General features: G+C 45.1%; 1 long non-coding RNA gene and 1 pseudogene across 3 annotated transcripts; both read right to left on the bottom strand.

Annotated features, from left to right (window-relative positions):
* Positions 1–511,263: 511,263 nt before the first annotated feature.
* LOC144821739 (uncharacterized) lies at positions 511,264–1,022,634 on the bottom strand. 3 transcript variants are annotated; one of them, XR_013608413.1, is made up of 5 exons: positions 1,022,503–1,022,634; positions 965,771–965,829; positions 780,805–780,856; positions 736,313–736,464; positions 511,264–511,416 (listed from the first exon to the last, which is right to left on the bottom strand). It is a non-coding gene; the product is annotated as an uncharacterized LOC144821739 (long non-coding RNA). The 3 variants fall into 3 exon arrangements; XR_013608415.1 differs by lacking the exon at positions 511,264–511,416 and adding an exon at positions 611,491–611,520; XR_013608414.1 differs by lacking the exon at positions 511,264–511,416 and adding an exon at positions 730,079–730,169.
* LOC144821940 (heterogeneous nuclear ribonucleoprotein K pseudogene) lies at positions 770,536–771,277 on the bottom strand (annotated as a pseudogene).
* Positions 1,022,635–1,153,433: the final 130,799 nt, after the last annotated feature.

Here is a 1,153,433-nt window from a genome sequence, read left to right as displayed (position 1 = left end):
GCGGGCTCCTAGACTGAATGGGCATGGGCGGTCACTCACCACCGGGGAACGATGGTGGGTACCGCTATGTGCATGGTGGAACATACCAACTGCCATTTCACAATGTAGATACAAATGTTGCTGAAAGCCTGTCCCGCCCCCGCGGTATGCGTGAACCTCCATCGCTGTGCCAGACACTAGATGCATTCAAAAGATGCACCATCGCGTCAGCGCGCGCATGACCAAGTCGATGTGTCACCACTATGGCACCTGATTCAACAGCCAATGGGATCCGCCATCACGGTTGCTAAATGCAAGTTTGAAAATCACAGAAGGCGTGCACTGCCACCGCGGAGCCAGTCATTGGGGAGTTTTGAATAAGGCAGACCTGGGACACCAATTGCAGCTGCCCTGTTCCACTGATATTACCGCTGCGCCCTATATATGTGTGGGAGTGAGCACCACATCTCCACTGCTTCCAGCCACTGCTGCCTGCACCCATCACCTCTTCATGCTTCTACCTTCTCCCTACAGAATCAAGTGCTGCTGTGCCTGTGTCTAAGCGTGGGCGTAAAATCCGTTTCGCGGGCGAATTTGTGGATTTTTGACGATTTTGCGATCCGCGAATCGGGCTAATTTGCCCAATAATCCACAAATTCGCAAGCTGCGAATTACTTTGCTTGGTCGCGCTTGAAAAATTCAATATCGCTCGCGCGGCAATGACTTACCGTGATTTTGAGTCCGCTGAGTTGTTTTTCTCCCGGTTTTTGATCTTGCTGCGTGATCGCGCGGGAGTTTTTCGAAGGCAATTACGTTATCGCGGCTTGCCATCTTGCACAGCGAGAGTTTGACAACGCGAGTACGTCATAAATGCCCGCGATCACGCATTGGGGGAGTAAACAATGCCGAACACGTAGATGCGGTGCGCAGCTGACTTCCGGCGGGAGATTTGAACAGCTCGATTTCCCGAAATTGCAAAAATTGCAATTCTGCACAAGAAATCCACCGCAGGAAGCATAAACCTTGTGAAAATGATGATTTTGATCAGAATAACTCCTCAGATTGACATTTGGCTGCACTTTTTGGTGCCGGAGTCCATTTTTTGGGATGGGGTGGGAGGAAGGAAGTGCCCCAGAGGGTCCAACTTCCTGTTCCTGTCCAGCAGGCTCCTCCCAGTGCTTTGTACATGTCCTGGTCACTTTTCATTTGGCTGTGGATCTAGAAGGATTACTTTTTTTGGCTGCTGCTGGATATTTGTATTTGAGGACTTTTTGGACTTTGGAGTTTGGATCACTTTTGGATTTGAGATTTTACAAGTAAGTTGGTGTTGTTTCTTTGGGGCATTGCAGTTGCTGCAACTACAATTTTAAAACTTTTTCACAACTTAAAAAAATATATAATGTGGGTAGCCACAGTATTCAGTAGGCCCAGGGTTAGTCTTGGCTGCATGATACAACTGTTTCTGTGAGTTTGGTTGAACTTAAATCTCATTCATGTCATCGAATTTTAGCTGACTGTTATATGTGTTTTTTTTTAAATTTTGTGGTGCCTATAAAGCCACACTAGCCAGTAGGCCCAGGGGTACTGAGTTGTGCATGGACCAAGTCTTTCTGTGGGGTGTCTTGAATTTAAACATCATTGAGGGCATGGATGGCATTGGATTGTGGTGATTTATATGTGTTTTTTGACTTTTTGGGTGCTGTTGGGGCCTGGCCATGTGGGTGGGTGCCATTTTGAGGGCTGGTCCAGGCAGGGCCTGGCCATGTGGTGGGGGTCAAGGGGCCATAATGAAGCCAGGCAGTGTGCTCAGGCCTGCACCCAGTTTGCCTTGCTTTTAACCATTATGCCCAGGGGTACTCAGTGGTGCATGGGCCTAGTCTTTCTGTGGGGTGTCTTGAATTTAAACATCATTGGGGGCATGGATGGCATTGGATTGTGGTGATGTATATGTGTTTTTTGACTTTTTGGGTGCTGTTGGGGCCTGGCCATGTGGGTGGGGGCCATTTTGAGGGCTGGTCCAGGCAGGGCCTGGCCATGTGGTGGGGTCAAGGGGCCATTTTGAAGCCAGGCAGTGTGCTCAGGCCTGCACCCAGTTTGCCTTGCTTTCAACCATTATGCCCAGGGGTACTCAGTGGTGCATGGGCCTAGTCTTTCTGTGGGGTGTCTTGAATTTAAACATCATTGAGGGCATGGATCACATTGGATTGTGGTGATTTATATCTGGTTTTCGACTTTTTGGGTGCTGTTGGGGCTTGGCCATGTGGGTGGGGGCCATTTTGAGGGCTGGTCCAGGCAGGGCCTGGCCATGTGGTGGGGGTCAAGGGGCTATTTTGAAGCCAGGCAGTGTGCTCAGGCCTGCACCCAGTTTGCCTTGCTTTCAACCATTATGCCCAGGGGTACTCAGTGGTGCATGGGCCTAGTCTTTCTGTGGGGTGTCTTGAATTTAAACATCATTGAGGGCATGGATGGCATTGGATTGTGGTGATTTATATGTGTCTTTCGACTTTTTGAGTGCTGTTGGGGCCTGGCCCTGTGGGTGGGGGCCATTTTGAGGGCTGGTCCAGGCAGGGCCTGGTCATGTGGTGGGGGTCAAGGGGCCATTTTGAAGCCAGGCAGTGTGTTAAGGCCTGCTCCCAGTTTGCCTTGCTTTCAACCATTATGCCCAGGGGTACTCAGTGGTGCATGGGCCTAATCTTTCTGTGGGGTGTCTTGAATTTAAACATAATTGAGGGCATGGATGGCATGGGATTGTGGTGATTTTTGTGTGTTTTTCTACTTTTTGGGGTGTTTAACTGATGTCCTCTGGCTTCCATTGCTTTTAGGTGCACAAGAGAACCACCAGTGCCAGGAAGACGTCCTGCAGTGGTGTGTGCAGCACAACATCACGCGACGTCATATGTGGCCACAGACAAGACAACTCTGCAACTCGTGCAACTGCGGCCTGCTGTTCTGACATCTGAAGAAGATGGGCCCAAAGAAAGGTGGCCGTAGCGCCTCCGCGAAAAAAGTTGCCAGTGCCACTGCCAGTAAGAAGGAGCAGAAGAAGAAAGTGGCACCACCTACCAAGGAGACTGGTGTGCCCACTGACACCTTTTTTGGGAAAAAAAACTACACCTGCAGCAGCAGCGGTGTCCAAGCTGGAAGCAGCACCTCCGCTTCATTGGGCTTGGTGCCACCACGCCAAGTTAGGTCCAAGACCATGAGTGCTGCTGCAGCAGCCACTTTGGTTGTTTAATCACCATCGACCAGTGATGTTGGCTCATCACAAGAAAGTACCATCCAATTAACGCCGGGTGTAACTCAGCTGACGAGTGTTCAACAACCACAGCCGCAACGACAACCACACGTGCAACTAGTACAAGCGCAAGTACATGGGCAAGGAGAGGCGCACGTAAAGCCGCAAGGAGAGGCGCAAGTAGAGCCGCAAGGAGAGGCGCAAGGAGAGGCGCAAGTAGATCCGCAAATAGAGCCGCAAGGAGAGGCGCAAGTAGAGCCGCAAGGAGAGACGCATGGACAGGTGCATGGAGAGGTGCAACTAGAGGTTCATGAAGCGGCACAACTGCCTACAACGCTTGTTCCTCCAGAAGTAGGGAAACATCAGGAAATTGATATTAAAGAGGAGGTATCATCCGAGGAAGCCACTCCTCCTGATGATGATTATCCATTGTCTTCCAGATCCCCAGCAGGAAAAAGGTCAAGGAGGGATACTACTACTACAAGTTCTTCTTCAAGCCCCCTTCATTCTGATGACCTTGACCGTGATTGGAACCCAGCCATGCAGTCTGAGAGTGAGTCACGCCATGAGCCGACAAAGGTAGCTAAGCCTAAAAGGAAGGCTCCCACAAAGCTTCGACCTATGGGTGATGACGAAGAACAAGAACTGGTGTCTTCTGCTGCTGATGAACAGTCTGACGACGGCCCAGTCATCACAGACGTCACTCCAGCCCCAACGGGCATGCAGCAGACACACATTTTGACGCTATCCCGAATGGCTGCTGAGCGGGATATGGGCGGCGCGGCACTGGTACCACCACTGTTAACTACAACACCAACACGACCTACAGCTTTCATCTTTTTTAGTCAGAAGGGCCGGCATGGACCTCCATCCATCTCGACCTCAAGTAGTGGTGCTGTAAGTGAACAACAGAAATGAATTCAGCCACGCCCATCCTCCACTTCATCTGGCATTGAAAGTCAAAGTAGCACCTCCACCTTCAGCAGACATCACCAGTCCCCAGCTTGGGGCGGAAAACATCGTCGTTTGTTCGATTTGTAAAACATTAGTTAGTCGGGGTAAGCTTGGTACCAACTATGGTACCGGAGGCCAGAGAGGTCATCTCAAGCAACACCACACTATCATTTGGGAAGCACACATAAGGAAGATCGAGGAAGGTAAAAGAAAAACAAATCCAAATGTATCCCTTGATATTGCATCTGATGATGACGAGAGGCTGATCGTGCAGGCGGGAAGTGAAGTTGCGACAGACATTTTTTCTGGTACACCCAGTTCTGCTGGCAGCAGCACTGCAGTGGTATCTCTCACACCCTCTACCCCTGCAACATCTATGAGGCACAGTAAGAGTGTGGGAGAGACACCTATGCAAAAAACTACATCAATGGGCCTAACTGCTTTGAAGACGTCATCATCATCATCATCACGTAAAATGATCCAGCCCACCATTCGCCAAATGTTGTGGTCGGAGGCGCCATTTGAACGCAACCACCCAACGGTACGTCTGTATAACGCAAAGCTGGCTAAAATGCTAGCGCTGGACCTTCTCCCTTTTTCTTTCGTGGAAGGGGTGGGGTTTCTAGAATTAGTGGCAACAGTCTGCCCTAAATGGAAGGTTCCTAGCCGGTTCTATTTTGCCAGAGTTGCGGTTCCAGCATCAAGATGTGCTGGAGGTGATTGGCGCAGCTATTCTGAAGAGTGCTGTTCACACTATCCACATTGTGGAAAAGTAAATTTTGCCATGTTCTGTGTCCCTACGTGTCCTCCATCTTATGTTATGTGTGCATGATTAAATATGCATATGTATCCCCATGTTTGATTAAAGACGCAATTACAGTTGTGTCCATCACTAGTATGCCAGTTTCCAGTTCTCGTGAAAGCTACGAGTATCAGGCCTATGTAAAGTTACGTTGCCACGTTTCTCAGTGTGCACGTTATTTCGTTGTAAAGTCCCCGTTTCTAGGCCTCAAAAGGGCCCGGACACCAGATTCAGCTCCTGTCTTCTGAGTCCTCGCTGAGGAGCGATACAGCCCCCACCTGTATCCTCGACCCTTCACTTACTTCCTGCCTCACAGTGCCCGGCTCAGCCTGGCTCTGCCTCTGAGTCTGCCAAGAGTATGTTATGATTCTAGTTATCAGTCCAGCCCTCCTTCTCTGCATTCCTAAGCTACTGAATCGCATCAATAGTTTCCGTCATTGTCTAGCCTTTACGTCTCCATGTAAGAGAAATACTGCATTTAATGGTCATTTAATATTCTTCATCACGCACTACATGTAGAGTAATGCATGCACCATTCTTAGAGTCTGTTAGCCTTTACCCCGATAACTTTTGGATTCTATCAACATGTTCTCTAAACATCAGATACTAGATACTGTTTAGGTACATGTCGCCCTGACTCTCCAGACTTCAGTCTCTGCTCCTAGCACAGAGTTCATAGCCCCCAGCTTCTCCTAGTAACACGTCATTGTCAGTTTGCGCGCACCATTAGGTTAGAGGTCCCGGCTCCTTAGGTAGCCCCCTCCATGTTTCCGCCCCATTTATGACATATTCTGTTACGTTTGCATCACATGTCTATGTATACGCCCCTGTTACACCCATTTTCACCCTTATCTTTCGCGACTACTATTGACCACACCCACTGCTCCGCCTACTGTAATTCATTGTAATGTAACTGTTTTAGTATATATATTTGTGCACTGTTATTAAATGTTACGCCGATTCTGATCCTGCCCCCGGCAGCGCTGTCCATCCTGTTCCCGTGCAGGTTGTCCTGTTCCTGTCCTTTATGCTGTATTAAACCTGCAAACTCCTACTACCTCGAATCTTGACTCTTATTTATTGAGCTATCTGTTATTGCTATGTCCAGTAAAACCTAGATCCGGTATTATTTATTTATATACCACATAATGGCGCCCGAACAGGGACTTGCCCTTTCCCCACGCGCCGGTGAAGCCACGCCGGCCCCCTGACCCTCTGCAGCCGTGACGGAACCATACCGTGCACGTGCAGATATTTCTGCTTCAAGTATCCCTCAGGCCCACGGAGGAGACGGAGGTGGCGGTCCAGCATCCAGACGAGGCGGTGGAGGAACGCGGCGAGTCCCGACCAGAGCCCAAGCCGAGAGTCCAAGGTCCGAGGTATCCGGAGGCCCACCCGTAACAGAAGTCCGAAGTTCGTCCGTCCGACGTCGAAGCAGTCCAGTCCAGTCCGAGGCCTTCCGTTCTTGCTGCCCGGTGAGTACCATTGCTGGGGTAGTATCTATACAGGGTCAATCTAATTGACTCTGGTCCGTGGGTTGGTGGTACACAGACCCACAAACGAAGTGTCCACTTCGGTGGATGCGGGTCCTGACGTGTCTCTTTATGAGACCGGTAAGTTTCGTACTGTTTCAGCAGTGCATCTAGTTTCTGTTCTAGTCAGTTCTGTTCTCGAGAAAATTCATGTATTCTGAGTATTCCAGGTAGTATTCTGTTCGAACTGTTATTTTAAATGTTCTTCATGTATTTTTAATGTCCTGGTATGAAAGTGGTGTAGTTATCGTGTTCGTTGTGTATTGTATTGTGTCTAGATTACAGTTCAGTCATGCCGTTATTTTCCAGACTACGTCATTTAAGAACTAGAAAAGGTCTGTTAGAAGAAGCAGTTCCTGTCCCGCCTAGGGACAGTCCAGGTCATTTTATGTATCAGAAGCATGGCATAAGTGCCATATTATATCTAGATTTATGGGTAGAGTATACCAAACAGTTAGAAGAAAAGTATAGATGGCCCGTATCGGGTACATGGGATGCCGAGTGCATCATGCGAGTAGAAGAAGCATTATGGAAAAAGAAAGCCAGACAGTCACAGAAAGATGCCATCGAGTTATGGCGCAAAGAATCTCATAAGAGAACCGAAAAAGAAATCAGAAAGTCAGAATTAAGTAGAGAATCTTTAGAACGAGCCCAAGAAAGGGAATTAATCGAGATAGGTGAACGAGTCAAAACCGAACAGTCAGACAGACAGAGGCATGCCCTCATTAAGGGTATGTATCCTCTTCTTGCCGAGGGCTTGCCAAAAGCGACCCCGGAGGCATCCAGTAATTTTCCGCCACCACTAGTTCCGACTAAGCTACGTCACAAACCGACCGCAGCTGATATTTTCATCTCGTCCTATTTGGACGACACAGTCCCGGAATATGCAAATCCTGTTCCGCCAGTCCCTGTAAATCAGGCAATTCCTGCTCCCCCAGACACCGGGGCACCTCTTGCAGTACCTGCTACGGTACCCCCGGTCCAGCCTACATTACAATTTCCCGCCGCGCTAGTACGAAGAGTATCAGTCGACGATTCCAGTTTAGGGGCCGCAGGAGGAGGTCCTCCTGGTACCCCGCCACCGCACCAACGTAGAACGTTGGCCGAGTTACATGAATGTGCGTTACAGCGTACGCCCAAATTTAAGTCCGTTGCAGAAATCCGACGAGCTCTCACTGAATGCCGCTATGATCCAGTTGCAGGTGATGATAGTACAGTAATATATTCCATCCGTGTAAGACGGGTGACCGGGTATTTAGACACCCTACCAGATATGAAAGGAGATCTAGACAGAATATATCGTTTCATCCGTACAGGGGATGATCCAGAAAGTATTGGCGAAGCCATGTCTCAAAGGAAAGCTGAGATCCAGCTCATGTTATTAAAGTTCCTGATTAATTGTCTAATAAGAGAACAAGATTCCCCGACTAAAGATCAGGCCGAAATGAAAATCCTGACAAGGTGGAGTGATAATATAGCCGAGGGTAAACACAAGACTATCAGTAGTATAGAGAGTATGTACAAGAAAATCCATAAAGAAATAATAAAGTTACACGAACAACGTAAAGCAGCACAAGTAAACGAGAAAGAAAATGACTCTTCTACTGAAGAGGTAGAGGACGAGAATCCCGCCAGAATAGCGTATGTAGGAAAATCTAGATTTCCAGACCGACATTCACGTCTAGACTACAAGAAAACTGTTCCTCATCCGGCACCAGAACAAGGTTCTCTAGAACAAGTATTTCAAGCTACTGATCACATTTTGAAATCACGAATCGGTTATAGTGAGTTTAGTACTATGCATGAACAAGAACTAGCCCGATCAGCAGTCCGATGGATTACTGATTCTACCACTTTTCCAGATGAAATAGTGGCACAAATGTTCCTGAAATTGCCCCCAGCCGAGCAGCGACTGGTGGGTATGTATATGATCCAACACCTCATTACTCTGTATGAGGGTCAACATTCTGATCCAGGTCCGTTACACGATGTCCTGAACGAGTTACTCCAGTATAGATGGAAAGGTTTAGGTACCGATTTAATTAGTGTCATTCTAGAACAGCGCCACAAATATAGAACGTTTCTGAACCCGCATTTTGTTCATATCTCACCCCCAGAAAGTAAACCCTTTTACATAGATAGACAGAATCCGTTACGAGAAGTACACCCAGTTAGGACAACAGATGGTGAAATGCAACGAGTGTTTGTTTACACTCCGATTACAAAGATGGAACTCTTAGAGATGAAGAAATTAATTCCCTGTCATGACAAAGATCCAGCAGGGTTCCACCGGGAATTAAAAGACATGCTCCGTATGGGAGAATACACGTATCCAGATATTATTAAAATGTTAAAGGTCTTATTGCCCGCAGGGGTATACGAAAAACTCAAGGAAAAAGATTGGGAGGTGGGAGAGAAAAAGATCGATTGGGCAGTTCTAGAAGCTGAAGATAAGATACGAGTACCAGGTACCGGTCTAGGAGAAAAATGTAAAGAATTACCAGAATTGTTAATACAAGTTTTGCCAAGATTATTAGCCACTAAAAAGGAAGACTGGGATGCAATCTCAGCCTGTAAACAGAAACAAGACGAAGACACTAGTGATTTTTATTCTAGATTCGAGAAATGCTTTAGTATCAACAGTGGCCTCAAGACAAGTAGCGAGTCATACCCTCATCTTTTTGTTACTAAATTAGTCGAGAATTCAAGTCCACAAGTGAAGAATCGAGTTTTGAAAGTCGAAAGTACCTGGCAAGCTAATACCCCGTCCCAGATGTTACAGATGCTTCAGTATCACCAGAATAGAATCAGAGAAGAACAAGATCACGAAAGGAAACGTATGAAAGACACAAAAATGAAAGTACTAGTTGCACAATCTGTTCCTCAAGACAGTCAGAAGAGGGGTACGAATCAAGCCAGTCATTCTGCAGCTCCCGTTAAAGGGAACTGCAATTATTGTAAACAGCCAGGTCATTTCATAAACGAGTGTGCAGTTCTGAAACACAATATAGCTACCGGTAAGACTAAAGAAAGACCACGTCCGCCTAGACAAGAACAAGTTTCACAGACTTCTCAGCCACAGAATGCACAACAGACAGTTCCAGCACCGCAGCCTATTGCTGCAACACAGCATGTTACACAGCAGATGTACCAGTATGCGCAGTCCGAGTATCCAGAGTATCAGCCATATTCATGAAACAGCCTAGAGAGGGAGGTAGGCTTGCCTCTCATCGAGATACCTGTAGATCAAGAGGGTCCCTATGTTCATAGTCAAGTATTAGGGAAAGACAGAAAGTTTTTGATTGATACAGGGGCAAGTAGGACCACCATTAGTCACGCCGAAGTTCCAGGGGCTCCGCTCTCAGGCTCTAGAAATGTTTCCCTTGGATTTTCAGGAAAGCCTATTGTAAATGAGATATCTCAGCCAGTTACTCTAGAAGTAGGTCCATTGTCCCGTACTACTGATCTGTTACTTACTAAGTCATGTCCAGAAAATCTGTTAGGTATTAAAACACTGAAAGAATTAGGTGCAGTTATTTGCTGCTCCCCAGAGGGAATACGACTGTTTCTACGTGACTTCAAGGGTCACTATGTGTTACGAGATTTTGATCCGAGATTGTCTAATGTTCCGCAGCATCTATGGGCGCAAGGTCCAACTGATGTTGGTTATATGCAAATCACACCCCATCGTGTGACTCTCAAGCCAGGTGTAGTGTTACCACGAATCAGACAGTACAGACTGCCACCTGAGGCTGTAGCAGCCTTATCCAAAATTATTGACGAGCTCATGGCTCAAGGAGTAGTTGTAGAAACTGACTCCAATGTATGTAATTCTCCGATCATTCCAGTCATGAAACGTACTGATCCAAATGCACCCCCAGTATATCGATTAGTGATTGACCTACGAGAACTTAATAAATGTATTATTCCCCAGTACCCAGTTGTTCCAGATATCTCTTCCCTATTGACAGCCATTGATTCTGAAGCCTCATTTTTTTCAGTCATAGACCTCAAGAACGCATTTTTTAGTGTTCCCATTCATCCAGACAGCCAGTTCCTTTTCGGATTTTGTTTAAATGGAAGGAGCTATATGTTCACACGAGCTCCTCAAGGTTTCACAGAAAGTCCTAGTATTTACAGTCAAGCACTTAAAAGACAACTAGACAATATTCACATGCCAACTAACACTGCCCTGCTCCAGTATGTCGATGATCTACTGATCACAGCCCGTTCTGAACGTGCTTGCGAGCGAGCATCCCTTACAGTCTTGTATTTCCTAGCAGAGATGGGGCACAAGGTGTCCCCTTCTAAGCTTCAATTCTGTGTCCAGCAAGTGATCTACTTAGGCCACTTACTGTCCAAGAGGGGTAGGCAGTTGACACCTGACCGTATCCAGTTAATAGCGAGTCTTCCTCAGCCCAAGACCCAGAAGGAGGTACGTGCTTTTATCGGCCTCACTTCTTACTGCAGACAATGGATTCCTCAGTATGCATTTCTAGCTAAACCACTGATACAGTTAACGACACAGGAGGCAGCCGTATCGACTGTCCTCCCTTGGACATCTGAACATACACTTAGTTTTAATGAGTTAAAGAAAGCTCTATGCCAAGCTCCAGTTCTAGCTACACCGAACTACAGTAAGCCTTTTACACTTTTCGTCACAGAACGGGAAGGTACAGCATTATCTGTTCTCACACAAGATCAAGCAGGACAATACAAGCCCTGTGCTTATTTTTCGAGCACATTAGATCCAGTAGCCCTGGCTCTGCCTGCGTGCCTCAAGTCAGTTGCAGCCACAGCACTAGCTATCAGACAAAGTGATTCCATAGTATTAGGACATTCCTTGACAGTACAAGTTCCACACTCCGTGGAAGTTCTTTTAAACCGAACACAGACTCAGCACTTGACAATTGCACGTTTAACAGGTTATGAACTGACACTGTTCCAGCCACACATAGAAATCAGACGCTGCAACGTTCTAAATCCTGCTACACTGTTACCGTCAGTTAATTCAAATTCTGCCACACACGACTGTGTGGAGGTAGTTAACACTATGACAAAGCCAAGACAAGACTTGACAGATATTCCATTACCAGATCCCGACCTGACACTTTATGTGGATGGTTCATGTATGAGAACAAGTACAGGAGAACTAGTAGCCGCGTATGCAGTGACTACTGACACTGAAGTTATAGAAACACACCGTATTGACACCCTGTCTGCTCAAGCAGCAGAGCTAGTTGCTCTGACCCAAGCCTGAATACACGCCAAGAACCTGAAAGTTAATGTTTACACAGATTCACGCTACGCATTTGGAGTTGTACACGACTTCGGAGTGCTCTGGCAGGAGAGAGGTTTCATGACTTCTCATGGAACCAAGATTCAGCATGGTCTCCTTATTCAAGCTCTGTTAGATGCCATACACTTACCGACATCCATTGCTATCATGAAATGCAAAGCACATACGAAAGTTACTGACACTATTTCCCAAGGTAATGATCTAGCAGATCGCACAGCCAAGCTTACAGCACAGACTCCAGACATTCCAGTTAATCCAACACAGACACCTACTCCAGATCCGACTACATGCATGACAGTTAAGGACCCCACTCAAGATGTCATAGATATCCAGTTACATGCTACTCCCGAGGAAATCAAGAAATGGTCCGAACAAGGAGGGGTCCAGACAGATCAGGGATGGGTAACGAAGGGTAAAGCCACATGGTTTCTCCCCGACTCTATGGTTCAAGTCATTATCAATACCGCACATAGTCCAGCACATTTAGGAGAAAAAGCTATGTTAGATAGTATCCAGAACATTTGGTTCAACAAGCATTTACGAGCTGCAGCCAAGCAGAAAGTCCGTACCTGTATGATATGTTGTCAGTTTAATCCAGGTAAAAGTGTCCCGGTGGAACAAGGTGGATTCCAGCCCCCTGACCACCCTTTTGAAGTCCTCCAGATGGATTATATTCAGATGGAGCGATGTCTAGGTTTCAAGTATGTCCTTGTAGTTGTATGTGCTTTGTCCAGGTGGACAGAAGCATATCCAGTCCCAGATTACACAGCCGCGACCACTGCCAAGCAGTTGGTTCGTGAATTCTTCCCCCGCTACGGACTCCCAAGAGTCGTATATTCTGACAACGGCCAGCCATTCTCATCTGAGCTCATGAAACATATTTCCCTTTTGTTAGGGTACCAGTGGAAGTTCCATTGTGTACGCCATCCAGAAGCAGCCGGTCTAGTAGAGAGACATAATCAGACCCTGAAAATCCGAATTGCAAAAGTATGTAAAGAGAAGGGTGTAGACTGGCTAGTAGCTCTGCCAGTCGCCTTGTTTTATATGCGCATGGTCGCACATTCCAGATCAGGTCTGTCCCCGTACGAGGTCGTATTCGGCCGCCCCCCTAACATGTGGGGTACACCTAGACCTCGAAGTATTACCGATGTTTCAAGTAATATGCTGACAGATTACCTAGCTTCCTTGATGTCTGCCCTCAACTCTTGTCGTTCACAGGTTGCTGCCGCATTTCCAGACAATACCGAGGTGGCACCGCATGAAATCGTTCCCGGATCCATGGTTCTGGTCAGGAACTTTGATCGTTCAAGTCCGCTGGAGCCTCGCTGGAAGGAACCCCGACAGGTCCTCCTGGCCACCCGTACTGCCGTCAAGCTGGAAGGCAGGAAGGGCTGGGTCCATTTGTCACATGTGAAAAGATTTTTGGGACTAAAGCCTGTTTCAAAGAACATTTCCGAGGATTTTAAAGACTGCCAAAGTACTATTCTTAAGGACTGTCCCGCAAAAGACATTGCTACAAACCCTTCCCTGTTAGAGAAAACTCCGCAACAGGAGTATAAGCTTAAACTAAGGTCTAGTAAAATAAGTCAGCCAGTTTGATTGTCTAAGTCCTCCCCTAGGTGAAACGGTTAGACCGGTTTCTGACATGTATATAATAGACCCCCATAGAGAGAGAGTTAGTGAGAACCTTAGAAGTTGCACTATTATTTTATGTTTTCTGCTATATTTTAGCATTATGATTTCCTGCACCAGTTATGCATTTTATTTGTATTTTCCAGTTTCTCATGTAAATAAGTCTGCTAATGCTACAGTAGAGCACATGTTTAGTGATCTGCCTCCTCATGAACTCTCTTATCGTCTCGCTATGCGAAATAATTCTTTTATCCGCATGTTACATTATTCACACCAGACCAGCAATGCCACTAATTGTTGGGTGTGTGGTCGACTCCCCCCATTCCAGACACCGAAGGGAGTTCTGCCACTCTTTCCTTATCCATTTTCACATAATGGTTCGTGTGGAGCATGGTCCACGTTAACGTCATCCTTAACAGATATGTCTTTTCTGAACAGTACATGTTTCCCAGACAAGCAAGGTCTTCCCCACAGAACAGGGTTAGATCTAGAAAATGAAGTTTATAATTTGGATAATTATTCCTCGAGTTTTATGGTCCTGAATGTTCAGTCTGATACTACTCCAGACTTACCTGCTATGTCAGTACTACCAGTTAAAGGCGAATTATGTGTCCGAAAGAATGGTTCCGTACATATAGGCCATAGTGATTGTACTACTATTGTCAAGTATAGTGACAGTGGGAAATCTATTTTCAAAGCTTCACGTCATTCTTATTTTGTTTGTGGTCAGACCGCATATGTTCGTCTGCCCCTTGATTGGGATGGTACATGTTACATTGCCTTCCTACTGCCACCAGTTTTCCTAGCCCCACCTGACTATCATAGGAATTCCCACCTAGTACATACTAGACACAAGAGAAATCTCCCGATTGTCGATTATACTGAAACTGCTCTAGAACAATACATAGATATCAATCAATAAAGGTGTCTTCCCCTACTTAGGTACTGTCGTGAATAGTAAACTGATACGTAGATTAACGAGAACCCTTGAAGCAGTAGTGATCGAGACTACTTCTGCTCTAAGTAACTTAACCGAAGAACAATCCTTTATGAGAATTGTCGTGCTCCAGAATCGTCTCGTCCTTGACGTCATACTGGCCGATAGGGGCGGGGCATGTAGAGTCATCGGATCTAGTTGCTGCATTTTCATTCCTAATAACGCACCGTCTGTTTATTCAGCTATTACCAGACTCCATAAAATTGCCCATATGTTACACCAAGATCCAGGCACCTGGACATGGTCCGGTTGGTTCTGGAATATGATTTCCGCCTGGGGATGGAAAGTATTGTCATTTCTGGGTATTGCAGTAGCGATCATATTCAGTTGCTGCCTCTGTATACAATGTGGCCCTGCGATTTGCGGCATTTGTGCTACATCTTGTATTCCTAGTCCCGAGTCCCGTCCTAAATCCCGTTCCAAGAAAATTCGAGACGAGCAAATGATACTGTATGAAATGATAGATGGTATCATGAATATTGATGTTTCCTGATGGAAACGTAGTGACAAGGAGGGAATGTGGAAAAGTAAATTTTGCCATGTTCTGTGTCCCTACGTGTCCTCCATCTTATGTTATGTGTGCATGATTAAATATGCATATGTATCCCCATGTTTGATTAAAGACGCAATTACAGTTGTGTCCATCACTAGTATGCCAGTTTCCAGTTCTCGTGAAAGCTACGAGTATCAGGCCTATGTAAAGTTACGTTGCCACGTTTCTCAGTGTGCACGTTATTTCGTTGTAAAGTCCCCGTTTCTAGGCCTCAAAAGGGCCCGGACACCAGATTCAGCTCCTGTCTTCTGAGTCCTCGCTGAGGAGCGATACAGCCCCCACCTGTATCCTCGACCCTTCACTTACTTCCTGCCTCACAGTGCCCGGCTCAGCCTGGCTCTGCCTCTGAGTCTGCCAAGAGTATGTTATGATTCTAGTTATCAGTCCAGCCCTCCTTCTCTGCATTCCTAAGCTACTGAATCGCATCAATAGTTTCCGTCATTGTCTAGCCTTTACGTCTCCATGTAAGAGAAATACTGCATTTAATGGTCATTTAATATTCTTCATCACGCACTACATGTAGAGTAATGCATGCACCATTCTTAGAGTCTGTTAGCCTTTACCCCGATAACTTTTGGATTCTATCAACATGTTCTCTAAACATCAGATACTAGATACTGTTTAGGTACATGTCGCCCTGACTCTCCAGACTTCAGTCTCTGCTCCTAGTTCATAGCCCCCAGCTTCTCCTAGTAACACGTCATTGTCAGTTTGCGCGCACCATTAGGTTAGAGGTCCCGGCTCATTAGGTAGCCCCCTCCATGTTTCCGCCCCATTTATGACATATTCTGTTACGTTTGCATCACATGTCTATGTATACGCCCCTGTTACACCCATTTTCACCCTTATCTTTCGCGACTACTATTGACCACACCCACTGCTCCGCCTACTGTAATTCATTGTAATGTAACTGTTTTAGTATATATATTTGTGCACTGTTATTAAATGTTACGCCGATTCTGATCCTGCCCCCGGCAGCGCTGTCCATCCTGTTCCCGTGCAGGTTGTCCTGTTCCTGTCCTTTATGCTGTATTAAACCTGCAAACTCCTACTACCTCGAATCTTGACTCCTATTTATTGAGCTATCTGTTATTGCTATGTCCAGTAAAACCTAGATCCGGTATTATTTATTTATATACCACAACATGACAACAGACATGTGGACCAGTTGCCAAGCCCTTGATTACATGTGCATCACTGCACACTGGGTCTCTTTTGCAGGGGTCGAAAAACAGTTAAAACACAAAGATGTTGACACGGAGGAAGTTTTTCAAGCTACTCGCAAACATGCAACAGTAGGCATGTTTGTCATGGAGAAATCTCACACTGCACCCAACCTTTTGCAGGAGTTTAACAGGAAGGTCAATGAATGGCTGCATCCAAGAAATCGCACGGTTGGTTATGTTTCCCCGGATAATGGCAGTAATATAGTTAAGGCCTTGGAGGAAGGTGGGTATTTCAGAGTGCCGTGTTTGGCGCTCAGTATTAAAATCGTGGTGCAAGGCTTCTTGAAAACAGAAGCGCCAGTCATCAAATTACTGACATCTGCCGAACAATCTGCACACATTTCAGCCATTCTTTTAAGGCCCGGAAGCAGCTGAGGAGCCTTCAACATGAACGTAAACTGCCAGTTAAAGGACTAATCCAGGAGGTGGCAACACGTTGGAACTCAAACTTTTACATGCTTGAGCGTCTGTCTGAGCAGTGGGAGATAATAAATGAGTATGTCTATAAACTGGGTTCTACTCACAAAGAGATGAGGCTAGAGTTGGAGGAATGGAAGCTAATTTCAAGCCTGACAGACATGCTTCGTCCTTTTGAGCTCTTCACAGGTGAAGTCAGCAGGGAGGACTGTTCTTTGAGCAAAGCTATCCCATTGTTGCGCATGCTAGAGCACCAACTGAAGGAGGTGTCTTCAACGTTCCGAGATGATGGTGAAAAGCGAGAAGCATATGATTTGGCGGAGAAGTTATTAAGGAGCCTACTTCGCAATGAAAGGCTTACAAAGATACATACAGAAAAACATTACATTTGTGCCACTATTCTGGATCCACGGTACAAAAAGGCAGTGGCTAGCAAAGCATTCATTCCTTTTGATGAAGCAGATGTTTCAAAGTACAAACATTGGCTAGCTGTGTCAGCCACTCGGTTCGAAAAAGAGCGGCAGAACCTTCAAGGAGGCAGCACAAGTACAACTGAATCAGCAGGCCATCCGGCGTCAAGTTCCACTTCTCAATCCGTGGTCGAAGAGAGTCACTTTCCCTCACAGCTGTTAACGACACCAGCAACCGTATCATCATCCTCACCTACACCAGGCCGCAAACAAATATTGTCGGAAGGAGATTGGCTAACTCAGCAAGGGTTTGCTCGGTCCACTGATGCAAAGGTCACAGATGGTACGCCAAGTGGATCAACCCTGGAGAACCTTGAGTCGGTGGTGCAGGCCTATCTGGATGACCCAACAGAGGTCTGTCATAATGAGAACCCATTGGGATATTGGTATACGAAAAGCTCTGTATGGCGACTGATCACCAACCTGGCTCTAAATTATTTGTCTTGCCCACTCGCAAGCGTGTCTTCTGAACGTGTTTTCAGTGCTGCTGGTGCCATTGTTACTTCAAAAAGGACCCGCCTTTTGCTCAAAAATGTTGAGAGATTAACAATAATCAAGATGAATAAGCACTTCATACCACCCGATTACAAAACACGTGAATGCACGCAGGAAGAAGAGGACACCGACTTAGGTGACGCCAACGGACGTTCTTCTCGGTCACCAGACCTACTCCCATCTCAATTCATAGACTTTGAGGACGAGCTCTGCTTCCCTGACACCGAGGCCTGAAAATGACTTCGTTTTTTTCCGTACTTATTCACTTTTATTCCTGTGTGTCTTTCTTTGTTTTGCTACTTTTTCCACAACAAAACTCTAATCACCTAATCACAACAAGTCCATCATCAGCACTGTCTTCATCTTATTTTCCTTATTGATTTGAAGGTGCCGCAGTCTGCATTCCTGATGTTCACAAGATCACAACTCAATCATGCTCCTCTATGCTCCTCCTCCAGACTCCCCCTATCCATTTCCCTCAAGGCAGATGGATGGATTATGGAGAAAAAACAAATGTTGTCTTCGTAGACGAGTCCCCTCAAGTGGGACTGAAATAACTGACTGACTACCTGCTTGCTGTTTGTTGACAGACCTACTTCTGAAATTTACAGGAGAGGCTGCCCTGTGGGCCCTCACTTTCCGAAGAAGATGCGGACAAAAAGTAGAACAGGTAATGAATAATGAGAAGATGGCATGCAGTGGACAGCAATGGCTGTCTGTCTCTGTTGAAACCAATTGCTGTTTGTTTTTTGTGAACAGCGCAACTTGCCATGTTTTGAACATACCAGTATTGCAGGTTTTTGGGGGTTTCTTTGGGGGTGTTCTAGATTTGCGGTGCTGGGTCGGGGGGTCTGGGAGCACTGCTGGCACAGTCTAATTTTGATTGCATTTGTTTTTCAGGAAATCCATGGTGGAAAAGGGGAGTTAGGGCCTAGCTGCAGAGCTCGCATGGAGTGATTTTGGAATGAGGCCTAAATATTTCCAAGTGTGAGTTTTTCCGGTTTTGCTTTTTGCCTGTTTGGGGGTCTTCTACTTTTTTTTGCCTGGGTTGACGGGTCTGGGGGCATTGCTGGGAAGGTCTAATACCGGATAAAAGTGGTTTGGACTAAATCCATGGTGAAAAAGTTTTTCCGTTTTTGCTCACTTGCCTGTTTTTGGGGTGCTGTTTGGGGGGGGTTCCTGGTGTTTGGGGGTGGGTTGGGGGGTCTTTTAGCAATGGTGGGTATGGGTAGTTTTGATTTCAAGTGGTTTGAAGAAAATCCGTGGTGGCAAAGGGGAGTTAGGGCCTAACTGCAGAGCTCGCATGGAGTGATTTTGGAATGAGGCCAAAATAATTCTAAGTGCCCTTTTTTTATTTCTGCTTTTTGCCTGTTTGGGGGTCTTCTACTTTTTTTTGCCTGGGATGACGGGTCTGGGGGCATTGCTGGGAAGGTCTAATACCGGATAAAAGTGGTTTGGATGAAATACATGGTGAAAAAGTTTTTAACTTTTCAGAGTTTTCGCTCACGTTCGTGTTTTTGGGGGCCTGCTTGGGGGGTTCCTGGTGTTTGGTGGGAGTTGGGGGGGGGCTTGGAGCAACGCTGGGTATGGATAGTTTTGATTGCAAGTGGTTTGAAGAAAATCCATGGTGGCAAAGGGGAGTTAGGGCCTAGCTGCAGAGCGCGCGTGGAGTGATTTTGAAAATGTGCCTAAAAATTTCTAAGTCCCCATTTTTGTATTTTTGCTTTTTGGCTGTTTGGGGGTCTTCTACTTGTTTTTGCCTGGGTTGACGGGTGTGTGGGCATTGCTGGGAAGGTCTAATACCGGATAAAAGTGGTTTGGAGAAAATCGGAGGTGAAAAAGTTTTTGCGTTTTTGCTCACTTGCTTGTCTTTGGGGTGCTGTTTGGGGGGCTTCTAGGTTTTTGTGGGTGGGTTTTGGGGTCTGCGAGCACTGCTGGCACAGTCTAATGTTCATTTCATTTGTTTTCCGTGAAATCCATGGTGGAAAAGGAGAGTTAGGGCCTAGCTGCACATCACATTTGGACTGAATTCCTGGTAGGGCCGAAATTTGCTGTCTCACTTTTTAAGGTTTTGCTTTTTGGCTGTTTGGGGGTGTTAAACTTGTTTCCGCCTGGGTTGATGGGTCTAGGGGCATTGCTAGGAAGGTCTAATACCGGATAAAAGTGTTTTGGATAAAATACATGGTGAAAAAGTTTTGGGGGGGTTGGGGGGGGGCTTGGAGCAACGCTGGGTATGGATAGTTTTGATTGCAAGTGGTTTGAAGAAAATCCATGGTGGCAAAGGGGAGTTAGAGCCTAGCTGCAGAGCTCGCATGGAGTGATTTTGGAATGAGGCCAAAATAATTCTAAGTGCCCGTTTTTGTATTTCTGCTTTTTGCCTGTTTGGGGGTCTTCTACTTTTTTGCGGGTGGGTTGGCGGGTCTTGGGGCATTGCTGGGAAGGTCTAATATTGGAATAAAGTGGTTTGGACAAAATCCAAGGTGAAATTCTTTTTCCGTTTTTGCTCACTTGCCTGTTTCTGGGGGGCTGTTTGGGGGGTTCATGGTGTTTGAGGGTGGGTTTTGGGATCTGGGAGCACTGCTGGCACAGTCTAATTTTGATTGCATTTGTTTTTCAGGAAATCCATGGTGGAAAAGTGGAGTTATGACCTAGCTGCACAGCGCGTTTGGACAGAATTGAAAGAAGGCCGAAAATATTCTAAGTATGAGATTTTCCATTTTTGCTTTTTGCCTGTTTGGGGGTGTTCTGCTTTTTTTGCGGGTGGGTTGGCGGGTCTTGTAGCATTGCTGGGAAGGTCTAATACCGGATAAAAGTGGTTTGGAGAAAATCCATGGTGAAAAGCGTTTTGGTACTTTTTTTAATGTAGGGCTTGTTAGGGTTAGCAGCAGTATTGCATGTGTTTGGGGGTGTTCTAGATTTTTGCAACTTGGTTCTGGGGTCTTTGAGCACTCGTGGGAATGTGTAATTTTGGTTGCAAGTGGTTTGAAGAAAATCCATGGTGGGAAAGGGGGATTTGGCCTAGTTAAAGAAAGCGTTTGGCACTATTCTTAACTTGGGGATCGTTAGGGTTAGCAGTATTGTATTGCATGTGTTTGGGGGTGTTCTAGATTTTTACGACTGGGTGGGGTCTTGGAACACTTGTTGGAATGTCTAATTTTGATTGCAAGTGGTTTGAAGAAAATCCATGGTGGTAAAGGGGGGTTTTGGGCATACTTTCTGAGTGCGTTTTGGCACGATTTGAAATTAGGCCTCTGCGAGGTAGCAGCAGTATTCTGCACGTTTTTGGGAGGGTAATGTGGGGTGTTCTAGATTTTGGGGATTGTCATCTCTGAATGTGACAGTATAATTTTTGCACTACACAGCGTGCCTTATATATTTTTTTCTCCGAGGTGTATTTATCACTTACTGTTGTGTTTTTCCATCATCAATTACAGGCAGGCTTTTACCCTGTGCCATCAATGTACTACTCAGGCTTACAATTAGCGATCCGCAAATCTGCATCAGGCAGGCAATGGACAGTGTGTCTGGTCACCAAGATTGATCGACAGAGCATCCGATGGAATGAAGGAGTACCGCGAATGAGAGGAATGGCTGGATGCATCAACTTCACAAATTCAACGGGACAACTACAAAAAACAGTAACAGTATCCAAAATTCTCCTTATCTTTTAAATGATATTCTTGTGAACTTGAACTTACTTCTACGAGTGTGACTCTGTGCGTTTGTTTGATCTCTGCTTCAAATTCATCCCTCCAGCTATTTGATACGTCTTTGCTATGTTTAACACATAATTTAATGTTCTAAGTGTTTATTCTCTCTGAGGGCAGAGGGGCAAGTGAAATTGCGTAATGACTGCAGCCCTGTACTGTCAACTTGTTTCTTCGTAGTTACTAGTAAGTTGCAGTAAGTAGTTGTACTACTTGTCAGTAACCTAACCATCCATTTAGTAAACAACTTCTGGCATACAGTAGTGCACTTCCTTTATGTCCCTTTAAAGATGTATCAATATCTTCAAATCCAAAGATTTGTTTCTCTTCATTTGTTGTTTGACTGTCCATGCTGTGTTTTTTTCCCTCTCTACCAAACTTTCCCAAAAAAACCCATTCCCATCTAATTTTCAAACCCTAACCCTCTTTCCCCGGGCTGTGTGGTATTTCATTGAGGTGTGACTGACAACAACAATACATTCCACACACTTGTTGTGGAGGATAAGGTCAAAGCAACCAGAAGCTCATGTGCGCCATTGTGGACTGATAAGAACATCCTCCTCCTACACGACGTGAACAATCAAATGCTTAATGCTTACTTTACGTTGGCACTGATTAGGCTACAATTTAGGGCACTGTTCTGTACCGTGCTATTTATTGTACTGTTTCTAATGCTATGCTCCGGCCACTCAGTGTTTAATTTCCTCTTTTTTTCATATGGTGATACTGCCAGTGTGTACCACTACTGCTACCAGCATAACAATGATATTGCATCCGTCGAGGATTCAAGTCAACAACCAACCTTAATCACCATTTGCAATGCAGCCAGCCCTGGGGCTACCCCGATTCTCAAACACAAATCACAGGTAAGATAAGCATATTGGAGAGGTAGTAGAATAATGGGCTAGGAGGACTAAGTTGGGAGGAGAGGAGAGACTGACAGTACTACTAGTAAAGTACAGTAGTAGGGCTACTAAATTTACTAACTCGGTTACTTGCATGTTGGTACATTTCAGGACTAGATGTTTCATTCATGCTGGTAAGTTTGAAGAAAACAAACGTCCAGTAACCACTGCCAACCCCCACACAAAATAATATATGAACGCGTATACTGTGTTTTTGTAAGAAAATAATTATTAAGAAATATATATTCATGTTGTTTTCAGCACAACAATAAAATAAATTACGCAAACTCACCCCCCCTCCCTAACCCAACCAATGTCAAAAAGTCAAAAAGTCCCCTTTCCCAAACACCCAATTCCCACCCCCCAACAGTCTTTATAAAAGGGGCAAGGGACAGTCACTTCCTCCGAGTGCGTAGTCTGGCAAGCTGTTGCTGCATGTCCCGCTGCTCTTTGCGGAGGTCCCGGAGCTGGCGCTGATGTGATTTGGCCAACTGCTCCAGGTAGTCCACTCTTCTACGGAGCCGGCGCACACGAACCATCCAGGATCTGGGGGGGAGGGGGCGCTGATTTTGTTGCTGCTGTGCGGCGGCGGCGGGAGGCTGTCGGGCCACGGCTCCGTTTGGCTGGAGGCTTCTGGCTGGTGGACCCGGGGGCAGTGGAGGAGGATGTAGAGGTTGATGTCTCCTCATGCTCCCGAGCTCACAACCGCCGATACTCGGCACAAATAGCCTCCAGCTTACGGGCCCTTGCCCTGACAGCCATCTCCTTGCGGGGGAGCTTTTTGGGAGTAGCATCTATGAAGAAAGAAAGAAAAATACTGTAGCCAATAGTCTTTATCATAAAGTCAAAATAATTTTCTACTAAAAAAGGCCTTTTTTACTTTTTTTCTCTTGTTTTGCAAAATAAATTACTGGTACGTGAACTTGTGGTAGCCTCCATAATGGCAACTCACTCAGCTTTCACCCAAGAAATACAGACACAGGCCATGATGATGCAGACTCGCAGTACCTTAAGCAGTACATGCAGGTGGGGATAGGAATGTCTTACTTTTCTATAGGGGTGGCACCGCCACTGGCCATACTTCATCCACTCAGCGTCTGCTCTACTACATCATACACCTCTGCTATCGACGAGGAGGATAAAGAAGATAACATTCAGGCTTCCAAAGTACGTCTATGATTCTTCTTAATGTCTCAAATGTACCAACATTTCTTTTTATCAACAACCATTATATTTTGGAAACCGCCGTCTTCTTATGTTGAATTGCATTCAACAAAACCATTCTTTACAGTCATGAATATTAACACTCGCTCGTCCTTCGTTTCACCCTTCTTTAACTTTTCGTTCTTTACATCCCTAAACTACATCTGATATGACTTGGCTTCACAATAAAAATTTGCCAGCTGAGTTGAAGTGAAATAGAGGGGGCCATTGGTTACCAGAGAAGTACCGCCGCTAATGCTATTACAAGTCAAGGTTGACTGTCTTCTCCGTGATAGCCCAAAAAGTAGTTCTAAATTAGTAAATGTTCTTAACAGTACAGTGTACTTATACTAGTGTACTGTGTACTACTGTACAGTACATCATACACTCCTTTGCGAGCCTACTCAAATACTCAAAAAAATTTCAATAAGTAAGGAGTATAATAACTTACCACCGTCCGCCGCCGCTGAGTCTTCCCCCCCCAGCTCCTCTGTTGGCGCCGCCGCATCCAGAGTGGACCCCTCCGCACTGCTGGCCCCGGCAGTGGTGGTCATCTGTGTCGCATCAGATGTTGTGACGTCTAGGAAAAAAATGTCATATTTTCAGATGCCATACACAATCCCCTATTTTGTCTCGTAATGGAAGAAAATGTTACATAACACATTTTTTATTACTGGGATTGAAGAAAAGTAACAGTTTTGGGGAGGGTGTTAACCTTTTATATGCTTATTCCATTAAATGCTACACTTCTTCTTATGACAACTGATGAATGCTTGCTTAACGTGCACCATTTTTCTCATTACAGAAAGAAGATTCCATTGCCCTTCTGCCAGACGATTCAACAACTACTAGTAAGTCATTACCAGCAGTACTTTAAGTACTTTAAGAAGGTGGGGGCTCCCGCAAAGTTATTCTAATAATTTCATGTGTCTGTTAACCAATATTAAGTTTGAGTCATACTAATTTCATTCATGGGAATGTTGTTTGAACTTTAACGTCATCTTCATCCATCACCATTGCTCACTCAGAGTACTACACTATTAAAAATAAAGAAATAACGTTTTTATTTCTTAATTGAAAATAAAACTTTAAAACTAACAAACACTGCGTGGTTTTTGTTCACGAGTGAGTGAGCGGAAAGGTTTGAACTACTGCACTTGGCAGTCATGTTTCTTTCAGTGACTCCGATAGGCCGGGACTCGGCGGTAGTCTTCTTCTGTTCTTCTGGGTCGTAAAATCATTGGTCAGACACACTAGATAGTCGGTCAGAGGATTAGGGGTTCAACTTCTGTTCGGACTGAGGTATGTCGAAAGACGAACTGCACCTATCATCAACAATGTCCTATTTATCTTGTCCATACTTCTTTGTGTGCAAAATAGTCCCTGAAACACTAGCAGTATGGGATGTGCTCCTCTCAAATCAAAAAGGCAACTGCTACCTTTTACTTGGTGTAAACAATGACATTTTATTTTTGGAAATTGTCAAAGCACTTACATTAAGAAGACTGGAATAGACAGCAAGGGCAACCCAGAGGACTGCACTCAGTGCCTAGAGCTATTGCTGTATCAGAGTTTTGTTTCACACCGTTTGCCGAATGGGCAAGCTTAGCTACCTACACAGACCGACTCATAATCGTAAATAGTAGTAGCACAGAGAGTGATGGTAGAGGCAGGATAAGAATGTAGAAAGTAGTCTACATTAGAAGAAGATCAAAGACTATTTTGTAAAACATAGACTTATTAGGAAACAGTTTGTAATGAATAGGAGCTGTAAAAGTTAGGGAAGTATAAGTATTAATATAAGAATAGAACAACTTACTGGGGCCAGCAGAAGAGCCTGCAAGGGACTGATCCTGTCCACCTTCTGCCACCGGAGTCTCAGTCGCCGCCGGCGCCTTGCCCCTGGGAGTTGCTGGTGATCATGAAAAAAAGAAACACAACTTGGATGATTGTTTTTTGGGAAATATTTGATTTCTTTGAACACAATCTAAAATTATGTCGGGGAAACAAATTAACAACAATTGCATCTGATCTAGTCAACTAGGAAGATAGTAGTACAGTATTGCAGGATTCGCAGACCGTCTAATAGGAAAGGTATGTAATTCACTAACTACATCAACAACAAAAAGGTTCTACTACGACTGCCATCACTCAGCAGCACGAGACGTCGGGTGACAGACACAGTCCGTCGTCATGATTGCAGACCACTAACAAATGTCCTATAACAAGTAATAAATATTATACTCAACGTATCAATCCACCACTATCTCTTCAAAGTGGCAGCAGCAGGAGTACAAAGAAGGACTAGGCTTGAGTCTACTGTCTCTAGCATTACGCAGTAATGCTCTCAAATGACGAAAAAGTTGCAAACAAGTAAGCATAGTAGCAACGCCAATAACCAGGCGAGCACCTGCAATGACAGAAGCTATTTAAACATTAATTTACCTGCAATGTAATCGAATCAGCAGCATTCGTACACTTCAGGAAAACAATAGATTAGCAATATCACAGAGCAGAAGGAAAAAAGGTAGTTGTTAAATAGCTACTTACCAAGACCAGGGATCTCCAATCCTAGCAGGTCGAGCATGTCATGCTCCCGGTCCAGGATTTCACTCCACCGGTGCGTCACTTGCTGGTAGGTGCACCGGACCCCAGACTCCTTGCACGTGCACCGGCACACCTTCTCCCATAGCTGGCGACGCTCCCGGAGGCCGTAACCGGAAGCAATCCGCCCACCTGCTGCCACGGGCTTAGGGAGGTGGACTTGAAGCAAAAACAATGAAGGCGGCCACCTCCACCGCAAAGAAGATCTCCCTGGCCTGGACTTCCTCCCCCCTCAAACGCCCGCAAGGGAGCCAGGTACGGGGTGCTGGGTCCTTCGCCTTGTCCTTGTCCGCTCCCTTGGCCATGGTCCTGGGCACAAGAAGAAGGAAAGAAGAATAGGTGTGAAAAAAAATAAGAGAGAGAGTGAAAGAAATAAAGTAGGTAATAAAGTAACAAAAAGTTAACAAAAACACAAAATATAGATGTAGCAAATTGTAGAGATAGATAATAAGCAAAAGAAGCAAAAAAAATTCAGAAAAACATAGGATTACAAAGATGTAAGATGGATAGAAAGGTAGCATGCCCAAAAACCATAGCAATGAATGAAAAACAAATGGCCGCGCCCGTAGAGGACCGCGTGGGTAAGTTTGCGCGATATTTCCCCCGCGAGCACGCAAAAACGCCCGCGAACCCATAAACGCGCCACGCACACAACGCGAACACGCAGCTAGCACCCGGAACCGGAAATACGCAATGCGCACAAGATGGCCACGCCCATGTACGACCGCATGGGTAACTTCGCGGTCGTTGCGCTGCCAAGCGGCCCGCGAAGACGCAAAAAACCCCGCGAACACGCAAAAAAAACAATATGCAAATTAGCACGAATTTGCGGATTGCAAGTTCGATTTCGCGCCTCGCAAATCTCGCGAAAATTGCAGAAAAACGAATTTTGCACAACAGAAAGCACTTAGCAGGTGCAAAAGTTCAAGCTAATTTGTAACCATTCCCTGTAGTGCTTCCTGAGGGGCCCCTCCAGAGTTCAGTTGCCTACTTGCATCTATTCTCTGATCCTGCTCTGACCCTCAAAGCAGGGTCAGAGAATAGTTACAAGTATGGCACTATGCTCCTGTAAAAAAATAACTGCAACAGGAAGCACTTACAGCTAAGGAAGCAGGTGCCAGACTTGAAGCACAAATTCAGTGACACATTAACCAGCCCCAAATTAATTCATCTCAGTTGAGGCTGGGCAGGTGTGCTTTCCCCCCATAATCTACAGTGGTGAACAAGACGGGTGGGAGTGGTGAACCAGAGGGTGACAGTGGTGAACCAAAGGGTGGCAGTGGTGAGTGCTGAACCTGAGGGTGGCAGGGGTGAACCAGAGGGTGCCAGTGGTGAACCAGAGGGTGCTGTGATGAACCAGAGGGTGGTAGTGATGAACCAGAGGGTGGCAGTGGTGAACCAGAGGGTGGCAGTGATGAACCAGAGGGTGGCAGTGGTGAACCAGAGGGTGGCAGTGATGATCCTGAGGGTGGCAGTGGCGAACCAGAGGGTGGCAGTAATGAACCAGAGGGTGGCAGTGATAACCCAAAGGGTGGCAGTGATGAACCAGAGGGTGGCAGTGGTGAACCAGAGGGTGGAAGTGATGAACCAGAGGGTGGCACTGGTGAACCAGAGGGTGCTGTGATGAACCGGAGGGTGGCAGTGATGAAGCAGAGGGGGACAGTGATGATCCAGAGGGTGGCAGTGTCAAACCAGAGGGTGGCAGTGATGAACCAGAGGGTGGCAGTGATGATCCTGAGGGTGGCAGTGGTGAACAAGAGGGTGGTAGTGGTGAACCAGAGGGTGCTGTGATGAACCAGAGGGTGGCAGTGGTGAGTGCTAAACCAGAGGGTGGCAGCAGGGGTGAACCAGAGGGTGCTGTGATGAACCAGAGGGTGGCAGTGATGAACCAGAGGGTGGCAGTGATGAACCAGAGGGTGGCAGTGATGAACCAGAGGGTGGCAGTGGTGAACCAGAGGGTGCTGTGATGAAACAGAGGGTGGCAGTGATGAACCAGAGGGTGGCAGTGATGAAACAGAGGGTGGCAGTGGTGAACCAGAGAGTGGCAGTGGTGAACCAGAGGGTGGCAGTGGTGAACCAGAGGGTGGCAGTGATGATCCTGAGGGTGGCAGTGGCGAACCAGAGGGTGGCAGTAATGAACCAGAGGGTGGCAGTGATGAACCAAAGGGTGGCAGTGATGAACCAGAGGGTGGCAGTGGTGAACCAGAGGGTGGAAGTGATGAACCAGAGGGTGGCACTGGTGAACCAGAGGGTGCTGTGATGAACCAGAGGGTGGCAGTGATGAACCAGAGGAGGACAGGGATCATCCAGAGGGTGGCAGTGGCAAACCAGAGGGTGGCAGTGATGAACCAGAGGGTGGCAGTGATGATCCTGAGGGTGGCAGTGGTGAACAAGAGGGTGGTAGTGGTGAACCAGAGGGTGCTGTGATGAACCAGAGGGTGGCAGTGGTGAGTGCTGAACCAGAGCGTGGCAGCAGGGGTGAACCAGAGGGTGCTGTGATGAACCAGAGGGTGGCAGTGATGAACCAGAGGGTGGCAGTGATGAACCAGAGGGTGGCAGTGGTGAACCAGAGGGTGCTGCGATGAACCAGAGGGTGGCAGTGATGAACCAGAGGGTGGCAGTGATGAAACAGAGGGTGGCAGTGGTGAACCAGAGAGTGGCAGTGGTGAACCAGAGAGTGGCAGTGGTGAACCAGAGGGTGACAGTGGTGAACCAGAGGGTGACAGTGCTGAACCAGAGGGTGACAGTGCTGAACCAGAGGGTGGCAGGGGTGAACAAGAGGGTGGCAGTGGTGAACCAGAGGGTGCTGTGATGAACCAGAGGGTGGCAGTGATGAACCAGAGGGTGACAGTGCTGAACCAGAGGGTGTCAGGGGTGAACCAGAGGGTGGCAGTGCTGAACCAGAGGGTGACAGTGCTGAACCAGAGGGTGGCAGGGGTGAACCAGAGGGTGGCAGTGGTGAACCAGAGGGTGCTGCGATGAACCAGAGGGTGGCAGTGATGAACCAGAGGGTGGCAGTGATGAACCAGAGAGTGGCAGTGGTGAACCAGAGGGTGACAGTGCTGAACCAGAGGGTGACAGTGCTGAACCAGAGGGTGACAGTGCTGAACCAGAGGGTGGCAGGGGTGAACAAGAGGGTGGCAGTGGTGAACCAGAGGGTGCTGTGATGAACCAGAGGGTGGCAGTGATGAACCAGAGGGTGACAGTGCTGAACCAGAGGGTGGCAGGGGTGAATCAGTGGGTGGCAGTGCTGAACCAGAGGGTGACAGTGCTGAACCAGAGGGTGGCAGGGGTGAACCAGAGGGTGGCAGTGGTGAACCAGAGGGTGCTGCGATGAACCAGAGGGTGGCAGTGATGAACCAGAGGGTGGCAGTGATGAACCAGAGAGTGGCAGTGGTGAACCAGAGGGTGACAGTGCTGAACCAGAGGGTGACAGTGCTGAACCAGAGGGTGACAGTGCTGAACCAGAGGGTGGCAGGGGTGAACCACAGGGTGGCAGGGGTTAACCACAGGGTGGCAATGGTGAACCAGAGGGTGCTGTGATGAACCAGAGGGTGGCAGTGGTGAACCAGAGAGTGGCAGTGGTGAGCCAGAGGGTGACAGGTCTGAACCATAGGGTGACAGTGCTGAACCAGAGGGTGACAGTGCTGAACCAGAGGGTGTTGTGATGAACCAGAGGGTGGCAGTGATGAACCAGAGGGTGGCAGTGGTGAACCAGAGAGTGGCAGTGGTGAAACAGAGGGTGACAGTGCTGAACCAGAGGGTGACAGAGCTGAACCAGAGGGTGGCAGGGGTGAACCAGAGGGTGGCAGTGGTGAACCAGAGGGAGCTGTGATTAACCAGAGGGTGGCAGTGATGAACCAGAGGGTGGCAGTGGTGAACCAGAGTGTGACAGTGCTGAACCAGAGGGTGGCAGTGGTGAACCAGAGGGTGCTGTGCCCATACACGACCTCATGGGTAACTTCGCCGTGCAAGCGGCCCGCGAACGCACAAAAAGCCCAGCGAACACGCAAAAAAAACAATATTCGCAATTTCGCACGAATTCGCGAATTAAGCGGATCGCGAATTCGCTTTCGCACGATTTCGCGGACCGCGATTTCGCAGATTTCGCCCATGCTTACCTGTGTCCTGGACACCGTGATGGCGAGGGTTATGCAGATCCGGTCTTGTCCCTTCACCACTGAGGAGCTGGATGTCCTCGTGGACAGGGTGCTCAACCAGTATGGGAGGCTATACGGTGCCCCTGGAGTGCTGGTAAGTGTAGTGTGATGTAAATGAGGGGGCATGGAGTGCACTACTTACTCTGTGCAGCTGCTGTCTGGGCATGCTGGGGGGCTGTGTGGGACACAGTTGGGCATGTTGTGTGCAGGGTGATGTGATGTGTACCCAGTTCCTCATGATTTGCAGTACGCACTTTGAGATGGGTGTGGCACGCAGTGTCGCAGAGCACATGCCATATGAAGGCCAGTAATTAGTGGGCTGAATCAGGTCTGTTGTGTGCATGTGACAATCCGTGGGGGCGGTGTGGGAATTGCATGTCCATGTCCCTCCATGTTGGGGCCAAGGCACAGATCCCTTTACACCAGGGCCATGTTGTTCGGTGGTGTGCATTTGAGAGCAATGTGGGTCTGCTCCAGCCCTGCCTGGACATTGTGGGGTTTGTCTGGTTCACTCACAGGCTGATTTGCTACAATGATATGACATCTGATTCACCCATGGGCACCAAGAAGACATGTGAATGCTGGTACATGTGCTGTTCCACTCCCCATCCCAGCTATCTAGTTTGTGTGTGCCTCCCATGCCTTTTCTCTAAGTCTCATGGCATATGTACCTGCCAGCCATATCTGCTGTTCCCCTGCTATGTTTGTGTGATTCACATGTACAGTGTGCCTGTGTTGACTGACTAATGTACACTGACATGTCTTCCTCTTACCTCCCATATCCGTAGCTCAAACTTCACCAGCGTAAGGGCATATGGAGGGCCATAGCACGCGAGGTGCGTGCCGTGGGGGTGTGCAACAGGCGACATATACACTTCCACATGCTGGCAGGTTGGCACACCATAGCATGACCCCACTGATAGCATGCATCCTATCAGTGACACATCCTGATCTGGCTGCAGTGTCAGACAGACAACAAAGGCAGTTGATTACAATGCATTGTGCTCTATTGTAACACAGGATATGACCGAGACAGATGTGAGCAGCATCGTTGAGGGTGGCAGTAGTGTCCATGAGGACTCACTTGTTGAGAAACCAACATCCTCGTCATCCGACAGCGGGGGTGAGTATTCATTCTTAGGTGACACAGGGAGTGGGAAATCGACCCCCTCAACTGGCACACAGCGTACAGGGCCCACCCTCCCGCAAACTGCAACAAGTACTGCCCGTGCTCGGCAGAGTGGAAGACACAGCGTGTCCTTTGGTCCAGGCACCGCTGCATCTGACCCTGTGTGCCAAACTGCCCTCAGTGCTGAGGCAGTTGACTTGCTGCACCAGCTGTGTGTGGGTCGGACTAACATGCTAAATGCATTCCTGGACCAAGACAGGAAGTTGGGCCAGGTGGTAGCTTTCATGGATGGGATGTATGTGGATGTGGCTGGTATACACAGGACTGTCCAGGCCTTGTCCTCGAAAGTGACAGCAGCCATTCAGCTGTCAAATGCCCAAAGTTCAGCTTCTGTCCCTGTGTCCACACCACAGGCTGTAACAGAGGAGAGTGACCTCTCCGATCCTGCCTCACACTCTGGGTATGGCACACGCAGACAACACAAACAGCAGGCAAAGCAACACAGGCCACAGACACCATCATCTGGGAAAGCTAGAAGCAGCGCAGGGCACAACATAATCTGCCCCTCAGATGAGACACAGGGCACTCAGGCGTCCCCATCCATGACCACTCCCAGGGACAAGGCATCTCCCAAGGACAAGGCATATACCAAGGACAAGGAATCTCCCAAGGAAAAGGCATCTCCCAGGGACAAGGAACCTGACAAGGACAAGGCACCTCCCAAGGACAAGGCACCTCCCAAGGACAAGGCACCTCCCAAGGACAAGGCACCTCCCAAGGACAAGGCATCACCCAAGAACAAGGCACCTCCCAGGGACAAGGCACCTCCCAAGGACAAGGCATCTCCCAAGAACAAGAACCTCCCAGGGACAAGACGACCACAAGGACATACAGCCATCAGCCATGCCTCCCCTGGAGCTGGTGTTGGTGAGGGATCGTAAGATACATGTCTCAGAGATTGATTCACCCCATACCTCGACTCCCACCTCCACTCCTGTGAAGCAGAGGAAGGAGTACAGTGTTGTGGGGTCCCCTGTTACACAGGTGTTTGAGGGCAGGAGGCAGGGCCAGAGCAAGCATTCAGCAGGGTCCAGCACGTCCCCAGAGAGCAGAACACCACCAGCACATGATCCATCTTTGATGGGAAGTGTGTCTGTGGAGCCAGCCCCACTTCCCAATCCTGGCAAGTCCAGACCGAGCTTACAGATCCCCAAAATGCGTAGACACACACCGCAAATAACTAAGCCTCATACTGTCTTTCCTGTACAGCTGTCTCCAGCTCCCAGTGCCACCCAGCCTCCTGGACCATACAGCCCAGTGGATGTATGACGTTACAACGCATACTTTTACAACACATACCTTTACAATGCATTTTTTACAACACAACATCCATTACAACGCATTCGATTACAACGCATGCCATTACAACTAATTTTTAAAAACTACCTTTACAACGCATTCCATTACAATGCATACTACCTTTACAATGCATACCATTACACGCATAACATTACATTGCATGTATGGTAAGTATTGGATAGTGTAGGGGTAAAATTTACTATTCTAACTCCAGGGGGGGTGCAACAGTAAGGTAAATGTTGGATAGTGTAGGGGTAAAAATGACTATTCAAACTCCAGGGGGTGCAACAGTAGGGTAAGTGTTGGATAGTGCAGGGGTAAAAATTACTATTCTAACTCCAGGGGGTGCAATAGTAGGGTAAATGTTGGATGCGTTGTAATGGTATGCGTTGTAATGGTATGCGTTGTAATGACATGCGTTGTAATGGTATGCCTTGTAGTGTCATGCGTTGTAATGGCTGCGTTATAATGGCATGCGATGTAATGGATGTTGCGTTGTAAAAGTTTTGTTGTAATGGTAGTGCTTTGTAAAAGTTGTGTTGTAAAGGTTGTTTCCCCAGCCCAGTGGGTCATCAGTACAGTGATGTCACTACCCCAGCTGCAGTTCACTCTCATGTGTCAGATACTGGCACTGTGTCCTTTGTCCACTCTCAGGTGTCAGATACTAGCACTGTGTCTGTTGTTCGCTCTCCTGTATCAGGTACTGCCACTGTGTCTGTTGTTCACTCACATGTATTAGATGCTAGCGCTGTGTCTGTTGTTCACTCTCATGTCCCTGATACTAGGACTGTATCTGTGGTTCATTCTCATGTAGAATTTACTTGCATGGTGTATGTTGTTCACTCTCCTGTATCAGGTACTGCCACTGTGTAGGGAGCTATCTCTCATGTATCAGATGCTAGCGCTGTGTCTGTTGTTCAGTCTCCTATGTCAGGTGCTGCCAGTGTGTCTGCACCTCCGATAGTACACAGTCCACCTGATTCTCTGGTGTGAGTTTAAGTCCCCCTCACACACATCTCTTTCACATTGCTGGCTGGACTGTCCATTGTAGGCACCCTGGCTGTGTTGTTGTCCATGGCAGTGTATAAGCACCACATTTCCCTGTGCTGCCTCAGATGTACCTGTTCTGTTATGGCCACTGGCCCTGTTTGAGTTATGATGCAATGTGCCCCTCACTTGTACTGCCTCAGATGTACCTGCTCTGTTCTGGCCACTGGCCCTGTTAGCAATATGATGCAATGTGCCACTGACTTGTGCTGCCTCAGATGTACCTGCTCTGTTCTGCCCACTGGCTCTGTGGGAACTGTGCTGCATCTTGCCCCTTGGCTGTGCAGCTTCTCATGGACATGCTCTGCAATGTGTACTGGCCACTGGGCTGGCTCCTGGGTACATCAGAGTGCCTTCTTTGTGATGTTTAATAAAGGCAGTTAGTCATGTTGTGTACTTTGTCAGTGTCTGTGCTTGTTGTGTACTTGCATTGTGGATTTCTTGTGATTTACAACATGCCTTGTCTACCACTTTCACATGACCAATGGTCTGTATTTGTTTTCAGCTGTAACAGGCAATATAATTTGTCTTGTCTCTATGACAGAGGCAAGTGGACTCAGAGGAATCTTTTAGTCCAACTACAGTTTGCATACTCTCCCTATTTGTACATGTGTCAATAGCTGATGTTGTTGCTATCACGGTGGGGATTCTATCCCCATCATAGACAGGCAGCCAGTCCAGGGTCAATCATGTATGTGTGATGGTTGTTGATGTGTGTACAGCAATGTGGATGTATGCTCTTCTGGTGATGGCCTGCCTTCCTAGTCACATGTGCTAAGTTGTATGTGTGCAATTGTGATTGGATGGGATGTGAGGGGATGACTTTGTGGTGGTGGTGTGTATGCTCCTACATTTGGCAGCTATGCAGTGTATGAGCCAGGTGCTGTGTGCCAGTCTGTTTGCATTGGGTGTCTTGTGCTTGCGTGCACATCTGGGTGTTCTGGTAGTGCAGTGAGTTCTTGTTTTGTTGCAGTCCTGTGGTCCACCTACTCGTTGTTGCTGGCAACTGTGAGTATGCAGGGTGTGTGACAGGCAAGTCTGTGTTGTTGATGGGATATGTTTCTGCTCACAGTGTGTGTTCAGTGTGCAGCCCTATTCTATTCCATTGCCATTGTAGGGGTGTGTTGTCTCTCACTGATGTCACCTGTGTGTGTTTGTTCTCCAGTATGGATGTGTGATATGTGTTCATTTTATCCTGTTTCTTGGTATGTGCATCATCCCCTTTGTGTGTTGCTGCTCCTTGTATTTGTGTGTGGTGCACTGTTGACCTGTTCTGTTCTGAGTTACAGTTCACTTGTGTGTTGTGTGTCCTATCCCCTTAGCTTGCCAATGTGTGTGCCTCACCATCACCATCAGTTAATCTATTCCACTGTGTTTGTGTTGCAGGATTGTGCACAGGGCCAATGTGCCAGTGGGTCCTTTGTCCCTTTGCTCTTATGTCAGGTTCTTGTCCTGGTTTGTAATGCTTGTAGGTTATATGCAGTCCAACTGTTGTTGCTGCACTGGGCTCTATTGATGTTGTTGGCACCTGTGTGTTCCTTAGTTTTGCTTGTGTAAGTGTATTGCTAGTCGTCTGCGTGTCTACAGTGGCACTACTACCCTTCCAGAATGTGATGTTGTCTGTGTGCTGCTTAGTGTTGTGGAGGTACTTTTTTTTGTGTCCCTGTGATGTGTGGTTGTGCATCTGTTTATTTTCTCCCGCTACTTGTCATGCATGCAGTGCTGTGCGTATATTTTGGCTTGCATTGGCCTAATGTGCATCCTTCTGATCTTCTGCATTTGACTTTGTGCACTTCCTATGCTTCTTGTGCCTCTGCAAGGCTTGCCTTCTTGTCACCCAGAGTTGTTGTTGCACACAGTTCACTGTGGTTTGCATTGCTTGACTGTGTCATCCAGGTGTTTTTTGCTAGACTGGGGTGTTGTGCTGTGTTGCTTCTCTTGTATGTGCTGTAGACGTGCTTTGTGTTAGCCCTATGCCTTTTCGTGAGTGTCCCCTTAGCTTTTTAGTATCTGTGTGCATGCTCTCCATTGCAGATGGCTTCTGATATGTGTGTCTGGTTGTGGGTATTAGTAGCTTGCGTGTGGTCGGGTGGTGTGTTGGTGGAGGTTCATGTTCATGTGTGGTGTGTGTTGTATTTGTGATTGTACAGAGTGTACTTGGCATCGATGTGGGGTGCCTTTTGGTGATTGTATTGCCATTGCCCTGTGGTTGGGTGTCTTGTGTTCATGTTCACCCCAACATTCAGTGCAAGTCCAGCTGGTTGGGGAGGGGGATGGCCTATGTGCAGCTGCCTGGGAGGGGAGCTAGGGGACTTGTTGATGCTCCTGCATGTCTCCTTGTGTGTGTGGTGTGCCTTCTGTGTGTGTGAGGGGGTGGAGACCCTGTGGGCTGAGTTAACGGGCATGCCTACCTGTCTGCCTGGCTGGTATCTTAGACACTTGGGTTCTGGCGTGTGCGCCGCTACAGTGCGATGTCCGTGGGCTGGCTGTGGTGTTGCGTGGGCGGCGTGTGCCTGATGCGGGGGGTGATTGTGCTGAGGTGGGACTGGTGTGGGCGCACTTGTGTGTGTTCCTGTACCACAAGGGTGTCTGGTGTGGACAGGTACCAGTGTTCATGCATGCTGTGGCGTGGTATGTGTGTATTGCATGCTTGCGTACCTGCGGCGGCGTCCATGACGGTGCATGACTTGCTGGTAGTGAAGTAGGAACAGGGCCGGGAAGGCGTGTAGGGCTGGGTCCATGGCGGTCGGGTCCGTGCGGTGGGTCTCGTGGCAATGCTTTCCCTCTCCGTTTTGAGGCTTCCGCCGTGAGACTGGATTGACTCCGTCCGTCGTGGTGTCTGGTGTGTTCCTGCGGCGGTTCACGTTTTTACGTGGCGGGCGGTAAATGTGCCCAGTTCCCCTTCCTACTATGGCGGATGGAAGGCCCGCTGCTTGCGGACGATGAGGTGCATTTTCCGCCGCCTCCAGCCCAGCGGTCATGCATCTGTCCGCCATCCTAATTGGCCCCTTAGTTCCAATTTATCCCCGAATTGTTGGGTATGCCCTTCTACTCCTGGTTCCTTCATGCACTCCTTTTTCCTTTGCCCGCATGTTGCTTGATTTTGGATTAAGGTATGTGAGTCAATTTCCCATATTTGTACTGTTAAGTTCCCTTTTGACATATTTTCTATATTTTTGGGAAGCAATTCGGCAGGTTGGTTTGGATCTCGCAAGGTGGGCAGATTTGTTGATTTGTTAACAGCTATTGCCTTTCAGGTAATTACCTCCAACTGGAAAAATGCATCTAAGTTTTCCTTCTCCGCTTGGTGGAATGTTATATGTCATCACCCCAGACTGGATCGAGCTTCTTCCAAAAAATCTCAGCAACTCATTTGTAAGGAAGCCCTCTGGTCTCCACTTGAGAATTATTTATCAGCATTACGCAATCAAGATACTTCCTTTGTTTATCAACCTCCATGAGTATTTTCTTCCTTTCTTTTTCTAGTTTATTGTCTTTCACTATATTATCTGTACAACCATTATTCTGATTTTAGAAACCATATTGTGTATTTTAAAATGCATTTTTATTTTTATTTTAGATGAAGTTATTAATATACCTTTAGTTTATTTTCTCTCTTTTCTCTTTCTTTTCCTTTCCTTTCTTTTCCCTCTTCTCTGTCTTCTTTATCTTTCCTACTTCTTCTGTTTTCTTTTTCCTTTCATTATTATTTTTTAGTATTTTTCTTCTTCTGAAAATTAAAACATGTAAAATGCTACTTGCTCTTTAGGTTCATATTTTTAATAATGCTTCTCCCCTCTGGCTTATCTTTTGATTATGATAGATGTATTATATTAGTTATCCAGCCAAAATATATAATCTGTATGCCTATTTCATGCTTCTTGTTTCGTAGTATTGTATATATGGTACCCATGCTTTTAAGTACTTTAATTAAGCTCTTTAAACACACAAAAAAAGATTGGAACTTCTTAATGTCTCTCATTTCAAGTAATGTTGTCTGCAACAGAGAAGCCAAATATGAAGCTTAGTTCCCTCGTAGTCTATGTCTAGATAGAGGAGTTTTATTGCTTGACTGTGAAAAGAAATCACTGGGGGGAGTAGTTACACCACTGTTGACTCAGTACCTTCTTTCTGCTGGACAGGCCCACTCAAAGCCCCCTCTTGTTCCAGTGCACCACCAGAGATTGCTGGCTCTTTATACATTGGCCATTTAGGAGTTGCCTCTGTGCCTTGCACAATATCAATCAAACAACAGCATTGTCAAACAGTCAAAGCAGTTCCTGGTTGGTGCTCACTCATCTGAGTTAAGAGGCCAGGTCCTGGTGCATGACAAACCATGGCCTTTATTAAGCTACTAGGTAAAGTTATGAGGTCATATCTTACACTTTGCTCTGCGTTCCTGGAGGTCATCAATTAATCTTGAATAGCATTGTTCATGATTAAAGATGAGTGAGTTGAATTATTATCAATGGAAGATTTGGATCATTGTTCTTTTTTTTCTGTATCAAAAAGCTGAACTCAGATTGTGTGGAATATGTTTCTTGACTTCTCCCTGAGAAGTGCGACCCAACCAACCTGAGTGTTTCTTTAACTGAGTCTTTGAAAAGGCTTAACGTTCAGAGGAGACCCCTCAGAGCATATGACTTAATGAGTATGAAGCAATAGAAAAGCCCAGTCTGTGGTTTTAATGAGAAACAAGCATCTCAAGAGCACTCACTAGAGCAAAGTCTAGAACGTTTTTGTGGTACTTATAATCAGGTAACGTCAAGAAAAAATGTTTCTGCGGAAAACAGCTGTCCCTCACCCCAGCTTGCCGCATCCAAATGCTGAGCGAAGAAGAGTCTGTCAAGAGTCAACCGCAGCCCCAACTCCCTGAGGCTAAGGAATCACTCACCTCAAGGTGTATCTTCTCTACCTGTTCATATGTGGATGCTTTCACTAAGTCTGCTGTTGGAAAAGAGAATGTGCTGTGTTGGGCACTTGTGTATTATTCACATTACAACCCAGGTGCTCAAACAAGTAATAATTTTCTCCAACGTGCCCCCCACTTCATGTGGCTGCCAGAATAGTCTCACAGACAGCCCCCCCCTCCATTCCCCACCAGCACTAGCAATTGGAGAGAGGAAGCCTCTCAGCACCAAATACTCTGCAGCAGGGGCTGCTAAAAGGCCACAGCTGGCATGGACCAAAGGCGATGAATCAATACACCACAGGCACTGGTCTTTGTAAGCGCAACTCAGGGTCCACCAATGCTGGCTCTAATGACCCAGACATGCCGCTAAGGAAACTTCTCCGCCAGTCACATCCTCACATAGGGGGTCATTAGGATAGCGTGCGGAAAACCACCCCGACCACCATGGAGGCGGAAACCAACCACCCGCCTGCACCGCGGATACACCGGCGGCCACAATAGGATCAACCACCACTAAAGACCGACCGCGGCGGTAGCGGGCCAAGCAAAGCTGGCCGACGCGGGCGGTGATGGCCAAAAACCGACCGCAGTGGTCGGAAAAGCTGCGGAAAAGCACCAACCCGCCGCAAGGACAGCGGACACACCGCACGGGAAATTAAGATAACCCTGAGGGTGTCGCGGTCGGGACCTCTGTTACCGACCGCTGCGGTCGCACACAGGAGTGAATGGGAAAAATAGCGGAAGAGCTGCGCATAGACACCGCAGAGGACGGGCCATGAAAAACATGGTGGTTGATGCCAAAACACCGCAGTGATGCCAAACAGTGCACAAATAAATTCAGCCATGCCTCCCAAATACATAAGACACATACAAATAAAACTAATAAAGCCAAAAAAAATATTTAAAAAAACAGAACAACTCCCACAACTCACTTGACACACAAAATCCACTTGGACACACCCACACAGCTGAGTATAAAGCCACCCCCTTCACTGACCACAATCCTTTGCAACACTCCAGAAGAGAAGGCCATACACCACATCTGACAGGAGAGGCAAAAGAGCACAGCACACACATACATCCACCACCACTATCACTACCACCATTACACCAGCACAAACAATCCCCCAGCACACAACACACCTCACACCTCAACACCATACCCCTGCACCCACACCCCTGCACCCACAAACACCTCAACCACCACACACCATGACAACACAAAAATGCCCAAATTCACCGAGAGTGAGTTGACAGTCATGGTCAATGAGATTGTGAGAGTAGAGCCACAACTGTTTGGTAGCCTGGTCCAACAGACACCATTAGCCACGAGGACACAAAAGTGGGAAAGGATAGTCCAAAGGGTGAATGCAGTAGGGACCACCCCAAGATCCAAGAAGGAGATCATGTAGCGGTGGCATGATCTCAAGAGGGTTGTCAAGGAGAGGAGGAGCAAGAACTGGACGCTGGCGAACGTGACTGGCAGTGGCCCTCCCATCCCACCGAAAACATTCACACCATGGGAGGAGAAGGTGCTTTCCATACTGCTTCCTGAGAGTCTCACAGGAGTAGCCGGGGGAGCGGAGGCTGGTAAGTACAAACAAATGCCAAACAGCACACTGAGAAGTACTACCTTGCAATACCTAAACACCATTACACTGTCCACCCTCACCTAACAGGTAGCTAGTCATCTTGATTAGGAGGCCTGTATGGGGGAGGCAAGGATGCCTGCACTACCACTCCCACCATGCCCCCTGGCCTACAGCTGAGCAGGATACAGGCCTCCCCCACCCAGGAGCAAGTGTCAGCCATTACATTGTCCACCTCCACCCAACAGGTAGCTAGCCATCTTGCTTAGGAGGCCTGTATGGGGGAGGGAAGGAGGCCTGCACTACCACTCCCACCATGCCCCCTGGCCTACAGCTGAGCAGGATACAGGCCTCCCCCACCCAGGAGCAAGTGTCAGACATTGTACTGTCTACCCTCACCTAACAGGTAGGTAGCCATCTTGTATTGGAGGACTGTATGGGGGTGGTAGGCCTGCACTACCACTCCCAGCACCCCCCCATCCCACACCCCAGCATCATGGAGGCACCCCCACCCAGGAGCATGTGTCAGCTATTGCACTGTCCACCTTCACCTAACAGGTAGGGAGCCATCTTGTATTGGAGGACTGTGTGGGGGTGGGAGGCCTGCACTACCACTCCCAGCAGCCTTCCCCCGTCCCACACCCCAGCAGCTTGGAGGCACCCCCACCCAGGAGCATGTGTCAGCTATTGCACTGTCTACCCTCACCTAACAGGTAGGTAGCCATCTTGTATTGGAGCACTGTTTGGGGGTGGGAGGCCTGTATCACTACTCCCAGCATGCCCCCTGGCCCACACTCCAGCAGCATGGTGGCCTCCCCCACCCAGGAGCATGTGTCAGCCATTGCACTGTCCACCCTCACCTTACAGGTAGGTAGCCATCTTGTATTGGAGCACTATTTGGGGGTGGGAGGCCTGTATCACTACTCCCAGCATGCCCCCTAGCCCACACTCCAGCAGCATGGAGGCCTCCCCCACCCAGGAGCATGTGTCAGCCATTGCACTCTTCACCCTCACCGAACAAGTAGGTCGCTATCTTGACTCTTCCTGCTGTGTGTGAGTGTCTGGTAGACCTGCATTCCTAAACACAGCAACAATTGCATGCAATGCATCGATATCCAACATGTATGAGTAAATGATGTTCCTCTACACTATGAAACTACACACAGTGTTGTCATGAATTGTACTACTGGTAACTTCATATTTGTGTAGTGTACAGACAGTCGTTTAATACGCAGCTGACACAATACTTGCACAGTGCTCAACACTGACCAATCCCCATCTAATCCACAGGTGATGAAGAACTCACTGCTGAGGACCACACCAATGACCAGCAGAGCCAGTCTCCACCCCCGGCACATGGACTTCCAGATGTGGACTCCCAGGACAGTTTGGACGATGAGCTCCAGCCCGACCCATCTGGTGTGCCACAGACCCAGAGGTCCCAGGCCCTCATCCTCCCCACCACCACGTCTGCTGCAACAACAGCGCAGCAGACCCCTGCTATCATGGCCTCTGCCTCCACCGCAGCCACCGCCACTACCACTAGTACCACCAGTATCACCTGCAGCACCCTCCCTGTCCCAAGGGACGACCCGGCCACAGCAACAACTCTTGAGGGCAGGGAGAGAGTGCGTGGACCCACAGTGGCGAGGCAAGAAGTCTGTGGCAGCAGAGCAGGTGGAAGGGCCAGGGTCACCACCAGACCTCGGCAGGAGTGGACACCATCCCTGGACCACTTCACCAGAGTAGAGGAGGCATACCAAGAGGTCCAGGGACAAAGTGGCCGGTTGGATGATTTTTTAAGGGAGCTCATCCTGCTGATGAGGTCCATCGATAACCGCCTTGGACAGATGGTGAACCTCATGGGCCACCTAATATAAGTAGGGGGCCCCTGAATCAGATGCAGGGCAGACCAACAGGGGAAAGAGGTATCAGAGATCAAAGAGAGTAAGTCTGTCCCATGTATTTAGATTAAAGGCTCTTACAGAGTCCAAAAATATTGTTCAATAAACACAACTTTGAGCTCACTATTGATCAAGGCCACTCACTGTGATTCAGACACAAGATACAAAAATATATCATTTTATTTTTATATATATATATTTTTCTCAAATAGTACACACAAACATAATTGTACATAAATAACAATACTTCGATCACATGGAATTAAATAAGATGCCCCAGGTCTCCCATTCATTTTTCATTCTTCATCACAGACACATTCTACTGCACTCTCATCACACATTCCAACATTCATATTCTATTCATTCACTCGTTGCAGAGGGACAGGCCTGTGTCCCAACCACCACCTCCGTCCCCTCCTGTTGTGCCACAGGATGACAGTGCACCATCCTCCCCTGCACCAACAGAGAGGGGTGAGTCCCCTCACGCCGCTGGCCATTCAGCAGGCCCCCCCGCCAAAAGATCCAGGGGGCGTCCAAAGAAGAGCCTGGGAGTCTCCTGAGGCAAAGCAAATGCCACACGCCAGTCACTGAGCCAGCCATGATGACAACCCTCTTCCCTACTGCATTGACTGTTTGGACTGTCTTTCCCCACATTTCCCTGGCAATGGCACCTGTCTGTTGGACTGGGTCACCTCATCCATGTGGACTCTACTCTTGCATCTCATCGAACAGGACTGTCAACTCACTGCTCATTCCCCACTGTCATGTAAATATTCCCGCACAAATGACATGTCCACTGTCAAAATAAAATACCTGACGCACCAGATGTTGTGTAGTCTCGTTTTTTGTACAATATTTACAATGTTGACAAGGTTCATGATGTGTCCAAATGCTGTACAATTTGTAGTGCATGATTCGTCTGTAGCACCTAGGGAGACACAACAGAACAACAGTCACTGGTCTCATTGTGGCATCACAGGCAGAACACTACACAAAACATACACAAGACAGAACAGGCATACTAGACAATGGGCTGCAGGTGTGAACAAATAGGGTACAGCATACGTCCCCATATGGAACGTCAATGTCACATTTACCACACACAGGTGACTGAACGTGTGCCTGTTGGTTACATCCGCGCATAGCCCTTCACAACAACAGCAACCACACCAGACAATGTACACGTTGTACCTCGTCACCCACCTTCAAGTGAAGTAGCGGTCGATGAGCTGCTGGCGCAAGTCTACTCCTTCCTCCTCTCCACTGTCCTCATCACTGGACTCAGGTCCTTGAGCAAGTAGGGCCTTGGTTTCTCACCATCGTCCAGGAGCAGGGGGACCCTCTTGTGGATGGCCAGGTTGTCCATCACCACCCCCTTTTGTACCGTTGTGCAGCATACAGCATGCCACAACGATCTTGCACACCTTCCCAGGCGAGTATGCCAGTGCACCTCCGGTCCTGTCAAGGCAGCGGAATCTTGACTTCAGCAGGCCAAAAGTCCGTTTGATTACCCGTCGGGTCCTGCCATGGGCCTCATTGTAGCGGATGTCAGCCCGGGTCCTGGGATTCCTGAGGGGGCTCAACAGCCATGGCCTACTGGGATATGCTGAGTCACCTGTGAATGACAAACACCCATTGCAATGTTGCACAGCCAGAGTGCATCAGGTAACACACAGCACGCCATATCTGTAGGCAAACTCACCCACAATCCAAGCACGCTCGGGATACAGATTCTCCATCATCCGTGGCACCATGCTGTTCCTCATGATGTACGAATCATGCGCCGAGCCTGGATACTTCGCACATACATGAGAAATGGTCATGTCCGCAAGGCACACCACCTGCACATTGATGGAATGATAATGTTTGCGGTTCCTATAAATGTGCTCCGTCGCCTGTGGTGCCACCAGACCTACATGGGTGCAATCGATGCCACCAACAACATGTGGGATGCGCCCAAGGGGATAGAAGTCCCCCTTCATGGCAGCCAATTCTCCTCCCCTAGGGAAATGGATGTACCGATTCCGATACAGCATCATGGCAGCAAGAACATCCCTCAGCACCATACTGAACAAGGAGAGGAGGAGCAAGAACTGGACGCTGGCGAACGTGACTGGCAGTGGCCCTCCCATCCCACCGAAAACATTCACACCATGGGAGGAGAAGGTGCTTTCCATACTGCTTCCTGAGAGTCTCACAGGAGTAGCCGGGGGAGCGGAGGCTGGTAAGTACAAACAAATGCCAAACAGCACACTGAGAAGTACTACCTTGCAATACCTAAACACCATTACACTGTCCACCCTCACCTAACAGGTAGCTAGTCATCTTGATTAGGAGGCCTGTATGGGGGAGGCAAGGATGCCTGCACTACCACTCCCACCATGCCCCCTGGCCTACAGCTGAGCAGGATACAGGCCTCCCCCACCCAGGAGCAAGTGTCAGCCATTACATTGTCCACCTCCACCCAACAGGTAGCTAGCCATCTTGCTTAGGAGGCCTGTATGGGGGAGGGAAGGAGGCCTGCACTACCACTCCCACCATGCCCCCTGGCCTACAGCTGAGCAGGATACAGGCCTCCCCCACCCAGGAGCAAGTGTCAGACATTGTACTGTCTACCCTCACCTAACAGGTAGGTAGCCATCTTGTATTTGAGGACTATATGTGGGTGGTAGGCCTGCACTACCACTCCCAGCACCCCCCCATCCCACACCCCAGCATCATGGAGGCACCCCCACCCAGGAGCATGTGTCAGCTATTGCACTGTCCACCTTCACCTAACAGGTAGGGAGCCATCTTGTATTGGAGGACTGTGTGGGGGTGGGAGGCCTGCACTACCACTCCCAGCACCCTCCCCCCGTCCCACACCCCAGCAGCTTGGAGGCACCCCCACCCAGGAGCATGTGTCAGCTATTGCACTGTCTACCCTCACCTAACAGGTAGGTAGCCATCTTGTATTGGAGCACTGTTTGGGGGTGGGAGGCCTGTATCACTACTCCCAGCATGCCCCCTGGCCCACACTCCAGCAGCATGGTGGCCTCCCCCACCCAGGAGCATGTGTCAGCCATTGCACTGTCCACCCTCACCTTACAGGTAGGTAGCCATCTTGTATTGGAGCACTATTTGGGGGTGGGAGGCCTGTATCACTACTCCCAGCATGCCCCCTAGCCCACACTCCAGCAGCATGGAGGCCTCCCCCACCCAGGAGCATGTGTCAGCCATTGCACTCTTCACCCTCACCGAACAAGTAGGTCGCTATCTTGACTCTTCCTGCTGTGTGTGAGTGTCTGGTAGACCTGCATTCCTAAACACAGCAACAATTGCATGCAATGCATCGATATCCAACATGTATGAGTAAATGATGTTCCTCTACACTATGAAACTACACACAGTGTTGTCATGAATTGTACTACTGGTAACTTCATATTTGTGTAGTGTACAGACAGTCGTTTAATACGCAGCTGACACAATACTTGCACAGTGCTCAACACTGACCAATCCCCATCTAATCCACAGGTGATGAAGAACTCACTGCTGAGGACCACACCAATGACCAGCAGAGCCAGTCTCCACCCCCGGCACATGGACTTCCAGATGTGGACTCCCAGGACAGTTTGGACGATGAGCTCCAGCCCGACCCATCTGGTGTGCCACAGACCCAGAGGTCCCAGGCCCTCATCCTCCCCACCACCACGTCTGCTGCAACAACAGCGCAGCAGACCCCTGCTATCATGGCCTCTGCCTCCACCGCAGCCACCGCCACTACCACTAGTACCACCAGTATCACCTGCAGCACCCTCCCTGTCCCAGGGGACGACCCGGCCACAGCAACAACTCTTGAGGGCAGGGAGAGAGTGCGTGGACCCACAGTGGCGAGGCAAGAAGTCTGTGGCAGCAGAGCAGGTGGAAGGGCCAGGGTCGCCACCAGACCTCGGCAGGAGTGGACACCATCCCTGGACCACTTCACCAGAGTAGAGGAGGCATACCAAGAGGTCCAGGGACAAAGTGGCCGGTTGGATGATTTTTTAAGGGAGCTCATCCTGCTGATGAGGTCCATCGATAACCACCTTGGACAGATGGTAAACCTCATGGGCCACCTAATATAAGTAGGGGGCCCCTGAATCAGATCCAGGGCAGACCAACAGGGGAAAGAGGTATCAGAGATCAAAGAGAGTAAGTCTGTCCCATGTATTTAGATTAAAGGTTCTTACAGAGTCCAAAAATATTGTTCAATAAACACAACTTTGAGCTCACTATTGATCAAGGCCACTCACTGTGATTCAGACACAAGATACAAAAATATTTCATTTTATTTTTATATATATATATTTTTCTCAAATAGTACACACAAACATAATTGTACATAAATAACAATACTTCGATCACATGGAATTAAATAAGATGCCCCAGGTCTCCCATTCATTTTTCATTCTTCATCACAGACACATTCTACTGCACTCTCATCACACATTCCAACATTCATATTCTATTCATTCACTCGTTGCAGAGGGACAGGCCTGTGTCCCAACCACCACCTCCGTCCCCTCCTGTTGTGCCACAGGATGACAGTGCACCATCCTCCCCTGCACCAACAGAGAGGGGTGAGTCCCCTCACGCCGCTGGCCATTCAGCAGGCCCCCCCGCCAAAAGATCCAGGGGGCGTCCAAAGAAGAGCCTGGGAGTCTCCTGAGGCAAAGCAAATGCCACACGCCAGTCACTGAGCCAGCCGTGATGACAACCCTCTTCCCTACTGCATTGACTGTTTGGACTGTCTTTCCCCACTTTTCCCTGGCAATGGCACCTGTCTGTTGGACTGGGTCACCTCATCCATGTGGACTCTACTCTTGCATCTCATCGAACAGGACTGTCAACTCACTGCTCATTCCCCACTGTCATGTAAATATTCCCGCACAAATGACATGTCCACTGTCAAAATAAAATACCTGACGCACCAGATGTTGTGTAGTCTCGTTTTTTTTGCAATATTTACAATGTTGACAAGGTTCATGATGTGTCCAAATGCTGTACAATTTGTAGTGCATGATTCGTCTGTAGCACCTAGGGAGACACAACAGAACAACAGTCACTGGTCTCATTGTGGCATCACAGGCAGAACACTACACAAAACATACACAAGACAGAACAGGCATACTAGACAATGGGCTGCAGGTGTGAACAAATAGGGTACAGCATACGTCCCCATATGGAACGTCAATGTCACATTTACCACACACAGGTGACTGAACGTGTGCCTGTTGGTTACATCCGCGCATAGCCCTTCACAACAACAGCAACCACACCAGACAATGTACACGTTGTACCTCGTCACCCACCTTCAAGTGAAGTAGCGGTCGATGAGCTGCTGGCGCAAGTCTACTCCTTCCTCCTCTCCACTGTCCTCATCACTGGACTCAGGTCCTTGAGCAGGTAGGGCCTTGGTTTCTCACCATCGTCCAGGAGCAGGGGGACCCTCTTGTGGATGGCCAGGTTGTCCATCACCACCCCCTTTTGTACCGTTGTGCAGCATACAGCATGCCACAACGATCTTGCACACCTTCCCAGGCGAGTATGCCAGTGCACCTCCGGTCCTGTCAAGGCAGCGGAATCTTGACTTCAGCAGGCCAAAAGTCCGTTTGATTACCCGTCGGGTCCTGCCATGGGCCTCATTGTAGCGGATGTCAGCCCGGGTCCTGGGATTCCTGAGGGGGCTCAACAGCCATGGCCTACTGGGATATGCTGAGTCACCTGTGAATGACAAACACCCATTGCAATGTTGCACAGCCAGAGTGCATCAGGTAACACACAGCACGCCATATCTGTAGGCAAACTCACCCACAATCCAAGCACGCTCGGGATACAGATTCTCCATCATCCGTGGCACCATGCTGTTCCTCATGATGTACGAATCATGCGCCGAGCCTGGATACTTCGCACATACATGAGAAATGGTCATGTCCGCAAGGCACACCACCTGCACATTGATGGAATGATAATGTTTGCGGTTCCTATAAATGTGCTCCGTCGCCTGTGGTGCCACCAGACCTACATGGGTGCAATCGATGCCACCAACAACATGTGGGATGCGCCCAAGGGGATAGAAGTCCCCCTTCATGGCAGCCAATTCTCCTCCCCTAGGGAAATGGATGTACCGATTCCGATACAGCATCATGGCAGCAAGAACATCCCTCAGCACCATACTGAACATGGGCTGCGACATCCCTCCAGCGTTAGCCACGGTCTCCTGGAAGGAACCTGTCACAAAGAAGTGGGGTGCTGCCATCACCTTGTATGTGGGTGTGAATGCCGTTGGATAGTGGCGGCGAGCGTGCAGGTGGGGCTCCAATAGATCACACAGGATCTTCAGTGTTGGTCTATCCAGGCGGAATTTCCGTATTATTGCCTCATTCTCCATGTCCTCCAGCACTGTCAGGTGACGTTGGAGATTTGGCCTCCTCCTAGTTGAGATGTTAAATTTGAAATGTCAGTGACAACCAGCATGAGATGGCCACAGCACATACCACCCCCTTCACAAGTGCGGAAGCCATTGGCACATGGACATGTGTACATGGCGGTGGCCATGCTCCGCCAGCGCATAGGCGGTCATTGGATGCATTTAAATGATGCAACATTGCGGTAGCGCACCCCTGGGTCCCGCGGTGCATCACCGCCATGGAGCATTGCCTACAGCCAATGGAAGCGATGATCGTGGTGGCATGATGCAGATTTGAAAAACGCAGATGGTGTGCTCCGCCAGCGCGGAGGCGGTCATTGGAGGATTTTGAATGATGCACCATCGCGGTAGCACACCCCGGGCAACCACGGTGCATCACCGCCATGGAGCATTGCCTACAGCCAATGGGAGCGATGATCGTGGTGGCATGATGCAGATTTGAAAAACGCGGAAGGTGTACTCCGCCAGCGCAGAGGCGGTCATTGGATGATTTTGAAAGAGGCAGACCTGGACAACCAATTGGTGCTGCTTTGCAGCTTACAGACGACCCCAGGGGGCTATACGTTTGTGGGAGTGAGCCTCACATTTCTACTGCTCACAGAGCCTGCTTCCTGGCACCCTCTCCTGCTGCTGCCTAAAGAGCCTGCTGCCTGGGACCCTCTCCTGCTGCTGCCTGAAGAGCCTGCTGCCTGGAACCCTCTCCTGCTGCTGCCCGAAGAGCCTGCTGCCTGGGACCCTCTCCTGCTGCTGCCTCCGGAGCCTGCTGCCTGGGACCCCTCACAACTCACTTCCGCCACAGGTGTTCCATGTCCACAGGGATGGCAAGGACAGAGAAGATTCGTGCCAGTCCATTCACCGGCGAGGAGCTAGAGGTCTTTGTGGACGAGGTGCTGGCACAGTACCCAAGGCTGTTTGGTGGTCCCAATGTCATGGTAAGTCACCAAGAAGGTAGCCGTCGGGCAGAGGGGTGTCAGACGTGTAGTTGTGCTGCTGCAGTATATGCCTGAGGGTGTGGGGCTGACAGACAGGCTGACTCCAGGGCGAGGGAGTGTGTGTGTCACAATGTCTCTCTTTCCCATGCCTGCACCTGTATGTGTGAGTGGGGAGTGTTGCATTGTCAGCCATACAGAGCCACCGAATGTTTGCCATGTAGGTGCCAGGACATTAATAGCTTGTGTGAGTATTTCTGTGTGCCCCTGTTGTCTGACTCAGTGTGACCCAGGGAGTCGGAACAGTGGCTACCCACACAAACGCAAAACAACACCAGACTTACATGTTCCTTGCCCCAGTTCCTTCCCAATGAATAATAGATATGCCACATCTGTGCCCTGTGTAATTTCAGACTTACACACTTCTGTTGATGCATATTATGTTGATGCATCTTGCATTTGTGAGATTATCCTGGACCCTATACGCCCCAATGTGTGCATGCAATCACATCTGTGTGGGCGATGCAAAGTGCCCTTGTGAGGTGTCCCCCAGTTTGGGATGGAGGGAGGTTACAATAGGTCTGGAGTCTGGGTCTTGCTACTGTACTGATAGATGATGGTACCTGACATTGTGGAACTGGTCATTTACCCTCCTTTTCTCTCATACCTGCAGCTCAAGGTAAACCAGCGTAAGGCCGTGTGGAGGGCCATTGCGGCAAAGGTGCGAGCCCTGGTGGTATCCAACCGCCGACGCACACACTGCCACAAGAGGTGGGACGACATCAGTCGGCTTGCAAAAACCGTGGCTGAGATGACATTGGGGATGCTGCCACTCACAGGGCGTTTGGCACGGCGCAGCATGACTCCAGTGATGGGCCGCATCTTGGCAGTGACTCATCCAGACCTGGATGCACGTCTGAAGGAGCATCGCCAGCAAGGCAGGGCTGGTGAGTATCTGGGGAGCGTGACTTTTGCTTGGAGTGGATGCATGTTTACAGGGCCTGTGGCAGCGGTGAGCCATGCGATGTGCGTGTGTTGCTGTGCTCTGCTGTGTCATGTGAGTGGCTGCTGTGATATGTGCTTGTATCAGGTATTGTGCCACCCTGGCCTTACAGAGCAGATACTCCCTGCTGTACTTTCACATTGCCAGATATGTTGGGCTCCACATGGTCATTCAGCATTGGGATGGTGTGTGTGATCTATTATGGGGTGAACAGCAGTGTCCACTTGCTGAGTGTGAATTCATGTATGCCTACTTTGCCTGCACCATGATCGTTGGTGCCCCAACATCTGCAAATAATGTGCCCCGGATTATCACATGGTGCTTGCTATGGCCTACGTGGCATTGGGGACTGTGATGTCCTAATAGGTGTGTGTGTTGTCCCCTCATGTTCCCTGGAGGTCTGTTAGTGGTAACAAGTATTGTACCCTCATCATGTCACAAGGTGTGGGCAGGCCAAGTTGTGTGTGTCGTACACTTCATCTACGGGCAGGGTGTAGTGCTGTGTGGCATCAACATGGCTCACTCATGGCAGATATTCAGCGTTGCAGGCACTGTTGTGTTCTATGTTGTGTGTAGCTGCAGAGTGATTGCAGGGGGTGGTGGTTACCCTGTAGATTTGGGCCTCTCCTGTAGTGAATTGTCTTGAATTTGTGTGACCGGATGATGACACTTACACAAGCCCGTATCTCTCTCTCATACAGATTCGCAAGAGACCACGGAGGAACATGAGCCCGAACCCAATGGTGGTGAGAGTAGCACTACAGCTGCAGCGGAGGCCAGTGATACAGAGCCCACCAGCGCATCTGAGAGGGACAGAAGTATGCAGGAGGAATCTGTGGCTGAGACACAGAGTACAACATCATCTGATGCCAGCGGGGATGCATCCATGTTGGCAGGCAAAGGGGATGGGGAGTCTGCATCATCATCTACCACCCAGTGGCCACTGCCCAGCCTCCCATCCACTTCTTCTGGTGCTGCATGTATCCGTGTCACTAAGAGGGGACGAGTCACATTCACACCTGGCTCCGCTGCACCTGCACCTGTCCCCCCTGCTGCCCTTACTGCAGAGTGTGTAGAGCTCCTGCGCCAGCTCTGTGTGGGCCAGACCGCCCTGCTCAATGCCTTCAGTGACCATGACAAGAAATAAGGCCAGGCGTTGTCATCCACAGTGACGTCAGCCCTTCAACAGGCACATGCCACCATTGCAGCTCTGGTGCCTTTGTCCACCCCCCAGTCAGTTGACACATCAGGTGACAGTGACCACGGTTTGCCTGTGTCACCAAAAAGATACAGCATCAGGAGCACACAACAGACACAACCCAAACAATCCCACCCACAGACACCATCCCTACTGAAGAGCAGGGCCACCCCACAATGCACAGACAAGGGCCAGTCAGGGAAGATCAAGGCCAGGCGATCAATGAGGCAGACATCAGGCTCACATGCCACAGAGGCATCTCCAGCAAAAGACTCTCCTGTCACAGAAACTTCACACAGACCTACCCATGCAGTGTCTGTGTCCACTGAGGAGGTGTTGCATATCAAGGGTACACCTAGGAAGAGCACAGGGCCACATCCACCCACCACATCTACCCAAATTCCGAGTCCATTGAAGCAGGTGGAGGAGGGCACTGTAGAGACCACCCCTGCCAAGAAGTCAAAGGAGGGCACTGTAGGGGGTACACCTGCCAAGAAGTCAAAGGAGGGCACTTAAGGGGGTACACCTGGTAAGAAGGCAAAGGAGGGCACTGTGGAGACCACCCCTGGCAAAAAGGCAAAGCAGGGCACTGTAGACACCACCCCTGGCACAAAGGCAAAGCAGAACACTGTAGACACCACCCCTGGCACAAAGGCAAAGCAGGGCACTGTAGACACCACCTCTGGCATAAAAGCAAAGCAGGGCACTGTAGACACCACCCCTGGCACAAAGGCAAATCAGGGCACTGTAGACACCACCCCTGGCACAAAGGCAAAGCAGGCCACTGTGGGGGGTACACCAGGCAAAGAGGGGAAGGAGATCCTGAGGCGTAGCCAGACCAAGCGTTCCGCAGGATCCAGCACATCACCAGAGGTAGTGCCAGTGTCTGCACCTGATGTGGGACAGTTGGTGTGTGTGCCTGTTGGGTGATCAACACTTCCCATCAACCCCAAGACAGGTAAGCCAATTAATATTCCCAAAAAGTGGAAGGGCACCCCTCCAACCTCTCCCACCCACACTGTGTCAGAAGTCTGCATGACTCCACCTCCACGTGCCACTATGCCACCTGGTCCACACATCCTCCAGCTTGCCAAGCCACTGTTAGCCCCACATCACCTGGGGCTCTGTCACCCCAGTTCAGTGGGCCTACTGTCACCGACACACAGCCAGGTCCAATTCTGTATGACTTCCAGGAGTGAGTTGACATCCCCCTCATGCGCCTGTGCCTCATACAGGTGTGCTAGTCCTGACCATTGTTTACAAGCATGGACACTGGCCGTGTTGCTCTGCTGTGCTGTACTCTCCCCTGCCATGGACACTGGCCCTGTAGCTCTGCTGTGCTGTACTCTCCCCTGCCATGGACACTGGCCCTGTTGCTCTGCTGTGCTGTACTCTCCCCTGTCATGGACACTGGCCCTGTAGCTCTGCTGTGCTGTACTCTCCCCTGCCATGGGCACTGGCCCTGTAGCTCTACTGTGTCGTGCTCTCACCTGTGTCTTGGACACTGGCCCTGTTGCTCTGCTGTGCTGGCCTCTCAACTGTGCCTTGGACACTGGCCCTGTAGCTCTGCTGTGCTGTACTCTCCCCTGCCATGGACACTGGCCCTGTTGCTCTGCTGTGCTGTACTCTCCCCTGTCATGGACACTGGCCCTGTAGCTCTGCTGTGCTGTACTCTCCCCTGCCATGGACACTGGCCCTGTTGCTCTGCTGTGCTGGCCTCTAACCTGTGCCTTGGACACTGGCCTTCCTGTTTGTGTTTCACCTGTGCATGGTATGTAGCATTTTTGCATCATTTTGAGCCTTGCTGTTGTCTACTATTGTTGTACTGCTGCATCTGTGCAAAATGTGAATAAATACAGTTACTTCTGGTGTGTGTTTTGTCAGTGTCCTTGCTGATTAAAGTTCTGTTTGTGTTCGCATTTGATTGCCTGTGCACCATGCTCCATGTATCACTTCAACATTGCAAGGCTCTTTGCAGCCATCATCATTTTGGGCAGGGGTGACAGGGTCTTAGGTCCATTCTGAACCTGCAAATTGTGTGATCTGTGATGGCTATTTTACCTGGCATGCAGTCATCTTGTTAGTGATTTGCTGTTGTTGCCTACACTGTTCACATGTGTGGTTGGGGGACACTGCCAGCACAGGGTGTGATGCTGTGCAGATGTTTCGAAGCTGGCTGGGATATGTAATGTAGTATGTGTGTGGATTGCTTTTTGTGTGCCCAGCCTTGTAAGTGTATGGTCATCTTATGTTGGGCCTTGGTCCTGGTGTCATGGCCTACATGAGATGCGTGGTGTTGGGTGTAGCAGAGGTGTGCAGTGTGAAGGGTGTCAGTTTGTAGTGGATATGTGTGTGCCCCTGTAATGTGTGAGACACACATGTGTCACCCAGGAGTTGTATGCCTGTTGTTTGTTTTGTCTTGCCCTGGGTAGAGGATTGTATGCCCTTGTGTGAGCTGTTTGTAGTGCACTGTGCTGTGTGTAGGTGTATCCATGGTGTTGTGTGAGACTCCTCCGTGTTGTGTTTGTCACTTTGGAGTGTACAAAGTGTGTGAGTTGCACGTCAGTGTTGTGTTTGATTGGTCCTCAATGTGTCTTGGGTGTTCTTGTGTGAACTGTGTGGCCCTGCTGCTCCACACTGGCATTGTGTTTGTGTTTGTCATGCATTGCAGGCATATGTTGGTTTTTCAACTACTGTATGGCATGGTGTGTGTGGTTTTTGGCCATGCCCTATGTGTGCCACTTGTGCTTGGCCATTGTGGGTGTTCCGTCCCTCTATTTGTGTGTGGTACACCCCTTACATGTCTGCTACTGACATGTAGGCTGTTTAACTTAGATGTTGGCTTTCCCCTTGGTTTCCATGTGTGTGTGCCTCCTCATCACTTCATATGTGGGCTTGTGCTTTGTGGTGCAGTTCTTGGGCCATAGGTGTTGTTCCACTCTGGACATTGCCCCAATGGTTTATGTGTGCTGTCCTTGTGCTATTGGTCATTCTGTAGTGGTCATGTGGACTTCAGTTGTGTGTGCTGGCCATTGCTCAGGTGGAGGTGGCTGTGCTCTTGTATCCCAGAGTGGTGCATGTGTAGTTGTTGTGTTTGATGTGTGGATGTAGGGTGTGGTATTGCTTCAGTTCCTGGGTGTGATGTTGTATTTGTGCAGTGCTGATTTGTGGTGTGTGATACGCTTGTGTCAATCATGCCTGTTAGGCAGACAATGCTTGTCGTGCATGCGGTGCTGTGTGTATGTGGCCTTGGCATTGCCTGATGTGCATCCCCTGATGACTTGTGGTGTTTGTTGATAGAGGTTTCATGTGCATCTGTGATGGGTTTGATGTGGCTGTGTGAGTTGATCCTGATGCACTTCGTGGGTGATTTGTGTTTTGGGGTGTGTGTTTTGTTCCTTAGTGATGTTGTTGTGTACTCCTGTTGTGTCTGTTCTCCCAATGATTTTCCCCAGTTTGGCTGACAGGGTATGTGTGTTTCTGTTGGAGTTCAGTATGTGTTCCTGTATTGTTTGTGTGTTGTTCTTGTTCAGGCATCGGTTGTGGCATCCCTGTGTGTGTTGTGCTTGTGGCTACACCCAGGGTGTGTGTTTGTTTGTGTGTGTGTGTGTGCTGGCAAGGATTGTGAGCCTTGAGTGTGTGTGGCAGTGGTGTGGTGTGTTCCTTGTCCGCCACTCCTGCAGTGGCTGTCTCCCTGGTTGTGTGTTTGTGTGGTGCAGGGAGTGTGTATTGTGCTTGTTGTTGCAGAGCTTGTTGGTGTGCATGGGGGTGCACGGGATGGGCACCTGGCCTGTGGGTTGATGGGGTGTGTTGCTGTGTGGTTGGGGGCTGTGTATCCCTGTGGTGTTTGTGCCCTGCCCATGCCTTGGTGTGGCCCTGCCTTCTGCATAGTGTGCATGTGTTGAACACGGCGGTGACGGGACCGGGACGTTGCTGTAGGTTGGCGGTCGATGTGTGTCCTGGATGCTGAGGGGTGCCTTGTTGTGAGGTGGGTGATGTGTGGGTGCCCGTATGGATGTGTTGTGTCCCCCAGCAGGGTGTCTGTGTGGTGATTGGACCCTGTGTCGGCATGTGAGTTGTGTGTTGCATTTGTGTAGTTGCGTACCTGCGACGTCGTCCGCGGCGAACCCTCTGATGATAGTGTTGTAGGATGCATATGGAGGGCTGGGTTAATGGCAATCATGACCGGGTCTCGGCGTTCGCGCTCCACTGTCGACTTTCCGCCTGCTCAGGCTGGGCGGTGTCTCCGTTGCGGTGCGTCTGCTTGTTTGGGCCATCCTAATTAGTCGAGCGGGGCGGACGTCATTCGGCACGGCGGAGAGTCTCGATTGGCTCCCGCCGCCGCGGTGGCGGGCGCAATTTGATGGCGGTGTGCGTCGCGCCGCGGCAGACAGGAAATGACCTATGTTTACCTATCCTAATGTGGCGGACGTGAGTTCCGCTGCTCGCAGGCGGAAAAAGCTGTTTTTCTGCCCCGCCACCACCGCGGTGGTGCCACCGCCCGACATCCTAATGGACCCCATAATGTGGAGAGCAAAGGAATCCCTCAGGCAGGGAAGATCAGGGGTGGTAGTTCATGAAGGCAATGAGAACCACTTCCAAGGGCACATTTCTGTTACAGCTTTTTGCAATGGGCTCAAAACTGGACAATTGCAGGCTGTTCTATCCAGTCTGCATTCTACACCCTTTTACACAATGACACTTTACTATTATTTAAGTATTGCAAATATTTGTTAAAACAAGCGTTTTGTAGACTCTCCATGCTAAAAACAATAACCATCCATTTGTGCACCGCACTCCAAAATTTAAAATAAAACAGGATTAGGAAGCAGGTAGCATTTATTTAAGGAGAATCTTTTCAGAATCACGCATGTTAGAAACTGCAGCTTTGACATAAACTCATTATTTACTGGCCTTGTTGTATTACCTCTGAAATTGAATTAGGTAGTTACATTTAATTCAAAATCCAGTCTAATGCATTGGCTAGGCAAGAAACATTTTGCTTACGCCGTCTTAATTGCTTTGAACGAGGACATTTCAGTCTTGGCATTGATTCTTAGTCAAAAAACAAAAAATGTGTACCACAGAAACCGAGGTAAAGCTTTAAGAATATCGCCGTATCACAAATTAGAAATCGTTGCTTTGTTTTGACGAAAGTTTCATTCTTTAAATAATGTTTAATTTGTAATATTACATATGAATGATTTCTGTAAGGTTCGCGAAAGGGAACTCTGACTACTAGGCACATTTGTTATCTGAGTTTTCAATTAATGATAAAATATGACGCAATCAATGAATGAGAAAACAACCATAAAAGTGAAAAAACTTACTATTGACCAAAAAGAAGGTGTGGCGAGGATACTGGATTAAGGAGCACGTTTATTGAGCCAAATAATGTCAGACACCTAGGAATAAAGCCATATTGCACCTTCACTCCTATATATTTTTCCCCCTAAATGTGTGCATTTTGCACATAAGCCAACGGAGCAGACACGGTGGCTATGATCAAAAGGACGAAATCAATCATTTGGATTAATATTACAAACTGTCCCAGTGCAGATATAGAAATATATATATATGGGCCATGTTCATTTTTTTAATCTGAGATAAATTACGTGGTAGGTAGGGTGCGAGTAGGTACTTGTTAATGCCATCATCACGCTGAAAGAACCCATGATGACAGGAACAGAAATACAGGAATCTTACCCTGAACTAGGTTGTAATAGTGTTCGAGATGAATGAATGACTGAATCGAGTGGTTTGTAAAGCGCTACTACTCACTCGTAAGGGTCTCAAGTCGCTGGGGGGAGCAGGAGATGGCTGCAGATCTGTCGCTGAGGTTCAGTAGAAGAGCCAGGTCTTGAGGTACTTCCTGAATTGGGGCAGTGACAGTGATTGCATTAGGGTGAGAGGCAGGGTGTTCCAGGTCTTTGCTGTGAGGTAGGAGACGGATCTTCACCGGCCATGGTCTTGCAGTTAGGAGATGCTTTCCTGACCTGGTTTAAAATGCAGTAGCTCGGTCTCATCCGTAGCTGCCTTGTTTTCATGGTTCTTGCTCCCTCGTTGAGATTTCTAGAAAAAGAAATTGCAGTATTATTCCTGAACACAACACATGAGCTTAGAGATATTAAAAACATTAAGACACGCTGTGAAAAAATTGTACAATGAAAAAGTAGCACTTGCGATAGAGATATTATAGTGAGAAGGGGAGACCATTTGTGATGCCACGCCAATCTCTAGAACGATCACGCTCACTAGTGTACTAACTACCTGCTTTCTTGTTTTATCAAGTAGAACTATCTTCCAGCTAGCACTCAGTTGGTGTTAGTGTAATGTAACCTGATGAAACATTAAACGGTGACTACTGGAACGATTTACAAGAGTTCTTGCCTTTATAACGAAGAATATGATTTAAAGACTGTCATTCGTGATATTAACATTAAACAGAACTTTGCCATATTTTTACATTTTATATAGGCATTGGGCATGAACTAGAACTGACATATGAACATATCCCAAGGGGCCCTGTTCATCAACAGAACGTTTCAAAGCAATATGCTGAGGCACAGTAATCGATAAATTACTGAGGATAGAAAGGTCCATCCAGTGTCGTAACGGGTTTATTGTGCATGAGAAACTCAATCAATCAATCAATCAAATTTATATAGCGCGCTACTCACCCGGAAGGTCTTAAGGCGCTGGGGGGGGGGGGATCCGCTCCTGCTCAAAAACGAGTCTTGAGTTGTTTCCTGAAGGAGAGGTGGTCCTGGGTCAGCCGTAGGTGGATGGGGAGGGAGTTCCATGTCTTGGCTGCCAGGTAGGAGAAGGATCTTCCTCCGGCGGTGGCTCTGCGAATACGTGGTACGGTGGCGAGGGCGAGGTTGGACGATCTCAGCTGGCGGGTGGGCGTGTAGAAGGTGAGGCGGTTGTTGAGGTACTTGGGGCCCAGGTCGTGGAGAGCCTTGTGAGCGTGGTTGAGGAGTCTGAACGTGATCCTCTTGTTGACGGGGAGCCAGTGCAGGTCTCTCAGGTGGTCGGCGATGTGGTTGTGGTGGGGGATGTCCAGGATGAGTCGTGCGGAGGCGTTCTGTATGCGCTGGAGTCTTTTCTGCAGTTTGGCAGTGGTTCCCACGTAGAGGGTGTTCCCGTAGTCCAGTCGGCTGGTGACGAGTGACTGGGTGACCGTCTTCCTGGTTTCGGTGGGGATCCATTGGAAGATCTTACGGAGCATGTGCAGGCTGTTGAAGCAGGATGACGAGACGGTGTTGGCTTGTCTGGTCATCGAGAGGGAGGATTCCAGGATGAAGTCCAGGTTTCGTGCGTGGTCCGTTGGCTTGGGAGTGGAGCCCAGGGAGGGGGGCCACCAGGAGTCGTCCCAGGCAGAGGGGGATGATCCCAGGATGAGGACTTCCGTCTTGTCTGAGTTCAGTTTCAGGCGGCTGGTCTGCATCCACTCTGCGACATCTTTCATTCCTTCCTGGAGGTTGGCTCTGGCGGTGGCAGGGTCTTTGGTGAGGGAGAGGATCAGCTGGGTGTCATCGGCGTAGGAGATGATGTTCAGGTTATGTTGGCATGCGATGGCTGCGAGGGGGCTCATGTAGACGTTTAAGAGGGTGGGGCTGAGAGAGGATCCTTGAGGTACTCTGCAGATGACTCCGGTGGCCGCGGATCGGAACGGGGGGAGGCGGACTCTCTGGGTTCTTCCGGCGAGGAACGAGATGATCCACTCCAGAGCATTCTCTTGGATTCCGATGTTGCTGAGGTACTGTATTAGGGTGTAGTGGCAGACAGTGTCAAACGCCGCGGAGAGGTCCAGGAGGATGAGAGCAGCTGTTTCCCCGTTGTCGAGCAGGGATCTGATGTCATCGGTGGCTGCGATGAGGGCGGTCTCGGTGCTGTGGTTGGCTCGGAAACTGGACTGTGAGGGGTCAAGGGATCCGTTTGTCTTGAGAAAGGCGGCGAGCTGTTTGTTGACGGTCTTCTCGATGACTTTGGCCGGAAAAGGGAGGAGCGAGATGGGGCAAAAGTTCTTGAGGTCGGTGGGGTCCGCTGTCGGTTTCTTCAGGAGGGCGCTGAGCTCGGCATGCTTCCAGCTCTCTGGGAAGGTGGCGGTGACGAAGGAGATGTTGATGATGTCTCGGAGTTGGGGTGCGCTGATGGAGTCGGCCTTGTTGAAGACGTGGTGGGGACAGGGGTCGTTTGGGGATCCGGAGTGGATGGTGTTCATTGTGCGGGTTGTGTCTTCGGTGCTGATCGGGGTCCAGTTGTGTAGGGTGGTGGTGGGGGACGTTGGTTCGGTGGTTGGGTGCGTGGGCGGTGCGCCGAAGCTGTTGTGTATGTCGGCAATCTTGCGGTGGAAAAAGGAGGCGAGTGAGTCGCAGAGGTCTTGCGAGGGTGTGATGTCGTTGTTTCCGGCACTGGGGTTGGAGAGCTCTTTGACGATGCTGAAGAGTTCCTTGCTGATGTGGGTGTTGTTGTCAAGTTGTTCTTTGAATGTTGTCCTTTTGGTGGTGCGGAACAGCTGGTGGTGTGTGCGGGTGGCGTTCTTGAGGGCAGTCATGTTTTCTGTAGTATGGTCGTGGCGCCAGGCTTTTTCGAAGGGTGCGGCAGTTTTTCTTAGATGTTTTGAGTTCATCGGTGAACCACGAGGCTTTCTTGCTGCTGGGTCTGCTGGGAGTGTTCTTTAGTGGTGCGAGGTCGTCGGCGCAGTTGGTGAGCCACTGTGTGAAGATGTGGGCTGCTTCGTTGGGGTCCGTTGCGCTGGCTGAAGGGTTCTGGCTGAGGGAGGTGGAGAGCTGGTCGGCGGTGATCTTGCTCCAGCTCCTGAGGGGAACCTGTTGCGGGTGGTGGTGGGTCGTGGTTCTCCTGAAGCTGAAGTGGACGCAGCTGTGGTCAGTCCAATGGAGTCCAGTGGAGTGGCTGAAGGAGCTGTGCTTGCTGGAGGAGAAGACGGGATCAAGCGTGTGGCCGGCGTAGTGGGTGGGGGTGTTCACCAGTTGCTTGAGTCCGAGGTTGGCGAGGTTGTCCAGCAGGGTGGTGGAGTTGTTGTCCTTGTTGTTCTCCAGGTGGAAGTTGAGGTCCCCCGGGAGGATGTAGTCTGAGGAGGTGAGGGCATGCGGGCTGATGAAGTCCGCGATGGCTTCGTTGAATTGTGTGCGTGGTCCCGGGGGTCTGTAGATGAGAGTGCCTCTGAGGGTGGTCTTTGGGTCGGTGTGTATCTGGAAGTGGAGGTGCTCGGCGGCGGTGAAGGTGTCGTCGGAGTTGGTCGTGATGCGGATGGTGTTCCTGTGGACGATGGCGATGCCTCCTCCGGTCTGATTGACGCGGTTCCTCCGGGTGATCTTGTATCTGTCCGGGATGGCTATGACAATGTCGGGGGCTGAGGAGGCGTTCATCCAGGTTTCCGTGAGGAAGGCGACGTCTGGTGATGTTGTGTCGAGCAGGTTCCAGAGTTCGACGGCATGTCTGTGGATGGAGCGGGTGTTGAGCAGGATGCATTTGAGGTGGTTGTTGCTGGTGCCTGGCCTTTCAGGTGCTGTGCAGGTCCGGAGGCAGGTGAAATTGCAGGCTTGGCAGGTGAAGGGTCCGTGGGTGCGTTTCGGGTTGGCTCGGTAGCAGGCGGGGTTCCGGCCGGCGTTGAGTGCGTTGAGGGTGGAGGCATCGTAGGTCATGTGGGCTGGCATCGTCGGGGGCCAGGGGTCCTGGCGCTGGGCGCGGTCCAGGCGAGGACGGGCGTAGACGGGCTTGCCTTTGGCGCGCCTTCGGCACACAATCGGCGCGCCCGCTGCGCGTACCTGCGGCGACCTCCATAAATAGCAAAGTGGGAGGGAGGAGCAGCTGGGAGGCATGAGCGGGGTGGCCAATGGGTGGGCTACAGAAAGAAAAGGGGGTGGGGCCACAGGGGAGCAGCGGCGGGGAGCGGGGAGTAGGAGAAGCGGCGGGAAAAACAATCACGGGTACACGGGGACAACAAAATAGCTGGGGTACAGCTAAGAAAACAAGAGACTGGCAAAAACAGGGGCACAAGCTAATACAGAACGAAGAATCTGGCACAAGCTAATACAGAACGAAGAATCTGGCACAAGATACTAACACAAGCAATCCAGGCGCTCAGCTGGGGCGAGGCAGCAGCGGAGGGGTCAGGGGTCCTGGCACTCACGGGGGGGGGGGAGCCGCGCGGTGCGTGGAGCGACCGGCCCTGCAATTTCAAGTTTAAGAAAGGAGACAGTATTCAGCGTAGAATCTTTAGATTTTGAGTGATTGCGATGTGAATGTACATATTTGGATAAAGAAATGGGGATTATTCTCTACTTTAAATAATATCAAATCAAGAATCATTAACAGTCCACTTCTGCTCCCAGAAACCTACAACTCCAATCGCCCAAATCAAACATAAGTTGACACTGGTTAAAAGTTTTAATCATAAAAACAAACAATAATGCAAGATTGCAATATAAAAGAAAACATTGTTAAAATTGCACTGTAACATAATATGAAATTTGTTATTATCATGCCACATGTGTAAGTGCGCCACGCTAAAATCACGCTAACAAACTCTTGGAGTGTGTAAATTACAAAGACATATGTTTCAGTATTGTCAACACCAGAAAGGCTGCCTGTGATCTGGGAAGCGTTCCGCGCCCATAATGGTTCGGAAATGGGCTCCGTTAAGCACTGATACTTTTGGGGATAAGTTGGCTTCAAGCATTCCAGATTTAGGGACTGATGTCCAGATTGCTGAGAGCCAAGTCTCTCTTTGGATTAAGGAGGCAGTGGACTCTATAATACCCTTAAAACCTGGTAAAATTAATCGTATTACCCCTACTGCAAAATGGTTCTCAGAGAAATCGGCACTCTTGAAAACTGATTGTAAGTGCCTGGAACGCCGATGGAGGGGGAACTTTCTAAATGAAAATAGGGTGATATACTTAGCTGCACTCAAGTCGTAGCATCAACAAATCAGGAGAGCACGTAGGGAGCTTTACACTGAGCAAATTAAAGCAGCAAAAAATTCCACTAAGAATATTTTTAACGTAATGAAACAACTGTCCTATCTAGAACTTGTGACAGCCAATATGCCTGCCTCTACTGATCATTTTAATAATGTTGAGGATTTCTTCATGGGCAAGATTGATAAAATATATGCCACCTTCCCTGAAAGCAGTAGGAATTATATCTCGGCTACAGTTACAGATGATTCTAGTAGTGAGGATAGGTTTGTTTTTCACCCTCCGGAAGTTAGTGATGTTTTAAAACATATGGAAGCAGATAAATCTGGGTCGCCCCTGGATCCGAACCCCCCAAAATTCGCACTGGAAGGTAAAGAGGTTATTGCTCCGGTTATCACCAAGCTTTTGAACATGTCTTTTATTTCGGGTCAGGTTCCTAGCAACTGGAAGAATGCCATGGTGGTACCACTGCTAAAGAAACCTTCATTAGACCCTGCTCTCCGAGAAAACCTGAGACCATTATCTCTGCTACCATATGCGGCTACAATCTGCTACAAAATTTAAATAGCCAACTGTCTATGTTTCTGGAGGAGAGACAGGTTCTCCATGAAACCCAGTCTGGCCTCAAGCCACTTCAAAGTACTGAGTCGGCCCTTCTTCTTGCCTCAGAGGCCCTGAAAACTGCAGCCAATGAGGAAAGAACTACTGCACTGATCCTTCTGGATTTGAGTGCTGCATTTGACACGGTCTACCACGGCCTTCTGATGAAACGGTTGGGGGAGGCCGGAGTCAGTGGAGGGACATGGGAGTGGATTAAACATTTTCTGCAGAATAGATCCTTCCATGTTCTACAACATCCTTTTAAATCTAGAGTTTGTCCTCTGTCGCAAGGGGTGCCTCAGGGTTTGTCGCTCAGCTCTACCCTATTTAATATCTATATGCACCCCTTGGCAGATATTGAGTTGAGACATGGGTTAAAACTTGTATCATATGCCGATGATACACAGTTGATTGTTACCCCGGAGCAAAAGGAGGCAGGAACGGCATCTGATTTTAAGGTCTGCTCGGGGGAACTTGCTGACTGGATGAAGTTCAGTTGTCTGCAGCTGAATGTGGGAAAGACGGAGGTGATGGTAGTTGGTAAGCAGCCCTCTTTATGGTCACATTTGTGGTGGCTGGAGGAGCTGGGACCTAGTCTGACCCCTAAGGTTAAGGTCAAGAATCTGGGAGTATGGTTCGATATCACCATCTCCTAGTCAGAGCAGATATCAGCTGTGGCTGGAGCCTGCTTTGGCATTCTTAAAATGCTGCGAAAAATCCTGGACTTACTCCCATTGGATGCCAAACGAACCATTGTACAGGCCCTTGTCACGTCCCGTCTAGATTATTGCAACATCCTGTACTAGGGGTGATCACAAGAAATATGAACATCCTCCAGAAGGTTCAGAATGCTGCAGCTCCGTCAATTCTGAATATTCCAAGGCGGGCTTCGGTGGGGGAGGCCTTGAGGAAATTACATCAGCTCCCCATACAGGCTAGATTCACCTTGAAGGCCTTGTGTTTTGGCCACAGGATCCTCAACAAGAAAGGTCCACGTTTTTTGCACCCCCGCATATAGACCGGCTAGTGACCTAAGGTCCTTGGGCACGGCAAAGATGATTGTGCCTAAGGTGCGGAAGGTACAGGCTGGAGGGAGCTCTTTTGGCTTACTTGCGGATAAGGTCTGGAATGGCCTACCTGTTGACCTAAGGACGTTCTTGTCGGAGATTTTGTTCCAGAAAAATGTAAAAACTTGGCTCTTCCAGCACCCCCCAGGGAGCCGGAAGTAGGCCTTTGTACATGCTTCTCTGGGGATTCAGGCTGGAGGAAGATAGGGAGGCTTAGGCCAGCTGTCAAGGCATTGTTGGTGTTCTAGCCTGGGGACACTCCGTTGGAGTAACCAGGCGCTCTATAAGATGAATAGTAATACTAATAATATGTTAAGCTCTTGAAGGAAACATTTTCTTCAAATAGTTGTATGATAAGAATAGAAAAACAAACAAATGCATAGCACGTTGTACACATTTATTATCAGAGACATAGGTTAATTGCCTTAGAATATGCCTGGCCTCTACAGAACGACAACACAAGGTGTGTAATTTCCAGCGTGACTTTGAAGGAAGATTATGTTTGTATGAAGGAGAGAAGCAATTTGATTAAGGTTGTATGAAAATCATCTGAAATATTGTGAGATTTTTCAGAGGGTTTTCTAATCCCTTCAAATTCTCAACTAAAAAGGTTTCTTTCAGGAAAAAGGCTTTTCTTCTGATATTCTTTATTTTTCTGAATTTCCTGGGGCTTTTCAAATAATGCTGGACAACACATTTCACCACAAAGATTTTTCACATAATTTAGTCTATTACACCTGGCATTCTTAATTAGGCAATTTAATGATCTTGCTATTAAGGCCAGTGGCCTGATTGGACCAAAGAGTGGTCCACAGTAACAAGAGCGCTTCAGTTTCGTTCTTAAGATATGCATGGCCAAATTCTTTGTGTAAGGAAAAGTGGGGTGAATGTTGGGCTGAACTTGAAAGCCAAAATCCATTTTCTTTGATCTGAACTATAGAGACAATAGTAAAACACCGTACTCCAGCACCATAAGCCAGTCAGTGCTGGGACACAGTTTCTCTTATAGATATTCAGCATGGTGCATATGGGCTTACTTCCCAATCCATTCTCAATGAGAAATGCTCATGTGGACTTGATATATTTAAGCCTCTTTTCTTTTAGCAAGTGAGACCATCCTTTGTTACCCTCAAATACCAAACCGAGATAAGAGAAGTCTGGAAATCTTTCCAAGTGCTTGTCCCTAATAACATTAATCTATCTTCTTAACCTCCTATTATTTACAGAAAGTAAAAATGTTGTTGAAAGGTTGGTATCGAGAACTAGGCCATCCTTAAGGATTACATAGAAGTCAATTGCGAATTTAAGACTTTGATCTGTATGAGCCATTAGGACTGCATCCCCTGCATGCAAAATAACCAAAACACATTTCTTACCAATCTTTGAAGTGTCTTGGTGCTTTAATCTTAAATAAAACCCTATTTTTTTGTTAGTTTTTTTAAACTTACATCACTGAGCTGGTGGGAAAACAGCCTGGTTTTTAAATTGTGTCGAAATAGGCATTCAGATTCAGTCATACATAAAGAATTCAGAATAGTGGTGCCAGGAAGCAAACCTGGTGTGCACTCTCTCTAAGGTAACTGTTTAAGCACATTCACACTTCCAATCACTAATTGACATTATCTTAGACCCTAAGCAGACTTCCAAGGGCAAATTTGCAAGCCTCTTGCACCACTTTTGCGTCACTTTTAACATGGGAAAAGTGACGCAAATGTGGGGCAATGTGCTTGTAAATCTGCCCCCGGTGTCTTTCGTCTAAATTAGCACTGCACAGATCCCACATACATGAATCCAATGGCCAGAAAATAAAATCAACAATACATTCTGCAGTGGGGAAAATATGTCAACTTCCTGTAGTTATGTAAAAAAGAAACTTATATGCAAAATTAGGCAAAATTATATGAAATGCAAAACCGGCATTTAACACTATATTTTTACGTGAAATGTGTTATTCAGTCATTTGTGGACACGTACATGCTTTTCACACTAAAAAAATTGAATAAAACACTAGTGCCAAAAGCACAGCAGCTCACACACTAGTCATTCACGTTTTCACGTATGCCTGACCTCAACTTTTGCCACGATGTGGCATAATCACACCACACGGGCTAATGGTGGAATGTTGAGAGTTTTGTGAAACAAGCGTAACATTCCCAAATTAATGCAAGATTACTTCGGAGTTACAGGTTTTTCTCTCGAGCCTAGCATATACTTTAGAATTCTATGATTTGAACACTTGGTTTTTCTATTATCTGTCAGAACTAATAGATGCTTTCCTTGCTCGCTCATTCTTAATGTAGGTACTGTATTATTTTGCTTTCGAGTTGCATTTCTATAGTATGTCATACCCTTGACTATGTGCATTTGTGTATGGGTAACACACACCCAACTTTTTGAGTAAACAAGGATGGAAGAGTGGGTGCTTGGTTCAAAGAGTGTTTATGGTGGGTCCTATTTGGAAACAGTTCAAGTGTAACCCTTGGTGACCATTTAACGTACTGAATTGAATGGAGTAATACCGAGGGTGCTTATGCTCATAAGTCACTGGTGTATGAATTGGTAAAAAGGATTCAGAGGTTGAAAGCAGTCCAGATACAAGATGGCCGCTAAGTGAACTTCTCTTCTGCTGGGTATGCACTAGCAGTCTTTAATACCATCCTACGGCACTGCAGTGCACATCCGGTGATGTCAGAGGCAAGTGAAAGTGAATACACATTGCAGTCAATGTAGAACAGATGATCAGCACACATGATACATTTCTTACAAAGTGAATATACATTTCATATGATCTGAGTTACCTAATGGTCAGACTCTATTCAAGGTTGTTTATATAAAAAAATACTTTCCTGTTATTCTTCTCTTTCATATACTTTTCTCCAATGTAGCTATTGCATTTCATCTCTTCCCAGAAACTTGGAGTTCGCTTCACTGGCTTCTTTGCAAGATATAATGATTGGGATCTGATGCCAACATGGGTAGGAATATGATTTATTGATGACAGCTCTACTGATTGGACTATAGGACTAATAGAGATATGGATAACACAAGCCTACATGCTACACAAGAGCTTTCTCTATATACAACAAGCATGGGCATAAGGACAATGCAAAGCCCTGGAGAAGTCTCTGGGAAAAGACGAAACGTGTTGGCTACATTAGAGGAAATGATATGAAAGAGTACAAGAAGAACATGAATAAAGGAAATTGCTTTTATATATACAAACGTGGATGGAGTCTGTGCATTATGTAACTCAGATCATATGAAATGTATATTCACTTTGTAAGAAATGTCTGGTGAGTGCTGATTATGGGCCAGCAGCTTGAATTTTCATCTCGTCTGTATGGGAAGCAACTGAAGTGGCCTGATGTGTGGTGTGATATGCGTTCATCAGGGGAGCATCAGGGTGGTGTTCTGAATGGTTTGAAGTCTTTGTAGAAGGTGTGCGGCGATTCCTACGTAGGGACCCTTGTCACAGTCCAGGCATCGGATGATAAGGTCCTGTGTTATGGTGTGTCTCGTGCATGGTTAGCCACTTGAAAGTCTAACGTAGCATGCGCAGACTGAGGAAGCAGGCGGAGGAGACGGTGTTGATCTGTGATTTCATGTTAAGCTTGTTATCAATAAGGATTTCAAAGTTTCTGGCATGCTTGGCAGGTGTGGGTGTGGCTTCCAGGTCTGATGGCCACCAGGAGTCTTTCCATGGGTTGCTGCTGTTACCAAAGATCAGTACTTCTGTCTTATTTATGTTCAGCATCAGGCAGTTGTTGTTCATCCAGCCAACTACGCATCACTGGAAGTTGGTCCTGGTGGTAGGGTCTTCGGTGATCGAGAAGATGAGTTGGGTGTCCTCTGCATAGGATATTATGTTGAGACCGTGACATCTGACAACGCTGATCAGCAGGGTCATATATGCGTTGAATAGCATGGGGCTGAGGAATGAGCCATGGGGGACAAGGCAGATGATATACTTGGTCTCTGAGGTGTAAGGTGGCAGGTGAACCCTCTGTGTTCTTCCGTTGGGGAAGGAGGTGATCCATCTTAGTGCATCCCCTTGGATGTCGATGTGGTGGAGCCAAGTGTTGAAGACTGTCGAGAGGGAGGATCAGAGCCTCTGTTTCTCCTCAGTCGAGGAGAGTTGATATATCATTGGTGACCGCAATCAGGGCAGTCTTGGTGCTGTCATTGCTGTGGAATCTGAATTGGGAGGCATTGAGTAGCTGGTTCTGCTCCAGGTATATCATGAGTTGCTGGTTGATAGTCTTTTCCAGTACCTTGGCTGGGAATAGGAGCAGGGAGATTGGCTGGTTATTTTTAGACTTACTGTTCCTGGGGTCAACTTGCTCAGAGTGTTTAGACCTTTAGGGCATCAAGGGATTTCTCCTTCCCGTTGTTCATTGCTGATTCCACCATCTCAGTCCCAGTAAAAAGTGCAAAAGCACTTTCTCGTGTGCAAGAGTATTTAAAAGGGGATAGAAGGTTCTGGAAGCCAGACACACTAGGCCAATCATGGGGGGCCATATCGCCTCTCCACCCCTGTCCCAACCCTCCTGCACAGCATAATGGGACAGTCCAAGATAGCAATGAGAAGAATGGAAATCAGTCAGCATAGTTCAAGTGGAGCATCTTGCCCTGGGTGATTCTGTAATATCCTTCAGCAACTTAGTACAACACAACAATGAAATATTATTCGTACTACTCATTGCCTTAGCAGTTGTTTTGGTTTTCCATCCCATCCTCTATGGTGAGGACGTACCTCAAGAAATGGTGGAAAGGCTCAAGTGGGTGTTATCCTGCATATTTGGGTAGCCCTTGAACAACTATAATATTTTCTGTGAAATCTGCCTCAAGGGACTTCTTACAATCCGTACAGCACCACAACTACACAGTCGATAATTGGTCAGCATTGTTAGCCGTCTATGATAAACTCCTGGGATTTTCCCACACCTGATATTTTGCATCTTTTCAGTGGCACAAGGCACGCCTCTTGCATGATCCTGAATGTTAATAGCGCGGGAAAACTGATTTCGATCCTTTGAAGTTGCCCCAGTCTTGTACTTACAGGCCAATAGTGTGATCAATGTTATCATCTACAGACGGTGTCAGGAAGACCAGGCCAGACACCTGACAATACTTCACAACAATATGGCTGATGTGGTTCTCTCCAGTCTGAGATGATGATCGCTGGTGACTTTGCTAGTAGCTGCATAAACTTGTATTCTCAGACACTGGAGTAATATTATGACACTTGTTTATGAAAAACGGTTAACTTAACTGGCGAGGCTAGCTGCTTGCAAATGTATTTATAGGACAACTGACCACATAATTTTCTTTGGACATGTGTGAGATCCCTGCACTCTACCTTTAACTGTGACACACGGACCTACAATACCATCCCGTTGATCATGTATTGGACCCAAAGACCCTTGCCGAGCAGGTGCCCCCCTATACCTGTATTGGCACCAAGAAAGGATTCTAATGCTGTATTCACCATTGTATGTCTATGCACCATGTGACTAGGAAGAGAAACATCCTTTACTCCGCATGTATTACAACGCGGGCTATTACCCCGCATTTTTATTCTGCAATTTTTTTTACAACGCAGGGCTTTACACCGCAAACCGTGACAACACATTCTCCATTACAATGCCCCGATGGAGTTAGAATAGTACACTGCGTTGTAATGAACAATGCATTGTAATGGATTGCGTTGTAAAGCCTGCACTGTAAATGTTTTTGAGGAGTAAAAAACGCTGGGTAATGCATTGTAAATGCGTGCTGAGTAAAGTGTCCTATTCGACTAGGAAGTTTCTTAAACTTGGAAGGCTGATATGACATGGTAGATCTGCTTGTATGATTAAAATTTGTATCTGATGATTGGCCTGACACTGGGACTACTGGTGGTATTTTATTGGTGGGATCATGTCTTTCTGAGTGACTATGAGGGAGATTTACTAACAATTCATGCAGCGCAGCCCCCCACGAGGGTGCACTGCATTGCATGACAGGGAGGGGGAGGAGAGCGCCATATTTTCATACATATGGCTCTCTCCTCCCCTTTCCCTTGCACTGGTGCTGATTACAGCTGCTGTGCGAAACCCACACACCTTAGCTCCATAGTGCCTGAGTGTGTGTGAGTCCAGCATATGTTTTCTACAGGAAGGACACCCTTCCTGTACAAAATGCTAGGTCTAGATACGAGGGAAAGTCTTTTGAACTTTCTATACATGCTGCACATTGCAGCACGCATGCAAAGTCAGAAAAGGAAGGAGAAATGAAAGCATTTTTATTTTTTACTTCCTCGCACCTAGTTTAAAAGGGCACTGTTTTTTCATGCTAAACCCAATGTACTGTGTTTAGTAAATTCGGTTTCACAAGAGAAACCTTGTGTGGTTGCATGGAAACACCCATGCACCACCCTTGGCATGCCCCCATGGTGCAAAGTAATGCAAAGCAGTGCACCCACCATGGCGCAATGTAATGCAAAGCAGCGCTATGAGTTGCTTTGCAATACTTTTACGTTATTTAAAACTCGTTTAGCGCTGGAAAGTAAATGCGAAAAAAAAGGGTTTGCATCACTTTTGTGACGCAAGCATGGTGTAAGTCTCCCTCTGAGTGTTTTTGGTGTTCTGCTCTGTTTCAGACTTTTGTAGTTCCTTGGTCTGTTTTGTAGCACCTTGGTTTTTGCTGAACTGATTCCTAGTCTTTTGCTCAATTAATTCTTATATTTGTGCTGTTATGATTGATTGTAGAAATCTACTTCGAATATTTGCTCATGAGAAGATTGTCAGTGTAGAGAGGACATTACATGGTTTTGTTTTGTCCATGTGTATTTCAGAAATGCCAATTTAGAATTATTGAAAATAAAAGTGGTGCAAAATGCAGTGTGGCTAATGTAACTATTCCTTCTCATATGGTGTGTTTGTACAGTGGAGGTTGCTTATGATGTGTTGCTTTGAATTCAGAATACTAATGGTGCTTGTACCTACCATTTTTTTTACAATGCATGGCTTTACACTGCAAACCATTACAACACATTCCCCATTACAATGCCCCGGTGGAGTTAGACTCCAAGCAATTCCCACCCTACAGCCCTCCATGTGAAACTGGCGAGATTTCCCTGCAACTTCTTAAACATATAAGCTTAAATTCCAAGGGAACTGCATTAAATACATATGTAAATTTCAGTTAAATGGACATTTTCAGGAGATTAGATTCCCCTATAAAGAAAATCTGGAGGCTCCCTCATACTTTAGGAAGATTCTTAGGGGTCCATTAGGATGTCGGGCAGTGGCAACACCGCGGTGCCGGAGGTGGGTAAAATGGATTTTTCCTCCCGCGAGCAGCAGCACTCATGTCCGCCATATTAGTATGGCCAAACATAGACCATTTCCCGTCCGCAGCGGTGCGACAGGCACCGCCATCAAAGTGCGCCCGACACCGCGGCGGTGGGAGCCTAAAGAGACTCTCAGTCGTGCGGAAGGATTCCCCCCCTGCTCCACAAATTTGGATGCCCCAAACAAGAAGACGCACCGCAGTTGAGACACCGCCCAACCAGAGACACTGGAAGCTCGACAGCGGAGCGCGAAACCATAGTCCCGGTCCACACTACCCAGCCACGACCGCCATGGACCCAGCTCTACACGTTTTTCCGGAGCTGTACTTGCTACATCACCAGCAACTCATGGACCGCCGCGGATGCCACCGCAGGAACGCAACTACACAAACACAGCACATGGGCCGACACAGGGTCCAAATCCACATCAGACACCCTGCTGGGGACAGGAACACATATACAAGGGTACCTACACATGACCCACCTACCACAAAGTCACCCTTCTGCATCCTGTACACACATCCACTGCGATCTTGCAGCAATGTCCCGGTCACATCACCGCAGCAGAGAACACAAGGGAATACATGCACACAAAGCAGAAGGCAGGGCCAGTCTAAGTCATGGGCAGAGCACAAAGACCATAGGGCCACACCTCCTCCCACCACACATTAGCACACCCCTTGAAGGCACATGCCATGTGCCCATCCTGTGCACTCCCATGCACAACACCAAGCCAGGTCAAACCACACCCTGCACCACACAGCAAACAACAAGGGAGACAGCCACAGCAGGAGTCACTGCACAGGAACACACAACACACAGCACAGTAGCACAGAGCCAGGGACAAACACACACCACAAAACCACCACACACATGGAAACAAACATAAGTACAAGCACCAAATGAACACATACAAGGGACAAACATACTAATGAACACACAGCCTGTATAGTCACACATACATACCACAGACTGACACACAGACACATACACACCCAAAATGACAACAGCAATGGAGCACAACAAATAGGAAAGCCAAAGTGGGATGCATACAAATGGAAGGCCATGGAGACACAAAACAAGCATGTGCACATCACATGCAAGACAAGGAGCACATAACAACACCCTCAAACCATCAAACAACACATGGGTGCTACAGTCAGTGAAGTCAAACCACAGGCACCCCAGTGCAACAACAGAGGGAGACAGCAAGGCAAACCATGTATAGGCACAAAGATGAAAGTAAGGCCCGGAAGTCAAACTGGGAACAGCCACATGCACATACAACAACCTCACAGGAGTACACCAGCAGCACAACCCACAGGGTCCATTGACACACTCCATGACTGCCAAACACCAGGAGGAATGTACTGACATACCCCCCTCACACCTGCAGCACATACCCCAGTGCCAAACACACTGAAGGCTGCCAATATTTACCAGTCCATACACACACAAACAAACACACACCCTGGGTACAACCACAAACATAACACACACACAGGGATGCCGAAACAAATGTCTGCATGAAAACAACACACACACACACACATAACACAACATAAACACACACAGAACCACAACAAAATCAGACATACCCTGTTAGCCAAACTGTGGAAAGGCCTTGGGAGCACAGACACAACAGGAGTGCACAACCTCATCACTCAGGAACAATGCACACACAACATACCACAACGCACACAAGAAGTTCACCATCACAGAACAACACTGCCACATCAAACAAGCAACAGATGCTCTGGCAAAAAAACAGAACAAACAATGCAGGACATCAGGGGATGCACACCAGTCAATGACAAGGCAACATACACACAGCACTGTACGCACAACAAGCAGGGAGTGCACAACATGCATACCAGTTACACGCAGACATGAGTGACACAACATCAACCCACACAACACAAATCAGCCCAGCACAAACTCAACAGCACACCCAGGAAGAGAAGCAATACCACAACCAATACACATACGTCCAACACAACAACAACAGATGCACAATTCTGGGACACAAAGTTGGAATCAACTTGACCAGAGGACTGGGCAGCACACACAGCTGAACAGCAGATGAGCAACCATGACTAACAAACTGCACAAAAACATCACAAATAAACAATTGGGGAAATATCCTGAGTGGCACATAGCTCCTGGCCAAAGAAATGCACCACACAACACAATGTCACAAATGAACTGATGAGGAGGCACATACACACATACAAATCAAGGGTACAGCCGACATCTAAGTGAAGTGTACTGCACGTCAGTAGTGGACATGGCAGGAATGCACACAACATAAACTGAGGGAGTCCAAACCCACAAAGGGTAGGCATTAAGGAGGGTCTCAGGGACAATTTAAAGACCTGCAAGGTGTGATTCCCCAATTGACAATCATATACCACATACCACCTTGGGTCTGAGGACTAGGGTGCACAATAAGTGAAAGGGGACCAGCTAAGTAGAATATATGTCAACAGGTTAAGATAACAACCACCTCATCAGTAGAGGAGAGAACTTTCCCTGCTAAAACCCATCATTCACAAATTGTGAGTTATCATCATTTGGGTCTGGCCTCCTCTCATTCGGGTTCTCAGTCTAGAGAATTGACTCAGATACCCGTAGCTGTTTGAAAACAGAGGATAGTTGAATATACCAAGAAACCCATGGGCATTGGTTCTTGCAACGTGAAGAGGTTTCTAAACAAGGAAGTGCAGCGCTAAATAATACGAAAAAGGTGTATTAAAAATGACTAAGGGGACTCCATACCAACTTTTATTCTCGGAGTAACCCTGTTATGATTAAAAAAGCAGAATGCTAACAATTGAAGATCAAAAGTTAGACAATGGGATAGGTCGACATGTTTCTGCCCTCACAAAGATCTAACAGTATTGGGGCATTCCTCAGGACCAATTACGCTAGAAATATATATAGCTGCTGCTCTAAGAGTGTAAGAACCAAAAAAGTGATAAGTTTCAAAATAAACAATGCATATACTCCACCGATAATAACCAGCTGGACAGAAGTGGCACAATTTATCGGTTACCTGCAAGACAATATGCATATATTAAAACAAAGCTGGACGTAACACTCAAAATGCACCCACACAAGCCTCTCTGAAGAGGCACAACTCTAATGAAATCCTAAATGATTTGAAAAGCATCCATATAGTGCATACGGTATGTTCACTTACCCACTGATGTTGGGTGTAACCCTCACCTCTACCTGGTAACTACTCAGGGAAGGGGGCCCGCTCTGTAACAGAAAATAAGAAATGTCCATGATCCATTTGCTCACGGCATACTCTTCTGTCACATAATTCTCTATGATACCATCCGGCACCATCAAACAGCACTCTCAAATTAAACCGCCTGTTCCCAGAAATCTAAATGACTTCAGGAATTCAATTGGAAATTCACAGTCTAGTAAGAACCCATGAAGAGTCCCTCAAGGAAGGTGTAAGCTGCTGTCATGATAACACATATGAGAGCGTCTCAAACGCTATAACTATCACTCTGGAGTATACAGTATGTATTTGTGCACAACGATCGTCAGTAGCAGTGAGAAAAGGCAGCCTTAGTCTTAGAAATGCCTCAGCTCACTCCCAAGGTAGTGCTACCTATTATTACCATTACTTGTCAAAAGTGCCCAGGGCAAGATACGGGGTAAGCATCTGTGTCTATCCGACCGCACCAAACAAACACGCGTCGTCACGATAATCATAGCATGTAAGTTAGAAACAAGACAAAAGCGTAGTGACCTTACCTATCCGTCAGTACCCCGAGGCGGTCAATGAGTAATGACCGGAGGTACCGGCGGCGGCCATCTTGCGCGTTTTTGTCTAGGTGGAGGGGTCCTACAAACATGGCGTCTCGCCTAGTGCCTGTGCGCCAAGCTCCCCAATGCGCATGTCGGAAAACAAGCGTTCCGGATGTGCGCATGGTAGAGAAGCGAGTGATTAATATTGCGCTCTACTGAGACGCTATTCGTAATCCCAACTTCATTCAAAACAGTACACAGAGGTATTATTACATCGGAAATGGTCAAAGTGTGTACACTCACACAAGGAGTCAAAAACCAGAAAACCGATATAAGACACTCTGGGAGTGACCCCGACAAATGAGACCATCTCACTAAACTCCCACTTGCTCATAGAACCAAATGTATTGATTAAAAGTACACCTATGAGCAATGTATATATAGGAAATATTTGACCTTATATAGGTTAGAAAGGTCTGTCTGTACATACTGTGTATTGTATTTCTTGTCACAAACACCTTTACCTTGTCCCTCACCTGTCAACTCATTATCACTACCTTGAATCTTCATTCTCCTACACCTAGGAGCACTACCAATAAGTAATGTTAAATGACCCGCTAATGCTTTGAATTACAATCACATTTTATGCTGGTATCATATGGAAATTAAATTTCCATTTGTAATTCATTTCTATTTGTGGTGAGCTGGTATTTGATCTGTTTAATCCACACTTTAATTTGTATTCAATGTTTTGACCATTCCGACCAATTGTTACAACGTACGGCACTATTGACCCAGGCCGGGTGTTTTTTACTTGGGCATAACCCCGTAAAAACTCAACAATACAAACAACAGGCACTCAACTCCTGGGTGACACATGTGTGCAGTTGACAATGCAGGGGCAAACACACATCAACACTCACGACAAAGTCACCCCCTTCACACTGCACACTTCTTGACTACCCAAGAGCACACATCTAAGGTGGGCCATGGGACCAGGATGACTGGCCATCACAAGATGACCACACACATACACTGCTGGCCACTCATAAAGGGCGAACACACATACATGATGACACTGGCCAGGCTGCCTGAAAACCCGTGGATAGCATCACACTCTGTGCTGGCAGTGTCCCCCAACCTGACATGTGAAGAATGTAGCCGACATTTACAAACAATGAAAATGACAACTGCATTATAGGTAAACTTGAGATCACAGACACCACAAGTATCAGTGTCAGAAAGAACTGAAGTCCCTGTCACCCCTGTGAAAAAAGAGTAGGCGAGCAAAGACATTGGCAATGTTGAAGTTCCACACAGAGCATGGGGCACAGGCAACCATATGCACACACCAATATAACTTTATTCAGTATGTACACTGACAAAACAGACAACAGGAGTAACTGTCTTTATTCACATATTGCACAGAGAGGCACCAATAGCAGAGAAGAGCAAGGCACAAAATGCAGAGCATATCTACGAGAATCTGCACAGGCAAGGGTAAAACCGGAAGTCCAGTGTCCATAGCAAAGTGCAGAGCGAGTACATGAGAATCTGAACAGGCAAGGTCAAAACCGGTAGGCCAGTGGGCAGGGCAAAGTGAAGGGCGAGTACATGAGAGGCTGCACAAGGAACAGTCCAACACAGCAAAGAGCAACAAGGCCAGTGTCCATGGCAAAGTGCAGAGCGAGTACATGATAATCTGCACAGGCAAGGGCAAAACCGGAAGGCCAGTGGGCAGGGCAAAGTGCAGGGCGATTACATGAGAGGCTGCACAGGGAACAGTCCAACACAGCAAAGAGCAACTAGGCCAGTGTCCATAGCAAAGTGCAGAGTGAGTACATGAGAATCTGAACAGGCAAGGGCAAAACCGGAAGGCCAGTGGGCAGGGCAAAGTGCAGGGCGAGTACATGAGAGGCTGCATAGGGAACAGTCTAACACAGCAAAGAGCAACAAGGCCAGTGTCCATGGCAAAGTGCAGAGCAAGTACACGAGAATCTGCACAGGCAAGGGCAAAGCCGGAAGGCCAGTGGGCAGGGCAAAGTGCAGGGCGAGTACATGAGAGGCTGCATAGGGAACAGTCCAACACAGCAAAGAGCAACAAGGCCAGTGTCCATGGCAAAGTGCAGAGCAAGTATATGAGAATCTGCACGGGTAATGTGCGCGACTTTACCCCTCGATGGGCAGCAACAAAGTCAGGGGGGTAACAATGGGCAGTACAGGGCCACCTCTGTGAGAGACAGGCATGTGACGGGGACTACCACTCAGACTTGGCTGTCAGGCGGACTGGGAGCTTGCTGTGTGTTGGGGACATTTGGAGCACTTGACTGGGGAGAGAGCGATCCAGGTGAGGTAGTGCTATCAGTGGCTTGGCAATGCAGAGGGCTGCTTGGACCAGGTGGTGTAGTGGCACATGGAGGTGGAGTCATGCCGACCTGAGACACAGTATGGCTGGGAGATTGTGGCAGTGTAGCTTTCCACTTCTTGGGGATTGTAAATGGCATCCCTGACTTGGGATCAACTTGAGGTTGTGTGGACACAACAGGCACACTCACCACCACAGCTGCATCAGGTGCAGATGCTAGCACACCCTCTGGGGACATGCTGGAACCAGCAAAACACTTCCCCTGGCCTCGCCTTTGCCCCTCCATCCCCTGTTTACTAGGTGTTACCCCTTTAGTGCCCTCCTTCCCCTGCTTCACTGGGCTTGGAATAGGAGTCGAGGTGGTGGGTGAATCTGCCTTGGAACTCTCCTGGTGTACCCTTGCCATGCACCACCTTCTCAGTGGGCACAGAAACCGTATGTTTCTCTTTGTGAGATGCTTTATGGACAGGAGAGTCCTTGGCTGTGGATGCCTCAGAGGCATATGAGCTTGAAGTCTGCTTCCTTGGTTTTTGGGTTTTGGTGCTGCCTGATGGGCTTTTGTCTTTGCGTCCTGGGGTGAATTTGCTCTTCTGTGGGGATGGTGTCTGTGGCAGAGACCGCTTGGTTTTTGATTCGTATGCTGTACCGTGACTGTGACGTATGTGAACCGTGGTCACTATCATCCGACGTGGCCCCTATCTGGGGGATGGACAAAGGCTCTGGAGCAGGAATGGGAGTATGTGCCTGTTGAAGAGCAGACGTCATTGTGGATGACAAAGCCTGGACAGTATGGTGCAGCCCACCCACGTAGGAATGTATGCCCTCTATGTAAGCAACCACCTGGGCTAATTTGTTGTCATGGTCAATGAAGGCATTGAGGAGAGCTGTCTGGCCTCACACAACTGGCGTAAAAGCTCAACAGACTCAGCACTGAGGGCAGCAGGGGGGGCAAGGGCAGGGGTAGCGGTGCCAGGTGTGAAGGAAACTTGTCCCCTCTTACTAACCCGGACAAGGGCAGCACCAGAGGAAGTGGCAGGGAGGGTGGGCACTGGCCACTATGTGGTTGAAGATGATGCAGAGTCTCCATTCCCTGTACCCGCCAACATGGATGCATCCCGGCTGGCATGAGATGATGTGAGACTTTGCGTCTCAGGTTGGGATTCCTCCTGCAGACTCCGATCCCCCTCGGAGGCGCTGGTGACATCTGTGTCACTGGGCTCCTGTGAAGCTGTAGTGCTGGTCTCACCCCCACTGGTGTCTGGCTTGTGTTCCTCCGTGACCACTGGTGAATCTGCATGAGAGAGAGATGTTGGGTTGGGTTTGTGGCAGCAACAGAACCAACCAATGCAATCAATGCAGTACAAAATAGAACCTAATAGACATGTTGCACACTACACTCTGCAATCACATAGCGGCAACTCACTACATAGACCCCAACAGTGCATGTAACCCTGATTCTCTGTCATGACTGAGCCATGTGATGGCTACACAGCACAACACCTTGCCTGTGGCTGTAGTCTACCAGACACACAAATAGCACTGCACACACCTAGGGACATGAAGAGGGCACACCACTTGTTTTCCAATACAACAAGGAGGCCCCTGATAATTGATAAAGGTGGAGACGCAGGAGAATAAAGCGACCAATAAACACAGAAAAGTCTCCACCCAAAAATGAATAAGAAGCATGTCTAAAAGGTCACTCAAAATACAGTCTCCCTCCCAGGAGGCAAAACAGTCAACATACAATTATTGTATGGAATAAATCCAAGGATAGAAATTTTAATGAATATTCATAAATACAATACAAAAACATTAAACACAAAATAATATCAATCATAATAATGCATTCCCCACACTCATTCATTCAAAGACACAGGCAAGCATACCGCATATATTCCACACTCATACTAGGACAGACATCCTGACCCAAATGGATCCAATCAAACGACTCAAATTAACAAAAATAAACTAGGGCGGCAAACCACATGGGATCAATACATTCACAAAATTTCTAATTGATGAGAATTTCTCTTGAGGCAGGATAGGTATGTTCCCTGCACAGCTAGACAACAAAAACCAAATAAATGGTAAGGTACTTCCTAATAGTAAATCAGAATCCAAAAGATATCAGCAATAAATATATGACAAACGACAAAATCCAGGTAGGCTTAACATAAAGCGAAGGTATGTGGTAAGATCCGCCAAGTTCTTTGGTTGGTAAGAACAGTGCCGACGTATATTTCGGTGACAGACCTATAGGGTCTCACCTTCCTCAGGGCATAGATCCTCAGAGGGGACACAGGGGGAAAAAAATCTGGAAATATTATATACATATACGTTAAAAATTAGGCAATTTAGAGGCCATTTTTGGCTCACAGATATTATCTAACAGAAGGATATCAATGCCACAAGGGTGGAAGGGAGACAACAGCTGTACTATAAGCAAGGTTAGGGAGGCATTAAAAATGGGACCAATGTGCCAGGCGGAAAAAAAGACAAAATGGGGACTTTCACCCAGCCAAAGTGTGAGCATATGGACATGGTGATCTGAAATATAAAATATGAAGGCCAGCCTATAGGCAAGGAATGGGAACAAAAACAAAAATTTCACGTGGAAATACAGAAATGTGCACAAGAAAAGGCAAAGAGTCAAGGAGATAGAGGGGTGCCCAAGCCCAACACAAAGTCAGACATACCTGAGAACTGGTGAAGCGTAAATGAGCACACACAATATAAAGAACAAACGAAACCTGTAAGGAATTAAAAAATAATAAAAAAACAAAGAGATCTCAATAATGTCGTAAAGAAACATTAGGAATAATTAATCTCGTCAGGTTATGGACAATACTCCCCTCAAAGGAATCAAGTCGCACACATACAGAGCGGCGAGTTAGTGGCAACAATTCAAGGTGAAGGAAGGATATCAGGGGATAGTGGAAAAATATGGCAGGACAAGGGTCTCTAGGAGAGAAAATAGAACAGGACGATACAGTGAGATTCTAAGCGCAAATTGCAAGACAGGATCTGCAAAAACAAAACAAGGTGGGCAGGAGCCGGAGTCCTGCGATGATTAAGAGGGCCAGGGCAGTTTCATTAGCATTACGGCATGGATTAACAAACAAAAATGATAGTGGCTAAAGATATCCGAACAGATATCAAATCAGAACAGGAAGATACAGTGAGATTCTGGGTGCAAAATAAAAGACAGGATCTGCAAAAAACATCAGGGTGGGCAGGAACCGGGGTCCTGCGATAATTATGAGGGCCAGGGCAGTATCATAGGCATAACGGCAATGGTTAACAAACGAAGGCTGATGGAGGCTAAAGATGTAACGCAAGGACATAGTTACCAGAAGTTGAAAAACAGGTAAAGTAAGTACGGCTGTTAGTAGGCCCAATCTGCGGAGAGTAAAGTCCAATGTCGTCAGTTAGAAGGTACAGAAGGCAGTATCTAAGCAGGAACAAAGTACTGTCTTAAGATATCAGGCGAGATAGCAATGAGCATCATGGCGGGCTCAACAAAAGTGGAAATCTCCGGGGGACGAGGGCGGCTCACCTGCAGTATAGCAAACTCCGTCGAGATGCAACGTCCGTGCGTAGGTCCGGATGCGGCAGAAGAATAAGCACAATCCGGAAGCAAAATATATGCTGAAGTCAATCAGCGCGGGCCCGCCCCCTTGTGACTTAATCGTGGGAGGGCACCATAAGGGATCGTCAACAAATATATACTTTACTAGATGGCGGACACATAAGGGGCTAAAGACGCCAAAGAAAAGAAAGGGGTTACGCAAGTTGAAATGGCAGGGATCACCAACAAATATATTCATTTACTAGGTGGCGGACACATAAGGGGCTAAGGACGCCAAAGAACGGAAGGGACTTACACAGGTTCAGGAGGCACTGCCGGGAAGAGAATGAAGTCTGGCAAGACAAATTTAAAACGCATAATGGCAATAGGAGGACAAATAAGGTCCACGATACTGGAATCATGAATGCGAGTAAAGGACAACATGTTAGCAAATCACATTCTCCCAGGGAATATGTTCATTCAGGCTCATATCTTTCGTTTTCAATGTGAAAATCCAAAAAACTTCTCTCTTTCTACGAATAGAAAGGGTGTCATCTCCTTTGTTACAATGGATTTTTTCCAAAATAATCCAACGGAAATCGGATTCAGTATGTTTCCTGTCAAGCCAATGGGCAACCAATGGTGCAGTGAGTTTCTGAGTCCTAATATTGGACTTATGTTCCCCCATTCGAAACCTGACTTCTCTGCCGGTTTCTCCAACATACGTTAAGCCACACGGACACAGGACAGCATAAATCACATTTGTAGTTCTACAATTAGTCATTTGTTTCAATTTTACCAAATACTCACTAACTGTCACCTGATCGGTGACCATGGCATTAGAGCATGCCTGGCAGGAACCGCAGCGGTGGGTGCCACGGACAGAGTTGTCTCCTGTGATGGATTTCTGTATGTGTGGCTTATCCTTCTCATCTTTACCCCGGACCAGGTAATTCTTAAGGGTTTTATTACTTTTGAAGGCAAAGATGGGTTTGTCTAAATTGCCTATGTGGTTTCCAAGGTTCTAAAGGTGCCATATGAAATTGATGATTTGTCTGATAGAATTGTCCATGGTGGAGTGTTTGAGGACACATACAATTTGATCTAGAGGTTCTCTTGTGTGTGGTTGGAACATGGTATCACGATTAAAATATCTGGCTTGTTTGAAAGAATGTTTGATAATTCTGTCAGGGTATCCTCTCAGGAACAGTTTCTTTTAAGGGTTTCAGAGAGGACAATAAAATCTTTAATCGAGGTACAGTGCCTGCGCAGTCGCAGGAACTGCCTGAATGGAATGCCGTGCTTCTGGTGTCTGGGGTGGAAACTACTGTAATGGAGTAGTGTATTCTATGCCGTTGGCTTGGTAAAGAGGAACACAGTGAGTTGATGATCTTGATGTCCAATCCAGACATCCAAAAATTCCAATTTGATGTTGCTAGTGTGTGCAGTAAATTTTAAGTTAGAGTTAAGCAAGTTGATCCATAGGATAAATTCACTAAGAATCTCTTGATCTCCCTGCCAGATGAAAAAAATATTGTCAATAAATCTTGACCAGAGGGTGACATTCTCGCTGAACGGTGCCAATTTGTTATAGGGACTCAAAATGACCCATGTAAAGGCATGCTACACTCGGAGCGCATGCAGCCCCCATTGTAAAATAAATGCCGAATTGTGGAGTCCGGTTTCATTCTCTAGAAGTCCCTCAACAACCCGCAGGGTACCTGCTTGCGGTATGTAGAAGGCTGCAGGAGTGCTCCGCTCCCACCCCTCCCCCACCCCAGTGACAACAGGGAGAAGAAGAAGAAACGAAACTCGAAGCGGAGCGGGATTCGGCCTCGAGGAGAAGAAAACAAAACTCGGGAAAAACAATACTGGATGAAAGCTCAAGAGAAGGGGAATACCAAAAGGGGCAGGGCCCCACCACTGCTACAGGCCCCCCCCTTCTAGTGGGTTTTTCCATCCCTCTCGGTTTCCTTTCAGATTGCGGTTCGAGGTCACCTCGAACTGTGTTTTTTGTCTCCCAAATGTCACTCCCTCCAGCCCAGCTTCTTGCTTCAAAAGCAAATCTTCGAAAGTGGTAAAATGCAAGTTCATTCACCCCTCAAAAGCACCGAGCCAGCAAGCAAAGGAACACACCTGACTTTCTCCAGCGGTTCGGCGCCTTTCTTTGCAACGCTTGTGAAATTTGGGTTAAATGGTACAACTTACAGTGCAATTTTAATTACATTTCCTAGTAAACCATTGGAAGAGGTGCTCATGAAATACTTAAGTTACAGCTGCGCTGCAAGTAGTGCCAGCTGCACCGTTTAGGCCTCTTACAGCGGCGCAGAAAGTAGTGCCAGCTGCACCGTTTAGGCCTTTTACAGCTGCGCAGCAAGTAGTGCTAGCTGCACCGTTTAGGCCTTTTACAGCTGCGCAGCTAGTAGTGCCAGCTGCACCGTTTAGGCCTTTTACAGCTGGGCGGCATGTAGTGCCAGCTGTAACATTTAGGCAACTTTATCCGTGGGGCCAGTTCTGATTGAGTTAGGACTCCCGCTGCATTGGCAGCACCATTGACACTATGGATTCACGGCCAGTTGGCCAGGGAGACTGCGAGGTTTGTTGGGCACCAGCCCTTATACCTATATGTGGTGCTAGGAAATGTTTTTCAAGTAATATGATTTCCGCACACTGTTCTGAGTACCTCCACAGGTGGTCTTAAAATGACGAGGTTGTTGTACATATTTAGATTTTGCTAGTCAGATTTTGCTCCACCCTATGCTCTTTGCCCCTAACGTTAGTGATTCTCAGGAGCCTAGGGTCCAATAGTAGTCTTTTGAGATCATGGGCGTACAATGCGGTTGGTGCCGAATGTGGTTCTGTTAACAGGCTGGTGTTAGGTACAGAGTTCACCAATGGTCACTGGGTTTTCGTTTATATCCTGTTCTACTTCAACTATATTTGCTTTGTGAAGGTTCTGAAAGTGGTCAAGTTGGTCCTATCATACGTAAACAATTCCCTTGTAAATATTATCTAGTGCTAGGTGGTATCATGTATTCCTAGATGAAGGGCCCAACAAATACCCACCTCAATTCCCGGATGGCACATTAGTTCTGATATCTTAACCCAACGTCTGGAATATGTGCTCCCTTTATGCTCTTTTACTTCTCCTCACCACCGCTTTCCCAGTAACACCGTTCTCACCTTCTCATATCCCCCCTACCCTCCTCCGCCTCACTTTCCCAACATGGCCACCACTTGAGTTAGGGCTGGAATTAATTGCTACAAAATCAATTATCCTCCCAACCAGACTAAAGCTATAGTAAAACGATTGAAGCATAACAATATTGAACGTTTCCGGGATTCCCTCTTTGTTGATCAATTTTGCAATGGTCGCTTTGGGAGGCTCAAAAACGATTAAATTGTCTTCACTCACAACACCTCCTCTTGGTCCACCAGCTTCTACAATTCCCTTAACGTCACTTCCTCCTCCTCTATCCCTCATGGGAAACAACTAAAAATGTACCCCTCTGCGTGTATCAAGGGCTACCTCACTATCTCACTCTATAACAACGGTACTGTCATGATCTAAGGCAAAGACACCTGTCTCTCGCTCTTTGACCACCTATTCCCCTCCCTACTCCCCTCCTCTGCGACCGGGTTTTCCCCTGACTCTCCTTCTAGCTCCACCCATTACTCCCTTTCTCCTCCCCTGACCCCCTACACTCCAATTGGCTGCACTCTCGAGAAACACAGGTCGGCCCTCTTCCCTCCCCCTCCCCCTCCCCTATGACCTCCTCTCCTATTCCTCCCCCTCACAGTATGTCCCACCCCGCTTCACTTCAGCCTTACCTCTAGCTAATACGCTCCTTGCCCATTCTGCACCAGCCCGGTACTCCAATCTCTTCTCCTCCCCCATATTCCTTCCTGTCACTCCCCTTTTTAGTCCACCTCTCCTCCAACCTTCTCCACCAGTTAACTTTCCCTACGCTCCCCTTATTCCTCCCTCCCCTCTTCTTTTCTACCCCCTCCTCCCCTCGTTACTCACCCCGATTTCTCCACAAACCCACTGCATCTCTCTCCTCCCTCCCACTCCTCCAGCAATGCAGTGCTACTCCCTTTCCCCCCTTGGTAACCCTTTTCATTTACCTCCCTCGGGCCCAGCAGAACCACTTCCTTTCCTCAACTTCCCTTTCTCTCAACCCCCTCACTCTACCAGATGCCCGTTCCCTCACAGCCACCTCTCCTAGCTGACAGTACCTCTACAACCACCTCGCCTCTTTTCCTCCCAAACCTCCTTCATTCCCATGACTCCACAAAGTCCTCCCCTCTCCTTCCACTTTACAGCCTTGTTCCGCACAAATCTACCCCTAAATATGTCTTTAATTCCTCTCCCTCTTGCAATGCCAACAAAGGCAACTCTCCCTTCACCTCCAACTCACCAACTCCCGCTCTTAACCTCTACCTCTCCCCACTCTTGAACCCCATACCCCAACTCACCTCCTGTCCCCCCACCTCTCCCTGCCTTTCACCACCAATTCCATCCCCTCCTGTTTCCATCGAGCCACCCAACCTTCCATGCTCTGCCTTACTCTCTCTGGAAAATAAGCTAGGCTCTCTTATCACTTCCATCTCCCAGCTTGTAGCTGCCATTTCACTTTTAAGCTCCAAGATTTCCTCCTTTCCATGCACCTCTACTCCTTCCCACCTTCCCACGAGATGCACCTTGCCCACTCACCCCAATACAGCCAAGCTCAACCTGTCGTCCACAAACCTCATTAACACACACAAGCCCTTGAACGCCACCCTTTGTCATCCTGCATCCCCTAGTAACCCTACTATCTACACTATTCCAACAATCTCCTCTGTCAGAACCAGGCATCCACCTAAACCCTCCCGAGCACCCCCCGCATAAGTACAATATCCCGATCACCCTTCAGAGCCCAAGTGCCCCCGTCACCACAACAGTCTCGACAGAGCTGCGTTGGCTGCTCCACAACTGCAGATCTGCAGTAAAACACAAACTTGAAATCTCCGATACCATCACCTTTCACAATATTGACTTAATCTTCCACACAGAGACCTGGTTCAATGATACCTCTCTGTTGGACTAGGCCCTTCTGGCAGGTTCACCCCTAAACTTTTTGCTTTTAATGGTGATCTGGTGATGGTGATTTTTGGGTTCTGCGCACTTTCAGTGTGTCCCAGTGGAAAGTGCGTGCGCACTCTGAGTGCATGTGGTAAGATAGGCCTGCCCTCCCATAGGAATGCATGGGGAATGTATGTGTCCCTGGTAGTTCCTGATGCGTGGGGTGTACAGGCTCGAGTCTGGTATGTGTAGACTCGTGTGATTGAATGCTGCGAAATGATGTATGCGGCGTGTGTGTGTCTAGTATGGAAGTGCCACTTCTAGACATGGCTCTACTTGTGCTGTGAGGGTGCTGGAGTGTGATTGGCTGGAGCTGTCTGGCAAGCCTGGCTCCAGGAAGTCTGGATGGGTCTGCCCAGGAGTGAGTGGAGAGATCAGCCTGAGTGATGTGAGGGAGGGCTGCACCTGGTTCCTGAATGGGGCCAGGCTTTCCCCACACAATGCTGGCTCCGCCCCCTGTGGTGCGTCTAACGACCCTAGCCTCCCTAGTGGATGAAAGGGGTGGTTGAGCCATCAAGGGTGCACCAAAACCAGCTGCGACTGGTTTCCCCCCACCCTGCACCTACAGACAAAGGATTTTAGAGTATAAGAAGGGGCTGTGTCCCCATGAATGTTGTTCTTTGCTGATCCTGTCTGAGGGGGCTGCTGCTGTTGCTGGGCAGGAGGACCGCCACTTGGACTGCCTCCCTGCCTGGAGGCCCAGTGAATTGGCTCTGGGCCCAGCATTGCCCCCCACCTCCTGAAGGACTTTAACTGGACTTTAGGGGCTCCTGGCGTTGGGGAGCGCTTTACTTTGCCCTGTAGTGCCTGGGAGCGCTGTATTCATTAGCGCCTGGGAGCTCTTTATGTTTTCTGCTCTGCTAGCGCTTGGGAGAGCTTTATTTTGCACCTAGCGCTTGGAAGCACTTTTTTTGAGCCCCTAGCACTCCGAGCGCTCTATTTTTACATTGGCGGCTGCCCACGCCGCTTGTGGCCATGTTCCGGCCTCTTGAGTCCCCTGGCAGGTGCCCACCCCGCCAGGGACCTTGCAGCTGGGTTGTGGCTCCATTTCGAGGGTGCCCGCCCCTCTTTTGCCCAGAGGAGAATCGCCGCCGCGGCCCGGGTGACGGAGAAACCGAAACCGGAAGTCAGGCTGAGGAGCGCCTGAGGTGGGGCGGGACTTCCGTTTCCCTGGAGGAATCCCCATGGCCACGTGACCGGCCCGGAAGCAAACAGAGACCAGCTGGAGAGCCCCGCCGTGCAGCCCAGGGACAGAGAAGTGCTGCGGTCGCTGGCGGGGCTCCCGTGTGGTGGAGACAGCCCCGTCGCACAGTAGGAGAGGAGTGCGAGGGAGCCTTGGAGGCTCTAGAGAGAAGTGACTGCCCCGTCGGAGCCGCCCCAGGAGACGACCGGCAGCCTCCCAGTGCCGGTGAGTGTGGCCCGGGGTGGTTTGTTGAAGAGGGGGGCGTCGGGACGCATTGCCTGTGCCCGCCCGCCCCTGTGTGCTCACTCTCCCGGGGGCATTTGGTGCGCAGTGGGCATTTCAAGCCTGAGAGGGTCCGACCTAGGGGCATTCTTTTAGAGTCCAGGAGGGACTCCAACGGGCGGCACAGTTGTCCTCAGAGCCCCGAGAGGCTCCAGCCCCCCCATTTGGTCACTGAGTCCCCGAGAGGGACTCGAAACGACGCGCACATTTCTCCAGAGTCCCCGGAGGGGGGACTCCACCTACCAGGGGGCAATTTGCTTGTTTAGAGCCCAGAGAGGCTCTGGAGTGCCACCATCGTTTCTGCGAGCCCAGCGAGGCTCAGGGGACAGTCAGTTGGTTTGATCAGAGCCTGCGAGGCTCCCAAGTTGGCCCTCCCATTGGTTGCACCAGTTGCCCAGCACTTTGTGGGCAACTGCTACGCTTAGGCCCCTGACATTGGGACACAGGGCATCCTAGCCCTAGAGAGGCCAGTTGGCCTAGGGACAGTCAGAGGTGGTGACTAATGTGAGTTTTGCGCAACTTATGATTTACTTGCTAAGGTAATTTCTGCGCAATTGTTATTTCCTACACCTCTGAATGTTTTTAGGCATCATGTGTTTTCCTTCCCTGCCCCTCTGAATGTATGTTATGCATCATGTGTTATGTGCTTATACCCCTACAGGTATTGTGATACTTAGGTGGTTGTTCTCCTAGTACAGGTGGTGCTAGTGAGGTCCTGGTTACCAGTAGTTACTGGATGTGTGCTACAGTAATTTTACGTTCTATGTGCTATGTTCTAAAAGTGTTACTTCTAAAAGTGCTGATTCCTGACAGTGGTCCAGGTGGCCCTGTCTTGTACATATCCCCTGTAAATTCTGCCTGTGCCTGTTGGCACATTGTAAAGTGTGTGTTTTTATCTAATGTGTTTTGGTATAATACAAAGGCTATTATTATATATAACCTTGTGTGGAGTTTTCTTTGTGGTGGTCCTTAGGTGTTGTTGCTGGGGTGCATGCGCAAATACTTAACTCACATTGCCTCCGAGTTTAGCCTTACTGCTCGTGCTACGTTACCAAGGGGGTGAGCAGGGGTTATCTTGCTGTGTAACTCCCTTGCCCTGACGAGGAGCGCAAATCCACAGCCATTTGGCAGAACTTTGACTCCATATCTGAAGATGCCCTCTTCAAGTGCATCCGCGAAACAAAGCCCTCCAACCATTCTCTGGACCCCATCCCCAGTGCCATTGCCATTGACTTCTATACCCATTCTCTTTCCTATTGCACCACTATGGTCAACCTCTCCCTCTGTCAAGGCTCCCTTCCTGTCTCCTTCAAAACTGGGCTGGTTACCCCGTTGCTTAAAAAACCCACTGCTGATGCGAATGACCTCAACAACTTCCGCCCCATCACTAATCTACCCTTTCTTGCGAAGATCACAGAAAGATGTGTAGCGAAACAACTCTCTCGTCATATCAAGGACAATGATCTTCTTGACAGTTGTCAGTCCGGCTTCATCCAAAACTGCAGCACTGAAACAGCCCTACTGCAAGTGGTTGATGACGCGCTGAGGATACTCGATTCGGGGGGGTCCTGTCTTCTAATTCCCCTAGACCTTTCTGCAGCCTTTGACACTGTCAATCACAACACCCTCCTCAACACTCTTCAACAGAGAATGGGCATGGAGGGCACTGTGCTTAAATGGTTTGCCTCCTTCCTCTCAGATAGATCCCAAATGATCAAAATAGCGAACAGTCTTTCACCTCCTGTGGCGGTAGTTCAAGGTGTTCCTCAAGGCTCTATACTTGCACCCACATTGTTCAATCTCTATTTAGAACCACTGGGAAATCTCCTAAGTAAATCCAGGATCCATTATCATCTCTATGCAGACGACACTCAAATCTACCTCAAGGTTGCCTCCACTCACGATCTCTCCATCCTAAGCTCTACTCTCGACTCCATTCAAAACTGGATGTCAACTCATCAACTGATTCTGAATCCCTCCAAAACTGAATTCCTCCTCCTCCCCTCCTCACTCTCTCCTCCCCCGGTTCAATCATGGATGGATCAGATGAATCTACTCAACAATAAACCCATCATTGTCAACAGCGCAAAATCCCTTGGTGTCATACTCGACAAAAAACTCAATCTAATCCCCCACATCAATTCCATTGCAAAGTCTGCTCGATACCAACTGCGCCTTCTTTGGGGAATTCGTCGCTTTTTCCCGGAGCAGGACCTTACCCTGGTGCAATCGCTGTTCCTCTCCAGACTGGACTACTGCAATTCTCTTCTTACTGGCCTCCCCAAATCCCACTTGTCCCCCCTTAGATCTGTTCTCCATTCAGCAGTTCGTTTCATTTATGGGGCCAAAAGAAGCGACCACATCACACAGTTGTTATCCACCCTCCGCTGGCTTCCCATCAAGGCTAGAGCTATCTTCAAGACTGCCTGTATCACCCACAAAGCCTTGCACTCCTCTTCTCCTCGCTACCTGGCGAATAAACTGAAACTCTCTGGAGGCTCTAGACCATCACGTAATGCTGAATATCTACTGCTTAAACCTCCCACTTTCAAGAAGGAAAGATCGATGGCCCAATCCTTTTCAGGCAACGCGGTGAGAATCTGGAACTCACTTCCGCCTCTGCTCCGGACCACCTCCTCCCCCCAGGCCTTCAAAACTGACCTCAAAGTTCTCCTCCTTCAAAGACACTTCCAAAGTTAATTCATGCCCTCTCTATTATCTGAAGGAAGACCTCCCATTACTGAAAACTCTATTCTCCATGACTATGGAAGTGCCTTCCCAGTGTGTTCGTGTGGTTGGAGTGTATGCCATTTATTGCAGTATTATCCTTGTACTTGTGTTTGGTACTCTTTTGTAACATGCACACGCCACTTTTCTCTTGTAACACAATGTTTGCTACCTCTCATATTTTGTTTGCTTTTGATACTTGCACAAGTGCCACCATTGCCTACATAACGTTTGTTCTTGTGTCTCAATGTCTAGCATATATTGCAGTATATTACCTCTAATTGTACTTTGTTTTCACTTGTAACCTGCACACTTGTCACTCTGTCCTCCTGTAATGCACTGTTTGCTACCTCATGTATTTTGTTTGCTCACAATTGTCACTTTTACCTCATGTAACTTATCGTCTGCTTTTATCATTTGTTCATTTGTAATTTTCTGTTCCTATTGTGAAGTGCTCTGACGCCTTCGGGTAAAGTCCGCGCTATATAAAATGCATAAATAAAATAAAATAAATAAATAAATATGTTAGTGTATAAGGACTCGAGGTCCATGGTGACTAACACCTCTCGGTCCGGGTTGTATGTAACACCTTCCAACTTGGAAATCAGGTGTCCCGTGTCTTTGATAAATGATGGAAGTTTAGAGACAAGTGGTTGGAGAAACTGATCCACATATTTAGAAAGTGGTTCCGTCGCTAACCCTATTGTGGATACAATACAATAGGCCTCAAGGGGGGATTGGTTTCATCTTTGTGTGTGTTTGGTATGCCATAGATAATAGGTATTCCAGTATTTCGTGGAGTCACAAAGTCGGCCTCCTTATGGCATATGTCTCCTCTAATAACTGCAGATTCTACCAATCTAAGAATTCTGGCTTTCAATTTAGGTTCTGGGTCAGACCTGATCTTTTTATAGTGATCAGGGGAATCAAGGAGATCGTGCATCTTAGAGGAATAATCAACGGAATCAAAGAGGACAATGCCCCCACCCTTGTCACAACGTTTTACGGTAACAAGTTGATTGCTCTTAAGGGACAATAATGCCTCATTTTCTTCCTTGGATGTATTGAAAATAGGTCTGGGGACAAATTTGATGGCCTTATGGTCTTTATTAATGACCGATTTAAAAAAAAATTCTACTTCATTGCCAACAATATCCAAACCCGGAGTGAATTCCGAAGGAGGTTGAAGGCCCGATAGATTAATATCCTGGTCAGTGTGTTGATTCTCAAAAAAGAATTTCTTCAGGCGGACTTTGCGGAAAAAGGCATGGAGGTCCGATAGTAACTCAAACTTGTTGAGAGCCGCAGCCGGTACAAAAGACAACCCCTTGGCTAACAGTGTTTCAGTAGGGCGATCCATACTGAATGAAGATAGATTGAACACTGGGATGGATGTTATCGTCTCCAGTATTGGTTGCTCCAGGTTTGAATATATTTCTGGGGCTGGTCTTGGGCTGTAAAGAAGCCCCTCTGTTGTTGGCCCCTGGGAGGGGGGTGGTAATTGCCCCGGCGGTTGCCTAAAAAATGTTGGTTGCTGGTAGATGGTCGATCAAAGTCCTGTCTGGGTTTATAGCCCTGTCTAGGATAATAGTCTCTAAGAGATGGTGACTCACCTTCAGAGTCCGTTGTGTCAGAGAAGGTGGTAACCCTCATGTTGCCCAAGTTATTATAAGTGGGGGTGTCCTGACTAGAGTTGTTTGATGTATAAAAGTTTTCAGTCAGGTAAGGGTATACTCTCTCCTGTGAAAACTCGGCCCACTAGCAGCCGTACTTACTTTACCTGTTTTTCAACTTCTGGTAACTATGTCCTTGCGTTACACCTTTAGCCTCCATCAGTCTTCGTTTGTTAACCATTGCCGTTATGCCAAAGATACTGCCCTGGCCCTCATAATTATCGCAGGACCCCGGTTCCTGCCCACCCTGATGTTTTTTTGCAGATCCTGTCTTTTGTTTCGCACCCAGAATCTCACTGTATCTCCCTGTTCTGATTTGATATCTGTTTGGATATCTTTAGCCACTATCATTTTTGTTTGTTAATCCATGCCGTAATGCTAATGAAACTGCCCTGGCCCTCTTAATCATCGAAGGACTCTGGCTCTTGCCCGCCTTGTTTTGTTTTTGCAGATCCTGTCTTGCAATTTGCGCTTAGAATCTCACTGTATTGTCCTGTTCTATTTTCTCTCCTAGAGACCCTTGTCCTGCCATATTTTTCCACGATCCCCGGATATCCTTCCTTCACCTTGAATTGTTGCCACTTACTCGCCGCTCTGTATGTGTGCGACTTTATTCCTTTGAGGTGAGTATTGTCCATAACCTGACAAGATTAATTATTCCTAATGTTTCTTTACGACATTATTGAGGTCTCTTTGTTATTTATTATTTTTTCATTCCTTACAGGTTTTGTTTGTTCTTTATATTCTGTGTGCTCATTTACGCTTCACCAGTTCTCAGGTATGTCTGACTTTGGGTTGGGCTTGGGCACCCCTCTATATCTTTGACTCTTTGCCTTTTCTTGTGCACATTTCTGTATTTCCGGGTGTAATTTTTGTTTTTGTTCCCATTCCTTGCCTATAGGCTGGCCTTTATATTTTATATTTCAGATCACCATGTCCATATGCTCACACTTTGGCTTGGGTGAAAGTCCCCGTTTTGTCATTTTTTCCTCCTGGCACATTGGTCCCATTTTTTAATGCCTTCCTATCCTTGCTTATAGTTCAGCTGTTGTCTCCCTCCCACCCTTGTGGCATTGATATCCTTCTGTTAGATAATATCTGTGAGCCATAGATGGCCTCTAAATTGCCTAATTTTTAACGTATATGTATATAATATTTCCAGATTTTTTCACCACTGTATCCCCTTTGAGGATCTATGGCCAGAGGAAAGTGACACCCGTTATAGGTCTGTCACCGAAACGTATGTCGGCACTGTTCTCACCAACCAAAGAATTTGGCGGATCTTACCACATACCTGTGCTTTATGTTAAGCCTACCTGGATTTTGTCCTTTGTCATATATTTATTGCTGTTATCTTTCGGATTCTGATTTACTATTAGGAAGTACCTTGCCATTTATTTGGTTTTTGTTGTCTAGCTGTGCAGGGAACATACCTATCCTGCCTCAAGAGAAATTCTCATCAATTTGAAACTTTGTGAATGTATTGATCCCATGTGGTTTGCCGCCCTTGTTTATTTTTGTTAATTTGAGTCATTTGATTGGATCCATTTGGGTCAGGATGTCTGTCCTAGTATGAGTGTGGAATATATGCGGTATGCTTGCCTGTGTCTTTGAATGAATGAGTGTGGGGAATGCATTATTATGATTGATATTATTTTGTGTTTAATGTTTTTTGTGTTGAATATATGAATATTCATTACATTTTCTATCCTTGGATTTATTCCATACAACAATTGTCTGTTTTGCCTCCTGGGAGGGAGACTGTATTTTGAGTGACCTTTTAGGCACACTTCTCATTCATTTTTGGGTGGAGACTTTTCTGTGTTTATTGGGCACACCACTGGTTGCCAATGTAAGCCCTGGATGGAACAGGAGGGGACAACACAGACACTGACTACAACATGACAGTCCGCAATGGCAAAGAGCCCATGCCAACCACCATGTTGTACCCTGGGGCCCAAACACTGGTGCACATTGTTGTCAGATGTCTAGGCCTCAACATTTTGGGTGCATGCAATGGACGCAATGATGAAGTCACACTCAGATTAGGAACACTGCTGTTCACTCCCAATGTGATTCCCCAGACTAACCCAATGCTGAAGAAACCTGAAAAGCACAACTCAAACTGTAATGGGAAGGCACAGCATGGAGAATGTCCTTTGTAAGAACATGTAGGGCAAATGGATGGCACTGGCACCCAGCCCAGCAGCCACTTACATAACACTGCATCACTTCACCAACATCACATAGGATAGAGCTGGCACAGGCCCTGTACACATGCAGCCACTCCCAGCCAAAGTCACCCTCCCCAAATACTCATCCCTGCCTAGCTGCTGATGCTCCTTCAGACGTGCATCCAGCTCAGGCTGAGTCACCGCCAAGATGCGGCCCATCAGTGGTGTCATGCTGCGACGTGTCAAACGTCCAGCACGAGGAATCAGCCCGAAGGTCATCTCTGCCATATTCTTTGCCAGCCGGCGGATGTCGTCCTACCTCTTGTGGCAGTGGGTGCGCTATCGGTTGGAGGCCCCAAGAGCTCGAACCTTTGCTGCAATGGCCTTCCACATGGCCTTATGTTGGTGTATCTTAAGCTACAGGCATGGGAGACAAGAGAGAGAAATGATCAGTGACACAGTCTTATGTTCCAACATCTATCAGTATAGCAGCAAGATACTAACTCATTACAAATGCAACAATATGTCCATCAGAGACTAGGGGACATCTCACATGGGATATCTGCATGGGATAAACTGATGTGATTGCAAGCAGTTGTGAGGGGGAATACAGTCCCTTCACATCTCACATACATGCAGAATGCCAGCACTGAAGCCCCTATGTGGCCTGCACACATCTCCAGTCCATTTTTTGGTAGAGCAACACACACATCACATATCGACCTGTGTCTGGGGGTGAACTCACTGTGTCCAAGACTGTGCAACACTCAATGTCCCTGCCCTGTGAATCGATAACTATGTCATGGGTGTCGCATTGAGGGACATGGACTCACAAACCGAAATACCTCAACACAAGGCCGGAAGTGTGCAATCTACAGGGCTGAGATGGCGCATAGCTGCAGTGCATTGAGAAAAAACGTAGGAAATACACAGTAAGTGAAGTGATGTGTCCTTGTCTTTGTGGGCGGGCACTGTGCTGACCATCTGGTCTCACACTGAGATGGACAACAGACACACACACAGCCATTCAGCCAAGCAATCACTGTCCTGACTCCTGCATGGCAAACCTACTGGGTCACTGTATGGCTGACAAAGCACCACAGTCCACTCATACCTGCAACTGCAGGCAGGAAAAACTGTGACATTGGGACACACATCCTCCCCCTGGAGACAGCATGACACAACCCCACTCCCTCAAGCACATACTGCATCAGTCCAACTTCATGTGTGCCCCCCCCCCTGCACCTCTACTTCTGAGGACTTACCACAACATTTGGGGCACCATACAAACTTGGGTATTGTGTGAGCACCTCATCCACCAGGACCTCCAGCTCCTCGCTAGTAAATGGACTGGCACATACCTTCTCTGTCCTTGCCATCACTGTGGACATGGAACAACTGCAGTGGAATTGGGTGTTAAGGGGTCTTAGGCAGCAGTCCCTGTAGGCAGCAGCAGATGTGGGTTCTCAGTCAGCAGTCCCTGGATGCAGCTGCAGATGAGGGGTCTCAGGCAGCAGTCCCTGGAGGCAGTAGCAGATGAAGGGTCTCAGGCAGCAGACCCTGGAGGCAGCAGCAGATGAGGGGTCTCAGGCAGCAGTCCCTGGAGGCAGCAGCAGATGAGGAGTCTCAGGCAGCAGTCCCTGGAGGCAGCAGCAGATGAGGGGTCTCTGGCAGCAGTCCCTGAAGGCAGCAGCAGCAGGTCAGGGGTCTCTGGCAGCAGGCTCTGGGAGCAGTGGAACTGTGAGGCTCCCTCCCACACATATATAGCCCCCTGGGGTCGTGTCAAAGTTGCCAAGCTGCAGCAACTGGAGGTCGAGGTCTGCCTCTTTCAAAAGCATCCAATAACTGCCTCCGCGGTGACAGAGCACACCTACCACGATTTGGACATGTGTATATGGCTATGACTACTGCACTTGTGTTAATGGGGAGTGCTGGACCTGGTGACACACTGCCGGGGCCAGGCGGTAGCTACCGTGATTTGTGTAGCGGAGCATGCCAACTGCCATTTGGGCATGTATAGATGGCTGTGACTACTGCACTTGTGTGAATGGGGGGTGCTGGTGACAAACCAACGGGACCAGGTGGTAGCTACCGCGATGTGGGTAGCAGAGCATGCCAACCGCCATTTGGGAATGTCTCCATACTAATCACTACCGCACTTGTGTGAATGGGGGGTGCTGGTGACACACCACCGGGGCCAGGCGGTAGCTACCGTGATTTGGGAAGCGGAGCATGCCAACCGCCATTTGGGCATGTGTACATGGCTATGACTACCACACTTGTGTAAATGGGGAGTGCTGGTGACACACCACCGGAGCCAGGCGGTAGCTACCACGATGTGGGTAACGGAGCATGCCAACCGCCATTTGGGCATGTGTACATGGCTATGACTACCGCACTTGTGTGAATGGGGGGTGCTGGTGACACACCGCCGGGGCCAGGCGGTAGCTGCCATGATTTGGGTAGCAGAGCATGCCAACCGCCATTTGGGCATGTGCATATGGCTATGACTACCGCACTTGTGTGAATGGGGGGCGCTGGTGACACACCGCCGGGGCCAGGCAATAGCTACCGCGATTTGGGTAGCGGAGCATGTCAACCGCCATTTGGGAATGTCTCCATACTAATCACTACCGCACTTGTGTGAATGGGGGGTGCTGGTGACACACCACCGGGGCCAGGCGGTAGCTACCGTGATTTGGGAAGCGGAGCAGGCCAACCGCCATTTGGGCATGTGTACATGGCTATGACTACCACACTTGTGTAAATGGGGAGTGCTGGTGACACACCACCGGAGCCAGGCGGTAGCTACCACGATGTGGATAACGGAGCATGCCAACCGTCATTTGGGCATGTGTACATGGCTATGACTACCGCACTTGTGTGAATGGGGGGTGCTGGTGACACACCGTTGGGGCCAGGCGGTAGCTGCCATGATTTGGGTAGCAGAGCATGCCAACCGCCATTTGGGCATGTGCATATGGCTATGACTACCGCACTTGTGTGAATGGGGGGCGCTGGTGACACACCAACGGGGCCACGCTGTAGCTACCTCGATTTGGGTAGCGGAGCATACCAACTGCCGTTTGAGCATGTCTTCATACGAATCACTACCGCACTTGTGTGAATGGGGGGTGCTGGTGACACACCGCCGGGGCCAGGCGGTAGCTACCACGATTTGGGTAGCGCAGCATGTCAACCGCCATTTGGGCATGTCTCCATACCAATCACTACTGCACTTGTGTAAATGGGGGGTGCTGGTGACACACCGCCGGGGCCAGGCAATAGCTACCGCGATTTGGGTAGCGGAGCATGTCAACCGCCATTTGGGCATGTGTCTATGGCTATGACTACTGCACTTGTGTGAATGGGGGGTGCTGGTGACACACCACCAAGGCCAGGCGGTAGCCACCGCTGTTTGGGTAACGGAGCATGCCAACCGCCATTTGGGCATGTGTATATGGCTATGATGACCGCACTTGTGTGAATGGGGGATACTGGTGACATGCCACCGGGGCCAGGTGGTAGCCTCCGTGATTTGGGTGCCATACAATGACATGAGGCACTGTGATTTGGGTAGCGGAGCATGCCAACTGTCACTTGGGCATGTCTCCATAACAATCACTATCGCACTTGTGTGAAGGGGGGTGCTGGTGACACACCGCCGGGTCCAGGTGGTAGCTACCCCGATTCGGGTGCCATACAATGGCAATGGCCATCTGGCACACATCAACAGTGCACACTGGCCACATGGTCAATGGCACATCATTGTGCACACAATGCCAATGTTCCATTGACTCCACTGGTCACTACAAATGCCATATTTGCGTATGTGTGTGGTAGATTGGCATGTACTCCCTCACATGTCACATATGAATATGATGGTTAATGAGGCAGGACAGTGTTGTCGTGAACTCTACAATGTGTACACATGTCAATGTGTTGAGTTGCCATGATATTCACAACAATGCTCGCCTCACTGTATGATGTAGTCACTTGCATGGCCTCTTTTGTCTGCTCATACACACAATTGTCAGTTCTGCGCCAACTGTGGTCATTGTTTTGTGGATATGTGCCAGGTTGAGATGATGCATTAAGGTGTGACAGGTACAGCAGCCAAGTATGAGCCAGTGGTGTTGATTTGTTACACAGTTGCTGGATGCCATGCTCCCAGGCACGCACATGTGAAATGTGGCCATATCACAATTAACCTACACATGGACCTATGTGATGTTTGAGGTACTTGTGTATTGTAGTTAGAGAGGTGGGCCCTTTGTGTAGCTCAAACGTCCACACATGTAAGGTGGTGTGTCACACAATTATTGAGCCAGTATTTTTTTTACCTGTGTCATCCAGAACATGATATGCTGTGCACATCTGCTGATGTATTGCATTGACATCTGTCCACTTTCATCTCAACTGGGAGGAGGTCAAATCTGCTTCGTCACTTGACAGTGCTGGAGGACATGGAGGATGTGGCAATCATCTGCAAATTCCGTCTTGCTAGAGCCACCCTGAAAACACTTTGTGATATGTTGGATCCCCACCTGCAGCCTCGGCGGACCTATCCAACAGCTGTCACCCCAACTAATAAAATGATGGCAGCACTCCAATTTTTTGCGACTGGATTGTTCCAGGAGACAGTGGCCAGCGCTGTTGGGATGTCTCAACCAATGTTCAGCATGGTGCCTCGTGATGGTCTGTCCGCCATGATGATATACAAGGACAGATATATCCAATTCCCCAGGGGTGCTGAATTGCCAGCTGTGAAGGGAGACTTCTATCCTCTTGGGCAAATCCACCATGTTGTTGGTGCCATTGATTGCACACGTCGGTCTTGTGCCACCACAGGCAAGTGAGCACATATTCCGGGATTGCAAACATTACCACTCCATTAATGTGCAAGTGGTGTGCCTGGCTGATATGATCATCTCGCATGATCCCTTGCTCAACCCATGACTCCTACATCCTGTGAAACAGCATTGTGCCCCAGCTGCTGGCTAATCTGCTTCAGGAGTGTGCATGGATTGTGGGTGAGTATGCCTAGTCGTATGGTGTCCTGGGTGTGTGACCTGCTGCCCTCTGCCTGTGCAACATTGCCATGTCTATTTGTCATACCTAGGTGACTCTGCATATCCCAACTGCTGAGCCCACTGCGGAATCCCAGGACCCCGGCTGAAGTCCACTACAATGAGACACATGGGAGGACAAGTTGTGTCATGTAGCGTACTTTTGGTCTGCTGAAGTCACGTTTCTGCTGCCTGGACAAAACCGGAGGTGCACTGGCACACTTGCTCAGGAAGATGTGTCAGATGGTAGTGGCGTGCTGCATGCTTCACAAACGGCCATTCGCAAGGAGGTTCCCCTGCTCCTGGATGATGATAAGGACCCAAGGCCCCCATCTGCACACCAACCTGAGTCCAGTGATGAGGACAGTGGAAAGGAGGAAGGTGGTGACATGCGTCAACAGCTCATCACCCGCTACTTCACTTGAAGGTGCGTAACAATGTACAACATACACATTGTCCAGTGATATTGCTTTTGTCGTGAAGGGGTATGTGCGAATTGTAACAACAGCCAGTTGTAAACTCAGCAGTGGGTGGCTATGTTACTGAGACATGTCATTTGTGAATGTATACGGGATGTGTATGTTGACATTTGTTGCACATTGTGACGTCTGCATGTTGGCTAATGTAGATGGTAGGAGTTGTATAATGTCTGTGATGCCATACTCATATCAGTGATTTTTGTTCTGTTGTGTTTCCCTAGGTGCCTTGAACCTTTCCTTGCCTACATACAGTACATACTCCTGATACATTGTGGACATGTTGAAGACTGTACATCCTGCACTAAAGACAGAGGTGGCACAAAAAATGTGTGTAAGGTATTTTATTTCCAACGTTGACATGTGAGGGGAGATGTACATTTACATTGAAGTGGTGTTGGAGCAGTGAGTTGACAGTCATGCTAAATAAGATGAAAGAGTAGTTACCACATTGATGTGGTGACCCAGTCCAACAGACAGATGCGATTCACAAGGCAGTATGGGGATGGACAGTCCAAACAGTCAATGCAGTGGTGAAGAGGGCTGCCATCAGGGCTGGCTCTGTGACTGGCATTAGACAGATGCTTTGCCTCCAGATACTCCCAGGCTCTTCTTCAGTTGGCCCCTTGGTCACTTGGCAGGGGTGAGCCCTGCTGTGGTGCCAGTGGTGTCTGAGGACTCACCCCTCTCTGTTGGTGTAGGGGAGGATGGTGAAGACTCATCCTGCGGCCCACCAGAGGGAGCTGGAGGTGTTGGTTGTGGCCTGTCCCTCAGTAACGCCAATTGCTGGCCCAAGAGGTCCACCAGTTGTCCAATGCGGGTGTCGATGGACCTCATCAGCAGGATGAGCTCGCATAACAGGTCATACGACCAGCCACTTTGTCCCTGGGCCTGTTGGTATATCCCAAGGGCTCTGGTAATGTGGTCCAGGGATTCGGTCCCAGCCTCCGGGTGTCTTGAGGTGACCCTGGCCCTCCCACCTACCCTGCTGCCATGAACCTGTCTCCTCACCACTGTGGGTCCCCGCATACTCTCCCTGCCAATCTCAGTTGGTGGTCTGAGGTGGTCATCCTCTGCGACAGGGAGGGTGTTGCAGTCGGCACTGGTGGTGGTGGTAGTGGTAATGCCGGTGGCGGTGGATGCACAGGCCGTAACAGCAGGGACCTGCTGTGAAGTTGGTGTTATAGCAGATGTGTTGGTGGGGAGGATGGGGTCCTGGGACCTGTTGCTCCCTGGCACACCAGATGGGCCGGCCTCGAGCTCATCGTCCTGAGAAGCCTGGGAGTCTACATCTGAGACTCCATGTACCGGGGGCGAGACTGGCTCTGCAGTTTGCTGGTGTTGTCCTCTGCAGTAAGTTCTTGGTCACCTGTGCTCATTGTGGTGCACTCCGCAAGCTTTGTGTTAGCTGTGTGTCATCCACTGTACATTACTCAATTGAATGGTCATCACATTGTTTGCTATGTGCACTACTGTGCCTCCTGACATGATGCAGTGGTACATGCATTACTAGTCCATGGTGTGAGGATTCAATGCATTGCATGCAACTCTTGCTAAATTCATGTTCACAGGGACCTGTTGTCATGTAGGGCCCAGCACAACATGTGCTTCATTGTTGACCCCTTGTTGATTTGTCTGACCTGGCAGACGACGCATCTAGCCATGGACTGGCCATTGTATTCTCCTGCATTCCTTTGTACTGTGCATATCTTGATTTCAACCACCACACGTGCTTTCTCATTTCTGAAATGGTCCCTGTTGGTTGGGCCCAATGGCGATGCAGTAATGAGTGAGTGCTGTGCATGATTGTGCCCAGTTTTACTTGTACATGTGCATTGGTGGGTCGCACTTTTGCAGCTGTGACAGTTTTCTTTGCTTACCTGTGTGCACATTGTGCGTGGCAAGGAGGGGTCGGTGTGCATATTTGTGCAATGGGTGGGCTGGTTTTGTCATATGGTGCCATTACTTTTCTGGAAAATGTGTGGTTGTACGTACTGAATACTTACTGTTTACGTGCTCACATTTGACTTTGTGTGGTGGCACATCTGTGTGTCCGTGGAGGACGATTACATTCTGCTCAGCGGTGTCATGAGGGAGTGTGTTATGTCTACCTACCTAGTAAGTAGCTTGAGGTGGTCAATTTTATACCACATGCATCTGTGTGGTATGGAAAGCTGTACTGGGGACAATTGTAGATGGTGGGAGTAGTCATACAGAACTCCCACCCCCAGACAGCCCTCCCTGGGGCTTCTGGGTAGGGTGAGTGCTCTATCCTGGTCAGGGGTGGGACAAGGGAGACTGATGGGAGTTGTAATGCAGGCCCCCCACCCCAAACATCCCTCCCTGGGAAGATGGCTACCTACCTGTTAGGTGAAGGTGAACAATGCAATGAAAGCCACATGCTTCTGGGTGGGAGTGACTGCTCCATTACGCTTCTGGGTAGAGGGAGTGCTACATCCTGCTCAGGGGTGGGACAAGGGGGACTGTTGGGTGTTGTATTGCAGGCCTCCCCCAGACAGCCCTCCCTGGGAAGATGGCTACCCACCTGTAAATTGTTTGGTGTACTGCAATGGCTTCCAAGTGCTTCTGGGTGAGGGGAGTGCTCCATCCTGCTCAGGGGTAGGACAAAAGGGACTGTTTGGAGTTGTATTGCAGGCCTCCCCCCCAGACAGCCCTCCCTCGGAAGATGGCTACCACCTGGAAGTTTAGTTGGTGTAATGCAATGGCTTCCAAGTACTTCTGGGTGGGGGGAATGTGCCATCCTGCTCAGGAGTGGGACAAGGGAATCTGTTTGAGTTGTATTGCAGGCCTCCCACCCCCAAACATCCCTCCCTGGGAAGATGACTACCTACCAGTTAGGTGAAGGTGAACAATGCAATGAAAGCCACATGCTTCTGGGTGGGATTGACTACTCCATCATGCTGGGGTGTGGGATAGGAAGCATGTGGGAGTTGTAGTAAAGGCCCCCCCCACACAGCCCTCCCAGTGAGGATGGCTACCTACCTGTAAGTTTATTTGGTGTACTGCAAAGGCTTCCAAGTGCTTCTGGGTGGGGTAGTGCTCCATCCTGCTCAGGGGTGGGACAAGGGGGACTGTTGGGAGTTGTATTGCAGTAAGTATTCTTATGGGGTAACCCAGTATCCCTCAGAACCTGGGCAATGCAGTAATATTATCAACAATGGTCCTGTCGGGTGTGAACAAGATTGCTTCCAATACTGTACGTATCTCAAAACGTATTAATGACCAAATAGTAGATTAAATCATTGCGTGCAAACCAAACAAGAGGAAGGGTCAGAACATATTTTTAATCATAGAATTAATCTTCATTCATGTTTTCTCTTTTAGCATTCAACTGACTCCTTAATATATGCAAAATTGATTATCTACAATTGATAATTTACAAATACGGCGCATCAATTCAAAACAGTGAAAATTGTGACATAAAGTGAGTTATTGTGACTAAGTGATAAAACAATTAGTGACCTATATACATGTGAGTGGGAGGTAATGAAAGGGGAGAAATTCGAAAGCCAATCTCTGATTTAATAATTCTCAAATCCAACACGCTATATTGGTAAGCTATTTTATGCTGGACTTGGCTGATCGGTCCTTATGATATATTGTCGACGTTTCGACCCTGTGGACGCCTTAGTAGAGGGTCTCGTGCGGGTCTTCTTCAGGACGGGGGAGGGTAATATTGCGCCTGTAGGTCAATTAGAATAGAACCATCAGGTTTGGATTTGCACATAGTTGATTTAAAAAAGTTAAAAACTTTGTTGAAGGGGTTAGAATCACAAATTACCAGATATTGTGGTGACAGCCTGGGTCCCCTCTGAGGTTGGACACCTTGGAGATATGTTAGTTGGGACCTCCTCTTCTATGTTGTTATATCTGTATGACACGATAAATTACAAGAGGTAAGTGAATTGAAATCTAATTAAAAGATTTTAGTTTGCCCTGAGTGATATTGTTAACTCACCCAGTGAGGACAGAATTCTGTCTCTATAGCGATTAAATCCTGGTTGACTTGGGCGTATCCTTGTTATATTGGAGCGTCTGTCTATTATTTCCGACGATCTGCAGGTTAAGAATGTGATTCAGGTCAGATAACTAATACTTTCAGTTCACAGATAAATTAGGGCTATTAGCGTGTATGAATCGCTAGGCTCACCGTTATGTAGTCTCCACAGTTCTCTGCCTTATCTTTGCGGAGAGTCAATCCCTCGTTAATCATTTGCCGCCATCTGGGGATTTTAAATGAGGCGTATTAATGCGAATGATAGCGCATTCGTATACCACAGTTCTGGGCAAGTTTTCTCGCTATACTGGCAGTACTCACCGTGGTTATCACGTTTGTTTGTGGAATAGGGAGAACGGCCGCCATCCGTTCCGCCTTCTCACTCGTATTCTGACTCTGACTGCGGTAGCAGCTAGGGCACTTGCTTCCGCATTAGTCTCGAGGACGTTGCCTCGTTGCTAGGCAACCATACGTAACACGTAAGCCGTGATGACGACAATGTGTTCGTGGTTGTTGCTTGGTAACCTGCCTCGCTAGGCATTACGCTACTACGAAGTAGCGTATGCAAATCGAAGTGTGTAAAGAAGGTCCTGGTATGCTTACGAAGGGGATTTTCGAATGTAGACCACTACTTAATTTTTAATTGAATTTCCATACACGGAACCTATATTGGATCAGGGGAACCAGCAATTATATGGGCAACATTGATTCAATACAATAGAAACATGAAACACTTGTGCATTAATAATGTTAAAAATTCACATAGACAATGTACAGACATTACTCATAAAAGCATCTCAGGCGGTTTCTCATAGGTAAAAATTGTAGAGATATAGTGGGCAACAATGGGTTACATCAAATGATAAAATGTATGGTAATATATCAAATGCATAACAATTACCCATGTACATACAATGTAAGGAATACACAGTGGAAGGATAATGATATCCAAAGGTCTTATCTCCTACAGTTGCCCCATCTGTCTGGCTGTTTCCTCTCTCTCATTCAGGCCCTGTTGTACACTGTTTAGGGAGTGTATCCATCTACATTCTTTGTAATTCATTGTCTTTGTTAGAGAGCCTCCCCTAGCACCTACGGTTACTCTCTCCAAGACTCTCCAACCCAATTCTTCTGGTTTGTGTTTATTGGTGTTATAATGCTCTACCAGGGGGGCTCCAATTGTACTGCATCTAAGTCTACTCATATGTTGCAGTATTCTTGTTTTAACTTTTTGCGTCGTTTGCCCCACATACACCAATCCACACGGACAAGTGATAGAATAGATCACTTGGGTGCTGTTGCAATTCGTGAACTGGGGCAGTTTGTATGTCTTTGAGTTATGTGTGAAGCTTGATCCTTCTTGACAAGAATCACAGGCTTTGCAACTACCACACTTGTGGTGGCCCACCACTGGTGGCAGGTTCAACATGCTCCTTAGGTCTGGCTGTTTAGGAGGGTCTAGGAATGCTCTAATCACTGTGTCTTTGATATTACGTCCTCTTCTGAAGGCAAATAGTGGTTGTTCTTCCGTCTGTAGCTCCGCCGCCACGAGGTTCCAGTATCTTTTTATGGTTTTTTTAATAGCCGCACTCCTCGTGTTGTATGTGGTTACACACACTATGTTCCTTGTCTCATCCGTTTTCTCCCTCGGTTCAAGCAGTTGTTCCCGTGGTTGATACCATGCACGTTTCTTAGCTCGTTTGAGCAAGCCCGCTGGATATCCACGTTTCTTTAAGCGCATTGATAAATCATCAGCCGCCCTGAAGTAGTCGTTTCTCTTCTGGCAATTCCTTCTTATCCTCAAGTATTGCCCATAGGGCAAATTGTCCCTCAGGTTCCTCGGGTGATGGGATCCATACATTAGCAGCGTATTTCTTTCCATAGGTTTACGGAATAGATCTGTGTATAACAGACCTTCTTCAGACTTAAATGTGAGGTCCAGGAAGTCGATGGAGACTGAGCTATATGTCATTGTGAACTGAATATCATTGCTCTTACTGTTCAACCATGTGTGGAATTCTTTTAATTCAACTCCATCTCCGGACCAGATCATCAGCACATCATCGATGTACCGTTTCCATACATCAATTTTGGTCAAGTATGGATTATTCAGGTCATATAGATGTTCCTCTTCGTAATGGTCCATGAAAATATTCGCTAAGCTGGGGGCATATGTAGCGCCCATAGCGACTCCTTTGCATTGAAAGTAGTACTGGTTTCTAAACACAAAAAAGTTTTTCCTCATTGCTATTTCCAAGATGCTAATCAGAAAGTCAGTTGGTATCCAATGAGGTCGTTCCCAAGAGGGTTGAACATGGTTGAACAGTAAGAGCAATGATATTCAGTTCACAATGACATATAGCTCAGTCTCCATCGACTTCCTGGACCTCACATTTAAGTCTGAAGAAGGTCTGTTATACACAGATCTATTCCGTAAACCTATGGAAAGAAATACGCTGCTAATGTATGGATCCCATCACCCGAGGAACCTGAGGGACAATTTGCCCTATGGGCAATACTTGAGGATAAGAAGGAATTGCCAGAAGAGAAACGACTACTTCAGGGCGGCTGATGATTTATCAATGCGCTTAAAGAAACGTGGATATCCAGCGGGCTTGCTCAAACGAGCTAAGAAACGTGCATGGTATCAACCACGGGAACAACTGCTTGAACCGAGGGAGAAAACGGATGAGACAAGGAACATAGTGTGTGTAACCACATACAACACGAGGAGTGCGGCTATTAAAAAAACCATAAAAAGATACTGGAACCTCGTGGCGGCGGAGCTACAGACGGAAGAACAACCACTATTTGCCTTCAGAAGAGGACGTAATATCAAAGACACAGTGATTAGAGCATTCCTAGACCCTCCTAAACAGCCAGACCTAAGGAGCATGTTGAACCTGCCACCAGTGGTGGGCCACCACAAGTGTGGTAGTTGCAAAGCCTGTGATTCTTGTCAAGAAGGATCAAGCTTCACACATAACTCAAAGACATACAAACTGCCCCAGTTCACGAATTGCAACAGCACCCAAGTGATCTATTCTATCACTTGTCCGTGTGGTGTATGTGGGGCAAACGACGCAAAAAGTTAAAACAAGAATACTGCAACATATGAGTAGACTTAGATGCAGTACAATTGGAGCCCCCCTGGTAGAGCATTATAACACCAATAAACACAAACCAGAAGAATTGGGTTGGAGAGTCTTGGAGAGAGTAACCGTAGGTGCTAGGGGAGGCTCTCTAACAAAGACAATGAATTACAAAGAATGTAGATGGATACACTCCCTAAACAGTGTACAACAGGGCCTGAATGAGAGAGAGGAAACAGCCAGACAGATGGGGCAACTGTAGGAGATAAGACCTTTGGATATCATTATCCTTCCACTGTGTATTCCTTACATTGTATGTACATGGGTAATTGTTATGCATTTGATATATTACCATACATTTTATCATTTGATGTAACCCATTGTTGCCCACTATATCTCTACAATTTTTACCTATGAGAAACCGCCTGAGATGCTTTTATGAGTAATGTCTGTACATTGTCTATGTGAATTTTTAACATTATTAATGCACAAGTGTTTCATGTTTCTATTGTATTGAATCAATGTTGCCCATATAATTGCTGGTTCCCCTGATCCAATATAGGTTCCGTGTATGGAAATTCAATTAAAAATTAAGTAGTGGTCTACATTCGAAAATCCCCTTCGTAAGCATACCAGGACCTTCTTTACACACTTCGATTTGCATACGCTACTTCGTAGTAGCGTAATGCCTAGCGAGGCAGGTTACCAAGCAACAACCACGAACACATTGTCGTCATCACGGCTTACGTGTTACGTATGGTTGCCTAGCAACGAGGCAACGTCCTCGAGACTAATGCGGAAGCAAGTGCCCTAGCTGCTACCGCAGTCAGAGTCAGAATACGAGTGAGAAGGCGGAACGGATGGCGGCCGTTCTCCCTATTCCACAAACAAACGTGATAACCACGGTGAGTACTGCCAGTATAGCGAGAAAACTTGCCCAGAACTGTGGTATACGAATGCGCTATCATTCGCATTAATACGCCTCATTTAAAATCCCCAGATGGCGGCAAATGATTAACGAGGGATTGACTCTCCGCAAAGATAAGGCAGAGAACTGTGGAGACTACATAACGGTGAGCCTAGCGATTCATACACGCTAATAGCCCTAATTTATCTGTGAACTGAAAGTATTAGTTATCTGACCTGAATCACATTCTTAACCTGCAGATCGTCGGAAATAATAGACAGACGCTCCAATATAACAAGGATACGCCCAAGTCAACCAGGATTTAATCGCTATAGAGACAGAATTCTGTCCTCACTGGGTGAGTTAACAATATCACTCAGGGCAAACTAAAATCTTTTAATTAGATTTCAATTCACTTACCTCTTGTAATTTATCGTGTCATACAGATATAACAACATAGAAGAGGAGGTCCCAACTAACATATCTCCAAGGTGTCCAACCTCAGAGGGGACCCAGGCTGTCACCACAATATCTGGTAATTTGTGATTCTAACCCCTTCAACAAAGTTTTTAACCTTTTTAAATCAACTATGTGCAAATCCAAACCTGATGGTTCTATTCTAATTGACCTACAGGCGCAATATTACCCTCCCCCGTCCTGAAGAAGACCCGCACGAGACCCTCTACTAAGGCGTCCACAGGGTCGAAACGTCGACAATATATCATAAGGACCGATCAGCCAAGTCCAGCATAAAATAGCTTACCAATATAGCGTGTTGGATTTGAGAATTATTAAATCAGAGATTGGCTTTCGAATTTCTCCCCTTTCATTACCTCCCACTCACATGTATATAGGTCACTAATTGTTTTATCACTTAGTCACAATAACTCACTTTATGTCACAATTTTCACTGTTTTGAATTGATGCGCCGTATTTGTAAATTATCAATTGTAGATAATCAATTTTGCATATATTAAGGAGTCAGTTGAATGCTAAAAGAGAAAACATGAATGAAGATTAATTCTATGATTAAAAATATGTTCTGACCCTTCCTCTTGTTTGGTTTGCACGCAATGATTTAATCTACTATTTGGTCATTAATACGTTTTGAGATACGTACAGTATTGGAAGCAATCTTGTTCACACCCGACAGGACCATTGTTGATAATATTACGGGAGTTGTATTGCAGGCCTTCCACCCACAGACAGCCCACCCTGGGAAGATGGCTACCTACCTGTTAGGTGTAGGTGAACAATGCAAGGAATGCCATATGCTTCTAGGTGGGAGTGACTGCTCCATCATGCTGGGGTGTGGGACAGGAGGCATGGTGGGAGTTGTGGTACAGGCCCCCCCCAAACAACCCTCGCAGTGAATATGGCTACCCACCTGTAAGTTTGTTTGGTATACTGCAATGGCTTCCAAGTGCTTCTGGGTGGTGGGAGTGGTACATCCTGCTCCGGGGTGGGACAAGGGGGACTGTTGGGAGTTGTATTGCAGGCCCCCCCAGACAGCCCTCCCTGGGAAGATGGCTACTCACCTGTAAGTTTGTTTGGTGTACTGCAATGGCTTCCAAGTACTTCTGGGTGGTGGGAGTGCTACATCTCGCTCAAGGGTGGGACAAGGGGGACTGTTGGGAGTTGTATTGCAGGCCTCCCACCCCAAACAGCCCTGCCTGGGAAGATAGCTACCTACCTGTTTGTTTGGTTGGTGCACAGCAATAGCTTCCAAGTGCTTCTGGGTGGGATGAGTGTGCCATCCTGCTCAGGGGTGGGACAAGGGGGACTGTTGGGAAATGTGGTACAGGCCTCCCCCCAAACAGTCCTCCTTGGGAAGAGGGCTACCTACCTGTTTGTTTGATGTACTGCAATGGCTTCCAAGTACTTCTGGGTGGGGTGAGTGCTCCATCCTGCTCAGGGGTGGGACAAGGGGGACTGTTGGGAGTTGTGGTATATGCCTCCACCCCAGAAAGCCCTCCCAGTGAAGATGGCTACCCACCTGTAAGCTTGTTTGGTGTACTGCAATGGCTTCCAAGTGCTTCTGGGTGGTGGGAGTGCTATATCCTGCTCAGGGGTTGGACAACTAGAACTGTTGGGAGTTGTATTGCAGGCCTCCCATCGCCAAACAGTCCTCCCTGGGGAGATGGCTACCTACCTGTTTGTTTGTTTGATGTACTGCAATGGCTACCAAGTACTTCTGGGTGGGGTGAGTGCTCCATCCTGATCAGGGGTGGGACAAGGGGGACTGTTGGGAGTTGTGGTATATGCCTCCATCCCAGAAAGCCCGCCCAGTAAAGATGGCTACCCACCTGTAAGGTAAGTTTATTTGGTGTACTGCAATGGCTTCCAATGCTTTTGGGTGGTGGGAGTGCTTCATCCCGCTCAGGGGTGGGACAAGGGGGACTGTTGGGAGTTGTATTGCAGGCCTCCTACCTTCCAAGCTTCCAAGTACTTCTAGGTGATGTGACTTTGTAGTTGCGCAAGACAGTACATATCAGTGTGGTGGTAGTAATTTGTTTGTACTTACCAGCCTCCACTCCCCCGGCTTCTCCTGTGAGACTCTCTGGATGCAGTATGGCAAGCACCTTCTCCTCTCATGGTGTGAATGTTTTGGGTGGAATGGAAGGGCCACCGATAGAGCTGTCACCCAGCTCCCGGTTCTTGCTTCTCTTCTCTTTGACAACCCTCTTCAGATCATGCCACCGCTTCATGATCTCCTTTTTAGATCACGGGATGGTCCCTACTACATTGACCCTTTGGACTATCCTGGCCCACATTTGTGTCCTTGTGGCTAATGGTGTCTGTTGGACAAGGCTACCACACAGGTGTGGTTCCACTCTGACTATCTCATTTACCATGACTGTCAACTCACTCTCTTTGAATCTTTTTATTTTATGGGTTGTCATAGCGCGTGCAAAGTGTTTATGGGTGCGGAAATGGGAGTGGTGGGGGTGGGGGTGATGTGTATGGTGTGTTATGTGCTGGGGGTTAATGATGCAGGTGTGATGGTGGTGATGGTGATGTGTGTGTGCTGTATTCTTTTGCCTCTCCTCTCAGATCTGGTGGATGCCCTTTTCTTCTGGAGTGTTGCAAAGGATTGTGGTCAGTGAAAGGGCTAGTTTTATACTCAGCCATGTGGGTGTCCAAATGGGCTTTTCCTGTCAGGTGTGTTGTGTGTGTTTTCCTGGGAATTTTATTTTTTTGTTTTGGCATGTGTTTGTGTCATTGGGATGTGTTTTGTGTATTTGGGGGGCATCGTTAGTTTGCATTGTGCAATGTTTGCCCTTATTGTGGGGTTTTTGCATCATCCGCCATGCTTTTTACGGGTTGTCCGCAGCGGTGGCTATGCTGCAGCTCTTCCGCTGGTTCTGCCATTCATTCCAGTGTGCGACTGCGGTGGTTGGAAACAGCGGAACGTTTCGCTGGATCATTGGGGATATCCTGATTCTCTGTGCAGTGTCTCCGCTATGCTTGTGGCGGGTTGTTGTTTTTCTGCCGCGTTTACGTCCGCCACTGTCGGATTTTGAACATCGTGCGCTACGGGCGGTTCTTCTTGGTGGTTCAGCTACGGTCGGTCTTTTTTGGCAGCTGATCCTAATTTGGACACATTTTTTCCCACGGTCCCGGTGGATGGTTGTTTTCAGCTTCCATGGCGGTCGGGGTGGTTTTCCGACTGCCATCCTAATAGGCCCCTTAGTCTCAAAGGCTGATTCATCAAAGAGTACCTGGGCCATTTTCTCCAAGTCTTGCACCACCTGTATTCCCAAATATCGTATAACCTTCTTTACCAGATGGATGACATAGTGGGTATTCCATACCATTATTTCTGTTTTCTGTTGGTTAACCAGGTATCCCAACACCTTCACAACCTTTTTCTACACATACCACATTACAGGAAGTGATGCTTCAATGTATAAACAATAAGGTAATCCGCATACAGTATAAACCTTTTTCTCCCAGACATTTGAAACAAAGGGGAAATATCCTTTCTTGCCCTTATCTTACATACCAATGGTTCCATTGAGATGTTAAAAATCAGAGATGAGAGCTGGCATCCCTGCATAGTTCCTCTTCTGATGTTTATTCGCTTTGTTAGCTTCACATTAATCAAGGTCCTAGCAGTGGGGTTTTTATGAAGCGATCTAACAGCCCCTAAAATGGTCTTTCCCAAGTCATATTGTTTGATTTCCTTATATAGCAAGGGCCAGCTAACCCTATCAAAGGCTTTGGCCGCATCAAAGACTAGTACTGATAGCGGAGTTCTATCCTTATCGTGTGTCAGTTCATGTAGTGGCCTTCCTTTGACAAAGCCCTTCTGATCATTATGAAATAATACACCTATCACTCTTTCTAACCGTTTTGCCAGAATCTGCGTAAAGATTTTATAATCGCTATTTAAAAGAGAGATTGGTTTATAAGATTCATACCTCCTATGATCTTTATTTGGTTTAAGAATTATACTTATAATGGCTTCGTCCCGAGAGTGTGGAAGGTCCTGTTTTTCAAGGAGAGCCGAGTTGAAAACTTCTGTTAAGATCGGGTTCAGCTCATCTCTTAGGAATCTATATACTTCATTTGGAAGACTATCCGAACATTGCCTCTTTTCCTATTTCTAACTTCCTGATTATCCTGGATTTTTCTTCAACAGTGATCACATCGTCCAGCTCATCCTTACAAGCCGCTTGTATAGGGGGAGATTCTACCTTCACAAGATATCTCTTATCCCCCGTCAGGTCTTCAGTATGAAGATTCTGGAAGAATTGTGTAAAAGCCATCTCTGTTTCTACATCCTCCGAATGTAATTCAACGGTAGCTTAAATTTTTAATGGTCTTAATAATGTTCCTTGTTGGGGGGCATGGCTTAGCCACAAGAGAAAATGCTGGCTTCCTAGTGGAGCTCCGCTAAATGAGGATTAGAACCCCACCATTTGTTCAGTGTTCTTCCCCCAGGAGTAGAGCACGGCATTTGGCAGTGTAGCTGAGAATGCCAAAAGTATGGATGGCCGAGCTACGTGACACCAAGGTCTGAGAGAAGCGAGTGAGTGCCAAGCGAGACCTTGCAGACCTTGCAGACGACAACACTTAGCGGCCCAGGCCGCGTTCCGGATGACAGGTAGCTGCTCACGCAATGCACATAACAGACATTACCCGGATAGTTTAGGTCCACTACGGGAAACCTAGGAGAGTGATATTGGCCATTGGAAGACAAAGAGGGGATGGAGGCACTTCAGGGCCCAAGAGAAGTGGCCATAAGGGTGAGATTCCAGTTGATTCAGTTGAAAATTCGACACCGGGTATACTATCCCAGGACAATGTTGCACGGAATTGGGCGGAGTGAAAGTACACAATGTCAGATCAGGTGTGGCTTGGTGGGAACTTTTTATCATTTGGTATGGGTTGGCAGGAAATACAAGAATTCTGGCAACAAGTGGGAGAAACGTTAGCAAACATCACAGTGGCATAGGTACCGCTGGTGCCAAAATGGTTCATACTCATGATCGCTGGGGAGGAAGATTGGCCAAGACACACGAGGCAAGCTTTGGCTTTGGGAGTTGCAAAGCTAAATATTAAAAGGAAATGGGGGACTACCAATATCCCAACACTTGGGGAGTGGAAATCTGACTTAGATCGGTGCTGGCACGCAGAACAAAGAATATACAAGAGTAGGGGGGGCCTAAGGAAATGGGAGAAGATTTGGGGAGCCTTGCAGACCTATAAAAGTTTATAGAAGGATTAGTGTAGATAATGCCTTGACATGTATTAAATATCCACTGTGCAAATTTATGCAACATCAAGGATGCAATGGAGATGTGGTATAATGATGTAATCATTCTTTGAATGTACTACCTACTGAGCATGTTTGTTTTCAATAAAGAGTTTTAAAAAGTAATAACATTCCTTTTTGTTCTATTTTTGTTTTCAGGCCGGAGGCTTCCCACACCTTTCCCCATACTCATAATGAGAGAGTTTACTAGCCTCCCATTTCCTTCTGATTATTGCTTCCAATTAAGTTGTTATTTCCAACCTTTCCATTTTTAACTGTTGATATAATACTGTCAGGTTTGGTGGTCCTCCATGTTCTCTATCTTTCTCACCAATGACTGTATTGAAATTTCACGGTCACTTAATTCTCTTTTTACCTTTTTATTTTGGGCTATAGCTAGAATCAGAATGCGCCTTAAAAAGGACTTGTACGTATCCCAAACAATATGGGGGGACTGAAAAGGATTTTTTCCTTTGTTGCTTCCTTCAAACTTTTTATTATTTGTTGATCAGAGAGGAGAACTTGGCTTATAGTCCATCTCCTGGGTGCCAGGCAATCCCTTAACCCAATCTCTATGTTCACTGCTGAGTGATCGGACAAATGTTCAACCTTATGAACCACTTTATTCATGTTTTTGCCTAAAATTGCATCTACCAGAAACAAATCTTTCCTGGACCGGTGTCCATATGTTTTATAATGGATTGTGAATCTTTCTGCTATACTTCCCCCGTTAATCCCTTTTAGCCTCCACACATCAATGAGACCCAAATCCCCAAGAAATGTTGATGACAAAAATATTGACAACAAACAAAAGAACACAAAAATATCAATAAAAGTAAAATAACATATACCACAACAAAAACATCGATATGCCTAATATCGACAACACAAACTTTGATAAAATACATGCAAACTATACCAAAAAATAACATTTAAACATAAAATTAAACTATTTTCAATAATATAAACAAAGAACATATCAAACATTAAAGACAAGCACTAAAAATATTCATAAAATTAATTAAACTAAAATACAAACAAATACACTTAAAAATAAAAAATAAAGAAACAAACACTACAACATAAAAAAGCATATGTATATTCCATATATAAAAAATATATTCAAAAAATGTACGCATACATTTTAATTATATTACTAAACAAAATAAAAACAAACAACAAATAAACATAATTAGCATTACACAAATTAATTTAAAACTGCCAAGTTTTTTTTAAAAAGCTATCTACACCTACACAGACCAATGGAAAACTCTAATTAAATAAACACTATAAAAGCAATCAATTAATTAACCCAAAATTTACCGTAAAATGGCCAAACACTCGAGAAGCACGAACATTTGCAAGACAGAAAACAGAACGAAAAAGATGTATACAAGCAACTAATCATAAAAACTCATTAAAGGTAAGAATAAAAAAGTCTTAAATATATAAATAAAATTAGCTTAAAAGAAAACATAATTAAAACTATAATATGTTTCCGTTTATATTTCACAGACTAAACATCATTACAACTTCACCTAGAACATTCAAAAAAATAATTTTCTTTCAAAACAACTACAAAATCAACATTAACAATAAATATAAGTAAGTATATATCTAAACCAACAGATAGAGTTAACTGATGAAAACTAAAAAGAATATTAAAAAAGGAAACCTTAACTAACAAATGCTTTTATTTTAATGGCTTCTACAGACTTCAGCAAAACAACATTAACAAAATAAACTACATCAACTAAGAACAGTAAGTATTTTTTTATCAATTAAATAAAATAGGAGACTAAATAAATGCAATAAACAAACTAAATGTAACACTGCAATAAAAATAGCATTCATTTAACCAATAGAAAATAAGAAACCAGTAAACAAACCATGAACCTTATAAAGCAAAACAAAATATTTGTAAGTATATTTTGAAATGTAATAATTATATAAACATGTTTACTCTTTTATACTTAATAATTATTAAATATATATACATATATATTTTTATATATATATATATCAAAGTCAAAGTCAAAAGCAAGCTTTATTCGATTAGTTAAAATCATAAAAGCAACACGACAATACAAATTTTTAAAAAATGTCACAAAGTTCATAGAGTTAAGATCATTAAAAAGTCAAGCCCAATGGCAGTGTCTAGTACATTCAAGTAATTAAAAAGTTGGTACAAATACAACTCGATCACAATATAAAAAATGAGAAAAGTTAAAAAACGTTAACAGAGTCTGCAGTATAATGGGATCACCCTTCCAAGTACCTCGGGGATAGCTTCCTGGCCTTCGTACGCATGGCTGCGACCAGAAAGCTAGCAACCCCGAAGACTGTCCTAGGGCTACCCAGTAGCTGTAAGTAAAATAGGGCTGGGCGTACTTGTGCAAAACCTGCTTCTCTTAAGATGGGGGCCAAAAACTGCATTCTGCACTTCTTAAAATGATCGCAAAACATTACAAAATGCATGAGGGACTGCTCTGAGAAGTTATCGCAGCTGCATGGGATTGACTCGTCTGGGACCCCCCATACGGGGAAGTCACCTAGGGAATACTGTATGATGTTGAACCTAAATCTAATAAGCAAGTGTCGGTGATATGGGCGGCCTACAATTTTTAGATAAGGTGCAATTGAGGGCGTAGTCAGGAGGAGGAAGTTGGCTCTGGGTTTAGTCAGTTCCTCACTCGCCCGCGTTTGCGATGCCATCCTCAAGAAGTTGTCCTTAATCCATTTCACATCCCCCCTACAGATTGAGTTTGGGTGGCTGAAAAGGTTAGGCCTGCCAAGACTACCCAGTGCGCCTTTTATGTAAGCCAGCCACGAGATCTTTGAAGCGTTATCCAGAGCCATGCAGTCCCTAAGAATGGTGTGGTTAAGTGTGATGTCCTTGTTCAACCAGGTTTTGGCCCAACATACCAATGGTGCCAAAAGAAGCAGGTCGGTAATGTAGCCTAAACCTAACTCAGAGTGCAATGTAAAAACTGGTGTTGATTGTGGAACACTTAGTAGGGATCTAAGAAACTGGTTTTCCACAGTCTGCAATTCGCCAGTTGAGGAGTAGCCCCACAGTGGTGCGCCGTAAGTGGCAATGGATAGGCATTTAGTTTTGTAGATTTTCAGTAGTGCCTCCATTGGCCGAGAGCCAAGTCGCTTTGCGAAACTCAACAAAGCTGAGGTTGATCTTGTTACGGCGAGTGATTATATATATATATATTTTCACTGATATACAAATTAAATGACTGTTCATCTACTCATAAAAGGGAAAACTACTTCTGTGCTACATGGGCTATACTTTCATGCAAGAAAAAATAACAGGAAATAAAACCCATTAGAAATGTAGTAACTACTACTCCAACTCTAGCTACAGGAGAGCAACAACAGTAGGAACAACTGTTATTAATCCCAGGGAACACAACCATCCCCCCAATGTCACAAAAATTAAGGTGAAAGATGCTTTAGAGACCATCAAAAAAGCAAGCACAAGCTCTAAACAAACCAGTACCCAAAACAAGTACCCAAATATTAAAAAACGTCTTAACTACCTAACTAGGGTTCCTGAACATGTAACAGGACAATTACCATCCATCCCCACTCTAAAACACCCAATAGCCAGAACTAAAAGATCTACTGCTCATACACCACCCACCCCCCAAACTTTTGCAGAAATCCAAATATTACAAGAATACAGTAACACACAAAGATGAAAAATGTATTCTTTATGACAAAAACAATCATGAAAAAAGAATTATCGTCTTTGCCACCAACATTCAAAAGGTAAAGTAGTGTGAAACATGGATGGTGGATGGGACATTTAAAGTTTGCCCTAAACGCCTTCACCACCTTTATACCATCCATGGAGAATATGAAGAAACCAACACACCCTTCTTATGCGCACTACTCCCAACAAATAAAAAACTACCTACATAGAACTCCGTACAGTAATAAAACAACAAACAGAAACCTACTTCCACCAAAAAATAATATTAGATTTCAAACAAGCAATGATTCAGTCAATTTTAAAAATATTTCCACATACTGCAATACTAGGTTGCTGTTTTCTATTCAAACAAAGGGGCTGATTAGCATGGAGGGCGGACTTTGTCCGCCCACCATAGCCCCGGGAAATGGGACCGCCCACGATGCATGCGGCGGTCCCGTATTTACAATTAGGATGCACCCACCACACTGGCGGGCGCATCCCGCAAATTTTGTATTGCGGCGGGCGGTGCTGTCAGCAGCACCCGCCGTAATACAAAAAAGGCATGTGTGCATATGCATGCACAACGTGGCAGGCACCGCGCTGTGCCTGCCACGTCGTCCTTGCAAATGCAGGGGGGTACCATAGGCACCCCCCATGTGACCCCCTCACCCTCCCAACATCATGGAAAGGCTGCTTCCTGCTGCCTTCCTAATATCAGGCCCCTTTTCCGCCCGGTCACCTGTGTGACAGGCATAAAACTGTCAGATGGTCTTTCCGTCCGCCGGGGTCCCCCCGCCTTACTAATATGGCGGGGGAAAAGGGTGGCAGGCAGGGAAGGATGTAGGGCGGATCGCCACCGCCCGCATGGTGGTGGCGATCCACCCTACATCATAATGGACCCCAAAGTATCTGGAGGCATTAGCAAAAATCTACCCTAAGTATAGATTATGCAACAAACAGCAACTTTGCCTGTCTAATCAAAATACTAATAGCCCTAGCCTATGTACCAACAACAGAAGTAGCCAACCACTATAATATACTCATTGAAAGGCTTTTCTACCAAGCCAACAAAGCAAAACTAAGACCCTTGCTTGACTACTTTGAAGGCACCTCGGTAGGGAGACTACATAGGTCAGGCACCGAAGACAACCAAAGTTCCAAATCCCCTGTTGAAACGTCTATGATAGCACCCTAGCACAAAAAGCTCTGACAAATAATGCAGTGGAAGGACAGCATAATGCCTTCTAAGCCTCAATAGGAAGAGGACAACCAACTTTGCACAAACTAATAGAAGCAAATAAAAAAGAACAGAGCTATAAAGAACTAAAATAATCCTTCACTAAAATAGGTCCTAAACTTAGTAAGCAAATAAAAACATGGTACGAATACCTGCAACACAAAACTCACGTCTTCCCAAACACCAAACGACTAGAATAGCCAAATCTGTATAAAACACAATAGCAAACACCATGCAGCATTTTAAAATGACAAAACATTTAAAAATGTTAAACGTACATTAAAATATGATATAATATAATTATTAAACTGAAAAAGAAACAATACAACCAAATATTACCAAAACTTTTTCCCATCCATAATAATAAAAAATAACTTACAGTTGTGTTACAGTAGATGGTCCTAAAAAAAAAACCCAAATCCATAGTTGATAAATCGATACACAAATCCATTCAAAGGAAAACCCCAAAAAATGCAAAAATAAAACTGTATAAAAAAGGCTCCAATGACGCAATCCTCTCAATAACAAAACCCTGAAAAACCCCAAAAATTACCTTTAAAAAAAAAGTTCCAACAAGCCCGAAAAATAAAAGGTAATGGAAAAAAGTTATTTATTTCAAGGAAACAAAATACATTTTCTTTAAAAAACAAAATGCGTCTTCAGCACAGTCCCTTAACAAAACGGGAAATCTGAAAAAAAAGTACCCTCCCACAATAACATATACAAACCCACATACATTAATGACAGCCTTAAATACAGCATAACATAATTAAACATCACATAACTAACACTATAGAACACTCTACTACTCGTCAAAAACAACGTCAAACACATCAAACACTAAACTACCAAAACAACCCCAAACTATACAAAAAACGACCATTTAACACCCTAACAAGTGTAACTACACTACTATTACCTCCCCCTGCCCTAAAACTACCTAAAAGGTTATTTAAATTAAACTTACCTAAACCAGTGAGGTGCAGCTCCCAACATTGTGGTTCTGTCTTCCAAAATGACCTAAAAACTAAACAGAAAGAAAGAAGAGTGGAGAAATTGAAAAAAAAATGCCTGCACAATAAAAATGAAAAAAAGACTACCTCCCCATAGACAAAAATGGAGAAATAATTAGAAAAAATCAAAAAAATTAAATATACATTTTGGAAAAAATATACAAACAATTTAAAATATATATTAAATATTATATTGTCTCAAAACATCAAATATAATATTTAATGTATATATTAAAATGTAGATTTCTTTCATGTACTCACCTTCAACATATAAAGTTACAAGAAGACTATTGTAAATGTGCAAACAATATAACAATGTTAAATTAAAAATATATATCATACAAAAATATATTTGTGAAACAAATTTGTAAATAATTTAATGTGTTTAAAATTATTTGGGGGCGTGGCTAAAGCACCGAACAAGATGGTGGTGCCATAACAGAGCTCCATACACTGACACCAAGCTTCCCCTGTAAATCCGACTATTTATCTGATCCTGCCCGCGATTTTGAGCCCTGTGATGTTGGGGACCCCTGTGCCTAGCGGGGGCTGAAGAGCGAGCTCGAGGCTGACGGTCCGCCAAACTTGCTGAGGCAAGGCGGCCTGATTCTGGCCTATGGTCATGCTGATGTTGCTGGGACTGCACCCGTCTGCAGCTCCAGAGCGGGGCACGCCCCAAAATCCTACGGGGACACGAGGGGTGCGGGGCATTGGAGAGGAGGTGAATTAGAACTCTAGAGTGTGCTCAAAAGACATGATAGCAAGGTCGTTGGCCTGGCGGGGTGCCAGGAGCAGTGTGCTTCGGCCGTGCTGAGAACCCGCTCGTATGTGCGCTCTACGCCGGAGGGAGCTGAATGTCAGCCTGCGCTCCCGGGACACCCCCAGATGGCCACAACATCCTGTGCAGCTCTCCCTGACAGAGGAGGTACGGGGATTGCCATCTCATAACATGGGAAGGCAGCACTGCAGGGCTATATTAGTGAGGAAAGCCCCAGGGAGCCCAGCCTTGTATTGCACACCTGGACTTGAGCATGTATGTGCCCCCCACCCTACCAGGGATACCAAAAAGGTTGACCAGTGCCCTACGGTGCATAAATCAGCATACTCATGTAGCCCTCAGGGCCCAAACTGGGGACAGGTGCGTGCAGCAGTGGAGTGACTGCAGAGGGGAGACAAGGAAATACTTCCACATTGGATCTGGTCCCCCATAAGTACTAGGACGTGGTTAAGTGAGAGCGTTGGTTGGGACAGGAGGTTCTCCAGTGCCTAACACCAGGATACCTGCCAGGAACTAACAGCGACACCATCAGACTACCAGATGAAGCCTAAGGGGCAGCCCGGGATGCACACAAATAAAATGGACAAATATGCAGTCCCCAATCTGGCGGCTACTGCCCAGGAGCAGCAGTTGGAGCATGCTCTGGAACCGTCCATGGGAGGAATCATGGCGGCCATTGCGGACCTCAAGGGATTGCTCAAACCAAAATTGGACACTGTGACATGGAGGTGAACCTCCTACGAGCCGATCTACACAAGATGGCTGACAGAGTGGCTGCCACAGAGAAGGATGTGACACCCTTCCAGACTAACATGAAAAGTCTCGAAGAACGCGTGTGCACCCTCACAAAGCAGGAGGAAGTGATTGTGACCAAGCTCAAATACCAGGAAGGACGAGCCCGAAGGAACAATATCTGCTTGGTTGGGGTTCCAGAAGGGATGTAAGGGCCAAGCGTCAATTTGTTCTTGGAGGATCTTATCCTCAACCACCTGAAGCCCCCGAGACTCTCTACATACTTCACTATTGAACGCTCCCATCAGGTGCCCATCCGGATCGCTGACATAATATAGAATGACAAAATATAGACTTACCAAAATATAGTCACCAAAATATAGAATGCCAAAATATTGAATTCCTATCTACAAACAGGTAAGTACAAAAATATCGAATCCAAAATATAGTCTATAAAAAATATAGTCAGTCAAAATATCGAATTTTTTTAAATGTCTTAAAAGTAATTTAAAATTAATGAAATAATAAATATAATTAACTAAAACATACTTAAAAATAAAATACTCAAATAACCTTAAAATTAAGATATAATTAATTTAAGTTATTAATAAAAAATGTACAATATTTTACTGTACGATAGCAGGAGGGTAACATTTAATATTACCAGTCCAGTGAGTGCAACAGTAGGGAAAGCGTTGGATAGCGTAGGGGTAAAAAATACTATTCCCACTCCAGTGAGTGCAACAGTAGGGAAAGCGTTGGATAGCGTAGGGGTAAAAAATACTATTCCCACTCCAGAGAGTGCAACAGTAGGGAAAGCGTTGGATAGCGAAGGGGTAAAAAATACTATTCCCACTCCAGTGAGTGCAACAGTAGGGAAAGCGTTGGATAGCGTAAGGGTAAAAATTACTATTCCCACTCCAGAGAGTGCAACAGTAGGGAAAGCGTTGGATAGCGGGAGGGTAAAAAATACTATTCCCACTCCAGTGAGTGCAACAGTAGGGAAAGCGTTGGATAGCGTAGGGGTAAAAAATGCCATTCCCACTCCAGAGAGTGCAACAGTAGGGAAAGCGTTGGATAGCGTAGGGGTAAAAATTACTATTCCCTCTCCAGAGAGTGCAACAGTAGGGAAAGTGTTGGATAGCGTAGGGGTAAAAAATACTATTCCCACTCCAGTGAGTGCAACAGTAGGGAAAGCGTTGGATAGCATAAGGGTAAAAATTACTATTCCCACTCCAGAGAGTGCAACAGTAGGGAAAGCGTTGGATAGCGGGAGGGTAAAAATTACTATTCCAACTCCAGAGCATGCAACAGTAGGGAAAGCGTTGGATAGCGTAGGGGTAAAAATTACTATTCCCACTCCAGAGAGTGCAACAGTAGGGAAAGCATTGGATATTGGAAGGGTAAAAATTACTATTTCCACTCCAGAGAGTACAACAGTAGGGAAAGCATTGGATAACGTAGGGGTAAAAAATACTATTCCCACTCCAGAGAGTGCAACAGTAGGGAAAGCGTTGGATAGCGGGAGTGTGAAAATTACTATTCCCACTCCAGATAGTGCAACAGTAGGGAAAGCTTTGGATAACGTAGGGGTACAAATTACTATTCCCACTCCAGAGAGTGCAACAGTAGGGAAAGCATTGGATAGCGGGAGGGTAAAAATTACTATTCCCACTCCAGTAAGTTTAACAGTAGGGAAAGTAATGATTTAATATATTATTAAAAATAAATTAAATATCAATACCAATAAAACATTAATTGAAATTAATAACCAATTTATTATTATGTAATAATTAATTAGAAATACAACTACATATTACTTATTAAAAATTAATAACCTATTCATATTTATCTAACAACTAATTAATTTTCAATAACAAAAACTTAATAATAAAAATTAATACTAATTAAAAATTAACAGTAAATTAATTATCAATACACAAAAAGTATTTTTAATATGTAATTAATTACAATTACATTACTTCCCCCACTATTCCCCTATAAACCCACATCCCACTACAGAAAATACATTAATACAATTATCATAATTATCAATTATTTAATTAATACAAAATAATTACAAATTAATAACAATTAATTGCCAATTAATAGAAATTAATTACCAATTAAAAATTAATTAACAATAAATTTAAAATCAATACCAAAAAATGAAAAACATTATTTACTTAATTACAATTAAATTGCTTCCCACCCTATTCCCCTATAAACCCACAACCCGCTACAGAAAATAAATTTAGAAATTTAACATAATTAACAATTAATCAATTAATACAAATTAATTGGCAATTAATAAAAATTAATTACCAATTAAAAAATAAGAATAAATTCAAAATGAATACCAATAAATAAATAAAAATATTTAATTAATTACAATTAAATTACTTCCCACCCTATTCCCCTATAAACCCACAACCCGCTACAGAACTAGAAAACAACATTTAATTAAAAATTATTAATAATTGCTAAAAATGAATATTTAATTTAATATAATTAAATTACTTCCCACCCTATTCCCCTATAAACCCACAACCCGCTACAGAATTAAATTACGCAAAAATTAAATAACATAAAATTCATTACTTAAAATACATTAAACATACATTACAAAAATTAATATACACTTTTCACACATATACTAACACACAAAACACTTTAAAAAAAATTATATTATTAAAAAATCGATATATTTAATGCCTATATTGTATACTTTGATATTTTGACTTCTATATTTTAAAAATCGATATTACTTACCTTAAATTCGATATTTTTAACCACTATATTGTGTCCATTCGATATTTTGTCCATTCTATATTTTTACTTCGATATTATGTCCATTCTATATTTTGGAATCAATATTATGACTGTTTACCGCCCATCCCTAAACAGAGGCCTGGTGCCTCACCCAGGACAATTGTAGTGCGGCTCCTAAACTATCAGGACAGGGTCACAATCCTGCAGACAGCACGAGCTCAAGGAGACCTACATCATGAAAACGCAGTGATATGCTTCTTCCCCGACTTCACCTTACAAGTTTAACGGCAGCAACTCACTTTCGAAGGGGTGAAAATAGAACTGCGCAACAAAGTCATTAAGTACTCCATGCTGTTCTCTGCAAAGCTGAGAGTAGTCGTGGATGGGAAGACATTGTACTTCAACATTGCTGAGGAAGCCTGGGAGTGGCTGGAAGGTTGGCATACAGTGGGCCTCACCTCTCCATGCGAGAGACAACATGGCTTTGTATACAACAGACAGGAGGGTCCATCTGAACCTGAGCGACAAACTTCAGACTGAGGTATGCAGAGAGTGTAAGGTCCAGTTTGAACAGGTAAAGAGACATTGTAAACCCTACGCCTGACAGCAATAAAGGTGTTCCCCTATTGTGAGGGGTGGACCAGACTTTATGTGCATGGTTATAGCTAATGGGTTTACCCATGGCAGGCAACTGGACTCATGGCTTGCAGGACTAAACTAGAATAAGCCAAGGTTTTGGGGAGTGCGAGGAGTTGGGAATGTTCCTTTTTTGTTTATTAAACAATGTTGTGCGAATATCATGCAGTACTTTGGGGCACTGCCGATATGGGTGATAAGGTGGCAAGGGGTCAGCCTCCTTCCGACCGGCAGATTAAGTGTAGATATGCCGACCCAGAGGGAACACCGCCACCTCAGTAACCTCACTGCTCTATCCTGGAATGTCAATGCTTTGAGTAATCGCATTAGACATACAGTGGTTCTACAATACCTCCATAGGCATACCCCAGACCTGGTATTGTTACAGGAAACCCACCTTAATGACAATAGATACAGGGCCCTAGACAGATACGGTTACACGTTGATTGCACACTCTGGGTACACAACGGGTCCGAGGGGGGTGGGGATTCTAGTGAAGACTGGCCTTCCATTGGTGGTGGGAAATGTCTGGTATGACCCTTTAGGAAGGTTTGTGGCACTCACCGGGAGGTGGAAGAACCAAACGCTGAACATAGTGTCGAGTTATATACCACCTGCACTCCCTATTGAAGCGGTCTCAGCCTTGGGAGCTTTACAGGTAGATCTAATACTAGGGGGGGGACCAAGGCCACCAGAGGGAAAGGGTGGGAGCCGATACGTGCCTTTGGAGAGGCCATGGGCCAGGAGGATTTATGGCTCTCTCACAATCCCCAGGAGCAATAGTACACCTTCTACTGAGAGGTACACAGTAGCTACTCCAGTATTGATTTAAGTGATGTAACTATGTAACTTGTAACTCGCTGTACCTCATGTAAAGCGCTCTGATACCTCCGGGTCTAGTAGCGCTATATAAAACTTTTCAAATAAAAAAATAAATAAACAAATAAATAAATAAAAAAATCCTGACTCTCCGGGGTGATGAGGGGCGGTTTTGTGGTGCCCACATCAAATCGCGCTGTATTTCAGACCACTCGCTGGGGGAGATTACTCTATGCGGACCACTCTATTGCCACCTAGAATTAATTATTGGGTCTTCACAAACAAGAATCTGACAGAACAAACGAGGGAGCAGGCAAAACTCTATTTCCAGAAGAATGAAGGGTCCGTAGAATTTGCATGTACCCTTTCGGAGGCATTCAAACCAGTGATACAAGCCATATACAAGCTCACTTGGGGGGATGAAAAAAAGAAAAAAGGACCCAATGGGACATACTGGAAGCTGAGGTAGTCACCTTAGAGGCCAGAATCCTGGCTGGAGAAGTAGCGGATCCCAGTTTCTCGTAACCGCTAATATCAGGATCCAGGATACTAGGAGCAGGGAGGCTGTACTGAATTCTATAGATGGTCATATAAAAAGACCCCTTCAGGAGGACAGCCCCTGAGTACAGCGCATCTCGCATATAAGCAGCATCCTGATTATGGATATAGAGATTTGCCACCTTGCCGAATTTTAAACCAGTCTGCCTATATATTTATTGCTGACAACGGTGGCTCCAGTATACTTGAATACACCTTGGAAATTTGCCTATCCCAGGTGGTTATCTTGATGAGAAGTATGGGATTCTCAAAGTAACGGTATTAACTGACATGATCAAAGAATTTTAAATGAAAGTTCCAATACTATCTTTCAACAACTTAAATGTGATATTGAGAAAAACTGTCCTGATGAAGGTGTTTTAAAGCAAAAAACTGAAACGCTGCGTCGACAATGTTTTTTCTGAACCATTGCCTTCCAGGTTAAGGAAATATTTTTTAACAACTTGTTTTATTGTGTCTATTTTATTGTATATAACAATGTATTGTATCAAATAAATTATATATTTTTCATAAATTGATTTGGTTTTTTTAAAAAGTTTTTTTAAATAGGAAACAAATTGTTTTGTGTGGGATAGGATGCTTTTGACACTGTGGTACTAAGGTTTCTGTTTGAGCTCTGATAAACATAACACTGAACTATTGTAAGGTTTTCTGTATTCACTGTATGATAGGGACATACTTGTTTCACTCTATTGTTCTCCTGTCCCGTATTGGATAGAAAGGTGACCTCCCTTGTTTTCTTTTCCCTTTTAGACTGCACACTGAAGTAGGAATGTAGAAAAAGAGTGATCTTAATTCTATTCTCTGCTTCAACCCCTTTTCTTCCTTACACTTTATGGATTGCTTTCTAGCCTGCTATCCTCAAAGCTTAGAAATGGGGTTGCCAAGAGGGTGACTTCTCCTTGTAAGCAGGCTGTTTTTGGGTGGGGTCCTCCTGACCAGTAATCACTATATTTGGGAGTGTCTCCAACTCCTTATTTACCCAGATGTGTCCATTTCTTAATGCATATCTTTTGGGCTGGGTTTTCAAAAAGTTCAGTTGGGGTTCCAAATGGCCCCTTCCTATCTCACTTTCCCCCTTGCCTTTATTTTTTTCACTGCTTTTAGTTTTGGGTCTGTGGAGGGTCCTCTGCAGTTCTCCCTGTTTGTAATGTTCATGAGGACTCCCAGATCGCCATTGTCTTCATTACCCCCGTGTCCCCTCCACCTCCCAGGTCTGGTGAAAGCCAGCGCTTGTAGGCTCCACTACTGAGTCAGCCTGGGCTGCCACAGATGCTGATCCTTGCAGAGGCCTATCATCCTCTAACGACCTGTCCCACGCAGCCGCGGCCCGTGGAGGGTGTTTCGGTGGGGCAGAGAGGCGGGGTGGGGGAGGGGCAGAGTGGGGGATGCTAAAAAACAGAGTATGGATAATTGAAGGTAAGTAACAATTTAATTAATAAAACGAATTTCGTAGCGCGCCCTGCATCACATTTTGCGATGCAGGGCGTGCTACGAAATTCGTTTTATTAATTAAATTGTTTACTTACCTTCAATTATCCATACTCTGGTTTTTAGCACCCCCCACCCCCCACCCTGCCCCTCCCCCGCCCCGCCTCTCCCCACACCGAAAGTCCCTCCACAGGCCGTGGCTGGTCCCACGGCAGCCGACCACACAACAACTCTGCCTTGAGTATCAACTCAGACCTGGGGGCCATCATACTCTCACTCATGTCGGAGGACAAGCAGGAGAAAAGAAGGAGGATTCACGGCTTTCTGATCAGCCACTACTCCACTGTAGGTAAGAGTCCTCAATCACACCCTTACACATCTAGTTTATACACAATAGGAGGAGAAAGAAGATCCCTACCACCACTAACTGCATGCCGCCATGTTCCCCACTTGAATTTCTTCTCGTAAGATGGGATGGTAAGCAGACTTGTCAATCCAGAGTGGAGGGTTTTCTTTTCTGACTTTATTGACAACTTTATTTGGTTGAAGAGTGGGTCCTTCCCATGGATGGCTATCTGGGAAATGCAGAGACATTTTGAGGGTGAGCTTCAGTGTGTTTATTTATGTGAGTATACATATGCCTATGTGTTTCTGTGTGTGATCTTGGCCATGGCTCTAGAAATTGGCATGATTATGCTTTTGTCCTCCGTGTTCCCAGAAAGAGAGTTTACAGGTCAAATGCATCAATGTCATACCAATAAATTCTTAAAAGGCAAAGTTGGAGCGCTTAAGGATTCTTAAAGTATCACCCAGGTAGCAGGTGCTTTATTAAAAACACCACCATTTAATGATAAAGGCAATGGCCCAATGCATAACCTTCATCTCTCCATACAATAAAATGTTTACAGTAAGAAGCAGTAGAGAGCATGATCAAAATGACATATTAAAAATCAACAAATCGAAATTAGCAGTCTGGGATATAGGGAGGACATGAATAATAAAAGTAAGAATACAAAACTACCTGTAAAGCCACTGCAAATGGAATATAATCATCGTCAATAGATTTATACTATATATAAATACTAGAGCATTTTCACATTCGCACTTTGAAATTTAGAAAGGGGAAACTGTTTTGATTGTGTTTAGTCACTGACTGAATGTTTTAAATTTAGTAGTACTTGAACTTTCCCCACACTTACTGAGCATGAACATGGGAGCCACCCCCAGAAATATAAAGCATCCTGCAGGGCATCGTCAGAGCCAGAGCATGGAGCAGGTGTTCCGCTAGCAGGCCAAAGGAAACCCCATCTGCATTCGTCAGTGCCTGCTCAGTGCCCAGCCCATCCATGCTCCCCATTTCACCACAGGTAAGGGGTGTTAATATTATACAATTAAAGAGCTTAGTACCCTCAACCAATGTAATATTAAGGCAATCTAAACGGAATAGATGACATTGATGCTGTTTAATGCTACCTACACAGTGTGAATGTCTAGCGCAAAGATCTGTAACTTTTCCAAGATGAATACGACAATGCCTGTGCAAAATTTAAATTACCCTGGCAATTCTTGGATAAAAACCATATCGTTAAATTTCTAAAATCATGCCATTATGCATAATTACATGCAGTAAGGATTGACTTCAAGAAGGCAATTTGCAGTTAAAATGTACCATGAATGCACAGGAATAAAAGAATGCAAGCAGCTTTTTTGCACAGTGCTTTTTGTTTAAATGTATCTTAGTGCCACAAACTGACACCAAGATGCATTTCACTCTAAAATACAGAGCAAATAGACCAATTTGCATTTTATGTAATCACAAAGAATTTTGCATAATTTTGCGTAATTACATGAAAGCAAATTATGTAAATTTTGCAAAACCCTAAATACAGCCTTGAATTGTGCCCTGCTAAATGTCAGATCAAAAACACCCCATATCTAACCGAGAACTGGCTCAAGCAATACCAGAGAGATGTCAGGTCATTAGGGCAGCTAGAGTAACTGGTAGAGAAGGTGGAGTAGTATTAGTTTTAAAAATGAATTTGTGGTTAAAATTATCCCAACAGAAAAGTTGAACATAGTAAAAATACTTTTACTTCTTTCTTCTTTTTTGTATTCACACACATGCTTCAAATGTTCAATATACTAATGGTGGTGGATTTTAATGTATGGGTAGAACATCATACACAATCGTATTTAATGAACTTTCTCCACTCCTGCAGTTTGGAAGGACTGAAACAATTTGCGCGCTGATCACTCACTCAACCTTGCTTTCTTCACAGAAGAAAACCTGCAATACATTGAGAGTCTGCATAAGGCAGGGACCAACCACCATGATATTTTTTTTTCTGGGCTATCGGGATCCTAGTACCAGAAAATTGCTATGTATGCGGTCACAAGGTTAGAAAAATGTTAATTCCACCTCTTTCTCCAGAATCTTGGAGTGCACAAGATGGTTCTAAGACCAGAGACTCTCTCAACTCTGGAGGAAGCCAGTATAAGATTTAATCAATGGCTTACAGGGGACTAGATGTCATTGCATCTCTGAAAAGTATTGAAAAAATCATTGTCTGTCTTCTTGGGCCCTTTGACTTGCCAATGACATTGCTCAGCTGGCTAGGAAAAATTGTAAACTATAAGATAGCTTGTGGAAAAGAATGCCATGAGGAAAATTAATGCATTTATTTACTCGCTCTCAAAGATTTAAAAACAGAGTGCCCCATTACGAGTCTACCTGCCACCGTAACGGAAAATGGGACCTCCAGAGGTGCGGCGGTCCACAAGGCCATTTGGGGTGAGCCCGCCACACTGGTGGGTGCATTATGACCTTTAACATTGAGTACGGCGCTGCTGGGCGCAGCTCCGTCCGCAATCTTAAGAGTGCATGGTTTTCATTACCATGCACAAGGTGACAGGCACAGTGCTGTGCAGCCCCCCACCCCCCGTGGGCCCGTAACGGGCCCCCAAAGCAATTTATGCCGGCATTTCCATGGCGGCATCACCGCTGTGGAAAGGCCTTTAAACTTGCACACCATGATATGCCTAGCGGTGCCACCATATTATGCCCTAGATCCACACAGCAGGCAATTGTAATGCTTGCCTGCAGGCGGAAAAGTGGAGGAGGGTATTTACAACCGCCGCGGTACTCCCCCACCATACTAATATGGTGGGGGTTAAATCAGGTACAGATGGTGGGCGGATCGCCACCGCACGCCCAGTGGTGGCCATCCGCCTGCTATCATAATAGAACCCAGAGTGAGGCTTGTGAAAGACTTTACTTTCAAGAACATATCTCTGAGTCCTCTAATTCATCTAAAGAAAATCTCAAACTCGTCAATTCAGTTATTAATTCTAGAAGCCACAATATTCCAGTGCCTAAGATTGATGAGTTGTGATAAGCTTGCTGTGTTTTCTACGACATTATTCACAAGATCTCTAAGGCTTTTATTGACTCAGATAATTTGGTTGAGGAATGACTGGAAGTAACAACCCTACAGAATATGTTGTAGGGATTCTGCTTGCACAGAACTGTGCTTTGAGACAACAGAATGCCATAATGCAGGGACTGTATCTCTATCTGCCACATCAATGACTGTCAGTGCAAATTTTCTGGCTAGCTCACCGTGCTTACCTGAACTCCTAAACCTCCCTGAGAAGCAGATCATTTTGGTACCTAGAACACAACACTCTAGTCCCAAAGGGAAGCATGGAAACAGATCATCATTGTTTGCTTCCAACTCATGCATGTCCATAATAAACAAATAATGACACAAGGAAAGTTTCGAATATGTATTGAAACCATCGAGCTCATTTATGAAGCAAGTGTCCTGCAATTAGAAAACATATAAATTAAATTAAATTATACAACTAATGAAAGTAATCAATATTTCTGGCAAACTGTATACAATGGAAAATCCTAACAAGGCAAATTATATATCTGTCTAAGCCTACCCTCACAACTTGAGCACAGGGATATATCAGTGATCAATGGAATTAGCACCAGACCCCATACTTGGGGGCAGATTTATGAAGGCCTTGCGCCGCCGGTGCGTCACTTTTTCCCATGTTAAAAATGACGCACCGGCGGCGCAAGGCCTTCATAAATCTGCCCCTTGGTGTTTTGTACATAGGTGATCTGCATCGTAAGTTTAAAATCAGCTGGGGCGCTCATTTCATGACTTGTACCCCTGAAAAATGTCTCTACTCTGCTTTCAAAAAGGCAAGTCTCAGTTAATATGATAAGAAGTACCATGTTGGATAACAGCAGTTGCTCTTTTGTGCAGTGTCTAGAATGTTAGGAGATATTGCTGACCGATCGCATGAAAAGTGCACCATGTTATTTAAACTTGTACTAAATGTTTGGACTTTGGCCCGAGAAGGAGAACAACACAACAAATAACATGTGTATCGTATTTCTAAAATAATTTTGTGGCACAAAAACGAATTTATATGTGTGGCTTTACACAGAAAAAGGCAGCCTAAAACATGTAATATGCAGAACTAAGGGAGAACCAACTTAGGTCCAGAAGGGAACTTACTACAAGTGAACTCACTTAAGACAGATCTGAGCTGCTAACTTCCATCACACTAATAAAGTTACTGTTTTCCATCAAATCAGGGTCACCTAGAGACCCCGGTCCAGCTCCGTGTTGGCACATGGCGGCCAATATGCTTGCACTGTATTTAGTCCAGCTATGCAACCTTTCTTCGAATTCATGCAAAGTTCCTACAGCCTGGAAACAAGCTGTAATAATGATGTTAATATAAACACCCATTGCATACCTAACAGATGTTGCTGATTTCAGGCCAGGATTACTTTTACTCCTCCCAGTTAAGATTTTACAAAAGAATGTGAACAATGTTTTATCATCCCTTCTATATACTCAAGGTTCACTGGGTTCCAGGTTAAGGAAAGTGGAATATTAGTAGATGAGTGTATTGATCTTCAGCTAGTAATACCACAATCACTAATATGATCAGTCAAGTTTCAATAAATTAATCCTTGCTCATCCTTTAGTAGATTAGCAAACAAGCAGCCAGGCTTAACTTAGGAGACAGGTATTTGTAGATCATTTAATAACATCAATATCGTGAATAAGTAAAAGGCACAAAACAATAAGTCTGACAACAATTTATAAAAATAGAGAATAGTTTTTTTATTTTTAAAACAAAAATATAATGACAAATTCCAATGTAGGGAGCTAAATCAAAAATTGTGCATTCTAGCGCCAAAAAGCTAAAAGCATCACTTGTGGCTATCTGGTAGCGCTTTTCAAGGACAAAGTCAAAGTTGTAGGCTGACTGCGAAGGAGCACTGGTCAGATTTGATGAAGGCTAGGTCTCAGTCAAAAGATTTATTTTGGGATATTTTCTCTCATCATCAGGATCGTCAGCAGGTCCTCAGGCTTCCAGGATCAAAGATCGATTTGACGAGGGTGACCTGCTACAGCGCAATGCCTTTCTCCTCGATGTCGATGGTGAGGAGCTCAAGCGCTTTCAGCAGGATAGAATAGGATAAAGTTTATAGGGGGCTCGAATGCCGAGGCATCTGGGCACTAAAGTGAGACAAGAGAGGGACTACAAACAGCTATGCCGGCCGTTTTATGCCCCAGGGAACCGCCAAGTTTTTAACAGTTTCCTGAACATTAGCCTGTTTGGTTGAAGTCTCACAGTGGTAGGCAGTTGGTTCCATAGCCTGACTGCACAGTGTGATAGACTCCTACCTCCCCATCTGGCTCTACTAACTTTGATGGTATAGAGGCGACCATTGTTTGAGGATCTGAGGCTTCTCGTAGGAATGTACAAGTGGAAAAATGTAAAGAGGTCAGCTGCCTCTCCGTCATATAGTGTCTTGTGAACCAGGCATAAAGCCTTGAATTCCATATGCTGCTGTATTGGAAGCCAATGCAGCGATCTAATAGCAGCGGAGGTAGGGTGGCCTTTTGGGATATTCAATAATATCCGAGAAAATGCATTTTGTATAGACTGCAATTTAGACTTCTACGCCTTGTCTATGCCTATAAATAGTGCATTGCAGTAATCTAGGTGTGCTAGAACTAGAGGCCACTACCACTGTTTTTCTTAGCTCCTGCGGAATAAAAGGGAACACCTTCCGAAGAAGCTTCAGTATGAAAAATCAAGTGCAGGTTGTACGGTTTATCTGGGCCGAAAAGCTATTTTAGTCATCAAAAATTATCCCCAAATGCTTAACTTTTGCAGATGGTGCCGGATATTTGCCAGCCTCTATCGGCCACCAAGTGTGGTTCCATAGGGACGGACCGTTGCCAAATTCCATCAGCTCCGTCTTATCCGTGTTGATTTTAAGATAGTTACTGCTCATCCAGCTCATGATGTGAGTCAGACAAGCATGGAAACTAGCTGCGACAGGCTCAGACTGTATAGATACAGAGATGATAATCTGTGAGTCGTCCGCATAAGACACAAACAAGAAACCATGCTGTCTGATGAGGCTGGTGAATGTGTGACATATATTAAACAGAGTTGGTGACAGTGCCGATCCTTTTGCCACTCCACATGGGAGAAGGAAGGGTTCAGACTGTAGATTTTCCCAATGTATAGTCTGTTTCCTATCCTCTAGGAATGAGGAGAGGAGGGACAGAGCTACATCCCCAATCCCCACCGCCTTCAGCCGCCGCACTAACACCGTGTGATTCACGGTGTCGAATGCTGCTGATAGGTGTAGGAGGATAAGGATAGCTCTTCCCCCCCATATACCTGTCTCCGAATCTCCTCTGTTGCCATGACCAGCACGGTCTATTTCGAATGACACGACTGGAAGCCATACTGCTTGGGTCCAGGAGTTTGGTAACGTCTAGATATGACCCAGCACCTGGTTTATTGACCTTTCAGAATTTTGGCTGCAATCGGCAGATACAAGATAGTTCTTGGCATCCAATGGATCAAGAGACCGATTTTTCAAGACTGGTCTAATGCAGGCTTTTTTCCAGACCGACAGATAGCTACCCGACTGAATTACTTGATTTAGAACAGGAGTTAAATGTCTACTAATAAACCCGGAAATCACATTCATAACGGCCGGTGGGCACGGATCCTTCAGGGACCCTGGCTTAGTAGATAGCAGGGTTTTGTTAACTTCATCTGGAGTAAGCAAGCTGAAAGTGCTAAAATGACCATGCTGCGTCTTATCCTCCATTGTTGTACTCGGGTTGTTTTTGTTTACCTGTCTGTTGTTCCAAAGGTTATCATAGATTGTTTGGACCTTCTTCTGAAATAAATTCACCATTTTATTGCATAATGCGTAGTCTGGGCTAGCCAGTGTGGCCAGGACAATTCGTGATTTGATGATGGCAGCTTGACGCTCAACGTCAACCTGGTCTCCTCCTAGAGCTTTTTTGCAAAACTTTGCAGAAAGTTTCCAAACTTGTTTCCTAACTTTGATATCTGGCTGTTTCTGTGTTCCTTTGGGGGAAATAAGGTTCCAGTAGCTCCAGCCAGAGGTTCAGAGACTAATGTTAACAACACAACTGTGGCTGACCAAGGTTTCGCACTTAAATTTCAATGTCGAATAGTCAATATGACACTGTGCACAACAACACCTGGAGCTGGCCACAAAAAACTCCACTGTCAGGACAGATACCAAATTCTATAGGAAAAGGATGGTGCACCAGAATTAGCAGTCCAGGTAGGCTGTCATATTTTGAAAAAGTCTTTTATTATTTTCAATCTTTAAAAAGGCCTTAGCCAACGCGTTTCGTTCCCATATGAACTTCGTCAGGGCTAGAGGAAAACTTGGTGACACGTAAGGCAACCAAGACAATTTGTAAGTAGAAACCTCCATGTCGTCGTCAATAGGTCAAATTCTTAGAATAGATAGATGCGACGTATTAGAAGGGGTTTCTAACGCCAATAAGCGGCATCGGGCAGGAGTCTTCACGGTCCAGACGTGAGAGAACCACACTGTGATTGAATGTCAGTATAAATAAGAAACTGAACCACAATTCCTCGGTATGTAGGATGCTAGACCATTAGGTAATCTCAGAACTAGTTGAAATCGATGACCACCTCTCAATAAATTAGATATGGCCCATAGAATACTGAAAACCAAATATACGTAGGAAATGGGGGTAGAGACTGCAAATAAGTGCAATGACCATGGGGTAGGGCATATATAAACCTGAACCACCAGTAATGATCTCCCCAAAAGGAGTTCGTATTCTCCGTAGGTCCCGAGTCTGTGTTTCCAAGCCCGATGTTTCAAACCTGCTAATTCTGGTGCACCATCTTTTTAGTATAGAGGTTCAGAGACTCTAGATTGCCTCTTGGTGATGAGGACTCAATTTCACACAATGTACCTGCAAAGCCTAGGTAAAATCCAGTAGCAACTGGTCGGCTGGGGTGATCCTCTCGTTCGCTTTGGAAGTGACTTCCAGCTCTGTTGTACCAGGTGCTGATCAGGGAGTCCAATTCTTTTCCTTTGAGTCAGACACAGTCCTTTCTTTTGTGGAGCCTTGTGATTGCAGAAGGTGCAATCCTTCAGAGTTCAAGCCTTCTGTGGCGCAGTCCAAGGGTCTCGCTGGGCAATCCATCTTCTTTTTTTGCTCCAGGTATTGTTCTGAGGAGCACCTGCAGCTATGCCATATGTATCCTCCATTCTGGGCTGGTAGGGGAGATAGGGCATGGCAACCAGGGTCCTGTGACACCTGTTCTCCTGTCTTTGAGGTCCAGCTAATCACCCCAGCTCCTTTCCTCTTCCCGACTCCATTGGGAAGCAAATGGCCTCACTCCAAATGGCTGTATTATTTCAGTCCCAGATCTTTTCACACCTACTCAGGCAGCAGGTTGGCTCAGGCTGTCAAATGCAAGCCAATCAGTAGAGGCTGCTACAGGGCTTGTTTAGGTGGTAAACAACCTTTAGAACGCAACTTTTACATCGCAGAGCCTTTACAACACAACCATTACAACGCAAACTATTACAACGCATTGCTCTGGGGGCGCTCTAGGATAGGGAATAGGTTAATTTACTATGCAATAACCTTCCCTAGTGTCCACGGGCACTGGAGTTGGAATAGTAAATTAAACTATTCACTATCCAGCACCCCAAAGCACTATGCGTTGTAATGGACTGCGTTGTAATACTTGCGTTGTAAAGGCATGCGATGTAAAAGCATGCGTTGTAATGTCATACATCCGTTTAGGTACCTGCATGATATTAAGTTATAAAAAGAGTTGTTGTTATAGTTACATTAAATCTAACCTTGGCAAGTTGCTAAATTTAATGTGACCATAAATTCGATACTCTAATATATATTGCTAGCAAGCTCTTAAGCACATATAAACTTTATTATGTTTAATAAAGCCTTCCCCTCGTTAGTCTACATGGCTAGTAGCACTACAGCAGGGAAAACAACTTTGGCTGCTTTGCCCTACTAGGGCATATCAAAGATACTTTATATTGGCCCTGCTTTTTTAAAGCTATGCATCCTACCTTTGGGACACCTATAGCAGACCTTAGGGATGATGTATAAGTTATAAAAAAAGGTGGTTTGGGGCTTTGAAAGTGCTTTCAATTCCACTGGCGAATTTGGACAGTTTTATTTTAAAACCAACATGCCATGCAGACCTGAATTTAAAATGGCACCAGATGCACTGGGGTTTCTAGAATTTCATGCACTACCATATACTATGAACTTACAGGTAGGTTGTCTTGGCCAATTGGAAATAAACCAATTACCATATTCCGTTAGAGGACAGATCACTGGCCATGGGCCTGGTTAACGGAGCCCAAGGCACTTACAGAATCAGTAACCACCAGCATCAGTGAAAAAAATGGGTGTGATTAGGGCAAAAAGTATGACTTTCCGACATGAGGCAATCAAGATTCAGGCCACTCAATAACACGGAGACAGCCTTGATGGCTATAGTTGAAAGCATCAAGTGGATCCTGGATGAGAGTGGATGTGCTTCCCTCATCGTGTTAGATATATCACCAGCTTTCAACACCATCTTACATTATATGCTTCTGTCCAGATTTCACACAGTTGGTGTTAATGGCTTAACATTACACTGAATCCAATCTTATCTTGTTAATAAAATTCAAAAAGATAAACTCACGGTACTCCACCGGTGCCCTCCCTTTGTCACACTTTATTTAATATTTACATAGCACCTCTAACCAAGCTTATTACCCCTTGTAGATGAAAATGTATTATGTACACTGATGACAATTAGTAATTCAACGGGGTAGAAATTGTACTCTCAATAGCTCATTCTTTGAAGAGTGCCTGTCCCTAACATGAGAATGAGGTACATAGGCAGCTGGACAACACCACACACTACACAAGACTCTCCCACAACCTCTGTTCATCAGCAGCCACAAAGATCAGCACTCAACGTTCGCATTGGAAAGAAGTGGGCCTCCTGTCTGACATGGAACATGACTTTCTCACAATCCATAACCTAAGATTCCCATGCATTTATCTTCTGACAAAGATTCACAAGAAACAACCTTTTCTTCTGGGGTAACCAATCATCTCTGGCATTGGCTCTATAACAGAAGCACTCTCAAAATTCGTAGACACTTTTTTCCAACCCCTAGTGATCTACCTACACTCCTATGTCAGGGACAGCACAGACATACTCAACAAATTTGAAGACCTTGAATGGGATGACAAGATGTGGTTTGTTACACTTGATGTAGAATCACTCTACACTTGCATTAGAAGAGACCTAGGGAAACTGGTGATAGGCTTTTTCCTTTTCAAAAGACAGGCAACCCTCTATGACCACAACCTAATGCTACAAGACATGATTGGTCTCATCCTCGACAATAGCGTTTTACTGTTCAACAACACCTGGTATAAGCAGCAACAGGGGATGGCCATGGGATTCAAGTTTGCTGCATCATATGCCAACCTTTTCATGGGGTGGGTGGAACACACATATGCTTGATCAAGAGTGGCCTCAGACTGGACCAGGCACATCCAGCTCTGGGGTTATTACATTAATGACGTTATCATCCTTTTGATAGGTACTGGGTCCGAACTGCTAAAATATTTCAATTTCCTCAACCACAATACCCTCAATGTCCCCTCTACTCTTGAGCTGTCACAGTCCAGAATACACTTCTTAGATCTAGAACTATACGCCCAGAACAACACTATTCAGAGTACACTATACAGGAAGGAAACTGCAGTGAACAGTATATTGCACTACACTAGCTTGCATCCACCCTTAACCAAAAAGGCTATCCTCTATGGAGAGCTACTGCGCATCCACAGAAACTGCAGTGAGGAGGCAACTTCAACACACAATCTAAGCTGACCACAGGCAGACTGGAAAGAAGGGGTTATGATCAACGTGTACTTAAAGTGGCTGAGAACAGGCCAGGGCCATTATGAGAATTGACACACTAGTGATCAAGACCAAGGGTACAGACAAGGACAAGCAAATGCTCTTATTCATCACTACTCACTCCTCTCTCAATCACAAAGTTTTCAAAATACCTAGAAAACACTGGACCTTGCTCACAGGGGCACCAGGTATCGAGAGCATCATTTCAGACAACCCCTCCATGACTTTCAAGCGTAGTAGAACAATCAGGGACACCCTATGTCCAAGTTACACTCTCAGCCAGGCACCACAACAGCAAAGCTGGCTTCATAAACCTTTGGGATTTCACATTTGTGGGACCTGCAACATCTGCAACTTAGGCTGCAACAAGACTACAACATTCACCTACAACACGAGTACGCAAGACAGGATACGACAGTTTATTAACTGTCTTATCTGCTTTGTGATCTATGTACTGATATGTTGGTGAAACAAGATATATGTGGGCAGCACCACGAGGCAGCTCAAAACATGCATTCAGGAGCATCGCAGAGCAGCACTCAAAGGGGACATAGCATATGCACTTGTTTCACACAAATGCATAAATGGAGTAGACAGATCCAAGTTCCGTTTCCATGGGATAGATGTTGCTCCGATCAAAAAGAGGGGCGGTTACCAAGAACTTCCACTCAGACAACTAAAAGCAAAATGGATCTGTTCTCTACTCTACTCCACATTGGGTCTCAACACAGACAAAGAAATGCATCATTTCCTCAAATGATTACTATCTTTGAGTTCAGTCTCCTAATTTATAAGTCTCCCCTCTCTATCTGGGATTCTCTCACATGCGCCGGGACTTCTACTTTCACGTGGTCCATTACTGAACCTGTAGTACACCTTGCTGTCTGGTGCTCTCTTTTTTGAGCCTCCTGTAAATTGACATTTTCTCCCTCGCTCTCACCATCATAGTGGCACCAGTTTAACTAACTGTTTTAATATGCTCTCAAAAAGCTCTGGTTTGGTGGCACTGTTACTTTATTGCCAGCCAATTCCACAAGTTAATTTATAAGATCTTAGCGTGAACGTATTGTTGTTGTCCTTGTCCATGAGTCGTGTGTGTCCTGTCCAGAGACACTGCGCCCATACGATTGTGGGTACGTGACGCCATAACCTGACTGCTCAATTTGAATAAGCTATTCTGGTGCCTATACTTGTAAAGGTATTAGGTTTGTCGTGTTTCCCTTGCATACCTTTTACCAACTTGACAACACTTTTCCCTCTCTGACCCTGCGGTTGTAATTCACTAATCTATGTGTATTAAACATGGGTTATCTCTGTATCCCAACGTAACCTTGCTTCATGGATGGAGTCACGCATATAAGGCACTGTGTAAATGTTTGTAAATATTTGTAAATATGTCAGACCTGCCTGATTGCTAACAATTGCTAACTTGGTTTTACCATGATGACATCACCCTTAAAGTGATCTTGCTATCATAAAGTTTTTCTATTTGCCACTGGCACTGTAACCTTTCCTTTAGTTTTTCATGTCCTTTCTCCATCGATCTCCACTAATTCATCTCCATACCTTACATAGACACTTGCATCTCCGGTATCTTCTCTTGGATTCATTAATACCCCACCGTCCTCTCACGTTCAGGATATGCCCTTCTACTACCCATGACACCCACTCTAATATCTACAAATGGTATTGCTCTCCTCGTGTGACTGATTTCCACGTACATTCCATATCTCTCTAGTTCTAACGCTGTTCGCATCGAGTTGAGCTGGAGCCTAGCCAGAACGTACTCGTAATTGACGACCTGCAATACCTGTGCAAATTTCGTAGCACAGTTGGCAGCTCGCCACCCTCCTTAAACTCTAAGGTCGTGAGTTTGATTTTCGGACTATACTTTTCACACCAATTTGATATTACTTTTATTTATTTTTTTCTCAAACTTCTAAATTTTTATGTTTTATTCCGTTGCTTGCCAGCATTTTACCTTGTCACGATCTCCATCCACCAGCACCAATCAGGCAGTTTCATAAATTTTAGACCATGTACGGAATGACTTACGCAATCGGAAACCACCATCCTTCAGCCCACCAGGGTGGTTTTTGGTCTAGTTTCCTGCTAACCAGAAGTAGGTTTACGCCTAATCGGCTACTTTACGGGAGCCTGCGGGAAGGGTCCAGCCGTTTCCACTTCCCGTAGAGACTTGGGGGCAGATTTACAGGCTCCTTGCGCCACTTTTGCGTCACTTTTAACATGGGAAAATTGACGCAAAAGTGACGCAAAGGGCTTGTAAATCTGCCCCTTGGTCTGGAGCCATAATCGGAACCTTCGACGCTACACTACGTGATTCACACAGGTGAGTTGTGTGGTAGTTTGTGTGTTCTTTTTAACACAAGCGCAGTATTCACTAGCCTTTTAATTATGGATTTCTTGCACGCTCGTGCCGCCTTAACTGTATATCATGCTCTCCTTTCCGTGTGTTCACAAGACAGGTGCATACTGCATTCCCCCAAACCTAATTCACGCTAGGTTTGCATTATTATTTCATCACTACTTTTTAACAGGTACTTGCCCATCTAACTAGGGGCCAGTTCCTCGTGCTCGTGAGTTGGGAGCTTAACGCATTTCCCCATTTCTAGTGCATGCCAGCATCACTCTTATTATTTAATCACCCTGTTTTCACAGTTACTGGCCCGGCTAACTGGGGCCTTCTGCAATCAAGTATATCTACTTGACCACTGTGCACTGTTGCCACTTACTACTGCATTGTACTTATATAGGGCCAGATGTATCAAGCAAATTCGCAAACGCCGAAATTCGCAGAATATCGGCGTTTGCGAATGCGAATTTGCCAAATGGTATGTATCAAGGGAAATCTGGTTCAAAACAAGAGATCTAAAAAATTGTGATTCCTTATTTTGCAATTGCATTTAAGGAATCGCAAATTTTGCGATTCCTTAAATGCAATGTATGAAGCAAAGAAAAAAAGCTATTTGTCCTTAAAGAATCACAAATTACCACCAACTTCAAGTTGGTGGTAATTTGCAAATTCCTTGAAAAATGCACATTTTAGCATTTTTCAAAGGGCCATGTGACGCACATACATGCCCTTAGGACATGTATGTGTGCCACATGTGCACCCATGCTTATTTCAGGGGTGCAACAGGGTGTCCTTTGGACACCCCTGCACCCTTGAAATTATTCTCAATTTGCGATTCTCAAATTGCGAATCACAAATTGAGAATAACTTCCCATTCATTCCTTTGGGCCTCCTGGCCCGTAGAAATGAATGGGAAAGTATTCCTTAATTGCTATTCGCAATTTGCTAATCGCAATTAAGGAATGCTAGGGGGCCCATTATGATGTTGGGCGGATTGCCCCCGCCAGGCTGGAGGGGGCAATCCGCCCGACATCCACACTCGTTTTCCCCCCCGCCATATTAGTATGGCGGGGGGACCTTGGCCGACGGAAAGACCGTCTGCCGCTTTTCCGCCCCGGTCGCCTTGCGGCCGGGCGGAAAAGGAATAATATGGTGGCGGTGTCTATCAGACACCGCCAGCCATATTATGACGGTTGTGTTTAGGTGCATTTCCCCGGCGGCGATGCCGCCACGGAAAGGCATGCGGTCTTCAATCTGGGGGCCCCCTGCGGGCCCCCAGAGTGAAGTATAGGTGGGGGGTGCACACGGGGGGGTACCTGTGGTACCCACCTTCATTTGCATTAAAAAGCAGCAGGCACCGCACGGTGCCTGCCGCTTTGTTAATGCAAATGCTGAAATGCATTTTTAGCATTGTGGCGGGCGGTGCAGAGAGCACTGCCCGCCACAATTCTAAAAATGCAGGATGTGCCCGCCACTGTGGCGGGCACATCCTATTACCCCCCACGGGACCCACGCCCTTATGGCGGGCAGTCCCAAATTCCGACAGGATGGCGGGCGGATAAAGTGCGCCCGTCATCCTAATGACCCCCTAGGAATTCGCAAAAAAATTGCGAATTTTTACATACATCCCAATTTGCGATTCTGAAATAGCGATTTCTAAAAAATCGCTATTTCAGAATCGCAAATCTGGTTGATGATACATATGGCCCATAGTAACTTAATCACACATAAATCACATTTGAACTTTACACGTTCACTGTTTGTATCTCAATTTATAAAATACATAAATCATAAACACAATACATAGAAATGATTCTATATCTCTTAACTTTGAATCAGTTATGATACAAATAACGAATTTTTAAATCATGTACTACGGGCCATATGTATCAACATCCTGATTTGCGATTCTCAAATAGCGATTTTTTAGGAATCGCTATTTGAGAATTGCAAATAGGGAAGTATGTCTCAATTTTTTTGCGATTCCTTAATATTTCTTAATTGCGATTAGCCAATTGCGAATTGCAATTAAGGAATACTTTCCCATACATTTCTATGGGCCAGGAGGCCCATAGGAATGTAAGGGAAGTTATTCTCAATTTGTGATTAGCAATTTGAAAATCGCAAATTGAGAATAATTTCAAGGGTGCAGAGGTGTCAAAAGGACACCCTGATGCACCCCTGAAATAAGCATGGGTGCACATGTGGTGCACATACATGCCCTAAGGGCATGTATGTGCTTCACATAGCACTTTGAAAAATGCAAAAAAGTGCATTTTTCAAAGAAATCGCAAATTACCACCAACTTGAAGTTGGGGTAATTTGCGATTCCTTAAGGCGAAATTGCACTTTTTTGGTGCTTCTTACATTGCATTTAAGGAATCGCAAAATTTGCGATTCCTTAAATGCAATTGCAAAATAAGGAATCGCAAATTTTGCGATTCCTTATTTTGCACACACATTTGCTACATACATACCATTTAGCACAAATGCGTTCGCAAACGCCGAAATTCTGCGCATTTAGGCGTTTGGGAACATATTTGTGCTTCATACATATGGGCCGTAGTGAATAATCTCTGATTCCAATTTTCTTATATGCCCGCCCAATGCATTTCGGGCTCACGGCCCTTGGTCAGGGGCAATAAATCTGAAAAATATCCAAAGCAATTTTTCAGATTCATTTCCCCTGACAAAGGGCCATGAGCCTGAAATGCATTGGGTGGGTATATTCGAAAATTGGAATCAGAGATTATTCACTACATGATTTTCAAAATGTGTTATTTGTATCATAACTGATTCAAAGTTAAGATATGTAAAATCATTTTTATGTATAGTGTTTATGATTTATGTATTTTATAAATTGAGATACAAACAGTGAACGTGTAAATTTGAAAAGTGATTCATGTGTGATTAAGTTACTGTATAAGTACAATACAGTAGTAAGTGGCAACAGTGCACAGTGGTCAAATAGATATACTTGATTGCAGAAGGTACATGATAGGCATGGTTTAGGCAGCATGCACACCACTGTAGCACACCAATTAATTATTTGATTTGAGGATTACATTTAAAAAGTATGAGTGCTTCCCCCCTCCCAAATACCGGCTAACTGGGGGTCATTCTGCACACCACAGCAACTTCGCAAAGCTAATGTTCACATTAGCCTATTTTTCTGGAATTTACTGAAGCTGACCTAGTCTCGTTAATAGTTTTCCCACAGTTTTTTCAAACATTGTTCCAACAACACTGTGACCATGTTAGGTTCCTCTCACCCCTTGACGTTGTGAGCTAGCATTAACTGACCACTTTTGACCATGCCTCAAGGGCACCCATTCATTTGTATATTCCTTCTTGTTTATCACGCTTATTCATCCTACAATAATTGACCCAGTATCCACACCTTCTTTCTTGCAGCCTTTAAACACTGATCAGACAACACTGTGACGGCGTTCCCTACCCGTCTCAGGAGGGGATCTGCATACGTATATTTCAGGCGGTCCCGCATGCCTGAGGTATGTTCTCTCCTGAATTTGCTCTTGGCTTACCATCGCCCGTGGTGGCATTCAGATTCTCCACCTACTTATTGTTTTTCTCCAACATTAGGCCTTCATTCAACTTATCGTCCTACACTGGACATAACACTGATATCATTAATCTGGCATGAGCAATAGTGTGCCTCCTTCGGTAACCAGGCATATTTTTAACTTCCCAGGTAATGTTTTTCACTTCCATCACTTGGGTGTCTTCTGTGTGAACTTAGGGCTTTACCCCGCTGCTACTATGAATAAGACACCTCACCTTTCGCCTTTAAAAAGTCACCCTCACCCTGAGTCTCGCTCTGGTTTCACAACGCACTCACGGTAGCAAGTTTGCCTTTGAGATCCTTCACTCTCTTGACCTTTCTCCTTCAATCTCTCGGACCCTCTCTCTGATTCACTTCCTTTTATGTGTGCTCTATAAATCACTGTTTTTCTTTTCAAAACCACATACTAATTAGTATCGTCTTCTCATAATGGATGTCTAAAATACCAACTTATTGTATGCCTTTTACAGCCCTGAAGATGCCCATGTTTGGGCGAAACACGTTGGCTGTCTTTACTGTTACAAACTGTGTACATCTGAAATAAAGCATCAAAAGACCACAATCAACGACTACTTACTTATCTACCTGCATATTTGTGTTTGTTTGTATAATAATATTGCCTCTCGTACCCCCTTCTTGGGTATCTTTATGTGTGGTCAAAGTGGCAGCTGAGTACAGACTTGGGGAAGTTGGAGGAATGAAAAACCAGGTTGTCCTCCTGGTTCGTAGTTTCAAAAGAAAACCCAAGGTGTTGGGTTTAGAGACCTAGCTCAAGGATTGATGGCTCCTGACAAGTAGTCAAAAAAACCTTAATGAAAGAAAAAGCTTTTTCTTTCTTGAGTCCCCTCACTCACCAGGGTTTCCCCACGGTGACATGCTTCATCATAGGGGCCATCCCAGTCCTCTACGAACAGGGGCGTGCTGCGACTTGCGGAGTTACGTAGGAGCACTTAAAGTTAGACTATGTGTAGTGCAAATTGTGGGGGAGTGGGTGAAAAGTGATTAAAAATACCTTGCTAGTGGGCCCTAACAAATTTTATTCTAGCTCCTAGTTAGGTATGTTTAAAAATAGGGTTACACTGAGGGACCTAACTATTATGAGCTGGACCACAGTGTAAGATAAACATGTTTCGAGCTACCCCAAGCTCTTCTTCAGGACCACACAGTCTAACTATAAGTGCTCCTACGTAACTCCGCAAGTCGCAGCACTCCCCAGTTCCTATGATGAAGCATGTCACTGTGGGGAAACCCTGGTGAGTGAGGGGACTCAAGAAAGAAAAAGCTTTTTCTTTGATCAAGGTTTTTTTTCACTACTTGTCAAGAGCCATCAATCATTGAGCTAGGTCTCTAAACCAAAGTGGCAGCTGACCATTTGAGGTGGGCAATATTTACACTGCATGTGATGAACCCAGGTAGTGTAGTTTTCTAGAACCCGGCGGCTCTTCTTGTGTACCTCAAATTGCCTGTCCCTAACAGTTAACTGGGTGCATAAGAACTCCCTAAAATTGAATACTAACATAACAGAGGTTGTGATCTTTGGACCCTACAATCTCAGGTCATTTGATAATTGATGGCCTAGAAAAATAGGGGTTGTGCTCCCATTCCAAAACAAACAGTCAATAATCTGTGAATACTGATATATGATCAACTGTCACTGACTGCTCAGGTCAATAAAACAGGGCACTCAGGAATCATTTACTTAAACCTCCTTAAGCAAAAATCTACCCTATCTGATGGGAGATGCTAAACAAATAGTGATTCAAGCATTGATTTTTATCAGGATTAGACAGCAGCAATAGTCTTTACTTAGGAATCACAAATAAGCTACTCCTCAATTTTCAACTTTTACTACACTCTACAGTCAGAATGGTCTGTAGATTACACAATCACAAACATCTGTCATTTGATAGGAAGCAGCTCAACTGACTTCTAGTTGAGAAGCGAATAAAGCGAATCCTGTATAAGACACTTTGGGGAGTACATCATTCCCCTCACAGTAAAGGTCCAAAATATCTTCAAGATAAATTTAACACATACATACCAAGCTGGTAGCTGTGTTTCTCCCAACAGAATAATGTGACAGTGCCTTGTGTACAAAGGTCATGACTGGGAGGAAGAACCTTCTCTTAGTTTGCGGGTCCCTCGCCCTGTCTCGTTTGGCGGCCATCTTGAGGGGGCACACGCCCGGCGGCGCTTCATGCTCCCAGCGGTCTAATTGTCGCTAGGAGGCTAGACCAGCATAAAAGCAAGGCAACTTCAGGTGAGCGCTCTCACAAGCTCCGGTGCATTATTGGACTATCGCTGCATCATCGTGCAGCTCCTGCGTACATATTTTAAAAATCCCCGTTTTGTCTAATAAGTTGAATTTTATTTCCATATTTCCCTGTTTTTAAACTGGCCTTCGCACACTCACATCTCTGACCCGCTTACCTGCATTTTAATCGGGAAGAACACCGCACTTTGCGGGTCCCTCGCCCTGTCTCGTTTGGCGGCCATCTTGAGGGGGCACACGCCCGGCGGCGCTTCATGCTCCCAGCGGTCTAGTTGTCGCTAGGAGGCTAGACCAGCATAAAAGCAAGCCATGCTGACGCGCAGCGGTAACGCGCAGCGGGATCGCCGGATTTCCGCCGGAGTTACGCCTGAGTTTAGCCCGTCTGCGCCCGTCCGCACTGAGGACGGGCTGCAGGACGGGCTGCATATTGACATCTCGCACTCCAGCTCAGGTTGGTTAACTCACGAACTCTCTACCAATCGTTTAACGTATTCTGCTTTTACTCTAAGATCTTTGCGACCCCGCATACCCGTCTCCTGTATCTCCTGTACTTTGCCTATCCATTACTTTACCTGTGCTGGTTGCGGCTTTTCTACCGGCAAAATGTTGCTCTCTAAGACACAAACAACCAAGGCGCATTACCGGGGCAAAAGGAAGTCCACTAAGAAACTCCTGACTTCCCTTCCTCTCCAATTTTGGAGTATTAATTGTAGATCGCTCCCCAAAAATAAATTCAATTTATTTGATTTTATAAATGATGAGTCGCCAGACGCATTGTTTTTGACTGAGACCTGGCTCCACGAATGCTCTGGACCTGACATTGCCATAGCCGTGCCCAACAACTACGTGATGGTACGTCAGGACAGGGCTTCCGGGAAGGGTGGGGGGATTGCTATTATCTTTAAAACCATCTACCAATGCAAGTTGGAGTAATTTCCCCTCCCTGGATGTGAGGCCGCAATATTTAAATTAATGATTGGCCCTCAACTAACGCTTTCCGGTCTTTTGATATATCGCCCTCCGGGCAATGCTGGCCCTTGGATATCTTCATTGGCTGATATTATATCCCCCGTACTACTTAAAACGGCTAATTTCACCATTCTTGGTGACCTTAACATCCATCTTGAAGATGTTGAAGGTACTCTCAGTCAGTCGTTATTATCTGACCTCGAAGTTTTTAATCTTTTACTTCGCAATTCGGGGGCTACTCATTCGGCCGGTCACTTGCTAGACCCAATTATTTCTAATCTACCCTACGACTGCTCCCAAAGGGCCCGCCCACTAGAATGGTCAGACCATTTTGCAGTACACTTCATGTTACCTCTCTCTTCACCCAATTCTAAGCCCTGTGTCGGTAAGAGCAAGCCTTCCTATCAGTGGGACAAGCTTAATATGGTGGCATTCAATCAACATCTGACTGAATCTACTCCGATTCTGGAAAGCTCTGGATCAGAATCTAATGCTGTAGTTTCCCAGTGGTTAATGGATGCTGTAACTGCATTCCTTCCTACTATACTTAATAACCACAGATCCCTTCATCCTCCTGCACCTTGGTTCTCTGAAGATTTAAAATTACAACGAGCCAAGTGCAAGGCTCTGGAAAGAAAATGGAGGCTTTCTTATTCAACCCCTAGTAAGGTGACTTATAAAGAAGCATTAAAGAGCTATCATGCTAACTGTAAATTGGCCAAGGCCACCTTTACGGCATCCACGATTACTCAGGCACAGAACTGTCCGCGGACTCTTTTTGCAGTGGTGAAGAAGCTAACGGGAGCAGACACGGTACCTTCTCCTCCGGCTTTGGATAAACCACAGTGTGATGCCATCGCAGATTTCTTTATCTCTAAGGTGGAGCGTATTCATAAATCCTTGATTACTCCTCTGCCATCTGCTGATTCCCTACCGGCGGCTACTTTTAGCAGTCTTCTTCCCCTTCCCTCAATGCACATCTACGACTGGCTATTGTTTGATGACATCACTTTCTCATTGTGCTTGAACAGTATCAGGTCAGGCTCCCCTCCGGACCCTGTTCCTATGAAAATCCTAAAACTGTTGGACCTCGAGCCACAGAGAGTCCTAATGAGACTTTTGAATACATCCCTTACAGAGTCTATGGTGGCACAGGAGTGGAAGCATGCCATGGTCGTTCCCTTGCTGAAAAAGACCGGCGCGGACATCACTAACTTAGCCAATTTCAGGCCCATATCCCTGCTGCCTGCATGTTCTAAAATCTTGGAACGACATGTGAACACTCAGCTTAATTCGTTTGTCGAGAACGTGGGATATCTACATCCGTCCCAATCCGGGTTTTGCGCACATTACTCCACTGAATCCGCACTCCTCGGGGTGACGGAGAGGCTTCGGCACGGTATCGATCGCGGGGAGACCTTTGCACTAATCCTTTTGGATTTGAGTGCAGCGTTCGATCCCGTGTCTCATTCCATTCTTCTTGATTCTCTCCGCTCCCTTGGTGTCGCTGGATCTGCGCTGGCCTGGATTGCCTCCTTTCTAAGTGAGCGCACCTTTCAGGTGTTCTCGACAGAAGCTGAATCTGCTGTCTATTCATCGGCATATGGCGTCCCCCAGGGGTCGATTCTCAGCCCTCTGCTGTTTAACATCTATGTCAGACCCCTTGCTACCATCGTGGAGGACGCCGGTTTGACAATCTATTCGTATGCCGACGACACGCAGATCGTGTTCTCTCTCTCCAGCAGTGAGGGCCATGAGGTCTCTGCCTTGAAATCTGGCCTGTCACGCGTTGCTGCTTGGATGCATGACCATCTGCTCAAGCTCAACGGTGACAAGACCGAGGTTGTTATTTTGGGCAAGAATAAAGATCTGTGGGGCCCTCGGCATTGGCCCTGTGATATGGGTCCCCTGCCGAATACAGCCCCTGTAGCCCGCAACCTCGGCTTCCTCATCGACGATAGGCTCTCTATGAGACAGCAGGTAACAAGGGACGCTGCAATCTGTTTTTCCACCTTAAGATGGTTGCAGAAGATCCTATGGATGCTACCTTGCTCTACTCGGAGAACTGTCGTCCAGGCCCTTGTGATCTCCCGCATCGACTATGGGAATGTGCTTTATCTTGGGGCCGATAAGGCCACTATAAATAAGCTTCAGGTGGTGCAAAACTCGTCAGCTCGTTTATTGTGCAATGTACCCCGGAGATCTTCCGCAGTTCAAGCTCTGCGTGACCTTCATTGGCTTAAGGTCCCGAACCGTGTAAAATTTAAGACCTTATGCCTTCTCTTTAAAATCAGGCAGGGTTCTGCCCCTAAATACCTGCAGAACCTGGTTCAAGTCTATAAGCCTGGTCGTACTTTAAGATCCTCCACTAGTGGCGATTTCTCTGTTCCCAGAATTAAACTGGCCAAAAAGGGTGGCCGCTCGTTTTCTTATCTTGGCCCAAAGATGTGGAATGCCCTTCCGCCGGCCTTGAAAGCCGAGACTGATCTCCTCCCTTTTCGTAAAAAACTGAAGACCCTTCTGTTCAATTAATCCCTCTGCACTGTTTGTTCTGTCTTGGGCCTTTTGCTTGTTTTTCTTTCTTGTATCTATCCCTGGCGCCGGGAAACCCATTGAGGGTAGCTGCGCGCAATATAAGTTCAAATAAATAAAAATTAGTTAGCCGCCCTGCATTGGAATGCTCTCCCTGTGTCTATTAAAGAGATCACATCTCACTCTCAATTATATAAGTGGTAGAAAGCGCATCCCTTCTCCTAATGTATTTCCTGACCTTGTCTTTTACATGGTCCATTATAAGCAGCAGCATGCCCATTTAGGCAACAGCCACTCAACCAAACAACTCAAAATCCGGACCAAAGACATAAACATATAGGGGGTAGATGTGTGTACACATTGGCTTGACTGTAGTTTTTACTGTTGTATGCACATACTAGAAGCCCGCCACGACGTTGTCTGGGGGCAATGAGGCTCAGTGTGCAGTCCTCCGGAGCGCAACCACCACCTTCAGGGCCCCCACAGACCTCCGGCAGCATGTCACGTCTCGAATCCTAGTTGGCAATGAGGCTCAGTGTGCAGTCCTCCGGAGCGCAACCACCACCTTCAAGGCCCCCACAGACCTCCGGCAGCATGTCGCGTCTCGAATCCCAGGCCCCCAACCACCTGTGCAGCCATGGGTCAAAGACCTGGTGACACTCACCGCCGCCGCCGCTCCTGAGCCTCGCGCTCCTGGCCGCTCCTCCCCGCGCTCGTGTCCGCTCCTCAGCCTCGCGCTCCTGGCCGCTCCTCCCCGCGCTCGTGGCCGCTCCTACCCCTGGGCATGTCGGACCTCTATCTTAGCCCACTGCGGGCGCCGCCGCTCCTCAGCCTCGCACTCCTGTCGCGGCTCCTCGCGCTCCTGGCCGTTCCTCCTCGCGCTCCTGGTTTACTTCCTGAACTTTACCAAAATGAATGACGGTGATGTCAGCACGTTCCTCGTTAGCGCACACGCCCACCTCAGACATGACACTACTTCCAAGGGACTACTTTGGCAAAGAACGTACTTTGCCCTTTTAACATATATTTTTTGCTGATATATAGCCTATGACCATCTGCTTACCCTGACCTTTCCAACGCTGTATTGGGTGTTTTGATTGGCGCTGTGGTTCCCGAGTTTACCCGCCTCAAAGGTTTACAGTTCTCTCTTTATAATAGTAGTATAGATTTAACTGGTATTTGCAATTGTAACTAAAGTACATAAAGTCATATTATTGTGTCTGAAAGTGTGATCATATGATATGTAATAAGTTGCATACTTTCTCCTATGGCACATTGACGAACCTTACTGAGGTACAGTTGCTGAATTTAGAAATGTTATCCAAGAATTCTATTTTAGCCTTGAATCTCGGCCAGGTATGAACAGAAAACGCCAGGTCTCTGGTCACTGAATACAATTCAGAAAGTTCAGGGACCTCTGGCTGAGTGATAGCTCAGAGTGATCATAGTGTGTATGGTGAGATTGAAATTATGGCTATGGTACGAGAAAAAATCGCCGTGGTCAGACTATTGGCAATAGTCTTTGAATTGCAAAGACGTTGGGATTTATCAGAATCCGATGTAAACAAGACGATACAAATGATGAGGCTGGGGTAACAAGCCCGAATGGAAAATGACGAAGTACTTCACCTATTGATGCTACGACAATTGTTTTGATGAATGCCATTAGGAGTATGATCGGTCACTATTGAACTACGAGTGTGTTTTTATGCTTCCATACAATTGGATTATCATTTATCCGCAAGAGAAACAGAGTTTATGAAAATTCCACAATTCCAGGTCTTGGAGTTATCACGAAAAGCCTTGAGAAAGCCCTGTGGGCGAAATGCGCGTCGGCTGCTATGGTGCTTCTTGTGAACTGTGGAAATTAAAAACAGACCTCAAGACAGAAGATCTGACTGGACTACTTGATTTTCTTGTTTGGTTCTTTTGAGATATTATGGATCTATAGGATACAGGGCGTTGAGATACTGTTGGATTGCCTGGAGAAATACCTATGCGTCCTCCTTTTGGAACTAATGATATTGGTGTGCTTAGGTGTTTTGTGTTTACATGTGTGAACTGGATTCTGCTGAATCCGAGGACTGATTGACACTTTGGTGGGTAGGTGTCATATACCTTCAGAACACCCAGGCCATAGTCGCCGTTAATATTAACAGACTTTCTTTCAAAACTGGCATTACATTGAGATGTGCGGCTCGACGTAAGCAAACCCATAATCTGTATATGTATATACCTGCATATTTGTGTTTGTTTGTATAATAATATTGCCTCTCATACCCCCTTCTTGGGTATCTTTATGTGTGGTCAAAGTGGCAGCTGAGTACAAACTTGGGAAAGTTGGAGGAATGAAAAACTAGGTCCTCCTCCTGGTTCGTAGTTTCAAAAGAAAACCCAAGGTGTTGGGTTTAGAGACCTAGCTCAAGGATTGATGGCTCCTGACAAGTAGTCAAAAAAACCTTAATGAAAGAAAAAGCTTTTTCTTTCTTGAGTCCCCTCACTCACCAGGGTTTCCCCACGGTGACATGCTTCATCATAGGGGCCATCCCAGTCCTCTACGAACTGGGGCGTGCTGCGACTTGCGGAATTACGTAGGAGCACTTAAAGTTAGACTATGTGTAGTGCAAATTGTGGGGGAGTGGGTGAAAAGTGATTAAAAATACCTTGCTAGTGGGCCCTAACAAATTTTATTCTAGCTCCTAGTTAGGTATGTTTAAAAATAGGGTTACACTGAGGGACCTAACTATTATGAGCTGGACCACAGTGTGAGATCAACATGTTTCGAGCTACCCCAAGCTCTTCTTCAGGACCACACAGAGACCATAGTCTAACTATATGTGCTACTACGTAACTTCGCAAGTCGCAGCACTCCCCAGTTCCTATGATGAAGCATGTCACTGTGGGGAAACCCTGGTGTGTGAGGGGACTCAAGAAAGAAAAAGCTTTTTCTTTGATCAAGGTTTTTTTCACTACTTGTCAAGAGCCATCAATCATTGAGCTAGGTCTCTAAACCAAAGTAGCAGCTGACCATTTGAGGTGGGCAATATTTACACTGCATGTAATTAACCCAGGTAGTGCAGTTTTCTAGAACCCGGCGGCTCTTCTTGTGTACCTCAAATTGCCTGTCCCTAACAGTTAACTGGGTGCATAAGAACTCCCTAAAATTGAATACTAACATAACAGAGGTTGTGATCTTTGGACCCAACAATCTCAGGCCATTTGATAGTTGATGGCCTAGAAAAATAGGGGTTGTGCTCCCATTCCAAAACAAACAGTCAATAATCTGTGAATACTGATATATGATCAACTGTCACTGACTGCTCAGGTCAATAAAACAGTGTACTCAGGAATCATTTACTTAATCCTCCTTAAGAAAAGTCTACCCTATCTGATGGGAGATGCTAAACAAATAGTGATTCAAGCATTGATTTTTATCAGCATTAGACAGCAGCAATAGTCTTTACTTAGAAATCACAAATAAGCTACTCCTCAATTTTCAACTTTTACTACACTCTACAGTCAGAATGGTCTGTAGATTACACAATCACAAACATTTGTCATTTGATAGGAAGCAGCTCAACTGACTTCTAGTTGAGAAGCGAATAAAGCGAATCCTTTATAAGACACTTTGGGGAGTACATCATTCGCCTCACAGTTAAGGTCCAAAATATCTTCAAGATAAATTTAACACATACATACCAAGCTGGTGGCTGTGTTTCTCTCAACAGAATAATGTGACAGTGCCTTGGGTACAAAGGTCATGACTGGGAGGAAGAACCTTCTCTTAGTTAGCCGCCCTGTATTGGAATGCTCTCCCTGTGTCTATTAAAGAGATCACATCTCACTCTCAATTATATAAGTGGTAGAAAGCGCATCCCTTCTCCTAATGTATTTCCTGACCTCGCCTTTTACATGGTCCATTATAAGCAGCAGCATGCCCATATAGGCAACAGCCACTAAACCAAACAACTCAAAATCCGGCCCAAAGACATAAACATATAGGGGGTAGATGTGTGTACACATTGGCTTGACTGTAGTTTTTACTTTTGTATGCACATATTTAACTGGTATTTGCAATTGTAACTAAAGTACATAAAGTCATATTATTGTGTCTGAAAGTGTGATCATATGATATGTAATAAGTTGCTTACTTTCTCCTATGGCACATTGACGAACCTTACTGAGGTACAGTTGCTGAATTTGGAAATGTTATCCAAGAATTCTATTTTAGCCTTGAATCTCGGCCAGGTATGAACAGAAAACGCCAGGTCTCTGGTCACTGAATACAGTTTAGAAAGTTCAGGGAGCTCTGGCTGAGTGATAGCTTAGAGTGATCATAGTGTGTATGGTGAGATTGAAATTAATATTGAATATCTGCCTCCTAAGGCAGGGCTTGTAGAGGTTGGTGTGGTTGGGGGGGGAATAGCAATGAGTGGTAACACCATCTCCCATATCTGGGGGTGGCTCTGTCCAGTTTTTTTCTTATATGTGGATTGGTAGCTACTAAATAATATAGCATTGTGAATTCTATTTTAAGAGAACTAGGTTTCCATTAGGAGGAAGCAGGCTATATAGAGGATGATGAGTTGGCCACAAACGAATGGGGTGTTGTAATATGTGAAATTAACATTCAGGAAGGTCCATGTGCAATTGTTTTTGAATATTTGATAGTGAACAGAGTCAACAGAAGAATAGCCTGAGAAAGATTCCATGAGTGTGATGCTAGAAGGGCTCTGCGACTAAACAATTTTGCATCTACAGTGTTTTCCGCATAATTAGGCATTTAACGGCCCAGTCACATAATACATCATCTGTAGCATAATGTGTGTTTACCTGTTAAATAGCGGGATTATAAAGCCATAGCATGTGCAGCTTTATGCTGCATAATTTGTCTTTTCTTGCAGTATATTTTTAGTCATTTCTGATGCTCAATCTCGTCCTTTATTGCCACTGAATTCCAATGGCCATGTTTACAAAATTCCAGGTGAAATAATCTGCAGCTACTCTTTCTAAGCAGTTTATGTCATTAATGATGAACCACTTATTGGATGATGTGCAAACATCCATTTGCGATCTAAAACTGTGTTGAATGGCATTTCCACGTTTGTCATTTATTTATTTTATGCCTCTAAATCAAACCATAAATTGACTAAAATCATATTAAATGATAGACACCGTAAACCTGCTTGAAAGTGAAAATATGAGTTTTTTTTAAGCCTACTGAGATCGCTAATCTATATATCTATCTGCTATTTGAAACAAACATTGAAACAACTTAGTGAGAAATGAATAGAAACAGTGGCCAACTTTCAGGTGTTCCAGCTATGGTGTGTATGTATTTAATAGTTCTGGATGTCACCATAAGTATCTGAAGGATTTACTGCTCCACTGCCTTTCGTGCCAGAGATGGAATCAGTCAGTGATGGTCACTCACATCGTAACATCGCTGACGGCAGCTCGGCGAGAAATGTTCTGATGGTGTAAACCTTGTGTGCCCCCAGACCTACTGAATCACAAATAACGCAGAGACTTCCTGAGAGCACCGATCAAGCCAGCAGCCGAGGCAATCAGCTACTCATTCCTGATTGCATCGCACCGCAGTATGCCAGAATAGAGGTTTGAGAGGCAGACATTTTGTCAGGTAAGTTCATTGCTCCAGCACTTCTAAAAGAAGTTTCTTCCTGCAGTTAGAAATGTCTCTGTCTTTCGGTATTAAAGATTAACGCAAATATCGCATCATGCGTCACAGTTCGCAAAATGGTGGAAATAGACAGCATGGCCCACATCATAGAAATTTGCACCGTGGAAAACACAGCAAATCCGTGTACATCTTTCGTGTTTATTCTGTTTCACACAACGGGCAAAACAGATTTTGTTCAGTCCATTCCACACGAATGTTTGTACTCGGGCAAAAAAGGAAGAAACTTTTCTTTAACTTTTGTCAAACTGACACATTTCATAAGCGTGAACGAAAAAGAACTCTCGCTTCCGCAGGCAAGGGGCTCCAAGAGTGCATTCAGACTTTCAAGACCCAAGTGGGGCAGAACTATTGGAGTACCAGCAGTTCTACTCTGAAAAGTCTCCGAACATAAATATTAACGCAAAATGACCTTGAGAAATTTAGAAAGCATCATAAATCCTGTTTTTTTCATTGTTACAAGTAAATCCAAAGCCCCGGAATCTGTTAGAACCGTGAAGATATTGAGTGTGTACTATAAAAAATAAATTAATGTCAAATCACATCAAATACGCCGTTTCCCTCACAGATGGGGAGTTTCTGTGATAGTGGGCTGGATGGAGCACGCCACGAAAATGAGATAAAGGTCCATTTAAAAGGAACACCAAACATCTAGTTTTGCAACAGAAAATCAATAACATAGAAAGCCACGTAGCATGTGTGAGTTCTATATCAGAATTTTCAATTCAGAATTATTAGACTGCAAGAATATGGTTTCAAAAACACTGACAACCATAATGCTGTGGAGAAAAGAATAAAGTAGTAGAGGTTTACTATTCTTCCGTTCTATATACCTTGAACATATAGAATGTCCAGCTATGTGTGAAATTAGATGAGGCAAACATAAACTTATCTATAGTTACCTTATTGATATGTTGTGGTCTTTTTGTCTGCTATATTTCTTTTGTCCGATATTTAAAAGTCGATATTCTGGCGCTAGCCTGCATTGGCTATGCTGTTAGTGAATAGAAGCTCGTTTTCGTGCCTGCACGCACAAACGAGCCACCTGGGACCACTTCTGCCTTTTGAACAATTGAATCAGGCTCCGGGAGACATTGTGATGGGCGGCAAATGAAGATTCCATGAGCTGCTGACCCCAGACGCTCGTTTTACAGTAATAATCATGGCAGCTCCCCGACACCGCGTCATATGAGACAGGTGGTGAGAACCAGAAGAAATGTGCATTCACTTCAAATTGCGTTTCCATCACTCAGAGGTCTATGCTACCTTGAGAGTGTGTGTTATTTGAACACGAAACAACACAGAGGTTTGCAATTGAAGTGACCAGAAATGATTGACTACAACAGAAAACAAAGATGTACATTTGGAGTACATATTTCACAGCGTTCATATCCTTTTCATGCTGTGAGTCAGAGCTTCTCTTCAATTCACAAGGGGGCCATGGGTGCCCTACATATAGTACAATGTGATGGCGACTGCTGCACACGGAGCTACAAAGTTACCTGCGATAATGACTTGATGTAGATGAAAAATACTACATTAAAATTGCTGCATAGGAAATCGTGCACCGTAGGACACAACACATATGAATAGAATATTACATTCTCCAAGTGCAAGTGATTTAACTGTGGGAGAAAGGGTGGACCCACATAGAGGGGAGAGAACCGCCCTCTCTATGTCAGGATATAGGTTGAGACTTCAGAGCAGGTCTGTCATGGCTGACGTGTTACGCATGGTAAAGCCCGAGCATGCGCAGATAAATCACTGTCCCTATGCATAGCTGTAAAGTTGAGTTGGACACGCATTTGTAGGTAATTCCTTTATTAACAAAACACTGGTATGCAGTATACAGCAGAGAGAAACCTGCCCTCGTACAGCTCCAGCATCCACTACTAAATTCCAGAATGGAATCACTGGCGTGGATCAGGAGCTGGATCGCATGCATAGAACATGGAACCAGAATACAATGAAGTAAACACAACACAGCACATCTTCCCCTCTTACAACAAATAAAAACATATACTTTAAAAAAAAATCTGCTTGTCATCGCAAATAAAATCTGTAATCCATTTGGGCTTAACACGTAGACATCTGTCGCGACCTTCCTTACATCTGTCCACCTCAACACTCATACTACCAGAACAACCATCCACAGCAAGATTTTTCCCTCCTTGACAATCCTCCTTACGCCAGTCTTCCTCAACGCCCAAACTCTCAGAATAATCTTCAATGGTAAAATCCTTCCCCACTTCACCATTGCTAACACTGCCAGGACAAGCATCAACATCAGCAAGCCCACAGGTGCTAATACTAGGGCTATTTACAGAACCATTACTGGAGCTATCCACGTAATCATCCACACCAAAATCCACAGATCTGTTGATATTATTCCCAACAGAATCAAACCTTTTGTGGAAAATGGCCACGTGTCTCAAATTCTAAACCTTCCTATTACTTAACTGAACAGCATTTCTCAATACCTTTGTCACTTTCAAAGGTTCAAAAACTTGACTTTCGCCTTTTTTAACCTTCCACGTTTTTTTTACCTTAACCCAACATCCAATTTTGATTGATATTTCATTAGAACCATGCTTTAGATTAAAAGCTTCTTTATATTTCTCATGTTTTTTAATTATTCTGGATCGAACAACCTCCATGGAAACTGAGCTGCTAGCAGCCTCCAACATCCACTCAGGATTAGAAATTGCCCATTTCCGCCGCACTTTCCTCCAAACCGAATACATGGCCATGATGACTCTAAATGTAGTTTTTTTTATAGTAACTAGGTTCGAGAACTGTTGATAATGTGCCTTTCACTTCCTCCCCCAGACCAATTGCAAAGATCGAGGGGCTACAGCATACTGGGAGTACTGCTCTGTCCGCAAAGAGTGGAACAGCAAGATGTTGTAATAGAGCTGCCCAGTTGTAGAGCAGCAGATTGGGGACTGACCACCCTCCCCTATCCAGAGGCAGCTGCATCCATCTCGAGGCCCTTCGTGGCTGACGATAACTCCATAAAAACCTATTACAGCATCTCTCTACCCTGGCCATACTGGTCTGGGCAAATTCTAGTGGGATAGTTCTAAAAATATACAAAGGTTTTGGTAAAATTTGCATTTTTAGAACATTACTCCTGCCAAACAGAGATAGGTGTAGATTATCTAGTCTACCTAAGGTGGTAGCAACTGTGTCTAAAATAGGTAAGATGTTAATTTCTGGAAGTTTTTCCACAGCTGCTGTAAGTATTACACCTAGGTACATTGCACTTGGGACCACTGGTGCATCGGATGGCCCCATAGCAGAGGATTGGACCACGTGGGTTTTTTGAGCGGTAAGTTTGTAGCCCGAACACAGGCCAAATTGCGCTGCCAGGATCTTTAAAGCTGGAAATGCAGTTGACACATCACTAGTCAATACCAAAATATCGTCGGCATAAGCCAGACCTTTGAACTCAAAAGTATTAATCCTTACTGGAGATATAGACAGGGCAGTCTCGATGCTGCTTAAAAATGGTTCGATATATAAGGCAAATAGCAGGGGCAACCCTGCTTGGTGCCCCTGCTAATAGAAAAAGAACTCGAGGTCATACCAGAGATGGATATAGTTGCCCATGGCCTGATGTAAAGTGACTATACAGCTTGAATAAAACCAGAGCAAAACCCCTTCCACTCCAAAACTTTCTACAGGAACCCCCACACAACCCTGTCAAACGCCTTTTCGGCGTCTAACAGGATTGCTCCGAGGGGAGAACCCGTGGCTTGAGCCCAATCAAAGAGTGCCATGGTACAGCAAATATGATCCGCCGTGTCTCTGCCCGGGATGAATCCGTGCTGACGGATAGAGACTAGAGGGGAGATGAATAAAGCTAGTCTGGTGGCCAGAATTTAGGCAAAGATCCTATTATCAGTATTGATCAATGAGATTGGGTGAAATGAAGTGGGATTGAGAGCAGACTTATTCTTCTTTTTAAATAAAATAATATTTGTATGTTGCCAAGAGTCTGGTATATAGCCGAGCTGGTCCTCCCTAAGCGTTGTTAAGAGATCTTCCCGGATTTCCAAACAAAAAAAACTATAGAACTTCAAGGGAATGGAGTCCGGACCAACCGCCTTACCCTTAGCCAATGTGTTTAGAGCCAGTTCAACCGCCTCCCATTCTATAGGTGCGGCTAAGACTGAGTTCTGATTGTCTGATATTTTTATGGTATTGAGTTCGGAAACAAAGGTCACAAATTCATCATCTGGATTATAATCCCTGGGTGACTTTGTATATATTATAAAAGAATAAAAATCAGAAAAGACAGTCAGGACTCCATCCGAGGTATCGTGAATCTGGCCCTGAGCATCCTGAATCGCATCAATACGATTGGCCGTGGTTTGCTGTTGAAGGAGCTTGGCGAGGACTATCCCGCTTTTTCCCCAAACTCAAACCTATTCGAGCGGTACTGTAAGTACTTAGCTGCTAGATCCTGCCCAAAAAAGTCTAGGAGAGACGCTTTGATACGTGCCACCTGCAGTTGATCATGGGCAGTATCCAGACCTTCCTTAATAGTGTTGGTGAGCAACACCTCTGCCCGACGAAGTTCATCGGTCCGAATATTGATTTGCTCACGGATTTGCTTCTGACGTGACAGTGAAAAGCTCTTAGTTTCGCCATGGATCGCAGCCTTAGGTGTATCCCAGACTATAATGTTAGAGGCCGACCCTCTATTAAAATTCTAAAATTCACGAACCCAAGGTCGCATATGATTTAAATAGGCTTCCTCTGATAGTAACTTCCTCTCAAAGGTCCAGGGTCTAGGTACCTTTGAGACAGAGGGTAGGGTACAATTAATAATCAGGGGATAATGATCAGATATTACACGAGGTGAAATAGTAATTGATGTTGTGTCCACTAACTGATTCGACAGGAAGAAATAATCCAACGCACCATTTTATTATGGGAAGCTGAGAAATAAGTACAGCCATCTAGATCCCTATGGTGGTAATGCCAAAGATCAGTCATCAAGTGCTCCTGAACCAGCACTTACAGGGCCCTAAACACCTTAGGTTTCTTGCCTACATATTTTTGTTGCCCAGTTATATTAAAGTCTGCTGACAAGTTAATGTTAAAATCACCAAACAAACAGACGGGATGCAGCCACAGGACCAGCTCTACATTTAAATGATGTAAAACAGCGGGGTCATCCAAGTTAGAACAATAAGCAGTACAAATGGTCAAGTGCACCCCATTGATCAGAAATTCAGCAATAGCCCAGCGGCCATAATTGTCTAGGGTAGTTTTCACACATGATCCCAGCCCACGCTTGACCAGAATAGCAACCCCTCGTATCATTGAAGTTTGTCGGGAGCACCCTATCAAATCAAAACCAGGAATTTTTAGATATTCTCCATTTTGTCAAGGTAAGTGTGTCTCCTGGAGACAGAGTACCTCTAAGTTTAAGGCCTGGACAACCCTTGAGAATAAAGCCCTCTTCTTGCCATTATTCAGGCCACAAACATTTAATGAAGCAAAGCGTATTTTACCCAATGCCATTCAATCTTTTCATTCAACTCAACAAAATAAGCACAAGGGTCACTATGGTATCATGATACACACAACATTTTACAAGCTGATTTTTTGTTTTTTTGATGCACCCCCCCAAACCACACCCAAAACCCCCGACCTCCCCCCCTCCCACCGTGAGACACCACCCCCACTGAGCCAGCCCCTCCCACCCCCGAGCTAGGCAATAGGATCCCCATTTCCTTAGCAACACAATTAATTCTTTTATTTGGGTCAACCTTCCTGAAGTATTTAGATTATCTATATCCTTCTCAGTAAAGTCTACTCTGTAGGGTTTTTGTAACAGTTTAATTTTTGCAAATTCTATTCCTAATTCATTTGCTATTTCTTCTAATCTGTCATGCAGATTCTTAGCCCTCCATGCAATGCTTTTACACATAAACATGAGTTCATCATCTTTGTAAGCTTTTAGTCTTTCAGTTCCAATTTTTCCAATAATCAATTCTTCCATATCTATTTTTAATCTAACCACATCCAAAAGTTTAGGTTCCTGCTCTTTTAGTTGCAAAGTTTTAACCCAATCACTCAATTCGTCTGCTGTTGGCCCTACCAGAGTTTTTGTCAGATCAATTTTATTTATACTTCTTTTGGGTGTTAAAGATTCTGATTCTGCTCCCATAGGAATCCTATACACAGGACTTTGATTTATAGTTAATTCAGGTGGTGTCATACAAGTAGTAGTCTTAACTTCAGTCAAATCTTGCTACTGGCACAGTCACGGCTTCTATGATTTTGGTAAGTTCTTGTATTTTCTCAGTTAATTCATTAGTGGATCGCATTAATTCAGAGGTACTTGGATTTTCCTCAGGTTTCTGTTCTCTTTTATCTGGAATACTTCTAATTTCAGAATATTGTTTTGGAGTACCAGTAAATCTAGTCTCCATTGGGGGAGCATTTGGTGTTACTACTGCAGAATTTGGCTGATATGCAGAGGTCTTCTATTTAAAATCTCCTCCATCACCTCATCCTCTGTGTCACTGATCCCACAACTCTTTCTCTCCATTTCCACAATTTTCCTTTTCTCTGTACATTTCCGTCCTACAACCTCATCAACTGTTCTCACCGAATACCTTCAATCCCATATGTCAGCATTTCTCCATATTTTCATTCTACTCTCATGAGTTGTTCCCCATAGACCCCTCACATCACACCTTTGTTCTCTAAAACCTTCAAATCTTTCTCACTCTAACTCATGCATCTCATCTTCCCATTCTGTCAATGTCTCAAATTGAGTCAGTCTAGGTCTTGGTTCAAGCTTTGTCATCTTTTCTCTCAAATTTCGTAAGTCTGCTGTACTAAATGAACCTACTTCTGGAAATACCAATACTCCATCGTTTTTAATGTACTTTGCTCAATTCTCTAACCAAATACAAGTGTGATAGCCATATTTTGTCATCATGTATGATTCAGGCGTTTTAGGTGGAGGAAGCAATTTTCCCTCTCTAGTGACAATTTCCTAGTCCTTTTTAAACACGTTCTTAATTTTCTTAAACCATGTAGGTTTCTCTCTTTCTTCTACATAACAATATTCCATTTTCCACAGATTTCTTGCTTCAAAACAACCGTACGCTCTTCCTCAAACTGTTTGGCTACACCAACCTATCACAGCGCGATTCACACTAACGCAACAGTCAGAATAGAGTACGTTGAAGTCACTTCGACCTATGCTTATGCAGTTTTCATTAATGCGCCAATCAGCGCTCAAAATGTTTTATTCATGTGGACCTATCCCAGCGCGACACTTATGACGTCAGCCCTACTCCGGCTTCTGCTGAACCCTCCTTTACAAAATTTATCACCACAATATTTCTCTGTTTTACACACCTTAAATCAGCTAGTTACGGAATGAAACATTTCCATTCGTCTGTTTTGCTAAAACCAAAGTGATAGTTTACATACAAGAATTCTGTATTTCCAGTAGACAGTGCTTACCTCTTCTCTACCACTTCAACTTCAGGAGAACCACGACCCACCACCACCCGCAACGAGTTCCCCGCAGAAGCTGGAGCAAGATCACTGCTGACCAGCTCACCACCACCCTCAGGCAGAACCCACCCACCAACACAACGGACCCCGACGAAGCAGCCCGCAACCTCACACTGTGGCTCACCGACTGCGCCGACGAACTCGCACCACTGAAGAACCCTCCCAGCAGACCCGGCAGCAGGAAAGCCTCGTGGTTTACCTCCGACCTCAAAAACTCCAAGAAAACCTGCCGCACCCTCGAGAAAGCCTGGTGCCACGACCGGACAACAGAACACATGACCACCCTCAAGAACGCCACCCGCAAACTCCACCAGCTGATCCGCACCATCCTGAAGACATCATTCAAAGAAAGACTGGACAACAACACCCACAACAGCAAGGAGCTCTTCAGCATCGTCAAAGAGTTCTCAAATCCCAGCGCCTGCAACACCGAAATCACTCCCTCGCAAGTCCTCTGCGACTCTCTTGCCTCGTTCTTCCACCGCAAGATCGCCGACATCCACAACAGCTTCGGCGCACAAACCACGCTCCCAACCGTCGAACCAGCACCCCCAACCACCACCCTCTGCCACTGGACCCCGGTCAGTACCGAAGACACCACCCGCACGATAACCACCATCCACTCCGGCTCCCCTACCGACCCATGCCCACACCACATCTTCAACAAAGCCGACTCCATCATCGCACCCCAACTCCGGAACATCATCAACAGCTCCTTCGCATCCGCCACCTTCCCGGAGAGCTGGAAACACGCCGAGCTGAGCACCCTCCTCAAGAAACCCACCACGGACCCCACGGACCTGAAGAACTTCCGCCCCATCTCGCTCCTCACCTTTCCACCAAAGTCATCGAGAAGACCGTCAACAGACAACTCTCCGCATTCCTTGAGACCAACGGATCCCTCGACCCATCACAGTCCGTCTTCCAAGCAAATCGCAGCACCGAGACCGCCCTCATCGCAGCCACCGACGACATCAGGTCCCTGCTCGACAAGGGGGAAACGGCTGCCCTCATCCTCCTGGACCTCTCAGCAGCCTTCGACACCGTCTGCCACCGCACCCTGATACAGCGCCTCAGCAACACCGGAATCCAAGGAGCGGCTCTGGAGTGGATCATCTCATTCCTCACCGGAAGAACCCAGAGAGTCCGCCTCCCCTCGTTCCGATCTGCGGCCACCGAAGTCATCTGCGGCGTCCCGCAAGGTTCCTCACTCAGCCCAACCATCTTCAATGTCTACATGAGCCCTCTCGCAGCCATCGCCCGCCGACACAACCTCAACATCATCTCCTATGCCGACGACACCCAGCTGATCCTCTCCCTCACCAACAACCCCACCTCTGCCAAAGCCAACCTCCAGGAAGGAATGAGAGACGTCGCAGAATGGATGAAGATCAGCCGCCTGAAACTGAACTCAGACAATACGGAAGCCCTCATCCTCGGACCATCTCCCTCCGCATGGGATGACTCCTGGCGGCCCCCTGCCCTGGGCAGCGCACCCAAACCAACGGACCATGCACGCAACCTGGGCTTCATCCTGGACTCCTCCCTCACGATGACCAAACAAGTGAACGCAGTCTCATCATCCTGCTTCAACACCCTGCGCATGCTCCGAAAGATCTTCCGATGGATCCCCACAGAAACCAGGAATACGGTCACCCAGGCCCTCGTCACCAGCCGTCTGGACTACGGGAACAACCTCTACGCTGGAACCACAGCCAAACTCCAGAAAAGACTCTAGTGCATTCAGAACGCCTCAGCACGACTCATCCTGGACATCCCTCGCCGCAACCACAACTCTACCCACCTGAGAGACCTGCACTGGCTCCCCGTCAACAAGAGGATAACGTTCAGACTCCTCACCCACGCACACAAGGCTCTCCATGACATGGGCCCGAAGTACCTCAACAGCCGCCTCACTTTCTACACACCCACCCGCCAGCTCCGATCCGCCAGCCTCGCCCTCGCCTCCGTCCCACGAATTCGGAAATCCACCGTCGGACATGGAACTCCCTCCCACTCACCTACGGCTGACCCTGGATCACCTTTCCTTCAGGAAACAACTCAAGACCTGGCTGTTCGAGCAATAGCGACTCCCCCTCCCCCCCCCTCAGCGCCTTGAGACCCTTACGGGTGAGTAGCGCGCTATACAAATTCTTGTGATTGATATTTTGTCATCATGTATGATTCAGGCGTTTTAGGTGGAGGAAGCAATTTTCCCTCTCTAGTGACTATTTCCTAGTCCTTTTTAAACACGTTCTTAATTTTCTTAAACCATGTAGGTTTCTCTCTTTCTTCTACGTAACAAAATTCCATTTTCCACAGATTTCTTGCTTCAAAACAACCGTACGCTTTTCCTCAAACTGTTTGGCTACACCAACCTATCACAGCGCGATTCACACTAACGCAACAATCAGAATAGAGTACATTGAAGTCACTTCAACCTATGCTTATGCAGTTCTCATTAACGCACCAATCAGCGCTCAAAATGTTTTAATCATGTGGACTTATCCCAGCGCGACACTTATGACGTCAGCCCTACTACGGCTTCTGCTGAACCCTCCTTTACAAAATTTATCACCACAATATTTCTCTATTTTACACACCTTAAATCAGCTAGTTACGACATAAAACATTTCCACTCGTCTGTTTTGCTAAAACCAAAGTGATAGTTTACTCAAACATACAAGAATTCCGTATTTCCAGTAGACAGTGCTTACCTCTTCTCTACCACAGAATTTGAATTTCGCTGATAAAATAGCACTTCTCTCTACTTTACCCTTCTCTCAAGTTTAGGGGAAAACTCTATTACTTTCTCAGGGATAAGTTTTAATCAGAATACGCAATTGATTCCTGTGCTTAAGCCCAAGATTTTATAGGTTGCCTTCTCTATACATTCACCACTTTTACACATAAAATGTCCCTAACTTGTAACACACAATGATATTACCACTTTGAAACAGACTATGTAATGTGCAAATTCACTTGCCACATGTCTCCCTCTGCCTGCAGACAGAGTAACCAGCTTCCTACTTACCAGGTGCTTCAAAATTCCGACTACACATAACGTAATACAAACTCAACATATAGGGGCCGATTCCGATTCGGTAAAATCCTTTATGAATAGCCGTACAGAGCATATTTCCTGTACGAATCGTACCCTTAAATGTCCCCGTACGTACGATGAAGTACGATTCGGACCCAAAGCAGATCTCCGTACGAATCGTACGAAAGACCATACGACTTAAAAATCCATACGAATAACATTCGGAAGACACAGTACGCGACGTCCATACGGATTGAAGCAGCATTTTCCGACCCAGCAAGTACGATTCGTCTCGTCAACATTCCGTACAACTCTTTTTCTACGGGAGCTCAAAACGCCTGTAAAAGCAAATTTTGACTCGAACTGCGTACGAAACGGACCAGTCCGGGTACGTGAGTACACCCCATGATTGCAGTGGTAAGGTGCATAGGGATATGGTATGTAGGGATACGATGCATTGGGGGACGTGCATAGGGGTACGGTGCGTAGGGGTACGGTGTGTACACACCATGATTGTAGGGGTACAGTGAGTATGTAATTTTGTGGTTTTCCGTCCGAATTGCTCATACAACATTTTCCATACGAATCGCTTTCTCATTCCCCGGTCCGGATCTTACTTGTCGGGTCGTACAGCATGTTTACGATTCGTACGGTTCACTTTGAGGGTCCGTATTGTACGGATTTTCCCTCGGTTTTTGTACGGTTTGCAACAATTCGGTCGTATATTTTTCCTACGAATCGTACTACGCGATTCGTACGGAATTGTACAATACGTACGGAAAGGGCTACGGATTCGATTCGTCGTACGGATTAGTTTACCGAATCGGAATCGGCCCATAGTGTTAGTCATAATTTCTGTACATCCAAACTCAATATACATAAACATTGTCAAATCTATACATTGCTTATCCAAACTAACCTACAGCAACCAGACTCCTGCTACCACGAAAACTGGTACAGTGTGGCTCTCAAACAACCCTCCAAACCCATTACGGAAATACTCAGGAGCTATCACACTTCACTTGTTGGTGGGGCCCATAGTACCGCGAGTCACTCATTCACACAAAACACACTGCTCCCAAGATCAGTGAAGACTAAAGGACGAGCTGCTGGACAACGGAGTACCCTTATTAAACCTACAATTTTGAATTCTATACATTATACACATATGCATTTTATGGACGTCTCGTCTCCATTGTCTTTAGTTTCATAAGAAATAAGATCAAGGCATCCCACTGTTTTGGTCAATGGACCAGCTAGTAGAAGTTAGTTGATGGAAATCAAGACAAGTTTAATTTACTATTTCTCATTTATCTTTATTTCTCTTATTATTTCAGTTATTTTGTAATGACTTTTAATTTTTAATTTCTAACATTTATTCATAGGTTTATTAAAATATTTCTATAACATATATTCAAAAAGAAGAATGATTTCAAGGAATTTGACATTTATTAGTAAACAATTTAGAAATAAGAAATTTGAATGTCATATTATCGATTCTTTGGAAGAAGAAAAAGAACCGAAATAAACGACACCGGTTCCCAAATCTGCCTCTCTATCTTCTTTGATGTCTACCTCCCATCAGTACTCCGCATTCAATTCCATACCCCATCAAAAGTTAAAGTCAGGAAAAGTTTCAAATCTTTTGCACCCCAAAAATCATTCAGTCCAACAGCATGTCGTGGTGTGAAAAAATAAATTCAGGAACAGCTTTTTTCTCTTTCGTGCTGGCTCTTTTATACCCTTTTTTACTAACTATCTAACTAAATTTTGAAACTTTAGGGTCCATACTCATTCCTCATTGGTCCATTAGAGGGGTGGTGAAGATCACCTCATCTCTTCATTGTCCAAATTTTGCACAGTCACTTCCACGTTTCTCATGTGGTAATAATAGTTCATTTTTCGAAACTCATCATCCTGTCCTTTATGTCGATACTTCACTCAATTTTCCCAGGCTCACAAACTCGAACATCTCTTTGGCTTCAATTCGCTTTTCCAGGCCACGCTGACCTTGACACCAGTATCCCAGGCACAGGACATTCATACACTTCTCGAGCACAGTCGCGCATGCTTAGAGCCATACTCTTTCGGAGTCTCGCAAATCCGCCATTTTATTTTAGGCCGCACAGGCCTCAATGGGAACTAATACAGAAACAAACACAACAAAGAATAGATTTTGAAGTAATGCCCTTCTGTTTACCTCCCACCATTTTACCCTGTTAGAGGTTACCTAGCAGAAAGCTACAAAAATGCATGGTTTACTTACCGAATTTGCTCATTTTGCCACGAAAATACACACAATACGCACAATACGCATTCATGCAGAGCTCTGCTTAATTAAAAGCATTACTGCACTATATTAGTATGACAATTTCACATGATTAATATATTACGGTTTGCAACATCAAGAAATTAGTATCCCACGTGTACTCTTTCTGTGTGTGCTTTTTTTTGTTGATTAGTTTAACCATCCACACAAAAATTGTTGTCACTCCCCTGCTTCATCATACGGAAAATCTGAACCTCCCAATTACCACCATTCTTGACAGCCATTTGTATAGCATTCTTGAGTACTCTATTGAATCTTTCAATCGTAGCATTTCCACTAGGATTGTACAAAGACGTAGTCCTGTGCTTAATACCTACTATTTCAAAAAATTATTTGGCAGCATTAGACATAAATTGAATTCCGTTATCAGATATGATTTGTACTGGTAACCCTCTTCCATAAACACTTTATCAAGGAATTTCAAGATCACTTCAGAGGTTATCTTGTTCACAATTTCCAAAACAGGCCACCTGGAAACTACATCAATAGGAGCCACTACATATTTGGCTATTTCTCCAAGAGCCCCATAATGTCCACTGCCACAGTGTGTATGGCTTAATGGGAATTATAGGTTCACACATATTTGGCCTTAAAGTGACTAATGACTTGTTTGAATTCCCACACCACATGCAGTCTCTGACAATCCTCTCAAGGTACACATCCATGCCAAGCCACCAAAACATCTGTTTAGCTCTTTGTTTAGTCATAACAATCCCACAATGTTCATCATGACACAACTTCATATTATCACCTTTCAAGAAATCATGAGGTACAATTGGGTCACCCCTACAAACAAAACCCTTGATTACTTTGAGTTCATGGCATATTTCCCAAAAGGGTCTCAATGTATTAGGTATCTCAGAATTCTTGGGCCAACCAAGAGTTACAATCTCTAACAGTTTTTGTAAATTTTGACCTAAACATATTGTTTCTTCCACTCTTCCTCATTGATGTTACTCAATCCAAAATCATGTACAAACGCGACTTGCATGTCATCCCAATCTTGACTAGAACATTCTTGCAAATCAATAGTCATGCTTGACAAAAAATTGGCATTAACAATTTTCTTTCCAAGAACATATATGACTTCATAAATTAAGTCTTGCAATCGCATAGACATTCTTGCAATCCTTTCTGATGCATAGAAAAGACCTCCAGTAGTTAGAAGCTTTACCAATGTTTTATTCTCACTACGAACTTCGCAAGATTTGCCCCACATAAAAGAGCAAAAATGTTCCAGGGCCCAAACACATGCTACGATTTCTTTCTCAATGACTGAACATTTCTCTTCAGTGGGGAACAAAGCACGGGAAACATATGCAATTATATTCTCCTCATCATCAACATTGATTTGGGATAAAACGCCATCCAAACCCTTGTTACTGGCATCAATAGTAACAATGTTGTCCAACTCAGGATCAAATCCTTTGAGAGCAGGAGCTTGAACAATAGCTCTGTTAATATCTTCAAATTCTAGATGGCACTTGTTCTTGAGTAATTGTCTAATGCAAAAAACGTTATGGGGAAAATCCTTAACAAATTTAGAATAAAATTCCACCGATCCGAAGTAATGATCTTACTTCATCCTTATTCTTTGGACAAGGTGAATTCTGGATAGTGTCTACTAAAGAGGGCTAGGGGGAAACTTCATCACCACAAAGTACTTGACCTAAATAGGTGATGGATTTTACAGCAAACTTACATTTAGAATGTTCAACTGTCAACTCTTTTGCTTCAAGGATTCCCAAAACTTCCTCTAAAATCATATCGTGTTCTTTCCTATCCTTACCACAAATTAAAATGTACTACCTTTTAAAAAACTACCTTTTAAAAAAAAAAAAATTAAAATGTCATCTTGGAAAAAACTTACTTTATCACATTTACCAAAAAACTGATATATGAGTCTCTGAAAAATTGCAGCAGCAGAAACTAACCCAAAATGTAACCTCTTATATTGGAAACATCCAAATGATGTAATAAACACTGTGTATGATTTGCTTTCCTCACATAAGGAAATCTGGTGGTATGCAGCGGACAGGTCGATGGACGAGGACCATTTGGCATCTTTGACAAGGGATAGCATTTCTGATATTTTGTGAAGGAGTAACTTGTCCACAAGTATGTTGTTATTTAAATGTCTCAAACCAATGCACGACCTGATTTTGCCATTACTTCGTCTGGTCTCGACAAAGGGAGAAATGAATTCAGTGGACTCATTAGGTTCAATATCGTTAGCTTCAGCTAATCTCTCTAACTCTTTTTCTACGTCCTTCTTAAATAAACTAGGAATATGTCTTACTTTATGTATTTTGGGACATGCATCAGGTTTAAACACAATACGATGTCCAAAGTCAATAAGATTTCCAATATTTCCACTAAAGACTTTGGGAAACTTCTTCAAAGTCTCACTGCAAAGCAACTTATTGTCATTTATAACCATGACAGGATCTAGTCTGTTAGGATTTAAGATAACATCTAACGATCCTTCCAGCCCAAATCTGCAGGTCCTTTTTACGCAACATACAACTTACCAACGGATTCTCTATCTTTGAATTTGAAAACTAAAGATCTATAACCAACCATGTCAGGTTTTTTCACCGGAAAATCCTACTTGGTGAATAGCCACTTCTAATTCCAAACTATTTGTCAAATAGGGTCTTCCAGGTCTCTTCATTTGTCGGATGTTGTTGCTGGTATCCAGAATATAGAGGGTGCCTGCTGTATATTCCTGTCTGATCTATGTTTTTTTAAGACAAGATGAGATGAGACTACTGCCTATACTGCCTATATTGCCGATTGGAGTTCAGCGTGGTTCCTTTCCACCAGTGTATCTGTGAATTGGAGCTGAAGAGCAGAAAACCTGCTTTCTTTCCTTGGTGTTGCATGAGCGGCGCATCTGTGGACTGGCGCATTGGAAGTTGTTCCTCTTTAGCTGGTCGGCCTGACCAAGGGTCTACTACTCTTATAAGATCTAAGTCATGACTGAAAAAAACTGCACTCTGGTAGACTGGTGTATACTAGGGCATGCAAAAAAAACGGAGCTAATCCTCTAAGGAACAATTCATTGCAAATAAATATTCTGAAGTGTTTTAATACCATTCCATCTTTCTTTAAAAAAAAAGAAATAATTCTTAAATCAGCAGAGATGCAGGAATCTCCTCAACAAGATCATGTAGATCCTGTAGAGGCTAAAGCTCGTGCGGTTCATGTAGATCATATAGAGGCTAAAAGTTCCATCAGAAAACTACTGCCAGCAGTTCCCTCTAATTCACTAAAACAGGGGTCCACGATATATAGACCTCCAACTCCAACCCTCGATTTTGGGGAGGCTGACTCCTTACTGGCAAATTCAACTTCACAGTCTCTAGCAAATGGAATCGCTGAACCTGAAGGGGTACTTCTCTTAGTTCCAGATGTGGGTGAACATATTTTAGAAGATTTCACGTTACCTGATATTAAGCTAGACCAGTTCTCTAAGTTGTCCCACGCTTCTAACCTGGAATTGTCTAGGATAATTAATCCTGCTATTTCACTCTCCGCTAAGAATTGCCCTGTCAAAATGCATCTATTCAGCAGTACACCCAGCGGATTAGGCTCAATAGATTCACGTGTCTCTTTACCACCTGATTTTTCCCCAAACTTTCTGCCCTCAATTAACCATCCAGAGACTAAAATGCTGTTGTCGGAATTGCTAGTTTGTCTGGAAAGAGTGCTGTACTTGATCATAGCTTTATTGGAGAAATCAGTAGGTAAATCTGACTTCATTCTGGACTCTGTTTTGACCTTGACAAAGTTTATAGCCTCTGAACAAAAATATTTGCCAAGCAAATCTAGCACATCTCCCTCGTGTACGGCTAATATAGGGAAGGAATCATCTATTCCAGTTACTCCTCTACTATTGGAGGATAACTTAGACAAGTTAAATTCATTCCCAATTTACTCTTCCTCAACGTTAAAAGGCGGGACTCTGGCATTCAGGCAGGGAAGCCTTTTTTAGCAGGAAAAATAAAACCAAATAGAAAGAAAGACAATGATCTCGCAGATAACCTACACTTATCATTTTTACAGCAGCTTTTTGATTATAAGCCATTAGATACAACTGCTGTATCCATGTCTTGCCCACAGGTCAAGCCAGAAAAAACAACCACAAGTACATTTCGAAAGGTGTTCCCCATTTTCCTCAAACAGACATAAAATCTTCAACCTACAGAGGAAGTTCCGAAAGTTGGCTGTTCTTCTACTCAAGAAAAGGCCACTAAGAATACAAGTAATACCATCTGTAAGAAAAAGAACATGGAAAAAAGAGAAAAATGCTGAAGGATTAATAAAAAAAGGACAAAGGTTATGCTTTGACCCCAATCCCACTCAAAAGATGACTACAAAATTGGACATAAATGTTTTAAAGAAGGAAGATGGTCAATTAGAAGGTAATTTATTGGACCACTGTTACTCACTTCCGAATTTAAGGGTTCCAAATGAATCTTCATAAGAAGCAGTGATAACAGTCTTCAATGTTTCCCCTACTATCCAGAATACTTTGAACCCCAATGCTTCCTTATTTGTTTCTTCTTTAGGTAATAACGTGATTTAGAACCCACATGAAAATATCTCTAAGGTGATCAATTTTGTTAATATCCCACATATTGCCCTCAATACTGTGGATTTTTCATTTATTTTTGGCCTTGAACAATATATGAATAGGACCTTCTTGTTGGGTTGCTTTGCCGAAATTTCAGGTCTTCAATTGATTGAAAGCAATTTCATTGCCTTGGTTGAGGTTCAAAAATATAATAACTTCAGGGGTGCAAGAGTAACATTTATATCTAAAGCTATTTCACACCTGATTATGGTACATAGTGATAAATTATGTTGTTGTGGCATTGATGTTTTAATTCCAGCTGTGGAGCAAGCATTAAAAAAAGTGGCCCAAAATAAGATGTCTAACATCGATTTAGAAACCTTCACACGGGTCAAAACTTTTTTGGAGAGAGAAAGCACATTACAGGTCTTTCTTGGTAACGAAGGTAGAAGGGTTTCTCTACAGATAGAGAAAAATATTCAGCATGTGCTCCCGTAGAGGAGGAAGATAAAAAATGGAGTTGGCTTGCAAGTGCACTTCACAAAAATAGATCACTAGGAATCAAAGGTAGGAATTCTTCCTAGAAAGGACATTAGCATGATATCTTGGAACGCCGCCGGCTTAGGCACTAATAAAAACAAACTCTCTTTTTTAAAAGAGCAGAACGCCTATATAATAAGCCTTCAAGAGTCTTGGGGGCAGATGTAGGTAGGCATTTACCGGTCGTTAACGGCCGAATTCGGCCGTTACCGACCGGTAAATGGAATTTGAGATGTAGGGGGCATATTTTTACAGAATCTGTAAATTTACCGATCGGTAAATTTACCGATTCTGTAAAATACCGAATCGGTATTTTTACCGATTCGGTAAATTTGATATGTAGGTGGGACTCTTCTGAGTCCCACAAGCCTTACCGAATCGGTATTTTACCATCAAATTCAATTTGATGGTAAAATACCGATTCCGGTGTGCATGCACATGTGTGCATGCACACCTGTGCCATATGACAGGCAGACCTGCCCTTAGGGCAGGTATGCCTGCCACATGGCACCCGAACCTGTTTTGGGGGTGCTAGAGGGTGTCAAAGGGACACCCCCTGCACCCTTGTGAAATTCGGTATTTACCGATTCGGTAAATACCGAATCGGTAATGCCCATTCATTCCTATGGGCTTCAAAGCCCATAGGAATGAATGGGCATTACCGGTCGGTATTTACCGAATCTGTAAATACCGACTTTTACAGATTCGGTAAATCCACATCTGGATTTACCTACATCTCCCTCCTTATATTTTACCGATTCATAAATACCGAATCGGTAAAATTCGGTATTTATGAGTCGGTAAAATATATTTACCTACATCTGGCCCTTGGATCCCAAAGACCTGGTCCACTGAAAATTAAATAGTGCTAAGCCGCCCAGCACTCCCAGTGAATAGAGGTCACCCTAAAGGAGGTATTGCTATTCTGTTAAGTACAAGCCTTAGTTGGTCATATAAAGAAATTCTTCAGGCCTCCAACTTAATTCAGGCGATTAGGCTAAATCGCAAGGATGACCAAGACAATTTCGATCCCCTGTTGATCGTAAATGCATATTTGCCCCCTGATGTATCTTATTCTTAACTATTGAGTGATTTTCTACTTTGGAAAGTGAAGACTGCAGCTGCTTAATACTAGTGGGAGATTTGAACTTCAAAGTCTCATCTTATAATATAAAGGTATTCGCTAATTTAAAAAAAAATTAGGCCCTAAATATCCCCAAGGCTAAATTTCCGAATCAAAGTAGGACAGATCAAAGAGGAACCCCATTACTAGAAGGTTTGAGAAATGTAGACCTCAAAATTGTTAATGGGAGGTTAGAAAAGGATATTCCAGCAAGTTTTACTCATAAGGCGCCAACTGGGAGATCTGATATAAATTATTTAATTACTTCGGTAGACTTATTCTGTAGTATGGAGGTTATGGGAAATGTTTTTAGTGTCTATATGTTGATTTGTTTTAAATTTGAATATAGTTGTGCTAAGGTAGATCCCTGGAACTTCAGAGGTAGTATAGTAGGGTTCAATGCGTCTAATGTTAGAATTCACTGGAACACTCAAGCGACCACTAAATTAAAAGCATGTCTAATAAATGACCAGCAGCAATTTATGATGGGCGAGTGTGACTCTTCCCAATTGGATTTACTTGAAGCCTATTCTTACAATATAGGTTCCTTGGCCAAATCTTGTAAAATTCCGCAAGTTTCAGTTAAACGAAGATCATATTTTAATCCTTTACTTACGTTAGACAGGAAAATAAATAAACAAGTGAGGGCCCGGGTCTTGGATTTTTTTTTTCGAACAAAGTAATTTAATACATTTAATAAAAAGGAAAAGACAAAGAAAAAAACACTCCTTAAGACGAATAAAGGAAGATGGAGTATGGGTGCAGCTAAAAGTGGCTGCATCTAAAAAGAATTCTAAAAGATATTGGGAAATCATGGCCGACTGCTGTGGTACAAGAGTGAATCCTCTCCCTATTCCTATTAAGAAAGAGGATTTGAAAGTTCATTTGCTAGAACTGTATTCTGCAAATTATAATTCCATCAGTTCAATTATTGTGACATCCGACCTGTTTAAAACCCCTGAATTTAATTATGTACACTCAATTAATGATGTTGTTGGAGCAATTAAAAAAATGAGATCTTCTGGAGCAATGGGTCCTGTCGAAATTCCCACGACAATAATCAAAAACGAGCTACTTCTGTGGGCTACTTATCTAGCTTCTCTGTTTAATTTGTGCTACTCTCAGGGGAAGACTCCTCCTTCTTGGTTCGAAAGCATTCTAATCCCTTTATATAAAAAGGGTCCTAGAAAACTTCCAGGTAATTACTGGCAAATAGCCCTATTGGATGCTGCGGGAAAAAATTTTGCCCGTAGTATCTTTGATCATCTTACAGAATGCGTGGTGGAGAAGAAGGTTATTCCTTTAGAACAGGCAGGCTTTAGGAAAAACCACTCCACCTTAGATAACATCTTCATGCTGAAATTAATAGAGGAGAAATACACATTTATTCATAGTACAAATGTTTACATGGCCTTTTTAGATTTCTCAACGGCCTTTGATAAGATAGATCGACCTTTGTTATGGAGAAACGTGCAAAAAATGGGCTTGCCCTCTCCACTGCTATCTCTAATTATCGCACTACATTTACAGACCTGGTGCAAGATATTAATGGGTGGAAATCAAGGCTTATCAGATGCTATCCCTACTGAAAACTGCCTGAAACAAGGTTGCTTGTTAGCTCCGTTGCTGTTTTCCTTATATATAGCTGATCTACCCAATTGTTTTGTTCAAGCTGACGGAGATGCTCCAAAGATTAGTAACCAGCCTTTTGCATGTCTCCTATATGCCGATGATATAGAAGTAATGGATCTAACTCCTATTGGGCTGAATAGAAAGTTGATATCCTTGCAAAACTATACAGTCGATCATTTCTTGAAAATAAATGTTTTTTAAAGTAAACTTTAATTATAAAAAACAGAAAAGCATGTAATTTTAATTGGCATATTGGTTCTGAAAAGCTGGAGGTGGTAGATTTGTATCATTATTTAAGGAAACGAATGGCGGGTAGTACAAAGAACAAACTCCATATTGAACATAGCTCCTGCAAAGCAGTATCTCATGCCTATGGGTTGCGTATATCTTATCATGCTAGGGGTAGAAGGCACTTTTTACATGTATTAATGGTTTTTAAAGTAAAAATTCCACCTCACTGCTCTATGCCATCAAGTCTATCCCTGTCAAGGATTGGAATTTTTGGGATAGAATCGAAGGTCAGATATTACGTAAACTGTGTAACTTCAATACGTCAGTCCCATCGGCTGCTCTTAGGCTGGAATTTGGCTCAATAAGTTCCTATATTCAAGGTACAGCTAGGGTTTTACGCTGGGGATACCAGTTGAAAAATAGCAAGCAAGATTCATTAAGAAGTTTCATGTGACAAGAAATTTTCGGTGTTCAGACAATTAATTATTCCTTCTATCATGATTTTTTATTTGCATTAAAACACTTTTCTGTCCAAAAAGAATTAGTGACTACTCTCCTTCCATCAGAATTAAAATCTTTCTTAAAAACATTAAGTGGTTACACTAGTTTTGATAGATATATTGAATTCTGTAATTCCAAAAAGAGACTAGAGCTAGTAGCCAAGACAAATACACCAAACACTTATTGGAATTTACAACATGGAACCCGATGATTTCTCACACTTTGTCGCATGAATCTTCTACCTTTAAACGATCTAACAGCAAACTGGTCCCCAAATTTGAGAAATGGAAAAATCTGCAACCTTTGCAATCTAAGTTCTCTGAGCTTGGATCATGTTTTATTTGCATGTCCAGCATTGGCCTCGAGCCGCCGTCGATGGCTTTGGCCAATGTACTTACTAAATACTGTTAAAGATGTAGCTCCAGCCCGCAATTCTTTCACTTTGTCCAAAAAATGAAGCATTGTGTATAAAACGTTTTAATTATTTTAAGGAGTTTATGTATTTATATTAATTGCTGTTTTCTGCTGCTGTTTGCACACGAGGGAGATGCTGCATTCATTTCACACTTTTGTTTTGCTGTCAAGCCAAAGTGAGTTCTGGATTGCGTTTTCACATGTACTGCTGCTATTGAATTGTTGTTTGCACATATTAGGCCATGCTTTATAATCCCTTTTCTTGCTGCTAAAGCTGAACGATTTGCTGAGGATGAATTCTGGATATTATCAAGTACCTAAACTAGCTGCTACCTATTGCTTCTCGTACATTTTTGTATTTCCTAGGATATACCTTGCCACTGTATTCTGTTTGCTGTTAACTCAAAAAATGTGGAATGAGTTTTGTTATGTTTCATTTCTTTTTGTAACAATTTGTATGCACTTTTAAGTGGACCTCATATGACTTTCACATCTTAAAAAATATTTGAACTGAATTGAATTGAGGTTGTTCACCATTTTCTAATTGTTTGGGCATTCAATGGTGTCCCATTGGATTACGAGCTGGGAATACTAAAATGTATACGTAAGATTTCCAGCCTATTCCATTTTCTCAGTTTGCCTTCTGAAGTTTGTTTAGTTTTGACATCTGATTTTAGTTTGTGACTCTGTCATGAATGCTCTCAAAGGAGTGTTTTCGTATCTGATCATTTAAATTGGTTTACAAGTTTGTTGTCGAGGTCACCTTGCCCTCCTTTTATAATATTGACAGACAAGTGTTGTTTACATTAATTCAGCTTTTATTTTTATATGTGCTGGGGTCATCTCTATGTTTTACTTTCAGATTGACATTTCAAGTAGAACGATAGCCCCCGCTTGCAACATAATTTTGGTTGCTTAATTCAAGTGAGTTTTCTTGTGTTTTCTTGGGAGTTCTGTGACCAAAATGAGTTTTTGAGCAACTTCTTATGCTTAGAATTGTACTTTTGATTTATATTTTCAGATTAACACCATATAGAAAAGTTCTCTACATATCATGAAACTTCCATTTGGAATTTCTAGTGACAACCATTGAGGTAATTCTGAAGAGGCAACGTTTTAGAGTAGTATACTAATCATTCTACACAATTTGGAGTTATATGTGATAAATAATTTGTTCATTTGTTTTGTAGTGTTCTCCAGTTCTGAGCTCTGAGGAGAACCCCTTAAGTGGTGTGGGGTTCGAGATGCACCGACTTTAAACCATAACCAAGTAGTAGATGATTTTGATGCACAGAAGAGAAGTCAACACAATATTTTCATAGCTCGATCCATGGTCGCCATTTGAAAAAGACCTTTTTGCACCATATGGTTTTTGTCCCAGTAAGCAGGAGCCTTTGAATTGCTAAAAGCGATTACAGCTCTTATTGGGAGTTAAATTCCAGAACTGAAAGTGTTGTGTGGTATTTGTGTTGATGTTTTGTTTTTGTTGAGTTTGTTATAAAATTTGTGAATGTTGACGTATCAATATTTGTGGTGGGTTGTTATTATTTGAAATTTTGTCAGTTTATGTATGTAATGCAAATTTATGTTTATATGCGGGATGGGTATTGGTGATGGTTGTTTAATATTTGCAATGTGTTTGTGATTTGATTTTGAATGAAACTGTGATCACAATAAAAAATGTGGACGACCACAGAGCTAAACATTTGGTTTGCAAAAAAGTCATCATTGTTGGCATTTTGTGTTCTTCTTGACTTTTAGAAAATTACCAATTTATTGTCCTAACCATTTGGTGCCTGCTGCCTGTGTCCTGTGTCACATGCCTATTATTAGCATTGCTGTTGAGAACTTATCTCTTTGGTGTTATGAAGGCTTGACAGTTGGTCTTTGGGTATTACTCCCAGACAATGAGACAATGAGACAAAGGGCGAATAGATGTTAGCAGTATTTGCCATCCTGCAAAGATAGGTGGGGCAGAATTGTGCCCTCTTGCCACTTATATTTCAAAGGGCGGCCTCCAGTTCTCACACACACAAAGGAACCTGAAACCAGTCTTTTGTCACCCTAAACTACTGGGAGCCTTGGCAGGAAGGGCGGGATTTTCTAGAACCAGATGTGGAGCCAGTATGCTACACCCACTTCGAACGTTGGCATCAGGTATACATATTGACCCCTGAACTACCTCTTCAGTACACTCCTGGACCTGTGCAAAACTTTATTAGGTCTGTTGTCTACTTCCCTGCTGCTTAAGGCCTGTCTTGTTCTTTAGAGGATATCCCTGTGGCAACCAAAGGACTGCCCTGCTTCTTGAGGCCTGCCCTGCTGCTTTAAGGAGAGAGAAATCTCTACCAGAGTGACTCCAAGGGCTAGTTGGCCGGCATCCTATTTGTGTTACAGGGACATCTCAAGCTCCAGAGACCTTGAACACCAAACCTGTCCTCGGATGGAGTGAGACCAAACCCCCAAGTGGTGACCCAGGTTCTGGACCCTTGGAAGAGCTGTTAAAGGTGCTGCTCCAGCCTAACCCTAAATATTGGGACTTAAAGCAATTTTTACCTAAAAGCACCAGAAGAACTATCAGAAGACCAGGACATCCCTGCCAGCTGATCCACCCAAGCTGAATCACCGGTTGGTCTGATCTCTCAGTAAGTAACCCTTGCTGCGTACTCCTCTCTGCATCAGGAAATTCTGTTCAGTTGGACCTCCAAACAACAGTATCCCACCTCATGGTGTCCTTTTCAGCTACAGCTTGCAGCTTCATAGTGCTAGAGATTTTTCTCTTCCAAAAAGGAGTCTAATTCCGAAGGTAAAAATCTTCACCGGCTCGATGGTGACAAGGTCCCCAATGATAGAAACCATCTCCTCTGCCTGGAAATCCTGCATTGAACTCCCAGAGCTTTTTAGCATCATCATCGCCGACTTTACTGAGACTCCATCAAGCGGTCCTCGGTGATGACAACTTCTCCTTTGACACAGCCTGCTGCCTTTCCCCGCTGAACTCCACTGCCCCTGGATTAGGAGCAGGGCGCACAATGAAATTTGTTTTATTTATTTAATTGTTTACTTACCACTAATCATCCATATTCCGGTGTTTACTACCCCACACCCTGCCCTTCTCCCGCCCCATGGAACTCCCACCATGGGCCGCAACTGCTTATGTTATCTGGGGAAAAGCATTGTCGCCTTCTGAACTAGCATACTTCTGACAGAATTCTCCTTCCCTTGGTGATGAAATAATTTTTTATATATAAGGCTGAACCAAACCTCGTTCAATATAAATGATGTGCTGCACACTTGCCTAACGCTAAAATCCTGACTGACAGCTCCATATTGGTACATCCCCCATCAGAAGCCACGAAATGATCAACATTGAACACCTTGCTAAACATGTACAGATACAAAGGGAAAGAGTCACTGTGATGGCTTATTTGTAAGAATAGATCCTCTACGTTTAATGGGGGCAAGTTTTTATAGTCTTTTTCTGTGTCAGTTCTCCTTTAGTTTTCTTTTTTGTTCTTACAAGTTGTCATATTGATCTGCATAATTTGTCACATGAGCAAAGAAAAAATTGAGCATACCAGAGTGCATGTACTGAAGAACAATAAACACAATTTAATAAAACAAACTTGTGACATTGGAGTTATCGAGGCTTCAGCAACTTCATTTGTGTTGCAAAAGTGTGAGTCTGGGGTTTGGATCAAGTTCTTTCGACTTTTCTATGGACATTTCTATTTTGAATTTACCCACATCTACATATGTTCGGGTAACTCAGATTTTTAACAAAACATTATTGTCAGTTTATTAAGAATATTGCTGAGATAACCAGTGACATTACTCATGTAATGTCACTGTTTATGAAGAGTGTTTTTTGCTGGAATGGCCTGACTAAAAAGACTCACTTTAAAAACTGATTCCTCAAGCACCAATATTATGTCCTCCTGACACAGCAAAGCGGTTAATGGGATAACAAACACCTCTTAAGAAACAGTTGTGCAGTTCTATTACAAGAATATAATGTTTTAGAACTTTGTGTTTTTGATTTGTTTTATCTTGTGACTGGATTTGAATGGAATTATTCAGTACTTAAAAGCCAACTCTCAGCCATTAAGGTAGATTGTACTAAATGGATGCATCAGTTGATGAACCATTCAAACTGAGAATGATCATCAGAATATCTAATCTTTATGCAATCTTCTGTGCATTAATAGTCGTCAGGCATGATGGGCATTTTTCTTTGCCCGGTATGACTTTGTTATCACCTGTATTCTTGGTTCAAAGAATGGGTTGGTGGGTGCTTTGGCTCATCATTGTCCCTCATCATCACTTACTTATGATCAGCCTATATATCCCTCTCAATGAGTTGTTAGAATAGTGCAATCTTTTTAGACAGTTAATATGGCTCAAACACTGTGAGGAAGCGGGGATGAAGGCTTTAACACCTTGAATGCTACAGCAATTCATCCCTGGTGCTGAAGATCTTTGAATCCCTTTGTTCATGACGAGCTCAGCTCGCCATGAGCACACGAGCAGTGTACTGCATGACGAGCTGAGCTCATCATGAGCATGGAAGGGGTTAATTATCACTCTTTGTGGCCCCGGAGCATGGAGGTGGTACTTGAAGTCTGCTTGCAGTGGATGTCTATCAGTAAAGGAATGGCAGGTGAACATCACAGACTGCTGCTGCTTTCTGGACTGACACTGCCTGGGAGCAGAGGACATGCTCTATGACAACATGCTGGCAATTAGCTATGATTCCCAGTAGTGAACAAATTGCATGTGTTTGCAGAGAGTCGGCGGCCTTCTAGGCTGATTGAAATAATGTCAGTCATAGTCCTGGCACCCTTTTGATATAAAATCATGCTACAATGCTGCAGCAACCACCACTCAACTTGGATTCTGGATTTACCTGACAGAGACAATTGGTTCTTAAGGGATAGTTTGTAGGGAGCCTTGGATCACACATAAGTGTCTCGAAGTCATATGATCAAGGCAAACTTTGGACTGTTCTTTGAACATTCACCTGAACTCCAAATCAGTTCAGATGTAATATTCTACTGTTGGACTTTATTATTAAATGGGGAACACTCTGAAAGTGCATCATTGCATATGTGTTCACCAATATCATGCTAAGGTAGTGTCCTTTTAGTAAGCACATACCATTGCTAAAATGAGAGAACACAAGATATTCATCATATTTGTTATTGTCAGACAGAAACTGTAACTCGTGCTCTACAGGAGAGTGTTTAGTGACCAAGTTTAAAGTCGTTAGCCAAAGCTTAGCGAGTAATATTAGTGCACATGTGTATCCATAATGCTTATTGCTTGTATGCTTAGTTTTCAGAAATATTCTGCTCTATAAAGATGTATAGTCACACAGAGCTAGAGTTCTTGTGTTACAATTTACAATTACAGTAACATTTAGTTCTCTTAAAAACCAGACACCATTGCCTTGGAGCAGTTCAGTACATTCCACAGATCCTATTGAATAGGCAGCTGAGACAGAAGTGGTGGAGTACTGTGCCTCTCTCTTCCTTCTCATCCCATTCCCCTACTAATATTTCTGTATACATGGCAGTGTTGAGGATGACTAGAGATTTGATTTGATTATAGGATTTGTAGAGCGCACGAATGCCCACGGACGTCTTGGCGCGGAAATGACTGAGACTGTTTAAGCGGAGGGCGTCAGGGTGTCATGCAGTAAAAACTGGACCCAGCTACCCTGCGAAAAGCCGGGTCTTTATGCTCTTTCTGAAAGCTAGCAGAGTTGAGCTATTTTTTATTTCTGCAGGGAGTTTATTCCAGGTTACCGCTGAGTGCAGTAGAAAACCTCTCCCCCCCATCTTAGTTGTTTGAAACGGGGGGTACGGAGGAGGTTGGCATTGCTAGATCTTAGAGACCTAGCTCGGATGTACGGCGCCATGTTTGTTTTCAAGAAATGCGGGCCTGACCCATGCATAGATTTATATGCCAGGCATGCTAGCTTGAATTTAATTCTTTTCTCAACCGGTAGCCAGTGTAGATTTCTAAGTTAAGACGCCACCGGCTCAAACCTGGGGATGTTTAATATCAACCGGGCCGCAGCGTTCTGTAGCCGCTGAAGTTTTAGGAGAAGCTGTCTTTGTAGCCCAGCATATAAGGCCTTCCCGTAATCCATTTTGGAAAGGGCCAGCATGGTTACCAGTGTTTTACAAGCGTCGGGAGGGATGTAAGGCAGTAGTTTTCGGATAAGCTTCAAAGTTAACCAGACCGAGGTGGCAAGTTTGTTTTTTTGGGCCTTAAACGTAAGTTTAGTATCAATCATAAATCCAAGGTTCCTTACGCTGTCCACAGGTGATGGGCAGTTACCTAAGCCATCAGGCCACCAATTAGGTACCAGATCTTAGTGTCAGCTCCCAGCAGCATGACCTCGGACTTATCTCAGTTTAATTTCAAACAGTTGGCTTGCATCCAGAGACTGACCTTATCCATACAGAGCCGGAATTTACCGGCCGTCTCTGAGGTGTTATTAGATATGTCCACCACTATATGTCTATCATCTGCGTAGGAGATAGGTAGGAAACCGTGAGCCCTAATAATGTTTGCTAACGGGCTGTATGAACATTAAAAAGGGTAGGGCTTAGAGAAGATCCCTGGGGGACCCCCCACACGGATTTGAATGATTTTGAGGAAAAATCCCCAAGCTGCACCGTGAAGAATCTTTCTCCCAGAAAAGAGGCCATAAGTGTGGTAGCAGAAGCATGCAGTCCTATTTCTTTAAGACGGGACAGGAGTAGCTCATGGTTGACAGTGTCGAAGGCTGCCGACAGATCTAATAAAATTAAGGCAGCCTTCCCACCTCCGTCCAGGATCCTCCTAATCTCCTCCACCGCCATTATCAGAGCAGTTACCAGTCCCATGTTCTTCCCGGAACCCATGTTGTGAAATATCAAGAATCTGGGAGTCCTTGATGAATTTCGACAATTGGGTATTCAGATGTTTTGCTAAATTTTCGCCGCAAAGGGGATTCTTGAGATTGGTCTGTAATTGGCTGGGATCGAAGGGTCAAGGTTTGGTTTTTTGAAGAGCGGGAGGACAGAAGCGTACTTCCAGACCCTCGGAAAACAGGACGACTCAATAATCCTAGTGAAGAGCTGCTGAAATTGCTCGCTGAGCTGGTCTGGGAACATGTGCAGGACTTTGGGAGGACACGGATCCAGGGGGCCCCCTGACTTAGTTGTTCTTATGAGTTGATGCACCTGATCCACTGAAGGGGTGGAGAACTGAAACTCTGCCTTCAGTGGCTTTGTGTGATTTCCTTTGTCACGCTTGGGTTCTCCCAGAGTCCGTGAGTCGTAATTAGGGGTAGGGATTGAGTCGTATATAAGTTTGACTTTATCTGTGAAAAATTGACCCAACTTATTGCAAAGCCCTGAGCTGCCTTCAATCTGCTTAGCCGTAGTTTTGGTAAGCTTTTTGACCGTAGCAAAAAGCTCTTTACTGGAGTTATTGGCCTCTTTGATTTTTTGGTAAAGAAGGCCGATTTTTCTTCAGTTATAAGTTTTTTGTACGTGGCTAGTGTCTTACAGTAGGTATCTCTTTCCCTGTCCTCATAGTTAGCCCTCCATCTCCTTTCAGCCCGCCTGCAGGTCTGCTTTTGCAGTCTAAGCCTCTCCGAGAACCAGGGCTCAGGAGTCTTTCTCCTTTTAGCGAGCTTCTTTTTAAGAGGTGCGACAGACAGCAGAGCAGCTTTAATCCAGTTATTTACTTGCTCTGTGGTAAGATTGTTGTCGTGGTCTAGCTCTGAAATTGTCGCATCAAGGTGTGTGTGAAGTTTGGCAATATGAATTTTATCCCATTCCTGGAAGGAGAATTCTTTACGCTGGGGGGCCCTGGCTGTATTGGTCTGGTCGGCGGTTAAAGTGAAAGGGACGACTTTATGGTCTGACCAGGGTACTGGGATGACGTCATTTATTACAATATTGGGATTAGAGGAAAAGATCCCATCTAAAGTGTGGCCAGCGGAATGTGTTCCTTGATAAACCAGTTGGGACAGACCACAGCCAGCCATAGTCTCTGAGATAAGTGCTGTGTTATTATCTGTAATTTTATCGAGATGAATATTAAAATCTTCCAGGATGGTATAATCAGCCCCTGTGAGGCTAGATTCAAGAGCAGGGATAAGGGTTTGAGATAGGGAGTTTCTAGCATTAGGCGGTCTATATATTAAAAGGCCATTGAATGTGTAGTTGTGTGTGATACTGACTTTAAAAGGAAGGGACTCACACTCCGGGGAGCATCGGCCTCCAGTCCCCGAACGTGTAATCCCTCTTTGCTGATAATAGCTAAACCTCCCCCCGTTTCCCAATTCGGTCTGCTCGGAGAATGGAGTATCCCCCAGGGACTCCTAAAGCCAAGTCTATCTCTGAGGATTCGTTAGCCCAAGTCTCTGTTATAAACAGCAGGTCGAGATCGTGAGAGTCGATAAGGTTGGCCACCTCTGTGTTGTGTTTTACAAGGGATTTTGCATTCACCAGAGCAGCTTTTATCTCTGTGTGTTTATGGGTGTTGACCTGCTGGTGTTGAGCCTTGTTATTCCCACAAGATGCATAGCTAAAGGACAGTGGGCAATTTGGGCAGTGCTTGCTTTCGTTACAAGGATTAAGCCTGGTGCAGGACGTCCTATCCCGAAGTTTTAATAGTTCAATGCCACAGTAAACCCTCCTGTTTGAGTGTCTCCTGATTGGGGCAGGGGTTCTGGCCCTGGGCCTGTGCCAGGCGCGGACGGGCGCAGACGGGCTTGCCTTCGGCGCGTCCACTTGCGTGTTCGTCTGATCATGGGTTTTATGGCCTTCATGCTAGCACGCTCACCCCGGGAATTGCCACCGTCCCAGAAATGAGGCCGTGCTGCCTGCGCCCTCAGCCCCCTCTGTTCAATCGCACTTGCCTTGCCGGACTGGGGGGCATAGGCGAGCAACACTACAAAGATATGCAGGTAAGTTTTAAAATATAGCAGCTGATGCGCAAGGATATATTAAAGTGCTTTGTCCGTTTAAAAGCAATCAGCGTGATTCTGGGTGTTACCGGCAGCGAGCTCTCAGTCCCAGCACTACGGCAGTCCCAAGTCAATTAGGCTCCTCGTCCCCGCTGGCTGAGCCTAAGTAACGATCGTGCCTCAACAACTAGCACGCTCACCCCGGGAATTGCCACCGTCCCAGAAGTGAGGCCGTGCTGACCGCGCCCGCCGCCCCCTCTGTTCAATCGGCACTTGCCGTGACGAACCGGGGGGGCATAGGCGAGCAACACAACAAAGATATGCAGGTAAGTTTTAAAATATAGCAGTAGATGCGCAAGTGAATATAAAAGTGCTTTGTCCGTTTAAAAGCAATCAGCGTGATTCTGGTTGTTACCGGCAGCGAGCTCTCAGTCCCAGCGCCACGGCAGCCCCAACTCAATTAGAGATGGAAAGTAACTTAGCTTCCATTGGTCCTGGGGCATAAGGTTAGGGCAACCAGACATGAACAAATTGATCTGAACGCATAGAAGAGCTGTATCTATAGACTTTTTGATTACATTAATTGCATACAGACATCAAGCTATTTTGTTCCAACTAAGGTATTACAGGTGGTTTTACGAAGATGTATCATGACTTAACCATTTCTGGTCGTGGGGGAGGTAACAATACTCTGGATTCAGTTCTACATTTTTCTTGGTGATATCCAAGAATAGTTTCTAACAAGTCCTATTTGTGCCCATCATAAAACCTTACATTGTAAGAACTTTCGATATTGCATGAGTTGCCTGGAGTTCTAGTATCTTGGAAAACATATTTTATAGATTTTAGAGCAAACAGTACTCCTTCAGGGGGACATATAGTGATGATGATTACAATGGTTAATTTTTTAGAAGATGAACAATTTGTCTAAATTAACAACAACTGAAAAAAATGACCCAATGCATTTGACTGATATTTCGTTTGCCCTCCTAGTTTCTGGGAGAGATAATCAATATCTTTCAAGTATTGGAGAGCTTTATGTAAGACTTTCAGAGCTGAACATGCTTATTGTTCCCATTAGCACGCACAGTTAAGTGGGCAAACTTAGTAAACAAATCAAATTTTGGAGCAATATCTCTGGTGCTACTTTAATGGTTCTCACTGTAATTACTTTTCCTATTTACCAGTTGTGCAACTTTCCTACAATAATATGGAAAAGTAGGGATCTGATCTCATTTTAACACTCCACAGGGAGTTTTCTGCTTAAGGGCCACCTTATTTTTAAATTACTGTTGTAATTCTCACTTATTATAAGCTCTAGTAAAATTAACTGGAGAGATAGACACCAGTTTCGGCCTTTAAAATAATTTCTTCGGCTGTTAAGCTTTGGTAAGAGTCTTTGAGCTGGTTACACTTGAACGCATGTGCACCCACTTGTGCATCTTTGTGTAGGGTGAGTGAGTGGGAATACTAACCAAGTCTGATGTCTGGGCACAGGTAGCCTGTTACAGATTGGGCATTTAATAATTGCAATATGATCTGTGCAGACCTTATAATTTAATTGGGTATTTAAAAAATATTCCTCCATTTCTTCTTGATTATAGTAGTCTGTAGTTCTTCGCTATAAGTACAGAGTTCTATATTCGCACTGAAGTTAGAAACCAAAATAAAAATTTTGAATAAGCTCATCCACGATGAAGGTTTAATGTCAGTGAAGTGAGCTCCTAAGCCATTTTGCATCAATTTCCGGGAAGGTAAGCACTAAACATCTCCCTCTTTTTTCCTCGACCTTCCAAAGAGAGTTATTCTGTGCTTGTACTTGCCCTCAATCTCTCTCTCATTCTAAAGTTGTTTTCCTGAGGATAAGGGGGAATACAACATACACAGACACTGGCATGTTGTATACCTTGCTGTGCCTGCTGGCTGGCATTCCTATAGTGATGACCTACGAGTAGTTAACTCGTTGTTTGATGAGCTGCTGCTGTTAAGTGGTGCAGTTGTTGAGCAAACGGCCCACAACTGCACTGTAATGTGTATATATCAACTTGGATGTGTTTTCAGTTGATTGACTTTTGTTTACTGTCTATACATTTGGCAGTGTTCTGATGTGTGAGGTTGTCATTTGCCATTTTTGGTGTTATATTCATGTGCCCCACTGCTTGTATTCATTTGTGAATTGGATGTTACCCTCAACATCATTATCATGTTCTAAGAATGTATATTTATTTTTATTACGCATGCCTCATGCGCATGTGGCTATTGTAATGGTGCCAAATGTATATGATGAACTGCTGTTCTAGTGAATTTTATTGTTTTATTTTCCCCTCAGTGTCATTATAGACCTCCATTGCTTTCTCTGTGATTGTATTACAGACCTGTTCGAAGTCTGGTGTGAAGTGTTGAAAGGGTTGGAGTACATTTGAGTCTTGCTAGCCTGCAGTGATATTAGATTTGAGTGTAACTTTACCGTATTGAGTAAGGCAAATTCTTTTTGGGGATTGGTTTTGATTGTCATGTCCCTCCTTGAGCCCATCTTTTATCCCATTGCCCCTTCCCTTTTGTTGTGGATTGTCCCAGGTTTTTGATCCTACCTCTGTCCAGATCCACATTTATATGTGGGATGCACTTTTGCTTTTGAGAGATTTTTCAAGAATCACAGTAGATTAACACAAACGGGGTTATGTTTCCACTGTGTGTAAGTGTATGAGTGGGCCATTGTGAATTAATATAGTGCATGCAGCATTTGTAAACTTCTGGGGTAAATTTACAAATCACACAACACTGTAACCATAGTTGCTGTGCTGCGTTGCTTGAAACTAAGAAAGCAAGACAGTGTTTCATCTATTCAGCTATGGCACTGTTGCTGTCTCCCTCAGCTCTAAAGCACTTTAAGCTGTCTTCTGCCACTGGCATCATATCTGAGCGTGGCCGTAAAATCCGTTCCGCTCGCGGATTTTGCGGATTTTCGGCAAATTCGCAATCCGCGAACTCTCGCGAATTTGCCGAAAATTCGCAAATTCGCGCGAAGCAGATTTTTTTGCTTGGTCGCACTTGCCAAATACAATACTATACAATTTTGCGGCGCGCTACGTTCACTTACCGTCATTCAGCATTTGAAGAGTTGTTTTTCTCCATGTTTGCGTGTGCTGCGCCATTTTGGATCTTGCTGCGGGATCCCGCGGGAGTTTGACGACCGCGATTACGTCATCGCGGCTTGCCACCTTGCACAGCGAGAGTTTGGCAACGCGAGTACGTCATAAAGGCCCGTGATCACGCAACGTAGATGCGGCAGGCAGCGACAATCTCACAATTGCGAGATTGCAAAACTTGCAATTTCGCACAAGAAATCCACCAGCAGGCAGCATAAACCTTGAAATGATGATTTTTATCAGAATAACTCCCTAGGTTGACATTTGCCTGCACTTTTTTTTTGCAAGGAGTCCATTTTGGGAGGGGGGGAGGAAGGAAGTGCCCCACAGTCTCCAACTTCCTGTTCCTGTCCACCAGGCTCCTCCCAGGGCTTTCTTCATGTGCTGGTCATTTTGATTTGGATCTTGACCTGGAAGGATTACTTTTTGTGGATGCTGCTGGATATTTGGATTTGAGGCCTTTTCGACTTTCTTTGGATCACTTTTGGATTAGAAATTTCACAAGTAAGTTGATGTTGTTTGTTTGGGGCATTACAGTTGCTGCAACTACAATTTTGGAACTTTTTCAGAACATTAATTAAAAATATTGTGGGTAGCCACAGTATCCAGTAGGAGGAGGGTTAGTTATGGGTGCATGATGCAACTGTTTTGTTGAATTTCAACATCATTTAGGGGCATGGATGGCATTGGATTGTGGTGATTTTTGTGTGTTTTTCGATTTTTGGGGGTGTTGTTGGGGCCTTTTGCCCAGGGGTACTCACTCAGTGGTGCATGGGCCTCGTCTTTCTGTGTGGTCTCTAAAGTAAACATCATGGAGGGCATGGGTGGCATTGGATTGTGGTGATTTTTGTGTGTTTTTCACAAGACAGAGTAGCCAAGACAAATACACCAAACACTTATTGGAATTTACAACATGGAACCCGATGATTTCTCACACTTTGTCGCATGAATCTTCTACCTTTAAACGATCTAACAGCAAACTGGTCCCCAAATTTGAGAAATGGAAAAATCTGCAACCTTTGCAATCTAAGTTCTCTGAGCTTGGATCATGTTTTATTTGCATGTCCAGCATTGGCCTCGAGCCGCCGTCGATGGCTTTGGCCAATGTACTTACTAAATACTGTTAAAGATGTAGCTCCAGCCCGCAATTCTTTCACTTTGTCCAAAAAATGAAGCATTGTGTATAAAACGTTTTAATTATTTTAAGGAGTTTATGTATTTATATTAATTGCTGTTTTCTGCTGCTGTTTGCACACGAGGGAGATGCTGCATTCATTTCACACTTTTGTTTTGCTGTCAAGCCAAAGTGTGTTCTGGATTGCGTTTTCACATGTACTGCTGCTATTGAATTGTTGTTTGCACATATTAGGCCATGCTTTATAATCCCTTTTCTTGCTGCTAAAGCTGAACGATTTGCTGAGGATGAATTCTGGATATTATCAAGTACCTAAACTAGCTGCTACCTATTGCTTCTCGTACATTTTTGTATTTCCTAGGATATACCTTGCCACTGTATTCTGTTTGCTGTTAACTCAAAAAATGTGGAATGAGTTTTGTTATGTTTCATTTCTTTTTGTAACAATTTGTATGCACTTTTAAGTGGACCTCATATGACTTTCACATCTTAAAAAATATTTGAACTGAATTGAATTGAGGTTGTTCACCATTTTCTAATTGTTTGGGCATTCAATGGTGTCCCATTGGATTACGAGCTGGGAATACTAAAATGTATACGTAAGATTTCCAGCCTATTCCATTTTCTCAGTTTGCCTTCTGAAGTTTGTTTAGTTTTGACATCTGATTTTAGTTTGTGACTCTGTCATGAATGCTCTCAAAGGAGTGTTTTCGTATCTGATCATTTAAATTGGTTTACAAGTTTGTTGTCGAGGTCACCTTGCCCTCCTTTTATAATATTGACAGACAAGTGTTGTTTACATTAATTCAGCTTTTATTTTTATATGTGCTGGGGTCATCTCTATGTTTTACTTTCAGATTGACATTTCAAGTAGAACGATAGCCCCCGCTTGCAACATAATTTTGGTTGCTTAATTCAAGTGAGTTTTCTTGTGTTTTCTTGGGAGTTCTGTGACCAAAATGAGTTTTTGAGCAACTTCTTATGCTTAGAATTGTACTTTTGATTTATATTTTCAGATTAACACCATATAGAAAAGTTCTCTACATATCATGAAACTTCCATTTGGAATTTCTAGTGACAACCATTGAGGTAATTCTGAAGAGGCAACGTTTTAGAGTAGTATACTAATCATTCTACACAATTTGGAGTTATATGTGATAAATAATTTGTTCATTTGTTTTGTAGTGTTCTCCAGTTCTGAGCTCTGAGGAGAACCCCTTAAGTGGTGTGGGGTTCGAGATGCACCGACTTTAAACCATAACCAAGTAGTAGATGATTTTGATGCACAGAAGAGAAGTCAACACAATATTTTCATAGCTCGATCCATGGTCGCCATTTGAAAAAGACCTTTTTGCACCATATGGTTTTTGTCCCAGTAAGCAGGAGCCTTTGAATTGCTAAAAGCGATTACAGCTCTTATTGGGAGTTAAATTCCAGAACTGAAAGTGTTGTGTGGTATTTGTGTTGATGTTTTGTTTTTGTTGAGTTTGTTATAAAATTTGTGAATGTTGACGTATCAATATTTGTGGTGGGTTGTTATTATTTGAAATTTTGTCAGTTTATGTATGTAATGCAAATTTATGTTTATATGCGGGATGGGTATTGGTGATGGTTGTTTAATATTTGCAATGTGTTTGTGATTTGATTTTGAATGAAACTGTGATCACAATAAAAAATGTGGACGACCACAGAGCTAAACATTTGGTTTGCAAAAAAGTCATCATTGTTGGCATTTTGTGTTCTTCTTGACTTTTAGAAAATTACCAATTTATTGTCCTAACCATTTGGTGCCTGCTGCCTGTGTCCTGTGTCACATGCCTATTATTAGCATTGCTGTTGAGAACTTATCTCTTTGGTGTTATGAAGGCTTGACAGTTGGTCTTTGGGTATTACTCCCAGACAATGAGACAATGAGACAAAGGGCGAATAGATGTTAGCAGTATTTGCCATCCTGCAAAGATAGGTGGGGCAGAATTGTGCCCTCTTGCCACTTATATTTCAAAGGGCGGCCTCCAGTTCTCACACACACAAAGGAACCTGAAACCAGTCTTTTGTCACCCTAAACTACTGGGAGCCTTGGCAGGAAGGGCGGGATTTTCTAGAACCAGATGTGGAGCCAGTATGCTACACCCACTTCGAACGTTGGCATCAGGTATACATATTGACCCCTGAACCACCTCTTCAGTACACTCCTGGACCTGTGCAAAACTTTATTAGGTCTGTTGTCTACTTCCCTGCTGCTTAAGGCCTGTCTTGTTCTTTAGAGGATATCCCTGTGGCAACCAAAGGACTGCCCTGCTTCTTGAGGCCTGCCCTGCTGCTTTAAGGAGAGAGAAATCTCTACCAGAGTGACTCCAAGGGCTAGTTGGCCGGCATCCTATTTGTGTTACAGGGACATCTCAAGCTCCAGAGACCTTGAACACCAAACCTGTCCTCGGATGGAGTGAGACCAAACCCCCAAGTGGTGACCCAGGTTCTGGACCCTTGGAAGAGCTGTTAAAGGTGCTGCTCCAGCCTAACCCTAAACATTGGGACTTAAAGCAATTTTTACCTAAAAGCACCAGAAGAACTATCAGAAGACCAGGACATCCCTGCCAGCTGATCCACCCAAGCTGAATCACCGGTTGGTCTGATCTCTCAGTAAGTAACCCTTGCTGCGTACTCCTCTCTGCATCAGGAAATTCTGTTCAGTTGGACCTCCAAACAACAGTATCCCACCTCATGGTGTCCTTTTCAGCTACAGCTTGCAGCTTCATAGTGCTAGAGATTTTTCTCTTCCAAAAAGGAGTCTAATTCCGAAGGTAAAAATCTTCACCGGCTCGATGGTGACAAGGTCCCCAATGATAGAAACCATCTCCTCTGCCTGGAAATCCTGCATTGAACTCCCAGAGCTTTTTAGCATCATCATCGCCGACTTTACTGAGACTCCATCAAGCGGTCCTCGGTGATGACAACTTCTCCTTTGACACAGCCTGCTGCCTTTCCCCGCTGAACTCCACTGCCCCTGGATTAGGAGCAGGGCGCACAATGAAATTTGTTTTATTTATTTAATTGTTTACTTACCACTAATCATCCATATTCCGGTGTTTACTACCCCACACCCTGCCCTTCTCCCGCCCCATGGAACTCCCACCATGGGCCGCAACTGCTTATGTTATTTGGGGAAAAGCATTGTCGCCTTCTGAACTAGCATACTTCTGACAGAATTCTCCTTCCCTTGGTGATGAAATAATTTTTTATATATAAGGCTGAACCAAACCTCGTTCAATATAAATGATGTGCTGCACACTTGCCTAACGCTAAAATCCTGACTGACAGCTCCATATTGGTACATCCCCCATCAGAAGCCACGAAATGATCAACATTGAACACCTTGCTAAACATGTACAGATACAAAGGGAAAGAGTCACTGTGATGGCTTATTTGTAAGAATAGATCCTCTACGTTTAATGGGGGCAAGTTTTTATAGTCTTTTTCTGTGTCAGTTCTCCTTTAGTTTTCTTTTTTGTTCTTACAAGTTGTCATATTGATCTGCATAATTTGTCACATGAGCAAAGAAAAAATTGAGCATACCAGAGTGCATGTACTGAAGAACAATAAACACAATTTAATAAAACAAACTTGTGACATTGGAGTTATCGAGGCTTCAGCAACTTCATTTGTGTTGCAAAAGTGTGAGTCTGGGGTTTGGATCAAGTTCTTTCGACTTTTCTATGGACATTTCTATTTTGAATTTACCCACATCTACATATGTTCGGGTAACTCAGATTTTTAACAAAACATTATTGTCAGTTTATTAAGAATATTGCTGAGATAACCAGTGACATTACTCATGTAATGTCACTGTTTATGAAGAGTGTTTTTTGCTGGAATGGCCTGACTAAAAAGACTCACTTTAAAAACTGATTCCTCAAGCACCAATATTATGTCCTCCTGACACAGCAAAGCGGTTAATGGGATAACAAACACCTCTTAAGAAACAGTTGTGCAGTTCTATTACAAGAATATAATGTTTTAGAACTTTGTGTTTTTGATTTGTTTTATCTTGTGACTGGATTTGAATGGAATTATTCAGTACTTAAAAGCCAACTCTCAGCCATTAAGGTAGATTGTACTAAATGGATGCATCAGTTGATGAACCATTCAAACTGAGAATGATCATCAGAATATCTAATCTTTATGCAATCTTCTGTGCATTAATAGTCGTCAGGCATGATGGGCATTTTTCTTTGCCCGGTATGACTTTGTTATCACCTGTATTCTTGGTTCAAAGAATGGGTTGGTGGGTGCTTTGGCTCATCATTGTCCCTCATCATCACTTACTTATGATCAGCCTATATATCCCTCTCAATGAGTTGTTAGAATAGTGCAATCTTTTTAGACAGTTAATATGGCTCAAACACTGTGAGGAAGCGGGGATGAAGGCTTTAACACCTTGAATGCTACAGCAATTCATCCCTGGTGCTGAAGATCTTTGAATCCCTTTGTTCATGACGAGCTCAGCTCGCCATGAGCACACGAGCAGTGTACTGCATGACGAGCTGAGCTCATCATGAGCATGGAAGGGGTTAATTATCACTCTTTGTGGCCCCGGAGCATGGAGGTGGTACTTGAAGTCTGCTTGCAGTGGATGTCTATCAGTAAAGGAATGGCAGGTGAACATCACAGACTGCTGCTGCTTTCTGGACTGACACTGCCTGGGAGCAGAGGACATGCTCTATGACAACATGCTGGCAATTAGCTATGATTCCCAGTAGTGAACAAATTGCATGTGTTTGCAGAGAGTCGGCGGCCTTCTAGGCTGATTGAAATAATGTCAGTCATAGTCCTGGCACCCTTTTGATATAAAATCATGCTACAATGCTGCAGCAACCACCACTCAACTTGGATTCTGGATTTACCTGACAGAGACAATTGGTTCTTAAGGGATAGTTTGTAGGGAGCCTTGGATCACACATAACTGTCTTGAAGTCATATGATCAAGGCAAACTTTGGACTGTTCTTTGAACATTCACCTGAACTCCAAATCAGTTCAGATGTAATTTTCTACTGTTGGACTTTATTATTAAATGGGGAACACTCTGAAAGTGCATCATTGCATATGTGTTCACCAATATCATGCTAAGGTAGTGTCCTTTTAGTAAGCACATACCATTGCTAAAATGAGAGAACACAAGATATTCATCATATTTGTTATTGTCAGACAGAAACTGTAACTCGTGCTCTACAGGAGAGTGTTTAGTGACCAAGTTTAAAGTCGTTAGCCAAAGCTTAGCGAGTAATATTAGTGCACATGTGTATCCATAATGCTTATTGCTTGTATGCTTAGTTTTCAGAAATATTCTGCTCTATAAAGATGTATAGTCACACAGAGCTAGAGTTCTTGTGTTACAATTTACAATTACAGTAACATTTAGTTCTCTTAAAAACCAGACACCATTGCCTTGGAGCAGTTCAGTACATTCCACAGATCCTATTGAATAGGCAGCTGAGACAGAAGTGGTGGAGTACTGTGCCTCTCTCTTCCTTCTCATCCCATTCCCCTACTAATATTTCTGTATACATGGCAGTGTTGAGGATGACTAGAGATTTGATTTGATTATAGGATTTGTAGAGCGCACGAATGCCCACGGACGTCTTGGCGCGGAAATGACTGAGACTGTTTAAGCGGAGGGCGTCAGGGTGTCATGCAGTAAAAACTGGACCCAGCTACCCTGCGAAAAGCCGGGTCTTTATGCTCTTTCTGAAAGCTAGCAGAGTTGAGCTATTTTTTATTTCTGCAGGGAGTTTATTCCAGGTTACCGCTGAGTGCAGTAGAAAACCTCTCCCCCCCATCTTAGTTGTTTGAAACGGGGGGTACGGAGGAGGTTGGCATTGCTAGATCTTAGAGACCTAGCTCGGATGTACGGCGCCATGTTTGTTTTCAAGAAATGCGGGCCTGACCCATGCATAGATTTATATGCCAGGCATGCTAGCTTGAATTTAATTCTTTTCTCAACCGGTAGCCAGTGTAGATTTCTAAGTTAAGACGCCACCGGCTCAAACCTGGGGATGTTTAATATCAACCGGGCCGCAGCGTTCTGTAGCCGCTGAAGTTTTAGGAGAAGCTGTCTTTGTAGCCCAGCATATAAGGCCTTCCCGTAATCCATTTTGGAAAGGGCCAGCATGGTTACCAGTGTTTTACAAGCGTCGGGAGGGATGTAAGGCAGTAGTTTTCGGATAAGCTTCAAAGTTAACCAGACCGAGGTGGCAAGTTTGTTTTTTTGGGCCTTAAACGTAAGTTTAGTATCAATCATAAATCCAAGGTTCCTTACGCTGTCCACAGGTGATGGGCAGTTACCTAAGCCATCAGGCCACCAATTAGGTACCAGATCTTAGTGTCAGCTCCCAGCAGCATGACCTCGGACTTATCTCAGTTTAATTTCAAACAGTTGGCTTGCATCCAGAGACTGACCTTATCCATACAGAGCCGGAATTTACCGGCCGTCTCTGAGGTGTTATTAGATATGTCCACCACTATATGTCTATCATCTGCGTAGGAGATAGGTAGGAAACCGTGAGCCCTAATAATGTTTGCTAACGGGCTGTATGAACATTAAAAAGGGTAGGGCTTAGAGAAGATCCCTGGGGGACCCCCCACACGGATTTGAATGATTTTGAGGAAAAATCCCCAAGCTGCACCGTGAAGAATCTTTCTCCCAGAAAAGAGGCCATAAGTGTGGTAGCAGAAGCATGCAGTCCTATTTCTTTAAGACGGGACAGGAGTAGCTCATGGTTGACAGTGTCGAAGGCTGCCGACAGATCTAATAAAATTAAGGCAGCCTTCCCACCTCCGTCCAGGATCCTCCTAATCTCCTCCACCGCCATTATCAGAGCAGTTACCAGTCCCATGTTCTTCCCGGAACCCATGTTGTGAAATATCAAGAATCTGGGAGTCCTTGATGAATTTCGACAATTGGGTATTCAGATGTTTTGCTAAATTTTCGCCGCAAAGGGGATTCTTGAGATTGGTCTGTAATTGGCTGGGATCGAAGGGTCAAGGTTTGGTTTTTTGAAGAGCGGGAGGACAGAAGCGTACTTCCAGACCCTCGGAAAACAGGACGACTCAATAATCCTAGTGAAGAGCTGCTGAAATTGCTCGCTGAGCTGGTCTGGGAACATGTGCAGGACTTTGGGAGGACACGGATCCAGGGGGCCCCCTGACTTAGTTGTTCTTATGAGTTGATGCACCTGATCCACTGAAGGGGTGGAGAACTGAAACTCTGCCTTCAGTGGCTTTGTGTGATTTCCTTTGTCACGCTTGGGTTCTCCCAGAGTCCGTGAGTCGTAATTAGGGGTAGGGATCGAGTCGTATATAAGTTTGACTTTATCTGTGAAAAATTGACCCAACTTATTGCAAAGCCCTGAGCTGCCTTCAATCTGCTTAGCCGTAGTTTTGGTAAGCTTTTTGACCGTAGCAAAAAGCTCTTTACTGGAGTTATTGGCCTCTTTGATTTTTTGGTAAAGAAGGCCGATTTTTCTTCAGTTATAAGTTTTTTGTACGTGGCTAGTGTCTTACAGTAGGTATCTCTTTCCCTGTCCTCATAGTTAGCCCTCCATCTCCTTTCAGCCCGCCTGCAGGTCTGCTTTTGCAGTCTAAGCCTCTCCGAGAACCAGGGCTCAGGAGTCTTTCTCCTTTTAGCGAGCTTCTTTTTAAGAGGTGCGACAGACAGCAGAGCAGCTTTAATCCAGTTATTTACTTGCTCTGTGGTAAGATTGTTGTCGTGGTCTAGCTCTGAAATTGTCGCATCAAGGTGTGTGTGAAGTTTGGCAATATGAATTTTATCCCATTCCTGGAAGGAGAATTCTTTACGCTGGGGGGCCCTGGCTGTATTGGTCTGGTCGGCGGTTAAAGTGAAAGGGACGACTTTATGGTCTGACCAGGGTACTGGGATGACGTCATTTATTACAATATTGGGATTAGAGGAAAAGATCCCATCTAAAGTGTGGCCAGCGGAATGTGTTCCTTGATAAACCAGTTGGGACAGACCACAGCCAGCCATAGTCTCTGAGATAAGTGCTGTGTTATTATCTGTAATTTTATCGAGATGAATATTAAAATCTTCCAGGATGGTATAATCAGCCCCTGTGAGGCTAGATTCAAGAGCAGGGATAAGGGTTTGAGATAGGGAGTTTCTAGCATTAGGCGGTCTATATATTAAAAGGCCATTGAATGTGTAGTTGTGTGTGATACTGACTTTAAAAGGAAGGGACTCACACTCCGGGGAGCATCGGCCTCCAGTCCCCGAACGTGTAATCCCTCTTTGCTGATAATAGCTAAACCTCCCCCCGTTTCCCAATTCGGTCTGCTCGGAGAATGGAGTATCCCCCAGGGACTCCTAAAGCCAAGTCTATCTCTGAGGATTCGTTAGCCCAAGTCTCTGTTATAAACAGCAGGTCGAGATCGTGAGAGTCGATAAGGTTGGCCACCTCTGTGTTGTGTTTTACAAGGGATTTTGCATTCACCAGAGCAGCTTTTATCTCTGTGTGTTTATGGGTGTTGACCTGCTGGTGTTGAGCCTTGTTATTCCCACAAGATGCATAGCTAAAGGACAGTGGGCAATTTGGGCAGTGCTTGCTTTCGTTACAAGGATTAAGCCTGGTGCAGGACGTCCTATCCCGAAGTTTTAATAGTTCAATGCCACAGTAAACCCTCCTGTTTGAGTGTCTCCTGATTGGGGCAGGGGTTCTGGCCCTGGGCCTGTGCCAGGCGCGGACGGGCGCAGACGGGCTTGCCTTCGGCGCGTCCACTTGCGTGTTCGTCTGATCATGGGTTTTATGGCCTTCATGCTAGCACGCTCACCCCGGGAATTGCCACCGTCCCAGAAATGAGGCCGTGCTGCCTGCGCCCTCAGCCCCCTCTGTTCAATCGCACTTGCCTTGCCGGACTGGGGGGCATAGGCGAGCAACACTACAAAGATATGCAGGTAAGTTTTAAAATATAGCAGCTGATGCGCAAGGATATATTAAAGTGCTTTGTCCGTTTAAAAGCAATCAGCGTGATTCTGGGTGTTACCGGCAGCGAGCTCTCAGTCCCAGCACTACGGCAGTCCCAAGTCAATTAGGCTCCTCGTCCCCGCTGGCTGAGCCTAAGTAACGATCGTGCCTCAACAACTAGCACGCTCACCCCGGGAATTGCCACCGTCCCAGAAGTGAGGCCGTGCTGACCGCGCCCGCCGCCCCCTCTGTTCAATCGGCACTTGCCGTGACGAACCGGGGGGGCATAGGCGAGCAACACAACAAAGATATGCAGGTAAGTTTTAAAATATAGCAGTAGATGCGCAAGTGAATATAAAAGTGCTTTGTCCGTTTAAAAGCAATCAGCGTGATTCTGGGTGTTACCGGCAGCGAGCTCTCAGTCCCAGCGCCACGGCAGCCCCAACTCAATTAGAGATGGAAAGTAACTTAGCTTCCATTGGTCCTGGGGCATAAGGTTAGGGCAACCAGACATGAACAAATTGATCTGAACGCATAGAAGAGCTGTATCTATAGACTTTTTGATTACATTAATTGCATACAGACATCAAGCTATTTTGTTCCAACTAAGGTATTACAGGTGGTTTTACGAAGATGTATCATGACTTAACCATTTCTGGTCGTGGGGGAGGTAACAATACTCTGGATTCAGTTCTACATTTTTCTTGGTGATATCCAAGAATAGTTTCTAACAAGTCCTATTTGTGCCCATCATAAAACCTTACATTGTAAGAACTTTCGATATTGCATGAGTTGCCTGGAGTTCTAGTATCTTGGAAAACATATTTTATAGATTTTAGAGCAAACAGTACTCCTTCAGGGGGACATATAGTGATGATGATTACAATGGTTAATTTTTTAGAAGATGAACAATTTGTCTAAATTAACAACAACTGAAAAAAATGACCCAATGCATTTGACTGATATTTCGTTTGCCCTCCTAGTTTCTGGGAGAGATAATCAATATCTTTCAAGTATTGGAGAGCTTTATGTAAGACTTTCAGAGCTGAACATGCTTATTGTTCCCATTAGCACGCACAGTTAAGTGGGCAAACTTAGTAAACAAATCAAATTTTGGAGCAATATCTCTGGTGCTACTTTAATGGTACTCACTGTAATTACTTTTCCTATTTACCAGTTGTGCAACTTTCCTACAATAATATGGAAAAGTAGGGATCTGATCTCATTTTAACACTCCACAGGGAGTTTTCTGCTTAAGGGCCACCTTATTTTTAAATTACTGTTGTAATTCTCACTTATTATAAGCTCTAGTAAAATTAACTGGAGAGATAGACACCAGTTTCTGCCTTTAAAATAATTTCTTCGGCTGTTAAGCTTTGGTAAGAGTCTTTGAGCTGGTTACACTTGAACGCATGTGCACCCACTTGTGCATCTTTGTGTAGGGTGAGTGAGTGGGAATACTAACCAAGTCTGATGTCTGGGCACAGGTAGCCTGTTACAGATTGGGCATTTAATAATTGCAATATGATCTGTGCAGACCTTATAATTTAATTGGGTATTTAAAAAATATTCCTCCATTTCTTCTTGATTATAGTAGTCTGTAGTTCTTCGCTATAAGTACAGAGTTCTATATTCGCACTGAAGTTAGAAACCAAAATAAAAATTTTGAATAAGCTCATCCACGATGAAGGTTTAATGTCAGTGAAGTGAGCTCCTAAGCCATTTTGCATCAATTTCCGGGAAGGTAAGCACTAAACATCTCCCTCTTTTTTCCTCGACCTTCCAAAGAGAGTTATTCTGTGCTTGTACTTGCCCTCAATCTCTCTCTCATTCTAAAGTTGTTTTCCTGAGGATAAGGGGGAATACAACATACACAGACACTGGCATGTTGTATACCTTGCTGTGCCTGCTGGCTGGCATTCCTATAGTGATGACCTACGAGTAGTTAACTCGTTGTTTGATGAGCTGCTGCTGTTAAGTGGTGCAGTTGTTGAGCAAACGGCCCACAACTGCACTGTAATGTGTATATATCAACTTGGATGTGTTTTCAGTTGATTGACTTTTGTTTACTGTCTATACATTTGGCAGTGTTCTGATGTGTGAGGTTGTCATTTGCCATTTTTGGTGTTATATTCATGTGCCCCACTGCTTGTATTCATTTGTGAATTGGATGTTACCCTCAACATCATTATCATGTTCTAAGAATGTATATTTATTTTTATTACGCATGCCTCATGCGCATGTGGCTATTGTAATGGTGCCAAATGTATATGATGAACTGCTGTTCTAGTGAATTTTATTGTTTTATTTTCCCCTCAGTGTCATTATAGACCTCCATTACTTTCTCTGTGGTTGTATTACAGACCTGTTCGAAGTCTGGTGTGAAGTGTTGAAAGGGTTGGAGTACATTTGAGTCTTGCTAGCCTGCAGTGATATTAGATTTGAGTGTAACTTTACCGTATTGAGTAAGGCAAATTCTTTTTGGGGATTGGTTTTGATTGTCATGTCCCTCCTTGAGCCCATCTTTTATCCCATTGCCCCTTCCCTTTTGTTGTGGATTGTCCCAGGTTTTTGATCCTACCTCTGTCCAGATCCACATTTATATGTGGGATGCACTTTTGCTTTTGAGAGATTTTTCAAGAATCACAGTAGATTAACACAAACGGGGTTATGTTTCCACTGTGTGTAAGTGTATGAGTGGGCCATTGTGAATTAATATAGTGCATGCAGCATTTGTAAACTTCTGGGGTAAATTTACAAATCACACAACACTGTAACCATAGTTGCTGTGCTGCGTTGCTTGAAACTAAGAAAGCAAGACAGTGTTTCATCTATTCAGCTATGGCACTGTTGCTGTCTCCCTCAGCTCTAAAGCACTTTAAGCTGTCTTCTGCCACTGGCATCATATCTGAGCGTGGCCGTAAAATCCGTTCCGCTCGCGGATTTTGCGGATTTTCGGCAAATTCGCAATCCGCGAACTCTCGCGAATTTGCCGAAAATTCGCAAATTCGCGCGAAGCAGATTTTTTTGCTTGGTCGCACTTGCCAAATACAATACTATACAATTTTGCGGCGCGCTACGTTCACTTACCGTCATTCAGCATTTGAAGAGTTGTTTTTCTCCATGTTTGCGTGTGCTGCGCCATTTTGGATCTTGCTGCGGGATCCCGCGGGAGTTTGACGACCGCGATTACGTCATCGCGGCTTGCCACCTTGCACAGCGAGAGTTTGGCAACGCGAGTACGTCATAAAGGCCCGTGATCACGCAACGTAGATGCGGCAGGCAGCGACAATCTCACAATTGCGAGATTGCAAAACTTGCAATTTCGCACAAGAAATCCACCAGCAGGCAGCATAAACCTTGAAATGATGATTTTTATCAGAATAACTCCCTAGGTTGACATTTGCCTGCACTTTTTTTTTGCAAGGAGTCCATTTTGGGAGGGGGGGAGGAAGGAAGTGCCCCACAGTCTCCAACTTCCTGTTCCTGTCCACCAGGCTCCTCCCAGGGCTTTCTTCATGTGCTGGTCATTTTGATTTGGATCTTGACCTGGAAGGATTACTTTTTGTGGATGCTGCTGGATATTTGGATTTGAGGCCTTTTCGACTTTCTTTGGATCACTTTTGGATTAGAAATTTCACAAGTAAGTTGATGTTGTTTGTTTGGGGCATTACAGTTGCTGCAACTACAATTTTGGAACTTTTTCAGAACATTAATTAAAAATATTGTGGGTAGCCACAGTATCCAGTAGGAGGAGGGTTAGTTATGGGTGCATGATGCAACTGTTTTGTTGAATTTCAACATCATTTAGGGGCATGGATGGCATTGGATTGTGGTGATTTTTGTGTGTTTTTCGATTTTTGGGGGTGTTGTTGGGGCCTTTTGCCCAGGGGTACTCACTCAGTGGTGCATGGGCCTCGTCTTTCTGTGTGGTCTCTTTAAAGTAAACATCATGGAGGGCATGGGTGGCATTGGATTGTGGTGATTTTTGTGTGTTTTTCGATTTTTTTTGGCTGTTGGGGCCTTTTGCCCAGGGGTACTCACTCAGTGGTGCATGGGCCTAGTCTTTCTGTGGGGTGTCTTGAATGTAAACATCATGGAGGGCATGGATGGCATTGGATTGTGGTGATTTTTGTGTTTTTCGATTTTTGGGGGTGTTGATGGGGCATGGCCATGTTGGTGGGGGCCATTTTGAGGCCTGGTCCAGGGCCATGTGGTGGGGGTGAAGGGGCCATTTTGAATCCAGGCAGTGTGCTTTGTGCCATAGGCCTGCATCCAATGTGCCTTGCTTTCATCCATTATGCCCAGGGGTACTCACTCAGTGGTACATGGGCCTAGTCTTTCTGTGTGGTTTCTTTAATGTAAGCATCATGGAGGGCATGGATGGCATTGGATTGAGGTGATTTTTGTGTGTTTTTCGATTTTTGGGGGTGTTGTTGGGGCCTTTTGCCCAGGGGTACTCACTCAGTGGTGCATGGGCCTAGTCTTTCTGTGGGGTGTCTTGAATGTAAACATCATGGAGGGCATGGATGGCATTGGATTGTGGTGATTTTTGTGTGTTTTTCGATGTTGTGGGCTGTTGGGGCCTTTTGCCCAGGGGTACTCACTCAGTGGTGCATGGGCCTAGTCTTTCTGTGGGGTGTCTTGAATGTAAACATCATGGAGGGGAGGGCATGGATGGCATTGGATTGTGGTGATTTTTGTGTGTTTTTCGATTTTTGGGGGTGTTGTTGGGGCCTTTTGCCCAGGGGTACTCACTCAGTAGTACATGGGCCTAGTCTTTCTGTGGGGTGTCTTGAATGTAAACATCATGGAGGGCATGGATGGCATTGGATTGTGGTGATTTTTGTGTGTTTTTCGATTTTTGGGGGTGTTGTTGGGGCCTTTTGCCCAGGGGTACTCACTCAGTAGTACATGGGCCTAGTCTTTCTGTGGGGTGTCTTGAATGTAAACATCATGGAGGGCATGGATGGCATTGGATTGTGGTGATTTTTGTGTCTTTTTAGATTTTTGGGGGTGTTGATAGGGCATGGCCATGTGGGTGGGGGCCATTGTGAGGCCTGGTCCAGGGCCATGTGGTGGGGTGAAGGGGCCATTTTGAATCCAGGCAGTGTGCTTTGTGCCATAGGCCTGCATCCAATGTGCCTTGCTTTCATCCATTATGCCCTGGGGTACTGACTCAGTAGTGCATGGGCCTAGTCTTTCTGTGTGGTTTCTTTAATGTAAGCATCATGGAGGGCATGGATGGCATTGGATTGTGGTGATTTTTGAGTGTTTTTCGATTTTTTGGGGGTGTTGTTGGGGCCTTTTGCCCAGGGGTACTCACTCAGTGGTGCATGGGCCTAGTCTTTCTGTGTGGTCTCTTTAATGTAAACATCATTGAGGGCATGGATGGCATTGGATTGTGGTAATTTTTGTGTGTTTTTCGATTTTTTTGGGTGTTGGGGCCTTTTGCCCAGGGGTACTCACTCAGTGGTGCATGGGCCTAGTCTTTCTGTGGGGTGTCTTGAATGTAAACATCATGGAGGGCACGGATGGCATTGGATTGTGGTGATTGTTGTGTGTTTTTCGATTTGAGGGGGTGTTGTTGGGGCCTTTTGCCCAGGGGTACTCACTCAGTGGTGCATGGGCCTAGTCTTTCTGTGGGGTGTCTTGAATGTAAACATCATGGAGGGCATGGATGGCATTGGATTGTGGTGATTTTTGTGTGTTTTTCGATTTTTGGGGGTGTTGATGGGGCATGGCCATGTGGGTGGGGGCCATTTTGAGGCCTGGTCCTGGCAGGGCCTGGCCATGTGGGTGGGGGTCTAGGGGCAATCTTGTCAGTGGTGCATTTTATTGGTCTTTCCATTTTGGGGGGTGGGTATAATATAAATGCTAACTTGCAAACTATTAATTGAAGCGCTACATATGCAACATTTATTTAACTGATGTTCCTCTGGCTTCGTTTGCTTTTAGGTGCAGAAAGACAAATCATCAGCCTCATCGTTCCTCATCAGTGCCAGGAAGAAGTCCTGCTGTGGTGTGTGCAGCACAACGTCACGTGTGGCCACAGACAACTCTGCAACTTGTGCAACTGCGGCCTGCTGTTCTGACATCTGAAGAAGATGGCCCCAAAAAAAGTTGCCTGTAGCTCCTCTAGCAAGAAAGTTGCCAGTAAGGAGCAGAAGAAGCAACTGGCGCCACTTACCAAGGAGACTGGTGTGACGAACGCCACATTTTTTGGGGAAAAAAAGTACGCCTGCGGCGGGTCTGCTGGGGACCAAGCTGGGAGCAGCACCTCCGCTCCATTGGGCTCAGTCCCACCACCACCACGCCAACTTAGGTCCAAGCCCTTGAGTGCTGCAGAGGCAGCCAGTATAGTTGTTCAATCACTATCGACCAGTGATGTTGGCTCATCGCAAGAAAGTAGCAGCATCCCTCAATCAACACAGGTTGTTGTAACTCATCTGACGAGTGTTCAACAACCACAGCCGCAACAACAACCACATGTGCAAGTACAAGCCCAAGTACATGTGGAAGGTGAGGCGGCGCAAGGGGAGGAGCAAGCAGAGGTGCACGGAGCGGCACAAGTGCCCACAATAGTTGTTCCTCCCGAAGTAGGCGCACATCAGGAAATCGACATTCAAGCCGAGGTATCACATGAGGAAGCCACTCCTCCTGATGATTCATTGTCTTCCAGATCCCCAGAAAGGAAAAGATCAAGGATGGTGTCTACTTCTTCTTCAAGCCCCCTTCCTTCTGATGATATGGATGAAACTTGGGAACCACGAATGCCGTCTGAGAGTGAAGCACACCATGATCTGACAAAGGTAGCTAAGCGTAAAAGGAAGGTCCCCGAAGGTCTCAGAGTTATGGAGTGTGATGATGACGCTGAACAAGAAGGGGCGTATACTGCTGCTGATGAAGACTCTCACGACGACGACGCAGTCATCATAGGCGTCACTCCAGCCTCAGGGGGCATGCAGCACACAGACATTTTAACCCTAGCCCGAAATGCTGCTGAGCGTGATGATGATGATGGCGACGTGGGAATGGGACCACCACGAATGAAGTTAATTAGTACACCAACACCACCACCTACAGCTTCCATATTTTCTCGCCAGAAGGGACCTCCATCCACCTCGACCTCCATTTCCTCAATTAGTGGTGCTGTAAGTGCACAACGTACTAAATTTCGGCAACACACATCCTCCAGTTCATCTGGCATTAGCAGCATTCCCAGTATCGCCTCCTCCGCCCCCCACAGACATTTGAAGTCTGCAGTTTGGGACTTCTTTAGTGTTAGCCCAACAAGGGAAAACATAGCCATTTGTACCATTTGTAAGGTTCAAGTTAGTCGTGGGAAGCTTGGTACCAACTATGGTACCGGAGGCCAGAGAGGTCATCTTGAGAGACAGCACACTCTCAAATGGCATGCGCACCTAAGGGAGATCAAGGATGCCCGAATTGCAAGTCCACAAATTGTATCCGTTGATGTTTCATCTGCTGATGACGAGGAAGAAGAAGAAGCGTCAAACATTTCTTCAGTTACACCCAGTACCCCTGTCAGCAGCACACCCCCTGCAAGATATATGAGCCAAACTAAGAGTGTGGGAGAGAGTGAGACACCAATGCGAAAAAGTTCATCACGGAGCGTAACTGGGTCGCAGAAGTCATCATCATCCCGTAAAATGGTCCAGCCCACCATTAGAAGCATGTTGTTTTCAGAAGCGCCATATGAACGCAACCACCCAATGGCGCGTCTGTATAACACTAAGCTGGCTAAAATGCTAGCGCTGGACCTTCTCCCTTTTTCTTTTGTGGAAGGGGTGGGTTTTCTTGAAATGGTGGCAACGCTCTGCCCTAAATGGAAGGTTCATAGCCGGTTCTATTTTGCCAGAGTTGCGGTTCCAGCACTACATGAAGATGTGCTGGAGGTGATTGGGGCAGCTTTGCAGAAGAGTGCTGTTCACACTATACATCTGACAACAGACATGTGGACCAGTTGCGCAGCCACTGATTACATGTGCATCACTGCACACTGGGTCTCTTTTTCAGGGGTTAAAGCAAAGATAAATGCAGGTGTTGACGAGGACAAAGTTTATAAAGCTGCTCGGAAACATGCAACAATAGCCAAGTTTGCCATGGAGAAAAGTCATACAGGAGAAAACATTTTGCATGAGTTTAACACAAAGGTCTTTGAATGGCTGTCCCCAAGAAAACGCATGATTGGTTATGTTTCCACGGACAATGGCGCAAATGTAGCTAAGGCCATGGATATGGGTAACTATTTCAGAGTGCCGTGTCTGGCGCACTGTATAAACCTGGTTGTTAAAAAATTCCTGAGTGAAGAAAGTCCAGTCTCCGAGTTACTGACCACCTGCCGAAGAATGTGCACACATTTCAACCATTCTTTTAAGGCCCGTAACCAGCTGAGGTGCTTGTAACATGAACGTAAATTGCCAGTGAAAGCACTCATCCAGGAGGTGGCAACACGTTGGAACTCAACCTTCTACATGCTTGAGCGTCTATATGAGCAGTATGCGGTAGTCGATCAGTATTTCTTTAAACAGGGTACACCTATGATGGACATGAGATTACAGGTGGAGCAATGGGACCTAGTTAAAAGCCTGACAGACATGCTTCGTCCTTTTAAGGTCAAACGCGTGCAGTCAGCAGGGAGGACTGTAATTTGGGAAAAGCTATCCCATTGTTGAGCATGCTAGAGCACCGACTGAAGGCGGTGTGTTCTAAGTTTGAAAAAGATGGAAAGGAAGAAGCATTTTGAGTTGGCGGAGAAGTTATTACACCGCCTACTTGGCGATGATCGTCTTGAAATTATCAACTCAGAACAGCATTACATTTGTGCTACTATTCTTGATCCAGGGTACAAAAAGGCAGTGGCAGGCAGAGTATTCCTTCCTTTTCATGACGCAGATGTTACAAAGTATAAACATTGGCTAGCTGTGTCAGCCACTTGGTTTGAAAGAGAACGGCAGGAAATTGTAGGAAAAGGCAGTACATCAGCATCAGCAGGCCGTCCGTAGTCAAAAAAATCCACTTCTGCATTCGTGGCTGTGGCAGAAGTGAGTGATTTTCCCTCTCAGCCGTTAACGACACCAGCAACCGTATCATCTGCACCAGACACAACAGTAATATTGTGTGATGAAGAGGATTGGCTAACTCAGCTTGGGTTTGCTTCTGAAATGGTCCCAGAAAAAAGTAAGCAAAGTGGAGGAACCCTGGAGAACCTTGAGTCGATGGTGCAGGCCTATCTGAATGACTCAACAGAGGTCCATCTTTCTCATGACCCATTGGCGTATTGGCATGGGAAAACAGTTGTGTGGCCAGAGATCACCAACCTGGCTATAAATTACTTGTCTTGCCCACTCGCAAGCGTGTCTTCTGAGAGTGTTTTCAGTGCTGCTGGTGGCATTGTAACTTCCAAAAGGACCCGCCTCTCGCCCAAAAATGTGGAGAGGTTAACAATGATCAAGATGAATCAGCACCTCATACCACCAGATTACAAAATACGAGAATGCACGCAGGAAGAAGACGAGGAGGACACCAACTTAGATGAGGGAAGTTCTTCTCTGTTAAGTGATGAGCTCTTCTTCCCTGACACCGAACCCTGAAAATGAGTCAATGAATCACTAACTTTCTTTTTCGTCCTTATTCACTTTTATTCCTGTGTGTCTGTCTTTCCTTGTTTTGCAAAATCTATATAAAAAAAACTTTAATCACCTAATCACAAAAACAAGCCCATCACCAGAACTGTCTTCACTTATTTGCTTATTGATTTGAAGGTGCCGCAGTCTGCATTCCTCAGGTTCACAAGTTCACAAGAACATGCTCCTCTATCCTCCTCCTCCTCCAGACTCCTATTTCCCTCAAAGCAGATGACTGGATTACGCCCAATGAAGAAAGACTCTGCAATTGTGGGGGTGTTCTACTTCTTTGCGGGTGAGTTGACGGGTCTGGGGCCATTGCTGGGAAGGTCTAATACCGGATAAAAGTGGTTTGGACAAAATCGGAGGTGACATTTTTTTTGCGTTTTTGCTGACTTGTTTGTCTTTGAGGTGCTGTTTGGGGGTTCCGGGTGTTTGTGGGTGGGTTTTGGGGTCTGGGAGCACTGCTGGCACAGTCTAATGTGGATTGCATTTGTTTTTCAGGAAATACATGGTGGAAAAGGGGAGTTAGGGCCTAGCTGCAGAGCGCATTGGGACAGAATTGAAGGTAGTAGGCCCATTTTTGCTTTTTGCCTGTTTGGGGGTGTTCTGCTTTTTTGCGGGTGGTTCCGGGTGTTCGTGGGTGGGTTTTGGGGTCTGGGAGCACTGCTGGGTATGGATAGTTTTGATTGCAAGAGGTTTGGAGAAAATCCCTGGTGGCAAAGGGGAGTTAGGGCCTAGCTGCAGAGCGCGCATGGAGTGATTTTGGAAATTGCCTGAAAATTTCTGTCCCCATTTTTGTAGTTTTGCTTTTTGGCTGTTTGGGGGTCTTCTACTTATTTCCGCCTGGGTTGACGGGTCTGGGGCCATTGCTGGGAAGGTTTAATACCGGATAAAAGTGGTTTGGAGAAAATCGGAGCAGAAAAAGATTTTGCGCTTTTGATCACTTGCCTGTCTTTGGGGTGCTGTTTGGGGGGGTTCCGGGTGTTTGTGGGTGGGTTTTGGGGTCTGGGAGCACTGCTGGCACAGTCTAATGTTGATTGCATTTGTTTTTCAGGAAATCCAGGGTGGAAAAGGGGAGTTAGGGCCTAGCTGCAGAGCGCATTTGGACAGAATTGAAGGTAGTAGGCCCATTTTTGCTTTTTGCCTGTTTGGGGGTGTTCTGATTATTTGCGGGTGGCTGCAGGGGTCTGGGGCCATTGCTGGGAATGTCTAATACCGGATACCAGTGGTTTGGACAAAATCGGAGGTGAAATTTGTTTTGCGTTTTTGGTGACCTGCTTGTCTTTGAAGTGCTGTTTGGGGGGTTCCGGTGTTTGTGGGTGGGTTTTAGGGTCTGGGAGCACTGCTGGGTATGGATAGTTTTGATTGCAAGTGGCTTGAAGCAAATCTATGGTGGCAGAGGGTAATTAGGGCCTAGCTGCAGAGCGCGCGTGGAGTGATTTTGGAAATTTGCCTGAAAATTTCTAAGTCCCCATTTTTGTAGTTTTGCTTTTTGGCTGTTTGGGGGTCTTCTACTTCTTTCCGCCTGGGTTGACCGGTCTGGGGCCATTGCTGGGAAGGTCTAATACCGGATAAAAGTGGTTTGGAGAAAATCGGAGCAGAAAAAGATTTTGCGCTTTTGATCACTTGCCTGTCTTTGGGGTGCTGTTTGGCGGGCTTTTAGGTTGTTGTGGGTGGGTTTTGGGGTCTGGGAGCACTGCTGGCACAGTCTAATGTTGATTGCATTTGTTTTTCAGGAAATCCATGGTGGAAAAGGGGAGTTAGGGCCTAGCTGCAGAGCGCATTTGGACTGAATTCCAGGTAGGCCCAAAGTTTTTTAAGTGTGGCTTTTCCCGGGTTTTTCCTTTTGGCTTGTTGGAGGGGTTAAACTTGTTTTCGCCCAGGTTGACAGTTCTGGGGCCATTGCTGGAAAGGTCTAATGCCCGAAAGAAAGTGTTTTGGAGACAATCCCTGGGGAAAAAGTTTTTGCATTTTCTGAGATTTCGCTCACTCTACTGTTTTCGGGAGGCTGTTTGTGGGGGTTCCTGGTGTTTGTGGGGGGGTTTGCGAGTCTTGGAGCAATGCTGGGTATGGATACTTTTGCTTGCTTGCAAGTGGTTTGAATACAATCCATGGTGGGTAAGGGGGGATTTGGGTCTACTTTACTTTCCAAGTACGTTTTGTCACCATTTTCTACTAGGCCTCGTTTTTGGAGATCTGATTGGGGGTCTTCTACGTTTTTGCGACTGGGTTTAGTAAGGGTCTGGGAGCACTGCTGGGAAGGTCTAATTTTGTTCTAAAACACAGTTTACAGTACACCTAGCTTGATGGGGAGAATCCGCTAAATTAATTCGCCCATACTTATTTATCCTTCAAAAGGAGACTCAGACAGAGTAGGCACTTTCAAAAATATTGTACTGTCTATTAGGAAAATCAAAGTGTGACTTTTGCACTACACAGCGTACATACCTTATATTTATTTGTCAGTGGAGTTCTAATATCACTTCCTGTTTTTCCATCAATAATTACAGGCCGGGTTTCAGCCTGTGCAATGGGGAAAAAAGGATGAAGTCAGGCTTCACATTAGCGAGCCGCAATTCAGCATCCGCCAGTCAGGCAGTGGACAGGGTGTCTTCTGGTCACCAACATTGATGGACGGAGCGTTAGATGGAATGGAGGAGTCCCGCTAATAATAATAAATTCAATAGGACAACTACAAAAACATACAGATACAGTATCCGTTCATTTCTAATTATCTTTTAAGTAATGTTATTGCTGTGAACTTCTATGAGTGTGACTCTGCATTTCTTTGATCTCCGCTTCTAAATTCATCCCTACAGCCATTCTATAGGTTTTACTTCTGCTATTTTTTAAGCTAATTTAATGTAAGAAGTGTTTCTCTGAGTGCAGAGATAGGCAAGTGAAAACGCATAATTATTACTGCAGCCCTGTACTGTTGCATTCTTTCATTTACTTTTCAGTAACCATGCATGCAGTAGTGCATGCACTTCCTTTATGTCACTTACAAGATTTATGGATAGCTTTGTACCCATAGATTTGTTTATCTTTAATTATTGTTTGTCCATGCTGTGCTTTTTTTTTCTTCTCTCAACAAAACTTTCCCAAAAACCCCCATTCCCATCCATTTTCCAAACCCTAACCCTCTTCCCCCGGGCTGTGTGGTTTTGATTGATGTGTGACTAAATGACAGCAATAATTCCACACACTTGCTGGGGAGGATAAGGTCATAGCAACAGGCTGGTGAAGGAATCCGAGGATATATTCTTACTCAGCTTGACACTGAGTCACTATTGGCAAATGAAAGCAGATTTTCATGTGCGCCATCAACTTGATTGGTCATCAAGAACATCCTCCTCCTAGACGTGGCAAATTAATATTACGCTGCTGCGTCCTTCACCTTCAGTACTATTTCTTGTAGTAGTAGCCAATGTCAAAGAAATTCAACGCAAGTACTTTCAATACTTTACCATTTGTTCGGCTACATTGTGCCACTGTTCTAGTGTACTGTCACCTGCTATATTCTCTATCGTACCGTTCTAATGCTACGGTAAGGACAAACAAGGTTTCATTTTCTTTTTTTTCAGATGCTGCAACTGCCACTGTGTAACACCACAAGTACCACCGCAATGATGACATTTCATCCGCCCAGGATTGCCAACCTTAATCGCCATTTCCCGTGCAGCCAGCCCTGTGCCTAGCCCTATTTCCAAACACAAATTACAAGTAAGATAAGCATTTGGGGGGAGGTAGTATAACGGAGTATTAGGAGAGACAATAGACTGAAGGTCCTAGGACTATTGAATTCACTTACTCTGTGACAGGCACTTAGGGGCATATTACCAAGCAATAGCGATAATTATCGCTATTGCTTGGTTAGAGACAAAATTTTACCGATGAGCTGCGGCGATTTTTATCGCAGATAAACCTTGGTACTACCAAGGTTTATCGCAAATGCGATAAAAAACGGACGCAATGCATTAATATCGCTGAAAAGTCAGTGATATTCATGCATTACCGAGCTAGTGCTCTTAGCCATGTTATCCACCTCCCATTGGATAACATGGCTAAGAACTGCTCAGGGCAGGTGTTAGCTTTTGGAGATATTCGCGCTTAGCGCGAATATCTCCAAAAGTTGGTAATAGAAGATAGCGATGTTAGCGACTGGTTCCAGTTGCTAACATCTTGGCACGCCCACTTTGCATGTCATTAGTGATAAATATCACTGACATGCAAAGTGGGTTCCAAGATGGTCGCTATCTCCTACTAGCTGTCGCTAACTGGTGTTAGCAACAGTTAGGTAATAGGGAGATAATTTTATTTCTGCTTTCTTGGCTTTTAAAGCCAAAAAAGCAGATATAAACCCCCTTGATAATATGCCCCTTAGTTTTGAAAACATTTGGGCAATTACTAGTACTTACACAACTTGAATCAAGATGCCACTTAAGTTTCAGGAAAACAAACTTACTGTTAAACCCCCACCCACCAGCCTCAAAAGCAGTAAAAACATGTATGCTAAGATAAAGTTTAAAGTATATTTATATATCCCTAACATAAATAATCTCCCGCAAGACCCAACCCACCCCCCCTCCCAAACCCCAACGAATGTCCGTGAAAATTAAGTCCAAAAAAACTAGAAAACCCAACTCCCAATTCCCACCCCCCAGAAGTCTTTAAAAAAGGGGCAAGGGACAGTCTCCTCCTACTGCTGGCTGCTGCTGTTGACTTTTCGGGTCAGGTCGACATGCTCCTTGCGGAGGGTCTCGAGCAGGGTTTTGGTGTTGAGGAGCTCCTGCTCGAGGTAGGACACCCTCAGTGAAAGGCGGTGCACGCGTGCCTTGCACCTACTGTGGGGGGCAGCTGATTTCTTTGCTGCTCGGCGGTGGCGGTGGCGGGTGGCTGCGGTACCCCAGCTCCGTACCGCTGGATACCTGCTGCGCTGACTGGCTGACCCAGGGAGCGCGGAGGAGGATGCATGTAATGTAGTGTATTTTGTAAAGCGCACAGCTGCCCCAACGGGGCGTCCCGGCGCTGTATAACGCTGTGGAACCCTTCCTGGCTCTCCCTGTGAGAAGCCCCTCCTGGGCACCCCCAAGGTGAAGCCAGGCATCCCAGTGTTGTAGGGGCCGTTGTGGAGATTAAGCAAGCTATTGCCCAGAGTTGCAGCGTGGGACCCATGATTAGAGTAGGCGCCGAGGCGAGAATTATCGAGTCCACGGACATTGAGCTCAAGACCCTGCCGCGTCGGGACTTGAACCCTGGTCCCGGGCCCGATCTCTGCTTCAGAGTCTGCCGCTCAAACCAGTGAGCCACACTTCTCCACATGCATGTGTCGCCGTGGATGTTGTCGACATACTGTGCGTGTCCTCCTCCTCCTGGGCCACCAGCCGCCGATATTCGGCGACAGTGGCCTTCAGCCTCTGTTGCCGGGCCCTTTTAGCCAGCTCCTTCCGTGTTGGTTTGGAAGGAGCATCTATATGAAGAAAGAAAGACATAGTCTGTAACCAATGCTCTTTAAGATTAACACAAAATGATTCAGCAGAAAGTTGTGTCACAGTAGAACTAGCAACTTGCAAGCGCAGTACATAACTATTGTGGCCAGTATCTATCTAACCTCCCACTTCTTCAACCTTGCTCTAACATTAGTGGGAGTTTAAGGAATCAATTCTACAAGCACTATGGACTCACTCCATTAGAGTCGACTATGACAGTACACCAGTCTTATTCTTATTCATCTCTCTTGTTTAGCAAAATTGGTACGTTAACTTCTGCAAGCCGGCATAATGCCAGCGCAGTCAACTTGCACCCGAGAAAAACAGACGCCCGCCATGATGAGTGAGACAGACTTGCGTTACTGTACCAGTCCAGTACATGCAGGTGGTGATGCTCTTACTTTTCTATTATGGGTGGTACTGAGAATACTCTGTTACAAGGGCTACTGCTTAATTAATTTAACTTTCACCCTACAGTGCCAATGAATACTAGAAAAGGAAAATGAAGAAGATGAATAATCTGATTATCTATCACTGCACATGGTATGTATTTGCTTACATATGGGATGACGATAGGTGCTTTGCTTTTTATTAAGTGAACAGTGATACATCCACACATGAATGACCGAGTTCTATTAAACTTATTAACAGAGGTAGTGAGTGGCCATCGTAATAGCCGGATATATGCTGTGCTTGCAATACAAACTACTCCTACTATTCATGGTAGTATTCGGACAAAATTACAACTTCTTTTCCTTGCCTTTCCTACACTGGGACGGACGTGCGGGTGCGGTGTTACATGCTCTTCAAAGTAACACTTGGTTCATCCAGTGACCGTCTACTCTCTCTAGATACACATATAGTACCATGATCCAGGCATCCATCCATTCAAACTATATGTCAATCATTCTTCTTCATGTCTCCCATCTGGACAAGCCTTACGTTTTCTCACGGGAAAACAACCTTTTCATTTTATTTGGGAAACCGCAAGCCATACATCCGTGCTTGACTTGCATTTGAATTTCAACCAAAGGATATATTGCGCACACATACAGTTTCTGTTTCACCCATCAAGGCTTTTCTCCTTCCATCCATCCTTGCTTCATCCTTCACCCAGCCATGCATCATATTACTTCCCAGCCACCTCGGGCACCAAACAAACACGTATCTTTCTTCTTTGTCAGTCATCATTACTTTTAACTTGCTTGTCCTTCCACACTTACTTACACCCTTCTTTCGCTTTTCGTTCATCCCATCCATCAAGTTCATCTCAGATCTGATTTGGATTCTCAAAATAAATTCACCGCTGAGTTGAAGTACATTTAGAGGAGGCTACTACCTGGTTGATAAAAACTTTGTTCTAAATTTGAACGTCTTCTTAAGAGTATAGTAACTTAACTGTACAACATATATACTACACCCGTGCAGAGAGCACACTCTGCAGTCTGCAATCTCAATAAGTAAGGAATATAAGAGCTTACCACTGCCCGCCACTACCGTGGCAACCCTCCAGCAGTTTCCTCCGGCACTTGCACCGCCTCCTCCCCAGAAGTGTCCTCCTCCACCTCGGCGCTGGCCCCGGCACCAGATGTTCCACCTACAAAGTACATTTAAGAATGTTAGATGTCATAGACATACACCACTCACTAGTATTTTGTCTAGAAATGAAGAAATGTGAATACAGAAACCAATCTAATAATTTGTGACTGTCTACTCTAAAGTAAAAATGTCCCTTTTTTCCAGGGAAGGGTGTTGTCTTGCTGCACTTTTTTGGCACAACTGATGAATGCTTGCTTTTTAACACGCACCATTTTTCTCATAACAGACAGAAACTTCACTTCTAAGAACAAATCATCATCACTAGGACGGAGTGACCAACGATTCAGCACCAAAAAGAAAAATTCAAATTCAAACCAGGTGAGGGCTCGCCTCGCCCACAATAAATGTGTGAAATAAATCACTAAGCACTTTCCCATTTTTAATCAACCGTTTATGTTTTATGACAAGCTTGATTTAAATATTTTTACTTTTAATAAAGCTTTAAAACTTAAATAGACTCTGTGGTTTTTGGTCAAGAGTGACTGAGCAAAAGGTTTTGCTATTTCCAAGCATGAGTCCATGCCTCTGACACTTCTGGAATCTGACTCCGTACTCTTGCCCTGCGTTGGATAAGCATCATTGGGGACCAATCATCGATGAATTCGGGAGCTAAATGACTCTGCCACACTATCTAGTCAGTAAGGAGATTGGGGGTTCTTCAAAGTCTGATATCACTGAGGTGTGTGGAAAGTCTACCTGCGCCTATTATAATTGATAAACAATGCACTATTTAGTGTCCATAGTTCTGTTTGTGCAGATTTGTCCCTGCAACAGTAGTAGTATGGATTGTCCTCCTATCCAAACCAAAAGTAAAGTAGTAACTTATTCTTTCTTGGTGGTTATTCACCTTTTTATTGTTGGTAATTGTCAAAGCATAAACATTTAGAAGACTTGAAAAGACATTATGGACAATCCCAGAGGACTGCACTCAGTGCATAGAGCTATTGCTGACTAGAATGGGAGTTTCGTTTAACACCATTTGCCATCTGTGCAATCTTAGTTGCCTACACAGACAGACTAATAAGAATAATCTAGTAATACCACAGGGAGTCATAATAGAGGCAGGATAAGAATTTAGATACAGTCTACAGGAAGATCAAAGACGATTTAGAAAAAATCGAATGAAATAGGTACTCTATATTAAAATTAAAACTTACCGGGGCCAGCAAAGGAGCCCTCGCCTGACCGATCCTGGCCTTGAACAGCAGCAGCAGCCGATAACCCCTCCTCCTCTGTCCTCTTGCCCCTGGGGGGAGCTGATGCACAACATGAAAGAAAGGAAGACCCGAAAACATGGATGATTGTTGTCAATCAAATCAAACAGTTCAAAAGAACAATACCAAATTATTTTGGCAAAATAGCAAATAGACAACTATTCCACGGGATATATTGACCTATCTCATGTGGTCTACTACGATATTAGTATTGCTTGATTTGCGGACCGTCGACTTGGAAAGTTATGTAACTCACTAAACAAACTACTAAAAAGGTTCGCCTAGGACTGGCAGGCAGCAGTCCGCAGCACGCGAAGTGACAGACAAACTCCATCGTGATTGCAGATCAGCGACAACACTACATTTCCTACTACATTAACCAGTCATTAAAATACTCAACCCACCACCACTATTTCTTCTTATTGCCAGGTGTACAAAGGAAGGACTTGAGGAAAAGTCAGCCCATAACACACCTGATGCCCAGGCTGCTGGCGCAGGACGCCTCTTAGTTCCCATCTTGAACAATTACCAAATAAAGAGACGGGCGCTGGCAGCAGGAAGACAAGAATAGAGTTTTATTTCTCATGAGGAGAGCCTGTCATTTCGGACACTCGCATAGTGTCTTCAGGAGGTGCTCTAACAAGTTCTCTGAGGCTTCGTCTTTTATACACATGTTTATGATGCACAAACATTCCTTATTACAATAAAGACGCTTTGAAGTGGGAAAAGGCATGCTTGGAATCCCAGCTTCAGGCCTATTCCCATACCAGTCGCTCAGATGTCATCCTCCCCTCCTGAATGTAACAAGAGATTGTGACCTCTCAGCTGGACATTCCTACAGGGCACGAGGGCAGGAGGGGATGATCAGGTCAAAGGTTGGTCAGGTGATAAGGTCGGACACTTCGGTTGATGTATCATGGTTTTGTTATGCTGGGCAGGGAAAAGGGGGATGTACATCCACGAGGCTTGGTCTTAAGACTTGGGACCGGGTCGAGAGGCCAAGTGCAGCCGGGGGGGGGGGTTGTCAGCTGAGGGGAAGGGTGTTCCTGGGAGGAAATGGGGGGGTGTGGGTCAAGCAGGAGTGCTACTTCTAGAGCAGGGTCACGCAGAGGGAGAGGGTCTTGTGGCCGTTGCATGAGCAGTGCGCGCGGGGAGGGGTGTCGGGGGTTTAGCAAACGGTCAGAGAGGCCATGGTGCCTAAAATAGCTGTTGTGTACATATGTGCATGGGTCTTATGCTGCCGGGATAACACAGTCAGTGTTTCGTAATTATTCGTTCTGCTTACAACAAGGGGTACAGTGAACACAAATGAACGCCGCTTATGTACACATACATTGCCATTTTCAACAGTCGCCGCTTTTTTACATAAGCAAGTTCAATTCTATATAGTCGATACGATAGGCAGAATGCAATACATGTTAATTTACATTTGTTGGGTTCTTCATACAAGTCTAGAGATCGATATTATACTTTAGTCGGGGTTAATCAAGAAAAACGTTCAGACACATTATAGAATCATGTTCTGACTTTCTCTCCGCTGACATCAAAATACAGTAGAAAGAGCTCTGATACCTTCGGGTCTTGTCAGTGCTATAAGAGACTTTTGGAAAACTAAATGCATGAGTGATCGATGAAACATTTTAGAAAGCAATACAAAATGGCTGAGGGAGGAGTTCAAGTTGATACAAGCAATTTGGTCAAGGGGGTGAGTAGAAAGTTCAGGAAGGGGGGTTTTCGTCACAATGTCTTTTTTAACAGAGTCCGTCTTCTTTTGTTGGCGCTGTTGAGCACCGGCGGTGGAGCTATAGGTCCAGCTCGGATTCATCCTTACACGTTGCAGGGTGCGATCAGTCCTCTGCTGTTAGATCACAGTCCTGTTTCTTAACTGATTTTCTTAGGGGTGCCTCATGCTGGGCACCTGCGTGTCTTTCTTTTTCCGTGGCAAAACCTCATTCTATAGTCAAAAGTTATGCGAAAAGTGTGATGTTGTTGAATAATCAAGGGAAGAGAGGGCGGAGTGGGATCAGATCTTTGAGCACATCAAGGGACCAAAAGGAGCAAAAGATGACGAGCAGGCAGACCCATCATTCGGGCTCAAAAAGGGACGGGGACTTCAGGCACGAGTGGGTCAGCAAATCGAGGGCTTCAAGGCGGCCCTTTATTCCTTCATCTGCCGAGTTTGAGAGTGGTGCCTCGTCCCGCGTCTCGTTGCTCGGTGGCTCCACCTTTGGTCGCGGTCACACGTGCTTCATGATCTGTGGCCAGGCTGTGCGTCACGTCCAGCTCCTCTCCTCCGGTGATTGTATCTTTGAATAGGTAAAAAAATAAGTTTTAGAAAAACTGGCAGGAGAAGACATTTATACATCTCAATTCCGTCCCCAATCCTAGGTAGGTGGGAGATAAGTTCATCGGTCACAGTCAGAAGTCATCACTTATGGAGTATGTAGGAGGGCATTACCATTGAATTCATAAACCTGTTTGGCGTTCATTCGTGACGTATGTGGAGAGAAATTGGACCTTTATAATCAGTGTATTATATCAAACTCAAAATCGAGTCCTTATGTAGAGACTCGCCCTTTTTCTTTTTTAACCCAAGTACCGACAATCTTACATTTCCCTTTGGGGTCGGCTAACTCTTGCAAGCAGGGGCGTTATCGTCATGAAGAAGGGGGAGGGGGCAGATGTTAAACATGCTTTTCTTGGGGAGCGACCGTTAATCAAGGTCATCAATTACGCTTCGAGGGTAGCTGACATGAAGCTGGGGTTAATCGGGGGAAACGGGAACGCTTTGGACAGGGAGCTGGGGTCAATCGGGAGAAGCGGGGGCGCTTTGGACATCCGCACTTAAGTGCAGAGGGGTGAAGTGATCGGTGCATTGGGAATTGTATTTCTAGCGAACTGGAAAACAGAAGGCCATTGACGTTATAGTCCCCCTATAAAAGGCCAGATTAGGGGACATCCGTCGTCTTACCTGTCCTTTCCTTCATTACCAACTCGGGTTCTATCGTTTTGCAGAAAGGAGAGGTAGTAATATGGCAAGTCACAATCGTTTTTAGTTCCTGTCAATTTTGCCGAACACCTTTGTGTTCGAGGAGACCCAATTAAGTTTTGTGCCGGGGGGCACAACGTCACCATACAAGGAAAGAGGGAACAGGGGGCTTTTGGAGAGAGAGAGAGAGGAAGAGAGGGAGAGAGAGAGAGAGAGAGAGAGAGACCGCACTCTAAATGGTCCATTCGGTACACGTATGACATGGAGAGAGAAAGAGAGAGAGAGAGAGAGAGAGAGAGAGAGACGTGTACAATAATGGGTCATTCAGTGCGCGCACAACACAGAACAACAGGGGTTAAGTAATACGGAAACACAGGCAGAGGGATGACGTAGCTTCATACATTACGTACACACATACTCAGGTGAGGGAGACAGTACATGTATTATATACAAAAATCCAAGACAAGACATATAACCGTTATTGGCCATAATGATCTCTTCCTGCATGCTGCGCATCCTTAGCATCCTACGCTCTTTTTACCCTTTTCTTTCCTTTTATTGTCGGCTGCCTTTACTGGTCTTTGTGGTTGTACACACTTACGCCTTTGGCAACCAGTCAAGAACTAACCTGGTCGGGCTAATGTGTTTCCAGGCTGAGGCAACAGTGGGTGTCAGTTGGGGGAACAATAGGGCAGCTTTGAGTTTCCGGTCCATGAGGGTGCGGAAAGGATGTAGTAATTTCCAAACACTGACAACATTCCTAGTCCTCCAAGTGGAGGGTACTAGAGTAAACCTCACCTCAGAATATTCTTTAGACCTTTCCCTATTTAGTTAAGTGTAGAGTGCTTAATCATGAGTCACATTATTTTTGGTTGTATTATTCGGGGTGCGTAGGTACCATAATCGAACGCCTTTTTCCCGTCTCTTCGTCCGTTAGATCACCATTTTCTTTTTTGTATTTTTAATCGATGTTCCAAAGTGACCTGCAGAAAGAGGGAAAAAGAAGGGAGCGGGGGCAGCATTTAAAAACACATCAGTGCGCATAAACCCGAAAAGGCTTTTACTTACTACATACTCGGCCTATCTCCACGGAACGCAGTCCTTGCCAACTCGGCATTTAAGCCCAGATGGACCTTTTAGTGTGGGAGAGATGATTATCTGAAGCCGGTGGATAGCATAGGTCACCTAAGTGTGGTATTACGGATCGTATGTAGGGAGGCCAGGTGGCACTCCTTCGGGGCGACTTAGGGACATTTTAGCACAATTTTCCTGATACAGGTAGCATATAAAGTATAGACTGAATTCCAGGGTCTTTTAGCGGTTGCTTTAGGCTGTACAAAAATGTGCAAAGTACATACAACAAAAACCTGGACCATTCATATTTGCAATATTTCTGCGTACTATACTTTTTAACCCTTAACTAATCGAGCTGAGCCATTTCACCTGTAATTCAGTTATATCGGAAACAGTGGTCAGTTATTCGAGACTTACCAATTCACACGTGACAACTACGTACGTTTTTCTCCAAAAATCTTTAATAAAAATGTCGGTGCATAAATATGGGCCTACAACCCTGTGGGCCGGCCAAAACTGTACATGTGGGGGTACTTATTAGTGCAAAACCTAATGGAGTCGGTGGTGATTGAAAAAAGTGCGACAAGTGCAATAAAATCATATCGAAACTTCAGTGTGAGCGAGTATCATAAGTGTTGAAATTCGAACTTTCAATAGTCATGATGCGCCAAACTTGACAACAATTCATTGTCCGAATGTTCAACCAGCACCCATCTCACTTTAATTCATTGTCCGAACACATAATCAGTACCCATCCCATATCAATTCGTTGTTTTAAAACCTGTATGCATATTTCATGACACCAAGGTTGAGCAATCGGGGTACAACAAGGAGTTGAAAGTTTCATTTGTACCAGCGCCATTTTGGGTGCGGCCAGGCAGATCCAGGCATAGTCAAAACCTCCACCAACTCGTGGTTGGCCCAGAACCTCTTTCGGCAGTCCAAAAAGGTTCCGTTAAAGGGCAACAGAAAGGGATCGGCAGTATGAACCATCAGTCAAAAGGGGGGAGGGAAGCAACATTTTTCTACCGGGTCATACTGCGTTTTCACCGGAACTGATCCGAACTGTAGTCTGCAGGATTTTAGTCATTCAAATTGAGGCTGGCGTCAGCATGGGAGCGCCGACGTCCCGCGGCTACATTTTCATCGTTCCGCGGGCAGTTATGGCAGTCATTCCCCATCGGGGGTATCTGCGGGGGTCGGGGACTCCCGCGGCTCCTATAGAATCTTCAAGGTCGAGGAGAACTTTTATGATGGTGGAGTCAACAAGCAACCGGGCCATTCCTTCATGCTGGGCCCGCTCTTGCAAGGTCGACAGCCATTTTGAGAGTTCGGCAGCTACCGGCAATCGCGGGGTCAAATGAGCAGACGGGCTCCAACCTGTCGGGCGAGGCGTCGCAGCACCGCCACAGTGGACGAACCCTTTGCCGGGTGCGAGGAGCGTCGCTGCACCGTAAGAGTGGACGAACCCTTTGCCGGGTGCGTGGAGCGTTGGGGGTGCAGCTGGGAAGCCTTCACCTGGGGAGGTGGGGGAGGCTCGTTCGCGCCGCCTCTCCCTCCCGGTGCACCCCACGGCGTCTTGCTTGAAATTTGTTATGGCCGGACCAGGCGATGAGGACGAGGGGGGGGATTCGGAGGCATGTGCAAGACATCCCCCCCCCCAGTGTTGTCACAGCCATTATTGAAGAAGTGGGGACGCCTGGCACGTTTCGGGCCGGGCCCACAGCCGATGGCGGCCGGACGCTTCTTCGCCCTGGCCCCAGGAACGGGTCCCTTGGTTCATCCGGGGGACAGGCCTTGGCGTGTGGCGCCGCCTTCGGGCTATTCGCGTAGTGGTCCTTCCACCCCACCGCCCCTGACGGTTTTTGTAGACTTTAAAACGCCCAAAAACTACTAGAAAGTAGCCCAAAGTAGCCCAACATTGCTACTTTGGGGAAGGAAGGGCTGGAACGGCGTCAGGCAGACGGTGAAATGCATTGTGGGTTTCGTTTGTCGTTGCAGCAGTTTGTCATGTAAATAGTTGCTTAAATGTTTTTTTTTGTTTGTTAAAAAATAAAACGTGTTCACCTGTTACTTCGCTAGAGTGTTATATATTTTTCTATTATTCGCCTAAGTTTTGTCGTTAATTGGGCGGGGTGGGTGGTGGAGCCAAGCTGTCTCGAAGTCATAGCATTAAGTTCGGCTTTCCTCACCAGTTTCATATTTCCTGAGGGGTTGTTCCCTATGTTTCCATTTCAGCGAGGTTGAAAAGAGATCTCATCAGCGGCCTACTGATTTCACTCTATTCCTTTTCTTTTCCCTAACGATTTTTATATATATATTTTTCTCTTTTATTTGCTAGCACGATACAGCGGCTAATCCGCATTTTTATATTTGTCCTTTTGTATTAGGGGTACCCTCCTGGCCGAGCCAGATGACTTACCTCCAATAAATGGTCCGGGTGGAACTGGTTTACCAATCAGTGGGGAGTAGATAGGCATGACAGATTACAACGGGGGACAAAGGTCCGCATTACCTACCCTTCCTTACTTGCAAAGACTAGACAGAACATTTCTATTCCACGTTATTTGCAAACAGAGAATGCCTCAAAAAGAACTATTCCTTGAACAATAAATGTTCAGACAATCAATCAATCAGTGGGGAGAAAAACAGGCATGACGGATTACAACGGGGACAAAAGTCTGCATTACCTATCCTTCACTATCTGCAAAGGGAGGCAGAATATTCCTATTCTTCCCCGTTTGTAGACAGGGAATATCTCAAAGAGCAATAATCGATAAAAAACGATAACAAACAATCAATGGGGAGAAAGATAGGCATGACGGATTACAACGGGGACAAAAGTCTGCATTACCTACCCTTCACTATCTGCAAAGGGAGACAGAATATTCCTATTCTTCCCCGTTTGTAGACAGCGAATGTCTCAAAGAGCAACAGAGCAACCAATCAATCAGTGGGGAGAAAAATAGGCATGACGGATTACAACGGGGGACAAAAGTCCGCATTACCTATCCTTCACTATTTGCAAAGAGAGAGGAACGTTCCTATTCGTCGCTGTTTAGAAACAGAGAATGTCTCCAAGAGAACCAATACTTCAAGTAGCAACCGAGGCTAAATGAACCAATCAATGAACAATACCAGTATTTTAAATACTGATTTCAAAACAATCAATCAATCAATCAATCAGATGGATATAGCCATCCTACCAATCGGACGTAAAGATGTCCTACTTAACCTTACCCGGACTGGACCATGTGGGCAATTCTTCGCCTTCCTTTCTCCAGCGCCCCATCGTTCTCTTTCTCCATGTTTTTACCGCAGCATTCCTGTGGGATTCCAGTCAGGACAGTAGGTCACTTGAGAGAGGTCCGTTCAGAATCGGTGAAGTTCATTCAATCGGCAGCCGGACGAGGGCCCTCTCAAGGCAGGTATACTCCAATCGTTTAGATGTTCACCCCATCGTCTGGACCTCTCTTACCGGACCTTATGTCGCTGATGGACCCCGCGTTGGGGCGCCAATTGAGGAAAAGTCAGCCCATAACACACCTGATGCCCAGGCTGCTGGCGCAGGACGCCTCTTAGTTCCCATCTTGAACAATTACCAAATAAAGAGACGGGCGCTGGAAGCAGGAAGACAAGAATAGAGTTTTATTTCTCATGAGGAGAGCCTGTCATTTCGGACACTCGCATAGTGTCTTCAGGAGGTGCTCTAACAAGTTCTCTGAGGCTTCGTCTTTTATACACATGTTTATGATGCACAAACATTCCTTATTACAATAAAGACGCTTTGAAGTGGGAAAAGGCATGCTTGGAATCCCAGCTTCAGGCCTATTCCCATACCAGTCGCTCAGATGTCATCCTCCCCTCCTGAATGTAACAAGAGATTGTGACCTCTCAGCTGGACATTCCTACAGGGCACGAGGGCAGGAGGGGATGATCAGGTCAAAGGTTGGTCAGGTGATAAGGTCGGACACTTCGGTTGGTGTATCACGGTTTTGTTATGCTGGGCAGGGAAAAGGGGGATGTACATCCACGAGGCTTGGTCTTAAGACTTGGGACCGGGTCGAGAGGCCAAGTGCAGCCGGGGGGGGGGGGTTGTCAGCTGAGGGGAAGGGTGTTCCTGGGAGGAAATGGGGTGGTGTGGGTCAAGCAGGAGTGCTACTTCTAGAGCAGGGTCACGCAGAGGGAGAGGGTCTTGTGGCCGTTGCATGAGCAGTGCACGCGGGGAGGGGTGTCGGGGGTTTAGCAAACGGTCAGAGAGGCCATGGTGCCTAAAATAGCTGTTGTGTACATATTTGTATGGGTCTTATGCTGGCGGGATAACACAGTCAGTGTTTCGTAATTATTCGTTCTGCTTACAACAAGGGGTACAGTGAACACAAATGAACGCCGCTTATGTACACATACATTGCCATTTTCAACAGACTGGACTTGAGTCTGTAGGGGCAGATTTACAAGCCCCTTGCGGCTCTTTTGCTCCATTGTTGCGTGACTTTTGTGACGCAGCGGCAGAACAAAAGAGGCACCATGGTGCGGCGTATATTAACAACGGGACGCATATGGGAGATGCATCACGTTGTAAAGCCCTGCGTCATCAGGGGGCGTTCCGGCGCAAGGGAGGGCGTTCCTGCGCAGGAACGCATCCTAAAAGTGGCTGAGGGAAATCTACAAGATTTCAATCAGTCACCTTTAGGACAATGATGCGTGACTCAAACCCAGCGCCTGCTTGAAGCAGACATACGGCTTCACGCAGCATTGGGGAGATAGGGCACCCCAGAGCATTGCTGGAGCTGCGCCATCATTGCGACGCAACTCCAGCAATGCGCCGCTTTTACGGCACAGATACGTAACGCTTTGGTGACGTTTTGGGCCCATGGTCCGCCGCATTGTAAATACGGCGCACCATGGGTGGTGGTGGCGTGGTGCACAATTACTGGCGCATCCCTGCTACTTTGCAGGGATGCGCCGGTAATTGAAAATCTGACCCTTAGTGTCTAGCATTACGCAGTTCTTTACACTACACTCATACATAATTTCTGAGGCCAATGAAATGAACACAAAATCGAAAACAAATAAGCATAGTAGCAACGCTACTGAGAAGGAAAGCAGTGCACCTGAAATGCACAGAAGATTTTGAAATATATTTTACCTACAATGTAATCAGCAGCATTATTGCTCTTGGTAAAAAACAAAAATTTGCAATATAATAATAACACACAGAGCGGGAGAAAACAGAGTAGTGATGAAATAGCTATAAATAGCTACTACTACTCACCAAGCCTGGGGATCTCGATGCCGAGCACGTCTAGCAAGTCGCGTTCCCGGTCCAGGAGATCCGTCCAACGGTGGGTGGCCTGGTTGTAGGTGCGCCGGACCCCAGAGTGTTGAAACATGGCCCGGCACACCTTCTCCCAACGCTTCCGGCGCTCTGGCGCTCCCGGAGCCCATAGCCGCCAGCGATCTTGCCGCCTCCCATGATGGTCCTGGGGAGGCGGTGCTGGACATAAAAGACTAGTGCGGCCACCTCCTCCGCACTAAAAATCTCCCGGGCTATAACTTGCACCCCCCTCAAACTCCCGCATGGGAGCCGGGCACGGGGTGCGGGACCCTTCCCCTTCTCAGGCTGCTTCCCGGCTCCCTTTACCATGGTCTGGGCAGAAAGGCAGGTAAATAATAAATAAGAAATAGTATAGGGAAGAAGAAAAGAAAAGAGTTTAAAAAAAGTAGTTTAAAATTAACCAAAAGTAGCAGAAAACACAAAAATATAGAGCTAGAAAAATAGAGGGATAGATAATAAGTAAAATAGATTAAAAAAAACTTCAAACAAGCAAAGGATGGCAGAGATTGACAGAGGATACAGAAAGCATGCCCAGAACCATAGCAATGAATGAAAAACAAGATGGCCGCGCCCGTTCACGACTGCGTGGGTAAGTTCGCGCGAGATTTCCCCCGCGATCACACGCGAACATGTACTAGCGAGCCGCACACTTTGCAAGATTACACATAGTGCCCAAAAATGGAATTACGTCACGCAAACAAGATGGCCGCGCCCATGTACGACCGCTAGGGTAACTTCGCAAACGTTGCGCTACAAGCGGCTTGCGAAAACGCAAAAAATCACGCGAACTAACACGCCGCAAAAAAACTAATCGTATATTCGCACGAATACGCGGCTTCCGATATCGATCTCGCCCGAATCGCGCGAAATTGCAGAAAAACGATTTTTGCAAAACTGAAAGCACTCAGCAGGTGCAAAAGTTCAATCTTATCATTAGTAACCATTCCCTCTAGTGCTTCCTGAGGGGCCCCTCCAGAGTTTAGTTGCCTACTTGCAACTATTCTATGACCCTGCTCTGACCCTGGCTCAGAGAATAGCTACAAGTATGCCACAAAGGTCCTGCTAAAATAAATTACACTGCAACAGAAAGCAATTACAGATAAGGAAGCAGGTGCCAGACTGGAAGTTCAAATTCAGTGACACATTAATCAATCAGCCCCTAATTCATTCATGTCAGTTGAGGCAGGGCAGGTGTGCTATTCCCCCCATAATCTACAGTGATGAAACAGAGTGTGGCATGGGTGAGCCAGAGGGTGGCAGTGGTGAAACAGAGGGTGGCAGTGGTGAAAAAGAGGGTGCTGTGATGAACCAGATGTAGAAACAACATGGTCGCCACCGTTGCTACCCGACAAGTAAGTTCGCGTTTGCGAACTGGTAAAAAACCCTCGCGAAACGGCAGAAACACTTGCGAACACAAAAAAAAGAAATCCGCAAAATTCGCGAAAGTTCGCGAATTTAGCGGATTGCGAATCCGTAAATATGGAATTTCACGGATTGCGAATCCGCAAAATTCGCCCATACTTAATCATATCGCGGGTGTTAAACTTGAAGGGTACACTTTTCCACCTGTGTGTGCTCTACTGTAAAACACACATTTGAAAAAATTGGAGTACAAAAAATATTTTCTCAAATTTATATCTGGCCTGAGGAAGCATACATATTTGGTGCAAACCACTGTCTATAAATATTAGTAGATAGGGCTTTACGTTAAAATCGGTGGATGGTTGTAAGTGAACCCCCATCTCCCCCATGAAATTCCTTCTTCACATAAAGGTCCCGATTCCGATCTTGCTGGTAAAAGCCCTCTGTACAACTTGGATCTTTAGGGCTTTATGAGCAAATTGCGCAACTGGAGTCCGAGCAAGTAGGATACATTCTTATGCTTACAGACTCAGTTCATTCGGACTCCCATTGAACTCTATGGAAGCCTGTATACTGGACGCCTGCACAGGCTCCCATAGCAAAAAATGGTGAGTGGGGAAAAGTGTACACACTGTGGCAGGCACCCCATGGTGCTCACCACACTTTGCATTTATGGGAAGGGGGGACCCATGGGTACCCCCCCAGTCTGAATCGGAGGGTTCCAGGTGATGGTGTGCCTGCTACGGGCCCCAAAATAATGATTCTGCTTGCTTTCAGGTGCTTTTAGGTCCAGACATACCAAATCGTGAAGGCTGTCCGAATCGTGCATCGTACTTGCTTGCTCTGAAAAAGAGTCCATAGAGCTGTAGGAAGCGTCTGTGTACAAGTCATACGACCGGATCGGGTTGAGGGATGATTTTCTCGACGTGTACGCAAACTTCGCATCGTACTTGGTCGTTTGGACCAGTGTCTAATAGGTCGGGAAAAAGGGCTACGAATCGGATCCGTTAAAGCCAAATCCGTAGGCCTTCAGAACAAGATCAGAATTGACCCGAAAGCAGTGCAAAGAAGCTCAAAGGCCTACTTTGCGCTGGAATGTGAATGTTAAGTCAACATTTTGCACCAGATAGCATTGGTGACATTGCAACGGCACAAAGTTTTGATAAATCTGGCCCTTAGAGTCTTTTTATGCATGAACATAAATAGTTTGTGAATAGTACCTACACTAGAATGTTTGATGTCCATCCATTATATAAGAAACCTTACACAGTCCAATGATAAGAGAATTGATCTACCCAATACGACCTTACATGCCAGCACTGTCATATTCCTTTAGTGTGCAGATATTTAGAAAAACAAATACCATGATGTTTCAACTTAGCAGAGTGGAAAAAGAAACAATGAAAAATATGAAAAATTTGCAATAGTCAGACTCCCAAAGAAAGTAGATGAATTTTAAGCTGTACTAGGAGAATAGTGGCAAGTAAGAATGCCTTAAAACAGTGAAAAGAGAATATGAGAGGGATTGTAGGGAATACATCAGTGGGTAGTTTGGTACCAGAGGCCTTGTGCATGTATTTGAAAATGATACCCAGCTACAGAACGTGAAAATCTCAAAACGCAATATTTACTGCAAACTAGACCGACAGAATCTTGTAGACAGCCATATATACTGAAAAAACCTAAATAAGACTGAATAGCAAAATTGTCTAATGCTCTCCAAAAGGTTTTAGCATACCTTTCACTTAAATTCCTGTAGTCTCTTCATCATACAGTTTGTGTGCAGGTTAGCAGTCATCTGTAAACGTACCTACTGATGTTCCATGTTAGCATCATGCCTCCTCCCTTCTTAGCAGATGGCAAGATCTTCTCTAAGGGCTCATTAAAAACTGAGCAAATATTGACTGAATATCAAACAAGCTCTGCCTTAGTTGATATAACCCCCAAGGCAACTGCAAGAGTGAGGCCTGGAAAATGCAGTTAAAATTCTTGAAATTATAAATCTTCTGAATATTCCTAGACTATTGAAGGTAATATGAATGTGAAAATACCTAGAATTAACATTTGATAACATGAAAATTGGAAAAAAGGTATTTGGCATAAGACATAGTTTTCTTTTCATTCTGTATATCCATCTGAGAAATAATCAAATCATTATTTGAAAATAATATATATGAGATAATGAAATAATAATTTCCTATGGCCTCTTTAATATCTGACTTTGTTCACTGATTCAAGTAGTTATAGCATTACTGCATGAATGTCCTCGGGAGACTGCTATTGGATGTGACTGGCGTTCCATCATAAGCACATATGTGGATGTACACACACTGATGTGCAGGGTTTGGAATAGATGATGGGGCAGGTTTTCATAGAAGTCATGCAACACAGCATAGCAGCAAAAAATGCTATGCTGCGTTGCGTGACAGGAAGGGAGCAGGAGAGTGCCATATCTACAGATATATGTCTCTCTCCTCCCCTCTCCCTAGTGCTGGTGCTGATTTCAGCTGCCGTGCGCCAGGCCCACACCTTAGGCGCTATAGCTCTAAGGTGCGTTCCTGAGTCTAGCATGGGTTGTGTACAGGATGGGTAGCCTTCTTGTACAAAATGCTATGCCTAGACAAGTTCAAACACTTTTTCTATTTTGTATCTGTGCTGCACATTGATAACATTTCTCCTTTTAAAGCTTCCTTGCAGATGGTTTTAACCTTTGTTACCAAACCCTGCCTAAAATTGTCTGTAGGGTTTTAAATCGAAGGGCATGAGTGGTTGAATGCGAATGCCCAAGTACCACCTATTTAATGCCCCTTTGACACTAAGGGCCCGATTCTGATGCGGTTAGAAGGAGGAGGAGTGCATGAAACTAGCCGAATTGCAAAGTCCAGGGACTTAACAACCTTGCACTTTGGCGCCAGAGAGCAGAGCAGAGCAGCACGGAGTTCAGAGGCAATCAGCAGACAAGGAAGGAGCACAGGACTGGCGCGGCGTGGTAGCCGTGGTAGCCGCAGAACCGCAGGAGCTCCAAAATTACGAGGCGGTGTTTCATCGCGGCAGACCCGCGACCTGCGACCCACAATACCAATACCAGAGGGGCAGCGGTTATAAGCACCGGCACCGGCACCAAAAGTGATAAAGAGGAGCCGCCGCGCCCGCACCTACACCCGCGATTGCCAGCGGCCACGCTGCAGGGGGGCTGTGGAGCTCCATTTCTCAGCGGGGAGAGTGCTCCATTTTTAGCGGGAGGAGAGCACCTATTGCCCCACGTCCATGCTTTCCCGCCTCTCCGGTGGCATTCCCCTGGTGGCGGACCCCCTCCCCCAGCCCACGAGGAGAGGAGAAGAGAGGGGAGGAGAGGAGAGCACAGCCGTCCGTTTGTAGCTGCCTAAGTGTGCCCCGCGGACAGGATTGAGGGCAGACCGGAGAGACCGGAGAGGAGAGGGAACCAAACCAAACCAAACCAAAGAAGAGGATGCCCTGGGACCAGCATAGCCAGCGCCAGGGTTGCCGGGAGGGTCACCACGGGACCACAGTAAAGCAGGTTGGTGCGTCTCCTTTTCCCGTCTCCCCGCAGCCTTGAAGCTCTGGTCCCAGACTTGGTCCCTGACCCCAGGCCCCTGCCCCACAAGTTAAGGCAGCAAGTGAGCAAGTGGGCACAGTCAGGGCCGCTTGGCAAGGAGTATAACCAGGGCACCAATTACTTAGAACAAGCCCTAGAGCACAGAGCACATAGCACATAGCCCCACATATAGCCCTGCGCGCCTAACCACAACCACAACCACAAACTGCTAGGATCTCTACGCAAAGTGCACATTAAGGCGGGGTCTCCCTTGGACTCTCTCTGGGCTGGACCTTGGACATAGGTGCACTGCTCAAGGCCAAGTACCACCGAAGCCGTCAAGCAGCAAGCAGCAAGCAGTAAGCAGTCAAGCAGTAAGCAAAACAGCTGAGAACACAACACACAGACCGGACCAAGCTAACCCTGCCATAGTAACTAGAGGGGCCACCGTGAACCATCGTGTGCAAAACAAGCTCTCCCTCCAAACCAGTAAATTGTCTACAGCTCTAGTCCTTTACCATCAACGCGACTCGCATCACCAGGTCTCAACTCAACAAAGGAATGCATTCCTACTTGCGTCCCAAACTGACACTACACCGTCTTCGTCTCGGTCTCATAGCATCCTATCATGAGATCAGGGAAAGTCAGAACAGAACCTATAGCGATAATTAGCAAGAACAAACAACCCCTACGTCAGAAAATGAGCGAAGAACTAACCCTCTCATCCGACGAGGACCTAACAGCGGACAAGTTAGAGGTCAAAGAGGTAAAAGTTATTACGGCCAGTGTCTTTACTGACAAACACCAATGAAGTCCTCAGCCCTCAGGAATGCCAGGATCACAGATTTTCTAATTTCAACCACTCCGTTAGCGCAGCCAGTACGACAGGTACCAAATTTAACGACCGCATTCAACATCAAAAGAAGATCCCAATCGGCGACCTCAATAACAAAAGCCTTGCAGCTTCAAAACAATACCCTGAGTAACAACTCCCACGAAACCGCATATCACCTCTGGGACTATTCAGGAAAGAAACCGATCAAAAGGACGAATCAATTGAAGGTGAAAGTCCAAATAAACACAAGGGAGGAAGATGGCGACCTCTACCCTAATGTTGCGCCAAGCAACGAATATACCGAGGGCTTAAAAGACACATTAATGGCGACCACCGGCATAGAGACGCGGCGTTCCCTCAGTCTAGGCCCATACTTCAGCCCAAGGGACCAAGACGACCACGGGGATGACTTGCGCTCCGCTCTGAGAAAGGACAATAAGGGCCCATCAGACATACCGGACATCCCTGATACCGCAACTAAGGACCAGCCCCCTTCTGACATCATGAATTGGGATGATCAAACACTGCCAAAAGATGGTTCGCCAGATACCCCTGACAAGGTTATTATCAATACCGCCACCAAGGTCCAACCCACATACTACAGGACGATTTTAAACGATCAAACACAGTCTAAAGACGGTTCGCCAGGCATAGAGGCTCAAGTAAACTAAAACAACACAACTACCCCTGGCGTTTGGGTGGAATTGCAGGAGCCATACAACTCAACCAACGCTTGTTCCGCAAATGCCGGCCAGACGACCAGTAGGACAACAACAAACCGCCTGTCAGGGCTATTCCTGCTCCACTATAACCTTTCTACAACAAGCACCATAACTCCCCTTAAGGGCTCCGAGTTAAGGATCAAAATGGCAAAACACACACCAACCCCGGACACGGGAATGGGCGGAGAACAACGAGACCTACCAGACTTTCGTGAAATCCGAGCCTTGGGCTCAGCAAGGCACAAACCAAGGCACAAACCAAGGGATAAATCCCGGAGTAGCCCCAAAGACCAAAATCATTTAGCAGATAATAGCCTACCAGCGTACGCACCATTGTGGCCGCCGTTCATCAACATGATGGAAACCATCTCAACAGCCCTATTACAACACTCTGAAAAGTTGGATGTGCAGATAGACATCCTGCAAATTCTATCCAACCACGTTGCAGGTATAGACAAAAAGATTCTTGAGCTGAACTCCCTCATTGAACGGGTACAGAAAGACCCGCACACAATGTACCATGAATGTCAGTGCTACGAAACAATGAACCATCTCAAAGCTTTACCAGCAATTCTAACTGACATTCTGGAAGAGGTTCAAAACAAACCAAATAACGCTCATGGTGCCTCTGAATCTTTTGGGACCGGAGCCTCCCCAGAAAGCACGCAAATTTCAACCTTTAGCGCTCCATCAGATAATGAGGATATAAGGGTGGACAAAACAGAAGGCTGCTTATCACCTCGTCCCAAGGCCATCGAGGAATTAACCATCGAAGCATCAAGTGAGCATCAAAAAGGTACTCCGAACCAACCCGGCATAGGCAAAGAGGTCACCCCTAATAAAAGGCATCCATCCCCACAGAAGTATGGCAGAGTCTGAAAATCTGAGGAGAGAAGAACCGGAAACAACAGACAACAGGGAAACAAACCAAATCAACACATTGACAAAGCGTGAGCGTAAAAGATTGAGGAAATCAAGACAAAATAAGCAACAAGGAAAAAAAGATGCTAGAAGGTTTCCAACACCAAGTACTATCACAGGCAAGACACTGCAAAGTCCACACCTTACAGACTGGGTGGACCAGAAAGAGCAAGTAGACCGGGGTTTGAAATGTTCGCAAGTGATTCAGCCCCCTGAAGCCCCACCAACAGTCGCTGATAAGAACCAAAGTACCCAATTCGCTAACCATGAAGAGTCACCCAAGGCGGACCAGGAAGAACTAATGGACCGTGGGCTTTCATGCATTTCAGTGACCCAGCCCCCGGACGCAACAACAATAGTTGCCATCGAGAATTTAAGCATTCCAACTGCAAAACAACCTCAACTAACAACGCAATCGGCAGTTGGCCCTCCCGCGCCAAAACATCACACAGAACAGAAAACCATTTCACACTATTTTTCTAAAACGGTGTCGGGTCCCAAAGAGAACCAATTTGCAACAGAGTATTACCAACCAAGACCCCATACGGTCTGTGATATCGAGAGGGTAAAGCAGCCGTTTGGCTTAAATCAGAGCAGCCCAGACAGACTACCCACGCCAAACACCCAATTCCTCTCCTTAAACCGGAAGGGGAGGTCAGAAACTACCCATTTGGTGGGCTTAACAAAGCACGAACTAATACCGCATTACAGTTCAAGGGGGAACCATAATATCCTAAATCAGAGTGCAATCCTAAAGCTTACCACCTCGTTCGAGACGCTAAAACATGTGGATACAACTCACATACACAGCATCGAATTCAAAACAATCCCCAACACAAACGGGAAAGAAATGACAGTGGTAACATGGCAGGACCCCAAAGTTGCCAATGAAGTGTGGCGATATAGAGAAGAGTTCGCCAACTGGGGAACCGAATTAAAATCAGTGCCGCCGGAAAGATATCCTGGCCCACTAGCCGCCCCTGTGGAAAAAAGATCTAAACCAGAAGGCGGAATTCTCCGGGGGGCTGTTGGAGGTATAGCCACCAACAAGGAGGAATGGGCCAATTTGCCAATCATCCATCACGGCCAGACAGGGGGACCTAATGAATGTCGGAAAATTCTACCCCCAACGCAAAATTCATCGGTGGCAGGGAGAAAAGAGGCATGAAAACCGACTTTAAAAACCTGTTCTTGGAACATTAATGGCCTGGGGGGCAAAACAAACGAAGCCGAACTAATGTCATTTCTAAAAACTTTCGACATCTTATTATTACAAGAAACTTGGGTAATGGCTTCGCAGCAAATAGATGGCTTCAACGAAACCCAACTATTAGCAACCAAAAGTGGCCGATCGGGTAGGGCTGCCGGAGGTCTATCAATCTACCTGTCTACCAGTATCGCTTGGTCATTTGTCAATATCGACACAGGCCAACAATGGATACAGTGTATCAAAATCGATCTGATGCAAGACCCCGACAAAGGCATACAGAGGGCTCAAGACCTCTCGCCAATAATAATTTACAACATCTATATACACCCAGACTCCAAGAACAAAGTGGAGAAAATCTTGACCTTAAAAGCCCTTATCAAATCAATGCAATCCATCTTCCCGCAGGCCGGGATAGTTGTGTCAGGTGATGTGAATATGTTCTTGCTACAAAAAGACAATATTCTAACCAGGTCTCAAAACAAATGGAAAGACGGATCAATCCCAAGCCTTGTCACTAATCATCGAAAAAAGGATAAAATCGGCCAACAGTGCGCCTTGATGTTCGCAGAGGTGGGAATGATCGCTTTGAATGGCCGCTTCCCACAAGACCAACCAGCAGCCTCAACCAGAATTGCAAAACAAGCTCACTCAGTCCTGGACTATACCATTGTGGAATTATCGGTCTTTCAATCCATCGTAAATTAAAAAATCATCCACAGAACGGAGAGCGACCATAGTGTTCAAGCCTTTGAATTCATCCTCCAATACAAGAGGGCCGCAGCATACGAAGTCTTGACCAAACCCCCAAGCCTTTACAATCTGAAGAGACTTGTGTGGAACGCCAATAACACCAAAGAGATAATGATGCACATTCATAACGCCCAAACCGATGAGACCGGAGACGACCCACTTTCACCCGTGGACAACTGGGAAAGCCTGATCACAACATTAATAGAAGATTTGGCAACAAACCTCGCAGCCATCAATTGAACTTGGGCAAAGCCCCTCAAGTGTCCCTGGGACGCATAGCATGCAACAAAAGGACTCTCAATCAAGAAATCAGAAAAATACAAGCGACAGCTAAGATAACGGGTGAAGACATAACTAATCAAATATACAAACTAAGGCAAAATTACAAGAAAGAAGTATGGCTAGAAAAATCAAAACACCAAACTGGCATCTGGCAATCACTATTAGCATTCAGCAAATCCAACAACAATGCTACATTTTGGGCATAAATATACAAAATCATAAATGGAGCTGCTCAGGACTCCAACGCCTACATACTTGAGGGCGATTGGATACAGTACCTAGAACACACACAATCCAATAACACGCTCACATGGAGTCCAACCCCCCAGACCCCACACCCATAAAACAACCAAGACGTGGATCCACAGTTCGGTGTAAACTGGATAACACCGTCACAGGTAGAAAAAGTACTAAAAAACCTAAGATCAAAAGGCGCACCTGGACCGAACGCTTACCGAACGCCTTGTTGAAACAAGATCATCAATTCTGGGCGGAACATCTCACCCCACTATATAACATTGCTTTTCAGTCTGAAAGCATTCCTCAATCATGGAGAGGCAGCATCCTCCATCCAATCTTTAAGGCAGGCTCAAGATCTGATCCAGCTAATTATCGCCTCATAGCGCTCATAGATGTCGAGGCCAAAATCTATGCCTCGAATCTGTTGACGGCCTTAGAAGACTGGGTACGCACGAAAAAAATCCTCCCGATCACGCACAGAGGTTTTAGGCCTGGAACTAACACCTTATGTAACCTGTTGGCGTTAAACCTCTTGGTCGACAAAGCAAGGAAGAGAACCACCAAGTTGTACACCTGTTTTGTCGACTTAAAAGTAGCGTTCGACATAGTCCCGAGGGAGGCCCTATGGAAAAAAATGGCCTCCTGGGAAATACCACCAAAGCTGTTGCGGGCAATTATCAACCTATACTCATCCACCTGGGTAAGAATAAAACTAGGGAACGGAGAAAGAATAACTAGAAAAATACCCATCCATGTTGGCCTCAAGCAGGGTTGCGTATTGGCACCAACGCTGTTTAACATCTTCACAGCGGACCTGGGTAAGAGCGTCGCGGAGACAGAAAGAGACCCACCAAAGCTAGCCCAGCATAAAATCAGGAGCATACAGTACGCAGACGACATCGTACTGTGCAGCCAGACCCCGATGGGCCTCCATCGCTCCATCACAAAGCTCCACGATTACATCAGTGCACAGGGCCTGCAAATCAACTACAAGAAAACAAAGATTGTCTGCTTCGCCTTGCGTTCAGGGAAGAAACCTTTTAAATGGCACATTGCAGATAACACCATAGAGCAGTCTGCCTCGTACAAATATCTGGGCATAGTGGTTGACTCCAGATGGACTCTGAAAGCCCACCAATTGTACAGAAAGGCTCAGGCAAACAAATTACGTTTTGCATTAAACCTACTGAAAACAAAATTGAATTGCCCCTCTAACTCGCACCTGTTGAAGGTAATAGCTGCCAAGTTTCTACCATCTCTAACTTACGGGTCGGAATTGTACAGGTGTAAGGACGCAAACTTTTTGAACACGCAACAGTCAGAGCTGTTCAAACATATTTTCCATATCCCGAGGTTCGTATCCCAATCGCAGATCCGACTGGAATTTGGTCTAACAAATCAGCACCAAGTCAGACAAGCGGCTATTTTAAAAACATGTTGGAAACTAAGAGCAGCTCAAGAAGACACGCTCATGGGTCTGTGTTGGATGGAGAAGAATCACCAGAGAAAATCAAAAAATTACTGGAACACAGAATGCGTGAATGCCCTGTCTGAACTCAATCTGGAAAAGGCATGGAATACAAACCAAACCTTCGCGGCTTTTAAAAAAGTGACCAACGGAGCCGCAAAGCAAAGATTGTGGCTATTAGATAAAGCAGCAACAGCGAACAAAAAACACGGGTGGACGGTGTTGGCCACGTGTGGCAAAATGGAGCTTCAATCTTACTTAGTCAACCATATATCCACGGCTGCCCAAAAGACTCTTCTAAATCTACGGCTGGGCTCCTCCACCTTAAAAGAACATACACCAGCATGGAAGCAATCATGGTCGACCACTGACTACAGACTATGTGGACAAAATGAAGAATCATTGTTGCACATACTATGTATCTGCCCCTCTCTGAAAAATTTGAGACGTTACTTTCTCCTTCACGCATTCCGTTTTTTTAAAATTAGATCATGCTGCTCGGCTGTCATGCTAACACTGAACAGCCAACAATTGCAGACAGCTTGTAGAGCCGCAAGATTCTGTCAAAAGTCACTGCAGCTAATACAAATTACTGAGAAATACGATACTAAAGGACTGAAGCCGGATGCGTGAAGCGTAACGAACTGATCCACTGAACACCCTCTCTCCTCTCACAAATACACCAATTACATGGACACTTAGAAAGTTAGCCATTTGAGACTTTGTACTCTTTTTAAATTATGTGTTTTATGTTACAATATTGTAAAGGTTTTAATTAACTAAATCCAATAACATTTTTGAACTTTGATGCGTTTAGGAAAGCATTTCCACCTAGGGCCCGAGTACAATGCAGTTAGGAAGGCCTCCTAACGGCATTTGCTCCTTCCAAATTGGATCGGTAATGTGTCTTCCCGACCGAGGGCAAGATTACCATGCGGGTAGGAGCATAGTCTCCCATAGAAGTCAATGGGAGTCCAACCAAATCGTATCTGGAAGCATGCGGATGCATCATACTCGGTCGGTCAGACTCTCCAGATCCGAGTCGGTCGAAACCATTTCCAAACCGATTTGCTAGGGAAGCTTTCCAAACCAGAATCGGCCCTTAAGTGGCACACAGAAATGTTTCGCGCTGATTTGTGCTACTTGTGGGGTACTTTCCAATGCAAAAATAGTTGTACCCTGGAAAGTAAATTGGTAAAAAAACAATTTGTTTTAGGTAGTGTCACTTTTGTGACTATAACCCAGTGCAATATGTTCGAAGATTTACCTCAATGTCTCTACAGACGTTCCTGTGATCCTCCACATATAAATACTCTCTGGTTGTGGGGATGTACCATTTCAGTTCCCTGTGAGGGCTCAGAAGGGTAGATTTGTGGGTTTCTATTCACAAGTTGCATTTTGTTGTGCATTTAGTAGTACTGCAATAATAGTGCTCAAATACCACAAAATGCTATTGACTAACCACCATGCACAGGTCTATGCCTCTGCCTCTTCTATATTTTATGCATGAAGATCTCCTTGCTTCTTTCCTTCCTTCCTTCCTTCCTATGTCTTTGTAGTAAATGTGGAAGGGACAGGGGGATTGGCTGGAAACTGGTAAATACTTACTACAAAATGGGAGGGGTTTGGAGAGGGCTAGCAAAGGATTTAGGGAGAGACATACACCCACCCCAAAAGATTATGTCCATTCCTATTCACAAACTGACATTCCTAAAGTTATTAGAGCAAAAAAAGGCCTAAAACAGTTGTAAATGTGCTCTAGCTCATTGAGTGCACTGGTATTGCAACACCATCCCTTAGAAAATTACAACAACAAGAACATGCATCTTTTTGCCTGTTTTGGGACCTCAAGTCCACCTTCGACCGAGTGCCCCGAAGTCTCTTTTTGGAAAAAATGGCCAAATGGGGCATTCCAAGCAAATTACTGAATGCAATCAAAGAATTACACACTGGAACATGGGCTCAGGCAGCCATGCGATGAAGAACTAAGGGCCAGATGTAGGAAGGCCGTTACCGGTCGGTAACGGCCGAAAATCGGTATTTTCGCCCGTTACCGACCGGTATTTAGCTTTCGGCATGTAGGAGATCGAAAATCAACCGAATCGGTAAATTTACCGAATCGGTAAAGTTACCGAATCGGTAAAATACCGAATCGGAAATATTACCGAATCGGTAAATTTACCGAATCGCAAAGGTTTGCGAATCGGTAAATTTACCGAATCGGTAAAGTTACCGAGTCGGTAATTTACCAAATCGGTAAATAAGAAGTGGTAAATATGGATATTGAGATGTAGGGAAGCTCTGAAATACCGAATTTGCTTGAAATTCGGTATTTAAGAGTCGGTATTTACCATGGATTGGAATCAGGTGGTAAACAGGTGCAACCTATATAAATGGACCCAAAATGCAATTCTTCTTGCACAATGGCGGCATTTTATGTGATTGCAAGACGGCTAAGGCTACAGGAGGAAGGGGAGAGGGAATGGCAGAGAGAGGAGCAGGTCTACAGACATAGGATAACCCTGTTCATGCTCACAGAGGCAGAGATACTCCAGAGGTACAGGTTGGCCCCAGACACCATCACTGACCTCATCAGGGACCTCCACCCACTGTTGGATCACACTACCCCAAGGGCACACGCTGTTCCTCCCCATGTGCAGGTGTTGTGCAGCCTACACCTGCTTGCCTCTGGGAGCTATCAGAGTGTGGTTGCTGTGGTAGGTGGGGTGACCCAGAGCAGCCTGTCAAGGTTTTTCCACAAATTCCTTGACGCAATGTTACAGAGGATGGAGCATTACATATCATTTCCTGCAACCCATGCTGAACTGGTCCAAACAAAATCAGACTTCCACCAGATGGCACGTTACCCCAATATCATTGGCTGCATTGATGGCACGCACATTCCTATTTGTCCCCCAGCTGCCACAGAATACATCTACAGGAATAGGAAGTCCACCCACACCATCAATGTGCAGGTGATCTGCAATGCAAAGTTCGCCATTACTGACCTTGTGGCAAAATTCCCTGGGAGTACCCATGACTCCTATATATTTCAGAACAGTGGCATCTATGCACGGCTGACTGCAGGTGAATTTGATGAAGGATACCTCCTAGGTAAGACACAGTTGTGCGACCCCTATAAGACCTATTGCAGTAAGCAATACAAGTATGCATGTGAATAATTCATACACATTTTCTTTTAGGAGACAGTGCATATGCCCTCCGCTCCTTCATACTCACCCCCTACCTCAACCCCTCAACACCCAGCCAAAGGAGATATAACCGGGCACACAAGAGCACACGCAATGTTTGTGGGAGAACATTTGGCATCTGGAAAAGCAGGTTCAGATGCTTGCACAAGAGTGGAGGTGCAAGGCAGTATACCCCCATCACCTGCTGTAAGATCATAGCTGCCTGTGCTATGTTGCACAATCTCGCTGTAAAGAGGGGTACTGAGGTGGAGTTGTCAGACTATGAGGATCATGACGACGACAGTGCTGTGCCTGAAACACAACCTGCTGGAGTGTCACCACCAAGTGATGGCAGATACAGACGTGAGGAAATAACACACAACTATTTCTGAGTGAGTGATGACACTGAAACCTATATTGAAAGCACAAGCTGTTGTTTAATTTTGTATATTTCCAGGTATGTCAAAGAACAAAAGTGCAACAGTAAGCATTTCACAGCAATGCTCACAGTGAGCAAACACACACACACAGGTGTTGAATCCACCCGCGATAGTTGTATATTGTCACTAGGCAGGTTGAAATGGCACGAATGTGCAACTTAAACTTTTTGAACCATGATTAGAATGTCCAATGGCAGTAGGCCATATTATCAACTGTTCATTTACGGCCACGCTTTGCACTAGCAGGTGTTTGTGGCTCAACCTGTTCACTGGGCGTTTGGCCTGTAGCCTCACCCTGTCGCCTGCTGCTCCTCCTTGTCTCTACGACATGGGCGCTTGGCGTGCTGCTCCTACTGGTGCTACCTTCAGTGTCCGGTACATCAATGGCAGCAGTTTGTGCACTCTGGGCATTGAGTAGTGCCTCCAGCGCACCGGTCATTCCGTCTATGCCCCTAGTGAGCTGATTGCTGTTATTAGTCAGGACTTCCTGACTATTCATGCTACGTCTGCATAGCAGGGATGTGGCTGTTGCCAGGCGGTGTATGGATTTCTCAGTTCTCTCTGCACGCTGCTTGTCCCTGCGCCTTCCAGTAATTTCAGAGTCCAGTTTTGTGCACAGTTGCTGTATGCCTGTTGCCATGCTCCTGTTCACTTCCACCAGCTCTTTTATGCCCTTGCCAATTTCCTGCATGTTGATGTTGAGGTTTCTCATTTGTCTTTGACAGGCCATGATGCCCTTGCCCTGCATCCTCTGAATCCTGACCATGGATCCCTCCAGGCCTTGGAAGACACTGGACCCCTCCCCACGTGCACCTACACTCCTTCCTTGTACTGTGCGCCTTCTAGTGGTACCTGGTACAGGCTCTGTGCTGGGCTGCAGTGTGACAGAGATGGCAGCTCCAGCCAAGTTGTGTGAGTCTTCACCCACCATTTCACCAGCAGCTGTCTCCATTTCCAGCAGTGGGGAAACAACATGCCTCCTGCTAGGGTGTGCAGCAGGTGTTTCTACCTCCAGGGATGCTGGCATTTCAGGTGAAAATAGCAATAGTGGGGACTGTGTTGGTATTGGGGAGGCCGGCATTTCCTCACTGACGTCAGGTTCTTGGGAAGGTGCCTGCCCACTCGGAACACCTGTGTCCTGTGAAGCACTGGGACCTGGCTCATGACTGTCATCCCTCTCGGGTGCCGTGCCTTCTGCCTCCTCAGACTGCCTTCTGGATGTGTGACCTGTGGACATATGAGCACATATCAGCTGGGTGCAAATGTCTCACTGCCACTACAATTAAACATATGTAATTGCACTTAGTACATGCTGCCTGCCCTTCATTATGTATGCATTCTGTTGAATAACTTGGTGGTTACACTGCTGTGTGACATGCTCTTTCATTAACTGACTATGTGTACCATGATGCATTGCTACAGTTTGGCACAGACACCCTGGGACTGGGGTAACTTAGCTGCAAGGGGAGAGGGATGGATGAGGGTGTGAGGGGGGATTGCTGTGCATGCATCTTACCTTTTTTTGCTGCAGCTTTCGCCGAACTGTCCACTTCTCCCAGTCCATGGACACTTTCCTGCTCCAGGGTTGTGGCTACCATCTCCTCCAGGTCGGTGAGGGGGTGTGCAGTGTTCTTTCCACCACCTGTTTGGGAGGCCTGTTTGTGGTGGTCAGCCAATTTCTTTTTTGTGAGGCTCCTTAGGTCATAGAACTTCTTTTTTAAATCTTCAGTGACTCTGGTGGTCATTCCCACTGCATTAACTTTCTCCAGGATTTCCAGCCAAATCTTCCTTTTTGTTCATTCTGGAACTGTTTAGGACTGCTTCCCAAAAAGTCTGTGGTCAACATTAACCACCTCCTCAACAAGGACCTGTAGCTCCATGCTGCTGAATTTGAGCTTTCTTTTCATTTCAGCCTGCTCTGTGTCCTTGCTGCTTGCCATGTTTTAATTTGAAAGTGCACAAACTCTGTCTGCTGCTGCTCCCAGTCTCTCTGCTCCAACTGCCTCTCCAGAACCTTCTAATTGCTTGCAGCTGCCTGTGTAGCCCCTTCCTGCTAGGAAGGGGGAGGGTGGTTGCACCTGATTGGCTGTTGTGTTAAGTTTCACTTTTGCTTGCTGTCCGATTCGGTATTTACCGAATCGGTATTTACCGAATCGGTATTTACCGATTCGGTATTCCCAATGCATTCCTATGGGTCAAAAGGCCCATAGGAATGCATTGGGAATACCGAATCGGTAAATACCGATTCGGTAAATACCGATTCGGTAATTTCCGATTTTCCAATACCAAATTTTACCGATTCGGTAAAAAATACTGATTTTTCCCCTACATCTCATTTTCCGATTTTTGAATACCGATTCGGTAAAATTTGGTTTTTAAGAATCGGTAAAATCAGATTACCTACATCTAGCCCTAAATCTCAAGAAGACAAAAGTAGTTCGGGTTGTGGATACCTTGGATTTAAAGTTGAGCATAAATTGAGTTATAAACAGCAGCTAATAACAATGTCAGCTAAAACACAATCACTCCGCTATGGTTTTAAATTATTTGAAAAAAAGAAACTAAGCTGCCAGCCCTATGGCCATCTGCTTTCTGTTATGCGTGCCCAGTTGTCAATGTTAATACCAACGGTGACCTACGGAACTGAAACAATGAGGGGACAAAAATAGAACAAAAAACAAAATGAGGAACGAAAATACACCAACATAAACCATTTCTGCGGTTTCTAACTAAATCAGACTATTAAGGAACTCTGCGCTTAAAATTTGTAAAGCCATTCTTGAGCATGGGGCATTTAATGAAGCAATCAAGTCAACAATCAAATATCTGTCTTATACCACAGATGTGAACACTCTATTGTGAAGACGCCACATCTGGACAGTGATCAATTCATATATAAACTAGAAGCCTCAAGAATACTTATCAGCTCACTTTTCAATGGCCATAACACTTCAGTTAAAGCATTCCACTTCTGCTTGTGGGAAACAAAGGATCTTCCCTAACTGGAAAGACCAGTTTCAAAACCGAGATTGGCGATTGTGTAACTATAAACAAGAATTTTTAACACATATTCTTTGTGTATGCCCAAAGTTCATATAAGAAAGGAAAATATTACTGAAAGAAATATTCATAGAAAGGAACATTCAAGCCTGCAGAGAAGTGGTAACTACCTAGTTAGGCGGTTCTTCAATACCCCTAGTCTGCTGGCGGGGTAACTTTTTTAAACCTGTATCAAATAGATATATAACAAACAAAGGAACAATAGAACATGGGATCCCTATGGAGAATAGATCTCTTTCGAACCCTAAAAGATCATTTGCACTTCAGAAAAGATCAGCAAACCAAAATAATGTACATTTTTAAGAGAACAGCCTGTATAAAGCATAAGCACTTTTTCATGGACAAAGCACTTCATGGACAATAGAGCTTAATCCGTCTCTATCAAAGTATCAAAAATGATTCATTGTTTTATATTTTCATATAATTTTTTTTATCAGGTTCATCAATGGATTTCACTGTGATGTTTTATTTAAGAAAACATGATCCTCGAATCAGGAAGGTGAAAACGAAATCTGGGGCACTATGCACTTTAAAAAAGATTGCACTTTTTGTCTATGTCTATGTTTACATGTTCACTTTAAAAACATTTTTGTTTTTTTAAATAAGGGATTACAGTTCTTCATGTATGTTGTTTTAGTGTAATGATTTAAAAGACTGAAAACTTGAATAAACTTGAACTTTAACACCCTCATTTGGAATTTAATGGAGACAGGGACTTAAAATACCCTCTGGGAAATAATGAAAACATTATTAATTATTTTATTTTGAAATTTTAAAATATTTATCAATTTAATTTAATAATAAAAATACATATACATAAAAAACAATTACTTACAATTACATTTAAGCACTTTTTTAATTGAGAAATAAATGCAATTCTATTTAGTTAAATACTTAAATATTTCAAATTTATTTTATACTTAAGTTTCACTAATTTGTAATACATAATAAATAAAGAAACATTTTACTTTAGAGACATTTTATACCATAATTTTAAAAAAGGAATTCATTTAATGTAATATATCTAAATTAAATATTTATTCAAAAATGTATTTAATAGTAATGGTACTTTTAAAAAAGTGATATGTTCTATATTAAGTTTAATAAATAGTTTAACTTTTCCCTTCACTTTACTATAGGAAGACTGCCACCGAGATGTGGAGTTCTCCCATTTGGGTACAGAGGGCCTAATTTATATTATGAGTAACTAATTTCTCTGTCAGGGAGAAGGATTAAATTACTTAATCGCCCAGATAGAGTTGCCACCCTCCAAATTTAGAAATGACGGTCAAAGTAGAGGTCATTGTTAAACCATTAGCAGGAACTGCTGTCACAGTAAAGTCGCAGTAAGTCTACACCTTGTAGTAGGATATGGCTATTACTGATAAAGGTAACATTTTGGTTGAATTCTACTCTAAGGGCCAGATGTACAACCCTTGACTTTTGCGAGTTGCAAAGTGCGTTGAATTGCTATTTGCAAAAGTGAATGTACAAGTGTCTCAGACACTGTTTGCTATTCCCAATGAGGTCGCAAATTGCATGCCGCATTAATATTCACGAAGCAAGCACAATTTGCGAATGACTAGCACTCCCAGGGATGGTGGCCTGCTGGGGTCAGCATACCACCATGTATGGGACTGCTTTTTAAATTAAGCAGTTTTTTTTAAATGCCAGTTTTCCTTAAAGGAAAACAGGATGCATTTAAAAAAGAAAAATTAAACTTTTCAGTTTCATTTTTTAAGGGCAAGCAGTGGACCCTGGGAGTGCTTTACGACCTTCCTGAAGAAGGTGGTAAACTGCGAATGTTTTGCAGCCGCAAATGCGGTCACAAAACAATAGTACATGGCAGTGAGTATCGCTATTAGGAAGGGGCACCCCTTCCTACTAGTGAGAGTTGCAAATGCTATTTTATGAGCCAGGGACTCAAAATTGCATTTGTACATGCCATTACCCTTTTTTGCGTTCGCAAACGGGCCAATCTCCTGTTTGCGAGCGCAAAAAAGAGTTGTACATCTGGCCCTAAATAATTTAAATTAGTTGGAAATAAAAAAGAAAGGCTACTGTATGATGATAAAAGTATATCTTGTATATGGATACTTGGAACGATGTTTAGGACATCTGACCAAATGGAATAATGATACATGCAAAAGACGATCCACCATGAGACATCATCATGTATCCCCATTTTGGCAATACCTAAATAACTAACACATTTTTTCCTTTTGGCAAAATTAAATTAGCTAATTTCTACATATCCTACAAATAAAAGTCTCTCTTTTAAAGCCTTTTTCTACCGTTATAGGGTCTTTAGGAAGACAAGTGGGGCTACCTGCACCCGCTCATTAGACCCTATTCTCCTTCGAGGTGCCCTAGGTCCTCTGGGGCCTTATTAGCTCAGGTGCCCACAGTGCAGAAAGTTCACATTGGGCGCAGTTACTTTAGTTTTCTTGCACCTAAGTTATGGAACTCTCTTCCACTTCATCTGAGGCAAATAAAGACAGAGGCTCTTTAGATAGGCTGTCTTTTATTTAGGCTGTTTGTGACTTTTCTCAGGAGTTAGACCTTCTCGCGCTGGGATACGTCTGTCTGAAGTTTTATTATTATTAATATTATTATTATATGGAATATTCGCTTATAAGCTTCTGTAATTACCTCTTACTAATAGTCATGCTACTTACTGTTGCAATCATGGTTAGTGCTGTGTATGCACAATGACAACATGGCTGTATCAATAGATATGAAGCTCTTTCTCACAAGTTCCATCACTATTATCCCAAAGCAGTCTAGTTTTCTGAATTGACTTAGGCAACTGAAAAAAATGTAATCAGCAAAGATGGCCATCCTATGAAGATATTGGAATTAGAAAATGAGAAACAAATGCCTGACTAAAGCTAGAAGGATATATTACCTCCCAGGTCCCTCCTATTCTCGTCCCATTCATAAAAACGTGACATGGTACTATCTCATGACAGAAGCCTACCCCATTCCCTCCCCCTAGGAGTACAAAAATGTCCCTATCTCAGCATTCCTCCTGTTCTTTGGGACGAGGATGCAGGAGCTGGGGAGCTAAATAAATTGTTTATGGAGAAAAAAACACTCTTCTTCCTTCAAGCAGCATTCCACTGCAACTCCTTCTTCCAAAGTCTTTCTTTCACCCACCTCTCGTCTGCCTTTCTCCAGGGGTAACAGGAGGTTTTCCTCAGGTAGTCGGGATAGGAAAGTTAAATCCCCCCCAACCTTCGTTCCTGACTATATGGCCAAGGCTTCCGAATTCTTGGTAGGCAGACGGCTGCAGTTCTTTCTCTGAGCTTGGTTGCAGTCCTGTTCCGAAGTGTGGGTTCTGGACATTGTTCATCAGAGGTACAGAATCGAATTTGTCGAGCCTTCTTTGTAGTCAGGGATTTGTACGACTCCTTGGCCTTCCTGTCTGGTCAAGCGGTCGGAGTTGTTTCTGGGGGTCGAGTCTCTGTTGAAGAAGGGACGATTCGGGCTGTTCCTCCTCTGGAAGTGGGGAGGAGGTTTTATTTTCTGAATTTTCTGGTTCTCATGGTGAAGGCGGTTTCCTTTGGTCCTCGACCTGACAGCTCTCACAAAGTTTGTGGTCCATTTGCCCTTCCGCATGGAGACTCTACATCGGGTGATTCCATTGATGCTCCCGGGTCATTTCTTGTGCACCCTCGATCTCCAGGATGCCTACTATCATGTCCCTGTTCACCCCGGCTTTGGTCAGTTCTTGAGGTTTTGTCTTCTGTGGCGTCATTTCCAGTGTCAGGTACTGCCTTTTGCCCTGAGGTGTGGCCCGCGGGCGTTCACCAAGGTGGTGGCACCACTGATGGCTTCCTTACATCTTCAGAGGGGTCCTCCTTTACCCATACCTGGACAATTGGTTGGTCCATGCTCCCTCTCTGGATCAACTGCTGGTGGATCAGGAGGTCGTGTGTTCTGCATTACAAGCTCATGGGTTTCTTCTATTTCTTCCAAAATGTCACTTGAAGCCATTACAGGACTTGATTTTCATTGGGCTGTGCTTTCGCACTGATCTGAAAAGGGTGTTCCTGCCTGTTTCTCATGCAGTGACTTTGTGTTCCCTTGCTCGCAGGTTCTTGGCTCAGGGCTCCTTTTTAGTCCATCTGTGGTTTCGGGTTTTGGGTCTCAGGGCAGCGACTGTGATTATGGTGACCTGGGCTCAGTTTTATCTTAGGACTCTGTGGTTGTATCTTTAGGTCCATAGGAATCCGTTGTCATGCAATCTAGTTCTTTGAGTTCTGGTGGTTCACTCCATCCTCCCTGCTCTGCGCTGGTGGACATCGTCGTTCTGTCTTTCGCAGGGGCTGCCATTGCAGTCCTCTCCCCTGGCGGTTCTAATGACAGATGCCAGTGCCTCTAGGTAAGGGGTGACTTTGGATTCCAGATCACTTGAGGGGCATTGGTCCCTTCTGGAGCGGAGGCATTCCTCGAACTGGAGGGTGTTGACTGCGGAGTCTCGGGCTGTGATGGTTTTCCTCATCCAGTTGTTGTGTCGCAATGTGGTGGTCCGTTTGGACAACATGGTGTCAGTGGCATACCTGAACCATCAAGGGTGGTTCCAGGTCCAAGTCTCTGCATGCAGTAGTGGTTCTGTTGTTTTGTTGGGCGGAGTGGCATCTGCTGTCTCTGTCAGCTGTTCACATTCGGGGTGGACAATGGTGTGGTGGATGTCCTCAGCAGGTGTTTCTATTCCTCCCAGGAGTTGCCTCTGACTCCAGAGGCTTTTCTGTTTGTGTGAAGGTTTGGTCTTCCTCATGTCGACCTCTTTGCTTCCCGGCACATAGCCCAGCTGCCCCGGGTCTGCTCCTGGGGTTGGCAGGAGGGGGCTTGTGGGGTTGATGCTCTGTCCTTTCCTTCTCCTTTCCCCCTCCTGTATGCATTTCCTCCTCTGGCTCTGATCCCGCTGTTTTTGGCTCGCCTCTGTCAAGAATTCCGAGTGGTGGTGACTCCCCTGTGTGCATCTTGTTTTTGAGTAAATAGCGCATCTGGTTGATCCTGGTAATGATGTTGGTAATAATACGGCTGGGTGTAGTTTGTGAAGTAGTGCTATGCGTAGCTACGCGAAGTGCACTTTGCACTACGCGAGCTACGCGTAGCACTACGCGAACTGCGTAGTACCCTGTTTGCACTGTGCAAGATGCCGTTTTCAATGATTGCACAGGGCGGACAAGCATCCAGCACTGTGCAATCATTGAAAACGGCATCTAGCACAGTGCGAGCTGTAGTTTTCTGCCGCTCAAGTAGATTTTTACTCGAGCAGCAGATTTTTCAACGCAGACTGGTAGTTTCTCATCGCGAGCGGTCGCGAGCATACGCGACCACTCGCAATGAGAAACCTGACCTCCCGCATTGAGAATCTCAGCGGGAGGTTTATTTTCTGCGCTCGCGATCGGCAACTTGATGTTGCTGATCGCGAACGAGGAAAAAGTCTCGCCGGGATGTCATTTTTCTTTCTCGTGGTCGCCAACTTGATGTTGGGGACCACGAGCAAGCAAAAAATGCCCGCTGCACTACGCTACGCTAGGCTTGTTTTCACTGTGCTACGTGCAGTTTGCGTAGTACGAAGTAGCGCAAACTTCGAAAACTTTGCCCATGGTTAGTAATAAACAGATCTTAGCCATTGCTCTGAATTCCAGGTCGTGGTCGGTGGCCCTTATTTTTGCTGGTTGAAGTTAAATAATTTGGCAGACCACATGGAGAAAGGGATGCCTCCCATTCTTTTCTTCCTTTATGGTGGCATGGTCAGTCGGAGTGCTAGTCTGGACTTTAAGATTTCTGAAGCTAGGGTCGCCACCCGTCCAGATATAAACAAAATGGCTGAAGAAGCCGCCTTGAGTTCACACTTTAGCCCAGAATTCAAACTGTGTCTGGGGACTTCATAGACGGTTTTGCTACAATTCAGCAGCGATTAATGAAAGGCAAGAAAGCTGCCAGAAGGTAAAGCATTATAGGAGCTTTGCATTTTTTGTAAAAATTACAAAGTATTTCAAAAGGCAATGTGTACGGTACAAGGGGCGGCAGTAGCAACTGGCTTCTGTAAGATATGTAGAATTCTGTCGTCTTAAGAAAAATGATATGACTTGTTTTCGCATTCACTGTCATTTAATGTGGAATCCGTATAAAGATGTTAGTGCAAGATTAATATAAGAAGACCCATTTATATAGTTCTCAATATAGCCAGCCGAATGACTCGGCTAGGTAAAACATCTGTGACACGCAGGTAACAAGCATTAGTCCCGCCAAGGCCAACTTGAAGTTTCATCCATCCAATGTTGCTAAATTGTGTACTTCTATACAGGAAAATAGTATGAATTCTTATTCATAGGGCCTAGAATTGGCAGCAGTGCTGTATTTTATTTTTTATTAAATCAGTTTAATCATTTTAAAACATACTAATAAGTGTGAATTGTTACCCAACCGAATGGTATTCATTCATCCCACCTAATAAACACTTGAGTAAGCTCTGCAAAGATTCAGAACTATGCCTTGGTAGTTGCAAGCAGAGACATAATCCACTTTAGGAATTTGAAACCTAGAAAGTGTGCAAAGAGTTCCAAAAAAGTGGGGAAGACCTATGTTAATGGAATTCAATCTTGTGATGTACGGGTTTTACACAGTGCTTTATATCAGGTACTTTAACTATCTAAGGTATTCTCGGATTAGTCAAACCTGCAACGGATTGCACCCAGACCTCCCTAGCAAGTGCTTCACAACCTGATCTTTCATGCGAGTATTAAACAAAAAGTTGCGGAAGAAGGACAGATATCTGAAAAAGGTGCCTTCCCCCCAAACCCATAATGCTGGTACGTACGCCCAGTAGGTTAATATAGCTAGTAAAATACTTTTGGGTCAATAATCCTATTCTAGTAAAGCCAAATTTACAGGTTCAAATCTTTTTGCAGCTAACAGCCTTTCATTTTTATAGAGTGAATAAAATAATCACCACTCATCTGGGTAATGAAAACTCCAGCTAGGCATTGCTTCTTTTCTAGGACCATGGCATGTCAAAACATAAGCAAACGTGTTTTAATAGGCACTTATGTCTATAAAAAAAAGGGGGTGGCAGGAGTTTAAATTATAAATTTTGCTTATAGAACAGGTGGCAACCATACTTAAATCCAGTTACTTTTTAATTATCAAAATAAATAATTTTGAACTTGAACATGAAGGATCATTCAAAATACTTAAATATAATTGTTGCTTATGTATTAGTGGAGTGAGTAGAAGCGGTAAATGTGCATAGGAAGATGTAGGCCATTGTTATTATATTTTGCATTACTTTACCAACCATGATTATATGAAATTAAAATATTTGGGTAACGATCAATCATCTTGTCACCATCCTAGGCCAACCGCATTGATTCCGGCTCCCCTCTCCCTTGACAAACTACTTTGTAGAATGAAGGTCTGAGCAGTAGTTATGCAGAAGACAATCATAGCAGAAACATGCACTTGGAGAGGGACAATTACTGATGCACCCACTCAGTGTGTAAAAAGGGGAGCTTGTGGCAAGTAGAGCCTATCCCATTAACGCCAAACATTACCCTCCTCTTATATCTGTACAGCCCCGTTTTAATGTTCTACACCTCCAACTGGTGTAAGAACTCATATTTCCTACTCTTTATTATTGAATCTCCACCACCTCCTGTGTCAGTGCTTTATATGAGACTAAGCGCCCAGTCGGCCTTCTACTCCATCTTTAATCATATTTTTTTCCCGTGCCTCTTCACCTGACCTTCCCATCTCTTCCTTCCCTCCTCTTTCGTCTACCAGAAAAACCCTCCCCAGACGTGATTTTTCTGCCAACCCTCCCAACTGAGACCCTCTCTTACACTTTGAGTCATACAGCATCTCTTTCAACTTCAATACGTAAATTCGGTTTCCCAACAGCGACTGGGGTACAATATCTTGCCTAAACAACAAAAGCCATTTAGAACCGACATCCACAATGATACGTGCCTCACAGAAATCTGCCATGTACCTTTAAACTTCCTTGCATGCCTTCTAAATGAGGGTCCCTTTCCTGGCACACCTGCAAATTCTCCTGGACATCAACTGCATTCATATTATGTATGTCCTGTTACAACCTTTACTACGCATTTTTTATTCCGATTACAAATATCACGCATACCTTTACTCCGCAAATTCATTCATTCCGTATTCTTTCACTCCGCACATACATTCACTTCAAATACACTTACTCCGCATTACTAATACTTCGCATGTTTGCGATCTTCCTTTTTTTTTATGAAGCTGCGTGTTTAAAATGGTAGGTAGACTTACATTTTGCAGATTATTGATTCTCGTAGTTTTATGTTATGTTACCTTATGGTTTAATTAATTCTTTATTTAACACGTTTTTAATGTGTAGAATTAATTTTTAAAAAAGTATTATAATTATTTTTTAAAGAAGATGTATATTGACATGATTTTATTTTTAAAAAGAGACTTAACAAATGTATGATGTCTGTAATGGTCGGTTCCTAATCACGAAGCACATCCCTTTTTAAGAATACTTTTATTTAATAAAAAAAATGTCGAAACTTAAATTTAGAATTAAAATGGAGGAACAGAGTAAATCAAGATCTTGAATGCCAGTAGATTTTTCGTGAAGGAGAAGCAGATTGAAAGGTATGTCTTGTTTAAAGATTGAAAAATTGTCTTTCTTTTATGTTTACAACTACATTTGACGAAAGCGGTAAAACGTTTAAAAAAATTGGTTTAATATGCAGCGCGTGTTCGTAGGAAAGGGATGCAGAATTAAAATGGAATAGGTAAGTTTGTTTGAATTTTTTTTAATGAATTTATTTAAAATATGCATTTGATGGGAATATTTAAATTTTTGGATATAGTCGATTTTTGATAAAAATAGAAGCAGATTAAAAAAAAATTAAGTACAAGTTAATAACAAGATATTAATATTTCGTTGCTAAAGTATTTGTCATAATTGTATTCATTATATTTGTACTTTTACATTTCTATATCGTATTTTAGTTGTGATTGAATCGTTATAAAACAATGCAGAGTAATGGTATTTGTGGGATGTTAAATGCGTTGTAAAGGTATGCGGGAATATAACATGCGGGATTACGTCATATATTCCTCCTATACCACACTGAAATCTTTCTTCATCATCTTCAATAACTCAAGGCCCATCAGTTGAAGTAGATCATTTTACCCTGATGGACTAAAATTATAGACTGACAAGACCTGTTTCTACCCAGTTCCCACAACATAGGGAGTAGTTGGCTTCAACTCAGTGCCTAATTTGCAAACAAATAAATGAAAGGGCTCTTGTCAGGAGACCACTGCAGCTTGCACCACACATTGCCCCTACAGCACCACCAATGATTGCAGCAACACAAATACTAACCATCACACTCCTACAAATGTGACAATTGGGACTATTCCAGGCCTCCAAAAACATAAGAATGGCTTGCACAGCAGGTAATGTTCATTTTTAATGTATATTGAATTTATAAATAACTGTTATTGTCGTCATCTCTAAATTAGCCGGACAGCGCCACCTTGTGGAAGACTGTCACAAGCTCCGATGTTGACAATTAAGTGCTGGCGCTGAGTGCTGGAAACCACTGGCTCAAATTAAGCACTGCTCCAACTCACCCCTCCTAACTCATGCCATCCCACTGCTATCTTCTTGTTTTAAAACTACTGCTAATTGCCATATAATTGCCCCTTTGCAGAATGAGACAACGTCCACTGGACAATAGCATGACCACATATTAGGTTGACCAGATTTTGAGAAGAAAAAACCGTGACAAGCCAGGAATAAAAGTAGGACTAAAGCCTTTAGTCTTACTTCTGTATCTGGCCTGTCCCCTTATTTTGTGTAGCCTTGTGGAAAACAAGAAAAAGTATATCCTATAACTTAAGATATGGCAGAACATCCACCCTGAGCAACTCTGCACTCCTCCCCAGTCTGTCTCTTCTCTACTGGTAGCATCCAGTGGACCGTCTCATGTGCTGCCTGACAGTAACAGATAGATGCCTTATTTTTATTATTTCAGACTGCTGTGGCTCCTGTGAAGGGAGAGCATAGTTTTCTATTCTGCTTTGGAGATTGACCTGGCCTTTGCCCCAAAAACTTATTCATGTATTTGAAACTAAGAAAAGTGACGGGACACCGGGACAGTCTTCAGAAAACCGGGACTGTCCGGGGAAATCCAGGACATCTGATCACCCTACCACATATCCACACTGCCTTCATGCTTCTGGAAAAGAAACACAGCACATTAGAAATCACTGAGCACTCAATGTCATCTGTGTCTGTTATCTTTACATCTTCCCATCCAGCTATCAAATCTCTTCAGCCTGTTCTCTCTTCAAGCCAGTCTGTGTGTCTCTTTCATGCCCCATGTTAAACAAATTTGTCAATTCGCAATAATCTAGCAAATCACCCAATCACAAACATTTTCTTAGCAATTCTATCACCTGGGTGTGCGCAACTTTCAGAGGCGATTCTTTCACTAAGGCAGAGACGTGTTGCCCCATTTCTTCAAAGCAGTGCAAACAAAAAATAAAATAATAATAATGAAACATTATTATAATTGTATCTTTAGTATTGAAGTTGCACTGCAGGCAGCCAGCCAGGCTGTTAGGGTGCGGTGGGGCCTGGCTACCCTGACATCCGTCGAGGGAGGAGGAGTGGTGGCTGCACCTTAAGTGCGCATGAGGGTTTGGCCGGCCAAACCATCAAGTGTACTGTGCATGTTCTACACAGGCTGTATTATACAGCCTGGGTGGAGAACATGCCCAGCCTCCAAGCCCCTGTCACAGTGCCGAGCCAGTGCACTCAGATCAATCCAAGGCTGCTGTAAAGCAGTGTTGTGATTGGTCATGGGATTGTGGGAGACTTGTTTTTTTCTGGTTCCTGTTTGAAGGAGAGGCAGGGGCAAGCAACGGCGACCCCAGGTAAGTTCCTATCCTAACCCCCGCCGCCACCTGCCCCCACCGCCCTGCCACTGTTCCCTACCAGCAGCAACTGGCCACTTTACTATATTCTTGTCAACAAACATTGTCCCTCGCTGTTGTAAACTCTCACTAAGCTTTCTCTTTGTCTGACTTCCCTAGCTGAACTCAGAGTCCCAGAGCCAAATTTGAGCTGGTGGTTTCCGGTGCCACAGACACTTAATACTCAACATCAGGATGTATTGAAGTCTACCACATGGTGAAGGTATTTGTCTAATTTAGAGACAAGTACAACAAAAGTTAATTAATAATTCAATATATATTACAAATGAATAATATCTGCCGCCCAACACATTCTTATAGCTTTGATGGCCTGGAACAGACTGAATTGTCACACTTGTAGGAGTGTGATGGTTAGCAGTTGTGTTGGCACTGTCATTGGCAGCGCTAATAGAGGCAATGGGTAGTGCAAGGTGTGAAGGCATTCTGGCTAAGGGCCCTGACACTTATGTTGTTTTCCAAATGAAGTACTGCAGAACCCTTTCATCTTTGGACCATTTGATCCTCAGCACCTTCACGATCAACTTGACCTCCTCTATCCAGAAGTCCTCTACCTAAAGACCTTTGCAGCTCTTCATTCCAACAAATTCGGACATAGTAAACATGCCAAAAAATATAATTGAAATTATATCCCAAAATAAGCGATGGGCGGATGAGCATGCAACTCTGGCCTCATCCACTAACCCTGCTAGCCCTACTACCATAATTGTCTGCCAACTATTGCCAACCTCCCTCTTATTATGGCCAACTATTCTAACACTCTTTTTAAAAACTTGTCTCCAATCAGCTCATGGACCTCAAAGAACTTAGAGAACAGACAAATGTGACCATAAAACCACCAGCTAAAGGCAGCAGCATAGTCCTACAAAACCAGTAAGACTGCCATCAGGAATGCCTCTGCCTACTATCAGACGTCAGCAAACCGTAAGTACGTTCCTGGATGTTTTGGATCTATTTCGTGTCTTCGCAACAGCCAGCCAGCCACTCCAGCCGCTGGTCAGTGCGAGCGGGAGGAGGGAAGGAGGAGGACGCCGGAAACTCCGCAGTTCTCTACACCGCGGTTTGTGCGGCTTTCTACATAGACGAACCACGGGGGCCCACTGAGGCGTGGAGGCAGGCGGAAGGTGCCGGGCGCGGCTTACTGTTACTCCCCAGAAGACGGAGCACGGAGCGCCGGGGGGGGGCATCAAGACCTCAGCGCCATCTCCTATTTGCTGTTTGCTGTTTGGAGTCCTGTTTGCTGCACAGGAGTCTGCTTAGGCAGGTGAGTCCCTGCTACCGATGAAGGTTGAAATTGCGAAAAAAACGGAGACATCGGGACAGTGAATTACGTGCCGTGTGCTGCGCTGATCCCTTTGGCCTTAACTGCCCCTGCAGGTGGCCGGTGGCATTTGGTAGGGGTGTGGTGGGATAGCTCAGAGCAGCACGGAGTGAGGTGCGAGGAGCGACTGCTTAAGCAGTGGAAGGTAATCCCCAGATCCTAACCAGCGCTGCCCGCGCTTGCATGCGCTGAACTCTCCCTGTGTCTGCAACCGGTGAACTGCCATCCTGCCATCCTGCGTTTGCGCTCCTACTGTCTCCTACTGTCTCTTGTAGCCAGGCACTGCCATTAAAGGAGAAATCCCAACTTAAAAACTGCAATCTACCCGGTTCAAGTTTTTAAGTTTAAGCCCACTTTAATAGGCTAACCTAACCTAACCTAAGCTAAGCTAAGCCAAGCTAAGCTGCTAAACCAATCTGCTTGCAGCCCCGCTTGCTGCTCCCCTACTATACCCCCGTACACCCCCCTACACCCCTGCACCTCCTGCCCTCCCATCCTCGCCCACACCCCTCTGCTACGCAGTGACATAGGTGTGATATAAGAGTGAGATGCTCGAGGCTCGAGACTTATCAGGGGCAGGAAAACATCCTAGAGAGGCTGAGGGGGTCGCACAAAAGGGGTGAAACTGCTGCAGTGGCAGCTCATGTTACAGTTGCAGCAGGGAGTTACCAACCCTCACTAACTCTAGCGGAATCCCACTCTGAACTCCGCCAACTCCTATTAACCCCTTATCAATCCAAACCGAAAAATCCGAAAAAGGACAAAGGACAAAGAGAAGAGAAAAAACGGGAACCCAAGGCACAACGTGGCACCTAAGTATCCCCCAAAAAGATTAAGAAAAGCAAAGAAGAATCTCAAGAGGGATTTATTGGATGTGTGTAACGAAGGTACTGGAAATGGAAAGGACAAGGGAAAGAACGAATGTGAGGAAGGAGAACCCTCCCTGATTTCCCCCCTGTTCACCAGTCCTGGAGGCTCTAAAGCCGGTGACTATACACACAGTCCTTCCAGCAATAAACTGGGCTTTCAACCAAAAATGTATACAAAATTTGCATTCATTAAAGACCCCAACACAGTCCTCTACTTAAACAATGCCAGCACTAGCGACCTACCAACACCGCTCCAACCAATCAAAATAAACAGGACAATTCCTCTAGAGCAGGAGCTAGAACAAGTGGCGAAGGAGGAAATGAACCAAGTCGATCCCAAAAAGAGGGAACAGAGGGAACACATCTTTGAGGAGGGTGCATCTGCAGCGAGCAGAGAATTGAACAATGGATCCCCGTGGGACCAACCAGCACAGGCACGTGGCCAAAGACTAGAGTGGGCTGACCCAAATGCAGACTCAAAAGAAATCATGAAAGCGGACCTAAGGGTGAACCCAACCCCCAACCTTCTACCAAATCTCCCACAAAATGCAGGCAGGGAGAGGAGCTCCACAGCACCCACAAGCCTTATAATACAAAACGAAATATACAATGGTACTGAGGAGGTACATCATGAAAGCCCAGCACCCCAGAGGAGAATGCAAGGCTCACCAGGAACCTCTGCAGGATAAGGCAGATCAGACAGGTCAACAAACTGGGGGCTCCAGGATCTCCCCTTGAAGGACGACACGCAGATGAGTAAATTCACGCAGAATATAGACCAAACAACTCAAAAAGAAACATCAAGCCGCCAATACACAGTGACAACGCCAGCGGACAGACAAGTAATGCCTGCATCCAGGGACATGAGAGAATCAACACCAAGGGTAGATTCTGCCGCAGCAGTGCAATCAACCACCATAATAACACAGGAAACAAGAGACCAGGGCCAGTGCTTACTCCAATCTAATGACCAACCACATGAGAAACTCGATAAATCCGAGCTGCAAAATGGCGGCACTGAGCAAGGCCGTGCCCCAATATTTACCGGAACAAATACCCTGAGTCAATTAACTGCCTCTAATACACAACCCGATACAAAAGGGGATGATGGACGGAGCGTTTGAACAAATCAAACACTCACCCCCAGTCAACTGATCTGGGTATAATCCATCATCATTCTTTAGTTCACTCAGCCACCCCAGTTCAGACATGGCTATATGCAAATCAGTCTGACCCTGTGCCTCATGGGAACAGTCCAGCCCGAACTGCCAAGCCATGTCTTCCCTGGACCGGAAACAAGCATCCTGGGACCGGTTTCAGATTCATAATCCTCATCAGCCAGGCTATCTCGAATCCAGTGGCCAAGTGAACAAGGGACTCAAGTCTGAGCATACCCTGCCACACTTAGGGCGAACAAAGCGATACAAAAGGGGATGATGGACGGAGCGTTTGAACAAATCAAACACTCACCCCCAGTCAACTGATCTGGGTTTAATCCATCACCATTCTTTAGTTCACTCAGCCACCCCAGTTCAGACATGGCTATACGTGACCTCCCCTTTCAAATTCAATGTTTAATATAGGTTGAGTATATACAATCAAATCCAATCAAAAAAATAACATCAAGTCGACCGATTTTCTCCCTCACCTGATTCAGGGAAATAAGTTCATATATATCATATAATTGAGTTGAGAAGTTTATCAAAAAACGGTAATCGGAAGAAACTTTTGTTTCAATCTGCAGAATCGAAAAAACACAGCCAGTAATTAGAAATTCATATTTTCAAAACAATTTCACAAAATACATGTTATTACACATGGCGAGACTTTTTTTCAATCTCACCTTTATTTGTAAAGTGATTATCGTATTCTCCTCTTCCTTCTTCATATTGAGAAGTACCAGAGTGACTACTATTTGTCAAACCATAATGTAACGCCCGTTTTTTGAAAGGCCTAATTGTCGATCTACAAATTCAAAAAATGACCAACAATTACTTCAAACTCTCTTGCTATAATCTCCTAACTCGAAGTAAAAACATTCTCAACAGACCTCTCACCTTAGCTTATAAAGCGGTAAGAATCCCCTTCAATGCCTTGTTAGTTCGTGTACTATCGGTAATCCGTTAAAAGTCTAAAAAGAATAAAAATCACATCCACTATTACAGCACCAAGTTCCAATCTAAAATGCATAATCACCAAATCAAATCTATCCTAGTTTTCTCCTAGAGTCTCACCTTTTAGAATATCTGTGGCGACTGTCTAATATAAGGTTCCGGCAGCAGCCGGTCGTGATAAACCTGTCGTGCAAATTGAGGGACGGCAATGTGTTCCAGGTTTGCTTCCTCTTATGTGAATCTTTTTATGGGTTGGTATGAGAGGGAGCATGCCTGGAGCCGCAGGGCCAATGAATGGATGGATAAAATTATATTTTGGGCACGGTTTATTGACGACATTCTGATCATTTGGAGGTGTTCTGTCATGGATTTACTTCAGTATTTTGATTACTTGAATGAGAATAACTTTAATGTCACTTTAACATTTAATTATAGCAGTAATAGCATCAGTTTCTTGGATATAGAACTATTTGTGGAAGGTGACAAGATCATGAGCAAACTACATAGAAAAAATACTGCTACCAATTCAATACTTAGAGCAGACAGTGCCCACCCCATTTCAGTTACTAAGGGTATTCCCTACGGTGAGATGATCAGAATTCGTAGAAACTGTAGTAAAGAGGAGGATTCTCACAAGGAATTTGATGCATTACAATGCAGTGTAATAACATGTATTTTGTGAAATTGTTTTGAAAATATGGATTTCTAATTACTTTTTTGAGAAACTTCTCAACTCAATTATATTACATATATGAACTTATTTCCCTGAATAAGGTGAGGGAGAAAATAGGTTGAATAGGCAGACTTGATGTTATTTTTTTGATTGGATTTGATTGTATATACTCAACCTATATTAAACATTGAATTTGAAAGGGGAGGTCACGTCCACTTGGAGGTTAAGCCTCAGTGATGTACTAGACAATTCAATGATACAGATTTATATTGTTAATTTGTGATCGAAATAAGGGGTCACAACCATACAATGTTATTTTACATAATTCTTACAGATCTGATTATTTTGAATATTTTACTGGCTGGTGGGATCTATAGATAAAGTTGATTTAGTGGAATTAGTCACCTATGTATGATGAATGTTCTTTATCTTAAGATACGAAACGCTATAATGAGCAGAATGTAAAATGTCATTTGGCTAAAAATGTTTCTTTGTATTTATGTTGAATTTTGACATATTGTTTTGTTACCTTCACAGCCCTGATGATGTCCCAATAGGGACGAAATGCATAGGCTGTTGTTTGTTCTATAACAAAAACTTTGAAACAACTACTGAATTTGAAATATTGGATTGATTTGACTTCTTGTGATATATGGACTGCTTTTGTTGGAAACTGAATAACCATAAAGAAATGAATGATTTCGGATTTTCAAAATGGACTGCTAATCAATTATTTGGGTGCTCCTTTCATTGGCTTTTTTTTTCCATTAGTTTACAACATAGCCGCCCCAAACGCAATACAAGCACTACAATTGTCACTTCGTGAGCAAGAAACAAAAGAGGATATAATTTTAATAAACCTCTATTTGCATCCCAGGGAGAAAATGAAGGGAGCACAACAGCTGAAGGAAGAACTTGTAAAACTGATCAAAACAGAAAACGAACAGCATAAATGTCACAGGGGACTTCAACCTAAATATGCTCAGCATCTCGGCCCCGGAAACCACGAGGAGGATCCGTTTGCCTGGGAGAAAAACTGTCAAGACAGTACTTCGGGAGGCAGAAGTAAAAAAACAGCCAGGAGCCTGCTGGCCAAACTCAAAGAGCTGGGCTTCAGGGCACTTAACGGTAGATTTTCAGGTGACAGACCACAATCCACAACAATCTACAGTACACTGGCAAGCTCCACAATTGATTTTACATTCTTCTCTCGCAGTTTGTACCACAGGGTAAGAGACTTTCAAATCAGTCCGATGGACTACAGCGACCACCTGCCCCAGGAAACAACGATAGATGCACCGAAAATACCAAGCCCGCCATGCGCCAGCAAACTAGGCTTGGACTTCACAATAAATGAAAGACCGATAAAGTATAAAAACCAGCGACCCACAAAATCTCTTAGCGCAAGCTAAACAAGCTCTTGTTGAGGCACAATCCCCATCCCCAAATCCAATTATATGCTGGGAGCTATTCACAACAACAAAAAAGAGAGACACAGCTGAAAGAAACGGGCACACAAAGCCAGATGGAAAGGGCAGCACTGTGACATACAAGAATCATTATGATGTCAGAAAGGACATCAGGCTAAAAAGGCTGAAGACTCAGATCAATCACACCCTGCGAAGAGTAAAAACAGACCCCCACCGCCTGCCAAGCGCTGAGACAGCTAAAAGGCAACCGCAGGAAACTAACATGGCAACTAAAAAAGGACGCATACGAGGTCTTCTGGGGAAAACTCCTACACGATGCCAAAACAAACAACAGCGCACAGTTTTGGCAAAAGATCAATAGCGTGATCAATGAGCAAAGCCAGGGGATCGAATCCAATGTGATGGAAGAGGCCTGGACAACTTATATTAGCACACACTTCAGCGACACCCAAGAATCGCCGAAAAAAGCAAAGGACATATGTCACCACACAAAGAAACCCCCAGAAGTAACAGGGAACTACCAATCACGAAGTTACAAATAACCAACAAAATCTCGAAAGGGAGAACAGAGGGAGCCCCTGGCCCAAATGGCATACCCCCAATCATATTCAAGCAAGAACCAGAATATTGGGCCACTGCCTTCAAACCCATGTTTGAAAAAATATGGCAGACCTTAACAATTCCACACTCATGGAGGGGGGCAATATTCTCACCAATATTTAAAAAAGGTGATAGAAAAGACCCTAGAAGTTACCGCCTAATAGCCTCACAAGATAATGAGGCAAAGTACAATGCGGGCCTCTTACTTCAGGAGCTAACATCGTGGGCGGAAGAAACATGAGCAATCACATTCAACCAAACCGGTTTTAGAAAAAACATGGGGGGATGATAAATATTTTAGCCTTGTCACTTCTGATTGACTCAGCACTAGAGGGAAAACAGCCCCTATACCTGTGTTATATCGACTACAGCTCCGCCTTCGATCATGTAAACAGAAATCTGCTGTGGCAAAAACTAGAGAGAATGAAAATCCCTTCAACATTGCTGAATCAACTAATCCTCTTGCACAGGGACACGTGGGTCCAGGTAAAACTAGGAACCGGTGACTTCTTAACAAAGAAAATCCCAACCAGCACTGGAGTAAACCAAGGATGCGTGCTAGCACCAACTTTATTTAACCTCTTTATGTCCGAATTATCAACTACATTAAATGAAAACAACTCACACGCACCAAAGTTAGGGGGTGCTCAGTTGTCTAATCTATTCTATGCAGACGTTTTGGTTCTAATCAGCCGGATTCTGATTGGCTTACAGCAGCTCCTTGACATCACCTCGCAATACTCCGAAACAAATAAACTCAGCATCAACTACAACAAAACAAACGTCATGTGCCTTAACCACCGCAAAAAGACATCAACATTCAGCTGGTACTTGGACACAATTAAATTGGAAGTTACAAATAAATATCGTTACCTGGGAGTGATTATAGATCATAGGGGGAGCTTTACACCACAGCGCGAGCAGATAAAAAAGAGAGGCCTAATGACAGCTGTATCTCTAAAGAATCTGAAAAACAAGATCACTGGTCCAAACTTTGCCCCACTACTAAAACTGATCCAAGCAAAATTGATACCATCTATTACATACGGAAGCCAAGCAATGAGAGGCAGGGGCGCCGGAACATTAGAAGGAGTAATAACAAGAGCGATGCGGATGATGTTTGACCTTCCGAAGTACACTTCTCCGGCGCAGATCCGACTCGAATTTGGGTTGGTAAAGGAAGAGCTTGCACGCAAGGGAGCATACCTCAAAAGCTGGTACAAAATAAGTAGGGGAGAGGAAAACACCCTCAACGCACTCCTATGGAAAGACCTACAAAGAAAAGACAACAGCCCAGCAAGGCTTTTTCTGGAGGATGCAATAAAACAACTGGGGGATGCAACAATTGTGGGATCTGCAAGGGAACCTGGCAGGCTTTAAAAAAGCTGTAAACAATACTGTCAGGAAAGAATCTCTCCTACAAGACAAAGCTTCACTAACGGAGCGAGCACATGGCTGGCTAACTGTACAAACTTACAATAAACTCACACCACAGACATATCTTTTGACTAGTTTTACCAAAAAAACAAAAGAGTTATTCCTAAAACATCGGCTAGGAACACTGCCCTCAGCAGACCACCTGGTCCCTTGGCTACGTCCCCCAAAGCCAGCAAAATGCCGCCTGTGCGGGAACCACGAGGAAAACATCGTACACCTCATCACTAACTGCAAAGAGCTTCAGCAAGACCGCAGGAACCTGTTGAGACCCCTATTTAATAAAAAAAGGAATCATGTCACTCAGACAAGCAGCACTGACCTGCTTTTCGGGCGACGAAGTTCAAATGGCCTGCCAACTGGTAAAATACCTCTAAGCCGTAGAATTCAGAATCAACACAAGGAAAGAACAAACGGACAAAGGCAGTGCTCCCACCACACTCCTAGAGCCAAAACATTAAGCCAGCTCAGAGTCATAACTGGTTAACAAAATTAAACAACGACAGATTAGTAAAAGCCACAAGCATACAGGGAAAAGGATGGACTTATCCCCATAAGGAACGGAGACTGCAAATACGCCCCCGAATGGAAGAGGAGGCTAGGATCGACAAAAGAAAACTCCTCCGAGGAAATGCAGAAGCTCCCAGTGGCGAACTAACACTCCCTTTTTAACCATTTTTAACCCTAATTTTTATTACTGCCCAATCTGAAGGTCTCTTTTTTTCTCTTTTAACTTACCTCAAGGACCACTTCCTATGCTGCTATAAATATTCATAACTGTTTTTATTGTTGCTGGTTTTTGTAATGGTTTTTATTAACTGTACAATAAAGTATTACTTACTTACTTACTATCAGACCAAAAAAACTATACAATTCTACAAGAAAACCCAATAAGAAAACTACAGTTGGATTTGAAACACCTAGTGGAAGTGGCGGAAGAAAGGGCTTGTGTTAGATCTGGGGGTCTCTAGTTGACAATAGTATTCACCTTTGTCCAAATAGGGACCCTTACTTCTAAGTGAGGATAAGGGGATTACACTCCTTAATAACCCCTGCTCACCCCCTGTGTAGCTTGGCACGAGCAGACAGGCTTATCTCAGAGGCAGTGTGTTAAGCATTTGTGAATATACACAGTAATACAGTGAAAAGACTACAGATGGACACAACACATGTTTTATAAAAAATAAGTATTCTTTATATAGACTTACCACAAGACCACAATCGACAAAAATCCACAATACTACACTTAAGATAGCTTTAAAGATGATCAAAGTTACTTAGTTCAGGTTGATGATAGATGCGACAAAGTTCTCAACAAAGTACCTGGATGCGTCACGTAAAGTAAACAAAAAGCTCGCAAAAGGGGAGATGCGTCGGTTCCGTGATCCGGGGGAGATGATGCGTCGTGCCTCAATGCTTGCGCAGAGTAGGGAATGCGTGGTTATCCTTACCGGTGCGGAGGTGATGCGTAGATTCTCGGCCTGTGGGCCTGATGCGGTGCACAATATGGCGCCTTGATGCGATGCGATGATCCGGTTGCGATGCGAGAAGATGGCGCCCTTGATGCGGCGATGCGATGATGATGCGTAGACGCCCTGGCAGCCTTGCGACGACTTTGTACCTTGGAGCCGTGACAGGCCCTGCGACACGCTTCTCCAGTGATGCAAGGGCGACTCTCTCGATGGCGTCACGCTTCTCCGGTGATGCAACAGAAGGCTGCTTCGACGAACACACACTTCCAGGGAGATACGACGAAGGCTCGCTTCTCCGGCGATGCGACGATTTCAGCTGCGGCGGCAACACGCTTCCTCTCGATGTGTCGCGCTTCCAGCTCTCAGCGACACGCAAATGTCTGGAGTTGAGAATTCCCAGCAAGGAAATTCAGGGGGGAGCTGGAGAGGAAGTCTTTTGTCCCTGAAACTTCAGCAGGAGGCAAGCACAGTTCAAGCGCTTGGAGAATATTCTGTAGATAATGAAAGTCCTTAAAAAGTTCCTTCTCCTTTCCTTGGCAATGAAGCAACCACTGCAGGCCAACCCAGCAAACAGCACACTGGCAGAGGGGCAGTAAAACTCCTGCAGCTTCCTTGGTTCTTCTCCTTGGCAAAAGGTTTCTTGTTCCAGAAGTGATCTAATTTCTTGGGATCAGGGACCCAATATTTATACCCCAAAATCCTTTGTTCTATGAAGGCAGAGAGGCCTCTGCCTAGTCCAAACCAGTTCCTGAGCACTTTGTTTACGTGACTCTCTCCTTCCTTTCACTGTGCAGGGCAGAGACATCGGATGCCCCACAGGAGGTGGAGCCAGCACAAGGGAGGGATGGCACAGCTCTGGAGCATTTTATTGACAAGATTCCTTTTCTCCTTTCACAGTGCAGGGTAGAGACATCAGACAAGCCACAGGAGGTGGAGTCAGAATTGTAGAGGGAAGGCCCAGCCCTATTCAGGTCCCAGGTGCAACTCCTCCCTCCCATCTAGATGTAGATCTCTCTATTCACCACTGGGCTGCCCCAGCCTATCTCCTGGAATCCCCCAGCCTTTTCACTCACAAACCCAGAAAAGGAATACACAACCTAGCAGAGGCAGGCCTGGACAGTTAGGCAAGAAAATACCTACTTTCTAAAAGTGGTATTTTCAAACACAGAATATTAAAACCAACTTTACTAAAAGATGTATTTAATAATTGTGAGTTCAGACATATTAAGTTCGAATTTCTACCATGTTCCCTGAGACAGTTAGGACTATAAGAATGTAATAATCTAACTGCCTATTCTAGCCTATGGAGAACAGGTAGCCTTCAATAGTGAAAAACGAAAATGTCTGTAGTTCACTATTAGGACATGCTACACACACCAGAGCATGTCCTACCTTATACTTCAATGCACCCTGCCCTTGGGCCTACCACAGGGATGTCTAATATGAAGCAAAGGGAAGGTTTAGGGACTGGCAAGTGGGTGCACTTGCCAAGTCGGCATGGCAGTACTAGACTGCACACAGGCCTTGCAATGCAAGGCCTAAGACACACTTTACAAACTGCTTCTGTGGGTGGCACAACCAGTGTTGCAAGCCCATCAGCAACATTTGATTTGCAATCCTTGGACACACATGGTGCACTGTACAAGGGGCTGACAGCTAAATCAAATAACCCAATCATGGAATCACCAATTAGTACATCAATTTAACATAGCAGTGGCACAGTGCCCAAAGCATATAACCAGCAAAAACATATCAAAACAGAGGAGGCAATCCGTCAAAAATGGAAGGGAGATTCACACCAATGATGCCAGGTCTATCAGCCTGGATTTCCAAAAAGGAAGAACATTTCTCATCACTCAGAATCCAAAAACTGCATACTTCTACATGCTACCAAAAATTCATTAAAGAAAGAAGGCTTTACAAGGAAAAAGAATAGTCTCTGATATTGGGTCAGTACTAAAACCACTATCCCGGTTCTGCGACTTCTACTGAAAACCAAAAATACAACATACATCTATGTACCTAAAGGATACCAAAGATTTTCTCTGCCTACTCAGGACATCGATTTCGACCCAACAACCAGTACCTTACTAACCCTAGACATAGAAGGTCCATATACCAGCCTTCCACTGGATGCCACAGTGGAAGTAATAAAGGAGACTTTGAACCATGAAGAGAGGAATTATACAACACAGATTCATTTCATCTTGGAATGTGCCCACCTGGCCTTGAAGATAACATTTATTTACGGACCTTCAGGACATCCATGAGCAGTACTTTTGCGCAAAGTGTAGCAGTGTAGCAGGATTGTATGTATACAATTTTGAGAGCAAATACATACTACATAGCAGGAATATACACAAAGAAAATATACAACTTTGAAAACCCTATAGATAATATCCAAGTGATATGGAAAGGGGGTCAACACATCGATGCATAACTTTTGAAATTGATCAATACATGTGACCCCAGCCTAAAATTCACGTTCAAAGACAGAAAAGAATATATCACCTTCCCAAATGTCACAACAATATATGCAGAGAATGGAAAACTTGAAACAAGAACCAACTGATAAAAACACATTGTTTAAATTTGACAGCTTTCACCTCAGAGTCCTCTGAGAAAAATTACCATATGGTCAATTTCTCAGACTGAGAAAGAATTGCTCAAGGAAAACAGATTTCATCACTCATGCAAAAGAACTAAAAGAACATTTTCGGGATCTCAACTACCCAGAAAGAATCATAATAAAAACCTACAAAAGAGCAAACAATTAAAACAGAGAATGCCTCCTATAACCATCCGCCAAAAATAACAAGACGATCCCTATGACATGCGTAATAACCTTTAACACGATTTCTTATGATGTAAAAAAGTTCATCACTAAAAATTGGTGCATCATGAAAACAGGGAAACTGAGATGGGAAAAACCCTTTTTTCTTTTAAAAAGACTATGAACCTGAAAGGCAACCTAGTAAGGACTAGACCATGCATCACAGGAAGCAAAGTTAGAACTACAGTTCAAAATATGTGGTCTTCCGGAGATGACAGTCCACCACGCTTGTGGCAGCTGTTGCATCTGCCACTCAACAAAAACTACCAAGACCTTGGATTTAGAACCAGGAAAGACATGAACATTATGAAAGCATATGAATTGCAACACAATGGCGTCGATTCCGATCCGGTAAAATATTCCACCGTACAAATTGCATTTGTATCCGAATCCATACGAATGGGAACTCTACGTCCGACCTGCGAATTCCGATCCGTTCCCGTCGATTTCCGTACGAATATCATCGAACCGTCCGAATCACAGTCGATGAACCGTACGAACATGCATCGGGAATCCAGCCGTACGATTCGTAACCAGCCCGTACAAACACACAAGTACGATCCTGTACGAGAAGCCTGACAGCGAATCGTAGGGAACAAAGTTATCGCACTTCAATAATGATTCGTACGGCAATATTTGGCTCGCATCAAGCAGCGTCAACACATACCACACGCGTACCCCTCGCTCACGCACAAGTATGACACGCACAACCCCCTACGCGAACACCCCCACCCGCCAACGGCCCGTACCAGTCAATCGCACGGACAAGTACGACACGCACACCCCCCTACACGAACACCCCTACCCGCCAACGGCCCGTACCAGTCAATCGCACGCACAAGTACGACACGCACACCCCCTACGTGAACACCCCCACCCGCCAACGGCCCGTACCAGTCAATCGCACACACAAGTACGACACGCACACCCCCTACGCGAACACCCCCACCCGCCAATGGCCCATACCAGTCAATCGCACGCACAAGTACGACACGCACACCCCCCCAACAAGCCCACGCGAACACCCCCACCCGCCAACGGCCCGTACCAGTCAATCGCACGCACAAGTACGACACGCACACCCCCCAACAAGCCCACACGAACACCCCCACCCGCCAACGGCCCATACCAGTCAATCGCACGCACAAGTACAACACGCACACCCCCCAACAAGCCCATGCGAACACCCCCACCCGCCAACGGCCCGTACCAGTCATACGCACGCACAAGTACGACACGCACCCCCCCCCAACAAGCCTACGCGAACACCCCGACCCGCCAACGGCCCGTACCAGTCAATCGCACGCACAAGTATGATACGCACACCCCCTCAACAAACCCACGCGAACACCCCCACCCGCCAACAGCCCGTACCAGTCATTCGCACGCACAAGTACGACACGCACACCCCCCTATGCGAACACCCCCACCCGCCAACGGCCCGTACCAGTCAATCGCACGCACAAGTACGACACACACACACCCCCAACAAGCCCACGCAAACACCCCCACCCGCCAACGGCCCGTACCAGTCAATCGCACGCACAAGTACGACACGCACACCTCCCCAACAAGCCCACGCGAACACCCCCACCCGCCAACAGCCCGTACCAGTCAATCGCACGCACAAGTACGACACGCACACCCCCCAACAAGCCCACGTGAACACCCCCACATGCCAACGGCCCGTACGAGTCAATCGCACGCACAAGTACGACACGCACACCCCCCCAACAAGCCCACACGAACACCCCACCCGCCAACGGCCCATACCAGTCAATCGCACGCACAAGTATGACATGCACACCCCCCCAACAAGCCCACGCGAACACCCCCACCCGCCAACGGCCCGTACCAGTCAATCGCACGCACAAGTACGACACACACAACCCCCTACGCGAACACCCCCACCCGCCAACGGCCCGTACCAGTCAATCGCACGCACAAGTATGACACGCACACCCCCCTACACGAACACCCCCACCCGCCAACGGCCCGTACCAGTCAATCGCACGCACAAGTACGACACGCACACCCCCCTACGCGAACACCCCCACCCGCCAACGGCCCATACCAGTCAATCGCACGCACAAGTACGACACGCACACCCCCCTATGTGAACACCCCCACCCGCCAATGGCCCGTACCAGTCAATCGCACGCACAAGTATGACACGCACACCCCCCCCAACAAGCCTACGCGAACACCCCCACCCGCCAACGGCCCGTACCAGTCAATCGCACGCACAAGTATGATACGCACACCCCCTCAACAAACCCACGCGAACACCCCCACCCGCCAACGGCCCGTACCAGTCAATCGCACGCACAAGTACGACACACACACACCCCCAACAAGCCCACGCAAACACCCCCACCCGCCAACGGCCCGTACCAGTCAATCGCACGCACAAGTACGACACGCACACCTCCCCAACAAGCCCACGCGAACACCCCCACCCGCCAACAGCCCGTACCAGTCAATCGCACGCACAAGTACGACACGCACACCCCCCAACAAGCCCACGTGAACACCCCCACATGCCAACGGCCCGTACGAGTCAATCGCACGCACAAGTACGACACGCACACCCCCCCAACAAGCCCACACGAACACCCCACCCGCCAACGGCCCATACCAGTCAATCGCACGCACAAGTATGACATGCACACCCCCCCAACAAGCCCACGCGAACACCCCCACCCGCCAACGGCCCGTACCAGTCAATCGCACGCACAAGTACGACACACACAACCCCCTACGCGAACACCCCCACCCGCCAACGGCCCGTACCAGTCAATCGCACGCACAAGTATGACACGCACACCCCCCTACACGAACACCCCCACCCGCCAACGGCCCGTACCAGTCAATCGCACGCACAAGTACGACACGCACACCCCCCTACGCGAACACCCCCACCCGCCAACGGCCCATACCAGTCAATCGCACGCACAAGTACGACACGCACACCCCCCTATGTGAACACCCCCACCCGCCAATGGCCCGTACCAGTCAATCGCACGCACAAGTATGACACGCACACCCCCCCCAACAAGCCCACGCGAACACCCCCACCCGCCAACGGCCCGTGCCAGTCAATCGGACGCACAAGTACGACACGCGCACCCCCCCAACAAGCCCACGCGAACACCCCCACCCACCAACGGCCCGTACCAGTCAATCGCATGCACAAGTACGACACGCACCCCCCCCCAACAAGCCCACGCGAACACCCCCACCCACCAACGGCCCGTACCAGTCAATCGCACGCACAAGTATGACACGCACACATAACGCCAACACCCAAACCAGCACAAGGACTTTGCAAACAAGTCGCACAACAACACTGAACATGTCTCCTGTGTACACACGATACAGAATCAATCTCCTGGTCACAGCCAAACAGTGGTCAACACTAACACCCACCCCATATAACACACACACAACCAATTCAAATTAAGCCACACCCACTATTTGACCAATAAAAGGGTCCACACATACAACCCATCATCCTTTGCAACATACCCATTCTTGCAAAGAAACAGAGCACACCAACTATTGCAGCCACATACCTTCACACATACACCCTATCACATCTACACCCACACCACCCCCTTCACAATCACAACCACACACCCTCATCCATACACACCATCACCCCCTCAATCACATACACCCCATACCATGACCACACTCAAGAATCCAAAGTTCACTAACCCGGAGATGGAGATACTTACAGATGAAGTCATCAGAGTCGAGCCACAGCTGTTTGGCGCATTGGTCAGACAGACCAGCATGGCAGAAAAAACACGCCTGCGGGAGAGGATCGTAGACCGGGTCAATGCTGTTGCACCTATCCGACGCACCCGGGGGGAATGCCAGTCCAGGTGGTATGATCTGCGGAGGATGGTCAAGAAGAAAATGGACCAGGACTACGCCTCTGCACACCACACTGGATGTGGTGGTCCCCGCAGGCCTCCTGTATACCATCCATGGGAGGAGAAAGTCATGGCCCTGCTGCCACCGGTGGGAGTACATGGAATAGAAGGAGCCGTTGAGTCTGGTGAGTGTACAAAAAATACATGTTACCTGGGTGGACTTACAACAGTGCCCAGCAGCATAGGGTGGGTGGCAATGAGTCCTAGCAGGACACAACTAAAAGTGGTTTGTTGCAAGTGGGAGCCACAAAGGGTGGAAGGTGGAGGGTAGGAGGCTGCTCTCATCCCATATGCCCCAGGGCCTCACCCAGGCACCATGCCCAATGTACAGGGATAGGGAAATATCACACAAGATAGTAGACCACAGCTCGTAAACAATATCATGTTGTGGACACACCTTCCAGAGATACAATATTTTGTGACACAGTAAGGCAGTGTAGCAAGTGAACAAGCACAAACAACCTGTCTCCATCCCTGTCTCCCCCTCCCTCTGTCGCCCTCTCCCTCTGTCTCCCTCCCTCAATCTGGTTTCCGTGCGAATTTCAGCACGGAGACTGCTATTCTCGAGGTTACCGACGCCATTAGGGAGGTTTTAGACTCTGGTGGTAAGGCCGTGTTGGTCATGCTTGATTTGTCGGCGACTTTTGACACCGTCCCCCATGAAGGCCTCCTGACAAGACTCTGGGAAATCGGCCTACGGGGACGGTGCTGAGTTGGTTTAAATCTTTTCTGGCCGGCCGCCGGCAAATGATCTGGGCGCCTCCATTTTCCGCTGATATGCCGCCGCTAGAGGTGGGGGTACCTCAGGGTTCCATTCTTAGCCCCATGCTGTTTAACATCTTTTTGGCCCCTCTGGCGGCGGTTGCGGAATCTTTCGGCGCCCAGATCATATCCTATGCTGACGATACCCAGCTTCTGTTCACATGTGACAAAGGCGGGATTTTCGATGGCATATGGATTAGGGACTGTCTCGAGGCTGTTTTCGAGTGGTTCCGTTGTCAGGGTCTTAAATGCAACTCCGACAAATCGGAGCTGCTTTTCTTTGGCTGCACTCCTGATTCCAACTGGAAGGCCTGGTGGCCTCAGGATATGTTTCCCCCGGACACTGCCTCCGTGAAGGCAAAGAACCTAGGAATTCTGATCGATTGTGACCTATCCTTTCGGCCCCATGTCATCGGGCTCTCAGGGAAATGCTTCGGCATTCTCAGGATGCTTAGGAAATTTCTTCCTTTGCTGTCACTTCACCACAAAAGAATCATCGTGCAGGCGTTAATAGGGTCGCGTTTAGACTATGCGAACGCCCTCTATCTGGGTCTACCCAAATATCTTTTGACCCGCCTGCAAGTGGTACAGAATTCTGCGGCCCGAGCTATTTTCGGACTCTCGAGACGGGCCAACGCTGCTGAGCTATTAAAAGCTTTGCATTGGTTGCCCATCTCTAAGAGGATCCTCTTTAAAAGCCTCACTCTGGTTTTTAAAGCCCTTCATGGTATTGGTCCCAAGTACATCGGGAAACGCTTTTCCTTTTACCTGCCTAGCAGGGCTGTACGTTCTGCTTCATTGGCTAAAGTGGATGTGCCTATCATTAAGCGCTCCAGAACTGGAGGCCGGGCTTTTCGTTACCTGGCCTCGCGGGGCTGGAATGAGCTCCCTTTGGCTTTAAGAAGGGCAAGTAATCTTCTTGTTTTCAGGAAGGAATTAAAGACTTGGCTCTTTTCTGTATAGAGTTTCTTTCTGGCTTTCTTTTTTCTTTCAGCTTTTAGTTGTTATGTTTGTTATTCTGCATAAGTCCTCTTCGCTAAAGCGCCGGGATGCTCCTTTGGAGTAGCTGTGCGCTATAGAAGAAATAAATAACATAACATAACATAACATAACATAACATAACTCTGTCGCCCTCTCCCACTGTCGCCCTCTCCCACTGTCGCCCTCTCCCACGGTCGCCCTCTCCCTCTGTCGCCCTCTCCCTCTGTCGCCCTCTCCCACTGTCACCCTCTCCCTCTGCCGCCCTCTCCCACTGTTGCCCTCTCTCTCTGTCGCCCTCTCCCTCTGTCGCCCTCCCTCCCTCTGTCACCCTCTCCCACTGTCGCCCTCTCCCACTGTCGCCCTCTCCCTCTGTCGCCCTCTCCCACTGTCGTCCTCTCCCTCTGTCGCCCTCTCCCACTGTCGCCCTCTCCCTCTGTCGCCCTCCCTCCCTCTGTCGCCCTCTCCCACTGTTGCCCTCTCCCACTGTCGGCCTCTCCCTCTGTCGCCCTCTCCCACTGTCCCCCTCTCCCTCTGTCGCCCTCTCCCACTGTCACCCTCTCCCTCTGTCGCCCTCTCCCTCTGTCGCCCTCCCTCCCTCTGTCACCCTCTCCCACTGTCGCCCTCTCCCTCTGTTGCCCTCTCCCACTGTCGCCCTCTCCCTCTGTCACCCTCCCTCCCTCTGTCGCCCTCTCCTACTGTCGCACTCTCCCTCTGTCGCCCTCTCCCACTGTCGCCCTCTCCCTCTGTCGCCCTCTCCCTCTGTCGCATTCTCCCTCTGTCGCCCTCTCCCACTGTCGCCCTCTCCCTCTGTCGCCCTCTCCCACTGTCGTCCTCTCCCTCTGTCGCCCTCTCCCACTGTCGCCCTCTCCCTCTGTCGCCCTCCCTCCCTCTGTCGCCCTCTCCCACTGTCGCCCTCTCCCACTGTCGGCCTCTCCCTCTGTCGCCCTCTCCCACTGTCCCCCTCTCCCTCTGTCGCCCTCTCCCACTGTCGCCCTCTCCCTCTGTCGCCCTCTCCCTCTGTCGCCCTCCCTCCCTCTGTCACCCTCTCCCACTGTCGCCCTCTCCCTCTGTTGCCCTCTCCCACTGTCGCCCTCTCCATCTGTCACCCTCCCTCCCTCTGTCGCCCTCTCCTACTGTCGCACTCTCCCTCTGTCGCCCTCTCCCACTGTCGCCCTCTCCCTCTGTTGCCCTCTCCCTCTGTCGCATTCTCCCTCTGTCGCCCTCCCTCCCTCTGTCACCTCACCGCATCTCCCTGGGCACACACACAGTTGCACCCAAGCACTGCACAGGCCTTACAAACACAATAGAGCAGAATGTTTAGGGATGTTTCCTAATTACCAGCAGTCATCTACTAAGTGCCTGCAACACACACACCATTTCCAGGCAACACTGTACTGTGTCAGGACACACATATCGGAAAGCTCTGTAGTACACAATGGCCACAGGTGTAGGCAGCACAAGTCCCTCCTGTGATCACTGCAAACACAAACACCAGGACAAGGTCACACACCCTGTGCATGAACACAAAACCACAATTATGCCAGCATGCTACATCAGGGGGCAGCCAAATCATGAACGATGGACGCTTGCAAATCACACACAAACTACTAGCATGGCCTATCATACACCCGCCTTACAGAAACTCATTCCCTGGGGACAGGCTTTGGAGTGCAACACTGTCCCAATTGTCATGTACCACAACAAAACACTCACTCATATGAATACACATACTACGCATACATGCACATTGCAGATGCTCAAGTCCATTGTGCCGCTCAAACAATGCACGTGCCCCATCTCATGAACGTTGTGGATGCACTGAAGTACCAGCATGGACATGGGTATAGACAAGGTAATGCGTCTTACAGAAGTGACAAGTTCAAAAGCCATGATCTATAAGTGTGTGTACAGGTCCAGGGGTGTTGCCATTGTTTGGCCATCACGGTACAGCAAAAGACATCCAAAGTAGTAGATGTCATGCAAATTAATGATGCTCTGTCTCTTACATCAACATGCTGTATCTAAACTATGTGCATGCTTGACGCAGACATAAGGATTTACACCGTATCCTGGATGTTGCATGAACATGACCAATGCTTTACATGTGTTGTGCCGGCAATGCAAGACACAGCAATGGCTGTGTCAGTCATTGTCAAGAGAATGGAAGAATGAAAATACCCCATAGTACATGTCAATTTACTACCCTTATATACACAACAGAACAATGTCAACAATGTAAAGCTTGTGGAACTGTGATGCTCATAATGGATAACTAAACAAGATGTCACTTGATAGTGCCTTAACAGTGTCTGTCTCTCCCACACACAGGGGAACGTGTGGCGCCCCCCCAACCAGGGGGGAGAAGGATCCCAGTCCCAGGCTCAGCAGGACCCAGACCCCACCGACAGCGACGCCACTCAATGCACTGTGGATGACCCCAACCAACCTGGCTCCTCTGGATCCCAAACCCCTGCACCAACTGTACCAGCTACATCTCAGCCAACCACCGGACCCATTCCCACCACATCCCAGCAGACAGGTCACAACCCTGCCCATGATCCACAAGAGAGCCAGTCTGAAAATGAGGGACACCCTTTGTCGGGCGCCCCTGAGGTTGCTGACGACCTCCACCCTGGCAGCACTCGGGGGGCCCATCGATTGGATGTGCCCACAAGCGCAGGCCGTGTTCATGTGGGCCAGGGTGGTGGGAGTGGCGGAAGGCGGAGGCGAGATTCTGGCCAGTCAGCTGCAGCACCCGGTATGCCTGAACTCGCTAACATTCTGGAGGCATACCGGCGGGACACCAGGGAGATAAGCCAGCTTACGGAGGCCCTCAACCAGGTGAAAGAACAGCAGGCAGAGCAAATAGCCAGGCAAGACCTACATTATGGACGGGTAGAGGCAAGTCTGGCTCAGCTCTTGACGGTGAATCGGGAAATGAGCCAATCGCTACGTCAGATAGCTACCAACATGCAGCACCCTCCCTGTGTCACAAGGCCAGCAACATCACGGCAAAGTGCGACACCAGCCACAGGGAGGGAGGAGTAGGAGGAGGAGGAACTCTCTGAAGTAGCATCCCATGCATCGTCCAGGCCTGTACCTGAGGGTCCCCCAAGGAAGGTGGGTCGTCCACGGCTAAGACATTGAGGGGCAGTGGGCCATGCACATCTCCCAGGACACTGGACCTGGCATATTGCCCCTGGGTGCAACAGCATCCCCTATGAGACTCTCCCACATGGACTTGCTAGTCACAGTCTGCCCAATGATGCCAAGCACTGTGGCCTGGACTCTGTTGACTGAAACTGTAAGACATCTCATCTCCGGCAGTGAACTTTGGATTCCACCCCTTTCTGTACAGCACCTATTCACGTTTCCTGCACAAGATCTCCCAATAAATATACTAATCCTCATACGCATGTGGTGAGTTATCTTTGAACCACAGCATAAATTGATATGTGTGTGCAAATGTATGAAATGCAAGGGTATCCAACAAACAGCAGCCAACCACACACTTGGATCAGAATTTGAGTGCGGACACACATCGGTCAGAAAATCCTAACAACTAGATACATGGATGGAAAGACACACCTGTGTGGGATAGTAAATGCTGGAGGGGGGTTTGGATCCCAAAACTGCTATCACAGGCAGGCCCAGGAGAGTCACTTTGAGGTGTACAGATCAGTGTGACAAAACTAGTTGTCCTTGTAGGGAGTACCTACAACTGTGTCCTCAGGTATGTGAACTATCATCTGCATGATGCAGTACTGTGGATGTGATGAATGGCGCACAGGACAAGGGTGGCAGGACAGACTGTGGGCAATGGGCTGTAGCACTCTACACAAGCACACCTGAATAGGTGACCTACCCCTATGTAGCTACAAGTACTATACTACTGTAATGGGAGCAACGCATACAGAACAACTACCCACATCTGACAAATACCTACACCAGAACTGGGAAATCACACCACACCCAAGAGACGTGGTCATGGTGTGTGTCCCCTCTGGCTACTTGACTGAGAGTGACAGCTATTATTTTGCTGCTGTGGCATTGACAAGGTAACACTGTACAATATTGTGCCTATGGAAGGTGTGTGTGTGCTGTACACGGCACATGACCTGGTGGTACATAGACCCAATGTCATGTGAATCTGCCATAGTCGTGCCAGTATGTGTTGCACACACAGGCATAGCAGCTGCAATGGCTGAGTTTGAAGCATTGTGATAGCAGGAGGGTGAATGTCTGGTGTTGTCTGTGTGTAGGGTGACAGGAGCATGCTCTATAAATGGATGGAAGGAGGGTCATTGTGTAGGTCTCTGTGTCCCTGGATAATGTGCGCTGCATGGTGGCTGTGTATGCAGCAGCAGCAATGAGTGAAGACATGACGGCAGGAGGGGTGTGACAACTTGCAAAACAAGCACATACCACAAGGGCATTTGCAAGCCACAAAGTGACATGTGTATGTGAAGGCAGGAGTGTCTGCCTCACTCAGGGTCACTGCAAATAAAATGGCACAGTAATCACCAAAGATCACAGTCACTGGATCAGGGCCCTTACGGACAAGTGGGGCACAAGACACATAGCGTCAGCAGGTGTAGACTACAGCTAGTGTGTTCAAAGCTAAACAGCAACTACAAAGCCATCTACCTCACACACAACATAGTATTCTAGCCTTCCCCAACACCATCCGTGTGGTCACTTTACAGGTAAACACATAACAAGCATAAGCTAACTTCATGCTAAATAGTATACATGCACATTAGAAGGACATGTGCGTTGACATCAAGGTGGCACAATAATCTGTAGAAGTCAGACGTCATGCACAACATGATTATTTACATTGTGAGACCATAGAGCATTATCAAACATAAATGAGCATTGGCAAGAACTCCAAATAACACTATTAATGATGTCACCTTCAATGCAGCAGTACTATTGGCTACAAGCCTGTCAAGGACTGGCCGTACCTTTCTTCATCAGAGTGGTGTGATGCTCAAAGGGTTCCACCTCCAAATAGCCCCTTGGTCTGAGTACAAACGACAGACACAAAAGGGTGATCAGGCGAGGGAAGGAGAGGATGGGAACTGCTGGGATGGAGACCTGAAACAGAAGTAAATAACCATTAGGAGTACATTCTCATGTCACTGACACTTCAAAAACATCATTAGCTACACAGTACCAGTCACACCTGTGAAGTGTACTGACTGGAGACAATTTTAGATGAGTAATCATGCTATCACATGAGATCCGATGCTATGACACGGACACATAAAACCTAGGACAGTCTGTCATCCATTCGAGTCTTGTGTAACGCTCTCAAGTGAGCTACCATGCAATGAGATCTATGTTGTTAAAAATCATTCACTGGCTCAGATGAGGTTGACCTTACAAACAAATAGAAACATATGGCAATGCTACTTATGCTAACTGTAATGTCTGTATGTGATTATGGGTTCCCATAAGGGCCATGTACACCAACTTGACTTCACCCACAACAGCTGTAAGTATCACATATGATGATGAAGCTAATGATCTACATGCAATGAAGGCACTCAGTAGCCAGTCTTTTGATATGTCAAGTTTGCATTACTATGCTAAACATGATATGCAGGTTTAAGAAATTTAAAGTGCAAGTGATGTTGATCCAAGCCACATAATGAGACCCTAGCATTGCACAGTAATGCTGCACGGGACTAGAGATTCATGTGAATGACCGCACTCCACAGGTGCTACACAATAAATCACATATGCATCATCCAAACATTGTCATTTCTCATGCTAAACATTTATGGCATCATGTGAATCAAAACAGAACTGCTACTCACTGTGAAGGCTGGCGTAGCAGTATTTTCGACCTGCACTGCGGTAACGACATGACAGTGACATGATATACTGCAACAAGGGGCAATGCATCCATGTAAACAGAATGACAGGACAGTTATCTCAACATGTGGAACATAGACTGTGCCACACCTACACCACATGGTTTGATGGTAATCAAATGGGACTGGCCCACAAGCTGGAGGTGAGGATCCACTCACATTCTAATGCACACAGCAAGGCTGCAATCCCCCACAGAGTCCGTGGTTGTGACCTCTGACACAATGTAAAGCCATGGTATATGCAATGTTGCAGTGTCAATATCTACACACATAGATGCATTCACCAGTGTCTCTAACTACAACAGATGACAGTCAGATGGGGTGACTATCCTGTCATGGGAGTGGGCATACATGTAATAAGTAACATTTTGTTGTTGCATGTATGCATGGTCTCACTACATGCACATGAACATGTACCACATGTTTCAAAACATACCAACGCTAAACAGCCTCATATGAGTCCTTACCCAAATTGACTTCTCCACATGTCCATGCATGCTCCGTTGATTTGGCTGACGTTGCAATCATGATGAGCAATAGCAGGATGACCACGATGACCCCAACTGACAACAGGCAGGGCGAGCTGTGGATGAGAGTGGCACACAAGGGGTCAAGTTCTGTATAATGTCATTTTGACAATGTCCTGTTGAATATCCAGATGTTGTAGTACACCTGTACATTCAAAATATACACATAGCACTTATGTGTGTTGCATTACATCTGCACCTGTGTGACACTGCACAACAAACATCCAAGTGACCTGGCATACAGTCTGTTGCATACACAGCATGCTACCCATGCAACTCTATAGTACATGTTTCACATTACAGCTGCTATGACTCACCATTATGAAAAGAAGTTGCGGATGAGGTGACTCCGGATATCATCTTCACCCTCCTCGTCGCTGGCATCCTGGGCAAGGCCTTCATCCTCAACGGGCGGATGTTCCAGCTCATCAGGATCAAGGTAGAGTGGCACGGCCTTCTCCACTGCCATGTTGTGTAGCATGCAGCACACGGTAAAGATGTCACACACCTTGCGTGGGCTGTATTGGAGGGCTCCGCCTGTCTTGTCCAGGCACCTGAACCGGCTCTTCAGGAGTCCAAAAGTTCGCTCGATCACCCGCCTGGTCTTCGCATGAGCATTGTTATACCGCTGGTCTGCAGCTGTCCTGGGGTTGCGTAGTGGAGTCATTAACCACGGCATGTTTGGATATCCAGCGTCTCCTGCAAATTGACATCATGGAAATGAGTGTGTAATATGATGCAGATCATGAAGTTGTGACATACTGACATACATAGCTGACAGGGTATACTCACCAAGACATGCCCGGTGGTTGTGCAGCTGCAGCATCATCTGTGGTACCCTGCTACGCCTCATGATGAAAGCATCGTGGCACGATCCTGGAAAATGTGCACAAACATGTGAGGTAATCATGTTGGCAAGACACACCACCAGGGCATTTATCGAGTGGTAGTGTTTCCTGTTGCGATACGCTTGCTCCTGAGCCTGTGGTGGCACCATGTGTACCATCAATTGCACCAATTACATGTGGCATGCGGCCCAGGGCATAGAATTCCCCCTTGACATCTGCCAACTCTTCTGGAGTAGGGAATGTAATGAATTCATCTATGTGCAGCAACATAGCTGCCAATACATCACCCAATACCCGGCTAAACATTGTCTGAGACATCCCTCCCACATCAGCTTTGGTGAATTGGAACGTACCTGTGGCAAAGAAATGGAGGGCTGCCATCACCTTTACCTTGGGTGTCAGCGCAGTTGGAGACCTGTGGAGTGGTTGTAGGTGAGCCTCCAGCCTGTCCGTCAGGTCCTTGATCATCTGTCTGTTGAATCGATATCGACGGATGCAATTCCGCTCCCTCATGGCTTCCAAGTCAGGCAACGGCCTTTCCAGAGGGGGTGCCCTGCAATAAACAATTTATCAAAAATGTCTTCAACTGACTGACTACGACAATAACAATGTACATGGCACAAGCAACACTGCTTCAAATAATCTAGACAATTTTGAGTGTGGCGTGGGATACACACTGATGTAACATGTGCCAGCTCCCAGCCACTCCTCCGTGAAAAGTAAAAGACCTGTGGTGTGTGGAATGGATATGACATGCATACAAATGATGGGATGGAAAGGTCTTAGTGAGCATTGACAGTGTATCCTGTCAGTGACACACGTCATGTGAATGTCAGTAGGAGGTTGTCTGCACATCCAGACAGAGAACAGCAATACACAAAAACACACCACATGTGCCATCATTTGCACAGTTCTGCCTTAGTCATGTTGCGGTGTGTACTTTCCCTAACTATTACATGACCATCATCATACAGCATAAATCTTAGATTTGTGACAAATGGTCTGTGATGCCATCACACATATGAGCGGGTAATTAACACACGTGGCATGGTGCGTGTACATTAGAAACCAGGTCATCACGCCAAGGACAAAACATAGATGCTCCTACAGCAGATGTACTGAACTGTATGGACTCGTTACTTACCTTTTGTAACAAAATATCAGTAAGGAACAGTAGTTAGTAGCATAATCCCGACTTTGAATACATGACAAGCTTTTGACAAATTTGCCTCCCTGGATGCCATCGATCTGCCCAGTGAGTCGGGGCTATCCAGGCCACACCGGAAAAAAGACAGTGTCGCTGATTGGCATCCTACAATGGCGTGGCCAAGTATTGCCCGTACCTACAACACACACTCTGCCAGCAGTTACACAACCATGTCCCACAGAGAGTGTGGGTAGCGGACAAAGAGGCATGTGATGTTGGAAGACCCCACTCCCAGACTCAGGGAGGATGATGACATGTTTCCGTTGTGCTCATACCTCTTGGATACCCTCTACAGCGGAGCTAATGGGAATGTGGTCTGTGATTTGGGGGCCTGGATGCCCATGCTCTCTGGGGTGGGGTGGGAGGACAGGGAACATGGTCAGTCCGGGGAGGGGTGTGGGCGTCTGACAACATGCCTATCTACAGCCAAACATGCAGCATGCCTGTACATGCTGGCCAATATAGATACAGTACATTCCTGAAGATAGTCCTGCAGAGGTTCAGCGAAGCGTGAGTGGAGTTGAAGGACCTCAGTGAGGAGGTTGGTCCTAACGGCAGCAACGGGGAGATGAAGGGGCAAGTCTCCGGCCAGCCACGTAAACACTACACTGTACGTTGCCCGATCATCCAAAAACACGTTTGGAGTAGAGACATCACCAGTGTCAGGCTAGGTGTCCAGACCACTCGCATCCCCCAGTCCACCTGTCCTGTCGTCTTGGGACTGACACTCACGTGCCAGTGGGTCTTTATGACCCTACCAATACCCATTAACACCCATTGTAATGAGCTGTGCCCGGCTCATTGAAGTTTTACTCCCCATGCAGCATTAATAGCGGTGTTCAGCCGCACAGTTTCCATGCTGGAGCCGTACAGTGTGTGGTATCGGGGACAGCACCACCCGAGAACGGCACCAAGGCTGACACCTGGGGGACTGTTGCCAGTGAGGTTGTGAGGTGAACCAGCGAGGACCAGGATGACCATTCACATCCTGTCTGTCCCAGTGGTTCCGGGACGTATGCGCGGCCTGCGTCAGGGACAAAGCGAGTGATGGCGTCAGGGGAAATTCACCAGACGCGCTCGTGCCCCCAGACGGGTCCGCTGGGCCAGAAGCCGACTCGTAGGCCGTTGTTGGGGTGAGGGACATCATGGACATGAGGAAGTGCACTGACTCCTCCTGCTTCACATGCAGGGCAGGGCCTGGAGGTCGTGGTACAGGCTACGACGGCTGCAATTCTGACAGAGCCGCATGGGCGGTGTCACCCGAATCCCATGCAGCATTGCACGTGCATTGTGGAGATTTGGAAGTGCGATGACATATCTTTGACTTATTTGGGATACCTGACGACTCAGCCCTGGTGGACTGATGTCTAATTCAGGGGCTCTGATGTCTCAACACCCACGCCCAGGCACTCGTCCTACATCCAGACCATGAGCTATAGTGGTGCAGGGCCAACTGCTGGAGTCTGAGCGGTTTGTGGGTCCAATCACACCTGGATTCATATGTGTGTTCCCGGCAGTCGGAGCAGCTCTTGTTGTTGTGCTTGACGTGAAAACAGTGGAGACACCAACGGTGAGAGTCAGTCACCAACATGAGTCGTTGGCATTCCTCACAGGCTTTGAAATGGACATCCATATTGGCACCGTCCGGAGTCAGACAATCCAAGTGAAATGGTCAGAAGTGAACGTACTATGATTTTGGTGCAAAAATGAGTAAGCTCACACTTTACGGGACCAGCGCTTGTGTTGTGAAAAAAGAGTTCCTGACGTGTGCACGCAGAGGTGACGTCTGAGTACTCAGACAACGTCATCACGGCACACACAACGCCAACAACACATGCTGAGCCGCAGGACATGCCTACTGACACACAAGTGTAGTGCTGAGCGGTAATTGCCATATCCAGGATGACCCTTGATGATATTCAAAGGTGAGTAATCTGATACTGACCTGTAAATTTCATATGCTAACAGCATGCACAATGTCGCACATGGCACACACATGACGTGGTCACACAGGGTCATGCTGTGCGGCTATTACACCTCTGTGACAGTGGGCATGTTGCTGTCATCATGTGGCAGTTCCCTGTACTGAATGGTGTGCCATTCCAGTGTTGATGTGCATCACAATATGTTGCAGACTTTACTCCGGTGTGAAGTGTTGAATGCATGTGATGCACATGTGCAATATGGTTGATGACATGTCTCGCCAGCTCTGCACACATCAACTGAATCACAAGGTCACAGTCCCGGTGCTTCTTCTATGTCTGCCACACCTGGGGCATGCTGATGTATGGATGCCATGCTGATGTATGCATCCACATCCTCGACATGAGTGTAGACTACGTCCCTGCTATGTGATTTCCTGGAGTCACTCTCCCAATGGTGACATGGAGGAGGACAGGGACGCAGCGTACACAATTGTTCACTTGAGCATGTCTGACGCACTCTACCCCAATGGTACGTGCATGTGTTCGCCTCGTTTCCCTATTGCATTTCAGCCATACGTGAGACAAGCGTACCCCAATGGTACGTGCTTGTGTACACCTCGTTTCCCTATTGCATTTCAGCCATACGCGAGCCAAGCGTACCCCAATGGTACGTGCATGTGTACACCTCGTTTCCCTATTGCATTTCAGCCATATGCGAGCCAAGCGTACCCCAATGGTACGTGCGTGTATACGCCTCATTTCCCTATTGCATTTCAGCCATACGCGAGCCTAGTGTACCCCAATGATACGTGCATGTGTATGCCTCGTTACACCATTGAATGGGTTGCATACGCAACGGCAATGTCACCGTACTTGTGTGGGTATTTGAATAAATACATAGCCAACATCTAGGGGAACAGTGTACTGATCAAAATGCAACCAGGTTGTCATGGATACAGAGTTTGTTGAGCCTCCTACAGGTGTTCTAGTAAATTCAGTTGGGCAAAAGTATACAATGTTGCAAATGTTGTTGTTCAGCTCAGGCTCAGTTTTCAAACCATGCCTATGTGTGTAATGGCCTTATGTGTGATGTGATTGGATGGAACATAGGATGCTAACTATGGTGACCTATTACACACTACTCCTTGGACTCACATACCCTCTGCAGCACAGATATAAGGCAGCATGTGGCTGTGGGAGGGCACTTGCCTGCACAACATTGGTGTGTTAACCACAGCTGCTGTCTCTAAATACTCTGGACCCTGATTTGCTGAGCATGGAGAGGGCACCTGCATTCACTGATGCTGAGAACAAGGCCCTGCTGGATGCCCTCCTGCCAAACTACAGCAAGCTGTATGGGAGACCAGGGGATCAGGTGAGTGATATGTGCAATACCTTGGAGTGTGCAACTGTTGTGTGTGTGACATTTCAGCCACTCTGTATGTATAGTGTATAGATGCAATGTTGTTAGGAGTGAGTGCCAGGGTGTACAGTGTTGTTTCAAGAGGGTTCTTTGTTGTAGTGGGTGTGTGACAGCGTGTCACGTGCTGCAGTGCACCCAGATGTAGCATACATTGCTCTGTGAGTGCCATGCTCTAAGAGTGTTTAGCACCCGTCATGTCATCTGTAGCCTTTCAATGGCATGTAATGCAGTAGTGTTTGCTCACAGGCCACATACTCCTGGACAATGATGCTAATGTGTGGAGCCTACGATGCCCTGTTGTCATCAAGCTTTTTGTGCACATATGTGTGCGTTTAGAACATGGACCAGGTGTACTGATGCTCTTTTACTTTACATTTGTGACAGGTATCTGCCTATGAGAAGGGTGAAATCTGGGTGGACATCGCAAGGGCTGTCAGGAGTGAGGGGGGGCCTCGCAGGAGGCTCAGAAACATCAAGAAGAGGTGGTAGGACATCCGGTGCTGGACCCGCCGCATCGCCAGAGTACAGCTGAAGCTGGAAGCTCCATGCCGGCATGGCGGCACCCGCCACCTCACCCCCCACATGCTCCGGGTCCTGGAAGTGGTGTTCCCAGACCTCCATAGGCAGTTGCAGGAGGGACAGCAGCAAGAAGGGGGTAGGTACATGTCTGTTTGATGTCATGTGTGTCACATGCTCCCTGCAGTGCTTCAAGGCATGGTAACACTCCCATAGTTTGAGTGGTGTGGTCAGACTGGCACTCCATGCATTGGCATTAGAATGTCCCAGTTTCTGCAGCTGCTACTTTACATGCCTTGCCCTACTCCACATTAGCCCTGCGCTTTGGCTGATGTTTGTTTTTCACATGTACTCCTATGGTGCAATGCCTCAGTATGCATATTCCTTTGCACATCATCATGTTGGAGGGGGGTCTGTGACACCTGTTGGTACATTACATGTAGCACCACATGTGCACTGTGTCTGCCATTCTTAATACTTTGGCACGGATCCTGAGTGTCAACATGTGTTTTCTGCACGAGTCAGCCTCAGTGGCCTTTCTCCATGGTACTTTTTCGAATTGTCATGTGTTGGCTACAGGTGCACAATGTTCATGTCCAACATTTTGGGCTTATGCATACTCACACTTGGCAGTGCATGTGTGCATATTCGCCAATTAAGTAGAATGTTGTTTCTAACTAATAATGATGGTCAGCCACACAATGAGGCCTTGGGTGTCAACAGCTGTGATGCCAGTGTGAGGTGTTGTTACAGTTGGTTCAGTTCCAAGGATGGCATCACATTTCAGTTCAGAAAGGGCTTTTCCCAAGTGGCACAAGGTCTAAGCAAATCAAACATGTCCAGGTCTGGGTTTGGGTGGCAGGGTGGGTAAATGAGCATGTGATGCATCATCAGCTTTCCTGTTGTCAGGCAGTGGATCATCATTGTGTCTCGCATACAAGTTTTTGCCTTGCCTGTTGCGTGTATCCTACTATACATTGAGCGTTGTGTCTCTCACAATTGGCCAAAACTATACTTATCATTGTGCAGAGTTCTGTGTCATGTGACTCATGATGCATGCCATGTTTAGAAATGAGCCCAGATGATTTGTAGGTGATATGTCTGATGTGTACAGGTGACTGATATGTTTTTATTCTTCTCCTTGCCCACAGCATCATCATCTGAATCAGGAGGAGAAACAGGCGCGGACCAGGCAGAGGGACCCAGCGACAGTGCCACCTGCTTTGAGGGGTCAGAGGGAGGCAGTGGCACGGAGGGTGAGGAGAGTCTGCAGGCCGGACGACATGTGTCTGACACATCTTACCATGCCGACAACTCAGAGTCAGACTCTCAGGAGGAGGGGGAATATGCAGCAATGGTCACTTCTTCATCTTTGTCTGGCCGCCCCATCTCCAGTACCATCTCCACCCTCCCAGTTGTTAGTCTCCCTAGGGTCCGTGCTAGCCCCCGTGTCTCCTTTGTTCCCGGCACCGCAGCCCCTGCCCCTGTGTCTCCTGCTGCCCTCAGTGCTGAGACTGTGGACCTACTCCGGCAGATAGCAGTAGGTCCGACATTCATGCTGACTGTCCTCCATGGACATACACAACTGATTACACAGTTGGTGTCGTTCATGGAGGGCATGTCATCGGCCATGTCTGGTCTACGTCGGAGTGTGGCTGCCATAGAGTCAACACTGCCGGCAGCTCTGTACACCCAGCAGCATCTGTCCCCCCCATCCTTCAGACCGATCCACCTCTGCCTCTTACATACCTACACAGCGTACACGCACACGCCACAGGTCAGCCACACCCAGCACACACACACAGCATAAGAAGGTCAAAGCTCCACGCACCCAATCTCAAGGGGATGTAGGCACACCCACAGGGAGAGGGGAGACACCTCACACATGCATCCACACACCCAGGGGAACAGACTCACAGCCCTCTACCTCCACCCCCAATGTGTCCCCGGGTTCAGGTGGTAGTTTTTCCGCACTGGCTGAGGTGTGCAGCCAGTTTTTTTAGGCTACTTTCGGCGATGCACCAACCAGTGTGGATGAATTCACTATACCTGCACACACTCCACCTGTCCTTCCCTCTCCTGTCCATGCGGTGCCGGAGGATTCCACAAATGGTGCCCCCATAGTTCCCACAGCGGATTAAACGCCATGTGCAGGCAAGTTTGGGTGTGATCACACTCATGGAGGCACAAAATGTTGCTCAGACTTATTTGGACTGGCCATTGGCCTTTTAGGAGCAAGGACTCTTATTTGGATTTCTATTTTGAACCAGCTGAATAAAGCAATTCTTTTCTTTTTCTGAACTTTAGTTTGTGTGATGATGTCTGTGACTGCTGTGTGCCTGGGAGCTGGTGTGATGTTCAAATATAGCAATGTTGACATGTGTCATTCTCATGATGGTAATGTGGTTAACAATGGTATGTTTATGATGTAAGGGCTGGGCAGTGGTGGGCAGTGGTGGGGGTGTTGTCCACACACACACTCTTATGCTGGGCACTGCTGGGCACTGGTGGGCAGTGGTGGGGGTCTCAGCCACACACACACTCTGATGCTGGGCACTGGTGGGCACTGGTGGGGGTGTTGTCCACACACACACTCTGATGCTGGGCACTGCTGGGCACTGGTGGGCAGTGGTGGGGGTCTCAGCCACACACAAACTCTGATGCTGGGCACTGCTGGGCACTGGTGGGGGTCTCAGCCACACACACACTCTGATACTGGGCACTGCTGGGCACTGGTGGGCAGTGGTGGGGGTCTATGCCACACACACACTCTGATGCTGGGCACTGGTGGGCACTGGTGGGCAGTGGTGGGGGTCTCAGCCACACACACACTCTGATGCTGGGCACTGGTGGGCACTGGTGGGCACTGGTGGGCAGTGGTGGGGGTGTTGTCCACACACACACTCTGATGCTGGGCACTGCTGGGCACTGCTGGGCACTGGTGGGGGTGTTTTCCACACACACACTCTGATACTGGGAACTGGTGGGCAGTGGTGGGGGTCTCAGCCACACACACACTCTGATGCTGGGCACTGGTGGGCACTGGTGGGCAGTGGTGGGGGTCTCAGCCACACACACACTCTGATGCTGGGCACTGGTGGGCACTGGTGGGTAGTGGTGGGGGTGTTGTCCACACACAGACTCTGATGCTGGGCACTGCTGGGCACTAGTGGGCAGTGGTGGGGGTGTTGTCCACACCCACACTCTGATGCTGGGCACTGGTGGGCAGTGGTGGGGGTCTCAGCCACACACACACTCTGATGCTGGGCACTGGTGGGCACTGGTGGGCAGTGGTGGGGGTGTTGTCCACACACACACTCTGATGCTGGGCACTGGTGGGCAGTGGTGGGGGTGTTTTCCACACACACACTCTGATGCTGGGCACTGGTGGGCAGTGGTGGGGGTCTCAGCCACACACACACTCTGATGCTGGGCACTGGTGGGCACTGGTGGGCAGTGGTGGGGGTGTTGTCCACACACACACTCTGATGCTGGCACTGCTGGGCACTGGTGGGCAGTGGGGGGGGTCTCAGCCACACACACACTCTGATGCTGGGCACTGCTGGGCACTGGTGGGCACTGGTGGGGGTCTCAGCCACACACACACTCTGATACTGGGCACTGCTGGGCACTGGTGGGCAGTGGTGGGGGTGTTGTCCACACACACACTCTGATGCTGGGCACTGCTGGGCACTAGTGGGGGTGTTGTCCACACACACTCTGATGCAGGGCACTGGTGGGCACTGGTGGGCAGTGGTGGGGGTCTCAGCCACACACACACTCTGATGCTGGGCACTGGTGGGCACTGGTGGGCAGTGGTGGGGGTCTCAGCCACACACACACTCTGATGCTGGGCACTGGTGGGCACTGGTGGGCAGTGGTGGGGGTGTTGTCCACACACACACTCTGATGCTGGGCACTGCTGGGCACTGGTGGGCAGTGGTGGGGGTGTTTTCCACACACACACTCTGATGCTGGGCACTGGTGGGCACTGGTGGGCAGTGGTGGGGGTCTCAGCCACACACACACTCTGATGCTGGGCCCTGGTGGGCACTGGTGGGCAGTGGTGGGGGTGTTGTCCACACACACACTCTGATGCTGGGCACTGCTGGGCACTGGTGGGCAGTGGTGGGGGTGTTTTCCACACACACACTCTGATGCTGGGCACTGGTGGGCACTGGTCGGCAGTGGTGGGGGTATTGTCCACACACACACTCTGATGCTGGGCACTGCTGGGCAGTGGTGGGCAGTGGTGGGGGTCTCAGCCACACACACACTCTGATGCTGGGCACTGGTGGGCACTGGTGGGCAGTGGTGGGGGCGTTGTCCACACACACACTCTGATGCTGGGCACTGCTGGGCACTGGTGGGCACTGGTGGGGGTCTCAGCCACACACACACTCTGATGCTGGGCACTGCTGGGCACTGCTGGGCACTGGTGGGCAGTGGTGGGGGTGTTGTCCACACACACACTCTGATGCTGGGCACTGCTGGGCACTGGTGGGGGTGTTGTCCACACACACACTCTGATGCTGGGCAATGCTGGGCACTGGTGGGGGTCTCAGCCACACACACACTCTGATGCTGGGCACTGCTGGGCACTGGTGGGCAGTGGTGGGGGTATTGTCCACACACACACTCTGATGCTGGGCACTGGTGGGCGCTGGTGGGCAGTGGTGGGAGTGTTGTATACACACACACTCTGATACTTACACTTACAATGACATAGCAGACGTATGTCCCACACGTCTATTACACTGGTGTTGTGCGGTGACGTACCGTACCCCGAGGTCGATGACGTACCGTACCCCGAGCTGGATGACGTACATGCGGCACGTATTACACTGGTGAAGTGCGGTGACATACTTCGATGATGTAGGTGCGGCACGTCTCCGTATTGCAGTGGTGTTGTGCGGTGACGTACCGTACCCCGAGGTCATTGACGTACCGTACCCCGAGCTGGATGACATACATGCTGCACGTATTACACTGGTGAAGTGCGGTGACGTACTTCGATGATGTAGGTGCGGCACGTCTCTGTATTACACTGGTGTTGTGCGGTGACGTACCGTACCCCGAGGTCGATGACGTAGGTGCGGCACGTCTCCGTATTACACTGGTGTTGTGCGGTGACGTACCGTACCCCGAGGTCGATGACGTAGGTGCGGCACGTCTCCGTATTGCACTGGTGTTGTGCGGTGATGTACCGTACCCCGAGGTCGATGACGTATCGTACCCCGAGCTGGATGACGTACATGCGGTACGTATTACACTGGTGAAGTGCGGTGACGTACTTCGATGACGTAGGTGCGGCACATCTCCGTATTGCAGTGGTGTTGTGCGGTGACGTACCGTACCCCGAGGTCGTTGACGTAGGTGCGGTACGTCTCCGTATTACACTGGTGTTGTGCGGTGACGTACCGTACCCCGAGCTGGATGACGTACATGTGGCACGTATTACACTGGTGAAGTGCGGTGACGTACTTCGATGACGTAGGTGCGGTACATCCCCGTATTACACTGGTGTTGTGCGGTGACGTACCGTACCCCGAGCTGGATGACGTACATGCGGCACGTATTACACTGGTGAAGTGCGGTGACGTACTTCAATGACGTAGGTGCGGTACGTCTCCGTATTGCACTGGTGAAGTGCAGGAGTGTGTGGACCAATGTACCCAGACATTACAGTCGTGCAATGGAGATGTGTGCGTGTGGCAACACATACAGGTATGTTGGACTTCGTTGTACTCACCTTCTGCGCCGTCGTCGGTTTCTAAGTAGGAGGTGGTGGCCGTACAGGATAGGGATGAGACGGATGATGGCATTCATGTCCTGCTTGTCGCGTACCGGGGTGCGGTTCGTGCCGGAGTGTGGTTTTACAGTAGTTTTGAGCTCTCGTAGAAAAAGAACAATACGGAGTGTGTTCTATACAGATCGTACTTCCTGGTTAGGGAGACACGCTTTTTTACGTTCGGACGTTGCGTCGAGCGTCAGCCGACTGCAATTCGTATGGACTTTCGATTCGTACGGCGTTTTTTACGAGCCGTACGGAGTGACGCTTTAGATTGTGATCATACTTGCTGATTCGTACGGGGACGCCTACGGGTACGATTGATACGGGGAAAAACGCTCCGAACCGTAATTCGGAGCGCTTTTTACCGGATCGGAATCGACCCCAATGAATGTAGTCTACCTGATAGTATGTATCTGTGGACTAAAATACATGGGCATGAAAACAAGAAATATCAAAACACAAATTTGCTAACACCGGAGTAATATACGGTGTAAGAGGAATACAACGAAATTGACAGATCACTTAATCAACAAAGGGCATTCCCCGAATGACATGACGTGGTGTGTCATTGAACAATTAGAAGTCACCCAGAATAAAATATAGAGAAACGCCTTTTTGAGAAAGAACAACGCTGGATCTATCTGCTGTCCACTCACAAGACAGGATTAAATAATAACATCCCTTGGAATACTGGACTGTGAGCTCAGCTGAAACACATAAACTACTAAGTACCACTGTGACCAATGAAGCATTAGTCCGGTTAGGCTACATACACAATTCTCATATTAATAATGACCAAGTGAAGTAACAAACTTGTAATAAACATCAAATGATCCAAAAAGATAGCCCAACTAGGCTCTTTTTGACACAGAAATTCTTTTCTGGAAATAAAATATAAATCCGACTCACTATAAGGCTAAACACCACACATTTTGATTAGCAAATACAGCTTGCCGACCAACAATTGTGGAGCAACATGTACATAAACAGGCAAAAAAATTAATATTACAAAATCTGATATGATGTCTGCCTTTGATGCACTCAACCTTGAATTATAAAAGGCAAGAACGATAAAATAACACTTTGCCAAAAGCAATATTTACCGCTCATGTTGGCTAGCAATTATTACGGGACGTGGTCTGTCAATATGGATGAAGATACAATATGATTAAATATGGAGGTAGGCTATAATTGGCCTAAAAACGGTACTTGCAAACACACACATTCCGTATAGACAGCAGAACACACTGCCACCACTCTGTAACCAAATCCGGTATCCATGGCAACAGGAAAACACAGAACGTAATCAATATGTATTTTGCCTGTAGGAATGAACGAGACACATGATGACATCATCGTGTCACACACAGATGAGTGCAAAGGTCAAACCCCGCCCCCTCAGGACCAGAGTTGGCACATGTAAACACCATGGCGCATGCAAGAGATGCCCACATATAAGCACAGCCTCCAGAGGTAGCCCACAAGATGCCAGACGACCAAGGCGAAGCAGGTATGACAGGATGGTGAGATGCCATGACGAAGTAAGTGAGAAAACAATGGGGAGAGCCTGATTACGAACCTCAGAGGCTGAATGTGACTTAAAGGGTTATTCTCTTTCTTCAAAAAATTTAGAGAGTGTGACTACAGGGTCCACCCCTTGGCTGATCCCAGGTAGCGAGATGCTACCATCGCTAAGTCAGTTACCATTCCTTATTTTCACATATTTTTATTAAGAATAGACACATTACATTTATGATTGACCTCCTTTTGAACATAATGGTGAGGAGCACTACCGAACTAATTTTGTACGCTAGTGCCAGACACTCATAAAATGTATTGTCTTTGGTTCAAAGGAAAACAAAACAAATGTCTGATCAATGCAAGTAACCTGATTACAGAGTCAAAATATACAAACCTTAACAGCAGAGTACATTTAACCAAGTTCCGGCATAGATGCATGTTGAATTGCTGATTAGCCCAGACATGTGTCAACAATATTAAGCATATTCAAATAATAAGCCCAGTTTAGATGGTGGAATACTTATGAAAAATACTGTATGTTTGACGAGGATGAAGTCAGCTTCTTATTTGGCCAGCTTCTTATTCGCAGGCTGATGTTAGCTACTTATTCGGCTAGCATCTGATTTGCTGATTGAAGTTAGCATCACATTCAGCCAGCATCTTATTCAGCCAGCATTTTATTTGCAGGCAACATTTTATATAAAATGCAATCATAAATAATTCAATTAACTCCATTTTATGGGGCTCTGCATTGCCATACAGTGTATATGTTGTTTTTGAAATACCAAACATAACACTATTACGTCTATTAGGATTTAGTCTGACATATGCAATCTTTCCACCAAAACATGGGACAACTTTGCCACCATCACAATTTAAGCAGTGGAGCACTCTTTTACAGAAACTGTTTGTAAGTTGTCTGAGCTGATCATAATTTGTGGCACCATATGGGTTGCCTTGACCTCAAACCATCCCGGGCAGTTATATTCTAATGAGTAATCCTACTCTCCCTATAAGAAATTCACATTTGATCACAATCTTTTTAAAAGCAATCCATCCTCCTACAAGCTCCTTAAGGACTTCCACTGAGCCAAGAAATATTACCACCTGTACCCACTGTGCTACCCTCAAGCCAATGCATTCATATGGAGGTATTGAATGATTAACCTACATTTCTCCCATCAAGATCAACTTCGCTCATCAATGTTCATATTGATCCTAAGACAGGAAGAACTACCCATATGTAAATTGCCTGAGCCGAGCAAAATTTGTCACAACAGGTGGCACCAAACTGGTTGCCCTCACATAAATGCATTTCTATATAGTTACATGCAAATAAGTCATTGTGGTTCTCTTTTAGTGAAAACACATTGGCTCACAAACATGTATTTTGTTTTTCAACCATACCACATCCCCCTACAAGCGCCATAAGGATTTAGCCTCAGCCAAGCAACGGATCCACTCGTGCCCACTGTGCCACTTTCAAGCCAATGCGTTCCTATGGAGTTACAAACGAATAAGTCACAATCCTTTCTCCCATGATCATCAACTTGGTTCACCCATTTTCATACTGATCCTAATAAAGAGAGCACCCCTCTATACTACCTATATCTCAGTTCCCTGAGCTGAGCAAAATTTCCACTACTGGCGGTATCAAACGTGTCCCCTCACGTCAATGTATTATGTCTGAATAGGTAATTGCATTTGCCTTATAGGAAAATCACATTGCTTGCAAATACCTATTTTGTTTTTCAAGCACACCTCACCCCTATACGATCCATAAGGATTATCAGCCTGATTCATCAAGCCGAATTGCGCTCGCAAAGGGCCAGATTCTGAGAATCTGGCCCTTTGCGAGCGCAATTTTTACATTTGGGATTCATCATCCCAAATGCAAAAATCGGTAATTGCTAATTCGCTAAATTGCGAGGAATTACATTTAAGGAATCTCTATTTGAGATTCCTTAAATGCAATTCATGAAGCATTTTAAAATTGCGAAAATGCAATTTTGGGCCGCTATTTACCGAGAGGTCAGACCTCTCGGTAAATAGCAAAAGCTTAGAAAAATGCTTTTAAAAGCATTTTTCTAAGTTGCATGTTGCACACACACATGTCCTTTGGACATGTGTGTGTGCAACACCTGTTTCAATTTGCATTTAAGGGGTGCTACAGGGTATCCTTTGGACACCCCTGGCACCCTTTAAATCGCTATCTTATTTGCGATTAGCTAATTGCTAATCGCAAATAAGGAATACTCCCCATTCATTCCTATGGGCCTTTTGGCCCATAGGAATGAATGGGGAGTTATTCCTTATTTGCGATTAGCAATTTGCTACTCGCAAATAAGGAATGTGTAGGAATCGCTATTTATTTAGCAATTCCTACATGAATACCGTTTTGCGAGTCCTTAATAGCGATTCGCTATGAATCGCTATTAGGGGCTCGCAAAACGGCCCGTTGATGAATAAGGCTGTAAGCCTATGGAGTTAAAGACTAATAAACACCTATCCTTTCTTCCACGAAGATGAATTCCACTTACACATATTTTTATTTATCATAATAAATGGAGCATCGCACATAATTCATGTTCACTTTAACGCATTTTTATACAGTTATGTTCAAAATACTAAGGAACCGGGGATCCAGAGCTGTGAAAATCAGTTAATTGCCTACTTATTGGGGGTACCTAAAACTACATCCTCATATATGCTGCACATAGAAGCTGGCCTTTCTCATATAGCAGATACCATAAGGATTTCCCCTATCCTTCTCTGGCATAAGGTCTGGGTTACCCCAGAAACCTCTTTAAATAGGGATTTAATCAAAGACTGCCTCTTGCTAGACGGAATGTCAAAAATCTAATGGATATGCTATGTGAGAAAAATGTTCAATGAGTTAGGAAACCAGGAATTTTTTGTAAAACCAACAACGTTGGAGATGGTATCAAGAAGTACGATCAAAAAGATGGTTTTAGACCACCTTGTTACATCCAGGTGGAATGCAGAAAAAGACAAATATACCATCATTAGATACCAGCAAATTACTTCCCAGGAAGGGTTACAAAGATACCTAACTTTATTGAACAACTCCTATGCCTGCTCCTTGCTCACCCGTTTTAGGTTAGGCATCTTCTTTCAACTTGTTACCTTTCCCCAATGTAACAACTGGTCCATGACAAAATTGGTATGCCCCTGTGATGATATTTCTTATCAAACGAACATTCATTGTGTCTTATTTTGCAAATTTTACCAGGCACCACCTAGGGCTAAGCTAGCCGTCTCTAAATTACAACGGCTGGAAGAAGAATATGTTATTCATGCACTGATCCATTTTTTAAAACTTGTTGTTAAGTTCCGTCTTTCTATGAATTGATTTAATAACTTTTAATGTTTATTTCATGGGCTGAAACATGTACCCAGGCCTGGATTGGCTTAGTGCATTTCTTGATTTGCTGTAACACTGTTTTTAACTTGTGTGCTTTTATGATCTGAATTTTAAATCGAATAAAGCATGTTTGAATTTGAATTTGAATTACTAAGGAACCGTTGTGCCATGGCTTTTAAGATGTCCTGTTGTTTGTCAATATGGTACCTGCAAGTCTGAAATAATGGGACGCCTTTATCCAGAAGTAGTAAGACATAGGCTCAAAACTTTAAAAAATTGTTGAAAGATAGCTTGTGTTTGAAACCTGAAAAGAAACTTCACAATCAGTGCTAATGCTCAAGCTCCATGCTGAAGATGTTTGAGGCTCAAGTTCTTTTATTGGGGCGTGACTCCGTGCTGATGCGTGATGGCGCAAAATAGAGTAGCTCCAGAGCCCTCGCCCTGAAATCACTGATCAGTTTATTTAATCCATACCCGAGCTGGGGTAAAGCCGCCAGAAGTGTCCCAGACTCTGCTGACCCTGACATTGAGTCCGGCGAGCCAATGCTGGAGGAGTGGTGCGCTACGCAATTTGTGGCTCCCCAGAGCAGAAAGCCGGTACCTGAAGTGATGGCCGGAGCCTACAAGGGTGCATGAGCGTGCGGTCGGTGCACCACGGAACATTGCAGCCTGGGGCCTGGTCCCGAGTGGAAGGGATGATGACGGTGTGGGGGTGGGGTCTCCCCTCCGGCCGTGATATTCGCAGAAGAGTTGTGGGGCCCCGGAGACCACATTGCAGTGAGTCCGCCAGCCCTGGAGGGGGTGCCAGGGACGTTTTGCGCCTCCCCACAGAACCATGGCCTGGCTTCCCGGAGGAGCTCTCTCGGCTGGCAGGGATGGCTGAGTGGTGGCGGGCAGATGCCAGAGTATCTCGAGTGCCCCCGGGTTTGTGAACTCCAGTGCAGCAGTGCTCCAGCCATCCCGCAGCGGCACAATATCCCTACTTCTCCTGAGACTGGTGCGGCCTGCCTGGTTTGGGTGGGGCTCAGAGGGCCCCAGGATATTGCTGTATCCTATTGACTGGAGTGCAGGGTGAGAACCCACAAACGTGTACTCTGGGGTGGAAGTGGGAGGCCCTCCCCGGGACACCCGCGCTGGACACCCCCCCATCAGGCAATAAATAGAGGTGGTGCGGGTGCATGGTCCCCTCTGTGATTTGGCCTGTAGTGCTGTGGCGGGGGGATGCATACTCTTCCCTCCTACCGTCAGGAGTTAGCGCCCTTGCCCCTGCCTACACTCAATAGCAAAGGGGTCACGGGCTACGCCAGCAGGATCCAGAAAGCAGCAGATGGAGAGGAAAACTCACCACGGTGGGGCACGATGTCCGATATACTTGCCCAAAGGCAGCCATTCCTGAGCACCTCTACCGGGATAGGCCTGCGGGGGGTTGGAGGGGGACATCCCTGAACCTACCCTAAAATACATCATGGCGGCGATCGCCGGGGGTGAAAACATCTATGGAGCAATAGACAGAGGCAATCACGGTGGAGATGACACTGATTCGAGCTGACCTCACCAAAATGAGCAAAAAGCTCAAACAACTGGAGGTGACCTCGACTAGTCTTGTCGACGACGTCTCACAACTCCAAACCGAAATCAAAGACCTGAAAACCTTTAGAAAATTCACCAAGGACAAGTTGGACGACTATGAGGGGCACTCCAGATGAAATAATGTATGTATCATTGGGGTGCCAGAGAAGGTGGAGGGACAGGCACCAGATCAGTTTGTTGAGGATCTCATACTCAACCATCTACGCCCTAAGGGCCTATAACAATTCCCCGGGGGGCATCCAAAACCCGGCGCCCGTCCTATATTGGATGGACTGCTTAACTTTTGTGACCAGGACGTGATCTTACAGAGCGCTAGGGTGGCGCCACCACTCAAATATGAAAATGCAGTCATCTCTTTCTTCTGGGACTTTACTCAAGCCGTACAAAAACAAAGGTGATCCTTTCTTGATGTCAAGAAAAGATTTGGAGATAAAGGACTGAAGTATGCAATGCTCTTCCCAGCTCGGCTATGGGTTGAGGCGGATGGAAAAGCTTGTTTTTTTTATCTCCCGAAGGCAGTGGCAGATTGGCTGGAGGGATGGAGAGACGCAACGGAATACAATGCCCACTGACACTTGATCAATATGGAACTCTGACTACGAGACATCCCCTTGCTTGGTGAGCTCCGACGCCTGTTTTGCCCTTTGCCCAGTACTGAGATGAGAAGGAACTGTTGGCGGCGGTAGACATCCTGGAGAACTCTGACTGGTTGAGTCGTATCACGTTTTCTGTTTTGAAAGGCACTGGGGACTGACCCACTCGGGGAATAAACCTTGTTTGTTTAGGAAAATGGTGGTGGGGCGGAGGGATGGAGCACCTTTCCTCATATTTAGCTACTCTTAGTTCTTAATTTGGGCGACAGGCACTCTGCCAAGTTGATTTCATGGGTAATTTTAGGCCCGAGTGCAGGGGAGCAGGGAGGGGGGTGGCTGGGTTCGGGTTGGAGGGGTGTTAACTAGTTATAGTTCAATCTGCAGCAACAGTTATAATGGGGATTGAAGACAAGCTTAAAACTGAAAAATCATCATGGGCACACACTGGGATAAGAGTTTTACTCTACTGAGTTGGAACGTAAATGGGTTTGGAGACAAGGTGAAACGCACTTTAGTCCTACAATACCTCAAACGCTACTCCCCTGATGTGGTTTCCTCCAGGAGTCTCACCTGGTCGATGACACTTGTAAAGCACTAAACAGATGGGGGTATAGGCTAGTGGCCCATTCCGGTTTTACTTCTGGGTCCAGGGGAGAGGGCATCATAATAAAAAACTCCTTCCCCTTCTCCAGGCAGTCTACGTGCTCCGATGAGTTCACTGATCTGGGTACCCAACGGCTCTCGCTTCCTGAAGTTCTTTTACTGGTTTGAGGAGATTTCAGTTTGGTGGCCTATGGCTCCCTGGATTGTCATTCCGCGCAACAGAGGCCCCTCGTGTCGCTGGCTTCCTGACTTACTGGAGGACCTCGGCCTCTCGGATATATCGAGGGCATTTCATCCTAACAGCATTCAGCATACCTTTTTCTCAGGGGCGCATCATAGCTTTTCCCTAATTGACTACCTCCTTACTCCGCGACACAAAAGGGGATGATGGACGGAGCGTTTGAACACATCAAACATTCACCCCCAGTCAACTGATCTGGGTTTAATCCATCACCATTCTTTAGTTCACTCAGCCACCCCAGTTCAGACATGGCTATATGCAAATCAGTCTGACCCTGTGCCTCATGGGAACAGTCCAGCCCGAACTGCCAAGCCATGTCTTCCCTGGACCGGAAACAGGCATCCTGGGACTGGTTTCGGATTCATAATCCTCATCAGCCAGGCTATCTTAAATCCAGTGGCCAAGTGAACAAGGGACTCACGTCTGAGCATACCCTGCCACACTTAGGGCGAACAAAGCGATACAAGAGGGGATGATGGACGGAGCGTTTGAACAAATCAAACACTCACCCCCAGTCAACTGATCTGGGTTTAATCCATCACCATTCTTTAGTTCACTCAGCCACCCCAGTTCAGACATGTCTATATGCAAATCAGTCTGACCCTGTGCCTCATGGGAACAGTCCAGCCCGAACTGCCAAGCCATGTCTTCCCTGGACCGGAAACAAGCATCCTGGGACCGGTTTCGGATTCATAATCCTCATCAGCCAGGCTATCTTGAATCCAGTGGCCAAGTGAACAAGGGACTCACGTCTGAGCATACCCTGCCACACATCGGGCGAACAAAGCGATACAAAAGGGGATGATGGACGGAGCGTTTGAACAAATCAAACACTCACCCCCAGTCAACTGATCTGGGTTTAATCCATCACCATTCTTTAGTTCACTCAGCCACCCCAGTTCAGACATGGCTATATGCAAATCAGTCTGACCCTGTGCCTCATGGGAACAGTCCAGCCCGAACTGCCAAGCCATGTCTTCCCTGGACCGTAAACAAGCATCCTGGGACCGGTTTCGGATTCATAATCCTCATCAGCCAGGCTATCTTGAATCCAGTGGCTAAGTGAACAAGGGACTCACGTCTGAGCATACCCTGCCACACTTAGGGCGAACAAAGCGATACAAAAGGGGATGATGGATGGAGCATTTGAACAAATCAAACACTCACCCCCAGTCAACTGATCTATGTTTAATCCATCACCATTGTTTAGTTCACTCAGCCACCCCAGTTCAGACACGGCTATATGCAAATCAGTCTGACTCTGTGCCTCATGGGAACAGTCCAGCCCGAACTGACAAGCCATGTCTTCCCTGGACCGGACACAACCATCCTGGGACCGGTTTCGGATTCATAATCCTCATCAGCCAGGCTATCTTGAATCCAGTGGCCAAGTGAACAAGAGACTCACATCTGAGCATACCCTGCCACACTTAGGGCGAACAAAGCGATACAAAAGGGGATGATGGACGGAGCATTTGAACAAATCAAACACTCACCCCCAGTCAACTGATCTGGGTTTAATCCATCACCATTCTTTAGTTCACTCAGCCACCCCAGTTCAGACATGGCTATATGCAAATCAGTCTGACCCTGTGCCTCATGGGAACAGTCCAGCCCGAACTGCTAAGCCATGTCTTCCCTGGACCGGAAACAAGCATCCTGGGACCAGCTTCGGATTCATAATCCCCATCAGCCAGGCTATCTTGAATCCAGTGGCCAAGTGAACAAGGGACTCACGTCTGAGCATACCCTGCCACACTTAGGGTGAACAAAGCGATACAAAAGGGGATGATGGACGGAGCGTTTGAACAAATCAAACACTCACCCCCAGTCAACTGATCTGGGTTTAATCCATCACCATTCTTTAGTTCACTCAGCCACCCCAGTTCAGACATGGCTATATGCAAATAAGTCTGACCCTGTGCCTCATGGGAATAGTCCAGCCCGAACTGCCAAGCCATGTCTTCTCTGGACCGGAAACAAGCATCCTGGGACTGGTTTCGGATTCATGATCCTCATCAGCCAGGCTATCTTGAATCAAGTGGCCAAGTGAACAAGGGACTCCCCTCTGAGCATACCCTGCCACACTTAGGGCGAACAAAGCGATACAAAAGGGGATGATGGACGGAGCGTAATGCCAGAAACCGGTCCTCGGAAGCTTGTTTCCGGTCCAGGGAAGGCATGGCTTGGCAGTTCGGGCTGGACTGTTTCCATGAGGCACAGGGTCAGACTGATTTGCATATAGCCATGTCTGAACTGGGTGGCAGAGTGGGCTAAAGAACGGTGATGGATTCAACCCTGATCTTTTGACTGGGTCTGAGAGTTTGATTGGTTCGGATGCTCCATCCATCACCACCCCCTTTTGTAACGCTTTTGGCCGCCATAAGTGTGGCAGGGTATGCTCAGATGTGAGTCCCTTGCTCACTTTGCCACTGGATTCAAGCAAGCCGGGCTGAAGACGGCAGTAATGCCAGAAACCGGTCCTCGGAAGCTTATTTCCGGTCCGGGGAAGGTATGGCTTGGCAGTGCGGGCTGGACTGTTCCCATGAGGCACAGGGTCAGACTGATTTGCATATAGCCATGTCTGAACTGGGGTGGCAGAGCGGGCTAAAGAACGTTGATGGATTCAACCCAGATCTTTTGACTGGGTGTGAGTGTTTGATTGGTTCGGATGCTCCGTCCATCACCACCCCCTTTTGTACCGCTTTTGGCCACCATAAGTGTGGCAGGGTATGCTCAGACGTGAGTCCCTTGCTCACTCTGCCACTGGATTCAAGCAAGCCGGGCTGAAGACGGCTGTAATGCCAGAAACCGGTCCTCGGAAGCTTGTTTCAGGTCCAGGGAAGGCATGGCTTGGCAGTTCGGGCTGGACTGTTCCCCTGAAGCACAGGGTCAGACTGATTTGCATATAGCCATGTCTGAACTGGGGTGGCAGAGTGGGCTAAAGAACGGTGATGGATTCAACCCAGATATTTTGACTGGGTGTGAGTGTTTGATTGATTCGGATGTTCCGTCCATCACCACCCCCTTTTAAACCGCTTTTGGCCGCCATAAGTGTGGCAGGGTATGTTCAGACGTGAGTCCCTTGCTCACTTTGCCACTGAATTCAAGCAAGCCGGGCTGAAGACGGCTGTAATGCCAGAAACCGGTCCTCGGAAGCTTGTTTCCGGTCCAGGAAAAGGCATGGCTTGGCAGTTCGGGCTGGACTTTTCCCATGAGGCACAGGGTCAGACTGATTTGCATATAGCCATGTCTGAACTGGGGTGGCAGAGTGGGCTAAAGAACGGTGATGAATTCAACCCAGATCTTTTGACTGGGTGTGAGTGTTTGATTGGTTCGGATGCTCCTTCCATCACCACCCCCTTTTGTACCGCTTTTGGCCACCATAAGTGTGGCAGGGTATCCTCAGACATGAGTCCCTTGCTCACTTTGCCACTGGATTCAAGCAAGCCGGGCTGAAGACGGCTGTAATGCCAGAAACCGGTCCTCGGAAGCTTGTTTACGGTCCAGGGAAGGCATGGCTTGGCGGTTCAGGCTGGACTGTTCCCATGAGGCACAGGGTCAGACTGATTTGCATATAGCCATGTCTGAACTGGGGTGGCAGAGTGGGCTAAAGAACGGTGATGGATTCAACCCAGATCTTTTGACTGGGTGTGAGTGTTTGATTGGTTCGGATGCTCCGTCTATCACCACCCCCTTTTGTACCGCTTTTGGCCGCCATAAGTGTGGCAGGGTATGCTCAGACGTGAGTCCCTTGCTCACTTTGCCACTGGATTCAAGCAAGCCGGGCTGAAGACGGCTGTAATTCCAGAAACCGGTCCTCGGAAGCTTGTTTCCGGTCCAGGGAAGGCATGGCTTGGCAGTTCGGGCTGGACTGTTCCCATGAGGCACAGGGTCAGACTGATTTGCATATAGGCATGTCTGAACTGGGGTGGCAGAGTGGGCTAAAGAACGGTGATGGATTCAACCCAGATCTTTTGACTGGGTGTGAGTGTTTGATTGGTTCGGATGCTCCGTCCATCACCACCCCCTTTTGTACCGCTTTTGGCCGCCATAAGTGTGGCAGGGTATGCTCAGACGTGAGTCCCTTGCTCACTTTGCCACTGGATTAAAGCAAGCCGGGCTGAAGACGGCTGTAATGCCAGAAACCGGTCCTCGGAAGCTTGTTTCCGGTCTAGGGAAGGCATGGCTTGGCAGTTCGGGCTGGACTGTTCCCATGAGGCACAGGGTCAGACTGATTTGCAAATAGCCATGTCTGAACTGGGGTGGCAGAGTGGGCTAAAGAACGGTGAAGGATTCAACCCAGATCTTTTAACTGGGTGTGAGTGTTTGATTGGTTCGGATGCTCCGTCCATCATCACCCCCTTTTGTACCGCTTTTGGCTGCTAAAAGTGTAGCAGGGTATGCTCAGACGTGAGTCCCTTGCTCACTTTGCCACTGGATTCAAGCAAGCTGGGCTGAAGACGGCTGTAATGCCAGAAACCGGTCCTCGGAAGCTTGTTTCCGGTCCAGGGAAGGCATGGCTTGGCAGTTCGGGCTGGACTGTTCCCATGAGATACAGGGTCAGACTGATTTGCATATAGCCATGTCTGAACTGGGGTGGCAGAGTGGGCTAAAGAAAGGTGATGGATTCAACCCAGATCTTTTGACTGGGTGTGAGTGTTTGATTGGTTTGGATGCTCCGTCCATCACCACCCCCTTTTGTACCGCTTTTGGCCGCCATAAGTGTGGCAGGGTATGCTCAGACGTGAGTCCCTTGCTCACTTTGCCACTGGATTCAAGCAAGCCGGGCTGAAGACGGCTGTAATGCCAGAAACCGGTCCTCGGAAGCTTGTTTCCGGTCCAGGGAAGGCATTGCTTGGCAGTTCGGGCTGGACAGTTCCCATGAGGCACAGGGTCAGACTGATTTGCATATAGCCATGTCAGAACTGGGGTTGCAGAGTGGGCTAAAGAACGGTGATGGATTCAACCCAGATCTTTTGACTTGGTGTGAGTGTTTGATTGGTTCGGATGCTCCGTCCATCACCACCCCCTTTTGTACCGCTTTTGGCCGCCATAAGTGTGGCAGGGTATGCTCAGACGTGAGTCCCTTGCTCACTTTGCCACTGGATTCAAGCAAGCCGGGCTGAAGACGGCTGTAATGCCAGAAACCGGTCCTCGGAAGCTTGTTTCCGGTCTAGGGAAGGCATGGCTTGGCAGTTCGGGCTGGACTGTTCCCATGAGGCACAGGGTCAGACTGATTTGCATTTAGCCATGTCTGAACTGGGGTGGCAGAGTGGGCTAAAGAACGGTGATGGATTCAACCCAGATCTTTTGACTGGGTGTGAGTGTTTGATTGGTTCGGATGCTCCATCCATCACCACCCCCTTTTGTACCGCTTTTGACCGCCATAAGTGTGGCAGGGTATGCTCAGACGTGAGTCCCATGCTCACTTTGCCACTGGATTCAAGCAAGCCGGGCTGAAGACGGCTGAAATGCCAGAAACCGGTCCTCGGAAGCTTGTTTCCGGTCCAGGGAAGGCATGGCTTGGCAGTTCGGGCTGGACTGTTCCCATGAGGTACAGGGTCAGACTGATTTGCATATAGCCATGTCTGAACTGGGGTTGCAGAGTGGGCTAAAGAACGGTGATGGATTCAACCCAGATCTTTTGACTGGGTGTGAGTGTTTGATTGGTTCGGATGCTCCGTCCATCACCACCCCCTTTTGTACCGCTTTTGGCTGCCATAAGTGTGGCAGGGTATGCTCAGACGTGAGTCCCTTGCTCACTTTGCCACTGGATTCAAGCAAGCCGGGATGAAGACGGCTGTAATGCCAGAAACCGGTCCTCGGAAGCTTGTTTCCGGTCCAGGGAAGGCATGGCTTGGCAGTTCAGGCTGGACTGTTCCCATGAGGTACAGGGTCAGACTGATTTGCATATAGCCATGTCTGAACTTGGGTGGCAGAGTGGGCTAAAGAACTGTGATGGATTCAACCCAGATCTTTTGACTGGGTGTGAGTGTTTGATTGGTTCGGATGCTCCGTCCATCACCACCCCCTTTTGTACCGCTTTTGGCCGCCATAAGTGTGGCAGGGTATGCTCAGACGTGAGTCCCTTGCTCACTTTGCCACTGGATTCAAGCAAGCCGGGCTGAAGACAGCTGTAATGCCAGAAACCGGTCCTCGGAAGCTTTTTTCCGGTCCAGGGAAGGCATGGCTTGGCAGTTCGGGCTGGACTGTTCCCATGAGGCACAGGGTCAGACTGATTTGCATATAGCCATGTCTGAACTGGGGTGGGCTAAAGAACGGTGATGGATTCAACCCAGATCTTTTGACTGGGTGTGAGTGTTTGATTGGTTCGGATGCTCAGTCCATTACCACCCCCTTTTGTACCGCTTTTGGCCGCCATAAGTGTGGCAGGGTATGCTCAGACGTGAGTCCCTTGCTCACTTGGCCACTGGATTCAAGCAAGCTGGGCTGAAGACGGCTGTAATGCCAGAAACCGGTCCTCGGAAGCTTGTTTCCGGTCCTGGAAGGCATGGCTTGGCAGTTCGGGCTGGACTGTTCCCATGAGATACAGGGTCAGACTGATTTGCATATAGCCATGTCTGAACTGGGGTGGCAGAGTGGGCTAAAGAAAGGTGATGGATTCAACCCAGATCTTTTGACTGGGTGTGAGTGTTTGATTGGTTTGGATGCTCCGTCCATCACCACCCCCTTTTGTACCGCTTTTGGCCGCCATAAGTGTGGCAGGGTATGCTCAGACGTGAGTCCCTTGCTCACTTTGCCACTGGATTCAAGCAAGCCGGGCTGAAGACGGCTGTAATGCCAGAAACCGGTCCTCGGAAGCTTGTTTCCGGTCCAGGGAAGGCATTGCTTGGCAGTTCGGGCTGGACTGTTCCCATGAGGCACAGGGTCAGACTGATTTGCATATAGCCATGTCTGAACTTGGGTGGCAGAGTGGGCTAAAGAACTGTGATGGATTCAACCCAGATCTTTTGACTGGGTGTGAGTGTTTGATTGGTTCGGATGCTCCGTCCATCACCACCCCCTTTTGTACCGCTTTTGGCCGCCATAAGTGTGGCAGGGTATGCTCAGACGTGAGTCCCTTGCTCACTTTGCCACTGGATTCAAGCAAGCCGGGCTGAAGACAGCTGTAATTCCAGAAACCGGTCCTCGGAAGCTTTTTTCCGGTCCAGGGAAGGCATGGCTTGGCAGTTCGGGCTGGACTGTTCCCATGAGGCACAGGGTCAGACTGATTTGCATATAGCCATGTCTGAACTGGGGTGGGCTAAAGAACGGTGATGGATTCAACCCAGATCTTTTGACTGGGTGTGAGTGTTTGATTGGTTCGGATGCTCAGTCCATTACCACCCCCTTTTGTACCGCTTTTGGCCGCCATAAGTGTGGCAGGGTATGCTCAGACGTGAGTCCCTTGCTCACTTGGCCACTGGATTCAAGCAAGCTGGGCTGAAGACGGCTGTAATGCCAGAAACCGGTCCTCGGAAGCTTGTTTCCGGTCCAGGGAAGGCATGGCTTGGCAGTTCGGGCTGGACTGTTCCCATGAGATACAGGGTCAGACTGATTTGCATATAGCCATGTCTGAACTGGGGTGGCAGAGTGGGCTAAAGAAAGGTGATGGATTCAACCCAGATCTTTTGACTGGGTGTGAGTGTTTGATTGGTTTGGATGCTCCGTCCATCACCACCCCCTTTTGTACCGCTTTTGGCCGCCATAAGTGTGGCAGGGTATGCTCAGACGTGAGTCCCTTGCTCACTTTGCCACTGGATTCAAGCAAGCCGGGCTGAAGACGGCTGTAATGCCAGAAACCGGTCCTCGGAAGCTTGTTTCCGGTCCAGGGAAGGCATTGCTTGGCAGTTCGGGCTGGACTGTTCCCATGAGGCACAGGGTCAGACTGATTTGCATATAGCCATGTCAGAACTGGGGTTGCAGAGTGGGCTAAAGAACGGTGATGGATTCAACCCAGATCTTTTGACTGGGTGTGAGTGTTTGATTGGTTCGGATGCTCCGTCCATCACCACCCCCTTTTGTACCGCTTTTGGCTGCCATAAGTGTGGCAGGGTATGCTCAGACGTGAGTCCCTTGCTCACTTTGCCACTGGATTCAAGCAAGCCGGGATGAAGACGGCTGTAATGCCAGAAACCGGTCCTCGGAAGCTTGTTTCCGGTCCAGGGAAGGCATGGCTTGGCAGTTCAGGCTGGACTGTTCCCATGAGGCACAGGGTCAGACTGATTTGCATATAGCCATGTCTGAACTTGGGTGGCAGAGTGGGCTAAAGAACTGTGATGGATTCAACCCAGATCTTTTGACTGGGTGTGAGTGTTTGATTGGTTCGGATGCTCCGTCCATCACCACCCCCTTTTGTACCGCTTTTGGCCGCCATAAGTGTGGCAGGGTATGCTCAGACGTGAGTCCCTTGCTCACTTTGCCACTGGATTCAAGCAAGCCGGGCTGAAGACAGCTGTAATGCCAGAAACCGGTCCTGAGGAAGCTTTTTTCCGGTCCAGGGAAGGCATGGCTTGGCAGTTCGGGCTGGACTGTTCCCATGAGGCACAGGGTCAGACTGATTTGCATATAGCCATGTCTGAACTGGGGTGGGCTAAAGAACGGTGATGGATTCAACCCAGATCTTTTGACTGGGTGTGAGTGTTTGATTGGTTCGGATGCTCAGTCCATTACCACCCCCTTTTGTACCGCTTTTGGCCGCCATAAGTGTGGCAGGGTATGCTCAGACGTGAGTCCCTTGCTCACTTGGCCACTGGATTCAAGCAAGCTGGGCTGAAGACGGCTGTAATGCCAGAAACCGGTCCTCGGAAGCTTGTTTCCGGTCCAGGGAAGGCATGGCTTGGCAGTTCGGGCTGGACTGTTCCCATGAGATACAGGGTCAGACTGATTTGCATATAGCCATGTCTGAACTGGGGTGGCAGAGTGGGCTAAAGAAAGGTGATGGATTCAACCCAGATCTTTTGACTGGGTGTGAGTGTTTGATTGGTTTGGATGCTCCGTCCATCACCACCCCCTTTTGTACCGCTTTTGGCCGCCATAAGTGTGGCAGGGTATGCTCAGACGTGAGTCCCTTGCTCACTTTGCCACTGGATTCAAGCAAGCCGGGCTGAAGACGGCTGTAATGCCAGAAACCGGTCCTCGGAAGCTTGTTTCCGGTCCAGGGAAGGCATTGCTTGGCAGTTCGGGCTGGACTGTTCCCATGAGGCACAGGGTCAGACTGATTTGCATATAGCCATGTCAGAACTGGGGTTGCAGAGTGGGCTAAAGAACGGTGATGGATTCAACCCAGATCTTTTGACTTGGTGTGAGTGTTTGATTGGTTCGGATGCTCCGTCCATCACCACCCCCTTTTGTACCGCTTTTGGCCGCCATAAGTGTGGCAGGGTATGCTCAGACGTGAGTCCCTTGCTCACTTTGCCACTGGATTCAAGCAAGCCGGGCTGAAGACGGCTGTAATGCCAGAAACCGGTCCTCGGAAGCTTGTTTCCGGTCTAGGGAAGGCATGGCTTGGCAGTTCGGGCTGGACTGTTCCCATGAGGCACAGGGTCAGACTGATTTGCATTTAGCCATGTCTGAACTGGGGTGGCAGAGTGGGCTAAAGAACGGTGATGGATTCAACCCAGATCTTTTGACTGGGTGTGAGTGTTTGATTGGTTCGGATGCTCCATCCATCACCACCCCCTTTTGTACCGCTTTTGACCGCCATAAGTGTGGCAGGGTATGCTCAGACGTGAGTCCCATGCTCACTTTGCCACTGGATTCAAGCAAGCCGGGCTGAAGACGGCTGAAATGCCAGAAACCGGTCCTCGGAAGCTTGTTTCCGGTCCAGGGAAGGCATGGCTTGGCAGTTCGGGCTGGACTGTTCCCATGAGGTACAGGGTCAGACTGATTTGCATATAGCCATGTCTGAACTGGGGTTGCAGAGTGGGCTAAAGAACGGTGATGGATTCAACCCAGATCTTTTGACTGGGTGTGAGTGTTTGATTGGTTCGGATGCTCCGTCCATCACCACCCCCTTTTGTACCGCTTTTGGCTGCCATAAGTGTGGCAGGGTATGCTCAGACGTGAGTCCCTTGCTCACTTTGCCACTGGATTCAAGCAAGCCGGGATGAAGACGGCTGTAATGCCAGAAACCGGTCCTCGGAAGCTTGTTTCCGGTCCAGGGAAGGCATGGCTTGGCAGTTCAGGCTGGACTGTTCCCATGAGGCACAGGGTCAGACTGATTTGCATATAGCCATGTCTGAACTTGGGTGGCAGAGTGGGCTAAAGAACTGTGATGGATTCAACCCAGATCTTTTGACTGGGTGTGAGTGTTTGATTGGTTCGGATGCTCCGTCCATCACCACCCCCTTTTGTACCGCTTTTGGCCGCCATAAGTGTGGCAGGGTATGCTCAGACGTGAGTCCCTTGCTCACTTTGCCACTGGATTCAAGCAAGCCGGGCTGAAGACAGCTGTAATGCCAGAAACCGGTCCTCGGAAGCTTTTTTCCGGTCCAGGGAAGGCATGGCTTGGCAGTTCGGGCTGGACTGTTCCCATGAGGCACAGGGTCAGACTGATTTGCATATAGCCATGTCTGAACTGGGGTGGGCTAAAGAACGGTGATGGATTCAACCCAGATCTTTTGACTGGGTGTGAGTGTTTGATTGGTTCGGATGCTCAGTCCATTACCACCCCCTTTTGTACCGCTTTTGGCCGCCATAAGTGTGGCAGGGTATGCTCAGACGTGAGTCCCTTGCTCACTTGGCCACTGGATTCAAGCAAGCTGGGCTGAAGACGGCTGTAATGCCAGAAACCGGTCCTCGGAAGCTTGTTTCCGGTCCAGGGAAGGCATGGCTTGGCAGTTCGGGCTGGACTGTTCCCATGAGATACAGGGTCAGACTGATTTGCATATAGCCATGTCTGAACTGGGGTGGCAGAGTGGGCTAAAGAAAGGTGATGGATTCAACCCAGATCTTTTGACTGGGTGTGAGTGTTTGATTGGTTTGGATGCTCCGTCCATCACCACCCCCTTTTGTACCGCTTTTGGCCGCCATAAGTGTGGCAGGGTATGCTCAGACGTGAGTCCCTTGCTCACTTTGCCACTGGATTCAAGCAAGCCGGGCTGAAGACGGCTGTAATGCCAGAAACCGGTCCTCGGAAGCTTGTTTCCGGTCCAGGGAAGGCATTGCTTGGCAGTTCGGGCTGGACTGTTCCCATGAGGCACAGGGTCAGACTGATTTGCATATAGCCATGTCAGAACTGGGGTTGCAGAGTGGGCTAAAGAACGGTGATGGATTCAACCCAGATCTTTTGACTGGGTGTGAGTGTTTGATTGGTTCGGATGCTCCGTCCATCACCACCCCCTTTTGTACCGCTTTTGGCTGCCATAAGTGTGGCAGGGTATGCTCAGACGTGAGTCCCTTGCTCACTTTGCCACTGGATTCAAGCAAGCCGGGATGAAGACGGCTGTAATGCCAGAAACCGGTCCTCGGAAGCTTGTTTCCGGTCCAGGGAAGGCATGGCTTGGCAGTTCAGGCTGGACTGTTCCCATGAGGCACAGGGTCAGACTGATTTGCATATAGCCATGTCTGAACTTGGGTGGCAGAGTGGGCTAAAGAACTGTGATGGATTCAACCCAGATCTTTTGACTGGGTGTGAGTGTTTGATTGGTTCGGATGCTCCGTCCATCACCACCCCCTTTTGTACCGCTTTTGGCCGCCATAAGTGTGGCAGGGTATGCTCAGACGTGAGTCCCTTGCTCACTTTGCCACTGGATTCAAGAAAGCCGGGCTGAAGACAGCTGTAATGCCAGAAACCGGTCCTGAGGAAGCTTTTTTCCGGTCCAGGGAAGGCATGGCTTGGCAGTTCGGGCTGGACTGTTCCCATGAGGCACAGGGTCAGACTGATTTGCATATAGCCATGTCTGAACTGGGGTGGGCTAAAGAACGGTGATGGATTCAACCCAGATCTTTTGACTGGGTGTGAGTGTTTGATTGGTTCGGATGCTCAGTCCATTACCACCCCCTTTTGTACCGCTTTTGGCCGCCATAAGTGTGGCAGGGTATGCTCAGACGTGAGTCCCTTGCTCACTTGGCCACTGGATTCAAGCAAGCTGGGCTGAAGACGGCTGTAATGCCAGAAACCGGTCCTCGGAAGCTTGTTTCCGGTCCAGGGAAGGCATGGCTTGGCAGTTCGGGCTGGACTGTTCCCATGAGATACAGGGTCAGACTGATTTGCATATAGCCATGTCTGAACTGGGGTGGCAGAGTGGGCTAAAGAAAGGTGATGGATTCAACCCAGATCTTTTGACTGGGTGTGAGTGTTTGATTGGTTTGGATGCTCCGTCCATCACCACCCCCTTTTGTACCGCTTTTGGCCGCCATAAGTGTGGCAGGGTATGCTCAGACGTGAGTCCCTTGCTCACTTTGCCACTGGATTCAAGCAAGCCGGGCTGAAGACGGCTGTAATGCCAGAAACCGGTCCTCGGAAGCTTGTTTCCGGTCCAGGGAAGGCATTGCTTGGCAGTTCGGGCTGGACTGTTCCCATGAGGCACAGGGTCAGACTGATTTGCATATAGCCATGTCAGAACTGGGGTTGCAGAGTGGGCTAAAGAACGGTGATGGATTCAACCCAGATCTTTTGACTTGGTGTGAGTGTTTGATTGGTTCGGATGCTCCGTCCATCACCACCCCCTTTTGTACCGCTTTTGGCCGCCATAAGTGTGGCAGGGTATGCTCAGACGTGAGTCCCTTGCTCACTTTGCCACTGGATTCAAGCAAGCCGGGCTGAAGACGGCTGTAATGCCAGAAACCGGTCCTCGGAAGCTTGTTTCCGGTCTAGGGAAGGCATGGCTTGGCAGTTCGGGCTGGACTGTTCCCATGAGGCACAGGGTCAGACTGATTTGCATATAGCCATGTCTGAACTGGGGTGGCAGAGTGGGCTAAAGAACGGTGATGGATTCAACCCAGATCTTTTGACTGGGTGTGAGTGTTTGATTGGTTCGGATGCTCCATCCATCACCACCCCCTTTTGTACCGCTTTTGACCGCCATAAGTGTGGCTGGGTATGCTCAGACGTGAGTCCCATGCTCACTTTGCCACTGGATTCAAGCAAGCCGGGCTGAAGACGGCTGAAATGCCAGAAACCGGTCCTCGGAAGCTTGTTTCCGGTCCAGGGAAGGCATGGCTTGGCAGTTCGGGCTGGACTGTTCCCATGAGGTACAGGGTCAGACTGATTTGCATATAGCCATGTCTGAACTGGGGTTGCAGAGTGGGCTAAAGAACGGTGATGGATTCAACCCAGATCTTTTGACTGGGTGTGAGTGTTTGATTGGTTCGGATGCTCCGTCCATCACCACCCCCTTTTGTACCGCTTTTGGCTGCCATAAGTGTGGCAGGGTATGCTCAGACGTGAGTCCCTTGCTCACTTTGCCACTGGATTCAAGCAAGCCGGGATGAAGACGGCTGTAATGCCAGAAACCGGTCCTCGGAAGCTTGTTTCCGGTCCAGGGAAGGCATGGCTTGGCAGTTCAGGCTGGACTGTTCCCATGAGGCACAGGGTCAGACTGATTTGCATATAGCCATGTCTGAACTTGGGTGGCAGAGTGGGCTAAAGAACGGTGATGGATTCAACCCAGATCTTTTGACTGGGTGTGAGTGTTTGATTGGTTCGGATGCTCCGTCCATCACCACCCCCTTTTGTACCGCTTTTGGCCGCCATAAGTGTGGCAGGGTATGCTCAGACGTGAGTCCCTTGCTCACTTTGCCACTGGATTCAAGCAAGCCGGGCTGAAGACAGCTGTAATGCCAGAAACCGGTCCTCGGAAGCTTTTTTCCGGTCCAGGGAAGGCATGGCTTGGCAGTTCGGGCTGGACTGTTCCCATGAGGCACAGGGTCAGACTGATTTGCATATAGCCATGTCTGAACTGGGGTGGGCTAAAGAACGGTGATGGATTCAACCCAGATCTTTTGACTGGGTGTGAGTGTTTGATTGGTTCGGATGCTCAGTCCATTACCACCCCCTTTTGTACCGCTTTTGGCCGCCATAAGTGTGGCAGGGTATGCTCAGACGTGAGTCCCTTGCTCACTTTGCCACTGGATTCAAGCAAGCAGGGCTGAAGACGCCTGAAATGCCAGAAACCGGTCCTCGGAAGCTTGTTTCTGGTCCAGGGAAGGCATGGCTTGGCAGTTCGGCTGGATTGTTCCCATGAGGCACAGGGTCAGACTGATTTGCATATAGCCATGTTTGAACTGGGGTGGCAGAGTGGGCTAAAGAACGGTGAATGATTCAACCCAGATCTTTTGACTGGGTGTGAGTGTTTGATTGGTTCGGATGCTCCGTCCATCACCACCCCCTTTTGTACCGCTTTTGGCCGCCATAAGTGTGGCAGGGTATGCTCAGACGTGAGTCCTTTGCTCACTTTGCCACTGGATTCAAGCAAGCCAGGCTGAAGACGGCTGTAATGCCAGGAACCGGTCCTGGGAAGCTTGTTTCCGGTCCAGGGAAGGCATGGCTTGGCAGTTCGGGCTGGACTGTTCCCATGAGGCACAGGGTCAGACTGATTTGCATATAGCCATGTCTGAACTGGGGTGGGAGAGTGTGCTAAAGAACAGTGATGGATTCAACCCAGATCTTTTGACTGGGTGTGAGTGTTTGATTGGTACGGATGCTCCGTCCATCACCACCCCCTTTTGTGCCGCTTTTGACCGCCATAAGTGTGGCAGGGTATGCTCAGACGTGAGTCCCTTGCTCACTTTGCCACTGGATTCAAGCAAGCCGGGCCGAAGACGGCTGAAATGCCAGAAACCGGTCCTCGGAAGCTTGTTTCCGGTCCAGGGAAGGCATGGCTTGGCAGTTCGGGCTGGACTTCTCCCATGAGGCACAGGGTCAGACTGATTTGCATATAGCCATGTCTGAACTGGGGTTGCAGAGTAGGCTAAAGAACGGTGATGGATTCAACCCAGATCTTTTGACTGGGTGTGAGTGTTTGATTGGTTCGGATGCTCCGTCCATCACCACCCCCTTTTGTACCGATTTTGGCCGCAAGAAGTGTGGCAGGGTATGCTCAGACGTGAGTCCCTTGCTCACTTTGCCCCTGGATTCAAGCAAGCCGGGCTGAAGACGGCTGTAATGCCAGAAACCGGTCCTCGGAAGCTTGTTTCCAGTCCAGGGAAGGCATGTCTTGGCAGTTCGGGCTGGACTGTTCCCAAGAGGCACAGGGTCAGACTGATTTGCATATAGCCATGTCTGAACTGGGATGGCAGAGTGGGCTAAAGAACGGTGATGGATTCAACCCAGATATTTTGACTGGGTGTGAGTGTTTGATTGATTCGGATGCTCCGTCCATCACCACCCCCTTTTGTACCGCTTTTGGCCGCCATAAGTGTGGCAGGGTATGCTCAGAAGTGAGTCCCTTGCTCACTTTGCCACTGGATTCAAGCAAGCCGGGCTGAAGTCGGCTGTAATGCCAGAAACCAGTCCTCGGAAGCTTGTTTCCGGTCCAGGGAAGGCATGGCTTGGCAGTTCGGGCTGGACTGTTCACATGAGGCACAGGGTCAGACTGATTTGCATATAGCCATGTCTGAACTGGGGTGGCAGAGTGGGCTAAAGAACGGTGATGGATTCAACCCAGATCTTTTGACTGGGTGTGAGTGTTTGATTGGTTCGGATGCTCCGTCCATCACCACCCCCTTTTGTACCGCTTTTGACCGCCATAAGTGTGGCAGGGTATGCTCAGACATGAGTCCCTTGCTCACTTTGCCACTGGATTCAAGCAAGCCGGGCTGAAGACGGCTGTAATGCCAGAAACCGGTCCTCGGAAGCTTGTTTACGGTCCAGGGAAGGCATGGCTTGGCAGTTCGGGCTGGACTGTTCCCATGAGGCACAGGGTCAGACTTATTTGCATATAGCCATGTCTGAACTGGGGTGGCAGAGTGGGCTAAAGAACGGTGATGGATTCAACCCAGATCTTTTGACTGGGTGTGAGTGTTTGATTGGTTCGGATGCTCCGTCTATCACCACCCCCTTTTGTACCGCTTTTGGCCGCCATAAGTGTGGCAGGGTATGCTCAGACGTGAGTCCCTTGCTCACTTTGCCACTGGATTCAAGCAAGCCGGGCTGAAGACGGCTGTAATGCCAGAAACCGGTCCTCGGAAGCTTGTTTCCGGTCCAGGGAAGGCATGGCTTGGCAGTTCGGGCTGGACTGTTCCCATGAGGCACAGGGTCAGACTGATTTGCATATAGCCATGTCTGAACTGGGGTGGCAGAGTGGGCTAAAGAACGATGATGGATTCAACCCAGATCTTTTGACTGGGTGTGAGTGTTTGATTGGTTCGGATGCTCCGTCCATCACCACCCCCTTTTGTACCGCTTTTGGCCGCCATAAGTGTGGCAGGGAATGCTCAGATGTGAGTCCCTTGCTCACTTTGCCACTGGATTCAAGCAAGCCGGGCTGAAGACGGCTGTAATGCCAGAAACCGGTCCTCGGAAGCTTTTTTCCGGTCCAGGGAAGGCATGGTTTGGCAGTTCGGGCTGGACTGTTCCCATGAGGCACAGGGTCAGACTGATTTGCATATAGCCATGTCTGAACTGGGGTGGCAGAGTGGGCTAAAGAACGGTGATGGATTCAACCCAGATCTTTTGACTGGGTGTGAGTGTTTGATTGGTTCGGATGCTCCGTCCATCACCACCCCCTTTTGTACCACTTTTGGCCGCCATAAGTGTGGCAGGGTATGCTCAGACGGGAGTCCCTTGCTCACTTTGCCACTGGATTCAAGCAAGCCGGGCTGAAGACGGCTATAATGCCAGAAATTGGTCCTCGGAAGCTGGTTTCCGGTCCAGGGAAGGCATGGCTTGGCAGTTCGGGCTAGACTGTTCCCATGAGGCACCGGGTCAGACTGATTTGCATATAGCCATGTCTGAACTGGGGTGCCAGAGTGGGCTAAAGAACGGTGATGGATTCAACCCAGATCTTTTGACTGGGTGTGAGTGTTTGATTGGTTCGGATGCTCCGTCCATCACCACCCCCTTTTGTACCGCTTTTGGCCACCATAAGTGTGGCAGGGTATGCTCAGACGTGAGTCCCTTGCTCACTTTGCCACTGGATTCAAGCAAGCCGGGCTGAAGATGGCTGTAATGCCAGAAACCGGTCCTCGGAAGCTTGTTTCCGGTCCACGGAAGGCACGGCCAAAAGCGGTACAAAAGGGGGTGGTGATTGACGGAGCATCCGAACCAATCAAACACTCACACCCATGTCAAAAGATCTGGGTTGAATCCATCACCGTTCTTTAGCCCATGAGGCACAGAGTCAGACTGATTTGCATATAGCCATGTCTGAAGTGGGGTGGCAGAGTGGGCTAAAGAACGGTGATGGATTCAACCCAGATCTTTTGACTGGGTGTGAGTATTTGATTGGTTCGGATGCTCCGTCCATCACCACCCCCTTTTGTACCGCTTTTGGCCGCCATAAGTGTGGCAGGGTATGCTCAGACGTGAGTCCCTTGCTCACTTTGCCACTGGATTCAAGCAAGCCGGGCTGAAGACGGCTGTAATGCCAGAAACCGGTCCTCGGAAGCTTGTTTCCGGTCCACGGAAGGCATGGCTTGGCAGTTCGGGCTGGACTGTTCCCATGAGGCACAGAGTCAGACTGATTTGCATATAGCCATGTCTGAACTGGTGTGGCAGAGTGGGCTAAAGAACGGTGATGGATTCAACCCAGATCTTTTGACTGGGTGTGAGTGTTTGATTGGTTCGGATGCTCCGTCCATCACCACCCCCTTTTGTACCGCTTTTGGCCGCCATAAGTGTGGCAGGGTATGCTCAGACGTGAGTCCCTTGCTCACTTTGCCACTGGATTCAAGCAAGCCAGGCTGAAGATGGCTGTAATGCCAGAAACCGGTCCTCGGAAGCTTGTTTCCGGTCAAGGGAAGGCATGGCTTGGCAGTTCAGGCTGGACTGTTCCCATGAGGCACAGGGTCAGACTGATTTGCATATAGCCATGTCTGAACTGGGGTGGCAGAGTGGGCTAAAGAACGGTGATGGATTCAACCCAGATCTTTTGACTGGGTGTGTGTGTTTGATTGGTTCAGATGATCCATCCATCACCACCCCCTTTTATACCGCTACCTCCTTACTCCAGCATCTCAACTCACCCACATGCTGGAGATACGGCACTTGGCATGGGGTATCTCCGATCACTCCCCAGTATGAGCCCGGTTGGTCCTGGGAGACATGCGGGTGGGAACGGTCGCGCCCATCAGCCCATGGTTCCTGCGCAACCCTGTGGTTTGCAAAGAGCTCTTGCTAGCCATAGACCACTACTTTCAGTATGGGCCCGTCGAATCTCCCCAAATATTGTGGGAAGCGTTCAAATCGGTAATCAGGGGGGAGGCTCTCTCACTTATTTCAGGAGTCAAGAAGGAAAACCAAAAATATCTTGCAACTTTGGAGGATGAGATCCTCTGGCTGGAGGAGAGTTTCTTTGAGGAAGTGAGTCTAGAAAAACTACACCTTTGGAAATTAAAGAGAGACAAATATATATGTATAGCAATTGACAGGGCTAGAACATTGGGTAGGGAGGGAGACGGTAGAGTGTATGAATGGGGAGACAAAGCTGGGAAGCTGCTGGCCTGGCTGGACAGGAAAGAAAGGGCCAACAGACTTGTCCCAGATTTGACAGACGATGCAGGCGGAACAATCACAGACCACCCTAAAAATTGTTAGTGAGTTTGCTGCACATTACAATGCAATACATCAATCAAGCTTGTCCTTCCTCGAGGAGGACTCCATGGACCTCCTTCGAGATATCGGCATATGTGCCTTATCTGAAGAGGATAAGAGTTTTCTACTAAGCTTTTCTAGAAAGCGATATCATCAATGATGAAATAGCCCAGTAAAACAGGAACCTCCGGTCGGGGAAGGCACAAGGCTCCAATGGACTCCTGATCGAACTTTATAAACTACGTCCAGATAAAATAGGCCCACATCTACAAGTCATGTTTGAAGAGAGTAGGAGGGTGAGGGCACTCCGGCAGGACCAGCATCTTGCGTCACTGGTCATGATGCATAAAGAGGGTAAACCTAGAAATAAATGTGCCTCCTACAGACCCATCTTCCGTGTTTAATGCAGAACCCAAAATCCTTGCCAAACTCTTGGCCACTCGTTTGACTCGGGTGATAAGTACTCTGGAGCACCCTGATCAATCGGGCTTTATGCCCCACCGAAACATGGTCTTAAATCTGCAGAGGGTGCATGGAGTGTTGGGGAGGGTTGACACCATTAAAGAGGCAGCAGTGATTGTGTCCTTAGGTGCCTCTACGGCTGTCCTCACCAAAAATGGGGTTTGGGCCTGTCTTCACAGCATGGGTTAGACTCCTCGACTCGGAGCCATTGGCGCAGGTAGTGGTCACCAATAAATTATTGGACTCATTCAAACTGAGTTGTGGTATCCGTCAGGGGTGTCTGCTGTCTCCCCTGTTATTTGCCCTCTCCCTGCAGCCACTGGTGGCCTGGATCCGTAGGGAACCAGTGATACGTGGGCTACGGTGGTCGGCAGGTTGGGAGGATTGCATCTCGCTCTATGCAGATGATATACTCCTCTACCTAACCTCCCCCAAAATCTCTCTAAGATGTGTACTAGATATTTTCACGACCTTTGGTAAATACTCTGGTGACTCGATTAATTGGAGAAAGTCTCTCATATATATGCTTGGAGGCAATTCTCCTGCTCTACCCATGGACTGCCCAATGCAAACAGTGAGGTTTGGCTTTCTCTTCCTTGGGATCTTTGTCACCGCAGACTCTAAGTTCCATTATGAGAGAAACCTGCTCCCGCTCTTGCCAAGGCGAGATATTGCCAGTTGGAAGGCCCTCTCACTCTCATTGCTCGGCAGAGCAGCTCTATTCAAAATGATGTCCCTGCCCGTTTCCAATATGCTCTGAAAAATTACCCCGATCTGGTCCCTGCGAGATACTTTAGGGAAATTGAAGGCTTGCAGAGGGAGTTGCTATGGGATGGGAGGCCCCGAATAGCTCTCAACAAATTGGTCTTAAACTGGCATGACGGTGGCATAAGTATTCCCGACATTTGAAAATACTAATGGGCTTCCCACCTTGCCGCTATTAATCAGGGCACCTATCAAAGACCAGATGCTTCAGGATTTTCCATGTATAGATGGCTGCTGCCTGGCGGGGACTACAACAGAGCCCTGTATTCCAAACACTCTGTCCAGGATTGGCATGCAGCTATTAAAAGTTTAGGTTGGGACCAGAAGCTCACGTTGGCAACTCCCTTGTGAGACACAGGACAACTGGGCAACTTGCGTTCCTCAAAGGGATTTGACAAATGGAATCTCATTGGTATGTTGCGGATAAGTGACCTCTGGGTGAAAGGTGATATGATTGCATTTGACACTCTTCAACCACAATATGAGCTCTCCGGCTCAGAGTTTTTCCATTATCTGCAGATCCGTCATGCTCTTGTAACAACCCTACAGAAGGGCTTCTCCCCTCCTGAGTCTTCACTGCCAGAAGACAGATTACTCGATGGGTACCTCCCACAGAAATCAATTTTGTTAACTTATGAAAAATTGATTAATAATACCCCGGACACCCTTGAACGACTACGTGAGTGTTGGGAAAGAAATGGCCTTGAGCTTGACGACGAGGAATGGCGAGAGGCGGTGGCCTCTCTCCGAGAGGTGGTGATTTCTGCTCAGCTACAACTGGTCCAACTTAAAATATTGCATAGAACGTACATCACTAGGCCCCGACTGGTTCATCTGAGGACAGGACAGGGGAGAGATTGTAAAAGACACTGTGGTCAGGTGGGCACTTTCCTACACATACTTTGGGAGTGTGAACAGATCCAAGAGTACTGGCGGGGGTTACACGAGGTCATGCAGGAAGTACTGCACAAAGACAGTCCCGGAGGTTAAAAGGTGTCTCCTTAATGTTTGGGAACCCACTGATTTAACTAGTATGGAGAGGCTCTGCACTACTCTGGGTACAATGGTAGCCAAACGTGATATAGCACAAATGTGGGGGCCGGAACATTACAGACTCTAAATACCTGGAAAAAGAACTTAGATTGGTGTATGTTCAGGGAGAAAACAGTCTACGTGGCACTGGGATGTCCTAAGAAGAGGTCCTCTGTATGGTGTAAGTGGAATGCCTACCGGGGAGATATTTATGTGGCACCTGTGGTCCCCTCGGAGGATGAAACTCTGTCTCCTTCAAGCCCATTTGGGCACTCAATATGCATCCCAGCTATCTATGATGTCTAAATGTACTCGCCATATGAATCGATACCATGTCAGTGCATGCTGCTTTGCAGAATGCCAATGTTTATGCTTAATAAAAAGATATCTAACAAAAAGCCTTGGATTCATACTAGGTAAGAAGATGTTGATAGGAAAATGTTTCTCTCTGGTTTGCTAGATCCCTGAAATGAATACCCTCCATGAAAGTGTGTGTAGAGTGCGTATGAAAAGTATACTTCTATTACAGACTCCAACGCAATTAATCCAGCAACTGCTTCTCGACTTACACCTTTGCTGTCCTAGAGACACACCAATAAAATACAGTCCAATACGTATTCAGACAGATACTGTCTGGTATTTCTATACAAATAGTCTAAGCCCCTTTATCACACTCGCCTTCTACATTGCATCAAAGTAAAAGATGGACCACAGCAACTTCATTAAAATGTATTTCATATTTAAGGATTCCATTTCCCAGGTTGTATAGATATTGATTATAAGTATGTTCTTATTGATGTTAGTTATTTTATTTATTTTATTTATTTCTTTATTTCGGCCAATTTAGGCCATAAAAGACACATATACACATTTAAAAAGTAATAGATCATAACAACATACATACAGTAACATTTCAAATCAGTAAATTTAAAATGTATCAAATCAGTAAGTTTTAAGATATATTACAAAAATAGATTTCAAGACAGTAAGTTTTAAGATATATTACAAAAATAGATTTTACCACCTCAATTTAAGACATATTTCATTTTGGCTACAAACTTTTATAAACATATGCAGAAGTCCTACTCAGAGTACCTGGCCATGTTTTCTGCGAGTAATGTAAACAGAGTAGAGGAACCTACTTATGCTAAATACAATGAACTGGGTTGTATTGCTTTTTATGATCCTATAAGCTATAGAACAGGATCTGGTTCCTAGAAGGGTGCACATGGGTTTTAACCATTTCTTTCGAGCCTTCATATAGGCACTACATATAAACAACATATGAATCTCATTCTCCATACAGGGGTTTAAACACATGGGGCAACACCCGCTTTGGACATTCAAATCTCCCAGTCTTTTCTGTGACCATCGTTCTGTATTATAGTTCAGCATAAGGATCCCATATCTGAACTTCAGAAAAAGGGATTTTGCAATAGGTGGCTCTATTTCATCCAAAAATGATTCGAAGCGAAATTCATCCTTAAAGGATAGAAAATCTTGAATTGCGGACCCAACTCTACTTCCATGTACGAGCTTCTCGCTCATGTGAGACCAAAAGGCCCGCTTCACTATTAATTTAGAAGAGGCCGGTAAATTATCAGGAGTCTCCCACATTGAGTACAGGCCCAAGAGCGTAAACCATTTTTTGATATGTACAAGCCACTTGATGGAATTAAAAGAATCAAGATTCATTAGTTCCTGTAGACCATTTCTGTACTCTACTAATTCTGGAGTGGTCCATAACCTAACCCAAAACATTAATGGTCTTAAAATAGCGTAATAATCTGTACGTTTAAAGTTCAAATCAAGCTGGAGGGGTATTAAAGGTGTACTATTTGGGACCCTTACAATGGCTCGCATGAATTTATTATCCAAGCCCTGAAAGCTCTCTCTTGCCCAAGGTCCCCATATCTCGGCTCCATACAACACTGCAGATTGGATTTTAAATTTAAAAAGTTCCAAAACAGGTGTTACACTCTTGCTTGTACTAGCGTTCAGTCTGCATATGATTGGCTTTAAGTTGTGGGCATATGATATCTTACTCTTCTCAATTTGGGCTTTCCAACTTAGCTTTGAGTCAAGTGCAACACCCAAATAAGAAAAGTTTTCCACAGTGCCTAGTTTCTGGCCATTCAAGGTCAAAAACCCTCTGTCTGGCTTGCTGGGATTTAATGCCATGCATTTCGTTTTATCTGCATTAATTTCCAGGCCCTTTGTGATGCAGTATCGGCTAAAGGAGTTTAGGAGTGCCTGGAGTCCCTTCTTGGTCTGAGATATGAGAATGGTATCATCCGCGAAGAGCAACGCGGGCACCCTTTCTCCATTGAGCTGCGGGGAGTCATTAATACAACCATTTAAATAATCTGGTGCATCATTAACAAACAAGGAAAACAAGGTGGGGGCCAAAACGCACCCTTGGCGAACTCCACGTTCAATAGGAATATTACGCGTCAGCTCACCATTTGGACCCCACCTAATGTTTGCAACGTTTCCAGCATGCAGCTCAACTATTTGTGATAAAAGGCACCCTGGCAAGCCTACTTCGCTTAAGGTTTTCCAGAGCAAGCTGCGAGGGACAAGATCGAATGCAGCTCTCAGGTCAACAAAGGCTACATACAAATGGCCTTTCCTAATATGCACATACTTCCAAATCAAACAACAGAATCTAAATATTTGATCTATGGTGCTGGTCTTACTCCTAAACCCAGCTTGGAATTTAGAGATTATTTTGGAGTCCTCCAGCCAGTCATTGATCCGAAATAATAAGTGTTTGGCATATAGTTTTTGCAGGGTGTCCATAAGACTAATTGGTCTATAATTAGAAGGTATCAGTCTATTCCCCTTTTTGAAGATCAACACAACTTCCGCAACACGCCAACTATCCGGAAAGTGACAATTTGTGGACAGAATATTAAACAGACGGTTCACATAAGGAGCCCATACCCCAATGTCATGTTTATATAGGTCCCCAGGTATTTTATCAGGGCCTGGTGCTTTAGTGTTTTTTAATTCATTAATCGCCCTTACTGTTTCCTCCAGTGTAAAATCAAGGGGTTCAATAGGAGGAGGAGACCATGGAATCATGTTAATATCACCATCATATTGTTTGTAAAGGGATGTAAAATGGGTCACCCATGTCATTTCGTCCAGAAACATGTCTTTCACAGCTCTGCCTGCGTGTCCCTCATTTGCCACCAGCCTCCAAAAGCCAACATTGTCATTAATTTTTGCAGCAGCTAGCATTTCAGCCCAAATCGACTCCTCCCATAATTTTTTTGCTGTTTTTTGGGCACGTTTATATACCTCCCTTGCAAGTTTAACTTCATCTTTTGATTTATTTTTTATAGCAAGCAGTAGGTTTCTCTTAGCCGTCCTGCACGAGTGGTCGTACCATAATTTTCCGTGACTTCCCACTCTTATACTTTGTTGTTATTTCTTTGGCATTTTTGGCAAGTAGGTTTTTAGTTCACTAAAAAATGCATTGTGAAGTTTGACAAAGTGTTTAAAGTGTACCGGTAAAAAGGGTTGTCCAACTATATGTTCGAATGTTTTCTCAAAAAGAGAATACACCGACGCCAGAGCCTTGCCATCCACCAAAATATAGGACCATTTTACTGCACGTCTATTGTTAGTTATGTGTACATCCTCACACATTTTTCCGTTGGTGTTCTCAGTTGGTGAAGTAGCTGAATTGGCGAGAGTGTCACAAAACATTTGCACATCAATGTAAAGTTCCAAAGGATAGTGATCACTTTCCCCCCTACTTGCCACTTTTAAGTCAATCAAGTAATGCCAAATACTAAGTGAAACAAGTATGAAGTCTAGATTACTATTGGCTTTCACAAAGGTTGGTTGTTTTTTCAGATCCGAGGGAAGTCGGCCGTTACATGCTCTGAGGCCATGATCTGCAGTGAGCCTTAGTAATTGGCTGGCCAAGGTCGAATACTTAACAAATTTTGAGGTTTCAAGCTGGGGAATTTGATACACTTGATCCTCATCCTCAAAAACATCATTGATGCTAGAAACAGGTTCAAAATTGCAGTTCAAGTCACCTCCTAAAATAACCGGAGTATCTCCAACAACATTTTTCAAAAACAGATCCAATGTTTCCAAAGTAGGTGAGACCTTGGAATGGCCAATTGGTCTATTGTAGACATTGATGATGTAACATACGTTTCCATTTGGGGGTATAACCTTTAAGGCCAGAATGTCAGGAGTACCTGTGTCAATTGATTCAACCCTCACGGCCAAAGTAATTTTAAGCCATATGATCAGACCCCCTGATGGTCTCCCTCTGTCAGACTGGACTGCCTCATTCCCATAGGTTTTATATCCGACCCTGTGTGGTACTTCAATCGCCCAAGTTTCTTGCAGCAAATAAAAGTCACTGGTGTCAACATAGTCAGCCCATTCAGGATCCTTAAAATTTTTGCTAACACCGGCGATATTCCATGACAGAACAAGCATACGCGGTGTTAGGCTCTGTTCATCAAGGGCTGGCATGGATACCGGCTGGTGAGGTACACTACGTAGCTGTGAATCTGCATTTTCTTTCCCTGACTCTTTAGCCATATCTCTAGCTACAGAATTGGTTCCCCCATTCATACAAACCATATCCAGGCTGTGACATACTTTATCAGCTGATAGGGACAGTTCTTTATTCTGATGGTTCCCCATACTACTACTCTTCCTATCTACAACACCCTTACTATCTGTGATCATTCGTTTGTCTGTTCTGGGATAAGAATTATCATTACCAAGGGTGCAGTAGGTGTCATACAGCTTGGGTATACATTCTGGCATAGTTCCAAGTCAGTCGACGGCATCTAAACAACTGTACCTATTAAAGGTGGGAATACCAGACCACATATCTCGATCAACCTGTCTAGCCAAATTGGGTGCATAACCGTGATACTGGTTAACAGTATTCCAGTTAGGCCCATATTGTATAGGCCTGGGTGGAGGGTAAAAAAACGATAGGGGCCTAGCTTCAATTGGTGATATATCATCATATGATTTCCATTTGAAAATCTGTTCTGCACTATGGGGTTCCTCAAAAGAAATGACTATACAGTCACCCATAATTGATTTGGCCAAGGGTCCCACCCACGGCACCCTACGAACCATGAGTATTTTGCTTTTCATGTGGTTCGGAATGGGTTTATTTGAGTTTAACCAATATATCACTTTGTTCTTCAGAGACTGAAAATTCTCTTCATATTGGCTTTCTAATTCAGGCACCCCTGTAAGAACGGCTACAAATGGACTGGCATCAGGTGGCAGATCTATATACCCTCCTTTAAAGTTATTATACGCATAACCAGATTGATAATTTGGCTTGCTAACAGTATTGGCAAAGGCTTTGTCAGATAGCGGTTTGCTACTTGCGGGGATAATATGAGAGTGGGTAAAAGGATTAGGTAGGGGTTTCTGTGGAGCCAATGCATTCGGAGTAGGAGAGTGAGTGATGGCAGTATTTGGCATTTGAGATGTTTTATTTTTGACATGACCTTTCTGCAGGGGTTTACTAGTGGTATTTACAGATGATGAAGTTGAGGGTACTGGATTTAATTTATCAGCAGTGTTAGTTAATGATTTTGTATTTATGTTTTTAACTGTTCCCTCTTTTTGCTGCTGTACGCTAGATGAGTTTTTATTCGAAGGTAACACAGGAGCAGTGGCTGGAGCTTGCTTAGGGACTATGGGTACATCGGTACAGGTAAGGCTTAGGCTAGTTAATGTGATAACTCTTTTCTCTACCTCAAGCAACTGATTCTCGATGCCCGTTAGCCGGACTTCTAGCGGCCTAAGTAATCTCTTAAGCGTCTCCCACACCAGTTTAAGAAACTCTTCCCTTCCCCCTTCTTGTTCTGTCATATTCAAAGAGACTCTCTGGCCCTCATGAACAGAATGGTCAACCATTACAATCGAATTTTGCTCATCGATGCTGTCATTAACACTTACTGCAACTAAAGGTGCTTGGTCAGATATGTTGTTATCAGTAATTACGCTAGGTATGTGTGGGGCACCCCCTATAATCTTTTGGCTAAGGGCTACTTTTGCCTTTTTCCTAGCAAATGCAGTTAAATGTTTGCGTTTTCTCTTGTGTTTTAATGATATCTTAGCAGGCACCTGACTTTTGTTCGACTCTAATTCCACCAGTGCCTTTTTCTTCTCTCCATTTTTGGTCTCTCCATTTTTGGTGCCCTCGATGTTCCCTATCAGAGGATCCGAAGGTGGAAGACTTTCAGATTCAACACTGACAGAAGGCCCAGTGGGTGCGAGGTCATGATTGGTAAAGGGGGTTGTTTCCTCAGCAATAGAGTGAACCTCGGCCAGGGTGATAATTGGAGTGGGACCAGTCGTGTGCTCAGGAGTTTTTGCGGTAGCAATACTACCTAAAGAGGATTTTTTCTTTAGCGCTAACTCGATAGAGAGCCTCCTAGCAGACTCTAACTCTAGGGATACTCTGTGCTGGAATTTGGTTATCTCATTGTCAATTGAAAGATTAGTCCTAGTGATAAAATCATCTAGGGTGCCTGTAGCCTTTTTCGAGGTCTTAATAGACTTACTCCTAGTTTCACGGCCAGACATTACGTGGGCAGTAAGTGCAGTAAAACAAAGCAAATAATCCAACTAAATAACGCAATTAAAACCAAAAGAGATGGCCCGGTCCGGTCTTACCGGTCTATAACGGCCTAAAACGGCCCTGTCTTTGCCCAGTCTTCGCCCGGGCTGCGTCCCGCGCTGCGGGAGGCGGAGGTTATGATATAGGGGGCGTGGGGGGCGGGCCAGCAGGGAGAGCGGACCGGAAGCTCTCCGTCGGTCTTGCAGGGACTTCTGGGAAATGAAGTCCCCGCACACTCGCAGCCCCGCTGTCGCCTCGCGCCCACAGCCGCCTTACCGCCACAAGGATTGCCCCGCTGTGTTGGTATCCGCAGCTCACGTCGAAGCGGCACCCGCGGAGCGGGTGCGGCGAGGTGTGGGCTTGTGCTTGGGGCGCTGATATGCTGTTAAAAGATTGCCGCTATGCCTCTGGAGTTGAAGCAGGAACTGCCGCTAAAACAAAGTAAGTGTCCCACACGTTGGAGGTCCGCGTCACCTCTTAGAAGCCTCGTGGGGGGGGCGGGGGGCGGGCCAGCAGGGAGAGCGGACCGGAAGCTCTCCGTCGGTCTTGCAGGGACTTCTGGGAAATGAAGTCCCCGCACACTCGCAGCCCCGCTGTCGCCTCGCGCCCACAGCCGCCTTACCGCCACAAGGATTGCCCCGCTGTGTTGGTATCCGCAGCTCACGTCGAAGCGGCACCCGCGGAGCGGGTGCGGCGAGGTGTGGGCTTGTGCTTGGGGCGCTGATATGCTGTTAAAAGATTGCCGCTATGCCTCTGGAGTCGAAGCAGGAACTGCCGTGGATAATGCTCCGTAATTACACTCGTACTCTCCTCCACGATAATGTTAGTTATGCTTATTAACATTTCATTCGGAGGAATTTTTAGAAATTTGTACATACTGTCCAAATGACCAATGGAGGAAATAATACGTGTAATTTGTCATTTGATGTGTCTGCTCTCTGTGGAACTGATATGGCTAGTTAACATACATGTAAACTGAATAATTTTACAATTTACAAACAGAAATGCCAGAAAACAAATCACTTTTGTATTCAAGTGCTTTATGTGGGGTTTTAGGGTACCGAATGAAGATATGAAAAATAGGTACTTTTCAATCAGTTTGCTACTCCAGAAGTGCTGCTTCTATATACAAAGTGATGATATTTTAAACATTTTCCTCATAGTTGCATGTACATGCAGTTGCTGTTTGTCTCTGATAAAAAAAATCCATATCTGAAATATTATAAAAAGTAAAAACAAATACCTCTAAATGATTGCTGCTACCAACATAATTGGCATCAGTGTTTATATTGTCTTCATACCTTGCAAGTGTTTTCTCCACTTCTATGTTTCCATGCAGAGTATCTTTGGTGTACATATACCTCCATTCATTTTGTGCATGCCACTCGTTTGCTGCCTTCGTATCATGAAACATTCTCATCCCCTGTAAAATGAAGAATTATATGTAAAAGTTTAAATATCCGGTGGCCACGTTTAATATTTTACTTCAATGTCTTTTCATTGCGGATTCATTTTTAGGAACTATTTAATGCCAGTCTCTGCATAGTAAATCCAATCATCAAATTTAAGACGAAATGTAAACAGACCTTATCTCCACTATTGTTAGAAATGGGAGTCTCTAGTTGGCAATGGCTGGCGCCACTGTCCAAATAAGGACCCTTCTTCCTAGGTCAGGGCAAGTGGGCTACCCCCTTTGACAACCCCTGCTCAACCCTGTCATAATGTAGCATGAGCAGTTAGGCCTATCTCCGAGGCAGTGTGTAAAGCATTTATGACCATGTACAATAAGGCAGCAATGACACCACAAAAGAACACAACTCAGGTAGGTATACAAAAATAATATCTTTATCTAACAGTTTAACTGAAAACTCTCAAAGCGTTTCAACAGCTACAATTCACGTCAACTCATAGGGACTCAAAAAGACAATAACAAATTCACCAAAGCGTGACACTAACTGAGTTCAGGACTAGGGCCTATCCGACCCATTGTGCACCAGATACCTGTTGTTGAAAGGGGACACAGCACGCAGCTTCATGAAGAAGCGGAGACGGTGACAGGTGGACTCCCAGCGACCCCAAGACTTGGAGGCCGAGGCCCGCAGCCTGCACCCCCAATGATTAGGGCACTCTGGAACAGTTGAGCGCTCAGTGGCAGCAGCACGCGGCTGAGGCGGCCCGGGCTGGTGGTGGTGCTGATTCTCGCTGTGCAGCTCTGTGGTGGGCTCACAGCGGCAGCTCTCTCGTAGCTGTGGTGGCCCACAGGACGATAGAGACAATCCTCAACAAGGGAGGACAAGGTGCGGGCGCACAGCAGCAGCAGCTCTCTCTCAGCTGCGGCAGTCCACAGGACAAATCCCAAGGATGCAAAGTTGCCAAAGATGAGGGCGCTCGGCAGCCACAGCTCTCTCTTAGCTGCGGTGGCCCATGGGACTAATCACCATGATGCAAAGTAGCAAAGGGTGCGGGCACTCAGCGGCTACAACTCTCTCTTGGCTGCAGCGGCCCTGGGGACAAACCACAATGATGAAATGTAGCAACGTATGCGGGCACTCATCGGCTGCAGCTCTCTTCTTGGGTGCAGCGGGCCACAGACCAAATCCCGATGCTGCCAAGTAGCAAAGGGTGCGGACACTCAGGGGCTACAGCTCTTTCTTGGCTGCAGCAGCCCACAGGACAAAGGATGGCCTCGACCCGGTTGGCACAATGGTGGATGCTCAGTGGCTACAACTCTCTCTCCGTTGCAGCGGTCCACACAGGTTCAGCGAAGGGATCGAAGGTGCAGATTCCGGTGGGCTCTCAGCGGCAGCAGCTCTCTATCAGCTGCGGCAGCCCACACGGATCCAGTGGAAGAGTTGAAGATGCAGACTTAGGCAGGCTCTCAGCAGTGGCAGCTCTCTCTTAGTTGCAGCGGCCTGCTCGGGTTTAGCAAAAGATTTGAAGGTTCCCAGTCCGTGGTCCTCACAGTAGACCTAGAGGCTCCAGATTACTCGACGGAGGCCTCACCTGCAAGTAGGATTCCTTGCACAGGAATTTCGATGGCTGACAGGGTGAAGTCTAACGTCCCTGAGACTTCTGCAGGAGGCACTCTCGATGTAAGTCCTCGGGTAGTGTCTTTGGCAAGTTTGGTGAAAGTTTCAAAGTCCTTTCCTCTGTCCACTCGGACAGAGTTTCGTCTTGACATCCATAAGGAACACTCTTGGACAAAGTTCCAGTGCAGCATTTTATACCTAAAAAGTCTTTGTTCTGTAAGGTCGCAAATCTTTGACTCCAGTCAGAACCAGTTTGGTGGGGCCAGGAAGCACTTGGTTTGCAAGGTGCCATCCTGCCATTTCAGAATGAGGGGGTCTGCTATCAGACACCCAGTGGGAGGTGAAGCCATCATTCACCTTGCCAGGCACGGCCCTGCTCGGATCAAAGAGTCACCCCTCCTCATGCTCTGAATACCGATCTCTCTCTCCAGCCAGGTCTGACCCAGCTGGCCCTGCTGCTCCAAAACCAGACGGCCAATACACATACTCGCAACAGCCTACAGCAAAGCTTAGGCAAGAAACTACGTGTTTTTAGGAAAGGTATTTCAAAACATGTAATATATAAACGGTCCTTACTGAAAGGTGCCTCTCAATGTACCGAGCATAAACATATCAAACTTGAGGTTCCTATCAGGTTCCTAGGACCAGATAGCATGATAGTAAGTAATCTTTTACCGGCCCATCCTGGCCTATGAGAATGGATCGTTTCACAGTAGTGACAGTGAAATGGAGGGTAACTCACTATTAAAACAGGCTACACAGATGAAGGCATTATGGTTATCCTTATTCATACAGTCATTTATGTACAGGGAGCATTCATGCTGTGGCACTGAGTAGCAGTGGTACGGTGCCCAGAACATCTAAATCTAGCCAAAATAAAAGATAGGGAGAGTAGAGAGAAAGGGAGACCCACGTCAATCATGCCAGGTCTAACAAGAAAATAGATTACCGGTTCAAAGTGTGTATGTATATGTGCTCAGGTGGTATGGTATTTTAGAAATTTCCTTAACTGCTAATCTTGGGCCATCAGACCCACGCCAATGATGCCAGGTCTAATAACTATTAAGGAGGGAAATCACAAGATTTTTGGATGAATTCCGATATTTGGGACATCTACTATGGAAAAATTGTTTTATCATTTTTTTAATTGAGTTAGCTAACAGCTTCAGAACCTGTCTGAACTCCCCCTGCCAAACTTTTTTACAGATATTTGCAGTCATAGGGACAACCTTGCAATATCAATTTTGACATTGATGGTGATCTGCACTAACTAAGATATTGGGTACTTGGTTTGTGATGTAAGTTCGAGACTGCCAAGCATCCTTGACTCTCCAGATAGCTTGGTTGAGCAGTCAATGTATAGCTCAAAGGAGGTGGTATAAAGTTTGACATGAGGTAGAGGACAACACAGTGATTGTATCTGGAATATCAACACAAAGGGCCATATGTAGGTAATTTTTAAATACCGATTCCTAAATACCGAATTTTCCCGAATCGGTATTTAGGAATCGGTATTTCCTATGTACGTAATATTTCGGTAAATATTACCAAATCGGAAAAATTTGGTAAATATTTACAGATTTAAGAATACCGATCGGTATTCCCGAATCGGTAAATATTACCGAATCTGTAAATACCTAATTGGTAAATACCGAACCAGAAATTCAAAAGAACAGCAATTGAGGAATCAGCCAATCCTGTGCAACCACCACCCCTCCCAACCAGGAAGTGGCCACACCCAGGGAGGTGCACACAATCAGAACCTTCTGGAGAGGCTGTGAGTGCAGAGGAGAGAAATAGAGCCACAGCCTGAACTTTTGCCTGCAAAACTTTCACAATAGCCAGCCAGGACACAGGAAGAGAAGGAGGGGAAAGGAAAAGGAAACTTAAATTCAGTCCAAATGAACTGCAGATCCTGTGGAGGAGGTCGTGAAGCAGCACTCAGAGCTGTTTGGAAAGCAGTCCCTGCAAGTTGCAGAGTCTGAAAAAAGACAAATCTGGCTTGCAATCCAGTGTCAGGTGAATGCCATCGGAGTGACCCCTCGGGACATTGAAGTGCTCAAGAAGCGGTGGTATGATATCAGGATCATCACCAAAAAGAAGATAGCTGATCTAATAAAACAAGCCAGCCACACAGGAGGAGGAAGGATCAAGGCACCTGCCTGACTGATCTTGAGCAGCTCGTGGAGTCCACGATAGAGCCCGAAAGTGTCTGTGGAATCGGGGAGGCAGACAGCTCTGCCAGAGCTGCTTCCAAACAAGTAAGAAGCGTGCACAGCATTGTGCATCCCCATTCCCCTATCCAAGTTCCTCAGTTGAGCTATGTGAATCCCACTCCAGTACAGGTTTTTGTTCAGATCAGCAATGAATTATGGGAGATGTAGTCAGTGAAACCCCTATCATGCCAGGAATTGCACTGAACAACAAGGCATGTGAGACACATCAGCGATAAGCAGTTAGAGGACAATGAGATAGTTTGGCAGAAATGTTTTTTTATTGCAATGCAGGGCAGCAGGAACACTGAGCTAATGTACAATTTCTGTCCACAGGTGAGACATCGCGCAGGACAGCTCAGGACACGGACGAGAGGGTATCCGGGAAGGACTTCACTGAGAAGGCCAGTACGAGTGCAGGGCACACAACACCACCACAGCCAGCCTCACCATCACAGGCAGCCTCAACAGCAGGAACACCACCTGCAGTGGTTAGACCTAGGAGGTGTGCAGTTGCTAGTCTGCAGGAGTTTGAGTCCTCCTCATAAGAATGGAGGGGGGAAACATCTACTGTGCCACTGGATGGCAGCAATGCTGGTTTGATGTCCATTTCTGAGAGAGCACACACAGGTGCCAGATGCCGCCGCAGGACTTGTGAGAGCAGTCCACCTCCACAGGGTGAAAGCCTTGGTGTATTCGGAGGGCTGGAGGCCAACATTGTTAAGGTGCAGCGCCTCCAAGGCAAGGCAATCCAGACAGTCCAGCGCCAAATGAAGCGCCTAAATGACAACAGGATCAACATTGATAAGGGCATTAGCTCAATGGCTGAAGGAATGAGGGAGATGACTGAGGGCATGCAAGACTTGTCCCAGTCAGTGATGCTGCTGTGCAGCAAGATGGATGAGGACAGGCTAACAAGGCGCAGGGAGAGGCAGAAGTTGGAATGCCATACAAGGGCAGTGAACCGCCTAGCAACTGCCACATCTCTGCTCTGCAGGCGCTCTGTGGCCATGCAGGAGGGGCTGTCCCACTGCAGCACTGATGTCTTGAGGGGCTAGTAAGGGTAACCAGGGCACTTGAAGTGCTGCTGACAACACAGTCTGCCAGTACTGGTGCTGTGGAAGTTGGGGACAGTGAGGAGACAGCCAGTCGGAGCAGCCTTACCCCCCCTGCAACAGACACCCAGAGGAGCAGCAGATGGCATGGGGTTGGCACTGGATCCACAGCCAGTGAGGACAGCCAGCTGATGGAATCCAGCACTGTTGTGTGTGGCCGCAGACGCTGATGCATCCTGAACGTTCAGAACTGAATTGGGTGATTTTACCCATGACTTACATCAAAGGATGTCACAAATTGGACTTGCAAGTTTGGCTGTTTGTGTTGTGGCGTAGTGCCCAGATATTAAAACTACATCATCTACATACAACAAAAGGCTGGGTCTCCTTACTTACTTAAAAATAGTTGCGTGTGATCTCTGCCCATCTTAGTCTCCCATCTGTTGCTGGTGCTACTCCTGCTGCGTTGGGCTCTGGCTGTGCAACTTCATCATCATTGTCCTCAAAATAGGTTAATTCAACTTCTGTACCTTTCATTGTGGCAAGGTTGTGCAGCATAGCACAGGTTGCAATGATTTTTCAGCAGATGATGGGTGTATACTGACGTGCGCCTCCGTTTTTGTGGAGGCAGCAGAACCTGCCTTTCAATAGTCCAAAGGTACGCTTCACAACGTTGCGTGTTGATTTGTTTGCCGCATTGTAACATCTCTAACTCGGGGTAGATGGGTTTAGGTAGGGAGTGAGGACAAAATGACCGCACAGCATATGCGCTATCGCCTAGGTGGGAAAGAGAGTGCCATTAGTTACATATACCAAAACACATTCAGATGCAGTAACTATCAGGGTGTGTCACAGTGATTTACCTAGCAGATATCCTTCCCTAAATTCTCCCACAGCCAGGCATGTGTAGATCCCACTGTTCTGGAAGATGTATGAGTCATGGGTGCTCCCTGGAAATTTGGCCACAATGTCGGTGATTATGATGCCAGCATCGCAGATCACCTGCACTTTTATGGAGTGGGTGGACTTTCAGTTCCTGTCGATATACTCAGTGGCTGCAGGTGGGCAGATTGGAATGTGTGTACCATCAATACACCCTATGACGTGCGGGAACTGTGCCATCTGGTAAAAGTCTGTCTTGGTTTTCAGCAGTTCCGCCTGTGTGTTTGGGAAGCTAATGTAGTGATGCATTCTCTGCATCATGGCATCCAGGAACTTTCTGAAGAAACGGGACAGGCAACTCTGAGACACCACACCTACCGCAGCTATCACCCACTGGTAACTCCCAGATGCAAGTAGATGTAGGCTACAGAGCACCTGCATATGTGGTGGTATGGCATGCACCCTTGGTGTTGGGTGCTCCAGGAGTGGGTGCAGATCTCTTATCAAGTCCAGGATGGTGTGGGGGTGTAGACTGTACCTTTCATGGATCTCAGCCTCAGTCTGTTGTAAGAGTGTGATGAGCTGTCTTTAAATGGGCTCCTCCCATCCCCAGATCCTCACTCCTGCTGCCTGTAGACGTAGACGCCTTGCTATCAATAGAAAGCCGTCATGGTGATCACACTGTTGCATTTTGGGATTGCTTATATACACTGTAGCTGATTACCACCTGCTTTCAGTCAGTGTTAATTACTGACTCTTAAATACCGAATTTAATGAAATTCGGTATTTTTGATTTTACCTACATTTCTTTTCTCGTTTTTACCGTTTCTTATTTACCGATTCGGTAAATAAGAAATCAGTAAATACTGATTCTGTAATTTAGAATTCGGTAATAATGAATCGATTCATAATTACCGAATACTTGTTTTTGGCCTCCTACATCTCAAATGCCTAAATACTGGTCGGTAACGGCAAATGTACCGAATTTTGGGCGTTACCAACCGGTATTTAGCTACCTACATATGACCCAAAGTGAGGTAAAATAGTGTTCCCTGGATGAAAAGGAACTAAATATAATTAAACAACATAATACAATAAAATTCAGTTGCAACACTGTACAACTAATCTACACACTGAGGGCCTGATTCACAAAGGTAAACTTACATGGTTGTGTAAGTTTACTCGTTTTTGGTATTCACAGGCAAGAAGTTGATAGGAACATTACGATTGCTGACGCTTCACAATCTGAGCAGAGAACTCCTCACATAAAAAGATAGGACAGTACTATCTTTTTAGGTGCTAAGTTCTCCGTCCAGAATGCTGAGTCTATTAAATTACAAGACCTGAGGTCCGTTTGACTCCAGATCAACATATGCACAGTATCAAAAGTACAAGATGGTTGTTTGACCCACAAGAGTAGTCAGTGTGTAAGTTGAAAGGCACGAGTGCCCATGCTGGAACCATGTTGCCCCTTTCTTGCTCTGTGAATTCAGCTGGTATACAATCCAGCAATTCACTAGAGCTCTACAATGCATGGTAGGGCACAGTTTTTCCAACATTGAAACCCTTTTAGACAGGTTATGAACTCAAGCTCATTACTGCAGTGCGAAGTCATTTGAAATCATGATAGGAACATTTGGCTCCTCCAATTTAGAGATGCACTCTGGATTACAAACTGCAAACATATATAGATTGCTTCCAACACCTTCGAGTAAGCTAAACAAAACAAGGGGTTTTGACAGAATATCAGAAACAAAAATATTGTGTAATGGACAGATTCCCATGATGCTCCTCCCACTGGAACTTCAGGTCCCACTGCAGAGCCTGCATATGCCACCTGGCATGATTGATCAGCAGGATGCAGGAGGCCATGAGGCCCAGCAGTTTCAGGGTCAGTCTGACTGAAACCCGGGACAAGGGCTGAAAGATCGGAATCATAGTCCGATGTCCCTGACTCGCTGTTTGGGAGGATAGACCCGAAAATGCTTCATGTCCAGAACTGGTCCAACGAAGAGGAGCTTCTGAGAGGGTTTCAGGTGAGCCTTTGGCACATTAATGGAGAACCTCAGCAAATGCAGGAGGTCGAAATGTAGACTGCAGGTGGGAGACGACTGCCAGGGGCGATCCCACCTTCAACAACCAGTCGTCGTGATAGAGGAAGACTGACACCCCTGATCTGTACAGATGAGCTGCGACCACCGCCATCACCTTCGTTAACACCGGAGGGGCGCTGGTAAGGCCAAAGGGGTGCATGGTAAACTGGAAATGCTCATGGACTACCATGAACCGCAGGTAACGCAGGTGGCCCGGCAGGACCGGGATGTGGAAATAAGCGTCCTGCAAGTCCAACACTACCATCCAGTCTTGCGGGTTGAGGGCAGACCAAACCTGAGCAAGCATCAAAATGTTGAACTTCTCCTTCCGGAGGAAGCGATTGATGTCCCTGAGGTCCAAAATAGGACACAGGCCCTTGCCCTTCTTGGGAACCAGAAAGTAGTGGGAATAGCAACCGTGACCTACTTCTGCGAAAGGAACACGCTCGATGGCTTCCTTGGCCTAGAGAGCTGTAACTTCCTGCTGGAGAAGTGCCAGATAATCCTCTGACATGCGGTGGTAACGAGGTGGCTTGGTTGGAGGGGTAGTCAAAAGAGGAGGGAGTACCTTCTTCGGATTATCTGCAAATCCCACCTAAAGTGATGGTGCACCAGTGGGGGAGGTGATAGCGAATCCTTCCGCCAATTGGCATTTGATGGGCCTGAAAGGTCGAACTAGGAGGGTTTGGAGGCTGCTGCAGAGGGGGGGGGGTTGGTGGACTTGCCCGCCCGCTGGTCCCCTGAACCACGACGCTGGTTCCCATGTCCCCGGCCACACGAAGGTTGGGTGCCTTGCTGGTACCTGAGGCCCTGGGTAGGATGTAGCGGGGCACCCCTTCCGTAGCCACGAAAGGGGCGAAAAGCAGACTGCGCCGGACGGGAGGAGAAGTCCAAGGACTTGGCTGTAGCCTGTGAGTCTTTCGGTCTACCCAAAGATGGCGTGGATCGCCTCATAGAACGTATGTAGCTGGGCGGGGGTCGCTCCGGGTCCCAGAAAGGGAGGGAAGCTAGGAGTCACCGTGTAATGTAGTTCCTATTTCCCTTATAGGCTCTGCACATTGGAATATTATACACTATAGTTGTGGCATAGGACTGAGGTCAGTATGCCTCTGTCAAATTAAACTTAATTACTTGTGTGTGCCAGCTAACTCAGAGGTCACTAGAAACTTCTCAAATGAACAAGAAGGGATTAGTTTCTGACAGCCGCATCAACATGACAACTTTGTTTCCATTAGAATTGGAACAGTTCTCAAAATCGTGGAAACAATAGATAACAGTTTCACCTAGTCGATCCTGCATGCTTCCTTTCTGCAGAGTTACACAGAAATAGATAGACGGGCGTTTCAATAAAAATGGTTTATTGAACAGTCTTCTTTCTTGTGCAAGAGATATGAACTGCTACAATCATAAGACAGAATGTGAAAAAGAAATAGAATACATACAGTGTTAGCAGTAAGATAAAATAATACTGCAATAGCATGGTTTTTAGCCATGACATATATTTATAAATACATACATAAATACCACAGGCAAAAATGTGAATACTCGTCTGGTGCTTCTAGCTATTTCTACCCCAGTGTACTTAACCTAAGTGTAGTACGAGGTAAGAAGTAGGTGCTGTTTTTCTATAGTCTAGTTTAGCTATAGTTAGAATTGCCAAGAGTCCCTCTAGGTTCTAGTCTGCTCCATGCCTTAGAATGAGAGAAGATGGAATCTCTTTCCGGGTCTCGATCTCTAACACCCCGCAAAGGGAGTCCGAAACACTGGAGCTAGATTCTCTGTGAGGAGGATGACAGCGTCTGGTCAATGCATCAGGCGGGGACTCAAATTCCTTCCGAACTTGCCATGGCGAGCTGTATCCAGCTGTGTAGCTGAGCCGTTGTATGCCAGGGTAAGTGCAGGTATATTTATACCTTGAAGGTGTTTAGGAATGCTAGCATTGACGTAAAAGTCGGGCAGAGGAACGTCATGAATGAACCCATAAGGAATAGTTGTTTATGCATAATAAATGAGTTCTTGGAGAAATCAATAATCCAAGCAGGGGAAGTCCTAAAGGCGTAAGAGTCTGGGTTTCCAAGAACTCATTGTGACGTGGGATGGACGGATGTAGGTGACCATGCGAGTATTTGGTTTGCATGGGCAATGACTTAATAAGGACTGGAATTCTATGCCTAAATAAGGATAAATGCGAGTTGTGCCTATATAAGGGCATGATTCAGGAAACCTATGTACGGGTATCTAAATCAAAATGCAAGAAACACTTCAGCCCGTGGAGCCTTGGGAGTGGCACCATCCGCGCGCCTCTTCGGATCAGCTGATCAATGAGGAGACGTCGAAGAACGACGATGCTTCTTCGGCTTCTTCCTATGCTTCGACTTACACAAATCTGAGTGCAAAGACTTGGATGACTTCGAGCCGGAATGACGATGGCTCTGCTACCGGTCCCTTGGACTACCTCTGGACCGGAACCTTGATCGGCGCGAAGCCGACTGCCGGTGTTCTAGCAGCTTTTGAGACAGATTCCCGCAAAGCCTTCGGCGTCAACAGATGGCAGTCGGAGCACAACTTGGGATCATGGTCGCGCTCCAGGCAGAAAAGACACACACGGTGTGGATCCGTCACCGACATCATGCAAAGGCAGGATCGTAGGCCTTAAAACCGGTCATCCCTCATTCACCTTATGGAGTCAAAGACTCGAAAAGACGTTGACAAAAGTCGCAAAAAAGGTAGTAAAAAAATTACTGAGGAACCGCTCTTCCCGGATCTGCGCTGGCTGGCGCAGAAAAAGAATGAATTGCCATCATTGCGTGAGGGCGGCATCTAAGTAGCTGCCGCAACGTCATCCCATCCACCACGACACCGACGACAAATGCGGAGCAGACCAACGCCACCTTCTGATGCACAGAGGTACTGCTGACGAAAAAACTTTCCGGATCCAGTCTGATGCATGGGGGTAATTCTAAGGTAAGGAATCTATAACTAATGTGTTTCTTTCAGATACTAAACCCCTCTAATCAGGGGATTCTCCCATACCCTTTGTGCCATAGGCTCTATGTAAAGAGCGAATAGGAGGGGTGAGAGAGGACACCTCTGCCTCATCCCTCTGGTGATCGGAAAGGGGGCTGACATGTGTCCATTTCCCCGCACTACTGCTGATGGGCGGGTATAGGTACTGAATATCCATTTTCTAAATCGGTCCCCCATTCCCAACTGTTTGATGGTGACTTCTAAGTATTGCCAGTGTACCCTATCGAACGCCATCACGGCATTGATAGATAGCAGTGTGCATTCTAAATCTTGATGTTGGGCCTTATCTACAAGGTGAATCAGTTGTCGCGTGTTATCGTAACTTTGTCGGGTTGTAACAAAGCCCGCCTGGTCTGGGTCCACCAGTCCTGTCAGCATTGGACCTAAACTTGCCGCCAAGTTCCCGGTGAAGAGCTTCAGATGCACGTTTATGAAGGATATAGGTCAGTAGGAGGCACATTGCTTTCTATCCCTGCCAGGTTTCAGGAGTACAACTATGGAATCCAGGAGCAGAGTCCGAAATTGCGTTATATAGTTTAGTTTATATTGGCGCTATGATATTACAAATTGTTTTGTAAAATGTGGTCGAGAACACGTCTAGGCCTGGAGTTTTAAAAGGTTTGAGACGCGCAATGGTAGAAATCACCTCATCTATACGAATCGGGCTGTCTAGTCTGGGCGCCTGGTCTGAGGTCAATTTGGCTAGGGTCGCCCCTTGGAGGTATGCCAATGATCCCTCCCCGGGAAGTTGTGCTGTGAAGAGATCAGCATAGGAATCATGGATAGTCTGTGTTATGTACAAGACATCAATGTGTTCAGAGCCAGTCTCGTACCACACCGTTTGAACAGCGGCCTCCTGGCTTTGCACCCGTAGTTTGTTTGCTAGATGCCATCCGCATCTGTTCCCCCCACGTAAAAAGAATGTCTCTGTGACTGGGCATCGTACTCCACTCTGTCCATGTCCAGGTTAGCTAGCAGTGATCGCACAGCTTCCAGCTGATGCCAGACCCAAGGAGGCCCCTCCTCTTGTGAATGCAAACCAGCTTGCGCACTTGTTTAGTAAGATTGGCTCTTTGTCCCTGCATATTTTGTTACCTGCAGAGGAAATTGTAATAAGGGCCCCTCGTGCCACTACCTTGAGTGTTTCCCACAGGGCGGTGATGGACGTGTTGGGGTGTTATAGATGGTCAGGAACTCTTCTAGTATTTTTGTAAGCTGCTGTACCACAGGAGACAATTAATATGAAAAAATTGAAATATAAAAAAAAATCTTACAAAGAATGAATCCGTCCACATTGTTTTATTCAATGGGCCATTTCAAATGTGGCAACTGTAAGGCCTGTGATACCACCATCCAAACCAAAGAGTTCACATTTCGCAATAAGCAAATTTGGCTAAAAACTCATACTAATTGCAATTCCACGAACATTATCTATGCCATCATCTGTCCGTGTCAATTAATATACATAGGCCAGACCCAACAGAAAGCCAAAGTGAGAATGTTGCAACACATGAGTAGAATCAGATGTCAGGTACAAGGGGCCCCTTTAGTTGAGCATTTCATCTCAGCATCTCATCCACCAGACAGTTTCAGATGGGTAGTGATCGAAAAGGCGTCCCTGGGTCCCCGGGGTGGTAATATCTCCAATATCTTAAATATACGGGAGTTGAAATGGATGTTTTTCTATGACTCCATTGACACAGGACTCAACGAGCATGATAGCTCTTTTTCTCAATTGGCCACCCTATCTTAAAATGCGTTTCAAATCTACAGCAAATTGGTACAACCTATACCCTCATGTGAGAGGTACGTTTCACCAACCTATGCATCTGCAAAACCTTTTTGTGAGTGTATTGAAATTCTGTTTACACACGCGGCATTTTCTGTGTATTTTTTGCCTATACCCTCATATGAGAGGTACGCATATGCCTTAAGTGCGTAAGGGTGCCTCACTGATTGGTTGTTCATATCATTAGGCTCACGAGTATATATCAGCATGTATTTAGTTATGCTTCATTGTATGGCCTATACCTTCATGTGAGAGGTACGCCATGATCAGATTGAATGTCTTTTTACGCATGTATAAGTTTTTCAATAAGTGAATGAGGCACTACATTTTGTGCCACTCCTTCCAACTGGTGTCACCGGTATACAACCATTCAATCTTATATTCATGTGCCAGCACCATTGAAGTTATCTCAATGTTTCTCATTAGACATTCTCAAGAGAACCAGTCTCTCATTATTTCATTTACTTGTGTGACGTGTGACAGTACCACCATCCGTGTGAGTTCAAAAAACCTTTATCTCTAGGGCTCGACTTTCACATGCATCCTATGTACCATGACAAACATCCGGGTGAGGTCTACTGACCGTTATCGCAATATAATTACAAATTAAAAGCCATTTCTGTCTCTAGGGCTCGACATTCAGATGCGTTCCAGGTACCATGGCAACCTTGGAACGCACACTAAGTCCCTCATCTAACCCCATTATGGGCGTAACCCACCACGTGACCCAACTTCCATGGCAACTAAATGATTCAGGAAATCCTACTCGCCATTGCAAGTTCAACCGGTATACCGCCTGATTCAATCGGCACCCGGTAAGTGTATGTCCCAGATCGCCACTTTGCCCCGATGTAGATCGGTCCGACGGCCGCGTGCCTTTCCTTATGGCTTTTTCTTAATTATTCAACAGACATCGTTGGTCCGCGAGTTTTTCAAAGCAATTATTCCCCCTCGAGGAGCGCGTCTTGAACGCAGTGACTGGATGAGTGATTTTCCATGCAATCAGCTCCTGTCCGGTTCAGAATAATTCGATGATTCTAGGTCACAAACCCTTATGACTCCTAATTTATGCTCCTTTTAGACACAGCTACGAGTTCCCCTTCGAGGAACGCGTCTTGAACGTTTTACTGGGTGAGTCATTTTTCATGGAATAAACCCCAGTCCGGTTTTTAATATGTTGATGACTCTTGATAACAATCCCGATCTTGTGACTTTTGATTTGTGCTCCTTTCAGACACAGCTACGAGCTTCTTGTAACCAAATCGTATCCATTTAAGATACAGGTATAGTTCCCTTGTTTATACCTCTCCATCCACTTGTATCATCTCGTGACCAATTTTTTTACGTCGCTCTCAACAACTGATTAGATCATTTCATAAACGACGGCATTTCACGTTATGCCTCAATGGGATTGATTCATATCCATGATTAATTAACTGTCATACTTAAGTGTTTGTAATGAGTTTTTCTAGTTTGATTTAATGGTTCCCTCCACCTCTATTCCGCAGTTACATCAGTGTGCCATATTTATGTTTTTACTTCATAATAAGTTGATGTTTTCACACATTTCCAATTAGTTAATTAATAAACCTATATATATTGATTAGGTTGCCTGCCCCAATACACGTCCTGATGAAGACCCCATGGCAAGGATAATAGAAATACCTGCGCTTTTCAGAGGGTCGAAACGTCGACAACTACCTGTTCTTTTGATGTCAACTCCATGTCCTAACTGTCCATTGATTGAGCGTTGTGGAGTATGACCCATGTAAATAGACAGTCTGAACTTTATTGTCCATTTTCTTGTACATAATATGTAACTCCTTTTTACCTTTTACCTCCAATTGATTGATTATTCTGTCACTCAATTCCTTCCCTACCACATTGTCCTCACTTGAAATCACTCACCCCCTTCCCTTACCGGGGCACTTTTCAACCAATTGTTATTGTTCTAAAAGTGATGTGCATTACTTTCTCCCATTGTGAATAAAACAATGTGGACGGATTCATTCTTTGTAAGATTTTTTTTTATATTTCAATTTTTTCATATTAATTGTCTGTTTAGGCTGGGACCTTCTCCTCTTAGTACTTAGATAACCCAGGTCCCAGTGACTATTGTTGGGTAAAACCCCTTATTCCGTACGCTGTACCACAGGGGCAGTTGAAGTAATGTGTCTCATAGCTGCCATGGTTGTGAGGGTCTGCTGCGAACGGGGTATCTAACGTTAGGGTCACTGCTGCATGGTTCGAGAGTGGGCGAGGTTATATATCTGAGGATTGGACAAGAGGAAGCAATTCTTGGGATCCTATAAAATGATCAAGTCTAGAGTACGTCTTATGTGCATGTGAATAGAATGTATAATCTGAGGTACGAGGATGTAGGGTCTGCCTGAGATCCACCCGCCCCATCTCCCGTAACCATCTTGCCTCATCTCTCAAGATGGACCCTAATTATCCCTGCCACTGGGCAGAGAGGTCCAAGTTATTGTCAAGGACCATGTTAATGTCCCCACCCATCAGCACCTGCCTGTCTGGTGAGCTTGTCAATTCTGTCACTGCCCGATAGAGGAAAGCCTCATGACCCTCATTTGGGGCGTAGATTGAGCCTAGTGTGAGAGTTTGTGTGTCTATGGTGATAGAGTGGGCTAAGAGTCTTCCTTTGATTTCAGCCTGTTTGGGACCCACCTTTCCTCTAAAGGAATGAGAGACAAGAATCGCCACCCCTGCAGGAGGAAACATACTGAAATGGGAAGGCATTCGATTGGAGCCCTATAAGTATTCCCACCCAGAAGGTGGGTTTCCTGTAGAAGGCAAATGTGGGCGCCTGAATTCTCTAAATAGGCCATTGTTTAATCTGGTTGTTCAGCCCTTTAACATTTAGAGTAAGGATTTTTATGTCCGAAACCATGTTGACTCAGTCGTGGTTGAGATTCTGATTGGGTGGCCCCAGGAGTAGGAAACCCCAGAGTCCGGCAAGTGAACAGCGATGGGCCAGAACGCTTTACGTTTCTGCAAATTAGACAGATCCAAATCCTGGTAAAGTGTGGGTTTTTGGCCCTTGAACTGAAATGTGGGGTTTTCCCTTATCTTTGCGAAGAATGCATTCCTTTAGGGGGAAGTTGTGAATGCACGTGAAAACATCAGTAGGTGGGGCTGGGATGGCTCTTCTGGGGCCCACCCGGTGTGTGAGGCCTATTTTAATTTCAAAGTCTGGTGCCTTCCCCTAGAATTGCATGAAAGAGATCAGAGACGAAGTCCTCTATGTTTGTGTCCTCCGCTCCGGTCTCAATGCCCCTAATGCGGATGTTGTTGCGCCGGGAGAAGTTTTCTGAATCTTCTGTGTGAGCTTGGAGATACAGATTTTGCTCACATAGACGTGATACCTCTTGTTGAAGGCATTTGATTAATTCATCTCTTCTGGTCTCATGTTTTTCCAGGGTGTTGATCCGGTCACCTAGAGAATCTATATTCCTACGGACCTCCCTCAAATCACTGGACAGATCTTTCTTCATCGATTGCAGGTGTTCCCATAGGGTCGAGAACAATGACTCAGTGAAGGTGCAGTTGATTGTGACCTCTGGTCTTCAGGTTTCCCATGGGTCATCTGCATTCCGTTGTTGGATGTGGCCCTTGGAGGAGGGGTTGGGAGTTTTAAAAAGCATGTCTTTCACTGACCTGTCTTTTCTCCCTTTGCTGGTGGTCATCGTGTTCAGGCCTCCGTGAGGTGTCAGGGCACCATTTTGAGGTTGATCAGCAGTTGTGGGCCTGTCAGGAGGTGGGGGCCATGATTCTAGGTGAGGGTGTGGCACACAACTCTGAAGTCAATCAATCAATCAATCAAGCATTTGTAAAGTGCACTACACACCCATAAGGGTCTCAAGGCGCTAAGGGGCGGAAGAATACTGCTACTGTTTGCAGAGTCAGGTCTTGAGGAGTCTTCTGAAGGTCAGGAGGTCTTGGGTCTGTCGTAGGTGGATGGGGAGGGTGTTCTATGTCTTGGCGGCGAGGTGGGAGAATGATCTGTCGCAGCTGGTCACTCTTTGGATGCGGGGGACAATGGCGAGGGCGCTGTCGGCGGAGCTGAGCTGGCGGGTGGGGGTGTAGAAGCTGAGTCAGCTATTGAGGTACAGTGGTCTGGTGTTGTGGAGTGCCTTGTGTGCATGGGTGAGGAGCTTGAAGGTTATCCTCTTATTGACAGGGAGCCAGTGCAGGTCTTCCAAGTGAGGTGTGATGTGGCTGCGGTGAGGGATGTCGAGGATCAAACGTGCGGAGGAGTTCTGGATGCGTTGGAGCCGTTTCAGGAGTTTAGCCGTAGTCCAGTCTGCTGCCAACAAGGGCCTGGGTGACCGTCTTTCTCGTTTCGGTGGGGATCCTGGGAGTGCTATTAGATCAGACACTCACTCTTAAAGATCACGTAAACCAGGTGGCTGGTACCTGCTTTCGAGCAATTGGGATGCTAAGAAGAGTGTTTCCCTATCTGCCAGATTGCCACAGGAAAAAACTTGTGCAGGCGCTAGTCATCAGCAGAGTGGATTACTGTAACGGTCTTCTTTTAGGTGCCAACGAAGGACAACTTAATAAGTTACAAGTTATCCAAAATACGGCAGCAAGGACAGTCTTGAATGTTCTTCCTAGGACTCCTTCCTGCCCCCTGCTGATTAGACTCCACTGGTTACTGGTGAGGAAACGTGTACAGTTTAAGACTCTATGCACCATTCACAAAAGTGTGATAGGCGAAGGCCCTAAATATCTGGACAAAATCTTTCAACCACACGTTCCTGGGCGCTCCCTGCGCTCTAGCAATCAACAACTATTGCAGATACCTAGAATTAAGAAGTCTAGACAAGGAGGCCGAGCGCTGGCCCATGTGGGACCAGTGCTCTGGAACTCTCTACCTCTTGAGCTGAGATCACTCACTAACCATTTGACTTTCCGGAACACCTTAAAAACACACTTATTTACCAGCAACTAATTTCTTCCTTTGTAAGAAGTAATATCCCTCTTGAATCAAACCATCTGGAGCTATATTCTTACTGGCAAAGCGCGGAGATACCCCTTTGGGGGTCTATTCAGGCGCTATATAAGAATATAAAATAAATAAATACATAAAATAATCCACTTGTGGATCCTGCGGAGCATGGAGAGGGTGTTGATGCAGGAGGAAGAGACGGCATTGACCTGCTGCGTCATGGAGATGGTGGAGTAGAGGATGACCACTAGGTTGTGTGCGTAGTCGGTGAGTGTTGGAGCTGTTCCTAGTGTGGTCGGCCACCAAGAGTCTCCCCAGACCTGAGGGGGTGGATCTGAGGATGAGGACCTCCATCTTGTCCGAGTTTAGCTGCAGTCGGCTGTTCCTCATCCATTCGGTGACGGCCTTCATTTCATCTTGGAGGTTGTTTTGGGCGGTGTGGGGGTCCTTGGTGAGGGAGAGGATTAGCTGGGTGTCATCGGCGCAGGAGATGATGTTGAGGTTGTGCAGTCGGGTGACGCGGGCGAGCGGTGCCATGTAGATGTTGAACAGCGCTGGGCTGAGGGATGAGCCCTGGGGTACGCTGCAGATGATCTCGGTGGCTTCGGAGCAAAAGGGGGGGAGGCGGACTCTATGTGTTCTGCCGGAAAGGAAGGAGGTGGTCCAGTCCAGGGCCCTCTCTTAGATTCCAGCGTCATAGAAGCGGGTTCGTAGTGTGTGGTGGCAGATCATGTCGAAGGCGGCTGACAGGTCCAGGAGGATGAGGGCCGCGGTTTCTTCATTGTCTAGCAGGGTCCTGATGTCACCGGAGGTGGTGATGAAGGCAGTTTGGGTGCTGTGGTTGATGCGGAACCAGACTGGGAAAGGTCTAGAATGCTGTTATCCTCAAGGAAGCTGGTCAGTTGTTTGTTGACGGCCTTCTCGATGACCTTCGGCAGGAACAGGAGCAGAGAGATGGGTCAGAAGTCCGCCTTGGGTTTCATGAGTAAGGCGTTGATCTTGGCATGCTTCCAGCTCTCCGGGAAGGTCGCTGTCTCAAAGGAGATGTTGATGGCTTTCCAGAGATGGGGTGCGATGGTGGTGTTGAATTTGATGAAGATGTGGTGTGGGCAAGGGTCTGACGGGGATCCGGAGTAGACGTGCTTATGATTTTGATGATGTTGTCGTCGGTGATGTTGGTCCAGGAGAGCAGGAGTGCGATGGAGGTCGTGGGGGCGGGGGTCTTAGTGGTTGCTAGGGCAGTTGCGGCGTTGAAGCTGTCGTTGATGTCTGCGATCTTGCGGTAGAAGAAGGTGGCCAGTGAATCGCACAGGTCCTACGAAGGTGGGATGTCGTTGGTTTTGGAGCTGGGGTTAGAGAGTTCCTTCACGATGTTGAAGAGCTCTTTGCTGTTGTGTGCATTGTTGTCTAGGCGGTCTTTGAAGGAGGCCCTTTTGGCGAATCTGATGAGGTGGTGGTGTCTGTGGGTGGCGTTCTTGTGGGCTGCGTAGCTTTCCGGTGTTCTTTCACAGGTCCAGTTCTTCTCCAATTTTTGGCATGTTCGCATGGAGGCCTGGAGGTTTTCAGTGAACCAGCTGACTTTCTTGTTGGTGTGGTGGTTGGAGGGTTTCTTGAGTGGGGCGAGGGTGTTGGCGCAGTCGTTGATCCACTCTCTAAGGATGTGGGCGGCGGCGGCGGGGTTGGTCAGGTCTGCGGGTGGACTCCAGGCGAGGGTGGTGGATAGCTGGTCTTCTTTTACTTTGCTCCAGCAGCAGCTCGGCATCTGTTGGGTGCGGTGGTGCGTGGTGGGTTTCAGGAAGGTGTAGTGGAGGCAACAGTGGTTGGTCCAGTGGAGCTCGGTGGTGTGGTTGAAGGAGACGTGGGTGCTTGCGGAGAAGATGGGGTCAAGCATATGGCCGGAGGAATGGGTGGGTGTTGTGACGAGTTGTCTGAGTCCGATGTTGGCGAGTTTGTCGATCAAGGTGGAAGAGTTGGAGTCGTGGTTTTCTAGAGGTGGAAGTTCAGGTCCCAGAGGAGGATGTAGTCCATGGAGGCGAGGGCGTGTGCGCTGACGAATTCGGCGATGGAGTTGCAGAACTGTGGTTGGAGTCCGGTGGGTCTATAGACGAGCGTTCCTCTGAGGGTGGTGTTGGGTTTGGTGTGGATCTGGAAGTGCAGGTGTTCGGCAGTGCTGAGGGTGTCATTGGTGTTTGTCGAGACTTTGAGAGTGTTCCTGTGGGCGATGGCGATTCCTCCTCCTACTCCGTTGGTGCGGTCTTGCAGGTGATCCTATAGATTTTCGGGATGGATATGGCGATGTCGGGTGCCAAAGAGGGGTTCAGCCAGATCTCCCTCAGGAAGGTGACATCTGGGGTGTTGGAGTCGAGTAGGTCCCAGAGTTCAACGATGAGTTTGCGGGCGGAGGGGGAGTTGAGAAAGATGCATCTGAGGTAGTTGGGTTCTTTGGTAGGTGGAATGGCGGGCTGAATGCTGGTGAAGCTGCAGTGTCGGCAGGAGAAGGGTCCTTGGGTGCACTTTGGGGCGGCCAAGCAGCAGGTGCGTGGTCGTCCGGCGTTGAGTACATGGAGGGTGCTGGAGTTGTAGCGGAGACGGTCGTAGTGGCGTTCACAGGGGCCAGGGGTCTGGTGCTGGGCGCGGTCAGGCTTGCCTTAGGCATGCCTTTGGCGCGCCAGCGGCACGGCCGCGCAGCGTCCGCCATATAAGGGGAGGTGGGAGGGAGTAGTAGCTGGAAGGTACGAACTGGGCAGCGAATGGGTGAGCGAGGGGGAGGGACGGCAGGGAGGCAGCAGCGGGAAGAGAAGGCAAAGGGGGGACGGGGAAGGGGCACCAAAAAACACAACACAAAGTATATAGTGCAATGCAGAAGAATACACGCAGGAAAGGGGGGGCGGTGAACTTACAGAGGGGCAGCAGTGGCAGGCAAACACAGGTGGAGCTGTGCGGCATGGGGAGGGGCCTAACCTGCAAGCAGGGGCAAGGGTCGAAATGGGGCCTCCAGAACCCATGGTCTCCAATGCAATTAGTACCAGCTCTGAGGCACTTTCCAGGAACGTGGCACAGTGGGCACAAGTGGAACCCTGGCATGGCTCAGGCTAAATCCTTATGGAGCTTGTAGGGAGATGTGATATGTTTGAAAAACAAAATGCATATTTGTGAGCCAATGTGTTTTTCCTATAAGAGAATCAATATCACTCATTTGCATGCAACTATATGGGAATGCATAGAGGTGAGGGCAACCAGTTTGGTGCCACCTGTTGAGTCAAATTTTGCTTGGCTCAGGCAATTTGCATATCAGAAGTGGAGAGGGGAACTTCCTTTATTAGGATCCATATGAAGATTGTTGAGCCAAGTTGATCTTCATTGGAGAAAGGATGGATACGTATTTGTCTTTAACTCCATAGGAACACTTTGGCTTGAAAGTGGCACAGTGGGCAAAAGTGGGACCGTTGCTTGGCTCAGGCTCAATCCATATGGAGCTTGTAGGAGGATGTGGAATGGTTGCAAAACAAAATACATGTTTGTGAGCCAATGTGTTTTCCCTATAAGAGAACCACAATTACTTATTTGCATGTAACTATATAGGAATGCGTTGATGTGAGGTCACTCTTTTTGGTGCCACCTGTTGTGACTAATTTAGCTCGGCTCAGGCAATTGACATATCAGAAGTATAGAGGGGATCTTCCTTTATTAGGATCAATATGAAAATTAGTGAGCAAAGTTGATCATCATGTGAGAAAGGATGGTTACTTATTCATTCAAACCTCCGTAAGAAAGCATTGGCTTGAAAGTGGCACAGTGGGCACAAGTGAGACCGTTGCTTGGCTCACGCTAAATCCTTATTGAGCTTGTAGGGGATCTGGTATATTTGAAAAACAAAATACATGTGTGTGAGCCAATGTGTTTTCCCTATAAGAGAACCACAATTACTTATTTGCATGTAACTATATAGGAATGCGTTGATGTGAGGTCACTCTTTTTGGTGCCACCTGTTGTGACTAATTTAGCTCGGCTCAGGCAATTGACATATCAGAAGTATAGAGGTGACCTTCCTTTGTTAGGATCAATATGAAAATTAGTGAGCCACGTTGATCTTCATGGGAGAAAGGATGGTTACTTATTCGTTTAAACCTCTGTAGGAACGCATTGGCTTGAAAGTGGCACAGTGCGCACAAGTGGGACCATTGCTTGGCTCAGACTAAATCCTTATTGAACTTGTGATGGGATGTGATATGTTTGAAAAACAAAATACATGTGTGTGAGCCAATGTGTTTTTCCTATAAGAGAACCACAATTACTTATTTGCATGCGACTATGTAGGAATGCATTGAGGTGAGGACAACCAGTTTACATATCAGAAGTATTGAGGGGACCTTCCTTTATTAGAATCAATATGAAAATTAGTGAGCCAAGTTGATCTTCATGGGAGTAAGGATGGTTACTTATTCATCTATAACTCCTTAGGAACACATTGGCTTGAAAGCGGCACAGTGGGCACAAGTGGAACCGTGGCATGGCTCAGGCTAAATCCTTATGGAGCTTGTAGGGGAATGTGGTATGTTAGAAAAACAAAATACATGTGTATGAGCCAATGTTTTTTTCCTATAAAATAACCACAATTACTTATTTGCATGCAACTATATAGGAATGCATTGAGATGAGGGCACTCTTTTTGGTGCCACCTGTTGTGACAAATTGAGCTCGGCTCAGGCAATTCACATATTAGAAGTATAGAGGTGACCTTCCTTTGTTAGGATCAATATGAAAATTAGTGAGTCAAGGGGCAAGGGGCAAGGGGCAAGGGTCGAAATGGGGCCTCCAGAACCCATGGTCTCCAATGCAATTAGTAGCAGCTCTGAGGCACTTTCCAGGAACGTGGCACAGTGGGCACAAGTGGAACCCTGGCATGGCTCAGGCTAAATCCTTATGGAGCTTGTAGGGGATGTGGTATGTTTGAAAAACAAAATACATATTTGTGAGCCAATTTGTGTTTCCTATAAGAGAACCACAATTACTTATTTGCATGCAACTATATAGGAATGCATTGAGGTGAGGGCAACCTGTTTGGTGCCACCTGTTGTGACAAATTTTGCTTGGCTCAGGCAATTTACATATCAGAAGTGTAGAGGGGAGATTCCTTTATTAGGATCAATCTGAAAATTGTTGAGCCAAGTTGATCTTCATGGGAGAAACAATGGTTACTTATTCGTCTATAACTCCTTAGGAATGCATTGACTTGAAAGTGGCACAGTGGGTACAAGTGGGACCGTTGCTTGGCTCGGGCTAAATCGTTATGTAGTATGTTTGAACAACAAACTACATATTTGTGAGCCAATGTGTTTTTCCTATAAGAGAACCACAATAACTTATTTGCATGTAACTATATAGGAATGCATTGAGGTGAGGGCAACCTGTTTGGTGCCACCTGTTGTGACAGATTTAGCTCGGCTCAGGCAATTTACATATGGATAGTGTACACGGGTGCTTCCTGTGTTAGGATCAATATGAACATTGATGAGCCAAGTTGATCTTGATGGGAGAAATGTAGGTTAATTATTCATCAATAACTCCATGTGAATGCATTGGCTTGAGGGTGGCACAGTGGGCACAGGTGGTAACATTGCTTGGCTCAGTGTAATCCTTATGGAGCTTGTAGGAGGATGGATTGGTTTTAAAATGATTGTGATCCAAGGTGAATTTCTTATAGGGAAAGTATGATTACTTATGAGAATATAACTGCCCGGGGATGCTTTGAGGTCAAGGCAACGCATATGGTGCCACAAATTATGATCAACTCAGACAACTTGCAAACGGGTTTTGTAAAGGAGTGCTCCATTGCTAAAATTGTGATGGTGGCAAAGGTGTTCCATGTTTTGGTGGAAAGGTTGCTAGTGTCAGAATAAATCCTAATAGACGTAACTGTGGTATGTTTTGTATTTCAAATACAACATATTCACTTTATGGCAATGTAGAGTCCCATAAAATGGAGTTCATGGAATTATTTATGATTGCATTTTATATAAAATGTTGCCTGCAAATAAAATGCTGGCTGAATAAGCTGTTGGCTGAATAAGATGATAAACAATCAGCAAATAAGATGCTGGCTGAATAAGAAGCTAACTTCAGTCTGCGAATAAGAAGCTGGTCGAATAAGTAGCTAACTTCAGCCTCATGTATGGTTGTATGTCTTGTCTGTAAAACTACTAATTTGTATGTAGAGCTATCAATCAATCAATCAATCAATCAATCAGAGTACTTATAGAGCGCGCTACCTACCTGTGAGGGTCTCAAGGCGCTGAGGGGAGGGAGTGCTGCTACTGCTCGAAGAGCCAGGTTTTGAGGAGTCTTCTGAAGGTGAATAGGTCTTGGGTCTGTTGTAGGTGGGTGGGGAGGGTGTTCTAGGTCTTGGCGGTGAGGTAGGAGAAGAATCTGCTGCTGGAGGTTGTTCGTTGGATGCGGGGGACAGTGCCGAGGGCGAGGCTGGTGGAGCGGAGCTGGCGTGTGGGGGTGTAGAAGCTGAGTCTGCTGTTGAGGTAGGCTGGTCCGGCGATGTGGAGTGCTTTGTGAGCATGGGTGAGGAGCTTGAAGGTGATCCTCTTGTCAACGGGGAGCCAGTGTAGGTCTCTCAGGTGGGGGGCGATGTGGCTGCGGTGGGGGACGTTGACAATTAGTCGGGTGGAGGCATTTTGGTTGCGTTGTAGTCTTTGTAGGTGTTTGGCTGGGATTCCTGCGTAGAGTGCGTTGCCAATTCCAGTCTGCTGCTGACGAGGACCTGTGTCACTGTTCTTCTTGTTTCGGTCGGGATCCACTTGTAGATCCTGCGGAGCATGCAGAGGGTGTTGTAGCAGGAGGAGGAGACGGCATTGACCTGCGTAGCCATGGAGAGGGAGGAGTAGAGGATGAATCCTAGGTTGCGTGCATGGTCAGTGGGTGTTGGTGTTGTTCCCAGTGTGGTTGGCCGCCAGAAGTCGTCCCAGGCCGAGGGGTTGGGTCTGAGGATGAGTACCTCCATCTTGTTCAAGTTCAGTTTCAGATGGTTGCTCCTCATCCATTCAGCGACGGCCTTCATTCCCTCATGGAGGTTGGTTTTGGTGGTGTGTGGGTCCTTGGTGAGGGAGAGGATGAGCTGGGTGTCGTCGGCATAGGAGATAATGTTGAGGTCGTGCTGGAGGACCACTTGTGTGAGGGGGGCCATGTAGATGTTCAACAGCGTCGGGCTGAGGGATGAGCCCTGGGGGACGCCGCAGATGATGTTGGTGGCTTCGGATTGGAAGGGTGGGAGTTAGATGCTCTGGGTTCTGCCGGAGAGGAAGGACGTGGTCCAGTCAAGGGCCTTCTCTTGGATTCCGGCTTCTAGGAGGCATGTCTTTAGAGTGCGATGGCAGACCGTGTCGAAGCCAGCAGACAGGTCCAAGAGGATAAGGGCTGATGTTTCGCCGTTGTCTAGTTGCCGCCTGATGTTGTCTGTGGCGGCGATGAGGGCTCTCTCGGTGCTGCGGTTTCGCATGAATCCGGACCGGGTCCAAGATGTTGTCTTCCAGGTGGCAGGCCAATTGCCTGTTGAAGATTTTATCGATGCCCTTTGCCGGGAACGGGAGCAGGGAGATGGGCCGAAATTTCTTGAGGTCCTTGGGGTCCGCCTTGGGCTTCTTGAGGAGGGCGTTAATTTTGGCGGGCTTCCAGCTTTCCGGGAATGTCACTGTTTCGAAAGAGATGTTGATGACCTTCCGTAGTTGGGGTACGATGGCTGCGTCTGCTTTGTAGAATACGTGGTGTGGGCACGGGTCTGACGGAGATCCTGAGTAGATGGAGTTCATGACCTTGTGTGTCTCGTCGTCATTGACGTTGGACCAGGAGGTCAGGCGGATGGCGCTGGTGGTGTTCGCAGGGGAGGTGGAGTCTGGCATAGTCGGGCGGTTGTGGTGTTGAAGCTGTTGTGGATGTCAGCGATCTTGCGGTGGAAGAAGATGGCCAGTTAGTCGCACAGTTCTTGTGAGGGCGGGATGTCGTTGGCATTGGCGCTGGGGTTGGAGAGTTCCTTTACGATGCTGAAGAGCTCTTTTCTGTCGTGTGTGTTGTTATCCAAGCGGTCTTAGAAGGAGGATCTCTTGGCTAATCTGATGAGGTGGTGATGTCTGCGGGTGGTGTCCTTGTGGGCTGTGAGGTTGCCAGGTGTGCGTTCGTGGAGCCATATTTTCTCCAGTTTCCGGCATGCACGTTTAGAGGTCTGGAGCTCGTTGGTGAACCAGGTGGCTCTCTTGCTGGCATGGCTGTTGGAGGGTTTCTTGAGCGGGGCGAGGGTGTTGGGGCAGTTGTCGATCCACTGTCTGAGGTTGCGGGCTGCGGCGTCTGGGTTGGTGGGGTTGGTGGGTGGGTTCTGGTCGAGGGTGGTGATCAGCCGGTCTACGGTGACTTTGCGCCAGCAGCGGCGAGGCAGCTGTTGGGTGTGGTGGTGCGTGGTTGGTTTCTTGAAGGTGAAATGAATGCAGTGGAGGTCGGTCCAGTGGAGTTCGGTGGTGTGGTCGAAGGCGACGTGGGTGCCTGTGGAGAAGACAGAGTCCTGCGTGTGGCCGGTGGCGTGGGTGGGTGCGGTGACGAGTTGTTTGAGGCAGAGGATGGCGAGGTTGTCGATCAGGGTGACAGAGTTGGCGTCGTTGTTGTTCTTGAGGTGGAAGTTCAGGTCCCCAAGGAGGATGTAGTCCGTGGAGGCGAATGCATGGGTGCTGGCGAGGTCGGCGATGGAGTCGCTGAACTGAGCCCGGGGCCCGGGGGGTCTGTAGATGAGTGTTCCTCTGAGGTTGGTGTTGGGGTCGGTGTGGATCCAGAAGTGCAGGTGTTCGGCGGTGTGGAGGGTGTCCTCTGCGTGGGTGTAGACCTTGAGGGTGGACTTGTGGACGATGGCTATTTCTCCTCCTTTGGCGCGATCCCTTCGAGTGATCTTGTAGCCGTCCGGGATGGCTATGGCGATGTCGGGTGCCGAGGAGTCGTTCCACCAGGTCGCAGTCAGGAAGGCCATGTCTGGGCCAGAGGTGTCGAGCAGATCCCAGAGCTCGAAGGCGTGTTTGCGTGCGGAGCGGGTGTTGAGGAGTATGCAGCAGAGGTGGTTGGGTCCAGTCCTTGGAGGTTTGGTGGTTCTGTCGCAGGTGAAGCTGCAGGTGCGGCAGGAGAAAGGTCCGTGGGTCCGTTTTGGGATGGCCTGGAAGCAGGTGTGGTTTCGTCTGGCGTTGAGGTTGCTGGCGTCGTAGTGGAGTCTGGTGTCGTGGCGTTTGCGGGGTCCAGGGGTTCTGGCACTGGGTGCATTCCAGGCGCGGGAGGGCGCAGATGGGCTTGCCTTAGGCGCAGCCGCTGCCATTTGAAGGGGAGCTGGGAGGGAGGAGCAGCTGGAGACGGGAGGCAGGGGATGACGAATGGGCGCAGGGGGCGGGGCCGCAGGGGCAGCAGTGGTGGGAGGTGAGCAGTGGGCACGGAGGGCGAGGGAAAAATCAGGGGCAGCGAGGGGGACAGAAGGCAAGGAGACCAGCACAATCAGGGAACAGAGGCATGAAAAACGAGCACAATCAGGGGCAGAGGCAGGTAAAACGATCACAATCAGGGAATAGAGGTAAGAAAAAACAAGCACAATCAGGGAACAGAGGCAAGAAAAACTAGCACAATCAGGGGGCAGAGGCAAGAAAAACTAGCACAATCAGGGGGCAAAGGCTGGAAAAACGATCACAATTAGGGAGCAGAGGCAAGAAAAAACGAGCACAATCAGGGAACAGAAGGCAGGGTCAGGACACACAGGCGGAGCTGTGTAGTGGGGGAGCGACCTACCAGCAAGGTCAAAGGTCAAGCAACCTATGATACTACCTCGCTGTCTGCTTTGTCTAGGAAACATAAAATCACATAGGCATAAAACAGCTAATCCGTAAGTAGATCCATGACACCACTGGGCTGTATGGTCTGTCTATGACACTAAAACTCACGTATGCTCATACATACATCCTCTTATTTGGAATTGATAAACAAGAGGTGTGAAATACAGCGTGGCAATTTAGTTGCGAGAAACAACCAGAGGGGAAGGTACCCATATGGCTCATCATTTAATTCTCCTATTCACTACTACAGCCTGCTTTTTACAATCTCTTTTCAGGAAGAAAAACAAAATTATGATTTGTAAGTCCAATCCACCCACACAATTCCTGCATGCCTTAGCTCGCATTGTGGCCTTTTCTTTTTGGTCCTTACGAAACCTATTCTGACCCTGAGAGGCACTATTTGACGATGGCTGACACATGTATATCATTTTGAAGATAAGTTGGATCAAATTAATATCCTACTCATATCCTCCACTATTTTGTAACATTGCCCAAGACTTCCTTGATTAAAATTTATGTCTAATTGAATGGAAATCTTGAGCCAATTTTAAAACTGCACTTTTTGAACTAATGAACTCACCATCATTAGCATCAAATAATCAAACCAACTCCGCTGTAATCAGGCATCGCAGCACACCCTGGAAACATTTGGCGACTAGGGTGGGAACCCAATGATGAAGCACGTCACCTACTAAGTAGGTGAGTGAGGGTTCTTTTAAAAACCCAGTGGGTCCCTAGGCAGTACACCTAAAAAAAACATGAATAAGGGTTTATAGGTATAGTAGCGAAGGATATAAGAGACCTGTTCTCATTACGTTATTGTACTGATTACTTTGGAAGAGGAACAGGTTTGTCTTCTTGCTTCTCACTCTCAGAATGTTGTTTAGATACAACTATTCCAACACTCTTTTTAAAAACTTGTCTCCAATCAGCTCATAGACCCCAAAGCACTTCCCATAAAATGCAACTTCAGCCAGCTTCACGGCTACTGTAATCAGTGATAATCCCTTTTCCACCATTGAAATCAAAAACGTTATAACATTGTCTCTCCTGCCTGTCATGCCTTACTTATTTAGCCCACAGTCAGCCCTCTCTCTTTTCCTTTCACCACTTGCAAGAAATTCTATCCAAACTTGTATATTCAATGTCTTTGTTGAAACAGCAAGTTAAAATAATGGAAAACTCACCAACTTCATCTTCCTAGGTTCTACAGCTTCTCCAACATCATTGTCCCTGGCAGGTCCACTTCTGGAGCCCAACCATGGACCCTTTACCACTGAGAATGAAGCAAACCATCTGCTAACTCATTGTCAAGGCTGGTTTGTGAATATCCCGCAGAGGCAGGTTCAGATGCAAGCCTCTCAGAACCAATACCCACTTGTCACTCTAATGCAGTTTGTTAATTCCTTGATAACAGATGTCACCTATGTGCCTGTTAGCTCATCCCCATGTCCAAATCCAAAAATTAAATGCTGTGTTAGTGTCTCTCCAACTCTCTCAGCCACCTTTCGGTGAACCATCATCCAATTAACGGCTAAAGCCTCCTGCTCCTGATTAATCAGAAAAGATTTCCATGCCCCAAGTGTACGGCCCCAGGTAGATTTGTATAATCACTCCATTGAAGTCATCTAGGAACTTAAAGAATGTCAACATGTTTGGTTTTAAACTCTTTGCAATCCTGATCTTGTGGTGATGCTTCATCTCTGTACTTATGGTCAAATCTATGTGCCTGCAGTGTGCCCTTCCTGGCACTACTATCATGAAACATAGGTCAAGTGCCACGGTACCTGTTGCATTTCTTTCGATACATATTTTCTCTAATCGCTGCTTCCTTAAACAAGTTTGTCTGTGGGTATCTTTGATCAATGTCTATGGCCTAACAGGTCAGTGTCAGAGCCATCTACTTTATTTTGTCCAGTGCAAATGGATCTCCCAGACCAAAGACCACTTGTTACAATGTTTCCATCATGTAAGCACATTTGTTCTAGCCCCTTGTCTCTCCCACAAAATATTTTTAATGTAGTACAGCACTTACTCACACTCCACACTTGTCTTTCCCACCCTTTCAAGGAAGGAGCTGAAGGTTTCAAACACTGATTAAACCATGGAGTACCCAATGGGCATGGCCTAGTGAACATAAAGAGCTGAACTCAAACTGGTACTTCAGAAGACAAAAATCATCCAACCATGTACATAGTAGACAGAATATTGAAATGTGGGTTTTTCCCATTTCTGCTCCTAAGCCACAGTAATGGCAAATTCTCCTTCAGACCAAGATGTATGCTGAATCAGTCTCTCTTATTCTTTTGTCTTCTTAGGCATGAATCCCAAATGAGACACTATCAAATTTGGGTTTGGGATTTCCTCAAAAGGGCATCCTTTTCTTCCTACATTCTCCTTTTTCATCAATTTGTTTTACCCCATGCCGTCTAATTCCTTCAAGTTGTCAGTCCAGTGTAGTTGACCTGGCCCTGTGTATGGTATTCAGAAACCTACCTCAAACCATCTTTCAGCTTCTTCCTTCCCACTCTGTCCGGTATCATTTCAGCCACGTCTTCAAGGTCTGCAGTCTAACCAAAGTTCTGGCCTTTTCCCAAACTTCCAGTAGCATATCCCATTCCTCTGAAACAACCAAAACCACCTCACCCCACAAAACATTGGACCAGTGAGTCAAACAAGAACAGGGACCTAAAAAACACCCTTATTTAAAATACAAGCATGCTCTGCCTGCTCTTGGACTTGGCCCCATGCTCCCAAGGTAAGGTAATTCTGAAAGGGCCCATGAGACAAATTCAATCAACAAGCATTGTATACCACCTCCCTTAGCCTGGTTGGATCATGTAGTGTGGCCTTTTCTAGATGTCCCATGATCTCTTGGGATATCATCTTCTTTAAAGCTTATCCGTGTTATCCTGATATCCAGATATTTAAATAGTGCAACACTACTCAGCATGTGCGGCTTATAGATCATGAATGCTTCATCTATGTTTCAAAATTGGTAGGGACACAAGGCTATTTCACCAGTTCCATCTCTTATGCTTTAGACCCTCCCATGCTAATTTACTGTAGTTATGCACAGAGGTGTATAACAATAGACATTATAGGGAGCAGGATCAAGCTGTAAGTTTATTATGAACAGCCTAGGTTCTACTCCTTTGCTGTTCTTTATATAAATGTGTCCGGAGTGTTATATGTGTATAATATTGCCTTGAGTGGACTGGAATCACATTGTATATTATTATGTTTGTAGGTCGGGACTTATCATGGTCATGACTGGTTTCTGAACTATTTGCTAACTGGGAGGACATGGTGGTTATATATTATGCCACTATATTAGTACGTGCTCACCAGGGAGAAACCTTGGTAAGCTGTCTCATTTAGTGAGGTTTAATTTATTATGCTATATTTCTAGACCCCGTAATTCTTGGAGGTCACGAAAGTGAAACAGCAGCCGTATACAGGATCAAGGACGGGCCCACTTGCAGGGTCCATACAGGACTTGATTGTGTACTCTCCGCACTACACTTCCCATAATACACAGTCTCATCTGAGCCTCCCATTGGTTGGTGTGTCTTGTGGAAAATGGTGAAGTGGGTCAGCGATTGCTCACACCGCTTCCGTTAAAGCCTCTGAAGAGAAGCATATGGAGCTCCGAAACGCGTCAGGCAAATCCATTACGGAGCAGCATCTACAAGCGGATCCCCGTCCTTACCTACACATAAATCAAGCTGCTGGTCGTGTGCTACTTAAAGGTGGACAACTTTTGGAGCGATAATTAACACGCGGCCGTCCAGCCGCGGAGTATGCACCGCCCCGTAATTCTTGGGGGTCACGAACGTGAAACAGCAGCCATGTACAGGATCAAGGACGGGCCCACTTGCAGGGTCCATACAGGACTTGATTGTGTGCTCTCCCCACTACACTTCCCATAATACACAGTCTCATCTGAGCCTCCCATTGGTGGCTGTGTTATATGGAAAATGGTGAAGTGGGTCAGCGATTGCCCACACCGCTTCCGTTAAAGCCTCTGAAGAGAAGCATATGGAGCTTCGAAACACGTCAGGAAAATCCATTACGGAGCGGCATCTACAAGCGGATCCCCATCCCTACCTACACATAAATCAAGCTGCTGGTCGTGTGCTACTTAAAGGTGGACAACTTTTGGAGCGATAATATATATATATATATATATATATATACATATATATATATTGCAGCTCCAAATCTCTCTTGATGTCAGAAAGAATTTACGGCACTCATGAGGGAAGCGTTCACGCTACTTTATTTTATGAAAACACTCAGCAGACAAACGCGTTTCGGTTTTCCTTCGTCAGTGTCTACCATTGACACGGAGGAAGCGGAAATAAAAGCACTTCATTATTTTAGCATGCCTATAGAAAGAGGACTTCCTTGAATCCCCGTGAGGAACTCATTTGTTCAGTATATCACTGTTTCCTTTAACATATTGAAAAACATGATAAATGGCTATATGCATATAATTCATTTGGCATTTACATACCACATTTTCGGATAATTATTAAATAGATTATTTCTGAAAATTATTTACAATATATATACACAATTTGTGTTTTGCCATTATTCATGTTACAGTTGCTATCAAGCCGTGGATCGGCAATGCTCACGGGGTTTTCTAAAAAGACATGTTCAACAGATTCATATTTCATTACATTTTCAAGGGGTTATGCATTTCCCAAGTGAGAAGCTAGTTCCTCATTCTTATTCAATCCCAGAGGGGCCTTTGTCTGGAGATCTATAATATAACGGGACTCCAACCTTCTCAGTCTCCGCAATCTGTCTCCACCTCTTGGGTTTACTGGTACATGGTCTAACGCAAAGTACTGTAGGAGTTCTCTGTTGCTATTATGCTTGAGGGCAAAGTGCTTTGCTACGGGATAATTAAAATCTTTATTCATGATGGCACGTTGATGCTCTAATATGCGTAATTTGACATTCTTCACTGTGCTCCCTATATATTTTAGTCCGCACGGACACTGTAGGCAATACACAACATGAGTTGTGGTACAGGTAAGAAACTTTGAAATTTTTCTTGACATATTAGTCCCAGGTATATCAAATGATGTTTTCCTCTTGCTCTTTTCGCAGGCTTTGCATTTTCCGCATGGGAAAAATCCTGGCATATCGCTGATTCTCCCTGTTGGTGCTGTTTTCTCAGGAAGATGGCTGTGTACAATTTTATCTCTAATAGATCTCCCTTTTCTAAAGGTAATAAGAGGGGATACAGGAATTTCTTTTCCTATGATCTGATCTGTTTTTAGGATATGCCAGCTTCTTTTCAAAATTTTTCTTAAATGATTGGAATCATCCGAGAAGGTGGTGATTAATCTGAATTTTCCTTCATTTTTTGTTTGCAGCACAGTTTTCTTGTTCTTATCCTTCAGTAGTTGGTCCCTCGGTATCTTCTCTACTCTTTTTAAGGTATTTTCTAGAAGAGTTTTATTGTAACCTCTAGCTTGGAACCTACTGATGCTGTCTGCTGCTGCTTTTGCAAAGTCAGAATCTTTAGAGCAATTTCTCTTGATTCTCAGAAGCTCTCCGTAAGGGATGCTTCTGATCAAAGTTGGGGGATGACTGCTCTCTGCGTGTAGAACTGAGTTGCCTGCCGTTATTTTTCTAAACAGTTCAGTTTCTATTTTAGTACCTCTCAATTTTACTTTCAAATCCAGATAATTCACTGATGAAGCATTAATGTCAGCCGTGAATTTCAAATTTAATGCATTAGTGTTTAAGTAAGCCACAAACTCTTCTGCCTCAGTTACTGACCCTTCCCATATTAAAAAAAGGTCATCAATGTACCTATACCAAACTTTCAGGTTCTCAGCCCATTTTTTGAAACCTGGGCTCCTGGTCACCTGCTCCTCCCACCAGCCTACGAATAAATTCGCATAGCTGGGGGCGAAGCAGGTTCCCATCGCCGTACCAGTGACTTGTCTGTACAATTGCCCTTGGAATAAGAATATATTATTGAATAAACAATATTCTATAAATTCTAGCAGCATTTGATTATGTTGTGCAAATTTCATTGATCTCTTATCAAGAAAGTACTTGATGGCTGACAGTCCCTGGTGATGGTTAATGCTCGTATATAAGCTTGTAATGTCCATTGTTATCAATATACAGGAAGGATTACAGTCCACCTTCCCAATTTTATTTACAAAGTCTTTCGTGTCTCTAATATAGGACTGAAGTTGTAACACACTTTGTGAGAGAAAATGGTCTATATATACAGACATGTTTTCAGAAACACTTCCTATGGAGGAAACTATTGGCCTTCCAGGTGGATTTTTGTTGTCTTTATGTATTTTTGGTAACTGGTAGAAGGTGGGCACAGTAGGATTGTTATTTTTTAGAAAAAAATACTCTTCAGTATCCAGCATGTTGTTATTATGCCATTTATTTATCAATGTTTGAAATTCTGTAATGCTTTCATCATAGATTTGTTTTGTTGTTTTCTCGTATGATGATCGATCTTCCAGTTGTCTGAGGGCTTCACGACAATATTGGTCTCTGGACATCACCACGATGTTTCCTCCTTTGTCTGAAGGCTTGCAGATGATGTCCTCATCATTGTCTAGGTCTTTCAGGATATTTCTCTGTTCTTTTGTCATATTCGGTATTTTGTTCCTTAGTCGATTTTGTTGTGACCTGAATTTAATCAAGTCCTTTATCACAGCTTCCGAAAAAGCGTCGATTGCGTCGTAGGGCATCATTGGTACAAATGATGACGAAGGTTTGAATTGTGTTGTTGGTGCTTCTTGTTCAACACCTATCTTTCGAGTTATCTGTGAAACCGACTCCTCTTCATTAAGGTTTTCTTCAATTCTCAACTCCTCTAAAATTTTCCAGGTTGAGATGTCATCGGTTGTAAGGATGTCTGTGTCTCTCGTTCTTAATTGTCTATTCTCTTTTTTAGTTGGTTTCAATTTGAAATATTTATGTAATTTCATTTTTCGCACAAAAGTAAATAGATCAATTCGGGTTTGAGTAAACTCAAGTCTTTCATTTGGGCAGTATGATAAGCCTAATTTCAGCGTTTCTTCTTCTAATGGTGACAAAGTTCTTTCTGTTAAGTTTATTACCGTTAAGTTGTCTACCATTTCGCGCCCCTTTTGCTCCTCGTGATCCTGGGGGTGGTGTTGACCAGACCTCTCCCTCTGCCTCTGCCTCGGCCCCTTCCAGCCCCCTCTTCTTGTTCTCCGGTTGCTTCTGGGGGTTTGCTCTTTCCTCCCCTGAGCCAATTTGCTCGGACTAGATCGTACTCCATATGAAAAGGGGTCTTTGTTTGCGATGTACCTGCCGCCTCATCACCGGATAGTTCATTTTCGGTCACTTCTGATTCCGAAGTCTCTACTGTTGGCGTGGCTGCATGGGAGGCTTTTTTCTTATTCATTTCTTTCCTGGGGGCGTCGAATTTTTTAGCAAATGTCAGTATTCTTCCTAGGGAATAATCCCTCTCATCCCTCTCGAATTTCTCTTGCTTTCTGTGACGAATTTTTAACTCGTATCTCTCCAACCGTTTTCTCATTTCTGATCTTAATTCATCCTTTCTTGCTGTATTAGTTTCTTTCTCAATTTCTTCCTCCAACGACTTGATTTCATTAATTGCTTTTTCCCTGTCACTCCAGGCAAACTGTATCAATAATTTCAACATGCCTCGACTGGATAGGGCTGTATGTTCCGCCCACAATTCCAACAATTTTGGATCTGGATTTTCATACGCCGGGACAGTATATATTCTGAGTCCTCTCGGCACTCTGTCAACATCCACATAGTTTGTGAGAGAGGTGGCTTCCCACCACTTTCTGATCTCTCTTTCCCGCAATCTCTCCAATCGATTGAAGAGATTATTTAGCGTATCTTTGCCACTACTATCTTTCTTCTCACTTGGTTTTGCGCCCTCTGCCTCTTTGGAACGTTTTTTAAACATGCCACTTGCTGCTTCCAACCGAGCCTTATCACCAAACATTTCGTCATCCATAGTTCGGATAGGCGACGCGTGATTCGCTTCCCCTTCGTCTTGCCTCTCACTCTTACATTCAGCACACCTACACGCACTAGGGCTTACCCGGTAGTGAAGCCTCACTGGTCCTGGGTCGCTCCTCTCGGCGTGGTCTTCGGTGTGTCCTTGATTCGGTGAGCGCGGTGCCCCGTTAGAAATTGTAGCTCCTTGTTGCGCCAAAATCCGGGTCACTCGCAGACGGGTGCCTCTTCGTGGTGACGCACCACGTTACAAATTGCAGCTCCAAATCTCTCTTGATGTCAGAAAGAATTTACGGCACTCATGAGGGAAGTGTTCACGCTACTTTATTTTATGAAAACACTCAGCAGACAAACGCGTTTCGGTTTTCCTTCGTCAGTGTCTACCAGTAGCACCGCGCTCACCGAATCAAGGACACACCGAAGACCACGCCGAGAGGAGCGACCCAGGACCAGTGAGGCTTCACTACCGGGTAAGCCCTAGTGCGTGTAGGTGTGCTGAATGTAAGAGTGAGAGGCAAGACGAAGGGGAAGCGAATCACGCGTCGCCTATCCGAACTATGGATGACGAAATGTTTGGCGATAAGGCTCGGTTGGAAGCAGCAAGTGGCATGTTTAAAAAACGTTCCAAAGAGGCAGAGGGCGCAAAACCAAGTGAGAAGAAAGATAGTAGTGGCAAAGATACGCTAAATAATCTCTTCAATCGATTGGAGAGATTGCGGGAAAGAGAGATCAGAAAGTGGTGGGAAGCCACCTCTCTCACAAACTATGTGGATGTTGACAGAGTGCCGAGAGGACTCAGAATATATACTGTCCCGGCGTATGAAAATCCAGATCCAAAATTGTTGGAATTGTGGGCGGAACATACAGCCCTATCCAGTCGAGGCATGTTGAAATTATTGATACAGTTTGCCTGGAGTGACAGGGAAAAAGCAATTAATGAAATCAAGTCGTTGGAGGAAGAAATTGAGAAAGAAACTAATACAGCAAGAAAGGATGAATTAAGATCAGAAATGAGAAAACGGTTGGAGAGATACGAGTTAAAAATTCGTCACAGAAAGCAAGAGAAATTCGAGAGGGATGAGAGGGATTATTCCCTAGGAAGAATACTGACATTTGCTAAAAAATTCGACGCCCCCAGGAAAGAAATGAATAAGAAAAAAGCCTCCCATGCAGCCACGCCAACAGTAGAGACTTCGGAATCAGAAGTGACCGAAAATGAACTATCCGGTGATGAGGCGGCAGGTACATCGCAAACAAAGACCCCTTTTCATATGGAGTACGATCTAGTCCGAGCAAATTGGCTCAGGGGAGGAAAGAGCAAACCCCCAGAAGCAACCGGAGAACAAGAAGAGGGGGCTGGAAGGGGCCGAGGCAGAGGCAGAGGGAGAGGTCTGGTCAACACCACCCCCAGGATCACGAGGAGCAAAAGGGGCGCGAAATGGTAGACAACTTAACGGTAATAAACTTAACAGAAAGAACTTTGTCACCATTAGAAGAAGAAACGCTGAAATTAGGCTTATCATACTGCCCAAATGAAAGACTTGAGTTTACTCAAACCCGAATTGATCTATTTACTTTTGTGCGAAAAATGAAATTACATAAATATTTCAAATTGAAACCAACTAAAAAAGAGAATAGACAATTAAGAACGAGAGACACAGACATCCTTACAACCGATGACATCTCAACCTGGAAAATTTTAGAGGAGTTGAGAATTGAAGAAAACCTTAATGAAGAGGAGTCGGTTTCACAGATAACTCGAAAGATAGGTGTTGAACAAGAAGCACCAACAACACAATTCAAACCTTCGTCATCATTTGTACCAATGATGCCCTACGACGCAATCGACGCTTTTTCGGAAGCTGTGATAAAGGACTTGATTAAATTCAGGTCACAACAAAATCGACTAAGGAACAAAATACCGAACATGACAAAAGAACAGAGAAATATCCTGAAAGACCTAGACAATGATGAGGACATCATCTGCAAGCCTTCAGACAAAGGAGGAAACATCGTGGTGATGTCCAGAGACCAATATTGTCGTGAAGCCCTCAGACAACTGGAAGATCGATCATCATACGAGAAAACAACAAAACAAATCTATGATGAAAGCATTACAGAATTTCAAACATTGATAAATAAATGGCATAATAACAACATGCTGGATACTGAAGAGTATTTTGTTCTAAAAAATAACAATCCTACTGTGCCCACCTTCTACCAGTTACCAAAAATACATAAAGACAACAAAAATCCACCTGGAAGGCCAATAGTTTCCTCCATAGGAAGTGTTTCTGAAAACATGTCTGTATATATAGACCATTTTCTCTCACAAAGTGTGTTACAACTTCAGTCCTATATTAGAGACACGAAAGACTTTGTAAATAAAATTGGGAAGGTGGACTGTAATCCTTCCTGTATATTGATAACAATGGACATTACAAGCTTATATACGAGCATTAACCATCACCAGGGACTGTCAGCCATCAAGTACTTTCTTGATAAGAGATCAATGAAATTTGCACAACATAATCAAATGCTGCTAGAATTTATAGAATATTGTTTATTCAATAATATATTCTTATTCCAAGGGCAATTGTACAGACAAGTCACTGGTACGGCGATGGGAACCTGCTTCGCCCCCAGCTATGCGAATTTATTCGTAGGCTGGTGGGAGGAGCAGGTGACCAGGAGCCCAGGTTTCAAAAAATGGGCTGAGAACCTGAAAGTTTGGTATAGGTACATTGATGACCTTTTTTTAATATGGGAAGGGTCAGTAACTGAGGCAGAAGAGTTTGTGGCTTACTTAAACACTAATGCATTAAATTTGAAATTCACGGCTGACATTAATGCTTCATCAGTGAATTATCTGGATTTGAAAGTAAAATTGAGAGGTACTAAAATAGAAACTGAACTGTTTAGAAAAATAACGGCAGGCAACTCAGTTCTACACGCAGAGAGCAGTCATCCCCCAACTTTGATCAGAAGCATCCCTTACGGAGAGCTTCTGAGAATCAAGAGAAATTGCTCTAAAGATTCTGACTTTGCAAAAGCAGCAGCAGACAGCATCAGTAGGTTCCAAGCTAGAGGTTACAATAAAACTCTTCTAGAAAATACCTTAAAAAGAGTAGAGAAGATACCGAGGGACCAACTACTGAAGGATAAGAACAAGAAAACTGTGCTGCAAACAAAAAATGAAGGAAAATTCAGATTAATCACCACCTTCTCGGATGATTCCAATCATTTAAGAAAAATTTTGAAAAGAAGCTGGCATATCCTAAAAACAGATCAGATCATAGGAAAAGAAATTCCTGTATCCCCTCTTATTACCTTTAGAAAAGGGAGATCTATTAGAGATAAAATTGTACACAGCCATCTTCCTGAGAAAACAGCACCAACAGGGAGAATCAGCGATATGCCAGGATTTTTCCCATGCGGAAAATGCAAAGCCTGCGAAAAGAGCAAGAGGAAAACATCATTTGATATACCTGGGACTAATATGTCAAGAAAAATTTCAAAGTTTCTTACCTGTACCACAACTCATGTTGTGTATTGCCTACAGTGTCCGTGCGGACTAAAATATATAGGGAGCACAGTGAAGAATGTCAAATTACGCATATTAGAGCATCAACGTGCCATCATGAATAAAGATTTTAATTATCCCGTAGCAAAGCACTTTGCCCTCAAGCATAATAGCAACAGAGAACTCCTACAGTACTTTGCGTTAGACCATGTACCAGTAAACCCAAGAGGTGGAGACAGATTGCGGAGACTGAGAAGGTTGGAGTCCCGTTATATTATAGATCTCCAGACAAAGGCCCCTCTGGGATTGAATAAGAATGAGGAACTAGCTTCTCACTTGGGAAATGCATAACCCCTTGAAAATGTAATGAAATATGAATCTGTTGAACATGTCTTTTTAGAAAACCCCGTGAGCATTGCCGATCCACGGCTTGATAGCAACTGTAACATGAATAATGGCAAAACACAAATTGTGTATATATATTGTAAATAATTTTCAGAAATAATCTATTTAATAATTATCCGAAAATGTGGTATGTAAATGCCAAATGAATTATATGCATATAGCCATTTATCATGTTTTTCAATATGTTAAAGGAAACAGTGATATACTGAACAAATGAGTTCCTCACGGGGATTCAAGGAAGTCCTCTTTCTATAGGCATGCTAAAATAATGAAGTGCTTTTATTTCCGCTTCCTCCGTGTCAATGGTAGACACTGACGAAGGAAAACCGAAACGCGTTTGTCTGCTGAGTGTTTTCATAAAATAAAGTAGCGTGAACACTTCCCTCATGAGTGCCGTAAATTCTTTCTGACATCAAGAGAGATTTGGAGCTGCAATTTGTAACGTGGTGCGTCACCACGAAGAGGCACCCGTCTGCGAGTGACCCGGATTTTGGCGCAACAAGGAGCTACAACATATATATATATATATATCTAGGATCAACATATCGAGAAACTAAGTGCAAGTAGGTATAGACTTACTATTCTTAACTCCACATACGTACCTTGAGGATATATATCGCCAGTAGGTATATATAGTTAGGATTTTTTCCCTATGGGATTTTTGAAAATTCTATGTCTAATAACTTTGGCGTTTGTGGACGGAATTGGCTGAAATTTTCAGGAAAATGGCACATTTTGTTTCTGAGCAGCCCTTGAAAATTTGGGGGGGGTTCGTCAAGGGGGGGCTGAGAAAAAAGGGGGGTCCCAAAACGTGTTTTTAACATTGAGTTTTCCATAGGGCGGTTGGCCTCACTTTTAGCCCGAACGGCTGAATGGATTTGCACGAAACTTGGCAAAATTGTAGGGACTGGTAGCCCGATGTGCCTTTTGTAGGTCTCAATATATGTGCTACAGTGGATTTTGAGAAATTAACGTTTAAAAAAAGATATATATCTGTAACAGCGGACCGGGCAGCGCTCCAGGACGCGTACTTTTCGCGCAATGGAGCTTTGTGAAGCGAAGCTGATTGGTTCTCCGGCGTCTGTCAACATTCCAAACAGTCCGTAGCGGCCGCCATCTTGTCTCTCGGTAGGATCGAGAGACAAGAGGAGGCCAAAGCGAAGGGGCAAATGACCATAAGGGGGAATAGTAGATCCTCGCTGACCCCCTACGTTTGATGTGGAGGTTTTAAAAGGGCCCCGCGGGGCAAAAAAAAACCAAAATAATAATAATCGAACGGCTGAATGGATTTGCACGAAACTTGGCAAAATATTAGGGACTGGTAGCCCGATGTGCCTTTGCTAGGTCTCAATATATGTGCTCCAGTGGATTTTGAGAAATTAACGTTAAAAAAAAGATATATATCTGTAACAGCGCTCCGCTTCGCGTACTTTTCGCGTTACGGAGCTTTGCGAAGCTGATTGGTTCTCCGGCGTCTGTCAACATTCCAAACAGTCCGTAGCGGCCGCCATCTTGTCTCTCGGTAGGATTGAGAGACAAGAGGAGGCCAAAGCGAAGGGGGAAATGACCATAAGGGGGCATAGTAGATCCTTCCTGACCTCTTAGGTTTGATGTACCATTTTGCCAAGTTTGGTGTAATTCCGTTCAGCCATTCAGGCTGTAGACGTATGTAAATGTCCTATGGAAAATTGCATGGGGAAAACACATTTGAAAGTGTTGAAATTTAGAACCAATTAAAATGTTACTTTGGTTTTGTATTTGTGTGTGATGAAAGTTAATTGGTTATGTATATATGTCAAATGAGAGGAAACCACAGCCATTTTGTGATACTACTGTCTGAGGTACATTTGTGAGGAATTTTTGGTGGTGAATTTCTGGTGTTTGATTTACACAGTACTAACACTTCTGCTACTTTTAAAAAGGTGAGTTGTTAATTTGTAAGGGGAACTATGTTGTACACTTGAAGATAATTTGAAAAATGTTTTCTGTTATTTATTTGCAGTCCTTCTGTTATACTAAATACTTGATAAAGTTAGTTTTATATTATGTATTACTAAAAACGATAAATGAAAGTGATTATTTTTTTCTGCAATTTACAGCAAGCAATTTCAAAATAAAATGGCTCACAATGAAGAGACCGTGGCAATTTCTTTTGAATTGTCCACTACATTGATTGAAATTGAGAGCACCAATAATGAAATATTGTCACAAGGAGGACATGACTTGTATGATTCCATTAGATTGATTGAAATGGACAGCACCAAGAATGAAATATTGTCACAAGGAGATGACTTGAATGATTCCACTACATTGATTGAAATTGAGAGCACCAATAATGAAATATTGTCACAAGGAGGAGATGACTTGTATGATTCCATTAGATTGATTGAAATGGACAGCACCAATAATGAAATATTGTCACAAGGAGGAGATGACTTGAATGATTCCACTACATTGATTGAAATTGAGAGCACCAATAATGAAATATTGTCACGAGGAGATGACTTGAATGATTCCACTACATTGATTGAAATTGACAGCACCAATAATGAAATATTGTCACAAGGAGGAGATGACTTGAATGATTTTTTTGATCAATCTCTTGATGGCGAATTTATCGAGTGTTTGGAGACCATAGAGTTACAAGAATCATCATTGGAGACTTTTAATGAGGACATTGCTGATGAGGACATGTTACTAGTTCTTTCAAATTTAGAAAATTCTGAAGAATAAATTTATATTTAGAAATCAAAAATTGTTTGAGACATTATTCATTTTTATTTTTAATTTATGAGGTTGTAGCGAAGTGATTGTAGTATAAAATGAGACTTATAGTATAGAGTGCAACATTTTTATGTTACATGGTAAGTTTACTCATATTTACTTCCCTTCTGCCACTATATTATCTCCAATGTGTATTTGACATCTCTTCTTCATCTCCGGCCTCCTTTCTCTCACTGTGTGTCTCCGATGCATCTTATTGCTGCTATTTTGTGTAATTACAGAAGAGAGTAAAATAAAATAGTTCGGAACGTGAAAAGGGGGCAAAGTAGAGTACTCCTCACCCCCTAGGCCTTTTTAGGCGGTCCCAAAAGGATCAGTTTCTGCTTTCCTGAGAGATTATGGTATGAGTTCCATATACCACAATAACTTGCATTACAACATGCAAGATATCTATCTCCTATTACCAACTTTTGGAGATATTCGTGCTAAGCGCGAATATCTCCAAAAAGTAACACCTGCCCTGAGCAGTTCTTAGCCATGTTATCCAATGGGAGGTGGATAACATGGCTAAGAGCATTAGCTCGGTAATGCATGAATATCGCTGAGTTTTTAGCGATATTCATGCATTGCGGCCGTTTATTATCGCATTTGCGATAAACCTTGATAATAGCAAGGTTTATCTTCGATAATTTCTGACGATGCTTAGTGATAAAAAATTGGTTGGTAAGCATCGTTAGCGATAAATATCGCTTAACTTTGGTAATATGCCCCAACGTCTGTTAACGTTCGATTCGAAGGAAATGAGGAAGTGTTGAAAAACATTGTCTACGCCATCTTGCCTTTTTTGAAATGCCACACTTTTGTCGTGCACGGCAGCCATTTTAGATGTCTTGACCAGACCCACTCTCTGCACGCTGTCGATTCGTAGCATGGCTCCTCACCCACGCAAGCATCTTCCCTAGGCACTGGTCACCACCGCTCTCTGTCTTATGCATGGGCAATAAACCTCCCCCCATCTGCCGCTGCTCTTCCCTGAGAATCACACTCTGTGCCCGCCCGACACCTCCCTTTCGCCCTATTCACTACCGCACCCTCTGACACTCCTCTTTCTCTGTGTCCGATTGTCCAGGCTATCAGCTAGCCCTGCAGATGTAGTTTATGGCCCCAGCTGTAAAGAATCACCCCTCTTCAAAGGAGTTATAGTAGATCAAGGCCCACACCCGATGAGATCCGTCACACCACACGTGTTCCTACTATCTGAAAACCATCCTGTATTGTGATTGGGGAGGGGACCGAGCCTGAAGCGGAAGATTCCAGGAATGACTCTTTGTACATCAAAGTTTTTACAATTATGTGTCACATTAAAAATATATAGCACTCCAACAAAGTAGTAGGAATATAAAACTTTAATAACATATAAATATATACAAGAAAACAAAAACAGTAAAAACATTTAAACAACGAAGAGACCGTGGCAATTTCTTTTGAATTATCCAATAGATTTATTGAAATTGACAGCACCAATAATGAAATATTCTTGTCAGTAGCGGTTTGTTGTGCGAATAGTTCCAAGGCAGCAGAACGCGCTGAAATCTAGATGGCACGAAAGTGATGTCTAGTAAGTTGCCGCCCAGCAAAAAACGGCGTGGGGCGCCGCGAGGGTGAGTGAGTCCAGTAGGTACCACAGCTATTCTTACCGGCATTGCAGAATTACTGCTGGGGACAATGCCTGTGCTGTAGCAGGGTCACAGCAGAAACAAAAAGGATTCTGTTGAAGATGTTGTTGGTTTTCAATTTGAAAACAGTTCTGGTGTCAACTGCTATGCTAATGTAGTGGTTAATGTTTTGTTTTCTCTAGAAAATGTAAAAGAGGGGGAGGCAGTCCAAAGTTCCGTTAAAAGGGCAAAGGAAAGGATCGGTGGTTTGAACTATCAGTCAAAAAGGGGAGGGGTGCAATAATTTTTCCTACCGGGTCACACTGTGCTTTCACCGGAAGTGAGGTCTGCAGGATTCTAGTAATTCAAAGTGAGGCTGGCGCCAGCATGGGAGCGCCGACGTCCCGCGGATACAGTTTCGTCACTCCACGGGCGATCATGGCAGTCATTCCCCATCGGGGGTCGGAGACTCCCGCGGCTCCTCTAGAATCTTCAAGGTCGTGGAGGACTACGGTGGTGGAGTCAACCAGTGACCGGGCCATTTCTTTATGCTGGGCCCGCTCTTGCCAGGTCGACCGCCATTTTGAGAGTTCGGCAGCTACCGGCGATCGCGGGGTCACATGAGCGGACGGGCTCCACCCTGCCGGGCGAGACGTTGCAGCATGGCCACAGTGGAAGAACCCTTTTCCGGGCGCCTGGAGCGCTGAGGGTGCAGCTGGGAAGCCTCCACCTGGGGAGGCGGGAGAGGCCTGTTCGCACCGTCTCTCCCTCCCAGTGCACCCCACGGCGTCTCGCTTGAGATTTGTTATGGCCGGACCAGGCGATGAGGACGAGGGGGGGGGGTCGGAGGCATGTGCAAGACATCCCCCCCCAGTGTTGTCGCAGCCATTATAAAAGAAAGAAGTGTCCCGTCCGTCTTCGGGCCGGGCTTCCGGTGGATGTCGGCCGGACGCCCCTGGCTCTGGCCCCATGAACGGGTTTCTTGGTTTATCGGCTGCAGCCGGATCCCGTCGGCCTCGGCCCCCCGACCGTTGGTGGTCGGACCGGAAGAGCATGTGGCGGGACTACCTGCAACTCTCAAGGGCCACCACGGCCGGACTGGGAGAGAGAGGGGAGGGTCGAGGAGACATTCCCCCCCCCCTGCAACTGTTCAGCGTTGTAAAGGCAATCCCCTGGCCGGGTCCCGCTGGCCTCGGCCTCTCCTCCGGCTACACCCTACGTTAGGATCTCCTGGCCGAGGCGTGGCAGCAGGACCTGCCTTATATGGGCTGCTCCCGGCTGGGCGTAGCCGGAACCCTGCCCCACCTTGGAAGTTTCCAGAGTGGGGGTGGATGTTCTACTGACTTGCATTTTCCCTAGTCTATCGATTTTTTTGGCGTGGCAGGCGGTGGGACAGCGAGGGGTGATTTGGTTTCTCTTACTGTTTTTCTGGTCTCTCACCACTGGCATATTTTAACGTTTTCTTGTTTCTAGGACATTAATAGGTTTTATCATTACGTTATGTTATCGTTTCTTTGTTCGTTGTTTAATAAAAGTTCATGTTCATCAGTGGCCTACTGATTTTCGTTTTCCTATTTTTTTCTTTCCAGGTTGTTTCATGGTAAAGTTTCTGTTAACAGGATACAGTGATCACTTCGTTATTATTGCATATGTCCTTTTCACTAGGGGTGCTCTCTGGTCGGGCCAGATGACGTATCTCTAGTAAATGGTCCGGGTGAAAAAGGTGCATCAATCAGTGGGGAGTAGATAGGCATGACAGATTACAACGGGGGAGAAAGGTCCGCATTACGTACCCTTTCACTACTTGCAAAGATTTTCCTACGTTTATTTGCAAACAGGGAATACCTCCAAAAAGAACTAATTCCCAAACAGTCAATGTTCGGACAATCAATCAATCAATGAGGAATGAAATAGGTACGACGTGTTAAAGGCTTGCGTTACCTACCCTTCACTATCTGCAAAGGGAGAGAGAATATTCCTATTCTTCCTCGTTTGCAGGTAGAGAAGATCCTTAAGAGAATTAACTTCGAACAATTCAATGCTCGATTGAAACAATCAACAAGGGGTACTGTGAACACAAATGAACGCCGCTTATATACATACGCATTGCTATTTTCAACAGGTTGTTCCTAATGTTTCTATTTTAGCGAGGTCAAAAAGAGATCCCATTAGTGGCCTACTGATTTTGCTCGATTCCTTTTGTTTTTTTACACGATTTTTCGCTATCTGCAAAGACTAAACAGAGTATTGCGACTCTGTGCTTGTTTGTAAATAGAGAATGAACCAAAGAGAACAATCAATCAAATGGAGAGAGAAGCAGGCACGACGGATTACAAAGGGGGCAAAGGGCTGCGTTAACTACCCTTCACTATCTGCAAAGAGAGAGTACTCCTAATAGAAATGAGGGGTGGGGGGCAGCATTCAAAGCAGATCAGTGTGCATAAACACGAAAATGTTTTTACTTACCACGTACTTGACATTCGACAGCTTATGATATTTGCTATTAAAAAACCATTGAAATTCACTGAAAAAACCATAGGTTATAGACCATATATAGTTAGGAATTAGCATTTACAAAACCTTGAAAATTCACTGAAAAAACCATAGGTTATACACCATATATAGTTAGGAATTAGCATTTAAAAAACCTTATTTTACTCACACAAAACCATTGAAATTCCATATATAGTTAGTTGCACTAACTATATATCGCGCACCCGCAATCCACTGCTGATCATGTCACATATTACATCATTCATGACATGGTCAGTGACATCACTGATGACATCACTGATGACATCTCAAATGACATCACTGATGAGATCACTGATGACATCATCCAGTGACTGTGTGTTTCTGTAAAGTTTAAATATGTTTTACATATTGAAGAATGAGTAGATGTATAAGTGTCTGGACGAAGGATTTAGTAGGTGCATGACTGAATGTATGAGTGAGTGATTAAATGTGTCTCACTGAGTGCATGGGTTAGTGACTAAACTGTCTTAATTTGTGCATCATTATGTCTGTTGTTCTGTAAACTGCTGCATGTGTTGATCAGTAGCTATATGATTAACTATATGGGTTATTGATTGATTGTCCAAGTATTTGTATAGGAGACTGAGTGTGTGTGTGGCTGGCTGGGAGGTGTGTGACTCTGTGCAGATCAATGTGTACTTGTATCAATGATTGTATAAGAAAGTAAGTATGTGTTAGTATATGTTTGAAAATGTAAGGTGCTCTATGTTTAACTGTATAGACAAGAAAATGGAAGTGTGATTGATTCTTTACAGGACTGACTAGGTGTGTGAGTAACTCCATGGATGAGTGGCAGAGTGTAAGTGTCTGTATAGGTGTATGAGTGCATATGATAGTGTTGTAAAGATGAGTGATTGTATGTATGAATGATTGTATGGGTGAATGAGTGAATGTGTGTGTAGACGTAGGAATCAGTGAGTACGTATGTAGTAACTAGTATTGGTGTGTCAATGGTTTCAAAAATTATACTCTGTATTTAACACTGGGTGAAACAGAGGTTATATTAAAACGTGAGGAGATGCATTGTATTGTCACATGAATGATATCATCAGTGATGTGGTCATTGATGTCAAATGAGATGTCATCAGTGATCTCATCAGTGATGTCATTTGAGATGTCATGAGTGATGTCATCAGTGATGTCACTGACCATGTCATGAATGATGTAATATGTGACATGATCAGCAGTGGATTGCGGGTGCGCGATATATAGTTAGTGCAACTAACTATATATGGAATTTCAATGGTTTTGTGTGAGTAAAATAATGTTTTTTAAATGCTAATTCCTAACTATATATGGTGTATAACCTATGGTTTTTTCAGTGAATATATATATACATATATATATATATATATATATTATCTATGTATGTGATAATAGTAAACTATGTGTAACAATGTAATTGTAATCATTCATGTTGTCTTGTGTTTATGTATATTTATGTGTATGTATAATTAATTGGTTTATATTTTAATATTTCCAGCCCTGAAAAAGACTTTGTAAGACGAAACACGTGTTGGCAAGCTGTGTGCTGGGAACTTTTATTGAAGTGATTTTTGGAATAAAAGAATTTCAAGATTGCTATACGTCTTGGATCCTTATGTTTGACTAAAGCTGCTGTTAATGTCTCTATACCAAAGTTGAATGGGGCTACATATACCCACAAATGTCATTGATGTTTATATAACTAACAAGTGACAAGAGGTTTGCTGTTGAAGCCCTCTCCCGTTTTGTTTATTGATGCACACTCTGTGTGTAAATAACACCGGTGGGTAGTTGGTGTTGTGAGGGCAAATTGAGCACCCTAATCTTGACTTCTTTGGGAACAAAAATCTTATATTACACATATACACCACAGTATTGATCTACGAATGTGCGGACATTTCCCTTTCAAGGAACACTACTACCCACTTCCATGTTGATAACTGCTTATCACAGATGATTATACTGGCCGTCAAAGGTTTGTAGCTCGTATATTTGGCGGTGATGAATACACAATCTCATCTGTAAAAATAAACAAAAATCATAAACCACTTATTATCTTGTCACCATTTGCATGCAATATAGACTCAGCCCATAACAGAGCATGACATACATATCACAGAAAAACAATTATATTCCAGTGGTGATTACCTGGTAGGAGGAATGCTCAGGTAATAAAAACAAAAGCCATAAGGCCACATGACAGTCATAAGGAACAGGCCGACTACATACATGTTATACAGTGGATGTCATGTATACTCAGGAAACATTCAGAGAAGTACGTGACAAAAAAGATCATCGCCCGTCTTCATGCTAGAAATTGTCTTTCTGAGTCCCCATACCTGGGTGCTTGTCCCACTCCAACATTTATAATTCCATCTGAAACTCCACTAAAAACAGTGAGGGTTGCATACACACCTCGCTTTAATCTTGTGCAGAGTTATAGATATCCAGCAAGTCTTCAAAATCGACTAGAACAAAGGACTACAAACTCGATAGTCGAGTTCGGACTATCTTGCAACCAAACACGGAAACACTGGCCCAGTCTCTCCCCATTAGTACTCGTCCATCCACAATCTCTGGTGATGATTTATACTCGATAAACAACACTCACCAGTGCTCAGGTCCAAGCGGTTCTCTTTATAGTGGGGCCCCATCAAGAGAAGAAGATGCCATGAACACCAGACAAATGAATGGGAACAAGGGGAAGTGATGAGTAACGTAACATTCATCACGTGCCTCAAGGAATAATGGTACATGTAGTTTCCATGCTAGAGGCTTAGGTTTCACCCTCACAATCCCGAAAGCAATGCCGACAAGGAATATAGATATTATGTAAACCTGTCAGGTGCGAATAGCAGAGATTCTGTTCCATAGGCTCTATTAACTAATATAGTGTCATTGCCAAAACAAATTGTTAAGGTTTTTTTTTTATAAAAGAAAGGAACCTTCAGGATGTTTACAAAAAAAACCCTATGAAGTTATTGATCATCATGTAGTGTTCAGACTAGTAAATCACCAGACTCAATATAGGGTCTACTCACGGACAGTATCTAGAGGGCCAATAATGTGGAAGAGCTCACTAGCTTCAGGGGATTAACAATGTATTAGATCAACAATGGTGAAAATAGGGACTATTTAATTGTGTATCATCAGAACTCAAGCCATGCTGCTACAGGGTAGTAACCTGCTTCAAGTCACCTGCCTGGACTGGACCTGGGAATTCCGTATTAAGTCCTTGTGTGTCACAACAACGTCTATAAATCCATCTCTGTTCTCTATGAAAAAGAACAGACTCAAGGGTGCCCATCTCCCTGACATAGATCGGTTTGTCAATAATCGTCCAATTGATGTCACCTTCTGTATGCCCTGCACTGAGGAAATGTCATGTAAGTTTGGCATTATCTTTTTTTATACCAGATAGAGCTATGATGCTCAACTGTCCTTAATTTGACTTTGCTTGTTGTCATGCCCACATATATTAAATTGCAAGGGCAACGTAAGACATAGATCACCCCTTCTGTGTTTCAGTTTGTCAAAGTATGAAGAAGCCATGGGGTGGCGAGGCCTAAGTCTGTAAAAAATGATCTAGACATAAAGGGACAGACAGAGAACAAGCCACTGGGATAGTGTCCTCTAGATGGTGTGCTGGACCATAATGTCTTTTGTCCTACAGAAGCGGATGGAGTTCGCGGACGTGTGTGTACTATCATGTCTTTAATATTCCTCCTTTGTTTCAATGCAAACAAGGGTCTAGATAGCTGGTTGGGGCCACTGTTCAGGATGTTCCAACTTTTATTGATAGAATTTTTTGACTACATCAGTCAGGTGGCTATACGTACTAACACAAACCAGACGATCCATCGGGTTTTTCACAAAGGTGTCAAGTAGGGCTTCTCAATTGTTGTTCTTAGCCCTTTTAAATGCTTTCTATACCACCTTGGTCGGGTATGGACGTTGTAACAGATGAGTTCTGAGTGTTTGTGCATGTTCCTTAAATCTTTGTATTTCTGTACAATTTTTACGTAACCTCAAAAATTGCCCCACCGGGAGGTTGTTTCTGAGTAAGTGGGGATGGAAACCTCTATAACTCAAAAGAGAATTACGGCCCATCGGTTTCGCATACAGTTCAGAGTAGATCCCTCCATCATTTGGATACAATCGAAGATTCAGAAATGGTGAGGAATCTTTACTGTGCTCACAGGTGAACTTAAGGAGAGGATTTCTCGAATTCAACCAGGCTGCAATTGTCTCCAGTGATGCAACAGAGCCCTCCCAAACGACTAGTATATCATCGATATACCTCTTCCAAACTTTACGGTTCGATGCGTATGGGTTATCAGATGCAAGGATGTGTTGCCTCTCAAACATATGCATGTACAGATTTGCCATGCTTGGGGCAAATGTATTGCCCATCGATGTCCCAGTGTTTTGTAAATATAGATGTTCCACAAACTGATTTTTTTTCCTTCATGGCAAGGGTGTCACAGTGGAGCACAAAGGAGGTAGGCGTCAGATCATCCTTGTTTGTTCAAAAGGAAGTTGCTGTTTCCAGGTATTCATCCCTGGACCAAAAGAAATCTCAGTCAGCGGATTAAGTATGTATTTGGTGTCTTGTAAATATGAGGGCATCTCCACAAAAACCGGACGTAGAAACCAATCCACAAATTGTGAAAGAGGTTCGAGTAATGACCCAATCCCAGACACAACTGTTCTCCCGGGGGTGGACTTGTGGATTTATGTACCTTGGGCAGCACACAGAAATAGGGTATTTTAGGTTATTTCTGAACCAGAAATTCTCATACGCTCTCAGTAATCCAGTTAGACTCCGATTCTTGATGTACCATAGTTCTAATACTGGTCATAACTCTGGGGAAGGATCTAGAACAAGACATCAATAGCATTTCACATCACTGAGTTGACGAAGACACTCAGTTTGGCAATCATCTTGGTCCATGATGACAGTAGCCCCAACCTTATCCACTGGTTTGATTATACTCCCTGGATCAGAATGAATGAATGAGTGAATCAATCAAGTAATTTGTAGAGCGCACTACATACCCGCAGGGGATCCAAGGCACTGAGGGAGGGGAAAAGGGGGGTGCTTTAGCTACAGGTCTTGAGTTGTCTTCTGAAGATTAGTAGATCTTCGGTTTGTCATAGGATGAGGGGGAGGGTGTTCCAGGTTGTGGTGGCGCAGTGGAAGAGGATCTGCCTCCAGCTGTGGTTCTACGGATGCGTGGGACAGTGCCATAGGAGAGGTCTGTGAAGTGGAGGTTGTTGTATGTACGTAGATAAAGAGTCGGCTGTTGAGGTATGCTGGGCCGGTCTTGTGGAGTGCCTTATGTGCGTGGATCCTTCGTGGAGATTCTTTTGTCGACAGGGAGCCAATGCAGGTTTCTGAGGTGGGGGTGATGTGGTCGCGGCGCGGGACATCGAGGATCAGGCTTGCAGAGGCATTCTGGATTCTTTGCAGTCTGTTGATGAGCTTGGTCTGGTCGCCGGTGTAGAGGGTGTTTCCATAGTCAAGTCTGCTGCTGACTAGGGCCTGGGTGACTGTTTTTCTTGTCGGGATCCATCTGTAGATCTTGCGGAGCATACGGAGGGTGTTGAAGCAGGTGGAGGAGACAGCGTTGAATTGTTTGGTCATGGTGAGTTTCGAGTCGAGGATGACTCCCAGGTTGCGTGCGTGGTTGATGGGTGCGGGGGTGTCCCCACGGATGCGGGCCACCAGGAGTTATCCCATGCTGAGAGGTTGGGCACGAGGATGAGGATCTCCGTCTTGTCTGTGTTCAGCTTAAGGTGGCTATCCTCCAACCTTTTGGCGACGGCCTTCATTCCCTGGTGGAGGTTGGATTTGGCGGTGAGAGGGTCCTTGGTGAGGGAGAGGATGAGTTGCGCGAATGATGAGACTGAAGACACTGTAGTTCATTCATGGATAGATTAGAAAAAGGGATTTTGACACAAGGTTTCAACTTGTCAAATTCTTTGATTGCCGCATTTTCAAAAGTAGCCACTTCTGGTGGAACTGTATGTAGAGGTGGATTGAAGGTAGACTTTGGTCATTTTGCCAGGGACATCATTCTCCACATTCTCTTGAAAGAAAAATGCCAAATGTACCTTACTGAAAAATTTAGATATTTCTACGTATGTGACAAAGTAATCCCCCAAATGAGTGGCTACAAACCCCAAGTCTCTTTTTAAGACATCCTGTTCCAGAGAGGTTAAGGTCTTGGAGCTAAGATTGATATTCAGGTTCTCAGGGTACTCGTGGATGGAGACGGGTCCCTCGTCATGTTCTGTTTGACGCATTTTTCGATCGAGGGATCTTATTGCACTCTCAATGTGTCCTGCTGGTTTCCCGACCTAGACCCTCTTCTCCTGTGGCCTCTGCCACCTCAGACTTGTTCTAAAAAAGGTGAGTAGGTGCTTCAAAATACATAGGTTGGAATTATTGCATGGGATAACTCTATGGTAGGTTGCCACCATGGGTGTGTAGAAAAGTGGAAGAAGAGTCTGTTATAACTTCCATTTGATTGGCGATTTCTTGGCTGATATGGAATGTTATGATCACTTGAATATGAATCCCCAAAAGTGCTCCATTCTTCTGAGTTAGAAGTCCTCTCGTCTGTCCCCTGCCTCCAACCTCTCGCTCCTTTTTGGTTATTATTCTTGGATGAGACAGGTACATAATCATCTTAGATGTAAGGATAAACGTTCTCATCTGTAAAGCAGTCCATGTCCTTTATTACAGCTTGTTGATCTTATACTTCACAATTCTCTAGTTTCTTTTTATAGGTTGAAATATGCATAGTCACTGTGATCTGAAATTCCAACTGTTATATGTCAACCAATAGTTGATTTGCTACCTCCTTGGCTGTAGTAATCAAAAGAATCAGCCAATCACATGTACATCAGGGACCAGTTATTTTTGAAGATCTTCTTATCAAGGATCAGACGTGGGGTATCCGTAAAAATCAGTCCAAGTGGAGCTATATTTCCTCTCAGATGCTCCCTGAGAATTGCTGCACGCATTGCAGTTCTCAACTGTTATTTTTCGAGATTAGAGAGTTTGATCCATTATTATATTTGGTTCATTGTGACGGTCAGTGTTGTGTCCTATGGAACAGAATCCCTGCTATCCCCAGCTGACAGGTTTACATAATAGCTATTTTCCTTGTCGGCATTGCTTTTGGGATCCTGAGGTTGAAACTTAAGCCTCTATAATGGAAACTGCATTAGCCATGATTCCTTGAGGCACGTATTGAACATGACGTTACTCGTCACTTCCCCTTGTTCCCATTCATCTATCCGGTGTCATGGTGTCTCCTTTTCTTGCCTGGACCCCTCTAGAGAGATTGTGAACGGACGAGAACTGATAGGGAGAGACTGAGCCAGTGCCCCTGTGTTTGGCAACAAGATAGTCTGAACTAGACTATCAAGTTTGTAGTCCTTTGTTCTAGTCGCTTTTGAAGACTTGCTGGATATCTATAACTCTGCTAAAGATTGAAGCGAGGTGTTCAGTGGAGTTTCAGATGGAATTACAAATGTTGGAGTGGGAGAAGCACCCAGGTATGGGGACTCAGAAAGGCAATTACTAACATGAAGACTGGAGGTGATCTTTTTTGCCACGCCATTCTTTGAATGTTTCCTGAGTATACATGACATCTACTATATAAAATGTATGTAGTCCGCCTGTTCCTTATGACTGCCATGTGTCCTTCTGGCTTTTGTTTTTATTAGCTGAGCTTGACGTGGATTACTTTATGGCTGAGGAGAGGTAATAGATTTCCTCCTACCAGGTAATCACCTGGTAAAATTGTTTTTCTGCAATATATATGTCATGCTCTATTGCACATGAATGGTGACAAGATAATAAGTGGTTTATGATTTTTGTTTATTTTTACAGATGAGGCGCTGTATTCATCACCCGCCATATATATGGGCTGCAAACCTTTGACGGCCAGTATAATAATCTGTGATGAGGAATCTATGTTTTTGTTTTATCACTTTCACTTTTGCAGAGTGACTAGTTTTTGTTTTGGTCCTGAGGAATGCCTATGAACTCCGGTTGGAGTCAAGCTAGGGCAGAAACATGTTGACCTCTAGTAGGGGTATATTTATTGATAACCCTCAGTCCTTTTTGTTTTCAATCCTGGTTTAGGGTACCAATGAATAAACTTGTTGGGTCCCCTTAAGACAGTTTTAACATCCTTTAACTTCATTTGCACTCTGCCCTACACTCACCAAATTCTTCAGTCTCCCCTATTGAAAACACCTTACCTCCTCTTTGCATACACTTCTTGAAGAGTTGTAGGCCCAAACCTGGGACCTTGCATCCCTGGTGTGGGGAAGGAGCCCTATGATGAAGAATCATCATAGGGCTGGGTGAGTGAGGGTAATCATCCTTAAAGATAAGGTCTTCTTTACCCCGCTCCTTTTTTCTAACTCTTCTTGGATGGTGATTCTTATTTAGTAGCTACTTTCACAACATATTGCTTTAGAGAGAACATATCTTTTATGAGTTTCTTTAGTATCTATAAGGATGGCAGATGTTTTTATAATCGAAAACATTTCTACAGAATATGGGTATCATGAAGAGTATAGTTCAGATTGTTAACCTCACATTTAGGGCAAATTGAAGACATTATATAACCTAGGTGCTTCAATTAGTCTATACATCAATTTGAGTAGTAGGCAAACCATGCAGTGAAGCCAGGAGGAAAGTCTAGAGTTATCGTATTAATGGAAAAATGTGCATAGAGATTTAAAGAGGAGAGACCAGTGAAAAGATGGGGAATTAGCCAGGTTTTAACTTCATGTGTATGAAGAAGACTTGGCAAAGAGAGTCACAGAATGAAAAGGCTTACCGGTAGCCAGACAAGATGAGATGCCTCCTGTAAAATGTTTCAAGAGTATGGGAGAGGAACTAGTAACCATGTAATCGCATTAGAGAGGAAAAGGTTTAAAGTGGTTACATTTGGGTCAGAAGACTGTGGTTCTTTGGGCCTGCGTAAGATGAATAGAAGAAGGATTCTTGCCTAACGTTGATGGGTATATTGTTTCAGATCCTGGATCCAAAACAAGAGAACCTACAAGATATGGTAGAATTGTTGCTGCATATTTTTTGTTGTTGTTGCTGGAAACCATTAGTTCCCTGAATAAAGATACCTATGACTTTCGGATAAGGTTAATTTCCTTCTCAGGCACTGAAGTGTGCATAGTTTTATTGTTCTTAGAATGATGCAAGCTGATCAGAATGTACAGTGTGCTTGGAGAGAGGAACATCTGTATTCTTGGGGTGGAGATTTCCTGTTGAGAAAGCCTGTTGATTTATGTCTTGGCATTCACCCAATGTCTGACTTCCCATCATCAGACCATTTTATGCTGCACCACGTGACTGGGAGCTGCAGATCTCACAGAAGTGGCTGAGTGCACTCTTGCACCTCCGCCTAACCCCTCCCAGATGTGCAAACGACCACCGGTTCTCTCTCGGCCATCCATATGACCCCTATCCTCCTTTTAGTAAACACTAAGAGGAATCTCAGTTAGTGCATAACACTAGCAGATTATTTCACAACATAAACACATGGATGGTTGTCAACCGACCTTAATGGTCATTCGCACTCTCCATGAATTATTTAATAATGTCATCACATCTGCCATTGCTATCAGAGCAGTATAATAAACAAGGAAACCCATTTAGGTAGCTGAGGACCTCGGGTGATTAGTAATTTTATCAAGAACAAAGGTCCTAAGCTTAATAAATAAATCTGTAAATGGCAAACATAGACTTAAATAAGAACTATGGCTTTTTCTCCAATGTTCAGCCGGACAAGGAAATATTTATTTTTCAAAATTTGACAAGAATTCACGAATACGTGAGTCACGAAATGGATCAATAAACTGGGCACAAGCCTGTACCAAGTCAGGGAGGAAAAATAATACAGGGAGAAGAAATGAGGGAAAGATAAGGGAGGTTAAACAGGCAAAAGAGCTGGAGCAAAAGGCGGCTTACAGTACAATGCAATCTTGTGTAAGCACAAACCAACAGTAACTGCAATAGATATGTACAATTGAGACATGCAGTACTGTTAAAACAGTCGACGTGACGTTTCGATCCCTAGCTCCAATTATAAACTGGGATCATCTTCAGGACTAGTGGTTATGCTATTGCCTGAAAGGTTAGAAGCCTGATCGCAATCAAGGAGGGAAGGGCAACAGGGCGTCTGGATGTGAAGCCTTGGAGGTGATGTGAGTCACCTTAACAAGTGCACGTGGAGCCAAGAGAGGCTTCTGTGAGTTAATGGGCGGTATGACAGCTGGTCTGGACGGTGTTCCTCGTCCTGGTATGGATAGCCTGTGACTATTGTCTGGGGCCCAATTGCATTTATGAGCCTGGAAAAATGTGTGCAGGGGCGGCTGTCAAAATATGCAGTCCGTTTCCGACTGATCCTCAGTGGGATCGCGTGTCGTGCTTGGTCCCGTCCGTCGTGCTCGATGGCAGATCCATCGAGCACGACGGACGGGACCAAGCCCGACACGCGATCCCACTGAGGATCAGTCGGAAACGGACTGCATATTTTGGCAGCCGCCCCTGCACACATTTTTCCCCAGACAATAGTCACAGGCTATCCATACCAGGACGAGGAACACCGTCCAGACCCGCTGTCATCCCGCCCATTAACTCACAGAAGCCTCTCTTGGCTCCACGTGGACTTGCTAAGGTGACTCACATCACCTCCAAGTCTTCACATCCAGACGCCCTGTTGCCCTTCCCTCCTTGATTGCGATCAGGCTTCTAACCTTTCAGGCAATAGCATAACCACTAGTCCTGAAGATGATCCCAGTTTATAATTGGAGCTAGGGATCGAAACGTCACGTCGACTGTTTTAAAAGTACTGCATGTCTCAATTGTACATATCTATTGCAGTTACTGTTGGTTTGTGCTTACACAAGATTGCATTGTACTGTAAGCCGCCTTTTGCTCCAGCTCTTTTGCCTGTTTAACCTCCCTTATCTTTCCCTCATTTCTTCTCCTTGTATTGTTTTTCCTCCCTGACTTGGTACAGACAGGCTTGTGCCCAGTTTATTGATCCATTTCGTGTCTCACGTATTCGTGAATTCTTGTCAAATTTTGAAAAATAAATATTTCCTTGTCCGGCTGGACATTGGAGAAAAAGCCATAGTTCTTATTTAAGTCTATGTTTGCCATTTACAGATTTATTTATTAAGCTTAGGAGGACCTTTGTTCTTAAAATTGCTATCAGAGCAGTCCGGATTTGTTAGTTCATATTGCTCATTGATAGCATGTCTAGCTCAGTCCCTCAGCGACTGCCCCTTAGCGAATCTGGCTTCTAGGCTTCCCTTGCTAACAAGATCGATATGGGCGGCCGTCAGGCCTAGCTTCGGCTGCAAGTGCTGTGTCTGTCTGAAGTTGACCCTTGAGGGCCAATTGTCTGCTCCCAGTGCTTCTGCTATTAGGCATCCCAAGAACACTGTTTGAGCAGCTCTTCTTCCTAGTCTATTGTGCTTTCCCAGACTGTCTTTGTGTGCTGTGGTCTCTGTCCACCACATAATATCCCAGCATCCTGAGATTGATAAGCCTGTGCAGAAACCCCAGCAATTCACCCTCCACACTTTTGCCATGGAGATGTTTAGCATTCAAGAGAAGAGTTGCTCCTGCTTGAGAAGGAAAGAGGGGGGAGTGACCTCTAAGTAGGACTGGGAAAAGAAAAGTTTCTTTTAAATAACCCTCACCCACCAGGATTGCCCCATGGTGGCATGCTTAATCATAGGGTTCATTCTTGCCCTCTACGGACAGGGGTGTGTTACTTTCTAAGGAGACACTGGAGCACTTTGTAAAAAGGAAGTTTCTATACACCTATGTGGCTTGGAAAAAGTGGAGTGGGTTATCTATAAGATAAAAGGTTAAAATTACCAAACTAGTGTGAAAAATATATTTATTCTCTCCCCTAGTTGATATGATTAAAATCCCTGGGCATGTAGTTTCAAGCCCCACCCCAAGGCTCTCATCAGGACCTTAAAGGGGAAAAAAGTTGCTCCCACTCCTAAAGTTCTATTCACTTATAATATACAATAATAAACAAAAATGCAGAAAATAAAAGTTATACAGCACCTTATTGGTCTGTTTAAATCGCAAAAATCCTACAGAGGTTTAAGGGAAAAGAGACAAAAGAGTTAAAAAATGCACGACCTGTAGGGCTTACATCCATGTAAAAATCATTTGTAAATTAGTGGATATTGTGGTAAAAATAATCTAAAAAAGTGAGCACTCTGTGTAGCGTATGGTGACGTATAATACATAAGACAAAACAACATAAAGTGACTGTCAAGACATACAATTACAGATACATAGCGTTATCCTGTTACATACATGTTATGAGACCATGTATGGGCCTCATGAGTCCAGCAAGGAACTGAAGGTACGCCTGTAGTCAAACCCTATGGTTTTGTTTAGAGAAAAGAGACACTGAGGGAAGTTAAATTACAGTCCACAGAGGGGAGAACATTTTTGCATGTGCAGGGCGAATGCGTGTACACTTACTTTTTCAAGGCTACTCCCACACTGGGAAACCTGAAGTGCTCGCCCGAGACTCCGGAGATGCCTGAGGGTCGTGTAGGTCCCGGTTTGTACGCTCAACACATGTCCTCATTGGTGCCTTTGTGGATGCTCAGGAACTAGACTGGGAACTCCAGTAAGTTATATACTCACTTCCTGCTTAACCAGAAGTGCCCACCCGCTAATGAAGATGATGAGGCATCTATTAATATCTCCATGAGACCATCTAAAGGGGCCGTTTGTGCGAAATATCATGAAATTAAATGGAAGGGTCATTTAAAATCAAAGTGCTCACCATGTAATGAAAAGGCATTTTTTAAGCAAATGAAAAGACAAAAAGACACATGGGGGTTGGCATTAGATATAGACGGTTTTATCACAAAGAGGGGTAGAGAGGAACAACACCCGTCACAAATACAATAACAGGTGTGTAGTGACAAAACTTGTGTGTTTTGAAAACTGCCCTCACTCACACACAAATGTGTGTGACATGCTTCATCATCGGGTCTGCTAACAAAATGTCCTGGCGTAGCCACGCACAGGACGGAGCATAGGGAGGGGGAGACACAAGATAACATAGAAGTGACAGATCGGTGATAACAAAGTGAGTGTCACCCTGTGAATGGGTACCGTGATAGAACAAAGTGCAGCTTTAGAAGGTGCTTAAAACTGGCTCATGGATACCTTTTGGACCTTTATTCATAGGTTCCACGGCCAGGATTACAATAGTGAAGGATGGAAAGTGTTTAAAGAGAATGTCAAGTCCCCAAAACACCCCTCCTTAAACTGGCACTGCCAACATGTTTCGACCATCTTACTGTGCCCCTAGCGAGCAGGTCACTCCGGTCTTCATCAGGACGTTTACACGTCCCAGTTCACTCTCCCACCTTACCTCAATCAGGCAAATAGATGGAATTAAATAATCATAGTCGATCATGTGACATGTGGATGTCAATCCCACCGTCACAGGATACAAATACTGAGAAGAAACACAAAAACGATATAACCATATGCTATAACCTATTGCACATGTTATTTCAAACATCCAATCACATAGGTATATATCTGAATGTGTCCCCCCTCCTACTGGGTTTTTAAACTGTTGTTTTAAACAGACCCTCACCTTGGCTTATATGAATAATAACAGCCCTCAGTGCCATAATATGGTATCTCCTGATTGAAATCAAATTCGAAGATCCTGAATTCTGGGGGTTTGAACATGGACAAACTGCTCTTTTCTTTCAAACGGAGCCAAAATCTAAAGGATTTATTGGTTCACACCAGACCACGGGCACCACAAAAGACCGGGATAACTGTTATTACCACAGGCCTGCCTAGGTTGATGGGCCATACCGGGTGTGGTTCATGCAGTGTATGCCACCTAACCTCCAACTTCAAGTGCATTGATATGGTTGTCTTTCCCTTGAGAGCAGAGATCCCATACCAATTGTAACTTGCAGGGGGTTATTTATTTGATCACGTGCCCATGTCACAAGCCGTTGCAAGCCGACCGCTGTTGCAAGCCGTCTTCATGCAAAAAGAGAGACCGCCTGTTGTGCCCACCATGCTTTATGTACTCTTACATGAACTATACCGGGCAGCATGCACTGTCATTGAAACAATATAAATGTGTGTGTTTACCCTTAGCGTCCTGGTCCATCTTTGACCATCGTGGTTGAACTATCATGTACCCACTCCCCATGTGCACATCTTCACCCTGAATGCATGCTGTCCATCAGCTTTACTGGAGGGTGCTACCAGCTCACTAACTCTGTAGACACAGAAGAAGGCCAGAGCAAATATCACTTTGAACAGCACAACCGTGTGCCACAGTCTACAAAATGTCAGGGAGTGCCCCAAGTATTTTTTTAGTAGAATGAAAACAGTGGGGCACCTCTGGTCCTTGAGCTTGGGGTGCAAATGCCCACATCCTGTTATTGGTGCCTTGCAATAGAAAGAGCTAGTTGGCTCCGTCCCTGTCACCAGCTTAGCATAATAGGATACCTTGCTAAGGTGTGTCTGCACCCAAGCCTTGCCTCTACCACCCTTGAATGCCCTGTGTATGAATCTCGTTTCAACTCCCACTTGTTACATCACCTTGCCTCGCCGCACCTGTCATGCTTCAAAAGACCTCCCAACACTTACAGTATTTCTTCGCCATTTTGAGTGCTCACGCATTCTCCACCAATATCACAAGGATGGGTCCAACAGGCTCCACAGTTGTTCGGAAACTGGCGTCATGTTCTGCCAGCTCTCTGAATCTCTTCCACCGGAAACAAGATATCACATCAGCTACTGAGTTATCACAACCTGAAATGCGTCTGTTTCTAATGGCTATATTGATACGGACTAGGTGGTGTTTTAAGTACCACTACTGGGCACTGCACAGTCCCTAAACTCAACGCTTGTACTACTGCCTGGTTGTCAGGCCATGGTGTGAGCTACGTGTTGGTGAGTCTATCTTCTCATATGGAGAAGGCCATGATGATGCAGGTCTGTTAATTCTGCAGTGCCTGGTTTACCAAAATAAAGGAAGTCATCCAGGTTGTGCATGTGTCCCTGCTGGGTGTCATGTACCTAATTCTTATTCCAGGAAACTGCCGAAAGCCTTGAAATAAGCACATGAGATTGTGCAGTCCATTGGAAGGCATTTGTCATAGTAGTATGCATTGTCAAGTTGAAAACCCAGCAGGTGGTAGCTGTCTAGAAGAACAGGCAGTAGGCGGAAAGCAGATTTGATGTCTGTCTTAGCTAACAATGCCCCTTACCGTACCAACTTGATTAGGTCGACTGCCTCACTTAAGGTCACATAGGAAACAGAACATCTATCTTGGTCCAGCCAATCCTTGACCGAATCGCCTTGTGGATATGAGAAATGATGAATGAGGGGGTATTTCTATCCTATATGTTTAGTAACACAACAAGGGGGAAACTACCAAGTTGTCGATGGGAGGATCAAAGGGTGGATCTGAGAAAGGACCCTCACTTCTCACTAGGTGGAGCTCCTTTGCTACTTTTTGTCTAGCCATATCTGGATTCTCCCTGTCTGACTTCAAGCACTGGCTAAGGTGATGGACGTGGGGGCCCTCTCGCTAGCAGTTGCCCTTCCTTTAGTCTAGGTTATCTATTCAGTAAATGGGTTAACACTCTGATCCTAACGGGTGGGGAGATACTTAGGGTGCATGAACCTCCCTTCCACGAGGCACCCCCACAGGGCCACTATTTCCTGTTCCTGTTGTCCTGCAACCCACTGCTTCACTGGTAATTTTTCAGTCAGTTGTTGGATGTACCCCGACACAGTTGCCACAGGTATGTCTAAATTTCCAGGCCTGCCCCCATTTGCACTCATCCTTGTCATATTTCCAGCAGGCTGTGATGAGGCTCCTAAAGGGCTATGTGTGCTCCCTTTTTATGCCAGGCAGGGTGTAAAATGTGGTCCTGTGTGCTCACCCCTTCACTGGCTGCTAATATATGATCAATAAATCCCTCTACATCATGATTGTCCCATTTCGATGACAGGACATGTCTGCATCATCTCCCAAAAGCCATTGTCATAGCGGAGCCGGGCTTCCCCTTGGTACTTGTACTGTACCTTCTGTTAGTGAAGAAATACCCCCACCATAGTCTGCAGGAACTTCTCCACAAAGACACATGCTAGGGTTCTAAAGGCCCACAGCCAATTGATAATGGATTGCTGAACATGGCGGACGCAAGCTGGACGAATCCTGTCAATAAATGTATATAAATTAGGGGAAAGAAAGGTACCTTTGGTTTCCCCTCCCTTGTCAGCTCTTGCTGTCCATGTTGGAGACGATTGGGACGGTGGTGTAGCGATGAGATGGCGTAGCCTCTGTTGCTGAGAGGAAGCCAGGTCTGAAGACGCTAGAAATACCAAGCGTGGCCTAAGGGGCATGGAGGTCAGAGCCGAGTGACTGAGCCGCTGCAGCACCCCCCTGTGACAGAGGGCATTCCGCTGGTGAGGAAGTAGAGTAGGGCGAGCGGAGACCAGCCATCTGCCTCGTAATTCAGGGAAGAGCTTCGCACTACTCCAGCGCCTGGCCTAAAAGCCACGAGAAAGGATGTGAGCAGGCTCTCGAGACAGGGGCGCTGTGAGGCCCAGGCATGCCCAGCAACTGTACCCCGCTAAGAAGCAGTGTGGAGACTGGGGTGGGAGGAGACCCGGAGATGAGAAATGCTCTTAGCCGCAGGTCCCCCAACCAGTAGATACATCGAAAGCAATGGGGCTTGTCCAGGGCACCGGGACTTCAAGTCTGGAGTCTGGAGCCCTGCTGACCGGCTACAGCGGGTGGCAGAAGGAGCCCTGGGACTGGCCATGGTCTTGGGGCAGCCTATACAACACAGAAGCAGGCCTGGAAAGGAAAAGAGCCCCCATAGAGGGCTGAGAGGGGACGCGAGTTTGGACCGGCGATCCCCCTCCCGCTGCTGTGTCCTCCAGGACAAGGAGAGAAATAGAAACCTACCAGACGGTGCACCTGTGATTACACTGAAGAACTGGGACTTGGAACCTCCAACCTGAGGACACTCACAGTCTGGGGCCAGCTCGCGAGACATCTGCATTGACAGACCATGCAATAGGGACCCACAGGTGGGGAAGCGGGGTCCCGTACATTCCATTCTCAATCCCGGGAAGACCGTTGCGGCAGGAAGCAGTGCGGGGTTCCAGAGTTGTTCAGGATGCAGCCAGCAGCCAAAGTGGCCCCATAGCATCATTCTATCAATATGACTGTGTTAGACTTAGCATCTTTAGGCGTGTTTCCCTTGACTTTTTGCTTTCGGACCTCCCGGTTTGCTGTTCAGTGTTAAAGAGGATGTGCTACTTTTGTAAAATGTTATTATGGGTTGGTTTTTCCATGATTGGCTTATTTGATTGACAAGTCAGTTCCTAGGACAGTGCACCGTGTGCGTCCAGGGCCTGTAAATCAAATGCTGCTAGTGATCTTGCAACACGGGTTGTGCCATGCACACAAGCAGCGTGTAAATTTAACTCTGGCCTGCATAGCCGGTGTGCAGTCTGGTACTGCCATGTCGACTTGGGAAGTGTACCCACTTGCCAGGCCCTAACTTTCCCTTTTATTACATGTCAGTCACCCCTAAGGTTGGCCTAAGTTATCCCTGTGGGCAGGGTGCAGTGTATGTGAATGGTAGGACACGCCCTGGTGTGTGTGGCATGTTCTGATAGGGAATTACTGCCAATTTCATTTTTCATTATTGGAAGGCTACCTGTTCCCATAGGACAGAATGGTCAGTTTGTTTATAACATCTTATAAACATAACTTGTCCTGGGAACAAGGTAGAAAAATGTTTAGTATGCCTGAACTCAGAATCTAATGATGCATCTTTTAATGAAGGTGATTTTTACATTCTATGTTTGAAATTACCACTTTTAGAAAGTAGGTATTTTCTTGCTCAGTCATCTAGTGTGCCTGTGCTTGGTTTGTGCTTGGTTTGTGGCTTGACTGCCTGGCTTTGGGATGACAGGGACTGGGGAGGAGCAGTGGCTCCAGGGAGTCTAGATGGGTCAGGCATGGGCTGAATAGACCTGGGCTGCCTTTAGAGTAGGGGGAGGAGATTTCCTTTCACCTGAATGGGCCTGGTCAGCCTCTGACAATACTGTTTCTACCTCCTGCCAAGAAGCTGCACCAGAGGGGACAGAACTGGTTCTGGCTATGCACAGACAATCTCTGCCTGAGAGGACAAAGGGCTATAAAAAGTGGGACCCAAACCCCTAAACTTTAGAACTATTTTGGATGAAGAAGACTATCAAGAAGAAGAGTTTGAGAAGCTGTGAGGAGGAACTTCCACTTGCCAAGTGTTTTGCTGTGTTGGCCTGCAGTGGCTGCTTCTGTCTTGGGCAGTGAAAGGACTGGACTGAACTTTCTACAACTTCTTCATTGAGTTTTTCCGAGGGCTTGAGGTAGAGCTTGCCCCCTGCTCAAAAAGTCTCAGGAACTACAAAGACTTCAAGTTATTTTGCCATCAGCATTGGGGACTGAGTGTTTTGTGCTGAACAGAATAAAAGTAACCCGATGCCACCTATGACGCGGCTGCCGATTCCATGTCCTTAAGGCACCACAGAGGGCACCGTCGCAATGCCACACCGCAACTCTGGTCTCACCGGCGATGCCAGCTGGCAATGCCACTGAGCCACTGCTTGCACTGTGACCTGTGGGCACTGCACTCCACACCGCCTCACTTTACAATGTTGCACTGGTATCCCCGATGCCACCACTCCATGCTGATATCGATGCCCCTGCTTGCAACGTGGTGCGAGTGCACCGCTCGTAAGTTACATGATGTCAAATCCTCACCCCACACCACAGCCTGGCCTACCAATGCTGGCACCATCGACCCCAGTGCATCAGTTCACAATAGCGCTTCAGCAATGATGACGCCACTGCTTGCACCGTGACCTGCCAGCACCACGACGAGCACCGCATCACTTCGCACTGCAGAAAAGCGACCTAATGCCATCTATGATGCAGCTGCCGGCTCTGTGTCCTGAAGGCACTGCAGAGGGCACCGCAGCAATGCTGCTCTGCAACCCTGGTCTCACAGACACCGCCAGATGACACCACCACTGCCTGCACCGTGACCTTAGGGCATCGCAGGCCGCACTGCTGCACTTGCACTGCAGCACCTGACGACTGTCGTATAATATTTATTTATATTGCACAGTTACTTAAAACCATTTACAATACATCTTGCATGCCACTTAAAAAAAAAACAGAGAAGAAAGAAAGACAATCCTAAAAAAAAGACATTTGTATACGAAACTTTCAAAAACAATGTACAAAAGACAATAAATGTATTAATATTTGTATCTGTACATTCGTAAATAAAAACAGCAAGAATATACCAGTTTGTCCTCATTAGTGAGTTTCTTGAGTGATTTAAAATGTTATAGTTATTAAAGTTATATCTTCTCCATCAGGTTAATGGGGCGAGTTGGGTTATTGTTCTGAAGTGACTTTCATCATGCCTGACCCTTCGTCTTCCGTAAACCTGTTTCGAAACTTGGCCATGTATTTCCCAAACCTGGCCAGGTCTGATGGAAGAGTGCAGGAGAAAAGTACCGAAACGGCTTCTTTTACTGTTCGAACCCCGTGTCGTAGCCAGATTTGTTTTAAAAAGATCCGTCGGGGCAAGAGCATCTCAGGGCGGCAGTAAATCATGTGTAAAAGAGATTTATGTTTGTAGTTGCAGAGTCTGCATCTTATTTTATATTCCAGGGACCTCCACCCGGGGTTTAGCTCTTTAATTTGAAGGGGCACTAGTCTGGCCCATATGGTGTTTTTGAGTGCTTTCCTTCCTAGTGCTTGTCTGAGGTAGGGCTGTGTTTTATGTCCTATGTATGATGTTGCCAACCCGGGTGGTCCTCTTCCTGTTACGAATCCTGCTAGGTCATTTGTGTGTGACAGATGAAGACATTGTTTGTTTGTTGCATTTTTAATCGCCAGGTAGTTTGTTGGTGCATCCTTCCAATTTTCAATTGCCAGCTCCAACGTTTCCACTGCTTTTTCCTTGTAACTATGCCACGGGTTAGCGGTCTCTCCGTAAATTGGCTTAAGCATACTTTTTAAACTTCCAGCTGGGGCTGTTATAACTTGGTAGAAGTATTTAGCATGTGTTCCCAAGCATTCCTTACTTTGTTGCTTTAGGCCAAACTCCAAACAAATTAAACTGTTACGAGTGTGTTTGGGAAGTTTAAAAATACGTTTGCAGGCCTGGCATTGTACTTTATCCAACATTACCTCCATTTTGCCTGGGAATGCTAGTTGTGCATATCCTGCAGTTGCACTGATCTTGGCTTGTCATACCTTTCTAATGGGTGCTGACGTTGGGCTCTGCATGAGCTCATTTAATTTGCATATCGAAAAGATTGTTTCCTGTGCTCTGGCCTTCATTTTGTGCGTGTGTGATATTGCTTTGCCAGTTTCACTTAGCCAGCACCCGAGATAGTTATATGAGCGCGTGGTTGTGATAATTTCGTTACCCACGTGCCATTTCAGTGAGGCTTTTTTTGAGAAGTGGCCAAAAACAACAACTTTCATTTTTTGCGCGTTGATTATGAGCTCATTGATTTCGTTGTACTTATTTAAGGCTTCCAGACCTCTTTGCAGCCCAATTTTTGTGTGGTCCATTACCACTAAATCGTCGGCGTATTGTAAAATTTGCAGTTTGTTTCTCCCGATTTTTGGGGTTACAAGGCTGGCATTCAGAAGCTTCTTCCCCAGATCTGCAGTGTATAGATTAAACAGCGTGGGGGCGAGTACACAGCCCTGTTTTAGTCCACGATTTGTCCGACACTTCTTTGTTATAGTGTTGTCTGCTAGTTTTACTTGGATCCAGGTATTGCTATATAATGAAATGATGGCGTTATGGAGTCCTGCTGGGATGTGTCAATTGCACAGTTTTTTCCAGAGCTTATTTCAGGGTACCCCATCAAAGGCGGCTGAGTAGTCTACAAAACATGTGAAAATTGGTTTGTTGTTTTTGCAGTTTGCTTGCTGGCTCAAGTATGACATGGCCACGATGTTATAAATTGTAGAGCATCCCTTACGGAAGCCAGTCTGGTAGTGGGGGAGGATTTAGTTCTCTTTAATCCATTTGTTTAGTTCAGTCAGTAGAGTACTGGCGTAGGCTTTCCCTTCAATGTCCAGAAGAGCAATGAGTCCCCTTCTTAAAGATAGGATGCAAGAAGGACCCTCGTCATGAGTCTGGTACTTGTGCTTTTAGTCTACATTCGGTAAACAGTTTAGAGAGAATTCTACTCCAGTAGACTGGATCTTCTCTGAAAATAGCCCCAGGGAGGCCATTAGGCCCAGGAGCCCCGTCTCTTCTTATCCTGCTTTTCATTTGTTTAACTGAGGTACCATCTTGTTCTTTCCCAAGTGATTCCACGACGATTTCTGTATCAGTGTCTTCTCCAATTGCGAGTGGGACCTCATGTTTTTCATGGACTGTAATAGCTGCTTTCTCAGTGTAGATTGAGGCAGCATGCCTTATCCAAACATCGGCGTGTACTGAGTTGCGCCTGATCACTTTGCCGTTTTCCAAATTTACAATATATTGCCAAAGTTGTCGTTGTTTGTTGGGTTTTGAAAGCTCGTGTATTGTTACCCAGTCATGCTCTAGTTTTTCCTGTTTAAGTGACCATAATAAGTGTCTCTTCTTCTTTGATAGGTCTATGCATTTCTCCCTTGTTTCTTGTGCTCCTCTAATTTTGTGTAATCATTTTGCTCTTTTTAATTTGCACGACAATATAGTTAGGTTTGTATTATGTCTAAACCTTGAGGTAAGCATTATATTTCCCGAGCCACTGACATTAGGATTGTTGACCAATTTAGCTTTTAGGTTTCCTATCCACTTTGTCCAGTTTTCCATAGTGGGTGGATTCCCCGGGCACATCTCGTGTTTTTTTTTCCAAAGGCTGAACCGCTTAGCTTGGGTCATGTTCCATTTTATCCTTTTGACTAGGGAGTGTTCTTCAGTCCCTGTTGACTGCAATATAGCCTTGGCTTGTTCCCTCTGTAGTAAGCACAAATTTAGGTCAACCTGCAGTAGTTTGTGGTCACTAGTCTTGTGTGCTATTATTTCAGTATTGGCAATTTTCTGGGCTAAGAGATTACACAAAAATATGCAGTCTATTGTGGAACAATCCCTATATGTGGCCACACTCACAAGCTTAGAGTCTGGTGATTTCCCTATGTCCCTTACAGATTTTAGGTCGTAGTTTTTTAGGAAGGAGTTAAAAACTCTTTCAGAGCTGCTTAACCCGAGCCTGTCGCTCTGGTATGTACCCAGGTGATGAAGGTTAAAATCTCCTTTGATAACTTTGGCCAGGAGCGCATTGGAGTATGAGATTTCCTTTATTAGTGTTATGATATGTTTGGTGGTGTCCAGTTTGTACTTTCCCTGTGCATTGCGATATAAGTTTATCACTAAAATGGGTGCACTATCTTTTCGGGTCCTGTCACCCTCCATTATGAGCGCCTGTAGTGAGTCAGAATCTATTTTTACCCTTTTTACCATCATCATCTTTTGATGTTTTACGTAGATCGAAATGCCTCCCGATGGTCTACCAAAGTGATTGTTTTTGGTTGCTAGTTTGTGGAAACCAGCATAGCCTTCGAGGTGTACGTAGTCTGTGGCCCAAGTTTCCTGTAGGCATACTATGTCTCCTTACTGCCGAATTTATAGGACAGTTTCATGTTTAAGTGCTTTGTGTACTCCTGCCACATTCCACGAAATAATTTTGAGGTTGGAGAACGTTTTATAATTAGTGTGAAATGCCCTAAACAATTCCGGTACTACCGGTTTCAGGATTAAAGGCCACCCTTTCGATTCTAGTGTGCCCCCTCAGGCGTCAAGAGTATCGAGTTAGTCTTTGTGGCTCTTGGCTTATTCTGTTCGCGGGAGCATTCGTATACGTTCTGGGTGAGCCATCATCTGTTACAGTCCTACTTATGGTTGCGTCCTCCTGTCTCCTGACTGATATGATTAGTTTGTTGTAGTTTTTGTCTTCATTTATTGTTGGTACGCCTCTAAGTATTCCTTGGGAGGGATCTTTCATGCTTTTAGTTCTTAGGTTTATTGGCTCCTGAAGAATTGATGGGTACATTTCTTGTTCTAATTGACTCACCCCAATTCCCCAGTTTTTAAAAATATCCTTTTCTCTCAGTACTGCTTCCGCCGTGTGTTGGTTTAACCAGGTAACTATGGTATCTTCTTTGTTAGTGTCTTCTTTCGTTGATTCAAATTGAATAGAGACTATGTCTTTGCTTTTTTATGTGCGACAGTTTGGGTATGTGTTGTAGGAGCCGTAAAAGGTTCCCCCTGTTTAAAATGTCGTGCTTCCCCTTTGATTTATACTGCGGTTGTAGGATTGTTGTAGATCTATTACTGGCATTTGGTGGAGTTGGTATGGTTGTAAACGAGGGTTCTGTCCATGTTATGTCTTTGGGCTCTATCATCTCTATGGCATGATCCGAGGTAGTTTACACGATTCTTTGATTTTTACTTCCCCAACTTGTAGTTTCCTTGGCAGCCCCATCTTCAGATTTCTTCTCCTGTTTGTTTATTATTGGTGCAATTTCCTTTGTTGAGCTGCCGCTTCCTGTGTATGGCGAGACCTGCGACCATGATGATCTTAATGTTGCCTTGTCTATGTGCTCATCTTTACTCGTGGAGGTATTTTGTATTTTAGTTTTGATAAATATCGGGTAAAGTTTGCATGGTGTTGGCCCTTCCTGTCTGAGAGGTGGTTTATCTGTGCCCTCTGTAGGGCCATACGTAAGCTGAGCCATGATTCTTGTATTTTGTATGGACTTTTGACGTTTTAATTGTTTTTTTTGTTTTTTCTTCATACGTCGTGAGAGTTTTGTCTCTGTATTACTAGTTGAATTCTCCTTTGTCCTTTCCTCCTCAGTGGTTCCTGTAATTTCAAGTATTGAGTTTGTGTTACTTAAGTCTAGATTTAAGTTTGTGGGCACTATTTTTGTAGTGTTCTCTAGGATCTTTTCCTTGTCCGGGAATGCTGGGATTTCAGGTGTTTGTTTAATAGCTGTTGAATCCATATTTATTTTGGAAATTAGGTTTACACTGACTGTTTTTGTGATGTTTTCTTGGACGTGTTGTTTATTGGCCTCCGTTATGCTGTTGCAAAATGTTTGAGGTGTCTGAGTTTTTACATCATCAATTAAAGTAGTAAGCATTTCTGGGATGGATGCAAGTTTGTCGATTGTTGGCCCACATGCACAATCTGTATTTAAAGCATATTCTTGAGCTCATGTTATCCGCTTGTTCAAATTAGCTGATTTTAAATCAATCCCCGATATTGTGGTTGCCATAATGTTCAGCAGATCCACTTGGACGTCCATCTTATTTGATTGGCACGTTAGTGCCTCGAGTGTGAGTTGAGATGTTTTAAAGAATAAGTCCCATATTGATCCTGCGTCTGAGCTTGCTTCTGGGATAGCCCTGGCCATGGAAGTGTTGCAAGGGCTCACACTTTTGGCTGTCAACTCCATCGGGTAAGATGGTATATTTTCTTTACTGTTCGGGACTGTAGAATCTGGCAAGTGGGTGTCCCTGAAATTGGGTTCAGCTCCATCACCGTCATAGTTTAACTCTCTTGGACTCTCATTTATTGAAATATTCTGTATGTTCTGAGGTGCTGCTATCTCAGTCGTTTTCTGTATATTAGGGATTGGTGCCTTGTGTTGATGCTCATGTTGTGGGACATTTGAGGCCAGCTTGATGATATGGACCTCTACCTCAATTGGTTGTTGGGCCATACTGGTGTTAGATTGGCCTTGCTTATTTAATGACGTGGCTTTAATGGGACATTCCGATGGATCCAATAGATCTTCATTCATTGCTAAATCATAGTCCTTAATTGAACCCCAAGATTCATCGTTTTGTTCCATGTGAACCGTGTGATCTTGCGTCTGGGGTCTAGCTGTTCTTATGAGTTCTAGGTTCGTTTTTTTCAAGTTGAGGGCCCCTTCTTGGATGGTATGTAGGATCGGGTCTGGTAAACGCTGCTCCCCTTCGTTCAAATGCACTGGAGCCAATAGCATTGCGTCTGCTGCATTTTTTAGGAAGTTGAATTTGTTTGGTATGCTGGTTGATTTGGCAAACATTCTGTAGACCGGTGCAATCAGAGGTTGCACCCCGCCTTCTAGTTTGGCTTTGTTTTATTCTTTACCGTAGGTCCTTGAGGTTTCTTTTTCCTCTTTGTTAGTGGGAGTGTGACTCGCTCTCTTCCTGATCTCATGGCGGCTATTGAGAGCACCTTCGTTGTGCATTGTGGTTGTTATTTGATCTATAGCTTGCGGGCCGCCGCGAGATTGTTCAGAAATGTGTAGTACGACTCCAATCCACAATTTTTGACACACATTTGGAGAGGCAATGTTAAAATTACAATTTCTGGCTAAAATGCAATTTCAACATAGAGATGACAGGATTGATGGACGTCCACGCAGTTTTTATGAAGATTATAAATATTTTATTTCATTGCAGTGCATCCACAGCCAACGCATTTCGCCCAACACGGGCTTCTTCAGGGCTGTAAATAGTACATAATATAAACATATATAAATATATTATACATATAATACACAGGATTTAAAAACTAGTTTACAAACACAACTATACACAGACATATTCAAAAAAGGCAATGCCAAACATTGCAAATTTAATATATATAATTTTAAAAAGGACGAGAGACTGAAGAGGATTTGTTTTATACTAGTACCGAGAAAGGGTCTCGCCTTAATTTCTGTTCTAAAAGATTCCTTCTCACAGTACTTCTATGTTCTATATTGTTAATACAAGCATAAGAAATTCAAAGAACCCTGTATACTTTTGGAAGAATTAAATAATCAGAAGACCATTCCAGCTATCAGTACCTAGAACACAGTCTCAAAGAGAAGTATCTCTCACACAGAGAGAGGAACAGAGAGAGTGAGAGAAACTCCCTTCGGACTGTACTACATGGGCACCACCAAGTAGTTTGGCCATGTTATTTTCTACAGGCAAAACAAAAAGTAAAGACTAGGAAAGTGTGATTTTTATTACAGATTGTTTATTCCGGACCAGCTACCTCTTTGGGTTATATCACAAACTATAGGACTCAGAGATGGACAACGTAAGAATAAGACTAAAAAAGAGAGAAAAAGGAAAATGAAATGCATCTACCTTTTTGCCTCAAATCACACACAGTTGTGACCCTTACAGCCAAATTCCATACGACAATTCCTTCAGTGTTCAGTGTAAATATTAGCAAAAAAGTTTTTGGGACAGCAAGGCCTTTGTAACTCTGAGAAGAGATTTCGTACAAGCAAAATATTTAGAAAGAAACCTAGTTACGACTTGCGTCCACATCACCCTCAGTGCAAGATTCACATCATTTTTTATCCTATCTTACCTAATTTGCATGCTGCTCCAACATGAGCTCTTTTGCCAATTCCTATGGAGTAGGAGTGTTTCTGTTAAGTGCTAATTAAAGCACTGACGGTACCCTGAAAAGAATTATAAATGCAGGCGTCTGTTCAATGCTAATATGTAAGTTAGACAATTGGTCTCTAGTTTGCCTAATACCTAGCATCCCCATTCTTATATCTTAGTGTCACTACTGTTCTGTAGACCAGACAAATTGTGACCAGTTCCACATATATCCAGTAAAGTCCTATGTTCTACTTTTTTAGGCAACTATTAACATCCTAAACACTAGCAGTTTTAAGGTACACCATCAGAATTACGTGTAACACACACTTTATTTATTATTAAAATTGTTCCCACTGAAGGCTTGAACCCTGTTCCTATTTATGTCTAACCGCTTGACAAAAACAATGAGCACTCCAATCCACTATCTTCAATCCGCAATCCTAAGGCGATGACCTCACAAGGACCTTGCTCTGCGGCTGTGGAAGGTACTCTTTTATTCCTCCTCTGCTAGTGCCCGCAGGTTGATAGTGGCTGCCTTCTTATAATCATTTACTGTTGTTCAATGTTCCTTAGATTGTTTTAATTGTTATAGATTGTTGTTGTTATAGATGTATTCTGCTGCACTCAGTGCTTTGAATCTCTACTGTACTGCACTGCTTTACTGTACCAACACTGCTTTGCACCCCCCAACTGCCCTAACTACCTGAGGCTTTCCCAAAGCCTCCACTCGAACCACTCAGGACCAGAGCCCTTTCCGTGCAGGAGTCCAGGTGAGCTGACTCACAGCTGCGCCCAGGTCCGACCGCACCGGAGAAAGGAGAGAGAGGTAAGGTGCCTGTATCCCCACTCAAGTCAGTTAAGCCCCTCCGTGGGGGACCGTGGGGCTGTGACAGAGCAGCTAAGGGAAGCGGCTAAGGGTGGCGGCAAAGCGGCAAAAGTGGTGAAGTGGTGGCTTCTGCGGGGCCCCCTGATCACGGACGAGAGCTCTTAGCCGCTCCTGCCAGGAGAGCCTCCATCGCACCAGGGAGGCCACTCGCTCCCGCCGCACCAGAAAGCTCACCTGTGCCGGTGCCGCGGAGAGGGACAGTCCCGAAGAAGTCTTGACACCGGTGCCACACTCTTGCCCTCTGCCGTCCTCGGCTATGTTATCCCTGCCGCAACTCAAGTCAGCCCGGTTCACTCAGCGGCGGCGTCCTCTCCTCGTCCTCGGCGACAGAGTCCCGTTTCCTCATAAGGCCTCCTGGGGGCTCTGCTGAACGGCTAAACTGCTGCTGCACTCTTCCTCCTGGCCTCTCAGTTGCTCAGTTGCTCGGCACTCCCCTCCTGAGGCTGAGTATCTGCAGAGAGGTTTGATCAATGTGGAAGTGACCTACCAACATTCAAACCTATACTTAGGTATCATGCAAGCTCCTGACGACTGCTGACTCTCCTGACTTCAACCGTGAGGAGTTCGACCTGCAACACGTGTGACTTCAAGGGCCCGTAGACTCCTGCACTGACCTCCGGAACAGACGCCCGTGGACGCTGAGTATTCAGAGCACAACGTGAAGTTGCCACGCCCTGCATTTCTAAAGGTACTGTTTTCCAGGTCGTACCAACACCGTAGCTGGCCCGCTAGGCCAGAACTGTTTGGATTTTTTGTTCACAATGCCGTGATAGCCCCTGATGGAGCTATTGACTTCAAGACACTTTATTTGAAGTCTATTTTGATTACTGAAGATATCAAAGTACCGTATTGTGGATTTTTACCATTTTTGGTCTTTTCCTAAGTATATAAAAATATTGGATATTTTTCTACACTGATGGGGTGTCCTTTTGTGGTGTTTTCACTGTATTACTGTTGGTTATGTGCAAATGCTTTGCACACTGCCTCTAAGATAGGCCTGACTGCTCATGCCAAGCTACCAAGGGGGGGAGCAGGGGTTATTTTAGGTGTGTAACTCCGTTATCCTGACTAGAAGGAAGGGTCCCTACTTGGACAAGGTGCAAACCAGTGCCAACTAGACACCCCCATTTTTAACATTGGTGGCAGCGGTGGGATAGGAATTGTGTTTTCATGTGACTCACAGTGATTGGTGTGCACTACTATGATTTGCAGATCATTATGTACCACATGCTGGTTCTCTTTCTTTTTGGCCTATTTTTGATCTTGCCAGTTTTGTTTTAAAACGTGATTTTGCTCCTTCATCATGTCTGAATCAAGAGCATCATCTCTTGTATCTTTGGAAGAAGTGGCTTTTGAGGAGGATAGGTTGGAATCCTACCTTGTGAAAGAAATGAAGGCTAGTGGCAAACACCAAAAGGTCCAAGTCAGAGGCCTCACTAGGAAGGAGGAGCTACAGAAGGCACTGAGGGCCTGGATAACAGCCAGACATACAAGTGGGCCATCTGAAGATGTCACTGGAGAGGCCGAGGAGCCTCTTCCTAGGGTGGATGTGCTTTTGGGAGGGGGGAACTCTCCAGGCCAGGAAGTAATTGCTTTTCCCCAGAGACGCTGGAGGACAGGCGGGGAGCAAGGAAGTGTGAGTTGGAAAAACTCAGGATAGAAAATTAAAAGGAAGACAAAAGAATAGCAATTGAGGAAAAGAAGATGATCTTAGATCATAAACAAAGTCTTAAGGAGCTTAAACCCCAAGGTAGCCCAAGTGTCCAAAAAGGGTACAGCCACCCTCTGGTGAGCAGACCAAAGTTTTGGCTAGTATAGCATTTGGGGAGCAGGGGTGCCCACATCAGGGTGGGGATCCCGCAGAAATGACCCTCGTCTCACTTGGGACAGTGAGAAGGTCCCAGGAAACCAGGTGCCCCCTAAAAGAAATATAGCACTAGGGTGACCATCAATGGGAAAATGGTGGAGGCTCTGAGAGATATTGAAGCCAGTGTGACCTCAGTCCGGTGTCACCTGTTCTCTGAGGAGCAGGTAGTCCCCGGGGCATTCCACCATTGAGTTGCTGTAGACAACTCAGAGCTCCAGTGTATGGCGGTGCAGGTTCCCTTTGAATGGGGGGTCTCAGGTCCCATGAGGGTAGTTGTAAGCCCTACCATGCCTGTAGATTGTCTGCTAGGTAACAAGCAGGAGCAGTCCTTGTAGAAGGATGTTAAGCTCACGTGTCACCTGGAGATTTTTGGGTTGCCAGAGTGGGCATGTGTGTCCACTCAGTCAATGGCGTCCAACAAGGTTGATCAGAAGGACCTGGAGCCTAAAAAGGTGGCCCAGGTCCCTGCCAAGAGAAAGGGGAGAGGGTGCGGGAAATCAGCTCCTGAAGCTCCCACGAACTGGGAGGAGGCTGGCCTCGAGGGGATGCCCCGGTACCTACAGTGGAACAGGTAGCTGAACTGATGGACATCTCTGAGCTGACCCATTGGCAGCAAGAAAGTGGCCCCACCAGGGAGGACTTCTGCAGGGAGCAACAAGAGTGCCCTTCTCTGAAGAGTCTGTGGTGGCAGGCTGCAGACAGGCAGCAGGTGATCAGTCAGATCACATTGTTATGTTATGTTATGTTATATCTACATGTGGCGCGCACGGATACTTGTGAGTGTTCCGGCGTGATGCCAGAGGGGTACAATGAGAGGATAGCAAACAAAGAAGTGAGTCTTAAGTTTCCTTTTGAACACAGCTGGGTTCTGAATGGACCGCAAAGCAAGGGGGGGGCATTACAGGCTGCGCTAGCCTTCACCACAAAAGAGCTACAGCCCACCCTCTGAAGCTTAAAGCGTGGAACCCGAGCCAGGCGCAGGGACATAGATCGGAGCGCACGTGACACATGGTAAAAGGAAAAGCGCCTCTGAAGATAGAGTGGGCCAAAGCCATGGAGAGCACGATGGGCCAAAACCAAAGATTTTAACCTGACCCTGTCAGCGACAGGAAGCCAGTGAAGAGATCGTAATTGGAGAGCCACACTGTTCCTCGCCAAAATGCCCAATAGCAGTTTGGCGGCCGCATTCTAGACCACCTGGAGATTTTTAAGCTGGTATCCAGGGGTCCCAGCATAGAGGGCATTGGCGTAATCTGAGCGAGATATAATCAGGGCACATGTAACAGTTTCTCTAGCCGCTTGAGGGAGAAGCGGAAAGAAAGTGCTCAGAATCTTAAGGAGGCCGAAACAACATCCTGCCAATTTTTTTATATGAGTTGTAAAAGAAAGACTCTCGTCAAACCACACTCCCAGATTTTTGGCAGGCTGTCCCGACGCAAGGGGAAGCGGGGAGTCAGGTGACCACAGCTGCTCGCGGAAGTCAGCAGGAAACTTGCCAAAAAGCAAGATCTCTGATTTTTGTTTGTTGCACTTAAGCTGTGCATTGGCCAGCCATTTAAAGATGGAAACTAGGCACTGTTGCGCCGCTGAGACGGAGTCGTATGTTTTGTCCCAGTTAAACAGCAGCTGCGTGTCGTCCGCATAGGCCATCACCTTAGCCCCAAGCTCCTCTGCCAGATATATCAGTGGCGTAACATAAATGTTAAAGAGGAGCGGACAAAGGGAGGAACGCTGCGGTAATCTAGTGGTGACCAGCTGAGGGGAGGAAGAAAAAGGGGGGAGCCAAATCTGCTGGACCCGCTCCTCCAGAAAAGACCTAAGCCAACCCCAGACCACTCCCGATACCCCAATCTCTGCAAGTCGGGCCAAGAGAAGAGCATGAGGGACCGTATCGAATGCTGCCAAGAGGTCCAGCAAAATTAATGCTGCCCTCCCGCCGGCATCGAGGCACTCCAGAATAGCCTCTACAACCTCGACTAAAACAGTCTCAGTGTTGTGAGAGGCTTGAAACCCTGATTGTGCTGGGTCCAGGAGTCCCTCAGTCTCTACATACTCTGTGAGTTGTTTATTGACCACCTTCTCACAGACCTTGGCAATGGCCGGAAGGAGGGAGATGGACCGATAATTCCCTGGGATAAGGGGATCCAAAGAGGGTTTTTTAAGAAGAGGCAAGATCTTATGCTTCTTCCACCCCTGAGGAACAGCCGCTGTCTGAAGAGACATATTGACGATACAGTTCCCCTCTGTATGCACACTCTCTGCCGCTACTGCCAGAAGCCTAGTCGGGCAGGAGTCCAAAGGAGAGCCGGACTTGAGCCCCCTGAGGATTTTGATAGATTCCAGGGGATCAACAGCTCTAAATGCTGGCAGAGAGCAGGTGGGTACGGCAGGATGTACTGCTGAAGGCTGCACGCGGCAGCCATTACCAGAAGGAAATGTAGCCTTAATGGTCTGAATTTTTTCTCTGAAACAGCAAGAGAGCGTATTACACCAGGCGAGGAAAGATGGAGTAACACTCGCTTGTGCCTGCGATGACGTGAAATTCTGCAATATGGCAAAAATGTCTTTGGCGTTGTTCCTGGCAGAATCAATGCGAGCTGCAAAGAATTGCCCTTTAGCCAAAGCAATGTCTCGTAGTAGATTTTTTGCATTGCTCTGAGCTTCCTCTTGGCTATAGGGCAGTATCCACTCCGGCGTCAGGCTCGCTCCACGATCTTGCAGTCATGCTTAGCTGCTTTAAGAGTCAAGATAAACTAGGGTTTAGACTGCGTATATCTCTAGCGGGTCTGACGGGCCGAAGAGAGGCTAAAGAATGAACCGCCTTCGCAACCCAAACAGTGAACCCTGACAGACACTCCTCCAATTCTCCCCGCAAAACAGGCCTAGAACGATCCAGAGCCTGTTTGAATTCCAGACGATCAATTTTCCCAAAAGCAGGCTTCTGGTAAGAGCGAACCTGTGTCACTGCGCTAGATATCATCCAAGAGAAATAGGATATAAAATGGTCAGACCAGGACACCGGGCAGGGATCCCCTATGGAAATAGGGAAGTTGGAGAAAATTGGGTCTAATATATGACCGGCCTGATGAGTCGGAAGGGGGACATGCTGGCTAAGTTGAGCCATTTAAAATGTATCCAGCAGGTCGATCGCTTCCCTGGTATCAGGTCAGTCCAAATGGATATTAAAGTCCCCCAGGACCATATAATGCGAGATCCTTACCGCCCTAGAGACAATGGCATCCCCACAGTTCAGGAGAAATGGGCCCGCAGGTCCAAGGGGCCTATAGATCAAGGAGGCTCCCAAGGTAAAGTGTGCTGAAAAACAAATGCTGAAATCAAGCACCTCGCAGCCTGCCCATGCGCAGGTATCCCCCAAGCCGAGTTCCCAAATGTTTTTATATATGATGGCCACACCGCCACCTCTCCCCCCTGATGGTCGGCTCTAGAGATCTTATAGCCTGCTGGAATGGCAAAGGAGACAATGGGGTCGGAAGAAGAATCGAGCCACGTCTCCATTAGGAACTGCATGTCTAATGAGTTATCCTCCAGAAGATCATAAACATCAGCATGGTGTTTCCTAAGGGACCTGGCATTGATCATGGCTGCCATAATGTGGAAATCCTTCGCCCGTTGTGCAGAGAGGCGGCCCTCAGTAGCCAGGGATGCAAGCCCCCCCAGATGGAAAATGCAAACTGGGCAATATGGCAAAAATTTCTTTGGTGTTGTTCCTGGCAGAATCAATGCGAGCTGCAAAGTATTGCTCTTTAGCCAAAGCAATGTCTCGTAGTAGATTTTTTGCATTGCTCTGAGCTTCCTCTTGGCTATAGGGCAGTATCCACTCCGGCGCCAAGCTCGCTCCAAGATCTTGCAGTCATGCTTAGCAGCTTTAACAGTCAAGTTAAACCAGGGTTTAGACGGCGTATATCTCTAGCGGGCCTTGGTAAAGATTGTAATGTAATGTAATGTATTTATTGCTTGTTAAGCGCAACTGTCACCCAAAGGGCATCCTGGCGCTGAGACCGATCCAAACATCTGTTAGGTAGGCTACATTACTCTTGGGAACAAGTGGGTCTTAAGGTCCCTTTTAAACGTGGGTAGGTTGTGGCTACTCCTCAATGCCAGAGGTAGAGTATTCCACAACGTGGCGGCCGTAAAGCTAAAGGCACGTCCACCCATCCTCACTCTATTTATCCTGGGGACCCTTACCAGGAACGCCGAGGAAGATCTCAAAGGTCTGGCGGCCTGATACCAGGAAAAAAGATTCTGAAGGGGTATTGGTCCTAGTCCATGCAGGGCCCTAAAAACAATGCATAGAGCTTTAAATGCAATTCTCTGCTGGACTGGTAGCCAATGAAGGTCGGCCAGGGCTGCCGATGAGGAGGCAGATCGCGGTCGAGACAAGGCCAGTTTAGCGGCCATGTTCTGGATCCTTTGGAGTTTAAGGACCAGAGTCTTCGGGGCTCCCAGAAGTAGTGCGTTACAGTAGTCTAACCTACTGAGGATGGAACTACGCACTACCTCTGCTCTGGATCCCTGAGGAAGAAGTGGCAAGATTTTCCGAAGGGCACGAAGCAGGCCCATACATGTCGCTGCCGTCCTATTTACGGAAGCATCAAGCTGCAAATTGGGTTCGAACAGGACTCCCAAATTACGAGCTGATTCTGCAGCCTCCACCGAACCCGGGATAGAAGTTGGCCAAAAATCAACCGGTAGTGTGCGAGGAATTCGGTCCAAGGAGCAGTAAAGTACCTCCGTTTTCGACCCATTGAATTGCAATGAGTTGGCTCGCAGCCATGCTGCTGTTGCCGACATACAACGGTGAAAGGCGTCCCTTGAAATTGTCTCCGATCCCTCAAATGAAAAAATCAACTGAGTGTCATCGGCATAATTGATGACTGATATGCCGAATGACTTTATCAGTGCTACCAAGGGACGGAGATATATATTAAATAGGATCGGGCTAATCGCCGACCCTTTGGGGACTCCTTGATTTACCTGCCGAGTGGCTGATCGAAATGGTGGTAATGCCACGGCTTGTTGTCTGTTGTCCAGATAAGAAGTGAGCCAGTCTAGGGCCAGACCGCTCACTCCCGCACTCCGAAGACGGCCAAGTAGTACTTCATGGTCTACCGTGTCGAACGCGGCCGACATGTCAAGTAGCACCAAAAATGCAGACTTGCCCCTGTCGACTCGCGTTCGTAGATCATCCAGCACGGTGACCAAAGCCGTCTCGGTGCCGTGAGCTGGTCTGAAGCCAAATTGAACAGCATCCAGACAGAGATTTGTTTCCAGGAAGTTTGATAAAGCTCTTGTGACCCATCTCTCAAGAATTTTTATCGCGAATGGTAATAGCGAAATCGGCCTGTAATTGGCCGAACAGAGAGGGTCCAGAGAAGCCTTTTTCAACAAAGGTGTTACAATTGCCATCTTCCAGCTGCTGGGACTGTCGCTGTAGTCAATGATTGGCAACAGATAGAGTGCAATGGAGGAAATAGCTCATCTTGAAAGGCCTTCCAGATCTTATGAGGCATTGGATCAAGCGGTGACCCTGAGGAAACGCCATTGGCCAGAATACCAAATTCCTCTAACGAGGGAACAGGGAAGCAGGACAGCTGAGGCAGATCTTCCTCGCTATTAGCCCACTCGGATCCCGAATTGTCGGAAGACTTTGAAAGAGAGAATATAGGCGGCACAGACTGTTCAGATCTTATAAGTCCAGTCAGGATAGTCCTGATTTTCTCCTCAAATGCAAGGGCCAGCGAGTCGCACAGTTCCTGCGAGGCCGGGATTGTTGACGCTGTACAAGGCGGGTCAGACAGATTCTTAACCAACCTGAACAAGGTCTGTGATTTGTTAGGGGCCTTCGCCAGAGTGTCTTCTAGGAACTTAGCTTTTGCACTTCTTAACTTGGCCTTGTATTCATGCAGGGCCACTTTATATGCCGCCTTATCCTGTTCCCTGTACCCTCTCCTCCATGTACGCTCCGCCTGTTTACAGCGAAGTTTATACTGTCCAAGATCTTCACTAAACCAGGCATTTAAGCCTCTAGGCCTGTCTCTTACCTTACGTAAAGGAGCCAACTCATCGAGAGATGATACAATGTGCCGGCAGAAGGATGCATAGCTCTTGTCCACATTCTCCTCCACTAGAAAGATTCCCGGTAGCAGTGCCGGTCGGCTCGGCTCCCTGAGGAGACGATTCCATTGCCTATTCAACTTCATGCCGCCCGGTTTGTTAGGTCTCAACGGGGCAGGCATGGTAAAGGACATAACAATCAATGAATGATCAGTCCAGCCCTGATCTACAACCTTTTCCACCACAACTAAATTCCTTTCAGCAAATACCAGATCTAATGTATGCCCCTTAATATGGGTGGGTACCAGAACCAGTTGAGCAAGTTGAATATTGCTACACGCTTGGCAAAGTTCTCGAAAAACCAAGTCATGAGGACCAGAAGGCCACAGGTTAAAATCACCCAATACAAAAAAATTAGTATGAGAGTTAGAAAGGTCATAAACCAGATCAACCAGAACTTGAAGGGCCGTTGTGGATTGACATATCATTCAGCATGCTTAAAAGAATTTACCATGAATCCCTGATGTACTAAGAAGCCTTGATGAAGCCCTGGTCTCATATTGCAAAACTACTGGGCTCACCGCCACATTCCAGTTGTGAGGGTGGCAGCAGGCCACGGAATCCAATGCTCTAAGAGTAGCTCCACAATAGCTATTGAAGCCAGTGTGACCTCAGTCCGGTGTCACCTGTTCTCTGAGGAGCAGGTAGTCCCCGGGGCATTCCACCATTGAGTTGCTGTAGACAACTCAGAGCTCCAGTGTATGGCGGTGCAGGTTCCCTTTGAATGGGGGGTCTCAGGTCCCATGAGGGTAGTTGTAAGCCCTACCATGCCTGTAGATTGTCTGCTAGGTAACAAGCAGGAGCAGTCCTTGTAGAAGGATGTTAAGCTCACGTGTCACCTGGAGATTTTTGGGTTGCCAGAGTGGGCATGTGTGTCCACTCAGTCAATGGCGTCCAACAAGGTTGATCAGAAGGACCTGGAGCCTAAAAAGGTGGCCCAGGTCCCTGCCAAGAGAAAGGGGAGAGGGTGCGGGAAATCAGCTCCTGAAGCTCCCACGAACTGGGAGGAGGCTGGCCTCGAGGGGATGCCCCGGTACCTACAGTGGAACAGGTAGCTGAACTGATGGACATCTCTGAGCTGACCCATTGGCAGCAAGAAAGTGGCCCCACCAGGGAGGACTTCTGCAGGGAGCAACAAGAGTGCCCTTCTCTGAAGAGTCTGTGGTGGCAGGCTGCAGACAGGCAGCAGGTGATCAGTCAGATCACATTGTTATGTTATGTTATGTTATATCTACATGTGGCGCGCACGGATACTTGTGAGTGTTCCGGCGTGATGCCAGAGGGGTACAATGAGAGGATAGCAAACAAAGAAGTGAGTCTTAAGTTTCCTTTTGAACACAGCTGGGTTCTGAATGGACCGCAAAGCAAGGGGGGGGCATTACAGGCTGCGCTAGCCTTCACCACAAAAGAGCTACAGCCCACCCTCTGAAGCTTAAAGCGTGGAACCCGAGCCAGGCGCAGGGACATAGATCGGAGCGCACGTGACACATGGTAAAAGGAAAAGCGCCTCTGAAGATAGAGTGGGCCAAAGCCATGGAGAGCACGATGGGCCAAAACCAAAGATTTTAACCTGACCCTGTCAGCGACAGGAAGCCAGTGAAGAGATCGTAATTGGAGAGCCACACTGTTCCTCGCCAAAATGCCCAATAGCAGTTTGGCGGCCGCATTCTAGACCACCTGGAGATTTTTAAGCTGGTATCCAGGGGTCCCAGCATAGAGGGCATTGGCGTAATCTGAGCGAGATATAATCAGGGCACATGTAACAGTTTCTCTAGCCGCTTGAGGGAGAAGCGGAAAGAAAGTGCTCAGAATCTTAAGGAGGCCGAAACAACATCCTGCCAATTTTTTTATATGAGTTGTAAAAGAAAGACTCTCGTCAAACCACACTCCCAGATTTTTGGCAGGCTGTCCCGACGCAAGGGGAAGCGGGGAGTCAGGTGACCACAGCTGCTCGCGGAAGTCAGCAGGAAACTTGCCAAAAAGCAAGATCTCTGATTTTTGTTTGTTGCACTTAAGCTGTGCATTGGCCAGCCATTTAAAGATGGAAACTAGGCACTGTTGCGCCGCTGAGACGGAGTCGTATGTTTTGTCCCAGTTAAACAGCAGCTGCGTGTCGTCCGCATAGGCCATCACCTTAGCCCCAAGCTCCTCTGCCAGATATATCAGTGGCGTAACATAAATGTTAAAGAGGAGCGGACAAAGGGAGGAACGCTGCGGTAATCTAGTGGTGACCAGCTGAGGGGAGGAAGAAAAAGGGGGGAGCCAAATCTGCTGGACCCGCTCCTCCAGAAAAGACCTAAGCCAACCCCAGACCACTCCCGATACCCCAATCTCTGCAAGTCGGGCCAAGAGAAGAGCATGAGGGACCGTATCGAATGCTGCCAAGAGGTCCAGCAAAATTAATGCTGCCCTCCCGCCGGCATCGAGGCACTCCAGAATAGCCTCTACAACCTCGACTAAAACAGTCTCAGTGTTGTGAGAGGCTTGAAACCCTGATTGTGCTGGGTCCAGGAGTCCCTCAGTCTCTACATACTCTGTGAGTTGTTTATTGACCACCTTCTCACAGACCTTGGCAATGGCCGGAAGGAGGGAGATGGACCGATAATTCCCTGGGATAAGGGGATCCAAAGAGGGTTTTTTAAGAAGAGGCAAGATCTTATGCTTCTTCCACCCCTGAGGAACAGCCGCTGTCTGAAGAGACATATTGACGATACAGTTCCCCTCTGTATGCACACTCTCTGCCGCTACTGCCAGAAGCCTAGTCGGGCAGGAGTCCAAAGGAGAGCCGGACTTGAGCCCCCTGAGGATTTTGATAGATTCCAGGGGATCAACAGCTCTAAATGCTGGCAGAGAGCAGGTGGGTACGGCAGGATGTACTGCTGAAGGCTGCACGCGGCAGCCATTACCAGAAGGAAATGTAGCCTTAATGGTCTGAATTTTTTCTCTGAAACAGCAAGAGAGCGTATTACACCAGGCGAGGAAAGATGGAGTAACACTCGCTTGTGCCTGCGATGACGTGAAATTCTGCAATATGGCAAAAATGTCTTTGGCGTTGTTCCTGGCAGAATCAATGCGAGCTGCAAAGAATTGCCCTTTAGCCAAAGCAATGTCTCGTAGTAGATTTTTTGCATTGCTCTGAGCTTCCTCTTGGCTATAGGGCAGTATCCACTCCGGCGTCAGGCTCGCTCCACGATCTTGCAGTCATGCTTAGCTGCTTTAAGAGTCAAGATAAACTAGGGTTTAGACTGCGTATATCTCTAGCGGGTCTGACGGGCCGAAGAGAGGCTAAAGAATGAACCGCCTTCGCAACCCAAACAGTGAACCCTGACAGACACTCCTCCAATTCTCCCCGCAAAACAGGCCTAGAACGATCCAGAGCCTGTTTGAATTCCAGACGATCAATTTTCCCAAAAGCAGGCTTCTGGTAAGAGCGAACCTGTGTCACTGCGCTAGATATCATCCAAGAGAAATAGGATATAAAATGGTCAGACCAGGACACCGGGCAGGGATCCCCTATGGAAATAGGGAAGTTGGAGAAAATTGGGTCTAATATATGACCGGCCTGATGAGTCGGAAGGGGGACATGCTGGCTAAGTTGAGCCATTTAAAATGTATCCAGCAGGTCGATCGCTTCCCTGGTATCAGGTCAGTCCAAATGGATATTAAAGTCCCCCAGGACCATATAATGCGAGATCCTTACCGCCCTAGAGACAATGGCATCCCCACAGTTCAGGAGAAATGGGCCCGCAGGTCCAAGGGGCCTATAGATCAAGGAGGCTCCCAAGGTAAAGTGTGCTGAAAAACAAATGCTGAAATCAAGCACCTCGCAGCCTGCCCATGCGCAGGTATCCCCCAAGCCGAGTTCCCAAATGTTTTTATATATGATGGCCACACCGCCACCTCTCCCCCCTGATGGTCGGCTCTAGAGATCTTATAGCCTGCTGGAATGGCAAAGGAGACAATGGGGTCGGAAGAAGAATCGAGCCACGTCTCCATTAGGAACTGCATGTCTAATGAGTTATCCTCCAGAAGATCATAAACATCAGCATGGTGTTTCCTAAGGGACCTGGCATTGATCATGGCTGCCATAATGTGGAAATCCTTCGCCCGTTGTGCAGAGAGGCGGCCCTCAGTAGCCAGGGATGCAAGCCCCCCCAGATGGAAAATGCAAACTGGGCAATATGGCAAAAATTTCTTTGGTGTTGTTCCTGGCAGAATCAATGCGAGCTGCAAAGTATTGCTCTTTAGCCAAAGCAATGTCTCGTAGTAGATTTTTTGCATTGCTCTGAGCTTCCTCTTGGCTATAGGGCAGTATCCACTCCGGCGCCAAGCTCGCTCCAAGATCTTGCAGTCATGCTTAGCAGCTTTAACAGTCAAGTTAAACCAGGGTTTAGACGGCGTATATCTCTAGCGGGCCTTGGTAAAGATTGTAATGTAATGTAATGTATTTATTGCTTGTTAAGCGCAACTGTCACCCAAAGGGCATCCTGGCGCTGAGACCGATCCAAACATCTGTTAGGTAGGCTACATTACTCTTGGGAACAAGTGGGTCTTAAGGTCCCTTTTAAACGTGGGTAGGTTGTGGCTACTCCTCAATGCCAGAGGTAGAGTATTCCACAACGTGGCGGCCGTAAAGCTAAAGGCACGTCCACCCATCCTCACTCTATTTATCCTGGGGACCCTTACCAGGAACGCCGAGGAAGATCTCAAAGGTCTGGCGGCCTGATACCAGGAAAAAAGATTCTGAAGGGGTATTGGTCCTAGTCCATGCAGGGCCCTAAAAACAATGCATAGAGCTTTAAATGCAATTCTCTGCTGGACTGGTAGCCAATGAAGGTCGGCCAGGGCTGCCGATGAGGAGGCAGATCGCGGTCGAGACAAGGCCAGTTTAGCGGCCATGTTCTGGATCCTTTGGAGTTTAAGGACCAGAGTCTTCGGGGCTCCCAGAAGTAGTGCGTTACAGTAGTCTAACCTACTGAGGATGGAACTACGCACTACCTCTGCTCTGGATCCCTGAGGAAGAAGTGGCAAGATTTTCCGAAGGGCACGAAGCAGGCCCATACATGTCGCTGCCGTCCTATTTACGGAAGCATCAAGCTGCAAATTGGGTTCGAACAGGACTCCCAAATTACGAGCTGATTCTGCAGCCTCCACCGAACCCGGGATAGAAGTTGGCCAAAAATCAACCGGTAGTGTGCGAGGAATTCGGTCCAAGGAGCAGTAAAGTACCTCCGTTTTCGACCCATTGAATTGCAATGAGTTGGCTCGCAGCCATGCTGCTGTTGCCGACATACAACGGTGAAAGGCGTCCCTTGAAATTGTCTCCGATCCCTCAAATGAAAAAATCAACTGAGTGTCATCGGCATAATTGATGACTGATATGCCGAATGACTTTATCAGTGCTACCAAGGGACGGAGATATATATTAAATAGGATCGGGCTAATCGCCGACCCTTTGGGGACTCCTTGATTTACCTGCCGAGTGGCTGATCGAAATGGTGGTAATGCCACGGCTTGTTGTCTGTTGTCCAGATAAGAAGTGAGCCAGTCTAGGGCCAGACCGCTCACTCCCGCACTCCGAAGACGGCCAAGTAGTACTTCATGGTCTACCGTGTCGAACGCGGCCGACATGTCAAGTAGCACCAAAAATGCAGACTTGCCCCTGTCGACTCGCGTTCGTAGATCATCCAGCACGGTGACCAAAGCCGTCTCGGTGCCGTGAGCTGGTCTGAAGCCAAATTGAACAGCATCCAGACAGAGATTTGTTTCCAGGAAGTTTGATAAAGCTCTTGTGACCCATCTCTCAAGAATTTTTATCGCGAATGGTAATAGCGAAATCGGCCTGTAATTGGCCGAACAGAGAGGGTCCAGAGAAGCCTTTTTCAACAAAGGTGTTACAATTGCCATCTTCCAGCTGCTGGGACTGTCGCTGTAGTCAATGATTGGCAACAGATAGAGTGCAATGGAGGAAATAGCTCATCTTGAAAGGCCTTCCAGATCTTATGAGGCATTGGATCAAGCGGTGACCCTGAGGAAACGCCATTGGCCAGAATACCAAATTCCTCTAACGAGGGAACAGGGAAGCAGGACAGCTGAGGCAGATCTTCCTCGCTATTAGCCCACTCGGATCCCGAATTGTCGGAAGACTTTGAAAGAGAGAATATAGGCGGCACAGACTGTTCAGATCTTATAAGTCCAGTCAGGATAGTCCTGATTTTCTCCTCAAATGCAAGGGCCAGCGAGTCGCACAGTTCCTGCGAGGCCGGGATTGTTGACGCTGTACAAGGCGGGTCAGACAGATTCTTAACCAACCTGAACAAGGTCTGTGATTTGTTAGGGGCCTTCGCCAGAGTGTCTTCTAGGAACTTAGCTTTTGCACTTCTTAACTTGGCCTTGTATTCATGCAGGGCCACTTTATATGCCGCCTTATCCTGTTCCCTGTACCCTCTCCTCCATGTACGCTCCGCCTGTTTACAGCGAAGTTTATACTGTCCAAGATCTTCACTAAACCAGGCATTTAAGCCTCTAGGCCTGTCTCTTACCTTACGTAAAGGAGCCAACTCATCGAGAGATGATACAATGTGCCGGCAGAAGGATGCATAGCTCTTGTCCACATTCTCCTCCACTAGAAAGATTCCCGGTAGCAGTGCCGGTCGGCTCGGCTCCCTGAGGAGACGATTCCATTGCCTATTCAACTTCATGCCGCCCGGTTTGTTAGGTCTCAACGGGGCAGGCATGGTAAAGGACATAACAATCAATGAATGATCAGTCCAGCCCTGATCTACAACCTTTTCCACCACAACTAAATTCCTTTCAGCAAATACCAGATCTAATGTATGCCCCTTAATATGGGTGGGTACCAGAACCAGTTGAGCAAGTTGAATATTGCTACACGCTTGGCAAAGTTCTCGAAAAACCAAGTCATGAGGACCAGAAGGCCACAGGTTAAAATCACCCAATACAAAAAAATTAGTATGAGAGTTAGAAAGGTCATAAACCAGATCAACCAGAACTTGAAGGGCCGTTGTGGATTGACATATCATTCAGCATGCTTAAAAGAATTTACCATGAATCCCTGATGTACTAAGAAGCCTTGATGAAGCCCTGGTCTCATATTGCAAAACTACTGGGCTCACCGCCACATTCCAGTTGTGAGGGTGGCAGCAGGCCACGGAATCCAATGCTCTAAGAGTAGCTCCACAATAGCTTCTCTTCAACTCAGCTCCTAAAGGCTTTTGGGCAGCATGGATGGCCCTGGCCACTTCCGGGACACTGACGGGCGCAGACGGGCTTGCCTTAGGCATGCCTTCGGCGTGCCAGCGGCGCGCCCGCTGCGCGTCCGTTCAGCACACATTAAAATAAGCCAGAGAGCTAGAACGCCAACTACCACAAAATGGCGTCTCTCAGCGACACCACAGGACTACCATGAAGAGAATTCAGCCCCCTCACCCCGATAGCAGCAACAATGTGAAGAAGTGCAAAATGAGTCAGAGACTCCAAAATGTTTAATGTGCATATACATTGGATCTACTGGGAGAATGGTCTCCTGTACAGTGAGCCTAAGGTTGACCTGTGTGCTGGTGGTACCCCAGTGCTTCAGGACCTTCCTACTGGATCTGGCTCATGACGTACCATTGGCAGGACATTTGGAGCGGGACAAGACCTTTGACAGGCTTGTCACCCACTTCTTCTGGTCCCAATTGTGAAGGCAGTCAGATGGTCATTGCGGGTCTTGCCAAATTAACCAGGCAGTGGTACGAGTTGGAGGAAGGTCAAAGCTCCTCTCCAACCTTTTCCAGTTATTGGACCACCCTTTGAAAGGGTAGGGATGGACATTGTGGGGCCACTGGATCCCAAGACAGTCATGGGCAATAGGTACATCCTGGTCTTGGTGAAAAATGCCACACGGTACCTGAAGGCAATCCCTCTCAGGAGAACGACGGCACCAGTGGTAGGCTGGGCGTTAATGGGGATCTTTTCCTACATAGGTGTCCCCGGACAGTGGGATCAATTTCATACCAAAGTATATGACATCCCTGTGGAAGGAGTGTAGTGTAACCTACAAGTTCACCACTCCTTACCACCCACAATGTAACAGTTTGATGGAGAGATTCAACCAAACCTTGAAGGGCACAATTAAGGGTCTAACAAAACCCATGAGCCATAAATGGGATGTCCTCTTGCCATGCCTTCTCTGTGCATACAGGGAGGTGCCTCAGAAGTCTCTTTGGTTCAGTCCCTTTGAGCTCCTGTATGGTGACCCTGTGAGAGGACCTCTGAGTTTGGTGAAAGAAGGCTGGGAGGCCTTCAGAAACCAAACTCCCCGCTTCAGGAAACTCACTCAGGGGAAGCTGGAAGCAAGCCAGGAAAAATGAAAAGGTGGTATTTGCCAGAATGCCACTCTGGTCGAATTTAAGCCTTGGCAAAAAGTGTGGGTCATGCCCCAGTGGAACCTTGTGCCTTGCAGGACAAGTGAACTGGGCTGTTTGAGGTAGTGCAGTGCAAAAGTGATGTTACCTACCTGGTGAATATGCAGGCTCCCAGTATCCTTTTGAGGGTCCACCCTGTGAACCTCCTCAAGCCCCACTTCGAGATGTCCGATTTGAGCATGCTCTTTGCGACAGATGATGGGGTGGAAGAGGAGAGTGAGCCTCTCCCTGAACTCCTGTCCACCAAGGAGCACGATGAGTCAGTGGAAGGTGTGATCCTCTCCTCTACACTTACCCCAGAGCAGCAGAGTGACTGTCACCAGTTGTAGGGACAGTTTGCCCCACTTTTCTCTCTGACCCCAGGTATTACTAACTATTCACTTACTATAGTTGGACAGAGTGGGTTGGAAGGCAGTGATCAGATTCAGTTTCCGCGTGGAGGTCGGAGGCAGTGTTGCTTTACCCAGATACGGAGATCCACACCTCACACGGATAGCTCGAAGACTGCAGGAGTCGCCTTGGGTGTAGATCGTCGACCCACACAAGTGTGAAGATGCTCCCCAAGGAGCTTGCAAAGATATCTACATGTATTCTTTTTGCTCGAAGATTGACATATCATTCAGTATGCTTAAAGGAATTTACCATGAATCACTGATGTACTAAGAAGCCTTGATAAAGCCCTGGTCTAACTGACCACTTTGGGCAAAACATGTGTCGGCTGTTACAATATCTACAATGTAATTCAAACAACACTTTGAAAACACAAGGATGCAACCAATATATTTGATCGAGAAAAGAATATAAAAAGAATAAACATTGTTTCTTTTTAAAATCAGAGGGGATTTCTTCTTGATTATTAAAATACATGTCATTTAAGGAGGAGTATATGCTCAACTCATTCCGTGTTACTCACTGGTGTACCCATGACTTGGACACTGGTGACAGCCCTTCGGTAAAAAACAAGATTTACAGGTTGACTGACTGGGTCAAGGCTAGCATCAAAGAGGAGGTCTCCAAGATGTTGGCGTTAGGGGTGATTGAACCCTCCAACAGTCCTCGAGACAGCCCAGTGGTCTTGGTCCCAAAGGCTTCTGCACCCCGTGCCACTCCAGAACTGTGGTTATGTGTGGACTAGCGTGGACTCAATGCCATCTCCAGGACTGACGCGCACCCCATCCCCAGAGCTCATGAGCTCATTGAACGGTTGGGAGCTGTCAAGTTCCTCAGCATGTTTGATTTGATTGCCTTAACAGATGGGGCCAAGTAGAGGTTAGTATTATCAACCCCAGAAGGATATTACCAGTTCTAGGTGATGCCCTTTGGGATGAAGAATGCCCCTGCCACCTTTCAGAGATTTATCAACCAGGTGTTGGCTTGACTGGAGGATTTCAGTGCTGCATACCTGGATGACATTACAGTGTTTAGTCCCAGCTGGGAAGATTACTTGAGGCACCTCGGGGAAGTGTTGAGGGCTCTGCAGAGGGCAGGCCTCATGATCAAGGCAGGTAAGTGCCAGATCTGGCAGGAATCTGTGGTGTACTTGGGACACCAGGTAGGAAGCACCCATGTGGCACCCCTACAGCCCAAGATTGACACTATTCTGGCTTGGCAACCCCCACAAGACCCAGATAGAGGCGTGAGCCTTTTTAGGTCTCACTGGTTACTACCGGAGGATTGTTATGGGTTATGGGTTATGGAACCCATCAACAGAGCTGACTTCCAGGAAGCAGCCCAAGTAGGTGATCTGGACTGAATCCTGCCATAAAGGTTTTGATGCCCTTAAGGCCGCCATGTGCATGGCGCCCGTTGTCAAGGCACCCGACTTCTCCAAGGAATTTGTTGTGCAGACCGATGCTTCAGAGCATGGTGTGGGAGCGATGTTCTCGCAACTGAATGAAGAGGGCCTAGGCCAGCTTGTAATCTTCATTAGCAGGAGACTACTTCCCAGGGAACAAAGGTGGAGCACCATAGAAAGGGAAGCTTTTACTGTTGTCTGGGCACTGAAGAAGCTAAGACCCTACCTGTTTGAGATTCACTTTCGAGTTCAGACAGACTACAGGCTCCTAAGATGGTTGAAGCAAATGATGGATGAGAACCCAAAACTGTTGAGGAGGTCCATCTCCCTACAGGGAATGTACTTTACGGTGGAACACCACCGTGGCACAGAACATGCCAATGCAGATGGTCTGTCCAAGTTCTTCCGCCTTAGTAAAGAGAACTCCCAGGAGGCTGTGTAGTTCTCCCTACTTTCAGCTGGAGGAGACATGTGTTAGACTTGGCATCTTTTGAGAGTGTATCCCCTGACTTTTTGCTTTCTGACCTCCCAGTTTTGACTGGTTTAGTGTCTCACTGCTGTTCAGTGTTAAAGTGCAAGAGCTCCTGTTGTAAATTGTTGTTATGGATTGGTGTTTCCATGAGTGGCTGATTTGATTTACTAGTCAGTCCCTAGTACAGTGCACCGTGTGTGCCCAGGGCCTGTAAAGCAAATGCTGCTAGTGGGCTTGCAGCACGGGTTGTGCCACGCACACTAGCAGCCTGTAAATGTAATTCTGGCCTTGCCATTGCAGAGCTGGTGTACAGTCTGGCACTGTCATGTCGACTTGGCAAGTGCACCCACTTGCCATGCCCTAACCTTCCCTTTTCTTACATGTCAGTCACCCCTAAGGTCCAAGGTACCCCTGTGGGCAGGGTGCGATGTATGTGAACGGTAGGATATGACCTGGTGTGTGTGGAATATCCCGATAGTGAATTACTGCCAATTTTCTTTTTCACTATTGCAAGGCAACCTGTTCCCATAGGACAGAATGAGGAGTTTGTTTTTAACATCTTATAAACATAACTGGCCCTGGTAACAAGGTAGAAAAATGAAGTTTGGTATTCCTGAACTCAGAATCTAAAGATTCATCTTTTAGTGAAGGCTGATTTTTACATTCTGTGTTTGAAAATACCACTTTTATAAAGCAGGTATTTTCTTGCTCAGCCATCCAGTGTGCCTCTGCTGGGTTTGTGGATTGACTGTCTGGCTTTGGGATGACAGGGGCTGGGGAGGAGCAGTGGTTCCAGAGAGTCTAGGTGGGTCATGGATCGGCTGAATAGACCTGGGCTATATTTAGAGTAGGGGAAGTAGATTTCCTTTCACCTGAATGGGCCTGGTCTGCCACTGACAATGCTGTCACCACCTCCTGCCAAGAAGCTGCACCAGAGGGGACAGAACTGGTTCTGGCTGGGCACAGACACTCTCTGCCTGAGTGGACAATGGATTTAGGGCTATATAAATTAGCGCCAAACCCCTTAACTTTAGAACTCTTTTGGACAAAAAATATTGCTAAGAAGATGCTGGAGCTAGAGAAGCTGTGAGGAGGAAGTACCACATTGCTGAGTGCTCTGCTGTGTTGGCCTGCAGTAGTTGCTTCTGTCGTGGGCAGTGAAAGGACTGTACTGAACTTTCTACAACTTCTTTATTGAGTTTCTCCAAGTGCTTGAGGTAGAGCTTGCCCCCTGTTTAAGAAGTCTCAGGAACGGCAAAGGCTTCAAATTCTTCAGCCATCAGCACTGGGGACTGTGTGTTTTGTGCTGCAACAGAAAAAAAAAAACCCGACGCCATCTATGCTGCCGCTGCTGACTCTGTCCTGAACGCACTGCAGAGGGTACCACCGCAACGCTGCACCGCAACCCTGGTCTCACCGATAACGCCAGCCACTGAGCGCTGCTTGCACCGCGACCTGTGGGCACCGCACTCCACACTGCCTCGCTTCACACCTTCACCCTGGTATCCCCGATGAAGCCGCTCCACGCAGACATTGTTGCCGCTGCTTGCACCGAGGTTCTAGGGCACTGCTCGTAAGTTACACAACGCACCGTCCTCATCCTGCACCGCAGCCTTGGCCTACCGACGCCAGCACTATTGACTAGTGTGATATCCTTTTGTGTTTTCACTGCATTACTGTTGGTTATGTGCAAATGCTTTACACACTACCTCTAAGATAGGCCTCACTGCTCGTACCAAGCTACCAAGGCTGTAAGCAGGGGTTATCTTAGGAGTGTGACTCCCCTATGCGGACTAGAAGGAAGGGTCCCTACTTGGACAAGGTGCAAACCATTGCCTACTAGAGACCCCCATTTCTTACAGGCGGGAGGCAAGGAAGTAGGGAAAAAGCCCCAACAGAGCAAAATGGAAGGCTCTCTCCCCCTCCTGCCCAAGCAAGCCGAGAATGGGGCCGGGGTATCACACACCAGTTGGGTAAGGAGGCCCAGGAGCCATCATTGAGAGACATCATGACTGCCATTAAGACTATCAAGGGCACTCTGGAGCCTAAACTGGACTCAGTGGTTGCTGAAATGTCATTGATGAGAGCAGAGCTTAATAAAGAGAAAGAAAGGCTCCCCGAGATGCAACATAAGGTCACAGGCATCAATAAGCCAACTACCCAACTACAGAAACAAGTATCCTCTCTACTCAAAGACAATGTCACTATGCAGGCTCGACTGGAGGACATTGGAGGTAGATCAAGGCGCAATAACCTGTGCTTGGTGGGGATTCCCAAAAAAGCAGACAGACCCTGCACTGATCTTTCTGTGGAACACTTTATAATGATGGAGCTTCAGCCGAAGGGCCTCTCAGAGTTCCTCTCAGTCTAGAGGGCACAGAGAGTACCTGCCACTCCCCCAAAACTGGGTTTGACCCGTGCACCAACGTGGCTCGCATCTTTAATCACAGGGACAGGACTGTAATCCTGAGCAGCAAGACGTACCCGGGATCTGAAATTAGAAGGAACTTCTGTCGCTCTCTATCCAGAATACACCCACAATGCCCAACAACTACAGAGAAGCTTCGCAGAAGTAAAGCAAGAACTACGCAGTCGCGAAATCAAATACATGATTCTCCACCCTGCCAAACTCTGAGTAATAGGAGAGGGGAAGACTTAGTTCTTTGGGTTCATTGAATATCAACCCCCAAAATATTCCCACACACAAATATCCATTTTTAAATATTGATGTCAAAATATCTGCATCCTATATTTATAATGGTAAGTACAAAAACATCGGAAACAAATATAGTTGTACAAAATATAACATTTTTAATATATATATAAAAAAGAATATCAAGGGGTCGATTCCGATTCGGGAAAAAACGCTCCGAATAGCAGTTCGAAGCGTTTTTCACATACGAATCGTACCCTGCAGCATCCCCTGTACGTACGACAAAGTACAATTCGTACCAGGAGCTGGACTCCGTACAAATCGCACAGAGACCGCACAAATCAAACCCCCGTACGATTCTCCCTCGGAACACGCTATACGCGACATCTATATGGTTCGCGGCTGGTTTTTCCGACCCAGCAAGTACAATTTGTGATGGGTACACACCCTTTTTCCACGGGAGCTGAAAAGAGCCGTAAAAGCAGAGTTCGCCTCGAAACAGGTACGGAACGGCCCCCCCCCGGGTATCCCCGATGAAGCCGCTCCACGCAGACATTGTCGCCGCTGCTTGCACCGAGTTTCTAGGGCACTGCTCGTAAGTTACACAACGCACCGTCCTCATCCTGCACCGCAGCCTTGGCCTACCGACGCCAGCACTATTGACTAGTGTGATGTCCTTTTGTGTTTTCACTGTATTACTGTTGGTTATGTGCAAATGCTTTACACACTACCTCTAAGATAGGCCTCACTGCTCGTACCAAGCTACCAAGGCTGTAAGCAGGGGTTATCTTAGGAGTGTGACTCCCTTATGCGGACTAGAAGGAAGGGTCCCTACTTGGACAAGGTGCAAACCATTGCCTACTAGAGACCCCCATTTCTTACAGGCGGGAGGCAAGGAAGTAGGGAAAAAGCCCCAACAGAGCAAAATGGAAGGCTCTCTCCCCCTCCTGCCCAAGCAAGCCGAGAATGGGGCCGCGGTATCACACACCAGTTGGGTAAGGAGGCCCAGGAGCCATCATTGAGAGACATCATGACTGCCATTAAGACTATCAAGGGCACTCTGGAGCCTAAACTGGACTCAGTGGTTGCTGAAATGTCATTGATGAGAGCAGAGCTTAATAAAGAGAAAGAAAGGCTCCCCGAGATGCAACATAAGGTCACAGGCATCAATAAGCCAACTACCCAACTACAGAAACAAGTATCCTCTCTACTCAAAGACAATGTCACTATGCAGGCTCGACTGGAGGACATTGGAGGTAGATCAAGGCGCAATAACCTGTGCTTGGTGGGGATTCCCAAAAAAGCAGACAGACCCTGCACTGATCTTTCTGTGGAACACTTTATAATGATGGAGCTTCAGCCGAAGGGCCTCTCAGAGTTCCTCTCAGTCTAGAGGGCACAGAGAGTACCTGCCACTCCCCCAAAACTGGGTTTGACCCGTGCACCAACGTGGCTCGCATCTTTAATCACAGGGACAGGACTGTAATCCTGAGCAGCAAGACGTACCCGGGATCTGAAATTAGAAGGAACTTCTGTCGCCCTCTATCCAGAATACACCCACAATGTCCAACAACTACAGAGAAGCTTCACAGAAGTAAAGCAAGAACTACGCAGTTGCGAAATCAAATACATGATTCTCTACCCTGCCAAACTCTGAGTAATAGGAGAGGGGAAGACTTAGTTCTTTGGGTTCATTGAATATCAACCCCTAAAATATTCCCACACACAAATATCCATTTTTAAATATTGATGTCAAAATATCTGCATCCTATATTTATAATGGTAAGTACAAAAACATCGGAAACAAATATAGTTGTACAAAATATAACATTTTTAATATATATATAAAAAAGAATATCAAGGGGTCGATTCCGATTCGGGAAAAAACGCTCCGAATAGCAGTTCGAAGCGTTTTTCACATACGAATCGTACTCTGCAGCATCCCCTGTACGTACGATAAAGTACGATTCGTACCAGGAGCTGGACTCCGTACAAATCGCATAGAGACCGCACAAATCAAACCCCCGTACGATTCTCCCTCGGAACACGCTATACGCGACATCCGTATGGTTCGCGGCTGGTTTTTCCGACCCAGCAAGTACGATTCGTGATGGGTACGCACCGTACGACCCTTTTTCCACGGGAGCTGAAAAGAGCCGTAAAAGCAGAGTTCGCCTCGAAACAGGTACGGAACGCCCCCCCCGGGTACGGTGCGTACACCCCATGATCGCAGTGTTAACTGCTCTTGAAGTCTGCCTAGAGACAAATTATATTTAGCATCTTCCACCTTCGCACATGCCCAGAAGGGCCTAGCTAGTAGAATGCACCTGCTTCTCTAGTATAACTGCCAGGCTATTTTTGCTGCTGCATGGAGAAGTAACTCTCCTCCCACTTTGTTGAGCAAGCAGATCTTGTATGCCCATCTTAGTAATTTATGGATGCTTACATGAGCCCGGACTGCCCCTTGGTCTAATGCTGAGTATGTAACCCTCAGCATATATAAGGCCTCTGTTTTTTGTACTCCTCAGACTCCCTCATTCAGTTGCTAAGGCATCTGTGTGACGTAGTCTCACTCATTTGAGGTCAATAAAAATGCCCTTTTATATTTCAACTTCTGTGCCAATTTCTTATTTGTTGGTTAAAAGGACCAAGTATCAGTGGGACCCCTGTTTCAGGTTTCAATGTTCTTCACCCAAACAAAAGTTTTAGTTAACAGTGCTTTAACTGAATGGTTCAGTATCTCAAGAGGTACCAGGCAGGGCTGCCCCTTGTCACCTTTATTATTTAATTTATATATTGAACCTTTTGTATGCTCCCTTAGAGCGGATCCCCGTATTAGGCCTTTTAAAATTGCAGATTTGGAACTTAAGTTCGCTCTATATGCTGACAACCTTCTTATGTAAACATCCAATCATGTTGAAGCTATACCTAGGCTCTTCGAACTGGCTATGGAATTTGGTAAAATTTCGGGTTACAAAATTAACAGAGAAAAAAACGAAATAATGGGATGGAATTGTGTGAACACAATACAGGGGGCAAAGGGTCAGATGAGATACCTGGGGATACATCTAGCCCAGAAGCTGACAGATACATCAAAGATCAGTTGGTAGAAGGTATCTAAGGAGGTTGGCAGCCTATTGTTGAGGCGAACCTGCCTTTGAATATCTATGGGCAGGTCAACCTCGTAAAACCCATAATTTTGCCCTAATTAACTTTTTTGTTTAACACAATCCAACTACCTTTTAGTATTAAGCAGCTTGCTATCCTTCAAGGTAAAATCGGTTCTTTTATATGGGCCACAAAAACCCAGAGAATTGCCACGTTTTCCATTTTAAAAACTTTAGAATTTTGGCTAACAAATTGGCCTCTTCCTCGTTGGGCCTCTTATTTCAGGCAATGCTACATGATGTGCAGTTCTACAAAAAAGTCCGACTTAAGACCTTGTTAGCTGCACTCAATAATTGGGGGTACATCAGCATAGACTTGAGAATACCTTACTATACAGCACAGGCCTCAATTTGGGACTCCCCCGGCACTCCTGAATGCCTCCAGGACCAACTGTGTCAGCCACTTAGATTAGCAGGTATTACTTTGTGGGCAGATCTTCGTAAGGATTCACAACCTATTAGTTGGGAGTCACTTTTTAACTTGACTAATGGTACATTAACGAGATTTAAGTTCTACCAGCTATCCACACGGTGGGCAACGCAGTCATGGGGCAACACGGATGCTAGTATGTTAATTGATTCTGTTTCCAGAACGGGTCCATGGAAACGTAAAGTCACGTTCTGGTATGGGGCCCTCGTGGGTGCGGGGGACCGCTTGGATTCGGAGTTGGGGCGCCTCTAGGGCATTGCTTTCTCAGGAGACTGGGAGGGGTTGCGGAAAATTTGGTTTGACTCCTTTATTATGTTACAGACAGTGATCCAACCAGCTACCCTCAGGAGAAATCATCTGTACACCGCCTATGGAGTGTATTGGACTCCTGGGAAATTGTCTAAGGTGACTGCGAGGATTTATAACTGCCCCAGATGTAAGTACCCAGCCGCAGACAACCTACATATGTTAATGGATTGCCCGAAGATCGGCTCTTATTGGACTGAGGTATGTGGATTCCTGGAGAACGTGCTGCTCAAGCGGATTGAAGTAAGCCCAAGGCTAATTTTTTTTGGTCTTTTGCCGGATTACTGTATGCGCACTCTTGTTTCGAAATTTGTATTCTATGTAATAATTATTGCCTGAAGGGAAATATGTAGAGCATGGAAATCTGAAACTCCTCCTTCCTTTACAGACTGTCTAAAGAATATCATCATGATTAGTCAATCGGATATGGCCTGTGATAAATCTAGTGCCAGTGGGATCTGGGCGGCTTTAGAGGTCTGGAGGGAGAAGTAAGACCACTCCTATGTCTATGCCAGAGGACTGTTGGTCCAGTCCTCCCTAGTAACATATGGTTGTTTAGGTGCGGTGAACGGGAGTGGGACCAGGATACAGCCTTACCTCTGGGTGAACTCTGCATGCCCTTCACAAGCCATCCATAATGGCGGTCATCGAATAGGTCTGTGTGGTAGGCGCGGAGGAACCCCATCTAGAGTTTCTGTTGGCATGTATGAGGACAAAAAAAAAAGAAATACGGTTAAAGTCTCCACCAACAATAAGAGGAACGTTACCTAACTTAAGTACTTCAGAAGTTAAATTAGACCAAAACAAAGGATCATCACCATTTGGACCATAAACATTAATTAAACACAGAATCATACATTTTAATTTTAACAAGACATATCTACCCTCTGAATCAGATGACTCAAAAGTCTTTCAGCAAATAGAAAAGCAACACCATTTTCCTCATCTCAGGCAGGAGAAGAGACAATAGTATCAACCCATTTTATTTTTCATATAATCTAATATCTTATCTTCAATATGAGTTTCCTGAATAAGACAAATATCATCTTTACAACTTCCTAAATAATCCAAAATCTTAGTACGTTTTACCGGATGTCGTAAACCCTTAACATTTAAAGAGGTTATTTTAACATTATGAGCATTAGCCATAATAAAATAGAAAGAAAAAGGAGAGATTTAAGAAGAGGAGAAAAAGATGAAGAGAAATATATAATATAGTAGTTCTAGAACAGCGTGTGACAACAAACAAACAGAAAAACGACAACCACAAAATAACAAATGTGAAACACACATGCGCTTCACAAGCATGGCGGAACCGTTGGAGCCCAGCGTGAAGAGAATTGCATTTAGTCAAAAATACAAGCTAGAATACTATTCAAGTGGCAGAGTCATGCCTATCCATAGAATGCTGTGAATGATGTGAATGCTGCTCCAAAAACAATTTTAGATCTTCTGGGCGTTGAAAGGACTTTCCAGATACGCATCGTTGAGGGATCAAATAAGCCCTACTTAAATTTAAGACTTCTCAGTTGAGGACGCATGCTAGTGAAATCTTTGGGAATCTTAACAGTCTCTTTGGCAAAGTCTTTGCAGATACATTTTTTATTGCCATTAACCATTAAGGATGGAATTTCAAGTGTCGCTTTCCTTATTAAAACCAAATGATGATGACGTAGGACCTTAAAAATCATTTGTCGTGGCTTAGTATGATGAGGATTGTGATGGGATGGAATCCTATGCGCTTTATCTATTTCAAATTTCTCTGGAAATTTAATATTCAAAAGACCATGAATCAAGTTCTGCAGATATAGTCTGCAATTAGAGCCTTCAACATACTCTGGTAAATTAAAAATACGTAGATTGTATTGTCTGTTATGATTTTCCATATCCAATAATTGAGCATACATATGAGAAATTTTTGCCACTAGTAGTGTAAATGCGTCGATTTTAACTTTGTTATCCTGTATTTTAATGGAATTATCAGAAACTTTCATTGACATACTAGCCATATGTTTACGCAAGTTTTTAATTTCTGACGCAATAGTATCAGTGTTGGCACACAACGCATGAATTTCGTCAAGAATTAATGTCAAATAAGGCTCATTAGATTTCACCACTTTAGACTTGACAGGAGGAGGAGAAACCCACAACCCATTACAGAACTAAACAACGCAAAATGTAATTAAAATAAATTAATAACTACAAAAATGTAACACGTATATTTGAAAACAAAATCAATACTTACACAAACAATAGATCATACACATTTAATATACATACTAAAATATATAACACTAAATAATAAATCTATATTTTAAACAAATATATTTTTGCAAACGATATTAATGACTTCGATATTTTTAAAAACAATATTTCTTACCTTAAAGTTGATATTCTTGACTACAATATTCTTGCTGTTGATATTTCTGTGTCACGAGATTTCCAACTCGATAATTGTGTAAGTCGACATTTACAACTTGATATTCTATCTCTGCATCGGTCCTTTGACTCCCCTGACCTAGAAATGGACTGGCTAGCGGGTGGCGGGAGATGGAAGGCGACACCGGATATCACCCCCAAAGCATACAGTGGGGGGGCATGGACAGGCTGGAGATCATCTTCTGCGAGACAACACAGATAACGCTGCAAATAGGGGGAGAGGTTCTGATTATACTCGGGCCGGCCAAATCCCTGAACTGGGTTAATAATCACTCTCTACACCACTACGTGTACAATTTGCGATGCAGGCCTGATGTTCACTGGTCACGTTTCAAAAGCTGCAATGGGGTTCTTATTGTTCACGACAGAGGGGGAATACAAAATGTTTTATAAAAGAGCAGAAAGGTTGATAATGGGACAATAGCAAACATTCTAAGCCAGTTCCACCTTTGAGTAGACACCAATTACCTCTTGAAATCTAGTCCTCCATTAGGTTAGAGTGGGGAAAAACAGCTTGGTGGCAGCCTTCTCTGTACCCCCTCAGTTGCTAATTAGCTAATATATTTTTTTTCCAGAGGGCGACAGGCACCTTGCCAGTTGGGGATGGGTGGGTAGTTTAGTTACTCCGGGCAGGGTAGCAGGGTGAGGGGGAGTTCCTAATTATATGGGGTTAGTTGAAAGAGCAGCTACCTAAATTTGGAGATCGAGGTTAGGAATATCACATTAGGACACCATCTACCTAGGGGTGTTGCTCGCCCCACTTTTTACCTTATGATATGCCACCCTCCCTAAAAACCAGGTCTCGCCTGTCGGTTCTCTCATGAAACGTGAAAGGACATGGCAACAAGATTAAACAAGGTATGGTCCATCAGTTTATCCGTAAGCATACACCTGACATTGTACTATTGCACGAAACTCACTTACTAGGCAACACCTGTAGAGTAAGTAATGACTTGGGGTGGCTATACAATGGTGGCACATTCTGGATACACCACCAACTCTAGAGGTTGGGCATTCTCCTTAAAAATCCCACCCCTTTTATTCTTCATGAAATCTGGGTCGACCCACGAGGAACCTACGTAGCACAAATTGGGACCTGGGAGGGAATCCCAATTAACCTATGCTCTGTCTATGTTTCTGCATTACTACACTGCATCACACTCCCAGGGCTGAGTGAGGTGCTGCTTCATTTGCCTGAGGGGGTTTTACAACTTGGTCACGGCTCTTGGCCTAGTAGATTGCTGGTGCACACAAGATCAGACAGACCACCCAAACACCTTCCTCTGCGGAGCTCATCTAAGCCTCTCTAGACTGGACTATATTTTTACTCAGGTTGCACACCATGGTAAGGTGGCTGAGGTACGACACTTGGCCGGAGGATTCCAAGACCATTCCCCAGTGTGGCTGGAACTATGGGGAAGTGCCAATACAACTAGTGGACCATGACCCATTAACTCCTGGCATCTTCAAGATGTCAAATTTGCTGAAAAGTTGGACCGAGCCATGAGCAACTATTTAAAAATCAATGAGGGCTCGGTGGCCTCTAACCTAACACTCTGTGAAGCCTATAAGGGATTCATACGAAGATCAGCTTACTAGCAAATAGTGGGGCAACAAAGGGAAAGGGAAACATCACTTCTTGCACTAGAGAATGAAATACAGTCATTTGAAAGGGAGGGAGGTAGCACCCTAAATGAAAACCAGGTCCACACCCTCAGACAAAAAGAATATAGAGATTTAATGAAAGATAGGATGAAAAATGGATACGGTGTAAGTACGAGGTGGGCAACAAAACAAGGAAACAGCTTGTGTGGCTCTAGTTACAGAGATAGTGAAACGATCTCCGACCCTGAGGGAATATCGGAAACTTTTGTGCAATACTTTGAGCAACTCTACTCCCCCACAGAACAATGGTCCATTGCAGAGATCCACGACTTTCTAAGGGACATTAATCTCTACATCATCTTGGAGCAACATCTGGACTATTCAGAGGCAGACATCGAGTCATGTGAAATAGAACAGGCAATATGAGCATTGAGTTCAGGCAAGGCGATGGGGCCCAATGGCTTTCCCATTGAACTGTACAAATGTCCAGTGTCGGGGATCGTGCCCCACTTGCTCCACATGTGGAAGGAAGCGAGAGATAAGCATTTGCTTCCACCAGATCAGCGTCTAGCGACGATAGTTGTCCTTCATCATGCCGGGAAACCGCTGGAGAAATGCACCTCATATCATCCCACCTCCCTCCTTAATGTGGAAGTAAAAGTCCTTGCCAAGCTCCTGGCAATAGGCTACACAGGGTCATACCTACCCTAGGTCGTCCTGACCACTTGGGCTTTATGCCAAACAGAGGAAAGCGTCTCAACTTGCATAGATTGTATGGAGTGATTGCGGGCTCCAGAAATGACAAAGTATCCACAATGGTTCTGCCAATTGATGCCTCAATTGCATTCAACACTCTTGAATGGGTGTACATGCATGGAACACTTGAACGTATGGGCTTCAGACCAAATTATTTAGAATGGAATCAATTTTTGTATAATGCCCCAACTATCCAGGTTAAGGTGAATGGCATCACATCCCCTGGCTTCCGACTAGGCAGAGGGATCAGGCAGGGATGCCCTCTCTCCCCCCTAATATTCACACAGGCCCTGTAGCCCTTAGCAGCATGGGTTTGATAAGATACAATTGTAAGGGTAGTCACATGGGGAGAATCATGGGAACAACGCATATCCTTATATGCGGACAATATTCTTTTCTATGAGTCCAACCCCCCACTACGATTACCTGCCTCACACATATCCTCCACACCTTTGGCTAGTATTCTGGCTACAGGGTAAGCTGGGATAAATCCCCCATGCACCTAATAGCAGGTCCCACGTCACCCTACCTAGAAGTATGGAATTACCTCTGTCAGCTGGATATTTTAAGTACTTAGGATTTCACGTCACCATGGACCCCATCCTTTTCTACCGTCTGGATTTAGCCCCCTCCTGGAATGCTTTATGGCAGATGTAGAACACTGGAAAATGTTGCCGCTCTCAATATTGGGGAGGGTGGCGATGTTTAAAATGATGAGATTAACCCAAATGCTTTCATTCTGCAAAATTCCCCTCATCAGGTGCCAGATAAATTCTTTCAATCCATTGAATTCCATCTCCATGTGCTGTCATGGAACGCGGACCCACCACGGATTGCCATTTTTAAGCTAATGCGTGAAGTATATGATGGGGGCCTAGGCCTTCTAGACCTAAGAAAGTATTACTGGGAGGCACACCAATCAATAGTAAACAATTGGGTGTTCACTCCCCGGAACGACCCGACCTATAGACTGCAGCGACTCTCCACAGGGCCTGGGGAATATCAAGCCAGACTCCACAGCTCACTTAAGGTAAAACCATATTTCCACAAACATACACAATAGCTCTGATATGCGCAACGCTATGTTCTTTTATGGATGGCAGGGGAAGCTTACTAAAATGATCCTGCTATGGCATAGTGGCGAACTTTCCCACGTGCATGACATCCAGGGTTTTAAAGCATGGAACCTAATAGGGATTTCTGCATTGGGGGAAGTTTGGAGGGATGGTAATATGCTCACTTGGGAAGAGTTACAGACCCAGTATGAACTGACAGCCACTGAAGTCTTTTGATACCTCCAACTTCGACATGCCCTTAGGTCACATATCTCCGGGGAGACCCCCCTGTCGGAATCTTCCTGTTAGGAGAAGGACCAGCTTCCACGGGAGCGAAGAAGAATCCCTCCACCTCCAGGACACAGAAGCAAGAATGCGATATATAACACACTGCTGTCCACTGTCCCCTAAAAGTATGAGGGAATTTACCCAAGAAGTGTCCACCACTCTCCTCATACGAGGGGTCAACGAATAACAGAAGGCGTCTCAGGGGATGGTCCAGGCTAGGAAACAAAACCAAGTCATAAACAGTAACAGTCCCACCGTTCTCTGATTATACAGAAGAAAACATTGACATGTGTGATTAATTCCACTTGATCTTACCCCAACTGTAGGTCGTGCGTGCTTCAACGATGAGTTCAGGAATCAGGGGAAGGCAGGAGGCCTCTGAACAAGCCAGGATAAGTAGAACTCACGAAGGACTCACCACACCTCAGACACAAACCAAATGAATGAAGGGAGTGAGGTGCACTGACCGGCTGCAAGGGGGCAAGTACAGCGGAGCAGTACAACCACACATCAGACATGAACAAAATAATGAATATGGGGAGTGAGGAGCACCGACCGGCTGCAAGGGGGCCACTGCAGCGGAGCAGTACTCACTCAGGAGGCGAGACACCCGGCCACTAGGGAGAACCAGGGCGGAGCGCTCACTCTCAAAAGGGTCACAAAGAATGTAAAATGAAAAGGATAGGATTCAGCCACAAAGCGGGAAGTGAATGAAGGCAACGAGCAGTAGACGCCCGCAAAATGCGTGAGCTTAGGTAGAGGCGTCGCATACACTTGCTCGCGGAAAACGGAGAAATGTTGAAGTCCGGCATTCATTTATACGGAGCACACTTAGGGCTGAACTCACACGGGCAAGGTGGTAGCAACAGGATCAGGCGAAGGAAACCTCCTAATACAACCGGAGGGCCCAAAAGACACCAGCAAGACACGAGCAGGAACCAGGAAGTGGAAAGGGGGCGTGGTCATGGGGAAGTAAGCCAAGCAACGGCTACTGTCTGCCGCCCCTCCTTATTCTCGTTAGGGAGCGTCCACAAATGTTCCAGCTCCCAAGTTGAGGGATAGGGGAGAAATATCGGACCCATATTAATCACACACGTCAAGGCTTCTAAACCCTACAGGACAGAGTCCTAACTGAAGCATTCCCTAAAAAGACAGTCTCCCTGATATATAAACAATTACGGAAAAACTCTCCCGACACCCTCACCAAATAAGAGACGGACATTGGAGATTGTTACAACGGAAAATAGGAGGAGGTGTTGGAGACCTTTCAAAAGTCCGCTATACACACAGGGTTCAATCAATCAATCACAGTCAAAGAGCCATGTCTTGAGGTCCTTCTTGAAGGTGTGCAGGGTTGGCGAGCGTCTGATGTTCACGGGGAGATCGCTCCAGGTCTTGGCTGCAATGTAGGAGAAAGCTCTCCCACCCATTCTGTTTCAGCGGATGCTGAAGAGGTAACAGAGTTGATCAGGCAGCTCATGGAGAGGGAGGAGTCAAGGCTGATGCCGAGGTTGCGTGCGTGGTCAGTAGGAGTGCGTGGATTCCTGAGGGCGGAGGACCACCAGGTATTGACCTAGGCGGAGTTGCAGGATCCGAGGATGAAGATCTCAGTCTTCTCTGAGTTGAGCTTCAAGCAGCTGTCTTTCATCCAGGCTGCCAGAGTCTGGTGTCTTCGGGATTCTTTGTTAGTGAGAGGATGAGCTGGGTGTCATCGGCGTTGGATACAATGCAGAGCCCATGCAGTCTGACGAGGCGGCGAGGGGGGCCATGTAGACGTTAAAGAGCATGGGCCTGATCAATGAGCCTTGGGGTACTAAGCAGTTAATATTGGTGGGTTCAGAGAGGAAGGGAGGGAGTCTGATCCTTTGGGTTCTGCCAGAGGGAAAGGATTGGATCCAGTCGAGGGTGGTTCCTTATATCCCTGCGTCGTGAAGTCTGGCTGCAATGGTGCAATGAGAAACAGTGTTGAAGGCTGCAGAGAGGTCTAGGAGGATGAGGGTCGCGGTGTGTCCCTGGTCGAGTAGCAAGCCGATGCCGTCAGTGGCGGCGAGGAGAGCGGTCTTGGTGCTGTGGTTGCTGTGGAATCCAGACTGGGTGGCATCTAGGATGGAGTTCTCTTCGATGAAGGTGGTCAGCTGAGCATTCACTAGTTGCTCTGTTACTTTTGTCGCGAAAGGGAGGAGAGAGATGGGCCGGTAGTTTCTCAGGTGCGTTGGGTCGGCTGTAGGTTTCTTAAGGAGTTGTTTTACCTATGCCAGTTTCCAGTCATCTGGGAATATGCCGGACATGAGGGAGGCGTTGATAGTCTGTCCTAGTTTGGGTGCGATGGCGGCAGTGGCCCTGTGGAATATGTGCGGTGGGCAGGGGTCTGTAGGGGCTCCTGAGTGGGTCTTCTGCACGGTAGTTGTGGTGTGTCCGAAGGTAGCGGGATTCCAGGTCATGATGGTTGGCCTATCGGCAGCATTGGGGGGGAGGTGTTGTCAGGCGTTGGTTCGTTGAAGTTATCATAGAGGGCCTTGATCTTCAGGTGGAAGTATGAGCTGAGCTTGTCGCAGAGTTGGTGGGAAGGTGTGATGTCCATGGCTTCGCTGGGGTGGGGTTTGTGAACTGCTGTATGACGTTGAACAGTTTCTTGGCGTTGGTTGCATTGGTCTGGACTTTGTCTCTAATGAAGGTTCGTTTGGTGTCCCTTATGCGCTGGTGATATTCATTTAGGGTGCTCCTGTGGTTGTTCCGTCGTTTTCTGGTTTTGCCAGGATTTCTCCAGGCATCTGCAAGAGTGTCTGGCTTCCTGTAGCTCAGTAGCAAACCAGACGGCCTTCAGCGGGCATTATTTGGTAGGGTGTCGGAGGGGTCCGAGTTTGTCGGTGCAGCAGGAGATCCAGAGGTGAAATGATGTGGCTGCAGAGTTGGTGTCGGTCGTGGTGTTGGGGGGGTCTTGGAGGAAGGTGTGATGAGGAGTTCTTCTGTGACTTTGCTCCAGTTTCTTTGTGGTGGTTGCAGCGGTGGCTTGGGTGCGGTGGTGGTATTGAAAGTGAAATGGACACAGTATTGGTCTATCGAGTGAGGCTGGGTGGTGCGGCTCCACTGGATGTTTGTTCCTTCGGCAAAGATAGGGTCGAGAGTGTGTCCAGCACTGTGCATGGGTGTGTTGACCAGCTGCTTCAGTCCGAGGTTGACAAGGTAGTCAAGGAGAGCGCTGGTGTCGGGGTCATTGCGGTTGTTGAAGTGGAAGTTCAGGTCCCCAAGTAGAATGTAGTCCATAGAGGTGATTGCGTGGGGCTCGGTGAGTTCGGCTAAGGTGGTTGCAGACTGGGTGCGGGGTCCCTGGGGTCTGTAGATGAGGGTACCCCATAGCGTGGTCCTGGGGCTGGTCTGGATCAGGATCTGCATCTGGATCTGGGTTTAGATTGATTTATTTGTGCATACTACACCGATCTTACTATGCATGTACAACTCTCAGGCACATGGGGCGTGCCACGATGGACATATTGTCTGAGGGGCTGTGGGAGCGAGGGAACCTTCTTCCACACAATGTGGGTGTGCCCAGTGATCCAACTTTTCTGGATCGGCCTGCAGAAAATAATGGGGGAAGTGACTATGGAACCCCCTGACAACAGTAAAGAAATGCATTGTGCATTTCTGGGGAGAGGAGCCGCCACCAAAATATGCCAGGATCAGGCTCTCACTGGGCCTTATATTAGCCAAGCAAAATATAGAATGACTGAGAGGATGCGGCTCAGCGGGTGGGAGACTGGGAGGGGGACTTAGACTGGTTTATGATTAACGAAAAGCCAACATTTCAGGGAAGGGGCTGTCACGCAAGTGGGAGAAAATTTGTTTGGGATGGCGGTCCTATAGGGGTTTAGATACAGGACCCACCCCAGGGCGGGAAGATGGTAACCATGACACACTTTGTGTCTAGACATAAGAAGACAACAAAATGTGTAGACTGCCTCCATTCAGTTTATTTCCTCATATGTAATTCCTGAAGGATTCCTCTACTTAGATGATGTAGCAAAAGTCACTACCTAAAGATCTCTGTATGCTGCTTTTGGTTAGTATACTTTTATGTATTGTCTGTTTAAAATCAATAGAAAGATTTTTTTTTTAAAAAGATAATGGATCGCTGAACTCTAGGTCTGTACCTGTCTCTCTTGTCCTCCTCTTTCTTATCATTCGAGGTCAAATCTAGCCCAGAAATGGGCAATGAAGACTGTTTTTGTGGACCTAAGACCGACTGCCCCCATGTACCCAGGTTTCCTTGGTAAGAAGCCACACTTAGCAGCACAATCTGATTAGTTTGGAGATGATTGGAGGGCCCAGCTGCCCTACAGCAACTTACAGTGTGGGTGGAATTGGTGACACCTCGCATTCCATTATTTGCAATGCCCCCTCACCACCTCAGAGTCCTGCTGCTTTTTGTGATCATCCGTCTGCAGACCAGCCCCCGCACTTTGAACCTGCTGATCACCATTACTTATTGTGAGATTGTCCTCTATATCCACATCTGACCCTCTGGGTGCCACCATGCTGGCTACAGGCACCGCGTACTGGTCATCTCCGCTGTCCTCACGGCTGCACAACAAGCAGTGTTGCATCCTTCCCTTTGAACCCAGGTTGGTGCTCCTTTGTCATGTGTGCCCTGGCCCCTCCCTAGCCACTTTTACCCCCTGATTAAGGGTTATCTTAATAGTCCCAGCACTACACCTTCTGAAGGAGGCTACTGTTCTGGCTGCATGCCCCCTCCAAATGGATTTATGGGCCCCAGTTTTGCTTTTTAATCTTCCCTTTGGCTGGGTGGCCTGAGTCAGCCAACGCTTCTTGGCAGGCTTGTAATCCAGATATCCAGTACCTGCTCGTTGACCCAAACTCTCCCCTTGCTGACCATGAGCTTGCATGCCTTCTCTAGCAGGTCCTGTAAATCCTCATTGTTGTTGGGCATGTACTCCTGCTTGTTGGGAGGCATGCGCGGCCTCCCCTTCCCTTGTAACACCTCCTCATCTCCTCCTGAGTTCTGCCTGTACCAGGTGGGCTTCAAACTCTCCCTCCATTTTACGACTCATCTGCTCCTGCTTGCCATGGTCGTTGCACTACCCGCACCTTTCTGCAGCTGGTCTCCCAATTCTCTCACCTCTCCCTTTCAATACCACATTGCTATACAGTCGGCAAGCGAGTCCGATGGCTTGTTTGCCTGCCTCTGACCAGTCTCCCCTTGTGCTCTGGATGCAGCCCAGTGCTGGTGTCCTGATGCCAGGCGCTTTGCTCTTTTCTGTAAGTATGGGCGAAATTTGCGAATTCGCCTTCCGCGAATTCATGCGAAATCGCAAAAAAATCCGCAAATTCACGGATTTTCCCGCAAAATCACAGATTTTTTTGCGATTTGCACTGGAGTACTTTCTACTGGCTAATCCAGTAAGTGCTCCCTCATTTGGTAAATGTATAGTGCTTTTACTACACTGCAGCTGCGTAAAGAGCCAGAAGATGTGACTCCAGTGACCATGTGTGCCTGTAACACCGGCACAGGGACACATGGTCACTGGAGACACATCTTCTGGCCCTTTACGCAGCTGCAGTGTAGTAAAAGCACTATGGGGCAGATTTACAAGCCCCTTGCGCCTCTTTTGCACCGCTGTTGCGTTACTTTTGTGACGCAGCGGCAGGAAAAAGATGCGCCATGGTGCTGGGTATTAACAACGTGACGCATCTGAGAGATGCGTCACGTTGTAAAGCCCTGCGCCATCAGGAGGTGTTCTGGCGCAGGGGAGGGCGTTCCTGCGCAGGAACGCCTCCTAAAAGTGGCCGAGTGAAATCTACAAGATTTCACTTAGTCACTTTTAGGCCAATGCTGCGTCAAAACCCTGCGCCTGCTTGAAGCAGGCGCAAGGCTTGACGCAGCATTGGGGAGATAGGGCCCCCCAGAGCATCGCTGGAGCTGCGTCGTGCTTGCGACGCAGCTCCAGCAATACGCTGCTTTTACGGCACAGATGCGTGACGCATCTGTGCCGTTTTTGCCACATGGTGCGCCGCATTGTAAATGCGGCGCACCATGGGTGGCGGTGCTGCGGCGCACAATAACTGGCGCATCCCTGGGGATGCGCCAGTTATTGTAAATCTGCCCCTATACATTTAGCCAACGAGGGAGCACTTACTGATTAGACAGTAGAAAGTACTCCAGTTGAGTAGAGGTATTGCACAAAACGGTGGCATCTTCATGGACAAACACGCAGGGCGGGATTCATTCTGGCACCATGCTCCTGTCACAAAAATTAAACCTCAACAGGAAGCACTTACAGATACAAATTAAGCAGGTGCCCGAGTTGAAGGTCAAATTCAGTAACGTAGTAATCAGCCCTAAAAAATTGTGAGCAAGGTCGAGGCTGGGAAAGTGTCCTTTATCCCCATATCAGCCGTCGAAAATGAGCTGTAATCCTTGAGGAGGTCTGTGCATCCATGAGTTTCTCGAGCGCCATCCCCGTGTAGTTCCTGTGACCAGGAGCCTGCTTTCTCCTCATCTGCTGCCCTGCTCGGTCTCTGACCCTTTAAAACAAGAGGCATGTGAACTTGCATTGAAGCCCTGCACACCACACACTAGCGCTATGAAACGTATTCCCGCCCTTTCCCCACTATGATGGACAGCTCACTCATAGTGGGGAAAGGGCGGGTATACAATTCATAGCGCTAGTGTGTAGTGTGCGGGGCTTCATTGCGAGTTCACATGCCTCGAGCCTGCTTTCTTTTCATCTGCTGCCCTGCTCGGTCTCTGACCCTTTAAAACAAGAGGCATGTGAACTCGCATTGAAGCCCCGCACACCACACACTAGCGCTATGAAACGTCTTCCCGCCCTTTCCCCACTATGATGGACAGCTCACTCAAGGGACCTCAGAGCCTTTTGGCGCGGTGCAAAGTTACAGGCACACATGGTCACTGGAGACACATCTTCTGGCCCTGTACGCAGCTGCAGTGTAGTAAAAGCACTATGGGGCAGATTTACAAGCCCCTTGCGCCTCTTTTGCGCCGCCGTTGCATCACTTTTGTGACGCAGCGGCAGCACAAAAGATGCGCCATGTTGCTGGGTATTAACAATGTGACGCATCTGAGAGGTGCGTCACGTTGTAAAGCCCTGCGCCATCAGGAGGCGTTCCGGTGCAGGGAGGGCGTTCCTGCGCAGGAACACCTCCTAAAAGTGGCTGAGTGAAATCTACAAGATTTCACTCAGTCACTTTTGGGCCAATGCTGCGTCAAAACCCTGCGCCTGCTTGAAGCAGGTGCAAGGCTTGACGCAATATTGGGGAGATAGGGCCCCCCAGAGCACTACTGGAGCTGCGTCGCGCTTGCGACACAGCTCCAGCAATGCGACGCTTTTACGGCACAGATGCGTGAACCATCTGTGCCATTTTTGCCACATGGTGCGCCGCTTTGTAAAGGTGGCGCACCATGGGTGGCGGTGCTGCGGCGCACAATAACTGGCGCATCCCTGGGGATGCGCCAGTTATTGTAAATCTGCCCCTATACATTTAGCCAACGAGGGAGTACTTACTGATTAGACAGTAGAAAGGCCAATGCTGCGTCAAAACCCTGCGCCTGCTTGAAGCAGGCGTAAGGCTTGACGCAGCATTTGGGAGATAGGGCCCCCCAGAGCATTGCTGGAGATGCGTCGCGCTTGCATAGCTGCCAAGTAACCCCGTGTCACGTGTCATGTGTCACGCCTTCAACAAGTCCTGGCTTTTATCCATTGACCCTCTCATGTATGGCCATACAGTTTAAGATATCTCACAAAAAAAGTATGGCCATGTAATCCCAAAGTGTAAAGTCCTGTTGAATAAAACGCAAAGACGGATTTAACATCAAGGCCACTGAAATTTTTTAGAAATTGAGGATAAAATTCTGCAGCAGGACCGCAGGGCTGACTAAGTTATGCAGCAAGAAAAGGCAAAATATGCTTCATAATGCAGCATATTGTTTGGCAGTATATTATATTATGTTTCACTATACACATGGCTCAGCAGATTTTGGACTATGTGGCTACTGCTGCAATTATATGGTTATGTAAGATACACGGCTGTCTCAGAATCGCATAATTCCACGGGCCCTCCTTAAGATGTTATGTTATGTTACGTCATGATAGGTGAAGTCATGATAGGTTAAGTTGACCTGTCATACATAATATTATATGGGGGCATTTGTCTGCTATGCTTCTGATGTAGACCTACACAAGGGGAAACATCCTTTACAACGCAACTTTTACCACGCAATGCCTTTACAACGCGGTATTTACAACGAATACCTTTACAATGCATTGTGCTGGGGATCGCTCTAGGATATGGAATAGATTTAATTTACTATCCTACACCTTCCCTACTATCCACGGGGACTGGAGTTGGAATAGTAAATTAAACTATTCACTATCCAGCGCCCCAAAGCACTATGCGTTGTAAAAGCATGCGTGGTAAAACCATGCGTTGTAATGTCATACATCCCTACACGGGATGTGTTGTTGACATCATTATTATGTGTGCAAATAGAAAATACAGCTTTGAAAAGCTGTTCTCTGAGTAAACAGGAGCATATAAAAAACACTTTAAAATGAAGTTGTAGCATAAATGTCTGTTGATCTTGCAGACTGTGGTCGCTCTGTTTAAACATACAATGAAACCAGCTCCAGACGGACCCAGTGCCCGGCAAGCAGGATGTTCAAGGAAGAAAACCACGAAGGCAAACAGAGGGCTGATTTACTATGTTACTGAATTTGACCTTCAACTCGGGCACCTGCTTTTTTTTACATCTGTAAGTGCTTCCTGTTAGGTTTAATTTATGTGACAGGCGCCTCATTGCCTACTTGTAACTATTCTGCTTCAAGGGTCAGAGAATAGTTGCAAGTAGGCAATGAGGCGCCAGGAAGCACTTACAAGATTACAGCAGCAGGTGCCCAAGTTGAAGTTAATTTCTTTGTAACCCATTTGTAAAAGGTTACAAAGAAATTAGCTTCAACTTTTGCACCTGCTGCTGTAACCCTGTAAGTGCTTGGCTGAAAATTCGTCCCGCTCGCGGATTCGCGGATTTTCCGCGTTTTCAAGAGATTCGCGGATCGCAAATTCCGCGAGCGCAACAAATTTTCAGCCCCATTGAAGGTGCTGATCTTTTGGTGAGGTCACAAACAAAAGTGTAGAGGTCGGCTGGTGATCTCTTGACCACATACTCAATGAAGTTCCAGCAGGGGTTAGTCCAAAGTAAAGAGGTCAGTTTGTGGCAAGGGTCCTGTTTCCTGCCTTTTGATCTCTTGTTCTCCGCGCCTCCTTCACCTGGGTTAAGAGATTTGAAGCATATGACCAATTGTGTGCATTTTTGTGGGCTTTGCAGGCACTGCTTCCTGGTTTTAGCATAACTAGGGGGATGTGGGGGTGGTCCGCCCTGGGCAGCAAGATTTTTGGGGTGGCAGCCTCCTCCCGCTCCTACCTGCCATCTCGGGGCAGCAATAGGAACCCCCCGCTCCTAAATGCGTTTGCTGTGGTTCAGCAAAAAGAGAAAACTCTCGCCAGCACCCCCGCTCTTCCCTGCAGAAACTGCGGGGTGACAAACACAGGGACTGCCACGGGCGGCCAGAGGGCTAGCTACGCCACTGCTCCCATGGTGGTCCCACCCATGGTAGGTGTTCTTTGTGGCGCCCTATTTGGTCTTGCTACGCCTTCACTTCCCACAACTATTCTCCTTGTCATCCTTTACCAACCTGGGCTGCTGGACTGGGCCTGTCAGACCACATCTTGGGATTCCTTTGGGCATCTGCCCCCCCTCCCCCCCCACCCCCCCTCCACCTGCGATCTCTGCCAGTTTCTGCTGTTTCTCCACCTGGGCCTTGGGCTCAGAGACTTCAACCCTGCTCAAATCTGCTGCCTGTTTTAGCGGTATGCAGCCTGTTGACAGAGATGGATGGGTGACAGCCGGACAGCAGACTTCTTGGGCCTCAGGACAAACCCCAGCTGCAGCAGCAGGTGCTACTGGCAGGTGAGGGCTGTGTGGCCAGCAGTTGTCTGCTGTACCTGCTGTTTGTTGTTTGTTGTTTTTGAGACTTGCAAGTGAAGGTGAAGTGGTGCAGTGGTGTGGATTGTTATTGAAGTTGGTGGGTTCTTACGCACTGGCAATAAGGAAGTAGGGGATGGTGGTGCGAAGGCAGCCCCATTGCATCTTGCAGAAACCTCTGCTGGCAGCTGGTTACTAAGATGTAGGCAGCCCCTTAGCATGGACTGTAAGGAGTGGTGGAACAATATTACCAAGGAGGACACTTATTGCTAGATTGTGGTTTTTGCCAGGCCAACATTTGCAGGAAATTTGCCTCAAGAGCTTCCCTTTTTTTACACATTGAGAATCCCCCCTTAACAGAGTCTTAATACTCCAATCTGAGCTCAACAGACCTGGCCAGATCAATGTTTTAGCTGCTGTATACAATTACCACATGAATAATATAGTTCTGAGCTCATGACATTAAGTTTACATTATTTCTCCACCTTTCCTCCCTGGTGCTATTTCTTCTACAGCTAATATGACCATATGGAAACTTCATTTGGGCAAAGTACTTGCTCACAGGCCATGCAGAATAATTAAATCAAAACCTCTGTGGAATAAAACAAGCCATGTGATTATTTTAAAAGGTTTGGCTCACATTTCAACTTATTTGGAGAAAGTGTACTTGGTCATAGGTTCCCCTTCGGGTGTGCCCTACCCTGGGGAACATACTCAAAAAATGCAAAAGATGGTTGAAACAGCAACTAAAATGACTACATACAAGGAGGAAGTCATCAAGTATGATGCCTCTCTGCATTTAGTAAGTGCCCTTGGAAACAATGTACACCTGTATACAGGGACACTGGTTAACCTTATGAACAGTCCTATAATAACAGCAGTGAAGAATGGACATCTCGTATCGGGTCTACAGCCAACTGCAGACTTTACTCTACCAGATGTAAATGTGGCTCATCTAAAGATTAATGGTACACCAATGGATGGGACACTGCAGAAAGGTCTGTCCTTGAATCATCAGTGGCAAAATTGGATAAAATTGTACTCAATCTCTTCAGTAGTGCTCCCGGTCCAGATACCCCATCATTGCAGTCAAATTATAATTCATACCCAACAATTAGGCTTCCTGTTATATCCCTCGGTTTTCATGGACTAATCCCCTGGGAGAATATGTTCAGATTTTGGAATCACTCCAATGCTTGGAGAGAATTCTTAGTCCAATTTTAGAACTCATAGAGAAATCACATTTTTTTCATGTCCTTAAGACGTTTTCCTCGATTCTCTGAAGTCTATAGTCAAGAAAGGAGGAGCCAATCAAGTGGAATGCAAATAAATTCAAAGCTATTGTTATGGCTAAGTCTATCCACATTGGAGGAAATATGGTCCCGCTAGAGCACTCAGAGGAGATTGTATTAAAGAGGAAGGATAAGAGAATAGGAAGAACGATAACAGAATCTTCTCAACCGGAAGAAGAAATAAAATAAGTTGATCCAGTTACAGCCGTTCCTTTATTAGCAATATTTCAGAAGAGGAGGAAGAGAGGATGTAGACTTATGGCTAGAGTGGTCGACCTCGCATCTGGGGAACCGGGTTCGAGTCTCGACGGCGACGATCAACATCCTGTGATTCTGGGCAAATCACTTAATATCCCCGTGCCTAACAAAAAATAATGCGTTCTTCTGTAACGAAATTGGTGCTCATGTAAAGAGTTCTCGAGTCTGGTTCGCGCGATATAAAACTCCCCCCAAAAAAGTAAAAAAAAGAAGATTCCTGCAAAAATGTAAATTATATACTTAAGCCCACTGGTATAATCACTTCTTCAACTAAAATAATTAAAAAACAATTCTGAAGCAAACGAGTAGGAAAGTCTGTCAAATAAGTAGAAAGGGCGCAAGGAAACTCCAATTTTCTGAGTCCCCCAAAGTCACTGAAATCATGACAAAGGTCCAGGCAAAGCAGGCTGTGATCTTATGCTTTTGGCCTCAGTCAATGCTGCCTCAACCCAAACAGTTATCAGTCACAAGTGACTGTCGTGTAGTTCCTACCAATCCATAGGACCGGCGCATTGTTCGGACAACATAAACTAAGGGCTTAGGGTCAAGACTGATTCCAGACACCCCTTCAGGATATGTTGACCTAAAGACCAGCTAGCTCACTGTGCCACTGTAAGCCCACCTAACCGACCAGTGAGCGAATAGTTTCTGGCAACCACTGAACCTGTCACCCCTGATTCCTCAGGAATCGTGGAAACAATACAGAAAATTTCGCTCAGTCATTCGTGCTCACTTAGGGGGTGATTAGTCCAGCTTCCCCTTTTCCGCCGGTCGGCAATTGTTACGATTGCCTGCCAGGCAGAGCTGGGGCACGTATAGCCATCCATATTATGAAGTGTGGTGTCCAAGGCCTTTCCATGGCTGTGATGCCGCCATGGAAAGGCTGGTGGGGATTTGCTTTGGAGGCCGGTTGCGGGCCCCTGGGGGGGTGGGGCATCTGCACTTGGGGAGTACCTACGGTACCCCCCTACATTGCCATGCACAAGGTGGCAGGCACCACACGGTGCTTGCCACGTTGTGCAAGGCAATGCACAACATAGCATTTTACCATTGTGGCGGGTAAAATGCCAGATGCGACGGCCGCAGTGGCGGTCGCATCATAATTGGGGTGCTGGAAGGCAGGCGGTCCTGTTACTGCTAGGGTGGTGGCGGACTACAGTCCACCCTCCATCCTTATAACCCCTTTAGTGTCAGATAAATATACAGAAATTGCACAGTGGGAAATTTGTAATAATATTTATTGAACCAACATTATTCTTGCATAAAATACGTGTGCTGCAAAGATTAGTAGACAGAAGCAGATAAACGTGATTACAACGTAAATAGTAGCTATAGTTCTACCATGGTGCTAAACAGTTGTTTATAAACAAGGTAGTAATCGAGTGTACTCCTACTATGCGAACCTTACTCTGAGTGTAACTAGACTGTCTGCAGGTGTACAGCCAAGAATCCCCCAAAGGATCGATCAATCGCACTACCTGATGGGATAGAGTGAAGGACCTTGTCTTGGTCACAAACTGGACACCCCTCATGAGATGTCAGATTTGTGCATGGCGATTTCTCAGCATGCAAGGATCCTCTGTGTCAGCTGAAGTACCTCCTCTGCAAATCTATCGGTATGCTCATCTTTTATTAAAAAAAAAGCAGCCTTGCAAGGTACACATTAGATTAGTGATGTTGTGGATTTGTAGATAGCCCTGTCACCCTATGGATGAAAATAGCAATGACATTTGTATGTAGGAAGGAAAAAGACCTTGTACATGATGTAAGCATGGGCGTAAAATCCGTTACGCTCGCGGATTTTTCGTATTTTCGGAGAATCCGCAATCCGCGAACTCTCGCGGATGCGGCGAGAATACGCAAAATCCGCGCGAAGCGGATTTTTTGTTTGTGTTCGCACTGCTCGCGCTGCTCGCGGTCCGCGGTGCGGGCAGGAACAATCTCGCACTAGCGAAAGTACAAAAATTAGTAAAGGAAGTGGCCCAGTCTCCAACTTCCTGTTCCTGTCCAGCAAGCTCCTCCCATAGGGGTGGGGTGAAGGAAGTGCCCCAGTCTCCAACTTCCTGTTCCTGTCCAGTAAGCTCCTCCATTTCCTGGCCACTTTGATTTCGATCTTGACTGGGAAGGATTACTTTTTGTGGTTGCTGCTGGATATTTGGATTTGAGGCCTTTTGGATTACTTTTGGATTCGAAATTTGATTTCACAAAGAAGTAAGTTGATGTTGTTTGTTTGTGGTGATTTTTGTGTGTGTTGCTTTTTTTTCGACTTTTTGGGGGGAAAATCTGCAAGTTCGCGAGCTGAGGATGTTTTTGCTTGTGTTCGCACTGCTCGTGTCCCGCGCAGCAACAATCTCGCACTCGCGAAATTGTAAAAATTACAATTCTGCTGCACATGAATAGAAAACCACCAGGCTTATTTATGGGTGCATGCATGATACAACTGTTTTGTTGATTTTTTTTTTAACATGATTCTGGCCAGGGCATGGATGGCATTGGATTGTGCTGATTTTTGAGTGTTTTAGGACTTTTTGGGGTGGTGTTGGGGGCTTGCTATGTGGGTGGGGGCCATTTTATTGTCTGGTCCCGTGTGGGTGGGGGTCTAGGGGCCATTTGTAAGCCAGTTTGTGTGCTTTGTGCCATAGGCCTGCACCCACTGTGCTCTGATGTCATCCATTATGCCCAGGGGGGCCCAGAATCGGTCTGTTCGCGGTTTTTGCTGGTTTTTGCCACGTTCGCACCGTGAAGCAACAATCTCGCACTCGCGAAATTGTAAAAATTGCAATTTTGCACCGGAAAACCACCAGCAGGCAGCATAAGCCTTCTGAAAATGGATGGATGGCATTGGATTGTGGTGATTTGATTTGTGTTGTGTTTTTTGACTTTTTGGAGTAGGGGTTGGGTGCTGGCTATGTTGGTGGTGGCCATTTTGAGGCATGGTCCTGGCCATGTGGATGGGGGGGTCAAGCGGCCATTTTGAATGCAGGCAGTGAGCTTTGAGACATAGGCCTGCACCCATTGTGCCTTGCTTTCACCCATTGTGCCCAGGCGGAGTCAGGGGTACATGAAAGTACAACCCTCTGTGTGTTTGCTCTCTTGGATCAATGTTAAATTCCTGTTTCCTAAAAATTTAGCAAATCCTAATTTTGAAATTTCCATATTGTGTGGTGGTGTGCATTGTGCACGTGTGTATTCATAAATGCCTACTTGCAAACTGTTTATTCAAGCGCTACATATGCAACATTTATATTTACTGATGTTCCTCTGTCTTCGTTTGCGTTTAGGTGCACAAAACTCCGCATCATCGTTGAGCATCAGTGCCAGGAAGAAGTGCTGCTGCGGCCTGTTGTTCCGACATCTGAAGAAGATGGCTCCAAAAAGAGGTGCCCGTAGGTCCTCTTGCAATAAAGATGTCTCTACTAAGGAGAAGAAGAAGCAAGTGGCACCACTTACCAAGGAGACTGGTGGCTCAACCAATACATTTTTTGGGCAACAACAACAAAAAAAACAAAGGCCCACCATGAGTGCTGCACAGGTAGCCTGTTTAGTTGTTGAATCACCAACGACCAGTGATGTTGGTTCCTCGCAAGAAAGTAGCAGCACACCATCAACACAGGTTGTAACTCATCTCACAAGTACTATTCAACAACCAAAGCCGCAACAACAACTGCATGGGCTACTAGTACAAGCAGAAGTACATGCGCAAGGAGCTGTCCAAGAAGGAGCTGTCCGAGAAGGAGCTGTCCGAGAAGGAGCTGTCCGAGAAGGAGCTGTCCGAGAAGGAGCTGTCCGAGAAGGAGCTGTCCGAGAAGGAGCTGTCCGAGAAGGAGAAGGCCGAGAAGGAGAAGGCCGAGAAGGAGCTGGCCGAGAAGGAGAAGGCCGAGAAGGAGAAGGCCGAGAAGGAGAAGGCCGAGAAGGAGAAGGCCGAGAAGGAGAAGGCCGAGAAGGAGAAGGCCGAGAAGGAGAAGGCCGAGAAGGAGAGGTCCATGGAGACTTGCAAGTAGAGGTCAGAGAAGATGCCCATGTAGCGGCGCATGGAGCGGTGCAAGTGCCCACAATGGTTGTTCTTCCAGAAGTAGGGGCACAGGAGGAAATTGACTTTGGAGCCGGGGTATCATGTCAGGAAGACGAAGCCACTCCTCCTGATGATTCATTTTCTCCCAGCTCCCCAGCAAGGAAAAGATCAAGGAGGGTGTGTAGAAGTTCCTCTTCAAGCCCCGCTCCATCAGATGATGATCTGGATCTAGATTGGCAACCATCTCTGACGTCTGAGAGGGAGGCACACCATGAGCTGCGAAAGGTATCACATGTTAAAAGGAAGGGCCCCGGAAAGCTCATACTTATGGATCCGAACGTCCGACTTGATGAAGTGGTGCATTCTGATGTTGTTGAAGAGGATGACAGCAATGATCTATTCATCACACATGTCAGTCCAGCCACACCGGCCATGCAGCAGACAGACATTTACACCCTATCCCGACGTCATGCTGAGCGTGACCCTGGCGACGTGCCACTGGTAGCACCACCAACGCAGTCAAGTAGTACCACAAGTTCAACAAAACCTACAGCTCCCATATTTTCTCCCCAGAGGGGGACTCCATGCAGCTCGACTCCCTCAAGTAAGGTTGCTGCAATAATTGCACAACCCAGTAGATGTCTGCAAGGCTCATCCACCACTGCTTCATCTGGCATTGGCAGCAGTATCACCTCGTGCGGCAAAACCAGAAGTTTCCAGTCCCCAGTTTGGAACTTTTTTAGTGTCCATGAAAAATATGATAACATAGCCGTTTGTTGCATTTGTAAGACTAGCGTTAGCCGTGGTAAGACTGGTACCAACTATGGAACCGGAGGCCAGATAGGTCATCTTGAAAGAAAGCACGCTGTCGAATGGTTTCCGCACCTAGCAAACGTCAAGGGAAAGCGATCCCAAAGGGCAAGTGGCCAAAATATACCCATAGTAGGTGTTTCATCTGAAGATGATGGGGAGGTAGAAGAAGCGTCAGACATGTGTCCAGTTGCACCCAGTACCCCTGGCAGCACCACACCCTCCGTAACACATAGCAGGCACACTGAGAGTCTGGGAGACACACCAATGCGGAAAATGTCAACACTGATCAGAAGTGGGTCGAAGAAGGCATCAGCATCATCCCGTAAATTTGTCCAGCGCACCATTTCAGCCATGTTCTCCTCAGATGCGCAATTTCAACGCAACCACCCAACTGTACGCCTCTATAACACTAAACTGGCAAAAATGCTAGCGGTGGACCTTCTCCCTTTTTCGTTTGTCGAAGGTGTGGGTTTCCTTGAACTCGTGGCAACATTGGCCCCTAAATGGAAGGTTCCTAGCCGGTACTATTTTGCCAGGGTTGCTGTTCCAGCACTACACAAAGAGGTGCTTGAGTTGGTGGGGGCAGCTTTGCAGAAGAGTGCTGTTCACACTATACACCTGACAACAGACATGTGGACCAGTTGCCAAGCCCTTGATTACATGTGCATCACTGCACACTGGGTCTCTTTTTCAGGGGTTATAAAACAGATAAATGCAGGTGGTGACTTGATCGAGATTTTTAAGGGTGCTCGTAAACATGCAACATTAGCCATGTTTGGCATGGAGAAAAGTCATACTGCAGTCAACATTTTGGCTGACTTTAACAAAAAGGTCTTGCAATGGCTGCGCCCAAGACATTGCAAGGTTGGTTATGTTTCTACAGATAATGGCAGCAATGTAGTTAGGGCCATGGCGGACGGTTTCTATTTCAGAGTGCCGTGTTTGGCGCACTGTATCAACCTTGTTGTGCAAAATTTTTTGAAAAAAGAACTTGCAGTCGACAAAACACTGACCATCTGCAGAAGAATATGCACACATTTCAACCATTCTTTTAAGGCCCGGAAGGAGCTGAGGCGCAAGCAAAATGAACGTAGAATGCCAGTGAAAGCACTTATCCAGGAGGTGGCAACACGTTGGAACTCAACCTTCTACATGCTTGAGCGTCTGCATGAGCTGTTTCCAGTAGTCAATGAGTATTTCTACAACCTGGGTGGTGATACGACAGAAATGATGCTAGCGGTGGAGCAATGGCAGCTAGTTAAAAGCCTGACAGACATGCTTCGGCCTTTTGAGGTCTTCACGCGTGACGTCAGCAGGGAGGACTGTTCTTTGAGCAAAGCTATCCCACTGTTGCTGAAGCTCGAGCACCAAGTCAAGGTGGTGTCTTCACAATTAGAGGACGTTGGAAAGAACGAAGCACATGAGTTGGCGCAGAGATTATTACAACGCCTAGTTAGCAATGAACGGCTTGTAAATATCAAGAAACAACAGCACTACATTTGTGCTACTATTCTGGATCCACGTTACAAAAAGCCATTGTTTGGCAAAGTAATAATTCCTTTTGAAACATCGGATGTTACAGAGTACAAAGGTTGGCTAGCTCAGTCAGCCATTCGTTTTGAAAGAGAGCGGAAGGAAACTGTAGGAGAAGACAGTACTACTAGTGAAGCAGCAGGCCATCAGGCGTCCCAAAAAAGCCCGTCTGCATCTGTGCCTGTGGCAGAAGTGAGTGACTTTCCCTCTGAGCCGTTAACCACACCAGCAACCGTATCATCTACACCAGGCGCATGCGATATGTCTGAAGCGAGTTGGCAAACTCAGCTAGGGTTTCCTGGTCCTAGAAAGGACACAGAAGTGCAAAGTACAGGAATCCGAGAGGACATTCTTTCAATGGTGCAGGCCTATCTGGATGACTCAACAGAGGTCAATATTACTGAGGACCCATTGGCGTATTGGCATGGGAAAAGAAAAATATGGCGAGAGCTCACCAACTTGGCTATCAATTACTTGTCTTGCCCACTCGCAAGCGTGTCCTCAGAACGTGTTTTTAGTTCTGCTGGTGGCATTGTGACTTGCAAAAGGTCCCGCCTCTTGCCCGCAAATGTGGAGCGGCTCACCTTGATAAAGATGAACCAGCACTTCATACCACCAGATTACAGAGTACGAGAATGCACGCAGGAAGAAGAGGACACCGCCCTACCTGAGGAAAGTTCTCCTCAGTTACCAGAAGTAACCCCGACTGATGATTTAGCAGAGTATGAGGACGAGTTCTGCTTCCCTGACAGCGAGTTCTGAAAATGACTCAATCATTCATTAATTGTAAATAGTCCTCCTTATTCACTTTTATTCCTGTGTGTCTGTCTTTCTTTAGCAAGTGCTTCATCACATTCCCAACAAAACTGTAATCAACCAATAAAACAACAAGCCCATCAACAGAACTGTCTTGATTTTGATGCCGCAGCATTCCTCAGGTTCACAACAGTTAGTTGACAAGAACTCAGTCCTGGTCGTCTATCCTGAGTCCTCCTCCTCCAGACTCACCCTATCCATTACCCATAATGCTGATGCCTGGATTCTGCACAATGAAGAAACTTACGTTGACGAGTCCCCTAACGCCTTAGGACACTGTGAATTACAGGTGGAGCCAGCCCTGGCCTCAAACACAAATTACAGGTAAGATAAGCGTTTGGATGGGAGGTAGTATAATGGAGTGTTCGGAGAGGCGAGAGAGTGACAGTGGTACTGGTAGTAAAGTCCTAGGGCTCTTGAATTAACAAACTCTGTGACAGGCATTTACTTTGGAAAACATTTGGCCTATTGCACGTGAACGTTTAGGCGTTATCATTGCTCGCTTGCCTGTCTTAGGGGTGCTGTCTGTGGGGCTTCTAGGTTTTTGTGGTGTGTGAGCACCGCTGCCACATTTCTAATGTTGATTGCTTTTGTTTTGCAGAAAATCCACGCCGGGAAACTCCAGTTGTGGCCCTGCTGCAGAACGCTTTAGGACTCTGTGAATTCCAGGTGGAGCCAGCCCTCAAACACAAATTACAGGTAAGATAAGCGTTTGGATGGGAGGTAGTATAATGGAGTATTCGGAGAGGCGAGAGAGTGACAGTGGTACTAGCAGCAAAGTCCTAGGGCTCAAGAATTATCAAACTCTGTGACAGGCATTTACTTAGGAAAACATTTGGCCTATTGCACGTGAACCAACACGATGACAGTGATCAGTTAAATGAAATTACTGCAAAACCACCACCCACCCAGCTCAAAAGTAGTAAAAAAACAGGTATGCTCAGATAAAGTTTGAAAAAGTATATTTATATCCCTAACAAAATAATCTCCCGCAAGACCCTCCCTAACCCCAACAAATAAATAGTCCTCAAAAGTCCCCAAAAAACCCAACTCCCAATTCCCACCCCCCAAAAGTCTCAAAAAAAGGGGCAAGGGACACTCTAGGGATGCAAGCTGTTAAGTTTGGCCTCCAGGGCATCATGCTTTTGGGCCAGGGCATCATATTTTTCTTGGAGGATGGCTTGATCTAGGCGGAGGCCCTCCACCACATTCTGATATTTGTGCCATTTCTGGACCTCCGCCTCTAGGTCTGACACTCTGCGGAGTGCACGGCGCAAGCGACCTTTAACAGTGCTGCGAGGTGCAGCTTTTGCTGCTCGGCGGTGGCGTCTTCCGGCACGGCTCCGGTTCGCTGGAGCACTGTGCTTACCGGCAGAACGTGGGGTAACAGAGGAGGATGTAGACGATGTTAAGTTTGATGCACTGGAGTGCGTGTCATCCCCCTCGAGTTCCACCAGTCGCCGATATTCGGCAACAGTTGCTTCCAGCCTCCGTTGCCGGGCCAGTACAGCCAGCATACTCCTCGTTGGTTTGGAGGTTTTAGTATTGCCAACTATATGAAGAAAGAAAGACATAATCTGTAAGCAATGCTCTTTAAGAATATGATTAACACAAAATGATTCAGCAGGAAGTTGTGTCACAGTACAACTAGCAACTAGCCAGGGCAGTACAAAACTATTCAGGCCAGTATCATGGGCGTCCGCAGGGAGGGGCGCTTGAATCACCATTTCCCTTCCCACAACTCACTTGTATCCTTGGTTTGGTGCTCTTTAATATGAAAGAGATCTGGCAGAAGTGAGTGATTTTTCCTCTGAGCCGTTAACCACACCAGCAACCGTATCATCTGCACCAGGCCCAGGCGATATGTCTGTTTCCCTCCCTCTCTCTCTCTCTCTCTCTCTCTCTGTCTCCCTCTTTCTGTCTCCCTTTGTCTCCCTCTACCTCGCTGTCTCTCTCTCTCTGTCTCCCTCCCTCACCCTCCCTCTGGCTCCCTCCCTCTCTCTCTCTCCTTCTGTCTTCCTCTCTCTCTGTCTCTGCCTCTATCTGTCTTTCGGTCCCAGCCTGCTGTAATTACCATATTGTAATTTGTCACTGGGCCACCACTGGATACACATCATATCCTATCTAAGAGTCAGATAGTACCATGATCCAGCTTACCTGTACTCGCCACCGCCACTGTCTCCTTCCTCACAGTCTGTACTTCTTCTTGGTCCGACTCCTCTAGCGCCGCCTCCTCCCCAGATTGACCCTCGGACTCCGAGTCAATGATGACCACCACATCCGAGCTGGCCCCGTCACCAGATGTTCCACCTACAAAGTAGATTTAAGAATGTTAGATTACACCACTCCACTAGTATTTGGTCTATGAATGAAAAAATGTGAAAACAACTGAAAAATTAATTGACTGTCTACTCTAGTCTAAAGTAAATGTCCCTCCTTCCAGGGAAAGCTGTTGTCTTGCTTAATTTTTTTGTCACAATTGTTGAATGCTTGCTTAATTTTAACACACACTATTTTTCTCTGAACAGACAGAAACTGGACTTCTAAGGACAAGAGGAACATCAACTTGAAACCAGGTGAAAGCTCGGCTCGACCACAAGAAATGTGTACCAATCCAGTACTCATCAACTCAGCACCAAGCACTTTTCCATTTCCAATTAACTTTATTTTAATATATGTGTTTACTTAAACTTTTAATAAAGCTTTTAAACTTGAATTGACTCTGTAGTTTTTCCTCCAGAGAGTCCAGACTAGAGTGACTGAGCGAAAAGTTTTGCAATTTTTGGAAGGAGGAATCTGTGCTGCTGACACTACCAGGTTTATTTATACAGTGTGCCAAACACGCCACTCTGAAATATTATTACTCTGGTCTTTGGTGTCCATAGTTCGGTTTGTGGAGAATTGTCCCTGCAACAGTAGGATTATTGATTTTGCTCCTATCTAAACACTATTTCGAAACAATTAAATTAGGAATGCTTGGACAACAATAGGTCCTCTATATTTAAATGAAAACTTACTGGGGCCAGCAAAGGAGCACTCGCCGCCCTGGCCTGCATCCTCCTCCTTTGGAGCCACTGCTGCATCAGATTTTTCGGTCCGCTTGCCCCTGGGCGGACCTGACGTACAACATGAAAGAAATAACAGAAAACATTGATGATTGCTGCTTGCCGATGTCCTTGTCAACCAAATCAAACATTTAGAAAGAACAAGAACCTACTATTTCATCCAAAAAGAGGGCTACAAAGGAAGGACTGCACCTGAGCCTCTACTCTAGGGGCAGATTTACAAGCCCCTTGCAGCTCTTTTGCTCCATTCTTGCGTCAATTTTGTGACGCAGCGCCACAACAAGAGAGGCGCCATGGTGTGGCGTATATTAACAACGTGACGCATATGGGAGATGCATCCCATTCTAAAACCCTGCGCCATTAGGGAGCATTCCATCGCAAGGGAGGGCGTTCCTGCGCAGGAAAGCATGCTAAAAGTGGTTATGGGGAATATATAAAATTTCAATCAGTCATTTAGGACAATGATGCGTCACTGAAACCCTGCGCCTGCATGAAGCAGACTAACGGCTTGACGCAGCATTGCTGGAGCAGCGCCATCGTTGCAACGCAACTCCATCAATGAGCCGCCTTTACGCCACCGATGCGTAACGCTTCGGTGACGTTTTGGGACCATGGTGTGCCGCATTGTAAATACGGCGCACCATGGGTGGTGCTGGCGTGCCGCACACTTTGCAGGGATGCGCAGGTAATTGCTAATCTGACACTTAGGGGCATACTTACGAGTTCTGAGCTGGACACCTCCAGATGTGCACCAGAACAAATGCGTAACGCAAAACTAACCTTGCGTCACGGCAGATGCGCCGCTATTACAATGCGGCAAACCCTGGCGCAAGGGTAGGCAGATGCGTGACGCATCTCGTGACGAAATAGGGGCGCATCTCTAGAGTCACGTCGCGGGCGCGATGCAACTATAGCAGTGCTCAGGGCTGCCCAATAATACTCAAATACCACATCAGTCCTTACGCCTGCTTCAAGCAAGCAGGCATAAAGAATTGACATAGCAGCGTCACGGAAGTGCCTGCGTTAAATCTTGTAGATTTCACGCAGGCACTTTTGCGAGGCACACATCTGCCTGACCGGCACCCCCCACCCCCCACCCCCCCCTGCGTGGGAACGCACCCATTGTGGCGCAGGCCCAGGCCTTCACGTGGCGCATCTCCTTAGATGCATCACGTTGTACATGACTCGCAGGGATGCGCCACGTTTACGTCGCAGTGCGTCAGGTAAGGCAGTGTAAACGTGGAACAAGGGGCTTGTAAATCTGCCCCTTTGTGTCTAGCATTACGCAGTTCTGTAAAATACACTCATAAATTACTCAGCCCAATTAAATGAACACAAAATAGAAAACAAATAAGCAGTGGCACCGGCACAGAGAAGGAGAACAGTGCACCTGAAATGCACAGAAGATTTTGAAATAGTAATTTACCTCTCCTATCAATGTAATCACCAGCAGCATTATTGCTCTTTGTAAAAAAGTTAAAGCAAACATTTGCAATATAACACAGCCACATAGAGCAGGAGAAAAAACAGAGTAGTGAGTAATGAAAAAATTGCTACTACTACTCACCAAGCCCGGGGACCTCCACTCCCAGCACGTCTAGCAGGTCACGCTCTCGGTCCAGGATGTCGGTCCAGCGGTGGGTCACCTGATTGTAGGTGCGCTGGACCCCCGTGATCTTAAAAAGGGCCCGGCACACCTGCCCCCACCGCTTCCGTCGCTCCTGGCTGTTGGTGTAACCAGCAGCGATCCTGCCGCCTGCCGCGATGGTCCTGGGGAGACGGCGCTGCACATAAAAAACAAGTGCGCCCACCTCCTCAGGGCTGAAGATCTCCCGGGGCACCACCATTTCGGCCCTCAAGCGACCACACGGGAGCCGGGCACGGGCTGCGGTGCCCGTCTTGGGCAGCTTGACAGCTGTCTTGACCATGTTCTGGGCAGGTGTTAGCAGTAAAGAAGAGAAAAAATGAAAAAGAATAAGAGTAGGGAAGAAGGAAATAAAAGTTTAAAAAAGTAGTTCAAAAGTAAACAAAAGTAGCCTAAAACACAAAAATATAGATCTAGAAAAATAGAGGGATAGAAAATAAGTTAAATAGATCAACAAAATATTAAAACAAGCAAAGGATGGCAGAGATATAGAGAGGATAGAAACACCATACCCAGACACATAGGAATGAATGAAAAACAAGATGGCGGCCCGATCACGTGCGCGTAAGTAAGTTCGCACGCGATTTCTCTCGCGAACTCGTGCGAACTTGTATTCGCAAGGCGCGAGTCGCGCGAGATTACACTTAGCGGGAGGAAACGGAAATACGTCACGCAAACAAAATGGCGGCGCCCATACTCAACCTTGGGGTAACTCGCACGAGTTCGCGGCCTCCACGGGCCAGTTCGCACTATGACGCGCCCCGCGAATAGGGCGAAATTACCGAAAAACGAGTTTTGCAAAAGCAAAACGAACGAGCAGGTGCAAAAGTTCGAGCTCATCATTTGTAACCATTTACCTGTAGTGCTTCCTGAAGGGGCCCTCCAGAATCCGGTTGCCTACTTGCAACTATTGTGTGACCCTGCTCTGACAGTCACAGAATAGTTACAAGTATGCCATTGCATCCTGTTAAAAAAAATTATTTACATTGCATTTGCAACAAAAAGGAAAGGGAGCAGACAAGCAGGTGCCAGCCTCATTAATGTCAGTTGGGGCAGGGCAGGTGTTGTTGTTTGCAAAACTTAAAGCACTTAGCAGGTGTTTGTTCACTCAGTGGTCAATCAGAGGGTGTTGTGATGACACTGAGGGTGGCATGGGTGTGCCAGCCAGAGGGTGGCATGGGTGAACCAGAGTGCCAGTGTTGACAGAGGATGGCAGTGCTTTGCTTTGCCCCAATAATGTACACTGGTGAACTAGAGGGTGATATGATGACACAGAGGGTGACATGGGTGAGCCAGAGGGTGGCATGGGTGACCAAAGAGAGTGCCAGTGGTGACAGAGGGTGGCAGTGATGAAGAAAGCTTAGCAAACAGGCTGGGCACGTAGAAACAACAAGTTCGCAAAACTGGCGTCCCGACAAGTAAGTTGGCAATTTGCGAAATTGTACAAACCCTCGCGAACTTGCAGAAACCCGTGCGAACACACGCCCCCCCAAAAAATACGCAAATCCGCGAGAATTCGCGGATTTCGCGTATTTTCGCAATCCGCGAATACGCAAATCCGCAAATTCGCGGATTGCGAATCCGCAAAATCCGCCCATGCTTAGTTCAGGGCGTTGTGATAATGTTGTGTGAAGCTAGATATAAAACAAATTTAGCTTTAGAGAAACTAATCCAACATTGTTTTGCGTGCAAATGTATGCAAAAGGTGACAGCTTTGAAATGTTCTTCATGAGGACAGTGTAAGAAAGAAGCTGCTTTGCTACATGGGCCTAATCTGGGAATATAACAGGGCACCTCTTTGTTAACTAGAAACGTTTCAGAGCCTGTTAATCCCAATGTAGCCAAAATTGTGGAGGAATTGGTGGTCCAGAGTGTTGCCACTGCAGCAGGATTTAACCCCTGGGAAGGTCCTTTTAAACCCCTAGCTTTCAGGTATCCAAACTGCATAACAACCTCTAATGTCTCAAGTGATACATCTCGAAGTGCAGCTCTGGTAAATATTTCAGATCACCTGTTGGATACTTTTTCCATGTTAGAGTTAAATTTTCTGTACAAGGAGAATGCCAGGGCAGTGAATAAATCTTTCCTATTATGTGGTTTAGCGGACATTGAGCCTTTGGCATTAATAAAGGGCAGTGACATCCAGTTAACCTATATATTGCAATCAGACTTGGGTCCACGTACAAGAGTAACATGTTACTTAGCGTTCATAGCTAAGTTGGTTATGGAGAATTGTAATTGCTTCCTTTGTCAATGCATAAACACTGTCCCTCTGCTTCTAGTTAAGAGGAAGCCCCTATTTAACAAAGCCATACTAAAATTAGGTAAGTGTTGTTACCCTTGCTTCCTCTGGAAGGATGGTGACCATTTTCTCTTTGGATGATCTGTCTCACGTATCTCAAATAGAGGAATCCCAGTTTTCCCACTGTTTGGCCAAATCATTTAATTATAACCAGCTGTTATCCCATAGTTTGGATCCCAACCCTGATACTGGTTTAAATACTGCCTCCTTGAACCTGGCAGGGGAACAATTATAGATTCAAAATTGGCATTTTTTTCCAGCCTGAAGGTGGACATTATGTGTATGCAGGAGACATGGAGCCTATCTGATATCCACTTTGATAAATATGTCATAACCAAAATCCCTGCTTCATCCTCGAGTAGAGGCCATATGAGTGGGGAAATTTAGATACTATTGAATACTGAGCATGTATGACATATTTTATGGCCTCCAATCTGGTAAAAGGTACAAGGTACATAGGACATTAACTACATTCACATGTCATATACAAAGTTTTCCTGTTGAACATTTATACTCCACCTGGAGAAAGGAGTAACTCTCTAGCAAAACAACTGTTAGGGTCATCACTGAACCTTTTGCTTCACTGTCCTGTTTTCTGAACCTGTTTTTGTTGGCCTTAGGACTCTGTGCACTTTACCACTGCTAACCTGTTCTAAAGTGCTTGTGCTTTCTCCTTTAAATGTGGTAGAAATAGCTTACACCAAATTGGCATATTTAATTTACATGTAAGGCTCTATAAGTCAAATGCCACCAGTGGGCATGCATCACTTATTGTGTCACCCACTTAAGTAGCCCTGTAAGCATGGCTCAGGCCTGCCATTGCAACCTGTGTGTGTGCAGCTTTAAACTGCCATTTTGACCTGGCAAAAAAAAAAAACTTTTGCCAGGCCCAAACGTTCCTGTCTAATACATATAAGTCACCCCCAGGGTAACCCTGAACAGCCCAGATGGCAGGGTGCAGTGTATTTAAAGAGTGGGACATGACCTTTGAAATTACACAAGTCCTGGCAGTCAAAACTCCTAAAATTGTCTTTACTACTGCAAGGCTTACCACTCCCATAAGATAACATTGGGTTACCCTATTACATTTAACAAGTGATAACTTTTAATTGGGAGCACGTCAGCATGTCGAGGTTGGTGTCTAAACAATTGTAATGTAAAGCCCTCTGTAATGGTAAAGTCAGATTCTTTTGTCACAATTCTGAAAATACCTCTTTTAGAAAGGAATCCTTTTTTGTCCCGACCATTTGGTGTCTGCTGCATGTACCCTGGCTCACATAAGTTGATGTGGTTGGCAGTTGGTCTTTGTGTATTTCTCCCGGACAGTGGAACAAATAGAAGCCTGGTGTTCGCAGTATGGGCCACTCTGAGTTGACAAGGGAGAGTAGCTGTCACCTGCCACACTTGCACATTACAACAGCACTGCCTAGGCACTCTCACAAGCAGTTTTGACACTAGTCTATTGTGACCACAGATAATATGGGGCCAGAGCAGGGAGGCAAGAAATACCAAGCATCTCTCGGGTGGAAACCTCTAGAAGCTTCTCCTACTTCAAAGTTGGTAACAGGTATAAATATAGGACCTCAGACCCCAACTCTTCAGTACACACCTGGACCTGTGGAAGACTCAGAAGAAGGACTGCTGTGCTTCTTACTGCAAGATGGGCTGTCACACTGCTGTCCTGCTGTACTGCCCTGCTATCCTGCTGCCCTACTGCCTGAGTGAAGGACTGGACTTGCATCTTTAACCAAGGACCACCACAGTGACTCCATGGCTAGTTGACTGGCCTCAAGATCGGAAGCTTTAAGGATGAAACAGGCTACCTCCATCTTCCCTCTAGCACCTTGACTCTGCTAGCTGTGATTTGTACCCTCCAAGTTGTGCCAACCCAGTCCTGGGCTCTTGGTAGTGGGCATGAAGGTTCTCTTCCAGTCCCAACTGTGGTCCCGGCAGAACCAATCCTTTGGAGCTGCAGTGCGCTGCATCGCTGACCAGAAACTCTGCATTAGAGACACTAATTGATGCATCACCTCATCAAACTCTGTATTGGGACAAGCTTGTAGTTCGAAAACGACGCAGGGTATCACATCGGAAGTCCAACAGCTTCTTTGGAATCAGCCGGTGTGCAACACATCTCGACTCAAAATTTCTTATCTCAAACCCCCTCGTTCATGGCATTCTCAACAGCCACACAATGCTGCTTAAAGGCTCTTAAGAATTGCCGCTGCACGACTCATCCTCGAAGCAGGATTCTGTATTGCTCTGTGACAATGATTCAAGTACTCTCTTTCAGCAGGCCTAACTGGGTATCTGGACCTCTATCGTGGTAGGCCTGAACTTGTGAGTTTGTCCTGGCCTACCATGACCAGATATCCACAGTTGGCGCTTTGTGCTTTTTTGACATTATTTTAACTTAAATCATCAAAATTATACATCTTTGATTCTACTGATTGGGTTTTTTATCATTTTGGAATTAAAATACTTATTAAATTTGACAGTATTGTTCTAAATTGGTGTGGGAGTCATCTTGCTTTGTGTTCTCACTTTATTACTCCTTGAAGGGCTGCATAAATACTTCACACATTGTTTCTTAGTTAGGCCTAATTGCTTTTGTTCCAAACTATAACAGTGTAGGGGCACAGGTATTATTGTGACTTCACCCTAACAGGGATTGTGGTTGCTACAGGAGTAGGGTTTCACCTTCCCCCACCAGTAAACCAATTTGTCACTCTCTATTTGTCACACAAGATCTTACTGGATGATAGGGCATTGGCTATTATAGTAGGGGGCTTGAATGCTAAGGTAACTACCTACGCTGTGGTACACTATGAAGACAGTGAGAAACTGGAAACCCTGAATATTCAAAGCCCATCATTTTCAGCTACAAATACACTGAATGCAAGAAGGTGCATGCTTTTACACTTTTCGGTGGAAAATGATGGCTTAATTTTTAACGGTTGACTTGATAATGATATTTCTACTAGCTATACTTATAAATGTAATATGTATTGTTTTATTTTAAACCACGTAATTATCTGTAATATTATTTTGGGGTTACTGTCTTATTTTATAACTCGCTGATTGTTCATAACATCATTTTTGTCAAAGTAAGTATATCCATTGAGAAATCCCTCATGCAGACTCAACAGCGACCATATCTCACTGAACAGTTGCAATGGGCAATTCCCATTGAATTTAGGGTAAAGAGGTTGCCCTAAAGAGCTCTCACTCAGTACGGCCTCAGAGGATCTAACGTCCATGTCTTTTAGCCCCCTGGAAAAGTATTTCTATTGGATGAAAGCACTTGTGGGGAAGAAAACCGATTAGTCAAGGGCCATTTTATCTAGGGGACCTAATTCAAATGCATGCCACAGTCAAGACCCTAAAGAGGTTAGAGATATATCTGGGATCATAAATGGATGATTAGATGCCAATTCCTGTTTTACTCTTTTGTAAGGTGCAAAATAATCAAGTCCTAAAAGAGAAAAAAAAAGAAGTGTAGTCCATATTCAAAATCACGCTGATATCAAATGGATCGCCCTTAGAGAGGCATTAGTCTCCAAAAATACTAATAAGTTTTGGTCCTTAGTAGGGAAAGCTTCTGAAAACATAAAATGATCTACTCCGTCATCCATCGACAGCTCATCCTGGGTGAAATGCTTATATGAATTGTATGCTGCCAATAATAAAAGCGCTGGTAAAAACTTTCATTTTGAAATCACAGTGCTTGAGTGCCATGGGGTCAGATGAGATTCTGATCTTGGTTATGAAAAAAAGATGCCTCACTCTGATCCCTGTTTCTTGCTCCGATATTTAAATATTATTTTAAGCAGGGTGTAGGTGAACCCTTCCTGGAAAGGCAGTATTATTATACTTCTGTATAAAACGGGCACTAGAGCCTCTCCCAGTAGGCATTGATAGTTTACCATGAATCCTTTTCACCACAGGCAATTACAAAGCAGTCATTACAACGACTGCGTTGTAACAACGCATACCATTACTCGGCAAGTCAGCACACAACTTGTAGAGGGGTCAAAAGGTGTTGGGTTTAAAATCCAACACCTTCCCTACTGTTGCCCAAACTGGAGTTGGAATAGTAAATTATAGTATTCCAACATCCAGTTCCCCCCCAGAGCAAGTCGTTGTTACGACATGCGGAGTAATGGTATGCCTAGTAATGGTATGTATTCTAATTGCCTGCAGAGAAAAATAATGAATAGTAAGGTGGCATATTCTGCATTGACAAATAGTGATTTTAGATTGCAGGGGAAGGATAGATAGGGCATTTGTGTCAGCCCAGTGATGCCACAACTTTCCCACACAAAAATGTGTGAGAAAAGTGATTTTTTGAGCTAAATTTGAGGTTTGCAGGGCATTCAGGGTAAGGAAACTTTGAGGTATCCATGCAAGCCATACCTCCCTGGATTCCCCAGGGTGTCTAGTTTTCAGAAATGTGTGGGTTTGGTAGGTTTCCCTAGGTGGCCACTGAGCACCGGGCCAAAAACCCAGGGGACCCCCCCTTGCAAAATCAGGTCGTTTTGAGATAGGCAATTTTCATGTCACCTCACTACGTTGTGGGCCCTTGCCTGTCGCGGGTACTAGGGCCTCCCACACGAGTGAGGCACCGTTTTTATCAGGAGACCAGAGGGAATGCTGGGTGTTAGGAAGTTTGTATCAGCCCAGTGATGACACAACTTTCCCACACACAAATGTGTGAGAAAAGTGATATTTTCAGCTAAATTTGAAGTTTGCAGGGCATTCTGGGTAAGGAAACATTGGGGGTTCCATGCAAGACATACCTCCCTGGACTCCCCCTAGTGTCTAGTTTTCAGAAATGTGTGGTTTTGGTAGGTTTCCCTAGATGGCCGCCATGCCCGGGGCCAAAAACTCATGGGACCCCCCTTGCAAAACCAGGTTGTTTTTGATAGGTAATTTTGATGTCTCCTCAATAGGTTTTGGGCCCTTGCCTGTCGGGGGCACTAGGCCGACCCACTCAGGTGAGATACCATTTTTCTCGGACGACTTTGGGAAACGCGGGGTGGGAGGAATTTTGTGGACCTGCGCAGATTCCAAAACTTTCCACCACAGAAATGTGAGGAAAATGTGTTATTTTGGACATATTTTTAGGTTTGCAAGGGATTCTGGGTAACAGAACCTGGTGAGAGCCAGTCAAGTCACCCCATCCGGGAATCCCCTCGGCGTTTAGTTTTAAAAAATTTACAGGGTTGCTAGGTTTTCCTAACGTGCCAGCTGAGCTAGGACCTAAAATCCACAGGTAGGCGCATTGCTTAAAAAAAGTCGGAGCCCAGTGGGCTTTCTGCTGCCCTGGGGGGGAATCAGGGGAAGGGGTTTCATCCCAATATGCCCCGAAAGGGGCAAAAAAGACTGTGGCTATCTTTTTTGGGGATAGGGGCATTGGTATTACCATTTTGGGCAGCCGCCACCCCCAAGCATAAAAAAAGCCTCTGTACTCGCTGGCGCCTAGTGGGCTTTCTGCCTCCCTAGGGGGCAGATCAGTGGCCACTGCCACCATCTGGGGCAGAAAGACTGGAATTCCTCGGGGGTGGGGGCATTGCCATGCCCATTTTGGGCAGCCCCTACCCCTACACTAATAAAACGAAAAAATCCATGGTTTCTAGTGGGCTTTCTGCGCCCCGGGGGGACAGATTGGGGGCTACAGCTCCCATCTGCCTCCCAGGGGGCAGAAAGATTGTAATTTTTATGGAGGGGAGGGTGGGGACATTGGTGGGCCCGGTTCGGGCAGCCCACACCCTAAAAACAATTGTGGAAAAAAATCCCTGGTGGATAGTGGGCTTCCTGCACCTCTGAGGGGACAGATTTGGGGCTACTGCCTCATCTGGGCAGAAAGGCTGTAATGGTGGTGGGGGGGTGGGGGCATTGGGGTGCCCATTCTGGGCAGACCCCACCCTAAAAAGAAATGCGCAAAAAAAATCCCTGGCGTCAAGTGGGCTTTCTTCCCTTTCCGGGGAGCAGATTGGGGGCTACTGTCCCCATCTGCCCCCCAGAGGAAGAAGAAAGGCTGTAATGGTGGCGGGTGGTTGGCGGCATTGTCATGCCCATTTTGGGCAGCCCTCACCCTAAAACAAATTGTGCAAAATAAAATCCCTAGCATTTAGTGGGTTTTCTGCCCCCCCCGTGGGGGCAGATTGGGGGCTACTGCTCCATCTGCCCCCCAGGGGGTGCAGAAAGGCTGTAATGGTGGCGGGGGTGGGGGCATTGGCATGGCTATTTCGGGGAGCCACCACCCTAAATAAAATTACGCAAAAAAAATCCCTGCCCGCAAGTTGGCTTTCTGCCCCCCCGAAGGGGCAGATTAGGGGCTAATGCTGCATATGCCCCCCAGGGGGGGGCAGAAAGGCTTTAATGGTATCGGGTGGTGGGGCATTGGCGTGGCCATTTCGGGAAGCCTCTACCAAAAAAAACCTTCTAAATACAAATCCCTGGATTAGTGGGCTTTCTGCCCCCCGAAGGGGCAGATTAGGGGCCAATGCCCCATCTGCCCCCCAAGGGGGGCAGAAAGACTGTAATGATTACAGGGGAGTGGCGGCATGGGCCTGCCCGTTTTGGGCAGCCCCCACCCTATTTTTACTTTTTTTTTAAATCCTATGGTGCCTAGCGGTCTTTTTGCTCCCCGGGTGGGGGGGCAAAAAGACTAAATTTATCCAAATTAACCTGGGGGGAGCAAAAGCCCTTGCACAAGGGGCCGCTCCCCTCTCCCTGGTGTCTGGTGGGTGGATCCCTGCTTGGGGATCGCCCCCCTTTGGTGCTCCCCAAGGAGGGATCCACTGGAGAGGGGTGCCATTGGAAAGTGGAGATTCTCCCCTTTCCAAAAATACCTCTCCCGTCTTTCTACCTGCTCAGGGGGCTGAGATAGGCCCCTGAGCACGTAGAAAGAGAAACTGAAATGAGCCTCTTGGCTCATTTCAGTTTCGGTTTCACTCAAATGACTTCATCGCGACGTGCGCGCTGATCGTCATTTCACTGTAACCAGGGGGGGGGGGGGGGCTCGGGAGCTGCGGAAGCTCTTCCCCAGCTCCCGAGGCTATTTTCGTAAAAAGGGAATCCCTCTGGTGCCCGCACCAGAGGGATTTCCCATGGGATGTTCCATGACGAACTGGACTCATGGGCACAGGAGCACTGTGTTCCATGACGAGTCCAGCTCGTCATGGGCATACAAGGGGTTAAACCGAATGCACCAAAAAAATAGGTAAACATTTGCAATTCCTTAAAAATTGCTAAAATATTTACTATTACTTATTTACCGAATCTGTATTTGCGAATTTGCAATTACAGAATCGGTAATCGCGAAAGCGCCAATCGTCTCTTGTAGATGACATCACAAGCCGGAAGTGATTCCCAGATTCCACACACCTGTGCACAGGGAGAGACTGAAGAGGAGAAAGACTGTTGGTGCTCAGCCTGGAAAACAGTTTTCCCTGCAGAAGTTGAGACAAACAAACACCATGGACACTGGAAAAAAACAGCAAAAAGGAGAAGGCAGGAAGGGGAAGATTACATTCAGCGAGAGGGAATTGGAAATACTCACTGAGGAAGTTGTGCAGAAACATGACCAGCTGTTTGGTAATCTATCCGTGCATGTTGCAGAGTCAGTGAAGAGGAAGATCTGGCTTGGGATACACGCCAGGGTCAATTCTGAGGGGGTTACACACCGTGACATCACCAACCTACAGAAGAGATGGTATGACATTTGCAGCTGGGCAAAAGAGAGTTGCTCAAAGGCTGGCCTCTGCAAGAAAAACAGGAGGGAGAACATCCACTCAGTCTGCAAACACCGCCCTGGATGACTTGGTGGAATCCACTCTACAGCCAGAGGCAGTTGTCGGGACCACGCAGATTGACACCTCAGGACATGCGGGGACCTACCAAGGGAAGAGCACAACCAAACAGATTTTCATAGATACGTAACCCAAACTGCCACAAATGCAGACCCTGCGTAGTGTAGCAGACATGCGTCCAGTCCACCTCTTACTTGCAACCCTCTAATGCATTGTGGGAGTTGTATGCATACAAATTTAATGGCAAAGCATAGAGGGAGTAGCACAGCTCAACTACATCAGAGTATAGCAAGGCATTGATAACAGAAGACTTTCTACAACACAGAAGTCAATTTGTTAGACCCTTGTAAGCGCAATATCACAAACATATGCAAAAACATAAATTTCATTTTTGTAAAAAAAAATGATCTTACACTGTTTCCATCACAGATGCATCACAGGAGAGTGACGTGCCAGGCGTCCATGATTCTGAGGGACATACAGAACAGCCAGATGACGAACAAGAGATGCCAGCATCCTCGCCCCTACCTGTACCCACTCATCGCAGGAGAAGAGTCCAACCGCTGCCCGATTTGGATAGTGATGAGGACACCTAGACAGGCGCACACCCACAGGGCACTGCCCATACACCACTACCCCCATCACCAGAGGGAACAACCTCGCAACATCACAGTCCGTTGCAAAGGCCAAGTGCATTTCTGAGGTCTGCTGGGGACGATGGTGAGGCTGCCTGCAGTGTGCTGGTATCCAAGAAGCTGAGGGTCCAGCGCCTGCAACAACAGAACATGCGTATTATGCAGGAGCAACTGGGAACAATGGTCACACACATGGGTGATATACATGACTGCATTAAGGAGCAGACAATTGCAGTCGTTGATGGGCTCAGGGCACACAGTGAGAAACTTGACCGTGTAGCAACAGCCACTGAACAGTGAACAGGGTCATCCAGGCTGACCATGTCTCTAATACCAAGAGGCAACACCATTCTATGGGGCGCATGCAGTACTACAACAGCTCAGCTTTACAAGCGTGCAGTCGGCATGCAGGTTGAGATGATCCACTGCTATGGGGATGTGGCCAGGGGCCTAATCCAGGTCACCACTGCTGTGGAAGGGCTACTGACAGCAGCAGCCAGAGGGAACCTCATGCATGGATTGGGGGACAGTGAGGAGGCCTCCAGTCTTAGCAGCCTACTGGAGCCAGTGGCACATAGCAGGAGGCGCAGTAGCAGGAGTCAGGCAGGCACAGGAGGCACCATGTCAGATGTAGCTGGGCATTCTACAAGGGCCACAGGAGGGCGTCACAGGAGGAGTTAGACATTTGGACAATCAAACAATCTGGTGAGGCAACCAGATATGCATTGCGTATTCACACTGTAGTTGCAGTCCTAAGGCAATGGAAAGTATTTGTCTGTATATGGTATGTGTGCATTAACAAAACCACACAACTGTCACATTAAACCTTCAATCAAATACTGTGTTGTCATGTGCTTACTCACCTCAGAAGTAATGGTGTGTGATTTCTGCTCTTCTTTGTCTGCCCTGTGCTGCATTTGGGCGGCCTGCTGCATGGGGTGGTTGTGTCGGCTGTATGTCCTGTTCTGGCTCGCTATCAGAGTACACCAAGGGTATGCCTCTATTAGTGGCTATGTTGTGCAACATAGCACACGTTGCCACAATCTTACAGCATTTCTCCGGACCATACAGTAATGCACCCCCAGTCTTGTGTAGGATGCGGAATCGTGATTTTAGTTCCCCAAATATCCTTTCTATAACATTGTGCATCAATATGTGCTCACAATTGTAATGTTGCTCCCTTTGTGTGGCAGGATTCAGGTATGGGGTGAGTATGTAAGACAAAAAGGGGTTGTGGTTGTGCACTGCTAGGTTTCAGTGTGATTCACTAGTTTACCGTCCTCCTGAGAATCACCTCCCGCTCGGGGCTGTTCATTCAATGAGTGAGTTCCATCACTGCTCCTGCAGTGTGTCTCTCTGGGCATCGGTTTATGTGTGCAACTTGAAATAATATGCACAATATATGAGTATTTCAAAACAAATTAACGTCAAGAACATTATTTTTTTTTAAAATATATTTTATTGGCTTATTACATGTTACACACAACAATCGATATTTCGGTTGTAATATAGGATACATTCATATATTCTTTACTATGCACAGTTCTGTTTCATACATGAGGCATACTGTCATTGTCCTCAGAACATAGCTAGCGATATTTCAACATATCGGTCCATGGGTGTGTCCGAGAAATAGACTTCAAAGGGGAGGGACGTCTTCACTGCATGTACATTCGCTCTTTCCCCATCGTTCCAGATAATAGCTATATGGGGACCACATCCCTCCCTTTGGTAAACCTCCCCTGAGTCAGTGTACGTTTAGCACTTCAGAGCATCCCCCTCACTGGCTACTTTCAAGATCAGACAGTTCTTGTGGTGGGTCGCACAGCTGGCCCCTGTATTCGTTCCATTTCCCCCATATCTTAGTCCATTTTTTGGGGCATCCTCAATGAACATATACCGCCTTTTCAGCCAACATCGCTATGTCCATATCTTTCCCCCATTGCGTACATGTGGGTGTCACACCCGAGCCCCAGTTCCTGGCAATGTTCCTTTTAGCAAGGGCTAGACCCAAAGTTGCCCATGTTTGCATTCCTCGATTCATGTCAGTGGGCGACCAAATATTTAATAAACAACATCTAGGTTCTCTTAATAGTTCAACTCCACTGGCTTCCGATATTTCGGAGAGTATTCGGCCCCAGTATGATTGGATCCTGGGACAGTCCCACATAATGTGAAAGAATGTGCCCGGGAGACCGCATCCGCGCAGGCAGATAGGTTCCGGGATGCGGCCCAGCCGGTGTAGGAGTGTGCGGGAATAGTATATTCTGTGTAATATTTTCAATTGCACTAACTTGAGTCGTGATTGGATGGAGGCCTCCCTGGCGGATGCTAGAGCGTATAGCCATTCCTCATCCCCTATGTCCCCTAGTTCTATTTCCCATTTGCTCAGAAGGACAGCCGTGGGGTCGGGCATGGTATTGGTAAGTTTGCGATATGTGAGGGAGATCGCCTTTTTGTCCAAGCTTTCAGTAAGGAGTCCGTCCTGGGGGGAGGATTCATTCAGTTGTGTGCCTGTCGGGATTGTCGCTTGTAGTGCATGTTTGATTTGTGCATAGCGATAGCGTTCGGTGTCTGCCATTCCATATTTTTCTTGAAGGGCTGGGAATGTGATTATTTCACCTCTTTTCCATAAGTCCCCGATTTTGGATATACCAATTAGGTCCCATTGCCGAAAGCCCTTCGTGTTTGCCAGGTTACCCAGACGCCGCGTGTTCCAAAGTGGCGTGGCGTGGCGAGCGTGAGCACTCCCTCACATCCCAAGGCTCTCTGCGCTACGTGCCAGATTTTGATCGTGTGGGCTGTTGGGCCTGTAAAGGTGTGGCGTCGTTTGTTCGTGTATAGTGCTCGCATGAGTTAGTCAGGCGGTAGCACAGTTCGGTCAAGTCTGAAGGCTGGATCCAGTTGCGGGGCGTGTAACCAGCGGTTAACGACTATTAATTGCGCTGCCCAGTAATACAATTTAACACTAGGTAGGGCAATCCCGCCGTCATACCAGGACCGGATTAATTTAGAGTGTGCTATACGGGCCGGCTTCCCGTCCCATAGGAGTGCCGAGATTTCTGTGTCTATGGACTTGAAATAGGTGAGAGGGACTGGGAAAGGTGTATTTTGCAATGCATAAAGAAATCTAGGGAGTGAAAGCATCTTAAATAATGCGGCCCTCCCCAGCAAAGTAAGCGGTAAAAAGCGCCAGTGTGTGACGTCTGATTTTAGTCTCAGCAGGGGTTTCATCAAGTTTTCTTCCATGAATAAGGACTCCTGTGGCGTGACATAGATTCCCAGGTATTTGAATCCCCTGGTGACCGTCTGTAAGGTGCAGTCAGGGGGCAGCTTTGGTGTGTGACCTCTTAAGACATAAAGAAGCGATTTGGTCCAATTAATGGTGTAGCCTGACACCTCACCGTAGGCCCTGAGTAGGTCCATCACGGCCGCCAGGGACTGGGTGGGGGACATCAAATAGATCAATACATCGTCTGCGTAGAGGGAGATGCGATCTTCCCATCGGTCCCCCATGTGATTCCTCTAATTACGGGGTCTACTCTCACCTGCACCGCCAGGGGCTCTAGAATAAGAGCGAAGAGAAGCGGGGATAGAGGGCATCCCTGCCTCGTTCCTCGTCCCAGTGTGAATGTGCGGGAAGTTTGACCCAACTGCAAAATTTAGGGCCGAAGCCCACTTTTCTGAGGACTGCGAATAGGAATGGCCACTCGACCAGGTCGAAGGCCATTGTGGCATCAAGAGAGAGGATGGCCGCGTCTTCCCGCAGCATGGGAACACGGTGTAGGACTCCATTAATGCGTCGCAGATTAAGTGAGGTATTCCTACCAGGCATAAAGCCCGATTGGTCCGGGTGTATTAGGTCTGTGAGGTGGGGCTGCAGTCTCAGCACCAGAATTTTTGCCGAAATTTAGCATCCACATTCATAAGGGAGATCGGCCTATAAGAGGATGCCTGGTCAGGTGGTTTACCGGGTTTAAGTACCTCGACTACTGTGGCCAGTCGTTGGTCAGCTGCGAGCTCACCTCTCGACAGGCAGTCATTATACATCGGGAGCATGTAGGGAATTAATTGTCGTGCTAGTGTTTTGTAGAGTTCAACTGGTAGGCCATTAGGCCCCATCGCTTTCCCAGTGTGTAGCGCTGCCATTGCTTTCCCCAATTCTTCCCCTGTAAAGTCTTCCTCAAGTGTCTGTGCATCCTCTTGCGGTAGTGTGGGCAGGGGTATGTCCTGCAGGTATCGTGAGCAGTCTTCCTCCGTCTCCCCACCCCGTGCAGTGTATACGGTCTCATAACATGTGGCCAGTTCTTCTACAATTTCCGGGGGAGCGGTCGTGTGTGTGCCGTCCGAGTGTTCTAATGTGGCGATCCACCTATTGGCTCTTTCCTTACGTTCAATCCACGCAAGCATCCTCCCAGTCTTGTTACCTAACTCATAGATCCTATGCAGTGTGTCAGTCCATTTTGTCTTGGTTATATCTTCTACGTATGCCTTGTATTCCTGTGACGCCAATGTTAATGTGTGCGCTGTGTCTTCCGAGTTAACTGAGGCATGGGCCAGTTCTGCGGCCTGGACTGCTGTTTCTAGTGCTTCCACAGTCGCCCGCTGTTCTTTTTTGTGCCTGGTAATGGTGGAGATAGCCTGCCCTCTGAGTACTACATTGAATGCCTCCCATAGAACCAAAGGCGAATCTACAGAGTCTGGGTTTTCCTCAAAGTAGTGCGTTGTGGAGGTTTTAAGTGCTTTCAAAATAGCTTTATTTTTAAGGTAACCGGGGTAAATCGGGAATATTCTTTGTCGTCTACTGGGGTGTATCGTGTAGATGAGGTGCATTGGGGAGTGGTCTGATATCCCTCTGGGGAGGAGCTCCAGGGCCATGATCTTTTCTGGGGGGATCGCCAGGGTTAGCATATAGTCTATTCTAGAGAGACTGTTGTGGGCCCCTGAGTGAAACGTGTAGTGACGGTCATGGGGATGTTTGAGTCTCCACATATCCACCAACCCCATGGCCTTTAGGAAGTCGTTAAACAGTTGGTTGGATCTAGTGGATCCACGAGGGGGTGGCCGTACAATTGCTGCATTTGATACTGCATTGAAGTCTCCTCCAATGATCAGTTCGGCCTCTGGGAGGTCAAGTAGGAATTTACCCAGGTCTTGGAACGCCCCTTGGTGTAGCGTGAGGGGAATGTATACTGAGAGTATATTATATGGCCTTCCCTCCCATTGACAATGTATCGCCGCAAATCGCCCTTGGTCATCCGTCCATGTGCGTTGAATGAGGAGTGGGGCACTTTTTTGGGCCAGAATCCAACCACACGGGAGCCCGCTGAGAATTCTGCGTGTGCGACCATCTTGAAATCCCAGCGATTAAGGGCCTTAGACGTAGTCCCTACCAAATGTGTCTCCTGTAACAGAGCTAATGTGGGAGCCTTTCTCTTAAGATATTGGAGGACCAGGCCTCTTTTAATTTTATGGCCCAGCCCATTGCCATTCCACGATAATACTGTGAGCGTGGGGGCAACTAGTGATTGTGAGTGGGGGCCCGGTGTAGGGATCTCATGATCAGCCATGCTCATCGGTAAGCGAGTGCTCAGTATCATCGGATTCAGGATGCGGACCGAGGACCGAGGTGTGCTGGAGTGTAGAACGTACTCCAGAGTGTCTAGCAGTGTGCCAGTGAGGTGGGTGTCATGTTGAAGGGATCTTGACCGGAAGCACCCGGTTGGGCGCTCCAGCCAGTCCATTGAACCTAAGAGCATGCAGAAACGGTGTCTGTGTTGCGTGTGTCTGCAAGTAGCCAACCATTTTGGAAAGAAACTAATGAAACAAAAACCCAACAAGGTTAAAATGTAAAGAATCCCTACCCCCCTCCCTGCCTCCCTGCCCGGCGGACAATGAACCTTCCACCTCCCCAACTGAGCAGAGTGCTTACTGTCCCAACACATTGAATTTTTTGGTGGGGGTGAGACTTCCGTGACCGTTGTCGGTCCCGCCTCTCTGTAGATACTCGTGCAGTGCTCGTCATAGCCGGTTAGTCCTACCTGCATGGGTCTTGCCCTGTCGAATCATTGTCTCACCATACTTGGCCTTCCGTAAGTGGACACCGCCTCATCCGCCCCCAGCATGTCCAGCAACCTCCAACATGTTGCTAAGGGGATAGACGTCTGGTTCGGGAATCAAGGGTCGAAAGATTGTGGTGACCCTGACGGAGTATGTAATGCGACGATCCATGTTCATTCCACGTCGTTGTTAGGTTGAGGGCTCCTCTCTCCGGGGTTACGTTGCGGATTCCGGTTCTTTGGATTTCTCGCCGGTCTCCATCCCTCCAACCATTCCTGAGTCGCTTGTGGCGTGTCAAAGAACCACGATTTGCCTTCGGATTCCATACGCAGCTTCGCTGGGAAAATCATCGAGTATTTTAGTTCTCGAGCACGCAATTCTTTCTTTACCTCCGTGAAGCTCCGGCGTTGTTGAGCCACTGCCGCTGTGTAGTCTGGGTAGAAATGGATCTCAGAGTTGTCAATGTGGATAGGAGGTCGAGTGCGCGCTGCCTGTAAAATGGCGTCCCGGTCCCTGAAGTTAAAAATTCGTGCCAGGATAGGCCCAGGTGGAGCCCCGGGCTTTGGCTGACCTCCAGGGACTCGATGGGCACGCTCCACCGAGAAGTACTTCGAGAGTCCTTTGGGTTGGAGCTGCTTGATTACAAGGTCCTCAACGTAGAGGTCCAGGGCCGGGCCACGCTCCGATTCTGGAACGCCAATCAGGCGCACATTATTGCGCCTCGAGCGGCCTTCCTGGTCGTCCAGTTTCGCTTTGAGCATGAGATTGTCGTCTTCCAGCCGTTGGACTTTGCGTTTTAAAGCCGACGTGTCTACCACAAGGTCTGTAGTAGTCTTCTCGACCGTCACCAGGCGGTCAGACATTTTTGCGAAGTCAGCGCGAATCAGGGCGATGTCCGTTGAGATGGTGCCCATTGATGATTGCATTGTCTTTAGGGTCGCCATGACGTCATGGAGAGTTATCTTGTCAGTGTTGTTCACCTCTGCCCCAGAGTGGGCCGGTGTCCGCGCGGAGTCTCCCCTCGCAGCGTCCGGCGGGTCCTTATTATAAGCGAACTTGTCCAGTTTCGAGGTCTGCTGACCCCTCGTGCCCCAGCCACTCATCGCCGCCGACGTCGTTTGTGGTGCGCAAGTAGTTGCCTGGGGTGTACAGCGAAGTGGAGTGTGCCCTTACGTGGTTCTGGCGGGCCGTCGCACCATCCGCTGTGCCGCGGGGTCTCCTCGCCGCCTCTGCTTGCTCGTATTGGCAGTCCTCCAACTAGGCCGGTGCGGCTGCGACCGTGAGTACCCGGGGCAGGTGAGGGCTCATCACGACCAGTGGGGGCCCTGGGAGTGATCCGCTGGCGTGGGCTAGCTGAGTTGCACTGGGGCCCTCTCTCACCCCTGTCCTTGTCGTTCCTTTCACCCTCGGGGTGCCTTGGCAAGTGGCCCGCGAGATGCGTGAGCAATGGCAGGTGGGTGTGGGCCGCTGTATCCCCAGCGAGCCGCCGGAGCAGGAGCGTACCGCAGCAAGGCAGTGGGCCTCTCGTGCCACGCAGCGCTGTGGCAACGGCTCCAGCCCGCAGCCCAGTCGAGTCACTCGGGACGTTGGCAGATCCCGCAGGCGGGCCAGGAGCGCGGCTGGACAGGGTGCACACAGGGTGCGGCAGGCGCTGCCGTGCGCGGGGTACCTCGGGCTGGCTTGCATGCAAGACCCCGGCTCTTGGCGCCGGAACAGGCCAAAATCCACAACACGGCATATCGAGACTGGGGAACCTCAGATTTTGACGCAGATTGAAGCCGCTGTTACCGAAGGTCGAGGAGCACACAATCCCGTCGTGCAGCAGCTGCAAAAGGTACGGATGAGTGTTCAGATTTTTAGAGGAGGGCTCGTCGGTCACAGAGCTCACTTAGAGTGCGGCCATCTTGGTTTGTGGTTAGCCACGCCCCACCTCAAGAACATTATTTGTTGTTTAAACTTGGCTGTAGACACGGCACACATAAACCGGTGCCCAGAGAGACACACTGCAGCAGCAGCGATGCAACTCACTCAGTGAGTATGTAAGACCTCACAGGGTAGGCGCTATCACCTACAGGATTTGAGAGATAAACATACATTAGTCACTGCTATGTGTCACCATGGTGAATGGTTTTGAAATACAGCATCACATAGATTTACCCAGAAGATATCCTTCGCCAAACTCCCCCGCAAGTAGATGTTTGTGTATACCACTGTCCCGGGAAGAAGTAGGTGTCATGTGCACTGTCAGGGTAACTTGCCACTATGTCAGTGATTAGTGTTTTGGAGTTGGATGTTACCTGTATGTTGAGTGAATGGTAAGATTTCCGGTTGTGGTAGATAAACTCATTCACTGCAGGGGAACATATGGGTACATGCGTCCAATCGATACAACCAATGGTAAGGTAAGGTAAGAATACTTGTAAAGCGCACTGTTACTCCATCTCGGAGTGTCCTGGCACTGTATACCGCTGGGGAACCTGTCCTGGCTTCCCCTGTGAGATGGTCCCTCCTGGGCACCTCCAAGGTGAAGCCAGGCATCCCCGGCGCTGATGGGGCCGTTGTGGAGATTAAGCAAGCTATTGCCCAGAGTTGCAGAGTGGAACCCATGGTTAGCGTAGGCACCTCGGCGAGAAATATCGAGTCCGTGGACATTGACCCAAGACCCTGCCGCGTCGGGAATTGAACCCTGGTCCCAGGCCGATCTCTGCTTCAGGGTCTGCCGCCTCTAACCAGTGAGCCACACTTCTCCACAATCACATGTGGAAACCGTGCAACCTTATAAATATCTAATTTGGTTTGCATCAAGTCTTGTGTTACCATGGGGAATCTGATGTGGTGGTGTACCCTCTGCAACATGGCATTTAGGAAACTGTTAAAAAAGCGCGATTGGGCACTTTGGGAGAACCCTCAAGCTGCTGCAATTACTCCCTGGAAGGTCCCTGAAGCTAGGAGATGCAGGGAACACAGGACCTGCACATGGGTGGGTATGGCATGTGTCCTGCGGGTCTGCCGCTGCAGTATATGGTCTAACTCAGCAATTAGATCTAGGATAGCTGCAGCATTCAGCCTATATTTATCATAGATCTCGTACTCTGTCTGCCCTAGTAATGTGACGCACACTCCAAATATTCTCTCCTGGCTCCTCCTTCTCCTCTGTGCTGCTGCTCTCAGCCTCATCCTCCACGCCACGATATAGAGCGCTGCCATTGTGGTTCATTGTGATGCATTTTGGGACTGTTTAAGTAGTTTGCTGATGATTTTCACCTGTTTTTGCTTATGTGTCATGTTTACCACCTGATCTGATTTCTTCTATTTTAAGGAATGCAAATAGCGATTTTTGGCTAGTTCCGTATTTGTGAAAACGTGATGCATCCTATTTTGCGAATTCTTAATTGCGCTTCATAAAATACGGAATTGGTATTACCGATTCTGTATTTTTTGAAGTGCTAAAATTGAGAAAAACACTATTATTTGCAATTTTGCTTTATGCATCAGAACTATCTATTTTGCGATCGGAAACAGCATTATTTACCGATTTGCAATGTTTCCGATTGCAAATTAGCTTGATATATGTGGGCCTTAGACTACTAGAACCTTTAAGTTTCAAGCTATTGGATATTGTGTAATGTTTTTTGCTTGGTGCAACATGCAGGTGTATTATGTATACATATATTACCTACTGGCGATAGCCAGTAGGTATATATAGTTAGGATTGTTTTCCATAGGGAAATCGCAACATTCTATTGGGAATAACTTTGGCGCCGGTTGACGAATCTTCCTGAAATTTTCCTTAACTTTGCCTCGCGGTGCTTCGGTCCTTCCCTGGAAGTTTGGGAGGGATTCGCCAAGCGGGGGCCGAGATAAAAGGGGGGTCCCAAAACGTGTTTTCCCCATGTTAATTTCCATAGGGCGGTTGGACTCACTTTTAGCCCGAACGGCTGAATGGTTTTCCACCAAACTTGGCAAAATTGTAGGGACTGGTAGCCCGATGTGCCTTTGCCATGTCTCAAGATATGTGCTCCAGTGGTTTTTACGAAAATTAACTTTGAAAAAATATATATTGGGCTACATTGGGCTATATATATATGTTAGAGCCCAAATGTAGCCCAATGTAGCCCAATGTAGCTCAAAGATGGCCACCAGAGACAAAAAAAAACAAATGTAGCCCAAATATCAGCCAGATGTAGCCCAACTATAGCCCAATGACAAAATGTCCCAGAGTGTTCTAAAGAACAACTAGAGCGTTAACAGTCTTACTTATGACAAAAGTATGGCACACCTGAAGTCAGCTTGATTGGAATAAAGTGTTAACACTTAAAACATTTAATTTGCAAAGGAAGAAAATGAGGGGGTTCATTTTGCCATAGAAATTATGATTAGTGCTGAAGAAAGAAAAATTAGGGCACATTTTGAGTGACTTCTCAAATCCTCTAATATTTCATTAAAAAAATTCTGATATGCAGTCTTCCAAGATGGCCACCAGAGACAAAAGAGCCTGTGCTTAAAAACTCTGTTAGCAAAGCAGGCATTTGAGATTTAAAAAACGTTTTAATATATAAAAACGTTATCCGCTAATAGAATTAGCATTTAAAAAACCTTGCTAATTCAATGAAAAAACCATAGGTTTCAGGCCTTATATAGTTAGGAATTAGCATTTAAAAAACCTTGCGAATTCACTGAAAAAACCATAGGTTTCAGGCCTTATATAGTTAGGAATTAGCATTTAAAAAACCTTTAAAATTCACTGAAAAAACCATAGGTTTCAGGCCTTATATAGTTAGGAATTAGCATTTAAAAAAACCTTGCAAATTCACTGAAAAAAACATAGGTTTCACTCCTTATATAGTTAGGAATTAGCATTTAAAAAACCTTTGAAATTCACTGAAAAAACCATAGGTTTCAGGCCTTATATAGTTAGGAATTAGCATTTAAAAAACCTTGCAAATTCACTGAAAAAACCATAGGTTTCAGGCCTTATCTAGTTAGGAATTAGCATTTAAAAAACCTTTGAAATTCACTGAAAAAAACATAGGTTTCAGGAGTTACATAGTTAGGAATTAGCTTTTAAAAAACCTTTGAAATTCACTCAAAAAACTATAAGTTTTAGTGGTGTTATAGTTAGCTGGACATTTTACTCATACAAAACCATTGAAATTGCTCATATATAGTTAGTTGTACTAAATATATTTCGCGCACCCGCAATCCACTGCTGATGATGTCACATATTAGATCATTCATGACATGGTCAGTGACATCACTGATGACATCTCAAATGACATCACTGATGACATCACTGATGACATCATCCATGTGACAATCACATACACCTTTTCATACACTATTACAATTTTTCATCACTCTTTGTAAAATACAGAGTATCATATTTAAATCCATTGTCACAGCAATACAAGCATCTAAAAATCCACTCAGTGATTCATAGATGTATACACACATCTAATCACTTACCTATGGATTCACTCATACATGCTGTCAATGAACAATAGAACACTATCAAAAATACTTATACATCTATATCGACATTAAACAACAGCACGCATCCTATTCACATATGAAGTCATCCTACTCACTTATGCAAACAATGGATCATACTTACATATTTACTTAGCAAAACACTTATACAAACACCACTTCTTCTATTCATTTAGATAGTAAGTCATACTTAGTGAATTATAAAATCATTATTACAAGTATACAGTTAGTCCCTCCCACAATCATTGTGTCTTATGTATACTTATTTATATACAACAACTGACACATACACTGCCTTTTATTTTTCTAGTTTGTTGGACCTGTACCATTGAGAAATATATTTGCTCATCACCACACCCATAAAGATATTCACTCACCCAAACAACTGTTAGAACATGTAGTTTTAACTTCATATATCTACTGAATCAACTATTCACACATCTTTGGACAGTCACACACCCCCCACCGAACCACACACACTTTCACACTCCCATACAAATACTCAGTTAACTAATCAATAACTAATATAGACTTTCACATAGCTAGTAACCAACTGTAGAATCAGTTTACACAACAACTGACAAAGTGATACACATATTCACACAGTTTAGTCACTATCCACTATATATTAGTGAGACATTATAAATTGGTCAAGTAAACAGTCAATTACACTGCTACTAAATCCTCCATCCAAATATTTATTTATATATATCCACTTATTCTTCAATGCAAATTGCTATATATATAATGCATATTTAAATAACGAAGCAAACCACATTCACTGGATGATGTCATCAGTGATGTCATCAGTGATGTCGTTTGAGATTTCATCAGTGATGTCACTGACCATGTCATGAATGATCTAATATGTGACATCATCAGCAGTGGATTGCGGGTGCGCGAAATATAGTTAGTACAACTAACTATATAGGAGCAATTTCAATGGTTTTGTATGAGTAAAATGTCCAGCTAACTATAACACCACTAAAACTTATCGTTTTTTGAGTGAATTTCAAAGGTTTTTTAAAAGCTAATTCCTAACTATGTAACTCCTGAAACCTATGGTTTTTTCAGTGAATATATATATATATATATATATATATAATCAGACACTATAACAATTCTGCAATGTATGTGTACAATATAAAAAAAATCTTTACTGAAATTAATTAATTATGATTTTTGTTTACTGGTTATGTCTTGATGCAAAAAAGGGTGTGTTTTGTTTGTCTTATAAATGTTGCGGTTCTTTCAATATTGGGATTAAAACAATAAAGGATTTTGTCTGTTTTTCTTTAAGGACTCTAGCCGGTATACATGCACACAGAGATTTCGTTCATGCAACAGCCAGATAAGTCCACATGGGAATTACTTTGCAGGTCCAAAGCAAGGAGATAGATTGATCAACACTTTGTGCCAATGCAAATACACAATATAGATGAAAACCAATGAAAAATGTTGATAACGTACTTACTTTTTAGTGGTAACTTCTTTGTGTTGAAAAGTAATCTGTAAAGTAAAGCAAATAGAGCTTTGTGCTAATTTGCTTCACTGAGTCCCATGGATGGTAAATAAGCATTGCCACCTAACCACACAAGATTTTTAATGCAAAGCCCTATTTACTAACAATGATAGAGAAGCCAATACTTGCATAAAGCTTTCCATTTGCCTTAACCTTTTAGACATTGCCTTTTACCAGAACTGTAGAGCATATGTTCAATGAGTAAAACATTTTAAACAGTGAAAGTATAGTAGTTTTTACTGGGTGGGTACCCCTCCAGTGCAAAACCAATGCTAGAACGGAAGCATACAAGTGGAGGCAAGAAGTGTCTTCAGGAAAGAATGGGCAAATAGGGGAATCCAGGACACAGATGAAGTGCTTTGAATGAGAGGATACACTGTTTTGAAACTCTGCCTACAGAATGTGAGCTGGATACTTAATTGGCTGCTCTTGTCTCAAATGCACGGTAATTTTAATTGATGTTTATTTGGTTGCTATCATTGCAGTTCCACAGTAATTTTAGTTGACACTTTACTCCACTTGATGAGTTGATGAGTTGATCCTAGACTCAATTGCACCCCTACAGTTAAAATATTGTACACCAAAGACTCTAAATAATGGTTCAATGATAGATTTAAAACAGAAAGACGCAATCTGAGACTTGCTGAACGTAAGTGGAGATTCTCTCCATCCCTCGATCACCTGAAGCATCTGAGATCACAGAAGAACTATATCTATAACAAACGTCAGAAGCTTGAAAGGTAACTTCTTCAGAAGTCAGCTAGATAAAGCTAGAAACCGACCTAAAAAATCTATTTGAGCTGCTCAAACTTCAATCAAATAGCCAATCAAACGCTACCCCTTCTGGGCAATCAAACGGCGAGGATTTTGCCTCCTTCTTCCAGGAAAAGACAAAATAAATCTGCAAAATTGAGCTGATGTCAGCCCTTTCTGGACTCCTCTCAGCCTCCTCTCAGTCTGGATCACTGAGCCCCCCCCCCCCCATACCCCCAAAAAACAACACCTTGTGGAACTCATGCAAATCCTATGAGGAAAGTGACATTCTCAAAATTCTCACAGCTCTGAAACCTTCAAAGCACTTTAAGGGCCCTCTGCCATTATTTCTTCAATGAGATCAAATTGTCCATACTCATCAAGGCACTATCCCAGATCGCTTAAAGTCTGGACAGGTAACGCCTATTTCGAAAAAAACACATGGCAGATCATGCCGACCTAAACAATTTTCACCCAATCACTTAAAATCTGATCCAGGCAAACCTTCAGGAGAAATGTTTTCACATCCAACTAGGCAACCACATAGTACAATTTCAACTTTTAGACCAATTCTAATCTGGTTTCCACCAAGGCCACTTCACTGAATTGGTGCTAGCCCACATAGTAGATGATGCACCAAAAATGTTGGCTGAAAAGGAATCCTGACTTCTAATTCTAATTGGCCTATCGTCAGCTTTTGACACGGTTAAACATGACAACCTCCTAGTCTAACTGGAATGTAGGATGGGGCTCGCTGAGTCCATCCTAAATTGGTTCACCTCATTCCTCATCAACAGATCGTCCCTTTCTAATTCTCCACCAGTCGCGCTAGGGCTCTTATGAGGATCCACGCTTTCACCCACCCTCTTTAACCTGTTCAGGGAACCGCTGAGATTCCGAAGCAATCCAACATCTACCATCACATGTATGCTGACAACGCCCAATTAAATCTGAGAATCTCATATCATGAAGTTATCCGATCTCTTAACACAACTCCCCAAATAAACTCAAAACTGGCGGACATGCAACCACTTCAAAATAAACACTCTAAAAACAGAATTTCTCTCAATTGCTCCACCCAAACAGTCCTCTGATATCGGAGAATGGATGAAGAAACTAACAGCTCTTGATTTCCTTCCACACAATATAGATTCCACAAGATCACTAGGAATAATCCTTAACAAGAATGTAAACATTCAGGAGACGATCAGTACTGCCACTAAAGGAGCTAATTTCTGAATGAACATCCTATGGAAAATAAAAACCCTACCTCCCCCTCGATGACTTCAAATAAGTTTTTCAAGCCCTATGGGAGTGCAATCCTCTGCGGCCTACCTTGGTCAACTTTGGCTCCACAAGGGGCTTCTCTTAACTCTGCTGCAAGGCTCATCACAGGATCCAAAATATACAACTACATCACTCCTAATCTGCAGGCTTTAATTTGGCTCACTTATGAGGCAAGGATTAAGTTAAAAAATGCCTGCATGGCTGCATTTTCACAACTGGAGGTACTTAGCATAAAAACGGAAGATATCTGGTGGCTGTAGATATTCTAGAAGATCTAACACCTTACTGCTGAAACCACAGAAATTCTATAACAAGAAATCTTACAATCAAGCCTTCTCGGGTATTGCCCATAGAATTTTGAGCTCCTTGCCACCTGAAATCAGACAGAACCCCTCTACCGTGTCATTTAAAATGGAAGTCAAAGTGCTACTATTTTGCTTTGAAGCTCATGTACTCTATGAGCCAGCCCCGTTAGGCCACATTTCCAAAACCCATGTAAAATGTTGGACTTTTATGATCATGTATATTTAGTGGGTGACATGGACTCTGTGGGGGCCTCTTGCCTCAATTTGTGACCCACATCATTCTGTTTCGCTCTGGACTATGTTATTTGTTTTACTGTTTTTTTCTTCTTGACCACTTGTAAAGTGCTGTAATACCCTCTTGGGTCATGTTCACCCTATATGAAACTTTATAAAAACATAAATGAAGGACAACAATGGAGGTACTGTCAACTAAAGCATTGCCTTACACATGGGCTAAAATAAAAGAAACAACCGCTTAACCCCACCCCTACAAATACATTAAAAAGCGTGACAGCTGCAAAGGTAATGTAAATGGACTCTATAACACGATGTTAACAATCTTATACTTGTCCCAAACCCATTAAAGAAGCAAGAGCAAGATGGCAGGGTATTATAGAGATAGACTACACAACAGAAGAAAGTTTTGTTCTTTTAGAAATGCATGAAAAGGGGCTGCAGAAATCTAGGCTGAAGTTCACGTAAAATAATATATTGCATGACTGGTTTTGGACTCCAGCCTGTTTGGTGTGGGTGGTTATAGGAGGAGAGTGAAAATTGTATTCATGGAGGATTGAAGTTGGCATGTTAAGTCATATATTCTGAGCATGTATTAACATGTCTCATATTAGGGGTACTTTAGCCACATAGTTGCCAGTGGTGGCTGGTGATAAGTGTATGAGGAGAAGAAACAGGACAGTGAGACATACTGACTGACTCACCCTTGAGGCATATGCCAGGACAGTGACAACTGGTGGATTTTGTTGCATGTGACAGGATTCATTTGTAATGGCCCTAGTTAACATTAGCAGAGCTCCTTAAGCAAAAGCGTGGCAGGTGGGGCAGACAAAGAGATTGTAAGAGTGGGTGTGAAAATGGCCTCTGCCACTCAACTGCTGTTGTGGTTTATAATGAGAGGATGTGGGCCTAACAGAGGAGCACAGTGGCTTCCTTCCACATTATGGAAGCTAGGAGAGTAAACGTTGGTATATCTAGGGCAGTGAGGTCAGATCTACAAGCATGCCCACCACTGACATGGACAGGTTTAATCGGCACACACCAGAATAGTCACTTAGTCTGTATGTGGTGTGCTGTTGGTTTTTGATCGTCGTGGTTGACCTGCTGCTGCCCAGGGTGAGCCACCCCCTGAATCTCCTCTGCGGCCTGTGCTAATGCTGCCTCTACTATGGCCCTGCCACAGAGTTCCTAGGCCCTGAGTTTTGCGCCCAACCATCAACTGGAAGAGCTAAGTTACTGTGAACAGATGTGAAATTGATAAATAACCGCAAGATTCTAGTGGAGGGAGGAGGTATTGGGAAAGAGCACTGGGATAAGCGCAGTTTACACTGAGCTGATGCTTAGCACTTATGTTTCAATAGCCTTTAATTCATCTCAACCACAGTTGCATTTGATGCATTTGAACAAAAGATGGCAAGAGGTACTTGAGGCTATTGAAACAGCTTTTATCAATTGATTCATCCCCTAAGGATCTTGACGGCAGTCAGGCTGAAGGAAAAGAGGACCAGAGACACTATCCTCAGATGAAATGGAGCTGATTGGGACCTCTTTCTCTTTGGCCTGACTACCTGCTAGATCCTGAGTGGATGAATCAGTCGTTAAACCTTGCAGGGGCTAGCTCTCCCACCTAAACCTTCACCAGGTCTCCACCAGATTTTGTGGCCACATTCCTAAACTCTTCGGTGAGCTCCATTCACTGACCTTGGCTATGCACGCTGGTAGAACTGGAGGTGGGCGGGTCATCAAATTAACAGGGAGAGCCCCGCCCTAAAAATATTTGGCACACCAACAAACAAATTAGGTTTATTATGGTGTTTCAAAATTCAAAAAAGTGTATTTCTTTAACATGCATGTCAATTTAGCACATTGGATTATATCTGTGGATAAAGAAGTATTTGCTAAAAATGAGAACTTTGAATGCTGCCCTAAGAAACATTTCTTCCCCCACAGTGCTGACAATACTTTTAGTAAACTAATCTGACCTAGAGTATTTGAAGGTACTCTCATATGCAATTAGCAGACATTTGATACAGGTAGGAAGAACCTGGGGTGCACTTTTTCTTGGGGGGTAGTTGTGCCTGATTCAGGGGCTGTAGCACATTTGACAAGCAGACCAAGTGTATTCCTAGTTTAAGTTATGACTTGCTTCTAATGTAGTCTTAGCACTTGTGCTGTAAAATGCTACATTTGTAGCCCCTTTTTTCTAAATTCTTTAGTAACTATGGGCCAGATGTAGGTAGGGAATATTTACAGATTCTTATTTACCGAATTTTACCCATTCGGTAAATAAGAATCGGTAAATAAGAAGGGGGGAGATGTAGGAACATCCAGATGTTCCTTTTACCGAATCGGTAAAAATCGGTATTTACCGATTCGGTAAATACCGACCGGTAATGCCCATTCATTCCTATGGGCTTTGAAGCCCATAGGAATGAATGGGCATTACCGGTCGGTATTTACCGAATCGGTAAATACCGATTTTGACAAGGGTGCAGGGGGTGTCACTTTGACACCCTCTAGCACCCCCAAAAAAGGTTCGGGGGCCATGTGGCAGGCATACCTGCCCTAAGGGCAGGTCTGCCTGTCATATGGCACAGGTGTGCATGCACACATGTGCATGCACGCCTGAATCGGTATTTTACCATCAAATTGAATTTGATGGTAAAATACCGAATTTGTAGGACTTGTGGGACTCAGAAGAGTCCCACCTACATCTCAATTTTACCGATTCTGTAAAAATACCGGTCGGTAAATTTACCGACCGGTATATTTACCGATTCGGTAAAATTACCGAATTGGCCTGTTTCCTTCCCCCTACATGTCAAAAGCCAAATACCGGTCGGTAACGGCCAAAATCGGCCGTTACCGACCGGTATTTGGCTACCTACATCTGGCCCGATATGCAGTAAAATCTACCATAAGAATCAAAATGTCATGCGGGGGAGATGAAGGGGTGGTCATTCCTACGTACTGGTGCTCAGATGGACAGGTAATCAAATACACCAATTTCTCGCTGTTACAATTGGTAAATCTGTTTTGGGCCCATGGTCTGTCTGTGCCTATTTTCACTGTCTTGGAATCAATTCTACATTATTTAGTGTTACACGTCAATTGGAAGTCTTGGCCTTTTTATAGTTTTTAACAGACAATGAACAGACATAGGTTGATGGATAATAGAGTAATAGAAGAATCGCATAAGAGGATAGGCTTGCGGCCTGCCCTTGATTGTATGTTTTTCTCCCTCTTTACCCACAGAGTGGGGCCTTTAATCCTGAGCTGTGGCCAGGTGGGGTAAGGTCACTTACCTCGTGAATCACGGGTGAGCATTTTATGTTATAGATATTCATCCAGGTAATAATCGTACGCATTATGAACAATGAAAACATGCGTTTCACATTCTAGCAGTTTGTTTATGTTTTTGAGTGCCATTGTTTCTCACAGCTATATAATTTTTTACAGGTGCTATCAGCATCCAGTTATTTTTGGGGGATTAGTATGCATGAAATTCAGGTTTTTTGGTTGTATTCATTCCAACATTGTTTCTAAAGTTTATAATTTGATTTCTGACACAATTCGTTTTTTCACACACGCAATAGCAAAAGTTATGCAGTGGTCCTTAAGAAGGCCTTGGACTATTGTATGTCCAGTTGCCTGAAACACGTAGACACAATTTTTTGGCAGTTATATTGTTAAAACTGCTCTTGCACTGTTTTTAGTTTGGAAAGCAAGAGATACCTATTAAAATAACTCTTCACTTGGTATTCAATATTAATTTGCACCTATCATCACTTTTTGATCATGCACTGTACCCGTCACTCCGAAATTTTAGTTAATCATACTGGATAGATACTATAGAGCTCCATCTAATAGAGCACATTTGAAAACATCCGCGAGCTCCTTTTTGATAGACAGAAGGTTTTAGCCCTTGGTTACCTTAGTGTGTAACCAGGAGGAGATCCCAGATGATGAAACATGTCACCTAGGTGAGTGATGGGAATCCATCCTCCTTGTAGGATTTTCCTTATGGTTCTTTGTTCTTGTTGAACACAAGGAAAAAGAAATCCTCCTTTTTAACTCTCTGTCTGTGAGATCATTGCGACTCCGTAAGGTTACCTGGACCTGATAGACCCGTGGACTTTTGCTAGTGTTTGTTATCCGGAAGGTTGCTCAAGTGTGTATCCGAAATGTTGCTCAGTCAGGTGTATCCGAAAGCTTGCTCAGTGGTGTGTATATAGAAGGTTGCTCAACAGGTGAATATTTGATAACAGCACCTTGCTTCTGTATAGAAGGAATTTAGCACACAAATATTTGAACAGCACAATGCTTGTGTGTATAAGGAATTTAACTAACATTCTTAATGAGCTCTGACGCCCTCTATTCAGTATCAAGATGCATGTTTCTGAAGATGTGGTTCAAAAAATTGCATTTTTTTTGTTATGTTAGGTGCATTTGTAATGCGCACTGTTGCCAGCGAGGGTTTCCTGGCACTGAGCAGGTGTGTGCTCCTAGCCCTGCCTATAGTCGGTAAGTTTGTGGAAAAACCAGGTCCTCTGCTTCTTGGGACCTTTAAGTTTGCAAAAGAATATATTCATCAGTGTTATGGTCTGCTGGACTATTGGCTCCACTGTTAATACTGCTGTTTTGATACGTTGAGAAAAAATGAAATCAATTGGAAAGCTTGACGGTTAAGCACCACTGGCCAAAAGTGGAATTTCTGACTGTATTGGGCTTAAAGCAATTTTACCATCACAGTGGCACTCAATAAAATAACACCACCAAAAAGTAAAAAGATTGTGTATTCTGCCCTGTAATCATCGGTAAGCCAAGATCCCCACTGTTCCAGTTATAAGGTTTTCCTTTCTGGAATATTACATGAGATTGAATGATTACCTGGAGTCATACTTTCTGCTCTCTGACGACTTGTTGTTTGATAGTTTTCCATTACCAACGTTATGCTTCTATTTGGTAATCTCGGAATGCGCTGTAACAATTTTGGACTATAAAAGCTGTATTCCTAAACAATTGTTCAAGCCGTGTGCCTTTTGACACATGCATGAAAAAAGAATAATGCGGTGTTCCCACCTGCTTGCATTTTCAGCACAACACTCGTCTCCTGTACAGCATGGAGTTCTCAGTCCCCTGCCAGGAGTAATCAGTTCATGCAGCCTTCACTTTATACACCCAATCAGCTCAAGGTGGTGACAGACAGAACGAATTTCTGCAGCTAAAGGGGAGCAAATGGCTTAGGTTCTGTAATGGTTGCATCACAAACTGGATTTGATATTAAATTGTTGTGAGGCTCTTTTGTATTTTGCATAATTTTTCTCATGCTAACGAGAATACTTTTTAATTGCCCACGTCATCAATGTCGGATTTCTAGTTGGTAACCTGAGATTGTTTGAGTCTAAGGTCCAAAGATAAAATATCTGCCACTGATTTCATCACTCTTTCATTGGGGTCACCTGCATACCTAATATGTGCTATGCAGTAGCCTGCGTGACCTTTTAATAGACAAAGAGAAATCATATACATGTGAGTATACATCAAGTATTAGACCAACAGTCCTTTGATTGGCATAGACAAGTGTACCAACCCCACTACAGGTTTTGTCAATTCATAAAACTCAGAACAAAAATACGGGATATATTTACAATGAAATGACGCAGCAAGGCGCTGCAAGCAAAACTGCCGTGCCAAGCTGCATAATATCAAAAATACACGGGTGCACCGTATATACAAGAATACCGTGCACCCTGTGTTTTCCCTTGGGCTGAAGCAAAAAAAAGTTACCTAGCACCAACACAAACATCCTTCTGCCATAGTGCAAGGGTGCCTGCATTGCAGGTATGATTTTCTGCAACACAGGCACCCTTGCACTATGGTTCAAGGGTGCCTGTGTTGCATGGTATGATTGTTTATGTGCAGGAGGGGACGCCTTCCTGCTCATAAACAATCTTTGAGGCAGTTTTGCTCTTTGTATGTGTGCTGCAGAATTTGTTTGGATTGAAGCGTAAGTAGTAAATGTTACCCGTTTAGTATCAAATACCTTCCCCAAAATAGTTTGCAGTTGTAATTGAGTATGGTTTTTTGAGTTTTACAATAATAACCAATACATGTCAAGCTTTTTATATTTTTATACGTATTTTATGTACTTTATTGAATGTGCATTTTTATATCTGGGTGTGGGTATAGTTTAATTATTATTTATATCATTATCTGTTCAAAGTTTATTTTAATTTTGTGTGAAGAGTATTTGTTAGTTTTTACTTTGCTGTGGTTTACAAGTTCATAGTAAGTTGCACATCATTTGTCAGATAGCTGTGCATAAATGAGGGGCATGTGAATTTTATGAATTTCACCATGTATGATGTACATTTGTGTGAATGTTCAAGGGCACATTTCAAAAGTTCATCCATCATCCATGTTTCACATAGCCTTAGGGGCCAATTACGAGATTGGCGCTCCTCCTGTAGGACTGCCACCACTGCACTCCCAGTAGGACCCCAAGCTTTTGGTGCATCCGCCCACCAGATTTCGAGTTGAATCCAGGGCAGGCGAGCGGAGCGGGAAGGTGCGGCAGTGGTATCATGGCGGCAGTCTGTTAGGCTCATAGGAGAGCCTAGCAAGTGGACCACCGCTGTGATAGTGTCTATTGTACGTGTACTGCATGCCACATGGCTTTCCTGCATGCAACCCCATGGGCAAATTCACCCAGGGACCCATTGGCCCCCTTACTTGCATGTCTGCCATCCTTTTCATGGCGGGCTTACCGTCATGAAATGGGTGGTGGAAATGTAACTCGAAAGTGCTGACATCGGCACCACCAGCATATTCATACTCCTTTCTACACTGCCACCACCATGGGATTCTGAAGCCTGGCAGAGGCGGTGGCCATGTGACGTTCAAACTGCCACACTCCAATATGGTGGCCGGACCCATAGGAGTGGTGGTGGTTCACCCACATGGTAGTCCCAGGACTGCCACACTCATAATAACCCCCTTAGTCTTAGAAGGGTATTTGTAGTTGCAAATATTATTATTCTTCTGTTGTTATTCAGGGTGTTGTGTATGAGGAAAGGTTCTTCATTATATGTAGTGTTTAGGTGTTTTGGAATTTGCATCCTTTGGTATCGTCTACAGGCAGCAAGGGTATGACTTGTGGCTTTTTTAGTATGCCAAATTAGTTATTAGTAAAAATTGCTTGGTAGCTGGTCTGTAATGTCCTCAGGTACTTTAGGGAATATGTCTTTTAACATTTTTGTAGTAGATTTTCAGGAACCAGAGCGTGTTTCTTTTAAAGTGTTTGCCTTTCGTCTATCTCTGTTTCACATGTGGTGTGGATGTGTTCTCTGACGTTAATTACAATATAGTTTTTCATTGTAGCCCTCCCATAACAAGCTTTTGCATAATATTTAATACATTTCCAATAAACATTCCAGTACTTGTGCTTTCCTGTGCCTAGTGGAGGAGTGTGGCTCACTGATTAGAGCGGCAGACCCTGATGCAGAGGTCTGGCCCGGGACCAGGGTTCAATTCCCGACGCGGCAGGGTCCTGAGCCCAAAATGTCCACGGACTCGATAATTCTCACCTCGGTGCCTATTCTAATCATGGGGTCCCACACTGCAACTCTGGGCAATAGTTGCTTAATCTCCACTACGGCGGCCCACCCTCTGCAGGATGCCTCGCATTTACCCTGGGGATACCCAGTAGGGGTTATCTCACAGGGAAAAGCCAGTACGGGTTCCTAAGGCAAGCGCCTTGATGCCTTCGAGTGATACGTGCGCTATATAAGTCGCAATACATTTACATTTACATTGGTATCATAAATTGAGGGCTACTGGAATTATGTGGCAAGTGAGGGCCAAAATATGAAACAGGGTAGAGTATATAAATGCTGCTAGAAAATGCAAATGATGTGGCATAACTCAATACATTTTGCTTCTTTTTTTGGATTTTGTACACTTGTTCACATTGTTGGGCATTGGCTGCATCTCATTACTACCAGTTTAGCACCAAACGTAGCAATAAGCAACAGAAAGGTGACCAGTCAACCATTACAAAAGACTTTCCACAATGCAGCAATATGTGTTGCTGGTTTTTTATTAAGTTTTGAAGATATTGATCTAGAAATATTTGTTTTTAGCTAAAATCTGCAGACTATGCAGCAGATGATGGATTATGTGGCAAAAGCGGCAAATTTATAATCATGCGAAAAGTTCCACGGCTGCAAAAATTGCATGACCTAGTTGTAGGACACCCCCGCGCCGCACGGCCACCAGCTGCTGCGTGTGCCCCCTTGCCTTGCCTGCCTCGTTTGCCTGCCTCGCTGCCGACACGTGACCACGCCCCCTCCTTCGAGCGGCGTGGTCCGTGCTCGCCTGCTGGTTTAGTTTTTGCTATTGTTTTTGTTTTTGCCTTTCCTTAGTGCCTGTTCTGTAATTTTGTGATCGTAATTGCGTTTTCCCTCCTGTTTGCCCTGTTGTCTTGCCGCCCTTCGTACTCCCTCCCCGCTTCCCGCCACCGCCGCTAACCCCGCCCCTTTTCCTTCTGTACCCTCCCCGCTCCCGCCTCCCAGCTGCTCCGCCCCCCCGCGCACTTGGCCATATATGGCGACCATGCGACGCAGGTGAGTGTGACCTAGTTGTAGGACACCCCCGTGCCGCACGGCCACCAGCTGCTGTGTGTGCCCCCTTGCCTTGCCTGCCTCGTTTGCCTGCCTCGCTGCCGACACGTGACCACGCCCCCTCCTTCGAGCGGGGTGGTCCGTGCTCGCCTGCTGGTTTAGTTTTTGTTATTGTTTTTGTTTTTGCCTTTCCTTAGTGCCTGTTCTGTAATTTTGTGATCGTAATTGCGTTTTCCCTCCTGTTTGCCCTGTTGTCTTGCCGCCCTTCGTACTCCCTCCCCGCTTCCCGCCACCGCCGCTAACCCCGCCCCTTTTCCTTCTGTACCCTCCCCGCTCCCGCCTCCCAGCTGCTCCGCCCCCCCGCGCACTTGGCCATATATGGCGACCGTGCGACGCAGGTGAGTGTGACCTAGTTGTAGGACACCCCCGCGCCGCACGGCCACCAGCTGCTGCATGTGCCCCCTTGCCTTGCCTGCCTCGTTTGCCTGCCTCGCTGCCGACACGTGACCACGCCCCCTCCTTCGAGCGGCGTGGTCCGTGCTCGCCTGCTGGTTTAGTTTTTGTTATTGTTTTTGTTTTTGCCTTTCCTTAGTGCCTGTTCTGTAATTTTGTGATCGTAATTGCGTTTTCCCTCCTGTTTGCCCTGTTGTCTTGCCGCCCTTCGTACTCCCTCCCCACTTCCCGCCACCGCCGCTAACCCCGCCCCTTTTCCTTCTGTACCCTCCCCGCTCCCGCCTCCCAGCTGCTCCGCCCCCCCGCGCACTTCGCCATATATGGTGACCGTGCGAACGCGCAGCGGTCACGCGCAGCGGGCGCGCCGATTGTGCGCCGAAGGCGCGCCAAAGGTAAGCCTGTCTGCGCCCATCCGCGCCTGGACCGCGCCCAGTGCCAGGACCCCTGGCCCCCACCGACGGAAGCCGACCCGACGAACCTACAACGCCGCCGAACTCATCGCTCTCAACACCGGCGGGACCCAGGGATGCTACCGAGCTACTCCGAAGCACACCCACGGACCCTTCAGCTGCCACGCCTGCAAATTCACCTGCATCCGGACCTGCCCGCCACCGGCACCGGCCAAGCCTAACACCAGCAGCAACCACCTCAAGTGCATCCTGCTCAACACCCGCTCCGTCCACAGACACGCCATCGAACTCTGGAACCTCCTAGACACCGCAGCCCCGGACGTTGTCTTCCTCACGGAGACCTGGATGAACGCCTCTTCAGCGCCCGACATCGCCATCGCCATCCCAGAGGGCTACAAGATCACCCGGAGGGACCGCACCGCCAACCAGATGGGAGGAGGCATCGCCATCATCCACAAGAACACCGTCCGCATCACGACCAGCACCGACGACACCCTAACCACCGCCGAACACCTGCATTTCCAGATCCACACCGACCCGAAGACCACCCTCAGAGGCACCCTGATCTACCGACCCCCGGGACCACGCACTCAATTCAGCGAGGACATCGCCGACTTCATCAGCCCGCACGCCCTCCGCTCCGCTGACTACATCCTCCTGGGGGACCTCAACTTCCACCTGGAGAACAACAACGACCTCAACACCAGCACCCTGCTCGACAACCTCGCCACCCTTGGACTCAAGCAGCTGGTGTCCACCCCCACCCACCTCGCCGGACACACACTCGACGCCGTCTTCTCATCCAGCACAGACATCGTCTTCAGCCACGCCACAGGACTCCACTGGGCGGACCACAGCTGCGTCCACTTCACCTTCAAAAGGACGACGACCCACCACCACCAGCAACAGGTTGCTCAAAGAAGCTGGAACAAGATCACAGCCGACCAACTCGCCGCTTCCCTGAGTCAGCACCCACCTGCCAGCTCAGCGAACCCCAGCCAGGCCGCCAACAACCTCACGAAGTGGATGAACAACTGCGCAGACGAACTCGCCCCTCTGAGGACCCCGCCCAGCAGACCCGGCAGCAAGAAAGCACCATGGTTCACCGACGAACTCAAGAGCTCCAAGAAGAACTGCCGAGCCCTCGAGAAAGTCTGGAGAAGGGAACCTACACCGAACAACATGACCACCCTCAAGCTCGCCACCCGGAAGCACCACCAACTGATCCGCACCGCCAAGAAAACTGCATTCAAGGACCGACTGGACAACAACGCACACAACTGCAAGGAACTCTTTAACATCGTGAAAGAGCTCTCCAACCCCAGCGCAGGAAACAACGACATCACCCCATCGCAAGACCTCTGCAACTCCCTCGCCGCCTACTTCCACAACAAGATCGCGGACATACACAACAGCTTCAGCAGCCAACCGACGCACGCCACCACCGCAGCAACACCACCCACCACCACCCTCCGCGCCTGGACCCCGATCAGCACCGAAGACACGATCCGCATGATGAACTCCGTCCACTCCAGATCTCCGACCGACCCCTGCCCTCACCACGTCTTCAACAAAGCCGACGCTATCATCGCACCCCACCTACGGGACATTATCAACACCTCCTTCGACTCCGCCACCTTCCCCGAGAGCTGGAAGCACGCCGAACTCAACGCTCTACTCAAGAAACCCACAGCGGACCCCACCGACCTCAAGAACTACCGCCCCATCTCGCTCCTCCCGTTTCCAGCAAAAGTCATCGAGAAGACCGTCAACAAACAGCTTGCCGCCTTCCTCGAGACGAATGGATCCCTCGACCCCTCACAGTTTGGCTTCCGAGCCAACCACAGCACCGAGACCGCCCTCATCGCTGCCACCGACGACATCCGAGCCCTGATGGACAACGGAGACACAGCGGCCCTCATCCTCCTAGACCTCTCCGCGGCATTCGACACGGTCTGCCACCGCACCCTAGTACATCGCCTCAGCAACGTCGGAATCCAGGAGAAGGCACTGGATTGGATCATCTCCTTCCTTGACGGAAGAACGCAGAGAGTCCGCCTACCACCGTACAAGTCAGAGGCCACCGAAGTCATCTGCGGCGTCCCACAAGGATCATCTCTGAGCCCCACCCTCTTCAACATCTACATGAGCCCCCTCGCGGCCATCGCACGCCAACACAACCTCAACATAATCTTCTATGCCGACGACACCCAGCTGATCCTGTCCCTGACCAACGACCCCGCCGCCGCCAGAGCCAACCTGCTCGAAGGGATGAAAGATGTAGCCGAGTGGATGACGACCAGCCGCCTGAAACTGAACTCAGACAAGACGGAGGTTCTCATCCTGGCCTCCTCGCCCTCCGCCTGGGACGACTCCTGGTGGCCCCCCGCCCTGGGCACCGCACCCAAACCGACAGACCACGCACGCAACCTGGGCTTCATCCTGGACTCCTCGCTCTCCATGACCAGACAAGTCAACGCCGTCTCCTCATCATGCTTCAACATCCTGCGCATGCTACGGAAGATCTTCTGGTGGATCCCCACCGAGACCAGGAAGACCGTCACCCAGGCCCTCGTCACCAGCCGACTGGACTACGGCAACGCCCTCTACGCCGGTACCACCGCCAAGCTCCAGAAGAGACTCCAACGGATCCAGAACGCCTCAGCCAGACTCATCCTCGACATCCCTCGCAACAGCCACATCTCCGGACATCTGAGAGACCTGCACTGGCTCCCCGTCAACAAAAGAATCACCTTCCGTCTCCTCACCCACGCACACAAAGCCCTACACGACCAAGGCCCGAGCTACCTCAACAACCGAATCAACTTCTACGCTCCGAAACGCCACCTCCGATCAGCCAGCCACGCCCTTGCCGCCGTCCCCCTCATCCGAAGAGCGACAACAGGAGGAAGGTCCTTCTCCTACCTCGCCGCCAAGACCTGGAACTCCCTCCCGACCGACCTGCGCCTGACCCAAGACCACCTTTCCTTCAGGAAGAAGCTGAAGACCTGGCTATTCGAGCAGTAACGGCACCCCCCCCAAGCGCCTTGAGACCCTACGGGTAAGTAGTGCGCTCTATAAATGCCTTTGATTGATTGATTGATTGATTGATGATTCCTGTGGCCCTGCCTAAATGTGATAGCATTTGTTTACCTTTCTGTGATGTGATTCTACCTGAATGTTGTATAACTGTAGCATTTATCATTGTGTTATAACTGTTTATTATATTTGCTAATTGAAACATGCTTTAAAATGTTTTACATTTTACATTGATATATTTGCTTTTGCTTTAGGTTGCTCTAAGTTTTGTTTCTTCCTTTTCTCTTTGATGTCATCGTGAGTTGGACCAGTGGTCTTTTTTTACTGCTGGTGAGAAAATATTTGTTTTAGTTATATAGTAAAACTACAGGTTTGGTTAGATTTGGAGTTGGTGGGGTTTTAGTTTTAAGTTGAACCTATCAGGGTTGTTTTATTTTTATAACTATGTTTATGGTACTTACTTTTAAAGTGTCTTTGTCCAGGTTTACAGGTGTTGAGCCAAAAAAACTTCAGTGTGAAGCACTTTATTTTTGCTGAAGAGCTAAAAGAGAGTGTTTAGTGATTTAAGTATATGATTGCATCTTTAAATTATGTCATGTTACATTGTACTTCATTACATGTTTAAATTCGCTTATGAAGGTGCCTTGTAATTTCCTTGAAGACTTCCTTTTGGCTTTTCTTTGTGCAGTCCAGTAGCATGTTTTTTATGCATTTGTTATGATTTTTCTGTAACAAATAGTGAGATTTTGTGCTCTTTTTATAGTGGTCACTTAATAATGTTTATATTTAATTAATTAGTTTGTTTTACAATAATTTGCATTCGCTAATTGGCGTGCAGTTTGATTTCTTTCTGGTTATCATGTTTAATTATGTTTTTATGTGTGTTTTAATGTTTATTTTTTGTAATTACTTTTTTTAAAAGTGTTCATTTTTAATAGCATATGCATTGTGAATAGATATGATTTTATGTATGAATAATTTTATGTTTGATTTTTAACTGTTTTTATTGTACTTACTTTTAAAGTGTCTTTGTCCAGGTTTACATATGTTGAGCCAAAATCTTCAGTGTGAAGCACTTTATTTTTGCTGAAGTGCTAAAAGAGAGTGTTTAGTGATTTAAGTATATGAATACATCTCTAAATTATGTCATATTACATTGTACTTCATTACATTTTTAAATACACGTATCAAGGTACCTTGTAATTTCCTTAAAGACTTCCTTTTGGCTTTTCTGTGTGCAGTCCAGTAGAGTGTTTTATGCATGTGTTATGATTTTTCTGTGAAAATAGTGAGATTTTGTGCTCTTTTTATAGTGGTCACTTAATAATGTTTGTATTTAATTAATTCGTTTATTTTACAATAATTTGCTTTGGCTAATTGGTGTGCAGTTTGATTTCTTCCGGTTATCATGTTTAATTATGGATTTATGTGTGTTTTAATGTTTATTTCTTGTAATTACATTTTTTTAAAGTGTTCATTTTTAATAGGATATATATTGTGAATAGATATGATTTTATGTATGAATAAATTTAATTTATGTTTACATTTTTATGTGATTCTTCTTTACATTTAAATATATATTTGTTAGATTGTTGGATTAGCAATATATTTTAAATGGTAAATGTATTTGATTTATTTTTAGTGTGTGTTGTAATATTTTTTGTGATACATTTTTTTTTTCTAAATATGTTTATTTTTAATAGCAAATGTATGGTGAATGATGTGGATATATATATATGGGGATTTTATGTCTGTTGCTTTATTATAGCATTTATTTTTGTTCGTTTTTATATATAATTTAAAAAAAGGAGATGATGTAAAATATTAGTTTTCCTAGTTTAGCCATATAATAGTAGTATATAGTTTGCTCTTTGATATTTTTGTTATTGCATTTATATTTAAATTGTAGACCATATTTTGTGTTTCGATATTTTAGTGATTAATATGGGTACATTTAGTTATTTTCAATGGTGATATTTTTGTCATCGATATTTGTGTTACTTTTAAATATAATATAGTAATATTTTTGTAATAAGTTAGACATGGCCCTTTCTTCAGGGTCATCCCTGGACTTTTTGTTTTCAATCCTCTATCTGTAGAGCTCTGCTCACTTTACCACTGCTACTCAGTGCTAATTCGCTCATGCTATCGCCCTAAAACGTGGTAGAATTTGGTAGAATTCGTTTAAACCCAATTGAAATATTTAGTTTACTTGTAAGTTTCTAGTAAAGTGGGAATACCTGTGCCCAGGGCCTGTAAAGTAAATGCTACAAGTTGGCCTGCAGCACCGATTGTGCCACCCAATTAAGTAGCACTTTAAACATGTCTCAGGTCTGCCATTGCAGCCTGTGTGTGCAAATTTAAAAATGTAATTTGAACCTGACAAAACAAACATTTTGCCAGGCCCAAACCTCCGTTTTTTATACATATAAGTGACCCCAGAGTAGGCCCTGCACAGTCCAGATGGTAGGCTTCAATGTTTTTAAACAGTTCTACATGCACTGTTAAGTTTGACATGTCCTGGTAGGAAAACCCTTAACGTTGTTTTTCACTACCAGAGGGCCTACCACCTTAGCATAACATTGAAGTTGCCTTATTTCCTTTAATAAGCTGTTATCACCAAATAGGAGCAGGTCCTAGTTCATTTTTGGTGTCCTTGGAATTGTAATGTAAAACCCTTACTTATGGTGAAGTCAGATTGTAAATTACGATTTTAAAAATGTTTTTTTTTAGAAAGTTTAAATGTTTCTGACTTAGCCATGTAGGGCCTACAGCCTGTCTCTGGGTCACATCACTGGGTTTAGTTGACAAATGTGCTTTGTGTATTTCACTGAGACTGCCTCATACAATATGGATTTTAGGTGTTTCCTGATGGGCCACCACTGACAGGATGAGAGGAAGGAGCTGGCCACCGCCCCTTTTGCACTTGAACAGACTGTGTCCTGTCTCCACACAACTTGCTGCATGCCCCTGTAGTTCATCTGGAGCCAGGGCCCAGAAGGCAGGGCACCTTTGCACTACAAAGGCATGCCTCTATAGGCATCTTCCAACCACAAGGCACAACTTTGTATAAATACTGGAACTCAGACACCAACCATCCTCAGTGCACTTTTGGACCTGTGGATCCTCTGCCAGGAAAAAGGACTGCTGTACTACTGAATTTACTGCCACTGTACTGGACTGCTGCATTGGATGACTGCTATCCTGCTGTGATGACCAGCCAGCTGCTCCCCTCTTGCCTGGATGTGAAGGAATGGACATGCATCTGTTGAATCCAGGACCAGCAGAGTGAGTTCAAGGGCTAGTTAGCTGGCCTCCTGATTTGAGCCTCAGGGACAAAAGGCTCTAACAACCTCGACCCCAGCACCTAAACCCTGTCATTTGTGAGTTTCCCTGCAAAGTGGTGCCACCACAGTCCTGGACCCTTGGAAGTTGACCTAAGGCTCTCTGTCAGCCTTTATGGATCCAGCGGAACCAATGCATCTCCTCTGTTGTGCAGCTCAACCCTGAACAAAACTGACAAATCTCCACTGCTTCATAAATTGGACCAATTCCAAAGACCTACATCACCTCCACAGCCTCTCAAATACATTTACATTTATATTTGCAGCTTCGAAGCTCCTCACAACTGAAGCTTTACTCCGACTAAGTAGCACTTCCTTGATGCTAGACTCCACATTTCAAGACCTCATGGATGGGATCCTTAATGATGATGCAGGACCTTGCATTGCAGCCTTGCCGCAACTTGGTAACAACTTATCTCTTTTGCTGTGCAACACATCTTCGACATGGATCCTTGCAATGCTCCATGAACCAGGATTTAAGGTGCTTTGTTCACCAGGCCTAACTGGGTCCCAGGAGCAGGCTTGTGCTCCATTGTGGGCAGCCTGAACTTGCGACTATTTCCTGGTCTAGCGAAGCCAGATATCCACAGTTGCCACTATGGACTTTTTGGCCCAATTTCCACTAAAATGTTTAAAATTGCATATCTCCGGTTCTCCTGATTGGAGTTTTGTTGTTTTGGCTTTCTTCTAATTACTAGAGAAATATTTTCCACCTTGGTGTGAAATCCTTTTGGTGTGGTGTTTTTCACTTTATTACTGTTTGAAGTGTTGCTCAAATACTTTACACATTACCTCTAACTTAAGCTTCCCTACTCTGTGACAAGCTACCAGAGTGTTGAGCACAGGATAATTTAGGGTTGGCTTGTGCCTCACACTGGCAATGATTTTACTTGGTGCTTGACCAGGGTTCACACCCCATTCAACCAACAGCCCAATTTCTTACATAATCAATATTATTTTGACAATATTTTGGTGAGTCAATATTGTTTTTCATTTTTTTATGTAATATAGCAACTTTAAAGCATTTCCCACATTCTGTGCTGTACAGTTTGTAATTTTGGGGGGTGAAAATACAAATGCAAATAGACATGGGTGTTACATGGGAATGCCCATGTACCACCCATAGAATTACCCCCTGGTGCAAAATACTGTTAAGTGTCCGAAAGTAATACTGCATTTTTCTTAGGCAAGTTTGCAGGCAAAAATGTTTTGAGCTGGAAAAGAAATGGTTTTTCGAGGCTTATGCTTGTTTATGTTACTTTTAGACCCTCATTTACAAGAGTCATGCACCTCCAGTGCATCAGTTTTATGATGATCTGCTGATACAAGCCTTTCAATCATAAATATGAGTCCACGCAAAGCCACCCACCGTGGCGTTGCATAGCCTCATAGATATGGAGCCAGGCATGCAGTTTGCACTGCCTTGCCTATCTCCATGTCAAGAAGGCATTGCATGGGTGTTACTGTGAGTGTTCACACTGAACACACATGTAATTTGACACTGCCCCAGTTTTAAAACATCCTGTAAACCTAGAGAAGTGGAAAAACATACACACTCCAAGAGCAGGTGTAATGAGAAAAAATGCTTAACATGTTCCTTGTTTTGTCCTCTTTCCATTTATTTTGCATTCTGCAGCACACAGAGAATGAGTAAAACAGTACTTGTGATTGTTTTTGTGCAGAAAGGCGCCCCTTCCTCTACCAAAACAATCATGCCAACAACCCGGACACCCTTGCAACATGGTGCAAGAGTGCCTGCATTGGGGATCAGCTGCAAATTGTGCGCAGGTGCTGGCTCAAAGGACGGGAATACACTGTATCTTGTAAATATGGTGCATTCCAGCACTTTCAAATTGGCATAGGGCAACGCAGCAAAATGACTTATGGCTCTGCAATACTCCAATTTTTTGTAAATGAGGCCCTTATTTCTATACACTGGTGCAAAGCCTTGACAAATCTGCCAGTCGGTGTACATTCAGGATAAAATGACCTGCCTTGTCAGGCTCTTTCTTTACTGGGTGGTCTATATCTAAACTGCTGAAAGTCAACATGGTTCACTTCCTCTACAAGGACCATCCTGTGCATGAAATGCTGTTTCGTATACGAAACACCAAGATGTATTCTGAATATTGACTCATACATGACCTGACACTTGTGTTCGTTGAGGGAAGTCGAAGCAATGTGTAGGAAACGTCAACTCCATGAAACATGACCAGCCATACATATACATATGTGTGCTCACATGGAGGACATCTGTCAACGGTTGTTGTTATAATTTATTTAAAAAAATACTCCATAATGTTTTTATCCACGTATATGCATGTGCAAACTTGAGTGGTAACCCCAGAGTGCTTTCTGATGTTTTGCAAAAATCAAGGAAAATTGGCCCCGTTGCTAGGGCACGCATGCGCACACCCACCCGGGACTATCGGGGAATGTTTTTTCTTGTAAAAATCAGCAAAATACATTACAGGATGGCTGCGCATGAATGTGCGTGCCTATGGATGCACAGAAGACCATCTTTGAAAACTTTTGTTAAGCCTAATAGTTAATTTAGCGTTGTGATGTCCATTTTCAAAAAATTACATTTGTATGCAATATCATACACATAAATGCAAGCGAACAACCTCGCTGCAATGTGCAGCTGCCAGGTCCTTGCAAAAAAAAATTACATAAACAGGTGAGAAAGTGGATAGAGAGAGGAAAGCAAGAATACAGCGAATGGGGTACAGAGAGATGCAGAAGAATAGTGGACTGCAGAGGAAGAGAGAGGTACGTTGGGGAAAAAATAATCCCTTGTTTACTGGAATATACATATTTCATAGGAGGTGGAATAAAACAAAACAGCTGATAAAATAAACATGAGATGACATAGCCATTTGTCTGTGGACTTATCTAATATGTGACGGCTGGAAAAGGAAGAACACTACAACTCAATGGCTGAAGTGGTCTGAACAAAGCTAATGCTAAGGAATTGTTAAAATATTGAATGCAATCGTTTTTTTCGACGACAGAGAGTTAAAGCTTTCTGACAGTAAAACCTAAAAGTGACCCCCACATCCAAGTTTGCCAACCCCTTCGTAAAGAGAGCTAGGAAAATGTAAAACACAACTTGTTAGTAGCCTCATATACTAATTCAAGTGAAAAAAATGAAAAGGAGGTTGAGAGGGGATGTAGATGTTTCCTTTTTAATTAAATATAGGCTTACATCTGTTAATGTGCTGAGTGATCTCATTTTCCGAGTCTTCCTGGTGGTTTTACTCGGGTCACTCATCAGCCATGACAATGTTCCACGTGAAGACTTGGCCTTTGGCAGCAGGCACACTTCTGAAATAGAACAATGTAATAGTTATGGACGGTATGACCCAGTGTAGGCATGGTCGATGCCAGACTCTACATAGACTACCTCTACCCAATGCATAGTTCAAAATATTTTTTTAAGTTAGACGTCAAAAACAACAATAACTTATATGGGTAATCAATCAATCAATCATGACATTTGTATAGCGCGCTACTCACCCGGAAGGGTCTCAAGGCGCTGGGGGAGGGTACTTTACTGCACGAACACCCAGGTCTTGAGTTGCTTCCTGAAGGAAAGATGGTCCTGGGTCAGCCAAAGGTAGATGAGGAGGGAGTTCCAAGTCTTGGCTGCCAGGTAGGAGAAGGATCTTCCTCCGGCGGTGGCTCTGCGGATGCGTGGTACGGCGGCGAGGGCTAGGCTGGTCGATCGTAACTGGCGGGTGGGCATGTAGAAGGTCAGGCGGTCGTTGAGGTACTTGGGGCCCAGGTCGTGGAGAGCCTTGTGTGCGTGGGTGAGGAGCCTGAACGTGATCCTCTTGCTGACGGGGAGCCAATGCAGGTCTCTCAGGTGGCCGGAGATGTGGCTGTGTCGGGGGATGTCTAGGACGAGTCGTGCGGAGGCGTTCTGGATGTGTTGAAGTCTTTTCTGCAGTTTGGCTGTGGTTCCGGCGTAGAGGGTGTTCCCATAGTCCAGTCGGCTGGTGACGAGTGCCTGGGTGACATTCTTCCTGGTCTCGGTGGGGATCCATCGGAAGATCTTACGGAGCATACGCAGGGTGTTGAAGCACGATGAGGAGATGGCGTTGACTTGTCTGGTCATCGAGAGGGAGGAGTCCAGGATGAAGCCCAGGTTGCGTGAGTGGTCCGTTGGCTTGGGAGTGGTGCCCAGGGCAGGGGGCCACCAGGAGTCGTCCCAGGCGGAGGGCGATGATCCCAGGATGAGGACTTCCATCTTGTCTGAGTTCAGTTTCAGGTGGCTGTTCTTCATCCACTCGGCGACGTCTTTCATCCCTTCGTGTAGGCTGGTTCTGGCGGTGGCGGGGTCGTTGGTGAGGGAGAGGATCAGCTGGGTGTCGTCGGCGTAGGAGATGATGTTGAGGTTGTGTTGGCGTGCGATGGCTGCGAGGGGGCTCATGTAGACGTTGAAGAGGGTAGGGCTGAGTGAAGATCCTTGTGGTACGCCGCAGATAACTTCGGTGGCCTCGGATCTGAACGGGGGGAGGCGGACTCTCTGGGTTCTTCTGGCGAGGAACGAGATGATCCACTCCAGTGCCTTCTCTTGGATTCCGATGTTGCTGAGGCACTGTACTAGGGTGCGGTGGCAGACCGTGTCGAACGCTGCGGAGAGGTCCAGGAGGATGAGGGCTGCTGTTTCCCCGTTGTCGAGCAGGGATCTAATGTCATCGGTGGCTGCGATCAGGGCGGTCTCGGTGCTGTGGTTGGCTTGGAAACCGGACTGCGAGGGGTCGAGGGATCCATTTGTCTCGAGGAAGGTGGTAATCTGTCTGTTGACGGTCTTCTCGATGACTTTGGCAGGAAAAGGGAGGAACGAGATGTGGCGGTAGTTCTTGAGGTCGGTGGGGTCCGCTGTTGGTTTCTTCAGGAGGGCCCTGAGCTCGGCGTGCTTCCAGCTCTCCGGGAAGGTGGCGGTGTGGAAGGAGGTGTTGATGATGTCCCGCAGTTGGGGTGCGATGATGGAGTCTGCCTTGCTGAAGACGTGGTGGGGGCAGGGGTCTGTTGGTGATCCAGAGTGGATGGTGTTCATCGTGCGGGTGGTGTCTTCAGTGTTGACCGGGGTCCAGTTGCAGAGGGTGGTGGTAGGGGGGGGGTTGGTTCGGCGGTTGGGTGCGTGGTTGGTGCGCCAAAGCTGTTGTGTATGTCAGCGATCTTGTGGTGAAAGAAAGAGGCGAATGAATCGCAGAGGTCTTGCGAGGGTGTGATGTCGTTGTTTCCGCCGCTGGGGTTGGAGAGCTCTTTGACGATGCTGAAGAGTTCCTTGCTGTCGTGGGCGTTGTTGTCCAGTCGTTCTTTGAATGCTGTCTTCTTGGTGGTGCGGATCAGCTGGTGGTGCTTGCGGGTGGTGTGCTTGAGGGCGGTCATGTTGTCTGAGGTCTGGTCGTGGCGCCAGGCTTTTTCGAGGGTGCGGCAGTTCTTCCTGAAGTCCTTGAGTCATTGATGAACTATGGGGCTTTCTTGCTTCTGGGCCTGCTGGGAGGGTTCTTTAGTGGTGCGAGGTCATCGGCGCAGGCGGTCAGCCACTGTGTGAGGTTGCTGGCTGCTTCGTTGGGGTCCGTAGTGCTGGCGAGAGGGTTCTAGCGGAGGGAGGTGGTGAGCTGCTCGGCGGTGATCTTGCTCCAGCTCCGGCGAGGAACCTGTTGTGGGTGGTGGTGGGTCGTGTTTCTCCTGAAGCTGAAGAGGACGCAGCTGTGATCGGTCCAGTGAAATCCGGTGGAGTGGCTGAAGGAGATGTGCTTGCTGGAGGAGAAGACGGGGTCAAGCGTGTGGCCGGCGTAGTGGGTGGGGGTGTTCACCAGTTGCTTGAGTCCGAGGTTGGCGAGATTGTCCAGCAGGGTGGTGGTGTTGCTGTCATTGCTGTTCTCGAGGCGGAAGTTGAAGTTGGGTAGGGGAAATACTCACTTTAATTAGATTTAAAACATACAATAAAACATGTTCCTTTTTCTTTTATATAGGTAGCCCTGCTGCAAACCTTTAGAAAATGCAGTGCTGCATACTGGTATTTCCAGTCAAGGCAGAACATTACACCTATTCATCCTGTTGTTGGGCATAAAACGGTGACTAGAATTAATTAGAATAACCCAAATATTAATGAGCCATTTTGCAACAGTAGAAGCCTTTCGGTCGCACAAGCCCCATTATGTGTCACTCAGGAATGTACAAATGTAAGGGATCAATGGTGTGCTAATTTCAGGGGGAACATATTGGCAGAAATAGATCCGTTGATGAGAACAAACAGAATGGAGTCTTGATTAAAACAAAACTACTGCTCAGATTTCCATAAAGTGATCATATTACAAGTCTGAAAACACAAAAGTGGGATGAAAAACCTCCACCAATAGCTTGTCTATCAATAGTATCGATAGACAAATAGGCTATGTTGAGTTTATATCTATAAATGAATGGAGGCTATGTTGAGACTAACACACTTCGAGGCTTACACAATGATGAACCACTTGATGGTGGAAGAAACAAGACATTGTTGTTCTAGCAGTTCTTCATTTGAGCCAGTGGTTGCTGATGGTGGCTCCTGGTCTCATTGCTCACCCAAAAATTATATGCCGCACTCCAGGAGTTTAGTATCCAAGTTGATATGTTTACACCACCAACACCAACTCGTTGGGACTAAAGAGTCTTGATCATGGTTAGGCGAGTCCTTCCTCCATTTTTCATTTTATACAGAAATACCCACTTAACGTGTAATGAAGCATTGTGTTCTACACAGTTTCCAGAGAACATGAGTAAATTAAAAAAAAACATTTGTTTAAAAAATGCATCTTGCTCAATAATGGACATATTGGTGATGAGGATTATCACTTGTTAAGTTTAAACACAGAGGGCCTGAGTATGAGCTCGCTAGGAAGACCTCCAGATGGGTTCCGGAACAAGCAAATCCAATTCGGAGTCTATGTTTCCCGTTCGCCGTTGATTAAATCGTTTCCGAACCCAATCCTGTCAGTCCAACTCGTTCGCAGCTGAATCGTGCTACGCAATGGAGCCGGCTTCCGAACGAGCGAGTCCGATGCACAATTCGGACAGCCATATCGACTCGGTCCCAGCGAGACAAAATGGCTGTGGGAATCCGACTTCCTGGGGCTGTAGCAAGCCCCCCCTTCATCCAGGGCCCACCAAATCGGGCCAGTGTGGGTACCCATAGGTCCCCCTTTTCCATGCATGCATAGTGTGGCGGGCACCAAGGGGTGCCCGCCACAGGGTGTAAGCTTTCCCCACCCACCCCTTTTTGCTATGGGAGCCTGTGTACGTGTTCGGTTACAGGCTCCCATAGAGTTCAATGGGAGTCCGAGCAAACTGAGTCTGTCACCATATGGGTGCATTGTACTCGGTCACTCAGACTCGCAGAGCACAATTCGCTAGGAAAGTCCTCGGAATCTGAGTATTACGGAGGGCTTTCCTAGCGGGATCGTACTTGGGCCCTGTGTGAGGTTTATTAATGGTAAGTTTGTTAATAGTACTTTGAGATGTTATTTTGTCAGGACTCAATGCCCTCTACTGACAATGTATTTCTGTCCTTATAATTCTATAATTTATTGGTGTATTCAAATTTAGTATCCCCTCTATATACGGCATTTCTATGCTAAGTGCCTACAGTACGTCTACGTGCCATTATAGTATGGTTATTTGAAGAGGCTTGCATAATACACCCTCTCATTATTTCTCATTTCCTGGTGATCTCTTCCTGCAAAGATTTATAAATGTCATCATCCCTAATATATGGGTCTAATGATCTTCTTACTAACCATATTATAATGGCATATATAAGGACATAAGAACTATAGCCACTTATCCTGGAAATGCAGCACATGGAGGGGATGCTAAATTTAAGTACACCAATAAATGATAGGATTATAGCCCTTCATGGCCCTGGGGACAGCCACCACCCAGGGTCGGAACCAGCAATGTCCCAGGGGCTCACCCCCGGGACATTGAAGTTTGCTATGGCTTGGGGGGAGCAGTGCCAACCCATAGCAAGCAAGTGCTCTGCTTTCAGTAAGAGAGAGCATAGAATGCTCTTGCTTGCTGAAAACAGAGTAAGTCCCTGTTTCTCTGCCTGCTGTCATGCGAACAGTGAAACAGACAATTTGCTTTGGGACCCAGGGAGCAGCTCCATGGATCCCATAACAATTTTGGCGCCCGCAGGAGGCAAGAAGCTGGAAGGGACCATGGCGGCCTTGAGACTTCCCCCACCGTCCCCAACCATAAAAATGTGAGTGTCATGGGTGTGACCAGGGCACCCACACTACATCCAGGTCCCAGGGGATTAGGTGCTTGGGGCCAAAATTGCCGGGGAAGAGGTTCGCTCGGGTACCCACACTTCAAATGAAAACATAATTTTAAAAAAGAAGACCGGGCCCCTCCCTTCTTTAGAACTTTTGTTTTAAAAAGGGCAGGCCCCAGGGCCCATAACCGTCCAGGAAAGTGGGGGCCACTCGCCTTCCTGGACAGTATTGGTGCAGGGCAGCCCACTGTGCGCCGGTACTGGGAAAAAAGGACAGAAATGTGCTGTATCTGATAGGTACAGCGCATTACTGTCCTTTTCTTTCGCTGTATGGCAGCGCAGCAGGAGGGCCAGCAGCGCTGCCCTACGGCAACACCTCATAAATGAAGCCCTATGTTTGGTTTACAGTGGTGTCAAGCTCCCAAGAGCCTCGTTCTGAAAGTAGATGATTTTTCATTAAGGTGAAGACAAATATAATCGGCATGAATATCTAATTTTATATGGCAATTTATCCTTTTCCGTGTGACTTGAGGTGGCATGCCTTGTCCATTACTTTGTTGAAGTATTCAGATACTTTTGATTCTATTGTAGTTAGTGTTTTAGGGAATAATAACATTTATATTTTTAATGGTTCAGCATGTCCCATAAAGAAAATATTTTGTGTCAACTCTTGTTGCTCATAAAACCAAGTTTGACAACGGAGGATGGAAACGACCCAACCATTCACTGGTAAGCAGCTGTGTATCTCGATTTAATAAATGGAGCATTGTCCAGGCTTGCACAATAGCAATACTCTAACAATAGCATTCAGCATGGTTATATCCAATAGGGATGGAATGCAGAAAATCGCAATAAAAACTGTGTGCAGAAAGAAAAATAGTCAACTATGGAACAATCCCACCATCTAGTGGTTAGATTTCAAAGTTCACTGTTCCAACCAACAGTGTGAACATTATTCAGTATACATTTTAATCTACAGCTGTGGAAGGAAAATGCACATGTTTTATGGTGGGAATGCTCGGGAAAGGGCCAAACAATCAGGCAGGTCTGCTAAATATAGATTGAAAAGTAAATGTGCCAATATGCATCCCTGCTTTAATCCTTTATTAGTCATGATTTTATTGGTGGTTGACCATCTTGAGGAAACTCTAATTTTTACCCAAGTGTCGGTATATAGGGCTATGAGAGCTTTCAGGAGGGGCTGCGGGATGCCCCATTTTGTTAACTTTTCCCAAAGTTTGAGGCAAACTACACTATAAAAGGCTTTTTGGAAATCAATAAAACCCAGATATAATGATTTTCCTTTGGTAGAGAATGTGCTTTCATCTGATAATTGTTGGGATCAGCCCTGAGCCTTTTTTGTGGATGGGGACGAAAAGCGATCCTCTCCAAGAATCCGGAATGAGCCCACCCATTCTGGTTGCCTCAATTAGGGTGGCCAGCAGAGTGGCCCACTTTTGTGCGGATACTTTGTATATATGTTTTGGTATGCCATTTGGGCCTGGTGCTCCTGGTGGTCTGAACAAAGCTAATGCTAAGGAATTGTTAAAATATTGAATGCAATCGTTTTTTTTCGACGACAGAGAGTTAAAGCTTTCTTACAGTAAAACCTAAAAGTGACCCCCACATCCAAGTTTGCCAACCCCTTCGTAAAGAGAGCTAGGAAAATGTAAACCAAAACTTGTTAGTAGCCTTATATACTAATTCAAGTGAACAAATGAAAACGAGGTTGTAGAGGGGATGAAGAGGTTTTCTTTTTAATTAATTATACGCATACATCTGTTAATGTGATGAGTGATCTGATTTTCCGAGTGTCCCAGGTGTTTTTACTCAGTTCACCCATCAGCCATGACAATGTTCCACGTGAAGACTTGGGCTTTGGCAGCAGGCACACTTCTGAAATAGAACAATGTAACAGTTATGGACGGTATGACCCAGTGTAGGCATGGTCAATGCCAAAGTCTACATAGAATTGCTCTACCCAATGCATTGTTTAAAATATTTCTTTCAAATTAACTTAGATGTCAAAAACAACAATAAGTTATAAGGGTAGGGGAAATACTTTCTTTAATTAGATTTTAAGCATACATCAAAACATGTTCCTTTTCTTTTATATAGGTAGCCCTTCTGCAAACCTTTAGAAAATACTGTGCTGCATACTGGTATTTACAGTCAAGGCAGAACATTACACCTATGCATCTTGTTCTTGGGTGAAAAACCGGTGACTAGAATTAGGTAGAATAATGCAAATATTAATGAGCCATTTTGCAACAGTAGAAGCCTTTCGGTCGTACAAGCCCCATTATGTGTAACTCAGGAATGTACAAAGGTAAGGGATCAATGGTGTGCAAATTCCAGAGGTAACATATTGGCAGAAATGGATCAGTTGATGAGAACAAACAAAACGGAGTCTTGATTAAAACAAAACTACTGCTCAGATTTCCATAAAGTGATCATATTACAAGTCTGAAAACACAAAAGTGGGATGAGAAACCTCAACTAATAGCTTGTCTATCAATAGTATCGATAGACAAATAGGCTATGTTGAGTTTATATCTATAAAGGAATGGAGGCTATATTGAGACTAAGACACTTCGAGGCTTAAACAATGATGAACCACTTGATGGTGGAAGAAACAAGACATGGTTGTTCAAGCAGTGCTTCATTTGAGCCAGTGGTTGCTGATGGTGGCCCCTGGTCTAATTTCTCACCATAAAATGATATGACGCACTCCAGGAGTTTAGTATCCAAGTTGATATATTTACACCACCAACTCGTTTGAACTAAAGAGTCTTGATCATGGTTAGGCGAGTCCTTCCTCTATATCTCATTTTATACAGAAATACCCACTTGGCGTGTAATGAAGCATTGTGTGATACGCAGTTTCCAGAGAACATGATTAAAGAAAAAAACAACAACATTTGTTTAAAAATGCATCTTGCCCAATAACGCACATATTGATGATGAGGATTATCACTTGTTGAGTTTAAACACAGTGGGCCTGAGTACGATCTCACTAGGAAGGCCTCCAGATGGGTTCCGGAACAAGCAAATCCAAATCGGAGTCTATGTTTCCAACCACTTCGTCCCCCATTCCAAATGACAAAGTACAATGCGAAGATCTATTCGCCGTTGACCAAATCGTTTCTGAACCCGATTCTGTCAGTCCAACTCGTTCGCAGGCTAATCGTGCCGCGCAATGGAGCCGGCTTCCGAATGAGTGAGTACGATGCACAATTCGGACAGCCGTATCGACTAGGTCCCAGCGAGACAAAATTTCTGTGGGAATCAGACTTCTGGGGGCTGTAGCAAGCCCCCCTTCATCCAGTGCCCACCGAATCGGGCTAGTTGGGGTACCCATAGGTCCCCCCTTTCCATGCATGCATAGTGTGGCAGGCACCATGGGGTGCCCGCCACAGGGTGTAAGCTTTCCCCACCCACCCCTTTTTGCTATGGGAGCCTGTGTACGCGTTCAGTATACAGGCTCCCATAGAGTTCAATGGGAGTCCGAGCGAACTGAATCCGTCACCATATGGGTGCATCGAACTCGGTCGCTCGGACTTGCAGAGCACAATTCGCTAGGAATGTCCTCCGGATCTGAGTCGTACGCAGGGCTTTCTAGGGAGATCGTACGCGGGCCCTGTGTGGGATTTACCAATGGTAAGTATGTTAATCGTTTTTGAGATGTTATTTTGTCAGGACTCAATGCCCTATAATGACAATGTATTTCTTTTCTTATAATTCTATAATTTATAGGTGAATTCAAATTTAGCTTCCTCTCCATATACGGCATTTCTATGCTAAGTGCTTACAGTACTTCTAGGTGCCATTATAGTATGGTTATTTGAAGAGGCTTGCATATTACACCCTCTTGTTAATTCTCATTTCCTGGTGATCTCTTCTTGCAAAGATTTATAGATGTCATCATCCCTAATATATGGGTCTAATGATCTTCTTATTAACCATACTATAATGGCATATATAAGAACTATAGCCACTTAGCCTGGAAATGCAGTACAAGGAGGGGATGCTAAATTTGAGTACACCAATAAATGATAGAATTATAGCCCTTCATGGCCCTGGGGACTGCCACCACCCAGGGCCGGGACCAGCAATGTCCCAGGGGCCCACCTCCAGGACATTGAAGTTTGCTATGGCTTGGCGGGAGCAGTGCTCCTGCCAAGCCATAGCAGGCAAGTGCTCTGCTTTCAGCAAGTGAGAGCATAAAATGCTCTTGCTTGCTAAAAGGAGAGCAAGTCTCTTTTTCCCTGCCTGCTGTCATGCGAACAGTGAAACAGACACTTTGCTTCGGGACCCAGGAAGCAGCTCCCTGGGTCCCAAAGCAATTTTGGCGCCCGCAGGAGGCGAGGAGCTGGAAGTGACCATGGCGGCCTTGATGTTTTCCCCCACGGTCCCCAATCATAAAAATGTGAGTGCTGTGAATGGGACCAGGGCACCCACACTACATCCAGGTCCCAGGGGATAGGGTGCTTGGGGCCAAAATTGCCGGGGAAGGGGTTCGCTCAGCTACCCGCACTTCAAATGAAAAAAGAATTTTAAAAAAGAAGACCGGGCCCCTCCCTTCTTTAGTACTTTTGTTTTAAAAAGGGCAGGCCCCAGGGGATGTGGTCCCCAGTGCCCATAACAGTCCAGGGAAGTGGGGGCCACTCACCTTCCTGGACTGTATTGGTGCAGGGCAGCCCACTGTGCGCCGTTACTGGGGAAAAGGACAGAAATGTACTGTATCTGATAGATACAGCGCATTCCTGCCATGGGCGTCCGCAGGGGGGGGTGCAAGGAGGGGTGCATGCCCCCCCCTGGATCGCCGGTCCTTCTGGTGCGGGCTGTACTTGTGGCGCTCCTGTCACTGCTGTGGTGGATGGTGCGGCCGAGCGCCATTATTTTCTGTAACACTGCAGTGGCACTCCAGTAGCCCAGTGACACACTGGGCTGCTGGAGTGTCCAATGTTACCAAAAATAATGGCGCCTGGCCTACGAGGTGCGGGCGTACATCACGGTATTCAAATCAGGGCCGTAAATCATTCATGCGTGAACGTGCTACTAATGACGGCCCTGCTTCATGTTGCTGTCCTGTCCCCAGAGAGAATGGACCAATGATGTTACAGGGGCATCACATTTTTCTTTTTTAAGTTTTGAATCATTGCCTCTTGCCACGGTGGGCCAGCCTCGGAGTGCTGTAGAGTTCGCGAGAGGGAGAAGTCAGGAGTGTCATGGTCATAGCTGGCCTACCCTGCAGTGCGTGTGAGTCTCTAGGTGCCCAGGCAGCAGGTTTATTATGGTAAGATTACTGGTCGAAGTGTACACTTCTCTTGATCTGCTGCTGTCAGCTGCCCCCCTCTCTTTCTTCCTCTTCTTTCTTCTCTCTTTCTGTCTCCTCTCACGTGCTCCTCACGTGCTTCTATAAACGTCTCTTAAAATCTGTCATTTATTTGACGTGCTGTTGTTGTGGTGTAATTAAAGTATTGGAATATTTAATGATTTCCTTTCCAGAACTACATGCGAAACTCACGACTTGTTAGCTAATGCATTTGTGTAACTTTCCAATTACAGGATACCCTTGCTTTGCCATTCCGAAAAATCATCTAAATAAGCGCTTATTCTTTGTAAACTTATTTTGTTGGTATCATTCTTGATAGAACCACAACACTGTACTCCTGAGTAACAGTACGCATTTATAAATCCAAAGGTCAATCGCTTAATAGTGCTCCCCAATTTCTGCTTCCTTCCCCTCTGACCTACCTCTCTTCCCACCCTCTGCTGTTGCTAACACAGGGAGCCCATTTTGCCCTTCCCTGAAAGCCCCTCCCTCAAAACTTTAAGTAACCACCTGTGTCAACCCTTTCCCCCCAAAAAACTTTGTATCACCCCTGTATTATATATATATATCCAACAGGTGGTCTGCAGCTGTATTTGTACTTTGCAAAACCTTACGCTTACTATGTTTTAATGTTTTAAAAAGAAAGGACCACAACTTTCTCAGTTTGTAATGCTTTATTTAGATGGAGAACCCGTGTTCTTTTCATGTTTCACCATCTTAACCTGAACCTAAAGGTGGCCTCCCTCTTTATATCATACCTCTAAAAATCAGTTAAGGGTCACCCTGTATAAATGCTCCAAAGGTTAGCAGATGCATGTTGCTGCTTTGGCTTGGCATGTTGTGGATTTAGTAAATATTTACATATGTGGCCTAATTCTCTGCGTTAAAATTAAAGATTGCTCTGATAATGTGCGAGATTACCATGAATTCAAGTTGTCTTTATCAGAATGTTCTAGACATCAAGCTTTATTTTACCTACCCAGGGCGATTGTTGGCAGTCATAGATGGTGTATGGATAGTTTCTTTGCATGGCTGTGCTCCTTAGGCCACTACCCAATGAAGTGGTTATCATTTGTAGCTCTGTCTCTACAGTGCAGTTATTTGCTTACCTATTAACAATTATTTAAAGTATGCGTCAGCTGTGCCTAGATAAGTAGAGCTTTCTCACCTGATGCTATTGTCTGTTTGGTGGATCAGTCTGCCTCCTATGGGATGCTTGCTTTGCAATAAATTAGGAAGTGTACATTTGAAAGGTACATTGAGGCATCACATCCAAAATTGTAACTCATAGCTTTAGCTTCTAAAGAAAGCAGACTTTCGACTTTGTGCTAGTTTGTGGGCTGACACTAGTCTGCGTTGGGCTGAATTTGGACTTATATTTGAGCGTCTTTTGGACAGGGGCCGGGGCTAAAAATCTGGCAACACTGGCAGGCTCCTCTGCAGTCAGACGGAGAGAGAGTTCAGAGAGAGAAGCAGCCTCTATCTGTCCTGCGCTTAGTTTGAGAAGAGAATGAGATCAATTATTTACTTTTTAACTTCTTGTCCAGAATTCAGAATAGATTAAAACATGAAGATTTAGGACTTTTTGACAGGCTATATATTTTGGTTTGCTGTCTGCCTAGTATTGTTTAATTTCTGAATTTTCTGTTCCCTATGGCTCCTCCTGCGCCCCAGTGTTTCTTGTGCTCCACCTGGCACACATCATGTCGGAGGAAGGTGATGTCGTTAAAATGTTGCCTCCACCTGGAAATATTTCTGCGGACGCCCATGCCCTTTTCTTTTGCTGTAGGGCAGCGCAGCAGGAAGGCCAGCAGCGCTGCCCTACGGCAACACCTCATACATGAGGCCCTATGTTTGGTTTACAGTGGTGTCAAGCTCCCAAGAGCCTCGTTCTGAAAGTAGATGATTTTTCATTAAGGTGAAGACAAATATAATCGGTATGAATATCTCATTTTGTATGGCATTTTATCCTTTTCCGTGTGGCTTGAGGTGGCCTGCCTTGTCTATTACTTTGCTGTCGTATTCAGATACTTTTGATTCTATTGTAATTAATGTTTTAGGAAATAATAACATTTTTATTTTGTAATGGTTCGGCATGTCCCCAAAGAAAATATTTTGTGTCAACTCTTGTTGCTTATAAAACCAAGTTTGACAACGGAGGATGAAAACGACCCAAGCATTCATTGGTAAGCAGATGTGTGTCTCGATTTAATAAATGGAGCATTGTCAAGCCTTGCATAATATGCATACTCTATCAATAGCATTCAGCGTGGTTAAATCCAATAAGGAATGGGATGCAGACAATCGCAATAAAAACAGTGTGCAAAAAGAAAAATAGTCAACTATGGAGCAATCCCACCATCTAGTGGTTAGATTTCAAAGTTCACTGTTCCAACCAACAGTGTGAACATTAATCAATATATATTTTGATCTACAGCTGTGGAAGGAAAATGCACGTGTTTTACTACCTGTTAGCTTTGTTGGACAGGAGGGTAGTGATATAGATGTATCCTTGTCGATTGATTCTAGAGATATATACACGAATACCCACCAATTCCAAATATTTTTATTTATTGTAAATATCATCACGAAATCAAGTGCTTAGTTTTATTTTAAACGTAGACCGTGGGCTGCATATAATGTCTACCTATTAAATAGATACACCACCGCAGCCTAAACAGCACTGTTTGTGTTCCACTGTCTTTCTTCCTTCTTTTTCGTACTTGTTTATAAGCTGGGCGAGTATTAGAGTAATAGAGAGTTTTTTGTAGTATTTATTTTCAAGCAAACATAGCTGGGGAGTAATAGAGCAATGTCTTTTTTGGATAATAGCACAACAATCCAACAATTTTTACATAAAGTGTTTTTTTTGCATAGCAATAATAAATGAAACAGATATACACACGAATGACTCTATATATATATAAATATATGCATATATTTGTGTATATCTATCTATATATATATATATATATTTATATTTATATATTTATATGTATATATATATATATATATATATATTCTAAACAAAGGAATGAAGAAGCACTCTGCGGGTTTAAGTAATCCAATTTATTGTTCTATAGACGTGTTTCTGCAACATGCCTTTCTCAAAGCGTTTAAGCAAAAACAAGATGGTTATCACCTGACCAGTTTTTAATTAATTCTCTGTGAACTCTCATTGGAGAGCGAATAATGGCTAGAGAAAGCGGACTTTTAATTCACTATGAAGCATTGTTAAACATTGTGCCACCATCATGTTAATATAACTTCACTTTAACCTTTATTTTTTGCAGAGGATTTCTAATTTTTTTTAGGTGAAGTAGGATGTTCATTACAGTGCATGTGAAGGGTTGGGCACAGGGCCAGGCCTGTTGTCAGGCCCTGTGCCCAACCTCCTGCAGGTACCCAAACCCTTGCTCTGTGCACAGTCTTTGGCTGTAAACGTTGTGGGTTTGGGAGTAGGGCCTGGGCTGTGTGGTCTGGCCCTGTGTCTAACTCCCATGAGCTCTTCAACCCTTGCAGCACCTGGCCATTAGCTGTGCACGGCATGGGGATGGGTGCTGTGCCCAACCCCCACAGTCCTGCATGGCTAACTGGGTGATGTATTAATATAAAGGGTGTCAGTGTGTGCTATAAAAATATAAAAGGTGTCATTTTAAGTAAAGCAAACGTATTGGTTTTATCAAAGGGTCAACTTGTCTATTGGCTTTATCACTGGGGCAGCACATTTACGTATAGATACAAATCTATTTATTATGTCAAAAAATCAACATTAACTATAATCGAATGTACATTTTATAAATTAACAAACTGCAATGTTTTAAAAAAGTGATTGTGTTCAAATGTTTCTAATAAAACTTTCTTTAAAAAAAATCTCTACATGTCTTGAGTTTATTACATTTTATTTTCAAGGCCACAAAGTGCAAACATAGAACCCACCAATAGCGGGCTCTCGACCCCAACTGAGGATCAGGGCATAGAACTCCAGCTTGGAGAGCTTTGATAAATATGTTAAACTCTCCTAGAGTCGTGGATTTAATTACTGAGGAAATTATATTTATTTTTAATATTGCTGGGGGCTGCTGCACCTCCTGCACCCTTCCACAATATTAAAGAAATTATATGTGGTGTCCCTGCCCCTTTTTAGAGCATCACCATGAACCATAAATTACTTTTTAAATCCATACCAGGGCATTATGGAGCTCTTCCCCGGCAGAAGCACTGAATATGAAATGAGCAGCTACTCTGCTCATTTCATATTCACTGCTATGCCCTAACTTTTTAATTTTAAATTAGCGCAAGGAGGTCATTCCAGCACTGACATTCCATTATGCTTTTGTACAGATGGCGGGCGGGGAGCCCACTCCCACACTTCCATGACCTTTCAGTTTTTAAATGGCAGCATGGGAAGCCCACTCCCACACTGATATATATCTTTTAATCAAATATGGGAAGCACACTCCCGCACCATCATAAAGTCTGTCCCCAGGACCCTTCATAGCTCAGATAGGATCCAATTTCTCTTGTCTCCTCCCTGTGTGGAAGCAGTCTTTTGCCATTCCCACAGGGGAGCAAACCTCAATTTCCTGCCCACCAAAGCATGGGTAGGAAAAAAGCTCTGATCACCCCTGGCCGAAGCTTTTCTGATCCCACCGGGCTGGATCAATGCAGTTTCCCTGCCTGAACTTTGGTGGGGTAGGGAGTTAACAGTGTCCCTGGGGCTGCCCCCTCCCCCCCGCCCGTTCACTCTTGAAAGTGGAGCAGGCTCCAAGGGAAGGTATCGCGGGGTCACATAATATATGTTTTTTCATGGTCAAAGAGACAGGTTGGAAGGGAAGGATCGAAAGAGCCATAATGTTAGATCAGATTACACATGCTGAAGATTTTGTCATTTAGAAATCTCGGGATCAGTTATAACTTGCCCACGTATTACATTTCAACAACAAAGTGATGAATGTAATGCTTAAATTGATCTCAGCCTCTCGCAATCGCTGGGGCCTCATTTCGGTCCATCATTTTCTTAAATTGAGCAAGATGATGGAAATACTTTCCATTGAATAATTTCAAGTAAAGAAGAAATGTTGAAAATGTGAAGCTGGTTAAGAAATATAGAATAAGCCGAAAAAATTGAAATTGACAAGACATTTCAGACAATAATTTTTTTTAACTCCAGGGAGATTGGTGTGATGTCAGCATTTACACAAATAACATATATATGCAGCAAATGCTTAGGGCATACTGGTGCCCTGCAATTATAAATACATTGAAGCTCACAAGTGATAACTGCCGGAAATTTATGTTTATTATGTGTCTAATTGAAAATTATCAGTAGAATGAGATTGTGGAGAAAGGTAAGTGGTTGAAAAAAATGATTGAAATGTATTGCTGATTATATTTAATTGGTTGGAAGAAGATATGTGCACTAGTGAATATAATAAAGTATGAAGCAAAAAAGTTCAATCAATTGGAAAAGGGATCTTTTTAGGTAACTGATGATTTGTAAGAATAGCTAAAATAAATGAGTGGGTGTCTGAAATTCATGACCTGAACACCATGCAAGACTGATCTACAGACTAAAAAATATAGAAGCAATCCTTGACTATATATGGAACAAGTTAATTGAACTATATTCCGAATAGAGATGTTTTAAAACATACTCTCATAGCTGTCCAAGACGAGACATTCTATATGTTAATAGATGGAAATTGAATCACTATAACTCAATGTTTTGATGTATTATAAAAATCATTTTGAAGTATAGAGTTACTTAATCAATTCTACTATATGTGAGGGCTTTAGATTGTAACTCATTGAATGCCGTTTCCTTTACTATAGAGTTGCCTAAACTTGTATTTTTGGAGTTGAGTAACTATTGTGTAGAGATAAGGTTTATGTATGCAAAATAAAGGATTTTTATATATTTGTTCAGGTAAAGTGCTATTTTTATGGAATAGAATGCATGTTAATTTGTATTGGAACTTATATATGCAAGACGTCTGTTTTATGTATTTTTGTGGATACGTTTTTCTAAGTGATATTTCGATGAAATGAATCAGTGCTTCAAATGTTTAAAGACCGGTGCTAAGGGGAGTTTCATGCAGTATGTGTTTCCTTTCATGGCTTCCTTTTATTGCCTGCTCTTTGAATTTTTTGGAATTTAGGTGTAAGATTTATATGTTTGTACGTTGATTTTTTGTTTAGAGGCTGAGATAAACTCAATTTAGATGATTTCCAGTATCACTCATCACATTGAATCCAACTCTCCCTCTCCTTACCTCACTATGATCATGGAAATCTAATTGTCCAAGGGCCCTGCTACACTTGCTGTTTTCTAAATGAACAAATCCACTTTCAAGCATACATCCTACTGTGCAATAATGTGTTGCTCAGTTAACCTCCTTCTAAATGTAAATGTAAAAAAAAACTTTTAAACAAAACTTTCATGGCCTTACCAGCAATCCCTTATTTGTTTTCTTCAAACTACTTTATAAATTACTACATTGTGTACATGACAACCATTGAATTATTTTTGAAGATCTCAATATGATCTGAGTTAAGAGGATTTATAAAGACCGTTCCAAACATGTGGAACATGATAAAACTACACCGTCATGTCATGTCATGTTAAAACTGTTGTGGTCTATCTGATATTTGCCAAATAGCCTACCCTCAACTGAAGAACACAGAAAGGAAACCCCCCTTTTTTCTGATTACATATACCCAGTCCTTTCTGGTTAAATTGGGAAGCTCTCCTTTTTTTTGATATTACATGATAAAACTACTCCTCTCCGATCAGGAATTGTAGCATAAAAGTGTATTAAGAATTTCCAATGCTGGCGAATGAGAGGTGTATGTAGTGATCAATGAACTAGGCTATTGGTCACTACCAAGACATGCAAAACATAAAGGTACATGTCCTACCTTTTACTTATATAGCACCTTGCTCTTAGTGTTACTAAGGGATTACCTTAGGGGTATCTCATCTATACTACTATTATAAAGAGACCTTTGAGCCAGGTAAACTCGGGAACCACAGCGCCAATCAACACACCCGATACATCGTTGTAATCCTCAGGGTGTGCAGATGGACATAGGCTATATAAATTAAAAATGAATACGTTATTAAAAAATATAAGTTAAAAAAAAGTAGTCCCTTCTGAAGTAGCGCCGGCTGCGACGTGCGTGCTGACATCAAGAGCGGCGTACAGGCGAGGAGCGGCGTACAGGAGCGGCGGAAATCAGCGCGGGGAGGAGCAGTGACGAGGAGCGGGGGAGATCAGGGGAGCAGCAGACATGACCGGCGGACAGGCGGAGAGGAGCGGCGGGCAGACAGTGAGGAGCGGCGGCGGGGAGGAGCGGTCAGCGGTGGATGACGTAGGGCGCCAAGTTACCAGTCAGCAACGGGAGGGAGGAGCGGCGGCGGGGAGGAGCGGTGAGCGAGCCACAGGTAAAGGAGGAAAAACAAACGTGTGCAGGAAAAAGTAACGTGGGAAGGTTAACAGAAGGAAAAACAAACATGTGCAGATGACAAAAGAGTACAAAGTGGAGCGGGGAGCAAACGGGCCATTACAGGACAAAAAAGTGAAACGGGGCATTACAGGAGGAAAAAGTGACGTGGGCAGTGACGTGGGCAGTGACGTGGGCAGGTTAACAGGAGAAAAAACAAACATGTGCAGGGGACAAAAGCATACAAAGTGGAGCGGGTAGCAAACGGGGCATTACAGGATGAAAAAGTGACGTGGCAAGTGACGTGGGCAGGTACCCAACGGGGCATTACAGCAGGAAAAAGTGACGTGACCAGTGAGGTGGGCAGGTTACACAACGTCAGGGCGGGCGGGGGCCCTGAGCCATAATTGCTCCCGGACAACGTCGGGACGGGCTGCTAGTATATAATAAAACGGGAGTTTAAGGCTTGGCAAGCAGTATTAAATGCAAAGTCAAAGTGGCAGTAAACTGCACACACTGGCACTGCAGTGGCAGGCCTGAGACAGGTTTGAATGGCTACTTCTGTTGGTGGCACAATTAGTGTTGCAGGCCCATTGTTAGCATTTCAAGTACATGCCTTAGGCATATGGTACACCACTTTACAAGGGACTTACTAGTACAATAAATAAACCAATCAAGTATACACCAATGTCATAATGTTTAGGGGAGAAGCACAGGCACTTTAGCACTGGTTAGCATTGGTAAAGCGTGCAGAGTACTAAGGCCAACAAAAAAATCATCAGCAAAAATGGGAGGCAAAGGGCAAAAAGTCTGGGGAACTACTGCCTCAAGGATGACAGGTCTAACATGCCTAAACTAGAATAACTATGAAGGAACTAGTGTGTTTTCTCAGATTCTCTTAGATCACTCTATTACCACTGTTCCATATGCTCTCTTGAGTTCCATGAGAATCTTCTAGACCTCATAATTATTTCTGCCTCACTGACCCACTTCCTTACCACCATTGCGGTTTCTTCTTTTGCTCTCACCCTTATCCACATGATAGTGACTAAATTCCTCCTTGCCCTCATAAACTACAATTCACATGACAACGCATAAGTTGCTACCTAACTCAACTCCTCCAAATGCTGACTAGATTCACCAGGATGTGATTTCCCTTGTCAACTTCAAACTATTTCCAAATTTCAATATTACTCTAAAGTCATTTTTTGACTCAGAGTAACACCTATGCTATTTCACCTTTTCTATTGAATTCCCACATTCTGGAACATACACTCCCTGTAGACCCAGATGTGTACTCATCTCTCCATGACCTTATTGCTCCCAACTCCAATTACTATCCTGCATTGCATAACCAACTATCTGCTACAACAATGTCATTATAATCACTCCACAGTTTTTATGCATGATTATGCTTCCCAGTTTGCCTCCTAAATCAACTTTCATAAAAACACCTGCGAAAGACTCTACATCTATCCCCACTCTCCCACACACATCCTATCCCACCCTGTTCAACTCACCTGGTTGCCTAATTTCTCTCATATAGTGTATCCGTCTTGGAAAGTATGGCACCTACTTGTGCAGTTCATCCGACCGTTCCAGCCCAAAACATATTAAGCACTGGCTCTTTCTTCTTGAGACTTGTTCTGCTCCTCCACACGCTTTAAACATCTACTCCCCTCTGGTACTTTTCCAGAATGTTCTAAACCTTAAGTAGATATATATCTTTGCTCTAAAACCCATACAGTCCATCCATTTTATGCTGTTAATGACCTGCTTCTTAGCTTCACATTCAAAGCGCATCACCTCCACTCATCCAACTTTATTGCATTTAACTTCTTGATAAAGTTAAACTCTGTTAACTTGTCCACAATACCAACATTTACATTCCTAGGAATCGCCAGCCAGTGCTGGGCTGGATTTCTTGCCATACCTGAACTGTTTCTCTGTCTTCTATCCATATACAACCGAAATCTTCTCCTCTTTTTCATATTTGCTACCTTCTGCTGTGGTATTATCTGCTCCTTTGTTTTTTCTTCATCACCTCATTTTTTTCTTCAGTCCATCATGTATGTACCAGTGTTTACATTTGAATACCATTTGCCCAGAAGACTATCAAAACTCGATAAACCTTAAGTTGCTCATGTGAAATTCCTCTAAAATCAAACTGCTCTACTTACCTACATCCTCACAAAAGCAAGCCCTTTCAACTCACATTATCTAATTGATGGTATGTGTGTATGTACTTATGAATGTATACATGTGTAAATGCTATTAACGTTTAATAAAAATGATACTAATTACAAAATTCCCCATGTAAAACATAGTTCAATGAGCTGCCACACCCTAAAATACAGAAATGAAAACATATACATGTGGCATAGAAACCATTATAGTGACTATGACTTTCAATTTATTCAAATTAATGAAACACTCAAACCCCTAAAATGAAATCAATAAAATCACAACAATGTACCTTTAATTTAAGGAGTATTTTTTCATAAGTGCCACGGCTTCCTTAGGAATAAATCAATTAGCCTTAAAAGTTGCAAATTATCCATATTCAAGCAAATTTGTACAGCCTAAATATATATCAGAAAACACTAACCTTGCAGTTTGGATCCAATAGGAGTGATGTATGTTTACACTCCTCTCTGAATCCACTGCCAGTCATATACAGAATATTATCTAGGTTGGAAGCAGGCCCATGGAAAAGGAATCAGAAAAGAAAGAACAGATACATTGGATATCGAGAATCTGCCTTGACATTCAGCTTGGCACAACCTTCAACTGTATAACCATTGCTATCTAAACGTAAGAGGTCTTTAGTGTCATATCAATCACGCTACTGCATCTAATTTCTGATGGAGCATATGATATACTTTCAGAACATCTCTATACTTCCAAACCTCTGAAGCTTTGTGAATCGCTTAGTTTTCATACAGCTTAAACAGTTATTATCTTTGAAATCGATGATACAAATATTCAGAGCTAAGATTCTTTTCTTACTGCTAACAGCTACCTTCAGTATTATAAGAAGACACTCTATATTTTAAATAATTTGCAAAGTGACAGGTTCATAAATTTCAATATAATAAAGATGCAGTAGGTTTATTAAATTCACCTGACTACAAGCAATCACTTCCCAAACCTATACTGATAGCTTAATACAGTACAGTTTCAAAAAGAAATATTATCAACGTCTGTGGAGAGATGAGGATCCATTCCATTTCTTACATGGAAAAAAGGTATGCAAAATACAAATTCATAATCCTTAAAGTACAGCTCCTGGAACAGTATTCAGAAATTCAGTTTAAATCTTCCACCACAAATAGGTTCTGAGAATACATCTCTGTATACCGATTGGCACTTTGTCAAGGTTAAGAAAAACTCAACGGAAGCTGAAGAAAATTTTAAAGCCTGTCTTCAGGAGGGGTGTCTCCTGGGAGCAGGAGCGTGCTCGAGAGCTGCCTCCGCCTCAGCACATTCACCGCCTCTGAGGGGTGTTGAGCTCCGAGAGAGGGCGTCACAGGATCCGGGACCGTCTCAGGTAGGAAACAGTGCTGAGGGTGCTGGGCACAGAGGGGGGTGTAAGGAAACAGTGCTGAGGGCGCTGGGCACTGAGGGAGTCATGGTAAGAACTTGACTCCGGTCACAGGCCTGCACTCTCCCCGCAGCTCCTGCTCGCCGTCACTCCCTGCGAAGCCCCCGGCCCTGGGTGTTGGAGGCTGCTGCCTCCAAGGTTTCCTTGATCTTGTGCTGTGCTAATTGTGATTCCTCTGCTGCCTGATACTTGATTTCTTCTGTGCCCGTTTTTGCCAACTTCTGCATAATTTTTTCATTTAGGCTGTGTTACTTAGTTCTATTCTCTGTGCCCGCTTATTTCCAGCACTTCCTCCGCTCCCACCACTGCTGCCCAGCCCCGTCCCCTCTACCCACGCCCTTTCTCCCGCCTCCCAGCTGAGCCTCCCTCCCCTCCCCTATATTAGGCAGACCGATGAGGGGGGGCGCTCGTAAGAACTTGACTCCGGTCACAGGCCTGCACTCTCCCCGCAGCTCCTGCTCGCCATCACTACCTGCGGAGCCTCCGTCCCTGGGTGTTCGAGGCTGCTGTCTCCAAGCTTTCCTTGATCTTGTGCTGTGCTAATTGTGATTTCTCTGCTGCCCTCAGCACTGTTTCCTTACTTCCCCCTCTGTGCCCAGCGCCCTCAGCACTGTTTCCTACCTGAGACGGTCCCGGATCCTGTGACGCCCGCTCTGTTGTCCACCTTCTTCCATCGCAAGATCGCAGACATCCACGACAGCTTCAACGCCGTCACCACCCCAGCAACTGCTGAGACCCTCGCTCCCATGACCACCAACCGCCTGCTAGCCTGGACCAACATCAACGACGACGACACCATCAAGTTCATGAACACCGTCCATTCCGGATCCCCGGAAGACCCCTGCCCACACCACATCCTTAACAAATCCAGCAGCACCATTGCACCCCACCTCCGGAAAACCATAAACATCTCCATTGAGATAGCGACTTTCCCGGAGAGCTGAAAGCACGCAGAGATCAACGCCTTACTCAAGAAACCAAAGGCCGACCCCAAGGACCTCAAGAACTTCCGACCCATCTCCCTGACGGCTTCCGGCAAAGGTCTCAAAAAGGCCGTCAACAAACAGCTGACCAGCTTCCTCGAAGAAAACAACATCCTGGACCCATCCCAGTCCGGGTTCCGGAGCAACTACAGCACCCAAACTGCCCTCATTGCTGCCATCGACGACATGACAATGGAGAAACCGCGGCCCTCATCCTCCTGGATCTGTCAGTCGCCTTCGACACGGTCTGCGACCGCACACTTAGAACACCCCTCCACAATGCCGGAATCCAAGAGAAGGCCTTGGACTGGACCACCTCCTTTCTCTCAGGCAGAACTCAGAGCATCCGCCCCCCCTTCCACTCCAAAGCCACCAAGATCATCTGCAGTGTCCCCCAAGGCTCATCCCTCAGCCCAACGCTGTCCAACATCTACGTGGCACCGCTCGCCCACTTAGTACGACAACACGACCTCAACAGCATCTACATGCGGACGACACCCAGATGATCCTCTCCCTCACCAAAGACCCCCACACCGCCAAAACCAACCTCCACGAAGGAATGCAGGCCATCACAGACTGGATGAGAGACTGCCGACTGAAGCTGAACTCGGACAAGACGGAACCAGCCCCTCGGCCTGGAACGACTCCTGGTGGCTGACTGCACTAGGAGCACCCCCTACACCACCGACCATGCACGCAACCTAGGGGTCATCCTCGACTCCACCCTCTCCATGACGAAGCAGGTCAACGCCATCTCCTCCTCCTGCTTCAACACCGTCCGCATGCTGCGCAGGATTTTCAAGTGGATCCCCACCGACATAAGAAGGACCGTCACTCAGGCCCTCGATAGCAGTAGACAGGACTATGGCAACGCACTCTATGCAGGAGCACCGGCCAAACTCCTAAAACGGCACCAACGCATCCAGAACGCGTCCGCCCGCCTGATCCTCGATATCCCTCGCCACAGCCACATCACACCCCACCTGAGAGACCTGCACCGGCTCCCCATCAACAAGAGGATAACCTTCAAACTCCTCACCCCCGCACACAAGGCACTCCACAACGGACCAGCATACCTCAACAGCCGACTCAGTCTCTACACCCCTACCCTCCAGCTCCGCTCCGCTGACCACACCCTCGCCACCGTCCCCCACATCCGAAGAGTGAACACCGGTGGCAGATCATTCTCCCACCTCGCCGCCAAGACATGGAACACCCTCCCCATCCGCCTGCGGCAGACTGAAGACCTCCTAACCTTCAGGAGACTTCTCAAGACATGGCTCTTCGAACAGTAGCAGCGTCCCTCCCCCCCTCCAGCGCCTTGAGACCCTCATGGGTATGTAGTGCACTTTATAAATACCATGATTGATTGATTGATTGATTGATTGTCTTACAGCGGTCATCAAATAGATGAAAAACAACAAACCTCAGTTGTAATACAGATAAGACCAAAATGGTATTGATAGGGGAAAATAATCCCTTTCAACCCAAGCAATGGTGGCTGGAAGAGGCAGCAGCCCCCCCATCCACCATGGAAGTGCCAAAAAATCTAAGGGTGTGGTTTTATTCTTCCCTTTCCTTCAAACCCCACTTAAGGAGGTGGGTACATGCTTTGGTCTAATTAAAACTTTGAGAAAATTCTTTGACTTGATCCTGCTGGTTGCAAGGAAAACAGTGGCAGTGGCCTTAATACTCTCACGCCAAGACTACTGTAATAGCCTCCTGGCAGGGGTTAACAAATAACCCTGAGGAGACTACAGGTAGTGCAACATGCAGCAGCTAGATTGGTCTTAAAGCTTCCTCGTAGGGCGTCAGCCTCAGTGGCCTTGAAAACACTCCATGGGCTCCCGTTAGACAAAAGAATTTTATTCAAACTACTCCTCACGACCTTCAGAGAAACTCGCCAATTAGGGCCGGTGTATCTCTCCACAAGATTTATACCATACTTGACTACGAGGACACTCAGATCCACTTCTGCACACCTTCTGAAATTGCCAGGCATTAAACTCAAAACTAAGGGAGGGAAGTCAGCTACTGTGTTAGGAGCCAGGGCCTGGAACTCTATGCAAAACAAATTAAGATCAATAAAATCTGAAGAGCAGTTCAGGAAGGCTCTAAAGGCATGGATCTACGGAACACCTTATGAGTCCTGCTTTGTACTCATTCAGATTCCAACTCCTTACTGCTGAAGCTTGTTATCTGGCAGTGCCATGAGGCTCCTTTGGGAGTGACAGGTTGCACTTTATAAATGTCACATTTCGTTTCATTCAAGTTCAAAGTAATCAGAACAATCTTCAAGATTTCTTTAAGTTCTCAGAACAAGATATTGGCTGCATCAAGTATTTACCTCTCTCTGCACTACAAGGAACCTATAGCCTGTGCATGGGTGCCTGTATTGGTGCTAGGCAGCACACAGTGCACCAGGACACCAAAAATTAGACATATCTTAGTTGATATGGCACATTTCTGTCGCCCTTTCATACAACGCAGTGGAGCCACTTTGTTTCCTGCCACACTTTGTGTGAAGTGTAAAGAAAGAAGCCCCTAAACGTCACCACTGAGCAAACTCACTGTACACACACCATGGGCCAGATGTACGATGCTTGCATTTTGCGACTCGCAAAATGCAATGTTCAACAGTGTCTCAGACACTGTTTGTGATTCCCAATGGGGTCACAAATTGCATGCCTCATTAATATTCATGAGGCAAGCGCAATTTGCGACCCCATGGGGATGGCTAGCACTCACAGAGATGGTGACCAGCTGGGATCAGCAGACCCCCAAGTCTGTGACTGCTTTTTCAATAAAGCAGTTTATTTATTTTTAAATGCAGCCCGTTTTGTTAAAGGAAAACGGGATGCATATAAAAAAGAAAAATGAATCTTTTCAGTTTAAATTTTAGGTCGAGCATTCAAGACCTCTTGTATATACTTTAGTATATACTTATATGTGTATGTACTGTGTGGGCTCTGGAGATCTGCCCTAGGACTTGTCTGCTTCTGCTTAGGGACTTTTTTTCAGTTCAACCTCTTCTATTTAACTTTCTTGATAGAAAATGAGCAGCAGAGGTCAGTAAAATACCAGAATCACTTTAGCATTCTCTAGATTCTGGTCCATAGAAATTGTCTTCCAAGAGCTTCCGTCGACAATGATATTTTTTTCAAATATGGTATTTTCTGTGATATGACCACCAAAGGCCCTGATTTTATATTAAAAACAGAGCTTTGGACTACACCATTTCCTGCTGAAAGGCAATATTTCTCTCCATGTGTTCCCATACCTAGCGTGTCACGCAGTTTGGTGCTTACTTTCCCTCCATGTTAAAGAACAGTAGATGTTTCAGCACCCAGGCTAATCTGCTGCATAGCTAAATACATATAAGGTCCCAAAGGCGAGACCCATTGCATTGCAAATGCTTGTTTAAGGGCAAGCAGGGGTTCCTGGCACCACTGCCTGCTCTTAAAAAATATTTTTGCATCCATTCAAAAATGGTAGGGAGTCTCCTGGGGACACCTTCCTGTTTGCAAATGGTTTACCACCTACTTCAAGTAGGTGGTAAACTGCGAGTATTTTGCGGCCGCACATGTGGGTGAAAACAATGGTAAATGGCATTGAGTCTCACTACTAGGAAGGGACGCCCAAAATAATGTTTGTACATGCCATGACCCTTTTTTGCAGTCGCATGCTGGCCGTTCTCCCGTTTGCGAGTGCAAAAAAGGGTTGTACGTCTGGCCCCTAATCCTTTATTCAGACACCGACCTGGCTGCTTTTCTAGATGAAAAGGACACTCTACAATTACCAAGCCTTGTCTATAATAAAGCAATTTATAGCACCCTCTCTCCGTAGAGGGCCCTTTATCTTCTTGGGCCACTTCACTAGTAAAACAAACCGCTCCCTACTATCTCTCTTTTAGTATTGCATCTAAAACTCATTTCAGACAGCAAGAACACCATTGTTGGAAATTGGCTCTTTCTTCAGAATCACCCCAGATATTTGACTTATGTAGCTGAACCCATTTTTGTTAGCATGGGGACTCTGCACATTTTAACCATTCTAACCAGTGGTACAATGTTTGTGGTTTCCCCTTTAAACATGGTTACATTAGTAAACAACTGATTGTTACATTCAATTTACTTGAAAGTCCCTAGTACATGGTACTACCTGTTGCCAGGGCCTGTAAATTGAATACTATAGTGGGCTGCTGCACTCATTGTGCAACCCACTTAAGTAGCTCTTTAAAAAATGTCTCAGGCTGCCTCTGCAAAACGTAGTACAGTTTTGAATTGCCATTTCAATGTGTCAAAACAAGCTGTCCTCTATACCAAACTCATCCTTTTTAATGCATATAAGTCACCCCTAAGGTAGGTCACAACTGCTCATAGGGCAGGGTGCATGGTAGTTTAAAAGTAGGACATGTGTATATTTTTTGTTTTCTAAGTGTGCCCATGTAGTATGTGCTGTAGAGATATGCATGCCTTCACTTGCTAGGGGGTTCCTCAGTCACTACAAGGCTACCAACCCTTCAGACTCTACCGCATCTGTTAATGGAGTTGCGGCCCGCAGGTGTGCATATGAGGTGTGGTCAGATCAATCCATGTGTTTATTTAGCACAAGGCTAAAATCACCTCCCCAAATCATGTGTTGTGGGGATATCACTCTGCATTTGAGCCAGAACTGCCTGAAATAATCTGCATTCTTTATGTTTGGGCCATATGCATTAAGGAGTGCCATGTGCTTTCTGTTTCTTATGACCTCCACCAAGTTGTATCAGCTCTGAGGGCTGTTAAGCTCATTGAGTAACTGAAAGGAGGCACCACTATGTACCGTGCTTGGCAAGGATGGCCATACCTCTGGCACATCTATAGTAGCACTATTAAGCCACAAAGGGGCAGAACGCTATGTCTGTATGATGTCTATCTAGGTAGAAAAGAACCTGTCTAATTTTTCAGGGATTGTTACGACTAGGGGTGGGCGATACATTCTTCACCACTGGCAGAGAAGCAACCGCATGCAGTGAGAAAGCTGCTGCTTGAGTAGAAATACTTCTAAAGTGGCAGCAAAGAATCAGTGCCCTCTGGCGTTCCATGTGGTGCCATTCCCATCGAGTGTGTAAATTCAGTGTGAGCAGCACAACGTGCTAATTTCCATCCTTTCGTGGAACTCCATGGAATCTTGCGAAATTCTCATGTAACTTCATTGAATTATGCCCCTCAAGTTAAGACCTCGAACATTCTAGGACAGAAAAGGATTCAAAGACATATCTCACCCATTCATAGATGAGTAACTTTTGTTGACATCAGTATAGCATGGATATATGCTATGGAAAGTGCGTCCTTTCCCACATACGGCCAGGTGACTGTTTAGTCATATACTATGTGCCATGCAACCTGTGAGATTCTCTGCACACAGTTGTGGTCTGTCTTAACATCCTCCTTTCCACACCACCCACACCAGCCACCCCAACCTGCCAATGAATGTCACCTCATCTAGGGGTGGGTGCAATTGGCAGAGTTTGATTCAGCGGAATTACAATAAAATTCCACGAGAGTCTGTGGAATTCCTCAGTGGGTTGGAGTGGGCAGTTGGTGCTATTTTCTTAGTGTAAGGGTGCTTAGGGGTATGCCCTGCTGGGAAGTGGTTTCTGAACTGGGAAAGAAGCTTTAATCTGCAGTGTTTTTTAAACATAGATGGACTTCTCTCTCTTCCTGCTCTGTTTAGAAATCACAGCAATGCACATCCTTCGGCACACTAACATACTCAGTAGTCATCACTGAAGGGTACATAAGGGCCCCAAGTGGTATGCCCAGCAGTGCATGCCCCTTGGCACCCTACATATTCTGCATTAATCACTACAGAGTATGTAAGGATGCAGAGGAGTATGCACTCCAGTGCAGTCAATGGTTTCTAAATTTGGCCGGAAGAGGGAGTGTGCCTCTCTGTTTAATAAACATTGCAGAATAAACTTTAACCTGCAGTATTTTTTAAATATAGATGACTGTTCCCTTTCCCAGCCTGTGTAGATACCCTCCATTGCAGATTAATTCTGCCAGCAGAGCAGCAGACTCCTAACAGTAATTCTGCATTACAAGAGTAAAGCGAAATTACCAAGGGGCATATCAGCAAGGAGCGGCGATGAATAACACAAAGCATGCTTAGCACTTTGTTATTCATCACCGTCTATCTCTGGAATGTATCGCCCTGGTAGCGCGCTATCAACAAAGCGTTGCTCCAGGGCGATAAAAATTCCAGAGATAGTGGGGGAAATCGCCGTTTTGCAGGGAACATTGCTGGTATTCCTGCGATGTTCCCTGCAAAAGGGCGATAACCTTGCTGATACGACCCTGTGGTCATATCAGCATAATCCACCCACAATGTTAGGGATGGGTAAGTCAGGATTTTAGCAGACTTTAGTTTTTGGCGAAAACAGCAGTTTTATCCAAAAACTAACGTCAGCTAAAATGCTGGGGCAGCCTTGTAAATATAGCGAGTGCACATGAGAAATATTTGCAAGGCTGTACTGCCCAGTGACGCTCACTTTGCATCTCATTGGAGATGCAAAGGGAGGCGTCGGGAAAAAGGGTGCTAACATGCGATTACGCATGTTAGCACCCTCTTGTAAACAGGGTGATGGTTTTATCTCCACTTTTTTGCATTTTAAAGCCAAAAAAGCTGAGATAAAGCCCTTGTTCATATGCCCCCAAATTCCTCTGATTCCACCGGCGGAGTAAAACATCTGCTCAGCTCTAATCTTATCTCACCTACCCTCCCATAGCTCCATCGTGCTATAACATACACACACACAATGCTAACAGAAATCATCTCAAATTGGAAGGAGCTTATCACAGATGGAAGTCAGAGTGCCGGCTGACCAATGCCTCTGGCTAGGGGCATGTGTTGAATACATAATGTCTTAAGCAATAAACAAACTCTGAATCATTGGTATAGTTTCTTCCACTGTGAAGCAACCATGCAGGACCTTGCTGGCGAAGCTCGGTGGCAGTGGAGTGACCTGATTCCTAGCATGATGTGTCAGTAGGCCCATGATCCAGAATGGGTAAGCAGTAAAGATTTCTAAGCAGTATTTTGGGCCTAGGGACTATCCTATGTCACTGAAATTGTCATCTGGCAAGGGCAAAGCTGTAGGTGATTTTGTGCCAATCCCCGGTATGATGTGCTTCACAAAGAGGGATATATGTAGTTTGTTGCATTGTATAATCTTCAGGCACGTGGGATACTACATTCTGTATGGGAAACTTGCTTGGTGTAGTTTGCATTTTAGTGGCAGCCACTCACAGGGCATGGCCGAACAACTAGGGTGAAGTACGAAAAGACAGATAGAGTGTTTCCTCCCTAAAAAAGAGAACATGCTTCTCCCTTGTGAGCTGGAGGACCATATCTCTGTATCTGTAGTGAAAGACCCTGGCTTTGATGGGCTACAGAGGGGCACCCAGAGGAAGCTGAGGCCCAATGGAGTGATGCACATGCTCCACAGCAAAGAGAGGGGAAAAACTGTTGTCCCCAATACTTCCTTTATAAGACTTTCCATATAGTCAGCCATATTGCCTGTATTGGTAGACTCTGGTGGGACGATTAATTGCAGATTATTACATTGTGACCATGCCTCCAAATCCATGTCCTTCGACTGGATGACCTTCAGGACCATGGCCATATCAAGCAGTTTCCCATTATGCCCTGTTGTGTAATTTTCAAGTCCCAAGATCTTTGCCTCTGCATCAGAGTGTGGACAGAATATCCTGTCAAAAATATCTAGGATCAACATATCGAGAAACTAAGTGCAAGTAGGTATAGACTTACTATTCTTAACTCCACATACGTACCTTGAGGATATATATCGCCAGTAGGTATATATAGTTAGGATTTTTTCCCTATGGGATTTTTGAAAATTCTATGTCTAATAACTTTGGCGTTTGTGGACGGAATTGGCTGAAATTTTCTGGAAAATGGAACATTTTGTTTCTGAGCAGCCCCTGGAAATTTGGGGAGGTTTTGTCAAGGGGGGGCTGAGAAAAAAGGGGGGTCCCAAAACGTGTTTTCCCCATGCAATTTTCCATAGGGCGGTTGGCCTCACTTTTAGCCCGAACGGCTGAATGGATTTGCATGAAACTTGGCAAAATTGTAGGGACTGGTAGCCCGATGTGCCTTTTGTAGGTCTCAATATATGTGCTCCAGTGGATTTTGAGAAATTAACGTTTAAAAAAAGATATATATCTGTAAGCGCGCTCCAGGCAGCGCTCCGGTCCGCGGACCTTAAGCGTACCGGAACTTCGCGTAGCGAAGCTGATTGGCTCTCCGGTGTCTGTCAACATTCTAAACAGTCCGGAGCGGCCGCCATCTTGTCTCTCGGTAGGATTGAGAGACAAGAGGAGGCCAAAACAAAGGGGGAAATAACCATAAGGGGGCATAGTAGATCCTCCCTGACCCCCTAGGTTTAATGTGGAGGCTTTAAAAAATGCTGTATGTTAATTGATTGTTGGTTTTGTTGATTATTTTTTATTTTCTTTATTTTTTAAGCATTTTTTTTTATTGTGATTGTGTTTCATAATTTATTAAACTTTCTAACATTTCATTGTCAGAAATTTCATAATTATCATTGAATATACATTGTAGTCTCTGAGGGTGTAAAATGTCCTCATTTTCAAGGAGGTTATCTACTGCTTGTACACATTGCAGTAGTTCTTTGTCTAAAGTTTCATCGAAAAATTCAATATCATTTTCATCAATGATTTCTTGGCTGCTCTCTTGCAGGACAATTTGAAATTCAACTTTCTGTTCGCCTTCCATTTTGCCTGAAATTTAGATTAAAAAAATATATATTAGTAGAGATAGGGCACTGTTGGGATTAATTTTAGATAGGCAGTTTTTATCAGTGAATTTATCTTTGGGCAGTGTATAGTATCAGAGTGGAAGTAGGAATATAAAGAAGTGTATGTGATTTAACGTAAGTAAATTCATAATTATACAAGAGAAGCCTAACTCCATCCATAACTATAACAGAGAAGTCTATCTAAATCTATAACTACTACAGAGGGATAGTATATAACTATCAGAAAAAGTTTACCATATTAACTTATAGTGCACAATATACTTCAGTTTTAAAAATAAAAACTTACCTTTAGAAAGAAGTTGAAGGAATTAGTGAAAATCCTATTGAAATGTACACCAAGAAGTAGTAGTCAAAATGGCTGTGTTTTCTTCTCTTCCTTTATATATATTCAGGTATATAACCAATGAAATGTCAGGTAAAAAAAGTAGAAAATGAAAGTAACATATTAATTGGTTGTCAATTCCAACACTTCAGATGTGTTTTGTGAAGTAATTTACCTCACGGTATTTAGAGAGGTCTACAGGCTAAATGGCTAAATGGAATTCCAATAAAATTTGTGAAAATGGTAGGGATTGGTATGTAGTATGAGCTAATCTATATTTGGTGAAATTGTCTCCAGTGGCTTTTCTGTGAACTACTTTCCCACCTTTTTTGATGGTGCGCTTCCCAGGGAGCGACCCGGTACGCGAACCGTTGAGCGCCCCGGTTCGCCAACCTTAAGCGTTACGGGAGTCCACCATTTTGTGTTTCGGTCGAATTAAGATACAAAATGGAGGGCAAATAATGTTCAGAATGGGTAGAAGGGGGCACGGTAGACTTATCTTGACCCCCTAGGTTTTGTGAGGGTGGCTGAGGAGGCTTATATGTGCGAAAAAAAAACATTTTTTTTTTAAATTTCGCGAGGTTAGCTCCCGGTTCGCGTACCGGGTAGCGTCCCAGGGAGCGTACTTTGTTGAAAATTAGTGAAAAAAGTTAGAGGAAAAATAACAATTGTGAGTGATCAGATGTAGGGTAGCTCTGAGAAGAGCTTTTGGGTTTATGGTACATTTAGGTACTTATAAGTAGGTACCAATGCACATTCTTAAATTCAGAGTGAAAATTCTGTTGCCCTCATCTGAGAAGTGAACTCCATCTCCTCTGTAGATATCTTGCATGTAGTAACGCAAGTTATTGTTGTACAGGGAGCCCATTCCATGGTCTCTCATGTAAGCTGAAACAGATTTGTTTACATGCTTCCTCGACTTCTCAATTTGTGGACAAAATTGGTTTGACCACCTCCATTTCTGTCTTTGGCATATATTTGAATATACCAAGGCAGTCTGAGGAAAAAGTGCCATTAATTGCTCAAAGGTGTCCTTTAAAAGCATTTCCAGACCTACACCAGTCAAAGTGCCCAAGTCATTACCTCCACAGTGCACAATTAACAGGTCAGGTTTGGGCAAATGCATAAAGGTTTTCACCAATGGTATCAATTGGTGACATTTTAATCCTCTGTGGCCAAACCACTTAATTTCCACATCTTGTAAATTGAGGTTAGGTAAATTCCTGTTTTCAGTGTACCTTTGAGCCCAGTGAATATAACTATGTCCAACAATCCAGACAGAAAACATGGTGAGAGAAGGTTCTCCTGCAGTCAGATGAAGTGTGGCAATGAAATGGCAGTTGAAAAAATGAGAGTTTAAAATGAAAAAAACTGTGGAGTTTCTGTGTTCATGAAGCAGTAACAGTGATTGGTGGATTTTGATTGCTGAAAACAGAAAGTTAGGGTGCACGGATGAGTTATTTGAAAGATGTATTTTGAATGGTCAATAAAAAATCATTAAATGAAAGAATGCACTGGATATGCAGGTGCACTGAGAGTTCAGAGTTCAATTGCAACATTGTTGTGTGAACTTGCAAACACCAGAAGTCTTCCAAGAGGTGGTTGCCATGCAGAAAAGGCAGAAAGGGCAGAGGGGGGAAGGGTTTTCATTTGAAAAAAAGTGAGGGAAGAGTTTTGATTGGGTGACATGAGAGATATGTGTGAAGAATTACAGCATTTCTGTGCTTTTGATAGCTGCAGACTCTGGAGTGCATACCTTTTGCTCTGCTGAAGACAAATTGGTGTGTTTCTGAGACTGTTTTCAAACTCAAAGTATTTGCTAAGGTGAGAAAATATTTCTTTAATTTAGATAGAGAATAGTGTGCTTTAAGGAGAAAATTATGAATTATGTGGCGCAAATTGCTTGTAAATATGCTCCCACCTGTGCATGGAAAATTTAGATTTTGAATGTTTGTGTTACATAGCCATGTTAAAAGTGATACAAACATGCTGCAAAGGCAATTAAAAAACGCTTTTATGTGTCTTAAGGACATTTTAAGTAATTTTCCCATGTGCAGTGTTTTGAAATTATGATTTGAAAATCGTTTTTGGGGAAAAGGAATTGTTTTTAAATTTATGACAAGGACATAATGGTGTATGCTTCTTTATAAGGCAATTGACTGTCCCTGATGTTATTTTTCCCATTTTAATGTAAGACCTTTCTCTGTGGCGCAAATTGCTTGTAAATATGCTCCCACCTGTGCATGGCAAATTTAGATTTTAAATGTTTGTGTTACATAGCCATGTTAAAAGTGACCCAACCATGCTGGAAAGGCAATAAAAAAACACTTTCATGTGTCTTAAGGACATTTTAAGTAATTTCCCTGTGGGCAGTGTTTTCAATTTATGAATTGAAAATCGTTTTTGAGGTAAAGGAATGTTGTTAAAATTTATGTGCGCCATATGCCCCCAAATTTCTTTTTCAGGGGTGCAGCAGGGTGTTATTGAGACACCCCTGCACCTTTGGAAAAATTCCTAATTTGCGATGAGCTAATTGCTAATCGCAAATTGCACCTTCTTTCATATGGGCATCCTGGCGCATGGAAATGAATGGGTAATTTGCAATTAGCAATTTGCTCATCGCAAATTTGGAATGGTAAAGAATCGCTATTTATTCCTTAAAATTCGCTATTTTGGAAATGCAAAATAGTTATATGATACATATGGCGGTTGATGTCTAACAAGATAAGAAGCTTAGGGATACATTTATGATGACTGGCGCAATGAAGTGGACATCACTTACTTCATTGGTAGAGCTTTACATGTATTATGTCCTCTGTATTCTTCATCAAGCGTAACTTTAATCTGCAATCCTGAGTAGGCCTCACCTTAAACAAACCTCTGGATAGGCCACATCTTATCGTCATCCTGAATTAATCATTTAAAATGCTAGGGACAGATTTATGATAGGTGTATGCCTCTTTTGCGCCACTTACAAAACACTGTCCATGGGGAAATGACTTAAAATGTCCTTAAGACACATGAATGTGTTTTTTTAAAGCGTTTGCAATTTTTTTGGGTCACTTTTAACATGGCTATGTGACTCAAACAGTCAAAATCTAAATTCACCATGCACAGGTGGGAGCATATTTACAAGGAATGTGCTCCATGGGGAAAGGTCTTATAATGTAATATGGGAAAAATGACATCAGAGACACTGAAATGCCTTATAGAGAAGCATACACCATTATGTCCTTGTCATAAATTTGCAAACCATTACTTTTCCCCAAAAACGATTTTCAAATCATAATTTGAAAACACTGCACATGTGGAAATGACTTAAAATGTCCTTAATTCAAAATTTGCTATTCCTTATTTTGCGATTGCACTGAAGGATTTGTAAATTTTGCGATTCCTTAAATGCAATGTATCAAACAAAAAATATGTAAAAAATGACATTAAGGATTTGGAAACTACCACCAACTTCTAGTTTGTGGTAATTTGCGAATTCTTTTCAAAAAGCATTTTTTTCCAAAAAACAAAAGGTGCCATATGACGCCAATACATGTCCTTAGGGCATGTATGTGTGCCATATGCCCCCAATTTTCTTTTTCAGGGGTGCAGCAGGGTGTTCTTGAGATACCCCTGCACCCTTGAAAATATTCCTATTTTGTGATGAGGTAATTGCTAATCGCAAATTGCAACCTTCATTCCTATGAGCCTCCTAGCCCATGGAAATGAATGGGTAATTTGCAATTAGCAATTTGCTCATTGCAAATTAGGAATGGTAAAGAATTGCTATTTATTCCTTAAAATTCGCTATTTAGGAAATGCAAAATAGTTTGATGGTACATATGGTGGTTCATCTGTAACAAGATAAGAAGCTTAGGGATACATTTATGATGACTGGCAAAATAAAGTGCAAATCACTTACTTCATTGGTAGGCCTTTACATGTATTATCTCTTCTGTATTCTTCATCAAGCGTAACTTTAATCTGCAATCCTGAGTAGGCCTCACCTTAAACAAACCTCTGGATAGGCCACACCTTATCGTCATCCTGGATTAATCATTTAAAATGCTAGGGACAGATTTATGATAGGTGTATGCCTCTTTTGCGCCACTGTGCGTCACTTTTATGATGCAGCGGCGGTGCAAAAGATTTGCTATGAGGCGACAAAATTACAAATTGATGCATCTAGGCAGATATGTCATGGTGTAAAAAAAACGTACCACATGAAACCGATGCAGCAGTGATGCAAAAGATGCACCATGTTGCAAGACAGGCCTCACTTGGGGCCATATGTATCAAGCTAATTAGCATTCGCAAAGATCAAAATTCTGCGAATTTCGGCCTTTGCGAATGCTAATTAGACAAATGGTATGTATCAAACAAGTTTGATGCAAAATAAGGAATAGCAAAATTTGCTATTCCTTATTTTGCGATTGCACTGAAGGATTTGCAAATTTTGCGATTACTTAAATGCAATGTATCAAACAAAAAATATGTAAAAAAATGACATTAAGGATTTGGAAACTACCACCAACTTCTAGTTGGTGGTAATTTGTGAATTCTTTTCAAAAAGCTTTTTTTCCAAAAAACAAAAGGTGCCATATGACGCCCATACATGCCCTTAGGGCATGTATGTGCGCCATATGCCCCCAAATTTCTTTTTCAGGGGGTGCAGCAGGGTGTTCTTGAGACACCCCTGCACCCTTGGAAAAATTCCTATTTTGTGATGAGCTAATTGCTAATCGCAAATTGCACCTTCATTCCTATGAGCCTCCTAGCCCATGGAAATGAATGGGTAATTTGCAATTAGCAAATTGCTCATTGCAAATTAGGAATGGTAAAGAATTGCTATTTATTCCTTAAAATTCGCTATTTAGGAAATGCAAAATAGTTTGATGGTACATATGGTGGTTCATCTGTAACAAGATAAGAAGCTTAGGGATACATTTATGATGACTGGCGAAATAAAGTGCAAATCACTTACTTCATTGGTAGGCCTTTACATGTATTATCTCCTCTGTATTCTTCATCAAGCGTAACTTTAATCTGCAATCCTGAGTAGGCCTCACCTTAAACAAACCTTTGGGTAGGCCACACCTTATCGTCATCCTGGATTAATCATTTAAAATGCTACTAACAGATTTATGATAGGTGTATGCCTCTTTTGCGCCACTGTGCGTCACTTTTATGATGCAGCGGCGGTGCAAAAGATTTGCTATGAGGCGACAAAATTACAAATTGATGCATTTAGGCAGATATGTCATGGTGTAAAAAAAACGTACCACATGAAACCAATGCAGCAGTGATGCAAAAGATGCACCATGTTGCAAGACAGGCCTCACTTGGGGCCATATGTATCAAGCTAATTAGCATTCGCAAAGATCAAAATTCTGCGAATTTCGGCCTTTGCGAATGTTAATTAGACAAATGGTATGTATCAAACAAGTTTGATGCAAAATAAGGAGTAGCAAAATTTGCTATTCCTTATTTTGCGATTGCACTGAAGGATTTGCAAATTTTGCGATTACTTAAATGCAATGTATCAAACAAAAAATATGTAAAAAATGACATTAAGGATTTGGAAACTATTGTGGTAAATTGGTGGTAATTTGTGAATTCTTTTCAAAAAGCTTTTTTTCAAAAAAACAAAAGGTCCCATATGACGCCAACACATGCCCTTAGGGCATGTATGTGTGCCATATGCCCCCAAATTTCTTTTTCAGGGGTGCAGCAGGGTGTTCTTGAGACACCCCTGCACCCTTGGAAAAATTCCTAATTTGTGATGAGCAAATTGCTAATCGCAAATTAAACCTTCATTCCTATGAGGCTCCTAGCCCATGGAAATGAATGGGTAACTTGCAATTAGCAATTTGCTCATTGCAAATTAGGAATGGTAAAGAATTGCTATTTATTCCTTAAACTTCGCTATTTAGGAAATGCAAAATAGTTTGATGGTACATATGGCGGTTCATCTGTAACAAGATAAGAAGCTTAGGGATAGATTTATGATGACTGGTGCATCACCAGGGATGTGTCAGTCATCCTGCGCCGCTGTTCCGCCACCCATGGTGTGCTGCATTTACAATGCGGGGCATCATGGGGCAAAAATGGCACAGATGCGTGATGTATCTGTGCTGTAAAGGTAGTGATTGCTGGAGTTGTATCGCAAGTGCGATGCAGCTCAAGCAAGGCTCAGGGGTGCCCCATCTCCACAATGTTGTGTCAAGACCTATGCCTGCTTAAAGCAGGCGCAGGGTTTTGACGCAGCTTTCTCCTATCTGATTGTAAATACGGCACACCATGGGTGGCAGAGCAGCGGTGCACGTTAACTGGTGCATGCCTGGGGATGTGCCATTTAACATAAATCTGCCCCTTTACATTTAAGTATGTGCAGGACACACATAGTCGGTGAGGCTTATCCAAGGTTAAGAAGAGATGAGTCCTGTTCACTGAAAAATTAGACATAGTCTTCACCTGATCAGCATTGCTGGACATGGCTAAATAATAGCTGCAAAATATTACTCTTGTTAAACAATTTTACTATTATAATCTCTGAGATTTGTCTCTTACTCTGCAACATCTCATTGTTGTTATCTTTCTTTAAAGATAAAGACAACATCAACATGAGCGACAATCTGCAATCAGTTGATTTTGACCTCATCATTGAACTTGTAATTGAAACATCAGTGGATGTTGATCCATTGGATGATTTAAATCCTGAGGATGAAGAAGAGCGTGATGAGGATGCAGATTTGTCCGAATTATATGACATAGGGTGGGAAGCTGACCTGCTTGAGCCTATGGAAATATAAACATTTATTTTTAAAATGTATAATTAATAAAAAAGTAAAAATGTAAACCGTTTAATTTAAAAATAAAGACACCTTCAAAAACAGGTTATGTGTAGTGTCTTCAATAAAATATTAAAATATGCTCATAAAATTAGATCAGATTCACATATAAAATAGCACAGGTAACATACATATAAATGTCATTTCTTTTCTGCTATTTCTGTATTGTAAATTTGCCAAGGACTAAAAAATCTTCTATTTAAAATGTCAAGTAGTGTGTTAAGTTTTTGATCACTGTTATTGATTTACTGTTTGGTAATAATGGTTAATAACATTTTTTATTATATTTTACCACAGATTCAACTGCAGATCATTTCAAGATTTCACCATGCCAACAATAGAAAGACAGAGAAAGGCTGCAAAACGTCAAAGACAGCAGGTGAAACAAAATAAGCAGCAGTCCTCTAACAAAAAGATTTGTCAAGTCACGAAGAAAGCACCGGGTAAGAGCACAAAATATTTCATAAGAAATATGTGTAGTAAAAAAAATATTACTACAGAAAATGTTTCAGTCCATAAAAAGAGAAGCAAATCAAATGGAAAGGAAAGGCCAATCAAAAATGTTACTGCTAGAGCAAGAGATAACTCTGTGCATGATAGTAGAAGGAAACAACAGTTTAGGGACATTCGTAAACGAATGTTCCGCAACAGGATAATTGGCAATTTGTTAAAAAATATTAAGAAAGGTCAACAGAAACAGTTTTTTTATAAGAGAAAAAAAAAGTTGAGAAAGTTATTGATCAGGCATTTGAAATTAAACGTAAGTTATTTATTTTGATAATCAATAGAATTAGGAAGCTAAACAAGGCAATTTATGATTTCAAAAGAAATAGTAGATGGAAGAGAATAGTTAATCGTAGTAATTTTTGTGAAGTTTTTTCTGGAGAATGGATGCATAGTTCAAGCTGTGAGGCATTTTTTAATGAGGAGAGTTATTTCCAGGATAATGATTTGGTGCATGCAGTTGACACCAGTGGTCGTGCTTATGAAGTGAAAGATGGTTGTCCAGTTGAAAAAGAAAAACTTGTGACAACAGAGACAGAAGAGGTGTTAGGTAATGAGGTTTTAGGAAGACGTGCTAAGGGTCCTGTGTACACCTGGAAGTGTAGTAGTATTTGTAGTGTGCGACAGGATTCCATCAATTTGCTTTGTGATTTTGTACGGTCATTTAATAAGAAAAGTTTCAAGCAGAAAATAAGGTTGTTGCAAGAATTAGATCCTTGCAGAGTGAGAGAAGTGACAGGTTTGCATGGTCATTCACTGGCTTGTCTTTCCAGGAGAGTATGCCAGAGTGTTTTTCATCATTTCAGGATGCTAGCAGTGCATCATAATAAAGTGAGGAAATTAGTTAGAATGTTGTATTATGCTAAGAGTCCAGCAATTATGCTTAAACAATTATGCGCTGCTCTTTTGCATGGTTCTGAAATAGATGTGAAGAACATATGTGAAGAAATTGAGTTTTGTTACTTTGGAAGTAAAGAGGAGAATGTTGAAATTGACCCAGAAGAAGAGGGTAATGTGGAAGATAGTGTACAGGTTTCCAGTACAGATAATTTCCAGAGGGAAATTGCGACGTTTCAGGTGAAATCAAGTGAGAGGCCTAATTTCACTTGTGTGTGTTGTCGACGCACTTATTATAAGAATCAGACTAAGGGGCCGATTAGGATGGCGGTTTTTCCGCATCCTCCGGGCCGGCGGAAGTGTCCGCCGGCCTGGAGGATGCGGAAAAACCGCTGCGGAGCCTCCAAAGACCCACCGCCAAATTAGGATGGCTGGTGGGTCTGGAATTCCGTCCGCCGCTTTTCCGCCGCGGTCGGCTTCCGACCGTGGCGGAAAAGCTATAACATGGCAGGCGGTGTCTATGAGACACCGTCCGCCATATTAGGATGTTCGTGAATACATGCTTTTCCACGGCGGCTTTTCCGCCATGGAAAAGCATACGGACATTCACTTTGGGGGCCCGTTGCGGGCCCCCTGGGTGAATGGGGGGTGGGGGGTGCACATGGGGGGTACCTATGGTACCCCCCTGCATTTGCGTGCACAAAGCAGCAGGCACCGTGCGGTGCCGGCCGCTTTGTGCATGTAAATGTAAAACATGCTTTTTTAACATTGCGGCGTGTGCAGCTTGAAGCTGCACCCGCCGCAATGTTAAATATAGAGGATGTGACCGCCACCCTGGCGGTCACATCCTAATCAGCACGGAGGGAACGCCGCAGCCCCTGCGGACGTTCCCTCCTCCTCAAGGGTGGCGGACGGACGCAAGTCCGTCCGCCATCCTAATCGGCCCCTTAGTTAGTGGATTTATATGCAAAAAGTGAAAGGGAAAATAATAGTGAATGGAAGGATTTTGCAACATACTTGATGGTAGAAAATTGTTTTGATTTGGGATTCGATCAACGTGTGTGTACTTATTGTTGTTGCAAATTAAATCAAAACCAGATGCCTGCTAGAGCAGTTCATAATAATCTGGAATTGGTTGAGATTCCTTCTGAATTGAAGGATTTAAATACTTATGAATCTATTTTGATTCAAAGTATCCATCCCTTTCAGGCTATTGTAAGAATGGAGCCAAAGACAGGGAAATTGCCTCCATCAGATTTACAGAGAGGATTAAAGGGAAGAGTTGTTTATTTGCCTCTAGATTTGAAGAAAAACATTAACACAATTGGAGTAGAAAAAGTGGAAGAGGAACCTCTGGTTATCTTAGTTAATGGGGTTCCGACAAAGAATAAGAAAATATGGCAAGATTTAGTAGATGTTAGGAAAGTTAAAAAGGCAACATTGTATTTGAAAAAAAATAATAAATACTATAAGAATGTATATGTTGCAGAAGAGGAAGTAAGTGAGGAAGAGGATAGCGATTTGTGTGCTGGTCAAATTGAGAAAGTAGAACCCTCTACTAGTGAAGAAATATATGAACATTATAGTGTTCATCCTTTGCATTCCAAGGAAGTCATGGGGAATGCTATTGAGTTGTTTCAAATGAAACAAGCCAAAGGGAGTCCCATTAGTGTTTGGGAGGAAAGTTTGGAAGCTCGGTGTTTCCCACAGCTTTTTCCAACAGGTCAGGGAGGAAGATATGATGAGCGACCTCATCAAATTCCTGCTTCTGAATACCGGACTTTGCGATTGTATGCAGGAGATGCTAGGTTTCGACAATGCATTCCCTATTTGTTTCATCTCCTGTTTGAAAGCGATCTGTCTGGACTGTCATATGCAGTGAACCACATCTTGAAAAGTGGTATACACATGCAAAACATCTCGGCAAGTGACTTTATGGATAAAGTCAATGTCCAAGACAGTATTTTGGATTCTCACCTGATTAATCTCATGGCGTGTCAGCGTGGTACTAATGAGTACTGGTACCGTCGTCATGGTGATTTAAAATGTATGCTGAGGAACTTAGGTACTCCCACATGGTTCCTCACTCTGAGCTGTGCCGAGTATGGCTGGGAAGACTTACTTGAATTTCTACGAGAGGCAAATGCTAACGTAGATAACATCGAGTTCAAGACACCCGGAGAACTGTGCTCTTTGGATCCAGTCAATGTATGTAGGTACTTCAATCATAGATTTGAAGCTATGATGTCTTTCATCATGAATAAGAAGAATCCACCTCTTGGAGAGGTGTTGGATTTCTTCTGGAGAAAGGAGTACCAAGCAAGAGGTGCTCCTCATATACATGTGTTGCTGTGGATCAAGGATGCACCTAAATTTGGAACGGATCCAGAAGACTCAGTGATGAGTTTCATCCAACAGTATTCTACGTGTGCTGTTCCAAACGCAAAGGAGAAGAAAAGCCTAAGAGAAAAAGTTCTGCGTTTCCAAAGCCATCGATGTGGAAAGTACTGCCGTCGTAAATTCCGAAACAAGGACAAGTTCTACACCAAATGTCGTTTCGGCTTTCCACGACCGGTGATTTCTAAAGGAAGAGTAAACAGTTTGATGTCTTCGCTGCGACATAATGTCATGAAGAAATCACCTAAAAACACATACAATTTGAAGAGGAACGAAGAGTCCAAGTACATCAACGACTACAACCCGGTGATTTTGTCCATGTGGAATGCTAACATGGATATACAGTTTGTGGCTGATAACTGTATGGCTGTGGCTCGGAATGTGACGTCTTACATCACCAAAAAAGAGAAAACAGAATTGAAGGATATGTGGGAGGACATTTCCCATGAAAAGAGCCTCAGCAAGAAGTTGTACAGTTTCAGTCTGAAGATGTTGTCGCATCGAGAAATTGGAGCTTACGAATGCTCTGACCGGTTGTCTTCAGCAAGTCTCTATGCCAAGTCCAGGAGTATCGTTTGGGCGAGTCTTGGTCTTGCTGCAACGCGTAATCGAGTTCTGAAACCTGTGCGGGAAATTGAGTATTTGGCGGAAAAGGAGCCAAACAGTACCGACATTTTGAAGACCAACATGTTGGAAACATATTATCCAAATAGAAGCAGTCACCTCGACAATGTTTGTCTGTATGAGGTTCTTTAAAATTACATATTCAAGAGGAACATCAAAGAAGATACTGAGAAAGGAGTGTATGCTGTAATAGGAAGTGAGGGATGTCTGGTCAAGCAAAGAAAATGCCACTTGGTAAACCATCGAAAATTGAGTGGCGAATCTCCTGAAAAAAAGGAGTTTTTCTATTTAGCACTTTTGCAACTTTTCAAGCCTTGGCGTGCAGAAGAGGAACTGCTTGGAGATTTCCTCTGTTACGAAGACTCTTTCAATGCCGCCAAGGAGACCATAGAATGTCCTGCTTTTCCCAAATATGTAGAAATGTTGAATGCGGAAATTGAGCAGGAAGCAACGATTGCAGCCGAGATTGCCAGAGACAGTTCTCAGGACAGTCAGAGTTCTGCTTCATTGAGTCAGGATCCACTAGGAGGACCTGTTATCGAAAATGAAGCTGCCACTGCCATGAATGAAGTGGAAAGAGCCATGGCACATGCTCAGGAGGATGCGGTTAACTTAGAGGAGTTGGAAAGACAACTCAACGTTGAGCAGAGGAAAATATATGACGAAGTTACCATGCAAATTGATCATGGATTAAGTCATGACAAGAAAGAGTGCTCATGTACGTCGTTGAAGCCTGTCCGACTGTACGTGAGTGGAGAAGCGGGAACTGGAAAAAGTTTCCTCATTAAAGCAATTTCATGCTATTTGCAGGAAAGGACAGAGTCATCGCTGTCTTGTGTTGTCACCGCTCCAACTGGACTGGCAGCACATAACATTAAAGGGATTACTTTACATCGTTTACTGATGCTGCCAGTGGAGCATGACAACAAATTACAATATCACAAGCTATCTGGAGATGCTTGTTTTGAAGTTTCAAGAATCTTGAGGAAAATGAAACTTCTTATCATTGACGAAGTAAGCATGGTTTCCAATGTCATGCTTGCCTTTGTGCATTTGAGAATGCAAGAAGTTCTCAAAACAGAGTATGATGTGTTATTTGGTGGCAAACACATCATTGTTTTCGGAGATCTTCTGCAGCTGACACCAGTGAAAGGGCAACCTGTGTTCAAAATGCTCACGCATGAAGATACCAGGAAGTGCCTAGGCAGCATTGGCAACGTCAATATATGGTTAAACTTCAATTATGCTGAACTGCATGAAAATATGCGTCAGGCGAAGGATGAAGTTTACAAGACTATTCTACAAGATGTTAGAATTGGAAAAGTGACCGAGCATGGGAAAGAAGCTTTACATGCACGATTACTATCAAATTTATATCCAGAACAAGATGTTGTGCCTGAGAATATTTTTCAGAAAATTACTGATAAGAAATCTGGAATATGTTTGATGCCAACTCTTGCAGAATGTGCCAAATTCAACAACAAAATGTTGCATTTAGAAAAGCAAGAGATTGTGAAACTGGAAGCTATTGACAGAGTAGAGCATATGGGATCAACAATTATTTTGTCTGAGAATCTGAAAACAAAATTGGATTCATTAGAGAAGAGTATATGTAAAACTGCAGGTTTTGAAAAGACTCTGAATGTGTGCTTGAACTGCCGTATAATTTTAAGAAGGAATTTACATGTTGAAAGAGGTCTGGTAAATGGATCAATGGGTAATGTTGTTGATTTTGTAAAATACAGAAATAGAGATGGAATTGAATTTTAAAAAATTAAATTTGATGGCATTGAGGAAGTACAGCTAATTGGTCGTTGCTCTGCTAGATTTTTGCTTGTAAAAGACTTATATGTTCGCCGTAAGCAGTTTCCTGTTTGCTTGGCATATGCGGTGACAATCCATAAATCGCAAGGTTTAAGTGTAGACTGTGCATTGGTGAATATTGGCAGTTCTGTGTTCAAGGAGGGTATGGCATATGTGGCATTGTCACGAGTTAGAACTTTATCGGGATTGTACTTGATTGAGTGTGATGTCACAAACATTTGTGCGGATCTAGATTGTGTTAAGGAATACAATAGGTTAAGAAGAGAGTATGCGCCACATTTGCCTCAGTATCCTTTGTTTGAGAAACGTGTGGTAGGCCGGAAACGAAGAAATGTGACCAATACTGGGGAGGTTGTAGCAAAAAGACGAAAAGTCGATGAACCTAAAATTACAAGCAGAAACAAAAAGGATTCTGTTGAAGATGTTGTTGGTTTTCAATTTGAAAACAGTTCTGGTGTCAACTGCTATGCTAATGTAGTGGTTAATGTTTTGTTTTCTCTAGAAAATGTAAAAGAAGAGATTGTGGTCAATTCTGATCAAAGATTTTGCAGTTTGTTAAATTCTGTGTTAGAGAAATGTAGCACTGATAGAAGAAACATAGAAAGTGTGTCTGAAATTCGAAATCTGTTAGACAGATGTTCAGGCCAAACACAATTCTCTCAAAATATTCAGCAAGATTGTCAGGAGTTTTTAATGTATATGCTTGATGTATTGCATGCTGAAGGTGTAGATGTAGATCAGCTGTTTGGGCTTTCTTATCAATGGCAGCATGACTGCGAGAACTGTATGGTATCAAGTACTACTAGTGTAGACTCAGAAAGATTTATATATTTAACTTTGCCAGACAGTAAATCAGTCTCCTTTAATAAGCTAGTAAAAGCAGCTGATCACAACATGGAGTGTAGCCAATGTAAATCTGAAATGATGTCCACATTATTTATACGAACATATGGCCAGTATGTCATTTTAATGTTCCAACGATGTAGGCCTGATGGAACAAAATTGACAACTTTAATTAAAAATGTTGTAGCTTCGCAGTTGTCAATATCAGGAAGGACTTTTGTAACTGCAGCAATTATATATCATGACGGCCCTTCAATAACATCAGGACATTACACAGCTTATTTAAAGTCTAGAAATGGCTGGTCATTCTGCAACGATTCTGTTTTAATTTTCACAAAAAAATTGCCGTATGACCTTAAAAACTCTTACCTGGTGTTTTTAAAACCAAAATTTTAGGGAAATAATCTTGGGATGTGCTCTGTGGAATTTCAAGAAGTTCTAATGGCTCCTACACAATTTGGCCTTGAGGATAAGTGTAGTTCAGAGACATAACTTCTAACCATAAGACTGGACGTCATGGAGAAATAAGTGCACTTTGAATGAGTTCAGAAAAACTATTTCTTTTTATAAGCTAATTGAAGCAGCCAATCAAAACATAGAGTAGAGGGAATGTAAGTCTGCAACGCTGTCTACTGTTTTACATTGCTTTGTGATTGAAAGTGATGTAGAGAATTAAATAATTGTAGTAGTCATAGAGTTAGTGTAAGTCTGCTTCATAGTAAGCAGTATCAGTGTCATAGGAAATGTAGAACATGACTGAGCAAGAAGGGGAAGATATTACTATTCCAGGATTGTGAAAATGATCTTTAACATTTTAATTCTGAAAGTTGCGGAAATGCCAAATGACGGGATTGGCTTACAAGAAATCCAAGAGTTATAAATGGGTCTGACAAGATTTGGCCTTGTGGAAACTTGTGGTAGAGAGCAAGAAGTCATTTATTGCATGTAACATGTTTTTAAAAACGATGGAGATTTTCTTTCAGAAAGTGGCGGGCTGAAAGTAATAACAGCACAAAAGAGTGTAAGCTGTTCATAGGACATCCTTTGACGTCATGGAAAGTAAGTTAACTTTAAGGAGTTTTGAATTCTGATTTCTTATGTTGTATGGGTTTTTTAAACACAATCATTTTGATTGTGTTTTTTTTTCCCCGCTGTTATATGATGAATACCTTCAAGTCACTGTTTTTAGTGAATTTTGATACATTCTGAGAACAGCAAAAATAAACCATTTAACATGTATAATTAATTCTGTACTGTTTGCATTTATGATGTATATGTAGAACTGTGTAGGAGGCATGGAGAAGGTGAGGCTTCTGTAAGTGTCAAAGTTGTTGCATGCAGTGCTGCACTTCTGCGTATTCTTTCATATGCTAGACTACATCTGCACAATGAGATACCTAAGCAAAGGAAACACAAGTGATGTGATTGTGAAATGAGCAAAATAAATTGCACGTATTTCAATTACATCACCTGTGTTTCCTATCATTACGAATCACATTGTGCAGATCAAGTTTAGGTCTGTCCAGGGAAACATAGGAGGTTTGGACTTTGTTCAAGAGTGCAGTGGACATGACTCACTTCATTGGTAGACCTTCACATGTATTATGTCCTCTATTCTCTTCAACAACTCGAAATTTCATCTGCAACCCTGAGTAGGCCTCACCTCAAACAAACCTCTGGATAGGACACATCTTATTGGCATCCTGAAGCAATTATTTAAAATTTTAGTGTCTTGCAACACTTTTCTGAGACAACAGCAATGCAAAAGATGCACCATGTTTTAAGATAGGCCTCACTTCATCTGCATCAAGATACTGTTAGTTTAAAATGTATATCTTTAGGACTGTGTAGGGGGCCTGGAGAAGCAGAAGCTTCTGTAAGTGTCAAAGTTGTTGAAAAACTGTTTGTCCTTCAATCTTTTCCCTTGTCTTTTGTAATTTTTAAATACATGTTTTAATATTTTTGAAATGTTTGTTCTCTCTTTCACAGATTGAAAGTATAAAAACAAAAAGTGAGTAATTTAACGACAATTATAAGGTAAATGCTTTGTACTCTTTTCGTTACATTTCTATCACATTCACCTACTATTAGTTCCACTGCTTCATTTCTTTAACCCTCAGTTTCCTGCCTTTGCTACTTCCCTCATTCCTTTCTCTATTACCTACTTACTCAACTCCTTCCACTCTTTTTCTCAGTCCCTCTCTTCTCATAGTTCCTCACTCTTGTTCACTCACTCCGTCTCTATTACTCTTAGTGTCTTTGACTGATCACTCTATCACTACTTGTTCATAATGCTTTCTCTGTGTAGTTGAAGCACACTAAGGGGCATATTATGAACACAGCCAATAAAATTATTGCTCTTTTTATTGGCAGAAAACTGGTGCAAAAGTGGTTTTAGCGGCAGTTTTCTGCCGCAAAAGCAGCTTTAGCGACACATTTCTGCCAATAAAAGCTGCAAAACTTTTATTGCCTATGTTGATGATATGGCTCTATGTTACTTACATTTCTTTGCTGTTTCAATTAATCTTTTTCTGTTATTTTTTGTTTTCTGTTTTCTATTTTTTCTCTCTGTTATTCCTCATGTTTTAATCTTATTTTGAACATTCACTCACATTCTCCAAGAAACTCTTCTTTGTTAATGTTATACTCTCTTTTTTTTTCTTTCACTTCGTTATCTATTTTGTTTTTCACAATTATACCCTCTTCCGTCTTTTCTTCGGTAAATAGATCTATTAAACAGTATCTCTTCTTTACTCCCTATAGCTGTCTTTCTTTTAACATCACTCTCTGTTTACTTTCCTTATACTTACTCTTTTTTTTTTTTTTTTTTTTTTTTGGTTAGCTCCCGGTCCGCGTACCGGGAAGCTAACCCGGGAGCGAACCAAAAGAAATAGAGCTTGCCAGAGTGCTAAACATTCTAGCAATTTTTTTTGAAAGGGAAGGTAGTTCTGAAAATAACTTTTTTTTTAATATTTTTGTTGTTTTATATTTTTTTTTATTTTTTGAACATTTTTTGTTTTTTTTGTATTTTTTGAACGATTTTATATTTTTTTTGGTTTTTTTTGGGGAGGGGAAACAACAAAAAACAGGCGTTGTAAAGGGCTCAACAGGAGCAAAAAAAAAATTACTGGGGGCGGTTAGGGGAATCATGGTGTTCATACTCCAGGTTGAGTGCATTGATGCTCATGTTGCCACACGCTAACAACGCACGACAGTGCATACAAGAGTGTATCATGTGGCCAAAATTTTCTTGTATATTTGGCACAGTTTCCCGTGCCTCTTCTGGTGTTAATGAAATTGGTATTCTTGGTCTGGCCACAGGAGTTGATCTTGGATTGTCCTTCATATCCCTTATTTCCACCCGGCTGTAATTTAGTGGATGCTTCCTTGTCATGTGCCTGTGCATTGTGTGATTTCCATAACTATATTTCTTGTCCGTCCCTCTTGATAATTGTTCTTTGCATATGAGGCAGGTGACATACCTCGCATTGACTTTTTTTTGGCCACGAGGGATCGAATAAAACTGCCAGATGAAACTGGCTTTCTTTCTGGAAACCCGGGGCACCTCTTCTAAGAACTGTGGTTCTTCTCCCTCCTCATCCATTTCTTCATCTTCCTCCTCAGTGTTGGTAATGACCTGGGGAGGTGGTCCTCTCTTCCCATGAGGAGGTGGAGGTGGTGGTGGGGGTGCACCAGCTGAAGCTACCAATGAAGCCATTTCTCATATAGTAGTAAAGGTCTTCCTCTCACAATGATGAAAGTCAGAGTGAGGAAAGAAGGAGGGGTTTTCATCATTTGGGAAAAACAATACTTCTCAACCAATGAAAAGTGTTATTTTTAGGTCACCTGACCTAGCCTTACATCATTATGAAACCAAAAGTGAAATGAACCAATGAAAAGTTTTATTAACAAGTCACATGACCTCTCACGCTCATGTTACGCGCTGCGGAACGCGCCCCGGTTAGCTTCCGGGTCGCTGCGCTTCGCGCCTCGGTCCGCTGCCCGGGACACTTCCGGGTGCGCTAATGCGGTACGTCACAACACGCATTACGCGGCAACGCGATACGTCGCGCTTTCGCGCCGCGCCGCGGATCGCTTCCGGGGAGCTGCGTTTCGCGCCTCGGTCCGCTCCCCGGGGCACTTCCGGGTGCGCTAACGCAGTACGTCATAAGACGCATTACGCGGCAACGCGATACCGTCACTATGTTGATATCTTACCGGTTCGCGGACCGGGTCGCGGCATCAATTTGAGCTAACGGAAAGCTTCCCGGTTCGCGGACCGGGAGCGAAACAAAAAAAATATTTTAAAAAAATTATTAATAAATATATAAAATATATTTTTGGATTTAAAGAAGAATACATTTTACAGCTATAGATATTAGCTTTTAAAAAACCAATGATATTCACTGAAAAAACCATAGGTTATAGACCATATATAGTTAGGAATTAGCATTTACAAAACCTTGAAAATTCACTGAAAAAACCATAGGTTATAGACCATATATAGTTAGGAATTAGCATTTAAAAAACCTTATTTTACTCACACAAAACCATTGAAATTCCATATATAGTTAGTTGTACTAACTATATATCGCGCACCCGCAATCCACTGCTGATCATGTCACATATTACATCATTCATGACATGGTCAGTGACATCACTGATGACATCACTGATGACATCTCAAATGACATCACTGATGACATCACTGATGACATCTCAAATGACATCACTGATGACATCACTGATGACATCTCAAATGACATCACTGATGACATCACTGATGACATCTCATTTGACATTACTGATCACATCACTGATGACATCATTCATGTGATAATACGATGAACCTCTTCAGACTCTAATATAACATTAGATACACTCAGTGTAAGCACAGACTCACAGATTGTCACTCATCCATGAAGTTACACACACACCTAGTCAGTCATGCAAACAATCAATCACACCTCCATTTTCCCAACTATACAGTTATACACACCTTACTTATTCAAACATATACTAACACATATTTACTCTCTTATACAATCCTGGATACAAGTTCACAATGATGCATACAGCCACTCACACATTCACTGGCTCTTATGCACAGTTATTTATATATGTCAAGTCTCACATGTACTGTGTTTTACATATGTACTTACTTTGACATGTAGCACTGAGATATCCATTCACTCACCAATACACTGATGCACACAGTCAACCGCCCATACAGCTGTTTCCACATGCACTTTTGAACCCATACATCTAGTGAATCAACTGCTCACACATCTATGCACAGAGTCAAACACCTCCCAGCCACCCACACACACACTCAGTCTCCCATACAAATACTTGGGCAACCAATCAATAACCCATATAGTTACTCATATAGCTACTGAACAACACATGCAGCAGTTTTCAGAACAACAGACATAATGATGCACAAATTAAGACAGTTTAGTCACTAACCCATGCACTCAGTGAGACACATTTAATCACTCACTCATACAGTCAGTCATGCACCTACTAAATCCTTCATCCAGACACTTATACATCCACTCAAGACATATTTTAACTTTACAGAAAAATACAGTCACTGGATGTTGTCATCAGTGATGTCATCAGTGATGTCATTTGAGATGTCATCAGTGATGTCATCAGTGATGTCATTTGAGATGTCATCAGTGATGTCATCAGTGATGTCACTGACCATGTCATGAATGATGTAATATGTGACATGATCAGCAGTGGATTGCGGGTGCGCGATATATAGTTAGTGCAACTAACTATATATGGAATTTCAATGGTTTTGTGTGAGTAAAATAAGGTTTTCTAAATGCTAATTCCTAACTATATATGGTCTATAACCTATGGTTTTTTCAGTGAATATATATATATATAGATATATTCACTGAAAAAACCATAGGTTATAGACCATATATAGTTAGGAATTAGCATTTAGAAAACCTTATTTTACTCACACAAAACCATTGAAATTCCATATATAGTTAGTTGCACTAACTATATATCGCGCACCCGCAATCCACTGCTGATCATGTCACATATTACATCATTCATGACATGGTCAGTGACATCACTGATGACATCACTGATGACATCTCAAATGACATCACTGATGACATCACTGATGACAACATCCAGTGACTGTATGTTTCTGTAAAGTTAAAATATGTCTTACATATTGAAGAATGAGTGGATGTATAAGTGTCTGGATGAAGGATTTAGTAGGTGCGTGACTGACTGTATGAGTGAGTGATTAAATGTGTCTCACTGAATGCATGGGTTAGTGACTAAACTGTCTTAATTTGTGCATCATTATGTCTGTTGTGATGTAAACTGCTGCATGTGTTGATCATTAGCTATACGAGAGGCTATATGTGTTATTAATTGGTTGCCCAAGTATTTCTATGGGAGATTGACTTTGTGTGGGGGTGGCTGAAAGGTGTGTGACTCTGTGCATAGATGTGTGAGCAGTTTATTCACTAGGTGTATGAGTTCAAGAGTGCATGTGGAAACAGCTACATGGGCAGTTGACTGTCTGCATGAGTGTATTGATGAGTGAATGGATATCTCAATGCTACATGTCATAGTAAGTACATATGTAAAACACAGTACATGTGAGAGTTGGCATATATAAATAACTGTGCATGAGAGCCACTGAATGAGTGAGTGGTTGTATCGATCATTGTGAACTTGTATCAGGGATTGTATAAGAGAGTAAATATGTGTTAGTATATGTTTCAATAAGTAAGGTGTGTATAACTGTATAGTTGAAGAAATGGAGGTGAGATTGTTTCTTTGCATGACTGACTGGGTGTGTGAGTAACTCCATGGATGAGTGGCAGTGTGTGAGTGTCTGTATACACTGAGTGTATCTAAGGTTATATTAGAGTCTGAAGAGGTTTATCGTATTAGCACAAGAATGATGTCAAATGAGACGTCATCAGTGATGTCATCAGTGATGTAATTTGAGATGTCATCAGTGATGTCATCAGTGATGTCACTGACCATGTCATGAATGATGTAATATGTGACATGATCAGCAGTGGATTGCGGGTGCGCGATATATAGTTAGTGCAACTAACTATATATGGAATTTCAATGGTTTTGTGTGAGTAAAATAAGGTTTTTTAAATGCTAATTCCTAACTATATATGGTCTATAACCTATGGTTTTTTCAGTGAATTTTCAAGGTTTTGTAAATGCTAATTCCTAACTATATATGGTCTATAACCTATGGTTTTTTCAGTGAATTTCAATGGTTTTTTAATAGCAAATATCATAAGCTGTCGAATGTCAAGTACGTGGTAAGTAAAACCATTTTCGTGTTTATGCACACTGATCTGCTTTGAATGCTGCCCCCCACCCCTCATTTCTATTAGGAGTACTCTCTCTTTGCAGATAGTGAAGGGTAGTTAACGCAGGCCTTTGCCCCCGTTGTAATCCGTCGTGCCTGCTTCTCTCTCCATTTGATTGATTGTTCTCTTTGGTTCATTCTCTATTTACAAACAAGCACAGAGTCGCAATACTCTGTTTAGTCTTTGCAGATAGCGAAAAATCGTGTAAAAAAACAAAAGGAATTGAGCAAAATCAGTAGGCCACTAATGGGATCTCTTTTTGACCTCCCTAAAATAGAAACATTAGGAACAACCTGTTGATAATACCAATGTGTATGTACATAAGCGGCGTTCATTTGTGTTCACAGTACCCCTTGTTGATTGTTTGAATCGAGCATTGAATTGTTCGAAGTTGATTCTCTTAAGAATCTTCTCTGCCTGCAAACGAGGAAGAATAGGAATATTCTCTCTCCCTTTGCAGATAGTGAAGGGTAGGTAACGCAAACCTTTAACACGTCGTGCCTATTTCGTTCCTCATTGATTGATTGTTTCCCCCAAACATTGACTGTTTGGGAATTGGTTCTTTTTGGAGGTATTCCCTGTTTGCAAATATACGAGGGAAAATCTTTGCAAATAGTGAAAGGGTACGTAATGCGGACCTTTCTCCCCCGTTGTAATCTGTCATGCCTATCTACTCCCCACTGATTGATGCACCTGTTTCACCCGGACCATTTACTAGAGATACGTCATCTGGCCCGACCAGAGAGCACCCCTAGTGAAAAGGACATATGCAATAATAATGAAGTGATCACTGTATCCTGTTAACAGAAACTTTAGCATGAAACAACCTGGAAACAAAAGAATAGGAAAACGAAAATCAGTAGGCCACTGATGAACATGAACTTTTATTAAACAACGAACAAAGAAACGATAACATAACGTAATGATAAAACCTATTAATGTCCTAGAAACAAGAAAACGTTAAAATATGCCAGTGGTGAGAGACCAGAAAAACAGTAAGAGAAACCAAATCACCCTTCGCTGTCCCACCGCCTGCCACGCCAAAAAAATCGATAGACTAGGGAAAATGCAAGTCAGTAGAACATCCGCCCCCACTTTGGAAACTTCCAAGGTGGGGCAGCGTTGCGGCTACGCCCAGCCGGGAGCAGCCCATATAAGGCGGGTCCTGCTGCCACGCCTCGGCCAGGAGATCCTAACGTAGGGTGTAGCCGGAGGAGAGGCCGAGGCCAGCGGGACCCGGCCAGGGGATTGCCTTTACAACGCTGAACAGTTGCAGGGGGGGGGAATGTCTCCTCGACCCTCCCCTCTCTCTCCCAGTCCGGCCGCGGTGGCCCTTGACAGTTTCAGGTAGTCCCGCCACATGCTCTTCCGGTCCGGCCACCAACGGTCGGGGGGCCGAGGCCGACGGGATCCGGCTGCAGCCGATAAACCAAGGAACCCGTTCATGGGGCCAGAGCCAGGGGCGTCCAGCCGACATCTACCGGAAGCCCGGCCCGAAGACGGACGGGACACTTCTTCTTTCTTGAATAATGGCTGCGACAACACTGGGGGGGGGATGTCTTGCACATGCCTCCGACCCCCCCCCCCCTCGTCCTCATCGCCTGGTCCGGCCATAACAAATCTCAAGCGAGACGCCGTGGGGTGCACTGGGAGGGAGAGACGGTGCGAACAGGCCTCTCCCGCCTCCCCAGGTGGAGGCTTCCCAGCCGCACCCTCAGCGCTCCAGGCGCCCGGAAAAGGGTTCTTCTACTGTGGCCATGCTGCAACGTCTCGCCCGGCAGGGTGGAGCCCGTCCGCTCATTTGACCCCGCGATCGCCAGTAGCTACCGAACTCTCAAAATGGCGGTCGCCCTGGCAAGAGCGGGCCCAGCATAAAGAAATGGCCCGGTCACTGGTTGACTCCACCACCGTAGTCCTCCACGACCTTGAAGATTCTAGAGGAGCCGCGGGAGTCTCCGACCCCCGATGGGGAATGACTGCCATGATCGCCCGTGGAGTGACGAAACTGTATCCGCGGGACGTCGGCGCTCCCATGCTGGCGCCAGCCTCACTTTGAATTACTAGAATCCTGCAGACCTCAGTTCCGGTGAAAGCACAGTGTGACCCGGTAGGAAAAATGGTTGCACCCCCTCCCCTTTTTGACTGATAGTTCAAACCACCGATCCTTTCCTTTGCCCTTTTAACGGAACTTTGGACTGCCTCCCCCTCTTTTACATTTTCTAGAGAAAACAAAACATTAACCACTACATTAGCATAGCAGTTGACACCAGAACTGTATTCAAATTGAAAACCAACAACATCTTCAACAGAATCCTTTTTGTTTCTGCTGTGACCCTGCTACAGCACAGGCATTGTCCCCAGCAGTAATTCTACAATGCCGGTAAGAATAGCTGTGGTGCCTACTGGACTCACTCACCCCCGCGGCGCCCCACGCCGTTATTTGCTGGGCGGCAACTTACTAGACATCACTTTCGTGCCATCTAGATTTCAGCGCGTTCTGCTGCCTTGGAACTATTCGCACAACAGACTGCTACTGACGACCCACCCCCAGGCAACATCTTCTGAATTTTCATAATTTGAAAGAACTAGTAACATGTCCTCATCAGGAATTCAAAAGAAATTGCCACGGTCTCGTCGTTGTTTAAATGTTTTTACTGTTTTTGTTTTGTTGTATATATTTATATGTTATTAAAGTTTTATATTCCTACTACTTTGTTGAAGTGCTATATATTTTTAATGTGACACATAATTGTAAAAACTTTGATGTACAAAGAGTCATTCCTGGAATCTTCCGCTTCAGGCTCGGTCCCCTCCCCAATCACAATACAGGATGGTTTTCAGATAGTAGGAACACGTGTGGTGTGACGGATCTCATCGGGTGTGGGCCTTGATCTACTATAACTGCTTTGAAGAGGGGTGATTCTTTACAGCTGGGGCCATAAACTACATCTGCAGGGCTAGGTGATAGCCTGGACAATCGGACACAGAGGAAGAGGAGTGTCAGAGGGTGCGGTAGTGAATAGGGCGAAAGGGAGGTGTCGGGCGGGCACAGAGTGTGATTTTCAGGGAAGAGCAGCGCAGATGGGGGGAGGTTTATTGCCGATGCATAAGACAGAGAGCGGGGGTGACCAGTGCCTGGGGAAGATGCTTGCGAGGGTGGGGAGCCATGCTACGAATCGACAGCGTGCAGAGAGTGGGTCTGGTCAAGGCATCTAAAATGGCTGCCGTGCACGACAAAAGTGTGGCATTTCAAAAAAGGCAAGATGGCACAGACAATGTTTTTCAACACTTCCTCATTTCCTTCGAATCGAACGTTAACAGACGTTGGTGCATATTACCAAAGTTAAGCGATATTTATCGCTAACGATGCTTACCAACGAATTTTTTACCGCTAAGCATCGTCAGAAATTATCGAAGATAAACCTTGCTATTATCAAGGTTTATCGCAAATGCGATAATAAACGGCCGCAATGCATGAATATCGCTAAAAAGTCAGCGATATTCATGCATTACCAAGCTAATGCTCTTAGCCATGTTATCCACCTCCCATTGGATAACATGGCTAAGAACTGCTCAGGGCAGGTGTTACTTTTTGGAGATATTCGCGCTTAGCGCGAATATCTCAAAGTTGGTAATAGGAGATAGATATCTTGCATGTTGTAATGCAAATTATTGTGGTATATGGAACTCATACCATAATCTCTCAGGAAAGCAGAAACTGATCCTTTTGGGACCGCCTAAAAAGGCCAAGGGGGTGAGGGGTACTCTACTTTGCCCCCTTTTCATGTTCCGAACTATTTTATTTTACTCTCTTCTGTAATTACACAAAATAGCAGCGATAAGATGCATCGGAGACACACGGTGAGAGAAAGGAGGCCGGAGATGAAGAAGAGATGTCAAATACACATTGGAGATAATATAGTGGGAGAAGGGAAGTAAATATGAGTAAACTTACCATGTAACATAAAAATGTTGCACTCTATACTATAAGTCTCATTTTATACTACAATCACTTCGCTACAACCTCATAAATTAAAAATAAAAATGAATAATGTCTCAAACAATTTTTGATTTCTAAATATAAATTTATTCTTCAGAATTTTCTAAATTTGAAAGAACTAGTAACATGTCCTCATCAGCAATTTCCTCATGAAAAGTCTGCAATGATGATTCTTGTAACTCTATGGTCTCCAAACATTCGATAAATTCGCCATCAACAGATTGATCAAAAAAATCATTCAAGTCATCTCCTCCTTGTGACAATATTTCATTATTGGTGCTGTCAATTTCAATCAATGTAGTGGAATCATTCAAGTCATCTCCTCGTGACAATATTTCATTATTGGTGCTCTCAATTTCAATCAATGTAGTGGAATCATTCAAGTCATCTCCTCCTTGTGACAATATTTCATTATTGGTGCTGTCCATTTCAATCAATCTAATGGAATCATACAAACCATCTCCTCCTTGTGACAATATTTCATTATTGGTGCACTCAATTTCAATCAATGTAGTGGAATCATTCAAGTCATCTCCTTGTGACAATATTTCATTATTGGTGCTGTCCATTTCAATCAATCTAATGGAATCATACAAGTCATCTCCTCCTTGTGACAATATTTCATTATTGGTGCTCTCAATTTCAATCAATGTAGTGGACAATTCAAAAGAAATTGCCACGGTCTCTTCATTGCGAGCCATTTTATTTTGAAATTGCTTGCTGTAAATTGCAGAAAAAAATAATCACTTTCATTTATCGATTTTAGTAATACATAATATAAAACTAACTTTATCAAGTATTTAGTATAACAGAAGGACTGCAAATAAATAACAGAAAACATTTTTCAAATTATCTTCAAGTGTACAACATAGTTCCCCTTACAAATTAACAACTCACCTTTTTAAAAGTAGGAGAAGTGTTAGTACTGTGTAAATCAAACACCAGAAATTCACCACCAAAAATTCCTCACAAATGTACCTCAGACAGTAGTATCACAAAATGGCTGTGGTTTCCTCTCATTTGACATATATACATAACCAATTAACTTTCATCACACACAAAAACAAAACCAAAGTAACATTTTAATTGGTTCTAAATTTCAACACTTTCAAATGTGTTTTCCCCATGCAATTTTCCATAGGAAATTTACATACGTCTACAGCCTGAATGGCTGAACGGAATTACACCAAACTTGGCAAAATGGTACATCAAACCTAAGAGGTCAGGAAGGATCTACTATGCCCCCTTATGGTCATTTCCCCCTTCGCTTTGGCCTCCTCTTGTCTCTCAATCCTACCGAGAGACAAGATGGCGGCCGCTACGGACTGTTTGGAATGTTGACAGACGCCGGAGAACCAATCAGCTTCGCAAAGCTCCGTAACGTGAAAAGTACGCGAAGCGGAGCGCTGTTACAGATATATATCTTTTTTTGAACGTTAATTTCTCAAAATCCACTGGAGCACACATATTGAGACCTAGCAAAGGCACATCGGGCTACCAGTCCCTAATATTTTACCAAGTTTCGTGCAAATCCATTCAGCCGTTCGATTATTATTATTATTATTTTTTTTTGCCCCGCGGGGCCCTTTTAAAACCTCCACATCAAACCTAGGGGGTCAGCGAGGATCTACTATGCCCCCTTATGGTCATTTGCCCCTTCGCTTTGGCCTCCTCTTGTCTCTCGATCCTACCGAGAGACAAGATGGCGGCCGCTACGGACTGTTTGGAATGTTTACAGACGCCGGAGAACCAATCAGCTTCGCTTCACAAAGCTCCGTTGCGCGAAAAGTACGCGTACTGGAGCGCTGCCCGGTCCGCTGTTACAGATATATATCTTTTTTTAAACGTTAATTTCTCAAAATCCACTGTAGCACATATATTGAGACCTACAAAAGGCACATCGGGCTACCAGTCCCTACAATTTTGCCAAGTTTCGTGCAAATCCATTCAGCCGTTCGGGCTAAAAGTGAGGCCAACCGCCCTATGGAAAACTCAATGTTAAAAACACGTTTTGGGACCCCCCTTTTTTCTCGACCCCCCCTGGACGAACCCCCCCCCAATTTTCAGGGGCTGCTCAGAAACAAAATGTGCCATTTTCCTGCAAATTTCAGCCAATTCCGTCCACAAACGCCAAAGTTATTTGACATAGAATTTTCAAAAATCCCATAGAGAAAAAATCCTAACTATATATACCTACTGGCGACCGCCAGTAGGTAATATATATATATATATATATATAAATACATATATATATATATATATATGTATATATATATATCTATATATATATATAGATATATATATATAGATATATATATATAGATATATATATAGTCGCTCCAAGGTTGTCCACCTTTGAGTAGCACACGAGCAGCAGCTTGATTTATGTGTAGGTGAGGACGGGGATCCACTTGTAGATGCCGCTCCGTAATAGATCTGCCTGACGCGTTTCGAAGCTCCATATGCTTCTCTTCAGGGGCTTTAACGGAAGCGGTGTGCGCAACCGCTAACCCACTTCTCCGTTTTCCATATAACACACCCACCAATGGGAGGTTCAAATGAGACTGTGTATTATGGGAAGTGTGGTGCGAAAAGCACACAATCAAACCCTGTATGAACCCCGCAAGTGGGCCCATCCTCGATCCCGTGTACGGCTGCTGTTTCACTTCCATGACCCCCAACGATGACGGGGTGGTGCATACTCCGCGGCTGGACGGCCGCGTATATATTGTCGCTCCAAGGTTGTCCACCTTTGAGTAGCACATCAGCAGCAGCTTGATTTATGTGTAGGTGAGGACGGGGATCCGCTTGTAGATGCCGCTCCGTACTGGATCTGCCGGATGCGTTTCGAAGCTCCATATGCTTCTCTTCAGGGGCTTTAACTGAAGCGGTGTGCGCAACCGCTAACCCACTTCTCCATTTTCCATATGACACACCCATCAATTGGAGGCTCAAATGAGACTGTGTATTATGGGAAGTGTGGTGCGGAAAGCACACAATCAAGTCCTGTATGGACCCCGCAAGTAGGCCCGTCCTCGATCCCGTGTACGGCTGCTGTTTCACTTCCGTGACCTCCAAGGATGACGGGGTGGTGCATACTCAGCGGCTGGACGGCCGCATAGAAATTGTCGCTCCAAGGTTGTCCACCTTTGAGTAGTACACGAGCAGCAGCTTGATTTATGTGTAGGTGAGGACGGGGAGCCGCTTGTAGATGCCGCTCCGTAATGGATCTGCCCGACGCGTTTCGAAGCTCCATGTGCTTCTCTTCAGGGGCTTTAACGGAAGCGCTGTGCTCAACTGCTAACCCACTTCTCCATTTTCCATATGACACACCCACCAATTGGAGGCTCAAATGAGACTGTGTATTATGGGAAGTGTGGTGCGGAAAGCACACAATCAAGTCCTGTATGGACCCCGCAAGTGGGCCCGTCCTCGATCCCGTGTACGCCTGCTGTTTCACTTTTGTGACCCCCAAGGATGACGGGGTGGTGCATACTCCACGGCTGGACGGCCGTGTATAAATTGTCGCTCCAAGGTTGTCCACATTTGAGTAGCACACGAGCAGCAGCTTGATTTATGTGTAGGTGAGGACAGGGATCCGCTTGTAGATGCCGCTCCGTAATGGATCTGCCCGACACGTTTTGAAGCTCTATGTGCTTCTCTGCAGGGGCTTTAACAGAAGCGGTGTGCGCAACCGCTAACCCACTTTTCCATTTTCCATATGACACACCCACCAATGGAAGGCTCAAATAAGACTGTGTATTATGGGTAGTGTGGTGCGGAAAGCACCAATCAAGTCCTGTATGGACCCTGCAAGTGGGCCCGTCCTCGATCCCATGTACGGCTGCTGTTTCACTTCCGTGACCCCCAAGGATGACGGGGTTGTGCATACTCCGCGGCTGGACGGCTGTGTAGAAATTGTCGCTCCAAGGTTGTCCACCTTTGAGTAGTACACGAGCAGCAGCTTGATTTATGTGTAGGTGAGGACGGGGATTTGCTTGTAGATGCCGCTCCGTAATGGATCTTCCCGATGTGTTTTGAAGCTCCATATGCTTCTCTTCAGGGGCTTTAACGGAAGTGGTGTGCGCAACCGCTAAATCACTTCTCCATTTTCCATATGACACACCCACCAATGGGAGGCTCAAATGAGACTGTGTATTATGGGAAGTGTAGTGCGGAAAGCACACAATCAAGTCCTGTATGGACCGTGCAAGTGGGTCCGTCCTCGATCCCGTGTACGGCTGCTTTTTCACTTCAGTGACCCCCAAGGATGACGGGGTGGTGCATACTCCGCGGCTGGATGGCCGCATATGAATTGTCGCTCCAAGGTTGTCCACCTTTGAGTAGCACACGAGCAGCAGCTTCATGTATGTGTAGGTGAGGACGGGGATCCGCTTGTAGATGCCGCTCCGTAATGGATCTGCCCGACGCGTTTCGAAGCTCCATGTGATTCTCTTCAGTGGCTTTAACGGAAGCGGTGTGCGCAACCGCTAACCCACTTCTCCATTTTCCATATGAAACACCCACCTATGGGAGGCTCAAATGAGACTGTGTATTATAGAAAGTGTGGTGCGGAAAGCACACAATTAAGTCCTGTATGGACCCCGCAAGTGGGCCCGTCCTCGATCCCGTGTACGGCTGCTGTTTCACTTCCGTGACCCCCAAGAATGACAGGATGGTGCATACTCCGCGGCTTGACGGCCGCGTATAAATCGTCGCTCCAAGGTTGTCCACCTTTGAGTAGCACACGAGCAGCAGCTTGATTTATGTGTAGGTGAGGACGGGGATCCGCTTGTAGATGTCGCTCCGTAATGGATATGCCTGATGTGTTTCGAAGCTCCATATGCTTCTCTTCAGAGGCTTTAACGGAAGCGGTATGCGCAACCGCTAACCCACTTCTCCATTTTCCATATGACACACCCACCAATGGGAGGCTCAAATAAAACTGCATATTATGGGAAGTGTGGTGTGGAAAGCACACAATCAAGTCTTGCATGGACCCCGCAAGTGGGCTCGTTCTCGATCCCGTGTACGGCTGCTGTTTCACTTCCGGCTGGACGGTGGCATATAAATTGTCGCTCCAAGGTTGTCCTCCTTTGAGTAGCACACGAGCAGCAGCTAGATTTATGTGTAGATGAGGACGGGGATCCGCTTCTAGATGCCGGTCCGTAATGGAAATGTGGCCATCCAGCTGCGGACTATGCACCACGCCGTCATCCTTGGGGGTCACGGAAGTGAAACAGCAGCCGTACACGGGATCGAGGATGGGCCCACTTGCGGGGTCCATACAGGACTTGATTGTGTGCTTTCCGCACCACACTTCCCATAATACACAGTCTCATTTCAGCCTCCCATTGGTGGATGTGTCATATGGAAAATGGAGAAGTGGGTTAGCGGTTGCGCACACCGCTTCCGTTAAAGCCCCTGAAGAGAAGCATATGGAGCTTCGAAAAGCGTCGGACAGATCCATTACGGAGCGGCATCTACAAGCGGATCCCCGTCCCCACCTACACATAAACCAATCTGCTGCTCGTTTGCTACTCAAAGGTGGACAGCCTTGCAGCGACAATTTATACACGGCCGTCCAGCCGCGGAGTATGCACCACCCCGTCATCCTTGGGGGTTACGGAAATGAAACAGCAGCCGTACACGGAATCGAGGACGGGGCCACTTGGGGGGTCCATACAGTACTTCATTGTGTGCTTTCTGCATCACACTTCCCATAATACACAGTCTAATTTGAGCCTCCCATTGGCGGGTGTGTCATATGGTAAATGGAGAAGTGGGTTCGCGGTTGCGCACACCGCTTCCGTTAAAGCCCCTGAAGAAAAGCATATGGAGCTTCGAAACGCGTCGGGCAGATCCATTACGGTGCGGCATCTACAAGCGGATCCCCGTCCTCACCTACACATAAATCAAGCTGCTGCTCATGTGCTACTCAAAGGTGGACAACCTTGGAGCGACAATTTATACGCGGCCCTCCAGCCGCGGAGCATGCACCACCCCATCATCCTTGGGGGTCACGGAAGTGAAACAGCAGCCGTACACGGGATCGAGGGTGGGTCCACTTGCGGGGTCCACACAGGACTTGATTGTGTGCTTTCCGCACCACACTTCCCATAATACACAGTCTCATTTTATCCTCCCATTGGTGGGTGTGTGATATGTAAAATGGAGAAGTGGGTTAGCTATTGCGCACACCGTTTCCGTTAAAGCCCCTGAAGAGAAGCATATGGAGCTTAGAAACGCGTCAGGCATATCCATTACGGAGCGGCATCTAAAAGCGGATCCCCGCCTCACCTACACTTAAATCAAGCTGCTGCTCATGTGCTACTCAAAGGTGGACAACCTTGGAGCGACAATTTATATGCGGCCGTGCAGCCGCAGAGTATGCACCACCCCGTCATCCTTGGGGGTCACGGATGTGAAACAGCAGCAGTGCACGGGATCGAGGACGGGCCCACTTGCGGGGTCCATACAGGACTTGAGTGTGTGCTTTCCACACCACACTTCCCATAATACACAGTCTCATTTCAGCATCCCATCGGTGGGTGTGTCATATGGAAAATGGAGAAGTGGGTTAGCGGTTGCGCACACCGCTTCCGTTAAAGCCCCTGAAGAGAAGCATATAGAGCTTCGAAACGCGTCGGGCAGATCCATTACGGAGCAGCATCTAAAAGCGGATCCCCGTCCTCACCTACACTTAAATCAAGCTGCTGCTTGTGTGCTACTCAAAGGTGGACACCCTTTGAGCGACAATTTATACGCGGCCGTCCAGCCACGGAGTATGCACCACCCCGTCATCCTTGGGGGGTCACGGAAGTGAAACAGCAGCAGTACACGGGATCGAGGACGGGTCCATTTGCGGGGTCCATACATGACTTGAGTGTGTGCATTCCGCACCACACTTCCCATAATACACAGTCTCATTTGAGCCTCCCATTGGTGGGTGTGTCATATGGAAAATGGAGAAGTGGGTTAGCGGTTGCGCACACCACTTCCGTTAAAGCCCCTGAAGAGAAGCATATGGAGCTTCGAAACGCGTTGGGCAGATCCATTACGGAGCGGCATCTACAAGCGGATCCCCGTCCTCACCTACACATAAATCAAGCTGCTGCTCGTGTACTACTCAAAGGTGGACAACCTTGGAGCGACAATTTATACGTGGCCGTCCAGCCGCGGAGTATGCATCACCCCGTCATCCTTTGGGGTCACGGAAGTGAAACAGCAGCCATACACGGGATTGAGGACGGGCCCACTTGCGGGGTCCGTACAGGACTTCATTTTGTGCTTTCCGCACCACAATTCCCATAATACACAGTCTCATTTGAGCCTCCCATTGGTGGGTGTGTCATATGGAAATTGGAGAAGTGGGTTAGCGGTTGCACACACCGCTTCTGTTAAAGCACATGAAGAGAAGCATATGGAGCTTCGAAACGCGTCGGGCAGATCCATTATGGAGCGGCATCTACAAGCGGATCCCCGTCCTCACCTACACATAAATCAAGCTGCTGCCCGTGTGCTACTCAAAGGTGGACAACCTTGGAGCGACAATTTACACGCGGCTGGCCAGCCGCGGAATATGCACCACCCCGTCAACCTTGGGGGTCACGGAAGTGAAACAGCAGCCGTACACGGGATCGAGGACGGGCCCACTTGCGGGGACCATACAGGACTTGATTGTGTGCTTTCCGCACCACACTTCCCATAATACACAGTCTCATTTGAGCCTCCCATTGGTGGGTGTGTCATATGGAAAATGGAGAAGTGGGTTAGCGGTTGCACACACCGCTTCCGTGAAAGCCCCTGAAGAGAAGCATATGGAGCTTCGAAATGCGTCGGGCAGATCCATTATGGAGCGGCATCTACAAGCGGATCCCCGTCCTCACCTACACATAAATCAATCTGCTGCTCGTGTACTACTCAAAGCTGGACAACCTTGGAGCGACAATTTATATGCGGCCGTCCAGCCGCGGAGTATGCACCACCCAGTCATCCTTGGGGGTCACGGAAGTGAAACAGCAGCAGTACACGGGATCGAGGACGGGCCTACTTGCGGGGTCCATACAGGACTTGAGTGTGTGCTTTCCACACCACACTTCCCATAATACACAGTCTCATTTGAGCCTCCCATTGGTGGGTGTGTCATATGGAAAATGGAGAAGTGGGTTAGGGGTTGCGCACACTACTTCCATTAAAGCCCCTGAAGAGAACCATATAGAGCTTCGAAATGCGTTGGGCAGATCCATTACGGAGCAGCATCTACAAGCGGATCCCCGTCCTCACCTACACATACATCAAGCTGCTGCTCGTGTGATACTCAAAGGTGGACAACCTTGGAGCGACAATTTATACGCGGCCGTCCAGCCGCGGAGTATGCACCACCCCGTCATCCTTTGGGGTCACGGAAGTGAAAGAGCAGCCATACACGGGATCGAGGACGGGCCCACTTGCGGGGTCCATATAGGACTTCATTTTGTGCTTTCCGCATCAAACTTCCCATAATACACAGTCTCATTTGAGCCTCCCATTGGTGGGTGTGTCATATGGAAATTGGAGAAGTGGGTTAGCGGTTGCGCACACCGCTTCTGTTAAAGCCCCTGAAGAGAAGCATATGGAGCTTCGAAACGCGTCGGGCAGATCCATTATGGAGCGGCATCTACAAGCGGATCCCCGTCCTCACCTACACATAAATCAAGCTGCTGTCCGTGTGCTACTCAAAGGTGGACAACCTTGGAGCGACAATTTATACGCGGCCGGCCAGCCGCGGAGTATGCACCACCCCGTCATCCTTGGGGGTCACGGAAGTGAAACTGCAGCCGTACACGGGATCGAGGACGGGCCCACTTGCGGGGTCCATACAGGACTTGATTGTGTGCTTTCCGCACCACACTTCCCATAATACACAGTCTCATTTGAGCCTCCCATTGGTGGGTGTGTCATATGGAAAATAGAGAAGTGGGTTAGCAGTTGCGCACACCGCTTCCGTGAAAGCCCCTGAAGAGAAGCATATGGAGCTACGAAACGCGTCGGGCAGCAGATCCATTATGGAGCGGCATCTACAAGCGGATCCCCGTCCTCACCTACACATAAATCAATCTGCTGCTCGTGTGCTACTCAAAGGTGGATAACCTTGGAGCGACAATATATATGGCGCTCTCTAATCAAGAAAAGGTAATTTTGACAAGAGGTTTGTCGTATTGCAAAAGGACTAATTTTGATTATATACAAACCCGCATAGACTTGCATCAGTTCATAAGGAAACTGAAATTACGGAAACATTACATTAACACCAAAGCTAAAAATGTGAATCGAGATAAGGATTCATCATCTGATATTGAACAAACTAGTTGGACAGTGGCGGACATGGATTTTATCCAGGAAATGGCGGAATTGGATAATGACGGAGGAGGTCAAGAATATCTGTGGAATACTGAACTGGCAGCACAACATGCCGGTATTAGCATCTCTGAACCAGCCAAGACACCATTTAGACCGAAATCAACTTTCTGTCCACTAATGCCAAAAGACAATTTAGATATCTTTTCAGACAAAGTCATCAAGATTTGAAACAGTTGTCCCTAGAAAGCAGCAATGACTTTCTAAAATCAAGGAGAAATGAAAGAACCGAATACGAAAGTGTGATGAACAAAATCAAGGCAAGAAAGGACATCATGGTACGCATGTCAGACAAGGGCGGGAATGTAGTCCTGTGGCCCCAGGAAATGTACAATAGAGAAGCTTCTCTACAGTTATCTGACAAGGAGTGTTATGTCAGAATTAGTGCCACCAATGTAGCAAATATACAAGAAAGATACCATCATTGTTTGTACACTTGGAAAGCCTCAGGACTAATCTCAAAGCAAGAATTTGAGTTTTTGAGGAATAACTATCCGGTGACACCGCACCTATATCTCATTCCCAAAATTCATAAAAATGAACAGTGCCCTCCAGGAAGGCCCATAATATTAGCAATTGGGGGGCTTTTTGAGAATACCAGCAAGTTCATTGATTTTTTCCTACAGCCCTTTGGACGTAACTTGCCCTCGTACATAAAAGACAGTGGTGATTTTCTAGCAAAAATATATGATACTGACTGGCATTCGGACCTTGTTCTGGTAACTTTGGATGTACAAAGTTTGTACACGAGTATTCGACATCATGATGGACTGCATGCAATAAAACATTATCTTGACACTAGGGACATAACGTTACATCAGCACACAGCCATGTTATTACAAATGGTAGAATGGTGTCTCGAAAATAACACTTTTATGTTCAACAGGCTTTTCTATCGTCAAATCCAGGGGACTGCCATGGGTACTTGCTTCGCCCCCAGCTATGCTAATTTGCATATGGGCTGGTGGGAGGAGCAAGTACTCATGGCAGAACACAGCATAGAAATGACTCATAACGTGTTGAAATATAGTCGTTACATTGATGACATTTTTTTGCTGTGGAAGGGCAGTGAGGAAAGTGCAAAATTATTTGCTGAGAAACTGAATGTGAATTCCTTGAATCTAAAGTTCACGTGTAATACCAGCAGATCTTCTATTATTTTCTTAGATTTGGAAATATTCGTTTCTGAGAACAAAATTCAGACCAGAACTTATAGAAAGCCAACTTCCGGCAATACCATCTTGCATGCCGGAAGTTTTCATCCACACAGCCTGATTGCAAGTATCCCCTATGCTGAGTGTCTCAGAATGAAACATAACTGTAGTACTCAAGAAGGGTTTGAAACATCTAAAAATCAGTTATTCAAGAGACTACGTACCAGAGGCTACTCAGAGAAAGTGTTAAAAACAGCAGAGGATAAAAGCTCAACTAGGAGCAGAGAGACTCTGCTGTTTCAGAACAAATCTATTGTACCATCTTTAGAGAAAAAAGAGACACCAAGAATCATCACAGGATATAATGCTTACCACACTCATGCACGTAAAATTCTGTACAAACATTGACCTATAGTGCGAAGTGATCCCGCATTAGGAACAGTATGTACTAAGCTGCCGCAGATTACATACAGAAGGGCAAAATCGATGAAACAGGAATTGGTATCTAATATCCCGAGCCAACCAAAAAATCCCAATTGGCTAGCCAACAAAAAAGGATTTTTTAAGTGCACAAAGTGCAAAGCTTGTCAGTATGGTGTTAATGTCAAAAAGGTACACCTTCCTTTACGAAAAACACCGTTGGAAGTGAAAGGAGCATACAATTGCAAAACAGATTACGCAATTTATGTTCTCCAGTGCTCTTGCGGGAAGCGTTATGTGGGGAGCACATTACATCCGGTCCATGTAAGAATATTACAGCATTTGAGAGCAGTGACCAATGATGACCAGAGCAATCCGGTGGCTCGCCACATTAACGCTTTTCACAAAGGAAGAACAGAAGATCTGCAATACTTTTTTTTTTTTTTTATTAAACCTTTATTTATTGCAGTCAATAGAGATACATGACATTCACATCATTACCAATCAAACAGAGCATAATACTTATGGTACATCAGTAGAATAGCGTACAGTCCTGTGGGCTGGATCACCTCATCATGTCTTAACAGCAAAACATAGAACAGCAGACAGCAGGGTGGAGACAACATTAGCAGAGCACTGCGCACAATGCAGTGAGGAATGCAAGTATTGGGAAAGATCCACCACTCTTGCAGGCCGATCCAACAACAACCTAGCTAGTTACAAGCAAAGTGTAGTAGAGAGGTCGAGCATCAGACTACCCGTGTAATGTGGCTGACTCAATCCTTACCAGGTGCCCATCAGCATCACTATCAGCACTAGTGTACCCTGCGTGCAGCATCAAGGGTGTCCCATCGCCTCCTCCAAGTACGCATATGGAATGTGGGTACTCTGATTGGTGTTTGTCGTGAGGTGATGCTCGGTGTCCAACCATCTAGGGGCCACCCCTACATGTGCTTAGTCACTGAGCCCAATGTGCATGTAAAATCCCAACTTGATTACAGCATCAGTTTATCGGGGGGGCCAGCGTCGCGTGCCCAGCAAATAGCAGTATCCAAACTGCAGGTGTCTCATAGTCCTCTACCACGTCTCAACGCTGAGTAGCCCAGCACTCCACGAGCAGAGAGACTCCGTTCCCACCAGCTAGGTTTGTTGCAGTTGTATCCGAGCGCCAGACGACATTAACTTGCTCAGGGCTCAGCTATCTGACCCTCATCCGCAGAGGTGTCACTGTGAGACACTTGGGACAACAAGTAGAGCTGTAACGGGGACCAGATATCTTTGGGCCTGCAACGTACAGGCATTAAGTCTGCATAGACGCCATGTTGGTCTTGGCAGTATGTGAGATCATCCAGCCATTCTTTGAATTTCGGTGCCCTGCCCCTCCCCCATCTGCAGGCTACTCTCCTTTTAGCAAGGAGCAACGCAATATCTACAAATCGTCGGTGCGATTTGGGTATGTCTTTGGTATACCCCAACAGCATCAGCACCGGGTCTAGTGGAAGAGGGCCTGCAATCATGACGTGAATCGCAGCATGCACCTGCGTCCAATATTCCTGTATCGCGCCACACTCCCAGGCCAGATGAAGGAAGCCCGCGCCTTCCGAGCGGCATCGCGCGCACCTGTCGTCGTCTGAGAGATCGTAGCTTCCTGACTGGCGTGTAATAAAATCTCTGAATAAACTTGTAGTGAATGATTTTCAGTCGACAGCTGGACGAGACGTTTGCCGTGACCGAGCATCAACAATTCCATTGCTCTTCAGTGAGTTCAGCGTCCAGTTCAGAGCTCCAGTCGTCTCGCGCTTTGGACCTAACAGGCGGACGCTGCGCTCGGATGTTATTATACAGTCTAGAAACCATATGCCTCCCATCTGACACCAGTAGCACATGCAAGGGCAATACCACCTCTGGTTCATCCGGAAAGCTGGGGAGTATGTCACGCATACCCTGACGAAGCCTAATATAGTAAAACACCTCCATCGGAGTCGGAGGACCCGCCTGAAATATCTGATCTTTGGTACGAAATATCCCGTCCTGGAACAAATCACCCCATGTACTTATGCAAACGCGCTTGCACATGGATCGAAATCCATTTTCTAGTAACAATGACAGTCTCGGGTGGTACGCTAGGGGCAGTGTAGGCGAGTAAAGCATGGGAGCGTCGAGCATTTTAGCTACTCTTCTCCAGGCGTCGATAGTACATGTGACTGTGGTGGCAGGCGTCTCAATATCACCAATCACTCCCATTAGCATACCGTTGATCGGAAGCGGATGCGCAATCCATTCTTCAGCCGCAATCTGTGGCATAAAGGGAGCGGGACTAACCCAGTGGTAGGCGTATTGCGTCTGAGCACTAAGATAGTACACTGCAAAATCCGGCACATCGAATCCACCCTTGTCGTATGGTTGTGTCCATACCCCCCAGCTAAGCCGCGGTTGTTTACCTCCCCAAAATAAGCGAAGAAGTTCAGTTCGCAGTCTCTTAAAGAAATAGGGGCCTGGGTAGTAGGGGATATTCTGAAAAAGGTATAGGAAACGCGGGAGGATGATCATCTTGATCAGTGAGGCTCTGCCTTCCATCGAAAGCGGCAGGGCCATCCAGCGAGTCACATTGTCTGTCAATTGCGAGATACCCACGCCATAGTTCAGCCGGATAGTGTCCTCTTTATTGAGCGATATCTCAATGCCCAGGTATCTGAGTTCCGAACTGCACCATTCTAGGGGGTAGTCCAATTGGAAATGGTCAATCGAGGCCGTGAGGGGGAAGAATTGTGATTTCTTCCAGTTAATGTGCACTCCGGACATGCCGCCAAAAACAATAAATTCCCTCAGGATTGGGTTAAGGTTCTGCTGTGGGTGCCGCACGTACAAGGTAACGTCGTCCGCGTATAAGGAAATCCCTATCTGCCGTTGGTAGCAGTTAAAGGCGCTGGCCTTATGTAGTTGCCGGATCCTGCATGCCAATGGCTCGATTGCCAGGGCGAAAAGCAGGGGCGACAGGGGGCAGCCCTGCCTGATCCCTCTTGTGATCGGCATTTGTGTGGAAAGCACACCATTAATGACGACCCTGGCAACTGGGGCAGTGTAAAGAAGCTTCACCCATGAGATGAAAATCCGAGGAAATCCCATTCTAATCAAAATGGCCATGAGGTAGCCCCATTCCACAGAATCAAACGCTTTGGTGGCGTCCAGAAACACAGCGGCAACAGGCAGCTCAGGCGCGATGGTGGGGATAAGGGAGAACAGCGTGCGAAGGTTATGCGACGTTGCTCGCCCTGGCACAAAGCCAGACTGATCCGGTAGCACCAGGGTAGTCATGAGTAGGGACAGCCTAGTCGCTAACACTTTGGCAAGTATTTTTGCATCACAATTCAGCAGCGAAAGGGGTCTATAGGAGTCGGTGTCTAATGGATTTTTCCCTGGCTTCAGAAGTGAGGTAATCGCCACCTCCCTCATTGAGCCTGGTAGAATCCCCATCTCCAGCGACTCCTCAAAGACTTCCTTCAGCACCGGTGCCATAATGTCAATGTAGCACTTGTAAACTTCAGCTGGAAGGCCGTCCAGCCCTGCAGCCTTGCCGTTACTGAGGGACATGATAGCATCCCTAATCTCATCTAGTTCAAAAGGACACCCAAGAAAGGCCCTGTGACTGTCGCCAAGCCAACACAGCGCTATGTCATCAAGGAAGTCCCCGAACTCCACTTCGCCTTCCTGTTGCGTGGAATATAATTGTTTGTAGTGCTGTAGGAAGGTGTCCTGTATCCTCTTTGTGTCCTGATAGGTCCCACCCTTGCCATCAGTGATTTCCAATATATGGGTAGCATAGCGCTGGTGTCGCGTGAGTGCAGCAAGTACCTTCCCCGGTCGGTCCCCCTCGCAGAATCTCCTAGCCGTCCAGTACTTGCCCCGGAACCTCACCTCCCTGGCAGCTTCCTCCTCAAAGGAAGAAAGCTTAGACCTGAATTCCTGCGCCAGAACAGGGCTAGGCTTGTGGACCATCTCCGTCTCTAGGGCTTTAAGTTCCGATTCAAGTTTAGTCAGCGTGCGCACTATGTCCCTCAGTATCCCGCAGCTCTTAGCAATCGTGATACCTCTGATAGTCACCTTGAAGGCTTCCCATATCGTCTCCACACTTTCGACTGACCCCATATTTCTAGGGAAGAAAGCCTCTATCTCCTCACCAAGTTCATGCTTAAAGGCAGGGTCAAGAAGAGAGGAGGGGAACAGCCGCCACGGTGGTCGCAATTTGTTCAATCCAGGCATCTCAATTATAGCCAAGACCGGACAGTGGTCAGAGTAGGTCCGAGGCAAATGTTCGACTTTAATGACACCAGTGGCTAGGCCCCGCGATATAAAGCAGTAATCAAGTCTCGCCCATGTACGCGCGTGTGCCGTGAAATGTGTGCCCTCTCTAGTCACTGGGTGCGTGAACCTCCAGCTATCTATTAGCCCTGCCTCAGTTAGTATACCCTGCAGGGTGTCGCGAGCTTTTGTGTTGTATTGGCCACTCCCATCCGACCTATCCGCCGCAGGCATCAGCGACAGGTTGAAGTCCCCCCCCAGATGACGTGTGCGGCCTCGACCTCCAATACATGACCCCACAATGTCAGGAAGAAACCAGGTGTGTCAACATTGGGCGCATAACAATTCACAATTATGACCACATCTGTGCCCAATCTGCCCCATAGGATCACATACCTCCCCTCAATGTCCACCCTCGCTCCCAACTTTTGGAATGGCAGTGCTTTGTTAATCAAGATGACCGTACCTCTGGAATACGTGGAATAAGAAGAGAACTCTCTCACAAGTGCCCATCTACATGCAAATTTAGGGTCCCTTCGCGGGTCCAAGTGAGTTTCCTGAAGTAACGCTATCTTCACACAATGTCTATCTAAATACGTAAGTACATTTCTACATTTCCTGGGATCATTAAGGCCTCGTACATTCCAGGACAAAATTGAGATGTTATTCAATGCGTCATCACCCATGTCCACCACTGTACTCCCGATAAAGAATCATAGCCAAGTTGCCAGCCCTTACTCGTAGCGTACCAAGTGCAAGTCTCCTCACTGTCTGAAACATTCGCATCTCCCATTCTGTAACGCTTTCAGTCACACTAGCTCCAATGTCTGCATTCACGTCATGGATATCTCCCGAAACACTGCCTATAGTCACAACAGCCCAAACCCCAACAGTCATACTTCCCCCCTCCCCCCGTATGCAGCAACCCAACTCCCTCGCTCCCATTCCTCCCCCCTCCCACTGAAGCAACCCAATATTGCCAGTACCACAACCCCTCCCACCTCCCCGAACCCCATACTCAACAACCATCGAAGAACTGTGTGGGGAATCCCCTTCTGGGGGCATCAGAGGAACGCACCAATCCACCCCGATAATCTCCTCTCGCCCCGCATATGCCATACGGGAACAGTCAGAGATGGGGGGGTGGTGCCTGGTATACATTACCCCTGCAGATTAGAACCTGTCCATCATGCCAACGTCTCTCATGGCTTCCTCCCCAGGTGGAGAGGACTCCAGTTCATTCAAGTGAGAATGTCCACTTATCAGCTGCAGCTCATACCTCCACCAAGTTTGCCAACAGCCTGCTCGCTTCAACGACAACCCCATTATCGGACCACAGTTTGTGAGCCACCTGCCCAGCCACATCATGTTCACGTAGCAATGAATCTGCAACTCGATTCCATAACAAGGTAGTTCATCTGGGGCTTGGTCAGGTCCAAGGAGACGAATCGAGCAGCAGATCAACGACATGAGGTCAATCAGTCTATATCAGAGGGGCATTGTCATTCGTCAGCATTCTCCAAAGGTTCTCCGTCTACACCATCATCCTTCTCGTTTCGCCTGCCTCCTCTAGTAGCGCGGAGTTTTTTGATATAGACCTCTACCTGCTGCGGATTTGTGAAAAAATATTGTTTGGCCTGATGGGTCACTCTGAGTCGTGCAGGGTACAGGAGTGCATAGTCCACCTGCATGTCTCTAAGCTTTTTCTTTACGTCTAGAAACTTCTTCCGCTGTTCCTGCACCATAGGGGTGAAGTCCAGGTATACTGAGAAGGTCACACCATCACACGTCAGGTTTTGGTTCATCCGCGCCACCCGTAGTGCCGCGTCGCGGTCGCGGTAGTTGAGCAACCGGGCTATAATAGGCCACGGCGGCCTCCCAGGCTCGGGCCTTGGGCCTAGGGAACGGTGTGCTCTTTCGACAATAAATTGACTGGAGAAGGCTTCCCTGCCCACTGCAGTCGTGAGGATTTTTTCGACATATACTTCCATACGTCCAGTGTTGGTGGATTCCGGCACACCTATGACGCGGATGTTATTGCGTCTACTCCTCGCCTCCAACTCTTCATTCTTCGCCGCTATCACACGCAGAATGTTGTCCATTCTGGATAGGCGTGTATCGTGGGATGTTGATGTGTCCTCGGCGGCCGATATGCGTCGCTCTGTTTCCGTCAGGCGTTCCTCATGGACCTCCAGTTTTTGTGCGACCCCATCCATCCTCGAGGACAGCCGATCCACCTTGTCCACTATTGTGGCGAAGCCCTGCCTCATCTCCTCCATCATCACTTGCAGCTCAGGAGCCATGGATGTGGAGAGGGGCTCAGTACCCGATGATCCACGGGCACCACCAGAACCTGCCGTGTCTCGCAGCTGTTTCCTAGTGGCTGCGGGTTCAAAAGAGAGTTTAGGCTGCTTATTGTCATTCTTTCCCATTGTGCGTCGCTTGTAGGGGCTGGAGGTGCTCGGTGAGATGCGATTGGAGCGGTCCTCACTGCCCGTCGACAATCCATTTTGCATCAGTACTTCCAGTACAGTGGTTGCGCAAGTGGCGGCACCTTCTGTGCGAGGAGCGGTCCAGCAGCGCACAAGTGATCACCGCAATATAATGTGTCTCCAGCCCCAGTAACCGAGGTTACCTTCAATCGCTCATGAGGGGGTCAGAGGTCCCACTCGGCTTCGTTGTGCGTATGGCTGTTGGTGGTATGCTAAGGACGATCGGTCTAGGTCTGTGCCACGGCAGAACAACCTCCCCGAGGCCACCCTGTATGTGTCCTGCCACAGTCAGCACTCCACCACTGCGTCTCTCACCTCTGCTGGGTAGGGAAGGCCTGTGCTCCTCTGTTACCTGCTGCCTGCATCGTCCGCTAGGATTGCATGGAAGGTGACTCGATAGCAGCTGCCAGGATCCCCAGCGCCCAGCGGGGGCTCGCCCCGTCCCCCACGGCGTCAAACAGCCCAGGCAAATGCACAGGATCTTCCACAAATATTCGGACTGTAGGCCGCACGCGACCTCGCCGTAGTATGAGTGATAAGTGCGCACCCCTGCGGACCTCCAGACATGCGGCGCATCCACGACAGTGTAATAGCCACACGCCTATGGGTGCTGTATGTCGTCAGTAGTCGCTATGGTCCTTAATATGCTCCAGCTGCACACATGCAGTCCCCTCTGCCTTATAGGGATGCTCTCATTACGTGCTGGAGAGGCTCGGGGGGGGAAGTTCCACCGTGCTGCCGGCAGGTAGCGGCCAGTGAAGGGTCCGGTCACAGGTAGTGTCTCACAGAAGGCTCCTGGCGCCCCTTAACCCCCAGCCACCAGCAGCGGCGAGCCCGCGGAGGGTGGACTGGCACTATCGGTAATCTGCGCGCCAAGCCCGGGGCCCCGCTCAGCCAGCTCCCGGTTCAGGCGGCAGGTCCCGTCTCCACCCGCGGTCCAAGCAAGTCTCTGTTTCGCCGCTCAGTGTCCCTGCACTTTGTAGTGGCCAGCAAGAGGGGAAGACTCACCGCCACAACAGGTCCGCCGAGCCCCGGCAGGTTCCGCACTTACCAGGCGGGCCGCCCCGCGTCTGAGGCCTGCTTTCCTCGTGGCGAGCCCCGGCCTCACGTAGTCGCGCTCCCAGGCTGGTGCGCCGCCCCTCCGCAGCAGTGCGACCCAGGCAGTCTTCACACTCGACGAAGTCCGGCGTCGAACGTCGGATCGGCTCCAAACTTGGACAGGATCTGCAGGACACAGTAACTCACACTCGCTGAAATTTTCAGGCGGACATCTGCAAGATGGGAGGATAAAATCAGGATAGTTCTGACCAGGCAGCCAGAGCCTCACTAAAGTGCGGCCATTAGCTCGTGCGCCCTCTAGCGCCAGCCAAGATCTGCAATACTTTGTAATTGACAGTATTAGCAAAAATATCAGTGGTGGAAATAGACTCCTAGCACTAAGGAGGTTGGAGTCGAGGTACATCCTTCTTCTCGACTCCAAAGCACCCAACGGGTTAAATTCTGACGAAGCTTTGAGTGTTCACCTGTAGTATTACAGCTTATAGGAAGAATAGCCTGTTACTGTTAGCCCATAAGTAAAAAAGTACTCATTTAGCTCCATGCAATTTCACGTATCCCACTCTTCTGAACTTCATAGTGAGGATACTAACTTAATTTTGGAGTATCGACACACCTAATTTAATAATTATTTTGCACTGGTAATTTTTAGGAGCACATAATGTAGGCGGAATAGGATAAATCAATTATAATGAATTCACATATTGTGGTACTGAACTGTTTGGAATTGTTTTAAACTATGTTGCATACATGAAAGCATACAATACGCCAATTAACAAACTCTGCCCACTTGGGCCAAATTGCTTTCCAAACAAAGTCATTGGTATCTTGAACAAATTACCAGGAGTGAATGGGACTAACATAATAACAATGTGTAAATATGGTGTAAGTACAAAGATATATTCATATTTGTGGGTAGAATATTCCGCATGTATATAATAGTCACAGTTGGTGTTTTGATTTCATTTTTAGCACTCCGCATTAAATTGTTTTTGGCTGTAGGTTGCGCAAATGCTGGTATATACAGAAGCACATGTATTGGAGAGATAAAGTTTAATATCTTTTGTTAGGGCATGGTTTATTTAAAATATGTGATTTGCGTTATATTTATGCAATGTGCACTAATTAATAATTATGAATAACAAACGCAAACTGCACTGGCAGAAAAATTCATTTTGTAGTCAATGCCCAAATATCACACAGTATCTCATGTTATTTAATCATGTGCAGCAATGTTTCTCTGTTTCTCTCTTTTATGTTTACTAGTTCAGCCAAGGTAAACATTGGACGTCATCAGACTGCACCAACCAACGAGTTGTGCATATGTATATAAACTGTCTTTTGTAAATAGGAAGTTGTTGTGACCAAGGCGGTTTTATCCGTCGAAACGCGTTAAGCCATTTGCATAGGGTAATAAATCTCCCTTTTGTGAAGCCCACGGTGTCAGCGCCTTTTCTACTATCGTACTGGCAAAGGTCTGGATGTTATATATATATATATTTATATATATATATATATCATCAAGGTACCTATATAATTGTTGTTAAATATAGTAAAACTTTGCTTTCCGGTGGAAAAATACATTCCCGATATTCTTGTCATCTTGTCAAGATATTTTGTCCACTTGATATTGTGGACTAGTCATCAGTGAAGACCACAGGAAATTCACACTACAGCGAGTGCCCGTGATAATTTCCTGCTCCTCACGACTACCTCCAGCACTTTCAGGACTCTTTGCACTGGACTGAACAGGTACCTTTGCAGCAGGACTAACCTGGTCTCTATATCTGACCCATGCTCCATCGCAGTTTGCCTTAACTTGTGCCTTTCTATTTGTCTCGTAAGACCAGAGAGCAGTGAGTGGCGCTGTGGGCTTTTTGGTGCTATATTCACTTACATCTTTAAAATTACATATCTCTGATTCTGCTATTGGATTTTGTCATTTTGCTCTTGTTTCATTTATTAAAATCTACTCTATTATTCTAATCTGGGAGATCCCTTTAGTGATGTGTTTCTATTTTATTACTGTTGGAAGTGTTGCACAAATACTTTACATATTGCTTCTGAGATAAGCCTGACTGCTCTGTGCCAAGCTACAAGAGGGTTGATCACAGGCTTATCTCAAGTTTGCTTGTGGCTCACACTGACAAGCATAGTGATTGCGGCTTAAATAAGGGTTCTCCCTCAAACAGGAATGCAATGTCTTATACTGCTGATCAGCGGTGAGGACTTGAGCTTGTGTTTGTACAGTGCCATACATCAATTTTGTGTTACACTACTATCCCATATAAATATTTTTATATCAAGTAAAGCCTTTTAAAAATCTCCTTAGTTTTCTGATTGGCTTTTTTCTCTTTTTTTAAAGTTCAAGTTTTCTTTTTCTTTGTCTCATACCATGGAAGTGGAGTGGCTCAATGTGGATATCATCATCATAGCGGAGCTGCAGAAACTCTGCACGGAGAGGGGGCTATGTACAGGAGAGAAGGCAACAAAGCTGGAGTTTCAGCTAACCCGCTGTGCCAATGAGGAAGTCACTGGCATGCAATCCCAGCTTGAGAACTCTAAAGATGAAGATCTGAATGTGGAGGATCCTGATGCAGGGAACTTCATTTGAGAATGTAGGATGACCTGACTAAATGACCTGAGCAGGACCTTCCAGATGAGTTAGGTCCTCTACTGCGAGAGCCCTGTGGGAGGGCAGGGACTTCCAATAACATGTCCCAAGAGGAGCTTGTGGATAGGAAAGCAAAAAGAAAGCTCGAGCTCCAAATGGTTGGGCATGAAAATGGAAGAAATGAATACTGACAGGGCTTTGGCAGAAAAGAAGCTGCTGCTGGAGTGTGAGAGGAGCCTGAAAGAACTGGAGATTAATACTAGACAAACCTCAGAATCCAGCAGCAGTGGTGACAGTTTACCTATAGTGTCTTAAGGTGAGAAGAAGGTCTACATACCCAAATAACTGGTGCTATGTGGTGGAAGATGATATTGATAAACTGCTTGCTGCATATGAGGTAGCCCTGAGGATGCAAACGATCCCAGTGGAGTACTGGGGAAAGGGGTGGCTCATGAAAACACATACCTGCAGTGAGGCACTAGAGGTAGATGACCAGATTAAGTTTGCCCCCATGAAAGCCATCCTTGTTGCCAAATTTGGCCTGATCCCTACGAAATATCATCAGTTGTTCAGGGACAGCCACAAACTGTCAAACCAGTCTTGAGTAGATTTCTTGGATTAGTTTAGTAAGGCACTGAATGGCTGGGTAAGGAGCAGCAAAATCAATGATTGTGGGCTATACAACCTCCCCTGGAGGCTACGCCGATCGGCCGCGGAGGATTTAATATGATTCTGGTTTATAAACAGATTTAAAAACTGATGCACTCCTGCACATTGGTCTCACGCTGCCAAGCACCAGACACTGCTGTGTGTGCTGAGGAGCTAGACATTGTTGACTGGGCAGCCCCCCTCAGTTTTGCTCATAAGTGCGGACATTTGTTCACTCGTTGCTCATTGACATTTGCTCAGTCTCTGTCTCCTTTTATGACCCAGTGGGCAATGCAGGGTCCCCATTTTGGGGTGCGTGCTCTGGAAGCATTCTCAGTTCTATATCCTCAAAATGGCAGCCACACCAATTAAATTGAGAAAGGGTTATTAACCCCACACCAATGCAGAGAAAGAGACATAGGACTTCCTAACAAGGCACATCACAAAAACTGAAATGAAGGACCAACCACTGCACTTTGCTCCATAGAAAGGGACAGAGGACTACATCCCAGAGAGACTCCCCCTACAGTCTCCCTCCGCCAATTTAGCCTTTCCAGAAGCCCAACATTTCTGGCCCATAACCCCATAACTACCCCTTCCCAACATTTTCTCCCTACCCACTAGGATTACTATTTGCCTATTTGCCTATTCAAGAACCACCTGTTAAACAAAAATACCTTCAGCTCTGTGAACCCATTCGTGGGGGCCCCTTCGTTGCTAGGACACTGTATCAGAATGACGATCAGTCCCGACCCCTCAGGATACAATACCCTCACTATCAACTACCTGCCTAACCTCTCCAAAAATGCAGCCAAAAACTCAAACATCGTATACTCAAACACAGACCAATACATTACTCTCGGACATCTACTTCAGTACAAACAAGGGTAATATAGTTAATGACCTCATCTTATATACCAGAAAACGAGCATGCTGGCGGGATGCGATATATTCCATGCTTCGTATATCAGGCACTAGGAACATCTCATGGTCTCAAATTAACAATATCGCCCTCGCTCACCTTCAATGGTAATGCCACTATTATCATCTATAACAGTGGTATCATCCTTATCCAAGCTTCTAATGCTAATCTAACCATGATGGCCAACATCTTCCCTACGCTAAAGAAGGCGATCTCGGTTAAATCCAATGACCCCTACCCACAACCTATCATCACTCTGGACCTAACCAGTCCTCGCCCCTCCACATCCACGAGGTCCACACTCACCCAAAATCATCCCCCACCTTTCGATGATCTCAGAACCTCTCTACCCGATGTCAGCCTGACCCAACACATTAGACCTCCGACTAATAGGCCGGGCGAGCCTACTGATTCCCTCCTCTTGCCTTTCTCCCGTTCGATACAGGATGACTCTCGAGCGCCTTGTCCCCCTCTCCCCCTATCACCATCACACTCATCGAAAGTTCACCCGTCACGCATCCCTCCTTATAAGCCTCCTGCTAGGTCGGAGTCTTGACAATTGCCCTGCACGGACCATGCTCCTCCAAACCCCCTTAATCCTTACTTGACAGTCCCTGACTCACAGGGCAATGACCCTCCCACCCTCCTACTCTTACCAACTCCTCTATCCTTACATAATGGAACACAACAAGTGAGCGCAGACCAACTCCTCCCTCTGGAACCTCAACATACAGACCTAGACCTTTCTGGTACAAATCAAGACCCTTCCCCTCGGCCAGAACTCCCCACTCCACATTTACCCCTCTCACAGCATTCAGACCTTGTGGCGCGCCTGGTCGATTTTTCTCTCCAGTTACACCTTTTCACCGTCGAACTTCATGATCTGAAAGCCTTCTTGATTGAACACCTGCCCGTGATCAGTTCCCTCCTCTCCAGTGCAAAGTTGCCCAGAGCACCTGCTAGTGACAAAACTCGCTTTGGTCAGCCTCCCCAGACTCCTTCTCCAAAACCATACCCCCACCTAACGTTCCCTCCCACCCCAGAAGAGCGAAGGCCTATCTTGTGTCTGACGATATCAATGACTCACTAATTTCTTACTCATTTAACTTAGACACCAACAAGAATTTGGAGGGTCAAATTCAAACTATTCACACTAACCCGTACAGAAAACCCCCTCACAACCCTAGAGGCTTAAATATTGACAACCTAATGAGAGTGAACATCATACAGTCTCCTCCCCCTCATACAACGGTCCAACTTAAATGCGTACTACTCAACTGCAGGTCAGCCAGCAAACACGCCTCTGACATATTCGAGCTCATCCAACACAATGAGATAGACATCATCATCCTCACTGAAACATGGCTCAATCCCACTTCCACCCCTTTCCTAGACCTCTTAGTGCCTCCTAGCCATGACATAATCCGCCTAGACAGGGCTTTGAAGACGGGTGGTGGCCTAGCTTGTGTACATTGGAGCTCACTATCGGTCTCCCACTCAGAGTCCTCTATCCCATCCTCAGGCAAATACCTTTGTCTCAATATCTTTAATCACAACCTTCCGGTTTGCAAACTACACACATTTTACCACCCACCTGGGGACAACCTCTCCTTTATCGAGCAATTAATGGAAATCATCTCTGGAAATGTTGATTACACTATGGCTCAAATCTTCCTTGGTGATTTCAACCTGTAGTAGTCCAACCTCAGTGTCCAAGCTGTTACATTCCTCAAATCATTCTTAAATGATCATGAACTGATACACCACTGTGACCAGCCGACCCATAATAAAGGAGAAATTCTGGACCTCAACATCTCCAAAGGTCACACCATCATACTGGACACCATTTCCCCTTGCGATTGGTCCGATCATCACAGCAGCTTCTTTTTTCTCAACTTGGAAGTCTCTCTGAGGAAGGCTCAACCAGCGAAATCGAATATTTGGAAAAGGGACCTCAGAAATATCAATACAGCCTATCTAGCAACCCACAGTATATCTGCCCTCTCTACACAAGCTGACATGACCGAGGTGCATGCACTCACCAACTTCTACAACTCTACTATTACTAGCATCATGGATTCCATTGCTCCACTACAACAAAAAAATGCCTCAACTAAAATTTCCAAACCATGGTTCAACAACAACTTAAACACAGAGCGCCGCCACTTTAGGGCAGTTGAACGTTCCTGGAAATCGAATACATCCTCGGACCAACTAATAATCCTTAGAACGATAAGGAGCTCCTATAACAAACAAATCAAGATCGCTAAGGCCGACTACTTCTGATCCCAACTTACTCAAGCCGCTAATGGCCCCAAGAAACTTTTTGAGCTGATGAAACAACAATCGGTGGAAACACCAAATGCTCTGTCTCTGAGGTCAACCCACCTTCTTTCGATGATCTGGGCACCTTCTTTACTGAGAAAGCCAGACTCATTAATATTGATCTTGACTCCAGGAAGGCGCTTTTGCTAGCCGGGGGGTCTGCAGCCCCCTGAACCTCATCAGAGAAGTTCGAACTGACCAGCCTGAGCACAAAGAACAATGACTCGTGGGGCACCTTCACTCTCCTCAGCGAAAGTGACACCAACAAGATTCTTCAGAGTTACAACCCATCTAATCATTTTAGCAACCGGTTACCACCGTCCATCTTCAAAGAACTGAAGGGGGTCGTCATCCCCATCTGGGCAAAGATTGTCAATACGTTTCTCTTACAAGATACGATCCCGGATTGTCTAAAAGCTACTCAGGTAACACCTATCCTAAAAAAGCCTACGGCTAATAATACAGACCACAACAACTTCCGTCCTATCACTAACCTCTCTAACCCTGCCAAACTCCTGAAAAAATGTACCTAATCTCAACTCTGTGCCCACATCGAGAATTTCCATCTCTGGCTTCCAGAGTGGGCACAGCACCGAATCGGCTCTCACGCACGTTATGGATGACATTTTAAAAATGCTCGACCAAAATGAATCCTACCTCCTTATCCTCCTGGGTCTTTCCTCAGCGTTTGACGCTGTTAATCATGACAACCTCCTATCCATTTTGAAGCACAGGATGGGCCTTTCTGGTTCGGTGCAGCAATGGTTCTTGTCCTTCCTCTACCACAGATCCCAAAGAGTTAAGGTGAATCACTCTCTCTCCCAGCCATCACTAGTATCCAAGGGGGTCCCCAAAGGTCCGCCCTATCCCCCATACTCTTTAATTTACTCTTGGAACCTTTAGCTAATGCTCTAAATTTCGCTGACAAGCTCTTACATATGTATACGGTTGATACACAACTCTATTTGAAAATCTCCTCCCCGAATAACCTCATAGCACTCAACTCTACCTTAATAAATACTCAAAACTGGTTAACTGAAAACCACCTATTGCTCAACACCTCTAAAACAGAATTCCTTCTCATCTCTCCCCTGAATCACATCCCCAAGATAGACCTTTGGATGAACCACCTCACTGCCTTCAACTCCTCCCCCCTCATTGTTGACTAAGCCAAATCTCTCGGACTCACCCTAGACAAGCATCTGTAAATGAAAACTCATATCAGCAATGTGTGTAAGGGAGTGAATCAACTTATGAGGATACGCAGGAATCTGAAACCTTTTCTCCCGCAAGCTGATTTCAAGCAAGTGGTCCAAGCACTTGTTTTGCCGAGGCAAAACGATGGCAGTGCTACACGCTGTGGCCTCCCCAAATATACCTTGGCCCCACTAAGGGCTTCACTTAATGCGACGGCCAGACCGGTCACAGGGACCAAAAGAAATTAGCACATTTCCTTAGTCTTAAAATCCCTAAATTGGTTGGCCTATGAAGCAAGAATTCAGCTAAAGGTTGCCTGTCTATCTCACAAAGCCCTCCATTTCAAAAACCCCAGTTATCTAGCACAAATGCTAGAATTATCCGGTAGGGGTAGACCTTCTCGGAGTGCTAACTCTCTCCTCCTGAAACCTCAGATCTTTCGCAAAAAGAGAACATGTCACTGAGCTTTCCCCTGCTCTGCGCCAAAGATCTGGAACTCTCTCCAACCGGAAATATGGAGAATCTCCTCCAAGGTTGCCTTCAAATTGGAAGTAAAAATATTCCTCATGAACAATTTCCAACCTTAAAAGGGTCTCGGATCCTCTGCTCTAATGCTTTGGACCTACACCCTAAGTCCTGTGTTTGGTGTTATTCTGCTTCATTAGTCACTTGCTCCCCTCCCAGTTCGCTATGTTCCCATTTTGATCTAACCCTTTATTGTCCCTTTCGATTGTAACATTTTGTTTGATATGCATATGTGATTTGTTTAGGTTGGTACCCCTTATGACGAATGTACTGCGACTATAACCTTCCTTTCCCTCAAATTGTAAAGCGCTCTGATATCCTTCGGGTTCATGTTCGCGCTATATAAAACTTTATAAATAAAATAAAATAAATAATTAAGAACCAGATTCAGAGGGAGGACATGCTCAATATTTGTTTTACGGGTCTGCTTCAGAACCTGGTGGATAGCAAGCCTACTGATCCCAGGAAGCTTGCTGAGGAGGCAGACATCTGGGTCAGTACCAGGGTGTCCACGACGACATCTTGAGGATTCCCAAAAGAGTGGTCAGTGTTCACACCTTAGGGTAGAGAGGGGAGGTAAAATCAAAAAGGTATTCTCACAAGCCTTCCAAAATATTTTCCAGGGGATAGGGAACCCTTCCCAATCTTTCCACCAGAAAAAAAGGCTTCAGATATAAGAATACTTGTAAGTTTGTCCTAAGTGCATTGACTGCTACCAGTATGGGCACCTCAAGGGAGATGCTAAGTGCTCATAGAGTGCACAGACCCCCAGTGGTGGACAATCCGAGGGATTGGCTAGTGTAGTACTTAGGAAGTAGACGGTCCCAGTCACTGTGGATGGGACCGCTAGGGCCAAATTAGTGGAGAGATGGTACATAAGGCCCACATGTCTGCCAATACTTCCAAATACAGGCAGTGCATCTCTATCAATCAACAGAGTGTGGAGGCTCTAAGAGACACAGGAGCCAGTATGACTATTGTCAGGTGCAAATTGGTGTCCTCAGAGCAGGTGATACCCAATACATTTCACCAGTTCGTCGAGACCCACCAACTTCTCGACGAAAAGCAATTTGGCTTCAGGAAAGGGCATGGAACAGAGACCGCTTTGATAAAGGCCTCTGACGAGATCAGGGTGATCATGGATCAGGGAGGAGTGGCCGTCTTGATCCTTCTGGACCTGTCAGCGGCCTTTGACACGGTCGACCATGTCACTCTAGTCGACCGTGTCACAGCCCTGGGGATAAACGGTTTGGCCAGGGATCTTATCTCATCTTTCCTCGCAAACCGTACCCAGACGGTGAAGCTGGGAGAATTCTACTCACCCATCTCTGCTCTCCTTTGTGGAGTCCCACAGGGCTCCTCGCTAAGCCCGCTGCTATTTAATATCTATGTAGCGGACTTGGCGAGGGTAATAAAAGCCCATGGGGTACGGCTTACATCTTATGCAGATGATACCCAGCTGGTTCTGGGTATCCATAGGGATGGCCTTGCTGTGGCAGCTAACTTCCAGAGAGTTATGCTGGAGGTCAGTACTTGGATGACCTCGAATTGTCTTAGACTCAACTCGGACAAGACCGAGATTATGACCTTCGGAAAACTCTCCCCTGACTGGTCCCCCACTTGGTGGCCGGAAAAACTCGGCCTTCCGCCTGTCCCAGTGGAAAAAGCCAGAAATCTGGGAGTCATATTTGACAGCAAGCTGGTTTTTGACCTTCATACCAACAAGGTTGTTTCGTCATCGTTCTTTACTTTGAAAAAAATAAAGAAATTATTGCCCTATCTCCCTCCTTCAGCTGGGAAGACTCTGGTTTCTACCTTAGTCTTCTCAAAAATAGATTATGGGAACGCTCTCTTTCTCCACACCCAGAAGCGTGTCATAACTAAGCTGCAATCCATCCAGAATGCGGCTGCCAGGATCCTCCTAAATATCCCCCGCCGCAAATCCACCACCCTTGGCATCCGTCAGCTTCACTGGCTGAGAGTTGAGAGCCGTATAAAATTTAAGGCCCTCTGTATTGCCTATAAGGCAGTACATGGCATAGGACCCAGGTTCCTGACTGAAGCTTTTCAGCTTTATGTCCCTAGAAGGCAATTACGATCGGCCAACACCAGTCTCCTCTCTGTGCCTCGCACAAGAACGGCCACTTGGGGAGACAGGCGTTTTCTTGTGGCTACGCCAAAGTTGTGGAACCTTTTGCCTCCCGCCATCAAATCCGCTCAGAACTTGATGAGTTTTCGTAGGCTCTTAAAAACATGGTTGTTCAACCAGTAATAGGACGACTGATTCAGTAGCTCCAAAGCGCCGAGACACCTTAGGGTATTTGTTGCGCTATAAAAGTTGTCTAAATAAAATAAATAAATAAAATAAGTAGTAGCAGACAACTTTGAGAGCCACTACCCAGAGGCTCTGATTCCCTTCGAGTGTGGTGGGGTGGTTTAAAGTTCTCCTTTGGTATCTGTGAGCCCTGCCATACCTGTGGATTCATTGTGAGGGAATGACTTGGAGTGCACTGCCTGGAAGGACGTGGAGCTCAAGTCACACCTTGAAATGTTGGGGTTGCCTGCATGGGTCTGCATGCCTACTCGGCCACCGCTGTCCAAAATGAGAGTCAATTGATCTTGGAGCCTGGGAGATTTATCCAGGCATCTGTAAAGACAGGGAAAGGCAGGGGGTCTATGGTACCCCCCTCTGAAGATCCTACAGTACTGGTGGATAGAACGCCAGAGAAAACATCGTTAGAGCCAACCAGAGTAGGCATAGCCTCTCTAGGTGACCTGCCTGAGCTTGTTGAGTAGCAAGTTGAGATGGGGATCACGAGGGGAGAGTTCTACAAAGCCCAGAAAGAGTGCCAATCCCTAGAGGGGCTGAAGCAGCATACCTAAGCGCAGGCAGCTGTTGACCCCTCTGGAGATCACCTTGTTTACTGTGAGATCAACCTAATTTACAGTGAGCCTAAGGCGCCTGTGGATGGGGCAGCATGTGTGCTTATGTTCCCTCAGTGTTATAGGGCCTTCTTATCGGATCTGGTTCACAACTGGCCATTAGCAGGGCATCTGGGACAGGATGAGGAAAGTCTCGGATGCTTTCAGTAGGATTTCAGGCTGAGAGCGATTGTTTAAGAAATGATTAGTTTGGGTATGTATTTTCTCATTATATGATTTATTTATTACGTTTTGTCTCCAATCAACAGTTTACACCCCACCTCAATAAAAGAAAAAGTTTTACAAGCTAATTGCTAACATTCACATCTTTTTCTAATGTCATCTCATGGTTAACTTTGTTCATATGACATTAGAAGTTGCGCTGATTGTATTAGGATTCAATCACATTGTCATCTTGTTTTCTTTATGTTTTAATAACATGTGGGCACAATATTTGCACTTTAATCACAAGACTGTGATTTAGCATCACTTTTGTCAAGTAAGGTAGCTTCTGTTGTGTAACCACACAACAGAGCATGATTACATTCTCAGGTGTAGTGTGGTCATGTTGGCGTGTTACGAGAATTTCATCTGTTCCTGTCAAGACGGGTTAGTTCAGGGTCATGTAGCATACATCGACTTCAGGTACTTTAAATGAAAACCCTGGTTGCATTTTATTTTGCAGAAGGAGTGAGATGGTGAGGCGATGTGCATGGGGTGGCATCCGCATATCACGGGGTCGCTTTGGAGGCATTGAGTGCTACACTATTTTCTGCGAGCAATTGATTGATTGATCCAAGTAATCATGAGACACTTTTTGAGAACATGCATGCCATAAGTTATTTAACGTTTATGTGGTGTAGTAGCTTTTTATGCTGTTTATTTTGGTGGTGGGTTTGGGGGCACAGAGCATGTTCTATATGCACGGAAATTCACTGGATTTATTTGCAATTATTGCCATGCGGGTTATTTAGGATAAGATGTTATTACTCTTGAATTCACTTTATGAGCTATTTTGTTTGTTTTAAAACTCAAGGCACCATTTATTTTATTTTATTTTCATTTCGGTCCTTAACCTGTTGTGTAGGCATGACGGTATTGTTCCGTCATGCGCCACGGAGCGTGTGTGCGGATGACAGAACCATTCAGTCCTCAGCACATAAGCACCAAATACCTCTGCTCTGATTTCCTTTTATTTTGTTTTGCCTCAAGACTCAAGAGGCATTTTTTTTCAGTGTAATGACAATCAGCGCCCATGGAGTGCTGATGTCATTACACTGAAAGTGAAAGAGAAATAAGACGATCAGCTCATTTCACTTTCAATGCCTAGGTGCTTGCGGGCTATCGTAGCCTCCCAACAATGTAGACAGATGATAGAGATATCATTGGAAAGGGGAGAATCTCCCCTTTTCAATGATATTCTTCTCTAGTGAATCTCTGCTCAGGAAGTGCTGAAGGAGTGTGATCCCCAAGCAGGGATCCTCCCAATAGACACCAAGGAGGGGAGAGCAGCCCATTGGGCAAGGGATTTTGCTCCCCACATATAGTATGGCCATGCTCAGTCTTTCTGCCCCAATGAGGGGAACATGGGGCCAGTCCCCCTATCATCTCCCCCCCATGTGGCAGAAAGCACAGTATACATCAGGGATTATTTATTTTTGAATACTTAGGGGTGGAGGCTGCCCTAAATGACCATTAAAACGCCCCCACCCCTCCCAAAAATGAACACAGTCTTTCTACCTCCCCCTGGGGTGCAGATGGGGCAATACCCTCCGATATGCCCCACTGGGTGGCCAAAAGCCCACTAGACATAAGGGATTACTGTTTTCTTTTTTTAAGAGAGGTTTGGCGGCTGCCCACAATGGGCATGCCCATGCCGCCACACCTCAGACACTAATAATAACAACAGTGTTTCTGACTCTGGGGGAGGGCAGATGGGGGTTATTACCCCTGATCTCTCCCCAGGAGAGCAGAAATCCAACTAGAAGTCATGGATTTTATTTTATGACAGAGGGGTGGGACCTGCCCAAAATGGGCCTCCACTCCCTAAGATAATCGGTACCATCTTTATCTCCTTCTTAAAGGCATATGGGGGCAATAGTCCCCCATATCCCTCCTGAGGGTCAGAAAGGCCACTAGGCACCAGGGACTATTTTAATTGCATAGTGTATGGGTAGGATCTGCCCAGAATGGGCATGCCAATGTCCCCACACCTGCAAGATAAATGGGAACAGTCTTTCTTCCCCCATGGGGGCATAACCAGCAGTAGCCCCAGGGGGGTAGAAAGCCCACAAGGCACCAGGGACTAGTGTTCTCCTTGTGCAGGGGTGGGCATGCCAATGCCCCACCCCTCCATAAAAAATGTGCACAGTCGTGTGTGTGTGTGTGAACTGGAGTTCAGCTGATGGTCTGCATTTATTGGTGTTTCGCTGACTGCATGTATGCTGGCATTTTGGTGCTGGTGTTTGTGAATTTGCACTTGGCTGGTGGTGTGTGTGGACGAGTGCTTGGTAGTGGTGTTTGTGGTTTAGCGCTTGTCTGGCGGTGTGTGTAGACTGGTGCTTGGCTGGCAGTGTGCATTGGATGGTGCTTGGCTGATGGTGTGCATGGACTGGCACTTGGCTGGCAGTGTGGGCGGACTGATGCTTGGCTGGCGGTTTGGCTTGCATGAATATCTAGCGTCTTCTTACCCAGAATTCACTGTGTGGAAAATGACTAAATTAGGTATACATAAGCGGCGTTCATTTATGTTCACCACAGCCACTGTTGAAAGTAAAGTGAAAATCGTGAAACAGTGGCCACGCCATCTTGTCCCTTTTAGGCCCCTTCATGCACGTAAGTGGCAGCCATTTTGTGTACCATAGCCTTTCTGCCCACTGCCAATAGCCTGCAGGGGATTCTAGATACGAAAGAATTGGTGGATCCACACAAGAGACACCTCCCTGGACTCCCCCGGGGGTTTATTTTTCAGAAATGCCTGAAAATTGGTTGCTTTACCTAGACGGCCGACAAGCCCGGGAACAAAAACCTATGTGCCCCCTATCTATCACAAAACAACCTGTTTTTTGCAAAGGAGGCTCATGCGTTTTAGTCCCGGGCTCGGCAGCCTTCTATGGAAACCTACCAAACTTTGGGGTCAATTGGGATGGCGGACGGATCACCACCGCCATGCAGGTGGTGGCGATAGGTCCGCCATCCTTGCCCGCCGCCACCTATTTCCCCCCACCATATTACAATGACGGGGGGACCGTGACAGACGGGAAGACCGTCTGCCGCTTTTCCGCCGCGGTCGAAAAGCTCTAATATTTTGGCGGTGTCTATCAGACACCGCCAGCCATATTAGGATGTGCTGGGGGCTATGCCTTTCCGTGGCGGCAATGCCGCCAAGAAAAGGCATACGGTCCTTGCTTCGGGGGCCCATTGCAGGCCCCCAGGGTGAAGGGGGGGTAGGGGGTGCACATGGGGGGTACCTATGGTACTCCCCTGCATTTCAAAATACAATATGGCAGGCACCGCGAGGTGCCTGTCATGTTGTGCTTTGAAACGCACAACATGCATTTTTAACACTGCGGTGGGTGGTGCTTTCAGCACCGCCCGCCGCAATGTTAAAAATGCGGGATGCACCCGCCACTGTGGTGGGTGCATCCTAATTCCACAGACGGGACCTCCGCCCCTGTGGCGGACGGTCCCGTCCTCAGACAGGATGGCGGACTGACTTTGTCCGTCCGCCATCCTAATTGACCCCCAAGATATTTCTGAAAACTAGACACCCTGGGGTCCAGGGAGGTGTGGCTTGCGTGTATCCCACAACTTTTCTTACCCAGAATCTCCTGCAAACATCAAATTTAGCTAAAAGCATCCCATTTTCCTCACGTCTGTGTGGGAAGTTTGTGGGACTGACACAAATTTTCTGCCACCCAGCTTTTCCCCAGGTCTCCCAATAAAAATAGTACCTCACTTGTGTGGGTGGGCCACGTGCCTGTGACAGGGAAGGACCCGGAAACACATTGTGGAGCCATTCAACTCATCACAAAACGACCTGGTTTTGCAAGGCGGGCACCTGTGTTTTTGGTCCCAGGCTCGGCAGCCATCTAGGGAAACCTACCATGCCCAGACATTTCTGAAAACTAAACAACAGGGGGAGTCTAGGGAGGTGTGGCTTATCTGGATCTCCCAACGTTTTCTTACCCAGAATCCCCTGCAAATCTAAAATTTTACTAGATAAATCATATTTTCCTCACATTTCTGTGCAGAAAAGTGGTGGGATCTCTGGCCCAACACAAATTTCTGATCACCCAGCATTTCCCAGGGCTTCCGATAAAAATGGTACCTCACTTGTGTGGGTGGGCCACATGCCAGTGACGGGACTAAAATGTATTTTGGTGATATCAAAATGATCTATCACAAACAACCTGGTTTTGCAAGGGTGGCACCTGCTTTTTGTTCCTGGCCTCAGTGGCCATCTAGGGAAACCTACCAAAACCAGATATTTCTGAAAACTAGACATCTGGGGGAGTCCAGGGAGGTGTTGCTCAAATTTTGCTAAACAAAATCATATTTAACTCACACTGAGCTAGGGTACAAATTTACACAGCTAGGCACACTGCAAAAAAAGGGTCAGTTCTCACTGGAAAAATGTGATGTGTCGACACTGCATTTTTGAGCATTTCCTGCCACGGGTACTAGGCCTACCCACACAAGTGAGGTACCATTTTTATCAGGAGATTTGGAAGAAGTTACAGGTAATAATGTATGTAAAAAGAACAATTGATGGACAGAATGTAGAACAATGTCATACATTCACCCCAGTATAGAGATCTGGGCCTAAATCCATAATTCATTTTTGCTACCCATGCCATTCCAGTTTGAACCCAGCCATATGCAAATCAGCACCTAATGGGAACATTACTGCCTGAACTGCCAGGCCAGGTCCTCCCTGGACTGGAAATAAGCATTCTAGGACCGGTTTCGGGGTTTCACCCCTCATCAGCCAGGATGGCTTGACTCCAGTGACATGGGTGCAAGGGACCCACGTCGGGCATACCTGTCCCACTCGAGGTGAAAAATGTAAAAAGAACAATTGATGGACCGAATGCAGAACAATGTCATTTATTCACACCAGTACAGAGATCTGGGTCTAAATCCATAATTTTTTAGTTCTTATTTTTGGAAAAATGTATGCACAAATGACTGTTTTTTCAAATCAATTTTGATATTTTTTTATTTAACTATTAGTTTCTAAAAGAAAACCTTGAAAGATCTACATAAATGACCCCGTGCTGAATTCAAAATTTTGCCTAAGTTTCAGAAACGTATAGCCATTATTGGTTTCAGGCCATTTCTATCACTAACTGAAATGAGGTAGGAAGCACAAAAAAATAGGAAAAATAGGCTATGTCCAAGTAAAATGCCAAAACTGTGTAGAAATTGTGGGTTTACAGGCAAACGTCAGCCTGTCCCTGAGTACTGGGAAGATGGTGACTTCAGCACCGCAAACTCTTTGTTGATACCATTGGCAGGGAAAAGGACAGATGATTTCTTCTGCAGCACTTTTCTCAATTTTTCCCCCAAAAAACAAAATTGGGTATTTGGGCTAGTTTCTTGGTCCTCTCTAGAAGAATCCACAAACCCTAGGTACTGTTTGAATCCTTGGGATGTTGGACAAAAATCACGCAAATTTGGTGTGGATACTTGTACTATGTTCACAGAAACGTTAGCGGGGCCTAAGCACAAACTACCCCAAATAGCCAAAATAAGGCTTAGCATGAGGGGTAGGGAAAGGCCTAGAGGCAAAGTGGTTAATTCATTTGTAGCAGAGTTGAATTTGGTTTTGTTACCTGGGCATTATTAAGGCAATAACATGTGTATAGTAGCATGTCAAGTTACATTGAGTGTCAACCATCAAGGGGAAACATGATGTAATCATGTTGAGTATCATGGAAATCTTTACTCAATTTAATTATGCTATAGTTACCCCTGAGGTAGAGATCATTCTCAAAATGCTTTGGGTTCCCTTGCATTACAGATCAAAACTTGCACTGTTAAAAGCAACAGGATAAACTATAGTAGAATGTCATGTTGTTGGAAAAATCACTACGCTAATAAAATATGGAAGATTTGAATGTTTACGATTCATCTTGTTTAAGTTTGGAGTAATATGGACACGACTGATAAGAAAAAATGATTATTCAGTGTACCTGGACTTACATGAGCAGACAAGCACTTTCAAAGGCTTGTTGCTGGGATTGCGCTTAGAAACATAACTATCCCTGGGACCACAGAAAATCAGTATGTAGGAACTGAGTCACCATACCACACCAGTACCTATTGGCCCATATCCAGATAAGCTCATAGTGCTTTGCTCTTCTAACCTTTCCAGAGAAACAAGCAAATTAGCTCCCCAGAACACAACACTCAAGAACCTTCCAGAGATCGCAGCAGCAGACCATCAGCTTTCCTTCTCTCACTTATACATAGCACACTAAACAGAAAAGAGACCCAAGAAAAGCTTACAATATTTATTAAAACTATTGTTCTCTAATTTCTAATAACTGTGCTGCAATTAAAAGACATATACATGTCAGAAGTGTGATTATCATAGTCAACAGACTGTACACAATGAAAAGTCCCGTCATATTGAAAGATAGATTTTCCTAAGAATACCTTCACTATAGAGATATAGGGTTATTTTGTAGATCTCTGGGATTAGTGGAGGACTTTATACCTTGCATACATAGGTAGAGTTTTGTTTTTTTACAGAGTTTTATGTAGCACAAACTTGACCCGAATCAGGTTTCAGAGCGCTTTACATACACCAGTTGCATTATGTAGTTGTTCTACATCTCAGGCAACTGAGCTTTCTCTCATCTTGGGACATTTGCTCAGTAAGAATGTGTACTATCTGTTTTCAAAACTACAAATACCATCTTATGAGAAGAATTGCATGATCAATACCAGTAGCTGGATTTCTCTATTATGTCTAGGTGTTAGTAACCGACAACAGATAAAAAAGAGCACAGTCTTTTTTGACATTGTATTAAATGTTCCGTCTGAATCCCAGCAGAAGAACTAAACAACAAAAACACTGTGCAGCCTATTTGCAAGCGTGTTCTATTGTAACATATGCAATGCAAATGCTGGCTATTACTTGCAGTTGGGCTTACATAAGGGAGAATACACAGTAGGCCTCTAAATACAGAACAGGCTGTGCACCCTGTGACTGTTGAACAGTTCACTGACACAACATCGGTCATAAATATCAATGTAAAAAATATTGAGCAAAAAAATATAGACTACACAAACATTGACTTCTCTACTTAAACAGGCAAGTACAAAAATATCAACTAAAATATAATGATGTAAAAAATATAAATGTATTAATATGGACTTTTATATAACTATAAAATAAAATAATATTTATTATATGCATGAAATATTAAAATGAATTATAACAAAATAAAATTAAATAAATGTAATATATATTTTAATAAAATACAGCAAATAAACAATTAAAAAATAAACACAAACATAATTATTTATACATATATATTTACTTTAAAACAATTAATAAACTATTATTTTAATTTATGTTAAAAAATCATATACAAAATAAAAATATTTATCAATAATTTAAAGTATAGAACAACATAATTATATAAGAAATCAACATTTTAAACTATGAAAAAATATTTAAACGTACATTTCACAATACAACCTGTGCAACAGTAGGGAAAGTGTTGGATATCAGAGAGGTAAAATGTACTATTCCCAATCCAGTGAGTGCATTAGTAGGGAAAGTGTTGGATAGTGGAGAGGCAAAAATTACTATTCACACTCCAACAGTTAAAAAAATTATATATATATATTAAAAATAAAAAAAATTCAAAATATATATATAAAAAAAAAAAATCAAATATATTAAATATATAAAAAGAAAACATATTATAATATTAATTACAAATTACAAATACCTACAAATATTATATAAAAAAGATACATCAAAAAATTCTTTGAACCTTTATTTATTTAATTTCCTAAAGTAAAATACCACACCAATAATAACACACTTCAACATTTAAAAAACAATACTTCCATGATTAACATAACTAATAATCAATTAAAAAACGATTATTAATAAAAGAAATAAGAAACATTAATTAACTACACACACTTTAGCACTATAATGTCCACAACACACACCTAAATTAAATTATAAAATAATAAAACACAATTAAAACGTATTTTTAAATTAGAAACTATTACTATTAACAATTGTTTATAAAATAATTAAAATGTATTTCATATCTACCCTGTACCCCTTTAAAAATAAAAACAACACACAGAAAATTAAATTACCTAAAATAATCATCAAATAATTAACATTAATCAACAAGAATATTTTAATTAATTAAACACAAATTACTTCCTTCCCTTTACCCCTATAAACACCACAACACATACCTACCGCTCTTCATGGGGTGCCTCTCCCTCCCCCATACTGCCGATAACTCCCTCTTCCCCCGCTGAGGAGGGGGCTCAGCCCTGTCCAATTGAGCTCCGTGCGCCCCCCGACAGGTGCAGTACATACCTCGGGCCGAGCGGCTCGTGTCGCCTGCTCTTAATGTGGTTACGGCCTCACCCAAGGAAAGCCCCGGTGCAAGCTCGCCCTGCCTCCCTCAACGTAACAGGGACACCTTACGTGCTAAGGCTGATAGTTAAGAAACACACTGAGTGGCCGCTTGCCTAGAGCGTCCTCATTCACTAACTCGCAATGCGGAACCCCTACCGCACACCCTCACTTTCTTCGGTGGGGAACACGTTGCGACAGCGGCTGCCACACCTGCTGCCGCCGGGCGGGCCAGGCACACCACCTCTGCCGCCTCTGGGACCAGCAGATCCAGCCGCCTGGCTTCCTTTAAGAGGCGCATGGCCTCCCGGAACTTCGCCTTTGCCATTACCGGTTACTAGGCCGCAAGTTATCTCTACCCTTAAGACTTACACACAAACTTACGCACAACTAGTAATACCAGCATGCTATGAACGGGCAAGCGTAGACAGGTTAAAGAAAAGGGGAGGTGGCATAGCAATTATATATCGCTCCAGCTTTAAAGCTATTTTTGACCCTACCCAGCATCTTGGAGTAGAAGCTATGACCTTCAATTTCAAAATTATTAATACTCATCATTCTCTGAACTACTCCTATACCAACCACCCGGGCCAACAGCCCCGTTTATACAATCACTGCAAACATTTATGGAATCATGTCAATACTCCCCCACTCTCACGGTACTTGGGGATTATAACTTTCACCTTGAATGAGGAAACAACGCAGACACATCCCTTTTAATAGATAATATGACTGGTTTTGGGCTTGACTCCAGTGGCAAGGGGAGCATGGAACCCACGTCTGGGCATACCTGTCCCACTCGAGGTGAAAAATGTAAAAAGAACAATTGATGGACAGAATGCAGAACACTGTCATTCATTCACCTCAGTACAGAGATCTGGGTCTAAATCCGTATATATATTGTTTTTTGGGGGGGGGATGTATGTACAAATGGCTGTTTTTTCAAATCAATGTTGATATTTCTTTATTTAACTGTTAGTTTCTATATGAAAACCTTGAAAGATCTACACAAATGACCCCTTGCTGAATTCAAAATGTTGTCTATGTTTCAGGAAGGTATAGTCATTATTGGTTTCAGACCCATCACAGAGCCAACTCATATGGACTGTCATACACTAGATGGTATATTTAAGAATAATCCAAATATGTAAATGTAAATGTAGTTGAGCTTATATAGCGCACAGCTACCCGCAGTGGGTTTCCCGGCGCTTGCTTAGGGAACCCTTCCTGATATTCCCCTGTGAGATAGCAGGGTATCCACAAGGTGAAAGTCAGGCATCCCGCCGCGAGGGGCCGTTGTGGAGATTAAGCAAGCTGTTGCCCAGAGTCGCAGAGTGTGAACCCGTGAGTCGAGGAGGCACCGGGGCGAGAATTATCGAGTCCGTGGAATTTTTAGCCCAAGACCCGCCGGGGCGGGGAATTGAACCCTGGTCCAGGACCGATCTCAGATTCCGGGTCTGCCGCCTCTAACCCCTGAGCCACACTTCTTACTGTGGACAAAATACTGCCAATTACCTGGACTGATCATAACACTTTTTTCTTAACCCCTTCGGTGCTAGGCCTTTTCCCTCCCCTGTGCTAAGCCTTTTTTTTGCTTTTTGGGGTAGTGCACGCTTAGTCCCCTGTAACTTTTTTACCACATAAGATATCCATGCCAAATTGGAGTCCTCTTCTTCCAACATCATGGGGATTCTAAAGCTACCCAGGGTTTGACGATTCCCCTGGAAAGGCCACAGAAATTAGCCAAAATACAGCAAAATTTAGTTTTTTGGGGGAAAGTTGTGAAAAAGGTGCTGCAAACAAAAGCGTCTGGGGTTTTCCCTGCAAATTGCATCAAAAAAGGGATTGTGGGGCTTAAATCACCATTTTCCCAGCTTTTACGGGATGACAGCCTTTTGTCAGAAAACCAACATTTTTTACACAGTTTTGGCATTTTTCTGGGACCTAGCCTATTTTTGATATTTTTTGTGCTTTCAACCTCCTTAAAGTTAATGGTAGAAATGGATATGAAAGCAATAATGGATCCTGGAAAGCTATACATGTTAGAAAAGAAGACATAATTCTGGATTCAGCACGGGGTCATTTGTGTAGATCCATCAAGGTTTCTTTATAGAAACTAACAGTTAAATATAGGAAAGATTGAAAATTAGTTGAAAAAAACAGCCTTTTGTGTCAACGTTTTCCCCTGTAACTTCTTCTAATTATGACAGCTCTTTGAAAGCAATATACTGTTACATTTTCTGGACGTTACTTGTTGTGGGGATATATAGGACTTGTAGGTTAACCAAGAACCCCGACGAACCCAGAGTCACAAACCGAGCAGCAATTTGCAATGGTTTTTTATTATGTACCGGGTATATAGCAATTATTGTGGAAAGTGTATACATGAAAAAATTTGTATGAAAGACATCTATGTATTTTTGAAATGGAACATAATATAGAGTTTAGAAAAAGTAGATATTTTACATTTCAAAAATTGGGAATACTCATAGTATCCTGAGAATTATCGGTCATTTTTTAAAATGACTTCTTTTTTACACAATGTCTTAGATTTGGAAGGCAGAAATGTCTCAAAAGTCAATAGGTAATAACAGTTGCCTTACAAATCTGAATTACCCTAAGTCTCCTGATAAAAATGGTACCTCACTTGTGTGGGTAGGCATAGTGCCCACGACAGGCAATGGCTCAAAACCCAACATGTACACACTACATTTTCACAATGAAAAATTACCCTTTTTTTGCCTTGCTGTAGTTTTTTAACCCTAGCTCTGTCAGCACCTAGGGAAACCTAGAAAACCTATAAAAAAAAAATTTCAAACAAGATACCCAGGGGAATCCTGTATGGGGTGACTTGACTGCATCTCACCAGGTTCTGTTACCCAGAATCCCTTGCAAACCTATTCTTTTTTTCAAATAAACAACATTTCCTCACATTTCTGTGTTGGAAAGTTCTGGAATTTGCGCACATGTACAAATTCCCACCCACCCCACGTTCCCCAAAGTCTTCCGAGAAAAATGGTACTTCACTTGTGTGGGTCGGCCAAGTGTCCAAGACAGGAAACAGCGCAAAACGCAGCGTGGTCACACCTCAATTTCGCAGAGAAAAATGACCCTTTTTGGCATAGTGCCTAGCTGTAGTTTTTTAACCATAGCTCTGCCGGCACCGAGGGAAACCTAGCACATCTATATATTTTGGAAAACTAGTCACCCAGGGGAATCCAGGTCGTTGACTCTACTACCTCCCACCAGGTTCTGTTACCCAAAATCCATTGCAAACCTAAAAAGTTGTCAATAAAACACATTTTTCCCATATCTCTGTTGTAGAAAGTTCTAGAATCTGCATGGATCCACAAATTTCCACTCACCTTTCGTTCCTCAAAGTCTTCCGAGAAAAATTGTACCTCACTTGTGTGAGTCGGCCTAGTGCCCGGGACAGGAAACGGCGCAAAACGTAACGTGGACACACCTCAATTTCGAAGTGAAAAATTACCCTTTTTTTTCAAAATGCCTAGCTGAAGTTTTTGAACCATAGCTCTGCCGGCACCTAGGGAAACCTAGCAAACCTCTACATTTTTGAAAACTAGACACCCTGGGGAATCCAGGATGGGGTGACTTGAATGCCTCCCACCAGGTTGTGCTTACCCAAAATCCCTTGCAAACCTAAAGATTTGTAAAAAAAAAAGAGATTTTCCCCACATTTCTGTGGTGAAAGTTCTGGAATTTGCGTGAATACACACATTTCTACCCACCCCTCCTTTCCAAATGTCTTCCGAGAAAAATGATACCTCACTTGTGTGGGTTGGCCTAGTGCTCGCTACAGGAAACGGCGCAAAACGCAACTTGGACACACCTCAATTTTGCAGTGAAAAATGACCCTTTTTTGGCAAAGTGCCTGGCTGTAGTTTTTAAACCATAGCTCTGCTGGCACCTAGGGACACCTAGAAAACCTATGCATTTTTGAAAACTAGACACCCAGGGGAACCTAGGATGGGGTGACTTGACTGTCTCCCACTAGGTTCTGTTACCCAGAATCCCTTGACTACCTAGAGAATTGTAAAAAAACACATTTTCCCCACATTTCTGTGGTGGAAAGTTCTGGAATCTGGAATCTGCTTGCATCCACAAATTTCCATCCACCCCACGTTCCCCAAAGTCTTCCGAGAAAAATGGTACCTCACTTGTGTGGGTAGGATTAGTGCCCGCGACAGGAAACGGTGCAAAACGCAACGTGGACTTACCTCAATTTTTCAGTGAAAATGACCCTTTGCTGGCACCTAGGGAAACCTAGCAAACCTATACATTCTTGAAATCAGACCCCCAGGGGAATCTAGGATAGGGTGAATTGACTGCCTCTCACCAGGTTCTGCTGCCCTGAATCCCTTGCAAACCTAAAAAATTGTTAAAAAAACACATTTAACCCACATTTCTATGGTAGAAAGTTCTGGAATCTGCGTGGATCCACGAATTTCTACACACCCCGCGCTCCCCAAAGTCTTCTGAGAAAAATGGTGCCTCACTTGTGTGGGTCTGCCTAGTGCCCGGGACAGGAAACAGCGCAAAACGCAACGTGGACACACCTCAATTTCGCAGTGAAAAATGACCCTTTTTTTGTCAAAGTGTCTAGTTGTAGTTTTTGAACCCTAGCTTTGCTAGCACCTAGGGAAAACTAGCAAACCTATATATTTGTGAAAACTAGATACCCTGGGGAATCCAGGGTGGGGTGACTTGACTGCCTCTCACAAAGTTCTGTTACCCAGAATCCCTTGTAAACCTAAACAATTGTCCAAATAATCACATTTTCCCCACATCTCTTTGGTGAAAAGATCTAAAATCTGTGTGGATCTACAAATTTCTACCCACCCCACGTTCCCCAAAGTCTTCCGAGAAAAATGGTACTTCACTTGTGTGGGTCGGCCAAGTGTCCGCAACAGGAAACAGCGCAAAACGCAACGCGGTCACACCTCAATTTCGCAGAGAAAAATGACCGTTTTTTGGCAAAGTGCCTAGCTGTAGTTTTCTAACCGTAGCTCTGCCGACACCGAGGGAAACCTAGCAAACCTATATATTTTGTAAAACTAGTCACCCAGGGGAATCCGGGATCATTGACTGTACTGTCTCCCACCAGGTTCTGTTACCTAAAATCCATTGCAAACCTAAACAATTGTCAAAAAAACACATTTTCCCCATATCTCTGTGGTGGAAAGTTCTGGAATCTGCATGGATCCACAAATTTCTACTGACCCTGCGTTCCCCAAAGTCTTCCGAGAAAAATGGTACCTCACTTGTGTGGTTTGGCCTAGTGCCCGGTACAGGAAACAGCGCAAAACGCAACGTGGACACACCTCAATTTCGAACTGAAAAATTACCCTTTTTTGACCAAAAATGCAAAGCTGTAGTTTTTTAACCATAGCTCTGCCGGCACCTAGGGAAAGCTAGCAACCCTCTACATTTTTTTAAAACTAGACACCCTTATGAATCCAGGATGGGGTGACTTGACTGCCTCCCACCAGGTTCTGCTTACCCCAAATCCCTTGCAAACCTAAAGATTTGTAAAAAAAAAAGACATTTCTACCCACCCCTCCTTCCCAAAAGTCTTCCGAGAAAAATGGTACCTCACTTGTGTGGGTTGGGGAAGTGCTCGCGACAGGAAATGGCTCAAAATGCAACTTGGACACACCTCAATTTCAAAATGACCCTTTTTTTGGCAAAGTGTCTAGCTGTAGTTTTCGAACCAAAGCTCTGCTGGCACCTAGGGAAACCTAGAAAACCTATGCATTTTTTAAAACGAGACACCCAGGGGAATCTAGGATGGGGTGACTTGACTGGTTCCCACTAGGTTCTGTTACCCAGAATCATTTGCAAACCTAAAGAATAGTTAAAAAAACAAATTTTCCCAACATTTCTGTGGTGGAAAGTTCTGGAATCTGCGTGGATCCACAAATTTCTACACACCCCGCGTTCCCCAAAGTCTTCTGAGAAAAATGGCACTTCACTTGTGTAGGTCTGCCTAGTGCCCGCGACAGGAAACAGCGCAAAACGCAACGTGGACACACCTCAATTTTGCAGTGAAAAATGATCCTTTTTTGGCAAAGTGCCTAGCTGTAGTTTTTTAATCATAGCTCTGCCGGCACCTAATGAAACCTAGCAAACCTATCCATTTTTTAAAAGTACACACCCACGGGAATCCAGGATGGGGTGACTTGACTGCCTTCCACCAGGTTCTGTTACCCAGAATCCCTTACAAACCTAAAAAAGTGTCAAAAAACCCACATTTTTCTGACATTTCTTTGGTGGAAAGTTCAGGAATCTGCGTGGATCCACAAATTTCCACCCACCCCGCGCTTCCCAAAGGTTTCTGAGAAAAATGGTACCTCACTTGTGTGGGTCGGCTTAGTGCCCACAACAGTTAATCGCGCAAAACGCAACGTGGACACACCTCAATTTCGCAGTGAAAAACTACCCTTTTTTGGCAAAGTGATAGCTGTAGTTTTTAAAATATAGCTCTGTCGGCACCTAGGGAAACCTAGCAATCTCTATATTTTTTAAAACTAGACATTCTGGGGAATCCAGGATGGGGTGACTTAACTGCCTCCCAAAAGATTATGTTACCCAGAATCCGTTGCAAACCTAAACATTTGTCAAAAAACACATTTTCCCCACATTTCTGTCGTGGAAAGTTCTGGAATCTATGTGGATCCACAAATTTCCCCACATCCCGCATTCCCTAAAGTCTTCTGAGAAATATGGTACCTCACTTGTGTGGGTCGGCCTAGTGTCCGTGACAAGAAAAGGCGTAAAACACAACGTGGACACACCTCAATTTCGCAGTGAGAAATGACCCTTTTTTGGCAAAGTACCTAGCTGTAGTTTTTGAACCACAGCACCTAATGAAACCTAGCAAACCTATACATTTTTGAAAAGTAGACACCCAGGGGAATCCAGGATGGGGTGACCTGACTGCCTCTCACCAAGTTCTGTTACCCAGAATCTCTTCCAAACCTAACACATTGTAAAAAAAAAAACACATTTTCCCCACATTTCTCTGGTGGAAAGTTCTGGAATTTGCTTGGATCCACAAATGTCCACCCACCCCGCGTTCCCCAAAGTCTTCTGAGAAAAATGGTACCTCACTTGTGTTGGTCGTCTTAGTGCCCGGTACAGGAAAAGGCACAAAACGGACCCTGGACACACCTCAATGTTACAGTAAAAAATTACCATTTTTGGGCAAAGTACCTAGTTGTAGTTTTTTAACCCTAGCTCTGTCGGCACCTAGGGAAACCTAGCAAACCTACATATTTTTCAAAATTAGGCGACAAGGGAAATCCAGGATGGCGTGACTTGACTGCCTCTCACCAGGTTCCGTTACCCAGAATCCCTTGCAAACCTAAAAAATTGTCAAAAAACAATTTTCCCCACATTTTTCTGGTGTAAAGTTCTGGAAACTGCGTGGATCCACAAGATTATTGGGGTAGGAAATTCGTGCCGGCACGGTGATTCCACACAAAAATATGTGGAAAATGTGTTTTTTTCAGCTAAATTTGTGGTTTGCATGGAATTCTGGCTAGGAAAACGTTGGGGGATCCACACAAGCCATGCCTCATTGGACTCCCCCAGGTGTTTAATTTTCAGAAATCTTTTGGTTTGGTACTTTCCCAAGATGACTGCCAATGCTGGGGTCCAAATCTCAGGTGCCACTCCAAAAGTAGGTACTTTTCTTATAGGTAATTTTGAAGTCGCAGCCACTATGCCTACCCACACAAGTGAGGTACCATTTTTATTGGGATACATAGGCGAACGCTGGGTGGGAAATTTGTGGATCCACCCAAATTCCATAACTTTCCACCACAGAAATGTGGGGAAAATGTGTTTTCTTCAGCGAAATTAGAGGTTTGCAGGGGATTCTGGGTAGTAGTATGTTGCGTCGCTTGACTCCCCTGGGTGTCTAGTTTTCAGAAATGTGTGGGTTTGGTAGGTTTCCCTAGATGGCCGCCAAGCCTTGGGCCAAAAACTCATGGGACCCCCCTTGCAAAACCAGGTTGGCTTGTGATAGGTAATTTTGATATTGCCTCAATAGGTTTTGGGCCCTTGCCTGTCACGGGTCCTTGACCTACCCACCCAATGGGGTACCATTTTTATCGAGAGACCTGGGGGAATGCTGGGTGGGAGGAAATTTGTGGATCCACTCAAATTCGAGGAACTTTCCCACACAGAAATTTGAGAAAAAAGTTATTTTTTTCAGCAAAATTTGAGGTTTGCAGGGGATTCTGGGTAGGAGAATCTTAAGGGACCCACGCAAGCCATACCTGACTTGACTCCCCCAGGTGTCTAGTTTTCAGAAATGTTTGGGTTTGGTAGGTATACCTATATGGCCACCGAGCCCAGGGCCAAAAACTCATGGGACCCCCTTGCAAAACCAGGTTGGTTTGTGATAGGTAATTTTGATGATGCATCAATAGGTTTTGGGCCCTTGTCTGTCACGGGTCCTTGACCCAACCACCCAAGTGAGGTACCACTTTTATTGGGAGACCTGGAGGAACGCTGGGTGGGAGGAAGTTTGTGGATCCACGCAGATTCCAGAACTTTCCCACACAGAAATTTGAGGTTTGCAGGGGATTCTGGGTAGGAGAATTTTGGGGGACCCACGCAAGCCATACTTCACTGGACTCCCACGGGTGTCTACTTTCCAGAAATGTGTGGGTTTGGTGGGTTTCCCTAGATGGCGACAGAACCCCGAGCCAAAAACTCATGGGACGCCCCTTGCAAAACCAGGTTGGTTTGTGATAGGTTATTTTGATGTCGCATCAATAGGTTTTGGGCCCTTCCCTGCCGTGGTTACTTGGCCCACCCAAACAAGTGAGGTACCATTTCTATTAGGATACTTTGAGAAATGCAGGGGGGTTGGAAATTTGGTGTCACAGTCACATTTTGAGGTTTGCAGGACATTGTGGGTAAGATAACTTGTTGGCATCCACAAAAGAGATATCACCATGTACTCCCATAGGTGTTTAGGTCACGACAAAATGTACAGTTGGTAGGCTATTCTTGGATGAAAGGTACACCTTGGCAGAGAGACTAAAAAGACAAAGAGTACTGCACAGCCATCTATTCCTCAAGCACACACACATACTGGTTGGATTTGGCACGAGGGCCAGTGATAGTTCATTATATAAAATGTTATTAACAAGAGATTTCAAAAAAATAAAATGCACTGTCAATAATTAAAAGGACAAATACTGAACCAATGACTCGCAGCTGGTGAGCTGTAAAGCCACGTCAAGGCACCTACCGCTTTACAGGCCATTCACACACCTTTCCTACATGATACACACAAGACCGTTCACACCACCAGGGACAAAACCAACACATTACAACATTCACAAAAAGGGACAAGGTACACTCTTCTTGTCAAAAACAGAAAAAAAGTTCTACACAATCACCTTTTCTTCCAGCACACATACATACTGGTTGGATTTGGCACAAGGGTAAGCAATGGTTCAGTATATGTAGCTGTATTAACCAGAGATTTCACAAAAAAGAAATGCACTGTTAATAATTGAAAGGACAAGAAACTGAACCACTGACTCACAGCTTGTGAGCTGTAAAGCCACGACAAGGTACCAACCTCTTTACAGTCCATTCATACACCTTTCATATGTGTGACACATACAAAACCATTCACACCGCCAGCCGCGGGCCCAGCACATTACAACACTCACACCAGCAGACAGCGCCATTCAAGGGCCCATCACTTTCACATGCTCACATTCCTGACATAGCAACCAAACCAGCTCACGGATTGCGTGGAGTGGCGTTTGGCTAGCAGTGTGTGGAGTGACCAGCAGCTAGTCTCTACTCACACACTGCCAGCCAAGCGCCAGCCCACGTACACCACCAGCCAAGCGCCAGTCCAAGCACACCACCAGCCAAGCATGAGTTCAAACACACCGCCAGCCAAGTGCCAGTCAAAGCACACCACCAGCCAAGTGACAATCCATGCACACCGTCTGCCAAGCGCCAGTCAAGAAGCAGTCCACGCACACTGCCAGCCAAGCACCAGTCCATGTGCACCGCTACCCAAGCGCCCATCCACACACACTGCCAGCCAAGCACCAGTCCACTCACCGCCAGCCAAGCGCCAGTACACGCACACCGCCAGCCAAACAGCAGTCCACGCACACCGCCAGCCAAGCACCAGCTCACGCACACTGCCATCCAAGTGCCAGTCCACACACACCGCCAGTCAAGCACCAGTCCACGCACACTGCCAGCCAATCTCCAGTCAACGCACATCATCAAGCAAAAGTGTCCACTTTAAACAATTCCTTAAATAATTGCACAGCAGTGTAGAAGTTATCAAGCTACTGTTAAACAGTCATCTAGCAAGATCCCACACAATTTTCTCTGAAACTCCAAAAGTGGACGGACAACCTGGGGAGTCAATGGAATCCCTACCAGTGTATACACGGAAATTAAAAACATATCCTGTCCTACTCTCAGACAACATATACAGTTTAATTCCATAACGTGCCCTCTTGCTAGGGATGTACTGCCTAAAAACCAAACTGCCCTTGAACAGGACCAAAGACTCATCAATAGATATTTCTTTCCCTGGAGTATAGATCTCTGAAAATCGATCTACAAAGTGATCAAGAACAGGTCGAATCTTAAAAAGACGGTCACAGTCAGGGTGATCTTGTGGCAAAGCCAAAGTATTATTAACAAAATGCAGCATCCAAAGCAAAAGTAAATACCGATCACGGGTCATAATCACCGGCAATATGGCCGTTGCCATCAAGGGACTGGTAGACCAATATAAAGCGATGGACGGCTTCCTTATCAAAAACCCATCAATAAAGTCAAACCCAAAAACTTCTTCATCTCATCTAGATTTGTCGAAGTACACCGGGTAGCTCTAGGGTGGGGCTTAAGTGTGGCACTGTGGTCCCTGAAAAACTGTTCAGCATACAAATTAGTCTGCTCAACAATCTCAGCCAAAAAATACATCATCCATAAACAACTGAAAGAACTGTATAGGCAAATAAAATTCACAATCCACTCTACACCCTGCATCCACAATAAAGGCAGGCAACACCCGCTGCACCATGTTTGGATCAACTATTAGTTCAGCACTTCCAGTAGGAAGCCTGTAGCCTCAGGCTGGAATACCAATGTCTCTTGCAGCACCATCGGCACATCAGTGTCCCCCTGTAAAACAGGCACTTCATCCGCACTGAGAGTACCTTCATCCGCACTGAGAGTTTCCTCATCATCCGATGATTCCATGTGGAAGGAAAACTCACTACCTGAATCTTCCCCTCCCTCCTCTCCCTCAGACGCACTGTCAATCTCATAATCCTGCTCAGAGGTCGATTTAAGAAGCATTCCAACCACCTGCTGAGCAGTCATTCCACAGCTAGCCATTATCCTTACTAATAAAGGTAACTTATCAAACAAGTCAACAACAACAAACACTTTATAAAATAAGTAATAGACAAAATGTGTCTTTATCAGCAACACCTATATACTCCAAAACAATACCACTCACTTGACAGAAGCAGATAGACTCACCACCACCTACTCTGCACAGACACAGTAAGGATCAACCATATCCCACTAAAAAAAAAAGAAAGGAAAATTACACATAAGACAAAGAAAAACACATTGCAAAGAATTTCTTGCTCAATACACTAACTAAATATGCTGCCATTATGACACCACTTACTCATTTGGAGTAAATACAACAAAAAAGTTTTTCTTACCAAAAAAATGCAACCACGCAAAACTGCTGAACAACCACTGCCGAAACTGCAAACAGGAATCAAAAGCTTTACACTAGAATTAACAGTAGAAATCAAACATTACAATCACAAATGCAAATAATGCACTAGTCCACATACTATCCACCAGCCAAGCAAAGGTGGTAGGTGGGCCTAAAAGAATAAGGCCATTCTGCCCCCACAGGGAGCAGAAACAGCCAAAAAATTCACCCTCATAAAGGGGAAGGGACCCTTGCCCAAGAAGTCACTCCCCAACATTTAAAAAGCTGTGGTGTCTACTGGCTTCTGCCCCTTAGGGACAGATGGGCCTGAACGCATATGGCCGATCTGCCCCCAAAGAGGCAGAAATGACTACAATAAATACCCGATAAAGGAAAGCGACCCTTGCCCAAGGGGCCGCTCCCAACAGCACAAAAACAATCCCTATTGGCATAATGGGCATACAATAAAATTAATTGTTTATTTGGATCAATCTGCCCTTCCAAGGGGTCAGAAATGGCCCAAATAAATGTTCCCCAAAGGGGAGCAGCCCTTGCCGAAGGGGCCGCTCCCCAAAAACATATTGTTCCCCCGAGGGAAGCGACCCTTGCCCAACACAATCCCTGGTGTCTAATGGCTTCTGTCCCCCTTGGGGGTGGATGGGTCTAGACTCACGAGGCCGATCTGCCCCCAAAGGGGGCAGAAATTACCAAAATAAATGATCCCCAAAGGGGAGCAACTCTTGCCTAAAGGGCCGCTCCCCAAAAGCATAATTTAATTTAAAAAAATCCCTGTTGTCCTAGTGGGCACAGGGGGGCAGGCCCACCTAAGCTAATTGCTCCCCCAAGTGGAGCGACCCCTGCCCAAGGACCCGTTCCCCGACACAAACAGTGCATTTAAAAAAAAAAAACCTGGTGGCCCTCCCACCTTTTTTTTAATATAAAATAATAACGATCTGCCCCCCCCAAGGGGGGCAGACCCAACTGCATACATTTCTACTCCAAGGGGGCGACCCTTGCCCAAGGGGCCGCTCCAGGCGCGATCGTGCAGCAGAAATGCTTTTTAAAAAGACATCGGAGGAAAGGAAAACCCTTTCCTTTCTTCCGATGCCTTTTTAAAAATACACCCCACCCTCCACGGCGAGAAACTCACCTCTTTGTTTCTCAATGCCCTGGAAGCAAATGGCTTCCAGCGTGTCAGTAAACAAAGGGAAACCCTCAATGACGTGGAAGGGGTGCGGGGGAGGCAGGGGATAGGCTTCCCCTGCCTTCCCCAATGCAGGCATGGTGATCGATGTCCCACAGGGGGAGGGCCTGTGCTTCCCCCGTGGGTGGGTGTCACGACGGCCGAGAGCCGTCATGAGCACAGCCCCACTGTGACTCATGACGGCTCCCGGCCGTCGTGAGCACCGAAGGGGTTAAACAAGAAAATACCAAACTTTCTAAAAGTGGCATTTTCAAACACAGAATTTAAAAAAAATCTTTACTAAAAGATGTGTTATTAAATTCTGAGTTCAGAGAGCCTAAACTTTTTTTCTCTATCTTGTCCCAATGGGAAGTGATATTTATAATATGTTATAAATAAACTCCCATTCTATCCTATGGAGGAAGTTAGCCTTTCAATAGTGAAAAACAAATTGGCAGTATTTCACTATCAGGACATGTCACACACACCAGTACATTTCCTACCTTTCACATACACTGCACCCTGCCCAGGGAGGTACTTTAGGCCTACTATAGGGGTGCCTTACATGTAGAAAAAGGGAGGGTTAGGGCCTGGTAAGTGGGTGCACTTTAATAACACAACAAACTGGGGGTCTCGAAAAAATGCCACCAAATGCCAAAGAACAGAAAGAAGAAAAGTGAAAGAACTGGAGTATTGTGAAAAACAAGGGACCCTTGAGCAGAGCTTGGATTCCCATCAATTGTCTCTGTGATCAGTATTATCATCTGGTCATCCACCCAGTTGAATGATATGCCCCTTGATCATAGAGACTATCTCCTTTGGAAAGGCTCTCTCACTTGGGTCAACAAGAGAGGGCCAGACACAGTGAACAAGCAGATGCAGATATTATGCTGTTTTAATCCGTGATCACGCTGAACTCGTGCTGTGCATGAAATAGTGAGTGCAATATTTAAAATAGAGTTATTAGGAGAAAAACACATTTTATTCCAAATATCCCCTCACAGTCTAGATAAAACCAGTGCGAAAAGCAGTGTTTACAAAATAACTGCTAGCTATAAAGCCATATTGGTAAAAATGCCCAAGGCTTTCTTCAGGACCTATTTTCGTCAAAGTTTGCTACTGCATCACAACACCACTAGAAAACCTCTAAAGTGTCAAAAGTAAAAATATATTTATAATAATGAATATCACCACTAGAAAGGTTGGAATCAATACAACCTTTCCTTATCAGATTCTCCGCCTCAAGGGATGCAGATGGCACCTGAATAGAACAAAACAAAAAACCCACCAATACTCCCGATTAGTTCTCTTGTACAAAAACCAACAGGCCTCTCCTTTCTTGGTTATCCTTGACTTTCCAGCTAGTTGTCTAATAGTCCTAATAAGCATATATGCATATTTGCTTACCCGTATTGATCGGGGACTTGACCTCACCTCACCTGGAACCTTACTCAGGAATGCAAGGCCCCGCACTGAGAAACAGAAAAGAATGAGAGGGTGATCGAAAGCTGGTCCTAACTGCAGTCAGTAGCTAAACTCGTACTACGCCTCCTCACTTCTGTCTAAATCGTATTGAATTACTGTGTTTGAAAAATACACACCATCGTTCTGCAGAGACAACCCTACCTTGTAAAACCCTTTCAAAACAAAAGTCTAGCTTGGTATCTTACTCTGCAACAGTCTCTCTCATGCTCAAAATTAGACGATTGTACTGTTTAGATCATGTACTGCCAGAGACCTATAAACATCATCATGCAGAGAAAACTATCTTAGCCTAACTTAACCAAACAAAATCTCTTTAGACTCCAGCTGTTTAAAACGTCATTTAACAATGCCCCAGTGTGAGACAAGAACAGTGGAGAACAAAAAACCAGGATAAACTCAAAAAACAAGCTAGATTCAAAAAGCAAGATACATTTCTGCTCAAGTAACTGAGGAGACTAAGAGCGAGGGAAGTTCTCCTACCTGTCCGTCGTTGCCTCCGGCGTGATCAGAGTCAGGGATGGAGGTAACGATTGGTACCGGAAACCCACTTAAGTAGTACTTCTGGCCACATCTGATGCTCATTAACAACAACCCAGCACATTTCGATGCGTCAACGAAACTCAATCTACCAATTGATGTCATCGTCATGAGGCCTGTAGTTCCATTAGTCTATACACCCTCGGTTGATAGGTTAGAGTGCCGCTTCTTGAGTAGACTAAAGTGTGACGCTCTTGCCACCTAGTAACTACATGCTGTCATCAGAGTCAAAATGGTAGTTCGATCAGTCAGCTGCTTCCTTTTGTTATGGATTAAACCTATGTGCCCACTTCTCCTTCACGGCTTGCCCATAAAGGATACTATGTCTAGAGCTCATATTCATTTTGCACTGTTATTCATTTTATTCTGCCTGGTCGCCTGGGAACTGCAGAAGGGCATAATCATAATCAAAATTATAGTTCCATCAGTAAAGTCCATCCTTTAATGACCGATTAGACCTAAGTGCACACTCGCCCTTCACGGCATGCCCATCAATGAAACTATGTCTAGAGCTAATCCTCATTTTGCTCTTTTGTTTAGTTTTATTCTTCCTGCACCTGTGAGGAAATGTGCCATGTTATACCAACATATTGTGTAGGACTACAATATGTTATGTTATGTTATGTTATCCAATTGTTAAAGCGCAAACAGCTGCCCCAGCAACGGAGCGTCCCGGCGCTGACCTAACCAGTACCTGAGGGGATGGGGGGGATAGCCAACAGAAGACTAGATAAGGGAAAAGAGATGAGTTTTTAGTTCTTTTCGAAAGGCAGTCAAGTTGGTTAGAGTGCGGATATGTAGAGGCAGGGAGTTCCAAAGTCTTGCCCCCAAGACTTTGAAGGAACGTCCACCCATTCTACAAAGCCTGGAACGGGGGACCGTCACAAGGTGTTGTCCCAGTGAGCGTAAGGTACGCTGAGGAGTGTAGGGTACAAGGAGCGGGCGTAGGAGTTCAGGGCAGTCTGAGTTAAGAATTTTGAATGCAGTGGTAAGGGTTTTGAAATGGATTCGGGATTCAATTGGCAGCCAGTGCAGATTACGGATGGTAGCTCTGGCAGAGCACCTGCGTGGGAGGCCAACCACAGCTCTGGCAGCCGAGTTCTGAATGCGCTGCAGCCGTGCTAATTCTGCTTTATTTGCCCCCAAGAATAGCACATTGGCATAGTCCAGCCGGGCAAGAATCATGGACTGGATGATAAGTTGACGGGTTCTGGAGTCGAAGAAACCGAGTATCGGGCTAAGACTCCTCATTAGGCCCACACACGTAGCTGCCACTTTCTTTGTGTGGGACTGAAAGTTGAGGGAGGAGTCGAGCCAGACACCTAGGTTCTTCACAACATTTTTTGGCACGGGGGTGGGACCAAGCAAAGAGGGCCACCAATGATCGCTCCAGTAGCTAGGGTTTTTGCCAAGGAGAAGCACCTCCGTTTTCCCGGCGTTCAGCTGCAGGCAGTTGCGTGTCATCCACTGTGCAACTGCCGCTAGCCCATCCCTGAAATTAGTGGCCGAGGTAGAAGGGCCTTCAGAGAGTGTGATGACCAGCTGTGTGTCGTCGGCATACGACACAAGCGTAAGGTCCCACTCTTTTGCCACTGCTGCAAGAGGCTGGACGTAAAGATTGAAAAGGGATGGGCTAAGCGCCGATCCCTGGGGAACTCCCTGTTCGATGGGATGGGGTTGGGAGATGTAGGGTGGGGCTGAAACTTGAAAGGACCTGTCCTTTAGAAAGGACCGGAACCACTCAAGGGCGAGTTCGTTGATCCCTATGGCCTCAAGTCGATTCAACAGGATGTTGTGTGAGACCGTATCAAAGGCCGCGCTGAGATCCAACAGGATCAGCGCGGCACTTTGACCAGCGTCCAGGACGCCCCGAAGGTGTTCTGTGGTGGTCAACAGGGCGGACTCGGTGCTGTGTCCTGGCCTGAAGCCGTTTTGGGAAGGGTCCAGGACGTGGTTTTGCAGCATATGATGGGATAGCACTTTGTTAACATGGGCTTCAGCCAATTTGGACGTCCAGGGGAGCAGCGAGATGGTCTGTAATTTTCTGGTTTTGTGGGATCTAATGTGGGTTTTTTAATAATGGGAGAAACCCATGCAGATTTCCAGCAGGTGGGAACCACAGCTGAGGAAAAGGAGAGATTGAGTAGGCTGGAAAGCGAGGGAAGGAAGAATTCCAGTGAGTCCAAGAATTTAGTTGGTCTCATGGGGTCTGTGGGGGAACCAGACTTAACCTGTCTGCACAGTTTTGCAAGGTCGTCGAGGGATATGTCAGGTATTCTTGACAGTTTTGACGTGTCCACCGCAAAGTTGGAGGTGTTGGTGGGCACAGGCTCATCTTGGGGAAAGGAAGTATAAATTTTCCTCACTTTCTCAATGAAAAAGGTGGCAAGGTCTTCGCACTGTTTCGAGGAGGTAATGCCAGAGGCCGTGTTGGAGACCTTTTGGAGGCTTTGAACTAGTTTAAAGATCGTTTTGGTGGGGTTGGTGCTTAGTTTAATTTCCTTTGCGTAAAAGGAAGCTCGGGTGGTGCGTATTGCCTTGTGATACGTGCGTAGTTTTGATAGGTAAAGGGCTTTGTCGTTGTCTAAGTAGTTTTTCCTCCATTCGCGATCAGCTTTCTTGCAACCCTTCCGTAAGGTTTTGAGCGTTTCATTGTACCATGGGTTGGTGGGGGAGCTGCGAGTTTTTGTCCATTTAGCCGGAATTAAGGCATCAAGCCCTGTCACGATCCAGTCATTAAAAGCAGCATAAGCTGTATTAATATCTCTGTTCTCGTCGGGGGGATGGAATTCTCCTAGGTTTTTAATGAGGTCTTCTGAAGAGAATTTGTGCCATGGCCGTTTGTGGCAGGGGTTAGCCGCAACTTTAGCGGGCGGTTTTTTTGCCGTAATGATAAGTTTGACGAGGAAGTGGTCGGTCCAACCCATGGGTTCAGGGGACTCAGCACTAGCTTCCAAAATGTTGGTAAAAATAGGATCTAATATGTGCCCGGCAGTGTGAGTGGGGGAGTGGACCAGGGTGTTTATATGACATGGCAAACCCCGGAAACCATAGTTCTATCGTTCTCGAGGTTCAAACCAGCGGCTGTTTATACTGTCCACCTTGTAAGTTCCTCGATATCAAAATATATGGAAAATATATAGACATAGGCCTGATATTGTGAAAGGAGATCTACCTTCAACTGTCATCTCTCCATTGTCATATCTTGATTAGACCATAAGCCATACATTGATGATAGCTGCAGCCCAAGTCTCACTCTAGGGCTGCAGCAAATCCTCTGAGCCTGGGTCTTCTGTGGGTGGTATTAAACCCTGCTCTAACAACAATGAAACCATGCGGCATCTATGCCAAGCAGTCGAAATAGACAGCCATGATGGTGCCATGTATTGAGGACGGTGAGTGTGATTTCTTGAGAATGAGCACTTTCCCCCACTCATCTCCTCCACCTACAGGTGAATTATTCAGTCCCTCAAGTATACATGGAGTATTATCAAGAAATGATTGGTACACTGCATCATCGTATGCTAGACCGCTGAATTCAGCCATCTTATTGCAAAAAAAGAGGGGGGGACGGAAGGGAAGCCCTACAGATTTATACTTACTTCAAAAATCAACTAACCGTCGAATATGGTTAGGAAAACAAACTACTGCAAAGTTGGGTGCATTTGCCAAGCACACATCACCATTAACAACTGCAAACAGGCACTGCAGTGGTAGTCCTTAGTTAGCTTTTCAGAGCTACTCATGTGGATGACACAATCAGTGCTGCAGGCCCACTAGTAGCATTTGATTTACAGGCGCTGGCAACTCAGGGATTTACAACAACATTGAATATGCCAATCAGGGAGAATTAATTTACACAGGGAGCACTTGCACTTTGACACTACTTAGCAGTGGCAAAGTGCCCAAAGCATCAAGCCAGCAAAAACAATATCCAGCACAGCATCAAAAATACAAGAGGTAGAGGCAAAACATCAGGGGAAAGCATGCCAAGTCTAACAGATGCTAATTTTCCAAAGGCCAAGGAAACTACTTCTACTACCACTGCCCCTAAGGCACCTGCTCCCCCTAGCACAAGTGCAGATGGTAGTACAGCACACAAGGGAGTAATGTGGTTAACCTTGGGCACTGAGATGGGCTCTGACTTAGTCAGAACACCAGCTCTGGCTGTGTTAGTCTGTGATAGTGCCTTGGATCTTGCCATGTTACTTGTCAGTCTCACTAACTTGGGCAAGTACAGACAACAGCCTTTAATCAATGGAAAAGAAGCAATGGCTTGTAGGGATACAGGGGCCAGTGTCATTATGGTGATAGAGAAACTTGTGTCCCGTGAACAGGTCATACGTGGACAAGTTTACCAAGTCACCAATGCTAGCAATGTCAGGACTGACCATTCCTTGTCAGTTGTGAGCCTCAGCTGATCTCCAGATCTACCTGTAGATTGTTTGGTGGGCAATGATCTAGAAACTTCAGACTGGTCTGCAGTGGAATTCTGGAATCATGCAGAGATGATGGACATCTTTGCCAGTGTGTTTGTTGTTACCAGGGATCAGGCAAAAAGCTCACCCCCGAAAAAGAACTGGACCCTGGAAAAATGGACCAGGTGCTTCCAAAGAGAAGGAGCAGGAAGGGTAAGGAATTGCCCTCCTCACTAACTATCAGTGAAGGTCAGTCTCCGGATTGGTGCGATCTTAGTCCCTGCTAAGGAACTGTTTGAGAGTAACTTGGGCAGAGTTCTTTGGGGAAGGGGGCTCTTTCAGGGCAGATTTGAGTGTGTGGCAGCAGTCCTGCTCCTCTCTTGAAGCCCTCAGACAGCAAGCTGTTGCTGAGAGAGCAGGGAATATCAGTGGGTCCCATGGGGTCTATTGGGAGGATGGACTCTTATACTCTGAGGGTTGGGACCCCAAGCCAGGTACCACCAGAAGGTTGGTCATAACCCAGAAGGTTTTATTTCTCTCCCTAGCACCTGATATTCCTCTTTCAGTACACTTAGGGCAAAACAAGACTTGGGACAGACTTGGGACAGACTTGGGACAGACTTGGGACAGACCTGTCCCATACGTTCACTGGCCCCATATGTCTGAAGAAACCAAGGAGTTTTGTCGCTCCTGTGCCACTTGCCAAGCCAGTGATAAGTCAGGCAGCACCACAAAGGCCCCCTCAACTCCACTTCCAGTGGTTGGGGCTCCCTTTGAGAAGGTAGGGATTGACATTGTTGGTCCCTTAAACCCTCCAACTGCATCTGGACACAGTTACATACTACTGGTGGTGGACCATGCCACTAGGTACCCAGAAGCTATTCCCATTAGGACCACCACAGCTCCTGTAGTGGCTAGGGCCCTCCTGGGAATCTTTCCCAAAGTGGGCTTCCCTAAAGAGGTATTCACTGACAGAGGTGCCAACTTCATGTCAAGTTACATCCCTGCTATGTGGAAAGAGTGTGCTGTAAACTATACATTTATCACACCCTATCATCCACAATGCAATTGGCTTGTTGAAAGGTTCAACAGGACCCTCAAGGGTATGATCATACAATTTCCAGAAAAGCTTAGGCGAAAATGGACTATCTTACTACCCTGCCTTCTCTTTGCCTACAGAGAGGTTCCTCAGAAGGGGGTTGGCTACAGCACATTTGAACTTCTGTTTGGGCCTCCAGTTAGTGGTCCATTGAGTCTAGTGAAGGAAGGTTGGGAGCAACCTCTCAATCCTTTTAGCCAGGACATTGTGTACTATGTTCTTGGCTTGCGTTGATGCATGGCTGGGTCCATGTAGAAGGCCAGAAAAAACCTGGAGGCCAGCTAAGAACTTCAAAAAGCTTGGCATGACCAAAAGGCTATCTTGGCTGTTTACCAGCCAGGACAGAACATGTGGGTGTTGGAGCCTGTGGCCCCAGCAGCTCTCCAAGATAACTGGAGGGGACCCCACACCATCCTTGAACAAAAAGGTGAGGTCACCTACTTGGTAGACCTAGGTTATCCAAGAAGTCCCCGTAGGGTACTTCATGTGAACTGTCTGAAACCTTTTGTTGACAGGACTGACATGGGGTTGCTCATGGCAACTGATGAGGGACAGGAAGAAGAGAGCGATCCTCTCTCTGATCTCCTCTCTCAGAACCCTGATGATGGATCAGTAGATGGAGTAGCCTTGGCAGTCAGCCTCACTGATCATCAGCAGATGGATTGCAGGCAAGTCCTCAATCAGTGGAGACACATGTTCTCCCTGACACCCAGTCTGGACACAGGTGACAGCCTGCTTGTGAAGAATAAAATCTACGGACAGCTTGACCATGTCAGGGACTTCATCTGGACAGAGGTCCAAAAGATGCTAGAATTAGGGGGGCATTGAACCTTCTAATAGCCCTTGGGCTAGTCCAGTAGTCCTTGCACCAAAACCTCACACTAAGGGTAGAAAAAGAGAGGTGAGGTTTTGTGTAGACTACAGCGGCTTAAATGCAGTCACTAGAACTGATGCTCATCCAATTCCCAGAGCCTAAGAACCCATAGATATTTTGGCCTCACCAAGTTTCTGAGCACATTTGACCTGACATCTGATTCCTGGAAAATCAGACTTGCTGAGAATGCCAAGCCAAAAACACATTCTCAACCCCTAGTGGGCATTATCAATGTATTTTGATGCCCTTTGCTCTGAAGAATGCACCTGCCACATTTCAGAGGCTGGTGAATAAAGTCTTACCAGGACTGGAAGCCTATAGTGCAGCATATCTATATGATATTGCTGTCTTTAGCTCCACCTAGGAAGATGACCTGGTCCACGTCAGAAATGTTCTGGCGGCCCTGGAAAATGCAGGCCCCACTATCAAGGCCCCTAATTGCCGGATAGGAAAGAGTAAGGTTTTTACTTGGGCCACCTGGTAGGTGGAGGCCAGGTTCAACCATTGGAGAAGAAAACCCAGACCATTGTGGGCTGGGTTACTCCCACTACCCAGACTTTGGTCAGAGCTTTCTTGGAACTGATTGGATACTACAGACAATTTGTGAAGGGATATGGGTCAATTGTGACTCCCCTGAATGAGCTGACAAAACAAAAATGGCCAAGAAAGTTCAATGGCCAGTAAGCTGTCCAAAGGCATTTTATGACCTAAAGCAGGCCATGCGCACTGCTCCCATCCTGCAAAGTCCTTACTGCTCCAAAACTTTCATTGTCTAGACAGATGCATCTGAGATATGGTAGGGCTGTGTTATCACAACTTAATGCAGAGGGCCAGGAACAACCAGTAGCTTTTATCTGCAGAAGGTTCACCCCAAGGGAGAAACGTTGGTCAGCAATTAAGAGGGAAGCCTCTGCTGTGGTCTGGGCCCTGAAGAAGTTGAGTCCATATTTGTTTGGCACTCACTTCATTGTTCAGACAGACCACAAGCCTCTCTTATAGCTCAAACAGATGAAGGGTGAACATCCCAACATTTTGAAGAGATCCATTTGCCTACAGAGGATGGACTATACAGTGGAACATAGACCTGGGAGTAACCATGCCAATGCAGATGGACTCTCCAGATATTTTCACTTAGAAAGTGAAGGCTCAACTGAGTAACGTTAGTCTTATCTACTTATGTTTGGGTGTGGGGTTGTGTAGGAATGTAGGATCTGCTTCTATAGTTACCCCCACCTTTTGCTTGCTGTAACGCTGTTTTTGACTAGTCTGACTGGGATCCTACTAATCACTACCCACGTCTCTTTATTTATTGTTTTATTTATTTATTTGAATTTTATGTAACGCTGGCTAGACACAGAGGTATCAGAGCACTTTACATAAGGATCCACAAAATTACAATAGTACATCAGTTACAAGTTGCATCAGTTACAAGAAAACATTTCAAGAGTGTCGGAAGACGAAATAAATGGAGCTTAGAAGGGTAAGGGGGTGGGGTAAAGGTATAGGAGGGAGAGACGATGGAGATAGGATGGGTGGTGAGATGAAGGAAAGTCTGCCCAAAAGTCCGGCTGGGTGGGTGACGGCCGAGGAGGAAGTCTACAGCCCAATCTCCTCTATAGCTATCAGGTAGCTCCACCAGGTATCAATCAAGCGGCTAGGCCTCAAAGAGGAAACAATTAGAGAGCAAAGAGGAGGGATAAATAGAGCATTAATGAGAAAGTGGGTGGTGTAAAAGGGGAGGAGGGAGAGTACGACGGAGAGACGGAGCAAGGTCTGCCCAATGTCCGGCTGGATAGGTGATGGGCGAATGTGTAGTCCACAGCCCATCGCCTCTAAAGCTATCAAGTATCTCCACCGGGTATTGGCCAAAAAAAGCTAGATCTCCACGGTCCAAGGTAGGTTCATCGGTTCAAGTACTTTGTTGTGGAAGCTGGTGTTCTGAGGTTAGACTCAGGGATCCCTCAGGGTCAAGGATGCACTCTTGCTACACCCTCAGCGGCACTAAATTGTTATGATAAGTACTTAGGTACATCTCAGATTAGATACTGGGGTACCTTTATAAGTCCCTAGTATTTGGTATAAAGGTAACCAGGGCATAGGTACCCCAGAGTTCCGCCACAGGCTAGAGGCATGTATTATACCACCTAGGGGAGACTATTCAGACTAGTACTATGGGCCTGCCATTGTAGCCTGTGAAAGCTGGTGCTAGAACCAATTACGAAAGATATAGGTTTTGCTATATCTAAGTTCACTGCACATAAAACCTATAAATCACCCCTACAGCAGGCCTTCTTAATCCTGAGAGCAGGGTGCTCAGTTCCGAGTGTGAGGGTACCCCTGCATGAGCAGGTCACCCTTACAGCGTACGGAGTCCATTCTACTGGGTTGTAAGTGAGACAGCCATGTAACATATAGAGGGGCACTGCATCATTACGCGATGACCATCTCGAAACTGGCTGTAATGAACCCTGTTGTGTTTGGTATCAAACATGTTGGAATCATACCCCCATGTATGATTCCCAGCACTGTAAAGGCCCTCCGTTAGGTCCTCAGTGCTCCCGGTACCAGTCTTCTAGACCCAGACTGCACGACATGGCTTCTGCCGACCAGAGACACATTTTGCCCTCCTGCTGCTGAGCCAAGCTCAAGCAGGGGAAGGCAGAACAATAGGCATCCTATCACAGGGAGGTGTGACCACCTCCTAGACAGGGTTAAATGTATTGTGGCAGGATAGGAGCGCTTTCCAGCATCACATAGTCTGCGTGAAGGGCACATTTGGTGTCCTCCATGCATAGTCCAGTTCAAAAAAGTTAAGAGATCCATTGGCTCCCGCTCTGGCACGAAACTGGACAAAGTACAGGGGAGTATTCTCCCCCTTGTCCAGCTCCTCCTTAGGGAGGGGCCCCAGTATCGTCCCAACTCTTTCCTTAGTGAATTTCAAGGCTTACCTGTGGGTGGGTCCCTAGATTCCTCATGGGACACTATACAATTCAGACACCACTTCAACTGTCTGGGCACTCTGGACTTCGCTCTGGGCATCGAGGATGCAACCGGGAAGACTCCTGCTGCTCCTTATCTCTTCGCCCTGCTTGTCTGTACCTGTGTTCCATACAGAAACCTGTCCAGGGCCTGTGGACATTCAAGACACCTGACGGAATCTCCCTTGAAGTGAAGGAGTCACTTCGCCGCATCTGCAGGCATCGCAACCAAGGAGGCTGGTCTACTTATCCTGGGCTCCTACTAACTGCAAAAGGCTCAGCAACACAGGTGGTAGTTCTTCATATCCTTCGAGGCCTGCCATGTGTAGGAAGGTGGATATCTGACTATGGTTACCCCCAAACCTTTTGCCTGGTGTTTAGCTGGTTTTTGACATAGTTGGCCTGGGATCCTGCTATTCAGGGCCCCAGGCTAATTGCTCTCTCCTTAAAATGGACTCTATGTACCTTAGGTACATACACAATTGGAACTGGTTCACCTTATTGGCCCCTGTAACAGTGTACCCAGGTACCCAGGGCATAGGTGCTTCCAAGGCCTACCAGGGGCTGCAGCATGTATTGTGCCACCCCTGAACTGGCCTCCATATTTGACACAACTGGCTGATCACTCAGCTGGGGTAAGTCGGTGTAACCACCCCTTACTTAGGTGTAGTATGCCTATACCTAACCTAAAATGGACACATATGTTCCTATCAGTCACTCCTATGGAAGGCCTCATCAATCCTGGAGGCAGAGTGCTTGGAAATATGTGAGATGGTGCTCTGGCATGAGCTGAGCCTGTCTGCAGCTTTCGTAACCATGTCCTTTAGCTGTTCCATGATATTGCCATACCATATACTCTTAAGTGCATTATAATCCTCGCGGTTAAATGCTATCTTAGGTTTGGCTTTATCAAAACATGTCGAGTAAGGTGTCATATGAATTGGAATACTACCCCCTCGCCAGTTCTGGCGACGGGGGTAGCATTCCAGCCTTCTAGAGGGACACGACATGTACCTAACCTGAACCCCGGTTAAAGTTAAACAGAGCCTCAGCATCACAAAATGGATGCTGCCACCACAGACACAAGTCTGACCTCCTGCTGCTGGGGGTCCTTCCAGCGAGGGCAGCTTGGACAAAGGGTTTCCTGCCTGGGGAGGTGCTAGCACCACCCCAGACAGGATTTTGTGTATTGGGTAGGACAGGGCTGAATAGAATCAGACATGCCTGGGGCACACAAGGTGTCCCTGTGCATAGGCCAGTTCAAACCGGTGCTGGGGCTTTCCAGCCCTAGTCCTGGCGCGAAACTGGACAAAGGAAAGGGGGTGTAACCACCCCCCTTCCTGGTTCCACCCAGAGGAGGGACCTAGTAGGTGATCCGGCCCCCCAGATTCGAATAAGAGTGGGAGCTGTGTCCTGAGACTTCAGATCATCCTGAATCAACTTGAAATACAGAAGAAGACTGGACTTCGAAATTCTGCTGCACAGAAGATGGAAGAGAATCTCCCTTGTGGCCAAGGAGTGACCACCCTGTGAACACAGGCACCAACCAGCAACTCAACGTCTGCTTTGCCGCCGCCTCCCGCCGGAGCCCGAGCCCAGAGCCTGACAAGACCCAGACTCCCAGACTTCTCACAGCCCGATCCACAGTCCCTGCAAGAAGGGACCCGTGGAGGCACCGAGAGACGTGGGACCGGACCTCTTGGAAGACCCCCGAAACGCTGACTGCGCAGCATCAGAGGTACCCTCGACGCTGTGCTTTGGGGTTTGAGAAGCCCCAACCTCGAGCAGCCCTTGCACCGAAGATCAGCCCCCCAGCATCTCCACGATCTGCGTGGGGCCCTTTTGCATTGTGCCACTCGACGCGCCTTCCCGTCCACTTGCCACGCGACTAGTGGCCATCTTGGCGACGAAACCTTCAACTTTCACTGCAGGTCTGGTTGCTCCAGACTTGCCCTCGCTCCTGTAAAAAGGAGCACCTACTCTGACCTTGCTGGTCCGAGTAACAAGCCTTTTTCAATTCCTGCGTGGCTTGCATTAGCCAAGGCCTGTTTGCTTCAATCAAGTTGCCGACACCGCCAACAGCAAGAAGCCTGCGTGGGACAGCTCGTGACCGACTCCTGGACGTCTTCGACCCCTCGTGTCCACGTGGCTGCAGAGAGAAGCTACACCTTGATGCCTGTTTGCACCCGACATCGCCTGGTTCCAATCTGGTTCCACGGTAGTCACTGGCTAGTGACTTTGAACATTGTCCCCTCTGCTTTCAGGTCTTCACCTCTTCAGATCCACCCTTGGATCCACCGGAACTCTTCACATCGAGTCGCCAGCAGCATCTTCAGCTCCAAGCACCATCGACCTGCGTGACGAAACCCGACACTACTTCGACCCTATGCACCCGCTTCATGTGGGTGAGGTAACTCAGCTCCGCCGGTGTTCCCACACTGGTACTCACCTCTAGTGTCTGTGTCTGAAATTTCATCCTTCTAGGTCACTCGGAAGGTTCCTTTCTAACTAGCTTTGTACTTTTTACGCACCATAGACTTTGCATTGGTGAGTGCGTGCCCTTTAAACACTGCACCCGAGTCCCGCGGGCCTTTCCCGACTTCTTCACTGTTAGTCCCGAACAGCTCCAGCGATTCCCCAGGCCCTAGGCCTATTTCCTGTCCAAGTGGCATCTCTTATACCACTTCCTTAGTATATGGTTTAGGTGGCCCCTAGGGCTCATCCATAATTGTGCAACTTTTGTGTATTTTAACTGTGTTTTGTTTTAACGCATTTGCTTCTGTGCTCATAAAGAGTATCAGGGATATTTGTAGTAATAAATCCATATATATTTTCAATATATATCTGTGTGGTGTCCTTTCATTTGGTATTCAAGGGATTGTGTATGGTAAAACAGCTTGCTTCACATGCCTTTACAGAGTTTAGCCTAAGACTGCTTAGTCCATGCTACCCCTAGGATAGCTTGTCTATAAGGTTGACTTTACAACCTGCACCATAAGGGTTGCTTGGCATGGTACAAGGTGATCACTAGAACTAGTGAGCATCATATACCAGGCCAACTTCTCACACCATGTCCTCTCACCAATGTTGAGGCCAGTATCCCTTGTCGGAGCCGCTGAACCCCTGTGAAATGCATTGAATTGTAGTTGCAGAGGCTTGCTGGCTTTCTTCTACCACGATCTTTGGGCTCCAAGTAGTCCCAACCTCAAGCATCCCCAGCAACCAAGCTCTTCATCCTCATCATATCACTTGCACCTTGGGCCTGCATCTTTGGTAAGCTGCTCGAGGTCCTCTGCAACTCCAGTGCCTTCGGCTTTGAGTCCTCATGGGGGTCACTTTTGAGTTATTTGGGCTCCCCTGATTTCTTGGGGCCTGACCTGACTTCCCTGCTTTTGGGGAGTCCCCTGAACCTTGCTTGTCCCGACATTGCACCTTCTCCTACTTTCAATTTGTTTGCAAGTGCTCCTGCCAGCCACCGACCCCTCAACTCTCAACATCCTACATGGGACAGCTCGTGAATGGCTTCTGGTCTTCTACAGCATCACCTGGTCCTCACAGGTGATGCTGTGCCCTTGGGGCTTGCAGTTTCAAGGGCACTGTCAACTCTTTTACAACACCCGACATTAGTGGGCATTTGTATTTCAGGCCTCCTGGTCACTTCCAAGTGGCATAGACTCTGTCCCCTCTGCTTTCAAGTACTTCTCAACTTGAATCCACCTTTGGGTTCCACCAGACACTTTCACCTTCTGCAGCAGTGGCATATTCCTGTAGTCCTTCATTGGGTTCGATAGCGGTTTCCGAAGCCAATTGTTCGTACACGAGAGACGACGACCGGGAACCAAAGGAGGAGGGATACCATACCACGGCGCACCGCCACAGAGGAAACGCACCCGTTCCCTGCGAGCATCTCTACAGATGGATCCCCTCCCGGCTACTGCCTGATACACACCAGTATTCAGAGTGCTAACACTCGAAGATTTTCTTCTAACCAATAAGGCAGAATATAAGAAAAAAGTGCTTTTTGCACGTGACTCTTTTGGACATACGCTTCCTAATCAGTCACAAACTGATTCTGAATAACTAGTGTCTCTCTCCTATCTACCTATATAGAACACGAACAATAAGTCCAGACTAACTTTCAACCCATACGTTTGAGTTGAGCTCTAAGCCCTGAAGAGTCGTGTTGACTCAACTGTACACGACGAAACACGTGTCGGCTTTTTGTGATATTCCTCAAGTCTGGAGAAAATAAACCATCATCTTGCTGTGACTAGGAACACACCAAAGAATCTGCTTCTGTTCTTTGATTCTCTTTAGTCATTGTACTGTTTCTGTGATACTTTATTGTAGTTGCGAGAGCATAGCCTTGTAAATGTGTTTAGTCTTCTGACTATTTTAGACGGTTAAGGGTGTTTTTCCGCCTGCTCTTCACGCACTACACATTAACCATCCACATTACACACTGTAACGTAAAACTGAGGCAGTGCGCCCTTGATATCTGAATTTCCTAAAAACCCCTTATCAGGTCATCCGAAGCCAATTCACACCTATGCAACTGGCTCCCCTGGGGCAGGTTCCTAAAGTATCCACAGGTTGGGTGGCTCTCCAACCTTCTGTCATTCGCGGCCTTTCTTCAGGGTCTACTGGGAAGGGTCCTTCTTCTTTAAAAGTGCAACTGCGACTTACACGTTGATTTGTACGAGAATGCAGTTGTGTTCTCACACTGCACACAAGTTCCGCTGGGCTTCTAGATACTCACCTTGGGTGGTTCCTTGGGTCCCTGTCACTTCTACGTCCTCTGACTATTGTAGTCAGAGGACTACATTATATTTTAGTATAGTATATGGTTTGGTCCCCCCCTGGTGACCACTGTGTATTCTGTGCTACTTACCTGTTTCTATTGTAAAGTATTGTGTGCATTGTGTACATCTCTGGCTAGGAGATATCTGTATGTGTTCGTGAGTGTCTTATTATAAATACTTATTTTTGTAAATACACTGTGTGGTACTGTTTCACTTAACCCTTTCCACGTGGGGCTAACTCCCCCGTGGTGCGGGGGAAGGGAGGGGGCCGCACATGGCGCCGCAGTGCTCGTGACGAGCCCAGCTCGTCATGCTGCACAGTAGAGCTGTGCTCATGACGAGCTGAGCTCGTCACGACTCCGCCCACTCCCTTTGAATGCCACAGGCCGTGAATAAGCCCCACGTGGGCTGTCCGCGGCCGTTATGACGAGCTCAGCTCGTCATGAGCACAGCTCCACTGTGCCTCATGACGAGATGAGCTCGTCATAAGCATGCAAGGGGTTCATCTATACCTATAAGATTGTGTTCTGGTAACCCAAGCTGCGTTACATTCCTTCTGGGCTAAGCCTGAAGGCTGCTCTCCACAGTTACCACTTGAAGAACTTTCTAAGGTTGTCTAAGACCACTAAAATCAACATAAGGTTGTCTTGATCAGTGCAGTTTGCCCACTTACATAAGTTTACATCATATACTGACCCAGCTTCTCATACTAACCAATAGGGTACAGATTCCCAGTGGCAACCCTGCCCACTTGTGCAACACTTCCTGTGTTTACTTCTGCAAGCAATGCCATCATGTCCCTTTCTGCCTCAATCCATAATAAAGAAACCCTTCTTCCCTCTGTGGCTGCCCTAGAAGTGTGGTCAGCGAAATGAGAAACCCTCCTCTGTGATACTAACATGACCTATTCAGGGTTGTCTTATTAATATTTAAAAGAAAGGTTTTGACCTGTAAAAGGGCTATTTTGACAGGTCAAAGTTGCAATTTTAAGCCACCCAGTGAGGCTACAAATGGTAGGCATGCTTGCACTGTCAGTGCAGTGGGTGGCACAATGGGTGCTGCAGTTCTATGGTCATATGCACCATATGGGCTCTGGGTACATTTTATACCATATATTAGGGATGCATAAGTACTTTAAATGTACCCTTCCATGTTGAAATGAAGACACAGGCATTTTTCCACTGGTTAGCAGGGGAAACATGCACAGAGTTCTATAGCCAGCTGCAAAAACAGGGGCACACCATGCAAAATATGGTATTTTCGAGCATATTTCCCTCACAGCAGAATGTGCCACCCCGTGAGAGTTCTCATCACTTGGGCGAAAAAACCTGGATTGACTATCAGCACTGGCGTGGTCAGTCCCATGGAGCTGTTCAACTGTAAAATCCATGTCCTGTAAAGCAACGAACAACCTTAGCAGTTTAGGATTCTCATCATTCTGATGCATCTGTCTGCACAAGGGATAAAGTGAACTGTCTTCCATACTGGTGCAAAACTAATTGCTTCATTCAGGGTGGCAAATGCTTTTTGACACACCTCTGTTCAGATCACCTTCTTTGGCTACTTATTTGTAGTCAGCTCAGTTAGAGGAGTAACAATAGTGATATCTCCTTTAATATCCAGTGAGACCTTAGAAAGCTATCACTTGGGTGCGGGTCTTAGGAAGCTCCCAAGTCATAATTGTCTGGATCTTGGAATTAAGAGGAGGCACATGGCCTTCACCAACTAGGTGGTCAAGTATAGCACAAAGCCCTGTCATATCTGGAATTTTATGGCATGACACGGAGGCCAATATTATGCAATCTCCTTTATTGCATAGCTCACAGCAGCAACAATGAAAGGTTCTAGAACTATAATAAACATTCCAGATAGGTATATAGTCCATGTGCACACAGTGGTCTTCCTTCTTTGTTGCTGCTGCTCACAAGATAAGTACCTTACTTTACTTTGACTCTCTCCAATGCGTTGACTGTGCTTGACTGTGCTCTTATGTATGATTTATTTTGAGCTGTGGGAGGTTTATACTGAATGTGTGTCCCACTTACCCCTCCCCACTCTTTCAGCAACACTTTCTTTTACTAAACTTTTTACTAGACCTTATTTCTACCTTGTTTAAAACGACTCCGTGTTCTACATTTATGCCCTTTTCCTGCCAAATATACGCGCCCTTAGACTTTCTCTAATACACGATATTTGTCACTTTCACCGCTCCTCTCCTCGCGGTTTTCTCATCTGCCCAGCTTATTCAAAACTTTCTTTTTCAAGCTTCACCAGGTGAGCGGAGGCCTTTTACAAGCTCCGCCCGCATCAAAATACAATCGCGTACTCCCTCGGTCATTTCAGACTGAAGGAGCTCACCGGAAGGGACCGGCGTCTTTTGAACGCCGGCCCCGTACACAACAACAACACGCATCTCCATGGCAGCGCTGCGGCCTCTCTCCTGCATTAGAGGGTCGCGCTGCGTTGCCATGGGGATGGAAGCTTTTCACGGTCTTTCCCTGCGAGCTGGAGCCTCTCAATAAAACGTCTCTCACACTCGTACCGCTTACAGTTGAAGTTCACGACTCGACTCCGCTGGCTGTTTCACGCCCTATCTGCCGCACTGTTCAAGTAACGAATAAATTAAATTTTAAAAAAAGGCACAAACATAATAAAAGGACTATTGGTTCTTGTCTAAGGGTATAAACACTATAAAAGGACTGCTCATGGTCATCTAAGACTGTACTTTTTACACTATAAGAGAACTACTCATGGTTATCTAAGGGGAACAAACAGCATAAAAGGACTATAGTTTTTAAGGGGCATAAACAACATTAAAGGACTATTGTTTTTTCAGGTAACATTAGAAGAAGGACTCTCTTTTATTAGAGGAAGGTTCCTTAGTCCCGACCTTGTTCCCATAGTTACTTCCTCCATTTTGCCATCAACATTCCTGCTTCTGACAGTTAATCTTTTCCCTACTCACCTATCTTTTGCCATGGCTTCTGAACCTTCTACTTCAACTATGGAAGATAAATTGGAGGGACTTATTAATAAGGCCCTGGATAAAATGATGGGATCTTTAGACGAAACCATCAATAAAAAATTAGAAGCACTCACCAAACCAGGGTGGCAACAAGAAAGAGCTCAAGGGGACACTTCCAAGGTTGTAATTAGCCAGAGGAAAAGACAGAGTATTAATAACCCCCCTGATGGTGCCAAAAAATCGAGGAGCTCCAACTCTGACTACTTGAACTCACGCTCTGGCGGTGACAATAATGATGCCTCGGGCACACAGGATGGGCAGTCAAAAGTCCCAAACCTTCCTATCCCCATCAACAGCAATGGATTGGAGGACGAGATGGATCTCTCTTGCTCCTCATACTTCAACTCTGATGAAGAGGAAGGTAAAATTAGAGAAAATTTGGGTGAGGCATCTGAGGCCTCTGGGTCCAGAATGGGAATACTCGACCACTTTGGGGAACATATGTTCGATCCACTACTTATTAAACACCCCCTCTCGCCAGAATGGACCCCGTCACAAGATATTGGTGAATATCTCTCCTTTTGGCTCCGTAAGGAAATGCCAAAAGAGGTCAGGGCTCGCTTGAGATCCGAATGTCCCCGACCCTCCCTTCCCGACAAAATAGCCTTGACCCCTGAACTAGATAGCAAGGTGGTGGCTTTCATTGCCAAGACGGGGAAAGACCCCAGGAGGGGACAAGATAAGGGCCTAAAATCCTGCCAGGACAGGCTGCTAGACATCACAGGTCCACTCACTAAAATGTTCGAGCTGGCGGAAGGGGCGTATGTCTCCGATACTCCCATCGGCCCAAGAGAACTACGCCAATGGGCACAAAGGGCGATCTGCCTCCTAGACAACGCAAATACCGCACTTTCAAACGAAAGGTGCAAGAGCGTACTCTTGAAGATCGACCCGAAATTGACCGAACTTGCCACAAAAGAAGGGGGTGCATCATCTCAAGGTCTTCTCTTCGGGGAAGAGTTCATCAAGGAAAAGGCAAAGTACGTGGAAAATTTTAACTCCATCCAGAAGTCCCAAAAAGACATCAAGTGAGTTTTCAATAACAGAGTTTTTTCACGGGCCGGGAGGATGCGGGGTCGATTCCCCGGCCGTGGAAATTCTTCATCAAGACTCTTTGGAGGACGTGGAGGAAGATCCTTTCAGTCCGAATATGAGTACCAGTCATCCTTCTTTACCCAGAGACAAAGATTCAGAGGAAGTGGCTTCAGAGGTGAAAGGAAAACAAGAAGCTTCTCTACTGGTAAGAACCCCCAAAGACCTTTCATATACCCCTATAAAGGTGGGCGGGAGACTAGCCCTTTTCTCTGGGAACTGGACTATGGTGAGTCAGGACCCTTGGGTGCTAGACACCGTGAGGGGATACAAAATAGAGTTTGTCGACTTTCCTGTCCAAAGAAGACTCCCCCAAGAAATACGTTTCTCACAGAAAGACTCCGCTTTAGTATCCCAAGAAGTCAAAGACCTTTTTTTAAAGGGTGCAATCCGGGAGGGAGAAGAGATTGGCTTCGTCAGCAACGTCTTTCTGGTAGAGAAGAAAGACAAAAAAATTAGACCCGTCATAAATCTCAAAGAGCTAAACCAGTGGGTGACCTACCGCCACTTCAAAATGGAGGGAATTCACCTTCTCAGAGATGTATTGAGAAAGGGCGACTGACTTACTCGTCTGGACCTCAAAGACGCGTATCTGACAATCCCGATCTGGCCCCCTCACCAGAAATTCCTGCAATTCTTCTGGGAGGGCAAACTTTGGCAGTTTTGCAGCCTTCCCTTCGGTCTTTCATCGGCCCCTTGGTGCTTCACCAAGGTTCTTCGTCCGATAGCATGATGGCTAAGGAACAAAGGGGTCAAACTGATTCTTTATCTGGACGACATCTTGATAATGGCTGAATCCAGAGAGGTTGCTTCTCAACACACTACCCTTCCAATAAACCTTCTGGAACACCTAGGCTTTGTGATAAACACAAAGAAATCCTCTACGTCTCCAACCCAAGTCACTCAATTCTTGGGCTTCTCAGTAGATACACTCCAAGCGGAATTGAAACTTCCAGGGGACAAAGTCAGGAAACTCAGAAAAGAGTTAAGGAAAGCGCTAAAGATTTGCTCTTTTTCTCTAAGGACCCTGGCAAGGATACTGGGACTACTGTCTTCAACTATCCAGGCGATTTACCCGGGTCCACTACACTATCGGGCGCTTCAGGGGCTCAAGGCCAAAGCCCTCAGAATAAATCCATCTTATTCTCAAATGGTTTGCCTGGATACGGACTCCAGGAAGGAGATAATATGGTGATTGAAGAATGCAGAAGCCTGGAACGGCAGAGCGATCTTCAGAGAAGAACCAGACCTAGTCATACACTCGGATGCGAGCCTGGAGGAATGGGGCGCGACTTGCGGTGACTCCTCTACCAGGGAACTCTGGACCCCTCAGGAGAAGGGTCTGGATATCAACTGCCTGGAACTTCTGGCGGGATCCTTTGCTATCCAGAGCTTCACCAAAGATCTGATGTAATGCTCGGTCATGCTTCGCATGGACAATGTATCTGCTGTGAGATACGTGAACAAAATGGGCGGCCCTCATTCCAAGGACCTCTCGGACCTAGCCAAGAACTTTTGGACCTACTGCCTCAACAAGGCATCTCAGTCGTTGCCGAACATATTCCCAGGTTGAACAATGGGGTAGCAGACTGGTTCTCCAGGAACTTTGTAGATTCGAGCAACTGGAGACTAGACAGGAACATTTTTCTTGCGATCCAAACTCGCTGGGGTCCCTTCGAAATAGACCTTTTTGCGGACCGTCTCAATACTCAGCTGCCCAAATTTTTCAGCTGGAGGCCGGACCCTCTGGCCTTGGGAATAGATGCTTTTTTTCAGAACTGGCTTGGTCTGAGACCCTATGCATTCCCACCTTTTGCCATGCTTCCTCGCCTCCTCGTTCAAGTCCGGAGGAATACAGATTCCCTTGTAGTAATAACTGCCCTTTGGAGATCTCAAGCGTGATTCCCCATTCTGCTGGAAATGAGTGTGGATTTTCCAATCCTCATTCCCGCTTTCGAAGAAGTACTGACAGGACCTCACGGAGAGTACCACCCACTTGTTCTTCAGGGCATCCTGTGTCTGATGGCCTGGAAGATTTCAGGAGACAGTGGCAGATCCCACGACTTTCGGAAGGCGCTTTCAAGCTCATGTCAGAATCATGGGCTCCTGGTACCAGAAAAACCTATAGAATGGCTTGGCGTAAATGGGTTTGCTGGTGCCTTCGGCGGGGTTACGATCCCGTTTCAGCTGATATAGTTCAAGTTCTTAACTTTTTGACAGTAATCTTCACCTCGGGACTGGCTTATTGGACAGTCAATGTATATAGATCAGCAATTGCTGCAGGTCACTGTTTACTAGATGGTTCCTCGGTGGGCCAGAATCTTCTGACCAAAAAACTTATGAGGAGTATGCGCGTTTTGAATCCTCCTCTACCAAAATACTCTGCTCTCTGGGATGTGAGAGATGTCCTCAGATTAATTACTTCTTGGGGCGAGAACTCCTCTCTCTTTAAAGAAATTGTCTTATAAATTAACTTTTTTACTATGTCTTATCTCCTTCAGACATACTTCAGATGTTAATGCCCTAGATGTCTCTAGTAGGGCTTTTCAACCTGAGGGAGTTTGCTTTTTCATTAAAAGACGAACTAAAACTATGTCAACCTCTGTTTTCTATCCCTTTTTCCCTCAGAATGAGATCTTGTGTGTGGTGCAGTGCCTGTTGGAATATGAGAAGAGAACTTTAGGATTGAGGGGTTCTGTAGATCAATTAATCATTTCCCACAGGTACCCTCATAAGGCGGTTTACTCTCCCACTTTGGCCAGATGGGATAAAGACGTCATGAAAGAAGCCGGAATTGACGTTTCTATTTTTGGCGATCACTCTCTTAGAGGAGCTCAGCTTCAAAAGCTTTTATTTTGGGTGGTGGCCTCCAAGATATTCTTAGGGCTGCAGATTGGTCGAATGAATGTATCTTCAAAAGATGTTTCTTTAAGCCTGTTTCAAATGTCATTGATAATGTTTTGAACACACTTTGAACTTGCATAATATTGGCCTCCGTGTCATGCCATAAAATTTAGATTTTTCACAGCCTGCTGGGCAGAAAATCTGGATTTTATTAAAGACACGGAGGCTAAGATTATCCCACCTCTTTGCTCCCACCCTGGGATCTGTTTTTTCTTATCCTTTTGTTGTTTCTATTTTGCAGATTAATTTCTCCAGAAGCTTGATGCGTTGGCTTCAAGTTCTATGGCTTCAAGTTCTCTAAATTGTTATTATTCCTTCAATGTTCTTAAAGTTATTTGGAAAAGTCATCTTGTTCGCTGCACAAAGAAGGAAGACCACTGCGTGCACATGGACTATATACCTATCTGGAATGTTTATTATAGTTCTAGAACCTTTCATTGTTGCTGCTGTGAGCTATGCAATAAAGGAGATTGCATAATCTTAGCCTCCGTGTCTTTAATAAAGTACAGATTTTCTGCCCAGCAGGCTGTGAAAAATTTAAATTGTCTGGCCTTGATGATCAGACCTGCCTGTTGAAGGGCCGGAAGCTCTTCCCTGAGGTGGTGCAAGGGGCCATTCCACCTGGAGCTGAAGACAGTAAAGCCATTCCGATAGGCTGCACTGAATTTTTCAAACCCAGCTAAAACCCACTTGACTAATCTCTGGAAGGTGACAGGAACATTGTTTAACTCTAAGGAATAACCTTGAGCTGAATATGCCCCTCTGGGATGGAGAATGCTGACCTCACCTGCCACCTCATTTAGAGCACTCTGCCAATGCCCTGGTGTCAAATCAAAGTTACTAAGAAACTTGGCAGGCCCTAACCTGTCAGTGAGGTCATCAGCTGTAGGTATGGAATGAGCATAAGTCTTGGTAACTGAATTGAGTCCCAAGGGCGGCCATTATGGGTACCACATCAAAACCAAGACTCTGTCTGGACCACAGGTAACTGTATTGAGTCCCCTGTGGTCCAGACAGAGTCTTGATTTTGAGGTGGTACCCAGAATGGCCGCCCTTTTTTACGAAAACCCCTTGGCTGGACCAGGGACAACAGGAGGGTTCAATCACTCCCACCTTTAAGAGACAGTCAGCAAATTCTGTTTTTGGCAGGTATGTGATCCCCTGTATCAATTTCATGGGCACACCAATTGGTGAGCCTGGGGTAAGGGGCAAAAGTGAAGAGAACAGTCCTCGTAACTGATGAGAGTGCTGGAACTTCCAGGTGGGTTTCCCATGTCTCCTTCTCCTCCTCTTGCGAGCAGACACCTGGGCACTGTTTCAGGCTGTAGGGCCTTTCCAACCTGCCATGGATTGTTGGGCAACCCCATAACCTGCAGATGAGACCTGAGCTCCACCACCTTCCAGATGGTGTGCTCTGTTTCATTCCTCAGGGGACAGTCTATAGGAACTCTTGTACCTACAGATACTCTCAGAGAACCAGAGATCCCACCCTACTCCAGGGAACCAAAGCCACAGGATAGGGGATTATCTGGTTGGCTTCTGTCACAACCTGCTAGGGTACATCAGTGATAACTTGCTCTGAAGACACCTGATGACATGTAACAGTAGTGATGCGGGCTCCTGTGTCTCTTGGAGGCTCCACCCTCTGCCGGGAAACATCCTTTACAACGAAACTTTTACCACGCAGTGCTGTGACAACGCAAGTATTACAACGAAAACCTTTACAACGCATTACACTGGGGGGCGCTCTAGGATAGGGAATAGTTTTAATTTACTATCCAACACCTTCCCTAGTGTCCACGGGGACTGGAGTTGGAATAGTAAATTAAACTATTCACTATCCAGCACCCCAAGGCGATATGCGTTGTAAAGGTTTGCGTTGTAATACTTGCGTTGTAACAGCATACGTGGTAAAATCATGCATTGTAACGTCATACATCCCCCTCTGCCCATTGATGGCGAATCACTGCCTGTATTTCTTAGTGTCGTCAGGCATGTGTGCTTTAGGTACTATCTCTCTGTTACCCAAGGATACAACAGTAACTCCTGTACTACCACCCAACCTAACAGGGACAACCTCCTTCCCAAGCAATATTCTGGCAATTACCAGGCGTAGGCCCACCAATGGCCTAACTGCTTATATTTGCAGCAGATTGCATCTCCTCTCTTGTGCTCTGACAGGAAGCAGCAATAGCACTGAGGTAAGGCTCCATGTGTTTTTTTCCCCCAAAAAAACCTTCTCAGCATCAGAACAGAAATAGGACTCCCTTCTAGGTGGATTTTTTGGGGGTGTCTTTAGAGAACTCTTTTTCGTTTTTCCTGCTTCAACCTTCCATTTGATGCGGTGGGCACTACCTACTTCTCTTATGTTCTATCCTAGCTACCTCTGGGGCTATTTTAGAGGTCAGCCTCTTTTCCAAGCTCTCTGGGTACAGTTAGCTTGGAATCAATTGGGTGCTGTCAAAACTCTGTAAACAATTGCTCAGTATTTACTCCTTTACCATCAAAGTAGAAAGCCAATCATTTACTTTGCTTCCCTCCACCCACCCAATCAGTGCCTTCCTAGAAGAATCCACAAAATCCACCAACGACTGCTATGATAACTTCTGGCTATCCATGACCATCAGGTGTTCCTTTTCAGAGGTCAGACTCAACGTAAGCACATCTAATCTGGTCAGCTAACTCTAGGGCCACTAAGGTATCCCTCCCTTAATTGGCATGTGCTTTCAAAGGTCAGCCTGCATTCCTACTCTGAGATGCTTTGCAAATACCGGGTCACTTCACATGCTGCAAACCACTTATCAAAGTCATCTCCCACCACATAGCTAGGCACCAGATCTTTGGGGATTTGGACTCCTTTACCTCTCTTGCTCACTTCACTTTTGATGCCACCATGATCATTGGACTTAGGCCTTCAGGGTTAGTTATCTCTGGCCCCTCTCATGAGCCGGAACAGCTTTCTTCTTCTCTAAGGTCTAGGCTAACCTCCTCTTCTCCTGTCCTGTGTTATTCTCATCCATGTCAAGGGACGTCAGTTGTAAGTTCATTTTCTTTTTGCTTGTCTTTTCTCTATTTCTGACTGGGTCAGACTGTGAGTTGACACACTGCTCCCTACTCTGGACAACGCAGGTGACCAAGCTCTTAAGGGCAATGCCACCTTCATCATTCTCCATTTCACCCTCTTCCTCTTCCTCTGCCTCATCACACTCTTACTCCTGTGTGCTGTACTGTAGCAGGCAGATCTCCTCCTATACTGTGAGGGCAATCTGGTAGTCCCTGTAATTGGATCCCTTTGTCAGCATCAGCCCTACCTCTTTGCCATCTTTCTCAGATCTGCATTCCTGAGGCTCGCGATGCAGCTTGAATTCACTTCCATCCTTTCAAAAATCACTGGTACCAAATTTTGAGGGCAGGAATGGAAATTAAATTCAATTTGAAAAATAAAGAGTTGATATTGATATCAGATTACAAAGAGGATTTTATCTTAAAACACTGAATGGTGCTCAAAAGAAAAGTCTGGGACCCCATCAGTGAACATCAATGTAGGACACGTGCATTAGTTGATGGTAGTAAGTACTGAACTCAAGTAATAACCACAATCCTTGCCACTGTGAACTACGAAAGTCACTAAGTAAAGCTGAGCTGCCCCACCTCAATCCTAAATCAGTTTAGAACAATGGAGTACCAAATGATATAAATCAAATAAGGGAAACCAGAATTATGATTTGTTTAAAGTTTAACTATGAAATTAATGACAAAAAGAGTTCAGCACCAACTCCAGTCATCTAGTTGTACTTGACCAGTAACTAGGTGTAAGTTAAGGCCAACCATAGCGGAGCACTGGTGAGATACAGTAGCCAGATTTAACCTAGTTGGAAGTTTTACTATTGGATTTAGGGCCTAATTCACAAAGGTAAATTTACTTTTTTTCATTATTTACCAAGAAGTAATTCAATAGCAGGTTCACGACTGCTGAGACTCCGCAGTTGGGGCAGAGAACTCTGGACATAAAATTATCGATCTATCCAGCTTTTTAAGTGCAATTTTACCTTTGTGAATCAGACCCACAGTGAAATATAAGTCAGCAATCCTTACTGGGGCAAGGCACAAGGGTGTTGCAGAAGAGGGCTCTGCAAATTCAGACATCCACTGAACAAAGTCCTGATGAAGCTGTTGACTTTTGGCAGAAAAGCTCTGAGTGAGATGAATTTGAACTACACAAGAAGGTCCCTTCCAGTTAAGTACTGTTGGCAACTTCTCCTGGTGAAGATTGCAGCATTTGGACTTAGTCACGTTTTTTGATCTCAGATGAGGCCAGTTGCCTTCTCAGCATGGTCCAATTAAATCAGATGTGCTAGTGCGTAACATTTTCAAGCTGAAGAGACCTCAATTTGTGATTCAACAGTAACGCTACTTCATTGAATTGGATTGGCAGGTTGGATCCGGCCCTCCGGGGGTTCCTGAAGCCAAAGTATTTTAGTCCCAGGTCTCAACAGATGATAGGAGCAATACACTTTGACTCCAGCCAAGGTTCCAGGACCTCGGAAACAGTACTTGGGGGCCAAGAACACTCCAGAAGAGGCCAGTAGCAGGGTCCAGGTCAGGTCCAGTTGAAACTGGTCAGCTGGGCGGTTGAAGGAAAGGCTTGTTGTAGTTTATTGTGTCCCTGTGGTTTATGCACAAATTCTGCCTTATCAACCATGGAGTTCATGTCTTTGTCCTAAATGCAAAAGAAAGAGCAAATCCAATCTTCTAGCCACTTCTCAAGTCACAATCAGCAGGTCCAGTCCTCTTTTGTTCTTCAACTAGTCCAGAAAGTCTTCTGATGAGGGTACTGGGATGTCACATTTATGCCTTAGACCAGTGTGTGGGTGTGGTGACTCCAGGCCCCTTGGGAGCAGGGAGCACTGCTGCAGTGGTAGTACTTAATGTGGTTTCACTGTAATGCCATGTGTAAAATTACATTTCTACATTTTCTGCTTTTAGTGCAAGTATGCACCTTGTCATATTGACAGTTAGTCCTACTTAGGGGTGACTTAGTAATATTTCATTGGAAGGTTAAGAACTACTAACTTTTTTTGTGGCAAGATGGCCGCTGACAGACCGTAGGGAGAGGTAGGGGGAGGTTGTGCTTTCTCCTCTCTCCCCTCTCCCCTTGCTAGGAGGAAAATGGACTGGATGCGGCACACTAATCTTCTAGATGGCGAAAACCCCATAGTACCCCTGCTTCCGTGAAGAAGTATGCCTTACAGATTTGGAGTGATTAAATTAACAGCGAATTCGCCTCTCGTTTCTGATGAAGGCTTTCCTCCCATAACAGCGTGGCTGGCTCTCACCATCAAAGAAAGCATCGAACAGAGTCTGACTCGCTCTCTGCGGCTCCTAGCAGGTATTGCTGGCAGGAGCCGGTACTACTGGTGCAGGGTGAGGAGGTCGTGAAATGCAATGGCTCCGAAACCACAGAAAAATACAAGGGAGCAAAAGGAAGATAAGGAGAAAGCAGTCTGGAGCAACCCTGATGCCCCAGCGGCAAATCTTCGGACGAAAACAGCCTTACGCAAGTAGGAGGAGCGAGTGATTTGGCGAGATATAGATCTGGGTAAAGCCGTTGACGGCGCTGGAGCAGTAAACCAAAGAGAAAAGAAAGATAAATTAAAGGAAAAACCCAATTCAAACAGGAGGAATAACATTGGTGCTAAGACTTCTGAGCAGGCAGGACTAAGACAGCCTACGGTGCTTGAGGCATTTTCCCCTGCGATGGCGGCGAGCACGAACGCTAAAGCGATGGCGAGCGCTAAAGTGATTGCTAAGGCGAACGTGCAGCACATGCTCCTTTCAGCTTCAGGGTCTGTCTCCCCAGCGGAATTGCAGAGAACGAACGAAGGAATTAAACTTGGAACTTCGGCGGCTGCGCTTTCAGGTACGAGAGCTGCGGGTGTACAGGGGGCGGAATCAGAGATGGAACAGCGGCCAGGGCAGGATCTGATGTACCCCGAGCATAATGATACAGAGATCACAGTGGCAGATAGAGTGCATACGCTGCCAGGGGGAGAAACTCAGGGCCCTGACAGTAATATTGTGGATTCCCAGACCCTACAGACTCCCGCGACACTACAGACAGTACAGGTTATGCAGGAGCTGGGGCAGGAGCAGCTCAGCTCTGGGGCTGTAGAGCGGATGGATACAGCAGTGAAAATAACTGCAGTGAGGCAACCAAGTGAAGAACGTCCACAGATGAGAGTTGATAAGCAGAAGGAGTCAGGACTTACGTTGCAAGGTAGTGCGGATGATTCGGTATATGCTCTGGAGGCTGGGGGCGTAGAGGAGTAGGATGGAGGTGCCCTTGTTAATGCTGCCTCAGAGAGGTGAGACTGTGTTAGAATCTGTACCGCAACCTGGAGATTCTATGTTAGTGTCTGGCTTAATTCTTGGCTCACCCAGTGATGACTGCTTTTATTCCCTTAATGAGGGTGAGAAGGAGGAGGAAGGGGCTACGGGGGGGACTGAAACAGGCTCTGAATCTGCTTCAAGGCTCTCAGATGTGGAAAGTGAGCTACTCGCTTCTGGATTAGACTCAGACACATCAGACACCTCAGAGGAAGGGGGGGATACAGTTCAGAAACCACCCTCTCGACGTAAATCAAAAAGCCTAATGAAAAAGCGACGGCGCAGATCAAAAAGTGGCGCAAGTCCTCTACAAACAGAGGTGGTAAAAAGGCTGGATTAGGACTATTCTGCGACTTCGCAGCTGTATCAAGAAGGGGCAGCTGCCGCCCGTTGCAAGATCAGCCACAAAGGCAGAGTCAAGGTCAGGTGCCACTGGGAGTCGATACGATGTATTCAATGCTGAAGCAGATTCAGGTGGAGGCCAGAGTGGAGAGTCGTAGAGCGAGGCAAGAAAGTAAGAAGATACAAGGGTCTCTACGGAAGGTGAATAAGCTATATGCAGACTTAGTGGGAAGAGTTACAGAGGTGGAGGAGAGAACTGGTAATCTGGAGGATGAAGTCAGCAAATGGCAGGATAAAGAGAGGACTACATCAGACGTCTTATGGAAACTTGAAGAATTTGAGAATAGACAACGAAGGAACAATATAAGACTTCTGGGTGTGGCCGAGAGGAAGGAGTGGGAGGATGTGCGGGCATATGTAATCAAGCTACTCGGAGGTGCACTGCCAGAGATAACAGGCTGGAACTGGGAAGTTGAAATACAGCATGCGCATAGATTTCTGTTTACACAGAGTAAGGGCAATATGTCAGCCAAACCTAGAGCAATACTTATATATGTAGGAAACTACCTCCTGAGGGAAGCAATTATTGCAAAGGCAAAACCTCAGGCTAAGTGTAGGTACAAGGATGTGGAATTTTTTGCAAGGCCTGACTTCTTCCATACGACAGTGGAAAGGAGATGGAGGATGCGGGAGTTAATAACGCCATTTCAAAAAATAGGATGTGAGGCATACTTAATGTTCTATAGTCGGTTAAAAGTGGTAAGAAACGGTCAGTTCAAGGTCTTCTATTCTGAGATTAAGGCCCAAGAATATTTGGTATGGTTGAAAGAAAATAGAGCCCAGACCGCTAAGGATGGCATGGTGGCTTTGGTCTCACATGGCAGTCGAAAGACATAGTAGGACATAGTAACAGATGTCTAAAAAATACCTTAGCTAAGGATTTAAGGGGGGAAATAAATAGGTGAGGGGGGAAACAGAGAAAAAAAGGGAGAGTGGTGTGTTTGTACTTGGGGGTTTGGTTTGTAGGTAGGCATAGGGGTAGGGGTAGGGGAGGGCGCGGCAATCCCAGGGGTCACAGCTGCCACATATAGGTCTTATGGACCTATTTGCCAGTAGGGGGGGTGGGATCGTCAGGGTGGGCTTTCAGGGAAGGGGGTGGGGACGTAGGGGGGGTAGGGGGCACAGCATAAGGGATTACTACAGAAAAACACAAAGAAACCAAAAGGCGATAAGCGACAAGCAAGTTTGGAGTTTATATTTGTTGAATGGAATGTCTGAGTTGAAGCGGATGAAATGGCTTGGTCAGCTACCTGACGTTTTTTAATGGCTACACGGATAATGTCATGGAATGTATGTGGCCTGAATGATAGGCAGAAGAGGCAGAAGGTTTCTATCTTGCTAAAAAATATGAGAGTTGACTTTTTACTCTTACAAGAAAAACACATTATGGCATCTGAAGTACATCTTTTGGAGCAGCTGGGGTTCTCAGTTCTAGCTTTCTCAAGACAGGGTGCTAGGAATAGGGGAGTGGCAATATTATCAAGATGGAGGTAGGAGGAGCAAGTACAGAGGAAAACCGGAACCCCAGAAGCCCCATGGAGGACCAGCCTGGGACCTCGGTGTAAAGGAAGGGCAAGGAGAAATAGAAGAGGAGGATGCGGTTCAGTCCGCAGGAAAACAGGATCCTGATAGCGGATGTGATAGAACACCATCAACTACTGTTTGTCACATCCACTCTGCCATTGGCAACAAAAAATTAAATATGGCAGTCCATCGCGGACAAGGTGAATACAGTCAGAGTGCTGAGGAGGACAATGGAAGAGGTCAAGAGGCGCTGGAATGATGTGAAGCGCAAACTAAGCAGAAACTCAGCAGCAACCAGAAGGCAGCCATGCATACTGGAGGTGGGAGTCCAGCGTCACAGGAGGAGCTGGATGAGATGGAGGAAATTATGTCCACAGTCATCAGTGTGGAGACCGTGGCAGGAGTTGGGGGTCCGGACACTGCTCAACATGACCTGACGCAATAGCAACAGATTGAGTAATGACTAGGGACTGGGGGGTCGGGATAGATGGGCACAATAGCACACATGCACAATTAAGTATAGCACACTGCACACCCACAATGACTCTGGATCATGTCCCTGATCCCCTTGGCACAGTGCAGCATACCTAGAAACAGCAAGTAGGCCCCCGTCGATGATGTGCCCAGAGGGGGCCCTTCCCACACACCACCAATCTCACAACCAACCCATGCAGATGTACTAAACCCAGCAAAGTGGTGTGTCTGTGAGCAACACTGACAATGCAAGTCACACTGCATGACGAATAGCATTGCTGCAGTCAATATATCATGACATGTTGCACACCACAACACTGAGGTGGCTGAGTGTGGAGCACATCCGTAAAGGAGCAGGTCACACTCTGACATATCCACATGCACAAACAACCCCTTATGTCAACAACACATCAGCGGACAAACCATGCCCCAGACTCCCAACTCCCACCAGAGCCCAATGTACCCAAGTATGCAACATCTCAACACTGTATAAGCAGAGAAGTCAAAGGCACACTACATGAAAGGGATAAAGGGCAGCAAAATCAGAGCTGCAGGGGTGACTCTCTCAAAATGCAGCACACACACATAACATTCAGAGCATATCAACATTGACAACAATGTGGTACAGAGGGATCAACTGGTGCCGCTTGTGTGTAGAAACTTACCAATCACATTTGGCATAGCAGGGAAATGTGAGTTGATAATGTTCAAGTACAAACACACTTCTGTGATGTTGTTGAAATGTCCACTATCCTGCATCAAATAGGCAGCTCCTCCCAAACAGTCACAATGTACATTGTCATGCAGTCTGTATGTAAACATGTACAATGCGTCAACATACATGTGAACACAATGTTAAACTGCATCTCCCTCCCCCCGAGCCTACTTGCTTATGTGCGCTGCACAGTTGCATCACTTGCACTCCTATGACACACCATTGTCATGACTGTCTGCGCATGTCCACAAGCCTGACAACAGCACTAGGATATTGCCCATTGAAGGTGGTCGGCTACGTGTGTGTAGGCCTATGGTCAATATATGGCGGACCCTGAGACTCACGCAGTATTTACTTTGTGGGCAATCCCGGAAGTGAACCGGGCATAGAGCCCAGGGCTATTTATTCCCACTCCTACGCTGGACTGGCGTACGCCGGCCCAGCCCACTCCCCTTATGCTTACTGGGGGGAGGACATAGCTACATGCCCACGGTCTTAACCACTGCCTGAGGTCTAATTGGTGCGTCCATTGTCCACAACACTACAAACACCAGCAGCATATGTCCACATGGACATGTCTCTGCTCTGCATTCTGAAGTCTGTCCAGCACATCACCGCCACACTTGCCATTGTGTACAGTCTTATTCATGGGTCACTTGCCTCCTTCGCACATTCTTGGTTCCCACATCTCCCCACATTCAGCAATTGTGTGGCAGAGGTGCCATGACATGGATGGTTGTCTACATGGCTGGCCACGTTTATCATAGTTACCACAGTTACTTGTGTTGTTGTGTCTGGTATGTGGGTATGTTGTATGTGATTTTGTAACATGTGCATTCCCACAGTTGTGAGTTGCATGATTGTGGAGTTGAGGTGTGTCCATTTGGCACTTACCAACAAGCAGTGCATTTTCATACGTGCCATCCTGGAAGCGCTGGTTAATGATGGACTGTCAGAAGATGTAGGAATCATACACACTGCCTGGGTAGTTGGCGATGATGGAGCGAGGTTCAGAATAATATTTTGTTCTGACTCGCAAAGTTAAACTTCCATAATATAACCGTATTAATCAGTGTATGTTGAAATGTACTAATCAACCTAGTTTAAAATGCATTACACGACACAAGGGACTAACATATGTGCTTTATGTTGCAACTGCAATTTCGTAAAAAATAATAAATTAATCTTGTCTATTGTCTTTGTCAGTATTAAATGCGACTGTTTAATTAATGGCATGTGCTTATTTAGTGTGCATATGTTAAGTCTTTTTGTCTTTTATGTGGCATGAGTTTGTAAACTCTATGTGTTTCAGCTTTTGCTAGGTAATTTTGATTAACGGGTTAATAATTAGTAAAGGGGGGGGTAACAGAAGGGTTTTCAATGATCTAATTAATTGATGTCTTGTGTTTCTTTAAATACTAGTTCTCCATGAGGGAGGCCTAAGGCTTGAGGCCTAGCATTTTTAAAATGAGTGTTTGGAATCCTGTCGTGAAGAGCTGAGCACAGAGAAATAAATAATAAAATTGATTGTGCAAGATGAGCTCTGCAAGTGACAAAATCAAGGACACACAGGATGTGGCAGACCTGCCAAGCCAAGGAAGCAACGGACTGTTTCAAATATTGTTGCATTTCCAAGGAAGCTAATGGTCTCGTGAGAAAGTGGACAATGGTGTTTTAGAAAAGTTTAGCTTTGGATTGAAAAGGAGGTGACCTCATATGGACTGACATCTGTCAGCCAGTCCGGACTCTGGATGGTTGAGAAAAGAATACTTTTTGGTGAGATTAGCCAGTTAGAAAGGTATAAAAATGTAGCCCTAACACGGGAAGGGGCTGCTTGCCTCCCGAATCCAGAAGGGCGTGACGTGCTGATGGACATTTGGCACACGTAAGGATAGTAGGCCTTAATGACTTTTCCTTTTAGATGGAGCGAGTTTTAGACAGGGAAAATAGAACTTAGGGTTTAGGAAAACTGATTATTTGCTTTAATTCAAGCTAATTGATGATTCTTTGAAATGCCAGTCTAATATGCGTATTCCTCATTCAATACTGCTTAATTGCTAATAAATAATGATTTAATAAAGAAGATGCTTTTTCTTTGAAGAATAAAATTAATAAATTAGATTTCGAAATGACAAGCTGGTCTTGTTTATTCATGGTCTAGTTACCATCAGTTGATCCATTTACCTAAGTGACTTAATTAAAATGTTATTTGCATAAAATCCATGGTAAGAGATGATAACCTGCAGATGTATATACATGTGTAAATAGTTTTTAAAAAGGTTCTGATTAATTAGGTCACATGATTCAGCTGCCCAAAATTTGTCTCGGTAGTTTATGGGCCTTGTGAGAGTTTTATAAATAATGGTAAGTTTTATGGAGTGGGTGGTGTTGTTGAGACAGATTATCTCAGCTTGTTGTGGGGTGGCATGTCAATGAAATCCATTTGCAACCTGGTGAAAGGACCACCCTCCCGACCTATGGTTCCCATGATCACAACCGTTTTTCTGTTTGGGTTCATTTGTTGACAAACTAAACATCTTTGACAAAAAGATTCTGCAATTATTCTGAATTTTGGGTTGAACCATGTATGCCTAAACAACCTGATCATAGAATCCCTTCCAATATGTCCTGGACCATGATACATTCTAGCCATGTCAGCAATCATGCTATTTGGCATAACTGGTCTGTCATCTTTGTAAACCCAAATCTCATCTTCCTCTCGCTGTGTGCAACCTGCTCTTAACCATGAGTTTTTCTCCTCATCATCTGCCTCATCTTGTAAATCTTTAACTCCTTGCCATGTCTCAACTACAGATGTTAGCATAAGTGAGTTCAAAACATGTTCATTGTTTTTTTCCCGATTGATTGAATAATTGTGTATTGCACAATGCTTGGCAATCTCATCTGCATAAGCATTTCCTTTGGTTATATAATCATTGCCTCTTTTATGTGCTACACATTTCACGACAGCAATTTTCTCTGGCAGCTGAATCCATCGATCACTCTTTTGATCAATTTTGCATTTCTTATCGGTGATCCTGCAGAAGTTAAATAACCTCTTTGAGACTAGAGCTGGCCATAGACATGAACTACGCCATATCCATACTGACTATCAGTCACTATGGTAATTCTTATTCTTTTAGCTCTTTCACAAGCACGAATCAAAGCAATCAATTCTGCTACTTGATCTGAACGAATTCTTTCGAGACAGGAAGCTTCAACTACATCTGCAACTGTGCAGACAGAATATGCTGCTCTCAGAACACCTTCTTCTGTTCTTAAACACGATACATCAACAAAGTAAATAAAATCTGACTCTGGCAATGGAACATCCTTAATGTCTTGCCTGGGTTTAGTACAATATTCTAAAACATCCAAGCATTCGTGATCAATGTCATTCTCATTTCTGATTTCTGTTACAGTACCATCAGGCAACAATGTTGAAGGATTTAAATTCACACACCTCACTATTGAGACGTTATCTGATCCCAGAATAGTTTTTTCATAATTGGTTAACCTGTTATTTGTCAGGTGCTGTGTTTTGCTTCTGGTAAGGAGAATTGCAACAGAATGAGGTACATAGACATTTACAGGAAATCCCATTATGATTCCTTCACTCTGCTCAAGACTTACCCTGGTTGCAGCCACTGCTTTTAAGCAGCCTGGTAATGCTTTTGCAACCGGATCAAGAACTGCTGAGAAATAAGCAATTGGCTTTCTCAGTTTCCCATGTCTCTGAATCAGAACTGACAATGCACAACCTTCTCTTTCACTGCAATACAGCTCAAAACCCTTTTCATAGTCTGGCATACCCAGAGCTAGAGCTTCACACAGACTTCTTTTTAGCTTTTCAGAAGCTTCTAACTCAATTTCTGTTAGCGTAATTGGATCTTTTATGTCTGCTTTTGTCAATCTCTGCAATGGTTTTGCAATTACTGAAAATCCACTAATCCATTGGCGACAATAACCAAACATTCCTAGAAACATTCTGACCTGTCTCTGTGTTTTTGGAGGTTGCATTCCCTGAATCATTTTAATTCTCTCAATTGTCACTTGTCTGATTCCCTTTGCGATCCTGTGACCAAGGTATTTCACTTCTTGTTTGCAAAACTGTAATTTTGCAGGGGATAATTTATGCCCCTCATCTGCCAGATGATTCAAAAGAGTAATGGTATCTGTCACACAGTTATCTCGTGTTTTTGCTGCCACTAACAGATCATCTATGTATTGGACCAATGTTGATTTTCCAGGTAAATCTAGATTTTCCAAAGATTTCTTCAGCAACTGATTAAAGATAGATGGACTCTCTGTATACCCTTGTGGGATACGACACCATGCTAATATGCGATCCTGGAACCTAAACGCAAACATTTGCTGGCTATCTGGATGCAATGGAACAGTAAAGAACGCATTGCAGAGGTGTATGACTGTATACCAATCTGCATCATGCGGAATCCGATATAGAATTACCGCAGGGTTTGGCACGACTGGGCAACATGGAACAACTATCTGATTAACCTTTCTCAGGTCTTGAACAATCCTAAAAGTTCCGTTTGGCTTTTTAATACCCATGATCGGTGAATTACATGGATTGCTTTCAATCTCTTTTAGAACACCTTTTTTTAATGAATTTTTCAATTACAGGTATAACACCTTTAATAGTTTCTGCCTTCATTTTATACTGAGGAATGTTTGGAAAATCTACTCCTTGTTTGACTGTTATTTTTACTGGGTCTACATTTTTCATCAAACCCATTTCACTTCCTGTTAAATCCCAAATTTTTGCATTAACTGCTTCTTTTAACTCTTCAGGAAGATTATCTTTATCAAACGCAGGAAATAATTTACTTTCCTCTGCTTCAACCATTAACATCGTTAACTTGTACAACCCATCTTCCTCAAGTGTTTGTAGCTCTATACCATCCGGTGAGCAATTTATTTTGCAATTCATCTTACACAAAATATCCCTCCCTAACAGGTTTACAGGACTGCTGTTACAAACTACAAATCTGTGTTTGTCTTTAAATTTACCTATCTCAACTTTTACAGGTTCTGTCAAATCTGTTTTAATTTGTTGATTAGCTACGCCAACTACTTGGAGGGTGTCCCCATAGAGAGGCAGGTTTTCTATTTCCACTGATCTAACAGTAGAACAGGTAGCACCTGTGTCCACAAGAAAAGTGATTTCTACATCATTCACTTTCCCACTTACAAATGGACTAGACTGATCTACCTCAAGAGTGGCTCAAACCACACACTCTCCCTCCTCTCTCAGGCACCGTCATAAGTAATCTTCAGAATCACTCCCTCCATTACCATTCAACAAATATTGTTGAGAAACATTTTGCACATTCACTCTTTGCGACCTGTTTACCTGTTCACCTCCACAGAATCCCGTCTCTGTAGTGTATCTCTGCACATTTACACAATTTCGAAGTGGCGGTTGTGGAATCTGACTCTGGTGATTTACTACCTGTTGCTGTAGCTGTTGCTGTAGCTGTCACTGTAGCTGTTGCTGCAGATTTATCTCATTCTGCACCTGTGGATTCAATGATGCATTTTTAAAATTTCTGGGTGGATTTGTACATTCGCGCTTCCAGTGTCCAATTTCGCCGCAATTAAAACATGGGAGCCTTTGCTTAAGTTCTTCAATATTCACATTAAATTTTGGCTTATTATAATTACCTTTAAATTTACCTTGATTCTGATTAACATTTTTATTTTCCGAACTTGCAATTTGTTGTTCAGCTACCTTTACTTGTGCCCACATATATTTTTCTTTTAACTTCTTTTGCTTCGCATCTATCTCGTCACTACAGTATTTTGCTTTTCTTAAGATGTCATCAACTGAGAGTGATTGCCAACCAACTTTTCCGTTTCTAATCATATCACCAATTTCAGGCCTTAAACCATAAACAAACCTGTATATGAAGTGGCTCATGTCCTTTTCACTTAATTTTTCATAGCCACTGTACTGTTTAAAAACCAACAGTAACCTTTCATAAAATGAATGTACTGATTCTTTTGGCTCCTGATTTGTTCTATCTATTTTAACCCAATCAACTTCTTTCGGGGGAATCTTGTTTTTCAACCACACAATTACTTTATCATACAGATCCATAACAGTTGATGATGGAGCACCTGTTACTCTATTTCGTTCAGGTTCTTCCTTGGGCCAACTCACAGAAATTTTACATTCTGTCCAAAGATCCGATGGGACAACAATGTCAAAGAATCCATCAAGATCAATCCACAGCACTTTCGAGACTTTGATTAATCTGTCCACCTGTCGATACCATTCCACAGGCTTTTCTCTCAGCCGAGGAAAATCATTTGTGAATGATAAAATGTCCTGTCTTGTCCAAGGGGCATGCACATATCCACCTCCTGCTATTTCTATCATCGGGAACTGATTTGCCACTTCTCCTCTTTCTCTCCTTTCTTCCTCTCTTTTCTTTGTCCATTTATCCTCCATTAACTTAAGTCCCCTAATCTCTTTAGATACATAATCAAATCCTTAATATGCACTATTCTTCCATTAGAATTCATGTTTTCAATATCCTTTTCAGTAAAATCTATTCTATAATGTTTACCCAAATTTATCTGCCTGCTCAAATCAATTTCCAATTCGACAGCCAATTCTTCTAACTGCTCATACTTATTTTTAGTTTTCCATTGTATGCTTTTACAAATAAACACTAATTCTTCATCCTGATATGCTTTAAATTGTCAGGTCCAATTGTGCCAATAATCAATTCCTTCAAATCTGCTTTTAGTTTTGCAACATCTAGTGATTTATTTTCTGGAGTCTTTGGGGTTTGTGCAGTATGCGTTAAATCTATTTTATTTATACTCTTTTCTGGAGTATCAGCATCAGATTCTGCACCAGTTGGTGTTCTACATAACGGACTTTGATTAAAAGTCAAATCAGGCATCATCATCATTTTCTCTCTGTGAATTTCTGATAAATCTGAATAAAATTTTTCAGCCACTTTCTGAATTTCTGCATTTAATGGAATAGTTAAAGCTGAGTGTCTAACTACTCTTTGATCAAATACTGGTTGAACAGGACCAATCGTTACTGGTACCGTTACTGCCACTAACAGATCATCTATGTAATGGACCAATGTTGATTTTCCAGGTAAATCTAGATTTTCCAAAAATTTCTTCAGCAACTGATTAAAGATAGATAGACTCTCTGTATACCCTTGTGGGATACGACACCATGCTAATATGCGATCCTGGAACCTAAACGCAAAAATTTGCTGGCTATCTGGATGCAATGGAACAGTAAAGAACGCATTGCAGAGGTCTATGACTGTATACCATTCTGCATCATGCGGAATCTGACATAGAATTACCGCAGGGTTTGGCACGACTAGGCAACATGGAACAACTATCTGATTAACCTTTCTCAGGTCTTGAACAATCCTAAAAGTCCCGTTTGGCTTTTTAATACCCATGATCGGTGAATTACATGGACTGCTTTCAATCTCTTTTAGAACACCTTTTTTTATGAATTTTTCAATTACAGGTATAACACCTTTATTAGTTTCTGCCTTCGTTTTATACTGAGGAATGTTTGGAAAATCTACTCCTTGTTTGACTGTTATTTTTACTGGGTCTACATTTTTCATCAAACCCATTTCACTTCCTGTTAAATCCCAAATTTTTGCATTAACTGCTTCTTTTAACTCTTCAGGAAGATTATCTTTATCAAATGCAGGAAATAATTTACTTTCCTCTGCTTCAACCATTAACATCGTTAACTTGTACAACCCATCTTCCTCAAGTGTTTGTAGCTCTATACCAGCCGGTGAGCAATATATTTTGCAATTCATCTTACACAAAATATCCCTCCCTAACAGGTTTACAGGACTGCTGTTACAAACTACAAATCTGTGTTTGTCTTTAAATTTACCTATCTCAACTTTTACAGGTTCTGTTAAATCTGTTTTAATTTGTTAATTAGCTACGCCAACTACTTGGAGGGTGTCCCCATAGAGAGGCAGGTTTTCTATTTCAACTGATCTAACAGTAGAACGGGTAGCACCTGTGTCCACAAGAAAAGTGATTTCTACATCATTCACTTTCCCACTTACAAATGGACCAGACTGATCTACCTCAAGAGTGGCTCAAAGCACACACTCTCCCTCCTCTCTCAGGCACCGTCATAAGTAATCTTCAGAATCACTCCTTCCATTACCATTCAACAAATATTGTTGAGAAACATTTTGCACTCTTTTAGTTAACTGTTGTATTAATTCTTCTTTTGCTCGAAGATATTCAGAAGTATTTGGCATTTCCCCACATCCTTCTGTTCTCCTTACATTTCTTAGGATTTTATTTCTGTGAACTGGCCTTTCATCATAATAATTTCTGTTTTCACCAGAAATACTGGAATTAGTCCTAGTTTCTACTCTTTCAGGTGTTTTTGCATTATTTGTATATAATCTAGATGATGCCTCATTAATAATTTCTCTCGGAGGTGCACTTGGGGAAATTCTTGTTCTTGGAGGAATCATCGGGGAAGCCCATGTACAAGCTGGTTGATAAGGAGGAGGCTTTTTCTGTTTTGTATTATAAATTTCTTCTAAAACTGGATCTTCTAAATCACTTTCTTCAACAATATTATTTCTCTTTTGGATATTCTTTTGACGTGATACTTCAGTAACCATCTCTCTTACTGAGTACAAACCATCACACATGTCTGCACGTCTCCAACAATGCATTCTATCTTCATGAGTTTCCCTATTAATATCTAAATTTGGACCTCTGATTATACCTCTGTTTTCTCGTTCAAGTTCAAACATCTAATCCTCCCATTCAACTAAAGCTTCAAATTGAGTAGGTCTAGGCTTTGGCACAAGAGCCATCATTTTTTCTCTCAAGTTTTTCAAAACCTTCATATTAAATGATCCATCTTCTGGCCATGCTAAAACACCATCATCTTTGGTATAACCCATCCAATTATCCATCCAAAGACAAGTATGATAACCATATTCACCTTCCATATAGGCTGCAGGTGTTTTGTACTTATGAAGTAACTTTCCACCTCGCGTTTCAATTTTCTTATCAGGTTTAAATAAATTTTTCATTTTCTGAAGCCATGTAAGCTTCTTTTCCTCCTTCTTGTAGTAATAACTCATGTTTTAATCAAATCCTCTTATTTCTAAAAGATCGTAAGTATTTCCTTGTTGTTCCGCAAATCCAACCAATCCGTGCGCGAAATTTACCAACAAGCCAATCAGGTTAAGCTACGTCACCACCTTGCTCAACCAATTGAAACACTGCTTTCAGGATAAGCCAATCAGCTATCAGCTCGTCTTAGTCACATGAACCAATCAGCACGCTTACTGTGACGTATGTTAGCCAATCACAGCGCGGACCCTGTGACGTACACAGCTGCTGCAGCTCCTCGTCTCTCGCTCCTAGAGCTCACCCCTCCTTCACAAAATATTTTCACAGCGCCATTTTAAACGAAACTTTTCAATGTAATTCAGTTAATAACTACAGAAAAACAAACCATTTGTCTGTTTCGCTAAAATAAAGTGATCATTTTTACAATCATTCAAGTATTCTTTGCATGGAATAGACGACGCTATTCTCATAGAATATTCATTTGTTGATAAAGTAAGACTACTCTACCCTTCAAACAGGTAATAACGAACTTGTTTCTCTCTGAATGCACATAAAGTGTCAGTTCAAAGTTTAACTTAAACGTAATTACAAAATCATTTACGCACTTTCAAACAGAAGAAAAACTAACCATGCATTCATGAATCTTGGTAGGACTTTAACCAACCATTGAATACCCACACTCGCCAGTAAGATAGACGATGCTTCCTTACCCTTCACTCAAGCTTAGATAAATTCTACTACTCTTTTCGCAGTGAGTTTTAAAACAGGCTCCTACTCCCTATACTCGAAAGCTACAATTTCATAGATAATCCTCACTATACATTCTACCGAACACACCTAGAGTCCCTAAACTTGTGCTGTACGTCCACAACACTAGTGATATATGTCAATACCACTATTTTGAAACAGAACAAATGCACTGTGCAACTCCACCTGTTACACTACTCTTGTACCGGTACAAAACCAAGAATTTTCACACTGCTGGAAAAAACCTTTCGACTACATATAACAACTTGACAAACTTAACATATGTTAAACATTGATCCTATGTAAATACCATGTAGCATGTCCGTTACCATAGTAACCGTAACTCTGCTACCAAGAAATTGATGCAGCGCCCCTATAGAAAATCTGTCTCAACAACACTACCCTTCACCATAATACTTACCATTATTTATAAAACTCTCACAAGGCCCATAAACTACCGAGACAAATTTTGGGGAGCTGAATCATGTTACCTAATTAATCAGAACCTATTTAAAAACTATTTACACATTTATATACATCTGCAGTTTATCATCTCTTACCATGGATTTTATGCAAATAACATTTTAATTAAGTCACTTAGGTAAATGGATCAACTGATGGTAACTAGACCATGAATAAACAAGACCAGCTTGTCGTTTCAAAATCTAATTTATTGATTTTATTCTTCAAAGAAAAAGCATCTTCTTTATTAGATCATTATCTATTAGCAATTAAGCAGCATTGAATGAGGAATAAGCATATTAGACAGACATTTCAAAGAATCATCAATTAGCTTGAATTTGAGCAAATAATCAGTTTTCCTAAACCCTAAGTTCTATTTTCCCTGTCTAAAACTCGCTCCATCTAAAAGGAAAAGTCAATAAGGCCTACTATCCTTACGTATGCCAAATGTCCTCAGCCCGTCACGCCCTTCTGGATTTGGGAGGCAAGCTGCCCCTTCCCGTGTTAGGGCTAAATTTTTGTACCTTTCTAACTGGCTAATCTCACCAAAAAGTATTCTTTTCTCAACCATCCGGAGTCCAGGTTGGCTGACAGATGTCAGTCCATATGAGGTCACCTCCTTTTCAATCCAAAGTTAAACTTTTCTAAAACACCATTGTCCACTTTCTCACGAGACCATTAGCTTCCTCGGAAATGCAACAATATTTGAAACAGTCCTTTGCTTCCTTGGCTTGGCAGGTCTGCCACATCCTGTGTATCCTTGATTTTGTCACTTGCAGAGCTCATCTTGCACAATCAATTTTATTATTTATTTCTCTATGCTCAGCTCTTCAGGACAGGATTCCAAACACTCATTTTCAAAACGCTAGGCCTCAAGCCTTAGGCCTCCCTCATGGAGAACTAGTATTTAAAGAAACACAAGACATCAATTAATTAGAGCATTGAAAACCCTTCTGTTACCCACCCCCTTTACTAATTATTAACCCGTTAATCAAAATTACCTAGCAAAAGCTGAAACACATAGAGTTTACAAACTCATGCCACATAAAAGACAAAAAGACTTAACATAAGCACACAAAATAAGCACATGCCATTAATTAAACAGCCGCATTTAATACTGACAAAGACAATAGACAAGATTAATTTATTATTTTTTATGAAATTGCAGCTGCAACATAAAGCACATATGTTAGTCCCTTGTGTCGTGTAATGCATTTTAAACTAGGTTGATTAGTACATTTCAACATACACTGATTAATACGGTTATATTATGGAAGTTTAACTTTGCGAGTCAGAACAAAATATTATTCTGAACCTCGCTCCATCAGCGACAACGTTGGTGAAGAGTCCCCGGTGGTCCACTATTGCCTGCACATTGATGGAATGCGGGTGCTTTCTGTTGCGGTCATTGTGTGCAATGTTGGCAGGGGGCAAAAGTAGGACATGTGTGCAGTCAATTGCCCCCAACACGTGGCGGAAGCCAGCTATGGCGTAGAAGCCTTGCTTGGCCCCCAGCTGTTCCTGCGCTGTTGAAATTGGCATTATATATACACATAAGCGGCGTTCATTTGTGTTCACTGTACCCCTTTTTGTAAGCAGAACGGATATCGCTAAAGCACTGACTGTGTTATCCCGCTAGCATAGACCCATGCACACACGTACACGACAGCCATTTTAGGTATCATGGTCTCCCAGTTTGCGATCGATCACCCGCGCCCCTTCCCTGACCCTGCAATCTTCCCCCATGTACCCTGACTGCCCCCGCTCTCACACGCACAAGTCATGAGCCCTCCCCTCCCGCATGACTCTGTCTCTGAGAAATCGCACCCCGCGCCTGACCAAACCCCTCCTGTCCCTCCATGAATACCCCTCCTTTGATGACCTCTTCCTCTGAACCTAATTGTTTGCACGGACGGCTGGTCATCCCTTAGCCCGAGGATACAGTTTATTGCCCACTACTGTATGCACTCGCCTCTCTTGAAAGTAGCCACTATTGATCATGACCACCCCACCCCCTGAGATTCGATCAGGAGCACACATTCCAACGGAATCAACAGCACACTCAGCTGCATGACAGCCCCCTCCTATTGTATGGAGGATAAGGGCCCCTACTGTAGCCACGTGTTGGAATATCTTCGTACTTTACAATGACTTGATTGTAATGAAGGATGTGTGTGTGTCATAAACCTGTGTATAAAAGACGAAGCCTCAGAGAAACTTGTTAGAGCACCTCCCGAAGACACTATGCGAGTGTCCCAAATGACATGCTCTCCTCATGAGTAATAAACTCTGTTCTTGTTTTCCTACTTCCAGTGCCCGTCTCTTCATTTGGTAATTATTTATGATGGGAACGAAGAGTCGCCCTGCACCAGCAGCCTGGGCATCGGGTGCGATAGGGGCTGACTTTTCTACAATTGGCGCCCAACGTAGGGCCCATCAGCGACATAAGGTCCGGTAAGAGAGGTCCAGACGATGGGGTGAACATCTAAATGATTGGAGTATACCTGCCTTGAGAGGGCCCTCGTCCGGCTGCCGATTGAATGAACTTCACCGATTCCGAACGGACCTCTCTCAAGTGACCTATTGTCCTGACTGGAATCCCACAGGACTGCTGCGGTAAAAACATGGAGAAAAGAGAACGATCGGGCGCTGGAACAAGGAAGGCGAAGAACTGTCCACATGGTCCGGTCCGGGTAAGGTCGTGACACACGACAAATTGCGAAATTGATTGATTGATTGTTTGAAAATACTAGTATTACTTATTGATTGTTTCTGAGAGATTCTCTATTTGCAAACAAGCACAGAGTCGCCATACTCTGTTTAGTCTTTGCAGATAGTGAAGGATAGGTAATGCAGACTTTTGTCCCCATTGTAATCCGTCATACCTATTTTTCTCCCCATTGATTGATTGATTGAATCGAGCATTGAATTGTTCGAAGTTGGTTCTCTTAAGGATCTTCTCTGTCTGCAAACGGGTAAGAATAGGAATATTCTCTCTCCCTTTACAGATAGTGAAGGGTAGGTAACGCAAACCTTTAACACGTCGTACCTATTTCATTCCTCATTGATTGATTGTTTGCCCGAACATTGACTGTTTGGAATTGGTTCTTTTTGGAAGTATTCTCTATTTACAAACAAGCACAGAGTCGCCATACTCTGTCTAGTCTTTGCAAGTAGTGAAGGGTAGGTAATGCGGACCTTTGCCCCCCATTGTAATATGTCATGCCTATCTACTCCCCACTGATTGATGCACCAGTCTCACCCGGACCATTTACTAGAGATAGGTCACCTGGCCCGACCAGAGAGCACCCCTAGTGAAAAGGACATATACAATAATAATGAAGTGATCACTGTATCCTGTTAACAGAGACTTTAGCATGAAACAACCTGGAAAGAAAGGAATAGGAAAACGAAAATCAGTAGGCCACTGATGAACTTTTATTAAATAACGAACAAGAAAACGATAACAATACTTAATGATAAAATCTATTATTGTCCTAGAAACAAGAAACGTTAGAAAAAAGCCCGTAATAAGAAACCTGAAAACAGTAAGAGAAACCAAGCGTGGCATTGCAACGGCCACAAGGCAACGAGGCTTCATCGCCCCTCACTGCCCCAAACATGTCTGTCCCACCACCTGCCACGCCCAATAACGGCAACCTGAGATAGATACAAAGCAACAGACATCCGCCCCATTCTGGAAACTTCCAAAGTGCAACAGGGTTGCGGCTACGCCCAGCCGGAAGCAACACATATAGGGCGGGTCCTGCTGCCAACAGTCGGCCGGAGATCATCACATAGGGTGTAGCCGAAGGAGAGGCCGAGGCCGAAGGGACCCGGCCAAGGGGACTGCTACGACAACCCTGGAGAGTTGCAGGGGGGGAATGTCTATGTCCTCGACCCTCCCCTCTCTCTCCCAGTCTGGACCAGCATCCATGGAGGGCCTGGGAGTGGAGAGGCCACTGCACGAAAGGCCCAGGAGAAGCGTCACACGCCAAGGCTTACCCCACCGGATGAACCAAGGAACCCGTTCCTGGGGCCAGGGCGAAGAGCGTCCGGCCGCCATCAATCGGAGGCCCGACCCGAAAACATGCCAGGCGCCACTTCTTTCTTTTTTCTTCCATAATGGCAGCAACAACACTGGGGGGGGGAATGTCTTGCACATGCCTCCGACCCCCTCCCCCCCTCGTCCTCATCGCCTGGTCCGGCCATAACAAATGTCAAGCGAGACGCCGTGGGGTGCACTGGGAGGGAGAGACGGTGCGAACAAGTCTCTCCCGCCTCCCCAGGTGGAGGCTTCCCAGCTGCACCCTCAGCGCTCCAGGTGCCCGGAAAAGGGTTCTTCCACTGTGGCGATGCTGCAACGCCTCGCCCGGCAGGGTGGAGCCCGTCCGCTCATTTGACCCCGCGATCGCCGGTAGCTGCCGAACTCTCAAAATGGCGATCGACCTGGCAAGAGCGGGCCCTGCATGAAGGAATGGCCCGGTCACTTGTTGGCTCCACCATCATAGTTCTCCACGACCTTGAAGATTCTAGAGGAGCCGCGGGAGTCCCCGACCCCCGCAGATACCCCCGATGGGGAATGACTGGTTTTTAGAAGTAAGGTGGGTACCACAGAACAATGTTTAAATCTAAACCTGATTATGGCTAAATACATTATTGTTAAAAAATCCCCTCTTTATTTGGGTTTTATGGATTTGAGTTCTGCGTTTGATTTTGTTAATCGTTCTAGGTTGTGGTCACTTTTGCTTGATTATGGTTTGGACGATTCACTGGTGTACTTCCTTTCTTATCTACATAGGGACTTAAAAGCACGAGTGCGAATTAATAATGATGGTGATTTGTCTGATGATATCCCTATCAGCAGAGGAGTCAGACAGGGCTGCGTACTCGCCCCACTGCTTTTTATTTTATATATTAACAGGTTAAGCAACACTTTGAGTGAGATTATTAAGGATGTTCCCATAATAAACGGTTCCCCCATCACTACTTTACTTTATGCGGATGACGCTGTATTGATGGGGCGTACACCGAATGCATTACGTATTTTAATCTTTGGTTTTGTTACCTTTATGTCCGATCTTGGCTTAAATACAAATTTTAAAAAATCTTTTATAATGAACTGCGGACCAAAGAAATATAACATTGCATCCATTAAATCGGGTAATAACATTTTAAAATGCACCAGCACTTTTCCTTATTTAGGGTTGTTATTTTCCAACTCAGGCTTATGGCAGCAACATGCTGCCTTTGCAAGCAACAAAATTGGCAAATCAATTAACTCGATCCTATCTCTTCGTCAACCGAAATTAGCTGATGTTGTCACCCCTCTCCTTACCATCTACCGTACCCAATGTCGACCAACCGGGACTTACGGTGCAGAAGTATGGGGATATTGCAACAGCTCGGCCCTTCAGGTGGCGGAAAATAGATTCTGTAGGAGGGTGTTAGGGGGAGTCCCTTGTGCTCCCACTTTGATATGTCATAATGAATTGAGGCTGCCATACATTGCTGATTTTATAAAGTCAAGGCCTGCCCTATTTTGGATTAAAATCTGGTTAAACCCAGCAGCAACATTGACTCGTAGTATTATATCTGATTGTTTGTCTAGTGATAGATCTCAACACATACCCTGGCTAAAAGCAGTCAAAACCAGTCTACAACAGGTGGGATTAGGATCCTTATTTAGTTCCCCTGACCTAATTGTTCCCGCCCACAAAAACAGTATTAAACAGGCACTTATGGAGGTATATATTGAGGAAAGGATGAGATCAGAATCTAGTAAACCAGTGGTCAAGAAATATTTGCGCATTTGTGATCTAGATGTTGATAACTCTAATAATTTTATTAGATATTTGACAATGCCGATAGGTAGATGGAATCGGAGTCTTTTATTCAGGTTCCGGGAGGGAAGCTTAGTTTATTTGCTTAGCTTCCCCATTGGCTATAATACAAATTTAGAAGAACTGGATTGTCCCTGCTCCTTAGGTGGACGACAAAACCTATTGCATTATTTCTTCTTTTGTGGCCACTACAAATTGTATACCTATCAATATTTAAGACCAATCTTACGCAAATATAACCTACGTGAATCTGTTCCTGCTCTGCATTTTTTGCAAATGATGCATATGGATGATGTTATTTATTCTGTCAGTTGTTTCATAAAAGCCTGCGTAAAATCGAGGGCAACCATGGAACATGGATAATGGATAATAGCACTATGATGGTTCTTGTACTTGAGTACCAGCTATATTAACATTGAATGTCTGTAAGAGACACTTTTATAGTGGGTAACTGTGGACATTGATGGATTTATATTCCTTAGTATTATGCACTATGCACTTTTGTACTTCATATTGTGCACTTTATGTCATCTTGCTGCTTAACCTAATTGGATCATTGTTTATAACTTTGTAAGTATCGTTTTTAAATGTCTTTTTAATGTATTTTTCATTCTGTATGTACTTTTATGGATGTATCAAATCCGAATAAAGATCATTTGAATTGAATTTTTGACTGCCATGATTGCCCACGGAACAATGGAAATGTAGCCGCAGGACGTCGGCGCTTCCATGCTGTCGCCAGCCTCAGTTTGAATGACTAGAATCCTGCAGACTACAGTTCGGATCAGTTCCGATGAAAGCACAGTATGACCCGGTAGGAACATTGTCGCCTCCCTCCCCTTTTGATTGATGGTTCAGACCACCGATCCTTTCTTTTGCCCTTTAACGGAACTTTTGGACTGCCAAAAGAAGCTCTGGGCCAACCACGAGTTATTAGAAATTTAGACTATGCCTGGTTCTGCCTGACCACACCCAAAATGGCGCCGATGCAAATGAAACTTTCAACTCCTTGTTGTACCCCGATTGTTCAGCCCTGGTGTCATGAGATATGTATGAAGGGTTTTTTTAACCACATGAATTGATATAGGATGTGTACTGATTACATGTTCGGACAATTAATGGATTCAGGATGTGTACTGTCAGTTCGGGAAATGAATTGATATGGGATGGGTACTGGTTATAGGTTCGGACAATGAATTGATATTGGATGGGTACTGATTATGTGTTCAGACGGTAAATTGATATCAGATGGGTATTAATTGAACATTCGGACAATGAATTGTTGTTTAAGTTTTGCACATCATGATTATTGAAAGTAGGAAGCCCAACACTTATGACACTCGCTCATACTGAAGTCTCAACATGATTTTATTGTGCTTTTTGCACTTTTATTATGAAATAAACGACCACTGACTCCGCTAAAGTTTTTACTAATAAAGTATCCCCGCATCTACAGTTCCAGCCTGCTCCGTGGCCGGCCCACGGGGTTGTAGGCCCATATTTATGCACCGACATTCTTATTAAAGATTTTTGGAAAAAACAAACCTAGTTGTCACGTGTGAATTGGTAATTTTCGAATAAATGACCACTGTTTAAAGGATTAAAAAGTATAGTACGTAGAAATATTGCAAAAATGAAGGGTCCAAGTTTTCGTTGTGTGCATTTTTCCTTTTTGTGCAGCCAAAAAGCAACCGCTAAAAATCCTGGTGTTTAGCCTATACTTTATGCGCTACCTGTATAAAAAGAGTCACACTAACGGTCCGCCGGGGCTTAAAACGCCCAGTTGGCAGGGACTGCATTCCGTGGAGATAGGCCGAGTATGCAGTAAGTAAAAGCCTTTCTGGGTTTATGCACGCTAATGTGTCTATCAATGTAGCCCCTGCCCCCTTCTTTTTCCCTCTCTCTGCAGGTCACATCGGAATATCGATCAATGTATGAAAACGGTGATCTAACGGACAAAGAGACGGAAAAAAGGGTTTGATTATGGTACCTAACCGCAACAAGCAAACCATGACTATTTTCTCTCTCTGAACTTAGCGCCTGGGAGGGCAGCCTGAAGGGGAAACCACAAAGTGTAACTTCGCTTGGCACCCCGAATAGTACAACTAAAATGACGTGCGCTAATGAATAAGCACCCCACAATTAATTAAATAGGGAAAGTTAAGGAATATTTTGGGGTGAGGTACATTTAAAATCTACTGCATCCTTCTTCGCACCCTCCTAGACATGTAACTCCAAGCTGCCCCATTGTTCTCCAACTGACACCAACCGTTGTCTCAGCCTGGAAACGCATTTGCTAAAAAATGACTCGAATAAACCACCGTGAGCATTAGCCCGACCAGGTTAGTTCATGACCAATTGCCAAAGGCGTAAGTGTGTACAATCAAAACCACCAGTAAGGGCAGCCGACGGTTAAAAGAGAAGAAAAAGGTAAAAAGAGCTTAAGATGCTAAGAATGCACAGCATACAGAAAGGGATAATTTTGGCCAATAACTGTTTTATGTTTTGTCTTGGATTTTCGTACATAATACTTGTACTGTCTTCTCCGCCTGAGTTTGTGTATACGTGATGCATGGATCTACGTCATCCCTCTGTCTGTATTTCCGTAGTACTTAATCCCCGTTGTTCTGTGTGCACTGGATGGCCCATTATTGTACACGTCTCTCTCTCTCTCTCTCTCTCTCTCTCTCTCTCTCGCTCCATGCCATGCGTGTACAGAATGGACCATTTAGAGTGCGATCTCGATCTCTCTCTCTCTCTCTCTCTCTCTCTCTCTCTCTCTCTCTCTCTCTCTCTCTCACTCTCTAAAACCCCCCTGTTCCCTCTTTTCTTGTAATGGTAACGTTGTGCCCCTCCCGGCACAACACCTAATTGGGTTTCCTCGAACACAAAGGTGTTTGGAAAAATTGACAGGAACTAAAACGACTGTAACTTGCCATATTACTACCTCTCCTTTCTGCAAAACAATAGAACCCAAGTTGGTCATGAAAGAAAGGACGGGTCAGACGACTAACGTCCCCTAATCTGGCCTTTATAGAGGGACTATAACGTCAATGGCCTCCTGTTTCTCAGTTCGCTAAAAATGCAATTCCCAATGCACAGATTACTTCGCTCCTCTGCACTTAAGTGTGGATGTCCAGAGTACCCCACTTCTCCCGATCGACCCCAGCTCCCTGCCCAAAACGTCCCCGTTTCCCCCGATTAACCCCAGCTTCATGTCATCTACCCTCGAAAGCGAAATTGATGACCTTGATTAACGTTCACTCCCCAAGAAGAGCATGTTTTACGTCCACCCCCTCCCCCTTCTTCATGACGATAACGCCCCACTTACAAGAGTTAGCCGACCCCGAAGGGAGATGTAAGATGGTCGATACTTGGGTGAAAGGGAAGGGCGAGTCTCTACATAAGGACTCGACCTTGTGTTTGCTATAATACACTGTGTATAAAAGTCCAATTTCTCTCCACGTACGTCACGAATGAGCGACAAACAGGGTTATGAATTCCATAAGCAATGCACTCCTACAGACTCCATAAATGACGACTTCTGACTGTGACCGATGAACTTATCCCCCACCTAAATAGAATTGGGGACGGAATTGAGATGTATAAATGTCTTCTCCTGCCAGTTTTTCTAAAACTTGTTTTCTACCCATTCAAAGATATAATCACCGGAGGAGAGGAGCTGGACGTAACGCACAACCTGGCCACAGATCATGGAGCACGTGTGACGACCAAAGGTGGAGCCGCAGAGCAACGAGACGCGGGACGAGGCATAACTTTCAAACTCAGCAGATGAAGGAATGAAGGGCTGCCTTGAAGCCCTCGACTCGCTGACCCACTTGTGCCTGAAGTCCCCCGTCCCCTTTTGAGTCCGACTGATGGGCCTGCCTGCTCATTGTCCTTTGCTCCCTTGGTCTCTTGGTGTGTTCGAAGATCTGGCCCCACTCCGCCCTCTCTTCCCTCGATTATTCAACAACAAACTTTTTCATATAAACTTTGACTATGGACTGGGATTTTGCCACGGAAAAAGAAAGACACGCAGGTGCCCAGCACGAGGCACCCCTAAGAAAATGAGTTAGGAAACAAGACTGTGATCTAACAGCAGAGGACTGATCGCACCCTGCAACGCGTAAGGATGATTCCGAGCTGGACTTATAGCTCCACCGCCGGTGCTCAAAAGCGCCAACGAAAAGAAAAACGGACTAACAGAGTCTACCAGTGGTGGCTCGTCGTTGAAAAAGACATTTTCACTAAGACCCCCTTCCTGAACTTTCTCCCTCAATTCTTGTTGCTTTCAAAAATGTTTTTGGTCACTTAAGTCCAAAAGTCTCATATAGCACTTTTTACTATATGTTGATGTCATTGAAAAGAAAGTCAGAACCTGAGTCTACAATATGTCGGAACGTTTTTCCTGATTGCCCTCGACTACGTGTTATGCCGATCTATGAATAACGCAGCGAATGTAAATTCATATGTACCGTATTCCGCCAATTGTATCGACTGCATATGGCTACACGCAATTTGCTAGCATTCGACGAACGTTATTTCATTGGCCACACAGACTATATGTACACTCCATCAGTTGGGGTAAACACAAATGTACTAGCTATGTTTAAAAGCGGCGACTGTTGAAATTGGCATTATATATACACATAAGCGGCGTTCATTTGTGTTCACTGTACCCCTTTTTGTAAGCAGAACGGATATCGCTAAAGCACTGACTGTGTTATCCCGCTAGCATAGACCCATGCACACATGTACACGACAGCCATTTTAGGTATCATGGTCTCCCAGTTTGCGATCGATCACCCGCGCCCCTTCCCTGACCCTGCAATCTTCCCCCATGTACCCTGACTGCCCCCGCTCTCACACGCACAAGTCATGAGCCCTCCCCTCCCGCATGACTCTGTCTCTGAGAAATAAATCGCACCCCGCGCCTGACCAAACCCCTCCTGTCCCTCCATGAATACCCCTCCTTTGATGACCTCTTCCTCTGAACCTAATTGTTTGCACGGACCGCTGGTCATCCCTTAGCCCGAGGATACAGTTTATTGCCCACTACTGTATGCACTCGCCTCTCTTGAAAGTAGCCATTATTGATCATGACCACCCCACCCCCTGAGATTCGATCAGGAGCACACATTCCAACGGAATCAACAGCACACTCAGCTGCATGACAGCCCCCTCCTATTGTATGGAGGATAAGGGCCCCTACTGTAGCCACGTGTTGGAATATCTTCGTACTTTACAATGACTTGATTGTAATGAAGGATGTGTGTGTGTCATAAACCTGTGTATAAAAGACGAAGCCTCAGAGAAACTTGTTAGAGCACCTCCCGAAGACACTATGCGAGTGTCCCAAATGACATGCTCTCCTCATGAGTAATAAACTCTGTTCTTGTTTTCCTACTTCCAGTGCCCGTCTCTTCATTTGGTAATTATTTATGATGGGAACGAAGAGTCGCCCTGCACCAGCAGCCTGGGCATCGGGTGCGATAGGGGCTGACTTTTCTACAGCGCAGTGTGGGGGAAATGAAGGTGCTGGGGTACCAAGCTGATGATGGCATCCAAGACAGGTGTGAGGAACTTTGATAGGGCTGGCTGTGAGACTCCTCCAACTCTGGCAGAAGTTGGTTGGAAGGTACCAGAGGCAGCCAGGTACAGCAAAGCCAGCAGCTTTGTCTGCGGAGGGATGTTTGTTCTCCGCTGTGTTGGTACCGTCAGCCTGTTGGCAATATGGGTCAGGTTGTGGAGGATGGTTGTTCTTTTGAGCCTGTAATGGGCAATGACATCCTCTGGCGTTAAGTCTGTGAGGCTGGAGCTTTTTCAGAAGGTCTGCTGTCTTGTTCTGCGCTGCCTCTGTGGTAGTCCAGGGGGGGTGGTCCAGGGGCAGAGGGTGGTCCTGGGGGTGGGAGTGGTGAGTGTTGTGGCCCTCTTGGGGCTCCGAGCTGCATGATTAGTAGCTCCATGACATGTGTTGGTCTAAAGATGTGGCTCTGGGCTGGACTCCCTTTCAAACTGCTGGTTGTCATCCTGCTTAACACCAGTAAAAGGCAGGTGTTAAATCCCTGCTGATAACGCACCTTATCGCCTGTTTGTGGATCGCATCACTAATCTGGTTGGTCGTAGAGATTGTCGCGAGGTGGTGTTTTTGTGTGTTTTGCACGGGAACGCCTACTTTGCATCTCATTAGCGTTAGTTGTCGCTCTCATCTGTGGCGATGTTTTTTGTGGCAGCTGTCGCTGGAAAACTGGTGATGTCAGAAGTTAGCACCAGCTTGGGAATAGAGTGATAAATCTATCGCCACTTTTGCAGTGCTAAAGTGCCGATAAATCAGTGATGAGTTCTTGAGAATATACCCCTCAATGTACTGGATGGCACAGGGGGCACGGCAGACTGCTGGTGACATGTAACTTACAGACCCTGGGGACGTTTTTCACCATATTCTAAGGACTTATAGGTAATTTAAATATGTAAATTACGGATAGAACAGTTTCATTATGATGAAAGAAAGAGCACAGGCACTTTACCACTGGTTAGCAGGAGTAAAGTGCACAGAGTTCCACAGCCAGCGAAAACAGATTAGACGATAATCTGGGGGTACAACAGACAAATAATTGGTATTTCCTTCAACCCCAGAGCAAAGCACTTTTGCACTGGTTCTGAGCAACGTTGCACTTAAAGCAGGCAACCAGATCAGAGTAAAAAATTAGATAGATAATGACTAACCAAAATTGACATTTGAGAACCATTGGTCACTAAAAATGTAATGTTAACATAGGTGAATTACTGTCTGGCTCCTGACCAAAAAACTGCTATTTGCATGCTCTGACCTCGAAAGTTTTATAAAAGTTTCCCTTCTTCATCACCAATTCACAAAAGCATTTATGAATACTATTTTATGCACTGTTCCATGCCTTTGCCAATCAGTATCGAAACGTCTAATTCCCTATTACTAAAAGCCAAACAAGGACACGATTTTTACTAACCGTATTTGAATATTTCCTTTTTATTACGCTATTGAATGTTTTGGGGTCAAAATGCATGCACGTTATTCCTGTTGTTCTTCTATTTAATAAGCCACACTTATTCATTTAGCCAAATGGCACATCTTATGTTTTCTCTTTCAAATTAACACGTGTAGTGGCAATGACCTTATCAAGAGAATTTCGCTAAAGTGTGGCGAACATACTCTGTCCCTGCTCTAGACACAGTTGAATTGCCTTCGCGTCAGCGAGAAGCATTCCAGCTCATGCTGTCAGCAGAGGGAGCCCTTTGTTCATTGATTGCAGCCGGAATGCGAGCCTGCTCCCCTTACCTACCGTGGACTTTGATGTCTCTAAAGAACTATTGATTCACAGTTCATAGTCAGCATGCCAGCAGGATATCAGTAGAAATGTTTTCTCTTTTATAAACTGAAGCAAAAACCCATGCCACTGATTTGCCAGAAACGTTTTCTCCAAGGAACGTAGAAAAATGTTAATCCGACATTATCTTTCCCCCTATCAGCAATGGTTTGCAGAGGCCTCGAAAACTTTCAGCAAAAGGCTGCAGTGGTCTGACTGATGAGAACAGAGTTTCTTTTTCCAGGACATGATATGGCATGTTTTGTGAAAATGACTGTTTTACACACCAGTGTTTCTGTGTGCACTGTCTCTTTCTGTGCACTCTTGCCGTTTAAGTGAGGGCTTCTTTGTTTATTGTACGAAGCACAAAAGGACATCATTATGAGCTCAGATTTCTGCACAGATTTTCGGGACGGTTTTGATCAACACAGAAGCAGGGATGTCTGCAAAGTAGAGCATTTTCCAGGAGAATGACTTGGTAGAAGAAAATACTATGACGGTGAAAGGGCCCCAAAAAACTGCCTACCTGCAGACTGAACAAAGAGCACAGGTCGAGGCCTCCCCTTCACAAAGCACAGATTAATGTGAGGTCCTGTTACCTGCTGTAATTGTTGTTTTGTTACGAGTGAAAGGTTTCTACATTCCTAATTTGTCTGAGGAATGGCCGAAGGGGAGGGGGGAGCCCGTCTGGGGAGGACTGAGGGCGAGACAGCAACAGTTCGTCATGGTGTGTTGAGCTTTGGACCAAATACATCAGAGCGCGTTCAGTTCAAAGTGATTGCTGCGAAGTATGCAGGTTGCAAGACAAGCACTAACTGCACGACGCGGCCCCTGGGGCGCTCCTGACTGACACACTTACCTTGAAGAATGCGACATTTTTACAGTGATTGAAAACGAGGCATCTTTTTAATGACAGAGCTGGAGACAGCACAACTGTGAAGTTACAGCAGGTTGCGGAGCGTGCTGTCTGGATGGGCCGGACACTTCATCTAAAGTCAGGTCTATAGAAATGGACAAAGCATTCTACTGCTCTAATGTAAAAATACGATTTAACAATTATAGAAAGTAAGGTATTGATGCTTACAATGACTAATAAATAGTTCTTAAAATTACTTTGTTTTGCCCAACTATGACAAACACAAAACTCGCGTCAAGTTTAAGGATATTTATCTTAATAAACGTGCGCATGGTTGACATTCCTAGCATTGTCCATCGTGATATGTACAAAGTAGTGTAATTGCATTATATACATGTAGAATGTGCTAATTGTATCCCGTTGCTTGTTCCAATCACATACTAGGGCTTCAAGGAATTGACGCATCGTTTGTTAAAGCAGTAATGAGCCAGTTTATTTGCGCCTACATCAGAACCCTTGCCCCAACATAGATGCACCGGGGCAGGTTTACAAGCCCCTTGCTACACATTTACGCCGCCGTTGCGTCACTTCTGTAATGCAGCGGCGGAGTAAACCATGCGCCGTGCTGCGCCTTATTTACAACGTGAGGCATCTAGGGAGATGCGTCATGTTGTAAAGTCCTGCACAACATTAAACCTGCGTCAGGTTTAGTGTATGCAGGGTGGGCGTTCCATCGGAAAAAGCCTCGGAAAAGTGATGCAGTGAAATATACAAGATTTCACTGAGTCACTTTTCCGATGCCTCTGTGTCAAAACCCTGCACCTCCTTGAAGCAGGCGTAAGGTGTGATGCAGCATGTTAGGTATGGGCAGCCCTGGAGCATCACGCATCTGTTTATCCTTGCGCCACGATGTGCCGCTTTGTAATATGATATGCAAGGATGCGCCAGTCCTTGTAAATCTGCCCCACCGTATTAGCACAGTGGTGCTCCATGGCAAAAGGTTTTTTGGTGTATTGCTGGAGTTTGTGAGAAAACCAATAGAACTCCAGCAAAGGGTCAGGGCAGTCCATTGAATGGGGACCAATGTGTTAGAGTGTGAATAGGTGACAAAGTCACCTTGGGCTCAAACATATTCATCCGGGATGTGACATTAAACAATGGGCATAGTACTCACTTGTATGTGTGACATCAGCACGCAATGTCACAAATTGTGACATTAGCTTCACATACCTACCTTCTGTGGCCCACTGACCTTGTGACTTGATTGCATTTTGCAATCAAGTCAGTGCAGCTGCTGTGGTCCCATGGGCTCAGCCAATGCATCATCCCTACACCTTGGTTTAGCAGGTGTAGGGATTTTGATGCATTTGCAGAGCAGCAGCCCAAAAGAGAAAAAAAAGTAATAAATACCACTGCGCCACTTTTACTGTAGCGCAGCTGATTCTGACACAGTTGACACCGTCCGAGCCTTCAAAAAAGAGATGCATTTGCATTCATGTAAATATGGAACAAATGCACTGGTGTCACAAGGTGGCTCCGTTGGCTTGTAAATAAGACCCCTAGCTTTTAATCGGGGTGAATAAATCTCAATCTTACCAGTAGTTTCTTTACTCTGAATACTACTCCTTTGCTTCATTTTATTACACCTTGAAGCGATCCATCCTCCAGAGATGCCACAACACCTAATCGCAAGAGTAAATACACCCCCCTAGGGAGGCGCTAGAGGGCACACTGTGGAATGGCTGCCTTGTGAGACAGCTCTGCCGGTCAAGCACAATCATTGGTGGTAAAATCAGACCTGCGGATGCAAAACCGATCCATAATGACAGAAATGGACATTGAAATGGATGGTCGCTAACTTATGCGGGACGAGAGACCTGTGGAGAAGAGTGGAAACTGTAATATCGCAAATACGGGCTGATGGTGAGGCTGAGACTGTACCACGCAAAATGGCAGCGCTCTGAGATGCGACCAAACAGTGGGTGCTGAGGGCTGTCGTGCGGACCCAGCACTAGCGGTAAATTGGTAGCCTGTGCGTCAGACTTTTTGGCCCCCACATTACGCAGGAGGGAGGTATTGCAGAGCACGGTGGAATCGGTGTCAAGGTGAGAAAGAACTGGCGGTGTGGCGGATTCAAGCAAAATGGCGGCACGCTGAGCAATGGCCAAACCGGAGAGACTGTGGAGCTGGGAGCGGTTGTGTGAGGCGACAGGGATGAGAGTGCTTACTGACTTTCCTGTACCAAGAGGAGAGACTGTTGCTTTATGTGACCTCGGAACGTAACAGCGTGATTGGCAGATGTGGTGAGATTACGGATCCCCCTACAAAATGGCAGCCGCAATAACGGTAAACCTGTAAACGATGATTGCCGCTCTCCACAAGTGACTTACTGACAGATGCAACTGCAAATGTTAAGCATTTCTGCCTGCACTATTAATCAGACTGCCCCGCTGCTAGAGAGGTGATGTGCTGGTCTTGTGTTGTCTTTGCTGACAAGTATTACAGCTCTGCTGCGGACTCTGTACCAACTGTGCCACACTGTGAATTGGGAACTTTATGCCTGCAGATCGGGGAAGGAATAGATCTGGTGCTGTGCTGGGGCACATGGCAGTGAACAGTGTTATGTGGCTCCGCTGGTACAAAAACTATGTTGCATGTACAGATGTCACTGCTGGTGATGCTGCTTTATGGATGTGTGACTTGTGGCCTGTTACCTATAATTAGATAGAGCTACTGGAAAATGCTATAAGTGACATAAGGTGGTGCCTGGAGGAAACCTATAATGAGATACTGTTGGCTAGTTTAGATGCAAACCGTTTCTGCATACATGTCCTGCTCCCGCTACCAATAGAGTATGCGCTGAGTTGTGGAGTCTGTAATCTCTGAACGCTGACAAAACCAAGGTTCTGGAGCGCAACAAGCTGGGAGGTGGTGAAGACATACAGTGCTAACATTGATCTGCGGTGATCTGAGACGACCCTCATCATACCCTGAAGTGTCGGATTTGTGGTAAATAAATAATTAATTACCGGTACTATTTTTCTATGCATAAAATAAAACAGATAGCTCAATAAATAAGAGGCAGGATCCGGGGTATCTGAGTCGAACAGGCTTTAATCAGGCATAAGGGAAGGGACAGGATCGGAACAGCCTGAAATAGAATGGCATGGAATGGCAGCTGCAACGTCTCATTAACAGTACATGATATATATAGGAAAACATTACAATTGCATTGAATACAGTAGGCGTAACAAGTGACAAACGTAAGATAAGAACAAATGGGCGTACAAAGAAGGCGTGTACGTAGACATGTGATGAAGACGTCACAGAAGTGTCATAAATGGGTGGATACATGGAGGGGGCTACCTGGGCAGCTGGAACCTTTAACCTAGTGGTGCGCGCAAACGGGCCATGACGTGTAACTAGGGAGAGCTGGGGGCTCTGACTTCTGCACTAGAAGAGGAGACTAAAGTCTAAGATGTCAGGACGACATGTACCTATAGCATATCTGGTATCTGGTGTTTGGAGAACATGTTGATAGAATCTAAAAGTCATCAGGGTAAAGGCTACTTGACACTAAGGCTGGTGCATGCATATATTCTTCATGTATTGCGTGTGCTATGAATCTTCTATGGATATTAATACAGTAATTCACTTGCATGGAGACAGGAAGACTAGACTATAGCTGAAGATGTTTATGCGGTTCGTTAGCTTAGGAATGTGAAGACGGAGAGCTGAACTGATAACTGTAGGCATAACATATTCTTGGCAGACAGGCAGGCAGGCCAGGCCGGGCACCGCGCTGCGCGGCAAGAAGTAAGCGAAGGGTCAGGGATGCGGGAGGAGCTGCATCGCTCCTCGAAGTGGTTTCAGCAGACTGGAGCTTGAATCTGGTGTTCAGGCCCTTTGAGGCCTAGAAACGGGGACAATTCGATAAGTCTAACGGGCATAATGTAAAACGTTGGCAACATAGGCCTAGAAGCCTAATTCACGTTGCTTTCACGGGGACCGGATAACTGACATACTAACGTTGGACACAACTATAATTGCGTCTTTAATCGATCATAAGGGGATATATGCATATCGATCATGCACATATAACATAGGATGGGGAACACGTAGGCACACATGACAAGGCAAAATTCAATTTTCCTCATTCCCTCCTTGTGCCCTACGTTTCCTTCAGGAAACATCAATATTCATGATACCATCTATCTGTTCATAGAGCATCATTTGCTCATCTCGAATCTTCTTGGAACGGGACTTAGGACTAGGAATACAAGATGTAGCGCACAAGCCGCAAATCGCAGGGCCACATTGTAAACATAGGCAACAACTGAATATGATCATTACTACTATACCCAGGAATGACAATACTTTCCATCCCCAGGCAGATATTATACTCCAGAGCCAACCGGACCATGTCCAGGTGCCTGGATTCTGGTGTAACTGATGGGCTATTTTATGAAGTCTGGTTATAGCTGAATATACAGACGGTGCGTTATTAGGAATGAAAATGCAGCAACTAGATCCGATGACTCTACAAGCTCCGCCCCTATCGGCCAGTATGACGTCAAGAACGAGACGATTTTGAAGCACGACAAATCTCATAGCAGATTGTTCTTCAGTTAAGTTACCTAGAGCGGAAGTAGTCTCATTCACTACTGCTTCAAGGGTTCTGGTTAGCCTACGTATTAGCTTACTATTCTGGACAGGACCTATGAAGAAAAAGAAACCTTTATTGAAGTCTTGATACTGTTCTAAGGCAGTTTCAGTTTGATCGACAATGGGGGACTCGATCTCCCTTCTATGTCTGATGTGTACTAGATGTGTATTTCTGTGATAATCGGATGGGGCTAGAAAAACTGGTGGCAGTAGGAAGGCAATGTAACATGTTCCATCCCAATCGAGAGGCAGACGAACATATGCGGTCTGACCACACACAAAATAAGAATGACGTGAGGCTTTGAAAATAGATTTCCCACTGTCACTATACTCGACCACAGTAGTACAATCACTGTGTCCTAGATGTACTGAACCATTCTTTCTGACACATAATTCGCCTTTCACTGGTAGGACTGTAATAGCAGGCAGATCTGGAGTAGTCTCAGACTGAACATTCAAAACCATGAAATTTGAGGAATAATTACCTAGATCATATACTTCATTTTCTAGATCTAACCCTGTTCTATGGGAAAGACCTTCCTTGTCTGGGAAACATGTTCTATTCAGAAGGGACATATCGTTTGAGGATGACGTTAACGTGGACCATGCTCCACACGAACCATTGTGTGAAAACGGATAGGGAAAGAGTGGCAGAACTCCCTTCGGTGTCTGGAAAGGGGGGAGTCGACCACACACCCAACAATTAGTGGCATTGCTAGTCTGGTGTGAATAGTGTAACATTCGGATAAAAGTATTATTGCGCATGGCAAGACGATAGGATAACTCGTGAGGAGGCAGTTCACTAAATGTGTGCTCTACTGTAACATTAGAGGAAAAATGTACATGTGAAACAGTAGGAGGAAAACATAGATGTAAGGCATAACTTATGCAGGTAACCATAAGACTCAGGAATAACATAATTAATAGAGTAACAATGCATCGACTTCGAAGATTTTTCCGATAACGTATTCTCTTAGAGTTTCGACTAACTCTCTCACTATGGGGGTCTATCTCATACATGTCAGGAACCTGTCTAACCGTTTCACCCGAGAGGGACTTAGACAATTAAACTGGCTGACTTACTAGACCTTAATTTTTCTTTATACTCCTGCTGTGGAGTTTTCTCTAACAGGGGAAGTTTAGAGTCAGTATCTGGGCAGTCCTTGAGAACGGGGCAGTCCTTGAAAAAAGTCTTTGGACGGAGTCCATGGAATCGTTTAACGTGGCTAGAGTGCAACCAGCCTTTTCGGCCCTCCACCTTGATCGCAGTCCTTGTTGTCATCAGAACGAGCTTTGGTTCTTTCCAGCGGGGCTCCAGCGGACTTGAACGATCAAAGTTCCTAATCAGAACGAGGTCGCCTGGTATGACCTCGTGCGGTTTCACTTGAGTGTTGTCTGGAAAAGCAGCGGCAACCTGTGAACGACAAGAGAGTAGTGCAGACATGAAGGAAGCCAGGTAATCTGTCAGCATATTACTGTCAACATCAGTAATTGTACGTGGTCTAGGTGTACCCCACATGTTTGGGGGACGACCGAAAACTACCTCGAAAGGGGAGAGACCTGAACGGGAGTGGACAACCATTCTCATGTAAAAAGGGCGACTGGCAGTGCTACCATCCAATCTACGCCTTTCTCTGCGCATACCTTGGCAATGCGGATTTTCAGGGTCTGATTATGTCTCTCGACGAGACCAGCTGCTTCAGGATGTCGTACACAGTGGAACTTCCACTGGTACCCTAACAGTAGGGATACTTGTTTCATGAGTTCGGAGGAGAATGGCTGGCCGTTGTCTGAATACACGACCCTCGGTAATCCATAGCGGGGGAAATACTCACGAACCAACTGCCTGGCAGTGGTCGCGGCAGTGTAATCTGGGACTGGATATGCTTCCGTCCATCTGGACAAAGCGCATACAACTACGAGGACATACTTGAAACCTCGACATCGATCCATCTGAATATAATCCATCTGGAGGACTTCAAAAGGGTGGTCAGGAGGATGGAATCCACCTTGTTCCACCGGAACACCTTTACCTGGATTGAACTGACAACAAATCATGCAGGTACGCACTTTCTGCTTGGCTGCTGCTCGTAAATGCTTGTTAAACCAGAGGTTCTGAATACTGTCTAACATGGCTTTTTCTCCTAAGTGTGCTGGACTATGTGCGGTGTTAATAATGACTTGAACCATAGAGTCGGGGAGAAACCATGTGGCTTTTCCCTTCGTCAACCATCCCTGATCTGTCTGGACCCCTCCTTGTTCAGACCATTTCTTGATTTCGTCTGGGGTAGCATGTGACTGTATATCTAGTACGTCTTGTGTAGGGTCCTTAACTGTCATACAAGTCGTCTGAACTGGAACGTCTGTCTGTGTCGTGTTAACTGGAATGTCTGGAGTCTGAGCTGTAAGCTTGGCTGTTCGATCTGCCAGGTCGTTACCCTGGGAAATGATGTCAGTGACTTTCGTATGTGCTTTGCACTTCATGATAGCGATAGCTGTCGGTAAATGTATTGCATCTAACAGAGCTTGAATGAGGGGGCCATGCTGAATCTTGGTTCCATGAGAAGTCATGAAACCTCTCTCTTGCCAGAGTACTCCAAAGTCGTGTACGACCCCGAACGCATAACGTGAATCTGTATATATGTTTACTTTCAGGTTCTTGGCTCGTATGCAAGCTTGGGTCAGAGCGACGAGCTCTGCTGCTTGAGCAGACAGGGTGTCAATACGATGTGTTTCTATAACTTCAGTTTCAGTAGTCACTGCATACGCGGCTACTAACTCTCCTGTACTTGTCCTCATACATGAACCATCCACATAAAGTGTCAGGTCGGGATCAGGTAATGCAATGTCTGTCAAGTCTTGTCTTGGCTTTGTCATGGTGTTAACAACTTCCACACAGTCATGTGTGGCAGGATTTGAAGTAACTGAGGGTAACAGTGTAGCGGGATTTAAAATGTTGCAGCGTCTGATTTCTATGTGTGGCTGAAACAGTGTCAGTTCATAACCTGTTAAACGTGCAATTGTCAAGTGCTGAGTCTGTGTTCGGTTCAAAAGAACTTCCACGGAGTGTGGAACTTGTACTGTCAGGGAGTGTCCTAACACTATGGAATCACTTTGTCTGATAGCTAGAGCTGTGGCTGCAACTGACTTGAGGCACGCAGGCAGAGCCTGGGCTACTGGATCTAATGTGCTAGAAAAATAAGCACAAGGCTTGTGTTGTCCTGCTTGATCTTGTGTAAGAACAGATAATGCTGTACCATCACGTTCAGTGACAAAAAGTGTAAAAGGCTTACTGTAGTTTGGTGTCGCTAGAACAGGTGCTTGGCATAAAGCTTTCTTTAACTCATTGAAAACAAGTGTATGTTCTTGGGTCCAGGGGAGGACAGTCAATGTGGCTGCCTCCTGTGTCGTTAACTGTATCAGTGGCTTAGCTAGATATGCGTACTGAGGAATCCATTGTCTGCAGTAAGAAGTGAGGCCGATAAAAGCTCGTACCTCCTTCTGAGTCTTGGGCTGTGGAAGATGTGCTATTAACTGGATACGGTCTGGTGTCAACTGTCTACCCCTCTTGGACAGTAAGTGTCCAAGGTACACCACTTGCTGGACACAAAATTGCAGTTTCGAAAGGGACACCTTGTGCCCCATCTCTGCCAGGAAATACAAGACTGTCAGTGACGCACGTTCGCAGTCACGTTCTGTACGGGCTGTGATTAATAGATCATCGACATACTGGAGCAGGGCAGTGTCAGTTGGCATGTGAATACTGTCTAGTTGTCTTTTAAGTGCTTGACTGTAAATGCTAGGACTTTCTGTGAAACCTTGAGGAGCTCGTGTGAATTTATAGCTTCTTCCATTTAAACAGAAACCGAAAAGGAATTGGCTGTCTGGATGAATGGGGACACTAAAAAATGCGTTCTTGAGATCAATAACAGTAAAGAACGTAGCTTCGGAATCAATGGCAGTTAATAGGGAAGAAATATCTGGAACCACTGGGTACTGGGGTATGATACATTTATTAAGTTCTCGAAGGTCGATCACTAATCGATAAACTGGAGGTGCATTGGGATCAGTACGTTTAAGAATCGGAATGATAGGAGAATTACATACATTGGAGTCAGTTTCTACAACCACTCCTTGAGCAATGAGCTTGTCAATAATTTTGGATAAGGCTGCTACAGCCTCAGGTGGCAATTTGTACTGTCGGATTCGTGGTAATACAACACCTTGTTTCAGAGTGACACGATAGGGTGTAATGTGCATACAACCTACATCAGTTGGACCTTGCGCCCATAAATGCTGTGGTACATTCAGTAATCTTGGATCAAAATCACGCAATACATAATGACCTTTAAAATCACGTAAAAACAATCTCACACCTTCTGGGGAACAGCATATAACTGCTCTTCTTTCAGGGTCTTAATACCTAGTAAATTTTCTGGACATGATTTCGTAAGTAACAAGTCTGTAGTTCGGGACAATGGACCAACTTCTAGGGAAACTGGTTTCGATATTTCATTAACAATAGGCTTTCCTGAAAATCCAAGGGAAACATTTCTAGAGCCTGGGAGTGGAGCCCCGGGAACCTCGTCATGACTGATGGTAGTCCTACTTGCCCCTGTATCAATCAGAAACTTTCTGTCTTTCCCTAATACTTGACTGTGTACATAGGGACCCTCTTGATCTACAGGAACCTCGATGAGAGGCAAGCCAACCTCCCTCTCTAGGCTGTTTCATGAATACTGCTGATATTCTGGATAATCTGACTGTGCGTACTGGTACATCTGTTGTGTAACGTGTTGTGTGGCAGCTATAGGCTGCGGTACTGTAACTGTCTGTTGTGCGTTCTGCGGTGGCTGGGAATTCTGCGGAACATGTTCTTGTCTAGGAGGACGTGGTCTCTCTTTCGTCTTACCTGTAGCTATGATGTGTTTCAGAACTGCACATTCGTTTATGTAATGACCTGGCTGTTTACAGTAATTGCAGGTCCCTTTAACAGGAGCTGTAGAATGACTAGTTTGACTCGGACCCCTTTTCTGACTGTCTTGTGGAACAGACTGTGCAACTAGTACTTTCATTTTCGTGTCTTTCATACGTCTCCTTTCGTGTTCTTGCTCTTCCCTGATTCTGTTCTGGTGATACTGTAGCATCTGGAGCATTTGTGATGGAGTATTAGCTTGCCAGGTACTTTCAACTTTCAATACTCTATTTTTAACTTGCGGTAAAGAATTCTCAACTAGTTTGATAACAAAAAGATGTGGATACGATTCACTACTTGTTTTCAGGCCGCTATTTATAATGAAACATTTCTCAAATCTAGAATAAAAATCACTAGTGTCTTCATCTTGTTTCTGTTTACAGGCTGAGATGGCATCCCAATCTTCCTTTTTCGTGGCTAGTAATCTTGGCAAGACCTGTATTAACAGTTCGGGTAATTCTTTGGCTTTATCCCCAAGACCAGTTCCTGGGACTCGTGCATTATCCTCGGTCTCTAACTCGGTCCAATCTATCTTTTTCTCTCCCACCTCCCATTCTTTTTCTTTGAGTTTTTCATATATGCCCGCAGGCAACAGGACCTTTAACATTTTAATAATATCAGGATACGTGTATTCTCCCATACGGAGCATGTCCTTTAATTCTCGATGGAACCCTGCTGGATCTTTATCGTGACAGGGTATTAACTTTTTCATTTCTAGAAGTTCTATTTTCGTTATAGGGGTGTAAACAAATACTCGTTCGAGATTACCCCCCGCTCCCTTAACAGGATGTACTTCTCGTAACGGATTCTGTCTGTCTATGTAGAACGGTTTTCTTACTGGGGGTGGAACAGGAACAAAATGTGGATTCAGGAACGTTCTGTATTTGTGGCGCTGTTCTAGAATGACACTAATTAAATCGGTACCTAGACCTTTCCATCGGTTTAGGAGTAACTCGTTCAGTACATCATGTAAAGGACCTGGATTAGAATGCTGATCCTCATACAGTGTAATTAGGTGCTGGATCATATACATACCCACCAGACGCTGCTCGGCTGGCGGTAGTTTCAGAAACATTTGAGCCACTACTTCGTCTGGAAACGTGGCAGAATCACTAACCCATCGGACTGCTGATCGGGCTAGTTCTTGTTCATGCATGGTACTAAGTTCACTATAACCTATTCGTAGTTTCAGAATTTTATCTGTAGCCTGGAATATTTGTTCAAGAGAACACTGTTCTGGTACGGAAGGAGGAAAAGCTTTCTTGTAATCTAGGCGTGTGTGTCTGTCGGAAAATCTAGTTCTACCTACATACGCTATTCTGGCGGGATTCTCGCTGTCTACCTCTTCGTTTGAAGAGTCATCCTCTTTCTCGGCTACTCTCTTTTCTTCCTCCTTCTTGTGTATACTTATTATTTCTTTACGGATCTTTTTGTACATGGATTCTATACAATTTTTTGTTCTGTGTTTTCCTTCTGATATATTGTCACTCCATCTTGTCAGGACTTTCATCTCGTCTTTGTCTTTATCAGGATAATCTTGTTCTCTTATTAAACAATTTATCAGAAATTGCAAAATCATGCCTTGAATCTCGACTTTCCTGTGTGCCATAGCTTCGTGAATACTTCCGGGATTCTCCCCTGTTTGAATAAAATGGTATATTCTGTCTAGATGTGGTTCCATATTCGATATGGTAACCAAGAAGCTTGCAACTCGACGTAAACGTATGGAATATATTAGCATGCTATCTTCTCCTGGCACTGGATCATATCTACAATCAGGTCCGCACTCTGTAAGATACTTTCGGAGGGCGTCATACGTAGCCAGTTTTGGCGTACGCTGTAACGCTACATCTCTGAGCGTCCGTCGCCTTGTTTGAGGCGGGGTGATAGGAGTACCTCCCCCTGCTCCTCCTGAACTGGAATCGTCAACTAATACTGAATGTGCGGGTGCTGGTAACGTGACTGGTACAGTAGGAGTACGTAATGTGGGTTGATCCTGGGGGACTGGCGCATGGACAGGACCAACGACTGGAGGCACAGGAATTACATTAACAGGAGGCTGGACTTGAACTTGGACTGGCGGAGTAGGATCTGTATTAGCATATTCTGGGACAGTGTCGTCTAAATAGGAAGAAAGAAAAATTTCAGCTGCAGTCGGTTTATGACGCAGTTTAGTCGGGACTAATGGTGGCGGTAAATTATGGGTGCTTCCGGGGTCGCCTTCGGCAAGCCCTCGGCGAGAAGAGGATACATACCTTTAATTAGGGCATTTCTCTGTCTGTCTGATTGTTCTGCTCTAACTCGTTCACCTTCTTCTAGAAGTTCCCTTTCTTGGGCTTTTTCTGAGGATTCTCTACTTAATTCTGCTTTTCTAAATTCTTTTTCGGTTCTTCTATGAGATTCTTTGCGCCATAACTCTATGGCATCTTTCTGGGACTGTCTGGCTTTCTTTTTCCATAATGCTTCTTCTACCCGCATGATGCACTCGGCATCCCATGTACCTGATACAGGCCATCTATATTTCTCTTCAAGATTCTTTGTATAATCCACCCATAAGTCTAGATATAATATGGCATCTAAGCCATGCTTGTGATACATAAAGTGTCCAGGACCGTCCCTAGGAGGGACAGGAACTGCTTCTTCGAGTAACCCTTTTCTGGTTTTTATCTGACGTAACTTTGAAAACAGAGGCATATTTGAGTCGTACTTGAATTAAACACAATACACAATAATCACAGTAATGAAATGGCAAACAAATCACTCATACCACGACATAGAAATACATTAATAACAGTTCGAACAGAATACTACCTGATACACTGAAAAACATAACACTTGAATTTCTCGAGAAACGGACTTACTAGAATTACTGGATGCACTGCTAAAACAGTACAGAACATACCGGTCTCATAAAGAGACACGTCATACCATATCCACCTAGATGGACACGTCGGACTGGATCTGTGTACCCAAACCCATCGGACCGGAGACAAACTAATGACCCCGTCTAGATACTCCCCCAGCAACGGTACTCACCGGGAAGCAAAACTTGAAGGCCTCGGACTGGACTGGACTGCTACGACGTCTGGTTACTACGCATGCGCTTCGAACTTCGGGCTTCAGAGACAGGTGGGCCTCCGGATACCTCGGACCTTGCTCTCTCGGCTTGGGCTCTGGTCGGGACGAACCGCATTCCTCACCGCCTCGTCTGAATGCCGGACCGCAGTCTCCGTCTCCTCCGTGGGCCTGAGGGAGACTTGATGAAGCAGAAATATCTGCACGTGCACGGTAGAGTTCCGTCACGGCTGTAGAAGGGTCAGGGGGCCTGCGTTACATCGCCGGCGCGTGGGGAAGGGGCTCGTTCCTGTTCGGGCGCCATTATGTGGTAAATAAATAATTAATTACCGGTACTATTTTTCTATGCATAAAATAAAACAGATAGCTCAATAAATAAGAGGCAGGATCCGGGGTATCTGAGTCGAACAGGCTTTAATCAGGCATAAGGGAAGGGACAGGATCGGAACAGCCTGAAATAGAATGGCATGGAATGGCAGCTGCAACGTCTCATTAACAGTACATGATATATATAGGAAAACATTACAATTGCATTGAATACAGTAGGCGTAACAAGTGACAAACGTAAGATAAGAACAAATGGGCGTACAAAGAAGGCGTGTACGTAGACATGTGATGAAGACGTCACAGAAGTGTCATAAATGGGTGGATACATGGAGGGGGCTACCTGGGCAGCTGGAACCTTTAACCTAGTGGTGCGCGCAAACGGGCCATGACGTGTAACTAGGGAGAGCTGGGGGCTCTGACTTCTGCACTAGAAGAGGAGACTAAAGTCTAAGATGTCAGGACGACATGTACCTATAGCATATCTGGTATCTGGTGTTTGGAGAACATGTTGATAGAATCTAAAAGTCATCAGGGTAAAGGCTACTTGACACTAAGGCTGGTGCATGCATATATTCTTCATGTATTGCGTGTGCTATGAATCTTCTATGGATATTAATACAGTAATTCACTTGCGTGGAGACAGGAAGACTAGACTATAGCTGAAGATGTTTATGCGGTTCGTTAGCTTAGGAATGTGAAGACGGAGAGCTGAACTGATAACTGTAGGCATAACATATTCTTGGCAGACAGGCAGGCAGGCCAGGCCGGGCACCGCGCTGTGCGGCAAGAAGTAAGCGAAGGGTCAGGGATGCGGGAGGGGCTGCATCGCTCCTCGAAGTGGTTTCAGCAGACTGGAGCTTGAATCTGGTGTTCAGGCCCTTTGAGGCCTAGAAACGGGGACAATTCGATAAGTCTAACGGGCATAATGTAAAACGTTGGCAACATAGGCCTAGAAGCCTAATTCACGTTGCTTTCACGGGGACCGGTTAACTGACATACTAACGTTGGACACAACTATAATTGCGTCTTTAATCGATCATAAGGGGATATATGCATATCGATCATGCACATATAACATAGGATGGGGAACACGTAGGCACACATGACAAGGCAAAATTCAATTTTCCTCAGGATAGCGACATCATGGGTAAGCCAGACAGACAACAATCCAAGCTGTCATTTGAATCAAAGCGGCAAACAAAGGGTGCAACTGCACACTCAACACCAAGCTTGAAACCGAGACTGCAACAAGTAATGCAATGGAAAGTGTCCTTCAGGCAATACAACAAAGTCTGCAAGACATAAACGGGAAACTGGATCCTATCACCCAGCGGGTCGACAACATGTTGGCGAAGTTGGATAAGCAAGGAGAGCGTCTTGATGAGGCCGAGAATCGTATTACTGCAGTGGAGGATGAAGCGCATGTCATGACCAGTAAATGCACAAGCATGGAGAAAATGTTGGAGGTTATAAAAAATAAAGCGGTAGATTTATAGGAGAGATCTCGTCGCAATAACATAAGAATTGCAGGAATTCTAGAGTCCACTAACACAGGACGGATGGAGACCTATGTGGAGGATATGCTTCGTTCAATGTTTGGTGCAGAACATTTCTCGACAGTCCTTATAGTGGAGCATGTACATAGATCTTTGGCCCCACGACCACCACCAGGCGCACCTTCGAGGCCCATTGTTGTCCGTATCCTTAATGACAGGGATAGGGATGCAGTATTATCGATGGCCCAGGAAAAACAGCACGTAACCTATCAGGGTAACACCCTAGCATTTTACCAGGACTTTAAGATGGCAGTACAACTAGCACGAAAGGACTTCAACCCGGCAAAAAAGAAGTTATGTGATTTAGGTATAGAGTATGCTGTGCTCTATCCCGCTCAACTGAAGGTGACATGGGAAGATCGCTCTACAATTCTTCAAACACCAAGGGCAGCCCAAGACTTCATTAAGAAAATCGTCAGTAAGCGTAAAAAGCAGAAACGAGATGAACAGAACCAAGATTCGAATAAACTTAGACTGAAAGGGTGCTTATCCAGAGATCCATAATAATATGGTCTGTTGGGATTGTGTGGCTCATTGTGGTACTGGTCGTAGACAGCAGAACAGTCATGCTGTTTCTTAAATCCCTGGACCCGGATCCACGTGGGAGTCATTGCCAGAGATTCCTGTTGCAAAAACAACAAGTGATGGACTGAATGTGGATCAATGTCACACACTCCCCCAGTCAAAAGATCTGGGCCCAAATCCATCATTTTTTTGCACTCCACACCACCCTGGGTTAGACAATGGCGATATGCAAATCAGCTCTGACCCTGTTGCCCCATGGGAACAGTCCAGTCCGAACTACAAAAGCCATGTCCTTCCCAGAACGGAACCAAGCATCCGAGGACCGGACCGGTTTCGAGGTAACACCTCTCTTCAGCCCGGCTAGCTTGACTCCAAGTGGTGTGGAGTGCCTGGGACCCACGTCTGGGCATCCCCAGCGCACTTAGGGCGGCAATTGCAAAAACAACAAGTGATGGACTGAATGTGGATCAATGTCACACACTCCCCCAGTCAAAAGATCTGGGCCCAAATCCATCATTTTTTTGCACTCCACACCACCCTGGGTTAGACAATGGCGATATGCAAATCAGCTCTGACCCTGTTGCCCCATGGGAACAGTCCAGTCCGAACTACAAAAGCCATGTCCTTCCCAGAACGGAACCAAGCATCCGAGGACCGGACCGGTTTCGAGGTAACACCTCTCTTCAGCCCGGCTAGCTTGACTCCAAGTGGTGTGGAGTGCCTGGGACCCACGTCTGGGCATCCCCAGCGCACTTAGGGCGGCAATTGCAAAAACAACAAGTGATGGACTGAATGTGGATCAATGTCACACACTCCCCCAGTCAAAAGATCCGGTCCTCGGATGCTTGATTCCGGTCTGGGAAAGATATGGCTGTTGTAGTTCGGACTGGACTGTTCCCATGGGGCAACAGGGTCAGAGCTGATTTGCATAAAGCCATTATCTGACCCAGGGTGGTGTGGAGTGCAAAAAAACGATGGATTTGGGCCCAGATCTTTTGACTGGGGGAGTGTGTGACATTGATCCACATTCAGTCCATCACTTGTTGTTTTTTGCAATTGCCGCCCTAAGTGCGCTGGGGATGCCCAGACGTGGGTCCCAGGCACTCCACACCACTTGGAGTCAAGCTAGCCGGGCTGAAGAGAGGTGTTACCTCGAAACCGGTCCGGTCCTCGGATGCTTGATTCCGGTCTGGGAAAGATATGGCTGTTGTAGTTCGGACTGGACTGTTCCCATGGGGCAACAGGGTCAGAGCTGATTTGCATAAAGCCATTATCTGACCCAGGGTGGTGTGGAGTGCAAAAAAACGATGGATTTGGGCCCAGATCTTTTGACTGGGGGAGTGTGTGACATTGATCCACATTCAGTCCATCACTTGTTGTTTTTTGCAATTGCCGCCCTAAGTGCGCTGGGGATGCCCAGACGTGGGTCCCAGGCACTCCACACCACTTGGAGTCAAGCTAGCCGGGCTGAAGAGAGGTGTTACCTCGGAACCGGTCCGGTCCTCGGATGCTTGATTCCGGTCTGGGAAAGATATGGCTGTTGTAGTTCGGACTGGACTGTTCCCATGGGGCAACAGGGTCAGAGCTGATTTGCATAAAGCCATTATCTGACCCAGGGTGGTGTGGAGTGCAAAAAAACGATGGATTTGGGCCCAGATCTTTTGACTGGGGGAGTGTGTGACATCGATCCACATTCAGTCCATCACTTGTTGTTTTTTGCAATTGCCGCCCTAAGTGCGCTGGGGATGCCCAGACGTGGGTCCCAGGCACTCCACACCACTTGGAGTCAAGCTAGCCGGGCTGAAGAGAGGTGTTACCTCGAAACCGGTCCGGTCCTCGGATGCTTGATTCCGGTCTGGGAAAGATATGGCTGTTGTAGTTCGGACTGGACTGTTCCCATGGGGCAACAGGGTCAGAGCTGATTTGCATAAAGCCATTATCTGACCCAGGGTGGTGTGGAGTGCAAAAAAATGATGGATTTGGGCCCAGATCTTTTGACTGGGGGAGTGTGTGACATTGATCCACATTCAGTCCATCACTTGTTGTTTTTTGCAATTGCCGCCCTAAGTGCGCTGGGGATGCCCAGACGTGGGTCCCAGGCACTCCACACCACTTGGAGTCAAGCTAGCCGGGCTGAAGAGAGGTGTTACCTCGAAACCGGTCCGGTCCTCGGATGCTTGATTCCGGTCTGGGAAAGATATGGCTGTTGTAGTTCGGACTGGACTGTTCCCATGGGGCAACAGGGTCAGAGCTGATTTGCATAAAGCCATTATCTGACCCAGGGTGGTGTGGAGTGCAAAAAAACGATGGATTTGGGCCCAGATCTTTTGACTGGGGGAGTGTGTGACATTGATCCACATTCAGTCCATCACTTGTTGTTTTTTGCAATTGCCGCCCTAAGTGCGCTGGGGATGCCCAGACGTGGGTCCCAGGCACTCCACACCACTTGGAGTCAAGCTAGCCGGGCTGAAGAGAGGTGTTACCTCGAAACCGGTCCAGTCCTCGGATGCTTGATTCCGGTCTGGGAAAGATATGGCTGTTGTAGTTCGGACTGGACTGTTCCCATGGGGCAACAGGGTCAGAGCTGATTTGCATAAAGCCATTATCTGACCCAGGGTGGTGTGGAGTGCAAAAAAACGATGGATTTGGGCCCAGATCTTTTGACTGGGGGAGTGTGTGACATTGATCCACATTCAGTCCATCACTTGTTGTTTTTTGCAATTGCCGCCCTAAGTGCGCTGGGGATGCCCAGACGTGGGTCCCAGGCACTCCACACCACTTGGAGTCAAGCTAGCCGGGCTGAAGAGAGGTGTTACCTCGAAACCGGTCCGGTCCTCGGATGCTTGATTCCGGTCTGGGAAAGATATGGCTGTTGTAGTTCGGACTGGACTGTTCCCATGGGGCAACAGGGTCAGAGCTGATTTGCATAAAGCCATTATCTGACCCAGGGTGGTGTGGAGTGCAAAAAAACGATGGATTTGGGCCCAGATCTTTTGACTGGGGGAGTGTGTGACATTGATCCACATTCAGTCCATCACTTGTTGTTTTTTAGAGATTCCTGTTGGGCGGCTGAGCTACACGGACTACATCGGGTCACAAAAGAACTGATCAGGTATCATGCGGCTAGACCACCTATTTTTGGTAGAGAATGGAGATGCTGAAACATTCGGTGGTAAAGTATGCGGTGTACTTATAACGTTCTACACTGGAGGGGATAAGAATTGCAGCTACACCGGCATAGAGAACAGTTAACTGCGCCTACAATATTTTGGGAAGCTGGTCACTTGATAGCTGCATCAAGACAAACTAAGAACTAAGTAGATCTAAGTGAACAGTAATAAGTTAGCATCAGGGAGCTGAGGATGTACGAAGGCGTATATTCGGGCTATGAAAGCCCCGTGCCTTTAGGAGAATAAGCTATGGCATTTTCTATTTGAACTACTGGCTGGTCAGCTCCTGTGAACTGCTATGAATTTGAGAAGGATAGTGTAATGTTTCTTTATACTGTCTAATACTATGTTGTGCATAAATGTTAGGCGGTTACTAAAATAACTTCTGTGTTGTAGGAAACATTAAATCTGCATTTATAATGTAGACCTGACCACATCCACTATGTTAGATGGAAATGTGTGCACTTGGCGGACCCCCCAAGCGGGTGTTCCCCATGAAGTACTTTGTTATGTTGTGTTTTTGCTTGAGGGACTGTCTTTGGCATTGTTGGGATGCTGAAGTGGGTGGTGGGGAGTAGGAAAATGTTATGCAGACTATGGTACTTGAGAAACATCGCAGATATCCAGGCTATTTTCATGATGTATATTGTTACCAACACTTTTCCAAAAATGAAAAACAAACCCAGGGTGGCGAAAGCTACGAAAGTTACAATATTTTGCTCTATGTCTCTATGTCTAACTAATGGCCCTTAATAACTTACGACCAGTGCATCTGAACTTGATTACATGGAACATCAGGGGGCTTAACAACCCAAAGAAAATCCGATAAATATGTACATACTTTGACAGGTTACATATTGACATTGCCCTTCTACAAGAAACACACATTGCTCCTCACTCTAACAATCATATCGGGCGTAAATGGGCAGAGGCGATCCGTAGTTCGATGTACTCCTCCTATTCAAGAGGGGTTCTAATCTAAAAAGGGACGCAATTTACTGTAAAAACTACCACTGTTGATGAACAAGGGAGGTACGTCACTGTCACAGGAAAGCTTACGGGACAGCGGTTAGCAATAATGAGTACATATGGCCCAAATACTGACGACCCAGATTTTTATCATACGATCTGGCATAAACTAAATGATCTTCCGGGCAGGACTTTACTTTGTGTAGAGGATTTTAATCTCTCACTAGATGAACACCTTGACAGATCGGGCACATCAACAGAACCACACCGAAAGGCAATGCGTAAACTGAAAGACATTATGACTGAGATGCACCTTAATGACATCTGGAGAATCAAGAACCCAGAAGGTATGGAGGCCATGCATGCATCAGCTGCACATAACAGCTGGTCTCGTTTAGATTACTGGACTGGATGAGAACTGACGATGCGGTGCTGTGGGCATGGTCTATAACTCACCTACACATTGTCAGATCATAATCCGGTGTTACTTTCTGTGAATATACCAATTGTGTGCCGCCCCCCTATAGTTGGAGATTTAACGCGAAAGCGCTGCTAGACTCAGTATACACCGATACCATCAGTAAGGCTATCACAGACTACTTTGCGTTAAATGAGCCCACCACTGAGGATCCTATCCTGCTTTGGGAAGCTTTTAAAGCTACAATTAGGGGAGTCTGTATAAGTACAAATGCGGGAATTTTCAAAGACATATGTAGGCAACTTAGTCTACAGGAGGACAAACTGAAACTATTAGAACACGACTATGAGAGTTCACAAAATGCTAAAGTATTAGGTGCCATAAGAGTTGTAATGTCGGAATACCAGTCATACGAAGAAGAAGAAATCAAGTATATAGCTAAACGTAAAATTGCCAGATCCTATAGTGAAGGAGGTAGACCCGGTAAAGTATTGGCGTCTAAAATTTGTGAAGGACGTGCGCCACAGACAGTCCTAGCTATCAGGGATGCAAATGGAATACTACATAATGTTGCACAAGGGATACTGCAGGAGTTCCTGAACACATATGGTGCATTATACACGTCACAGCCCACTGCCTCACCCTCGGAAATTATGGAGTACTTAGAAGATGTGGTAATAGCATGGTTAATTTACATAAACAACAAGAATCCTACTGGGGTAGGGGCGGAGTGTCCACCACAGTGGTGTGGGAGCACTTAGTGTTTTGTAAAATACCCCTCACACACCAAAAGGCCCCTTGGTGTCATCATCGGGGTCTTCGCACCCCTCTATCGGGATGCGGCGTGCTGCGACCTACGACTACGTGGGAGCACTTAATGAGTTGGCTATGTGTGGTGCTTGTGTGTGGGTATTGTTATGTGAGTGGTGGGACGTGGTGAAAAATTAAAAAGTACCTGGCTCGTGAGTGTAATGGAAACATTTTTTATTTCTAACTCCGGCTGGTACTATTAAAAGAAGTGCAGTGCGAGGTCAGGTCTGTCGTATTAATGGACAGGACCTCTGGTGTGCGTCGACATGTTTCGGAGCTTACGCTCCTTCTTCAGGACGGGGGCACAACTTCCCCACCTTAATCACGTTTCATTAATCTTTCCAAAGTGTATTAAAGTTGGAAAAAAGTGAAAAAAGTGTTAAAATATGTGTAATATTTAAGGCTATAATGTGCCTACAGCGGTCTATTTACAAGTACGATGCGAATTGCATGACCTGAGAAAGAAAAATAAAATAAAAAATCATGGTTACCTATGTAGCGGGTAGTTTAAACAGGTGCAGTCACCTGGAACCATACCATGTGCTTAAATAATCCCTGTGAAAAGAAAAACACTGACAGACACACAACATAGAAACAAATATATCCAGGAAAAAAGAATGTGTAGGGTCATACTTATAAGACTTGCTTGCTTGCTTCATGAGCATAAGAGACGTCTGGGGGGTATATGCTAATATGCAATCTGTAGTGAGAAGTAACGCAGGTATGAATATTCATTTCTACTCACTTAGGTGTTTCTAGAAATGCTTGTTGTTCTTAAGTACTCACGAACTCGGGATGAGTAGTCCTCCGTCTTGCCCCACAACGCTGCTCCGCTGAAGTGAGGAGAGCACAGGGCGATAGGTATTTATACCCTGCCTGCAGTTGACTAATTGCCTTATTAGTTCGGAAAACGGAAATGCTGACATGACCAAACTAGGTATTTCCGCCGATTTAAAGGTAAGGTTGGTTGTTTAAGTGAATGATTGGAGCCCCTTATATGGGACGTCCGGTAGTGTCCGCTCTCCCGTGTCCACCAGCGGTCTGTACCGCCTGTGCGCATGATGGATGCGCTCACAAACCCACCGCGCATGCGCGAGGTGCACCGGTAATCACCCGCGCATGCACAGAGGGGCTCGCTGGTTAGTGTCTAAAGTCCCATGCGTGAGGTGTAGCGGTGAATCCCCGTGCATGCGTAGTTGGCCGCATGAGGTGTAACTGGTATTGCAGTTTGTCATTCTGCGTTGTTCCCATGTTGTGCCATTCCGGAAAGTTAGTGTTGTACTTTTCTCTGTCAGGTGGCAGCTACTACAGTTGCCGCATGGGAAATGGCCTTGAACTCCTATGGTGGTCTGTCGGGGTTCCTGGGCAGGTTTTGGTCTTGTATGCACTAGGATGTCTTTAAGGTTACGACCTCTACGGTGTGCAAACATTGGTTTCTGAAGTTGGAGATCACCACAGTTGAGGATGCCCCAGTGTTTGTTAATGATCTTAGAAACTTTGTTTGACATCGTGTTGTAAGTCGTGACGCAAATGGGACGTGTGACTTCTGTAGGGGCCTTCTGCTTGTCCTCCAATAGAGCTTCCCTGTGGTTATTTCTGGCTCGCTTCATTGCTTTATCAATGATTTTTACTGGGTGCTGCCGTAGTATTAGTTTCTCCTTTAGATCACAGGCCTGAGTTCTAATTTACGAAACTTCAGTGCAATTACGCCGTAGGCGCAAAAACTGGCCATAGGGTAGGTTTTCTCTAAGGTGTCTGGGGTGAAAACTATCAAACCTCAAGAGACAGTTCCTAGCTTTCGGTTTGAAATGAGTCGTTGTCTTTAACACCCCTCCTTCCGCATAGATGTTCAGGTCTAGAAAAACCAGTGTTTGGTTGGAGACTGAACTTGTGAATTTCAGAAAGGCATTCTGATTGTTTAGCCAAAGCAGAAAGTCATTGACAGACTGGTGATCACCTTCCCAGATGACCAATATGTCGTCTATATACCTCTTCCACGATTTAATGTTTTGTCTGTAAGGGTTATGGGTATGTAGAATCTTCGTTGTTTCCAAATGGTGCACATACAACCCTGCCAGACTAGGACCAAAGGTTCTGCCCATACTGGTCTCATGGCTTTGCGGGTAAATTGTAGATTTATATTGAAGAAAGTTCTTCTGTAGTGCCAGGGATATACATTCCAGGACCAGGTGTCTAGGCGTTTGGTATTTCCAAACTGATGTAAAGACGACCTCCTCTATGATCTGGAGTGTCTCATCATGTGGCAGACTTGTGTAGAGACTTTCAACGTCCAGGCTCAAAAGGAGTTGGGTACTAGGGTCAAAAGTAAGGTTTTGCAGGAGTTGTAAGACAGATTTTGTATCCTTGAGATAGGTGTCTGTTGTCTGCACCAGGGGACGTAGAAAAGCATCAGCAAATTTTGACAGCGGCTCGAGTATTGAGCCTATGCCTGATACTATAGGTCTCCCTGGTGGGTTCGTGATGTTCTTATGGATTTTAGGGATGCAGTAGAAGTAGGGGATACGCGGCGCAGTTTGTGCCAGGAATTCACCTTCCTTCTTACTCAGCCAGTCATGTGCTAAACCTTCTTCGATCATGCCTCCTATTTTTACCCGTAGGGTCTCGGTGGGGTCTTGATGCAGAATGGTGTAGTTACGCCTGTTTGCAAGCAGTCTCATGCATTCATTATCATAAGCCTCCGCGGTTTGTAGGACGATTGCCCCACCTTTATCTGCTGGTTTAACTATCACGTCTTTGTCCTCAGCTAATGCTTTAATGGCTTGTTGTTCCAATCTACTTGTGTTTTAAAAGGTGTTGGTGTTAGACGTATCTAAGTTGTTGACTTCTGTCATGATAGCTTTTTCAAATAGTTCGATAGGAAGTATTGGGTCTGGTGGAGTGAAGGTGGACTTCGGTCGGAGGCCCGTGTCGGTTGATATGATAGATGGTTTGTCTGCAAAAAAAGCCTGTAGTTTCAATTTCCTGACAAAGTCTTTAATCTCCATGTTTAGTCTGAAGATATCGGGTTTTTGTGTTGGCACAAAACCCAAACCCTTATTCAGCACAGTTTTTTGTATCTCAGTTAAGGGCATCGGTGTCAAGTTCACCACTAAGTCCCTCTCTTGCTGGTTGATGGTTGGGTTGGGAGGGAACCTGTCATGCTTCTTGTCATTCGGGAGTTGCCCTGATCCTGGTCTTCCCAAGCAACATTGTTGGCCTTCCGGTTCCTCCCTCGTTGCCCTGGGCGGGTACCTAAAAAAGGTTGTGGACCATAGAAATTCCATGGCTGTCACTGTGGAGGAGGTACCAGAAATCATTAAATCGCTTCCCAATGGTTAAGCTCCGGGCCTGGATTGGTTCACATGCAAATTTTATAAATCATTATTGATCAATTAGTGCCCCATTTGGTTGCGATGTATGGTGACGCCCATGACAAGCTGTTATTACCTCCCACGTTGAGAGAAGCCATGTTGATTGCCCTCCTAAAACCAAACAAAGACCCAGAATCCTGTGAATCATATAGACCTCTATCACTAATTAACGTAGACACAAAAATATTAGCTAAACTTCTAGCGACGAGATTACAACCCCTAATGACCAAATTAATATTACCTGATCAGTCAGGGTTTATACCCACAAGGTCAACGGCGCACAATACCAGAACACTTTTCGCACTTTCACATTATTTAATTCCAAAAACTAAAGCGGTTGCGGTCATGTTAGATGCGGCAAAAGCATTTGATTCTATAGAGTGGCAAATGTCTCAATACAGTTTTATGGAGAATGGGGTTCCCTCCTGTCTTCCTGCAATGGGTACAAATACGGTACACTAAGCCAACAGCGCGTATAAGAGTTAACAACTTCATCTCTGATACTGTGTCGATTGCAAGGGGAACGAGGAAGGGATGCCCACTGCCCCCATTGTTATTCACGATAGCGCTTGAACCGCTGGCCTGTAAAATTTGGCATGGGCATCATTAATCGACTCTCCAATTCCCACAGAGACCATTGCATATATCATATATCTTTATATGCAGATGATATGATGTTACATGTGCGGGGACCAGAACAACACTTAGCCCCTCTACTACGGGAATATATTCAATTTTGGCATCAGTCTGGGCTCCAGATAAACTGGTCAAAATGTCTCATAATACCACTAACTGACACCACACATCCTACAGAGTTCCCACTGGAGTGGCAATCAGATCCCGTAAAATACCATGGTGTCTGTTACCACCGAGACCCAGAACTTGTAATTCGTATGAATTTTGGTAGGGCGATTAGTGCGATGGAAGATAAAATAGGGTGCTGGATTCAATTACCGTTATGGCTAGCTGACTGACTAGCCATTGTTAAGATGGTCATCTTGCCAAAATTTGTATATCTTTTTAACAATATACCCATTACCCCCACCCCCCCAGCTGAAGTATTTCGCAGATTAACTTCCCTAGTGATTCGTCTGATTTGGGCAGGCAAGCCGGCCTGTATTGAACTACGCGCTCTGACATTACCATATTCCAGGGGTGGTTTTAAAGTTCCGGATTTCTCATTTTATTTTTTATGTGCACAACCGCAGTATGCACATTATTGGTATCATCAAATCCCTAATCTCACACATGTGGCCATAGAGGAAGGGGATGCATCCCCAATCCCGCTGAGTGCTATTGTAACTCATCGCCGGCCTCATCTTGATAAGAAAGATATAAATACTATTGATACGACAAATGCTGCCTGGCGCAAAATGGGTAGATTAGCGCATAAATTGCCATTATATGCCCCTGCATTACAGGTGCATCATCATCCAGATTTATCGGTCACGCAGGAAGAGGTGGGCATGGGTCTGCTAAAACAGGTGGGCATATATACCATGGTGGAACTATACTGTAACGGCACATTTAAAACACCTCAAACTCTTACATATATTAGTAAGCAAACTCAATTGTTTTGATTAACATACCATAGATTACAGGGTGCGGTAAAGAAATGATATCCCTCTCACCCAGCGGAATCGCCGCAATTGACAGTGTTACAATTGATTCTTACTGCGTCCAGTAATACACACTTGGTATTAAAACTGTACTGAAAGCCTACCTGTCTAAATTCTACGCTTTCTACTAGGTCGCCGCCCCGTTCCACCACGGATTGTGCCGCTTGTGTGGAGGGCGTCCCTGACCTTTGGCCCGGCCCCCGAGGGCGTAATACTACCGCCAGAGGTGGGACCGGTGCCTTTTTAGGCTGAGCCACTATCTCCCACGCAGAGGACACGCCGGAGCTGTTAGGCGCCGCAGCAGCGCTTTGTTCTCTGTTTTAAACTTGCACATCATTAGAAATTGTATTGCCGTTTTTAAAACTTCGCTGTTGGATCTGTGTGAAAGCCTACCTGTGTAAATTCCTCGCTTTCTACTAGGTCGCCGCCCCGTTCCACCACGGCTTGTGCCGCTTGTGTGAAGGGCGTCCCTGACCTTTGGCCCAGCCCCCGAGGGCGTAACACTACCGCCAGAGGCGGGACCGGTGCCTTTTTAGGCTGAGCCACTATCTCCCGCGCAGCGGACACGCGTGGCGGGCCGCCGGCGGGTTGCCGAAGGCGAGCCCATCTGCGTCCGTCCGCGCTGGTCCGTCGCCTGTTGCCTAGATCCCTGGTCGCTTGATTAGCGATGGCTAAGCATGGGCGTAAAATCCGTTCCGCTCGCAAAATTTGCGGATTTTCGGCAAATTTGCAATACGCGAACTCTTGCGTATTTGCCAAAAATGTGTACATTCGCACGCGGGGGATTTTTTTGCTTGGTGATACAATATTGCGGCGCGCGGCGTCCACTTACCGTCATTCAGCGTTTGCCAAGTTGTTTTTCTCGATATTTTGCGAGTGCTGCGCCATTTTGGATCTTGCTGCGGGATCCCGCAGGAGATTGTCGACCGCGATTACGTCATCGCGCCTTGCCACCTTGCACAGCACGCATCGCGAGAGTCGAACACGTAGGTGCGGCGGGCAGCAACAATCTCGCACTCGCGAAATACAGATTTTGCAATTCTGCACAAGAAATCCACCAGCAAACAGCATAAACCTTCAGAAAATGATGATTTTTATCAGAATCACTCCTCAGGTTGACATTTGCCTGCACTTTTTTTTAGCAAGGAGTCCATTTTGGGGGGGGGAGGAAGGAAGTGCCCCACAGTCTCCAACTTCCTGTTCCTGTCCAGCAGGCTCCTCCCAGTGCTTTCTTCATGTGCTGGTCACTTTCATTTGGACCTTGACCTGGAAGGATTACTCTTTGTGGATGCTGCTGGATATTTGGATTTGAGGCCTTTTTGACTTTCTTTGGATCACTTTTGGATTAGAAATCAACTTTCACAAGTAAGTTTGTTTGGGGCATTACAGTTGCTGCAACTACAATTTTGGAACTTTTTCAGAACATTAAATAAAATATATTGTGGGTAGCCACAGTATCCAGTAGGACCAGGGTTAGTTATGGGTGCATGATACAACTGTTTTGTTGAATTTAAACATCATTGAGGCCATGGATGGGCTGGGATTGTGCTGAATTTTGTTTTTTATGTCGATTTTTTGGGGCTGCTGTTGTGGCCTTTTGCCAGGGGTAGTGAGTGGTGCATGGACTTAGTCTGCCTGTGGGGTCTCTTTAATGTAAACATCCTGGATGGCATTGTATTGTGGTGATTTTTGTTTTTTTTCTCTTTTTTGGGGTGTACTGTTGATGTGGACTGGCCATGTGGGTGGTGGTGGCCATTTTGAGTGCTTGTACAGGCAGGCCCTCCACATGTGCTTGGGGTGCAATGGGCCATTTTGAAGACAGGCAGTGTCTGAGGCCTGCACCCATTTTGCCTAGCTTTCATCCATTATGCCCAGGGGTAGTGAGTGGTGCATGGGCCTAGTCTTTCTGTGGGGTGTCTTCTTGAATTTAAACATCATTGAGGCCATGGGTGGGCTGGGATTGTGCTGAATTTTGTGGTTTTTGTAGATTTTTGGGGGCTGCTGTTGTGGTCTTTTGCCCAGGGGTAGTACTAGTGAGTGGTGCATGGACTGAGTCTGCCTGTGGGCTCTCACTCTCTTTAATGTAAACATCCTGGATGGCATTGGATTGTGGTGAATTTTGTGTGGTTTTGGTTTTTTTTTAGGTGTACTGTTGATGTGGACTGGCCATGTGGGTGGTGGTGGCCATCTTGAGTGCTGGTACAGCCAACATGTGCTTGGGGTGCACCCATTTTGCATAGCTTTCATCCATTATGCCCAGGGGTAGTGAGTGGTGCATGGGCCTAGTCTTTCTGTGGGGTGTCTTCTTGAATTTAAACATCATTGAGGCCATGGATGGGCTGGGATTGTGCTGAATTTTGTGGTTTTTGTCGATTTATTGGGGCTGCTATTGTGGCCTTTTGCCCAGGGGTAGTTAGTGGTGCATGGACTGAGTCTGCCTGTGGGGTCTCTTCAATGTAAACATCCTGGATGGCATTGGATTGTGGTGATTTTTGTGTGTTTTTCGTTTTTTTTGGGGTGTACTGTTGATGTGGACTGGCCATGTGGGTGGTGGTGGCCATTTTGAGTGCTTGTACAGGCAGGCCCTCCACATGTGCTTGGGGTGCAATGGGCCATTTTGAAGACAGGCAGTGTCTGAGGCCTGCACCCATTTTGCCTAGCTTTCATCCATTATGCCCAGGGGTAGTGAGTGGTGCATGGGCCTAGTCTTTCTGTGGGGTGTCTTCTTGAATTTAAACATCATTGAGGCCATGGATGGGCTGGGATTGTGCTGATTCTGTTTTTTTTGTCGATTTTTTGGGGCTGCTGTTGTGGCCTTTTGCCCAGGGGTAGTACTAGTGAGTGGTGCATGGACTGAGTCTGCCTGTGGGCTCTCACTCTCTTTAATGTAAACATCCTGGATGGCATTGGATTGTGGTGATTTTTGTGTGTTTTTTTTTTTTTTAGGTGTACTGTTGAGGTGTACTGTTGATGTGGACTGGCCATGTGGGTGGTGGTGGCCATCTTGAGTGCTGGTACAGGCAACATGTGCTTGGGGTGCACCCATTTTGCATAGCTTTCATCCATTATGCCCAGGGGTAGTGAGTGGTGCATGGGCCTAGTCTTTCTGTGGGGTGTCTTCTTGAATTTAAACATCATTGAGGCCATGGTTGGCCTGGGATTGTGCTGATTTTCGTGTGTTTTTTTGACTTTTTGGGGTGTATAACTGATGTTCCTCTGTCTTCCATTGCTTTTAGGTGCACAAGAGAACCACCAGTGCCAGGAAGCAGTCCTGCTGCGGTGTGTGCAGCACAACGTCACGTGTGGCCACAGACAACTCTGCAACTTGTGCAACTGCGGCCTGCTGTTCTGAGTGACATCTGAAGAAGATGGCCCCAAAAAAAGTTCCCCGTTGCTCCTCTAGCAAGAAAGTTGCCAGAAAGGAGCAGAAGAAGCAAGTTACCAAGCAGACTGGTGTGCCGCCCGCCACATTTTTTGGGAATAAAAAAAAAAGTACGCCTGCAGCAGCAGCGGGATCTGCTGGGGACCAAGCTGGGAGCAGCACCCCAGCTCCATTGGGCTCAGTGCCACCCCCACGCCAACTTAAGTCCAAGCCCTTGAGTGCTGCAGAGGCAGCCAGTCTACTTGTTCAATCACCATCGACCAGTGATGTTGGCTCATCGCAAGAAAGTAGCAGCAATGTCCCTCAATCAACACAGGTTGTTGTAACTCATCTGACGAGTGTTGAACAACCACAGCCGCAACAACAACCACATGTGCAAGTACAAGCCCAAGTACATGTGGAAGGAGAGGCGGCGCAAGGAGAGGAGCAAGCAGAGGTACATGGAGGGGCACAACAAGTGCCCACAATAGTTGTTCCTCCAGAAGTAGGGGCACATCTGGAAATCGACAATCAAGCCGAGGTATCATTCGAGGAAGCCACTCCTCCTGATGATCATTCATTGTCTTCCACACCCTGAGCAAGGAAAAGATCAAGGGTGGTGGTGTCTACATCTTCTTCAAGCCCACCTCCTTCTGATGATATGGATCTTACTTGGGAACCAGCACCACTGCCGTCTGAGAGTGAGGCTGAGGCACACCATGATCTGACAAAGGTAGCTAAGCATAAAAAGAAGGTCGTCGAAACTCTCATAGTTATGGAGTGTGATGACGCTCAACAAGAAGTGGCGTATACTCCTGCTGCTGAAGACTCTCACGACGACGACGCAGTCATCACTAACGTCACTGAAGCCCCAGCGGGCATCCAGCAAACAGACATTTTGACCCTAGCCCGACAAGCTGCTGAGCGTGATGATGAAGTCGACGAGGAGGCAATGGGAACACCACAATTATTGAAGTTAACTAGTACACCACCACCTACCGCTTCCATATTTCTTCCTCGCCAGAAGGGACCTCCATCCACCTCGACCTCAATTAGTGGTGGGCAAAGTGCAAAACGTAGTAAAGTTCAGCAATACGCATCCTCCACTTCATCTGGCATTAGCATCATGACCACCACCAGTATCACCTCCTCTGGCTCCCCCAGACATTTCAAGTCCGCAGTTTGGGACTTCTTTAGTACTTGCCCAAAAAAGGAAAACCTAGCCATTTGTAGCATTTGTAAGCTTGCAGTTAGTCGTGGTAAGCTTGATACCAACTATGGTACCGGAGGCCAGAGAGGTCATCTTAAGAGACAGCACCTTGTCCAATGGCTTGCGCACCTAAAGAAGATCAAGGAAGCCCAAATTGGAAGTCAAGAAAACGTTGATGTTCCATCTGATGATGACGAGGAAGGAGAAGCGTCACACACTTCACTTACACCCAGTACCCCTGTCAGCACACCCCCTGTGAGCCACACTAAGAGTGTGGGACAGAGTGAGACACCAATGCGAAAAAGTTCATCAGCGAGCGTAACTGGGTCGAAGAAGTCATCATCATCCCGTAAAATGGTCCAGGGCAACATTAGAACCATGTTGTTTTCAGACGCGCCATATGAACGCAACCACCCAACGGCGCGTCTGTATAACACTAAGCTGGCTAAAATGCTAGCACTGGATCTTCTCCCTTTTTCTTTTGTAGAAGGGGTTGGTTTTCTAGAATTAGTGGCAGCGCTCTGCCCTAAATGGAAGGTTCCTAGCCGGTTCTATTTTGCCCGAGTTGCGGTTCCAGCACTACATGAGGATGTGCTGGAGGTGATTGGGGCAGCTTTGCAGAAGAGTGCTGTTCACACTATACATCTGACAACAGACATGTGGACCAGTGGCGCAGGCACTGATTACATGTGCATCACTGCACACTGGGTCTCTTTTTCAGGGGTTAAAGCAAAGCTAAACGCAGGTGTTGACCTGGACCAAGTTTATAAAGCTGCTCGGAAACATGCAACACTAGCCATGTTTGGCTTGGAGAAACGTCATACAGCAGAAAACATTTTGAATGAGTTTAACACAAAGGTCTTTCACTGGCTGTCCCCAAAAAAACGCGAGATTGGTTATGTTTCCACGGATAATGGCGCCAATGTAGTTAAGTCCATGGATCTGGGTCACTATTTCAGAGTGCCGTGTTTGGCGCACTGTATAAACCTGGTTGTTAAAAAATTCTTGGATAAAGACAGTCGAGCGTGCGAGTTAGTGGCCACCTGCCGAAAAATGTGCAACCATTTCAGCCATTCTTTTAAGGCCCGGAAGCATCTGTGGAGCCTGCTACATGAACGTCGAATGCCAGTGAAAGCACTCATCCAGGAGGTGCCAACACGTTGGAACTCAACCTTCTACATGCTTGAGCATCTGTATGAGCAGTTTACGGTACTCGATCAGTATTTCTTAACACTGGGTACAGCTCAGAAGGACCTAAGGCTAGATGCGGCGGAATAGGAGCTAGTTAAAAGCCTGACAGACATGCTTCGTCCGTTTGAGGTCTTCACGCGTGCAGTCAGCAGGGAGGACTGTAATTTGGGAAAAGCTATCCCATTGTTGCGCATGCTGGAGCACAAACTGAAGGCGGTGTCTTCTAAGTTTCAAACAGATGAAGAACAGCAAGAAGTTTTTGTTTTGGCGGAGAAATTATTAGAGCGCCTACTTGGCGATGAACGTCTTCAAAAGATCCACTCAGAACAGCATTATATTTGTGCTACTATTCTGCATCCACGCTACAAAAAGGCGCTGGCAGGCAGTGCATTATTTCCTTTTGGTGATGAAGATGTTACAAAGTACAAACATTGGCTAGCCTTGTCAGCCATGAGGTTTGAAAGAGAACGGCAGCAAATAACGGCAGCAAATTTAAGGAAAAGGCAGTACATCAGCATCAGCAGGCCATCCCCAGTCAAAAGACTCCACTTCTGCACCTGTGGCTGTGGCAGAAGTGACCTCTCAGCCGTTAAAGACACCGGCAACTGGATCATCTGCACCAGACACAACAGAAATATCGGGTGATGATGGTGAAGAGGATTGGCTAGCTGAGCTTGGGTTTGGTTCTCAAAAGTAAGCAAAGTGGAGGAACCGTGGAGAACCTTGAGTCGATGGTGCAGGACTATCTGAATGACTCAACAGAGGTCTATGTTAATGCTGACCCATTGGCGTATTGGCATGGGAAAAAAGAATTGTGGCCAGAGATCACCCACCTGGCTCTAAATTACTTGTCTTGCCCACTCGCATGTGTGTCTTCTGAACGTGTTTTCAGTGCTGCTGGTGGCATTGTTACTTGCAAACGGACCCGCCTCTCGCCCAAAAATGTGGAGAGGTTAACAATGATCAAGATGAATCAGCACCTCATACCACCAGATTATAAAGTACCAGATTACACCACGGAAGAAGACGAGGAGGACAGCAACTTAGATGAGGGAATTTCTTCTGTGTTAGATGACACTGACCTACTCCTGCCTGAATTCGTAGAGTATGAGGACGAACTCTTCTTCCCTGACACCGAGCCCTGAAAATGAGCCAATGAATCAAGAACTTTCTTTTTCGTAATTATTCACTTTTATTCCTGTGTGTCTGTCTTTCTTTGTTTTGCACAGTTAATATAATTAAAACTTTAATCACCTGTACTTTTGCTTTTTGGCTGTTTGGGGGTCTTCTACTTGTTCTCGCCTGGGTTGACGGGTCTGGGGACATTGCTGGGAAGGTCTAATACCGGATAAAACTGGTTTGGACTACATCCATGAGGAAAAAGTTTTTGCATTTTCTGACATTTCACTCAATGTAGCGTTTTCGGGTGCCTGTTTGGGGGGCTTCCTGGCGTTTGTGGGTGGGTTTCGGGGTCTGGGAGCACTGCTGGGTATGGATAGTTTTGATAGCAAGAGGTTTGAAGGAAATCCATGGAGGCAGAGGGGAGTTAGGGCCTAGCTGCAGAGCGCGCACTGAGTGATTTTGGAAATTTTCAGAAAAGTGACAAAGTCCCCATTTTTGTACTTTTGCTTTTTGGCTGTTTGGGGGTCTTCTACTTGTTTTCGCCTGGGTTGACGGCTCTGGGGCCATTGCTGGGAAGGTCTAATACCGGATAACACTGGTTTGGACAACATCCATGAGGAAAAAGTTTTTGCATTTTCTGACATTTGGCTCAATGTAGCGTTTTCGGGGGCCTGTTTGGGGGGCTTCCTGGTGTTTGTGGGTGGGTTTCGGGGTCTGGGAGCACTGCTGGGTATGGATAGTTTTGATAGCAAGAGGTTTGAAGGAAATCCATGGAGGCAGAGGGGAGTTAGGGCCTAGCTGCAGAGCGCGCACTGAGTGATTTTGGAAATTTTCAGAAAAGTGACAAAGTCCCCATTTTTGTACTTTTGCTTTTTGGCTGTTTGGGGGTCTTCTACTTGTTTTCGCCTGGGTTGACGGATCTGGGGCCATTGCTGGGAAGGTCTAATACCGGATAAAACTGGTTTGGACAAAATCCATGTGGAAAAGCCTTTTGGCACTTTTTGTAACTTAGGGTTCGTTAGGGCGAGCCCTAGCAGCAGGATTGCATGTGTTTCGGGGTGTTCTTGATTTTTGCAACTGAGTTCTGGGGTCTTAGAGCACTCGTGGGAATGTGTAATTTTGGTTGCAAGTGATTTGAAGAAAATCCATGGTGGGAAAGGGGGGATCACTTACTCTGTGGGAGGCACTTAGTGTTGAAAACAATTTGGCCATTTACACTTAAAGGAAGAAAATGACACAGACTTAAGTTTCAGGAAAACAAACTTACTGTTAAACCCCCACCCACCAGACTCAAAAGCAGTAAAAAACAGGTATGCTCAGATAAAGTTTCAAAAAGTATATTTGTGTAGCCCTAACAAAATAATCTCCCGCAAGATCCTCCCTAACTCCAACGATTGTCCTTCAAAAGTCCCAAAAACAACCCAACTCCCAATTCCCACCCCCCAAAAGTCTCTAAAAAAGGGGCAAGGGACACTACGGCAGGATGCTGTTCACTTTAGCGGCCAGGGCATCATACTCATTGCGGAGGGTGGCATGGTCGGAGCGGAGGCCCTCCACCAAGTTCTTATAAGTTAAGACCTCCTGCTCCAGGTAGGACACTCTGAGGCATAAGCGGCGCTGGCGTGCCTTGCAACTCCTGGGGGGGGCAGCTGCTGTCTTTGCTGCTCGGCGGTGGCGGTTGGCTTTGGTAGCCCGGCTCCGTACCGCTGGAGCACTGCGCTGGCTGGCAGCCCGTGTGGGCCCGGAGGAGGATGCAGCTGTCGCAGTGGATGTACATGTAGACTGCGTGTCCTCCTCCTCCAGGGCCAGAAGCTGCCGATATTCTGCGACAGTGGAATCCAGCCTCCGTTGCCGGGCCATTCGAGCCTGCTCCTTCCTTGATGGTTTTTTTGATTTGGAAGGAACATCTATATGAAGAAAGAAAGACATAGTCTGTAACTAATGCTCCTTAAGATTAACACAAAATGATTGAGCAGAAAGTTGTGTCACAGTACAACTAGCAACTTGAAAGCACAGTACATAACTATTGAGGCCAGTATCTATCTAACCTCCCACGTCTTCATCCTTGCTCTAACATTAGTGGGAGTTTAAGGAACAAATTCTACGAGCACTATGGACTTCCATTACAGTCGACTATGACAGTACACCAGTCTTATTCTTCTTCTTCTCTCTTGTTTAGGAAAATTGGTACGTTATCTTCTGCAAGCCGGCATAATGCCAGCGCAGTGAACTTTCACCCGAGAAAAACAGACGCACACCATGATGAGTGAGACAGACTTGCGTTACTGTACCGGTCCAGTACATGCAGTTGGTGAAGCTCTTACTTTTCTATTACGGGTGGCACTGAGAATACTCTGTTAAAAGGGCTACTGCTTAATTAATTTAACTCTCACCCTACAGTGCAAATGAGTACTAGAAAAGGAAAATGAAGAAGCTAAATAATCTGATTATCTATCACTTCACATGGGATGTATTTGATTACATATGGGATGACTTTAGGTGCTTTGCTTTTTATTGAGTGAACAGTGATACACCAACACATGAATGACGTACTACTACTAAACTAAACTTATTAAGAGAGGTAGGGAGTGTCCACCGTAATAACCGGATATATGCTATGCTTGCAGTTGCAATACAAACTACTGCTACTATTCATGGTAGTATTTGGACAAAATTACAACTTCTTTTCCTTGCCTTTCCTACACTGGAATGGACGTGCGGGTGCGGTGTTACATGCTCTTCAAAGTAACATTTAGTTCATCCAGTGACCGTCTACTCTCTCTAGATACACATATGCTATCTAAGAGTCAGATAGTACCATGATCCAGGCATCCATCCATTCAAAGTATATGCACACATACAGTTTCTGTTTCACCCACCCAGGCTGTTCTCCTTCCACCCATCCTTGCTTCATCATTCACCCAGCCATGCACCGTACCATATTCTTTCCTTCCCAGCCACCTCGGGGACCAAGCAAACACATATCATTCTTCTTTGCCAGTCATCATTAAATTTCTCGTCCTTCCACACTTACTTACACCCTTCTTTCGCTTTTCGTTCATCCCATCCATCAAGTTCATCTCAGATCTGATTGGGATTCTTCTCGCCAAAAACTTCACAGCTAAGTCGAAGTACATTTAGAGGAGGCTACTACCTGGTTGATTTATAATACACCCGTGCAGAAAGCACACTCTGCAGTCTTCAATCTCAATAAGTAAGGAATATATAGCTTACCTCTGCCCACCACCACCGTGTGAACCCTCACAGGCACATTGGTGTCGTCCGGCACTTGCACCGCCTCCTCCCCAGAAGTGTTCTCCTCATCCAACACCACCACCTCCGCGCTGGCCCCGCCACCAGATGTTCCACCTACAAAGTACATTTAAGAATGTTAGAATACACCACTCACTACTATATAATATTTGGTCTAGGAATAAAGAAATGTGAAAAAAAACAGAAAACAATGTAATAATTTGTGACTATCTAATCTAAAGTAAAAATGTCCCTTTTTCCAGGGAAGGTTCAGTGCATAGAGCTATTGCTGAATAGAATGGGAGTCCAATGGAATTGCCAAATGTGCAATCTTAGTTAGCTACATAGACAGACTAATAAGAATAATCTAGTAATACCACAGGGAGTCATAGTCGAGGCAGGATAGGAATTTAGATACAGTCTAAAAGAAGATCAAATACGATTTAGAAAAAATCGAATGAGGAACGCTAGGAAAAAATCGGTACGCTATATTAAAATGAAAACTTACTGGGGCCATAAAGGAGCCCTCGCCTGGCCGATCCTGGCCTTCTACAGCAGCAGCAGCAACCACCTCCTCCTCTGTCCTCTTGCCCCTGGGGGGAGCTGATGTACAACATGAAAGAAAGAAAGACCCGAAAACATGGATGATTGTTGTCAACCAAATCAAACATTTCAAAAGAACAATAACAAAATATTTTGGCGAAATAGCAAATAGACAACTATTCCACGGGATATATTGACCGATCTCATGTGGTCTACTACGTTATTAGTATTGCTTGATTTGTGGACCGTCGACTTGGAAAGTTCTTATGTAACTCACTAAACAAACTACTAAAAAGGTTTGCCTAGGACTGGCAGGCAGCAGTCCGCTGCACGCAAAGTGACAGACAAAGTCCATCATGATTGCAGATCAGGGACAACACTAAAAAGTTTCCTACTACATTAACTAGTCATTAAAATAGTCAAACTATCAATCCACCACCACTATTTCTTCCTATCGCCATGTGTACAAAGGAAGGACTGGACTTGAGTCTGTAGGGGCTGATTTGGAAGCCCCTTGCGGCTCTTTTGCTCCATTGTTGCGTGACTTTTGTGACGCAGCGGCAGAACAAAAGAGGCGCCATGGTGCGGCGTATATTAACAACGTGACGCATATGGGAGATGCATCACGTTGTAAAGCCCTGCGCCATCAGGGGGCGTTCCGGCGCATGGGAGGGCGTTCCTGCGCAGGAACTCATCCTAAAAGTGGCTGAGGGACATCTACAAGATTTTAATCGGTCACTTTGAGGACAATGATGAGTGACTCAAACCCTGCGCCTGCTTGAAGCAGACGTACGGCTTGACGCAGCATTGGGGAGATAGAGCACCCCAGAGCATTGCTGGAGCTGCACCATCATTGCGACGCAACTCCAGCAATGCGCCGCCTTTACTGCACAGAAGCGTAATGCTTCGGTGACGTTTTGGGCACATGGTGCGCCGCATTGTAAATACGGCGCACCATGGTTGGTGGTGGCGTGGCGCACATTTACTGGCGCATCCCTGCTACTTTGCAGGGATGCGCCGGTAATTAAATATCTGACCCTAAGTGTCTAGTATTACACAGTTCTTTAAACTACACTCATGCATAATTTCACAGGCCAATGAAATGAACACAAAATCGAAAACAAATAAGCATAGTAGCAGCGCTACTGAGAAGGAGAGCAGTGCACCTGAAATGCACAGAAGATTTTGAAATATAATTTACCTACAATGTAATCAGCAGCATTATTGCTCTTGGTAAAAAACAAAAATTTGCAAGATAATAACACACAGAGCAGGAGAAAACAGAGTAGTAAAGAAATAGCTACTACTACTCACCAAGCCCGGGGATCTCAAGGCCGAGCAGGTCCAGCAGATCGCGTTCCCGGTCCAGGATATCCGTTCAACGGTGGGTGACTTGGTTGTAGGTGCGCCGGACCCGAGATTGTTGGTACATGGCCCGGCACACCTTCTCCCACCGCTTCCGTCGCTCCCGGAGCCCGTAGCCGCTAGCGATCTTGCCACCTGCCATGATGCTCCTGGGGAGGCGGCGCCGAACATAAAAAACTAGTGCGGCCACCTCCTCCGCGCTGAAGATATCCTGGGGCGCGACATTCTCCCCCCTCAAACGCCCGCACGGGAGCCGGGCACGGGGTGCGGGACCCTTCCCCTTCTCAGGATGCTTCCCGGCTCCCTTTACCATGGTCTGGGCAGAAAGGAAGCTAAATAATAAAGAAGAAATAGAATAGGGAAGAAGAAAAGAAAAGAGTTTAAAAAAGTAGTTTAAAATTAACAAAAAGTAGCAGAAAACACACAAATATAGAGCTAGAAAAATAGAGGGATAGATAATAAGTAAAATAGATTTAAAAAACTTCAAACAAGGAAAGGATGGCAGAGATTCAGAGAGGATACAGAAAGCATGCCCAGAACCATAGCAATGAATGAGAAACAAGATGGCCGCGCCCGTTCACGACCGCGTGGGTAAGTTCGCGCAAGATTTTCCTCGCGATCACACGCAAAATTGTACTAGCAAGCCGCACACTTTGCGAGATTACACATAGCGCCCGGAAACGGAATTACGTCACGCAAACAAGATGGCCACGCCCATGTACGAACGCTAGGGTAACTTTGCAAACCTGTGATGATGAACCAGATGTAGAAACAACATAGTCGCGGCCGTTGCGAGCCGACAAGTAAGTTCGCAATTGTGAACTGGTACACAAACCTCGCGAACTGGCAGAAACCATTGCGAACAAAAAAAAAAAAAATATGCAAATTCGCGGGAGTTAGCGGATTTTGCGGATTGCGAATCCGTAAATACGCAAGTTCGCGGATTGCCAATCCGTAAAATCCGCCCATACTTAGCGATGGCGCCCTACGCCCGGGATGAGCTGTTTGCTCTTAGATATCAGGCTGACTGCATGGCGCACGCATGGCACCCTGGTTCCCCTACTATACACTGTAACCAGTGTGGCTTTAAGGCCTCTGAGGCTTGTCCATTGCCATCTTCCTCAGCCTCAGCGGCTACTAGCTCCTCTAAGCTACACATATTGAGCTTGAACTGTAGGTCCCTTGTAAAGCACCACGAGGACGTCCATGAGCCCCTCTCAGATGAGAGTCCTGACGTCCTGTTTCTGACAGAAACATGGTTATCTGAGGATTCCTCTGCCACTTTAGCCCTGGCTCTTCCCCCAGGCTACCTTATAAGTGTTCAGAATAGACCCACTGGTAGAGGAGGCGGAAGAGGGGTGATCTATAAGTCCAAATACATCTGCACCCTCAAGACCATAAGCATAGTCAGCAGCGAATGCGCACTATTCAAGATGAGGATTTCTGACACCTTCACCCTCACAGGGCTTCTCGTATACCATCCCCCAGGGCCAGCGAGTGTATTCCAAGAGTCGTTAGTATCAACTATTTCGTCACTTGCGCTTCAATCAGCTAATTTCAGTGTTCTCGGTGACCTCAATCTCCATCTTGAGCGTCAAGACTCTCCCACTATATCGAAGTTTCTTGGCGACTTGGAGGCGTGCCAGCTTCATCAGCTGATCGTGGGGCCCTCTCATCAGGCAGGCCACCTCCTGGACCCGGTTTTTACAAATATAGAGGAAGTCACAGCTGAACCCCCTAGTCCTCTCAGCTGGACTGATCACTTCCTGGTCTCGGTTTCAGTCAAGACTCCAGTCAGTGTGTCGTGTATTTCTATAGGTTCTGATTCGATCCCCCTATTCCTGACCCTATTCTGGTTAAACTTACTAGCTAGTTAACTAACAGTCAGCCCATGAGGCAAGAAATCCCCCATGATGCAGATACCGTTATCTGACGCAGTCACACTACGGCACAGGAACGTGTTATCTGATTAGGTCATAACGCTTGAGATCTAATTAGACAAGCGATATTCCTCCAGCCCCTGATAAGGCATACGACGTTCTCATAACAAATCAAACCTATGACAACCTGGATAATCCGTGCGGCCATTGTTTTGATTTCACAGAGAACTTTAGTAAAGAATGTGCTAACGAGCAAGTCGTATGACATCTTTATTGACGTACCTATGTCCATCCTTACGTCAATCTCGGCACCTTTAAGGTATAAATATTGCCGACCTTGCCCTATGCAAACACACGCGTGGTGACAAGACGGAGCAGCCATACTTGCCGAAGCCGAGAGCAGAAGCAGACCCCGCAGGCAGCAGCCCCGCCTTCCTGACGCGCTGAGAGACGCGCTGCTATCTCAAGCCGAGAGACCCAGCACCGGCGCTTCTGGGCAGCCCTCGCAGGCAGCCTGGAATATCGAGAGCAGAGAAAGAGATACCATTCCTCATTCATCCTAAATTCCAGGTACAGAACTGAATAACCCCTCCTAGAGAATTCTTTAGTTATTCACTTGGCAAAAACAAACTTAAACTAAACTGTAACTTTCTATTCCCGCCCACGCATTAGACTTAGGTCAGGTACACGGGGTAGGCGTATTTAGAAACACCAGTTGAGTACGTTTAGTCAAATGTATATGTGTATGTAAATATATTTTAATCATTTTAAACATCATATGGCTCAGAAACCATATCAATGTTTTTACAGTATTATTTTATACTATTGCTTCTAATGTATGCACTTTACTTAACTATAAGTATTGCAATAATATCGATCCATTTCTCTTGTACGAGAAAAGAGACTGATCAATAAATAACATCTTTTATTGAACACGCCCGTCTCTTCCTTTTCTCTACATTCTGATGAGACTAAGAATGCACGTACTGACTGAGTAAAATAATTGCCTTGTGCTCACACGACTCTCGAGATTGACTCTTGATTAGGGGAGAGCAAAGTTGTCATGTTCTATGGTTGTCAGAAACTAAATCCCTTCTTGTCTAATCAGGGGAGTTCATCCTTCCTTGAATATTCGAGAAAGTTTCTAGCGAACTCTGAGCTTAGCTGGCAAACCCAAAAATTAAGTCTAGTTTCGACAGTAGTAGACCTAGTTAAAGTCTGGCCTAGGCCTTTACTGCTGTAGGTACTATTCCAATGCGCAGAGCCTATTGGGAAAATAGGAGCTACACTACATGGCGCCCAACGCGTTTGGAAAGGGCGATAAAACTAACGTAAGACATTTAGAGTAACTCAGTCGTGCTTTCTCACTCAGACCCCTTTTCCCAAATACTCCAAAGACGTCTGGAGTGGGTGAAAGGTTATATCCTCCAAAACCTCGCAGGAGGGAACTCCTATGTATGGTTCTTGGTATAGTCAACGTTGAAGGATACACCGTTCCAAAATATTGTGCATCTAATCTTTGTTCCATAAAGAAACCTGATCTGCAAACAAACATAATACCATCCTGTCTGTAAAATGGCAGAGAGTGATGATGAAAGAGAGGCAGTTAGATTAGCAACTGAACTCGCAGATGCTGATGCTACCATGCAAGCAGCAGACGCGGATATAATACTCATTCCGGTCATCAAAAGGAGATCTATAACCTTAAAACTTATAGAAAATGGACTGACACCTAGAGGTGGCACAGTCATATTCGTAATTGAGGCACACGAATATCGGCAGACAGAGGTATACTATACATGGATACATTTTCCAGCAGCAAATGCTGTAACAAAGTACTTCCACTATTACAAAGTAGAGGAACCTCCTGAAACGTACACTCCTTTCGAGGAGGTGGAAGTACCACTCAAATTCCAAGAGCATTTGCTCTTATTTGATGGCGCCCTAAAACATAACAATCACATTACAAGGCTCGGTCCTTTAGGAAGACCAGGAGCAACGTGGCCGGTCTTAGCCGGATACACACCACATCCAGACATCGACGAGATGACTGCACCAGAGCTATTAATACAGCTAAAACAACTACTAAAAATTCACAGACAATTAGTTCAGTATGTAATGCGGACTTCAACAATTCAGCCAGCGATTAAAATTCCACAGCTGACCCCTCACCAGGGGAACACAAATAAAATCACACCACAGAACATCCAATCCTGCCTAGGTAAAGTTCCAGCTAAACGGGAACAGATACCATTCTGGTTGGCACAGAAAATCACCCAAATAGAGGCGGTGTTTCCTGACACCACCCCATTAGAAAAGCACAGGATTCTGACTATATGTCTCCCAATGGGAATCGCACCACACATTGAGGACTGTGACACTTGGGGTACGGTCTTTGCTTCAATCTACACAAAAACGCACGGTGTTCCATCCATTTCGGTAATACCAGATGTGCTAAAACAAATTCAAGATGAATACGGTCCAGAACCTGCTTTAACTCTTGGTATGAAATTACTGAAAGACTTCAAGCAGGTCTCGGCTATATTACTAGCCAACATAAAGGGTGAAGCAGCAAACGTGGCGATCCGCCAGAGGTTAAAAGAGACAGATATAGCAGACCAACCAGCTGAAATTGCCAGAATCATAGAAAAATCCTATGAAGAACTAGGCAGAGATAGTCTAGGTGGAATACCAGTAAAACCGCAACTGACTACAAGTCCAGAAAAAATATTTTTTAATAATAATTCACCAAAAAAGAACTGGGATGGAAATAAACAATCCAATCCTAAAGAAAAGAAATTCCAGTCCAGAGGAAGGTCTCCTAGGCGAAGAGAGAAATCTCCAAACCCGAGACAAAGGTCACCTCAGAGTGAACCCTCTGGGAATAGATATAACCTTAGAAATAGGGATAATATTAAAAAACCTGATAGATATCAAGACATTGATACACGTCCGTCTCAATCTTTTCAGAATTCCTCGCAGAAATCGGAAAGAAGAGGACGATCAGAAGAGCACGCCAAGTCCAAAGACAAGGAACCTGCTCAACTGAAAAAGAAATCACAATTTCCAAAAAAGAAGGTAGCCAGTATCAAGGTAGTTAACAATGCCGAGAATACTGAGGACACAACTGAAAAACGGAGAATGGGCTCAGACAATGCTAGACAGCGCAGCAGAGGTGAGCATAGCTCGCAAAGTCCTTATGAATCATCTGGAGACAGTGGACACGAATGAATACCTTCAAGTGGAAACTGCAGATACCAGAGTTAGCAAGCCCCACAAAATATACGAGATAACATTACGTATAGAGGGAGATAAGACTAGGAAAATAAGGGGACTATTTTGGGATAACCTATCCAAGGGCTATGACATCCTTCTAGCTGAAAAAGACTGGCCACCGGAGTTTGTCAGGGAGTGCCCTCATGGCGAAGAAGTAATTATGCCTGCCTTCTCGAATCAAATACCGATTCATAAAAAATACACACTTGCTAGAAAGTGGGCAGTGGCCTTAGCACCTGCTTTATATAAAAATCACGTAGGATGGGATGAGGATTCTCCTCCTCACAAAGTCCAGTTAAAATCACAACCTACTGCACAAAGGCAGTACCCAATTAAGCAAGAAGCTAAAAAACAAGTAAATGAAATACTAGATCAGCTAGAATACCAGGGGGTGATTGAAACTTGCACCTCACAAATGAACAATCCTTTGTTTCCGGTCTCCAAACCAGACAATTCGTACCGTCTAGTTTTGGATTACCGACACCTTAACACATGTTGCAAAACTTTTGCAGTGCAAAACTCACACAGTGCTGCACTAATGAATAACATAGTGCGCAAAAAATACAAAACAACCTTGGACATCTCCAACGGATTCTTTTGTCAAAACATAGCACCAGAGAGCAGATATTTAACAGCTTTCTCAGTAAATGGCACTCAAAAACAATTCTGTCGGTTAGCCCAGGGGTACAAGAACAGCCCGGGGGTATTCTCAGCGAGAGTAACAGAATTACTACAACTATATGATGATGAAGCATTATCTTATGTCGATGACATTTACTTAACAGATGATGACTTGGAAACTCACTTGAAAAGAGTGAACACCATAATACTTGGTTTCGCTGCAGAGGGTTACAAATTCAACTTCAAAAAGTCCAGAATTGCCCATCTGACGGTCCTATTCTTAGGATATGAGTTATCAAGTGAAGGCAAAAGCCTGGCAGACAATTTCCTAGAGAAATGTGCCGTAATCCAAGCTCCTAAAACACTAAAAAACCTACAGTCAATTCTAGGCTTCCTAAATTTCGGAAGAACTTACATTGCAAATTACGCAGAAAGGGTCAAACCCCTTTACGATCTAATTAAACCAGACTTTAAAAGATCCAGTTGGACTCAAGCACACACAGAAATTTTGAGATCCTTACAAACAGACATGCTAATTAAAACAAAATTAGAAACCCGTGATAATACACGCAACCTTGTGATCCGAGTCATCCCAGGGAGATGCGGATTCACATACCTAACCTCTAATGAGGGAGATAAGGTACCAATTGCATTCAAATCACATTTGTACACAAAAGCTGAACAGAGATTCAGCAACAAAGGAAAAATTGTTCAAGCAGTTCAAACCGCAATAGCTAGAGAAAAAGACATAGCTGACGGTAGACATATCACAGTCAGAACAGCAGAATCAGCCTTTGAGGCATTAACAACACCGTGTAATTTACCAACAACAACATTGGATCCAGAATGGTTACAATGGGTAAATTCAATCACAACGGACAAAGTATATTACTTCTTTGATCCAGAACTAGAAGAATTAAAAAATCTAAAATATGAAAAAACGTATCCTCTGCCAATCGACATTCTGCCTCTACGACATTACGCCTGTGTAATCTATACAGACGGACATGCTCAACCCTCCGTTTGGGGAGAACATGCATACAATCCCACATGTGAGATTACAAAAGAAGTGTGGCGCGGAGGTAAACTAAGACCTCTATTAACAAAATCACACTCAGTAGAAACTAATTCAGAACTACAAACTGAAATAATAGCTTTGAAAATGGCGCAAGATAATGCGGATCGCGAATTCCCGACACTTATAGTGTCAGATTCATATTTCTGCGTCAAAGCATATAACAAGGATTTGCAGAAATGGATTCAGAACGGTTACAAAGATGACACAGATGCACCAATAAAGCAGAGACTGCTCTGGGAACAAGTAGCTCTTTTGAAAAAAGAACTACCAAAGACTCACGTGACACACTCACTGAGTCACCAGCGTGATGGCGTTCACGTTGTAGGGAATTCATTGGCTGAAACAGCCGCAGCGGCAGCCAGTAAACCGGCTCCCGTAGATCGAAAAAAGCGTACATTAAAATACATTGACGGCGAAACATTGCTGGCAGTGAAAACGTCATCAAAAGGCGACTGCTCAGCGTTACCGATCAACTATCCACTCAATTATACATACATAATCGATGCAAACTCCGTCCCTTTTGCTCGAATCCCTGGAGTGGGGGATAGAGTGATTCCAAACATGGACAGGAGAAACTTGTTAATCGCAGACGCACACATGGGCGAGGGTCTCAGACACCTTAAATTAAAAGATTCTCTGGAAGAATTACAATCACGGTACTGGTGGCCAGGCATGAGCCTGCACTACACCATGTTTGTAAAAAACTGCCCAAACTGCAACAGAGATCGCAGTGGGGAGAGAAGCAGTTTAATACCTCGTCGTATCAAGGCAGATAATATTACCAACAAAAAGAATGGCTTGCGATTAACATACACAGGCTAGTTCCACTTATAATGTAGATCCACAGCACTCGGCTGACGTCCGGACTGTTATACAAGATTTGCGAGTCTAAATGGCATATACGCTAAGAGCATGCTACGTTCGACCATTTTTTTTTTCACTCAGGCAAACCAGCCTGGGGGGGGAAAGAATGGCCAAATGAGCACAGCCCAGCGGGAATCTTCTCACTTCCTTCCTGAGGGTATGGGATGGTGTAAAGAAAAAACCAAGGCAGAAAGCAATCTATAATGGAAAGGACATTAGGTTCGGGAGCTGGGTGGGTCAAACATCTAATAAGTGTCCAACGTAGTCTAAATAACTTGCCAAGAAATTCTCTGAAGGGATTCAGTCCGTACGAATTATTATTCGGAACTAGGATGTTGATCTCTGACCTTGATAGTCAGACTTCAGTGGTAACAGAAAAAAGCTTTGATGTCAAAGACCGTTTGGCTATTTTGCAGGACTTAAACAAAACAAGAAAAGACCTGAGCAACATACAGTTGAAAGAACAGCCAACGACCACTGAAGAATCACCACCTGTCCCACCAAGACCTGTCTGGATTCCAAAAGTCGGGGATCTAGTCAGGGAGAAGATCGCGGTAAAGAAGGAATTTGGGCCTTCTTACAGAAAAGCAGTTCCTGTATTGTCTGTCAACGGGACAAGATCAGTTGTACTACCGCCACTTGCTGGAAAAAAGGAGAACCGAGTTGTATCCATCGACCTGGTAAAACCACAACATGTGGCCGATAACCAACAGTAGGCCAAGTGGACTCCCAATAAGTAGCAGAACACCAAGGTTTGCTACCAGTACAGAGGTCCTATCAAAGAGGCTCATCACATTCGAAACGCCTACAGAAGAACAACAAGGACTATGCAACAATGCAATAGAACTTAGACCTCTGAAAACCCAAATAAAGACATTTAGCAGAGACACACCAATCTATACAGAAGTACCAAGTGAAAATGCGAGAAACAAAAATCCTGAACCAATTGGAACAATTGACAGAACTGCATCCGGTTACTTCATCAACTTCGATGATTCCTCTGAAGGCTTCAGCGAACAAAAGACACAGCCATCAACAAAATCCTTTAAAGACAAAGCGAAGGAACTTTTGAAACAACTGAAAGAAACATATCTGGTTTCTCCATGGATTGAATTTTGGGTGGGTTTTGGTGCATTTATCCTCACACTTTGGCTCATCATGGTATTTACCTTGGGACGCTTCATTGAGGGAAAATATGCTAAAATGGACACAGCAAGTCAGAACATCAACTTGGTCCTCAAACCACACACATCTTCACACGTCGAGAAAAGAGAACTTTCTTCAGAACTTTCTTCAGCCAACTTCACAGCAATTCCAATATCTGGTGGGGTAGCCTGGGACAACACTGACTATGAAATTTATGGTCCGGTCGAGATCCTGAAATATCCACACCAAATCAAGATCTCCTTGAGTGACTTTGCAAAACCAAACTCATTTGCTGATGATTGGGACTTTGAAAGTATAAACAATATGATGTCTGACTTAGTCATGTCTGCTAAATTTACAAAACATGATTATTTGCAGGGTTCTACAAATTATGACAGCATGTACTGCTATAACCATTATGGTAACCATTTCTTGCATAAATCTGCACAACCTAGAAATGTTTTAAATTTTAATCAATGGGAACATTGTGCTACACCTCCAAAAGGGAGCTCTAGAACCGTGTATGGCAAATATTCATATTTTTCAGGTTTTAACATAACTAATGCTGAAACATTTTATTACAAATTGTCAAACAAGACAGGGATGAAAACCATGATAACCAACACAAAATTGATATATTCAGATTCTTTCTTTGAAAAAATGAATACTTTTGGATTTGATTATTGGGACAAACATGTTGATTTGAAAAGTGTTTGGGGTACAAAAGAATGGCAAGTACAGGGTATAGAAGCTTTGTTTAGAGCCTGCATGATCCCAGAACAAATGATATTTTTAAATGACACCGTTCAACAAACCACCTGTCTTGGCTTAGCCAAAATCAAAGATTTAAATAACCTGTCTATTCCAAAGCCAACAATGTTTAGCAATAACTCTGAAACAGATGAAGAAATAGACATAAACCATATACTTAACCAAAACAGAACACATCCTGATTGGAAACAATGGTTGATCTGGCCCACAGATACAAATAACTGTCAAGATAGATTCCTGAATAAAACACAGGGTTTCAAAATGAACAGGCCAGACCCTAGACATCCCCAAAGACATCACCCAGGGATAATAACAACCTACAGTGTGGGCAAATTATGCCTTCAATGGCTACAAACTTCCACACTGCCTGAAATTAAGCAACACCTAACTTTACTTACTGATGGTGCTGACTTGCGTGATTTCATAATGGGACCACGCAAACAGCGTCAAAAGCGTTTCATAGCAGCCTCTGTATATGCAGCATACAATGAGGCCTGGAAGGTTACTCAAATTGAGACAGCAGAAAGAATACGGGAAATTGACCGTATTAATTTGGAAAAATCACTTTCTGTAGTGGACAATGGGTTAATGACTCTGTCCTCCAGAATTTTTTCATTGGACAGCATTGTGTCTTCAGCAATCGATATATTATCGCAAGACTTACTGTTATTACAACATGGTCAGTCACAATTGCGTTCTATTGTACAGCTTGGCTGGACGTTACAAAATCTGCGTTCAGGCTATGTGCCTTGGCGTTTAATCAACACAACGTCACTATTTCAAATCTTTAACCTTACTGATAGACAAATCGGTATGGCGCAGAAGGGTGCTGATTATACAATCTTGAGCATTGAAAAACTAGAAAGATTACCGTTGACAATGTCAGAACGACCTGTCAGTGAATGGATAATCCACGGAATCATAAATATTCCAATCTCAACCTTCAGGTTTCAATACTGCCAAAAATATATACAGGCTGGCATGTACGAGAAATTGGGAAAGGGGTACCTTAAAACAACATGGAACCTGCCCTATTCACATGCATGTGTCAGTAACAAAGGACAGAAAGTGTTTCTTAGTGGCAACAATTGTGCTATGTCACTAAGCGGCACGCTTCTGTGTAACGGTATTAGTTTGCACGGAGCCTGTGAAGGGAATTCATACAACCTTTCATGTCACCAGCAAGGCGCACCTGCAACTGAAATAGAACCATTCTTTCAAAGACTCTATAATGGGAGTTACATTCTTATTGTAGACCGCAGATGCTGTAGTCTTATGCCCGGGACTCCTTATCTCGTCACTACGACGGCGAAGGTCAAGTGCTGTGGACGTTCTTTGTTCCCCAGCTCCTTTCCAGACAGGGAGGCGAGGGCATGGCCCAGTTTGAAAATTACTTCTATTCGAATAGACACTTTAAGCAGAATGAAAACAGTGCTTCTTCAGACGCCTACAAGGCTCACGTCATCTAAAGAAACGTATGATCTACAAGTCGCAAGGACGACTGCAGAGATACATACATTATTATCAACTAATTCCCCCGTACATTTCGCGGAAATCCTGAGCGAAATCTTAAATATTTCTGATACCACAGGGGTCTCAAAGGTATTTAAGACAGTATTTTCGATGGCATTAACACCATTCAAAGCCATACTGGGTATTTTTCCAGACTTCGTCCATTCGATTTTTGGCGGACTTCCCCTGATCCTAGGACTAATTGCAGGAATCCTATTCCTAGTCCTTATTTTTCGTTATGGCAACCCATGTCACAGATCAAACTCTCGCGACAATGGAAGATACGATCCTAGCCATTGGATACCGGGACCGGATATCAAAAATCCTGGGACTATCCCGGCTTAGAGACCTAAACATGACTTGGTTTCTATCATTTCGACCAATGTGGCAAAGGTGTGTTTTACCTGTACTAAGGTGTCTGCTATGCGGAGAAGAATGCGTGTTAGACACCTGTCTGACGCTACAATCGGATGCGCCGGTGGATGCAGATACACTGTTGGTTCCTACCAAGGTTCACGCACTGTGCTGCCCTCAAAGGCTGCCAATTCTGATGACGGCATTCCTGGAATCTTCACCACTGCGATTGAAGAGTAGTGAAGTTCAAGATGAAAGCAGCATCGAACAGGTACGACCTTCTGTCAGCAATGCAAATCAGAATGTCAATGGAGACAATCATGCGCATGAATGCATGGTTACCCCTATTTCCGACTTAGTGGAACTTTCCCATGAAGCTGTTGACAGTTTTTTCGAAAGCCTGAATGATATGATGTTCTCTCCGGAACAGAAATAGAGACTTTTGAGTAAACTCGCACACGGCGTTCCCTGAATTCGGCCTTCAACTTTAAAAATAAAGTCACATGAACAATTACAATCCAGTTCACGGACAGCAACTTTTTTCAGCAAGCCCCTAAAATATTTTTCTATATATTTTTTCCCGGGACACTGATTTTCTGCTTAAAGTAAGAGACTATTCCTAGAGAACTAAGATTTCTATTTTAGATACTTTATAGACTTTATAGACTTTAGCTGCCCGCTGGTATGTTCGCAATAGATTTTATGTGATGAAATGGTTTCGACTTTTTTTCTGTATAGCCATATTAAGAGCCATTTCATGTGTATTTCTCATATACCAACAATCAATAATGCATAACAATGCGTGTTCACTTTTGCATCTAATTCATAGCTTAAGTGCATACAATATATATGACTGCAATTTTTCAGTATATTTGAAAATTTCGAAATGCATTTATGTATTTTGGGGTGGTAAGGTATACACTATACTCTATAGTATGTTGTACTATGTTATACTATGCATAGATTAGTAGATATGACCATAGTTAGCGTGGAGTGGGTGTCGTGTATTTCTATAGGTTCTGATTCGATCCCCCTATTCCTGACCCTATTCTGGTTAAACTTACTAGCTAGTTAACTAACAGTCAGCCCATGAGGCAAGAAATCCCCCATGATGCAGATACCGTTATCTGACGCAGTCACACTACGGCACAGGAACGTGTTATCTGATTAGGTCATAACGCTTGAGATCTAATTAGACAAGCGATATTCCTCCAGCCCCTGATAAGGCATACGACGTTCTCATAACAAATCAAACCTATGACAACCTGGATAATCCGTGCGGCCATTGTTTTGATTTCACAGAGAACTTTAGTAAAGAATGTGCTAACGAGCAAGTCGTATGACATCTTTATTGACGTACCTATGTCCATCCTTACGTCAATCTCGGCACCTTTAAGGTATAAATATTGCCGACCTTGCCCTATGCAAACACACGCGTGGTGACAAGACGGAGCAGCCATACTTGCCGAAGCCGAGAGCAGAAGCAGACCCCGCAGGCAGCAGCCCCGCCTTCCTGACGCGCTGAGAGACGCGCTGCTATCTCAAGCCGAGAGACCCAGCACCGGCGCTTCTGGGCAGCCCTCGCAGGCAGCCTGGAATATCGAGAGCAGAGAAAGAGATACCATTCCTCATTCATCCTAAATTCCAGGTACAGAACTGAATAACCCCTCCTAGAGAATTCTTTAGTTATTCACTTGGCAAAAACAAACTTAAACTAAACTGTAACTTTCTATTCCCGCCCACGCATTAGACTTAGGTCAGGTACACGGGGTAGGCGTATTTAGAAACACCAGTTGAGTACGTTTAGTCAAATGTATATGTGTATGTAAATATATTTTAATAATTTTAAACATCATATGGCTCAGAAACCATATCAATGTTTTTACAGTATTATTTTATACTATTGCTTCTAATGTATGCACTTTACTTAACTATAAGTATTGCAATAATATCGATCCATTTCTCTTGTACGAGAAAAGAGACTGATCAATAAATAACATCTTTTATTGAACACGCCCGTCTCTTCCTTTTCTCTACATTCTGATGAGACTAAGAATGCACGTACTGACTGAGTAAAATAATTGCCTTGTGCTCACACGACTCTCGAGATTGACTCTTGATTAGGGGAGAGCAAAGTTGTCATGTTCTATGGTTGTCAGAAACTAAATCCCTTCTTGTCTAATCAGGGGAGTTCATCCTTCCTTGAACATTCGAGAAAGTTTCTAGCGAACTCTGAGCTTAGCTGGCAAACCCAAAAATTAAGTCTAGTTTCGACAGTAGTAGACCTAGTTAACGTCTGGCCTAGGCCTTTACTGCTGTAGGTACTATTCCAATGCGCAGAGCCTATTGGGAAAATAGGAGCTACACTACAAGTGGTAGGGAGATTCCCCCCCCCTTCCTATGGAGGCGCCCCTGGAATAGTTTAGACAATGCCCTGTTTGAAGCCAGGCTCAACCACTCCCATCCTGTCTGGTCGAACAATATGGAGGAGGCGGATTCTGCCTATAGGGAGTGGATAAATAATTCATTGGATCATTTTATCCCCATGAAACGTTCGAGGCCTAAGCGAGATCAGTCCCACCCCTGGTACTCGGAGACTCTTGCTGACACTAAAAAACAATGAAAGCTGTTAGAGCGTATCTTATGATCCCCTGGCCAAAACTAAGTTCAGATTGGCCACCAAAGCGTACCACAAACTTATAAAAAAAACTAAAGCCACCTACTACACAGACTTGATTACCTCAAGCACCAACTGTTCCAAAACGATCTTCTCCCTGGTGAAAGACATGACTAAGGCCCCGGAAGGCACAGGCAACACGATAGTGTCAGATGTACAGTGTGAAGAACTTTCCTGTTTCTTTATTAATAAAGTCAAAGGGATATATGACCTATTACAACCGAATGGCCCCTTGGGGTTCCCCAATCCTGCTAGAGAAAAATGTAATCCTCCCTACTCCCTCTCATCCCTTCCACCTATAGAGCAGACAGGGATGGAACAACCTGGCTCTAAGAGTAAAGTCAGGATCCCCGGATGATCCCATTAAACCGGAATTGTTCAGATCACTTCGTGACTCTGTCGTGCGGGAAGGCCGAGAGGTGATTAACCGTTCTTTACAGCAAGCTTCCATTCCTAAATCCTGGAAACATGCCAAAGTAGTGCCCCTCTTGAAGAAACCATCACTGGATCCCTCTAGGCCAGATAGTTTCCGACCTATTTCGCTGCTTCCTTATCTCGCGAAAGTGGCAGAAGCACATGTCAATTCCACTCTGACAGCCTACTTGGAGTCCAATGGGATTCTAGATGAGTCCCAGAATGGCTTCCGGGCTAACCATAGCACGGAGTCTGCCCTGCTTACAGTCACAGAACATCTAAGGGCTTCTTTGGACATGGGCGCAACCTCTATTTTGGTTCTGCTGGATTTGAGTGCGGCCTTTGATACGGTCTCCCACAAGATATTACTTGAGAGAGTGTGGGAGATCGGAGTCAGGGATACGGCCCTGGACTGGTTTGTGTCATTTCTATCTGACCGTTCCTTCCAGTTGCACGCCCCGCCGTACTCATCCAGCAGGCTCCCTCTTGAATATGGGGTGCCTCAGGGGTCTGCGCTCAGTCCCACATTGTTTAATGTGTACGTCCGTCCCCTGGCCTTGATGGCCCGGGAACGTAAGATCCAGCTAATATCATATGCGGACGACACGCAACTCATTTTCAACTTCTCAAATAACAATGTGGTGGACCAAATTAAATTCCAAGAAGATATCCTGGCTATATCAAGGTGGCTATCTAACAATTGTCTTCAGTTAAACTCCTCTAAAACAGAGGTACTTCTGATCGGCAATGGCACGCAAAAATGGGACGAGCACTGGTGGCCTCTTGCGCTGGGACCAGCTCCCATACCCAAGGAGTCAGTAAAATATCTGGGGGTGATGCTTGACAACTCACTCAACCTGTAGTCCCATGCTAAAAAAGTGGCAGGCACTTGCTACGGGCGTCTTCGCTCTCTTAAACCCATTTTGGGTTTCTTTGAGCCCCCTACCCACCAGATTATAGTCCAGGCATCAGTTCTATCTCACCTGGACTACTGCAATGCCCTCATGCTAGGCTCCAACATGACTGCGATAAACAGGATGCAAAGAGCACAGAATGCTGCTGCTTGTGTCCTGTTTGCTCTACCCAAAACTTGTCCCACGTCCCCCTTTCTCCATCGACTACATTGGCTGCCGATACAGCAACGTATTCAATTCAAGACCCTCTGCCTTACTCACAAAATCTTGTATAGCGCTGGCCCCCAAATTCTGCAGGGACTTTGTTCCTTATATACTCCCACGCGCGCACTTCGCTCAGCGGACCTTTTTCTAGCTCGCACTGTCAGGATTCGGAGGAGTAGAGCCGGTGGCCGCTCCTTCAGGTATCTGGCCCCTAAGCTTTGGAATTCTATCCCCCCAAAAGCTCGGGCCACTTCAAACCACCTGCAATTCCGAAAACTCATAAAAACTTGGCTGTTTGCGTCCATCTAGCATATTTTCTGTTGTACTAGCTTCAGGCATGTCCGCAAGCGCTGGGACGCCCTGTTGCTGGGGTAGCCATGCGCTATATAAGATTCCGTAACATAACATAACATAACATGTCCCGCTGACGGAGGAGGAGTGGGCTATGGCTTATTCTCTAACAGGAATGCTGATGCCCAATGGAAATTTACGAATATTGCACTACAAATACCTTCACCAAACCTATTACACCCCAGCCAGGCTTTGTAGGTATGGATTACGCACAGATTCGAAGTGTCAATGCTGTAGTACTGAACCAGCAGACTTTCTTGCATGGGCTTGTGCAGCAGTACATGACTTTTGGGAAAAGGTAACACAGGTGCTAGGCAACATGGTGGGTATTAACATTATATGCTCTAGTCGCACCCGTTTAATGGGACTGGATCGGAATGTGCGTGCCACTAAACGCCACTTGCATAATTGCTTTGCTTCTAACTAAGCGCAGAAGTTCAACATGCTGGGGTAGTAGAGAGGTCCCTAAAGTTAAACAGTGGCTTCAGGATATGACGTATTGTAAAGATGTGTTAAAAACTTACGAGGAAGAACTACCTACCGGCTCCAAGCCTAGAGACTATTGGAAATATTTGATTGAATCTATGCAAACGCACTGGGTTGATTAATTGTGCATAGTAACTGTTTTTGTAGCACAGGCATTTAGAGGTAACATCAAAAAATTGTCACAACTGGATGAAGGATGTTGTAGTACAACAGTCTGTATGTTGTTCAAATGTTTGGACATTGTATGTCTTTGAAAATGCTAATAACATTTTTTTTTAAATACACCCCCTTACACACACATTCACATTCCGAACCTAGGTTGTAAAAAGCCTTGTGGGTGAGACAGAAGGCTTTAAACAGGATTCTCCGGCCAAGAGGGAGCCAGTGCAGCTTACTAATAGTAGGCAAGACTGAATGGTGTTTAGGAAGGCCCATCACAAGTCTAGCTGCTGCGTTCTGCACCAGCTGTAGCCGATGTTTGAGACCCTTGTTGATACTCAGGTAAAGGGCGTTACAATAGTCCAATCTGGACACTAGGGCAACAACTGCCTGCTTTTGGGGGGGAAAAAGAAAGGAATTGAGAGATCTTCCTGAGAATCCTGATGGTTTCAAAGCAGGTGGACACCATTTTCCTAATCTGGGGGCCAAGGGAAAGGGAGCTGACAACTATAATACCAAGATTTGTTGCTGTGGACCCTGGGCAAGGGCATGAGCCAAGCTTGTCAGGCCACCAAACATCTGACCAGATATCCTGTTGATTCCCGAAAATCAAAACCTCAGTTTTGTCTCCGTTAAGTCTGAAAGAGTTCTCTACCATACAGGAAGCCCCTACCTGCATGCAATTTTGAAAATTGGTTGCAGATGTTTCTGTACTGTTGGTAATAGACACCATCATTTTGGTGTCATCAGCAATAAGACAGCACCTCCAGCCCAAACGATCTTACGACCTTGGCTAGAGGGGCAACATAAATGTGATAAAGGTTCGGGCTCAAAGAGGAGCCATGGGGGACTCCACAAAACAAATGATTGGGGGCTGAGTAATATTGATCCATCCTAACTATTTGTGACCGATCAGTAAGGAATGAGGTAGCAGCTTCAGGGCAGCAGCCGTAATCCCCATTTCATTAAGCCTGCACACATGCCTCGATGGATATATGGTATTGAAGGTCGCCGTTAGGTACAGAAGGATGTGTAGTGTGGTATGATCAGCATCCACCTGACATCGGATGTTGGTAATTACAGAGGTTAATGCCTTCTCAGTACTGTGATCACTTCTAAAACCATGTTGCGAGCCATCGATCAGTCAATGTTCCTCCAGATAGGAGCTGAGGTGAGAATTCAAATGTTTCTCCAGAATTTTTGCAAGAGAGTGATGGGGTGATAATTTTTAACTCAGCAGGGTTCAGAGAGGGCTTTTGTAAAAGGGTTTTGACCACCGCATTCTTCCAGGAGATGGGGTACTGCCCAGAAGAGATAACTGCATTAAGTATTGAGGTGAGGTGAGGTACAATAGCCTCCCTTCCTAATTTCAAAATCTTCAAAGGGGAGGTCTCCAGTGGGGTACCAGACTTGATTCCACTTAACAAACGATCCGTGTCCTCTTGCAATAAACGAGGGAAGGTAAATAGATTATCTGCCTTCACCAGAATTACGGGGAAATTGGAAGAGAGGTGGGGCATTGGATGACCTACTTTGATGGTCTCAACATTAAGGAGTTCCAAAGCAGAATATATTTCCGTGATTTTGGAACAGAAAAAACTCACCATTCTATCCTGGGAGATGTCAATATGAGCTGGGCCTGAAGGGGCAGAAAGAGACTTAATTACATTAAAAAGTTCCCTTGAAAATCTCCAGGATTTTGTCACCTCGGAGAAAAATAATACTTTCTCCTCTGTGATGGCACTTTTATAATCTCTTAGTCTTTGTTTGTGCCGGTCTCTTTCGGGAGGATTGAAATCTAGTTGCCAAATCCTTTCTTGCCGACATACTTGCCTAGGTTTCCTCAGTCTTTTTGAGAACCAAGGGGCAGATGGCTTTTTTCTGGCTGCATAATGCTCTTTAAGCAGGGCTGGGGAGTCCAGAGCTGCTAAAAGCCAGTTGGAAAACTCAGTATATGCCAAATTAGCATCCGAGTGAAAGGGCCATTGATGGCTATTGAGCGTGTTAAGAATGGCTTCCTTACTAATAAGATTGAGGTTTCTCCTCTACTCCATCCTCTTTTTAATGTTAGAAGCTATATGGGATGCTGGCATCTGAAGCCTAAAAGGAATAGCGTAGTGGTCAGACCATGAAAGTTGAATGGGTTCCTCAACCAAATTTCGAGAGTCGTTTTAGAAGATGCCATTTAAAATATGGCCTGCCTAATGAGTGGGACTCGTGACCAATTGAGAAAAACCACAAAAGTTCATAGTTTCTAAAAAGATTAGCATTTCTTTACATAGAGTCTTATCCAGGTGAAAATAAAATCACCCAGAAATGTGAAATTGGAACTTGCCAGATATGGTTCATAAAGATTGCTAAAATCCTGGCTGAACAAAACTCTTGGTCCGGGTTGTCCATAGGTCACAACTCCAGTGAAGCTTTCGGTCGGGAAAACCTTCAGGGAAAAATATGGTGCCTGATATAGGTGGGAAGAGGTAGTGAGTGGCTCAGTATGGAAATGTAAACATCTTTGTACAAAATGCAGAGGCCCTCTCCCATTCTCCCTACCCTGTCAAATCTTGATAGAGCATATCCAGTGGGGATTGCCTCTACCAGGCCTGGACCAGAGCAATTGCTGGCCCAGGTTCCCGTAATAAAAACCCAGTCATGCTTACGGAGGGACACAAAATCCCTAAATTCTACCTTATTCTTGATGAGGGTTCTTGCATTAATAAGATAGTCTAGGAAAGAGTTACTCGAAAGTGGGGCGGAGGAGCAAGTGATTCCCCATGGAGCTGTTGCTAGTGCCAGTCATCGGAATGTGTACGTTACATGCAGAACACTCATAAGCCTGTCAGCCGGCGAGAGTTTCCAGGTTCATGTGCTTACAAAGAGAATCGCCCTGCCTCTGCAAATCAAGAAGCTAGTTTCCTGAATAAATAGGAGGAATAATCAGATCTGAGGAGGAACGGCTAGTGTTCCTGGTGCATGGCGCAGTCTGGGAGCAGATGGGCGCGGACGGGATCAGACGGGCTTGTCTTTGACATGCCTTCGGTGTGCCGGTGATGCGCCCGCTGGGCGCGTATGCTGCGCTTCCGACCAGCATGCCCTCAAATAGACTGGGCTGGAAAAAGCTAGAATGCACCCCCCCCCCACTGAAAGGAGTGGAAGTGAGTGAGAGGACTGATCTAAATACTCACTTGCCTCCGCAACAAATGACCAAGCTGGGCCGGTCTGGGGAAGCGAGTTGTGCCCTCACTGAAACCCCAGAATTAAGTGCAGAAGTAGAGCTGAGCAGCTACCCTCTAAAATAACACACAGTAAGTTTAAAAGCAGTTAAAAGAGAACAGTGTTAAACAACTTTCAAGTTCAGTGCAAACAGCCTAAAGCAGTGTAATACCATAGTACCTCAAGCCTGAAACAGCCCACTAACCGCTGCGTGTTCGAACCAGCATGCCCTCAAATAGGCTGGGCCGGAAAAAGCTAGACCTTAAACCCCCCACTGAAAGGAGCGGAAGTCAGTGGGAGGACAGATCTAAATACTCACTTCCCACAGCAACAAACGGCCAAGCCGCGGCAGACCGGGAAAGTGAGGCGTGCCCGCTCTGAAGCCCCAGAATAAAGTGCAGAAGTAGGGCTGAGCAGCTACCTGCTAAAATAACACACAGCAAGTTTAAAAGCAGTTAAAAGAGCAAAGTGTTAAAAAACGTTCAAGTTCAGTGCAAACAGCGTAAAGCAGCGGAATACCGTAGCACCTCAAGACAGAAGTGGCTGAGTCCAAACTCTGGTGGCTGGTGAGCAAAAAAAATTATGGATTTAACCCAGATCTATGGCTGGGAGTGAATGTTTGACAATGTTCAGCATTCTGCCCATCTTCTTTTTGTTTTGCTATTTTCCGGTCTTATCAATTTGGTGCCTGCAGCCTGTCTGGGGGTGACATGGCTGGGTGTAGTTGCCAGTTGGGCTTTGTATATTCTTCTAAGACAGCCACAGACAATAGGGTGCTTAGGTGTGCCTGGGTGGGCCATCTCTAGCAGGATGGGAGGGAGGCCAAGCATATCCCCATTTACACTTGAATAGGCAGTTTCCTGGCTCCTCATAAAGGGCTGCATATTTTGTGTAGTTTGTCTGGCCCTGGGCTGAGAGTGCAGGGCACCTGTGTATTTCAAAAACATGCCTCTAGAAGCTTCTCCCTACTACAAAGACACAACTGGATATAAGAGGTGGACCTCAGACATCAACTCTTTAGTTTACTTATGGATCTGAGGATACTCTACCAGGAAGAAGGACTGCTATGCTGCTGTAAGGACTGTCACTCTGCTTTACTGCTGCTCTGAAAGGCTGCTTCCTGGCTGTGCTGCCCTGCTGCCCGGTTGCCTGTGAGAGAAGGACTGGTCCTGCTTCTCTTGAACTCAGAATTGCAGAGTGACTGTAAGGCCTAGTTGGCTGGCCTCCTGATCAGAAGCCGAACGGACACAACAGGCTTCTAACAATCCAACACCAGCACTTGTAATCTTCCTTCTATGAGTCTACCCTGACAAATGGTTCCAACTTCCACCCCAGTCCTGGACCCTTGGAAGTGGGCCCAAGCGGCTCTGCCATGATCTGTGGATCCAGCGGAGCTAATGCATCTCCTTTGCTGCGCAGCACAACCCCGAGCAGAACTGATGCATCGCAGCTTCTGCGTGGAACGGACCTGACACCAAGACCCACACTGCCGCTGCAGATCGTGTAAGAAAGATGTAGTCAATCCGAGAATGTGATTTGTGAGCGGGGGAAAAGAAAGAAAATTCTAGAGTATCAGGGTGAGATGTGCGCCAGGAATCTATTACTCCTCTATTGGTAATGGTTTTGAAAAAACCTTCCTGCATCCTATTCGGGACGTATCTGATCTGGGATTTCCTATCAAGGAAAGGGTCCATGAGTTGATTACAATCCCCACACAAGATTAAGTGCTCAGCTGTATGTGAAGAAAGAAAGGTGGAAAGGTCACTCCAGAAAGATACATCCACTCCGTTGGGGCCATATACATTGCAAAAGGATAACTGGTGATTGTTAACAGTAACATCTAAATATAACCATCTACCATCAGTGACAAAAAATGTGTTCTGTAATACAACATTTAAAGATTTATGAAACAAAATAAGCACACCATCTTATTATTGACAGCAGAGGAGCAAAAGATTTCACCAACCCAATGCTTACGTAACAGCGATAAATCTTCGAGCTTGAGATGTGACTCTTGCAACATTGCAATTTGACAATTCAATCTAGCAAGGTGCGATAACACCCTTAGACGTTTAATGGGATTACGCGATCACTTAGCATTCCACATTATAATACGAAGTCCTTTCATAAAATTAAGAAATAAAGAGATAGGAAGTTGATTGGAAATTTAGAAGGTAGGAAACCGTTAACAGTGAGTGTCTTGAGATTAAGGAAAACATCGGCTGGAAATATAAACAAAAGGTATAAGAAGAAATAAGAGAGAAAGATAAGGAAGAGTTGGAAATGGAGGAGATAACACGGCAAATTATGGGAGAAAACATGGTGAAAAAAGAAAAAGAGACAAAAAAGTCTGAGGATTAAAAGAATAGAAGAGGACCCTAAAAGGAAGGAGAAGAAAAAAAGAGAAGAAATAAAGAAAGGTGCAGAAAAGGGTGAGAGGGGGCAAGATCCCCCAGAAGAAAACATCAAAAGCAAGATGGCAGAAAGCCAAGTAGCTTTAGCCATGAAGGACAATTGAACAAAAAACAATAATGTGGGAGGGGGGCAGCGAGGAGCAAGACAATCGCATGAGAAAGAGACAATGTAAATTACAAGTCACCATAAAGCATAAACAGAAGAAAAAGTAGCTAAAAACTAAAGGCGACCAAATGAAACAAATGAAGGGAACTTACCAAACACTAAGGGGAAGCAGCAGCGGATAGAAAGTACGTTACAGACATCAGGAGAATACGGAAGGAGACCACCAACAACACCCCACACAAAGGAGACCTGTAAAACATGAATAAGGATGAACAAACAGGTACAAAATGACTATAATCTACATATGAGAATCAAATAAAACAAGACAATACAAGAAGACATTAATAAAATAGTCAGGGTTTGCTCAGCTCCATGAGTTCTCCTTTGTGAGTGTGAATGAACTTCCGTAGATCAGCAGGATCATCAAAGCTGAAGGTTCTGTCTTTGTAAGTCACTTTGAAGAAACAAGGATGGATTAAACCATAGCGTGCGTTCATGGCTCTCAACGCAGGTCTAAGGTCGAGAAATTCCTTTCGACGAGAAGCAGTAGGTTTAGAAACATCTTGAGTGAAAAAGACTTTATGATCAGACCAAAGCATCTGCTTATGTTGTTTAGCGGCATGAAGAATTGTCATAAGGTCTGAGTATAAGACGAAGTAAGCAATTATACCTCTGGGCTTTGATGTAGAAGATGTTGTCTTCGATCCCAAGCGATGAGCTCATTGCATGAGCTCATTGCATGTTGAAATCCGAAGTCTTTGGAAGACCAACAATTTGGAGAACTTGAGTTTTCAAAAATTGGATCATGTCGGACCCTTCAGAACCTTCTGGAATGCCATAAATACAAAGGTTGTTGCATCTGTTGCGATTTTCCAAGTCTTCCATGAATTTTTTGTTCAGCATCAGAGAGTCTTGTGTCAAGGTTAGACCATTTGTCATCCAACTTCTGAAGGGTAGCCACAGTGTCCGACATGAAGGGACGGATGAGATGCAGTTCTTCCATAATGTCCTCCAGAGTAATGGGCAAAGGCGACTTAGACGGAGAAGGTGGGTCTTTTTTGAGGCGTTTGCCAGCAGAAGCATTAGGCTCTTTATGGCCACCTCCACAATTCCCATGAGGTTTATTAGAATGCGGGGACTCCATTGTGAAAAACATCAACTGAAGGAATTTGCAATTGTGGACCAGAGGAAGACAGCCAGCAAAAATTGTTCATAAAAAGAAGGCGTAGATGTGCTAAGATAAAGTATAATACGAGTGCTCCATGGAATAAGGAAAAGTCAGATCACCAACAAGGCAAAGCGGCAAAATGCGTTGGAGCGTGAGGTACTAGAAGCGTGCACCACATAAACAGCGGAATATCGATCGAAAAAGTAATATCCCAGCAACACTGAAGTGCGCAAGCGACAGAAAATAGTACCATAGAGGCTGTGCAGCTGAGAACGATGTATACAAAATGCAAGCAAAACACTCCTCACCAAGATTATGTGAACCTCTGAGGGTATAGCATGGAAGGCATTGAAGAGCAAGAAAAAACGAAGAAAAGTGGGGCAAAAGAAGATTAGCAAAGCATTGCCTGCGCAGAAGAGGAAAGCTCCAGCCATAAATAAGGTGAAAAACCTCCAGGAAGATCAAGTAGCATCTTTGGTGAATGAGGAGAAAAAACGCTGTGTGGAGGCAGAATCAAAATGGCGGCCGCTGGCTGAGGCAGAAGAGAAAGCAGCAAATAACATGCTAAAAAGACCGTATTTTGGTCGAAAAACTTGCCATTGTGGGCCCTGTTACTTTCGATGATCGAAGCTGCCGTTTTTTCCGAGTGGCGCTGCATGAACGGGAGCCTTTCGCCCGAAATCCGGCTCGAACGAGCGGAGCTCTTCAAGTGGCGGTCATCTTACTTTGCCGCGCCGCGAGCACCCCTATTCATCATATTAAATGATTTAGAAACACCGTTAAAGCAGAATGTTGCCCAAAGTGACAATGTTGGAATGAAATGCAACCCAGTTCTCAAAAGACAATAAGTACATACACAAAGAGATCTAACAGAATGTTAGATTTGAATGAATTTGATGTAAAAATCCATACATACCAGGAAAAAACTCGTGAACCATTGATAGAAGGTTTTTCTAACTTGCATTATGATCTCAAGGACATAATAGAATGTTTCAATCCAAGCAAATCAGTATCAGACAAAAGAGAAGATCTGTATTCATTTTGTAGTGGCTTGTACAATTCCCTCATGGATATACATGAAGATGTATTGTCAATTAATAAAAATGTGAGTTAATACAAAAATCTTGAAGGATCCTACTTCCTTTTCCTCAAAGAGAGATATGATGCTTTGATGCTGACTTCAGAATCTAAATTCATGATATCGAAAGTGTCAATCTGTGAATGGCCTGAGACAAGATGTGAAAATTATCATAAGTGTCAAGGAAAAGATGCTTGCCATTCATGCAGATATTGCTACTGCACTTAAAAGAATTATCGCACACTAGAAGCAAGATTACTGTCTGTTCCTTTGCATTCAGCTTGTCAAACAGCATCTTTGCCACAACCTCCAAATGTTGATTGTTCAAAGCTTGGTACAGCCTCCTTGCTGGCAGACTTCAGAAAGAGACTCAGCACTTGGCTCTTTGATAGAGACACAGTGCCCAGATACCCCTAGGGGTGACAGTGCCGCACTTTACAAATGTTGTTTGATTAATTGATATAATGTATTTGTAATGCACAAACCTACAGAAAATGTCTACCAGACATCTGCATTTCTATATTTCGGTATTGTAATGATTACCCAATTATTCACAGGGTAAATCATAAATGTTTACTACTTAACCTGTGATTTACTGTCTGGCAGCTTGCCACACAGCCTTAACATAGATGCCATTTTTAAAATAACGTAACAAGACGCAATCATTCATGCAGCAGGAGGAAAAAATATACAATGCTTTTAAAACATTTTTTTTAAATACAACCAAATAACTCACAGTGTTATGATGTTAGTAAGATAAAATCTATAATTTGCAGGAAACATTTGAAAAAGTCTAACCATTTTAGCCTCTCTTGAGGCAAAATCTCTGTAAGTCTAAGTTTCATGCCATGACACTCAGTTCGGATACAGGAAGCAGGGTATTCTCAGTGGAACTTTTGCTTGACATTAAGTAACTTGTGTGGAAGGAGTTCTCATTCGTTGAACACTACCAGGGGCAGGCTCCAACCTGGATCAGAAGTGAGGCTCATGTACTGTGCTTTCAAGTAGCGTGTGTCTTCAAGGTTATGGTGGGAAGTTAGAGGCTTTCAATGCAGCCAAGGAAAAAGTCCAAGGACGCAAAGTCAATGTCCCTGAGCATAGAAGGCATCAATAACAATGTGTTTGTGCTGCCATCTTTGTCATTGTGTAGTCCTGTACAATCCTTTTTTTATTTATGTCTGGACAGCGCCACATAGGCAAAATGGCCACTTAATTCACACTGCCAATTGTAAGTCATCCACAGTCATTTGATAGCCTTTCCTTGTTGTTTCTACATCAACACATTATACTAAAGTGTATAAATTCCATTTTAATGTTGGATTGTAGTAATAAACTCCCACTACAGCCAACAGTCCAGCCTCTGCTAAACAACTCTTGAGGGATATGCCTAGTCCAACAGAGCCCAGTGGCAGGGTCAGCTCAAGATTAGTTTTACTTTGTACTAGTTAGCAGGAACAATGGTTTATTTCCTGAATGTGCACTCATGTAGCTTATGTTGCTCTTGTAGCTCGCACAGACCATCAACCAACTGACCTTGCTATTCTGATGGCCTTTTGATAAGGCAAGCAGGCCCTGTACTCCTTCTGAAGTTAGGCGGATGGCCATTCCTTCTTCAGAGTCTTCAGAGGTTAAGGAGTATTCTGATTTAGGTTCCTGCCCTTGGAACGTGTATAGTCAATGACTGCATATAGTTGTTTCACCAACCCTTTCCGTGACCCTATACTCTTCTGATCAGTTGCTCTCTATTCCCTGAGCTTGCCTCTAGCGTAGCTAGTGATTCAAAGGCATGTGATAGTAGCCTGGTGTCAGGTTACTTTGTGTGTATGGGGAACAAGCACCTTTGAAGTTTAAGGTCGACACAGCCTTTATTCAGGGAAGTCAACAGGCCACTCCTCAACTCTACTACAGCCTGCAATTGTTAGAACTCCGACATGTTATTATGGTTTTAACTGAGTGTGTGCAACAATGAGTGTTTCAGTCCACTATTATTTGTTGGCACAGAGGCCCTCAGGTCACAAAGAATCATATTATAGGACATTTCAAGTAACTAACATGGGTGTCATGGGTCTGTCAATGCTAACATGTTTAAAAGGATGAAGCACACACACTTTAACAATTTGTGGCAGAGGTAATGTTACTAGAGTAATAATGTAAACCAATATATTTGTTTTTACACTACATTCTTGATTTCACTTATGGTCCCTTAGCAAAAAATTAACCTTTCTTTCATAACATGTTAGATAATAAGCAATACTCTAATAAAATAGTTCAAAGATTTTAATGGCAAGTTTATAAACAGAAACACACATGAGAAATATATGTGAATATTACATCAAGAAATAGGGCCTTATCCCGAGGTTGGTAGTCTTTGGCTGGGACAACCACCACTGCAGTCCCAGGGAGACCACCACACCCATGTTGCACCTGCCTGCTGAAATATAATCCAGTGCAGGTGGTGTGTCAGCGGTGTGACAGCAGCAGGTATGTTAGGAGAGCCTATACAGCATACCGCTGTTGTGACAGCACTGAATGCTTGCCTGTGCTTGATGTGGCATATACCGTGTCATGCATGCCCCACAGTACGCGCACAACCATGCATTTTTGGGGTGGCCAATCATGTGCCTCCTGCACACACACACTTGGGCATATTAGCACAGGGCCCTGTTGGGGGCCTCTTCCTTACCCTTCTGCCAGCTTTTTCATGGCGGGAGCACCACCATGAAAACGCTTGCAGAAGTGCATGTCGCAACATGGACAGACAAGTAGAAATCGGTGCCACCTTCATTCGTCCTCATTTCAGACAGCACCGAACCCTCCAGATCTAGGATCCTGGTGGTGCCAGCAGTGTTGTAGCGGGTTGCTGGAGGTCCGGACACCGTACTCGTAATACGGCGGATGGACCACAGTGGTTGGACGGCCACTGTGAGTATGTTGGTCCCCGCCATATTCGTAATAAGGCCCATATTGTTTTATGTATGTGGTGTTGTAGTTGTGTGATTATAATTGTTTGTAGATTGTTTGACTGTGTATTCCTTGGTCTGTTTGTTGTTTAGAGTGTACAATGGCTAAATTAAGCCTTGTGGGGCCGATTCACAGAACTAATCTGAGATAAAATCCTAAACTTACTACTTTTGGTATTCACAGAAATCATTTAGTAGTAGTAAAGTTAGGACTCCTAACTTTACTACTACTAAATTACTTTTGTGAATACAGAAAGTCATAAAGTTAGGATTTTGTCTCAGTTTAGTTGTAGTAAAGTAAGGAGTCATAACTTTACTACTACTAACTGCCTTTTGTGAATACCGAAAGTTATAAAGTTAGGATTTTGTCTCAGATTAGTAGTAGTAAAGTTAAAGGTACGAACTTTACTACTATTAAATGCCGTCTGTGAATACCAAAAATAGTACGTTTAGAATTTTATCTCAGATTAGTTCTGTGAATCGGCCCCTCTGTTTTGATGTCTAATTTTAACAAAAGATATGGTGATGTCATTAACATATGTAACCAGACTTCCATTATTCAAAATTACTTTAACTTATACAAATGCATTCCATACATTCACACAATAAAATTATCTGTTTGAAGAAAATTCGAATGTGTTATATTATTTTTCACAGCGCAGCCCTGTTTGGATGACAGCCAATCATTTAACATCCTTTGGTGATTAAAACACAACATAAAGAGAAATTAAAATGTACATTCCTGTGATGATTTCACACACATGTATGTAACAGACTTATGAGTTCATTTGACACATTTGGTGTGATATGCTGTACATGTTAGAGACAGCCACATAGGGATTTTAGCATCGATATTTCTGTTATTGTCTGAGACATAATAGAAAATCAGCTTACACAATATGTAAATTACATTCTGGTTATATTTCTTTGATTCAAGCTCAATAAGAAGATTTGATCATACTTAATGAAAAAAATATTCAACTATTCCATTCTTTTTATTATGTCTTTCATGTGAATACATTTCTACATTTAGACTGACATTCATATTTGACATGGTGTATAGACTGTCAACAGTATATGGTTCTTCCAATATATCGATTTTACCTCTAATCCCCATTTTGTGTAAGATGCAACATATAACAATCATATTGCACACTGCTGTTAGTCTATACAAAAAAACACCCACCAGAAAGATCCAGACATAGGAATCATGACTTCAATACACCAAAGCAATGCTCAGCTCAATGATTCCTCTTGTCCTACAATGGGCAGTGTTATATGCATCCTCTACTGATTTTGGAGTCATTAACCATGGCCTTAGAACTTATTTTTGATCACCTTTGGAAAAAATAAATTATGAAAGCATTAAAACTGTTTATTGTTATGATAAAAAACATAAGTTAAGTTTTATAGAAAACATCGGGTCATATTATCAAGGACGGTATTAACATTATCGCCGGTTTAGCGGCAGAAAACTGCCGCAAAAGCGGCGATAATGGGCTTGATAATATGCCCTGGAGAATTCCAATAGGAGCCTATGTTCACACCAGAACATGGACTTCTATTGGAATTCTCAAGGGCGTATTATCAAGCCCATTATTGCCGCTTTAGCTGCAGTTTTCTACCGCTAAACGGCGATAATTTTTAATGCCGTTCTTGATAATATGCCCCCTCGTTATTACATAGAGAGATGAGTATAACTACTTTTCCTACAACAAAACTATAATGAGAGGCATGGTAAATATTTTCCACTATAAAACAAACAAAACATATAGACACCAAATTTATATCACATACTCTGATGAGCTAAAACCAAGAGTAAACCTTTATGCAACATCACTGTAAATTTACAATACATGAAAGTAATTTGACTATGCATTTATGTATTTGAATATAAGTGATACAATCCCTATGGAAGGAATAAAGAAAATACAACTTCACCTCTAACTTAAGACACATATACATTCCAAGCAGTACGCTTGAAAATTCACTTTAAAAATGTTCATTAATTCTGGAGGGCTGAAATTGGAAGGCATCATGTGCAGAGCCAGGAAATTTTGCACCTACATTAGTAAAACAGTAATTGTCATCACAAATGGTCTCTAGATTGATATAGTACACATATATGTGATTGCTATACAGATGAGTTGTTCTAGATGGTGGAAGTATATTGACATGAGTGCACCAACAACAACATATGGGAAATGTACTGGTGGCGTATTTCACTGCTCCTGCATGACTTTTGCTGTCCTTGTAAATATGACCCCTTTTCACACAGTACCTTGCATGAAATGGGCATTCCATGGGCGTTGCTGTGGGTGTTCCCACACAACACCCATGGAACTAGACACATTTCCAGAGTTACAAGGAATTGTAAAGCTGGAAATGCATCAGTTCGCCACCCAACCCTAGAGGTGGCGTAGCAAGGTGCAACGAGGAGAAAGGTTTTCATTTCTCCTTGTTTTTTCCTCAATGCGTGCTGCATTCTACAGCACGCACTGAAAGTGGAAAATTCCTGTAGTGATTGTTTTCGTGCAGGAAGGTTCCCCTTCCTGCACAAACATAATCTCCCCACGACACAGTCATCCTTGCAGCATGGTGCTAGGGTGCCTGCGCTGGCGCATGGCTGCAGTTTGTGCGCCAGCGCAGGAGGAAGTGCAGGGATTCAACATATTGTCTTAAATATGTTGCATTCTTGTGCTCTGAAAGTGACTCAGTGCAGCACAGCCAAATGGCTTGCGGAATGCACTGAGTCACTTTCTCGTAAATCTGTCCCCTTGTTTCTCCTTTTCTAATTTGTAGACCAGGTTTGGTGAAGCTGATGTGCTGCAGTGCTAGTTTCAATATATAGCCTCCAACACTGTTGCCAGAAAGCAAAACTGGGGACCCAGTAACACACCAGGCAATGCAGCTACTGTATTCTAGAAGAATCCACAGGCTAATAGCTGTAGCACTGACATTAGTTTCACATGTGCTGGTATGGAATGGGATTTGTTAGCCGCAGGTTCAAGTGCAGTACCAATTTGTTAAAAAGACATACAACCATGTCCCGAATTAGTCAATTTAAAAACAAATATATCTTCCTCGTGCTGGTCGAAGAATTATACCCTCTGTTTGTATTTTTTCTCCTTGCACTGTCTTCGTCCTTCTGGCTCAATTAGTCGACACCTATATCTACAATAAGTATCTCCACTTGGCTTCCCTTCTGATGATTCTTTTATATGATGTTCCGTTTCTAGTCTCTTTTTTTGCAGTTGTTGTGGTAAGACTACTTTTGCCCCCGTTTTGTAGGTACACTATTTTTGTGACACAAATTATGAATGCACTATTTCAAGCCTATTTGTGTGAATTTTGTAAATAGTGCTTGCGCTGGTTTCAGCTTCATTTACCATTGGAAATAACCTACCATGCCCACGTTAGATTATTTACATATTTGCTAAGCAAAACAATGCCCAACTTTTTTGCACCATGCAATCATAAAAATATGACGCAAAAAGATTTTGTGCTTCATTGTATATTGATGCATGATTTTGCGATTCTTCGCATTATGCAAAATCACCCGCTAAAATCTAGTAAATCTGGACCCAAATTCATAGGGAGATCCTTTGTATAGAAAAGCAAGGCTCCTCTTGGTGCACTTTTGAGCATTAAGCCCATCAGTCATATTATTTAACTAAGCTGAAGTGTGCCAAGTTTTACTGCAGAGTGACACCATTAAAGTTGGGGGTATTTGGCTTGAGACACTCAAACAAAATCTCACATCTTACTTTCTCTGAATTCTAACATGGACTTGGGCATTGTTTAGGACAAGAAGCTCAGTTTGAATTTGTTTGCCAACCAAGGCAATTCAAATTAAAGTCTGATGGTGAGTTGGAACAGCAAGTGTGATCTCTATGCCAAACATGAAGCCAACAGCACAACCGTGTGTCCTATTATAAAAAAGAATTAATAATTTTGCTACTTACAGACTAATGGCTTATTTCTTGATTAGTGACAAGTGATACATTTAAATGACTCCTTCCCAACATGGTATGAATAATTTATGAATGCCATTCATCATTTATGAATAATGTAATTGTTAGAAATGGGGGTCTCTAGTTGGCAGAGGTAGGTACCACTGTCCAAATATGGACCCTTGCTTCTAGTCAGGGTAAGGAGGAAACCCTCTAAGATCACCCCTGCTCACCCTCTAGGTAGCTTGGCACGAGCAGTCAAGGCTTATCAGAGGCAATGTGTAAAGTATTTGTATCAACACTCACAGTAACACAGTGAAAACACCACAAACTGACTACACAGCAGTTTAGGAAAAAAAGGTATTTAATCTAAACTACACAAGACCAAAACGACAAAAATCCAACATACACAGTTCAAGAATATGGTTTCAAAAGAGTTCTTAAGGTTGCGATAAAATTCTTTAGGTTGCGATAAAATTCTTTAGGTTGCAATAAAATTCTTTAGGTTGCGATAAAATAATTCACAGTTACGTGAAAAGTTCACAGTTGCGTCACGTTTAGCTCACAGTACCTTTAGTTGAGACAAAGTTCCAAAAGCAGAAGCTGGTGTGGGCGTGTTGCGACGAATCCGGTCTGTATGGGGAGGAAGGCCACTTGTATGGATTCCGGTGCGTAGGTTCCGTAGGAAGTTTGCTCTCGCAAAGGCACGATGCGACGATCTTTGGAGTTGCGACGATCTCCGGGGTGACGATGCGCGATCCAGCGGTGATCTTCTCTCTCGCAGCTCCTCGATGCGAGGGCTTCGGCGATGACTCTCGCAGTGACGTGATGCGGTCCGCAAGCAGGCGGTGCGGCGATCTCACCCAGCGACGACAGGCTCTGCGACGACACTCGCAGCGATGTTAGGCTTCCCGCACCGATCGGGTGCGTCCCGCAAGCGAAGGATGCGACGGCTCTGACAGCGGCAACAGGCGCTGCGATGATCTCGACTTTCATAGCGGCGGGAATTTCCTGGCACTGTCAGGGATGCGCTCCGCAGCGAGCGATGCGATAATTTTTCTGTAGCAAAGTCTCTCAAGCTTGGTTTCCAGCTTCCCAACACAGGTACAACTTCCAGAGGCACCACACAGGGGCCAAGCACTCCAAGAAGGACAGAACTCTCTCAGTGGAGCTCAGGGGAAGCTGGGGGTGAAGTCCTTTTGTTCCTGGGACTTCAGAACAGGGAGCCAGCTCTTCTCAGGCCCTTGGAGATTCCTTCAAGCAAGGGGACACAGCACAAAGCAAAGTCCTTCCCCTCTCCTTGGCAGCAAAGCAACGGCTGGACAATCTTCCTTCTTCAGTTTCAGCTTTCTCCCTGGCAGAGGTTCCTTCTTGATTCCAGGATGATCTAATTTTCTGTAGTCAGGGGTCCTGTACTTATACCCCAAAAGTCTTTGTTCCCTCTGTGCAGGAGGGCTCTGAGCATTGTTTCTGAACCAGTTCTGGGTGTTCCTTGAGCACTTTGTTTTCCTGGCCTCTCCCTTCCTTTCAGAGACAGTGGCAGGGTCGTCAGCCGCACAGCAGGAGGTGGAGCCTGCATTGTGGAGGGAAAGCACAGCCCTGGAGATCTTTGTTGACATGATTCCTTCTCTCCTTTCACAGTGCAGGACAGAGACATCAGACGCACCACAGGGGGTGGAGCCAGCACTGTGGGAGCGGGCACAGTCCTATTCAGGCCCAGGTGCTAACTCCTCCCACCACTCAAGTTGCAAATGTAGTCATTCAGCCTAGGGCTGACTCAGCCAGCCTCCTGGCGAATCCCCAGCCCCTGTCACTCTCAAACCAGACAGTCAATCCACAAACAGGCCAAGGCACACAGAAAGGTCAGACAAGAGAACAGCAACTTTCTAAAAGTGCTATTCTCAAACACAGGAGTTAAAAAACACCTTTCCTAAAAGATGTGTTATTATATTCTGAGGTTAGGGATACCAGACTTTTATGTCCTATCTTGTTCCTATGGAAGAAATGCTGGTAGCCACTGTAGCCAGCATCCCCCATGATAGCCTATGGAGCAAGATAGCCTTGCAGCAGTGAAAAACGAAAATGGCTGTAATTCACTACCAGAGCATGTCACCTGCACACGTACATGCTCTACCTTTCACATACACTGCACCCTGCCCAAGGGGGTACCTTGGGCCTTCCATAGGGGTGACCAATGTGCACAAAAAGGGAAGGGTTGGGCCTAGTCAGTGGGGACACTGACCAGGAGGACATGGCAGTTCACAGACTGCACACAGGCACTGCGGTGGCAGGCCTGAGACACCATTTTAGGGCTACTCATGTGGGTGGCACAATCAGTGCTGCAGGCCCACTAGCAGCATTTGTCATCACCAGCCCTGGCAGACCCAGTGCACTTTACTAGGGACTTCATGGTGATACAAATATGCAAATCATATATATCCAATCTCAATACCGATTTACACAGAGAGCATATGCACTTTAGCACTGATCAGCAATGGTAAAGTGTGCAGAGTCCTATTGCCAACAGCCACTTGTCAGGAAAAATAGGGGAGGGAGAAGCAAAAAGTTTGGGGATGACCCTGCAAGAAGGGCCAGATCCAACAGTAATAAACACCAAACTCTGACATGGCTTTCTATAGTAGGCATCACTCATTTAAACTAACATATCTATTTTCTGCGAGCAACATAATTTGGAAGTAAAATACCACCCAAAAATTATAATTTGTATTTCCAACAATGGTCACATAAACCTCCACATTCACATTTTTGTAGTATTTGGAGCTTCTGCTAGGAAGGTCATAAAATACACCTATGACTGTTTGCAAAGAGGATTCTCAGACAAAATGTCTATATGCAGCAATTACAACTTGTCTGAATAGTTATCAGAACACAACGGACAAAGCAGAGGAGCAATGAATGGCATTCAATACCTTAAGGGCACAGGAGTAATAGTGTTCCTGTATCCCACACACCCACAGTTGGAAAGCTTTTATAATAAAGTTATGGAGTACCAAGCACATAAGCATAGAGCAATACTCAGAGCGAGATTTAAACATTATCCTGTTTTGATAGTGGGAATGAGGCCTTAAAGTCTGACTTCAATGGCTCTCAAATCTAAATAATAAGTGTTAGAAAGTCGATTATTAGTTGGGGTGGATGGTTGTCCATCACAAGAGATTATTTCACTATAATTTCTAGGGGCCAAATGTAGGTGGCCAAATACCGGTCGGTAACGTCCAAAATTCTGTAATTTCGTCCGTTTCTGATCTGTTTTTGGAATTTGAGATGTAGGTGCCAAAAATGTTCCGAATCGGTAAATAAGAGTCGGTATAATTCCGATTAGGAAATTCTCCGAATCCTTATTTACCGAGTTCTTATTTACTGATTCGGTAAATAAGAAATGGTAAAAAAGGGCCATCGAGATGTAGGAAAGGGAAAAAATACCGAATCCAATGAAATTCGGTATTTAAGAGTCGGTATTTACCAGGTGCAGCCTTTAAAATGGGGCCCAAAATGCAACAGTTTTGCAAGAATGGCGGCATTCTATGTGATTGCGAAGCGGCAACGGCTACAGGCAGCAGGAGAGAGGGTCTGGAGAAGGGAGGAGCAGGTCTATAGGCAGAGGATCACAGGTCTACTCGCAACGTAGTGGAGCGCACATTTGGACTACTCAAAAGCAGGTTCCGCAGCCTTCACATGAGTGGAGGTGCACGGCAGTACACCCCCATCTTGTGCTGCAAGTTAATAGTGACTTGTGCCATGTTGCACAATCTTGCCACCAAAGAAGGCACAGAGGTGGAGGTGACACATCAGGAGGACATTGATGATGACCAAGAACAGGCAGAGACCCAAGCAACAGGAGCAGCAGCAAATGATGGAAGATTGAGATGGACAGAGATCACACGTCAATATTTCTAGGTAATTAATGAGACACAGACAGTTGTAGTGTTTTAAGAATGTGGTTTAAATTTCACTGCAGCATGCAAATGAACAAACGCCATTGTCCTACAATGTCTGTGTCCATGACTGCGTGTGCACAGTTACCCTCACTGTGAGCAGTCCTGTGGGGTGAAGGCAATGTTTAATGTTTACGGCCACGCACTACATTGCGGGATTTACGAGGCTGGGTATCCATTTCTTGGCTGGGGGCTGACTCAGCATTGCTGCGCCTGACGCTCCTGCGCATCTCTGGTACAGGTGTGCTTAAGCCACTCCTGCTGGTGGACCCTTCTGTCTCTTCCACACCTGTGTCACCAGCAGTGCCTGTTTGATTCGTGAGCATCTGCTCCATTGCAGAGGTGACTCTACCCATTCCCCTTGTTAAGTCTGTGCAGCAGTGGACTGTTGCATCCTGCATGGTAATTGAACGCCGGCACAACAGTGATGTTGCTGTGGCAAAGCGGTTAAGGGCCTTGGACTGCTGCCACATACACTGCTGCTCTCTGCGACGCTCTAAGTGGTCCCTGTCCAACTTGTCAGACAGAGCACCCATGTACTGAGTGATGTCTGACATCCCCTTAGCAATTGTCTCCATGCTCCCAGCAATGTTGCCTATTCCTTTGTCAATGTGTGACAGTTTGTAATTGATGCTGCGCACCTGCCTGTGCACAGCCAACATTGCCTTCGCCTGCAGGCACTGAACTTTTACCATTGTGGACTCCAGCCCACAGAACACGCTCTCTCCTTCCTGCCCCTCGGCACTCTCACGTGCCCTTCTGCCAAGGACACTGGCCCACACCGTGCCTGCTGAACTCTGCTACCTGGCCTTGTGAGCCACAGGTGGAATGCTTTGTATTTCGCCCTCCTCATCCTCCCCTCTGAGGTTTGCAGAATCCTCAGAGGAGGCACATCAGGCCTCCTTGCCCTTCCCTGCATGGACGACTTGGTCGTTGATGTTGGCGAATGCGATGGTGCTTCCAACTCAGGGGTTCCGAACAATAGAGGGGATTGTGGCAGATGTGTTGTGGCTCGCTCAGGTGTTGAGGCTTCATTGGATGTGTTGTTGTCTCCCTCTACTGCGCTATGACCTGCGCTTTTTTTTTCTTTTTCCTTCCTTGTAGGTGCTGGTGCCCTCTCCTCCCTTTCTGGTGCTGTACTGCGTGAGGACTCTCCTGTGAAAACATATGGACATAGGGTCAATGGTGTTGTTCACCTGTGTGTATTTCTTAAATAAATTGATTACACACATTTGCCTAGTGTACATTGTGTGCTTGTAGTTGTGTGTGGCAGTAACCCAGTAAAAGCTGTTCAGGAGTGTAATGCTTACACACAGTGGGGAAGGGGGTCAGGATAATGGGTGGGGATGAAGGTCCATGCATCTTACCTTGTTTCTTTGTTGCTCTGGCAGAACTATCCAGGTCACCAATTCCATGTATGCATTCAGGCTCCAGGGTTGATTCTACGAGCTCCTTAAGCTCAGTTAGTTTCGGTGCTCTGTTTTTTCCACCTCCTGTCACACCAGCTTCCTTTGCTTGGGCAGCAATCTTCTTCTTGGTGATGATGTGCAGGTCGTACCATCTTTTCTTGATGTCGTCGATCTCCCTGTCCGTCACCCCAATGGCATTAACCTTTGCCTGTATGTCAAGCCATGTCTTTCTCTTAACAGACTCTGCAACATGCAGAGACTGTCTCCCAAAAATTAGGGTGTTGTGCTTTACAATTTCGTCAGCAAGCACCTGCAGTTATGCTGGGCTGAATTTTCTTTTTCTTTTACGCTCTCGACCATCCTTTTGACCTTCCTGAGACTCCATTATGATGACCAGGTAAGCTCTGGGAAGCGAGCTCCTCTCAGTTTCCTCCTGCTCAGCAAATTGTTCAGTTGCTCTGCACCTGCATGGGTGTGGCCACTCCCAGGTACTGGGGAGGGGTGCCTCATTCTGATTGGTTGGTTACTCTGGGCCTTTGTTGTGGGGTGTGGTGGGTGTCCCTGATTGGTTAGGAGGCTCACATGTCAATATTTCAAACTGCCGATTTGGTATTTACCGAATTGGTATTTACTGATTCTGTAAATACCGATTCGGTAGATCCCATTCATTCCTATGGGCCTTCTGGCCCATAGGAATGAATGGGATCTACTGAATCGGTATTTACCGAATCAGTATATACTGATTCGGTAAATACCGATTGGATATTCCGATTGGTACCGAATCAGTATATTTTACCGATTTATTACCTACATTCCGTTTTCCGATTCTAAAATACCGATTCGGTATGAGTCGGAAAAAAGGATTTACCTACATCTGGCCCTAGGTGCAGTAATGGTTTTAGTAATAGAAACCTGAACTCAACCAATTGTTTTTACGTCACACAGCACAGAGGCTTAACTTAAGAAAATATGTAAAGCATTAAGAAGCACTAAGCAGTTAAAGAATCAAATAGACAATGCAATAAAATCCCCACTCCAATTTAGAAGAATAGAAAAATGTCAAAGAACAAAATGACACCAAAATGACAAAATTGAATTAAGGGGAACTGAAGATAGGAATTTTAAACGTTTTAAATGCAAATAGCGCCAAAAAGCAAACCATAGCCGATTGATCAGTCTAGACCAAGACATGGGAAAGTTTGAAGGCTGACTGTGATGGTGCATGGGTCATATTATTCCTGGTTGGAAAATTACCTTAACAAATTTTCCAAAAGGTAGAGTCCTTAGAGGGGCAAGGCTGCAGGCTGGATTCGAAGATGGGCTTCTCAACAACAGTTTGATGAAGGACAAGGTCTTGGTGAAGCTGTTGGCGAAAGGGGGAAGCTCATAGTGGGAAATGTCCAGAGTTTGCACCTAGAGTGTGGTCAAAGTTGATCCGATGCTGCTTGGCATAGGGCCTGGTGAAGATTTCTACCTTCAGACTTTGACTGTTTTATGGAAGTTGGATTTCCTCAAAGAGGCAAGTCTGCAGTCTGTAGCCGAAGAAAGTTTGATGTTGTCGGATGCTGGTCTGTGTTAGCGCTCCTGAAATGGATTTGTTGCCCCCTTGGCAGATCAGCTGGCTGGTTGGACCTGGTCCCATTATGGTTGTACATGCAAAAAGTAAGCAAAATATTGCTAAATACCAGGTTTGCAGGTTTAGTTAGGTGTACACTCTGACACCAGTCAAGGGTTCCAGAACCTAAGATTTATTATTTGGGGTTGGACGCACTCCTTCATAATCCACCAGCAACGTCTAGGGCTGGTGTAGTTGAAACTGGTCAGCCAGGGTCTTTCTGGAAAGGGGGTTTATTGCAGCATGTGTGCCCCTTAGTTTAACAGGAGGCCAGCCAACTGACCTTTAGAGTCCATTTCTTTGCTTCCTGGGTACAAGTGGGAGCAGGTCAAGTAGTTAATGTTTTACTCACAGGTCTCAATCGCAGGCGCAATCCTTCTGTCTTCCACAGGTCTAGTAGTGTTCTGAAGAGAGTGCCCAGGGCTGCCATATTTATTCCCGGCCTAGTCTTTGGGTGGGGATAACTCCTAGCCCCTTACTGACAAATGGGGAAATAATTCCCAGGGATCGCCTAACCACTTTTACAGCATTTCCTGTGAACCCTACCCCAAACAACCCCACAGTGCCTCTCATTCCCTAAAAACAAGATGGCAGAACATTGTTTCTCTTGTCCAGGAGACTCTTTTTCCACCCTAGAAGTGTGGCCAGAGAAATGAGCAACTCCTCACGTGTGGTCAAAACCAGTACTGCCCTACTCCCACTGTGATTGTTGCCTGACTGAATAGGAGTACAAAGGAAGAGGGCAGGCCCAATTGGTAGCTACATTTGCCTGTGACAGGGTAGATGTTGGACATTGAGCTATTAGTTGTGTTGCCATCACATGTGATAGGTCCACAATTGTCCTCACTGAGAACCAAACACCCCATTGTAGTACTTGTCTTTCACAGGGTAGCAGAGCAGAGCAGTACATGGCCTACTCAAGGGAGGTGGTGTGTGCTAGTAATCCCCAACCACTGGCACACAATAATACTATGCAGAGATGTACAAATATGTACAGTGGCAATTGGAACATACAATAGATGACATTGGGTCACCCAAACATCTCAAGTGAGTTCAATCATTTGTTTTGTAATAAACACATTACTTTTGCAGAAATAATTTCACTAATGTGATAATCAATACAACATCTGAGGTGTAACAAATCAATAAAACATTTGCAATCATTATGGTAAACCAAAAAAATAATGTATTAGGCATAAGCCTTGCATTTGTGTATTCTTTGATTTATTTGATGTCAAACTGCAATTATAAAAACAATCCCTAGAGAGTATCACATAGAAATAACATTGCATTGCAACCATACAGTCACCCCCTTAAGGGCATAGAAACATGAGCATTACATTTGTAAGTTTTCATGTTACCATACATATTGCACCTAGAGGGCACAGTGCTCCCTGCTGAACAGAAAGAGCTCCAGCCATGGGAGTGCTTGAAAAGACATAGCAATCCAGTGATGGTGATAATATTGGAGTCCCCCCAGCTTAGGTTGAGGACTCAGGAGATCCATTGAGGAGAAAATGGACATCCTGCTGGAGTGATTGGTGGTGGTCCCACCATTCTCGGGCCACCACAAAGGAAGATATGGGCCAAAATGTGGTAAAAAAAACAAGGCTCGCAAAGTATTATGGGGCAATCCTCACAGTGCAATGCATACTGTATCAGGGGCTCTCCTGTTGTGACGGGGAGAGCTGCATCTTGCTTTTTATTTGCAGCCTTGCTGCGTATGTGTTTTTGGGGGTGCCCGGTCCCACCCGGGCACCCAAAGTACGACTCCCTTATTGGAGAGCAGCTCAGGGAGCCCACCCCCAGCTACCCTCGCCAGCTCCCTGTGTGGTCAATGCACTGGTGTGCTGCCGGGGAAGCCAGCAGCTTCATTCTGGTCTGCCCATTCCGATTTGTGTGTATGGCCTTCCTGCTCCCCCAGACATGGGCACAGGGAGCTGGGTGGGCCAGCTATGTAGGGGAGTAAGGCAGCCATCCACCTTTCTCTCCTCATGTTCCTGGGGCCTAGAGATGGGACCCTAGGCCCCATCTGCCTTCAGGGGGAACGCTACGGCACTCCCCCTGTGTCCCACAAGTTCAGGGAAGTGCATAGACACTTCAATGCATCTGTCTGTGCTCGGGGGTCTGGAGATAGGGTCAATCAATCAATCAAAACATTTATAGAGCGCGGTACTCACCCGTGAGGGTCTCAAGGCGCTGGAAAAGGGGGGGGGGGGTGCTGCTACCGCTAAAAAGCCAGGTCTTGAGGTGTTTCCTGAAGGTGAGATGGTCCTGGGTCGTTCGTAGGTGTGCGGGGAGGGAGTTCCATGTTTTGGGTGCCAGGTAGGAGAACGATCTTCCTCCGGCGGTGGTTCTGCGAATCCGTGGGACGGTGGCGAGGGCGAGGCTGGCGGAGCGGAGCTGGCAGGTGGGAGTGTAGAACTAGAGGTGGTTGTGAGGTATTCGGGGCCCATGTCGTTGAGCACTTTGTGTGCGTGGGTGAGGAGCCTGAATGTGATCCTCTTGTTGACGGGGAGCCAGTGCAGGTTTCTGAGGGGGGCAGATATGTGGCTGTGGCGAGGGATGTCGAGGATGAGTCGTGCGGAGGCATTCTGTATGCGTTGTAGTCTTTTCTGAAGTTTGGCGGTGGTTCAGGTGTATAGGGCGTTTCCGTAGTCCAGTCGGCTGGTGACGAGGGCCTGGGTGACCGTTTTTCTGGTTTCGATGGGGATCCACCGGAAGATCTTTCGGAGCATGCGCAGGGTGTTGAAACATGATGACGAGACAGCGTTAACTTGCTTGGTCATCGTGAGCGAGGAGTCCAGGATGAATCCCAGGTTGCGTGCGTGGTCCGAGGGTGACAGTGCGGAGCCCAGTGCTGATGGCCACCAAGAGTTGCCCCAGGCGGATGAAGATTGTCCGAGGATGAGGACCTCCATCTTGTCTGAGTTCAGCTTCAGGCGGCTGAGCTTCATCCATTGTGCGACGTCTTTCATTCCTTCCTGTAGGTTGGTTTTGGCGGTGGCTGATTCTTTGGTGAGGGAGAGTATCAGTTCGGTGTCGTCAGCGTAGGAGATGATGTTGATGTTGTGTTTGCGTGCGATGGCGGCGAGGGGGCTCATGTAGATATTGAAGAGGGTTGGGCTGAGCGAGGACTTGGGGTACGCCGCAGATGATTTCAGTGGTTTCTGAGCGGAAGGGAGGGAGGCGGACTCTCTGGGTTCTGTCGGAGAGGAACGAGGTGATCCAGTCTAGGGCCTTTCCTTGGATCCCAGTGTTGAAGAGGCGGGTTATTAGGGTGCGATGGCATACGGTATCGAAGGCTGCCGAGAGGTCCAGGAGGATGAGGGCGGTTGTTTCTCCGTTGTCCATCAGGGTCCTGATTTCGTTGGTGGCTGCGATGAGGGCAGTCTCGGTGCTGTTGTTGGATCAAAATTCGGACTGGGATGGGTCGAGCGAGTTGTTTGCCTCGAGGAAAGTAGTCAGCTGTTTATTGCCGGTCTTCTCGATGACTTTGGCAGGGAAGGGAAGAAGAGAGATGGGGGGAAGTTCTTGAGGTCTTTGGGGTCCGCTGTGGGTTTCTTCAGAAGGGCGTTGATCTCTGCGTGCTTCCAGCTCTCGGGGAAGGCGGCTGACGTGAACGAGATGTTTATGATGTTCCAGAGGTGGGGTGCGATGATGGTGTCGGTTTTGTTGAAGATATGATGGGGCATGGGTCCAAGGGGGATGGAGTTCATGACGTTGCTGGTGTCTTCCGTGCTGATGGGGGTCCAGGCGCTGAGGGTGGTGGTGGGGGTCGCTGGTTCAGTGGCTGGAGGCGGAGTCTGGAGTCCGAAGCTGTTGTGTATTTCTGCGATCTTTCAGTGGAAGAACATGGCGAGGGAGTCGCAGAGTTCTTGTGACGGTGTGATGTCGTTGTTGCTGGCGCTGGGGTTGGAGAGCTCTTTGACGGTGTTGAAGAGTTCCTTGCTGTTGTGGGTGCTGTTGTCTAGTCGCTCTTTGAAGGATGTCCCTTTGGTGGTGCGGATCAGCTGGTGGTGTTTGCGGGTGGCGATCTTGAGGGCAGTCATGTTTTCTGTTGTGCGTTCGTGACGCCAGGTTTTTTCAAGGGTTCGGCAGGATTTCTTTGATTCTTTGAGGGCGTCTGTGAACCATGGAATTTTCCTGTTGCCGGGGGTTCTTCAGTGGTGCGAGGTCGTCGACGCAGTTGGTGATCCACTGTGCGAGGTTGTTGGCTGCGTCGTTGGTGTCAGTGGTGTTGGCTGGCGGGTTCTGGCTCATCGATGAGATGAGCTGGTCTGTGGTGATTTTGTTCCAGCATCTACGGGGGATTTGTTGCGTGCGGTGTTGGGATGTATTCTTTTTGAAGGTGAAGTGGATGCATCTGTGGTCGGTCCAGTGTAGTCCGGTGGAGTGGCTGAAGGAGACGTGGTTGCTGGCAGAGAAGATGGGATCAAGCGTGTGGCCAGCGATATGGGTGGGGGCGTTGACCAGTTGCTTGAGTCCGAGGCTAGCGAGGCTGTCGAGTAGGGTGGTGGTGTTGTTGTCGTTGTTTTTCTCCAGGTGGAAGTTCAGGTCCCCGAGGAGGATGTATTCTGGTGAGGCTAGGGCATGCTGGCTGATGAGGTCGGCGATGGTTTCGCTGAATAGTGTGCGTGGGCCCGGGGGTCTGTAGATGAGTGTTCCACTAAGGGTGGTCTTGGGATCAGTGTGAATCTGGAAGTGTAGGTGTTCGGCGGCGGAGAGTGTGTCTTCGGTGATGGTCGTGATGTTGATGGTGTTTCTGTAGACGATGGCGATTCCTCCTCCGGTTTGTTTGACGCAGTCCTTCCGGGTGATCTTGTAGCCGTACGGGATGGCTATGGCAATGTCGGGGGCTGAGGAGGCGTTCATCCAGGTTTCCATGAGGAAGGCGACGTCTGGTGCTGATGTGTCGAGAAGGTCCCACAGTTCGACGGTGTGCTTGTGGATGGAGCCTGTGTTGAAGAGGATGCACTTGAGGTGGTTGTTGTTGTTGCGTGGTCTGGCTGGCAGGGGGCAGGTTCGGAGGCAGGTGAATTTGCAAGCTTGGCAGGTGAAAGGTCCGTGGGTGCGCTTCGGGGTGGCTCGGTAGCAGGCGGGTGGTCGTCCGGTGTTGAGTGCGTGGAGGGCGTCGGAGTCGTATCTCAGTCGAGTTTCCTGTTTTCGGCGGGGGCCAGGGATTCTGGCGCTGTGCGCGGTCCAGGCGCGGACGGGCGCAGACGGGCTTGCCTTAGGCGCGCCTTCGGCGGCCGTTGCGTAGCCTCCATATGAGGGGCTGTGGAAGGGAGAAGCAGCTGGGAGGCAGGAGCGGGGTGGCGCATGGGAGCAGCGGGCGGCGGGGCCGCAGGGTGCAGCGGCGGGAGAGACTGGCACAGTGGGAGAGCGGGAGGGGGGCACAGGCGGCAAAACGGCGAGAAAAGCATAGAAAATGAAAGACAAAAGAGAAGCAGGCAGCAAAACGGGCACAGAGATCAAAAACGGGGGAGAGGGGGCACAGGGACAAAACAAGGGGAGAAAATGGCACAGGTGGGCACAATTGTCAAAACGGGGGAGAGGGGGCCCAGGGGGACAGTAGGGAGGAAAACGGCACAAGTGGTCACAGAGAAGGAAAAACGGGGGAGAGGGGCACAGGGCAACAGGTGAGACCTAGAAGGGCTCACGGAGCAGTAGGCAGGTGGCAGGAGCAAGGCGACCAGGGGACAGCGTCACAGGAGGACCATGTGGCGACTGGGGGGGCGACCTACCTGCAGGCAGGGTCAAAGGTCGCTCCCTTCAGTGCTGCACGGCCTTCATATGAGGGGCTGTGGGAGGGAGGAGCAGCTGGGAGGTGGGAGCGGGGTGGCGAATGGGAGCAGTGGGGGGTGGGGCCGCAGGGCACAGCGACGGGAGAGACTGGCACGGAGGGAGAGCGGGAGAGGGGGAGGGCACAGGCGGCAAAACGGCGAGAAAAGCAGAGAAATTGAAAGGCAAAAGACAAAAGAGAAGCAGGCAGCAAAACGGGCACAGAGATCAAAAACAGGGGAGAGGGGGCACAGGGGCACGACAAGGGGAGAAAACGGCACAGGTGGGCACAGAAGTCAAAACGGGGGAGAGGGGGCCCAGGGGGACAGTAGGGAGGAAAACGGCACAAGTGGTCACAGAGAAGGAAAAACGGGGGGAGGGGCACAGGGCAACAGGTGAGACCTAGGAGGGCTCACGGAGCAGTAGGCAGGCGGCAGGAGCAAGGCGACCAGGGGACAGCGTCACAGGAGGACCATGTGGCGACTGGGGGGGCGACCTACCTGCAGGCAGGGTCAAAGGTCGCTCCCTTCAGTGCTGCACGGCCTTCATATGAGGGGCTGTGGGAGGGAGGAGCAGCTGGGAGGTGGGAGCGGGGTGGCGAATGGGAGCAGTGGGGGGTGGGGCCTCAGGGCACAGCGACGGGAGAGACTGGCACGGAGGGAGAGCGGGAGAGGGGGAGGGCACAGGCGGCAAAACGGCGAGAAAAGCAGAGAAATTGAAAGGCAAAAGACAAAAGAGAGGCAGGCAGCAAAACGGGCACAGAGATCAAAAACGGGGGAGAGGAGGCACAGGGGCACAACAAGGGGAGAAAACGATACAGGAGGGCACAGAAGTCAAAACGTGGGAGAGGGGGCCCAGGGGGACAGTAGGGAGGAAAACGGCACAAGTGGTCACAGAGAAGGAAAAACGGGGGAGAGGGGCACAGGGCAACAGGTGAGACCTAGGAGGGCTCACAGAGCAGTAGGCAGGCGGCAGGAGCAAGGTGACCGGGGGACAGCATCACAGGAGGACCGTGTGGCGACTGGGGGGGAGACCTACCTGCAGGCAGGGTCAATGGTCGCTCCCTTCAGTGCTGCGCGGCCTCCATATGAGGGGCTGTGGGAGGGAGGAGCAGCTGGGAAGCGGGAGCGAGGTGGCGAATGGGAGCAGCGGGGGGGTGGGGCCACAGGGCGCAGCGGCAGGAGAGAGTGGCACGGAGGGAGAGCGGGAGGGGGAGGGCACAGGCGGCAAAACGGCGAGAAAAGCAGAGAAATTGAAAGGCAAAAGACAAAAGAGAAGCAGTCAGCAAAACGGGCACAGAGATCAAAAACAGGGGAGAGGGGGCACAGGGGCACAACAAGGGGAGAAAACGGCAAAGGTGGGCACATAAGTCAAAACAGGGGAGGGGGGTTCAGGGGGACAGTAGGGAGGAAAACGGCACAAGTGGTGACAGTGAAGGAAAAATGGGGGAGAGGGGCACAGGGCAACAGGTGAGGCCTAGGCGGGCTCACGGAGCAGTAGGCAGGTGGCAGGAGCAAGGCGACCGGGGGACAGCGTCACAGGAGGACCGTGTGGCGACTGGGGGGGCGACCTACCTGCAGGCAGGGTCAAAGGTCGCTCCCTTCAGTGCTGCGCGGCCTCCATATGAGTGGCTGTGGGAGGGAGGAGCAGCTGGGAGGCGGGAGCGGGGTGGCGAATGGGAGCAGCGGGGGGCGGGCCACAGGGCGCAGCGGCGGGAGAGACTGGCACAGAGGGAGAGCGGGAGGGGGAAGGGCACAGGCAGCAAAACGGCGAGAAAAGCAGAGAAATTGAAAGGCAAAAGTCAAAAGAGAAGCAGGCAGCAAAACGGGCACAGAGATCAAAAACGGGGGAGAGGGGGCACAGGGGAACAACAAGGGGAGAAAACGGCACAGGTGGGCACAGCAGTGAATACGGGGGACAGGGAGCCTAGGAGGACAGAAGGGAGAAAAATGATACAAGTGGGCACAGAGAAGGAAAAACAGGGGAGAGGGGCACAGGACGACAGGTGAGACCAAGGAGGGCTCACAGAGCAGTAGGCAGGCGGCAGGAGCAAGGCGACCGGGGGACAGCGTCACAGGAGGACCGTGTGGCGACTGGGGGGGCGACCTACCTGCAGGCAGGGTCTGCACCCCTAATCAAAAAATGTCCAGAGAATGGCATTCTATCCCCCACACAAATTGAAGTAACAAGGAGGGGGCACATACATGCCCTCTGTCACTTGTGTAGAAGGATACAGCTTTGTTGTGCCTTACCCCAGCCCTGACCCACCCCAGGGGAGTTTCACCAGCCAGGCATTGGAGCTATATGCACTCTGAAGAAAAGAAAAGGCTGCCCAACTTTAGAATGCTATACCATGGGCTGCCTCGTTGGGTCGATTTGGATGAACCTGGGCTTATTTTCCTCCCGGTGATGCTCTCTATCCAACAGGGGCCATTGCACCACCCTCCTTACCTCTCAAGTGCAGGAGTTTTCAAAAAGCTGCCTTCCTGGTTCCCTGTTCCAACTCTCCTTTAGAACTTTGTTGGTGGGTGCAGAAAGTCCAGAGTTTTCCTCCAACTGGTCCTCAAGTGGTTTAAGAGGGTGTAAGGGAGCCAGCCTCACTGACCCTTGGGGAGACCCACCGGTCCTGTGGTCAATTGGGCAGAATCCTTGGTTCTGAGTGGGAGGTCAGGAGTTTCCTCCTTCCAGTTTTCCATGGCGATCCAAGGATCCAACAGCGAAGTGAAGAAAAATCTACAGGCAAAAGAAAGTCTTTCCCTTGTGCAGGAGTTTTTAAAGAGAAGAAGAGGGTTGCTAGGGTGCCACATCACCTCTCCACCCTGTCCCACTCCCAGCTCTCCTGCACAGCAAGCTGGGACAGTCCAAGATGTTCTCATCGAAGAGCCTCTGGTCGCATCAGCTCCTGGGGTCTCAGCTCCACCCCTCACTGACATCACTGCCAGGGACTTGCACACTAGAATTCCAAAGAGAACACCATCCCTCTCCACCCCCCGGGTTGTCTTCTGTTGTCTGGGCATTCTCCTTTGTTCATTGGACTTGGGCAGGTGCATCACCAGTAGAGTGTGACAGATGAGTGATTGAAGCAGATCATTCTGCCTTACTGCTTTCCTCCTCAGGAGCTGGGGAAAGTACTGCTAATTCCTCTTTTTGTGTGGGGATTTCTTTGTTACCGCTTCTGGAGAAAATCTCATTAAAAGGGCACAGCAGGGTGACACAAGGTCTGAGCTACAATCCTGAGCTGAGCCAGAGAAAATGGAAACTCAGGATGATCCATAAGATGTATAGTTATCATTTTGGAAGTAACATTTTTGGTTTTCTTACATGGGCTACACTCCGATTCAAGGCGTTAATGGTCTCTGTAGGCCAAAGAGACATGAAACTACTCTCTAAGGCAGTTCTCTCCTTATTTGCATAATATGGTGCCTCTACAGGCAAAACAGTAAAGCACACCGACTTTCCTTATTAGTGTACACTACCCTCATAAGGCCTATCCCAGGTGAATTACTAATCCTCCAGGGTACCCAGTGTGCCAGGCTACCTGTACACTGTTACTGGTCTGCATGCAACAGTAGTTTCCCAAGTGCAGCCCACACACATGTGCTCATTTATGTGCACATGTGTTCATGTGTAACTGGCCAAGTGCCCCTTACACTTGCTTTAATGCAGCAGCGTTTTCTTAAAAGGCAGACACTGGCAGTAAACACACTCAGTCCATATGCCATGTAATTGCCATGGGTGAGACACAGGTCACAAGGAGGCTCACCCATAGTAAAGAATTCAAAAACGGTTGATCAGAAATGCAGACCTCAGTGCAACAGAAGGTCTCTTTGAAGTTAGGATACAAGGCACATCCAATATGGTCATCATATAGAAAGGAACAAAGCCCCTCCCCACACCAATCACCTTTGGATCATACATGAGAAGTACTTCACACCTCATCAAACAGCTATTCAACTCCTGGGTGACATATGGAAACCCATGCAAATGGTCTTCTGGTTGCTTTATGAAGGTTAAAGGTGACTTTTTAAAAATACCTTTTGTAAAATACAAATACAACTTTACCAATGAATTGGACTTGAAATAAATATTTTAAAAAACCTGAGAATTAACTTTCCATCTGGTTTCTGAGTATTTTTATTTTTTAGAATAAAAAACTACTTTCACTTCAAAGCAAAGCACTACACGTTTAACAGTGGAGTGATTTAGTACTGCTTAATGTACAGTCCCCTTTCACAGATTGCCTCAACTGCAGCAGGAAGTGTCCCGGTGTTAAGAGTCAAAATGCACATTAGAAGCCTTGTCTATGCCCTTTAAATCAGCAAGAACACAAAACAAGAGAATTCTTCAGAATACTGATTGGCACAGTTCTGCAGGAAGTATATCTGATTGTGTGCCAATGGTGGTAACAATCGGATATTCAGACCTTTCTAGGGTTTTCTCTGCGTTAGCGGAGGCTCCACATTCATGGCACATTTGGTTCCCCTTTACAAAGACAGACAAATTTGGAATGGTTACTTGCGTTGTGATGTAGTGTGTCAGCGATCCTGTGTTCCGGCCAGCCAGGAATGGCCTGTGGGGTTAAATAAAAGGGGAGGAACTCCAAGTGAGTTCATCTCCTGATACTATCTAATGGTAAATGGTCTAAATATCGATTCCAAAATATCGAGTAACCTAAATATCGAGTCCAAAATATAGAATGGACAAAATATCAACTGGACAGAATATAGACATTCAAAATATCGTTTTGAAGGCAAGTACTGTAATATCGAATTTAAAAATATAGACAGTCAAAATATCGAAGTACATAATATAGGTGATAAAAATTTCGACTTTTTAATAATATCCCATTTTTTAAAGTGTTTTATATGTTTGTGCATGTGTGAAAAGTGTATATTTATTTGTAATTTATTGTAAGTAATTAATTGTATGTTATTTAATTTTTGCGTAGTTTAATTCTGTAGCGGGTTGTGGGTTTATAGGGGAATAGGGTGGGAAGTAGTTTAATTATAATTAATTAAATATGTTAATTAATTAATTGGTATTTATTTTGAATAAATTGTTAATTAATTTTTAATTGATAATTAATTAATTGTTAATTGTTAATTATTTTTTATTAATTGATTAATTGATAATTATGTGAATAATATTATTTTATTTTCTGTAGTGGGTTGTGGGTTTATAGGGGAATAGGGTGGGAAGTAATTTAACTATAATTAAATAAACATGTTAATTAATCAATTGGTATTCATTTTAAATACATTGTCAATTAATTTTTAATTGGTAATTCATTTATTGTTAATTGATAATTAATGTTTATTAATTGATTAATTGATAATTATGTGAATAATATTATTTTATTTTTAGTAGCGGGTTGTGGGTTTATAGGGGAATAGGGTGGGAAGTAATTTAATATAATTAATTAAACATGTTAATTAATTAATTGGTATTTATTTAGAATAAATTGTTAATTACATTTTAATTAGTAATTAATTAATTCTTAATTGGTAATTAAAATGTATTCATTGATTAATTTATAATTATGTGATTTATATTAATTTATTTTCACTACAGTGGGGATATTAAAATTTACCCCTATGCTATCCAACGCTTTCCCTACTGTTGAACTCTCTGGAGTGGGAATAGTAATTTTTACCCCTACGCTATCCAACGCTTTCCCTACTGTTGCACTCACTGGAGTGGGAATAGTAATTTTTACCCTTACGCTACCCAACGCTTTCCCTACTGTTGCACTCACTGGAGTGGGAATAGTAATTTTTACCCCTACACTATCCAACGCTTTCCCTACTGTTGCACTCTCTGGAGTGGGAATAGTAATTTTTACCCCTACGCTATCCAACGCTTTCCCTACTGTTGCACTCTCTGGAGTGGGAATAGTAATTTCTACCCCTACGCTATCCAACGCTTTCCCTACTGTTGCACTTACTGGAGTGGGAATAGTAATTTTCACCCCTATGCTATCCAACGCCTTCCCTACTGTTGCACTCTCTGGAGTGGGAATAGTAATTTTTACCCCTACGCTATCCAACGCTTTCTCTACTGTTGCACTCACTGGAGTGGGAATAGTAATTTTTACCCCTACGCTATCCAACGCTTTCCCTACTGTTGCACTCACTGGAGTTGGATTAGTAATTTTTACCCCTACACCATCCAACGCTTTCCCTACTGTTGCACTCTCTGGAGTGGGAATAGTAATTTTTACCCCTACGCTATCCAACGCTTTCCCTACTGTTGCAGTGTGGAGAAGTGTGGCTCAATGGTTAGAGCGGCAGACCCTGATGCAGAGGTCTAGCCCGGGACCAGGGTTCAATTCCCCACCTCGGCGGGTCTTGGGCTCAAAATTCCACGGACCTGATAATTCTCGCCTCGGTGCCTATTCCAATCATGGAGTCGCAACTCTGGGCAATAGCTTGCTTAATCTCCACAACGGCCCCCACAACGCTAAGGATGCCTGGCCTCCACCTTGGGGGTGCCCAGGAGTGGACACCTCACAGGGAAAGCCAGGATGGGTTCCACAGCGGTATTCGTACAAGCGCCTTGAGACCCTTGTGGGTGAGTAGTGTGCTATACAAGTATCAATTTACTCTCTGGAGTGGGAATAGTAATTTTTACCCCTACGCTATCCAACGCTTTCCCTAATGTTGCACTTACTGGAGTGGGAATATTAATTTTTACCCCTATGCTATCCAACGCCTTCCCTACTGTTGCACTCTCTGGAGTGGGAATAGTAATTTTTGCCCCTACGCTATCCAACACTTTCCCTACTGTTGCACTCTCTGGAGTGGGAATAGTCATTTTTACCCCTACGCTATCCAACGCTTTCCCTACTGTTGCACTCGCTGGAGTGGGAATAGTAATTTTTACCCCTACGCTATCCAATGCTTTCCCTACTGTTGCACTCATTGGAGTTGGAATAGTAATTTTTACCCCTACCCTATCCAACGCTTTCCCTATTGTTGCACTCTCTGGAATGGGAATAGTAATTTTTACCCCTACGCTATCCAACGCTTTCCCTACTGTTGCACTCTCTGGAGTGGGAATAGTCATTTTTACCCCTACGCTATCCTACGGTAATAATATTGTGTATTTTTTATTAATATTATGTTTATATATATATATGTTTTAACAGATATGATTGTATTTTTTTTATTAGTTAAAATAATTATTTAATAATTTTAAGGTAATTTAAGTATTTTTAAGTACATTTTAGCTATTTATTTTTAATAATTTTTTATTTTACATTATTTACAACAAATTCGATATTTTTACAATGTATATATATAAACGATATTTTGGACTCGATATTTTGGTACTTACCTGTTTGTAGATAGGAATTCGATATTTTGTCCGTCGATATTTTGGCGTCGATATTTTGGGTAGTCTATATTGTGTCCGTCGATATTTACTCAGTGATCCTATCTAATTGAGTGTGCCTGAATTACTTTTTGTAGTTGTCCCTGCAATGCACTTTTGCCACTGAGGCCTACCAGACCATACTCCCACAGTGCTGACTGTGGGACAGCACACTAGCGATAACGGGAGCTGAGGTCAACACCCTGCGTCACTGGCCCTGCCTCTGTTCCAGCCGCGGTGCGTCCATTGGGGCGTAGGGGCGTAGCCCCACCAGCCCATGGACCCGCGGCTGCAAGTAAAATAAATACCATAACTGTGTTTTGTAATGTAAACGCTATCCGAGCGCCGCCAGGAATCTGGGCAGCACCCGACCAAAACGGGAGTGCGCTGCACAGGGGGACGGACGGGGCTGATCTGAGTGACAGCAGGACATGGACGAGTGTTGACTCCACCCACGTTACGTACATTACTGACTGGCAGTGGCAGACCTATAATGCGCAAGTGCTGCTTGGGGCTGCAACGTGCCCGAGCATGCGCATGAAAGTTCCCTGAACTTTCCCCCATTACAGCTAGTGACCAGGGGGTGGGCGGCAGTCCCCGGCGTTACAAATGGGCGACAGGGCGAACAGTTGTTCTGTGGCTGCATGCCCTGTCTCCCTGTTCTATGGTTGCGCCACCCTGTCTCAGTGTGACTCCCTGTCCTGTGGCTGCAAGCTCACGCCTCCCTGCCCTATGGCTGCACGCACCTGCTTCCCTGTGACTCCCGTTTATGTAGCTGAATTACCCTGTCCACCAGTGCCACCACCTTCCCTTTCACCGTGTATCGTGTGCCAACAGAGCCGAGTGCCAAAGTGTTGGGTGTTCCGACAAAAAAGCAAATCACGTTTGAATTTCTATTTCTGTTATATAAACCTTAAACTAGTCGAAAACGGTTAGGCTCTGAAACAATGGCTTTACCACAGTCGCTGCCTCTAGGGGGGAGGGGTTGGCCTAACGGCTAAGGCGCTCAACCTCGGACCTGGGGATCTGGGTTCGAGTCTCGGTAACGACGCCAAAAATCTCCTGTGATTTTGGGCAAATCACTTAATCTCCCCGTGTCCTCATGTTACGTAACTGGTGCTATGTAAAGCGCTCTGATACCTGATTCGGTTCGGGTCTAGTTCGCGCTATATAAAACTCTGCAAAATAAAAAAATATATGCACAACATGAAAGCAGTACGTCATCGAGACCCCACCGAAAATAGCTTTATTGTGAAAGGCGGAACATTTTTGAATTTTCGTAAGTGAATGATGTTTTGTTTAATCTAATAGATGTCTCTGGGCGCATGCGTTTGCCAAAATTAGGGGTTGTTACTTAGTTCACCTAGAAAGGATACGGGTGTTTGTCAACAGCCCTGTTGCACGAGAAATGAAATCACACGTCACTATCACTAACATCTACCCCCTAGTCGTGCCTGGTGGGGCTACCGGCAGGGGAGGTCGCGACATCCTCGTCGATTTACTGCAGCCTTGTATCATCTCTTCAGCCTGAAATATGCGGCAACTGTGGAGCAAGTTTTTTTGGTGAAAGGTGGTAGTTTATCTGTCAAGTGCACAAGTGCTCACATCATGAATTATGTGGAAAGGGCAACTGCCGCAGAATCACTTAATTTCAGTTGTCCTGCCTATAAACCACACTTACGCGTGGTAGCTGCCCCTACGCAAACTGTCATACTTAGTTACATGTTGGCATGCTTTTAGTGCTCGCACATGCTGTAGAATGAATGCCCTTTTTACTGGTTTCGTAAAATATATACCACAGATTGCAGAAATAACACCGTTCATAACAGACAACCTCTGCAGAGCTTCATTCCAGCCCATTATTTAATTAGTAACTTCTTCTTGAAAAGTCAACCAAAACTGGCCATTCAGATTTCAAGGGAACCACATGTTCCTTAGCTGAACATTACAAGGGAAACGTTCAACACTTCTGAGTTCAGCCATTGCTCGTTGTTTAAATGACACTCTCGTTGAGAAAAGCAAACCAGAACCTAAACATTCTAAATGGACTCAAGTGAACATTCCACAGGCAATCAGGGCCCAATGTTAATTTAACGTTGCAGGTTTTACTAAAATGTACGAGCATAGCCACCGTGTCTTATTTAATCCTTCATGAAAGCTGCATTTCTGATAGCAGAGAAGCCCGTTGTTTCTTCTGCTTTGCTGAGAGTAGCCTCGACAAGCTCTAATTCCTATAACTAAAATGTTTTTGTTTTTTCACACAAGCAAAGCACATCTTATTTGAAACCATGTATTTTGGACTACATATTTAAATACATCTATTTTCCCTTTGGCCATAAACAGTCCAGTCCAGTATTTAGGGGCTGCATTCAAAAAACATTTCCTTGTGCACCCTGGGGAAAGACGTGAGGCTTTGCAAGACAAGCCCAGGTGAGTCAGACTGATGGGCTCCGAAAGATGAGTTGGTGCAAGGGGGAACAGGCCCCATGTTCATCAATGCCCCTGCCCAGATGGGCCCCAATAGAACATAGGCCGGGCCTGGGGGGAAAACAATTTCCTGTAGGTTGCAGTTAAGACAGGGTGGGCTCCCAAACCCTGCCCCGGGGGCCCATGACTGACCATGGGCAATAATGAAATTAACCAAGGGCCCCCTTCGGGAGCAGGCGAGGGACTCACCGCAGGTGTGTCCAGCAGATGCTCCCCTAAGACTGAGAGAGCTAGTGGGTGCCGCCAGGCACCCACTAGCTGGGTGAATTAGACTGGTGAATTATATGATTCAGCACCAGGCCTGATACAGAGGGAGCAGAGGACCCATCCCGCTTCCCGCAGAGCACCACACCAATTGGCTGACACCCATCGCAGGGCGCCGACAGTCCGTAGAGATACACCTGCTGCTACTTGCCTTGAAGAGCCGCAGTGCGGTAGAAGGAGGACAGACCGCTTCAGCAGCAATCGCACAGGCACCAACAGTAACGTTGTAAAGTTAGAAATATGAATACTCCACCAAACCTCATTAATAGTCGGTTACTAAATACGAGATATTGCTGGTAATAAACTGAGACACGTGGTATTCGTCGTCACACATTTGCAAGGCTGTGGGCCCTATTTGAACATAATATGTAACTAAAGGGGATATTGGATTAATATCTCGATTTATGACCCCAAATCAAATAAAAATTGGTGAGCTCGTAATATCGTGAGAGTTCGGCGAGACTCTCGCAGGCTACATACATAACATTGGCCTGAGACTGCTCTAAAATGGCCGCGGGTATCACATGATTATCCAAGCCAATCAGAGGGCACGAAAACCGGCAGCGCACACTCTAAAGAGATCAGCTGAGAAATGTGCCGGTGTTCGAGTGCTGAGAAGACGCCGGACAGTTATTCTCCACCGGTAATCTTTGCATGGGGGTTGCAGCGTGTAACCTTGATAAGCAAGCTTCTAATCACAGGTATAAGGATATTTTTTTTTTTTAAAGCATACCCCCGGTTTTTGTTTTTGTTTGGTTTAGCAACAGAAATGAAGGGAGACTGGACCCAGCTCACCTATGGGGGCTGTATTCCTTTTAAATTCCTCTTGGCTGGTATGAGAGGCAAGGCTAACTGAGGGGTAACTATTGCATTATATAGAGCATCATGCTTGTTTGACTGTGCAAAATAGCATTGGGAATTGAACAAGGGTGGATAGTAGGTAACCTCGACTATGCATGTTTTATGTTTTATTACAGCACGCAAAGCCCATTGTCCTTTGCAGTGGCATTTAAATTGAATTGCCCTGAGGAAATTGCCTGATAGAAACCAAGGCAATGAAACATGTCGGCTGTAAGTAGGGTGTGAATCGATTGGTAGTATTCACATCCTTCTTTTTATTGTTTATATGTGTACTGTATGCAACAAGAAAGGAACACTAGTAAAGTTTTTGTCCTGGTTGCACAGTGGATTATATGTTAAGTGTTAAAGTGTTGTACGTTTTGTTACATATAATTTGTGTTCACTGCACCACTCACTGTCTTTTCTTTGGGTTTGGGACACGTTTCCGTTACGGCTTGATGGCACCAATGATGATAACAGGGCCATCCTGGTGAGTACCAGCCAGGGGTCCCATTGGTGGTGTGCCCGTGAGGGGCCATCTCGCCTTTCTCACCTTTTTCTGTTGTCATTTTAGGTGAATGTGGGTTTTGTATTTGTCTAAGTTTGTTGATCAGAGTTGGGCTTCCTTTTTTTAATAAACGGCAGTAGACTGAGAAATCCCCTACTCTAAATCTTTGTAAGAAGAGAAGTTTGTTGTAATTCATGTACAACAAGTGATGTCTGTAGATCATTAGACGAGAACTGCCTTGAACACTAGGACATTTGTATTTTGGCGATTTACTGAGTGGAGGGCGTCCTAGTTTTCTTTTCCCTCTATACTCCTATCTTGTTCTCACCAACAGTATCCCAACAGCAGCCCCGCACATGCCTGGCCTGCTCACCTTGCCATCCTGCGGCAACAGGGCTCCGGGGCCGCCAGGAGCAGGTCAGATCATCTTCAGGGCTACTTCTGCTCATGGGGACCACCTGCCAGGGTCTAAGCAAAGATCTCTGCCGTCCACCACATGCCGCAGTGGACGACGTGTGCTGTGTAGGCCTCAGACCAGGCCCAGTTGCAGCCAGTGTCACTCTAAGGGAACAGCGACGACTGATATCAGGCTCACACAGCACTTTCTCTGTAGTGGGTATGTTTCGTGCCCAGCTGCACCAGATCCCTGATTTCACTTAGGTTGCAGGCAGGATTTAACAGGATTATTTATGTTGGCTGGCCAGTAGCTCAAGGGGTCACGTCTTGTCGGACATATTTTCAGGCCAAGTCCTCTGCTCTTGGTAAGTTAAAGGGATTTTCAAATACTGGTATGCCCTGTAATGTGCATGCAGTGCTGTGGTTTATAAGCATAAAACTGCTCTGAGGAAGCCTCTATAGGCTAGAACTCCCCCACAAGTAAACTGATTTAAAGGCAAACACTGCTTGTGCCGCTATTACAGATGCAACTGCTCCCATGGTATCGTGGACCCCTCTATTCTTGAGATGTATGTTCCCCCGGTGGAGCTGCAGAGAGTGTGTAGGGAGGGGCAAGGTTGTAACATACTGTAGCTAAAGCAATAAAATACTTAAACTAAAGCACCACGCCTAATTCTGACCAACAATAATAATGCTAAGTTATTGTTGTTATTTGTAATCCTCTTTTTGTGCTTTTAACTTATGAGGGACCGTGTTGATTACCTGAGACCTGCTCGCATTCTGAGGATGATATGAGGATGATGGGCATGGTCAAGTGGGAGATGGTAAATTTGACCTGTTAATAAGGTTGACTAAGTGATCCCCGGGTGACTGTGATAAGCTGTTATACATGTTGCACTTTATAATGTTGTTCCTGAGCAAAACGAGTTGCATGCTACTGGTTAATTTGGCACCTTTTGTCTTTTTAATGTGAACTTAATATTTCTGGGATTTTGGGTTGATGACCATTCATTGTGTTTTAGTGTCGGAAATTCTACGTCTTTACATTGTTATTAGCCAAAGTCATGCGTTGGTTAAATTGATCTAAATGTGTGCTGCACACTACTAATTGTATGGCATTCATGATTGTTTACTAAGATATCGGTTAATGTGCAATATTTCTGTAAGGATTTATTTCTGGGAAAAAAAGTATTAGAGCCACCTACACAAAGCCACCTACACACACACAGAGCCACCTACACACACACAGAGCCACCCCCACACACACAGAGCCACCCACACACACACAGAGCCCCCCCCCCACACACAGAGCCCCACACACACACACTTCTTCTACTCTTAGAGCTGAGATTTTCATGAAAGTCTTATAGTCTGAATTCAGCACCTGAGCGTAATAGGACGGAATGTATGAAGCTCTGTGAATAAGCAGCTACCTATGGTATGCCATAATTAATGTTATGCCATCTATTAATGTAATAACTGCACTTTCACAATTGCTTTATTAACCTTCCTGCTTTCTCAAATTAGCTTGAAAATGCACGATTTTTCTTCTTTTTTTTCAAAATTTTCTTGGGGTGAGTAACCCCCCCAAACCCCCCTTTTGGGATTCGGGCTCGCTCGCTGCGCTCGCTCGCTACGGTACTGTATGCAATAACTTTGCACCGCACCACTTTCAAATGTCACCCACCGTCCCTGCTCTGTTCCACAGCTGGCGATTTCAACAGCTGCAGTGCTGGTCATCAGGAGGCATGCCGCAGCACCTGCAGTAATGGAAGAGCAGTGCATGCGTCAGCCGGCAGGGTTGAGTGCTGACCCCATCTAGGCGCTCCAGGCATCCCATCTGCCTTGCGGTGATGGCCAACAATATCCCTGCGTTTTCTCCGCCTCAGGGAGTTCGACCCAGAAGGTGTGTGCCGCCGCTCCACCTGCATGACATTGTCTGTAACCGCATGGGAGGAGCAGCCCAGTGGGAGACCACACACTCTTGCTCGACGCAAGTGCTTGCAAGGAGGAATATCTGGGCAACGAGGAGGGGACACTGTGACCACAAGGTAGTAAAGCACCAGCGAGAGGCCTAGAGAAAAAAAAAGAGAACACAAGGAGGAAGATACACAAAGGACCCAAAGTGTACCTAAAAACGGACAGAGAAAAGGACAACAAGAGAAGTGAAGAAAGACACATACAGCTACAGACAAGTATAAGGGCTAAGGTAAAATAAGGAAGGTTTACAGCACACCAGAAGCATGGCCGATGAAAACCAGGCACAAGCCCAGCAAAGAGTCCCAGTGCAACATGCTCTCACTGGGGTACTACCACCCTTCAGTGAGCTGGAAGACCCGGCAAGAGCATCCCTAATGATGGGAGATCTGGATAGAATGACTAAACAACTACTTTGTGGCCACGAGGGAGGCAGACGGGGCGGTGAAAAGATGGCTACTCCTCCACTATGCAGGAGATGAGATATTCAATTTATTCAAACACCTGCTAACCACGGATTACGAAGCGGCGGTAGCGTCCTTAAATGCTCATTTTGACCCCCACCTCAACCCCGATTTTTAATGATTCAAGTTGTGTCAAGCATGCCAATGAGACAGAGAGTTGATCAATGCATTCTATGCCCACCTGCGCGTGCTGGCCAGCACGTGCATGGCAGATGACCAGCTGAAGGAAATAAGGGCCCAGATCATTCAAGGGTGCCAGGACAAGACACTGAGAGGCCTCATGTTGCACCAGCCACAGATCGCCCAGAAGATATTCTCATATTGGCACAGACCCACAGCTTGTCAGCTGCGAGGGCAAGTGAGATGGACCAGGCCCTCCCGAAGACCCGTGAAAAATCAAGAACCATCAAAACAGAGCATGCTGACGCTCTCCTGTGAAAGACAAAGAGTGATGGACCCAAGAAGACAAGGCCTGAAACATCCAAGACACGGTGTGGATACGGTGGGCACGAGCCACATGATGCCAAGCACTGCCCCGCCGCAAGGCAAGACCTGCACAAATTGCAGAATTCGCTCCCATTTCGCACCGGTTTGCAGGAGAGAAACCTGAGGCCGATACACCTGAGGACAAAGGCTGCCTTCATGAGCAGTGCAACAGATGTGTATCGCAGACTCCGCGCAGCAGGATGAGCCCCAGGAGCCAACCAACAGTACCAAGGGCTGGAAGACTCATCCTTGGAGGAAGATGAGATGGAAACATACCTAATCTTGTTCACACGAGAACTCAAACACCGCAGAAGGCCGCAAACCACATGCATAGTCAGGATTTCAGGATCGGAGGTGAGAGCAATCATCGACACATGGGCTTCAGTGAACGTGATGGGCTTCCAGAAGTACTGTCGCCTTCAACCTTGACCACTGATCACCCCACCCCGGACTAAGATATTCACCTATGGGATCCAATCCCCACTGCCGCTAAAAGGAAAGATCTCCATCCCAGTTAGATCAGAAGACCAGGAGTTGATGACCATCATCCATTTCATAGGCCATGAAGCGTACACCCTAATCAGCGGTTACACTGGGGACGACCCAGCATTAGTATCATTCGCCAGGAGCGTACAAGCGCATCAAGTGGACGAGATACTGCACCAGTTCCCGGAGCTCTTCCAAGGGCTAGTACACATTAAGTGTGACCCCATCAAGCTGCACATCCATAAGACCGTCACTCCTGTGGCACTATGACATCAGCTAGTCCCCTTCCACCTGAGGGCCCTGATGGAAAAAGAACTCGAGAAGCTTAAATGGAAAGGGATAATCAAGAAGGTCTCAGTACCGATGCCATGGGTGACCCCGATGGTCATTGCGGAGAAGCCAAAGCAGCCGGAAGCCATATGCCTTTGCATAGACATCAGGCTACCCAATCGAGCAATCAAGAGAGAACGCCATATAACACCAACCATGGGTGACATAATTGCAGATATCAACGGATCAAAGGTGGTTTTCTAAAATAGAACTTAATGCCGGGTATCACCAACTTCCCTTGGTGGAAGAAAGCTGTTACATTACAACTTTCAGTACTCATCTGGGGTTGCGTTGTTACAAACGGCTAAACTTTGGAATCTCTTTGGCCACAGAGGTGTTCCAGAACACCATCTGAGAGCTGCTATCTGGATTGCCTGGAGTTCTCAACATCAGCGATGGCACCTTGATCCGCTCTACCACTGCCGCTGACCACCACAGGCATCTGAGAAACACCCTGCGTCGCCTCAGCAAACATGGCGCATAACTCCACCGGGGAAAGTGTTTGTTCTTCCAACCATCTCTGGAGTTCTTCGCATATGCCTTCAACCAGGAAGGCATTCAGGTGGATCTGAGGAAGTCTCAGGCCATCCGAAACGCCCCAGCTCCAGCCACACCTACTGAAGTGAGGAGTTTTCTAGGCATGGCCACCTATTGCGGGGTGTTCATCTCAGACCTCGCAACCCGCGTGAGCCACTGAGGGCTCTCACAAATGCGGATGCCAAGTGGGCCTGGGGATCACAGAAAGAGGAGGCATTTAAGAGCATCATGGACGCAATGCTGGAGGAAGCCACACTCGCCTATTTCGATCCGATGAAGCGCACAGAACTACTGGTGGAGACCAGTATGGTGGGGTTAGGAGCGGTGCTTGTCCAGGAACAGGAGCCAGGACGGGTGGGGGCGGCTCTGTGATTCACCTGCAAGTCTCTGACCCCCACCGAAGCAAGGTACGCTCAAATCGAGTAGGAGGCGCTTACTATAAAATGGGCATGCAACCAATTCCACCTGTACCTGATGGGCTAGCCATTCACCGTGGTGACCGACCACCAGCCTCTGGTTCCCCTCTTCAAAGGGTCAGCCCCTCACCCATCTCCCCAGATTGAGTGATGGTCTGTGTATCTCCAGCCCTACTAGATGGAGGTAGTCTACCCACCCAGTGCGAAGAACTTAGTCGACTTCCTTTCCCAACACCCATTTCCCGGAGAAGAAACCGACGGTATCGAGGGGTCAGAACAATACATAAGAATGATCTCTGTCGCTGCATGCCCCCAGGCGAAGACGCTCGAAGATATCAAGAAAGCTGCAAAACAAGACCCCATATACACCCGAACTCTTCAAGCAGTCCAGGTAGGGTCCTGGAAAGCTAACCTTCAGCAGGCCAACACGTGGGCACCAGAGGACTGTGAAGAGCTGACAAAGATATGTAGGGTGAGAAGCGAGCTGAACGCCACATCAGATGGAGTACTCCTGCGAGGCCCGAGGCTGGTAATGCCTCAAGCTCTGAGACAACGAGCAACCTATCTGGCCCATGGGGGTCACCAAGGGGTTACCAAAATGAAGGTGAGAATGAGAGATAAGGTCTTGGTTCCAGAACTCCAGACAATGGTTGAGGACCTAGTGCACCGCTGCCATGCCTGTCAGATGACAAGCGCGCCCGAGCAGCCAGCCCCGGTAATCACTGAAGAGGCCTGCACCATTCAGTGGTTGAAAGTGACCATAGAATTCGGGAGTTTTTCCAGAGTGAAGAATACGCTCGTCCTGGTAGATGCATACTCCAAGTACCCCATAGTGGAACCGGTTCCGTCGACTGCGTTCGCTTATGAGGCACCCCTCCTGGAGAAAGTATTTGCCACGTTTGGATTCCTTACTGGGATCAGGAGCAACAACGGGCCACTATTCCAAGGGGTTGAATTCCCCATATTCCTCAATCAGTGTGGGATCCATCACTGGCGGATCAGCCCCCAATGGCCCCAGGGCAACAGAGAGGTGGAATGATTTATGAGGACATTGAATAAGACGGTACACATTACTAGTGTGGAAGAAGCGGACCCCGTGAATTCCATAGGGAATACAGGAGTACCCCACACTGCACGACACTCTGAACTCTTGGGGCCCTTATGCTCAGAAGACCAGGGAGAGACCTAATCCCCACGTGCCCATGGTGGGTGACCCCACCTCACGACATCCAAGAAACTCAGGCAAGGCCGGAACAGCAGAGCCACGAGCGAGTGTCCAACGCCGCCCCATGCCCCGGCCCCTTCACCCAGGAGCAACAGTCATACTTAAAGATAGTCGACCCGGGGGAAGTTCCGAACCGCCCATGAGTCAGGGACCTGGACGGCAGTGACCAACAACGACACCATGGTAACTGCCAGAAAAGGTAGCGAGAAAATATCTTGAAACATCTCCTAGTTAAATGAGATTCCCTCCATATCCTCTAAATCGGACCCTCCAAACCTGCCGCACCCTGACGGGGGTACCCTGTGCCAAGAGGAAGAAGATACCAGTGCCTCTGAACTCTCTCCATCAGGGATGGTGCCTGTAGATCCACCGCAGTGAGGTGGTCCCTCCATCCGAGGTCAGAAACATGGCTACAGCCTCTGACCTAATCTCCGACCCAACCAGCACCTTCAGGACTTTGCCTGATTAACTCTCACAGACTGACATCCAGTCACCACTGGTGCTCACCAGATTTCAAGAACTGTGTTCAAAGATCCAAGTTGGGGAGGGATTTAGTGGGTCAGCGGTTCTGTCTTCAGGCCAGCCGGCCAGATATTGTGTGCAAGTCATCCGCAGGGCAGGCGTGGCATGCGGGGTTAAATAAAAAGGGAGGAACCGCACATGGGTTCATCTCCCGATACTATCTAATTGTGTGTGTCTGAATTACTTTTTGTAGTTGTCCCTGTATTGTACACCCTCCTCTGAGTCCTACCTTCCCAAACCCCCACAGTACCGATTGAGGGACAGCACATATCATATGCATCAGGGCTGCCCAGCTTTATATTATGTTGTGTCGTATTCACCACCGTCCTTATGGTGCACCACCCCTGGCAGTTAGAGATGGTGATCGAGGAAAGATCGCTCTGCTACCATGGTGACCTGGAGGGAGGAGGCCCTCTGTGGAGACTCATGTGATATTCATCGTATTCATCGTAACCCCTTCTTGCCGGCAGCATAGAGCGGCCACCCCGACTCGATAGCATGCGGTCATAGCCACCTCTCCCCGGAGGCGGATCCCCATGGACCGCCCTCCACGGTCATCATACATCATTGTGAAGCCCTCATAATGGTAGGTTTTGTCATAGAAATTGGGATTGTATGGCTGCTTTCACCCTTTAATCGGATTCTCCAATATAACGTCCAGGATTATCTTGACGCACTCCACAATCTTGTCAGCTTTTTCACCAATTAAAACAACTCGGTCGGTTGAATGGAGGCAACATTCCTGGAACACCATAACGCTGGTCTGGGTACTCTCTTTAAGCTCCTTGATTTTCACTTCTTTTTCACGAATAATGGCGCCCACAAAGCTCTGATGAATCAACATTCTCAGTTCACAGACTACGTTGCTTGCTTTCTGCTTCTGAGGCGGTGCATTATTGCCAAAGTCTTTTAAAGTGAGGAGGATTTTCTTCAAGATTTCCCCAACGGCTTCTTTATCGGCGCTGATGCTCAGAATACGCTTGGACCGCTGCTGCCTGCGATGGAGATGCTGGCTTTGTGATCTGTTCACATCACTGTGATGTTTTTGCCGCAATTTCCAATCACTGCTCCGGGATTCCGGACTTGAAACATTAGGTGCACGTCAACCTTTTCGCCAGTGCTGCGAGATATTTAGAGGTCTGGGGGCAGATTTATGATGCCCTTGCGCCTCCTTGCGCCACAATTGCGTCACTAAATGTGACGCAACGGCGGCGCAAACAATGCGCCCTATTTACAACGTGACGCATCTAAGAGATGCGTCACGTTGGAAAGCCCTGCGCCATGAGGAGGCGTCCCTGCGCAGGGGGGGGGTTCCTGTGCAGGAACGCCTCCTAAAAGTGGCTGAGTGATATCTATGAGATTTCACTCAGTCACTTTCTACGTCAATTCCTTACGCCTGCTTGAAGCAGGTGTAAGGGTGACACAGCATGCATTGAATAGGTGGCTCCTGTGCATTGCAGGAGTCATGTCGCACTTGCGACATGACTCCTGCAATGCGCCGCCCGTACGCCGAGAGATGCGTCACGCATCCTCACTGCCTTGCACCATGGTGCGCCGCATCATAAATGCGGCGCACCATGGGTGGCGGAGCAGTGGCGCACTGTGGCGCATGTTAACTGGCGCATCCCTGGGGATGCGCCAGTTAACATAAATCTGCCCCCTGTTCTTCCTCGGTGTCGTAAGCTGGGCATTTGCCGTTGGTTTCGGTGAATTGAACCTCGCAGTCTGTCTCGCACTCCATTTTCACTGAATGCTTCTCTAGTGGTAGCTGCAACCTCACCTGGTTCCCGAGTAGAGATACATTTGTATTACATTTTACATTTTCCTCCAAATGCTTTCCTACGGAACAGTTTAACTAACCCTGCTACAGTGAAAATAGCTATTGGGGCGTTGTCACTGTAAGGACGAGTTTAATATTAAATCTTTACATGTCCTACATTTTAAATGCAATTGTATCTGCCTTATTGAACATTAAGATCTACATGGGGGTAACTTATTAATAAATGAAAGGAGGGTTTAGACCTATCAAAATGGGCTATTTTTACAGGTTAGATTTGCAGTTTAAATTCAGCACAACCAGGTTACTTGTGTCAGGCCTGCAGTCAGGTGTGTCACTGTTCCTGTAGTGGTGGCGCAATACATGCTGCAGTCCTCTAGGGACATTAGGCATGCAGACTGTGGGTACATTTTGCACCATGTAATAGGGACATATAGTGAGATAATTGTGCCAATTAAGAGTACAGCCCTTTTCAACATGTTTCAGCGGTCGGAGCACATGCACTGGGTCTGGTTAGCAGAGTCCCAGTGCACAGAGTAAAAAAATACCAGCAGCATCAGTCCACATAAATGGAGGTGATCATGCAAAAAGTGGCATTTTCTTACAATAAGATTCTCACAAGACAAAAATGTATAACTTCTTTGATTCTAAGGGTGATTTATTTGAAGCAGTCAGACTTTGTGTTACATAGATTTTATGGATAGCCTTTTTTATCTGGCTTAATGTCTAAATAATGTTATTGTTTTTTACTGTAAGGAGTTTGGCTCAGTCAAGTGGAAGATCCTTTTTCTGGTCTTCAATAAGATAAGATTTAAAAAAAAAAAGTATTGCAGAGTTCCATGTATGACATGCTTAGTCTCCGATAGACCAACAATCTTTTCTTTTTCAGAGCACCGCCCAATTAAGTAGTGGAATGGGCACTGCCTTCATTGCTATTGACTCCTCTTTATTGTATTGAGCACAGGGGCCTAAAACCTGGGAGGATAAAAGGCACTCATATTGCTGTATGTATTTGATGCCCTAAAGTAGACTTTGGCACGGAAGAAGTTTGCGTAGGTCAGAAAATAACGTTTAATATGTCTGAGCTATATACTCCTGGGACATGGCACCTCTGTAATCAACTAGAATTTGAGATTTAAATTTTACCTGGAATTGCTTCAATACCATGTAATGCATTTGAGCAGAAGAGAATACCACAGCTTCAGAGACCATATCCGTAAGAATGTTGGAGCTGCAATTAAGAAGACTGAAAACTGGATAACTGTAACAACAAGTTGATGGATGGAATGCTTGAAGTATTTGGAGCCACTGGCAATCCCTCGGGCCCCATCCCTGTCCATCGTTGTTCACTCTCTATAATACCTCAATTTGGACCCATATGCAAATCAGTTTTTTTACAGCTCGAATAGGAAAAGTCCAGGCCAAACTGCCTGGCCAGGTTCTCTTTCAATTTGAACACAAGCAACCCATGAATGGCTACGCCCTGATGAAGGTTCATTAGTTGGGTATAGCATAGTTCCAGTGGCACAGTGAGGATAGGACCCACATCTGGCAATACCATTCGAACACAGGGAGTCAAATGCAACAACAAGATTATGGATAAAGTGTTTGAACTAATCGCAAAAAATGGCAATTGCTCTTGACCGCATCCCAGTCCATCATTTTTTGACCACCCTGCCTTCTCAGTTTGGATCCGGCCATATGCAAATCCATCTTGATCCTGCTCCAGTAGGAACAGTCCAGTCCGAACTTCCAGGCCAGGTCCTCCCCATAGCGGAACACATGCAACCAGTATCACCCTGGTTAGGGCTCGTCAGTCAATTATGGCTTGGTGTAAATAGCACAGTGAGCACAGGACCCCCAACTGGGCATATCCTTCACACTTAGGGTGTCAAATGCAACAACAAAAAGGTTCCAATTCATCAAAAAGGAGGGAATTGGAAGTGCCATGGTGACATTGACATTGTTAGCTAGAGTTGTCTTGTGTAAGTTAGATAATCAACTGGGAGAGATATGTAAATTGTGTCAGCAAATGTATTCTATTATTTTCTCAACTCAGATTGAGGAAGATTAGTGGACTGGAGATCATGTATCAGAGAGAAATGTTATTAAAATGTCAGATGTGTATTGCAAACTGTAGGTAATCAGACTAATCTACCATAGTAGAATGGGTCTACAGTCTTGGAGAGAGCTGTACTGGGTCCCAGCGTGTATACATTATATGAATAGTACTTCCAAGACAAAGCAGGAGACATGTTTCTCCCTTTCCCAGCAGGCATTAAATCTGCCTTGCAAGACCAGACAGGAGTTCCTTCCAATCTCTAGTACAAAGTGGTCCAACATGGATTTTTAAATAGCAAACCAGCCAGCAGAGGTTATGAGGCTTGAAAGTCGTAATGAAGCACTCGATTATTAGCAGAATGGCACAATTGTTTTCCTAGGAACAGGGTGTACGGCTGTACAACTATCCTTCAATGCTATGATTCCGAACCCTTAGATGATGAACCGCTGGATCAACTTTTTGGAGCGTTCACTTGTACCCTCCCTTTACCTCTGGCCTGCCGCTTTTGCCCAGAAATCTTGAAAATAAGTATTCTCCCCTGAGCCACCATGAAGCCCAGGACTCCTCTAGTGTCCGTTATAAACTGAAGAAGATGCAGAGAACTTTAAGAAATTCACATGTTCAACTTAGTCACCATGTGGAAGATGTCGTATGCCAGGTAGAGAAGTGTATGCCTTTGAAATAAAATCATGAGAACTCAAACTGAATATATGGCATATACTCCAACTTTTAGAACTGTTATAGTTATAAAAATTGTCAATGTGCCTTAAACATTGGGAATATGTCCTGCTCTCTAGGCTGCACGAACAGAATGTGGTCTAAATATGATGTTATATTTTAGGTGTGACAGAATAAAATATTTTCTTCTTCCTGGCACTTCCCTTCTTCATTTTGTACAGATGTGCAGGCACCATGTACACAGTCGATGTGCTAGAATGGATCTCAGCCCATATTAATAGTACAACTTTCTGTCCATTTAAAAAGAGCACATGTGACTGTAGTCTGTTTATCAGTCCACCGACATTATAGAAGCCAAAAGACCAAACATTCAACTCTGCTGTTCATGCAGTGAAGATGTAGCCAGTTTTCTGAGTCTCAGTTTGAAATGTCCAAAGACTGTGAACTCAAGTATAAAAAACAACTGCAAACTGATTGGCGAATATTTGGTTGCATACCACCTCAGAGTCTGATTTATTGTTTGGCAGAGAGAGACCTGGTACCTAGAAGTCTGCCGTTAGGATCTAAGGTCGGCAGAAGTGACCAAAAGAAATTTAAGGTTTGGCCGATGGAGTACAGTCTGCCAATGTGTTGGAGCCCAGTATGTCCAATAGCCATACAGAGTTGAACTGATGTGGGTGAGACAGTTCAGAAAGCAGTTTGGGCGCATCACACCACTTTGAATAAAGGACTTCACAGATCTCTTTTTGATTGGATGAGAGAACTCAAATATTAATAATAGTGACACTTGTGGGGCGCAAACAGCTACCTTCGTAGAGGTGTCCCGGCGCTAAGTCAATAGATGGCGCGCAGCCATGACCGTGCACCTCATGAACCTTGTGAGGGAATTAAGCTGCCCTGAAGAGCCAGGTTTTTACAGCTTTCCTAAATAGTGGTTCTGGCTCAATCAAACGAATGATGTTCAGCAGGGAGTTCCATAACTTGGATGTGCCTACCGAAAAAGATCTGCCGCCAAGGCGGGCTATCCTAATTTGTGGAATACAAAGCAGATTTTGAGCATTGGACCTCAAATCGCGATTTTGTTTATAGATGCATAGCCGTTGTCTCAGATACCTCAGACACTTCCTATGGAATGACCTGAATGCTAAGGTTAGAGCCTTGAACTCAATTATTTTTGCCACCGGAAGCCAGTGGAGCTCTTTATTATGCGGAGAGATGTGATTACTAAAAGGAACACGTCTAATCAGTCTTGCCGCCGCATTCTGTGCCATCTGAACTCTCTTGATAAGGTACGCTGGCAAGCCCAAGTATAGGCGGTTAGCATAGTCCAGCCTAGATGTCACAGTGGCATGGACTACGACCCGGCGGTAATCCTCCAGTAGTAGATGGAGGAATTTCCACAAGTTTATATTTATATTTATTTATAACAACATTTGTAAAGCGCGAACGACGGCCCTAGGGCATCTCGGCGCTAGATAACTGCTGTGTTTAACCCACGGAGGTGTTGATGTACAAAGGTTAGGGGAATCAGAGATTGAAAAGCCAAGTTTTTAGGTTTTTTCGGAAAGACCAGAGGGAGGTACTGGTCTTAATTGAAAGAGGGAGAGTGTTCCACAATTTCGGTGCAGCTACTAGGAATCTTCTGTCACCCCAGTTGACAGTTTTAGTTCGGGGGACCACCAGGTCAGAGGAGTTGGAGGAGCGCAGTGTTCTGGGAGGGCAGTAGGGGGTTAGGTTTTGAGTGAAAAACACTGGTCCGGTATTATGTAAGGCCTTATAGATCAGACACAATGCCTTGAACCTAATCCTCTTTTTCACCGGGAGCCAGTGAAGTTGTCTTATAATTGGTGAGACCGGTTGGTATTTAGGGATGCGCCCTAGAAGCCTAGCGGCTGCATTCTGGATAACCTGCCTTTTGGCTAGCACTCTCTCCTGGGCACCTAGAAACAAGGCGTTGCAGTAATCTAGGGTGGAGAGAACCAGGGCGCTCACCAATGTTTTGGCGAGATGTTCAGGTACAAAGGGCAGAATTTTCTTAATGAGCCGTAGTTTGTAAAAGGCTGAGGAGGAAATCTGGTTGGCATAAGGTAAGAAGTTCAGTCGATTGTCGAACAGGACACCCAGGTTCCTAACCTTATCAACCGGGTCTGGAGGCTGGCCCATAGATGACGGCCACCATAAAGAGGACCAGTCCGGGGAGAGATTGCCGAAAATTACAACTTCTGATTTATCAGAGTTTAATTTCAGGCAATTGTGGGCCATCCAACTACCAATTGCCTGCATGCCCTGATTGAGCATGTTGGCTTTTTGTGGCCCATCGTTCTTAACTGCTAGGACCAGTTGGGTGTCGTCTGCGTAGGACGTCAGGCTCATCCCGTGTGCCCTGATGACTTTGGCTAGGTCCGACACATAAATGTTAAAGAGTGTCGGACTGAGGGATGAGCCCTGGGGAACTCCACAAGGTATTGACAGGGGGGAGGATTCGAAAGGTCCCACAGTGACAACCTGGGTCCTGTTAGCTAGGAAGGAGGCAATGAGATTTTTGGCATTGCCTCGGATCCCTATACTCTCGACACGGTCGACCAAGGTGGTATGGTCGACCGTGTCGAAAGCCGCCGATAGGTCCAGTAGGATCAGGATGGCTGAGCCTCCCGCATCCCGGATGGATCTAATGTCATCTGCCGCTTTGACCAGGGCGGTCTCAGTTCCGTGATATCGGCGGAAGCCATACTACGATTCGTCCAGCCTTTTGTTCTCCTCGATAAAGAAGGAGAGTTGGGCGTTCATAATTTTTTCCACGATTTTCGCTAATAGTGGCAGACTAGCAATGGGCCGGTAACTTTTAAGTTCTTCTTTATCAAGGGTGGGTTTCTTGAGGAGTGGTTTTATGAGTGTTTTCTTTAAGGTATCCGGGTAGGAACCTGTGGAAAACATGGAGTTGCAGATCTCAGTTATGGATGGAAGAACTACATCCATGATAGGCCGCATAACCTTCAAAGGACAAGGGTCCCGGGCCGACCCCGATTTAATGGAAGATATGGTGTTTAGTACCTGAGAGCAGGTCACTTTTTCGAACTGGTGAAAAACTGGTCCATCGAGCTGAATAGAGGCCCTATGGGATTGGGTAGCGGTATTGGCAAAGATTCGATAAATATCATCAACTTTGCTAAAGAAAAATTTGGACAAAGCATCTCAGAGAGCTTGAGACGGGGGGGGAGTAAGGTCAACAGAAGAGCCTGCTAACTGTTTGGTAGTCTCATATAGGCATTTATTTGAGTTTTGTGCGGTTTCTATTTTATGACAATAATACTTTTTCTTGGCGTCTATGATGAGATTTTTGTATATGGCTACCGATTCTTTGTACAGGGATTTAGATTCCTGGGTGTAGTCTTTCCGCCAGTGTCTCTCTCTGTTTCGGCACTGTTGCTTTTGTGTGCGTAGTTCGTCCGTATACCATGGGGCCGAGGGGGTAGATCTATTACGTGATCGTTGCTTGACTTGGACCAGATCTTTAGCTGCTGAACTGACCCAGTTATAAAATTGTGACGTAGCAGTATTGGGGTCAGTAGATAACGAGGGGGTGGTATCTATGAGCAGATTTTTTAGCCTACGTTCATCTATGTCATCCCACGCCAGATATGGTTGACGGGGGTTACAGTTGGATTTGTTGATCAGGGGATCATGTATTTGTAGCGATGACAGAATGAGATGGTGGTCAGACCATGTTAGAGGGAGTATTTGTGTGACTTGAAAGCCCGTGGCATTGGTGAAAATGCCATCTAAGGTGTGACCTCCTTCATGCGTAGGGGAATGAACCAGGGGGGCAAGGCCGAAACTGGACAAATCGGCTAAAAGCGTAGCTGTATCAGGGTTATCAAGGACGTCAAAATGAAAGTTAAAATCACAAAAGTGTCTCAGCTTGCTAAAACAGGAGGCTATCACTTGCTGTATCTGCACAGAAAAAGAGAGGTTTGCCTCCCACTTTACTCCCTTTTATTGTGCCTGCTGGAATGAGTGGTGGGCCCATTTCCATTGGCCACCATAGGTCCGTTGCAGGCGGTTGGATCTTGCCGAAGAACAACACCTCAGTTTTCTCAGTATTGAGTTTCAGTTTGTTGTTGTTCATCCAGAGAGTGATGCCCTTCAGGCAGCCTTTGAAATTCTTTAAGGAATCTGTGGACTGTTCTTCAAAAGGAAACAGCAACTGTGTATTATCGGAATATGATATCGCCTTCATGACCCAGTTGGCAATTAGTGAGAACAATGGGGTCAGATATATATTAAAGCGACTGATTGGGTTGTAAAGAAACCCTTTGAGTGTGATTTTTGAGAAACAACTTTAGCCAGGCAAGGCCTACATCCCCAATGCCAGTGTCCTGCAAACGCTAAAAATCCAGGACCAACTTGGTTTCTGGGTGGTTGAAAGATAGGGAGGAACCTTATGTTCCTTTGAAAAGATTCTAATATACAAGTTAGTGATTGGGTGACGGTCAAAGATGGACGTATTGGAAGAGGGCTCCTCAAGGTTAAGCAAGTGTATGAGTGGCATGGTACCTTGGAGAATGGAAGTAAGTGGAATAGCTTTGTATCCAAAGGGAGGCAAACGTGAAAACCCACTGTGGAAAGTGGTGAGGGGTGTAGTAGATTTATGTTTGTTGTAGAGGTTGTGTCTAGTTCCATGGACAGGCGAGGTCAGACACTAATGATGCTAGGAAAGTGTGTGCTGGAGGAGCATTGGAAGGTTTGTTTATGTAGGGAAAGAAAGAAAACCTCTGTCTTATCTGCTGGACTGTGTGATAGGACCAGCTTGGGCCTTGTTTTAGTAATCTTACCACCCTGTGTAGAGGGCATATTATTTTCAATTTTAATAACTTTTTTTGTTTAAGCAATTTCTTATTTCATAGGCACTTGGTGTTATGTACTCCCTTGTTTATTTATATGGGGTGAGTTGTGTTTATTTACATTGCTATGTTTTCGTAGTTTCATTGTTATATGAAAGGGGAAAGATGTATCATATTCATATCACTGGCCAGTTTATGCTAAGGCTGGCAGGGAAAGGTCACGTGGTGGCAGGCTGATTCAATAAATGCTTAAAGACATTCTGTGAGCGGAGTATCGTAATTTATCACAGTGTACAGGTGAATATGATAATAAGCTTGGACAGGCACAGTGGTTCTTCACTAGGGCTCTGATTACAAGTTTCATGGTAAAGGGAGTGCAGAACATGCATGCGAAATTTTCTTTAAATTGCAGTAACACAATGCCACTGCCAGGCTGTTTCAAGTTGATCCACTGAGAAATAGGGGGAACCATGTGGGACCGGATTTACTGGTTGTAAAAACACACAGAATTGCCAATTCCGTGGGGTTTAAAGAATATATTTACCACTTGCTCTAACCAGGTGGCAACTGATTGCTGAGACCTCTGTGCGGTGGGGTGGAGCTGGGTGTTGGGGGTAGGGGAAGGAAGGGAAAGGTAAGTTTTAACAAGGGAGAGCATAGTATGCTGCCTCTGCCGGGAAGAAATCACCAAAGAAGCTTGACAGCTGCAGCCAAAGGCTCGTGCTATTTTTCCAGGTGGAATTATCGCCTGGTGAAATTGGGTCTGGCGTTCCAACACCTGGGAAAACGGGGTGTGGAAACATCTGCCCACTCAGAATCTGATGGAGCAGGATTCCATACAGGAGTTCCTCTCAGACAGATTGACTTATGATCAGGACTTGGAGCCCATTCCTCGACGGAAAAATGTCATATTTATACCTTTCGCTCTTCCTGGCGCTTTGAACCGAACGGAAAAGAAGACAGAATTCAGAAAATTACCGGAGGACCGAAACATTTTTTACATAAATCTGAGCAAGTAATTCCTTCTGCCTCTGCACTGGGGCTTTGTTTCATTTCGGCCCCTAAATGACAGTCCCGATGATGGAATGATTGGTCCGCGGGCCTCAGTTTTCCGAGATGGATACAGATAGGGAGAGGCCAGGTTTGTTTCTGCTACGAGAGTGAACGCCAAATAGTTCAACCTGCGCCCTATCTTATAGCTGAATATCACAAACTGAAGAAAAAGAGAACTTGGAAGATATATTTTTAATTGTTTGCTATTAACTATATTTTTGTGGAATGTGTAACTACTTACTATATATTTGAGCATGAAAGATTAGGATCCAAAATCAGTTCTGTAATGTTACCTAGAGAAAAAAAAAACTATAATTAGTATTTGCTATAACTGTAAGAGAGCAATGTCTAGAATATATAACACTGCATTAGCCGTGCACAATTTACAGTATGCAGTCAAAACTAGTGGTTAAAAGGGAAAAGAGAGATTCTGATCTGGACAACATTATGGAAAGGCTACGACTAGTTTAAATAAATACGAAATATAGTAGGAAAGAAAATCCTTCACATTGTCAGACACCCCTAAAAAAATAACCGAAATGGTTTAAAACAAGAGACTGAGGTACTTAACCTGAAATGTATATTTTGCTATTGTTCAGTATCCACTGTTGTTACAAATGTAATCAAAGTGCATTAGTCGCATTAGTGCGTCGAAAACTGATGCATATTTGATTTTCCTCAACCCACTCACACAAGAAATGTTTACAAAAATGTATAGCTGTACTGCATTAGGCCACGAGATGGCAACGTGAGAACGTTATGTTAACCTAGTCAAATCACCAATGATTGACTGAACCCATGTATAAATATTTCAAAATATGCATATTACCGCTTTTTCAAATTTGATAATTACTTTAGAGTCTTGTTTCTCATAGTAATGTTACTTTATCCTCTTTTACGTCACGCACCTAATTTGTGCTATGCGTATTTAAAAAAAAGTAACAAATACTGATGGGCTTCATTTGTTACTATTAATTCTGTATATTCTGTAATTAGATATTTGTAAAACTGCGGGCGTTCCCTGCTGTACATTTTAAGAAAGTGTATGGAAACAGTTTCCACTTTCAAGAAATATTTATCCGTTGAAGAAAAAGTAAACAAACATAGATTTCGTGGAAGAATAAAAAGGCACAATTAAATGTTGCTATATTTCAATGGAAAATTTTGTTGTGGGAAAAAATCAGCCAAAAGTCAGCCTGAACATTTGCTAAAGAAGATGCAAATGGCTTTCTATGCGTCGGATGTTCGACAAATAAGGAACATTCCATCAAATGTGTAATTGAGGTATAAATCTAAAATTTCACAATTTAATAAAATTGGAAATTGCATTTCTTAATTTTTCGCAGTTGAAATGTTAATTTTGCACAACCTTAAAACATTGCCCAAACTCTTTTTGTCAGGAAAAACGCACTTCGGTATCTTGTCATGAGGCCAACTTCATTCAATTTTGTAGCTTTAGTTAATAGCACTATCATAAGACTTATAGATTTGCTTTTCTGACTTTAAATTCATGCCTATAGTTTACAGCATTTTTAGGTTTCGGACTAGCCAGCGCATGCGCTGTCTCGTCAGAGAGATGCTGTATACAGTATAGTGGGGGAAGCTCCGCCCACTTTCCAGCCTTATTTTTTATTGGCTTGTTATTGCTGTTAGCATTAAGACTACGACTGGTTATAGATGACACTCATTGTACCACGTCCACTTATCCTCATCACAGTTCCTAGTAACAAAAGTTTTACCCTCAACAGGACCGAAGTCAAGCAAACAAAAAGTTAAAAATACCCAATGAGTCCTGACCCAAGACCTACCCCCAGCACCGACCCTAAATCATATTGATCGGGACAGCGCCTTGGGCAGAAACAAAGTCTGTTTTGCAAAAGCGGTGAGACCACCACCGACTCACTGCTGACAGCCGCATTTTGATGCATGTGGTCAGACCTTCAGCTGCCATTGCGGATCCTGTTGGGGCGGCTGTTGGAATCATATCCTTTTCATGGATTCTGGGGCCATATTCCTCCCCACTGGGATTCGTGCCTGCCTGACTGGGGGAATAAAAAGGACCGGTCCAAGTGTCATTTAATATATATGTCTGTGTACGGAAGGCCCCTTTTAAGTAAAGGTCCAAATGGTTATCCTGCCAGTACAACAAAAAACACCTCCCACACCCAGGCATTTGCCTCACCTCTGGGAAAAGTGTTCTCATCTCATTCAGGGCTTGCACATTCAGAGGGCTGCAGATTGAGGGTAATACAGGGGCATAGCTAGAGCTTGTGGCGTCCGAGGCTATCCCTCAGATTGCCGCCCATGGCATCCGCAGTCCTGTGATTGTGTGAGGAATTTTGAATCTCACCTCACTGTCAAATTTCAGGCACAAATATTTCTCACATGTATCATTGGAATGCTAGTTTTAGATTGGTCTATTAACTAGTGTAAGTAAGTGTTAACTACCTGAACTCGCAGTTGTAGAGGGCTGCGCACAGCACCCCGGGGCCACTCGCTTAATTATACTGGTGTGATTTAAAAAAAAAAATACTTTTAAACATATTTGTCAGCCTGCCTTACTGTGACCGCTATATGTCTCTCACAGGCTCTCCCGAGCCTTGCCCAGCAATCATGCTAACACACACATGCTCACTTTGGTGGCCGGAGTCCGTGAGTCAGCTGACTCTAATGAATTTATGGTATAGGCCTGAGGCAACTGAGATTCGTGTTAGGGCCTCTCACCTCCTGTTAATAGTCTGGGCCCAGGTCCCATGTGGGACAGAGAGAGCAGCATGGAGTTTAGCGATTCTTCTCTCCTGGTTTATTATTTGAGCTCTTTCCAAACAGCCGCAATGCCACATGTTCACAGACAGGTACTCTCATCAGCGTGCGTCGTGACTGTCACTCGAGACAGACTACTTTTGCACTTACTTGCGTGTATCTGGATCTAAAGGTGGGGTGTTGGATTTAGGGGTCTTTCAACACTTGCTGTACTGCAGGCTTTAAACAGAAATGCAGGGTGGACTGAATACCCGACTACACACGCATTTGTGTTTTACAAGGAACATTCAAACTCACAGTCAGGATCCTTGTGCACTTGGGAAGAAGATGCAAGAATGGGCCCATTGCAAGACAAGCTGGACATCTACACATGGGAGTCTGGGTAAAGACATGCTGTATGCCCATAACCACTACCACAAGCCAACAACTTTCAGCAAAAGGGTTATGGAGAAATGCCATGCACAGACTACAGAGCAACACAAGGGTCACAATTCTGGAGTCCGAGGAGTGCTAGATTTGGAATATGAGTGGTCCTGTTGATTGAGGACACCAACCTCCCTAGCAGCCACTTAATTTGGCAACTATACCCCTATACATAATGTGCTGACTGACAGGGGGACGTGGGAAGATGTGGCTTCGGTGATAAGTGTGTATATCACATTCACGTATACACACCTAATATGTCAAACAAAAAAAAAATCATTCTACTTTGAGTTAACAAACAGCATAAATATTTTTTTGAAGTGAACCTACAGGATTAAATCTGTGCATTCAGATAAAACAATCTACGCACAGACGTGCCTGGTGGGACTTTAGAATGGGACTTGGTATATATGATTTTTCTACGTTGAAACCCCGCAATCAAGGTTGAGGGGGCCACTCTGTGGTGGCGAAGTTTGTCAGGCTAAGGGCTCGTTTCACGCAGAATGTTACACCGACCTGTTGAACCCCGAGTAGACGCACCGTGCTCCATGAATACCGATTAACAGTACTCTCATAGCTGCCAAGGATTCAGATTGGTGTGACATTTTCATAATTTCTGTGTAATTATGAGTGACATTTCAACCACTATGAGTGACCCTTCCTTGCAAACAAAATCAAAACATGAAGACGAGTGAAACATAAATATCAGAAATTACACCCATTTGATGAGAAACTCTAAGAAGATTGTAAAGTGTATGTTTTACCCCAATGAGACACAGAGTCAGGCTGTGTAAGTTCAGGCTTTTATTCCCGGAGCGCCGGGATAACGTGCATTCACTCGCTGCCAGCCGGCAACACACAAAATGGCCGACTTCCGGTTCCGGAGTCTGACCTTCCGGATCCGGCAATAGCTGCCAAACAACTAGAACAATGCCACATATCTCCCCCCTTTACACAATAAACAATATAATTAAGGAAAACACTCTCTTACTTAATGTCCATATCATAGTCCTCAAACCGCTTGGGAGTTCTCACTATTCTTCCTGCTCTCGTTCTCACTGCTCCCTCTACTCTCTCATCTCCTTGTCTGTCCTTCATTGCGGTCCTTCCTCTGGCTTCTGTGTTCATCCCATCTCCAACTTTTCTCTCTTCACCTTCTCCCTTCCTATTCGTGCTACCACCTTCCTCGCTCCCTCTATTGCTCCCGCCGGGCATGGTTTCCTTTTCCTCCACTTGCGGTGTCCTTCCATCCACTTGCTCTTGTCCTCATTCCCAATATCCACTTCTCTTCTCCCTGCGTCTCCTTCTACTTCCTCATCCACTCCCGTTGTCCACTTCAGTATTTTGCTACATTTGGTCATTCTGTCCTGCGACCAGACCTTGCCGTCGCTGAGTAGTGCCGATCTGGCAAATGGCTCAATCACCTGTAGGGGCGGGGTGAATTTACTCTCCCCTTTCCTCTTCAAGGTCGCTACTTTCACTCTCATCCAGTCACCTTTCTCAAGAGCCACTCCTTGCACATTCCGTCTCTTGTTGAACTGTTCTGTGTATGTCTCTTGCGCCGTCTCCAGGTTTCTCCTTACTATTGCTGGTGACCATTTACTTTGCACCACCATTTGCCTCCATGCGATGTTGTCCTTGGTGAAAGGCTCTCTTCCGCCTAACACTTTAAAGGGGCTGTAGCCTGTGCTGCCCGGTGTAATGCGGTAGGCCCATAGCATCTTGGGCAGTTCCTTCTCCCAATCGAGCCCATCATTTATCGCCGCTTGGATGGTTCCCATGATTACCCGATTGAAACGTTCCACCAGGCCATTCCCCGCTGGATGATATATGGGGGTGTGTTTTACTTCGATCCCGTTCCTGGACATGTAGGCCTCCCATTTTGCCGAGACGAACTGGAGTCCATTGTCGCACGTTATAATCTTTGGGATTCCTTCTTTATGAACACTGCATTCAAGAAGGCGATCACCGCATCCGAGTCCACTGTGTCCTTTACTTCCACCTCCGGCCACTTGGAGTACCTATCCATCAACACTATTGCATACTTCTGGTTCCCTTCATTGTCCAGGATCGGTCCTATTATGTCGATGGACACCATTTCCCAGGGTCCTCCCGGCATGGGGAACTTCCCCAATTGTGGTCTCAGCATCACTTGGGATTTGTCTGCTTTGGAGCAGGAGTCATATTGTCTCACGTACCTCTCCACGTGAGCATCAATTGCAGGCCACCAGTATGCCTGTCGGGCCAGGGCCTTGGTCTTCGTGATTCCCTGGTGGCCATCATGCAGTAACGCCATCAAGTGTTCCATTAGGCCTCGGGGGGAATGACCTTGTCTCCTCTGAGTAGGAAAAGGGGATCCTCCCCCAAAGACAGCTCTTCTCTCACCTCCCAATACCTCCTCAATTCCTCCTTCAGATGCCTCTTCTCGGGCCACCCATGCGTGACGTATCCTTTGATTGCTTCCAAGTCCTCGTCCAGCCTGTAGGCCTCCGCCCATTCTTGCGCACTGATCACCTGCTCCATGTCCTGCACGGTCGCCACTACGTAGCCTTCCCATCTCGGCTTCTCCTGTTCCTCTAGTCCTTCCATGGCTGCTGCCCTGCTCAGGAAGTCTGCTACCTTGTTCTGGGGCCCCAGTATATACTCCACTTCATACACAAAATCCAATAACCTTAGAGTCAATTTGGCTATTCTCGGGGTGGCGTGCGCATGTCCACTAGACGTAAGAACTTTTATCAGGGGTTTATGATCCGTGCGGACCACAAACTTGGCTCCCCACAGGTATTGTCTAAAGCGTTCCATCACCCATACCACGGCCAGCATCTCTTTTTCGATGACGCTAAACTTCTCTTCGTTTGGGGCCAAGGATCTGGACGCAAAGCTGACTGTTGATATGTCTCCTTTGTCGGATCTTTGCATCAATACCGCTCCCAAGCCCCGGTCACTGGCATCAGTGGTGAGTATGGAATCGGCCATAGGGTCAAAACCTTCAAGTGGTATGGCTTCTCCTATTTCCCGTTTCAAGGTCTCGAATTCCTCCTGCTCTTCTTCGGTCCACTTGAACCCGTTTCTTTCCTTCAGCAATTGGCGTAGGCAGTGCGTCTTGGTGGCAAAGTTGGGGATGAATTTGCTGTAAAACTCGGCCATGCCCAGAAACGACCTGACGTCCTCTTTTTTTCCTGGGGCAGGTGTGTTCTTTATCGCCTCCAAGTTGGCTCTCTTAGGCACAATTCCTTGTTCGCTAATTTCATGACCTAAATAGGTGACAGAAGGGACCCCGAACTTGCATTTTGACCATTCCGCCGTGAGTCTGTTTTCTTGTAATGTGCGGAGCACTATGTGAAGTTTATCGTTGTGTTCTTGCTTGGTTTTCCCCACTACGAGGATATCATCTTGGAAGAATTGGACTCCCTCCACCTTCTGAAAGAGCCTGTGCATCAGTTTTTGGAATACCGCTGCCGCGGACGCCAGCCCAAACGGCATTCTCACGAATTTGTAACATCCAAAAGGTGTTATAAAGGATGTGAGATGGTTGCTGGACGGGTGGAGTTTTACTTGATGGTAAGCTGACGACAGGTCGACCGTTGAGAACCACTTAGCTCCCTTTGTCTTAGCCAGCATCTCATTGATGCGTGGGAGTGGGAATTTGTCTATTAGAATGTTTTTGTTAAGTTCTCTGAGGTCTACACATAGCCTCACCTTCCCGTTGGGCTTCTGGGCTACCACTAGGGGCGACAATCACTCTGCACTCTCGATGGCCTGTATCACCCCACTCCTTTCCAACCTGTCCAGTTCGTCTTGCACTGCCTCCCTGCATCGGAATGGAATGTTTCTGACCTTGTGGATGACTGGTTTCGCCCCTTCTTTCAACCGTATCAAGTGCTTAAACTTGACCAGCTCACCAATCTGCCCACTGAACACCTCGGGATATTCTCTGTGCCACGCCTCCTCTTCTTGTCCGTTCTCCATGTCCATGAGTAACACTTTCTCTATGCCTCCGGGATTTAACATGATGACCAGGGCGCCTTGATCTTTCCAGCTGAGTACCGATGGACCTTTTTCTGCTACGTATAGTTTGCAGTTGGCTTGTCTCCCTTTAAATTCGAATAGTAACGGGCAATACCCTAGCATTGGTATTCTCTGTCCGGTGTATGTGACAGGCCTCACATCCATGGGGTGGAGTTCAGCTTTTAATTTCTTCATAAACTTCTCTTCCCACACTCGTTTCTGGACGATTGTGATGGGGGCTCCTGAGTCCGCGATCATTTCAATTGGTACACCTCCCATGTGCATGTCGAGCCTCGGCTTATCCGACTCCTTGCCTCCCATTTCTAGGATTTGGACATCGATGTAGAGGAGTTCTTCCTGGTCTCCTTCCTCTTCATGCGTTTCTTCCTGTTCCTTGTTTCCTTGGTCTATGTACTTGATGGCGGTTCTTTTGGACTTCCTACGACACACTTTCTCATAGTGTCCAAATATGTTGCAGAACGAACACTTAGCCCTGAACGCTGGGCACACCTTGTCGTTGCCCAGATGAGACATGCTTCGGCACTTGTAGCAGCTCGGTCTCACGCCTCTGCTTGTCTTCGGGTTATCTCCTCCCATTTGTTGGTTTCTCCTGGTGTCTGGATCCCTTGTTGGTTCTCGTTGCCTGGGTTTGTCTCCCTTGTTGTGTACCATGACTCTGCAGACAGTTTGTGTTCCTCCTCCATCCTTCCTGGCTGCTTGTGCACACCGTTTGGACATCTCTGCCTTCTTCACCATGGCCCACACCTCTTTCAAGGGAGCATCTCCATTCCCCCACAGTTTTTCCTGCACGTGCGTGCTCGTTGTGTGCATTATGATTTGATCACGTACTAGGTCGTCGTGTAGGGCTCCAAATTTACACGTGAGGGCTAATATCTGCAGAGCCGCCACGTATTCATCCACCGTCTCACCGCTCTCCTGTTTTCTGTGGAAGAAGGTATGTCTGTCAATGGCCACGCATACCACCGGTCTGTAGTGTGCGTCCAGGTCTTCTATGGCATGCCGGAACACGTCCGTGTCCGTCGCGTCCCTGGTGCCTTTGACAATGGTGTTGTAAACTCTTAACCCCTCCGGGCCCAAATTGTGCAATAGTATCTTCCTCCTCCTTTGGCTCGTGTAGGCGGTTTCACTTTCGTCCTCCAAGGCTTCCAAGTAGTTGAGGAAGTATCTCTTCCAGTCTTCCCACAGCATCGTGGGTTCCCCTCTCTTCGGAAGGAACGGGACCATGTGGGTGAGGGAAGTGGATGGTGTCGCCATCCTGCCGCCGCCCCTCGGGACTGCCTGGGCGGGAACCGCGTGGTTGGGCGGGCTGCCTGGCGCCTGTCTGGTTTCACTGTCTTCTTCGTTGTTCTCCCTGCTGTCTGCTCCTCCGGTCGCACCTTCTACACTGTTGTTAGTGCGTGGTCTACCACCGTCGGTTCTGCCTGCCACCTCACCCCTCACCTGCTGATCCGCCAGCGTGCCTGGTGCAGGGCGGTTGCACTCTGGGGTAGCTACCTTCCTTGGCTGCGTTTGTGTTGGGTGCCCACTCGGTCACCACGCTGCGTGTTGTCTTTCCTTCATACTCTCGTAACCCCTAGCCACCTCTTGGATGGTGGCGTCCTCTTTTGCGAAGGCTGGCAGGGGGTGTGTGTGTCCTGCGTGGTGGGGTGGTTATACGCTGACTGCTCGTCGGCTGGTGCACTGGCCGTCACCTCTGCCGCGCTCCGGGATACCTCCTGAGGCTCTGTGTGGTGCTCCGTGGGTTCGGGGATCTTTCCTGCAATTAATGCAGAGAATTCCGTTTTTTTTTCTTTGTTTTTTTCCCGCGGGTCCAGCGTGGCTAATGCTGGATTACATCCCGCCTCGTCGCCATTGTAAAGTGTATGTTTTACCCCAATGAGACACAGAGTCAGGCTGTGTAAGTTCAGGCTTTTATTCCCGGAGCGCCGGGATAACGTGCATTCACTCGCTGCCAGCCGGCAACACACAAAATGGCAGACTTCCGGTTCCGGAGTCTGACCTTCCGGATCCGGCAATAGCTGCCAAACAACTAGAACGATGCCACAAAGATCCTTAAAGAAACGCTACAAAGCACTAGAGACGGAGCACAATTCACTAACTTAGTGTCCTTGTAACCTTATTGTACTGTTTAACAAGGTGAGTAACATTGACTGCTGGGCCCCTGGCTACTCCTTGGCAATCATGCACAGGAACATCGCTTAGGCCGCTCTATCCCCACATGGGACACTCGGCGCCAAGGAGTCAAACAGGATGTGAGAGGCCCCAACACGGACCTCACAGCTACCAGTCAGCCTTTATTGCGCAGCAGATAAAGTTAGCAAAAATATGTTTGCTTTAATACAACTGATTAGCGATTTATTGTGTTTGCCTCAAAAACCATATTCTGCACAGATTCTGTGTAATTCAGAAAAATAGCGCGTTGCTCGAATGCACCAAGTTTTTTTTAAAAGGTGCATATGAGCTGCAGTACAGAAACTTCTTGGAACGCTCCTGTCCACCGTTCAGCTGTTCAATGCTGTTTTCAATTAAGAGCGGGGCTAATCACCACTCAGCGTTTCAAGGCGTGCCTGGGGGAGGGTGCGGAGTTTCTGCAGTTCAGTCGAAGAGCCGAACCTGTGTTCAGATTCTGAAGGTTCAAATCCTTCTAGAGATAAAATGACTATTTCCGAGAAGCACTAAGTAAAATGTGAGTCAAGGGCAGGGCCACTGGAAATATATGATTCTGTGACTTTGTGCTTTGCTGTACAACAATGTATTTGCCCACTTGATCCAACATACATAATTTTCTGTATAACTTATGAATTAGCAGATTTTAACAAAACAAATTGTACCACACAAGTGCACTGTTTTAAGACAAAAACCGCCACTCACTCAGGCCTCTCACTCAGGCCTCTCACTTACGTGACAATACTGAGCAGTATTATAATTAAAAGCGGTTAGCTGAGCACACCGACCCCGTTGTCATCCACATGTGATACCGCTTGCTATTAACAAGGCTGAGTAAGTGTGTGCATGGCTCTCCAAGTAAAAATAATATATTTCACCACCATGCCAGAAGTGCTTCAGTAAAAATGATCGCCGCTTACTTACTTGATAGAGTTGGTATTTGATGTAGGAGACGTCGAGGCCCCGTGGGCTGGGGAGATGGCTGGAGCAGCGGGCAGGTTGCTACTGTCTCAGCTGCTTTTTCCCTCTTTATTACAGCTTCCGCTAGTGACATACGCACCGCGGGCAGGCGGGGGCAGCATGGCGCAGCACCTGTTCCGCCGTGCCCCGCGTGCCTGCATCTGTTCCTGGGCTGCAGCTTCTTTGCAGATTTAATACCACGCTGCAGTGAACACAAGGCAGACGTGCCACTTTACTTATCCCATTAATATGCAGCGAGGCAGTACAGGGACTACAGCATTGTCCTTCCCTTGGCACTGCAATTTCAGCGTGAGGGCTGGCCAAATATTGTGTCCAGGGCCGTCATTGGTAGCGCTTTCGCGTGCTACAAGATTGACGGCCCTGGGACGGTCACGGGATCCACAAACGCGGTACGTTGCGCACCGTACGTGCACTGCAGACATAATTTACAAGTAGGTGTGCTTCTTGCACTTCACACGGGGCCGTGCGGTACTGGTCGCCCATTGCAGCGGCTGTTATTATTTATTTGGGGACACTGACATTATTGTAATGACACTTTAGTATCCCCAAATAAATTATAAAGGCCGCAGCAACGGGCCACCAGTGCCACGCGGCCGCCACCCCAAAATAGTGCTGCCTGGGGCGGACCCCCCCCTAGCTACGCGACTGGGGTAATACAAATTAGCCTAGATGCATTTGACAGGGCCAGGTAACTTTCCAAAATTACCATTTCCTTAATATTTAATATGCTTTTGACTTTACCACTTTATTGGGCTTTTATAAATATTACAAAGAGTCCAACTAGGATGTTTTGTAGATGTTTCCTAGCAAACATATAGCATTAATCAATGTAATAGTGCATCCCATAATTTCTCTATGGAACATTCACCCTTGATACAGTGAAAATAGCACCCTGCGTTATGGAATATAAGGCCTATTTAGGGTGAAATATTAATATTTGAAAGAAAGGGTTAGACCTGTCGAAAGGGTTTATTGTCTGCCAATTTGGTGTAATTCCATTCAGCAGTTTTTGCGCTAATGCTGTACAATCAGTGATGTCATCAGTGATGTCACTGACCATGTCATGAATGATGTAATATGAGACATCATCAGCAGTGGATTGCGGGCGCGCGAGTTATAGTGAGTACAACTAACTATAACGGGGGAATTTCAATGGTTTTGTATGAGTAAAATGTCCAGCTAACTATAACGTGTAAAACCTATGGTTTTTTCAGTGAATTTCTAGGTTTTTTAAATGCTAATTCCTAACTATAATGTGTGAAATCTATGGTTTTTCCAGTGAATTTCTAAGGTTTTTTAAATGCTAATTTCTAACTATAACGTGTGTCAAACCTATGGTTTTTTCAGTGAATTTGCAAGGTTTTTTAAATGTTAATTTCTGACTTTAACGTGTGTCAAACCTATGTTTTTTTCAGTGAAGTTCTAAGGTTTTTTAAATGCAAATTTCTAACTATAACGTATGTTAAACCTATGTTTTTTTTGTTGTGAATTTGCAAGGTTTTTTAAATACCATGGGGCCAATTATGATCGCGGATAATCTGCATCCTCCGGGCCGGCGGAGGCCACCGCCGGCCCGGAGGATGCGGATTAACCGCTGCGGACTGAAAAAATACCCCCGTCAGATTAGGATGGCTGGGGGATATTTTGTCCGTCCGCAGCTTTTCCGCCGCGGTCGCCTTCCGACCGCGGTGGAAAAACTCTAACATGGCTGGTGGTGTCCATCAGACACCGCCAGGCAAATTAGGATGGCGGCGGTCCTATGCCTTTCCACGGCAGCATTTCCGCCGTGGAAAGGCATACGGTCATTTCTTTGGGGACCCGTTGCGGGCCCCCAGGGATGAAGGGGGGCTGGGGGTTGCACATGGGGGGTACCTATGTTACCCCCTGCCTTTGCGTGCACGAAGCGGAGGTTGCGTGCATGCAAAGGTCAACATGCACTTTTTAACCTTGCGGCGGGTGCTGCTTGGAGCAGCATCCGCCACAATGTTAAATGTAGGGGATGTGACCGCCAGGGTGGCGGTCACATCCTAATTTCCATGAAGGGACCGCCGCTGCCCATGAGGACGGTCCCTCTTCCTCGGGGGTGGCGGACGGACGCAGGTCCATCTGCCATCCTAATAGGGCCCTTATTTCTAACTATATCAGGTATGAAATATATGGTTTTTTCAGTGAATTTCCAAAGTTTTTAACATGCTAATTTCTGTAGCAATTTTTATATTTTGTAGATATTTATTTTTCACAAATTGCCTTTGTATATTATAATAGATTGACTGTATCCAGTAATATGCAATGGCACAGCTAATTTTTATGATTTGGTTAAAGTTGAACAGTATAGTCTACATCTTCAATCAACAATAAACACTCAAATGTGTTATTTACCTTTTTTTTGTGTGATTTGTTTGGCCTTTGGGGTCCTTCAGGGACCCCATGAGAAGGCCTAGGGGGTCAGAGAGTCATTACTCTGCCTCCTTTTCACGTTCTCCACTATTGTTATTGAGTGACTACTGCCTCGAGGGTGCGCGCAACATGTGCGCAGCTTGCGATTTTAAAAAAAACTATTTTTTTTTTTCCACTCGGGGTCCTTCAGGGACCCCCTGAGAAGGCCTAGGGGGTCAGGGAGTCTGTACCCTGCCCCCTTTTCACGTTCTCCACTTTTATTTTTGACTCACTTCAGCCTCGAGGGTGCACGCAACGTGCGTGCACCTCGTGTTTTTTTTTTTTAAAAGGGGTTTTTTTGCCCATCGGGGTCCTTCAGGGACCCCCTGAGAAGGCCTAGGGGGTCAGGGAGTCTCTACTCTGCCCCCTTTTCACGTTCTACACTTTTATTTTTGACTCACTTCAGCCTCGAGGGTGCACGCAACATGTGCGCACCTCACTGTTTTGTTTTTTTAATGGGTTTTTTTTGCCCCTCTGGGTCCTTCAGAGACCCCCTGAGAAGGCCTAGGGGGTCAGGGAGTCTCTTCCCTGCCTCCTTTTCACGTTTTTAAAAGCATTTTCGAAAATCGGGTAAAATGTCATTCATTTGCGACGCGTGCGTGCACCGTGCGCGCATGCGTGCGCGCACGTAAAGTCATGTGACTTGAAAACAACACTTTTAATTGGTTCATAGCAGTTTCTGTTCCAGAATCTTCAAACCCCCCACCCACTTCCCTCACTATCTCTTTTACTTTGTTGGGAGAAGGACCTGAAGACACATCGTGCTCCAATCCATTTTCAACATGGCAGAACAGCAGTCTTCTTCAGACAGTGAGGTGGAGACCTTTGTTGTGGAACCTCCAAAGGAGAAAAAGAAAGACTCTTTTATTTGGCAATTTTTTTCTTCCGCAGTGGGGCAATAAAAATGTTAATGCCCCCAAAGTCACATGTATCATCAGTGGCAGTGTATTGTCAAGGGGAGACCCCAAGAAGAAGTACTCCTTTAGTATTCATACAATGCTACGGCACGTGAAGAACGTGCTTCCACATAATTATGCACGTGCAACCACTAGAGCCCTGGCCAGGGATCTTCCACCTGCTGTGCCCTCCACCTCTTTGGCAGCACAATCTCCAACATCAAGAGTGCTGGACATCCGTCCAAATTTTTCAAAAGTTCACATTTCTTGCAATGTTTGCAAAGAAATGTTATGTTACGGTGAGCAGAGTGTGGACTTGATTGATGATAGGATCACACAGCAGGTATGCCGCCGCAGTTAATTTTTTTCATTTATTATTTTTGCTCCAGATGAACAATTTTTTGTTACATGTTTACTTTTTTTTTAAAAACAAACCAAAAAAATATAAAATTGTTTAAAAACGTAAAAAAAATACAAAACTAAAAAAAAGTTATTTTCAGAACTAACCTCACTTCTCAAAGAAGAACTATATCTTTTATATACTGTGTCATACTTTTTTTGAATGAATGTGTAGTGTATAAATGAATGACTGAAATGACTGAGTGAAAAGGAGGAAAGGATTGATGGAATGAGTGAGGAAAGGGTAGTATGGTGAGTGAGGAAAGGGGAGTCAAAGAGTGACTGAAACAAGGGGACTAAGGGTAGGGGAGTGAGGGAAGTGGAGAGAAAGAGTAAGGGAAGGGCAGTAAGAAAAGAAAAGTGAGAGAGAAGGAGTGAGAAAAGGGGAGCATGGAACAGAGACAGAGAAGGGGAGTAAGAGATGGAAAGAGAGAAGTAGAGCAGAGTGAAGGGAGTGAAGGTAAGAGAAGTGGACTGACGGTGAGGGAAGGGGTATGAGGGTGAGGGAAGGGGGGTAATGGAAAGTGAGAGATGGGAAGTGAGGGATCGAGAAGTGGAGTGAGGGGATGGAGGAACTTAGAAAAGGGGAGCAAGAGAAGGGGAGTAAAGAATGGAGTGAGAGAAGGAGAGTGAGGGGGAGTGAGGAAAAGGGAACGGGAAAGTGAAAGGGTGAAAAATACAGACAGGAGAAAGTGGAGTGGGGAAGGGTAGTGATGGTGAGTTAAGGGCAGTGACACTTAGGGAAGGTGTATGAGGGTGAGGGAAGGGAATGAGAGAGAAGGAAGGAGATTAAGAGAGAGGAAAGGGGACTGAGGGATAAAGTAGGAGTGAAGGAAACAGAAAGAGAAAGACAGGAAAGGTGAGGGAGAGAAAGAGAGAGTGAGAGAGAAAGAGAGGGAGAGCAAGTGACTGAGAGGGGGTAAGGCGGTTAGACTGAGTGAGATAGAGGGAGAGAGGGAGAGAGAAATGGAGTGAAGGGGAGTGTGGGACTAAAGGAATGAGAGTTAGCAAAAGTGAATGAGGAAAAAGGAGTAAGGGAAAGGGACTGACGGATAGAGTGAGGGAAAGAGAGTGAGAGGGAGTGAGAGAAGTGGAGTGAGTGAAAGAGAGTGAGGGATGATATGAAGGAAAAAGAGTAAGGGGAAAGTGAGAAGAGCTGAGCGATACAGCAAGACAAGGGTAGTGATGGAGGAAGATAGGAAAGAGAAGTGAGGGACAGAGAGGGAAATGACAAAGTTGGACAAGGTGAGTGAGAATGAAGGAAGAGTACTGATAGTGATAGAAGGAGTGAATGAAGAGGAATAAGGAGAATGAGGAAAGGAGAGTAAGATGAAGAAAAGGAAGGTGAGTGAAAGAGAGAGTGAAGAAAGGGAATGAGACATAGAGAAATAATAGAGTGATGAAAAGGTATTTTTTGTTTGTCATACTTACCTTATAAATAATGACAAGTTATTAGTCAAGTCTAGTTAACAAAGCTTTCTTTCGATATGTGATATCTTAAAAGCATTTTTACAATTAAAAACACATTTCATAATAAATACGGTTAAAAAGGAGAATTACATTGACAATCATTATTACAATATGGTAGTAAAAATGGATTAAACTATATCAGCTTTGGTAAAGGCTTAAAAATTGATAACCAAACAAATTCATCATAAAACTTTCGATCTTATTAACCAAGCCCAACTTAGGTATTTTGCCACCCCACAGACTAAAGTTGTATTGATCATAATCAATCATGCCATTTGCTATTAGTATCAGCTTTGAGGATTCTGAGGGCAGTAGAATGATTCCTGATCTCAAGCTGTCAGCAAACAGGTCTTAACCATTTCTGTCTGGGTTTGGTGTATGCCGGACATACAAAAAAATGGTGTGAAATATTTTCAACTACACCTACACAGTATGGGCAATCAGCGGACGTTTGGTGGGGGGGCTTCCATTTACTTGTGCGTTCATGAACAGGGAGAGTTCCCATTCTAAACTGGATAAAGAGAGCCCTGTAGGGCTCGAGCCGAGGCACCAGCTTGTGCTGGCGGAACTCGTCAGTCAGTCTACCTAGATTGGGATCTCTATACTCCTGGTTATCGATCCATGCCCAGAATGTTCTCTTAATTTCTGCTTTGGACAACGAGTCCCCTGACTCCCATGCAGTATTAAGACCAGTGGCCAGGAGTAACCTTTTTACATTTGCTAGCCAACCAATCTAATGGGATCCCTGGAGGTTCATTACTTCTCTTAGGCCGTCTGCATATTTAATTAACTCAGGGGTGCGCCATAGCCGAGCCCAATAGAGGAGGGGGCGCAAGGTAATTAAATCAATAATTGAGCGATGAGCCAAGTCACTCAGAAGTGGCTTAGTGGGGGTTCCCCGGGGAAGCGAGACAAGCTCTCTAAAGAACTTATTTTCTGCTGTGACAAGCACGTCTACGCTACCAAAACCCCAAGCTCGGCTCCATATAATGCACAGCCCACGGCCTTTGCAGCATAGATCTCCAAAGCTGGGGCAATAGGCCTAGATGTTAAGGCTCGGTGTTCCCACCCTATCACCCCCACAACCCGCTTATGACTTAAAGCCATTTTTTCGATGTGTGGCTGCCATTTTAATTTATCTGAAATTCTAATCCCCAGATAGTCAAAGACTTTGACGCGCTCTAGTTAGTTATTAGTACTTTTTATTATAAATATAGTATCTGTGGAAGAGAAGAAAAAAATTAGTTATAATATATAATTCACAATACAAAAGAAAGTAGAAGTGAAAGAAACAGAAAGGGAAAGAATGGAAGGGTGAGGGAGAGAGGGAGAGAGAGAGAGGGAAAGAGTGAGACAGAAAGAGAGGGAGAGCAAGTGAGTGACAGAGAGTGAAGTGGTTAGACTGAGTGAGACAGAGGGAGAAAGAAAAGGAGTGAAGGGGTGAGAGACTAAAGGAATGAGAGTTAGCAAAAGGGAATGAGGAGAGGGGAATAAGGGAAGGGTATTGTCGGATGGAGTAAGTGAAAGAGAGTGAGGGTGAGTGAGGGAATACAAGCAAGAGAAAGGGAATAGGACTGATGCACAGTGAGGAGAACATGAAGTGGGGGAAGAGGACTCAGATTGAATGAAGGGCAGTGACAGTGAGGGAAGGGATATAAGATTGAGGGAAAGGGAGTGATTGAAAAAGAAGCATCTTTATAGAAAGAGAGAGAAAATAAAAGGAAGAGTAGTGAAGAGAGAGGGAGTCAGTGAAAGAGACAAACAGAAGGAGAGTGAGGGAGTGTGAAGGAATAAATTAGTTATAGTGACTGAGACAGAGGAAGATATTTAGAGACAGATGGAGGAAAGGAGAGTGAGGGAGGGAATAAAGGAAGGGAACTGAGTGAAAGAGAGTGAGGGAGTGAGAGAAGTGGAGTGAGTGAAGGTGAATGAGGGATGATGTTATGGAAAGAGAGTAAGGGGGAGTGAGAAGAGACTAAGCGATACAGCAACACAAGGGTAGTGATGGAGTAAGATAGGAAAGAGAAATGAGAGACAGACAGGGGAAAGAGGGAGTTGGAAAAGGTGAGTGAGGGTGAAGAGAGAGTGCTGATAGTGACAGAAAGACTGTAAAAGTGAATGTACGGCAGTGATGAGAATGAGAAAAGGAGACTAAGATGGGTAGAGGTAGGGGAGTAAGAGAGAGATTAAAGAATGGGAAAGAGAGAAAGAGAAGTAAGAGAGTGAAGTAAAAGTATTTTCTGTTTGTCATACTTACCTTATAAATAATGACAACTTAATAGAATATTTTTGTTTAGATACAGTATCTGTGGAAGACAAGAAAAAATTGAGTTATAATATATATTTCATAATACAAAAGAAAGTAGAAATGAAAAAAACAAAAAGGGAAAGAAAGAAAGGGTGAGGGAGAAACACAGAGGGAGAGAGTGAGAGAGAAAGAGAGAGAGAGCGAGTGACTGACAGGAAATTAAGTGGTTAGACTGAGTGAGACAGAGGGAGAGAGGAAGAGAGAAATGGAGTGAAAGGAGTGAGAGACTAAAGGAATGAGAGTTACCAAAAGGGATTGAGGTACGGGGAATAAGGGAAGGGGATTGACGGATGGAGTGAGTGAAAGTGTATGAGGAGAGTGAGGGAATGGGTGCAGGAGAAATGGAATGAGAGTGAGGCAGAGAGAAGAGAACATTAAGTGGAGGAAGAAGACAGATTGAATGAAGGGCAGTGACAGTGAGGGAAGGGATAGAAGGGTGAGGGAAGGGGAGTGATGGAAAAAGGAGCATATTAAGAGAAAGGAAAAAGAAGTAAGTGAGAGAGAAGGATTTATGGAAAGAGAGAGAAAAGAAAAGGAAGACTGGTGGAGAGAGAGGGAGACAGTAAAAGAGAGAAACAGAGGGAGAGTGACGGACTGTGAGGGAGTAAATCAATTATAGTGACTGACACAGAGGAACAGACTTAGAGACAGATGGAGGAAAGGGGAGTGAGTGAAAGGGAGTGAGGAAGTGAAAGAAGTGAAGTGAGTGAAGGTCACTGAGGGATGATCTGAAGGAAAGAGAGAGAGTAAGGAGGCAGTGAGAAGAGACTGATCGATACAGCAAGACAAGGGTAGGGATGGAGGAAGATAGGAAAGACAAGTGTGGGACAGACAGGGGAAAGACGAAGTTGGACAAGATGAGTGAGGGTGAAGGAAGAATACTGATGTTGAGAGAAGGAGTGTAAAGGTGAATGAAGGGGAGTAAGTAGAATGAGGGAAGAGGAGTAAGATGAGGAAAGGTAAAGAAGTAAGAGAGAGAGTGAAGAAAGGATAGAGAGAAAGAGAAGTAAGAAAATGATGATAAAGTATTTTTTGTTTGTCGTACTTACCTTATAAATATAATATCTGTGGAAGAGAATAAACAATTGAGTTATAATATATATTTTACAATACAAAATACAAAATAATTTGTACAATATGTTATATATTTTATTTTGCTGTTCTCAGAATATATTGAATTTCACTAAAAACAGTGAGTTCAATACTACTCATCATATGACAGCAGGCAAAAAAAAACACAATCAAAAAGATTGTGTTTAAAAAACCCATACAACGTTTCAATAAATAATGTAAAAATTTGAAAAAAACATATCTTAAATGTTTTCTTCCAAACACCAATTTCTTACGTAAATATCAACAATCACAAAGTAATAAAACATTATTACTTCTTTTTTATACTCTCTAACCTCCCTAAAATTTGGGTTGTAAAAACACTAGGTAAGAATTTGGTAAGTCAAAAGGCAAACGTTGTTTAAAAGTCAATTGAGTATCATTACAATGAGTCAAGCCTTTTGGACATTTTAAATAAGCTGTGTAATGTCCTGATGTTGTAGAAGGACCATCATGGAAAATAATTGCTACAGTTACAAAAGTTCTTCCTGAAATTGATAATTGAGAAGCCACAAAATTTTTAATTAAAGTTGTCAATTTTGTTCCATCAGGTCTACATCGTTGGAGCATTAAATTTACATACTGTCCATATCTTTGTATAAATAATGTTGATAACATTTGTGAGTTACATTGGGTACAGACCATGTTTTGATTTGCTTCTCTAACTAGATTATTAAAAGACACTGATTTGCAGTCTGGTAACGTCAAATATATAAATCTTTCAGTGTCCATTTCAGTAGTACTTGAAAACGAACAATTGTCACAGTCATTTTGCCATTTATTAGAAAGGCCAAAAAGATTTTCAATATCTATACATTCATCTTGCAATACAACAAGCATATACATTAGAAATTCCTGACAATCTTGCTGAATATTCTGTGAAAATTGATTTAGACCAGAACATATGTCTAAAACATTTCGAATATCAGAAACACTTTCTATTTTTGTTTTATCACTGCTACATTTCTCAAAGACAGAATTCAACAAACAACAAAATCTTTGATCCCGATTTTCAACAATCTGTTGTTGTAAAGTTTGAAGAAAAAAAACAACATTAACCACTACATTAGCATAGCAGTTGACACCAGAACTGTTTTCAAACTGAAATCCAACAACCTCTTCAATACTATCCTTTTTATTTTTGCTTACAATTACTGGTTCATCTAGTCTTTTTCTTTTCTCTAAAACCTCGCTACAATTTTTCTCATATCTTCTTTTTCGACCTACCACAAGCTTTTCAAATAAAGGATATTGAGGTAAATTTGGAGCATATTCTCTTCTTAACCTATTATACTCTTTCACATAATTTAGATCTGCACTAATCTTTGTCTCATCAAAATCTATCAAGAATAATCCAGATAAAGTTCTGACTCGAGATAAAGCAACATATGCCATACCCTCCTTGAACACAGTACTTCCAATATTCACCAAAGCACTATCTACACTTAAACCTTGAGATTTATGAATAGTCACCGCATATGCCAAACAAACAGGAAACTGTTTTCGGCGGACATATAAATCTTTTACAAGCAAAAATCGAGTCGAACAACGACTCAATTGTTGTACTTCTTCAATTTCATCAAATTTGATTTTCAAAAATTCAATGGCATCTCTATTTGGGTAATTCACAAAATCAACAACATGACCCATTGCTCCATTTACTAAACCTCTTTCCACATGTAAATTACGTCGTAAAATTATCCGACAATTTAAACATGCATATAGATTCTTTTCTAAAGCAGCCGTTTTAGATATTGATTTGTCTAAAGAATCCAATTTTGACTTCAACTTTTCTGACAAAATAATAGTAGCTCCTTCATGCTCTATTCTATCAATAGCTTCCAGTTGTATAATTTCTTGATTTTCTAACTTTAACATTTTTTCATTGAAGATTGAACATTCTTGCAGAGTTGGCATCAAGCATATCACTGATTTATTTTCTGCAATTTCTCTATATATATTCCCTGCACCAACATGTTCATTTGGAAACAAATTTGAAAGTAATCGTGCCTGTAAAGCTTCTTTGCCATGTTCACTCACTTTTCCAATTCTTATATCTTGAAGAATACTTTTATAATCAGCATCCTTTGCTTGTCGCATAATTTGAATGAGTTCTGAATATTCGAAATATGACCAAATATTAACATTTCCAATGCTTCCCAGGCACTTTCTGGTATCTTCATGTGTAATGGTTTTAAACACTGGTTGTCCTTTCACAGGAGTTAGCTGCCACCAGCCGTCACCAGCCGTCTGGACTACGGCAACTCCCTCTACGCTGGAAACACCGCCAAACTCCAGAAGAGACTCCAGCGGATCCAGAACACCTCAGCACGACTCATCCTGGACCTCCCCCGCCGCAGCCACATCTCCGGACACCTGAGAGACCTGCACTGGCTCCCGGTCAACAAGAGAATCACCTTCCGGCTCCTCACCCACGCACACAAAGCCCTACACAACCAAGGACCAGGATACCTCAACAGCCGCCTCAACTTTTACGCTCCCAAACGCCAGCTTCAATCGACCAGCCACGCCCTCGCCGCCGTCCCCCGCATCCGAAGAGCCACCACAGGAGGAAGGTCCTTCTCCCACCTGGCTGCCAAGACTTGGAACTCCCTTCTGACCCACCTCCGCCTGACCCAGGACCACCTCGCCTTCAGGAAGCAGCTCAAGACCTGGCTGTTCGAGCAGTAGCGGACCCCCCCCCCAGCGCCTTGAGACCCTCCGGGTGAGTAGTGCGCTATATAAATGCTCTGATTGATTGATTGATAGTAGATGTCCAAAAACGATGACCTGTTTGCCTCCAAATAACACATCATACTCTGTTTTTAGAATTTGTTGCATTTTTAAATGCACAAAGGCAAGCATTAAATTTGATACCATGCTTACCTCATCAATAATGAGAAGTTTCATTTTCTTCAGGACTCTGGAAACTTCACAACAAGCTTCTCCAGATAGATTGTGGTATTCTAATTTATTTTCGTGCTCTACTGGCAGCATCAATAAACGATGTAAAGTAATCCCTTTAATGTTATGTGCTGCCAACCCAGTTGGAGGGGTAACAACACAAGAGAGTGACGACTCAGTTCTTTTCTGTAGATAAGTTGCAATTGCTTTAATTAGAAAACTTTTTTCAGTTCCTGCTTTTCCACTCACGTACAGTCGGACAGGTTTAAATGACGTACATGAGCACTCTTTTTTCTCATGACATAAACCATGCTCAACCTGCTCTGTCACTTCATCGTATATTTGTTTTTGCTCAACATTTAGCTGTTTTTCCAATTCTTCTAAGTTTATTACATCCTCCTGAGCTTGTTCCAATGCTCTTTCCATCTCATCCATGGCAGTGGCTGCTTCATTTTGGATAATTGGTCCTCCTAGTGGATCCTGACTCAACGAAGCAGAACTTTGACTGTCTTGAGAACAATCTCTGCAATCTCTGCTGCAATTGTAGCTTCTTGCTGTATTTCCTCATTCAACATTTGGAGATAATTAGTAAAAACAGGACATTCTATAGTATTTTTGGTTGCATTGAAGGAATCTTCATAACTGAGAAAATCTCCAAGTAGTTCCTTTTCTGTACGCCATGGCTTAAAGAGTTGCAAAAGAGCTAAATAGTCAAATTCCCCTTTGTCAGGAGTTTCGCAACTCAGTTTTCGATGATTAATCAAATGTCCTTTTCTTTGTTTCACCAGACATCCTTCAGATCTAATCACAGCATATACACCTTTATTGATATGTTCTGTAATATTCCTTTTAAAGGTATAGCTTTGCAGTACTTCATAGAGACAAACATTCTCAAGATGATTACTTCTATTTGGATAGTATGTATCCAACATATTTGTCTTCAAAATATCTGTACTGTTTGGTTCTTTCTCTGCTAAATACTCAATTTCTTGTACAGATTTCAAAACTCGGTTTCGGGTTCTTGCAAGACCTAAACTCACCCAAATGATTGTTCTAGATTTGGCATATAGACTTGCATATGATAATCGATCTGAACATTCATATGCTCCAATTTCTCGATGAGACAACATCTTCAAACTGTAGCTGTACAATTTCTTACTTAGGCTCTTTTCATGAGAAATTTCCTCCCACATTTCCTTTAGTTCTGTCTTTTCAGATTTCGTAATGTAAGATGTTACATATCGAGCCACAGCAATGGAAATGTCTGCAACATATTGAATATCCATGTTTGCATTCCACATGGACAAAATGACTGGGTTATAGTCATTTATGTATTTTGACTCTTCATTTCTTCTTAAGTTGTAGGTATTTTTCAGTGATTTTCTTGTGACTGTATGTCGCAAAGATGACATAAAATTGTTCACTCTTCCTTTTGATATTACTGGTTGTGGAAATCCAAAACGACATTTTGTGTAGAACTTGTCTTTTGATTTGTACTTTCGACAACAGTATTTTCCACAACGATGGGTTTGAAACCGTAAGACTTGATGTTTTAAATTCTTTTGTTCTGTACTTTTAGGAACAGCACATGTAGAATACTGTTCCATAAAACTCATCACTGTGTCATCCGAATCTGTTCCAAATTTGGGGGCATCTTTGATCCATAGCAGCATATGTATGTGAGGAGCACCTCTTGCTTGATACTCCTTTCTCCAAAAGAAATCCAGAACCTCTTCAAGAGGAGGATTTTTTTAGTTTGTGATAAAAGACATCATAGCTTCAAATCTATGATTGAAATACCTGCATACATTAACTGGATCCAAAGGGCACAGTTCTCCAGGTGTCTTGTATTCTATATTTTCTATGTTTGCATTTGTCTCTCGAAGAAATTGAAGTAAGTCTTCCCAAGCATACTCAGCACAGCTTAGAGTAAGGAACCATGTAGGAGTTCCTAAGTTTCTTAGCATACATTTTAATTCCCCCTGACGACGGTACCAATACTCGTTAGTACCACGCTGACATGCCATGAGATTAATTAGCTGAGATTCCAAAACAATGTCTTTCTGTTGGACTTTATCCATAAAGTCCCTTGCCAAAACATTTTGCAGATGTACTCCACTTTTTAGAATATGTTTCACTGCATAAGAAATTCCAGACAAGTCACTCTCAAGCAGAAGATGAAACAAATATGCAATACATTGCTATGAATAAAAGAGATTCTAATTACAGCACATTGAAAATTTAAGATGCATTTGGTCTATGCTTGCGTATTGCACCAGTGAAAACTCTAGCTACTGTAACCGTTAGAGTTAACATGAAGACACAACATTAGAACAACATAAGGGTCAACAGTAATCCAATGTAGAGTCAAAGAGAGTCTTCTTTAAATTTCATTAGTTTTGTATTCTCCTTTATTCAAATTTCATAAAAGCAGATTCTCCCAGCATGAACATTGCCAACACGTGTTTCGTCTCACACAGAGACCTCAACAAGGCATAGAGAATGGTAAGAAGAAATCTAGTGATCCGCCCAAGCAGTGGAGAGACAGCGTGGTGTTTTATCAGTAGTACACCCAGATGTTAATAAAATGGGTAAAACACAAAGCTGCGTTAAATTCAACATGTGGGTCGACAAAGATGAGAAGGCGATCATAACATCTCGCATTGATAAGAAGATGAAGCTAAGCGAGTAAAGGTGCGGGCTCATAAAGTCAAAGTTTCAAAGTTTTTTTACAATTTCATTGAAATTAAGGTCCAGTATTCCAAACGTTAAGAAAAAGTGCAATTCAACTCCCAATATTATCCGTCACCTGCTATTGCGGGTGACGGAGCAATCATTGAGCACTTATGCTCTCTTGGCGGATAGCAACTTATTATGGTTGCGAATATGGACCTCTACTGAAATACTGTAATATTTATATATATATATAAAACTAATGAAAGGTCTAGAGAATCGTTGCTTACTGATAAGAATAGCAAACCTACAGATGACAATTTCACCCCAAGGTTAATTACCGCCTTCACTAAACAAGAAAGGAAGGTTAGGGCAATTGTCAAACATCACTGACCAATTGTATTAACAGATGGAGTGCTGTCCACCCGACTGCCCGCACAACCTACTGTCACATACAGGAAGGGCATCTCTATGCGCACACAAATTGGAAAAGCATGTCGGAGTTGGCAGGTGCCAAAACTTGGCTACAACCCAAGAATGGTTTTACGAAACATTCCACTTGCAGAGCTTGCAAGTTTGGGATAAACACAACACACTATTTGTCACCATTCAGCCCTAATGAAATTGCCATTCGGGGCAATTTCACATGTAGGACGGAGTATGCTGTTTATATCCTGACGTGCACCTGTGGTCTGAGGTACGTGGGCAGCACTAAGCTGCAGGTGCATGTCAGGATCTTGCAGAATCTTCATGCTATAGTTAATAATGACTCCTCTTATCCAGTAGCTCGCCACTTCAAGCTCATGCATAACAATGACTTGAATTACTTGACTTATTTTGTGGCAAAATCTATTCCCAAACAGCGGCGGGGAGGAGATCGGGAAAGGGCTCTAAGGCAACTGGAGACAAAATTAATTTTAGAGCTAAATACTAGGTCTCCGCATGGCCTTAACAACACCGAAGACCTGCATAATTTCCTGTAATACAGCACTCTATTTCCTCCAGTGAGACTCTTCCACTTTTGTTTTTCTATTCTGTGTTCTAGATTTCTTACCAACCCCTGTACATTAAAAAGTTTAAAAAGTTAGATGAGCCGCAGCTTAGGGTCATGGTTATGCATTTGGGAGTGGATGTTATTCATTCCCTGATGCATACCATTCCCATGGACTGTATATAACACTTATTGTTTTTATCATCAGCGTTTTTTTATGAGAAGAATTGATTAGTTGGGTAGAACATTTTATGTATTAGCACTTTATTATTGCGGATTTGCACATTTATATAGATTAATAAATATGGGTCTTATGTCAGATATATTCTAAGTATTAAGTGATGTATGGTATCCAGAAGTAGACATTGAATTAGCGAGAGGTCCATGAGGTAGAAAGAAGTATAATATGCATTTAAGCAGCAATGGCTTAAATAGCCTTGAAATATTAAGGGTTATATGACATGATATGATAAAGATTGTAACATTTTGCGTATTTTGCACACTATGGTGTATATATATATATATAACATTCTATTGGGAATAAATTTCTCCAAGAAAATGGCCAGCTCCGCTCCGCTCCTTCCCTGAAAGTTTGGGGGGGATTCGTCAAGCGGGGGCCGAGATAAAAGGGGGGTCCCAAAACATGTTTTCCCCATGTTAATTTCCATAGGGCGGTTGGACTCACTTTTAGCCAGAACGGCTGAATGGATTTCCACCAAACTTGGCAAAATTGTAGGGACTGGTAGCCCGATGTGCCTTTGCTATGTCTCAAGATATGTGCTCCAGTGGATTTTGAGTAATTTAGGTTCAAAAAAATATATATATCTATATGCGCGCCCTGGTACGCGCACCGGGGCGCGCTCCAGCGCGCTATGCGAGTTCGCGAGCGGAAAGCTGATTGGCTCTCGGGTGTCTGTCAACATTCCAAACAGTCCCGAGCAGCCGCCATCTTGTGTCTCGGTAGGATAGAGACACAAGAGGTGGAAAAAACAAAGGGGGAAATGACCAAAAGGGGGCAGGGTAGACCCTCCCTGACCCCCTAGGTTTGATGTGGGGGCCATAAAAGGGCCCCGCGGGGAAATAAAATGTATTTTTTTAACGATTTTCGTGGGGGGGGAGCGCCCGGTACGCACGCCGGGGAGCGTACCGGGGAGCGTACCATGGGGAAAACCCAGTGAAACAGTAAAATAATAAGAGGTAGGGTAGCTCTGAATAGAGTTGTTGTGTTGTGTGGGTGATTTAAGTACCAACATGTAGGTACCAATGCAGAGTCTTAAATTCAATGTACACCGTACGCGTACCCTGGAGAAAAAAGAATGACAGAGTTTTTAAAAAATGTAGCATTTTTTTATAAATTGGAGGTAGTTCTAAAACGAACTGTTTTTTTATTCTTTTTGTTGTTTTATTTTTTTTTATTGTTTTGTTTAACATTTTTTACTTTTTTGGGCTTTTATGAACAATTTTATATTTTTTTTGTAATTTTTATGGGGACAAACAAAAAACAGGGAATTGTAAACGGCTCAACTGGAGCAAAAAAAATCAGGAAAATATTAAGGTTTCTTTTTGCAGTTGTGGTTGTCTCCAGCACGGTTGATCAGTTTGATACTTTGCTCTCCATAGCGAATTGTAGTCCCGCAAAATGTACAAAGTATTTTATAATCTCCAAACTGGGGTTGGATATTTGGGACCATCTCCCTTGTCTCTGGACCCGATGGAGTGGGTTGTTTTCTTTTGGAGGTGCTGGGAGAAGATTGGGGAGGGTTTCTTGTCAGTTCTCTGACCTCTGCCGCAGCATAGTTGTTTGGGTGCTTGCGTTGCATATGGCAAATCATTGTATTGTTGCCAAATGAATACTTTTTTGCAGGGTTCCCCCTGGAAAGTACAGTGCCACAGATGAGACATGTGACTTTTGGAGCATTTACTTTCTTTTGTCCCCTTGGGATTTTAAAAAACTCCCACACAAAGTGCTCCTTGGGTTTATAGGGGGTAATATATTCAGGGAGGAACTGCCTCTCCTCCTCCACCTCCTCCTCCTCTTCTTCTTCACCACCACTGGGGTGTTGTGGTGGTCCTTGTGGTCGTGGTGGTTGAGATGCTCCTGCTGCTGCTGCTACTGTAGCCATTTCTCACTTACTACAAACAGGTCTGCAAACAGGTCTTCCTCAGTCAAAGTACAAAGTGAGAATGAGGAAAAAAGGTGGGGGCTTTCATCATTTGGAGAAAAAAAACTGTTCTGAACCAATGAAAAGTGTTATTTTCAGGTCACATGACCCGACGCGCTTACGCTACGCGCCCCGGGGCGTGCCCGGGGGCGCTTACGTAGCGCGATCGTCTGCGCTCAGGCGCTTCTGGGTGCGCTTACGCCGTGCGTCATAAGACACATCACGCGGCTACGCGATACGTCACGATGATGTTTTCGTTTGCGGCAATAGCGCTAACGGGACGCTCACCGGTACGCGCACCGGGAGTGCTCCAGGGCAAAAAAAATAAATAAAAAAAATAAACATGAACAATATACATAAAAAAATAGTATTACATAAATATACAATATAGGATTCATTATAAAAATATTATATTTCATAGCTATAGAAATTTGCTATTAAAAAACCTTTGAAATTCACTGAAAAAAACATAGGTTTGAGGCCCTATATATAGTTAGGAATTAGCATTTACAAAACCTACGATTTTATTGTTATATATTTATAAACGCATTTTATACTATTTATTTATGTATATATATTTATATATTTATTATTTATATTGCATCGGTGTCATATTACCATATGTATTACTTAACGTTATAGATGGAGACGAAAATATAAGCATGCTTCTGGTATTTACACAGAATAAATACTGAACATGGACCGACTACCTATCTGAACGGAATTAATTGAATCAAATCATAACACGGTGAAGGAATACCACATTGAATGAAATCAATTACACTATACTATAAGAATTAATCTGCAAAGGAAGAGTCTAATACAAGCTAACTCTGTGAAAGACAAAAAAAGAGAAAAAAAGATAAAGAAAAGAACATGAAAAAGAAATATACAGAAGAAATGTTGGACTCATATATATATATCTATATTTTCTATGTCTATCACGGGTGTTTTACCACGAGGTGTTGCATCATATATAAAAATATGGTGTTTTTTAACCTCTGCACATGTGAACAAGGGCCAGTGGAGCCCGAAACATGTCAGGAGGAGAAAACAACTGAAATAAATTAATTGCCTGAAACTGGTGGTTCGTGGTTCCTTTGATGTTCGTTACAGCGTGCACAGCGTTGGTGAACAGACGGAGGTTTCCTTTTGAAGTTGCGCATATATAAATATAAGGTCTGAAGGGAGTAGAACATTTTCTAAAAAGTCGTCCAGCTGAATATGTGTCTCACAACAAAATGTTGTTATCATTGATCAAATGGTGTCTTGAAAATAACTACTTTGCCTTTGGCGGGGAATACTATAGACAGAAAAGAGGAGTGGCGATGGGGGCCTGCTTCTCCCCGAGCTATGCGTGCTTCCACGTGGGGTTCTGGGAGAAGCAGGTCCTCGAGTGCCAATACCAAAGTGAGAGGACTAGCAAAATCTGCATGTGGCGACGATTTATAGATGATGTCTTCGTCATTTGGAGGGGAGACATCCAAAGTGCTGTGGAATTTGTAAAAAGAATCAATGTAAATGACTACAACTTATTCTTTACCTCACATCAGAGTACCAGTAAAATTGAGTTCCTAGATGTTCAGGTGGCTATAGTTGACAATAAACTAACTACAACAGCCTATAGGAAACCAACAGCTGGTAACGCAATTCTCCATGCGTCTAGTGCCCATCCAAAGCACTTAATATCAAGTATACCTTATGGAGAAATATTGCGACTCAAACGTATCTGTAGCTCCCCCAATGAATACGAAAGGTGTAGAGATGAAAGCGCAGCAAGATTGCATGCTAGAGGATACTCAGAAGACACACTCAAAAGAGCCATAGATAGAGCTGACACAAAATCAAGATCAGATTTGTTACCTACACAGAGAAGGTCCACTGTTGAAGTGGATTCAAGTAAAGAAAATGATGTGCCTAGGTTAATAACCACATTTAGCAAGCAGGAGCGCAAAATAAGAGCCATAATAAATAAAAAGTGGCCAATTGTTCTTACAGACAACTCCTTAAAAGAAGACCTTCCAAATAGACCACAAGTAACATTTAGGAGGTGTAGGAACATGGCCGCTCAACTGGCACAACCTTTGGGGGCAGGGGCAGCTGCTCCGACCTGGATGCCAGTCAAGCAAGGATTTTTTAAGTGCTCTACATGTCGAGCCTGCACCATTGGTGTCAATACCAGCAAATATAATACACCCTTTGATAAAAAAGATCAACAGATAAGGGGGAACTATGACTGCCGCACTGATTTTGCTGTTTATGTTCTCACGTGCACCGGTGGCCTAAGGTATGTGGGCAGTATGATCAAGCCGGTGCACGTGAGAATATTACAGCACATCAGAGCAAACATTAATAGTGACTCCACCTACTCGGTGGCTAGACACTTCAAAACTGAACATAACAAAGACTTCAAGTGTCTATCCTGGTTTGTTATTGATGCGGTTCAAACCCCGAAAAGAGGTGGAGATAGGGAGAACTTGTTAAGACAGTTGGAGACGAAGTATATACTTAATCTCAACAGCAAGGCTCCCAATGGGTTAAACACCACTGAGGATATGCACACATATCTATAAGAAATCCCTGATAAAAATAACTCAATCTGCAATTTCTGCTAAAAGAGTTCGTGATAGAAATTGTCATTTGACTAAATATCTGCATCCGCATACACTATTCTTTTATATTTTTTTATTCACTTATTTTTTTCATTTTGTACAGCACTATGCACTTTCTGTCTAGTCTATAAACCATAACTTCTTGTGAGTTTATATAGTGGGGTGAATTTTGGATATCCAGGCTTGGATCTTCATAAGTATATAACCCAGTGTTAACTCATGGGATACAGTCATGATAGTTGAAATAGGAATGTTGGTTCTGATTGGAACAATGTATAGGGTACTACTTTAACAATTTGCTGTATTTTGCACAGAAAACTCAATTTGCACTAATAAGCATAATTTTGCACATATCAATTTTATAGGCATTGGAGCCGAAATGTTTTAAACTTATATTGTATAATTGTTATGAAACATATCATCGCTTTTTTTATATAAGATGCTTATATAAAGTATGCAACAGACTGTGAAAGGCATTTAGGCCGTTATTTTCATCAAACGGGTATGATCTAAAATTATTGAGAATGAAAATTGATTCTCTGAATAGGCATCTATACATGTTTAGTCAAATTATTTATTATGCAAAATTATCAAATTTAAATTTGAAGCAAATGCATTAATGCAGGAAATCTGTGCTCGAATATTACTAGTGACATTTTTACTGGTTGGTTCCCACAACTAAATATCATAGTTGTTTAAGGACATAATATGGACAGAAGTATTTCTTCACTGTTTATTCATCACATGATCGCAATGTTTGAAAAAAAATGAGTATTTAAAATCAAACCAAACTGCTGTGTCGTTATGTGATCAATGTTACCTGTTAACCGAAACGCGTCATGCCGAAAATACTACTCCATTCGAGCTATTAAAACTTTTCACCAGTAATTTGCCTGCTTTTGGAGGTCCTTCTTTCTGTGTGGTGTGGAAATCGCCGAAAAAGCAACAGATTCTGCAACGATATATATATATATATTCACTGAAAAAACCTTAGGTTATAGACCATATATAGTTAGGAATTAGCATTTAAAAAACCTTTTTTTACTCACACAAAACCATTGAAATTCCATATATAGTTAGTAGTACTAACTATATATCGCGCACCCGCAATCCACTGCTGATCATGTCACATATTACATCATTCATGACATGGTCAGTGACATCACTGATGACGCGAAGTACTACAATCACTTCGCTACAACCTCATAAATTAAAAATAAAAATGAATAATGTCTCAAACAATTTTTGATTTCTAAATATAAATTTATTCTTCTGAATTTTCATAATTTGAAAGAACTAGTAACATGTCCTCATCAGGAATTTCCTCTTCAATCATCTCATCAGGAATCTCCTCATGAAAAGTCTGCAATGATGATTCTTGTAACTCTATGGTCTCCAAACATTCGATAAATTCGCCGTCAAGAGATTGATCAAAAAAATCATTCAAGTCATCTCCTCCTTGTGAGAATATTTCATTATTGGTGCTGTCAATTTCAATAAATGTAGTGGATAATTCAAAAGAAATTGCCACGGTCTCTTCATTGTGATCCATTTTATTTTGAAATTTCTTGCTGTAAATTGCAGAAAAAAATAATCACTTTCATTTATCGTTTTTAGTAATACATAATATAAAACTAACTTTATCAAGTATTTAGTGTAACAGAAGGACTGTAAATAAATAACAGAAAACATTTTTCAAATTATCTTAAAGTGTACAACATAGTTCCCCTTACAAATTAACAACTCACCTTTTTGAAAGTAGGAGAAGCGTTAGTACTGTGTAAATCAAACACCAGAAATTGAGCACCAAAAATTCCTCACAAATGTACCTCAGACAGTAGTATCACAAAATGGCTGTGGTTTCCTCTCATTTTAGATATATACATAACCAATTAACTTTCATCACACACAAATACAAAACCAAAGTAACATTTTAATTGGTTCTAAATTTCAACACTTTCAAATGTGTTTTCCCCATGCAATTTTCCATAGGACATTTAGATACGTCTACAGCCTGAATGGCTGAACGGAATTACACCAAACTTGGCAAAATGGTACATCAAACCTAGGGCGTCAGGGAGGATCTACTATGCCCCCTTATGGTCATTTGCCCCTTCGCTTTGGCCTCCTCTTGTCTCTCGATCCTACCGAGAGACAAGATGGCGGCCGCTACGGACTGTTTGGAATGTTTACAGATGCCGGAGAACCAATCAGCTTCGCTTCACAAAGCTCCGTAACGCGAAAAGTACGCGAAGCGGAGCGCTGCCCGGTCCGCTGTCACAGATATATATCTTTTTTTGAACGTTAATTTCTCAAAATCCACTGGAGCACATATATTGAGACATAGCAAAGGCACATCGGGCTACCAGTACCTACAATTTTGCCAAGTTTCGTGCAAATCCATTCAGCCGTTCGATTATTATTAATATTTTTTTTTTTGCCCCGCGGGGCCCTTTTAAAACCTCCACATCAAACCTAGGGGGTCAGGGAGGATCTACTATGCCCCCTTATGGTCATTTGCCCCTTCGCTTTGGCCTCCTCTTGTCTCTCGATCCTACCGAGAGACAAGATGGCGGCCGCTACGGACTGTGGAATGTTTACAGACGCCGGAGAACCAATCAGCTTCGCTTCACAAAGCTCCGTAACGCGAAAAGTACGCGAACCGGAGCGCTGCCCGGTCCGCTGTTACAGATATATATCTTTTTTTGAACGTTAATTTCTCAAAATCCACTTTAGCACATATATTGAGACCTAGCAAAGGCACATCGGGCTACCGGTCCCTACAATTTTGCCAAGTTTCGTGCAAATCCATTCAGCCGTTCGGGCTAAAAGTGAGGCCCACCGCCCTATGGAAATTAACATTGGAAAAACGCGTTTTGGGACCCCCCTTTTTTCTCGGCCCCCCCTTGACGAACCCCCCCCAAATTTCCAGGGGCTGCTCAGAAACAAAATGTTCAATTTTCCTGAAAATTTCTGCCAATTCCGTCCACAAACGCCAAAGTTATAAGACATAGAATTTTCAAAAATCCCATAGAGAAAAAATCCTAACTATATATACCTACTGGCGACCGCCAGTAGGTAATGTATATATATATATATATATAAATCCAAACAAACGATCTCGAACCTCCAACCAGTGGCGAACAAAGACCAGCGAATCCCAAAGTAAGGCAAGATGTTTTATTGCACCAGTTTCAAAAAAGCACGCAGCGGACTGACGCGTTTCGGGCGGATGCCCTTGATCACAGTAAAATGCAATTGAAAAAGCCTTATTCTTATATGCTGTGATGTACACCATGTGACTTGTAGACATAAACAACATACTATAAAAGTGGACATGGCTCCATGAATGGACATTTGAAAGAGTCCCTTACATTCAAATTTATTTGGTCATTGTTCCACCATTAAAACATATCTCTTTCTGATTAAATTCATTAAAAAGAATGTATACCTGCATAAATGCAATAAACAAATGAAGGTTTTAACAAGCTAGGTAAGTACAGTACTAAACGATCTAAAACATTGTAATTATATGTTAGCAGCATAGTATAGATGTGCAAAATAACGCATTTTGTAAACAATTGTGCAACGTGCAAATAGTACAACATGTGTTAAAAGTAATATTTTTAAATACTTAAAAACCACATGGAAATATCCTAATTCTTAAAAAACAATTTTTTCCATTAATGGAATATGCAAAATGTCGCAATGTAAACAAATCAATTATTACAATGTCTACTAATTAATCCAAGTGCTCTCATAATTAAATCAACTGACATAATTGTTGATGGGACATCTAAATTAGATGGCAGCCCCATAGTGTTATAGGGCCAAAAAATTGGATGGAAAAAGTGGAACAGAAGATGGTATAGGGGAAACCAACAAAAACGGCCATGATAAGATTAAAAGTGCCCATACAGCTGGATTTAATAAACCAGATCTGTATCACCCCGTGTTTTTTAAAAAAATGTTGGAGAAAGGGTAATTTTCCTAAAGAATAAGATAAATGCGATAACTCATTGCAATTTATCTTGTTACAGAATAGTATCAAAAAGGGTAAGGAAGTTCAGAACTAAGGAACAGTGATTGTTAGGTATCCACCCAAAGAAATCCAACTAAGGTTAGCATCCCCTCATTTTCCATAGAGCCCTACAAAAAATGATAAAGGTCCTCTGTCGTGTTTAGGCCATTAGGAACATTGCTGTCCAGTTCTAGTATCATTTTCGATTCGAGTTGTCGGAGCATTTTGTCCCTGTCTCCCCCTCTTCGAGGTTTAGGTACTGAGGTGAGTATAAAGTAAGTGAGACACTGTAAGCTGGTATTATGTATGCTTTTAAAGTGTCTCGCGACAGGGTAAGAACTGTCATTGTTGACAATTGCGCGAAGATGCTGCAATATTCTGGCGTGCACCTGCAGCCTGGTGCTGCCAACATATCTCAGGCCACAGGTGCACCCCAGAACATATACAGCATACTCCGTCTTGCAACTGTAGTTTCCTTTAATGGACAACGGAACGGCACTAAAAGGGGTGCTGTAGTGGGTAGTCTTCATACCGAATTTACATGCCCTGCAACTAGAACATTTGTAAAACCCCGGCCGGGGATTGAACCAAGATGTACTTTTGGGTAGTTCAGGAAATGGATTTGACACCAATGTCCTCATAGAGGGACCCCTGCGAAGTGTGACTATAGGATTACTGGGAAGTTGGGATGACAGAACGCCGTCTGTCATAAGAATAGGCCTACTCTTGGTCAGGATAGCCCTTATTTTTCTTTCCTGGCAACTGAACGATGTAATAAACCTAATGTTGTAGTTGGCTGGATCTGTCCTAGTATTACTGGTGGAAGATTTAGGCAGGAACAGTGACTCTCTGGTTCTTTGCTTGGTTTTGTTGATTGCCATATTGAGTATCTTATCACTATACCCTCTAGCCTTGAATCTGGTCACTGCATCAGAAGTGCATTTACAAAATTCCTCTTCACTGTTGCAGATTCGTTTGAGGCGAAGTAATTCGCCATGGGGTATGTTATCTATGACATGACGTGGGTGGGCACTGCTCGCGTGAAGGGTCGAGTTCCCAGCTGTGTCTTTTCTGTGGAGGGTGGTGGAAAGTTTGTTGTTATTACGGGACACTTTCGACATCTAGAAAGTCTACATAATCTCTATTGATGTTTGATGTAAACCTCAAATTTACTGAATTGATATTAAGGCCTGAGATAAAAATTCGAGCACTCTCTTCATCACCCTTCCAAATTAAAAACACGTCGTCAATGTAACGAACCCATAATGTTACATGCTCCAAAAATGTTTGAAGGTGCTCCCCCATGAGGACCCACCTCTCCCACCAGCCTACGTGCAAGCACGCATAGCTTGGGGAAAAGCAGGCCCCCATGGCGACACCCCTCTTCTGTAGGTATACATCTTTACCAAAGACAAAATAGTTATTATATTATATATATATGTATATATGTATATCTACCTATTTTTTCCAGCAAAAGAATCCAGAAATAAACGATTCCAGAGCCACACTGATCTTAGATAAATAGTTTAATCTGCATAAAGAAGACGCGTTTCGACCAAAGCCATGGTCTTGATCACATGACTCCCAGCCGGGGTCATGGAGATATTAAAGGTGCGGTAGTCGGCGCCACACAAGCTTCAATCAGTGAAAAAATCTCTTAAACATCCATATTTTAGAGCCATAGACAGAGTGACAGTGCAGAGATTATACCAGATCATAGTGACTGCACCGTACAATCATAGCAGCAGTCCATTGAGAAAAAAACATGATGTGATTAGGAGACGGCAGACACCACAAGTAATCTGGGTATAGTAGCCAACATACCATTTGCTCTCATCTATTGTTCTCTGTGTTTATCACCTAGGAATATTGCTTTACAGATTTAGGTACAGTACCTCATTACAACCACATTTAGTTATCTTAGAGAGCTATATAAATTTGACTATGATTACTAGGAGCGGCGGGTGTTCACTGAAACATCTCTCCATCCCCGTGCACATAACTTTAACACTGATGGATCTGATGGATCCTGGATCCTTAAGTCACTCACTTCCTATAGCAGATAAGAGCAAACATATAATAATTAGAACCATAGTGAGACGCAGTAGTTCGCAGATAGATTAATGTTAATAACACCTGTTTAAAAAATGCTGATGATGAAAATGAAAATACTGTCATTTAGTACAATGCCATATTGTACAGTAGTAGATATTTCAAGAGAGATAAAAATAGTGAAATTGAATAATCTGAAGGAGCAGACGAAAGAAGCAAAAGAAATCATGTTTCGAAATCACACTCTAATACACCTAACTTGAAGATGAGAGTGAATTTCTTCATCGACATTGAGACCATTGGTAAATTTAGTGCCAGATTGTAAAATAAATCGGGATCGAGTCTACATAACAACGCTAGTTGATTCCCACCTCTTTGGTTGTTAATGACTGTATCTAAGCCAAAGTACTTGGCCTGTGTCCAATCCCCTGCATGTTTTTCCGCAAAATATTTTGCTGCCTGTAGCTAAAATCTCTGTTGATGATGGCTCTCCAGTGTTCTACTATTCGTTTTTTTACTGGGAAGGTGGTCGAGCCAATATACCACAGATTACAGGGACAGATGATGACATATACTACAAAATCAGTAACGCATGTGATGAATTTGGGGATTTTCCATCTGGTTCCTAATCTCACAAGGGTAACCTCAGTGGTATTTTCACTGTATTTACAGGCTTTACAGTTTCCGCATTTGTGAAACCCATTCACTTTTTTCAGCCAATTAGTCTATTTTGCTGGGAGATGACTCTGGACTAGGAGATCCTTTAGAGAGGAATGTTTCTGGTAAATTAAGGAAGGATTGGTACCAACTTTGGGGCATATTACCAAGCAATAGCGATAATTATCGCTAAGCAAAGGTTAACGGGTATAATAATATCACGCGCTCTGACGATTTTTACGGCTGGGATACCTTGATATTATCAAGGTTTATCTCAAAAGCGGTAAAAATCATGGGAAATGCATGAATATTGCTAAAAAGTCAGCGATATTCATGCATTATCGTGACAATGCTCTTAGCCATGTTATCCACCTACCTTTGGATGACATGGCTAAGAACTGCTCTGGGCAGGTGTTAGCTTTTGGAAATAATCGCGCTTAGCGCGCTTATTTCCAAAAGTTTGTAATAGGAGTTAGCGATGTTAGCGACTGTTTCCAGTCGCTAACATCTTGGCACGCCCACTTTGCATTTCATTAGCGATATATATCGCTGACATGCAAAGTGGGCCCCCAGAAGCTTGCTATCTCCTACTAGCTGTCACTAACTGGTGTTAGTGACAGCTAGGTAATAGGGTGATAAAATTATCGCCGCTTTAGCGGGAAAAATTCCCGCTAAAGCGGCGATCTCGCTAAAGCGGCGATAAGGCCCTTGGTAATGTGCCCCATTGTTTCTGAGATTAGGGTCTTGTCGTAGTATTCCCCCATCTATTTTTAAGTATTCTGTGTAGTTTTCCCGCTTGGCTGTTAAATTTAGTAATGAATCGAATGGGTTCAGATTTATCCTTTGTGGGGGTACCGGAATTAGGTAATTGGAACAGGACCTATTACCTAAGAAATGTTTCTACTCTGATTTCTGCCTGTCTCAGAGTTTTCGTGAATACCATCTCACCCTGAAATGTTCCATCCTCTCTTGTTTGGTGAGTTGATAACTGTCAGTGGAACTACAATTGTGTTTCGCACTCAGGAACTCACTGTATGGTATGCCCCATAAGAAACTTGGCGGGTGAACACTTGAAGCATGTCAAATCGAGTTCCCTGCTGTTTGCTTCCTGTATAATTCTGTATGGATGTTGTTATCTACTACTATAAGTTTCAGATCAAGAAAATCTACATATTTTTTGCTGCGGTTCATGGTAATTTTCGATTTCGTGTCATTGTCCTGCAATGTATTTACAAACAGTTTCAGGTCTGATTCTTTACCTTCCCACATTAAGAAAATGTTGTCTACGTACCTTTGTCACATATTCATATTGTATACATCAGTGATGTCACTGACCATGTCATGAATGATGTAATATGTGACATCATCACCAGTGGATTGCGGGCGCAGGTGTTATAGTTAGTACAGCTAACTATAACAGGGGAATTTCGATAGTTTTTCACGAGTAAAATGTCCAGCTAACTAAAAACACCCCTAAAACCTATGGTTTTTTCAGTGAATTTCTAAGTTTTTTTAAATGCTAATCCCTAACTATAAAATGTCTGAAACCTATGGTTTTTTCAGTGAATTTCAAAGGTTTTTAAAATGATAATTCCTTAATATAACAGGCCTGAAACCTATGGTTTTTCAGTGAATTTCAAAGCTTTTTTCAATGATAATTTTTAAATGTATTTATTGTTATATTTTTTTAATACTGTTTAACTACATTTTTTATCTATTTATTTTTAGATATCTTATTTTTTAAATTACATTACACATATTTAATAAAAATATATATATTTTAAAAATTAAAAATATATATATGCCGCCACGGAAAGGCATGCGGTCTTCACTATGGGGGCCCCTTGCGATCCCCCAGAGTGAAAGAGAGGTGGGGGGTGCACACGGGGTATTTGCATAAACAAAGCGGCAGGCACCGCGCGGTGCCTGCCGCTTTGTTTATGCAAATGCATACGTGCCTTTTTAGCATTGTGGCGGGCGGTGCAGAGAGCACCGCCCGCCACAAGGCTAAAAATGCAGGATGCGCCCGCCACAGTGGCGGGCGCATCTTAATGCCCACCAAGGGTCCCCCGCCCTTATGGCGGGCAGTCCCCATAACCGATAGGATGGCGGGCGGACTAAGTCCTTCCTAATGACCCCCTGGTGTGTTCATCTATATATTGCGCAATAGCAGTAACTTTTTTTTCTGCGATTGCCAAGGCCTCAGGCAGCGCTTAATAAATGTCAATGTTGTGTTTTATTTAAGTACGTCCGTGGTCCCACCCAGAACAGTAGGGTTCAACTTCGAAAATATATTGTCTTCTTATAATGAGCCAGCAGTTATTGTGTCTATGTAAGCAGATGTGCTTTATTTTTAAAATCCTCTTTCAGAGAGGTGCACGACTACTGCCTGCAGGGTCATAAGAACTGATGTAATCTCGGCTACACAAGCCAGCACTGTGTGTCCTTGGGCTGTTCTGCTTAATCCCTCTGCCTCCCACTTTATCTGACAATATTAGGATGACCCACAGGTAATCTATGCTACACCTTCACTGTTAAAAAAAACTAAAAACATGAGGCTGAAACTGTCGCAGGCAAAACATGCATTTGATGTTCAACAAGGGTTCATGATGTGGTCACGGAAACACACTGACTAGTGACAAAAGCAAAGCAGCCATGCGTGCATCAACGCGCGGCCCGGGCGGGGTTACCTGTGGCCTGTGGGGAACACGTGAAGCATTAAAAGGCCTTCTACAAGGCACATATTTTGGGTAGGAGGGGTGATAAGCATTGGGCCACAGCCAAAGAATTGAAGAAGTTCATGGGAGCAGCCCTGGTAGAAACAACCAGCTCCACCCCTGCAAAGGGGGGAGGGGCTGAGAAGGGGGTTGGTGTGGGTGGGAGGGCAGAGCTAGTGCAACCAGGCTTCAGATCCCCTGGTTTACGTTGTGCGCTCCTGAGGTACCAGGAAGGCCTGCTTGGAGTATGATTTCATTGGGAGGACATGTGGCTTGGTTGTAGTCATGGTGCACAGGTGTTGCATTGACTTTCTCTTGAGATTTTACACTATGTGACTGTCAAGGTGTAAGTAAGGTGCACCGCACCAGTGCAGCTGGAATGTGTGACTGTGTGATGTCAGGCGCTATGTATACTGTATCTGTATAGCGAGCGCCTAACCAAGGTCAAGGGAGAGCTGTACAGGATCACAGGCAAAGTCATCCAGTGACTGTAGGGGAGCTCAGAAACGGACCACCCTTAGGAGAAGCAGCTCCTCGTCCCCTTCCTACATGGGAACAGAGCTGGGACAGTGGGGGGTGGGGGAGGGGCTGCATAGATAGAAAGGCCTGTTGCCTCACTCCATCTTTCATGCTCTTCCTCGTCTGAGGTCTGAGAGCCACGTGCGGTGCTGAGCTCCTCGTCCCGACAGGTGGGGTGATGTGTGAGGTTCATCTTCCTAATACAGCGAGAATGTGTGAGGGTGTGGTGAAGTGCATCCTATGCAGCTCGAGGTCCACCAGATCTAATGAGGATGGTCATTTCAGTGGGCTAGAGCCGAGACTGGAAGTGGCCTGCCACCTCGCCTTTCTTTCCTAAACGAAAGGACCTCTATCTATTAAGCCCCAGTTGGTGGTAAGAAGGTTCGCAGATCAGTAGATGACATCATTTCCTGAATCTGGTGCAGCATCTCCTGGACAGTTTTTACAGATCACGGACAGCGCTGTCCCTTTATTGGGCAGTGAGAATGTCTGATTCTGTGAGGTTACAATTCATTTCAGCTCTGTTACACTCCTCCCCCAAGGAATGTGAATGGGGCATGACTAGTGTCCTAATGCACATAAAGTGTCTCTCTTCAGTTCCTTGGGCAGTGAGAATGCTTGAGCCATTGGGATTACATTTATATTGTAGATCTGTTTGATCAAAGTTTTATAACCAGTAGGATACAAAAAAAGGATGGTTGGGATGCTGCTTGAATCTCAGCCATTAGTGATGACTCGGGTGCTTCCCAGTACATACTTATTTTACACACCATGTCATCTCAGACGTATGCAAATCAGTGCTGACCCTCCTATAATGAAAACTAGAGCCCTACCAGAAGTCAAAGCAGCCCTGGCAATTTTATTGTGTAGCCCCCCGGTGTGTGTAGAACTGCTGCTTTTGTGTCTGGGGGTTGCTTTTGCAGCACCACAGCGAAATCGGCCCCCAGTAACAAAACTGGCCCCACTGCTGTAAAACCAGCCCCCACCCTTCCAGCCACCTGGGGAAACGCCTGATGCCTGGTACCACCAGTCCGGCCCAGATGAGAACAACAGCCCAGCCCAAACCAGGGCCAGAACACATCAATGGACTGGTACCCTTCTATACTGCCAGGGGTGCTTGGGAATCGCAGAAAGGCAGTGTGGTGAAGCAGAAGAATCTTGATGGCATCTGTGAGTGTCCAGATCAGTGCTTTTATCCTGTACCTCTTAATGGAGTGGAGGTAAGAAGACAAAAGAGAACTACAGCACACCAGCTATACATTAATCCATTGCCCCCATCTACTGTGCAGTTTACAATAGAATTTTCTCAGGTAACAGCTGATCACCCCTGGCACAGTGCTGCAGACCTCCACCATGCCAAGGTTACCTAAGCCCCTCCAGGCTGCTGCCGTGGGCAGTTCAAATATTGACCCACGTGGCATTGTGGTGCAGGTGATGCTACCGTCGGACTGGCCGCTGGTCCTGATTTAGAGTTTGGAGAACGGGCTACTGCACCACAAGCCGCAAACATTTTGATGGTATTACAGTGCCACAGAATATAATACCCTTCTAATAAGGTAGACGGGATACCTGTCACATTTGTGCTTGAGCAAAGTCCTTTCCCTCATCCTACAAGGGCCATTGTATATAATGCATGTGTAATAAGGCGGAAGGGGTCTGTGTCATGTTTGTGGAGGGTTACCCCTTACCCCTGACAAGAAGCTCTAAAGCAGGTCCTTATAGGCAAAACTCTCATTAGTGGAGTAAGTGCAGTGGCACTGAGGCCTAGGGGGGCGGCGGGCTCAATCATGCCAGTCTTTTGCTACCCAAACCAGTACTTTGGGAGCTGGGACTTTGCTTGCAGTAGGACTGGTGACCCGACTTGCTGCATCATTGCTTCCACTGACCACTATAAAGAAAGGATACCACGCAGTGGGCTCGTGGGTGCTGCACGCGCTGCCCAAGGCCGCTGTATATTTGTGTAGGGGCCAGAACAAGTGAACCCTTTGAAGTACCTCACCACATTTAAGAATAAAGAACATCATTTTGCGGGGTGCCACCAGAGACAACCTGGGAACAACAAAAGGTATCGCTACTTACTCCTTTATAGTGCTTAATCTGCCATTAGCGCGGCATCGCAGCGTCTTTTCGTCTCCATGAGGAATATACAAAAGCCATACCGTCTATAGAGCCTAGCTGGATGTTTACTGCTAGTTGGTGCTCAGCTGCTTGGAATGTTAACCTAGACAAGGAAGAAGTGAGGAACTGCATGAGGTTAGGTACAGTCAGGGGCATAATTTGTAAAATAGTGAGTGCAGATGCCCAAAGAGCTGCTCAGAAGCCGGCCAGTGCTATTAAAAGCCAGTGTGCCGAATACCGAGGCTCTGGGGTCCTGAAACCACCCCTGGCCTCTGCCAGACACTGACTGATCCTGTATCTCACTCTTGCAGATTCCTTCTTTCTTCCATTATGAAGGGGTTTCCCTCTTTGTCTTTCTTTCCCGTTTCTGGTTTTACTCCCTCTCTGAAACATCAAATAAAAAAAAACAAGAACCGGGCCCCAAAAATGTGTCGGTGGCCCCCACCAGCTCAAATTAAGCACTGGTGTGTCCGTGGCCCTGCTCATCCTTGAAGGTCACTTATTCCTGCTAACATGCTGCTGGCCAGTGACACTATTCCATCAGTCCTTAGAGGACCAATAAAGGCTAGCGATTTTGGAAAGGAGACGTTTCCCAGTTGCCCCCAGTGACCACACAAACCCCCCAGAAGAATCTGTCCAGGAACTACGTCACTTCCAGAAGACAAGCCTCTCAGACCGCACTGTCAGTGATACTTATTTTGGGTCTTACATCTCGGGGTGTGTCAAGGTGCAGTGCTGCAGAACACAAACATTTTACCATTTGTTTAGTTTGGAATGGGGACGTTATCACCAGGCCTCGTGGTTCTGTTCTCACTCAGTGACCATCTGCATGGAAAGGAAGGCGCCTGGTGCTGGGGGGGGGGCAAACATTGCGCACCTCTTCCACACACCTTGTTTGTTTCTGTATTGCAGGCTCAGCTCGTTAACTTCCATGTCAGTAGGAGTCGTGGGACACTGCCATAGCAAAAAATGATGCCCCCTCCCACACATACACACACTGCAAAAATGATCCCTGAATCTCCAATATCTCACAGGCTTTCATTGGCCATGGGTTGAATGGGACCCACTGGGTGTGAGTGTTTGATTGGTTCAGATGCTCCGTCCATCACCACCCCCTTTTGTACCACTTTGTTCGCCTTAAGTTGGCAGGGTATGCTCAGACGTGAGTCCCTTGCTCACTTTGCCACTGGATTCAAGCAGGCCGGGCTGAAGACGGCTGAAATGCCGGAAACCGGTACTCGGTAGCTTGTTTCCGTTCCAGGGAAGGCATGGCTTGGCAGTTCGGGCTGGACTGTTCCCATGAGGCACAGGGTCAGACTGATTTGCATATGGCCATGTCTGTACTGGGGTGGCAGAGTGGGCTAAAGAACGGTGATGGATTAAACCCAGATCTGTTGACTGGGTGTGAGTGTTTGATTGGTTCAGATGCTCCGTCCATCACCACCCCCTTTTGTACCGCTTTGTTCCCCATAAGTTGGCAGGGTATGCTCAGACATGAGTCCCTTGCTCACTTTGCCACTGGATTCAAGCAAGCCGGGCTGAAGACGGCTGAAATGCCAGAAAGCGGTCCTCGGTAGCTTGTTTCCGGTCCAGGGAAGGCATGGCTTGGCAGTTCGGGCTGGACTGTTCCCATGAGGCACAGGGTCAGACTGATTTGCATATGGCCATGTCTGAACTGGGGTGGCAGAGTGGGCTAAAGAACGGTGATGGGTTAAACCCAGATCTGTTGACTGGGTGTGAGTGTTTGATTGGTTCAGATGCTCCGTCCATCACCACCCCCTTTTGTACCGCTTAACATATTAAACAAACATTTGTGGTGTTTTGTGATATGAAATGTGCCTGGCCACACTAAGCACAGACACTAAACACAACACCATTAAAGAAACAGCGTTCCTGGTCATGCTAGGAGCCAATATTGAGAGTGAATAACTTTAAATTCAGGAGCGGTTTATGAACTTGAGGCACCCCTCTTATTATGGGCCATCCCCCAGTGTATATAGTGACATGAACCGGTTTAAGGTGCCACGGAGACTGAGCCAACATTAAGAGTAAATAACTTTCAACCTAGGGACAGGTGGAGCGGTTTATGAACTGCTAGGGCCCCTCTCATTATGGGACATCCTGCAGTGTATATAGTGAGATGAACCGGTTTACGGTGTTATGGAGACCGAGCTAAAACTAAGTGTAGATAACTTAGAACTCAGGGACAGATGGAGCGGTTTATGAACTGGTGACACCCCTCTCATTCTGAAGCATCCCCCGGTATGTATGTGACATGAACCGGTTTAAGGCTTTAGGGAACTGAGCCCACATTAAGAGTAAATGTCTCTGAACTCGGGGTCAGAGTGTGCGGTTTATAAACTGACGACGCCACTGCCATTCTGGAGCGTCTCCGCAGTATAAACAGAGAGATGAACCGGCTTAAGGTGTTATGCGGTGCGTTGGTAACAGCTCTGCAGAGTAATTCAAAGGGAACTGTCCCAATGCAGGAGGGGACAGTGCCCCCCGCTGCTGGCAGCCAGGGGTAAAGCAAGTGGTCTGAGGATACCATGATCCTCCCTGTGGTAGGGGCTGATGGGACCCTCCAGCGGTGAATTCCGACATCCTGGAAGCGAAGTGGGCCTGTATCTAAATACATCTCTGTGCAGCATGGCGCCGGGGACGCCGCTGTCTCTAAAGTGCAGTGCACGCCGGAAATGCTGCCGTTAATAAAGCGACTCTTACCAGCCACCCATGACGGGAGGCGAAGTACACAAGGCGCTCGTCTGTCCTAGGAATGTGCAGTAGTGTTATTTATATTGTGTAACCCCCCAAAGTATAGAGCGCGAGTAAAATAATTTGTCGAAGGCAAAACCCTATTTAGAAAATTATAAATGTAAATATAAGGCATTGCAGTTGTGCAGGTGAATGTTAATGCATTTTTCGACCACCTTGGAAGGGTGAACTGCTAAATCTTCAGCTGGGATCATCTGTCTTGAGGTGCAGGTGACTCCAGCGTCAGTTTCCACCTTATCGCTAATTCACCACGTTGCTTGTTTGTGTCCTAGGCAGAATATAAAATGTGGCGTGCCCAAGAGCATCGCAATGCATAAAATACTGTTTTATAAACGGATCCCGGTGCACAGGCCTTGTACTGCTTTAGTTATGATAAAATGACTTGTGATATGGCAGTCTTCTAATTTCAATGGGGTTTGGTAAGGACGTTACGCATAAAAAAAACAGAACCACTTCCAAACTTAGAAAGTGAAAGCGGCTTTACAGTGAGAATCTAAACGTCACAAGGGTATCTGTCTATACATATATCTATACCTGTTGCACATTATAAGGTGATACCCTCTGCCCTATGATGAACAAGGCTACGGTTGGCTTACATGGAGGGGGCTGACCTCGCAAACGACGAGTGGGGGTTATATACTAGTCGCTCTAAGGCAGACCGGCCGAAATAGAGATACCGCCACGCGCCAAGTACTCGGAGCTCAAGTCACCATAGTACTGGAGACAACTCTCCCATCCATGACACTCAGTGCGCCGAATATGGTGGCATCAATGCCAATGTATGTGTCAATGCAGTATAGCTCGCAGACATGACACCCAATCCAGTGCATAATTTGATCCGTTGCTTGAAGGTTTGTGGGCACCGCCTCTCATTTTTGAGGTCCGCGGCCTAGTTTGTTTTTCATGGGTATTTGAGAGAGCTGCAGAAAAAGGAGACTGAAGGAGATGAGAAAGATAGGAAAAGGCGACAAAGGGAGAACGCGGGGTGAAAATAATACACTGCAAGAGTGACATAACGAGAAGTGAAGAGTAGGGTGGTCGTGCAAGATAAAGGCATGGAGTGAAATCAAGTATTTAGTATCAAGTATTTAGTATTAGTATTTAGCTGGCAGCGGGCTCCTAAGAAAAGCTTGAGACTTCTTTGCATAACAATAACATGATTGTAACCAATGTCAAGGCTCCTGCAGCACAGGAGAGTCATTATCTTCTTTTTTATATACCTTTTGTGCAGCGGGCGTGATAGTATGTAATCCTTCTCACGGCGCACACAGAGGTGAGTCCTGTGCATGGAAGAGTGCAGCATTAGCGGCGGGTGGGGCATGCGTCAGTCGATAAATATGCAATGTATTTTACCCGTGCAATAATGTCAGGTTAAAGCGCGGCTCATGTGATATTGAAGTTCACAGATAACGTTCACAGGATCCCTTTACTACAGCAGAAACAACAGAGCCCATTGCGTGTACTATGTGCATTGCGGGGGAGGGAGGGGCCATCAGCTTTTTTTAATCACAGTCCCCGGTGCATGAAGTAGAACATAAATTACACATTTTGCATTAAAAATATAGCTCTGCTGCCATCAAGGCTGGTGGGAGCAGCCTTCCTCTTTCCCCAGTTGTACTTCCGCACCCCTCAGCTATGCGCCCCCAGTACTCACTTGGCGGTGGAGAGTATCTGCCCCCATCCTTGGCCCAGGCCCCCCCATCCTCAGAGTTCTCCAACTTGACTGAGGCAGTGTTCATGGAGGCCGAGCCCCCAGGGGACTGGGGCTGTCCCATGCCCCTCTGAATGTGGGGTGCGGCAGCTGCGGTGGGGGCACCTCCCATGGAGAGCACGTTGTGTCTGCCATCAGTGCCTCCACAGGGTAAGCTGGAGACTCACACCTTGTCCGAGCAGTGGGTGGCAGGGACCGGGCTGCCCTCCTCGTCCAAAGACAAGTCCTCCTTGCCCATCGAAGACCGGGCCATCATCATCCTCACTCCTGCTAGGAGGAGGAAAAGTCCTGAAATCCTTCCAGGACTCCCCAGAAACTGCTCTCCGTCCCCGCAGCCACGAGAAAACACAGCCCCAAACTGCAGCACTCAGCTCTGTCAGCTCTGTCACCTCAGACAAAACTCCCTCAAACTTTCTTCGAAAAGGGGCTAATTAGCCTTCTGCGCATCCTGCGTGGAATTTGCGGATTTAATTTTGTTAAAAAAATCTGTTGGGCCTTGGGGGTCATTTTGGGACCCCCTGAACAGGCCTAGGGGGTCAGGTTGTTTCTACCTGCCCCCTTTTCGCGTTTTGCGTGTTTTTTTATAGGTTTCTTGTGCCTCGGTTCTACCGAGACACAAGATGGCTGCCAACACTTCCTGATTTGTAGTATTGACAGCCAATTAGAATACAGTTTGTGCACGGCAGGGTGCGCTTAGGGTGCACGGATCCTGCACGGCCATAGTTATATATGTACTTTTAAATGTCATTTTCTCAGGAACTACTGAATGGATTTACACCATTTAAGGAAAAGACACGAGTCTGAACCAAGGACTACTTCTTTGCCAAATTTGGTGTAATTCCGTTCAGCAGTTCATGCTGTAGCCGTGATGAACGGTTCCTATGGAAAATTGCATGGGGAAAACACGTTTTGGGACCCCCCTTTTTTCTCTGCCCCCTCTACACGAATCTCCCCGAGATGGACAGGAGCGCCCCACTAGTTTTTAAAATTTTTTGAAGATTCGTCAACCGGCGCCAAAGTTATTCCAAATAGAATGTTGCAGAGTTCCTATGTAAAATAGGTCCTAACAATAACTACCTACTGGCGACCGCCAGTAGGTAATATATATATATATATATATATATATGTATATGTATATCTGTGTGTGTATGTGTGTGTGTGTGTATATATATATATATATACTCCAAACAAAATATTTGCAGTTGTTACCTGCATATTTGTAAGACTATAACGCATCTTTGCACACATACAGGCAGATTTGCACAGAATATTGTAAATCGAATGGGGTATATTTATATATTTATATTTTATATTTATGTGTTTATTTATGCATTCCATTTTAATCTATTTATATATTTGCGGAATTTTGCACAGAATGAAATTTTGCACAGCAATAGATTTGCAGACCAACTTGTGAATTGTTTAAAGATTTGGTGATAATTGAGAGGTTTTATTATGGAAATATTTGATATGTTATATTGTATCAATATCTCTCTTCAACAATGAACCTGGAATTAGGCGGAAGTCTGCTGTTTATTTCCTTAGGCCCAGTGGTCAGGTGACCTGCATTTGCACTTTAAAGGGTGGTGGCTTTCTAAACAACGTCATGTGATCAAGGGCTCACAGGGCCCGAAACGCGTCATGGCGGCAATTGTGTTGCACACAGAATAAAAACTTGCAAATTACCTATTTGGGTCCGTGTTCGTTTTTCTGGAGGATTGCAGAGGAGGAAAACGGAGTTCTTGGAATATATATATACATATATATATATTTATATATATATATATATATTCACTGAAAAAACCATAGGTTTCACACCAGTTATAGTTAGCTGGAAGTTTTACTCGCATAAAACCATTGAAATTCCCACGTTATAGTTAGTTGGACTCACTATAACTTGCGCGTGCAATGCACTGCTGATGACGTCACATATTACATCACTCATGACATGGTCAGTGACATCACTCATGACATCACTGATGACACCATCCAGTGAATGTGTGTCTTTCTGAAAAATAAATATTAGTGAGTAATGTTTACATATTTAAATATATGTATTATTGTTTCACTTTCTATATAAGTGGCTGCATGGGTTGGTGAGTAGGTACATGCGTATGTATATGGGTTATTAGATGTTTTTCTTAGTATCAGTATGAGTGTTTGTATGGTTTAGTGGGGGTATTACTTAGCACATAGATGCATGAATGACTGACTCTCTCTTTGTATGTGTTTTGAAGACAGCATATGTGCAGGACTGTATGGGTGGATGAGTGTGTATATGTGTGTGTTAGTGAGTGAATGACTGTCTCACTAGTGTCTTTATCAGTAACTAGATATGTTTTAATGTAGTATATGTGAATATTGATGTATATGATGTGAGAACTGGTAAGCTCCTGAGGCGGAAAGCCGGGAGGAAAACGCGAAGACTGCTTGTTGTTTTTAAACTTTTAACTCTTTTGTGATACTGTGCTTTTTAACAAATTACAAGTTCCTACCTGCCACTCGCCCACTGCTTCCCCAGCACAGCCGATCTGAGCGCTGTCAGGGAAACTCTCCACGGCTGATGACACTCAGTCGAATCACAGCGGCCACGCCCACCACCCTTAGGCCACGCCCCCCTCACGCAGTACTTAGGCGCGCTGAAACGATAGCGCGACCAGAGAACTGGTAAGCTCCTGAGGCGGAAAGCCGGGAGGAAAACACGAAGACTGCTTGTTGTTTTTAAACTTTTAACTCTTTTGTGATACTGTGCTTTTTAACAAATTACAAGTTCCTACCTGCCACTCGCCCACTGCTTCCCCAGCACAGCCGATCTGAGCGCTGTCAGGGAAACTCTCCACGGCTGACGACACTCAGTCGAATCACAGCGGCCACGCCCACCACCCTTAGGCCACGCCCCCCTCATACCACATAAATGTGCTTCCCCCGGAAGCGCAGCGGATGAGCGCAGCGGGAGCGCCTAAGGCAAGCCCGTCTGCGCCCGTCCGCGATCGAACGCGGTCCAGGGCCATACCTTATGCTCCGCAAGAGACTCGCATCCGTTGGAGCAAACAGGAGCTGACAAAATTTCGCCATAACACGGCCACATCCTGCACACATACCTTACGAGTGGAGGATAACATAGGCTGCGAAAATTGTCACTTCTCCTATGACCCTGACCCTGACGCGAACACAGTCACTACAGATCATATCTTGCAATGCGGATTACTTAACGTGCGCTCGTTACGGAAACATAAGTTAGATCTACATGATCTACTCACAGAGAAACGGTGGGACCTTATGTTTTTAACTGAGACCTGGCTTGACGAAGGTTCCACTCCGGATGCCCTTGAGGCACTCCCAGAGGGCTATACTATGCACAGACAGGATAGACCCAAAGGAAGAGGAGGCGGAATTGCAATCATAGCCCAAGAGAAATTACGCTGCCAACTAGATCACTCCCCCATCCTAGATAGTGAAGCAGGGAGCTTCACCATCAAAGTGAATAATGGTTGTACTCTGAAGGGCGTACTAATTTACAGACCCCCGGGACCATTGGCCAAGTTCGAAGAGAGCCTGGTCGAGGGTATCATAGAAACGGTTCTATGCAAAGAAAAATTTCTGGTACTCGGAGACCTCAACCTACATCTTAACGACCCCTCAGATAGCGTCAGCAAGAACTTCTGTCAGGCATTAGGAGCCCTTCAACTGAGCCAAATTGTCAAGGGTCCTACGCACCAACTTGGACATCTGCTTGACCCTATATTTGTTAACTGGAAGGAAATAGAAGCTTCAACCCCTATCCCGATCTCCTGGTCTGACCACCACTTAGTACCTTTCTCCATATGTATTCCCGGAAGAAAAACTCCGCCACCAGTGGCACTTTACCACCTTAGGAGGAGATGGGCCACCTTCTCCCAATCCAAATTTTGCGAGGTATTAACCAAAGGGGGAAACCCCGGAGGGAATGATGCCGACACGGCTAACATCAATCTTTGCAAGCGCATTAATGAGGCTCTTGACGCCACCGCTCCCCTCTCAAAAGCTAAAACAGGAAGTCGTGTTAAAAAAACAGCCCCCTGGTTCAATGACGAACTGCGAGTCAGGAAAGCCGCACTGAAAAGAGCAGAAAGAAATTGGCGGAGAGCACCCTCTAAAGAAACCAGGGACACCTACCTGAGTGTGAGGCGCCTCTACCATGGACTAATCAGAAAGTCTAAGTCAACTTACTATACAGCGAGAATCAGCGAAGCTGGTAACTCTATGAAGGAGCTCTTTCTGATCTATAAAACTCTTTCTAGTGGAAAACCTGCAATTACCCCAGCTGACTGCTCGCCTGAATCCTGCGATCAGATCGCAGATTTCTTCGCGAAAAAAATAACAAACATTTACTCGGCTTTCCCAACTCAACCCATCACCGGGCTAGAATTTACTGAAAGACCCAGGACATGGGGGGATAGACAAAGACTGACCAACTTTGTCACCCCGCCCTCAGATGAACTTCTAAAAATCTGCAGATCTGTGAAATCGGGTTCTCCACGTGACCCCACTACACCCAAACGCCTAACAAATAGTTTAGTGGTACTGGAACCCTACATACGACACCTACTGGACATATCTTTCAGCACCAAGACCGTGCCAAATGACTGGAAAAAGGCGGTGGTCTTACCCCTTAGAAAGAAACCGAACGTCAGTTTTGATAAACTTGATAATCTGAGACCAATTTCCCTTCTACCCTACTTGGCCAAAGTGGCAGAAAAAACGGTCATTCGGCAACTAATGGATTTCGTGGATAAGGCTGCCTTACTTCACGATACCCAATTTGGTTTCCGTCCCCGCCACTCCACAGAATCTGCGCTCCTGACAGCGGTGGAGTCCCTACGCCAGGGGGCGGATGAGGGTCACACCATGGCCCTCATCCTATTGGATCTGAGTGCAGCATTCGACACTGTAGCCCACACCACCCTGCTACAGTGTCTGAATAATGGAGGAATATCAGGAGCTGCACTCCAATGGATCCAATCCTACCTGACTGGGAGGAGCTTTCAGGTCCGCCAGGGCGACCACTACTCTAGGGACATAGATTTGGGCCAGGGAGTTCCCCAGGGATCATCCCTGAGCCCTACTCTTTTTAATCTCTATGTCTCCCCAGTAGCCTCCATTGCCGTAGGGCACGGGTTGCAAATTGTGTCCTACGCCGATGACACGCAGCTGGTGATCTCCCTCTCACATGCACCCGACCTTGCTATGGACAGCTTCAGAACTTGCATGCAAGAACTAGCAACCTGGATGTCCACCAATTGCCTCAAACTTAACGGCAGCAAGACCGAGGTGCTCGTGGTAGGGAAGAATCCGTCTGCTTGGTCATCGGCGTGGTGGCCACCATGCCTGGGGGAAGCTCCAACGACCCGACAGGAAGTCAAAAACCTAGGCATTTGGTTTGACGCGGATCTTTCCTTTGGACCCCAGATAGACCGGGTGGCGGGTGTCTGCTTCAGTGTTTTGAAAAGCGTGCGGAAGGTCCTTGTTCTCTTGCCGATGTCCGCCCGTAGAACGCTGGTGCACGCACTCGTCACATCACGGTTGGACTACGGTAACCTGCTGTATCTGGGAGCAACCTGTAAGGCAACTAACCGCCTTCAGGTGCTACAGAATGCGGCAGCCCGCCTTATACTCAATCTCCCCAAAAGATCCAACTCCAAAGCTGCCCTTCAGACCCTCCACTGGCTGCCAGTAAAAAGCAGAATTGCATTCAAGGCCCTATGCACCTGTCATCGCATTTTGGCTGGAAAGGCGCCAGCCCCACTCCATAGCTTTATCACCAGGTATACACCACCACGCGTCTTGCGCTCCTCTCACGGAGGCCTGTTAAAAGTCCCTAGGGTTAGCAGGACTCGCATGGGAGGGAGGTCCTTCCGCTACCTGGCGGCGAAAAGTTGGAATGACTTACCCCTCAACCTTCGCCTGGACCCCTCTGAAGCAAGTTTCCGAAAGAAACTTAAAACGCACCTCTTTCAAAGTTAATTAGGCCTCCCCCTCCTTCTGTTTCTAAGCCCCAGTTCCAGCGCGGGGACACGCTTTCTGCGTAACCATGCGCTTTACAAATATCCCTAATAATAATAATAATAATATATAAGTGAGTATATGTGAGAGTGAGGGATTGTAAGAGTTCCTGTTTAAATATTTATGTGTTTCTATAAGTGATTGTTTAAGAGAGTAAGTATGTGTAAGTTTCCTTAGAAGTAAGGTGGTAGTGTGTGTATAGTTGTATATGCAAATAAATGGATGTTTAATAGTTTATTTGCATGTGTGAGTATGTGTGAGAGTATCTTTTGGATGACTATCGGTGTGTAGCAGGATGTATAGGTGTATCACTACATATGATGAGTAAGTATATGTATGAGTGACTACATAGAACTGTTTGTGAATGAGTGGATGTGTATATAGATGGTGGAATTACTGAATTGGTTGTTGTAACTGGTATGAGTATCTGCATTTTTTTGAAAATTTTATTTTTTCTTTTTGAATATGTGTTTCAAGGGTTACATTACAGTGAAAGGAGGTCTGTCACTCTGTCACAAGGATGGTGTCATCAGTGATGTCATGAGTGATGTCACTGACCATGTCATGAGTGATGTAATATGTGATGTCATCAGCAGTGCATTGCACGCGCAAGTTATAGTGAGTCCAACTAACTATAACGTGGGAATTTCAATGGTTTTATGCGAGTAAAACTTCCAGCTAACTATAACTGGTGTGAAACCTATGTTTTTTTCAGTGAATTTAATAGGTTTTTTAAATGCTAATTCCTAACTATAACTGGTGTGAAACCTATGTTTTTTTCAGTGAATTTCAATGTTTTTTTAATAGCAAATCTCTATAGGTATAAAAAGTAAAAAAATGTATAACGAATTTTATATTGTATAATTTTTTTTTTGCCCTGGGGCGCTCCCGGGGCCCGTACCGGTGAACGCATGGGTAAGCGCAATGTTACGGCGCACCCTGGGGGGCGTACCGGGGAACGTCCCGTTAGCGCTATTCTCGCGAACGAAAACAACATCGTGACGTTTCGCGTAGCCGCGTGATGCGTCATATGACGCACTGCGTGAGCGCATCCAGAAGCACGCGAGCGCATATGATCGAGCAACGTCCTGACGCGCTTACGCTACGCGCCCCCGGGTGCGCCCCGGAGCGCGACTGCGGGCGCGCCCCGGGGCGCGTAGCGTAAGCGCGTCGGGTCATGTGATCTGAAAATAACACTTTTCATTGGTGCAGATCAGTTTTGGTTTCCAAATGATGTAAGCCCGGATCATGTGACTTGAAAATAACACTTTTCATTGGTCAAGAACAGTTCTGTTTTCCAAATGATGAAAGACTCCACCTTTTTTCCTTATTCTGACTTTGTCCTTTGACTGAGGAAGACCTGTTTCAACAACAAACAGAATTATTTTGTACTTTAAAATGGCTACAGTAGCAGCAGCAGCTGGAGCATCTGCACCACCACCACCAAGAGGACCACCACAACAGTACATTGGAGGTCAAGAAGAGGAGGAGGAGGAGGAAGAGGAAGAGGAGCAGGGGAGAAGATGGCTGGCTGAAGACAATACCCCATACCAGCCAAGGCCACACATTGTATGGGAGTTTTTTTCAATCCCAGAGGGCAAGAAAAAAGTCAATGCGGCCAAGGTAACTTGCCTAATCTGTGGCTCAGAACTCTCAAGGGGCAACCCAAACAAAAAATATTCCTTTGGTAATAATACCATGATTAGGCATATGACCCGCAAGCATCCAAACAACTATTCCCGTGCAGAGATGAGGGAACTGGCCAGAAACCTCCCCCAGTCTTCAAGGACCACCTCCAAAAGAAAGCAACCCACTCCATCGGGACCAGAAACAACGGAGACGATGCCTTGCATTCAACCACGATTTGAAGATTTTAGAGTAACATGTATTTAATGTGGTAAGCTCATGTCGTATGGTGAAAAGAGCGTAAAGTTCATCGTCTTTGCTGGTGACAACCACAATTGCCCCAAAAAACCCTCATTTTTTCCGTTTTTTGTTTTTTGCTCCAGTTGAGCCATTTTCAATTCCCTTTTTTTGTTTCTCCCCATAAAAAATACAAAAAAATATAAAACTGTTCAGAAAAGCCAAAAAAAGTACAAAATGTTCAAAAAAACATTAAAAAAATATAAAACAACAAAAAGAAGAAAAAAAAAAGTTCTTTTTAGAACTACCTTTAATTTATAAAAATAAACCTATATTTTTAAAGAATCTCTGTCAATTTTTTTTCCACAGGGTACGCGCAAAAAAGGAGTTAGCATGAGGGAAGAACACAAAGAGAGTAGTGTTAAGAGAAAGAGAGCTAGAGGGAGAAACACAGAGGGATTGTTTATTACATAGTTAAAAACAGAGAAGGTGTAATAGGGTGAAAGTGAGAAAAGTAAAATGAATAAGGGAGCGAAAGAAGGGAAGAGGGAGGAAGAAGACTAAAGTAGAAATAGTGGGAGAATGTGAGTGGGTGTTGAAAGAAAAAGAAAGGACAGTAAAAAATGGGGAATGAAGGGTAGTGACGGAACCGGGATAAATAAACAACGGTGAGGGAGGGTGAGAAAACAGCAGTGAGTGTAAGAAAAGAGGGGTGAAAGAGGGTGAAAAATTTAATTAGGATAAGACATGGGGAGTGACAAAGAGAAAGGACAGAGAGAGTAAAGGAAACAATGCCTGAATGGGTGTGAGTGAAACAGCAAAGAAAGGTAAGTAATGCAGTGTGTGTGACTTATAGGGAGTCAGTGAGTGTAGGTCGGGGTGTTGGTGTGTAAGGTGTGTCTGTGGGTGTGAGTGTGTGGGGTGTTTCGGTGTGGGTGGAGGTGAGGGTGTGTGAGATATGTGTGAGGGGTCTGTGGGTGTGGGGGTATGTGTGTGGGATGTATGTGTGTGTATGGAATGTGTGTGTGTGTGAGGAGTGTGTGTGTGTATGAGGTGTGTGTGTGGTATGTGTGTGGGCTGTATGTCAGAGGTGTGTGTATGTGTTGGGAGGGGGATGAGGTGTGTGTGTAGGAGTGAAGTAAATAATTAAGAAAAAGAGAATGAGTGAGGGAGCAAAGGAAGGGGACAGAGGGTAAGTGAACTTAAGAATGGGGACTGAAAGAAGTTGAATATGAGAGGGGAAATAGGGAAATTGGAGTAAACATGGAGGATAAGAATAAGTGAGGGAAGCAGAGTAAAGAAACAGGCGTGAGGTTGGTTGAGAAAATATTAGTGAGCTTAAAGCAAAGGGTGATGACAAACTAAATTTTTTTAGTCACACTTACAATATAATAATTGTAACTTTAATTACATTCTTTTACTACACTTTGTATCTGTGAAAGAGAGAAGAAACAATAAGTTATAATTAGTAAAATATGTATTTTAAATTAAAAGATACAAATGAAGAGGTTAAAAAGCATTACAGTGTATTTAGAAATAAAGTAAGAGTGAAGGACATAGAAAGGGAAATAAAGTAAGGTAGAAGGACAAAAAGAGAGAAAAAGAAATAGAAGGAGAGCAAATTAGTAAGAGTAAGGCATATAGATTCACTGACAGAGGAAGAGAAGAAGAGAAAAATGAACTAAAGGTAAGAAAGATACTAAAAGAATATGAGTGAGCAAAACTAAATGAGGAAACAGTAGTAAGTAAAAAGATAATGACTGAGAGGGAAAGGAGTCTAATAAAGGATGCATTTAGAAGAATGAGGAATGGAAGATAACTGAGAGTAAGTGAAGGAGAGTCATAGAGTGAAGGGATGAAGGGAGAGAGGATAATATAGAAGGATTGAGGGAAAATGAGTGAGGAAGTTAGTAGACAGACACACTAAGAGAAAAACTGAGTGAAGTGGAGTACAATGAGTGAGGAAAGGAAAATGAGTAAGGTAGCAAAAAGAAGGAAAGAGAGGAGAAGATGACTAAAACAGTGGTACTGAGAGAAAATATTTTGGTGATGAAAGTTAAGAGAAGGACATTGAAAGAACGGAAACGAGGGATAGTAATGGAACCAGAGTAAAAGAAATGGGATGAAGAACGATGAGAGAGGAGCAGTGAAGTTGTTGTAAAAGAAATGATATAAGGTAGATAAACACAAGTGAACATAACACAAGGAGAGTGACGCACTGAGGACATAGAGGTAGTGAACGAAAAATAGAGAGAAGAGGTCAAAAGAAAGGAGCAAACAAAGATAAGCGAGGGAGAGTGGGTGATTTATAGTGATAGAGTGCGATAATACTGCTGAGTGAGTAAACAGGAATTACTAAAAGAACAAAGGAGAAAAATACAGAAAAGGAAAGTAAAGCAGAGAGACTGAAAGCTGCAAACTTATGCAAGGGAGAGAGGCGATGCAGACAGTTGAAATGAGAATGAGGGGTTGTCAAAGAAGTGGAGTAAAGGAACGGGGGTTACAGAGAGTGAGAGAAAGACATTATAAGTGAGTAAAAAGAGCTGAAAGAGGATGGAAAAAGGAAAGTGAGTGTCAGAGAATGGGAATACAATTTAATTTACACAATCCAAAGTATAGAATAACTTGTACAACATGTTACATAGTTTATTTTTGCTGTTCGCAGAATATATTGAATTTCACTTAAAACAGTGAGTTCAAATTACTCATCATATGACAGCGGGAAAAACAAAACACAATCTAAAAGATTGTGTTTTAAAAAAAACCTTAGATACTGACAAATGACAAATGTACACTAATCTTTGATTGACTTACTTTTCCTTGAGGCCAAATAGTATATCATGGAGGTCCTTTTTTCGTTGCAAAGTACTCTGCTGTTCACTAAAAAATGCATTTCATCGACTTTCTAGAAGAAAAGCTCTAAGAACATCTGAAATATTTTCATTATTTTCATATACTCAGTCATGACTCTTTACTCATTCCTGTACCTTTCCTTTTTGCCAAATAGTGTCAGATGTATGAGTATATTTTCAAATTAATTCTAAGAAACTCTGAAATTACCTGTTTTCCGACGTTCTGAAAGAAAGGCTCATACAACATTTTCACAATATTTAGGTATTTGTAAAACCATCTCTGACTCACTCATGTTCATCATTTTGTATAATACTAATATCACTTACTATGAGATCCACTTACAGTACCTATATGACAAGTCAATTTTTTATATTACCTGGATCACTTTTACTCAGAATATATTTTTAAACACCAAAATAACCTTTATTAACTGCTCCCGTCTTCATAGGCCAATTACCTTTACTTAAATTTTGTTTGTAAAAACACTAGGTACAAATTTATTTTTTAAGCCAAAAGGCAAACGTTGTTTGAAAGTCAAATGAGTGTCGTTACAGTGGGTCCAACCTTTACAACTTTTTAAATAGCATGTGTAATGCCCTGATGTTGTAGAAGGACCGTCATGAAAAATAATAGCTACAGTTGCAAAGGATCTTCCTGATATTGATAACTGAGATGCCACGAAATTTTTAATAGAAGTTGTCAATTTAGTTCCATCAGGTCTACATAGTTGGAACATTAAAATGACATACTGACCATAATTTTGTAGAAATAATGTGGACAGCATTGCAGACTTACATTGGGTACACACCATATTGTGATCCGCTGCTTTTACTAGATTATTAAAAGGCACTGATTTGCAGTCTGGTAAAGTCAAATATATAAATCTTTCAGTGTCTATTCTAGTAGTACTTGATGAAGTACAGTTGTCGCAGTCATGCTGCCATTGATAAGAAAGGCTAAAAAGATTTTTTATATCTACAACTTCATCTTCCAATACATCAAACATATACATTAAAAATTCCTGACAATCCTGCTGAATATTCTGTGAAAATTGATTTTGACCAGAACATATGTCTAAAAGATTTCGAATTTCTGAAACACTTTCTATTTTTGCTCTATCACTGCTACATTTCTCAAACACAGAATTCAACAAACAACAGAATCTTTGATCCCGATTTTCAACAATCTGTTCTTGTATATTTTGAAGGGAAAAAACAACACTAAACACTACATTAGCATAGCAGTTGACACCAGAACTGTTTTCAAACTGAAATCCAACAACATCTTCAACAGAATCCTTTTTCTTTCTCCTTACAATTACAGTTTCATCTACTTTTAGTCTTTTTGCTACTACCTCACTGCAATTATTCTCATTTCTTCTTTTTCAACCTACCACACGTTTTTCAAACAGAGGATATTGAGGCAAATGTGGAGCATACTCTCTTCTTAACCTATTGTATTCTTTAACACAATCTAGATCTACACAAATCTTTGTTTCATCACACTCAATCAAGTACAATCCTGATAAAGTTCTGACTCGTGATAATGCCACATATGCCATACCCTCTTTAAACACAGAACTTCCAATGTTCACCAAAGCGCTATCTACACTTAAACCTTGAGATTTATGAATTGTCACCGCATATGCCAAACAAATAGGAAACTGTTTTCGGCGGACATATAAGTCTTTCACAAGCAAAAATCTAGCTGAACAACGACAAATTAGTTCTTTTTCATCAATGCCATCAAATTTAATTTTTAAAATTTCAATTCCATCTCCATTTTTGTAATTCACAAAACCAACAACATGACCCATTGCTCCATTTACCAGACCTCTTTCAACATTTAAATTCCTTCTCAAAATGATACGACAATTTAAACACATTCAGAGTCTTTTCAAGACCAGCAGTTTTAGATATAGTCTTCTCTAATGAATCCAATTTTGATTTCAAATTTTCAGACAAAATAATTGTTGCTCCCATATGTTCAATTTTATCTATAGCTTCCAGTTTCACTATCTCTTCATTTTCTAACTTTAACATTTTGTTGTTGAACATGGAACATTCTTTCAGAGTTGCCATCAAACATATGCCAGATTTCTTCTCGTTAATTTTCTTAAAAATATTCTCTGGAACAATGTTTTCATTTGGGTACAAATTTGAAATTAATCGTTCATGTAAAGCTTCTTTCCCTTGCTGACTTACTTTTCCGATTCTTACATCTTGTAGAATATTTTTATAATCTTCATCCTTTGCCTGCTGCATATTTTGAAGCAGTTCTGCATATTGGAAGTTTAACCATATATTAACGTTTCCAATGCTTCCTAGGCACTTCCTGGTATCTTCATGCGTGAGCATTTTGAACACAGGTTGTCCTTTCACTGGAGTCAACTGCAGTAGATCTCCAAAAACAATAATATGTTTTCCTCCAAATAAGACATCATAGTCTGTTCTAAGAATTTCTTGCATTCTAAAATGCACAAAAGCAAGCATTATATTTGACACCATGCTTACTTCATCAATGATAAGAAGTTTAATTTTCTTCAGGACTCTCGAAACTTCGGAACACGCATCTCCAGATAGCTTGTGATATTGCAATTTGTTATCATGCTCCACTGGCAGCATCAGTAAACGATGTAAAGTAATCCCTTTAATATTATGTGCTGCCAGCCCAGTTGGAGCAGTAACAACACAAGATAGCGGTGATTCAGTCCTTTTCTGCAGATAAGTTGCAATTGCTTTAATCATAAAACGTTTTCCAGTTCCCGCTACTCCACTTACGTACAGTTGGACTGGTTTAAATGATGTACATGAGCACTCTTTTTTCTCATGAGTGAATCCATGTTCAATCTGTTCTGTGACTTCGTCATATATCTGTTACTGCTCAAGGTTTAGTTGTTTCACCAAATCTTCTAAGTTAACTACACCATCTTGAGCTTGTTCCATAGCTCTTTCCACCTCATCCATGGCAGTGGCAGCTTCATTTTGAATAATTGGTCCTCCAAGTGGATCCTGACTCAATGAAGCAGAACTCTGACTGTCTTGAGAACTGTCTCTAGCAATCTCTGCAGCAATTGTGGCTTCTTGCTCTATTTCTTCGTTCAACATTTGCAGATAATTTGGAAAAACAGGACATTCTATGGTATCCTTGGTTGCATTAAAAGAATCTTTGTAACACAGAAAATCACCAAGTAGTTCCTCTTCTGTACGCCATGGCTTAAAGAGTTGCAAAGGAGCTAAATAGTAAAATTCCCTTTTCTCTTGATTTTCGCAACTCAATTTTCGATGATAATCAAAGTGCCTTTTTTCTGTCTCACTAGACATCCTTCACACCCAATGATAGCATATATTCCATTGTTGATATCTTCTCTGATGGTTCTCTTATAAATATAGTTTTGCAGAACTTCATACAAACAACTGTTCTCAAGATGACTACTTCTATTTGGATAGTATGTATCCAACATGTTTGTCTTCAAAATATCTGTACTTTCTGGTTCTTTCTCCGCCAAATACTCTATTTCTTGTACAGATTTCAAAACTCGATTTCGTGTTGCAGCAAGACCTAGACTCACCCAAATGATGGTTCTAGATTTGGCATAGAGACTTGCTGATGACAATCGATCAGAACATTCATATGCTCCGATTTCTCGATGCGACAACATCTTCAGACTGTAACTGTATAATTTCTTGCTTAGACTCTTTTCATGTGAAATGTCCTCCCACATTTCCTTCAGTTCTGTCTTTTCTTTTTTTGTGATGTAAGACGTCACATATCGAGCCACAGCAATAGAGTTGTCAGCAATGAATTGAATATCCATGTTGACATTCCACATGGACAAAATCACTGGGTTGTAGTCGTTGATGTACTTTGACTCTTCGTTTCTTTTTAAATTGTATGTATTTTTGGGTGATTTCCTCGTCACAGTATGTCACAGAGAAGACATCAAATTATTTACTCTTCCTTTAGAAATCACTGGTCGTGGAAAGCTGAAACGACATTTTGTGTAGAACTTGTCCTTGTTTCTGAATTTTCGACGACAGTACTTTCCACAACGATGGGATTGAAAGCGTAAAACTTGTTGCCTTAAACTGTTTTCTTCTGTAGTTTTCGGAACAGCACATGTTGAATACTCTTCAATGAAGCTCATCACTGTCTCATCCGAATCTGTTCCAAATTTGGGTGCATCTTTAAACCACAACAACATATGTATATGAGGAGCACCTCTCGCTTGATACTCCTTTCTCCAAAAGAAATCCAAAACCTCTCCAAGGGGAGGATTTTTTTTGTTGGTAATAAAAGACATCATAGCTTCAAATCTATGATTGAAATATCTGCACACATTCACTGGATCCAAAGAACACAGTTCTCCAGCAGTATTGAAATCTATATTTTGAATATTTGCATTTGCCTCTCGTAGAAATTGAAGTAAGTCGTCCCATGCATACTCAGCACAGCTAAGAGTGAGGAGTTCCTAAGTTTCTTAGCATACATTTCAATTCCCCATGACGACGGAACCAATACTCATTTGTACCACGCTGACATGCCATGAGATTGATTAAATGAGATTCCAAAATATTATCTTGCAGATTCACTTTCTCCATAAAGTTCCTCGCCGAAACATTTTGCAAATGTGCTCCACTTTTCAGTATATGGTTTACTGCATAAGAAAGCCCAGACAAGTCACTTTCATACAGTAGATGAAACAAATAGGGAATGCATTGACGAAACCTTGGATCTTCAGCATATAATCTTACAGTTCGATATTCAGATGCAGGAATTTGAAGTGGTCGATCGTCATATCGTCCACCTCGACCTGCTGGAAATAGCTGTGGAAAACAACGAGCTTCCAAACTTTCTTCCCATACACTAATGGGACTTCCTTTTGCTGCTTTCATTTGAAACAATTCAATTGCATTCCCCATTACTTCTTTGGAATGCAAAGGATGAACAGTATAATGTTCATATATTTCTTCACTTCTAGACACATCAACTTTTTCAATTTGGCCGCCTGAACAATCACTGTCTTCATCTGCAGCTGTTTCCTCTGCTGCAACACATACATCTTTGTAATACTCATTGTTTTTGACTAAATACAACGTTGCCTTTTTGACTTTCCTAACATCCACTAAATTTTGCCAGATTTTCTTACTCTTTGTCGGAACCCCATTAACTAGAATAACTAAAGGTTCCTCTTCTACTTTTTCTATACCAATTGTATCAATATTTTTTTTTAAATCTAGCGGCAAATAAACAACTCTTCCCTTTAATCCTCTCTGCAAATCTGTAGGAGGCAATTTCCCTATCTTAGGCTCCATGCGAACAATTGCCTGAAAAGGATGGACACATTGAATCAAAATAGACTCATATGTATTTAAATCCATCAATTCACGGGGAATGTCTACCAACTCCAGATTATTATGAACAGCTCTAGCAGGCATTCTGTTTTGATTTAATTTATCATAACAATATTTACAAATACGCTGATCAGAACTCAAATCAAAACAATTCTCCACCCACAAATAAGTTGCAAAATCCTTCCACTCATAATTATTTATCTTTTCACTTTTTACGTATAAATCAACTAATCTAGTTTGATGCTTATAATGACTTCGTCGACAACACACACAAGTAAAATTCGGCCTTTCACTTGATTTCATCTTAAACCTGGTAATTTCCTGCTCAAACCTTTCTGTACTTGAAATCTGTACATTGTCTTCCACATTACCTTGAATTGTTGTGTCAATTTCTACACTGTCATCTTTTTCACCAAAATAACTAATCTCAATTTCTTCACAAATCTTCTTCACATCTAATTCAGTTCCATGCAATAGAGCACTGTTTAATTGTTTAAGCTTAAGTGCTGGACTTTTTGCATAATACAACATTCTCACTAATTTCCTCATTTTGGTATGATGCACTGCTAACATCCTAAAATGATGAAAAACACTCTGACAGACTTTTCTAGAAAGACAGGCCAGTGAATGCCCTTGCAAACCTGTGTTTTCTCTCACTCTGCAAGGATCTAAGTCTTGCAACAACTTCACTTTCTGCTTTAGACTTTTCTTACTATATGTACGTAAGAAATTACAAAACAAATCAATTGATTCCTGTCGCACACTACAAATACTACTACACTTCCAAGTGTACACAGGACCCTTAGTACGTCTCCCTAAAACTTCATCAGTTTACACCTCTTCTGGTTCTCTAGGCACAAGTTTCTCTTTTTCAATCGCACAACCGTCTTTCACTTCATACGCTCGACCACTGGTGTTAACTGCATGCACTAAATCATTCTCCTGGAAGTAACTCTCCTCATTAAAAAATGGCTCACAACTTGAACTGTGCATCCATTCTCCTGAAAAAACTTTACAAAAATTAGTCCGATTAATTACTCTTTTCCATCTACTGTTTGATTTGAAAACATCAATTGTCTTGTTAAGTGTCCTAATTCTATTAATTATTAAAATAAATAATTTTTTCTTAACTTCAAAAGCCTGAGCAACAATCTTCTCTACACTTTTCTTTTTCTTATAAAAAGCAGCTCTCTGTTTACCTTTCCTAATGTTTTTTAACAAATTTAAAACCACCCTGTTGCGAAACATTCGTTTACGAATGTCTCAAAACTGATTCTGCCTTCTATTCTTATACATATTATTCTCTCCTGATCCAGTTGTAGGATTCTTTGAGGGTCTCTCCTTCCTTTTAAAATGTACTCTCTCATTCTCTTTTTCTACATGCTGTCCAACATTTTTTTTGATCTACATATGTTCCGTAAGAAAGACTTAGATGTCTTACCAGGAGCTTTGTTCCTGTTTTTTGAAGTATTTGTTGTTGAAGAGTGCTGTAATTCCGTTGCTGTTTTTGTTTGCGACCGTATTTCATTTTTCCTTCTTCTTTGCCTTGAGGGCATCTTTCCTTACTCTTGAAATCTTGATTTCAATCTGTGTTATAGAAACAAATAGCACATTATAGACCACTATTATCAAACAACAAAGCAATGACAAAAAGCAAACAGTCTATTCAGGGTTACAGATCAAGTGAGGATTCTCCAAGGGTGCAGAAGAGGTGAGACCTGTATTGAAGAGTGTACTGGAAGAGAGGTATGTCCACAGGTACAAAAAAGTGTGACCTGTGTCTAAGAGTGCAGTAGGAGATAAGCTTCATGAAGTCTAGTCCACTGCACTCTTACACACAGGCTTCACCACCTATGTTCTCCAGGAAAGGCCTCTCTCCCACTACAGTCTTGAACACAGGCCTCACTTCGTCTGTCCCTCTGGACATGCCTCACCTCATCTACACAATCTACTTCCTAATCTAAGGTAACACAGGTGACATTATTGTGAAAAGATGAAATATATGTATTTAATCATGCAGGCACTATTTATTCCGTCTCAAAAAACTAAAAGTCATTGTTTTCCACCAAAATCGTTTTTTAAATAACATTTTAGACACACAGTGCAGGTCCTATGTACGACCATTCACTGTCTATGACTACAGTGGAGAGGACTAAGCTCCTCTCACCCTTGGACAAGCCTTACCTCATCATTGTCCTCTGAACAGGCCTCAATGTATTGAGTATAATTGATAGTAAGTAGGTGCAGATGAGGTGACGCATGTCCAAGGGTGTAAATAAGCTGAGGCCTGTCTAAGCATGCCAATTAGTTGAAGTCTGTTCAGGGTTGCAGATGAGGTAAGGATTGTCTAGGGGTGCACAAGAGGTATGGCTTCTATTGAAGAGTGTAGTAGAAGAGAGGTCTGTCCACGGGTGCAAAGAACTTGAGACCTGTGTCTAAGAGTGCAGTGGGGGATAGGCTTCATGAAGCCTAGTCCACTGCACTCTTAGACACAGGTCTCACCACCTACGCTCTCCAAGAAAAGCCTCTCTCCCACTACAGTCTTGAACACAGGCCTCACCTCCTCTGTCCCTCTGGACATGCCTCACCTCATCTGCACAATTTACTTCCTAATCTGAGGTAACACAGGTGACATGATTGTGAAAAGGTCAAATTGTTTTATGTAATCATGCACACACTATTTATTCTTTCTTAAAAATGTAAAAGACATTAATTTGCCCCAAAAATGTTTCAGTAGTGCAATGAAAAGCTTATACATATGACCTTTTCTCTGTTTTTCAAATGTTATTCTAAAAAAGATTATGAGGCCTAAGCAAGAGTGCAGATGTGATGAAGCCTGTCCAGGGAAGCACAAAAGGTGAGGCTTGTGTCCAAGAGTGTAGTGGACAGGACTAAACTGGAGTAGTGTGCAAAAAAAAGATGAGCCTCATTTATAAAGCCCTGCATCAGTTTTCCACTGCTGGTGCGGCACTTTTTGTGACGCATCGGCGGCATAAAACATGTGCCTTGTTGCGCCATATTTAAAAAGTGACACATGTAGGTAGATGCGTCACATTTTAAACCTCTGCGCCACATTATACCTCTGTCAGGTGTAATGTACACAGAGGGGTCATTTCTCCGCAGAAAGCCTCGTAATAGTGACGCAGTGAAATCTATCAGATTTCACTGCGTCACTTTTAAGACACTGTTACGTCAAAATCTTGCGCCAGCCTCACAGCAGACATAAGACTGAGGCAAACGCTTTCACATGGAGCTTTCCCCAAGTGAAAGGATGCATTGCTGGAGTACAAGCATTCCATTTCAGTACTGAAAACTCACTATTTTACAAAATACATTTCCTCTCTCTTGCAAACAATCCTACCAAGCATTACCAAAATAATGACACAAACCAACAGCAAAGAAGCTCAGTGTGCTTCCTAATCTGAGGTAACACAGGTGACATGATTGTGAAAAGTTCAAATTGTTTTATGTAATCCTGCACACACTATTCATTCTTTCTCAAAAATGTAAAACTCATTGATTTGCCAAAAAAATGTTTTAATAGTGTAATGAAAAGCTTATACATATGACCTTTTCTCTGTTTTTTAAATGTTATTCTAAAAAAAGATTATGAGGCCTAAGCAAGAGTGTAGATGTGATGAAGCCTGTCCAGGGAATAGGCTTCATGAAGTCTAGTCCACTGCACTCTTACACACATGCCTCACCACCTACGCTCTCCAGAAAAGGCATCTCTCCCACTACAGGCTTCAACACAGGCCTCACCTCCTCTGTCCCTCTGGACATTCCTCACCTCATCTGCACAATCTACTTCCTAATCTGAAGTAACACAGGTGACATTATTGTGAAAGGAGGAAATATATGTATTTAATCATGCAGACACTATTTATTCCTTCTCAAAAATCTAAAACTCATTGATTTGCACCAAAATCGTTTTTTTAAATAACATTTTAGACACACACTGCAGGTCCTATGTACAAGCATTCAGTGTCCATGAGTACAGTGGAGAGGACTGACCTCCTCTGACCCTTGTACAAGCCTTACCGCATCTGTGTCCTCTGGACAGGCCTCAATGTATTGAGTATAAATGATGGTAACTGGGTGCAGATGAGGTGACGCATGTCCAAGGGTGTAAATAAGCTGAGGCCTGTCTAAGGATACAGATTAGTTGAATTCTATTCAGGGTTGCAGATAAGGTGAGGATTGTCTAGGGGTGCAGGAGAGGTGAGGTCTGTATTGAAGAGTGTAGTGGAAGAGAGGTCTGTCCACAGGTACAAAGAAGGTAAGACCTGTGTTTAAGAGTGCAGTGGGGGATAGGCTTCATAAAGTCTAGTCCACTGCACTCTTAAACACAGGCCTCACCACCCACACTCCCCAGGAAAGGCCTCTCTCCCACTACAGTCTTGAACACAGACCTCACCTCCTCTGTCCCTCTGGACCTGCCTCTCCCCAACTGCACAATCTACTTCCTAATCTGAGGTAACACAGGTGACATTATTGTGAAAGGTTGAAATATATTTATTTAATCATGCAGACACTATTTATTCCTTCTCAAAAATCTAAAAGTCATTCATTTTCCTCAAAATCGTTTTTGACATCACATTTAAGAAACACAACACAGCACCTATGTACAAGCATTCCATGTCACTACTAAAACTTCACAATTTTACAAAATACATTTCCTCTATGCAACGAAACTCAATGTGCTTCCTACACTGAGTTAACACAGGTAACATCATTCTGAAAAGGTCAAATTTATTTCTTTCAGCATGCAAACACTATTTATTCCATCTCAAAAATGTAAAAGCCATTCATTTTCCCCAAAATCGTTTTTGACTTCACATTTAAGAAACACAGCACAGGTCCTATGTACAAGCATTCCATGTCATTACTGAAACCTCACTATTTTACAAAATACAATTCCTCTATGCAAACAAATTCAATGTGCTTCCTACACTGAGTTAACACAGGTAACATCATTGTAAAGAGTCAAATTGACGCCTGTGTCTAAGAGTGCAGTCGGGGATAGGCTTCATGAAGCCTTGTCCACTGCACTCTTAGACACAAGCCTTACCACCTATGCTCCCCAGGAAAGCCCTCTCTCCCACTACAGTCTTGAACAAAGGCCTCACCTCCTCTGTACCTCTGGACATGCCTCACCTCATCTTCACAATCTACTTCCTAATCTGAGGTAACACAGGTGACATCATTGTGAAAGGGGCAAATGTATATATTTAAGCATGCAGACACTCTTTATTCCTTCTCAAAAATGTAAAAGCCATTCATTTTCCCAAAAATCATTTTTGACATCACATTTAAGAAACACAGCACAGGTCCTATGTACAAGAATTCCATGTCACTACTGAAACTTCACAATTTTGCAAAATACAATTCCTCTATGCAGTAAACTTTTTACCATGCATTATCAAAAAGCACGACACAAAGCAACATTAAAAAACCACAATTTACTTCCAAATCTTCTCCATAGACTATACAAGTCTCTATGTATATTAAATGAATCATTACTCACCTTTACAAATGCTTTAGGAGATTGAGAACAGTGTCAGACACACACACCAATATTTCTTTAGCAGAGCAAAAGGTATGTACTCCAGGCACTGCAACCATGAATGGCACAGAGAACCTCTAATTCTACACACATATTGCACATGGTAACCAATCAAAACTCTTCCCTCTCTATTTTCAAACCAACACCCTTCCCCCCTCAGCCTTTTCTACCTGTTACCATAGCAACTCCCTCCTCACTGAGCTCTCAGGGTTAAAAGTTTATTCTACAATGTTGCAAATGAACTAAGCAAGGATGTTTGACCTCTCAATACACCAGCTTATCCGCTGCAATCTTTCTTTAAATGACTTTTTCTTAACCATTCAAATTGCTTCTTTCACAGAACAGAACCATGCACCCTAACTTCCAGTTTTCAACTATCTGAATCCACCAATCATTGCTTGTGATTCAAGAGCACTGAAACTCCACAGTTTTTTTTTGCAAACTCCTACTGTTCCAACTGCCATTTCATTCCTACACTTCATCTGACTGCACCAGAACCTCCTCTCACCATGTACTCTGTCTGGATTATTGGACATAGCTACATTCACTGGGCTCAAAGGTATGCAGCTATCAGAAATTTTCACAACCTTGATTTACCAAATGTGCACTTAAAATGGATTGGCCAAAGAGGATTGAGATGTCATCAATTGATACCATTGGTGAAAAACTTTCACCATCTGCCACACCCTGACCGTATAATTTTGCACTGTGGTGGAAATGACCTAGGCATTTTGACATGGGGTAGGTCTGGAAATGGTTTTAAAGGACACCTTTGGGCAATTGATGACACTTTTTCCACAAACTGCCTTGGTATATTCCAATATATGTCAAAGACAGAAATGGAAGTGGTCCAACCAATTTTGTCCACAGATTGAGAAAGCAAGGAAACATGTGAATAAATCTGTTTCTGCTTACATGAGAGACTATGGAATGGGTTCAATATACAACAACAACTTGCGTTACAACATGCAAGATATCTACAGAGCAGATGGTGTGCACTTCTCAGATGAGGGGAATAGAATATTCCTCCTGAATTTAACTACCTGTAGGTATCTAAATCAGCCACAGAACTCAAAAGCTCTTTTCAGGGATACCCTACCTCTGATCACTCACAATGATTATTTTACTCTAACTTTTTTCACTAATTTTCACCAAAGTACGCTCCCCGGTACGCTTCCCGGTGCCATACCGGGCGCACCCCCCCCCCGCGAAAAATTTCATTTTTTTTTCTCGCCTATATGGGCCTTCTAAGACCCCCTCAGAAAACCTAGAGGGTGGGGGAGTGCCTACCATGCCCCCTTATACCCATTCCCAACGTTGTTTGTCCTCCTTTTTCTGTCTCAAATCTACCGAAACACAAAATGGAGGACTCCCGTAGCGCTGCCGGTACGCGTACCGGGGCGCGCACCGGGAAGCGCTCCCAAAAATTAAAAAAGTTAATTTACATAAAAACCGCTGGAGACACTTTCACCAAATATAGAATAGGCCCTACTACATACCAGTCCCTACCATTTTCCCAAATTTGGTGGAATTCCATTGAGCCATTTGGCCTGTAGCCCTCTCTAAATATCCTGAGGTGAATTACTTGACAAAAACACATCTGAAGTGTTAGAATTTACAACCAATTAAAATGTTACTTTCATTTTCTACTATTATTTCATGACATTTGATTGGTTATGTACATGAATATATATAAAGAAAGAGAGGGAAACCAGTCCCTACAATTTTGCCAAGTTTGGTGAAAATCTATTCAGCCGTTCGAGCTGAAAGTGAGTTCGACCGCCCTATGGAAATTTACATGGGGAAAACACGGTTTGGGACCCCCCTTTTATCTCGGCCCCCGCTTGACGAATGCCCCCCAAACTTTCAGGGAAGGAGCGGAGCGCCGCGAGGCAAAGTTGAGGAAAATTTCAGGCAGATTCCTCAACCGGCGCCACAGTTATTCTCAATAGAATGTTGTGATTTCCCTATGGAAAACAATCCTAACTATAACTACCTACTGGCGACCTGTTTATGTTGCCACTCCAGAAACCAGTGATTGAGCCACACTCCTCCACAACAGTAAGTGAAACCAGGCCATGCGGACACTTTCACAATACAACAGCTGGGAATGCACTTTTCGGTAAAAAAAACACATTTCTTCCTCCTTATTAATCAAATAAACGTCTCACTGAAGAACAGGAAGAACAGGGGTAAGCTTCGTTTGGTAAACAGCCATTACAACAACTTTTTTACTTTGCGATGCCATAACAATGCATGCATTACCACGCATGCGTTGTACATCGCGAAGTCATTCCGACGCATTTTTTTAGAATGCATGGTCATTTACCACGCATACCTTTACAACAAATTTTGTTGTAAAGGTATGTATGGTAAATAACCATGCGTTCTAAAAAACATGTAGGCAATCCACATAATTGTAAGAAAACAGAGGCTGTTCTGTTTCCTCACAACGAAGTGCACCGCCCCTCAGCGACGACGTGAAGCAGGAACCACGATGAGAGAGGTACCATGAGGAGTGAGAGGTAAGGGGGATTGGGCATGGGGTGGGGGTTCCTTTTCTAGGGTTTAGGGTAGTGCAGTGGTGTTTGGGTAGTGTGGGGGGTCGTGCTGGGGGTAGTGTTTTGGGGTTTAGGGGAGTGCAGTGGTGTTTTAAGTAGTGTAGGGGGTCATGCTGGTGGTAGTGTTTTAGGGTTTAAGGTAGTGCAGTGGTGTTTGTGTAGTGTAGGGGTCATGCTGGGGGTAGTTTTTATGGTTTAGGGTAGTACATTGGTGTTTGAGTAGTGTAGGGGGTCGTGCTGGGGGTAGATTTAGGGTGTAGGGTAGTGTAGAGGTGTTTGGGTAGTGTAGGGAGTCGTGCTGGGGGTAGTGTTTTAGGGTTTAGGGTAGTGCCCTGGTGTTTGTGTAGTGTAGGGGGTTGTGCTGGGAGTAGTGTTTAAGGGTTTATGGTAGTGCAGTGGTGTTGGGGTAGTGTAGGGTGTAGTGCTGGGGTAGTGTTTTAGGGTTTAGGGTAGTGCAGTGGTGTTTGTGTAGTGTAGGGGGTAGTGCTGGGGTTAGTGTTTTAGGGATTAGGGTAGTGCAGTGGTGTTTGGGTAGTTTAGGGGTTCATGTTAGGGGTAGTGTTTTAGGGTTTAGAGTATGGCAGTGGTTTTTGAGTAGTGTAAGGGGTCGTGCTGGGGGTAGATGTAGGGTAGTGCAGTGGTGTTTGTGTTGTGAGGGGGTCGTGCTGGTGGTAGTGTTTTAGGGTTTAGAGTAGTGCAGTGGTGTTTGTATAGTGTAGGGGGTTTAGGGTAGTGCAGTGGTGTTTGTGTAGTGTAGGGGGTCATGCTGGGCATAGTGTTTTAAGGTTTAGGGTAGTGCAGTAGTGTTTGTGTAGTATCGGGGGTCATGCTGTGGGTAGTGTTTTAGGGTTTAGGATAGTGCAGTCCTGTTTGTGTAGAGTAGGGGTCCTGTTTTAGGGTATAGGGTAGTGCAGTGGTGTTTGGGTAGTGTAGGGGGTCATGCTGAGGTTAGTGTTTTAGGGTTAGGGTAGTGCAGAGGTGTTTGGGTAGTGTACAGGGTCGTGCTGGGGGTAGTGTTTCAGGGTTCAGGGCAATGTAGTGGTGTTTCTTTAGTGTGGGAGGTCATGCTGGGGGTAGATTTAGGGTTCGTGTAGTGCAGTGGTATTTGGGTAGTGTAGGGAGTCGTGCTGGGGGTAGTGTTTTAGGGTGTAGGGTAGTGCAGTGGTGTTTGGGAAGTATAGGGGGTCATGCTGGGGTAGTGTTTTAGGGTTTAGGGTCGTGCAGTGGTGTTTGTGTAGTGTAAGGGGTCATGCTGGGGGTAGTGTTTTTGGGTTTAGGGTAGTGCAGTGGTGTTTGGGTAGTGTAAGAGGTAGTGCTGGGGTAGTGTTTTGGGTTTACGGTAGTGCAGTGGTGTTTGTGTATTGTAGGGGTTGTGTTGGAGGTAGTGTTTTAGGGTTTAGGGTAGTGCAGTGGTGTTTGTGTAGTGTAGGGGTAGTGTGTTAGGTTAGTGCAGTGGTGTTTGTGTACTGTAGGGGGTCGTGCTGGGTTCTAGTGTTTTGGGGTTCAGGGTAGTGCAGTCGTGTTTGTGTAGTGTAGGGGGTTATGTTTTAGGGTTTAGGGTTGTGCAGTGTTTTTTGGTAGTGTAGGGGTCATGCTAGGGGTAGTGTTTTTGGGTTTAGGGGAGTGCAGTTATGTTTGGGTAGTGAAGGGGTAATGCTGGGGGTAGTGTTCTAGGGTTTAGGGTAGTGCAGTTGTGTTTAGGTAGTGTAAGAGGTAGTGCTGGGGTAGTGTTTTGGGTTTACGGTAGTGCAGTGGTGTTTCTGTATTGTAGGGGGTCATGCTGGTGGTAGTGTTTTAGGGTTTAGGGTAGTGCAGTGGTGTTTGTATAGTGTAGGGGGTTTAGGGTAGTGCAGTGGTGTTTGTGTAGTGTAGGGGGTCATGCTGGGCATAGTGTTTTAAGGTTTAGGGTAGTGCAGTAGTGTTTGTGTAGTATCGGGGGTCATGCTGTGGGTAGTGTTTTAGGGTTTAGGATAGTGCAGTCCTGTTTGTGTAGAGTAGGGGTCCTGTTTTAGGGTATAGGGTAGTGCAGTGGTGTTTGGGTAGTGTAGGGGGTCATGCTGAGGTTAGTGTTTTAGGGTTAGGGTAGTGCAGAGGTGTTTGGGTAGTGTACAGGGTCGTGCTGGGGGTAGTGTTTTAGGGTTCAGGGCAATGTAGTGGTGTTTCTTTAGTGTGGGAGGTCATGCTGGGGGTAGATTTAGGGTTCGTGTAGTGCAGTGGTATTTGGGTAGTGTATTGAGTCGTGCTGGGGGTAGTGTTTTAGGGTGTAGGGTAGTGCAGTGGTGTTTGGGAAGTATAGGGGGTCATGCTGGGGTAGTGTTTTAGGGTTTAGGGTCGTGCAGTGGTGTTTGTGTAGTGTAAGGGGTGATGCTGGGGGTAGTGTTTTTGGGTTTAGGGTAGTGCAGTGGTGTTTGTGTAGTGTAGGGGTAGTGTGTTAGGTTAGTGCAGTGGTGTTTGTGTACTGTAGGGGGTCGTGCTGGGTTCTAGTGTTTTGGGGTTCAGGGTAGTGCAGTCGTGTTTGTGTAGTGTAGGGGGTTATGTTTTAGGGTTTAGGGTTGTGCAGTGTTTTTTTGGTAGTGTAGGGGTCATGCTGGGGGTAGTGTTTTTGGGTTTAGGGGAGTGCAGTTATGTTTGGGTAGTGAAGGGGTAATGCTGGGGGTAGTGTTCTAGGGTTTAGGGTAGTGCAGTTGTGTTTAGGTAGTGTAAGAGGTAGTGCTGGGGTAGTGTTTTGGGTTTACGGTAGTGCAGTGGTGTTTGTGTATTGTAGGGGGTCATGCTGGTGGTAGTGTTTTAGGGTTTAGGGTAGTGCAGTGGTGTTTGTATAGTGTAGGGGGTTTAGGGTAGTGCAGTGGTGTTTGTGTAGTGTAGGGGGTCATGCTGGGCATAGTGTTTTAAGGTTTAGGGTAGTGCAGTAGTGTTTGTGTAGTATCGGGGTCATGCTGTGGGTAGTGTTTTAGGGTTTAGGATAGTGCAGTCCTGTTTGTGTAGAGTAGGGGTCCTGTTTTAGGGTATAGGGTAGTGCAGTGGTGTTTGGGTAGTGTAGGGGGTCATGCTGAGGTTAGTGTTTTAGGGTTTAGGGTAGTGCAGTGGTGTTTGTGTAGTGTAGGGGTAGTGTGTTAGGTTAGTGCAGTGGTGTTTGTGTACTGTAGGGGGTCGTGCTGGGTTCTAGTGTTTTGGGGTTCAGGGTAGTGCCACCGTGTTTGTGTAGTGTAGGGGGTTATGTTTTAGGGTTTAGGGTTGTGCAGTGTTTTTTTGGTAGTGTAGGGGGTCATGCTGGGGGTAGTGTTTTTGGGTTTAGGGGGGTGCAGTTATGTTTGGGTAGTGAAGGGGTAATGCTGGGGGTAGTGTTCTAGGGTTTAGGGTAGTGCAGTTGTGTTTAGGTAGTGTAAGAGGTAGTGCTGGGGTAGTGTTTTGGGTTTACGGTAGTGCAGTGGTGTTTGTGTATTGTAGGGGGTCATGCTGGTGGTAGTGTTTTAGGGTTTAGGGTAGTGCAGTGGTGTTTGTGTAGTGTAGGGGGTAGTGTTTTAGGGTAGTGCAGTGGTGTTTGTGTACTGTAGGGGGTCGTGCTGGGTTCTAGTCTTTTGGGGTTTAGGGTAGTGCAGTCGTGTTTGTGTAGGGGGTTGTGTTTTAGAGTTTAGGGTTGTGCAGTGTTGTTTTGGTAGTGTAGGGGGTCATGCTGGGGGTAGTGTTTTTGGATATAGGGTAGTGCAGTTATGTTTGGGTAGTGAAGGGGGTAATGCTGGAGGTAGTGTTTTAAGATTTAGGGTAGTGCAGTGGTGTTTGGGTAGTGTAGGGGGTCGTGCTGGGGGTAGTGTTTTAGGGCTTAAGGCAGTGCAGTGGTGTTTGTGTAGTGAAGGGGGTAGTGTTTTAGGGTGTAGGGTAATGCAGTGGTGTTTGTGTAGTGTAGGGGGTCATGCTGGGGGTAGTGTTTTAGGGTTTAGGGTAGTGCAGTGATGTTTGGGTAGTGTAGGGGTTAGTGCTGGGATAGTGTTTTGGGTTTACGGCAGTGCAGTGGTGTTTGTGTAGTGTAGGGGGTTGTGCTAGGAGTAGTGTTTAATGGTTTATGGTAGTGCAGTGTTGTTGGGGTAGTGTTGGGGGTAGTGTTTTAGGGTTTAGGGTAGTGCAGTGGTGTTTGTGTACTGTAGGGGGTCGTGCTGGGTACTAGTGCTTTAGGGTTTAGGGTAGTGCAGTGGTGTCTGTGTAGTGTAGGGGGTTGTGTTTTAGGGTTTTGGGTGGTGTAGTGGTGTTTGGGTAGTGTAGAGGGTCGTGCTGGGGGTAGTGTTTTAGGGTTTAGGGTAGTGCAGTGGTGTTTGTGTACTGTAGGGGGTCGTGCTGGGTACTAGTGATTTAGGGTTTAGGGTAGTGCAGTGTTGTTTGTGTAGTGTAGGTGGTGGTGTTTTAGGGTTTTGGGTGGTGTAGTGGTGTTTGGGTAGTGTAGGGGGTTGTGCTGGGGGTAGTGTTTTGGGGTTTAGGATAGTGCAGTTGTGTTTGGGTAGTGAAGGGGTCGTGCTGGGGGAAGTGTTTTAGGGTTTAGGGTAGTGCAGTTGTGTTTAGGTAGTGAAGAGGGTCATGCTGGGGTAGTGTTTTAGGGTTTAGGGTAGTGCAGTTGTGTTTGTGTAGTGTAGAGGGTCATGCTGGGGGTAGATTTTGGGTTTTGAGTAGTGCAGTTGTGTTTGTGTAGTGTAGGGTGTCGTGCTGGGGGTAGTGTTGTATGGCTTAATGTAGTGCAGTGGTGTTTGTGTAGTGAAGGGGGTCGTGCTGGAGGTAGTGTTTTGGGTGTAGGGTAGTGCAGTGGTGTTTGTGTAGTGTAGAGGGTCGTGCTGGGGAAGATGTATGGTTTAGGTTTGTGCAGTGGTGTTTGGGTAGTGTAGGGAGCCGTGTTGGTGGTAGTGTTTTTGGGTATAGGGTAGTGCAGTTATGTTTGGGTAGTGTAAGGTGTCGTGCTGGGGTTAGTGTTTTAGGGGTTAGGGTAGTGCAGTGGTGTTTGGGTAGTGGAGTGGGTAGTTTTGTAGGGCTTAGAGAAGTGCGCCCAACCAGCCACAATATCCGGGGCAAAGGGGATCCTGACTCTTTTGAACTCTCCGCCAATTGAATAATTCAGGTCAAGGGCCATTCCACATCCAAGACCTATCAATTCCTTTCTTGGGATCCCTCATATACTTGGAGAAAAAGGTATATAGTTTCTCATCAATTTCAGGGGTGTGTGCCACCTTCCCCTTCAGTGAGGGCCTGGGGCATTCTCCCCTCATCCTGTTCCTGACCTCCCTTTCAAGGGGTTGATGGATTTTCCCCACCACATATTCTGCCACTTTGGCGTCAGGGGTCCACTCCCTCGACCTAGGATGGTAAATTTGTTTAGGCTTGAACATGTCTGAGTGGACCCCGTCCCCAACTGGGGACTGAGAGGAGTGGGACTCTGGACGCCAGGGTCGCCCGAGTCCTTATTCTCATCGGAGGAGAAATCGTCCTCCAATAAACCCTCTCCTTCTAAGGGAAACCCGCTGTCGGGGACTACAATAGTGGTGACAGTTTCGCAATTTTCTCCGGGCTCCTCCTCCTCCCGGAAGGGTGCATGTTATGGCATTGTGCACTCTTTAGGAAGGTCTCCGTTAGTTTATCAAATACTTTCAAGTGCCCTGTGTTATGCTTATTGGCCCTTTTATTCCCCGTCTGGGAGCTACTGGACCCGCCACCACCAGATCTGGGTCACTGAACACCGCAGGGATGCTTTTTACCAGCTTATCAGCCTGATCCCAAAGAGGAGCCACTGCCCTCGAAATAGCCACAGAAAGGGTTTGGTCCACTGCTGGAGGGAGAAGTTGGGCGGCCATTCCTCCTCCACTTTCTGGTAGGAGGAGTAAATGTGGTCTTCTGGAGAAGACATGATAGCAGAGGGTGAGAGCACAGAACAAATGCCCTTAAAATCCTTATGGCAGGCCCCTCGCCAGTACTCCAACAGCTGGGCTTTCCCCAAAGCTGTTATAAGAATAGACGGTGGCGCAATACCAATTACCACAACAGGGGGCGCTGGTCACTAATGTGACCATGTGGGAAATCACTGCGTAGGGGTGTCAAAATTAGGCTAGGGTTGGTTGGGGATCAAGCGGACACTAAATGAGTGACCGGATTCCCAAACGTGCGTAAAGACCAGCGGGAGCGTTCGGAGGAGCTGCCTCGTTTGATCCAGGCGCACCTGACAGGATCTCACCACGCGCAGAGCGCACAACGGGAGAAACTGCGAGGGGGAGAACACGCTCGGGCAAGAGCCTGCTGCGCAGAGAATATGAAACAATCCCAAGGCAATAATGCTAATAACGTGCACAAGAAACCGCTATACAGCAACAACGTCAGATTAAGCCAAGAATGTAAGGAATGCACTTAACTGATGAGCAGTGAAGAATGAGGACGTGGAAGGGACGTCACAATATTATATACGATGGTCTGTGATATGATTGGACTATCGTTGCCTTGGAGACTACCCCCGTAGCGGTTCATGGGTTGTGTATTCTTTTGTTTAATGATTGTTGTGTTACGTTTTCTTTAAACTGCTATGCAAATAAAGTGAGGAAAGATATGCATAATCCTCACCTCCGTCCTGCCATAGAATTCATTAAACTTTATTCGATCAGATTTAGAAACATAGATCATAAAAGTGTACAGAAAAACAGTAAATCCTCTTTCCTAATACAACACAGTGAAAATTAATTAAAACCAGTAGGTAAAAACGGGTGTTACAAAGCCCGGTTCAGAGCAACTTCAGGTTAACAGAATAGTAAAGGTCAATGTTTTGCAAGATCAATCTCATCTACTTCGTGCAAAATACGCAATAAGGGGTCCAAGTAATATGCAACGCTCCAATACCTGACCAGTCCGCACTATATAAAACTGTAGAAAAACTACTGATAAAAATAGTTTTGCACACTTCTGTCATTGGGCTACATGTGGGCTACATCTGGGCGATATTTGTGCTACATTTGGGCTCTTTTGTCTCTGGTGGCACTCTTGGGAGACTTATTTGTTATGAAGTTTCCTAATTTCCTCATTTACTGCAGTCTCCTCAGTAGGAAATGCTTTCAGTTTTTTACTTGGATTCCATCAAGAAGGCATTCAGATGTGTCATACATTTGCCATAAACTCAGAATGTTAGCACTCTAGTTGTTCATTAGATCACTGTAATAAAGCTACTGCTCACCAGGGAGTTAACTGGAAGTCTACTGCTGGTATTGAAAGTGATTGTTTCAGTCTGCAATTCAGAATGTTCTTATGAAATAGAAGAGGATTTCAGATCTCACTTAAAACATGCCCTAAATTTTATTTCTGCAGCACTAACCATAATTTCTATGGCAAAATGAACCCCCTCATTTTGTTCCTTTTTAAATTAAATATGTTAAGTGTTACCAGTTTATTCTGATCATGATGTCTTCAGGTGTGCCATAATTTTGTCATAAGTAAGACTGTTAGCTCTCTAGTTGTTCTTTAGAACACTCTGGGAAGCTGCAGTAGAACACAAAGGAATCAACTGACAGTCTCTGCCCTTGCTGGGTGTACATGTTTTACTGAGAATGTCAGACTTCATTCTCACATGACTGAGAAAGATAATGTGGATTTACAGAAAATATGCTCTCATTTTAACTTCTGGAGCACCTTCCAAAACTCTAAGGGACAATCATGTGAAAATAGTTTTCTCTCAAACATGAGTCATGATATCCTAGCAGAAGGTTTTTTCACAGGGTAAAATCACCTTAGAACACACCACAATTCCTGAAATTAGTCTGGTACCATCAACAATTGAATTCTAATGTAACTAAAGTCTGTAATCACCCTTTATAGTTCTCCTTTTGTTAACCTTCATAATCTTGGATTCTACAATGCATTTCAATGAGGTACTATCATGTATATTGGTCCCAAGATGGCTGGTAGCAATTCCAGGATGAAGTGCTGACAGCCAATCAGATCTCACAATGACATGTGCGGTTAGTCCCTGCCCAGATATCGATATTTTTTCTTTTTCAAATTTCTCAGGGACTACTGAACGGATTTACACCATTGAACAAAAAGAGTTCTTTCTTAACCAAAACCAAGGGTTACCTTTTTGCCAAATTTGGTGTAATTCCATTCAGCAGTTCGGACTTTAGCCGTGTCTAAAGTTCCTATGCAAATTAACATGGAGAAAACATGTTTTGGGACCCCCTTTTTTCTCTGCCCCCACTTACTGAATCACCGGCGCCAAAGTTATCAGGAAAAGAATGTTACGATTTTCCTATGGACAATAGGTCCTAACTATAACTACCTACTGGCGACTGCCAGTAGGTAATATATATATATATATATATATATATATATATATATATATATATATATATATATATATATATATATATATATATATATATATATATATTTATATATATATATATATATATTCACTGAAAAAAACATAGGTTTCACACCAGTTATAGTTAGCTGGAAGTTTTACTCGCATAAAACCATTAAAATTCCCACGTTATAGTTAGTTGGACTCACTATAACTTGCGCGTGCAATGCAATGCACTGCTGATGACGTCACATATTACATCACTCATGACATGGTCAGTGACACGTGGTAATTTCAATGGTTTTATGCGAGTAAAACTTCCAGCTAACTATAACTGGTGTGAAACCTATGGTTTTTTCAGTGAATTTAATAGGTTTTTTAAATGCTTATTCCTATCTATAACTGGTGTGAAACCTATGGTTTTTTCAGTGAATTTCAATGTTTTTTTAATAGCAAATCTCTATAGGTATAAAAAGTAAAAAAAATGTATAACGAATTTTATATTGTATAATTTTTTTTTTTTGCCCTGGGGCGCTCCCGGGGCGCATACCGGTGAACACGCGAACGAAAACAACATTGTGACGTAGCCGCGTGATGCGTCATATGACGCACTGCGTGAGCGCACCCGGAAGCACGCGAGCGCATACGATCGCGCAACGTCCTGACGCACTTACGCTACGCGCCCCCGGGTGCGCCCCGGAGCGCGACTACGGGCGCGCCCCGGGGCGCGTAGCGTAAGCGCGTCGGGTCATGTGATCTGAAAATAACACTTTTCATTGGTGCAGATCAGTTTTGGTTTACAAATGATGTAAGCCCAGATCATGTGACTTGAAAATAACACTTTTCATTGGTCAAGAACAGTTCTGTTTTCCAAATGATGAAAGACTCCACCTTTTTTCCTTATTCTGACTTTGTCCTTTGACTGAGGAAGACCTGTTTCAACAACAAACAGAATTATTTTGTACTTTAAAATGGCTACAGTAGCAGCAGCAGCTGGAGCATCCGCACCACCACCACCACCACCACCACCACCAAGAGGACTACCACAACAGTACATTGGTGGTCAAGAAGAGGAGGAGGAGGAGGAAGAGGAAGAGGAGCTGGGGAGAAGATGGCTGGCTGAAGACAATACCCCATACCAGCCAAGGCCACACATTGTATGGGAGTTTTTTTCAATCCCAGAGGCCAAGAAAAAAGTCAATGCGGCCAAGGTAACTTGCCTAATCTGTGGCTCAGAACTCTCAAGGGGCAACCCAAACAAAAAATATTCCTTTGGTAATAATACCATGATTAGGCATATGACCCGCAAGCATCCAAACAACTATTCTCGTGCAGAGATGAGGGAACTGGCCAGAAACCTCCCCCAGTCTTCAAGGACCACCTCCAAAAGAAAGCAACCCACTCCATTGGGACCAGAAACAACGGAGACGATGGCTTGCATTCAACCACGATTTGAAGATTTTAGAGTAACATGTATTTACTGTGGTAAGATTATGTCGTATGGTGAAAAGAGCGTAAAGCTCATCGTCTTTGCTGGTGACAACCACAATTGCCCCAAAAAACCCTAATTTTTTCCATTTTTTGTTTTTTTCTCCAGTTGAGCCGTTTTCAATTCCCTTTTTTTTGTTTCTCCCCATAAAAAATACAAAAAAAAATACAACTGTTCAGAAAAGCCAAAAAAAGTACAAAATGTTCAAAAAAACATTAAAAAAAATATAAAACAACAAAAAGAAGAAAAAAAACAGTTCTTTTTAGAACTACCTTTAATTTATAAAAATAAACCTATATTTTTAAAGAATCTCTGTCAAGTTTTTTTTCCACAGGGTACGCGCACCGGGGCGCGCTCCCCCCAAAAAGAAAAAAAAAATGAATGAAGGAGTTAGCATGAGGGAAGAACACAAAGAGAGTAATGTTAAGAGAAAGAGAGCTAGAGGGAGAAACACAGAGGGATTGTTTATTACATAGTAAAAAACAGAGAAGGTGTAATAGGGTGAAAGTGAGAAAAGTAAAATGAATAAGGGAGCGAAAGAAGGGAAGAGAGAGGAAGAAGACTAAAGTAGAAATAGTGGGAGAATGTGAGTGGGTGTTGAAAGAAAAAGAAAGGACAGTAAAAAATGGGGAATGAAGGGTAGTGACGGAACCAGGATAAATGAACAACGGTGAGGGAGGGTGAGAAAACAGCAGTGAGTGTAAGAAAAGAGGGGTGAAAGAGGGTGAAAAATTGAATTAGGATAAGACATGGGGAGTAACAAAGAGAAAGGACAGAGAGAGTAAAGGAAACAAAGCCTGAATGGGTGTGAGTGAAACAGCAAAGAAAGGTAAGTAATGCAGTGTGTGTGACTTATAGGGAGTCAGTGAGTGTAGGTCGGGGTGTGGGTGTGTAAGGTGTGTCTGTGGGTGTGAGTGTGTGGGGTGTTTCGGTGTGGGTGGAGGTGAGGGTGTGTGAGATATGTGTGAGGGGTCTGTGGGTGTGGGGGTATGTGTGTGGGATGTATGTGTGTGTATGGAATGTGTGTGTGTGTGAGGAATGTGTGTGTGTGTATGAGGTGTGTGTGTGGTATGTGTGTGGGCTGTATGTCAGAGGTGTGTGTATGTGTTGGGAGGGGGATGAGGTGTGTGTGTAGGAGTGAAGTAAATAATTAAGAAAAAGAGAATGAGTGAGGGAGCAAAGGAAGGGAACAGAGGGTAAGTGAACTAAAGAATGGGGACTGAAAGAAGTTGAATATGAGAGGGGAAATAGGGAAATTGGAGTAAACATGGAGGATAAGAATAAGTGAGTGAAGCAGAGTAAAGAAACAGGAGTGAGGTTGGTTGAGAAAATATTAGTGAGCTTAAAGCAAAGGGTGATGACAAACTAAATTTTTTTAGTCACACTTACCATATAATAATTGTAACTTTAATTACATTTTTTTACAACACTTTGTATCTGTGAAAGAGAGAAGAAAAAATAAGTTATAATTGGTAAAATATGTATTTTAAATTAAAAGATACAAATGAAGACGTTAAAAAGCATTACAGTGTATTTAGAAATAAAGTAAGAGTGAAGGACATAGAAAGGGAAATAAAGTAAGGTAGAAGGACAAAAAGAGAGAAAAAGAAATAGAAGGAGAGCAAATTAGTAAGAGTAAGGCATGTAGATTCACTGACAGAGAGGAAGAGAAGAAGAGAAAAATGAACTAAAGGTAAGAAAGATACTAAAAGAATATGAGTGAGCAAAACTAAATCAGGAAACAGTAGTAAGTAAAAAAATAATGACTGAGAGGGAAAGGAGTCTAATAAAGGATGCATTTAGAAGAATGAGGAATGGAAGATAACTGAGAGTAAGTGAAGGAGAGTCATAGAGTGAAGGGATGAAGGGAGAGAGGATAATATAGAAGGATTGAGGGAAAATGAGTGAGGAAGTTAGTAGACAGACACACTAAGAGAAAAACTGAGTGAAGTGGAGTACAATGAGTGAGGAAAGGAAAATGAGTAAGGGAGCAAAAAGAAGGAAAGAGAGGAGAAGATGACTAAAACAGTGGTACTGAGAGAAAATAATTTGGTGATGAAAGTAAAGAGAAGGACATTGAAAGAAAGGAAATGAGGGATAGTAATGGAACCAGAGTAAAAGAAATGGGATGAAGAACGATGAGAGAGGAGCAGTGAAGTTGTTGTAAAAGAAATGATATAAGGTAGATAAACACAAGTGAACATAACACAAGGAGAGTGACGCACTGAGGACATAGAGGTAGTGAACCAAAAATAGAGAGAAGAGGTCAAAAGAAAGGGCAAACAAAGATAAGCGAGGGAGAGTGGGTGATTTATAGTGATAGAGTGCGATAATACTGCTGAGTGAGTAAACAGGAATTACTAAAAGAACAAAGGAGGAAAATACAGAAAAGGAAAGTAAAGCAGAGAGACTGAAAGCTGAAAACTTATGCAAGGGAGAGAGGCGATGCAGACAGTTGAAATGAGAATGAGGGATTGTCAAAGACGTGGAGTAAAGGAACGGGGGTTACAGAGAGTGAGAGAAAGACATTATAAGTGAGTAAAAAGAGCTGAAAGAGGATGGAAAAAGGAAAGTGAGTGTCAGAGAATGGGAATACAATTTAATTTACACAATCCAAAGTATAGAATAACTTGTACAACATGTTACATAGTTTATTTTTGCTGTTCTCAGAATATATTGAATTTCACTTAAAACAGTGAGTTCAAATTACTCATCATATGACAGCGGGAAAAAAAACCATAATCTAAAAGATTGTGTTTTTAAAAAAAACTTAGATACTGACAAATGACAAATGTACACTAATCTTTGATTGACTTACTTTTCCTTGAGGCCAAATAGTATATCATGGAGGTCCTTTTTTCGTTGCAAAGTACTCTGCTGTTCACTAAAAAATCCATTTCATCGACTTTCTAGAAGAAAAGCTCCAAGAACATCTGAAATATTTTCATTATTTTCATATACTCCTTTTTTCAGTCATGACTCTTTACTCATTCCTGTACCTTTCCTTTTGGCCAAATAGTGTCAGATGTATGAGTATATTTTCAAATTAATTCTAAGAAACTCTGAAATTACCTGTTTTCCGATGTTCTGAAAGAAAGGCTCATACAACATTTTCACAATATTTAAGTATTTGTAAAACCATCTCTGACTCACTCATGTTCATCATTTTGTATAATTCCTTTGAAAGTCTTACCTATTTCGTGGGGGTGCACTTCAGGGTCTAGGTTTGCATCAAAAGAAAACATACAGCTGTGGCTCAAGCATAAAACACAAAATATAACTTGGATTGTCGGTCTGTGAGTCTTCTGCACGCCCTTCCATTTATTTAATATTCTTTAATCTGACACGGGGTGCCGCTCGCAGTAGTTGTTGGACCCTTGGATTCCTGTTTTACCCTGCCTGGAGACGCTTTTAAACTCCTGCCGTGTTGCTTGATATTGGGCGTTGTGAGGCCGGGACCATTCCTGATTGTGAGGAGACAGAGCGGGCGCCCGGGACTGCGAGGACCAGCATTCTCCCTTCCTCCCACAGCTGGTGCCTCTTCCCGGGCGTGCTCCGCCCCCATCTACCGCCTCATTACTGCTAGCGGCCCCCACTTCGCGGGAGCCGCTCGCAGCAGTTGTTGGCCCCTTGGATTCCTGTTTTACCCTGCCTGGAGACACTTTTAAACTCCTGCCGTGTTGCTTGATATTGGGCGCTGTGAGGCCGGGACTGCACAGGGGAAAAGTTCCTGATTGTGAGGAGACAGAGCGGGCGCCCGGGACAGCGAGGACCAGCATTCTCCCTTCCACCCACAGCTGGTGCCTCTTCCCGGGCGTGCTCCGCCCCTATCTCCATCTTGTACTTAATTGAATTCCCAACGCGTATCGCGGGACGCGCGCGGGACTCAGCCCGGGGCAAGCCCGGGCAAAGGGCGGGCCCTCTGAGGCCCTCAGAGGCTGAAGAAGGCTGTGCTGTGCCCCCCCCTTTCAAGAATATTTTATTTTGGTTTAACGTCTATTCGTAGGTCTGTGACTGTTTTATTGTGCATTACTGTTCCCGCGATACCTTGTGCCCACCCTAGATTTATTTGAAATGATGGCCAAAAAACTTAGGTCTGGGAGACTATTGGTTGGGAGGTCGTGTTCTAAAACAAAATCAAATCCACTTCGCAACAAGGTTAATCATGTTGTGCAACTCAAGGGAACTTGTCAGTTATTCAATCTCTCGCAGCAGTTGTTGGACCCTTGGATTCCTGTTTTACCCTGCCTAGAGACGCTTTTAAACTCCTGCCGTGTTGCTTGATATTGGGCGTTGTGAGGCCGGGACTGCATGGGGGAAAAGTTCCTGATTGTGAGGAGACAGAGCGGGCGCCCGGGACTGCGAGGACCAGCATTCTCCCTTCCTACCACAGCTGGTGCCTCTTCCAGGGCGTGCTCCGCCCCTATCTCCATCTTGTACTTAATTGAATTCCCAACGCGTATCGCAGGACGCGCGCGGGACTCAGCCCGGGGCAAGCCAGGGCAAAGGGCGGGACCTCTGAGGCCCTCAGAGGCTGAAGAAGGCTGGGCTGTGCCCCCCCCTTTCAAGAATATTTTATTTTGGTTTAACGTCTATTCGTAGGTCTGTGACTGTTTTATTGTGCATTACTGTTCCCGCGATACCTTGTGCCCTCCCTAGATTTATTTGAAATGACGGCCAAAAAACTTAGGTCTGGGAGACTATTGGTTGGGAGGTCGTGTTCTAAAACAAAATCAAATCCACTTCTCAACAAGGTTAATCATGTTGTGCAACTCAAGGGCACTTGTCAGTTATTCAATCTCTGGGAAAGGGGGAAAAATAGAGCATCAAATGTTGAGCTTGCTTATGATGACACGGATAAAGCCCCCTCCTCTCAGATAGGATTGAGTACTGAGGGTTTGGTGCATGAGATTAACACGGAAAAGGAAGTCATCACTTTAGCTGCAGTAACAGAAGGCTTGGCCTCCTTGAACAATTGTGTGTCTCCCCCCCGCATACATCAAAGGATAAAAATAATCAATTCCCTCTCCCCCCACAAATCCCCCCTGAAGTTATTTTACAAGCGGTGGGCGTGATAGAACATGTTTCTCTTCCTAAAACTAGTAAGCCCCCATCCAAACATCATGAACCTAGCCCTTCTTCACCTAGAGGAGTGTATAATAATGACCTAGTTTCTTCTGATTTAGATTTAGATCTCTGTAGGAGATATATCGAGGTGGATACTGATAAGGTTGAGGATTTTACAAAAACTCCTGTAACACCAGTTCCACCTGTTCTCCATCTTTATAGCAGTACGCCCTTGAATATCTCCCAGTTAAATATCTCAACGAGCTCTAATCTTAACATAACAGGTATTGATGCCATGCTTCCACCTAGGATGGATAAACCTGTTTCCGATTGCCTATCCTCTCTTGAACATCTGCTCTCTTCCATTCTACAATTATTAGAGAAATTTGTTGGGGGTTCTGACTGTGTATTGGAAACAGTCACCCAAATACTGAAGGTTTTATTGCACAACAAATATGAGAAGAAACCCTGCTCAATCTTAGAGGCCGCGGGAGAAGAGCTTGTAGAGCAGAAAGGGGCAGATTTATGAAGGTCTTGCGCCGCCGGTGCGTCACTTTTTCCCATGTTAAAAATGACGCACCGGCGGCGCAAGACCTTCATAAATCTGCCCCAAAGTCCTTAAGTCAGAGAATGGGTCTTCTAATATCTCCCATCTACCTAATGATAGGGAAGAATTAGTCCTCCCTTTGAAAACCCCTGTCTCAAACTGTGCAGTTGATATAGTGCCAGTAGTAGAGGTTTTACACGAAATGGTGTCAAAGGAAGGTATAGAACTACCCCCAACAATAGAGGATATATACAAATTGGATCCTAAGGAAGATAAAGAACTCTTCCCGATCTTTAATAAACAGCACAGTGTGGGTGACAAGGAGGTTCTAGATCTAGAAGGCGACAAAAAAAAGGAAAAATCAGGGAAAGTTAAAAAGAATGGGACAAAAAAGAGGAGACTAATTAGAAGAATTGAAAAAAATAGACGGAGAAAAATTCTTTGGAGAGAAAACTTGGAAATGGTCTCAAATCAAGATTTACGTCAGGTCTCCCTGTTGGTATTAAAAGATGAAAGTGAGGAGGCAAAAGTAGCTGCGAACACCTTATTCCCCGCAGTACAGAGTTCTGGCCCTCTACCATCAATTCCCTGCTCTTCTGGTGGGCTCTTTACGTGTAAAGGGGAAGAGGCAAAAGTAGCTACGGACACCTTATTCCCCGCAGTACAGAGTTCTGGCCCTCTACCATCAATTCCCTTCTCTTCTGGTGGGCTCTTTATGGTTAAAGGGGATCTGTTAAACTCAATTCCCCCAAAAAATGAGATCATTTCTACTGGCTCTGTATCCTCTGCTCTTAATCCTTTGGCCAGTCCCTACTCCGCTAAAAGAGAGGGAGTAGTGGTTTGCCAAAAACCTCCCGAAATTCCTATGGAGGAGAGCGTTGATACCCTTACTCTTGACTTCTTCCCCTTATTCGATGCTGATTGCACTCTAAATAGATCATTGCTCCTTAAATATTTTCAGGAATCGGCAAATTTGAAATTGCTACAAACTGCAGATATAGATTTAGTACGGATTTTTAAGACAGAGGGTGGAAATCTAACGAGAGTAAAATTCTATTCCAAATTAGTAGTAAATTTAATTCTACAACGGTCGGAAGATTTCCAGAGTAGAGGGATTGATGTTATACCTTTTTGGGGGAATTTCCCCTTTGATAGACCTTTCAAGTCTTCACGGCCTTTAGGGTCCTCTCTATCTCTCTCGCAGTTAGCTCCTGGAAATGTAGAACAATCTGGCGGTTTCGATGATCTGAAAATTCGCCTATCAAAAGATCTTCGTCTAGTATCTTACCCTAACCCTCCCATATCCCTCCCACAAGATAAGGTTGTAGATGAAACTCTTCGTTGGAACTGGCTACCTGGTGTTCTTTCGAAGAAATTGACCATTAAGTACCCGCCCAATCCTCATCTTTAGCGACAATATAATGTTATTATCCTGGAATTGTGCTGGGTTAAAGAATTGTCCTGAAAAAATTCAATTCCTTATGTCCTTAAAAGCGAGTGTGATCTGTCTCCAGGAGACGTGGTGTTCAGAGAAAATTCAGATAGGAAGGGATTATTTTGTTCTGGAGGGTTGCGCTGTTCCCTCCAGGAGAGGCCATGCTAGTGGGGGTATTGCCTGTCTTTTATCCAACCGGATAAAATGGAATTTCTCTCATTATTTGGATCCTTGTAACCTTTTTCAGGCTGTAACGCTGTTCAGTCATGACGATGTTGAGGTATCTAAACCTCTAGTATTGATTAATGCTTATATTCCCCCCGAAGCTAGTTTTAACGTAACTTTAAAAAGGGGTTTTGTCTATATTCAGAGTATTAGGGAGAAATCTCCTCCCCCTAATATAATCCTAGTAGGGGATTTGAATTGCAAAATCTCTAATTTAAGTATGAGCCTGTTCCGCGATAAATATAAAGAAGAATCATTACAGATCCCCCAAGCCCTCTTCCCTGAGAAGATTAAAACAAATAAGCGAGGGAAGATACTTCTCAAAGAACTTTCCAATAAGGATGGGATCATAGCGAATGGAAAGCTCCCTTCTGATTCCCCTGCAAATTTTATTCACAAATCTATTCAGGGAGAATCTATACTAGATTATGTGATAGTTGAGAATTCTACCTTTGCCCTATTAAAGGATCTCAGGGTTACTGAAACCTATTTTAGCGACCATAAATTACTTTCTTCTTCTGTGAATATACACCCTCCTAAATCCGACCAATGGTCACTTAATAGCGACCTGGTAAATTTTGGAGCGAAATCAGGAAGATGCTATTGGAACACAGAAGCTGAACGAGATTTGGAGAGTGTTCTTGATGTTGCAATTGATGACCTTGCTATGTGGCACGGTTCCGAAATTGTGTGCTTCTTAGATTTTATGAAGTTAGTGATTTTGGTAGCTAAAAAACCAAATAAGAAAAGGTATTTTGCAATACCCTCTTGTCCCCTGCGTCTACTTAATATAGAAATAAATACGTTAGTTAGGGAACAATATTTGTGTAAATCTGCAGAAGGATCGCGTAGAGTAACTTTATTAAAAAGAAGGAGGAGAAGGTTACAAGCGAAATTACGGAAAGAAGGGGAGGATATTATTTGGATAAAACTAAGAGAGGCTGCCTTTAAAGGAGAAATGAGACAGTTCTGGTCTCTCATAGGTGGGGGCTGTGGATCAAGAATAAGACCGCTTCCTATCCCCATTGAAGAACAATCATGGGTGGACTATGTCACAACTCTCTATGCAAATAATGGAGCTGCGGTCCCCTGTTTAAGTTCTATTGAGAGTAGTCAGCTTGTGGTCCCTTTATCTGGAAAGGATATTGTATCAGCCATTAAGGAAATGCGTTCTTCCGGGGCAATGGGGCCGGACGAACTTCCAATCTCTGTTTTAAAGCAAAGTGCCGCAAAAGGGAGCAAATTGTTATGCCTTGTGTTTAACATTTGTTTTTCTAGCGGAAAGATTCTTCCCTCGTGGAAAGGGAGTATTGTAGTGCCCCTCTTCAAAAAGGGTGACCGATTATCTCCCCAAAATTATCGCCAAATTGCCCTTTTGGATGCAATTGGCAAAGTCTTTGAAAGATGCCTCTTGAAACGAATTAATGATTGGGTGGACCAAGCTAATATACTTCCCCTTGAACAGACTGGATTCCAAAAGAACCATGGTACTATGGATAACTTACCTGCTCTGCAAGTGATAAGTGACAAATATATCAGGGTCAGAGGTGGGGGAGTCTATGCAGCCTTTATAGACTTCTCCACAGCTTTTGATAAAGTTGATCGCCCTTTGCTGTGGAAGTAACTATTTACTTTAGGTATGCCAGCTAGGCTGCTAAATCTAGTTCAGGAACTCCACTCTGACACCTGGTGTCGAGTGTTGTTGGGTGGAGAGAGGGGCCTATATCAAGCAATCCCCTCAGCCAATGGTCTTAAACAGGGCTGTTTATTAGCTCCATTATTGTTTTCCCTCTATGTTTGTGCTCTCCCCCAGACCTTATCCTTAAGTGAAGGAATTGCCCCCACTTTAGGGGACAAACCGGTAGCATGCTTAATGTATGCAGATGATATACTTCTTTTAGACCTTACTCTGAAGGGTCTTAATAATCGTCTGCATGCATTGCATATTTATGCCGAGTCCCACCATTTGAAGATCAACATCTCTAAAAGCAAGGTAATGTGCATTACAGGGAAGAAAAAATCTAAATCTGGAAATTTTAGTTGGTTTTTAGGCAGTGAGAAATTGGAAATTGTAAAATCTTACGTCTTTTTGGGGAAATAAGAATGCGGTAACTTGAGCGACAAGGCTCACATAGATAACAATATTAGGAAAGCTAAGACACAGGGGAATTGACTGAGTGCTCTTTATAAAGCCACCGGCAGAAGACATATTGTCCATTTGCTAGAGGCCTTCCGAGCAAAAATTCCTGCCTCTCTGCTCTATGGCATTGAGCTCATTGATCTGGGGCAATGGGGTTTTTTAGATATTATCGAGGGTAGACTTTTGCGAAATCTAACATCGGTCAATAATGCTTGTACAGTGCAATCCCTCAGACTTGAATTGGGCATACGAAGTCGTTGGGTTCAGGCCCTGGCAGGAGTAATCCGTTGGGTATTTTGCTTAGCCAAGGGTAAATCGGCTACTTTAAGATTTCTGATTAAAAAAGAAGTACTGGGCCCCCTGAAAGAATATTCCTTACTTATAAAGAATTTTAGAAGGGCTGTTACTTTACTGGAATTGGAGGAATCAACTCTTTTTTCGCTATCTCCACATCAGCTAAAGTCGTCACTAAGACTGGCTACATGGGAGTTAAGTTTTAAGAGGGACAGAGTTGTCCTTATCACAAAGAAAGGTGTTACCAGGTTGTCAATTCTTACTTATTTAAACATATACAACCATATGCATCCTGGAACCTCCCCCACGGTCTACGCCGTTTTTGGTTCCTCTTGAGACATGATCTTCTCCCTTTAAATAAATTACTAGCTAGATGGTATGGCTCTTCCGATAAATGTAATTTATGTAGCAATAATGACTCAATTCAGGATATTGCCCATATCCTCTTCATATGCCCTGCCCTAATGGCTCATCGCCGAAAGTGGTTGAGACCAATATGTTTACAGTCAAGCATTTTCTCTGCTAAATCTTTACTCGATGCTATTTTCTACCCTCCCAATGAAATGTTTTGTTTCAGAATTTTAACTTGTTTAAATGTTTCTTAGAATTATATTGATAGATACGATTTTCCATTTTTATCCTTGAGTAAATAAAATGTATCTTAATGATTTTATGTTCTGTAATTTTTGTTGTTGATTATGTTTTGCTTATATGTGGATCCCAACAGAGTTCCAAATCCTATTCAAATAAAATTGAAAATATAATACGAATATCACTTACTATGAGATCCACTTACAGTACCTATATGACAAGTCAATTTTTTATATTACCTGGATCACTTTTACACAGAATATATTTTTAAACACCAAAATAACCTTTATTAACTGCTCCCGTCTTCATAGGCCAATTACCTTTACTTAAATTTTGGTTGTAAAAACACTAGGTACGAATTTTTTAAGTCAAAAGGCAAACGTTGTTTGAAAGTCAAATGAGTGTCGTTACAGTGGGTCCAACCTTTACAACTTTTTAAATAGCATGTGTAATGCCCTGATGTTGTAGAAGGACCGTCATGAAAAATAATAGCTACAGTTGCAAAGGTTCTTCCTGATATTGATAACTGAGATGCCACGAAATTTTTAATAGAAGTTGTCAATTTAGTTCCATCAGGTCTACATCGTTGGAACATTAAAATGATATACTGACCATAATTTTGTAGAAATAATGTGGACAGCATTGCAGACTTACATTGGGTACACACCATATTGTGATCCGCTGCTTTAACTAGATTATTAAAAGTCACTGATTTGCAGTCTGGTAAAGTCAAATATATAAATCTTTCAGTGTCTATTCTAGTAGTACTTGATGAAGTACAGTTGTCGCAGTCATGCTGCCATTGATAAGAAAGGCTAAAAAGATTTTTTATATCTACACCTTCATCTTCCAATACATCAAACATATACATTAAAAATTCCTGACAATCCTGCTGAATATTCTGTGAAAATTGATTTTGACCAGAACATATGTCTAAAAGATTTCGAATTTCTGAAACACTTTCTATTGTTGCTCTATCACTGCTACATTTCTCAAACACGGAATTCAACAAACAACAGAATCTTTGATCCTGATTTTCAACAATCTGTTCTTGTATATTTTGAAGAAAAAAAACATTAACCACTACATTAGCATAGCAGTTGACACCAGAACTGTTTTCAAACTGAAATCCAACAACATCTTCAACAGAATCCTTTTTCTTTCTCCTTACAATTACAGTTTCATCTACTTTTTGTCTTTTTGCTACTACCTCACTGCAATTATTCTCATTTCTTCTTTTTCGGCCTACCACATGTTTTTCAAACAGAGGATATTGAGGCAAATGTGGAGCATACTCTCTTCTTAACCTATTGTATTCTTTAACACAATCTAGATCTGCACAAATCTTTGTTTCGTCACACTCAATCAAGTACAATCCTGATAAAGTTCTGACTCGTGATAATGCCACATATGCCATACCCTCTTTAAACACAGAACTTCCAATGTTCACCAAAGCGCTATCTACACTTAAACCTGGAGATTTATGAATTGTCACCGCATATGCCAAACAAATGGGAAACTGTTTTCGGCGAACATATAAGTCTTTCACAAGCAAAAATCTAGCTGAACAACGACAAATTTGTTCTATTTCATCAATGCCATCAAATTTAATTTTTAAAATTTCAATTCCATCTCTATTTTTTGTAATTCACAAAACCAACAACATGACCCATTGCTCCATTTACCATACCTCTTTCAACATTTAAATTCCTTCTCAAAATGATACGACAATTTAAACACACATTCAAAACCAGCAGTTTTAGATATAGTCTTCTCTAATGAATCCAATTTTGATTTCAAATTTTCAGACAAAATAATTGTTGCTCCCATATGTTCAATTTTATCTATAGCTTCCAGTTTCACTATCTATTCATTTTCTAACTTTAACATTTTGTTGTTGAACATGGAACATTCTTTCAGAGTTGGCATCAAACATATGCCAGATTTCCTCTCATTAATTTTCTTAAAAATATTCTCTGGAACAATGTTTTCATTTGGGTACAAATTTGAAATTAATCGTCCATGTAAAGCTTCTTTCCCTTGCTGACTTACTTTTCCGATTCTTACATCTTGTAGAATATTTTTCATAATCTTCATCCTTTGCCTGCCGCATATTTTGAAGCAGTTCTGCATATTTGAAGTTTAACCATATATTAACGTTTCCAATGCTTCCTAGGCACTTCCTGGTATCTTCATGCGTGAGCATTTTGAACACAGGTTGTCCTTTCACTGGAGTCAACTGCAGTAGATCTCCAAAAACAATAACATGTTTTCCTCCAAATAAGACATCATAGTCTGTTCTAAGAATTTCTTGCATTCTCAAATGCACAAAAGCAAGCATTATATTTGACACCATGCTTACTTCATCAATGATAAGAAGTTTCATTTTCTTCAGGACTCTCGAAACTTCGGAACACGCATCTCCAGATAGCTTGTGATATTGCAATTTGTTATCATGCTCCACTGGCAGCATCAGTAAACGATGTAAAGTAATCCCTTTAATATTATGTGCTACCAGCCCAGTTGGAGCAGTAACAACACAAGATAGCGGTGATTCAGTCCTTTTCTGCAGATAAGTTGCAATTGCTTTAATCAGAAAACTTTTTCCAGTTCCCGCTTCTCCACTTACGTACAGTTGGACTGGTTTAAATGATGTACATGAGCACTCTTTTTTCTCATGAGTGAATCCATGTTCAATCTGTTCTGTGACTTCGTCATATATCTATTTCTGCTCAAGGTTTAGTTGTTTCACCAAATCTTCTAAGTTAACTACATCATCTTGAGCTTGTGCCATAGCTCTTTCCACCTCATCATTGGCAGTGGCAGCTTCATTTTGAATAATTGGTCCTCCAAGTGGATCCTGACTCAATGAAGCAGAACTCTGACTGTCTTGAGAACTGTCTCTAGCAATCTCTGCAGCAATTGTGGCTTCTTGCTCTATTTCTTCGTTCAACATTTGCAAATAATTTGGAAAAACAGGACATTCCATGGTATCCTTGGTTGCATTAAAAGAATCTTCGTAACACAGAAAATCACCAAGCAGTTCCTCTTCTGTACGCCATGGCTTAAAGAGTTGCAAAAGAGTTAAATAGTAAAATTCCCTTTTCTCTGGATTTTCACAACTCAATTTTCGATGATTAATCAAATGGCCTTTTTTCTGTCTCACTAGACATCCTTCACACCCAATGATAGCATATATTCCATTGTTGATATCTTCTCTGATGGTTCTCTTATAAATATAGTTTTGCAGAACTTCATACAAACAACTGTTCTCAAGATGACTACTTCTATTTGGATAGTATGTATCCAACATGTTTGTCTTCAAAATATCTGTACTTTCTGGTTCTTTCTCACCCAAATACTCTATTTCTTGTACAGATTTCAAAACTCGATTTTGTGTTGCAGCAAGACCTAGACTCACCCAAATGATGGTTCTAGATTTGGCATAGAGACTTGCTGATGACAATCGATCAGAACATTCATATGCTTCAATTTCTCAATGCGGCAACATCTTCAGACAGTAACTGTATAATTTCTTGCTTAGACTCTTTTCATGTGAAATGTCCTCCCACATTTCCTTCAGTTCTGTCTTTTCTTTTTTTGTGATGTAAGACGTCACATATCGAGCCACAGCAATAGAGTTGTCAGCAACGAATTGAATATCCATGTTAGCATTCCACATGGACAAAATCACTGGGTTGTAGTCGTTGATGTACTTGGACTCTTCGTTTCTTTTTAAATTGTATGTATTTTTTGGTGATTTCCTCGTCACAGTATGTCGCAGAGAAGACATCAAATTATTTACTCTTCCTTTAGAAATCACTGGTCGTGGAAAGCTGAAACGACATTTTGTGTAGAACTTGTCCTTGTTTCTGAATTTTCGACGACAGTACTTTCCACAACGATGGGATTGAAAGCGTAAAACTTGTTGCCTTAAACTGTTTTCTTCGGTAGTTTTCGGAACAGCACATGTTGAATACTCTTCAATGAAGCTTATCACTGTCTCATCCGAATCTGTTCCAAATTTGGGTGCATTTTTAATCCACAACAACATATGTATATGAGGAGCACCTCTCGCTTGATACTTCTTTCTCCAAAAGAAATCCAAAACCTCTCCAAGGGGAGGATTTTTTTTGTTGGTAATAAAAGACATCATGGCTTCAAATCTATGATTGAAATATCTGCACACATTCACTGGATCCAAAGAACACAGTTCTCCAGCAGTTTTGAATTCTATATTTTGAATATTTGCATTTGCCTCTCGTAGATATTGAAGTAAGTCGTCCCATGCATACTCAGCACAGCTAAGAGTGAGGAACCATGTAGGAGTTCCTAAGTTTCTTAGCATACATTTCAATTCCCCATGACGACGGAACCAATACTCCTTTGTACCACGCTGACATGCCATGAGATTGATTAAATGAGATTCCAAAATATTATCTTGCAGATTCACTTTCTCCATAAAGTCCCTCGCCGAAACATTTTGCAAATGTGCTCCACTTTTCAGTATATGGTTTACTGCATAAGAAAGCCCAGACAAGTCACTTTCATACAGTAGATGAAACAAATAGGGAATGCATTGACAAAACCTTGGATCTTCAGCATATAATCTTACAGTTCGATATTCAGATGCAGGAATTTGAAGTGGTCGATCGTCATATCGTCCAACTCGACCTGCTGGAAATAGCTGTGGAAAACAACGAGCTTCCAAACTTTCTTCCCATACACTAATGGGACTTCCTTTTGCTGCTTTCATTTGAAACAATTCAATTGCATCCCCCATTACTTCTTTGGAATGCAAAGGATGAACAGTATAATGTTCATATATTTCTTCACTTCTAGACACATCAACTTTTTCAATTTGGCCGCCTGAACAATCACTGTCTTCATCTGCAGCTGTTTCCTCTGCTGCAACACATACATCTTTGTAATACTCATTGTTTTTGACTAAATACAACGTTGCCTTCTTGACTTTCCTAACATCCACTAAATCTTGCCAGATTTTCTTACTCTTTGTCGGAACCCCATTAACTAGAATAACTAAAGGTTCCTCTTCTACTTTTTCTATACCAATTGTATCAATATTTTTTTTTAAATCTAGAGGCAAATAAACAACTCTTCCCTTTAATCCTCTCTGCAAATCTGTAGGAGGCATTTTCCCTATCTTAGGCTCCATGCGAACAATTGCCTGAAAAGGATGGACACATTGAATCAAAATAGACTCATATGTATTTAAATCCATCAATTCACGGGGAATGTCTACCAACTCCAGATTATTATGAACAGCTCTAGCAGGCATTCTGTTTTGATTTAAATTATCATAAGAATATTTACAAATACGCTGATCAGAACTCAAATCAAAACAATTCTCCACCCACAAATAAGTTGCAAAATCCTTCCACTCATAATTATTTATCTTTCCACTTTTTACGTATAAATCAACTAATCTAGTTTGATGCTTATAATGACTTCGTCGACAACACACACAAGTAAAATTCGGCCTTTCACTTGATTTCACCTTAAACCTGGTAATGTCCTGCTCAAACTTTTCTGTACTTGAAATCTGTACATTGTCTTCCACATTACCTTGAATTGCTGTGTCAATTTCTACACTGTCAACTTTTTCACCAAAATAACAAATCTAAATTTCTTCACAAATCTTCTTCACATCTAATTCAGTTCCATGCAAAAGAGCACTGTTTATTTGTTTAAGCTTAAGTGCTGGACTTTTTGCATAATACAACATTCTCACTAATTTCCTCATTTTGGTATGATGCACTGCTAACATCCTAAAATGATGAAACACACTCTGACAGACTTTTCTAGAAAGACAAGCCAGTGAATGCCCCTGCAAACCTGTGTTTTCTCTCACTCTGCAAGGATCTTAGGGGTATATTATCAAGGGGCTTTATCTCCGCTTTTTTGGCTTTAAAAGCCAAGAAAGCGGAGATAAAATTATCTCCCTATTTCCAAGCTGTCGCTAACACCAGTCAGCGACAGCTAATAGGAGATAGTGACCATCTTGGGCCCCGCTTTGCATGTCAGTGATATTTATCACTAATGACATGCAAAGTGGGCGTGCCAAGATGTTAGCGACTGAAAACAGTCGCTAACATCGCTATATCCTATTATCAACTTTTGGAGATATTCGCGCTAAGCGCGAATATCTCCAAAAGCTAACACTAGCCCAGGAGCAGTTCTTAGCCATGTTATCCAATGGGAGGTGGATAACATGGCTAAGAGCATTTGCTCGATAATGCATGAATATCGCTGACTTTTCAGCGATATTCATGCATTGCGGCCGTTTTTTATCGGATTTGCGATAAACCTTGCTAATAGCAAGGTTTATCTGCGATAAAAATCGCCGATGTGCGGCGATAATTTTTGTCTCTAAACAAGTTAGAGACAAAAATTATCTCTATTGGTTGGTAATATGCCCCTAAGTCTTGCAACAACTTCACTTTCTGCTTTAGACTTTTCTTACTATATGTACGTAAGAAATGACAAAACAAATCAATTGATTCCTGTCGCACACTACAAATAACACTACACTTCCAAGTGTACACTGGACCCTTAGTACGTCTCCCTAAAACTTCATGAGTTAACACCTCTTCTGGTTCTCTAGGCACAAGTTTCTCTTTTTCAATCGCACAACCGTCTTTCACTTCATACGCTCGACCACTGGTGTCAACTGCATGCACTAAATCATTCTCCTGGAAGTAACTCTCCTCATTAAAAAATGGCTCACAACTTGAACTGTGCATCCATTCTCCTGAAAAAACTTTACAAAAATTAGTCCGATTAATTACTCTTTTCCATCTACTGTTTGATTTGAAAACATCAATTGTCTTGTTAAGTGTCTTAATTCTATTAATTATTAAAATAAATATTTTTTTCTTAACTTCAAAAGCCTGATCAACAATCTTCTCTACACTTTTCTTTTTCTTATAAAAAGCAGCTCTCTGTTTACCTTTCCTAATGTTTTTTAACAAATTTAAAACCACTCTATTGCGAAACATTCGTTTACGAATGTCTCTAAACTGATTCTGCCTTCTTCCTATACATATTATTCTCTCCTGCTCCAGTTGTAGGGTTCTTTGAGGGTCTCTCCTTCCATTTACTCTCTCATTCTCTTTTTCTACATGCTGTCCAACATTTTTTTTTTATCTACATATGTTCCGTAAGAAAGACTTAGATGTCTTACCAGGAGCTTTGTTCCTGTTTTTTGAAGTATTTGTTGTTGAAGAGTGCTGTAATTCCGTTGCTGTTTTTGTTTGTAACCGTATTTCCTTTTTCCTTCTTCTTTGCCTTAAGGGCATCTTTCCTTACTCTTGAAATCTTGATTTCAATCTGTGTTAAAGAAAAAAATAGCACATTATAGACCACTATTATCAAACAACAAAGCAATGACAAAAAGCAAACGGTCTATTCAGGGTTACAGATCAAGTGAGGATTCTCCAAGGGTGCAGAAGAGGTGAGACCTGTATTGAAGAGTGTACTGGAAGAGAGGTATGTCCACAGGTACAAAAAAAGTGAGACCTGTGTCTAAGAGTGCAGTAGGAGATAAGCTTCATGAAGTCTAGTCCACTGCACTCTTACACACAGGCTTCACCACCTATGTTCTCCGGGAAAGGTCTCTCTCCCACTACAGTCTTGAACACAGGCCTCACTTTGTCTGTCCCTCTGGACATGCCTCACCTCATCTACACAATCTACTTCCTAATCTACATTACAATATACATATGACCCTACACAATATACATATGACCTTTTCTCTGTTTTTCAAATGTTATTCTAAAAAAATATTATGAGGCCTAAGCAAGAGTGCAGATGTGATGAAGCCTGTCCAGGGAATAGGCTTCATGAAGTCTAGTTTTATTTTTTTTATTATTTTATTTAGAAGTTTTCTATAGCGCTAACAAGACCCGAAGGTATCAGAGCGCTTTACAGTAGAGGGAATGACAAATGGAACAACATGAAACAAACCCAATAAAAGCAATCAGCGAGTGACAATTTGGAAAGAAGAAAAGTTCGGACAACAGGGCTTCTTGGTACAGGAATCAACATTACCGCATGGATTCTGGGACGTTTGCAGCTCCAAGTTATCCGCAACCGAGGGAGCGGATAAGGCACAAGGATTTGAGTTGGCTCTTGAATTCTGCATAGGATGGTAGGGTTCTGATGTGCGAGGGGATGGCGTTCCATATTTTGGGGGCATTTCCTGAGAAAGAGCAGTCCGCAGTTCTCTTCCTTCTGGTTTTTGGTAGGATGAGCAGCAGGGAGTTAGAGCTTCTCAAATTTCTGGCTTGGCCTGCTTTTTTGAGCTTGTTAGCCAGGTATTCCGGTTTGTCGGTGTGTAGGGCCTTGTGGGTTAGGCAGGCCGTTCTGAAGGTACTTCGCATTTCCGCAGGGAGCCATTCGAGTTCTTGGAGTGCCGGGGAGATGTGGTCAGATTTTTTGCAGCCTGTGATCATTCTCGCTGCCGCGTGAAGTGTTGTTTTTAGTGGTACCAGGTGCGATTTGGGGATGCCTGTTAGGATTGAGTTCCCATAATCCAGTCTTGATAGAACTAGAGATTGCGTGGCTAATTTGAGGTCCTTGTTGGGAATGTAAGGTTTAATTTTGTTCAAAAGTCTGAGGTTGAAGAATGCGCTTTTCGCCGAGTTCTTAATGTGGTTTGTCAGGGTTAGTTTGGGGTCTAGGGTGAAGCCCAGGGATTTAACGGAGTCGGCTAACGTGAGGTTACCTTTGAGAGCATCGATCGACTTTAGCCACTCTGTGATTAGAGGGTTATCTTCTTTATTTGAGATGAGGAGGGTTTCTGTCTTGTCGGGGTTGAGTTTCAGGTGATTCTTTGTCAGCCAGTCTTGAACTTCATTTAGGACATCGTTGAGTCTGTGGATGTCTTTGAGAGAGGAGGTTTCCAGGTAAATCTGCGTGTCATCCGCCTAGAGGTGGAAGTGGATGTTGGCGTTCCTGAGTAGCTTGGCGAGTGGTTCCATGTAGATGTTAAAGAGCTGGGGGGAGAGCACTGATCCTTGAGGGACACCCTTGTTGACTTGCTGGGTATCGGAGGTGAAGTTCTTGATTTTTATTAATTGCGAACGGTTATGTAAAAAGGAGGAAAACCACTTGAGAACTACCTCGCCAAGGCCGGCTCTTTCTTGAAGAGTCATGATGAGGAGCTTGTGGTCCACCGTGTCGAACGCTGCTGAGAGATCAAGGAGTATGAGGAGGCAGCACTTGTCAGCGTCAAGAGATCTATGGATTTTCGTCTATGATGTTCAGCATCGCGGTTTCCGTGCTGCGGCCTTGTCTGAAGCCGGATTGGAGGGGGTCCAGGAGATTGATGTTGTCCAGATGTTGCGTCAGTAGCAGGAGTACACAGCGTTCAAGTGTTTTCGAGAGTAAAGGGAGGTTGGATATTGGTCTGAAATTGTTCAAGTCCGTTGAGTTGAGACCGGGTTTTTTCAGTAGAGGAGTGACTTGTCCCATTTTTAGACAATCGGGGACCACACCGCTTTGTAAGGAGCTGTTTATGATTCTTCCCCAGATGGGCGCTAAGGTAAGCTTCATTTTTTTGATTAAAGATGGGGGAATGGGGTCTGAAATGTGTGCTGATGGTTTGGAGGTCGAGATCCGCGCGATTATCTCAGTTTCCTGGACGAGGCGAAAGCTTAGCCAGGGGGAGGGAAAGGAGTCGGATGGGAGTGCCACTGGGGTGGCCGAGTGGCTCTTCTGGAGGTGTGGGTTGTTGATGTCTAGAGATAGTTCGATTTTTAGGACTTTATCGTTGAAGAAGTTGGCAAAGTTGTCACAGAGTTCTTTGGAAGCCTGTAGGGTTGAGGGCAGGGGCTTTGTTGTTTGTTGTCTGATTATGTTGTAGAGTTCTTTGGGTCTGTTTTTGGATTTGACCAATGCCTCGCGGAAGAAGCTGGATTTCTTGTTTTTGATATAGTTGTTGTACTTCCTGCGGGCTGATTTTAGTTGGAGGCGGAGAATGGCGGTTGGGTTGTTTCCTCACTTTCTTTCTTTGGTTCTCAGGTTTCTTCTTTCTGCGTTGAGGTCCGCAGTGAACCAGGTTCTGGATGGAGTGGCTCGGCTTCTTTTGAGCTTTAGAGGAGCTAGATTGTCAAGTATGGAGACTACCCCCGAGTTGTAGTGGTCGACGAGGTCAATGGTCGAGAGGTGCAGTGTGTTGTTTGGAAGAAGTGCGCTTAGTTGACCTTCCAGGATGTCTTGGGGTACTTGGGAGAGGTTTCTCGACCATTTAGGGGGGTCTAACGGAGGTTTAAGCGAGATGATGGGCTGATTGATGTGGAATAAGATCATGTGGTGATCTGACCAGTCAACTGGTAGTATATGGTTGACCGTGATAGAATTCATTTGGGCGATGATGGCATCCAGTGTGGCTCCTTTGTAATGAGTCTCCTCGGTACAGTGTTGGGTGAGGTTGTTCTCATCAAGGAGGCTAGATAGCGATCTGATTAGAGGGTTATGGGTCTCATTCCATCGGATGTTCAGATCACCAAGAATTAAGTTTTTGGAGTCGCCAAGTGCGTCTTGTGCAATCAGGTTTGATAGTTGTTCTCCAAACTCATTATTTCTGCCTGGGGGGTGATAAAGTAGGTGGCACAGTAGAGAGTCATTGTCTTTTGTTTTGATGACGGTGGATAGGCATTCAAAGGAGTCGTACTCGAAGGAGGAGGTTTCTGTGATGCTCCAGCTGTCCTTGTGGATGATAGCGACCCCACCTCCTCGTTGTTTAATCCTATCTTTGGAGATGAGGGAGAAACCGGGTGGAACCAGCATGTCTAGGCAGGGAAGGGATGTCTTATTAAGCCAAGTCTCCGTGAGGAACGCAACGTCAATGTCATGTGTGAGGATGGCTTCGGCTAAGTCCGTGGCATGTAGTGAGGCCGATCTGCAATTGATTAGGAGACAGTTGGTGAATTTCTCCTGATTACTGGTGGTTCCATCTTTAGTCTCTCTAGGTATAGCGGTGAGGACTGGTAATCTCTGTGGTTTGACGATGGGTAGGTCTTTACGGTGACCTGTGATAACTTGGATTTTGGATTTGGGTGACTCCGTAGTGGAGGAGTCATAGGTGGCGGCTAGTAAGGCTGCTTCCCTGTCTGACATAGGGGCTTCTGATCTAATCGGCCTGGAGGTCGGGTGATTTGAGCCCGCTGGAGTGGGAGAAGAAATAGCGGACGTTTTGACGTGGGGGGTAGTCCGGGGGGAGAGTTTGTAGGGGTTACAGACTATACCAAGGTTAGAGATGATTTCTGATAAACCATGGGTGATAGTGTTGACCTGGTTTTCCAAGGCTGCGAGCCGTTTTGATATGGACTCAAGGAAGGGGATGTGGGCATCCGCAGTGGGTCCGAGAGTGTTAGGGTTCGAGGGGGTGGGTTGGGAGATAGGGGTCAGGGTGAAGGACGGGGGGTGTTCAGGGGAGGGTCAGGCGGGGTTTAGACAAGGGGGCGGAAGGGAGGAGGACAGGAGGGGGTTTGGACAGGGGTAGATTGAGAGATGTAGGGAGACTCGAGGGGAAGAGGCTCGTTATCTGGAGGCAGCCTGTTGGCGTGGGGATGATTGCTGTAGGAGGCTGACGGAGCCTAATGTTGGGGGAGGTGAGGTGGTTGGAGGAAGGGGTAGAGGAGGGGGATTGAGTGTCCTGTGGATGTTGGGTGGCTGTGCATGGGGGGTGAGGTATTGCAGGGGGAAGGGGGGCCTGTCGGGCAGGATAAGGGTTGCGGGAGGGAGTGTCGAGGTCTTCTCTGTTAGTTGTGGTCATGGTCGGAGGCGGCGTAGGGGCGCGGATAGGGAGGGAGGGAAGGGCTGACCTGAGTGCGGGGAATATGGAGTCGAAAACTTCCAGGTTCTCATTGTTAGCTTGGATGAGGACCGTGCCATTGGTAAAGATGGTCACGGTTATATAGCCTCTGCCGGCTGATCTAAACGGGAGAGTCGCGGTTAGTTTGCAGCTGTGGAGAGTGGAAGTTGTTTTGGCGATAAACATCCGCGATCTAATCGTGGAGATCCAGTATTCCGGTCTTTCAGTGTGGAATATTAGGTCCATCTTCTTCGGTCCATTGGAGGCCGAGTGGTAGATGTCAGTGATTAGGGATTCTTTGTGATTGCGCATGAGTTTCTGCTTGAAGGTGTGTCGCAACTTAGTAGAGAGGAGTGGGGGGAAAATGATGGTGAAGGAGTTCCGGCTGTGAGGTTTAAGGTGGGCAAGTGGCGCTGGTGGAGGAGGGGGGGGCTGGTCCCGGGCCATTGTGGGTGTGGTGGAGGGGGAGCCTGATTAGGTAGGGGTGTGGCGCTAGGGTGGCCCAGAGGGCAGGCGACAGATTGAAGGTGCTGTTCAGTAGGACACGTGGTTAGAAGTCATGTGGGGCATTGCAGGCCCTCCTGGTCCGCTATTCTGCGCAACGGCGTGCAGGTGATGGTCGGGGGCAGGGCAGTTAGACCCAGCACCTCTGCTTAGGTGGAAGGCCCTCTTTCCCTTCCTTTGCTGCTCTCTTCATTCACCCTTGATGTAGTCCTACTTTTGTTTTCCTGAAGTGTCCCGGTTATAAGTTCACGAGAACTGGTCACACTGGAGATAGGGCAAGGGCCCCTGTAGCTCCCTATGAATGATGAGGCAGGACATCCCAGTTGCCCCTCTGTTTGGCGCCCCCCGTATCTACCAGTGTCTCTCTGTGTGGGGAGAGGTGGTTCCGGTGGAGGCTCTGGTCAGGCGACGTCCTCTTTGGCCGCCATTTTAAAGTCAGGCACGGGGCCGGCGGTGGCAGTAAACATGGGGCTCTGATGAAGAGGCTTTATTTAGTTGGGTGGTCGGGTCTGAAGCTTGGAGGTGCCCCAAAGAATGTCAGTACTCACGGTGTCGAAGAGAGGTGGCTACGGAGTAGGCTCCGGTCAGGCGACGTCCTCTTTGGCCGCCATTTTTAAGCCAGGCGGGGGGATGACCGCGTTGGGAGTCCTGGTGCCCCGGATGGAGAGATTAATCACTGCCAGTGATGGTCGGGGCTGTAGCTTAGCGCCCTCATTATTTTTAAAAACCTCGGATGGTGGAAGCCGTGGCTCTGGGGGAAGGCTCCGGTCAGGCGAGGTCTTCAGGAGCCGCCATTTTGGAGACAGGCGTGGAAGGCAGCGTCGGCGGAGAATCCCTGGGCTCCGGTGCAGGAACTAAGGTCTATGGTCGGGACTCTGATGGTCAGCTGTCCTCGTGCTGGCATTGCTGTAGAGTCCGGTCGCGGTCGGCTGCTCTGCGGGTGAGTGTCCTGGGGTCGCAGGAAGGCAGAGGGGCGCCGATCACCATGAGGGTGATCAGGCGGCAGATCTCTGCTTTCCTGTAGCGGGACAGGCTGCACTTTTCCGCCGCAGATTCCGGTCCTGGTGCTGATTCCTGGTGCTAGGCAGCGCTGGGGGGGGCTCTGATTAGGTGTTATTTTAATGAGCCAGGAGCTCGGTTTCGGAGCTCTCTACCCCTGCGGCCATCTTCCACTGCACTCTTACACACAGGCCTCACGACCTACGCTCTCCAGAAAAGGCCTCTCTCCCACTACAGTCTTCAACACAGGCCTCACCTCCTCTGTCCCTCTGGACATTCCTCACCTCATCTGCACAATCTACTTCCTAATCTGAAGTAACACAGGTGACATTATTGTGAAAAGATGAAATATATGTATTTAATCATGCAGACACTATTTATTCCTTCTCAAAAAACTAAAAGTCATTGTTTTCCACCAAAATCGTTTTTAAATAACATTTTAGACACACAGTGCAGGTCCTATGTACAACCATTCACTGTCTATGACTACAGTGGAGAGGACTAAGCTCCTCTCACCCTTGGACAAGCCTTACCTCATCATTGTCCTCTGAACAGGCCTCAATGTATTGAGTATAATTGAAAGTAAGTAGGTGCAGATGAGGTGACGCATGTCCAAGGGTGTAAATAAGCTGAGGCCTGTCTAAGCATGCCAATTAGTTGAAGTCTATTCAGGGTTGCAGATGAGGTAAGGATTGTCTAGGGGTGCACAAGAGGTATGGCCTCTATTGAAGAGTGTAGTAGAAGAGACGTCTGTCCACGGGTGCAAAGAACTTGAGACCTGTGTCTAAGAGTGCAGTGGGGTATAGGCTTCATGAAGCCTAGTCCACTGCACTCTTAGACACAGGTCTCACCACCTACGCTCTCCAAGAAAAGCCTCTCTCCCACTACAGTCTTGAACAAAGCCTCACCTCCTCTGTCCCTCTGGACATGCCTCACCTCATCTGCACAATCTACTTCCTAATCTGAGGTAACACAGGTGACATGATTGTGAAAAGGTCACATTTTTTTATGTAATCATGCACACACTATTTATTCTTTCTCAAAAATGTAAAAGACATTAATTTGCCCCAAAAATGTTTCAGTAGTGCAATGAAAAGCTTATACATATGACCTTTTCTCTGTTTTTCAAATTTTATTCTAAAAAAAGATTATGAGGCCTAAGCAAGAGTGCAGATGTGATGAAGCCTGTCCAGGGAAGCACAAAAGGTGAGGCTTGTGTCCAAGAGTGCAGTGGACAGGACTAAACTGGAGTAGTGTGCAAAAAAAAGACGAGCCTCATTTATAAAGCCCTGCATCAGTTTTCCACTGCTGATGCGTCACTTTTTGTGACACATCGGCGGCATAAAACATGTGCCTTGTTGCGCCATATTTAAAAAGTGACACATGTAGGTAGATGCGTCACATTTTAAACCTCTGCGCCACATTATACCTCTGTCAGGTGTAATGTACACAGAGGGGTCATTTCTCTCTGCAGAAAGCCTCGTAATAGTGACGCAGTGAAATCTATCAGATTTCACTGCGTCACTTTTAAGACACTGTTACGTCAAAATCTTGCGCCTGCCTCACAGCAGACATAAGACTGAGGCAAACGCTTTCACATGGAGCTTTCATGGGGAAAGGATGCATTGCTGGAGTACAAGCATTCCATTTCAGTACTGAAAACTCACTATTTTACTAAATACATTTCCTCTCTCTTGCAAACAATCCTACCAAGCATTACCAAAAAAATGACACAAACCAACAGCAAAGAAGCTCAGTGTGCTTCCTAATCTGAGGTAACACAGGTGACATGATTGTGAAAAGTTCATTTTTTTATGTAATCCTGCACACACTATTTATTCTTTCTCAAAAATGTAAAACTCATTGATTTGCCAAAAAATGTTTTAGTAGTGTAATGAAAAGCTTATACATATGACCTTTTCTCTGTTTTTCAAATGTTATTCTATAAAAGATTATGAGGCCTAAGCAAGAGTGCAGATGTGATGAAGCCTGTCCAGGGAATAGGCTTCATGAAGTCTAGTCCACTGCACTCTTACACACAGGCCTCACCACCTACGCTCTCCAGAAAAGGCCTCTCTCCCACTACAGTCTTTAACACTGGCCTCACCTCCTCTGTCCCTCTGGACATTCCTCACCTCATCTGCACAATCTACTTCCTAATCTGAAGTAACACAGGTGACATTATTGTGAAAGGATGAAATATATGTATTTAATCATGCAGACACTATTTATTCCTTCTCAAAAATCTAAAACTCATTGATTTGCACCAAAATCGTTTTTTAAATAACATTTTAGACACACACTGCAGGTCCTATGTACAAGCATTCAGTGTCCATGAGTACAGTGGAGAGGACTGACCTCCTCTGACCCTTGGACAAGCCTTACCTCATCTGTGTCCTCTGTACAGGCCTCAATGTATTGAGTATAAATGATGGTAACTGGGTGCAGATGAGGTGACGCATGTCCAAGGGTGTAAATAAGCTGAGGCCTGTCTAAGGATACAGATTAGTTGAATTCTATTCAGGGTTGCAGATAAGGTGAGGATTGTCTAGGGGTGCAGGAGAGGTGAGGTCTGTATTGAAGAGTGTAGTGGAAGAGAGGTCTGTCCACAGGTACAAAGAAGGTGAGACCTGTGTTTAAGAGTGCAGTGGGGGATAGGCTTCATAAAGTCTAGTCCACTGCACTCTTAAACACAGGCCTCACCACCTATACTCCCCAGGACGGCCTCTCTCCCACTACAGTCTTGAACACAGACCTCACCTCCTCTGTCCCTCTGGACATGCCTCACCCCAACTGCACAATCTACTTCCTAATCTGAGGTAACACAGGTGACATTATTGTGAAAGGTTGAAATATATTTATTTAATCATGCAGACACTATTTATTCCTTCTCAAAAATCTAAAAGTCATTCATTTTCCCCAAAATCGTTTTTGACATCACATTTAAGAAACACAGCACAGCACCTATGTACAAGCATTCCATGTCACTACTAAAACTTCACAATTTTACAAAATACATTTCCTCTATGCAACGAAACTCAATGTGTTTCCTACACTGAGTTAACACAGGTAACATCATTCTGAAAAGGTCAAATTTATTTCTTTCAGCATGCAAACACTATTTATTCCATCTCAAAAAGTAAAAGCCATTCATTTTCCCCAAAATCGTTTTTTACTTCACATTTAAGAAACACAGCACAGGTCCTATGTACAAGCATTCCATGTCATTACTGAAACCTCACTATTTTACAAAATACAATTCCTCTATGCAAACAAACTCAATGTGCTTCCTACACTGAGTTAACACAGGTAACATCATTGTAAAGAGTCAAATTGACGCCTGTGTCTAAGAGTGCAGTTGGGGATAGGCTTCATGAAGCCTTGTCCACTGAACTCTTAGACACAAGCCTCACCACCTATGCTCCCCAGGAAAGCCCTCTCTCCCACTACAGTCTTGAACAAAGGCCTCACCTCCTCTGTACCTCTGGACATGCCTCACCTCATCTGCACAATCTACTTCCTAATCTGAGGTAACACAGGTGAAATCATTGTGAAAGGGGCAAATTTATTTCTTTAAGCATGCAGACACTCTTTATTCCTTCTCAAAAATGTAAAAGCCAATAATTTCCCCAAAAATCATTTTTAACATCACATTTAAGAAACACAGCACAGGTCCTATGTACAAGAATTCCATGTCACTACTGAAACTTCACAATTGTACAAAATACAATTCCTCTATACAGTAAAAACTTTTTTACCAAGCATTATCAAAAAGCATGACACAAAGCAACATTAAAAAACCACAATTTGCTTCCAAATCTTCTCCATAGAGTATACAAGTCTCTATGTATATTAGTATATTAAATGAATCATTACTCACCTTCACAAATGCTTTAGGAGATTGAGAACAGTGTCAGACACACACACCAATATTTCTTTAGCAGAGCAAAAGGTATGTACTTCACGCACTGCAACCATGAATGGCACAGAGAACCTCTAATTCTACACACATATTGCACATGGTAACCAATCAAAACTCTTCCCTCTCTATTTTCAAACCAACACCCTTCCCCCCCTCAGCCTTTTCTACCTGTTACCATAGCAACTCCCTCCTCACTGAGCTCTCAGGGTTAAAAGTTTATTCTACAATGTTGCAAATGAACTAAGCAAGGATGTTTGACCTCTCAATACACCAGCTTATCCGCTGCAATCTTTCTTTAAATGACTTTTTCTTAACCATTCAAATTGCTTCTTTCACAGAACAGAACCATGCACCCTAACTTCCCGTTTTCAACTATCTGAATCCACCAATCATTGCTTGTCATTCAAGAGCACTGAAACTCCACAGTTTTTTTTGCAAACTCCTACTGTTCCAACTGCCATTTCATTCCTACACTTTATCTGACTGCACCAGAACCTCCTCTCACCATGTACTCTGTCTGGATTATTGGACATAGCTACATTCACTGGGCTCAAAGGTATGCAGCTATCAGAAATTTTCACAACCTTGATTTACCAAATGTGCACTTAAAATGGATTGGCCAAAGAGGATTGAGATGTCCTCAATTGATACCATTGGTGAAAAACTTTCACCATCTGCCACACCCTGACCGTATAATTTTGCACTGTGGTGGAAATGACCTAGGCACTTTGACATGGGGTAGGTCTGGAAATGGTTTTAAAGGACACCTTTGGGCAATTGATGACACTTTTTCCACAAACTACCTTGGTATATTCCAATATATGTCAAAGACAGAAATGGAAGTGGTCCAACCAATTTTGTCCACAGATTGAGAAAGCAAGGAAACGTGAATAAATCTGTTTCTGCTTACATGAGAGACTATGGAATGGGTTCAATATACAACAACAACTTGCGTTACAACATGCAAGATATCTACAGAGCAGATGCACTTCTCAGATGAGGGGAATAGAATAGTCCTCCTGAATTTAAGACTGTGCATTGGTACCTACTTGTAGGTACCTAAATCAGCCACAGAACTCAAAAGCTCTTTTGAGGGCTACCGTACCTCTGATCACTCACAATGATTATTTTACTCTAACTTTTTTCACAAATTTTCACCAAAGTACGCTCCCCGGTACGCTTCCCGGTGCCATACCGGGCGCTCCCCCGTGAAAAATTACATTTTTTTTTCTCGCCTATACGGGCCTCCTAAGACCCCCTCAGAAAACCTAAGGGTCAGGGAGTGCCTACCATGCCCCCTTATACCCAATCCCAACGTTGTTTGTCCTCCATTTTCTGTCTCAAATCTACCGAAACACAAAATGGAGGACTCCCGTAGCGCTGCCGGTACGCGTACCGGGGCACGCACCGGGAAGCGCTCCCAAAAATTAAAAAAGTTAATTTACATAAAAACCACTGGAGACACTTTCACCAAATATAGAATAGAATAGGCCATACTACATACCAGTCCCTACCATTTTCCCAAATTTGGTGGAATTCCATTGAGCCATTTGGCCTGTAGCCCTCTCTAAATATCCTGAGGTGAATTACTTGACAAAAACACATCTGAAGTGTTAGAATTTACAACGAATTAAAATGTTACTTTCAATTTCTACTATTATTTCATGACATTTGATTGGTTATGTACATGAATATATATAAAGAAAGAGAGGGAAACACAATAATACTTCCTAAAGTACATTTCAAAAGGATTTTCACTGAGAACTTAAACTTCTTTTTCAAAGGTAAGATGTTATTTTGAAAACTGAAGTATGTTGTGCACTTTAAGATAATTTGGAAAACATTTTCTGATAGTTATATACTATCCTTCTGTAATAGTTATAGATTGAGATAGGCTTCTCTGTTATACTTATGGATGGAGTTAGGCTTGTCTTGTATAATTATGAATTTACTTAGGCTTTATGATATACACTTTTTTTTATATTTCTACTTCCAGCCTGATACCATACACTGCCCAAAGATAACTTCACTGTTAAAAAATCAAAACTACCTGTATGAACTTAAACCCAACAGTGCCCTATCTCGACTGATATATTTATTTTTTATGCAAATTACAGCAAGAAAATGGAAGGAGAGCAGAATATTTCCTTCAAAATTGTTCTGGAGAACAACGGTGAAATTTTATTTGTAGATAATGAAGACTTAGATTTCATGGATGAATCACGGGACTATGAATTAGTTCAATGTGTAGAAGCAGTAGATTCGCTGATTGAAAATGAGGACATTTCCGACAATGTGTTGTTAGAAGTTCTGTTAAATTTGGTCAAAGAATCAGAAAAATACATTTATATTTAATAACCAAAATTTGTTCGAGACATTATTCATTTTTATATGTAATTCATAAACTGGTACCAAATTGATTATAATGTAAATTCAGACTTATAGTATACTGTGCAACTTTTTTATGTTATATAGTAATTTTGCTCATAGTTACTTCCTTTCTCCCACTATATTATCTCCAATGTATATTTGACATCGCTTTTTCATCTCCTGCCTCCATGTCCTTTCTGCTCTCCTGACAGACTATGATATGGATTCCATATACCACAATAACATCTGTAACAACATGCAAGATATCTACAGAGGAAACGGTGTACATTAAATTTAAGACTCAGCATTGGAACCTACATGTTGGTACTTAAACACCCAAACAACACAACAACTCTATGCAGAGCTACCCACCTCTAATCACTTTAAATTATTATTTTCCTGTTTCACTGAGTTTTCCCCATGTGTGGGGGGGGAAGTGTGTGGGGGATGTGTGGGGTGTGTCTGTGAGGTGTGTGTGTGTGTGTGTGTGTGTGTCTGGGGGTGAGGAGGTGTATAGGTGTGTGTAGGGGTATGGGGTATGTGGGTGTGGGTGGGGATGTGGGTGTGTAAGGTGTATGTGTGGGTGTGGGTGTGTGGGGTGTTTGGGTGTAGGTGGGGGTGTGGCTGTGTGAGGTGTGCGTGGGGGGGTGTGGGTGTGGGGGGTATGTGTGTAGGATGTGTGTGTATGTGTGGGATGTGTGAGTGTGTCTGTGAGGTGTGTGTGTGTGTGTGAGTGTCTGGTGGGGGGGAGGTGTGTGTGTGGGATGTGTGGGGTGTGTCTGTGAGGTATCTGTGTGTGCATGTGTGTGTGTGTTGGGGGGTGAGGTGTGTGTGTGAGTGTGGGTGTGTGGGGTGTGTGGGTGTGGGTGTGGGTGTGGATGTGTAAGGTATCGGTGTGGGAGTGTGGGGTGTTTGGGTGTGGGTGGAGGTGTGCGTGTGTGAGGTGTGTGTGGGGAGTGTGTGGGTGTGGGGGTGTGGAGTTGTGTGCGTGTGGGTGTGTGTGGGACGTACTTGTAGGTACCTAAAACAGAACACAGAACCCAAAAGCTCTTTTCAGAGCTACCCTACCTGTAATCACTCAAAATGATTATTTTACACTATTTTTTTTCACTATTTTTCCCCATTGTACGCTCTCCGGTGCGCGTACTGGGCGCACCCCCCGCGAAAATTGAAAAAAATGTTTACTTTTTTTTTCACCCGCGGGACTCTTTTGTGGCCCCCACATCAAACCTAGAGGGTCAGGGGGGGTGTACCCTGCCCCCTTTTGGTCATTTCCCCCTTTGTTTTTTGCCACCTCTTGTATCTCGATCCTACCGAGACACAAGATGGCGGCCACTGCGGACTGTTTTGAATGTTTACAGACACCCGAGAGCCAATCAGCTTTCCGTGCGCAAGTTGCGTAGCGCGCCCGGTGCGCTCCCTGGTACGCGTACCGGGCGCGCTTATAGATATATAAATTTTTTAAAACTCAAATTACTCAAAATCCTCTGGAGCACATATCTTGAGACATAGCAAAGGCACATCGGGCTACCAGTCCCTACAATTTTGCCAAGTTTGGTGAAAATCCATTCAGCCGTTCGAGCTGAAAGTGAGTTCGACCGCCCTATGGAAATTTACAGGGGGGAAACATGTTTAGGGACCCCCCTTTTATCTCGGCCCCCGCTTGACGAATGCCCCCCAAACTTCCAGGGAAGGAGCGGTGCGCCGCGAGACAAAGTTGAGGAAAATTTCAGGCAGATTCCTCAACCGGCGCCAAAGTTATTCCCAATAGAATGTTGCAATTTCCCTATGGAAAACAATCCTAACTATAACTACCTACTGGCGACCGACAGTAGGTAATATATACAAATACGAGTCCAAACTTTTGCTCAAAAGCAGGCGCTGACTCCGTGGATATTTTCCAAAGCAAGATTACTTTATCCCAAAAAAACGACCCAGACGCGTTTCGCTGGTATGCACCGCCTTGCACTATATATATATATATATGTATATATATATATATATTCCAGCTCCGAAGTACCCAATGTACAAAGGAGCACCCGGACCTCAGCTGCACACAAGGAGCCTTGAATGGTAAGCACGCCTCCAGCACAACGATATCCTTTAACTGTTCAAACTGCCCTGGATGCCTGACGCGTTTCGAAGTGTCCCCACTTCTCTTCAGAGGCTTTGGCAGTTTTGAAGGAGCGCTTGAGGCACCACACCCCTTCTTGCTTAGATGCACGCCATGGATGGGACTTATGGGACTTGTAGTGCCTCACGTCGCGCTAATGTTCAGTTGGTAACTTTTCAAGCCCACAGATGGGCCTCGCTGTGTGGAATTCGTGCAAAATCCATACGCTGCAGTCCCATGTTCTCGGCCCGTAGTCAAGACCGCAAGGCCCCCAGTTCTTTCAGGGTGGTGCTCCTTCCGCTGCATGGGTCGCCGCGTAAATATTCCAGCTCCGAAGTACCCAACGTACAAAGGAGCACCCGGACCTCTGGTGCACACAAGGAGCCTTGAATGGTAAGCACGCCTCCAGCACAACGATATCCTTTAACTGTTCAAACTGCCCTGGATGCCTGACGCGTTTCGAAGTGTCCCCAATTCTCTTCAGAGGCTTTGGCAGTTATGAAGGAGCGCTTGAGGCACCACACCCCTTCTTGTTTAGATGCACGCCCTGGATGGGACTTATGGGACTTGTAGTGCCTCACGTCGCGCTAATGTTCAGTTGGTAACTTTTCAAGCCCACAGATGGGGCTCACTGTGTGGAATTCGTGCAAAATCCACACATGCCCTCCACTATCAAACGGTTGGTGTCAAAAACAGGTATTCTTGCATTTGATCGACCAGTTATGGTCTCCCAATGCAATGTTCTGGTGGAAGATCTATGGGAGACTTTGTGCTCCTGTTTTTGGAAGAGTAAAGAGTCCCGATTGTGCAGGATCACTTTCAAGAAACATTGGAATAACATCCAGGGTTGCTACCATTCCCTTGTCCTGATGAAGATCCTTTGAAGCATCTGTAGGCTGTAGTAATTTCAGCACATTAAACTGTTGACTGTTATTATTTATGGATATATGTACAATACACTCAATAAGTGGGTTTCACAGAAGAGGTTGCATTTCCAATCAGTCGATGTTGGACTTGGCCCTTTTGGGAGGTTCTAATATGACATAATGGTAGTGATTTCTGGTCTCTGCGCACTTTAGCACTGTGGGCCAGTGTAAAGTGCGTGCGCTCTCTGAGTGCATGTGGTCAGATAGGCCTGTCCTGCCATAGGAATGCATGGGGGATATGTGTGTCCATGGTAATTTCTGATGTGAGAGTAAAGCAGGTGCGAGTTTGGTATGTGCAAACTCATGAGATTAAATGCTGCGCAACGGTGTGCGCAGATTTATTGTGCCTAGTGGAGAAGTGCCACTTTTAGAAGTTGACATTTCTGTGTGCAGTGTCTGCCTGCCTGATGTTAATTGTGTGTCTGGTTTGTGATTGACAAGGGCTGGCTGGTGTGCTTGGCTCCAGGAGCCAGAATGGGTCTGCCTGGTGGTGAATAGGGAGATCTGCATGCAGATGGGAGGGAGGAGTTGCACCTGGGACCTGAATAGGGCTGGTCCTCCCCTCCAGAATGCTGGCTCCACACCCTGTGGTGCGTCTGATGTCCCTGGCCTGTCCTGTGAATAGAGGAGAGGAGCTGAGCAAAACAAAGTGCTCAAGTGTTCCTGAACCAGTTGTAACTGGTTCTCTACTAGCCCTGTGCTGTGTCACAAAGGGATTTTTCTGTATAAGGGGCTGTGTCCCCATAAAGATGTTCTTGCTTGTGACTGGAATCTACCAGGGCCATGCTGCTGCTGGGGCTCAGGGGAAGGTTTGCCTCACTTGGCCCTGCCCTGCCCCTGGATACCTGGAGGACTCCTTGGGACCCTTCTTCCTGGGCCCCGCTATACCCTAGGACGCTTTTGCGCTGTTTTGCTCTCTGGGGCTAGGTGCCTGTGCCCTTAGCGTGTGGGCTGCTTTATCCCAATTCGCCCACCTTATTTTTTAACTTACAGGTGCCCACCCTGCATTTTGTCCACTTGTTCTGTGGTTGCCTATGCCCAGTGAGCAGGTGCCCACCCTGCATCTTCGTGTTAATTTTATATTTGCTGCGGGTGCCCACCCCGCTTGTTGGAGTCTCAAGTGGGTACCCACCCTGCTTTGTAGGTTTACTGAAGAGGGAGCCGAGCCCCTCATTGTGCCCCTCGCTTCACCACCGCAGCACGGGAGAAGAACCAAAAGCGGAAGTCCGGCCAGCTGCCTGATTGTGGGCGGGGCCGAAGACACATGCTAGAGCCTCTCTCCCTGGCCGGGAGAAGCCGCACCGAGCCTCGCGGGCTCCACGCTAAGTCCCGGTCCCGAGATGGGGGACTGGGTGAACCAGGGCACTGATGTGGCGGTGCTCCCATGAGTAGGGAGAGCCCCATTTGCCGCCGCACTCAAGAGGAGTCCCGGGTCCCAGGAGGGGGCCCGGGTGAAGAGAGGTCAAGATCGGAGTCCTACAGAAGCCAGGTGAGCAGGGCTCCTGTTCGAGGGTGCCTGGCAGAGGCACCTGGTCAGAGCGGCCCCGTTTGTGCAGCGGGCCGCTCCAACGTGGAGATAGTGGTTTAAATGGCCCACCCCCGAGGGGGTCCCGAGGTCCCCGTATCCGGGGCCATATCGAGGCGCATTGTCGGCGCCTGCCCGGCCTCACTTGTGAGGGGGTAGCCCCAACGACAAGGGGCATGTTTATTTGAAGTGCCTGTGTGGCTCTACCATGGCCTTATTTGTTTAAAGAGCCTGTGTGGCTCTAACCTGGCCTTATTTTTTTAAAGTGCCAGTGCGCTCCACAGTGCTTGGGGGCATTAGTTTCCTTTCAGAGCCTAGGTGGCTCCACAGTTTGGCCCCACTATTTCTAGAGCCTAGATGGCTCCAACGGTTGGCACATTTCTGTTAAGGGTTACTGAGAGCCCCTGCCGCATTTGCTAACTTTCACAGCTGCCCAGCAAGTAGTGGGCAGCTGCTTCGTTTAGGCCCTCATGTCATGGTTCTCAGCTGCCCAGCAAGTAGTGGGCATCTGCAACGTTTAGGTTTTGCTCAGTGGCGCACCCTTGACCTTCGCTGTCTAGGCAGCAGCCCTGACTTTGTGGACATAGGGCATTTGGCCTCCTTCCTGAGATGGCCAGGGGGATTGTTACATTGATAGAGCGCCAGGCCCTAATGTGATTTATGTGCTAATGTGATTTTGGTTCTAGGATATGTATTGTGTATAGTATGTTTTGCGCACCCTATTTTGATGCCTCTAAAATATGGTTTATAAATATGAGGTTGGTTTGCCTATTTTGGTTTGTGTAAGTGAGATTATACTTCACTGTGTAATTTACGCCCCAAGTGTGATTTATACGTAGATGGTTAGGGTCTAATGTATTTAGACTTGTGGGATACTGTGCATAATCTAGTTTATGTCACAGACTGATGCAAAGTACAGTGATTACCAGTGTTTACTGGTTGTACGTTTTATGATCTATTTTGCTTTTACCAAGTTCACCTTATGATGGTTCTGACAGTGGTCCATGTGGCTCTGTCAGGTGTACATAATCCCTCGTAAATCTTGCCACGTGCCAGTTGGCACAGTGTACAGTATGTGTTTACTATTCTAATGTGTTTTGAAAATACAAAGGCTATTTTTGATATAACCATGTATGGAGTTCCTTTTGTAGTGTGTCTGGGATGTTGTTGCTGTTGTGTGCGTGCGCAAATGCTTTACACATTGCCTCCGGGATAAGCCTGACTGCTCGTGCCAAGCTACCAAGCGGGTGAGCATGGGTTATCTTTGGCATGTAACTCCCTTGCCCTGACTAGAGTGGTGGTCTCTGCCTGGCTTTGGCGCAAGCCTTAGCCAACCAGAGATCCCATTTCTAACAGTCGACAGTTCATTTATTTCTGTGTTTCTATTACAAGTGCACCATTTATTACCATTGTCACAATTTCCAGGCACAGCGCCGAATCAGATTAAGTTACAATTTGTAACCTACTTAATCAATAAAATTTAGTTAGGTTTTTTTACAACTTAATCTTATTCCATTTTTTACAGACCAACCTAACAATATATAACTTAGTTCATAATAATATTTACTGATCCACAAAAATAGTGATCACAAACTCTGACCATTATTTTGCGACCAGTAAATAGTATATTTGGACTTACGAGCTGGTAAGGCTGCCCTAGATATAGACCACAAAGGCAGTCATGCTACGTCACTTCCTCCTGAGAGTTGTTACTGCCATGTTGTACATGCACAAAACACATTGACTTGGAAGATGCTGCCAAACCATCCTCGTTTAATCAGCGAGTAACTTTCACAATGCATTTTTAATATCCAGAAAATAAAAACAATCATGTTATTGAAATAAAAATAGCCTGCTAAGCTGGCAAATGACCGCTGTCCATTCAATATCTGTTCGCTCAGCCCACTTTGCAGTATCTATATCTCATGAGGGTGGTGTGGAACACTGCAGGACTACTATAGTGTGGATTGAAATCTCTAGCGAAATGGAAGATACTTTTTATTTAAACAGAATTCCTTTGGTGGCCTTACAGGAAGTGCTGGGAGAACTGCCCCTTGACATTCCTGCGAAAGAAAAATGGCAGGATAACCCAACAGCGTGCCCTTACTCTACTCTAAGTTATGTTTTCTATTCCCTCTCCTGTTTCTCTAATATCTGCTCTTTTTACCACTCAAAGGTTTTGTATTTTTTTTAATTTTTTCTTTTTTTTTAAAATCTCTTTATTGATATTGCAAGAGGTAAATATAAGCAATATATGTACAAACAGAAGTAGATAACACCAGTTAACACATCGTTTACAACAGAAAAACAATGATCTTTCAATTTGCAAAAATGTCTCTGAGCCAGCCAACATCTTCCCCAATTCTTATCCAAATAAATTCATCCAGACTTTCTCTTTTTTCTTCAAAGAGTTAGGACCCCTTAGTCTCGCCAGAGCAATCTCCATTGTGTAAATTTCCTTTACTAGACTCCACCACTCTATTGTATGAGGAGGATCTGGCGATATCCAAGATCTGGCAATAGTTAGTCTGGCACAAGCAAAAATAATAGAAATAAGGTCCCTGTTGGGACAGTTCACATCCTGGATATCTAATAAAATCAGATGAGCAGACAAAGGTGGGAAAGCAAGCAAATTCATATTAAGTATCATTTCTAGTCCTTTCCAAAAGTTAGTTAAAGCGGGACATGAGAAAAACATATGCTCTATGTTTGCAGCTTCTAATAAACACTTAGAGCATCTGGTGCGCTCATTAGCCTGATTCTCTAGAGCCCAGCTAGCAATCCTTTCTGGGGTGTAATAAAGTTGACAAACCGTACGATATGCTTGCAGCCTAATGTTAGAAGAATGCACCACTCTATTAATTTGAGTGAGTGTAGTAGAGATCTGTATGGCAGAAATGTTAACACCCAGCCGATCGGACCATTTAAGAGCCAATTTACCACAATCATCTTTTTTATCTTTGTTCAAGTTATAATAACCTTCACTAATAAGTGACTTAGTCCGTTTTGAGTACACACATTTAAGAATGTCTGATTGCTGAACTTCCCTGACTTTCATCTTGTGAACAATAAAATCATGAATTTGCATATACTTGAAGTACATTCCATCATTCAGTTTATATATGTTTTTTAGTGCTTCAAATCCTAAAAAAACGTTGGTGCCATACATATCCCCCAGTGTGATTAAGCCGTGCCTTGTCCAAGCTATTCCTACCCCATCCGAAAAGATTCCCGGTAATCCAGGGTTTTCCCATAATCTTAATTCTGCATTGAAAAAGGAGACTTTCTCATGAGCCATTAATTGTTTCCAAATTTGGGAGGTGTGTCTAGCAGTCTTAAACTTGACTCTTTTAAAATAGTTAGGGTCGTTTACTCTAGTAAGAAATTGATTGCTATCTTGACCTAACATAAACTTATGATAAAAAAAAGGGTTTTCAGTGCATAGTAAACTCCGCAAACGGCCAATAAAAGAGGAAAAAAAGTAAAGTCTGAAGTCAGGAAAATTTAGACCCCTTTTTCAATTGGGAGTTTCAACTGATTAAGAGCTCTTCGCGCTTTTTTATAGCCCCAAATAAAGCTACTACATATTCCATCGAGTTTTTAAAAAAAATCAATATTAAGACGCAAAGGGATTGATCTATATAGGTAGAGAACTTTAGGTAGAATTTTCATTTTTATTAAGTTAAGGCGACCTACAAGGCTTAATGGAATCTTGTGCCATTTTTTTAAAGATGCCGCTGTTTCTTTAACCCCTTCGACGCTGATGACGAGCTGGGCTTGTCATGAGGTAGCCTCCTCGCACGCTCATGACGAGCCCAGCTCGTCACGTAACATGCGCTTTTGAAAATCTCAGCGTACGGGCGGAATTCCGCCCGCACTCATGCGGTTAAGAAGCAAGTCATAATTGAGGGTTATTACGTCTTCTAACTTGGCCGAGATCTTAACCCCAAGATAGGTAGCGTTCTTACATATACCCAATATTATTCCTGCTGGCTTATAGTTTGCGACAACCTGAGTTTTTTTAGCGTTTAGTTTATAGCCGGATACCTTACCGAATCTTTCTGCCTCTTTAGTTAGAGCCGGAACAGCTTTGGACACATCAGTAGTAAATACAGCGATATCATCCGCATACACGGTGATTTTTAAGCTGTTTCCCTTGTAATTGAAAGAAATAATATCGCTAGATATTAACTAAGCATTAAGAAAAGGTTCCAATGACAAAGCAAATAGCAGGGGTGACAAAGGGCACCCCTGCCTCGTTCCTCTTTCTATTGAAAAAGATGCAGAGCTTTTGCCCGCATAATTAATCGTGGCCATTGGATGATCGTATAATGACTGGATCCAGCCAAGGTATCTACCCTTAATACCATATGCATCAAGCACTGCCCATAGGTACTCCTACCCCACTCGGTCAAACGCTTTTTCAGCGTCAAGAAGAATCATACCGAGTGGGGTGTAGTTAGTGTTAGCTATATCAAAGGCCGTAATGGCCATATTGGCATGGGCCGTGGTGTCTCTGCCCATAACAAACCCGTGCTGTTGCGTGTTAACAAGTTCTGGCATAAGGGGAGCCAGACGGTTTGCTAAAATCTTAGCAAACGCTTTCGCATTTGCATTGATCAAAGATATCGGCCTGTATGACCCGCATTCCTCTACAGGTTTTTGTTTTTTCAGAAAAAAAATGATCTTCACTGTTCGCCATGAAGGAGGGGCAATCCCAGTTTCCACCATTGAATCAACTAATAATTTAAATAAAGGAAAAAGTTCTTCAGAGCAAATCTTATAAAGTTCAATGGGAAGCAGATCTTCCCCAGCCGCTTTTCCCGGGGGAAGTGACAAGAAAGCTGTTTTAATCTCGTCTAGTGTAATCTCAGAGCTAAGCAGATTGACGGCTTCTTTTTCATAATCTCCATTCAAATAGACTCTCAAATAAGACATGATATCTTTTTTAATTGGGCGATTTTCGGGGGTATATAAATTGTGATAGTATTTGGCAAATTGTTCTAGAATCTCATCTGGTTGATGGTACATAATCGAGTCCATGCCTTTAATTGATTTGATTTTAGTTTTAGCTTTCTGGTCTGCAGCCTTATATGCTAGGACTTGCCAATTCTGTCTCCACTTTCATATTGAGACAAGTGAAATTTATGCAATCTGGCGCTACTCTTCTCTCGCAGATATTTTTTTGTCTCTGATTGTAAGTCCGCTAGTTCTAATCTGATCTGAGCGATATCATTATCAGATGCCCCCTGCCGGAGGGCTAGTACTAATCTTTTTTCCAATGACAATATATGTAGGTTAGTTTGTTTGAGAGTGTTGCGTATTTCTGCATTTTTCCGAAATACATATTGTTGGGCAAAGCCCCTTACACTAGCCTTACATGCTTCACATACTGATATGATTGCTGCCGTGTTCAAGTTTATTTCAATAAACTCTTTTATATGTGCTTTCAATTGTGACGTAAATAGAGGATCTGATATTAAATATCTTGGAAATGTAAAACTGCGTACGTCTTTCCTAATGCTGCCAATCTTTATTGTCAAGAGTATAGGATTGTGATCTGAGGTTATTCTAGGGCATAGTTCAATAATACATCCTTCAATGATTCTGTCAGTAGCCCAGGCTAGATCCATTCGAGAGCAAAGCTTATGAGGATGTGAATAATATGTAAACCCGGCTACATTGGGGTGAATAGTTCCCCATACATCCTTCAAATTATGTATGCGGCTTAGTTCCTTTATGGCAGCCCTTACTTTACGCATCCGCGATGAAGAAGCTTGCCTAGTAGAGTCCTCAACATAGTTCATCACGCAGTTAAAATCCCCCATTATTAACAGTTCACCCTCCCATTCAAGAAGTTCTACATTTAATGAGTCAAACATGTTCGGGTCGTCTATATTAGGCCCATAAACAACTCCAAATACATATTTACTGTTCTCATATTGAACTTGTGCTAACGCCCATCTACCTTTTGGATCAGCAGCAGTCCTTATAATGTCTAGCATGAACTGTTTTTTCTTTAATATGGCCACTCCCCTGATGGAGGCACCTAGTGTAGAACAAACAATAAGGTCATAACCTAGTATAGTGTGGATTGAAATCTCTAGCGAAATGGAAGATACTTTTTAATTAAACAGAATTCCTAAGGTGGCCTTACAGGAATTGCTGGGAGAACTGTCCCTTGACATTCCTGCGAAAGAAAAATGGCAGATTAACTCAACAGCGTGCCCTTACTCTACTCTAAGTTATGTTTTCTATTCCCTCTCCTGTTTCTCTAATATCTGCTCTTTTTACCACTCAAAGGTTTTGTATTTTTTTAAAATTTTCACTGGATTGACTGAATAATGTTTACAGCATTGGTCATGATTAATTTTGTTTGTGGTTCTAAAAGAGGTTTTCAGGGATAAGTAGTGGAAAAGTAGTTTAATAAAATATATGATGATCGAGGTTGAGTATCCATCACATTTTGGGACTTCCAAAAATTCAAATCCAACATAAAACACCAAGTTGAAAATTATATTTGAAATACTGAGCCTATACTAATTATTGAATGATGGAATTATCAAGACCAACTTCACAAATATCAAATTACCCCTTTTTCACTAGCATTCCTTAATACACTGTTCAGTAGCATACCCTATAGCAGCACAATCTGCCCTATAAGATATACATTTGTATCATATATTTTTCAAATTCAGAGCTCTAGTTAAGTTCTGAAACAATCATATATGTGTAAAAAATAAACACAGGAGATGAAAAATCCAGTGGCTCATTGCACACAGTGGAAATAGGAAATCATAGCGTACATCACAGATTTCCTCACTTCATGAATTTGTGATGTTGGAGAAAAATCACTGACATAATTTTGAAAGACACATTATCGTCCTACAGAAATATCGATACAAAAATATCGAAAACACTAATATCGAACTCCTTTGCTTAACTAAAAAATTACAAAAATATCGGATACACAATATCGACATACATGAATATCGATACCACTAATATCGATGACAAACATATCGATATATCAAAATATCGACAACCAGTACAAAAGATACACAAAGTAAATAATATCGGAAACAACATTATCAACAACACTAATATCGCAAATTTTTAAATATTGACGAGATACTATAGGAACAAATGCAACTATAAAACAACAAAATTAATATTTTATTACTTTAAATAACAACAATAATTATTAATCTACAAAAACACTTCTACTACATTTTTACTATATGTTTATTAAAACATAAATAATAAAAATATCACTACAAAAACTACTACATTAATATTATTATCTTTATATATAACAATACCAAAACATGTAATTATATAATATATAACGAAAAGTTTTTAAATAAATCAATTAAACTAAACATACCAAACTACTAATTAGCGTTTTCCTTATTTGGAAACTAACCACCTCAAAAAAATTCAAAAAATACAAACTAACCAATAAAAACACTGCAAATTCGAATTAACCAATAGTATACTAATTGCAACTTCATAAACACTATAAAACAGTTAACAATGAAACACAACCCACACCCAAAAAAAAGAAAACTACAGGAGAGAAAATTCTGGAGGACTTCAACTACACATAGAAGAAAATCAACATATAAAAGAAAAGAAACTGCATTAAAAGTAAGTTATTAAATTAAGCTAAATATTATTAACAGCTAAAATGTTTAAAAAGCACAAATTGTATCTAAATAGTAATGAATATTTTCTTTTTATTTTCTCTTCCCACTGCAGCTTAATCTAAAAACAACAAAAAACCAACAGAAAATGCCAAAAAGGATACAAATAACAAAGTATTTACCAAACCATTATAAAAGAGTAGAGCAAATCAGCCAAAGTTAAAAGTAAAAGCAAAAGCACTACTGTCAACTATAAAAAATGTAAGAACAATAATACAAAAACATTTACTATTATTTTTCAGAGAAAGAAAATACAAAACGAAAATACAACAGAAAAAGAAACACCAGCACATTCTAAAACAGAATTACCATCAATGTAAGTATATAATATAAAAAAATATATATATTTAAATTGAAATGCATAGAACAACATTTTAAATAACTATAACATATATTTTTTATAGATTAACATACAGCAAAATGACTGAAGGAGCTGAATTCATAACCAGACAGAAGGGAAAACTGTTACAGTGTTATATGGGGTACACTTATACACAACAAAAACAATTTGGGTTAAAAGTGAACTGGAAATGTTGTAAATATTACTCAGATAAATGTTACGGGAGAGCAACAACTAGGGAAACAACTGTACTTTATACTAGGGAGCATAACCACCGACCGAACGTAACAGAAATTGAAGGAAGATCTGCATTAGAAAATATAAAAGAGGCCAGCACAGGTTCCCAAAAGCCAACAAGTATCATTTTAAAAGAACAAATTCCCAAAATCCCAAAGATAGCTACCACACAAATGCCAAGTGTAGCTTCACTAAAAAGAACAATTTCATGCACCAAAAAAACCCTACCACTACAATTCCCAGAGCCTATAGTGAAGTCATTCTAGGTCCTGAACAAAGAATACGTTTAAACAAACAACCATTTATCATTTATGATAACGAAAGCAATGACAAAAGACTAATAATATTTGGCCCTTCTAATACCCTAACAAAACTACAGGAAAGACAACATTGGATGATGGATGGGACTTTTAATATGTGTCCCAAACCTTTTTTCCAATTATATACAATACACGGCCTATATCAAAATTGCAACATACCATTACTTTACGCACTATTATCAAATGAAAATAATTGCACATACATGGAATTATTAAGCACAATAAAACAGAAAACAAATGACTATTCCCCTGAAAATATAATATTAGATTTCGAACAATCAATGCTTATTACAATCTTAAAAGTACATCCCCATACCTGCATCCAGGGCAGCTATTATCATTTCAACCTATGGAGAAATTTGCAGAAAACAACACTAAGCATAGAATATGCCACACATGCATCTTTTGCCTATCAAATAAAAAAAATTAACTGTGCTTGCTTATGTCCCAGAAAATGTCGTTGTAGAACACTACAACATCTTAATTGACAGTAACTTTTATAAACAAAATGAATCTAAACTAAGTCCACAATTGGACTATTTAGAGGATACATGGGTGGGAAGACTCCACAGATCTGGCCACAGAAGAAATCCTAAATTTTTAATACCCGGTGGAATGTATATAGGAGAACATTAAATTGCGAATCCAAAACAAACAATGCAGTCGAAGGTTGGCATAATTTCTTCCTTCAATCAACAGGCAGAACAAAATCTAGTTTTGAAAAATGTATACAATGCCTACAAAAGGAACAAAGCTACCAAGAGTTCCGAATGGAACAATCCATAACTCAATTAACACCCAAAACATCCAAACAAACAAAGCAAATGCATAGCTATTTAGAACAACAGGTACAATCGTACCCTAGTACTAAAGGAATCGAATACTTAAACATAATAGCCCAAACTCTTCTTTAAATCAGTACCACCAACAAATTCCTAATAAAATACATCCACCAATGAAATGCACATACAATTTAAATATTTGATTCCAAAAATAATTATTGTGTGCAATATATTTTTAATAATTCATGAATATATATACACACATTAATAATATGTGTAATAAAATAACAATTAACAATAACAACAAAAACATTACCCACCCACAATAAAAATAAACAACTTAAAAAATGTATTCCAAAGGCTTCAAAAACCATGTTCTGCCAACATAATCCATGAATGAAAAAATAATGTTGCCCCTAAAAAAATGAAAAAATACAACTGTACCCAAAAAGAATAATCCACGTAATGAAAGTCCTTACAAGGTTAACATAAACAATAAAAAATTAATCATTTAATTTATTTAAATTATACTTGACTAGTAAAAAATACAATACTATGTTAATAAAAGTGTACAAATTGTTGTACTATTATTAAAAAATATACCTATGTTGTACAATTATAAAAATAAATATTATGAACAAATTATTATTTATCATTATAATTTAAAAAAAGTAATAACATGTACATAAAGCTTTGGAAATGTTTTACACATTTGTTAATAATTTGTTTTCATGTAAAAATATTGTTAAAAAATTAATATGAATATTTAAAATATTATTATTATTATTATTTTTTAATTAATATGTACACAAAGAATGTATTGAAAATTTAAAAATTTACATTATATTTAATAAAAGTATACTTTCTTTCACAAACTGTATACAATACCTAACACTGTAAGAAATATAATGTGTTAATAAATTGTACAAAATATACTTTACAAATATTAAAATTCATCAAAAATGTACAAAAATATGATTCTAAATTCATGCATTAATACATTTGTATAAAATAAAAATATAATAAAAATGTTTATGTTATGTTATGTTATGTTATTTTTATTTATACAGTGCACAGCTGCCCCAGCAAAGGGGCGTCCTGACGCTATGAGAAAGCAAACACAAACACAACATCAGAAAGAGAAAAATACAGATAAGAACCTAACGTTTAAGCAAACAGAGCCCTTTTGATGGCGCGTCTAAACTGGAGGAGATCGTCCATAGCCCGGATCTCACAAGGCAGAAGGTTCCACCACCTGGCGGCTAACACTCGAAAGGAGCGGCCGCCGATTCTGCTCAGCCTAAAGCAGGGAACCACTGCTAGACTCTGGCCTAAAGATCTCAGCGCTCGCAAAGGAACATAAGAAGTTAAAAGATTCGCCAAAATCTGGGGAGACATGCCTTTAAGAATTTTAAATGCCAGGCAGAGCACCTTGAATCTAATCCTCTGCTTAACAGGGAGCCAATGAAGCGAGTGCAACGTTTTTGCTACCGAGCACCGCCTAGGCAGGCCTACCACTGCTCTGGCTGGGCGTTTTGCACTCGCTGCAGCCGGGTAAGTTCCGACTGATTTAGCCCGGCCAAGAGCGAGCTGGCATAATCCAGCCGGGACAGTACTGATGCCTGAACCACCAGCTGTCTGTTACTGTTTCTTTCAACTCATATTGAATAAAAAAAATACACCAAGTACATTTTTTTTTATTAATGGTATTTATTTTATTGTCTTTACATTAGATACAATATACATACATAATATGGACACTAATTACATATAATATACAATTCCCACTCCAGCCTACATTAAAATGGAGAAAGTGCTGGACACTAATTAAATATAATTTACTATTTCAACTCCAGTCTATATTAAATTGGGGTAGGTGCTGGACACTAATTAGATATAATTTACTATTCAAACTCAAAGCAGATCTCCGTACGAATTGTACCAAACACCGTACGACTTACATATACGTACAAATCGCCTTCAGAACATGCAGTACGCGACGTCCGTACAGATCGAAGCAGCTTTTTCCGACCCAGCAAGTACGATTCATTACAACAGCACTCCATACGACTCTTTTTATACGGAAGTTTAAAACGTCCATAAAAGCAGATGTCAAATCAAACCGCAGGCGAAATGGACCCCCCTGGGTACGGGAGTACACCCCATGCTTGCAGGGGTATGGTGCGTAGGGATACGGTGCCGGTACGGTGCGTAGGGGGTACGGTGCCACGGGATACGGTGCGTAGGGGTACAGTGATATGGGGTACGATTCATAGGGGTACATGTACGATGCATAGGGGTACAGAACATAGACGTACGGTGGGTACCCCCATGATTGCAGGGGTACGGCGCGTATGTGAATGTGTGGTTCTCCGTACAAATTGCTCATACGGCGTTTCCCGTATGAATTGCGTTCTCGGTTCCCGGTCCGGATCTTACTTGTCACATACGGCATGTTTACGATTCGTATGGTTCACTTTGAGGGTCCGTATCGTACGGATTTTCCCTTGCTTTTCGTACGGTTCGCTACGATTCGGACATATTTTTTACTACGGATCGTACTACGCAATTCGGACATATTTGTACGATTAGTACGGAAATGGCTAGGAATCTGGATCCTCGTTTGGATTTGTTTCCCGATTCGGATTCGACCCCTAAATTGGGGTAGGTGCTGGACACTAATTAAATATAATTATATAATTTGCTATTCCAACCCCAGTCTACATTAAATTGGGGTAGGTTCTAGACACTAATTAAATATAATTTACTATTCCTACTCCAGTCTACATTAAATTGGTGTAGGTGCAGGACACTAATTAAACATAATTTACTATTCCCACTCCAGTCTACATTAAATTAGGGTAGGTGCTGGACACTAATTAAATATAACTTACTATTCCAACTCCAGTCTGTGCTGGACACTAATTAAAATATTATTCACTATTCTAACTCCAGTCTACATTAAATTGGGGTAGGTGCTGGACACTAATTAAATATAATTTACTATTCCAACTCTAGTCTACATTAAGGGGTCCATTAGGAAGGCGGGCGGACTTTGCCCGCCTGCCATCCTCATGCAAAATGGGACCGCCTGCCATTGGAGCAGCGGTCCCGCCTTTGCCATTAGGATGCGCTCGCCACACTGGTGGGCGCATACTGTATTTTTACCATTGCGGCGGGCGGTGCTGAAAGCTAATTAAATATAATATACTATTCCAACTCCAGTCTACAATAAATTGGTGTAGGTGCTGGACACTAATTAAATATAATTTACTATCCCCACTCCAGTCTACATTAAATTAGGGTATGTGCTGGACACTAATTAAATATAATTTAGAATTAATTAAAACCAGTAGGTAAAAACGGGTGTTACAAAGCCCAGTTCAGAGCAACTTCAGGTTAACAGAATAGTAAAGGTCAATGTTTTGCAAGATCAATCTCATCTACTTCGTGCAAAATACGCAATAAGGGGTCCAAGTAAGATGCAACGCTCCAATACCTGACAAGTCTGCACTATATAACACTGCAGAAAAACTAAAGATAAAAAGTGTTTTGCACACTTCTGTCATTGGGCTACATATGGGCTACATCTGGGTGATATTTGTGTTACATTTGGGCTCTTTTGTCTCTGGTGGCACTTTTGGGAGACTTATTTGTCATACAGTTTCCTAATTTCCTCATTTACTGCAGTCTCTTCAGTAGGAAATTCTTTCAGTTTTTTACTTGGATTCAATCAAGAAGGCATTCAGATGTGTCACACATTTGCCATAAACTCAGAATGTTAGCACTCTAGTTGTTCATTAGATCACTGTAATAAATCTACTGCTCACCAGGGAGTTAACTGGAAGTCTACTGCTGGTATTGAAAGTGATTGTTTCAGTCTGCAATTCAGAATGTTCTTATGAAATAGAAGAGGATTTCAGATTTCATAATTTTGTCATAAGTAAGACTGTTAGCTCTCTAGTTGTTCTTTAGAACACTCTGGGAAGCTGCAGTAGAACACAAAGGAATCAACTGACAGTCTCTGCCCTTGCTGGGTGTACATGTTTTACTGAGAATGTCAGACTTCATTCTCACATGACTGAGAAAGATAATGTGGATTTACAGAAAATATGCTCTCATGTTAACTTCTGGAGCACCTTCCAAAACTCTATGGGACAATCATGTGAAAATAGTTTTCTCTCAAACATGAGTCATGATAGCCCAGCAGAAGGTTTTTCACAGGGTAAAGTCACCTTAGAACACACCACAATTCCTGAAATTAGTATGGTACCATCAACAATTGAATTCTAATGTAACTAAAGTCTGTAATCACCCTTTATAGTTCTCCTTTTGTTAACCTTCAAAATCTTGGATTCTACAATGCATTTCAATGAGGTACTATCATGTATATTGGTCCCAAGATGGCTGGCAGCAATTCCAGGATGAAGTGCTGACAGCCAATCACATCTCACAATGACATGTGCGGTTAGTCCCTGCCCAGATATCGATTTTTTTTCTTTTTCAAATTTCTCAGGGACTACTGAACGGATTTACACCATTGAACAAAAAGAGTTCTTTCTTAACCAAGGGTTACCTTTTTGCCAAATTTGGTGTAATTCCATTTAGCAGTTCGGACTGTAGCCGTGTCTAAAGTTCCTATGCAAATTAACATGGAGAAAACATGTTTTGGGACCCCCTATTTTCTCTGCCCCCACTTACTGAATCACCCCAAAACTTTTAAGATAGTAGCTGACCGGAACGCCCCACGAGTTTTGAAAATTTCGCGAAGATTCGTCAATCGGCGCCAAAGTTATTGGGAAAAGAATGTTACGATTTTCCTATGGACAATAGGTCCTAACTATAACTACCTACTGGCGGTCGGTAATATATAATAGAGAATGTAGTATTTATTTGCACTTGCACTTTAAAAACTCTGCTTCCGCCCTCAAAGGCGCCATGTGACCAAGGCCTCGTGTAGGCCGAAACGTTATGCTGTCTGTTGCAGAATAAAATTTACTCACAGATCAACTTGGGTCTCTAGTTTCTTGGCGGTAGCGGTGGGAGTCGAACCTGTGAGCTGTTGCTGCCTGTGGAACCTGTGCTCATATATATATATATATATATATATATATATATATATATATTCACTGAAAAAACCATAGGTTATAGACCATATATAGTTAGGAATTTGCATTTAAAAAACCTTATTTTACTCACACAAAACCATTGAAATTCCATATATAGTTAGTTGCACTAACTATATATCGCGCGCCCGCAATCCACTGCTGATCATGTCACATATTACATCATTCATGACATGGTCAGTGACATCACTGATGACATCACTGATGACATCTCAAATGACATCACTGATGACAACATCCAGTGACTGTATGTTTCTATAAAGTTAAAATATGTCTTACATATTGAAGAATGAGTGGATGTATAAGTGTCTGGATGAAGGATTTAGTAGGTGCGTGACTGACTGTATGAGTGAGTGATTAAATGTGTCTCACTGAGTGCATGGGTTAGTGACTAAACTGTCTTAATTTGTGCATCATTATGTCTGTTGTGATGTAAACTGCTGCATGTGTTGATCATTAGCTATACGAGAGGCTATATGTGTTATTAATTGGTTGCCCAAGTATTTCTATGGGAGATTGAGTTTGTGTGGGGGTGGCTGGAAGGTGTGTGACTCTATGCATAGATGTGTGAGCAGTTTATTCACTAGGTGTATGAGTTCAAGACTGCATGTGGAAACAGCTACATGGGCAGTTGACTGTGTGCATGAGTGTATTGATGAGTGAATGGATATCTCAATGCTACATGTCATAGTAAGTACATATGTAAAACACAGTACATGTGAGAGTTGGCATATATAAATAACTGTGCATGAGAGCCACTGAATGAGTGAGTGGTTGTATCGATCATTGTGAACTTGTATCAGGGATTGTATAAGAGAGTAAATATGTGTTAGTATATGTTTCAATAAGTAAGGTGTGTTTAACTGTATAGTTGAAGAAATGGAGGTGAGATTGTTTCTTTGCATGACTGACTGGGTGTGTGAGTAACTCCATGGATGAGTGGCAGTGTGTGAGTGTCTGTATACACTGAGTGTATCTAAGGTTATATTAGAGTCTGAAGAGGTTTATCGTATTAGCACAAGAATGATGTCAAATGAGATGTCATCAGTGATGTCATCAGTGATGTCATTTGAGATGTCATCAGTGATGTCATCAGTGATGTCACTGACCATGTCATGAATGATGTAATATGTGACATGATCAGCAGTGGATTGCGGGTGCGCGATATATAGTTAGTGCAACTAACTATATATGGAATTTCAATGGTTTTGTGTGAGTAAAATAAGGTTTTTTAAATGCTAATTCCTAACTATATATGGTCTATAACCTATGATTTTTTCAGTGAATTTTCAAGGTTTTGTAAATGCTAATTCCTAACTATATATGGTCTATAACCTATGTTTTTTTCAGTGAATTTCAATGGTTTTTTAATAGCAAATATCATAAGCTGTCGAATGTCAAGTACGTGGTAAGTGAAAACATTTTCGTGTTTATGCACACTGATCTGCTTTGAATGGTGCCCCCCCCCTCATTTCTATTAGGAGTACTCTCTCTTTGCAGATAGTGAAAGGTAGTTAACGCAGGCCTTTGCCCCCGTTGTAATCCGTCGTGCCTGCTTCTCTCTCCATTTGATTGATTGTTATCCAAGTATTTACTGTTTTAGAATTAGTTCTCTTTGGTTCATTCTCTATTTACAAACAAACACAGAGTCGCAATACTCTGTTTAGTCTTTGCAGATAACGAAAAATTGTGTAAAAAAAAGAAAAGGAATCGAGCAAAATCAGTAGGCCACTAATGGGATCTCTTTTTGACCTCGCTAAAATAGAAACATTAGGAACAACCCCTCATGACAAATACAAAACTAGTGAGATGAACTGAACTCCACACAATGATGGCTGCAAAACAGCTCGGCTCCGCCACCCACCCCGCCCAAAATAACGATAAAGAGCGGCTGCCATGATTGGTTACGGAATGGCCACGACGGAGCTACGAAATGGTGCTGCTCTCATGCTAACCCCAGCTTCAGTCTGAAACATCCAGAAACACTGTAGACACCAATTCGATCAGTTCCGGTAGCGCCCCAATGTAACCCGGTAGAGAAGAACTAGCCCTCCCCTCTTTGACTGATGGTTCTTGTTGCCTGTCCCTTCTGTTGTCATTTAACAGAACTATTTAGCCTGCTGAAAGGGGTTGTGTTCCGACCGCTGGTTGGTGGAGACATTTTGACTATATTCTGGACCTGCGTTGTCGCGTAATGCGTCATATGACGGGCCGCGTTAGCGCATCCGGAAGTCATCCGGGGCGCGCAGCGCGTAACGTAAGCATAACAAGTCATGTGACTTGTTAATAAAACTTTTCATTGGTTCATTTTACTTTTCTTATTGTAATGATGAAAGGCTTGGTCATATGACCTAAAAATTACGCTTTTCATTACTTCCGAACATTATGTTTTTCTTAAATATATGTTATAATGTTCCAGGCTAATGTACTTTCCCGGAAATTTTACAACTGTCCTGCAAGTAAAATATATTCTTTTCTCGAGAAAAAGAGCGTTTCTTCGTCCCATGACGGAGCCGTTGAGCAAAAGAGGGTCGACCTGCTGTCTTAGTCGCCGATACGCCTGAATATGAGATTCTTATCGATCACTTTATGTTGCAGGAATAGAAAACACAACAGCCCTTGACCATTTATCTTTACTGCGTTCCTTCGTATTATACCTTTTACCCTTCATGTAATTGGTCTGCTTTATTTCACTTGCCTTTTAATGATTCTAAAACAGTCACTATTATTAAAAACTTTACCAATGTATACACTACTACCATGTTTTCTTTTAAAAACCTTTATTGTGAAAATTTCATTATACAAATACGAGCCTATAACCACGTGGGCCTGCCACGGAGCAAACTGTAATCGTATATGATGAATAGACAATTACACTGTAGAGGAACGTAACGGGCGGGCCATTAGGTTGCAAGAACTAAGGTGTCTAACAGTTACGGAATCGGTGGACGTACATTTTATAATTAAAATACGACAGGGCCAGTTACAATAAAATTATCTAGATATACATTTGCGGGCAAGTACCATGGGTGACGTTAATTCGAACTTTCAACAGTACAGTAATCAATAACACATCAGAACTTAATATCAATAGGGATGTCGAAATATTCAATAAATTCTCGTCCCCGCCCGCCATGTGCTTCAAAACTGCATACGTATCTCGTGATTTCAAGGTTCTGCAACCAGTACACAACAAGGAGTTACGAGTCCCATTTATTCCGGCGCCATTTTGGGCGAGGACGGGCAGGTCCAAGATATAGTCAAAATGTCTCTACCAACCATCGACTATGATCATGTTCATATGCTGTATTTATTAGAGTAACACTCATCTGTCCACATGAAATTAATTTGCCACAATCTAAACATGTCATTTTAATCTTTCCAAAGTTCTTCTAAATATTTGGGACCGTTTCCCTTGCCTCTGAAGCTCTCAGTGCCACTTCTTTGATGAATGTACTAGCAGGTCAGGGGTTCTCCTCCAAATCTCTCTTTTATGCAGCACTATAATTAATTGGTGCCACCTCTCCATATGACGATGCATGGTATAGTTACCACGACTATATTTTTTTTCGGTTCCTCTGGAGAGTTCATCGTGGCAGATGAAGCGTGTAACGTACCGGACATTAACCTTTTTTTGCATGTACAGGAAAGGAAAAAAAAATCGAGCGTCCGAGTTCTAAGGTGTCCCAGGGCCATTTTAGTGGACCAGGCCCAAATCCAAAGAACAGGCCGCCATTTTGAGAGTCCTCTTGCAGCCGCCTGTCGCTGTAGCATCAAGAGCAGCCGAAACTCAGCTGAATGGCAACTGAAACGGTAAAGGGGCGCCCCACTACAGCAGACGAGCCTCCACCTAGGAAGGACCATTCACGCCGGCTCCCCCCCCCCTTCGGGCACCCCACGCCGTTATTCGGAGCAGTATTGTAGGATGGCCACACCAGTGCGGCAACTTGCTAGACATCACCTCGGTGGTAACCGAATCTCAACGCCTTGTGGTGTCTTCTATTCAGAAAACATTGTTATGCTGCCTTCGACCTATTCGCCGCAAGTGCGCACACAACTCGACTGCATAGCTTGCTAGACACCACCTCGGTGCCATCCGGATCTTGGAATGTCAGCGCCTTTTGGTGTCTTCTCTTCAGAAAATATTGTTGCGCTGCCTTTGGCCCCATTCGCACATCAGTCCGCTACTGACGCCATCTCACAGGCTAATGGGGCGCCCCACGCCGACTTTCAGCATTGTACAATGACCACACCAGTACAGCAACTTGCTAGACATCACCTCGGTGCCATCCGGATCTCGACGGCCCACTGCAGATGAAGTGCCTCTCAACTATGAAACCACCACGGTGACATCCGGATCTTGGCGCGTAGTGCTGCCTTCGGCCTATTCGCACATCGGTCCGCTACTGACGCCATCTCACAGGCTAATGGGGCGACCCACGCCGAGTTTCAGCATTGTAGGATGACCACACCAGTACAGCAACTTGCTAGACATCACCTCGGTGCCATCCGAATCTTGGCATCTCAACGCCTAGTGGTATCTTCCATACAAAAAATATTGTTACGCTGCCTTTGGCCCCATTCGCACATCAGTCCGCAACTTAGACATCACCTCGGTGCCATCCGGATCTTGGCATCTCAGCGCCTTGTGGTGTCAGTCAGAAAATATTGTTGCGCTGCCTTTGGCCCCATTCGTACATCAGTCCGCTACTGACACCATCTCACAGGCCAACAGGGCGCCCCACGCCGACTTTTACCATTGTACGATGGCCACACCAGTGCCACAACTTGCTAGACACCACCTCGGTGCCAGCCGGATCTTGGCATCTCAGCGCCTTGTGGTGTCTTCAAATCAGAAAATATTGTTGCGCTGCCTTTGGCCCCATTCGCACATCGGTCCGCTACTGACGCCATCTCACAGGCCAACGGGGCGCCCCACGCCGACTTTCAACATTGTAGGATGGCCACAGAAGTGCGACAACTTACTAGACACCACCTCGGTGCCATCCGGATCTTGGCGCGTTGTGCTGCCTTCGGCCTATTCGCACATCGGTCCGCTACTGACGCAAACTCACAGGCCAACGGGGCGCCCCACGCCGACTTTCAGCATTGTAGGATGGCCACACCAGTACACCTTACTAGACACCACCTCGGTGCCATCCGGATCTTGACGCGTAGTGAAGCTGCAGCAGCTGCAAATAAGCTTCAGACAGTGTTACAACCGCTGCTCAGAACTCTCAACTATGACACCACCTCGGTGCCATCCGGATCTTGGCATCTCAGCGCCTTGTGGTGTCAGTCAGAAACTATTGTTGCGCTGCCTTTGGCCCCATTCGCACATCGGTCCGCTACTGACGCAAACTCACAGGCCAACGGGGCGCCCCACGCCGACTTTCAGCATTGTAGGATGGCCACACCAGTGCGGCAACTTGCTACACACCACCTCGGTGCCATCCGGATCTTGGCATCTCAGCGCCTAGTGGTGTCTTCTATTCCGAAAATATTGTTGCACTGCCTTCGGCCCCATTCACACATCGGTCCGCTACTGACGCCATCTCACAGGCCAACGGGGCGCCCCACGCCGACTTTCAGCATTGTAGGATGGCCACACCAGTGCGGCAACTTACTAGACACCACCTCGGTGCCATCCGGATCTTGGCGCGTTGTGCTGCCTTCGGCCTATTCGCACATCGGTCCGCTACTGACGCAAACTCACAGGCCAACGGGGCGCCCCACGCCGACTTTCAGCATTGTTGGATGGCCACACCAGTGCGGCAACTTACTAGACACCACCTCGCTGCCATCCGGATCTTGGCGCGTTGTGCTGCCTTCGGCCTATTCGCACATCGGTCCGCTACTGACGCGAACTCACAGGCCAACGGGGCGCCCCACGCCGACTTTCAGCATTGTAGGATGGCCACACCAGTGCTGCAACTTGCTGGACAGCACCTCGGTGCCATCCGGATCTTGGCGCGTTGTATTGCCTTTGGCCTATTCGCACATCGGTCCGCTACTGACGCCGCCTCACGTGCCAACGTATTTTCTCCGCATTTTATACCCTATGCCGTATAACAGGTCATGTGACTTGTTTATAAAACTTTTCATTGGTTCATTTTACTTTTGGTTTCCTAATGATGGAAGGCTTGATCATATGACCTAAAAACAACACTTTTCATTGGATGAAAACTTTTTTTTTTTCCCAAACGATGAAAGCCCCACCTTGTTTCTGGATGTTTCAGACTGAAGCTGGCGTCAGCATGAGAGCACCACCATCTCGTAGCTCCGTCGTGGTCATTCCGCGAGCAATCATGGCAGCCGCTCCCCACCAGAAGCCTGCAGGAGTCGGGGCCCCCAAAACTTTTGATGAATTCTCAAGGCGGAGGGGACGCTTTCGAGAATGGGGTCCAAGACCTAGCAGACAAGCGTCCGATTTCCAAGGTGTCCCAGGGCCATTTCAGTGGACCAGGCCCAAAAAGGAAAGAGCCTGCCGCCATTTTGAGAGTCCTGTGACAGCCGCCTATCGCTGCACTGCAAGAGTGGGCGCAACTCAGCTGAATTGCGGCTTTTGACACAGTGGACCAAAAACGGACGGAATGGCAACTGAAACGGTAAAGGGGCGCCCCACTACAACAGATGACACTCCACCTGGAGAGGCCCGTTCACGCCGCCTCCCCCGGGGCGCCCCACGCCGTTATTCGGAGCAGCATTGTAGGATACCAAAACCAGTGCGGCAACTTACTGGACATCACCTTGGTGCCATCGTTCTGCTGCCTTGGAACTATTCGCACAACAGTTTGCTACTGATGACCCACCCCCCGCGACGCCCCACGCCGTTATTTGCTGGGTGGCAACTTACTAGACATCACTTTCGTGTCATCTAGATTTCGGCGCGTTCTGCTGCCTTGGAACTATTCGCACAACAGTTTGCTACTGATGACCCACCCCCCGCGACGCCCCACGCCGGAAATCTGGACGTTGTGCTGCGTTGGGACTATTCGCACAGCCGACCGCTACTTCGTTGTTTTTCCCTAAAAATGTTTATATGTTATTACTATTTTTGTTTTCTTGTATATATTTATAAATTATTAAAGTTTTATAATCTTACTACTTTGTCGGAGTGCTATATATTTTTAATGTGACACATAATTGTAAAAACTTTGATGTACAAAGAGTCATCCCTAGAATCTTCCGCTTCACGCTCGGTCCCCTCCCCAATCACAATACAGGATGGTTTTCAGATAATAGCAACGCTTCTGCTGTGACGGATCTCATCGAGTGTGGGCCTTGATCTACTATAACTCCTTTGAAGAGGGGTGATTCTTTACAGCTGTGGCCATAAACTACATCTGCAGGGCTAGCTGATACCCTAGGACCAGCCTGGACAATCGGACACAGAGGAAAAGGAGTGTCAGAGGGTGCGGTAGTGAATAGGGCGAAAGGGAGGTGTCGGGCGGGCACAGGGTGTGATTCTCAGGGAAGAGCAGCGCAGATGGGGGGAGGTTTATTACCCATGCATAAGACAGAGAGCGGGGGTGACCACTGCCTGGGTGAGATGCTTGCGAGGGTGGGGAGCCATGCTAAGGATCGACAGCATGCACAGAGTGGGTCTGGTCAAGGCATCTAAAATGGCTGCCGTGCACGACAAAAGTGTGGCATTTGAAAAAAGACAAGATGGCGCAGACAATGTTTTTCAACACTTCCTGATTTCCTTCGAATCGAACGTTAACAGACGTTGGGGCATATTACCAAAGTTAAGCGATATTTATCCCTAACGATGCATTGCAAAGATTTTTTTACCGTCAGAAATTATCGCAGATAAACCTTGCTATTATCAAGGTTTATCGCAAATACGATAAAAATCGACCGCAATGCATTAATATCGCTGAAAACTCAGCGATATTCATGCATTACCGAGCTAATGCTCTTAGCCATGTTATCCACCTCCCATTGGATAACATGGCTAAGAACTGCTCAGGGCAGCTGTTACTTTTTGGAGATATTCGCGCTTATCTCGAATATTTCCAAAAGTTGATAATAGGAGATAGCGATGTTAGCGACTGTTTCCAGTCGCTAACATCTTGGCATGCCCACTTTGCATGTCATTAGTGATAAATATCACTCACATGCAAAGTGGGGCCCAAGATGGTCGCTATCTCCTACTAGCCGTCGCTAACTGGTGTTAGCAACAGCTAGGTAATACAGATATAATTTTATCTCCGCGAAGCGGAGCGCTGTTACAGATATATATCTTGTTTTTGAACGTTAATTTCTCAAAATGCACTGAAGCACATATATTGAGACCTAGCAAAGGCACATCGGGCTACCAGTCCCTAATATTTTACCAAGTTTCGTGCAAATCCATTCAGCCGTTCGATTATTATTATTATTTTTTTTTTTTGCCCCGCGGGGCCCTTTTAAAACCTCCACATCAAACCTAGGGGGTCAGCGAGGATCTACTATGCCCCCTTATGGTCATTTGCCCCTTCGCTTTGGCCTCCTCTTGTCTCTCGATCCTACCGAGAGACAAGATGGCGGCCGCTACGGACTGTTTGGAATGTTTACAGACACCGGAGAGCCAATCAGCTTCGCTTCGCAAAGCTCCGTAACGCGAAAAGTACGCGAAGCGGTGCGCTGTTACAGATATATATCTTTTTTTGAACATTAATTTCTCAAAATCCACTGAAGCACACATATTGAGACCTAGCAAAGGCACATCGGGCTACCAGTCCCTACAATTTTGCCAAGTTTCGTGCAAATCCATTCAGCCGTTCGATTATTATTATTATTATTTTTTTTTGCCCCGCGGGGCCCTTTTAAAACCTCCACATCAAACCTAGGGGGTCAGCGAGGATCTACTATTCCCCCTTATGGTCATTTGCCCCTTCGCTTTGGCCTCCTCTTGTCTCTCGATCCTACCGAGAGACAAGATGGCGGCCGCTACGGACTGTTTGGAATGTTGACAGACGCCGGAGAACCAATCAGCTTCGCTTCACAAAGCTCCGTTGCGCGAAAAGTACACGTCCTGGAGCGCTGCCCGGTCCGCTGTTACAGATATATATCTTTTTTTAAACGTTAATTTCTCAAAATCCACTGTAGCACATATATTGAGACCTACAAAAGGCACATCGGGCTACCAGTCCCTACAATTTTGCCAAGTTTCGTGCAAATCCATTCAGCCGTTCGGGCTAAAAGTGAGGCCAACCGCCCTATGGAAAACTCAATGTTAAAAACACGTTTTGGGACCCCCCTTTTTTCTCAGCCCCCCCTTGACGAACCCCCCCCAAATTTTCAAGGGCTGCTCAGAAACAAAATGTGCCATTTTCCTGAAAATTTCAGCCAATTCCGTCCACAAACGCCAAAGTTATTAGACATAGAATTTTCAAAAACTCCCATAGAGAAAAAATCCTAACTATATATACCTACTGGCGACCGCCAGTAGGTAATATATATATATATATATATTCACTGAAAAAACCATAGGTTATAGACCATATATAGTTAGGAATTAGCATTAAAAAACCTTATTTTACTCACACAAAACCATTGAAATTCCATATATAGTTAGTTGCACTAACTATATATCGCGCACCCGCAATCCACTGCTGATCATGTCACATATTACATCATTCATGACATGGTCAGTGACATCACTGATGACATCACTGATGACATCTCAAATGACATCACTGATGAGATCACTGATGACGTCATCCAGTGACTGTATAATTCTGTAAAGTTAAAATATGTCTTACATATTGAAGAATGAATGGATGTATAAGTGTCTTGATGAAGGATTTAGTAGGGGCATGGCTGACTGTATGAGTGACTGATTAAATGTGTCTCACTGAGTGCATGGGTTAGTGACTAAACTGTCTTAATTTGTGCATCATTATGTCTGTTGTTCTGTAAACTGCTGCATGTGTTGATCATTAGCTATATGATTAACTGTATGGGTTATTGATTGGTTGCCCAAGCATTTGTATGGGAGACTGAGTGTGTGTGTGGGTGGCTGGGAGGTGTATGACTCTCTGCATAGATGTGTGAGCAGTTGATTGACTGGATGTATGGGTTCAAAAGTGTATGTGGAAACAGCTGTATGGGCGGTTGACTGTGTGCATGAGTGTATTGGTGAGTGAATGGATATCTCAGTGCTACATGTCAAAGTAAGTACATATGTAAAACACAGTACATGTGAGAGTTACCATATATAAATAACTGTGCATAAGAGCCAGTGAATGTGTGAGTGGCTGTATGGATCATTGTGAACTTGTATCCAGGATTGTATAAGTGAGTAAATATGTTTTAGTATATGTTTGAATAAGTAAGGTGTGTATAACTGTATAGTTGAGGAAATGGAGGTGTGATTGATTCTTTGCATGACTGACTAAGTGTCTGAGTAACTCCATGGATGAGTGACAGTCTATGAGTGTCTGTTTACACTGAGTGTATCTAAGGTTATATTAGAGTCTGAAGAGGTTTATCGTATTATCACATGAATGATGTCATCAGTGATGTGATCAGTAATGTCAAATGAGATGTCATCAGTGATGTCATCAGTGATGTCATTTGAGATGTCATCAGTGATGTCATCAGTGATGTCATTTGAGATGTCATCAGTGATGTCATCAGTGATGTCATTTGAGATGTCATCAGTGATGTCATCAGTGATGTCACTGACCATGTCATGAATGATGTAATATGTGACATGATCAGCAGTGGATTGCGGGTGCGCGATATATAGTTAGTGCAACTAACTATATATGGAATTTCAATGGTTTTGTGTGAGTAAAATAAGGTTTTTTAAATGCTAATTCCTAACTATATATGGTCTATAACCTATGGTTTTTTCAGTGAATTTTCAAGGTTTTGTAAATGCTAATTCCTAACTATATATGGTCTATAACCTATGGTTTTTTCAGTGAATTTTCAAGGTTTTGTAAATGCTAATTCCTAACTATATATGGTCCATAACCTATGGTTTTTTCTGTGAATTTCATTGGTTTTTTAACAGCTAATATCTGTAGCTGTAAAATGTATTCTTCTTTAAATCCAAAAATATATTTTATATGTTTATGAATAATTTTTTTTTTAAATATTTTTTTTTCTTCGTTCCCGCTTCGCAAATCGGGAAGCTTCCCGTTAGCTGACCTTGATGCCGCGAAATAGACCGCGAGCCGGTAAACGTTTCTTTACCGCAAGTGCCGCGTTACAAAACAACATCGTGACGCCTCCCGTCCGCATGACGTTTCACGTTGTCGCATGATACGTCATATGACGTACTACGTTAGCGAACTGGTACGCGAAGCGAGTCGCAAAGCGCAGGTTTCTGGAAGCAAACCGGGAGGCCCTGCAAAGCGCTTAACGTAAACACAGCAAGTCATGTGACTTGGTAATAACACTTTTCATTGGTTCATTTCACTTTTGGTTTCCTAATGATGTAAGACTAGGTCATATAATCTAAAATGAACACTTTTGATTGGTTGAGAACTCTTGTTTTTCCCAAATGATGAAAATCCCTCCTTCTTTCCTCACTCTGACTTTCATCATTGTGAGAGAAAGACCCTTTGTGATCACTGAGCAATGGCTTCTTTAGTAGCTTCAGCTGGTGCTTCCCCACCACCTCCACCACATCCAAGGAAGAGTGGACCACCTGCTCAAGTTATAATTCAACAAGAAGAAGAAGAAGAGGAACAGGAGGACGAGCACGAAGAGAGGCAGTTTTTGCCTGAGCAGCCCAGGACGTCTCACCGGAAAGAAAACTTCATTTGGCAATTTTTTACAATTCCCAAAGGTCAGAAAAAAGTAAATGCAAGATACGTAACTTGCCTTATATGTCAAGATAGACTGTCCAGAGGGACCGACAAAAAATACAGTTTCGGAAACTACACAATGCATCGCCATATGACTAGGTGGCATCCTAACAACTACAGTGCTGCACAGTTTCGGAACGACCTAGATAATCTCCCTATTATGGCCAGAAGATCTGTTGTACCGGAAGTAACGGGACCAGAGGGCAGGGAGATGGTGCCAAATATACAAATGAGATTTGGTGATGTAAAACACATCTGCACATTTTGCGATGGATTCATTTCCTACGGACAAAAAAGCATCACTCTGATCAACAGAGCTATTGACTATCATATGCAAGTTTGTACGAAACGCCCAAAATAATAAATACTTCTTTTTTTTGTTTTGTTGCTCCTGTTGAGCCCTTTACAATGAATCGTTTTCATTGCCCCCTCCAAGAAAAACCCCAAAAAATATAAAACTGTTCCGAAAAATTCAAAAACAGTAAAAAAATGTTCAGAAAAATAAAAAAATAAGTTCTTTTCAGAACTACCTCCCCGTTATTAAAAAATTGGTACAATATTTGGAACTGTGCCAACCTCTATTTCTCTTAGTTCGCTTCCCAGTTCGCTCGCCGGTACGCGAACCGGAAGCGAACCAAAAACAGTAAGTATAAGGGAAGGAAACAGACACTTATGTTAAAAGAAAGACAGCTATAGGGGAGTAAACTAGAGATACTATTACCCGTAATCCACTGCTGATGATGTCACATATTACATCATTCATGACATGCTCAGTGACATCATCAGCAGAGGATTGCGGGTTTTTTGGCAACATGCCTTATCCACGGTTTAATAACGCTGCCTTTTGCTTTATATAAGTTTTCAAATTGTATGAAATATATACCAATAGGTCGTTATGAACCTTTAGGTAGTGCTTTTCTTCATGAGGTCTGGTCGCTTCCATACACATACAGATGTTTCAAAGATGATCAAGAAGTTTATCTGAATGGAGAGGAATGCACTGAGACGCCAGATCATTCACTAATGTGTAGGCACATACAGTTACACGGTTCATGCAACAAACACCGACCAAATATGGCTTGCGTGTTGCAAGGCACGCCAGTTCCTGCTATCATCCCCACGTTCAAGTTGTTGGAAAATGGTAGTTATTTGATGCTCAATAATGAAGATTGTTCTGAGTTAATTAAAAGTATTCCTTTTATCGTAACAGTAAGTGAACGGGTTATTTGCTGCAGAAATGTTCTATTTCCTCCCACACATGAACATAGGGAGTTTTCAATCTGGCCACAAATACCAACCTTGGGACACGTTTCAACGGCATGGCAAGAATAAGAGCTCTTTTGTCTCAGAGAGAGGTGGCCTTGAGTTCGGCCCGTGAAACTTTCGTACTTCACATAGCGAACACCCGTACAGAGGTGCACACCCTTTTCAATTAAGATTTGCCTTTCAATTTCAGCAACATGTTTCCGACTATCTTTAACGCATCCTCCACAAAGTCCCTGGCGCACTTTTTTAAAGTTGTTACCAGTGGTCTCGTGACTTCATTTGAGAAAATCTTTGGAGTCATCCCTGCTTCCTTTCATTCTATTTTCTGCACTCTGGTTCGTGGATTGGCATTTTTACTTGCATTACCAGCGGACGCTCTTGTGCTTTTTTACATTTTTAAATATGGATGTCCCTCCTATGCAACCTCCCACCCTGCAGCTTATGACACTGTTCCGCAATCGCATGCTAGAATATTATGGCACAATGCCGTTGGCGATATTAAGCACGGCATATGGATTATCTTTTCGATTCTCCTACTTCACCTGTGTCCAGCCTGTATTTCACTGCCTGACCTGTGATTTCGATTGGGCCATTGATTTGTGTCTCTGCGGACCGGTTTCTCCTGACGTCGACTTTAATCAGCTGATGACTCCTATCATTACTCACGAGTTGGTTTGTCCTGGCGAAAGGATTATGGCTGTGGCATTGATGCATGGACTACTTGGTCCCTGGAATTTACTGGCGGCAGCACAGTCTTTCTTGGAACAGAGCTTTCTTGAAAACCCACCGAGCTGTCCTCTGATGGTGATAGAGGATCCGGTGCTGGGAGAGCACGTATGTTCTTTTCCGCTTTTAAATTGGATGGCTGAACTGTTTTCGGATGAAGACGGTGACTTCCTATTGGAGGCTGTTGCAGCTTATTTTGCATACACAGTTATGTCATAGACCTTTTTCATGTTTGATATGCTGAGTACTAGCATTTCATTGACAATTCATTGACTTATTTGTCAAGTTTTTATTATTTACCTTGCCTATTGGCTTAAGACTCGATAAAGTACTTGGCTGTTTTATTTTTCTTTAGCATTAAATTTTCCTAGTTTTTAATGCTTTACCTTGCGGACCGTCCACATATAAACTTGCAATCTGCTCTCATGAGATGGCACTTCTATTATCTTATTCAGTTCGTTTCCGGATCATGAGGAGGTGTCATCTAGGTCCTGGATATCTTTACACCGTGTTAAGTTAGCATGGGCTCATTACCGGTTTAAACGCCATTTTTCCTTTTTTGCAACTTCTGCACACGACACTTAGTTGTTGCTTTAGCTTTCCACCTAGTAGTTCATCGTGGTTTACATGAGAATAATATGTTATTGGTCTACTATCTGCTTTACTTGTTAAACTATATCTGTACAGCGAGTGCTAAAGTTTCAAGAACAACACGATACAGAATTGTTATGAGGTCTGATCTCCACGACTTCATACTCATAACATAAGTGCAACTTCTGCCAATTCTGGGCATGAGGCGGGTTTTATATTGCTTAGCCGAACACACATACACAACAGTTGATGCGGTTCACATGAAGAGAGAGCTGGTGTATGCTGATGTGATTACTTCAAATCTAAGACACTAAAGTATGGGCACGCCCTAAACCAACACAAAGAGACCTTCTTAGCAAATAATATAATATGTGTATTAGGGAGGGTGAGATATAAGCAGCCGCGGGCCGTGGAGGGAGTTACGATGGGGCAGGGAGGCGGGGAGGGGGAGAAGCAGGGTGGAGCCCTCTCTACCTTGCCCCTCCCCCTCCCCGCCTCCCTGCCCCACCGTAACTCCCTCCACGGCCCGCGGCTGCTTATAAGTGTTGCTAACTCTTATTCATTTACAGCATGTTAACATACTGTCACCATTCGCTTTTTATGTACTAGTAACTATGCTGGTAATTTTGCTACTGATAATATGTGTACTTGTATTCTCCACCCTGCTTCTCCCCCTCCCCGCCTCCCTGCCTCACCGTAACTCCCTCCACGGCCCGCGGCTGCTTATAAGTGTTGCTAACTCTTATTCATTTACAGCATGTTAACATACTATCACCATTCACTTTTTATGTACTAGTAACTATGCTGGTAATTTTGCTACTGATAATATGTGTACTTTTATTATCTAAGGTACTACGCCTGAGAAGACGGCATTAGTAAATAAACATTTCAAATACACATCTGTTCTTCTTAACTCCATGTTCTGGTTTCTAAGAAATCTATAACGACCGACTGTTCATGAGTTCCACGTATCCTGAGGTACTATAAGTTCATATTCTGGATTGTCTAAACATTGAGAGTTTGTTATATCCAATGTGACACTGTACCTAGCTTGCTAAGGAGTTTTTGATTACTAACGTGAGTTTTGGGACACCCTAATTCGCCGAGGTTCCAATCCTCTGTCCACAGTTCTGTGTGAGAACAGAAACCCTGCGACAGGGGCACCCCCGACCCTTGCTGGAGCTTCATCACACTTGCGATACAACTCCAGCAATGCGCCACCTTTACGGCACAGATACATCACGCATCTGTGCTGTTTTTGCCCCATGATGCGCCGCATTGTAAATGCAGCACACCATAGGTGACGGAACAGCGGCACAGAATGACTAACACATCCCTGGTGATGCGCCAGTCATCATAAATGTATCCCTATGCTTCTTATCTTGTTAGAGATGAACCGCCATATGTATCATCAAAGTTTTTTGCATTTCCTAAATAGCGAACTTTAAGGAATAAATAGCGATTCTTTACCATTCCTAGTTTGCGATGAGCTATTTGCTAATTAGCCGAATGTAGCCCAATGAAGCCCAATGTAGCCCAATGTAGCCCAAAGATGGCCGCCAGACACACAAAAAAACAAATGTAGCCCAAATATCAGCCAGATGTAGCCCAACTATAGCCCAGTGACAGAATGACCAATCAGCTTCGCAAACCTCCGTTACGCGAAGCGGAGCGCTGTTACAGATATATATCTTTTTTTGAACGTTAATTTCTCAAAATCCACTGGAGCACATATATTGAGACCTAGCAAAGGCACATCGGGCTACCAGTCCCTAATATTTTGCCAAGTTTCGTGCAAATCCATTCAGCCGTTCGATTATTATTATTATTTTTTTTTTTTGCCCCGCGGGGCCCTTTTAAAACCTCCACATCAAACCTAGGGGGTCAGCGAGGATCTACTATGCCCCCTTATAGTTATTTCCCCCTTTGTTTTGACCTCCTCTTGTCTCTCGATCCTACCGAGAGACAAGATGGCGGCCGCTACGGACTGTTTGGAATGTTGAAAGACGCCGGAGAACCAATCAGCTTCGCTTCACAAAGCTCCGTTGCGCGAAAAGTCCGCGAACCAGAGCGCTGCCCGGTCCGCTGTTACAGATATATATCTTTTTTTAAACGTTAATTTCTCAAAATCCACTGGAGCACATATATTGAGACCTACAAAAGGCACATCGGGCTACCAGTCCCTACAATTTTGCCAAGTTTCGTGCAAATCCATTCAGCCGTTCGGGCTAAAAGTGAGGCCAACCGCCCTATGGAAATTAACATGGGAAAAACGCGTTTTGGGACCCCCCTTTTTTCTCGGCCCCCCCTTGACGAACCCTCCCAAAATTTTCAGGGGCTGCTCAGAAACAGAATGTGCCATTTTCCTGAAGATTTCAGCCAATTCCGTCCACAAACGCCAAAGTTATTAGACATAGAATTTTCAAAAATCCCATAGAGAAAAAATCCTAACTATATATACCTACTGGCGACCGCCAGTAGGTAATATATATATATATATATATATATATATATGTATATATATATATATATATATATATATATTTATATTTATATATATAGATATATATATATATATATTACCTACTGGCGGTCGCCAGTAGGTATATATAGTTAGGATTTTTTCTCTATGGGATTTTTGAAAATTCTATGTCTAATAACTTTGGCGTTTGTGGACGGAATTGGCTGAAATTTTCAGGAAAATGGAACATTTTGTTTCTGAGCAGCCCCTAAAAATTTTGGGGGGGTTCGTCAAGGGGGGGCCGAGAAAAAAGGGGGTCCCAAAACGCGTTTTTCCCATGTTAATTTCCATAGGGCGGTTGGCCTCACTTTTAGCCCGAACGGCTGAATGGATTTGCACGAAACTTGGCAAAATTGTAGGGACTGGTAGCCCGATGTGCCTTTTGTAGGTCTCAATATATGTGCTCCAGTGGATTTTGAGAAATTAACGTTTAAAAAAAGATATATATCTGTAACAGCGGACTGGGCAGCGGCCCAGGACGCGGACTTTTCGCACAACGGAGCTTTGTGAAGCGAAGCTGATTGGTTCTCCGGCGTCTGTCAACATTCCAAACAGTCCGTAGCGGCCGCCATCTTGTCTCTCGGTTGGATCGAGAGACAAGAGGAGGTCAAAACAAAGGGGGAAATAACTATAAGGGGGCATAGTAGATCCTCGCTGACCCCCTAGGTTTGATGTGGAGGTTTTAAAAGGGCCCCGCGGGGCAAAAAAAAAAAATAATAATAATAATCGAACGGCTGAATGGATTTGCACGAAACTTGGCAAAATATTAGGGACTGGTAGCCCGATGTGCCTTTGCTAGGTCTCAATATATGTGCTCCAGTGGATTTTGAGAAATTAACGTTCAAAAAAAGATATATATCTGTAACAGCGCTCCGCTTCGCGTAACGGAGGTTTGCGAAGCTGATTGGTCATTCTGTCACTGGGCTATAGTTGGGCTACATCTGGCTGATATTTGGGCTACATTTGTTTTTTTGTGTGTCTGGCAGCCATCTTTGGGCTACATTGGGCTACATTGGGCTTCATTGGGCTACATTCGGCTAATTAGCAAATAGCTCATCGCAAACTAGGAATGGTAAAGAATCGCTATTTATTCCTTAAAGTTCGCTATTTAGGAAATGCAAAAAACTTTGATGATACATATGGCGGTTCATCTCTAACAAGATAAGAAGCATAGGGATACATTTATGATGACTGGCGCATCACCAGGGATGTGTTAGTCATTCTGTGCCGCTGTTCCGTCACCTATGGTGTGCTGCATTTACAATGCGGCGCATCATGGGGCAAAAACAGCACAGATGCGTGATGTATCTGTGCCGTAAAGGTGGCGCATTGCTGGAGTTGTATCGCAAGTGTGATGAAGCTCCAGCAAGGGTCGGGGGTGCCCCTGTCGCAGGGTTTCTGTTCTCACACAGAACTGTGGACAGAGGATTGGAACCTTGGCGAATTAGGGTGTCCCAAAACTCACGTTAGTAATCAAAAACTCCTTAGCAAGCTAGGTACAGTGTCACATTGGATATAACAAACTCTCAATGTTTAGACAATCCAGAATATGAACTTATAGTACCTCAGGATACGTGGAACTCATGAACAGTCGGTCGTTATAGATTTCTTAGAAACCAGAACATGGAGTTAAGAAGAACAGATGTGTATTTGAAATGTTTATTTACTAATGCCGTCTTCTCAGGCGTAGTACCTTAGATAATAAAAGTACACATATTATCAGTAGCAAAATTACCAGCATAGTTACTAGTACATAAAAAGTGAATGGTGATAGTATGTTAACATGCTGTAAATGAATAAGAGTTAGCAACACTTATAAGCAGCCGCGGGCCGTGGAGGGAGTTACGGTGAGGCAGGGAGGCGGGGAGGGGGAGAAGCAGGGTGGAGAATACAAGTACACATATTATCAGTAGCAAAATTACCAGCATAGTTACTAGTACATAAAAAGCGAATGGTGACAGTATGTTAACATGCTGTAAATGAATAAGAGTTAGCAACACTTATAAGCAGCCGCGGGCCGTGGAGGGAGTTACGGTGGGGCAGGGAGGCGGGGAGGGGGAGGGGCAAGGTAGAGAGGGCTCCACCCTGCTTCTCCCTGCCCCATCGTAACTCCCTCCACGGCCCGCGGCTGCTTATATCTCACCCTCCCTAATACACATATTATATTATTTGCTAAGAAGGTCTCTTTGTGTTGGTTTAGGGCGTGCCCATACTTTAGTGTCTTAGATTTGAAGGAATCACATCAGCATACACCAGCTCTCTCTTCATGTGAACCGCATCAACTGTTGTGTATGTGTGTTCGGCAAAGCAATATAAAACCCGCCTCATGCCCAGAATTGGCAGAAGTTGCACTTATGTTATGAGTATGAAGTCGTGGAGATCAGACCTCATAACAATTCTGTATCGTGTTGTTCTTGAAACTTTAGCACTCGCTGTACAGATATAGTTTAACAAGTAAAGCAGATAGTAGACCAATAACATATTATTCTCATGTAAACCACGATGAACTACTAGGTGGAAAGCTAAAGCAACAACTAAGTGTCTTGTGCAGAAGTTGCAAAAAAGGAAAAATGGCGTTTAAACCGGTAATGAGCCCATGCTAACTTAACACGGTGTAAAGATATCCAGGACCTAGATGACACCTCCCCATGATCCGGAAACGAACTGAATAAGATAATAGAAGTGCCATCTCATGAGAGCAGATTGCAAGTTTATATGTGGACGGTCCGCAAGGTAAAGCATTAAAAACTAGGAAAATTTAATGCTAAAGAAAAATAAAACAGCCAAGTACTTTATCGAGTCTTAAGCCAATAGGCAAGGTAAATAATAAAAACTTGACAAATAAGTCAATGAATTGTCAATGAAATGCTAGTACTCAGCATATCAAACATGAAAAAGGTCTATGACATAACTGTGTATGCAAAATAAGCTGCAACAGCCTCCAATAGGAAGTCACCGTCTTCATCCGAAAACAGTTCAGCCATCCAATTTAAAAGCGGAAAAGAACATACGTGCTCTCCCAGCACCGGATCCTCTATCACCATCAGAGGACAGCTCGGTGGGTTTTCAAGAAAGCTCTGTTCCAAGAAAGACTGTGCTGCCGCCAGTAAATTCCAGGGACCAAGTAGTCCATGCATCAATGCCACAGCCATAATCCTTTCGCCAGGACAAACCAACTCGTGAGTAATGATAGGAGTCATCAGCTGATTAAAGTCGACGTCAGGAGAAACCGGTCCGCAGAGACACAAATCAATGGCCCAATCGAAATCACAGGTCAGGCAGTGAAATACAGGCTGGACACAGGTGAAGTAGGAGAATCGAAAAGATAATCCATATGCCGTGCTTAATATCGCCAACGGCATTGTGCCATAATATTCTAGCATGCGATTGCGGAACAGTGTCAGCAGCTGCAGGGTGGGAGGTTGCATAGGAGGGACATCCATATTTAAAAATGTAAAAAAGCACAAGAGCGTCCGCTGGTAATGCAAGTAAAAATGCCAATCCACGAACCAGCGTGGAGAAAATGGAATGAAAGGAAGCAGGGATGACTCCAAAGATTTTCTCAAATGAAGTCACGAGACCACTGGTAACAACTTTAAAAAAGTGCGCCAGGGACTTTGTGGAGGATGCGTTAAAGATAGTCGGAAACATGTTGCTGAAATTGAAAGGCAAATCTTAATTGAAAAGGGTGTGCACCTCTGTACGGGTGTTCGCTATGTGAAGTACGAAAGTTTCACGGGCCGAACTCAAGGCCACCTCTCTCTGAGACAAAAGAGCTCTTATTCTTGCCATGCCGTTGAAACGTGTCCCAAGGTTGGTATTTGTGGCCAGATTGAAAACTCCCTATGTTCATGTGTGGGAGGAAATAGAACATTTCTGCAGCAAATAACCCGTTCACTTACTGTTACGATAAAAGGAATACTTTTAATTAACTCAGAACAATCTTCATTATTGAGCATCAAATAACTACCATTTTCCAACAACTTGAACGTGGGGATGATAGCAGGAACTGGCGTGCCTTGCAACACGCAAGCCATATTTGGTCGGTGTTTGTTGCATGAACCGTGTAACTGTATGTGCCTACACATTAGTGAATGATCTGGCGTCTCAGTGCATTCCTCTCCATTCAGATAAACTTCTTGATCATCTTTGAAACATCTGTATGTGTATGGAAGCGACCAGACCTCATGAAGAAAAGCACTACCTAAAGGTTCATAACGACCTATTGGTATATATTTCATACAATTTGAAAACTTATATAAAGCAAAAGGCAGCGTTATTAAACCGTGGAAAAGGCATGTTGCCAAAAAACCCGCAATCCTCTGCTGATGATGTCACTGAGCATGTCATGAATGATGTAATATGTGACATCATCAGCAGTGGATTACGGGTAATAGTATCTCTAGTTTACTCCCCTATAGCTGTCTTTCTTTTAACATAAGTGTCTGTTTCCTTCCCTTATACTTACTGTTTTTGGTTCGCTTCCGGTTCGCGTACCGGCGAGCGAACTGGGAAGCGAACTAAGAGAAATAGAGGTTGGCACAGTTACAAATATTGTACCAATTTTTTAATAACGGGGAGGTAGTTCTGAAAAGAACTTTTTTTTTTTTTTTCTGAACATTTTTTTACTGTTTTGGAATTTTTCGGAACAGTTTTATATTTTTTTGGGTTTTTCTTGGAGGGGGCAATGAAAACGATTCATTGTAAAGGGCTCTACAGGAGCAACAAAACAAAAAAAAGAAGTATTTATTATTTTGGGCGTTTCGTACAAACTTGCATATGATAGTCAATAGCTCTGTTGATCAGAGTGATGCTTTTTTCTCCGTAGGAAATGAATCCATCGCAAAATACGCAGATGTGTTTTACATCACCAAATCTCATTTGTATATTTGGCACCATCTCCCTGCCCTCTGGTCCCGTTACTTCCGGTACAACAGATCTTCTGGCCATAATAGGGAGATTATCTAGGTCGTTCCGAAACTGTGCAGCACTGTAGTTGTTAGGATGCCACCTAGTCATATGGCGATGCATTGTGTAGTTTCCGAAACTGTATTTTTTGTCGGTCCCTCTGGACAGTCTATCTTGACATATAAGGCAAGTTACGTATCTTGCATTTACTTTTTTCTGACCTTTGGGAATTTTAAAAAATTGCCAAATGAAGTTTTCTTTCCGGTGAGACGTCCTGGGCTGCTCAGGCAAAAACTGCCTCTCTTCGTGCTCGTCCTCCTGTTCCTCTTCTTCTTCTTCTTGTTGAATTATAACTTGAGCAGGTGGTCCACTCTTCCTTGGATGTGGTGGAGGTGGTGGGGAAGCACCAGCTGAAGCTACTAAAGAAGCCATTGCTCAGTGATCACAAAGGGTCTTTCTCTCACAATGATGAAAGTCAGAGTGAGGAAAGAAGGAGGGATTTTCATCATTTGGGAAAAACAAGAGTTCTCAACCAATCAAAAGTGTTCATTTTAGATTATATGACCTAGTCTTACATCATTAGGAAACCAAAAGTGAAATGAACCAATGAAAAGTGTTATTACCAAGTCACATGACTTGCTGTGTTTACGTTAAGCGCTTTGCAGGGCCTCCCGGTTTGCTTCCAGAAACCTGCGCTTTGCGACTCGCTTCGCGTACCAGTTCGCTAACGTAGTACGTCATATGACGTATCACGCGACAACGTGAAACGTCATGCGGACGGGAGGCGTCACGATGTTGTTTTGTAACGCGGCACTTGCGGTAAAGAAACGTTTACCGGCTCGCGGTCTATTTCGCGGCATCAAGGTCAGCTAACGGGAAGCTTCCCGATTTGCGAAGCGGGAACGAAGAAAAAAAAATATTTAAAAAAAAAATTATTCATAAACATATAAAATATATTTTTGGATTTAAAGAAGAATACATTTTACAGCTACAGATATTAGCTGTTAAAAAACCAATGAAATTCACAGAAAAAACCATAGGTTATGGACCATATATAGTTAGGAATTAGCATTTACAAAACCTTGAAAATTCACTGAAAAAACCATAGGTTATAGACCATATATAGTTAGGAATTAGCATTTACAAAACCTTGAAAATTCACTGAAAAAACCATAGGTTATAGACCATATATAGTTAGGAATTAGCATTTAAAAAACCTTATTTTACTCACACAAAACCATTGAAATTCCATATATAGTTAGTTGCACTAACTATATATCGCGCACCCGCAATCCACTGCTGATCATGTCACATATTACATCATTCATGACATGGTCAGTGACATCACTGATGACATCACTGATGACATCTCAAATGACATCACTGATGACATCACTGATGACATCTCAAATGACATCACTGATGACATCACTGATGACATCTCAAATGACATCACTGATGACATCTCATTTGACATTACTGATCACATCACTGATGACATCATTCATGTGATAATACGATGAACCTCTTCAGACTCTAATATAACCTTAGATACACTCAGTGTAAACAGACACTCATAGACTGTCACTCATCTATGGAGTTACTCAGACACTTAGTCAGTAATGCAAAGAATCAATCACACCTCCATTTCCTCAACTATACAGTTATACACACCTTACTTATTCAAACATATACTAAAACATATTTACTCACTTATACAATCCTGGATACAAGTTCACAATGATCCATTCAGCCACTCACACATTCACTGGCTCTTATGCACAGTTATTTATATATGTCAACTCTCACATGTACTGTATTTTACATATGTACTTACTTTAACATGTAGCACTGAGATATCCATTCACTCACCAATACACTCATGCACACAGTCAACTGCCCATACAGCTGTTTCCACATGCACTTTTGAACCCATACATCTAGTCAATCAACTGCTCACACATCTATGCAGAGAGTCATACACCTCCCAGCCACCCACACACACACTCAGTCTCCCATACAAATGCTTGGGCAACCAATCAATAACCCATATAGTTAATCATATAGCTACTGATCAACACATGCAGCAGTTTACAGAACAACAGACATAATGATGCACAAATTAAGACAGTTTAGTCACTAACCCATGCACTCAGTGAGACACATTTAATCAGTCACTCATACAGTCAGTCATGCCCCTACTAAATCCTTCATCAAAACACTTATACATCCACTCATTCTTCAATATGTAAGACATATTTTAACTTTACAGAATTATACAGTCACTGGATGTAGTCATCAGTGATGTCATCAGTGATGTCATTTGAGATGTCATCAGTGATGTCATCAGTGATGTCATTTGAGATGTCATCAGTGATGTCATCAGTGATGTCACTGACCATGTCATGAATGATGTAATATGTGACATGATCAGCAGTGGATTGCGGGTGCGCGATATATAGTTAGTGCAACTAACTATATATGGAATTTCAATGGTTTTGTGTGAGTAAAATAAGGTTTTTTAAATGCTAATTCCTAACTATATATGGTCTATAACCTATGGTTTTTTCAGTGAATTTTCAAGGTTTTGTAAATGCTAATTCCTAACTATATATGGTCTATAACCTATGGTTTTTTCAGTGAATTTTCAAGGTTTTGTAAATGCTAATTCCTAACTATATATGGTCTATAACCTATGGTTTTTTCAGTGAATTTTCAAGGTTTTGTAAATGCTAATTCCTAACTATATATGGTCCATAACCTATGGTTTTTTCTGTGAATATATATATATACAAATATGATTCCAAACTTTTGCTCAAAAGCAGGCGCTGACTCCGCGAATATTTTCCAAAGCAAGATTACTTTATTCCAAAAAAACGACCCAGGCGCGTTTCGCTGGTATGCACCGCCTTGCACTATATATATATATATATATATATATATATATATATATATGTCCACGAAAACCTCCAGCAAAACAGAAGGAAGGGGCCACAGGCAGGGAAATTCGAGAGAGGTTTTATTGATGATACAGCAGTTGTGGCATAATGCATTTCGGCGTGGTGTGCCTTCCTCAGATGCCGCTGACGAACTGCAGGTGAGTTTGACCCAGTTAAAAATATATATATATACATATTCCAGCTCCGAAGTACCCAATGTACAAAGGAGCACCCGGACCTCAGCTGCACACAAGGAGTCTTGAATGGTAAGCACGCCTCCAGCACAACGATATCCATTAACTGTTCAAACTTCCCTGGATGCCTGACGCGTTTAGAAGTGTCCCCACTTCTCTTCAGAGGTTTTGGCAGTTATGAAGGAGCGCTTGAGGCACCACACCCCTTCTTGCTTAGATGCAGGCCCTGGATGGGACTTATGGGACTTGTAGTGCCTCACGTCGTGCTAATGTTCAGTTGGTAACTTTTCAAGCCCACAGATGGGCCTCGCTGTGTGGAATTCGTGCAAAATCCATACGCTGCTGTCCCATGTTCTCGGCCCGTAGTCAAGACCGCATGACCCCCGGTTCTTTCAGGGTGGTGCTCCTTCCGCGGCATGGATCACCGCGTAAATATTCCAGCTCCGAAGTACCCAACGTACAAAGGAGCACCCGGACCTCAGCTGCACACAGGAGCCTTGAATGGTAAGCACGCCTCCAGCACAATGATATCCTTTAACTGTTCAAACTGCCCTGGATGCCTGACGCGTTTCAAAGTGTCCCCACTTCTCTTCAGAGGCTTTGGTAGTTATGAAGGAGTGCTTGAGGCACCACACCCCTTCTTGCTTAGATGCACGCCCTGGATGGGACTTATGGGACTTGTAGTGCCTCACGTCGCGCTAATGTTCAGTTGGTAACTTTTCAAGCCCACAGATGGGCCTCGCTGTGTGGAATTCGTGCAAAATCCATACGCTGCTGTCCCATGTTCTCGGCCCGTAGTCAAGACCGCATGGCCCCCGGTTCTTTCAGGGTGGTGCTCCTTCCGCGGCATGGGTCGCCGCGTAAATATTCCAGCTCCGAAGTACCCAACGTACAAAGGAGCACCCGGACCTCAGCTGCACACAAGGAGCCTTGAATGGTAAGCACGCCTCCAGCACAACGATATCCTTTAACTGTTCAAACTACCCGGGATGCCTGACGCATTTCGAAGTGTCCCCACTTCTCTTCAGAGGCTTTGGCAGTTATGAAGGAGCGCTTGAGGCACCACACCCCTTCTTACTTAGATGCACGCCCTGGATGGGACTTATGGGACTTGTAGTGCCTCACGTCGTGCTAATGTTCAGTTGGTAACTTTTCAAGCCCACAGATGGGGGTCGCTGTGTGGAATTCGTGCAAAATCCACACATGCCCTCCACTATCAAACGGTTGGTGTCAAAAACAGGTATTCTTGCATTTGATCGACCAGTTCCGGTCTCCCAATGCAATGTTCTGGTGGAAGATCTATGGGAGACTTTTTGCTCCTGTTTTTGGAAGAGTAAAGATTCCCGATTGTGCAGGATTACTTTCAAGAAACATTGGAATAACATCCAGGGTTGCTACCATTCCCTTGTCCTGATGAAGATCCTTTGAAGCATCTGTAGGTTGTAGTAATTTCAGCACGTTAAACTGTTGACTGTTATTATTTATGGATATATGTACAATACACTCAATAAGTGAGTTTCACAGAAGAGGTTGCATTTCCAATCAGTCGATGTTGGACTTGGCCCTTTTGGGAGGTCCACCCCTGAACTTTTTGCCTTCTAATATGACATAATGGTAGTGATTTCTGGTCTCTGCGCACTTTAGCACTGTGGGCCAGTGTAAAGTGCGTGCGCTCTCTGAGTGCATGTGGTGAGATTGGTCTGTCCTGCCATAGGAATGCAGGGGGGATATGTGTGTCCATGGTAATTCCTGATGTGAGAGGAAAGCAGGGGCGAGTTTGGTATGTGCAAACTCGTCAGATTAAATGCTGCGCAACGGTGTGCGCAGATTTATTGTGCCTAGTGGAGAAGTGCCACTTTTAGAAGTTGACATTTCTGTGTGCAGTGTCTGCCTGCCTGATGTTAATTGTGTGTCTGGTTTGTGATTGACAAGGGCTGACTGGTGTGCTTGGCTCCTGGAGCCAGAATGGGTCTACCTGGTGGTGAATAGGGAGATCTGCATGCAGATGGGAGGGAGGAGTTGCACCTGGGACCTGAATAGGGCTGGTCCTCCCCTCCAGAATGCTGGCTCCACCCCCTGTGGTGCGTCTGATGTCCCTGGCCTGTCCTGTGAATAGAGGAGAGGAGCTGAGCAAAACAAAGTGCTCAAGTGTTCCTGAACCAGTTGTAACTGGTTCTCTACTAGCCCTGTGCTGTGTCACAAAGGGATTTTTCTGTATAAGGGGCTGTGTTCCCATGAAGATGTTCATGCTGCTGCTGGGGCTCAGGGGAAGGTTTGCCTCCCTGGGCCCTGCCCTGCCCCTGGATGCCTGAGGACTCCTTGGGACCCTTTTTCCTGGGCCCCACTATACCCTAGGACCCTTTTGCGCTGTTTTGCTCTCTGGGGCTAGGTGCCTTTGCCCTTAGTGTGTGGGCTGCTTTATCCCAATTCGCCCACCTTATTTTTTAACTTACAGGTGCCCACCCTGCATTTTGTCCACATGTTCTGTGGTTGCCTATGCCCAGTGAGCAGGTGCCCACCCTGCATCTTCGCGTTCATTTTATAATTGCTGCGGGTGCCCACCCCGCTTGTTGGAGTCTCACGTGGGTACCCACCCTGCTTTGTAGGTTTACTGAAGAGGGAGCCTGCCCCTCATTGTGCCCCTCGCTTCACCACCACAGCACGGGAGAAGAACCGAAAGCAGAAGTCCAGCCAGCTGCCTGATTGTGGGCGGGGCCGAAGACAAATACTAGAGCCTCTCTCCCTGGCCGGGAGAAGCCGCACCGAGCCTTGTGGGCTCCATGCTAAGTCCCGGTCCCGAGATGGGGGACTGGGTGAACCAGGGCACTGATATGGTGGTGCTCCCATGAGTAGGGAGAGCCCCATATGCCGCCGCACTCAAGAGGAGTCCCGGGTCCAAGGAGGTGGCCCGGGTGAAGAGAGGCCAAGATCGGAGTCCTACCGCAGAAGCCAGGTGAGCAGGGCTCCTGTTCGAGGGTGCCTGGCAGAGTCACCTGGTCAGAGCGGCCCCGTTTGTGCAGCGGGCCGCTCCAATGTGGAGATAGTGGTTTAAAGGGCCCACCCCCGTGGGGGTCCCGAGGACCCCGTATCCGGGGCCTTATCGAGGCGCATTGTCGGCGCCTGCGCGGCCTCACTTGTGAGGGGGTAGCCCCAACGACAGGGGGCATGTTTATTTAAAGAGCCTGTGTGGCTCTACCCTGGCCTTATTTGTTTAAAGAGCCTGTGTGGCTCTAACCTGGCCTTATTTTTTGAAAGTGCCAGTGCGCTCCACAGTGCTTAGGGGCATTATTCTCCTTTCAGAGCCTAGGTGGCTCCACAGTTTGGCCCCACTATTTCTAGAGCCTAGATGGCTCCAACGGTTGGCACATTTCTGTTAAGGGCTACTGAGAGCCCCTGCCGCATTTGCTAACTTTCACAGCTGCCCAGCAAGTAGTGGGCAGCTGCTTCGTTTAGGCCCGGATGTCATGGTTCTCAGCTGCCCAGCAAGTAGTGGGCATCTGCAACGTTTAGGTTTTGCGCAGTGGCGCACCCTCGACCTTTGCTGTCTAGGCAGCAGCCCTGACTTTGTGGACATAGGGCATTTGAGCCCCCTTTCTGAGATGGCCAGGGGGATTGTTACATTGATAGAGCGCCAGGCCCTAATGTGATTTATGTGCTAATGGGATTTTGGTTCTAGGATATGTATTGTGTATAGTATGTTTGGCACACCCTATTTTGATACCTCTAAAATATGGTTTATAAATATGAGGTTGGTTTGCCTATTTTGGTTTGTGTTAGTGAGATTATACTTCACTGTGTAATTTACGCCCCAAGTGTGATTTATACGTAGATGGTTAGGGTCTAATGTATTTAGACTTGTGGGATACTGTGCATAATCTAGTTTATGTCACAGACTGATGCAAAGTACAGTGATTACCAGTGTTTACTGGTTGTACGTTTTATGATCTATTTTGCTTTTACCAAGTTCACCTTATAATGGTTCTGAGAGTGGTCCATGTGGCTCTGTCAGGTGTACATAATCCCTTGTAAATCTTGCCACGTGCCAGTTGGCACAGTGTACAGTATGTATTTACTATTCTAATGTGTTTTGAAAATACAAGTGTGTCTGGGATGTTGTTGCTGTTGTGTGCGTGCGCAAATGCTTTACACATTGCCTCCGGGATAAGCCTGACTGCTCGTGCCAAGCTACCAAGGGGGTGAGCAGGGGTTATCTTTGGCATGTAACTCCCTTCCCCTAACTAGAATGGTGGTCTCTGCCTGGATTTGGCGCAAGCATTAGCCAACCAGAGATCCCATTTCTAACAGTCGACAGTTCATTTATTTCTGTGTTTCTATTACAAGTGCACCATTTATTACCATTGTCACAATTTCCAGGCACAGCGCTGAATCAGATTAAGTTACAATTTGTAACCTACTTAATCAATAAAATGTAGTTAGGTTTTATTACAACTTAATCTTATTCCATTTTTAACAGACCAACCTAACAATATATAACTTAGTTCATAATAATATTTACTGATCCACAAAAATAGTGATCACAAACTCTGACCATTATTTTGCGACCAGTAAATAGTATATTTGGACTTACGAGCTGGTAAGGCTGCCCTAGATTAGAGCACAAAGGCAGTCATGCTACGTCACTTCCTGCTGAGAGTTGTTACTGCCATGTTGTACATGCACAAAACACATTGACTTGGAAGATGCTGCCAAACCATCCTCGTTTAATCAGCGAGTAACTTTCTCAATGCATTTTTCATATCCAGAAAATAAAAACAATCATGTTATTGAAATAAAAATAGCCTGCTAAGCTGACAAATGACCGCTGTCCATTCAGTATCTGTACGCTCAGCCCACTTTGCAGTATCTATATCTCATGAGGGTGGCGTGGAACACTGCAGGACTACTATAGTGTGGATTGAAATCTCTAGCGAAATGGAAGATACTTTTTAATTAAACAGAATTCCTTTGGTGTCCTTACAGGAAGTGCTGGGAGAACTGCCCCTTGACATTCCTGCGAAAGAAAAATGGCAGGATAACACAACAGCGTGCCCTTACTCTACTCTAAGTTATGTTTTCTATTCCCTCTCCTGTTTCTCTAATATCTGCTCTTTTTACCACTCAAAGGTTTTGTATTTTTTTAAATTTTCACTGGATTGACTGAATAATGTTTACAGCATTGGACATGATTAATTGTGTTTGTGGTTCTAAAAGAGGTTTTCAGGTATAAGTAGTGGAAAAGTAGTTTAATAAAATATATGATGATCGAGGTTGAGTATCCATCACATTTTGGGACTTCCAAAAATTCAAATCCAACATAAAACACCAAGTTGAAAATTATATTTCAAATACTGAGCCAATACTAATTATTGAATGATGGAATTATCAAGACCAACTTCACAAATATCAAATTACCCCTTTTTCACTAGCATTCCTTAATACACTGTACAGTAGCATACCCTATAGCAGCACAATCTGCCCTATAGGATATACATTTGTATCATATATATTTCAAATTCAGAGCTCTAGTTAAGTTCTGGAACAATCATATATGTGTAAAAAATAAACACAGGAGATGAAAAATTCAGTGTCTCATTGCACACAGTGGAAATAGGAAACCATAGCGTACATCACAGATTTACTCACTTCATGAATTAGTGATGTTGGAGAAAAATCACTGACATAATTTTGAAAGACACATTATCGTCCTACAGAAATATCGATACAAAAATATGGAAAACACTAATATCGAACTCCTTTGCTTAACTAAAAAATTACAAACATATCCGATACACAATATCGACATACATGAATATCGATACCACTAATACCGATGACATACATATCGATATAACAAAATATCGACAACCATTACAAAAGATACACAAAGTAAAAAACATCGGAAACAACATTATCAACAACACTAATATCGCAAGTTTTAAAATATCGACGAGATACTATAGGAACAAATGCAACTATAAAACAACAAAAATAATATTTTATTACTTTAAATAACAACAATAATTATTAATTTACAAAAACACTTCTACTACTTTAAAAATTTATTAAAACATAAATAATAAAAATATCACTACAAAAACTACTACATTAATATTATTAACTTTATATATAACAATACCAAAAAATGTAATTATATAATATATAACGAAAAGTTTTTAAATAAATCAATTAAACTAAACATACCAAACTACAAATTAGCGTTTTCCTTATTTGGAAACTAACCACCTCAAAAAAATTCAAAAAATACAAACTAATCAATAAAAACACTGCAAATTCGAATTAACCAATAGTATACTAATTGCAACTTCATAAACACTATAAAACAGTTAAAAATGAAACACAACCCACACCCAAAAAAAAAGAAAACTACAGGAGAGAAAATTCTGGAGGACTTCAACTACACATAGAAGAAAATCAACATATAACAGAAAAGAAACTGCATTAAAAGTAAGTTATTACATTAAGCTAAATATTATTACCAGCTAAAATGTTTAAAAAGCGAAAACTTTATCTAAATAGTAATGAATATTTTCTTTATATTTTCTCTTCCTACTACAGCTTAATCTACAAACAACAAAAAACCAACAGGAAATGCCAAAAAGGATACAAATAAGAAAGTATTTACCAAACCATTATAAAAGAGTAGAGCAAATCAGCCAAAGTTAAAAGTAAAAACAAAAGCACTACTGTCAACTATAAAAAATGTAAGAACAATTAATACAAAAAAATTTACTATTATTTTTCAGAGAAAGAAAATACAAAACGAAAATACAACAAAAAAAGAAACACCAGCACATTCTAAAACAGAATTACCTTCAATGTAAGTATATAATATAAAAAATATATATATTTAAATTGAAATGCATAGAACAACATTTTAAATAACTATAACATATATTTTTTATAGATTAACATACAGCAAAATGACTGAAGGAGCTGAATTCATAACCAGACAGAAGGGAAAACTGTTACAGTGTTATATGGGGTACACTTATACACAACAAAAACAATTTGGGTTAAAAGTGAACTGGAAATGTTGTAAATATTACTCAGATAAATGTTACGGGAGAGCAACAACTAGGGAAACAACTGTACTTTATACTAGGGAGCATAACCACCGACCGAACATAACAGAAATTGAAGGAAGATCTGCATTAGAAAATATAAAAGAGGCCAGCACAGGTTCCCAAAAGCCAACAAGTATCATTTTAAAAGAACAAATTCCCAAAATCCCAAAGATAGCCACCACACAAATGCCAAGTGTAGCTTCACTAAAAAGAAAAATGTCACGCACCAAAAAAAACCCTACCACTACAATTCCCAGAGCCTATAGTGAAGTCATTCTAGGTCCTGAACAAAGAATACGTTTAAACAAACAACCATTTATCATTTATGATAACGAAAGCAATGACAAAAGACTAATAATATTTGGCACTACTAATACCCTAACAAAAGTACAGGAAAGACAACATTGGATGATGGATGGGACTTTTAATATGTGTCCCAAACCTTTTTTCCAATTATATACAATACACGGCCTATATCAAACTTGCAACATACCATTACTTTACGCACTATTATCAAATGAAAATAATTGCACATACATGGAATTATTAAGCACAATAAAACAGAAAACAAATGACTATTCCCCTGAAAAAATAATATTAGATTTCGAACAATCAATGCTTATTACAATCTTAAAAGTACATCCCCATACCTGCATCCAGGGCAGCTATTATAATTTCAACCAGTGCCTATGGAGAAATTTGCAGAAAACAACACTAAGCATAGAATATGCCACACATGCATCTTTTGCCTATCAAATAAAAAAATTAACTGCGCTTGCTTATGTCCCAGAAATAGACGTTGTAGAACACTACAACATCTTAATTGACAGTAACTTTTATAAACAAAATGAAGCTAAACTAAGTCCACAATTGGACTATTTTGAGGATACATGGGTGGGAAGACTCCACATATCTGGCCACAGAAGAAATCCTACATTTTTAATACCCGGTGGAATGTATATAGGAGAACATTAAATTGCGAATCTAAAACAAACAATGCAGTCGAAGGTTGGCATAATGCCTTCCTTCAATCAACAGGCAGAACAAAACCTAGTTTTGAAAAATGTATACAATACCTACAAAAGGAACAAAGCTACCAAGAGTTCCGAATGGAACAATCCATAACTCAATTAACACCCAAAACATCCAAACAAACAAAGCAAATGCATAACTATTTAGAACAACAGGTACAATTGTACCCTAGTACTAAAGGAATCAAATACTTAAACATAATAGCCCAAACTCTTCTTTAAATCAGTACCACCAAGAAATTCCGAATAAAATACATCCAACAATGAAATGCACATACAATTTAAATATTTGATTCCAAAAATAATTATTGTGTCCAATATATTTTTAATAATTCATAAATATATATACACACATTAATAATATTTGTAATAAAATAACAATAACAATAAAAACATTACCCACCCACAATAAATAAAAATAAACAACTTACCAAATGTATTCCAAAGGCTTCAAAAACCATGTTCTGCCAACATAATCCATGAATGAAAAAATAATGTTGCCCCCAAAAAAATGAAAAAATACAACTGTACCCAAAAAGAATAATCCACGTAATGAAAGTCCTTACAAGGTTAACATAAACAATTCAAAATAAATCATTTAATTTATTTAAATTTTACTTGACTAGTAAACAATACAATACTATGTTAATAAAAGTGTACTAATTGTTGTACTATTATTTAAAAATGTAACAAAATATACCTATGTTGTAAAATTATAAAAATAAATATTATGAAAAAATTAATATTTATCATTATAATTTAAAAAAAAGTAATAACATCTACATACAACTTTGGAAATGTTTTACAAAAAGTTTATAATTACACATTTGTTAATAATTTGTTTTCATGTAAAAATATTGTTAAAAAAGTAATATGAATATTTAAAATATTATTATTATTTTTTAATTAATATGTACACAAAGCATGTATTGAAAATTTAAAAATGTACATTATGTTTAATAAAAGTATACTTTCTTTCACAAACTGTATACAATACCTAACACTGTATGAAATATAATTTGTTAATAAATTGTACAAAATGTACTTTCATCAAAAATGTACAAAAATATGATTCTAAATTCATGCAATAATACATTTGTATAAAATAAAAATATAATAAACATGTTTACTGTTTCTTTCAACTCATATTGAATAACAAAATATACACCAAGTACAATTTTTTTTATTAATGGTATCTATTTTATTGTCTTTACATTAGATACAATATACATACATAATATGGACACTAATTACATATAATTTACTATTCCCACTCCAGCCTACATTAAATTGGGGTAGGTGCTGGAAACGAATTAAATATAATTTACTATTCCCACTCCAGTCTACATTAAAATGGAGTAGGTGCTGGACACTAATTAAATATAATTTACTATTTCAACTCCAGTCTACATTAAATTGGGGTAGGTGCTGGACACTAATTAGATATAATTTACCATTCCAACTCCAGTCTACATTAAATTGGGGTAGGTGCTGAAGACTAAATAAATATAATTTACTATTCCCACTAAAGACTACATTATGGGGTCGATTCCAATTCAGTAAAATCCCCTACGAATTGCCGTACGAAGCGTTTTTCCCATACAAATCCTACACCTTCAACGTCCCCGTACGTACGATCAAGTACGATCCGAACCCAAAGCAGATCTCCCTATGAATTGTACCAAACACCTTACGACTTACATATACGTACAAATCGCCTTCAGAACATGCAGTACGCGACGTCCGTAGAGATCGAAGCAGCTTTTTCCGACCCAGCAAGTACGATTCGTTACGACAGCACTCCATACGACTCTTTTTATACGGAAGTTTAAAACGTCCATAAAACAGATTTCGACTCGAACCGCAAGTGAAATGGACCCCCCTGGGTACTGGAGTACACCCCATGCTTGCAGGGGTACGGTGCTTAGGGGTACGGTGCCGGTACGGTGCCGGTACGGTGCGTAGGGGTACGGTGCCACGGGATACGGTGGTAGGGGTACAGTGCCATGGGGTACGATTCATAGGGGTACATGTACGATGCATAGGGGTACCAAACATAGAGGTACGGTGGACACCCCCATGATTGCAGGGGTACGGCGCGTATGTGAATGTGTGGTTTCCGTACAAATTGCTCATACAGTGTTTCCCGTACGAATCGCGTTCTCGGTTCCCGGTCCGGATCTTACTTGTCAGGTCGTACGGCATGTTTACGATTCGTATGGTTCACTTTGAGGGTCCGTATCGTACGGATTTTCCCTTGCTTTTCGTACGGTTCGTTACGATTTGGACATATTTTTTACTACGGATCGTACTACGCAATTCGGACAGATTTGTACGATTCGTACGGAAATGGCTAGGAATCTGGATCGTCGTTTGGATTTGTTTCCCGATTCGGAATCGACACCTAAATTGGGGTAGGTGCTGGACACTAATTAAATATAATTTGCTATTCCAACCCCAGTCTACATTAAATTGGGGTAGGTGCTAGACACTAATTAAATATAATTTACTATTCCAACTCCAGTCTACATTAAATTGGTGTAGGTGCTGGGCACTTATTAAATACAGTTTACTATTCCTACTCCAGTCTACATCAAATTGGGGTAGGTGCAGGACACTAATTAAACATAATTTACTATTCCCACTCCAGTCTACATTAAATTGGGGTAGGTGCTGGACACTAATTAAATATAATTTACTATTCCAACTCCAGTCTGTGCTGGACACTAATTAAATATTATTCACTATTCCAACTCCAGTCTACATTAAGGGGTCCATTAGGAAGGCGGGCGGACTTTGCCCGCCTGCCATCCCCGTGCAAAATGGGACCGCCTGCCATAGGGACGGCGGTCCCGCCTTGGCCATTAGGATGCGCTCGCCACACTGGTGGGCGCATCCTGTATTGCGGCGGGCGGTGCTGAAAGCTAATTAAATATAATATACAATTCCAACTCCAGTCTACAATAAATTGGTGTAGGTGCTGGACACTAATTAAATATAATGTACTATTCCAACTCCAGTCTACATTAAATTGAGGTAGGTGCTGGACACTAATTAATTATATTTTACTATTCCCACTCCAGTCTACATTAAATTGGGGTATGTGCTGGACACTAATTAAATATAATTTAGAATTCAATCTCCAGTCTACATTAAATTGAGGTTGGAGCTGGAATTAAAACAAAAGTAATTAATCATTTTCCATTTTTTTTAAATACATTTAAAAAATATTATTACATTTGAATTAAATTTTTGCAATTTTTTTCAAATTTAATATTTAAATGATCTATTTTTAAAACACTTCCCACTCCCAACACCTATAAACAAAAAATCTCACTCCTAAACTAATTTTCCCAACTATTTTAAATTATTTTTTAAAATATTTATTATATATTTTTATTTTATTTAAACATTTTAAATGTAATTTTTAATTTAAAAAATAACACTCAGCACCCTTAAAAACTATAAACTCAAAATCAAAATACTAAATTACATTTTCTAAATTTTTTTAAAATGTAAAAATATTTTCATGTAATTTTAATAATCTATACAATTTTAATAAAAATATTGTATTATGAATATATATATATTTTTTTTAATTCCCACCCTTAACACCCATAAACTCAACATCACACACTAAAAATTATTTTTCAAATTTCTTTTTTTAAATAAAAAAATACAAACTAAATTGTAAAATTTTATAAAAATAGTAAAAATTATCATATTTCCAACATAGATTTTTAAAACACTCCCCAACCTTATCCCCTATAAACTCAACATCCCACTCCTAAAATTATTTTTCTAATTTTTGTTAATAAAAAATACAAATTAAAGTTTAAAATTTAATAAAAATAGTAAAAATTATCACATTTTAAATATAGATTATTAAAACACTTCCCACCCTTATCCCCTATAAACTCAACATCCCACTCTTAAAATTATTCATCAAATTCTTTTTTTTTAATAAAAAATACAAATTACAGTTTAAAATTTGATAAAACATTTTAAAAATAATACATTTCAAATATATATTTTTAAAACACTCCCCACCCTTTTCCCCTATAAACCCTACAACCCGCTCCTAAAAATACATTTAAAATTACATATTAAAACACTCAAAAAAAGTATTACATTATATACTAAAACGAACAAAATACTTGGGTGTCGATTAGGATGGCGGACGGACCTGCGTCCGTCTGCCACCCCCGAGGTGGAGGGACCGTCCGCAGGGGCAGCGCCGTTCCCTCCATAGGAATTAGGATGTGACCGCCACCCTGGCAGTCACATCCTGTATATTTAACATTGCGGTGGTTGCTGCTTAAAGCAGCACCCGCAGCAAAGTAAAAAATGCATTCTTTGCATGTGCATGCACAAAGCGGCAGGCACCGCTTTTGTGCATGCACATGCAGGGAGGTACCATAGGTACCCCCTCATGTGCACCCGCCACCCCAAACACCCTGGGGGCCCGCAAGGGGCCCCCAGAAGCAAAGGTCCACATGCTTTTCCGCGGTGGAAAAGAATATCTCCGCACACATCATAATATGACTGGCAGTGTCTTGCAGACACCGCCACCATATTGTGGTCCACACCCCGCGGATCAGCGGCGGACGGACCTGCCGTCCGCCGCTGATCCCACTGCCATCATAATCTGGCGGTGGGTGTTTTCAAGGACCGCGGCGGTGAATCCACATCCTCCGGCCCGGCGATGGCTTCCCCTGTCCCGGAGGATGCGGATTCACCGCCATCATTATCGACCCCTATATGTAATCGACATTTTTACACGATATTTTGACAATCGATATTTTTCACATCGATATTAAAACACACATACCCAAAACGATACTATTGCAATCAATATTTAAAACATCAATATTTTTACTATTGATATATAATCATCAATATTCTGTCATTTCGATATTAAAAAAATTATATTTTGACTACTCACTGTTCAAGAAATGACTTTCTCTCTTTATGCTTAATTTGCCATTACTGACAATATGGGAAGTGTAAGGGATTCCTTTGATTGATAGGGCTCTGCGAAGTCATCAATCATATATTTGTAAATAGGATAGAATGTATGGAAGCACATGATCTCCGTATACATTTCTGCAGATTATTTTCTTCTTCGTGTGTGCTGAAATCAGAATATACCTGCAATACGAACTTTACATCACTAATAATCTGCAATACCTTATACTGGAGACTAGTGACAACGTAATTGTCTGCCCCACAGTACATTGTGGAGCACAGCAAAAAAGCGGATACGAAAATTTCACTTAACAGAAGGAGAGGCAGCAAATACCCCAAAAACACGAACATTGGACTAGAATGTATGGAGTCACCAAAAGTGACCAGACAAAGATGTAGAATTTCATGTGAAGTGAAGTGGTGGCATACACATGGAAGACAATGAGCCAGACATAATGTACCACAGGAATGCTGCGAGGAACAGTCATGCACAGCAAGTAAATGAAAGTAATCCCACCACAAACATCCAGAGTAGAAGCCCTTAAGCAGGAAGCCTAAGCAGGGAAGACTGCCCAGAAAGTAGAATTTCTTTTATGAAGTGGGGACAGAGGAACCTTCCTGTTTTGATAGAAATGTTCTACAGCATCAGTATTGTGAGAGCAGCCTTTCTCTGTCTTTGAAAATTAGAATGGCCACAAGGATTGTGTCTCAGTCCACTACCCATGTGCATCAGGATCTCTTGCTGATTGACGCTCTCATCCTCCCACTTATCATTGCAGATCAATGATATTGAGCCACAAAGCGTCTGTCAGGTGTAATTGCCTCAATCACTTGGAACTTTCAAGTTGGAGGTACGACACTATGGTCTGATCTGATCTGAATTCCTACCAATCAAATACCAATCTCATAGAGAAATATTACAGGCCCGATTCACAAAGGCATCTCCGCTCTCCTAGCAGAGACCCCGCCATCATGGCAACGAGCTACGCTCATGGTGGGGACCCAGCGCTCATGGCAGGACATCCACAATGACTTCCACAATGAGTAAGTGCAGCACGTAGGTTCCACCAAGAATGTGCCCCTGCCACGTTGGCCCGGCCTCCGTCACAAGTGTGGAGGCCCTTTGTGAATCAAATGAAACATTTATATTTCAACTACAAATATCTCAGACTCTGTTGGATTGTTGCATTGAAAATTAAAATCTCCTTGTTCAGTGCAAGCTGATTATACAAATATATGTTAAATCATCTTGATGAATAATTTTTGAAGAAACATTTCAAAAGATATAAAATGTACTAACTGGCGTATGTTCATATTTCCGTGTTATGCATTAACAAAATCGTAAGTAAATTATTAATTTAATGCTGCAATGATGTTGCAGATTCACTGGTGGTATAGTGAGACAGAAATCAATGATGTATTCAGCATGTAATGCAACTAGAAACACCAGAATGCCATTGGGGATGAGATTAGAGGTTCCATTTCACATGAATACCCCCTTCTAGTTACTGCAGTGATGCACATTAGTGCCATGGATGTGCCAATTAGTCCATGGTACATTTGAGGACTGAGAATGATAAAGTTTTGATAGACATTGGAATACAAGCACATATACAGACACAGGCACACACCAAAGTGTGGGATATAAGAATTAGCACTGTCTGGGAGACGTCTCATGTGTAAGTTCTCAATTGGCTAGTTCATGTAAGTTGGATGAAAACATATGGATTGGCAACATGCATGTAAATGCATATTCAACAATGCTATAAATAGTGCCTTTAGGAGTGGAGCTAAACAATTAAATTAATGTACCTGTGACCCTAGGGGTATTACAGTGTGCAGAATAGGAACACTAGTGTAATTTGCAGTGGTTCTCCTTTAAGTGTCCTTCACTGGCTTCTCTTCCACACAGGTATTGTGTAATTTGATGATGGTTCTCTCTAGCACTTGGGCTGTCTCCAGGCTAGAATAGCCACAGCATGGGTATAATGAAGGGTGAGGTTTTCCACAGAATAAAAGGTCTGGTCAACTATATGAGATCATAAACCATGATATACTGCCACTTCCATTTTATGTGCTAAATCCAGGACAGGAACTCTGTCTTCTCTGAGGATCCATTGCTGCACCCCTTCAGGTAACAGGACCGCTTATTGTCAGGGACAGGAGTAGGTCTCTGTAAACACTAAATAAAAATCAGGAACCCAGATACACACACAGTCAGCACTCAGAGCAAGGGTGCATACCTGTAGACCATGTGGGCGACATTTTGATCTCAACAGAAGTCAAGCCTTGTGGTGGACAGAATGTTCACCTAACACCTAACTGCAGATGGGGAAACAGAAGTATACTACAAATGGAGGCGAGCCCACTAACACTTTAGACTTCTTTCTTCTGAGGGCATCAGATGCACCAGATAAGGAGATCCAAATTGTCGAGTGCGGACTTTCTATGGGGGTTTTGGGGGCTCCAGTCCAATTAAGTAAACGTAACATATACTCAGTGAGCCACCATCCGAGCTTGCAGTCAATCCCCCTAGTCCATTCCCTAAGCAAGCCGTTACTCATTCCAAGTGCATGATCACCCGTACAGATGCTACAGTTTTCTCACTCCCGGGTCCCTCAGAGCCACGCTAAAAGAAGAAAAAGGGAGATGGAGATCAGCTAAGCCAAGCTTTGCTGTCCCTCAAGACCCCAAGGTTGCCTCCCCATCTTCTTCGGACAATTGATCTTAAAAATTGAACAGTCTATCACACTTTTACTGAAACAGATTTTAGATAGATTAACAAGAATTGAGGCAAGTATAGCTATTCTATGTTCAGCAAGGGGGGGTCCAACTCAGCCTAATTTGAGGACGGTAGTTGGTGAGGCAACTCCTCTTAACGACTTAACTGTTATATCATTGTGTGCCACCAATAATTGTGCGGTCAGTTTGAGCTTACCAAGAGGGGATGAAGGGGGCAGGATTAAATATTCTTATCCAGGAGGTATTGTAGTGTGGTTCCTATATTCTCAATAGGCTCTGCGCACTGGAATAATATATCCTATAGATGTGACGTAGGACTTATGCCAGTAGGTCTCTATCGAATATACTAAACTTAATTGTGAGTGCCAGCTAGCTCAGAGGTCACTAGAAACTTTCTTGAATACACAAGAAGACATTTGTTTATGACAACTGCATAAACATGACAACTTTGTTTCCCTAGGACTGGAAAATATCTTCAGTCGTAGAAACAATAGATAACTATTTCACTCAGTCAATCGTGCATGCTTCGTTTCTACAGAGTTGCAGAGAAATAGAGAGACGGGCATTTTTAATAAAAGGTTTATTGAACAGTCTTCTTTTTCATGCAAGAGAGGTGAACTGCTACAATTGTTAGACAGAATGCAAAGTATAATGCGTACAGTGAGAATAGTATTATGAAATAATACTGTAATAGCATTGTATGGTGTCTAAGCCATATAAAAATACATACATAAATAACATAGACTAAAATACTCAACTGGTGCTTCTAAATACGCCTACCCCAATGTACCTAACCTAGGTCTAGTACGAGGGACGAAGTAAGTATTGTTTAGCATACGTTTTAGTTCTGCCAAGAATTGCCAAAGGTTTCTCTAGGTTCTAATCAGCTCCATACCTTAGAATGAAGGAGGTCTGTTATCTGTGTCTCAGGACTCGATTTCCCAACACCCCACAAGGGGAGTCAGAAACACTGGAGCTGGATTTCTCAGCAGCGGAGGGCAGCTTCCTGATCAATGCATCAGCTGGAGAGTCGGCTTCCTTCGGCACTTGCTGCAGCGAGCTGTGTTGGGCAAGTAAGGTCGTCAAACTGCTCCGTACCACGGTGCTTTGCCATAGCAAGTGAAGGTATATTTATAATTTGAAGGTGTTTAGGAATGCCATGTTTGACGTAAGTCGGGCATATGAACGTCATAAATAAACCCCTTAGGAATAGATCTTCATTGTAAAACTAACTGAGTTCTTGGAGAAATCAATATTCAAGCAAGGGAAAGTCCCTAACGGCTTAAACTGGCTTTCAAAGAAATCGTTGTGACGTTTGGTGAACGGATGGAAGTAGCAGTGCCTCTAATTGGGTAGCATGGGCTATGCCTAAATAAGGGCTTGATTCCTATGCCTATATAAGGGCAACGTGACTTGCACCTATATAAGGGCATGAATCGTGAAAATCCATTTGGAATCTAAAACTCCATGCAACAGTATGACTTCAAGGGCTCATACAAGCCTCGCCCAAATTCCAATGCAGCGTAATATTTACCTGCCCCCTCAACCTACCCCGGCAATTTAGAACACCTTATTCCCTCAAAGGACAACCAGCGCCCCTTTTAAGACAAAACTGGGCCCCGGTGGAGAACATGTATTGGAAAGAGGGAGCCAAGCAGACTGTCATACAAGATTGGCCCTTCCACCAGCTGCTTGCCCCTTTGTAATAATTTTGGCAAATGTTCCCAAGCTGCATAGTACACAGGAGGAAACCACAGATCAACTCATGTCTAAAGCATGCCACTGGATTTAGAAACATGTGGAGGGGTGGGGGCGATACTTTCCTGTATTCTAATGGCAGGAAATGTAGCTTGGGAGGGTGAATCCGAGAAATCTATCCAGGATTGTGCGGTGTTAACTTTAATTTGCAACACTTGGTTCAGCAATTGCTCACTCGGTTACCCTCACGGCCATCACCAAAGCCTGAATTGTTTGAATTACCACTGGGCTATTTTTAAAAATTGGTAAGGCCCAGTGCTTGGAGGCAACACCCTGTTGCTCCCCTTAGAATTCCTCACCGTGAGCCCCTGCTTATCCAACGAGGACAACTACTCACCCCTCCCCATTTATAACCAATTTAGTGCCCTAACAGACTTAGAAGGTTGTGACTGACTAAGGGAGAACATGAGTACTCTAACTCCTGCTCTAAGTCACACAACATCAGGGTTAGTAACCCCCATGTATCTCATGGCAGCGTACAATCAGAAAGACCATGTTAAATTAATCACCTGGAATATTAACGGAATGTCTGACCCAGATTGGTTAACAATTGTTACAACCTATGACCTGATATGTTTCCAGGAAACACGTGAAATCTAATCTATTAACCTATATGACTATCGTTCCTTTCATTCCCCCGCCCTTCCATCGAACTCAGCCGCGCCAGGGTGGCATTTTGACCCTGTTGAAAAATACACTAAAACTAGAAGTCTTGTAATTTCAAAACAACTCCCCTTACTATCACCTTCTACATTTAGAGGGCCCATATGGTTATACACTTCTTTTAATTAACTTTTATAATAATTTCCTGGCAATATGAAGCAGGCTGTTGATAAGTTGGAAGGGGAAATCAACATACTTTTTAACAACCTCAAACAGTCCCCAAACATCCTGTGGGTGGGCGATTTTAATGTGCACAGTTGCTCCTTTGTAAATAAAACAGTGTGTGGCATAACTCATGAGTCAGGGGAGCCCATTCCACATTTTATGCACAACTCTTACGGAGATGCTTTGAATAGATTGTTTTTAATTAATAACTTGGAAATTCAGAACCCTATAGATCCTAGCTCGGGCATGTTACAAAGCAACTTAGGCCTGACCACCCAAATTCAACCTTCAACCTTAGACTATCTAATGGTTTCTGTCCCTTTTCAAAATTCTATCTGTTATGTTTTAATTAAGCCTTTTGGTTTTAGTGATCATGCTGCCATTATTTGTAACCTAGACTGGGAAGAAATTAATTCGAAGCAGATGAGGCATATCAAACCCTCAATAGCCAGAAATAATGCGACTATCCTCAATGGGCAACTTTAGGCAAAGAAAAAATTGTTCCAGTTGTGGTCGGAAATAGACTAAATGACATCTTGACTTGCCTAACACTGGATCCTGTCCCTACACAGGTAAGCAGTGCCTTTGAACAGATAATATGTGAGATTAAAAGCGTTCTAACTAGGAAAAGACCTATCACCAATACATACAGATGGTTTGATCAAGTATGTACCAAGTCCCTATCAAACCCACATCAGGCCCTTAGATCCACCCCTAGAGTGTCGGAACTGGATAAGCTTCTGCATCTCTGATATAAGGAGGCAAGGAATGCCAGAACTAAGGGCCCGATGTAGGTCGGTCGGTAACGGCCGAAAATCGGTATTTTCGGCCGTTACCGATCGGAATAGAGACAATGGGATGTAGGAGGCCGAAATCCAGCGAAATCGGCGATTTTACCGAATCGGAAAGTCACCGAGTCGGTAGAATTCCGAATCGGAAAAAAGTAGGAATCGGAAAAATCTCCGATTCGGTAGAATACCTAATCGGAGATTTTTCCGATTCCTACTTTTTTCCGAATCGGAATTCTTCCGACTCAGTGACTTTCCGATTCGGTAAAATCGCCGATTTGGTATAAATTCCGAATCGGTGAAAATCCGATTCGATGCGAAAAGCTGAAGATTGAGATGTAGGTAAGCACTGAAATACCGAATTTGCTTCAAATTCGGTATTTCAGAGTCGGAAATTACCATGGATTGGAATCAGGTGGTAACCAGGTGCAACCTATAAAAAAGGACCCAAAATGCAGTTCTACTTGCAACATGGCAGCTTTCTATGTCATAGCAAGACGGCTACGGCTACAGCAGGAAGGAGAGAGGGAATGGCTGAGACAGGAGCAGGTGTACAGACAGCGGATCACCCTGTGCATGCTGACAGATCCAGAGATCCTACAGAGGTACAGGCTGGAGGCAGAGACCATCAGAGACCTCATTAGGGACCTCCAACCCCTGTTGCAGCACCCCACCCCAAGGGCACACGCAATCCCAGTGCAGGTGCAGGTGCTATGCTGCCTACACCTGCTGGCGTCTGGCAGCTATCAAAGTGTAGTTGCAGTGGCAGGAGGGGTGACCCAGAGCAGCCTGTCAAGGTTCTTCCACAAGTTCCTTGATGCCATGATCCAGAGGATGGACCACTACATTTCCTTCCCTTCCACCCATGCAGAACTGGCACAGACAAAAGCTGAATTCTATCAGATGGCAAGATTCCCCCACATCATTGGCTGCATAGATGGCACACACATTCCGATTTGCCCCCCTGCTGACACGGAATACGTATTCCGCAATCGAAAGTCACGGCACACCATAAATGTGCAGGTGATATGCAATGCTAAGTGTGTCATCACTGACCTGGTTGCAAAGTTTCCGGGGAGTACCCACGACTCCTATATCTTCCAGAGTAGCGGCATTTATGCACGGCTGATGGCAGGGGAATTTGGTGAAGGATACCTCCTAGGTAAGACACAGTGTCAGACCCCCATAACCAAAATTGCATTGTGAAGTACATGTATGCATTTGAGTAATGTTACCCCTTTTCCTTGTAGGCGACAGTGCATATGCCCTACGCTCGTTCATTCTCACCCCCTACCTCAACCCCTCAACACCTAGCCAAAGGAGGTACAACCGTGCCCACAAAAGCACGAGGAATGTGGTGGAAAGGACCTTTGGCATCTGGAAGAGCAGGTTCAGATGTCTGCACAAGAGCGGAGGTGCAAGGCAATATACCCCCATCACCTGCTGCAAGATTATTGCTGTCTGTGCAATGTTGCACAACCTTGCAGTCAGGAAAGGCACTGAGGTTGAGTTATCCGACTACGAGGACCCTGATGATGACAATGCTGTGCCACTACCACAACCTGCTGGACTCCCTGCACCAACTGACGGCAGATACAGGCGTCAGGAGATAACAGACAACTATTTCTGAGTGAGTACAGATGCACAAACAGGTCAATGTATGTTTTCAGAAATTAAATTTAATAATGTTGCATCAACGTTACTGCACTGATGTGCAACAAAAGAAAAGTTAAACAAGAAGGGGTAGAAATGTCCATTGTCCGGGTTGCCTCACCCGCACTGGCAGTCTTATTTTTTGCTGCGCTTAGCAGGCCCACTAGGATGAGCCTCACCCCCTTCTGAATGCCCTGCAGCCTCAGCTGAGCGCCTGCTGCTCCGGCGCGGCTCTGACACTGCGCTGGCAGGGCTGCTGCGGCTGCTGCTGTCCCCAGCCTCGCCCAGGACGGGATTCACTACGGTGTTGGAGATCAGTAGTGTCTCCATGGCGGTGGTAATACGGCCCATGCCCCTAGTGACCTCGGACATGTTCTGTGTGAGGCTGGCCTCCATGTTTGCCCCACGTTGGCATAGCTGGGCAGTCGCAGCTGCAAGGCGGTTGAGTGACCTGTTCTGTATTCGTGCATCCCTGCGACGACATAGCTCATGGTCATCCAATCTGTTGCAGAGCTGGGTGATGGCAGTGGTCATTCGGCCAATAGATGTAGCTATCTCCTTGTTGCTGTCAACAAAGGTCTTGAAGCCCTGTGTCATTTCACCCATCTGCAGGTTGTGCAGGCGCAACTGGCGATGGCAGGCCAGGATGGATTTTGCCTGCATCCTCTGTATCGTAACCATACTGGTCTCCAGCCCTGCGAAGACGCTGCCTCCCGGAGCTTGTATTGGGCTGCTGGTTGCACGTGGCCTCCGTGGATTTCTGCTGCCCTGCTGTGTGTGCTGGGGTGACGCTGGTGTCACAGGGTCTTGTGCAGGAGCCTGACCCGCTGCCCCCTCCATGATGACTAATGGAGCAACAATTCTCCTCCGGGCCGGGGATGTGGCAGGTGCAGGGTGGCTCTGTGGTGGTGTATTCTCCGGGGAGAATAGCAATGTGGGCGACTGAGACAGAGACAGTCGGGGGGAGTGTGGATGTGTGAGGGAATGTCCAGAGTCCTCCTCATTGCTCAGGGCACAGCTGTTGTCCTCCTCCTGTGCTGCTGCACTGGTGCTTGCCACCGCCACCGCACTGGCTGTTGGTGCTGGAGCTGATGCTGCTCCCCCGCCTGATGGTGCCCCTAGGTATAAAGAAGCATTTGTCAACTGGGTGCTAATGTGTTCCAGTCACTACTATTAAAGCATTGCACATCTCATTACAAACACGTTGATGCTGTATTACTGTTATTTTTCTTATGCTTCTGCTGTGGCATTTTTGGGTACTTTTGCTGACTACATTTAGCAAGATGCATTGCTCATGTCTGTTGCTAGCAGTACTGGCCTGGGGTTTGGCTGTGCATTGGGTCTATAGGGGAGGTGTCTGGTATGGTGTGTCAAGGTGCGCATGCTTCTTACCTGTGGCTGTAGCTCGGAATGAGCTATCCAGGTCCCCAATTCCTACGACACTGGCCCTCTCGATGGTGGTCGCCACTAGTTCCTCCAGCTGAGTGAGGGGTGGCGCCCGGTTTGTTCCTCCTCCAGTAAGTCCAGTCTGCTTGTGCAGGTCAGCCAGTTTTCGCTTTGTCACACCACGGATATCGTAAAACCTCTTCTTGAGGTCGTCTAGGCTCCTGTGGGTGACACCAACAGCGTTGACTTTCTCCCCGATGTGGATCCACAGCCTCCTCTTGGTGCTCTCCGGAACAGTGAGGGACAGCCTTCCATAAAGCTGCGTGTGCACCCTCACCACCTCCTCCACCAAAGTTTGCAGCTCCATGGTGCTGAATTTTGGATTCCTCTTACGCGCTGCCTTCTGGCTCTCAGTGCTGGTTGCCATGTCTCACAGGGATCCTGCTAACACTGCTGCTCACTGTGTTTGCTCAGCTCAGGCAGCTTTCCAGAAAGTTCTGATGAGTTGCACCTGCCTGGGTTGCCACTCCCTGTGGGGGAGGGTGCTTCCAGCTCATTGGCTGATGTCTTCAGTGTCAGTTAACCTGCTCGACGAATCGGCATTCTCCGAATCGGTATTTGCCGATTCGGAATTTACCGAATTTGTTTGGAAAATACCGATTCGGAATGTATTATGCGTTCCTATTGGCCTTTCGGCCCATGGGGCGTATTTCTATTTCCGAATCGGCGTTTACCGATTCGGTAGGATCCGCATTTTTATTTACCGAATCGGACGTGTCCGATCCGGCCTATACCGAATCGGTACTTGTCGAATCGGTACGTACCGACTCACGATACCGATTGCTACCGAATCGGTATTTTTCCGACTAATTTTTCCTACATATCATTTTCCGATTTTGAAATACCGATTCGGTACGGATCGGTATTTTAAAATCGGAAAATGCGTTTTACCTACATCGGGCCCTAAAACTCTTAAGGAAGAAACTTCAAAACAACTGTATTAAGCAGCCATTTCAAATATTGACAGTGATTTTTGGAGAGTTATCAATGCTCCCTTTCTCAAACCATCCATGAATTTGAGCTTAGACAGTCATGTGGACAAGGAATCTTAAGTCGCAAACGTCTCCTCAATATTTGATCCAAATGCTGAGGGAGAGGCTACACAGCGAAAACTGACTTTTGCTCCTTCCAAATGTCCTCTTGTTTTTTAATCTTCATGAGATTAGAGAGGCTCTTATGCAATGCTCTCATAATGGAGCCCCCAGCCCGGATAGTACGCCGATAAATTTCTTCATGGAGCAACCACACTTATGGGGACCGGTGCTGACAAATGTTTTTAATGTAGTTGCCGTTGTGGGCCCACCGGACTCATAGCTGAAACCCATCTTAATTCCTATCTATAAGAAAGGAGATAAATCTGAGGCCAAAATCTACAGACCAATTTCACTCCTGAATAGCACCACTAAACTTATGGGTCGAGTTTTATTTAATAGATTAGAGGAATGAGCCACCTGTAACAATGTACTGATTCCAGTGCAATATGGTTTTAGAAAGGGGAAAGGTACCCAGGACCAATGCCTCAATTCTAGTATGTTAATTGCCAAGTATACTCAAGCCAAGCAAGGTCAATTGTACTTGGCATATATGTAATTATCCGCAGCATTTGACTGCGTTGCCCATCACCACCTGTGGAGGATAATGCAAGAAATGGGCATTGATGAGGCCATTATTTTTTTTATCAGGCAGCTCTATTTCTCGGCTTTGGCCTGCGTCCATTTCGGGAAACGGGGAGAGTGCACTAAGTCGTTCCAAATCAACAGGGGACGTCAACAGGGTTGTGTATTCCCCCCATTTCTTTTTTCCATCTATACCAATGGGGTGAAACACCCCTGTCAAACTCAACCTTGGATGTTCCTAAGATTAAGAATGTGCTCACCCCAATTCTTCTTTACGTAGATGATGCAGTGTTAATTGCCCGAACGGGCTTAGCCTACAGAAATTATTACAGGTCTATGTAGGTTACATGAGCAGCCTGGATCTAAAAATCAATGAGGCGCAGTCCTTTATTTTAATCACTGGCCGTAAAGATAGGAAAGTTCCACATTTTTATATAGCTGGTCAGAAAATATCCCAAATTGATACATTTTCTTTCCTGGGGGTAAAATTCAACAGTCAACTAAATTGGTCCAACATGATTGCCACAAGGGGTTTATCAATGGAAAAAAGTATTGTTGCCCTGAATTATTTCACAAAAAAACTGGGATCAAAACCCCTTGAGACGGTTAAAAAAGTTTGTACTGCAAAATCTGTCTCAGTAGCAACTAACGGGGCAGGCATCTGGGGATTTTCTAATTCCTCAGCTCTCCAGACCATTGAGGATGTTTTCTGGAAAAAACTAGTTGGCCTCTCCGCAAGTTGCTCTAGCTTCATTTTTCCCATAGAATTGGATGTGCCAAATATTAATGACATAATTAGTCTGACTCCAATTATACTATGACATTCTATTTGGAGAAGAGGCTCTGTTAATCATACACAGAAGTTAATAGGAGACTGTCTCTCTCTTGAATATGATCTTAGAATCCCATGGATCACATCACATTCATTAATTAATATTTCTGTAAAATCTTATCTAAAGGGTTCAATTGACCAGGAAGGCATAGCCCCATACTTATTTACTGTGACAAACCCATGCCATAGATTTTTCTCAGAAAGGTTCTGTCTAAACCTTATACCCTGCATGTTGGCCCATCCATCGGGAATCAATTCCACACATGATCTTCCTTCCTGTCCATGTGACAGCGTTTCTCTAGAAGTGCCCTGCATTGTATATAAATACATCTCCGATGGTAGTAGCAAAATGTATCTTCATGTAGTGTGTATTAGGCTCCAATATGTGTGCTCTAACCCTCATTTATCCAAAAAGGATAGGATTTTCTTACATGGATTTTTATTTCCATAGCGCTCAACGAATGGCTACCACCATCTTCCAGAGTCAAGAAAAATCTATTTATACAAAATGCAGGGCACTTCTAGAGAAGACATAACAGGATTTTGGTGATAATTTACAACCCTGATAAAGTCCGCAAGGACGAAATGTGTTTGCTGGGAAGATTATTTGTTTGTATCCACAAAAAATAGAAATAAATCAAGAACTTTTCATCAAGACCATGTGACTCCCGTGTATTACTAGTGTTTACTCCCATTGATTTAGGTTGGATAGATTAGATACATTGCTGATACAAGTTATTAGGTTTGGATATTGTTGATGATTGAGAGTATTATGATATAGTAATTTACCATCAAGGATAATATATGTCCCAATAATTAACGCTCCTGCTCTATCTGTGCAAATTAGTAATGGCTTGACATTAACTAAATCAGCACAAGTCAACAGGTCAAGCAATCGTGCATAAATCAAAATAGCACCTCTTGGTGATAGACGCAGGTCCATTGCTAAATCCTCACCCACTATAACACCCAGATTGTGCAGCCAGTGCAATGGACAGTAACTTAAACCCACAACCCAAAATGCCAGGCAACGGCAGAGTTTCAAGAATAAGGTGACGAGAAAATGATAATGAAATAAAACTTTGAAGAACCAGAGCTACTTACAAACACTAAATCATATTGCACCCACACCCACCCCTCCAAGTTCCCCCACAGCCCCAACAATGAAAATGTAAAATCAATTAAAACCTAGCCTGGTTGCTGTTGGAAGAACTATTTTGCTTCCTGCAGGTTCTTGTCCAACTTTATGAGGACCTTCCTCAAGATCTAGCATCATGTTGTTCGGAATGGGGGTTTTGGCTGCAGCTGTGATGGTGGGCATGACATCTGGACGTTACACAGTGCTAGGTCTGGATTACAATGTTAGTGTAGGCTCCAACTCCAACTCCTCTTCTTTCCTGAGCTGGCAAAATGTCACTGATATATCTTCCGGCTGCTCCATGTACATCCACGTGGGAATTGCTCACCTCCAAGTTACTGCATCCTCATTGCCCTCTCTAAATATATAAGGCAATAAAACATCCAGTCCAGCAAAGGTATATTTACAAAGTCCAATAAACTGCTCTACACTCCCTCACACTTCATTATTATCCTGACAATGACTTTTTCACACCGTATTTAGAGCATACCTTTTGTGTTGTTTATTCATATTCATGGCTCAGCGATAGGGGAAATAGGTTTGTTTTAAAGGATGAGTTGCACTAGAATAAAGGATGTTGTAAAGGAAGGCATGATATCTTTAAGTTTGGAGTTAAGTTAATTTTGAGTTAAGGGATCAGAGATAAAGTTAACGAAAGTTACTTCATGTTAAGGACAGCATGGTTTAGTTTAATAGAAGATGTTATTCATATTTTTTTTATTTTTTTTTGGCTGTTTGGAAAGTTTGTATTTGACTGCAGGTATTTAACCCAATGTGAGACATGAAAAAAGCACCACATTTCACAAACCATACATGTTTATCCACCAAGAGCTACAGGGTATTTATTACCATTGTTGAGGGAAGAAACTGTATCATGATGAGGGGTTTCCAAAGTTCCAAGATAGTGGAATTGCAACTTCGCAATTATTATTATTTTTTTTTTAAAACTTCCCAACTTTTCGGGATGCAAACTTGCAAAATATTCGAAAACAAGAGGGACAGTTTCAGAGGTCTTATTTGCAAAGGCTATGGGAGGATGACTCCAGTCCCCAGTTAGAGCCGCCTCCAGCAGTATAACTCCTCCTCTACCACCCCTCCCTCAAGCAATATTGTCTTAGGCCACAACATTGCATCCCCTCCAAAACAAGGGGGCATATTATCAAGAACGGGCGTTACATTACCGTCGCTTTTATCGGCAGGAAACTGCTGATAAAGCGGCGATAATGTGCTTGATAATATGCTCTATAAATTCCAATCGAAGCCCATGTTAGATGTGAAGACATCTAACATGGACTTCGATTGGAATTCATAGAGCATATTATCAAGCACATTATCACCGCTTTATCTGCAGTTTCCTGCCGATAAAAGCGGCGACAATGTACCGCCGTTCTTGATAATATGCCCCCAAGTTCCCAAATGCCCGTTGCCCTACTGGGTCCTCATGCTTAGGGACCTAGTGGAGTGACCCAGTGGTGCCAGACCCAATACGAAAGTCTGAGTCTCAACATCTACCTTTTCACAGACCCTTTTAAAGGTGATATCCTATAGATAGAAAACTGCCTGCTTGATTGGGCCATGGACAATGAAACTTTCCTTCAAAGAAGTTGTTCAGAAATGATCATCTTTACCGGCTTCGATGGTGCCAAGTTTCCAACTTGTCAACATTCTTTGGCAAAGCCAAATCTTAGCACACCTCTAAACATGATCCACAGACGTCTTCACCTTTTGTGATTCAAGGGCCCTCACCACACTTACACGCAATATATCTCTACATAACATAAAACAACACAGGGGTAAGGGTGTAATTAGGAAGCCAGGAACAACACTGCCTCACTTCATCTGCCTCAGGTGACCAGTAGCTAGTTCTGCCTCAAAAATGTCTCAAAAATGTTAGATATCAGCTACCACTACTAACCTTTGGGAATTTCTCCCTTATAAGAACAAGCATTGGCAAATCCAATAGGTATGGTCATTCTCATAGCTGTAGTAGTTAAAGTCATTAATAAATATCGTTCTCAAGTAAAAGGTAACAGCTTGAAGTATTTAAAAAGGCTTCAGCCCCTTAAGACTTTATGAGATGGTCCTCCTGAGTCAGAGCAACTGCTTAACTAGTCTATCACAAAGTTGTAGTACTTCAAGTTATTACTAAAAGCCCCTTTTGAGTCCAAGGCAAGTGCTTGAAAAGTCTTTAACAAGTTTGCAGTGCTACAAGACATTACAAAATGTCAATCTTTTTTTTGTTTTTTTTTTCTCTTTTCTTCTTTAATCCTGTGAAAGCAGAGGTCTTACAGTAATTCTATTTGTTCTGAAGTGGAGTCTGGAGCCCTAATGTATATCATTTAATATTTTGCTCTGAATGTGGCAGCATTATCTCCTTCCAAATATTGTATTGCTCCAAGGTGGTCTTTTAGCACAGCTATAGAAGATGTGTTTTCTTTGGCTCTCATGAACAGTCATGGCTAACCTAGTATTTGTTTTATTCCCTGTGTCAGAAACTTTTTCAGTTTAGATGCTTTCCAATCTTCTTTTAGCATGGTGTGAAACTGACCCCTAGCTGTGATCATATGGTGTAATGTCTTTCTAGAACCTGCACATTTGTGTTCTTCTTGGGCCTGCTTAGGTCAGTTTCTAATTGCAACTGTACCACTTCGTTTCCTCGGCCAGTGCAATCAGAGCAGGTGCCTTTCTTCTCCCCACTTTCTTTTTTTTTAAAAGACAGCAAAGTCAATAAATCAGTCACATATAGAAATCATACAACTGAATCTAGTTGCTCCATAGTCACATTAATAACATAAGAAGCATTTCAGGAATATGGTCCAGTCTGGGACATTGTCAGTTCATGCGTTGGAGAGTCACACAGTTCACCCCAGAATTTATTCCAGTGTCCCCATTTCGTATACCATTTTGTGGGGCAACCTCTAATTTTGTACACAGTTTTTTCAGCAAGCATGCAGTGATCCAACTCAGCTACCCAACCCACCACTAGAGGCCTATGTTATTCATATTTAAGGGATGATGAAAGACGATGGTGCAGGAAAAGGAAGTCCTTGAGGGATTGAAGTCATTTGTTCTATCCTGAGCAATAAAATGTCATAGTCTGAGGCACTACATGTGCTTTGAGAAAAGAAAATTAGGTTTAGGGCTGGTAGTCGCGGTGGTAGTTCGTGAACCGACAGACTAGCGGTCCACCTGCAGTATTACGACTTGGGCGTTTGGACCGTCATGGGACCACTGCAACCGCCACAGATCCACCATCCCACGCAAGTGCTGCAGGGGTCAGAGGAAGTAATTTGTTGACAGTCCCACTGCAGGACTGCAGAGAATATTACAAGTTTCCTTACCGCCCTCATTTTCATGGCAGTTAGCCCTTTATATTTGCAAGCCCAGTTCCTGCACACTATGGAATGCACAACATTGTGTATTCCATATCCTGCAGGAACGGGCTGTAGCGGTCTCATGGCAGTGCATATCTAAGGCACACCTATGTACCCTAGATATGCACCGTCCTAATACCGCCATAGCACCGACTGCCCACCCAGGATAAACCTCATAATCTGGCAGTGGTCTGACTGTAGGTTTGGCGGTTTTCCTGTGGGGTGCTAGGTACAGGAAGATCACCAAACTCATAATCAGGTCCTTAGTACAAAGGAATGATTGATAGTTTGTCTGAGGCTGTAAAACCACGCCTATCAACCTGTTTTACTACCTTACTACCTTACTCCACCAGGCACTAGGAGAACTATTCAGCCACTGCAAGCTGAGCAATGCATCTATTACTTATGAAGACTGACAACAAACACTCACCGCTAATTCCACATTCTTCAAACCAGACACTCCTAGAAATATAAAGGTAACAAGGAACATTTGTATGATCCCTTAATCCTTTTCACTCAATACAGCACTTTGCTTAGATGCAGACACATGTACTAGAAGCACTAATTGGTCAATCATGCACAATACCACAAAGATTCCAGCACAGTCCACAGAGATGAGATTGAACCCTTCTATCTGCTTCTGCACAGAGCATAAAACCCAGGTATGTATAGTTAGTAGCACATATGCAGTTCTTCAGCACATGCTGCACAAAACAAATTGACATGTTTATTAAAATAGGTTTGCAGGCTGTGCTCCTGAGGTGGGACATTGGATAGTAGGGGATTTTTTGCTTTGACAAAGAGTTGATTCACAGATATGGGTGCCAACACTGCACCCAGTCATGCAGATACCATTTTGCTCTCCATTTTCATGATTTTCGAACATAGATAATTCAACAAAGCAGGCACAATTTACCAAAAGAATATGTATTCTTACAAACCACAAGGCTTAGCAACTTTAAGATGCATGCATTTTACAAACTTTACAGAGGCGAGGATAAAACGTTATGGTATTGATAATAATTAAAAGAAGTATAAATGAAGACATCTTACTTTCTTATGTATCTCTACTGGTTCACCTACTACACTGGTTTCAACAGACACTGGCCCGTCTAAAGAAATGGAAAAAAGAAATGCCACTGTTTGCTAGTACAGACCAGACTGATATACCAAGAACAATCAACACATGCCAAAAACACTGAAATAGTCACACATATGCTTGCTGTGACGTTCAGATCAGTATATTAACCCTTTCCATGCTGCCGCGATTCTGCGCCTGTGCGGCAAAATCGCAAGTGGGCGGGTTTATGACGGCGCCCAGCCGTCATCAGCACACGAGCGCCGTAGTGCATGACGGCTGGGGGCCGTCATCAGCATGCAAGGGGTTAAAAAAACATAAACATTGTACCAAGCCCCTCTATGATTATTATCCTGACAATGGACCCTTACCCTATATGTATTATTGCTACTCCCAGCATGTGTGTCTGCAAAGTGACAAAAGTTAGCCCTTTACAAAAGAGAGTTAAAGTTGCCTGCATACAAACAATCTAAGGTGACAGTTTCCCAACTGGGCAGAAGAATTCAAAAGTGATGAGTGGAATGCTTGAATTAGCCCATCCACTATTAATTCCTCATGCTGCATTCCAGTCCATTCTTTTTTGCCCACTATGCCACCTCAGACAGGACTTAACCATATATTGGTCCTGCTCAAAAAGGACTCATGCATATTACACTTGAATGCAACCTCCTCTGAACAGGAACTTGGCAGTAGGTTGCAGCTTGGTTCCAGGAAAACAGTGTGCCCCAGACCAAAAGTGATGGTCTGGTGCGATAACAAAAATATTGACTTCCTATACTTAACCAGTAAAACCACAAATATCTTTGTTAAAAATATCGATTTTTGCTTATATTGAAAACACAAATATCTGAAACAAAAATATTGTCACCTTTAAATAAACATATAATATGGCAAACATATTGATCCACACATTATCGACTACAATAATATTGCCTAAATAAATATATTATACTTAATAAATATAAAACAATCACTTTTTATGTTAAACAATTATTTGAAATAAACCTAAACATGTTATGCACGTGTTTAAATTTAATTTAAATATATTATATCACTAAAATATGTATCATTCACCTCAAAAAAATATAAAACTAAAATAATAACAACACAACACAAAAAAATATTAGCATTAACTACAATATTTAGACAACAACCTATATATAGTTATAGTTAGAACCTAGTTTACATAGGAAAAGCATTTTTTGATTTACTATAACTTTGGCGTTGTTGTTCGCAAACTTCTCTCAAGTGGGGGCTAAGAAAAAAGGGGGTTCCCAAAAACTCTTTTCTCCATGTTAATTTCCATCGGAAAATTTAGCCAAGGCTACAGCCCCAACTGCTGAACAGAATTACACCAAATTTTGCAAAAAGGTAGCGCTTGGTACAGTAAGTGACCTTTTTTTTAAATGGTGTAAATCCGTTCAGTAGTGCTGAGATTTTTTTTTAAAAAGAGTCAAAAAATCAATTTCCCATAGGAAACTTTAGCCAAGGCTACAGCCCAAACTGCTGACCGGAATTACACCAAAGTTGGCAAAAAAGTACTGTTTGGCTCAGAAAGTGACCTTTTTAAAAATGGTGTAAATTCATTCATTAGTTGCTGAGTAACTCAAAAAATAAAAATATTGATATCTAGAGCCATGGTGGATCCACGGACCCTGCCGACCACAAGCTTTATTCTAATTGATTGTCAACACTCCAAACCAGGAAGTGTTGGAAGCCATCTTGTGATTCAGTAGAACTGAGTAACACAAAACAGTGAAACAAACGTGAAAAACAAGAAAAGGGGCACGGTACAAACACCCTGACCCTCTGACCCTAGGCCTGCTCAGGGGGTCCCACAAGGAAACCAAGGGCCATAAAAAGCCTTTTTTTCTAAAAATTGTCTGAATTCGAACTGGGGTCGTGAATCCGGCAGAGAAAAAAAAACAAAAACGAAGCGTAGGCTCCCGCGCTTTGTTGTATTGAAGCCCCCGGGTGGGCCAGGTCCTGTGGAAACTGAAAAAAATGTGTGCTACTTTTTAAATGTGTGGGGGGCCTCCAAGGTCTCCCCAAGCTCAGGGGACCACCACCCCCGGGGATTTTATTAAATGTTTTCATGGGGGCACACAGCCTCCCCGCAGCCCCGGGGACCGCCACCCCAGGGCTTTTTATTGAAATAAATAAACCTGCCCTGGGGACCACCACCACCCCGGGGCTGTGCACTAGGTAGGTGGGGGGACGCACAGCCCCCCTCCCCGAGCCCTTAAGGACACTGCTGTTTGCTATGGCAGGGCAGGAGTCTTGCGGTTCCCGCCCTGGATTTTGTAAGGGTAAGCAGGAAACCTGCTCTTGTTTACAAAATCCAAACCACATTGCTTTTCCACAAGGGGAGCTGCATGCTAGCAGCTCCCCATGTGGATAAGCAATGTCAGCTCCCGCAGGAGGTGGGGAGCTGGCGGGACCATGGGGGCATTGGGGCTCTCCCCCACGGTACCCGATGGAAAGGGCCGGCCCCGGGGGACGGGATCTCTGGGGCCAGAAGTGGCCCCCCTCCATCAATAAATTAAAAATAATTTAAAAATAAAATTAGGCAGAGCCCCGGGGGATGGGGTCTCTGGGGCCAGTAGAGGCCTTAGGAAGGGGCCGTGCAGCACCATTCCTTTTGAAATATTTAAAAAAATCTAATTGTGGCCATGCCTTGGGGGATGTGGTCCCCGGGGCTGAAATTTGCCTCAGGAGAGGGCCCCCTTCCCATCTTTTTTTCTTTCTTTTTTTTAAAAAAGAGCAGGCCCTCGGGAATTGGGACCCCAGGGCCTCAATTAATGTAAAAGAAGGGGGGCCACACAGCCACCCTTGTAAAATAAAATAAAGAATAATAAAGCTGGCATCGCTGCGGCAGCCCCGCCCCCTAACTGCAGAACTCAGCAAAATGCACCTCCTGGTGCGTTGTAGGTGGGTGAATTAATTTCCCTTGAGTACTGAGGGTCCCTGGGGGCCAACTAACCCACCAGGTATCTCCAGTATGGGACGAGTCATTGTGCCGTTTGAACCCCTGTATGATTGATGCAACAATCGCCAGGAGGAGTGTTTCAACTTTTGAAACAGGCTTACATTCTGAGCCTTTCTTGCCCCACCAGCCGGTATGAGATGACGTGGCTGGATGAGGTCCCAGAGTGATGGTGTCCAACATTGGTGCAGTGACTAAGTGGTGAGCCCTGACGAATCTGCCATAAGTTGAGAAGGCAGTGAAACATGTTGGCTGCAGGTATTGGTATGCAAAACTAAGCTACCAACCTTTTTAAATTGTTTTCATCAGAACACACCTAATTTAAAGAATAAAATTTTGTAACAGGTGTGCCTGGTGATTTTAATCACTTGTTGTGTCACTTAAAGGAGCGATTGTGAGTGCTCCTTGCTTGCACTTTATTCATTTTTTTCACATGCTAAGTTGCTTTATTTTGGACACTCTTTCTTCTTTTCTGAATCAGAATGACTACCAATGATGAGAAAGGGGTCGTAATTTGGTAACATCTGCCGCTTGCCCCGAGGGTGGTGCGCCCGTGAGGTGTCATTCTGTTTCATCACACTTTTTCTTTCACAGGTAGTAAGTGTGACTGTCTGGTTGAAACCTCTCGGGAATTTCCTTTATCTATATAAAGATTTGTTGTCGGATGAGACACATTTAGCATTCCCAACTACATAAGAGGGGATGCTCAACTGGAATTTGACAGTTGTGTTGTTTCCAGGTAAATAATAATAAGCGCCAAGTAACAGAGTGTTATCCGACGGTTGGGGTACAGGGTTTTTGTTATTGACATCTCCAGTATGCGCCAGGGAGCTGTGTTGCAAAGAGGTGTTCAGAGGCCACCGCCCTTTTTCACACCTCTCTGCAACGCAGCTCTGTGGCGCTCTGGGGCTAGTTGGCCCCTAGGGACCCTCAGGACTCAAGGGGAATTAATCTTCCAATTTACAACGCGCCAGGGGGCGCATTTGCACAGTGGTGCATGGAGGGGTCGGGCCTGATATACCAAGTGTGCAAATAGGTGTAAATTGGGGGATGAGGTCCCCTTTAATCCTGAGGGTCCCTTAGGACCACCTAGCCCACCAGGTACCTCCAGTAAGCGCCAAAGAGCTGCATTGCAGAGAGGTGTAAAAAGGGGCATGGCCTCTGGACTTTTATTCTTACCACACTGCATTTTTCCTTAGGCAATCTGCTTTCCTATTACAAGAGGACGATGCCTCAAATTTACCTCTATGGACCTCTATTGAAAAAACTTTTTTCCACCCTTTTTCCTTTAAAAATTCTTATCCTTTTCACATAGACCTTTATCCCTATCCTTTCCTATTTTTAATAACATTTCAAAAATCTTCCAATCTATCTTCACCTCTCACAAATCTCCTAAGGACCAATTCTTGCAATCCTTCATTTGGTACAACCAACACATTTGAATAAAGAACAATAACGTTTTTTGGAAAGATTGGCACACTAAAGGACATCATTGGACTTTTCAACTTTTTGATGGTGATATTAGTATTTCTTTTGCCAATGCCCAAATGCGTTTCTTATGACCCTCTTCCTGGGAATTTAAATTCAATTATTTAATCACAGAGATTCAATTTGCTTAAAATAATTTTGTATCTACCCCTGTATTTCCCTCTTCTTCACCTAATATACTTTCTATTTTGGAGTTTACCCCTTCTGCTTCACAACTATATAAACATCTCCTTCCTCAACCAACCAATCAAGATAAAACAGAAGTAGAGTTACTCTGGGAAAAAGATATCCAGCTTACTTTTCCCATCCATATTTGGAACAAGGTTTGGTTGAAAATAAGATCTTCCAGAGCAGCCAACACCACACAGACATTATTTTATATTTACAATAGACTTATGTTAACTCCTGTTTTATTGTACAAGATAAATTCAACCCTCTCTGCTTCTTGTTGTTCTTGTTCATTCAACAAAGTGGATTTAAAACATATGTTATTCGATTGTCAACATATTTACACATTTGGCAGCAAATAAATGACATATTTCATACGCAAGTCCTACTTACCTTTGTTAACATTTTCCTAGGGAGTGTCTCTGAAGATTGTGATTCCCGTGTGACCACTTTTTACATATTAGACTTACTCCTTGCTGTTGCCTTTCAGCAAATCACCAGGGAATGGAAGGATTCTACTAACGTATCTTATCGGACCTGGTGGTATGCAGTTTGTTACAACCATAGACTAGATAGAGCATATCTCTCTCCAATTTCCCTTGCTATTAAACAAGACACCTTTGGCTAGCCTTAACTACCTTTTTAGATAATTCTGCTATGAATGCATGTGCTCATAATCCCCGAATTGAGGAAGCTCCTAAACCTCCATGAATGTTTTTTAAACACTACAAACAACGCAATATATTAATTGGTCTATTTTTTTCTTACTCTCAACTTGGATGTTATTTACTGTACTGTGATTATACCTAATTCTATAATTTGATGATTGTCCCTTTTTCCCCTCCTTTCCCCACTATCTCGCATATTTTAATAATATGCTTGTGCTTATTATATTGTATTTAATTAATTACAAATAAAATCTCTTTTAAAACTTAAAAACCAAAAAGCAAGGAAATTCAACAGTTATACATGAATGACATAACTCGCACCACCATAGATTCCATATGTCATGATTCATGTAATATGTGAGGTCATAAGCAGTGCATCATAGCGGTACAAGTTATACTTAAGTCCTTAAAGAATATCTGGTGAATTCCGAGTAGTTTTGTTTTTAAACTGTTTTTTACTTATTAGAAAACATACTTAAAACTCCACTTTAACTGTTGTTTTTCAGTGAATTTCAATGCTTTTTTTTAACGTAACTATATCTTAGAACAATATGTCTGAAGTCAAACACCCCTGCACCCTCCACACACACGCCAGGCACAGCCTTTGCCCAAGCATATCAAGCAGTTGGGTGCAGGGGTTAGCCTGAGCCCATCCCTTTATCCTGCCTTAAAACATTTGTTTTTTCAGTGAGTAAATAAATAAATATGTGTGTTTGTGTGTGTGTGTGTGTGTGTGTGTGTGTGCGGGTGTGTGTGTGTGTGTGTGTGTGTACGCTTCAGATGGCAAAATATGACTTGTATATGTGCATATATCTACATATGTATAATTAGATATAAATAGCTACAGTCATACAAAGTTAGACAAAGTGCAATTTAAATATTCTAAGCAAACAATACTGCTTTACAATGAAAGGACACATTAATATGCGCGAAGAGACGCAGTACCTGTTTATTTATTCTGTGTCCCATCCGAACACACTCAGCTGTGGTGGTTAGACATAACGAGGAGGGGGGCAAGACAATATCTGGGCCACCTTCCCTTTTACGCTCCCTTCTAGAGACGCCAATGTTTTGACATCAGGTAGTGAAGAGTGTCAGTATAACTTCAGAAAAAAAGCCAGCATTGCAGTGTTTTATGGGATGCTAAACATATCCCTTCTTTCGAGGCACTCTATAGGCTCTTTAGCTCGGTATAGGTTGGCAGCTAATTAAATCCAAAACGCTAAAGTTAGCTGTGTTAACAAGTTGAACGACAGCCATCGGGAGTCCTTTTCTGATTTAAAAGATGACTGTTGTCGGATAGGTTGAAGTCAGAAAAATTATATGTTTTCAAATGCCATTATAAAGAGCCATCTAGATTGGCGAGGGTTTTTGTCTATGCATGTAAAGTAAGAGTAATGTTTGAATGGGAACGTAATTGAACCTGCTCATTTCAGCTATCACAGCTCCCTCTTAATCCTTTTGAAACTCACATTAGTTTTAAACATTTGTAGCTAAATGTCAGCCCCACTATTGGTTTTCATGACTCTGTAAGTAAATCTGCATGCTGGACAATGCTTCGGAAAACACATTTAAACATTAGACTTGGCTTACTATGGTTTTGTGCACAAAGTAGATATTGTGATTTAGAAATCTGCATTACAATTAGTTTCCATAAAAAAAGCTTAAGAGCTTGCATTTGTTAGAATAAAAGTGCTTGCGGCACAGGAATTCCCTTGACATACAGATTGCTTTTCTGTCGATATCTGACACTCAAAGCGTTTTCTTTTTAAGCAGAACCGTGACGTATGTCACAGTCAGCCAGTGCTGTATTTGTGACTAGGATGAGGGCCAGAGAGTTATAATGACTTGCTTTTACACAGGGCTGTAGACACTGTAGTAAATTGTGTAGATTTGCAGTCATGCTCAATAATTTATATGCTGTGTTGTATTGTACCTCGTAGAAAATTTGTGATTAGAACAAGGAAATGAAAGTACATTAAAAACCATATAAAAGGAATTTAAAGTCCAATTCCAATTCCAAAAATTCTTTATTTCGGCCACATAGGCCATAAAAGATGCAATAAATACAGTACATATATTTAAAACACAGTATTTACATATAAAAGATTCTACTGGACCTGCATGGGGTAAGGGATACAAGGTAGTACAAGTTCAAGAAGACATTTTCTTCCTTATTATCCATGCTGCCATTAAAAATTTTGAAACAGCAAAGACAATATGGCCCAGAGTGTTGGTTTTCATGACCCTATAGGCCTGTATGTACTTCCTGAAGCCCAGGTTCCGACACAAAGGTGCTATCCAACGCCTCCTCGGGCTCTGGTAAGCATGGCAACCAAACATTATGTGTAGATCATCTTCATCATGGGCTTTACAGCATGGACAGAGTTTGTCACCCCCTATGGACCATTTGTAAGTGAATACTTTAGTGGGGAGTGTACCAAACCTCCATTGCAAGAACAGTTTCCTCGCCAAGAGAGGAAAAATAAAATCCATAAAAGGTTCAAACACATAAGAATTTTTGGATTCCATAAAACGTCCCGTCAGGGTGCCACTATTATGAGCATTATCCATGTCAACCAGGTTTTTGTTCTTATACAGCTGGGCAAGAGTTTTACGCGTAATCCTTTGACAGCCCTGAGCTGGGTCATCCCATAAGTCTGGCAAGTTCAGACTAAACAGTTCCGACTTGATAAATGCCAGCCAGGGAATTTTGCAGTTGGCATTCAACCTCATAACATGAATAAGGTCCTGTCTATAATGATACAGTTCCTCGGTGGTCCATATCCGATGCCAAAACTTCACGGGTTTCGACAGAAGATCCTCAACAATAGAGGGAAGGCCCAAGTCTAGTCTAAGGGGGAGGAGTGGCGTACCTTGCGGGAGAGCAAGTAGGCGTCTCAAAAAACTATTTTCCACACCTGCCAGAACCTTCCCTGCTTTATGTCCCCACAACTCACTACCATACATGGCTGCTGCCTTCGCTTGGGACCTATATGTTTCCAGGGCCGGGCTTACAGGCTTAAAGGTGGACTTGTTAGCCACCTTCAAGAGTGCGCCCGATAGCTGGGAAAGTTTCAGCCTAGATCTCGCTACCTAGCAGTCCCATGATAAATTTTCTTGAAGTGTTACCCCCAAATATATAAAGGTCGAGACCCTCTCAAGACTAGTTTCCCCCAGTTTAGGATTGGGTCTAGTTTTGGCAGGGGGGTTGAAGATCATAAACTTAGTTTTTTCCGTGTTCACCTCCAACCCATGTTGGCGACAAAAAAGGCCAAAACCATTCACAATCCTCTGAATCCCCATGGGGGATTTGGAAAGCAGGAGGGTATCGTCAGCAAACATTATTGCCGGGACCCTCCTGCCTGCCAAAAGCGGGGCATCATTGTCCTTAACAGCGTCAAGATGTTGAATGACGCTGTTAATGAAGAGACAGAACAGGGTCGGGGCCAAGACACAGCCCTGTCTAACGCCTCGACGGACCGGAAATTTGCCCGAGAGCTTACCATCCCTCCCACACCTTACTTGTGCATAGTTGTTCTCATGCAACCTGATGATGATACTAAGGAGGTGGGGGGGGTACTCCTAGCTTTTGCAAAACCTCCCATAGTTTCCCTCTAGGGACTAGGTCAAAGGCTGACCTCAGGTCCACGAAGACCATGTACAGTCTTCCTCCCTCTAACGTTACCGTCTTCCAATATAGGAGAAGGAGGCGGAAGATTTGGTCCATGGTCGACGTGTTCTTTCTGAAGCCAGCCTGGAGGGGGCTCATGATGTCATTATCCTCCACCCAGTCTAGGAGATGGTTAAGGATAAGGCGCGCAAAGAGCTTTTGGGGTACATCTATTAGGCTAATAGGCCTGTAGTTGGCAGGGAGCAGAGTGGATCCCTTCTTATGAATTGGAACAATCTCTGCCCCCAGCCAGGTCCCGGGGATTGCCATACCTCCTAAAATGGCATTGAAAAGAATGAGAAGGTATGGACCCCAGATGTCCGGGTGATGCCTGAAAAGATCCCCGGGTAACCTATCCAGACCTGGCGCCTTCCCCAACGGTAAATGCTCCAGGGCCGCCTCCACTTCCCCCAGGGATAGTTCCATGCCAACGACCTGAGAGCCCGGGGGCGCTAGCAGGGCTGTATCAGGGCAGGAATTAATGTCTTGGTAAAGTGCCCCAAAGTGGGCCTCCCAAACCACGGGGGCAATGTTGGGTTCAATTGCTTTTTCGAGTTCCCCTATCCCATTATTTACAAGGGCCCAAAATTTCCGGGAGTCCCTAACTTTTAGGGCATCATGAAGGTCCTGCCAGTGGTTCCAGTCCCACTCGGTCCTAGCGATCGCCATCACTGATTTGTAATACTTCCTAAGGTCGCGTACCTTGGCCTTATTTGACCCCTCTTTTATTGCAGCAATGAGCTCAGATGTTGCTGCCCTACAAGAGGAGGTATACCAGGTGGGAACATGGGTCTTTTTCTTTCGGATTGGCACCACCGGTGAAATACCTCAGCCAAATCCCTCACTAGGTCCTGATGTATATTACCCAGTTTCTCATTATATTCTGGGATTCTTGGTTCATTTAGAAGTACGTCCACCTCCATAAACCTTGGGAGTGCCAACTCATATAGCTTGTTGATGGCCTCTTCTGAACTCACAAGCTTTCCCCACTTAACCCGGCGCCTATTTGTTGTAAGGAGCAATTCCCCCGTGTCTTCCCCTCGATTTGTTACTGATGTAGCCACTGAAGGCAGAGGGCACTGGATGATTAAACAAAGGGCATTGTGGTCACTATCTGACCTATTTATTACCCTAAAGTCAAGGACTTTTGGCCAGAGTGAAATGTCCAACATGATATAGTCTAGCCTCGACTCATGGCCCCTTCTATTGAAAGTACACACTGAGGGGGTATCGGAAGGGGTACGACCATTACAGGCCCTCAGTGCGTAGTTCAAGGTAAGGGACATGAGTTGTATTGCTAGGGGGGACCAGGCTTTGGGGTGAGGGGAAGACGAGGGTGGGACCCCCCAGTAGTCATCCTCGGCCGTAAGGGCACCATGCAGTAGGCCTTCCAGGGGTTCAAAGTGGCAATTGAAGTCTCCTCCAAGCACCACCTTGAGATCTCCCGGAAGTTGACCCAAAAAGGAGGACAGATCGTTTAGGGTCGGTGATTCATTTGGCGTGGCAACTGGTCGCGAGTAGACATTAACAATAGCCCACGGAGGTTTGCCAGGCCATGTGAGCCGAACACACTGAATGTCCTGCGAGTACGTATGTACCTGTTCCGCCTGGCACCCAGTGTGACTCGCAATCCAGATTGCCAATCCACCTGACGGCCTCCCCCTTCCACTCCATTTGGCAGGGATTTCAAATATTTCAAACCCTCTTCTAGTTTGGGTGTCCCTCGCCCATGTTTCCTGAAAAAGGAGGATGTCACTGCCACCTACTAGGTGATCCCACTCCGGTGAGCCTTCCTTATTTGCAATTCCTGCCACATTCCAGGAGAGAATTCTCAACCCCGGATCTGGTGGTAGAATACCTTGGCCTCCTGTAGGAGGTTGCGCAATGACTATGTATGGGTTAATGTCTGACGAAACAATATTGCAAACCGCGATGGCGGATGGGCCATCCAACTCCGCCACCCCAGGTTGCAAGATATGGTCAGACCCGGTGTTAAGTGGGGGTCCCTGTTGACCCAGACTATCGTCCGTAATATCCATTCGAACTTTAGCGGTATCCTGCGGACCGTATTCAGTTACAGGGGCTGTACTCAATCTCACCCGACTTTGCACCTCATCCACCAACTTCCCAGGACCAAGAGAAGTCTCCCCGGTTTGTGGTCAGTCGACCTGATCCAAACAGGAAAATCTATTATGATGTATAAAATTGGCCTGGTCAGGTGGTAAGTAATGCCTTGATCTATAACGTGAGCCATCTACAGCAAAGCCTACTCTGGTCCACCCCTTCTCCCTCCCTACTCCCGTGTTGCTAACAATTGGATAGAAGTGTGAAAGGGGTACTAGTTCAATGTTGGACTTGTCAGGCCTTACAAGCCAATTGCAGATGTAGTTGGCGACGTGTGGGCTTTTAAAACTTACAATGATACAATCCCCTACCCTATTCTTTAGAGTAGGGCCAATCCATGGGATCCTCCTAACCATCAAAACCTTGCCTTTCAGGTTTGGGGGCAGCGGCCTATTAATACTAAGCCAGCTTATAACCTTGTTACGTAGAGAGTCTTGGGGCTCCCTTATATCACCAGTTAACTCAGGTACTCCCACCATAATTGCCGTGTATGGAACTGCTTCTGGGGGCAAATTAACCACCCTGCGCCTATCAGGGGGGGGAGTGATACCACCAGTGGGGCCATTGGTGGAACTCGCTACCCCCCCCGGTAGTGGCGCAGGAGGAGGTTTAGATCTCCTGGGAGCCGGGACAGGGGGCCTAGACGCTAAAGGTAGCAAAGGGCGCGCTTGGAGAGCAGGCGCACCGTTTGTGCTCAGCGCTACCCTATTAGAGACCTGGGACGGTGCAGAAGACAATGGTCTATTCCCAGATGGATCCCGGGGAGCTACAGGAGCATTTGTAGCTAACCCAGGGTTTTTCCCTATGTGGCTGTTTTCCAAGGCCTGGAGTCTACTCTCTATGGCATCCAATTTAGCTGAGATGGGGATTAACAAATTCTTAATAGTGACTGTGAGTGAATTGATTATTGTATCAGTACTATTAGAAGTTGCCCCACCAAAGATAAATGGGCCCGATGGCAATGGTAGGGGCACAGAAGCTGAAGGGCCCATGTCATCCGACCTAGACCCTGATAGAATGAGCTCAGGGGAGGCCGAGATGTCTGTACTATCATCCTGGTTTGATTCAACTATATCAACTTTGGCCCTTTTTGCCTTCCTTGATTCCCTGGACCTTTTCCTTTTTGGAGGTTGTTCCACTCCGATGCCTGCAGGCTCTATAAGCAGGGCATCCTGTCCCGCTTCATGCAAGTCCAATCCCATATTGTCCGGAATGGCAGAATGGTCAGAGTTCCCAGATGGCCGGGAAGAGTTCCTATCCCTCTGCGTTAAAGGAGTTCTTAACTGCTGAAGGACCGACTCAATGGTCTGGTCAATACTGTCCAGTAGTGACATATGGGTGGCGTCCAAAGGAATGGGTGTGCTAGCATCTGTTGAAAAAGTATCCCCATGGTCCAAAAACACATTTTCGGAACCCATCTCGAGGTGCGTTTCTGCGACTGAGTTGCATTTGCTAGTTTGAGTACTCGCCTTTGGAAAGAATTTTTCCAGAGTGCTTAAACCTTGTTGGGCAGACTTACTCCGTAAAGTTCTAGTCGCCATTATGGAGTAGGTGGAAAGGGGCTGAAGGGCAGGAAACGTCAGAGGGGTGGCCCGGTCCGGTCTCAACCGGCCTCTAACGGCCTAAAACGGCCCGCTCTTTGCCCGGTCTTCGCCCGCTTCCTCGCCCGCGCGTGTCCCGCATGCGCGTTCGAGGCGGGGTTAAAATAGAGGAGGAGAGAAGGGGGCGGGAAGAGGAACCAGGTGCGCTCGATTGACGGCGCAAGCACTGCTGGACCTCGCAGTCCCGCTCCCTGTGCAGATGGCGTTGTAGTCGCTCCCCCAGCCGAGGTGACCGAGCCGAGATGCTCCCAGGTCCCTGGAAATGTCAGTCAAGAGGCTCCGCGGTAGTTATTGCCCCCAGGACGGCCAGAAACAAAATCCAATTTTTTCCACGCAGCACGAGCGGCACCCGCACCAGCGGGGGCCGCGAGGAGTTTTTTATCTTCCAGCAAAGGCCAGGGAGGTCGGAGGGAGAAGGGGGCGGGAAGAGGAACCAGGTGCGCGCGATTGACGGCGCAAGCACTGCTGGACCTCGCAGTCCCGCTCCCTGTGCAGATGGCGTTGTAGTCGCTCCCCCAGCCGAGGTGACCGAGCCGAGATGCTCCCAGGTCCCTGGAAATGTCAGTCAAGAGGCTCCGCGGTAGTCATTGCCCCCAGGACGGCCAGAAACAAAATCCAATTTTTTCCACGCAGCACGAGCGGATACAACTTCAGATGAGGGGAGGAGAGTGGGGAAGTGTGAGAAGCGCAAAGTGGTTGGCAAGCGCAACAGGTTTGGATTTGTTTGCTCATTTGAAGATGCGAATTATAAATATGGTTGTGAAGAAACAGACTGTGTGATGCTGTGGCGTGTAATAAGAGCATCCAGACTCATCCATAAGCCCAACTTTCTTCAAAATCTACATAAAGCGTCTATCCAGTGTAATTTGCGTACACAACCTCAACATCTTCTTCTGTGTTGATGATACACAGTTTATTTTCACCCAATCGAGCGGAATGCTCATGACACTAGGAACAAAGTCACCACCTGCATGACCCAAGTCGCCAACTGGATGAAGTGCAACTTCCTCAAGCTCAACACCGACAGAACAGAAATAGAGATTTTCCACACGGCCACTGCCTCTTGAAATTCCACCTGGTCGACAGTCAATCTCGGACCCACACTCATCCCAAGCACCCATTCCAGGAACCTCAAGATCATCATTGAAAACAAGCAGGACATGACTACTGAAGTCAACGCCAACACAGCAATATGCTTCCATGCCCTGAGAATGATCAGGAAAATCTTCAAATGGCTCCCAAACAACACCCGCAAGACATTCACAAATGACCTCATCACCAGCAAGTAGAACTACAGAAACACACTATACAGCCGATTCAGCAAGCAACTCATCGGAAGACTACAAACCATCCAGAATGCAATGGCCAGACTCACTCTCGACCTCCCATAGACAACACACATTATACCTCACCTCAGACAGCTCCACTGGCAACCATTACAAAAGAACGTTCACTTCAAACTTCTCACCCACACCTTCAAGGCACTGCACAAAATATGCCCTGCCTACCTGAAAAACACCTCTCCTTCCAACAAACCCTTCAGCCACCTCCGCTCGCCCAGACTGCTAAACGCACACACATCATGCAAACACAAAGAACGTTCCAGAGGTCAGTCCTTCTTCTAGATCACTTCTTAAATGTGGAACTATATGCAACTACATATTAGAGCCTCCAACTGTCTTCTTGAGCTCTGCAAGAAGTTGGAGACCTGACTCTCCAACTGACCAACCCCACCTAGGTGGAGCTAGACAATAACCTGGTCTGTACCAGAATACCTTCTTGAGTAACAGTGAGCTCAACAAATGCTCACAACATACCACAACATAACATAACATAACATGACTAACCCTGGGCGAAGAACTACGCTCCGTTCGCGGAGCTTGCGGAGTTTTGGCAACTCCGCGTTCTACGGAGAACGCGAAGCTGTCGATTACTCCGCAATCCGGTGCGTAGCGTAGTTCTCGCGCGCTGAATAACATTATCGCGTGCGCCGGGGTAAGTTCGCGCGATATTTGACGCGATCACGCACTTTGGCAGTGCGAACGAGAAGGTGAGTTCCCGAACATGTCTAACACACAGCTATCTCGAGCATGCAGGCAGCGCCCCGAACACGCGCACCGCGCTCCCGAAGACGAAAAACGGCGCGCGAACGGGTCTAGCAAGCTACTACGCATGTCCGCGGAGCTACGCGAAGGTCGCGGAGTGCAACTGCGTCTTCGCGTAGCTCCGCGGAGTGCGGCTCCGCGAACTACGCCCAGGGTTAAACATGACATGGCATGACATTACATAACATAATACAACACAACACAACAAACAACATAACATAACAGGTGTTATGGGGGTGATAGCGTGCTATTGCAGAGAGGGGATTAGCGGACTTTAATGAAAGTTGAGTGCTAGGTTGGTTGTATAGGGGTTTAGTTTAACAGATTTGTTCTTTTAGAAGAAGTATGTAGAATGTGGGCATATTGTGCTGAAAGTAGTGATGTTTTGCTATAAGCTAATATCAAAGTGATGTGTATGTGGCAGCATAACAATACTGCGGGGGGCACATGGCATTGTGATGCAGTCACATGGACAGGTAGTAAAGTGCAATATAGGAGTGTGAGAGTGCTGGGTGGTGCAGAAACTAATATGAATTGGAAGTGCTTTATTGCTGGTGGTAGTAAAATGTTGAAGTACAGTAGTGCAATGGTGTTGGTATGTTTATTCAGGGCCAGATTCACAAAGGTTCACTTACTCCTCACATAAACATATAGATATGTACTATTTCTTTATGTGCAGAGGTGTCCACCTCAAGTGCGGAGTTTCTACAGTCATAAAGTCACTATTAATTTGCTGTTTTGTGAATGTCTCAAAAAAGTAAGTTTACACAAACGCGTATGTTTACCTTTGTGTACCAGGCCCTCTGTGTTTTGGGGTGTCAGTGTAGTGCCAGAGGTGTTAGTATGATGCTATAGTGACTGGTGCTTTAAGGTGGAGAAATGTGCTGATGGATGGTTAAAATTGGGTGTCAAGCAGAGGTAGTCCACAAATGGAGTGATAGTTAACTGTCCAGTGACGTTCTGTTACAGTGCATGGCTGAATAGTGATAAAACAATGATGATGTTGGATTATTATGGCTGTAGTATGGGGTTACAGGGTGGTGCTATGTGTACTTTTGCAGTGCAGGATAGACAGTGTGTTCCTGATTGACAATCGCTTCTATGGGATTGTTGTGTGGTTCTAGGAGGTTGGGCCTAAGGTTCTATTGGTGATAGGGAAATGCTGGCCAGTGGTAGTATAGGAAGTAGTATGGTGCTTAGGTGGCCATAAAGTTTTGATGTGATAGTGTGATTATAGAGTTGGTGGTTGTGAGAAAGTGGATTATAAATTTTAATTGGTGGTATTCAACCACAAGTAGTAATGTCACTGTGTTGTTAGGGCCAGTAAAGGTTTCAATAGGAATAATGTAACCCCTTCCCTGCGGTGTGAATTTCGCTTCGGTGCGGGGATTTAATTAGGGGCGTAACCCCTTGTGTGCTCAGGACGGCCCCCGGCTGTCCTACGTCACACTGGGCATGTGCGCAGGACGGCCGGGGGCCGTCTGAAATCCGGCCACTAATTAATTCACTAGCGCAGGCACGGAATTCGTGCTGCGCTGGGGAATCGGTGGCGTTCGGATGACCTCTGGCCGTCCTGCGCACACACCCAGAATGACGTAGGCCAGCCGGGGACCGTCCTGAGCACACAAGTGGTTAAACCCGCGCTTAACCCCTAGTAGCTATGGCACAGACAGACAGGCTAAATTTAAGAATATGTATAAAGCATTTAGTAGAGCCAAAACATTTGAAAAGAAGGACACAAAACACAATAAAAGCCCCATTCCAATGTATACGAACAGAGAGTGTTTTAATGATTTCAAGATGTCATTAAAATGCCAAAAATCCAATAAGGGGAAATGGAGATATGACTTTTTAAAAGTTGTATGTAAATATAGCACCTCAAATCACAAATCGCCAACCGTGGGCAATTAGTCTCACTGGACTGGGACAAGGCTAGGGGTTAAGGGCGAGCACAATGGAGAGCGGTTTAGATACAGAGACCAGGTTCGTCCCAGTCTAAAGTTATACTTAAGGCCTGATTATGAGTACGGTGGTCCCATGACCACTGTACCTGCTGCAGGTCTGACTACTGCCTCCTCTGCAGTCCAACCACCAGATTAAGACCATGGTAGTCAGACCACCACAAGACCGCCACCACCGCCACGATCCTGGATCCCGCGGTGGTGTCGGTGGGCAAAGTGGTGGGGAATGGAGGTAGTGCTGATGCCGGAATCTCTAAGCTGATCACAACATGCATTTCCGCCGACATTTCATGGTGGGACTCTGTCATGAAAAGGTCAGCCGAAAGGCAGGGAACAGACCCCTTACAGGGCCCATGGGCATTTTGGCCGATTGGTCACTGTGGCTGTGGGCACATGTGTGTGCCCCCTTGTGCATGCACTGTGTGCTATGCATGACATGGTGCATGGCAACCGTGCGGTCATAACAGTTCAGGCTCTGCAGTGCAGCAGCATTGCCTTCCGGCTCTCTCTGTGAGCCAAAGCATACTGCCACCCCAAGACCCCCGCCAGCACACCACCAGCCCGCCGCTAGACTCCAAATGCAGTGGTCGAGATGACGCCACCTTGGTGGTGTTCCCTCGACCGCCAAAGCTGCGGCTTGGCGGTCCGACTGCCAAGATCATAAAAAGGCTCTTAGTCTCTGAAATTAAAGTCAAAAGTCTTCTCTTGGGCAAGGCAGAAGGCTGTGTCTGAATTGGGCTCCATGAGCCTGGATAGCAATTGGACAGAGACCCAGCGAAGTCGTTAACTTTGGCAGGAAGGCACTGAAAGGAAGAAATTTAAAATTTGCACCCAAAGAAGGTCCCTTGCCTTCTGAATAACTTTGGTGCCTTCACATGATGAAGATTTTAACTTCGGACTTAGTCACTGTTTGGGGAAACCGGATTATTCAAGCATGGCAAGGCTGCCTGCCAACTGTAGCATAAAAGGACTCCACAAGACCGGATACCTTCTCCGCAATGTCCTTCTGAAATGGATTTGCCACTGTGGAAAAGCCCAGAGTGAGAGTGGCCCGGCTCTTTGTCCCAGCGGCAACGCATCTTCGTCAGATTGACTGGCAGATTTGTCCCAGTCTTCTGTCATTACTCCAGATAAAAAGTATTGTACATTTTCAAAGTCCTAGTGTTGGACCTGCGATGGGCAAGCCCAGCACAAAGGGGGTAGCTTGGCTCAAGTGACAAGGCAAGTGAAGGCTGTAGTGTTAAGCCGGCTCTGACCCAATAATAACTCCCTGCACACCACACAAAAAGAAGGACACCACACCACTGTTATAGAAAAATACGTTTCGTTTATGTAAAAGTTCTCTGGGTTTGAAGGAAGTTCACTTAGGTAATCACATTCACATTTCTTACATGGGTTTGATTAGCTGTGTATTGGTTTCTCAGGAATAAATAGTTGGACTGTAATAAATAAATATACTGGATAAATATCAGGATTCAATACATTAGAATAAATATCAGCAATGACTGGAATAAATATCAGCAATGACTGGAATAAATATCAGCAATGACTGGAATAAATATCAGCAATGACTGGAATAAATATGACTTGACAGTTTCCTAGCAGGTTAGATACTGATTGTTTCACATAAATATCACAGGGTCATTCTGGTATCGCTGCCACCAATTAATCACTTTCAGGGTAAACACATTACGTTTGTCATTCAATGCGGAATGCGTGCTCTTACAGTTTTTGAAGTGTTCACGGGTTCGGGCTCTCTGGGCACAAGATACGCGCGATAATCCCTTAGTTGCACTCACAACTCATTGCGCGTATATCTGGAAGATAAAGGCATAAAATGACTACGGCAATTACACTCCGCGGTCAGCCGGTTCAATGCTACTGCTGCCGGAGGAGTCTGTGCGCTTCTGTCAGCGCAGGCGGGGTTTCCGAAGGCGGCTCCAGTTCACGAGTCTTGGGACCGTCGAACGGGCTGCCGGAGGGGCCAAAACACCTGCGCGCACAGTTCAAAATGAGACCGCATCACAGTTCCACAACAACGCGGCAACTTCAGGGGTAGAGACGGCCCACCTCACTTCGGCGGCGCCGGTAAGCGCTCCAGTCAGTATGGCACTTCTCCCAAGGGCGAAGGGGGGTTCCAGGGGCTCCGCGATCCTCCCTCCGAGCTCACTCACGGGGGGGTTCCCGCCCACACACCAGCTCCCAAGTCACTCGGGCAGGGCAGAGACAGTAATCTCGCCCCAATGAAGGCCAGCCTTTCCCCGCCCCAGCGCAGCACCTCACCTTCTATCCACAAACAGCGCGTCGACGGCGGTGGGTTCGGAGACGTCTGAACGCCCGCCAGGAGGCACTTAAGTTGAAGGTGGCACTTTAAGAGTTGCGGTTGCGATCTCACCACTGGGGGGGCGGGGAGGCTCTAACTATGGCCAAAGTCTCTGAGGGGCAATTGGGCACTCGCTGACCAGGCGCTGAAGGCTAGAGGACACTGCTCACGCTTCTGACTGGAACGCCAGTCAGGGTCCACGCCAGCAATCTCTGCTGCTCTTCTGCCTGAACTATCAGCTGCCTCAGGGGGTTAACAGGGCAGGTGTCAATCTGGGGTCAAGTCCTCTTCTTCTGGTGTTCTTTGATCATTCTTCTCCAACATGGCCGCCAGGGACTGGGCCTTTTATAGCCAGTGCCCTAGGATGCCAGCACGAGCCAGAAGGTTCTAGAACCTTCCCTGGCTATGTCAATGACATGGCCCTTTCAAGGTATCTTTTTGGTCATTAGGAGCCACCATACTGGGCTTCCTAAGGCAGCCATTTTGTGTACTTGTAACTCCTGAGGGGATTCCTGTCAGGTTTGCAGGTTACACAAAGTGCGCCAAAACCTTCAAAGGGTCAGAGGTCAGAGGGGCTCCAATGGGAGTCACTCTCATAGGGGACAATGGTGTCCACCATTTTAGGGTTGACAACCCCAGTTAGTTATGCCACCGGTTCCGTCAGGCGCCTTGTACATAGGTGCCAGGAACTTGGTGAGCAACTGGGCATCAAAGAGCATCTAGCCCCATGGGACAACACACAAAAAGGTCCTGGTAGACAAAGAAAAAGCGACAAATTTTAGGAGGCACGGGGGAACAAAATAAATCATAGTGTGAGGGGACTCTCAGAAGCAGACAGGTCTAACACCTAGTATTTGTGGTTAGACAGAAGGAGTGCACTATGACACCAGCCCAAGTTCAAGACCACTGGAAGAGGACTTGAGGGACAGGACTCACTCCACAGAAGCCTCCAGCAGGTCCAGGTCATGTCCAATTAAAACTGGTTGGCTGGGCTATTTCAGGAAAGTAAGCTTCCTGCAGCTATTGTGTCCCTGTAGCTTAACAGTAGGTCAGCCACTGACTGTTGGATTACACTTACTACGCCTGGGTAAAAATCGTACCAGGTCCAGCCCTTAGGGTTCTCCTCAGAGGTCACAAAGGCAGCTGCAGTCCTCCTTCTGTCTTCCATAGATCCAGGGGTGCAACATGTTTGCCTGGCACTAGCCTGAGGGTGGGGTTGACTCTTTGCCCCTCCCTAACCATAAGGGGAAAATGTTCTCCTACTCCTACCCACATTTGCAGCAGTCCCTGTGTGCTCTCCTGCAAAAAGCTGACACAGCCCCTCTCTATGTAAGTCGAACACAGCAGAACCAATCCTCATTTGTACAGAGTTCCTGTGCCAACCCTGGAGTTGTGGCCAGGGTAATTAGTTAACCCTCCCCTGTTGTTACTCAAAAGTGGTTTGGGGGCAGCTCCTCTCCCAATAGGATTGGTTCTTGGTTGGCATTTTAGACAAAGGGGAGAAAGGATCAGGTATGAGCTACATCTGCCAGCAACAGTGTAGTGTAGGCATACTTTGAAGATAGGCAAAGGGCTGAGCACAACCCCAAGACCATCCTGTCAGGGCAAAATGAACTGCTTTCGGCACCTAAGGCCTTTGTTACGGCTCTGGATGCCAATCCATGACTAATCAAAGAGCTATTCAACTCATGGGTGACAGGCAAATGGGCTTCTACAGGCGTTAAGCAGGCTGAATGTAACTTTTTTTAAGTACCTTTGGTCGAATATTTGTTACAAATCCATCTTTTCCAATTAACTGAACTTTTTATAAATGTTTTGAAAAGTCCAAGAATGAACTCTTTATCTGGTTCCAAGGTGGATATGACATTATTAACTTTAATAAAGTACCCTAATGCTTTCCTATGAAACAGCTTGCACTGGTAGAGTGGAAATGGCTTTCTGGGCATTGTCACTGTAGGGAATGTTTAACATTACATTTTTAAATGTCCTACTTTTAAATATCATGCTCCTTGCCTTATGTTATTTGAACAGATTCATTTTTAGTTTAAATGTGTACTAGTGGCAGGCCTGCAGTCAAATTTGACATTGTCCCTTTGGTGGTGGCACTATATGTGCCACAGTGCACCAGTGACATTTGACTTATAGGCCCTGGGTTCATTTTGTACCATATACTAAGGATTTATAGGTAAGGTAAAAATTCCAATTATGTATATGCCAATTAAACCAACAGTGGTGACCATACACATTGGGACATTTTTCTACAGTTTTGCATTGTTGTAACGTGTTAATTAGGTGGTGATAAGTGCAGGGGTGTACCTGGAAGCGTTCTGGGGTAGCAATATGGCAGTAGAACTAGTGGTGTGCTGTTGTGGATCAGGGACAATATTGATGATTCAACAAATTCTCAATAGTCAGGCCCCAATCTATAAATGGCAACTCATTTGGCAACTACCAAAAGTCAACGTTTTCACCCATTACAGCATATGTCCCTGGGTCATAATCAGGACTAAGGAATACAAGTTGTGGATCTTGTTGCCTCACTAGTTAGTGCCATATGTGAGTCCAAACATATCTCATCTGATTAGTACAATAGTTATAATAGTAGGCACAAATTGAGTTCTGTGTTCCAGAATATAATTCTAATTGGAACAATAGCTTGCAGAGTTCACCCAAATGGATTCCTGTGTCATATCCAATGGTGTGTTGGGGTGGGGTCGTGCAATGCTAAGCATAGAAGTGCAGCACTGTCTGTTGGCAAAGCACTACTAGACTGGGAGTGTTGTTTGTAGTATTAGAGTTGTATGGGCCTGCGTGGTGCGGTCCTGAGTTATAAGTGGGGTGGAATTGTTATGTTATGTTATGTTAATAGAAATTTCTTGAGCGCACTAACACCGATTGGTTTCTTGGCGCTGTCAAAGATAAAGAGTGTGACCAAGGTTACAAAGTGAACAAGATTTATTGGAGTGCTTGTTGGTAGAGCCAGGTCTTTAAAGCTTTCCTAAATGACAGGAGATCCGGACAAAGCCGGATCTCCCGAGGGAAGCCATTCCACAGCCGTGGGGCCAGTGTTCCGAATCAGCACCCACCAGCACGTTTGCGCTTAAAAGATGGTACCTGAAGGAGACCTTGATTGGCTGAGCGCAAGTTTTGACCGGGACGTGCTTTATGAAGAGTCTCTCAATGAATTTGGGGCTTTTGCAGTATAATGCTTTGAAAATCATGCAGCCAGCTTTGAAGGTGCAGCGCTGAGCCACAGGGAGCCAATGAAGTTTTTCCAGGAGTGGGGTGGCTGATTGCCATCTGGGCTGGTTTAAAATCAATCTGGCTGCATAGTTCTGCACCATCTGAAGACGTTTCAGAAGGTACTGAGGCAGGACCAGATAGATTGAGTTCGCGTAATCTAAGTGAGAGATCCCAGTGGCGATCACCACCTGCGTCAAGGCCTCCCGAGTGAAGAGGCGGTGAACCTTCCGAATTTTCCTGAGTTGAAAAAATCCCTTGGAGACCACCTGACCTACTTGTGCTTTAAGTGATAGGTCGCTGTTCACGGTGACTCCCAGTGTCTTTGCTGAAGAGGAAGACATCGGTGCTTGGCCCATTTCTGACGGCCAATTATGCGGGCCCCAATGTTTAACACTGTCTCCTGTGAGGACCAGCTCAGTTTTACCTGGGTTCAACTTCAAGTGATTTTGGTCCATCCAAGCTTGGATGAACCTCATAGTGGATTGGAAAGTGGATATGGAAGCTTCAGAGTTGTCAATAGTGAAGAGTAGTTGCAGGTCGTCCGCATAATTGAGCACTGTCACCTGTTTATCTCTAAGAGCCTGAATAAGAGGAAATATATAGAGATTAAACAGGTGGGGTGACAGGGAAGAACCCTGGGGAACACCGCACGTGATGGTCTGAGTGGTGCCCACCAGTTCGCCTGAGTACGGCCCTCAAGTAAGGACTTCAGCCAGCTGGCTGCTGTGCCCTGGATGCCGGCCTGAATGACACGGTCGATCAGGATGGTATGATCGACCATATCAAACGTGGCCGACAGATCCAGGAGCACTAGAGCCTGAGGGGGAACGTTTGTCTGCACAGTCACGGAGAGAGTCAAGTACCGAGACTACCACCGCCTCTGTCGAGTGGACGGGGCGGAATCCCGCCTGATGTGGATCAAGGCATTTAGATTCCTCCATAAAGTTGGACAAGCATTTGGTGACATGAGCCTCCAGTACCTTTGCTAAAAATGGAAGGAGGGAAATCGGCCGATAGTTTGCCTTGCATGTAGGATCCGCCCCAGGTTTTTTCAGGAGAGGTATAACCGTTGCTTCCTTAAATGCAAGGGGAACCAGACCGGAGGTCAGTGAATCGTTTAGAAGGGTACATGCCGGAGCCGGGATAACTGAGAGGCAGTCTTTTAAGATGTAAGGCGGGCATCTGTCCGATGGGGCGCCGGATTTCACTCTCACCAACAGCTCCTGGAATTGAACCGGGGTATTGAGGGGAAAGCTACTGAGTGTGCTAGTGTGATTAGTCCTGATAGAAACATCCGTGGTGGAGTTTGTGTTTTGTGGGATGGTAGCTTTAATGATTGCAATTTTCTCAATGAAGAAGACATTCAGAGAGTCACAGAGCGTCTGGGTCGGGGGTAATCTTGGGCGGGCATTGTCAAGATTCGTTAGCTCATTGAGAATGGAAAAGATGTCTTTTGATCTGTTCGTGGAGAAATAGGCGGCTTTGGTGACTAAAATAGTTTTCATGTATTCTTTCCTGGCCATAGTGTAACTGACTTTTAATTCTGGGGCGTAGCTGCGTCGCCAGTGGCGCTCAAGTTGGCGCAAGGCCAATTTCTTTGCTTTGAGGTCCGGTGAGAACCATTTTTTTGCGTCCGCACGTCGGGCCAGTTTGACCTTTTTGTATGGAGCGTGGATGTCACTAGCTGCTTGCAGCCAATCAGAGAGATTGGTTTCAGATATGTTAATATTGGGATGGTGGGGTGGAATGGACATAGCCAGTGTCTGTAAGAATTCTGGTCTGTCTAGAGAGGTCCATATAATGTGATGGTGTTGGTCAGTCATTGTGTGCTGCTTTAATGGCTGTTCAGTTCTGGGATCATGGTAGTGTTGTGGTGAGTGTGGCAATCCAGTGTTAGAAATGGTGAAGCAGTTCTATGGAGAGTGGTGAGGTACAGAGTGTGGCAGGGCAGCTTTTGTGAAGAGTAGATTGATTAACATGTGAATTACTTTGAAGTGTCAATTTTGTGGTTACCTCTGGTGCAATTATGATAATCTGGCATTGTTATATAACAAATAGGTTTCCTGGGTAGTAATATGTTGTTGAAGAAATATTCTGCTGGGAGAGGCAGAAATGTAATATCATGCAATCATACCCAAATGACAGAGGCATTTTTGCAGTGTGGTTGGGTTGTTGAGGTTGAAGTATTGTACTTGGAGGAAGTTAGTTCAATAATGAACTATTGATAGTCTGCATTGTACCTTGGTGATTATATAGGTTGATGGTGCAGTGGTGTGGAATATTATGGAATAGGTAGTGTTGGGAATGCCATTACGGGAAGGTTACTGCAATTCAGTGGGGGTATTAGTGCAATGAAATGGGTGATTGTTTATTACTGTGGGGGGTGGAGCATGAGTCTCCAATCTTTCTGCAGTTTAGGCAACTTATGTTCCATATATATCACCCTGTGCTATTAAATATTGTCAGGGTTGATATAGAGACCATGTCAGACAAGTTTACGTTAGTGCTCACCCTGTGCAAGAAGGGTTGAATTTGATGCTTCAGCAGTAATGTAAAAAATACTTTATCATTTGGAATCCTCAATATGAGTAACACAACAGTCATAGTTGCAATGCCCGTGGCAGCAGGGCAATGACATTAGTAATACATCTCTTCAATGTACCATGAATGTTTTAGATATCAGCTTTCAATATATTTTGCAAATTCAACCATTTTCCTCCAAATATCAGCTTATGAGTTCTGAAATATACACAGATTTTCAAATTGTGTAGAGATCTAACAAATTAACTATGCAAAAGCTTCTAATTTAATAGACTGGATGCACAGAGGAGAGTTACTTACTAGTACCTGGTGAGCTACAAGAGGCTCATGAGCTACTTGTTGGCAAAGCCTGTGGTAGAGCATTACTAAGTGGTGAATGTGTGGAGTTTGCCCTTGGTGGTAGTAGTGCTTGTCATGGTGGGGAGCATTAGTGTTGTACCGTGCGGAGGTAAAGTGTTGGCTTCTTTGTGGCAGTGTATTTTTTATGTAGTAGTGTTCTCATGAATACTGATACAATAGAACGGTTAGTAGTATTACAGCTGTGAAAGTGTATAGTATAGTTGTGAGAGGAGACAGAGATTCTGTGAGTTTAAAGCACACTAAAATGTGTTCATTGTGGATATGAGATGACACTGTGGTGATGGTAACATAATGGTAGGAGATGACCAGTGCGAAGGGTTTTAGTGCTGTGTCTGAGCATACTAGAGTAGTCAATTTGGGGAAATATTGCAATGGTGGTGTTGAGGTGGTAGTGTGATGTTTCAGATAGACTTAATAATTGTTTGGCAATGGACAATATTGGTTAGTGTACAAGTACATTCTGTACCATTATGGTTCTGTATGTATGTGCGGAAATGCTTTGTTGTTTGCTCAATTCTGATTGTGTCCTTTGTTGCTTATTGCTCAGTTGGGGGTGACTATTATGTTAAGAGGTCTTTTTGGCAAGTATGTGGTTTTTATACAAGATTATGGGTTCTTCTTGGATGGTTTATGTATAGATTGTTGAGAGGATATGAATGTGAAATCGATTATGCAAATGCTTAGCTAAGAATGTATCTTGGAGCATTGTTGAGCTCAGAATGCTGGTAAGGGTTGTGCCTAAAGTGCACTGCTGGTGTAGGGCAAAGCATGAACAAAACAAGTATTTAGTGTTGAGAAGGAACATGCTTATGCATTTCTATGGTTTGCTGCTGAGTTGTGTACATTATAATGTCTAATGTGTACTGTTGATCTAGGACAAGACATAACTTTATATGGATTTGTTGTGGAGATGATAAATGCGTAGTCAATAATATGGCTTGAAGCCAAGTTGTGAGTGGAAAACTACATGATGGTGAATTGCATATTGTAGGTGTAGGGCAATGTGTGAGTATAACTTAATATGGTTGTGCTCTTGATATGGCAATGATTGGCTTAACTGTATGCTGTAGTGTGTGTTTTTTGTGCCAGCGATTGAGTGTAATATTTATTGTTGGTATACAATAAACCATAAATATGGCTTTATATGGAAGTGCTATACATGATTATGAGCCATTCTGTGCACATGATGGCTTGTGCGGATGCCTGTGTACAGATTTACCTTGATTTGTGTCTATTGACTATTGTTGGTGAGAAATGAACATTTTGCTACTAAAATTTGGTTAATGTAAAGCTGTCAAGTGAAAATGAATGATTAAATGAAGCAGTGCAAGTTTGATAGTCATTAATACAAATATTCAGTTGCAGGGACGCCCTGCCATTTTTTAACTCACCGCTGCAATGTGCTGCTGCCCTACCTTGCCCTTACCGCAACTGTGTTTACAGCCACCACATCTCCTGAAACCTGTCACAGCGGACTGCGGACTGCTCCAGGAAACCACAACTCCCAGGGGGCATAGCTCTTGCGGCAGGTGCCGCGCTTCAACTTTGCGCCTCCCGCAGCACGCGTCGCCCTGCCTTTTTTTTAACTCACAGCTGCACCGTTCTGCTGCCCTGCCTTGCCCTTACCGTGACTGTATTTGTGGCCACCTCATCTCCTGAAACCTGCCACAGCGGACTGCGGACTGCGCCAGGAAACCACAACTCCCAGGGGGCAAAGCTCTCGCGGCAGGTGCCATGCTTCATCTCGCGCCAGCCGGCGCTTAAAACATCTTCAGGCCTCCCGCAGCGCGGGATGCATGTGGGCACACCCGGGTGAAGCCCGGGCCAGGGGCGGGCCTGTCCTTGCCCGTCATCGGCCGGAAGAGGCTGGGCAGGGCCACGGCTCTTGGCTCCTTGGTGATAAACATTAGTGTCCGAGACTGTGGTAATTCCATCTTAATTTATCCATTTTCCATGGTTGCTTTTAAGAACTTGTTGAGTTGGGGTTCTAATTTTATTACTAGAGACTCATTGTACATGATTCATTGCGTGATAAAGCTTGTTTTTTTATAACGGTGTAGGGGCTGTCTTGTGGATTACGATATGGGAAAAAGAAAATTGCATAGCTCAATCCCCAGCCAAAATCCAAGCAAGGCTATAGATTCTAGCACATCATTAATGAAATATCTGACAGGAGTGGTGGGTGCCTTGGAAAAACAAATTTCAATGTTGTGAAGGCTCTGAATGAAGAGTCATATAGCTCGACTGACAACAGCAGAGCCCAGTCTCCCACCATTAGATTGCTTGACGGGGTAAAAAAAAAACACATGTGGCAACTGTGGGTCATCAGAACGGTTGTGTTCATTCAAGGAGTGATGAGATTTCATTATTAGATCTTGATGTGGCGCCATTACCTCCACCTAAAAGAGTGTGTATCTCTAAGAAAATAGTGGCTTCATAATCTTATCAACGCAGATACAAGCGCCTCCCATTATTTCAAAAATTTTTAGAACATGAATCCAAGTCTAATCAGGGAAAGGATCCCAAAGCCACTATTAAAGTTAAAGAACGTGTTATCGCCCAAGGCTGTAAAGGCAAAGTGTGAACGTCTTCAGCGGGGGAAAGACGTGGCGTTTTATCTCATTTCAAAACACATCCTAGTTTAGGTACTCGCGTGTCCTATGATCACGTGTCTCCATTAAGCCACACTAGTTTGAATCTTCAACCTGCTGCGGTTCCTTATACCCTGGTCCTGGCGAATGTCCCTCCATCCTCCAAGGGAGATAAAGAAACTTGGGATACCCTGAGGAACAAATCTATACATTGTTTACGCGTTAAAACAGGATTGACTCAAGAGATGTTTGCTTCATTTAAAATGGTGAGACGTGTCCAGTGGGTGGCCCCCAGTAGAAAGACTTTTAAAGGGGTTCAAGTTGTTCTATCTCTAGGTTCCCCTGACTTAGTTCATGAAATACTAACTCGAACTGGTTCAAATAGTTTAATGGCAGAGGGTATCAATGTCTTACCCCTGGGGTATTTTTACTGGCCCAAAATGTTTGATAGAAATACTGCCTCATTTAGTAGTACTTAACCCAATAATAACTGGAGCTATAATCTAGAAGTGTCAAACAGGTATGGGCCCTTATACTCACTGGAAGAGGTGGATTGACTCTTGGACACAAACGCCTGCCAACACTTAGCACTTGGCCGGGCCCCTAAAGTTGTACAGAGGGCACGTCCTCTGATACCCTTGGTGGAATTACCTATAAACGAGTCTAAGGTCAAGTGCGGGGGAATTATAGCAGTTGACTTGCCCCCCCTCAATTCACAATCACTTAAATCAAAATGTTTCTATGGGTTCACAAATAATGGCAGAATCCTCCTTAGGAGGATTTCAGACAGCAGACTTGTATGCTCCCCTGGGTGGGGTGGCAACCAATGAAGCTGTGACGGTTGCAACTGTTGAACCTAGCTTGGTCTCTTTAATAGAGACAGAGAAGAGTCATAGACAGGGTGAGTGTCATCAGTCACTAAAACCTCAAGCTAACTCTGCCCAAGGGACTGTTAGAATAGCCTTTTGGAACATTTTTGGGCTCCAATCTAAGGTTATTAATCCAGTATGGACAGATTTAATAAAGAACTTTGATATTCTGTGCCTGCAGGAGAAGTGCTTTTTGAACGAATTACACATTTAAGACGTTCCATATACCTGCATTGCGGTCAGCACATTTCAAACATGCTGAGGCCCGTTTTCTACACTGTGTCCTCAATGAAGGATCATTCGATGCCCTCCTACACACACCCCTGTCCTGATGAAGACCCCAGTGTAAGGTGTCAATCAACCTACGTTATTTCTACGGGGTCGAAATGTCGACATTCCTTCTGCTTCTAACTAGCCCTTGCATCAACAAAGATTTTTACTGTGTTCCAACAATAGGGCATAGTGATGTACAAATGTATATATGAATTCATAGAGCTTTGGCTTGTAATTATTTGCCTGACTTTATTCGCGAAATGATTTATGATTTCACATTTTGTTCATGCTTTTCACATGACCACGATCCTCACTCCAAATGCACTTACCCTCCCCATTTTCTCTGTCCTGTTGGGCACCTTTTGTCTAAACTTTGATGATTGGTAATTCTCCCCAAAAAATGAAAAATGAGTTTGGTGTGGTAATGTGATTAAATGACATTCCCTTACTGGCATAACTGTTGCAGATTCAACTTTTCACTTATATGTCTCTAAAACATTTTTAAACCTTAGTTAGTCCTTAGTTACTGGGGCCACTTTATAGCGTACCAATTGTCACCCAGGTCCCAGTATCATTGGGTTTACCCTTTTTTATGTAAAACATGGAATTGTATAGCCTGCAGGTATAAACGTGAGGCATCACCATTAAATGATATATGAGAGCAAATTAACAGCCAGAATGTACTCCATCTGACTCTGATAATCTTGATGATGTATGTATGTATATTGTATTTCTGTATTTCTATAATGCAAACCTAGCCAAAAATCAGAACAGCACTGTACATGGTCAAAGACAAGAACTAAGGTCATGAATAAGAGGAGAGGAAGATGAGTTGTGGATGGGTAATGTGTGCTGTAGTGTACCTTATGGAGCTGAGTCTTCAATTCTTTCCTAAACTGAAGCAGCTTTACAGTGGTCATGATGATAATAGGATGTTGTTCCTGTCCTGAATGCATAAATTGAAAAGGTCTGCTGTATTTTTTACACTTCTTAGTCTGAAGCCTCATGTGTCCCGGCTATGGGTTTGCTGAGAACCACCACAGATTGTGAGCTTGTCCGCAAGATAAGCGGGTATGCTGGTCATTATAACTTTGTGAATGATGTCATGCTTCACCATTTGCACCCTATTCCCACCCTGGTAGGTCAGTGCCACCAGGGCTAACTCAACCTCCTCAAAGACTTTAACGTAAGGAGGGAGTTAGATAAAACCTACTGGACAGGGCGAGTTCCAGACTTGCTAAAAATACCTTGGGGTTCCGCAGTATTTCACCTTTATTGGTGACGTATGTCTAAAAACACTAACAAACGGGTATTACGAGGATAATGGCTCAGTTCTGTCTTCTATCTACCAACATGTTTCTGCCCATGGATAATAGCCTAACAGGTCTGTGGCATTCTTCTGGGCTTGAGGATCCCTTCACTATCTTCAGTGGCTCTAATAGTGACTTAATCAAATGCTGCTAAAAGATGTAAGCTACCTTTATTCCAGGTGAATCCTACCTGACACTGGATCTAGTTTAAACATGACTGGTATATCGTGCACATTTTATTTTCAAGGGCATAAGGGTTGCAGCTCTAATTCAGATGGCTGGCTAGGAAGGCACTTCGTATAATCAACGTCGGTCCTAATAGACTTTTCTTTCCTTCTGGCGCCTGCTACTTTCTGCTACTTTCATCAGTCAAATATGGTTTCGAACTAATTAATTTTACATGCATTTTTTTCTTACAAAATCCTTCTTTTTTCTTGACGTAAAAAAAACCTCTAAATTGTGGATAATTTTTGTAAGCAATTACTGTACACATTCAATAAATATTTCATGTGGTAAAGAATTGTACAATTTGGAACTTCTGTAGATCAAGCTGTAATACATGGCCGGCTTCGTATAAATGTGTATTCCACCACAATTTGATCTACAGGAAATGCAGTTGTTTCAGAGTTGTTTTCTGCCTTTCCACCTATCACACTCGATTCTTTGTTAACAAAAGGTAGCCTCTAATCTTAAAATGAGTCAGATTTGGTTATCCAACGTCCATTCTGTTGAAAACATGCAGGAGGGTCCCTTCGTCTTTGGCAATTCCACACCCATTATAAGATTAAGCAGTGTGATACAAAAACATCCCCCTAAATCTCAATGAACAGACAGAATTGTGAAAATTCCAGACAGCATTTTTTTCAAATTTCAAAGAGAAAAATGTCATTCGAACGTCAGGCATCCCGCAACTTTAACAATGACTTCTATTGCTGCCCATGTCAAATGATATTTTAAGGTACACAGATCTGTTATTACCAATGTTGTACATGCCTCCTTCGTTCTTCACTCATATATGTATAAATGAGCTCATGATGACATGCTTTCATTTCTTGCTTTTACGTTTGCTAGTTCCTGCCTGAACTGCAAAAGTTTCTCTGATTCGCTCGTGCCTGTTGCTACATAATGTAACTTTTTAATACTTAAGTAACAAAATCAGCTTTGTAATTTTTTGTGACAGTTTTTATTAAGTGTTCACTTAGATTTTTTACGAGGTAAGCGGGACTAAAGGGTCTCAGCCTTGTACAAAGGTGAACAAAACTATAAGAGAAATATGCTGCTAAAGTTGTTTTTTTATTTTGTTTTTTTATTGGGGTGCTATATGGAGAGAGATAGCGCTGAAAACACAATACAAGAGCATTTTGAAAGGTAGTAAGTATAGTTTGCAACTAGAAGTTCTTAACTCAACATATGTGCGTTGGTTGAACTTATAAGGAGAGAAACGATTGGATACAAACTCATTGAAAGCCCAGTAAAAAGGGGACAATTTACCTCTAGATTTGAAAGCCAGGCAAGCTTGAAGGTGCAATATATTTTAGCATCCGCGCTGTTTAACGTTTATCTTATATATTTTAATTTGATTTACGCATTCTTAAACAGCCGCGGACTGTGTATGTAAGAGCAGTGGGGCCAGATTGGGGGGTGAGGGGGGTATTCCAAAGACGACCACAAGTGAAAATCAAATAAGTAATTGTTGTTGTTGTCTGTCAATATCCCCCCCTCACCAAGCCACACCTCCCCACCGCTATTACCTGCATGGGCTACGGCTGTTTCTAAAGAGTAAGTTCCTTCCTAGGATATGCCTGCACTGTATAATAAAACAAGATAAAGTTTATTTACTTCATCATTACATAGAACAAGAAATAACAATTAAATTATTTTGTGCTAATATGGAGTCCTAATAATTGAACAGGGATCAGGAATATGGCAAAGAAATAAGAGTAGACAGAGAAGATATAGTTGAGATGGGATTTTCAATTGAAGCTATATTGATGACAATCGGAGAACAATCTTAGATCAGATGTTGTTTGAAGAGAAATGCTTTCAGTTGTTTCTGAAAGATTTGTCTCTGACCTGGCTAAAGATGGAGACTGCCTCATTTTAGAAAGTGGGCATTTCTCTGTGCTTATGACTCTTTGCGCTTTGCAGCCAGACTCCAGTCCACATCTGGACCTAGATGATAGCTACACTTAGTGCATACTTTCCAGACAACCATAACACACTGGAAGGGTTACATCTGCATTCATCAGCATACTGATGGTCTACCTGGGCTGGGAGAGAGAGAGGAGGTTCACACTTTACAATTGCATAGGCCGCGTCCTGTACTTACACCAAGAGCTCCTCACACAAAAGGCTGATTTACCCCCCCACTGATGTCTGGCACCAGGGCCGTGTTGAAAGGGATTGTTGCATACTTCTAAAAGTTCTGGTGAAGCCACCCCCTACACCAAAGACATTTGTGGAGTATAAATACAGGGTCGCTGTGCCCATGATTTTGAAGCACTATTAGACCTGGAACTGAAACTCTGCCAGCAGGACTGCTGCGCGGCCTAAAGGACTCGTCTGGACTGCTTTTATGCTTGCTTCCCGGCTACTTGCTAACTGCTGTGATGCCTAAAGGACTCAATTGGACTACTTTTCTGTTTGTTGCCCTTTGGCTGTCTAGAGGGAATACACAAAGCACAACTGTCACCCAACCCAGATAAAACAGAGACAGGCAGTAGACACCAAATAGCTAAAGCACGAAAATGCCAGCTTTCTAAAAGTGGCCTTATAATTGCAGTTCAAACTCTGACTTCACCATAAGTTGTGATTTTAAATTATCATTCCAGAGACACCAGACATGATGTCTTATCTCTTCCCAATTGGAAATGACACATATTATGTAAGAAGGTAATCACAATGTTATCCTATTAGAGAGATGAGCCTTGCGATAGTGAACAATTGCTTTGGAAGTTTTTCACTAAGAAAAGACATTTAAAACTTAAAAGTACAGATCCCGCCTCTTAAATACATTATAACATACCCTCTGGGTTATACAGTGTCTACCTTAGGGGTGACCTATATGTGAAAAAAAGGGAAGGCTTGGGCTTGACATAAGGGTTGTTTTGCCAGGTCGGCATGTCAGTGTAAACTACATAAACAGGCTCTGGAGTGGCAGACCTGAGACATTGTTAAAGGGCTACTTAAGTGGGTGGCACGAACAAAGCAGCAAACTCACTAGTAGGATTTAATTTACAGACCCTGGGTACAAGGGGTACCACTTTACTAGGGACTTATAGGTATATTTAATAAACTAATTAGGAGTACCAATACTACCATATTTAGAGGAAAGAGCACAAGTACTTTAGCACTGGTTAGCAGTGGTAAATTGCAAAGAGTCCTAAAGCCAGCAAAAACTAGCTCTGAAAAGTGCAGGATGTAGGAAAACATTGGGGGGAAGACAATTCTAAGGCTGTCAGGTCTTACAGTCTCCATTTATAGATTTACCAACTTTGGAATTAGAATGGAAGCTTAAGGTACATATGAAAGCATCTGTGTGGTGTTTGAAAAGGCGTCAACACACAGTACAAGTTTGGAGTGTTTTTTTAGATAAGAGTAGAACTAGAACAAATTGAACATGTAGCCTTCATTTTCCATGCACTTCTTAAGTTCATCAATGTTAGATTTAGGGGTCTCTTGTTGGCACAGGTAGGTACTTGTGACGAATAGGAACCCTTGCCTCTAGTCAGGATAAGGGGATTACACTCCTAAAATAACCCCTGCTCACCCCCTTGGTAGCTTGGCACGAGCAGACAGGCTTATCTCAGAGGCAGTGTGTAAAGCATTTGTGACCACATACAGTAACCCAGTGACAACACTACAGATGGACACCACACAAGGTTTATATCAAAAATAAGTATACTTTATATAGAGTTACCACAAGACCATAAACTACAAAAATACACAATACTGTTACTTTAAGATGGTAGATTTAGCTTAGTTTAGTTCAGTCTTAAAGATGCGACACGTTGCGTCAAAGTACCTTAGGTTGCGTTGCGCTTCCACGACAAGCAATGTCGCAGCGAGGGAAATGCAACAAAGTTTAGGCGCAAAGAAATAAAGACGTGAGGATCCTCCAGATGCGGCACGCTTCTCCGGGAATGCGAGCAGTTCTCGATTTGATGCAGCGGCGACACCCTTGTTCAGCGATGCGATGCCAGCAGCTCGGACGGCGGCACGCTTCTCGGGGATGCGAGACGCTTTTCTTCGATGCGGTGCAGTGCAACAGTTCCAGTGGCAACACCCTCCTTCGGAATTGCAAAGGCAGGAACAGCGACGGCGACACGCTCTAACCTCATTACGAGACTCTTCTCTCGATGCGATGCAATGCGACAGCTACAGCGCTGACACCCTCCTTCGGAGTTGCGACGGCAGCAGCAGCGACGGCGACATGCTTCCTCGTAGTTGCGATACGCTTCTCTCGATGAGGTGCAATGCGACAGTTCCAGCGGCGACACCCTCCTTCGGAGTTACAACGGCAGGTTCAGCGACGGCGACACGCTTCTTCTTCGATGAGACGCGCTTCCACCTCCTTGCGACACGCAGTCTCCCAGAAGGCCCAAAACAGCAGCATGCACTTCCAAAGAACTCTGGGGAGCTGGGGGGTGAAGTCTGTTTTCCCTGAGACTTCAGCAGGAGGCTAGCTCTTTTCCAAGCCGTTGGAGATCCTTCACAAGTTGAAAGCAAAATACACAAAGTTCCTTTTTCCTTCCTTAGGCAGTAAGGCAACCACTGCAAGCCAATCCTCCAAGCAGGACTTCAGCTTGGGAATAGTCGCTCCTCAGTTTCTTCAGGTTCCTCTCCTCAGTAAAGGTTTCTTTTTGTAGTCCAAAGTGATCTAATTTCATGGGATCAGGGTCCCATTATTTATACCCCAAAATCCTTTGTTTTGTGAGGGGAGAGGGGCCTTTGCCCAGTCCAAACCAGTTCTGAAGCACTCTGTATACCAGACTTCTCCTTTCCTTTCACAGTGCAGGGCAGAAACATCAAACGCCCCCACAGGAGGTGGAGCTAGCATTGTGGAAGGCAAGTACAGCCCTGGAGCACTTTGTTTACAGGACTCCTTCTCTTCTTTCAGTGTGCAGGGCAAAGACATCAGCCGCACCCCAGGAGGTGGAGCCAGCATTGATGAAGGCAGGCATAGCCCTGTTCAAGGTTCAGGTGAAACTCCTCCCTCAAATCTAGATGCAGATCTCTCTATTCACCACTGGGCTGACTCATCCTGTCTCTTGGAATCCCCCAGCCCTGTCACTCGCAAAACCAGACAAGGAATACACAACCTAGCAGAGGCAGGCTTGAAAGGTTAGACAAGCAAATACCTAGTCTCACAGAATGTTAAAACCAACTTCACTAAAAGATGTATTTTATCATTCTGAGTTCAGGCATACTAAACTCGAATTTCTACCATGTTCTCTAAGTCAGTTAGGATTATAACATGTAATAACTCTAACAGCCCATTCTGGCCTATGGAGAACAGGTAGCCTTGCAATAGCGAAAAACGAAAATGGCTGTAATTCACTAGTAGGACATGCCACACACATCAGGGCTTGTCCTACCTTATACTTACAATGCACCCTGCCCTTGGGCCTAACATAGGGGTGACTGATATGAAGAAAAGGGAAGGTTTAGGGACTTGTAAGTGGGTGAACTTGCCCAGTCAGCATGACAGTACCAGACTGCACGCAGTCTCTGCAATGGCAGACCTTAGACACATTTTACAAGGCTGCTTCTGTGGGTGCCACAACCAGTGCTTCAGGGCCACCAGCAGCATTTGGATTTACACACCATGGGCACACCCAGTGCACTATACTAGGGTTTGATGAGTAAACCAAATAGCCAAACAAGGAACCACCAATTAGTACATCAATTTCCAATGGGGAGCACTTGCACTTTGGCCCTGGATAGCAGTGGCACAGTGCCCAAAGCATCTAACACCAGCAAAAATACATGAGGCGACAGCAAAAATGGAAGGGAGACCCACGCCAATGGTGCCAGGTCTAAGAATCAAGAATGGTGTTGTGAGCCACTGATTCAGAGGAATAGAACACATCAAGGAGGGTGTGGCTACAATATGTCCCTTTGCCAGCAATATCGTCATCATTAATGCTTTATAGCACAGCAATGCTGAATCATAGCCTACAACTGGATTGATGAATATCAAATAGCTATATTGAAACAGTTACGTTGGAATGAAAGGACACTCTCAAAAAGATTGGGCAGCAACCTGCGAACTATTATTGCTCATTTGTTGTTGCGGTCCTCTTGGTCCTTATTTGCGATATTAGGAATGGTTTGGCATGCCCAGCTTAAAAAGAGTCAGGACATTTACTTTGAAAGGGATGAGTTTGAAATATTTCTCTAATAGGGGCCAATGTGATGGCTGCTAAAATTAGTGATAGAAGCCAGGGAAGGGGTGAGTGGTGTAGTGAGGAGGTAAAAGTAAATTTCATGATTTTTATGATGTCAGAATGAGAAAAGGAGATGAAGGCTTGTTAGTGAGTTGCTGATTTCCTCCTGAAATATGGAGGGAGCCGTCCAAAGTATCGAGTTAAAGTAATACACCATCCTATGAGAATATTCAGAAACTTTTCAAATTAATTAGAGGAAGAGTGAGGTACGTACTTGCCAACTCTAAAATAGCATGTAACTGGGCCTGGGAGGATCTCATGGAGTTTTACTTTGCAGAATCCCCCAGAGTTGCTGAAATACTCCACCTCATTACACAGAGTTCAACCCTTGGGATGAGTATTTCTATTTCTATTTAATCATTTTATAGAGCGTGACGGCTGCCCCAGCCAAGGGGCGTCCCGGCGCTAGCAACAAAACAGCAGCAATAATACAAACAACGGTCTCCACAGTGGGGAAAAGAAAAGTTTTAATAGCTTTTCTAAAATCAGTAAGGTTGTTAAGGCCACGAATATAGGGGGGCAAAGAATTCCAAAGAATTGCCACTCTATAACGGAAAGAACGACCTCCAGCTCGAGTTGCCCTAACTCGAGGAACCTGCAGCAGATGTTGGCCCATGAAGCGAAGCTGGCGGGGAGGAACATAGAAAGAAAGCAGATCTGTCAGTGCACTGGGGGATCCGAGCCTCAGGATTTTAAAAGCTATACAGAGGGCTTTAAACTCGATCCTTTGAGCCACAGGCAGCTAGTGGAGGCTGCAAATACTGCCAGACACTGAGCAGACTATACACAAGCCCAAAAGAGCTCTCACTGCGGCATTCTGAACCCTCTATAACCTTAGTACTACTGCCTTGTTTACCCCTAAGTACAGAGAGTTCACATAGACAAGCCTAGAAATGATTAGTGCTTGAATAATGAGCTGTCTGGTCGGTGCATCAAAGAACCCCAGAATGGGTCTCAGCCCACGAAGAAGACCGTGGGCTGACGTGCTCAACCACCACTTGGAACGGTGAACGGTTGCAATAGATTACAGCTACTTGCCCTGCCTAGCATGCAGTGCCTGCCAGAGTGCATCTCACAACTGACATCAAGCTCGGACGATGATGGCGCCATGGGGGGTGGGCATAGAGGCACAAGGAGGCTTGTGGTGCTCGTGCAGGCCCGCATTGCTATACCAACCTTGCAGAGTGGCCTTCTGCCGAGCTCCATCTCTAGCTCTGACTCAGCAGCATGACTCAAGCTAGACCAGGAGCTACTGGCTAAACTTTCTGAGCCTTTTTATACCGGCGCTAACAGCCAACCTGTCGTGGCCTCAGTACTCAGCACCAGGCATGTGCATCGATTGCATTTCATGGATAATCAGTGTTGTGCAGTAATTTGTTTCACAATGAACTAGAGGTATTTGGTGTCACCCTCACATCCATCAATTATTGTTGCAGAACACCAGCCTCCTCATTAATCCCCTTAATTCCTGAATCTTTATAGGCTCCTCTCCATGTATCCAAAGATTGCACCTTGCATCTCCAGCTCTGCAGCCTGCACACTTCATATATCACAAGCCCTGCACTGATCCCAAGCTCCCAAGCAGATTTTTAACATCCCTTCAGCTTACAAGTCTGGAAGAGCAAGCACCTCTACCTCACAGCAGAGCACACCAACCCTCAGAGAGAAGTAGTGCTGATGCATGTGACTCAGGACAGGCAAACCACAAGAGAAGTCAGGCACCTTCTTTGGACCTACATTACCCCGACTTTCTCTAGACATGTATAACTCTCCCACCTACCCCAAAGAATCAAATCACATTTTGCAAAGACACCAGACAAATGACCTTTCCAGATTAATATTACAAAAGGCAGGTCAATTCGTATGGGCATTATCAGATCAGCACAGCAAACAGAGCAGCAGCACAGTGCTGCATGGGTTCCTTATTTTCCCTTGGACCGGTGCAGGTGCTGCATTCTTGGACCTGGTTGGGGGTCAGGTCCCTATCTTCAGTACAAACAGCTTCTTCTATCCAAGGAGTGCTAGCAGGGGAGCGGGTTCATTCTGGTTTTTCCAGTCAGAGATCAGACCAGTGACACAGAAAGAGGCACAAGGAGTGGAAAATGCAAGCCAACCTCCAGCCAGAGAACCGCCGCCCACTGCACAAGCACATTCCTCCCAGCACGAGCCAACCAGTGGAACGCACCCTGCATCTTTTCCTGCTAAGGTAGCAAGCCAACCTCTAACTCAGTGGCATTGGCCCACCTCCTTGGGTAGCAGGCGCTTGGTTGGAATCAATCATGTTATGCGCATGATAGTGTGAGAAAGCGTGCCGGTAAACTCCTCTCTGCCACCGGGCGGCGGAGATTTTTATGCTGAACTGCGTGCATCAAGCGGAGTGCAGAGTGACGAAACTTCACCGGCAGAGTGAAGTTTACCGCCCACCCTCACACTTAACCATAATACTGTGGTCAAATTATAGTGACTTCAAAAATATCCAGAGATATAATATTGAGAAAAAGTATAGAATTGTTATTATTTGTGTCAATACTATTGATATTTAAAATATTGCTATTTAAGAAGTGGGGTATTTTTGTAGTTATTTTTTACTGTTCTAATTAGAATGTTTAGTAATATATTTTTTACATCAAATATTTTTTTTTATATGTGTTCTTTTGAATATGTTGTTGTTTTTAACATAATTTTCCCTGGACTGTGTGTTATTTTATGTTTAAGCTTTAATAATATGAATATATGATTATTATTTAAATGATGAAAATGTATTTATATGATGTAATTATTTTCTAAATATTTTTCATTTAACTACTCATACGCACAAACATAACCGATATATCATTATGTGTTACACTGTGCTTGCTTCACATGAACATATGCAATAAAGAGATTCTAATCTCATATTTGCTAAGCTAGATATGGAAAAAGAGTATTGGAGGTTTATTATGAAAGCAAAGGATCTCTCCTATCCAACTCCAAGCATCCATAGTTGTTCTAACGCTAAACCCTGAACAAAGGAGGTACAATGCCAGTAGTCACAAAGCTATCCCTACAATGGTGTATTCTCTGTCAATTGCAGAAAAGCAATCGGTAAATCAATGGGATCATCTTGCTGATTTGGAGAATCATACATGGGCACGTGTGGGTGCAATGGCACATATGTCTCTGATTTTTCATTGTCTTTAATCATATTGTTCAACTAGTCCTTTATTGTGGGTGCAGTGGCCTTACACCAGTGCATAACAAACCTGCATTTCCCTACCGTAATGCTAGCGCCATGAATCACCTGGTCCTGCAAGGGATTAGTTTCACATAGCCTAATATTGCCACTCACAGGTTTAGATCAATTCGACTACCAATTATTAACACTGGGCGAAGCACTAAGCTACGCTCGCACAGTTTGCGCTACTTCGCACTATGCGAATTGCACGTAGAACAGTGCAAACACGTGTACCGTAGCATCACTGTCATTTTTTGCTTGCCTGCAGACCTCAACATCAAGTTGGCGACCGCGAGCGAGCAAGACGGCATCCCAGAGAGACTTTTTCCTTTATCGCGATCAGCAACATCAAGTTGCCGATCGCGAGCGTGGAAAATAAACCTCCTGGCGAGAATCTCAACGCGAGGAGGTCAGGTTCCTCATTGCGAGTGGTCGTGTATGCTCGTGACCACTCGCGATGAGAAACTACATGTCCGCGTTGAGAAAGCTGCCGCTCAAGTAAAAATCTACTCGAGCGGCAGAAAAGGACAGCTCGCACTGAACAAGATGCCGTTTTCAATGATTGCACAGCGTGGGCGAGCATCCGGCACTGTGCAATCATCGCGAACAGCGTACTACGCAGTTCGTGTAGTGCTACACGTATCTTGCGTAGTGCGAAGTGCACTTCGCATAGCTAAGCGTAGCGCTACTACGCGAACTACGCCCAGGGTTACCAATTATGTTTGTCATAGTTTGCATTACCTCCCCACAGTAGTTTAAGTCCTGATGGCGGGACCAGGCCAGATGAAGAAACATTGGATGGAATGCCCCAAAACGTGGACAGCAAGGGAACTAGGATGGGTCGAATATGTGCTGTTTCTCAGGGATGAAGTCCGCTCTGTGCAGAAATTTAAAACGAAGGAGATTATGTTTATGGTTAATGGAGATTGGTTAGCTTGCATGCAGCATTATTTCCACTTTTCTATAGCCAATTCTAGGCCTGGGAAATTTCAATTACATTGTTCTAGTAATTGTGGGAATTTTGTATTGTGCTTCTTATGCAAAATTCCAGATATTATGCCATTACCTCACTCTGCATAATTTCGCACCATTCACTATAAAAAAGTACAGCGAAAGGCACCATTTGGGTTAAAGTATAATAGGGATTGCATGGAAACAACAGAACTTGTGTTGTTTGAGCTTCATTTGTTTAAATGTGTCCTTGCAGAAAAACTTGACGTGAGGACATATTTCATGCTAAAATGTATTGTGAAATTAAGGTTTTGCATGTCATGTAAATAAGCATAATTTGCAGTAATTTCATGTGATTATGTGAAAGGAAATTATGTAAATATAGCACACGCCTAATCAATTCCTCCCCAATCTTCTACTGTAAGGACTGACTGCTATGGGAGGAATTTGCCGGTTTAAGCGTGGAAGTTAGAGAATGCAGCCTAGACACCCACCAGATGGAGTATGTTTATCTGCTTGATAGAGTATGTGGCATATACTCTGATGGCTCTTCTGACAACCTGGGGCCCTTCTCTGGCATTGTTTGTCGTAACCGAAAATATATAAAAGCATTTACAGGGTATGGTAACATTTGTCCTTGAACAGTTCTAATGTGAGAAATGTCCCCTTATTATACAAATTGTAATGCTCAGGCAGCCCCAATTTGGATAGCGTTGGATAACTTGATCGTTTTTCGAAGTAGAAGTGGGTTTCAGATCAGAGGAATACTTGCATAATGCATACATATTGTAGGTTGCATTGTAGAGATAACATTTTCCATGCCCACCAGGTGGCCACCTCTCCCCTTGGTTTCAGCAGACCTCTTGGCAACAAGAATTCTAGGAGAACATCATCTGTCTTTCAGATATAAGATAAGAGGGACACCTGTCAGGATGGCATCAACATGGATCATTATGGCATTGCACTACTAGGCATTATTGCTTGAGATCTGGTACCTCAAGCCCTTCCTGACTCCCAGCATTACCTTGGTTGTCTGCATGCTCAGCCGACTAGTGTTGTTGATACAAGGTAGTAAGGAGCAACCCTGTATTTCTGGGGACTTAGTGAGGTAAATGCAAAAGAAACAACAGCTTCTTTGGATAAGCGTGTTCAATCCCAGATAAGCTAATCTTAGCCGATGATTTTTACTGAAGAATCAATAGTCCATTTGTATTGTAGCAATCTCCAGAACCATGTGTCTGCAACCCATCATTGACACAAGATGTCCCATCGCAATCCCCTTATCAACAGCATCCTCAATGACAACTCAGGACTCCACATCGCAGCCTCACAGCTCCTTGGAACTGCAGCTGAGCAAGCCCTCCTCGATGTGGAATCTCACAATGATCTACAAAACAGGATTTAAGGTACTTTGTTCAGCGGACATGTCTTGGTCCCTGTATCCAGCCCATGCTCCATTGCAGTCGGCCTGAATTTGTGACTTGTCCAGGTCTGGCACGACCAGATGACCATAGTTGGTACTTGGTGCTGGCATTATTTTTACTTAACACTTTGAAATTGTATATTACTGGTTCTAGTGATTGAATTTTCTTGTTTATATCTCTTATAATTTATTAAATGTTACTCTATTTTTCTAAATTGGAGTGGGATTTTTCTTATGTTTTATTTTTCCTCTATTACTGTTTGAATTACCGTATAAATAATTTACACTGCCTTTGTGTTAAGCCTGACTGATTTGTGCCATGCTACCAGAGGGTTAAACATAGGTTGATTTGAGTTTCGATCCTGACAGAGATTGTGGTTTCTGCTTGAGTAGGCATTCTACCCCCACTCAACCAGTAACCCCATTTCCTACAAATGCCACCTCTCCTCGTACCCCAGGAGGCAGAGTACTTACAAATGTGGTTGAATGACCTAAAGTGGCATGTACGTAAAATTGTGTCCAAGCATTCCACGGATAGTCTCAAAACATGAGCATGCTCACTAACTCAAATTGCCATATGGCCTTGGAAGGATAAGGTCATGACCATTCTAATCTTTTAGGGACTCATCAGCTTCCCAGATGCTGTTGAAGCTCAGATTAGCTTAAGGTTTTAAGGAGATAGATACACTTTTGCTAAATATAAATATGATTGCTTATCATATACATCTGTAGTGCGATTTGTACAAATTAAACCCTTTATGTGACACTTAATACTCTCATGAGATAAATATCGATGAGGGACCTTCCACTGCCCAGACATGAACACCCATCACCATCAAACCAAATGGCCCTACCCTGGCTACTTTCACCACTGTAATGCAACCTCTTTAATGGCAATGGCTATTATCGGTTATAGAGGTGTTTCTCAACCAAATACAGCATGAGAACATTCTTGCTATCATTGAGGAGGACACTAGGCATGATGTAGGTGGAATACCCATTCACCTGATCCGGCACTGAGAATGGTATTTTTCAATGATAATGTTCTTGAACACATAAAGTGGATGACAAACCTGGAAGCAGGCTAGCTATTTTGATGATCAGTTCAGAGAACACAACTAACTCCTTGCAAGTCTGTGCAGAGGAAAAACAGGAAGTACATTAAGGAAGGATGCAAGCCAAGAATAGCTTCACAGAGTGGAGTTCATCACTAGGGACCAACTCTATGTTGTGGCATCAACAGGCTGACAACATTCAATATCACAGCCAACCCCCGAATTGAGGAAGGCCATGCTATTTTTGACACGGCTTTCAAGACACTATCATCACTGTTAGAAAGGAGGAGATGCCCCGAGTTATCCCAAAATACCACCACCCCAATCAAGAAGGCAATTGAGACATAACTCCATCCAGCATTCGCCACACCACTAGCCAAGAAAAAACTGTTGGGTGCCAAGAGACAGGCGGCAGAGCAAAGGTTGTCGTAGGGTTGCGGGGAAGGTGAAGGTGAAGGAAAGTACAGCCAGGGAATAAGAACTGTTGGCCTATAGGTGTGGGTAGGACAGAGCTGCCTTGGCATGGGTGTGAAAGTGCACTTTGGAGACGGAGCGCATTTCAGAAATAATTTGCAATGGTCAATGCGCATCATGTACCATTACCACATTTTGCAGCATTTTCTTTATTTTATGTTGTGCCCCCTCATTAATGACCATTGGTCCATCACGACGTGCTGCAGTACAGTATAAAATGCTTCGAAGTATCACTATGTAACACACTTTATCTGGTTTGTTTCAGCGTTCCACTGAGTCCGTATAGACAGCGGAAATCAACCTATAACAATAAAAACATATCATATATTGTGTTCACATTCTGATGTGCAGCCTTTTATATGCATGTTTCATAGGTGTAGCAGGTTCTCTGACATGGGTCAAGAGCCATGGCATTACTGGTTATCCAGAAACACATTATTGTTTATCTAGAAACAAATGTAGGGAATACACAGATGGTTTAGTAAGCATTGCCACTAGCAATACGCATCTATATTTTCATACACCTTTTTTTATATAACTCATTTTATTGGATTTTCTGTATGAAACATACTTAAGGAACTAAACAGCCAAATGTTCCAAAAGTCCCTGTTTCTTCCTCCTCCCACCTGGTATCATATTTAAGAGTACACTCAGGAGGACAAATGCTACTAAGTCTTCTACTTTTGAGTATCTGTAATGCTTTTCCTTAGTAGATGGTCTTCTTACCAAAAAGATAGCAGATCTTCCTCGCACCCTTATGAAATCAACAATAATGACTTTTCTGAGAGGTTTTGCTGCATAACATTGACCATATTCAATTCTGGTGGGCTGTTCATACTGGCCTAATAGCCATGCCCTGAGTGTGTGATGTGTTTTCATGGTGAATCATGACTAGAACCCAGGAATTTTGCTCAGTATTGAGTAAACCAGAGATTAACATCACAAAACAATTGAATATCTGTGTTTTGCTGCATTTACCAGTTTCTTTACATCTATTCACTGGGAGGCAGTTTTATGTGCAAGCGATTCATGGGTTCAAGTACATTTACATTTAGAGAACCCTCTGTAGCAGGCATAGTCAGGTAAGCAGGCTAGGCCCTGACACGCTCGGTAAGGATGACAAATCCACACACTGAGTACACTTCAGTGTGAGGTCACAAGCAACCCCAGTCCCCTTTATTTATACCCTCGGGGTGAGCCCGGCCACAATGGGTATAGTGAATGCATTGAGGGCGGAGGGGGCCGTGTGGCTCTCTACATCCCTCCCATCCGTTGATCAAGAAAACAAAAAAGAGCAAACACACAATCATATTAACACATAAAGTCTCTCAAAATCTTAATGGATGCCAGATTTGGGTCCAGTTGGTATCTCTGGCTTCTTGACACTGCACCTGCCTCTTGTCCACATCATGGATCTTTACCTGAGGCACCACTGGCAGGCATCAATATGGACTCCTTGGACTGGTCAGTTGGGGTCCACCTTTCATTTGCCTCCCTTTCTGTCAGCTGGGGGAAAGCACACTTCCACCTTCAGCCATGTCTGGTGAGCATCCCTTTTCTTCCAAACTACTTTCCTCACCCCTCCAGGGACTAGCGGGGACAGTGTCTCACAGTATCTCCTTGAACCAGGAAACTTTCCTTATGACTGTCTGCCGGCTGTGCTTAGCCGTTATTATCGTTCCTTTGACCTGTACAACAGTCCACATATCTGTCTCATAGGGTGTCCCGAACTTGCACCCAGGGTGGCGATCTTTGAGATCAACTTGGGCTCTGACCTGCAGAGTTGGAGTCCTTGTGTGCTGATCTCTGCTAGCATTGTCATTGGTCGGTAATTCTTTGATGCTGGATCACTCTCCACGCATGAAAGTCCTGAAATTCTTGCACCTGGAAGGGAGGTCCATTGTCAGACTTCACCTCCTCTGGCAGACTAAGCAATGCAAATGTCTTCTCCAGCGCAGGCCAAACATGGACAAATGCACTGGAGGGTACCAACTCGACCATGGGGAACTTGGACAACGAAACCAAGACTACCAGTGTTGTATATGAATTTAGGACCCTAGTGTAATGTTCCCGATTCATGCCCATATATAGGTATAAATCACCCTATCCTCATATAGGCATAGAATTCATAACCATATTTAGACTTAGCCTCTACAATCCAAATACGGCATGGCTACTTCCACTAGTTCCGAAAATCCACAGCGATTTCTTGGAAAAAACCGCCTTGAGCAGTCAGGGACTTCCCCTTGCTTGAATAGTGATTTATCCAAGAACTCATGGAGTTTTCAAAGAACTGAGTCTTTGATGACGTTATAATGTCCAACCTTACATCAAACTAGGCACCTTCAAGGTATAAATATGCCCACACTTGCCCAGGCAAACACACGGTGGTTTGGAGCAGTTTGACTATCTACCTACACGACACAGTTCGCCAAAGCAAGTGCCAAAGGAAGCCGACCCTCCAGCAGATGCACTGAGAAAGACGCTGTCTTTTCTCTTGCCGAGAAATCCAGCTCCAGTGTTTCCAAGCTACTCTTGCGGGTTGTTTGGAAATCGAGTCCTGAGAGAGAGATACCAGACCTCCTTCATTCTCAAACCAAGGTACGGAGCTGATTAGACTCTTAGAGAATTCTTGGGTAGATTCTTGGCAAAGAATACTGAAACTAAGCTACACCTCACTTACTTCTTCCCTTGTACTAGACCTAGGTTAGGTACACCAGGGTAGGCGTATTTTAGAAGCACCAGTTGAGTACTTTTAGTCTTTATTTATTAAAATATGTTTTCTATGTATTTCATGGCTTAGAAACCATATCATGCTTTTACAGTATTATTTTATAATACTCTTCGTACTGTACGCATTGTACTTTGCAACCAATATTACGATTGTAGTAGTTCATTTCTCCTGCATGAGACAGAATACTGTTCAATAAATACTTTTTATTGAAAACGCCGTCTCTCTATTTCTCTGCACCTCTGGTGAAACGAAGCATGCACGATTGACTGAGTAAAATAACTATCTATTGTTTCCGCGACTCTAGAGATACATTTCTTATTCTTGGGAAACAAAGTTGTCATGTTTATGTGATTGTCAGAAACTAATCCCTTCTTGTTTATTCGAGAAAGTTTCTAGTGACCTCTGAGCTAGCTGGCACTCACAATTAAGTCTAGTATATTCCATAGAGACCTAGTCGACCTCAATCCTACGTCTAATCTATAGGATATATTATTCCAATGGGGAATATAGGAACTACACTACACCAGAGTGTCACGTCCATCAGGAAAGCTCCCAAAGTCAAGACTGACTTTTTCCCATGGAGTGAGGCAGGGCTCTGCCGTCAGCAAGGTGCAGGAGCGAGGTCTCTGCCTGTGATGGCCAAGGGGTGTCAATGCCTGAGTTCCTCATCCACTAGCTCATCCATGCCTGGAAACCAGATATTCGCTCTGAGCCTCACTTTGGTCTTTGCAAACCCTTTGGACCTTGATGGGCGAGGGTGACCATCTGACCATGGAGGACTTTGGGGATGACAATTCTTTTCCCTCACAGTATTAGGCTGGAGCCACTCATGCTTAGCTCGTGTCATACCTTCCAGAGCTAGTGATGCATGTTCTGTTCTTCTATCACCATTGACCTGGATCCGTCAAGTAACCAATAACATTGCCACCGAGCCAGGACCTCCTTTGCCTTCAGGAGGGTATTGTCCGCCTCTGTATCTTCATGTACATATTGTCGGGTGACTGCAACTAGCGAGGTCCTGGCTTCAATCATGGTCATGAAGCACTCTGTGGTTCTTCATCTAGGGCTTGCCCACTGGGGGTCCACTGCATGCGGTGGTGTGACTGGAAGTCAGTGGGATTATATGCACCGGGTCTATAGACCAGTTGGAAAGCATACGCTTGCAGCTCTATGGCCCACTTCTCTCTCGATGAGGGCAAGGCGGAATGACCCATTGAACAGTGGCAGGAGTGACTTGAGATCTGTCAGCTCTCTATACCAGTAGCCACACAGGTAGAGGCAGAAATGTTGACACACCCATCTGATATTGAGTGCCTTCCATTCTCTCTCGGGCTGAAGACGGTTGAAATGCCAGAAACCGGTCCTCGGAAGCTTGTTTCCGGTCCAGGGAAGACATGTCTTGGCAGTTCGGGCTGGACTGTTCCCATGAGGCACAGGGTCAGACTGATTTGCATATAGCCATGTCTGAACTGGGGTGGAGAGCTCATGCAAGCATGTGAGGATTATTATCTCATCCAGGGATATTCAAGGTTGGTGGAGTATGAGGCGTCAAAGTGCGACTGACTTGCACCCCTTGATGATTTGAACATGAATCTCTTTGCGTTGATCAATGGCCATGAACATGCATACAAGCTGCCATGATCTGGCATAGAACATGTTCACAGACTTTGAGTCTGCCTCCTTAGCTTATTGCAGTTTGAAACACTCGTTGTCTGGGTTCATCTGTAGGTCGAAATGCCTGCTGAGGGTGGCTATTGCCACATCATAGTAGTCATCCTCTCCTGTGTTCTTCAGAGTCTTAAAGAGTTCACAGAGTTCATCACCCCCAAAGTGCATCTGCATTGAGCGTTTCATGGCTCCATCGTCTTCTCTACAGCAGAAGTAGTGGTTTAGATGTCTGAGCCCCAGTCACCACAAAGGTGCAGCCTTTGCTGGATCAGCTAGCTGGTTAAAGAGGGGCAGAGGGGTGACAGAGGCATGTGTGTATGGCACGGGGGTACCTGAGTGGGTAGAGGCTGCCCCAATGGTGCGGCATCCAGGAGAGTTGATTCCTTTGGAAAATGAGTTAGTCGGGGTACAGATTATACTCATGTTGTGGCACCTTGATGATGGGGACACTCCACTGTAGTGATGTCTGAGCTCTGTGAGTACAATGGAACAGTGTCTTTACCAATATTTGCTCTTTCATGGATTTGGAAGTGTGTTCTGCTCTGCTGCTGTGAGACTGCCTTCACCACTCTGCCACAGTTCGGTAGTTCAACTCCTCCTCTGTTGGACAAAACAAACAGCCAGTGTGCGGGGATTCGAAATGGGGCAGCGCTCTGTGCGTGCAGCCAGGTTTTCACGTGACTGGCACCAGCACCAAAGCCCTCTCTCCAGGTACTTCCGAAATGGCAGAAATACGCTGGTCAACAGCAGGCAGGAGCGCAGGCAGACACCGGAACATGCCAACATAGCCAGGAATTCTGGCATGCTGCAGGCGGAGGTCATGCCACCAAAGCAGGGTATTAACTGTGCGGCCCACGAATGGAGCTGGCCGAAGCCGCAAGCAGGAACATGCCTTCCTAAACATCTGGTGCACCCACCGCCGAGTGCCAGTATGCGACAGGTGTAGGAGGTTGAAAGGAGCACAGCAACTGGTTGAGCACCTTGTCCTGAAGGAGCAGGTGGGTCCGTCGAAGCCGCAGAAATCAATAAATGTGGCAGCAGCGCGGGAGTGGTCTATGTAAAGATGCTCCAAAGTCGTAGTCAGGAGAATTACTTTATTCAAGCAAGTAATAAAAATACAGGTGAGTGCCGGGGAGCAGCTGCAATGAAAGACTGCTCAGTATAACTGACTCTCCACACACCAAAGATGCAAGAGAATACATTCTAACCTAGCGTCATACACATTCTACAGAGAATCCAAGCACGAGTCTTAAAGGCATATAATATAAAGCAACATAACATATCCCCCCTCCTTCCAACAAAGGAACAATGAGGAGAGAAGACAAGAGAAATTAAAACTGAAAGAAATAAGAAAAAGAAAAGAAATCAACAGAAACAAAATAAAACAAAAACAAATATAAAAGTTAATTTCGTAACATTCATTTCGTAACATAGTCCTTAAGCCAAGAAGGTAAAACACTTGTTCTTTTACCATGTCCACGCTCCACAACACTGGAACCGCCACCGTCACTGTTAAGGTCATTGTTAGCACTTGTACTAACAACCCCTCCTCCCCCTTCACAAAAAGACTGACCAACAGGAGGAGAGTCATCAACAACTCCATTGGTGTACCTTTCAACACCAGCCATTTGAGATTGTAAACAACTGTTATCAAAATGGCCCTCAATCCATTCATAATTATCCTGGTCACTTACAACTCCATCACTCACATTACCACACTGCTTAGGATTAATAGTGATGCTTTTCATGTTCAACACTCTTCCATCACTCAACCTCACCGCATTTCTCAAAACTTCAATTATTTGTTTTGGCGGTTCAAAAACACTTTCACCTTTAGGTACCTTAAAAGGTTTCCTGACACGCACCCAATCTCCCACTCCAATTTCCACATCCTTCGTGCCACAGTGACCATCATAAAACTCTTTAATTTTAGAATAGACCATATCCAGATCACTCTTGACCTTAGCTGGAGACCATTCTGTAACCTTCCCCTTAATCAACCAACCTGGGTTAACTTTGCTTCTCGGTAATCTGCCTCTCATCATAACAAACGGAGACAATCCTGTACTTGCCTGCGGTGTCGTTCTGTAAGACCACACCGCTTTCTGTACCTGAACCTTCCAATCCATTCTTTTTTTAATGGCTGCCTGAATAACACCTTTGATTACCCTATTGAACCTTTCAACTGTGCCATTTCCGCTTGGATTGTATAAGGCCGTAGTTTTATGCTTAACACCACACTTTTGAAAATAATTGCCTGCCATATGTGACAAAAACTGTACTCCATTATCTGTCAGGATACAAATGGGTAAACCTTCCATTATAAAAATGTTGTCTAAAAATTTCAGAACAGTATGTGTGTCCACCTTATCCACAAATCTCACAATAGGCCATTTTGAAAATAAATCTATAGCAACTAAACCAAATTCTTTCATCTCCCCAATTGGCCCAATAATATCCACAGCAATGGTATCCCATGGTAGATCTGGAATTAACCCCTCACTCATACATGATTTTAAGGTCCTGAGAGTTTTATCCGCAGAATTACACACTTCAAAGTTCCTGACAACCTTCTCAGTATACCTATCTATTCCTGGCCACCAAAACATGTTTTTCACAATCAATGTATTCCTCCCAATGCCAAAATGTCCCTCATGACATAGCTCTAAAATGTTCTTCCTTAAAGGAACAGGGGGAATACCTCTATCACCTCTGAAAAGTATGTTTTTCTCAAGAGACAACTCCATTCTAACCTCCCAAAAGGCTTTAAGACTGTCTTCAATAAAACACTTTTTTGGCCACCCTTTACAGATATAATCCCCAATTTTTTTAACATCTACATCCTTATCCTGTTCCTCCATCCATTCATGATTGCTAATAGCAGGTGTCCCTGAATCATGCACCAAAGCAACACTAAAACTACCCCACGGTCATCCTCGCACTCCTCGAGTGAAGCAGGCAATCTTGATAAACAGTCTGCAATGAGATTATCTCTACCTGGTAAATAAACCATTTTATAAATAAACTCTCTCATGCGCATGGATAACCTAGCCATTCTTGCCGAAGCCCCAGAAATGCCATCAGAAGACAAAACTTTAACTAATGGTCGATGATCTGTGCGAATAACCACTGGTTTGCCCCACACAAAAGCTCTAAAGTGTTCCAACCCCCATGCACACGCCAATGCCTCCCTTTCAATAATGGGGTATCTCACTTCTGCAGGGGAAAGTGCTCTTGAAGCAAATAAAATACTATTCTCCTTTCTTTTACCACCTTTTTGGGATAATACTGCCCCCAGGCCTTATCACTCGCATCTGTTGTTAATAAACACTGAACGTTCGGATCAAAACTTGCTAAAGCATTAACCACTTGGATGCTAAGGTGTTTTATGGCTTTGAATGTAATTTCCATTGAAGTCAATGGAAACTCCATGACGAGCTGGGCTCGTCATGAGCGTCGAAGGGGTTAACATTCTGTAAATCTTTTTTGATCTGTTCAAAATCATCCTGGCAACTTTTTGTCCACTCAAACTTCACGTTCTTCTTGAGTAGATTCAGAGTATTAAATACCAGAGATGCAAAATTGCTCACAAATTTCGCACAGTATTCAGCCATTCCAAGAAATGCCCTAACTTCTTCCTTTGTACTTGGCGCCCCAGAACTTACAATATTCTCAATCAATGCTGGTTTAGGTCTGATCCCTTCCTCACTAATGATGTGACCCAAATAAGATACACTCCTTTGACTAAATTTACACTTAGACAATTCCACCGTTAGTCCTGCTTTTTCTAACACCTTCAAAACTTGCCTTAACTTTGAATCATGTTCAGCCTGGTTCTTTGCAGCAACCAAAATGTCATCTTGGAAAAATGAAATCATATCCATATTTCCTAGTAATCTGTACATCAACCGCTGAAACACAGCCGCAGCTGATGCCAGCCCAAACGGCATCCTTTTAAACTGATAGCAACCGAAAGGCGTGACAAAAGCCGTGATACTCCTAGATTCTGGCTCTAATTCCACCTGGTGATAAGCGGCAGAGAGATCTATAGTCGAGAACCAAGTAGCACCCTTTAATGAAGACACAATTTCGTTGATCTTTGGTAACGGAAATTTCTCTATAATAATATTATTATTTAAATGGCGTAAGTCTATACATAGATGAATCTTGCCATTCGGTTTTCGTGCCACTACAATAGGACTAATCCATTCAGACGCCTCAACCTCTTATATGATCCCTTTAGCTAGTAGGCCTTGCAACTCCTTCTTTACCTCTTCTCTAATCAACATAGGGATAGGTCTCGCTTTGTGCACCTTAGGTTCAGCATTAGCTTTGAGTAATATTTTATGCTCAAAGCCTTTCAATCTTCCAAGCACTTCACCAAACACTCCTGGAAATTCTTTACACAATACGTCACTTAACTTACTCTCTTCATCCATTACCAAAACTTTTTCAACGCTGTTGTGGTCTAAAATTATGTTCAAATTTTTCTGATCAAACCACCCCAACACCGATGGTCCCACCTTCGACACATACAATTTACCTCTTGTGCTCCTTCCCTTGAATAAAAAGGTAAGCCACCTATAACCCAGCAATTCAATTCTATTGCCAGTATAACTAATAGGGCAAATATCTGATGCATTCAATTGATTTCCAATTTTCTCTACAAAGCTTTTCCGCCAAACCTCCTCATTGACGATTGTGTAAGGAGAACCTGAGTCTGCATACACTTCCACTACAACACCACCCAAAGAGATGTTACATAAGGGTTTGCCCTGTAGAGACTTTTCCGATATATTAATTACACAATTGCCTCTCACATTTTTAATACATTCAAACCTTTCTCCCTCCTGTTCCTCAATTTCCTCTTCCTCATCCCAAATACACTTGATGTTACCTTGTCTGCTTTTGAAAAAGGGGGGGTGGCGATGGACAGAGTTTCTGAATGATGCAGAATACTCTTACCAAGTCAAGAGATCATGGTTTTAATCCATCACCGTTTTTTAGCTCACTGCACCATCCCAGCTCAGAACCTGGCTATATGCAAATTAGTCTGTTCCTGTCCCAGTGCATGATGGGAACAGGGCAAACCAAACTACCAAGCCAATTCTTATACTGGGAAGGAAACAAGCTCCCGGGGACCGGTTTCTGGCATCACAGCCTTCTTCGGCCCGGTTTGCTTGAATCCTGATGGTGCAATGAGCAAGGGACTCACGTCTGAGTATACCCTCCCACACATAGTGTGGATAAAACCGATTTTGAAAAAGGGGGGTGGCGATGGACAGAGTTTCTGAATGATGCAGAATACTCTTACCAAGTCAAGAGATCATGGTTTTAATCCATCACCGTTTTTTAGCTCACTGCACCATCCCAGTTAAGAACCTGGCTATATGCAAATTAGTCTGTTCCTGTCCCAGTGCATGATGGGAACAGGGCAAACCAAACTACCAAGCCAATTCTTATACTGGGAAGGAAACAAGCTCCCGGGGACCGGTTTCTGGCATCACAGCCTTCTTCGGCCCGGTTTGCTTGAATCCTGATGGTGCAATGAGCAAGGGACTCACGTCTGAGTATACCCTCCCACACATAGTGTGGATAAAACCGATTTTGAAAAAGGGGGGTGGCGATGGACAGAGTTTCTGAATGATGCAGAATACTCTTACCAAGTCAAGAGATCATGGTTTTAATCCATCACCGTTTTTTAGCTCATTGCACCATCCCAGCTCAGAACCTGGCTATATGCAAATTAGTCTGTTCCTGTCCCAGTGCATGATGGGAACAGGGCAAACCAAACTACCAAGCCAATTCTTATACTGGGAAGGAAACAAGCTCCCGGGGACCGGTTTCTGGCATCACAGCCTTCTTCGGCCCGGTTTGCTTGAATCCTGATGGTGCAATGAGCAAGGGACTCACGTCTGAGTATACCCTCCCACACATAGTGTGGATAAAACCGATTTTGAAAAAGGGGGGTGGCGATGGACAGAGTTTCTGAATGATGCAGAATACTCTTACCAAGTCAAGAGATCATGGTTTTAATCCATCACCGTTTTTTAGCTCACTGCACCATCCCAGCTCAGAACCTGGCTATATGCAAATTAGTCTGTTCCTGTCCCAGTGCATGATGGGAACAGGGCAAACCAAACTACCAAGCCAATTCTTATACTGGGAAGGAAACAAGCTCCCGGGGACCGGTTTCTGGCATCACAGCCTTCTTCGGCCCGGTTTGCTTGAATCCTGATGGTGCAATGAGCAAGGGACTCACGTCTGAGTATACCCTCCCACACATAGTGTGGATAAAACCGATTTTGAAAAAGGGGGGTGGCGATGGACAGAGTTTCTGAATGATGCAGAATACTCTTACCAAGTCAAAAGATCATGGTTTTAATCCATCACCGTTTTTTAGCTCACTGCACCATCCCAGCTCAGAACCTGGCTATATGCAAATTAGTCTGTTCCTGTCCCAGTGCATGATGGGAACAGGGCAAACCAAACTACCAAGCCAATTCTTATACTGGGAAGGAAACAAGCTCCCGGGGACCGGTTTCTGGCATCACAGCCTTCTTCGGCCCGGTTTGCTTGAATCCTGATGGTGCAATGAGCAAGGGACTCACGTCTGAGTATACCCTCCCACACATAGTGTGGATAAAAACGATTTTGAAAAAGGGGGGTGGCGATGGACAGAGTTTCTGAATGATGCAGAATACTCTTACCAAGTCAAGAGATCATGGTTTTAATCCATCACCGTTTTTTAGCTCACTGCACCATCCCAGCTCAGAACCTGGCTATATGCAAATTAGTCTGTTCCTGTCCCAGTGCATGATGGGAACAGGGCAAACCAAACTACCAAGCCAATTCTTATACTGGGAAGGAAACAAGCTCCCGGGGACCGGTTTCTGGCATCACAGCCTTCTTCGGCCCGGTTTGCTTGAATCCTGATGGTGCAATGAGCAAGGGACTCACGTCTGAGTATACCCTCCCACACATAGTGTGGATAAAACCGATTTTGAAAAAGGGGGGTGGCGATGGACAGAGTTTCTGAATGATGCAGAATACTCTTACCAAGTCAAGAGATCATGGTTTTAATCCATCACCGTTTTTTAGCTCACTGCACCATCCCAGCTCAGAACCTGGCTATATGCAAATTAGTCTGTTCCTGTCCCAGTGCATGATGGGAACAGGGCAAACCAAACTACCAAGCCAATTCTTATACTGGGAAGGAAACAAGCTCCCGGGGACCGGTTTCTGGCATCACAGCCTTCTTCGGCCCGGTTTGCTTGAATCCTGATGGTGCAATGAGCAAGGGACTCACGTCTGAGTATACCCTCCCACACATAGCCAAGTTCTGAGCTGGGATGGTGCATTGAGCTAAAAAACGGTGATGGATTAAAACCATGATCTCTTGACTTGGTAAGAGTATTCTGCATCATTCAGAAACTCTGTCCATCACCACCCCCCTTTTCCAAAATTTGTTACTTTGTCTGCGACACAGTTTGTTAAAATGTCCCATAAGCCCACAGATCCCACATTTCTTTCTCAAAGCAGGACAATTCCTACTGAAAGTCAAATGTTCTTTACTGTCACAACGGTACCATCTTCTTTCTTCCCTTTTTGTCTCTTTATTTTGGTATCTAGTAGGCTGACTCGTCCATTTTCCTTGCCAATTTTGCTGATACCTGGTCTGCGATTGGCTTGGTGACTGCTGATACCTGGTCTGTGATTGGCTTGGTGGCTGAATTTTACAAATTGCCAATGAAGTTTTCTCGTGTTCTGTTTCTTTCACTACCGAGGAACATCTACCAGACATTTCTGCTTTTCTCATTATGGCCAATACATCATCTAATGGCGCATCGCCATTCACCCACAGACGATCTTGTAAAGTAGAATTATTGTTATGCATAACAAATTGATCTCGTATCAACTCGTCGTGCAAATCTCTAAAATTGCAGTCAATCGCTAATTTCTTCAAGTCATCAATCCATTCATCAACAGTTTAATGCTTGGCCTGTTTTCTTTGAAAGAATGTATGTCTAGTCACTCCAATACATACTTTCGGTGCAAAGTATCTGTCCATATCTTTAATACAATTTTCAAAAATATCCAAATTCGAATCCTCCATTTTGCTGATACGTGAATGAGTTTTTAATCCAATTGGCCCCAATGAATGTAATACAATCCTTTTCTTTTGTTCTGGTTTCATCTTCTTCCCTTCATCAATTGCTTCAATATAGTTATAAAGTATTCCTTCCATTCAATCCATTTAATACTCGGTTGGGTACCTGTAGCCCAAAGTGGCTCTGGAGCGCTTATAGTAAAATTTTGTGGCGCCATCTCACACTCCTTATTTTCACTAGTGTCTCCTCCTTCCATATAATTATACCCTTCCTTAATGAAATTACAGTACGTTCTTCAATTGACCTTTTATTTGTAAATTAAAGATACCCCCCAACAATCTCACCTGTATTTACTTAAGAGTGCTCCTTATTTCTTTAATCTCCATTAAATACATATATATTTAAAGTTAGCAAATCTTGAATCTATTCAACATTTTATTTCCATGTCCAAGAGACGCTTCCTCCTAACTCCGCGCTGCTCCGGTGAATTCCTTATACCAGAACCCAAAATGGTCGCTGCGTAAGGTCACGCTGCGTGACCTAGCGTAATTATCTCACCTCCACTGATCCTTTCCGGCGTTCTGAAAGGAACACTTCAGACGGCTCAACAAATCCCCTTGTGCACCGTCCGTGCCGAATCTCTACCGCTGCTCGAAAGATGCAGCCGACGGGAGACTCAACGGACACAGTGCCCACAATAAATCGAGGTCTCGCCGTGAGGTATGTTTAACACGAAGCTCCAAAAATTACACTGACCTTCTCAATGAGGTGCTGATGTTCCGATATACATATTCCTTTCATTTCACCATACAAAACGGTTATCCGAGCGTGATTCCATATCTTCATAAAAATCACTAAAAGGATAATAAACAATGTATGGGTCCAAATCCAACGTCGCCAATTGTAAAGGTGCTCCAAAGTCGTAGTCAGGAGAATTACTTTATTCAAGCAAGTAATAAAAATACAGGTGAGTGCCAGGGAGCAGCTGCAATGAAAGACTGCTCAGTATAACTGACTCTCCACACACCAAAGATGCAAGAGCCTACATTCTAACCTAGCGTCATACACATTCTACAGAGAATCCAAGCACGAGTCTTAAAGGCATATAATATGAAGCAATATAACAGTCTATGGAATAAGTACGACTGCAGGCTGATGCAAGGGGTCATTTAACCCTCGTTGTCAGTGTAGTGGATGTGACCCTGACGCACTCACTACGGATGACACATGCACACGCTGAGGACACTTCAATGTGAGGTCACAACCGACCCCAGACCCCTTTATTTATACCCTCGGACTAAGTCAAGCCATGACGTGTGTGGGCGGGCAGAGAGGTCGGGTAGCTCTCTACAACTTCTTTGCTACCAAATTTAGAATTTCCTGCAGTGGTTATATGAGAGCCTGAGAAACAAATGGTGTGTTCCTCTACTGCATTCAGCAGTGCAATAATGACCTGGGTCAGTGTATTTGAGAAGGTGGTCTGTGCTCAACCAGTTTCCATGGCCACTCTGCAGACATGTCTGGTACCTAAAATGCAGCACGGCAAGTAATTGACAACAGGAGCCTCCATCCAGGTACATAACCTCTGCCAGCACTAAAGAACCTCAGGGCATAAATGCATACGTATGAATTGGAAGAGGTAGGTTTGGTACTTTAACTAACTGCAGCGTAGCCATACAATGCAGCGCAGCAGCAACATTGGTTCTGCTACTTTGCGCAAGGGAGAAAACAGTGTAGCTCCATTTCTTCCAAGACATGTCACTGCTGCTGTCATTCTCTGCGCTTGCTCTCTAAATGGCTGCCTTGAGTGACACACAACACTGCAGAGGTGAGAGTGTGCTGTCTAGAACAGAAATTGTACTGGGATCATACTGTCCCTGTGTAAATGTCTATACCTTGAAAAAACATAGAAGAATCCCAGGCACTGGATGATGCCGGGCATTTTGCCACACAGGAAATGAGTGATTTTTATTTAATTTTCTAAATGAAAATATTTCTCTTTGTTAGCGCCTGCTTCAAGGAGCATTTTTGTTACAAAGCCCAGTCTGGATGTCCTAGTAGATCAGGCTTTGCGCCACATTCTATGGATGTTTGCCCAGTAACAACCCCTTGATGCAAAGAGATCTAAAGCAGGTCAAAGAAGTTGAGAACATTATTTGAGCTGGACTGTAACTACCCTTACAAAACTTTGCATGGCTTTGGACCTTCCCATAGTCTTAGTAAATCTAGGCCTATGTTAAAAACATTTGCTGTGTTACAATCTCATCTGGCATTTTTAAGTGGGAAAGACGTACCTCCTATTTCTGAATGACTGCGGCAGAGAGTCCATTTTGGTAAATGCAGTTAATGATTAAGAGAATTGTTTACATTGAGTTGGCACATTATGTTGTCGAATATGTTTGATTATTTGTGATCAATGGTTCTTTAATAGGAAGATAACTAGTATTATTTTTCTTTTTTAAAATATATTCCATTCAGCCTTACCTTCCTAAAGTTCTTCTCTAAAGTGCCGAAACACAAATGCTATGTAGCGTTAAAGATGCGAAACGAAATGCACATATCGCCTTGAATAAGAAACACCACTACAAATCATTTTTATGCTCATGCAAACTCAACTTCTATACAAATATATTTCTTATTTTCAAGGGAACTTCAAAAGCACTGTGCAGTTATTGCGCTCAAATATTGTCATCACTCACAAATCGGACTAAGTAGGAAAGACGAAATACAGAGGCTGCATTCAGTGGAAAAACACTGATTAATATGTTACCGTAGCAATCTTTTGGCAGATTAAAGTTGAACCTGTTTCTATTGGTTGGGGAATGCTGCAAAGCTCTGTAAGGAAAAGCATAATGAGCCTGTCTGTGTTTCACTGAAGAAAGCAATGTACTTTTGTTATACCAGTTTCATTAGGCAGGTGGCTAAATAAATCCATATCCAGATAAACCTGAAGCTCATTTATTGTAATTAAAAGATTCAGAATAGTTATATTAAATGCATTTTATTGAATGTCCTCCCATTTCCTTTTAAAAAGCACGAGAAAGGAAAACAAGTACAGCAATTAATAAAGAAAGTACATTTTCTGTCCACCCCACCTATCATCCCATCCTTCAGAATTCATTAATAAAATATTCCTCACTGGGCACTAGCATGGAAGAAATCTTCCATTTTACCCTTGTTAAAAAAAAACTCAGCTAAATCCCCAGAAAGTGAAGAATTAAAGGCTAGTTTCTAGATTCCCACTTCCAACAAAGATTCTTGAAAATAGTGTAAATCAAGATAATATGGCGCGTTTGGAATTAACCAATGCCCCTGATCCTTCACAACATGGTTTTAGACTTAATCATTGCTCAAAGTCAGCTATTATAGAGGTGCAGACATGATCAGGGCTTTTGTTGACAAAGGGAGGAAAGTGACCTTGATCTTATCAGCCACTTTTTATACAGTGGAGCACTCAGTCCTGCTCAGAAGACTTGAATATCTACGCATTAGGGTCAAGCACTTAAACTATTATGCTCCTTTCTACTTAATCGTGAACAAATGGTCACCCTAGGCAATTTCGCTTCAAATCTTTTTGTACTGTTGTGTGGGTCTCTCAGTGATCCTCTCTTAACCCCACTCTTTTTAACATTTATAATCCACCGCTTATTGAACTCATAAGATCCTTCGCCTTCTCAGTTTTCTCCTATGCAGATTACACCCAGATTGTAGTTGCTGTGGCTTCCAATCCTGAAACAGTAGCCAAACAATTAAATGTTTGTATGAAAAATATTGTTGAGTGGATGCAGAAGAATTGCTTTAAGATCAATTCTGAAAAATCGAAGGTGTTGCTTTTTTGCAACAACACCATGTTCTGGAATACATCATGGTGGCTGTTGGAAATGGCCCTTTTTGCAGGGTTATCCCCAAACATTTTGCTTCTTCCTCCCTTGTTTTTCCTGACCCGTGCTGATCCGTGCTAAAGTGCTTATGCTCCCTGTATAAATTGTTATTGTAATTGGTTACCCATGATTGGCATATTTCTATTACCAGGAAGTCCCTAGTAAAGTGCACTGAGTGTGCCAGGGCTGGAGATTCAAATGCTACTAGTGGGTCTGCAGCACTGATTGTGCCACCCACATGAGTAGCCCTAAGATGGTGTCTCAGGCCTGCCACCGCAGTGCCTGTGTGCAGTCTGTGAACTGCCATGCTGACCTGACCAGTGTCCACACTGGCCAGGCCTAACCCTTCCCTTTCTGTACACATTGGACCCCCCTATGGAAGGCCCAAGGTACCCACCTGGGCAGGGTGCAGTGTATGTGAAAGGTAGAGCATGTACTAGTGTGGGTAACATGCTCTGGTAGTGAATTATAGCCATTTTCATTTTTCACTATTGAAAGACTATCTTGCCCATAGGCAATAATGGTCGAATGCTGTGTATAATGTTTACCTGCATATCTTCCCATCGGAGCAAGATAGAAAGATGAAGTCTGGTATCCCTGAACTCAGAATTTAATAACACATCTTTTAGGAAGAATGGATTTTAAATCCTGTGTTTGAAAGCAGCACTTTTAGAAAGTGGCTGCTTTCTTGTCTGACCTCTCTGTGTGCCTTTGGCTGTTTGTGAATTGACTGCCTGGTTTGTGAGTGACAGGGCTGGGGGATTCCAGGAGACAGGATGAATACGCCCAGTGGTGAATAGAGAGATCTGCATCTAGATGGGAGGGAGGAGTTGCACCTAGGACTTGAATAGGGCTGTCCTTGCCCCCCACAGTGCTGGCTCCACCCCCTGTAGTTCATCTGATGTCTCTGCCGTGCACTGTGAAAGGAAAGAAGGAATCATGTCAACAAAGTGCTCCAAGGCGGTGCTTTCCCTCCACAATGCTGGCTCCACCTCCTGTGGGGCATCTGATGTTTCTGCGCTGCACTGTGAAAGGAAAGAAGGAGTCATGTAAACAGAGTGCTCCAGAACTGGTATGGACCGGGTTCAGAGCCCTCCTGCACAAAGGGAACAAAGACATTTTGGGGTATAAGTACAGGACCCCAGACCACTGAACTTTAGATCATCCTGGAATCAAGAAGGAACATCTGCCAAGGAGAAAGCTGGAAGACTGAAGAAGGAAGACTGTCCTGCTGTTGCTTTTCTGGACTGACCTGCTGTTGCTTTGCTGCCAAGGAGAGGGGAAGGACTTTTCTTTGTGCTGTGTCCCCTTGCTTGAAGGAATCTCCAAGGGCCTGAGTTGAGCTGGCCCCCTGTTAAGAAGTCCCAGGAACAAAAGGACTGCACCCCCAGCTACCCCTCTGAACTCTACTGAGAGAGTTCTGTCCTTCCTAGAGTGCTTGGGCCAGTTGTGGTGCCTCTGGAAGTTGTACCTGTGTTGGGAAGCTGGAAACCAAGATTTTAAAGACTTTCTGCAAGTTTTAAAACATCGCTCGCTTGCGGAGCGCATCACCGTCAGTGCGTGAAAATTCTCGCCGTCGCGAAGGCCAAGATTGTCGCATCCTTCACTTGCGGGACGCACGAGTCCGGTTCGGAAAGATTATCATTGCTGCGAGTATCGTCGCAGAGTCTGTCGTCACTGGGTGAGGTCGTCGCACTGCTTGCTTGCGGAACGCATCACGTCGCTGCGAGAGTCGTCGCAGAGCCATCGCATCGCGGGGCCGCTAGGGGAGAAGATCGACGCTGAGCTGCACATCGTCGCCGCACCGGAGATCATCGCCACCCCGAAGATCTTCACATCATACCTTTTGTGAGCCGCTACCACCAAAACCTGCGCACCGGAATCCACGCAAGGTATCGCATCCCTCCCCATACAGACTGGAGTCATAGCAACACGCCTGCTGCATCCAGCGGGGTTGTTGCATCGCCTCCCCGGGTCTCAGGAGTAACACATTGCTTGCTTTTCAACGCTGCAGCTTTTACTTGGAACTTTTGTCGCATCTAAAGGTACTGTGGGCTAAAACATGACGCAACTGTGGTGTATTGTAACGCAACCTTAAAAACTCATTTGAAACCATATTCTTGAACTGTGTACGTTGGATTTTTGTCGTTTTGGTCTTGTGTAGTTTAAATTAAAATACTTATATTTTTCTAAACTGTTGTGGAGTCAGTTTGTGGTGTTTTCACTATGTTACTGTGAGTGTTGGTACAAATACTTAGCACATTGCCTTTGATAAGCCTGACTGCGTGTGCCAAGCTACCAAGGGGGTGAGCAGGGGTTATCTAGAGAGTGTATCATTCTTACCCTGACTAGAAGCAAGGGTCCCTATTTGGACAGTGGTACATACCTCTGCCAACTAGAGAGCCCCAGTTGTAACAGTGGCCCTCCAATTTAGGCTCACTTCCTCTGCCAGTTCAAAAACCCAAGAACCTTGGGGTTATCCTTGATTCCACGCTGGTATTTGCTTATCACATCAATCAGGTCATATCATCTTGTTTCTTCATATTTCGTCTGGCCTTGCTAATCTCAAGGTTAGATTACTACAAATCTCCAAATGGCAGCGCTCAGCAGGGCCTCCTAAATAAACTACAAACCATCCAAAATGCTGTGACTCAAGTGCTGCTGAAACTTCCTAAATTCTGTCGTGTTCCATGGATCATCTCATACCTACACTAGTTTCTAATCAGCGAGATGGTCCAGTTTAAGGTCCTGTCCTGGGCCCATGAGGCCCTTCATAGAACCGGACCCTCACTCTTTCAGAGTATATTCAGGTAGCATGCTCTTTCCCAGAATATTCAATCCCCTAATGCCAATAGGATAGTTTTCCCCAAAATGAAAAAGGCTCACTGGGGAGTCAGATGTTTCTTCCACACCACATGTAAATGTTGGAACAGTGTGCAAGAAAATCTTAAGGTCTAGCCCAATCTTTTGATTTAATAGCTAGCAACTTGGCTTTTCCCTCAAGTAAATCCTGTATTGACCTTTTATTTGCTCTCAGGAAGTGGCTCTAGGCAATAGCGCCAAGACGCCAACTTGTTTAGTAGTTGTGTGTTGTAGAAAATATTTAAATAAATATATACATTCTGTGTGTAGTGAGATAACGCTTTATCATTACTAGGAATATCTGACATTTAAACGTTAATTTTAACTAGAATTGTTACCTGGCAGGTGAACCAATGAAAAATTAAAACCTTGACATCCTGGAAAAGATATTCAAACAGGCAAAAGGGTAAGGAGTCTGCCATAGCTTGTGACTGATGGTATGAAACACAGGTGCCAATCTCTGGGCCATCATACCTACCAGCCATGGATCCATACTTCTTACCTTGTGGGGTCCCACAGGGCTCCTCCCCATCGCCTACCCTATTTAATTTCTATGCTACACCTCTTGCCTCCCTGATAAAATCCTTTAGCTTGTCACTAGCGTAATACGCTGATGACACACAAATAATAGTCTCACTTGCAAAAAGTGAAAATTATTCTGGTAGCACTGTCAATAACTGCATGAGTGTCACCAGCAGATGGATGGATATCAATTGCTTGAAGCTTAACTCCACTAAAACAGAGGTCATTTTGTTTGGCAATGATCCGTCCATCTGGTCTTCAAACTGGTGGCCATCGGATCTGGGCACCTCACCAAAGCCAACTTCAAAAGTAAAGAGTTCAGGGATTCTGATGTAAAGGGAGCTAAAATATAAAGACCAAGTCAACAAGGTTGCTTCTTCTTATTTTTACATGCTTAGAATTATCAAACAAATTGAAATATTTCTCCCTGCAGATCTTCTGAAATCTTTGGTCATTACGTTAGTTTTGTCACAACTGGTTTACTTTAAAGGTCTTTATGTAGACCTTCCAAAAGGTCCTCTTAAGAAACTGCACAGCCTTCAAAATGCAGCTGTGCGTTTCCTTCAAAAAAATCCCAAAATCTCAATTAGCTAGATCAGCCATTAGACAACTGTATTGGCTCCTGGTTAGCCACCGTTTCACCTTTAAGGTACTCTGCCTAGCCTACAAGACAATTCACAGGAAAGCTTCAGCCTACTTTAAGAAAAACCTTGAGTGGTACATACCTGGTAGAACCCTTCATTCCAGTGCAGCTAGACTTATAAATATTGCTACTTTCAAACGTGCCACCTGGAAAGGAACAAGCTTCTTCAGAGCTATGGCTCTACAATGGAAACATTTGCCGCATGAATTGAAAACAGCTTCCTCCCTTCCTGTCTTTAGGAAAGAACTTAAAACCTGGCTTTTCAATCAGTGATCCTATAATTTCTCTACTTAGGACATTGCAGGCACTTCTCTGCTCCACATAGAGCCGAGATGCCTCCGGGCATTCATGCACTTTAAAAAGTTATATCATTCATTCATTCACCTGAGAAGCCTATTTCAAGATTCTATTCTTTTTGAATGACAGTTTATTGGTAGATAAACTGCATTTACTATATGATGTTGCTGAAATTTAAGTGGAGAATTGTAATGATATCTCTAGTCCCGAAGCCTTTACTAAAAAAGACGATCTTGTGCAGGGAAATGCACTGCTCTGATTGGCTGCCAACACTTCAACCAGGAAGTGAGCAGCTTCACTGAGTCCCACCCGAACAAAAAGTGAAAAAGCAAAAAGGGTGCAGGGTGTGAATACCCTGACCCCCACACCATGGTCTTCAGGGGCAAGGGGCAGGGCCTCCGACCAGCTCTCAGGAATTCTGCTGTGTAGGACTTACAGAACGTACCTTGGGGGGTTTTCTGGCCCCCAAGCAGTAGTGCATCAGAAGCTTTGTTTGCAAAGAAGTGGAGAAAGGGTGTGTGGCCTTCAATGACCTCCTGAGGCTTGCACTTTCTTAAAAATGAATTGAATCAAGCAAGAATAATTTAGCTCTAGCTTGCTAAAAGGAGAGAGTTTGCTATGGCTTGGCGGGAGCGGTGCTTCCACCAAGCCATAGCAAACTGCAATGTCCTTGGGGTGGGCACCCCTGGGCATTGCTGGAGCCGGCCCTAGGGGGTGGCAGTCTAGTTGTTAAGTAAGCCCCAGGGAGGTGGTGGTCCCTGGGGCTGGGGGGACTGGCCCCCTTCATAATTCTATTTGTGTCTGGGGATGGTATCTCTTTTTCCTTTAATAAACCCAAAACATTACATTTGAAGTGTCCTTAATTGCATTGACATCATGGCAGAAATAAGCGGTTTGGCTTATGATGATACTGTTTACCAGTCAATATTAGACAGCATGCCTAGCATGCTTGAAGCACTTCCTATTGCTACTACGGGCAATCAGGATGAGTGGGCAAAGGTTTTATCCTTGAAGAAGTCATACTCAAGCACTTTAGTACATGGTATATCAATGGCCGAATACCTGAGGGCTAGTTGTGCACCTCCCGGCCTGATTGTTGCCAATGCCCCACGTCTTTTCTTGCAGGGCAAATCATTTTTGAAAGACTGGTCCCTTATAGCTTGGCGGTGCACAAGGGATTGGTTAATCCTGATCATCAGCACCGCCAAGAGGATAGCTGACAATATACTAATTGAAATCCAAATCTTAGAAGCCTCAATTAAGACTACCATCACTGGACCTATTTTTAAAAAACAACAAGATGAGTCCAATAAGATCTCGAAAGAATTTAATGATTCGATCTTACAAGCCAAGTTAGACAAATTTAAGAAGCATTTGTCCAAGTTCAAGCATGAACGCATGTACCCCTACACCAGCGACACCTAAACTCCACCAGACTTTAGAGGTAATTTGAAACGCTATAGATCAAACTATTCGGGCTCCAGCTCTGATAGTAGTGACTCTGATAACACAGGTACACCATCCTTTCCAAGAAGGGGGAGAGGGCGATCAAACAGACCATTCTTTCACGGGAACTATCCGCAGGGTCAATTTCAACAATGGTGGCCTCCCGTACCATGGGGTTACCCACAACAACAACAAGCCTACCCACCACCACCAGGGCCGTTTCAAAATCCGGTTATGCCATACTTTTACATTCTTCCTAAAGTTCATAAGCCACAAAGGCCTCCTCCCGGAAGACCAATAATCTCAGGGATTGGTTCGGTCTTAGAACCGCTATCCACGTTCGTGGATTTCTTCCTAAGGCCGATTGTCCAAAAGATTCCTACATACCTTCAGGACACGAAGAATGTTTTGAGAGCTTTGCCAGAAATTGAATTTGACTCGGAAAGAGACCTTCTGGTCTCTTTCGACGTAGAGTCCCTATACACCTCCATCCCCAGGATGAGACTCTGGAAGTGGTTACCTCCATCCTGGAAGCAGGCACCTTGGATACAATAACACCGGTACCTTTTATCATGGCTTTGGCTAGATTAGCCATGAAAGAGAATTTCTTTCGCTATGAAGAGACGATCTACCTGCAAACATCTGGTACGAGTATGGGCAGCGTCTTTGCGCCCAGCTTGGCTTGTCTATACATTCACCTATTTGAACAGCAGCATATGCTCATGTCCACCAACCCATTCCACTCATCTATTCGATGGTGGAAACGATACATCGATGATGTATTAGTGGTGTGGAGAGGCAATAAGGACTCTATTGTAGCATTCCATAAGTGGCTCAACAGTAGGAATGAATATCTTAATTTCACAAAGAAAGATTGGCTTTTTGGATCTTTCTACATATGTCACACCTGAAGGCTTGCAGAGTGAACTTTACAGAAAACCAACGGCAAGGAATTCCCTACTGTTATATGAAAGCCATCATCCCAAAGCTCTTCTGGATAATCTGCCCTATGGGCAATTCCTTAGAATACGGAGGAACTACTCGAACAGGGGGGATTTCGAGATCCATGCCAAAAATTTAACCACACAACTTCTTGAGAGACATTACCCACGCTCGCTTGTCAAGCGCTCATGGAAACGGGCGAGCAATAGCAATCGAGAAGTACTTTTGGAACCCCCGATTTGCAAGGCTCCTTCAGAAAGATTAACGTTGGTGAGCACGTTCATCACCAGAAGCAACCAGATTCAAAAGATAGTTCGCCAACACTGGCGGATTCTGAATCACGGGAGCGACAAAATTGCTCAACCCTTATTTGTTTTAAAAAAAATCAAGCAGTATTCGGGATCTCTTAGTGCACACCCGCCCTAAAGATACACCCAGGAGGGCAGTGGGAACCCTATGGGATTTGCCACCCGTTACAGGGCATAACCCCTGTGGAACTTGCTCTGTCTGTCCCCAAACAAAACATTCCAATCAAATTGACATAGGTACAGATCCACCCTGGGTACAGACCCACTTCACGAATTGCAACAGCGAGAATCTTATTTATTTGCTGACATGTCCATGCTCAATTCGATATGTGGGTATGACTACGCGGAAAGTGAGAGTACGGAGGCTGGAACATAAGAGCTCGTTCCGCTGCAAAAAATCAATGACTATTCTGACCAAACACTATCTGGAAAAACAGCATAGAGAAGAAGACTTCCAATGGACAGTCTTAGAAAAACCTCTCATTTTGGAGAGAAACACGGAACTGGATGTGCCTAGGGTTCAATAATGGTTTATAATGTAGGCACCATTGTGACCAACTAAGCATATGTGGGTCGAAACAACACATAATGCCTAGCGGATTCTCCTTTTACCACATAGACATCAACACCTTAGCCGAAGGTGGGGGCCCCATGCACCCCTTCTATAATTATTATAATCCCCCGAGACCTGTCCCACCTGTGGGTTATTTAAAAGCAAGTGCAGGAGTCTGTGCTTGCTTTTTATTTTTTTTGCTGTGAATATCGCAATTTCGTGCCAATTTGTTTTTATAAAAAAAGCTTATATGCCACGCCAGGATGATGTCACTGACCATGTCATGAGTGATGTAATATGCGAGGTCTTAAGGGATGCATTGCAGGAGGATGAGTTATAGTTCACTCAGCTAAAAATAATTGCTGAATTTCACTGGTTTTCAATGAGTGAAATGTAATTCTACTGAGTGGCTGTACAGGTGTGTGAGTGGCTGTATGGGTGTATAAGTGGGTGCATGAGCAGCTGCATTGGTGAGTTAGTGGGTGTGTCTGTGGTTGCATGGGTGGGTGAGTGGGTGGGTGTATCAGTGACTTTATGGGTGAGTGAGTGGGTATCTAAATGTCAGTATGAGTGAGTGACCGGGTATGTCAGTAGCTGTATAGGTGAATTACTGGGTATGTCAGTTGCTATGTGGCTAAGTGTGTGGCTGTGTGAGTGGGTGTGTCGGTGAGTGACTGGTTGTATGATCAGGCTCTATGAGTGAGTGAGTGGTTGTGTGAGTGGCTCTTTGGATAAGTGAGTGGTTGTGTAAGTACTTGTATTGGCCTTTGAATGGGCATGTGAGTGGTTATGTGGGTATGTGAGTGGGCGTATGAGAGGTTTTATGGGGTTGTGTGCATGAGTGTGTGAGTGGTTCTGTGAATGATGTCCTCAGTGACGTCATCACTGATGACATTTGAGATGTCATCAGTGATGTCATCAGCAATATCACTGACCATACCATGAGTGATGTTATATGTGAGGTCATAAGCAGTGCTTTGCTGGGGTGTAAGTGACAGTAAGCTCAGGTAATTAAACCAGCCTGATTTCTGCTTGTTTCTGATCAATATTCTGCACCTTTTTGCTCTCTGCTGACCTTTATTTTGCCTCTTTCGGTTCATTTTCGACCTTTATTTTGCCTCTTTCTGCTTATTTATGATCTTTATTCTGTCTCTTTGAGCTCGTTTCGGACCTCTATTTTACCTCTTTCTGCTTGTTGCTGACTTTTATTCTGCCTCTTTCTGCTTGCTTCTCACCTTTATCTTGCTTCTCTCTGTTAATTTCTGACCTTTACTTTGCCTCTCTCTGCTAGTTGCTGACCTTCATTCTGCCTCTTGCTGCTTGCTACTGAGCTTTATTTTCCCTCTTTCTGCTCATTTCTGACCTTTATTTTGCCTCTTTCTGTTTATGTCTCACCTTTATTTTGCCTCTTTCTGTTAGTTTCTGACCTTTATTCTACCGCTTGCAGCGCGTTTCTGATCTCTATTTTGCCTCTTTCTGCTCATTTCAGACCTTTATTCTGCCTCTTTCTACTCGTTTCTCACCTTTATTCTGCCCCTTGCTGCTCATTTCTGATCCTTATTCTGCCTCTTTCTGCTCACTTCTGACCTTTATTCTGCCTCTTTCTACTCATTTCTCACCTTAATACTGCCTCTTGCTGCTATTTCTGACTATTTTCTTGCCTCTCTCTGCTCGTTGCTGACCTTCATTCTGCTTCTTGCTGCTCGTTTCTGAGAACTATTTTTCTTTCTTCTGCTATTTCTGACCTTTATTCTGCCTCTTGCAGCCTGTTTCTGACCTTTATTTTGCCTCTTCCTGCTTATTTTTTTACTTTATTCTGCCTCTTTCTACTCGTTTCTCATCTTTATACTGCCTCCTGCTGCTATTTCTAACCATTATTCTGCCATTTTCTTCTCATTTCTCACCTTTCTACTGCCTCTTGCTGCTCATTTCTGACAATATTCTGCCTCTTTCTTCTCATTGCTGACTTACATTCTGCCTCTTGCTGCTCCTTTCTGCGATCTATTTTCCCTTTTTCTGCTCATTTCTAACCTTTATTCTGCCTCTTGCAGCTTGTTTCTGACCTCTATTTTGCCTCTTTCTGCTCATTGCTGACCTTCATTCTGACTCTTTCTGCTTGTTTGTCACCTTTATCTTGCATCTCTCTGTTCATTTCTGACCTTTACTTGCCTCCTTCTGCTAATTTCTGACCTTTAGATTCTGTCTCTTTTTACTCATTTCTCAACTTTCTACTGCCTCTTGCTGTGCATTTTTTACCATTATTCTGCCTCTTTCTGCTCATTGCTAACCTTCCTTTTGCCTCTTGCTGCTCATACCTCAGCTCTATTTTCCTCTTTCTGCTAATTTCAGACCTTTATTTTGCCTCTTTCTGTTCATTTGTTACCTTTATTTTGCCTCTTCCGGGTCATTTCTGATCTTTCTTCTGCCTCTTTCTACTCATTTCTCACATTTATTCTGCCTCTTTCTGCTCATTGCTAACCTTCCTTTTGCCTCTTGCTGCTCATACCTCAGCACTATTTTCCTCTTTCTGCTATTTTCTGACCTTTATTTTGCCTCTTTCTGTTCATTTGTTACCTTTATTTCGCCTCTTCCTGCTCATTTCTGATCTTTCTTCTGCCTCTTTCTACTCATTTCTCACCTTTATTCTGCTTCTTGCTGCTCATTTCTGCCCCTTATTCTGCCTCTCTTCTCATATTGCTGCCCTTAATTCTGCCTCCTGCTACTCGTTTCGAAGCTCTATTTTCCCTCTTCTGCTCATTTCTCACCTTTATTTTGCCTGTTTCTGCTCCTTTCTACCCTTTATTCTGTGTCTTGCAGCTTGTTTTTGATCCTTATTCTGCCTATTTCTGCTTATTGCTGACCTTCATTCTGCCTCTTGCTGCTCATTTCTGAACTCATTTATCCCTCTTACTGCTCATTTTTTACCTTTATTTTGCTTCTGCTGTTAATTTATTACCTTTATTTTGCCTCTTTCTGTTAGTTTCTGACCTTTATTCTACCGCTTGCAGCGCGTTTCTGATCTCTATTTTGCCTCTTTCTGCTCATTTCAGACCTTTATTCTGCCTCTTTCTACTCGTTTCTCACCTTTATTCTGCCCCTTGCTGCTCATTTCTGATCCTTATTCTGCCTCTTTCTGCTCACTTCTGACCTTTATTCTGCCTCTTTCTACTCATTTCTCACCTTAATACTGCCTCTTGCTGCTATTTCTGACTATTTTCTTGCCTCTCTCTGCTCGTTGCTGACCTTCATTCTGCTTCTTGCTGCTCGTTTCTGAGAACTATTTTTCTTTCTTCTGCTATTTCTGACCTTTATTCTGCCTCTTGCAGCCTGTTTCTGACCTTTATTTTGCCTCTTCCTGCTTATTTTTTTACTTTATTCTGCCTCTTTCTACTCGTTTCTCATCTTTATACTGCCTCCTGCTGCTATTTCTAACCATTATTCTGCCATTTTCTTCTCATTTCTCACCTTTCTACTGCCTCTTGCTGCTCATTTCTGACAATATTCTGCCTCTTTCTTCTCATTGCTGACTTACATTCTGCCTCTTGCTGCTCCTTTCTGCGATCTATTTTCCCTTTTTCTGCTCATTTCTAACCTTTATTCTGCCTCTTGCAGCTTGTTTCTGACCTCTATTTTGCCTCTTTCTGCTCATTGCTGACCTTCATTCTGACTCTTTCTGCTTGTTTGTCACCTTTATCTTGCATCTCTCTGTTCATTTCTGACCTTTACTTGCCTCCTTCTGCTAATTTCTGACCTTTAGATTCTGTCTCTTTTTACTCATTTCTCAACTTTCTACTGCCTCTTGCTGTGCATTTTTTACCATTATTCTGCCTCTTTCTGCTCATTGCTAACCTTCCTTTTGCCTCTTGCTGCTCATACCTCAGCTCTATTTTCCTCTTTCTGCTAATTTCAGACCTTTATTTTGCCTCTTTCTGTTCATTTGTTACCTTTATTTTGCCTCTTCCGGGTCATTTCTGATCTTTCTTCTGCCTCTTTCTACTCATTTCTCACATTTATTCTGCCTCTTTCTGCTCATTGCTAACCTTCCTTTTGCCTCTTGCTGCTCATACCTCAGCACTATTTTCCTCTTTCTGCAATTTTCTGACCTTTATTTTGCCTCTTTCTGTTCATTTGTTACCTTTATTTCGCCTCTTCCTGCTCATTTCTGATCTTTCTTCTGCCTCTTTCTACTCATTTCTCACCTTTATTCTGCTTCTTGCTGCTCATTTCTGCCCCTTATTCTGCCTCTCTTCTCATATTGCTGCCCTTAATTCTGCCTCCTGCTACTCGTTTCGAAGCTCTATTTTCCCTCTTCTGCTCATTTCTCACCTTTATTTTGCCTGTTTCTGCTCCTTTCTACCCTTTATTCTGTGTCTTGCAGCTTGTTTTTGATCCTTATTCTGCCTATTTCTGCTTATTGCTGACCTTCATTCTGCCTCTTGCTGCTCATTTCTGAACTCATTTATCCCTCTTACTGCTCATTTTTTACCTTTATTTTGCTTCTGCTGTTAATTTATTACCTTTATTTTGCCTCTTTCTGCTAGTTTCTGACCTTTATTCTGCCTCCTGCAACTCATTTCTGACCCCTATTTTGCCTCTTTCTGCTAGTTGCTGACTTTTATTCTGCCCCTTTCTGCTTCTTTCTCACCTTTATCTTGCATCGCTCTGTTAATTTCTGACCAATACTTTACCTCTTTCTGCTAATTTCTGGCCTCTATTCTGTCTCTGTCTAATCGTTTCTCACCTTTATTCTGCCTCTTGCTGCTCATTTCTGACCCTTATTCTGCCTCTCTCTGCTTGTTGCTGACATTCATTCTGCCTCTAACTGCTTGCTTCTGATATCTATTTTCCCTTTTCTGCTCATTTCTGACCTTTATTTTGCCTCTTTCTGTTCATTTCTGACCTTTAGTTTGCCTGTTTATGCTCGTCTCTGACCTCTATTTTGCCTCTTTCTACTGGTTTCTCACCTTATTCTTGCATCTCACTGCTTGTTTTTCACCTTTATCTTGAATCATTCTGTTAATTTCTGACCTTTACTTTACCTCGTCTTGCTCATTTCTGACTTTTACTTTGCCTCTTTCTTCTCATTTCCGACCTTTATTCTGCTTCTTCTGTTAATTTCTGACCTTTATTTTGCCTCTTTCTGCTCATTGCCTCTATCTGCTTGTTGCTGGCCTTCATTCTGCCTCTTGCTCCTCGCTTTTGATCTCTATTTTTTCTCTTCTGCTTATTTCTGACCTTTATTTTGCCCCTTTCTGCTCATTTCTGACCTTTATTCTGCCTCTTGCAGCTTCTTTCTAACCTCTATTTTGCCTCTTTCAGCTCATTGCTGACCTTAATTCTGCCTCTTTCTGCTTGTTTCTCACCTTTATCTTGCCTATCTCTGCTCATTCTGACCTTTATTTTGCCTCTTTCTGCTCATTTCTGACCTTTATTCTGCCTCTTGCAGCTTGTTCCTTACCTCTATTTTGCCTCTTCCTGTTTGTTTCTCACCTTTATCTTGCCTCTCATTGCTCATTTCAGGACTTTGCTTTCCCTCTTTCAGAACTTTATTTTGCTTCTTTCAGCTTTCTTTTCCTGGTACATTGCCTTCTGTGGGAGCCGCATTGCGCTCACAGTGGGAGTTACATCTCACGGGTGGTCATCCCAGGACATAACAGGAGCCTGCCCTGGTGGATGGTGATCCCCAGTGGCATTATTGGCTTCAAGAGGGGGCCCCATGGTCTCCCTCCTTCTATTTGCACAGCCGACCCCAGAGAGGTGGTGATCCCTAGGGCTGAGAATGGCCCGGGCTGGGAGCCACGTCGACCCATCCTTCTTTAAATTAAAAGAAATCACAGGGGAGATGTTGGTCCTTGGGGCACGGTGGTCCGTGCAGCCTCTGCTCTATATTTAAATGAAAACCATGGATGTGTTAATCCCCAGGGCTCTGGGGATCTGCATGAGCCCCCCAAGCATTTTATTTTAAGCCCCAGGGAGGTGTCAGTCCCCAGGGCTCGGGGGTCAGTGAGGCTCGCCCAAGCATTTAATATGTAACCCCAGGAAGGTGGGGGTCCCAGGGGCTCAAAAGAGCTAAAGAGGGGGGTCCGGCCGGCACCATCTATAATTTTCTATAAAAGCCTTAGGGAGGTGGTGAACCTCAAGAATTAAAAGAGCCTCAGGACAGGGGCCATGTGCCCCCCTTCATTTTTAATTCTGCAGGCCCCCTAGACCTGGCTCACCCTGAAGCTAAAGAGTATAGCAGCACAGGAGTCTGCGATTCTTATATTTTCAGCCAGAGCTGTGGATCAAGCAAGACTCCTGTCTAAAAAAGAAAAATAATGATTTGTTTTTCATGCAACATTCCTATGGGACCCTCCCCAAGAGGCCTAGGGAGCAGGGTATTGCTAACCCAACCCCTTCTCTTTTTTAAACATTTTTGTGAGACTATGCTGAAGCTGGGTCCCAAGATGGCTGCCAACACTTCCTGGTTGAAGTGTTGGTAGCCAATCAGAGCCTTCGAACCTCAAGATATACATATTTGGATTTCCTTTATTATTTCCAAAACTAGCGAATGGATTTACACCAAATATCAACAAACACTGTTTCTGGACCAAGAGCTAGCTACTGGCCAAGTTTGGTGTGATTTCGTCCAACAGTTCTGGCTGTAGTTATGTCCCCTATGTAAATTAACATTGGAATATTATATTTTTGCCCCCGCTTGTCAGATCTCCCTGGAACTTGCCATGCAGAACCAGAATCGTCCGCTCAGTTTTTTTGGAGAAATTATGGGAAGATTCATCAAACGGCACCAAAGATTAACGCAAGTAAAAACACCTTTCCTATGGAAACATGGTCCTAACTATAACTACCTACTGGTAACTGGCACTAGGTAACATATGTTTGTGTCAATTTGTGTGTGGTCTATCCAACTCAGAGCCATGAAGACACAGTGAAAGTTGCCACACTGTATTTAGGGTGAGATAATGTCATAGGATTTTCCTGCGTGGGACAACCAGGAGAGGCATAGTGGTCTCGTGTCGGGTATCCAATAGCCACTATGCGCATTGGAGTAGTCAGTGTTTTTATTTTCAAGAATAAACACTGACTTTGGGAGTTCGTTCTTAAAAAGGAAAAAAGGAAGGTAAAAAGACTCATAAAACATAGCACGTTCTTGGCTACAGTGCCACTATAGTGGCAGCTCGACGGAAGGCAGAGAAATCTCCATCTGCTTGACTTGGATCTCTAAGCATGGCAGGAGATTCTCCATCAGTAAAGTGGGGGTGATGGACTCCACTAACCTGGTGCCTGGAGACTTCTATATTAACAGATCCGTACCTAGGTGTTACTTCTAGAGCTTTGTGTTTGCAAATGGTGCAATTAGATGTGCATCCATCAAGATCTCCAACAATTAAACTCAACATAACAACTATATAAGTGTTAATCTACTTTTATTATCAAAATATATTCCTGTGTTACTTCATAGGTGTGCTTTCATTCCTTGATTTGTGAGCAAAAATAGCAATACCTTATCATTGGAAATAGGTAAAATAGGAAAGGTGAATCATGGCTGAGAGAAAAAGATGGCATCAGTATTGCATGAATTTGTTCCACCCAAATATAAAACTGTTACACGGAATTTCATAGGCAAAAAAGAAGAGGCAGCTTAGCCATTAAAGTTAAAGAATCTCACCAAAGCTAAGGATATTTATTTACAAGGTTGTGGTACTCTCCTTGTTAGATTCAATCTTACTCCAACTTTTTCCTGTTACTTTCTCCTTCTCTATGGACACCACCTAGTAATGCAACATTCCCATACACATGGCTTGACACAATCTATAACCTTCTTTCAATATACTCAAACGTATGAATCCTTGGTAACCAAAAACATATGATTTGTCAAACCTTAGATGCCACACCCAAGAACTATTCTCATTGGCTTGGACTCACACAACCTACTAGATCTCATTCCCAACCCCACACACATCACTGGACACAAATCAGACGTCATTGTTGCCAATCATAACCTAGTCACACTCAGAAGGATTACTCCTATCACATGAACAGACCACTTCCTCGTGGCCTCCAACATAAGACACCAAATCTCAAACAGCTAAAACCATCCTACCCTCAACCACATTCCGTCCATCAAATGAGCTGAATTTGGAGGAACCAGAAAATCTGCCTACCTAAAACAAATATCTGGTTGCCAATAATTATTTACAAACACTCTGTGGGTGGATCTATATAACCTTTGATCTCTTAGTTCCTCTGAAGACATTTAACAATAACAAAAGAAGATAGCCCCTTGGATGAATGCAGAATTAAAAAAAATCAAAAAACAAAGTACTAAGCTTCAATGCAATTGGCTCAAAGCAAACAACCCTGAGGACAAGATATGACTGCATAGACACAACAGAATATACAAGTTAACAATCAAAAAAGTAAGAACACTATACTACTGAAACTGAATCCACAATGCAAAGTGGACGAAATGCTGCTGGTTCCACTTCAGGCCTTTTCTAATCAAGAGATATTACTGACACTCAATGCTCTTGCAAGTAAGTGCCGAGTTCATTTCCAAGCTGACAAAATAAAGGGCCCACTAACCTGCCTGAAATGTAGATATGAACCCAGCCCCTCACCTGATCATGCCCCTATTGCTGACTGCAAAACTGACTCTAAGCAGCTCCGTTGCGGCTTAGTCAGTGCCAGATCATTAGCCAAAAATGCGCTACACAAATATGATTCACTAGTAAATTTCAAAATAGACTGTCTCTTTATCACAGAAACCTGGCTAAAAGATTGTTCTAACCTTGTTGTTGTGTAAGCCCTCCCACCAGGATATACCATATCCAGACAAGATAGAATTGGGCAAAGGATGGGGGGGACTAGCAACAATATATAGGATCACACTGAAATGTTCCATATTTACTATCACAGAACTAAAAGAGGCAGAAAGCGTTGGTTTCTGTCTCCAACCAGATAGCTCAATGTCCTTCGCTGGGGCCTTGATCTACAGACCACCAGGGTCCAGACTCAAGTTTCTAGACACCCTGGGTGAACGCATAAGCTCCCTAGTGGTCAGATATTCCAACTTTACCATTTTGGAAGACTTTAACATAACCTTAGATTCAGCTGACACCCCTAGCATAAATAACTTTGTAGAAATTATAAATACCCTGGGACTGAAACTACAGATAGAGGGGCCCACACACTGTGCAGGACACACCCTGGATGGGCTATGTACCAGTTCCACCAGTCTTAGAGTAGACCCTCCGGTTACCATAACTTGGTCGGATCACAACTTCACAAGTTTATTCCTTTTGGGATTGGCTGCTTTACCACACAACCTGTGAAAAACCCCAAGCAATCTGACCTCACACTGAGACGAAAGTGGAATAAAATGCTAACGAATCCTAATCTGCAAGCTACGGCAGAATTAGGTCAATCAATCAATCAATCAACCAATCAATCATAACATTTGTAAAGCGCACTACTTACCCGCAAGCGTCTCAAGGCACTGGGGGTGGGGTGGGGGTGCAGCTACTGCTTCTGAAGGTCAGCAGGTCTTGGGTCTGCCCTAGGTGGGCGGGGAGGGTGTTCCAGGTCTTGGCGGCGAGGTGGGAGAAAGATCTGCTACCGGAAATTGTTCTTTGGATGTGGGGGACTGCGGCGAGGGCGAGGCTGGCAGAGCGGAGCTGGCGGGTGGGAGTGTAGAAGCTGAGTCATCTGTTGAGGTATGCTCATCCGGTATTGTGGAGTGCTTTGTGTGCGTGGGTGAGGAGCTTGAAGGTTATCCTCTTGTTGACGGGGAGCCAGTGCAGGTCTCTCAGGTGGGGTGGGGTATGATGTGGCTGCGGCGGGGAATGTCGATGATCAGACGTGCAGAGTGCAGAGGCGTTCTCGATGCGTTGCAGTAGTTTCAGGAGTTTGGCCGAGGTTCCTGCGTAGAGGGCGTTTCCGTAGTCCAACCTGCTGCTGACGAGGGCCTGGGTGACCGTTCTTCTTGTTTTGGTGGGGATACACTTGTAGATTTGTCCTTGATGTCGGTCCAGGACAGCAGGCGGTTGGTGCGGGAGGTGGTCGTGTGGGCGGAAGTCTTAGTGGTTGTCTTGGCAGTCGTGACGTTGAAGCTGTCGAGGATGTCAGTGATCTTGCAGTGGAAGAAGGTGGCCAGTGAGTCGCACAGGTCTTGTGAAGGTGGAATGCCGTGTTGGAGCTGGGGTTGGAGAGTTCCTTTACAATGTTCAAGAGCTCTTTGCTGTTGTGTGCGTTGTTGTCTAGGCGGTTTTTGAATGAGGTCCTTTTGGCGGATCTGATGAGGTGATGGTGTCTACGGGTGGCGTTCTTGTGGACTGCGTAGCTGTCCGTTGTTGGTTCATGGGCCAGTTCTTCTCCAGTTTTCGGCATGTTCGTTTGGAGGTCTTCGGTGAACCAGGTGGCTTTCCTTCTGGTGTGGCTGTTGGAAGGCTTCTTGAGCGGGGCAAGGGTGTTGGTGCAGTCGTTAATCCACTGTCTGAAGTTGCGGGCGGCGGTGTTGTGGTTGGTGGGATCGGCGAGTGGGCTCTGGGCGAGGGTGGTGGTAAGCTGGTCTTCAGTTATTTTGTTCTAGCATCGGCGAGGCATCTGTTGGGTGCGGTGGTGTATGGTGGGCTTCCTGAAGGTGAAGTGGATGATGTGATGGTCGGTCTAGATGAGTTCGGTGGTGTGGTTCAAGTAGATGTAGGAGCTTGCGGAGAAGATGGGGTCAAGCGTGTGGCCTGTGACGTGGATGGGTGTAGTCACGAGCTGTCTGAGTCCGAGGTTGGCGAGGTTGGCGATCAGGGTGGTGGAGTTGGTGTCGTTGTTCTCGAGGTGGAAGTTCATGTCCCCGAGGAGGATGTAGTCCGAGGAGGCGAGCGTGTGTGTGCTGATGAAGTCAGCGATGAAGTCGCTGAACTGTGGTCGGGGTCCTGGGGGTCTGTAGATGAGGGTTCCTCTGATGGTGGTGTTGGGGTCAGTGTGGATCTAAAAGTGTAGGTGTTCGGCAGTGCTGAGGGTGTTTACGGTGTTGGTTGAGACTCTGAGGGTGTTCTTGTGGACGATGGTGATTCCTCCTCCTACTCCATTGGTGCGATCCCTGCAGGGGATCTTGTAGCCTTCCGGGATGGCTATGGCAATGTCAGGTGCTGAGGCGGGGTTCAGCCAGGTCTCGATCAGGAAGGTGACGTCTGGGGAGGTTGAGTCAAGAAGGTCCCTGAGTTCAACAGCGTGTTTGCGGGTGGAGCGGGTGCTGAGGAGGATGCATCTGAGGTAGTTGGATTCTTTCCTGGGTGGAAGTTTGGTGGGGTGGATGCTGGTGAAGCTGCAGTTCCGGCAGGAGAAGCGTCCATAGGTGCGCTTCGGGGTGGCCCGGTAGCAGGTGTGTTCTCATCCAGAGTTGAGTGAGTGGAGGGTGTTGGCATCGTAGCGGAGTCGGGCGTCGTGGTGATCGCAGGGGCCAGGGGTTCTAGCGCTGCGCTGGGCCGGGTCCAGGCACGGAGTAGGTAAACCTACTCCAACAGGTGACCCCCTCGACAGATACCCACATTTTTAATATTTGGAGGTCCCACTAGCTAACAATTTGGTACCTCTCACCCCTCCTAGAAAAAGCACCCTCTAAAAAACCCTGCTCCCTGGTTCACCCCTCTGCTAAAAGAACTAAAAAGCCAATGCAAAAAATTGGAATGCACATGGAGGAACAATTACAAACTAGAAGAGCTTTTCCCCTTTAAAACATCTCTCAAACAATATCATTAGTAAATCAGAATAGAAAAGAAGACGCACTACTCCAATCTCATTAATAAGTCAGCGTCTAATCAGAAAACCATCTTCAAAATTGTCAAATCTTTCACTGATCCAAAAATGCTAGAACATGAAATTCCACCATCACAAGGTTAATGTGATCAGATTTCCGAATTCTTTTACATGTACATGTACATGTACATGTACATATCTCCTCGCCCATAGAAGCAGCTATCTTAGAAAACAGAGTAGACCTCAATTGCTTCAAGGAGATTACCCTTGAACAGTCCCAGCAAGCTATTCTCTCCTGTAAATCAGGTTTCCCTCCTGATCCTTGGCCCCCTAAATGCGCTAGTTGAAATCATATACCCTACCATCAACCAAATAATCAACTCCTCCTTCAAGCTAGCAATAGTTCCTGATAATTGGAAAATTGCTGCTGTTAAACCCCTTCAAAAAATGAAATTACCAGACCCGATCTCTCTCGCTGCTACCATGTCTGAGTAAAATAGCAGAGAATCTAGTCAACACGCAACTCAATGACTTTCTGCATGAAGCCAATATCCTACACACTAAGCAATCGGGTTTTAGGCCAGGTCACACAACAGAATCACCGCTGCTTCATACCAAGGAAACCTTAAAGTTTGCCCTAGATCAGGGAAGAGATGCAGTTCTAATTCTGTTGGACTTATCAGCCGCATTTGATACGGTCTCCCATGACATCTTGTGAGACAGGCAAGTGGATAGTGGCATAACTCACAAGGCCCTGGCTTGGCTAAGATATTTTCTGGAAAACAGGCGACAAATAGTAACTTTAGGCAGCTACAAATCAACAGAAAAAAAGTTGCCATCGGGAGTCCCACACGGCTCGGCCCTGAGTCCGACTCTTTTTAATCTTTACATGATACCGCTGCTTACCCTAATTGCTTCCCTTGATATCGGGTCTATCATGTACGCAGACGACACCCAGCTAATCCTCACCATTGACAAAAACTCCAAAGCAGCTGAAGAAAAATTCCAGAACTGTCTATCTGCAGTCATGGATTGAATGAAATCAAACCACCTCAAATGTAACAGCCAAAAAACGGAAATCATGCTGCTTGGTAAATCCAACCTTGTTATGCCCAAATTGGGGTGGCCGACAAACACGGCTCCACCTCCTAATAGAGTTGACACTGTGAGGAATTTAGGGATTGGATTCGGTTCTGCACTATCCTTCCACCAGCAAGCCCTCGCTGTGGCGGGCACGTGCTTTCACATGATAAAAACCCTCAAAAAACGTCATGATCTACTCCCTATGACTGACAGGAAAACACTTGCATTATCACTAATCCTCACACGTTTGGGTTACTGCAACAGCCTTTACGCAGGAGCAAAAAATACAGTTCTGTAAAGACTACAGACAGTCCAAAAAGCGGCAGCCCGGCTGGTATTAAATCTACCTAGGGGGTCCTCATCTGTAGCAGCACTTAGAACACTCCATTGTTTGCCAATACATAAAAGGATTCTCTTTAAAATCTTAGTAATTATCTTCAAGGCCATCAGGGCAACAGTACCCAACTACCTAAGGACCAAAATCAGACCTTATATCACTCAACGGCTCTTGCGGTCAGCTTCAAAAAACCTTCTAGCACCCCCCCCTTCAACCTGACATCCAGAGGGGGAAAGTCAATGGCAGTCCTAGGACCGATAGCCTGGAGTAGCTTGCCCACTCAGCTGAGATTGGCGCAGTCTGAACCTATATTCAAGAAGCTCCTAAAAACCTGGATTTTTGCTGCCCCAGATTACACAGTACTATCTCTCATCTGATCCCTCTAACCTTCTGTGCTCCCTAATCTTCTCACCTCAGACTTCCATGTTTCTGCCAGCGCCAAGATGCTCCTCAGAGTAAATGTTGTGCTTTATAGATGCTTTCATTCATTCAAAGTGTTGCATTAAAGAATTCTGGAAAATGCTCATCGAGTTCTATAAGCCAAAATGCACAGAACCTACCAGTCCCATTTCTCAAGATTTTTGTGAGAAACTGGCTAACCATTACACATCTAAAGCAAATATGTTGGATGCCTATTTGAACAACAAAATAACCAACAACCTCAACCTATGTCCGACAATACCTTTCAGGGAAATACACAGCAACTATGCTTCTTCAAAGAACTGTCACCAACTGAATTTTTGGATCTTGTCAAAGCAAGCAAGCCTGCAGTCTTTCCTTCTGACCCTTGTCCACATGAAATCTTCAAAAGTATCCTACTATCAACTTCAGTGACAACCCCAGTAAGAACACTTGCCAACAACACCTCAACAACAGGAGTTTTCCCAGAACCTTAAAAAGGAATACATATTTATTTACCCTTTTAAAAAAGCCTAACCTTGAAAATTAAGATTGCGACAGCTTCAGACCCATAACAAATGGTTCATTCCTGGGCAAACTTAAAGTAAGAGTAGCTTTCACCCAGACATCACAGTTCATTGAAGACAATTCCACACTTTCTGACTTCCATATTGGATTCTGTCCGAGAAGAGGAACTGAATTGGCCCTAATCTCTATCTGGAATGACCTTAAAAACACAGTGGACCAGAACAGATGCCCTTCTTCTTCTCATGGACCTTGCAGCAGCCTTTGACACAGTGGATTATTATGCCCTTATTCAAAGACTTAAGGAAGCCAGAATAGAGGGCACAGCTCTCATATGGATCACATCCTACCTCCACAAAGGAACAAATATCATACACCTACCCCATTCTCTTCTAAACCAAACAAGATTAAAGCAGGAGTCCCACAAGGCTTAATTATTTCACCCATGTTTTTCAACATCAACATGAAATCAATACCAGATCTGATCAATGGATTTAACATCACCTGTTATAACAATGCAGATGACATGCACCCAAAGGACATTAAAACATAAAAACTCTTAAATCGCCTGTGGGTCGTTGACCAATGGATTTCACCTCAAATAAAGGCCACCAAAACTGATATACTCACCTGTGACATCTGGAAAACCTACAACCCTCTCTGCACCTGGCCTGATGATGTAGGACTACCCCCAAAATAACTGAGTAGGTACAACTTTTAGAATTGCTAGGGACACCAAACTGCATATGAATCCTCAAGTGGATATGGTAGGCATAGCAAACGTTCTCACAATGAACACACTGTGACACATCTTCCAACATGAAGGATTCCCACACAAGGTCTTGTCCTATCAAACCTCGACTATGCTAATGGTCTGTATCATAGGTCAACTTTGTTAACTATGAGAGGACTATAAGGAATTTAGACTCCTCCTAAATGCGAAGTCACAAGCACACATCTGTAGGATGCTCCACTGGTTACTAGTTGCAACATAATCTTCCTTCAAGCTGCTTTTTATCACACACAATTCAATTCATGTCAAATGACCATTCTTTATCAGGAAGAAAAGCAACAAATATATCCCACAAATGAACTTATGCTTAAGGATGGATCCCCGCCTTTTAATTCCTACTTACAAAAAGAAAAAACATGAGTAGGACATCTTTCACTGTTCAAGCAGCCAAACTATGGAATTGCATACATTTAAACATAAGATCCGCAGACAGCCATCTGAACATTAGTCAAGAACTGGCTCTCCCCCACATGACAACTATACTCACAAATCAAGAATATGCCACAACTGTATTCTCAGACATGACAAACTATACTTCTCCCAGTATGGAAAGGAGCAGTCATTATGCAAGTACATGTAATTGTTCTTCGAACTGTGCCGCCTGATATAAGTAGATATATTTATTTAAGGGTAAAACTATTACACTACAAGATACATGTGTATAAATGATCATGTCAAAATTGCTGCTTCTGTGTACATATATGTGCATATGTAGAGTGCTATGCCTGCTATTAATAACTACAATAGGTGGCATGTGTTAATTTATGAATATATAAGCAAATTAACCATAAGAATTTACCACAAGAAGATAATTGTGGACATCAAATCATGTAAATATTGCGGTTTCAATGTGCACATAAGTAATTATATATGCATATAAAGGGGTTTAATCAAGAAAACATAACTTTACCAAGCATCATGTGTGTCTGGCACTGACTCGTTATTTGGACACAAGCATTGTTTGGGGGAATTGTACCTGCTAAATCGCGCTGCTTAGCGCCCAAACCCATCTCTGGCTGCTGGTCCCCCTCGCTGCCGCCTCAGGAACATCACGCGGCCGCCGAGCGGGGGGACTACAGCCCCCAGAAGCCTTTGCACATTGCCCCGCACAACTCCGCCCACTTCCGCGCCCGGAAGGCGCTCAAAACAATGGCGCTCCCTCGGTGGAGCGGGAACCTCTGGCACTGACTCGTTATTTGGACACAGGCACTGTTTGGGGGAAATGTACCTGCTAAATCGTGCTGCTTAGCGCCCAAAGCCATCTCTGGCTGCTGGTCCCCCCTGCTGCCGCCTCAGGAACATCACACGGCTGCCGAGTGGGGGGACTACAGCCCCCATAAGCCTTTGCACATTGCCCCGCCCAACTCCGCCCACTTCCGCGCCCGGAAGGCGCTCAAAACAATGGCGCTCCCTCGGTGGAGCGGGAACCTCTGGCACTGACTCGGTATTTGGACACAGGCACTGTTTGGGGGAATTGTACCTGCTAAATCGCGCTGCTTAGCGCCCAAACCCATCTCTGGCTGCTGGTCCCCCTCGTTGCCGCCTTAGGAACATCACGCGGCCGCCGAGAGGGGGGACTACAGCCCCCAGAAGCCTTTGCACATCGCCCCGCCCAACTCTGCCCACTTCCGCACCCGGAAGGCGCTCAAAACAACGGCGCTCCCTCGGTGGAGCGGGAACCTCTGGCACTGACTCGTTGTTTGGACACAGGCACTGTTTGGGGGAATTGTACCTGCTAAATCGCGCTGCTTAGCGCCCAAACCCATCTCTGGCTGCTGGTCCCCCCTGCTACCGCTTCAAGAACATCACGCGGCCGCCGAGCGGGGGGACTACAGCCCCCAGAAGCCTTTGCACATCGCCCGCCCAACTCCGCCCACTTCCGCGCCCGGAAGGCGCCCAAAACAACTGCGCTCCCTTGGTGGAGCGGGAACCTCTGGCACTGACTCGTTATTTGGACACAGGCACTGTTTGGGGGAATTGTACCTGCTAAATCGCGCTGCTTAGCGCCCAAACCCATCTCTGGCTGCTGGTCCCCCTCGCTGCCGCCTCAGGAACATCACGCGGCCGCCGAGCGGGGGGACTACAGCCCCCAGAAGCCTTTGCACATTGCCCCGCACAACTCCGCCCACTTCCGCGCCCGGAAGGCGCTCAAAACAATGGCGCTCCCTCGGTGGAGCGGGAACCTCTGGCACTGACTCGTTATTTGGACACAGGCACTGTTTGGGGGAAATGTACCTGCTAAATCGTGCTGCTTAGCGCCCAAAGCCATCTCTGGCTGCTGGTCCCCCCCGCTGCCGCCTCAGGAACATCACACGGCTGCCGAGTGGGGGGACTACAGCCCCCAGAAGCCTTTGCACATTGCCCCGCCCAACTCCGCCCACTTCCGCGCCCGGAAGGCGCTCAAAACAATGGCGCTCCCTCGGTGGAGCGGGAACCTCTGGCACTGACTCGGTATTTGGACACAGGCACTGTTTGGGGGAATTGTACCTGCTAAATCGCGCTGCTTAGCGCCCAAACCCATCTCTGGCTGCTGGTCCCCCCTGCTACCGCTTCAAGAACATCACGCGGCCGCCGAGCGGGGGGACTACAGCCCCCAGAAGCCTTTGCACATCGCCCGCCCAACTCCGCCCACTTCCGCACCCGGAAGGCGCCCAAAACAACTGCGCTCCCTTGGTGGAGCGGGAACCTCTGGCACTGACTCGTTATTTGGACACAGGCACTGTTTGGGGGAATCGTACCTGCTAAATCGCGCTGCTTAGCGCCCAAACCCATCTCTGGCTGCTGGTCCCCCCCGCTGCCGCCTCACGAACATCACGCGGCTGCCGAGCGGGGGGACAACAGCCCCCAGAAGCCTTTGCACATCGCCCCACCCAACTCCGCCCACTTCTGCACCCGGAAGGCGCTCAAAACAAAAGCCCTTCCTCCGCGTCGCTGGACGCGTGCAGGCAGTGCCGGGCTAAGTCTGTGGCCGTCCGGGGCTTGCCGAGGCTGGGCCACCTCCCTTGGCAAAATAATAGTTTATTGTTTCCCCAAAGATCTTGAACTGAAAGTAATCTTCACTCTGTATTTTGTGATTATAGTCGCCACTTGAAATATGGGTAAAAATACTCCTGTGCACACCTGCTCAAGCACTAGACAGAAAATAGCCACTACCACCCCACTCCCAAGCTTGACTGCGATAGATAGGATGTTACAGAAGACTATAGGGGTAGTCGTTACAGCTATCGAGAGTACTGATAGACGTCTTTCGCTTCCCCCAGGTATGTGTCTACCCTTACAACCTGTAAACACATCTATAACAGAGAGCAATCGTATCATTCGGCTACAACAAAATCTGCCCTTTGAACCTTCACCCCCGGTTAGTAGACTCTCACTAACACCTACTATGCAGCTCCCACATATAAGCGAGGAGCGCCCCCTCCTAATTAATGATTCAGCAGACTTGGAGGGGTCGGATGCCCCTTCTATTATCAACCCTGATCTAACAGGCAGGGCAAATACTGAGAGTCCCCCTTTAAGAACTAGAGGGCAAAAAGCTAAAAGTAAACAAACATAGCAGGAAAGAACAGCCCACAAATAAACACAGGGGGAAAGGTAAAGGTAGCAGTATACATTGGAAAACGGCACCTATTCCATCAGGACAAAAAGGGGATAAGTGCGACGGTCAGTTAACTACTGTTGAGATAGATCACAGCGAGGAGAGGTCTAAGGTTCTTCAGGAAACACTGCCCCCAAACCCCGTGGGTTTTCTGATTCATCTTGAGCAGCTGATGAAAACTTTAATTCTACCTCTACTGGAAAGAATAAAAGTTTTAACAGATAAAATAGGGAACTTGGAAAAGACGGCCTTAACTAATTTGGATCTACTGAAACATCTTGAGGTTAATGCCAAAACTGTGGATACACTTAGCCCTGGTCCAGTCTTAACTACAGTTAATAGTGCTTCAAAGTCATTCCATAAGCCAGCTATTTTACCGACGGAGGGCGATAATTGCCCTGGTCAGCGTGCTTTGCCTTTAGGGAATAGAGCACAGGCCCCTAAAAACACTGAAAGAAAGGTGGCTGAGAGGGAGATTGCAAAGGATATAGCAGGGGAGAGCGGACTAAGGATATCACTGACAGAGAACAAGGAAAGAATAGTAGTGTCACAGAGAAGGCTAGATACCCACGCATTGACTTGCCACCACAGTCTATGCCCTATACTGTGGTGTTGACGGGGGTGCCGGAATTGAAAAATGACAGGGGAATCTTACTTAGAACTCAAGAACAAGGTTGTTTTTTGGCTGAACACTAACAGACCCCTCCCGGGGTATGTACAAGCAGAAATCTTACATGTTCGCAGAGTGGGCTGGGTTGGACACAAACAAAAAGATCTTTCTGGGGACTGTATAATAGTCAATTTTAGAGACAGTCGTGCTGTAAGATACATCTGTGGGAGGAATAATTATAGAACGAATGGTGGGATCCAAAGTTTGGATTTGACTAATTTTTACCCGTCGATGTATTCTAACGTGACTACATCAAACTGATGGCAGCAAGGGGAGTAAAGGGACAGAAATGGGGCTAGTTTTAATATACCAACATCTAATCGTTACGACATATTGCCGGGATTGGAGGACATTGATTGGCTTGCCACAGACATTTCTCTTATTAACCCCATAATGTCTACGAGACCTTGTGGCCTCAGGACTGGTTATGATAACTGGGGTGTGAATGCGATCAAGGCAAAGGATGGGGTAGGCTCCGGGGATCTTATGAGAATTGAGCAGATGTTATTGAATGATAGCATCTTAGATGCAAACCCATCCTTAGGGGCTAATTTGTATCTTAAGTGTACCATGGGTACGCTGGATAGCCAAACGAACAAGGAAACATGGTCATTTGTGAGCTGGAACATCGCAGGCCTAAGGTCAAAATTAGAAAACGAAAATTGGGTAAACCTTGTGAATAATCATGATGTTGTTAGTCTCCAAGAAACCTGGACCACGACCCCTGATCATGTCAATGGTTTTAAAACGTATTTCTCCCCAGCCATCAGCTCTGCCCATGGTTGGGCTAAAGGGGGCTTATGTACCTATGTGTCCAATATGTTATTATGCACTAAAGCAGAAATTGTTTTCAACAATATTTATTATCATATTATCAGCATTGTTATTGACAATGTGTTTTCCTTGGTTTTGGCAAATTTTTATAATAAGGTCTGTGTTATATGGGCAGGAGACTTTAATTGTTCCTTATGTGTAAGAGGGGAGAGAGGAACATGTGGTGTCATGCTGGATAAAGATACCAGTCTTAGCCACTTTGAGCATACCAAGTGTGGAGACCATCTAAATGAAGTCATCTTGCATTCTGTCCATCACCTGTTGTTTTTGCCTTTGTCGCCCCGAGTGGGATGGGTATGCTAAGACGTGAGTCCCATGCTCTCTACACCACTGGAGTCAAGCTATCCAGGCTGATGACGGCAGATAGCCAGAAACCGTTCCTTGGATGCTTGATTCCGGTCCAGGAAAGACATGGCTTGGCAGTTCGGGCTGGCCTGTTCCCATGAGGCACAGGGTCAAGGCTGATTTGCCTATGGCCATGTCTGACCTGAGGTGGTGTGGAGTGCAAAAAAAGATGGATTTAGGCCCAGATCTCTGTATTGGGGTGAATGTATGACAATGTTCTGCATTCTGTCCATCACCTGTTGTTTTTGCCTTTGTCGCCCCGAGTGGGATGGGTATGCTCAGATGTGAGTCCCATGCTCTCCACACCACTGGAGTCAAGCTATCCAGGCTGATGACGTCTGATAGCCAGAGACCGGTCCTTGGATGCTTGATTCTGGTCCAGGAAAGACATGGCTTGGCAGTTCGGGCTGGACTGTTCCCATGAGTCATAGGATCAAGGCTGATTTGCATATGGCCATGTCTGACCTGGGGTGGTGTGGAGTGCAAAAAAACGATGGATTTAGGCCCAAATCTCTGTACTGGGGTGAATGTATGACAATGTTCTGCATTCTGTCCATCACCTGTTGTTTTTGCCTTTGTCGCCCCGAGTGGGATGGGTATGCTCAGACGTGAGTCCCATGCTCTCCACAACACTGGAGTCAAGCTATCCAGGCTGATGACGGCTGATAGCCAGAAACCGGTCCTTGGATGCTTGATTCCGGTCCAGGAAAGACATGGCTTGGCAGTTCGGGCTGGACTGTTCCCATGAGGCACAGGGTCAAGGCTGATTTGCATATGGCCATGTCTCACCTGGGGTGGTGTGGAGTGCAAAAAAACGATGGATTTAGGCCAGATCTCTGTACTGGGGTGAATGTATGACAATGTTCTGCATTCTGTCCATCACCTGTTGTTTTTGCCGTCATCTTCGGGTGTGGCATGGGTTTTGTGAATAGACTGGCCAGCCCTGAGATGCCTTTTTTTCCCACCTTTAGCGGTAGAGGGGCAAATTCAACAATCGATTACATAATCTTGACGGCCAGACATGGGGGTATCATTCAGGCATTTAACACCCTCGAAAATTCATTGAGTGACCACTTTCCCCTTAGTTGAGTTCTTCAAGGCAGACCTAGGGCACTACGTGGAAAGGATATGCCTTAATCACGAGTAGATTACATCTCTATGGCTAGGAAAAATGGTTACTCTTTAAAGTAGACAAAAATTATCCCGGAAGATTTTCTTCAAAAACTAATAAGGAGTACTGAGCCCCAGTTTTACGCCTGTACGGATGTGAATACTGAAGATACTGATATTATAAAAAACTTTTTATTAATTACATCACAAATTAAAAAGCTACTATGGGTTGAAACAAAAGGTGTTAAAAAAAGTCAAAAAGCTGGTTTGATACGGCCTGTGCCAAGGCCTATTCAACCCTTAAACATGCTTGAAATGCCCCAGTCAAAGATAGTATCCTAATTAAGGACTGTAGAAATGTCTATAAGCAGACCCTAAAAAAGAGAAAGGATATTTAAAAAAAAGAAGCATGGGATACCTTGTGCGAAGCATCATTAAGTAGAGATACTGCAGCTTTTTGGAAAGCTGTTAATGCTCCTCTTCTGAATTATAACGTTTCAGCTAGATTAGAAGTAGCCATAACTGAAAAAGAGTTAGTGAAGCACTTTTTCAGAATTAGACTCTGCTGAGACACCAGAGGAAGATCGCTTAATACAGGAAAACATAACTGGAGATTACTGCCATTTAAAAAATAACTTGGTACCTGATATCTCTGTAGCAGAGGTGAATGCTAGTATTAATGCAAGCCTGGGGGGCAAGGCACCTGGCTATAACAGGGTCCCGGTGGATTTATACAAAAATAATGTAGGTCTCTGGGCCCCAATCCTCACCCGACTTTTCAATGCCACGTTTCGAAATGGCCTTCTATCTTCCTGCTGTGAATCGGTGATAGTTCCCATATTTAAAAAGGGGGACAGAGCTAGTTGTCAATGCTATCGCCCAATATTGCTCCACCATTAAAGTTTTTGGGCGAGTAATTTTAAATAGGCTTCAAACGTGGGCTGACGCAAACACAATAATCAGCGATATACAATATGGTTTTAGGAAAGGGCTTAGTACAATCAACAAGTGCTTGAACTTGCATATTTTAATAGAAAAATATACAAAAGCCAAGGAGGGTCGAATGTTTTTAACTTTTATAGATTTAACCTCTGCATTCGACTGCGTTTCACACAGTAAACTTTGGCTGGTTATGGAAAAACTGGGGGGAGACACATCAATTATTAATTTCCTTCGGGAACTTTATTCAGGTGCATCCGCTAGAGTTAGACACGGAAAAAATGGTGAATGTACAGAATCCTTTGACATCGCTAGGGGAGTACGACAAGGCTGCGTCCTGGCTCCGTTTCTCTTTACACTCTATATTAATGATGTGGAGACTACATTACTGAGGGAGTGCAGGGATATGCCGATGGTGGGGGAAAGATCAGTCCCAGCATTGTTCTATGCCAAAGACGCAGTCTTGATGGCCAGAACTCCGCTGGCCATGCAAAGCTTAGTTATCTCCTTTGCAGATTTTATGATAGGCTTGGACCTAAGGATAAACTGCTCAAAGACCTTTGCCATGTCATGCGGTTTGGGTGCACATAAAAAGAGAAAGGTAGTTTTTATTGGTTCTTCCCCAGTTGATTTTACTCCAACTTTCTCTTACTTAGGAGTTTTGTTAGATCATACAGGTCTATGGAACACCACAATTAAGACTCCGCTAGAGTGCAGCAGAGAGCAGCACGTGGGACGCCAGAACGCCAGATCACCATTATTCCACGGCGGAGCACAGCAAATGAGCTGAGCTGAGTTAGCTGAGCCAAGACGAGCAAATCCTATCAACTCCACTACTCTACCATGCGCGGCTGATCCGCCTCCCCTGACTCCCCACGGCCACGCCACGCCAGACAGAGCACGCCAGACAGAGCACGCCAGACAGAGCTTCAGACAAGGCACCCAGCACTCGTCCCGCAGCACCCGGTACTGGGTACTGGGGTGAGAGGGGAGTCCCAGGAGAGATGCGGTGTTGCGGTAAAACGGCAAACAACCACGGGGGATTAACGTAGCCCCCCCGCGGCTCTCCACGGAATCTGTTTCTGGCCCAGCCGCGGCCGTGGGAGGCGCCCATGTGCAGGAAGTACCTGGGGTAAAGGGGGCGATGCCACACCGCTGCCAACCTTGAGGGGGCACGCCGGTCGACAGGTGAGAAGTTGAATTGGCCCCTGTCCCTGTTAAGCGTCCGGCGGTGCGCTGGGCTGAGGCTGGTACCGTATCAAATGTTTACAGTCGCTCAGCGCCTAGGGGTGTGATGCCTCAGGGGGTGCAGCTTACGGACTGACTGACCGCTGGTCGCCTGATCATTGACCACTGGCTGCTGCTGATCCGCCGCCCGCTGCTGAGGCAGCTCATAGGACCTCAGCCGGTTTGCTCCCTTGCGCCGCTCAGAGACTCAGAGACGACGGTGCCCTTGGGGAGGTGCTATACGACTGAGTGCACAGAGGGGCTGAGCGGTGGCGACCATTAATGAGTGAGCTGGCATCTATAGAGTTAGAAGGAAGAGCGATAACTGGCAACTTTCATCTGCGCAGCGAGCCGGAACTCAGTCAGACTGTTCTTGGGCTGTCGCTGTCTTCGCAGTTCCTTCCCATCACTTTTGGGCTTTCATCACTCTTGAGAGGAGACAAGGGGTGTGTAAGTCCCACCCCCGTCAAGCCCGCAAATAATACCTTGTCGGCCCGCCATGGAGACCTCTAAGCAACTTAGAAAACTACCACGGAGAAAGGGCACTACTCTCCGTTCCGCCTCCCCCGGGGGGGTTCAACAGGAGTCGTCGCCACCGCAAGATAAAATGTCACACTCTGGTGGCCTACCATCGCAATCTCGGATTAAGCGACTTTTTGGGTAAAACTGTTTTCCAAAATGGTTCTCCCTCTTTCCAAGCAATACAGCACGACGCGGATTCAAATGCTGATACTCAGATTGACAACCACTGCTCTTCCAGCCTTACCTATATCAAAAGTCCAACCCCGGAGAACCCCCCTCTACCCACGCCCAAATCCTCTGCTTCACATGAGACCCACCAGCTGCATACGCTTTCCCAGGAAGACGTCATCACGACCAAGGACAGCTTTTTTGTCTCACTAAGTGCCTCCTCCATAGCCCCGGGAAATCTACCCTCACCAGTCTTCGGCTCTGATTCCTTAAACATCACTGCACTAAACATCGCGACTAAGCTCCAAGTCCAAGCTCAAGTCCACGGCAGCGTCTTGTCCATATCGTCAGAATACTCTGACAACTGCAACGCGGCTGATTCAACACCGAAGCCCCCACCACAACACAGCCTAAGCTTATGTCCAGGGGCACCCCCAATCAGCCATAACGACCTCTCATCTCTGAACAAGAACCCAAACTATGAAGGCCCTTTGCTACCCAGCAAATTATCCAACCGATTCTTGGCTTCCTTAGAAACTCGAATCAAAGAATCACTCGCTCACTCTCTGGGCTTCGGCCCGCATTCAAATTCTTTTAGAACTCTACTAGAGGATCAGGAATCACCCGTGTTTGCCTCTTTGGACCGCACAAACTCTATCTCGGTCTCATTGGCATCTCTTCATGCAAAGCAAGATGCAATCGCTAAAGCCACGCTATGGCAGTCGCAGAAAATGAAACTGCAGATCGATCTAATGCAAACTTTGGCTTTAGCGCTGTCGGACTTGGGTTCCAGGACAAGCTCACTTGAAGGCTTGGTGGGGCCAACGGGCAACTCGACCTCCTGCTCTTGCTCTCCAATAATTAATAAACTCTCGTCTCTCCCCGAAATCTTGGGCGCAATCATGAAGAGCGTGAAGTGTCACAGTAATGGATATGGGTCACCTAAGTCCACGCAAGAGTCTCAAATTCCATTCACCTTTGAAGAGCCTTTATGCCCTGCCACACCAGCCGATCCACCATCAGGGAGAAAAAATACTCCCCCTTTTGTAGACCCAGCTATTAAAAGTTTGGCCAGTTTGTTACCGGCAACCAGCACGTTATAGTGGGCTCGGAACTCACAGATACTAGCAGTCTAACATCAACGCAGCTAGCAACTACGCAATCGGACTGCGCTGACACTGCCCATACTGATTCAACCCACAGTTCTTCTAATCTTCCAACGAAACCTTCACTGTCAAGGAGGGAGAGAAAGAAACTTAAAAAACAATCTAAAAAACAACGCTGAGCGAAAAGGAGAGCGGGGCTCGAAGGGTTAGCGGCACCCAGCACGCTAGCTACTAAATCAAGGGGCCTCTCTTACTTCCCCATCTTCAACCTGCCCTCAAAATCCAAAACGAAAACCACCGAGACAAGCATGACCCCTGCGGGTTCAAAGGATACCAGTGATCAGCCCGGGCTATTAACACAGGGAGCACTTGCGGCCACAAGAGCTTTATCGAATTATATTCCACAATGACAGCGAATGGATTATCGTTAAATAAAACCACAGGAACAACTATTCATGACCAAAGCCTTGGCAGTAAGAACAACACTGTACAGTTCGTATCAGCAATGCCAGAAGCGCGGAATAGTCCACTCAAATGCAAGGGAATGGCAAAAATGTTGAACACGAACCTTCAAAATGCGATAGAGGGTAAAGCGATAGGTCGTTGTGCGTGCCATCTACCAGAGGATTCCACTAAAGTCGGTGGGGATTCCTCCATGCATATGCAGAGGAATTTTTTGTCCCAACTGACACAAGTCCCCGGAACGATAACCCAACCAGGGGGGAACAATTACCCACCTGAAGCTCGCCCCCAACATCTGAAGGTGCCAGATCTTTTAACTGAAATAGCTAGGAGTCAGAATCACCAACGCCCGGAAAATGGAGCAGAACTCGTCTAATTTCCTCACTATGACCATAAGGGCCCATATTATATTCTTAACAGAAATAACCTTATCTGTCTACTCAACTGTGTTCCAGCGCTGTCCGGGGTCTCTTCCTCAGACCTTACATTGGTCAAGTTCTCCTCAATACCAGGGAAAGGGGGTTCAGAGGTCCACCTTTACAACGTGGTCCCAGGAATCCATCAGGAATGCAATTTTCAGGGAAGCTAGTCTATTTGAAAACTGGGGTATCGAAATGTGTGTTCCTACTCAACAAAAATATCCCCATGTTCTTCTCCCGCAGGCCCCAGTAAAGCAGCCTATTAGCGTACTAAAGGGGTCCCGGGGTGCAGCCCATGCCTGGCTTCCAAAAGCGTAGAAAGTGGACAATCTCATAAACATTGCATGCCATAATAATCAACGCCTGGTAAGTTGCAAACTCATCCACCCTGTCTCCCACTCTAACGACAGCCATCATGGGCATCCTGTCCCAGAGCCTCCAACCATCTCTGCCCAGCAGCGTCATTCCTAACAACGAAGCCAACCGGTTTGACTCTAAACTAACAATCACGTCCTGGAATGCGGCCGGGCTAAAGTCAACTTTTGCCTCAAAATCAGCCGTGGAATTTCTGAACAAAAGCGATATCATTTGTTTCCAGGAGACCTGGTCTTTACCCCCATCACCTCTGCTCGGCTATTACGAACTTTTTCAATCAGCCGCCCAGCCCAACTCACACGGAAGACCTTCTGGGGGCCTCTCTATTTTTATCAAGCACAGGTGTAATATAACGGTCACACCTATTCTTCGGAATATGACGAAAGGGCAGACTGTACTTATTACCGGCCTCTCATCCTCAGGCAGGGCCTTTTCCATGCTCCTAATTAACTGTTACCATAATACAACGAAAACCACAAAATCAATTGTAACAGATTTACTGATAAAACACCTGGAAGATCTTTTACTGGAATTTGCGTCCGCGGGGGACCTGTTATTACGGGACTTCAACATCAAAGACCTTGCTACCAACGCCCTTTCAGCAATTAAAACCAAAGAGCAAGAAGCGATGACCACCTTTCTAACAATTCACAACCTCCGCTCTGCTCAGCAAATTACCCTGGAACAGCATCCGAGTGCTAATTTTTTGACAACGTTTAGGAATATTTCGACTATTGATTACATCTTTCTATCACCGCTTCTGGGAAATAAACTGGTTAGGATGGAAATTTCTTACCGCTCGGAGAGCGACCACAAACCCCTAATGGTAACAATGCACTTGCAAATGCCAGTCGCCGTCGAAATAACAGAAGTGGGGTACTCAACGCAGGTCAAACTCCACACCTTGGCTAGAAGAATCATATGGGACTCATCGGGCTCTGACAAGGTGGAAACTTGGCTTTAGGGCGAAACTCCTAAATTCAGGAACAATGCTCCCACAGATTTACATCACTGGTGAGACAACGCCATCGTCAAATTGCAAGATCTCTTAGCGGGCCCTGTGTCTCATCATAGATTACCCGGGCCACGCCCTAAGCAAACCTATGATCCAGTTCTTGCCTCCCAAAGAAAGACCCTTAGGAGGGCTGTGCGCCGGCACAAATTGATCGGAACTGTACACACTGCCAATAATGTGGCCTCACTGCGAAAGACCTTTAAGAAACTTTTGTGGGAGAACAAGAGACTAAAAGAACAGAATGAGTGGCTACAAATATTCGCTTTGCTAAAGGGCAACAATCAGTCCCAGTTTTGGAGTCACATGAACAAGCTCCGTTCCACGAACAGGATGAGAGGGAACGCGGTTTGTGAAGAAGATTGGGCCCTGCACGTGACCCAACTATATCGTAGTGACGCCCCGGACCCCGTGGTGATTGAATTAAGAGACCGTGCTGACTCCACCCAAATAGAAATTCATGAGCTGACCACTGTAGCCGAGGTCTCCAGGTATCTGCGAGTCATGAAGAACGACGGTGCCCCAGGGCCCAACGGCCTTCCTGCCGGGGTATTCGAATGTGCCCTGGAAGAGTGGGCGGAACTTTTGACTCCCCTATATAACAACGTGTTTAAGACATGTCAGCTACCGGACTCATGGTTAGGCTCGATTCTGTGCCCCATATTTAAGAAAGGAGACTCCACGCTACCAGTTAATTATCGACTCATTGCCCTACTAGATCTCGAGGCAAAGGCATATGCCCGGTATCTTCTAAGGTCGCTTGCAAAATGGGTTGCAGAAAATAACATCATACCCTACTACCAAACAGGGTTTCGGGCATCGGCCTCCACAATAGACAACATTACAACTCTAGCCATTCTGAGTCAACAAGCAGCACAAAAAAAACATCTCCCACTTTACTGCTGCTTTATAGACTACAGTGCGGCCTTCGATAAAGTGTCTCGTAACATCTTATGGAGGAAGCTGAATAAGTGGGGGATTCCGCAGAGCGTTCTAGGAGCACTAATTTCCCTGCATAAGAACACGTGGGTGCGAATTAAAACCGGCCCAAAGATAGTCTCTTCAAAAATCGCCACTGAAGACGGGCTAAAGCAAGGCTGCGTCCTTGCCCCTCTCTTGTTCAATCTTTACACAGCTGACCTTGGAACATTCCTGGAGAATAGTAATCTTCTTCCGCCACAACTGGGCCCCGCAAAAAGGACTCTGCACATATTACAATACGCTGATGACATTGTAATAATGGACCAAACAAAATCGGGTCTCCAAAGAGCCTTAAGTATGCTCCATACATACAATACTGTCAACGCCCTTAAAATCAACCAGGAAAAGACCAAGGTACTGATATTTGGCCGATGCAAGAATAAGAAATGTCTAAAGTGGAACATTGGGCCTGACAGGATTAATACAACTTCAAAATATAATCACCTGGGAGTCTGGTTCAACGAGACGTCTAGACCAGTAGCTCATCTAGCCGCCCTGAAAAAGAGAGCAGGAGCAATCACATACTCCCTGACCCGACTGAACCTGTCCTTGGGCAGCCCCTCCGCAGAATCCATTCTGAAGGTGACCAAAGCTACTTTACTTCCTGCCTTAACCTACGGGCATCAGGCCTTCCCCGGCGCATGCTCTGTTAGTCTTGACCTTGCTCAAATTTCTACCTTTAAAAAAATCTTCCATCTCCCAAGTTTCATCCAGCGGGCAAGATACCTTTGAAGCTGGGCCTACAAAGATAATCAATCTATTGTGAGGCAGACACCCTGAAGTATTTTATAAGGACATTAAAAGCTGGAGACAATACCTTAAACTCCCAGCTAAAAGAAACTCTTTCTTGTACTGGTAACCCTTGGAACATTCAGATTGTAAAGGCCATAACAGTGCTAGAGATTGACAACTTATCTCTTCTTTCAGACACCATTCCATACTCAGTCTGGAAAAAAACATATCAATAAGCAGGTCAAACTAATCTCCCATCGTATGGACCTTAAGGCTGTAAAAACATCTACCATTTTGCTCCCCTTGAACTCCTCGTATCTTCCCAGGAAACCGCAATCTTATCTCCAGGAAAATTGAAATGCAGTGGCACGGAAGAACATAATGTTTATGCGACTTCTAGGCCTGCGTTCGACTGCCTTTAACAGATGGGCTCCAACAAGTGAGGGGGGGCGCCTGCAGATTGTGTAATTAGCACTCCGAATCATGGCTGCATCTTCTGTGCTGCTGCCCCGCCTTGGCAGCCCCTAGAAGGTCTCTTTTAAAACGTTTGTATGTAAAATGGGGCATTAGGACATGCTGGGAGGCCTCGGCCCTGTGTTTTACGTCCACAGACACTCAACTACTTGCAAGGTCTGGAAAATTTGTGAGACTTTTGGACAATCTTTTTTTACCTTCCTTGGTTCCTGTGTTCCCACCACCTCCCCCTCAAAAACTCATTACAGACTTTTTTTGTCCCCCGGTCTAGTATCCTCTGTTTTAATCTATTTTTTATTTTGGGCTTGGTACAGTAATATGTTTATCTTGGCAACTAAAATACTGTTTCCTTTATAAGTGTAATGGTCATTAAGCCTGGAGAGTTGTTTTTCCGCTCTGTCTTTTTAATACGATAAATGTGATAATGTTGATTTTCGTAGCAATGGTTTTAAGTAGCTGTGCTAAAGTAATAAAAAACTTCAAACATCAAACTTCAAGACTAGAAAGTTATTGTACTGCAAATCAATAATGGCCTTAAAAAACTCTAGTAAAAAAATCGTCAGGAAGCCTATTGGGGAGATGTTAATAGTGTATAAAGCTACTTGCGTAGCAATCGCGACATATGGCGCAGGCTTGTGGGGGCATGCAATTGTAAAATCATTACAGGTGGTGGAAAACCTTTTCATGAAATACCTTCTAGCCGTTCCAAAAAGTGTCTCCAGATATGTTTGCCATGCAGAACTTGGGGAACCATATCTGGAAGATATTATAAAGACAGCCCCGGTACTGCTATGGCACAGAATCTGGACGACTGATAAATGTGGGTTAAACCGTTCCATTATGAATAATGTGGTTGGGCTAGAAAAGAGCGGTAAAATTGGATGGCTGTGCTACGTGAAGAAGTTCTTCATGAATTTGGGTCTGGCAAATTATTATAATGAACCATCCTTCCTGTGCAACATTTCCAGGAAAGTTTTGAAAGAAAAGTGTATGACCTACCTGCATGAGTGCAGAACCACCACAGAAATGATGAAAATAACGGTGGCTACCAACGAGCAAATTGTGATTTCCAGAAAAATGCAGCCATATGTTAAATTACAAATGAGTGACTACAAGAGGTTTTTATTAACTTGTTTTAGATTTAATTTGTTGTTTAGGTCACTTAGTTTCCCCGCTAGGAATGACTGGTCGAAAATTTTGATTAAGTGTCCTTGTGACGATTTGTCAGAACAATCAGATATATATATTTTTTTCTTCTGTAAATCTTACACAATTCCTAGACGAAGGTGGGTTGTTCCTCTATTGAAGACCATGGGAATAAATCGCTGTCACCCTGCCTTTTTAGCTGTACAGAAACTCGACAATATTTTAACTATCGTATTAATTTCTCTGTTTTTAAAAAATGTTTTTAAATCACGGAAATCGATTGTATCCTGAATTATGACGAACTGACTTTGGTGCACCGGATGAATTTGTTATGTTTATTAACTGTGATTTTATCTGAACTTTTATGGTTGTTGTGTTTTAATAACGGAATAAATAAAGAATTGAATTGAATTGAATTGTGTGTTTTTGTGTGTGTGTAAGTCTGTGTGTGTGTTTATATAGTTTATTTACATTTTGCTATAAAAAAAACCCTTCTGTGGTCCCCCTCTCTCCTCCCTCGGTCTTGTCCCAAACCATTCTGACTACTATGAACCCCAAACATCCTTCTCAATCTTCCTCCCTCCTTTTTAGGTATTCGACCGAACTAACAAGCACACATGACCACTACTTGCAAAAACGTGTTATTTACCCTTTTCAACTCCTTTCCTAACATGCTATACCTACTCCAAACTCTGTTAAATACTCATAGAATGAAGAGCAGAAACCCAACAGAACTATTGCACAACAAAATCAAAAAAACATTCTACTAACTACTAATCTTGGGTACCGGAGTAGCATGCTACTCGCCAAAAAGCACTTCAATGCTTCGTTAGGGATTATAAGTGCTATATAAAATAAATTTCCAATGTATGATATAAATCTAAACCATCCTCATCCCATACAAATCTATTACACAAACCCAGCAGCCCCTTGGTATAGGCTCTGGGCTACAGCCAAGCCCTACAGCGGCCCCTGTACCATCCAAATTTGCTACACATAGCCTAGGGCTGAAAGCTCTGAGACCAGCGCAAAGTGAATGATTAAGCCACTATCACTGATCCCACACGTTCCAGCTGCACACAGTCTTTACTGAAGTACAGCAGGATTCTTGGTGCAGGGCTGTATTCCACCAAACCAGTTTTGCATAGTAAAACTACACGTGTATGTAGTTTGTGAAATCTGAACAGTGAACTCTGAATACACAAATGGTATTTGTTAGAAATGTTTGCAAATAGTCAAAGCCACTGGCAATCTCTCTGGGTAGCATTCCATACAATCTTTTTTTGCCCACACTGCCACTCTAGACCGAGAACTGCTTCATGCAAATCTGTATTGATGGTGTTCCTCATAAGAACAGTCCATCTGGAAGTGCCAGTCAAGGTCACCTATGCAGTCTTGTCCGCCTTTAGCCACTTGTGCGACAACATACAAAAGGTGATAGGAAGAATGCTTCCAAACCACAGACCATTACTTTGGGATAAATTCCAACTCACTGTTTTCACTCACTGTGCCAATCTAGAGACCAGTTTTATGTAGATCAGTGCTGACCCTGCTCCTCATGGAAAGAGTACATCTCTCTTTTTTTTAAAATAATTTTTATTAAGTATTTTCCAGTTAAACAAACCACCCCCGCTCACCACCGCCCACCCTTCTCAGACAGTACATACAAGTTATAAGAAAACGACAAAACATACAAATTAAAAAATTTAAAAAAACAATATTTTCACATTGCGCCAGGAATCTTGACAAAACCATTTCAGGTACTTTTCAGGTACATCCAGAAAGAACATACATAACATAGATTATCTTCATTCATTTACTCCTAAAATAATTTCATAATAGTGTGGACTGTAACTAGTTCAGAACCGTAGGGAAATCTAGCCAGTTCCGTTATGTTCCCGCATCCACTTGCCTTGTGGATCCCATATTTTCAAGCCCATTTTACGTTTTGCACGTCCTTTCCTTCTATATATGGCTGTTTCTAGACTACATATCGCCAGAAATCTGGCGTGCCATTGTTGAAATCCTGGTGAGAAAGAGTACATCTCAAACTACTAAGCAAGACCCCCCCTTTTGTTGGATTTTGATCACTCTGCAGAGTCATCCCAAGAATGTTTCCTTTTTTCCCTCCTGATTTGCTGAATTCGTATTTGTGCGCCTTAGTACTGTGTCTAATTTAACACTGCTAACCAGTGCTAAAATGGCTGTGCTCACTCCCTAAAACATGGTAACATTGGCTTACAGCTGAGTGGAATATTTAATTACATATAAGTTCCTAGTAAAGTGGTACACCATATATCGAGGGCCAGTAAATTAAATGCTACTGGTGGGCTTGCAGCACTTATTGTTCCACCCAATGAAGTAGCCTTTTAAGCATTTGACACCTGCCATTGCAGCCTGTGTGCAGTTTTAAGCTGTCAATACGACTTGGCAAACTAAACCTTTTTCCAAGCCTAAAAACTGCCTTCATAATTTAAGTAAGGTCCTCCTTATAGTAAGCCCTAAACAGCCCACAGGGTAGTAAGTAAGTTAGTAAGTGAGAAAAGATACAACAAGGTTACCTGAGAAGTGGCATTGGTGCTGGGTTGGACCCGGCCTGTTGACTCTCTAAGTCTTGGACAGTGCCCCTATCACACTAAGTACCAAGAACTCCTGCACATTCATGCTTTGAAGAAAAACATTACCAGGCTAATCTTATCTACTTTTTACTGTGCCATAAAACGTTGTTGCTGCACTGCAATCTTTAACCTGCACTCAATCGTCTCCATCACTTTGCTGTTCAGACTGACCAGGGAGGTTATTCTACTTTCTGAACTGCTGCTAAATCTCCACTCAAAAAAAGGGAAAACATTAAGAATCTGGACTGTGGGCCACCAAGGCTGAGGGACTTGATCTCTTTGCAATTTTTACTGTGCTCTTAATCGTGGCTACTAGCCTTTTAAATTGAATTTTTATTGTTTTACAAGAGATAGTTGTTTTTGTAAAGGTTTGAACTAATCATACAATAAAATATAACTTACTTACTTACACAGGGTAGTGTTGCATTATATTTAAAAAGTGGGAAGTGTACTTTTAAGTTTTATATGCCCTGGTAGTGAAAAACTCACAAATTCATTTTACACTACTGTGAGGCCTACCTCTCCCCCAGGATAACACTGGGTTACCTTATCACATGTAATGAGTGATAACTTTTGTTTGGGAGCAGGTAGAAATATCATCTTTGGTGTCAAGGAATTATAATGTAAACCCCTCTTTAATGTTGAATCTTAAGTCACTAAAAAATGAAAATGCTACTTTTAGAAAGTTGCCTCTTTATTGTCCTTACAATTTGTTGCCTGTGGTCTGCATCTGGGTCACAGGGCTAGGTGCAGTTGGCTCTCTATATTTCTCCCGGACAGCCACACAATAGAGGGACTGGGTTTTGGCAGGATGCACCAGTTGGGCAAGATAAGGGGAGCCCAAAGACACTGCCTCAGCTCACACACAAAGAACTTCATGCTAGCTTTTCGTGACATCCTGGGACTAGGACAGGGAAAGGACATTCCAGATAATTCTTAGGGGGAAACTCTAGTACTGTTTTTACAATTCAAAGCTGGCACCATGTATAAAATGAATACCCTCAGACCATCTTTTCAGTTCACATGTGGACCTGTGGAAGTACCCTGCTTCCTGTGGCCTGCTGTGTACCTCTGAGGACTGCCCTGCTGTCCTTAGAGAACTGCCCTGCTGCCTGAAGCTTTTCTTGTGCATTCAGAGGACTTCCATGCTGCTTGAGACCTGCTTTTCCGCTTGATACCAGGACCACCAGAACGACTCCAAGGGCTAGTTCGCAGGTCTCCTGATCACAGCCTCAGGGGCAGAACATGCTCCAACCACCTTGAATCTGCATCTATACCCAGCCTGAGTAAGTCTTGACCATCCCAATGATCCCCCTTCAGTCCTGGATCTTTGGGAGTGAAGCTGAAGGTGCACAAATAGGCCAAACTAAAAATGTGGGACTTGGAAATGTTTCTGCCACAAAATGCCCTGAGAACTGTCAAAAGACTAGGACCTCCCTGCTTGCCGATCCATCTAAGGAGGATCATTGGTCGGCTTGACTTTCTGGTAGTTCCTGCCACATTCTTCTCCGCAGCAGCAAATCCTGTTCAGCAGCTCTTCTTCAGAAGTGTATGTAGTCACATGAGTCCTCCCAAAAAGAGATCAATTCCAAATGTAGAAATCTTCATAGCAAATTTGTCCAGTGGATCTCTAATGAAAACACCACCTCATGGGATATCACCGGCTGCCTTGCCCCACTGAACTCTACCTTTATAGACATTTTTTCCAAACATTTCTTCTGAGTTCAAAGGTAAGCGGTGACAGGGCCCAGTCCACTTTGTTATCCTGAACAGCGCTCCTTCATGGTCTGCCATAAATTTCTACTTTGCTCCGGTCTCTTGTGATTAGATATTAGTGTTTGGCACTTTGATCTTTTAGCCGCCTGATTTTAATAAAAGCCTTAAAAAATGATAACTTCAGTTGTATGTAAATGTATTGTATTGCGACTTATATAGCGCACGTATCACCCGAAGGTATCAAGGCGCTTGCTTAGGGAACCCGTCCTGGTATTCCCCTGTGAGATACCCCAGCAGGGTATCCACAAGGTGAAAGCCAGGCATCCCGCCACGAGGGGCTGTAGTGGAGATTAAGCAAGCTATTGCCCAGAGTCGCAGAGTGTGACCCCGTGAGTCGAGTAGGCACCGGAGCGAGAATTGTCGAGTCCGTGGAATTTTGAGCCCGAGACCCGCCGAGGTGGGGAATCGAACCCTGGTCCACGGCCGATCTCAGCTTCCGGGTCTGCCGCCTCTAACCACTGAGCCACGCTTCTCCACTCCAAAGTTCTACTGATTGGATTTTTGTCAGCTTCTAAATTAGTGCTGGATCTTTCTTGTGTTGTGTTCTCACTTTATTACTGTTTAAGTACTGCATAAATACTTTACACATTGCCTGTAAATTACGCCTGACTGCTTTTGTCCCAAGATACCAAAAGAATGAGCTCAGGATAATTTAGTGACTTTTTGTGGTACACCTTGACGACGATTGTGGCTGTTGCTCGAGTAGAGTTTAATCCTCCTCAACCAACAAACCAATTTCTCACCCACGCCTTTACCTAGGAAGGAACAAATGTCATTCCATACTGGTTTCAACCTAGTGGAGCTTTGTCAGTGGGTTATAGCTCGGATCCTGTGGCACAGAGAGCAAGGGCCCCATGTATGAGCCAACCCTTGAACAGTTAGGGTGCTACATCGAACACAAAAAATGTGTGTTTTCTCTAAAGCCTAATTTGGATTTTGGATGTTCTTGTCTGCGAGGGAATGGCTGGCAAAAAAATTATGTACTGGATTGTGGCCCAGTCTACCTACCAGAGGCGGAAAATCATTCAAGCAATCCACCCTTCACTTTTTGTGTTTATATCAGTGGGCACCTTAAATGTGACGGGTAGCCCAGATGATTTGTGCCATGCTCACTTTGCCAAATGAGTCAAGCTGTACATAATTTATGAAGTTCAAGTAAGCTAAAACTGTTTTGGGGTTACTTTTGTTCCCATTCATAGGAGATCCAGCTTAGCAGTTAGAACTGAACTGTTCCTGTTTGAACAAGACCAAGGCTGATTTACATATGCTGCTTTCTTTCTCAAGTCTAATGGTGGGCAAAATATCAGTCGACTGAACTGCAGTCCAGAATACTTTTCAGAAGCTGAGATTAATTCAAGCAATTCACCAATCATTTTTTTGTGCACCTTGGTGTGACACAATGAGTGCAAAGGATACGCTGAGATGTGGGCCTTTGGGTAGCAACCCATCCTGTTCTGGCTCTGCAGCAAATGTTTTCAGTGGCAGCCAATCAGGTTTCTCAGTTTTATGAATCATCTGTGGTTCCACATTGAACCAGCGGAAAAATTGTTACAGCCTTCATTTTTATATTTTTCATTGACAGGTTTGGCAAATCTCGCATAACGGTCCAACCATCAAGATGTCTGTATATTTTTTATGACTCATAATTGTTTTGCCTCGGACAGGTGCTTGGAGGATTTGCATGTTTCTCACTAGCCTGTGTAATGCAGCCGGGTGAGGACGATGCAAAGTGCGCATGCCGGTTTGGTGGGGTCTTGGGCTGGTCTAACCGTCATGCACACTTTAGAGTGTGCTTTACACACCTCCCCCACACCCTGCACTAGCCAGCCTGAACTACCTGCCTGCTCCGCACCCGATCAGGTAGGAACACTAAAATTACAATAACGTTAGTTATGGTTGTTTTAGCTTTCCTTTTTACAGAGGAGCCGCTCCCTCCGATTTCAGAATATAGGTCCAGTAGTTTATGCTCTAGTAGTGACTGCTTTTCTCTACAGAAACAGAACAGAGTGTTCAACAGTTTCGAAAGTCTTCCTACAATTGTTGTCACCGTTGACTGATCTCAAAGAAACCTCCAAGCTCAACTCAATTAGGCTGAAGGAAAGTTTCCAATAGTTCCGCCAGGGGCAGTTCCTCCTTTAGGGCGGAGGAACATCGCCCCACTGCTTTCTCACAGTGCGAGAAGCAGAAACATAAAATGGTATTTTAAATACCATTTTATGCTTCTTGCTTCTCACACTGTGGAAAGCAAAAGGTTAGGCCTGGTTGGGGGGAGGGCGGGCGGGTGACCGGGTCGGGGAGAAGTGGATTGCCGAATACTATAGGGCCTGACTGTTTGGTTAGCCCTCTGGGGCTGACCAAACCAGTCATGCGAACTCTGGATTTTCTCTATGTAGGAAGTGATGTAGCAGGGATTTGCAAAAAGGAACCTGCTCAAATTGACACCCCATAATACTTACTAACAGTAAGTAGTAATAGAAACTAATGTGCACCTTACACACAAACACGAGGGAAATAGCTTTGCGCATGAATGCACTAATGTAAAATAATACATGAAAGAACTAAAAAACGTATTTATACGTATGCTTTGAAAGAAACGAGAAATAATGCATGACTAGGCCGCATGTGCATTTCATAGTTGGCATGTTGCATCTTGCTTTGAAATAATAAATAATGCCGCAGTTGCTTAAAGCATAGCTAGGTAACCCCAATGCGGATTAGTGCAAAGGTGGGTGGTAAAGAGTGAAAAGTGCATTATCATATAATTAATGAATGTTCATATTTCATTTGCTATAGTGAGCTGGATCAAAAGCCATTTTCCTTAACTTGGCCGAATAGGGGAGGGGTGAACAAAGGAGTGAAAGGATCTGTTAAAGGCAAGACAAAACCGCTGAGCACGGCAGAATAGACATAGGGGTTGGAGGCCAATGTGATGATTGTCTGCTAAGTGATGTGCCCAACCGTGGGACCAGAGACTCCATCCGAGGACGATGCTGAAATGTATTAATTAAAATGTTTAAACGTATCTTGTGTAAACATCGTGAGAACGAGTCAAGAACCAAGCTATGGTAAAGGATGTAGAACAATAAAGGGCCAGATGTAGGTAGCTAAATACCGGTCGGTAACGGCCAAAAATCGGTGAATTTCCCGTTACCGACCGGTATTTAACCCCTCCCAATGTAGGAGGCTGTAAATAAGGATTCGGTAATTTACCAATTCCTTATTTTAAGGAATCAGTAAAATACTGATTCTTTATTTTAAGGAATTGGTAAATTACCGAATCCTTAAAACCTATGTAGGTAGCACTTAAGTGTGTGCATTTTTGCTTTAAGGATGTGTTATTTACCACCAACTAAAAGTTAGTGGTTAATACCCAATACCTTTAAAAAAGCAATTATTTGCTTTTTTCAAAGTCCCTTTTGTGGCAGACATACATACCCTTAGGGCATGTATGTGCGCCACATGTGCACACATGCACGATTCAGGGGTGCAACAGGGTGTCAATGTGACACCCTGCAACCCTTGAATATGCTCCAGCTCGACTCTGTAATAGTGAATGGCTTCCCATTCATTCCTATGGGCCTCCAGGCCCATAGGAATGAATATGAAGGTATTCCTAATTACCGAATCGGTATTACCAATTCGGTAATAAGGAATATTACAGAATTGGTCAATTTTACAGATTTTTTACCTACATCATATTTACCGATTCCTAAATACCGAATCGGTAAAATTTGGTATTTAAGATTCTGTAAATTGAGATTGCCTACATCGGGCCCTAAATGACTGAATTCTAAGTGAAGTCACCGTGGTGTGACAGAGCCACCTCCTAAACTCACCAATCATCCGTTGAGTTTCGTAAAATATTTCAATTAAGGGACAGACATGTAGGTTTTAGGGTATAACTGGGGTGCCTTTAGGGGTGTGGTTTAAACTTGCAGGGAGAAAGAGAAGACGGGTGAATGCGTCGCTGTTCGTAGGTTTGCATAGAGGTCTAGCTGTTCCTGTCCCTGTCCTGCTCCGGGGTTCTGATATCTTTGTTCTCTGATTCTATTTCAGGGAACCCCCACCATCACCTAGGCTAAGGGGGTCTTTTTCCACAGACCGTTAGGTTTGTCTCATCTGACTCATTCCTGCAAAAATTATTTGCAAATGTATTTAGTCTCTGAAACTTTTCTCTCTTCACCTATTTACTCCGTCATAGGTATATTGATACGTATTATTTTAGATGAATCTTTTGTCTCCTCATCTATCCCCTCTGTTAGGTGTATTTTGTTTCACTTTTAATTTTTCTGAAATTTGTGTCTCTTAATCTATACACTCTTTCATGCACAAATGTCATTGCTTGTATGATGAGTTTGTATTCATTTGAAGTTGCTGATGTTTTCTCTCCCTTTGTGAATTTCATTGTTTGCATTTTGTGACCGTATGCAAATGAACATTAACCTTTAATTTTGAGATAAAACTTTATTAACTTTACTGAGAGTCTGTGATTTTCTAGCTAACTGAATAGTTAGTTAGACAGTATTATTATTACCATCAACTATTCAACTAATTGGTTCATCGACCAAGTGGAAGAAGAGTTGATGTATAAATTAGATACGAATTTTATGATGTCACTCATGGATTATAGAAAGAAAAGTATTGAACGTATATAAATTGACCCCAGCGCATCAGGGATTTGGGTAAATGTGTATGGGTCATTGTGACGTGATAATATTGAGTATTGATCCCTGATCAGGTATTAGACTTGCGCTGGATCAGCTGCATGCTGCCTACATAGAGAAAATGGCCTCCCCATAGGCGCCCGGCTCGGCGCCGTCCTCACTAAGCACAACACTGCCATTGCAGTATTGTGATTGGCTTAGGGGAGGGAAGGGCGGCTGCCTTCTTTCTGTTCCTGCTGGAAGCAAGAGAGCAGGAAAGCAGCAGGAAAATGTGGGAACTGGCCAGGAGCGGAGGCGGCACGGGACCCGGTAAGGTACGTTTTTATGTGTAATGCCGCCCGCAAACAACAGCGCGACCACCACCACCCGCCCCTCCACCCGCGATTCATTACAGTGGCGACAGAGTTTCACATAGTTTATTTACAAAGTGCTAAATCCATTAAGGCATCACAAAAGCCATTCCTTTGTGGAGTGCAATATAACTAAAACTATAATCATGTTTCCTGACACTGTAATACATGAAAGCGCACTTCTGTGTGCGCAAATGTAGTGCTCGAACATACAGACCAAGGAAATTGTGCACATACAAAAAACAAACATATACTTCTATTCCACCATCTTCTCTGCCTATAAAAATTGTTTGATTAACTTCCTAATGTGCGAATGAGATGGATTAGGGCATGCTCCAGGTACTCCTTATCCAATATATGCTGTAATAGGTTTACAATATACATTTTAATCTCTTTACGCTGTTAATAGCTTTTTTAAACTGTAGGTGATCGATCATTCTTGTGTAATGTAAAGTTGTCATTATGAAAATGACTTCAAGTGATAAACATTAGCAAAGAAACAAACAATGAACAGAGGTGAATTAAATTAGTATTTTGTAAAAGTGCATTAAGCTTGTTTGTAAAAAAAAATACTTCTCCACAGTCATCCTGGATTTTCTTTTGATTCATTGCAGTGGTCCCCGGGAATGCAAGCAGCTCACAATGATCAAGTTCGTCCAACAATAAAGAGGACACTCTGGGAATCAAATGTAGGACGTCATTGGCTGAGCAACACTGCCACTGTAAATGGCGCATCAGTAAATCAGCCTGTGTTCCTTTGCCAACTGCTAAAGCTCTTTTGAAATGTTTTAATCACCAAAGATTACTATTCTACTCATAAGAAGATTATACGATTTATTTTCATTGCTCTCTCAAAAGCAAGTCGACAGTAATTCTCCAAACGACACCGTTTTTATTCCACGACAATTGACACTGCAAGCGAGCAATACAGATTATGACGCATAACATAGATTTCTTTATTTGAGTGCTTGTGTGTGCTCTGATTGGACATCAGAAACTTGGAGGGTCCAGTGAAGATAATGCGATAGCATAGGGCCCATTACACCTGACTGATGTAGGCCTTCAGATGCAACTTATCATTAGTTAGTCTTTAAGGTTGTCGTTGTTTAATATCGAATAATTCTGCGACCAATGGTTAGAAAGTTCCAACAGCCCTTCATCTTTGGGCTGTACTGGTTATTAAAGGCTCAAGCCTATAACTCGGGAAGAGAGCATTAAACAACCAATATAGAGTTTGCAGGTGTGCTATAATGCCATACTTGGAGGATTATATTAGTTTAATTAGTGGAACATGATATTTCCTATATTGCAGATTTCTTTCATGCTTTCATAAAGGTATCATATGTGTGTTATTATTCGATCTGACACCCTTGGGTGGTTCTCCCCCAAACATTTTTCCTTTAACCCTCCTGTTTGCTGAATTTGTTTTTGTCAGCTTTAGGACACTGTGCTATTTACCACTGCTAACCAGTGCTAAAGTGTTTATGCTCTCTCCCGAAAATATTGTAAAATTGTCTTACTTAATTGGCAATTTAGTTTACATGTAAGTCACTTGTAAATGTTACTCAATGGAAACAGGGACTGTACATTAAATACTACTAGTGGGCCTGAAGCACGCATTGTGCCACCCACCAAAGTAGCAAATTAAAACATGTCTCAGGCCTGTCACTGCAACCTGTAGTGCAGTTTAAACTGCCACATCCGCCTGGCAAAGTAAAAAAAATTGCTAGAACCAAACCCTTCTTTTGTTTTCTTATAAGTCACCCCTAAGGTGACCCTAAAACCTCCAGGAAGGGTACATGGTATTTAAAAAGAAAGCACATCTGTTAAAGTTTTACATGTCCTGGCAGGAAGAAACTCCCAAAGTTGGTTTTCTTTTTTTTTTTTTTCTTTTTTTTTTTTTTTTTATTGGAACACGACAAGAAAGAACAAAAAAAAACCTTAGACATACAAAATACACAAGATAACCGTTACGTAATTCATAATTCAAAACAATTTTCCAGCCTTGGCGGAATGGAACATACAAGCACACCTACTCAAATACAACTAACAGTTAAGAAGAGGGTGTAGCACAAAATAGGAGATATACATAACTGTAGCCGCTTCATTATTCATACTTAAGTCTCATAAAAATCGGAAAAAGCCCCCCAAATTTTCAATCCTAATCTTTTTTTCCTTCTTGATTCAGATAACGAGAAAAGACTCCACTCTAGCTTATACAGTTTGTATAATCGAGCTTGCCATTGTTGAAATAATGGAGGTTTTTCTTGAAGCCATTCTGCCGCAATACATAATCTAGCGACTGTCATTATAACAAAAATAAACTGTCGACAACCTGTGATTTCCTTATTTTGACCATCCTCCGGAGTCTTTCCTAACATCATCATTGAAGGAGTAATTTTTAAATTAACCTTTAAGATAATAAATACAAACTTTTCAATATCTTGAATGAATTTCCGTAATATGGGGCAAGAAAAAAAAATATGTATACAGTCGGCATTATCCATTTTACAACGAAAACATTTGCCATCATGGCCTCTTCCCCACTTTAACATTCGAACCGGTGTATAATATAAATCAAAAAGGCTTTTGAAAAATTGCGCTTTCAAGTTAGCGGACATCAGTAAATCTTTAGACATCAAAATCAGATTTCCCACTTCAATATCATTATCTCCCAATAGTTCCCTCCATTTTCCTTGTACAAAGTTGGTTTTCACTGTGGTAAGGGCAACCTCGCTCATAGACTAACACTGCGTTGCATTATTACATTTAATAAGTGTTAACCTTTTTTTTTAGAGGGGTGGAGCTTGCCTGGCTCTAAGATGCCTGCAAGAAGAGCTCCATAAGCCTGTCATTAAATCCTACACGATCCTGCTTCCATTTACTTAGAGTACCCTCAAAACCCACTCAAAGGTGCTCTAGAGTATGGTCAGAGGAGTTGCGGCCAGTCAGTTGAAAAAATTGGAGACACAGTGAGCTGGGAGGAGGGCTCTACGCAAGATCTTGGGTGCAGCCTATGTTCCAGGAGCACAGGGGCAGTTTGCACCATTCCCCGCTGTGAGGTGTAAGAGTGCCACTGGAGGAGTCGGAGCTGGGACTCCAAGTTCCCCCGGGGTCGGAAGCTGCCGTTTTGCTGAGGACCCTAAGCGGGGAGCTGCTAATGCCTGCTCCTGCGGTGCCCGTCGCATACATACCAGATAGCTTGGGGCTGGGAGGCAATACCGTGCTGGCAGTGAACGCCAGTAGACTTTCGAACAGACTGCGATGGAGGAAATAAGGTAGGAGACGGACACCTGGGGCTGCTGGGCCCGTCGCGCTCCTGCTCATCCAAGCTGTGCTGATATTTGCACTGCCCTGAGTAAACACGGAGCAGGGGGGATGCTGGAGGCCCAAGCAGGGCCTAGTTTAATGTCCAAGCTGCACTACATGCTCACAGCAGTGCTCCAGCTTGAGAACACGCTTACTACACTCAGAGGGGGGCAGGAACACTGTCATTCAGATTTATCACTAACATTCAATCTGCAGTCGGCATGATATTTTTGTGATGCTTAAAGGAGACGAAGGCAACCGCAGCAGAAAGGACTTACCATACAGAAGGCTCTAAAGCAAGTGTTCTCTGCCGCAATCCTATCCTCATCTGTTGAAATTAAGGCGACGCCGTGAGCCCCCAAGTAAGGTGCATTGATATTGCAGAGCTGAAGAGCAGAGTATGGTGAGAACCCGCGACAGATAAGGCTGCTGACCATATATTCACCCAGTCTGAGTCTCTTCTGTTAAGAGGGGTGACAAGGCCCACCGGCAGATAGTGTTGTATCAAACCTCCATGAACTGAGCATTACGGTGTGGTGTCCACTCATTCGAGACAACACAACTCGCCAATGTAAGTTGAGTGGGCCTCCAGTGTGCAGCTTGGCTACTGCGATCAGGGTAGTGGACTATTGCGAATCCCTTGAGCTCCACAACTGGGCCCATACCACAGAGATCTGTGAGTTATATTTACTTGTTGACTATTAAGTGCAACTGGTTTTACCTGGTACTCCTATTAATTGATTTGGAGATTCCAGTGAAACTTGTTCTCCTTACCACCATTAGATCGATTGAGTTAATACATACCAGGTATCCTGAAGAAGGCAAAATGTAGTGGAAGGGATCCCCGAGATCTCCCACTTCCGTGGAGGAGGAGGATCCAGACTTGGGCATGGCAAGGCCTAAGAATATTGAGAGTCTTAATGTCAAGGTAATTTGCTCCTGTAATATAATAAAATATTTGTCTCATTGGATCCGTTAAGGGACTTGCATCAGCCTGCCAAAGTCATGGATCCCCTGAGGCTCTACACGTATCAAAGTGACAAGCTGATACGCTCCTGGGAAGAGGGTAGTGCTGTGCACACTTCCCTTCTTTTTTGACTGCATGATGAGATGCTGATGACTTAGGGAATTTCAGTTGGGTTGGAGATGAGGCTTGGGAAGGCACAACGGACATGATCCGTCACATAGCATGGGAAGCATACTATACTTTTAATCTATGAGTACAGCTGGGCTACAGACAAGGTTCAATGCCGACAACATCCGCCCTCATGTGTTACCCTCAGTGTGCTTACAAAGATGTTTAGTTTACCACTTTAGGTGTGGGATTTATTTAATGGGAGGGGGGTGGGTCAACTATCAACTATGCCATGTTGCGGGGTTTATGGAAGAACATTTTTCAATCAAATTAGATGAGCATGTGATACAAAGTTTTGTCTGGCAACGCATTATTCACAGTGGTGCAGAATGCAAAGACTGCAGATAAAATGGTTTCAACAGAGGCCGAACGGAACATACATAATAGAGTAAGATTCCTGACTTGTTACGTACATGGCCTAAATAATTAAAGAAAAGAACGCAAAGTTGTTGCATACTTAAAAATACATCACAGTGCTGTAGCACTGATATAAGCGTCACATTTGACCCCTAATAGTAGTATGCTTACATAAAGACGATTGCAGGGCCATCTCTGTGCTGCTGAGTTTAATTTCACATGCCCGAGGTGTCTACACCTGGGTTAACTTGAAGTCAGACATTACACTTCAGGAAGTCGAAATATATCCAAATGGCAGGTTTGTTATCACTAGATGTCACATTGAAAGGCTAAATATGAAGCTACTTAATATATATGGTCCCAACCATGATAACCCACAGTTTTACCATTCACTTGGCTTCCACCTGCTCCAAGACACTGATCTTCCACAAATTTGGGGAGGTTACTTCAATTGCATTTTGGACCCCGTCTGTGATTGCTCCACCTCTGCGGGAGGGATAGCAGACATTACGGACCAATAGGTTTGCTAGATGTCTGGACACAGCGTTACCCCGGCACCTCAAGATTCACTTGCTACTCTTTTGCTCACAATATATAGATACTAGAATACATTTCTGGATAATATCTAGGAGGCTGCTCACCCAGGTCATCATCTGTGAACTGCTCCCACAAACGTATTCAGACCATTCCCCGGTTTTGCTAGAGATCGAACTATCTATTAAGAAATTTGCACCATTTATTTGGAGGTTCCCAACATACTCCCTAATGGAGCCTGTCTTTAAGGCTGATATGGCTTCATCCACAGAAGGGTTCTTTAAAGATAAAATACGCTCAGTAACTAATTTCTCCACTTTCTGGGTCACGTTTAGGGTGTTCATCAGAGGTAAGACATTCTTGAAACACGCAGTAGTAATCTGCTCCTTAGGAGATAGATTATTGAGACTAGAAAGAGAGATAGCTCAATTGGAGTGAGTCCATCAACGATTAGGCAACACAAAACTCCTTAAAGATATGAGAAAAGCACTTGAAGAATATCATGGCACAGCAGACAGTGAGGGTCAACACTTCAGCAAATATGCTACAGCTCAGTTCTATGGCAAGGGAGAGCGCCCTGGTGCCTCTCTGGCAGCGTTACAGCATCCCCAAAGAGAGACAGGTACGATTGTTGAAATACAGGATGAAGATGGTAGCCCGTTGCATGAGGTGAGCCTAATTGCAGATAGATTTAGTAGATAATACACTGAGCTATATAGTTCACGGATATCACCAGCTGACAAAGCAATAAAAGAGTATTTATATAAAATGTCATGGCTCACCAATACGTACAGGGAACACAATATGGCTCCTCTTGATCATTGAGAAATTTGGGCTGCACTCAAGGCAATGCGAGTTGAGGGTGCTCCTGGTTTAGAAGGCCTCAAAGTGGCCTTTTATAAATCCTTCCAGGAAAACCTGGCTCGGCAGTTCGACCTGGACTGTTCCCATGAGGAACAGGTTCAAGACTGTTTTGCATATGACAGGGTTTGAACTGGGGTGGCGTAGTGAGCTAAAGAATGATGATGGATTCAACTCAGATATGTGACTGGGGTGAGTGTCTGAAACGTTTGAGTGCTATGCACATCATCTCCTTGTGTTTGCTTTGTTCATCCTAAGTTGGCAGGGTATGACCAGACGTGGGTCTCTTGCTCACTCTGCCACTGGATTCAAACTAGCCTGGCTGATGAGGGGTGTTACCCCCAAACCGGTCCCAGGATGCTTGTTTACGGTCCAGGGAAGGCCTGGTTTGGCAGTGCGGCTGGATTGTTCCATTTAGGAACAGGGTCAAGACTGATTTGCATATAGCTGGGTCTGAACTGGGGTGCCGAAGTGAGCTAAAGAATGATGGTGGATTCAACCCAGATCTGTCACTGGGGGTGAGTGTCTGAAAAGTTTCAGCACTCCATCCATCATGTCCTTGGGTTTGCTTTGTTTGTCTTAAGTTGGCAGGGTATGCCCAGACATGGATCCCGTGTTCTCCATGCCACTGGAGTTAAGGTAAACTGGCTGATGAGGGGTGATGTCCTGAAACCGGTCCCTGGATGCTTGTTTCCGGTCCAGGGAGGACCGGGCCTGGCAGATCGGGCTGAACTTTTCCCATGGGGAACAGGGTCAAGACTAATTTGCATATAGAAGGGTATAAACTGGAATGGGATGGGGAGCAAAAAATGATGGATTTAGGCCCAGATCTCTGTACTGGGGTGAGTGTTAGACATTGATCAGCAGTCTGTCCATCAATTGTTCGTTTTACTTTTGCAAAGTTGGCATTTTTGTGTCCGAATCCTGGTGCTAATTCACAAAATCCTTTGCATCTTTCTTGCACCACACATCGCGGTGCAAGAAAAATGCAGTCAAAAAATGAGTTTAATCAAGACATGCATGGCCACTTTGCATGGCTTGTTAGCTTAAAAAATCATGAGTAATGCAATGCAATGCAAATAACTGCATTGCATTACTTTGCACCAGGGAGACATCTCCATGGGTGTTTCCATGCAACATCCATGGATTTTGACACATTCCCAGATTTACTAGAAAGTGGTAGACCTAGGAATGCTGTAAAAATCTAATCCTCCCCAGGTGAGGTGTAAAGAGGAGTATATTTTTGTATTCTCGTTTTTTCCTCTTTTTATGTGTGCTGCTTTGTGGAGCACACATAGACAGAGGGAACTGCCCCAAAGCATGTTCTTGTGCAGGAGGGTGCTCCTTTTTACACAAAAACAATCCATCCATACACCATAGTTCAAGGGTGCCTGTGTTGGTGCTAGGTAGCCAAAAGGGTGCCAGCACAGGAGAAAAGGCAGGAATGTGCCATATTTACCTAAATCTGGAGCATTACTGCCCTTTCCCTGTCACGCAGTGCAGTAAGGTGACTTACTGTGCTGCACTGCACTGTGTTACAAAAAGGGGTGGTGATGGACGGAGCATCTGAATCAATCAAACACTCACACCCAGTCAAAAGATCTGGGTTTAATCCATCACCGTTCTTTAGCCCACTCTGCCACCCCAGTTCAGACATGGCTATATGCAAATCAGTCTGACCCTGTGCCTCATGGGAACAGTCCAGCCCGAACTGCCAAGCCATGTCTTCCCTGGACCGGAAACAAGCTTCCGAGGACCGGTTTCTGGCATTCCATCCGTCTTCAGCCCGGCTTGCTTGAATCCAGTGGCAAAGTGAGCAAGGGACTCACGTCTGAGCATACCCTGCCACACTTATGGCGGCCAAAAGCGGTACAAAAGGGGGTGGTGATGGACGGAGCATCTGAATCAATCAAACACTCACACCCAGTCAAAAGATCTGGGTTTAATCCATCACCGTTCTTTAGCCCACTCTGACACCCCAGTTCAGACATGGCTTAAAGCAAATCGATCTGACCCTGTGCCTCGTGGGAACAGTCCAGCCCGAACTGCCAAGCCATGTCTTCCCTGGACCGGAAACAAGCTTCCGAGGACCGGTTTCTGGCATTCCATCCGTCTTCAGCCCGGCTTGCTTGAATCCAGTGGCAAAGTGAGCAAGGGACTCACGTCGGAGCATACCCTGCCACACTTATGGCGGCCAAAAGCGGTACAAAAGGGGGTGGTGATGGACGGAGCATCTGAATCAATCAAACACTCACACCCAGTCAAAAGATCTGGGTTTAATCCATCACCGTTCTTTAGCCCACTCTGCCACCCCAGTTCAGACATGGCTATATGCAAATCAGTCTGACCCTGTGCCTCATGGGAACAGTCCAGCCTGAACTGCCAAGCCATGTCTTCCCTGGACCGGAAACAAGCTTCCGAGGACCGGTTTCTGGCATTCCATCCGTCTTCAGCCCGGCTTGCTTGAATCCAGTGGCAAAGTGAGCAAGGGACTCACATCTGAGCATACCCTGCCACACTTATGGCGGCCAAAAGCGGTACAAAAGGGGGTGGTGATGGACGGGGCATCTGAATCAATCAAACACTCACACCCAGTCAAAAGATCTGGGTTTAATCCATCACCGTTCTTTAGCCCACTCTGCCACCCCAGTTCAGACATGGCTATATGCAAATCGGTCTGACCCTGTGGCTCATGGGAACAGTCCAGCCCGAACTGCCAAGCCATGTCTTCCCTGGACCGGAAACAAGCTTCCGAGGACCGGTTTCTGGCATTCCATCCGTCTTCAGCCCGGCTTCCTTGAATCCAGTGGCAAAGTGAGCAAGGGACTCACGTCTGAGCATACCCTGCCACACTTATGGCGGCCAAAAGCGGTACAAAAGGGGGTGGTGATGAACGGAGCATCTGAATCAATCAAACACTCACACCCAGTCAAAAGATCTGGGTTTAATCCATCACCGTTCTTTAGCCCACTCTGCCATCCCAGTTCAGACATGGCTATATGCAAAACAGTCTGACCCTGTGCCTCATGGGAACAGTCCAGCCCAAACTGCCAAGCCATGTCATCCTTGGACCGGAAACAAGCTTCCGAGAATTGATTTGCTCAAATGCTCCGTCCATCATCCCCTTTTGTATCGCTTTGTTCGCCCTAAGGGTGGCAGGGTATGCTCAGACGTAAGTCCCTTGCTCACTTGACCACTGGATTCAAGATAGCCTGGCTGATGAGGATTATGAATCCGAAACCGGTCCCAGGATGCTCGTTTCCGGTCCATGGAAGACATGGCTTGGCAGTTCGGGCTGGACTGTTCCCTTGAGCCACAGGGTCAGACTGATTTGCATATAGCCATGTCTGAAATGGGGTGGCTGAGTGTGCTAAAGAATGGTGATGGATTAAACCCAGATCAGTTGACTGGGGGTGAGTGTTTGATTTGCTCAAACGCTCCGTCCATCATCCCCTTTTGTATCGCTTTGTTCACCCTAAGTGTGGCAGGGTATGCTCAGACGTGAGTCCCTTGCTCACTTGGCCACTGGATTCAAGATAGCCTAGCTGATGAGGATTATGAATCCGAAACCGGTCCCAGGATGCTTGTTTCCAGTCCATGGAAGACATGGCCTGGCAGTTCGGGCTGGACTGTTCCCATGAGGCACAGGGTCAGACTGATTTGCATATAGCCATATCTGAAATGGGGTGGCTGAGTGGGCTAAAGAATGGTGATGGATTAAACCCAAATCAGTTGACTGGGGGTGAGTGTTTGATTTGCTCAAACGCTCCGTCCATCATCCCCTTTTGTATCGCTTTGTTCGCCCTAAGTGTGGCAGGGTATGCTCAGACGTGAGTCCCTTGCTCACTTGACCACTGGATTCAAGATAGCCTGGCTGATGAGGATGAAGAATCCGAAACTGGTCCCAGGATGCTTGTTTCCGGTCCATGGAAGACATGGCTTGGCAGTTCGGGCAGGACTGTTCCCATGAGGCACAGTGTCAGACTGATTTGCATATAGCCATGTCTGAAATGGGGTGGCTGAGTGGGCTAAAGAATGTTGATGGATTAAACCCAGATCAGTTGACTGGGGGTGAGTGTTTGATTTGCTCAAACGCTCTGTCCATCATCCCCTTTTGTATCGCTTTGTTTGCCCTAAGTGTGGCAGGGTATGCTCAGACGTGAGTCCCTTGCTCACTTGGCCACTGGATTCAAGATAGCCTGGCTGATGAGGATTATGAATCCGAAACCGGTCCCAGGATGCTTGTTTCCGGTCCATGGAAGACATGGCTTGGCAGTTCGGGCTGGACTGTTCCCATGAGGCATAGGGTCAGACTGATTTGCATATAGCCATGTCTGAAATGGGGTGGCTGAGTGGGCTAAAGAATGGTGATGGATTAAACCCAGATCAGTTGACTGAGGGTGAGTGTTTGATTTGCTCAAACGCTCCGTCCATCATCCCCTTTTGTATCGCTTTGTTCGCCCTAAGTGTGGCAGGGTATGCTCAGACGTGAGTCCCTTGCTCACTTGGCCGCTGGATTCAAGATAGCCTGGCTGATGAGGATTATGAATCCGAAACCGGTCCCAGGATGCTTGTTTCCAGTCCATGGAAGACATGGGTTGGCAGTTCGGGCTGGACTGTTCCCATGAGGCACAGGATCAGACTGATTTGCATATAGCCATGTCTGAAATGGGGTGGCTGAGTGGGATAAAGAATGGTGATGGATTAAACCCAGATCAGTTGACTGGGGGTGAGTGTTTGATTTGCTCAAACGCTCCGTCCATCATCCCCTTTTGTATCGCACTGCACTGTGTGACATAGCAATAAATATGGCCCCAGTGTGCCTTTCTGCCAGTAGCGAGGGCCACACGTCTCGCTGTTGTGAGTTATAGATTGCTAACAGTGAGACAAAGGAATCCTAGATGTGGACAGGATGGGCCATATTGTCTGGATGGCTGGGGAGGGGCTGTACCCAACACCACCTGCACTTGAAAAGGCTTTACCTCAAATATGCACAAAGGAACCTGACATCAGGCCTGCCCTGGCTATTGTCACCCTGGATATTTATTAAACAAGCTCATGAAGATGGAAGAGAAGACAAATGGTGCAGCCCCCACCCACAGACTGACTTTGGGGATAAACAGTAGCAGGTTCAGACCCCAAAACAGAACACTCCTGGTTTTGTGGAAGATTCAGAAGAAGGACTGCCTTGCTTGCCGAGGGACTGTCCTGCTGCTTGAAGGACTGTGTGCTGCCTGAAGACAGAAGATTGGTTCTGCTTACCTTGATTCCAGACAAAGCAGAGAGACTCCAAAGGTCAGATGGCTTGAGTTACACGGACATACCAAGCTTCCAGAGGTCTCTCTGTTACTGCCCAGCTATCCATCTGCACCCAGGCCTGCCTGGAGCTGTCTGGATCTGCATGAGCCATGCTACTGGTCTATGCTGGAGTGGGGTATGATCCCCAAGAGCTGCCCCTCAAGTCCTGGACTCTTAGGTGGCATTAACGGGAGCTCCTCCTCTTGTGAAAGAAAAGGGTGAAGACCAGATGTACGACCCTCCCATTTTGAGAGCCGCAAATTGCGTTGTTTTGACTCACAAAATGGAATGTACAACAGTGTCCCAGACACTGTTTCGATATCCGATGGGGTCCCAAACGACCTGCCTCATTAATATTCATGAGGCACGTGGCAATTTGAGACCCCATTGGCAATGGCCAGCATTCACAGGGATGGTGGCCCTGCTGGAGTCAGTAGACCACCATGTCTTTGACTGCTTTTTAATAAACCTGTTTTTTTTTTTAAATGCATCCCATTTTCCTTAAAGGAAAACAGGATGCATTTAAAAAAGAAAAATTAAATGTTTCTGTTTTATTTTTTAAGAGTAGGCAGTTGTCCGTGGGGCCACTGCCTGGTCTTAAAAAATATTTCTGCTGCCAGGTCCCAAAGGGGAAGGGGGACACCCTCCCGTTTGCGAGTGGCTTACCACCTTTTTGAAGTAGGTGGTACACTCCAAATGTTTTGCAACTGCAATTGCGGTTGCAAAACAATCGTACATAGAAGTGCGACTTGCTATTGAATGGATCACTTTGCTACGCCCTTCCCAATATTGAGTCGCAAACCCTATTATGCGAGTTGGTAATAGGTTAATGACTCGCAAAATAGGGTTTGTATAGTGCACAGACCGATTTCCCGTTTGCCACCTCAAAAAACGGTTGTACATCTGGCCCTAAATCCTGAAGGGTGAACTCTTGATGACTGTGAATTACCCCATTCACGGCAAGACCCTGGTGCCCGTGACAACAGTCAATGCCAAGTTCCATTGAGACCTGCTCTTTGAGTCAACAGAAACTGACCATTAAAACCGACAAAGCAAGTCTCCAATGATGATCTGCTCTTGGTGTCAACATCGACCGCTGAAGACTTCAGAAATGTGAGCTCCAGTGATGACATGCACTCCACTCCAACAGAAACGGCCCACAATGACTGTCAAAGTGAAGCTCTAGCTATGACCGAATCTTCTCTCTGCAACAAAGACCATCTGCAACAAAGACCATCTGCGACACTCAACCTGCTCTTTACCCTCCAAATTGACTTGTTGCTCCTGCAAAGGAGAACCCCCACCTGTGGCTCCATCTATGCACACTTGAGAAGGTAATTTTTCAGCAGGACTAACCTTGTCCCTGTGTCCAACCCGTGCTCCATCAAGGTTGGCCTGAACTTGTGACTTTCTCCTGGTCTAGCGTGCCCAAAGAACAATATGTAGTACGTTCTGCTTCTTTTGTACTATTTTCACTACAAACTATAGAATTCATTACCTCCGGTTCTACTGATTAGATATGTGTTATTCTGGTGTCATTTTATTTATAAAAAAATCTCAATTATTCTAAATTGTTTTGGGATTTTCCCTTCATTGTGTTTTCACTTTATTGCTGTCTGTGTGCTGCATAAATACTTCATACATTGCATGAGACATGTCAGCCTTAGGGTGGCCTTATCTTTGATTTTTTGCTTTACTCCTCCACTTTTTCTGACCTCGTTTTTGCTGGCATTAGGACTCAGAGCACTATACCACTGCTAACCAGTGCTAAAGTGCATGTGTTCTCTCCTCTAACTATGATAATATGGCTCAGACCCATTTGTAATATTTAATTTACGTATTAGACCCTAGTGAAGTGCTCCACAAGTGTATAGGGCCTGTCAATTAAATGCTACTAGTGGGCTTGCAGCACTGGTTTTGCCGACCACCTAATTAACCGTTTAAATATGGTTCAGGCCTGCCATTGCAGAGCCTGTGTGTAGTTTTAAACTACCATTTCTACCTTGGAAAATAAACATTTGCCAGGCCAAAACCTTCAGTTGTAATACATATGTCACCCCTAGGGCAAGCACTGGATGGTTTCACATTCCCTGGTAGTGAAAACTCTTAATTTCATTTTCACTACAGCAAGGCCTAAATCTTCAGTGGGATAACATTGGGATTAACTTATAGCATTCTAAAGCTATAGTTCCCAAATGGGAAGATAACTGGTTCAAGTTTGGTGTCTCTGAAACATTAATTTAAAATCCTAGCTAATGGTGAAGTTCGATTTTAATAGTACATTTTGAAAAGGCCACCTTTAGAAAGAACATTTTCTTATCATAGCCATTTGGCCCCTGCTGCCTTTCTGGTCACCTGGCTGGTCAATTGGCAGTTGGGATTTGTGTATTCCTCCTAGACAGCTACATGCAATGTGAGCTTAGGAGTGCCTCAATGGGCGGGGTGGGAAGGAGTAGCTGTGCACACCCTCACTTCCGCCTAAATAGGCTGTGTTTTGCACCACACAAAGGGCTGCATACTCCCTGTAGTTACCCTGGAGCCAAGGCTGGGGAGGCTGAACATATGTCCACTTCAAAAGCATGTCTTTGAAGTTTCCACCACTTCAGAGGTACTACTGGGTATAAATACTGGTCTTCGGACACCACCACTTCAGTACACTTCTGGACCTGTGGATACTCTGCTAGAAAGAAAGACTTCTGTTCTGCTGAAGGGCTGCCACTCTGCTGGACTGCACTCTGCTGCACTCTTGCTTTGCTTTGCTGTTCTGATCTTCTGCCTGCGGCCCTCTTTCCTGGGTGAGAAGGACTGGATATGCATTTCTTGAATCCAGAACCCAGAGTGACTGCAAGGACTAGTTGGCTGGCCTCCTGATCTGAAGCCTCAGGGACATAGCTGGCTTCAATCCCATGCATCTGGACACTGCTATCTGTGAGTCCACCCTGCCAAGTGGTGCCACCCCAGTCCTGGAGTGCTTGCCAGTGGAACTGGCCCATCTTCTCTGCTGAGCAACGCACTCCCTGGCAGAACTGATGCATTGTCACTGCTGTGTGGATTGGACCCATTGCAAAAGACTCGCATTGCTGCCGCCACCAGCATCTCTGGCCCAATGCATCGCCTTTGGAACCACCACTGCACAATGCTTTCCCCAGCTCAGGCCCTCACATTTCTCATCAACTGCAGCCTTAACAACAAAACCCTGCATCACAGCTTTACCACTCATCAGAATTGGTGCATTGCTTCAGCTGCACACTGCATCCCTGACATTGGACTTTGCATCACAAGCCCCGGTGACAGGATCCTCGGCATTGGCGCAACAGGACTTCACACTTCAGCCTCACCACATCTCAGAACTGACGCATAGTCACGGCTCCACTACACATCTTTAACTTGGATCCACACAATGCTCTGCAACTAGAATTTAGGGTAATCAGTTCAGCAGGCCTAAATGTGTCCCTGTAGCTGGCCCAAGCTCCATTGTGGTTGGCCTGAACATTTGACTTTGTCCTAGTCTGGTGCTACCACATATCCCCAATAGTGCTTGGTGCTTTTTGGCACTTTTTCCAATATAAACTATTGTTTTGGGCGTGTTATATTTATTAAACTGAGGTCTATTTTTCTAATCTTATGTGGGATCCTTTTTGTGTGGTGTGTTTGCTGTTTTACTGTTTGAAGGGTTGCACACATATTTTACACATTGCCTCTAAATGAAGCCTAACTGCTCTGTGCTAAGCTACCACAGAGTAAGCACATGTTATTTTAGGGTTTGCCTGCCACATACCCTGACTAGGACTTTGGTTGCTGCTTGTCCAGGGCTCATAACCCAGTCAAGCAGTAACCCAATTTCTAACACATTGTCTCATATTTAAACCTGACTACTTTGTGCCAAGGTACCAGAGGGTTAAGCACAGTTTAATTCAGTAACTTCTGTGGTTCATCCTAACAAGTATTGTGGGGCTTCCCTCCCTCTCAACAAATAACCACATTTCTCACAGTTACCAAATAGAAAGAGAAACACGTTATACAATTTGTGGAACTAGTTCAAAAGGATACATGAGACCTGCTGGTTTCTCAGAGCTGTATTTCAAAATTCTGATGCCACTACATTATATTAAGCATCATACCATATGATTCAAACTGATATATTAAATTAATCCTTCAATTCCTCCTGGAGAGAAATGTCTTTCTCAAAGCTAAAAGAACTGATAGTGTCTTTTTTATTAGGCTATTAAATACTAAACCTAAGGAGAAACATTACAGGGTGTATTTTAGGTCGAGGAGGCATTACATCTTGTAGCAAAACACACCAGGAGCATTTTCCCCTGGCCTTTTTCCAATAGGAAGAGAGTGAACTAAGACTCTTGAGCTCAGCATGCAGTATGGATTCTTTCAATGTGCTGCCCAGCTGGCACCTGTTTCTCTGCGGTCACTCATCAGGGACATTCACATGCAATCTGAAATTCTGGGGGCTGGAAGAATGCAGAGGAAAGAAGGATGTCTGGCAAACAGATAGTTCTTACTTCACCAGCTATTTCTCAGAAACCCCATTCTCCTGGAAAAGTGGGCCTCACTAGCCTTTAAACTATGCCTATCAAAGATAGTTGCCTCACCAGTATCTGCTCCATGAATTTCTCAATCCAAGATAGTGTTAACCATTTTTGTGATCTATTTTCAGCTTAGATCATATACAAGGAAGCTTTTGCCAGAGGAGGATGTGCTGAAATGCATTTATTCCTTACTTTTTCATCATATTCATCACACAATCGGATACTCTTCTGCCCCCAAATGTTTGCTCTCTTTTCCTACAACAGTATGTCTTGGGATTCTTGGTTTTGGAAGACTTTATGCTGAGCTCTTAATCAACCCTTATTCATGGTGGCTTTGGTGTATTGATTTTCAATCTCTACATCAACTATTAACTAAAATCAAGAATTCCCAATAGAGCCAAGAGGTTTTGTTCTGCCCTTTTTAGGCTTGTTCCTCCTAACTGAGACCTTCTTAAGGAGACTATTGACAGCTTACAAATTTATAGTAAGCGCAGGGTGGCACTATGGACACTGGTAAGAGGCGCCAGTCTTTGAGTAATTGAGAGGAAAACTAGAAAGCCCTTTATTGTGGCTAGTTTTTGACAGTAAATACCTAAGATTACCTCACTGATGGTGTGGAAAAATGCATCAACCCAAAAGAGTGTTGTATCCAGGATGTTACTTGGGATGTAATAAAAAGGATCTGTTTGGACAAAAGTCCTTTGCAAGTTTTGGAAAAGTGGAAAATCTGTTCAGCTCTGTTCTGTTTGTGTGTTTTTGTGGTCTGTTTCTCATCCCTGGAATACCAACAAACTATCTGTCCATTGTTGCTGCTCCACATTTATAGTATGCTCTTTGTCAGCCGAGCTAGGCATCCAAAGTGAATCCTTACAACCTAAGACATATGTGTTTACTGTCCATCATCTTAATCAATGACGTGGCAGGCAGTGAAATTTCAAATAAGGAGGCATGTTTTTTCCCTGTTAAAGGTCCATCCAGGGCCCCATAACAGGGATCTTCACATGTGAAGGATATCTGTGTGAGTGCAGTGTGTGTCCATAGTAACTAAGTACATGTAATGCCTCCATACAGGCTATCCTTTGTCTGAGGAGGACTTGAAAACCTAGACATTTCCATGCTCAGGTCAACAATCTTGCCAAAATCCTCCTTTTAATAGGTCTACAGTGAAATTCCAGCATTGGCGATCTACTGTTTGAGACTAATCCATATTGAACCTAACCAGTTCTACTGGCTTGGTCTTGGACTCCCTGCTACAAAAGAGTATGAATGGAAGAGAAAAAACATACATTTCTTCCTGAGAGGGACAGTAACTTGAATTTTTAAAAGGAAGCACTTTGGTTGATCAAGGCTTACCTCCAAACTGTATAAAATACATGCTGCTTTCAGCCAGTAAATTGTACATCAGCTAAACATTGAAGAAATGATTCACATTAATATTTGACAAATGCATTGTAAGCATTTGAACCTTTGCCAAACATGTTAGGCTGAGGACTAGCCTGGATTCTTCATGGATAGCAGCCGGTTGCACTACGGCAACCCATTCTACGCAGGAATTACCTCGCACCTCCTGAAGATATTACAGACAATACTTTATTCAGTGGTAAGGTCTTCCTTTGACCTCCCCAAGCAGGCCCACATCACCCCCTCCTTACTGTCTCCCCATTCAGAAGAGATGACACTTTAAGATGCTTGTCCACACCTACAGAGCCTTGCAAGCTAAGGAACAGCATACATTTAACCACCGCCTGAACCTCCACGAACTAGCCAGAAACCTGTACTCTGCCTCCCTTTCTCTTGCTCAAACCCCTTCCATCCGTCCGAGCAACTAGCAGAGGATGCTGCTTCTCCTACCTTGCAGTCAAGTCCTGAAACGACCTATCCCTTCACTTTCAGAATTAATTTTCTGTTGTGGAAGTCAGGAAATAAATAAATACCTCACTGTTCAACTGCACCCACCAATGCAGCAGGACCCCCAGTTCCTACATACCCCCATAGGTGATTAGCTGCACTTTATAAATCCAGTTGCTTGATTGATTGAATGATAAATTGATTGGATTTCTAAAAACTCATATGGGTGTAGCCTGTGGGAAATGAGTGACTGGTTGCACTGCAAGGAGAGGAGTTGTCCCTTATCATCATATGAGCTACACACAGACCGACTGGATGAAATATTGGGATGGATTGATAATTCACAAATAAGAAAAGGAGCTAGCTATGCGATACAGATGGCACAGTTGACTTAGAAGACAGATAAAGACAAACATTACTGGCTACAGTTCGGTATGCGAAGCAGACAAGATGTTTTCCATTATCAGCATCACAGAGCTGGGATGCCCATAGAGTTTGTGTCATTCCAACGCACCCAATATTGTTGAGGTGCTTGAATTTGCCATTACAAGTCTAGGACGCAGAGAGAACTGGAAGCTCTGGATCTTTGCATTCTAATACGGATTTCATACCAAACACACTCTACGTAGGAATGACTGCTCGCCTTCTGAAGAAACTCCAGACAACACCAAACTCAGCGACAACACACAAACTGCCCTCATCGCCGCCACCGACCACATCAGGGCTCTGCTGGACAGTGGCAAAATCGTGGCCCTCATCATCCTGGGCCTCTTGACCGCCTTTGACACCGTCTGACACCACACCCTTGGCATACGCCTCTACAATGTAGGGAACCGCAACAAAGCCCTGGACTGGATCACCTCCTTCCTCACCGACAGAACCCAGAGGTCTGCCTCCCTCCACTCCGATCCGAAGCCACCAAGATCCCCTGCGGCGTACTCCAAGGATCATCGGCCCGACCCTCTTCAATGTCTACATGACACCGCTCGCCAACATCTTCCGATCGCACGAACTCAACCTAGTCTTATACGCCGACAATACCCAGCCTATCCTCTTCCTCACCAAAGAGCCCGCCACCGCCAAAACCAGTTTCCATGAAGGGATGAAGGCCATCGCCTGAGACTGAACTCAGACAAGACAGAGGTCCTCATCCTTGTCTCCATCCCCTCTGCCCGAGACGACTCCTGGTGGCCGGCCTCGCTGGAACTGCGCTGACACCCACCGACCACGCACGCAACCTGGGTTTACTCCTGGACTCCTCTCTATCAAAGACCCAACAAGTCAACGCTGTCCCTTCCTCCTGCTTTAACACCCTCCGCATGCTTTGCGAGATCTACAGATGAATCCCCACTGGAACACAATGAAGGACCAGCATACATCAATAAATGCCTGACACTCCACCAACCGACCAGACACCTTCGATCAGCTTCCCTCTCCCTCGCAAACACCCCATGGATCGGTCAAGCCTACAGTGGAGGACGCTCCTTCTCGAACATAGCAGAAAAGGCTTGGAACAACTTCCCTCGGCACCTCTAGACAGCACCTTCGCTCCAACATTTAAGAAGAGAACTAAAGACCTGGATATTTGAATGATCAAAGCTCCACGCAGCAGCTAACAGCTCCAGTGCATCGAGACCCTCACGGGTGATTTGCCACGCTATATAAATGATTGGTTTAATTGATTGATTATCCCATGTCTCCTGAACATAGAGTCATGCAGTTGCTGCAGTATACGTGCCACAGCAGGAAGTTTGTATATTGTATGGAAAAAAATCTTCTTTCTCTCACATGGCAGTGATTACTGCATGCAGTAACCTACTTTAAGAATTACTATAACACTATTAATTTCAGTAATGAAACACTGTACCCCCGAACTAACAATGCCTGGTGCCTGAAACAGCCATAACTAACCAAAAAGAGTCCACCCATATTTTAAATACCTGTCCTACCAATGGTCTTACGAATCATTTTACCGAAAATGATAAGTTTCCTTACAATAACCCTCACCCACCAAGATGCCCCATGATGGCAAGCTTCATCATGAGGTTCTCCCCGTCCGCTGCAGGACGGGGCATACAACAACCGAATTAAAAAGTACCTGGCTATGTGGAACCTAAGTTTTATTAAATCCTGTGGCTGGTATTGTTAAAAAGGGGGAGAGCAGAGAAACACACTATGATGGGCGTCTGTTCCTGGTCTACATGTTTGAAGACTGCCTGTGTTCCTAGTGCTGGTTCACGTATGTGTGTCGGCAAGGAGAACATTTTTTTTAATTTAGTGTGTGAAAAGAACTCTTTATTTATATCAAAAAAGCAGAAAGACGATGAACTTGTTGTCTTCTAATGTAGGGTTGATTACTGATCCCTGCCTGATATAGTGGTGGACCGGGCAGGTGGTGCCCTCTTCTTCACCAAAATAGCAGAAGTTATTTTCACACACTAAATTAAAATAAATGTGCTCCTTGCTGACACACAGACATGAACCAGCACTAGGAACACAAGCAGTCTTTTTCAATAAAGAAAATAAATCATTTATTTTTCGACAATTTTTCCTTTTCCAACAATGCCCCAATTCTCGGAACACTCACACAAGACAATGGAGCTCTGTTCTGGCTAGTATGCGTGAACCGGTGTAGGGAGTAAGAGGAGAAAACAGGATGTGGTCCCACCAACTGGCGGCCAGTTGGGGTAGGGTAGCGGTCTATTGATCGCCACCACGAGGACGCAAGCACAAGACCGCCTGACCTTTATCAGGACGGTTCCGCTCATTCATTTGTCTGCAGAGCAACGGTCAGGCAGACTATGCAGTGCAAGGGTACAGCTTTGAGAACATAAGTATGGCACAGCCGGCCCCCCTTTGACAACGAGCATTTTCCATTAAGATTGCAATGCATGTTTCTCGAATATTTTGAAAGATTTTTCTTCTAGTGTGTTACTACAAGCGCCCCTTCCCTCCCGTGCAGTGCTCATGGGGCCTTAATTATTCAAAAATAATGTATGTTGAACTGATACTTAACACATTTCATGCAACGATTTCACCATATATTTAAAATGTTTATTTTCTCGCTGTCAGCCAGACATTAAACCCACCAATTCATAAACAATGGAGCAGCTACTATAGGCTCCCACTCAGCATTTACAAAACTACTGCATAGAGTGTGTGATTCATGTTACTTGTTTTTCATTGTCTTGTTTGTTTTTCAAAGGGCAGCATGATACAGCTATTATTAGTCAAAAAGATTAGTCGTGCACAGGAAAATATATCACTTTTTCCAGAAGTTGGTGATGTGTTTTACATAAGATGCATTAACATGTTAACAATGTGATGATGTCCCATATTTCCAGATCTTTTTCAAAGAATATACCAATTGGGTATTGTATTTGCATTAAAATAATTTTTTCATCATTTATATACTTTTTCTTCACCTTAATAATAATTAAGAAGACCAACAGGGTATTTTTTTAGGAGTGGAACAAGGGATCATTTACTCTGGTCCTGATGAAAAACCTTAGGGGATAGGCTTAAAACGTGGACCAGGAGACAGGCACCCATTATAGTGTATTTCTTCGCTCTCCCATTTTTTAACAATACCAGCTGCAGAATTTGAAAAAACTTAGGGCCTTATTTATGAAGGCCTTGCGCCGCCGGTGCGTCACTTTTAACATGGGAAAAAGTGACGCATCGGTGGGGCAAGGCCTTCATAAATGAGGCCCTTAGGTTCTACATAGCCAGGTATTTTTATCTCACTTGTTTCCCTCCCACACTTGTATCACCTTCACCTAATAGACGACACCATACAAAGTGCTCCCACGTCTCCGTCGGTTGTAGCACGCCCTGTCCCGCAGCAGGGCGGGCAGAACCCCATGATGAAGCATGCCACTAAGGGACATTTTGGTGGGTGAGGGTTTTTTTGAGGAAACTCATTGTTTTCCTTAAACGATTACTAAGACCATTGATAGGACTGTTATTTTTAAAAAACGGGTGGACTCTTTTTGGTTATCTACAACCTGACCTCTTTCTCCCCCCCTATGAAACAGTCACTCCTAGATGCCGCCTGGTATTCGTATTGCACCCACTTCCATCCTGTCAGCGTTTGTTTCTCAGCTTTCCTCCTCCATCTGAAAGTCACACTAAAACACACCCGGCCTTGAAGGTCAGACATCTCAGGCTCCTTGCCATTGAGTGCATCGACATCACGAAGGCCCCACAGAGGGCGATCAGTGAAGTCTGCAGTTCCATAATTCAAGTACTTGACTTACACCAAGGACCTTGACCGTCGTTTGTCGTCCATTCCCTATTACCAGCTACCACTGGCTTGTACGTGCACTTACATATGTTTGCATGTTTTCTTTCCTACTTTAAGTTAATGGGACATTTATAAGGTTGAGTTGCTGTAGTAATACTTTATGTGTGCTGACCAATTACGTTTGGTTGAAAGGAAACAGTCAAATGTTCTTGTGGAGCAACCATTGCCAGGGTCACATTTTCCAAGCCTCGGTTGGGGGCACGTTTACTCACTTCACCATATACTTTCGGGATTGATTCTGCACAGAACTGATCACTTAGAGGTACGTGCCAGTTCTATCCTTCACTCTAGACACCGCTTGCAGATGCCACATTCCGGTAAGAACATTGGCTACGTGCTCATCTTTGGGACCGCAAAAAAAAGTAGAAATAATGCATGATTCACAAACGGTTCAAACAGTCTGTTAGAGAGATCAAAGTGCGTCCACTTAGTGAGGCAAAAATTACAGCATCTTATTTAAGCCCAGGTAGTGCTTAGCAGATGACTTGCACCAAACCTGCCTGCCAGCATTTGAAATGGAGAACATTACAACCTGATGAGGTCACTCTGAATACAGGGGGCTGGCTACTCTTTCAAGTTTTGCAGAGACAGCTGAGTTTCTTGCATAGACTCAGAAATGTGGAGTACACAATGTGAAGAGACCAATTGCACGGTGGTCTCAGAAACAACGCTCTGTTTGTCCTCTTTCTTCAGAAGAAGCACTTGAACTGGTAATTTTGACACCTGTGAAGCTTTCGAGATTAGAAGGATTGACGTGAGATTTTGCATTTGACCGTCGGGCAGCTTACAACAGACTATCCCTAATAATACAGCAAACACAATAGTAGCCTGAGGCAACTTAAACTAGTGAGCCCACTTTCCACACTTCATTCATTGGTATATGTGAAACCGGCACTTCTTTGTTTGTAGCTATGTGGAAGTGTTTCCTACAACAACAATTTGAAAAAAAAGAACATTTTTATATGTATTATTATACAAACTGGGGTTACAAGGCCCTGCGCCACTGGAGTGTCACTTTCTTTGGCGTTTCAATGGCGCACAAAGTTGAGCCATATTTGCAAGGCCACACAAACCCACCCTGTCATGCTTTTCATGGCCTTGTAAATATGGCCCCCTGTCATGCATTACACTGCATGAAAGGGGCGTTCCATCAGTATTGCTGTGGGCGCTCCCACGCAACACCCACTGATTCTGACTCCTTCCCAGATTTAAAATGTTTTGTAAACTTGGGAGTGCGTCAGATTCGAACACCTCCCCAGGGGATGCGTTAAAGTGGCGCAACAAGGAGAAATACCTTTATTCTTTCTCGTATTTGCTCTTTATATGTGTAAAATGCCATCATTGATTGTTTTTGTGCCGGAAGGTGACCCTACCTGCACAAAAACAATCATCCCTGCAATGCAGGCACCCTTGCACCATGGTGTAAGGGTGCCTGCATTGGGGCTAATAAGCTAATTGTGTGCCAGTGCAGAGAAAAGCATAGGGATGATGCGTCATATTGCTGTAATACAACACATCCCTGCACTTTCCTAATGATGCAGCTCGAAGCAGCAAGATGGCTTGCAGCGCCACCCTGTGTTATTTTCTAATAAATATGCTCCTCTGTTCAGAACATCCATCTAGGTTACATTAACTTAGAAAAGGCAAAACTGACTATGAAATTCAAGTAAATGGAAAGAATTAAGCCCAGATGTACTAATGACATGCACTGTCTTTTGCGTGATGCAGGTCTTTGCAGGGTAAGGCAAATCCTTAACAGGGATTTGCTAAGCCACGCAAAGGTCCTTTGCGTGATTTAGTGAATACAAAGTAACTCAAGGCAGCGCATAGCGCTGCTTTGCATTACTTTGTGCCAGGGAGGCATCCCATGAGTTGAGCATGGGTGTTCCCATGAATCCGCTCTTGGATTTTGATACTGTCCTATATTTACTAAAGTCAGTAAACCTGGGATTGCACCACAGTGCTTGGCATTCCAGTCTCAGGAGGAGAAACGTTCCTCATCCCACATAGAACAAGGAAAATGCCTTTAAGGATTATGTTTGTGCAGAAGGTACTGCTTCCTGCACAAAAACAGTCCTACTTGTAACACAGACACCATTACAGAAAGGTGCCAGGTTGCCTGCATTGTCGCTAGGCAGCCTCAAGTGCACCCGCGCAAGGACGAAGCAGAAATGCATTATATTTTCATATATATGGCACATTTCTGCTCACTCCACTTCACACAATGCAGAGCAGAAACTTTGCTTGCTGCCCTGCAGTGCGTAAAATGTTAGTTAAAATGCCCCCTAGTTTCTATGGCTGAGATATTCAGTTAAGTGATGTTTGCTAAGGCCATTAAACACATCAATGCCCTCAATGGTAACCTCTCCTTGGCAGACTCAGTGAAATCTCTAGGGATCACCCTAGACCCAAAACCTGACATGAAGAAACACATCTTAAGATCTGCTAAAAGTGCCTTTCTCAACCTAAAATTATTATACAAAATAAAACCCTTCCTCCCACCCAAGGACCTTCAACAAGCTACTCAAGCATTAGTCCTCTCCAGAATAGACTACGGGATCACGACCTTGACAGGGACAGCAAAAACCCACCTGGCCCCTTTGAAGACTGCACTCAACGCAGCAGCAAGAATGGTCTCCGGAATTAAGAAATTTGAGCACATCTCTCCAGCCCTCAGAGAACTCGGATGGCTCCCAGTGGAGTTACGAGCCAGTTTTAGAACAGCCTGCGTCGCGCACAAAGCCCTGCATACAAGCAAACCAGAATACCTGGCCGCCAAACTCAATAGGGCAGGCCAGTCCAGAAACCTTAAGAACTCCAGCTATCTACTGCTCATCCAACCTAAAACCCGCAAGCACAGAACCACAGCCAAATCTTTTGCTGGTAACGTACCTAAAATATGGAACTCCATTCCTCCCCACATTAGAACAATCCCCTCATTTTCAAAATTCAAGAGTCTACTCAAAGACCTCTTCCTAGACCGCACTCGAGGGAACTGACAGACCCTGGACTGCCCCCAATTGTCACTCCAGCTTTACTAAAATTTCGAGTCTGACAACACAGTCGCAGCTCAAGATATCCTCTGGGTACAAACATTTTGATGGCCGATTTTGTATGGTTGAATATCAGTCCCTAACCTCGGAAGCAGTTAAAGAACCCCTTCTATGTTTGATTTTTTTTTTTTTGATTCCCGATCCGGTTTGGCTGAAGATCAGATCCTACCCCCGGCGTGTATACCCCACTGTTAGAACTGGCTATTTCTGGTAGGCTAAGACTGACGCCAAAGCCAGGCAGAAACCACCATTCTAGTCAGGGCGAGGGAGTCACACGCCAAGATAACCCCTGCTCACCCCCTTGGTAGCTTGGCACGAGCAGTGAGGCTAAACTCGGAGGCAATGTGTAAAGCATTTGCGCCAGCACACAACAGCAACAACATCCTAGGCACATCACAAAAGGAACTCCACACAAGGTTATATGAAAATAACTTTTGTATTGTCAAAACATATCAGATAGAATCACACATATACATTGTGCCAACTGGCACGGGCAATATTCACATGGGATTATTTACACAGGACAGGGCCACATGGACCACTGTCCTAATCAACACCTTTAGAAATAGTACTTTGTAGATCATAGAAAATAAGATATAAAACAAAATAACAGTTGTGAATCACATCCAGTAACTACTGGGAACAGGTAAGTACCACCTACGCAACCCTAACCACCTTAGGAGAATGTCACGCAGGGGACCAGGACCTCACTAGGACCACCTGTACTAAAAAGAACAACCACCTAAGTATCACACAGCATTTAGGGGTATAGAAAAGAACACATTACCCATGATGCATAAATATACATTCAGAGGAGTAGTAAAGGGAAACACATGATGCATAAACCTACACATTCAGCGGTGTTAATAACAAAGCACATGATGCAATAAAAATACATTCAGAGGTACCAGAACAATACAATAGCGCAAAAATCACATGATGTCTAAAAACATTCAGAGGTGCAGGAAGAACACATGATGCAAGAAAACACATTCAGAGGTGCAATAACCATACAGTTGCGCAAAACCCTACATAAGCCACCACCTGTGGCAGTCCCTAGGCCAACTGGCCTTGTTGGGGCTAGGACGCCCTGTGTCTCAATGTCAGGGGCCTAAACGGTGCAGGTGCCCACTACTTGCTGGGCACCTGTGAAATCCCAAGACCTAAACGGTGCAGCTGCCCACTAATTGCTGGGCAGCTGGGAATCATCAGCAAAACTGTGGCAGGGTCCTCACTGACCCTTTGGCGCAAACTGCGCCCACTGCTGGAGCCACACAGGCTCTGGAAACACTCTACACGCGTTGGAGCCACACAGGCTCTGGCATAACACTTGTGTCCCTCAAGAGCCTCACAGACTCTTAAAAACAATTATGGCCCATGGAGCCCTCAGGCTCTGCAAACCATGGCCCCTCGAGCCTCGCTGGGCTCGTAAATACCACTGCCCTCAAGAGCCTCACTGGGCTCTGAATAACAATGGGGGCCCTGAGCCTCTCATGGCTCTACACACGTTGGAGCGACCCACTGCCAACCGGGGCCGCCCTTGAAGCCATCGTGGCTTCACACTGACAAGGAGCGCGAGCTCGTGCTAATGGGGGGCGGCGGACACTGACAATGTGTCCCGGCGTCCCTCCCTTTCTCCGGCCCCACTCACCGGTCGGTCAGACGATCAGCGGCTCTCCTCACTCGGGGCTCTCCCTCTATTCGGGGAGCCTCGCGCCGGACTCCTCTCTTTTGCCGGGGCTCCCTCCGCACACGGGAGCCCCAGCATCAGGCCACGCTTCCTCCTCTCCTTCCGGGGCTCCCTGCTCCTCACGGGAGCCCCGTCAGCACCATCAGCCTTCTTCCTTCGTGCCGCCTCCAATCGTTGCCCAGCTCCGCAGGCGAGCCCCCAGGGACACCGGGACTGCAGCCAGTCACAGCGCGGATTTCCCGATGACGCGACGGCCCGGGAACCATTCCCAGCGCGGCCTTGCTGAGGAGGCTCGACACTTCCGGCCAATCAGGGCCCCGCTCCTTCGGTTTCTTCTCTCCGGGGCCATTACACACAGCTCGGGCCGCGGCGGTGAACAAAGGGGCATAACGAGGGGTGGGCACCCTCGGTCACAAAAATAAACGTATAAACGGGGTGAGCACCCGTTAAGCACTTAAATAAATGGGGTGGCACCCATCAAATAAACATATAACAATATCGGGCATAAAGCAGGGTGGCACCTGCAAAACCTCACGCAAAATGCGTGATAGCGACACGCTCGCTACGGATCCAAAATAAAGCGCTCTCAAGCGCTAGGAGACAAAATAAAGTGCTTCCCTCGCGCTGGGGGCACTGGTAGCACCCACAGGCCCCTAGAAATGACCCCCATAGCAAGACGGGTCCACAGAAGTTCTTCAGGGGATGCAGCAAGTCCTGGAGGGGATAGGAAGAAGGTCCTAAGGATCCCAAGGGGCAAAGCAAAGTCCCCCCATCAGCCCAGCCATAGCAGAGGGGTCCCCCAGAAGTCCTCCAGGCATCCAGGAAAGTCCATCAGGAGTCCAGGGCCTGGGCAGGGCTCAGGGATTCCCCTGAGCCCAAGCAGCAGCACGCCCCTGGCAGATTCAAGTTAGAAACAAGAACATTTTGGAAGGGGACACAGCCCCTTCTTATACACAGAAAAGTCTTTGAAGTCTTTGTGCAGGCAGTGTGAGAACCAGCTAGAACTGGTTATAGGGAAGTCCTGTCAGTATCAGGGACAGAGGTGACAGTCGCCCAGCGGGGAGGTGGAGCCAGCATTGTGGCAGGCAGGCACAGCCTCATTCACACTCAGGTGCTATCTCCACCCACTTCCTTGGCAGCAGATGCTGCCTTTCATCCACGGGCTGACTCAGACAACCTCCTAGGGCTCTGCAGCCCCTGTCACCCTCAAACCAGACAGTCAATCCACAAGCAGGCCCAGGCACTCTGGACCAGGCTCACCAGCCAATCACACGCCAGGCACAAATTGCACAAATATACCAACTTCTCAAAGTGGCACTTCTAGACTAGACACAACCATGCCGCATACACCATTATGCAGCATTCAATCTCACGCGTTCGCACATATCAAACTCGACCCTGCACTCCCCACACATCAGGAACTACCATGGGCATACATATTCCCCATTCATTCCTATGGGAGGGCAGGTCACTCACCATACATACACAGAGAGCACACGCACTTTACACTGTACCACAGTGAAAAAGTGCGCAGAGGCCTAAAATCACCAACACCAGGTTCCAGAAACAGGCTAGGAAAAAGCAAAAAGTCTCGGGGTGAACCTGCCAAAAGGGCCAGGTCCAACACAACCCCCTTCCAGCCAAAACGCAGGGTAGACCAATCACTCCACTGATGGGCTTCCTTGCTTTGGGCGACAAAACACGGACACGGGCCCGCAAGGCAGGGACACCTTCCAGTTTTTCGCCACTCTGAACCTACATGGTTTCCTCCAAACAAGAACTCTCTGACCCAACTAGGATACCCCACTGGTACACACTAGTCATCCCAGCCAGGACCAGGCCCTAGGCCATCCATATATCACAGGTCCTGTCCAAACCACAGAGTGGGGGGCAGTAACCCCTGGCACACAATAGCCATTCTCCACTCTCTCTCTCAGGGTAGCTACAACTACCACTGATCCAACAACCTAGGGTCCACACCCCCAGGCTGACCAGAGGTCACGGGCAAGAATGCCCCACCCTACCTCTACTTCTGGGTTTCCGCACCCTCACAGGGAAGCACCCACCAGAACACAATTCTCCTACCAGATCAGGACCTCACTCCGTCACTGGTCTACCACCTGGAAACTATTTCACTCCTGAGGTACAAAGCACACAGCACAGTTCCTCTTCAAGCAGGTGGGGGGGACACAGCACACAGCAAAGCCCCCTTTCCTCTACCTTAGTGGAAACAACAAACTGCAGGTGGGCCCCAGAACACACAGCAAGGGCAGCCCCCTCAATCTCTTCAGCTGATCTACTTTGGCAGAGATTCCTCTTGACCGGGAAGCTTCCTAATCTCCCAACCTAGGATCTAAACCCTCAGGTTGCACCGGGGTCAGAACTACACAGTCCCTCTGCACCCCCTTTCAGAGTTCTGCACCCTCCACTTAGGAGCGGTACCCTTCAACACCAGGACCGCCGGAGTTCTGGTTACAGACACTCCCCGTCCTCTAGACACAGGAAGATCCTCCTCAAATGACCTGTAAGTACAGCCTAGGCCCCTGACCTGGCGCTCCCGGGGGAACCCTCCAGGCCCAGAGACAGGGTTTCGGGCCAACGTGGGACACACCGTCCCACACTCACTCCGCCTCCACTGAGACAGGGCGTGAGCCCCTACACCCCTACCATCCTAATGGGACCTAGCTGGGCTGCACATGAACCTCTTCACCTACACAGGATCATCAGATACACAAGCCACTACTTTTAGAATCACTCCCTAATGCCTCTGCAAGACATCTAGCACACCGCCAGACATCCACCTTCTTGTCCAGTGCCTCTGCAGGACCTCCTGCACACCACCAGAGGTACACCTCACATGCAAGCTCCTTAAAAAAAACTCACACCAACTTCTCCAGTTCAAGACACCACTCATCCACACACTCCCCCTCCAGACTGGTGAGACAGTTCCTCACTGCCCTTGACTCTCAACCTGTACCCCTCTTACTGAGCACCAGGCACCATACTCTGGGAACTGGGAATGGGACTTCACGCACTGGACACATTTAAGCTGCCACCACTGGATCCTACCATACTGGGGAATCCAGACACACACACTACACTCAGGGGATAACCACCCTCCCAAGCAAGCCATTTCTCCTCCACACTCCCTCTCTTCCATCTACCCACACAGGAACAGGAACAGGGATTGGACACTGGACCCAGCAAGGAATTCCTAATCTATGGGAACCTCCCCCTCTACTGGCGTCCCGCCCTGTCATTTTCTCTCATCTGCCACTAAACATAAAGCGCAGGAACACCATCTGAAAATGACACTCTTGAGGAAAAACAAAATCAAAAACAATAATCCCAAACATGTGACTATCTGAAAAATGCAGAGTTTTGTAATGTAGCCAGCTGTCGCTGTGGCACTGCGCAAACACAAGTCAAAATCCGCACCGCTGACCAACAATGTTAGAACTGGCTATTTCTGGTAGGCTAAGGCTGACGCCAAAGCCAGGCAGAAACCACCATTCTAGTCATGGCGAGGGAGTCACACGCCAAGATAACCCCTGCTCACCCCCTTGGTAGCTTGGCACAAGTAGTGAGGCTAAACTCGGAGGCAATGTGTAAAGCATTTGCGCCAGCACACAACTGCAACAACATCCTAGGCACATCACAAAAGGAACTCCACACAAGGTTATAAGAAAATAACTTTTGTATTGTCAAAACATATCAGGTAGAATCACACATATACATTGTGCCAACTGGCACGTGCAATATTCACATGGGATTATTTACACAGGACAGGGCCACATGGACCACTGTCCTAATCAACACCTTTAGAAATAGTACTTTGTAGATCATAGAAAATAAGATATAAAACAAAATAACTGTTATGAATCACATCCAGTAACTACTGGGAACAGGTAAGTACCACCTACGCAACCCTAACCACCTTAGGAGAATGTCACGCAGGGGACCAGGACCTCACTAGGACCACCTGTACTAAAAAGAACAACCACCTAAGTATCGCACAGCATTTAGGGGTATAGAAAAGAACACATTACCCATGATGCATAAATATACATTCAGAGGAGTAGTAAAGGGAAACACATGATGCATAAACCTACACATTCAGCGGTGTTAAGAACAAAGCACATGATGCAATAAAAATACATTCAGAGGTACCAGAACAATACAATAGCGCAAAAATCACATGATGTCTAAAAACATTCAGAGGTGCAGGAATAACACATGATGCAAGAAAGCACATTCAGAGGTGCAATAACCATACAGTTGCGCAAAACCCTACATAAGCCACCACCTGTGGCAGTCCCTAGGCCAACTGGCCTTGTTGGGGCTAGGACGCCCTGTGTCTCAATGTCAGGGGCCTAAACGGTGCAGGTGCCCACTACTTGCTGGGCACCTGTGAAATCCCAAGACCTAAACGGTGCAGCTGCCCACTAATTGCTGGGCAGCTGGGAATCATCAGCAAAGCTGTGGCAGGGTCCTCACTGACCCTTTGGCGCAAACTGCGCCCACTGCTGGAGCCACACAGGCTCTGGAAACACTCTACACGCGTTGGAGCCACACAGGCTCTGGCATAACACTTGTGTCCCTCAAGAGCCTCACAGACTCTTAAAAACAATTATGGCCCATGGAGCTCTCAGGCTCTGCAAACCATGGCCAATCGAGCGTCGCTGGGCTCGTAAATACCACTGCCCTCAAGAGCCTCACTGGGCTCTAAATAACGATGGGGGCCCTGAGCCTCTCATGGCTCTACACACGTTGGAGCGACCCACTGCCAACCGGGGCCGCCCTTGAAGCCCTCGTGGCTTCACACTGACACGGAGCGCGAGCTCGCGCAACTGGGGGGGGCGGACACCGACAATGTGTCCCGGCGCCCCTCCCTTTCTCCGGCCCCACTCACCGGTCGGTCAGACGATCGGCGGCTCTCCTCACTCGGGGCTCTCCCTCCTCTCTCTCGCCGGGGCTCCCTCTACACACAGGAGCCCCAGCATCAGGCCACGCTTCCTCCTCTCCTCCCGGGGCTCCCTCCTCCTCATGGGAGCCCCGTCAGCACCATCAGCCTTCTTCCTTCGTGCCGCCTCCAATCGTTGCCCAGCTCCGCAGGCGAGCCCCCAGGGACACCGGGACTACAGCCACTCACAGCGCAGCTTTCCCGATGACAAGACGGCCCGAGAACCAATCCCAGCGCGGCGTTGCTGAGGGGGCTCGACGCTTCCGGCCAATCAGGGCCCCGCTCCTTTGGTTTCTTCTCTCCGCGGCCATTACACACAGCTCGGGCCGCGGCGGTGAACAAAGGGGCATACCGAGGGGTGGGCACCCTCGGTCACAAAAATAAACATAGAAACGGGGTGAGCACCCGTTAGGCACTTAAATAAATGGGGTGGCACCCATCAAATAAACATATAACAATATCGGGCATAAAGCAGGGTGGCAAAATGCGTGATAGCAACATGCTCGCTACGGGTCCAAAATAAAGCGCTCTCAAGCGCTAGGAGACAAAATAAAGCGCTTCCCTCATGCTGGGGGCACTGGTAGCACCCACAGGCCCCTAGAAATGACCCCAATAGCAAGAAGGGTCCACAGACGTTCTTCAGGGGATGCAGCAAGTCCTGGAGGGGATAGGAAGAAGGTCCTAAGGATCCCAAGGGGCAAAGCAAAGTCCCCCCATCAGCCCAGGCAAGGCAGAGGGGTCCCCCAGAAGTCCTCCAGGCATCCAGGAAAGTCCATCAGGAGTCCAGGGGCTGGGCAGAGCCCAAGCAGCAGCACGCCCCTGGCAGATTCAAGTTAGAAACAAGAACATTTTGGAAGGGGACACAGCCCCTTCTTATACACAGAAAAGTCTTTGAAGTCTTTGTGCAGGCAGTGTGAGAACCAGCTAGAACTGGTTATAAGGAAGTCCTGTCAGTATCAGGGACAAAGGTGACAGTCGCCCAGCGGGGAGGTGGAGCCAGAATTGTGGCAGGAAGGCACAGCCTCATTCACACTCAGGCGCTATCTCCACCCACTTCCTTGGCAGCAGATGCTGCCTTTCATCCACGGGCTGACTCAGACAACCTCCTAGGGCTCTGCAGCCCCTGTCACCCTCAAACCAGACAGTCAATCCACAAGCAGGCCCAGGCACTCTGGGCCAGGCTCACCAGCCAATCACACGCCAGGCACAAATTGCACAAATATACCAACTTCTCAAAGTGGCACTTCTAGACTAGACACAACCATGCTGCATACACCATTACGCAGCATTCAATCTCACGAGTTCGCACATATCAAACTCGACCCTGCACTCCCCACACATCAGGAACTACCATGGGCATACATATTCCCCATTCATTCCTATGGGAGAGCAGGTCACTCACCATACATACACAGAGAGCACACGCACTTTAAACTGTACCACAGTGAAAAAGTGCGCAGAGGCCTAAAATCACCAACACCAGGTTCCAGAAACAGGCTAGGAAAAAGTAAAAAGTTTGGGGTGAACCTGCCAAAAGAGCCAGGTCCAACACCCACTCTCCAGGATCTCATGTCTGTTCACTACTGTATATGATGTATATGTTGTGAAGCGCGCTGATACCCTTTTGTCTAGCTAGCGCTATACAAAACTACTAAATAATAAAATGATAATTCCATTATGTAGGCAGGAAATAAAGTGCATTAGTATTACAAACCTGATCTAATGTTAATTGATTACACACTAGGAGCCAAATTTACCAGCAACTCACTCAGTGCAGCAGCTGCAAATGCTGTGCTGTGCTGCATGAGAAGGAGAGAGCAGGAGAGTGCCATATTTACAGAAGTATGCACTTTCCTCCCCTTTCTCTAGTGTTGGCGCTGAAATCAGCTGCTGTACAAAGCTGTCTTTAATAATGAGATGCCTTTGCCACATATCCTTTACCACACTGTGTCTTTACCATGCAATGCCTTCACCACACCTGCCTTTACCAATAGTATGCATTTATCACATATGCCTGTACATTGAAAGATAGGTATATTTAAGGTGAGTGTGTTTAAATATATATGGGCGATAAGAGTGTGTTTATGGCTTAAGGGTGGGTAAGGATATTGGGTGGTAAGGGTGCTTTTTAGGGTTTAGGGTGGTTAGGGGCAATGGGTGTTGGTTTTCTGAATCCGAGCAAAATTGGACAGCTTTTATTTATGGGGAGAGAGTTCCATCGTTTTATAGTGCCCAGGACAATACTTCTTCCTTCCCAACAAGCTTTTTTGAATTTTGGTGTTAGAAGGAGCTCACTCTGTGTTGAGCGTAGGTGTCTAGGTGGATGGTAGCAGGGCAAATGTTGTTTCAAGAATGCTGGTCCATTTACGTGTACAGCTTTGTATGCTAGGCATGGGGATTTGAAGTCTATACTTTTCTTCATAGGAAGCCAGTGAAGGTTTTTTTGCAGCAAGAAACAAAAGAAGTCCAAAAAAAAGGATCAGAGGAGCAGAAAGAGGCAAGATGGGTTCAGAAAGAGGCAATTGGGGTGCAGAAAGAAGCACAAGTGGTGCAGGAAGAAGCAAGAGAGATGCAGAAAGAAGCAAGAGTATTGCAGAAAGAAGCAACAGAGGTGCAGAAAGAGGCAAGAGGGGTGCTAAAAGAAGGAAGAGGAGTGCAGAAAGATGCATGAGGGGTTCAGAAAGAAGCATGAGATGTGCTGCAAGAAACCAAAGAAGTGCAGAAAGGAGGAACAGAGGTGCAGAAAGAGGCAGCAGGGGTAAAGAAAGAGAGAAGAGGGGTGCAGAAAGAAGCACAAGTGATGCAGAAAGTAGCAAGAGAGATGCAGAAAGAAGCAAGAGTAGTGCAGAAATACGCAACAGTGGTACAGAAAGAGGAAACAGAGGTGGAGAAAGAGGCACGAGGGGTGCAAAAAGAAGCAAGAGATGTGCAGAAAGAGGGAAGAAGGGTACAGAAAGAAGGACCAGGAGTTCAGAAAGAGGCAAGTGAAGTGCAGGAAGAACCAAGGGAAATGCATAAAGAAGCAACAGACATGCAGAAAAGGGGAAGTGGGGTGGTGAAAGAGGCAAGAGAGATACAGAATGAAACAAGAGAGATACAGAAAGAAACCAAAGAAGTGCAGAAAGAAGGAACAGAGGTGAAGAAAGAGGCAAGAGCTGTGCAGAAAGAGGGAAGGGAGGTGTGAAAGAGGCATGAGGAGTGCAGAAAGAAGCAAGAGACATGCAGAATGAAGGAACAGAGTTGCAGAAAGAAGGAACAGAGGTGCATAAAGATGCAACAGGTGTGAAGAAAGAGAGACGAGGGGTGCAGAAAGAAGCACAAGTGGTTTAAAAAGAAGCAAGAGATATGCAGAAAGAAGCAAGAGTAATGCAGAAAGAAGCAACAGATGTGCAGAAAGAGGCAAGGGGATTCAAAAAGAGGGATGAGGGGTGCAGAAAGAAGCACAAGGGATGCAGAAAGAAGCCAATGATGTGCAAACAAACAAAAGAAAGGCAGAAAAAAGGAACAGAGATACACAAACATGCAAAAGAGGTGCAGAAAGAGGGAAGAAGGGTGCAGCAAGAAGGAACAGGGGAGCTGAAAGAAGCAAGAGATGTGCAGTAAGAAACAAAAGAAGGTACAGAGGTGCAGAAAGAGGCAAGAGGTTCAGAAAGTGGATATGATTTGCAGAAAGAGGCAAGAAAGAGGCAAGAGAAATGCAGAAAAAGAAAGGTGCAGAAAGAAGCAACAGAAATGCAGAAAGAGGCAAGAGAGGTGCAGAATGAAGCAAGAGTGGCTTGCATACCATTAGTACCAATTTAACACGCACAGTTAGCAATAAGTAACAGGTAACCATTCTAGGTTTGCAAAGGACCTTCCACCACGCTGTAACATGTGTCACTGCATTTTTGGTAACGTTTGAGCCGTTTGAGCTGGAAACAAGGCTGTTTTGTTCAAATCTCTAGATTAGGCAGCTGATCATGGATTATGTGACTAATGCGGAACATGTATTTTTGTGCGAAAGTCGGTGCAGCCAGACAGTTGGATAATTCCAGTCACCCTGCTCATACCTCTGACTAGGTTCAGAAGTGCTCCTTAGTGATTCCTTCTTTTTTTGTCTTATTGAGTTCATAATGTTGCTTCTTTTGAAATGAGGACGACTATACATGAGGTTACCACTCCACAACACAGACTACCATACCATATAACTACTCTCACTTAACACATAATCCCACTCTACATAATTCCTATACACTAAGGGGCTCATTATGTGGCGGGTGGACATCAGTCTGCCCGCCACCATAATGGTGATGGGAGTGACCGCCAGATGTGTGGCGGTCCCACCTGCCCAATTACAATTCGCCCGCCATACTGGCGGGCGCATCCTGCCCTTTTACCATTGTGGACGGTGCTGCTGGCTGCAGCACTGTCCGTAATAGTAAAAGTGCATGCCTGGCATTTCCCTGCACCACGTGGCAGGCACAATGCGGTGACTGCCAGTTGGTGCAGGGAACTGCACTGGGGTTCCATGGGTAACCCCCCAAGTGCACTTGCCCACCCCTCAGGGGGGCTGCATCAGGCCCCCGTAACCAATCCCTGCCAGTCTTTCTATAGCGGCAACACCACCATGGAAAGGCCAGTTACCGCACCCATCCTAATATGGATGGCGGTGCCTGGTAGGCACCTCCAGCATATTAGTGGCCATAACGATTGCCGACCTGCAGAAAAGCGGCGGACGGGGTTTCCATCCACCGCGGTACCTCCGCCATGATAATATGACAGGGGGTAATTCAAGTTGGGATGGTGGGCGGATCACCACCACCGGCCCGGCAGTGGCGATCTGCCCGCCATTATAATCACCCCTCTATACCACATACTTTCTATCCACATAATTTCACTGCACAACATACCACATAATTCCAGTACACACAAAGTACATCCACTCCTCTCCAAAAAACATTAGTAAAAAGCTTTTAAATTTACAATGCCAATAGCTCTAACTCTTGCAAATGGGAGATTCATTCCATTACAAATGCTTCTTTAACTGGTAGTCAAGTTTTCAGAGTGGTGGAGAAAGGAGGCTGGGCCTTCAACCAGGGCTCAGGAATTTAGCTGTATAGGACTTACAGGAGGTACCAGGAGGGCTTTCTTGGCCTCCACGTCCCACAGGAGTAAAGTGGACTTCATCCCACAACCACTACTGTGCCAGCAGGTGTGTATGTAGAGAGGTGGAGCAAGGGGGGGAAGTCCCCGAAGAACTGTTAGCAATCCCACTGTGTCGGACTTAGTGGAGGTAACAGGAGGGGTAGTTGGCCCCCAACGACAACCTTGGGGGACAACTACCCCTCCTGTTTCCTCCAGTAAGTCCCATACAGCAGCACTGCTAAGTTCTCATAGCAGGCCACACCCCCTTTCCACACCACTCAGCAAACGCGCATCCTGGCAAGCTCTTGCATGGGGATTAAAGTCCACTTTGCTGCTGGAGGTCCTTAGGGGCCCACTAGCCTACCTGACACCTCTAGTATGCCCCAGATATTGACATTGCTGATAGGTGAACACAGGCCATGTCCCCTTTGACCACTGCTCTGCAAACACACTACCAGGCACGCTCTTTGTTTGGGGATGAAGTCCCCTTGCCTCCTTATGGTCCCTGGGGACCAACTAGCCCACCAGGTACCTCCAGTAAGCCCCACACAGCTGGATTGCTGGGAATGGTCCAAGGCCATGCCCCCTTTTTACACCACTCTGCAAATGCGCCTCTTGGTGCACTGCTGCTCAGGTTATGAAGTCTACATGTGTCCTGAGGTCCTCAGGACAGAAGAGGACCTCATTACCCCACCAGCAATGCACCAAGAGGCACGTTTGCAGAGTGGTGTAAAAAGGGGAGAGGACTCAGACCACCTCTCAGCAATCCCACTGTGTGGGGCTTACTGGAGGTACCTGGTGGACTAGTTGGCCCCTAAGGACTCCAAGGAATGAAGGGGACTTAATACCCCAAGTCAAAACATGCCAGGAGTCCCGTTTGAAGACTAGAGCAGGTCGGGGGACGGGGCCTCCAGCAATATGCCGGCGTCTATTTGTTTTTTTTGTTTTTAGAAGGGGGGTTGTGTGGCCCCAATCTCTAAATATTTTTAGGACCCTGGGGACCTCAACCCCCAGGGTCTGGCCAGGCTTATCTTTTTTTTGGAGGGGGGCCCTCCTCCTGAGGCCTTTATCGGCCCAGGGACCCCTTTTCCCGGGGCATTGCCTCCTTTCTCAATAAAATAATTAAATATTCAGGTGGAGGGTGCATGGCCCCCCTTCCCTAGGCCACTTCTGGCCCTGGGACCCCATCCCCCTGGGGCCTGGCCAGCCTTTACTTTAAAAAACTAAATTGGAAGGGATGGCCATGTGCCCCTCTTCCTGAGGCCAATTATGTCCCCGGGGACCCCATCTCCCAGGGCCTGGCCAGCCTTGGGTTTTTTTTGGAGGGGGGTGGGCCAAAGTGGCCCCCCTCCCGGGCCACTTCTGGCCCCAGGGACCCCATCCCCGGGGCCAGCCCTCATGTTGGGGACTGCGGTGTGAGCCCCAATGCCCCTGTGGCTCCTGCCAGCTTCCCGCCTCCTGCAGGAGCCAACATTGCTTTTGGGCAAGGGGAGCTGCTAACATACAGCTCCCCTTGCTCAAAAGCAATTCTGCTTTTCTTCGTTGAAGAGAGAGCAGGTTTTCGTCTCATTGCTCGGACCACAGTACCCATAATACACCATAACACCTTACCTAGTCCATCATGGATTCTTGCCACACTTGTTCTTTACTAACAATTCAAGGTGCCTTAATTAATTTTCAGACCATCTTCGCATCATAATTGCCTTAAAAGAAACCAATTTGATGTAGGGCAAAACACTAATGTAATCTGTAAAATCGTGAAGACACCATCTTTGCCATTTCACACCTTTAAATCTCAGAAAGATTTTAATTTCCTCCAAGCAAACCCCTGCGCAGTATTTTTCTTTTACAGCTCCCGGCACATACAGAGGTCAGTTCCCTCATAAAACCTGGCTGATAGAAAGTGTTTTCCAGAGTCAATATGCCTTGGGCAGGCCCCGTCCTACTAAGTGAAAATGAATGAAAATATGATGAAGAGTTACATGTAGTTTAGTTTATCTTCAGTTTTTACGATTGTGGATTTAAAAGTAGAAGAACTGGCCCGATTACATGAGATATATTACCTACTGGCGGTCGCCAGTAGGTATATATAGTTAGGATTTTTTCTCTATGGGATTTTGGAAAATTCTATGTCTAATAACTTTGGCGTTTGTGGACGGAATTGGCTGAAATTTTCAGGAAAATTGAACATTTTGTTTCTGAGCAGCCACTGAAAATTTGGGGGGGTTTGTCAAGGGGGGGCTGAGAAAAAAGGGGGGTCCCAAACCGTGTTTTTCCCATGTTAATTTCCATAGGGCGGTTGGCCTCACTTTTAGCCTGAACGGCTGAATGGATTTGCACGAAACTTGGCAAAATTGTAGGGACTGTTAGCCCGATGTGCCTTTGCTAGGTCTCAAGATATGTGCTCCAGTGGATTTTGAGAAATTAACGTTCAAAAAAAGATATATATCTGTAGGCGCGCTCCGGGCAGCGCCCCGGTTCGCGTACCTGGCGCGTAACGGAACTTCGCGAAGCGAAGCTGATTGGCTCTCCGGTGTCTGTCAACATTCTAAACAGTCCGGAGCGGCCGCCATCGATCCTACCGAGAGACAAGATGTGGTGAAAAACGAAGGGGAGAATGAAGGAAAGGGGGCAAGGTAGACCCCTCCTGACCCCCTAGGATTGATGAGGGGGATATTAAAGTGCCCCGCGGGGGAAAAAATAAAAAAATAAAAATTTTCGCAGTAGAGGCGCGTCCCGGTACGCGAACCGGGCAGCTCACCGGGCAGCTAACCGGGCAGCTAACCGGCAGCGTAGCTGTCAACATTGTAAACAGTCCGGAGCGGCCGCCATCTTGTTTCTCGGTAGGTTCGAGAGACAAGATGTGGTGAAAAACGAAGGGGGAAATGAAGGAAAGGGGGCAAGGTAAACCCCTCCTGACCCCCTAGGATTGATGAGGGGGATATTAAAGTCCCCCGCGGGGCAAAAAAAAAAAAAATTGCGATTTTTCGCGGTAGAGGCGCTTCCCGGTACGCGTACCGGGCAGCTAACCGGCAGCGTAACGGGAGTCCGCCATCTTGTGTTTTTGGAGCGTCCGGTTCGCGTACCGGGTAGCGTCCCGGTAAGCGTAACAAGAGAAACAGTAAAAAAAAAATAATGGAATAGATTATCAAGAAAACTTTGAAAAATTGTAGGGACTGTTTGTTTGATGTGCCGTTGCAAGGCCTCAAGATATGTGCACGTGTGGATTTTGGCTAATTAAGGTTAAAAAAGATATATATATCTGTAAGCGTGCTCCGGCGCGCTTACGTTACGGGTTTTGTTTGCGCTGCAGAGCCGATACGTCACGGTTATGCGACGTGTCATGAGGCGTCTCACGTGGCTACGTGATACGTCACGTAATAAAGAATATATTTTACAGATATAGATATTAGCTTTTAAAAAACCAATGAAATTCACTGAAAAAACCATAGGTTATAGACCATATATAGTTAGGAATTAGCATTTACAAAACCTTGAAAATTCACTGAAAAAACCATAGGTTATAGACCATATATAGTTAGGAATTAGCATTTAAAAAACCTTTTGTTACTCACACAAAACCATTGAAATTCCATATATAGTTAGTTAGTTGCACTAACTATATATCGCGCACCCGCAATCCACTGCTGATCATGTCACATATTACATCATTCATGACATGGTCAGTGACATCACTGATGACATCACTGATGACATCTCAAATGACATCACTGATGACATCACTGATGACATCTCATTTGACATCAATGACCACATTACTGATGATATCATTCATGTGACAATACAATGCATCTCCTCACATTTTAATATAACCTCTGTTACACCCAGTGTTAAATACAGAGTATAATTTTTGAAACCATTGACACACCAATACTAGTTACTACATACGCACTCACTGATTCCTACGTCTACACACACATTCACTCATTCACCCATACAATCATTCATACATACCATCACTCATCTTTACAACACTATCATATGCACTCATACACCTATACAGACACTCACACTCTGCCACTCATCCATGGAGTTACTCACACACCTAGTCAGTCCTGTAAAGAATCAATCACACTTCCATTTTCTTGTCTATACAGTTAAACATAGAGCACCTTACATTTTCAAACATATACTAACACATACTTACTCTCTTATACAATCATTGATACAAGTACACATTGATCTGCACAGAGTCACACACCTCCCAGTCAGCCACACAAACACTCAGTCTCCCATACAAATACTTGGACAATCAATCAATAACCCATATAGTTAATCATATAGCTACTGATCAACACATGCAGCAGTTTACAGAACAACAGACATAATGATGCACAAATTAAGACAGTTTAGTCACTAACCCATGCACTCAGTGAGATACATTTAATCACTCACTCATACATTCAGTCATGCACCTACTAAATCCTTCGTCCAGACACGTATACTTCCACTGTCATTTGAGATGTCATCAGTGATGTCATCAGTGATGTCACTGACCATGTCATGAATGATGTAATATGTGACATGATCAGCAGTGGATTGCGGGTGCGCGATATATACTTAGTGCAACTAACTAACTATATATGGAATTTCAATGGTTTTGTGTGAGTAAAAAAAGGTTTTTTAAATGCTAATTCCTAACTATATATGGTCTATAACCTATGGTTTTTTCAGTGAATATATATATATATATATATATATTGTTGTGAACAAGGCGGTGGTTCCGCCAAAACGCGTAAGCCATCATCGTTGGGTGAATAAAAATTCCCCTTTGAAGAATACCACGGAGTCAGCGCCTTTTTTGTATTTTTGGAACGAAGGTTTGGATGACATATATATAAATATATATATATATATATATATATATATATATATATATATATATATATATATATATATATATATTGTAGTAGTCCTCCAAACATCCAGTGAATCACGATAGAGAAATAGTGGACCCAAAAAGTTCTTTGTGCCAGAAATATTTATTTTAAGACACCCTGCATCGCTGCCATGACGCGTTTCAGTCCCACCTGGACCTTGATCACATGACAGATGTACAGATAGGGTTTTGTCACAATTATGACCATCGGTTTGTAACGTGTGATACTTAATGATAAGTCGGGACTCCAATCTTCTTAGCTCCTGTAATCTGTTGCCCCCTCTCTCCCTAACTGGGACATGGTCGAGGACACAATAGGAGATAAGGCAGTTGTTACTTTTATGGTGGCTGGCAAAGTGTCTCGCCACAGGATACTGTTTGTCTGACGGTTAATGGAGTGCCAGTAAAAATTGGCCAAGGTCAGCCACGGTTGAGGCCATCGCAACTAGGAATGTGTTATATTTAAGACACTTGGAGGGGCGAGGCTTATAATTTCGGGTAATGTTATACCGCAGCACGCTTGCACAGGATGCTCGACACTGCCATTCACAACATAGGTATTACCCTTAAATGTGTTGCAGCAATAACATGAATGTAATGTTTCTGCATTGTTATAATTTATTTTACGCATGTTGCTTCTATTTTATTATGTATACTTTCATGCCCAGTAGGTTCCAACACTTTGACTGTAAAACAGCCACGAGTCTGTCTTCTTGCTCCAAAGATGTATTAACAGTGGGAGTCTGTTGTTCATGTTCACTAAGGGGGAGAGTCACATGTTTTGTATATATAACTTTATTGAATCTCATACTCGCACTCGTAAGAAAGGAGACTTGATCTCTGAAACGTGTCGAGTTTGCTGCTGAAATAATAGCACGCTAAACCAAAGGATTGTGGCCTGGACTTCGTTTTCTTTGCATGCTGGTAAAAACGAAAATTGTTGGATATATATATATATATACATATGTATATTACCTACTGGCGGTCGCCAGTAGGTATATATAGTTAGGATTTTTTCTCTATGGGTTTTTTGAAAATTCTATGTCTAATAACTTTGGCGTTTGTGGACGAAATTGGCTGAAATTTTCAGGAAAATGGCACATTTTGTTTCTGAGCAGCCCTTAAAAATTTGGGGGGGGTTCGTCAAGGGGGGGCCGAGAAAAAAGGGGGGTCCCAAAACGTGTTTTTAACATTGAGTTTTCCATAGGGCGGTTGGCCTCACTTTTAGCCCGAACGGCTGAATGGATTTGCACGAAACTTGGCAAAATTGTAGGGACTGGTAGCCCGATGTGCCTTTTGTAGGTCTCAATATATGTGCTCCAGTGGATTTTGAGAAATTAACGTTTAAAAAAAGATATATATCTGTAACAGCGGACCTGGCAGCGTCCCAGGACGCGTACTTTACGCGCAACGGAGCTTTGTGAAGCGAAGCTGATTGGTTCTCCGGCGTCTGTCAACATTCCAAACAGTCCGTAGCGGCCGCCATCTTGTCTCTCGGTAGGATCGAGAGACAAGAGGAGGCCAAAGCGAAGGGGCAAATGACCATAAGGGGGCATAGTACATTGTCACTCACCCCCTAGGTTTGATGTGGAGGTTTTAAAAGGGCCCCGCGGGGCAAAAAAAAATAAAAATAATAATAATCGAACAGCTGAATGGATTTGCACGAAACTTGGCAAAATTGTAGGGACTGGTAGCCCGATGTGCCTTTGCTAGATCTCAATATATGTGCTCCAGTGGATTTTGAGAAATTAACGTTCAAAAAAAGATATATATCTGTAACAGCGCACCGCTTCGCGTACTTTTCGCGTTACGGAGCTTTGCGAGGCGAAGCTGATTGGCTCTCCGGTGTCTGTAAACATTCCAAACAGTCCGTAGCGGCCGCCATCTTGTCTCTCGGTAGGATCGAACAGCTGAATGGATTTGCACGAAACTTGGCAAAATTGTAGGGACTGGTAGCCCGATGTGCCTTTGCTAGGTCTCAATATATGTGCTTCAGTGCATTTTGAGAAATTAACGTTCAGAAACAAGATATATATCTGTAACAGCGCTCCGCTTCGCGGAGATAAAATTATATGTGTATTACCTAGCTGTTGCTAACACCAGTTAGCGACGGCTAGTAGAATATAGCGACCATCTTGGGCCCCACTTTGCATGTGAGTGATATTTATCACTAATGACATGCAAAGTGGGCATGCCAAGATGTTAGCGACTGGAAACAGTCGCTAACATCGCTATCTCCTATTATCAACTTTTGGAAATATTCGAGATAAGCGCGAATATCTCCAAAAGCTACCACCTGCCCTGAGCAGTTCTTAGCCATGTTATCCAATGGGAGGTGGATAACATGGCTAAGAGCATTAGCTCGGTAATGCATGAATATCGCTGAGTTTTCAGCGATATTAATGCATTGCGGTCGTTTTTTATCGTATTTCCGATAAACCTTGATAATAGCAAGGTTTATCTGCGATAATTTCTGACGGTAAAAAAATCGTTGCTAAGCATCGTTAGGGATAAATATCGCTTAACTTTGGTAATATGCCCCAACGTCTGTTAACGTTCGATTCGAAGGAAATCAGGAAGTGTTGAAAAACATTGTCTGCGCCATCTTGTCTTTTTTCAAATGCCACACTTTTGTCGTGCACGGTAGCCATTTTAGATGCCTTGACCAGACCCACTCTGTGCACGCTGTCGATCCTTAGCATGGCTCCCCACCCTCGCAAGCATCTCCCCCAGGCAGTGGTCACCCCCGCTCTCTGTCTTATGCATGGGTAATAAACCTCCCCCCATCTGCGCTGCTCTTCCCTGAGAATCACACCCTGTGCCCGCCCGACACCTCCCTTTCGCCCTATTCACTACCGCACCCTCTGACACTCCTTTTCCTCTGTGTCCGATTGTCCAGGCTGGTCCTAGGGTATCAGCTAGCCCTGCAGATGTAGTTTATGGCCACAGCTGTAAAGAATCACCCCTCTTCAAAGGAGTTATAGTAGATCAAGGCCCACACTCGATGAGATCCGTCACAGCAGAAGCGTTGCTATTATCTGAAAACCATCCTGTATTGTGATTGGGGACGGGACCGAGCCTGAAGCGGAAGATTCCAGGGATGACTCTTTGTACATCAAAGTTTTTACAATTATGTGTCACATTAAAAATATATAGCACTCCGACAAAGTAGTAAGATTATAAAACTTTAATAATTTATAAATATATACAAGAAAACAAAAATAGTAATAACATATAAACATTTTTAGGGAAAAACAACGAAGTAGCGGTCGGCTGTGCGAACAGTCCCAACGCAGCACAACGTCCAGATTTCCGGCGTGGGGCGTCGCGGGGGGTGGGTCATCAGTAGCAAACTGTTGTGCGAATAGTTCCAAGGCAGCAGAACGCGCTGAAATCTAGATGACACTAAAGTGATGTCTAGTAAGTTGCCACCCAGCAAATAACGGCATGGGGCGTCGCGGGGGTGGGTCATCAGTAGCAAACTGTTGCGCGAATAGTTCCAAGGCAGCAGAACGATGGCACCAAGGTGATGTCCAGTAAGTTGCCGCACTGGTTTTGGTATCCTACAATGCTGCTCCGAATAACGGCGCGGGGCGCCCCGGGGGAGGCGGTGAACGGGCCTCTCCAGGTGGAGTGTCATCTGTTGTAGTGGGGCGCCCCTTTACCGTTTCAGTTGCCATTCCGTCCGTTTTTGGTCCACTGTGTCAAAAGCCGCAATTCAGCTGAGTTGCGCCCACTCTTGCGGTGCAGCGATAGGCGGCTGTCACAGGACTCTCAAAATGGCGGCAGGCTGTTTCCTTTTTGGGCCTGGTCCACTGAAATGGCCCTGGGACACCTTGGAAATCGGACGCTTGTCTGCTAGGTCTTGGACCCCATTCTCGAAAGCGTCCCCTCCGCCTTGAGAATTCATCAAAAGTTTTGGGGGCTCCGACTCCTGCAGGCTTCTGGTGGGGAGCGGCTGCCATGATTGCTCGCGGAATGACCACGACTGAGCTACGAGATGGTGGTGCTCTCATGCTGACGCCAGCTTCAGTCTGAAACATCCAGAAACAAGGTGGGGCTTTCATCGTTTGGGAAAAAAACAAAAGTTTTCATCCAATGAAAAGTGTTGTTTTTAGGTCACATGATCAAGCCTTCCATCATTAGGAAACCAAATATAAAATGAACCAATGAAAAGTTTTATAAACAAGTCACATGACCTGTTATGCGGCATAGGGTGTAAAATGCGGAGAAAATACGTTGGCACGTGAGGCGGCGTCAGTAGCGGACCGATGTGCGAATAGGCCGAAGGCAACACAACGCGCCAAGATCCGGATGGCACCGAGGTGGTGTCCAGCAAGTTGCAGCACTGGTGTGGCCATCCTACAATGCTGAAAGTCGGCGTGGGGCGCCCCGTTGGCACGTGAGGCGGCGTCAGTAGCGGACCGATGTGCGAATAGGCCGAAGGCAACACAACGCGCCAAGATCCGGATGGCACCGAGGTGGTGTCCAGCAAGTTGCAGCACTGGTGTGGCCATCCTACAATGCTGAAAGTCGGCGTGGGGCGCCCCGTTGGCACGTGAGGCGGCGTCAGTAGCGGACCGATGTGCGAATAGGCCGAAGGCAACACAATGCGCCAAGATCCGGATGGCACCGAGGTGGTGTCCAGCAAGTTGCAGCACTGGTGTGGCCATCCTACAATGCTGAAAGTCGGCGTGGGGCGCCCCGTTGGCCTGTGAGTTTGCGTCAGTAGCGGACCGATGTGCGAATAGGCCGAAGGCAGCACAACGCGCCAAGATCCGGATGGCACCGAGGTGGTGTCTAGTAAGTTGCCGCACTGGTGTGGCCATCCAACAATGCTGAAAGTCGGCGTGGGGCGCCCCGTTGGCCTGTGAGTTTGCGTCAGTAGCGGACCGATGTGCGAATAGGCCGAAGGCAGCACAACGCGCCAAGATCCGGATGGCACCGAGGTGGTGTCTAGTAAGTTGCCGCACTGGTGTGGCCATCCAACAATGCTGAAAGTCGGCGTGAGGCGCCCCGTTGGCCTGTGAGTTTGCGTCAGTAGCGGACCGATGTGCGAATAGGCCGAAGGCAGCACAACGCGCCAAGATCCGGATGGCACCGAGGTGGTGTCTAGTAAGTTGCCGCACTGGTGTGGCCATCCTACAATGCTGAAAGTCGGCGTGGGGCGCCCCGTTGGACTGTGAGATGGTGTCAGTAGCGGATCGATGTGTGAATGGGGCCGAAGGCAGTGCAACAATATTTTCGGAATAGAAGACACCACTAGGCGCTGAGATTCCAAGATCCGGATGGCACCGAGGTGGTGTGTAGCAAATTGCCGCACTGGTGTGGCCATCCTACAATGCTGAAAGTCGGCGTGGGGCGCCCCGTTGGCCTGTGAGTTTGCGTCAGTAGCGGACCGATGTGCGAATAGGCCGAAGGCAGCACAACGCGCCAAGATCCGGATGGCACCGAGGTGGTGTCTAGTAAGTTGTCGCACTTCTGTGGCCATCCTACAATGTTGAAAGTCGGCGTGGGGCGCCCCGTTGGCCTGTGAGATGGCGTCAGTAGCGGACCGATGTGCGAATGGGGCCAAAGGCAGCGCAACAATATTTTCTGATTTGAAGACACCACAAGGCGCTGAGATGCCAAGATCCGGATGGCACCGAGGTGGTGTCTAGCAAGTTGTGGCACTGGTGTGGCCATCGTACAATGGTAAAAGTCGGCGTGGGGCGCCCTGTTGGCCTGTGAGATGGTGTCAGTAGCGGACTGATGTGTGAATGGGGCCAAAGGCAGCGCAACAATATTTTCTACAATATTTTCGGAGTAGAAGACACCACAAGGCGCTGAGATGCCAAGATCCGGATGGCACCGAGGTGATGTCTAAGTTGCGGACCGATGTGCGAATGGGGCCAAAGGTAGCGTAACAAGATTTTCTGTATGGAAGATACCACTAGGCGTTGAGATGCCAAGATTCGGATGGCACCGAGGTGATGTCTAGCAAGTTGTGCCACTGGTGTGGCCATCGTACAATGGTAAAAGTCGGCGTGGGGCGCCCTATTGGCCTGTGAGATGGTGTCAGTAGCGGACTGATGTGCGAATGGGGCCAAAGGCAGCGCAACAATGTTTTCTGACTGACACCACAAGGCGCTGAGATGCCAAGATCCGGATGGCACCGAGGTGATGTCTAAGTTGCGGACTGATGTGCGAATGGGGCCAAAGGCAGCGTAACAATATTTTCTGTATGGAAGATACCACTAGGCGTTGAGATGCCAAGATTCGGATGGCACCGAGGTGATGTCTAGCAAGTTGGTGTGGTCATCCTACAATGCTGAAACTCGGCGTGGGTCACCCCATTAGCCTGTGAGATGGCGTCAGTAGCGGACCGATGTGCGAATAGGCCGAAGGCAGCACAACGCGCCAAGATCCGGATGTCACCGTGGTGGTTTCATAGTTGAGAGGCTCTTCATCTGCAGTGGGGCGCCGAGATCCGGATGGCACCGAGGTGATGTCTAGCAAGTTGCTGTACTGGTGTGGTCATCCTACAATGCTGAAATGTAGTGGGGCGCCCATTTACCGTTTCAGTTGCCATTCAGCTGAGTTTCGGCTGCTCTTGATGCTACAGCGACAGGCGGCTGCAAGAGGACTCTCAAAATGGCGGCCTGTTCTTTGGATTTGGGCCTGGTCCACTAAAATGGCCCTGGGACACCTTAGAACTTGGACGCTCGATTTTTTTTTCCTTTCCTGTACATGCAAAAAAAGGTAAATGCCCGGTACGTTACACGCTTCATCTGCCACGATGAACTCTCCAGAGGAACCGAAAAAAATATAGTTGTGGTAACTATACCATGCATCGTCATATGGAGAGGTGGCACCAATTAATTATAGTGCTGCATAAAAGAGAGATTTGGAGGAGAACCCCTGACCTGCTAGTACATTCATCAAAGAAGTGGCACTGAGAGCTTCAGAGGCAAGGGAAACGGTCCCAAATATTTAGAAGAACTTTGGAAAGATTAAAATGACATGTTTAGATTGTGGTAAATTAATTTCATGTGGACAGATGAGTGTTACTCTAATAAATACAGCATATGAACATCATCATAGTCGATGGTTGGTAGAGACATTTTGACTATATCCTGGACCTGCCCGTCCTCGCCCAAAATGGCGCCGGAATAAATGGGACTCGTAACTCCTTGTTGTGTACTGGTTGCAGAACCTTGAAATCACGAGATACGTATGCAGTTTTGAAGCACATGGCGGGGACGAGAATTGATTGAATATTTCGACATCCCTATTGATATTAAGTTCTGATGTGTTATTGATTACTGTACTGTTGAAAGTTCGAATTAACGTCACCCATGGTACTTGCCCGCAAATGTATATCTAGATAATTTTATTGTAACTGGCCCTGTCGTATTTTAATTATAAAATGTACGTCCACCGATTCCGTAACTGTTAGACACCTTAGTTCTTGCAACCTAATGGCCCGCCCGTTACGTTCCTCTACAGTGTAAATGTCTATTCATCATATACGATTACAGTTTGCTCCGTGGCAGGCCCACGTGGTTATAGGCTCGTATTTGTATAATGAAATTTTCACAATAAAGGTTTTTAAAAGAAAACATGGTAGTAGTATATACATTGGTAAAGTTTTTAATAATAGTCACTGTTTTAGAATCATTAAAAGGCAAGTGAAATAAAGCAGACCAATTACATGAAGGGTAAAAGGTATAATACGAAGGAACGCAGTAAAGATAAATGGTCAAGGGCTATTGTGTTTTCTATTCCTGCAACATAAAGTGATCGATAAGAATCTCATATTCAGGCGTATCGGCGACTAAGACAGCAGGTCGACCCTCTTTTGCTCAACGGCTCCGTCATGGGACGAAGAAACGCTCTTTTTCTCGAAAAAAGAATATATTTTACTTGCAGGACAGTTGTAAAATTTCCGGGAAAGTACATTAGCCTGGAACATTATAACATATATTTAAGAAAAAATAATGTTCGGAAGTAATTAAAAGCGTAATTTTTAGGTGATATGACCAAGGCTTTCATCATTAGAATAAGAAAAGTAAAATGAACCAATGAAAAGTTTTATTAACAAGTCACATGACTTGTTATGCTTACGTTACGCGCTGCGCGCCCCGGATGACTTCCGGATGCGCTAACGCGGCGCGTCATATGACGCATTACGCGACAACGCAGGTCCAGAATATAGTCAAAATGTCTCCACCAACCAGCGGTCGAAACACAACCCCTTTCAGCAGGCTAAATAGTTCTGTTAAATGACAACAGAAGGGACAGGCAACAAGAACCATCAGTCAAAGAGGGGAGGGCTAGTTCTTCTCTACCGGGTTACATTGGGGCGCTACCGGAACTGATCGAATTGGTAGTCTACAGTGTTTCTGGATGTTTCAGACTGAAGCTGGGGTTAGCATGAGAGCAGCACCATTTCGTAGCTCCGTCGTGGCCATTCCGCAACCAATCATGGCAGCCGCTCTTTATCGTTATTTTGGGCGGGGTGGGTGGCGGAGCCGAGCTGTTTTGCAGCCATCATTGTGTGGAGTTCAGTTCATCTCACTAGTTTTGTATTTGTCATGAGGGGTTGTTCCTAATGTTTCTATTTTAGCGAGGTCAAAAAGAGATCCCATTAGTGGCCTACTGATTTTGCTCGATTCCTTTTCTTTTTTTTTTACACGATTTTTCGTTATCTGCAAAGACTAAACAGAGTATTGCGACTCTGTGTTTGTTTGTAAATAGAGAATGAACCAAAGAGAACTAATTCTAAAATAGTAAATACTTGGATAACAATCAATCAAATGGAGAGAGAAGCAGGCACGACGGATTACAACGGGGGCAAAGGCCTGCGTTAACTACCTTTCACTATCTGCAAAGAGAGAGTACTCCTAATAGAAATGAGGGGGGGGGGCACCATTCAAAGCAGATCAGTGTGCATAAACACGAAAATGTTTTCACTTACCACGTACTTGACATTCGACAGCTTATGATATTTGCTATTAAAAAACCATTGAAATTCACTGAAAAAACCATAGGTTATAGACCATATATAGTTAGGAATTAGCATTTACAAAACCTTGAAAATTCACTGAAAAAACCATAGGTTATAGACCATATATAGTTAGGAATTAGCATTTAAAAAACCTTATTTTACTCACACAAAACCATTGAAATTCCATATATAGTTAGTTGCACTAACTATATATAGCGCACCCGCAATCCACTGCTGATCATGTCACATATTACATCATTCATGACATGGTCAGTGACATCACTGATGACATCACTGATGACATCTCAAATGACATCACTGATGAGATCACTGATGACATCTCATTTGACATCATTCTTGTGCTAATACGATAAACCTTTTCAGACTCTAATATAACCTTAGATACACTCAGTGTATACAGACACTCACACACTGCCACTCATCCATGGAGTTACTCATACACCCAGTCAGTCATGCAAAGAAACAATCTCACCTCCATTTCTTCAACTATACAGTTAAACACACCTTACTTATTGAAACATATACTAACACATATTTACTCTCTTATACAATCCCTGATACAAGTTCACAATGATCGATACAACCACTCACTCATTCAGTGGCTCTCATGCACAGTTATTTATATATGCCAACTCTCACATGTACTGTGTTTAACATATGTACTTACTATGACATGTAGCATTGAGATATCCATTCACTCATCAATACACTCATGCACACAGTCAACTGCCCATGTAGCTGTTTCCACATGCAGTCTTGAACTCATACACCTAGTGAATAAACTGCTCACACATCTATGCATAGAGTCACACACCTTCCAGCCACCCCCACACAAACTCAATCTGCCATAGAAATACTTGGGCAACCAATTAATAACACATATAGCCTCTCGTATAGCTAATGATCAACACATGCAGCAGTTTACAGAACAACAGACATAATGATGCACAAATTAAGACAGTTTAGTCACTAACCCATGCACTCAGTGAGACACATTTAATCACTCACTCATACATTCAGTCATGCACCTACTAAATCCTTCGTCCAGACACTTATACATCTACTCATTCTTCAATATGTAAAACATATTTAAACTTCACAGAAACACACAGTCACTGGATGACGTCATCAGTGATCTCATCAGTGATGTCATTTGAGATGTCATCAGTGATGTCATCAGTGATGTCACTGACCATGTCATGAATGATGTAATATGTGACATGATCAGCAGTGGATTGTGGGTGCGCGATATATAGTTAGTGCAACTAACTATATATGGAATTTCAATGGTTTTGTGTGAGTAAAATAAGGTTTTTTAAATGCTAATTCCTAACTATATATGGTCTATAACCTATGGTTTTTTCAGTGAATTTTCAAGGTTTTGTAAATGCTAATTCCTAACTATATATGGTCTATAACCTATGGTTTTTTCAGTGAATATATATATATATATACTCATATATTCACTCATACAAAAACAGAGAAATTCAGCAGTTATAGTTAGCTGAGCTTACTATAATTTGAGACCCCTCATTGCACTGTTTATGCCCTCACATATTACATCAGTCATTACATGGTCAGTGACATCACTGATGACATCTCAAATGACATCACTGACGATATCATCCACAGAATCTCTGACAGTGCCACTCGCACCCTCATGTAACCTTTCAAACACACACTGCAGTTTCCACACTACCATTCTCGAAACCATTGACACACCCATACTAGAACTTACATACCCACTCACTAATTCATAGGTCTACACACACATCCACTCAGTCACCTATACAGCCACATGTACACCTATTGTCAATCAGACAGCCATTTACTCACCTATAAAGTTATACACATATCCACTCACGTCTCACCCATACTGACCCTCACACAAGCACTCACTAACCCATACTGCTACTATCACAATCCCTCACTCACACATAGTCACTGATTTACTCCAACACTCACCTCTACTACCTTTCACATATCCACGCATTCACCCATATAACACTGACACATCCATTCACTCACCAAAACAGCCATAGACACATTCAGTCATTAATAAATCCCTTCTTGTATACTCACTAACTCATACATCCACTGACTCACTCACTCAATGATTCATACAGGCAGTCACACACCCTCTCAACCACACACACAGACACTCATACACCCATAGACTACCGATCAATCACCCATACACCCACACGTGTACCCATTCACCAACCCATACAGCCACTTCAACACCAACTGACAGACTGATACAGACATTCACACAACCTAGTCAGTGGCCCATACATTTACTGAGACACTTAATCACTCACTTATATCGGGGCATATTATCAAGGAACAGAGTTAAAATTATCGCCGCTTTAGTGACAGGAAACTGCTGCTAAAATGGTGATAATGGGCTTGATAATATGCCGTAGAGAATTTCAATAGAAGCCCATGTTAACACCAGAACATGGGCTTCTATTGGAATTCTCAAGGGCATATTCTCAAAGCCCATTATCGCCGCATAGCCGCAGTTTTCTGCCGCTAAAGAAGCGATAATTTCAACGCAGTTCCTTGATAATATGCCCCATAGTCAGTCACGCACCTACTGAATCATAGGTACAGGCACTCATGCACCCACTGATTCATCAATACATCTTGGTATATGTTTTGTAACACTCATGAACATTTTAAAAACACTTACAGTCACTGGATGGTGTCATCAGTGATGTCTACAGTGATGTAATTTGAGATGTCATCACTGATGTCACTGACCATGTCATGAGTGAGGTTATAAGCAGTACATTGCAGGGGCACAAGTGATAGTTAGCTTAGCTAACTGTAACTGCTGAATTTCTATGGTTTCGGAAGAGTGAAATAACCTAACTAAAACGTCTCTGTAACTTTTGTTTTTTTCAGTGAATATTTCATGTTTTTTTACTCCTAATTCCTAACTATAACAGCCCTGTAACCTTTGGTTTGTTCAGTGAATTTCTAATGTTTTTAAAATGCTAATTCCTAACTATAACTTACTTGTAGCCTTTGGTTTTTTTCAGTTAATTTCCATGTTTTTTTAAGTAGTAATGGTCTTTACAGAATGGTGAAGAAAGGGGCAGGGCCTCTGACCAGCTCTCAAAAATCCCTCCTGAGTAGGACTTATGGAAAGTACCAGAAGGTCATCTTGGTCCCCAAGGTCCTTAAGCATCCAGGACAACTTTATTCCCCAACCAATAGTGTGCCACGAGATGTGTTTGCAGAGTGGTGCAGAAAGGGGGTGTAGCCTCTGAAGATCTCTTAGCAAACTAACTGTGTGGAACTTGCTGGAGGTAACAAGAGGGATACTTGGCCCCCAAATACCCACAATAGTCAAGGGGACTTCATCCCCTAACTAGTACTATGCCAGGCGGTGTGTTTGGAGAGTGATGAGAAAAGACGTCCTTGATGATTGCACAGGTAGTGCATGTATGATTCTATGAGTGGCATTGCCAAAGACGGACTGCGAATACCGGGTGTTTTTAACAAAGTGTAAAACACATATATAGACATACTTTCCATAAGGTTTCAGTGTATCTATTTAAGAAGATACTATCTTAACTTTCCCCTTTGTGTTCATGTGTCGAAATAACTAAATCAAAAGCATTTTCCTTCTTCACAGAGACACCGGAGGTCGCAATGACATCTGTATCATGAATACAAATTACAAAGTAAAAAACAGATATATAGATATATTTTACACAAAGTTTGAGTCTAGCTGTTTAGTAACATTTTGGTTTAACTTTATTATAACAACAAATTTATAAAAAAAAGAACAGTTTAAGAAAATAACTTGTGGCAACCTGCTGAGGGCAAAAGGAAACTGTAACTCTGTGGAAACCTATCAACTAGAGAGCATTGTCATAGTTTAACGCTTCAAAAAAAGGGGATACCCCAATTGGGTGCTCAAGAAGGCCAGAGTAAGAGCAGATGGGGTCGAGAGATCCCAGACCATCTCTGACGAACATACCATGTCGACCATCAGTGACGATGACACTAGGATGAACATGTCATACAGCTCTGACTCCAGGGACATCAATCACATTTTGTCCAAAAATTGGGACATTCTCAAAACCGACAACATCATTGGTGGCACCATTCCAGACAGACCCAGCATAACATACAGGAGAGGTAGGAATGTCAGGAGTACGCAGCGATATTACCATCTATCCCAAAAAACATGAACATGGCCTCAGGAGTTTCTTTCCCTGCGGCCATTGTAAGGCATGTAGGAACAGCAAGTTTCGAAATCAGGTCAACTACAATGGTGGCAAGTAAGAAATATCACAATTCCGCAAGTGTAGCTCTACGTTTGTCGTATATGCCACTGAACGCTCTTGCAAACTCTGGTATATTGGCAGCACTACACTTATGGTGAGAAAACGCATTCTAGAGCACAGCAGGGGCATTACTAACAACGATCCTAAATACCCTGTAGCACGCCATTTCTAAGACAAACACTTTTCCAATTTATCAGGTATGGGTTTCTTCATTCTTGAACAAATTGACAGAAATCCTAGGGGTGGCAACAGGGTTCTTGCACTTAGACAGAGAGAGTCTAAATATATTATAGACTTCCAAACTAAGATCCCTGGGGGGTTGAACCAAGACAATGAGCTTGCAATACACCTCAAGGAGGAATAGTTGCCCTTTGCACATTTTCAACTCATGTTCTTGTCTTCCTCCTGTCTTTTGCCTTTCCTTGCATCCCCCTTGCTTTTCCATTTGCTTTTCCATGGTTTCTGAAGTGTCATTTTCAACGGATGATGTCATTGTTACTTGTTGTGGAATGCCAGGGGGAGAGGTTCTACATTTCTTATTGTTCTGTCACTCTTCCATCTTGGTATGCATTAGAAACACAGATAATTTTCAGGAATGTGGTTAATTGTAACTACAGTTTTTAGAGTTGTGCACTTTATTGGATCGATTGATTCATGTTTTTTCTGGTATTTTGCTTTTCTTGCAGGAGCAAAGGAAGGGGCCCACTCACCGGCATTCACCTTCACGGGCTGCCGACCTTTTTCCCCACGAGTATACCGTCACGCAATTTTAAGCTGGTATACCTGTATGTGTGGTGTGGAGCATGCTTAGACAAGGCTCTGTCTCAGCAATTTACCATCTGAAGTACCTTCACTGATGTGGACATCAGTTTGCAGCTGGTTCCATGGCACTTGCCAAGAAATTCCTGAGGGTGGGTTGGGACTTGCAATATCACATGTTGACAGTTTGTGCACAGGCACTTGCCCAATGTAGTCTCACCATGACCGAGTTGCCCCCTGCGATCATTGCACCAGGAGTATCCCTCCGCTGCCATGCACTTGGGTGCTTTTATTTTACTGGGGCCAATCATACATTTATTGACGTGCTCGGTCGACACTTGTAGTTTATCCCTCTTTTCACTGGTCATTTGTGGATATGTGCACTAGCACATAGTCATGCTGGGGTTAGTTCTCATCCATCGTTTTGCACCTTATTCAGTGTCCATGATCGCAGCGTAGTCTTCCTGATCCCCTTTTTGTATAGTGTTTATGACAGCTCGGTTAGCGCCAAGCAACTTGCGCGTGAACGTGTGCTGTACAAATTTTGGTTAAGATAAGGTAAGATAAGCATGTCAGTGTACACTTTGGCACTTGCCACTTATTTTGTACCTTCCTATCACCTATGTAAGATGGAATGTGCGTACTTGGTATAGAAAGCCATCCACCTTTTACTGTGGGCTTGTTGAAACACAATTGCATCGGCATGTCTTTGTCCATGATCCAGGACATTGATAAAGCACCAACAATGTTGAACTTTGTTTTCAGCTCCTCTGTAGAGCATGCATACAAATGTGCACACTTGAGCCAAACATCACCAGTGCGCTACATTCATATCATTTGGTACTTAACATGCATTTGTGTATTTGCAATACATATGTTTTCAATTGTTATGCATTATGCTTGGAGTGGCAGCGCTATATCAGCAGCATGTTCATATGTAACCACTCCAATATGTCTGCCAAAACCAACACACTGGTCCTTCATTGTTTTCCGCCATTACTACCAGGCTAAATCAGTCAAATTAGTCACCTTTTCTGTGTTGCACGTTTCACGTGATCAAGATTTCTGGGGAAATCTAAGCACATTGTGAAATTAATCACTGCTGTGAAACTATATTAGTGCAGAGTTTTCATTCCTGAGAGCGCGCGGACCTGTTGCGGCGTCAAATTGATTGAATTGCTGGTGTACTCCGCCGGCGTGTGCACCACTCTCCTTGGGTCCGCGCAAGTCCGGAAGAAGCCGTTCATGTTGATATATATATATAAATGTATATATATACCAATAACATAAAATCCATTAAAAAAAATTCTATTATAAATTAAAATATTAAACTATTTAAAAATCTTTAAACTTAAATTTACCACTCCAGTCAGTGCAACAGTAAGGAGTGCAACAGTAGGGAAAGTGTTGGATAGCGGAGGGGTAACACTATTCCGACTCCAGGCAGTGCAACATTAGGGAAAGTGTTGGACTGTGTAGGGGTACAAATTACTACTCCCACTCCAATGAGTGTAACAGTAGGGAAAGTATTGGATTGCGTAGGGGTAAAATTTACTATTTCCACTCCAATGAGTGTAACATTAGGGAAAGTGTTGGATAGCAGAGGGGTAAAAATTACTATTCCCACTCCAATGAGTGCAACATTAGGGAAAGTGTTGGATAGCGGAGGGGTAAAACTTGCTATTACCAGTCCAGTGAGTGCAACAGTAGGCAAAGTGTTGGATAGTGGCAAGATACATTTTACTATTCCCACTCCAATCAGTGCAACAGTAGGGAAAATGTTGGATTGCAAAGGGGTAGCAATTAATATTCTCATTTCAGTCAGTTCAAAAGTAAAAACAAACAAAATATTAACAACAAAAATATTTTTAAAACAAAATAAATAAAAACATATAGAAATATATTAAAAATGAAAATACAAATATATTTAATATTACATTTTTTTTAAAACATATTATAATGTTCAGTGCATATGACAAATACCTACAAATAATATATTAAATAAAATACAAAATATTTTTGAACAAATTAATATATTTAATTAGAAATTATGCATAATCAAAAACATTAATTATGACATAAATTTACTTTTTTATTTTCTACCCTATAACACCACACAATTCACAGACCACATTTACATTTCATAAAAAAGTGTATTTACATATTTAACATAATTAATTACCAATTAAAGAAATATTATTAATTAATAAACAAATTAAAACTCATAGAAATGAATAAACTTACCACACGTTACCTCTATAATCCCCACAAGCCACTGGAAAAATGAAACTATAACAAAATAATTACACAATTAAAACTTATTTTCAATTAAAAAACTAATAGTATATAAAAACGAATTATAAAGTAACCCGACAATACCCCCTTAAAATTAATTATACAATTTCCATCATTAACTTTCAATTAATTAATTTAAATTAACAACTAATTACTAATTAATCAAACATAAATTACTTCCCACCCTTTACCCCTATAAACCTCAGAACGCACAACTAAAGAAATGTACACAATTACCATAATTAATTATAAATTCATTAATCATTGATTAATAATCAATTCATAATTAATTACAAATCAATTATTTCCACCAACTAACACTATAAAATCTAAATTAAATAAATACAAAATAATCATTCATTTATTATAATTAAATTACTTCCCATCATATTTCCCTATAAACCCACAACCGGTACAGAACTAAAAAACACAAAATGTAATTAAAATAAAATTAATAACTACTAAAAATGTAACACAAATATTAAAAAACATAAACAATATTTATACCAAAAAATACATTACATACATTTGAAATATAAACTAAAATACATAACACTAAATCAAAAATCCATATTTTAAACAACTATATTTTTGCAAACAATATTATTGTCTTCTTTAATTTCAAAAACTATATTTTTACCTTAAATTTGATATTCTTGACCACGATATACTTGCTGTCGATATTTCTAAATCACGATATTTCCAACTCGATATTCTTGTAAACTGACATAACCAACTCGATATTCTGTATTAACACCCATTCAATGGCCACCAACAAATCCAAACTTTGGGGCACTTTAGGATTGCGGTTAATCCGCATCCTCCGAGCCAGCGGAAGCCACCGCCGGCTCGGAGGATGTGGATTAACCGCTGCGGACTGAAAAAAGACCCCCGACAGATTAGGATGGCTGGGGGATATTTTTTGCGTCCGCCGCTTTTCCGCCGCGGTCGCCTTCCGTCCACAGCGGAAAAGCACTAACATGGCTGGCGTGTCTATCAGACACCGCCAGCCATATTAGGATGTCAGCGGTGCTATGCCTTTACACGGCGGCATTTCCGCCGTGCAAAGGCATACAGACTTTTCTTTGGGGGCCCGTAGCGGGCCCCCAGGGGTGAAGGGGGGTGGGGGGTGCACATGGGGGGTACCTATGGTACCCCCCTGCCTTTGCATGCACAAAGCGGCAGGCACCACGCGGTGCCTGCAGCTTCGTGCACGCAAAGGAAAACATGGATTTTTAACATTGCGGCATGTGCTGCTTCAAGCAGCACCCGCCACAATGTTAAAAATACAGGATGTGACCGCCAGGGTGGCGGTCACATCCTAATTAGCACGGAGGGACCGCCGCTGCCCCTGCGGATGGTCCCTCCTCCTCTGGGGTGGCGGACGGACGAAGGTCCGTTCGCCATCCTAATGAGCCCCATAGTATGTAAAAAAATCCATTCTGCACATTGCACCACACATATTACTATATTCATACTTCTTTCAAAGCATGTTTAAACTCGTACTTTTGTACTAAGTTTCTTTAAAAACCATCTTCCGGACCTATTTTCCATTTTCTGGGTTATTTGGGGTGTCGGGATGATTGTGCCTTTTCCAAAAAGTCTACGAACACATATATCCACATATATTACAGTATTTTACACATTAGGGATTTTTATTCCTGTACACTTCAAACACATGTTTTTCTAGTGCATTTCTAGAACAACCAATTCATAATCTATTTTCCATTTTTACGGTGAGGTTGGAGACCGGGATGATGTTGGTAATCTCGATCCCCCAGGACATGTCATGAAAGCGGAAAGCAAAAGGAGGAATTCAATAGCCACCACCACATACAAAAAATATAACTATATAATTAATTCTAACCATCACAGCTGATAACTCACTAAATAAATAACTCTCTAAAAACACTTATCAGAATCTCAATATAATACAATTTGTCTTAATGATTCACAGATATATATTTTTTATATTTCCACCAATCTTCGCAATGATGTTGGTAATTGCGATGTTCCTGCAATGACACATGGTGGGTTGCGCTGGCGGTTGCATCGTCATCGCGAATATTGCATGTGATTAAACAAATCAATTTTGGACACATAACTTGTGTCACTAACACCCCCATTTCTTAACCACGGGGTCAGAGTATCTTCACCTTGTCCCCTTATGTTCCCTTTCACACAAATTCTCAGCCCCTGTAACAGTTCTGTTCAGGTTGCAGCCAGCCAACCAGAGGATTCCGTTTGGCATGTGCAACCACGATTACTCCCTGAACCACGGTGAAATATCCACGGCCAGAGATATCACTATAATTTTAAACTTACATTTCTCAACAACTGCCGTATGGATTTACACCATATAAGCAAAAGGCACTTCCTTAAATCGACATCTACCTCTCTGCCAAATTTGGTGTACGCCTGTTCAGTGGTTGGGCTGTAGGTGTGGCTAAAGGTCCTATAGGAAATAACATTACAAACGCAACCTTATTTTGCGCCCCAAATTCTCCGTTCCCACTTCACAGATCACCCCCAAAGTTTCCATAACAATAGTACTCACTGTGACACTTTTTGGGAAACAGATTGGTCAAACAACGCCAAAGTTAATGCCAACTCAAAAAAAAAAATTCCTATGGAAACATAGAGATCTATTAAGATGGCGGTCGGAAAAGCACACCGACTGACATGGTAGCGGAAATCAACCGTCCGCCGGTACCGCAGCAAAACCGGCAGTCCGATTAGGATCAACCGCCAAAAAATCCCAACCGTGGTGGAACAACGCCACGAAAAACCACCGGGAGTGGGCAGAGCTGGTAAAAATCCATCCGCGGCAGTCAGATTCGCGGTGGAAACACACTAAACCGCTGCCAGGCCACCGGAGTGACCACACAGAAAATTAGGATTCCCCCGATGTGACAGTGGTACGTTCCGCTGATTCCGACCACTGCAATCGCAAACAATGATGAATGGGAAAGCCGGCAGAAGGGCTGTTGCATACCCACCGCCATGGACGCTCCACTACAAATATGGGGGCCGAGAAAAAAACACACCTCAAGGCCACCAAGTGCACACATTAAACTAGCTCTACCCCCAAAACCACCTAACACACCCCAATGACACACCCTCATGGCAACTTCAAAAATACAAATCCCAGGACAACCCACACATCTCACCTGACAGCAATACCCCATTTTGACACCCACATAGCTGAGTATAAAACCAGCCCCTTCCCTGAACAGAATCCTTTGCACTACTCCAGCCCTGAAGGAACCAAACCCTGCAGCACATTGGATAGGCAAAACACCACATATCTCACCAGCACCACAACACACACACACACACCACCCCCACCACCCTCACAACTGCACCTCAAAACATTTGCACATCACACACTTTGTAATGAACTATTGAATCTTTTGAAAATAAAATTGCGACTAAGTAGCAATACCCTTTCATGAATTCACTTTCTTGATATGGATGAGGAGTTGCTTTTATAAGTAAAAGTTATCAGCACTGGCATTTTTCTTTGTTATTTAATCACACACCATGGCACAAAAGAAAATGTCCAAATTCACAGAGAGTGAGTTGTCAGTCATAGTAGATAAGATAATCAGAGTAGAACCACAATTTGTTTGGTCACCTGGTCCAACCGACACCATTAGCCACAAGAGCACAAATGTGGGAAAGGATAGTCGACAAGGTCAATGCAGTAGGTACCACCCCAAGCTCCAAGCTGGAAATCATGAAGCGGTGGTATGACCTGAAGAGGGTGATGAAACAGAAGAAGAATTAGAACCATCAGCTGGCTCAAATGACTGGTGGTGGCCCTCACATTCCACCAAAAACATTCACTGCATGGGAGGAGAAGGTGCCTGCCATACTGCATCCAGAGAGTCTCACAGGAATAGCTGGGGGAGTGCAGGGTGGTAAGGACAAACAAATTTATACCATTACATTGCTATGTACTGTCTTGCACAACCACAAAGCTACACCTCCTAGGCCCAAGTCTATTCATATGCACCACAATACACAACACAGGTCTCACGGATGTAACATCCACTCCATCTAAATCACCCCAAAGGTAGCCTTCAAGATTCCCAGGGTTGCATGTGTACAGGCAGCCAGCACTACAGGTCCCACCAGGCGCCCTGTCCCACCCCTGAGCAAGATGGAGCTCGCACCCCGACCCAGAAGCTTGTGGCAACTGTTGGATTACAACAAACAAAATTACAGGTAGGTAGCCATTTCCAGGGAGGGCAGTTTGGGGGTGTGAGTCCTGTCCCACAACTCCCACAAGGCCCCCTGTCCCACCCCTGAACAGGATGGAGCACAACCACCCAGCCAGAAGCATGTGTCAGCCATTGCATTGTTCACATTCACCTAACAGGTGGTAGCCATCTTCCCAGGGAGGGCTGCTGGTAGGTGGGAGGCCTGCCCTACAACTCCCACCAGCCCCCCTGTCCCACCCATGAGCAGGATGGAGCACCCCCCCACCCAGAAGCATGTGGCAGCCATTGGATCACAACAAACAAACGTACAGGTAGGTAGCCATCTTCCCAGGGAGGGCAGTTTGGGGGTGTGTGTCCTGCCCCGCAACTCCCACCAGCCCCTCTGTCCCACCTTTGAGCAGGATGGAGCACTCAAACACACCCAGAAACATGTGGCAGCCGTTGCATTGTTCACATTCACCTAACAGGTAGGTAGCCATCTTCCCAGGGAGGGCTGTTTGGGGGTGTGAGGCCTGCCCCACACCTCCCACCATGCCCCCGTATTCCATAGCTCAGCAATATGGAGCATTCCTACCCACCCAGAAGCATGTGTCAGCCCTTGCATTGTTCACTTTCACCTGACAGGTAGGTAGCCATCTTCCCAGGGAGGGCTGCTGGTGACTGGGAGGCCTGCACCACACTCCCACCAGGCCCCCTGTCCCACCCATGAGCAGGATGGAGCACTCAAACACACCCGGTAGCATGTGGCAGCCATTTTTATTGTTCACATTCACCTAACAGGTAGGTAGCCATCTTCCCAGGGAGGGCTGTTTGGGGGTGGAAGGCCTGCACTACGACTCCCAACAGGCACCCCTGTGCCACACTTGAGCAGGATGGAGAACTTAAACACACCCAGAGAGATGTGTTAGAAAGTGCACACCAATGTGACAACAGAAAAGGTAAGTAGACAGTGCATGCACCCCAACATTCCTCTAAAAAAGCATGGAGCCATATGACAACATCAGCGTATGTAACTGTCACAGAAACAAAAGCGTGACTCACCAAATCCCATGTTGGAGAAAATCAGGGAACAAACATGCACAGTACTGAATGCTATCTGTAAGTTCCGTGGGAGATGAGCTTGAAGGACCATATGAAAACAAAGCAAGCATGGTCTGTAGAACAAATATATCAAAGCACAGGACATGGCAAAGGTATGCATGGGATGACAATGGCTAGAACATGCGCAGATGTAATGCCTGCCAAGCAGAGTAATCAGCAAAGATGTTTCACATCAAGTTGTAGTGCCGCTAGTTGTCAGATGACAACATGTCCTCGTAATCACAAAATCTGCATGTGGGGCATGGTATCCATTGACATGTCACACCATGTAAAAATAATGTCTGTACCTCCACATCATGTCATGAAGCACTTTACTGTGCAGACATACAATGTGAGAACTAGTAAACTGTTTGTTGCATAACCTGTAAATAAGATACATTGAACACTAAGCTTGAGGGTTGCACGTCAATGACCATTTCTCCTCTGTCCCGCAGGTGACCAAGAACTGACTGAAGAGGATGACAACACCAACCTGCAGAGCCAGTGTCCACCCCCGGAACATGGACTTTCTGATGATGACTCCCTAGATTTTGAGGATTCGGAGCTTGAAGCCGGCCCATCTGGCATGCCAGGGCGCAACAGGTCCCAGGACCCCACTTCCCCTCTATCACCACCTCAGCAAAAACAACAATGCTGACCCCTGCTTTAATAAGCGGTACGGCCACCACCGCCAATGCTGCCTGCAACACTTTCCCTGCCCCAGAGGTTGACCACCCCACCCCACCAACTGAGGAGGGCAGGGAGAGTAGACGGGTGCGTACAGTGGTGAGGCAACAGGTCCGTGCTACTGGATGCATCCAGTAGCAGGGGGATCTTCTTGCGCAAGGCCAGGTTGCGGCGCATGCAGCTTGCAACTACAATCTGACATACCTTTTTGGGCGAGTACATCAGTGCACCTCCGGTCTTGTCTAGGCAGCAAAATCGTGACTTCAGGAGACCAAAACTACGCTCCACCATGTGACGTGTCCTCCCATGGGCATCATTGTAGAGAACATCACTTGGGGTCCTGGGATTCCTCAGTGGGCTCAGCCATCAAGGACGGTTGGGATATGCAGAGTCACCTAGGTGTGAGTTACCCAGACCAACATTGTAATATAACTGTGGGAGAGGACAGCATGTCACAAACACAGCATGAACTTGACTCTGCGTACTCACTCACAACCCATGCACGCTCCAGAAGCAGATTAGCGATCAGCTGTGGCACAATGCTGTTACGCATGATGTACGAGTCATGAGCGAGCCAGAAAATGTGGCACAGACGTGGACAGGACATCACATAACACCATGCTGAACATAGGTTGCGACATCCCACCCGCGCTGGATACCATGTACTGGAATGATCCGGTAGCAAACAAATGCAGGACCGCCATCACCTTAGACGTTGGAGTGAAAGCAGTCGGATATGTTCTGCGAGGCCGCAGGTGGGGCTCCAACAGAGCACATACGTCTTGTAGGGTGGGTCAATCCAGACGAAATTTCCGTATGCCCTCCTAATCCTCCATGTCTGCCAGCACTGTGAATGGACGATGCACATCTGGTCGCCTCCTAGATGCAAGAAAGGGGACACATGCCAATGCAATCCACCATGAGATGTGTCCAACATCTTAAGTTTTGACTGACACAACGCCAACAATGACTGTCCTCACAGTTCAGCTTACAGCCCAACTTAGATGTAGGGACACCTACAGCTGCACTAGTCGTCCACTTGTCCACTTTTCACACAGAGAGAATGTCCAAAACAATATCTGACTATGTGAATGCCCAAAGGGATCTGGCCACATCTTGCATGAGCAGCCCTGAGAGTAGTTCATACGGCATATGTGTGAAACGGCAACACTACTGTCTGTTACTTAGCTGCTGTTCCTGCCACACCTTCTTGTGTAAGGCGAACAGGGCACACATCAACAACACAATGATCACAGTCTGTGCGTAAGCAACAAGTATCTGCATGAGCCAAGCAAAGTAGACAGTGACATATGCACAATGTGTAGTAAGACATTCATCACTGTGAGTTGCTCTGCCCTGTCACACACTGACATGTGTACCCAGTGGAGAGACCATCACAACACTGCTCTGTGTACATGCCTAGCAATATCACAAGTGACATGTGAGGGAGTTCATGCCAATGTTTACAATCATATACACAAACATGGCATTTGTAGTCAGCAGTGGGGTAAATGTTACATTGGGATTGTGTGCACAATCTTGTGCCATTAATCATGTGGCCACTGTGCACTGTTGAGAACTGGCCATTGTGTCCATAGGTTCTGTCAAAGTGCTAAGCCACTCAAATCACTGTGACTGGCTCCAATGTATAGCAGCCATATCGTGGTAGCGACTGCCTGGCCCCAGAGGTGTGTCACTGCCAATACCACAGTCACACTCGCGATAGTGATAGATATATACTTCTGGTCAAATGGTGGTTGGCATGCTCCACCACCCAAATCACTGTTACTGGCTACAATGTATAGCAGCCATATCGCGGTAGCGACCGCTTGGCCCCAGCGGTGTGTCACTGCCATTGCCAAAGCCAGACTCTCGGTAGTCATAGATATATACTTATGGTCAAATGGCGGTTGGCATGCTCCGCCACCCAAATCATGGTCACTGGCTACAATGTATAGCAGCCATATCACGGTAGCGACCGCTTGGCCCCTGCGGTGTGTCACCGCCAATGCCCAAGTCCTTACAGCCAATGGGAACCGCAATCGCGATAGCCTAATGCAATTTTCAAGATCGCAGTAGGCGGGCTCTGCCACAGCGGGGCCAGTCATTGGATGCAATTGAAAGATGCACGATTGCGGTAGCAACCGCCTGGCCCCTGCGGTGTGTCACCGCCAATGCCCAAGCTCTTACAGCCAATGGGAACCGCAATCGCGGTAGTATAATGCAATTTTGAAATTAGCAGTAGGCGTACTCCGCCACCGGAAGACCAATTGCAGCAGCTTAGAACCACTGAAACTACCCCAGGGGGCTATATATGTGTGGGAGAGAGCCTCACATTTACACTGCTTCCAGACACTGCTGCCTGACACTCTTCACCACCAACTGCTGCTGCTCCTGTCTCCTGGACCCAGACACTACTGCCTGACACTCCCCACCACCAACTGCTGCTGCTCCTGTCTCCTGGACACAGACACTGCTGCCTGACACTCCTCACCACCAACTGCTGCTGCTCCTGTCTCCAGACACTACTGCCTGACACCCCTGACCACCAACTGATGCTGCTCCTGTCTCCAGACACTGCTGCCTGACACCCCTCACCACTAACTGCTGCTGCTACTGTCTCCAGACACTGCTGCCTGACACCCCTCACCACCATCTGTTACTGCTCCTGTCTCCTGGACCCAGTGCTGCTGAGGACTGAGAAGATCAGGGCCTGTCCCTACACCACCGAGGAGCAGGAGATCCTATTTTACACGTTTCACTGGCTTCACATCAGAATAGGAAGGACATACATTGTTTTTTCAGCCATACAGTGAAACGGCAGGTTGGTTAAGCAGGAGTCAGGACAGAAATGTCCTGTGTGAATGGATGGGTGGGTCCATGATGTTCTTCACAGGCTCATCTGTGACATTATCAAGGGTTAACGTCCAGAAGGTACTGATGGAAGTGTGTCTGACTCAAAATTGCCACCATGAATAGGTCAGCACTATGCACAGGACTTAAATGCCAGCCGGTGACACTCTTGGTGGTATTTCACCTATGACCCAGCAGATTCCAGCACTTTTGTGCAGAGCCCCTTCCATTATCATCAGCATGTGTACTGACTTGCATGCGTAGGCACTGTTTGCCCTCTCATACTGTCCCTGCATATGACATTTCTAGTGCCCCACATTGGACCTCAGTGGGAGCCCACCTGGCCTGCACAGTCACTAACCAATCTGACAAGGACACATCACTGAATGTACAGAGTGAAACATATGGGTTGTCTGCTATACTATCCATCAAAGATCTATCTCATCACTGTAGATTGCACACAACAGACCTTGTGAGAAGGGTGTGAGATTGTAAGATCATGTCCCTAAATGTGACCTCTATGACACAGTGAGCCATTCACAGGGCAAGGACATTGACGGGTGCGCAGTGTTGGACACAGTGAGTCTGTCCCAAAATATATTTGAAAATGTAACATATGTCTTGCTCACCCACAAACTGGATAGCAGATGTGGACCCCCTACACATAGCTTTCTGTGCTGGCATCCTGCATGTGTATGAGATTGGCAGGTACTGTGTCCACCCTCATACCTGCAATGCATTTTTGTATGTGTCACCCATGCTTATGTACTATGCAAGATGCTGTATTGTTTCTGCTAGACATATCTGTGAAGTAGTGCTGAGTTAGTATCATGCTCCTGTACTGAGAGGTAGTGGTACATAACCATGTGTCACTGATTTTCCCCCTCTTGTCTCTCAACCCTGCAGCTCAAAGTCCACCAGCGTAAGGCCATGTGGAGGGCCATTGCACGCAAGGTGCGGGCTCTGGGTGTCTCCAACCGACGGCCCACACACTGTCACAAGAGGTGGGATAACATCTGCCGGCTGAGCAAAAACGTGGCAGAGATGACGCTGGGGCTGCTCCCTTGGACTTGAAGGTTGGAGCATGAAACCACTAATGGCTCACATCTTAGCTGTGACACAGCCTGAGCTGGATGCACGTTTGAAGAAGCATCAGCAGCCAGCTGGGGGGGGAGTATTCTGGGACAGGTGGCTTCAGTTGTGAGTGACTGCATGTGTTCCAAGCCTGGGCCACTGCTGAGCTCTGTTATGTTGCTAGTGTGATTCAATGGCTTGACAGTGGCCTATGTATTGGGTGCAGCTGTCATGCATTTTTCCTACCTGTTCTTTCTCATGTCATTGAAGTTATGGCCCTTGACATTGCATTCTGAGTTGTGGCCTTCTGGCATTGTTTGCATTGGTGAAGTCAGGGACATCCCATGGAAGGGAACGGCAGTGTGACTTATCTGAGTGTGCTTACATCAATGTGTGCAGTGCCTGACCTCAGAATTGCAAGGACTACACATCTGACAACAGTGTGCAACTGTAGTTGTGCCCCAAAGTACAACATGGTGGATGACATAAGCTCATGGTAATTGTGGACTGATATTTTGTAGTCTGTATCTGTGTTGCCCCCTTCTGCTGCCTCCAGATGTGACTGTGGCAAAATGTTGGGAGGTACATATTTCCCCCCCTCAGGGACCTAGGTATGCTCAGAGGGATCTGTATGTCTGGTTAAATGGAGCCACGGGCAAGCTATTTGGCTTTGTGGTCATCGCATGGCTCACTTATGCCAAGTTTGCATGATAACACGCACAATTCAAGTTTGGAATTGAGGTGGCACAATGTTACTGCACAGGGTGGTGTGCCAAATGGGGATATCATCATCTTGTTTGGTGCTATGCTTGCATATGATGTTTGTGTTAATGCCACTGAACTGACCCTATGTCTCTGTCTCTTGCAGCATCTACCGTGGGCACCGGAAGGACAGGGAGCCGGACACCAGTGGTGAGGCATCAAGCATGACTGCTACACACGAACACACTGCCACTGATGTGACCAGCGACTCGGAGGAGGACAGGAATCTGCTTGAAGAATCACAGCCAGAGACACCAACCTCAACATCATCTGATGCCAGCGGTGACACCTCTATGTTGGCAGTCACACACAGGAAGTGGGAACTCTGCCTCCTCTTCCACCACACAGCATCCAGTGCCCACCCTCGCAGCTACTTTCACTAGTGTTGCACGTGGTCGCATCAGTAGGAAGGGAAGAGTGTCCTTCACCCCAGGGACCCCTGCGCTGCCCCTGTCTCCCTGCTGCCATTAGTGTTGAGGCTGTGGACCTTGAGCACCAGCTGTATGTGGGTCAGACAACTCTCCTCAATGCCTTCCTAGACAATGACAAAAAGTTGGCACAGGTAGTTGTCTTCATTGAGGGCATTCATTCAGACGTGGGTGGGCTACACCGGATTGTCCAGTCTTTGTCCTCCACAGTGATGGCAGCCATTCAGCTGTCACAGGCTCAGAGTCTAGCTCCAGTCCCTTTGGCCACACCCCTGCTAGTGCCTATATCTGACGAGAGTTAGCACACACCACAGACATCAGGCTCAAGATACAGCCCACGCAGCACACAACAGCAGCAGCCCAAGCGGGCCAGAGCGCAGATACCATCCCCCAAAATATCCAAGGCCACTCCATATCAATCAATCAATCAATCATAGCATTTGTATAGCGCGCTACTCACCCGGGTGGTCTCGAGGCGCTTGGGGGAGGGGGTCCGCTACTGCTCGAACAGCCAGGTCTTGAGTTGTTTCCTGAAGGCGAGATGGTCCTGGGTCAGTCGAAGGTGGATGGGGAGGGAGTTCCATGTCTTGGCTGCCAAGTAAGAGAAGGATCTGCCTCCGGCGGTGGCTCTTCGGATGCATGGTACGGCGGCGAGGGCGAGGCTAGTGGATCGTAGCTGGCGGGTGGGCGTGTAGAAGGTCAGTCGGTCGTTGAGGTACTTGGGGCCCAGGTCGTGGAGAGACTTGTGTGCGTGGGTGAGGAGCCTGAACGTGATCCTCTTGTTGACGGGGAGCCAGTGCAGGTCCCTCAGGTGGCCGGAGATGTGGCTGCGCCGGGGGATGTCCAGGATGAGTCGGGCGGAGGCGTTCTGGATGCGTTGGAGTCTCCTCTGTAGCTTGGCTGTGGTTCCGGCGTAGAGGGCGTTTCCGTAGTCCAATCGGCTGGTGACGAGTGCCTGGGTGACCGTCTTCCTGGTTTCGGTCGGGATCCATCGGAAGATCTTGCGGAGCATGCGTAGGGTGTTGAAGCACGATGAGGAGACGGCGTTGACTTGTCTGGTCATCGAGAGGGAGGAGTCCAGGATGAAGCCCAGGTTGCGTGCATGGTCTGTCGGCTTGGGAGCGGTGCCCAGGGTGGGAGGTCACCAGGAGTCGTGCCAGGCAGAGGGCGATGGTCCCAGGATGAGGACTTCCATCTTGTCTGAGTTCAGTTTGAGGCGGCTGTTCTTCATTCACTCGGCGACGTCTTTCATCCCGTCGTCTAGGCTGGTTCTGGCGGTGTCGGGGTCCCTGGTGAGGGAGAGGATCAGCTGGGTGTCGTCGGCGTAGGAGATGATGTTGAGGTTATGTTGGCGTGCGATGGCTGCAAGAGGTCTCATGTACACATTGAAGAGGGTGGGGCTGAGCGACGATCCTTGTGGTAAGCCGCAGATGACTTCGGTGGCCTCGGAGCGAAACGGGGGAAGGCGAACTCTCTGTGTTCTTCCGGCGAGGAACGAGATGATCCATTCCTGTGCCTTCTCTTGGATGCCGATGTTGCTGAGGCGTTGGACTAGGGTGCGGTGGCAGACAGTGTCGAACGCTGCGGAGAGGTCCAGGAGGATGAGGGCCGCAGTTTCTCCATTGTCGAGCAGGGCTCGGATGTCGTCGGTGGCTGCGATCAGGGCGGTTTCGGTGCTGTGATTGGCTCTGAACCCGGACTGCGAGAGGTCGAGGGATTCATTTGTCTCGAGGAAGGCGGCCAGCTGTCTGTTGACGATTTTCTCGATGACTTTCGCAGGAAAAGGGAGGAGCGAGATGGGGCGGAAGTTCTTGAGGACGGTGGGGTCCGCTGTTGGTTTCTTCAGTAGGGCGTTGAGCTCGGCATGTTTCCAGCTCTCCGGGAAGGTGGCGGTGTTGAAAGAGGTGTTGATGATGTTCCGTAGTTGGGGTGCGATGGTGGAGTCGGCCTTGTTGAAGATGTGGTGGGGGCAGGGGTCGGTCGAAGATCCGGAGTGGATGGTGTTCATTGTGCGGGCTGTGTCTTCGGTGGTCACCGTGGTCCATGTGCGGAGGGTGGCGGTGGGGGGCGTTGGTTCGGCGGTTGGGTGCGTGGATGGTGCGCCGAAGCTGTTGTGGATGTCGGCGATCTTGCGGTGGAAGAATGAGGCGAGAGAGTCGCAGAGATCTTGTGATGGAGTGATGTCGTTGTTGCCGGTGCTGGGGTTGGAGAACTCCTTGACGATGTTGAAGAGTTCCTTGCTGTCGTGGGCGTTGTTGTCCAGTCGTTCCTTCAGTGATTTCTTCTTGGTGGTGCGGATAAGCTGTTGGTGCTTGCGGGTGGCATGTTTGAGGGCGGTCATGTTGTCTGTGGTCTGGTCGCGGAGCCAGGCTTTCTCGAGGGTGCGGCAGGTCTTCTTGGAGATCTTGAGTTCGTCGGTGAACCAGGAGGCCTTCTTGCTTCTGGGTCTGCTGGGAGGGTTCTTCAGTGGTGCGAGGTCGTCGGCGCAGGTGGTCAGCCACTGCGTGAAGTTGCGGGCTGCTTTGTTGGGGTCCATTGGGCTGGCGGGTGGGTTCTGGCTGAGGGAGGTGGTGAGCTGGTCGGCGGTGATCTTGCTCCAGCTCCTGTGAGGAACCTGTTGCGGGTGGTGGTGGGTCGTGGTTCTTCTGAAGTTGAAGTGGACGCAGCTGTGGTCAGTCCAGTGGAGTCCGGTGGAGTGGCTGAAGGAGATGTGCTTGCTGGACGAGAAGACGGGATCAAGCGTGTGGCCGGCGTAGTGGGTGGGGGTGTTGACCAGTTGCTTCAGTCCGAGGTTGGCGAGGTTGTCCAGCAGGGTGGCGGTGTTGCGGTCCTTGTTGTTCTCCAGGTGGAAGTTGAGGTCCCCTAGGAGGATGTAGTCCGTGGATCGGAGGGCTTGCGGGCTGATGAAGTCCATGATGTCTTCGCTGAATTGTGTGCGTGGCCCCGGGGGTCTGTAGACGAGGGTGCCTCTGAGGGTCGTCTTAGGGTCGGTGTGTATCTGGAAGTGGAGGTGTTCCGCGGTGGCGAAGGTGTCTTTGGAGTCGGTGGTGATGCGGATGGTGTTCTTGTGGACGATGGCAATGCCTCCTCCGGTCTGGTTGACGCGGTCCCTCCTGATGATCTTGTACCCGTCCGGGATGGCGATGGCGATGTCGGGGGCGGAGGAGATGTTCATCCAGGTTTCCGTGAGGAAGGCGACGTCTGGCGACGTAGTGTCGAGCAGGTTCCAGAGTTCCACGGCGTGTCTGTGGACGGAGCGGGTGTTGAGCAAGATGCACTTGAGGTGGTTGCTGCTGGTGTTTGGCTTGGCAGGTGCGGTGCAGGTTCGGAGGCAGGTGAACTTGCAGGATTGGCAGGTGAAGGGTCCGTGGAAGCGTTTCGGGGTGGCCCGGCAGCAGGCGGGGTTCCGGCCAGTATTGAGTGCATTGAGGGCTGCGGCATCGTAGGTCAGGCGGGTCGTCTTGAATCGGCGGGGGCCAGGGGTCCTGGCGCTGGGCGCGGTCCAGGCGCTGACGGGCGCTGACGGGCTTGCCTTCGGCGCACAATCGGCTCACCCGCTGCGCATCAACGCTGCGCGTTCGAGGGAACGACATAAGAAGGAGCCGGGAGGGAGGAGCAGCTGGGTGGCGGGAGCGGGGCGGCGAATGGGCAGGAGGGGGGCGGGGCCACAGGGAGGCAGCGGCGGGAAAGGAGGGCAGAGGGCGGCTCAGCGGTGGCTGGGTCGCCCTGTGGGACAAACGCAAGAGGAAATAACGAGTAAAAATAAAAACTAAGGCAGCAGAAATGAAGGCAGCAGAGGGCACTAAGGGCACCAGATGGCAGATGTAAAAGAGAAGAAGGAGGCAAAACGCAAAGAGAAAAATGAGTAAAAATAAAACTAAGGCAGCAAAGAACGAAGGCAGCAGAGGGCACCAAGGGCACCAGAGGGCTGATGGAGGCAGTAGCAGGGGTGGTTGGGGGCGACCTCGCCTGGTTACAGGCTCAGCGGTCGCAAAGGCATAAGCCCTTTAGCTGACACTCTTGGGCATAAAGCCAAGAAGCAGGCCTCAGGCTCACATGCCTCAGAGGCATCCCCAGCCAAGAACTCTCCTGTCTCAAAAGCATCTCGCAAAGAAAAGAAAACAGTTGTCGAGCCTGCTGAGAAGCTGATGCCTGCTAAGAGTCCACATGAAAAGAGATCCAAGGTAGAATCACCCACAACCTCAACTCCCATCCACACCTCTATGAAGTAGGGTAAGGAGGGCACTGTAGGGGGTACAACTGGTAAACAGGGGATGAAGGGGCAAAGGCAAGGCAAGGCCAAGCGTACCGCTGGATCCAGCATGTCCTCAGAGGCAGGGCCACCGGCTTCACCTGATGCAGCTTTGGTGGAGAGTGTGCCTGTTGTGGCCACCCCACCTCCCACTCCTACCAAGACAGAGAAATAATTTTGTCTCGCCAAGAAGTGGAAATGCACCCCTCCACATTCTCCCACCCACACCGTATCTCTTTGCAGCATGTCTCCGCCTCCACGTGCCAACACACCACCCAGACCAAGCAGCCCTTCAGCTCCCAAAGCCACTGATACCTCTACCTCAGCTGGTCCTCTTTCTCCCAGGTCCAGTCCTCGAACTGGCCCTGACACTCAGCCACCTCCCAGTCATACTGCGAGCCAAGTCTGTGCCAAAGTCCCCCTCACACACCTGTGTCTTCCACAGCGGTGCCTGGACTGCCCATTGTTATCCCCCTAACTGTATTGCTGACCATGGCAGTGTGCAGTTTCACCCATTCCCTGTGCATCCTCTCATTCATACATATACCTACTTGGAACTGTGGACTGGCCACTGGCATTGCTGTTCCTTACTGTGTTTGCTCATTCCCTTTGCAGGATCTCATGTACCTACTCTGTACTTTGCTCTGGCCACTGGCCTTGCTGTTCAATTCTGTTGTTGCCCATTCCCTGTTCAGCCTCTCATGCACACATGTGCCTACTTGGAATTGTGGACTGGCCACTGGCCTTGCTGTTCCTTACTGTGTTTGCCCATTCCCTGGGCAAGATCTCATGTACCTACTGTGCACTTTCGACTGGCCACTGGCCTTGATGTTCATTCCTGTGTTTGCCCCTTCCCTGTGCAGGATCTCATGTACCTACTCTGCACTTTGTACTGGCCACTGGCCTTGCTGTTCATTCCTGTGTTTGCCCATTCCCTGTGCAGGATCTCATGTGCCTCCTCTGAACTTTGAACTGGCCACTGGCCTTGCTGTTCAATTCTGTGTTTGCCCATTCCCTGTGTAGCCTCTCATGCACACATGTGCCTACTTGGAACTGTGGACTGGCCACTGGCCTTGCTGTTCCTTACTGTGTTTGCCCATTTCCTGTGCAGGATCTCATGTACCTACTCTGCACTTTGAAATGCCACTGGCCATGCTGTTGATTATTGTGTTTGCCCATTCCCTGTGCAGGATCTCATGTACCTACTCTGCACTTTGGACAGGCCACTGGCTTTGCTGTTCTTTACTGTGTTTGCCCATTCCCTGTGCAGGATCTCATGTACCTACTGTGCACTTTAGACAGCCTACTGGCCTTGCTGTTCATTCCTGTGTCTGCCCATTCCCTGTGCAGCCTCTCATGCATACATATGCCTACTTGGAACTGTGGACTTGCCACTGGCCTTGCTGTTCCTTACTGTGTTTGCCCATTCCCCGTGCAGGATCCCATGCACACATATGCCTACATTTAATTTTGTACTGGCCAATGGTCTTGCTCTTGTCTAATTTGGATGTCTATCAGTGTAATCTGTGAATAAAGACTGTTACTCCACTTGTCTGCTTTGTCAGTGTTCTTGATAAATAAAGGGTTTTATGTGTGGATATGGTTTAATGTGACCAATGCCTGTATGCCACTTTAATATTGCCACTTTTCAGGGTTTTGCAGAGGAGACAGGCACTTCAGTTCTTCTTGACTCTGAGGCTTGGGGTGCAATGATGGTTGTGATGAACTACTGTTATAATGAATCTATGGTGATGTTAGCTAAATTGTACACATGTGAAGTTTGGATGCACTGCCGGCACAGGGTGGGATTCTATCCACAGGATTGCAGGCAGGCTTGCCAGGGTCCATCATGTATGTGTGATCTTTCTTGATGTGTGAACAGCAGTGTTGGTGTATGCTCATCTTGTGATGGTCAGTCATCCTAGTCTCATTGGTACATTTCAAAGTGTACACTTGGGTGGTCATGAAGTGTGCAGTGTGAAGGGGGTGACTTTGTCAGTAGTGTTGATGTGTGTGTGCCCCTGCGATGGTAACTGCACACATGTGTCAACCTGGATTTGAGTGCTGTTGGTCGTATGTGTTAGCCCTGTGCATGTGATTGTGTGCACATGTGGGAGTTGTAGGTTGTGCACTGTGCAGTGTGTTGGTGTGTCCTTGCACTTCTGGTTAACACCTACACCTGTTGATCAGCCAAGTGTGTTGATACTGTTTGTGTTCACTGTGCAGGCATGCTCAGCCACACTGACATTGTTGGTATTTTTTCTCATGCATTTCTGTCACTTGAGAAATTGTTTGATGCATTGTGGCATGTGGGATGTTGAGTTGTACTATCCCCTATCTGTGCTTATGTTAACTACCCATTGTGATGGTGTGTTTTGATTTAGATTCTGTATGCATTTCCAGATTCATGCCCTTTTATAGGTACAATTCACATTGCCCATATATAGGCATAGAAATCCAGTCCTAATTTAGGCATAGTTCATGCTACCCAAATACAGCCATGGTTACTTACATCCGTTCATTTACGGCACAACGAATTCTTGGAAAACTAGACTCCTAAGCCGTTGGGACTTTCCCCTTGCTTGGATATTGATTTCTCCAAGAACTCCTTTGTTATTTATGAACATCTATTCCTTAGGGGTTCATTCATGACGTTCATATGCCTGACTTTTACGTCAGTCCTGGCATTCCTAAACACATTGAAGGTATAAATATACCTTCCCTTGCTATGGCAAGGCACAAGGCTGGACTGGCCATAGCGGGCACTGGGCAATCCCCAGGCGGGCCGCACTGGTGGGGGCCGGTTTTGGGCCCCTGGGGGCCGTTTTTGTTACAGGGCTGTTTTTGCAGCATTGCAGCAAAATGGGCCATGTGACAAAATCGTCGAAAAAACAGCCCCGGCAAAGAGCTCGGCGGCACCTCCAAACCTCCCCTTAGTGGGGAGGGGGGCCAGCCGAGCACTTTGCCAGGGCCGGTTGTGGGTCCCAGTACGGCCCTGGCAAGGCACGGTCCGGTTCGACTACCTATTTGCACGCGGCTCGCAACAGCAAGTCCCGAAGGAAGTCTTCTCCCCAACTGACGCAGTGACCAGACGCGGTCATCCTCCTCGCCGAGAATCCAGCTCCAGTGTTTCTGACTCCCTTTGCGGGGTGTTAGAGAATCGGGTCCTGGGAGAGAGATACCAACCTCTCTCATTCTAAAGTATGGAGCTGATTGGAACCTAGAGAAACTTTTGGCAACTCTTGGCATAACTAAACCAGACTAAGAAAGCACCTACTTCTTCCCTCGTACAAGACTTAGGTTAGGTACTCTGGAGTAGGATTAATATTTATTTATGTATTTTAACCAATATATGTCATAGCTACACGACATGCTATTACAGTGTTATTTTATCTTACTGCTAACGCTGTACGTATTATACTTCGCATTCTGTCTTATGATTGTAGCAGTTCATATCTCATGCATGAGAAAGAAGACTGTTTAATAAACCCTTTTTATTGAAACACCCATCTCTCTTTCTCTGTGCAACTCTGTAGAAAGGAAGCATGCACGATTGACTGAGTGAAATAGGTGTCTATTGTTTCCACGACTCTGAAGATATTGTTCCGACTATAAGGGAAACAAAGTTGTCATGTTTATGCAATGTTGTCAGAGACTAATCCCTTCTCGATCATTCAAGAAAGTTTCTAGTGACCTCTGAGTTAGCTGGCACACACAAGTAATTAAGCTTAATGTACTCGATCGAGACATACTGTCCTCAGTCCTATGTCAAATCAATAGTGTATATTATTACAATGCGCAGAGCCTATTAGGGATATAGGGACTACACTACATGGTGCTCAACGGTTTGGTAAGGCACTAATTTAATGCTAGATACTGAAGTAACTCAGTCGTGCTTTTCTCAGCTACCCCTACTCATAATACTCCAATAGACGTCTGGAGTGGGTAGGGATAATATCCGCCATAGCTGAGTAGGGCGAAAATCCTATGTATTAGCTTTTTGGTTTGTTCAACGTTGAAGGATACTGAGTTCCAAAATATTGTGCACCTTATCTTTGTTCCCTTGAATCTTGATCTGCAAACTTTCATTAAACAATGGCTGACGACGCCAATAACACCGAAACCGATGGAGCTGCGACTGACCAAGCCGAAGTAGCTTTAAACTTTACAGGTTTTAATGAAACCAATGTGAATGCTATAATCATTCCTTCTAATTTAAGGAGAGCTATCACTCTAAAACGTATTAAACATGGCCTAACACCAAGAGGTGGTAGAGCAGTTTTTATGATAGAGGCACATGAATATCACCAGACAGAGGTATTTTATTCATGGGTAGTATTCCCAGAATCAAATCCAGTTACTAAAATGTTTCACTTCTACAAAGAAGATGATCCACCAGAGGAATATATTCCTTTCGAGGATATTGAAATTCCACTCACATACCAGGAGCATGAGCTCTGGTTTAAAGGCGCCCTAAAACATTTAAATCATATTACCAGGCTCGGTCCACTAGGTAGACCAGGAGCAACATGGCTGATTTTAGCCGGCTATACACCAGACCCTGACATTAAAGCAATGTCGGACGATAAATTACTTAGTAATATACAAAGATTAGTAGAATTATACAGTTAAACCACAACTGTCAGAAATTCCTGAAAAGGTCTTTACTAAAAGCACTCCTACCTCTTCTAAAAAGAAGTGGGAGAATAGCAAACAAACTTCTAAAGAGAAGCTTTCTCAATCCCGAGGTAGGTCTCCTCAAAAGGAGCCCTCTGAAAGGAGGTATAACCCAAGGAATAGGGATAATTTGAGAAAACCTGACAGCTATCAAGATACTGATACACGTTCCTCTTGTACCTTTCAGATATCGTCACATACATACAAAACAAGAGGACGGTCAGATCAAAAAGAAGAACTTGTGAAGTCCAAAGACGATCAACACGTTCAGAAAAGCAAACAAAACCTCAATTCACCAAGAAGAAGGTAGCAGTTCTAAAAATCAGACATGCCGAGGATCTTGAGGACACACCTCAGGAACGGAGAATGGGCTCAGACAATGTTGGACACCACAGCAGAAGTAACAATAGCACGCCAGACCCTGAAGGGACACTAGTGACAGTGGACTTGAATGAGGACATTCAAGCTGAAACTGCAGACACCAGGGTTAGCTCTCCACATAGGTTACATGAAATAACACTCTGGATGGAGAGACATACCAAGAAAAGTGAAAGCACTCTTTTGGGAGCGACTTTCAAAGGGTTATAATATACTTATAGCAGAACGGGACTGGCAACCAGAATCTGTCAGGGAGTGCCCACATGGCGAAGACATCATTATGCCAGCCTTCTCTAACCATGTTCCAGTACATTTAAAATTTACTCATGCCGGGAAATGGGCAGTTGCCCAAACCCCAGCATTATTCAAAAATCATGTAGGATGGGATGAGGATACACCTCACCATAATATCCAGTTAAAAAATCAACCAACTGCACAAAGCCAGTATCCAGTTAGGCAAGAAGCTAAAAAACAGGTTAGGGAGATCTTAGATCAACTTGAATATCAAGGGGGGATTGAAACTTGCACCTCATCAATGAACAATCATTTGTTTCCTGTTTCCAAACCAGACAGTACATATCGTCTAGTTTTGGATTACAGACACCTAAACTCATGTTATAAAACATTTGCAGTGCAAAATGCACACAGTACAGCATTAATGAATAACATTGTGCGTAAAAAATATAAAACCACAT

The sequence above is a fragment of the Lissotriton helveticus genome, chromosome 2_2 (genome assembly GCF_964261635.1).
Source record: "Lissotriton helveticus chromosome 2_2, aLisHel1.1, whole genome shotgun sequence".
NCBI lineage: Eukaryota > Metazoa > Chordata > Amphibia > Caudata > Salamandridae > Lissotriton > Lissotriton helveticus.
Note: the sequence above shows the minus strand (reverse complement) of the source record. Positions and strands in the feature narration are given on the sequence as shown.